Consider the following 946093-nt stretch of genomic DNA (forward strand, 5'->3'; position numbering starts at 1 on the left):
AAGTGTGAGACCAGGAGATGCTGCCGTGTGACAAGCTAAGGACCAAGGATCACTGACCCCAAGTGCAGGGATTAATTAATTAATCCAAAAAAGAATAGTGAACAGCCAAGACGGACACTTTGAAGGATGCACAGAAGCTGAGAGTAACTGCAGATGAGAGACAGTTTGAAGATGTCCATTGAAAGCAGACACTTGCTCTGGAGAAGCTAAAAGAGGACAAATGCCCCAAGAGCAACTGTGAGTAACATTCTGAAGAGGAGCTGTGGCCTAGAGAGGAACATCCTGGGAGAAAGCCATTTTGAAACCAGAACTCTGGAGCAGACCCCCGCCATGTGCCTTCCTAGCTAACAGAGGTTTTCTGGACGCCATTGGCCAAACTCCAGTGAAGTTACTCCTCCAGGAAAGTAGGTAAAAAGCCAGGAACTGCGTGGACTGGACACCACAGAGCAATCTGTCTTTGGGCATACTTCATACAACACTCATGAAAACGTGGAACTGCTGAGATCAGCGAAATCTGTAAGTTTTTGCGGCCAGGGGACCCGCGCCCCTCCCTGCCAGGCTAGGTCCCGGGGGAGGAGGGGCTGTCAGCTCCAGGAAGGAGAAGGGAGAATTGCAGTGGCTGCTCTTATCGGAAACTCATTCTACTGATTCAAACTCCAACCATAGATAGACTGAGACCAGACACCAGAGACTCTGAGAGCAGCCAGCCCAGCAGAGAGGAGACAGGCATAGAAAAAAAACAACACGAAAAACTCCAAAATAAAAGCAGAGGATTTTTGGAGTTCTGGTGAACACAGAAAGGGGAAGGGCGGAGATCAGGCCTTGAGGCGCATATGCAAATCCCGAAGCAAGGCTGATCTCTCTGCCCTGTGCACCCTTCCTTAATGGCCCTGGTTGCTTTGTCTATTAGCATTTCAATAACCCATTAGATCTCTGAGGAGGGCCGTTTTTTTGTTTTTTTTTTTTTTTTTTTTAAATCCTTTTTGCTTTTTCTAAAACAATTACTCTAAGAAGCTCAATACAGAAAGCTTCAAAGAATTGAAATTTGGACACGTCAAGTCAACAGCAGAACTAAGAGAGCTCTGAGACAAAAGGCAATAATCCAGTGGTTGAGAAAATTCACTAAACAACACAACTTCCCAAGAAAAGGGGGGTGTCCGCTCACAGCCACCATCCTGGTGGACAGGAAACACTCCTGCCCATCGCCAGCCCCATAGCCCAGAGCTGCCCCAGACAACCCAGTGTGACGGAAGTGCTTCAAATAACAGGCACACACCACAAAACTGGACGTGGACATTAGCCTTCCCTGCAACCTCAGCTGAATGTCCCAGAGCTGGGAAGGGGGAGCAGTGTGAATTAACAGAGCCCCATTCAGCCATCATTTGAGCAGACTGGGAGCCTCCCAACACAGCCCAGCAGCCCAGAACTGCCCTGGGGGGACGGCACTCACCTGTGACATAGCACAGTCATCCCTCAACAGAGGACCCGGGGTGCACAGCCTGGAAGAGGGGCCCACTTGCAAGTCTCAGGAGCCATACGCCAATACCAAAGACTTGTGGGTCAGTGGCAGAGACAAACTGTGGCAGGACTGAACTGAAGGATTAGACTATTGCAGTAGCTTTAAAACTCTAGGATCATCAGGGAGATTTGATTGTTAGGGCCACCCCCCCTCCCCGACTGCCCAGAAACACGCCCCACATACAGGGCAGGCAACACCAACTACACACGCAAGCTTGGTACACCAATTGGGCCCCACAAGACTCACTCCCCCACTCACCAAAAAGGCTGAGCAGGGGAGATCTGGCTTGTGGAGAACAGGTGGCTCGTGGACGCCACCTGCTGGTCAGTTAGAGAAAGTGTACTCCACGAAGCTGTAGATCTGATAAATTAGAGATAAGGACTTCAACTGGTCTACAAACCCTAAAAGAACCCTATCAAGTTCAGCAAATGCCACAAGGCCAAAAACAACAGAAAATTATAAAACATATGAAAAAACCAGACGATATGGATAACCCAAGCCCAAGCACCCAAATCAAAAGACCAGAAGAGACACACCTAGAGCAGCTACTCAAAGAACTAAAGATGAACAATGAGACCATAGTACGGGATATGAAGGAAATCAAGAAGACCCTAGAAGAGCATAAAGAAGACATTGCAAGACTAAATAAAAAAATGGATGATCTTATGGAAATTAAAGAAACTGTTGACCAAATTAAAAAGATTCTGGACACTCATAGTACAAGACTAGAGGAAGTTGAACAACGAATCAGTGACCTGGAAGATGACAGAATGGAAAATGAAAGCATAAAAGAAAGAATGGGGAAAAAAATTGAAAAACTCGAAATGGACCTCAGGGATATGATAGATAATATGAAACGTCTGAATATAAGACTCATTGGTGTCCCAGAAGGGGAAGAAAAGGGTAAAGGTCTAGGAAGAGTATTCAAAGAAATTGTTGGGGAAAACTTCCCAAATCTTCTAAACAACATAAATACACAAATCATAAATGCTCAGCGAACTCCAAATAGAATAAATCCAAAAAAACCCACTCCGAGACATATACTGATCACACTGTCAAACATAGAAGAGAAGGAGCAAGTTCTGAAAGCAGCAAGAGAAAAGCAATTCACCACATACAAAGGAAACAGCATAAGACTAAGTAGTGACTACTCAGCAGCCACCATGGAGGCGAGAAGGCAGTGGCACGATATATTTAAAATTCTGAGTGAGAGGAATTTCCAGCCAAGAATACTTTATCCAGCAAAGCTCTCCTTCAAATTTGAGGGAGAGCTTAAATTTTTCACAGACAAAGAAATGCTGAGAGAATTTGCTAACAAGAGACCTGCCCTACTGGAGATACTAAAGGGAGCCCTACAGACAGACAAACAAAGACAGGACAGAGAGACTTGGAGAAAGGTTCAGTACTAAAGAGATTCGGTATGGGTACAATAAAGGATATTAATAGAGAGAGGGAAAAATATGGCAAACATAATCCAAAGGATAAGATGGCCGATTCAAGAAATGCCTTCACGGTTTTAACGTTGAATGTAAATGGATTAAACTCCCCAATTAAAAGATATAGATTCGCAGAATGGATCAAAAAAAATGAACCATCAATATGTTGCATACAAGAGACTCATCTTAGACACAGGGACACAAAGAAACTGAAAGTGAAAGGATGGAAAAAAATATTTCATGCAAGCTACAGCCAAAAGAAAGCAGGTGTAGCAATATTAATCTCAGATAAAATAGACTTCAAATGCAGGGATGTTTTGAGAGACAAAGAAGGCCACTACATACTAATAAAAGGGGCAATTCAGCAAGAAGAAATAACAATCGTAAATGTCTATGCACCCAATCAAGGTGCCACAAAATACATGAGAGAAACACTGGCAAAACTAAAGGAAGCAATTGATGTTTCCACAATAATCGTGGGAGACTTCAACACATCACTCTCTCCTATAGATAGATCAACCAGACAGAATACCAATAAGGAAATTGAAAACCTAAACAATCTGATAAATGAATTAGATTTAACAGACATCTACAGGACATTACATCCCAAATCACCAGGATACACATACTTTTCTAGTGCTCACGGAACTTTCTCCAGAATAGATCATATGCTGGGACATAAAACAAGCCTCAATAAATTTAAAAAGATTGAAATTATTCAAAGCACATTCTCTGACCACAATGGAATACAATTAGAAGTCAATAACCATCAGAGACTTAGAAAATTCACAAATACCTGGAGGTTAAACAACACACTCCTAAACAATCAGTGGGTTAAAGAAGAAATAGCAAGAGAAATTGCTAAATATATAGAGACGAATGAAAATGAGAACACAACATACCAAAACCTATGGGATGCAGCAAAAGCAGTGCTAAGGGGGAAATTTATAGCACTAAACGCATATATTAAAAAGGAAGAAAGAGCCAAAATCAAAGAACTAATGGATCAACTGAAGAAGCTAGAAAATGAACAGCAAACCAATCCTAAACCAAGTACAAGAAAAGAAATAACAAGGATTAAAGCAGAAATAAATGACATAGAGAACAAAAAAACAATAGAAAGGATAAATATCACCAAAAGTTGGTTCTTTGAGAAGATCAACAAGATTGACAAGCCCCTAGCTAGACTGACAAAATCAAAAAGAGAGAAGACCCATATAAACAAAATAATGAATGAAAAAGGTGACATAACTGCAGATCCTGAAGAAATTAAAAAAATTATAAGAGGATATTATGAACAACTGTATGGCAACAAACTGGATAATGTAGAAGAAATGGACAATTTCCTGGAAACATATGAACAACCTAGACTGACCAGAGAAGAAATAGAAGACCTCAACCAACCCATCACAAGCAAAGAGATCCAATCAGTCATCAAAAATCTTCCCACAAATAAATGCCCAGGGCCAGATGGCTTCACAGGGGAATTCTACCAAACTTTCCAGAAAGAACTGACACCAATCTTACTCAAACTCTTTCAAAACATTGAAGAAAATGGAACACTACCTAACTCATTTTATGAAGCTAACATCAATCTAATACCAAAACCAGGCAAAGATGCTACAAAAAAAGAAAACTACCGGCCAATCTCCCTAATGAATATAGATGCAAAAATCCTCAACAAAATACTTGCAAATCAAATCCAAAGACACATTAAAAAAATCATACACCATGACCAAGTGGGGTTCATTCCAGGCATGCAAGGATGGTTCAACATAAGAAAAACAATCAATGTATTACAACACATTAAAAACTCGAAAGGGAAAAATCAATTGATCATCTCAATAGATGCTGAAAAAGCATTTGACAAAATCCAACATCCCTTTTTGATAAAAACACTTCAAAAGATAGGAATTGAAGGAAACTTCCTCAACATGATAAAGAGCATATATGAAAAACCCACAGCCAGCATAGTACTCAATGGTGAGAGACTGAAAGCCTTCCCTCTAAGATCAGGAACAAGACAAGGATGCCCGCTGTCACCACTGTTATTCAACATTGTGCTGGAAGTGCTAGCCAGGGAAATCCGGCAAGACAAAGAAATAAAAGGCATCCAAATTGGAAAAGAAGAAGTAAAACTGTCATTGTTTGCAGATGATATGATCTTATATCTAGAAAACCCTGAGAAATCAACGATACACCTACTAGAGCTAATAAACAAATTTAGCAAAGTAGCGGGATACAAGATTAATGCACATAAGTCAGTAATGTTTCTATATGCTAGAAATGAACAAACTGAAGAGACACTCAAGAAAAAGATACCATTTTCAATAGCAACTAAAAAAATCAAGTAAAAAAAAAAAAAAAAAAGAATAGTGAGCAAGGAAATTGCAAACCTACAGGTAAATATAAGCAATCATTTCTATATAATAATTCTAATATCTAATTGGGGAGGGTAAAGTAAAAGAAGACAGGAAGACAATTCCAAAGATACGTGTCACAACGTAAATGTTTTCTGTTGGCATTTACTAGTCCACATTTGTTAACAACAGACCCTATTCTAAGTGCTTAACATGCATTAGCTTGTAACCTCACACAGGGTAGATAATATAATATTCACCATTTTACAGATGAGGACATTGAGGCACAAAGAGGTTAAGTTTGTTGCTCAAGGTCACCCTACATGTGCGCAAACCCCTTGAATCTGGCTCTTGAGTCTTAATCCCGCAATGTTCCTCATGGCAATTGAAAGGCTGCCCTAACACCTGCAGACTCTTTCCAGACAGCTGTAGAGAAATCATAAAAGAGAAGACAGATACATTAGGCTACACAAACACACAACACCCTACCACATTTAGCAGAAAATAAAACTGAAGTGCAGAAAGTTTAGGTTACTTGTTCAAGGTCACAGAGCAATGGGAGGCTCAGCCAGGACAGGAACTCCAGTCCTCTGATCCCCTGTCCTGAGCTCTCGCCAGCATCAGGCAATTATGGCTAAACTCCTGCGTGTTCCCCGCTAGTGCATGTCACAGAGCAGCTCTAAAGCATTATAACTGGAGTTATTTCTCTATGTCTGTTTGTGCCTGCATGAGTGTTGATGGAAGAATATGACAAAGGAAACCATAAAAAGGCAGATGAAAAAGGCAATCACAAAAGGGTGATCTGGAATGGGGCAAGGGGATGAAAGATAGTGGTTGGAAGGCAACAATTACATTTCCAGGAATGCTCTGATTCCTGCAACCAGAACCCTTCGTGGTCTCTTGGCAACATGCAGCCTACACAGAGAAATGCCTGATATGCAGAATTAGTGATATAGCGGTTCTCTGGCAGTGTTCTGTGCAGGGCTGATAGTGCTTATGTCTGCAAACCCTCAAAAGCCATATGAATTGAGCTGGGTGAGCCAGAGTTCACTCCATCTGGTGAGACCTAGTTGTTCAACTTCAATTCAATCAACATTTAATGGACAGCTATATGCAATAATTTAGGATATCAATAAATACTCTGGTTCTCTCCTCCAGGACATAAAGTCAAATTTTATTTCCCTACTCCCTTAGCTTTGGCAAATGAAGGAAGAGGTCAAGTAATGTGTGTCCAACTGGGGAAAAGCATCCCCTTTCCTTTTCCAGCCTCAATGATTGCAGAAGTACACAACAAGATGAGGCCTCCATCGCCTGTGTCTAGGAGTGACTACAATGAGCAGAACCTCCCTGCCACCCTGCACTGGATGAGTGAAGTGAGTGATAAATAGACTTTTGTTGTGTTGAGCCACTGTGATTTTGGCATTGTTTGCTACTGTGGCATAATTTAGCCTAACCTGACTGATAAAATATGCAACCTGCCTTAGACTAAATGAATATGTGAACATAAAGAATAAATTCTAAAGCTTGGGTCAGCTACTTCCTCACAGTGTGAGCTTGGACAAATCAATTAACTTCTCTGTGCCTCATTTCCCATATTTAAAAAATGAGAATAGTAAAGGAACCCACCTCAGAGGGTTTTTATGAGGCTTAAACTAGAAGAACAACTTAGTCCAGTGCTGAGCACATAGTAAGCCCTCAAAAACATTTGATGATGTTGATGATGGTGATGATGATGATGATGAAGATGAAGATAATGATGCTGAGCTCATTTAATTTTCACAACAGCTGTATGTGAGATAGGTTGCTGTATTAAGCCTTTGAGATTTTGGCATTGTTACTACAACATAACCTGCCCCAAGCCATACAAATGATAAGAGAAAGTTTTGTGTTTAGAGTCCAGCACTGACCCATCAATCCACATTTGGGGCATGCTTAGATCTCCTTGAAAACTGCCAGCTCCAATATCCAGCCACTTCTTCTCTTTCTGTCCTTATCTGATCTCTAGATGGCTCCTTCTCTTGTTCAATTTCTCCAGTGACCCAGTAGATGTAAAAGATCCTCCTGGACAGAGACTCAGAGTTGTGGCCACCAGTTCTCGTCCTTCAGTCAGTGAAGGTTCTGCTTTCACACCTAAAAGGTAGACCAGGAATCCAGTGATTAGACTTGGACTCCATTTGATTCCCTTCTGCACCAGACTCCCTTTTTCGTTTGCCAAAACCAAATGATTTATTTAAATAAAAATATCCAGAAGGTGCAATGGGGTATGGAGCAATGTCTCCTCCCAGTATACCCTCTAGAATCCTATTCCCCCCCCCCCACCCGGAGGCAACCATGGTGACCAGTTTCCTCAAAGTGGGGTTTAAAATCAGTTCCTTTTTCTTTCTCTGACTGCACTGTCATAGCTGCTGGGACTGGTATCCTCGGCACCTACTGCTGCACCCACTGTTCTCTCCCACACCAATGCTCATCTAAAATGCCTCTTGCCCTCCTTGCAGCCTCCTAACTCTGCCCATCCTCCTGGGCTTAGAAGAATTTTTCAGCAGTTCCAGCTGTTACTCATCTCTCTTCTTCCTGACAACAGGACTTACTATTTATGTCACATATTCAGACACGTTATCTTATTCAATTTATCAGATGCTACTTTCTAGTTGCTTAGTGTGGGCCAACTTCACATCCCCAAATAGTCTGAAGATTGACTGTCCATTGCTGCGGCTTCCTCTGTCACCTACACCCTGATGGCTCCCAAATCTGCTCTCCTGAGCTTCAGACTTATAGTTCAACTTGAAACTGTTCATCTCCCCAGTTGTCCTACAGGAATGTCTAAAACGGAACTCATCTTTGCCTTCAACTTATTCTACTTCCTGAAACCCCTCTTTCAACTACATCTGTTTAGTCACCCAAACTTGAAGCTTCAGTCACCTAAACTCCAGCAACCCCTACCTGCAACCCCCCCAGGAGGGAATGTGTGTAGAAAGATGGGGTTAAGGGTATCACAAGCCCAGTCGATTTTGTATCAGAAATGTCTCTCAAAATCATCCCTTTCTCTCCACTCCCACTCTCTCTGCCCATGCTGGGGTTCTTACCATGTCTTGCCTCATTTACAGAAGTTGCTTTCAAGTTGGTTTCTCTCCATGTAGACTCTATTGTCTCCAATCCAGCTTCTCCTCTCCTGCCATTGTAATGTTTCTAAAATACGGTAGTGATTTAAACACTTCCCTGTTTAAAAACCTTTTAGGGTTCCCCATTTGCCTGCTGGCGTCTCCAGGTTCACCTCCTGTGCACACCCTCCAACTGCTGCTACCCTCATGCTCCTGCAGTTTGGATCAGGTGACCACGTGCCATTCTCTAGACCGTTGCTCCACTGCTGGGCTGGGACTCCTTTTATTCCCTCGACTTTCCTCCTTCCTCTCCCCTGTCCACCTCTAGTCAGACCCCAAGGCCTGGGCACAAATGCCATCTCCTCCATGAGGCTTTTCTCTGCCTTTCCAGCTCTGAATCCCATGTGGGTAGAATTAACTAGTTTTTCCTCTTTGCATTAGACATTGTGTTCTTGCTACTTATATATCACATCAATAACTGTACCTGCCCAAGTGTGAGTGAGCATCACTCATGCATTTTAGTGCGGTCGCGGTTACTGCTTCTAGGGGGAGGGGCGGCCGGTAGCTGAGCCCTCAGCTCTCGGGGCTGCTTAAAGGGTACCGGCGGCGGGGGCTCTTTCCCGGAGGCGAGGGCGAGGCGGAGGACTTGGCCGGGTCCTCGGCGGGAGGCGTGCAAGGTGAGGAGGGCGGCGATAAGGACAAGACACTCTTCATCCAGTAGGAGTATGCGCCAAAGAGATTTATTCAGGGGTGATTACAGGTTATATAGGCTGGTAAGAAGGGCAGGGCTGGAAAGGAGGTGAAGCAGCCTTAAATGGCAATATTGAAGGGAGAGGGGCTAGGATTGGTTCTGAGAGGATGCAGGAGCCGTTGCAGCGGGGCGGGGGTTGTTCTGGCCACGGTGCATGCGCGCTGGCGGTGGCAGGAGTGGCCTTGGCACCAGGGAGTGAGTGGGTAAGATAAGGAAGTGGGGAAAGGGCAGTTGGGAGAAAGGCGGTTTCCTCCGGCAAGCCTCCCCTGCCAGTGGCATTTTGGGTGAGGAAAAGGGAGCTGCCTTGACCTCGCTCCCCAGGCTCGGGGGGGCTGCAGAGGGCACTCACGCCCGTACCTACTACCCTCCCCAGGGGGTGATCAGGTCCCCTGGCCCAGGCCTGGCAAGCCGAGGTACAAGCTCAGTCACCCGCATTTTAGCATTCCCTGTACCCAATATGGTGCCTGGTTGCTGAAGAGACAGAAATCCAACTTACTTATTAATTAATTAATTAGATGTATACTTTTTTTTTAATTAAATTCAGTTTTATTGAAATACATTCACACACCATACAATCATCCATTGTATACAATCCACTGTCCACAGTATGATAACATAGTTATGCGTTCATCACAATCTATCTCTGAACATTTTCCTTACATCAGAAAGAACCAGAACAAGAATAAAAAATAAAAGTGAAAAAAGAACACCCAAATCATCCCCCCATCCCACCCCATTTGTCCTTTAGTTTTTATCCCCATTTTTCTACTCAACCATAGATGTATACTTTTTAAATGTGTAAGCAACAAGGTTGTAAATACATAATCTTTTATGGTTCTTGAGGTGCTAAAATTCTCATTTGAAGCTCCTCAGTGTCTCTAAAAGTCATCCTTATCCTCCCTCCCTCCCTCCTTTTGTCCTTTCCTTCCTTCTTCCCTCCCTTCACCCATCCATCCTTCCTTCCTTCTTTCCTTCCTTCCTTCCTCTCTTGCTCCCTCCTTCCCTCCTTTTCTCCCTTTCTGCCCCCTTCCTCCTTCAAACAGTTATTGAGGATCCCCTATGTACCAGGCCCTGGGCTGGGCACTAGGGATATGGGAGATAATAAGGAATCTTTTCTGCTATCTATAAGCTCATAGCTTAACAAGGCAGGGCAAGAATGTGCAATCCAGATATCAGGCACTCACTTCCTTTTCTGAGAGTGGTTTTCTGTAACTTACAGAGCAAACAGGTCTGGTCCTGCTGACTCTGCCCAGTTTGTTCATTACGGACAGTATCAGGCATATTTCCCAGCTGCCCCCAGTTCCTCCGTGGGCTGCCCTCCTAACTTCTGGTCGCTACCCTGACTCATGGTCAACTCCATAGAATGGTGCCCTCGCCACTGACTCCAGGGAGGAGATAGGGATGGGCAGGCTCCCTCTCCTGAATGCCCTGGTCTGTTAGTCTTCCCAAGGCAACCCTTCCAGCCATGCAGGTAAAATGACTCCCACTGAGGAAGGTGGACTTTCTGCTCAGGCTTGTACAGTCCCTGAGACTTGGATCTCTCCAAGGGAGGGGATTCTCTGGTGACCACTCCCTACTTCTGGCCAGGTTCCCTATGCCCCTAGGTTTGTCTGTTCTCCCCCAAGCACTATCCATCTGAATATCCACCCATCTGTCTCAGAAGACCTGTATTCCCACCTTCCGGGAGAGATATCACCCCCTGAATCCATGCATCCCCATCTCCCCCCAAGTAATGCCCAACTGTCAGTCATTCACCTCAGCGTAAGGCCACAGGGCTCCAACCAGGAACAGGCAAGACTCAAGAACCGTCCGAGGGAAGAGGGGGCTCCAGGGCTCATTGTCAAAGATGAGAAAGGGTCTTCCAGGTTATGTTTCCTTTTCCAAATTCTACCAGAGTGAGCATTAGATATTCTCAGCCATCTAATGAGTGGTCTGTCTAAATGAAGCACATGCCTGTTTCCCAATGACAAACAATATTTTCTGGAGACAGAATAGTCATTGTAAACCCTTATTGAAGAAAGGGTTACTTCTACAATTGCCAGAATGCCTTGCCCATCTCTGGCTTCCTGTTAGTGTCAGAGCAAGCCCTATTACTATGCAGGGTGGAATTTTGTTCCTTTTCTGCTCTTGGGGTCAATCAGTTTAATAGGGAAAAAATGGTACCTTCCAATGGCTGCTCCTGTTGTTACTCCAGGAAAAGCATGTTCCCATGTGTTCATTACTACAGCTCGAGCATCCTGTATAGCTCAGTTTCCTGGCTGCTGTGAAAAATACCACACAATGGGTTGGCTTCAACAATGGGGATTTATTGTCTCAGAAACAAAAAAAGGTGGCTTCCTCCTGGAGTTGGTAGCATTCTGGCTGATCGGCAATCCTTGGGTTCCTTGGCTTTGGTGTTGCATGGTGATGTTCTCATCTTCTCTTCTGGGTTCTGCTGACTTCCAGCTTCTTTCTCCTTCCCATGACTTTTTTCTATAAGACCTTGTTTTTGTTTGATAAAGTTGACGAAATGCAATATACCAGAAATGGGTTGGCTTTTACAATGGGGATTTATTAATTTACAAGTTTATAGTTCTAAGACCATGAAAAATGTCCATATCAAGGCATCAAAAGGCAATGTTTTCTCCCTGAAGACTGGCTACCAGCTATCCTCAGCTCCTCTGCCACATGGTGCCTGCTGGTCCTTCTCTCCTGGGTTTCATTGCCTTAAGCTTCTGGCTTTTATCTCTCAGCTTCTTTGTGGGGCTTTCTTCTGTATCTTCTCTCTATCTTTTATCTTCTTATAAAGGACTCCAGTAAGAGGATTAAGACTCACCCTGAACGAGGTGAGTCGTATCTCAACTTAAGATCCTGTTCACCAATGAAATGAAATAAATTTCAGTGGCTGAGAGATTCCAAAAGGAGCCGAGAGGTCACTCTGGTGGGCACTCTTACACACAATATAGACAACCTTTTTAGGTTCTAATGAATTGGAATAGCTAGCAGTAAATACCTGAAACTATCAAACTACAACCCAGAACCCTTGAATCTTGAAGAAGATTGTATAACAATGTAGCTTATGAGGGGTGACAATGTCATTGGGAAAGCCATGTGGATCACACTCCCCTTTGTCCAGTGTATGAATGGATGAGTAGAAAAATGGGGGAGGGGGGGAAGAAAAGGCACCAAGTGTTCTTTTTTACTTTAATTGTGTTCTTTTTCACTTTAATTTTTATTCTTCTTATTTTTGTCTGTGTGGTAATGAAAATGTTCAAAAATTAATTTTGGTGATGAATGCAAAACTATATAATGGTACTGTGAACAATTGTATGCTTTGTATGACTGCATGGTATATGAATATATCTCAATAAAATTGAATTGAAAAAATAAAAAGATCCTGTTCACCAAAAGATCCTACTTATAATGGGTCCACACTCACAGAAATGGGTTAGTTTTAAGAACACGCTTTTCTGGGGTACATACATCTTCAAACTACCACAGGCCTCCAGTAATAGGATTACTGATTCACTTGGCCATAACTTAACTAAAAATAACATTTTCAAATTTCCTATTTACAATGGGCTCATACCACAGGGATGGACTAAGATTAAGACCATGTTTTTTGGGGGGTACATAATTCAACCTACCACAGTCAGTGTCAATTGTTAGCTGTTTCCATCCCAGTAAATGGCACCACCAGTTACCCAGTAGCTTAGGACAAAAACTCTGACTCCTCTCTTTCTCCCATAGCCCACATTCAATTCATCAGCAAATCCTGTTGGTTTTATCTTCAAAATCCCCAAATTTGGTCGCTTCCATCCACTGTCACCATTACGCACCCCCATCCAAGCTTTATCATCTCTCACTGGAATCACTGCAAGAGCCTATCTGATCTGCCCCCATTCATATCGGCAGCCCAGAGTCTACTCTGTGTGCAGTGGGCAGAGTGATAATTTTATCACAGAGATCACATCATGTTCTCTCCCTTCCTTCTTCTATTAAAAAAAACCTCCAGTGGCTTCCCATATATTTATAATAAAATCCATCATTCTTCTAATGGCCTGCAAGGCCCTACACAGCCAGCTGTGTTCTCTGATGTCCCTCGCTGCACCCTAGCCACACTGGCACTCTTGCCGTTGCCCAGAGCCTTTGCACTGGCTGTTCCTTCTGCCTCCCCACATGGCCTGCTTCCTCATTTAATTCCTTAATTTAATTCCCTCTCTACTGAAATGTCACCTCCCCAGGGTGATTTCTCCAACCACTCTAAAATAGTGCTCTCCCTGGCAATCCAATACCTTGTGTTATTTTTCATTTCACTTATTACCCACCGTGGTATCATCAACTATTTATTTATTTTCTATATGACTCATGGCAAGAATGTAAACTCCATGGGTGCAGACACTGTTCCTGTGCTGGAATGACACCTGACACATAGTAGGCTCTCAATAAACACTTGTTGAGTGAATGGATGGATGAATGATGGAGTTAGGAGACACTTTATCTGAATCTTAGAAGACGGGAAAAATTGCATCCTTATCTTCATTAATCTCTGACTGCAATTTTAACATTTCCTTTAATCATGGATGTAGACAAATTACTATAGTAGTAACAGTATCTATGACTATGTTGCAATAGAAACCACCGATATTTTCAAATCATAATATAGTTGTAAGTAACAAAATATAATTTCTCATTCATCAATACTTAAGATTACAGTAAGTATTAGGCCCATAACCAAATCTTGTGTTATTTTTAAATAATTATGTATATTATTTAAATGTGTTCTTAAAGAAATACTTCTGCATCACAAATTTTTAAAAATTTATTTAAACATAATTGATTTCCTTCAAAATCCTGTGTTTTGTATTTTCTGCATTTGAAAACATTCTGAGAAGAGGCTCATAAGCCTCACATGACTATCAACAAGGTCCATGGCATGAAAGAAGTTAAGAACCCTAGTCTAGCTTCATGTCAAGGCCACACTCCAGTACCTTATCCAGGGCTGTGAAATTATGCACACAGCAGAACTCGGGGTGACATCCAAATCAGTCTGCGAGACTTGATGTTAAGCACCTCACAGAAGGCTTCCACCACCCCGAGCACACTCCCCTCCTGCAGGAAAATGCCCCAAGGCCACTCCCGTGTGCAACCCTTCAGCCAACTGGCAAAAAGAACACTTGGCAGAAAGCCTCAAATGAATTCCATGAAGTGTGTCAAATGCTGACCAAGTGTGGGTCTCTCTCGTAGGGCTGGAGGGCAGTGCTCTTCACAGTGTGGTCTGGAGATCAGTTCCATCTGAAAACTGTTACTGGTCAGTGATGAGCAAAGTATAAAAACTCAGGGTAAGGGCTTGGAAACCTATAGTGATTTGCAGAGACATTTTATACCTATAGACTATAATAGTAAAAAAATGAAGGCTTCTATGTTGTATGTCTTCTCTTTTTTTTCATTTTATTTTACAAAATCTGCAATAAATTGGAAATTTACAAAAACAGAAACTAAAGAACTGCAACAAAAATTGGCCCTTCCCCCAGAAAGGATGAGAATCACCATGTCTTTTCCTCTTTCTTCTCTTCTCCACTCCTGTCCCTTCTCTTATTTTCTCTCATTCTCCCTCCTACTCAGTGCTGTCTGATAGTATTCTCTGTGATAATGGAAATGTCCTGAATCTGCACATGTGGCTTTGGAGACCGTGAAGTATGGCTAGTGTGACTGATGAATTGAATTTTTAAATTTTATTTGATTTAAAAAAATTTAAATTTAAATAGCCAAATGTGGGGGAAAACCTGATTTGGATAATCAAGGTAACCATGCCTAGACAACAGAAAATTACAACCTACACTAAGAAAAATAAAGTTATGGCCCAGTCAAAGGAACAAACTTACACTTCAACTGAGATACAGGAATTTAAACAACTAATGCTAAATCAATTCAAAAAGTTTGGAGAAGATACTGCGGAAGAGATAGAGGCTGTAAAGAAAACACTGGGCATACATAAGGCAGAAATCGAAAGTTCAGAAAAACAACTAGTAGAATCTATGGAAATGAAAGGCACAACACAAAAGATGAAAGACACAATGGAAACATAAAACAGCAGATCTCAAGAGGCAGAAGAAAACACTCAGGAACTGGAGAACAAAACACCTGAAAGCCTACATGCAAAGGAGCAGATGGAGAAAAGAATGAAACAATATGAGCAACATCTCCGGGAACTTAAGGATGGAACAAAGTACAATAATGTACGTATCATTGGTGTCCCAGAAGGAGAAGAGAAGGGAAAAGGGGCAGAAGCAATAACAGAGGAAATAATCAATGAAAATTTCCCATCTCTTATGAAAGACATAAAATTACAGATCCAAGAAGCGCAGCGTACTCCAAACAGAAGAGATATGAATAGGCCTACGCCAAGACACTTAATAATCAGATTATCAAATGTCAAAGACAAAGAGAGAATCCTGAAAGCAGCAAGAGAAAAGCGATCCATTACATACAAAGGAAGCTTAATAAGACTATGGTGCGGATCTTTCAGCAGAAACCATGGAGACAAGAAGGAAGTGGTGTGATATATTTAAGATACTGAAAGAGAAAAACCGCCAACCAAGAATACTATATCCAGCAAAGCTGTCCTTCAAATATGAGGGAAAGCTCAAAATATTTTCTGACAAACAGACAATGAGAGACTTTGTGAACAAGACACCCGCCCTACAGGAATACTAAAGGGAGCACTACAGAGTGATAGAAGACAGGAGTGAGAGGTTTGGAACACAATTTTGGGAGATGGTAGCACAGCAAAGTAAGTACACTGAACAAAGATAACTATGAATACGGTTGAGAGAGGAAGGTGGGGAGCATGTGAGACACCACAAGAAAGGAGGAAAGATAGAGACTGGGACTGTGTAACTTGGTGAAATCTAGAGTGTTCAACAATTGTGATAAATGTACAAATATGTTCTTTTACAAGGGAGAACAAGCAAATGCCAATCTTGCAGGGTGTTAAAAATGGGGAGGCATTGGGGGAGGGATGCAATCAACATAAACTAGAGACTGTAACTAATAGAATCATTGTATTATGCTTCCTTTAATGTAACAAAGGTGATATACCAAGGTGAATGCAGATAAGAGGGGGGGATAGGGGAGGCATGTTAGACACTTGACATTGGTGGTATTGTCTGACTCTTTACTTTGATTTAAGGTTATTTTTCCTTTTGCTGCTTCCTAATTGTCATTTTTTTTCCTCTTTCTTTTGCCTCTCTACCTTCTTTGACTCCGCCTCCTGCCTTGTGGAAGAAATGTAGATGCCCTTATATAGATAGTGGTGAAGGTGGTGAACACATAAATATATGACCATGCAGAGAACCATCGATTATTTACTTAGGATGGAATGTATGGTGAGTGAACAAAACCATATTAAAAAAAAAATGGGTTGATGACAAAACCTCAAGGGCAATATACTGAGTGAAATAAGCCAGACACATAAGGACAATTATTGCAGGGTCTCACTGATAGGAGCTAATTATAATATGTAAACTCAAAGACATGAAATATAAGGTACTAAGATACAGGACGAGGCTTAAGAATAGGGAGCGGTTATTAGTATGAGAAGAATGTTCAACTAGGATGAACTTAAATGTTTGGAAATGAACAGACATGTCAGTAGAAAGATGTGAGAATAACTAACAGCGCCGAATGGTGTGTGAATGAGGTGGAAAGGGGAAGCTCAGAGTCATATATGTCACCAGAAGGAAAGTTGGAGGTCAAAAGATGGGAATGTATGAAACTGAATCCTATGGTGGGCAATGTCCATGATCAACTGTACAAATACTAGAAATCACTTCCATGAACCAGAACAAATGTATGACAATGCAATTAGAAGTTAATAATAGAGGGGCATATAGGGAAGAAATATATACCTATTGCAAACTATATACTACAGTTAGTAGTATTTCAACATTTTTTCATAAACAGTAACAAATGTACTATACCAACACTACGAGTCAACAATTGAGGGGGATTGGTTAGGGATAGGGGAGGATTCGAGTTTCGTTTTCTTTTTTTCTCTTTTCATCTTTCACTTTATTTCTTGTATGGAGTAATGAAAAGTTTCTAAAAATTGAACAAAAATTAAGTGTGGTGATGGATGCACAGCTGTAAGAGGGTACCCAGGGGCAAGTGATTGTACACTATGGATCTTTGGATAATTGTATGATATCTGAACAATCCCAATAAAAATTAAAAAGGAGAAAAAAAAATAGCCACATGTGACTATTTGCTACCATATTGGACGTGCAGCAACTTTTACCACAATGACAACAGAGAAGGAAAATATAGATGCTAAGAAACCTTCAGCTAGGCTGTCATAGCATAGTTTGTTCATGTGTATAGTTAGAATAATGAGCCCTTCTGTTTGTTTAACCCAACTGTGTATGTTTTAGCTTATTTGTGTCCACTGGGCCTCTTGGAAAGGGGCCTGGGAGCCAGGAGCACAGGGTCCTCGCCCTGATTTTGATGTGTTCATTACCTCAGACAGGTCACTGCCAAGGGAAGGATAAGAATTGATGGTCATTGAGTGTGAGCAAAGTACCAGGTGTGGAGTGTTAAGCATTTTTATAGATTAACACTATAAATTGAATTAGGAATTTTTATCCTTATGTCACACATATCTCTTGTCCGAGTCACTGATGTTGTGGGGTTAGAGTGGGAACGTGGAGTCAGCTCTAAGGTCTGAGCTTTTTCCATGGCCCCACGTCACTTCTCTAACCTCCTTTGTGCATCTGTTTTCTCACCGGACAGAGCAGCAGTCCCCGTGCTGCCCGCCCTGAGAAGGTAAAAGGTCTGAGTGAGGGAACAACCCTGAAACATTGACAAGTCAAAGTGTGGAGTGTGCACAAAACAGAGCACCGTGCTCTGGAGATGGTTCTGCACTCTGATAGTGAAAATGCTTAAAATTTTCCATTTAAGAAACGCCAGAGGCCTGGCCTGTTTCAATCATGTAGAATCCAATATCAGTTTGGAAAGGTTGTCACTGCCTTTCCAATTCCAGTCAACATTAAAAATGCAAATGTTTGCTATTTAAATATAGCCCTTGGCCACCAGTGCAGAGCCTTTGGGAGACAATGTAAACCACAGTGGGCAGTCGTCTCCGCCAAGGGCTCTGCCTCGGCCTGGGCAGGAAAGAGGCAGAGGACATGCAGCAAACTGTGCATCGAATCCTCTAAACGGGCTTCTCCTTAACATGAGATACAGAAACCAGTTCTGCCCCATAAAGTTCTGGGTCGTCAGAGGTTGCCCAATTCCAGTCACCTAATCAGATATCTGCTCACTGGGGGCCGGGACCCTGGTGATTTTCTTTGTCTATGATGTTCTCAGTACCTAGTCCAGTGCCTACTTTGTAACAAGGGCTCAAGGAATAGTTGTCAAATGGGTGAATTAATTCATTCACCATCTCCTTTTGGATATCCTACCATGTCCCAGACCCTGTGTTAGGCCTTTAAAATGGTACAGAAATAAGCCATTTGGGGAAATCAATCCCAAGTAATGATCATCTAAGAAAGATGCTAAGATGTGCCAAGAAATAATTATAACACAAAATAGTATCAAGTTCACCTTAATTCTGGAGGTCTGTTAAAAACCAGTGTTTGCAAGTATGCCCTCTGAGAACACTTGTGTGGCTGGACATCAGGATTTGGGGTGATCTGGTGAGGTTGGCAATGGGAGCTCCTTTAAGCATCCTCCATGAATGTTCCCGGAACGGGCCATGCACTTTGTGACTCCTCCACTCAGATGGGGGCTCCGTGAGGGGTGGACTGTGGCTCAGTGTAAAGAATTGGTAACTAGCTATATAGTTGATAACTAAGAATCTGTAAGAGTAAAATGAGAACTCTATGGTATCACAAAGATAGCAACTGCAGGCAGCAGCTACCACTCTCAGGCTGAGGGGCCAAAGGAAAAAAAAGGTAGAATTATTAAAACTTAGTAACTATACTACATGAACAGATACCCTAAGTTAAATCATGGACTATGATAGTACAATTATAAAAATATGCTATCATCAATTGTAATAAATGTTCCACACCAATGCAATGTGTTAATAACAGGGTGGTATACAGGAATCCTGTATTTTATGCATGATTGTTCTATACACCCACAACTTCTCTAATAAATAAATAAATAAATAAAAACAGGAAAATAAAGTTTAGAAGCTTGGTAGAGGGGGCCCAGGAAGCTGAAACAGAGATCACTGAGTAGGGGCACTGATGTCTCTGAGTTGGATGTGATGCAGTTGATTCTCCTAGTGTGGGAAAAACTGCAAACTGGATCCACTGCTGCTACATGAAGGAATTGATGATGCCAGAGTGAAAAAGCATTGCTGGGGTGATGCTCATGGAAAGAAAACAGACAGGAAGTCCACAGGAAGCAGACAGGAAGGAGCAAGTCTCCTCCTCCCTGTCCAGCTGTGCAGGCTCCCTCTAGCACCCTCAGCTGGCAGAACAGAAATGTGGTTTGCAGCGACCCAGTCCCAGCATCACAAAGCCGAGTACAGAAGGGTTTTGGAGCTGAGACACCAAGGCTTCCTACCTGGCACTTTAATAGTCCCATCAGTACTGTGAGGCAGTTGTAGCTATTACTCCCTTTACACAGATGAGGAAATCAGGGGTCAAGAGAGGTCAAGGTGACTTGCCTAAAAAATGAAGTAGCAGAGCCCTGATTTGAAGACAGGCATGTCTGGCCCTGATTTCAAATCAGGTCTTTCTGTTTTTGATGGCAATGTTATACTAACTCTCCTTCCCATTTTTAGGTTAAGAGGGTTATCAGGGAGCAGAAGAGATTTGAGGTCCCAGCATTCAATTGGTTTGGCAGCTGAAGGTGGGGTGAGTTGGGGTGGCCTGGGGGATTCAGGCAGGGAAGCAGGTATGGAGCAGACCTGACAAATGTCTCCCAATATGCTACAGAGTGCCCACAATTCCCTCCATAAAGCTGGTAGCTCTTGCTACTGACACTGCCAGCTCCACAAGAAAGATAATCTCTCACTTTGCTGTCCTGTAAGAATGTTGATCTTTATTCTTTGAAAAAAGTTAGCTACCCAACAAACTCCCTTTTCTGGTTTGCTAAAGCAAAGGCCAATGGCATCTGGGGTTCCTCTGTCACATGGGAAGGCAAATGGCAACATCTGCTGGGTCTCTCCCAGGGTTAGCTTCTTATTTCTGTTGCTTTCTCCAAAATGTCTCTGGGCTTCTGTCTCTCTTACCTTCTCTCAGCTCTCTGCTTGGTTGTCCTGGTGTGTTTCTGTCTAAGCATCTGGGAGTCCCCTCTTAGCTTCTCCAGGGCAAACTCTGGGCTTCATCTCTTAGCTTAGCATCTCCAAACATCCTTCTGTCTGCATCTCCCAGCATCTCCAATTGTCTGTGTCTGTGTAGGCTCTTAGCTTCTCTCCAAAATGTCTCTCTCAACTTCTCTGAGCTCCTTCTCTCTGTGAGCTCTCTTAAAGGACTCCAGTGAACTAATCAAGACCTACCCTGAATGGGACGGTTCACAGCTCCATGGAAATAATTTAATCAAAGGTCTCACCCACAGTTGGGTGGGTCACATCTCCATGGAAACATTCAATCAAAAGTTTCCACCCCACAAGATTAGATTAAAAGATCATGGCTTAACTCAATGGGAAAAAAATTTTGGAAACCTTGTATCTGACAAAAGACTGATATCTTGCATATATAAAGAAATCCTACAACTCAATGACAATAGTACAGACAGTCCAATTATAAAATGGGCAAAAGATATGAAAAGACAGTTCTCTGAAGAGGAAATACAAATGGCCAAGAAACACATGAAAAAATGTTCAGCTTCACTAGCTATTAGAGAGACGCAAATTAAGACCACAATGAGATACCATCTCACACCAATTAGAATGGCTGCCATTAAACAAACAGGAAACTACAAATGCTGGAGGGGATGTGGAGAAATTGGAACTCTTACTCATTGTTAGTGGGACAGTATAATGGTTCAGCCACTCTGGAAGTCAGTCTGGCAATTCCTTAGAAAACTAGATATAGAGATACCCTTCGATCCAGCGATTGCACTTCTCGGTATATACCCGGAAGATCGGAAAGCAGTGACACGAACAGATATCTGCACGCCAATGTTCATAGCAGCATTATTCACAATTGCCAAGAGATGGAAACAACCCAAATGTCCTTCAACAGATGAGTGGATAAATAAAATGTGGTATATACACACGATGGAATACTACACGGCAGTAAGAAGGAACGATCTCGTGAAACATATGACAACATGGATGAACCTTGAAGACATAATGCTGAGCGAAATAAGCCAGGCACAAAAAGAGAAATATTATATGCTACCACTAATGTGAACTTTGAAAAATGTAAAACAAATGGTTTATAATGTAGAATGTAGGGGAACTAGCAATAGAGAGCAATTAAGGAAGGGGGAACAATAATCCAAGAAGAACAGATTAGCTATTGTGGGTAAATTTAATGTTCTGGGGATGCCCAGGAATGACTATGGTCTGTTAATTTCTGATGGGTATAGTAGGAACAAGTTCACAGAAATGTTGCTATATTAGGTTACTTTCTTGGGGTAGAGTAGGAACATGTTGGGAGTAAAGTAGTTAGTTATCTTAGGTTAGTTGTCTTTTTCTTACTCCCTTTGTTATGGTCTCTTTGAAATGTTCTTTCATTGCATGTTTTTTTTAAATTTTTTTATTTTTCATGCAGTTGATTTAGGGAAAAAAAAAGTTAAAAAAAAAATAGAAAATAAACAAGGAAAAAAATATGCAGAGCCCCCTTGAGGAGCTGGTGGAGAATGCAGAGGTATTGGCCCACCCTACCTCGATGGTTGCTAACATGACCACAGACATAAGGGACTGGTGGTTTGATGGATTGAGCCCTTTACCACGGGATTTGCCCTTGGGAAGACAGTTGCTGCAAAGGAGAGGCTAGGCCTCCCTATAATTGTGCCTAAGAGCCTCCTCCCAAATGCCTCTTTGTTGCTCACATGTGGCCCTCTCTCTCTAGCGAAGCCAACTTGAAAGGTGAAATCACTGCCCTCCCCCCTACGTGGGATCAGACACCCAGGGGAGTGAACCTCCCTGAAAACGTGGAATATGACTCCTGGGGAGGAATATAGACCCGGCATCGTGGGATGGAGAACATCTTCTTGACCAAAAGGGGGATGTGAAAGGAAATGAAATAAGCTTCAGTGGCAGAGAGATTCCAAAAGGAGCTGAGAGGTCACTCTGGTGGGCACTCTTATGCACAATATAGACAACCCTTTTTAGGTTCTAATGAATTGGGGTAGCTGGTGGTAGATACCTGAAACTATCCAACTACAACCCAGAACCCATGAATCTTGAAGACAATTGTATAAAAATGTGGCTTATGAGGGGGGACAGTGGGATTGGGGGGCCATGGGGATCACACTCCCCTTTGTCTAGTTTGTGGATGGATGAGTGGAAAGGTGGGGGAAGGAAACAAACAAATGGACAGACACAGGCACCCAGCATTCTTTTTAACTTTGGTTGCTCTTTTTCACTTAATTATTATTCTGGTTATTTTTGTGTGTTTGGTAATGAGGGTGTTGGGGATTGATTTTGGTGATGAATGTACAACTATGTAATGGTACTGTGAACAATCGAATGTACGATTTGTTTTGTATGACTGTGTGGTATGTGAATATATCTCAATAAAGTGAATAGTAAAAAAAAAAATGGAAAGTTTAAAAAAAAAAAAATCATGGCTTTCTGGGTTCCATAACAGCTTCAAATTGGTATACTCTTCTTCAGCCTTCAAGAACCAGGTTAGTTGTTCCCTTCCCCGAGAAGCCGGCCACTCCCTTATGGTGCTCTCAGGACTTGGTATAGATACCTAGATGAGGTTTGCTTGTTTATATGCCACAGTAGACTGTGGGCTTCTTGAGGGCAGGCCTGGAGGCCACAACACAAGCTCTGGATCAGACAATAGACTCCAAAAGTACATAAAAAGTGCCGGCTATGTATTAAGAAGTGTGCTATGGTTAGGGTTCCAAAGATGAACAACTATGGATTTTGCCTTTGGAAATCTTAAAGTATAGCATGCAAGACATAAACATATCACTGCAGAATTGTGCTTGATACATAGAAAGCTTTCAGTAGTATGTACTGAAATCGAAGTGGCCAGGGTAAGTGCTGTGGTAGAGGTGTTCAGGGGCTAGTCTCAGGAGTCCAATCCTAGCACCCTGACTAAGGCTGCCAGTATTTGAACCCTGACTCCCACAGCTGGGGATCCTTGGGCTGTGACCTCAGGCACATCATTCACCCTTTCTGTGTTTTAGTTTCCTCATCAGTAAAATGGGATAATAATACCACCTACCTTTTAGATTTGTTAGGAAGATTAAAATAAGCTAATATGTGTAAAGCACCTAGAACAGTACCTGGTACATGGGAAGGGCTATCTATCTATCTGTCTGTCTATCTATCTATCTATCTAGCTATCCATCCATCCATCTATCTATCTATTATCTATCTAACTATCATCTATTTATCTCCTTCCTCTCTTCTTCCTTAACTCTCTTTCTCCTTTTTTTCTTTCCTTCCTCCCTTCCTTCCAGCCTTCCAACCATCTATTCATGCATCCCTTCATTATTTATAAAATGGGGATAGTCGATGTGAGGTTAAAGTGAAGCAAAACATGTTAAATGCCTGACATTCTGTTCAATGGATGTCTTTTGCCTTATTTTCAGGGGGATTTTTATTCCTTGGAATGTCCCGTTCCTGTGGCTGGATAATGTTCAAAGGGAGGAAATGACCTCTGTCCTTGGATTCATTGCTCTGGAGTCCTGGGGCAGAGGGGTCCCTTCTGTTACACAATGTGTCTCTCTGGCATCCACAGAGGAAAGTAAGAGAATCCCAAAGAGAAAACTGGGCAGGGGGCTCGTGAGTGATGTAAACACATGTTACGTGCAGCTCCCAGCTCTTGCCTTTAAAGAGTCAGGTTTGGGGGTGGAGGAAGTGTGGAGCAGGAAGTTTAGATCAGCTTCCCCATCTTTCCTCCAGAGGCTTTATCTCTTAAGAAAGGAAAGCCCTTGTTGAGCTATAAAAATCCCCAGTCGGGGCTTTGATGTGTGTTTTCTCTAAGGGGACTTGGCCTGGCCCCAGGGGAGAAGGAGATGGAAAGTGAAAGGCCTGGGTTTGGACTGCTGTGAATAAAGCTTGCAAGGCTGTGGCCTCGATTTACTCCTAGTGATGATGGTAATGAAAATGATTATGCCTGGTATTTATGCAACAGTTTACAGTTTGCACAGTTTTTTCACATACTATCCAGTCACAGCCCTGTGTGTAGGAAATAATGGGCATTTTTATCCCCATTTTAGAGATGAAGGAACTCACACTCATAGTGACAGGCTGGCTGTCCCCCAGATCGCCCAGGCTCCAACCTCGGTCTTCCAGCTCCACGTCCAGGGCCCTTTCCCCCTTTCCACATGTCCAGTCTCTCAGGGGACGTTTTTTCACATGGCCCTTAGACACTGGAAGAAAGAACTCCCCAGTCACTTTGCCAAGGCTTAAGCATCCTGTGACTTCCAAAATCACTGGCAGTGACCTCCCTTAATTTTTAATTAATTCACATCTGTTTTATGGAGCTTCTGTCACATGCCAGGGAGCTCCTGTCTAGTGGAGGACACTAGCCAAATCCAGATGTTACCACTCAGTGTCATAAGGAACTCCAAGAGCATCGAGTTACCCGGCTTGGTAACGTCCCAGAGGAGGTGACTCAGCAGCCGAGACCTCAAAGAGAAGCGGGAGTGAGTCAGGTGACAGGAGGAAGGGGAGAGAGCCCTGGGGAGAGGAATCCCTACCTGCAAAGACCATGATGCGAGAGAACTTGGTGGGTTCAGAAAACTGAATGAGGTTCCGTAGCTGGAGGTGGAGTTGAAGGAGACAAGAAGAAAGGACACGAGGACTGGTAAGACTCAAGGCTGCAGAGGGCAAGGGTCAGATCTTGGGGGACCTCAGAAACAACTTGGAGGAGTTCATCTCTACCCTAACAGCAACGGGAAGCCTTGGGAATTTTTAAGCAGGGGCTTCTGTAGTTTGCACTGGACTGCCATGTGAAGAATGGGTTGGAAGAGGCAAAGCTTAGTGGGTTCTTGCTTTTCTGGTCTTTTTTGTTTGTTTTTGTTTTTTGTTTTTACTAGTCTGTCTTCAGCACTACCCTGAAAATAAATAAAAAAGTATGCTCCAGAGGTAGCCAGCTGCTCCCACAGAAACATGCCTCTGCATGAGACCAGCCTTTATGGTCGTCCATTAAGCACTGCGTGCCCACCATGTGTGAGGCGCTGTCCTGGGAGTCAGAGTCACAGATAGTCCCCAGGAAAAGACAGACATGACGCAGGCATGAAAACAAACTTGCTGATGTTAAGCAAGAGGAAGTGTGCATGAGGCTGTGGGAATGGCCTTTCTGGGTCACTCCATGGCCCAACAGTGACTCTGTGCTGTGTGTGATGGTGACCCCAGGGGACGACTGCCCCAGGGTTTGGGCAACTCCTTCCCTCACCTCTTCCTTCTCCTCAGGAACTCCCAGGGATCCATCAAGACCTGCCCAGCCCCCTCCAAAGTTCTTTCTTTCTTTTGTTTTAAATTTCAAAGTATTTATTCATTTGTTTGTTTTTACATTAATTTATTTTTAATTGTGGTAAAATATATATATAAATCATTGTAGCCATTTTTAATGCATAATTCTTTAACATTAAGTACATTGACAATTACGTATAACTTTTACCACTATCTATTTCTGGACTATCTTCACATCCCAAACCAAAACTCTGATGCATTTAACAAAAATTCTCCATTCCCTCCTCCCCCACCCCGGGTAACCACTATTCTGTTTTCTGTCACTGTGAATTTACTCAAAGTATTTCATATAAGAGAAATCATACAATCTTTGTCCTTTTTTCACTCAACATGATGTCTTCAAGTTTAATCCATGTTTTGGCATGTCTCAGCTCTTCAGTTATTTTTACAGCTGAATAATATTCCATTGCATGGCTATACCATATTTTGTTTATCTCCTCATCTGTTGATGGAAACCTGGGTTGTTTTCACCTTTTGGCTATTGTGAATAATGCTGTGATGAACACTGGTGTACAAATATCTTTCTCTGTTCGTGCTATCAATTCATTTGGGTATGTACCTGAGAGTGGAATTGCCAGGCCATATGATAACTTTGTTTACTTTTCTGAGGAATCATATACAAAAATTAATTCAAGATGAATCTATAAAACTCTTACAAGAAAACATAGAGAAATAACTTCAGAACCTTGTAGTAGGCAAGGGATTTTTAGATTTTATACCAAAAGCACAGGCAGTGTTCCAGTTTGCTAATGCTGCCAGGATGCAAAACACCAGAAAAGGGGCTTTATTTGGTTACACAGTTACAATCTTGAGGCCATAAAGTGTCCAAGGTAACACATCAACAATCAGGTACCTTCACTGGAGGATGGCCAATGGTGTCCAGAAAACCTGTTTAGCTGGGAAGGCACATGGCTGTCGTCTGCTCCATAGTTCTGGTTTCTAAATGGCTTTCTCCCAGGACGTTCTTCAAAAATATCACTCCTAGTTGCTCTTGGGGCATTTGTCTTCTCTTAGCTTCTCTGGAGCAAAAGTCTGCTTTCAAAGGCTGTTGCCAAAATGTCTCTGTAAGCTGCAGCTTCTCACTCAGCTCCTGTGCGTTCTTCAAAGTGTCCCTCTTGGCTGTAGCAAGTTCTCCTTCTGTCTGAGCTTATATAGTGCTCAGTAAACTAATCAAGGCCCATGCTGAGTGGGCAGGGCTACAGCTCCATGGAAATTATCCAATGAAAGATCTCGCCCACATTTGCATGATCACATCTCCACAGAAACATCCAATCTGAAGTCTCCAATCCAATCAACACCAATACTTTCCTGCCCATACAAGACTGCATCAAAGATAATGGCATTTGGGGGGACAGAATACATCCAAACCAGCACAGGCAGCAAAAGAAAAAATTTAAAAAATGGACTTCATCAAAATTGAAAACTTTTGGGCATCAAGAAAGTGAAAAGACAACATAGAGAATGGGAGAAAATATTTAGAAAGCAAATATTTGATGAGGGTTAAATATCCATAATATGTAAAGAACTCCTGTAACTCAACAACAAAAAGGCAAACAACCCAATAAAAAATGGGCCAAGGAATACCTCCAAACAAGATAATCAACTGGCTAATGAATACATGAAAAGATGCTCAATATCATTAGTCATTACAGAAACGCAAATTGAAACTACAATGAGATACCACTTCATACCCACTAGGATGGAAATTATCTTAAAATACAAAAATAACAAGTGTTAGTGAGAATGCGCAGAAATAGGAACCCTTGCACATTGTTGGTGGGAATGTAAAATGGTGCAGCCACTGTGGAAAACAGTTTGGTGGTTCCAAAGTGCTTTTTTGCCAGAGCCCAGAGGAAGCGACTGCAGGGCAGAGCTGCCACGTCCCACGTGGTTTCATATTGAAGCCTCTCGCAGGAAAATGCTGAGCTGTCACTAGCTCAGTGCAAGCCTGGGCCATGCTCTGAGAAGGCTGTTCCCTGAAGCAGCAGAGTCACTCATTGTAGGGTTTAGGTTATAGGATAGATCATTCACTCTTTTTACTTGCAACTTTGGAGTCAAAAGAATTGGAGTCTTGGTTCCATCATTTACCCACCATGTGCCATGGACAAGTTACTGAACGCCTCTGCATTATTTCCTCATTTGTAAAATGGAGAATTACTCAAACATATAGTGTTGTGAGGCTTAAATGATATAGTCCAAACAGAAGATGTTAAATATTTCCTCTCTGTCCCCTAGGCAATGCTAGAGTCATTGCAAGATGAACTGAGTGGTTGGAATCGCCCCTAAAGTGAGAGAAGTCCAGACCTAGCGGAGGTGCTTCTGGGCAGCCTAGCTGTACTCCTCCAAGGTTGAGATAAGAACAGCTTCTCTCCAAGTAGCCAAAGAGGAAATGAGTTTTGTCCTGTGATGAGGAAAGCGAAGGTTATTGCTATTCTTGATGACCTCTGTGGCTTCATTTCAGTGGCGTCCAAGAAAATTGGGCCCAGATCTCTCCAGACTCTTTTTTCCTTCCATGGGGATAGAGGAAGATAGGTGGAGAGAAGAAGTGGGGGGAAGAAAGAGGTAAGAGGCTGCAGACCCAAAGCAACCAGCAGGGTAGCTTTTTGTTTTTGTTTTTATTTTGTCTGACACCCTAAGAAAGGATGCAGTAGAAAAAATATTCCTGAGATTGCTTCAACATGGGAGTTTGTGTGTGTGTGTGTGTGTGTGTGTGTGTGTGTAGTGGATGGGTGTGTGGAGAAGGGAGTATGTGGGAGGAGTGGGTGTGGGTGAGTGGATGCAGGAGAATGAGGGATGTTTGTTGGGGGAGTGCAGACGTATGGGAATGATGGGGGGCATGATGTGTGGGGAAGGGAGTGTGTGTGTCTGTGTGTATTTGGATATGTTTTGGCATATGGGTGTGTAGGTGTGGGTAGGAGTATAGGAATGTGGAGGGAGAGTGTGAGTCAGGAAATGTGGGGAGCTGTGGGTGTAGATCAGTAAAGGCACAGAATCACAAATGTCTAAGCACTGTCAATAAGTTCTTCTTCGCTGGACATTTGTAAATAAGTTTATTTTTCACTCATTCACTCATTCATTTTCCCCTCATCCACACTGGCCCCAGTGAGAAAAACAAACATAAAATCCTTTGAGGAATTTACAGTCCATTGGAGAAGGTAAGACAGATGAAGAATTAGATAACAATGGCGAATACTGTTGCCATGTGCCAGGCACTGAGCACGTCACGTGTGTCGTCTCACTGAGTTCTCACAAGAACCCTACATGACAGGTGTCACCATGATCTCCATGTCACAGATGAGGAAACCGGAGCTTGGAGTAATGTGCCTAAGGTCACAAAGCTGGTGGAGCCGGGATTCCAAGCCCTGCAGTCTGGCTCCTGAAATGTACTATTATCTATTATTTCAAGTCTGAATATCTGTCCCCAGATCAAAACAAGAGATAGGCTTATGTCCCTTATAAAGGAAGGGCTGTCAGGGACCAGCCACCCCAGGAAGACACTCATGTCCCAGGACCCTGTTTGCCAGGAACTCCCAACCCTTGCCCTCAGTCCACTGTTGTCTGGACACAATCTCTTCCCCCATTCCTCTCCCTGTATCTCCTACCCTGTTCCTACTTCTCATGTCAACCCAAGACTAGGCAGACAGAGGGAGAGAGAGGAGACCAATGTGTCCTTAGGGGTCTATCTCCCTCCCCGCCAGTCAGCTTCCCCACCAGAGCTGGGGCCGGGGCACTGTTCACATTGTGCTGTATTCTTCATCCCCCCAGACCTCCCTCCATCGACCCTGGGATGAAAAGCTCACCACAGCCCACCACACGGGGGTCACTGGGGCTCACACATGTGGATGGGTCTGATTTTAGTCTTTGGGGTCTGTATTAGTTAGGGTTGTCTAGGGAAAACAGAATCAACAAGAGCTATCTGTAAATATAAGATTTTATAAAAGTGTCTCACGCAACTGTGGGGATGCAAGGGTCCAAATTCCATAGGGCAGGCAAGAAACTGGCAACTCCGATGAAGATGTCTGATGAACTCCTCCGGCAGCGAACTAGCAGCTCATCAGAGGTGTTCAAGGAACTCCTCAGGAAATGCTTTGCTGGCTAGCTGAAGAAGTGAAGGTCCTCTGTCTCTCTCCTTAAAAAGTCTTCAACTGATTGGATTAAATCCAGCTGATTGAATTCTCTCATTGTGGAAGACATGCTCTCCATTGATGTAATCGGTCACAGGTGCAGTCAATTGATTGATGATTTCATAAACCAGGCTTCTGGTTTATTAACCAGTCACAAATGTCCTTGCAGTAATGGTTAGGCCAGTGCTTGCTTGACCAGACATCACCTGGCCAAATTGACACAAACCTAACCATCACAGGGTCATAACAACATCTGTATCTGTAGAGCTCTTGTCAGTGGCCAAGACAGGCTCAAGGGCTTTAGATACATTGTCATTCAGCTCACCCCATGAAGCAAGGATTATTATCCTCCATGTATAGACAAAAAAACCCAAGGCTCAGTGATGCCATCGGCCAGCTCCAGGGGTAGAGGTGAAATGAGAGCTCAGGCTTGTCTGATCCCCAAGCCCAGGCTCTCGGCCACACTGCCAGGTCACTTGGTCTGTCCCTCTTCACACTGGGTTCTAAGCAGAGAGAGATGTTGGTTCAGACCATTTTCACTGCCAGGTAGGGGAAATGGGTGGGTGGGTACTTGATTCTAAGCCACCTCCACCACTAAGGGTCAGTCCTGTCTGAACTCCTGGGAGCCCAAGGAGTGTCCTGGGAAATAACTCACCCCAAAGGAAGAAAGTCAGGCATGGTAAGAAAATGGGCGCCGATGCATCTTTAACACCTGCCCTCTTCCTTAGCTTTGCTCCCAGCCTTGTCAGTCCCCATCTCACATGCTCTTGCACCTGAGTTCTAGGGGAAGCAGCCTGGGAGTAGAAACTGAGAGAGCCAATCCATTCACACCTCCCTAGGTGCTGGGACCCCTTTAATATAGTAGGTAACATAGATGGGAGAGAGAAACTCCTGCCCTGTGATTGTTCCTTCAATCCCTGATGCACTTTGGCATGCCGAGGGTTTCAGCCAGGGCAACACCGCGGCCACTGGATACAAACACCTGCAAACAAGCACGTGCCAGCGGTGGTGGGGTTAGCAGTGTGCAGCGGGAGGCAGATGAGGACAGCATGCAGAGGTCCACAGGCAGCAAAACGGACTTGTTGCTAACACAGGAGTCACCATTTGGAAGCTCCCAGAGATAGATATTTATGTTGTGGGAGGGGTGGTGGGGAAGCAGTTTGAAAGAATATGGGGTTGTGCAATAGTAAGTTGAGTGAGAGCCAGCCTATTGCGAGTTATGATTTCTAGCAGTTAAAACCCTTATAAAGGTTCCAAAAGGCTGTATTGCTGCCTCGGGGCCAGGAGGGGGTTTTAGAAGACAGTACAAATGTTGACCATTGTCTCTCCTAAAAGGAACAATTCAGGAAATAGCTCCCCTGGGAGGTGGGGAGCATTCCTCAGCCGTGTTTTGTCCCATCTGACTCCCGTCTGTCCAGGACAACAGGGGAAGGCATCTGAGCCAAGGATGGCCAACTGCTGGGCTGGCCAGCTACCTCTGACCTATGGCCCAGCATCAAAAGGGAGCCGGGCCAATCAGATTCCCACCTCAGGAATTTGAACCAAGAAATGCCGAGACATGCAGGCGGTGAGCAGCAAGGCAGGAGGCCACAGGAATGCAATCCCAAGATTCTATACAGTGGAGAGAGAGCAAGCTCTGGGGCCATGTGGGGAGCAGAACCCGGGAGTGAGCAGAGAACTGGTTAATAGGGGGAGGAGACTGAGGCCTACATGCAGAGAGGTCAAACTTGGAGAAAGACATAGAGAGAGAGACCTTGTGGTCCCCGAGAGACAGAAGCACCCAGGGCACCTTCAGTTCCTGTTCCAGTCCCGAGACTACCACATCTCCTTTCTCTGGAGGTAACTTGAGCTGCCCTCTGTTCCTGGCAACCAGAGCGTCTGACTAGAACAGGAAGTAAGGGGAGTGGAGATGGTGACCTCCCTGCAGGATGGTGGGAGAGACTCTGAGTTGCAGGAGACCTGGTCTTCAGTCCATAACGACTTTGTAGCTTACAAGAAGGACACTGAAGAGCTGTGTGAGCAAGGTGGAGAGATTCCAGGTGTCAGGATCAGCTGCCTCCCAACCACATCTGAGACAATACGAGAAGTTGACTTTGACGGCCTTCACACGATCTAAATTATGCCTCAGGAAGGATGCAAAGCTGTGGAATGGTTATTTGGATGAGCTTGGGAACTAGACTGTCTTGAATCCCTACTTCTCGTCTTTCTAACTGTTGGAACTTGAAAAAAATATTGATTTTTCTAAGTCTTAGCTTCCACATCCCTAAAATAGGGTTGTGACTAGAACCTCCTTCCAATGTTGTTGCCAGTGTGACAGATATTGCCTGGCCTAGGATGAATCTTTTCCTCTAGCTGCTGTAATTATATGCATAAGCTCCTCCATAAAGGTAAAAAAGGTGGAATGCGAGGCTGAGAAAGCTCTTTCCCTGTATGATTTTCTACATGAAGGGACCAGGGTGGGCTTGTCCAGTGGCAGGAGTGCATCTCTTCCCTTTGTCCCCCTCAGGGACACTGTGAGAAAGAGGCTCTCAGTTACCCTGGCCGCAGACAGGTCTTATTGAGCCAGGCTTATTAATAGCAACATGTCCATTTCTGTCTTAAAATAGGCATAGAAAGTTATTGAAAATGAGCTTTCATTTGGGTGGTCAGATTGCTTTTTATTGTCTTCCCCTCGGGAGAGTTCAAGAATCCTCATGTTTTCCTGTTTCATTTACAGCAAAACAGTCATAACAGGAAGGCCCATTGCTCTGTGTAACTTCCTGAGTCCAGGCTGTGAGGCTGCCCGAGAGTCTCACAGCCGAGTGCCCCACCCCATCCCCAGCCACCACCCCCTCTACAGCATTTTTGGCTGATAGTCATCCAGACTGGGCCCCAAAAGGGGCCTTTGTTTTCCGATGAGAGGAGTCTACCCGAGGGACTTGGAGTCAAAAGAACCAGATTTGGGCAAGGACGTTGACCTAGAACCAGGTCCTCACATCCCTCCTAACTCAGATTTTTGCCTCTGTTCTGAATACTTTAAGAATTCCTAGAGCAGGGGCCCTGTAACAGAAAAAGCCCTTCTTCATCTGCAAGCCTCTTCCCCACCTTATTCCCTTCCTGCCTTATATTTATTTCTCACTACATCCTCAACCCTATTCAGCCATTATACCCTCTGGAAACCTCCATCTCTCTCCCTCTCTCCTCAGATCCTCACAGAAGGCTGTCTTCATCTTTCATCTCAAATGAAGTCTTCACTCCCCCTGCAGTCCTTCAGGAAACCATTGCCCATCCTCTCAGACCCACAGCCTACAACTCTGAAGCAAAAATAGTGGCTGGGTGTTCCTGGCTCACAGTCATATCTTTAAGCCTCATGCTATCCATCCACTGTCCTCCTAGCACCATCAAATGCTCATTCACTGAATCATTCAAGAGCTGGCTCATAGGTTTCCTCTCTACAAGTCCAGCCATCATCCTAGGATATCTCAACACCTGGCAGACACTGATTGGCCTGTTTCTTCTTGGATCTCCTTAACTCCAAGGGGCTTCACTTCCATTCTACTTTGGCCACCGCCCCCAAACTCCACCCTTGATCTTGTCATGACCCATTCTGGGTCATCTAGATTCTACGGTCTTCCTTTCTGGATGCATTCTCCCTTCCTTGAGTTCTCTCATGACCTCACACTCATGAGACCTTCATTTGACCTCCAAGAGACCACAGCTCCTTAGCCCCTCCTTTCTTCCAGTTAATCAGTCTTCCTGGCTGAAGGTCCCACACTGACAGGTGATCAACCATGTGAACTGCTCTCACACCAGTACTTCCCTTGCACAGCTCTCCCCCCATATAACTTCCTCCCTCAACATATCCTCAGTTATTTTCATTCAATCTTCAGAGACTGTTCATATCCAGTCCTCAGCCTGTGCCCTGCCCTCCCCTGCTGCCTCTCTGTTATACTCTCTCTTCTGCATGCTTCAACTCTCCCTCTCTGACATTTTCTTCTTGTCCTATAAATCTGTTTAGTCTTCCCCATCCAACAAAAACCTCCTCTGAAGCCCTCTTCTACTGCCTCCCAGTTGGCCTTCCTGCTAGAGCATCTATTCATGCTGTCACCACTTCCTCACATCCTACACACTCCCCAACCCACACACTCTGGTCTCTGTCCTGACTACTCCATGGAAACTGTTTTCTCTAAAGTCGCTGTTCCAGGTACTATTACTGTGTAACAAATTACTCCAAAACTTAATGGCTTAAAACAACTACTTTATTAAGTTCATGGATTCTGAGGTCAAAAATTCAGACTGGTCACACAGTATAGCTCCTCTCTGCTCCATGACATCTGGGGCCTCAGCTCGGAAGACTTGAAGCCTGAGTGTGACTCCACAGCTACGGGCTAGAATTATCTGAAGGCTAATTCACTCGCTTGTCTAGCACCTGGGATAGGATGATTCAAAGACTAATTTGCCAACCAGAGCCTGTCTGTGTGGCTTGGCTTTCTCACAGCATGACAGCCCCAAAGTAGTTTGACTTCTTACATGGTATGCTTGAGTATCCCAGAAAACAAGGTGAAAGCTGCATCACCTTTTATGACTAGCCTCAGAAGTCACAAAGCATCACTTCCACAGTATTGCTTTGGTCAAAGCAGTCACAATGCTACTCTGAATCAAGGGAAGGGAAATTGACATCAATTCTCAATGGGACAGTGGTGAGGTCACATGGCAGAAGTGCATGTGGAATGGGAAATACTGTTGCAGTTATCCTTTCAAGGATGACTGCCACAGTCATTAATGATCCTCCAATAACCAAATCCAAGGGATGTTTTTTAGTTAACATTTTGCACTCTGCCGTATCTGTTATTGTGGATCATTCACCTCTCCATGAAGCTGTCTACATCCTCCCACCTTAGCACACTCTTCCAGTTCTAGATAGACTCTGCCGTTTTCCCCCATCTCCTTCATGTGCACTCCTGTCCTCTTATTTGCTCTTGCAATTTCTTCTTTATGCTCTTCTAGGGTCTTCTTCATGTCCTTTATATCCTGTGCCATGCTCTTCTTCATGTCCTTTATATCCTGTGCCATGCTCTCCTTGTTTGTCTTTAGTTCTTTGATTAATTGCTCCAAGTACTGTGTCTCCTCTGATCTTTTGATTTGGGTTTTGGGGTTTGGGTTATCCATATCATCTGTTTTTTTCATATACTTTAAAATTTTCTGTTGTTTTTGGCCTCTTGGCATTTGCTTTACTTGATAGGGTTCTTTTAGGATATGAAGGATTATTGAAACACCAATCTCTAATTTGTCAAATCTACAGCTTGGTGGCGTACACTTTCTCTAACTATCCAGCAGATGGCATCTGCGAGTCACCTAGTCTCCTCAAGTCAGTTCTCCCCAACTTTGTCTTTGTGTTGTGTGGGGTTCAGATTCTTGTGGGGTTCAACTGGTGCACCAAGTTTGGGTGTATTGTTGGTGCTGTCCGCCCTGAATGTGGGGCATGTGTCTGAGCACTTAGGGAGTGAGGGCAGCTTTAATAATCAAACCTCCCAGGTGTTCCTGGAGATTTAAGGCTGTTCCAAGTGTCTAAACCTTCAGTTCGGTTTCACCACAGATTGTCTCTGCCGCTGACTCACAAGTCCTTGGTATTGGTGTATGGTCCCTGGGATTTCCAAGTGGGTCCCTCTTTCCAGCTGTGCCCTTCTTAGGGCCTCTGCTGAGGGAAGGCTGTGCTATGTCACAAGTGTGCACTGTCCCTCAAGGGAAGTTCTGGGCCACCGGGCCTTGCAGGGGCATTCCCAGTCTGCTGTAAGGATAGCTGAATGGGGTGTGTTAATTTCCCCCTTTTCGCACAGCTCCACCTTCCCAGCTCTGATACAATTAGCTGTGGGTGCACTAAAGGCTATTGTCCACGCCCGATATTGTGGTGTGTGCTCGTGTTGCTGGAAACACTTTCTGTCACACTGAGTCACATTGGGTCCCTTGGCGCATCTCTGGGCTGTGGCGCCTGCACTGGGCAGGAGCATTCCCAGCCCGCCATGAAGATGGCTGCAGGAGGCATGGTTTTTTCCCCTTTTGGCTAACCTCTACCTTCTCACTCCGAGACAGTTAGCAGCAGGTGTACGAAAGGCTATCCTCCACACCAGATACAGAGGTGTTTGCACAGCCCATTCCTGCCGCACTTCACTGAGTGGTTCTCGCTGCCATATCTGCAGCCGCTTTTGGGTTTTTTTAAAAAAGAACTAGTCCGCCTCCAAATGCCAACCCACGGTTTCCCCACACCGCAGCAAAGCCACTGGACATTCAGCAGGCTCACTCACTCTTTTCAGAACGCAGACTCCCAGTTTCACCAAGTACACGGTCCCTGTGGATTTAGCAGACTTTGTCCAGCTGTTACATCACTGGAACTGGTGTTCTGAGTCACTTTCTGGCTTTTATCTAGTATTTTTCATGGAGGTGTTTTTTTGTCCTGTCTCACCTAGCTGCTGTCTTAAGTTCTCCACTCCTGTCCTCTTATTGAAGGTATTCTCCAGGGTCTATCTTACTCTTTGGCTTCTATTCCATGGCTTCACTTGCCATCTATTTGCTGTTATCTCCAACATCTGTCCCACCAGACACCTCTCTCTGTCAGACTTGTATACCTAGCAGCCTGGTGGATATGTCCAAAGATATGTCAATTTCAGCATGTCCAAAGTTGAACTCACCATCTTCAACTCTAAATGGGCTCCTCCTCTGGTGTTCTTTTTCTCTCTCAGGGGTATCCCACTGCCCAAACTCTGACTCCTCCTTTTCCCTCACCTTTCACAACTTATTATTTACCAAGTTGTGTTCATTTTATCTCCCAATTATATCTACAATTTTTGTTTGTTATCATTTTAAACATTGTTTAAGAATCAGAGCTGTTTTTTTTCTTCCAAGGTTAAAAAGCTATCCTCTATTCATTCCTTCTTTCATGTATTAATCAAACACTTCTTGAGGAACTGGAACAAAAAAGCTTGTAAGACATGGTAACTGACCCAAAAAGTTAATAGTCTCATGAGAGAAATAGGCATGTAACAGTAGATTACAACAAGGTTTGATAAATGCTGATTGTGGAAAGGCTCATACCATGAGGGTAACTAACCCAACTTGGGGCAGGAGGGTTTCAGATGTGGACTGTGTTAGTTATCTATTGCTGTACAACAAATTACTCCAAATTTTAGCTGCTTAAAACAACAAACATTTATTATCTGACAGTTTCCGTGGGTCAGAAATCCAGGTGTAGCTTAGCTGGGGGGTTCTGGCTCAGGGTCTTCCACAAGGGAAGGGGCTGCTCTACTGGGGAAGGATCTGATTCCAAGCATATTCACATGGCTATTGGCAGGCCTCAGGTCCTGGCTAGATATTGGCTGAGACGTCAGTTTCTTGCCACGGGGGGCTCTCCATAAGGCTACTCACAACCGGGCAGGTGACTTCTCCTAAAGCAAGGCCTCTAAGAGAGAGAGCAAGAGTGAGAGAAGAAAGGGAGCCCAAGATAGAAGTCACAGTCTTTTTTAATCTTGTAAATAACATCCCATTATTTTGCCATATTCCGTTTGTTAGAAGTGAATGACTAGATCCAGTCAACACTCAGGTGAGGGAATTACCCATGGTCTGAATACTAGGAGGTGGGGATCACTGGGGACCATCTCAGAGAATGCCTACTACAAAGGTCAAAGAAGATTTCTTAGAACAGATTGTATGTGAACTAGGTTCAGAAGGAGTTAGCGAGGTGGAAAGCTATGGAAGACTGCCTCAAGCAGAAAACACTATCTGTGAAATAACCTGGAAGTGAGAGAGAACTTAAGGTTTGAGGAATTGTAAGAAGTTCAGTAAGTTTGGCATGTAGGCTGCCATCTGTTTGGAAATTAGAGTGGAAGTTGATGTTGTTGAGATCTGTCAGATGGCTAACTCTCTCATCCAGTGGATCAACTGCACCTCCCAACTTGATTTCATCTGCAAATTTCTTAAGTAAATCCCTTGCTTAGTGTGCTATTGCTCGCTCTATATTTTAACTGTTTTTAATAATTACTCATGTTGGCTATTTCACATATACAAAAAGGTTCATTATATAATAAGATAAAGAAGTTATACTTGCAAACACTTTTCTCTTAACAAAAAAAGTAAAAAATGCTCAGAACAACTTTTCAGCAGAACACATTTATAAATCACTGCAAATGTGAAAAACATGACTAGAATTTCTAGTTATCAGTGGGTGGAGATCCTCTGACACTTTGGAATGTATTTATTCATTTTTTAAAAACAATTTTACATTGAAGTGTAACACACAGAAAAGTGCACAAATAATAATGATACAATTCAAAGAATTTTCACAAAGTAACATAGTTTTTTAACTACTACTCAGATTTTAAAAAAATAATAATAAAAGAACATTACGGCCCCTGAAATCCCTCTTGTGACCTCTTCCAGTCCCTAAACCCTTCCTCTCCAAAGATATCCACTGTCCTGGCTTCTATCACCATAGAGTGGTTTTGCCTGTGCTGGAACTTTATATGAATGGAATTATACAGTCTATACTCTTTTTGCTTGGTACTCATCATTCATTTTTGTGAAATTCATCCATGTTGTTGCATGTAGCTATAGTTAATTCATTGCTTTATATATCCTATTGTATGATTAAACCACAATTTATGTATTCCACAGTAGATTGAGTTTAAGTTATTTCCAGATGAGGACAATTATGAATAGTACTGCTATAAACATTCATGATTATGTCCTATGGTGCATGTATGTACAAATTTCCACTGGGTCTATATCTATGACTGGAATTGCTGGGTCATGAGTATATTTCTATTCAACGTTAGTAGATTCTGACAGTTTCCCAAGGTGGTTGAACCAATCTGCATTCCCAGGAGCGATATTTAAGAGTGCCACTTGCTCTACTTTCTTGCCAATACTTTGTATTATCAATATTTTTTACTATAAGCTATTCTGAAGGATGTGCAATTATATCTTGTTGAGGTTTTAATTTGCGTTTCCCTGGTAACTAATGACGTTGAGCACTTTTTCATGTTTGATCTTTTAAATAACTTCTTTTGTGAAGTGCTTATTTAAGCCTTTGCTCGTTTTTCTATTGGGTGGTCTTTTTCTTACTGCTTTGTAGGCGTTCTTTATATATTCTGAATATAAATCTATTTTCACATATGTTTTGCAAACATCTCCCAGACTGTGGTTTTCTGTTATATTCACTTAATAGTGCTGTGGTAGATTAAAGATGGCTGTAAATTCATTCAACCTCCCCCTTGAGAGTTAGTGTTTATTCCCATCCCCTTGCATCTAGGCTTGCTCTGTGACTGCTTAACCAAAAGACCGTATGGAAGCGATGCTGCACCATTTTGGGGCCTAGCCTTTGAGAAAACTGGCAGCTTCTGCTTTTTCCCTCTTGGAATATTCACTCTTTTGACATTTGCTCTTGGAATACCAAGCTGTGAAAAGTCCAAGCTACGTGGAAATGCCACATATAGGTGCTCCTAAGTCAACAGCCCCTACTGAGGTCCCAGCCGATAACCAGGATCAGCCATCAGCCACCTGAAAAAGCCATCTTGGATGTTCCAGCCCAATCAAGCCCTAGATGACTCCAGTCCAAGCCAACATCACATGGAACAGATGCTCTGCCCAGCTGAACCCAGTCAACCCACAGAACATTGGGAAGGAATAAAATGTTTGTTGATTATGCCAATATTTTTTTTAACTTAAAAGAAATACTTTCAGACTTACAGAATGGTTACAAAAATAATACAAACCACATACAGAGAACTCCAACATACCCCAATCCCCCCTCCTCAAATACCCATATCCACCAATTTTAGTATTTTGCCACATTTGCAGTATTACTCTATCATCTATCCATCTTCCTATCTATCTATTTATCTAGCTATCTATCCATCAATCCATCCATCCATTTTCTAAACACTTGAGTATAGGTTGTATACATCATGCTTCTTGAACACTTAATACTGCCAAATGCATTTGCAAAGAAAAATTATATTCACTGAAGTGCAGTTATCAAGTTCAAGAAATTTAACATTGATATAAAACTTAGAGTCTATGTTCCAGTTTTCTCATAGGTCCCAATAATGTCCCTCTGAGTCTTTTCTCCTAACCTTATTAGATCCCATCCAGGATCATGTATGGCATTTAATTGTCATTGTCTCTTTAGTTGCTGTTTCTTTCCTTCTTTTTTTAATTGTGGGAACATATAGACAACTGTTCTAGTTTGCTAATGCTGCTGGAATGCAAAGCACCAGAAATGGACTGACTTTTGTAAAAGGGGGTTTATTTGGTTACACAGTTACAGTCTTAAGGTCATGAAGTGTCCAAGGTAATGCATCAACAATCGGTACTTTCACTGGAGGATGGCCAATTGCATCTGGAAAACCTCTGTTAGCTGGGAAGGCACGTGGCTGGCATCTGCTCCAAAGTTCTGGTTTCAAAATGGCTTTCTCCTAGGACGCTCCTGTCTAGGCTTCAGCTCCTCAAAAATGTCACTCTTAGTTGCTCTTGGGGCATTTGTCCTCTCTTAGCTTCTCCAGAGCAAAAGTCTGCTTTCAAAGGCCATCTCCAAAATGTCTCTGTAAGCTGAAGCTCCTCTCTCCATTCCAGTGCGTTCTTCAAGGTGTCCCTTTTGGCTGTAACTCATCTTCAAAATGTCACTCTCAGCTGCACTGAGTTCCTTCTCTGAGTCAGCTCATTTATTTGGTTCCACTGATCAAGGCCCACCCTGAATGGGTGGGGCCATGCCTCCATGGAAATTATCTCATCAGAGTTATCACCTACAGTTGGGTGGGGCGCATTTCCATGCAAACAACCTAATCCAAACGTTCCAACTTAATCCCCACTAATATGTCTGCCCCACAAGATTGCATCAAAAAATATGGCTTTTTCTGGGGGACATAATACATTCAAACCGGCACAACAACATAAACTTTCTCACTTCAACTTTTCCCAAGCATACTATTCAGTGGGGTTAATCGCATTCACAAGGTTGAGGTACCCTGACCACCTTCCATTACTAAGACTTTCCCAGCTCCCCAAACGGAAACCCTATATCCATTGTGATGGTTTGAAGCTGTATGTTCCCCAAAAAAGATCCTGTTCTTTTAATACATTCCTGTGGGTGCAGACCTATTGTAGGAACCCCAAAGATGGAGGCAAGCCAGCCCAGCACACTGTAGACTCTGAGAGAAAGCATGCGCTGGCTGCTGCCTTGGTTTTGGACTCCTAGCTTCCCAAATCATGAGCAAATAAATTCCTGTTGTTAAAGCCAACCCATTGTGTGGTATTTGTCAAAGCAGCCTGGCAAACTGAGACGGAGGAGAAGGATACTTCCAGGCAGAAGAAAATACAGCATGTATAGAAAACTTTAGTCAGAGAAGAACCCAGTGTGTCAGAGGAACTAATTTGTGTTTCTTGATGACTAAGTCTGCCTTGTAATACAAGGTAGAATATAAGCAGTATCTGACATAGGCTTCAAAATGCTATGGTGGTTCTAAGCAAAGCAAAAATCCTATTGTCTTGGGGTATCAAGAAGGTCTTCATGGAGGAGGTGCAGTTGGACAGCAGAATCATTTAGATGTGGGGAAAGGGAAGACAGGGTGTGTGTGTGTGTGTGCAGGTGTGCATGTGTTGGAAGGCAGAGAAGGAATAGTCCAAACAGAGGGATCAGGCTGCAGTTGGTGGTAAAGCTCGATGAGTATGGCACATGTTTGGGGAATGGTGTTCTCTCCAGTCTGGCTGGAGGATAATGAGGATAAGCCTGGAAGGATGGGTTCCTGATGTGAAGGACCTGGAAGGCAACAGTGAAGAGTTTATAAATAATGGCTTAATTGGATGGGTGTTTTAGCCTAGGTTCCCCAGAAAATAGTCTAAGGCAAAAGACTGTGTGCGAATACCTAATAGGCAAAGCAGTCTGAGAGAAGCCTGACGGAAGGCTGAGGGAAAAGTAAAGTGAGGACAGGAAGAGAGGAAAGCAAATATAAGGAGTGCGCTATGAAGCATGTCACAGAGTTGGAACGAGGTGAATGTTCTGTCTCATAGGAAGCTTTTAGACAGGCTGAAGTCCAGTGGGGTGGGAAATGGGGTTATCAATCAGGGAAGGAAAGGAGAAGAATATATCTGTGGGTTTTGACAATAACATTTCCACACTTCCAGCACGTGGCATTGTTGGGTTGTTCCTGAGAGTGACCATAGGACCAGGAGCAGTCACCACAGTGGACCAGAAAGTGCTGAGATCCTGGCTGCTCCCCAGGAGGATTTGCATTAACTAGACGAGGAGCGCCAAGGGCCTCAATGAGTGCGGCAGTGGGGACACAGCAGGACATGGCCAGCTCTGCAGGACAGAGAATTTCAGTGCTGGTTAGGTTCTCAGGGGTACATATACTGAGGCAGAGCTGGGTGTGAAAGGTTTATCAGAGAATAACCTCTGCGAAAGAAAAGGAGTGAACGCAGGTTTGGGCAGCGGGAGCTGTAGACTGAAATGCAGACGTGACATAGTCCCAACAAGGAGCTTTGGAGTGAAGTTCGCCCCTTTGAGGAGTCCTGTCTGGGATGGGAAGCTCCCTGTACCTCTCTCTGTCTTGCTCAGTCATTGGCTGGAGATTGCCCACAGAAGAGTGAGACATCAGCCAGGCAGGTGACATGGTGATGTGCTGGGGTCAGCTTGAATGGCTTGCAAGAGCAGGTGGTTAAATCTTCAGGAATTTTATGGGTTATTATTAAACACAGCCATTATCAAAAATTAAATTACAAAAACTTACAATTAATAAAGTATATTAAAACAAGTGTAATACGGATGATAGATAAGCATATAAAAAGATGTTCAACATCATTAGTGATTAGGGAAATGACTACAATGAAATACACACCTATTAGAATGGCTAACGTAAAAAATAATGCTGATAATAACAAGTGCTGATGGAGACAAAGAGCAACTGGATCCCTCATACATTGCTGGTGGCAACGTAAAATGGTGCAGTCACACTCTTATAAAATTAAATACACACATACTGTATGACCAGCAATCTCATGCCCTTGTCTCATTATCTGAGAGAAATGGTAACTGTGTTCCTGCAAAAACCTGAACAGTGTTCTAGACATAAATAAAGGATAAAGGGTTAGTAACACAACTTAAACCTGAAAATGTGCCATAATGCAGCCTTTACATTATAAATAGAACAAGCAATTAAAGAACTATTCTTCTAGTATTTGAGGGCTATCATCTGATTCACAAAGAAGACAGTCATGCCATTCAAGCATGAATGAAGGTCCAATGTACATCTTTGTTGTTTTACTTCTGTATTAATCCTTAATGTAAGCAAAAATATCAACAAACATTTATGTGGGAACCATACCTGTTTGTCAACTTCAACCATATATTGGAAACAAGAGGTGGGCAAAAACCAACAAAAGCTTTCTGTGAGAATCAACTGACTACAAGGAATGAACAACAAAGAGTATTATATATTTTATTATATTATTTGTTAAATGCATACTATCCATCCTTTATGTTAGTAAAACTGATAATAAACTGATGTACCTAGGCATACATGTATATGTATATGCATATCTGCACACATTTCCCCACCCCACCTCCACCCCAGAGAGCTGGCTCTTAACCATTTACCAACACACCACCGACAGGCAGGCAGGCTCTGCCGGAGCTAACCACACTGCCAGTAGCTGGGCAGACCTTTCTTGAAGCAGGATCTGAGCTATGCATCTCCACGTCTGTCACAATTTCCAGGTTTGAATCCCACTCTCCCAATTTGCTAGCTTTGTGTCTTCAGGCAAGTGGCACTGTGCCTCAGTATCCCCAATAGGAGAATAATAGCTATTTCACATGTATGTGAAATGTTTAGCTTAGTGCTTGTGATGGTGATTATGTGTTAATCCTCCTACACCCCACCCTGAACTTCCAGCAAGGGGTGGGGGCAGGAAGCACCCCATTCTCTGCCTGCTGCTCATCCTTTGGTTACAAAGGTTTGGGCTGCAGCAACATGGTGCCTGTCATTCTAAACTGACCTTCAGCATCACCACTCATTCTGTCTGAAAGATCCAGGCTGGCTCCCGCAGAGGAGTTGCTCAACTCTGAGATTTTAGAAGACTTGCTGCCTGAAAAGGGTTCCCTCTTCCCAGGACCACAGAAAGAGTCCACTTTCCAGGCTAACTCTAGTTGTTTTCCTGGCATGACAGGAAAAATAGACAATGCTCGAACTGGTGTCTCTGTGTTGGTGGCTTTTGGTTTTGCAGGGGACTAAGAAGTGAGCATATTTGCTTAGCCCATTTTTCTCCATATTTCCTAATTCCCTAATCTAATATCCAGCAGCCCCGGTTGCCCCAATTCAGACATGCTTCCTCTGACTCAGCTTTACCCTCAAGACACAGTTCCCTCTCTGAGTCATCAGGCTGAGCGCCTGCTTTCGAAGACAGCCTTCTGGCACTCTCACCCCATCTTCCCAGGAAAGGTGTTATGTCTCCATACCCCAGTGCCTGCCCCATGTCTAACTTGGCTCATAATGCCCAAAAATCAAGAAACAGATTTTTAATGAGATCAGGGAATACAGAGGAAAAAGCCTTCAAGACTAGAAGTTCAAATGCCAGTTTCAGTTCCAGCTCTACCACTTAGCTTGGGTGACCTTGGGCTAGTTATCCAACCCACCTGGGCCAGAGTTTCCTCTTCTCTAGAACCAGGATAGTAATCCACAGTGGGTCCATCTCGTAGGGGATTGGAGGTCCAAGTGAAATAGTGTGAAGTAGCCGAAACCTGAGGGCACAAAACTCTGGCACGTGGACTGGATCAGGTCCATAAACCCATTTCACTTGGCTTTAACAATGTTGACCTACATGTAAAGTGTTTGGCATTTTAAAAATGAGTTGGCGACAAATTGGGAGACTTCACTTAAATATCTGAATTGGCAGCTTCTCTTAAAAAGCGGGAATATCTGGCAATATTAACTCTTTGCCCTGGATGGCAAAAATCAACACACTAAGCCAACACTGCAGGTAAACTTGCCTGCACCTTCCCCCCACGTGGGACATGACTCCCAGGAGTGTAAATCTCCATGGCAACGTGGGACATGACTCCCAGGGATGAGCCTAGACCTGGCATTGTGGGATTGAGAACATCTTCTTGACCAAAAGGGCGAAGTGAATGAAACAAAATAAAGTTTCAGTGGCTGAGAGATTTCAAATGGAGTCAAGAGGTCACTCTGGAGGTTATTGTTATGCATTTTATAGATATCTCATTTCAGTTATTAGTGTATTAGAATAGCTAGAAGGAAATACTTGAAAATGTTTTGATTGCAATCCAGTAGCCTTGATTCTTGAAGGCAATTGTATTACAATATAGCTTAAACGGTGTGACTGTGTGATTGTGAAAACATTATGGCTCACACTCCCCTTATTCAGTGTCTGGACAGATGAGAAGAAAAACGGGAGACAAAAAAATAAATGAATAATAGGGGACGGGAAGGAGTATGAGATGTTTTGGGTGTTCTTGCATAGTTTTATTTTTATTCTTATTTTCATTTTTAGTTTTTGGAGTAATGAAAATGTTCAAAAAATTGTGGTGATAAATGCACAACTATATGATGATACTGTGAACAACTGACTGTACACTTTGGATGATTGTATGGCATGTGACTGTATCTCAATAAAATTGCATTAAAAAATCAACTAGAGCTGAGTAGCAGCTGTGCCCTTCACTTGGGTAGGAGCCTGGAGTTGCCTCCAAGTTCCCCACGGTCCCCACCACTCCCTATTATTTCCCCCAGAATGGGGCCAAGCCTCTGTTACCCTTTATTATTGCTCAGGGGCTATTGATTTCCTTCTAGTAGGGCCCTAGTAGAAACAAAATCATTCTAATAACCATGTGTCTGTCAAGAACTGGAAAATGAAAGCTCCAGAAATGTTGCTGGCCTCAAATGATCTCTCCCTTTACTGTCACAGCGTTAAAAGTGAACCAACCACCTTTGGTTAAGTATTGCCCTGCGCCAAGAGGCCTTTTGAGAGGTGTGCATCGTGGGGAGAGCTGAGATCTGGACTCCTGTGATCTCCATTGCACTCTTCCTCTCCCAGCCTTGTTTGGCCTCATCTGTAAAACGGGGGGAGTACCAGTTCCTGTTTCACAGGGTTATTGTGCACAACGGCTGGCAAGGTTAGTGACTAAAATGCAAATATTTTGGAGCGATTAAGTGTCAGAGGAAGATGGCAGTACGAATTGAAAGATTTAGGATTACAGTACTGAGTGGGACCACAAGAATAGCCAGGAAGGAAAAAGGAGAATGGAAAAAGAAAGGACCAAGGAAAGAGAAAAGTTCTGTTACTTTTTGCCCCCTTCCTCGAATTTAGAAAATTCCTCTGGCGAAGTGCACCACTTTACCAGACCTGAGTTCTAGTTCTGGCTTGGGGAAATTATTACCTTGTCTGATGCTGTGTCTTCCCCTCTGTGAAATGGGGTTAGAAATGCCTCACCTAACCAATTATTGTAGGTAAAGATGAACTGAGATAAGTGTATGTGAAAGCTCTTTGGGAATTTGAAAGGCGCAATACACAGATTAGGAGTTTTCTGGTCTCTTCACAAAGAGTTTTTCTTCGAACAGTCCAAGGGCTTTTTGAGTTTATCAAGGCTAAGATCCTCCTCTCGGTTTTGAAATTCTGCCCCTTCCTACACACCAAAGCCCGCGCGCCGCGTCAGGAATCTTTTTTTTTTTTTCCCCCTCCTAGTGAAGGCCGGGATTGGGGCGGTGTTGCAAGCCTCCGCCGACCACGCCGGGTCAGTCCCGCAAAGGCGCCGGTGCGGTCCGCGCCTGCCGCGGTAGGTGTGCCCCGCAGGCTGGAGGGCGCCTGGAGGGTGTGCGCGCCCCAGAAGACGAGTGTGCGCCAGCCCGGGGGTGCGCGCCCGGGACCGGGACTGTACATCGGAGGCTGCGTGCGCCCTGAAGCCGGGGTGTGAGCCGGCTCGCTCCTCGCGCCGGCCGCGCTGGACTCCCGCAGCTTGCCAAGGTAAGGGGCTCTGCGACCCCTGCCTGAGGCAGTGGGTTGGCCCGGGCGTCCCAGCACCCAACCCCGCGCGACCCGGGTTTTGATCCCGGCCCTCGGCTCCTCTCCTCTGGGCTCGTCCCCCTCCCAGTGCCTTAAAGCAGAGGCTGCGGTAACCAGGGGCGGACCTAGCGTCCCCGCTTCGGAGCCTGGGGTCCGGGACAGCGCAGTGAAGGGGGTTGACAGGGCTGCTCGGTGTGCCCAAGGCGGGGGCGCCTCTCCCCTGCTTGCCCGGACCTGGCTCCCGGTGCCCCAGTTCTGGGGCGGGAGAACCGACGGGGAGGGACAGGCCGCGATGTCTTTGCCGCTCAGGTGGTGCAGCCCCCCACCCAGTTTTCCGAGTGGGCACAGCGGTCAGTGCTGCAGCTTGAGGGCTGCGGATGCCCTCCGCCGATCCCAGGACTAGCGTCTTCTTAGTCTCTCCTCTAGCAAAAGCCGGCCCTCGTTGTCTACCGTGGAACCCCCCTCGGCCCCTGGATGAACTTTCCAGCGTTCGCGTTGGGTTGCGACGTTGGGTGGAGGTAGCGGGGCCTGGGGGACCGTGTCCACAGGACTTGAGGGTGCTTTGCTGAGCTTGCGTGCCACTTGGTTAGCTCCCCACCCTCTCGCTTCCCTCCTAAGGTCAAACGTTTGACCCCAGGTACTTTGTCGCTGCAGAGTGGCCAGTTACTTAATGTGAGAAGTTGGAAAACCCAGCCCATGACCCTACACCAGCCCTCACACCATGCCTGAAACTATGCTTCCCGCAGGCATCTGCCAGGGCTGCAGGAACAGAAGGTCTTAGTTCCGCAGCACCCTGGGATGCAGGCCTGGAGGGCAAGGAGAAGGCATTTTCCAGGAGAGAGAGGAGGAGATCTAGCCTCCACTCATGTGGTGACCCTCTGAGGCTGAGCACAGTCCTTTCCTCTTGACCACATGGGGCCAGGGAAGGGTCAGACACAGTGAGAGACCAGGTTAAGGCCTGGAGAAAAGGCATCTTGAATTAAATATGATTCCCAGGGGCCTGCCTGGATAAATTCAATTCACATTCCTTAGAGCCGGTCCAAGCATCAACACAGGAAAACCTAGACCTAAGCTTGGAATAGCAGAGTCCATTCCGATATGGCCCTCTCAACTCCACCCCTCCTGCCCACATCCAAAACTCTTTCCTACTGGACTATAATGTGCCTCCAGGGGCAGAGTTTTGGAGAATGGCTCAGGATCTGCATCAGCCTTTCATTCAGTCAACAAATATTTACTCTGCCAGGCAGAGGGCAAGGTAATGGGTCAGAAATGAACAAAACTGGCCGTCTCTGGCCTCATGGAGCTTGCAATCCATTGGCCATAACCGAGATGAATCAAATCACTGAAATAAATACAGAAGTATAAACGGTGCTAAATTCTTTAGAAGAAAAGGACGAGGTGTTCTGAAAGCATGTACTAAGTCTAGTAATTGCTCAGTCTGAAGGCTGGTAGGAGTTTTTAACTAGGTAAAGAGGGTGGGAAGAGCCTTTTAGGTAGAAAGAACAGAATATGAGAGGGCCTTGAGGCCAGTAGCAGAGTCCAGTGGAGGGACTGAAAGCCTTTGTATGGCCAAGTGTTGACTAGGGACCCAACTGGGCATGCCCCATAGTCCTGCATCCCATTGACTGGGCCAACCAGGGCCCTCCTTTCTCAGCCATGATAATGGACAGTTGGAGTCCCACTGGCTGCGTCACAGTGCAAGGAAAGAAAGAGGGAGAGACTGACAAGCAGCTTGTCTAGCACATGCTTACTGTCTGCACCCTGGTCAGACAGCCCATGCCCACTCATGGTGCCTAGAGGCAGTGAATCTTTCTTCCCCTGGTTCCCTGTTGCCCATTGAGCTTACAGCTGATCAAGGCTCTGCCCGCTGTTTAGGGAGACAACATGCTGGAAGTGGTAGCTCATTCTAGACTGTTAAAATTGGAAAGAATTCTGTGCCCAACAATGTGAAATTCCTTAGGGTGGTACACATGGCATTTCCTAATCTAGGCCTTGCCTAACTTTCCAGCCTCATTACTGGCCTCTGCTGCCTCCTCCCACCCACTGCCCACCCCCACCCCATAATGAACACCCTCTGTGTTCTACTCACACATCACACTCCAAGCAGTTCCTGGAACACACATAGCCTTTGCACGTGCTCTCCTTTGTCTAACTCTTCCTGCTTGTTCACCCAGGGAATGCATGCTTAGCCTTCAACATTAAACTTAAAGTGTTTTCCTCTGGAAGCCCTTTCCAGGCCAGGCAAAGTCAAATGCTTGTTCTTTGTTTCCGGAGCTCCTGGGACATGCTTCTGTTTAGCGAGCATCAACTGTGTTGGGCATTTAAAAGCAGGACTCTCTTGTCATATTAATGTCTCAAGTGCCTAATACAGAGCAGGACATGGAAAAGGTGCTCAACAGATCCTTGGTGGATGGAAACTGGAGAATTTCTCAACCTTTTTTATAGGAGGTGGAGTCATTTATCCTTTTGAGATTTTTTATCGTATTTACTCTAAATGCATAAAAACCTAAAATATTTTGCATGGAATATCATATGATTCACAGGCCCTCCAATCCCTTTACTGACTCCATTTCTGTAACTTTGGGCACTTATTTTACAGGAAACCAAGGCCCAGTGAGGAGAAGTGACTTCCCTGAGCACCCATAGCTAGTGGAGAGCATCGACTCCAGCCTCTGACTTCCAGTGCAGGGCTCCTCCCAGCTCTCTGCTTCCTTTAGGCCAACAGTCTCCTTTCATCCTGGCACTTTGTGAAGGCCTCTGCTTATGGCTGAAAGATGGATATCCTGGTTTTGCTTCAGTGCAATAGTAGCCTAAGGTGTGACAGGGAGAAAAATCTTATTATGGGTAGAGTTGACAATTCGGAAGACAGATGGGGCATCTTCCTGGCCTTTTCCCCGTCCTGGCCTGCTGTGCTGTTACATCTGTTTTAGCTGGTGGAGGGCCATGTGTGCTTCACAGTTCTTGCCTGGGGACCTGGAGAGGGCCATGTGGGCCAGACTGGGAGACCCTCTGGTTGGGACCTTTCAAATCAGGAGCTCAGCTATTTGTCCTTGTCAACAGCTCCTTCTCCACAGAGCAGGCTAAGGATTGAGAATGGGGTTCTTGCTTGCTGCCACTGGAACTCTTGCCTGCCTGCCTCCTGTTTTCTGCAATAAAACACCTACTCAGGCTACATCGTTCTTGTCTGCTGATCAGGATCTTCATTCATTCAGTAATTCATTCATTCACCAAAACTGCATTGAGTCTTTGCTCTGTATCAGGCATTGTGCTGATTCCACTTTATCAGGAATGGTCATGGAGAGTGTAGCTGAGCATCTGGGGTTCTGCTCTGCAGGGGAAAGGGAAGAGGTAACTTTTAGTTCTAATTCATTCCATACCTGGGGAGGTAGGGTGGGAAGGACATTTAGAACTTCCTAATGCTGAAAATTTGCTCACTTTTAAAACTCTATTCTAGGACAAATTATGTCACCTCTGGGAGGAGTCAATTTCCTTAACTGTAAAATGGGTTCGATAACAATACCTTCTTGCCTGTCTCTGGGCTGTTGTGTGGATATGATCACATTTCAGATGGCTGAGCCACTCAATTCTGTATGTGAAATAGGAGAAGTACAGTATAAGAATAGTGTGCATTTGTGACCAGCGCTGGCACATTTCATCCTTGCAATAATCTTATATGGAGTTGCTGTCATAATCCCCAATCTCTCGATGACGAAAGCAAGGCTCAGAGAGGTTAGGTGACTTGTCCATGGTCATGGAACTCATAAGTGATACAACTGGGGTTTGGTGAGCTTTCTGTCTCTGGAGACCAGACTGCTAAGCACTTTTTGCTGTTCTGTAGTAGAGTGTATAGGATAAGGCACAGGCTCAGAGGCCAGAGGATCCTGGGATTTAATCCTAAAATTGCTTCTAACTAGCTGTATGGTTTACAGCTGGATCCCTAACCTCTCTGGGCCTCAGATGCTAACCTGTAAGCTCCCAGATCCAGCGTTAGACTAATAGGCTTCTAATAGGTCTTTCTGTGAACAGTGTCCAGTCTACACAGATATTTCAAAGCAGGATTTAAAGGAAGGAAGAGAGGCCCTTCTGCTAAAAATAGGCCTGTGGCAGTTTCTGGAATAAAATAAATGCTGTCCCAAGATTTCAAGTAGGTGGTTGATGGGATATGCAGGCAGTTATGGATCGGTGGTATCTAAAGAAGCTGGCTGAACATTCTTTCTCCAAGGGAAAGAAGTCTAATTTTAAAAGGGATACCTCACTGTCTCGCCCATGTCCTGAGCCCTACCCCTCAAATAGATCTCCAGAGACACAAGTTTCGTGGGAGAAAATGCAGATCCCCATTCTCATCCTCCTCCCCATTTTTTGTTTCCAAAAGTAAATAAAACTTAATGGTTGGATTTTTTTTTTTTTTTAGTTGTGTTGTGGCTTTTTCCCCCTTTGGGGGAGAAGATCCTTTGTGTCTGCAGAGTTTCCTTTGGTATATATTTCTAGTTTGTTGCTCTGACGTCAAGTAACAAAGGGCAGAGAAATATGGGATTGGGGGAAATTTGCTCCATGCAAAGATAAAAGAGCAGCCTGTACCGCCTCCTCCTCTTGACAGCCTGGTTTCTGCAAGCGCAGACCCAATGGCCCGCAGAGCTTTGGCTCTCAGTGTAGGCAATTTTGATTTCCCTAAGCAGGGCACCAGGCAACAGAGCTGAGTGTTTCCAGGTGCCTCGTTCATGGACTGCTCTTCACCCCCCGACCCTCTTCCCCTTTGGAAAATGTAGCCATCCAGTTCTCAGAAAAAGGTTTAAAAGAGAAGGAATGTAGTAGTGGATGGTGGTGGCTGAATATAAATCCAGTATGGTGAGGGTCTGAATTTATTAGATACAAAATTCAGTATGTTGCTGGGGGTAGAAGGGCATTTTGTCAGTAATATTGGAATATTTTAAGAGATTATTTTGTGCTATTTCAAATAAAGAAGTAAATAGATAAATAAATAATGAAGGGCATCACCCCCCTGCCCCTCAAAAAAAAAAAAAAAAAAGTGTGGGGGGAGAAGAAAAAAGGAAAATGGCTCCACTGCTTGCATGTCATGTGAGCTTGAGCAAGTTAGTTTAAAAGTCACTGAATTTCGGTTTTCTCACCTGTAAAATGGTGATGGTGATACTGACTTTGGACTCTTTTCCTACAGAAAACAGAGGCTCCCTTAATCTGATTCTAATGAGTTATGGGGTGGGTGAGGATTCATAAAGGCGCTATTGATATCTAAGAGCAGGCTGGAACGAGGCTGGGCATCCCCGGGGCGGAGCGGACAGGGCTCTGAGTTCCAGGCAGCTCCCACAGTTCAGCAGGTCACTGGTCTCCGTTCTGTGGTGCCACCTTTCACTACCATTGGCTCAACTCAGGACCTGCCCCCTGCCCCCTGGCTCTACTCTACCATGTACCTCACCTCTTTGTCTCTTAGTTCCCATTCCAGAGAGGATCCCATTGTCTGAGCTCAGTTCTCTGGAGGCCAAGTCTTCCTCTCCTGGTCACATCTTGTCAGGTCTTCGGTCAGCTTGGGGCTGGGCCAGTTGGATGGGAGGGGCAGGCAGAGGAGGGTCAATGGCATAGAACTCGGCCTTTTGGGACAGGAAGGGCTGTGGGTCCTGGAAGGAGATGAGGGTGAGCTGGAACTTGAGAATATGCCCAGTACAAATACTTACTGAATTGTAAAGCACCTCGCAAAGGTCCTTAACTTGGAGTCAACGTGTATACAATTTAGAGGGGTGGGTGAATTTGGATGGGAGTAAAAATAACAACTTTGGCAGTCATTTCGTCTTCACTAACTACCCAATAAGGTTTGACTGTTGTTATTCCCATTTTATTGGTGAGCAAAGTGAGGTTCTAAGAAGTTAAATATTTGCTGTAGGTCACAGAGGTATTAAGTGGTGGAGCCAGGATCTAAGCCCAGATCAGACAGATTCCCAAACCTCTTGCTCTTCAAAAGCACCGCAGGCAACCACAAGAACAGTCTGTTTGGAGAACCCTGGGCTGCCATCTTTGTTTTGGGAAGACTGTACTTACTGTCCACCCTGTATTCCCAATCCAGCTTTCTAGCCTTTTGCCTCTTCCTGCTCCTCTTCCCTTCCCTTCCCACCCTTAATGCATTCCCATGCACACATTCCACAGGAGTCAGAATAGGATAAACATTGCGAGCAAGAGCTGTCGAGTCAGGTGGAACTGAGTTCAAATTCTGGCTCTGCCACCTCTGGTGTGCATGTGCTGAACCTCAGTTTTTGTATCTGTGAAACTAAAATAATGATACCTTCTTCCTAATTTTAAATATTCTTTCCACTAGTGCTTTAGCCATTTGGGATACTGTTCTTTCCCTGGGAGTGCACCCACTCTCATCTTACACTGGGAGAAATCTTCCCCATCTTCAAAAGCCAGCTTCTCTGGGAGGGCTTCCCTAATTCCCTCAGACCTGACCCATGGTCAGCAGGCATCACTCCCTCGCCTGTTTTAGGAATTCACTCGGGTTCCCCATGCGTGGCTGTCTCCTCTGGGTATAAGCTGCCTCTCCACATCCTCAGTGTTCAGGGTGGCATCTGGTGTGGCATCCTTTCCAATAGAACCTCGAAAACTGTCAGTGAACGAATGGCACCTGTCCATTCCCACTTCAGGTCCCCACTGCCCATTCTTCCCAAACACCGCTTCTGGGTCCTGTCACCTAAAGCTTGTCTCCCAGCTTTCTGTGGCTGCTGCCTCTTTTTCCCTCTCTCCCCAGTCCTCACCCTGAGCACCCCCCAACTCAGTCACTACTTTTTAATGCATTTTTTATTACAAACTTTAACATATATACACAACAGTGATAACTTTCAAAGTACAATTTAACAAGTGGTTAGAGAGCAAATTTCAAAGAATGTCATGGGTCACCATTTCACAACTTCAGCTATTTCCATTGTTGTAAAATATGACATATATACAGAAAGGTGTTAACTTTCGATGTACAGCTCAACAAGCAATTATATAGGTAGTTTCAAAAACTGTTATGGGTTACAGTTCCACAGTTTCAGTTCTTTCCTTATTATGAAATATAGGGTATATACAGAAAGGTGAAGACTTTCAAAGCACAATTCAATGAGTAGCTATAGAGCAAATTTCAAAGAATATTATAGGGTACAGTTCCACTGTGTCATTTACCTCCTTCCAGCTATTCCAACACCCCAGCATCTAAATATATATATATATATTTATATAAAATTTTAGTATTCATAGACATTTGTTTAATTTTATCTTGTTTGTTGCTATCCCTTCCTCTCACTTAATCTCTTAATCCATCTTCAGGGGTGTCTAGGCAGTGAGCACCCTAACTTGTTCATATTGAAAGGGGGTGTTGATAATATGGGGAAGGGGGCTGCATCTGATTGTTGTTCTTAAAGAGGCTGTTGCCTCTGAGTTTTAGGACTTGTCTGGCATGGGAACACTCTTGTGGATATACATTTCTGAGATGTAAAACTTAGTACGTGAATCTTTTATAGAATCTCAGATAGGGACCTAGGTATTTGGTAAGGGCATGGCATACTGTGGCCATTTGGGATGTCTAGCTGGAGCTTGCATAAGAGAAACCTCCAGGATAACCTCTCAACTCTATTTGAGATCTCTCAGCCACTGTGACCTCAACTTGTTACCTTTCTTTTTCCCCCTTTTAGTCAAGTAGGCATTTAATCCCTCACTGCCAGGACCAGGCTCATTCATGGGAGTCATGTCCCACGTTGCCAAGGGAGATTCATTCCCCTAGGAGTCATGTCCCTTGTGGGAGGGAGGTTAATGAATTTATTTGTCTGGTTGCCACCCAATCATTATTAATGTTGCCTCCAGTTATTGGGTTCATAGGGCTTCTGTGCAGTTATAATAATATTTGAGTTGCAGGATACAACCTCCCGGTAACCTAGCCCACCCTCCTCACCTTACAGGACACTGAGGGCCGGGGTGGGGGTGGGGGGCATGTGGCAGGCTCTGGGTTGCACAGAGAACAGGTGACTGAACAGAAATGAGAGCTCCAGGTTTCTTGCTCCACGCTCTGTGCTGCCCTGACACTAACAATGAGAGTTCTCTTCCATGCTGGTGAGCAGGCTGATGTGTCAGGGGCGAGGGGGCACACACAGGGCATGTGAGGAGCACCTGAAATCACATTCTTCGGCTGCTGCTTACTTGCCCCACCCCTGCATCTGCCCCTGAGCTGGCCCTCCTTGACCTTATCTTCTCCCTCATTCTTTGCTAGTCAGGCCGTGGGTGATTCCTGGTGGTGCCAAAGACTCCTGCCCTGAGACCTCTGCTGAGGCCTGAAATTCTGTGCATTCGAGTCTTTCCATTGTGGATTTGATCCTTCCTGAAACCTACTGTTAACATGCAAATGTTACCTGGAAGGGGAACCTGTTAACCCAGGACTGCTAGGCCAGCGGCCTGGAACATGGCATACACTGGGCTTTGCTTAAGTTATAGCACCTCCTTATCCCTCAATTTCCTCATCTGTAAAATGGGAATAATAAGAGATTGTCTTATCAGATATCCCAGAGAAGAAATGAGGTAATGCATGGGAAACATTGGACATAATAAAGTAGTCCATAAAATTAGCTTTTTTTTCCCCTTTTCTTTTCTTAAATCTGTAGAATATTCGGTCAGTTCCCTCGCTGAAGTCCTGGTTCTTGTTAGGTCATTTTTTAAAACTACTTTTTGTTTAAGTAATGTGGTCTCCTTTTGTTTTAAGATTTTGTTTGTTTTGTTTTGCTTTTGTTTTTTCTTTCTAATTATAAAACGGTTTTGAACCTCGTTTTGTTGCCTTTTATCATGGGTTGGAAGTCCTACCTTACTGGTTTACTGAGGGTTTAGTGAGCCAATGTGCCTGCAGGTGCCAGGCCTGCCCGAGGCTCTCAGCAGGAGCCGGGTGTTCTTAGATGTATCATGGAGGTAGGGATTGAAAGCCCCTGGGAGCCTGGGGGAGGTTCTGGATGAAGCACTTGGGGAGGAGGAAAAAGAGGCCCAGGGAAGGAAAGTGGGGGGTCCCTTCCCCTTCTTTCCTCTGCTTAGATGTGGAGCCTGGGTGGGAGGGAGGGGACCTGGGGATCCTGCCCAGAAGTGAAGTACTCCCGCTGCCAGCCGGGAGCTGGGCCGGGCCGGGGGTGGACCTGATGACCTCTCCCCGGGGTCATTTGCCTTCAAGGTGAGTTGTCTGAGGCTCAGAATCCCCCAGGAATGGTGTCCTTGGCCTTTCCTCCCATCTGGACTTATTTTGGGGTTGGGGTTGGGGTTGGGGGGTGGAGTTTTGTTTAACTCTCTGGTCTCATGGTAGGTGTTGCTGTTGTCCATTGTCATAAACCTCTTCTTTGAGGGGGCAGCTGAGCTTTTGAGAAGATCAACCGGGCTAGATTCTCTGCTGTTTCTCCTGAGACCCTGGCCGCTCCCTCCAGCCTGGGCCAGGGCAACGGTCGTGGAGGAGCAGCAACCCAGCCTCCTGGGCATGGGGGGTGGGGGGCAGGGTGGGAGATGGGGGGAGTGGGGTGAGATGGGGTGACTTAGGAGTTTTCTAATAAACAGCAGTGCCTCACTTCCAAGGTTTTCTGAAGGAGCATACACTTCTTCCTGTTGTCCTGACTCAAAAAGGCACATTTTCTGGCTGAGCAGCTGCCTTGGGCAATGGAAATAGTTGTCAGCCCTTCCCCATCCACAGGGCCTGCTGGGAGCTTCTCCAGTTTACTTTCCTGCCAGCCTCTGAGGAAGGCTCATACCCACCATCATCCATCATAACTGAAGTTATCCCTCCAAAGCTGAGCCTGACTGATGCGGAAAATCACTTTCCCCTAGGCTTAGGTGCCCAGAAGCAAAAAGCAGCAGTTAGTGCTGGTTCCTAGGGTCCGCAGGCCAAGCAGCAACCTGGGGAAGAGGGTGGGAGGAAAGAGGGATGACAGCTGGAGACCTTCCTAACTATCTGCTTTCAGTCTGGAGTACAAGGGATCCAGTATCAATCCCAGCCCAGAAGTGGGGCTCAGAGCCCTGCCATTTCTTTGTTGCCTGTGATCTGTTACTGTCCTTTCTTCCCTCCTTCCTTCTTCCCTCCTAGCTTCCTCCCTTCCTCCATCATTCCCTCACGCCTTCTCACCCTCCCTTCCTTCTTTCCTTCCTTCACTCCTTCCTCCCATCCATTCATTCATTCTTCCAATAAATATTGACTAATCACTGGGCCGGGTACTGTGCCAGGCAGGGAGCTTACAACTCAACAGGGGAGACAAATGATCAAATAGATAATTACAGTTTGATGAATGATAGGATAGATGTTCTTACAGGGAGCTATGGGGGCTCAGAATTGGGAAGGGACCCATTCCTGAGTGGTGGGAGTTAGGAGGGGGGAAAGGTGCTGGCCAATAAAGCTGTCTTAAGGGTCAAGTAGGAGTTACCAGCAGGAAGAGGGAAGAGGAGGGAGCAGAGAGAAGGTACTGTCTATTCAGAAAGCTCAAGATCATCACTTATTCACTGGACTTTGGTTTTCTATCCTGTAAAATAAGGAAAAAGTACCAAGATCCTAACTGGCCTTTCATGATCTACCAGAAAGATTCAAGTGTGCAGAAATAGCTGCACTGTGAGGCAGAATGTGAGAAATACTAGGCTCATTGCAAATACAATGGTGGGGTGGAGTAGCTTCCTGAAAAGGCCCTGGGAGGGTGGGCAATGTTCAATGAGTTTATTATTTGAGATTAGGAGGAATTGGGGAAGAGGTGCCGTTTAAGCAGCTCTTTGAAGGGTGGGAAAGACTCAGGTAGAGAATATAAGAAAGGGCATCCTGAGGGATTGGTACAGCGTGAGCAAAGGCACTGAGTTGTTAAGGGTGAAGTGTGGGTCGCATTTATGAGAGGCAGAGGAGCTGGGGAGGAGGCTAGAGAGGTGGGCTGAGACCACCGCCAATGCCTAACTGGGCACGTAGGCGGCATTCTCTCTGTCCACAGCTTTTGTTTGACCAATACAGGGTCAAAAAGAGAAAAGAATTCTTAGGTGTCAATATTTCAAAACAAGATTCTACATAAATTCCACATTCCTGGTTTCTCTTGAAAGTAATCAGATGTTTTCATCTGATGGTCTTGAATCTGGCAACAGGTCTAGACACACCTGGGCGGAAGTGGGAAGTGGTCTCTCAGGCGAGTTCTTCAACCTTGGGTTGTTTCTCCCACTGGCCGCTTAGCCTGTCTGAAATCCCCACCATTCCAGTCACTCTAGAGTTAAAACATTTGTACTATGAAAGCTCCTAAGGAGATGCTAATGCATTACAAGGAAAGAGAAAGAAAATCCTAATCTTTCAACCTTATAAATCCCTTTATCAGATTAGGGAATAAATTTTAATTTTAGAGAAGCAAGTAAGTGGGGAAAATGGGATGCTTAATGCCTGATGGCTTGGGAAGGACCCTCTAGGAAGTGAAGGATGGGAGCAGGACCCCTGGAAAGATGGGGGAGCCATGATGCTGGGGTGGGCCCTTTGCCCACTGCTCACAGGTATGGTGTTTGCTGGGAAAGGACACCAAAACACTCGTTCTTGGCAAATATTTATTGCCTCATAAGATGTTTACTACCTTATTTTATTAAACTTTTAAGTTTAAAAAGTTGGAATCCTGAACAGCAAGGTGAAATGTGTATGTGTTTTACTGATAAAAAAAAACTAATGGAGAAATGAAATTTTTTCTATTTTTTGAATAATTTTGGGTGTATGTGTATGTGTGTGTGCACATGTACAAATATATGTCCTTTACCATTCGAGAGGCTCAGTTAGAACAGTGGTGGTTTGAAGCTGTATGCACCCTAGAAAAACATGTTCTTAAATATAATACATTAGAGTGGGTGCAGAATCTTTTGGTGAGGCTACTTCAGTTAAGGTGTGATCCACCTCATTCAGGAAAGGTCTTAATCCTAATACTAGAGTCCTTTATAAGAGAAAGAAATTTGGACAAAAAGAGAGAAAGCCGTGGAAGGAAGAAGCTGAAATCAACAAACCAGAAAGAGAAGGGGGCAACCAGCAGGTGCTGCCATGTGCCTTGCTGTGTGACAGAGGAGCCCAGGGTAGCCTGTAGCCAATCTTCGGGAAGAAAGCATCGCCTTGATGGTTACTTGATTTGGACATTTTTCTTGGCCTCAAAACTGTAAGCTAATAAATTCCCATTGTTCAAGCCAAACCATTTCATGATATTTGCTTTCAACAGCCTAGGAAACTAAAACAGAGCACTATTGGGCAACTTTATTTAAAAATTATCTTAAAAATTGTTCCAGTTAGTTGCAAAAGTTTAGAATAATGTAGAAGCATGTAAAGGGGAAGGTTCAAAACTGTCAAGAATTGATGCTTAGAGCATATGGGGCAGTTTGGAGTTTATAGTTCTAGTCTTGGCTCCATACCTACATGATATATGACTACATATCCTTCTATAGATCTAGATATATTCCCATATATATCTGAATATACAGTCTTTAAAATAAAAAACATATGGTTCTGCAGTGTTTTCTTCCTGATGCTGTATTTTGAACATATTGCTGGGTCATTACATCACCTGGAGGCCTGTGTAAAGAGATGGGAAACACTACTGAAGTAGAAAGAGCTAGTTTTGAATACTGACTATGCCTCTGAGCCTTAGTTCCCTCTTCCATAAAATGGGAGTAATAATTCCTTCCTTCCAAGGTTACAATGAGGATTAAATAAAAGGCTAATGTACTCAGCGCAGCTTGTTGGATGCTGGATGATCAGAGTGTTCACTTTGCTTCCTTACAAACCCACAGCACCCTCTGCACCACTGAGAAAAAGCAAACCTTTCTGGCCCTGCTTACATTTTCCACAGTTTGGATTCCTCGTTCTCCACTCTTCATCTTGGGGTAGGGGAGTGGGAGGAGAGATGTCATGAATCTGGGATGAATTACAAGTTTTTACAATGGAGTTTTAAAATCCTCTTTCTAGTGTTGAGTTGAGTAACATTAAATTCTCAAACAGTTCATTAACAGATACTTTCACGTTTTAGTTGGGACCTCTTCCCTGAATCACTGTTATTTATTCAGCTGCAGGAAAATTCTTGAATCAAGGTATGTGGTTTTCTGTGGTAGGAAGCTTGTGTCCTGCATGGGTTCCTCTTGGGGATGGGGCCGTCCTCCTGCCAAGTAGAACAAGTCAGCTCCTCTTAGCACAAGGGGGAGAATCATACCTCTTCCTTGCAAGTGGTATCCACTTCCTGTTCCCTATTTTTCCTTCTTCTCTTCTCTCGCCCAACTTCCCTCCCCAGATTATAATATTCTTTTTCACTTGTGTAACACATCTTCCTTAACAAAGCATCCTTCCTCCCATTATCTCTTTAAATCCTACAGCAATTCTAAAGATTTAGCAGCTGAGGCCTAGGGAAGCAGTGATAGGCCTTACACTCACACAGCAAAAATTGGACAAATCTGAATTAGGATCTGGATTTCCTGGGTTGCAATCCAGTGCTGGTCACGCTGTATCATGTTGCTTTCTTTCTTAATCATTGGCAGGAAGTTCCTGAAAGGGAGAACTGCATGAGGGGGGATTGGCCCTGGTTCTGGCCGGTCAGGAAAGGCATTTTAGAACCTGTAAGGTTGTTGGCCCTAGTGTGCTGGGAGAAAGGGGTGGGAACAGATGAAGTGGATGGATTTGGAGGACACCCCAAGGTTGGTGGAGGGGGCAGGTGGGAGCTGGAGAGGTAGAGAATGGACTAAGCTAGGACACTCGTGCAGAGCTAGGACACTGAAGGGGAGGCTCTTGGATTGGAAGTGGCTGCAGAGCCAGCCCTTGCCTACACTGGAGGGTTGGTGAGCTTTTTAAGCCTTCAGTCGCTTTGGATGTGTTGTGTGTTGAATTGTGTCTCCCTAAAAAGAGTAGCTGAAGTTCTAACCCCAGCACCTGAGAATGTGACCTTATTTGGAAACAGGGTCTTTGCAGATGGAGTTAGTTAAAATGAAGTAGGGAGAGAGATCTAAGATGGCAGCATAGAGAGGAGTGGAAGCTAAGTAGTCCCCCTGGAACAACTAAAAAAAAAACCAGAAACAACTAGTATACAATCCAGAATAACTGCAGGAGGACAGACATGAACGTCCAGTCATCATACACCAACCTGATTTGGGAGGAATGCCCGAGATCACAGCACAAAATCTGTAAGTAAGAACTGTGGATCCAAATCGGGAGACCCCTCCCCCATAGCCCGAGCTACATAGCCTCGTGGTGCCAGAGAGAAGCTTTCTCCCACTGAGTGAATATAGCTCAGCTGAGCTCCAACTGGGGTTTTAATTAGCGAGTGTGAACTACTCACTACGAGGTGCAAATCCCCAAGAAGTAGACAGAGGCTTTGGGTGGCGACTAACCTTGGAAAGCCAGAGGGTCTCCTCGGACTAACTATGTTCCCTTTTCAACTCAGTGGAGAAAGCCTCAGCCATTTTGAGTTCCCAGTTCTGTGACCCAGACAAGGGTATAGCACAGGCAGAGAGAGACCATTGAAATGCTAATGTCCTCCCCCTAAGGCATCCATCTTCTTTAAAGAGGATAGGGGTGGGGCCCAGCTTTACTGGCTGCCTTTCATTCAGAATTTACACCAGTCAAGAATTATAGGCTAATCTTTGCATCAGGCAGACAGCCTCCCTGCATGGCCTGGCAGCCTGGGGCTTAGCTTGAGGGACGACGTGCACAGCCTTCCCTCAGCAGAGGTCCTGGAAGATCACAGCTGAGAAGGGGGGCCCACTTGGAAAACCCAGGGACGCTATGTCAGTGTCAGTGGTATGTGGGTCAGTGACAGAAAATCTGGGGCAAAACTGAAATGAAGGCTTAGACTCTTGCGGTGACCTTGAATCTCTGGGAACCTAGGGGATTTGAATATTAAAGCTGCCCTTCCTCTCTGGCCACCTGTACACATGCCCCACATTCAGGGTGGACGGCTCCAGCAACACACCCAAACTGAGTTCTCCAACTGAACCCCACAAGAATCATTTCCCCACACACCACAGAGACGGAGTTGGGGAGAACTGACTGGAGATGTATAGGTGACTTGCAGACGCCATCTGCTGGTTAGTTAGAGAAAGTGTACGCCAAGAAACTGTGTTTCTGAAAAATTAGATTGGTATCCTTTTTTTTTTACAACTTGAAAGAACACTGTCAAGCAAAGCAAATGCCAAAAGGCCAAAAACAACAGAAAATCTTAATGCGTATGATAAAACCAGACGATATGGAGAATCCAACTCCAAACTCCCAAATCAAAATATCGGAAGAAGCACAGTACTTAGCAAAATTAATCAAAGGACTACAATCAAGGAATGAAAACATGGCAAAGGATTTAAAGGACATCAAGAAGACCATGGCCCAGGAAATCAGCGACATAAAGAAGACCCTAGAAGAGCATAAAGAAGACATTGCAAGAGTAAATAAAAAAATAGAAGATCTCATGGAAATAAAAGAAACTGTTGGCCAATTTAAAAAGACTTTGGATATTCACAATACAAGATTAGAGGAAGCTGAACAACGTCTCAGTGTCCTAGAAGTCCACAGAACAGAAAATGAAAGAACAAAAGAAAGAATGGAGAAAAAAATAAAAAAAATTGAAATGGATCTCAGGGGTACGATAGATAAAATAAAACATCCAAACTTAAAACTCATTGGTGTCCCAGAAGGGGAAGAGTAGGGTAAAGGTCTAGAAAGAGTATTCAAAGAAACTGTTGGGGAAAACTTCCCCAACCTTCTACACAATATAAATACACAAAGCATAAATGCCCAGTGAACTCCAAGTAGAATAAATCCAAATAAACCCACTCCGAGACATATTCTGATCACACTGTCAAACACGGAAGAGAAGGAGCAAGTTCTGAAAGCAGCAAGAGAAAAGCAATTCACCACATACAAAGGAAACAACATAAGACTAAGTTGTGACTACTCAGCAGCCACCATGGAGGCGAGAAGGCAGTGACATGACATATTTAAAATTCTGAGCGAGAAAAACTTCCAACCAAGAATACTTTATCCAGCAAAACTCTCCTTCAAATTTGAGGGAGAGCTTAAATTTTTCACAGACAAACAAATGCTGAGAGACTTTGCCAATAAAAGACCTGCCCTACTTCACATTCTAAAGGGAGCCCTACCAACAGAGAAACAAAGAAAGGAGAAAGAGATATAGAGAATTTTAACAGACATGTATAGTACCTTACATCCCAAATCACCAGGACACTCATTTTTCTCTAATGATCACGGATCTTTCTCCAGAATAGACCATACGCTGGGACATAAAACAAGCCTCAATAAATTAAAAAAAAAAAAATGAATATATTCAAAGCACATTCTCTGACCACAATGGAATACAAATAGAAGTTAATAATTTTTGAACTGTAACTCCACTATTTACTTCCTGCATGATATAAATTACATGAACTCTAATGACAAATCAGTGGTTTTGAACTCAGTGTAAAATATGTAATTTTAGACAACTATATAAAGGTGGGGGAATGGAGGAGTATAGGAACATAGTTTATGTGTCCTATTGAAGTGAAGGTGGTATCAAAAAAAAAAAAAACAAGATTGATATGGATTTAAGAGGTTAATTTTAACCCCCACAGCAAACACAAAGAAATTATCAGAGAATATAACCATGGAGACGAAATGTAGAGTTTGGGTTAGAGAAATGGGAAAGGGGCAATGGGGAGTTAAGAAATGAGCGTGGAGTTGCTGTTTGAAGTGAAGAGAAATTTCTAGTAATGGATGGTGGGAAAGAGCAATACAACATTCTAAATGTGATTAATCCCACTAATGGAAGGCTAGGGAGGGGATGGAATGGGAAGATTTATGCAGCATATATGTTTCCACAACTAAAAAAAATAAAAGTCTAAATAGATGACAATTGAATGCCAAGGATGTACTTGGATGGGATTGGAGGATAGAGGACAGGTGGCTCAAAGGGACACAGTTGAGACATAAGGTAAAGGAAATATAGAATGTAAGCTTTGTATCATTGTTGAATCTCTTGTACTTCATAGCGGCGCTTAATGGGATTGCATAAAAGAATGTTGTTGTTCATGCGAAGTGTATATGTGAATTATAGTGTATGTTCAAGGATGTGTGCAGCTAGCTCTCATCTGTTCAGAAGACAGAGCAATAGATGATGGATGATAGATAGGGAGGGAGGGAGGGAAAGAAATAGCGATGTGACAGCATGTTAAAGTTGGTGGATTGAGCTATCGGGGGAGGGGTGTCAGGGTGTGCTGGTTTGAATGTATTATGTCCCCCAGAAAAAGCCATATTCTTTGATGCAATCTTGTGGGGCAGACAGAATAGTGGGGATTAAGTTGGAACGTTTGGATTAGGTTGTTTGCATGGAGATGCACCCCACCCAATTGTAGATGATAACTGATGGGATATTTCCATGGAGGCGTGGCCCCACCCATTCAGGGTGGGCCTTGATCAGTGGAGTCTTATAAACGTGCTGACTCAAAGAGAAGGAACTCAGTGCAGCTGTGAGTGACATTTTGAAGAGGAGCAAGCTTGCTAGAGAGGAACATCCTGGGAGAAAGCCATTTTGCAACCAGAACTTTGGAGCAGACGCCAGCCACATTCCTTCCCAGCTAACAGAGGTTTTCCAGATGCCATTGGCCATCCTCCAGTGAATGTACCCAATTACTGATGTGTTACCTTGGAAACTTTATGGCCTTAAGACTGTAACTGTGTAGCCAAATAAACCCCCTTTTTATAAAAGCCAATCCATCTCTGGTGTTTTGCATTCCGCAGCATTAGCAAACTAGAACAGATTTTCGTACCAGGAGTGGGGTGCTTTTGCTGCTGAGTCTGCAAATATCAAACATGTTGGAACGGCTTTTCAAATGGATAAGGGGAAGATTCTGGAAGAATTGTGAGGAGCTTGATAGAAAAGGCCAAAACTGCTTTAAAGAGACTGTTTATGGAAATATGGACTCTAAAGAGACTTCTGATGAGGACTTGAGCAGAAATGATGAAGCTGTTGTTGCAAACTGGAAGAGAGGCAATCCTTGTTTTAAAGTGGCAGAGAATTTGGCAAAATTGAGTCCTGGTGTCATATGGAAGGAAGAATTTGAAAGTGACAACCTGGAATACTTAGCTGAGGAGATCTCCAGACTATGTGTGGAGGATGTACCCTGGCTTCTTCTTGCAGCTTATAGTAAAATGAGAGTGGAGAGAGATAAACTTAGAACTGAACTCTTGGGTTCAAAGAAACCAGAAGCTGATGGCTTGGAAAATTACAAGCTTTCAGGGGGTGGAATCCAGAAGCTACAGCCCAACATGAGGATGTAACCAAACATGGAACCCAGCTGCCATTTTGGTACAAGCCAAGATTGGAGATGGAATTATCCAGAAAGGATTTGTGGAAACTCCTATTGTCTGATGGCTTTGACCCCTGCATGCTTCATGGAAGCCAACAGAATTTTTGCGAGATCTTTACAGACAGAGCCATTGCCAGTCTGGATTGGAGAAGACAGACAAGGAACAAACTGAAGGAAAAATTTCTTCAAAGACAGAGCCATGAAGGTTGAGGTCTGGAGTCAAGAGGCCTTGGGCTGGGAGAATGGAGCAGCCCACACACATGGAAAGGGTGAGTTTGCCCCGGAGGTCGAGGGTGGGCATTCCACCTCGATGCTCTGGAAGAGTTTTGCCACCTGAGGTCCCAAAGAGGGTGGAGGACATTCCCAGGGAATTGGGGAGAGCCTGGCTGCCACCACACTGTTCTGAAGGGGTGGAGCATGTGCCCCAGAGATGGAAGGGAATATGGGGGCTGCCCCAATGTTTGAGGAGGGTGGGGCCGAGAAGGTGGTCTCCCCAATGTGTGGATATGTTGGAGCACTCACCCAAGCATTTGGAGAGGAAAGGGCTGCCACAGAAGCCCTTAGGAAGGGTTAGACTCCCACTCTCTCAAGCCCCAAGGATGCAACATTGTTCTGTAAATGACTCTCAGACTTTGAAATCTAATGGAGTTTGTCCTGCAGGTTTTAGGAACTGTTTTGGTCCTGTTAACCCTGTTTTCCTTACTCTTTCTCCTTATGGCAATGGGAATGTTTATCCTATGAATGTCCCTCCTTTGTATATTGGAAGCATATAACTTGTTCTAAGTCCACAGATCCAAAGCTAAAGGAAAAGTATGCCTTAGGACTGACCACGCCTATATTTGATTTTGATGGGATCTTGTACTTAACTATTGTTACTGAAATGATTTAAGTTTCTGTGGTATTGTGGGATGAATGTATTTTGTATTTGGAAAGAATATGTTTTTCTGGGGTCCAAGGGGTGGAATGTGCTGGTTTGAATGTATTATGTCCCCCAGAAAAAGCCATATTCTTTGATGCAATCTTGTGGGGCAGACAGAATAGTGGGGATTAAGTTGGAACGTTTGGATTAGGTTGTTTGCATGGAGATGCACCCCACCCAACTGTAGATGATAACTGATGGGATATTTCCATGGAGGCGTGGCCCCACCCATTCAGGGTGGGCCTTGATCAGTGGAGTCTTATAAACGTGCTGACTCAAAGAGAAGGAACTCCCTGTGCAGCTGTGAGTGCCGTTTTGAAGAGGAGCAAGCTTGCTAGAGAGGAGCGTCTTGGGAGAAAGCCATTTTGCATCCAGAACTTTGGAGCAGATGCCAGCCACGTGCCTTCCCAGCTAACAGAGGTTTTCCGGATGCCATTGGCCATCCTCCAGTGAAGGTACCCAATTACTGATGTGTTACTTTGGACACTTTATGGCCTTAAGACTGTAACTGTGTAGCCAAATAAACCCCCTTTTTATAAAAGCCAATCCATCTCTGGTGTTTTGCATTCTGCAGCATTAGCAAACTAGAACACAGGGTATGATGAAATTCTGTGTATGGGGCTAGTATTGTTTTTTGCAACTGTTCCTATAACTTTGAATTTATTTCAAAATAAAAAAAGAAAGAAAGAAAAAAAAACAACAATGAAGTAGACCCTTAGTCCAGTATGTACCTAAAAGAAGAGACACTGAGACACAGGGGAGAAGGCCACCTGAAGACAGAGGCAGAACCTGGAGTTTCACAGTTTCAAGCCATGGAATACCAAGGATTGTGGGCCACCTCCAGAAAGGAGGAAGAGGCAAAGAAGGATATTTCCCCTAGAGCCTTCAGGGAGAATATGACCCTACTGACACCTTGATTTCAGACTTCTAGTCTCCAGAACTGTGAGAGAATAAATGAAACTAATACAGGATGTCTGGGAAACTGATACAGTCAATGGCACACCCTAAAATCCTGCCCCGGTACCCCCAGAGAGGTCTTCTCTAACTCATGTCACGTCTCCCTGGCCCTTTATTCCACTTTGAACAAATCAAAACTTTCTAGTTCTGTTTCCCAGTCTCAGAATAAAAGAGAGAGAGAGAGAGAGAGCTATTGAATAGCCTCATTTGCATAAATTTGCATTCTGGCCTAATACATTTATTTAGCCTATAGAAATATAATGCAAGTTACATTTTAAATTTTCTTGTAGCACATTAAAAAAATAAAAAAGAAATGGATAAAATTAATTTTAATAATATATTTTTATTTAACCCAATATACCTAAAATATTACCATTTCAACATGTAATCAATAAAAAATGTTAATGAGATATTTCACATTCTTTTTTTCATGTCAAGGTGTTCAAAATCCAGTGTGTATTTTACATTTACAGCACATTTTAATTCAGGCTAGCCACGTTATAAGTGCTTTGTAGTCATCTATAGTTAGTGGCTTCCATATTGGGCAGCGGAGTTATGAGCCTTCACTACCAAACCAAGAGGTGTTATTTGGGGATGGGTGGCAGGGTGCTTTGGGGCACCTTTGTAATTGGGTGTCTTTGGGTGGGGTGGCTGCTCAGCAGACCTGTCATATCATATCGTATCATAGCTACTTGTGCTGTCCTCTCTTTGAGCTTGTTGGTATGGATGACATGGCATCAAAAATAGGCCCCTTACCTGTTATGCCAACACCCACGCTGTTTGTGTCCTCCCCTGCACCCTACAATCTCCCCTCTTTACTCCTTTTACTTTTGTAAGCTTCAATCTTGGATTCAACTTTACCATCCCATTTCACTGATCCTGCCTTGGGGCAGCTGGATCCGTTTTAAATCCACTCCCTTCCACCGCCACTGCTGCTCAGCAACCTTCTTGTCTCAGTTGTCTCTTATGCTGATCCCCTCACTGCCTGTTGCAAACCCCCTCTGTTGTCCTCAACTACCCAAATCCATTCACAAGCGCCTCGCTCTCAGCATTTGGCCTTCTTCCTACTTTACTAAGAAGGTGGAATCCACGTGGCTTGAATTCCCTTGTCTTCATTCCCTTGTATTTCTCTCCATCTTTCTTCTACACTCCCTTGCCAGAGCGAAGCTTTTAAAACCTTCCTTCCCCACCTCCTTCAACTGGCCTTGGGGTAAAGAGCCATAGACTCTGGAGCCAGACATTTTTGCTTCAAATCTCAGAGCTTCCAACTGCTAACTTGGCCAAGTTATTTGACCTCTCTGTGCCTTGGTTTCCTCACTGCAAAGTATGACTAATAAAAGTACCCAGCTCCTGTGGTTGTGGTGAAGATCAAACTCAAAGAGGTGATCCATGTAATGTTTTAGCAGTGTTTGGAGTCAGCATTGACCTTTGGCTACCTTCTCTTTCTTGTGCCTTCAGCCCATCCCTCTCCCTTGGCTTCTCCTTGGCTCACCATCTGTATAGCTCACCTGTGATCCCTAGCTTCAGGAGCCACCTCCATAGTGACCATGCTGACGTGGATGACTCTAGAATTGGCATCACTAACCTTTGTGTTTCTCCCTGTCCCTGCTGGATGAACCCCTCTCTGTGATGAATCCCTGCTCAGGCAAACCCAACATGTCCCAGAGTGAACCTTCCATCGTTGTACTCCTAAATCTTTTTCTCTCCTGATTTTCCTCCCCACTCTCTAGTTATCCTGGTTTGAAGCTTTGTAGTTATCTACAGCTCCCACTCCTCCTTTTTCCAGTACCTGCACCAAAGTAAATGTTCAGTGATGGAAGGCTGTATGATCATCGGTTGCGAAGCCTGCCATTTTCTTCCTTGGTTTCCCTCTAGTTCATCACCTTCTTTCAATTCCCACTGCAGGTACTGCGATAAGCCTTTTATATTCCTCATCCCATTTAGTGTACACAGCATTGTAAGGAGGATAGGATATAACTGGTTTTCTTCCTGTTTTCCATTTGTGGACTCTGGTTGTGGGAGGTTAGAGAACTCACTGAACACATAACTGGCAAGTGGCAGATCAGGGATTCAAACCCAGAGCTTCCTAACTTTAAAGCCCATACTCTCAATCTCTATGCTTTCCTTCCTCCTGGCAGTTTTAACACTAGGCTCTGCCCTTTGCAGATTTTAATAAGTATTGGATGCTGAACATCGGGTCTGTACATAAATACATTCTTAAGTGCCTATGCTGTTTGACTGCTGGTGTTCTATTTACCCTGCTGTTATCCAGGCTCGTTGGTGGTTTATTTGAGTCAGCCCAGGTCCCTGCTGTGAAAGGCAAGAGCCTGTTGGCAGGAATGCACCCATCTTCAGATAGGGCATCCTTTCCCTTTCTCAGGGTCTTAGTCTCCCCATCTGAAAAATGAGGGAATTGAGCCAGTTAATCGCAAGCGCCTGTCTAGCTCCTATGTTCCGCAAATCTGTTTCACGGTTCTGCTCATCCGAGTCCTATTGTGTGCTCAGCCCCGTGATAGGTGCTGTTGGGCAATGCAGAGAAAACACAAGCAGCATTGCCCCAAACATCAAGAACCTGGAAATTATTCTAGAAGACAAAGCCAACATTCATGAAATTGCCAACAATGTGCAGCATTATGTAATTATCACTGCAATTTCATATTATATACATTTGTGATGGTTCAATGAAGGAGAAGAAAAACTTCTGTTCTCTTAAAAGGAAAAGGAGCAGTTTGTGAAAAGCATTAAATCTGACCAGTCATCTCACCAGACTTGCTACTTTCTCTTCCCTCTCAAAATCATTCGTTCAGTCTGTTAATATTTACTGAGTATCTGCTAATGGGCCAGGCTCTGGGGACACACCACCTCACTGCAGCCAGAGTGGTATCCAAAACCCACCTCTCATCTTGTTCCTCCTCTGCTTAAAAAACTTGGATGGTTTCCTAATTTCTACAGAATAAAATGAGCCAAACACTGACCACTGCCTTCCCTATTCTGTGCCTCCTGCCCTGCCCTCTGGCCTGGTTTGCTTGTGGTTCTGGAAGCCCGCCATCCCTCTCCCTGTCTCTGGCTAGAGGGCTGTTTACCCCCTGTCTGCCTGGTAAACTTCTACTCATCTCTCAAAGCCCAGCCCAAATACCCAGCTGAAATACCATGGGATGTTTGCTGATCCTCCACCGGCCTTCTGGGGCTTCTGTAATGCTTTAGCTTCTCCTCTGTTATACTGTATGTTCTGCTGTAGGTCTCTTTTTCCCGGTGTGGGCCGGGAGTTCCTTGAAGGGGAGAACTCTGTCTTATTCATTCATGAATCCACAGAAGCTAGCCCAATGCCTAGAAAATAATTTTTGATGCACAGATGATTGAACTTGATCTGTAGAGGCTGGTCTTTGAACAGAAAAGGCTCTTTTCTTCCCTCAAGCTGCTGGACTGTTTAACTTCATGCCTCGTGGCCTGCGGAGGTGACTCAATGATTGATGTCTCTAAACAGTGGTGGGGAGGGACCAGGAGAGCCTAATTTGCGCCCTGGAGGTGGACTTTCAAAAGCAGTGGCAGTTGAAACCACACACACCAGAGAGGCTGCGGTGAAGGAGGCATTTGTGTGGGGCCTGGCAACCGGGGGGCTTTGTGTTCCAGGGCACAAGTAGGTAAGTGTGTCGGGCAGGCCTTGGGCTGCACACGCATGCCAAGAGGCTGGGCCCCAAACACCTTCTGACCCGGGAAGAAAAGGAAGCATTGTGTGTTCTGGCTGTGGGCCAAGGGAAATATTCCAGTTGTTCTCCTATTTGGAACTATTTGAACTATTTTCCTATTCCTATTTTGTACACTCCCTCTCTTAAAGAAGAGAAGTCCAGAAATGAAAATCGCTTTCCCCGCTCCAGTCCACCATGCCCACCAATTTCAAGTCAATCATTGCCTTTAAAATAGCGATCAACCTATTCATTCATTCATTCATTCATTCATTCATTCAACCACAGTGCCTTTATTGAGCATTAACGTGGACCAGCCCCATACGAGGCACTGGGGAAACAGGAAAGAAGAAGACATGGTCCCTGTCACTTCTGTGCTCTTTCACCAATGACCAGGTGTCCAAATCCTTGTGGGACCTGACTCACTCCTTCCCTCAGGCCTGATTCCCTGTGCTCCTGAGCTTCCCGCCTCAAGGCCTCTGTCTTTCCCTGTCCCTTGACCACCCCTGTTCTCCTGGCCTTGCGTTCTGCCACCCTTCCCCAGCCCCGGGGCAGGGATGGGATCATGCCTCGGTGTAGGCCATTCAAGGCTTCGTCAAGAAGACCTGGATTCAGCCCTAGCTCCACCTTGTACTAACTTGTGTCTTTTCGCAAGTTGCAGGTTTCCTAATCTATAAAGTGGAGAAAATAATACCTAGCACATAGAGCCTTTGGGAGAATAAAGGGCAATAGTATTGCTTATCACAGTATCTGGTAACTGGCAGCTCTCAATAAATAAGAACAAAACAACTAACGTTTATCGAGCACTCACTATGTGCCTGACACAGTGCTAAGTTCCTTGCAATCATCCCAACAACCCTACAAAATAGGTACTAATATTACCTCTATTTTGCAAACAAGGCACAGGATGGTTAATAGTCTGCCCAAGGGCATACAACTAATAAGCAGAGGATTTGAACCCAGGCAGTCTGGTTCTAGAGCCTGAGCTCTGAGTCATGGCTGCCACTTTTACTCTGTGACTATTGTGGGCCACACGTGAGGTCACCTGTGTAGAAGAAAATCGGCACGGGCCTCGGGAGATAGAGGCGAGGTGGGATGTAACGTAAGAGCAAAGTGGGTAGGAGTAGGAGCCCTAGCATTCAGCTGCCTCTTTTTAAGTCCCTGCTCTTCCTTTCCTGACTAACCACCAGCTTCTTAAGCCTCAGTTTCCTCAGATGGAAAATGGGGAAATAATGGTACCTACCTCGCAGGTTACCAGGAAGTTTAAATCAGATAATGTATATACTATTCTCGGTGTTTGGCACATGTGAAGTGCTCAGTATAATATGTCAAGCATTAGAGCATGTCTTCCTTTACACACATGCTTTTCTGTTTTTGTGACTCCATCTAAGTTGTGAGCTATGCAAGGGTAGAGCCTCTGACTTTCTCAACTTCTCCAGCACCAATCTCAGCCTTAACATGGTACCTGGTACATGAGTTAGTGCTTGCTAACTCATTCAAGATGTGGTTATTAAATTGACATAGAAGAAGAGACATTCGGGCAGTGTTTGGCAATTTTAGAAGAAGAATTGTGTTTGCCCAGCAACAATACAAGCTGGATGTGTTACATTTCGCTTATTTCACTCATCTGATTTGGAGGTGGGGATGGGAGGAACGAACGAAGCAGAAATCTGGTTGATGGTTAATTTCTGTTTAATGGTTCGATACTCAGTTGCGATTAAACATTACTCAGATTGAAATACTCCAGCAGGCATGTTATGAATATGAAACAAAAGCATGCTCCATGTATTGACTAGGCATTGGCCCTGATTGGTCCTGCAAATTAGATTGAAGGGAAGTTGCCAAAGTATTTATAGTCTGGAAAAAACAAAGCTATGGAGGTCAGCAGCCATAGCCACTGTCACTGGACAGGGGAGAGTGTGAGTATGTATTGATCTGGTGAGGACTTAAGAGTCTGAATATCAAATAGGTAGCAGTGGTACTTTGGGTGGAAATGAAGAGAGAGCGGGCAGCTTTGAAGGCACTTGCACGAGATCACTGGGTCTGCAGATGTTGTAAGCTTGGTGCTTGATGTGCTTGACCCTGTGGACAGATAGAAAAGAGTGATCTTCTTAGTCCTGTGACACATACTCCTCTAAAGTTCCAGCCAGGGAAAGCGGAGGGGTCCAGCCACCCAGGTCTACTTTAGAACAATGAGGAGCCAGGCTACACGGTAAAGAACTCACCCTCACTCTCCCTAGCCCCAGGGATTAAATCTGAGGAAGAAGAAAATAGATAATGACTTAAAGCCCTAAGTAGATGGTAAGACACATATTTTGGTGTTAGACAGAACTGCCTTTGACTCCTGCCTCTTGCTGGCCACCAGAGTTTGGGAGAGTTACTTAACCTCTCTGAGCATTTGTAAATGTGACTAATAAAAATGTCAACCTCACTGGATGTCATAACGATTAAAAGAATTAATGAATGTAAAGCACTTAGTGTGGGTTCCTGAATGGAGTAAGCACTCAATAAATGGTAGCTATTATTATTCCTCATAATTCATTGGAGGTTTAAAATGCATGTGCATTTTAATAATCACAGCAGCATTTGTAGATATTTGGGGAAAGGAGTCTAATACGTGTGTATACATATATGTAATTATATATACATACATAAAATATACATGCACATACTATACATACTGGATTACTGGTGATGTTTGATGGCCATGGAGATTCAAGGGGCCTTTGCACAACTCATCGGCTCCCTGGGGATTTGAGCCTCAAAGCTTCAAGTTTAAGTGTCACTGATCCAACTAGTCCAGCCTTGTGAAGTACATGAGAGCCAGCTCAGGATGAAGGGTAACCCAGTGCAATTACCAAACTAGAAACACACACTTCTTAATCTCTAACTCAGGAAATTAGCCCATAAAGATTTTCTGGCTTCCCATTTGAAAACCAGAGTAACTGTTATCTGAACCCCACCCCATTGCTTTACAGTAAGATGAAATTCTTAGGTGCACACATGTCCCCAATTTCATTGTATTGAGTGTGTTCCCAAAACGCTGGCCAGGGAAGTAATCCTTCTGCTTCTTACCTCCAAAACCCCGTATCTTCCTTCCCTAAGAATCAGCTACTACAGCTCCAGGTTGAGTATTTTCTCCATGCCAGGTACTGTGTTAAGACAGGCCTCAATAGCCATAAGAGCAGCCTTATAAAGTAGACTGTACTATTTTATGCCTTTTTATAGCTGAAAAGACTGGCTCAGAGAGGTAGAGGGACTTGCCCAGGGTCTCACAGCTTGTAAGCCCAGGAGCTAGGAATTGTGCCTTCATCTGGTGGACACCTTCTCATCCCTGGTCAACCAGACAGATACACCCGGGCCCACAGACTTGCTCCTTACCCAGAGGCGGTGCTGGGACCAGCAGCAGCAGCCTTTCCTAAGAGCTTGTTAAAAATGCAGACTCTCAGGCCCACTCCAGATCTACTGAATCAGCACCTACATTTTAACAAGATAATTGGTCAATTTTTATGCATAATACAGTTTGAGAAGCACTGAACTATAGTTTACTGCACTTTTTAAAATATTTTTATTGTGGTAACTCAAAATTTCCCACTTTAACCATTTCAAGTATACAATTGAAGTGTACAAGTGGTATTGATTACAGTCACAGTTTTGTACTACCCTCACCACCATCCATTATCAAAACTTGTTCAAAACAAAGAAGTATGCCTACAAAAAAAAACAAAAAAAAAACAAAAAAAACAAACAAACTTGTTCATCACCCCAAACAGAAACTCTGTACCCATTAAGCAACATCTTCCCACACCCCTACCCCAGCCCAAGGTAACCTGTAATCTTTATGAATTTGCTTATTCTAGGTATCTGATGTAAGTGAGATCATAACAATATGTGTCCTTTTGTGTCTGGCTTATTTCACTCAACATGATGTCTTCACGATTCATCTATGTTGTGGCATGTATCAGAATGTCATTCCTTGTTATGGCTGAATAATATTCCATCATATGGCTGTAACACATTTTTTTTATCCATTCATGTGATGATGGACCATTGGATTGCTTCTGCCTTTTGGCTATTGTGAATAATGCTGCTGTGAGCATTGGTGTGCAAGTATCTGTTCAAGGCCCTTACAGTGTGTTTTTTAAAAATAGGCTAGAACAGTGCTTCTCAAACTATAGTGTGCGTAAGAATCACCCAGAGGGCTTGTTCAAACACAGATTCCTACCCCAGAGATTCTGATTTTGTATCCATTGCTTATTCCATTTGTATTCGTTGCTTTCATTACATGGGTTCTTTGGGGTAGGTAGAGCAGATGTGCGTTTGGCTTAAGTCTTGGCCCAAGATGGGTCATGGTTTATATCTGCCAGAGCCAGTAGGTGAAATCTAGGCTGGACTTGGTTCCCTGCTGAGTCACTGGCCCAGCATCCCTCTGCTTCTAAGATGTGCATCCCTTTGGTCAGGAGTGCACCTGTCTCCTGAGTTATGTGCCGCAGGAGCCACGGATCCCATCATCAGCTACCCAGCCTCCTTCTGCCCCACACTGGGGAACAACAGAGAGATGAAATTAATTTGTAACCTGAAACCTTTGTATCTGGCCTGAAACTATGTCCTTCTAGTGGAAATTCTGATGGATTGCTAGGTCTGCAAAGAAAATTTTCTGTAAAATTGATGTCTGTGTAATTCGACTGCTGCTATCTGATTAAAGAGCAATTAAACACTTCAAGACTCCTTGGAACTTTCAAAGATTATTTGAAAAGTAATTGTGTTTTATTGATTACATAATTTTTAAGTTAATTAGAAAGCCACTGCATTTTTTAGTCTATTGGTTGGCAAATAAATTTAACTTATTTATAGACCTATTTCACCCCCCCCCAATATTATTTACATTTAAACATCATCTGATATTTAATGAGCATGGATGATAATGGAACTTAATACTAGATTCATTCCTAAATCCTCGGGTCTGGTTCCTTCTCTTTCTATTTAGACTCCACTGGTAACTTACTTCATAGACAGTTACAGAAATAAAACCCCGAAGGTAGAGAACACTGTGGTTAAGAGCTGGGGCTCTGGAGTCAGACAAACCTCAATTTGAATTCCAATTTTTCACTTACTAGCTTTGTTAAGTTTCTGAACCTCTCAGCTGTGAAAAGGTTATGATTGCAACTATCTAATATGTCATTGTGAAATTAAATAAGTCAACATTTGTGCAATATGGAACAGTATCTGGCTAATAATAATTATATATATGAATTATTATAACAAAAGTATTGCTACCATCATCATCATTCTTAAGCCTCAGTTTTCTAATCTGTAAAATGGATGTGACAGGAAATAAAACGTTAACATTTGAATATTCAAAGCTTCTTTACTTGTGGAGCTTTCTAACGAATTTGCTGCTAAGGAAATTTCTGGCATAGCTTGCTTGACTGTTGCCACTCCATTATTATGCAGATTGGAATCTTCTGATGATCAGAAAATACTAGATTCACCTTAAGGAAGGTAGAGACTGACAGGGTAGGTAAATGGATGCCAGAGGTGAGGGAGTTAAGCAAGTAAAGAGCCTGATAAAGAGTTTGCATAATGGATGTTGGGGAACAGAGAGCATGCTGCTTCTGGGGCTGTTGCTTTGCTGGAAATAGATACTGAGAATAGCAGAGAGAGGAAAGAAAAATGCTACAATTTTTGCTTTGTATTAAGAATGCACTTCCCCTTTGGTATTTTCTCTAGAGAGTGCAGTTTGGATTGCTTCCAATTAATTTTTTTTCTACTTAACTGCAGTTTCTTGGAACACAGCACTGACTCGGACTGGGCCATGAGGCAGCTATCTTTACCTTGTTTATATCTGAATCCGGCCAGTATCTTCCTAGGCGCTGAGTGAGGATGGTAAAGAACTTAGAACAGAGTAAGTGTTTAATTGATGTTGGCAACTATTTTTATTGTTGTGCATTGTACTTACCCTGTAGCCAGGGGCTGCAAGCAAAGGTCATCAGTGGGAGTATGAGCTGTTCTCTGGCCCTCTGTGCCACAATAAAAATGCCATTATTCCGCATTTAAATGGGGACACCAGCCACATTATTTGCTTTTAAAGATGCCATCAAGTCTGTGCCCTCCAATATCACATTGCAGACCAGTGCCGCCAGCATGAGGTAAATAAAGGAAAGCGCTGGATCTAGAAAGCAGAATCTGACCTTGGCCCGTTGTGTGGTAAGGGCAAATCATTGAGTCTCAGTTTCTCCATTAGTAAATGAGGGTGCTGTCCAAGAGCCTTTCCTGTTTTCTGTTTCTCTGGTCCCAAGAGTAGATAATCAGCACTAATTATAGTGCAGATAAACAGGACTAATTGAGCCTGCACCACCTGCAAGGCTGTGGGTGGTGGCCTGAAGTTTACCCAGAAGTGTGAAAGAGGGGCCTTGATTTTAAAGAGCCCCATAATCTGGCTGGAAGAAAGGACATGTGCAGATTTGACTAATAAAAGTCTGCCTGTGCTATGTTCCAAATGCCCAACCATTTCATGACACTTTTGAGCTGCTGTGGGGTGATGCAAATATAGGATGTGAATTTTGGAAACAACTTTTCTTAATGATTTGACCACAATAAAACCAAACAAAGCCCAAACAATGGTGGTATGTAACCTTCCTCTATATTGCCAGGTGGTACACTGAATGAATCCCATTTCCTTCAAGGAAAAGCCTAAGCTGATAGAAGGTACCAGAGACTTTCCAATACCAGGCTCCCACCTCTCTCACTTCCTCTTTGGAATGATGCTCGCTCTTTCTTTGGCCACTGTCTTAGAGTGTTTGGCTTCAGCAGCAGGAATTTATTTGTCTCAGTTTTGGAGGCTGGAAGTCCAAGATCAAGGTATCATCAGGCCATGATTTCTCCAAAGTCTGCTGCGTCCTGGTGGTAGCTTGTTGGTGATCAGTCTCTGCCTTCATCACATGGCCGTCTGTCTCCTTTGTCTCCTTCTGGGGCATCTTCTCCTTCTGCTCAGCTGCCTGTGCTTCTGTCTAGATTTCCTCTCCTTCTAAGGACTGCAGTCATAGTGGATTAAAGCCCACCCTGATTCAACTTGGCCTCATCTTCATGAGATCTTCCAAGATCCTATTTACAAGTGAGTTCACACCCACAGAACCAAGGGTTAGGACTTGAACATGTCTTGATGAGGGACATGATTCAATCCCCAACAGTTTACCCTTGGACCCCAAAAAGGCATTTCCTCCCACTTGCAAAATTCATTCACCCCACCCCAATATCCCAAAAGCCTTAGGCCATTTCAGTAACAACTCTAAGTTCAAAATATCATCAGAATCATTTATGGCCTTGAAGACATCATGTTGAGTGAAATAAGCCAGACACAGAAGAACAAACACTGTATAATGTCACTGAAGTAAAATAATAAGAATAAGCAAATTCATAGAATCACAAACTAGAACACAGGTTACCAGGGGCCTAGGTAGAGATAGGGAATGGGAAGTTAATTCTTAATTGGTGCAGTGTTTCTGTTTGGGGTGATGGAAAAGTTTTGGAAATGTGTAGTGGTGATGGGTACACAACATTGTAATTTGTAATTAACACCACTGAAATATATACATGAATGTGGTTAAAGGGGGAAATTTTATGAGATATATACATTGCTAGACTAAAAGTTTAAAACAAAATGAAACAAAAAACAACCTTAGGACTATACAACATAAACAGTGAACCCTAATATAAACTATGGGCTATAGTTAATAGTATAATTATAATAATATCCTCTCATCAATTGTAACAAAGGTACTACACTAATGCAAAATGTTAAAAATGGGGGTGAGTATATGGGAACTCTGTATTTTCTGCATGACCTTTTTGTATACCAACAACTTCTCTAATAAAAAATTGTTTTAATCAGTTATGAGCGTGGTTTGTCCTGGGGCAAAATTCCTCTCCATGTGTGGACCTGTGAAAACCTAAAAAACAAGTAAACTGCTTCCAAAATACAATGGTGGGACAGGCATAGGGTAGACATTCCCTTTCCAGAGGGAGAAATTAGAAGGAAAACAGGGGTCACAGATCCCAAACAATTCAGAACCCAGCAGGGCAAGTTCCATTAGATTCCAAGTTCTGAGAGTCGTCTGTGGAACGATGATCTGTCCTCTGGGCCTGCTGGAGTGGCTGCCCAGCCCTTTCCAAGCACCGGAGTGTGTGGTCAGGTGGTACCCTGGGTCAATCCCATCTCCTTCAAGGAAAAGATGAAATTGGTAGAAGGTCACAGAGACCGTCCAATACCAAACATCCACTTCCCCCACTTCCTTGCTCTTGTTGAACTCTGGACTGATGCTCGCCCTTCCTTTGGCCGGCAGGCTCCTCGGTCTGCGTGTTCTTCATCCTTGTTTGACCACATCAGATATGCCTGCTCCTCTTCAGACTGAACTTGCTAGGGGCCAGGCAGGGCATTAGTGAAATAATAATAAAAGTTTCCCAACTTGACCTGAAAAATCTGGAAACATCACTGGCTCCACCCAGCTATCTGGCTTTCACTTATCAGGCTCAGTTTGGTTAAACTGACTTTCCTGAATGTGCAGGCCCTGCCTGTTTGAGCCAAGAGAAATATTCCTCCCAACTCAAAAGGCAGATGCCACAGCCCACTCAAGCCCTAAACTGTTCGCACCTGCAACCTGAGTGCTGCTCCCAGGCTGATGCTGGATTCTGACCAGGGACAATGATGCTGGGGTGGGAGCTGCCCAAACAGGGCAGAGGCAGACGCACCTGCTGGGGAGGGTCTGTCTGTGCTGACCCTCCAGATGCTTTCACTAAAGTAACCCAGGAGACAGGAGGAGGAGGAGCTGAGTGCCTGGGAAATATTTACTCCAAGTTGTAGTTCCCAAGCTCTTTTCACCATGGCCCAGTTTAGCCGAGCAAAAGACCTTGGGGCCTGAGCCCACTCATTCCCACTTTCCAGTGGAGAAAGAATTTGCTAATAACAAAAGATTGAAAGGAAAGAAGAAAAGAATCAAAATGCTAGTGCACCAAATACTCAAGAAAAAACAATTGACAGCAACTCCTAAAAGTAACTCTACAAGTGAATCAGGTAATAGAAGAATAGAAGCAGTTGAAAACTAAGACAGCACTGCATGACACAGTCAAGGTTTGTAGGTGCAAACAACGGAACCCACTCCAGGAAACCTACATAGAAAAGGAATTTATTAAGGCTGTCATTTGCCTGGCAGTCTCTCCCTTTCCATGGCACTTTCTTCCAGTTTGAAGTCTGGCCTGGGTACATTTGAAGGGCGTTCACAAGATGCTGAGTGACAAAAGAAAAAACACAATGAATATCCTCTATGCTAACAACAAAGTGCCTTTCCTGAGAATCACAGGAATTCCTGGTTGTACAGTGTTGTTTAGTGATGGATAGACGTCAAGTCACCCTTCTTTGTAAAATAGCAACTTAATGTTCTCAGTAAATTCTTGTAATTAACTTTTGTTTATTAATGCCAAGGTTTGTTAACCCTCAATAACTCACTTAATATGTTCCTGGTTCCTTATTTGAAAAAAAAAAAAAAAGAAATCCCATGTAATTACATTATTTGCTTGTAAGAACTGAAGAAAACACATTCACTTGGGGTCCATTTTTGGTTCTTTGGGGAATTCCTGGCATTTACACTGAGCCAGGGATTCTATTTTGAGAATTAAAGATTTAAAAAATTGAGATATATAATAGCAGGAGCATCTCTATGGCCCTGTTAAGAGACCCCCGGGCACTGTGAGGGACTTAGCTGAGGAGGACCTGATTCCTGCCACCCAGGCGCTTTCAGTCCAGCAAGAGGCACTGCACAGTCATACAGTGACCGGAGTAGATGGCAGGACATGATGGGGACCCGGTGACAGGTAGCTGAATTCTCCAGGGTCTCAATATGCACATGTTGTACCAAGGTTAAGAGGAGCTCGTTAGCATCCAATCTTCATGCTGATAGTCTAGGCTGCTGCTTTGTCCTGTGAGAGTAGAAATAACAATACTACTTTATACCTACTTTATAGGGTTTTGGGAATCAAATTGGATGGTGTTTGGAATGGACCAAAGCACCTATCACTTTGCAGAGTAAGTAAAGGGTACTGCATTTCAATGTTTATCTTCTATCTCTTTGATTATTAATTAGCGAGGTTAAACATTTAAAAGGTATTAACCATGTATAGTTCTCATATGAATTACCCTTCCTCATTTGTCTATTGACATCTTGATATTACAATATGTGTAAGGAGAGGACTGAAAGTGTCCCAGAAGGATCTAAATGAAGAGAGATGAGGAGTGGATGTCCTTTTTCCCTGTTGCCCTAATGTCTTTTTTTATTTTCTCCAAGGAGCACTTTCCACTGGTTAATGAAGCCTCCTTTCTCCCTGCAATTGGCCTTGCTTCTTCCCTCAGAAAATTTCATCAGCTTTAAACAATCAATCTTTAGAATAGCTGATTTCCCTCCTGGATCACTACACCCACAGGTCTCACATGCATGATTTCCTTCTCTGTTGATTTAAGTTGAATTCCATCAGAATGACTGGATGTAACCAGTATTCCCCGAGAGGTTCTCTTGGCCGTGCATGTGCCTAACAAGCATGCCCTGACCAGCCTTTGGAATCACACAGAGAGCCAAATAGCTGACCTTCCTGGGAAGAGTGCAAAAGCCTAAGGGACCACTCAGATAAAAAGCACATTCTTAAGATATTTCTATCTCTTCTTCCCTTTTGCCTAGCCTTGATCTTGCCTGACTTCAGCAGTTTACCTTGTTTTTTCCATCATGGGGCAGAAGAGGACTGGGCCATAGAAGTTGGGGGTTTCTAGATTGCAAAAGGAGTCAAACCTCCCCTCAGTCAAATAAATTTTGTTGGAGAAGTTCTTATGGATACACGTGTTTGGTACTAGGTGGCCCAGTGGTAACATGAAGTTGGCTATTAGCCTTGAGACATGTCTGAATGAGGCATAGGGGTGGGGATATGCTGATGCCCCAGACATGGAAAGTGCCAGGAGCCATGGAGGAACCCCCAGAAAGAAGCACAGATCCCCCTAGAGAAAGTGGTTGGAGTGTCCCACAAAGGTGAGGTCACCTTCTGCCTGGATGGCACCCCCACTGAAACACTTGTTCTGGTATTTGTGTGTCACCTACATCACCTTTAGGCCCAACTCAGGCTGTGGGATTTAGTGGAAAGAGCTTGGAACTGGAAGGCAGAAAATCTGGGTTTGAGCCAAGGCTTTCCCTTTTTTCACTTTGTGATCATGGAAACAAATTTTGTTCCTCATCTGGTAAATGGAGGATAATATTCCCTGTTCCACTTACCTCCCTGCTTGACCGTGGAGTTCAAATGAGATAATAGCAGGTGTGAGTGTACTGGAAGTTATACACAAAAGACAGAAGAATTGCTTCTCCTCTTAGAGATGTAGGCAGTTTGCACAGGGCCTGTCCCAGCATCTCATGCAGAGTCTGGATAACTGAAAATGCCACTTCTCCCCAGAAGGAGGTAGGGAAACTCTTGGTTGGGGTGTGTGTATGTGTCTTTTGTTTCCTGTTTATGTTCTGGCTGGGCATCGGAGCCCAGCTGATGAGTGGCATCACAGTGAGGGGGTGGGGGTTGTATTTCCCACCTTCATCCTGCTGTCTTTTTAATTTGATGAGAGAAGCCTGTTGGAAAAGCCACGCTGTTCCTTCTGTGTTTAAGGGAGTGTCTGGAGTGATCACCTGCATTTAGAGTCATAGGTGGTGTGGATGAGTTCAGTTTTGCACGTTAATTGAGCATCTAGCCTGTGATGCTGGCTGGAGAAATGGACACAAATGCAGTCATTAGAATATGGGGTGATGCATTCTGCAACAGAGGGCAGACAGGCACAGCAGATGCTTGAAGGACAGCCCTTTCACTGGGAGGGGACACCCTGGTGCTGGCTTGGAGGACACATGGGAAATGGCCGAGCAGAGAAGGGGGAACCCTGTTCCTGGTAGATTGTTGAGTCTTGCAGGAAAGGTGCAGCTCCAGAGGTAACAGCCTTTCACCCCTTTGTCTTGGATAAGGAAGAATTTATGCTGGGAGAGGGAACGAGAATGCTTATCTTAGTCCTGTAGACCGGAGTGTGTTCGTGGGAAGGCACGGGACCTTGATGAAAGGAAGGACTTTTTTCCATTCAGTTTCCTAGTGAAATGTTATATGCCTCTCTAAGCCATTCTCTAGCCAGTTTGCCAGAGATGGTCGATGGTCATTTTAAACGTGTCAGAGAGGCAGTTTGCTTTATAGTATATGTCTCATACAACTTCAGAGTTCAATGTGTATTTCTGGTTATTTTTTTTTTTTGATAGTTTGGTCTGTGTACTCCATTGACACAGAAAAATACTTTTAGCAGTTGCAAAAAGTGAATGTTGGTGTCCCATAGCCTCGTCCACCCTCACATTGTCCTGTGCCTTTCAGTCAAGTCCCTTAACCTCCCTGGGCTCCTATTAGGAGACCCATATCTTGGGCAAGAGGCTTTCAAATAAGGAAAATAAGGAATTTGGTCTGGCATAGTGAGAACAACATAGGACTCCACCCAGGAATTTTCATCTTAATTCACATTTGCTCCTGGATGACCAAGGGAAGACACTTAGGCGGTCTGTCATTTCCTTCACCTGTGCAATGGGGATACTCGGCCCTGGTCTGGCTGCCATAAGCACCGATGTGAAGATATATGTGACACGGGATAGAGAGTGCAAGCAGCATTTCAGGGTGACACTCAAAGCTGGCATTGTCACTGAGTGAGACAGGAAACTGCCAAGGACCCCAGCCTTTCAAACACACATCCTGAGTGTCTGTGTCTGTGAAGGTCAGAGCGGCTTCTGACCTTAGTGATTGGGGCTTCACTTGCTAGGACCGCGTTGCTTGGCTGGAGCCCTGGGAGGTCAGGGGACAGTGTCCCTATCGTTTTGCTGAGCCTGCATAAAAGAGCCCGGCGGCTTTCCTAGCCCCCCCTTATTTTTCGTTAGCCGCCACCCCTCTGTACCTCCTTCAGGTCTCCAGTAGCAGTGCTGGGGAGGGAGAGCTGGGAGAGCCTCTGTGCCCTGCCCCTCGCCACCTGCCTCTGCGGCAGCGGGTGGGCTGGACAGAGACTCCGCGCCTGCTGGGACACTGCCGAGACTGTCCTCTGCCCGCTGCTGCCCTCTCCCAGCTCCTCCACCCCGCCCTTCTGAGGTCACTGGGCCGTGCTGCAGTTAGAAACCTTGCCTGGAGCTGGATCCACTGAGCAGTATGTTTAGTCATTACGGCAGTTACTTTTTCTTGCTTTTCTCTTCATGCCAGAATTTGGTGTGTTTCGGTGCTGAGGGCAGCAGACTGGTGGAGCAGCAAAGGAGCAAGAGCTGCCAGTCTGGCCCTGGGAATCCACTGGGCATTGTTTCTGTCTCTGGGCTCTGTCCTGACAGGCTTCCATTCATTCAATGATCAGGGCAGTGGATTTCTCCACAGAGGGATTTGCGTGGTTACGGGACTCCAGCGAAGGAGCTGGGGAGGAAGTTCAAAAGCAGAGACAGTGAGAAAGGGATGCACCCCTGAAGGCTTTACAACTCCTAAGGGTGCTGCTTCCTCATTAGGAACAATTTCATTAGAGAGTCAGGTCAGCTGCAGAGAGGAAGGAGGAAAAGCGTAATTAATTATGACTGCCCCAGATGAGCTCCCAGGTTTGGAGGAGCTGTGGAAGGAAGGCGTGTGCGGCTGGGGTGTCTTCAGTGGAGGTGTGACAGCAGCTCTAACAACAAACTTTCCGTTTGGAGGATTTGCGCTTTCTTCCTCTTTCTGCACGATCCAGTATCAGCTTATTGAGCGGTGAATTCCTTTCTGACCCTACTCACCTATTCCCTGGAGCGAAAAGGAAATCAGTATTTGCTTTTCCAGCAAGGTCACAGATCACCTGACCGAGTCCTTTTAACAGCTGGGAAGCAGACACTGCTGTGCTGAACCTCACTAGCTCCAGTCCTGCGGTCCAAACCTTCCTTTCTGGGAGGGAGAAGTGTCCTCCTGGCTTCACATTAGGACCAGAGGAGGATGCGAAGGGAAGGTAACGAACGTGCTCACAGCTTTCCTTCCAACAGTTTTCTGTTCTTCATGAAGCTCCAGATTCAGCTGCTGCAATGCAGACAAAAATGACAGACACTTGCAGAAAATATGTGGGAATGGAGTTAATGAGCTTGTGTTAATGTGTCGTTTATTGAGCATGAGTTATCTCTTGTTTACCAGGTGGAGGGGTGGGGTGGGGGGCTGAGCCTGCTGGAGGGGTCGGTTGGGAGGATCTTTTTCAGGAGTGGCTCTCACCTCCCCTGGTGGCTGGGCTTCAGCCCTGTCACTGCTAAGCAGCGGCTGTCAGATGCCTCCTGCTTCTTCGCATGGGGCTCAGGGTCCTGGAATCGGAAACGGGGAGCTCTCTTCATCATGGCAGGACCTGTCCATGGTTTTGGTAATTTTGTTTTGTTTTCTCTTTTGGAAAGAGTGCTTTGTCTTTGCAAATATTAATGCAGGGATTGACACGATTTCTGTTGGGGGTCCTATCTTGACAAATATTTGACTTTGTAAGGTTGAATTCTCAAAGAATTCTCGTGGCAATGAGGTTATGCTTTGAGCCCAGCTTTCTTTTCAAGGAAATCCAAGGTGCTATTTATTTTGGCATGCAGCCTGTTCTGAGATGAAATACGGCATTTTTATTATTGCAGAATGAGGAGAGGTTTGAAGAGAACAAAAGTACAGAACCAGGTTTCAATTTCAGGACTAAGTAAGGGAAGGTCTCTATATTTGGATTTGAGGTTAGAAATGAGATTGAAATTGGTGTCATAAAGGGTATAAATGTGAAGAGGGGGTGGGTGTGGATATACTCTTCAGGAATTGGGCTGACCTGGGGAAATCTGTCCTCCTGGGCACCAAAGTACTTTTTCTAAAGTGCCAGCAGCAGACTTTGGTGGATTTTGAACAAGCAGTCTTGGCGCCCACCTCTTCCCTGCCCCATTCATTGGCTTTGCAAATCAGTGTGGGGCAATAGAGCCACACAAACTGTCTTGTCCCTGATTAACTGGGTAACTTTGGACATTCTACATAGTCTCTTGGTGCCTTAGTTCCCTCCTTTGTAACTTAGAGAAGAGACCTGTTTCCCAGAATTGTTGGTGAGAGGTTGAAATGAGAAATTATACACAGTACCTGACTCACAGACTAAGTGCTTAGTACCTGCCAGTTTCTTTCCATGGATTCTATTTGAAGACATCATTTTGTTCCTTCTTTTGTTCATGTAAGAACCGTGGACTGAGTGTCAGATGTTAAGAGATGAGGATGCAGGGGAGGAGAGAGGCATCAGTGGGTCCCACAGGATTTCTGACCTTTGCAAGCTTACAGTTTAGTAGGGGAAAAGAGCTGGGCAAACATAGAACTGTATGTTGTTATAAAACATCGAGAATAGGATGAGCTAGTAAAATAGGTTGAGAACTAATTGGAGGTCCTTGCTCCTGGAATAGGACATAAACATACGAAACGTCACATAACAATGTCAGGTATTAACAGGTTTTGAACTTTGGGCTACAACTTAACAGAATGCATAATAAGTTGTGTTATGTCGAAGCTTTAAATGCCCAAGAGAGTTGTGAAATTCCACTTTAAAAGGGAGGTCCGTCCAACAAAGCTATTTTCACATTCTGTTGTGTTGCAACCAAAGTAGCATGTGTTGATGCAATTATTCTTTGATTTCACTCACTTAACCACATCAAACATCCACTTACTCCAAGGAACCCCCTGCCCCAGACTCCAAGATGTATGTAGGACCATGGACAAAAGTGGAGAAGGGTGGGGGGAGACGTGGGGAGGGAGATGAATTCCATCTTTTTCTTTCTGTACTTAGAGCTCTTTTTTTTCTTCTCTTTGTAGAGTAACGCTTGCTAAACCTACTCTTCTTCAGTGGGGGGGGTGTCAGCGCCATTTAATTTCCAGGCTCTATGGTCTTGGGATGATTAATTTTAGTAAAATTCAAGTTTAAGAGAATGTTAGAGGTCTCTGTAGAGTTCTTTTTAATGAAATTTGACCTGATGTGCACTGAATAATTACTTGAAGTTGTATATTGTAATATATGCAGGGAAGAATTCCAAATGCTAACCAAAGGCAGAGGGTGTGATTGAATTCTCCAAAGCGGTGATGAGAATTCATGCACCCAAAAGGCCCGTGTGCATTCAGGTGGTCTTTTCCCCAGGAGGAGCCTTGCTGCTCCAAAGAAGTGGACCTCTCCTTTGGCTCACGCAGGTGTATGAGAGAGCGGTTCTCCTTCTCTGTGTCCAGAAGGCCCCTCATGCACACTGCGGGAAAAGCAGAAAAGCATCAGGGTCAGGAACATTTTCCTCACAAAGAGAAGCAGGGATCAGCCACAGCAGCATGAACTGGGCTCCCCCATAGGGTGGATAGATGGGTAGAAATAAATCACTTCCCACGGTTGCTGCAAAGGAGACGCTAGGCCTCTCTACGGTTGTGCCTAAGAGCCTCCTCCCGAATGCCTCTTTGTTGCTCAGATGTGGCCCTGTCTCTCTAGCTAAGCCAACTTGAAAGGTGAAATCACTGCCCTCCCCCCTACGTGGGATCAGACACCCAGGGGAGTGAATCTCCCTGGCAACGTGGAATACAACTCCCGGGGAGGAATGTAGACCTGGCATCGTGGGACGGAGAACATCTTCTTGACCAAAAGGGGGATGTGAAAGGAAATGAAATAAGCTTCAGTGGCAGAGAGATTCCAAAAGGAGCCGAGAGGTCACTCTGGTGGGCACTCTTATGCACACTTTAGACAACCCTTTTTAGGTTCTAAAGAATTGGGGTAGCTGGTGGTGGATACCTGAAACTATCAAACTACAACCCAGAACCCATGAATCTCGAAGACAGTTGTATAAAAATGTAGCTTATGAGGGGTGACAATGGGATTGGGAAAGCCATAAGGACCACACTCCACTTTGTCTAGTTTATGGATGGATGAGTAGAAAAATAGGGGAAGGAAACAAACAGACAAAGGTACCCAGTATTCTTTTTTACTCCAATTGCTCTTTTTCACTCTAATTATTATTCTTGTTATTTTTGTGTGTGTGCTAATGAAGGTGTCAGGGATTGATTTGGGTGATGAATGTACCACTATGTAATGGTACTGTAAACAATCGAAAGTACGATTTGTTTTGTATGACTGCGTGGTATGTGAATATATCTCAATAAAATGAAGATAAAAAAAAAAAAAAAAAAGAAATAAATCACTTCCCAACACTGAGGAAGAAACATCCCTTCTCCCTAATTTGAAGATGTGGGTCTTTCTCTCAAGGAGCCTACAGTGTAACAGGAGGGACAAAAAGCACATGCGTGAAGCATAATTAATAATTAAAGGCCCTGCCTGAAGCAATTAGAGAATAACTAATTAAATGCTGAGCTGAGTAGAACTGACTAATTTTTCAGAAAGAAATTCTCTTTAGTTTCAGGTAATACTCCTTAGGACAGGGGTAGATTTAAACTGGGTCTTGAAAGAAGAGAGAGGAGTGGGGGGTGGGGGTGATTAAGTAAATAGGCCAGGGAAGCCGGAGGCCAACAGGAGAAAGAAATGCTGAGAGGAGAAAGGCCAGAGAATAGGAGCAAGAGATGTACCTGTGAATAATAACATAATAGCTAACACTCAGAGAGCACTAGACACTGTTCCCGGTGCTTTACGAATGTTACATCCACTTATCTTCTCCAGGACCCTATAGAGTAAATAATGTTATCATTATTATCATTCTCTCCATCTTACAGGTCAGTAAACTGAGGCACAGTGAGGTTAAATACCTTCCTCAAATGCATACACCTAGTGAGTGGCAGTGATTTGAACCAGGCATTCCGGCTCCAGCATCCTTGCTCTGAACCATTGTCCTTCACGGCCTCTCAGTGAGAGCACGGGGATTGGAGTCAGCGAGACCTGAAGGCAAATTCTGCTCCAACACTTGCTCGTTAGGTGACCTTGGGCAGGCTTGTAAACTTTGTCAGCCTCAGTTTCCCTCTCTGAAAAACAGGAATAATAATAATCCTTTTTGGGCTGCTGTGGGGATTAAATGAGATAATTCATGTTATGTTAAGCGCCCGAGCTCCACCTTGTGGCTTGGTAATGTGGGGTGAAATGGGGGGGGACAGAAGGGAGAAGCGAGGCTGTGATGATGGAGAGATAGGCCAGGGGCGAAGGGGGATGTCAAACTTGGGGTCTGAGGACAGGCCACAGAGGGGGAGACTTGAGGCCACGGCGAAGGCCCCCCATGCCCGGGGAAGGCCAGTCTCTGCCAGGAACCTTGAGGCCTGATGCGGATCCCACCGCTAGCACCAATTTGTAGCGCAATGTAAAAGGCATTTTAAAAGCCACCTCCTTGAAGCTCAGAGTCACATATGTCACCAGAAGGAAAGTTGGAGGTTAAAAGATGAGAATGTATAAAACAGTGAACCTTGTGGTGGGCAATGTCCGTGATTAACTGTACAGATATTAGAAATCTCTTTCATGAACTAGAACATGAAGTTAATAATAGAGGGGCATATAGGGAATAAAATATGCCTATTGCAAACTATGTACTACAGTTAGTAGTATTTTAACATTCTTTCATCAATAGTAACAAATGTGCTATACCAATACTGTGAGTCAACAATGGAGGGGGGTGGTTAGGGGTAGGGGAGGAACTGAGTTTTCTTTTTTGTCTTTATTTCTTTTCTGGAGTAATGAAGATGTTCTAAAAGTTGAAAAAATATTAATTGTGGTGATGGATGCACAGCTGTATGATGGTACCGGGGGCAATTGATGGTGCACTTTGGATCTTTGGATAACTGTATGGTATGTGAACAATCTCAATTGAAAAAAAAAGTGCCTAAAAAAAAAAAACAAGAAGAGGCAGAACAATAGGGGGAAAAAACTTACCCCCTTTTGTATTAAACACAACTCAAAGGAGATTCCAAATTGACTTTTGACTTTTAAGTTGCCAACAGCCGACTTACCAAGGAGAAGGGAAGAGCTGTTCTAAAGCTGCGTCTTCACAACTGTTTCTTCCCCAGGCTTCACCTTGACACTGCCAAGCAGGACACCTGCCTCCCCGTAGGAATCGTCTCTTTACAACAGGACTTTGACCAAGGGCAACCCTCCCTGGCCCCAGGTTAGAACCCTCCTGCCTTTCCACTCTCTGCTTCCAAAACCATCCACACTCTCAGCTTCTTGTCCCTAACTTCTCCTCTGCTTCATCTCTGGGCTTCCACCCAACTCCCGTCCCTGCTGGTCAGGACGCTCTACACCTCCCCTAGGTCAAAGCTGGAGGGCGAGGAGGTCCCTATGTTGGTTCTCCTTCTGCCCATGGATGTCTCTGCTTTTAGAAACCTGCTTGCCCTCCAGGGCTTCATCAGGCCTGCATGTAGAAAGCCCCACCCCAGTAGCTCCATGGAAAACGGTTTGGAGGAGCTTGCTGCTGAGCTTCTCTGCCTTCCGGCACTCCCCTGCTAGGTAGGAAACAGGACAACGGCTCTGGAGGCAATTGCAGCACTCAAAGCGAAAGCCATACTCAAGTTTCTGTTTGGCAAACTTTAGAATTTCTCTCCTATTTGGCAGCCCTAATATTTTCCAGGCCTCTTCTCTAGTTCACTTATTGATTCCCTGTTTTTCGCTCCTGGGGCCACCCCTCCTCCTCTTTCACTCCCAATTTCCCCTGCCATTGGTCCACTGTGCTGGTCTGGAGTTTATTGTTAAGCACGTCGGAATTCCTAAAACAACCCTGCTTCCACCGCTGGGGTGTCACAGATAATTCATTATACTGATGTATGGAGTTGCAATCATAAAAAGCCAATTTCCTGGGTGATTTATTTTGCAATTGGTGCAGGAGCTGGGTTGTTTACCATTACAGGAAAGAGTCCTGGCAATGGATTAAAACTTTGGGGGAAATTTATGATCAGACCCCAAGGTACACTAATTCAGCATAAGAACAATATTCTGCTTGAATAGTTACTGATGTCTTTTGGCCACCCAGGTTGAACTTCCCTTGCTCTGCCCATAGTTCGAAATTACCTCCACGTTTTGGCTCATTGTCAGTACTTGCAGTTATCTCATCTTCATCTTGTATTTGATGGGGATGTCACACATCAATGATAGGTTCCAGGATTCAGCTTTTTCATAAAATGAATTATAATTCTCTTACCAGGATACGGCAAAGTAGATTTCAGCTCTTGATACTCTCAAAGTGCACTATGTTGGCTCACAAAAGTCCTGGGTTCTAGTTCTAGCTCTTTCAACTAATGTGCCGAGAGGCTTTGGACAAACCACTTAACTTCTGAGCCTCAGTTTCCTCATCTGCCAAACTGAAGGGTGTGGACCAAATGCATCCTTTGGTACCAACTATTGCTAACATTCCTTGAAGACTCCCAGAATTGGACTCTAGGAGTACATACAGGATCTTAATCTCCCTCCTTCGAGGGCTGTGAGCTCATGGACACCCCTGGAGGAAAGTCAAGAATGGGTGTTACTTTCCTGGGCACTGTGTTTCTTTGATACTATTTCTAACTCTGATGAGCCTTCCTCCACTATTCTTTCATTCGTTGTTCCAGAAAACTCCAGGCAATTCCACAGACTCATCAGATGAAGAGTGCCTGAGAGAGAGACGGTCAGCATTCCCTAAGATGGAGAAAACAGATGGTAAGCAGGCTGCTTTTTATTCCCTGGTTTAAAGTGAGCACTTGGGTTGGAAAGGGATTGTTACTGTAAATTCTAAAAATAGCTGGGGGAGGCCTAGAAGACATTACCTAAACAGGAAATATTGGGAGGCCCAAACCATGCATTTCAGGTGTAAACGATAGAAGGTGGTAGAGAATGAGAATGAAGCTTTATGTTTACATTGAATGGTATTATCTTCAGAATGCTTTCTCACCCCAGCCAAGCACCACGAAGGAGGCAAGATTCCTCTCAGTCATTTCTCTTTTTATAAAAGAGGAAGCTGAGGTCCAGGAAAGAGGCACAATATAGTGAAAGAGCCTCCGTTCATACCTGTGTGACTCAGCAAGTCATTTAACCTTTGAACCTCAGCCCCCACATGTATTAGCTAGCTTTGCTGCATAACAAACCAACCCATCCCACCCCCAAAATTTAGTGGCTTAAAATAACAGACATTTATTATTTCTCCTAAGATCCTGTGGGTTGTCTGGGACATTATTCTGGTCTGAGCTAGCTTGACGACCTTCACTGGGTTTGGTCACATGTCTGTGGTCTTCTGGGTGGCTTGTCTTGGGCTGGATGGTTTAGAACGGCCACACTCACGTGCCCAATGGTTGACTCAAGATTATCTGGGGCTAAGTAAAGGCTTAGCCACATGTGTCTCATCATCCAGCAGGCTAGCTGGGGCTTGTTCGCATGGTGACAGAAAGGTGCCAAGCAGACAAACTCCGACATGCAAGCAATCTTCAGGTCTCTGCATATGTCATGTCTCTCTTGACCCACAAGACCAAGCCCAGAGTCAGAGAGGGAGTGGGGTACCTGGGGGAGGAGTATTTTTGTGGCCATTTTTGCAAAACTGTTTACTATACTTCATCTGTAAAAAAAAAAAAACCCTCAAAGAGCTGATAAGAATTACATGAAATAATGCACATCGAGTTGTTAAGTAACAGTCATCTAGCACAATAGCTGTCTCAGTGAATGTTTCCCACTTCCCCTCCCCAGGAAAGTTGTTGAAGGCCATAGACTAGCCCCTGGTCTCCTGAGATGCTTTTTCCAGCTCACCAAATGTCAGGAAATTGTAGGGCCTATAATCCTCCTTGAATCACATGACCCTTCACCAGTGCAGGATTTAGGGACCAGATATTAGCTCCAGGCCCTGCTTCTTCCTTTTTTCCAAATGCGGTTACCGGCTATTTTAAGAGTCTGCTTTCTCCCCAGAGAGCTGCCTTTTCAGTGCATCCCCGGAAGTGGTCCCACAGAACACCAGCTCAGTTCCTCAATGCCCTGGGGGCCTGTCACCCCTGCCTGCCTCGTTTATTCCCACTCAGCATCCTCAGCATTGCTGAGCTCCTCAGGTGACTGCCCACAGCCAGCTCAAAAAAGGCAGCCCTCCCTTCAGTCGCACATTAATCCCAAAATAAAAACAGAAGAGGGAAAAGCCTCCAGTGCTGTCTTGGCCTTTCAAGGAGGCTCATTTAATTCCCCTTCTTTCCGGTGTTATTTTTGGCCACTTTCTCTCTGGTTTCTGTTTTTCCCATTTCTTTCGGAAACTGAGTACAGACTTCTGAACTTTCCTTCCTCTCCTCAAATGCCCCTAACTGGTTCGCTCACTTGCCCCACCAAGCTTTGCCCCTCAAGATAATTCCTGTGGCACCTCCCTCCTCACCTTGTCCTCTTCTATCCTGCCTCTTTGTATTTGGGTGTCACTCTTTAAAGTGGTGGCTGTGTTGGTTGGTCCTTTCCAAGGGTCTACCAATCTGTTGTGCTTTCAGGGTGAAGCCCTGTGTGAGTTCTGGGTAGTCTCTGAGTCCGTAAGTCTTACTTCTTTCTTCTCCCCTGACTCATTTTCCCACGTTCTCTCAAATTATATTTGTGGACTCTCATTCTGTCTTGAGACTGTAGTCCTAACCCAGAGTCACACATTTCAGGGACAGAGCATAGTCTCAGTGAATTGTCCCCTGCCCCATTCAGAAGCAACCCAGACATGCCTTTAGACACCTCTGTTGAACACCTACTTTATACCCGGTTTTTTATGTGCATTAGGTATTATTATCTTCACTTTACCAATGAAGTATTTGAGGCAATAGGAAATTAAAGTTTGCCCAGGGTCACACAGGTAGGAGTTGCCAGTCGCTTTGGCCGTGTGTTGGTTAATCTGATCTGAACTTAATTTTGAGCAAATGCAGTCCTCCTAGTGATTTCCTGCCCTGGCGCAATGCCTGGAATTCTGAGCTACCACATACCTGTCACCAGGTAGATTAACATGAGCAGAGCTTAATGCAAACATAGGTCTCCCTGCATACCAGGCCAAGGTCTCTCATTGAAGTTTCGGCATTCGTCTTGCACTGAGAGGGACAGAAGAGATGCAGAGTGGTGGTGGCAGGCAGGGCGACCTGATGGCTCACTGGGGTGTGTGTATGTGTGTGTGGTACCCCATAGCACTTGGTTACTAAAGCACTGATTAAACCTGTCATCCTGGATAGCTGCTTAGTTTCACAAACTCCTTTGATTCCCTCATCTCCCTTGTGGAAGATTTTGCCCTTGAAACTGCTGTTTTCACTTTGATGCTATTATTGTATTTGTGCTCTGGACCCACTCCCAGAGGCCGCTGCGTAAATCAGTGCATTTCTACGGAATTGAGGCAATAAGCAGATAAATAATGCAGCCTCTCCTTTAGGACAGTTCTTTGCCTTCTGGGTGATAAATCTGTTCTCTACTTGACTTTAAACAAATATCTTCTCTTTGATTCATCCTGTCCTTATAATCCAGGAGGCTTCTGGGTAGACCATTAGGCCCTGGAGCATATCAGAGTGCAACTTGGAAAACTGATACTTGGAGAGCAACAAAAGATATTGCTCTCATTTACTGAAACCACCAGTGTACTTCTTTGGGGGAAAACAGATTAGTAAAAAAAATATGTGGGTGAATGGGGATTATTTGGAGTTTTTTGGGTGCTGAGGAGTGTTTACTCCTTATCCGTCTGATGTCCAGGTGTCTGCTGCAGAAGCTCTGGAACCCAACAAGGAGCGTCAACACGATTACATCTGCTGTGGATATGGCATCAGAGCCTGTAGGCCTTGTGGCTTTACTTAGCATTGCTAGCTGGTAGGCTCCATTAGGTCAGTGCTGATGAGTTCAGCCTTCGTGTGTCTGTTTGGCTTCATTTAGTTCTTTGGACAAAACCGCACATCCTTAAGCACAGAGGAGCTCCTGACGAGTATGTGGCATCAACCACAAAAAGAGATCAGGCAGGCGAGTGAGAAGAACTCAGCTCCAGCCTGTCATCATTCTTACAGCAAAACCAGCCCAAAACGTACCTCAGGTTTGATAATACCGTCATTTGCACCTTTTCTTTAACCTGTCCCTGTCTTCCATTGCCTTTAACTTTTCTCACCCCAATCGTGGCAGCCGTCTCCCATCTGGTCTTTAGGCCCCTGGCTTTTCCTTCCTCTCATCCTCTTCAACAGGGCTCTTTTTGAAATCACAAATTTGACAAAGTCACTTTCTTGCTTGAAACCCTTCAGTGATTCCTATTACCTAGAAAGTGAAGTCTAAGCTTGTTAGCATGCATACAAGATGCTCCATGACCTGGCTCTTGCTTACCTTTCTAATTTTATCTTTTGCTACTCCCCACCGTTCTCTACCACACTTTAACTTTCAGCCATATTAACTGCATTTACAGAGTCCTGAGACACTGTGCAGTTTTATCCCTCCACACTTTTGCACCTTCTCTGACATATCTCTAGAATGCTTGTCCTGGTTACCTATTACTGCATGACAAACAACCTCAAAACTTGGTTGTCTAAAACAATAATTTATTATGAACACATTTCTGGAGGTTGGTGGGCTCAGCTGAGTGGTGCTCATTTGGGGTCTGTCCTGCAGTTGAAGTCAGATGTTGGCTGAGGTTGGAGTCATCTGAAGTTTCCTTTATTCCTGCTTGGCCCCTGGACTGTGATCACTGGAACAGCTGAGGGACTGGCTAGGCATCTCTCTCCCCCTCTCCATACAATTTCTTATATGGCTAGCTTGGGCTTCCTCATTGCATGACAGTCTCAGGGAAGTTGGACTTATATGGCAGCTGACTTCCCATGGAGTTGCATTCGTAGAGACCCATGTAGAAGCTTCAAGGCATCTTGTGTCCCCACCTTGGAAGTCCATAGACATCATTTCTATCATATGCTTTTGGTCAAAGCAATCACAGATCAGCCCAGATTCAAAGGGGTAGAGAAATAGAAAGTGCCTCTCAAAGTGGGATTAGCTTGCTTCTCTAGAGAGGGTTGGAGTTGATGGTGGACATCTTGGACATAAACTGCCACCCTGTCTTTTACCCTCTTATTCACCTGGCAAATTTCAATTTGTTCCTTTAAAGCCTAGATCATGTATTACTTTTGACACAGGCAGAATTAATCTCCTACCAGGCAGGATTAACCTCCAAGTCCAAGTGAATAATTCTGGAGAAACTGGGGGAAAAATCGGAGAAAACTGTCGTTTGTGCATGTATTGGGTACCATCCTTATTGCTTACCTGTGTTGTAATTGTAAATGTCTCTCCCACTTGATCATAAGTTCTTTGAGGGTAGAGTCTGTACACAATTCATCTCGCTGTCCTTGGGATCTAGCTTAGCAATTGACACATAAGTGCACAAAATCAGTAGTTAGTAAGTGAATCAAATTACTGTTATTTTATAATTTCACACCCAGGGTCCGCTGCCCTTAGAACCAAGCAATCAATCTGTCACAGAGAATTTGTTGAGCATCTTCTGCATACCCAGCATTGAGTCATAGGGAGTTGGTTTCCATTATGGGGCTTCAGTTCTTGTTATTTTGGGCTTCCACAAAAATGATACTTAAAATATTGAGGATGTATTGAAAGTGCTAGATGTTTTTCTAAGCACTTTATATGCATTAATTAATTCATCCTCACAATAATCTTATGTGGTAGGTTCCTATTATTATTTTCAGATGATGAAACACAGGGAGGCTGAGTAATTTCCTCAAGTCACAGAGCTAGAAAGTGACAGAGCTGGGAAATAAACCAGGGTCAGGAGTTTGTAGTCTTTGTCTCTATGCTCTCCACTAACTTCCTCCACCTGAGCACATTTTTGGAGCCTTTTTAGTGGAATGTCACAGAGGTGATGAGGGATATCACATGAGGAATGTCAAAGGAACAAGACTATTTAACCTGCAGAAGAGGTTACTTGGAGACAAGTCCCTGTGGATTAAAATATCCAGAGGACTGACTTGATCTCAGTGTCTTCTGTTGGAGTCAATAAGTGGACGCTGCCAGAAGATGAGTGTTGCCTTGGTGTAGTGGAGAACGTTCTCATCAGGATGTCCTCAGATAATATGGGTTGCCTTGAAAAGTCATGAGTCCCACATCTCTCGGAGGACATATGCCTATGTCCATCTCAACATTAATTGGCTGTTTTCCCTCAGCATCTTTCTTCCAGTCTGTGAAAAATGTGATAATTCCATATTCACATAGAGGTTTGAAAGTGAAATTCATACTTGTTAAGCTCTAAGGAGTAATCGGCTGTGCATGATTACTTGTTCCAGTTCTCTCTGATATTCATGTACCTGGAGGCTCGGGCATCTGAGGAAGCTTAAATTATGTAGAAGGCATAACTCATTGATATCTCCGGTTTTAGCAAGATTTACTAGTGCTTATTTGAATAATGCAAGATTCTCTTTTAATGCTGAGACAATTGTGCATCTCAACCTTCCAAACCTTCCATATCCGTAATTGCCAATTGGCCCCATGATTTGGCAAATTACTGGACACTTCAGTTCACCAGTTACATGACTTGAACCCAGAGAAACAGTCTGAGACAGTTTTGTTTTGCTGGTTTACACGCCGATTGCACAGCAGTAACTGAGATGGCATAGCTGCAAATTGGAAACTACCTCTTTCCATACAGACATCGGCGGAGTACACTTTGATTTAATACGATGGTTTCCCAGTATGGCCAAAAAGGCCATGAGCATCTCAGCATAATTTAGAGGCTGCACCATTTAGGAGAAGGCTCACATGATAACATTAAGTCAAAATCAATGACTTCAGGCTTCATCACCCTGTACTTCATATTAACTTTATGCTTCTTTTTCACGTGTCTTGTCTCACAGCCAGAGATCAGAACTCTCAAGGGGATGAAGAGAAAGATCCGCCAAAGAGCCACCCTTACTCCGTGGAGACCCCATATGGCTTTCATTTAGACCTGGACTTCTTGAAGTATGTGGATGACATTGAGAAAGGACACACCATCAAAAGGATTCCTATCCACAGAAGGGCTAAGCAGGCCAAGTTTAGTACTTTACCCCGAAACTTCAGCCTTCCCGATAGTGGGGCTCGACCCCTTCCTGCTCTTCCCCACCAAAACTGGTCTCCAGTGGTGCCCGGGAAAGCAGAGCTTGAGACAGAGGAGCGAGCCCAGACACTGCTGCTCGGTGATTCCTCTCAGGCCGCAGACAGTGGGAGTGAGGTGAGCTACCACAGGAAGGGCCTGTTGGCGGAAACCCCCAGACAGTTGGAGGCCGCTCTTCCCGAGGATGCCGAGCTCACCCCTGGGAGCGGACGGTCCCAGCTTTTGAGAGCATCCAGCATGCCAGCCACGCTGCTGCCAAACAGGGCCTCGGAGGAGCCCAGCCTAAACTCAGCTCCACCCCCACCTCCTGCCCTCCCTCCACTTCAGGGTGAAGGCAGTGTCTGTGATGGTGCCTTTGGCCCTGCAGAAGGATTTGCAGATTTTCACAGCTCCAGCCTGCGAGCATCAAGCCAACTGAAAGTCAGAGAGTTTGGAGAGCTGGTGCCGGGAATTCTGGAGCTGGTCCAGGAGTGGCCTGAGCCTCCAGAGGGCAAAGAGCAGGCTCCAAATCACCTCTCCCTTCCAGGTTCTCCCTCTTCTTCCCAGAATGCATTTGGAGTTCTTGAGGATGCCGAAGATGAACGTGAAACCAGAGAAGCAGAAGTGGTGGTCACCCCTGGCTCCCCAACCCCAAGCCCCCCACCCATGCCATCACCCATCCCTGAGAATGAGCTCCCCCTTGAGGAAATTGAGCTCAACATCTGTGAGATTCCACCCCCACCACCTATAGAGGTGGATGTGAGAAGCATTGGCATCAGGGTAACGGAAGAAAGCCTGGGCCTCGCCAGGGTGGATCCCAACAGTATCTCCAGCCTAAAGCAGCAGGTCACAGCCCTGGAGAGTAAGTTGTCTGGGAGAATAGAGGAGCTGGCCCAGGTCAGAGCTGCCCTCCAGCAGCAGGAAGAGGAAGTCAAGGCCAAGGAGCAGAGGATCCAAGAGCTAGAGTGCACTGTAGCCCAACTAGAAGAAAAGCTTAGCCAAGAGGATGCCAAGGATGTTCAAGGCCAGACTGATGCCATGGTGAACACTGACCCCCTCCATGGACCCTTGACCAGGGAGTCATGTGACAAGAACATCGGGGTCAACCTTCTGGGCATCACCGAATCTGAAAGTTGGGGGGCCAGGGGAGAGGAGAATGGCCTCCTGTTATGGCAAGATAGCCACAAACAGGGGGATCAGAGCCCAGCAGAACATGTGCTTCTTCCCCAGCTGTCACTGCCACAGGGACCCCAGACACTCCTCACCTCCTCTTTACAGAGCTGCCCCTCCACCGAACTCAGGATTGAAGAAGCAGGCTCTGAGCAGGAGGAAGGTCCTCAGGAAGGACCTGTGGATCCCACCAGGGTTGCAGGAAGCTCTCCAGGCAGCACCAGCAGAAAGATTCCCTCCACAGGGAGGGGGGAGGCCAGTTCAGAGCTCCCAGGGAAGGAGCACCCAGAAGGGCCACCAAGCTCACCCACAGATGCCACTATAGGGCAATATGTCAAGAAGATCCAGGAGCTCTTGCAAGAACAGTGGAACTGCCTGGAGCATGGGTACCCTGAGCTGGCCAACGCCATCAAGCAGCCTGCCTCCAAGCTCAGCAGCATCCAGAGCCAGCTGCTGAGCTCCCTCAACCTGCTGCTGTCTGCTTACTCGGCCCAGGCTCCACCTCCAAAGCAGTCCCCGGACCCCTATTCCTCTCCACCACTGGGTAAATACCAGTTCCTGAGACAAGGAACCATTTCTCCTTTACATGCCAAGTCAGAGGGAAAATGTTTTTAATTTGCATGAGTATGTTTTTAAAAATAGTTAAGCACCTCCAAGAATCTGGTGGAATAAAGACTGAATTATGTAACAGTGGAGGCTTGATGTCCCTGCTCTTGTCCTTGCTCTGAGGTTGGAACTAACCTCAGGGCCACCACATACAGCTGTACAGATTTGCAGAGCATATAGATGCCCAGGCAGGAGGGCAAAGGGCAGCTGAAGTCCAGTCCAACTTCACTCATCATCCCATGTGCCTATTGAACCCATCCATATGGGGAGGGGTGAGGGTGGGAGGTTGCCTGTTTCTCATTTGCGTGGCACAAAGGCAATGTCCAGGGCAGGAGGGACCCTGTGCTCCTCACTGGCCTCCCCTCAGTTTCCCGGGCTGTTGCATTCCTGTGTTCTCTGATTTTCACACAGCAGAGGTTTTCTCTAGCCTGGTTTTGGAGGGAGATTTTATTGAAATGTGCAATAATTCACTGAATACTTGCCTGTGGATGTGTGTGTGTGTGTGTGTGTGTGTGTGTGAAAGAGAGAGAGAGAGAGCTGCTCACATGCAAATCTGCCCTTTGGCTGAGCCGTACTTCTTCTCCTAACAGATCATATACACCTCTCTCTTGAGTGATGTGGATCCACATTTTGCTTTGCTCAGTGGGCAGTTGAGAGTCTGCTTCCTGCCACAGCTCACAAGTTGGCTGCGTTCTCATTACCTCGGTGCTGGTTCTAGTCTCTCCAGTTGGGAAATGCCTCCTGTAACTCTGAGCACAGCAAAAGAGCATTTGTTCTCTTGCTCACTTGGCTGCCACGCCTGCCTCCACTTCACAGTGTCGACTTGCATGTGAGCCAGGGAGGAACACTGAGGTGCCCTTGAGTAGAGGTGGGGTGCCGGGTCAGGAGTGGGAGCCCTACATTCTCCTGCTCTGCCCTTCAGTGACCACAGGCTCTTGCATGAGTCTGAGCCTCAGGTTTCCCAGCCATAAGATAGGGACGACAACGGCACCCACCGCACCGGCTACTTCTACAAGAGCTCCAGCCCCTCTAACTCTCCCCTCCACATGCAGAGTGGCATCGTTAACAGGGATGGTTCTGCCGGCATGGACCAGAAAGATGGGCTGCCACCAAAGGCCCCCAAACATTTGATTTCCGTCATCTGGCTTCTCTGTCCCCTTCTGCCTCTTCCCCCACCCTCATCCTCGAAGCCCGGTCCTGGTTTTGCTGCATTCCGGGGCATTCCCCAGGTCATTCTAACCTGTGATGTTGTGTTTGCCTAGAGATCTCCCCGTCGACCAGCCTTAAATCCATAATGAAAAAGAAAGACTATGGCTTCCGTGCAGGAGGTAATGGGACCAAAAAGAACCTTCAGTTTGTTGGGGTTAACGGTGGGTAAGCATCGCTCATGAAGCACAGTCTGCCTTCCTTGCTGCGTCTCCTGCTGCTGTCCTTGGCGCTCTCTTTTCCTAGGGGGAAGCATCTGGTTTTCGTTTTTCTTCAAGGGAGTTCATCTCAGTGGCCCTTTACAATCCCGTCTCGGGTTTGCATGTGTGTGGCTCCTTGCCAGCTGTTGTGGTCTGTCGGAACCTCTGCATTTAATATGTCTCGGCCTTGGGCTCCCCCAGGGCCAGGATTCCAGGTGGCTTCTGGGAGTGTGGGGACCACATGGGCCCTTTAAGGAAGGGATTTAACCAGAACCACAACAGCGAAACCGGTGCAAACTCTGTTAATTTGTTGAACTTCAAATTTAATCCATTTTATTCTTTCTTTCCTTAACTAACTGCAAACCAAGCCAAAGTGTTTTAAGAAAAAGAACAACCAATATCTATTGACTCAGAACAAAGCCTTATATATTCTAGAGACTAGGACATTTTCTAAATCATTCATTCAACAAACATTTATTAAATGCTGACCATGCTTCTAGGTATTGAGAATGAAAGAATCAAATAAATCAGGGTCCCTGCCTTTATGTCACGGATGGGCAGGGATAAGACAAGAAGTAAAGAGAAAATGGTAATGTACTGAGATACTGTTAGAAAAGGAAGCAGAGTGTGTGCTGGGGAAGCCCAAGGAGAGGACGTGGCCCAGCCAAATGGTAGTTTAGGGAAGAGGTCAGAGTGTCTGCTAATTTGGGTCACACCAGAAGGGAAGACACTAGATGCAGCCTGGATGATGTCACTTTGCAGGTTCTGTGAGGAAAATCATCAGAAATGATGAAAAGAGAGGTCCTAAGAAAGTTGCTGTTCCCTCCTCCACTAATGACTGGCACTGTGGCCTGAGAGAAGCTATTTTGTTTTGAGCTTTCACCAGTTCTTTTACAGAGAAGGGGAATCATCCTACTCTCAAAGCCTAGAGTAGATTGTGTCAATCTCCTGTTTAAACCTTCCAGTGATCACCAGTCTGAACCAGACCCTGGAAGGCCCAGCTCATGCCTCCAGCCTGCCTTGTCTCCTGCCTTTCTTCCCTCAAACACGCTGAGCTCAGGTCCATCTTGGGGCCTTTGCATTTGATGTTCCCCCGTGCTTGAAATGCGCTTCTCCCAGATATTTCTCATTGTTTGTGTCACTTTAGTGCAGTGGTTCTCAACCTTGCCTGCACATTGGAAACACCTTGGGAGCTCTAAAAACATACTGGAGCCTGTGTCCCCTCCCCAGAGATTCTGATTCAATTGATTTGGGGTGCAGTCCAGGAGCTGGGAATTTTAAACATCTTTATGTAATTTGAATGTACAACTAAAGATAAGAACTTCTGCTCTAATTAAAGTAGCCTCAACTCCCATCACTCTACCCCATTGCCCTTTTAAATTTTATTCATTGTTTTTTTTTTCAATCACTATCTGTTTGTTTCCTGCCTTCTCCTACTAGAATATAACCTCCAGGGACTTTGGTATATAGCATTTAGAACAGGGACTAGCACACAGTAGGTGCTAAATAAATTTCTGTTGAATGAATGAATGAACATCTGAGTCAAGTTTTATTGAGGCAATTCTAAGATGAAGACTTCTTGGTAAATGTCATAGGTCCCTCTACTTTCTTACTCACAAAAGCAAAAGGTTGTTCCAACCACAGTAGATTAGGAAATAACTGAGGTTTAAGCAAGACAGAAATACCAGGGAGAAGGCTGGGTTTGCAAATCCAGTGAACAGAGGATGTGCTAACAGTAGCCGCCATTCAGAGCAAAGGCGTTAGGGAGTTCTGGTCTCCCTGGCTGTGTCCAGTGGCACCAGAACTGGCAATGTTCATCTCCACACCATCATCCCCTATCAGGGGCTCCTGTTGACCACTGGCAGAGAGATCACTAAGTCGTCCAGGATTTCCTCCACGGTTTCTCCTGCACTGTCCCCTCAATAGGATCACTTATAATTGAATATAAGGATCACTGCCAGGAAAGAGGGGAGTGACACAAGCTAACAGGCCCATGCTCTCACTTTTGCTAATACAAGCAATAGTTTAAACAGGCTGCAGGTGGGAAAGGCAGATAATGGTGTTTGGAGTTCCCGACGGTTCACCATACCCCACAGAACTCCTGCTGGAAGGAGAGGAAGTGAGTTCATTCCTTGTCAGATACAAGCTGGGCTAGAACAGGAGTGACGGAGAAGATTTGTCAGGCAAAAAAATAATAATAATAAAATATTATTATTTTACTGTTTAGTTAAAATGAAACAGAACAAAACAGATTTGTCAGGCAATTCAGAGAACTCAGGATGGGGGTAGGAGGGATGTCTGCTTAGACTTGGGCCCCTTTCAGCAGCAAACAGGATTTCAGAAGCAAATGCTTTCACGAGAACCTTGGATTGTCTGTCTGGATCATCTGAATGCATTGGCTAATTAGGGGACTGGCTGTTTGTGTGTTCATTACAAAGAGCTTATTTAATGATCTTTTCTTCCCAAATGGCCTCCAGAGTCAGAGCCAGAGCTCTTTACAGCATGCTTCTCTGACACTAAGGTTCTTGGGGAGCCCCTTAGCCCACCTGTAGGTGTGGAGGATGGAGGATGGGATTGGCTAGCTCTCATTAGTGTTGACATGGGTATTGGGCAGCAAGGACAGAGCAAGTGACCTTTGTCTCCTCCCCAGCTATGAGACCACCTCAAGTGAGGAGACCAGTGGTGAGGACAGCTCCCCTGAAGACCTGTCTGACAGTGAGGCTGAGAGGAAATGTGACATCCCAGAACACAGGCAGGGCAAAGATGCCCACCCCAGTGATGAGGCTGGGCCGAGCATCCCTGAGGGCACCTGCAGTGCAGGTCAGCAAAGTGGGGCTGGGGAAGAAACCCCCCATCCCAAGGCTGAGAGGTGAGCCACATGGGTACAAATGAGCACCCTCGTTCCCCTGAGAAAGGGCAAGGGCATTTCACCACCATTTCACTCAGTCATTTGTTCGTTCATTTACCTGTTCATTCACTAAGATTTATTGATTTGCTGTTATATGCTGGGCATTGCGCTCTGGTTGAAGTAAACAGATGTGATTACTGCCTTCATGCAATATACTTTCGTAGGTAGAGCTCTACCTATAAAGCTAACATATACCTAGCACTTAAAATGTGAAAGTCTTTAAACCCTTTTAACAATGCTGTAAGGTAATCATTATTAGAATCCCCACTTTACAGATGTGGAAACAGAGGCTTAGAGAATGAAGTAACACAGCTAGCAGAGCACGGATTCTGGCCGGGTCTTTCTTAATCACAAGCTTTTCTGCCATGCTGATGTGAGCCATCACTTTTAAAGTGGTGAGATGCAAAATGCATTGCCTTTAGAGTTGAACATACCTGGATTCAAATCCTGCCTTTGCCACTGATAATAGCAACCATACAGGTTTGATCTGAGGATAAATGAGAGAAAGTATGTGAAATGCCTCGCAGTGTCTGGCATATAACAGGCTCTCAATAAATGTTAGAAATAACAATGATTATCATCATCATTGTGATCACCATCCTCAGCTCAGTTCTGGGGGAGTAATGAGCAGTAAGTGGTAGTTGATTATCAATCAGCTCCACATGGCTGCTCCAACATAGCAGCACTATAAAGATGATCTGAGTGAGTGAAGCTTCCCCAAGACGAATGGATGCCATTAGGTCCCAGTTTAGGCCTTTTGGTGCTGAGGCACTCTCCCTTTATACTAACACAAGAAGACTGCGTATCACTGTGGGCACCTCAGCTTAATTGATTCTCATTTTATTGACTCTATTAGCACTTGTAGTATTCTTCATGGACGAATAACCTGAAGAAATGTGCTGGTATGGATTGTGCTCTTGGGATTTTTCAAGTCACCCAGAAAGAAAAAAATTAGAAAGACAAACCTCCCTTTCCCAGCATGTCAGCAATTGCAGTTAGGACCATAGTCCCGACTGCTTTGGTTGTCTGCCCTTGCCCCTGAAAGCAGCAGGATGAAAAGAGCCTAAATAGTCTTCTCCAGAAGAGTCTAGAAGCCAAACCTCATCATCAGGACACTGTGTCCAGCCCATATTTCTGAGGCATGGCCCTTATCTTGGGAAGTTGCCAAGTTTGGGGGTTCAAGAGGCTGAGAAGTGAAAGAGGACAGGGGAAAAAAAACTTTTATCAACATGGAAACTGATATATGTAATTTTTTTCTTTAGATATAAACCCTCAGAAGAATTTCTTAATGCCTGCCAGGCACTGAGCGAACATCTGCCAGAAATTGGAACCACCACGGACCAACACTTGGTACTCTGATTTTTCATTGTCATGTGAAGATTTCCATACTGTTTCAGCAGTTAGCTCTAGCTGGGTAACTGGGCCCTTGCCTGGGACGGGCTGTGCAAGTGCCTGGGGCATACAGGAGTCCCTCTCCTCCAGGCACCCTCTCATTTGTCCCAACTCTGCTGCCTAAGGTGATTGATTATACTGAGGAAGCAGAACCAATCAATATGCCCAAGAAAGCAGGCCAGGTGCACAGAGGCCTTTTCCAAGTGTTATTAGACATTGGCCCCTGAATCTCTGTCACAACTCTGTGGCTTAGACTCACTGTTGCCTCATGGTTCCAGAGAACTGAGGGGAGAGTGGAAAGAGCATGTGCAATGGGAACTGTGGGTTTTATTTCCAGAACCATCATCTGTGAAATATTGTGCAAGTTGGTTCACCTCTCAGGGCCTCAGTTTCCTCAGTAACACAGTGAGGCCCTTGGTGGGCAGGACGTCTTCATACCTTCAATCCCTGATATTTAATTCTGTAGTCTTTACTGTTTTTTTGAAATGTAGCTATGGGTATAGGGCCAGAAGCAAGAAAATACATTTATTTGCTCCTTAACACCTTCATGACCCAAGGAAATTTAAACAATATAATTATCGTGTTCTACTTTTGATCACGAGATATTGACACAGACACATTTTCCCAAGTTGTAAGAGGACCTGTAAGACCCAAAGTGTAACAACGTTTGAAGAAGAGTCCTAGGAGCAAAAACTATCAACTCAGCAGTGCTTAATATTTTCACGACCCATTTTCACTGTTTTATCTTAGCTTATTTGGCAAATAATTGTTTCTAGATGTTAAAGAACCACTATGCAATGTGAATGTTGATGGAAACTCTTACTCCTACTTCTTAAATGACTTACAGAACTAAGATATTTCTTTGTTCTTCATTTAAAATCCACCAAATGTGTTCCTTAATATTAGGATCTTTCTCCAGATTACTTTGAAGATTTCATGGTTAAAGGAGGTATTCTGACGTATAAAAGTGTTTTGGCAACAAAAGATTCCCCTGCTACTGCCTTAGAAAAATAACAAGACAGTGTGCGTAATGCATGCCCGGTACAATACCCATGGAACGATTGAAGCAGAATACTGCCACCTGCCTAGAGACAGAGGGGGTTGTAGAAGGACCTTACTCTATAGATCTGGGGAAGTAAGGAAGCCTGGTATTACTTTACCCCCAATTTACAGATGACGCAAGGAAGGTTTGGAAAGGTTATATGACTTCCAAGGTCCCACAGCTGAGCCAGGGCTTAAACCTGATCACATTGATTTAGTGACTCCAAATCCAGTGCTCTTCCTAGTATAGACATGCATTTCCTTCTATCAAAGTGAGTGTGACATCATGTATAATAATGACATCAAAAGTTTCTCGTCTGCTTTAGATAGATAATCCAAATGTTTACCTTCTATGAAATTTTATTGAGATATGTTGACATACCGGATAATCATCCAAAGTACACAACTGAGGTTCATGGTAATATGTTTCCTTTTAAAAACATAGGTCATGTCATTCAGAATTGAGGTAATTGGCTCGGCAACTCTCATCGTTCATGGTTCCAGAAGAGCTGAGTACCACAGATAGCAGGGTCCTGCCATGGGTTGTTACACCATTTTCTCTGGAGGTCCTCTCAAAGCTTAACAGTCAAAAATAATTCAAGCATACCTGTTTGGGTTTTATTTCAAGCATAAATTAAATATGTTGTTTGTCTTAGCTTTCAGCATATGTTTTTCCCATTGGTAAAATGTTGTGACTTTCCAGCTATGTCTGTTAAAAACACACAAGAAGAAAAAAACAAGAAAAAAAACAAAACAAAACATAAGAGCCTGGCAGAGTCTGAGTCAAGGCTGGAACATAGGCTGACTGTGTGGGCATGAGGGAGAGGGTCTGGGTTATTCTGTGCATACAGGGGTTGTGATTTAAGCTTACAATAGACTCCAACTGTGGTCTAGAAAAGTGCTTTGTTACTGGTTATTGTATTACCTTCCCAGTCCTCTACCTTTCTACCTCACTTGGGGGCTGATCAGCAGGTACAAAATATGTTTTTACATCCCCAACCCCACCAGCTCCGAACCCTCCAGGTATAAATCACATGGAGAGTTGGGGTGGGGGGAGTTGAAGGGATAGAGATGGAATCCTCCAAAGTTGACTTCTTGGGTGAAAACTAGCCCTCCAGCTGCGGCACCCCAAGCCAGGCAACCTTCTGGAATTGGATCCTTTTGGTGTTTCAGAGGCAGAGCTTGCATATGATCAATCAGGAGTGGTTCCGCGTCTCCAGCCGGAAGTCGTCCAGCCCTGCTGTGGTGGCCGCCTACCTCCGTGGGGTCCAGCCCCAGTCCCCCCACTTGCTAAAGCTGCTTGTCAACCTGGCTGATGGCAATGGGAACACAGCACTTCACTATAGTGTGTCCCATTCCAACTTCTCCATCGTGAAGCTGCTGCTGGAGACAGGTCAGAACTGGTTGCATCTGTACAATCTGGGCCATTCGTGAAAGGTAATTCTTGTAGGATGCTTCTTTCAGCAAAGAAATTCTTCACTGTTCTGGGTTCCTCCCAACATCCAGGAAACTGAGCTAGACCATTTTGACTTTATTAGGTCATTTATTTTTCATAACACTCTTATAATGTATTATTATCCTCATTTTATAGTTGTGGAAACTGAGGCTCAGAGAGTTATAAAACCTGTTCAGGTCACAATGATGGTAAGTGGTAGAGTTAGGTTTTGAGCACCAATCAGTCTGATTCCAGAGCTATACCACATGCCTGTAGGAAAGGTCATGTTTTACCATCTTCATAAGGTACATTTTAACGAAGTCCATGGCTCTGTTTGACCACTTTGATTCATTCATCCCTCATCAGATATTTATTGATGTCTACGTATAAGGTCTACTTTGGCTGCTATAAGAGATGCAAGGGAGCCAGATGTGAGCCCTCTGCTTCCCAAGAGCTTACAGCCTAATAATCAGGGTGGAGTAGGATGACTGCTCATAAAAGATACAGAACGTGATTTAGGGACTCAGGAGCAAGATCATGTCTAGTTTTGGGAGCAGGAAAGGTACACTGAAGTGGCAAGGGAGTCACAGCATGGAGGACCTTGAATTTTAGCCTGAGTAGTTTGAACCCTATTTGAAGGTTCCAGGAAGTCAGTGTAGCTTTTTGAGTAGGGGAATGCCATAACCAAGGGAATTCTCTGAGATTAATTTGGTGGTAGGGTTTATGGAGGGAGCAGTAGCAAGAGGTGGGCAGGCCAAACAGGAGGCCATTGCAGAGGTTCACAGAAAGGAGTAGCAAAAGCTTGCATTAGATAAGGGTAGTGGGAATAGAAGAGTGAGAAAGCCGATGGGTACTTAGTGACCAACTGGCTGTGAGGGGCAAGGGTGAAGGGTGTCCTAGCTCACTGATGTGTCTAGCTTGGGTGGCCAAGAAGATGGTGATTCTGCGAAAGGAGGAGAAAGAGCAGGAGTGGGGAAGACATAAAGGATGTATTTAATTTGGGCCAGATTTTGAGTTTACAGTGGGTTATCCAGGTGTAAATGTCAAGAAACCTATTGAGAATCCCAAATCCAAAGTCAGCTGGCTATTGAGGCCATAAAGGAATCCAGCCAATGGATTCCTTTACGGAAAGAATTTAGTTGGAGATGGGAAAAGGTTGGAGAGAGAAGCCCTGTGGAATCCCTGCACTTAGAGGGCAGGAAGAGAAAGCCAGTGGGAGATCCAGAGGGAGAAATAGGAGAAGTAACTGGATAGTGCTCGACGGGAAAGCCAATGAAGAAAAGAAAATATCAAGAAGAAAGGGGGGTTGTCCATTGGGTCAAAGACTGCAGATGACATTCAGGCTTGGCAGATGGTGGGGGGAACAGTTGCTGGTGACTTCAGGGACAACTGTTTCAGAAGGATGTTGGGAGGAAACGAGTGAGTGTGCATGGGTTTGGGAAGGCAGTGATATAGTGTCACAGCTGAAAGAGGCAGGAGAGATTACAGAGAGTTGTTTTGTGTCTCTGAACATGCCTGATAGCCGAGAAGAAGAATCCAAGAGATGAAGGAGTGGGGAGACAGAGTGCTTGATTTGAGATACAAAAGAGAGAAAATAATTGATGGAGTAAGACTGGGAGGAACTGGGAAAACCCAGAATCCACAGCAGAGACAGATGAAGTCAGAGCAGAGACAGATGAAGTCAGCTTAGACAAGATGCTAGATGATACAGAGGCAAAAGGAAGGGGAGGTAGGTAGCGGATTAGAGAGGTGTTGAAGAGGACAGAAGGAAAATAGAGGACAGTTGTCTTAAATGGCCTTGATCTTCTCACTAGAGTGAGATTGGGATCAGGGTTGCAGAGACTGGAAAGGGGTGGTTAATAGTCGATCAAGGAACTCTATGAGGATTGCTGAGCAGGCCCCCTGGGTCTCCTGAGAGGAGACCAAGGAGCTGATAGTAGAACCTCTCAGCAGCCTGGGCCAGTATCGAGCAGCCTGGGAGTGATAATGTGATCAGGTGGGTGATGGGCTGGCTGAGAATGTATGGGTCCTGGTTGAAGATAATCCATGAGTTTAGGAAGGCCATATGAGGGTTATCTAGGAGGGTACCTACAAGAAGTATAAAACCCCCAAAGATCTCCATAAATTAGGTGCTCTTCTAAGCACTAGACATACATGATCTCATTTAATCCTTGTAACAACCCTCTTATCAGGTATTACTGCCCCTGTTTTATAGACGAGGAAAGTGGCATTCAGAACAGTCAACGAACTTGTCCTAGATTACCCAGCGACTAAGTGTGTTGCCGAGGTCTAAAGTTGATGCCATTGAATTGCTTATCTATTCCCAGCATCCATGAATCAGAGCACATGCTAGATCTAGAACCCTTATTTTAGGAGGCATGAATTGGAAGTTTAAATGGACATCAAGAAATCTGAATTCAGGACCCAACAGCTTCCCCCCAACTTGGATCCTCTTTATCTCAGCTCAAATCCCTCCCACGACTTCTCATTGCTCTTAGGATGAAAGGCAGCTTCTTCCTTCTGGGCTTCAGGGTCCCGAAGGCCCTGGCGCCTGCCTGCCTTTGTATGCCCGCTGCCACTACACTCTCCTCTTTCCCTCCTCTCTGGCCATGCTGGCCTCAAACTCACCAGGCTCTTTCCCTCCTTGGACACTTTGCATTTTCTTTCTCTATATCTGGACTGTTTTCCCCAAAACTCTTCTCATGGCTGGCTCCTTCTGACACTTAAATCACAGCTCAAATGTCACCACCTCAGAAGTCTTCCTGGTGACTTCATCTTAAGTAAGTGACTGCGCCAATCTTTCTCTCAATCTCTCTCTTTCTCTCTCTCTCTCTCTCTCTCTCTCTCTCTCTCTCTCTCTCAGGAGCACCCTGTTTATTTTTTTAGATGCTCTTCGCTGGTCATTTTTACCCAACAGAAAGTAAACTCAGCCAAAGAAGAGCTTTTGTCTCTCTTCTTCTGTCTGTATCCCCAAAACACTTCCTGGCTCATAATAGGTGTTGAGTGAATATATCTGTCCAATGAATGTTAAATTCCAGTAAATTTCCAATTCTCCAAAATTCTGCCAAGCAGACTGGCAGCTGCTCACCTGAACAAAATAGATGACACACATAATGACAGCCTAAAGTTCTGACTGCTTCCTGCATCATCAAAAGAAGATTAAATTACAGGTCTAACCTTGAGCAAATTTTATTCTATTTCAGTTTTTTCGTGGATAACATAAAAGTGATTGCTCCACTGAGAAAGGCACATAATTAAATGGAGCATGGCTCTGTGTTCTGTTTATTGTGTTCAGTGTTGGCGGTTTTCATTAAGATAACACGAACAATAGCAACTACTGCTTTTTGGGTACCTTCTCAGCCCCTGGGTACAATGTACACATACATTACCATTCACAATCCTTGCAGGGGTTGCGAGATAGGTATTAATTGCATTTTCCAAGTGAGAAAGCCGAGGCTCAGAGAGATCAGGTAATGTGGTCAAGATCACACAGTCAGTAAGGAGCTAAGTCAGAATTCAAACCCAGACCTGTCACCCTCTTTCCTAGGGCTGCAGTAACACAGTACCACAAACTGGATGGCTTAAAATAACACAATTTTAAGGGCTAGGCTTCCTCTGAAGTCTGTAGGGAAGAATCCATTCCATGCCTCTCTCCTGCTTTCTGACAGTGGCCAGCAATTCTTGGGATCCCTTAGCTTGTGGCGGCACAACTCAAATCTCCACTTCCATCACACAGGCCATCTTCCTTTCCTCTGTGTCCAAATTTCCTCTTACAAGGACACCAGTCATATTGGATTAGGACCCATTCTAATCCAGTTTGGCCTCATCTTAACTAACCAAATCTTCAAAGACGCTATTTCCAAATATGGTTATATTCACGGGATATAAATGGAAGTTAGGACTTGAACATAAGTTTTGGGGGAACATAACTCAACACCCATCCAGTCTAGAATTTTTCTACTACCCCATACTAGGTTTCAGGGTCACTGTGAGACTTTGGAAACACCTAACATGTGCATGAGGAATCCAACGACCAGTTAATACAATCCTTGTCTTTAAGTAACTCGCAGACCTGTCACGTGTTAGAAGGTAGGTCAAGCCAGGGCAGAGAACTGACAACCTAAGATTTGGTTGCTCTAAATTTCTGATTATGTTGGCTGAGAATCCAGTTAATATTTATCCAACTTAAAGTGGCTTGTAAGCTTTTCCCCTTATCATACTGAAATAGCTAAATAGCCACAAGCATAATGTATGTAGGGGGGCAGGGAGGATAGGCTAACGTGCCAGTACTTTCTCTCATTGTAGAAGGTGTTGAGGATGGCAGATCTTTCACTTTCCCAAACTCAGACTCCCTTCTGATGTGGTTGTTGTTGAACATTCAGAAAGCACATTACAAACTGTAAAGCGCTGTGCAGAAGTTACTCATTATTGAGTTTGTATGCTAAAAAAATGGAGCCACCAGGTTTGCCTCCGCCAACTTGCTCCTTAGTGATCCGTCCTTTATGTTGCCAGATGTCCCTGTAGAGGGGGAAGCTTGCTGAGTTGGAGCATGCTCAGTCACTTCCAGGGAGGTTGGCTCTGCTCCCTGGGTCTGCTCTGGAGCATCTGCTGCAGAAGCCTTTTCAGAGCCCCTGTGGAGGAGTCAGACCTCCTTCTACTGAGCTACAACTCAGGTTTCTAAAGAGATGGAAGAGAACTGGTAACCTGAGGCCCACTTACACATCTTAAAAGCAAATATAAAATAGTCATGAGGTAAAAATGTAAAAGTCACTAGCAAAGCAGCGTAACTATTCACTTATTTATCAAGACAATTTTGAAGTGATAATTAAGGTTATTATTTGTCAGAGGGGCTTGGGAGGGGCTTTGGTAGGAACGAGCTGATAAATGAGCCCCAGCTGATTCTGCTGTATCGCCTGGCATCCTGGTGTTACTATGGCATTTTTCTGAAAAATTGTTTGGGGTTGGGTGGAGGGAATAGCAAATAAATGTTGAGTGTTTTTTTCCCCCAAGCACTTTTAAATAGTCCTAATTCACATTTTTTTTCATAAAGCAGATTTGTTACAGTGAATAACCATCTTCGTGAGTGTGTAGCAACTTTAACAAAGATATAAAGATAAGAATAGCATTCTGGACAATATACTAACAATAGTTAACATTTATTAACTGTTTACTATGGTGCTAGGCACTGTTCGAAGGGCTTTAAATATGCTCTCATTAAATTCTCTCAGTAACCTCATGAGGGAGATTCTGTTATTATCTCCATTCTTTGCAGAGGAGATGTTAAATGACTTCCTCTACTGAATTAGTTTTATTATTGCCCAAAAGGAACACATAGATTTTTTGGATCAGCAAGAGTATAAGGAACAATCTGTTTTTCTAAGAAGTACCATCTTGAAGAGACGGGATCTTTTATACGGTAGATACTAATCTATACTTGATAATCCCCTACCTCACCTTTTTTAGAGGTGGTCGTGAATGCATATCCCCAGGGCTGCAGAGCAGAAATTTCTTTTGAAATCTCATTTAACACTGCATCTTAAGAATATGCTGATTTTTTCATTCTATTGTAATTTATATATTCTTACTTGTTTTAATATAAAAATTATGGTGTTACCCGCCCCCTCCATTTTTCAAACAAAATAGTTGTTCCAGAAAGATGTCCCGTGTCTATCCTGGTAGGGGCTGGGGTTCTCATGCCCCTGTTTGCTTTGTTCCCCCCCCCGCCCGAGGCTGCAGATAACCCAGCTGGAAAAATTGCTCTTGTCAATTTGACTTTGTGCCAGGTGCTATGGGAGGGTCAAAGAAACATAAGACCCAGTCCCTGCCTTCCAGAAGGTGAGGACCCTCTAGTGGGGAACATCGAGAAAATTAACAAATTATATAAAACAGAAAATGAAACATGTCAAAGGAAGAGGTGATATTGATAGTAAAGTACCTGGGAGGGAGAGGCTCCTGTAAGCTGGGATATCAGGAGGCCACCCAAGAGAAGGAGGTCATGGAAATGACCTTTAAAAAGAAAATATTAATAATCAATGATTACTGACTGCTTTCCAGGCACTGTTCTAAGGGTAACCTTATGAGTAGTGCTCTTACTATCCTCATTGTTAAAGATGAGGAAACTAAGGCACGGAGTAATTAAACAACTTACTCAGTGGCAGTCCAGTTCCAGGGTGGATCTACTTCACTTCTATGCCATACTGCCTCTCAGACATAGCAGCTGAGAAGGTGGAGGTGAGCATCCCAGCTAGGACGTGCAGTGTGCACAAAAGATAGGAGGGGCAGGAGATGAGGATGTTCCCCATTTTGCCCTGGTCCATACACTTCTGGGGGACAGTACTGGTCAGAAGGTTGGAGACACATGTTGGAGTCCCAGAAATTCCAGGCAGTAGGAGTGAAACCTAAAACACGGCTGTGGGCAATGTGTGGTAGGATGAATGATGGCCTTTGGTGGTGAACAGGTCTGAATCCTGGTCCCACCTCACCTTCATTCACGGAGTTTATGTCATTTCTTTGCACTTCAGTCTCCTCTTCTGTAAAATGGGCATTGCATCTTATACTCTGGTTTAGGAAACATAGTCACGATCATTGGGACCCCTTAGCCATTTCTGACTCTGCTGCAGACCTTCTGGCTGGGAATCCTCAGAGAACTTGTAGAAAAAAAGTAGCCAGTTTTGAAGGCTGCTAAAACATTGAGTCCACCACTGTGAAAAGGTTTCCTCAATACTCCAGGCCTTTTAACCAGCAGGCAGCCTCCTTGCCAACTGGCCAAGTGGAGTCTGGCTTCTGTCCCCTCTGGGGTTATTCTAGTGCCCGCACTCATTGCTCCTCTTGCAGGTGTCTGCAATGTGGACCATCAGAACAAGGCTGGCTACACCGCCGTGATGATCACCCCCTTGGCTTCTGCAGAAACCGATGAAGACATGGCTGTTGTCTGGAAGCTCCTAAGAGAAGGAAATGTGAACATCCAGGCTACTCAAGTAAGCAGTGTAAACATGATGTACTTTTTAATAAATGCAGGGACGCCTCCAAGTTTTATTCTGTCAGTAGGTGAGAAAGTCCATGCAGATTTGCATATATTTTTTTTAGTCCAAGAAGTCCAGGGCTTCCAGATGGCATCTGTCCAAGGCCTGAACATTTAGTTTTCCTCAAAGTCTCCTGAGACCCAAATAGGCTAGGATAGAAGTCAGCTAGCTTCCATTCTATGTCCCAGTGTGAAACTGGGCAAATTCCATCTCTGTTCATCTTCTTGAACCAAATTCTCACACATTTAGCATCTTGAGAAGGCATTTGCTGGTTGGCTGCTTTAAGGAAAGCCCCTGCAGATGACCCTGATCCATGACCCACGGACATCAGACTAGTCTTCTTTAATTCCCCACCAACCAGTGTTAGTGACGCAAATCATGCCTCGTTCCCTGAAGCAGTACTGTGGACCAAGCTGGGAAGACCAGTTGCTGCCAAGAGCCATGAGACCCTAAATAAATGTAGGAGCCAGGGAGTCAGGTCACGTGGGCTCCACCAATTCACTGGGGTACCTTGGGCCCAGGGTCAGAAGGGCCCGTAGGATTTCTTTTGTAAAATCCTAACAAATGGTCTACAGTCTCCTTACACACCTCCCATGTCAGGGAGCTCACTCTCTGCCAAAATAGCCTACCTTTTACTCTGTACGTCTCTGATAGTTCTTCAAACTGAACCAAAATCTGACCCCTTCATAGAGCAATTAAGTAGGAGAAATAGTTTGGGGTTCATTCTAAGAAAGATCTTGCGATGTCTCTGTTCAGCTTCTAGGCCCCTCTATTTGAGAACACAGAGTAGGGGTGTAGCCTTTACACTGTAGTGTAAAGTGAAGTGTAAGGCTTCACATGGAACAATAGAGGCTCCTCAAAAGAGCACTTGCTCATCTTTGACCAAAATAGAAACAAGTAGAGGGCATTTAACATTCCTTTTCCCCCGAGAGTATCACAGAGAAATAGCCTGTTAAAAACTGTTAAGAGTCTGAAATTTACTCTACCTTCAAGCTAATGAGTTAGCCTGCCACAGTATCAATGGATGCTGGCAGAAGACACAAGACTCCTGTGTCAGAGTCAAAGACAGTTTATTACTCACAGCAATAGCAATAGCTACAGTATCAGCATTTGCACCAGTTCCCTGAGCCCCAGTTCCCCTGAGCAATGTGAAGAAGGCCAGACGACACCTGTGCATGGAGTGGGTTGCATTACAGGAGAGGAACCCTGAGCTTAAGGAACCTGAATCTTTTATAATGGGCTGTCAGCATGCCTGCCCTTTGCTCTGGAGAGAGACATTATCACTATCTTCTAAGGATCTTTGCTATACAAACATCCTTGAAAAGATAGTCCAGAACAAAAAGGCCAACTCACAAGATGTGCAAAAAAGCAAGAGACTCATGGAACATTGTTTCCCCACAATATATTTAACTCCATTTTTCCTCCCCCCTACCAAAGTGATTGTAGAAGGTAGCCTAACCTGATGGCAAAGTCACTTTGCACATTTCCTCTAGTAACAGTCCTACTGATGGTGAGAAACAAATATTTATAGATCACCTTCTGGTTTTCAAAGTCTTTTCACTCAATAAAGGCTGTTTTCATTTTCAATAATATGTTGCCCATATACCTGTCAATTTTTCCTAATTTGCCTTCTTGCAAGAGAGGATGCTCTTTTTAGAAAGGAGGAAACTGAAACTCTAAAAGGGTAAAAAATTCATCCCAAGTCCATAGCGGAAAGACAGGAAGTCGTAGCTGCTACTGTTCCCTTCAGCTGCTCCGGGGCCTTGTACATTAAGGAAAAGGGAAGAGACCAGGTTAAATGGGAGTGAGATGGGAGCCTGGGAGTCTCCTAGGGTTTTGCTACTTATTTCTCTTTTTATCTCCAGGGGCTAATGCAGTACCTGGCATACAGTAGCACTCTGTAAAGGATCATTGAATTAAAGTGTACTGAACTGAATCAGGAGGGAAGTGAGGAAGGAAGGGGCCTGAGTCCAGCAGGAGCAGACAATCTGGAGCTGCCATCTGGCCCTAATATCACTTGGTGAGAGGGGCCTGGATAGAGACCTAGGGGTCTGATTAGTCCAGTAAACATCCATTACCTCAGAGCTGAGTAAATGCAAAACACAAAGCCTACAGACTTCTCTGGAAAGACCTATCTGGGTTCCAGAGAAACGGGGAGCCAGGGATACCTACTAATACATTCCCAGGTATTGAGTACCTCCTATGTGCCAAGCATTTGTCATGCATTATCTTTAATCCTTGTAATGATAATCATAGCTAACACTTACCTAGCACTTATTAAGCACTTAGATTTGTTCTAGGCCTTTCCCATGTACTAACTCATTTAATTCTCACAGCAGCCCCAAGAGGGAGGTAATATTATTAATCATTCCCCCTTTACCAGATCAGGAAAAGTTACAGAGGTTAACTTGCCTACATTCACAAAGCTCATGAGTAGTAGAGTCAGGATGTTTCCCCTTTCTTTAAGTCTCAGCATTCTAGGCAAAAAAACATAATCCATCAGTGACTGCAGATTGGAGCTTTAATCAATTAACACCTCAGCACTTTTTATGTGTAAGACATTGTGCTCAGAGTCAGGAGGGATCTGAAAGAAGAGAAGATGAAGTCTTTGCTTTGTTCTTACAACCTGACAAAGCCTGGTGTGTGGGCAGGGAGACAAACCTGGCTTTCTTGGATCTCAAGAGAACCATGAACCCAAAATATAAGAAATCATATGAGAGGAATGTATATATAAAGGAAAAATAGGTGAGAAATGAGAAATGATGGTCAGAAAAATTCTACCACACATTACTACATTTCCATCCTTTATCTCATGTGTTTCTCACAAAAGCCCTGTGAGGTACACAGGGCAGATCATTGTATTAATTTTTAAGAAAAGAAAAACCAAGATTCAGGGAAGACAAGTGATGTGGCCAGTGTCACACACTAGTAAAAAGCAGAACTAGAGCTGGACTCAACTTTCTTACTCTGATTGATTGCTCCATCCACTGATGATTGCAGGGATGTAAGAAATTATTGTCAATGGCTACAGATTAGAGATGACCACAGGGAAATGGAGACATCCTGTTGCTGCAAGAGGGTTCTGGGTGTCATTAAACTTGTAATAATTTTTTAAAAATAAGATTACAAAATGTGAAAATATGAGAGGCATTCAGAACAGACCGAAGCTTCATAAAGAGAGTCAGACTGTAAAACTCTATGGTGCTGAAGTATTCAATCCTTCATTTATTCCATCATTCAATATCAGCATATACTCGGTGGCAGGCACTGGAAGACAGAGATGAAAAAGACTTAGTCCCTCCCATCAAAACTTTCACAGTCCCTGAGAAAGAGAAAGGTTGACAGTTGGCAATGCCAAGCAGTCAGTGCTGGGCTGAGTTATGAATCCCGAGCCCAGGGAGCTAAGGAAAAGCTTCAGAGAGGAGGTAGTGTTTGACTGCTGTCTTGGAAGAGGAGTAAAAGCTTACTGGCAGAGACACATCCCAAAGTAATTTTGGCAGAGAATAAAAATATATATGCAGGGCTCCCCTGGGGAGCTGGGGGAAAATGCAGAAGTGTTGGGCTTCCCCACCTGGGTTGTTGCTGATGTTCTCACAGATATTGAGGACTGATGGTTTGGTATGCTGAGCCCTCTATCATGGGACTTGCCCTTATGAAGCTCGTCACTGAAAAGAAGAGGCTAAACCTGCTTATAATTGTGCCTTAGAGTCTCCCCCTGAGTACCTCTTTGTTGCTCAGATGTGGCCATCTCTCTCTAGCTAAGCCAGCTTGCTGGGTAAATTCATTGCTCTTCCCACTATGTGGGACCTGACTCCCATGGGTGTAAATCTCCCTGGCAACATGGAATATGACTCCCGGGGATGAATCTGGACCTGACACCGTGGGATTGAGAACATCTTCTTGACCAAAAGGGGGGTGCGAAATGAAACACAATAAATTTTCAGTAGCTGAGAGATTCCAAATGGAGTCGAGAGGTCACTCTGGTGGGCACTCTTATGCACTATATCGATAACCCTTTTTAGGTTTTAATGTATTGGAATAGCTAGAAGTAAATACCTGCAACTATCAAACTCCAACCCAGTAGACTTGACTCTTGAAGATGATTGGATAACAATGTAGCTTACAAGGGGTGACAGTGTGATTGTGAAAACCATGTGGCTCATAATGGACGGATAAGTAGAAAAATGGGGACAAAAACTAAATGAAAAATAGGGTGGGATGGGGGGATGATTTGGGTGTTCTTTACTTTTATTTTTTATTCTTATTTTTACTTTTTCTGGTATATGGAAAATGTTCAAAAAATAGATTGGGGTGATGAATGCACAACTATAAGATGGTACTGTGAACAGCTGATTGCACACCATGGATGATTGTATGGTATGTGACTATATCTCAATAAAACTGAATTAAAAAAAAACAACTGCGGGGGAGAAAAGTTTACTGGCAGAGAAGGATGCATCCCATCCCAGGGATGGAAAAAAATTCCTATCAATGGTCATTTTCTTGAGAAATATTCACTGAGCACCCCCAGGCTAGGGAAGGAGCCCTTCCCCGTTGGCGGCAACCCCAGCAGATCTCTGTGGTTCTGCGTGCAGGGAGGCCAGACTGCGCTGATGCTGGGAGTGAGCCACGACAGGGAGGACATGGTCCAAGCACTGCTGAGCTGCCGGGCAGATGTCAACCTGCAGGACCACGATGGCTCGTCCGCCCTCATGCTGGCCTGTCACCATGGTAACACTGACATGGTGCGGCTGCTCTTGGCACACCCGGCCTGCGACAGCAGCCTGATAGACAAGGTGAGACTTACCGGCAAGTAGCAAGCCCGGTGTTTAACTTCTGGTCCCGAGTGGTGCCTTGACAACCAGCAATATTCAAAGAACCATATGGCGGGAGCAACAGAATAGCCTCATAAGGTTGTGGTGAGGTTTAAATGAGATGAGCCATGGTAAATGCTTGGAACTGGGAAACCCAAAACCCTAGCCTTTCACAGCCCCATCCCAAGGAAGTGTGCCAAGGCCTGGCCTTGGCCCTGAGCCTCATCTGGTCACGGCAATAAGAGCTCCTGGGCTGTGAGACAGCAGCTCGGCCAGGGAGTCTGACCTGGCTTGTGTGGACTTCTGGAAAGCTAGATGAAGGGACCAGTGACAAATTATGTCCCCTCTCAACAGGGATCCACCTTATAGAGTGGTCCATTTTATCAAGCCACCCTGAAGTTGCATTGCCAGGCACAGGCCTTTTAAATAAACTTCCTTGTAAGGTGATGATGATGTCGATACCAGTGATGACAACGATGATAATGATAGCTAACAAGTATCAATTGCCGTGGAGCATCTCATTTACATTCTACAACTACCTTATGAGGTTGATTCTGTTACTACCGCCACTTTGCACTTGAGGAAATAGAGGCACCGAGTGGTTGGGACACATACCCAAGCTCACACAGCTAGTGGAACCCAGCTCTGTCAAGCCCCGTCATCATCAGTGATGCCACACTGAAGGGCCCATGTCTCTGGTCCCCCCTGAATCCCTAGCACCTAGCAGAGCACCTGCCATACACACAGTGATAGAATTAACAATTGATCAACAATTGATCCTCTTACTGATGATTATGGTAGCCAATATTTCTAGAGTACTAGAAGGACCAAACCTTTTTCCTCTATTACCTCACTTAATCCGCTCAATAATCCAGTGATGTAGATACTGTGATCCCTATTTTTACTGACATAGAAACAGAGCTGCCTATTTGCAGAGCAGGAATTCAAACCTAGGTCTGACTCCAGTAACCTAAATGTTGGCACTGTAATTTAATGCTTTGGCATACATTTAAAGCATTGAATAGAGTTCTCTCTACTTTCCTAACATCCACAGCTCAACGGAAACAAAGCCTGGGGAGGAATAGGGAGTTCCTTCCCTGCTCAGAGACAGCCTGATAGACCACTTCTGAACAAACCTGAGCTTGTCCCATCAGTGATTGTGGAGCTGCTGTCCCTCAAGCCATGCTCAGCAGCAGGCCTCACCACCCAATGTGTTCAGGTCCCTTCCACCTCAGCTTTGCCCCATAGCCATTTCTGAGGTCATTACAGAGCTCAGACCCTCTTGAAATTCATTTGGAAACAGGGGTGGGCTGCCGGAAAGAAGAGCCTCTTTTTCCAAACATTAGGATAGATCCAGAGATTCAAAGGATCTGTGTTACTAAGCTACCTGCTGGGTCACTTTGGGGAAGGAGGCGACCATGTAATCTGGAACAGTCCCGTGCTTGAAAGGCTCAGAGTCCTCTTAGGAGCACCCACTGCTGCTGCCACAGGGAGGCCTGAAAGGAGAGGCCTCTGGGCCAGACTGGGGATGAGCTTTGGCAAACCCTGGTCAGGTGGGATAATCAGGCAGTGAGTCTGAGAGCATCCCCTGGGCACTTCTGGGAGACTGTCAAAGGTAAAAGACATCTAAGTGGCTGCTTTCAGGACATGGAGGAAGACACATGGACAGTGGTGGCAAGCACTGATGCACTTTGGACAATTCAAGAATGATTGTCCAAAACATGGACTTTAAAATAAACACTTGAGTTTGAGTTGTGGGTTCCTTGTCTGTGTGCCTCTAGGGAGATCACCTAACCACTCTGAGCCTCAGTATCCTCATATGTAAAATGAGGATAGTAATAGACCATACCTAAATATTGTAATGTTTGTAAAGCCCGTATCCAACATCAGTTAATGGTAAATGTTGTTATTAAAAAAAAGATGAAGTGATAATTAAAACAAAACAGCTACCATAGCAATGAGCAGGGACGTACTTTGGCATTAGCTGGCAGCATCTGGAGAGAGGAGGGAGAATGAAAGTCTGTGTTTAGGGTGGCCTATCAGGGGAGGGAGACTGGCCTCCAAAGGGAGACATACTCAAATTAGTCCAGTGGTTCTTGACTAAGGGCAATTTTGCTACCCAGGGGACAGTTGGCAATGTTTGGAGGCATTTTTGGTTGTCACAACTCTGGGGTGGATACTCCTGGTACCAAGTGGGTAGAGGCCTGGGATGCTGATAAACATCCCACAGTGCACAGGTCAACTCCTCCACAACAAAGAATTAAGAATTATCTGTCCCAAACTGTCAAGAGGGCTGCAATTAAGAAACTCTGGTTTAGGAGCATCCTGAAATCCAAGAGGGTTTAGCCATCCAGTCCCAGTCAGATGCTGGATCAGAAAGAGCGAGGCTGGCTGCAGTTGCAGGGAGGGCTCTAAGTCCAGAGGGGAGGAGCTGGAGCTGAATGGGAGATGGAGGCAGAAGGGCTAGTGTGGTAGAAGAGGACAATCATCAGGGAAAGCCCGGCCAGCACAGGGGGTCCAGGCAGTTGGGCAGCAGGCCCACCAGCAAGGTGGGCTCCAGATCCCACCCGTTGCCCAATCAGGTGTTGCCTGCTGGGGTCAGGGCTGATTCTGGATTTACAATGACGTTTCCTATCTCCGGGGCTAGGGAGGGTGACTTGGATGAACACAGTCTCTACATCCACAGGGTGAGCAATTTCTGGGGTGCATGGGGGAAAAGGGGAGTGTTGACTGAGGCCCTCCCAAGCACCAAGCCCTGTCCCAGGCACTGTGCATTTAAGGGGAGAGCTAAGCCCTTACGATAATCACCACATCACTGCAATATTCATTTTTACTGTGAAGGCTTAGATGTTGACAGCAGGGATTACTTGGTAATATCCTTAAAATATGGAGAACTCATGTCCTGAAATTGGTTCCTCTCATCCTGCTAATGAAGTTCAGTATAATGCGGCACCCCCAGAAGAGCAGACAAGGCACTTTCCTTAGGATAAGAAGACAGTTCAAGGGAACAGGCTGTCCAGCCTCTCTGGGGCTGGCCCACTAGATTCGCATCAACTGCTTTCCTCCCAGCTGCCAAGACAGGGAGGTTGGGTAGGGACCCAGCACCGGGCCCCAGGGGCTCACACTTTGAAGGGCTTGTTTTGGCAGCTTCTGCAAAGCACCCATCAAATTGATAGCTTCTTGAAGGCAAAGACTGTGTCTTGCTCATCTTGGCCTGATATATAGAAGGCTCTCAGTGAGTTCCTGTCAGATCAAAAAACACCCTCCCCAACACACACACACACACACACACACACACACACACACACAGTCATACACACACACACACAGGTGCACCAGCTGCCTGAGACCCCTCTGTCTCTTCAGGTTGCAGGATCAGGGTCTCCTTAACGAGGCCCTCAGTGCTGCTGAGCAGGGCATGCCATATCTGGCTCTCACTGGAGTTGCACACTATCGACTTGTTCCAGGGTGTTTTAATCACCCCCTATTCACCACGCTGGTGAGGGATGGAATCCCACCCTAGAGTTGTGGGGACAGTCAAACACACGGCACCTGACACAGGGCAGAGGAGCTCAACAGCAGCTTATTGGTCACATATACTCACAAACAGAGGCCTCATGGGGCCACATGGTGGCTGCACTTGGGAACAGAGTGAACCACCAGGGCCTGTGGAAGGCAGGCTTTGTGTATCAAATCCCCCGGTTCCCACAGGAGGATGTGACTCGCTTGTTTGAACGATTCTGCAGGCTAGCGGAGAACTGAAACCCGCTACTTAGGGATGAGCAGGAACTGTGCCTGGTCCCCTGTATAAGAAAGATTGTTTGACTAGGGCACCTTATCTGCAGGAGCCGAGGGGGATGGGAACTTGCAGCCAGGCCAGTCAAGGCAGAACATAATATGGGGCCTTAGTTTTAGGCCTTCAGCCACTGAGGGCTTGGGCAGAGGCATTTGAGGGACACTTGCCCATCCTTGGTGGTCTCTCGGCCACACCTCCCGGGAGCAGGTCCCCACTCTGTGTCTGCAGACAAGGACGTCACAGATGCCGGCTGCCGCCTCCAGACGGGCCCCGTTAAAAGGCACACGTGTCCCCTGGGACTGGCCCTGCGGCTCTTTCCCATAATAGTGGTAATCACACACTCTTCGTGTTTACACGGTGCTGCAGGGTTGATGAAGCACAGCAGGACAGAGTGCAGAGTGAAAAACGGCAGGCCTACCTCAACCCAGGCCCTTCCTGCGTGGGGCTTCTACAGGGCGCTCCTGCTTAAGATCTTTGCTTTGTTCCAGAAGTGCCGGATCTAAGAAAATACTCACTGGGATTGAAGTTGCTCAACTTCATCAAATTGAAATTAATACCTTTATTTTCGCATCCCTGCAGTCCCTCTTTCAACAGTGCTTACTCAGGGCCCACCAAGTGCTGGGTACCAGGCCAGTGGCTGGGATGGGGTCAGATTGACCTTGTGGAGTCCAAGATTTATCAAATAACCTCACAAGTATAAAATTATAAATGGCAGTGGGAAAAATGTACAAGCTTCTTCAGGGAAAGAACTTTGTTTATTTTGCAAAGACCATGTGGCATCTTTCGGGGTCCCACGAAGTGCCACTTCCCTACTCCGCCTTCTTGCAGCAGGCAGTTTCCCTCTCTCCTTTGAGCTCCGTCTTTTCCTCTTCCAGCTTGTTTGGCTTTTTGCCGTGAATCATAGTTATTTACATGTGTGGAGCCCCAAAGACTGCTGGATTCTAGAATCCTGGAACAAAGGGTAAGATTGAAGAGTTTTAAGCCGAGTGTCAACACTTCCCACTGCTTATGTGAAAGAATTATTCCCATGTTAGGAAGGTAATTCTGTATTTGTTCTGTGGAAGAGAGAATAATCTGGTGGGGTCTTACATGCCCTTCTCCCCTTCCAGTTAAAGTGTTCGTGGGCTAAATAAGGATCACAGATAGCTTCAGGTCGGGTTCTGCCTCCAAATGTGTTACCAGAAAAGTGTTTAGATTTCAGAATCCTGGATATGGGATTGAGCACTCCTAGGAGGCTGTGGCTGCCGTCCGAGCTCAGCACCCACCCACAGTGCCCCTCCTGCCTGATGTCGGCTCTGCCCTCACCTCTTTAGAGAGTGACCAGACAGCCGCTGCATCTTTAGGCAGTGAGGCCTGGGGGGACCAGCGGCGTCCCACATTGCTGCAAATAGTGTAAAAAGCCTTATGGTATTGAGCTTCGGGGGTCAAAAATGGTGCCAAGCGTCACTTCTGAGAGTCGGTCCTTAGGAAATAATTAAAAGTGGGAACATGCTTTTTGCACCAAGTTTATGATGGTGAAGACTTGGAAATATCATGAGGATCCAGTAGAAGGTAAATGGTTCAGTAAATCATGGAATATTATATAGCCATTAAAAATTCATGTGCTGTGATGACAGCATAAGAACATGGAAAAATCTCAGCACGTCATAAAATAAAAGCAGGTTTGAAATTGATATATACTGTGATACTGCTATTTAAAAACAAAAACAAAAATTTGCACAGGAGAGAACACTGAAAGGAAATACACCAAAATTAACTTCAAGTCTCTGTAATGGAATAATAGACAACTTATTTTCTTTCCTCTGTAAATTTTAAAAAGAGAATATTAAAAACCAAGTGATATTTCTTTATTTCCATTGGTGCAGATTTCCCAGAGTGTGTACCATTTCCGTGGCAGCGGGACCCACTTCCCATGATGCCCTGGCCATGTGACTCTCCCCCCTTTCCTGGGTGTCTGGGTCCATCCCCTCACGGGGTACCCATGTTGGAGTTTTTAGAGACTGGGGCAGATGAGATTAAATCTATTTCTCATTTTCTCTCTCCCTTGTAGGCTGGCCGCACAGCTTTGTCCATCGTTCTGAAATCGCCCGCCCATGTGGAAATTGCAGGGCTTCTGCGGGCCCACGCGGAGCAGGGCAGGTCCCTGGGGCCCTAGGGGTTGCGGGAAGAACTGGCAGGAGAAACAAAAGGCTCCTTCTCTGGACGCCTCCATCGCCCTTGGAACAGGCAGGGGTCATAGTCAGAAGGCCGCCCTTGGAGAGAAGAAACTATGTCAAATATGCACATACATTCCTGTTGTATAATTCTGCTTATTAGGATGCTTTGTAGTTTTTGCCTTAGGCCAAGCCCCCAAACTACAAGGGGTTCAGAACAAGGAGCAAGGTGCAGGGTGCACTGGGGTCCTTTGAGAATCCAAAATGTCTACAGGCTTGAATTCTGTCTGTACCCTTTGTAGCACCGTGTAGCAAGTGGGCAGGCAAGAGCACATTAGACAAGCAATACTTTTTACATGGAATTTTAAAGTGCACTGTCTTTTTGTTTTTTTAATTGTTATATACAATATGTCCCATTGAAAATGCATGACTGGAAAGGATGGGGAGGGACCTACACAGCCATCCTGGCAGTCACTCTTAGACGACCCTTGGAAAATCACCATACACATGGGTGAAAACAAACAAGTCCCACTTGTGGACTTTGTTTAGATAGGGTGAATAGAGAAATCTTAAACCCAGACAAGGCAGGAAAAGCACATTGGCATCAATGCCAAAAATATGGTCTTGGCCATTTTTGAGTCATTGAGTGGCTTCCATTTGTTCCAGAGAAATTGGAATTAATCAGGAAATAGGAAATCCAATACACCAAATACCACAGTGTATTTAGGCAGAGTCTAGTTATATCAGCTATTCCAAACCTGGCAGAAGAAACAAATGAATCCGAATGAGCTTCCTTCTGGGGATAGGTTACTAATGTCTAGAAACCACTACATTTCCTCCACGGCCTTGTGGTGATCCCTGGTCCTCTCCCTCCATGGCCCCGTGAGCAAACACCTGCTCCCAGGTTTCCTGAGGCTCCTGACTGCAGAGCATTCCAGCCTGGGGCCCGCGTGTGTGTGTGTGTGTGTTTGTGCCTCAAACTCAGTAGCTTACATAAGGCTCTCTACCAATTTCTTCTTTCTTATCTTCTCTTCTGTGTAAGTCACCCTTACATAAAAAGGAAAGACATCAAAGTTCGGTGAGCCTTACATTTGAAACTCAAAAGCTTGAGTTCTCATCTTGCTGATTTGCTTTGTGTTTTGGGTGAGTCACGCAAGTCCCTGGGCCCCAGTTTCGTCATCTCTAAACACAGAAATCACCATATAACCTACCTCTTGGAGGTGTTGCACAAGGAACAGCTGATAGAAGCCTTGGAATACAATTTATAATCCATAAAGGATTACAGATCCAGGGCAGCCAACTTCTTTATGCTGTTGTGATTCATCAGAGAGGCTCAAAGTCCCAGCGCAGGAACCCCGGCAGGTGACAGTGCTGCTCAGAGGTGGAGAGAATGGAGCAAACAATGAGCTAGAAATGCCTTAACTGGATTTATGTTGACCTCAAATTACATTTTAAGAGCAAAAAAACCTACATTAATAAATGTTCTAGCCCAGTGCTTCTCAAGTGTTTATGTGCATACGAATCACCTGCAGATCTCGTTGGAATGTGGGAGATCTGGGGCGGGGCCTGAGATTCTGCATTTCTAGCCAGCCCCCAGGAGATGCTGCTGTTGCTGGGCTGTGTCCACACTTTGAGTAGCAAGACTCTGTCTGTCCTTACAGTTGGATATTAAATCGCTGCCTCTCCATGGCCTGTCTCAATATTTCTTTGCATTTCCCTGTACATGTTCTTGGAAATTTGCAGGGTGGGTCAGGTTTGCTATTGCGTCTCTACAGTAAAAGGTCCACAACCTATGTTGCAATGATGGGGTCTATTTCTGGGTAATGGAGAGAATTGCAGCATGACCGTGATGAAGGAGAGGAGATTTGAGAGGGAGGTTGGGAGTAGCCTTGTATGTTGAGATGAAGAATTTGGATGTGAGCCTCTAATTTAAGGGGGAATCACAGATTCCTTTGAGAATATGAAGCTGTCTTCCAAGGAATAAAAAATTTGCATGTAATTTCATGGATTCAAAAATCTGCAGCTAAAATCTCACTGCTGTGAGTAGCGGGGAGCCATTGAAGAATTTGTAGGGAGAGGAGCCATATGATCAGATTGCCACTTTAGAAGGAAAATAGAATCAACCTGTGGGAGACAGGAGAGGGAAAGGTTGGAGGCAAGAGCTCAATATATAGCAGAGTACAACCCCTGTTCCCTGACTGTTTCATCCTTTTCCCCAGCCCTGGCCCCATAAAGAGAGCAGCTGGCCTTCACTGAGTCGTTAGTACGACCCAGGCACGCATCTTAAGGGCTTTGAATGAACTCACTTCTCACAACAACACCATGAGGGAGCTACTAATAGCGCTGTTTTATGTAGGGGGAAACTGAAGCACAGAGAGGCTAAGTAACTCATCCAAAGTCACACAGCTAGTAAACAGCATATCTGGGATTTAGAGCCAGAAGATATAGCTCTTGACTACACTTCCTGGTCTTCCATACATCCGGAGCTCTTCTTGCTCCTTTGGCCATGACCCCTGCTGAAGTGAGGGGGTGCCTGGCAGCAGGGGGTAAATGCTGCTAAAGGAACAAAGCTGCTTTAGGAACTCAACATTAAGTCAGCAGTTGACCTGCATGACCTGCTGCAGAGCCCAGGATGGAGGAGACAAACAGGCCGAGTATTCCAGAATGGAACAGCTGAAGGGTTGGGGCATCAGAAAAGGAATTCTGCACAGATGCTCTGAACTCCACAGTGCCTCAGCTGCCCCCTAAGGAGGGAATTGCCTACAGTTCCAAATCAGATCCTTCCCCCTCTCTTCAATCCTGGGGACCGATGGGCCTGGAACAGAAGGAGTCCAGCTAGGGTACATGGGGTCCTGCCTGATGTCCACCCGCCCCGGTCTCCATGGCCCCCACCCCAGCCCACTTCCATGCTCTGTGAAGGCTCAGAAACAGTTCCTGGGCCTTTGCTCTGAAGCAAACGGAACTATTCTGTTGCTGGGTCGGGATTGGGGAGAACACATTCCCCAATCTCCATGTTGCCTTAGAAATAAGGGTATTTCTACTCTTCTCCCCAGGAGGAAAATTATGGGAGGAAACTGTCCTCAAATGTTATGGGTTGTATTGTGTCCCCACAAAAAGATAAGCTGAAGTCCTAACTCCTGTTGAATGTGACCTTATTTGGAAATAATGTCTCTACAGCTGTACTCAAGTTAAGGTGAAGTAATACTGGATTGGGGGGGGCGGGGTATCCTTATGAGAAGAGGAGGAGAGACATGGGGTGAAGATATTAGAAGCAGAGATGGAAGAGATGCATCTACCAGCCAAGACACCCCAAGCATAGCCTGCAAACATCAGAAGCTAGAAGAGGCAAGGAAGGATCCTCCCCTAGAGGTTTCCAAAACTGCAAGATAATAAATTCCTGTTGATTTAAACCACACAGGTTATGGCCCTTTGTTAGGGCCATCCTAGGAAACTAAGACAAACACCCTGGTCAGCAAGAGGAGGACTGACAAATCCCAACAGTTAGACCCGGCGCAGGAAAGGAGCAGGGCTCAGGCTCTGTCTGCTCTGCCTTCCCACAGAGGGGACAGGGCTGAGAGCTCCCTGTGCCTTCTTGGCCCAGCAGTACAGGCCCAGCCCTGTGAGGGCTGCTGTCATCTCTGCCTGTGACCAGAGCAACCATTTGATTCTGGGTTCAAGTGTTAAGATGTTCACTGGGTACATCTAAGCCATGTCTTCCTTTCAAGATTTAGTCAGTAATTATTAAATCACTGTTTACCTGCTTCTGATATCTTGTCTTTCAATTGGTTCCCAGCTTGAGAGATGAAAAAAAGAGATCTATTGCCCCACTCCAGTCCTCTGCCATCCCCACCCCAGTCAGCATGCTTGTCTCGTGGATGAGGCCTAGTCTGGTCCAGCCAGGAATAGCAGAATGGATAAAGAGGGGCCAGGAGAGCAACAGGTCAGATAAAAGGATAGTGTTTTAGTTTCCCAGCTGCTAAAACAAATACCATACAGTGGGTTGGCTTAAACAAGAGGAATTTGTTGGCTCACAGTTTTGAGGCTAGGAGAAGCCTGAAATCGGGCGTCAGCAAGGCTGTGCTTTCTCCTTGAAGACTGTGTCATTATGGGGCTGGCTGCCAGCGATCCTTGGACCTTGACTTTTCCTGCACATGGCACCGCACATGACAGCATCTTCTTTCTCTCCCAGGTTCCCTTGACTTCCAGGCTCCCTGCAGCCTCTCTCTCTGTGGCTTTCTCTACAAGGTTTCCAGTAATAGGATTAAGACCCATTCTGATTCAGTTGGACCACACCTTAATTGAAGTAAACTCTGCAAAAGTTCCTATTTACAGTGGGCTCACACCCACAGGAATGGATTAAGATCAGGAGCATGTCTTCTGGGGTACATAACTCCAAGCCACCACTGTCTACTCTCTGGACCCCAAGAAGACATGTTGTTTTTCCCACAAGCAAAATACATTCATTCCATCCCAATATTCCAAAAGCCTTAATCCATTTTAGAACAATATTAAGTCCAAAGTCTCCTCATAATCAGTTATGGATGTAGTCCATCCTGAGGTAAAATTCCTCTGCCCAATGGACCTGTGAAACCTAGAGAACAAGTTATCTGCTTCCAATACATAATGGTGGGACAGGTGTAGGAGAAACATTCCCATTCCAGGTGGGAAAAATTGGAAGGAAAACAGGGTCATGGGTCCCAAATAAGTCCAAAACCCAGCAGGGGGTAGACACTGCAGGGAAAAACTCCATTAGATTTCAAAGTCTGAGAGTCATCTCTGTTTGGATGTTTTGTCCTCTGGGCCTGATGGAGCAGCAGCCCCTTCCAAGCGCTGGTGCAGCGGTCAGGCTCTCCCTGAACATTCGGGTGAAGGCATCGGAATGGCAGCCAGCCTCTCCACAAATGCCAGGACACAGGCCCCACCCTTTCCCAGCATTGGGATGGTGGCCAAAACGCTGGAGCACAGGCCCCGTCATCTCTGACCATTGGGGTGGCAGCACTTTCCCCAAACACCAGGATGCAAGGCCCGTCCCCTCCAGGCACCAGGGCAGACTCACCCTTTTCACACACGTGGGTGGGCTCACTCTCTGGGACCGAGGACATCTTTTCAGTGCAGACCTTTGCTTCCAAGGTTTTACCCTTGAAGTCATTCTTCCTTCAATTTGTCCCTTCTCTGTCCCTTTCAGTCCAGGCTGGCAGTGGTTCACAGAGATGAAATGTCGCGCTTCAGTGCTATCTTCTGGAAGAATAGATGGGTCTTCAGAGCATGAGAGTTCAAACAGGGGCCCTTTAAATAGGTGGATCATTAATGACTAATGTATTCAATGGGAGACCTAAATGCAAAGATATTCAGTGATTAAGCAGCTTACATACACCTTACAGTTTTTCCTCGAAATATAAGAGAAAACCTATTTTTTAATCTCTTAGGGATTTAGGTGTTACCTACAGGAAGCTCTGTCTTAGTGGTACAGAGTTTGATATGTATGTGTACCATTAAATACAGATCACATTTTATATCAAAATTTGTGTTATGCAAAGCCAAGTTACTTGACCTTTGGTCTATCAAAGTGTTCCTTGGGTATGATTTGAGATGCTTTCATTCATTTTCATAAGGTTCATTCTCAACCTTCATCACAGGAAGAACATATAAGACCTTCAACAATGCCTGAAATTAGGAAAAAAATGGTGTCAGGCAGATGGAGGGCTTCATAAATGGGGGATGGAAGCTCTATATCTTTCCCTCTTGATTCTCCAACAATGAAGCTCAGTTGAGCATGTATCAGGATTGGGCAAGTCACTTCTGTACATGTCAGCATGGTCTTCCTCCGACGTATTGCATTTGAGCTGTCCCATGACAGAGGGTACCAGAGATAAGCATTTATGAGCTTTGAGGTGCTGTTCTGAGAATATCTTTAAGTTCCTGAATAATGCACTCTACTGTTGGAATACTTAGGGTTTCTTTATAGTAACTCTCAGAGGTTAGTTGAGATTCCAGGTTACCTAGCTGAGCCCTGCGGAATTTGTCAGGAAGTTTCATTTGAACATTGAGTTTGGTTGCCAAATTTGTGGTTTCTCAAACCAAAATTCATAATAAACTTCAATATTTTCCATCAGCTCTTTCAGTGAATGCAGCAGTACAGTCAAGCTACTGGCTGCAAAGAAGACACCAGAGGCTTGCCCCTGGAGATTTTTCCCAAAGGTGCTTGTAAAAGGTCATTCTTAACAACAATAATGGTAACAAGGAAATAAAAATCTGCACTACAAAGTACAAAAGCTCAACCAGCTATACGGTTGGTTATTCCATCTAATATTTGTGTCACTATTTATACCATCTAAACATAAAACAAGTGCTTTCAGGAGAGCCACTAAAATTTCAAAAGCATCATGCCTGCCTGTCCACTGAGAACTGCAAATTTCCTTCAGTTCATTACTCCTTGCTTCATTCTCTGAAAAAGGACAGAAACTACATTGTCAAGTTCTTAAAGTAGTTGTGGTGATCGATGGAAAAAAGAAGAAACGTCTTCAATCATTCCCAATTCAACAGATACTCCAATAGCAGGCACTGATTTTGCTAGCCATATATTTAAGGCACAGGAAGAGGAGAGTGTGTAGACAGCTTGGGGATATTTCTCCAGAAGTCTAGAACAACTTTCATTTTGGAAGAAAATGCACTGGACACGATGTAATCCTGGCCGCAACAGTAGTCCATGTACAGTCCCTGCTTCTCAGTTACTGTAGTGTGAAATCTCATAGCCAGAATTTCTGCATCAGCTTCACAAGGCAGGAAGCCCACAGATTCTGCTCTAGGTTATGTGATTTCATCAGCAAACCTCACCAACATGGGCAGGTGCTCTTCCCCTGCTACGTCCACCACGTTGTCACTGATGAAGGAAAAGTAGTGTGTCTCTCTTACTTCCCGGAGAGTTTCTTCTGAATGAAGCACTTGTGTATCTCTAGCTTCTTTCTCTGCTGTGTTTTAAGAACAAGAACGATGCATGTCAACTACTGTTGTCTCAAAGCTTTCTCAGAACCTCTTCACCAGAGGTCGTTCGGCATTCCAGCAGTGCTCAGAAGTTATCAGGAGTAGAGAACTTCAGGGAGTTTATCAGCCTCATGTCCATCCAGAGGTATGTTTTGTTTTCCCATAAGAATCAAAATTTCAAATAAAGATTTTAGGCACTCTTGTTTTCCTTCTCTGCAAGGGTTGAAGGTAAAATGTCTTCACCCCCTTCTTCTGCATTTGAGTTCTAAGCATTGCCGTTGTTTGTTTCTTTATGTTTTTGTTCCTGTTCAGAAGTTTCATCAATTTTTTTCTGTTTCAATGTCCTAATTTCATCTTCACCCAGTTCTTTTATTCTTTCTCTGTATCTACTGTGTGGATTGCTCAAATGACTTGTAATATCAAGTATTGTTGGGATAGCATTATCTCAAAGCACTGTCCTGTGAGGATTCTCCCACTGACTTCACAAGCATCTGCTTCAATTAATTTTGAGAAATAAAATAACCCGTCTGTGATAGTTAGGGTCATGTGTCAATTTGGCCAGGTGATGGTGCCCAGGTGTCTAGTCAAGCAAGCACTGGCCTAACTGTTACTGCAAGGACACTTGTGACTGGTTAATAAACCAGAAGGCTGGTTAATTAAATCATCAGTCAATTGATTGTATCTGTGGCTGATTACATCAACAGAGGGAGTGTCTTCTGCAATGAGGGAATTCAATCAGCTGGATTTCATCCAATCAGTTGAATTTTAAGGAAGAAGAGAGAGAACTTTCACTTCTTCAGCTAGTCAGCCTTTTCTGGGGAGTTCATCAAAGACCTTCATCAGAGTTGCCAGCTCACTGCCTGCCCTGTGGAATTCGGATTCATGCATCCTGCCCTATGGAAAATGGACTCATGCATCCTCACAGTTGCGTGAGACACTTTTATAAAAACTCATATTTACAGATATCTCCTGTTGGTTTTGTTTCTCTAGAGAACCCTGACTAATACACCGTCATTCTTTAGTTTTCTGATGCCTTTGCAAAATGTATAGTCCTGCAGGTCATAGAGGTCTTAAAGTGTTTGGTATATAACCAATCGTGTTTATTTAGCTGATCAGATGTTTCATCTTCTAAGTCGGCTCTGGCTGTCCTACAATTCTCCCCCTACTTCAGATTCAGACTGCGTGCTCTTCTGTGTGCTGTTGGGGGCAGCACAGAAATGCAGCATCATCGCTGTCACTGGCCTAACCCTCTCCTCCCTGCCAGCCGGTCAGGTCAGCCGGGCAGGGGAGCTAGGCCTACCAGCCGACTTGACAAAACCAATGCTCCAGGAGGGAGGGGCCAAGAGCTACTATTTATTAATTTGCTGTGTTAAGTGCTTTACGTAGATACTAAGCTTATCGAAGACTGAATTTAGCAGACTTCAAAGCCACAGCACGCCTGGGAGGCCTACATCTCCAGAATCCCACCATTCTCCTTGAAATTCTCTAGCCTTCCCTTAGGTAGGCTGGGGTTCTCGAGAAGACAAGGGAGTTGGTGGGGATGGACCTGCTGCTCTTGCCTCTTAAGAAGTCCTGGGTGTGTAGGGACACTCTCTTTAGAATGTGGGGCATCTTCATGCTGTTTCCTCAGATTCAGGGCCATAACCAAGATTCCAAGACCATGGGACAAGTTCCACTCAAGTACCTGTATATATTAATTCTCACAGCAATCTCATACATGTATGTTTATTCCTCATACATATACTTTACATATACATTAAACATATACATATATATTTATTCTCACAGCAACCATATAATATTTAAAGTGCCACAGCTAATAAATATTGGAGCTGGGCTTCCCAGAGCCGAGTTACATTTATACCTGGGTTAAAGGCCATACTCTCACCCACTGTACCATCACCATCCTTTACTATGTCAGACTCCCTTCATTTTGGACATCTCCAACTGGCTGACCCATAGGAAACTCAAACCCAGCATATCCCAAACCGAGTTCAACAGCTCAGCCCTGGGGAAACCCCCAAAACAACTCTTCTTCCAATACTTCCTCTCAGTCACCAAGTTAAAAATTCAATATCATTCTTGACTCTTCCTCAATCAACAGGTAAAATCAGTCATTAAGAACACTTCATTTAAGAGCTAAGTGCTTTCGAATCTTCCTCCCTCAACATCTTTTTTGTTCCCTGTGGTTGTTTGAAGCAGTTATGTACTCCAGCAAAGGCTATGTTCTTTTCCTGTGAGTACAGACCTATTGTAGGTGAGAACTTTGATTAGGTTACTTCAATTGAGATGTGACCCACCCCATTCAAGGTGGGTCTTAATCCATTGGCTGGAGTCCTTTATAAGAGGATAAAACACATACAGAAGCAAAGAGATGAAATTAAGAGAAGCTCACAGAGAACAGTACCAGAGAAGCCGAGAGAGGGAGCCACTGAAGCCAGAAGTTGAAAGCAACGAACCCAGGAGAGAAGGGCCAGCAGACTTTGCCATGTGCCTTCCCATGTGACAGAGGTGTCTCAGATAACAGCAGCCTGTCTTCAGAATCCAGGTATCACCCTGTTGAGGCCTTGAGTTGGAGATTTTTATGGCCTAAGAACTGTAAATTGTAAGTTATAAATCCCCATTGTAAAGGCCGACTCATTTCTGGTATATTGCATTCTGGCAGCTTTAGCAAATTGAAACAATACCCTTCACTGATCTAAGCTCCCACTGGACCTTGGACCATGTCAACAGTATCCTAACAGTCTTCTCTCTGGTATCCTCCCCGTCCATCCTTTCCCAATTTCCTTACCCATCCTCCACATAGCTGACACAGAGAGCTTTCTAACACACACACACATCTGCTCGTGTCCCACCCTGTCTAAAACTTTCCAGCCACTATTTCTGTCTAGCTGTACACAAGCCATGTGTGGTCCATGGGTCCCCAGATTCAGTCTCCCTTTGGAGGCTTGTTAAAAACACAGATTTCTGGACCCCAGTGCTGACTTCCTGAGTAGAAAGCTGCCCTTTTTATAAGTTCCACAGTTGTGCACATTAATGTATAAGATCTGTCTCACAGACTGCCTCCAGAGCAGAGTTTCTCACAGTTTAATGTACACCTGGGGTTTTGTTAAAGTGCCAAATCCTGATTCAGGAGGTGTTCTGGTTTTCTATTGCTGCAGTTTTGCAAAACACCAGAAATGGATATGTGTCCGGCGCTGCCCCGCTCGGTCCCCGGTTCCCGGCCGGCGAGGGGAAACAGGGAAGGAGAGAGAGAGATGCAGACTGCGCGAACTAACCTGGTCATGAATCACGACTCGAGCCACACGGCAGTTGTGAAAGCAAGCCCTTTACTACAGCTAGATGAACATTCTGTGTTACTGGTTCCCACACGGGGCACGGCGCCTCGTGGGAGAGCAGCCTCGATGTGGCCGTCAGGCACGGCTCCTTGTGGGCTGTCTCACCCTACCCCGTCCGGGTAAGACCTTTTATACACAATTAACAACCAATAAGCTTCTAGGCTAGTATCGCGTATACAGGATTTCGATTGGTAGGAGCGGGTGGCGGATACATGCGTCACTATGCGGAAACAGGATGCAGGCGCCATCTTGGCTCACTCGATGGGCGGGGGTAACTCTAGAGCAGGCTGCAGCGCATACGCTAGGCCCGATTCGGGAGGCGGCTTTCCACATCTCCCCCTTTCTTATTTATTTTTGACCCAGTGTCTCCAGTGATGAGCGTGCTCCCGTGAACCCAAATGGTTCACAACCTCTTTGGTGCTTTGGGGAGTCTGGACTAGGCCTCAGCCATCCAGCGGCGGAGCCTCTAGCACCAACCAGAATGCTCACGTCATATGGAGACCGGAGAGTCCGTAAGCTGGAAGCAACGTGACTCTCCCTGCAGTGCTTTGCCTGGCAACTGGGGAACAACGACGGGGGCAGGAACAGCAGTAACCAGAGTCGGGGGTGTCACTAGGTGTCTCTGTGCAATGGCTAGGGTCCAGTCTGGCCACAACTAGGACTCTGCCCTAGAGACCCACCTGAGACAAAATTATGACTACTGGTGTCGCCTTTTACACCCGAGAAACAGCCATGCGATTCGCTACAAATTTTGCTCCAAAGCGCCCCACCTGAGGCGACCAGGAAGGGGTATGGTTAATAAATCGGTCACTATCGGGGGTAACAGAGGTGGGAGTCATAGCCATCATAGTGGTAACACGCAATTGCTGCTGCGCTTGAAACAGGCGTTCTAGCAAACATTTAACAACGACTAATCCCACCAATAATCCCACTGCAATGAGGATCCAATTAGTTAAATTGGGCCAAGAGAACCAGGAAGAAACACTGTGCAATAGTTTCTGTAGAACCTCGCCTAACCCGGAGAGATCGACTTTAACGGGTTTTAACTTGATCCCCCCAATTGTGTCTAAACTAGATTCCACCTGTTGGGAGAGATTAACAAATTCAGGAAAATATGACCTTTTCAGCCAATCAGAGACTCTGGAAATGCTTCCGGTCACGTTGGCCCTGACAGGAGTGACACAGAGTTTAACTGTAAGCCACCGGGTGTCACATGTTTGCTGAAGCACTCTCCAGAGTCCATCTATTTCCAGTCCAAGTTCATCTATCTCCGCTTGGAGTTTCTGAATGGCCTGGAAATTTAAGTTCAGCATCTGATTGTGGCGGCGTAGCACGTCTCGGGTAAGGTTGACCAAGCCATTTACCGTTTCCATCGTTATGGCGAGCCGCCGATCTGTCCATGCTTGTAGCACAGCCTGCCCGATCGTTGGGACAAACAAAGAGGAAGCTACACTGGCAGCATTCGATAGCCATTCTTTTATGCCTCTTGGACGCCTAGACTTAGAGAAGGGGATATTGTTAAGTGAAACAACTTGAGAAACAGGGCCAACCCAGTCGGTTGCCTTGACGGGGAGCCAGACATAACTTGGGCGATACACTAGGATAGCGGGGCGGCGAGGCATCCGGGTCTTTGGAACGGTTGCAGACTGTAGGAGCAAACCCCGGAAGGAAAAGGCACCTTTGAGTCTCCTTTTTACTCAAGATCCCTTCACAAGACTGGCGGCTCTTCCCTGTAACGTTAAGAAATTCAAGCAAGACTCCCTTACTTAACTCGCCATTACCAGTTTCACAAGTAGCATTCGCCGCAACTGTGGTGTTGACAACCTTGACAGAGAGGTTAGCAAAAGAGAGGATCAGTGTGTCATTGGTGAGGGGGAAGGACTCGTTGAAGCTTGTGGAGGAAATATAGTTCCACTAAAAAGAAAAAGGCAGATTAGAAGGATTGCTATAGGAGAGCAAAGAACAGAGTTACCGATCCTCTTTTTGGGCAACCGCGGGGTGGTCAGTCCTACTATTATCGTCTTGTCGGTCGTCGCCATCATCAGCAGGGTCGGAGGCTTGGTCTAATGGTTCAGGTTGTATGTTCGTTGGCGTTTCTGACAGCTGTTCCTTGGCTTCTTCAGGTGATGTCACGGTTCTCACCAGTCTTTCCGGAACCCACACTGGTTGACGTCCTGGTTCCTGGGGAAAAACACAAACAGAGCCTCTGGCCCAGCTGAGCACCGGGTCAGGGCCTTTCCACTGCCCCGACAGGACATCCTTCCAACGGACTAGACCTCTATGCGGAGGACTCGGGGTGGTGTGTTGCAGGGCAGGTGTCATTCCTTGTGAATTTTCGTTTAAAAAATTATATGTGAGCAAGGCTACAGACAGTCGAGCTTTTGGGGACAGGCCGTGGCCTATACCCTCTTTCTGTTTTTTAAGCAAGTCTTTGAGAGATCTGTGCGCTCTTTCAATGATTCCTTGCCCCTGAGGGTTATAGGGGATGCCATGTTTTAATTGGACATCCATGTTGTCACAAAATTTTTGGAAGGATTTACTAGTGTAGGCAGGCCCGTTATCCGTCTTTAACGTCTTTGGCTTACCCCAAGCTGCCCATGCAGCAAGGCAGTGTGCAATGACGTGGGAGACTCTTTCTCCTGGTTCAGCAGAGGCAAATAAAACTTGGGAGCATGTGTCCACCGACACATGTAAGTACTTGATCTTACCATACTCTGAATGATGAGTGACATCCATCTGCCAAGTATCCCCTGGGGTGAGACCCCTAGGGTTGACCCCAACCGAGGGGACTGCTCTCTGCTCTGCACAATTGTTGCAGGCTCGGACAATATCTCGAGCAGCTGCACGTGGTATGCTGAACCGCTTAGCTAGGGTACCTGCGTTGATGTGAAACTTGGCATGGAATTCTCGGGCTTGTTGATACGGTACCAGCGTCGGAAAGATGTGCAGCTGTCGAGTGGCTACATCTGCGCTATGGTTCCCCTGGGCCATAGGGCCAGGCAAACCTGTGTGGGCTCTAATATGGGTTATGTAAAAAGGGTGTTGCCTGGTCCATATAACCTCCTGTAGTTTGGCAAAGAACGTCCTTACTGTAGAGGAATGTTTAACAATGCCCACCGTTTCTAAAATTTGTACAGAGTTCACAACATAAGCAGAATCCGAGACGACATTTAAGGGCTCGGAAAGGCTTTCCAGGACTGCAATGATAACCTGCAGTTCTACCCATTGAGGCTTTTGTGGTTGGAAGAGCACTGTTTTAGGAGTGTCCCCCTCCACACAATACGCCCCTGTTCCAGAGCTGGAGCCGTCCGTGTATACGGTGGGGGCGCCTGCTAGTGGCCTAGGAGAGGTTACTTTGGGAAAAATCACTGGGTGCCGGGTGACAAACTGCAAGAGAGGAGCCTTAGGGAACTGATTGTTAATGGGACCAAGAAATGTACACCGGAGAATGGCCCATTGATCTATGCATCCGGTGAGTATCTCAAGCTGCTGGGAAGAATAAGGCACCCTGAGATTTTTGGGCTGCTGACCGAAATGCTGCACAGCCCTTTTAATGCATTCTAGGGCCAAGTCTGCAACCGCTGTAGGATAGTGCTCTAGGACTTTTTTGGGGGAAACTCCAGGGTGGACCCAGAGCAGCGGCCCCCGCTGCCACAGTACCGCAGTGGGCTGTAATTCTGTCGGCAGCACGCAGGCTTCAAAAGGCTCATCAGGGTCTATTCTCTTCAATGCAGCGCCACTGAGCGCCTGTTCCACCTGGCATAGTGCTCGCCTTGCCTCTGGAGTGAAGCTTCGAGGTGAGTTTATATTAGAATCCCCCTTCAACAGGTCGAACAAAGGTGTTAGTTTGACATTGGGTATTTTTAGGTATGGACGGATCCAATTGATATCCCCCATGAGTTTTTGTAGATCATTGAGAGTGTGTATATTGTCTAGCCTGAGAGACACCTTTTGGGGGGAAACATGAGTGGGTGCGACTTTCGCCCCCAGGAAAGTGGTAATGTCAGTCATTTGGATTTTTTCAGGGGCAATCTCTAGGTTAGCTTCTCTAAGACTAAGGACTAAATGTGACAAAACTGTTTTAAGAAGATCTGTGTCTCTATGGGCTAAGAGAATGTCATCCATATAATGGATGATTTTCACTTGAGGGAACTGCTGCCGAGTGCTAGCTAGCTTCGCAGCGACATACAGCTGGCACATGGTAGGACTATTAGCCATGCCTTGGGGCAGGACTGTCCATTCAAAGCGTTGACAGGGCTCCTCTTGATTACTAGAGGGCACAGTAAAGGCAAACTTAGGGGCAAAAGTATCAACATCATCAAGAAAACGCTGAAGGGAGCTTTTCCTGACCGAGATACCCCGTTGTTTCAAAAGGTTCTTTAAGGGAGCTAAGAGAGGTGAACTTCCGGACTGCCCCATGATTGCAGTCGGCACTATACTTCAGTCACTCGGAGAGCTCTTCCGAGTCCCCCGGGGTCACCTGAAAACCCACGGGCCCTAACTATCATGTAATAAGACGCACTCACCTTCTCGCGTTGATCAGGCGCGGGAAGTCCGCCGTAAGCTCGACGCGCAGCGCTGCTCTCCTCACAGAGGGACCGTCGAGAGCGAGGCAGGAGGAGGAGCGTCCCCGTACGGGCCACCACTTGTCCGGCGCTGCCCCGCTCGGTCCCCGGTTCCCGGCCGGCGAGGGGAAACAGGGAAGGAGAGAGAGAGATGCAGACTGCGCGAACTAACCTGGTCATGAATCACGACTCGAGCCACACGGCAGTTGTGAAAGCAAGCCCTTTACTACAGCTAGATGAACATTCTGTGTTACTGGTTCCCACACGGGGCACGGCGCCTCGTGGGAGAGCAGCCTCGATGTGGCCGTCAGGCACGGCTCCTTGTGGGCTGTCTCACCCTACCCCGTCCGGGTAAGACCTTTTATACACAATTAACAACCAATAAGCTTCTAGGCTAGTATCGCGTATACAGGATTTCGATTGGTAGGAGCGGGTGGCGGATACATGCGTCACTATGCGGAAACAGGATGCAGGCGCCATCTTGGCTCACTCGATGGGCGGGGGTAACTCTAGAGCAGGCTGCAGCGCATACGCTAGGCCCGATTCGGGAGGCGGCTTTCCACAGATATGCTTGTATAAAGGGGGCTATTTGGTTACAAAGTTACAGTCTTAAGGCCATAAAGTGTCCTAAGTAAGGCATCAACAACAGGGTCCCTTCACTGGAGAATGGCCAGTGGCATCCAAAAACCTCTGTTAGCTGGGAAGGTACGTGGCTGGCATCTTCTCGCTCCCAGGTTGCATTTCAAAATGGCGTTCTCCAAAATGTCAGTGTCAGCTTCCAACAGGCCGTCTTCAAATGTGTCTCTCAGCTGCAGCTCCTCTGAGTTTCTTCTGTCTGTCAGCTATTTATATTGCTCCAGTGATTTAATTCAGACCCACCCTGAATGGGTGGGGTAACACCTCTGTGGAAATGATCTAATCAAATCCAATCTTGCCCACCGCTGATTGAGTCACATCTCCATGGAAACAATCACTAGGTTCCAACCTAATCAAGACTAAATACATCTGCCCCCACAAGATTGCATCAAAGAACATGGCATTTTGCGGGGCATCCAAACCGGACAGGAAGTCTGTGGTGAGGCCTGAGATTCTGCATTTCCAATGAGTCCATAGGTGATGCAGATGCTACTGGTCAGGGATCCCACTTTGAGTAGCAAAGCCAAAGACACATAAACTGGAAACAGGGCTTGTCTCAGAGGAGGTGGGGAATGGGAGCAGAAATGAGGAGACTTTTCACCATGTACTGTTTTGCACCTTGTCCTAGTTTGCTACTGCTGCAGAATGCAAAACACCAGAGATGGACTGGCTTTTATAAAAAGGGGGTTTATTTGGCTATACAGTTACAGTCTTAAGGCCATAAAGTGTCCAAGGTAACACATCAGTAATCAGGTACCTTCACTGGAGGATGGCAAATGGCGTCCGGAAAACCTCTGTTAGCTGGGAAGGCACGTGGCTGGCGTCTGCTCCAAAGTTCTGGTTTCAAAATGGCTTTCTCCCAGGACAATCTCTAGCAAGCTTGCTCTTCTTCAAAACGTCACTCACAGCTGCACTCCCTTTCCTCTCCTTGAGCCAGCTCATTTATATGGCTCCACTGATCAAGGCCCACCCCGAATGGGTGGGGCCACACCTCCACAGAAATATCCCATCAGTTATCGTCCACAGTTGGGTGGGGCGCATCTCCATGCAAACAACCTAATTCAAACGTTCCAACTTAATCCCCACTATTATGTCTGCCCCACAAGATTGCACCAAAGAATATGGCTTTTTTCTGGGGGACATAATACATTCAAACCGGCACACACCTCATGAATTTTTTTTTTACTCTGTGCATGTTATTCAAGAAAAATAAAATTTTACAGGCATCAAATTTAAGCTTCTAACTATATCACCAAGCACCTTCAGACCTTACCCTCTACTGGCTGCTGAGTTTTTCACATAATTGCGCCAAGCATTTAAAACTGCTCCAGCAACAGAACTGCTTGGCATGCCTCTGCACACACCAGACAGTTTCTCATTGACATGCATTTGCTCCTCCTGCTCTCACTCTGCCTCCTGGCTAATGCCTACTTTTTCTTGAAGTTTCTCTCCAAGAATCTTTCTGTGAGCTCTGCCCCCAGCACCACCACAGACAGACAGAGCCACAGCTAAAGGGATAATGTGCAGCCCTAGGAACTTCCACATCTGTGCTACCCAGAATGTGGCTAGAGACTTCTATAGCAATTTGACATTGCTGTGACATCTACGCTCATCAGTGAACTGGTATTTTGTCTGTTTTTAATTTCCTTTACATACTAGTTCATCTTCATGGTGTTTTACAAAAGTATTGGTCAGTGACAAACTTGGGGAAAACTGGTTCTTAATGAAAAATTGTTGAAGAAGCAGTGTCCTCCATAATGTCATTGCACACTATGTAGTATATTTTATCTGTTTAGATCTCTCTCTTCCCCTTAAGCTATGGACTGAGGGTAGGCAGAGAGACTCAGTTTTTAATTCCCATTGCCTTGTTTCTGACCCGACACATAGTAAATAGGATCACCAAAGGCCATGTATATTGAACAAAAAACTATCCTCCATCCTGCTGGAATAGAGGGTCTGTAACCTAAATATCCTCTGTCTCAAGTTAGAATGGCTTTCTGAACCTGGGGAGAAGCTGAGATGACAGATTGTGGAATGCTGGCTTCCCCAAAATGCCACCAGAATACCCTGTTTATAAGACAAGGCTGAGCTCATTCTAACCTCAGGAAGACTTAGTAGCATCTCAAGTGGGGAGGGAGGTGTTGGGATTTGTGTGAGGTCTTGGAGGCTGGTTTAAGGCAGTACTTTCAATGTGGGGTTTGGTTAGGATTGGGTAAGGATCATGATATAATTGTTTGGGATTGGTGTACACAGCAAGGAGACAATTTTGGAGGGTTCAGAGAGTCATGGGGAGTAAACTGCACTCTGATGCTTTTTGTTGAGTGGTCTAATAGTTTAATGTTCATTTAAATAGTTTTGGGGAAACTTCCTGGAATAAACAATAGTTATGTGTGACTTTCGTCTTCCAGGGCAAGAGTTTCCTGGTAAAATAAAGCTATGTTGATGGAAACAGTGGAATAAGAAAATCTGCTTAATGTAGCCACTAAGCTGGGGGGCTGTAGATGGTTTCAGTTCTCATGTGTTAGATGGTCCAACTGAGAGCAAGAGAGAGCCAGGGAATCTGGAAGCTGGTAGGCCTACACACCTAGTAATCACTTCTCAGGACGTTAAAAAATAACCTTGCACAAGGAAACTCTCATTTCTCAAGCCCAGATAGCACCATAATACACACAAATGCATGTTCATTGTTCTCTTGACATTGGCTTTGCCATTTAGTCCCTGGCCCCATAGGAAGCCATTGGCTCTTTCTCCTCCAGTTTCCCTTTCTGTGGTGGTTTCAAGCTGCATGTACCCCAGAAAAACATGTTCTTAAATCTAATCCATTCCTGTGGGTGTGAAACCATTGTAAATAGGACATTTTGATGAGGTTACTTCAGTCAAGGAGTGGCCCAGTCCAATCAGGATGGGTCTTAATCCTACTACTGGAGTCCTTTATAAGCAGAATGAAATTCCAACAAGGAGGAACAAAGCCAAGGGGAAGCAGCCAGAAGCTGAACATCAAAGGAACCTGGAAGCGAAGGGAGAATTTCCATCACTACTTCAGCCAGCCAGTTTCTCCCGGTAAATTCATCGAAAACCTTCATCGGGGTTCCCAGCTTGTGGCCTGTCCTGCAGAATTGGACTTGCTCATCCCCTTAGTCATGTGAGCCAATTCCTATGAAAAAAAAAACAAACTCTCATTTCCCTAGAGAACCCTGACTAATCCTTTCTCCCTCTGGCCCTGCTCCAGCCTTGGTTCTATCATGGGGCTTGGGTAGGTGCCCGAGACCTGGTTGGGCTTCCTCTTTTGTCTCCCAGAGCTCACTCTGGTTGGCATGAGTATTTGCCTGTAGGCAAGTTACATGATTACACCGGTGACCTTTTCCAAACCCCTCCTGGTCTGTGTGCAGTCCGGAAGCAGGCACCCTGCCTTGCAGCTTGCAAAGTGATTATGCTGCTGCAGACATAGGGCAAAATGAGCACATCTAGCGGGATGAATGCTGATGCACACTGGAAAGGTCAAGCAATGATGGCAAGTGCACAGCCTCTTGGTGGGTGAGACTCAAATGCATCTGGCCCCAGATGAGAAGAGCTAATCCGATTTCTAAGCAGGAAGAGCACATCTCCTGTGCTGGAACACCAGGCCTGATTTGCCTCGGAACTGGGAGTGGGGGAGGAGAGGAGGACGAGTAGCATTTATTGAACATCTGCAAGGCATTTTTTACATGTCATTTCATGGAAAAGCTCAGCATATCTATCTTTCAAAATTCAATAATATTTTCAATACCCTAGGAGAGGCATCTGTTTAAAGGAAGCTTGTAGCAAACCTTTTCTGAAATGACTGGAATATTCTCTGTTCTTGTTTTTGTTTTTTCTCATCTAATTGGCCTTTGACAAAACCTGTTATCCAAAAGAAGGCACCAGTCAATCTTTTGCACTGAATACGTGCTACCCAGCTAGGCAAAGTAGAATGTGACCTCCCAATCCCCAACAACAACCTGGCCTGGCAACAATTTTCTAATATTTCATTTGCTAATTGTGAATAAAATAAAAAGATCTTTAGGAGTGAAGTGTCCATTCTTTCCAGAACAGCACCTCCCATTGATGCTTCCACTCTGCTCTATAGTAATCATTGACTCATTTAGCATTAGGAATGAGGGATCCTTCTAGAAAGAGGGGTCACCACTAACATTCTCACTTCCTCGCCTTTGGTTCACTCCACCCACATGGAGCTTTGACGTGGTGATTCTCCATAGCTTAAGGCAGCTGTCCCTTGGCCTCTGTGGGCCTGCTCTCCCTGGGTTTCCTCTAGGCTTCCATCTCAGGCTCCCCCTTCTTTGAATCCTTCTAAAAATTTTCATTTTCAACTCTTTCTTTCTCTTCCTTCCTCTCCCTTAAAACCCTCAGGACTTCTATGATTACTTTCATCCAACTTCCACACCTGCATCTCTGCCTTGACCTCTCCGGTGAGCTCTGGTTTATTCCATCTGGCTTTGAGAACTGATCATTGATCATTAATCTTGTGGAGATCCTGAGGTCCTGCCCTGTCCCCTGCATCTGACACTCTGGTTGTGGAGTCAGCCTGAACCTCTTCGGAATTCATGGTAGCCTGCCCTAAACAAAACCTGTCATTGGCTCCCCATTGCCTACAGAATCTCCAAATCTTGCCTTGGATTCAAGATCCATGTGGTCTGGCTCCATTCTCCCTGCCCGAGCATCCACCACTAACCAACATATACCTGTTAGTTATTTTTTTTCCTACCTTTGACAATTTGCTTATGATGTTTCCTCTGCCTACTGTGCTCTTTTCATCCCAAATCTCTGCAAGTTCAGCTCTCACCCAGGGTTCTTGTCCTGTCCTTTGGTTTGAGATACCAAAATACCTCAGAAAGTCGGTCCCAAAAAGCAACCTCCAGTGAGTGTGATATCCTGGAAGGTCACCAGATGGCATAGTGGAGGTCATAGTCAGCCCCTGAGGGAAAACCCATAGTGCTATTAACTGCTGTTACAGAAAAAAATACATGTAGACTCCACTATCCCTAGAAATTAGAAAAACAATAAAATAAACCTAAATGAATTATAAGAAAGGGAGAGCTAGGAAAAACAATAAAAAATAAACAACAAAGAAAGTAGAAGGGAGCAGTAGAAAAACAAACAATAAAGTAAGCCTAAAGGGGAAGAAAGGAAGAAATAAAGTTAAAATCAGAAATTAAGGATTAAGAAAACAAAAACAAAAAATATAATTTAATGCATCTAAAAGTTGGGTTGCTGCTTTTGGGTGTCGGTAGCTAGCCTTAACAAGGAAAAAAGAAAAAAAAAAGGAGGAGGCACAAAAACACAAAATTAGAAATGGTAAAAGGAAACTTGCCCCCCAGATAGAGGAAATATAGATAGATATGAGACTATTATATTACTAATGTAGTCTTGAAAACCTGAATAAAATTGATCTTGAATAAAGATGATCTTGAAAATATAAATTACCAAAACTGGATTGGAAAGAGCTAGAAAACCTAAACGAATTAAGCAATTAAGAAATTAAGAAAATGCCCCTCAAAACCTCTAGTCCCAGGTCATTCATATGTGAATCTTCCAAATCTTGAAAACACAAATATCTTTGATCTATTTAAACTGTTTAAGAGCATAGAGAAATAAAGGAAATATCTAATTCATTTTTCAAAATCAATAAATCACTAAATCCCAGAACCTAATAAAAAGGGGGCAAAAGGAAAAAACTACAATGACACTTGTGAATAGACATGAAAAAGTTTAATATATATATATATACACACATATATATGTTATAGATATAAAATAGAACCAGCAGTGCTTTAAAAGAATGACACACCAGGACCAAGTGGGATTCATTTCAGGAATCAAGGATCGGTCCATATTATGTAATTTAGTAATGTAACTTATCAAACAAGTCAAAAGAGAGAAACCATATGATTACTCTTATTAATGTTGGAAATGCATATAATGAAATTCCTATACCTATTCCTGGCAAAATGTAGGAGTACTTTCTTATCTTAATGAAAACATATTTCTCAACACCAAAGCCAGGACACTAAAACACCAGGAGCATTTCTTATAAAGTGAGATACAAAAGAGTGCCTGATATTACCACTGTTACTGAATATAGTTAGGAAAGTTCTTGCCAAAGCAATTAAAAAATGGTTGAGTTAAAATGTTTATTAGAGAGGGGGTTGCAAAATTGTCATCATTTACAGATTATATAATTGCATATTGAAAAAAATAAATAAAAGCAGCTGTAACCTACTAGAATAACAAGATAGGTAAGTAAGGAGATTACTTACTGTTCTAGTTTGCTGTATTGGTTAGGGTTCTCTAGGGAAACAGAATCAATGAGAGGTGTCTATGACTATAAAATTTATAAAAGTGACTCATGCAACTGTGGGTATGCACGAGTACAAATTCTGTAGCGCAGTCAGCAAACTGTCAACTCCAAGGAAGATGTCTGATGAACTCCTCAGGAAATGAACTGGGATCTTCGACGAACATGTTCGATGAACTCCTCAGGAAACGCTTCACTGGGTAGCTGAAGAAGAAGTGAAGGTCCTCTATCTGTCTCACTTATAAGTCTTCAACTGATCAATTGGATTAAATCCAGCCAATTGCATTCTCTCATTGTGGAAGACATGCCCTTTGGTGAGTCATCAGTCACAGCTGCAGTCAATTGACTGATGATTTAATAAACCAGCCTGTTGGTTTATTACCCAGCCACAAACGTCCTCACAGCAATTGTTAGGCCAGTGTTTGCTTGACCAGACAGCTGGGTATGATCACCTGGCCAAGTTGACACATGAACCTAACCATGACATTTGCTAAGGCTGCCGGAATGCAAAACACCAGAGATGGATTGGCTTTTATAAAAGGGGGTTTATTTGGTTACACAATTAGAGTCTTAAGGCCATAAAGTGTCCAGGTAACACATCAGCAATCGGGTACCTTCACTGGAGGATGGCCAGTGGTGTCTGGAAAACCTCTGTTAGCTGGGAAGGCATGCGGCTGGAATCTTCTCCAAGTTCTGGTTTCAAAATGGCTTTCTCCCAGGATGTTCCTCTCTAGGCTTCAGCTCCTCAAAAATGTCACTCTTAGTTGCTCTTGGAGCATTTGTCCTCTCTTAGCTTCTCCAGAGCAAAAGTCTGCTTTCAAAGGCCATCTCCAAAATGTCTCTCTAAGTGAAGCTCCTCTCTCAGTTCCTGTGCATTCTTCAAAGTGTCCCTCTTGGCTGTAGCTCCTCCTCAAAATGTCACTCTCAGCTGCACTGAGTTCCTTCTGTTTGTCAGCTCATTTATATGGCTCCAGTAATTTAATTTGGACCCACCCTGAATGGGTGAGGTAACACCTCCATGGAAATTATCCAATCAGAGTCAGCACCCACAGTTGGGTGGGGCGCATCTCCATGGAAACACTCCAAGAATTACAATCTAATTAACACTGATAACATCTGCCCACACAAGATTACATCAAAGATAATGATACATAATACATTCAAACTGGCACACTTACAAAATTAATATTAAAAATCAATATCTTAATATCTTATTAAAAATAACTTCTAGTTAAAAATATAATAGGAATTTCTAGGTCAAGATGGTAGATTTTAAAACATGACCTTCTATGCCAAATACATAGAAAAGCCAGATAGAATATTTTTAAAATATTTGAGTATTAAAATATTTTAAGAATACACGTCTCAAAAGCAAGAACTGGGAATCCCTAGGCGTCAGCTATACTGAGCAGGAGCTGAAGTGGCACAGCCCACGAGAGGACCAGAACAGATACTGTCCATAGGGGCTAGGGTTACAACGCCCATGGCATGCCACGGGCCTGGCATTCAGTGAGGTGCTGGTATCGGCTCCCTGTGTGAGGCTGGAGCAAGAATGTACCACATATGTGACTATGCATGTCCTTCATGAGCCCAAGTTCTCAGCTGGAATACAGAGCCACTCTTTGCAGTTTGGAACCATGACACTGGATCCTGAGCCTGAGCATATAAGGGTATGGAGCCTGCCTTCTCAAGGTGGCAAAATCCAAGCCTCTCCACTAACATAAAAAAAGTATCTAGAATCAGTGAGTCCAGACTAGGACCTGGGCAGAGGCAACTGAGAGGCTGCTCCATTTGGAGACCTTCATAACCCAAGTGACATGACGAGAAAACTCTTGAGCAATATATGTGAGGAAGTCCAATGCCATTTAAGTGCCTTCCGCAGACTTAAATGAGAGAACTCAGGCCTGAAGAAGTAAAGATTCTAGAGCAATCTAAAAGAGAAATTTAAATAAGTATATTTAAGATAGTCAAATACATAAAGAATAGCATCATTAAGGGAAAATAGGAGGTAGTGATTGTAAGTGGCTGTTAAAAGAACCAAATGGAAATTCTTAAAATAAAAAATAATAGACATTGAAATAAAAACCTCAGTAGGTGAGTTAAACACAGACCACTATAGCTGAGGAAATCTCCTGGGATGCAACACAGGGAAAAAGAGTTGGAATGTGAAAAAGAAGTTTGAAAGCATAGCAGAGAGACTCAGACCCTTCACAGTACCTAGCACATAAATTTTGCCTATTATTGTTTTGTTTTTGTTGGTTGCTAATAAAAGCTTCTTGTTCTCACCATTGCCATTTAAATCCAAATACCTTGACATTGTTTGTAATATCCATGCTTTCCTCTCTTCTCTTCTCTCTCACCATTCCTGCCTTGTTTCAAGCTCCTGAACATTGCTCAATACCTAATGTGGGTGACGTGAGGACTCTTGCCTCTTGGTCTTTGTGTTGTGCTGTTCCCCATACCTGGAACACACTCCCCGTCCCCACCCCACCCCCTGAGTTTGCTGGGCTAACCTTTACTTACCTTTCAGATCACCTAAAATGAACTTCCCATGAAAAAGCTTCAATGTCTCCCAAGAATGGGTTAGGGTAGGTCCTCTTCCTCCATGCTCCCATGTTAACAAACACTTACATAAGTGCCCACAAAAATTTGTGCTTCCCTATCATAGGAGCCATCACACTCCTATGGAATTGCTGGTTTGCTTGCCTCTCTCTACCCCCCAGGTTGCTATCTCCATGAGGGAGGGACTATGCCTGCCTTGTTCACAGCTCTATCTCCACCCCAAGTGCAGTGTCTGGCACAAAGCGGGCGTTCAATGAGAAGTGGAACTGGGACTCTACCCAGGGAGCCTGTGCTCTGTCCACTCCTCCCCACTGCTTCCCCCCTTCTGTTCCCTCCTAAAGGATGTTGGATCTACTGTGATAATAACTGGATAAGCAGAAAATACTCAGTATAATTCTTTAGCTGGAAAATGCTTAGTATAGTCTTCAATGGCCAATAGAGAGGGAAAAAAAAAAAAACTGTTTATTAAGATCACTTCACTCAAGCAGCCATAAGTTATTCTAAGAATAAAAAGCCCTTGTTAAAATAACTTGCTGTTGCTCTAATCTCAACAATAAAAAAAACTTATTCTCTGTTCCCAGGAACTTTCCCAGCATTGCCTGCAGTAGGATATGAGGGTTGTAACCATATGGTTTAATAATAAGTAACTTCTTGAAAAACAAGCCTGAATGAGGGGAGAACTTCAAGATAACAGGAGATGCTAACCAAAAGCTTTCTTGCTTTCTCTCTTCTATTTTTTTCCCTTCTGCTTTCTTCTGGATTCTGGCCATTTCTTTGTCTGTTTTGGGTTATAAAAACCCAAGCAACTCTTCTCAGTCTGAACTAGTCTTGGAAAGCCTTTTTTGCTCCCTCCAGTTCCTTGCTGATGCATCTTCAGTAAACTCACCTCCTCACCAAAGCAAAGAGACTTGTTTCTCTGTCTGATGTGGGATCAGGCGGGCCTGACTATTTAGAACCGTGTTTTCTGATGGTACCAGTGACTGTCTCTGGAATTGGCCTTCTCTTCTCCATGTCCAATGACAATGCCCTCAGCCAGGCCCTCAGCCTCTCCCTCCTGGACTTCAACTTTCCTGCATTTCACTGCCCTTCACTCATATAAGTATACGACAACACCTGGTACAAGTCACTCTTTACTCAAAAACCTTAAAGAGAGCCACCTTGACATTCCAAATAGCAGCCAAACTCTATCCCAGCTCTAATGCTTGCTGTGATCCAGTCCCCATCTTCCTTGATGATCTGATTCACTATCCATGAATATTGGAAGGGCATGAGAAGATTTTCTAAGAAACTAACAATCATCCTCCAGATTTTAGCCAACTGATAATTAAGGCAACTACCTCATAGTTCGTTTTTAATAGGTCACAAAATGTTTGTAAAATACCTGATAAAATCCCAGGTGTTTATGCCAAAAGTTAGCAGCATGAGGGCAAGTATTACTCCCATTTTACAGATGAGATGAAAGAGGAAATTGACCAAAGTAAATAGGTAGCAGAGCCAGGATTCAAATCCAGATCTTCCAAGTACAAATTCAAAATCCTTTACCCACATCATGAAGAGTTCCCCGGAGGTGTTTCCTGCAGTTCCTGCCTGAGAGGGAAGTTGGTGCATCAGTGAGGCAAAGTATGGGCTGCACCAGGTGCCTGTGACTGAGATGTAGAACCTTTGTCTGCCCACCTGTGGCACTGAGGGCTGGTCTGGCCTCTTGAAGAAGGGCCCCTCTGCAGGGTTCCTCAACCCTGGCTGCACAGTGGCCTGGGGAGCTTCTAAAGATATATGATACCATATGTGATACCAACTGTGCCAGTTTGAATGTATTATGTCCCCCAAAATGCCATTATCTTTGATGCAATCTTGTGTGGGCAGACATATTACTGTTGATTAGATTATAATTCTTTGAGTGTTTCCATGGAGATGTGACCCACCCAACTGTAGGTGATAACTCTGATTAGATAATTTCCATGAAGGTGTGGCCCCGTCCATTCAGCTTGGGCCTTGATTTGTTTACTGGAGCACTGTATAAGCTCAGACAGAAGGAGTGAGCTTGCTACAGCAAAGACGGACACTTTGAAGAACTCACAGGAGCTGAGAGAGAAGCTTCAGCTTACAGAGCAACATTTTGGAGATGGTCTTTGAAAGCAGACCTTTGCTCCAGAGAAGCTAAGAGAGGACAAATGCCCCAAGAGCAGCTAAGAGTGACATTTTTGAGGAGCTGAAGCTTAGAGGGGAACATCCTGGGAGAAAGCCATTTTGAAACCAGAACTCTGGAGCAGACGCCAGCCACGTGCCTTCCCAGCTAACAGAGGTTTTCCAGACACCGTTGGCCATCCTCCAGTGAAGGTACCTGATGTTGATGACTTACCTTGGACACTTTCTGGCCTTAAGACTGTAACTTTGTAACCAAATAAACCCCCTTTTATAAAAGCCGATCCATTAATGGTGTTTTGAGAAAAGGCAGCATTAGCAAACTGGAACACTAACCAAATTAAATAAAGGAAAAAAAAATTTTGGGGGGGGTGGAGCCCAGCATCCTTATTTTTTTGTTTATAAAATTTTATCAAGATATAATTCACATTCCCTACAATAAATTCACCCATTTAAAGTAAACATTTCAGTGTTTTTTAGTATATTTACAGAGTTGTACAACCACCACTGCAACAAATTTTAGAATATTTTCATTCCCCAAAGAAACCCCATACCCTTTAGCTGTCACTCCAAATTTCTGTCAACCCCTCCCCCACCTTAAGCAACCACTAATCTACTTTCTGTCTTTCTATCTATGTATTTGCCTACTCTAGACATTTAATATGAATGGAATCACATAATATGTCATCTTTTGTGACTGTCTTCTTCTACTTAGGGTAAAGTTTTCAGGGCTCATCCATGTTGTAGCATGTTTCAGTACCTCATTTGGTTTTATGGCTGAATAATATTCCATTATATGAATATACCACATATTATATATCCATTCATCAGTTGATGGACATCTAGGTTGTTTCCACTTTTTGGCCATTATGAATAATGCTGCTCTGAACATTCACGTACAAGTGTTTGTGTAAACATATGTTTTCATTTCTCTTGGGCATATATCTAGGACTGGAATTGCTGGATCATAGGGTAACTCTGTATTTAACCTTTTGAGGATCTGTCAGACTGTTTTCCAAAGTGGCTGCACCATTTTGCATTCCCACCAGCAGCATATGCAAATCCTTAGATTTAAAGCTCCCCAGCTGATTCTAACATGTGGTCAAGATTGGGAAGCTCTGGTCCCAGTGAGAGTGGACACCCCATTGGAGTATTTGTGCATTTTACTACAAGATCACAGTGATATGTTCTAGAACTTATGTCTTTAACTGTTACCATTTATACTTTGGTTCATTTATGATTTTGGTATGAATGAACTATTTCACTGGCCTAGAGTTCAAATAAAGACAAATCAGTTTTATTTTTCCAAATAATTGCTCAAATCCTGTAAAGAGAAAAAAATAAATAAATACTAAAAGACCAAAGATTGAGCACTGGGTGGAAAAGATTTACTGCCAAGAAAGAAACCCAAAGCAGAGCAGAGTCCAGGCTCTGGGAAATGAAATTTGGGAAAGGAGAACTGGGATAGGTCTTTAAGGCAAAAAGACCCAGAATTGTTTCTGTCCCATTTTAGGAAAGCATAGTCTCAGAGTATACTGATTGGCTTCCAAGATCTGGGCTTATGGGCAGGTGTGTTTGGTGCTTGTCGCAGGACTATGCTGTCTGTGATTTGTGACCAATGGACGATGTTGCCCATTCAGGTGGGCACTACTACCTATAAGTGACCATCAGTCAACAAGGTATCACAGATGTGGCCCTTCAATTACTGAGTGCCTTCCTCCAGCCTAGCACTTAGAGAGTGAAAAGAGGCTTACTATCTCAAGCACCAACCTAGCCTTGTGGATCAGAGACAACTTTGCAGAAGAAGCTACTGCTAAGTAATAAGTAGGCATTCTCAGTGGGTGGCAAGAAGGGCTTTGCTGAAAGTGAGAACAGCATGTGGACTAGCCAGAGAAGAGAGAACTGAGAGTAGTCCAGAGCTATTGGATGGGGATGTGTAAAGAGGCAATGGAGAAACTGGTGTCTCTTTAAAATTGTTATTGCCTTGACTTAATTTTTAAACTTGTTTTGGCTGTTTCTTTAACATATACAACTTTTTAAATGAAAACTTCCTTAATTAAAATATAAATTCTTGAATGGCAGGGAGTGTGACATGCATTTTCTTCCCAACAGAGCTTTATTCCTAGTCTGGAGAGAGCTGTTGCAAGGCACCTCTTGCCCAAATCTGGAATTATGTGGAAGCGTGAATGGATAATGATTAGTTTCCCTAAAGATCCACAAACTTTTCCGACAATTTGCCAACAAGCTCAGAGTTTTTCAAACAATGGATTTTGAGGGAGTCCATGTGTTCTCATGGATAATTTAATTTTGTGCTTTAATTTGGTGATGACTAGAACAACCTTAACTTAAGCGTATTCTAGGTCATTTAGATGAAAAGCTTGTAAGAGTAGACTTCCCACTGATTTGAATAGAGGAAAGCTGTGAGAGATTTGTGTTCTGACAAGATACGCAAAATTCAAAAGAACCTGTTCTATATTGGTTAGAACCATAACCATGTTGTGAGCAGCTGTTAAATTCCAGCAAAACAGCATTTTCACTAAGGTTACAATAATGTTTTTAACATCATTGGGCTCTGCAGCTTTGTTTGTCGTTCAGATGTAGATGCGATTTGGTTTTATAGCTGCATAAGAGCGTTAAGCCTAAGGAGTCAAATACAGTGGTACTTCGGTACTCGACTGCTTTGAAACTCATCAAATTTAGTACTAGATGCATTTTGATGTGAAAATTTTGTCCTGGCTCTCATCGTTTGTTTGACACTCATGCGCAAGCATCAGTTGCCTCATGACTCGCTGCCCTTTCCAGCCTAAATAAAGGGTCACGCGTTAGTCATGCAGTAGCTTTTGCCCTGTGCACATCCTCTTGCAGTCTTATCTTAGCTTCTGTGCTCATTTTGTATATTTTTGCACTTTTTTTCCTCATCATGGGTCATAAGAAAATGAGCAGTGATAGTGCTGAGCAGAAAAGAAAATCACTTCGCACCACCATTGAGAAAAAAAAATCAAGAAATAATAGGCAAAAATGAGAGCAGTATTTGCATTAGTGATCTTGCTAGGGAATACGGTGTGCCTAGAGCAACGGTCTCCACCATCATTAAGATTAAAGAAGCAATTAAAAAGGCTGGTTGAGGAGTTAGTGGAGGAACATCGTGAAGAGCTCAGCACTGAGGAGCTGCAGGAACTATAGAAGGAGCAGCAACAAGAGGTGGCTGAAGAGATTTCTTCAGATGAGGAGGAGATAAGGAAGGATGCCCCCAGTTCCTTGATAAAAGAAATGTGTGCAAAATGGGCAGAAGTGCAAAACTTCATGGAGAAGCACCATCCAGACAAAGCTCTGACAAGCAGAAATGTGAATTTCTTGAATGACCAAAGAATTTCACATTTTTGAGGAATTCTGAAAAGAAGACGGAAGCAGTCCTCATTGGTTTTCAGTGAAGGTAACAAAGAGTGTGTTCAAGCATGTGGTGCAAGTTGAAAAACGGCAGAAAAGAGAAAGAACTCCTGAAGTTCAAGTGCCCGATGTTCTATTGGAGGGGACTCTCCTTCCAAGCAATGCTCCAGGTAACCTCACCTCACCACTCTTCTCCCACCATCCCATTAGGCCATGGACTCTTCTCAGTATATTTATTAATTTTAAGGTTTATTTCACATGTAAAGTAATGACATACAGCCAAATCTTTTACATATTGCCTTAAGAATGTCATTGTCTTTGGTTTGGGAATGCATTAAATTTATTTACATTATTCCTTTTGGGAAATATTTGTTTGGTACTGGTCGTTTGTGGTACTCATCGCACCTCCCAGAACCAATTAACGACGTGTACTGACGTACCATTTTATGCCCAAAGCTTGGCATAAGTATCTTGATATAAAAAAATATCTTCTAACAATTTTTATTTCCTTTGAAAGAAGTCAGGCAGATCCTCTAGGACTTGGGGATTTTTTTGTTGTTTTGGTAACAGGATCATTAATACTTTATAGAGTTGAGGCTATAAGTAGTGATCCATGAATTCCTTGGAACTTTCTGCTGGACACCTGCAAATGCATCCCTCTGTACCCCGCTGGCCCCAGGGCCTGACCATGGTGGCCTGGGGGCACACCCATGTCAGCCATGGCTGGCACCGGCCCTGCACCTGTGCGTGCACCTCCACTGGCACCAACAGACATCTGGGCCTGTGGCCCTGGAGCTCTGGTCCACTGGTTTGTGCCCCCCAGTGACCCCAGTGACCCCCGCGACTACTTCCACACGGCCTTCCCAAATACAGCCGAGTTGTTGGGCTGCCTGCCAATGGCCATCTATTTCCCTTAGAGACAACTGATTGTTTCATATTATTATAGCTCAAAAGTAAGCCTTCGCTGGAATCATACAAAAATATTTAGTAGACACTGGGATTTTGAGAAAAATTTATTTAGCAAAAGCTAGCCTTGTGGAGACAGGAGGATAAATAGTTCCTCAGATGTGTCTCCCTGAGCTGGTAAGGTGAGGGATATTTACTGCAGTAAAGGGAGGTGGAGCTGGGGACGTTAGGGCTACTGGCACATTGGGATTGGCTGGTAAACATTCAAATTTAGGATTGGCTATTATCATTGGCTGTGTCTACATTTAAATTAGGGATTGGCAAATTGGTTATTATTGTTGGCTGATGGGTTCTGTTATCTTGAGTGGGCCTGGGATGTTGCTGGAATTTGTAATGGTCAGGCCTTTTGCTTTCTTTCAGGTCTGGTATTCCTCTTTCCTGTTGTCTCTGCTCATTTTGATTTCCCTCACAGTGTTATGTCCTGGGGTCATTTTAAGTTCAGGTCTCAGTTAAAACTAATTAAGGCTGTCTGGCTAGAGCTGTTAAAACACAAATTTATCCATGGGGTGTATAGGTGGAAATTTTGGAGAAAAGAGAAATGGAAACTTTTGCAACCTAGTTAGGGAGGGAGCTACTTCAAAAGTGTGTGTGTGGGGGGAGGGGAGTATGAAAAACAGGTCAGGGTCTGCTGCAATAACAAAAGAAATTTGTTTGGCACTCCCACAGTTCTACGATATAAGAAAACTCAAATCTTTGTCTTCCTCTCTAATTTTCACAAAGTTTGCTTGGATCGTACATTAGAAGGGAGGGAAGGATGGCTGCCAATCCTATATTAATTGCTAATGGAACATTTCAGCTTTTACCAGGAGGTAAACTGTACCTGGAAGACTCAGATATTTTTGAAAGTGACTGAAGAAATCATGAAGGAAGGCAAGACCGTTCAGAGTAGTGCTGCACAATCACTGTCTTCGTAGTATTCACACGAATATTCTAAACCGCATGTCCTCTGTGGGAGCCATGTGTCTGTGGAGAAGTTGGCCTATTTGAAGTAGTCCTGATGAAAAACGAGGGTTGACTAGACTTGTTTGAGACTTTAAAAACTTTGTACCTGTAAAAGTTACAGCACAGCCTTCCTTATTTCAAGTGTATTTTTGAGCCTCTTGCTTATTATATTCTTTAAACCTTATAGTATGCCTCAACTCTATAAAGTATTAATGATCCTGTTACCAAAGCAACAACAAAAAAATCCAGCGTGAGTTCCCACTTCTGGATTATTTTATTATCTTAAAAGTTTAAATAAGACATTCTTCCACCATTGTTGTTCCAGCCGGCCAGTGTACTAGTATTTACCCTGATGTGCTGAAGAGCTTGATCCATGAATTCCTTGGAAGGTTCTGCTGGAATTAATTTAAGGATGTCAAGATTAGGGTGTGCACAGTAGACTGAGATACCCTTCATGTGATAATGTCATTATTTTCTTGCTATGCCTTTAGCTTTGATGATTAAATAAGGAGAGGATGAGGGGAGTGGAGGAAGAGGAAGGAGAGGAAGAAGAGGAAGTAGTAGTGGAAGTAATAGTCATGCGGTACCTTATTCAAGATTGAGAGACATTGGGAAACGATATCTATTTACCAGTTCAAGGTCCCAAGTTTTCACATTTCTTTTGAAGAACTTAAGGTGATACATTCTGTGACTTTGATATTGTGGAACAAAGTATTCCTTTATTCTTGTCTTAACCTTGGAATGGCAGGTGCAGCAAATCTATGTAGCTCCTGAAAAGGCTTTCCTGAATCTGGAAATCATCAGCTTGAGTTAAAACCTTGATTCTTTGCTGTCAAACTAGAGACCTTAGAATGACTGTATGAAAAATCTGCCCAGAGGGAGAGACGTCTCCAAAGGTCTTAAACTCACTGTGTGGATTTCTTTGGGTGGCAGCTCTTTCGGCAAGAAAGGGACTCACCTACAAGACTTTGGAAAAGACAACGGGTAACTGGTGGGTAGAATGAGTCCTTGAGAGTGACCCATTGAGGAAAGCTGTCCACCTGAGACACTTTGCCAAAATAGTATTGGGAGCCACCCAATACTACTGATTGGGTAAAAGTGGAGACAGGTCCTAATGGTGGTGTGGGAATCTTTAATGTGATCATTATTACAAATGTTCTGAAAGCGACCTCTGTTCAGTCTTTATCTCATACCCTGAAGAGATTACAAGAGACTGGGTTTTTGTTTTTAAATTTTGTTTTGGCCTTTGCATTCTCCCCAGGTCTGGGAGAGAATGTTTTCCAAAGCCCAAGAATGAAACATCTCTCTGGAGGCCACCATGGGATGTGTGTACCATGTTGGCCCCTCTAGGAGAGGCCACAGTGGGAAGGCCCTAGGGTGGATGGCCTGAGACCCTTGGTCTCCTTGAAGATAGAACCAGCCCCACAGAGGACTGCCCATAACTTTGCAGCTTCCAAACTCCATAACTGATGTCTTGGTTTTGAACATCCCAACCTTGAGCAATAAAGGAGTTACAGTGACTCCTGAGGTTCAGCTGTGGGGAGCTCAGAGGAAAGCTATTTGCCCCCTAGAAATGAACTGCCTCTTCTGCAGCTATCTACAGTTTGCTCAGTAGCTAAGTCTTCTTTTCCCCTCATCTGTCCCAGTAGCTAAGTGTTCTTTTCCCCTCATCTGTCCCTCAACAATGTTTTCATATAAGAAATCCTTAGGTCCCAACTTAGTCCCATTCAAACAGCAATAGATTTCTGATGAGTAGGAGTCTTGGGCAACTTGGCTGTCACTATGTGGCCCTCTGGGGATTGTTATGAGCAGCTAGCAAGAAAGCATGCTGGCTCTTTTAGGAGTAACATGCACCCAACTCACTGTAGGCCTATTTCAGGTAGCTGTCACATGTAACAAGCTGTTTGCCCTCCCAGGACACATCAATTATAATCTTGTTTTGTGCTGTGGCTGTTTCCAAAAGCAGATTATCCGTACCTTGTGTTTCTAATGGGACCAACTCAAAATCATATTAGCTACATTGGAACTAATTTTTTTGAATGCAATAGTTTTTTTTTTTAACTTTATAAAAATTTTTAAAAAAAAATTACGTTAGCATTTAAATCTTACTAGCATTATCTGCCTTCTCCAAGGTCATGCTGACATGAGAGGACTTCCGTTTTTCTCATCCTAAACCCTGTAAGGTAGGGGGCTCAGGGAATGGTTGGGTGGGTGGTAGATTGGGCTCCAGCAAATGAGGCTGTTCAGTCATTAGCTTCATGTAGTCTGCTGTTTCTATTTCAGCATCTTTAAACATCTACCTTTGTGCTCTTCCTCTTTAAACATCTACCTTTGTGTTCACTCTCTACCTCTAACGAAAGGTAAAAGGAATTTATCTATGTCTTCTTTATCAAGGTAAAAAGTTTGTGTCTTACTTATGGAGTCTTTTTCCCCCTTTAATTTTAATCTTGTCATCTTTACTTGTCTTCTCATTTAATTGAAAATTCACCAGTCTTTGGACATAGTGTCACCATGACATTCCCCCAAGCAAAAGCTTCCAAAGGCTCCATGGTTCCAGTAAATTGGATATACCCTCTACTAACTCTGGAGCAAGGGCACAGGGGCCCATATACCCTACCTAAATATTTAAATGTTACAAACCAAGGAAACTATTACAAATCTACCTTCGTGAGAATCTAGAGTGCCAGGATGCCAGGGTCAAATTTAGAATTCTCAGGCTTCCCGAAATTGCAGACTGGAAAATGGAAACAGCCATCCTGCCCCCCTTGTTCATTTTTGTGCTTGGAGAATTCTCACACTTACAGAGCACCCAGGATGTACATACCAGCTGCCTATCCTCTAGATGGTGGATTGGAAGTGCTAGCGAGTTCAACACATAGACTCTAGGCAGTTTGGCCAGGACATTTTGGGAGCTGGGCTAGAAGAGGGAGCACAGGCTGTATGGACTCCTCCTTGGTCTCCCTTCAAGGGTAGGGGAAGTGTGTGGGGAGGGTTGATCCAGCCCAAGAGGTGAGGGTTTTTACAAAGTCCGATTGGAAAGGGATTAGGATTAGGGGGAGTTTAAGAGCAGAAGGGATGACTGCAAGCCTGATTTTGAATAGACTTCTTCCCTTGGGAAATGGTTTTCTCCACCCTTGCTCTAGGCATGAACTAAATGGAACAAAATACATACTCAACACCCTCAAGTGAAAAGGAAAGGGAGTGTAAAAGCAAAGCAGTGACTTTAACTTGTTTACACTAACAATGAGAAAAAGTTAACTATCAGCAAAAAAGAAAGAAAATCTAAAAATAAGAATTAGAAATACCAAGGAGACAAGATAAAGATACTTAATGCAAATGAATCAAAAGATTAGAACCAATGAAGATTAAAAACATGAAAGTAGAGGGGATAAAAAGATGTGGTGGGTAGTTTAGTGAGCCCACAGGATCCATTCTTTGGCCCTTCAAGGAGAAAGGATAAAGCACACTTAAAGATTCAAAATTAAAAGCATATACATTGTATGGATAAATGGGCAGTAGAATAATATCCAGTGGAAATAAAGTGTAATCCCACTAGAAATCAACATCAAAAGTTACAAGGTACCTTTCTTCCCCCAATAAGATGTGCTTTTTAACACCATTGGCAGCAAAAGGCAAGAACCTACCTCTCAGTGGAAGCAGTATAAAATGGTAATATGGTTTTTGAAAGCAATGAGTAAAATTTAGCAACAGTCATGAAATGACCATGTCCTTTAATAATTAATTCCAGTCCTGCTAGCCTGTCCTATGTGTGGGTGGAATGTATACAAATTACACAACATACAAAGGCATTTAGTCAGTCTTTCTATTCTACAAACCTGGTACACAAAATTTATGGATATGAAAGGAAGATCCTGCTTTCATCAATTCATCAAAAATGAAACCATTTAAATTAAAAAAAAATTATAAAGAGGGCATTATTGTAATTAAACCAACAGCCTTCTAGGTCACAAATGTAAAAATAACTCTTAAAGTTCAACTTGCCCCACCCCACCCCCAAACAGGGAAGTTGGGAAACCTTCAGTTTACCTGAATCATTCATGGCCAGAGATGGGGCAGAACTTTTGTCATTTGTGGTAATTTGTTACAGCCAACACACAAATCTAATGCACGTGGTTAGTCGAATACATATTGTACCAATTTCAATTTCCTGATTTTGATATACTAGTGATGTATGATGTTACCATTGGGGGTATACAATGTTACCAGCTGGGTGAAGGGTACATGTAACTCTACTACTGCAATTTCCTGTTGAGTTTGTAGCTCATGATAAAAAGAAAAAAACTGAGTCAGAGCAAAGCACTTCAACAGAGTAAAAAGTGCAGCTATTGATTAGTATCTTCAGTTTTCCAACCCACTTACCCCCAATCTGAACAACAGTCTTCTGCAACAGTGAAAAGGGTAACAGCCTAGTTCTGGATCTATAGCCAGGAAGCAGAATTCCCATCTACCGGGGATTCTAATGTTGGGCACAAATGTCAGCTCACAGAACCATCACTCTAAGTCTGTGAAGAACAAATTAACTATTTACAGACTAAGGACTAAGACTAAGATTCAAGAGAAGTTATTTAGAGAACTTGCCTGGATTCAAACAGCATTAGAATTGGAGCTCAAAGCCAGGTATTCTAAAAAGCCAGGACATTAATTATACTTGTAGAAAAATAATAAATCTGATTTTATTCCTCCCCTCCTCTTAGGTGCATGGATGAGTTTATGCAATAAAATGCAAGAATTGTTGGACCAATAATAACAAAATACTTCAGAAGATGTAAGATAGAAAATTTTACTAATAAGCATAATAAGTATAGTCAAAGGAAAAAATACAAAAATCCAAGATTCACATCATGATAATTTATGAAATATCCTCAATACAATTTCAGCTTTTTGTATTTGTTTCTATTTAACTTATCTTGCCATCATTTTGTCACTGCTTTTCTATATCCTTCCCCCCACCTTTTTCTGTTCTATGGTTACATGGAGATTTCCCTTTCCCCTCTGTGGTTACAGAAAGTTTACTCCTATACAACCTAAGATGGTTACCACTACATTTCTTAATATCCCCCTTAATTTTACCAACATCTAGATAATATCTATAACATTCATCTCCCCTCAGTCCCAAGTATGTTGTTAGCTGTCCATCTACACTTTCTGGGTAGAGATGTGTTTTGTTTTCCAGTTTCACCTGTTGATTTTGGATATGTGTGTTGGGAGCAAAGGATATTGTATGTATCTGTAGTCAACTTAGATTGCCAGTAATTTTTTCAAAGAAGGTATGTAAGAAATAAATTCCCTGAATTCTTCAATATCCAAAAATATCTTTGTTTTACCCTCAAAATTGAATGCCAATTTGGCTGGGTATAGGATTCTAGGTTCAAAATCTTTTTCCTGCAGAACTTTCATGATATTGCTCCATTTACTTCTAGCCTCTAGTGTGTCCAATGATAAATCTGCCGTCAGTCTGATTCTTGCTCCTTTATAGGTTATCTCTTTTCTCTTTCTGGAAGCCTTTATGATTTTTTCTTTATCACTGACATTCCAAAATCTCACCAAGATGTGTCTAGGAGTGAGTCTCCTTTCATCAATCTTACTGGGTATTCGGTGGGCACTGATAATCTCAAGGCTCAAATCTTCCATTAGTTCTGGAAAGTTTTCTTCAATTATTTCTTTAATAATTTCCTCCCCTCCATTCTCTTTACTATATTTTTCAGGAATTCCTATTAAACGAATGTTGGAGCTTCTGGCTCTATCCTCCATGTCTCTTAACCTTTCTTTTTGTATTATCTGCTTGGCCATTTGCATTGTAGTCTCAGATTCTAGATTGTTGGCTTTTTCTTCAAGTATGTCCATTCTGCTACCGAATGTATCTATTAAGTTTTTAAGTTTTCTGAAGTCTTCTTCTGTTTTCTGTATTAAGCCTGCTCCTTTAGAGGCTTGCTCTTCTGTTTGCAGAATTTTGTGTCCCTTTTTCTCAGTTTTCCTTAAAAGTTCAGTAACTTCTAATGGAGTACTCAAATTTGCACATGAATGCTTGTTCTGTTTACCAGAGGAAGAAGTTAAATGTAAGGTTGGAGAGGATGTCCTCATTTCTTGATTTTGGAGCATAGCTGTTTTCTCTTCCTTCTGGGTTTTGTCTACCATCTGGTATTTTCCCAACTTTTTCTTATCAGAATCCCAAATGCAGTAATTAAAGGCAATTTCTTTAAGTCCATGTGAGGCCTCTTCTTTCTCAGGCTTGGAGGTAGACTTTACCTCTTCTCCTTCAGATGTCTTTCCTTCTTCCCATGCCAAGTCCTCTTCCATTTCCCACTCTGAGATGTCTTCCTCCTCTGGCTCAGTATCCTCTATCTTTTCGACATCCCTAGGTACTCCCTCAACGTCATGCTTTGTGTCTACTACAGTATGACCCTGAAAGGTTTCCTCATGTAAACCTGAGGCCTCTTCTACCTCCTCCTCATCCTCCTCTTCCTCCAGTCCTGAGGCCTCTTCCCCCTCCTCTTCCAGTTCTGAGACCACTCCTTCCTCTTCCTTTTCCTTCTCCTCCTCCTCTTCCTCCTCCTCCAGTCCTGAGGCTTCTTCCAGTTCTGAGACCACTCCTTCCTCTTCCTTTTCCTCCTCCTCCTCCTCTTCCTCCTCCTCCTCTAGTCCTGAGGCTTCTTCTTCCACCAAATCAGGGTCTTCTTTCTCCTTTCTCTCTGAAGACTGTTCTTCCTGAGCCTCTAATTTCTTCATCTCTTCTGGCTCAACAACCTTTACTTCTTTAATAAACAGAAAGCTCAGACCATCGCTGGTTGCTTTCCCACCTCCATGCTTTGAGTCAATTAGAGTTTTATCCTGAAAGTTAAAAAAAAAAAAAAAAGGGAAGTCATTTCTTTGAAACACATGTCTTTTAGTGAGCTCTTACAGCAGTCACATTTATTCCTGAATTGTAATGGCTGTCTCCAGATTCTGAGATGCTGATCCCTTTGTGTATAACCTGATCGATCCCTGTAACTTTCGGTATCTGTGTGACACCCGAAACTCAGAGATAGAACTCGGCAGATCTGAATGTCAGTATTAGCGCATACAGCAACTGCTAAAAAAAGCTGAAAAACAGTCCATACTTCAATTAGAGATACGAATGAAGCAGATCTGGTTAGGACTAGGGCAAATCGGGCCAAAGGGTAAAGGACAAAAATGACTGTGTTTTGAAACTTCAACTTCCATGTGAGACCAAGGGAAGAGATATTTAGTTGGTGAAAGATCTATATTTCCTAAAGAACTTAACTCATACAATTTGTTCAAATACCATCATTACATGGAACTCTGAATAGGAAGTAAGACCTGGTAGGTTTGTATAAGTTAGTGTGAAATAGTGACACATCCCAAAGTAATTTGGGCAGAGAATAAAAATATATATGCAGAGCCCCCCTGAGGAGCTGGGGGAAAATGCAGAGCTGTTGGGCTTCCTCACCTGAATTGTTGCTGATGTTCTCATCAGCATTGAGGACTCATGGTTTGATGTGCTGAGCCCTCTGTCTTGGAACTTGCCTTTATGAAGCTCATTACTGCAAAGGAGAGGCTAAAACTACTTATGATTGTGCCTAAGAGTCTCCTCCCGAGCACCTCTTTGTTGCTCAGATGTGGCCCTCTCTCTCTAGCTAACCCACCTTGGCAGGTGAACTCACTGCCCTCCCCCCTATGTGGGACCTGACTCTCAGGGGTGTAAATCTCCCTGGCAACACAGGATATGACTCCCAGGGATGAATCTGGACCTCACATTGTGGGACTGAGAACATCTTCTTGACCAAAAGGGGGATGTGAAATGAAACAAAATAAAACTTCAGTAGCTGCAAGATTCCAAATGGAGTCAAGAGGTCGCTCTGGTGGGCACTCTTATGCACTATATAGATAACCCTTTCTAGGTTTTAATGCACTGAATAGCTAGAAGTAAGTACCTGAAACTATCAAACTGCAACCCACTAGCCTTGACTCTTGAAGACAATTGTATAACAATGTAGCTCACAAGGGGTGGCAGTGTGACTGTGAAAGCCTTGTGGATCGCACTTCCTTTATCCAGTATATGGATGGATGAGTAGAAAAATGGGGATAAAAACTAAATGAAAAATAGGGTGGGAGAGGGGGGATGATTTGGGTGGTCATTTTTACTTTTATTTTTTTATTCTTATTTTTACTTTTTCTGGTATATGGAAAATGTTCAAAAAAATAGACTGGGATGATGAATGCACAACTATATGTTGGTACTGTGAACAGTTGATTATATACCACGGATGACTGTATGATGTGAATATATCTCAATAAAACTGAATTTTTAAAAAACCATGTCTTTTAAAGAAATTAAAGCTTCCATTTCATTCTAAATTTAAAAATAGCTGTCATTTTGACAATAATCAAATATTTTTTAACTTACTTAACTATCACTTATTTTTGAAGACCTAGTTCCCCAAGCAAGGCCAAGTTTCCCCCATGATCATTCCAACACACTTAAGTTCCTTTTGAAGTGCCTGCAACAAAATTCCATGAGGCCATGTCTAACTTGCTTCTTCTATGTCCCTAACACTTACTGCTTTGTACCTGACTGACTCTCAGAAAGTATTTGGTTTAATGGATCATCTGCTTATTGTACACAGGACCCTATGGTAAAGAGACCTTGTTATTTGACCCAGGTTTATAACCTCCTTTAGGGAAATAACCAAAAATAACCAAACCTCACACTAACTTTCTCCCAAAGAAAAGCAAATTAAAAACGTTTTTAAAAGATTTCACTTGCAGTTCAAACTCGAGCCACATTACTTGAAAGGCAACAAGTAGATCTTGATCAAGAGCACAGGCTCAAATCAAGACTGCCTGTGCTCAAATCTTGGCTCCCACAATGTTACCTGTATAAATAGGGTCTAACGGTAGCACTGCTTCATAGACTGTTGTGAGGGTTAAATAAGGCAATCTAGGTGCTGAGTGAAAGATAATGTTGCAATATAAACATTGACTCAATATTTTTTGACTCCTGTGCTTGTCCCTGAGGCTTTTCACTTGTCCCCTTGGTTAGGAAAGACTTTTCCCCATTTATGGCTGCCTGATTGCAATTTGTCCTTCAACCTACCCAGACCCTCCAGGTTAGATTAGGTGCCTCATCTCTAAATCTTTGGGGTACAGCTAATTTCTGAGACAACATGCTGACCCTCAAAGAACTTGTTGATCCAAGTATATATTCTAACTCTAGATTCTAATTCTGCAGAGATGATGCCTGGAAATGATGGGGGAGGGAGAGGAGGGGACTTGGGGAAGAGGGTGTTTATTTGAGAACTTGTCAAAAATGTTGGTTTAATAATATAGATCTCAATTTCTGGTTCAAGATAGAGTTTTACACATGCGTTTAACTTACACTTTCTGAAACCCTACTAAAGTGAGAGTAATGGAAAAAAGCCAGAGAGATTAAAAAAATGGAAACGGCAATAGCACAGAATTTTGGAAGGCTGGAAAGCATGACAAGTATTAAATGCTTTAAAAGACCCAAGGAACCTTCAACAGCAATGCAGTGAGAAATTAACCTTGGTTTTCACCACGGTATGTCTAAAAACCAAAGGAATTAGCTGCATGCAGTACCTCTAAAAGTGGAGCTGAAGAATTACACTATTTTTAATATATGAATATTACATATAATATATAAAAAATTAGCCCTTTTTAAGAAAGAGATGGAACCCCCCCACCCCCACCTCAATAACTTTTTACCCCACACAAGTGGACAACAGTCTTTCCCCTATAAGACTGGGGTGCAATATGCAGGGGAGAAGACCTATATTCTTAAAATGGTGAAGGATTGGGAAAAACTAGACACAGCTTAAATTGGGCCCAAACATTACACCATACACCATAGATTTCCAGGTGAATTAAAGACCGAAATATGGAAGGCAAAACCATAAAAGATTGATATTCTTACCACATTAAAATGGAGATCTTTTGTTCATCAAAAAACATAATATATGAAAAGAAAGCCACAAACTGGAAGATATGACAATACTCATGCAACTAAAGGACTAGCACCCTAAATATGAAGAGCTCTTGATAAATAATAAAAGACAAACTAAAAGAAAAATGGGAAGCATTAAAGTCTAATAAATATATGAAAATAGACTCAGCTATATTACTAGAGGAATGTAAATCAAACCCAAAATGAGCTATATTGCATAAACAACAGATTAGCTAAAGAAATTTTATGGCCAAGGATATGAAGCAATGGGATCTGATACGTATACATGACAATGCAAGGGTAATATGCTGCAACAACAAAGAGGATGTGAACAACATACTGCATGATAAAATAAATCAAAACATGCCACCAAGTGAAGAGACTTCCAGAAACATTGGAAAAAATATCCACAACCCATATAACCTAGGAAGGATTGGAATCCAATATATATATATAAAGAACTATAAATCAATTAACAAAAAATACCAAGCCAATAAAATAATGGATAAAAGACTTAACAGACACCTTACAGAAGAGGATACTTGAGTGGCCAATAAACAAAGGCATATTCAACCTCATTAATTACCAAGGAAATGAGAAACTGGAAGTTTGACAAGGGTGATGGTACAGATATGGGACAAAGGCTGCACATACGCAGTTGGACGTATCATTTTAGAAAACCATTATAGTGAAGATGTTTACAACCTATGATCCAACTCCTATGCATATAAGCTACAGACACTTGTGCTCAAAAAAAGCAAATAAGACTTTGCAAAAGTGACTTATCTTCTGAGACTTAGTTTCCTCATCTGTAAAATGAGGCTGATAACAGTACCCACCTAATATAATAGGTTTTTTATTTGACAAGTAAATAGATTCAAGTTATATATAAAGTCCAAAAACATGAACACTAAAAACAGTTTAGGGGAAAAAATGAGAGAATTACAAATATAAAATTCAGAAGTGCCGAGTAGCGGCCAATTATATGTCTAGGAAACATTTGCAAAAAACACTTCCACAATATAGGCATTATATTGACGGAATTTTGTAGATATGAGCAACTATATTGCAGTACAATGGAATGGTGTACTGCTTTTACATCATGAAATACCATGAAGTGGGTATTTATGTACTAGCATGGAAGATTTTAAACCTACTTGGAGGTCAGAATAAATACCATAGTGGACTATGGGGCCAGACTTTGACTTGACTGCAATCGAGTTCCTCACTTACTGTGTGATCTTGAACAAATTACACAACTTTTTTGCCTGTTTTCTTAGCTCTAAAGAAAAGTTAAGATACCAACTTAACTGAGTTGTTGAGAGGATTGAATGAATTAATTCATGAGGGTGGTTTAGAACAGGGGTCTGCAAATTAAATCTGACCTAGGGTCAGTTTTTTCAAAGACAGTGGACTAATAATGGTTTACATTTTAAAAGAATTGTTAAAAAAACCCAGGCCCAAATGCAAACCCAAACAAACAGAATATGCAACAGAGACAGTATGTCACGTCAAAACCTTCAATATGTACTGACAGTCTTTAAAGAATGTTTGACCAACTGGGTCAGAACCATGCCTTCCTTGCACACAGTAAATATTGTATAAGTGAAAAAATACAGGGTGTGTTTATAATCATACACACACACGCACGTGCACACACACACACACACACACACACACACACACACGAGTGCATGTATGGGAAAATCTGTAAATTACACCAGAAAAATTACTTTCTAAAATTGAGACTATCAAAAATATTTAGAAAATAAGCTGTAAACTTAAAGTAATTTTTTATGAGATCAAGGACATGGGAACATGAAGAGGACTTAGCAGGACTATTTTATACATTGCAAATTTTTACCTCATTATTTTAATTGATAATATTTTCTCGCCTAACCTAAGCTTCCAACACTGCCCATTTGGTTGTAGCTTTTAAATCATTGCTTTTAATATCACAATTTCTTAATAGTTGTTTTAACTTTAAAAATAATTACATCAACTATTACTTATACTGGACTATAAATTTTAGAGGTTTGTAAACTCACCACTTTTTCTTGTATCCCATGTCGTCTTCCTCCTTGGTTTCTTTTTTCATTTAGTGAGAGCACATCTTTCAGTAATTCTTTCATAGAAGACTTGTGGGCAATAAATTCTCTGAGGCTTTGCAGGTCTGAAAATGCCTTTATTTCACCATCACATTTAAATGCTAATTTAGCTTGGCATAGAAATTTTGGTTCAAAATCATTTTCTCTCAGAATGTTGAAGATATTGCTCCATAGCTTCCTAATATCCAGTGTTGCTGATGAAAAGTCTGCTGCCAATGTGAGTACTGCTCCTTCATGTTTTCCTTCCATGGAAGCTTTTAGGATTTTCTCTTTATTCTTGAATTTCTGAGGATTTTTCTTTTTTCTCATTTCTTTGACTTGCTCATCCTCCTCATTTTCTCTGTTTCCCTCTTCTGTAACATCTATTTGGATATTGCAATTTCTGTATCTGTCATCTACATTACTTAAGTTTTCTTCTACACTTTCTGAGACTTTGTGATTTTGTGATCCATTCTGGAATAATTTCTTAACTTGATTGCTAACATACTCTTCAGATTTGTCTAATTTGCTACTCAGATTATCGATTTCGTTTGTTTTGCAGGTCAAACCTTCAATATCCTCAACTATCTTAAAGTTTTTCTCTTCTATTTTCTCTACCAATGCTGTAATTTGTAAGGCTAAATCTCTTATTTGTTGCCACTCTTTCCTGTTACTGGAATTGTTTGAATTTTTCATTTCAGGTATTATATTTTTTACTCCTAAAATTTCCTTTAAGTCACTTTTAAGAGTTTCCCTTATTTCTTCAACCACTGAATCCAGATTTTCCATCAAGATTTTAAACTTCTTCATCATAACTGCTGACATGTATTTGTATTTTAAATCTAATATCTGGGCCATCTTCTGGTCAGTTTCTATTAACTGCTGTCTTTCAGTATGGGTAATATTTTCCTGTTTCTTTGGAAGTTTAACAACTTTTGATCTCACATTGGTCATTGTGGATGTCATGTTGTCAAGATTGAATTCCGTTATATTGTCCTGAAGAGAAACTTTTGTTCTTGTACAACTGCTAGAATCCAGCAATTCATAAAGTTTTAAAAATATGTCATCTGAAATATGAAACACAAAAATGGGTTTACTTAAGATTCATGTTGAGAAACTCAATAATTTAGAAATTGAACTTGGTTAAGTAAACTATGCTATGTGTACTCCACAAATATCTAATATAAAGGGATACTAACAAGATGGGCATATGTGCACTAAGAAAACAAAAATCAGAATTCAAAATGCACACAACATAATCATTAAAACCCCATTTGTGTAAGGACTTACATGAATAGCTTCAGCAGATAAGAGTGATGGAAATAGGCTGGTTTCTCATACTATTAACTCTGCTACCTGCATTCTCTATATGGAGTTATTAAGTTAATTAATTACAAGAAAATAAACATTATCTCCAAAATACATACATATATATATGTACCATACTAAAGTATAAAATTAGAGCTGACTTGAATGTGGTCTTACACAAAATAGAGAAACAGAAGTCCCTTTATTTGCAAAAATTGTTAACATTAAGAATTTTTCTCTATACCAGTTGTCAAGTCAATTCAGAATATTATTTTCCAGAGTGCACAGGTTAAGAGGGAAGCAGAAAATTAAATTCCATATCTTCTCCCACCTCCCACAACCTCTCTCTCTTTGCTTTAGGAGAATCACTTAGGTTATTTGCTTTTGTTTTTAACCCTTACACTGCAGCCTAATTGTCTGGCTTTGCATGGTCGAAGGCGAGAGGCCACCCATTCCTTCATTATTTAGTTAACAGGGATGAGAAGTGAAATATGCACAATACAAGCACTTTGGACAGTAGTTGAGATGCCAGTTTTTTAAGCTTTTCCTTTCTAAATTGCTTGAAAGAAAAATTCCACTCCCTTCAAGGGGATTCAGTGACTTAAGGGAGGGAGACCAGGGGGTAAATAATCAAAACTAGTAGCTACTACTGAAGCAGATCAACAGGAGAGAAAGGGGAAATGGAACTTGTGAGCATAACAGTTAGCTTCAAGAACAGAACCAGAAAACCTACCATGCAGCTAATGGAAGGAGGATAAACACAAAGTGGTACTAGAAAATCTCCCTGAACTAGAGTATTCTGATTGAAAAAATTACCAAATCTGGTGCAAGGTTAATGAAAGATGCATATATATACACACCTTTTATTCTGGTGAAATGCCTGAATGAAGACATAAACCTTACAAATTCCCCTTCTTTTATATTTATTGGGCACAGATTATATGCAAATTACTGTGCTAGGTGCTAAAAGAAAAATTGATGAACAAAAACAGACACAATCTGCCCTCAAGGGGATTAACACCTAGGGTAAAATATAAAATTTCAACTGTGACAGCCTATAGCCTACAAAGTAGAGGTCAAGAGTCTTCAGAAGCTATTCTAGGTATTATCTGATGTATTCAGAGATTCAGGAAGGCTTCCCTGGGGAAGAGGCTTGAGGTGGGTGAGAAAAGGGCATAAGTTATACAGCAAAGAATGGGAGGACATGCATTTCAGGAGAGGAAACACTATGTGAAGGCTGGAGCAATCATCTGGTTAAGGGGAGGATGTGGAGGAAGTGGGGGGGCTCATAGCTATCTGGCCTCCCCCCTGGGTGGATGCTGATGCTTGCTCTGCACCAAACCTGGAAAGACTAAGAGGGAACCAGATTTGAAGGAAGATCCAAGGAAAAAAAACAAAACAAGGTAACATTAGACATCTCACTTGCAGTGCTACAGCTAACAAACCAGAACTTCATAGACTATTATGAAGACTCTAATGCAAGAAAGTGAAAGCAGCTAATACATCAGTAACTTCAGGGCAAAAGAAAGATATATACTCCATCCATTGTACTCTGTCAAACCAAGAATTTCAAAAAATTTTTCATTACATAAAAATTGAGGCAGGAAAAATTAAGATAGCCCAAAACTAAAAGCTGAATTAAAATTTTAAATTCCCAAGCTTGACATTTAAATATTAGCAGCAACAGTTATTATAAATTCTAAAGTAACTCATGGGTCAAAAACTAATAGAAAATTTTTTAAAAGCTGGAATGGTGATGATAACTATCAAAATGTGTGGTGAGGCAACATCTAATCAAGTTGAAGACACACATGCCCATGAGCCCAACAAGTCTTACTCCTAGCTCTACTGTGTCTTAGAAAAATAGCACACATGCAGACATGCCTAGGGATGTTCATTGTAGCCTTTTTTAAATAGCAAAATATTATAAACAACTGAAATGTTAATCAAGATAATGAATAAATTGTGACCTATTCATGCAATGGAAATGACTGAACTAAAAATATATGTTTCAAAGTAGATAAATACAGAACAAAATGGTTAGCAAGCATATCTAATGGTGGAAGGAAGGTATGGTAAAACCTTTCCTGGCTACTTGGCCTACAAAAACATACTTGTGAGACATAGTGAAAGTAATACTTTTAAGGAAATTCACAGAATTCTAAATTCAAAATGTTAGAAATGTAGAAAGGAGGAAAAGTGAATTGTTAAATAAAGTACAAAATGAACCCAACAAACCAAAAGAGATGAGCACAAAGCAATGCAAAAGAAAACAAAAATGATAGAGGATTATTGAAACCAAAAGTAGAAAACATTCGACAAATCTCTACTTTGAAATTGACCAAGCTAGAGATAAAGCATAAACAACACTGAGAATGAAAAGGGGACATAGCTACAGATAAAGCATGGTTCAAAAAAGGGATCACTATTAAAGGGATCATAATTAAATTTGAAGATTAAGAAACAACTTTTATTCCTGTTGTATCCAAACTCTTTCAGAGACAGCAAAAAGGAAATATTCCAATATGCTCTAGAAGGCTAGATAACTTCAATAACATGCCAGAGGACAATGAGAAAAAATACATAGGTTAGTTTCCTCACCCTCATGAATATAGACACAAAAATCTTACAGGAATTGGAAAATCAAATCCAACAGTACATAAAAAGTATACACTAATTTGAGAATTCAAGGAAACTTGAAAAGCAGATTATCTATAAATGTTATTCGCTACATTAATCAATTTAAAAAGAAAACAACTGTAAACAATCGAAAGTACAATTTGTTTTGTATGACTGCGTGGTATGTGAATATATCTCAATAAAATGATGATTAAAAAAAAAAAAAGAAAACAATAGTTGCAAAAAATGATTTAATGAATTTGGCACTCATTTACGATAAAGTAACTCCCAAATTATGAGCAGATGCATACCAAAGAATTTGAAGTCAAAGGAAAGGTCAAAGGGGGAAATAGAAAAATGGCTATCAATAAAGAGTACAAGTGATCAATATTAGTAATACGCAACAATGAGACACTACCTAACTCTGGAGACTTTTAAGAGACCTCACTAAATGCAATGTATCCTTGTTTGGATCTGCATTGTGAAAACAATGGCACGTTTGAGATAATCAGGAAATTTTGAATATGGACTGAATATTAAATGATATTAAGGAATCTGAATCTTATTGTTGTGGTAATAACACTGTGACTATTTAAGAAAATGTCCTTATTTTGGTGATGAGTATGTGAGTTCATTCTGTTATGTGTGCTTGATAATGCCCCTAACATTTTTTAAGATTAGAAGTAATTTAGCAAAACTACTGCAATACCCTAATTAAAACAGACTGCTCTGCATGGCTTACAAAAGACACAATTGAGTCGCCAGGGATGTGAGTATGTGAATTTAAGGCTCTCTCCTGGAAGCAGAATTGTGTCTGTGGCTCTTGGGCCTTCCTGTGGCTCTCAGGCCTTTCTGAGCCGGGAGCTGCCTGGCGGCCCGGATCATGGAAGAAAGTGCCAGAGGTTTATGATTTGATTCCATTTATCTAGGACCCAGAGAAGCCGAATACTTTAGAAGAACTGGAAGTGGTAACGGGAATTGGTGTAGAAGTTCAAGAGATAAAGGAAGACTATTTGATTATTATCAGGTTCACACCAATAGTACCTCATTGTTCTTTGGGGACTCTTATTGGGCTGAGCTTAAGAGTACAACTCCAGCGGTGTTTCCCATTTAAACATGTCAACAAGCAGATAAATGACAAAGAACCAGTGGTGGCTGCAATACAGAACCTCAGCTTAGGGGAAATAGTATAATAGTTGATAGCTGTTTTAAGACATACTGAACTGTAATTGATATATTTACTCCTTGTACATTATAAAAGACCCATGTTTGATAACTAGGTGATTTGTACCTGAAAGCATTTTTTAAAGGATTATTTCTAAGCAAGTTTTAATTATAAAGTAGTACCTCAGTTTGATCAGTGTACAACATTCTCAGGATTTATAACACTTAAGGTGTTCAGACAGGAATATTTTCTAATTATGGATAAGATGAGTTGCTATTTTTCTGATGCCCATTCTGATGCAACTACTTTTCATGTCAAATATCTAATGTGCCCAAATGTATCCAATTTAAATAATTACTCTGTAAAAGATAAATAAAACATAATTCTTGGAAAAAAAGAAAAAAAACTATTAAAACAAAATGCAAAACAAAGCTGAAAATAAGGGCAAAGTTTACCAAGCAAATGCAAACAAAATGAAAGCAAGGATGGCAATACTCACTAGATAAAGCACAATTCAAGGTCAAAAGTATTCAATGAAGCAAAGATAATTTTTAAATTATGGAAATCCACAAATGTATCTTTATGCTCTAAACAAATAGTTGAATCAAAACACAAAAAAGGGAAGACAAAAGCTGAGATGAAAGTAAAATTTAAAAGCATAAAAAATAGAAAACCAAGATAATGTAAATTATGGATTATAGTGAATATAATTCTAATAATATTCTTTCATCAAGTATAACAAAGGTACCACAACATGCAAAGTGTTAATATGGAAAACTGAGTGAGAAGGGCATATGGGAACTCTATTTTCTCCCTGATTTTTCTGTAAACCCACAACTTATCTAATAAAAATATGTATATATTTAAAAAGCCAAGTAAGAACTTTCCTTAACGAGAAAAAACCCCAATGTTCAAATTAAGCATGAGAAGAGATCTAGTTCAAAGATTTTTAATATTGTTTGCAAACATATGGAAATAAAAAGTAGAGATTCTAGCAAAACTTAATCAAATATTGGTCCAAAGAGTATTTAGACCAACAATAACAAAATCGTCATCAGATCAGCGTGAGAAAGGAAAAGCAACAAAATGTGTAACATTTTAAAAGGTGTCAGGACCAGAAATTTCCATTCAACCATACAGAGCAAGTGTCATTAAATAGTTCCAAATGCAGAGAAATCCAAAACAGGTAAGTTATCCACAGAAGAGGGAAAAGAGGGAACACAAATAAATTCTACAACAATCACACACAAAAGATTAATGTCTCTGATGGTTTATATAAAATTTATATGATCAAATACAAAAATGTCCTACAAATCATCACTAAACACATGAAAAGTCGCCCAAACCCTGAAGTAGGGGATATAACTGAAAAAATGGGAACACTTCTACCAATCTGGAGTGGGAATAATTATAACCTTTCAGGAAATTGGAGAAAATTATTAAAATCAGAAATGCATATACCCTTCCCTTGGGACTCTACTTTCCCACCTGTACATAAGGATAAAAGAACAGAAGTGTTTAATACTGTATAGGGTTTTTGTGATAAAAAAACTAATGAGAAGAGTTGAACCAATTCAAGTCTATGTAATCTATGAAATTATATGCCGCTGTTAGAGTATGTTAAGAGCATTGGTTAGGGATGTCCTTGATATAGTAAAAGAAAAAAAAACAAGTTAGAGAAAATGTAATATACTACAATCCTACTTTTGTAAATATAAACAAAAACCTAGGAAATGACAATGGACAGTAAACATGAAAATGCTCAATTTCATTAGTCAGGGGAGTGCAATTCCATTGTGTTTGGAAAAAGTGATTGTCCATCACTAAGGGGATGCTTAAAGCAAAATATGTCCAAAACATGGAATGCCATACAGCAATTTAGAGTGGACCTGTACCTAGACTGGAGCACTACAAATGACCTATTAAGAAAATAAACTAATGTGAAAGAAAATAATGTAAAAAACTATAACCTTATATTTTTTTAAAGGCCTCTGAGTTGTGAAAGGTGACACACCAATCAGAGCAATTAGAAGTTCACAGTTTCCTGTATTCTCCTCCCACAACCAGAAAAAACACGGGCAATAGAACATGGTGAAAGGGGCCACAGCACTCTTGGTAACTTCAAAGGTATGACTGCAGAGAATGGGCTGGGAAGCATTGACTGCTCTTTCTCTAGCTAAAGGAAGTCAATAGTTCTAGTAAATTCAGAAAAAGAAACATCACCATGAGAATGGGCTGCCTAGTTTAATTCATAAGAAATGCAAATGTAGGATAAACATATCAAAAGATGGCAGTTGGGAGCTGGGAGCCAAAGAAATGCAAATCAAAACAAGTTCTCTCCCCACCCTCCTCCTGCCCCCAACCATAAACCTGCTAAGATTATGGGGAAATTGAATTCCCCTCACCCCTCACCATGCTTTAGAGTGTGTGAATTGTCAAACATTTCTTGCCCTTCCTAAGGAGTCCCACCCAGTCTCCTTCTTTTGCCCTTTTATTATCTACTGTTAAGAGTAACCTTCCTAAAACATAAAATCAGAATTTAACACTTCACTGATTGAAACCCTCTGCAGGAAAAAAAAAAAAAAAAAAAAAAGCCTAGGCAGAACTCTTCCATTTAGAACTCTAATCCCAATTCCTTTTTCTGGCAATTAAAACCTAACTTGAAACTTCCAAAATTTGCTCCAGCCTTTGGGTATAACCTTGCTTTTCCTTCAAACAAGGATTCTTAATCCGGAGTATCCTGTGCACAGAATTCAGAGTATCCAGGATCTTAGGAGGGAATCAGTTTATTTTCATTAATCTCTGACTGGAAGTCAGCATTTAATAAGTTACCAAAAAATAATAAATTTAGGATATGGAATATAAGAGTTTCTTAACCTATTTGTTATTTAACAAGATAGACTGGTAGGTCTAAACCACGTTTTTAAGTAGTGGCAGTGTAAGCTGTATTTCACGGTATCTGCAACCCTTAATGGGAAATGAAAATATCAATAATTTCTAGTGGTGACAAAGTCGTGGGTTCTACTAATAGCACCAGACTGCCAACGGGTCCTTGGCACCGGGTTAAAACGATTCATTTCCCGTCCTGAAAGAGTGTCTGTCCCCTGATCCACTCTAAAATACGCATCCCACATCTACCCTCCACCCCCCGCCATGCACCCTCCACTTCTCCAGCTACCTACAACCACTCAACTCAAGTTTCAGCTGCTTACCCATCTACAGCCCTTCCAGAAGGAAAACGAACTTCTTGAGTGGCAAGACTTCGCCTCTTCTGAAGGTCCGTTTCAGTGCCTAGAAATCAAGTTAAATCCATGAAATAGGCTTCAACGTTAAAGATACAGTGTGTAGAAAACTACTCCGTTAGGTACAAAGAATGGGATTTCTCTGTTTTTTTTTTTTTGTTTAAATTTGTATCATCATAGAAATAAGTATGAAAAGGCACACTCAAGGAACTAAGGGTCTGAGAGTGGAGGAGAGAGGGGCACTAAGCTAAGTCAGAAGGCTCCCGAGTGGCACAGCAGGAGGTGAGGGAAGGGGAAAGGGGCTGGGGTGATGAGTGGTTGGTTTCTTTGGTTTAGTAGGGGCCCATTTTATAAGACATTTTGGCAGCAAACGTGCGACAACTTTTAACTTTTCCAGAATATTCAAGCCCTTTGTTTCTGGAAAACAGCAAGTTTAAGAAGTCCCTCCCTTCACCCTCCCTGTTCAGCAAAATGGCTTAGGGCAAAGAACCACACTTCCTGATGACTTAGGCAGGCCGCTCGGATGCCCTCCTAGTTTATCTAGGACAAGGCAGAGACCTTCCGCATTCCCATTCTTGGTTTCTAAATGATTAGCTGAAATGCTTGCCCCCACAGCTGGAACAAAATGCTTACTGATCAAACTTTGGTTACATTTCTCTCCTCTCCCCAGACCCATGAACTTTGGCCTATCCTCAGCCTGAGCCCCACCATCAGGGGCCCTTCTCAAGGGCTGATCTTACTGTAGGATCTACTATTTCAGATTTACTATCTGATCACACCAACCTTTCACCCCCACTTCCCTACACCTGATTCTTTCTTCTCTAAAAAAGAAAAATCGTTTTTGCCTAACTCTTGAGGCACTTGCTGATCAGAGTGTTCTCCCTGTTCCAACAGTCCTTTTCCCCAACCCCGAACCCTTGCAATAATCCTCTTGAACCTCTCCTTACCCAGCCCAGACTTTTTTTTTTTGACATAGGGATACCTTTTGTAGTTTGAAAAATAATCCAGTCAGTTTTTCGAAAATGAAGGAAAAGCAGAAAAAGTTATTACTTCTAAACCTACTTCCCAGTCAGATAAAGAAATAGTCTGAGGAAATAAGCTGATGAAGTTCAAGGCCCTGCAAGGAGGAAATGAAGAGACAGAACACCCAAGTCTGCCACAGTGCAAAGCTCTCACTTATTCCACGCTTCCCAAAAGGCATTCCACTAGTTTTTTGTTGTTGTTGTTGACTTTACTTTTCTTTCTTTCTCTTTTTTTTCTTAAGCTCTTACCTCCCAGTTTTCTTGACTTCAGACCTCTCAGCACTGATATTTTAATATTCCCACCTCGGACTAAGGAGCAGAGGCTGGGGCAGGCTGCCTTTACCAGCCCTATGGCCGTGAGGAACGGGGGGCTGTAAAGCCAGGAGGCCCAGCTGAGGTCACCCTTCCCCACACCCCCACACCTTGGCCAGTTTACCTCGAGAAGAAGCCTCTCCAGCCTGGAGGATCCAAGAATGAACAAAGAGCGGAAGGAGGAGCAAGTATTTTATGGCGGGGAATGCCACAAAATCTCTTTTGCTGGCTCCTCCCTTCCCTTTGTGGATTTTGAAAGTTTTAATCTCCATTCCCTCGCCCCCTCCCCCAGGAAATCTCATCCAGTTGCTGACTTCCAATTGCTGGCTGCCTGCTGGGCTCCAGACTGCCAGCTTGGTAGCCCCTCTCAGCGATCGCTTCTCAACACTCCCCCCAGAACCCCCTCTCCCAGCCTGGGCCTCTCTTCTACAGGCTCACGTCTCAGTAGGATACCACCATCAATTGCATAGTCCTCAGGCCGGAACCCCAGGGGTCATCCTTGCTTCCTCTCTTTCATTCATTCCCAACATTGAATCCATCCCCGTCTTTGAATTTGCCCACTTCTCCCCTTTTCCACCGCTCCAGCCCAGGCAAAGCTCTATCTTTTCTCAACTCCATCTCTGAAATACCCACCAACTGTTCTCCTTGCCTCTCTAGTCTATCTGCAATCCTTTCTCCCCACCTAATACCTCTCAGTTCTGACTGCTCATCGCAACCTGACACCCCTTTGACATGGTTTCAGTACCGTTCTCTCCATTGCAGAAATATGTCTCCCTTCTGATCCTCAGAAATACTGAACTTCCCGCCTCAGGGCTTTCACAATAGCTGTTTCCCCTGTGAATCCTTGCCCCAGTTTTTCCATAACTGGCTTCTTTGCAACTTTCGGGTAGCAGGTCAAATGTCACCTCCTCCAAGAGGAGGCCACCCTTCCTATAGGAGCCCCCAACTCCCTGTCCCTTTACTCTCTGTCACATCACCCTGTTTATTTGGTTCACAGCACTAATTAGAATCTGAAATGTTTTTCCCTATTAATGTCTCTTCCCTACTTCTCTACTAGCATATAGACCATATCCCATAAGGTCCACAGTCCTCTCTTGCTCATCATTTTATCCATTGTACCTAGAACTATGACTTGTAAATCCTAGGCCCTCCCATTGAAGGAAGGAATGAGTGAGTGAGTGAATTTCTCTTGCCAAAACAAGTATATACTGTCAGGGTATAATTGTCACTGCTAAATGTCTATCCCATTTTCTCCAGAATTGAGAGGGGTGGGGCAGGCAGCTGCCAGGCAGCTCAGAGGAGCATCCTGAGATGGAGACCCTGGGTTCTGGTTCTTACCAGATACCTAACAAGTGCTCCATCAATATAACTGGGATAACTGAAGAGTATTTTCTTTTCTTTTTAATTCCTTACCTTTTCCTCTCTGGCATTATTAATAAAATCATGTAAATGAAAAACATTAAAATCAAAAGGCAGACCCAAATCAAACTTGAATGCAAGTTAAGTTTAGGGGAAACACGAGATCTGGACTAGCCAGTAAAATGACACCATAAGGGATGTAGCCAGTGAAATTCTGAGTGCAGGAAACCAGAGAGGACAAATGATTTAGTTTTTCAACACAAAAATATCAAAAAAAAAAAAGAAGGAATGAGAACCTATATATAGACTGTTCATCTTTTAATCATTACAAAAGACTTAAATGACATATCAGTAAATGACAATGCAGCATGTGGAGCTTGTTTGCCTCCTGACTCAGTCAAAGAAGAGTTCACAAAACATGGGACAACAGGAACATTTGAACACTAACTGGATTTTTGATCCCATCAGATTTTTCTTAATTTGTTCTAGGTGTGATAATAGTGCCGTGATGTGGTTATAAAGGAGGGAGGGTGGGCAGGGAGCCTGGAGCACCTGTGTAATTTTTCTTGAGGAGGGTAAGACCTCCCTGCCTGCCATAGCAGCTTTTGCGTGGAAAGAGTTGAGCCTTGGGCTTTGAGTTGAATGGACCTGTGAAGGCCTATTTACTGCAAGAAGTGGAGTAGGGGGAGGTTGTCTTTCCACAGTTGCCTTCAAACTGGAGCATGCTGCAATGGGGTTCACAGAGACCTTCCCAAGGGAAAGTGGGCCCAGATAGTTTTAAGGAACTCCATTTCCAGGGTCTCAACTTCCACATGTATCTATCCCCAAACCAACTGTCTGAGCTCTGCAGATTCTCCTTTCTTACCTCCCCAGCTTCTTTCTGAATCTTTCTTTTCCCACCTTGAAAAGAAACGGCAGGGCCCAGATTTCTGGGCTCTTATTAAGAGGGCATTGCCCTGGGGCACAAAAATTGGGTTGGGAATGCCTGCTTCTGAATAAGAATCCCCAGCGTGCCCAGTTTGGGAGCGTCCTTCAGAAATATTGATGGGGAAAGTCCTTCATCTTATCCAGGCTCTAAGCCTCTGCATCCACTCATCCTTCCCTCTCCCATTCCCTCCCTACCTCTCTTTCTCCTCCTAGTCTCTATTGTACTTAGAATCAGCGGTGAGATAGATGTTTCCCTAGGATGTATATTAACACAATTATTTGAACTGAAATACGAAGTCCAACTTTTCCTGACAGAAAATCTGATTTGTCTGATGGAACTGGCTTTGCCAGTTAGGTTATATGGAGTATGGTTTCTATAAACTGAATGAAGTAAATCTTTTTTTGACAAAAAATATATTAAAGTATGTACACAACATTAAAAAAATCAGAAAAAAATTTTAGGTGTCGTTTTAGTTTCCTTGGCTGCTCAACCAAAGACCATGCAATGGATTGGCTTAAACTGTGGGAATTTATTCATTCACAGTTTTGAGGTATGTAAAAGTACAAATCAAGGCAGCATTAGGTGACCCTTCTTCCCTTGAAGACTGTGGTGTTCTGGGGCTGATGGTGACAATCCTTGGTCCTTGGCTTTTCCCATGGCGAAGTCTTCTAGTCTTTCCGGGTTGCACTGATGTTCAGCTTCTGGGGCAATCTCTGTAGCTTTCATTCTGTCTGTCTGAATTTCACTCTCTTATAAAGGACTCTATGAGTAGGATTAAGACCCATCCCGATTGAGGTGGGCTACACCCTAACTGAAATGCCCTCACCAAAAAGTCCTACTTACAATGGGTTCAAACCCACAGTAATGGATTAAGTTTAAGAACATGTTTTTCTGGGGTACATACAGCTTCAAACAACCACAGGTGTCAACCTAAAAATGTGTAAAACAGTAACACTCTAGTTTTTCAAAATTATTTTATGAGGAATCTGAGCAAGAGTGTTTGAAAGGCATGATTTTTCTGTAAACTTACAATTTCTCTAATAAAAAAATTAAATAAAAAAAAAAAAAAAGAATGTTTGAAAACCACTGCCCCCCAGGCCCCTGCATGGCACAGCTGATCCTGGGGATTGAGTATCTTGGAAGCAGAGGACCAGCCACCTTGGAGGTTCACTGCAAAGGGGGGCCGAGCCTTGGGGTGGGCTCCCTGTTGACACCAGGTCATCTTTGAGTCTGCCCCGTTCCTCAGCCTTGTCTTGTCAGTCAAGATAAAAGATTTTGTCCTGGAAAGACAGATCTTGTAAATTTTAAGGCATCATGTTAATTGAAAAGAAAAAGGTAAGCGATGGGTGCTATGGAATGGCAGAGGAGGCTGAGTCAGTCAACTTTGCAGGAGAGGCTGAGGGGAAGGGTTTTTGGAAGCTGTAATAGAGGGCTGGGTCTTGAAGGGTGAGTGGGCATTAGCCTGGGGGATAAGAGAAAACGTCTAGAGAAAAGGAGAAGTGGGGAGTTATGGATGTGGGGGGACCACAAGAAGCTCAGTACGAGGCTGGAATGAGAGGCAGGCAGGGGCACAATCTACAAGGGCCTTGCATTTTGTACGTCTTGTGGGTGCTGTACCCCATCACTGCTTAACTTGTCTGCAGTGGATGTGCCAAGGCAGCAGACTCTGCCTCCAGCCCCCACTGACACCAGGACTCAAACTGGGAGCAAACGAAGAGAACTGGCTAGGTAGGATATTCAGACGAGGAAGCCTATAACATCCATCTCCATCTGCACTGGGACCAGAGACCCTCATCCTTCTACAGGGCAGAAGGCCGACTGCTGCTGTTCCTGAACTCCATAGAGTCCCCCTTCTTCTAAAGGCTGGCCCTGACTTTGCAGCCAAGATGGAACAAGGGATTGATCAGATTTTTCCTTTTTGGAGTCTAGTGCTGTTCTAGCCCAGAAGCTAATCCACTCATCTGTCTCTTGAGAAGGGCGGCTTCCACAGGACACATAATCCCATCTGTTACGGAAGCTTCTTTCTGGTTTCTGGTTTCCCATTGCAATCTCCGGAGGTCCTCTTCTGGACCTGTGCAGTGAGATGAAGCAATTTCTTTTGAACCGTATTTCCAACTTTCTAGGGAGATTTGAATCAGGTAAGTGGAAAACCTGCGCCATCTCCTGGCCATAAGCACAAATAGCTTTCTTGAGATTCATTGTGCTTTCCTCTGCTTTCCGAGTTGCTAAATCTGAGGTTCTGCAAACTTCATTGTGTGTTCAGTGAAGAGTCACCAACTGAAACTGGCTAACATGCAGATTCTGATTCCTAAGTGTGTACCTGCCCAACACCAGGATTCTGATAGAAACTGTTCATGGACCACACTCAGAAACAGCAAAAATTATGGAATGAAAGCCAAAATGTAAGACAAACTAAATACTGGGCTTTAAAAAAAATTCTTTTCTATGATTTAAAAAATAAAACGCATTTTCATTAAAGTGTAAGAGTTTGGGAAGTACACCAGTATTAAAGATGAAAATTAAAATCACGTATTACTCCAGAAATAAGCACCACCTTATGTCTTTTTAGTTTTGCGTCCTCCCTTTTTTCATTTAATATTGTATATGATGAGGATTTTATCCATTACAAACATTTCCTTGAGAATACATTTTGCAGTTGCTGCATCATTGGATGGCTCTGTACCACTGAAGTGGTATATAGCCATTCCCACTGGGATACTGGGGGGCCTTAGGCTGTTTTTACTATTATAAATAATGCTGGAATGACCTTCCATTTCATTAACCTTCATGGGCAACTTTGATTAATTTCCTTAGTATATATTTCTAGAGTGGGAATACTATGTTATAGGTTATAAATGTACTTTAGATTCTTGATAATATTGCCAGCTCATTGTTTCCTGTTTTAATATATTAGCCAGAACTTTCAAAACATGAAACTACACAGAAAGGAGTTAACTCCTTTACATACATAATAGTCTTTTATTAGAATAATAAAGACTTCCTGCCAAACATGTTGGTGGATTTTTGCAGCTCAAGGAATATGCCCTCTCCCAGTATACTTTCTTATTTCTGCTTTATGTTTTCCCCTTCTCCTTTCTATCAAGCTCAAAAAATAATCTTGGATTTTGATTGTTATTAATTAATAGCCTAATTTTAATGAAGAGGCTGGAATAATAGGAAGAGCTGGAGAGTGTGGTAAAGACATAATATACATTTTTCATATCTGAATGCTAGGTAATATACCAAGTTCAGTTAAACTTAATTGAGTGCTGCCTTAGGCATTGTGCTAGACCCATGGATATGATACAAATATGCTCTGACTCGTGGCCTAGAGAGTGACATGAGCGTGGAAATAATTGCAATGAAAAGTGACACATGCAATAATAGAACAATGTGCAAGCTACAGATGTACTAATAGGTAATCGTTACTATGTACCAGGCATTGATTTAACTGCTTTTACATATATTTTAGTTCATTTAATCATCCTGTTATGTTATCCTATGAGGTAGGTAATATTTGCATCATCATTATTCTCATTTTACAGATGAGGATACTAAGACACTAACCAAGTAACTTGCCCAAAGTCCTAACAGCCTGGGTTTGAACCCAGGCATTCCTGCTCCAGAGTGCATGCATACAACTGCTGAGCAGTAATTCTTCTCCATATTACCAAGGAGGGAAGGATTATACTTGTGGAAAATCAAGAAGGATTTAAAAAAATTTATTACTTTCAATTAATGTTAATTGAGTGTCTAGTCTAGGGCAAGCAATGCGCAAAGTGCTGGATGTACAGTGATGGAGAGAGTATTATACCTGCCCTCAGTAAGCTTACAATCTAGTGGGGAAGCCAGATAGCAAACAAATAAAACACAGATGAATACAGAATAACACAGTTAGAAGTGTTATGGAGGCCAGGAGTTGAGTAGTAATGTAGAAATCATCATAGCAGGATGAGGAGGGACCATTAAATTGTGGTGGCATCCTGAGTGCTCTCTCTGAGGAAGTGACATTCAAGCCAAGAGTTGGAGCAGGAGGAGGAGTTAACCAGGCAAAAAAAAAAAAAAAGGAAAAAGGAAAAAGGGAAGAGCCTGATGAAGGTCCTGCAGGGCAGGAGCTTTGGTACAAGAGGAACTGAAAGAGAGATTGCTATAGCCTAATAAGCCAGGGCAACGTTGGCAAGGATTACATCATTCTGGGCGACACTAAGGAGAATGGATTTATTCCAAGGTCAATCAAGGGTTTGAAAGCAGGGGTGTGTGTGTGTATGAACATTTCAAGATTTAATCCAAGATCACTGAAGGGTTTGAAGCAGGGGTGGGGGGTGGATAACATGATTCTATTAACATTTCAGGAAGATCTGAGGAGTGCTAATAGAGGGTTGAGAGAGTGACTGGGGGAGCAGTTAGGAATAGTTACAGGCAAGAAATGATGGTGGTTTGGCCCAGGCTGCTGGCTCTGGAGATGGAGAAAAGTAGATATCCTGCCAAACTGACAGTACCAGTGGGTGGGTGGATTAGATGTTGGGGGTGACTTCTAAGGCTTTCACTTGGCCAGCGAGGCAGATGTTGATGCTGTTTTTTGAGATGGAGAACGCTGGGAGTGATCAGATTTTGGAGGGATCACAGGGAATCTCTCAAAGTCCGCTTCCCAGAAATGAGCTTGCACCAGAGTTCATCTATTTCAAATCTTATTTTCTTTTTCAGACTAATTCACACCCCCCTCCCAACTCATCTCCTCTTTCATCTCTAAAAACAATCATAATAATCCCACAATAATGAGCAGTGGGAATTCTTGTCTTGGGAAGTGGGAGGGATAAGCTCTTGGACCAGGCTCCTTGGTTCTTTCCTTCCTCTTACTCTCCTCTTGTGCTGTGACTCCTGAATAGAAGTTCTAAGAAGTCAGGGATCTTATTCGGTGTATTCACCAGCATATCTCATTTCTGAGGGAGCAATTGTGTTCTCAATCTTGTCCCCTGGTGAGCTCCCCAGGAGTCCTCCCCACTCACAGCCAGTAGCTTTGCTCCCCTCCCCATTAACCTCCATTTTGTTTGTAAGCTGATTTCAAAGGGGAGTGCAAGAGCAATCTGAACATAGATGCAGATACCCGAGGTCCTCCAGCCCTTGCAGTCTGCCTCTTATTCAACTGTCAGAGTGATTTTTTTTTTAAAGGGCAAAGCTGATCACGAAATGCACCAGATTAAATTATCTCAGTGACTCCACAGTGCCGAAAGTTGGATTTCCATCTCCTTGAAGTGGCCGAGAGGGCCCTTCCTGACTTGGACCCTGCCTACCTGCCCAGCTATGTCTCTTCCCTGCCTACCTGCCCAGCTGTGTCTCCTCCTGCTTCTTGCATCTTATGTTCCAGCCGCACTGGCTCTTCGCAGTTTGCTGAACTTGCCATTCTGACCATTCTGGCTTCTTGCTTTGCAAATGCTGCTGTTCTCCCCAGACGCCATGCTGCATCCCCCACCGGGCCTCCTTGGCTGACTGCTCCTGCTGTTCCTTTGGCCTCTGCTGCAGCTACCCTGAGCCTGGACTCCAGGCAGAACACCCTTGCTTTCTCTTATCATAGCATCTTCTCTCTCTACTGTCATCCCTGTTCCTTATCTGTCTCCCATCTGACTGTGCAAGTCCAGGTCAGGGAATGTATCTTGTCCAGTTCTGTAGCTCCTGAGCCTAACATCTAGTTGGCGCCTAATAAATGTTACATGAATAGATGAAAAAGTCTTGTGCCTAATACATAAGTTCAAGAAAAAACAATTTTAATGACTGCTAAATCTAGCATTTTCTAAGTGGCATCCCACAATCGCAACTTTATTTAAAATGCAGAATAATATGATAAATTTCCCCAACAAGACTCCTCCAAGTGCAGGTCCCGGAAGGGGGCAGGATAAGGATATTGGGGTGTGTGTGTGTGTGTGTGCAGATGGGTGGGGAAAGGACACCAGGGGTGATGTTCCGTGCCCAAGTCCTGAGGCCTCTTGCACCTGTACCTTCTTGCTCAGTGTTAAGGGCCAGGCAAAATGATTTAATTTCATTGACGGAAAGGTAGGGATTGTCATAGTAAGGAACAAACCACCAAAGGGTATGACGATTCCCTCCACATTTCAAGACCTTTGTCTGCTAACAACCTGGCTGGCTGGGAGCGCTAACATGCCGAGGCTCTGCCCACATTGGAGGCCAGGAAAACTTCCACTCCGGGCCTCCCCTGCATCCCTCCCCTCCAGCTCGCGTTCCCACAGGAGTCAGCGAGATGAGCTTTTTTTTTTTCCTGCTCCGTTGGCTCAGCCGCGGATTCCAGGAACCTCAGCGGAGTCTCCCCCGTACGCCCCCGCGCGGCCGTCTGAGGTCTCGCAGGCTGCGGCTGGCTGCGGTGTCCCAGCGCAAAGTCGGAAGAGTTCGGGCGGCCGAGGGCCCAGGGCCTGCGTTTCATTTCTAGACTATGAAAGGGAAAGAGGATCAACAGACCAATGAAGCGGCAAACCAAATGCCTGGCAAATCTTCCTGGATAGAATCCTCACATTTAATTAGAAAAATAGTGGTGGAGGAAGGATTTGAAAGAGGGAGTAATTTATGTGAATCATGGGCCTACGCCTCAGAGACTGTGGGACACAAGTCACCGTGGTGCGTAAGGAGTCCTGGATCCGCCGCGCTGGGGCATTGCGCCTGTCCGTAAACCACGTTTAACTGGGGCATCTTTGTCCTGTGAAGTGATCGCGTATAACGGCTTCTCCTGGGCTGTGGCTGCAAGGAGATTTCAGAGAAAGAAATCCTCAACTGAGCAATCAGGAAGCATCTGGAGCCTTTGGGAGCATTCTTGTATGTTGCTCGTCCTGCAAAGGCAGAGGAGGCGGAGGCGGCCAATATTTCTTCTTTCTAATTACATTCTTTTTTTCAGACTCCTCAGGGAGAGCCCTGGGCTGAACGGATGATTGAAGGGGACATAGGGCGGTACAAACTAGCCCCCAGGTTATTAAGGTTGAGACCAATATTTTGCTTTCTAATTCATGTTTCTTTTTAAGGATGTAGCTGATTACTTTCCCAAATTCCAAATTTAAAGTGACTTGTTGAATAGCTGGGGGTTTTTGTTCCCGGTACAGGTGGGGGAGCAGGAGGAGGCTGTAGAAGCTTCTTAAATTGAGGTGGGGTTGCGGAGGGCGGTGGAGAGCATGGCTTAAGGGGGAGAGAATCCTCACCCTCTGGGTCTGCCAGATTATTATCATTATTCTCCCCCCCATCCTGCATTGGGAGGGGCTTTAAAACTGACTTAATTAAGGTCCAAGTGGACCAAATAGTGACTGGGAAAGGGACACCCTGTATATGCAATTTTTTTCAACTCTTTACCCACCTTATTCTAATCACTAGATTCCAGGGAGCCAAGAGAAGAAAACTAAGAGCAATACTTTTCTACAATTTGCAAGAGCTCTAGGATATGAGATTCATTAGCCTTAGCACTGCTAGCTTTTAAGAGCTGATGGAGGAGATAGACATAAGGTCAATACTTGGTTATGCTGTCTCTGTTCCCCATAATAACCCTGCTGATGCTCCGGAGTCTTCTTACCTAGAGAAGTAGTGAGGCCTCTGCTCTACCCAAGTTCCTGCACCGATATCACAAACCTTAGTCGATTAAACGAGCCTTCTTTGAGATTCGAGCCCCACATTGGGCGCCACTTGTTGCCGGGAGCTACGCAGAAATTAAGATTAGAGATAAAAATATCTTTGAGAGACTGGGAACAGGGGACATACCACCTGTTGGTTGAGTGTGTGAGACCCGTTCCCAAGACCCGTATTTATTATGCTTTAGGGTAGAGTAATGCTTTACTGTGCACATAGACATTTTCACTTGGTTGTTTACAACTGTCTGCAAAATGGGTCTCATCTTATTCTCAAGGACAATAACAGGAAAACAGTTCCCCAGTTGCATTCTCACGTCCACACATACTTTAACGAGATGTGTTTTAACAGTGTTCTGTCTCAGCAGGAGCCCAGTGTTCCAGGCCCCCACCTCAAGTATGCGGGAAGGAGAGGAGAAACTTCAGGCTCTGTTTTCCACACTTTTCTCCTCCTAGGGAGACATATACGGTACACACAGGTGTGTCCTATTAGAGACAATACTCCTACCCCCACCCCACCCCCAACACCACCACCACACCTTCTGGAATAGAAACAAGTGTTTTGTGGCCTTCCCAATCCAGGAAAATGATCATTTCTGTTTAATTCATAGGACAGAACTGAGCTCTCCGGCCTTGATGTCTTATTTTACTTGGCAGCCAGAAAGCAAAGTCTGGGATAGACCTGAAGGGGAGCCGGTTTGGCAGATGGGTGTGAATCCTGCCTTTTCCAGCTGTGTGATCTTGAGCAGGTGACTTCCTTTATCCGGTTCTTAGTTTCCCCCTCTGTAAAAAAATGGGGACAATACCCATCCTGAAGTACTGTTGTGAACATTCATTGAGCCCCACCCTCCCCTGCACCGCATAGCGTTTTATTATGCAACTTTTCAAACATACAGCAAAGTTGTATGTGAGCATACACCACCTAGATTCCAGCGTTACCCTTTTACTATACTTATCACACAATTCCTGTGTTCACATCTGTACCCAGCCATGAATCTACTTTTTAAAAAACTCAGTTCAAAGTAAATTGTAGAGTTTGTTTTTCGTTTGTTTTTTTTTTAATCTGGCACAGTGCCTGGCACACGTGTATTTCAATTCAGCAAATATTTGAACACTTACTACGCACCAAGCACTATGCTAGGTGCTGGGGAGCAATAGTGTGAAAGACACTGTTTCTGTCCTTGAGGTGTTCAGAATCTGGCATGAATAGCAGACAGGTGAACACACCACCTCTCCCACTGTGTGGTTCATGTGGTTGGGGAAGCTCAGGATGACCCCTGTGGCTCGAGGCAGTGACATTAAAGAAGAGCCTTTATTAATATACTTTAAAATACATATGGGCTGTATGCATGTAAATTAGCTTTAATCTCTACCCCAGGGGAAGTGAATGAACACTGGAGGTGCACCCTAGTCGGGAATCCATGTCCAAAGATGAATAACTAACTGAAAGACCCTTATCAGGACCCTAATTAGCAATGGAGAATCCTTATTTGGGAACCCTTAGACTCCAGAGATGGCTTCAAATGTCACCACCTAGCGCTGCATTAAAGGGTTCATTAATTATCTTAAAGGATATTAGAAATATTTTTTAAGTCAGTGAAATCAATATGTTCAGGTTATATGGTTGGTAGAAAGATAGAAAAAGGCACCCTATTCCCTTGCTTAAACAGGGCCTAATGATCTGGAGACATCTTTAGCCTTCGAGGCCTGGAACTCTCAGTTCTGCCCTCTTATCTCCTCACCCCAGCCCAACCCTACAACAAATCTAAAGGTCCCAGACATCGGAATATTGTTAAAATTGTCTGAAGGTGAAACTTTTCAAGCCAGGGGCTTATGGGAAGATCTAAAACAATTGTTCTCAACTGCACATTGGAATCCTCTGGGGAGCTTAAAAAATATCAGTTATTGGCTCTTGCCCCTTGCCCAGGTTCCCTTCTAATTGGTCTGGGGTGCAGCCTGGGCACTGAGCATTTGAAATATCCCCAGGTGATTTTAATGCACAGCCAGGTTAATAAGCACTGGCCTAAAAGAGCAGAGCGGGCAGTTCATGAGCTCCCTGGACAGGTGGTGCTAGGAGTTGTGCCTCCCTGCTAGTAAATGTTTATACATGTGGCCAACTCAGTCTGAGACTTGCTCTCCAGGGTAATATACCACAGAATAGCAAGGCTGTGAGGGAGGAGGCCTGTTTTCCTGTCTGCCTCTAACTGCTGGAGGTCAATGGTATTTACCAAAAAGAACTTGGAGACTGTGAGTGCCTACAGATTGGAAGGAGAAAAGGTGCATTAGGCGAGTGATTCTCATACTTAGTGTGCATCAGAATCACCTGGAGAGCTTGTCAAAACAGATTTCTGAGCCCCACCCTAGAGATTTTGATTTAGTTGGCCTGGGGTGAAGCATGCATTTGCATTTCTCCCAAGTGATGCTGATAATGCTGATCTGTGCCTACATTTTGTGTGTATGTGGTTACACATTGAATAGCAGTGCTCTCTGTGCTAATGAATAGTGTGTGCAAAGGTCGCAGGTGGAGAGAGCTTGGCTTATTCTGGAAAGTATTTCGTGAGACAAATGTTAGTACTACTGCAAGAGACTTCAATGGAAACTGAATCATAAAGTGCCTCAAAAACCATGCTAAGTTTGGACCTTACCCTGAATGCAATGAGAAGCCACCTAATTAAGTATGCAAGTATCTAAGTGGTGGATGGCAGAGGGAAGATCTTGGGCGCCTGGCCCTGGGGATTCTGGGAGGTAGTAGTGGTGATGGTGACTGTGCCCCAGCTGTGGACACTAGAAGGGGAAGGAGGCTGGAAAAGGGCTGAGAGCAAGGATGGAGAACACTTCTGTGCTCACCCTAAGGCAAGGCCATCCCTGGAGAAGTTGGTTCAAGATCCCATGACATCAGACAGGTAATCTCTGCTCCCAATCTTCTAAAAAAGGTAAATCCTATACCACAGGGCCTGGGGAGGTGGGGCATTGGAGCCTACTTTCAAACAGCTACCCTGAAGTTCTCAGGAAAGTAAAACGTAATTCTGAAGTTGAGGGGAGTTGAATGGTCAGAACCTTTTAACGCATCACCATTCTTTCTGCTCTCCTATGAGAAGAAAGCTGGGATGAACCCAATCAAGCCACCACATCTGTTGTCAACTATAGTTATCTTGAGAGAAGGAATGCTTAAATGAGAGTATCCAGTGTATCCTGCCTTGGGAATGTGGGGACACATGGGGAGATGATAGATCAGGTCTTCTTTGTCAATATCCAGTAAATACGTCTGTTTCTCTTTGTCTAGCTTTTTTTTTTTTTTTTTTTTTTTGTAAATGCCTTGTGTTGTTGGGCTCAACTGGGGAGAACTGAATAAACTTTTAAAAATTTTCACTTAAAAAATTTTTTTAAATAAAATTAATAAAAAATTCTGGCTAATTTAGGAGCCATGTGTGGGTGCTCTTCAATGGTTTGCTAAATTGATGAATTCCCACCAAGGTTTATCGAAGACTCTGCTGCCTGCGAATTAGCTGGGTGACTGGGTGTTCTAGTTTGCTGATGCTGCTAGAATGCAAAACACCAGAAATGGATTGGCTTTTATAAAAGGGGGTTTATTTGGTTACACAGTTACAGTCTTAAGGCCATAGTGTCCAAGGTAACACATCAGCAATCAGTTACCTTCACTAGAGGATGGCCAATGGTGTCCGGAAAACCTCTGTTAGCTGAGAAGTCACGTGGCTGGCGTCTGCTCCAAAGTTCTGGGTACAAAATGGCTTTCTCCCAGGATGTACCTCTCTAGGCTGTAGTTCCTCAAAAATGTCACTCTCAGTTACTCTTGGGGCGTTTGTCCTCTCTTAGCTTCTCCGGAGCAAGAGTCTGCTTTCAACGGCCATCTTCAAACTGTCTCTCATCTGCAGCTACTCTTTCAGCTTCCATGCATTCTTTAAAGTGTCCCTCTTGGCTATAGCTCCTCTTCAAAATGTCACTCTGAGCTGCACTTCAAAATGTCACTCACAGCTGCACTGAGTTCTTTCTGTTTGTCAGCTCATTTATATGGCTCCAGTGATTTAATTTAGACCCACCCTGAATGGGTGGGATAACACCTCCATGGAAATTATCCAATCAGAGTCATCATCCACAGTTGGGTGGGTTGCATCTCCACGGAAACACTCAAAGAATTACAATCTAATCAACACTGATACGTCTGCCACGCAAGATTACATCAAAGAAAATGGCGTTTGGGGGGACATAATACATTCAAACTGGCACAGTGGGCAAATCACTTACTTCCTCTGGACATGTTTCACCTGATGGTAAAATGGGAGTGGTGGTATGGCCGAAGGACAGGCTCCAATTCTGGGCTGCCACAATTTCTAAAAATCTGATTTCTGAAAGGGGATCAAAGGAACTTCTGGCTCCTGTATAATTTTACCCTGCATGGGTCCTGATACTCCACAGTAGTATCTCAGGGTTCCAAAGAGGCTCACTTGCTCCTTAAAGTGACTGCAGATGGAAGGACTGCTCACAATAGGTGGAGGCTAAAAGTCTTTTGAAACTGTAACATATGCACAGATTATTCTTCCAAATCTCAATTTATCTTTGTATTGTGCAGACAGTGAAATGTTTTTCTTTCTGTCTTTGCTTAAATATAGAAAATCAAGCTGTCAAAAACCTAACGGTTGTACTAGGTTGACATAAAATTGGAACTGTAACCTAAATTTCAAAATTTCATGTTCAAAAAAACTTTACTACTCTGAATGATTTTAATAGAAAATATAAATTTGAGCCAATCTTTTAAGGTTCCTTTTAAGGTTGGGGGAAAAAAGTTCCAGTTGCTTATGAAGTTTGAAACCAGTAAGGAAAAGCAATGTTGCTTGATTTCCCAGACAAGACAATGGTAGTTCTGGTCCTGATAATATGTATTCCTGAAAAGGAATGTGCTCCCCAGGTTGCTCGGGCAGATGAGGCTGTGGATAGGAGTCAGGAAAGGATCCCAAGGACTCTGTCAAATGGGCTGCCAATTCCAGGAGCTGGGAGATATCAAGGGGTTTATTGGCACAGTGCTTCCTTAAGTATAGGATGTTTCCAGGAAACTGAATAATCATATTGTGAGAAGACTATTCCCATTAGCATTTTTAACCCTTTTGATCAGATCAAGAATAAAGGACTTTTGCTCTGTCTATGAAGTATTAGTGCTATGGGAATTGCTCTTCATAAACAACTTGCTGTAAACTAGAAAACCAGACAAAATATATGAAAGACCATTTTTCAGACATTAGACAACAGGCAGCACAGGATTTTTTTATTCTGGAAGGAAGGGAAAGAAATGAGGTAAACTCTAAAATTGTCCCAGTTAATTCCCTGAAGGCAGCATCTTGATCACAATGCAGAAAGGGGGAAACTAAGCAGGCTCTCAATAGAGGACAGGGAGATCAAAGTTCAGGGAGGACAAGATGGGTAGAATGCATTAGGCAGAGTACTAGTCAGGAGGGAGCTGCACAGAGTTATGGAGCTCTGCAGAACAGTCCCCTTAAATCTTATTGAAGTTCTAATCTGCTTACGCATGGCAGTAATCTCCTCAAGGCCACCAGAGGAAAGAACCACCAGAAAGCAATTCCTGGATTTCAGACAGTATTGTGAATATTTCCACCAGCCAGAGTGAAAAGACCTCCTGATATATAAGGCATCAGGTAGAATTTTAAGAAGGAGAGTGCCTTAATAGAGGGGTTCAAGTAGTTGTAAACAAAAGGCTGCACTAGACCCACCGTAATTAAGCTGGGAAACAAGGCCTGAAAGGATCAAACAAGTATCGTTTTTTCTTTTTTTCCCAAACAAGTTATCTTGACTGCATGCAAGAACAAAGCCCAGTGACACTAAAGGAATACAGCAAAATCAGCACCCTCACAGTGTAAAATCTACAAAAAAAAAAAAAAATTACCAGGCATGCAAAGAAGCTGAGAAATAAGACTGGGAAAGAAGAATCAATTAATAGAAACAGCCCCAGGAATGTCAAAGCTGACAGAATTAGAAGACAAAGATCTTAAAACAGCTATTATAAAATCTTAAGAATATTCTCAGGGGGAGAGTATGGCCTGTGGACTAAACTTGGCCTGCTGCCCATTTTTTTGTACATAAAGTTTTATTGGAACATAGTCAAGCTCATTCATTTATACATTGCTATTGCTGCTTTCATGCTACAAAGGCAAAGTTGAGAAGCTGTGACGGAGACTGTATGGTCTGCAAAGCCTACAGTATTTACTATCTGGTTCTTCACACCAACAATTTGCTGACCCTTTCCTCATTATGTTCATGTTTCCATGATGAGGAAAGAAATGGAAAATATTACATAAGGAGACAAATACAGATAGAAAACACAGTATTTGAAATGAAAAACACACTGTATGGAATTAATAGTAGACTAGACACTGCAGAAGAAAAGAACACTGAATCTGAAGGAGTGTTAATAGAAATGATCTGAAGTGAAGCACAGAGAGAAAAAGACAAAAAAAAATTTGAACGGGGCATCAGTGACTTGTGAGACAATATCAAACTGTACAACAAATATATAATTACAGCCCCAGAAGGAGGTGTGTGAGGGCAAATATAATAAGTATTTGAAGAAATACAGCAGGGAAAATTTTGTAATTTTATTTTGAAATGACCCTATTATTCCCAGATCGAGGACATTCAAGAAACCCTGCCAGTACAAAACAAAGAGAACTACAGTAAGGCAATTTATAATCAAATAACTGAGAGCCCGTGATAAAGTAAGAGAAAATAATTATTATGTAGGGAGGATCAAAGATAAGAATGGCACCAGACGCTGTTACAAATGATGCCAACCAGAAGACAGTAGATAAATATATTTAATGTGCTAAAGAAAAGACTAGTATTTTATTCTTAAAGAAAATATATTTCAAAAATGAAGGTGATTTAGGACTTTTTCAGAGCAAAAAACATTGGATTTATTGCCAGCATGCCTGAATGACAAGAAATATAATAGAATTTTCTAGGCAGAAAGAAATGATACCAGATGGAAATTTGGATTAAAACAAAGGAATGAAGAGGGCTGATGAGAGCAAAAATGTAGGTAAATATAAAATATATTTTCCTTCATTTTTCAATATCTCTAAAATATAACTGATTCTATAAAGCAAAAATAATGTGTTTATTTTAAGATTTACAAGAACATGTAGAAATAAAAGGTATGAAAATAACACCAAAGGCACTATTCATGAACTGGTATATTATTTGAAGCTAGACTGTGATCATTAAGATGTAAATTACAAACACTAGCATAACCATTTATAAATATAAAAAGGAGGTATACCTAATAAGCCAAGAGTAGAAATGAAATAGAATCACAAAAAGCACCCAATTAATACAAAAGAGGCAGAAAAAAGGAAAAAAAGACCAAGTAGACGGAACAAACAGAAAACCAGAAAAATGGTAGATTTAAACTCAACCATTTCAGTAATTACATTAAATGTTAATGGTCTAAACACTATATTAAAAGCAAATTGTCAGATGAGATAAAAAGCAAGACTCAAGCTTATGCTACCCATAAGAAACTCACTTAAATATAGACATAGATATGTTAAGTGAAAAAGGATGGAAAAAGATATACCATGCAAACAGTAATCTAAAGAAAGCTGGAGTACTATATAAATACCAGACAAAGCCAACTTCAGAATAAGGAGTATCATAGCAGGTATAAAGAGGGACATTTTATAGTAATAAAGGAGTATATTCCTTAAAATGCCATAACAATCCTAAATGTCTATGCACCTAATAACAGAGTTTCAAAATATATAAAGCAAACACTGCTAGAACTAAAAGGATAGACAAATCCACAAATATATATGTGGAGATTTCAACACTTCTCTTGACAGTACAATCAACAAAAAATATCAGTGAGAATACAGAAAATACAACACTATCAAACACATTGACCAAATTGACATTTATAGAAAATCACACCTAACAACAGCAGAATACATATATTTTTCAAGTAACATGGAACCATACCATACCAAGATTGACCATATTTTGGCCCATAAAACAAGTCTCAATAAATTAAAAAGAATCCAGACTATGATCTCTGACCATATGGAATTTATATACAAAGCAATAATGGAAAGATGCCTGGAAAATCCCACCAAATCTGGAAACTAAATTGCACACTTCTAAAAAATTCATGGATCAAAGAAGAAACCACAAAGTGGTTAAAATGGAAAATTTTATGTTGTATATGTGTTGCCACATCAACAAATTAAAAATAAATAAAAGTAAATAAATAAGGAAGAAGCCACAAGGGAAATTAGAAAATATTCTGAGCAGAATGAAAATGAAAACACAATATATATCAAAACATGTGGTATGATAATGCAATGCTCAGAGGCAAATTTATAGCATAAAAAGCTTTTATTAGAAAAGATCCAGGATGAAGTCTTGCAGGTATGTTTTAACACATTATGTCTTTCAAAGTTTCTCTTTTTAATACTGAGGGAAGGCCTCAGGTAGGGACCCTTCAGCAGACAACAGTAAGTAGAAGTTTATTGTTTTAAATATATTTTATAGTTTCCTTATATTTAAGAGACGTACTATCAGTTTTCTATTTTCAATAATGATATGAAGTTTTCTTTAAAAGATTTAGAAATACTATTCTAGGTGACACAAAAATTGTGATGTTGCTGCAAATGACCAGTTTGGCAAATAATTAAACTGAAATAAGGCCAAGAGAAACAAGTTAGTTCCAGGCCATATTGGAAACTCTATAATCCTGTGCTCTGACACTTTGTTCACGCTGTCCTTTGTTCAAGAAGATGAATCTGACCCTTTTTTTTCAAAGAAATTAATAATCTGTTGGTGGGGAGGCTGACTTCTTTGACAATGGATAGGCATGAAGAAGGGAAGAAGTGCTGCTGAGGAATGTGGTTGGGTTAAAAAACACCAACTTCCAATTCCAAATTCCTGGGGATAAGATATGTACGAGGTTAAAATCCCTTGCTATAAGGACAGGCTTAACCTGCTTATAATTGTGCCTAAGAGTCTCCCCAAGTGCCTCTTTGTTGCCCAGATGTGGCCTCTCTCTCTAAGCCACCGTGGCAGATGATCTTGCTGCCCTCCCCGCTACGTGTAAATCTCCCTGGCAATGCAGGATATGACTCCCGGGGATCAATCTGGACCCGGCATCATGGGATTGAGAACATCTTCTTGACCAAAAGGGGGATACGAAATGAAACAAAGTAAAGCTTCAGTGGCTGAGAGATTTCACATGGAGTTGCGAGGTCACTCTGGTGGGCCTTCTTATGCATTATATAGATAACACTTTTTGGGTTTTAATATATTGGAATAGCCAGAAGTAAATACCTGAAACTACCAAACTCCAACCCAGTAGCCTTGACTCTTGAAGATGATTGTATAACAATGTAGCTTACAAGGAGTGACAGTGTGATTGTGAAAACCCTGTGGACTGCACTCCCTTTATCCAGTGTATGGATGGATGAGTAGAAAAATGAGGATAAAACCTAAATGAAAAATAGGGTGGGATGGGGGGGTGATTTGGGTGTTCTTTTTTATTTTTATTTTTTATTCTGATTCTGATTCTTTCTGGTGTAAGGAAAATGTTCAAAAAATAGATTGGGGGGATAAATGTACAACTATAGTATGGTACTGTGAACAATTGATTGTACACCATGGATGACTGTATGGTATGTGAATATATCTCAATAAAACTGAATTAAAAAAAAATCCCTTGCTATAAAGGATTGATAGTAATTGAAATGCCTTGCCTGGTTCTAGGGGGTGGAGGGCAGGCTTATAGAGTTGGTACATCCTATTCCAGGCACATCCCAGTGGGATGGCTAATGTTGGAAGGCCCTATTGTTGCTCAGTCAGCAGCTACTGTGTGATAGCACAGGCACTAGTTCCTCAAACCCACAACGTGATAAGGCACATACTTCATTAATTAATTTGGGGAACAGTTCAGAGCTAAGCCACCTGGAAAGATTTTTTTGAAAGGTCATTACTGATTGAAATTACTTATCACCGGCATAAGTGTCTAATTTCAAACCAATCTCTCTAAATGGAATAACAGGTTTATTGCTAATATTTATTCATTTGGTGCCTACTAGGATCCAGGCACTGTACTTGGGGTTCTTCTTGGATTTTACTTACTGCAGTACTTAAAATCTTTACTTTCTGACTGAAGAAACTAAAGCATAGGGTAGTTTAATAACTTGGACAAGGTCACCTAGCTATGAAATCGGGATCCAAACTCAGGCAGTGTGATGCCAAGACTCACCCCTCTGTACCACTATTCTGGCTCTTTTGTAAAACATCTACGTGAATGCCTGACAACATATTTGGTACTTAATATGTGAGACAGCTGTTAATGGATCCCAGCTTCTAACAGGATATTGGAAAACTTTGTGAAAAATTGTATGTTTTTCTATTAAGGAACAAAATGGCTGGGGAAAAGAAACTCCATAATCAAATGAAGGAAATTAAACATTTTCATATATACAGATATATGTAAGAACCCATTTGGTTCTTTATTTAGAATCTTTAGAAACATCCAATATATACATTTGGTTTTATGTTTCCTGGTTTACTTACCTCTTATGCTACCATTACTGTTTCATTACTATACTTAAATGTTGGTCCAAATGATGAAGCCAAAGCAATATACGTGACCATGAGAGCTACTCCTGCCACAAATTCCCACTTCACATCCTCTCAGCTTGTCAGTGAGTTCTGATGCAAAAAACATTTTTTTGAAAGGTAACAATTTATTAGTCATGCAAGCACAGACAGAACCAGTTTTGAGAAGCACTAGTCCTGTCAATTTACTGCAGGGAGTATAAAGCGTCACAATTCCTTTATGAATAGACTTTTAATGGCATGACCTAAAACAATAATGTGTAAAAAAAAACCACAACGCATTGTTCCACAAGGTATATTTAATGGCCATTCCATCAAAATCAAGCAGAATCACATTTTAAAAGTATTATATATGTTTTAAGGTACATTTTCAAGTTTTATTTGGACTTTGTTTCTTCTTGGCTGCCTGAGGTGTTTTTGCACATGCAATTAATAAAGGAACATTCAGAAGTTGGTAGCTTCTCATGCATTAAAAGGTCAAATCCTAACACCACTGCGTATTGTGAATACATCAGAAATTTCAAAAGCCATGTGAAATTTCAAAAGCCATGTGTAATTTCAGAAAATTTAATACCAGTCATGAAATACACTTTTAACACAAAATTGGGGCATTCTATACTTTGGAATAGCCACAAAATATCCAAGAAAAGTTAATGCACTTTGTGATTATATCTACTCAAAGATAATTCTCAATTAAAATCTATACTTATTAAATAACATTTTAAATTAGAGCCCATTAAAATTTCATAATTACTGTGAACGATTTGCAGCATTGTGTTTTAGTTAAATAATGCTAAACTACTTCTATAATTGACCCTGGTACTCATCCTTCATAGTAGATATTTTATAGAGAACCCCATAATGTTCACTAATAAGCATTTCACCTTTTCTCCTGCTAATATCTGAATAAAATGTCCACAATCAACTTTAAGGTATTCTTATATTTTCTGTCATATTTGCTTTCCTAGTATGCTAAAAACTCCAGCAAAGAGGAGTTTCCTTAAAGACCAGGAACATTAGCCAAGCATTTCCATCATTGATCCCAAGTTCCAGATCATTTGCTCAGCCACTTGTGGCAAAGCATGTTGCTCTATCTAGGTTCCTGCAGTCTGTGCTGCAAGGTTAACTGTTATGGAGCTAAGTGGAAGGATAATCAAATTTGTCACTGTACTTCATGCAAGGCCAAGTTCACCCAGACTTCATCTGACTTGAGGCAAAACATGCTGATCTCTGCAGCGTGACTAGGGTTCTGGCCTCATCTGAAGACTGAGTGGTGGTAATGCTTTGCTACCTGCCTCCTGAGTCAGCATTCACTCCAGATGAACCTCCAGACTTGAGCTTAATTTAACATTGTTAGCATTCAGAACATGGATGCTCATTGCTCCCGTGGGGAATGAGGTGCCTTTGCTCAGTGGTATGCATTTGTGTAGCTCAGAAAACAATTAGAAAGCCTTTTAAAATTTGTAGAAGATTATATGCATTTTCCTCTTACAATCTGCAAATTGACTCATCAAAATCACCAATGACTAACTGATAAAGCTCTATCCAAAGAAATGAATTTGAGACTTATTTGACTGTAAGTCATACAGAAGACAGCACAGTAATTTCCCATAGGAGAATTTGGTATTTCATCATGGGGATCACTGGTAAGTTAATTACACTGCTAATGTTTTCTGGCATACTTGAAGAGACAATTAGCATAAGTAAATCATGAGTAAGATGGCAAGTTGCTTAACAATTGTTTCTGTTCATCAGATGAGATCTGAGGTTGCTTTTAAGCCTCTCATGAGCAGGGGAAGGGGAGAGGAAGGCATGAGGTTGTTAACTCCAGTTTCCATAAATACAATCAGAACCATTTACTATTAGTTGGCAGGCTTTGATGGTAAATGCAAAACATATAAGACTCATTCAAGTTTTAGAAATTAACCTCACAAGAGGGACAGAAGCCACAGACATTAGGGAGATGATGGTTGATTTGGGAAATTCCCGTGAAGCCTCAGCCATCTCTTCTAAGCAGAGAGCATGAGGTGGTGAGAATGAAGGTTGAGCTTGCTTTCCATTCTACCCAGAACTTCATCTTCCTTTGGATATTCTAAAACATCTATCTGGCGGTCTGGAGCTGAGGCTCATGGCAACACAGTTAAGGTTACAGTCCCCCTCTGGTGTTTTAGAATGGCCACAGCTTGCTTGTGAGTAACACCTTCCAGGGTTTCACCATTAACAGCTAAAATCTGATCACCTCGCTTCAACTGGCCATCATCTGCAGCTGCTCCCTACAAACAAAAAACATTTCAGTTTAATCCAGGCGAAAGCAATTCGTATTCAGATGACATTAAAACCTCTAACTTGTATCTGGTGTGCATATATTAAAATAACTTTAAAAACCACCAATTAAAGTTATTTCTAGGTCATGTATTTAAATTAAGAAAAATGCAGGATATGTTGTTTTAGTAGTAATGGTTGAATAGTAACCACAGTTATGATTTAAATAACATGCTAGTAGATATGTATTAGTACATTTCTTTTACTATAAGTAGAACTTTATTTCAATATTCAGTATCAGGAGGAAATGGATGTTATATCATGTCATATTTATGGAAACGTAATATACAAAAAAGATGGATATAAAAGAATAGGAACTGGTGTTTGTCTTGTTGCCAATACCATCATTATAAAGGATCCCCATTGTGTTATTAAACTACCAGCACTTTAGTGGTCTGTCAAAAATAAGTGCAGCCATTAAATGGGTGAATTGTATGGTATGTGGATTCTATCTCAATAAATAGAAAAGGGTAGCATCTCTGAAACTTGGCCATATCATATTCAAAAGCTTCATCTTTATCTTTGATTGTCTAAACAGATTTCTAAATAACTACACTACTTTTAGAATATACTCAGTCATGCATGGCTCCTCAAAACGGCACAAAGCAAGTGAAATTTGGGATTTTTTAATTTTAAAGCTGAATATCTAAAAATGGCATGAAATTACTAGAAATATTTTGGACTGGTAAGGGAAGAAAAGAACTAGAAAATGATATGCAGGAGGTTTTCTCCATCCATCGGGGATAATTGTTAAAATCCCTTGGAAAGGTGTCAGCAGAACCCTCTAAATGAGGGGGAACAGCTGGGGAAATTTAGTTTCCCAGGTACTTAGCTGAGCTAAGAGGCACTGACGCACCAGAGACTCTTGTCTACCTGCATGGAGACACTGGGGTGGTGAGTGAATTATCTAGAATTTCGAAACTGTGAAGAGAGTGGTGTTCCTGAAGGCTTAATAAAATCAGGTCTGCACTGGGGGAAATGTACCGAAATCACATCACTTGCAACTGAGTGAATTTTGCTTTTTTTTTTTTTTCTTCTAAGAAAGTAACGTGTCAACTGCACTAAATCGAGAGAATTAAGCACGAAACTCCAATGGATAAATTCAGAATTATTGGGCTTACTTGATCATATTAAATCTTATATGCTAAGATTTAAGAGCTCCAGTAAACTTCAGATATCTGTATAATTAGTTTTAAAGAAGTATGTTAAATTCTTCAAGTTTTAACTTTCATCTTCAGTAATGCAAAAAAGGGGTGATTTTTCATCTTTCTAGGATTTGTACACTATTGCAGGTCTTGCTGTGCTTACTTGATAGTTACTCACTGACTTGTTTCTGATCTACTTTATCAATGTGGCATCTGTGGAGTAAGGATGGGAAGGAGAAAATAAATGGCTTGAAGACTTCCATCTAGCTTGGAATTCTGGCTCTACCCACTTGATGATTGCCCCAACTTGGTCAGTTAGCCTTTTTAAATCCTGTAAAATGAGCATACTATCTACATTGTGGGCTGTCCTAAGGATTAAATGTATGACACGATAGTTACTCAATGATGGCAGTAGTACAATAAAACAAAACTCTACTGATAACCAAACTCATGTTTTCAGATTTCATAGCCTCTGAAAAACTTTTCCCTAAATTGTCAGAGAATTGTTAAAAGTTTTTAGGCTAACCTCTTATCAGCTTATGGTAAAATTCAGTTACTAAAAGAACTAAGGCCTAAGAACAGCTTTGATTTTGAAACTTCCAATCAAACAAACACCTGAAAGAAAATGGGGGATCCTGACAGCCTGTTAATCAGATTGACTAAGTCTTGCAACTTTCCTACACCCACAAATGCTGTGATACTTCACATTGCCTGTTATGGGGTGGGGGGCTTTCATAGGGCCAAATTAAATAATTTCTTGATTGAACAAGAGAATTATTAAAAGAAGTGTAGGACACCAAAAGGTCATGTAAAAATAAACACTCTGTGGCTACCTGAGCTCCAGACACCTAAAAAGAGAAATATTTTTAAGAATATGTGTGTTTAAGAAATACACAAACATATAGTTACAGGTCGTAGATCTTGAAAATTCCTATAGGGGAAATGTTTAGATCAGTATTCAACTTCATTTTAGAAGTGTTTCACTATTTAAAAAAAATTTCTTTTGCTAGCTGTGGTTTATTGGTTCTCTATAGAAAACTTTTAAATGTGAATATATTGGTTTACTGTGACAGATAAAAAAAAGAAAAAGTAAACAGACAAATTAAATCTTGTAATAAACTCCAAGGGACTATCTAAATAATAATAATGATGATAATCATTGTTTGCATTAGAATATTTTATCGAGACTGACTGTATTAAGTAGGTCATTAAGCTAGGGCTTAGAATTTTTTTTTTTTTTTAATTCAGAGCTTTTCATTTTTAGATTGCCTCACTTTATTAAAAAAGGCCCACTCCAGAAAAAATAAAACATTCCAAGGATATTCAATATTTATTACTTATAATACTACTACTTACATAGGTCCTTTCTTAAAAAGCACCTTCAATGGGACCATTAAACGGGGCATTCTGTATGAGCTTCAGTGCATTCATCGCTCCTGCTATCGTATCCCACTATGATTTGATGGTGGCTTCTTTTAAAGTTTCACCAGCAATGCATGCCCATTTTACTCTCAGCTCTATGTTCTGGTGACTTGACAAACGTGCCTGGCTCCCATCCCAACAGTCTACGTGCAGAACTCTGGGACTCAGGTCAAAAGACCTTAGAAGGCAAACAGTCCTCTCTCAGGACTGCAGCTGATTTGCCCCCAGTTACCATGAAGCGAAGGGCTTTACAGAGGCAAACTTTCTGGAAGGGCCTTATGAGAGCAGAGGCAGGCTGGCAGGACTTGCTAAGATGTGGGGTTTTACTTTGCAGCCTTCTCACTCTTTATCTCTATTGCTGTCTTTTAAAAGCAAAGTACAACATTTCCACCAAAAGAATTATCACAAGCATCTATATTGTCAAGTAGTGTCTTAGGAGAAGGATGGTCTCTATGTGGTTTTTCCATTTTGGGGGTTACCATACTGGGGCATCGCTGTATGCTTCTGGACTGCCTTTCCTCTACCCTTTTGCCCACTATTGGTTCAACCACGTGTGTTTGGGAAAAATACGCCTTTGTAATAGGAACCCAGCAAAACGGAAACAGGTGGTCAAATCTGCGGCTGCCTGATACATTCCAAAGGCAAATACAGATGACTCATAAAAGTGAACTTGTTTAATGTACAGTACAGCTTTCTAGAAAGGGACAGAATCTATATTTTTTTCATTGGTGTGGTACATTTGTTACAACTGGTGAAAGCCACATTTTTAATAATCATACTATAAACTATAATTCATGGTTAACTTAGGGTTCACTAGTTTATCTTATTTTGAAGACTTTTATTCCTAAGGAAAATAAAAGAGCAGGAGGCAGTGGGGTCAATTAACAAATGATTGGGATAAAAACAATAAAGAAAAAGCCATCATATCAATATAAACACTTTCCAGAGATCTTCAAAATATATAATATAATTAAATTCCATTTTAAAAAACCACATGAAGTTAAAACTAATTTATCTAAGAGCCATCCAGAGGCAGCAGTAAGAATAGACCCCATGACCTGTGTACTGCTAGGAGGTGTTGGAACTAATATTTAATTCTGGAAAAACACTTTATTATCCAGATCATTCTAATCTATTGGGCTGATCCTGCAAGTACTTAGTAGAATAATGGAAAAGAGTTAAGTGTCCTGAGATTTTCAGAGATGGGCATCCATTAATGGTTGCATTGATCTGAGGCTGGTACAAAGCTTTATACGTCAACCCTCAGTATCTATTATCTTTTCTTAAAGGAGAAGGCCAAGTCTTTGTGCTAGCCTGGACCAATACACTCAAGGCAACTTCCAAAGAGCATGGCACTGCTCCTTATGCTATGTTGCTGAAAGAAGACACTCCTTAAAAGCTGTTAGCCTCTACTTCTGTAATACCATCCAGAGAAAATTATACCTTTTGTAACTCCATTATTATAAAAGAATTCTTCTTTCACTAGTCTGGTACTGGAGTTTCCTATAATATTCAAATGAAATAAGCACACATGCACAAAATCCAGGTTTAGTTCAAAGTAAAGCAAAACAAAGCACTTAAAAAAAATCTCACCTAGGTTTAATTTTTTAAAAAAAAAAGTATAATAAAAAGGAAAAAAAATACCTTTGCAAATATAGTCTTGACATAAATTGGCAGGTCTCCATGGGGACTTCCATAACCCCCTACAATACTAAACCCCAATCCTTCAGAGCCTTTCTCCAAAGTAATTATCTTAGGTGGAGGTGTTCTGAAAACACAATGCATGCTGTTTAATTGAAGAATAGATATTGAAAGGGAATTTCATTTTAATGGAAGAACATAGATTTGAGAGAGACTTTCACACTGCAAAACTATGAAGGAAGGTCAACTTATCAAATCAAACACTCAGGGAGCAATCTAGAAACTTAGTTTGTAATTCTCTGTGCTCCCTTGTACTTGTTCTACATTTCCATTCTGGCACTTACATTGTATCGTGATTACTTAACCATCTTTCTCACCTATCAGACCATGAATGGCTTAAGTCTTCGTTATCTGAGTATTCCCAGCACTCTGTATTGTGCTTGTCACAAACTCAGGATCACGACTGTATAAATGAGAACTGAACTTCAGGAGAGAAGAGAAACCAAAGTGAAGCAAAATGGTTGAAGACAATCTGTCTTATGTGTATAATTTGGTTTTTCAAAGCTTCGTCTAGTGTGGAAGTCTCTCCCAGAAAAAAAAGCAGCTAAAAATTAAATTACCTGGGTGGGCTCAAGTAGTTTAATCTAAGTTTAGCTAATGCCAGTTTCTTATTCCGAAATGCTACCGTCCAAAGGGCACCCAGCAAAGAACTCTGGTATCCCAGACACTATCATCTCATTTGTAGGAGATTCATATTTGTATACTGGCATCACTTGCTCTGTGGCAACATGCATGTCTGAGAGGCAGAGTCATCTGATATCAACCCATTCGGATACTTTAGAGAAATTTGCTATATTGTGATATAAGCAACATTTGACTATGCTGTTCTGACTATAATGTTCATACTCACTCTCCTCAATTTCATGTGGCTTTCTTTAGGGTTGATTTTCAGCAGGTACTTATGATACCAGTTTGTTAATGTACTTAGTGGTTGTTTACAGCAGGCATCCAAATTAATTGCTGAATGTCTATGCCATGTAAATTGCATAGCAATTTTTGAACACCACTTCTGCTTATTCTCATTCTTTCAAAACTCAGCTTCAGCCTTAGCTGCTTCTACTGTGCTCCTTGGGTGAGGCTCCTCCTCCATGTTTTCACAGGACCTTGTGCTTACTTATCTCTCTTAGAACATCTCTCTCGTATAATGAACTCTTTTTTAACCATGGATTTACGTGTCTGTTTTTCCAATGATTTGGTGGTTCCTTGAGGACTGGAGTGATACTTTAACTATGTTTCTAAGTTTGAATCCTTAAGACTTAGTACTTGCAAGGAGTCTGGCTTAGGAAGGTGCTCAATAAACATCTGAAATAATAATGAATTATCCCCTATGGCTGAACGGTTATTACCTTATGGATAAGGATTCTACTTTTCACCACTTGGTGGCCACTGAGACACTCTCAGTAATGGCCCATGGCTAGACAAGAATCTGATTCATTGTCTCCTCTTTCAGAAACAGCCCCCATTTCCAAAGATACTGAAATGGGAACTTAGATTCTCAAAACCATTGTTTCAGAGCTAGCTCTGGGGTCCACCAAATCATTAGAAACCTTCATAATTGTGCCTATTCACAATGAAAGACCTGTTTTATGGGGAGAGGGCGAGTGTGCCTATACTCCTCAATTGGCAACATCCGATATTTATCGCATAATGTCAGAACATTTTCAATTAGTTTTAATTTACTTTCATATAAAAGACTAGTAAAAAGTGTCTCCCAATGTTAACAGTGGTAGGATTATAAGTGATTTTAAAAATTCCTTTATGCTAGTAGTTCCCAATTTGGCAAGGGCCCTGCACAGTTATAGCAAAGGAACCAGGATTACATGGACATGGCTATGTTTCCCTAAGTACATCAAAGGATGCTGTAAAGGCCCTAGGTATTTTATTATTTTTTTTAATGGAAAGGGGTCATTGTAACTTGAAAATATTATGCTTTTATGTATTTGTCATTTTTAATGGTGTGCATTTGTTATTTTTATAATGAGAAAAAAAGTAAAATGTTCTTAATTAAAAATTGTCTTCAAGAAAAATAAACTAAAAAAATGTCAATTTAAGGCGATGAACTTATCAGGAAAAAACTTGGGAATGGCGGTGATGATGAGCTCTTTCAAATGAACCATTCAGATCAGTTCAAAAGACATTTATTGAGCATCTACTAATGACCAGGCCCTCATGGTACAGAAAGGAATAACTTTAGGCAGTATTTCTCAACGTATGGGTTCCTCTGCCTATCTGTAGCAGAATGACTCGGAGGAACTTGTTAAAATCAAATTTCTGGAACCCACTGTAGACCACCCAAAAAAGAACCTCTGAAAACAGGGCCTGAGGAATTAATATTTTTAAACCTGTTCCTTAAATTATTCTTATGCACATTCTAATTTAAGAAAAACTGTTTTAATGAGCAACTGTAACTGCAGTGACTGGTTTTAATGAAGAATGCCAGCAAGTATAACAATAAAAATTAATTTTGGAATAAGATTTTAGCTTAGAAAATTGAGGAAACATTACTCCTTGCCTACTAAAGCAGGGTGCAATTGGGCTATCAATTTGTGGTGCACCATGTCAAAGTGACACAGTGTGAGCGTAGGCCCTGCAACAATGGTCTTGTAAGAAGTCATACACTGGAATAAAGCCTTGTGGGAACTAAGAGAACCGGGTGACTTCTTGGAGATTATCTGGGAATCAGAAAAGGTAATGTGTACTTTCCCTCTCCTCTTCTTTAGAGAGTACACTCTAGATCTGGAAAAAGTCTCATTGAACTTTGCCCATGCACATGAAGGCACACTGCATCTAGAATACTCACTCAGTGTCTTCTGGATGGTGTTCAGCAGTGGGTGAACCAAGATGGTAGCCTGTAGACATGTTTTCAAGCTGAGTTGCTATGGCACTTATATTGGTATCTGCTATAACCTGGAGAAAAAGTTAGAACATGACAATCCGTTATAAGGCAGGGGAGAATGAGAAAAACCATGGTATATCCAATGGTCCGTTCTTTTTCTTCATCTTATTCGACCTATCAGCTGTATTTGACACAATGGCTTATTTTTATCTTGAATTGTTTCTTCATTTGGCTTCCACGATAACACAATCTACTAGTTTCCATTCCACCTTTCTGATCACTTCTTCATATCTCCCAAACCTATAACTGTTAGAGTATCACCTCTGACTACCAGAGTTCCACAGGACTCAGTCCTGGTCTAATCTTCTCCATCTACACTTACTCTCTTAGTTGTCTCATCTCGTGAATTTAAATACTATCTATGTGTTAATAACTCCCAAATCTGTATCTCCAGCACTACCTCTTATTTAACCTCAGATCCATAAATACAATCATCAACTTGAAGTCTCTAGTGGGATGTCTAATAAGTATCTCAAACTTAACATGTCCAAAAACTGAGCCCCTACCCTCCCCAACCTTTGCTCCCATAGTCTTTGTCATCTCAGATTACAGCAACTTGATTCTCCCAGTTTCAGTAAAAGTTTGGTATCATCCTTGGTTCCTGTCTTTCTCTCACAACCAACATGAAATCCTCATAAAATTTTATTGGTCTATGTAAGCTTTATATAAATGTTAAATTTCTTGAACTTGATATCTCCTTGTTTCTTAGGAAATGTACATGGCAGTAGTAAGTGTTCAAGGAACATGATGAATATAACCTGCACACAAGTGTTCAGAAAATAGATTGATAGATAAATTGGTGAACCTGCATATCTGGGGGTAGGTAGTGATAAGCTGGAATTCTCTGTATGGGGTTTGTATTATTTTTGTAACTATGCTATAAGTTTGAAAATATTTCAAAATAAAAAGTTTAAAAAATTTTTTATTGGTCTATCTACAAAATCATCTCTTGCCTGGAGTTTTATAATAGCCTCGTCACTGGTCTCCCTGCTTCAGCGCCTCCTACCCCAGTCTATAGCAGCTTGACTGGTCCTGTTAAAATATAGCAGATCATTTCATTCCGCTGCTTAAAACCATCCTGAGGAAACCCAGTTCCCTCAGAACACAAGCCAAAGTCCTTATTATGACCTACAAGGTCCTATGAGATCTGCCAGTTACATTTCTGCCCTCATCTCCTAACATTCTCTTCTGTGTTTACTCTGCTCCAGCCATGCTGGCCTCCTTTGCTGTTTTCCCAAGATGCCAGATACACCCTCACCTCAACACTTTGCAATTGTTGTGCTTTCTTTCGGGAATGCTCTGCATTCAGCATCTGCATGGCTAGCTCCTTCCCTTCACTCAGGTCTTTATTCTAGTCAGCTTCCTGTGTCACTCTAACTATACTTCCACACCAACTCCCCAACTCAATACTTTATACTCCCCTTCCCTGTTTCATGTCTTCCTCCTTAACCATTATCATTATCTAATGAATAGTATATATTTTACCTTATTTATTGTCTATCACCTCATACTGGAATGTGAGGGTAGGAAGTTTGACTGTTCCGTTCATTACTATATCCTCTCACAAAGAACAGTGCTTGGCAAATAATAGGTGCTCAACAAATATTTGTTGGATGAAAGAATGAGTAAATGAATATCTATGGCTCCCTGAGATTTGCCTTTTAGATAGTCCTAAACTAAAATAGAATAATGACATTTAAACATTCATTTTATATTTGTATTCTGCAAATAACTTTCCAAAGTATTCAGAAGAAATACGGCACAGCTCTGAGAGCCTATACTAGGAATCAGAATGAAGTTCTAGAGTTCAGCTTCTGCCACTCAAATGATGCTGTGTGTGTCTGAGTTGCAGCTTTCTCACCTGTTGAATGTATGTCATAAAAGCCTGTCTTGGTTGCTTAACCTGCAGTTGTTTTCCACTTCAGCTAGTCAACAGAGTTTCTTTTTCAAAAGCTCAAAGCCTTCCCCTGCTTCCAGGTTATAATAATCATGGCACAAGTACAGAGGGGACTTTGCTTGACAGTAGTGCAAAGGTGCTTGATTTGATTGCAGTTTCAGAAGGAGCCAACAGAGGGCATGGCTGCCTAAGTCGCTAAGTTTAGCTACATTTGTTTAGGGTATTTTAGAACAAAGGTGACCGGGCTGCTCCCGCTGAGTCAGAACCCATTTTGGGTGAAGCATCCTATTCTGGGAAAAACATTGCTAAGTGCAAGTTATAGATCTTCTGGAAGTATCATCATATGAAGAATGACTGAATTAACTGGGGGATATTTAAGATAAAAGACTTAAGGAGGAAAGGGCAGATTCTCCCTGACTCCGAAAGCCTCCACTTACCACCACCTCTTTCTGCTCGCCTTCACAGCGAGTGTACTGGAAGAAGCGTCTTTGCAGGAATTTCTGTCTCCTCACCTACTCTTTTTTTTCTTAAAGAGCTGAAAAATTCCTTTTTATTTTTAATAGATGTGCATAGTGCTGCTCAAAGACAAATGCCACATAAATATCATAATGATAATCACACTGAGGAACAAAATAGTAACGATTCAGATATTCATGTAAGGTTTCAATTCTGTGGCCTTCGAGACTTTTTTTTTTAATTTTAAATTCAGTTTTAATGAGATATATTCACATACCATACAGTCATCTAGAGCACAATCATATAGTTGTGCATTCATCACCCCAATCAATTTTGAACATTTTCCTTACTCCAAAAAGAAAAAAAAATAAGAATAAAAATAAAAGTAAAAAACAGCACCCAAAGCATTCCATCTCCACTTCCCACCCCTACTTTTCATTTAATTTTTGCCCCCATTTTTCTATTCATCTGTCCATACACTGGATAAGGGGAGTGTGAGCCACAAGGTTTTCACAATCACAGTCATACCATGTAAGCTACATAGTTATGCAATTGTCTTTAAGAATCAAGGCTACTGGGTTGCATTTCCACAGTTTCAGGTATTTCCTTCTAGCTATTCCAATTCACTAAAAACTAAAAAGGGATATCTATACAACTCATAAGAATGCCCTCCAGATGACTTCTCAACTCCGTTTGAAATCTCTCAGCCACTGAAACTTGATTTTGTTTCATTTCACTTCCCCCTTTTGGTCAAGAAGGCTTTCTCAATCCCACGATGGAGGTCCAGGCTCATCCCCAGGAGTCATGTCCCATGTTGCCAGGGAGACTTATACCCCTGGGAGTCATGTCCCATACAGGGGGAGTGCAGTGAGTTCACCTGCCCAGCACCTCACCTATGCTTAACCCACAGCATCTTTATAAACCACTCTATTCTAGCTTCTGTCCCTACTATCCAGTCCAAACTTCATGATTTACACTCCTCTGGCTTTTTTCCTGATGCTTGGGTCCACTTTTCCATCTCTTTGGCTACTCTTCTACTCACCTCTCAATGACTCAGTTCTGGGCCCTCTTCCCACTTGAAGAGGGAAGCAAGAAGCTCTAGGTGGCACCACACATTCCCATTGCTTTAAGTTCCTATAATATCCTGGCAATTCCCAGACTAATCTACTACATCCAACTGTCACCTTGACGTCTGCATTTTAATATCCTAAAGGCTTATCAAAATTAACACAACCAAATCCAAACTCTTGAGTCAACCATCTATTTCCCACAATTTTCACTTTTCGTCTAGTTTTCATCATCTTAGTAAATGATACCTCAAGCTGCTCCATTAGGAATCTACTAGGTTGAATACTGAAAATATTTAGTTGCTGTCTATGACTGTTCAATTGGAAAGGATGCTAGGATGCTAGCCATACAGGCGCTTACCCTCCGAATAGCAACCCAAACCTCCATAAGTAACCCATACCAAGTCCTTTGGATTCTACCTCCAAGGTACTTTTCTTTTTCTTTTCTTTTTTCTTTGTTTTATTTTATTTTATTTTGAAATAAATTCAAAGTTACATGAATAGTTGCAAAAACAATACTAGCCCCATACACAGAATTTCATCATACCCTGACCCCCTCCCCCGATAGCTCAATCCACCAACTTTAACATGCTGTCACATCGCTATTTCTTTTCCTCCCTCCCTATCATCCATTCTATATTTCTCTGTCTTCTGAACATATGAGAGTTAGCTGCATACATCCTTGAACATACACTATAATTCACAGATGTACTTCCCATGAACAAGAACATTGTTTTATGTAATTCCATTAAGCACAGCTAAGAAGTATAAGAGATTCAACAATGATACCATGCTTACATTCTATATTTTCTTTTCCTTATGTCTCAACTGTGTCCCTTTGAGCCACCTGTCCTCCACCCTCCAATCCCATCCAAGTTCATCCTTAGCATTCAATTGTCATCTAGTTAGACTTTTTTTTTTTTTATTTCCTTTTTTCAATTGTGGAAACATATATACAGCCTAAATCTTCCCATTCCACCCCCTCCCTAGCCTTCCATTAGTGGGATTAACCACATTTAGAATGATGTTATGCTCTTTCCCACCATCCATTGCTAGAAATTTCCCTTCACCTCAAACAGCAACCCTACACTCCTTTCTTAACTTCCCATTGCCCCTTCCCCCATTTCTCTTAACCCAAACTCTACTTTTCATCTCTATGGTTATATTCTCTGATAATTTCTTTGTGTTTACTGTGGGGCTTAAAAATTAACCTCTTAAATCCATATCAATCTTGTTTTTCTTTGATACCACCTTCACTTCAATAGGACACATAAACTATGTTCCTATACTCCTCCATTCCACCTTTATATAGTTGTCTAAAATTACATATTTTACATTGAGTTCAAAACCACTGATTCGTCCTTAGAGTTTGTGTATTTTTTTATCATGTAGGAAGTAAATAGTGGAGTTATAGTTCAAAAATCATTGATTTCTATTTGTATTCCATTGTGTTTGGAGAATGTTCTTTGAGTATATTCAATTTTTTTTTTTTTTTTTAAATTTCTTGAAGCTTGTTTTGTGTCCCAGCTTATGGTCCCTTCTGGAGAAAGATCTGTAATCACTAGAGGAAAATGAGTGTCCTGGTGATTTGGGATGTAAGGTACTATATATGTCTGTTAAAATTCTCTATTTCTCTTTCTCCTTTCTTTGTTTCTCTGTTGGTAGGGCTTCCTTTAGAATCTGAAGTAGGGCAGGTCTTTTATTGGCAAAGTCTCTCAGCATTTGTTTGTCTGTGAAAAATTTAAGCTCTCCCTCAAATTTGAAGGAGAGTTTTGCTGGATAAAGTATTCTTGGCTGGAAATTTTTCTCTCTCAGAATTTTAAATATGTCATGCCACTGCCTTCTCGCCTCCATAGTGGCCACTGAGTAGTCACTACTTAGTCTTATATTGTTTCCTTTGTAAGTGGTGAATTGCTTTTCTCTTGCTGCTTTCAGAACTTGCTCCTTCTCTTCAGTATTTGAGAGTCTGATCAGACTATGTCTTGGGGTGGGTTTATTTGGATTTATTCTATTTGGAGTTTGCTGGGCATTTATGCTTTGTGTGTTTATATTGTGTAGAAGGTTGGGGAAGTTTTCCCCAACAATTTCTTTGAATACTCTTTCTAGACCTTTACCCTTCTCTTCCCCTTCTGAGACACCAATGAGTCTTAAGTTTGGACGTTTTATTTTATCTATCGTATCCCTGAGATCCATTGCGATTTTTTCTATTTTTTTCTCCATTCTTTCTCTTGTTCTTTCATTTTCTGTTCTGTGGATTTCTAGGACACTGAGATGTTGTTCAGCTTCCTCTAGTCTTGTATTGTGAATATCCAGAGTCTTTTTAATTTGGCCAACAGTTTCTTTTATTTCCATAAGATCTTCTATTTTTTTATTTACTCTTGCAATGTCTTCTTTATGCTCTTCTAGTGTCTTTTTTATGGCGCTTATATCCTGTGCCATGGTCCTCTTGATGTCCTTTAAATCCTTTGCCATGTTTTCGTTCTTTGATTGTAGTTCTTTAATTAAATTTGCGAGGAATAACGTTTCTTCTGAAATCTTGATTTGTGTGTTTGGAGCTGGATTCTCCATATCATCTGGTTTTATCATATGCATTAAGATTTTCTGTTGTTTTTGGCCTCCTGGCATTTGTTTTGCTTGATAGGGTTCTTTCAAGTTGTATCAAAAAAAAAAGGGATATCGATCTAATTTTTCAGAGATACAGTTTGGTGACATACACTTTCTCTAAGTAACCAGCAGATGGCATCTGTGAGCCACCTATATCCCTCCAGTCAGTTCTTGCGTAGTGAGGGGAAATGATTCTTGTGTGTTCAGTTGGAGAGCTCAGCCTGGGCGCGCCGCTGGAGTCGCCCGCCCTGAAGATGGGGCACGCGCACGGGTGGCCAGAGAGGAAGGGCAGCTCTCTCTTGGTGTCCGATAAAACCACCGGACTTGGCGTAGTGCCCCTGGGTTCTCCGAGCGGATCCCCCCTCCCAGCCGCGATCTTCCCTCAGCTGAGGGGGATGCCGTGCTACGTCATCAGTGTGCACCGTCCCTCTAGGGAAGCCCTGGGCTGCTTGTCTGTGCCGCAGGGCTCTCAGCTCGTTTCAGAATACAGAATGTGTGAGGCTGTCTTTACTGCAACGCCTTGTGGGCTGAGAGAAGCTGAGGTTTTCTCCACAGACAGAGAGCGAGAGACAGAATATTTCCCCCGATTCTCCCAAGGTCAGTTGTCAGCAAAAGCCTCTGTCTGCTTGTTGAGGATTCACTGTCTGTATTGAGCAGTTATTATTAAAACCTCACTTGGAGCTGGGCTGAGAAAGTGCACGGTGCAGCTTCTGTGAGGGAAGCTCTAGGTTCTCAGCTCTCAGCGTGGGTCCGCAATTTTACTTACAGATTTTATGCTGTGATCTTGGGCATTCCTCCCAATTCATGTCAGTGGAAGTTGAGCGTACTGTCACGTTTGTCTCCCCGCTACCATTCCAGGTTGTTTACTGGTTTTTTGTTCATTTATGAATTGTTCTGGGGGAGACTAAGTCTTCCACTTCTTTCTGTGCCGCCATCTTCCCAGAATCCCCCGGTACTTTTCAAATTCATTTACTTTTCAACTCTACTGTGACCATCCTAGTTGGAAGCATCATCAACTGTCTTTTTTTTTTAATTCAATTTTATTGAGATACATTCACATACCATCCAGTCATACAAAGCATACATTCAGTTGTTCACAGTACCATTATATAGTTGTGCGTTCATCACCAAAATTAATTTTTGAACATTTTCATTACCACACACACAAAAATAATAAGAATAAAAATTAAAGTGAAAAAGAACAATTAAAGTAAAAAAGAACACTGGGTGCCTCCCCCCGCCCCTGGTTTTCTACTCATCCATCCACACACTAGACAAAGGGGAGTGTGGTCCTTATGGCTTTCCCAATCACATGATCACCCTCATAAGCTACATTTTTTTACAATTGTCTTCAAGATTCATGGGTTCTGGGTTGTAGTTTGATAGTTTCAGGTATTTACTGCTAGCTACTCCAATTCATTAGAACCTAAAAAGGGTTGTCTATATTGTACGTAAGAGTGCACACCAGAGGGGCCTCTCTGCCAGACTTCTGAGTCTCTATTCGAATGCTTGCCTTCATGGGGTGCTCATGTCCTAAAAAGAGATACCATTCCACTTTGTAATTACCTTAGTTGCTAGAATTTTTTTCCTTCTTAAAAGAATCTAAGTGAGGGTAGGGAATGGGGAAGTTAATGCTAAATGGGTGCAGAGTTTCTGTTTGGGGTGGAGTAAAAATTTGGGTCATGGATAGTGGTGATGGTAGCACAGCATCATGACCACTGAGTTGTATAATTAAAAGTGGTTAAAATGGGAAATGTTATGTTATATATATATATGTTACCAAAAATTTTTTAGTAAGTTTTTTTAAAAAAGGGTACTAAAACCATTTACATTCTACTCTGTGGAAATTCAGAAAATTGGGTTCTGTAATCCCTATTCCTTATGAAGGACCTTAGAGTTATTCATTCATTCCACAAGGATTTATTCCACAATTATTGTGTGCCAAACACACAATAACATTGAAATAAAGAAAATGGTCCTTATCTTCATGGATCCTTTTTGAAGAGAAAGACAGTTTACAGTCACACAAATATGTATCACCGAATCTGTGAGAAATAGTTTGAGAGATAAACAGGAGAGATTAATTTAAATGGGGTGGTCAGAGAAGGCTTGTATAAGGGAAGTGACATTTAAACTGAGACCAGGGTGAGTAGGGAAGGGAGAATTCCAGGCAGTGAAAACTGGGGTGGAGTAGAAGTAGATAGATGGGGGTCAGAGTGGTAGGACTGTTGCGTGCGTAACTAGGGATCTGACTTTCATTCCATCTGCAAAGAGAGCTCACAAAAAGGCTTTAAGCAGAGGAGTACCATTATCCATTTTATATTTAAAAGGATAACTGGCTGCTCTGTGGAGATGAGGATTAGAAGAGAATGAGTAGGTGTTCCAGTTAAAAAACAGTTGATGGTGGAATATGACTCCCAGGGAAGAATCTAGATCTGGCATCATGGGATGGAGAACATCTTCTTGACCCAGAGGGGTATGCGAAAGGAAATGAAATAAGCTTCAGTGGCAGAGGGATTCCAAAAGGAGCAAATACCTCTTTTCTTCCTTTACTTGCTCATTTACTCAAGATATAACATCACCACTACCACTACCAAATATAAGCTGAACACTTACTTTAGGTAGGCACTCTTCTAAGCACCTAAAACAGTAGTTACCATTATTATTCCCATATTACAGATGAGGAAACTGAAACAGAGAGGTTAAGCAACTTTTCCAAAGTCACAAAGGTGTTAAAGGGAGAAGCCAGAATTCAAATCTGTATGATTCTACTCTAGAATCTTTGGCTCTTAACTCTATGTGGTGCCCGGCAAATCACCTGGTGTCAGGGTACAAAGACCTGGTCTCGGCCCTTACACAATTGAGTGTCCAGCCATGGAACAGGGGAAGGGGGTGGGCAGAGAGACAGCAGAAGAAGCTGCAAATAGAGCAGGAGATCATGACTGTGAATGCTTGACAACAGGAGGGGAAAACTTCACCTCCAGGGTACTGAGAGAAGAAGATATATACCCTACCGATGTTCTAGAATGAGAGTTTTTTAACTTTTAGAAAGAGAATATGCTTTCAAGAGTCCACGAAATTAGCCATGCAAATAGTGAAACTAAAGTCATAGTTCTTTTTGGTAAAAATGCGATACTTTTTATCCAGCTAGAAAATATAAAAATATTTCTGCAGATCCATCTTATGGAAAAACTTATATCCCTCCAAAGCCGGAAATAAAAAGTGCCTCCAGACCATTGACAACATTAAATCCAGGAGACCCATCCAGGATTCTTGGAGTCGTTCAGGCTCTCTTCTATTTTATAGGAGTGGAACCCAAGGGGCTGAATGGGAAATGTGAAGGATTTTCATGTCAACCTGGTCTTTTGCAGGAAGACAAGGAGAACACAAGCCTGCCACGCCCAGAATGACTTTTCAGCCCCAGGACATTTGTGTCAACCCTCTTGATCTCAGGCTTCATTAGTAATTTGATAGACAGGACAGTTATACCTTCCCAGGTTAAACATGTATAAGGGATTAAACTGCTCTCTTCAGGGTGTGTGTGTGTGTACAGTGCCATATAAATTCAACGACATGGCTTGCTTCAGCCTGAAGTTCTGAAGTGTTCTTCCCCCAAAATCAACACCAGGGACTGAACAACACAGAGGTAAGACTGGGAGATGTTCCCTCTGTGTGTTTTGGGAAGGAGGGAAGCCAAATAGGATAATAGGAAGTTTACATGTTTTTCTTTATCTCTTTTTTTCCCTCTCTTTTTTAAAAAAGTAAATATTGAACTCCTGTGTATAAACTTCTATGGTAGGTTGTAAGAATAGGAATGGGGAGTAGAGGAAACCAGGGCAAAAGCAGATGTGTTCCCTGCCCACCAAAAGGCTAATGATTGATCTCATGCAGAGTGGGAGGCAAATAGGAACACATGCAGTACAAAATGAAGAAAGGCGAGGGGAGGGGATTCCTCATGGGTGAGGAGGGAGCTTTGAGGTCCTTACTTAGATTACGGGCATTAATGTCTGTGGAACTTGAATGCAGAGTTCAAGAAATGTGGTTTCTGGAGTCCTGAGCTGGGGGGCTAGCTCCAATCCTCAGATCTACAGCTTGTGGTTTGGCTTTTTTCATTACCCAGATCAAGACCCTTCCTCTCCTTCCCCATACCTGGAGACCCCGAGATGTGGTTGACGTCCTCCTTGCTCCTTCAAAACTTCACCAGCCCTTCAAAACCATTATCTTGGTTCAAACCCCATGGCTCCTTTAAGTTTATGCCCCTCGTTGTTACACACGGTGCTGCCCTAGATTTCCTGGAGTGTTCTTTAAGTAGATAACCAGAAATGGAACTGCTGGCTGACGGGTATACACGTATTAAATTTAATAGATCTTCCTAAACTGCCAATTGTTCGCACAAATTTAAACTCTCACCAGGGATTTAATGAAAGTACTTTGTTCCTCCACGTCCTCCTCTACCCTTGTCATTTTCAAACATTTAATATTTTCCTACTGAGGAGGGGGCTCTCACCTGGAGGAAGGGAGTGGGGGGAAGGGGGTAGTACCTGGGGAGAGGGAGGCTTGTGGGAAAGCTTTGTCCTCCGAGTCTAAGGAACAGGCAGAGACCTCAGAGTCAGTGGAAGAGGAAGAACCAACAAGCATGTTTCCTCTGCAGCTTGCATTTTCCTCTCAATCTGTGTTTCCCCCACCGGAGTCCATTTCTCTCTTCAAATGCTTTCCTCACACTCTGTTCCTCCCTCCAATTATGTTTCCCCTCAAACTGCACTTATTCCTCATTTTCTGTTTCCTCCTTCAAATGCATTTCCTACTCAAGTTGTGTTTTCCCCTCCAACAGGGTTTCCGTCCTTCTTAAAATGTTTTTCATCTGTGATTTAATGATTTAATAAATCATGGTCTGAAGTGTCAAATGTTTTAAGTTTGGAGTAAAATCTGAAGGGGACACGTTGCCATCGAGTGGCACACACCACAAATGCCACCCGGGGAACTACTCGGCCTCCATGATTTTAAAGGGAGTTGTAGCGTCCCCTGACTTGACGCCTATGCTATTATGAGCACTAACTTAGCGCTTACCATGTGCAATCTACTGCATTAAACACTTTTACATTATATCTCACTTAACCCTCACAGTAACCTCGTAAGAAAGGAAAAATGATTCCTATTTTTGAGAAAATTGAAGTGTAGAGATTCAAACTCACAATCTTAGATACTAAAGCTTACCTCTCCTTCAGAACTCTCATTTCAACTTTCAAACCCAGATATCATTCTTGACCTTTCCCTGCAGTGTATTATTTCCTACCTGGCTTCATTTGGCTTTCTATTCAGCACAGATCAGTTGTAATTCCTTCTGGCTACATATTAGGATCCCCCGAGGAGCTTTAAAATATCCTGATGTCCGTGCCACATCCCAGACCAATTAAATCAGAAACTGGGGTCAGACCCAGGAATCAGTATTGGAAGCAGTGATTTTATTATGAAACAAAGGTTAAGAGCTACTTACAAAATATTCAATAATGATACTTTCAGTTCCCACTTTTGGGTAAGCCATCTATCTTTTTCTCTTACTGAAAGTCTTCTGGACCAAACTGTTCTCTGTGAGCTGATGTCTCTCAACTTTGTTGTGTGGCTCAGTAATCCACTCAATGTGACAAACGACAGGCACCTGCCAGGCCCTGTGCTAGAGAACAAGATCCCAGATTTGGATAAATCCATGGTCTGGTGGAAAACCCCAGGCATTCCCTATTCTTGGTTAGACAGTTTCTAAACAAAGGAGTTTACAAGATTTTATAAAGAGGGGATGAGGGTCGAGGGAGAAGGGTATTCCAGGCATAAAGAATAGCATGTACAAATCTTTATTCATCTGTAAATAGTGCTCTACTCCGGTGGGTCTCAGGCATGGAGTCTGAACCAGTGGCAACATCAATACCTGGGAACTTGTTAGAAAGACAAACTTTTGGTTCCCACCCCAGGCCTACAGAAACAGGAACTATGGGGGTGGGACCCAGCGACTGTGTTTAAGAAGCCCTCCAAGTAATTCTAAAATGTGCGAAAGTTTGAGAAGCATTGCTACACTCAATTCCTTTAGCTATTGTTCAAAACCTTTTCTTTAATCCTTTTCTAAATGATTATCCCAGAGGAGAAGCCACCAGACTCAAACTTGACTGCAACGTTTTTCCTTTATTTTTCTCAGAGAGAACATCACCCTTATCCTATCTCCTTTGCCCTCAGCTACTCCTTTGTTCTCCACTGACGTGCTGCCATCTCCGAAATAAAGGAAATTCCTTCAAAGACTGCCAGAGATGTGTCTGCCAGTTGTAGTAGGGTCCCTTCCTTTTTTTTTTTCCTTCTTTCTTTTTTTTTTTTACAGATTTCATTTAATTCTGCCTCATTGGTAACTGTAATATCCTTGAAGTTCTTTTCAGGCACCTAGTGTCTAGGACATGTACTCAGCCCCTCTGGTTCTTTTCTATCTCTTCTTTTAATTCCAGGGTATTTAACTTTCTTTTTGTGTGCACATTATAAAAAATTAAATAGTATAATACATGATAAAAATGTTAACCCTTTCACTCCCCTCTCACTCCTTGGAGACACAATGAAGTTTTTCTTTTTAATTCTAGAGGTATAACCTAAATAATATGCTTATATGGCTATTTTGAAATTTATTATCTTGTCTACTGACTCCCTGTTCCAACAGAAGAGAATTTAGCTAGCAAACTCTTCCATCTAACTTTCATTTTTAAGTTCTATTTGTTTCTTATGTTTCTTTAAATATACTTAAATCTCTGTAGTTTTAACAATTTCCAACAACTTCTTTTTACTTCAACTTTAAAAAACCGAATTTATACATATGCATATTATTTTAAAAGTCCAAATGATTTTACAAGTATTTAATGATAGATTCCCCTGCTTCACCTCCCAATTGCTGATTCTTACTCCCTAAAAGCAATTACTTTCAACCCTTTTAGCTGTTTCTTCTGTATTTCTAAATAACGTGGTTTTCCTTCTACTTCTTGATTCTTCAGTTTCAGATACTATCTAATCACTTCCTATTATAGAAGATAAAGATTTACTCTCATGTCTTCTTCCCCACCAAACCCCCAGCCCCCTGCAATCCCCTATATGCTACTAATATTTGATATTTGGTTACACTGGTTTTATTATTATGTCTTTTAATGTTTATGTAAATGTTATTCATACTGAGCCAACTACTAAATAAGATATTTCCTTTTTTGTAAAAGTTATTTTCCCCAAAGTAGGAATTATATTTTGTTTATTCAATTTTCACATACTTATCACTGATTCAGCCTCAAACATTCCAGCTAATCTGAAGCTTCAAATTCAATTAAACATATCAGATCTATGCCTTTTTTTTCTTTATAATTCACAGGCATTTCTCCTGGAGTCCTCTCCCCTTTTGCTCTAATTTGGACAAGTTGTTCAACTAATCTGAAGCTTCAAATTCAATTAAACGTATCAGAACTATGCCTTTTTTTTTTTTTTCATTTTAATTCACAGGCATTTCTCCTCTCCCCTCTTGCTCTAGTTTGGACAAGTTGCTCTCTCTGCCTGCTACACAGCTGCTGTCCTTGGATTTCAGTGCTCTTGAGCATTGTCCTCCCTCTTGTTTTGCTCTGTTATTAGAATATATCCCAAAGTAATTTTCTCAGAAAAATAGTATATTGCTGATAAAAAGAAAGGTGCCACTTGAAGTTCTTGTTCTTTTGTAGGTAGCTTATTCTTTACTCTTTGAAAATTTTAGATGTATACAGGTATTGCTCTTGTGTTATTTATCCTGCTCACTGCTTAATGGGTCTTTAAACTAACTTTCATTTCTTTGTTATTTTCCTTATTCTGTTTTTTTTTTGTAACTCTTATTTGTCAGCTTTTGGATCTTCTGGATTAATTCCATGTCTTACCGTTTCTCTCCTATTTTCAATCTAGGGCCCACAAGGGCCCTATGTTGTCTTATGATGTAGGAGAAGTCTCTCTTAACTAGTGGTGGGCCCCTCTTGTATCAGTTTTGTCTGATCTGAAGGATGCCCTCAAAGCTACTTGGCAGACAGACTGTTAATTAATCTCCCTGAATTTAGAGACTCTTCTCCTGCCCTTCATACCTGCTGCTAACTCAAAGCCTTTGTCTTCTGCCTTTGTCTCCTCTATTTTCATTCATTTATTCAGCCAGTATCTACTAAGCATAATGTGCCAGGCAAGAGGGATGATAACATTGAAACAGCCTTAGATGGCTTCATTTTTCCCTCAGTTTCTTGCACTCTCTCTCTCCAAAGAGCAGACCATTTCCTCCTGCCTGCAGGGCATCACCACCTGCATGTCTCAAACTATATTTGTTACCTTCTCTCCCAAACATACTCCTCCTCTATCCCATATTTTAGTTAATGCTACCTCAATCCACTCATTCTACTTAGCTCTAAAATATTTGGAAAATCTCTTAATGAACCCAGAATGAGCACCACAGGTTCCTTTTGTGATAACAACCTCAATATGCTCTTTTTTATCTTCTGAGTCCTCAAAGAAGTCAAAACAACAAAAAGTTTTCTAGCAGAGATTTTGGGTTACCTAAGAGTTGTCCAATCAAAATTTTATAGTAATTCCATAGATAAAAGAGCCAAACCAGGGAAAACAATAATAAAAATGGTCTCTAGCAGCCAAATCAACTTTAATTGACCAATCTATAATTGGCAATAAGAAACCTTCAGACAGTTGTATAAAAATGTAGCTTATGAGGGGTGACAATGGGATTGGGAAAGCCATAAGGACCACACTCCCCTTTGTCTAGTTTATGGATGGATGTGTAGAAAAGTAGGGGAAGGAAACAAACAGACAAAGGTACCCAGTGTTCTTTTTTACTTCAATTGCTCTTTTTCACTCTAATTATTATTCTTGTTATTTTTGTGTGTGTGCTAATGAAGGTGTCAGGGATTGATTTAGGTGATGAATGTACAACTATGTAATGGTACTGTAAACAATCGAAAGTACAATTTGTTTTGTATGACTGCGTGGTATGTGAATATATCTCAATAAAATGATGATTAAAAAAAAAAAAAAAAAGAAACCTTCAGACTTAAAGACTAGACTTTAAGGGAAGAAAGATTTACCTCCTTATCACACCTGGAGAAAACAATTTAAACTGTGGGGAGAAGCTTCTAGAAGTGCTGGCTGTCTTGTACTTCCTGATCCTGCAGCCTGCTGACCCAGACCTTAATCTTCAACCAGCAGTTGCTGACTGCTCTGCATGATTCACTGCCAATAAGTCTTTTCCATATCATCAGACACAATTATCTGACCTTACTACTACTCTGCCAATGGTCTGGCTCACTTGATAATAAAAATAATTACCTAATGACAAGTCAGCCATGACAATTATATTGATGTTACTACTCCATGCACATTCTTTTAATCAAAACAAATAAAAACTATGCAACTGAAAAATGTTTGATGCAGGATATATGTTTCCTGGGTTTTGGGTCTAAAACCTTTGGCAGCATGTATTCTCCATACCCATAACTGTCAAAATCCCAAAGAGTTCCATTAATCTTTTAGTAGGATGTATTAGAAAATAACAATGCCAATGAGTGTGCTTGATGCAAGAGAACATTTTGAAACCAAATGTCATTTTCTTAAGATACAGAAGAAATAGGAAAAAAAAAGAACTTCAAAAGTATACTAATAGCAGCAATTTGGCTGAAATGAAGTGTTAATTCTTCAAGGGAAAGCATGAACTCATTTTCATTTAAGGTACTTTTTATATTTAGTTATTGTTATACTTTAAAATTGGGTCTTCTCATTTCTCTGTGAGGCCGGTGGAACTGAACAAATAATATGTGTGTGAAAATATCAATAATACTGGATTTTGCTAGTTGAAACAACACTTCTTTCTTGCCACAGTATCATGATTTGAAATAACTTCCTCTTAAAAGTCTGTGTAAATACCTTTCCCTTCTGAGTCCACGGTATCAAGTAGCTGTTCTAACATTATTTGGAAATTCTAAGGCAATGAATGCGGAGACTATCTTGATGAACTGTTAACTGACTCTATTAAGGGGAATCCCAATAATTTATAAGTGATGGTTATTAAGGCAGTCTAATAGGGAAGAAGTTTGGGAGTCAGAGCCCTTAAAACCATACTCTGCAGAAATAGAATTCTCAGAATTCATTTAGTTAATGCCTTGACTTAAGGGAAGACCACAAATTTTAGGGCAGAACATCTCGGCTCCAAAATCTACAGCTTTACTTTTTGGAATTTGTATTTCTCTCACTGTGTGCATAGGACAATAAAACACTAAGACTATTAGTAAAAAACAAACAAACAAAAACAAAACAAAACAAAACAAAAAAACTTTGTAAATAATGATCTGCAGCTCTGGAATTGAAGAGTTGCACTTTTAGTGCCTCTAGGGGTCACTATAACTTGAAGGAAGAGCAAGCACATCAAATAATAAAAAGCAAGGGATTTGTAGGCTCTGACAAAAGTTGAGGTAGGGGAGGAAGGAGGTGTGCAAGACAACTCTGTAAGTTTCCCCTGTGAGGATAACAAGGAGGAGATGGAGAAGCAGAATCTATGGCCCATCCACCTAATATTTAGGTTTGTGTTTAACAGAAACTTCTGTGCCCAAATCATTTAATAATATTTGGCCTATCACATAAACTCCATTGACAGACAGTATTTTCACGAGTCCCTTCATATATGCTGAAAACCATTTACTTTCTTAATGTCTGCTGTGGCACTTTGGATTTAATACCATAGAGATGCTAGAATTAAGCATTGCAAATTGGTTCTCCCAAATGGAATGGTTTTTGAATCAGAACTTCTCTAAGCTACTAAGTGGTGCGTTTTATTCTTTTCACCTATTAACTACATTATGCTACCTCTGCAGAAGCATGATGAGTATCATTTTGGGGAAGCTCGTTAATGAAATTCACTGCTAGTATGCGGCTTCTTATTCACTGCATGGTATCAATCTCAGAAACACCTGAAGGCTGAAATATACAGAGACGTAATTAATGGCACAGGTTGCTTTTACTTCCTAGTATATTTCCCTGTGCCTAGAGACAATACTTTTGGGGAACACAGCTGAAAAATAATTGTCTGCCTTAGTCGATGACTACCAAGCAGTGAGAATGTTAACAGTGTTGGCAATCACTTATGCTACAGGAAAAAGAGCATTGTATTTTTCCCTTCTTTTAAAAGGGAGAGGAAGACAGCACTGGAGCAGTTCAGCAACAGACTTCGGGTGTAAGAAAAGAAATCATTTCCTATTCCTTGCAAATTTTGATTTACAAAAGAATGCTGGAAGCTAAAAGCCTTGTTGATTTATCATGCGAAGCAAAGAGTAATTTTTCTCCCCTTGTTATGCTTTCATATATAATCATGCTCACTGCCCGTATGGGTGGTGTTAAAGAATTTCTGAATAAAAATAATAATTTCTTGCTTTCAACCTTCATAATTCACAGCAGCAAGCACCCTGCTGGGTGGTGATGCCTGCTGCCAGTGACGCTCAATCTTTTTTGCAAGCCACTTATCTGCCTCATGCAGCTGCATGTTTCATTGATCACAATACCTGCAGGATAATGCACCCGTAGGCGTTCTTCAGCAGATTAACCACATCTGCATGAGACAGCCCATCCAAAGGTTGCCCATTAATGCTGACAATCCGATCTCCAACCTGCAAGCACAAAAGTGGTAGAAAATCACTATCATTAAGAAAAATTAAATTTGAGAAGAATACTTAAAATTCTTTGTAAGTCATATTTCCCATTTGTAGCTATTGTGAGGATTCTGTGTTTCTATTTTGTATGCATGTTTGAGAAGCAGGAGGAATTTTTATGGCTTTCCCCAAATACAGACCAATCAGAGAAACAAGAAGGGGGTCAGATTTGCTTATTAAAAGGCACGGTAGGCCACTTTTATATTTTGGTAATGGTGGTGTTTCAGACATCCATTCGCCAGTAATAGCGGGGTGCACAAATTAACTGTTCAATAAAGCTCTAACGAGGAGGCCAAATAATTTCTGTTTTATTTTTCTACCTAAGTTAAGATTAAGGAGCAAAAGGAAAAAAAAAATCATAAAAATGTTGCTTCTTTTTGTTGAGGGAAGACTGTGAGGTCAAATTGCTCTCAGCCGAAAATCAATTTTAGGTGGAATGAAGTACTATAAAAAGGCATGGGAAGCTTTGCAAATGAACTGTAATTTCTTCTTTTACTGAAAAGCTTTGATACAAACAGTAATATTTTTATATGCCCAGGGACCTAATGAACTTCAGGTATAAACTTTCTCTAATGCATTTTTCCCTCAGCGTGGGTCTCCTATGGCTGTTGGAATTCCAACTTTAAACGAGTTGCCCAGGGCTGCAACTTCCTCCCCAACCCACCACATGCTGTTAGCACTTCAACTATTCCCCTCTTGTTTACTTTAAGCTTCTGTGTACGTGCTGCCACTCCACTGGCCTGAATCATGGCAATAAATATAGGGATATCTCCTAAGGGACTTCCTTTTCCTCCAGCAATACTGATTCCAAGGGCATCACCGAGCTCCTAAAAAAGAAGAAAAACAATCAATAGTTATATATTTAATAAGAGCCATAGCCTGACTATCCCCAGACAGTTATTGAACAAAATTCCTTCTGTGACACAGGAATCCAAGATAACTTAGGGGTTAAGTACAGGGCCTTTGGAATCAGAAAGACCTGTGTTTCAGCTCTGGTACTTAATTAGCTGTGGGGTCAGGGAAATTTCTTAACCTCTTGGAGCCTCCTTCTCTTTGTATAAAATAGGAAGAATATACCTACTTCTCTGTGTTGGTTTGAGGATTAAATGAGATGATATGGCATATAGAAAAGGCTCAATAAATGGCAACAGTAGGAGTAAAAATACCCTAAGCTACTGCTTAGTTTAGTGGCCAATTTTGACACTGACTTGGCAAGTACGTACTCACATGGTGTTTATGATTAAACTGCCACATATATCATGTTCTTCTGGGTGTGAACAAACACACTTGGACCTAAAGAGCTGCATGGCTGAGTTATAACAAAGGATCTTAGAGGACACACATTGAAGTGGAAACAGAATGGAGAGAGAAGCAAAATGTGCCTGAAAATGTTCCCTAAGATTATTATGTGAGGCAATTCAGTTCACTCAGACGCTGGCTTTAGTTCAGGTTTTTCCCACATTTATATCATAGGGTTAATATTTTAAAAATCATTAAAAAAACAGAGGACAGGTTCCAGTTCTAGCATGTTGGCATAACACACTGCGGCTCATCTCTCCTGCTGATTACAATGAATTCTTCTCAAGATACAAAAAACAACTACCTGAATTCTCAAAAAAGTAAAGAAATGTAAACAAATCACGGTAGAGATTCAAAACTTGGAGAAATGATGGCAGGGGATGAATTTCTCAGTTTTCTTTTTTCCTGGCAGCTTTGCCATGAGGGTGAGTCCCAGTCAAGAAGCTGCAAAAGTGCTAGTACAAATGGCTAAAACTCTGGTAGAAACCCCATCTTTCTGGTCAGAGAAACCAACTCTCCTGGTGGCAGGAGAGTTAAGGGGAGAAAAACAGTGGAGAGAGCCAGAGAAGGGATCCTCTAATTCTGTGTCCACAGAATTCTCAGGCTCCTTTCTAAGCTACACATGTGAGGGACAGACCCAAACCAGCACAGCAGAGGCTTAGAGAACTGAACTGAGATTTGAACCACTGCCAACAAAAGGTGAGACAGAACTTGCAGTTTGAACCTGAGTTGGTTGCCTGCAAAAACAAAGCTATCAACACTCTTCAGAATCTGTACAACATAACATTTATGAGATCCAGGATAAAATCCTAAATTACTTGACCTATTAAGAACTGGGAAAGCGTGAGCAATTTTCCTCTTAACAGTCTTTAAAATATGTAGGACTGTTGAAAACAAAAATTTAACAGTGATGGCAGGGTTCTCAATTTTTATGGAAGTAAACATTTAACAACTATGACTTAAATGTCAGTAGCATGCTTGTGGTAAAGGGATCTATATGGTTGCAAGGCTTCTACAGTTTAAATTGATTAAATGATACATTTTAAATATATGTGGCTTAATGTACTTCCATTATACCTCGGTAAAGTTGAGAAAAGGAAAAAAAAGGAACAAAATGGCAACAAAAACCCTTTATGAAAGGACTTTAAAAGCTTGTGTCACATAAGTGTGAGGAGTTATTCTTTCTTATTTATATTATTATTAGCGTGGCCAGGTCATGGCTATAAGACAGAATAATGGCAATGCTGCTCTCTCTGGTCACAGGTAGTTTATGTCCTTTTTTCCAAAGTCTTTGTGTCTAGCTTATACTTTCTGAATGCATTAACAGTGAAGTTCGGTGTGCAAAATGGCAAATGAAGTTTCTGCTTGGACTATGTATGGGAAAATAGGATTGGTATAAAGAGGCCTTATAATAAAAACCTGTAAAAACAAGGGGCTGAAAATGACAACGGAAACATAAAAAGATGTTATTTTCTAAATCTTAGAATGAATGAGGAGACATTTACGGAATAATGTGGCTGTGTTCAAATCCATTACGATAATGTTTCCTTAATTTATCCATAATTTATCTGCAATTAAGTACATTGTTGGTATATTTAACTTCTCCATCATGGGAACATCTGTGTTGCCACTCTGGTGGAAAGATACTGAGAACAAATAAGGCAGATTTAGTTAAAGCTGGAGCCAATAAGATAGATACTATTTCCTGGGCATTCATGATGCATTCGATACTATGCTAAGTACATCATATGTATCATCTCATTTAATCCACACGACAACACTTATCATGTGAGGAAAACAGGATTATCACCTCCATTCTACAAATGAGAAAACAGAGGTTAAGTAAATTGCCAAAGGTCATAGAGCTAATAAATGATGGAGCTGCCTTCAAATGCAGCTATGACTGACTCCAGAGACTGTAGGTGATCTATGGTTGTAACTTCATAATTTTTACTAGTTCTTGAATACCTTATTTAAGGCCAAAGTGATCAAAATAGAAGTTTTCTTTACTTTCCAATATTCTGGATATCATGCGGGAGTTTGAAAATAAGAATTTGACAAATTTATGAACTGAAATGCATCCTACACAATTTTCTCAGCAGGGCAATTTGGCAATATGTATAAAAAGCCTTTCACAACAAGCATGACTTTTGACTCAACAATGTCAAGTCTATGAATTAATCCTTATATGGGCAAAAATGAAAAATAAAGATGTTTTGTCTCTGAGAAAATTGCAAATATTAAGAAACTTTCTATTTGTTCAATAAGATGAAGAAAATCGTAGCACCTTCATATGACGGAATACTATGTAACCAATAAAAATCATGCTATATGCATCAAAAATATTTATTGACATGACAGAAGATCATACTGCAAAGTGAAAAAGACAAGTTATAAGAGTATGTCCAATATGATACCATTTTTTGCTTTATAAAATTTAAACATCCACATATGCAGAAAACATAGTGAATGGGCATGTGCCAGAAAGTTCAGTGGTCATCTTTGTGTTTTACTGTTATTTTTCTGTTTATATTACATAGACTATATATTTACTTTAGGAATTTGGAACCATACACAAACAATTCAATAAAGGTTATTAAGTGAAGAATGCACATTTTATGCAAAGCCAACACAAACCGGAAGAAAAATTAGCAAAATAACAGACTTACCCTGATTATCTCTACTGTCCTTGGTCCTGTATCTGTGTGTATAAATAAAAAAGCAACACAATTAACTTTTTCAAATTAAGAGATAATATATTTAGTATATAATATTGTCCCATGAAAGTAGTAACATTTTCTAGGCTTTTCAAGGGAGACTACTAAAGTAAGCGGGAATTATTCCCTTTCTCAACCTCCAAACTGGCAGCCATTGATCAGGGGTTATGTCTTCTATTACAAAGAAGTCCTCTCTGTTTGAGATGGATGTGGCCATAATCATTTGGCCTGACAAAAGCTGACGGACTGCAACAGCTGCTGCCTGGAAAATGGTGATTAAATGGTTTGGAGGGTGAGCCATCTGTGTTTCATTGTACATTTTTTTCTGCCTTATCAAAAATAAGCTTTCATCCAATGAGACTTAAAAAGACACCTCACCCTGTCCCACCCACAGTGGTATATGCACTTCTGATCTGACTCCAGTGACCTGTAATTTATTAATTTTTCTCTTTGTGAATGGTTTTATTCTATGAAGCACTTGGGACTTCTGCTTTTCTCTTTTTCATGTGCATTTGTATAAAGTTAAATGCAGATTCCAAAAATGAATCTCTGGCTAATCTTCCTTTAGAACAGGTTCTTTCAGAAAGATTGGGACTATGTGGCCAAGTCAAAAGGTTTAAAAATATTTTGATTGAAGGTGAAAAGGTTGCTTTTGAAAACACTTAATATTTTCAAAATTAGGTAACAGGATGGTTTCATCAGGGGTGTATCCAAGTAATACCTGGGTTTTTGGGGGAAGGATCTGAAGCTCTTTTTGTACCGACCAGGTTTTGTAGGCTGGTGATAACAGGAGCGAGAGAAGGATGAAAGCTGCTATGTGTGCTATGTTGACTCCCCTGAAAAGGAAATCCAGTGGTCAGTTATGCTGAAACACAGACTTGGTCTTAAAAAGTTCATATTTATTATTATTTTAATCATGGAAATAATCATAACCATTTAATAGAAAATCTGAAGCAGTCCAAAAGAACTCCCCCCCGCCCAATGTTCTCTCTCTTACCATCCTCACACAACCCCATTTAACATTTTCTCCATTGCGCTCTCCAATATATGTTTCCCCTCCCCCCATTATATACGCTTTTACACATGGTTTCAATTATTAAGGTAGAAAACACCCCCTTCCACCACCCTTTTCTTGCACTACCTGAAATCAAAAACATTCTCCTAGATTGCTACACAGTCTTTATATATGATCAGGTAATGGACACTATGTGTCATGCAGGGCTACAGTCAACATTCAGTCCCCTATTACTGAAATTACATTACATATTTTGCTAACTCAAGTACAGGAAAACCTTGATTAACTGCAACTCAACCAACTGGAACCCTCAATTATAGGAGAAAGCAGTAAATATCAAGGGAAAAAAGTTATGTTTTAGGAAAATACTAGATTTTTTTTCTCAAAGATTTTTTCTCAAATAATAATTCAGTCCAATCTGCTAACCTCCATTATTTGTCCTTTATTAACTTAAATAAATGCTGAGAGGTCTACAATGTGCAGTCATTTTACTGCTAGTGGTGAATGAACGAAAATTTTATACAGGGTAGAGGCCCTATTTAATACAGAAAACAATATCACCAATAATGAATACTTTTTTTCTACCAAATTATCAAGGCTATGCCTAATAGCCTCATAAAATTTTGAGCTAAGCCTAAGATCACAATTACCAATTGATACATTATAATTTGATCCATTTCCTTAATTTTACAAGTTGCTTAATATTTCAGCACTTCTTAAATATGAGAAATTTCAAACATACAAAAAAAGTTGAATTATACAGTTGACATCCATATACACAACTAGATTCCACAATTAATATTTTGCTATATTCCATCCATTTATCTACCCCTCAATTCATCCTTTTCTTTTTTTTTTCATTTCAAAGTAAGCTGCAGACATCAGTATACTTCACAATGAACATATATATTTAAATGATTTTTTAAATTCAGTTTTATTGAGATATATTCACTACCCTACAATCATCCACACTATATAATCAATTGTTCATAGTACTATCATACAGTTGTGCATTCATCACACAAATCAATTTTTGAACATTTTCATTACTCCAAAAAAAAAAAAAATAAAAATACAAGAACACCCAAAAAATCCCATCTCCCGTCCCCCCTATTATTCATTTAATTTTTGTTCTCACATTTAATGCTTTTTAAAAAACATTTTCCCTGAAAGGATATGACTAAATCAATGCTGGTGGGGCAACAGATGACTGAGGAAGTTCAGCATAATATCTAAAATGCTCAGAAAAATGTGTTTGCCACAGCCTTTAAAAATATGACCTTTGCCTGGCTATGTTCCCTCAGTTATCTGAGGAAAAGATTTCTCAAGTGTTTTTTTCCTAATACATACTTCCCCCCCTCTGCAGAGTAGCAATGTTCCTTTCTGGTTAATAGGAAAAGTCATTTTAAAAGAACAGGCTTTGTGTCCCCAAGGCTAGAATTAGCACTTAATAAACCTGTTTCCCAGAGGCCAAGCCAAGTGGTTATAATTCTCCTTAGTTCTCAAAAAAAAGACACCTATCTTTCTATTTTATAATTGCCCAGAAGGAAATCTGTGCCCCCAGAGGGCTTGACTGCTTTAAATAGTTCTGGATTTGAAAATGGGAATAGGCTCATCTTTTTCTCCATCTGGGTAAGTGGATTGTTTTCAACTCAGGATCATGGAAGATACTTCCTTCTCACAGCCAGCTACAAATCTTCCAAATGGCCAATGAATAGCGCAAATTCTCATATCTCAACCATAATTATAAGGGCAAGGTGAGGATAAAATATATTTACTTTTTCTTTTTAAATTGAATTCAACTTATACCCTGTGAAATAAAAACTCTGTGCAAGGTTAGGGAAGTATTTGACACTTTTGTCCCAGATTTCCAAAATGTGACAGTTCATATTTTTAAACAAGATAAATGTTAATATTGGTTTCTTGTTTCTTTGACAGTTAATGATGTAACTTCTACATGTGTTAGGTCTGTATTTAACCTGAGTGTGAAGCTTTATCAATTACTGAGACATTGATATACGTTCCTGAAGAAGAACAAAAATCCAGCTCTGACCACCACCTCACATTTAGCCCAAACTTTTCCTATAAAACACACATTCCTTTTTTGTGCCTTTGCATATGCTATTCGTCTGTCTGGGATGTGTTGTTCCTCTTTTCCATCTATCAAACTCCTTTTGGAGAAAGACCCAATGAAACCTCCTCTGTGTAGCCCTCTGGCAGGAATAATAACTATGGCTTCAGTATTGTACATTCTGTATTCTAATCTCCTTTGTACAGTGAGGCTCTAAGGAATAAGCCTGGGGCAACTGCGAAAACTGAGACCACTGCTTTGCACCTCAAGTTCCCATTGTTGATGGAGTCTGTTGAGAATCATCACCAACCACTCACTCCTGGGACCCCACTGCAGCACCAGGTCTTTGTTATGTATGATATTTGCTGCCCATTAGTAAGTTAGAAATGAAAAGGAAAAAAAAAAGTTCCAAAATGTTACGTGATGTTTATTGGGTTTGGCTGCTTTGAGAATTCTTTAAGAAAGCCAGGCAGTTAACTAGCACGGTGATCCTCTCTGAACTATGATATTTTTTTTTCATTCATTTTCTGATAGTAGTGAGGCCAAGGAGGCAGCCTATAGCATTCCAGAAGCACCTGTGAGCCAACCACAAAATCAGAGCTTCTCCTGAACAAGGCCTTGGAGCAACCAAGGAGAGAACCAAAAATCATGCTTTAACCTCAAAACAAAGGCCACAGAATGGATCAGGGGGTCGCAAGTGAGTTTCTATAGGTTCATTATGCACCCAGTGGGACTAAACATATAGTCTACTGTCTTGGTTTTTGTCCGTTTTTACAATGAAAAAAAAAAAAAAATACAGTGAAATATCGTTTATTAAAACAAAAAAGTGGCACTTAAATCAGCCTTGCAAATAAACGTAAGATGCTTGCTAACCCACAAAATATCACCCACCAAGGCCTCCCTCCCACAGGAGAAAACCCACATTCTTTGCTCTCCTAGGAATATACCACTAATTGCCCTCAGCATGTGTGAGTGGCTATTCACAAGTTAAGTTTATAGCAATATTTAATGGAAAGAATAGAACAATGTTGTGCTAATGAGGGTCAAATTGCCACCAGATGTTGCTTTCTTTCTTTTTTTTTTTTTAAATAAATACAGCTGAGTACATGCATGTATAGGCAATATAGAACTAACAGTGGGAGAGAAAAGTAGGTCTAAGAAAACATTTGCAGACCTAAAGGGGAGAAAAATCTGGGGATTAATGAATTTCCACCCCACCCTTCATTTTTATTCCAAACACATTAAACTACACCAAATTTGATGTTATGAAAATGCTACATATTAGACATTATTTCCAAACAATCATGTACGAAACGGAGAATTTTCTCCCAAATGGAAGCAGGAGAGAGTTAGTCTGGCTGGAAGCCACCACCAACCTGACTGTTCTGTGATGTCTTCCTCGAGGAGGGCCAGGACCCAGCTTGGAGTCTTCCAATCTCTAGCTGCACAAGCCCCTGAGCACACTTGGGATGGCAAGAAAAGAGCAGAAATGAAAAACAGTAGCATTATGTTCTAAAATATCATAGCACAATCTCCACTTATCTCTGTAGCCAAGAACTATAAAAGGGTGTGAAGGCAACAGGCAAAAAGTAAGTCAGTAATAATAATAATTAAAAAAAAAAACCCAAAATAACAAAATTTAAGAACTCAGCAGTATTCATCTCATGATTTCTTAAATACGATTAGATTTCAATTCACGTCTTTTCTCTTTCTTCTTCCTACTGGGAGAGTCTTCAAGATCAGTGAAATAATTAAGAAAAAGCAGTGAAAGGGAAAAGGACAGAAAAATCAAACATATCACTAATCTACAAACACAAATCCTTTCTTCAGTAACAACTGAAAGTAGACCATATTGGCAAAATGGGATTTAAAAATAAAATTCATTTGTCTTCAAAAAAGCTTCCACAGCTACTTGTGAAATACAGAATAAAATGCACCTAGTTATAGTTGAATGGAAATTTATAATTGTTTTTATTAACCAGTTTCTTCCATGGGAAGTAGGATCCATATGGCAGGGAAACTTGGAAGTGAATTTTGAACTTTAACATTTCTACAACTTTAGTGAGATACATTTTGGATAGTAGAAAAACCACTCAAGCAGAGAGTTATGTGATCTTGGGCAGGTCAATTCACTTTTCAACCCTCTTTTTTATTGGAGGAATTGGTCTAGGTTATCTTTAATGTTACTTTGAGCAATAAAAGCTGGATTTGATGAATTCACAACACTAAACTCCTCTAGGAGAGTCCATCCCATCAATTGCCTTTAGAGGATAATTGTGTATACTTGGAATTCTCACAAATACGAAAAACTAGTTTAGAAAACCTAAAGCAGGGTTCTCTTCAATGCTGTTAGTTGAAACATCAGAGCTTTCTTTTAGAACTATTCCAGGTTTTTTGTTTAAAATAATCAGAGAATCGGCATCGTGGGACTGAGAGTGTCTTCTTGACCAAAAGGGGGATGCAAAATGAGACGAAATAGTTTCAGTGGCTGAGAGATTCCAAATGGAGTCGAGAGGTCACTCTGGTGGACATTCTTATGCACTATATAGATAACACCTCATAGGCTTTAATGTATTGGAATAGCTAGAAGTAAATACCTGAAACTACCGAACTCCAACCCAGTAGTCTGGACTCCTGAAGACAATTATATAATAATGTAGATTACAAGGGGTGACAGTGTGATTGTGAAGACCTTGTGGATCACACCCCCTTTATCTAGTGTATGGATGAGTGGAGGAATGGGGATAAAAACTGAAGGACAAATGGGGTGGGATGGGGGGATAATTTGGGTGTTTTTTTTCACTTTTATTTTTTATTCTTGTTCTGGTTCTTTCTGATGTAAGGAAAATGTTCAGAGATGGATTGTGGTGATGGACGCGTAACTATGTTGTCATACTGTGGACAGTGGATTGTATATCACGGATGATTGTATGGTGTGTGAATGTATTTCAATAAAACTGAATTTAATAAACCCCCCCCCCCCCAAAAAAAAAAATCAGAGATTACACTTCTAGTAAAATTTAGAATTAGCATAAAATCCAATACATTTATAATCAGGTTAGAATAGAACAATTCCCACTGGACTTCAACTGTGTCAGCTGGGCAGAAAGCACCTAGGACTCACCTTGAGGACAGTGGCCACTGTCTCCTGTGAGGCGTTTCTCATGTCCTCTCCATTCACAGATAAGATCTGATCCCCCTGAATCAATCTCCCATCAAGGTCAGCTGCTCCACCTTTCACGACGTCAGAAATAAACACTCCACTTCCATTTCTGTTAATAACATAAAGCAATGAGGTACTGGCACCATCTGGTATTTCTTTATTATTAAATGTGAGGTTGCTGACATTCTATACAGATTCAGACAGTAAGGCACAAAACCATTGCCCTACATGGAGTCTCTCCAAGCATATGTACGTGTCACAAGAAGAAAGCAAACTTCAAGATCTGTTCTGTTAGCTGCTCTGCACCACATGTGGGTTGATTTTGTTTACAAACCTAAGAGTCTCAGCTTGTTTGTTTTGTAATGCATTTTCAGTGATGGGTTTATGATGCTGAAGTAAAAAATGAGATGATAACACAGTTTTTGGCACAAAATTGGTGCTCAAAAATGGTAGCTAATATTTTAATTTTAATTATGGCTTAGACTGCTGGAAAAAAGCAGTAGGCTAGACATCAGAGGTTGGTGAGGATACATGAAATAATATTTATGAAACTAATTTGAATTCTTCCTTAGAAAATGGTCAACACAATTTAAGGCAACATTGGAAATACTGCAGTCCCGTTGGAATCAATGTATAAAAGGTACCTAAAAGCTGGTAAGCCATGGAAGCTAGAATTACAGTTTCAGGATATTAACCTCTCCAATTCACTGTGAGAAAAAAAAAACCTACTAGTAGTATTCTGGGACAATTACTGAAATTCCCATGAGTAAGCAGCATATACTTCAAAACAGCAGGCTAGCCATTAGAATCTACCTACATTTACGGGGCAAGCTATTGCTTTTTGGCTATTTTTTTTTTTTTTTTCTTTTCTCAATTTCCTTTAAATCTATTTTTTTTTTTTAAATTCAGTTTTATTGAAATATATTCAAATACCATACAATCATCCATGGTATACAATCAACTGTTAACAGCACGATCATATAGTTATGCATTCATCACCACAATCTATTTCTGAACATTTTCCCTACATCAGAAAGAATCAGAATAAGAATAAAAAATAAAAGTAAAAAAAGAACACCCAAACCATCCCCCCCACCCCACCCTATTTGTCATTTAGTTTTTATCCCCATTTTTCTACTCATCCATCCATACACTAGATAAAGGGAGTGTGATCCACAAGGTTTTCACAATCACACTGTCACCTCTTGTAATCTGCATTATTATATAATCGTCTTCAGGAGTCCAGACTACTGGGTTGGAGTTTGGTAGTTTCAGGTATTTACTTCTAGCTATTCCAATACGTTAAAACCTAAGAGGTGTTATCTATATAGTGCATAAGAATGTCCACCAGAGTGACCTCTCGACTCCATTTGAAATCTCTCAGCCACTGAAACTATTTCGTCTCATTTTGCATCCCCCTTTTGGTCAAGAAGATACTCTCAGTCCCACAATGCTGGGTCCAGATTCATCCCCGGGAGTCATATCCTGCGTTGCCAGGGAGATCCACAACCCTGGGAGTCGGGTCCCACGTAGGGGGGAGGGCAGTGAGTTCACCTGCCAAGGTGGCTCAGTTAGAGAGAGAGAGAGGGCCACATCTGAGCAACAAAGAGGCACTCAGGGGGAGACTCTAAGGCACAATTATATGCAAGTTTTGGCTATTTTTCTTAATAGAAAAGTACTGTCATGAAGAATTTATGCCTATCTCTCAACTATGCCTACTCAACTAGTTCAAACATAGTATGAAATGGATATGGCGCTCTATCACAGAGCAATTTTCTTAACCCAGCATTGTATAAATATATCTCTTCTCATGATATTAACTTTTTCTTGTGTATGGCTGCCTTAATTAATCCCCGCAGGCCTCAGATCTAGGTGACTGCAAGTTGAAAGAACCTTTTTGACTCCATTCTCACTCTATAAGGGAATAAAAGTCTGAATACTCTGAGTGGATTGGGCTTGGACTTCTATCTTGATGCGAATTTTTTTTGGTAAGATTTGTTCAGAAATATGGCCTATGTTGTTTAGACATTCATAAATATTTTAATATTAGAAATCACATCATTAGTTTACATTAGGTTTTATCTGTTTTTAGGCATTAGTCTCTAAAACTGAAGGAAAAAAGCCAGGCCTGATTTGCATAGCTTTTTCCCCCCCTACCGTTTCCCAACAATGCTGAGCCCCAGTCCTCGGCCGGCCTTCTTCTGCAGATCCACAGGAAAAATCTCCAAGTTCTCCTCGTCCCTGTAGTGTGCCTCGTCTCTGTACACCACCAGCCGCACCTTCTGGGGGGTCTGCCTCAGGGCCGTGATGGCCTCTTCGTGGCTGGCGCTCCTCAGATCGATCCCATTTACCTGCAACAGTGGGCATCCCCTGAGGGGCAGCTGACGGCAGAGGCCTCTCCCTGCTCTCTCTGGTCCTCGATCCAACTGGTGCAAAACCTCCAGAAATTTTCAGCTATTCCCAAAGCACACAGGGAGTGACCACCAGCAGCATGAGCTGCTTCAAATACAGAGAAAGGAACCCTTATTCCCACCACCCCATCCACACACAAATAAGCATGGGGTGAATTAGTATATATGTTAATGCAACTTTACACAGCTGTGAATTTTACTGTGGGATCAACATGAGAGAGACAGAAGGGACTAACTGGCTCATTTAATTGAGATCAAAAGAGAAATAAATATTTGTTCAGCATTTTTAGATTCAGTTTGCTTATTGGAGTTGGCATCTTCACTCTTAATTGCTGTATCACAACCACCTCAGTACAGGCCCAGAAGGAAGTGAGGGGCTGGTATTTCCAACAGTGTCAAAGACTCCCTGCAGTTCACTCATTTGAATATGGATCCAAGCAAGCACAGATAGAACCACATATTAGACAGCATACTGTCTCATATACAGAAAACATACTGTACAGAAAACAGCATTCATTAAAGCCCCAACTCTGCTTCTTGCAAGCCATGTGAATTTGGATAAGCCACGTAACCTCTCAGAGTCCCTGTTTCCTTATCTGTTAAATGGAGATCGTAGTCAACTTATTTTTTTTTACTTAACAAATACTTACATAGTGCTTGTATGCTAGCCCCTTATGAATATTTACTCATTTAATCCTTATGTCAACTCTCTGAAATAAATATGGTTATTATTAGCATTTTACAGATGAGAAAACCAAGGCATGGAAAAGTGAAGTGACTTGACTGAGGTTACAAAGCTACTTTATGGAGGAGTCAAGATCTGAACCCCAACAATCCAATTCCAGCCTTAGTCCCTACACTATGCTGCCTTGCGAGTTAGTCTTAGGATGGATTATTTGGTCCCAAAGTTACATTCTGATGTCAGTTAGTGGATTAGGTACATGGAAGAAATCGAGGAGCACAGCAGCCCAAGACTCCAAGAAAGGAAGTTATGGGTCAATGAAGTCCTAAAGTCACAGCTGGGAAAAGAGCCAGAATGGGACTAGACAAGGGTAGGTAATGAGACAGAGCCAGAGTTCTCTCCAGACATGGGTTCTGGTCCACCCCTGTGTGCCACAGGCAGGTCAAGCCCATCTCTTTCTCCACTCCTTCATCTGTGCAAGGAGAGGCTGGCCTAAGGCCTTTTCTGATTCTAACATTCTAAAGACTAAAGAACTGTGGCAAAAGATGCTTATCAAGGAGGGAGAAAAGAGGAATGAAATCTTGAAGAAGGTGACATTTGAGGTACTTAAAAAATTCTATGAGCCAATAAAATGTTTAAACACTTACTTTTCCAGGTACTTTATCTTTTTCTGGTATATATCTTGTGGGCTTGTGAAACTCACTTAGATTAACTACACCCAGAATAAAAGAGGTTAAGAACATGGCTTTGGATATAAATACATTTCAGGTCTAGTGCTGATTCCAACTTACTGGCTATTTGAAACCTTGGGTAAATTACTTAAGCTAAGCTTCATATGGGTCATTTACAAATTGGAGATGATGATAGTGGTAATAATAAGAATATTCAGTGTTGTGATGATTAGATGAAATAAGCCCTGTAAAGCATTAAGCACAGGGCCTGGCACATAGTTATGCCCAATACAAATTAGAAACTGATACTTCACAAGGAATTGAAGTAACTGCAGTCAGGTCTGTTTCTCTGGGCATGATGAGCATTCACTGCTACTTTAGGCCAATGAATACATTCTCATTATTTGCAAGGTAAACCCACAGAACAAAGGGGAAAACAATGCCTGTAGAAAATGTGGTCTGAGCTGATTATTTTCCTGTATTCCAATAGATGGCACACAAGACCACTTCTGGTATTCAATTGAAAAAAATGTTACCTCCATGAATTGAAGGTGAACTTACTAAGCCTCTAAATACTTTTTTTAAGGCCCTAACAATTATACTTTTTAAAATGAAAAGCAATGGCATTAAACTCTAACCTTACAAAAGCATTTTCTGTTGCATTCTAGCATCAAGATGTCTGCTCAAATCAATACAATCTGTTCCAAGTTCAGTTTCCATTTGCTCCTCTGCTTATCAAAGACGCCACTAAATGTGCTGATAATCATGGGAGAAATATCACTGTGTGGCTAGAATATTGTGGAGTGATGTACTAACTTCAGTGCCTTACAGGAGCACTGTACGCGTTATTTAGAACATTCATTATAGAGGGGCAGGGGAGGTAATGGCAGAGCTCCCTACTGGAGAAGGGCCATAGGGAGCCCTAGTTGCCAATGGAGCATATCGTATTCCTCAGGTGGGAGGCATGGAGAGTGGGTGAACCATAGCTTTAGAAGGAAAGGATAACCAAGCTAGGGCAGCAGTTCCTCAGGGAAAACCAGGCATTAACTCTGTTAACTCTTTCTGCTCTTGCTTGCACAATGCAGAGATGGCTAGAACAAGAAAGACCACACTCTGTGCCAACCATAGACTCATCAACCTTGTCATACTAAAAAATTATTTGATTATATTTTTGGAAGCAAACTCCAGCTTATCCTAATTTTAACATGAAGATGGTATTTAATACAATGGAAAGGCAGCTTGCAAAATGCAGAGGACTCTCACGAGTCTTAAGTCCATTACTCGGAAAAGCATTGATATGGGAGTGCATTGATATGAAATTTTGCACCAAAGCTGGCCTGTTTTCCTCTAAAGGCAGCCTTCGGGTCACAGGCCGATTTATTCATTGGCGTGCATCGGCCACAACTGGAACAGTTACAAATGTGGGGTCTAAAGCTGCTGAGAAAGCAAATATGTTACTTGACCAAACCTTGAACTCTAATTCTTACCTAACACACCATAAGCTCTCATGGATCAGATCCTGTCTGAGGTGCGAAAGAAGCCTGTCAAGGCTATCTTTAATAAGAAGTGTAGACCATCCATCCAGATTGGGTAATATAATTCCGCCAGATACCAGGAAATGGTTTATCTGATCTTTCAAAGTCTCCTTCCACTTAAAACAAATTTGCTTTCTTCATGCTAATCTGTGCTGAGTGTCACTTGTACATCAGTATGGAGAGTAGCTATAGCTTAGGGTCTATCTAATACAAATAGATTTAGTTAAAATAATCTTTTTTGAAGTATAATTGGTAAAAAATAAACTGAACATATTTAAAGTGCAAAATTGGATAAGTTTTGACATGTGAATTTAACCTGTGAAACCAATATTGCAATATTAGATTTAGCTTCAAGTTATTATAGAAAAATTTGTGGACTTAAAATTCATAAGTATCAAAGCATATTTACAACTGCAGACTTTGGAACATTCAATCTTATTTCATCTTGGAAAGCCAATTATGATAACACCAGTTCATTAGAAAATCTAGAGAGAAGAACAAATAAACAAACTCCTAACCACTAAAAAATGGTGTTGTATGCTAAAGCAGTCAAGCCAGTTCCCAAAGAGGCCTCACTTATTTTCCTAACCTCATACACTTGTACCTTAATAAATGTACTGGGAATATGTTCAAATCCAATGATGAAGCACAGTAAAGACCTTCAGGAAAACCCTATAACTTGACCTGAATTTAATTTGCAATCAGCCTGGCCTCTCCTTTAACCCCTTCTTGCTTGTATTTTTTGCCCTTAATTATATCTCCAGTTTCATCTTGGGAGGCAGAAATGAACCCCCAAAGGGAAAAATAAAATTCTATGATGTCATTCCTAATGTGCTATATTAAAGCTGCAAAGCAAAATGCTCACCATAAAATTGAACCATTCAATTAAATTCATCCAATGAAAGAAATAAATTTTGCCTAAAGGTTTCACACCATAGAAAAAGCTCTTTAGTTTCACCTACCAGAATGCCTGATGTTGGCTTTCCATTCTTTTGTTCGCTGGTTCAGACACTGCATGCCTTGGCACTTTTTAAAAGGCTTAAATGCCTTTGCTAAGAGTCAGTTTTAAAGAGTCAAGTAAAGCATTTCAATTTTTAATAAGTACAATATACTGCCTAAAGGGAGATGATTTTACATTTATATCAGGTTGAAAACATAGAGAGCAGGGCATGGACCTCCATTTGAGATAAAGATTTATTAGGATTAAGAAAATAACTCTTAAAATTGCAATAAGGTCTTTAAAATATCAGGCATGTGTTAACGTGTATGTATGTGTGTGTGTGTCTGTATGTACAGATTTTTAAGAAGGAATTTAGTAAGGTATAATGGACAGGCAAAAAAAATCAAATTGCAATAATATACAGTCTCATTTGATACTTATATTATAAACCAGAAGTTGTAATTTTCCCTTTAATTTAAAAAAAATACAAACAGATTTAGACTGATAATTTGTCATGATTCTAAACCAGGGAGTTGTTCAATGTACATTAAGGGAAAAAAAGATGACTATGGTAAGTGTTTTGATAAATGGGAGAGAAATAAGTAAGGACAGAATTGAGTAGAAGACTGTGAATAGATAAATTGGCTTTGTGGATCAAGGCTAGTGAAGGAACTATATTTACTGGTATAAAATAAAATTCAAAATCATATACCTCTAATATCTGGTCACCAGCCCAAAGTCTCCCATCTCTGGCTGCTGCTCCTTCTTCATAGACTTCATGTATAACTATAGCATCCTATAAAAAACAAATTCTTATTAATTTTCAACAATCACAAATGCTTCTTTAAGCAAACAACAAAATCATAGGCAGCAACCAATTATTTGCTATGTACTAATAATGTTATATTCTATCTGACATAAAAATAAATAAGACACAGGATATACTCAGAGCTATAATTAATTTTCCCTAAGTTTATTATTTCATTCCTTCAGAACTGGCTTTGCCTAATATTTCATGTTAAACTTGCTCCATGCGTTTTACTGCTAACTGTACGTTGCTGCTGTGAATGAACTTGAGGTGAACTATGTGTCATTCTTATTTACATTTTATGGTGTATTTTGAAACACGGTTTCATGTATTTATTAATATTCAAGGATTTGGCATATGTGTGGCCTGGTGAAGGGGGTTTGTCAGGCCTCATTATATGAGGAATAAAAGAAAAGAACTTTATTGGAATGAACTGGCCCTGGGGGATAGAACATGGAGTAGTGGAAAGAGCATTCACAGACAAGTGTGAGACAGCTGTGGGTTCAAATCCTGGCTCTGCCACTGTGTTATCTTGGGCAAATTAACTCCTCTGAACTCAGCATTCTGAGCCATAAAATCAGGATAACAATATCTAAGCTAGGTAAACTTTGGTTGAGGAAAGTGTTTCATAGCTACTGAATTAACAAAAAACGAATGATTTGTATCTCTTCAAGTTAATAACAAATATTCTTATCTTTGCAAAAATAACATGTATTTATACAAAAGATTCAAGCAACATCACAGGGTGTGGTATACCACGAAATGACTGCCTCCTGTTCCAGACTCAGTCTCACTCCCCAAAGACAACTTGTGGACCACTCCAGAACTTTTACATTTATACACCCAAATATTTATATATTTTTGGTGAGTCTATTTAAAAAAATATTAAATTGGATTTGTTCACCCTATTTTCCTCTACTTGAGTAAGTAGTCAAGTTTCAAAATTCCTGTCTCAGGATTTCTGAGGAGCTGCACACTGAAGCAAGCAGAAGTCAGTGGCTCTCTCTTTCTTTCTCTTTCTTTCTTTGTTTTAAAATAAAACTGAAGGGTGCTGAAAAGATGATGTTGAACGGATTATGACAGGTGTTCTGGAAGGTTGCTGGGAGAGGGAAGGAGCTTTTGAATGGAGACCCAGAAACAGAGATCTGTGGGTCTCAGGAGAAGTGAGAATTTGAGCCCTATGTGCTTACCCCCTGCCTGCAACACACACACATGCACATGCACATGCACACACACACACACACACACACACACACGCTGCAAGACTCTGCAAGCAAGGCAATGGCCAAGGTTGCAGAAGAGATCATGTAGACTTAGGCAAGGATGGCCTTGACGATTATCAGGGCAGACTGATGGCAATGACCATCAGTCTTTTCAGTGTCTGGGTGCTTTTTTAAGAAACTGGGAACTTGGGAGTTAATGAGCCACCAGAACGCCTGAGGTTGAACTTCCTCATAGAGCTTCAGAATTAGAATTAAGTTGCCCTGAAGCAAATAAAGAAACACTTCTTGCAAAAATATAACAAAAAAGAGAGGCAAAACAACAACAAACTTCCTTCAAAGACAAAAAAAGATTTCCTATACAAATTCCAGATGAGGGAAGCAACAGAAGAAAATAAGAGGTCTATAACTAGATAATTCATCTGGAATCCAAATACCTTTATATTTCATCACCACAGTTTGGAAAATGTTCCTTATTATAGCAACTAGAGAGGCAGCTCTCAAGAGCCAGGAAAGGTTCCTTGATCCAGACAATTTACTTTTCAGACTCTGTACCAGCAACAGATTTTAGACCATTCTTTGTTTTAACTGTGACTTATGAAATTTCCAGATCCGGACAGCATTTATGCTGCCAAGAGTTTGTTTCTCTTAACTGTTTCAGGGGAAAAATTTTGTGGAAATTTGCTGGGTCAGTAGCTTGAAGTGATCCCCACATTACCAAGATTCTACTGAGGGTCATTTGCATTAAAGTAGCGCAGGGAAAAATTCATGCAGGCTCCTGGTAACTCCCTGTGTAATGCTGGGTTTCAAAACTTGGTGCTCAAATACCCCCTTTGCACTGGACTGGGAGAATCACAGACTAAGTTCATACCATGCATGGTTTTAACAGAGCTTAATTTTTAGTATAAACTCCTTTACAAAAGCCAAATGGGAAATTTCTGTCCATTCATTCTAAAAGAAAGAGAAAGACCCTATGGAGTTTTTATTTCACAAAAGTGGCCTGAATCCCAAACCCCTGTGATACTTTCTGGGTACTCAATGAACTATCATAAATAAAGGAAAAACACTGCTAATAGTCCCAAATTCTGAATTCACTGCCAATGGTCCATTTTGGGTTTGTGAGTCTTTCTATGAAAAACTCCCCATTTATTTCTTTCCTTTTGCTTGACTACTGCTGTAACTTCTTTTAAAGTTATCAGTGAAAACACAAGAAAACATGAGACATTCTGACCTGTCAACAGAAAAAGGCCTCATTTCTTACCATGTGTCCTTGGGAACTAAAAATGTTCTTTGAAGCGGTGCTTCTGGGCGAGAGATGTGAGGGGTGGGGGCTAACAACTAAATTAGGAATGTGGGCTGGTGAATCGAAAACAGAAATGGATTTGATTTATATTTAAAAACCTGTGTAGCTTATAGGGTAGGGGAGAAAAGTAAAAAAGTAAAATAGTAAAAAAAAAATTGTGATTAGATGATGTAACAGGTCATTAATGAAAAGACTGACCTGTATTATTTTAAATAAACATTTTGGAGTTGATTATGCACATGATTCTTATCTCCTCTTTGGATATCTTCCTCTACATTTAAATGCTCTTGAGCTATTCAAGCAAAGCTGCTCATTGGCCCAGCCCTCTTTAACTCTGCATGTTTAAATAACGTTCGTCCACTCAAGAACACCTCATTGATTCCCATCTACCAATCAATGCCAAAGACTACTAAAACTCATCCATTTCAGAAGCAGTCTATTAATCATTTCCCAGTGGGTGGGCTGCTGTCTTCTTCTGAGGAAAGGCCATGGAAGCAAGTGATTATGAGCTAGGTATCTAGAGTCAGATTTCCTCAGTCCAAATCCCAGCCCTGCTGTTTGTTGGTTGTGGACCTTGGGATGACTGTTAACTGATCCTGACCTCAGTTTCCTCATTTTTATATAGTTTTAATAGTACCATCTACATATAAGGCTTTATTACAGTGTCAGCACACAGCAAGAGAGCAATAAATGATATTTTTAATAACACACATTCATTCTCATTTAATATATATGTGTCAAAGACACTACACACTTACCATTATGCCATTTGATCCTCATAACAACTAAGAAAGATTAGTATTACTAGTCCCATTTACAGTTGAGGAAACGGAAGCTCAGAAAGGTTCGGACTTGACTGGGTCTTTGCAGCTTCTAAGGAGAGATGGAATTCCAACGCAGGACTGTTTGGTACCAAAGCCTGTGCTCTCACCACTTTAGCAAGCTTCTCATCTGTTTCGAATATTTCATTCTACACTTGTACAAAAGCTAACTTGGGATTTTCCATATGGCATCAATTCTGTTGAAATATTGTCTCCTCAGCTCCACAGCCAAACCCCTGAGGGCATAAGCTGATCATTTTATAGAGGGTGAACAAAAAGAAGACTTGTGGAAGTAGAAATCTAAGCCTTTGCCTTAATGGGGTGAGGTGACAATCTATGGATTTCCCTTGCTAGTGTTGGTCATGGTTAGGGGTTCGTACTACCCAGAGCATGAGGGGTAGGCCCTCTCCCATTCCAACACAGAATCTCTCTTTTAATTCCATTTGTTATTCTTGTCTCTCTCTTTCCTTTCTTTTATTTTTTCAGTTCTGTTTCTCTGTACCCATATTAGTCATTGAATGTTTTTTTTCTCCCTATAGAGAGGATATTAACAAAATAAACAAGTGATAAATTGATGTTCAAAATAAAAAGTGGTTCTTCCCAAGAAAACAGATTAATTTCTTCTGGCATTGAGCTGAGAACCATTTATAGATGACTAAGATTGACACATAATCAAAAGGTAATTTCCTCCTAATAGCTGTCTGATTTTCACTGGGACAACAGATACTTAAGTAAGGTGACCTGTTTACTTACTGCTTGAGACAAGACCAACAACCTCCCTGTGGGTACTCTAAGTTACTCATTTGGGATGCCAACTCCAGAGACAGAGAACAGTTTGATCAGTGAGTATGAGAATCTCAGATGGGTCAGGCAGAATTTCAGAGAAGAGTGGGAAAGGGCCTCTACTTAGAAACTTTTCCCTCACCAGCCCATGTCTGAAACACCTTTAACTGAGAACTACTTTTTTCCACAATTCAAGACAACCTTAAAAAAATAAAGACTCCCAGGAAGAATTAAATAATTTTATCATATTGTTTAAGGGATCACTGTTGTAATGTTTCCATTCCTAAAAGAGTAAGAATTTATTTATTGTAAAATACAAATAATATATGCATATGGTACTGAACTTAAAATGGTGTACACTGAAAAGTAAGTTTCTCTCAGGCAGCTGCCCCTCAGTCACCCAATTTCCCTCACGAGAAACAAACAGTATTGTCTCTTATGTATTTTCACAGAGATATTCTACATACACACACATGCACGCACACACACAGGTATAGACACACACACACACACACACAGTACTTGAAGATCATGTTCTGTTTCATCTGCTTTAAATGCTCATCCTCCCCTCATTTGTTTTAAGCCAGTCAAGTGCCACCTCTTCTATGAAATTTTCTCTGACCTTCACCTTGTGAAGTTGCTCAATTCTTACTTTGGGTTGCCATTATATCTTAAAGTCATTGAACTTATCAAAGTACCACAGTTGCTTGTTCATGAATCTTTGTTCTTTACTACTTCCCATCCTCAATGAAACCCTTCTAGACAGAGGCTGCTTCCAACTCATCTCTGTATTCTGATGCCCAGCCCAGAATAAGCACTCAATAAACAATGGTTCACTAAACAATTATCAAGAAATTGGTTGGAGACAGAACAGGGGATCAAAATGATCCAGAAAGGGGGGGTGGGTGGAAGGAGTCAGTAAGTCATAATCTTACCCAAATCCAACCAAGCTTCTGATGGTAAAGTATTGATGACATACAACCAAAATATCCATCACAAATGAATGTTAAATCCATCTGAATTTCCAGAGAGCAATTTAAAGGAGCCAAGTATGAGGGACATAATTATCACTAAACCCCACAAAAATCCCAAATTCCTCCAGGGGGATTTAAACTCTGAATTGCTGGAAAAGAATTTCACAACATGCAATAGTGTATCCTTAGACAGAGTCAAAGTCATAAGATACTCAGCCCATCAATCACCATTTTCTTTACTGTTCAAGCTGCCAACAAGTAGATAAAGTAACTCATAAACACACCAATCACTCAGTAAAAAGCAATTTTACTGTTGTCAGAATAGGCCCATAACATTTAAAGAAGCCATGTGTTAGAAAAATTAACTAAAGGTCTCCTGTGGACTGAAGGATATCAGTAATCACCCTTTTGTGGGTGAACTATATTAATAGAATGAGATTTTATATTTTACATTTCTAAACAGTGAATTGTTTTAATAAGTATTCTAGGACAAAACTTTGATAAACAATTACATAGTAGATATTATTGTAAGGAATTATGCTGTAGGTGGCTTAATTTTTCTGTGTGAATGTTTTACTTAGTTTGGATCACTCCAGACTAAAGCTTGATCTTTGCCATACTTGTAAAAACTCCAGCCCCTCAAAAAAAAATCCTAAGAGACATTTTAACTATAAAAAAGTTTAAATTTTATATTTACATGGAAAATATATTTACCAGTGATCCAAAAAGAGTTATATTTTATTCCCTTGTTTTAAGGGAAAAATCCCCCCTAACAAAATAGACCCAAGAGGACCAAAAGAAATATTAAAGATATTGTATATAAAATGAGAATTTTCTTTTCTCTGAAAGAAACCATGTGTCAGATCTGAAGCCTTAGAGGAATAATGCTATTTTAAAACACCATTTAATAGAGTTCTCATCTATGGCTGTCACTGTTCAGAAATCTTAAAGACAGACGTGTCTTCTAAACAGTAGACCATTTTCTCAGCAGGAGGGCCAAACCAATGAAGTGTGATAACATAGCAAGTATAGTAAAATTATCAGGCCACTGCTGTGCAAATGAAAACTATATTTGACTCTACCCTGAAAAACATATGCAGATGTATTAAGGTACTGATTTGTGATGTCTACTGCAGTTACAAAGTTTAAAAAGAAAGTGTTAGTTTAAAACTGTTATAGTGGATCTCACTCTTAACAAAACCAGTAAGTCCCAAACTGTAATTTACAACTAAGGGATGAGTGGTCTTAAAACATGATTCTTTTCCAAATCATTTGTGACCAAATTCTTTAAAAATCAAACCTCCCTATTGTATCTCAGTTTGGCTGAGCTTTTAAAAAAATGTACAGCAGAGTTTGCAAGAAAGGTCTCAGAACTGGGAGTCTGAGAAGTTAAACTTTGTGACAGTTCTGCTGCTATACAACTGCCTCACATTGTTCATGACACTCAGATTATCAGTAAAGCGCAGAGTCGAACTCTAAAGTCATTCCAACTCTAGAGTTCTAGGCCACTATATTCCTAAATATTGTTCAAAGTGAAGTCAAGAAAATCACTGTTCTACAGCAGATGTTTAGATCCTCCTAGGAAATAAGGGCACCTTCCAAACAGCAGGCCAGAGGAACGCTAACTTCCATAGGTGGAAATGCATCAGAAATATCTGTGGGCTGGCAGGGGCAGACAGACTCTGTCTCTTGTTATCTCTTGCTGTGAAACAAATCACTGCAAAGCTTAGTGGTTTAAAACAACAAAAAATCATTTATTTGTTCATAATTCTGTGGTTGGCATCTTGGGCTGGGTTCAGCTAGGCAGTTCTGTGCTATGTCACGTCTGTTGGGCTCTAGCGTAAGTTTGTGGTCAGATGGGGGTTAGGTCTGGGGGTTTCTATCGTGGACGATGTCTATCGTGGATGACCTTACTCTCGTGTCTGGAGTCTCAGCTGGGATGGCTGGGTCTCCCTCCTTCCATGTAGCCTCTTCACAAGGTGGCTCATCCTCAGGGAGGCCATTCCAGGCTTGTTCACAAGGTGGCAGTGTTCCAAAAAAGGTGAGAGCTGACGCTGCAAGGCGTCACACAATGCCACTTTCACCACTATAGGTCAAAGGGAGTCAATGGGTTGACTCAGGTTCAAGTAATCTGGGAAGAGCGGCATAAAATTTATGGTCAATTTTAAGCTTCTACACACTTCATCAAAGCTGTCAGAGGATTCTTCTGGAAGACAACAATGTATGGTGGGAAGAGTACTGGCTGTGGCCAGAGAAACCAGCATTCAGATTTTAGCTCTGCCACTTATCATAGCTGTGTGATACCTCCAGGAAGTCATTTAACTGCTCTGAGCCAATGTTTCTATAAAAAGTAAGCCCTACCTTTTAGGGTTTCAGGATGAAATACGATTATGTATATAATGCCAAGCAATATGTCAGCCAAATAGCAGTGTTCAATGATTGCTAATGAGGGCTCAGCACATATTTATCTGAGGTTTAAGGGACACATATGGTACATACAGGGAGAGGTCAGACTGGTCAAAATCCATAACTCTAAGAAAGAATGACACCAGTCTGGTTCATTTTTTAATTTTTGTTTTTCCTATTTTCAAGTGATCCTAGAATATACCTGTTTGCTTCTTTTCAAGAAAGATTATGCTACAAGGATACTTTAGGTCATTCTTTTTCAAGTCATGTACTACTCAGGGCTAAGCCCAAAGGACCATTTAAATGGCAATGAGCTCTAAGCAGACCACAGGAGTCCTGTGCCAAGGCTTTTTTTTTTTTTTTTTTTTTTACAAAACAAATTGTACTTTCAATTGTTTACAGTACCATTACATAGTTGTACATTCATCACCTAAATCAATCCCTGACACCTTCATTAGCACACACACAAAAATAACAAGAATAATAATTAGAGTGAAAAAGAGCAATTGAAGTAAAAAAGAACACTGGGTACCTTTGTCTGTTTGTTTCCTTCCCCTACTTTTCCACACATCCATCCATAAACTAGACAAAGTGGAGTTTGGTCCTTATGGCTTTCCCAATCCCATTGTCACCCCTCATAAGCTACATTTTTATACGACTGTCTTCGAGATTCATGGGTTCTGGGTTGTAGTTTAATAGTTTCAGGTATCCACCACCAGCTACCCCAATTCTTTAGAACCTAAAAAGGGTTGTCTAAAGTGTGCATAAGAGTGCCCACCAGAGTGATCTCTCGGCTTGTTTTGGAATCTCTCTGCCACTGAAGCTTATTTCATTTCCTTTCACATCCCCCTTTTGGTCAAGAAGATGTTCTCCATCCCACGATGCCGGGTCTACATTCCTCCCCGGGAGTCATATTCCACGTTGCCAGGGAGATTCACTTCCCTGGGTGTCTGATCCCACGTAGGGGGGAGGGCAGTGATTTCACGTTTCAAGTTGGCTTAGCCAGAGAGAGAGGGCCACATCTGAGCAACAAAGAGGCATTCAGGAGGAGACTCTTAGGCACAAATACAGGGAGGCCTAGCCTCTCCTTTGCAGCAACCGTCTTCCCAAGGGTAAAACTTATGGTAGAGGGCTCAACCCATCAAACCACCAGTCCCCTATGTCTGTGGTCATGTTAGCAACCATGGAGGTGGGGTAGGCGAATACCCCTGCATTCTCCACAGGCTCCTCAAGGGGGCACTACATCTTTTTTTTTTTTTCCTTGTTTGTCTTTTTTCTTTTCTTTTTTTTTTTTAACTTTCCCTTCTTTTTTAAATCAACTGTATGAAAAAAAAAGTTAAAAAGAAAACAAACATACAATAAAAGAACATTTCAAAGAGACCATAACAAGGGAGTAAGAAAAAGACAACTAACCTAAGATAACTGCTTAACTTCCAACATGTTCCTACTTTACCCCAAGAAAGTTACATAATATAGCAACATTTCAGTGAACTTGTTCCTACTACATCCATCAGAAATTAACAGACCATAGTCATTTCTGGGCATCCCCAGAACGTTAAATAGCTTATCTGTTCTTCTTGGATTATTGTTCCCCCTTCCTTAATTGCTCTCTACTGCTAGTTCCCCTACATTCTACATTATAAACCATTTGTTTTACATTTTTCAAAGTTCACATTAGTGGTAGCATATAATATTTCTCTTTTTGTGCCTGGCTTATTTCGCTCAGCATTATGTCTTCAAGGTTCATCCATGTTGTCATATGTTTCACCAGATCGTTCCTTCTTACTGCCGCGTAGTATTCCACCGTGTGTATATACCACATTTTATTTATCCACTCATCTGTTGAAGGACATTTGGGTTGTTTCCATCTCTTGGCAATTGTGAATAATGCTGCTATGAACATTGGCGTGCAGATATCTGTTCGTGTCACTGCTTTCCGATCTTCCGGGTATATACCGAGAAGTGCAATCGTTGGATCGAATGGTAGCTCTATATCTAGTTTTCTAAGGAACTGCCAGACTGACTTCCAGAGTGGCTGAACCATTATACAGTCCCACCAACAATGAATAAGAGTTCCAATTTCTCCACATCCCCTCCAGCATTTGTAGTTTCCTGTTTGTTTAATGGCAGCCATTCTAACCGGTGTTAGATGGTATCTCATTGTGGTCTTAATTTGCATCTCTCTAATAGCTAGTGAAGCTGAACATTTTTTCATGTGTTTCTTGGCCATTTGTATTTCCTCTTCAGAGAACTGTCTTTTCATATCTTTTGCCCATTTTATAATTGGACTGTCTGTACTACTGTCATTGAGTTGTAGGATTTCTTTGTATATGCAAGATATCAGTCTTTTGTCAGATACATGGTTTCCAAAAATTTTTTCCCATTGAGTTGGCTGCCTCTTTACCTTTTTGAGAAATTCCTTTGAGGTGCAGAAACTTCTAAGCTTGAGGAGTTCCCATTTATCTATTTTCTCTTTTGTTGCTTGTGCTTTGGGTGTAAAGTCTAGGAAGTGGCCTCCTAATACAAGGTCTTGAAGATGTTTTCCTACATTATCTTCTAGGAGTTTTATGGTACTTTCTTTTATATTGAGATCTTTGGTCCATTTTGAGTTAATTTTTGTGTAGGGGGTGAGGTAGGGGTCCTCTTTCATTCTTTTGGATATGGATATCCAACTCTCCCAGCCCCATTTGTTGAAAAGACCATTATGGCTCAGTTCGGTGACTTTGGGGGCCTTATCAAAGATCAGTCGGCCATAGATCTGAGGGTCTATCTCTGAATTCTCAATTCGATTCCATTGATCTATATGTCTATCTTTGTGCCAGTACCATGCTGTTTTGGCAACTGTGGCTTGATAATAAGCTTCAAAGTCAGGGAGTGTAAGTCCTCCCACTTCGTTTTTCTTTTTTAGAGTGTCTTTAGCAATTCGAGGCATCTTCCCTTTCCAAATAAATTTGATAACTAGCTTTTCCAAGTCTGCAAAGTAGGTTGTTGGAATTTTGATTGGGATTGCATTGAATCTGTAGATGAGTTTGGGTAGAATTGACATCTTAATGACATTTAGCCTTCCTATCCATGAACATGGAATATTTTTCCATCTTTTAAGGTCCCCTTCTATTTCTTTTAGTAGAGTTATGTAGTTTTCTTTGTATAGGTCTTTTACATCTTTGGTTAAGTTTATTCCTAGGTACTTGATTTTTTTAGTTGCTATTGAAAATGGTATCTTTTTCTTGAGTGTCTCTTCAGTTTGTTCATTTCTAGCATATAGAAACATTACTGACTTATGTGCATTAATCTTGTATCCCGCTACTTTGCTAAATTTGTTTATTAGCTCTAGTAGCTGTATCGTCGATTTCTCAGGGTTTTCTAGATATAAGATCATATCATCTGCAAACAATGACAGTTTTACTTCTTCTTTTCCAATTTGGATGCCTTTTATTTCTTTGTCTTGCCGGATTGCCCTGGCTAGCACTTCCAGCACAATGTTGAATAACAGTGGTGACAGCGGGCATCCTTGTCTTGTTCCTGATCTTAGAGGGAAGGCTTTCAGTCTCTCACCATTGAGTACTATGCTGGCTGTGGGTTTTTCATATATGCTCTTTATCATGTTGAGGAAGTTTCCTTCAATTCCTACCTTTTGAAGTGTTTTTATCAAAAAGGGATGTTGGATTTTGTCAAATGCTTTTTCAGCATCTATTGAGATGATCAATTGATTTTTCCCTTTCGAGTTTTTAATGTGTTGTAATACATTGATTGTTTTTCTTATGTTGAACCATCCTTGCATGCCTGGAATGAACCCCACTTGGTCATGGTGTATGATTTTTTTAATGTGTCTTTGGATTCGATTTGCAAGTATTTTGTTGAGGATTTTTGCATCTATATTCATTAGGGAGATTGGCCGGTAGTTTTCCTTTTTTGTAGCATCTTTGCCTGGTTTTGGTATTAGATTGATGTTAGCTTCATCAAATGAGTTAGGTAGTGTTCCATTTTCTTCAATGTTTTGAAAGAGTTTGAGTAAGATTGGTGTCAGTTCTTTCTGGAAAGTTTGGTAGAATTCCCCTGTGAAGCCATCTGGCCCTGGGCATTTATTTGTGGGAAGATTTTTGATGACTGATTGGATCTCTTTGCTTGTGATGGGTTGGCTGAGGTCTTCTATTTCTTCTCTGGTCAGTCTAGGTTGTTCATATGTTTCCAGGAAATTGTCCATTTCTTCTACATTATCCAGTTTGTTGCCATACAGTTGTTCATAATATCCTCTTATAATTTTTTTAATTTCTTCAGGATCTGCAGTTATGTCACCTTTTTCATTCATTATTTTGTTTATATGGGTCTTCTCTCTTTTTGATTTTGTCAGTCTAGCTAGGGGCTTGTCAATCTTGTTGATCTTCTCAAAGAACCAACTTTTGGTGATATTTATCCTCTCTATTGTTTTTTTGTTCTCTATGTCATTTATTTCTGCTTTAATCCTTGTTATTTCTTTTCTTGTACTTGGTTTAGGATTGGTTTGCTGTTCATTTTCTAGCTTCTTCAGTTGATCCATTAGTTCTTTGATTTTGGCTCTTTCTTCCTTTTTAATATATGCGTTTAGTGCTATAAATTTCCCCCTTAGCACTGCTTTTGCTGCATCCCATAGGTTTTGGTATGTTGTGTTCTCATTTTCATTCGTCTCTATATATTTAGCAATTTCTCTTGCTATTTCTTCTTTAACCCACTGATTGTTTAGGAGTGTGTTGTTTAACCTCCAGGTATTTGTGAATTTTCTAAGTCTCTGATGGTTATTGACTTCTAATTGTATTCCATTGTGGTCAGAGAATGTGCTTTGAATAATTTCAATCTTTTTAAATTTATTGAGGCTTGTTTTATGTCCCAGCATATGATCTATTCTGGAGAAAGTTCCGTGAGCACTAGAAAAGTATGTGTATCCTGGTGATTTGGGATGTAATGTCCTGTAGATGTCTGTTAAATCTAATTCATTTATCAGATTGTTTAGGTTTTCAATTTCCTTATTGGTCTTCTGTCTGGTTGATCTATCTATAGGAGAGAGTGATGTGTTGAAGTCTCCCACAATTATTGTGGAAACATCAATTGCTTCCTTTAGTTTTGCCAGTGTTTCTCTCATGTATTTTGTGGCACCTTGATTGGGTGCATAGACATTTACGAGTGTTATTTCTTCTTGCTGAATTGCCCCTTTTATTAGTATGTAGTGGCCTTCTTTGTCTCTCAAAACATCCCTGCATTTGAAGTCTATTTTATCTGAGATTAATATTGCTACACCTGCTTTCTTTTGGCTGTAGCTTGCATGAAATATTTTTTTCCATCCTTTCACTTTCAGTTTCTTTGTGTCCCTGTGTCTAAGATGAGTCTCTTGTATGCAACATATTGATGGTTCATTTTTTTTGATCCATTCTGCAAATCTATATCTTTTAATTGGGGAGTTTAATCCATTTACATTCAACGTTAAAACCGTGAAGGCATTTCTTGAATCGGCCATCTTATCCTTTGGATTATGTTTGCCATATTTTTCCCTCTCTCTATTAATATCCTTTATTGTACCCATACCGAATCTCTTTAGTACTGAACCTTTCTCCAAGTCTCTGTGTCCTGTCTTTGTTTCTCTGTCTGTAGGGCTCCCTTTAGTATGCTCCAGTAGGGCAGGTCTCTTGTTAGCAAATTCTCTCAGCATTTGTTTGTCTGTGAAAAATTGAAGCTCTCCCTCAAATTTGAAGGAGAGCTTTGCTGGATAAAGTATTCTTGGCTGGAAATTCCTCTCACTCAGAATTTTAAATATATCGTGCCACTGCCTTCTTGCCTCCATGGTGGCTGCTGAGTAGTCACTACTTAGTCTTATGCTGTTTCCTTTGTATGTGGTGAATTGCTTTTCTCTTGCTGCTTTCAGAACTTGCTCCTTCTCTTCTATGTTTGACAGTGTGATCAGTATATGTCTCGGAGTGGGTTTTTTTGGATTTATTCTATTTGGAGTTCGCTGAGCATTTATGATTTGTGTATTTATGTTGTTTAGAAGATTTGGGAAGTTTTCCCCAACAATTTCTTTGAATACTCTTCCTAGACCTTTACCCTTTTCTTCCCCTTCTGGGACACCAATGAGTCTTATATTCGGACGTTTCATATTATCTATCATATCCCTGAGGTCCATTTCGAGTTTTTCAATTTTTTTCCCCATTCTTTCTTTTATGCTTTCATTTTCCATTCTGTCATCTTCCAGGTCACTGATTCGTTGTTCAACTTCCTCTAGTCTTGTACTATGAGTGTCCAGAATCTTTTTAATTTGGTCAACAGTTTCTTTAATTTCCATAAGATCATCCATTTTTTTATTTAGTCTTGCAATGTCTTCTTTATGCTCTTCTAGGGTCTTCTTGATTTCCTTCATATCCCGTACTATGGTCTCATTGTTCATCTTTAGTTCTTTGAGTAGCTGCTCTAGGTGCTGTGTCTCTTCTGGTCTTTTGATTTGGGTGCTTGGGCTTGGGTTATCCATATCGTCTGGTTTTTTCATATGCTTTATAATTTTCTGTTGTTTTTGGCCTCGTGGCATTTGCTGAACTTGATAGGGTTCTTTTAGGGTTTGTAGACCTATTGAAGTCCTTATCTCTAATTTATCAGATCTACAGCTTCGTGGAGTACACTTTCTCTAACTAACCAGCAGGTGGCGTCCACGAGCCACCTGTTCTCCACAAGCCAGTTCTCCCCTGCTTAGCCTTTTTGGTGAGTGGGGGAGTGAGTCTTGTGGGGCCCAATTGGTGTACCAAGCTTGCGTGTGTAGTTGGTGTTGCCTGCCCTGTATGTGGGGCGTGTTTCTGGGCAGTCGGGGAGGGGGGGTGGCCCTAACAATCAAATCTCCCTGATGATCCTAGAGTTTTAAAGCTGCTGCAATAGTCTAATCCTTCAGTTCAGTCCTGCCACAGTTTGTCTCTGCCACTGACCCACAAGTCTTTGGTATTGGCGTATGGCTCCTGAGACTTGGAAGTGGGCCCCTCTTCTAGGCTGTGCACCCCGGGTCCTCTGTTGAGGGATGACTGTGCTATGTCACAGGTGAGTGCTGTCCCCCCAGGGCAGTTCTGGGCTGCTGGGCTGTGTAGGGAGGCTCCCAGTCTGCTCAAATGATGGCTGAATGGGGCTTTGTTAATTCACACTGCTCCACCTTCCCAGCTCTGGGACATTCAGCTGAGGTTGCAGGGAAGGCTAATGTCCATGCCCAGTTTTGTGGTGTGTGCCTGTTATTTGAAGCACTTCCGTCACACTGGGTTGTCTGGGGCAGCTCTGGGCTATGGGGCTGGCGATGGGCAGGAGTGTTTCCTGTCCACCAGGATGGTGGCTGTGAGCGGACACCCCCGTTTTCTTGGGAAGTTGTGGTGTTTAGTGAATTTTCTCAGCCACTGGATTATTGCCTTTTGTCTCAGAGCTCTCTTAGTTCTGCTCTTGACTTGACATGCCCAAATTGCAATTCTTTGAAGCTTTCTGTATTGGGCTTCTTAGAGTAATTGTTTTAGAAAAAGAAAAAAGGATTTAAAAAAAAACAAAAAAAAACGGCCTTCCTCAGAGATCTAATGCGTTATTGAAATGCTAATAGACAAAGCAACCAGGGCCATTAAGGAAAGGTCCACAGGGCAGAGAGATCAGCTTTGCTTCGGGATTTGCATATGCGCCTCAAGGCCTGAGCTCCGCCCTTCCCCTTTCTGTGTTCACCAGAACTCCAAAAATCCTCTGCTTTTATTTTGGAGTTTTTCGTGTTGTTTTTTTTCTATGCCTGTCTCCTCTCTGCTGGGCTGGCTGCTCTCAGAGTCTCTGGTGTCTGGTCTCAGTCTATCTATGGTTGGAGTTTGAATCAGTAGAATGAGTTTCCGATAAGAGCAGCCACTGCAGTTCTCCCTTCTCCTTCCCGGAGCTGACAGCCCCTCCTCCCCCGGGACTGAGCCTGGCAGGGAGGGGCGCAGGTCCCCTGGCCGCAAAAACTTACAGATTTCGCTGATCTCAGCAGTTCCACGTTTTCATGAGTGTTGTATGAAGTGTGCCCAAAGACAGATTGCTCTGTGGTGTCCAGTCCACGCAGTTCCTGGCTTTTTACCTACTTTCCTGGAGGAGTAACTAAAACTTATAGCTCACCAGTCTGCCATCTTGCCCCACCCCGCCAAGGCTTTTTGATTCTTCTGTTTTTGTTAAATATTTCTTAGTTGCTTTTCCCTGGAGATAGTTCACTACAACAGAATTGGGAAGCCTAATGTGGGAGGTGATAAGGGTAGAAATGCAGACAAATGCTACCTACAATTGAGATGGCAGGACTCATCCTGACAAAGGCAGCTCTGCATTGTCCTTGCCACAGTGGCACAGTGGGTTAACCCATGAATGGGAAACTTAAAAATGCATTTTCCCTATGCTGTGGCATGTGTTCTTATGCTGATACCTGAACGTGTTTTGTAGATCTGTATTTTTGAGAAAATTATGAAAGTAAAATGCAATGATGATTTAAGACAAGCTGCAATCTTTCCCACCTTCAGACCAAGAACTTTTCCCTTCTTTAATGCAAAGGATATTTGGCATCACCTCATTGATTCATGAGAAACACTAGATTAAGAAGCTACTTAATTTCAATATCTCATAAGAACATGGAGGACCCGAGGCAGAATGTAGTCAGTAAATACCATATTTCCTTTATTCTGAGAAGAAATTTTTTTCTTGTCTTAACAGTGTTATAATTTGGATGAATCTCATAGTCACTGTGCATATTTAATGTACTGCTTTCTCACCATGTAGCATAATAAAAGATTATTACTATAGAAGAAATAAAGCATTTGTCAAATTGAGATAGTTCTGCTTGCCAACTTCACTGGTTGAACAGATAGTTGTTTCTGTTCAGAAAACCTGAAGGGCTACAGCAGAACAAGAGAGGTGAGCAAGTATAAAAGGAACTTAACAATCAGTCTTGAAATCATAGTTTGTAAACACTGGATATTCTACTCTGCTCATTAATAAATTAGAGTTCACTACACAGATTTTGTGAGAATCTCAGAACACAGTCAGGCTTTAATTAATCCCCACAAAACTCTGCTGCTAAAGAAACAAAGAGATAGTCTACATAAACTCAATTTATTCATATATTCTAATATTCTTGGGGTAGGGTGTGAAGATGTGTACCCCAAAAAAACCTCTCAAAGAGGAAGAAAATGGATGATAATGCTTAGTATCTATTATTTTGGAACACTGAAATATTCTCAGGTACTAAACTGTAGACAACAGACATGAATATTAAATCAACAGATACAGTGGCTCTTTTCACATAAAAGTAGGATTAATTAGTTACACAGGAAGAAATAAACAGTGTGTTTGTGTGAGTGTGCAAGTGTATGTACTTTAATGCAATGGACTATAAAAGCTATTCTAAAATTCAAACTCAGGGATTGCAAACTCTTGCACACTATTCACAGGTACCTAAAATATGAAATGAAAATTACAGTAATAAAACAGCTAATATAAAAATTGCTATGACTATGTAAAAACATTTTGCATTTCAAGATACTTTTCTTCTCAAGCTCAAAAAAGAAACTGTTTTATAATTACACAAAATGGAGTTCCCTTACCAAGTGTGATTTAACAAAAAGTTAATACTCATCAATATGAATACTAATTTTCATACTGAAGTATAGATTTATTTGAAGGAAATGGGATAATATTTGTATTATATTTTATAAGTCCCTATAGTTCCATCTGGTCCTTATTTATTTAAATTTCACTCAGCTTGCAGAATATTTTTGCTTACAGTCATTTTCTTTAAGATCAGAAATGCCCAATTCTGGAAATTCAGAGGTACTATTCGTTAAAATTCTTTCAGTGTGATTCATAGACTTTTTGCAAACTCTGCTTTGATTCTAAAATAAAACTAAGGTAATAAGATGTTTTGTATAAAAATATATGACTTAAGCTGCAACGATAAAAGGAGTTTTGCTTTGGGGGACTGCACACCAAAGCAATCACTCTCATGAAATAGCTGCGCAGAGTTCATTTGAAGGGGAACAGTAAAATAAAACACTTAATCAAATGTAAAACAGCTTATATGCAGCTTATTTTAAAAAATATTGAGTGGTTAAAATTGCTGCAGTCCTACACTTATATTGTCAAAAGCAGTAATAGCTAAACAATAGCATGCAACATAGTGAGGGGTTAAATGAGGTCACTTCAGAACCTTATTTATATTGCTATAGCTAGAGGACAGATATTCTTCATTTCAATTTCTATATGGATTAATTTTACCACATATTCCAAATGGAAGAATCCTGCTACCTTGACACTTCTTGCCAATATATCTGTCTATGCTGCTTTGAATCTATTATGTCCCCACAAAAGCCATGTTCTTTTAAGCCAATCTTGTGACTGCAGACTTATGGGTGGGATCTTTTGATTAGGTTGTCTCCATGGAGATGTGACCCACCCAACTGTGGGTGAGACCTTTTGATTAGATTATTTCCAGGGAGGTGTGACCCTACCCATTCACGGTGGCTCTTGATTAGTTTATCGGAGTCCTTAAGAGAGCTCAGGGGCTGACACAGACCCGGACGCTTGGAGATGCAGACAGACAGACGTTTGGAGATGCTAAGCTAAGAGATAAAGCCCAGAGTTTTCTTGGGAGAAGCTAAGAGAGGACCCCCAGATGCTCCTTGGGAGAACAAGCAAGGATGTACAGGAGCTGAGAGAGAGAAGCTGAGAGAGACAGAAGCCCAGAGACATTCTGGAAAAAGCCATTTTGAAACCAGAACCTAGGATTTGGTCAGTTCTGTCTGGAGTGCTTTTCTGATTAAATTAAACTGTAGCTAGAGTATTCTATTCATATACTCTACCGGGAACAAAGTACCAGCAAATGCCAGCCATGTGTCTTTCCAGCTGACAGAGGTGTTCTGGATGCCATTGGCCTTTCTTCTTGTTGATGCCTTAGTCTGGACACTTTTGTGGCCTTAGAATTGTAACGTTGTAATCTAAACAATTCCCTTTATAACAGCTGATCCATTTCTGGTATTTTGCATAATGGCAGCTTTAGCAAACCTAAATTTTCCAGTCTATCCTGGGAATCCACCAATTTCATTTACAATGGGATGGTACCAAGAATATAAAACAAAACCAATACCCTAGCCTGATTGTTTTCCTGTTGAAAAGACACAAGTTCATCTCTAGGCCCAGAAAAACAATACAAGTATAGCAACTTGTGCTTATAGTTATTAAGTTTACTTTCCAAATTTGAGAACAATTTTTAGCCTCCATAAAAGGAAAAAATAATAATCAGGTCTTATTCCCCAGATAAAAAGAAGCAAACAAACTCAAGGCATGGAAGTTTTAAGAAATTTGTGAGATGGTAAGACATTCAAAGAAAGTGAGTGAATTTTTAAAAAACTATCAGCTTGAAAAAAGAGGGTTATAAATGTAAATTTTTCTCCTCTGATTTAAAAAAAAAAAAAAAGCCTAATAAAATAATATCCTTGCAGGATGGCTGTCTGGGCTTTGCCTAAATATCTCTGTAATGGGGCAACCGCTATCCCAAAGCAGTTCATTCACCTTTAACCAGCTGATGTTTAGAAAGCTCTTCCTTACATTGATATGAAATCTTTCTTTGAGCCCCTTGGGAGCACCTGAAAGATTCTTATCTTTTTGACACAAGAAGACAACCTTAGATGTTTGCAGAAATCATCATTCTCCCAGTTATCCCTTTTTCCATTCTGTTCAATTCTTCCTCAAATGAGGGGATTTCAATAATGTTCTTCTCAACCACATGTTCATAACCAGAAATGAACAGGAAACTCTAAGTACAGTTTAATCTGATCAGAGGAGTACTCCAGACAGAGCTAACAGCATGTACAAAAGCCTCCTCAGGTAGGAACAAGACTCATTAGAGAAACTGAGTAAGACTGTAACTGAGAGTTAAGAATTAACAAGTAATTATGCTTGCTGAGTCTTTATATAGATGATTTTCTTGTTTTCTCGTATATTGCAAAATGGGCAAAGGGAAATGCCTGAGGTTGCTGAAAGGTGGCTCAACTGCCTTGATCTTTGAAAGTGACTGTATAACTACATCGCCTTTGTCTTGTGACTGTAAAACCCTGGTGACTGGCCCTGCTTACAGCCCCTTATCCTGTTTTACAACTTTAGAGTCTTATGATCACAAAGACAGCCCTTAATATTTATTAATGGAGGAACTTGAATCAGCCCAGAACTAACCCTCCCCAATTCTAGACAATGTAATCAATCAGTGCATGCTCAACAATTAGATAATCTCTAACTTTCTCATCTCGAGCCATTATACTCATTATCTTAAAGCTTGCCCATCCTTTGATACTATAAAACTATCAGAGTTACTGCAGTTAGGGGAGACAGATTTTTAGGCCATCTGATCTCCTGCTTTGTGCTTAGCAATAAACCCTTTCTTTCTTTGAAACTCTGGTGTCTCAGGAATTGGTTGAGTGCACTGGGTAGAACGCCCCCCCCACCCCCAATTTTGATTGGTATCAGGGTCAGTATGGGTGGAACTCAGAGAAGTATAATGAGGCTGGAGAGGCAGGTATATTTTGAAGTGACTAAATACTATGTGCAAGGCACTAGATGGGCGTACTAAAAATACAAAAAAAAAAAATAAGTTTGTTTTCAAGGAGCTCAGGGTCTGGGGGGTGAGACAGATAACACCATTTTACAGAGGGCACATAGTGGTAGGACTACAAAAGGACCCAAATAGTGTGACTTTGAAGTCAGATTGGCTGTTTAAACCCGAAATGGACCAAAGGCTAGTATTATGTCCCAGGAGAAGTTATCTAACTTATCAGTGTCTCAGTTTTCTCACCTGTAAAATAAGGATACTACTACTTTCTATTCTATAGGGTTCTTGTGAGGATTAAATGAGATGATACATATGAATTACATATTAAGAACAATGCCTGAATCTTTTAATTTGATGCTGAAAACAAATATTTAATTATCTAGAAAAAAGTCTTATGGTTCTCACTAGGCAGGCAACGTACCAAAGACACAGATGAAGGTAGCTAAGAATCTACTTTAATAAAAATGTTTAATAATTAATAATAATTGAGCTTACTACATGTCAAGACACTGAGCAAATTGCTTTCTATTCATCATCTCAATCCACATAAACTTAAGAAGAATATATTGCTCTCACCACTATTTTATAAACAAAAGGGCAGATTAATTTAGAAAGGTAAAGTCACTTGTCCAAGGCCCCACATTAGTAAAGTGAAGAACTGGGATTCTGATGCCAAAGAATCAGCATTTGTACTCTGCTATGTTGTCTCTTACCTTTGATGGAACACAGCATCTACAGTGTGAGGCAATGGTACCCACAGAAAGGAAAACGCATAGGGTGAGGGCCCTGGAGAACAGTTCCTCATTCTTTCTCCACTTTATTTGTTCAACCCCAAGAACAGTTCAAGTCTGCCAATATTTTAAGATAAAAGATTTATTTTTTAAAGTTTTCCTTCCCTTCTCGAGAATTCCCAAGGCTGATAATAAAGTAACTCCAATCAATGGCTCTGGAGAGCTATATTTTACTTCTTCTGAGGATATTGATAAAACTTCTAATCAACAAGCAAATGCTTTTGAGAAGGGGTCACTGAGGGATTTGGGGAGAGGCTCAAGGACTGTTGTGCCAGCATCGGAAAAGGAGACAGTCCTTTGTCTTTCATTTAGCAGAATAGATCAAGTCCTCCTGCGGCAGGATAGAATAAGGCATCAAGGCTGTGGTCCCTGGTCTTCTATTTAGCTTTGAAGAGTTAACACAAAGTTGCAAACTCCAGCGGCAAACTTCATGGGACAAAAATTTCCCCTAAAGCCCAGAAACCTCCCCAATCCACCGAAGCCTCCCCAAACCATAAATAATGAGCCCAAAGCAAAATAACGGGGCCAAAGCAAAGTCTTAGTTAATGACAGAAAGCATGGGGTCATAAAGATTGTTAAACATCTGCCCAAAGACAAATTTTGGATATGTGACAGCAGGCCACAAGTTCTGATAGCTATCTCCTCCTAGAACAAAGAAGACACCTGGTTAATGCTAACCATGTAAGCACCTGGTTAATACAAGCCTTGTAAGCCCCTAGTGTTTAAAGTTTACTACAGAAACCTGCCACCAGCAAAACTTCGTGTAAAACAAGCTAACCACTCCCAATCAGTGCATGCTTCTTCCTTGTACACATCCGTGTTATCCCTTTAATATGTACTTTTTATCTCTTTCTTTAATAAACTGTACTACTTATTCATACTGACTCCTCTGGTTTCTGAATTCCTTCTGTGGCGAGAGTCACAAACCTGGAACAGGGCTTGGCTGGCACTATTGTCAGCAAGGCACCAATTACACTCCCAGTCTCATGATTTCATATAAATTAACACTCCCAGTAAGACAAAAAAAAGAGAGAGAAAGAAAAGACAGAATGAAAGGATGGATAGATAGATGGGTGGAAGGAAATTTTAAAAGTACATAGTAATATATTATCTATGATATATAATGTACCTTATTTAGTTTCCTGGCTTACATGAAACCTATTAAAAATCATATATTAATTAAATCTAGGAAGCACTTACTGCAGTTCTACCTTTTTTCTACTTTTCAAAAAAAGTCCCTATTTTAATAGTCCCTATTATAATTTTTCATTGGTTGATCCCCTGTATTAGACCATCAATATTAAAGGAAGTAAAACTGACTTGAACAAATGTGTGAGCTCTTTGAGGACAGTTCTCTCACTCAATTTTGTATTCTTAGCATAAAGGAAAGAGCAGCCTTTGAGCAAACATATGCATCCAATCACAAAAGAGCCACATTCACCAGACCTGGGAGCACATCATAAGATTAAAACAACAGATGCAGAAGTTTGTCATTTAGGATTGGGCCCAGGTGTGCTTGTAAACCTTCCCAAGAGGCTCACACTCATCATTATCTTGGTATTTTAAAAGGTTGGTTTAGATGACCTGCCACAAATACAATGGGATGCTAAGTGAGATCTCCCTCTGTGATCTTGGAAACCATCTGTCTTGGCTCCAGAGAAACTATTTATAGCAGAAAGGACTGATGTGGTGTCAAGACCAGGTCCCAAAGGCTTAATTCTCTGAAGATGGCAAAATATCTGTTGGACACAGAACAAAGAGGACACGAAACCCTAATTGGGAGAGTTGGAGCAGATGCTCAAGAAGGGTTACCAGAACTCACAATACAATCTTTTGGATGCATCACATAATCAAATCTGTAAAGGCAAGCACAAAGGTACTTTTAATAGTGGGGCTCGACCTTTTCCACAATTTTCTTTAATATGTTCTCAACTATGCTTGCTAACTTCCTGCTGGTTAGATGCAGAGTACTAAGCAAGACCTAATTGGATAATGTGACCTAGCATGTCAGTTAGTCTGCATGTTCCATGCCAAAATTTGGGGACTGAAAAAAAAAAAAAGGAAAAGAGGAAAGATCTTCACTGTGGTGAACAATGGCTTTATTTGTTAAAGCACATTCCACCCCACTGTTACTCAGTTTCACTATGACGACAGGCATGCCTTTATATTACTTGTGAGTCTAACTTACAGCTTTTGATGAGGTACTCGAGGTTAGGAAATAAAAGCTGTATCCCATCTCTCATTTTTAAGTGGTGCTTATCCTTCCAAGGACAATGGGATTTACAGTCTCAAAAGGCAGAACTATATATTATGAATCTCAAGATGCTCTTAAAGAATTTTTTTTTTTTTTTTTTTTTGGCTGCCTCATGGTAACAGAAGAAGCAGAGCATAGTATTTAGCAAATAGCCTCCCATCCAGGATACAGGGGCGATGTAGAACAGTGGGAGCCCTCAAGCTCAACAGTGGCAGCCAGAAGCACAAGCAAATGCAATATTAAAGACCCAAGGGCAGTGCAGGCACATCTTACTCAGGAATTCTAATCAACCTAAACCAAGCAAAATCATATTAATAACAACAAACAAAAAGCAAAAAACAAAAACAAAAACAAAAAAATAAAAACAAAACCCCAAACAGCTAATAAACTCATTCAGTCAGGCCAGCCATGCTGATTAAATGCCTCTGCTTTCCTAAGGGAAATCTAGTTCTACCTTATTTTAAACAATATAAAAATACTTATGTTTAAAAAATATAAATCAAAGGGTTACTTTTTCTTTATGAAAGAATGGGCTACAGAATTTCCTTAAAAAGTAATTTCCCTGGTCCATTTCAAATGTAGCCTTATTTATAAAAATTCAATTTATTTAATATTCAGGAACACCTCTTTGGGAAAACAAGAGAACAGACTCTCAGGGGAGATGACCAAATAAACGTTCAGGGTCAACTTGTAGGTTTTGAATATTAGCCTAATGGTCTTTGCATAACAATAATATGTATATAATTTTCTACTGTTTATGAAATCTTTGATTCTCACACCACAACACAGTCAGTCAGTATTATTAAGCCCCCTTTGCACGTGTGGAAACTGAGACTTGGAGAAGGCTCATGTCATGTGCAATGGTTTACTATGTGCAAGGCACAAGGCTCAGTACTGTACCTAGGCCACCCTTTTGATTCTCCTAGTAGCTCTACAAGTATTATTATCCCTTTTGGTAAATCAGGATATAGGCTCTGAGTGGTTAAGGACCCTGCCCCAACTAATAAATGGTAGAGGTGAAATATGACTGACAGCTGAAAGAGAGGAAGGGTCAACCATCAGCTCTGAGTATAGCTGAGAAGCGATCAAGGGGGAGAAGGGCTTGGAGGACGTGCAGAATCTTGTTGATGGGGCTGGGGGTGGAGGGTAGGAAGGAGGGCAGGAAGAGAGCAATTTGAAGGGAGGAGAGCAGAATTGGAGAGGCTGAAATGCATATGCGGTTTGGGGAACAGTGATCTGGTCTGGTCCTCTGTGGTATTTAGTTAGAGCTAGCTGGATGGCTGGCAGGCTGGTCAAAGTGCTTCTAAATAATAATGAAAAGTCAGATCATGTTAGATAATTACAATGCATTATTAAAAATACTATTAAAAATATAGCCTAGACCACATCACGGAGAAACCTCTAATGACTTTGCCTCTTGTCTCAGTGACAAAAGATGAATGGCTAGCGAGCCAGACAACAAGAAAAGTAAAAATGTTGTGGACCTTAGGCAGCCAAAGACCCAGGAAAGGGGCCGGGAGCTAAAACCAGCAGCTTAGCCTGGTTGACTCCAAGTGTTCCCAGCTCCATCCAAGCTGATAAAAACATCAAAGTGTGGGCAGGAACCACACACAGTAGTTCCTGTCTGCATAGGAAAAGAGAATAATTTAGGAAACAAATTACCCTGAATTCAAGAAAAAAAGTCTTAAAAATACTTTAATTAAGCAGAAGAAGATAAAATCCTTTAATCAATAAACACCATCCTCTGAGGATACTCAGGTGCAGGTAGTTCACTTACTAGGTTGGCTGAATCTCTAGATGAGGCTGAAGCCAGGAGAAAGAAGGGACCGCGACCAGCCGAAGTGTAAAAGGAAAGAAGACCCAGGTTTGTGGCGTATATGCTGCACTTGCCTTTCCTAGTGCTCCAGGGGACTGATATTTATTACAGAAAAACAGAATATGACCCACCCACTCCACAATAGTACTAAGAAACATTACATTCCTGCCAAAAATGGAAAAGAAAGCTTATTGGCCATATTATACTCTGTTTTATATGAAATCTGCACATGCAATTTATTCTTTACTAAATAAAACGGGCAAAAAGGGAAACACCGGAAGATTTCATTTAAAACATATTCATTAGTAGGAATGATTGTCTCTGGGGAGAGGTACTGGTTGGGGAGAGGGCAGGGCTCAGCACAAGAGTTAGGAGGGAGATTTATTTTTCATTTTATCCTTTTTGTATCAATTTAATTTTGTAAAATATACATGCATTGCCTATTAAATCTATATGAACTGATTACTTACTTTGATCATTTTGAGAAAATTAAACAAAAGTTTTACATTTTAATAGCACTACTGTCTAGTGATAAACAAAAGGTAATCGAATAATCAAACATCCAATCAAAAACTAACCACCTAGGCCAATTAAAAAAAATTATGAGTACACATGAACACGGTATGAATAAAATAAAAACCTACCTTGTTGGACTGGAATAATTGGTGGACCTTTTATTTAGCATTCTTTAAATAATAATGATGACAAGGACAATGGTACTAATAACAATAGTCAATACTCAGTGAACATTTACTATGTGCCAGACACTGTCTTAAATCCTGTTATAATATTTCTAAATGCTGCTATGACGTTGTTGCATTTATAAAAAAATATTTAATATCTTAGATGGAGAAAATCCTGATGCAAATTAAACATCTGAGAAAAACTTGAAACTGGCTGGAATATGGATGCATATATATTTATGTTTTCTCCATGCTATGAAAATGCCATCTCACAACTAACTCTAGGTACCCCAGAAAAGGCCGTGTTCTTTTAATCCATTTTGGTAGGTGCAGACCTCTTGCGGGTGGGATCTTTTGATTAGGTTATTTCAATTGAGATGTGACCCACCTATTCAAGATGGGTCTTAATCCCCTTTCTAGAGTCCTTTATAAGAGGATAAAGGACACAAAGAAAAAGCCCCAGAGCTTAGTGAAGCCCCAGAGAAGCTGAGAGACAAGGACACAATCACAGAAGCTGAGCGAGGAAGCCACTGAAGCCAGAAGCTGAAAGCAACAAAACCTGGGAGAGAAGGACCAGTAGCTGCTGGCCATGTGGACCAGTGGATGCCAGCCACGTGCTTTCCCATGTGGGAGAGGTGTCCCACATGCCAGCAGCCTTTCTTCAGAGAAGGTATCCTCCTGTTAATGCCTTAATTTGGACATTTTCATGGCCTTTGAACTGTAAATTTGTAACCTAATAAATCCCCATTGCAAAAGCCAACCCATTTCTGGTATATTTGCATCTCAACAGCTCTAGCAAACTGAAACAGAGGGATATATTTCTCGAAACTTACCAGGGGAGTGTCTTTTCCTCCCACAATGCTGAGACCAAGGCCTGAACGTCCCTTGGATATTTCTATAATCATTTCCTGGCCAGGGACAATGGGACATGTTGCAGGGTCCACAGACAGAGGAGCCTGGAAACCACCTGGAAAAGGATTGAACAAAGAATGACTGACAAGCATGCTGATGAGGTGATGCAGCTCAGCTTACACACTCGGTTACGCAGGAAATTCAGGGTTTGCAGGTGTTATCATTTCTCTCTTTTCCTACAAGTGCCACAAAAGGAAAAGATGGGCCATTACTGCCCAGCCCCCAGGGATGAAACATGACATTCCTACGACACTTTTGAGCTTAAAGCAATAACTACTCCACCCCCACCCCAAACCATCCATCTTGAACTTCCATAAATTTCTGTTAAACTTGGAATTTTTTAAATCTCAAAATGAAAACTGTATGGAAAAATTTAAGATAATTAAATGATTAGGTACATACAAGGTATACATCATAATGAGAATAAAGACTAATATGACAGAGAAGACTCCGAATTATAGAATACAAATTAAGAGATAATGTTTAAATACTTTCAAATAGAGCATATCCTATGAATTAAGATGGATAAAGATATACCTGAAATTCAGGTAAATTTAAGATATACCTGAAAAAAAAAATTCAACTATCATCCCCAAATGTATTATATTGAGAGTAAAAATTAATTTTATTTATGATTGTGTTTATAATTGCTGGGTCCATAAGTGAAAAGCTTGTTAAAAGAGTTATTACTATTTTATAAAGGCTTCTTTTTTTTTTTTCAGTCATTGTTTTAGACGGAGGGTTTCAAAAAAAATTAAAGAAGAAACTGTTTAGAGACAGAAAAGATATTTAATAATACCCATTTATCCAGAATAAATTCTACATATATGCATTTTCCAGACCATTGGAAAACCAGAACTTTAAAAATGTTAAATATTTCAAGGAAGTCTTATGCAAAGTATAGCCTCCAGAGAATGTCATCTTTTCTTGTTAACTTTGATTATCACTAAGATTGAATCTTACATTGTGATATAATTTAATAAAGGTTGATACTAGGAGGCCCCATCTGCTGGTCAGCTGTGGTTAATGCAGAGGGACCAAGATAAGGTCCGCCAGGCTCATCAACCACAGGAAAAGCAGGCATCTGCAGACTGCAGCCCACGGGCCAGGAAGGCTTTTACGTTTTTAAAGGTTGAAAAAAAATCAAAAGAAGAACACAATTCCAAGACACGTGAAAATTATCTGAAATCCAAATTTCAGCATCCTTAAATAAAGTCATATTGGAGCACAGCTTCTCATCTGTTTCTTGTCTCTGGCTGATCTCCCACAACATTGGCAGAGTTGAGTAGCTGTGACAGAGAGTGTATGGTCCATGAACCTAAAATATTTACTGTCTGGCTCTTCACAGAAAAAAAAATTGCCAACTCCTGGTATAAAATGAAAGGAAACAGGCTCTAAGTTACCCTGCAAGGGGTTCTGCTCTACGCACCCATCATCAGGGTCTTTGCGACACAGGGCACAAGTTTGATGTGGACGTGGATTTGAGTTCCCACTTGGGAAACTGATGGGTGGGTGAAACTGGAGCTGGCTCTTCATCAGAAAAATGCACGTAACCACCATCTGATAGGCTGCTGAGGAAGTAAAGGAACAGCGTGTGTGAGGCACCCAGCCCAGGGCTGCCGTGTTGAAGGCATTCAGGTTTTGCTGTTCCTGACCACATGGAATTCATTAAGCTAATGGCTTCCCTGCCAAGAGCAGAAAATTTAGTGACACAACCTCAGTAACAATGAAAAGTGCCCCATTAAAATATTAAATTGTAAATGTAATTTGTCTCTGGATCTTTTTGCAGTATATGTTATTTCGCACAAAAATTCCCATAATTTTATAATAAAAACAAGGTTCAGTAGTGGCACAATTTCATGGATGCTTTAAAAACTTTATACCACTTTTGTAAATAACTAGTATAGTCTCTTTACTGACGAGACAGAAAACATGGTAAGTGATAGGAGAGATGGCATTTCCTTCCCTCCTTTACTTTTCCCTCTCCCCAGCCATTCCTGGGTGAATCTCCATATTTATTTCTCTCATAGAATCCAGCCCAAAGCTCGGCTGATACCTGCCCTCAATAAAAGCTTGGTAAATGGATGGTAACAACTAAAGTTTCCATAGATTAAATTGTACAATGACTAATTTCTGTTGTTCAGGTGTAAATAAGTGATATACATTATCAAAACTCAATTGGTCTAAAACAGGGGTCATCAAACTTTTTTAGTACAAGGCCAGTCAGTAAGAATTTTAGGCTTTATGGAGCAGTCTCTGCTGCAACTACTTGACTCTGCTATTATATTGTGAAACAATCATGGACAATATGTAAATGAAGGAGTGTTCCAATAAGAGTATATTTGTGGACACTGAAATATGAATTTCATATAATTTTCATACAGAAACAGGTGGCATGCCAGATTTGGCCAATGGGTCATAGTTTGCTGGCCTCAGTCATCAAGTATTTTAATAAAAATCCAATGCTTTAAAATAATACCTGCTTGCTAAACTTTTTATGAGTTAATATTTATGAAGAAATTTATAAAAGATAGATACCGTAAAAGTTTCTGGCCTGTTAAATAAATGAGTGGTTATGCTTCATCATTGGTCAACATGGTATTTTAAACAGCCCATTTTTTACTTACTTAACATTGAATAAAAGCAAAGTGAAAATACCCATTATTCATTCTGAAGCTTTATTTTCAACCCTGAGTCAGCATAATTCAAGCCAGGAATTATAAGAGAGAAAATGAATACCAATTTCTTTAAGCATTGAAAATTAACACTCTTCAAATAGCTTACATCTACATAAGTAAAATTTTGGTTTGATCTGATTAAAGGATATTACTCATGAATTAAACACAATCTTGAGAGATTAGAGAAGAATAATTTGTAAGCCTTAGATTCAAATAACATTTACTGAGGACCTACTCTGTTCTAGCGCTTTTATATTCAATAACCAAATAGGCGAGGAGCATTATCCCAATGGTAGAGATGAGAAAAACGGCAGAGGAGGTAAAATGACCTGCCCAATTCCCAAAGCTAAAGAAGTGGAGCAGGATGTAAAGCTAGGCTTCTCGGTCCTTTCCTTCCTCCTCTAAGGTTTAACATGACAATTCTGCTTGGAGAAAGAACCATACCATAGCCTGTAAAGTCTGCTTCTTTTGAATAGTATGATGTAGTTGGTGCCAAAGGTGTCTCTTGTGAGCTGAAGGAGACTTTCATCGAATGTTTTTGCTGTTTCATCTGGCTGATAACCTATACAAGGAAGGAAAATTAGATGAATGTCAGGGAGGAGAGAGGTAAAGGTACACTTTAAAACTGGTGTATTGTTATCAGAACAACAGCATACTCCAATATTGCCTTTTAAGAATGCAGGGAGGGGGAGGTGGTAAGAGGAAGTTAAGATGATTTCTGCCCCATTTCCCATCCTTTCCGCTTAATCCTATACCTAAAAAATGCTTCAGTGATGGATAGGTCAAGGAAGGAAGGAAGGAAAAGGCTGAAGATGATCTAATATATATATATATATTTTTTTTTACAATTTCTACTTATTCTGATGAGATTCACATAAAGTCCACATATCTGTGCTGTGCCCACTGAAAAACAATCTATGCTGCAGATGTTCTGAGCACACAACACTGTCCATCTCTTTAGGACACATTCACAATAGTTGAATATGCGTTAGGTAGGTTACCTCAGCAACTTGTAAGGAAGGAAGGGAAAACAAAAAATATCTCCTAGAAGTCTACTAAATGCCAGGTACATCAATTACATTTAATTTACCTAAAAGAATGGTACCTTGTTCACCTTTGTTTCCCAGCGGCTGGGACATAGTAGGACCTCAAAAAATGTTTGATAAATAAACGAATGAGTGAGCAAATGAATCAATATAGAAAAGCAAAACTGAAGACATGGGAAACTCAGCATAGGAGACGAACTTTGCAATTCAGTGAAGGTATAGGGACCTTTGCTGTGTGAGCTTTGAAAATTAACTTGTAATTCTGGAATTACAATACATCCATGACTATTAGCATTAAAAAACTAAGAAAAACCAAAAGGACTCCATGCTTGCTTTCCAGGCAGTTAAGAAACAGAGGACACGACCCGACCTGCCTTTTGGATCTGTAGTTAGCCAGGGAACCCATCCCCAGCTGGAAGATTCTGGTGGAGGCAGTGAAGCACCAGGCTGTCCCTGGAGTCTAGAAATAGGACCAAGGTAATTGCTCCAGAACCATAACACCCCAAGATTCTGCCAGTGGAAGACTGTGCCTCAATACAAGGAATAGTGTAGTAAGTAACAATTAAAATAATACCACCCATATACATGTGTATTCTAGTTTTCCAGATACTTTACATCCATGAATTCATTCAACCATGAGAAGAATCCTGAGAGCTAAACAGTATTTCTCTCTTTTACACATAAAGAACACAAGACACAAATGTCAAGTGACCTATCTGAAATCACACAACTAATTAGAGGAAGAGAAAGGATTAAAAGAAGAACGCCTACAAGTTTTAACGTGTTTAGCAAACAGCTGCTAGGCGGTGATTCAATGGATGTTTATTTTTTCTCTAGTTATTTCTATCACCATTATTTAACACAGACTGTATACTTATGTAAAAAGACTTATTCAAATAGATATTTATCAGTGATTTTAAAATGAAGGAGGTAGAAAAAAGACAAATATGGGTTTACCACCAGAAAACTGAAACTGGAATAACCTAGATATCTGATTACTCTAAGGATCATGTTTCACAACCTCCCTGAAACCAAGTGTGCCCATAAGACTAAGTCCTGGTCAACCAGATGTAAACAGACATGAACTGTGCAGTTCTCACAGAAGGATGCTGCTTTCTCCTTCTCCTGGGCAGGAATGCAAATGTGATGATAAGTGGGGCAAATATCTTACGTCAGAAAATGAATGCTATGTTTTGAGGACCGTAGAGTAATCAGGTAAGTGGTGCTTGGGTCCTCATGAGAGGGGGGAAAAAAAAACAAAAATCATAACTCAAAAGGAGACATGAATTGCTGAGTTTTGCTACCACTAGTTAGCTGTGTGACTATAGGCCAGTCACTTAACCTCTTTGTAACTGTGTCAGTCTGAATATATTGTGTCCCCCAAATGCCATTATCTTTGATGTAATCTTGTGTGGGCAGAAGTTATCAGTGTTGATTAGACTGTAATTCTTTGACAGTTTCTGTGGAGATGCGCCCCACCCAGCTGTGGGTGATGACTCTGACTGGATAATTTCCATGGAGGTGCTGCTCCGCCCATTCGGGGTGAGTCTAAGTTGAGTCATTGGAGCCATACAAATGAGCTGACGGACAGAGGGACCTCAGTGCAGCTGACAGTGAACTTTTGAAGAGGAGCTACAGCCAAGAGGGACACTTTGAAGAAAGCACAGGAGCTGCAGATGAGAGACAGTTTGAAAACGGCCGTTGAAAGCAGACTCTTGGTCCGGAGAAGCTGAGAGAGGACAAATATCCCAAGTGCAACTAAGAGTGACATTTTTGAGGAACTGCAGCCTAGAGAGGAACATCCTGGGAGAAAGCCATTTTGAAACCAGAACTTTGGAGCAGATGCCAGCCATGTGCCTTCCCAGCTAACAGAGGTTTTCTGGACACCATTGGCCATCCTCCAGTGAAGGTACCCAATTGCTGATGGACAATTTATGGCCTTAAGACTGTAACTGTGTAACCAAATAACCCCCCTTTTGTAAAAGCCAATCCATCTCTGATGTTTTGCATTCCGGCAGCATTAGCAAACTAGAACAGTAACCAAATGGCTTTATCTATAAATCAGTGGTGATATGTCTCTACTTTGCAGGGTTGTTGCGAAGATTAAAAAAAAAAAAGCACATGAATAAGTCCATCACTGTGCCAAGAACAACTTAGGAGCTCAATTAATGATAGCTATTAATGTTTTTATTTCCTATTATAATATATTAATAAATGACAGCCAGCTTCTGACTGAAAACATTCAGGGATAGAAAATTCTGTTTCCAAGGGGAAGCTCATCCCATTTTGGAATAGCTCAAATGGTGGGGAAGTTCTTTATAATGAGCTGACACTGTCTCACTGAAGGTACTGTCCACTGATTTCTGGACTGTTTCTCTTCTGCAGCCACAGAAAAAGGTTATAATCACTATTCCCAAAGAAGAATGCTTTAGATATTTAACTGCTTATTCTTCAGTAGGAAAAAGAAAGGCCATTTGATTTTTAAGATTTATTCCAGCTTGAAATTCTATGGTTACAAAATTTTAGAGAGGTTTGATATGTGCATTGAGATAGGTGATAGCATATAAAGTATTAACACATTAATAGTATTTTGCAAATACATTTCTTAAAAAAATCTGGTTTCAAATTTTTAAAAAATTGCTTACAAGTTTTTAGTTGAACAGAATTTGTTCATTTTTAAAGTTCTTACTACATCGTTATTGTTTTCATTTAGATTTTTTAATATATAATTTTGGAGAATTTTGAAAGGTATTTTCTTTGCAATCTTTTAAATATTATATATTTCTTGTGAGCTTTGGTAATCTACAGTTTCTTAAATAAAAATAATGTACATTTTAGCAGTGCAAAGTATAAAATGAGCAACCAGAAATGAAAATTAGGATATAAAAAAGATTAACAAAACCCTCAATGGCTAAAAAGTATAAAAATTTGATAGCCAAAAGTTTATAGTTTTTTAGGAGAAGTGAAATTCAAAATGCAAGGAACAATAAAGTTAATTGTGCTTATATTATTATAAAATTACAAATTCTCCCATTTAAAATTTTTATTTATGACATTATATAATACATGGTGTACATGGTGTGCTCAGAATTTAAGTACAATGGTGTTTTCAGGGATGTCCCATTTTAAAACAGCTGTCCAGGGTATCAGCACAGGGAGATGAACAGAGGATACTTCCATATACTTTGAACATAACAAGTGATACAGTTGTGGGCTGACTTCAAGGTGCAAGACACACAATAACCTCCTGCAAAGTAATAAAAGATTTGATTTCATTGCAATCACCTCCCTTTCTTGGAATTTAAAGTGCAGTCACGTACACTGTCAGTTGGATACTCCAATGCCTTCTGCTGATCTGCCATCTCACCTTGGTTGACCACCTGGGAGATGTCTTCCTGAAATGCAAAAGATACAACCGATTAGCAAAAGATGCAACCAATTAGCAGCATGGTAGAGCTCATGTACACTCTCTAACTTCAGCAGTTAAGCACCATCTAATAGGGCTTTGGTCTACTACATAAATGACCAAAACACCAGGCTTAAAAGTTTTATTTGCCCACCTGGACTAACTCTTAGAAGGCTTGCCATTTCCAAATCCTGGTATGAGAATTTTTTTCCCCTTAATATACTCGATAAGAGGCAAAAAGCACATCTAATGAAGATTCTGTGAGATGCAAAGTTAAGTTAGTCCTGAACCTCATAGAGGAATGAAGAGTACAGACTTATGAGAGAGGCAAACAACCAAAAATATGGGAAACAGATGCATAGCTAAAGGGCTGTTCATTAATCAAAATAAGTCATCCCTAATGCTTATGTCTGCCTGCACCCAATCCTCATTCCTTTTATAGGCAAATTTACAGGGGAAATGGTCACCTGATGGTTTCCTCTAAGGCATGAACTCTGTATTTGGGCTTGGACAAGGCAGGGAACAGGGACAGAAGGATGGCTAGCTAGATAGGAGAAAGGATGGTTTACTCTGGCCCTTGGTAAATGTCTGAGACACACTCAGGTGGCGAGGTCTGTACAGATATGGTACATTGTGTCAGAAGGTGCAATGATCTGCAGTCAGAGAGGCATGACTTGTATAGGGAAGTGTTGGGAGTTTGTGACTCTAGCTCCTTGAAGTAACAGTTTTGAGCCTCTGCAGCTCTCTCTGATCCTTGGTTTCCTCATTTATAAAATGGAAAAAATAAAAGTATCTATACTATAGAAATCTTGAAAGAATTAAGTGAGGCAGTATATGAAAAGCACTTAGCAAGGTACCTGGCAAATAACAAATATTTAATAAAGACGCTAATCAAACTATGATAGCTCCATGTTCCTGACTCTTCTAAAGGGCTCTTTGTCAAAACAATTACCTGGACAGGACACTTTCTCCTTCGGGGAAGGCTGGAGTAGTTACACATTCTTTATCTGAAATGTATCCAGCTTTCTTTTACGGGACTATTGCTGTACTCTTTCTTTAATAGTCTCCCATCAGATTTGCTATAATATAACAGATAACGACCAGTGCTGGTTGCCATTCATCATTATTAGGTTAGGTTACAACCTCATCTTGTCTCATAAATTGGTTTGCAGCCTGAGACTTAACTCCAGTGCGTCATGTCCTGAGACCGCAGCCTCGGTCTCCAGATGGTTGTGACTATCCTTAACTACATACTTTTTAACTTATTTTTTAGGACCAGAATTATCTCATTCATCTAGAGTATCTCTAATTTTCCCCTTATGGGAGAAAGATTCTAGAAACTCCCCCTCTCCTTCCTTGTAAACTTTACTCATAAACAGATTATATGACATAAAATTAACTCAAAAGTCAACTCATCCCATAATTCTTCCTTGAGCCTCTTTCCACAGCATGACCAAGTTATCTTATGACTATTTTTGCAACATTATACTGTATCTTTTGCCTATCTGACTCTCATATATTAATAAGATGGCCTTTGTCTTATTTGTTTCTTTAGCACATTGCAGAATAGAATGTGAGCTTTATAAATGGTTAGTGTTGAAAGAATTCAAATTCAAGGACTTAAATCTGAGATGAACCTGGGTGGATTTCAGAGATAGTCATGAAAGGAAGGATGCACAGTTAAGGTGAACTTGTGGCCTCCACTTTAGGATCATGATTGAAAAGAGAGAAGACAGACATGAAAAGGTCAATAAAAGATGATGTACACGGGAGCTATTCAAAATTCTAAACTGCCCGATAAATGGAAAGCATTGGTATTATTCCTTCTAGTGTGGATCAAATGAGGGTTTTCAGGGGCAGAAAAGGAAATGCCTCTATCTGAAAATGATACGAAAGAATCTGCAATTCTGTTTTTATTTACACCCAAATTAACCAGCAATGCGAGTACACTATAATAAAAAACATGGCCAGTCTTTGTCTCCAATTCCTGGGGAAACAACCTCTGAATCTTCGGAATTGTCTGGGATACAAGTGCCTTTTGATCTTCATGGGGGGCCCAGGATCACACCTGATAGTTACAAGGTGGGACCACACCTGCAGCCATAGGGTACAGTCTGGCCACCCCAGAAAAACCAACCATGTGTTTAGGGGGTTAGTGCTTTGAGCCACCTCCCTGGCCTCTGGGAGTAGAGGGGGGGCCTGCAGATTGAGTTCAACCACGTAGATACTGATTCTATCCATCATGGCAATGTAATGAGACCCCATATAAACTCAGGACACTGGAAGTTCGGAGACCTCCCATGATTGAGAAAATACGTTTCTATGCCAGGAGGGCGACATGTTCTGACTCCATGTGGAAAAGACACAAGAGCTTGCATTTGAGCTCCCAGACCTCGGTCTATGCACCTCTCCTTGTGGCTTCTCATTTGTATCCTTTTAGTAAAATAAAACTATAATTGTAAGTATAGCACTTTCATTAAGTTCTGAGTCATTCTAGCAAATTATTGAACCCAAGGGAGGTGGTGGCAGATCCCAAATTTGTAGCCAGTTGGTCAGAAAAGAGGGAGGCCCTGGGGGCCCCTGAACTTGAGACTGATGCCTGCAGGGGAAACTTGTAGTTAGATTCAGAATTGAACTGACTGCCTTGATACAGTATTTGCAGTTGCTCATTAAGTTTTTTTTTTTTTTTTTAATCATCATTTTATTGAGATATAGTCACATACCACGCAGTCATACAAAACAAATTGTACTTTCGATTGTTTACAGTACCATTACATAGTTGTACATTCATCACCTAAATCAATCCCTGACACCTTCATTAGCACACACACAAAAATAACAAGAATAATAATTAGAGTGAAAAAGAGCAATTGAAGTAAAAAAGAACACTGGGTACCTTTGTCTGTTTGTTTCCTTCCCCTACTTTTCTACACATCCATCCATAAACTAGACAAAGTGGAGTTTGGTCCTTATGGCATTCCCAATCCCATTGTCACCCCTCATAAGCTACATTTTTATACAACTGTCTTCGAGATTCATGGGTTCTGGGTTGTAGTTTAATAGTTTCAGGTATCCACCACCAGCTACCCCAATTCTTTAGAACCTAAAAAGGGTTGTCTAAAGTGTGCGTAAGAGTGCCCACCAGAGTGATCTCTCGGCTCCTTTTGGAATCTCTCTGCCACTGAAGCTTATTTCATTTCCTTTCACATCCCCCTTTTGGTCAAGAAGATGTTCTCCATCCCACGATGCCGGGTCTACATTCCTCCCCGGGAGTCATATTCCACGTTGCCAGGGAGATTCACTGCCCTGGGTGTCTGATCCCACGTAGAGGGGAGGGCAGTGATTTCACCTTTCAAGTTGGCTTAGCCAGAGAGAGAGGGCCACATCTGAGCAACAAAGAGGCATTCAGGAGGAGACTCTTAGGCACAAATACAGGGAGGCCTAGCCTCACCTTTGCAGCAACCGTCTTCCCAGGGGCAAAACCTATGGTAGAGGGCTCAACCCATCAAACCACCAGTCCCCTATGTCTGTGGCCATGCCAGCAACCATGGAGGTGGGGCAGGCGAATACCCCCGCATTCTCCACAGGCTCCTCAAGGGGGCACCACATCTTTTTTTTTTTTTCCTTGTTTGTCTTTTTTCTTTCTTTTTTTTTTTTTAACTTTCCCTTCTTTTTTAAATCAACTGTATGAAAAAAAAAGTTAAAAAGAAAACAAACATACAATAAAAGAACATTTCAAAGAGACCATAACAAGGGAGTAAGAAAAAGACAACTAACCTAAGATAACTGCTTAACTTCCAACATGTTCCTACTATACCCCAAGAAAGTTACATAATATAGCAACATTTCAGTGAACTTGTTCCTACTACATCCATCAGAAATTAACAGACCATAGTCATTTCTGGGCATCCCCAGAACGTTAAATAGCTTATCTGTTCTTCTTGGATTATTGTTCCCCCTTCCTTAATTGCTCTCTACTGCTAGTTCCCCTACATTCTACATTATAAACCATTTGTTTTACATTTTTCAAAGTTCACATTAGTGGTAGCATATAATATTTCTCTTTTTGTGCCTGGCTTATTTCGCTCAGCATTATGTCTTCAAGGTTCATCCATGTTGTCATATGTTTCACCAGATCGTTCCTTCTTACTGACGCGTAGTATTCCATCGTGTGTATATACCACATTTTATTTATCCACTCATCTGTTGAAGGACATTTGGGTTGTTTCCATCTCTTGGCAATTGTGAATAATGCTGCTATGAACATTGGCGTGCAGATATCTGTTCGTGTCACTGCTTTCCGATCTTCCGGGTATATACCGAGAAGTGCAATCGCTGGATCGAATGGTAGCTCTATATCTACTTTTCTAAGGAACCGCCAGACTGACTTCCAGAGTGGCTGAACCATTATACAGTCCCACCAACAATGAATAAGAGTTCCAATTTCTCCGCATCCCCTCCAGCATTTGTAGTTTCCTGTTTATTTAATGGCAGCCATTCTAACCGGTGTTAGATGGTATCTCATTGTGGTCTTAATTTGCATCTCTCTAATAGCTAGTGAGGCTGAACATTTTTTCATGTGTTTCTTGGCCATTTGTATTTCCTCTTCAGAGAACTGTCTTTTCATATCTTTTGCCCATTTTATAATTGGGCTGTCTGTACTATTGTCATTGAGTTGTAGGATTTCTTTGTATATGCAAGATATCAGTCTTTTGTCAGATAACATGGTTTCCAAAAATTTTTTCCCATTGAGTTGGCTGCCTCTTTACCTTTTTGAGAAATTCCTTTGAGGTGCAGAAACTTCTAAGCTTGAGGAGTTCCCATTTATCTATTTTCTCTTTTGTTGCTTGTGCTTTGGGTGTAAAGTCTAGGAAGTGGCCTCCTAATACAAGGTCTTGAAGATGTTTTCCTACATTATCTTCTAGGAGTTTTATGGTACTTTCTTTTATATTGAGATCTTTGGTCCATTTTGAGTTAATTTTTGTGTAGGGGGTGAGGTAGGGGTCCTCTTTCATTCTTTTGGATATGGATATCCAACTCTCCCAGCCCCATTTGTTGAAAAGACCATTATGGCTCAGTTCGGTGACTTTGGGGGCCTTATCAAAGATCAGTCGGCCATAGATCTGAGGGTCTATCTCTGAATTCTCAATTCGATTCCATTGATCTATATGTCTATCTTTGTGCCAGTACCATGCTGTTTTGGCAACTGTGGCTTGATAATAAGCTTCAAAGTCAGGGAGTGTAAGTCCTCCCACTTCGTTTTTCTTTTTTAGAGTGTCTTTAGCAATTCGAGGCATCTTCCCTTTCCAAATAAATTTGATAACTAGCTTTTCCAAGTCTGCAAAGTAGGTTGTTGGAATTTTGATTGGGATTGCATTGAATCTGTAGATGAGTTTGGGTAGAATTGACATCTTAATGACATTTAGCCTTCCTATCCATGAACATGGAATATTTTTCCATCTTTTAAGGTCCCCTTCTATTTCTTTTAGTAGAGTTATGTAGTTTTCTTTGTATAGGTCTTTTACATCTTTGGTTAAGTTTATTCCTAGGTACTTGATTTTTTTAGTTGCTATTGAAAATGGTATCTTTTTCTTGAGTGTCTCTTCAGCTTGTTCATTTCTAGCATATAGAAACATTACTGACTTATGTGCATTAATCTTGTATCCCGCTACTTTGCTAAATTTGTTTATTAGCTCTAGTAGGTGTATCGTTGATTTCTCAGGGTTTTCTAGATATAAGATCATATCATCTGCAAACAATGACAGTTTTACTTCTTCTTTTCCAATTTGGATGCCTTTTATTTCTTTGTCTTGCCGGATTGCCCTGGCTAGCACTTCCAGCACAATGTTGAATAACAGTGGTGACAGCGGGCATCCTTGTCTTGTTCCTGATCTTAGAGGGAAGGCTTTCAGTCTCTCACCATTGAGTACTATGCTGGCTGTGGGTTTTTCATATATGCTCTTTATCATGTTGAGGAAGTTTCCTTCAATTCCTACCTTTTGAAGTGTTTTTATCAAAAAGGGATGTTGGATTTTGTCAAATGCTTTTTCAGCATCTATTGAGATGATCAATTGATTTTTCCCTTTCGAGTTTTTAATGTGTTGTAATACATTGATTGTTTTTCTTATGTTGAACCATCCTTGCATGCCTGGAATGAACCCCACTTGGTCATGGTGTATGATTTTTTTAATGTGTCTTTGGATTCGATTTGCAAGTATTTTGTTGAGGATTTTTGCATCTATATTCATTAGGGAGATTGGCCGGTAGTTTTCCTTTTTTGTAGCATCTTTGCCTGGTTTTGGTATTAGATTGATGTTAGCTTCATAAAATGAGTTAGGTAGTGTTCCATTTTCTTCAATGTTTTGAAAGAGTTTGAGTAAGATTGGTGTCAGTTCTTTCTGGAAAGTTTGGTAGAATTCCCCTGTGAAGCCATCTGGCCCTGGGCATTTATTTGTGGGAAGATTTTTGATGACAGATTGGATCTCTTTGCTTGTGATGGGTTGGTTGAGGTCTTCTATTTCTTCTCTGGTCAGTCTAGGTTGTTCATATGTTTCCAGGAAATTGTCCATTTCTTCTACATTATCCAGTTTGTTGCCATACAGTTGTTCATAATATCCTCTTATAATTTTTTTAATTTCTTCAGGATCTGCAGTTATGTCACCTTTTTCATTCATTATTTTGTTTATATGGGTCTTCTCTCTTTTTGATTTTGTCAGTCTAGCTAGGGGCTTGTCAATCTTGTTGATCTTCTCAAAGAACCAACTTTTGGTGATATTTATCCTCTCTATTGTTTTTTTGTTCTCTATGTCATTTATTTCTGCTTTAATCCTTGTTATTTCTTTTCTTGTACTTGGTTTAGGATTGGTTTGCTGTTCATTTTCTAGCTTCTTCAGTTGATCCGTTAGTTCTTTGATTTTGGCTCTTTCTTCCTTTTTAATATATGAGTTTAGTGCTATAAATTTCCCCCTTAGCACTGCTTTTGCTGCATCCCATAGGTTTTGGTATGTTGTGTTCTCATTTTCATTCGTCTCTATATATTTAGCAATTTCTCTTGCTATTTCTTCTTTAACCCACTGATTGTTTAGGAGTGTGTTGTTTAACCTCCAGGTATCTGTGAATTTTCTAAGTCTCTGATGGTTATTGACTTCTAATTGTATTCCATTGTGGTCAGAGAATGTGCTTTGAATAATTTCAATCTTTTTAAATTTATTGAGGCTTGTTTTATGTCCCAGCATATGATCTATTCTGGAGAAAGTTCCGTGAGCACTAGAAAAGTATGTGTATCCTGGTGATTTGGGATGTAATGTCCTGTAGATGTCTGTTAAATCTAATTCATTTATCAGATTGTTTAGGTTTTCAATTTCCTTATTGGTCTTCTGTCTGGTTGATCTATCTATAGGAGAGAGTGATGTGTTGAAGTCTCCCACAATTATTGTGGAAACATCAATTGCTTCCTTTAGTTTTGCCAGTGTTTCTCTCATGTATTTTGTGGCACCTTGATTGGGTGCATAGACATTTACGAGTGTTATTTCTTCTTGCTGAATTGCCCCTTTTATTAGTATGTAGTGGCCTTCTTTGTCTCTCAAAACATCCCTGCATTTGAAGTCTATTTTATCTGAGATTAATATTGCTACACCTGCTTTCTTTTGGCTGTAGCTTGCATGAAATATTTTTTTCCATCCTTTCACTTTCAGTTTCTTTGTGTCCCTGTGTCTAAGATGAGTCTCTTGTATGCAACATATTGATGGTTCATTTTTTTTGATCCATTCTGCAAATCTATATCTTTTAATTGGGGAGTTTAATCCATTTACATTCAACGTTAAAACCGTGAAGGCATTTCTTGAATCGGCCATCTTATCCTTTGGATTATGTTTGCCATATTTTTCCCTCTCTCTATTAATATCCTTTATTGTACCCATACCGAATCTCTTTAGTACTGAACCTTTCTCCAAGTCTCTGTGTCCTGTCTTTGTTTCTCTGTCTGTAGGGCTCCCTTTAGTATGTCCAGTAGGGCAGGTCTCTTGTTAGCAAATTCTCTCAGCATTTGTTTGTCTGTGAAAAATTGAAGCTCTCCCTCAAATTTGAAGGAGAGCTTTGCTGGATAAAGTATTCTTGGCTGGAAATTCCTCTCACTCAGAATTTTAAATATATCATGCCACTGCCTTCTTGCCTCCATGGTGGCTGCTGAGTAGTCACTACTTAGTCTTATGCTGTTTCCTTTGTATGTGGTGAATTGCTTTTCTCTTGCTGCTTTCAGAACTTGCTCCTTCTCTTCTATGTTTGACAGTGTGATCAGTATATGTCTCGGAGTGGGTTTTTTTGGATTTATTCTATTTGGAGTTCGCTGAGCATTTATGATTTGTGTATTTATGTTGTTTAGAAGATTTGGGAAGTTTTCCCCAACAATTTCTTTGAATACTCTTCCTAGACCTTTACCCTTTTCTTCCCCTTCTGGGACACCAATGAGTCTTATATTCGGACGTTTCATATTATCTATCATATCCCTGAGGTCCATTTCGAGTTTTTCAATTTTTTTCCCCATTCTTTCTTTTCTGCTTTCATTTTCCATTCTGTCATCTTCCAGGTCACTGATTCGTTGTTCAACTTCCTCTAGTCTTGTACTATGAGTGTCCAGAATCTTTTTAATTTGGTCAACAGTTTCTTTAATTTCCATAAGATCATCCATTTTTTTATTTAGTCTTGCAATGTCTTCTTTATGCTCTTCTAGGGTCTTCTTGATTTCCTTCATATCCCGTACTATGGTCTCATTGTTCATCTTTAGTTCTTTGAGTAGCTGCTCTAGGTGCTGTGTCTCTTCTGGTCTTTTGATTTGGGTGCTTGGGCTTGGGTTATCCATATCGTCTGGTTTTTTCATATGCTTTATAATTTTCTGTTGTTTTTGGCCTCGTGGCATTTGCTGAACTTGATAGGGTTCTTTTAGGGTTTGTAGACCTATTGAAGTCCTTATCTCTAATTTATCAGATCTACAGCTTCGTGGAGTACACTTTCTCTAACTAACCAGCAGGTGGCGTCCACGAGCCACCTGTTCTCCACAAGCCAGTTCTCCCCTGCTTAGCCTTTTTGGTGAGTGGGGGAGTGAGTCTTGTGGGGCCCAATTGGTGTACCAAGCTTGCGTGTGTAGTTGGTGTTGCCTGCCCTGTATGTGGGGCGTGATTCTGGGCAGTTGGGGAGAGGGGGTGGCCCTAACAATCAAATCTCCCTGATGATCCTAGAGTTTTAAAGCTGCTGCAGTAGTCTAATCCTTCAGTTCAGTCCTGCCACAGTTTGTCTCTGCCACTGACCCACAAGTCTTTGGTATTGGCGTATGGCTCCTGAGACTTGCAAGTGGGCCCCTCTTCCAGGCTGTGCACCCCGGGTCCTCTGTTGAGGGATGACTGTGCTATGTCACAGGTGAGTGCTGTCCCCCCAGAGCAGTTCTGGGCTGCTGGGCTGTGTAGGGAGGCTCCCAGTCTGCTCAAATGATGGCTGAATGGGGCTTTGTTAATTCACACTGCTCCACCTTCCCAGCTCTGGGACATTCAGCTGAGGTTGCAGGGAAGGCTAATGTCCACGCCCAGTTTTGTGGTGTGTGCCTGTTATTTGAAGCACTTCCGTCACACTGGGTTGTCTGGGGCAGCTCTGGGCTATGGGGCTGGCGATGGGCAGGAGTGTTTCCTGTCCACCAGGATGGTGGCTGTGAGCGGACACCCCCCTTTTCTTGGGACGTTGTGTTGTTTAGTGAATTTTCTCAGCCACTGGATTATTGCCTTTTGTCTCAGAGCTCTCTTAGTTCTGCTCTTGATTTGACGTGCCCAAATTGCAATTCTTTGAAGCTTTCTGTATTGGGCTTCTTAGGGTAATTGTTTTAGAAAAAGAAAAAAGGATTTAAAAAAAAAAAAAAAAAAAACAAAAAAAAACGGCCCTCCTCAGAGATCTAATGGGTTATTGAAATGCTAATAGACAAAGCAACCAGGGCCATTAAGGAAAGGTCCACAGGGCAGAGAGATCAGCTTTGCTTCGGGATTTGCATATGCGCCTCAAGGCCTGAGCTCCGCCCTTCCCCTTTCTGTGTTCACCAGAACTCCAAAAATCCTCTGCTTTTATTTTGGAGTTTTTCGTGTTGTGTTTTTTCTATGCCTGTCTCCTCTCTGCTGGGCTGGCTGCTCTCAGATTCTCTGGTGTCTGGTCTCAGTCTATAGATTTCGCTGATCTCAGCAGTTCCACGTTTTCATGAGTGTTGTATGAAGTATGCGCAAAGACAGATTGCTCTGTGGTGTCCAGTCCACGCAGTTCCTGGCTTTTTACCTACTTTCCTGGAGGAGTAACTAAAACTTACAGCTCACCAGTCTGCCATCTTGCCCCGCCTCTCTCATTAAGTTTTTAAAACTTTACAGTGACAAAGGAGGTGACTTCTCTAGTTAAAGACTTAAAAACCCAATTTGCACATTACACAGAGGAACTACTAATTTGGTTTAATTCTTCCTCATCATTTGCACTTGTAAATAAAAGACAAGGTACCCAAGTAGGAGCCAGAAAAATCTGGGTTAAGGCTTGTTCCACTACTCATTAGCAGTATAACCTTCCTTTTTCACAGTGGTAAGAGTGCAATAACTGCTACCTGAACAAAGAGTTGTGAGCAAACTTTAATTCAACACATATTGTATATGATGATGATAATACTGATAGTGAAAACGTACTGAGAACATACTACGTGCCAGTTACGGAGCGAGGCACGGTACACATTTTACATATTGATCTACATGTCAGACCTATTATTAGGTACTATTTTCACCCCCATTTTATAATTGAGGTAACTGAGGCAGAGAGAGGCTAAATTATTTGCTGAGTCACATCTTAACTGAGACACACCTTCCTCCAGAGTCCTTGCTCTTACCCGAGGAGTAAACCACATGGGAAAGAGCATCAGTGCTGACTGCCTCCTCCTCCGACAACAAGCACAATATTCTCAGGAGTAATCCTCAGACATAGCTCCTGACTAATCTGTCTCCCTTATTTCTTCTCACACCTCCATTTCCCCAGGGGCCATGACATCACTGCTTGAGATCAAATGGTTTTTCCGTTGGGTTTTTCTTTTTCTCATTGTGTTTTCTATCCGTGTATTTCTCTGCTCTGATCCAAGTTCAGTTTCCTCAAAAAGTATTCAACAGTCATCTCAAAGAGGCCTTCAGACATGTATCCTTTTTGAAAAGGGATCTGACATGTTAGGATACAGCTTTACACTAAGTCATTGCCAGCAGCAAAAAGAAATGGTTAGCAAAGCCTGAATTTTTTTTTTTTTTTTTTTTTTTTTTTAAAGAAACATAGTGATTCCATTTATAGATTCAATACCATGTCAAAACAAGTCATGCCTGTTTATCTGAGCCTGGAAGAGGAAAATATCATTGCACCAGTCACTGCAATGACCTTGGATCAATACTTTCCTTTTTGTTTTGTTTGAATATAAATTTATAATTCTATAATCTTCCAACTATTACACCAAAGGAGTTATTAGATCTTTAAAGCTGGGGTTTGAGGACATTCTAAAGTGACAGCTTTGTACAGGGACCCTTAAATAAGAAGACTGAGGAAGCAATGTGGCGAGATCATCTCATCCAATGAAACAGACTGATTTGACACTCCCTGTCTGCATTACGTTATACAAATCTTAAGCACAGTACTATGAGCTCCTGAAAGAGAATGCTTTGTGGGCTGAGCAAATTATTCTGATCAAAAGAAGGAGCTTCCAAGAGGTGGATGTAAAAGGCAACACTGGGAATATCTTATATAATGGATAACTGGGAGCGATGACGAGCTTATAATCACCAAAACAGATTGGCTTTGGTCCCAAAGCTGGGCAAGCAAAATGCCCCATCTCTCTGGCCACAGTGGTTTGGTCCAGGAGTGGGCATCTGAACCAAAAAAAGGACATCATAAGTGGACCCAGGGGAGAGAGTTAGCCCTCTCTGGCAGAAAGCCTTAGGAGCTTTGGGTAATCATGTTTCCCACCATGTTGAGAAAGCAAATCTGTAGAAGAGAATGAAACTGACAGGAAGAGACACCTCTAGCACCAGTAGGTCCCTGGTTCCAACTGTCCCCAAGGCCCAGTGTCAACTCTGCCCTTTCTGCAGTTACGTGAGAAAAACTTCTAACCTTATCATAAATCTCCCTTTTTGTCTAAGGAAGGTCAAGTTGAGGTTCTGTCACTTGCAACCAAAGGGCTTCTGATTAAAACAGTGTGGAGCCCATCTCTCCCAGAAGAGACCTATCTGGAAAACAAACTTAAATGCATCAGGGCTAGGCTATAGAGATGAAGGAAGTGAACTGAGCATAAGACAACAAACTAGAGAGTGTATGCTCAGTCTAAAAGTATTCTAATTCAATGAGTATCAAAACATGACTAGCAGACAGACAACAAATCAACAAATGTCTACTGCTGACTTTGGTCCTTGGACTTCTACTTTGCAATTCTGAACACACTAGAAAAGACACCCTTTCCTGCATCAGTCATGAGCTAATTCCTATTCATCTAATCACTTGGATTAGGCGAAACCAGACTGCCACAATTTCTCACAGCACCTTAATTTGCTCATCAGTAATACTATGGGGACTTGAGCTGATCAAGATGGTGGAATGAGACATTCAATCCTTAGAATGTCTTTGAAGAGGCAGCAAGAACTGGCAGAAACATCTTTTTCAAAGCTTTGGAAAATAGTTAAAGGGGTTCAGTAACAGGAAAAGTGCTGACTCAAGAAAAAGGCAGCTTTAAAAATGGCAGGAAAACCTTTCATGGCACACTTGCTAGTCCCTCCTCCAGTCTCCACACCTTCTCCGTGCAGAGCAGACCTGCACTCCCTGTGAGGGTCCCTGGTCCCGGTTCTGGTGGGAGCAGAGTTGGATGCAGGTGTGTGCATATGTTGGGTGCATGTGTGTCTGTGTCAGCCTCCTTGGTGGCAGCTTGATGGATGAATCAGGACATGAGTCATGGGCTTGTGGTCCCACAACTTGCCCTGCATGTAGAGGCAGCTCACAGAGGTCTTTACTGAACACTGTAGAGAACAATCAGATCTCAGCTGCCTGGGGCACAGGACTGCTGGTCGTGGGACATGCAGTGTGGCACCTAAAATGGTGAGGAAGAACAATTTCCAGGGGGAGAAGGGGATTTCATAAAGGAAGAGGGGACATTTGCATCCGTTAATAGGGAGGATTCCTAAGGCCATGTGTGTAAACCAAGGACAAGATGCATGAGCAGAAAAGTCTGGGGAATCCCTATGCCTCTGCCTCAGGCTATTCTTCTTAACTCTGTATGAATATGCTCTGAAGAAGAGCTCTGGCACAGGCCAATCTGGAAAGAATGGGGAAGGAGGTTCTTCTATGGTTACCCCCCTCCTTTTCTATTTTTTAAAAAATAAGCTTCTGGCATTCAAGGAAATCTCTGTCATAATACTAGCTAGATACAAGCTTAAGGAACATATACCTCAGTGTCTAAATTCCAGAGATAACACATTAAAATATCAAAATGTCCAGATGGCAGCAAAAGATTACAAAACATACAAAGAAATAGGAAATGATGGTCCATGCAATGGAACAGGATAAAGCATTAGAAAACATCAACAAGGAAGAAAAGACCTGGGACATACCAAAGATTTTTTTTTTTAATGGTCCTAAATATGCTCAAAGTGCTAAAGGAAAACAAGGACAAATAACTAAAGAATATTAGGAAAATGATAGAGACAAAGAGAGTATCAAGAAAGAGATAAAATCTTGAAAAGGAATCAATAATACTTATTAATACTTAGAATTTCTTAGAGTTGGATTCAAATCCTAGCTGTAACATTTATTAGTTGAGTGTCTCTGTGCCTCAGTTTCCCTAAATACTATGAAATGGAGATCATAATAGGATCTATTTCATATAAAAATATCGATTACTAAATGTAAAGCTCTAAATGTAATGCCTTTTGGAGTGCATAGTAAAAGCTATGATGAGGTTAGCCTCCATTATTCTCAGCAGTTCTGAAAGCTCCCTGAAGGTAGAGACTCTATGTCTTCTTCTCTGCTATATGTCCTGTGGCTGGAACAATGCTTGGCATATAACAAACATTCAGTACAAACTTGCTTAATTTCTGAAAGGCATGGAGGACTTACAGCTCCCCTTGAAAGATAAGATAATCAACACAGGCTTTAGATCATATGATCTTAAAATTACATGAACAAATAAGGCTTCTCAAAAAAACCAATACTTTTACAGACTCAAAGAACAGTGCTTAAGCAGCACTTCTTTTCCAAGAACATGGGATTCAGAAGATAAGGCACTAGATATAGTAAAGAAGTCTGAGCCGTGGGCTCTGATCTGATTTTACTTTTCTGGGCCCTTAGTGTTAATAATTACAATGTAAGATTACATTCTCAATTTAGAAAAATGTGATAAGCAATTGATTCATATTAGGCAAGCTGAATTTCAAGTTGAATAAGTATGCAAACCAGTTCAAAGTGTTTGGGAGTGAAAGTAGGCTAGCAGACATCAAAGATGTGCATTTTTGTTAAAAAAAGGTTTACCTATATTTCTGCTGTTTCTGAGTTCATGAGGTTACTTTATCTGCTACCCTCTTGTCTCTGCAAGATCTTCATTTACAAGAGAGAGGGGAAGAGAATGGAAGAAAAAGCCAAAAGCTTCAGTGACTTTCATGAAGGAAGTAGACTTCACTGTAAATCTACTGTCTTTTTATGACCAAGAAAGGGGAATTTATCATGTAGGCAAACCTCAAGTGGTTTTCAGAAATACAAAGATATAAAGAACAATGAGCTGTGAAAATGCCACATATTTAAATACACTTGAACTCTGCCATTGACAATTGGCATACGGTCACAAAAGAGAGGCCAGTGCTGATTCGGGCACAATCTCTCTTCCTCCTCAAAGGGAATTCCTAGACTCTTGGCTATAAATGCAGTTTTCACTCTTGCTATAAATGCAGTTTTCACTTTGAATCTGAAACAGAAAAATAAGATTTTCACAGTGACAGCTCCTCCCATAGTCAAACCAGAAATGCAGCAGCTATTGATGGACTGCAAATTGGGGGTAAAAATGGATTCTAAGCACACAGTTAAGGACATTTATAAAAAACAAACAAACAAACAACCCCTCCCCCCCAAAAAACTGAGCAGGATTTTTATACCTGGGGATTCAATCCAGGAAGTAAGACTTAAAAAGAAACCTATAATCATTAGAAACACATTAAACTATTTTTTCAAACTTGGGTGCCAGCACTTTAAAAACACTTAGGAATAATTTTTAATCAGCGTAGCAGTCAAAATTGATAAACGGAACCTGTAACAAAAATCACATGTCATACTATTGCTTTGAAAGTTAAAATTTTTAACTGAATTCATAATCTTCTTCTACAAACCTGTTTTTTCTCTGAGTGTGTTTTTTTAAAAAAATCAATGACAACATCAACCTCCCACTTATCCAGGTTTAAAATCACAGTCCACTTTCACTAATCTAATCTCTTTCCTTACCTGCTTTCATTTAATCATTTGCAAAGTTCTCTAGAGTCTGGGGACACAGCACCGAGGCACAGTAGCATTTTTCAGACTTTGGGGTTTCATAGACCAGAAAATCTTCAAAAGAACTTTGAGGATATACTGATTTTTTTTTTTTTTTTGGCCAAGTAATTAAAACCAAAGGAATTATTTGGTTGGAGCTTACCAATTTACCACCTTTATAGGTTTAAAACAAAAAAAAAAAAAGGTCAAGTATCAGTGATTTCATAGGGTTCAATTTATTAAGAAAACACACATCCTGCCCCCCAAACTAATTTATACTACTATGCATTATTATATATAATGTCATACAGTAAGAGCTATTTTAACACTAAAAATTTAGTTAGGACAATAGATTTAGTTTTATGAAGCTTTATTATTTTTCACATTTTCCCACAGATCGGTGAAAACTGCCATGGTTCCATATGGGTCTAATAACTTCTATTTCATATTATCTGGAGTAGAGGAGACAGCTTGGACTTCGGAGTCTGACAGTGGTTCATATACTGGTTTTTCTACTTATAGGTTGTGTGCCCCAAGACTGACTTCTCTAAACTTCATCTTCTTTATGGGTTAATAGAAATATTTTTTCAGAGTCCGTATGGTATGAGCTAGACAACTGAATCAAACACATGTGGTTTAGAATCCTTACTATGGTACTTACTGGCTATAACCCTTTGGGCAAATGAATTAACTTCTGGAATTCTCAGTTCCCTCATTTCCAAACTAGAGATAATAATAATGCTTTCATCACAGGGAAGATGCCGGTAATATGCTTTGCTTAGTTCCTAAAACACAGTAAGAGCTCAATAAATGGTGGATGGTACTATAATTATTAGACGGTATTATTATTATTATCATTACTAGTGTTTCTGACAGGATAAATAAGATAATATTTTAAAGTGCCTAAAATAGTGACATGAACATAATGAGCACCCAACAAGCATAATGAGCACCCAGTCTTACAGAGACTTCTAAAATTCAACAGGTAAGAATGGGCTTATCTTTCCCCAGAAATCTGCTCCTTCTTCATTTCTTTTCCCAGTAAAAAGCATCATCCAACCAGCCAGTCAGCTGCCCATGACATACCTTTTTTTTTCCAGATTTTTATCTGTTTTATTATGAACATTTTCAAACATACAGCAAAACTGAGAGAATTTTACAGTGAATACCTGCATACCCACCACCTAGATTCCACCATTAATGTTTTACTATATTTGCTTTCTCTCATTCTTGACCTACTCTTTCAACTTTGACATCCACAAAATCAGCAAGTCCTATCAAATCTATCTCCAGTAAATATTTCTCTGTTCTCATTGTCAGAACTCTAGTTAAGGTCACTATCAACTTGCATCTCAGTTACTCGAACAGGTTTTTAACTCTGTCTCTGCCTTTAGTTTTGACTTTTTCAGGGCAGTCAGAGGAATGATCTCAAAAGGCTAACTCGTCATTATAATCACCTGTTAGAAACCATTCCAAAGGTTTCCCAAAGCCCTCGGCATAAAGACCTTTCTCCGGGACCACAAAACCATCCATGATCTGGCCCCTGTCTACTTCTTGGCTTTCACCTCCTGCACCTTGCAGAGCTCTCTACTCTCCAATATTAGACCAGGGAGGCAGACTCAGCTCCTGCAGGTGATGGGGATGAGGGAGGGAGACTAGGGTTAGGCAATGGCGGAAAGGCAAGGATTGAAACAAACTGCAAGTGTGTAACTGAGTAAAGGGGCAGCTGGGAGTGCTGCTTCATTTTCAATAGAAGATGGAAACCAGGATTTTTATGTAAAATTCCTGATTTTTACACAATAACTAAAAAAATTTAAGAACATTGTGTAGAATAAATGCCACACATCTGTGTGGATTATGACAAGCAGTTTGTGTTTTCTGCATTAGACCTAATGTGGTATGCTCCTGCACATGAAAGATTTCTCTATGTTTCTAGAGGTTGGCACATTGCAGGTTCTCAGAAAACGTGTACTGAATAAGGAGGATTCTGGCACACCTAGGGAGAATATTTTCTGAAGACAGAATCTGGTGTTAAGCTACCATTTACTGAGCCCTTACTGCATACCATGTACTATGCTTAGAGTTTCACGTATAAAATCACACTTAATCTTCACAGTCAAGAAGTGGGTATCATCCTCCCCCACTCTTTTTTATTTTCCAGATTTAGACATGAGTTTAATAGGACTCACTTACAGGAGAGATGGTTCCACGGGGGCAGCCAGCTGGGCTAGTGCTCCACAAAAGCAGGGGGTGCCAGAGGATGGTTTATAAGGGTTAGGACAAGGAGGGTGTGAGAACAGAGTTTCAGCAGGGTCTTGTGACAGAAGGGTGTGGAGATCTGTTATTAACAGTTATCAGGGGAGGGGAGTTTCAATGCTTTGTTTATAGTATATTCTTTCCTCCCCTGAGGAGTTCTGTGACTTAACATATGTCCTGATCAAGTACATGGCTATGTGACATCATTATGGAGGGGAGGGGGCCCAGGCCCTGGGTCCCCACAATCCACCCCCATGCAGCAGACTATGTTGACCATAGCACAGACACTGCATCCACAGACAACAGAACACTAGTGGTCTGCTAGAACACTGAAAGTCCTCCCCACAGACATAACAACTCCACAAAGAGATGGAAGGGGAATTAAACTTTTTAAACAAGGGGTCTACTGATAATTACTGAATTCTACCAGGCCAGCAGGGCATTCCACACAGTCCAATTCACAGGGGTCACAGTCCAAGAAAGGCCAGTACCACCTAAAGGTGGCAAGTCCATGCAATCCCAACATTGGGTTCGACTGCAGCCATGTTACTGCTGAGGCCCACTGCAGGAAGCTGTTTGCTAGGTGTAAAGATGAATGTTTACTGGAACAATAAAGGGTAATTCCTGCTGATCTACCAATGCACATGCTAGAGTTCCATTCGTTGACAACAAGGTACCAGGGAGAGGAACATTGTGGGGAGGTCTTAAATACCAAATATTCTCCCTTTGCAAATCTTGAGAGTTTTCTACCATTACATTAATTGTTAATCTGGGCATAAGAAGGGTTCACATAGTCATGCACAAGGTTCCTATGGGAATAGAGGCCCTAGATTGGTGATAAAGATTTTAACAGGCATTCAGGTCTTATTACAATATTTTGGGTTACTCCTATTTCCCAGGTTCTTAGGATTCCTAATCAGTGTGGCTGCATAGGCCAAACCAAGGCCAATTGACCCTGTTTTCCCCATTCTGTGTGGTCTGAGGCACAGGCAACAACGAATCATTACTATTTCCCCATTTAGGCTGTAAAGCAGCAGGCCCTTTAGCTTGGATTCTCAATGCCTGCATTGGTACTGCCGTTAGCATTTCAACAGGAGCTGGGGCTGCAGCTCTCCGTGTGGAGTTCAGGCCGGTTAGAACCTGATAAAACCTTTTTGTTGAAGTTTTATAGTTTCTAGGCCATGCTTGGGTCATTTGTTCAGTGAAAGGGGTCCTCCGTCTATTTGTATAGGTATGCCATACAGGGCACACACCCTTTCCAAACAGCTGATGGTGGCCCACTGGTTAGCCTTCCCCACAGAGAAAGCTAGCAAATTCCTGTAGCCGAGTCCACAGCAGTAAAAGCATACCTGGAGAACAGAAGGCCTCCCCACCCTTGGGTGAAGAAATGTAGACAGAGACAAGATGGTCACAGCTAGTGAGTGGCAGAGCCCATCTGGAGATATCAGCATTATTAACAACACTTGATTTTTCAATAAGCATGTTTGAAAATTTTATACGGATCAAGGGTGTCAAGCTAGAGAGAAAAGAGTGCTTCTAAAACATTGGTGCTGTGGTGTGCATTTCCATATCACAGTTCATTTATGTTACTGATGAGTTGATTCAGAAACAACTCATACTTTCCTAGGTATCTGCAACCCAGTAAATTCTAAAATGTGCCACCTTGAGCTAACTGGAATACTCTTATTTTTTTATTCTTGCCCTAAGGGTCAGAAATTACATTTCACAGGGAAAAACAAAAGTAAAGACAAATACCACCAAAGGTTCGTAAAATCTAAAATTTTTTAAAATTTTGAAAAATCTAAAATGTTACTGAGGCTGCTGTGCACTAGCCAGGTCTGGAACAAGTATCACCTGACCACAGACTGCATTGCTGCTAAGCAGCTTTACAAAACGGAGAAAGAATCTGGTCACATCTGTTCAGGGCATTTCCTAGCAGGATTATTATGGGCTGCTGGCCAAGCCCTGGGATGATGCTTGTCCTGAAGATCTGGATGGTGTAACAATTTCCATTTAAATAGCTCTAAACCTTAATTCAGAGGAAAATTTTAAAAAACACATCCAGCAGGTTTGTATACTGGGGGCAAGAGAGGTAAATTCTTTTACTTGTGACTCTTTGTGGAATTTACCTGGCAAACACATAGATTACTTTGCTGAATACTCAAGCATACTTGATTTATATGATCTTTGAAAAGACAAAACATGAGAATATAGATATTGCTGCCATCATCTCTTGCTGCAATAAATTCCCAATTAGTCCATCAGCAACCACTCTTGCCACTATCCAATCTGATCACCACATAGCAGCTACAGTGTGTTCTGAGTCACCTCTAAAAGTCCTCCAGAGCTTCCCACAGCTCTCAGCATAGAGACCAAGAGACGGTCTCCCTAACATGACCTGGCTCCTGACGACCACTGCAGCCTCAGTTCCATCTCACCAGTTTTGGAAAACAAGGGCTTTCAGTACTTTCTGGTCACCAGACTCCCTGCTGCCCCAAGGCTGCCCAGAATCATCCTGTTTTTTCTTTGCCCAAGCCTAGTTAATACCAGCTTCTTCAGCTCTCAGTTCAATTATCCTCAGGAGAGCCCTTCCTGACCAGGTCAAATCCCCCTATTACATTCTCTCTTAGCACCAAAAACCTCTAATTCTTAGCTTTGATCAGAATAGAAATTTTAATCTACTTGTGACTCTATTTGAAGGTCTCCCTTGCAGGAAGACTATAAGTAACACAAGGAAGGGCTATGTCTGTTTATATTCAGTAGCATCTTCCCAGTAGTAAGCAAGTGGTAAGGACCAGAACATAATAATTTATAAGATAAATTGAGGCTTTAATTTTTAGGGACAAAGAAATTGGGGCTTTCCTACAAGGGTGCAGGTTTTAATATTAAACACTTAACGAAATATTGCAAATGGTGGAGAGACCACAGGCTAAAAATTACATAGATAAAATCATAATATAGCTATTTTAGAAAACCAGAGAATTTTTAATCTGGAAGATAGCTTAGTATTTCTGATTTGATTTGTTTCAGATTATCGATATTCTTTCTTTTCCCTCTTTACTTTTCCTCTTGGATTTTTTTAAAAAACATTTTTGTGGAGATATAATTAGCATACCATAAAATCTACCATTTTAAAGTGCACAAGTCAATGGTTTTAATATTTTCAAAGAGTTGCACAACCAACACCACAATCTAAATTTAGTATGTTTTTCATAACCTCAGAAAGAAACCCAGTTCCCATTCCCCTCCCCAATCCTCTAGGCCCAGGTAACAACTAATCTACTTTCTGTTCCCACAGATTTGTTTATTTTGGACATTTCATATAAATAGAATCATACAAACTTTGTTTTTATGTCTTCTTTCACTTAGCATAATGTTTTTAATGTTCATCCATATTGTAGCAATACGTATTGGTACTTCATTTTTTTTTTTATTGCCAAATATTCCATTGTATGGATATACCACGTTTTATTTATCCATTCATGAGCTGATGGACTTTTGGGTTGTTTCTACTTTTTGGCTATTATGAATAATGGTACTATGAACATTCATTTACAAGTTTTTGTGTGGACATATATTTTCATTTTTCTTGGGTGTATATCTAGGAGTAGAACTGTTGGGTCATATAATAAGTCCATTGTTTACTACTTTGAGGAACTGTCTGTGGAGACCCAGAGCCCAGGTTCCCCCTCCATATTGAGAGTAAATCACTATACGTAGCTGTCTACGTGACTGGTACAGAAGTTAAAGGTCGATGATTAAAAAAAAAAAAAAAAAAAAAAAAAAGATCAAATGAGAAGGAGGAGATGTGAGAAAACAGGATTTAAAAAATGACTTTGACTACTGATCCATTATATAGCTATTTCTTTTTGGAGTCTAGTACTTTAAAATAGCCAGAAAGAAATACCTGAATTTGTTAACTGTAATTCAGTAACCCTGATCTTTGATAACGATTGTATAACTATATAGCAAAAATAAAATAAAATAAAATAAAAATGTCAGTTTCCCACAAAAAAAAAAAAAAAAAAGAAGTTAAAGGTCAACAGACCTCCTCAAGGAGGAAAGAATGTACAGATGGAATCGCAAACCACTTATCTTGTAAAGCACTGAAACTCCCCTCCCTTGACCACTGTTGATAACAAATCTCCAGACTCCTGTGTCATTAAGACCCTGCTAAAACTCTGTTCTCATACCCCATGGAATGTCTTTCTCCTAAACCCTTATAAGCTGCACCTTGTAACCCGCTTTTGCGGAGCACTGACTTCCAGAATGGCCACCACCAGCAAAAGTTTTCTCCTGCTCATAAGTCCTAATAAAACTCATGTCTGACTCTGTGCCTAGCATGTTCTTTGGTCCTGGGGCTATGCTGACCTGAGTCCTTCAAGAGCTGGGTTGGAACACTGTCCTACTGTTTTTCTATGCATTCGTATCCCTTTACATTCCTACCAGCAATGCATGAAGGTTCTGATTTCTCAATATCAACACTTGTTATTATCTATCTTTTTGATCACAGCCATCTTAGCGAGTGTGAAGTGGCATCTCATTGTGGTTCTGATTTGTATTTATCTAATGGTTAATGATGTTGAGAATCTTTTCATGTGCTTATTGGTCATTTGTATATCTTCTTTGGAGAAATATCTATTCAAATCTTAGCCCATTTTAAAATTGGGTTATTTGCCTTTTTATTGTTTGTTGTAAGCTGGTTGCTTTTAAATTATTTTACTGAATATTAGTATCTATAACAGCATGGGAAAAGAAACAGACAAAAATAAAAGAAAAGGTAAACAGGTTTTACATCAAAGAAGAAAATTATGGAATTAGTCAGGGTTAGAGATTCAAAGGCAGTGGCAAGAGCAGATGCTAACATACTTACAAGAAGAAAACAATGCTGTGTTGTCTCTTCCTTTCCTTCTCTAGCCTCTTCCTTCCCACCTAACTACTGAGCTTGTAAAAACAGCAAGTAGATGAGAGCACTTTTCCTTGACTATCTCAAGCCCTTTGAGAGAGCCTGACATTTTTGCTCATCACTGAATCCCCATGTAGCACTGTGCCCAGCACACAGAGATAAACAATTAATGTCTTTTGTTTGAACAAACAGATAACACAATGATATGTCTAATAGTCCAAGAAAGCCCATTTATGTGATGGGCTTTATATGCAAAGAGAACTGGGTTCAAGTCCTCTGGAACAAACTTGCCTTAGTTCCTTATCAGTAAATTAAAGGTAGTAATATGTACATCACTGGATTAAATAAGATAACCACTATGAAAATGACAGTTAGTTGCTTGAAAAGTTTGTTTCCTTCATGTTATGAAACAACCGTCTGGAAGTCTATATAACTTTATTCACTAGTGTAAAAGGTGTAAATGGCATCTTCTTTTATGCCACAATCTTCTATGTTAGAGTACCATATTTAGACAAAAGGGAATGAAAATCACAAAGCTCAGATTTCAATGTAATTTTCTTGCTGTCTTTTGATTTCAGTTTTGTTGTATATCTTTATTTCTCTGAGAGGAAGCAGTGAATAGTAATTGAGAGCACAGCCTCAATGTGCACAGATCTGAATCCAGGCTTCACTGGGTAACTTCAGGCAACTTACTTAATGTTGAAATGCTTCGGCTTCCTCATCTCTTAAATAGGGAGAATAATAGTACTAGCCTCATAAGATAGTTAGGTGAATGAGTTAGTATGTATAAAGAGCTTAGAATAGTGCCTGGCACATAGGTATTCAATAAATGTCTCTTATTATTAGCAATTGCATTTTGGGGTTGAAAAACTCATTCCAATAGTTAAGTTATACCCTAATGCTTCATTCAGAACAGTTAATCCTTACATGGCTAATCCCTAATGCTTCACTGGGAATAACATCATCATCACCATCAACAATACACCCTCACACAGTGGTTACGGTGTGTTCTGGCATGGTTCAAAGTACTTTATATTTATTACCTCCTTTAATTCTACAATAACCATTTGTGGTGGCTGCTACTATTTTCTCCATTTTACAGATGTTGACCCTGAGGCACAAAGAGGTGGTCATTTGCCTAAGTTATATTGCTAGTAAATGGCAGAAGTAGAATTTCACTCCAAGTGGTCTGACTCCAATATCTGCACTCACATTAATTTAGTGACTGTTATTGACTGAATGGTGCTTCCCCCAAAGATATGTTGGCATTCTAATCTCCAGTATCCCATATTGTGACCTCATTTAGAAATAGGGTCATTACAGATGGAACTAAGCAAGTTAAAATGAGAACACACTGGTATAGGGTAGGCCCTTAATCTAATATGACTGGTGACCTTTTAAGAAGAGGAAATTTGGACAAAGAAAGATAGAGGGGAGAACACCAAGGATTGCTAGCAAGCCAGCATTAGAAGCTAGGAGAGGGGCATGGGACAGAGTCTTCCTTACTGACTGCAGAGGAGGCATGGCCCTGCTGACACCTTGAGTTCAGAATTCTAGCCTCCAAAACTGTGAGACAATAAATTTCTGTTGTTTTAAGCAACACAGTTAGTGGTACTTTGTTACAGCAGCCCTGGTAAACTACTATCAGGGAGTCAAGGATCCTTTGGAATAAGTTCCAGCTCTCTTAATTTCAAGTATTGTGATTTTTCAATGAGCTGTTTAGTCTCATACCTGGGATAAATAATTCCTGTCCTACTTTTTACATAGGGTTATTTTTAGGATCAAATAATGCAAATCAACTAAATTCCATTAAAAAATTAAGATATTAAAAATAATTAAGCTAAAGTGATAATAGATGGGAGTTTGCTTTGCAAATTTCAAAGCTCTGTGCAAATAGTTTTTGTTTTTGTTTTTTTTTTAAATACTTCTTTTCGAAGTCTTAAAAAAAAATAGTCTTAACAGGCTCTCACCTAGAATTCTGAAATAGATTCCAGACACTTCCCTGCCTCCAGTCTCTCACAATTAGAATCTATGCTTCACAAATCATCATCTGATTATTATCTAAAAAAAAGTTACTCTCCCTTCAAAAATATTTAAGAGAAATCTCATTCCTACTGAAGTTATTATAAACCCCTTGGCTGTTTCTCTGGGAATTACTGATATATGGACAAAGCCAACCATAACTGAATAGTGGAAATAGCACTGGAATCTGTGTAGACCCATGGTCTTAGTTCTGAAAGTGGCAAGGAATCTTGGACAAGTTATTTAATGGCTCTTTGGAGCATAGTTTCTCAGAGGGAGCACCTTGTGTACACATGCATCCATCAAGCTATCAACAGACATCTATAAATTAATCTATAATTCATACCATGAAGTCCCTTCAGTTTTGTGATTCTACTGTTTAAATCCTATTGCTCATTGTTGCTCTACAAAAACCCAATCTCTAATCATTACTTCACAATCCACACTGTATGAGCGCCTGGTAAACCATTTCCTACTACGCCAACCTCAGATGTCAGCTGCCTGCTCGTCTTCCAAGGTTCACCTGAAAGGGCATGATTCTAAGAAAGCTTCCTTAATCTCTGAAGGAGATGAATGGAATTCCCTCTTCCTTTGAACTCCTATAACATTTTGTTTTTCTTTCTCTCTAATATACTTCTGCTTAGAATAAAATTCCAGATAAAAGTCTATTATCCTCACTGATGCTAGAAGGTAAATTGCTTAAGAGCAAGGTCTGTATTTTCCTCTCAGTGACTCCCCTGAAGTATCTGCTCTCATAGGAAGAAGCAAGAAACTTCTAGAGGGTTAGTTAGTGCTTACTGGTTTCAACTGACTTGTCATAAATTAAAGGTAAAACTAGTCAAGGTCCCTAGGGATCATATGCTGTCCTGTGAGAAGGTACATCAGGCAACAATCCTAGGATGGTACAGCAATGCAGGGGAACACCACCAACCTTATAACATAATCAATCAAATAATGACTAGCAATGACACTCATTAATACTCTATAACAACACAATATTCATGTCTATATTAGGCTGGACCATATGAAATTTTTACCTATCATGTTGGCAGTTTAGTATGAGTCAATCTAATGTTTTGCTAATTTATGTATTATCAATCTCCTCTCACCCCCAGTTGAGTCCTCATGAGGGCAGAGGTTTTTGTACGCTTTGTTCACTGCTGTTATTTCCAGTGGTACTCAGTATTTGTTGAATTAATGAATGAACGCACACAGCACCAACTATTTGCCTTACACTCTGAACATGATTTATTCTTTATAGCCATTTTGTTTCCTCATAACATCCTTATTACTGACATTCTTCACATGAGGAAATGGAGGCTTGGAGAGGTCAAATAATTTGCCCAGTTAACACAAATAACTTACCCAAGATCTTAACCACTCCTTTATGTTAGGCCATCTATATGTAATAAAAGTTGTCCTAAATTTAGGCTATCTCTTTTCTCTTGTCTAGACCATGCATCGATTCTATTGGGAACAGTGAAAAGAAATTTTAGGATACCAAAAAGGAGGGGAGGTGAGGAGAAGGGGGAAGCAGACATAAGGGTGTGGTGGACTGAATTGTGTACCCCAGTTTGGACATGTTCTTGGACTCAGTCCACATTTGGGTGGGTGTGGACCCATTATAAATAAGATTTCTTCAAGAAGTTACTTCAGTTAAGGTGTGGCCCAACTGAATCAGGTTGGGTTTTGATCTTGATTACTGGAGTCCTTTATAAGCAGAGTAACAGTCAGATGGAGAGGGAAGCCACAGGGAACAGCCAGAAGCTGAAGTCAATGGAACCCAGAAGAGAAAGGACATGTCACCACGTGATAGAAAAGCCAAGGACCAAGTCTTCAGGGAGAAAGCATCATCTTCCTGACACATTGATTTTGGACTTCTAGCCTCAAAACCATGAGCTAATAATACCACTGGTTAAGCCAACCCATTTGATGGTATTTATTTTAGCAGATAGAACACTAATATAGAAGGGGTGAGAGACAGACTACTCAATGGGTTTGGGGAAGCCCTTTATTCTCAATGAAACAGAGTATAACACAATGTCTAGAAATTCCCCCGAGTCTTTCAAGTACTCTGCCTGAAAGTGGTATTCTTCACTTGTTTTGATGCTTGGGGCCCCATCATTGGTGGTGTTTACTTGGAAACAGAGAGTGGATGATGGTTGGTTTTGCATGGAGTCTACAAATGAGTCTCTCTGGGACTGCTGAATTCTTCCAGCAATCAAGGAAGTTGGTCTCACTCCTCCTTTCATTTCTTCTGTGGGTGAAATCGGGTCCCGCTCATATTACAAAATCCTGTTGCTTTATATGTGATACAAAGACTTTCCCCCACTCTATCTACTGAGATACAGGACCAAAAAGAGCAAGTAGGTAGCATTTTTAAATAAGGGAGCTTTGAGTTTGAAACTGATGTTACTCATTCGTCCTCAGTACAAATACGTGGGATTAGCCTTCAGGGAGGGAACAGTGTGACCTTTCACACCTTGTTCAAGGACAGTGGCCATAATCTATTAGTCCCACTAATCTTGATGCCATGGGTCTCAGGTCCCGGGCAGGGTTTCTCCATGGGTGGCCCATTTCAATTCCGGCTCTGGCTGTTTCTCTTCAGTCTGAAAAAAATCAGTCACTGTCTAGGACATGGAATCTAAGCCAGTTCTGACACATATTTTCTAAAATTTAAAATAAAAGGATGATTTATTAAAATCCTTCAAGTAAAATGAACAACTCTGTGGTGTCATAAAATCAGCATGACCTCCTTAAGTGATTAATCCGGAGATTTATAAGACATTTTGAAATGGAGAAAAAAGCCCTTATTTTTTTCCAGAACTAGTAGTTTAACTCTGGAAGTGATAGGCTGCAAAAAGAAAGGTAGATTATGAGCAAAGGCATGGAAGTCAGAACACATTAGCTGAGTGGTCTCTGGCAAGTTAAGTAAGTTCTCTAACCTTCAGTTTTCTCCTGCATAAAAAATATTGCCACCTACATTACAAAGATCAGGAAATGAATACAGAACACAGCATGGTGCCTGGTACACAGTAAAAGCTCAATAAATACTAATGACAAAATGTCAAACATTAGGATGCATAAAGGGGGAGGGTGAGTTTATGTATTTTTTTTTTTTTTTACTATGAATCAATGCAGTAAATCCAACATTTCCTCCTGTGCCTCTACACTAAATCAGTACAGACCTAGCTTTACAGGAAACCCATTTGAAACAAGTCTGAAAAGACACTGCTTTAGTTTCAGAGAGAGTAACTCAAGTGTGAATATGAAAGTGGCACTCAATTCTTCAGAGTAAACCAGTCATGCACTATATAGAGTACTTCCCGTGGTCTCAGGAATTAAGATTTCCAGAGAAGCAAATGCAACACATGATCTTTTCCAAGGGATAGCAAGGTAGTACAAAAATACATTCTTTACAAAGAACATAGGATGAAAAACACCCAGGATTCTCACCAGTTTGGAAATTTCACTTTCAGGCAATTGTTTACTACCAATTTCGACACTGCCGTCATCCTCACTACTAACAGGTTCGGTGCCGCTCTGATCCTATGGGACATTAAAAAGAAAATGGCAAAGCTGTTATTATTCATGTACACCTTACAGAACTGTACACATACTTAATTACAGTTGCTCATTGTTAATTTCACTCTTTTTGCCAAGGATATAGTTAGGATGGGCACATGACCCAATTCTAGCCAAGAGACATAAAGAGAAGTTTGCTGGCGACTTCTGGAAAAGGGAGCCACAAGAAGTTCCCATATCTCTCAAATTAACAAGAAAGCATAAAGCCCAAGTTGCCATGGAGAGCCCACAATCATGAGAGAACATGCCTTAGGGAGAAACTGACACTGTGGATGGCAGAGCAAAGATAAAGAGATGGAAAGAACTGGTTTCTTGGTGGCAAAACTGGGCCACTGGATCAATCAGCCCTGGAGCTCAGCCTTATCCTTAGCTGCCTTACATTGAGAGCTAACAAATTTCTTTACTGTTTTCAGCCATTTTGATTTAGATATTCTGTTACTTCCAGTCAAAATCTTCTGAGGCAGCTTGTTATCTTCTGCACAAGACTGTATACTGCTTGAGATAAGAGGCTGTGTTGATCTTGTTTATAAAACTAAAGTAACTAGTATGGTGCCTGGCACATGGAAAACATTTGGCAAATACTGGTTGAATCAATGAATGAAATGAGTACTTGTTTTCTTGATGATTCTACTTTTTAGCAGAATCCTAAAAATATGTATTGACTATAATTAAGACATTTGGTAACAATAAGCCTCATTTAAATTCTAAAACATATTAGGTATCTCCTCAATTGAAATATGCCACATGCCACCACCATCTTGGGATTACTACATATTTGGGAGAGAAAATTTATAGAGAAAATAGTTCACATTTGGGAGCATTCACCCTCATTCATACTATAAGGAATACAAATTAAAGCAAAGAGAATTCTTTCACCTATCAAATGGACAAGACAATAGAAAGAGAATATTCAGTATTGATAATGTAGGAAAACAGGAACTTTTACATATCATTGAGAGAACTGTAAATCAGAATTAGAGTAAAAACATATCAAAATTTACAATGTGCGTATTTCTATACTACGGAATTCTAGGAATATATGTGACAAATATAATTGCACAAGTGTGCAAGGAATATTTGTCACAGCACTGTTGATAATAACAGCAGACAAGAAACACAGATGCCCATCAGTAAAGGACTGGTTAGTAACTTATGCTAACACCATACAATGATACAGACATTTTTGACTTTGTGATAGGTTGCAGTCAAAAAGAAAACAAACAAACAAACAAACAAAAAAAACAGTATGACAGATGACCACAACATACTGTTAGATGTAAAAAAAAAAAAAAAAGCCAGATGCAGAACAGTACATATATAATATGAATCCAGTTATATAAAAAGAAAAAAACATACATAATACAGATAGGTAGATACATATGCAGGGAAAATATCTGTCAGCACATAGAACACATTTTAAAAATTGGTTCTAGGGGGTGGGATTAGGGAATAAAGAATGCTTTAGTTATTTCTATACTATTTGTTTAGAGAAGTATGAACATGTGTTACTCCATGTTTAAAAACAAATTAAAAAGGAGGGCTATGAGCAATATCTAAAAGAATCTTGGTTAGAATCTCAACTTTGCCACTGAGAATTATATGATTTGGGGCAAGCTACTTTCTAAATCTCAGAGAATTTGTTTTTAAAAATTAAAATATCAGATTGAAAATACTATCCCATCAGGTTACTTTGAAGATTAATGAGTTAACCTATAAAATGTCTGTTAGAGCAATACCAGGTGTGGTTACCTTGTTTCAAACTTTTTGTTGAAGCAGTTCTTTATCCATGAACGTCTCATGTGGCCCTCAAAAAACCCTGTATGGGTAAGTACCTGCCACTGTGATCCCAGTTCATTGGTGAGAAAAATGATGGGCTTTGAATCACTTGCCAAGAACTTGTTAGCAAGAGAAGGTCCCAGGATTCAAGGCCAGGTGAGATGGACACCAAAGGCAGCACTCTTGCTGACCATGATACAGTCCCTGAATACATCACCGTCTCGTCCCTCTCTAGCTATTTTCAATGTTGAGAGTTGATGACTACTCTTATGGAAGACGAGAGTTACAATCTTCAAAAAAATTACGGTCATTAGACCACTGATTAAAGAAAAAGTTTTAGCATTTATTATCCAGAAAATTTTATTAAGCAGAACATCCTCCTGTCAGTGAATTTTGGGAAATCAGTAAGTTATCATATAAAATAAACATGATCAAGCTAAGAAATGAAGCTTGGAAACATACCGTTTTTCAGTATTTTAGAGAGTGGGTAAATTCTAGAGACAAAAAGTTGTGAAGAAATGAATTACCCTTTCAAAAATTGGGACTTAATTCATAGAAAACCTTTAATGTTCAAATTACTTAGTGTATCTGGTTCTGTAAGCTGTAGGGAGTCCTGGAGAGGCTATGGCAGCCAACTGGAAGCTTCGAAACAATCAATGTTTATAACCTTAACACGCTGGACTCTAGAGCAAACCTGCAGGTGGTTCCTCTAGTAACCAGGCAAATGGCCCCCTCCTCGGCCCCAAGTGAGAGGAGCTTCATATAGGCCCGTGGTCAGCTGATGCCATTCATCTAATTATGCATCGTCTCTTTGGGGAAAGGAAAGTGTCTTGTAAATAGCATGAGAGGAATCTTTATTTTTACATTTCTTGGTAACGAGAATATAGAAGATGAGACTTTCTTCGTCTTTATTAAATGAAGACTAAAATGGGGGAGAAAAATGCTATTTAATTGATGCTTCAACTTGGAAAATTCAAGAAAACATGGGCAATACCAGATGAAATTCTAAATGTTCTAAGGATCCTTTAAGATTTGAATACAGAAACTACATTTACACTCACATTCCACATTTTGAAACCAGAGGTACAAATGAAACAGAATTTATAATTTGTCATGTCTCAAATCTCAAATGACCCTTACTCCATAGATCCTTTCTTTCTTAGCTGGGAGGCATCACCCCTTCCACTAAACTCACCTATCATTTTACTAGAAGCTCTTATGGCATTCAATACCATCTCTTTTATAACATAATTATGTATGCACAGAATTGATCTTGATGAGACCGAAAGAACCTTGAGTCTCACATCTGTGCTTCATTCTTTCCCTTTGTCTAAATCACTTTTATATTCATTCTAGGTCTGACTTACTCCAAAGTCCATGCTCTTTTTAATTGTATCATGCTTCCCTTGTAAAGCTTTTCTTTTGTTTTTAGTTATTGTTTTAGTTTAAGTAGGTCCCACACAGGAGAGTTTAAACCCAAAAGCTAGATGGAGAGGAATCAGGTAAAAAGAAAATCCAATTGAAAGAGGGTAACAATAAAGCATTTGCATTCCCAGCAGAACTAAAATTTATGAGTGTTCATGCTTAAATGAGGGATAGCCAAGAACAATGTGGATTCTGTTCTGGGAACAGAATGGCTCATGTGCTAAGGAGCCTTCAAAATATCCTCACTCCCCAGGAGCTTAGAAAACAGCAACCAATCAGAGGTGAGAAGGGAAAAATAGGTCAGCAAGCATGATTTCCAAGGCACAATTGTATCATGGTGGTTTGAAGACCATCTGGCTGACGGATGGTGGCTCATTGACACCCAGGATGATTTAGTTATTCCGGATGGCTGGGTGTCCCCTTCCTCTCCTGCTGATCTTCAAACCACCTGTCCAAGGATGCCTACTCAGCCAAGGCCGTGCAAGGAAAATGGCCTATTCCCATGAAGACCGCAGTCCGCAGATTCCACTGTGAGTTATGTTTTACAGATGAAGGGAAGGAAAAAGCAAGGCTTGTGATTTCATATTTAACACAGCCTTTACAAAAAGACTGGTAAGAAATGCTGTTCAATCCCCACTGAGAAGTCTTTTCTAAACCTTCAGGAATTAGTCACGCCTTCTCCTGGGCTTCTTCAAAATCTTCTACAAAGTGATGGCGGCTTTTATTTTATTATTTTATATTTAAACTTTTTTTTTAAAATTCATACTCACTACTGTCTTTAGTTCTCTTTGACCTTCCACTCCTATTAGACAGAGAGAACCTTGAGAGCAAAGACTATTTTTATTTGAGAGCAGGCTCTCAAAAAATGTTAAATTAATTAAGGACTTTTTGTGAATTGAAAAAACATTTCTGGTAAATGTTCAATAATGTTGCTCCTTACCCTCTTTCCTCATTTAAAATGACAAAAGAGTACATTAATATATGTGACCATTTTCCTTGAATTAAGATTTTAGTAAGCAAAGTAAATTAAAACAATTATACTTCACTGATATAATCTAGTTCTTTAAAAATAAGCTACATTTTTTTACATTTTATCATCTCATATTTCCTAAATCCAAAGCTTTCTTCAAAAAACCACAAAATGATTTATTAGTCTCGTTGTCAGCCTAAATTCACAAATATTTCTTTCTGCAAAGCCATGTTTACTAGATGAGACAAGCTGAATTTCTTTCTTCCCCCCAAATTATAAGCATATTTACTAGGCTATGCAGAATTCCAGAAAGGCTGTGAACAATTAAAGAAAAAATGGAAATTTTGCTAATGAAAATCCCTGGGTAATCAACCTTTCTATTCTTGATAAGACCTGTTCCATATTACTTAGTATTCACAAAAGTATGACTTCTGAGAAAAAGAAAGAAAAAATGAAGGTTCTTGCGTTTATAAAGACATTCTAAAAGATTCAGCCTGGCTTGTCAAGGAATGGAATAAATATCTTGCAATCCAAGTACACTTGAGCCCTCATTACCTCTTCTGAGACCACTGCAGTGGCTTCCTAATTAGGTTTCCCTCTTTAAGACATCTTTCAAGTTGCTGATGGATAGACTCATTTATCTGAAGTAGGGCCCTGATCAGACTAACTTCATTGTTCGGTAAGGCTTCAACAACACCATGTGCCTAAAGAATGAAATTCAAACCTTCTGAGATTTAAATTCAAGTCTTTCTCATTTGACTTCAATTTATTTTTCAAACTTCATCTTCTATTACTCCCTTTCTCATACCTTTGTACTCTTCTCTCCATTCCACACCCTGGGATGTCTTTTGCTTTGCTATTCCCACTTCCTTATTTTAACCAAATTTATATTTAAAAATCCTATCTATCTACTGTAATGATACTTCTGCTATGATTCTCCTACCAGAGAATAATATTCTTCTTTGAACTCCTCCTAAAGCATTACTTTATCTCTTAGGGTATCTGGTATTTTAGAATATATGTCTTATTTTCTCTATAAGACTACAAGTTCTTTGAGGGTTGGACTATGTGTGATTAATCTTTGCATGCTCTACAAAGTAGGTATTTGTTAAATAGCAAGTAGAATGAACTGAATCAATAAGAACTAAAGTATTCAACATTGAAATGAAGCCTCAATGATACAGCTGCGAGGCCAAAATATTGTTCCTGCCACTTACAAATTCAACAGACATTTATTAAGTAAGTACTATGTGCTAAGCACTGGGTATTCAGTGGTCAAGAAGACAATAAACTTGGCCCTCCAGAAGCATAAAATTTAGTGTGATACTTACAGTTCTACATTCTTAAAGCATCAAGATAAGGAAGGAAATATAATAGAACCCCAGTTGTGAAATGCATTTAAAAATGGGTCCCTCTTTTTCCATAAGATCCTTTTGTGACATTACACAAAGGACACAGAATAATTTTTACTTTAAAAAATGAATTGTGAGTATTTAACTGTGACAGGAATAAAAATTATTGAAGGTAGCAATGGGGGATGAAGTTGGTTATAATAGTATCTCACAGTTGAGCACTTATTATATTTCATGCACTGTATTCCTTATTCTATGTACACTATTTTGTTCATTTTGAGTCATAGAAAACTTCTTGGAGCTTCCTTCCAGAAAGCAACCCTTCAGAGACTTGGTGGCTGTGAATTAATAAAGAGGAAATGGGAAAGTAGCCCAGTTAGAAGAAACAATAGGAGCAAAGACATACAGGTGGGAGACCAAGATATGTGGGGAAAAGTCAACAGATAGCCGTGGAGTGTCCAACACTTTATTATGCATTAATGAGAAAAGGAGGTTGATAAGTACAGTTGTGGAGGTAAATACAAAGTCTTAATTCCAACCTGAGAAATGAAGATTCAGATTGAAGGGCAAAAGGGAGATACTGAAGATTTTTGAACAAGAGGATAAAGATAGTGGAAGTTGTAAGAAAAAGGAATCCTGAGTTGTAGGTAATTGCTGAAATATGGCAGATGCTGGAGGCTGGGAGTTTGGCTAGAGGGCTACAATAACATAAGTACAATCACAACTAAAATGAGTTCTTACTGTGTGTCAGAAAGAGTGCTATGCATTTTATAAACCTTATTTAATTCTTCCAACAAATTCATACAATTAATTACAATAGTCAAGCCTATTTTAAACATGAGGAAATGGAATCGTCTAGAGCTCAGCTGCCTGAAGTTCACTCTGCTAGTAAATGGCAGAACAAAGATTAGGTCTCAGATTGGTCCAACTTCCAAGTTTATGTTTTTAATCACTGTGCTGTACAACTGCCCCAATACTTATCACAATTACCAAGGGTGTGGTAGTAGAAATGCTAATAATCTCTTATAAATAATGTACTATGGCTGCAGGGATTATAAAGTGCTTTTACCTACATTTAGTACTTGATCTTCATAACTACCCACTGACACAAGCAGGGGAGACTACAAACCTGGCTTTATAGGAAAAGACAGACTTTGAGGGGTTATCTGCCTTCACCAAGGTCATATGTCCAACAGGTAATTAGTAGAACTAAAACAAGAACCCATGTCTCCAGACTTCTTGTTCAATGTTCTATTAACACTCTTGTTCACTCTCATGGCATATAACTGCATGAAACAATTTTATTCTCTGCTATGTCACTGGTATCTGTAACAGTGCCTGACACATAATAAGAGCTCAAAAAATATTTGCTGAATGAAAGAATGAATATGAGAGAGTATTATTGTATAATAAAAGTGCTATTCAATTATGCTGAATTATTATCAGGTTTAATTTAATAATGACATGGCCATATTTCATCTATTTGGTGATGATTTAAATGAGTTAGCTCTCTCGGCAATATGCTGGCCATGAGTTATACTTAAAGACTCACAAGGAAACAGCTGAGGGAGGGAAAGGGCTCAGTGGGAGGGAACACACAGGCACATGGAAAGGGATGAAGAAGTGGTCAGGAGAACCAGAGCATCCCTGTATACTTCATAAACCACCCACAGGAGGGTTATCACTCATCATCTGGGGTTAGTTACTAGAGGTCAACCGTCCAGAGAAGGAAATAAAAAGCCCTCTCTAGAATATAATTCAAATTGTGATGATGCAATAGAAACATCACATAGCGTATCCTTTTAGGGGAAAGGATTTATTGTTCTTTTATAAATTTAAAATGCAAATATAGCACATTAAAATTTGATTTAAAATATTGTGATAAGGTCCTTGAAACTTAAGACTGGCATTATTTACACTTTACGTATATTACTAGTCTGCTTTATTTAAAAATAAAATCAGTCTTCTAAATTTTCAGAATACAGTAAAGTTATTTTGAATGGCAGCAAGTTATTTTACTGACTTATTACTGATTCTGCTATGATTAAGGCTTAAATAAAGTTTAATCATTTTTTTTACAGGCGACTGATTAGAACCAATTTTGTAGTTAGCACAATATTAAAAATGAAAACAATAAATTTATTAATATTAAATAATACAGAGTATATAATATACATAAATATTTGCATAAATAAAATAAATAGTTCATATTTATTGGGTACTTCGTGCCACGTGCTACCCTAATTGCTTTATATATATTACTCACCTACACCAACTCTATGAAAGTTTAGTGGTAACACCCCCAGTTACACATGAGGAAGCTGATGCTAAACAACATAACTGCATAATGGGTGTGTTGTTTAACCTCTAGAGGCCCCAGTCTCCTCTTTTGTAAGAAGGAAATATAATATTGTCTCTCAGTCTGGATGCAAGTGTGACATGGTTCAACATATCAAAAGCATCCAAGATAGTGCATTCGCTTATCCTGATAAATGCTGTCCTTTCAGCACGAAGGCAATAGAAAACAGTTGGGTGGGAAAAGACTGGAGAAGATATGCAGCTACCAACAGAAGTCATTCCTGACACAAAGAAAACAAACCAAACCAAACCACCCCAGAAATGGCTCCCTGAAACTAAATAGTGTACCAAGAGTACATTTTTCCACTCTAAGACACAAAAGCTGTATCTCACAGAAGCATTATAATTTAAAGATAGGCTAGTTTTATTGGCCATTATAAAAGTACTTTTCTTTTGCACTGAGAACAAATACGTAAAATTAAAAAAATTTAATTCCTAAGGGAAATTTGATGGGCCCATTCATAGCCAACAGTACAAGCGAAAAATAATTATTCCAGAATACTGACCCCCCACCAAAATGACATTCTATAAATACAAGAGAAGAATTAGGAACTAAGTGCTAAGATGTATTGTGTAGTTACCACTTGCCAGACACTGTGTGAAGCCATATATTTTAATTTAATCTTAACAACCCTTTGAGGTGAGAACTACTGTTATCTCCCTACAGATAAGGAAAGTGGAAAGAGGTTACTGTAACTACCTAAGGTCACTCTTCTAGTCAAGGTTGTGCTAGGATTTGAACTGAAGTAGGTGGGGTCCAGAGCCCACCTTCTCCACTATGCTAACTGCCTAACTTAGGTCTTAATTAGAATGAAAATATCCAGTGCTGACAAAGCTGTGGCTAATGGCTATCGTTGGGAAGTCACAGTCTATCACTACAATCTTTTTAGGTAATAATTGGTCAAAATAGATTAAAATTTTGGATGTGTATAGCTTTTTACTCAACATTTGTACACTGGAAAATCTATGCTGTAGAACAAAAGCCCTAGTACCATGACTTACCCTCTAACCCCCATGTTTATTTTGTTATTGTTTTTTGCTAAAACATTGGGGATCGTCTGACTGTTAATTAGAAAAAGAAATGTTATGATAGAGCATATTAAAGCATGTCATTAGAACTATACTTACGGACCTAAAGGGTGGCCACTATATAATGTTAAGCAAATCTATTCCAGAAGAATGTACAAATGTCATCTCAAACAGCCAAAACACAACTCTTAATTTACCCCTCCCTGTTGAACAAACAGCTTTTCTTCAACAGGCTGTGCTAGCACCACCTGATTACCCAAGCCAAAAATCTAGATTTATTTGTGATTCTGTTTCCCCTCAGCACCCACACTTAATCAACCAAATCTTAACCTCCCAAACATCAAGAATCTGCCCGCTTTTCTTGACTTCCACCACCAAAACCGCATTCAAGTTGCAATACGGTCTTACCTGGGCTTCTGCCTTCCAACATACTGCTTCTGCCTTCCTGTAATTCATTCTCTACCTCACAGCCAAAGTGAGCCTTTCAAAGTGTACATCAGCCCCTCTCACACCGTTTACAACCTTCCAGTAGCTTCTACTGCATATATAATAAAATCCAAACTCTTTACTCTGATTTATAAAGCCTCTCTCTCCCTCTCACCTCATATCCCACTACTCTCTCCAGCTCCCACCATGCTCCCAGTCACATTCCTCAAACACCCCCACCTCTTTTTCTGTCCCTCTGCAGGCACTGTGTTTATAATTGCACGTCCGGCTCCCTCTTATCATTTAGATCTTTTTAAAATTTCACCTTGTCCAAGAGGCCTTCCCTATGACTAATCAATGTGCTCACCAAGTCACATTACCCTATTTTAATTCTTTGTAAGACGTTGGCCACTGTCTGAAAATCTTTCTCTTTTCCTTTCTTACTTTCTCATGGTCTCTTTCTCTTTTCTTTTCTCTCCTCCCTTCCTTATGTTAGTTAATTTGTTATCTTTCTCTCAGTCATGAGAATGTAAGCTAATCCACAGCAGGGAGCCTTACCTGTGTTAAGCACATCTCCAATTCCAAAAATAGTGCTTGACACACAATAATATGCACCCACTGAATATTTGTTGAATGAATAGAATGTGTATTGAATTTTTACTTAAAAAGACACTATTTATATATAACTGTTTATCTTTGTCATAGAAGCAAAGGAAAGAATATGGAATGATACACAACAGAAAACATTAACTTCCTCAGATATGTGGGGAAAGAAAAGTATTAACCTTTTCTTCTAATAACACTGCACTGTTTGATTAGTTTCAATAATTATTTCTTTTGGAATTAAAAAATAATTCAATAAATTAAAAATGTGAAGAGAATGTAATTTTCCCTCAGCTGGGGAGACTTATGGATTATATATTTGTAATTACCTATAGCTATTTCTATATATCTATGTCTGTATCTATGTATAGAAATATAATGATAGATATGGACAACTCTAGAAAAAGATCAATATGATAATAAAATTGTTATGCTAATAATTTTTCCACTAATAGACAAAAGTAATTATTTAAAGGTGACCTGTGTTCATAGGTATCAAAATGCTTTGAAACCAGAAAGGGGTACAATCTGGTAATAAAAAAGAGACTTTTATTTTTTCATTGGAGATACAACAGTGAACACAACAAACAACACTTGCTTCATGGTGATTACATTCTAGTATAGAGAGGCAATGAATAAAAGAAATAAGTAAAAAGTAAAATACATAGTATGTTAGAGCATAGTAAGTACTACATAGAAGGGGTGTAGGAATTTCTGGCATGTGTAAATGGGGAATTTAAAACAGGGTTGTCAAGAAGGCCTCATTGAATTGGTATTTTGAGTAAAGATGTGAAGGAAATGAGGGAGTATAGTATCCGGATATCTGAGTAGAGCCTGGCAGGTAGAGGAGATGGCAAGTACAAAGGCCCTGAGGTTAAAGCTTGTTTGATGAAAAATACAAAAAAGTAAAACAAAAGGAACTAGAACAGTAAGAACAAGGGGATGAGTAGTATGAAAAGAGGTTAGAGAAATAACAAGGGGCAGATTTTAGAAGGCCTTGGAGAGTTTTCTAAGGACTTCGATTATTCAGAATAAGACAGCCTAAAATAAATTTAGAGAGAGAGAGAGAGAGAGAGGGAGAGAGAGCAAGAGAGCGAGCATTCCAGAATGTATTTAACACCACTTAACTGTATACTTGAAAGTGGCTATAATGACTAATTTTAATCTGTATTAGTTATACATGTTACCAAAATAGAACTGTACAACACAAAGAGTGAACCCTAATGTAAATTATGAACAATAGTTAATAATGTAATGATAAAAATAAAACTTCATCAATGGTAACAAAGGTACCACACTAACACAATATGTTAATAATAGGGAGAACTGTGTTTGTGGGGAGGGGTATACGGAAACTCTGTAAATTTAAAATTACCCTAATAAAGAAATTTTAAGAAAAACAAATTTTCTAATAAATTAGGAAATATCCAATAAAAAATTATATATTTAGAGAAACCTTAAGGAACTTTGAGGAAGGTAATATTTATATGGTTCCAATATACTTGTTTAATATTGTTTTATATTACTTTATCATCATACACCTTCTATTCTAGTCAGGGAAATGCCCTGGTCAATAAATTCTATAAGGTTGTAAAACCAAATACTGAAAGTCAAAAATAATAGATTTGGGGAAAGTGCTCATGATAAATCCATCTAATTCGGTAAGAGCTAATTAGGAGCCACCTCACCTCGACAGAAGACGGGGAAATTGAAGGTAATGCGAAGGGAGGAACAGCCATCTGATGGACTGCATCTTCATTTCTGTGGAGTGTTAAAAACAGCAGAATTAGCACACATTACACACTACATTTCTGGTTCAAATTATAATCACTTCCTTAGCTCTCAGTCAAAAATGCACACGCAGCACTATAGAATAAAATATATACACATATTGGTTCCAAGCATCAAAGCTATTAGGAATAAAAAGGGATGTATTACTCAAGGGATACTAAGATACAATTATTACTGACAAAGAATGATGATACTAAGAGTTTGCCAAATCCTGCTTACTAAGACAGGTGTTGCAGAGGATAATTTTGGAAAGGCATCAGCTCTTTGAGCACTGTGGGGTATAAATTTTTCAAATGGGTGTGTGTAACCTCTAGGCCCCATTAATGTCTACAGTGTTTTGTTCTTTGAACTGGAAAGGCTCTCAGCCTCCTTACTTGGCTTCTAAATTTGTTTTGCCAAATGAAGGATGATGGGATGTCTACGGCAGACCCTGCATGGGTGACACTGTGAGGAGGAGTGATGGATGGAGAGAGCCGAGATCCAGACAGACAGCGCTTTGCGGGTTAGACTAATTCTACTATTCATCATCCTAATTGGAGCAGAGTAGGGAGGGGCTGAAACCTGATCACTGGTGACAGGCAAACAACAAGTCCTAAAATACCAGTTCTGATTAGTGGGGCCTATTTCTACCATGTTTCTGGCAACTAGTAGACAGCGATTCTGTGGGAGATAATCGCTATCTGTTGATAATCATTCATGATGCAAGAGCAGTATAACAATCTCAAGATTTATGTGAAGTGTTTGACTTCATATTTCACAGTATAAACCAAGAAAACTCAGATAATGCTTCTTGCTGAAATGCAAAGATTTAAGACTGTTTACAGATCTGTCTCCTTATGAACAGTGTATAAGAATAGCCACTACCTGACTTTGGAGGGCACTCAAAATCCAGCCCCATTTTATTTCTGGCTTCTCACAAACTGGATAGTGACTTCATTGGTCCATGTCATTCCTGCTTCTGTGCTTTAATCATGTCACTGCCTTTACCTGAAATGCCATTTTTTATTCAATTTTTATCCCACCCATCCTACTAAAACAAACCACTCACTAAGCCCTTCCCCAAAGTGGCCCTCTCCTTTACTGGCTTACTAAAGTTTTCATTTTCCTTTTCTTAGAACTCCCTCCTCCTTATATTTATTCAAAGGAATAACCTAACTGCAGGTTCCTGCTATTCTCTTCCCCCTCAGAACCAGAGCAAACAAATTCTAAGTGCAAGAACATGCACAGTTAAAAGCAGCTCTGACATAAAGTCATCTCTACCAAATCAGAATAAAGTCACACCCACTTGGAATCGAATTGAATGTTCAGAAATAGACTCTCATCTATGGACAATTGATGACAATTAATTATACAAAAATTAACTTGAAATGGATCAAAGACCCAAACATTATCACCAAGACCATAAGACTTTTCGAAGAAAATGTAGGGAAATATCCAAAAGATCTTGTGATAGGAGGTGGTTTCCTAGACCTTACACACAAAGCACAAGCAATCAAAGAAGAAATAGATAAATGGGATCTCCTCAAAATCAAACACTTTGGTATATCAAAGAACTTTGTCAGAAAAGTAAAAAGGCAGCCTACACAATGGGAGACAATACTTGGAAACCACATATCAGATAAGAGTTTAATATCCAGAATACATAAAATGATCCTACAACTCAACAACAGAAAGACAAACAAACTGATTAAAAAATGGGCAAAAGATATGGACAGACACTTTTCTGAAGAGGAAATACAAATGGCTCAAAAACACATGAAAAAATGCTCAACTTCATTGGGTATTAGGGAAATGCAAATCAAAATCACAATCAGATATCATCTCACACCTACTAGAATGGCCACTATACAAAAACTAGAAAACTACAGGTGCTGGAGAGGATGTAGAGAAAGAGGCACACTTATTCACTGTTGATGGGAATGCAGAATGGTGCAGCCACTCTGGAAGGCACTGTGGTGGTTCCTCAGGAAGCTAATATAGAATGGCCATATGATCCACCAATTCCATTACTAGGTATATACTCAGAGGAACCAAAAGCTAAGAGACATGAATGGACATTTGTAAACCAATGTTTATAGTGACATTATTCACAATTGCCAAGAGGCGGAAAAAGCCCAAATGTCCATCAACGGATGAGTGGATAAACAAACTGTGTTACATACACACAATGGAATATCATGCAGCTGTAAGACAGAACAAGTCACAGAACATACAATAACGTGGATGAACCTTGAGGACGTTATGTTGAGGGAAGTTAGCCAGAAACAAAAGGCAAATACTGTATGGTCTCACTAATATGAACTAAGATAAATGAGAAAATGTTGAGAATTAAAAGCTGAGAACACAGGTAATCAGGAGACAGAAGGAGGGTAGAGACTGGGCATTTGATGATGAAGCACTATAGAATGTTCAACAAGATAGATAGCACAGATTCAGAAATGGGTAGCATAATACTGTGTGATAGCAGCACAATATTGTAAGTACACTGAACAAAGAAGTCTGTGAGGAAAGCTGAAAGAGGAGGGCTAGGGGCATGTAGGACACCAGAAGGAAAGATAGACGATAAAGACTGGGACTGTATAACTTAGTGAAACCTAGTATGGTCAAGGATTGTGACTAAATGTACAAATATAAAAATGTTTTTACATGTGGGAGAACAAATGAATGTGAACCTTGCAAGGTGTTGAAAAAGGGATGGTATTGGAGAAAAAATATAATCAAAGAAAACTGGAGTCTATGGTTAACAGTAACACTGTAATATGCTTCCATTTAATGTAACAAAGGCAATATATCAAAGCTAAATGTCTATGAGAGGGGGATATAAGGGAGGGGTATGGGATTCTTGGTAGTGGTGGTGTTGTCTGATCTTATTAGAATAGTGTTTTGTACGATATTTTAATTTTTTTGTAAATCTTTTTCATTACTCATAAAAAATTTTTTTTTGGAGTAATGATTATGTTCAAGTGCTGACTATGGTGGTGAATACACAACTACATGATGATACTATGAACAACTGATTATACACTGTGGATAATTGCATGGTATGTGAATATATCTCTATAAAATTGCAGGGAAAATACAAACAGGGATACAAGTGCTGGAGAAAACATGGAGAGAGGGAAGTACTAATTTACTGTTGGTGGGAAAGTAGAATGGTATAGCCTATCTGGAGGACAGTGTGGTGGTTCCACAAGAAGCTAAGTACGTGAGTACTACAAGGTCTTGCAATCTCATTATGGGGTATAATACTTGGAAGATCTGAGAGCAGAGACATGAATGGACATTGGCACACTGGTGTTTACGGCAGCAGTATTTACGATTTGCAATGGATGGAGGTGGCCTAAGGGTACCTCACCTGATGAACAGAATGATGAACTGTGGTGTATGCATGCAATAGAATATTGAGCAGCTGCAAGAAGGAATGAAGCTGTGAGACATACAATTAGGTGAATGGATCTTGGGGAAAGCATTTTGAGAGCAGTATGTGAGAAACGGAAAAATAAACTTTATAATGCCTAATAGGAACTAAATACAATGTTTAAACTCTGAGAATTGAATCTTAGAGCACAGCTTATCAGGGGAATGCTTATTGTGATGGTCCCTAGACAGTAAGTTCTTAGAGCAGTCACATCTACTCCTGAGTTGTAATGGTTCTTTACAAATTCTGAGATGCTGAGCTCTTTGTGTATAACCTGGCTAGTCTCTAAAATTTTGGGTATCTGGATGACACCTGAACCTCAGAGCTAGAGTTTGGCAGTTGCTTCATACAACAACTGTTAAAAAAAAGCTGCAAAAGAGTTCAGACTTCAATTAGAGTTATGAATGAAGAGAATCTGGTTAGGACTAAGGCAAATCAGGCCAAAGGGTAAAGGATTGTGTTTTAAAACTTCAACCTCTGTGTGAGAACAAGGGAAGAGATGTTTATTTGGTGCAGGATCTATATTTTCTGCAGCACACTAAATAATTTAACTTGTATGGTCAGTTTATTCAAATACCATAATTACATGGAACTTTGAATAGGAAGTCAGATCTGGTAGGTTTGTACAGGTTAGTGGGAAATCCTGATACATCCCAAAGTAATTTTGGCAGAGAATAAAAATATATTTGCAGCTGCCCCTCTCCCGCCAAGGAACTGGGGAAAAATCTGGAAATGTCGGACTTTCCCATCTGGGTTATTACTGATACTCTCACAAACTTTGAAGGACTAACAATTTAGTAGGATAAACCCTCAATCTTGGGGCTTGCCCTTAAGAGGCTTGTTACTGCAAAGAAGAGTCTAAGTCTACTTACAATTGTGCCTAAGAGTCACCCCCACAGAACTTCTTTGTTGCTCAGATGTGGCCCCTCTCTCAGCCCACACGGCAGGTGAACTCACTGCCCTCCTCCCCTACGTGGGACATGATTCCCAGGGATGTAAACCTTCCTGGCAGTGTGGGACATGACTCCCGGGATGAGCCTGGACCTGGCACTGTGGGATTGAGAAAATCTTCTTGACAAAAAGGGGAAAGCGAAATGAAACAAAATAAAAATTGCAGTGGCTGAGAGATTTCAAATGGAGATGAGAGGTCACTCTGGAGGGCATTCTTATGTGCTGTATAGATATTCCTCTTTAGTTTTTAGTGTATTGGAATACCTGGAACTGTCGACCTGTAACCCAGTAGCCTTGATTCTTGAAGGCGATTGCCCAACTACGTAGCTTACATGGTGTGACTGTGTGATTGTGAAAACCTGGTTGCTCACACGCCCTTTGTCCAGAGTATACACAGATGAGTAGAAAAATGGGGACAAAAACTAAATGAAAAATAGGGTGGGATGGGGGTTGGAATGTTTGAGGTGTTCTTTTTCACTTATATTTTTATTTCTTTTGGAATAAGGAAAATGTTCAAACATTGATTCTGGTGATGAACGTCCAACTATATGATAGTACTGTGAATAATTGATGGCACACGGTGGATTACTGTAGGGTATATGAATATATCTCAATAAAACCATATTAAAAAACAAAAGTCACATCCACCACTCAAGCTGAGCCACCGTTTTCATACATGCAACATATGAACAAGTACGTTTTGAGGCAGCGCATGCTCGGCTAATGCCCACCTCCTAACTTATATAGTCTCACCCTATCTTTCTAATTTCCCTAGACCAGCCCCTGTGATCTCCTCATAAATATCCCCAAAGTTCTTCTGCTCAGGGAGATAGATCTGAGGTCTGCCTCCTGTCTCCTGGCAGGCTAGCCTAACTATAAATGCTTTCTTTTCTCAAAATCCTGGTGTCACTATATTGGCATTTGTGCTTATCAGGCAAGAGCTCACTTGAGTAGTAACACTACTACTCTTGTGTGAACCCAATGACCTTAAATTAGTGAATTATTGCCTTAAATTCAAAGACTATCTATATTGGTGTCTTCCAAATTTATATATTCAACTCAGATCTTTTCCTGAGCTTAGAATCTGCATATCCAACTCCTACTTCATATCTCCACGAGATGTCTTATAAGCATCTCAAATAAAATAGAGCTCTTTATCCTGCTCAGATCCCAGATGGTTCCACAGCTGATGCTCCCCTCCAGAGTAAGTGTCAACGACAACCATCCAGTTGTTAACCAGGAATTTGAGAGTCATTCTTGAAATCTCTTACCCCTCAACTATATATACCGTGTTGATTCTACCTCCAAAGCCTATCTTGGATTTTCCCACTTCTTTCCATCCTATCCTAGTGCAAGCCTTTATTTCTCACCTGAATTAATGGAGAGCACACCATTTGGTCTCCCCACTTCCACTCTACCTTCTCTCCCCAATTAATTCTTCACCCAGCAGACCTATGGTCTTAACACATAAATCTGAGTATATTTTGATCCTCTGCTTAAAATTCTCATATGACTGCTTATTGCACTTAGGATCAAGTCCAAAATTGCTACTGAGGCCACAACACCTTGAGCAATCCGGCCCCAGCCTCCCTCTCCAACCTCCTCTTTGTGCCCTCTTCTCCCGTCCTCTATGCTGTGGGGCCCAGAAACACTGGCTTTTTTTCCATTTCTCAGTGAGCCAACCTCCAACCACTTTAGGGCCTTCTCTCATCCTTTCCTTGTCTACTCTGCATACCTGCTGTCCAAATCCTTTGTCTGATTTAATCAAATTTCTTCTTCATAGCTTATCATACATGCCATTTCCTGAAACAAGCCTTCCAGGACATGCATGATATGCTTATAGCATCCTATACAATAATTGCTTTTGTAGATCTGTTTCCTTCATAACTGACCTGATCCTGTATGAACATTTACTTCAAGTCTATCTTTCTCCCCAGAGTATAAGCACTCCAAGGGCAGGAATTAATTTCCTTCCTATACTCTATTATGTATCTAGGGAAAACACAGTATTTGGTAAATAGTTTGCACTTAATGTAGTTATTGAAAAAATGAATGAATGAGGGGAATGTAACAATCATTTACTTCAAAGAAGAGATGGCAAGATAAGAATTTCAGGTCCAGTCCCACCCCTGCCCAAAGCTATGGGACTTTGGAGAAATCATTTCTCATAACCTCAGTTTCCTGATCTCTTAAGTAAGCAGACTGAACTCTATCAATTCCAAGTTATAAAAATGCTTTGTGGAATGAAGCAGAATATAAAGAGGTAGACAGACAAATATCTTTTCAGAAATAAATTTCAGGCATCATTTTTTTTTCTTTTTTTTTTTCTTTCCAACTTTCTCACATTCTAGCATTATCTAGTACATAGGCCAAATCAAAGCAATTGGGAGAAAACCTAAAACTATAAAGTGACATAGAGCATGAAGAATATATCTATTTTTTTCTGACAGGATTACAGAGTTTCTGAACATGCACTATTATGTTAAGAGATTGCTAGTATATTTCAGAGTACAATCCATTCCTCAGCAATTTGCTCAGATATAGAAAAAGTAATCAGTTACTCCTGTATAAGTAATAGCATTTTCCCAGTGGTAATTCCCTTTCCCATTCAGGAACCCCATCAAATAACACAACAGAGCTCAGCTCTAGCTTAGAGCTGAAAGGCAACAGGATATGTCTGCTCCAGATTCGTAACTCACAGGGAAGAGTATCTGGCAGTAATTAAGCAGATGGCTTTTCATATCTCTTTCAAGGTTACCAGCATTAAAAATATAGCTGCACATAAATTTGAGAGATCATGAATAAATGGACCAAGTTAGCTCAAAGTGGCCAAGCTATTCCTTTACAACGTCATGATTTCTCCCAAATCAGTATGACTTTAATGGCCTTTAAGATCATTTTTTAAACTCACATAATGGAAAACCTACAATTACTCTCAAAGGATAGAAGAAAGCTGAGAAGCTTAATAATCCTTTATAATCCACTTAATAGTAAGTGTTCACACACCTTGGCATCAAGCAGTGGAGAGTGACATGGTAGCAATTATTAAAAAGTAGGAAGAAGGAAACAAAAGGAGAGAAGGCATTTATACGTTAAACAAGCAGTTAGCCTGAACGATTTCTGGGGACCCTCTGAACCCACATATCCTATTATTCTTGTATCATCTATGAAGAAAAAGAGGCAAGAAGATGAATAAAATGTTTCCTTTATAATTAACCCAATGTAAGTTTCTTATGTCCTGGTACCCCATACAAGATACAATCAGGCATGCTAACTGTTTGTTGGTGTTTGTATAACTATTTTAAAGAGCAATTGGGAGAGAGTTGATGGAGCTCTACCATGGATAAAGAGAGAAAACAGTTTTCCAGGACACACCACCCTGTGTGTGCATGTCCTTAAGGCTGGATTTGCCATTAAAATTTTAAGGTCTGTTGTGTTCAAGGAGGTTGCTACGTGAAACCACTATGGAGGGGACGGGCCCAGGCCCTGGGTCCCCACAACAAAATATTAAATAACATTTAGTCTTGGTTTCTATATCTATAAATATGGGGTAATGTCTTCTAACAGAATTGTGAGTTAATGTAAATATCACAACTCCAAAGCAAAATAACAACAGTTAACATGCACCATTTTATGGTTTTATGATGGTTAAGTCTCAGATGTTTCAATTTCCAGGCACTAAGTCCTCAGCGTCTTTTAATTCATTTAGCCATCAACAGTTATGTTGATAAAATCTCCTAAATCTAAAGACTTCATCTTTTCTTCTCTTTTTCTAATTCTATGGTCCCAATCCAAATTCAGGTATTTTCATATAACCTGGACCATGACAACAGTGTTCCTATTAGTTTCCTTGTTTTTGCTATCTCTGTCTCAATAGAAATCACCCCCTTCCTGCAATCAAACCTGAAAATGGAATCTGAACAACCAAATATCAGAGTTCTCTCTGTTGGTGCTTGTTTTGTTTGAAGTACAGTTATTTATTTGCATATCTTAGAACTTCTCTGGGAGCTGAAATTATGTCTTTTCTTGCCTAATTCTATTGCATTATATAGCATCTGGCATATGGTAAGTGCTCACTGAGTGCTAGCATTAAATTTGTTCATGCAGTTTGGACCCAATCCTTTCTCAGGAATATCTACCCATCTAGTATTAACAAGCTCTTGCAGTATTTACTTCCCCAACAGTAATTTCTCTCTCCTCTGAATTTCTAAGCTATTAAGATGGCTGTCTCAGCAACTTCATTCTATTCATCTAAGAATACTTCACTGCATTCTTGAAAGCACATACATGCCATGTCCAAGGATTTGTTGATAACACAATATATTTATTACTTATCCATAAAAAGTGTAACCATAACCAAAACTGTAGCAAGAGATTTCATTAACATGTTATTTGAAGCATCAATCCAATAATCCTTTGCTAATTCCTCAGGTTAAATATGGATACTCGCTTCAATATGAACTCCAAAAGATCACTACAAATTGTGGTCAAAACAAAGATTGGAGGCTTCCAGTCATTAAAAGGGTGAAATGAGCTGCTCCAGTGCTCTGTGCCCCCACAGAAACCTTAAGCAACAAACAAAAGCTGGCAGAACCAACTTTATAAAAGCTCTGGAACACAATAAAAGGGTAGCAGTAACAGGGGAAGCACTGAATCAAGAAAAAGACAATTTAGATCAAAGATCTAAATACAAGAACCAATACCATAAAGCTCCTAAAAGAAAACACAGGGAAACATCTCCAAGAGCTAGTGATATGAGGTAGTTTCTTAGACTTTACATCCAAAGTAAAGCAACAAAAGAAAAAATAAATGGGAATTCCTCAAAACTGAATACTTTAGTACTCCAAAGGACATTATCAAAAGGGTGAAAAGGCAACCTATTCAATGGAAGAAAATATTTGGAAATCACATATCTGATAAGGGTTTGATATCCAGAATACATAAAGAAATCCTACAACTCAACAACAGAAAGACAAACAACCCAATTAAAAAATGGGCAAAAGATCATGAATAGACATTTTTCCAAAGAGAGAATATGGATGGTTAAAAAGCACATGGAAAAGATGCTCAGCCTCACTAGCTATTAGGGAAATGCAAATCAAAACCACAATGAGATATCATCTCAAACCTATTAGAAAGGTCACTATTAAATAAGCAACTACAAGTGTGGAGAAATTGGAAAATTTATTCACTGCTGTTGGGAATTTAAGTAGTACAGCTGCCGTGGAGGACAGTTTGGTGGTTCTCAGGAACCTAAGTACTGAGTTGCCTTACAACCCGTCTATCCCACTACTCAAGATACACCTAGAAGATCTGAAAGCAGGGATGCGAGTTGTCCTAGTTTGCTAATGCTGTGGAAGGCAAAACACCAGAGATGGATAGGCTTTTATAAAACGGGGGTTTATTTGGCTACACAGTTACAGTCTTAAGGCCACAAAACGTCCAAGGTAACACATCAGCAATCGGGTACCTTCACTGGAAGATGGCCAATGGCGTCCAGAAAACCTCTGTTAGCTGGGAAGGCACGTGGCTGGTGTCTGCTCCAAAGTTCTGGTTTCAAAATGGCTTTCTCCCAGGACGTTCCTCTCTAGCAAGCTTGCTCCTCTTCAAATTGTCACTCACAGCTGCACTGAGTTCCTTTTCTTTGAGTCAGTTCATTTATATGGCTCCACTGATCAAGGCCCACCCTGAATGGGCGGGGCCATGCCTCCATGGGAGTATCCCACCAGAGTCACCACCCACAGCTGGGTGGGGCACATCTCCATGCAAACAACCTAATCCAAACATTCCAACTTAATCCCCACTATTATGTCTGCCCCACAAGACTGCATCAAAGAATATGGCTTTTTCTGGGGGACATAATACATTCAAACCGGCACACGAGTAGACATTTGCACACTGATGTTCATATGTTCATAGTGGCATTATTCACAATTGCCAAAAGATTTAAACAACCCAGGTGTCTATCAACAGATTAATGAATAAACAAAATGTGGTATATACATACAATGGAATATTATTCAGAGGTGTGCTGGTTTGTATATATTATGTCCCCCAGAAAGGGCCATGTCTTTGATGCAATCTTGTGGGGGCAGAATGATTAATATTTTTGATTAGGGTGTGACCTCTTGATTGAATGTTTCTTGGAGATTTAGCCCTGCCTATTTAGCATGGGTCCTGATTGGTTTACTGGAGCCCTATAAGAGCTCAGACAGAAGGAGCTCGGTGCTGCAGCTGAGAGAGACATTTCGGAGATTGTCATTGAAAGTACTCTTTTGCTAGTCCTGAGATTGCCCAGAAGCTTAGAGAGAAACATCCTGGGAGAAAGCCATTTTGAAACCAGAACCCCAGAGCAGATGCCAGCCACATGCCTTCCCAGCTAACAGAGGTTTTCTGGATGCCATTGCCATTCTTCAATGAAGGTATCCTATTGTTTATGCCTTAGTTTGAACACTATTATGGCCTTAGGACTGTAACTCTGTAACAAAATGAACCCCCTTTATAAAAGCCAATCCATTTCTTGTATTTTGCATAATGGCAGCATTAGCAAACCAGAATAAGCGGTAAGAAGGAATGAAGTCCTGAAGCACGCGACAACATGGATGAACCTTGAGGACATTATGCTAAGTGAAATAATCAGATATACAAGGACAAATATAGTATGATCTCACTGACATGAACTAATTATAATATGTAAACTCATAGGCATAAAATATAGAACATAGGTTGCCAGGATATAGAACAAAGCCAAAAAATGGTGGCCATATGAATGTGGTAGAAAGGGGAAGTTTAGAGTCACATATGTCACCAGAAGGAAAGTTGGAGGTTAAAACACAGGAATGTATAAAACAGCGAATCCTGTGGTGAACAATGCCTATGATTAACTGTATAAATATGAAAAGGTTCTTTCATGAACTAGAACAAATATATGACACTACCAGCAGGAGTTAATAATAGAGGGGTGTGCTGGTTTTAAGCTCTTATGTATCCTAGAAAAGGCCATGTTCTTTTAGTCCATTCCTGTGGGTACAGACCTGTTGTGGGTGGGACCTTTTGGTTAAGTTATTTCAATTGAGATGTGACCCACTCCATTCAAGGTAGGTCTTAATCTTTTACTGGAGTCCTTTATGAGAAGATAAAGGACAGAAAAAGCCAAGAGAGCTTAGAGAGAAAAAGCCCCCTGGAAGAGCTGAGAAAGTGAGCCACTGAAGTCAGAAGCTGAAAGCAACAAAACCCAGGAAAGAAGGATGAGCAGACACTGGCCATGTGCCTTCCCATGTGACAGAGGTGTCCCAGATGTTGGTGACTTTTCTTCAGAGAAGGTGTCATCCTATTGATTCCTTAATTTGGACATTTTCAGGGCCTTAGAACTGTAAATTTGTTAAGCTAAGACATCTCCATTGTAAAAGCCAGTCCACTTCTGGTAGATTGCATTTCAGCAGCTTTAGCAAACAGAAAAAAAGGGGTTTATGGGGAAAAAATGTATGTATTGTAAACTATGGACTATAGTTAACAGTAATATTTTAATATTCTTTCATCAACAATAACAAATGTACTACATCAATACTGTCAATAATCCAATACTGCCAGTAATGGGGGGTGGGGTGGAGATAAGGGGTATGGGAGGACTTGAGTATTTTTTAAATTTTTATTTCTTATCTGTAGTAATAAAAATGTTCCAAAATTGATCATGGGGTTGTATGTACAACTATGTGATGATACTGTGAACCAGTGATTGTTTAATTTGGATGGTTTGCATGGTGTCTGAATATATCTCAATAAAAGTACATTTTAAAAGACATGAGGAAAAAAAACAATAAAACTTTAAAAACCCACCAAAAATGGTGCCCCACTGGCCCTTCACCCGTCCCCTCACTGGCTCACTGTGGAGCTTATGCATGAGTCCAGTATGGGTCCCTGGTTTGGATTCCAGAGGAAGCAAAGTACATATTGGGAACAGCCTCAAGGACTAAACCAGGATACTTGTCACAGGTTTGCTGTCTCAGAACTTGCTCTGCATGTTAAGGCAGCTCACAAAGCTCTCCTACCAAATATTACAGGAAAACAGTCAACTCACAACTGCCTGGGGCAAATGTCTGCTGGCTGTAGGACATACAGTGCAGTGTCTGGGGCCAGGGGAAATACCATTTCCTAGAGAAAAAGTGACACTAAGATTCATGGAGATGGGGGAATTCTGAGGGCCACACATGCATGCCAAGGACAAGATGCATGTGCCTTGGTCTATTCTCTAAACATATTGTAGGAAAACTAAGCTCTGAAGGATGACACTCACATAGGCCAATCTGGAACATATTCCTCAGTGTCTAAATTTCCGGGATAATACACTAAAATATCAAAATACCCAGGTTGCAACAAAAGATTACAAAACATCCAAAAGAAACATGAAACAATGGCCAAGGCAAAGGTGAAGACTAAAGCATTAGAAATCATCAACGAGGAAGTTCCCAGCTTAGAAATATCAAAGGCTTTTTAAAAATTGTCCTAAATATGTTCAGAGAGTTAAAGGAAAGCATTGACAAAGAAGTAAAGGAAGTCCGGAAAATGACAGCTGAACAAAATGAGAATGCCAATAAAGAAACAGAAATCACAAAAAGGAACAGAGATGGAGACCACAGTAACAGAAATTAAAAATTCCCTAGAGCAATTCAACAGCAGATTGGAGCTGGCGAAGAAAGAACCAATGAACTGGAAGAGAAGACAATTGACATTATTCAGTCTGAGGAGGAGAAAGAAGAAAGAAAGAAGGAAAGTGAATGGAGACCGAGAGGTTCGTGGGATACCATCAAGCATACCAATATATGCACTGTGGAATCCCAGAAGGAGAAGAAAGGGGAAGAAAGAGTATTTGAAGAAATAATGGTTGAACACAGAGTCCGTATGCTATTGAAGTAAAGTTGACATCAAACCAGATGAGATTTTTATAGATTTAGACTGTTAAATTTAAACCCTCTAAAAGGAAATATTGGAGAAGAAAATTAATGGGCTATGAGGAAAATCATTCATCTTTCAAGGAATGAATAGCACAATGAGCCCATGACAATTTCTAAATGAGACAAAAAACAGATATTGCTTTAATGTGTATGTATATGTGTGTGTGCATGCATGTATTTAGAATGATATAATTTCTCTTTTATCAGGGTGTGAGATATGTCCAAGGAGCATTTCTGTCTTTTCTAAGAGTAAAGCATGATGGGAATATATTATTTAGCATAGCACTTAAAATCATTATTGTCTTCAGGAGTTTTCTGTCTCTGCTAATTGAAAATTCACTTTCATCAAACCCACAGAATCCTATTTTATGCAAACAGAATAGCATTATATAAAAAGCAGAACTTACATGCCGAAATTGAGCCTGTATTGCTGAGTGGGTTGACTTAATTTTTTTGCAATCTGTTCTAAAATGATTATAACTTCAATCTAGTATCCACCACACAGTTAAGGTACACAAAACAGGAAAGGCTGAATAAATGAGGAACACATAAACACAATTAAACATTCTTTTTTATTAAAACAGGCCTGGGATATAATTCTTTGATTGAAATACAAAGAGTGATGCGAGACACTTGCGGAGAGGAAAAAATAAACTCTATACTTGTCATTTTAATTGGAACATGATACTGTATTAATATTCAGTCAGGAAAGCTCCATGTAAATGAGCCAGAAGAAACGACATACACAACAAAGTAAACCATTATATCTTAATGGAAGCAAAACTCCTCACTGTAGATATTTCTAACTGAATGCACAGATTGAATAGTTTCCAATTCAAAACTGGAAGAAACATCCAAAATAGCTGAATATGCTGAATCTGAAATAAAAAGTCCAATGATGGTAGAATTATTAAATTTATTTACTTGGCATTTCCAAATTATGTCAATCAATAATGAGGGTTGCTGGGAGTAATTCAGTATCCAGACCAACATTTTCAAAGGTAGTTCTAATATAACTGTTCCCAGTTGCGCAGAGGAAACGGTGGCTCATAAAATATTTGGTAGGAGGAGGTGGGAAGGGGTTGATGTGGGACCCTACAACTGGTTGAGATGGATGACTTAGCCTAACAAGTTTTTAATAGAGATTCTTTCTTAAAAAACAGCATAGTAGATACCGTTGGCTGCCTACCCTCAGCTATTCCCCTCTCATTCCTGGCTGGAAAAGCCCAAATATTGTTCAGATATCTAGTCCTAGCCATAAGGCCACGTACGGAGCAAAGTGACTATACTTCTAGAGATAAATAAGACACAAATCCTGCCTGACTCCTTGGAAATAATCATGGTATTCTCATTTCAAGTGCCAATGAATGGTTTGGCAATGGAAATGTGTCATACAGGAGAGCCACAGTCGAGACTTGTTCAGAGGCCTTGTGCTTTGCTAAAGAAGTTTGAAGGATAAAAATTTTTCAGAATCAAGGCTAAAAGCCTATATGTGACAAGAAAATACACAGAGGGAACCAAATACTGCACTCTGGTTGTTCATAGTTTGTCTGAATAGCTCTCTTTTTTTCACCCCTTCTATTCATTAGAATTCATTGGCAGCAAGCAATAGAAATGATTTAGAACCAGCTAAAGCAAACTGGAATTTATTGGAGGAACACTGGGATCTCACAAAACCAACAAAAAGGCTAATAGACAGGCTGGGAACAGATAGGAATTAAGAGACCTCCAGAAGACAAGGAAACAGGAGGCAGAATGATCTTATAGCAGGAAGGTCAGATCAAGCACTGTGGTTTGATAAATAAACAGCAGTCATATGAAATCACTTGAACAATTTGCTTCCTACTGTAAGTGTAAGATGTCATACTGACCATGTTTAGGTCTTACAACTACTCAGTGGCCACACCTTGGCAGTGAAAGAAAGTACTGGCTCTTTCAGCTTCCACAGAGGAAATGAGTCATTTGGATTTGCTGTTTTTAATGTTCTATCAAGACTACATATGTTATTTGTGTGTATGTGTGTGTGTGTATGTGTAGGGGAATGGGGTTCTCCCAAAGTAAACAGGCATGCTACAGGGAAGGAGTATAAATACTGACAAGTACAAAAAAAAAAAAAAAAAAAAAAAGACAAGATGCCCACATCATCACTGATGACACCCCAATTTATTGTTTCTGAGTGTCAAAATAGGTGACACAAATATAATCATAATTCCCACAAGGTATTACAGGCTGGTACTATGTTGAGGAATGGGAGTCGAAAACAAAAAAATTACCAATTCTGTCCATGAAATAATACAACCAATTCTAAAAGACACTTTACAAGTCATCAAGAAAGATGGGCTCAGAGTATCTTCTGGGGAAGATGGCAGAATAGGGAACTGTAGGGCTTACTCCTCCTCCAAGAACAGTTAGATGCTAAGCAGAAACTGTCTGAAACAACTGCTCTGGGTGCTGGAGGCTAGGGAAGCGCTGTGCAGCAGGTAAGAATGGGACAAAGAGACTGAGAAAATGCGGTGAACAATGTAACTGCCCATCCATGGCTGCTGGTGCCCATCCCCCACTCTCAAGGCAAGTAGCTTTGGGTCTGGTCCCTGGCTGGCTGGCTGCTGCCGACATAGGAGGACTTGGAAACCCTTCTCCCAAAGAATGGTGTGGGCACAGCCAAGTGCACATCATGGTCTGAGAATTTAGATTGCTGGGTCCTGCTGTTTTAGCCCACCTTGGACAGGGGCCACTGTGCTATTGTTTCAGTGCCACCTCTGAGAGGGTGGAGCTGGCAGATGTTTAAAAGCACACAGCCTTCTTAGGGCTAAGGGGAACAGCTTGATGAAAAACGCCATCTGCTGGGAAGGCCAGAAAAACACATTCTTGGGGAGCTGACAAAAAGACTTTTGGGGACTTTCCTGACCGTCTCCCCAGGACCATTTAGAGCTGGTCTGTGCCTCTTTTTTGTGTGTTCCTGGCACTTTTTTGGCTGGGAAATACTGATGAACCAAGTGTCAAAGAAGAATTAACCACAAAGCCAATTAACCACAAAATCCTAGACAAGAGACAGAAACTGACTTTCAGAGTCAGTTCATCAAGATAATCAGATGCTAATTATCAGCAAAAAATTACAAACCATACTAAGGAACAGGAAGTGATGGCCCAGTCAAAGGAACAAATTAAAAAGTTATAGAAGATACAGAATTTGGAACTAATCAAAGATGTTCAAACAAATCTCCTAAATCAATTCAAGGAGATAAAGGAAAATATGGCTAAAGAGTTAAAGGATATTAAGAACACACTGGATGAGCATAAACAAGAATTTGAAAGTATGAAACAAAGCATAATAGAACTTACAGGAATGTAAAGCACAATAGAGGGGATTAAAAATACTCTAGAAGCATACAACAGCAGATCTGAACAGGTAGGAGAAAGAATCAGCAAACTGGAAGATAGAGCATTTGAAATCTCACAGACAGAACAGAAAGAGAAGAGAATGGAAAAAACAAAGTCTCAGAAAATTGAATGACAGCATGAAGTGCACAAATATACCTGCCATGGGAGTCCCAGCAAGAGAAGAGAAGGGAAAAGGGGAAGAAAGACTATTTGAGGAAATAATGGCTGAAAATTTCCTAACTCTTATGAAAGATATAACCACACATGTTCAAGAAGAACAATGTACTCCAAACAGAATAAACCCAAATAGACCTACTCCAAGACACATACTAATCTGAATGTCAAATGCCAAAGATAAAGACAGAATTCTGGAGGCAGCAAGAGAAAAGCGATTTGTTACATAAAAGGAAATAGCAATAAGATTAAGCATCAATTTCTCAACAGAAATCAGAGGTGAGAAGACAGTGGTATGATGTATAAGGTACCAGACAAGAAAAACTGCCAGCCAAGATTCTTTACCTGGCAAATTTTCCTTCAAAAATGAGGAAGAGTTTTAAATATTCATAGATAAACAGAAACTAAGAGACTTCACTAATAACAGACCTGCTCTACAAGAAATACTTAAGGGAGTTCTACAGGCCGAAAGGAAAAAGATAAGAAAGAGAGAGACTTGGAGGAGACTGTAGAAATGAAGATTATCAGTAATGGTAACTAAAAGGGTAAAAAGAGAGACAATAAGATATGACATATAAAAGCCAAAGGATAAAAAATGGTTGAAGTAAATACTGCCTTCACAGTAATAACATTGAATAATAATGGATTAAATACTCCAATCAGAAGACACAGGTTGGCAGAATGGATTTAAAAAAACGATCCATCTATATGATGTGAGATTCACCTTAGACCCAAGGATACTAATATGTTGAAAGTGAAAGGTTGGAAACAGATATTCCATGCAAACAGTAACCAAAAAAGAGTTGGGGTAGCTATGCTAATATTGGACAAAATAGACTTTAAATGCAAAACTGTTAAATGAAACAAAGTATTAGAATAGCTAGAAGGAAAGAATTGAAATGGTGGAACCCATAGCATCCTTTGAAATTTGTCCTATAGCTACTTGTTAAATTGTAATTTGAAAGCTATCACCTTTTTGTATATATGTTACATTTCACAATAAGGAAATAACTGAAACTATGGTATTATAACTCACAACTTTGGAAATTTCCTATATAACTACTTGTTAAATCATACTTTAAAAGCTATTACCTTTTTGTATATATGTTATATTTCACAATAAGAAAATAACTGAAACTGTAGAACTGTGACCTATAATATTCTTTGAAATCTGCTAACTACTTGTTACATTGCACTTGGAAAGTTATTACTTCTGTGTATATATGTTATATTCTACAATAAAACATGATTTAAAAAAAAAAAGAGAGACAAGGAAGGACACTATGTATTACTAAAAGGTACAATCCACCAGAAGAAATAACAATCATAAAAATTTATGCACCTAACCAGGGTGCCCCAAAATACAAGAGGCAAATACTGGCAAAACTGAAGGGAGAAATAGCTGGAGACTTCAATACACCAAAAACAGAAAATTTAGACAGAGGATCAATAAAGAAACAGAAAACTTGAATAATATGATAAATGAACTAGACCTAACAGATATACACAAAACATTGTATCCCCAAACAACATGATATACTTTCTTCTCAAGTACTCACAGATCATTCTCCAGGATAGACCACATGTTAGGTCACAAAACAAGTATCAATAAATTTAAAAAGACCGAAATGATACAAACCACTTTCTCTGACCATAATGGAATGAAGATGGAAATCAGTAACGGTTAAGAACTAGAAAATTCATAAATAAATAGAGGTTAAACAAACACTCTTAAACTATCAGTGGGTCAAAGTAGAAACTGTAAGAGAAAGCAATAAATATCTTGAGACAAACGAAAACGAGTACACAATATATCAAAACTTATGGGATGCAGCAAAGGCAGTGCTAAGAGGGAACTTTATAGACCTAAATGCCTACATTAAAAAAGAAAAGATCTCAAATTAATGACCTAACTGCACACCTGGAGGAACTAGAAAACGAACAGCAAATGAATCCCAAAGCAAGCAGGAGGAAAGAAATAACAAAGATTAGAGCAGAAATAAATGAAATTGAGAATCATAATAAAAAAAGTAGAATTAACAAAATCAAAAGTTGGTTCTTTGAGAAGATCAATAAAATTTACAAACCCTGAGCTCTACTGACAACGAAAAAGAGAGAAAAGATACAACTGAATTAAACCAGAAATGGTGGTGGTGGGGGGTATTACTAGTGATCCCACAGAAAAAAAAAGGACCATAAGAGGATACCATGAACAAATGCAAACCGACAAACTGGACAACTTAGATGAAATGGACAAATTCGTAGAAATATCCGAAAAACCTACACTGACTTTAGAAGAAATAGAAGACCTCAACAGACCAACTACAAGTAAAGAGATTGAATCAGTCATCAAAAACCTTCCAACAAAGAAAAGCACAGGACCAGACGAAGTTCACAGGGGAATTCTACCAATCATTCAAAGAAGAATTAATACAAATCCTGCTCAAAATCTTCCAAAAAATTGAAGAGAAAGGAGCACTACCTAACTCATTCTATGAAACCAATATCATCCTAATACCAAAGCCAAATAAAGATACTGAAAGAAAATGACAGACCATTATCTCTAATTCACATAGATGCAAAAACCCTCAACAAAATACTTGAAAATCGAATCTAACAGCACATCAAAAGAATTATACACCATGATGAAGTGGGTTTTATCCCAGGTATGCAAGGGTGGTTCAACATAAGAATATCAATTAATGTACTTCACCACATTAAAAAACCAAAGGGGAAAAACTATGAGTGTTATCGATTGATGAAGAAAAGGCAGTAAACAATAATGTTGTAATATGCTTTCATCACCTATAACAAGGGTACCACACCAATGCTAAGTGTCAACAATAGAGGGGTATAAGGCATAGGTTATTTTCTTTTTGGAGTAATAAAAATGTTCTAAAATTGTGCCGATGAAGGTACATCTCTGTGATTACACTGAGAGCCACTGATCATACACTTTGGATGGACTGTACGGTGTGTGAATATATTTCAATAAAATTGCTTGAAAAAAAGAAAGAACCTGTGCCTGTTGTTTGGTAGCAACATTCACCCAATTTTCACCCAATTCACCTAATTCATCAATGAGCCTATAAAACTTTTCACCACTTCAGACTGACCAAAATCAACTTCAAAAGAGGAAAATTTACTACTACTGTGGATATTGAAAAGAATAAGTGACAGGTTTTTAAGATGATTCAAGAAATGGATGACAAGGGGAACCACAATTGGATTAAATATGCAACTTCCCAAGGTTACCATAGCATCTCAGAGGGAACAATGCTTTCTCTCTGGAAGTATAATGTCTAATGTCTTTGACAAAAGATCAAAACACAAAACACTCTATCCACATCTTGTTCTTGAACTAAAATGCTTATGAATTCTACTTACAAATACAAAATTAATAAATAATTAGAATGGTTATATAAAACGGATAGTGCAGGAAACATACTGGAAGAAATTAAGCAAAAGTCGGCACTTTAGAACACTGGAGAACTCACATGGGTCTACCGTACAGCCCAACCAAAAACAGAAGCAGAAGAGCCTTGAAATTGCCAGAGAATGATGCTCCTACTAGAGTTCAGTGCTGATGACAGGACTCTTTCTCAAAACTTCTTGTCATAGATACCATGGATGGGATGTTACCATGCACTTGAAAAAGGGGATTGCATTCTTTAAGGGTTCATGAAAGTCGAAAAGATGCTTACTTGCAGAATTCAAAATAGTCAATGTATATAGCTCTAATGATCCAATGGTAATTTCCTAAAGAAGATCTTTTTTTTTTTCAGTAGTAAATGATTAGGTATAGTGGATATAATATCCAATTCTAGAACCTTTGGGTTTCTGTGCATACTATGACTTTGCTTACCTACCCTATATGTTCCTACAGCATCATAGCAATTACATCATTGGATATAGTACTAGATTGTTTATTCTCTATCTTATCCTGTGCTCCTGTAGGGCAGAGGTTGTGTTCTTTGTGTTACTGACTTCACAGTGCCAGTACAAAGTAGGCACTCAGTAAATACCTGTTGAATAAATGAATGAATGTTCTTTATGAAAGTAAAAACCATGCTTGTGCCTACAATCTTCTTTTCCTCCCTACAGATCAAACCAGGATCTAAAGAAGTAAGAGCTCAATAGGGATTAACAACACAGGCACTCAAGTTGTTTTTTGAGATGGACTTCCGGAGAAGACCCCGAAATTCATGCTAATTTCAAGTCAATATGAACTTTCCATGACATGACTAGAGGATAATGGGCTACATTGTATTTTTAATTATAAAAACAAGACACATGCATTCAACTGTTACAGTAAGAAGGATCCCGGGGTGGGTTCACTTTTATTTAGTAGGCTGACAGCTGGCATTAAATCTTTTCAAGTACTTTAGTTTCATTTGGTGTCCTTTAGCCCCAGGAGTTTTTACACAGTACACATTTTCCACATGTAACTAAGTAATGGAAAGTGAGTTGTGATATATGACATTCAATTTTCGATAGTGGGGGAAGGTACAACAAGAGCTGCAGGCAAGATCATTAATCTCCTTGGATCCCTGCACTGACAAATAGAGCAGTTCATTCTTTATCGTATTAATATAGCTCTCCTCCCGTACTCAGATTGCTGTGCTTCTGCAGAGGGGATGATGCTGAATAAAAAAACCCAATAGAATTGAATATGTGGTACATAACAAGAACCCAGATTGTAACATACATCTGGATGATCCAGAGTTGAGTAATTTAGTATATCAAAGTCTATATGTTTAGGGCACAATTTGCAGAATTGTTCAAAATCTAATGATGTGAAAAGAAAAAGGAAAAAAGAGATTATGTATGTTGTGTATACATGACAGCAACTTGCTATCTTGTACCTACTAATAGACCCTTGTGAATTACAGATCAATTACTATATGAATAAATACAAGTCTTAAACAATGTGACAGGGACTTGCTCACAATGTACATCATTAAAGACTAAAGTCCTTAGCTAATTAAAATGTTGCCTGCAGCATATTTTAATAGCTTTCTGTGATTACTTTACTGCTAATTATGCTGCCAAAACCTGTGGCCAGTTCCCATTTTTATCTCAATTGTCAATAAATTTGAAAAAGAGTTCCAAGGTATAAAAACCCCAAATTTCTGTATAATGGAAAGGCACATAGCATCTAAACTTCCACTAAGGAAGGAAATACTGCCAAAAAGCAGCACTAACTATAAAGAAATGCAATTCAAAAAACTATTTTTTAAGTAATATTAAAACAGTACAAATTGTGCTGATTTTAAAAGAAAAGTATAATTGCAACTGTTGTGCTGAGATTATTGAAGTGTTAACTTCTTGAAACTTGATAACAAATTAATTTTTAATTGCTTCAGGATTTGGTTCCTTAATAGCCAGAATTAAGCTTCTTATAACAATAGTTTGGAAGAGGTAATATATATGACAGAAGTTGAAAGACATACCTGAACAAATAATGAATAGACAATCAGCCTGAATGTGAGAGAATAAATATTGGATAGCACCTAAAATGTACAAGTCATCATGCAGTAATAGGCAAAAATATTCCATTACCGCCCCCCATTGTTGATGTATGAAAAGGAAGAGCAAGAAAATACTTTTTTTTTTGCTTGCCTTATGTGACTCAAATTCTGACACTATTTGATATTACTTACCTCAGTGAAATCTATTACAATGTCTTATTGACATGGGGATTAATTCGTGTTAATTAGATTTCTCTTTATACTTTGCTTAATTAAACAGTGTTATACTCCTTGTTAGAATATCAAATCATCAGGAAAAAAAGTGACACTCCTGACAGGGAATTAAAAAAGATGTTTTAGGAAAGCTGTGTCCAACTCCCTTTTAACATTTTTTGAGAAATGGTTTTATATAATATCCCATAGCTATCTCTTCCAATGCTTAACCATTATGATGTTAATTAAAGCATTTTTAAACTGTGAGTATGCTTCATTTATAAAAATATTCAAAATTATGGAATTAGACAAGGTATATATCAAGGAGTGACTTTTCTTTTTCCTCCCTCCTCTCTCCCTTCACACCTTTTCTTCCTGATTTCTTTCCTTTTACCTCCTCCTTCTTTCCCTTCACACCTTTTCCTGTCATTATAATAATTATCATAATCATCATCAACATTGTTGAGCTGTATTGCCAGGCAATTTATATGTATAAATATATTGGACAACTTATGAGACAGCTACATCATCCCCAAGAGAGACCAGGAAACTGACTAAGTTCACACACTGAGTTGTCGTAGAGTTCAGTTCAAGTCCAGCCAGGGAGAATTCAGTTTCTTCTTCTAATCACAAGCATCATAGTCCAGCCATGCTTTAGAAAAGAATTCATCCCTTTAGATAAGTGTTCTTGGCAGATGAATAGTTCTTTTTCTTATAGCAACTGCAGCATTAATTAATTAATTAATTGTTAGCATACGAATTACCCAACACGTCTACTGAATCAAACAAAGGCTGTCAGTAGTATCGTCTAAAAGTGGATATGGCAATAGATTGGTCAGAATCATAGCTGCATATTTTTTTCTCCTTATAAAAGATACAGAAAATCTTCCTAACTCAGGGAGAGGGACTGAGATATGAGGAATTTTGTAAAATTATATATGTGTGTGTGCACTTAAATCCATAACCTAAGTTAAACTAACAATGATTGTTGCCTCTGGAGACTAAATGACCCATAATTACTTCGTGGAAGCTAAAAGGAAATTTATTCAACAGAGCTTTCTGAATGCCCACTATGTTGCAAGGCATTATAATTTAATGACCATGTAGGAAAGGTTTATAATTAGATTAACATTTTGAATGTGCACTGATACTTCAAAATTGCTTAAAATCATTTCTGGCAAATAAGCATTCAGCAACATCCTTGATCTTGCTTACACCATTAATTTACTGAACAAATCCTTAATTTTGCTCTCTTCTGAACAGTCAAAATTGAAATTATCAGAAACGAAAGTAATGGTACTTTACTGTCTTATTAAATTTCCACTCAGCTTTCTCTTCTGTAGTCTAAATAATTTCAAATCACTTAACCTTTATTGAAGGAGGAGGGATTCTATGTTCCAACTACTTAATTGTATTAAATGATTTCCTTTGGATCCTATTTAATTTTCCTTCTGCTTTCTTTAAACTGACCCAATGTAAGCAATAAATGCCCACAGATGACAGCACTTGCAGCAGTGGCAGTTGCCAGGCACCAAGCTCGTATGTGCCACATTACATCTCATGTGATCTTCACATAACCCTTTGTGGTAGGGAGCATCATTTTCTTTTACAGATGAAGAAACTGAGGCTCAAAGCTGAGACATAACTTTTCCAAGATCACTGAGCCAGTAATCTTTCTGAAGGTTTATTTCTGGTAATTCCCTAGGATCACATTACCTCCTAATTCCTTTGCAGCAGAAATACAATACTAACATGTATCTTTTCACTGCTGAGGTTGCCTGCTGTACTCTTACCTACTAACTTGTATAAAAAGCTTTCAACCTAAACATAATATCTGTGTTGAACTGCCTCAATGGACCACACCTTCATCCCTCCAGTAGCTGATCTTCCCCCAAATCTGCATATGTTTTAATTCCCTAACTCTAATTTCATAACCTCTGGCAATAGGAAGGGCAAGGACACCAAAAAAAAAGAGATCGATGTCTAAAACAGAGGACTTCAGGGTGAGTAAGCCAGAAGGCATTGTTTCATTACACAGAGATACAAGAAGGAGGAAAGTTTTTGTCTCTGGAAATAAAAAGTAAAACTGGAAAGCCAGAACAGACTTCTGGTAGAAGAGGGCACCAAATGCAGGATTTTCTTTAAGAGCAAAGCAACAACACCTGATAAGTATCAAGTGATGTCACAAGGAAGGAATGTTTAAATCACTTCCATTAGCATCCATATCTGGGAATAAGACTACCGCCTACCAGACCCCACCTCCTAGCAGCCCCCTGAAATGGAAAGAAGGTTTTACTGATTGGTAACTAGTAGCAAGAGGAATAATGATGATCATCACCATAATAAAAATACCAGCTAACATGCATTCAAGCCCTTACATTTTGCTAGGCACTGTGCTGAATATTTTTAATTTACTGAACTATCATGACTCATGAGATAGGTGCTTTATTACCCCCATTTTACAGCTCAGAAAACTGAGGCATAGAGGGAAAAGAAACAGAGTAACAGCAAACATAGAGGGTTAGTTATGTTGTTTAAAAATAATACAGATTTACCTTTTCTTTCAGTCAAATAATAGCAAATAATGGGAAAAAAAATCAATATCATCCCATTGTTGATATGACAATGAGGACTACCAATGGTGAAGATTCCTAATTTTGATTCACCTATTCCAGAGGCACAATCAGCTAGCAGACAAGATATGCGCAAATGTGGAGTCCCAAATTTAGAACACAATCCTGGACAACAAAGCTGATGTTGTCACCAGCAATCTTAATATGAAGCTCATATAAATTTCCTGGGGTCTGTTTTCTTGCCTGTTCTTTGGTGAAAACATTAATGAATCAGCAAGCAGTATCAAATGATGGTGACAGGAAGAGAAAGTTAAAGGGATCTATTATATTATATAAAGGATAATCAGATCCAGGAAGGGAAGACATTTTTTATAACTGAAATACAAATACTAGCCTCAAATACCGATTCTGTCATGTGAAACACACAAAACAAGTAACAGGAAAACTTCAATCAAAACAATATGCACTTTTATTAAAGTGACAGAAAAGGAAAATGTATTCTTAAATGGACAGTGATTTTGTTAGACAAACCAAAGACAAACACAAATAATAACAGAATAATTACACAAATAATAACATCTCCAGAAGAGATCCTTGTAATTTTGGAAAATCAGCTGTATCTGTCTTACCTGATGAAAACCAGCTTGACCTTTGATGGGGCAGTCTTAATAATGGCAGATGCATTTTGATGACTTCTTCCATACAGGATCTGATTGTTTATCTGTTTGGGGAAAAAAATAAAATAAAATGCATTCATAAAAACAAAATATATACTTAGAATTAATCAAATAATAAAGTCCATTAATTTTTAAGTAGGTACATTTATGACTAATGCTAAAAATCTTAATATATAGTATGGATTCAAACACTGTAATTTAAACATCTATTAAAATCTGTTAAATTTAGTTTTTGATTTAAGTTCATATAGAAAATACAGTCCTTGTCCCTTTTGCTAAACATCTTCAAGAGAGCAGGAGATGAGCTAGGTGCAAAAACTTTATAATGGATAGAGCATTTCTTACAGCTTTTCCAGATTCCTAAAAAATGGGAAACAGTCCAAACAGTGGAATTCACCAACGCTCTGGAGGGCCCATTAAACATGATTCTGTAAATGTGTTAAGGTTATTACATGGCATAAATTTTGTTACTCCAGATGAGGAAAACACTACATTTCCATTTTAAATAAAATTTTAGATCGATTGCACAGAAACATTTTATTCTACACAATCAATGAACCATCTGCTCATATCCAAGATGTGGTGAGATTTTTAACTTGATTGGATTCACCTAAATATGATATGAAAACATTTACATTCTAAATTTTTTCATTCTTTTTCCCACTGACAAACCATGATAATAGCTGTAATCAATCTTTCATTTTATTTTATCCAATTGATAACAGCTAGTACAATTTTGGCTTTTTTTTTCCTGCCCTGTCTCTTTAGTAAGTAGTTAATGATCTATACAATCTACTCCAAGGAAATTCTATATTCACATAAGGCCTCAATAATCCTTCTATTTAAGGGATATGCATTCTGTAATCAGCATCTAATTTGTCTGTTATCTTTTCTGCTGTAACTTTTTTTTTAAATTTATTTTATTTTAATAATCTTTTAATTGTCAAAGTAAATAAGAGATTTACTTTTAAAGGTAATTCTTTGCATCTTGGCCTTTTGTATCCATCCCTTTCTACTCCACAGTTAAAAATTAAAATAACATCATCTAGAATAATTTTTACTAAAACCACTAAGGGATATTTTAAAAATATCCCAGAATCTGGAACGAATGCGAGGGAATAAATAACAAACATAACAGTACGTAGGGTTCTAAAGTGTATTATGTTAAACAACTTTTCACTTGTCTCATTAAATCTTTCATCCAGTTTTGGCAAAGACTATAGCAAAATAACATCTGCCATATACATAGGTTCATAAAATGGGAGTGGTTGTACCTCTGAATCTTGTCCACATCATCTTCTATGCATATTATATAATATATAAATGCCCTGGTTTTGCTCCCTAAGAGGTTACCAGCTGCTGGTTCCAAGTTTACAAGAGAAACACACATGAAATCCTGTCCGTGTAGCTAGTCCTGTCGTTAATACAAACATGACACAGTCATATGCTAAACGGTTATAAAGAAATAGCATATTATGTGCAACTAAAATAGAGAAAAAATGAAGTCAGCTCTTTCCAGGCATAAATGTGTAAATATTTTAAAATTTCACATTAAACAAATATTAAAGGGAAGATTTTCCCATATTTCTAAATAATATAATGTTGATAATGTTGAACATAAAATGGACTTTTACATTTGACCTCCTTTTTTGTAAATACAGCTGCAGACTGAGTTGCAGACTCTTTTTTTTTTTCAAAAAGTCTCTCCTCTTAACACACATGTCTTTCTGGGATGGGTCAAGACAATCTGGCATACTAAGGCAGTGTCACCCAGGAAGATACCTGGGAGGGAAGGCATGACATCCCCTTCACTCCCCCACTTTTCTTTTTTTTTTAGTTTAAGGTTTTAATGTCAAAACATAGTCTTGTAAGTTCTTAAAATAATCCTTTTACAAAACAAGGCAGCTTTATGCTGTAAAAACATTAGTTCTTTGTCCAAGGTTATGTTTTCCTGTCCCCGTCTGCTGTTCCCAGCTGTCAGCATCTTCTTCAGAGATCAGTTTTTCCTTCCTAGCTACACCTGCATGCAGCTTTTAGGCTGTCCGGGTATGGTTTACAGCCTAAATGTATAACGCTGTCAAACAAGAGCTCCACTGTTGTTTCAGATGCCTGAACATGCTGAGCTAGCCCTAGTGTTTTCTGCACCTCTTGGCAGATCTTGGAGAAGCAATACTGGAACTCCTCATGGCAGTCATTCTTGCCTTTGCCACAGGTCTCGCAGCACCTATCGTGTTGGTTGCAGCACTTGCTTAGGGAGGGGATGCCAATGTTAAGGTGAACCCCAAACAGCGGAGAGCCACATCCATTCGGCGGTGAGGGTTTACAACCATAACGTGGGAGAGGCTCAGATCCGTCACTGCCCTTGCACTGGCAGAGCCCGTCCTCGTCTCCTAGGAGGTCCAAGCCGGCGATCAGGTACGTGTCTATCTTGTGAACGCCGTTCCCGATGGTCTAAGGGTGGCCCTCCAGTCGGTGGTCTGGGCCTCCTCCTGGCCCCTGAAAGCGGCCACCAGGAGGTGGAGCAGGAGCGAGCGCGGGCCGCGGAAGCACGGCCATCCACGCTGCGCCGGCCTCGCCAGGCCCCACGGGTCCCCGGAGCCGCGGCAGCAAGCGCGCCCCCATGGAGGCTCCGGGGCGCCCTAGGCAGCGGCGCGAGCTGGGGCTAGGAAACAGCCACCCGCTCCATGTCCGCTCCTCCTTCCGGGCGGCGTGGACCACGCTCACCGCAGCCGACGCCGCCTTTACCTGCTGTCACAGTTTTAATGAACACTTCCAAGGATAGAACAAAAATACACTATTTTTAACAGTCTAAAATGAAGCTCGTCCATCACTGAAGTGGGAAAGCTGGGATTCATATCCAAGGCTGCTGTAAAGACTAAACTCCAGCCCCCACCTCACTCTGCCTTTCTTTCTACTAGCTTTTGGTTTTTGCCAAGATAATCCATTTCACAGAAATCCATTTATCTCCACACTGTCGTTTGTTTATGCCTCAGTTTTCTCTTCTCTAAAAGTTCAAGCACCTAGTTCGTAAAGCTGCTGTGAGAATTAAATGAGACAGTATCTTTTAAATTTAATTTATACTACTCTTGATATCTAAAGGGTTTTAAAATTTTTATGTGTTTAAAACTATCTTTTCTGTTAAGGTTTCTGCCTTTAATATCATGTATTAAAAAATGTGCCTGCCCTCAAGATTATATAATTATCCATGTATAATATTAATATTTTCATGGTTTTATTTTCTTACTTTTACATCTTCTTACCTTAGTTAAAAGGGGAATGGTTAAATAAATCATGTAGTCATTAAAAGTAATGTGAAAAAGCATATTTAATGACATTGGAAATGTTCAAACTGTATCAAGTAGCAAAACCAGGTTATAAAACAGTATGTATAGCATGATCACATTTTTTTAACCATATTTTTCCAATCTCTTTAATTTACAAGAACTACAAACAAGATAGCATTTAAAAAAAAATAGGTTGATGCATGGAATATGCCAGGTTTGATGCCTGGCATTCAGGTAACTATTTGCCAGTGTCTTCCCTTCTGTGCCTGGCTTCTGATTTGGGGAAGTCTTTCCTAAACTAGGACCTGATCTAACCCTCTTGTCTTTGAATTCTCTGGCACTAGATTTAAAAAACTTGTCTTATGGCACTTACACCACAACATGACACAGCAAAATCAGTCCTTGTCAGGGATCAACACCAGTAGGGTCACATAACAGACATTTATTGATTTGAGCTAAACTCCTTGAGGGCAGGCACTGGCTTCCTCCCCTTGGTATTTCCCAGGTTCTCATGTATAGCTTTATACACAGTGGTGCTCAATGAGGATTTACTAAATCGCAGAGCCCTGAATGAAGCGGTCCTTAATCACCTCTAGTATGCTTCCTCAGAGGTGGTCTCCAGCCTCCAAAGTGATTGAGATTAAAAAAATTCTTTTCTGATCAGCCAAAGCGTGAGCATATAGAAAATCAAACTGTTTCATGTTTATGGATATGCCTGCTTTTGGTGGATTAGAATATATACTACTATTATTCCAAGAGGGAAAAATTATACCCCAAATGAAGAAAGGAGGTGTGCCGGTTTGAATGTATTGTGTCCCCCAAATGCCATTATCTTTGTGGTCTTTCTTCTTGGTGCTGGTTAGATTTGCTTGGAATGTGCCCCACTCAGCTGTGGGTGGTGACTTTGGTGGGTTACTCCCATGGAGGCGTGACCCCACCCATTCAGGGTGGGCCTTGATCAGTGGAGCCATATAAAACATGCTGACTCAAAGAGACTGGACACAGTGCAGCTGTGAGTGATGTTATTTGAAGAGGAGCAAGCTTGCTAGAGAGGAATGTCCCGGGAGAAGCCATTTTGAAACCAGAACTTTGGAGCAGACGCCAGCCATGTGCCTTCCCAGCTAACAGAGGTTTTCCGGACGCTATTTGCCATCCTCCAGTGAAGGTACCCGATTATTGATGTGTTACCTTGGACACTTTATGGCCTTAAGACTGTAACTGTATAGCCAAATAAACCCCCTTTTTATAAAAGCCAATCCATCTCTGGTGTTTTGCATTCTGCAGCATTAGCAAACTAAGACAGGAGGTCATTAATTTTAATTTACATAAGAGTAAAGCTAAAGTATGTCTTTCATGGTGCTGTTTCTAAATATTCAGAGGCTCTGATAGTAGAAAGGCAAAGCGGCTTGCTAGCTATTGATGTTTTTTCCAGTTCCAACAACTGTGGTGTTTACTGCTAAAGCAGCTGCTCTCTGCAAATGTTCCATGGCCTCTGGAGAAACTCTGCTATACAGTAGAAAACTGGGAACAGAGCAAGAAACTCAAGATAGAGTGAAACATGATTTAACTGGATTAAACCTAAAAGGAAAATGCAGATCTCTGCATAATAAAAAGAAAAAATTTCAAGACAAAGTCACTTTTCTGGTCTTGAAAATGACTCATTAACAGCCTTTGAGTTTCAGGAGACGTAGTTCTCTTATGTGTTTTCTCACAGTCCCATTAAATATGAAACAATTTTACTAAAATGAAAGGTACACAGCTTCCAGCTACGTAAGCAGATTTTATATTTCTTCATCACTAAAGGAAACACACTCCAGAGAAAATTCAGTAAGTAATTAGAAGGAATATGATGCATTTTATGCACAATTAACTTAACACCATCACTTAATTCTATTACTGAGAAGCTGCTGTTCTCTGAGGGCACTATTCCTTAAACAACAGATGTCGGAGGTCTTCCAAGTATAGCATAGGCAAAAAAGAAAGCATTCTGAATCTCTTGGAAGTCTTTCAGGTTAACTATAACTAATTATGGCTGCCATTTACTGATTTGCTTACTCTGTGCCGGACACTATGCTAAATTCTTTATGCACCATACACACAGTACACAGTATTATATATTATTATTCCATTCAACAGATGAGAAAACTGAAGCTCAGAGAGGTTGAGTATTTACCCAAGGTAATTTAGTTATTAGTTTAAAAGGCTGTGATCTTTGGACACACCTAGAGGTCCTATCATCTGTATGGCGCAGATAGTGTGCATTTAATCGGACAATTGTAAAGGTCATCACTATAAAGATGTTTCTTAAACTCTAAACAGGAAGAAGCTAGTCACCCATCATATTTTGAGATAAAGGGGTCAGAATTAAATCACCACAACACACTGACTGTACCTTTCTCTTTGAACAAATAAACTGTGCCTTGAATGATAACATACCTTTATTATGCTTACTTCATTGCACCCGTTTTACATAGATTTACCACCCTTTTAACTTTTTCCAATCCAAGCAAAAGGAAAATAAATGAAATATTTTATTTTGGGGCAAATACTGCTGCCATCCACTTAAAATAGTGATCATACAGAAGATCCAGAAATTGGAAAAATATTACCTCCCATTTATTTTCAATAATCTGAAAAGTAGAGAAATTAAGTGCCTTCCTCAAAGTTTCTCCCTGTGAAAGGCAATTCAATGACATAAGGAAGGATAATAAATCATTTGGACATGTCCTTATCTTTGATACTAACCCATAATGATTTTGTACGTCCCACTCCACCCAAATAATTTACTTATTATTATAAAACATGAGATCTACAACTCTTCAATCCAAGGATAACTATGTATCCTGATATTTTGGGGATAGCCCTAGTTTATACATGTTGCTCCAGCTTCATTAATATTAATAACTCCCCTTCTCAAAAGTGACCCAGTTGGGATAATAAATTATATCTTTATGCCATGTTCATCAAGCTATGGTTATAGGAAGTGTATTTTATGTCATTTAATCTCAACTTCCACATCACTAAGATGAGGAGGCCAGAGCAGATGCGGGACATGGTAGAGACTGTGGGGAATCTTTGCCAGCATACACTTTTCTTTACTAGGGACTGTCCTTCAAATCCTCTCATCCATCACAAACACAACTGATACTGGTGGGCAGCCAAGTTTGTGTTACTTGTCAGCCATTCCAGGTCAAACTTGAGGAGACATCTGACCCAAACTGAGAGAATCAAGATTCTCTTGGGGGTTCTAAATTGGAGCTGAGACACAGCTAACTATCCTCTACATGTTCTTTGAGCCTCTCACATGGCCACATGGATGAAGGGGCAGGGAAAGCCATTACTTCCTGAGGCCCACATGCATCTTCATCTTCAGGTTCCAGGAGAGACCCCTGTACCATTATAATAAATTCTTCTTCTTGGCTAAATACCACAAACTAATTTCTGATCTTTGCAATAAAAAAATTTCCACAGATACAATTTTTGAGTTCTGAGGTCCCTTCATTCTAAAAATTAATTTATATATGTATCTACGTGACATAACTCTTTCTACCTTCTAAAATTTATGCTCTCAGTACTCAGTAATTTGCCTAGGCATCCAAGAGGAGAAAAAGAAGAAAAAGAAATAGGAAAAAAGCTTCCTGTCCAAAGGAACCTTCTATGCTCTTGACCCACAATTCTGGATTTCTTGTTTTTGGTTTCCTCTTTGATTACTGACAAAAAAGGGCCTTCTGAGATCCTCCAGATGGTTAGTAACTTCTTTCAGCTCCATGATTACTTGTCCCAAAAAGACACTAATATTTTATCTTTTGGGTAAGTTAGCTCATTTTCCTCAGGTTCTGAATTACCAATTCAATGAAATGTCATTCAGGAGTAAATTACAGTAGCTGAAGACAACAGCCCCAAATGAGAAACACCTGTATTTGCAAAGCTTATGTCACATTATAATGGGTTTTCATTGTGCTTACTTTTTCCCCTCATGGGTTGATTTATGCTACTGTAGTTAAAATTAACTGATTTGAAGTAAATTCCCTATAGTTACATACCAGACATGGGATTAATTGCAATGTTTTATATTTAGTAGCAAAAATAGAATTAGGGTTAATCCAGCAAAGAATCAGCGAAAGTAAATGGATATAAATGCTTTTATCATACTACTTAAACTTTTACTTTAGAGGTCTTTAATGAGATTTGTTTCAATAAAATTAATTATTAAAAAATATCACGAGATGTTTTGAACTACTTTTAATTTTCCATATTTCAACTGAACATGAATATAAATTTATGCTGAAGAGCAGCTCAATTAAATGTATTTTAAAACTACAAAATTGGAAGTAAAAGCTAATTAACTTAAGCAGGGATTGGAAATATCAATTATACAAATATTAATTTAGTTCAAGCAACAGATTCACCTGAGGTTTGAATTTCATGTCGTAATACATTATACTCAACAATCCCTTTTTTGCCCATAGTTTTATTAAAGCAGAAGGATTTCTAAAGAAAATTATTTAAGAACTAAGTTAAAATTCAAGTAACTCCAATTGCTGATAATGAAATCTGAAAGCCCCTTTCCCTACTTCTAAACTTCATGACATTAGGATCTCATTGTACTGGTTTGGATATATTATGTACCCCCAAAAGCCATGTTTTACTCCAATCTTAAGGGATATTTGGATTAGGTTGTTTCCATGGAGATGTGACTCACCCAACTATAGGTGATACTTTTTATTAGATTATTTCCATGGAGGTGTGGCTCTACCCATTCACGGTGGGTATTGATTAGTTTAGGAGTCCTTTAAAAAGAGCTGACACAGACCCAGATGCTTGCTGACATTAGAGATACTTGGAGTTGCAGAGAGAAGGATGTTTGGAGATGCTAAACTAAGAGGTGAAACCCAGAGTTTGCCCTGGAAAAGCACAGATGTCAGCCACATGCCCTTCCAGCTGACAGAGGTGTTCTGGACACCACTGACCATTCTTCAGTGAAGGTATCCTCTTGTTGAAGCTTAGTTTGGACACTTTTAAGGCCTTAGGACTGTAAATTTGTAACTTAATAAATGCCCTTTATAAAAGTCAATGCATTTCTGGTATTTTGCATAACAGCAGCATTAGCAAACTGGAATACTCATGGTTAACTTTTTCTCTTTTATTGCATATAACACACATCCAGAAAAAGAACCATGTGTTCATAATGTTGATGAATATTTTTATAAGCTAACTTTTAATCTAACAATTCTAACTTTAAGAATTTACCCTTAAAAGATTTAAAATTAGGGTGCCCAAACGTCCAGCATGGTTATATTTTTAGTAGAGTACAACTGGAAAAACTTACGCATTCATCATCAAAATGTTAATTATATTTGTCATGGTATGTCAATACATGGAAAACTGCTGTTAAAAGGACGCAAGGGAGGATGATAACAGATCTAGATGCATTGCCACAGAAAGAAAATGTTGTTGGGTAAAAACAGTGAGTGACAAAGTATAGCGTAACCTACTTATTTATCACATTATTTTCATTTATGTAAAAATTTCTGTCTGGCTCCAAAGAAAGTTCTGTGACTATCTCTACTAAATATCAACACTGAAGCTAGCTTTGATTGGTGGGATTTAAGGTGATTTTCAGTTTTTTCACCCTTATTAGATATTTTATAACCAGTCTCTGCAATTATACCATTTAATAAGTATTTACAACATTATAAGGCACACTATATATATGCCTATAGTGTTTAGTATAATGTGTTTATATATGTATAATGTATTTATATATATATATATACATATATATGCCTTACATTACTTCATTTAAGTCCCTCACACGTCAGTAGAGAAATGCATTATCATCTCATTATACAGATGGGGAAATTGAGGCTTAGTGAGATTAAGAAATTTGACCAATATAACGTATTTAGAGCCAGAATTTATAGCCAATTCTGTTTGAGTCCAAAACATCTCCTGTTAATAATTAGAAAACATTCATTAAGGGTATTTATCTGGGGTAATAAAAAACAAAAAGAAAGCATAGGGCAAGAAAATAACTTATTTTTAATCCTATAAAATCTTAAATCAAATTTACAGGATCTCACAAAGTAGAAACCCCAAAGCAAGTAATATTCCAATAAAGGTATAGTAGATAGGTTGTATATTCATCCATTTATTCACTTATCAACAGTTGGGGTGCAAGTGACGAGGATCAGGAATTTTAATAAGCACCAATGACATAGCTACCATATATTGAAGCACTAAATATATTTCAGGTAGCAGATTCTATGAAAGCTATTTTATAAGAATTACTTTACTAAGTCAGATGTGGTTCTTGCCCCCCCAAAATTGGTACTGTAGTGAGAGAGACAGTAATGGAAACAAAGAATTTCATTGCCATGTGAAGGATGTAGGCATAAAGCAGAAAGTGTGAGTGGCAGGAAGAGTACTTAGGGCAGGGGGGAAGCAAATGAACAGATATGCAGGTGTGCAACTGCAAGCCTTTTCTTGGGAACCACGGGTACTTCTGTACAGCCTTCAGGACCAGAGGGGACTAAACAGGTAATAGAGGTAATCAGGTCATGTTCAAAGAAGACCTATTATACTTTTAGAATATTTTCCCCTTCCAAAAATACTGGCCACCAGCCCCAGTGAAAATGATCCTCACTCTCCAAACCACTTCTTTGGTTTTACAGATGAGGGAACTGGAGGGAGGAAAGGGATAAAAGACTAGGGTTGAAACGGGGAAGATGACACAACTTCACAATAATGAAAAAAAATTTCTGAATAAGTTATCACATTAAGTTTTTTCTCAAACATTCAAAATAATATACATCAAGTAGTGACATCTCAATACCTTGAGGAAAGGAGCAGATTTTATGGACTACATTTAATGGATGCAGTGCTGAAATGCAATTTTCTGCAACTTCGATTTAATCTATTCTTGTGAAGTACAGTGTTCCCAAAGAAACACATTCACTTAAAAGGATGTGCATGAGAGATTTATTTTCTCTCAAACAAAACTAATTAAATTGAAAAATTTTCTGAAGGCAAAGTGATAGTAACATACAGCTCACATATTGCTAATATAGGGAATATAGCAAGTTATTCTTTTGAATCCTAAATCCTGACATTTTGAAAAGTATTGACTTATTGATTTCACAGAAATGAGCAGACAAAAGTATTTCTATGCTGCTGTCATTTTTAGTGTTTCTGTGGAAGTTGCCCCAGTTGCTACTGGCTGGTTCACCAGACCAACTGAAGCAGGTACCTGTAGATAATTTCCTTGTACCTACATGGCATAGGAATGAATCAGTGAACGGAGGCAGAAATATTATCCACTTCTCAAAAGCTCATTAATATTTCAGAGGAATGATGTTTACCTACGAGGTTGAGGCACTAAAGCAAAACTTTATTAATGGTATTGTTAGCCACATAAGCAAAAAGGACTCAAGAGACCAATGACCTAGAATTCCTTCTACCAAGAACATGGTTATATGCTACAGAGTCAATACAAACAGCTGATCTGATTAAAACTCAACCCCAAATCCCTCTGTTACTGTTTTACTCTTGCCTTCAAAATATTTTGTCCCTTCCACAGACACAGCCACAAATCCAATCTCTCATCAAAGGTGTCTACCAAAGCCCCTAACTCCCCTCCTTCCAGCCTCAGTTTTCTTTTCGCCTACAGTACTCTTGTGAGTAAACCCACCCTGTAGAGGCAGGATTATATCATAAGCACTTGATAGCTTTTAGAGCATATCTCATACACAGTCCAGTAAGGTAGGTATACTATACTTCTGTAGGTTAGGATACTGAGATTCACAGACTCAGTGACTTGTACAAGGGTACTAGGTAAGGTAGTGTCAGAGACAAGATGCTGATACCAAAGTCTCCCAATCCCCAAGCATCTTCCAGTAAGTATGGGCCTCTGGAATGGTTGATAAGAATGCTCATTTTGATATCATGAGATTCCTGCTGCTTCTTGCCCTAATCACTTATATCCCAACCCCAGCCAACTATCCCCCCCAAAAAAATTCCCCAGCACCCAATTCTCATTCCAAATGTCACACACCGTAAAGGCAGAGAAAAATCCAATTCAAGTGTAAAGTTTAAAACTCTGCATCACCAGACACAGTACGATTTTCTCATTCACTTCTTTATATATCTATGTATGATATATGTGTCACCTGCTTTATTCAGTGAAAAAACTGCAATGTCAGATTGGCTAAGGTCTGATTGTATCCAGTGTTTGCTAGCTTTGGGGGAAACACGCTCTCTTACATATTGTTGGGGGTGGGGGTAGGCATGGTGGGGGGTGGAAAATTGGTATAGGAGGATGATTTGACAGAATTTATGCCTTAGATTTAAACAATTGCACAAAGACTTACATTCCATTATGTTATAGCATTATTTGTGCTTATATGAAAAATGATATATCATTCAGTAAAATTGGTATGTATATGATTCTGTTTGTGTATATTAACTATAAAATTATGCATTTCTATGCACGAGACCACCAGGAAGGACAGTAAGTTGACAGTGGTTACTTCCAGAGGAACAGTATTATAGAGGTAGAAACAGAAAGACTATTACTTTCATCTTTACAATTAGAATTTTTAACAATTATATGTTACTTTGAAAACATCTAAAAAAGTGTAATCTATAAGTTAAAAAAAGAGAAAAACAGTGATAAGAAGTGACACCTTTAAGATAACTCAGTATGCTAGGGAATCCATTAGAATTAAAACTCCATTTGCCAACCTAATACTTTTGAATCACAGTCAGAAACGTAAATAAAGATGGGCAATAAATTTAGAGACTCAAAATAATTTTAAATTAGGATATTTAGATAAAGCTAAAACCATTTTTAATCATCTAACACTAAACAGTTTCACACTAAAATTGGGAATAAGGCAAGAAGGGAGAGAGGAAGGATGGAAGGAAGAAAGTAAGTAAGTAAGTAAGTAAAGGTTAAATAGGAAGAAACAAAACTTTCCCTATATGCAGATTGTTTAACTAGAAAATGCTAAGGAATCAAAATTCTGCTAGACCTAATGAGCGAGTTTAGCATGATTTTAGGATACAAAGGTCAATATACAAATACACAAAATGAATTGTATTTCTGAATACTAGCAACAAACAAGTAAGAATGAAATTTTAAAATTCCACTTACCACAGTATCACAAATATAAAATACTTAGGAATAAACTCAACTAAAGAAATGCAAAAGTTCTACATTGAAAATTATAGAACACTGCTAACATATTTATGGTTTGGAAAACTCAATATTGTTAAGATATCCAGCCTCCCTAAATTAAACTATAGATTCAACATAATCACAATAAAAATCTCTGTAGGCTTTTGTAAAAAATAGAAATTAATAAGTTTGTTCTAAAATTCATATGGAAATTCTAAACACCTAGGATATTCAAAAAAAATTTAAAAAGTAAAAAAGTGAGGATTTAAAACCTGAATTGAAGGCTTGCTATAAAGCTACAGTAATCAAGACAGTGTGATAATATATAAAAGATAAACTGGTGAAAGAGAACTGAGAGTCTAAAAATAGATCCACAGTTATTGGTCATTTGATTTCTGACAAAGGTACAAGGGGAATTCAAAGGGAAGAGTCTTTTCAACAAATAGTGCTGGAACAAATAGATATTCACATGCAAAAACAAACCTCAACCCGTCTCACACCATTCACAAAAGTTAATTCAAAACAGACCATAGAACTAAACATAATAGCTAAAAATATAAAGTTGTTAAAAGAAAACATATAAAAATAATGTCGTAACCTGGAGGAAGGCAAAGATTCTTAGCCAGGACAAAAAGCAATAAATATAAAAGAAAAAATTAATACAAATGAGATTTAATCCAAACTAAAGATCTGTGGCATAAAAAGAAAACATATTAAGAAAATAAATAGGCAAGCCATAAAAAAAAGAAAAGATTCGCAAATCATATATTTGACAAAGGATTTGAATCCAGAATAAAGAAACTCCTGCAATTCAACTGTTTAAAGATAAACTCAACTAGAAGTGGGGAAAAAGACTTGAATAGACACCTGATAAAGGAATACATAAAATGGCCATTAAACAAATGAAAAGTGTTCAACATTCCCAATAATCCTGGAAATATAAAGTAAAGCCACAATGACTAGACCCACTACACACCCAACAGAATGGCTAAGGTGTGGAACAACGAGAATTCTCATACACTGCTGATGAGACTGTACAAAAGCATCATCCCAGCCATTCCACCTTTGATATCTACCCAAAAGAAAGGAAAATATATGCCCTTAACAAGACTCATTACACAATATTATTCATTACAGTCAAACTCTGGAAAAAATCCAAATGTTCATCCATAGGTAAATTGGTGAACAAATTGTGGTATAATCATACAAGGGAATACTACTCAACAATTAAACTAATGGAATATGAAACAACATGGATGAGTCTCACAGACATGCTGAAAACAGTAAGCCAGACACAAAAGAGTATATACTCCATGATACTATTTCTATGATGTATATATCACCGCTGTACCAGGAGAGTCATGGAGAGGATGTGGAAGCTTGCATTTGAGACCCTCCCAGACCTCACCATATGTGATTCTTCTTTTGGCCTCTTCTTAGTATTCTTTTACTATTAATAAAATTAGAATCATAAGTATAGCACTTTCAGTTAATCTTGTGAGTCATTCTAGGGAATTACTGAACCTGTGGGGTGGTGGGAACCCCTAAATTTGTAGCCACTTGGTCCTGGAGACCCCCGAACTTGCAACTGATGCCTGAAGGTCAATCTTGTAGAGAACTGTCCTTAACCTGGGGAATCTGGCCTAACTCTGTAGAGCCAGAATTGAACTGACTGAGTTAATGCAGTATTTGCAGTTGGTGTCAGAAGTTGTGGAAGCTGCAGAAGTTTGTGATAGCCTACAAAAACACATTTTGATTTTTAATCAAACTTCACAGGATCTACATACCTTTCAACACAATATTTTTCAGTCAAGTTTAGATAGGAAAATTTTATATTTACATCCCCAATATAAAGTAAATCATTTTAAACAAAATGATGTAAGGGACAAGTCTCATGTTGTATTCCAAATACATAATCACAGGGAGACACTTGGAACCATATCAACAAAGAGGATGTGCAGTTTGGATGTTAGTGGAGCTAAGAGAAGCTATGTTACTGCACATAAAACAGCTAACTACATGCTAATCATATTATGTGGAGATTCTGAAGCAGTACTAAAACACTTTACATCCTAACATAACCTATACTGGGTTACTTTTACTGCATTTTACTTATATTTTATGTTTTAGTTTCCTAGGCTGCTAAAGCAAATACCATGAAATAGTTCAGCTTCAACAATGGGAATGTATTAGCTTACAGTTTTGAGGCCAAAAAAAATATTAAAATCAAGGCATCATCAAGGTGATGCCTTCTTCCTGAAGACCAGCTGCCGGCAATCCTGGGCTCCTCTGCCACATGGCAAGGCACATGGTGACATCTGCTGGTCTCTCTCTTCTCTTCTAGGTTTCCTTGATTTCAGCTTCTTGCTTCCCTGGCTTTTTAGCCAACTCCCCTGCCGTGTTCATTCCATTTATAAAGGACTCCAATAAAAGGATTAAGTCCCATTCTGAATGAAGTGGGTCACACCCTAACTAAAGGAGCCTTATCAAAAGATTCTACTTACAAAGGATTTAAACCCACAGGAATAGATTAGATTTAAGAACATGTTTTTCTGGGGTACATATAGCTTCAAATCACTACATTTTAGGAAGTTAGTTGGGGGTTTGGGGTTGATGTGATATGTTTTTTTACCCACCTAAAATAATGGGAAATAAGCTCATGGTTAGTGTTTCCAGTGGAACATTGGATTTTCAGGTTTGGAGTACTGGTTTTAGGCCTATTTCTTGAAAACTATAATTAAAACAAGCACATTTTTGATGACTTTAAGCAGTATGATATTATTAGTAAGTCAAATTTAGAATAAGAATTTCATTAACACTTTTCTTTCAGGTTTCATGCCTTGAGATTACATAATGACTGTAAGAAATTTCTTTTGTGAAAATAACAAAATACAGAAATAAATTACGTGTTGAGGCTGATAGAAGAAAATCATTCTCAATAATCTAACAGCATACTTCTCTAGACTACCTATGTGTAAAGTCACAATGATAACAATAAGTGGGACTGGGCAGAAATGAGGAAGAAACTGGAGAAAAGCAAGAACAAGGCCAGGAGAACTATCAGAATAAGTCATGTAAGACATGACGAACAATTGTAGAAAGAAGAGAAGAAATGAGAGGGGCACTGCTGAAAAGCAATTATTCCTTCCAAATGGTAAGTTCCTCAACATACAGTCCTAACTCTGTTTTTTACATTCTTTCCACAGTAATTTAAGTTTTTTCAATCATCGTCATTTTTACTTTCTGCTTTCATGACACTGTCTCTTCATAATTTTAAAGTAACTTGGCTCACTGTAGAGATCCCACATAAAGCTTCTGAGAAAGCAACAATGAAGACTGCAAAAATAAAAGTTAAATGATTTTCATTCTTCCAAGAAAACAGTAAGAATATAGATTTTTTTGCCTAAATATTTCAGTGGCGTAAATAATTCAAAAGCTTTTTTTCCCCTAACAAATCAGAGTCAGAAACAAAAATGGCAGAAACAGAGCTCAAAGGCTTCACTGCAGGAAACAGAGAGAGAAAGAACTCAACATGAACTAGACTTTTACATAATATTTTCTGCAGCCTGAAAACAAAATCTAACTATATAATGGTACTGAGTGGGAAAAGCTCTCTCATTATGTAGGAACAACCTAAAAAGCAAGATTATTTTTCTTTTTTGGTCCTTGAGAAATGGCTACAATTTCACTAAATGCAATCATCTTTTTAAATGAATCTAAAGTGGCATGAAATTTAAAGAAGCAGAGTCACATGATCTTGCATTGTAATAAAATATTTCAGATCTCTTAAAAGAGTATTGGAGTAATTGAATTAATCTACTAAAGCTGCAAAACAATAGAGAAATTCACTAGTTACCTTCTAGAGTCATTATTACTCCAGAAACTAAATGACTTAAGAACATAGCCTTTAGAGTCAGGAGGGCCAGTGTTTTGAGTGTTGATGCTGCAGCTTTTTGACTCAGTTTCCTTATCTATGATAGGGATTAAAGTTGCACCTACTTCATAGGGTTGTTGTGGAAGAGAGAATGCATGCAAAGAATGCATGGCAAATAGTACTCAATGTAACTCAATTCCCAATGCAAGGCTTTGCAATCAATGAGCACATATTTGGTAACTCAAATTGGATTTAATACAATAGATTATGTAGGGGTCATGAATAGCAAGACAGACTGGTTACAGTGCTGTCATGACTGGTGGGACTGCACTTTGAAAGAAAGAAAAACACTGTTGTACACACAGCAGAGGCACCACTACCGCTCTGTATGTGAGGTTGACCAGTTCAGCCAGCAACCGGGTCTCTCTGTTGACTTTTAGAGTTGTGAACTACGCTGTAGATGATTTTAAGAGGTGTGACTTCAGCTTTGTTTATGGGATGGTGCGCCAGTTTGGAAGTATTATGTCCCTCCAAACGCCATGTTTTTTGATGCAGTCTTGTGGGGGCAGACATATTAGTTAGGTATTATTAGGTTGGAATCTTTGGATTAGGTTGTTTCCATGGAGATGTGAGCCACCCAACTGTGGGTAATACCTTTGATTGGATTATTTCCATGGAGTTGTGGTCCCGCCCATTCAGCGTGGGTCTTGATTAGTTAACTGGAATCCTATAAAAGCTCTGATAGAAGAAGCTCAGTGCTGCAGCTGAGAGACATTTTGAAGATGGCTGTTGAAACCTGACACTGACATTTTGGAGAAAGCCATTTTGAAATGCAACGCGGGAGCAAGCAGATGTCAGCCACGTGCCTTCCCAGCTAGCGGAAGTTTTCCAGATGCCATTGGCCTTCCTTTGGTGAAGGTATCCTACTGTTGATGCCTTATCTTGGATACTTGATGATCTTAAGACTGTAACGTTGTAACCAAATAAACCCCCTTTATAAAAGCCAATCCATTTCTGGTATTTTGCAAAACGGCAGCATTGGCAAACCAGAACAGATGGTTATACTTAGGATCTGCTCACAATATTTATTTTTATTTTATCATGTTTGATCAACTGATCGTTATTAAGGTATAATCAATATACAATATACCACATATTAAAAGTAGGAAATCTGATAAGTTTCAACACTCATAAAGCCATTGTCACAATAAAAAGTTTGATCAGCCACTTTACTTTTGTACTTTTAGCTATTAAAAACCTCTCTCTTAATAAAACATCTGTAGAAAAAATATTTACTAGAAACTTAAAATACTATACTCATTTTTCTATTCCTCAAATTAGTTTCCATAATGGGATATTTTATTACATGAGGTTTCTTAGGACATAACTACTACATTAAGAAATATACTGTATAAAATTATATTCATGTATGAGAATAATTAAAAGTCAATCCAGATGACTGAAATTTTTGACTTATATACTACTGTACTTCCAAAAGATTTAAAAAATAATTCTCTGAGAGTAAGCAGAGGGTAAAGACTCAGTGGTAAAGGACAAACCGTTATCACTTGTGGTGGTGGTAAGAGCCCTCAAGGTAAGAGTTTTGTTATGAAACAGATGCATATGCTTGGGTCATTTAACTTTTATGGTTTCAGTTTTTCCTCTTATAAAATACAAACTGTTGGACAGTAAGATCTGAGTTTACCTGTGGCTTACCTGAAAATAGTACTATATGATAAGATACGAGTCCCTGGAAAATATGGAGAGGTGCCATGCTTTTTATTTTTAATGTCTCTGAAATAACCATATTATATACATGCAAAGTGACATGGCTTAGTTATAGTTATCCAGCAGATAAATGTTACAAAGGGAATGCACCTCATACTTACTCTACCCAAAAGAGCACAGGAGCCAGACATGACAGCTCTCTTCGCTATTCCAATTCATTATGCACTTCTTGCGCTACTCTACTTGGTACCTTCTGGCTGCTTCTGTAGCCTGATGAATCACTCCAATTCCCTGCAGAGCACTATCAGCTCTCTCTTCCCACTCCTGCACTGCAGGGAAGATTATAAATAAATCCTATATTCATATGACAGCACCATGCCCAGGCCTGTGTAGTTTCTGGGACTAACTGCTTAGGGAAAGTCAATAACCTAGTGCAAGCCTCATTCCAGTCTACATGATAATTATATGCTAATGCATTTTGAAATTAATTCAGTTACCTCCCCACTCTGCCCCAATATCCACCCCCATCTAGCATTACAGTAAAGGATAGAGAAGCTGAGATTTAATCAAATTTTCTTCTGGGGGCTTAATGTAAAAATTCTTTTACACACAAACTGGGCCATCAATTGTCAGAACTCACTGAAACAATGGAGTCTCACAGAACAAAACTGCTGGCAAATTTGCTTGAAATCAGTCACAGACAGGGCTCTTATAGAGAAGCAGAGTTTCTGACTTCAAACAAGCCACAGTGTACTTTCAACCATTCTCTTTTCTACTCCCTATAAATTACTCTCATCTAAGAGTCTAAAAGAAAGATCAAGTCTAAATAAAAATGAGCAGAGTTTGGAATGATATAACAAAGTAATACTGAGAAATATCGTGAGCAAATAGTAGAATTATAAAAACTAATCAAGACGGATAGTTTTACCTCAAATAATGAGAGAGAGCACAAAAATAAACGCATCAAGGGTGGGTAGAGAAATGCACATCGTTTACTCTAACCCAGAAATTCAGCAAGTGTAATCTAAAAGCCATTGCAGATGCTTCCTACATAATGCAGTGTTCTTCGACAATCTAATATACTGCAGCATCCAAAGAACACTACGGTATCACTGACTTCTAGCTTTCTTGGTACAAGTTAAATCAATTTCCAATTCTCAGCTCAAAAACACACTGGATTTGATACTATGTTATATACAAAATCCTCACATATCATAGAGAGATGACTTAAATTTTTTCTCAGCTACAAAAAGAAATCAAGGAAATGTTTCCAGCATGAATATACTTTTCTGCCATCCCCTAATCTAAAGCGAAACAAGTCACATGAGAACATGGGTTATAACTGCTTAATGATTCAGAGTGTGAATTTTTCCATTCTCCTAACTCTTCAGGGCCTTGCATGGAGTGTTGATGAGTGGGAAGACGGTTTCCCTCTGGGACATACTTTTGAAGACAAATGCAATAATATAAACAAATTTAAAAGACCTGAAATATACAAATCCATGCAAAATATTATTTTATGAATAATATCAACTAAAATATATTATGGTATTACCATGTGACAGATACTAAAGCAAAACTTGACATACCTTTTCTCATTAAGTCCCACAACACCTTTTGAGGTTGACGCTGTACAATCATTAAACTGTAAGCTCCAAGCATTTTGCTCAACATCATAAAACAAACACCTTGTTTATATAGTTCCTGCTACATGAAGATTCACAGCAAGATATTTGCTGAATGAATAAATATCCTCCATCTGAAAAAGGAGGCAACTGAAGTGATCCGGCTTGCTAATGCTGTCTATGCAAAATACCAGAAATGGAGTGCCTTTTTACAAACGGGGTTTATTTGGCTACAAATTTGCATTATGAAAGGCGATAAAAATGTCCAAATTAAGGCATCAACACAAGTATACCGTCAGCTAAGAAAGGCCAATGGCGTCTGGAAAACCTCTGTTAGTTGGGAAGGCACGTGGCTGGTGTCTGCCGATCCTGGGTTGTGTTCTAGCTCCTCTCTCAGCTCCGGTGCATTCTTCAAAATGTTGCTCTTTCTTCAAAGCCATCTCCAAAATGTCTCCCTAGGCTGTAGCAGTGAGCTCCTATAGGGCTGTGGTAAACTAATCAAGACCCATGCTGAATGGGCCAGCCACACCTCCATAGAAATAATCTAATCAAAGGTATTAACCACAGTTGTGGGGGTCACAGCTCCATGGAAACAACCTAATCCAAAGATTCCAACCTAACAATACCTAACAATACCTAACTAATACATCTGCCCCCACAAGACTGCATTAAAGAACATGGTGTTTTGAGGGACACAATACATCCAAACCAGTACATGAAGCTTAGAGAAGATGAATAGTTAGACAAAGATCTGTGACCCTAGAGTCTGTGTTCCAATATTTTTTATTTGTTGTTGTTGGAATTTTTTTTTTTAACAAGAGAATCAGTGGTGATTATAGAGGGGAATTAAAATATTGCCGTGTGTATTCTTTTACTTTTTCCATGTTTGAATGAATATGAAGGTGATGAATATCAATTAAAGGGCCAAATTCTGAAAGTCAAAGGAAGTTATAGGAGGGTCCCTAAAAGGCAAGAGGTTAATATTCTTTTTCATCCAGGAGAGCTCTTCCAGTCCCCTAGCCTAGCAAACAAATACCTGAAGTTTTTTTTTCTTTGAGGGAGGAAATGCAATTTACTTAACAGAAAACTATATCCATGTGATACGCTAATCCTCTTCTGAAACACAATTAATATTGGAAAGAATTGGGATAAGTTAAAGTAGGTCTTCCAAGTCCAGTGCTGCCCTATGCACAGTGTTGAATTTTGTGTTTAGCATGTAGAACAGTCTTGTTAGTCTGCAACCACAGCTCATTTGTTACGAGTATCTACTAAAATATCAGACAGAGAAAGAAAGTGGTCTGGATCCTACAGGAAAATCCATCTTTTATTTTAATAAAGGAAAAAGAACTAGAACCTTCATGTTCCAAATTACAGCCTTTGGAACATTTTCATGTGAGAAAATATAGGGAATCTTTGTCTAAGTAAATATAACACAAAAGAGTGACTTAATATATATGATTCCCTAAAGACTAGGACTCTGATGGATCTAAACAAATGGTTTTGTTTAAAGAAATAACAGAGGGAACACAGCATACTCCAGTGCCTAGAGCATGGGTCTCAGTCTGGCAAGCCTGGGTTCTTAGCCAAACTAGTTGCTTAGCTCTGTGACATTAAGCAAGTCACTTATCCAGTTTTCTTATCCATAAAACGGGGACAATAATAGCATTTAGGACTCTTAAGAATATGAAATGCAAATGTGTAACATGTAAGAACAGTGTTAGTAATAACTCAATAAATTCTCTCTTACTTTCATCATTATTAACCCTATCATCTCTTTAGTCTCATCTCTGAGGAAGTCCTTAAACATCAGCTAAATGATACAAACATGAAGCAATGAATCACATTGGTTAACACACACTGTTTGTAATCTTTTGATTTTTATTTATGTAATAATTATAACCAGTGCTACAATCCAACATGGATATGCCTTCCTGACACTGTATTACGAAGGAACCAAAAAGGAAAAGTAATCCCAAAAGTGACTTCTTTGCAGAAACAGGTTCTAGGTGAAGAGGGAGGTGAAGTTGTGAAGGTCAGCTTTTAGATATTATTAGGCAAGTCAAACTGTGGATGACTTGAATTCTATTCTGAGTCAGAGTCTGAAAAGGAAATCATAAAATGCAAAATCATTAAGCTCTCATTTCAGAGAATCCATGACTCAGCTCTCCTAAATGTCCAAATGTTGGAGCCTTTTATCCAAGAGGCCATAGAACATAGTGGTTAAGAGAGCTAAGAAGTTGGGCTGCCTGACAGTGAACCCCAGAGCCACCCCTTACATTGTAACCTCACCGGTAAAAGACGCTGCTGTGCCTGGCATCTATATTAGTTGTCATTATTATCAATTATTATATTATTCATTTTGTAGTATAAATATCTTTTCAAGTCAGTCTGTTTTCTTCTTTTAGACTGTGAGCTACTGGACTGAAGTATTCATCTTTTATACATCTCTTTTTCTGTGCCTGGGCCATAAAAGACACAGAATGTTATCATTAGCTGAATGAATGGACAAATGAATGAGTAACAAACTAAGATGAATTCAAAGCAGAAATCCTGACTTAAAGTTTAGGAAAGTAAGGATACCTTTTTTTCAGATTATTGATGAATTCATCTAGAGAATAATTAAACATCAGAGGTTCAGGCCTTAGCTTCCCTTATCTCTTCTTTATTCCTAAATAAAGAATCTATGTGGAAAACATACACAGTCAGCTTTACAGTGCCTCATCCCAGTGCCCCATAAGGCCCAACTTATCTCACTGCCCTGGGGTTTGATTTCCTTAAAAGGAAATTCTCAGTGACATCTTCAACATGGCAATGTAAACAGTTACTGAAAACTTCTCTCCAGAGATTCAATGAAGAAAAGGACAATTCTGAATTGTCTGAAACTCTGGATGAGGATACAGAGAGAAGGACACTGCAGATGCTGAATTGAAGAAAGAGCAGAAATATCAGGTAGGAACCTTCTGTCTCAGACCAGCCAGTCCTCTTCCCTTCCCCTGAATAGGTCATATGTGGGAAAGGCATAGAATCAGCAGATGGGACCCCTCCCACCACAGATACAGACCACAAATTTCTCACAGCAGTGAGACATACCCCACTGTTTGAAGACTAAAGGGACAGGGGAGGACATTTCAAGGCCCAGGTCAGTGAGGGACAAAGAAACTGAGAAAATGTGGACAGAGACTGTGTTTCTAGCCCCAGGTCTGAAAGCTCTTCACTCACCCTTGGGGGAAGAAGCAGCTGGTGGCCATTTCCTTGACTGGGGGACAGCTGGAGTACTGGGTTGGCTGAGGGAGCACTCTGCCCCAGGTGGAGCTCCACATCAAGCCAGATTTTGGCCAGCAAAGTGAGGGCATAGGAATCCTGCAGTTCCAGCTCACCTGTGTAGATGCAGCCTGTGCACGGAGGCAAAGCTGCTTCTGAGGTCAATTAAGTTACCGAACAGCACCATCTGCTGGACAGTCCAGAGGTGCAATGAAATTGAAAAACTTTTAAAAAAAGATGCGTCAGACCCTTTCCTAGAAAGACAGGAGCTAGTCTGCATGCCCTCTATGGAAACCTGGCCCTGTTTTGGCTGAGAAATATGAAAGAACCAACTGTTAAAGCCAGGCTCTAAAACAAACCCAGGTATTGCTGGCCAGTGGAAAGCAGAGCACCCCTGGGAACCAGCAGATTTGTATCACAGAGTGAACTTGATGGGATGCCCAGGGACCACTTCCTATCCCTGTGGCCAGCCACAGTGGGTGCCTGATTTTGGGGGGCAGACTGGGGGGTGGGGGGGCAGAGCCAATCTGACAACTAGCCAGTGAGAAAAACAAAGCAAAGAGAGAGCTCAAAGACAGCCAATAAGAAAACCCTAGAAAAAGAGAGAAAACAGAATAAGCTAATCAAGAAAATCAGATGCCTAGACAGTAAAAATAACACCAGGAAACAAGAAGATATGGTCCAAAGGAACAAACTAACACCTCAATGGAGATTCAGAAGTTGAAACAACTAATTAAAGATGTTCAAACAAATCTTCTAAGTCAAATCAACAAGTTGAAAGAAAATGTGACAAAAGAGATGAAGGATATAAAGAAGACACTGGGTGACCATAAGGAAAAAACTGAAAAGTTGGAAAAACAAATGGCAGAAACTTATGGGAATGAAAGGCACAATAGAAAAGATGAAAAACACAATGAAGACATAAAACAGCAGACTTGGAGAGGGAGAAGAAAGGATCAGTGAACTAGAAGACAGAACACCTGAAATCCTACACAGTAAAGAACAGATAGGGAAAATAATGGAAAAATATGAGCAGAATCTCAGGGAACCAAATGACAACATGAAGCACAGAAGTATATGTGTTATAGGTGTCCCAGAAGGAGAAGAGAAGGGAAAAGGGGCAGAAAGAATAATAGAGGAAATAATTACTGAAAATTTCCCAAGTCTCATGAAAGACATAAGGTTACAGGTCCAGGAAGCACAGCATGCCACAAACAGAATTCATCCCTACAGACCTACTCCAAGACACTTACTAATCAGGTTTTGAAATGTCAAAGACAAAGAGACAATTCTGAAAGCAGCAAAAGAAAAGCAATCCATCACACACAAGGGAAGCTCAATAAGAGTAAGTGTGGATCTCTCAGCAGAAACCATGGAAGCGAGAAGGCAGCAGTATGATAGTCAAAATATTGAAAGAGAAAAACTGCCAACCAAGAATTCTATATCTAGCAAAACTGTCCTTCAAAAATGAGGGAGTTTAAAATATTTACAGATACAAAGACACTGAGAGAGTTTGTGAACAGGAGACTCCTCTACAAGGAATACTAAAGGGAGTGCTACAGACAGATAGAAAAGACAAGAGAGAGAGGTCTGGAGAAGAATGTAGACATGAAGATATCAGGAGATAGAAAGAGAGTAGAGATCGAGCATTTGATGCTGAAGGAGAATAGAATGTTCAAGAGGACTGATTTTATAGGTCCAAAAATGGATAGCACAATATGGTGTGATGGTAGCACAATGCTGTAAGTACACTGAACAAAGATGACTGTGAGTATGGTTGTAATAGGAAGGTTAGCGGTAGATATGACAACAGAAGGAAAGATAGAAGACAAACACTGGAACTGTATAACTTAGTAAAACCTAGAGTGGTCAGTGATTGTGATTAAATGTACAAATATATGAATGTTTTTATATGAGGGAGAACAAATGAATGTCAACTTTGCAAGATGTTGAAAATGGGATGGTATTGGGGAAAAATACAATTAATGCAAACTAGAGTCTATAGTTAACAGTAACATTAATATGTGTCCAGTAATTAATTGGAACAAAGGCAATATACCAAAGCTAAATGATTATAAGATGGGGGTATAAAGGAGAGGTAGGGAACTCTTGGTATTGGTGATGTTGTCTTAACTTTTTATTGTATTTTATTTTATTTTTACTTTTATTTTTTTAGTCATTTTTTTCTTTTTTTCTTTTTTTTCCTCTTCCTCTTTCTTTGTAGAAGAAATGGAAATGTCCTCATATAGATTGTGGTGGTAAATGCATAACTATGTGATTATACTGGGAACAGTGTTTTAAAACTTCAACTTCATTGTGAGACCAAAGGAAGAGATGTTTATTTGGTGCAAAATCTCTATCTTCTGTAGCACACTATAAAATTGAACTTGTATGGTCAGTTTATTCAAACACCATAATTACATGGAACTTTGAATAGGGAGTGAGACCTGGTTGGTTTGTACAGGTTGGAGCGAAGCCCAGATAAATCCGAGAGTAATTTGAGCAGAGAATAACAATGTATTTGCAAAGCCCCCTCAAGGGGCTAGGGAAAAATGTGGAAATATTAAACTTCCCCACTTGGGGAATTACTGATATTCTCACAAGCATTGGGGACTAACAATTTAGAAGGACAGCCCTCAATTTTGGGGCTTGCCCTTACAAAGCCTGTTACTGAAATGGAGAGGCTAAGCCTACATATAATTGTGCCTAAGAGTAACCCCCACAGAACCACTTTTGTTGCTCAGATGTGGCCTCTCTCAGCCAACCCTGCAGGTAAACTCACTGCCTTCCCCCCTATGTGGGACATGACTTTCAGGGATGTAAGTCTCCCTGGCAAAGTGCGACATGACTCCTGGAGATGAACCTGGACCCAGCATCATGGTACTGATAAAGCCTTTTTGACCAAAAGGGGGAAGAGAAATGAAACAAAATGAAGTTTCAGTGGCTGAGAGACTTCAAATGGAGCTGAGAGGACATTCTGGAGGTTATTCTTATGTGTTATATTGATATCCCTTTTTAGATTTTAGTGTATTGGAATAGCTAGAAGGAAATACCTGAAACTACTGAATTGCAACCCAGTAACTCTGATTCTTGAAGACAATTGTATAACCATATAGCTTACACTGTGTGACTATATGATTGTGAAAACCTTGGGGCTCACATTCCCTTTATCCTGTGTATAGACAGATGAGTAGAAAACTGGGGACAAAAAGTAAATGCATAATACGGAGGGATGGGGGAATGGGATTTTTGGGTCTTCTTTTTTACTGTAATAAAAATGTTAAAAAATTAATTGTGGTGATAAATGCACAAGTATATAATGGTACTGTGAGCAACTGATTGTACACTTTGGATTACTATACAGTATATGAACAGATCTCAATAAAGTTGAATTTAAAAAAAAAAAAAACCTATGTGGCCTTAAACCATATGACCAACTTGATGGATATTAACCAATCCTTGACAAGTTCAAGGCTGTGTTGGTTCTAACGCCTTCCCTCCAAACTGAAAATCAGTAACAGAAAAAAAAATCCAAATATTGTAATTAATTAATTCAAAATCCAGACAGGATAAATATAAAGAGTATTAGATTAATACACTATCAAATTAGTTTTTAAACTTTTTGATTGACATTCAGAAAAAGTCCTAGGCTTTTAACATGTTTTTATGAGATTTTATTTAAGGTGATTTAAGTGTGATTCAGTTTTTAACTCAGGCATCAAATATTTGTAGGTAACAATTTGATTTCTGTTCTTGCTTAGGAAAATGATTTAAAATACAAGAGCAAAATATACTTTTTAAACATTATTCAATTTCACTCCACTTTTCTGTATACCACCCCTGCACCTCCTTCTCCAATACCACCAACAGAAAAATTAAAACATATGCTTCTCACCTCTAACAATTCATCTCCAATACGCATCCGTCCATCCGTGGCAGCAGGCCCTTCTGGGTTAATTCCTACCACAAATATGCTCATGCGTGACCTGTCTTTATTACCAGCAAGGCTGAGTCCAAGTCCATTCTTATCCTTTTCAAGTTCAATAATGTGCAGCACTCCAGGTAAATCGGCATATCTTTGCCTGATTTTTTCTATTAAAAAAAAATCAAAAAAATATATAAATAGAGCAGTCAAATCTTTATTACCAAGATATCAACATTTCCTCATACTCACTGTGATTCCTTTACAATGGTACCCTTTGAGAATGAAGAACTTAAGATCATAAATTGCCTTATGTGTAGGTTACTGTTAAAAATTTATTTATTACCACCTAAGAAATTTAGTTCACCCATAAAACCTCTGGTTGTTTAATTCACACTGAACTTGATTTTCCATGGATTATTTTTCTACCTAATACAGTCAACACAATGTTGTGGAAACACATCCGAACTCAAAACCAAAAAAAAAAAAAAAAAAAAAAAAACCCACAACAAATATTTATTGAATGCTAGCTATTGGCCAAGCAAAGTGCTTGGTCCTGGAGATAAATTACTGAACAAAAAGACATGGTTTCTACTCTTATAGACTTACAGTCTAGTAGGAAAGAAAATCCATAAATCCTAAATAATTACATTTACTGAAAGTGTACAAAGGGAACAAACTAATATTGAGTGCTAAATAAGCAAAACTAAAGGATGCTGGTTTAGCTATGTAACCTAAATTCAAACCACAAATCTACCATTTACTCAGTGTTTGCTGGAGAAGTCATGGACACACTCAGTGGCCGTCTCCCAGTGCCTGCCTACCCACCTCCTTCTCCCTCATGCTTGTTTGTGTGCAGGTGCTCAGTATCTTTCCATGCTTGCTTGTTTGTGTGCTGCAGTTCTGCATTATCAGTAGTTACTTTAAAAGTAAATGCATTAAAAGGAGAGGCTAGGCCTCCCTATAACTGTGCCTGAGAGCCTCCTCCCGAATGCCTCTTTGTTGCTCAGATGTGGCCCTCTCTCTCTAGCTAAGCCAACTTGAAAGGTGAAATCACTGCCCTCCCCACTACGTGGGATCAGACACCCAGGGGAGTGAACCTCCCTGAAAACGTGGAATATGACTCCCGGGGAGGAATATAGACCCGGCATCGTGGGATGGAGAACATCTTCTTGACCAAAAGGGGGAAATGAAAGGAAATGAAATAAGCTTCAGTGGCAGAGAAATTCCAAAAGGAGCTGAGAGGTCACTCTGGTGGCACTCTTACACACAATATAGACAACCCTTTTTAGGTTCTAATGAATTGGGGTAGCTGGCGGTAGATACCTGAAACTATCAAACTACAACCCAGAACCCATGAATCTTGAAGACGATTGTATACAAATGCAGCTTATGAGGGTGATGATGGGATTGGGAAAGCCATAAGGACCACAATCCCCTTTGTCTAGTTTATGGATGGATGAGTAGAAAAAATGGGGGAAACAAACAAACAAACAAACAAAGGCATCCAGTGTTCTTTTTTACTTTAATTGTTCTTTTTCACTTTAATTATTATTCTTGTTATTTTTGTGTGTGTGGTAATGAAGGTGTCAGGGATTGATTTTGGTGATGAATGTATAACTATGTAATGGTACGATTTGTTTTGTATGACTGTGTGGTACGTGAATATATCTCAATAAAATGAATAAAAAAAAAGTAAATGCATTAAACTCTCCAGTCAAAAGGCAGAGACTGGCAGAATGGATTAAAAAAAGCATGACCCAACTAGATGCTGTTTACAAGAGACTCACTTTAAATTCAAAGGTATAGACAGGTTGAAAATGAAGGATGAAAAAAATACACCATGCACATAGAATCCAAAACGTAGCTAGGGTAGCTATATGATAAAATTGACTTTTAGTAAAAAACTTCTGGGGGACAAAGAAGGTCACTATATACTGATAAGGGGGTCAATTCAACAAGAAGACAACAACAATTATAAATATACATGCACCTAATGGCAGAGCTATAAAATATAAAATAAACAATATTTCAGTGTAAAAGTTTTTGATGTATTTGATTCCACTAAAAGTAAGGCTCTCTTTTTCACAAAGAACATCATAGATAAAATTGATAAATAGAAGTCAGAACAAGAGAAGATATTTGAGTATCTAAAACCAACAAGGAATTAATATACAGGGAATTTCTACAAATCAAACAGAAAAAAAAATTGTAATTCCTATAGAAATTTAACCAAAAGATGTAATATTCAAAAGGCTGACAGATATGTGAAAAAATGCTCAACTTTAATAGTAGTTATGGAAATGTAAATGAAATATCAATTTATATTATTACCTATTAGACTTGGAAACATCCAAAAGCTGGATCATTAAGCCTTTGCAGGGATGCAGCAATGTAAGAATAGAGAAATCAGCAGTACTTAATCAAATTAAGCCTACACATACTCTATAAACCATTCTTGGGTATGTATGTGCATGGTGTGTATGTATGTGCATGTGTGTGTGTATGTGTACATGTGCATGTGTGTGTGTGTGTGTGTGTGTGTGTGTGTGTGTGGTTCAAAGAAATTTTTACATAGGTCTCAAGGGGACAATGGGAGGACGTTCATTGCAATATTATTTGAGATGGTAGGTAACTGGAGGTTATCTAGGTGCCCACTACTGAAAAGGAAGAGATGAAAGGTAATAGATATCACAGTGTACTATCAGTAGTTAGAAGCAATTAATTAGAATAACATAAATGGACTTTTAAAATGCAGTTCTAAATGAAAAAAAAATGTAAAAACAGGACATGATTCATACCAATTATGTAAATTAAGATCATTGCTTAAAAAAGTATAACACATCTTTTGTAAGCATATATACAAAGAGATGAATATTTATCTTATTAGGAATGGTTGCTTATAGTGGGTAGTAAGAAATGAGGATAAAAGGGAACAAACAAAACCAGAGAGGGATAGCAAGCAGACAAATGATAGTTAATGGCACTATGAAATAAGGATTATCTTTACTGCAACCCTCTGTCCCTCGGGGCTGAAAAAAGAATAATGCTGAAAAGCATTTTAGTGTTCTATTAATGTAAAAAGACCTTCAGCTTCAGAACTTGTCTGGGCCTGTTGAACCTCCAGAGAAAAAAATAGACTTCATGACCATTAACTATATATTCAACTAGTTAAACAGGCAAATGATTAAAAATAAGAGGTATCTTTGAGAAAACATGGCGCCATCATGCACCTGAACAATGACTTGGTCTATCTTGGCGAATTGAGACCTGTAACAGGGAACAAAGCCCCATCTCTCGTGAAAGTGTGAAGGAGACAGCCATACAGCCCTCTAGTGGAAACCACTAGAGGAAGTCGAGCATTATTCTCCCCCAGATTCTCTTTCCCCGGGCTGCTCATATAGAGGAGGAGTCCCCGAAACATTTCTCAGGTTGCAGAGAATCACACTACTGGATCAGATATTTGTCCCCCGGTTAGAAGGCTTCTCAGGTGGCTTAAGTTTGTGTGCTCATCAAGTGTGGAATCAAACCTAAATTTTTACAGGACTGAGACACCCTCCAAAAATGGATTCCCTTATCAGTATGTCACTAAGGGTCTAATCTGTGGGTTTATTATCTTGGGTTTTTGAAACCAACAGCTCACTTTCTTTTAACCATGCAGGGACCCTATTTTTGTGGTCAGTATTTTGTTATGACACCACTATAACCCCATTTATTCAATTAACAAACATTGATTGAACCCAAATTCGCATCATGTTTGGGATCTAAAGAGAATACACCATGGAATTTGCTTTTGAGGACCGGAAAATCTATCACTATCATTGGAGACAAGTATTTATATGACCAGTTATAATTCAAAGCAATGAGATATAAGAAAAATACCAGCAGCTGAAGTCACACATCTATTTTACCAATTTGTCAGGAAAACCAACTAATGTCTGCAAACTACACTGAATATTAAAAAGATATTCTAGCCAACTCTGGATCTATTTTCCAGATATAATTCCTTCTACTGCACAATGCTAAAATCTTGTTTTAGTTAACATTTCTGATAACACTGCACCTGGCTTCTCCCAATTTTATTTGCCAAAACATTAACAAATGAGTTGTTCATCATTCCTTACTTCTTTTTATTGTTTTTTTTTTTCCATTTATTTGTGGAAGTAAAGGGTAAGTGCAACAGAAAAAAACTCAGCAAAAAAGCATACTCTGCAACAATAAGGAGTTTAGCATACTTGAGTTGCATAAAGTATTATTAAAAACGTATTGGGGTTCTGTGTATAGGAACTATGTAAAAATCTATTAATATATATATTTTTTTCTTTCATGCCCCAAACCATCCCATCAGTAAGACTCATCATCTCTGCATTCCAGATATGGGAAGTAAGACTTGGAGATGTTAAAAAATTTGCCCAAATTCACCCAGTTAGTAACTGACATAACAAGGATGCAAACTAGTTTTGTCTGTCTTCATAGCACTATCTGAAAGTTCTTTTTAGATTTCTTCTTTCCTTCTATTTTCTTCTACTAGAATATAAGCTCCATGAGGCCCGTCTATACAGTTCACTGCTCTATCTTCTCCATCTACAGTGTCTGGCATATATTAGATAGTCAATCTAAACCCATTGAAAGCATAAATGAATGATTTCTAAGGTCATCTTCAATCACTGTGCCATGCTGCTCTGCCCTGTCCTTAAATGATGCTACATAAAAGCAATTTCAGACCTAAAATTTACATTATATGTATACTATATATTTGTTTTCAAAAACAATGCATTTCTTCTGTTAAAAGAAGCAGCAGCAGCAAAATAGTTTCCTCTTTAGATTTATACTCAATAGGACAACTAGAAAAACAAATTACTATATGTACATTACCTTTTAAAAACCTACTTTATTAAACCTAAGAAACTTGAAAAGCAAAAAAGTTTATACTTAAACATTTTTTTCGGAGGATGATGACACTGGAAGAATAAGATAGTAAAATTCTCAAATGTTTTATAACATATATGCTCTTTAATCTTCAGTTGCACTTTTACTGTTAAGATTTGTAGGCCTCAGAATTTTGGTTATCCTAAATTTTTAATTTAGACTCATAGCTAGAAGGAGTTTAAAGATGACATAGCCAAATACTTCAGGTAAAAGGACTGCTATTTTCACAATATCATGGAATCAGCAACTTTTAATTCAGGCAAAAAAAAAGTAGCATAATGTTTTCAAGGTTCATCAATGTTGTAGCATGTGTCAGAACTTCATTCCTTTTTATGGCTGAATAATATTCCATTGTATGGACATGCCACCTTTTGCTCATCCATTCATATGTTAAGAGACACTTGGGTTTCTAATTCAATGGAAGAATCAGTCTGTAAATCAACAGAACAATTATAAAATTGGAACTTTGGGGACACAACCTCCATGATGGCAAGGATTTTGTCTGTCTTCTAAACCATTTTATTCTCCGTGCTTCAAACAATCCCTCCTACACAGTAGATGAAGGAAATGAATGGAACTTAGATGTTGAAATAGAGAGGTCAGGGAAGATATTTTGGGGGACATTCCACATAAGCCCAGACCTGAAGGCTGAGAAGAAGCCAGGTGAAGAGCTGTCATTCCAGGAAGTGATAATAGCATGCACAATGTCTTTTGGATGGAAAGAGTTTGGCTAGTTCCAGGAAAGGAAAGGAGGTCCCAGTGGAGGGGGGTAAAATGAAGGAGGCTGGCTTGGAATGGGTTGAAGAAAAAACCAGGATCCAGAAAAGGGAAGACCTTGAAGACTAAGGTAAAAACCGTTGGATTTTTCTCAAAGTGCAATGAGAAATTGTTGATGGGTTTTAAGTAGAAAGTTAGTGATGTGATTTATGATTTTAAAAGATCTTTCTTACTTCTATACGTATTACAGGGTACTTACAGCAGGATGAGATTAGGACGGCTTGTACTAGGATGGTGATAGTGAGAGATGGAGGAAAGTTTTGTTGTGGGAAGGGAGTAGAGTGGGGAAGAGGGAGATTTTACAAGAGCGGAATTGACCCAAAGGAGAAAGAAACTTCATGGAGCTGAGGGAAGAAGACAAATTCTAAAAGTTAATTTAAAGTTCAAAGTGATTCATAGTCCCTTTTTTCTTTTCTTTTTTTTCTTCAAACTAATCTCAAATACATATAACTCAGAATCAATGGAAAATTTAAACTAGGAGCCTTCTATATTTAGGCAACTACCTGGCTACCTTCTCAAGACTGATACCATATGCAGACTATCTTTGTCTCTACAATCAAGCGTTAGGGCTAAATAGATTTGTTTTGACTATACAACAGATTAATTTAGACTCTCAGTCTCCTCCAATTAATCTCCCCATCCCCCTCCTTCCCTCTCTGCCTTGTAAATCTCAGACTTTTCCCATAATTTGCACTGCCAATTCCTTCTACTTATTTGGTCCAGTAAAAGGTGGACTAGAATTTCAAAAAGGAGAGAACGAAAACAAAGTTAGTGAACAGTGTGTGGGAAAAAAAACAGACTTGAATTCTCATCTTTGAAAAATCAAAGCACTGCATGCCACTTTATTTTTTAATTAAAAATTTAAGAGAGAAATGGTAGACTGCTGCCTGTATACAGCTGAGTCAGCACAAATGTTCTGCAGCCTCAGAGGCTCCACCAGAAGAGAACCTGCCTAGCATTTGTTCAAAGCCTGCTAGGAGTCATTTCCATGGCAACTAATGAGGTAGAGAAGGGAATAATTACAAAGAAAATGTGTAAAGGGGCCAGTTTTCTTAAAATTTACTTATTTCAATTTCACTAAAAATACATTATTTTAAAGAGTTGGGGTAAAGAATATTGCTTTATTAGAAGTCAATGGTATTCTCCCTAAAATAAAAATTTTAAAAATCTAAAGAACCCATATACTGTTTCTTGCAAACACGTACACACAGATAGCCACAAATTATATGAGTACTAGCTTTTAGCAACAAAATACTAAAAGTGTCCTAATGATCCAGGATCTTACTAATTTCACTCGTTACTGGCATTTCTTGGAAAGATTTATAATAAATAGCCAATCTTTACAATGACTCTTATTCACTTTCACAATGTGTTAATCAAGTGACAATGGTACTTATCCCAAATAACCTAGATGTTCTTTCACTTCTAAATAAAAATCAAAAGATAAGGAGAGACATAATGTACTTCTTTTTGACATCATGCTTTACTCAAGTATCCCTGAATGAACATCAGATCTGAATAACTGAAGAAAGAGAACAATCTTTTGACTCTGCTGAACAGTTGTGCTTGTTTTAAACATGGTTTTTGTAGCCTCATGACTATGTTATTTGAAGCAAGGACTCCCAAGTTGCTCATAATTCTGAATCAAACAACACCTTTTGCTTGTCCAAGAAAGCCAATAAGTTTGTCATGCTCTCAGGGTGTTTTCCTATCCTCACAGGACATTAAGTGTTGGTAAGTAACAGAGCCTTTCTTCCAAGAAAGAAACTTAATTCAAGTCACTACCCAGTATTTTAATAGAAAATGTTCAACACACTGGAATAATGATTCAAAGCAATTTCAGAAGCATTTAGTTACCTGACCTCTTTCCAAATAACATAGAGTAACATAATACAGAGAAAACATTTTAAAATATTTTTCTGTACATTAAATAGATCAATCTCATTTTTAAAAAATCAAGATTTTGATAAGCATCTCAATCTAATTTTTCTTACATGGTAGCCAACTTTAATCCCCTGAGATTAGTTAGCATATGCAGCTTTGAGAAGTAAAAATACAAGAAAAGAAGTCATAACTAATCAGAAGAAACAGCACATGAACTCAATTGAGTGTTGAATGTGTGTCAGCATAAAGAAACTATATTTGATATTAGAAAATGTACCAACTTTCCCCTTAAATGCAGCAGATATTTTTGCCAGGACATAAACTTGATAATATCATATAGACCTACAGCTGGCAATAAACAATTGAAATACAATACAAAAGCATGGGAACTAAAGTTAAGTATAATGATAAGAGCTAACATATATACAGCAAGTTTGGGTTAAGCACTCTTCTAAGCGCTTAACTATATTTCAGTTCATTTCACCTTTATGACAGCTCTGTGAGGTAGGTGTTATTATCCCCAATTTTACAGATGAGGAAACTAAGGCACAGAGAGGACAGACAACTTGCACAAGGTAACACAGAAATGGTAATGCTGAGATTTGAACTCCGAGACTTTGGCTCTGGAGACCATGATCTTAGGTGAAAATCAGGGCCGGAATTAAACAAAGAACACTGTATACAGAATTCAGAAGAAAAACACAAAGAAGTTAAATCATTTTCTTGTTTTCTTCTGCAGAAATTCAATCATTTTAGACATGAGAACGGAAAGAAAATCAACCACAAACTTACTAAAGTGGCAAAAGTCAGACAGCTAACTAGAAAAAGAGTCATTAAGATTATTTCCTTAAGTAACCATACAGTGGGGAAGAAAGCCTCAAATAACAGTGAAAATCTAAAGTTTTCCCATTAGGAGAACCAAAATTAAAACCAATCAAGATTCAACATTAAATTTTAAGCACCAGGCACTGTTTTAATAATATTAACTGAACACTTACTGTTTTATCTGTTAGACACTACACTGACCAGTTTACATATTCTGTATTATAAAACATAATCCTCAAAATGTCTATTAAGAGTAGAATGAATAAATTGTGGCAAATTCATTCAACAAAACATTATACAACAATGAACACAAACAATTATTGCTACAAGCAACAATATGGTTGAATATTAGAAACATACAGTTGAGCAAAATAAATCAAGAAAAAAAAAGAATATACTTCATGATTCCATTTTTTCAAGTTCAAAAATAGGCAAAATTAACCTATGGTTTTAGAAGCCAAGATAGTGGTGACTTTTGGGGAAGAGAGAATAAGCAGTAAATCGGAAGGGGCATAAACTGACTACTGGGTGCCAGCAATGTTCTTTCTACTTCATGATGGGGATGGCAGTTACATGGAAATATGATCTTTATGGAAATTCATCAAACTATACATGTAAGATTTGTAGTTTTCTGTTTATATAAATTTATTTTACAATTAGAGATAAAATAATGCAAAGTGTGGACCTTATTTTGATCCTAATTTGAACGCACCAACTGTAAAAATACTTTGGTTATTAGATAAAACCAATGAATTATAGTGTTGGTATGTTAATGGTATTGTAGTTGCACTGTTAGAGATGCATATATATGGATGAAATGACATGATGTCTGTGAATGGTTTTAAAACATTTCAGTAAAGAAAGGTAAATGAAAAATAAGGGATAGGTAAAATAAATATAGCAAAATCTAAGTAATCATTGCATTTGGGAGAATAATATGTGGGACTGCACTGACTACTTTCCATATGTTTCCAAATGTTTGAAAACTGTCACAATTTTAAAAATGTGAAAGAAAAAAAAATCCTTCTAACAACCCTGCAGTACAACCACCTGACTTACGGAAGATGAAACTGAGGCTTTTAAGGAGGTTATGCAACTTGCCCAAACTTGCAATTAGTATCCAGCAGACCTGTGGTTCAGATTCGGATCTGCCTCACTCCAAACCCTATATGCACACCAACACAGAAGGAAGACGAAGCACATTGTATTCACAGCTGCCAGAGTGGCAGAAGGGAAGTTTAAGAACCGTCTCTGTCATTTTAGAATGTATAAGTTAGAGGGAGACATGGAACAATGTAGGCAATCCCCAGAGTTGAGCCTCAGGAAGTTTAATTTGGCAGCGGCATACAAGCATAGGATGATTTGAAAAGGGGAGAAAAAGCAGACAGGAAGGCAAGAGGAACACTATAAGAATTAAGAAATGCTGGAGAGAAAATGAGAGGCAAAACTAGGATAGAGTGGAGAAAATAGTTTAAAAGTCAAAATGAATACTGTTGTGAACTGTTTGGAGGTAAAGAAAGGGAAGGGTAACAAGGAAACTGAGGTTTGAACCTCAGACACAGGGAATGAGGCACAAGGAGGTGACAATTTAGTTTGAGTGGGCTGGATTTACAGAGAGAGAGCTGCTAAATTGACCCGGAGCTCAAGAATGAAGGAGATGATAAGCCTGCAATTGCTGCTAGGACCCTGTGGCACAGAAGCCCCAAATATTTAGATAAGGCAGAGATGGATGATATGTTCTGAACTGTGTTTGAGGATGATTTACCACTCAGCAGTGGGAAGGATGGATCAGACAGGAATGAACAGGTAACCTGACCAGTTAGGAAGCCATTACTATGTACCCCAAGAATGATAGGAGGTAAGTGAGAACTGGGTTAAGGGTGACAGTTGGAATAGATCAAAAGGACCTCAAGGAGTCCGAGGAAAGAGAAATAGCTGACTTCACTCTCTTTATTCACCCCTCTTCACCCTGAAAAAAAACAAACAAACCAACAAAAAAAAAACTGCACTGAATGTCTGCTCTGAGCCAGGCACTATGCAATTTGCTAGGGATAAATGGCTGAATTTAAAGAGAAAGGAATATGTGCCAGTTTGAATGTATTATATTCCCCAAATGCCATTATCTTTGATGTAACCTTGTGTGGGTGGACGTATCAGTGTTAATTAGATTGTAATTCTTTGAGTGTTTCCGTGGAGATGCGCCCCACCCAACTGTGGGTGATGACTCTGATTGGATAATTTCCATGGAGGTGTTGGCCCGCCCATTGGGTGGGTCTGAATTAAATTACTGGCGCACTATATAAGATCAGACAGAAGGAGCGAGCTTGCTACAGCCAAGAGGGACACTTGAAGAAAGCACAGGAGCTGCAGATGAGAGACATTTTGAAGACGGCCGCTGAAAGCAGTCTCTTGTTCTGGAGAAGCTGAGAGAGGACAGATACCGGAAGTGCAACTAAGAGTGACATTTTTGAGGAACTACAGCCTAGAGAAGAACGTCTTGGGAGAAAGCCATTTTGAAATCAGAACTTTGGAGCAGATGTCAGCCACATGCATTCCCAGCTAACAAAGGTTTTCTTGACACCACTGGCCATCCTCCAGTGAAGGTACCTGATTGCTGATGTGTTATCTTGGACACTTTATGGCTTTAAGACTGTAACTTTGTAACAAGTAAACCCCCTTTATAAAAGCCTATCCATCTCTGGTGTTTTGCATTCTGACAGCATTAGCAAACTAGAACAGAGTACATCTTGACTGAGGTACTATTACATAAAATGTTCCAAATATTTTTGGGAACTTTCAGCCAAATGATAGCAGACAAAGAAGGACTCAACTTTTGTAATCAGTACCCAATGTCTTAACAATCAGTGCTTACTTGGAGAGGTAAGTGAATCTGTCTAGAAGATTCACAATCAGGAACACCAAAGATCAAAATGATGAATGGCATTAATTAGTGATTAGTTAACTAATCATAAACTAATTAAAATCAAGACTAGAACCAAAGCTCCTTGTGAATTAGGCCAGTTTCACCTATTCTAAGCCTCAGATATTGGGGCAACTGGGCCAAGGGGCAAGTGTGAACTGAAGGTACAGGTGGGCTTTCTCCATCTCTCATTTCCAAAAATCTCATTCCACCTCCTTTACTATATAATGCTATGTCAAAATGACCACTTTGCACAATCCCTCTGATAACGAGGGCTCTGGGTATCTTTAAGAAAATCATTCACTGGGAGATGTCCTTGGCAAATGACCAATCTACAAAAACAAAGTACAAGCTCATTGACCACCTTTAAGCTTAAAACATAAAGCAAAATTAATTTAGTGTAGAGGAATGTTTATCCATCCTAATTAGAGAAGATGATCACAATTGTACCTGTTCCCAACACACAGGCTCACATTATCAGTGGGGCCCCTCTGTAAGAGAGCTATTATGGCCAAACCACTGTTTCCCAGAGAATGGACCATGGCATGCATCCCAATACCTGAGGGAGTTTTAGGTGAAATGAAGTTGTCTGAGCTCCACATCACATCTACAAAATCTAAACCTCAAAGGATGGAGTCAAGGAATTGCCTTCCACTTTGCCTTTTTCTTCTCTTATTAAACATATCTCTATAATTCTTACACACTTCAAGGAATGCTGCCTAAAAACCTATGATAAGTCCCATCCCTGCTCAAATGCTTTTACAGCACTTAGAAAGGCCTGAAAACAAGGTACAAAAAAGGGTTTGATTATAATTGACCTCAGATCTTTTACTAAGTTCTTGAGAGAAACCAGAAAAACATTTTAATTTGAAAAAACACTGAAAACAGTCAAATGCAATTTTAAAAAATACTTGTTACAATAATTTGTTACACATCTTAAGCATCAGGAGAACACAGGATATAGTTCTTTAATCACTATAAAAGTATTGAGTTGCAAACTCATTATGGTTATAGTATAGCAGAAATGTGTTGGAGTTAGGCTGATTTTGCTTCGTGGTTATTACCCAGTCAAGCAATAATGCTCAAGAAAAGCTCCATGCTGGCATTGGATTATGGTAATCAGCAGTGGCATGGAAGCACTCAGGTGTTTAATTATATTTTCTAGTGGGGAAAAAGATTCCAGTTTCCAATAATTAAAGGAAACTGTAGTAGAACGTAGAAAAAGGAATACAACATGATATTTGCCAAGTTCACTTGGTCCTCTCAGTGACTGAAACTTAAGTGTGAAAACAAACTTCTCTCTGCGATACCTGCTTAGGAAACTGTGGTGGCTTGGAGCTATGTACTCCAGAAAAACATGTTCTTAATCTTAATCCATTCCTGTGGGTATAAATAGGAATTTTTGATGAGGTTACTTTCAGTCAAGGTGTGGCCCAACTGAATCAGGATGGGTCTGAATCCTACTACTGGAGTCCTCTATAAGGAGAATGAAATCCAGACACATAGGGTGAAAATCATGGGAAGAAGCCAGAAGTCAGAGTCTAGAGAAGCCAGGAGAGGTGGCCATGTGCATTATCATGACAGAAAAACCAAGGAAGAAGAATTGCCACAGCCAGCCCCAGAATACCACAGTCTTCTGAAAGAAAGCATAGCCTTGATGATGCCTGATTTTGGACTTCTCCTAGCCTCAAAACCCTGAGCCAATAAACTCCCATTGTTTAATCAACCTATTTCATGGGATTTGTTAAGCAGCTGTGAAACAAAATTGGCTTTGTAACTGGGTAACAAGTAGAGGCTGGAAGAATTGTGGGGTGCTTGACAGAAAAAGCCTAGATTGCTTCAGTAAGACTGTTGGTAGAAATATGGATACTAAGGGTACTTCCAACAAGATTTTAAAAGGAAACGATGAATGTTTCTTGGGAAATTGGAGAAAAGGTGATCCTTGTTATAAAGTGGCAGAGAACTTGGTATGATTATACTCTGATATTGAATTGAAAGTAGAATTTGTAAGAAACAGGAAAAAAGGTAATCCTTGGATACTTAACTGAGGTTATTTCCAAGCTAAGTGAGGAAGGTGCAGTCTTCTTTTTTTTTCCTTTTCATACATTTTATTTCTACATATTCTTATAAATCTTACAAAAAATACATTATTTTTCCTTATTTTTGCTTTACAGAATCAGTTATATTTTAAAGATATTGAAAAATGAAGGAAAATATATTTTATATTTACCTACATATTTGCTATTATCAGCCTTCTTCATTCCTTTGGTTTTTTTAAATGCAATTTTATTGCGATATATTCACATAACATACAATCCTTCAAAGTGTACAATCAGTTGTTCAAAGTTGTGCATTGATCACCGCAATCTTTGAACATTTTCATTACTCCAAAAAATAAAATAAAAATTAGAATAAAAAAAGAACATCCAAAAAGTTCCATTCCTCTCCTCCCCTTAATGTCCATTTACTTTTTTTCACACTCATTGTTTTTTTAACTTTAGCAAAAAATTAAAAAATAAAAAAAATTTCAAACAAAACCAAAACAAAGGAATAAGAAAAAATAACCTAAAATAACTACATTCCTGTGAACTTGTTCCTACCATACCCCTCAGAAATTAACCATAGTCGTTCCTGAGCATTCCCATAACACTAAGTTTACCCTCCATAACTTATGTTATAACTTATATTATCATTCCCCCTTCACTATTTGCTGTCTATCGCTAGGTCCCCTACATTCTACAATATAAACCTTATATTTTACATTTTTCACAGTGTTCACATTAGTGGTAACATACAATATTTCTCTTTTTATGCCTGGCTTATTTTGCTCAGCATTATGTCTTCAAGATTCATCCATGTTGTCGTATGTTTCAGGACATCGTTCGTTCTTACTGCTGTGTAGGATTCCGTCATGAGTATATACCACATTTTGTTTATCCACTCAACTGTTGAGGATCATTTGGGTTGTTTCCATCTCCTGGCAATTGTGAATATTGCTGCTATGAACACTGGCATGCAGATATCTGTTCAGATCTTCTGGGTATATACTGAGAAGCACAATTACTGGATCTAAGGGTAACTCTATATCTAGTTTTCTAAGGAACTGCCAGACTGACTTTCAGAGTGGCTGAACTATTATACAGTCCCACCAATAATGAATAAGAGTTCCAATTTCTCCACATCCCTTCCAGCATTTGTAGTTTCCTGTTTGTTTTATGGCAGCCATTCTAATTGGTGAGAGATGAGATCTCATTGTAGCCTTAATTTGCATCTCCCTAATAGCTAGTGAAGCTGAACATTTTTTTATGTGTTTTTTGTCCATTAGTATTTCCTACTCAGAGAACTGTCTTTTCATATCTTTTGCCCATTTTATAATTGGCTGTCTGTACTATTATTGTTGTGTTCTAGGATTTCTTTATATATATGCAAGATATCAGTCTTTTGTCAGCTACATGGTTTCCAAATATTTTTTCCCATTGAGTTGGCAGCCTCTTCACCTTATTCCTTTGAGGTACAGAAACTTTTATGTTTGAGGAGTTCCCATTTATCTATTTTTTCTTTTGTTGCTTGTGCTTTGGGTGTGAGGTCTAGGAAGTGACCTCCTAATACAAGGTCTTGAAGATGTTTCCCTACATATCTTTTAGGAGTTTTGTGGTACTGTTTCTTATTTTGAGGTTTTTAATCCATTTTGAGTTAATTTTTGTGTAGGGTGTGAGGTGAGGGTCCTCTTTCATTTTTTTGGATATGGATATCCAGCTTTCCCAGCCCCATTTGCTGAATATACTTTTTTTTTTTTTTTTTTTTTTTTTTTTTTAAATCATCATTTTATTGAGATATATTCACATACCACGCAGTCATACAAAACAAATTGTACTTTCGATTGTTTACAGTACCATTACATAGTTGTACATTCATCACCTAAATCAATCCCTGACACCTTCATTAGCACACACACAAAAACAACAAGAATAATAATTAGAGTGAAAAAGAGCAATTGAAGCAAAAAAGAACACTGGGTACCTTTGTCTGTCTGTTTCCCTCCCCTACTTTTCTACACATCCATCCATAAACTAGACAAAGTGGTGTTTGGTCCTTATGGCTTTCCCAATCCCATTGTCACCCCTCATAAGCTACATTTTTATACAACTGTCTTCGAGATTCATGGGTTCTGGGTTGTAGTTTGATAGTTTCAGGTATCCACCACCAGCTACCCCAATTCTTTAGAACCTAAAAAGGGTTGTCTAAAGTGTGCATAAGAGTGCCCACCAGAGTGACCTCTCGGCTCCTTTTGGAATCTCTCTGCCACTGAAGCTTATTTCATTTCCTTTCACATCCCCCTTTTGGTCAAGAAGATGTTCTCCGTCCCACGGTGCCAGGTCTACATTCCTCCCTGGGAGTCATATTCCACGTTGCCAGGGAGATTCACTTCCCTGGGTGTCTGATCCCACGTAGGGGGGAGGGCAGTGATTTCACCTTTCAAGTTGGCTTAGCCAGAGAGAGAGGGCCACATCTGAGCAACAAAGAGGCATTCAGGAGGAGACTCTTAGGCACAAATACAGGGAGGCTTAGCCTCTCCTTTGCAGCAACCGTCTTCCCAAGGGTAAAACTTATGGTAGAGGGCTCAACCCATCAAACCACCAGTCCCCTATGTCTGTGGTCATGTTAGCAACCATGGAGGTGGGGTAGGCGAATACCCCTGCATTCTCCACAGGCTCCTCAAGGGGGCACTACATCTTTTTTTTTTTTTTTTTCCCTTGTTTGTCTTTTTTCTTTTTTTTTTTTTTTTTTTTTTTAACTTTCCCTTCTTTTTTCAAATCACCTGTATGAAAAAAAAAGTTAAAAAGAAAACAAACATACAATAAAAGAGCATTTCAAAGAGACCATAGCAAGGGAGTAAGAAAAAGACAACTAACCTAAGATAACTGCTTAACTTCCAACATGTTCCTACTTTACCCCAAGAAAGTTACATAATATAGCAACATTTCAGTGAACTTGTTCCTACTACAACCATCAGAAATTAACAGACCATAGTCATTTCTGGGCATCCCCAGAACGTTAAATAGCTTATCTGTTCTTCCTGGATTACTGTTCCCCCTTCCTTAATTGCTCTCTACTGCTAGTTCCCCTACATTCTACATTATAAACCATTTGTTTTACATTTTTCAAAGTTCACATTAGTGGTAGCATATAATATTTCTCTTTTTGTGCCTGGCTTATTTCGCTCAGCATTATGTCTTCAAGGTTCATCCATGTTGTCATATGTTTCACCAGATCGTTCCTTCTTACTGCCGCGTAGTATTCCATCGTGTGTATATACCACATTTTATTTATCCACTCATCTGTTGAAGGACATTTGGGTTGTTTCCATCTCTTGGCAATTGTGAATAATGCTGCTATGAACATTGGCGTGCAGATATCTGTTCGTGTCACTGCTTTCCGATCTTCCGGGTATATACCGAGGAGTGCAATCGCTGGATCGAATGGTAGCTCTATATCTAGTTTTCTAAGGAACTGCCAGACTGACTTCCAGAGTGGCTGAACCATTATACAGTCCCACCAACAATGAATAAGAGTTCCAATTTCTCCACATCCCCTCCAGCATTTGTAGTTTCCTGTTTGTTTAATGGCAGCCATTCTAACCGGTGTTAGATGGTATCTCATTGTGGTCTTAATTTGCATCTCTCTAATAGCTAGTGAAGCTGAACATTTTTTCATGTGTTTCTTGGTCATTTGTATTTCCTCTTCAGAGAACTGTCTTTTCATATCTTTTGCCCATTTTATAATTGGGCTGTCTGTACTATTGTCATTGAGTTGTAGGATTTCTTTGTATATGCAAGATATCAGTCTTTTGTCAGATACATGGTTTCCAAAAATTTTTTCCCATTGAGTTGGCTGCCTCTTTACCTTTTTGAGAAATTCCTTTGAGGTGCAGAAACTTCTAAGCTTGAGGAGTTCCCATTTATCTATTTTCTCTTTTGTTGCTTGTGCTTTGGGTGTAAAGTCTAGGAAGTGGCCTCCTAATACAAGGTCTTGAAGATGTTTTCCTACATTATCTTCTAGGAGTTTTATGGTACTTTCTTTTATATTGAGATCTTTGGTCCATTTTGAGTTAATTTTTGTGTAGGGGGTGAGGTAGGGGTCCTCTTTCATTCTTTTGGATATGGATATCCAACTCTCCCAGCCCCATTTGTTGAAAAGACCATTATGGCTCAGTTCGGTGACTTTGGGGGCCTTATCAAAGATCAGTCGGCCATAGATCTGAGGGTCTATCTCTGAATTCTCAATTCGATTCCATTGATCTATATGTCTATCTTTGTGCCAGTACCATGCTGTCTTGGCAACTGTGGCTTTATAATAAGCTTCAAAGTCAGGGAGTGTAAGTCCTCCCACTTCGTTTTTCTTTTTTAGAGTGTCTTTAGCAATTCGAGGCATCTTCCCTTTCCAAATAAATTTGATAACTAGCTTTTCCAAGTCTGCAAAGTAGGTTGTTGGAATTTTGATTGGGATTGCATTGAATCTGTAGATGAGTTTGGGTAGAATTGACATCTTAATGACATTTAGCCTTCCTATCCATGAACATGGAATATTTTTCCATCTTTTAAGGTGCCCTTCTATTTCTTTTAGTAGAGTTATGTAGTTTTCTTTGTATAGGTCTTTTACATCTTTGGTTAAGTTGATTCCTAGGTACTTGATTTTTTTAGTTGCTATTGAAAATGGTATCTTTTTCTTGAGTGTCTCTTCAGTTTGTTCATTTCTAGCATATAGAAACATTACTGACTTATGTGCATTAATCTTGTATCCCGCTACTTTGCTAAATTTGTTTATTAGCTCTAGTAGGTGTATCGTTGATTTCTCAGGGTTTTCTAGATATAAGATCATATCATCTGCAAACAATGACAGTTTTACTTCTTCTTTTCCAATTTGGATGCCTTTTATTTCTTTGTCTTGCCGGATTGCCCTGGCTAGCACTTCCAGCACAATGTTGAATAACAGTGGTGACAGCGGGCATCCTTGTCTTGTTCCTGATCTTAGAGGGAAGGCTTTCAGTCTCTCACCATTGAGTACTATGCTGGCTGTGGGTTTTTCATATATGCTCTTTATCATGTTGAGGAAGTTTCCTTCAATTCCTACCTTTTGAAGTGTTTTTATCAAAAAGGGATGTTGGATTTTGTCAAATGCTTTTTCAGCATCTATTGAGATGATCAATTGATTTTTCCCTTTCGAGTTTTTAATGTGTTGTAATACATTGATTGTTTTTCTGATGTTGAACCATCCTTGCATGCCTGGAATGAACCCCACTTGGTCATGGTGTATGATTTTTTTAATGTGTCTTTGGATTCGATTTGCAAGTATTTTGTTGAGGATTTTTGCATCTATATTCATTAGGGAGATTGGCCGGTAGTTTTCCTTTTTTGTAGCATCTTTGCCTGGTTTTGGTATTAGATTGATGTTAGCTTCATAAAATGAGTTAGGTAGTGTTCCATTTTTTTCAATGTTTTGAAAGAGTTTGAGTAAGATTGGTGTCAGTTCTTTCTGGAAAGTTTGGTAGAATTCCCCTGTGAAGCCATCTGGCCCTGGGCATTTATTTGTGGGAAGATTTTTGATGACTGATTGGATCTCTTTGCTTGTGATGGGTTGGTTGAGGTCTTCTATTTCTTCTCTGGTCAGTCTAGGTTGTTCATATGTTTCCAGGAAATTGTCCATTTCTTCTACATTATCCAGTTTGTTGCCATACAGTTGTTCATAATATCCTCTTATAATTTTTTTAATTTCTTCAGGATCTGCAGTTATGTCACCTTTTTCATTCATTATTTTGTTTATATGGGTCTTCTCTCTTTTTGATTTTGTCAGTCTAGCTAGGGGCTTGTCAATCTTGTTGATCTTCTCAAAGAACCAACTTTTGGTGATATTTATCCTTTCTATTGTTTTTTTGTTCTCTATGTCATTTATTTCTGCTTTAATCCTTGTTATTTCTTTTCTTCTACTTGGTTTAGGATTGGTTTGCTGTTCATTTTCTAGCTTCTTCAGTTGATCCATTAGTTCTTTGATTTTGGCTCTTTCTTCCTTTTTAATATATGCGTTTAGTGCTATAAATTTCCCCCTTAGCACTGCTTTTGCTGCATCCCATAGGTTTTGGTATGTTGTGTTCTCATTTTCATTCGTCTCTATATATTTAGCAATTTCTCTTGCTATTTCTTCTTTAACCCACTGATTGTTTAGGAGTGTGTTGTTTAACCTCCAGGTATTTGTGAATTTTCTAAGTCTCTGATGGTTATTGACTTCTAATTGTATTCCATTGTGGTCAGAGAATGTGCTTTGAATGATTTCAATCTTTTTAAATTTATTGAGGCTTGTTTTATGTCCCAGCATATGATCTATTCTGGAGAAAGTTCCGTGAGCACTAGAAAAGTATGTGTATCCTGGTGATTTGGGATGTAATGTCCTGTAGATGTCTGTTAAATCTAATTCATTTATCAGATTGTTTAGGTTTTCAATTTCCTTATTGGTCTTCTGTCTGGTTGATCTATCTATAGGAGAGAGTGATGTGTTGAAGTCTCCCACAATTATTGTGGAAACATCAATTGCTTCCTTTAGTTTTGCCAATGTTTCTCTCATGTATTTTGTGGCACCTTGATTGGGTGCATAGACATTTACGATTGTTATTTCTTCTTGCTGAATTGCCCCTTTTATTAGTATGTAGTGGCCTTCTTTGTCTCTCAAAACATCCCTGCATTTGAAGTCTATTTTATCTGAGATTAATATTGCTACACCTGCTTTCTTTTGGCTGTAGCTTGCATGAAATATTTTTTTCCATCCTTTCACTTTCAATTTCTTTGTGTCCCTGTGTCTAAGATGAGTCTCTTGTATGCAACATATTGATGGTTCATTTTTTTTGATCCATTCTGCGAATCTATATCTTTTAATTGGGGAGTTTAATCCATTTACATTCAACGTTAAAACCGTGAAGGCATTTCTTGAATCGGCCATCTTATCCTTTGGATTATGTTTGCCATATTTTTCCCTCTCTCTATTAATATCCTTTATTGTACCCATACCGAATCTCTTTAGTACTGAACCTTTCTCCAAGTCTCTCTGTCCTGTCTTTGTTTCTCTGTCTGTAGGGCTCCCTTTAGTATCTCCAGTAGGGCAGGTCTCTTGTTAGCAAATTCTCTCAGCATTTCTTTGTCTGTGAAAAATTTAAGCTCTCCCTCAAATTTGAAGGAGAGCTTTGCTGGATAAAGTATTCTTGGCTGGAAATTCCTCTCTCTCAGAATTTTAAATATATCGTGCCATTGCCTTCTCGCCTCCATGGTGGCTGCTGAGTAGTCACTACTTAGTCTTATGCTGTTTCCTTTGTATGTGGTGAATTGCTTTTCTCTTGCTGCTTTCAGAACTTGCTCCTTCTCTTCTATGTTTGACAGTGTGATCAGTATATGTCTCGGAGTGGGTTTTTTTGGATTTATTCTATTTGGAGTTCGCTGAGCATTTATGATTTGTGTATTTATGTTGTTTAGAAGATTTGGGAAGTTTTCCCCAACAATTTCTTTGAATACTCTTCCTAGACCTTTACCCTTTTCTTCCCCTTCTGGGACACCAATGAGTCTTATATTCGGACGCTTCATATTATCTATCATATCCCTGAGGTCCATTTCGAGTTTTTCAATTTTTTTCCCCATTCTTTCTTTTATGCTTTCATTTTCCATTCTGTCATCTTCCAGGTCACTGATTCGTTGTTCAACTTCCTCTAGTCTTGTACTATGAGTGTCCAGAATCTTTTTAATTTGGTCAACAGTTTCTTTAATTTCCATAAGATCATCCATTTTTTTATTTAGTCTTGCAATGTCTTCTTTATGCTCTTCTAGGGTCTTCTTGATTTCCTTCATATCCCGTACTAGGGTCTCATTGTTCATCTTTAGTTCTTTGAGTAGCTGCTCTAGGTGTGTCTCTTCTGGTCTTTTGATTTGGGTGCTTGGGCTTGGGTTATCCATATCGTCTGGTTTTTTCATATGCTTTATAATTTTCTGTTGTTTTTGGCCTCGTGGCATTTGCTGTCCTTGATAGGGTTCTTTTAGGGTTTGTAGACCAGTTGAAGTCCTTATCTCTAATTTATCAGATCTACAGCTTCGTGGAGTACACTTTCTCTAACTAACCAGCAGGTGGCGTCCACGAGCCACCTGTTCTCCACAAGCCAGATCTCCCCTGCTTAGCCTTTTTGGTGAGTGGGGGAGTGAGTCTTGTGGGGCCCAATTGGTGTCCCAAGCTTGCGTGTGTAGTTGGTGTTGCCTGCCCTGTATGTGGGGCGTGTTTCTGGGCAGTCGGGGAGGGGGGGTGGCCCTAACAATCAAATCTCCCTGATGATCCTAGAGTTTTAAAGCTACTGCAATAGTCTAATCCTTCAGTTCAGTCCTGCCACAGTTTGTCTCTGCCACTGACCCACAAGTCTTTGGTATTGGCGTATGGCTCCTGAGACTTGCAAGTGGGCCCCTCTTCCAGGCTGTGCACCCCGGGTCCTCTGTTGAGGGATGACTGTGCTATGTCACAGGTGAGTGCCGTCCCCCCAGGGCAGTTCTGGGCTGCTGGGCTGTGTTGGGAGGCTCCCAGTCTGCTCAAATGATGGCTGAATGGGGCTCTGTTAATTCACACTGCTCCCCCTTCCCAGCTCTGGGACATTCAGCTGAGGTTGCAGGGAAGGCTAATGTCCACGCCCAGTTTTGTGGTGTGTGCCTGTTATTTGAAGCACTTCCGTCACACTGGGTTGTCTGGGGCAGCTCTGGGCTATGGGGCTGGCGATGGGCAGGAGTGTTTCCTGTCCACCAGGATGGTGGCTGTGAGCGGACACCCCCCTTTTCTTGGGAAGTTGTGTTGTTTAGTGAATTTTCTCAGCCACTGGATTATTGCCTTTTGTCTCAGAGCTCTCTTATTTCTGCTCTTGACTTGATGTGCCCAAATTTCAATTCTTTGAAGCTTTCTGTATTGAGCTTCTTAGAGTAATTGTTTTAGAAAAAGCAAAAAAGGATTTAAAAAAAAAAAAAAAAAAAAAAAAAAAAAAAACGGCCCTCCTCAGAGATCTAATGGGTTATTGAAATGCTAATAGACAAAGCAACCAGGGCCATTAAGGAAAGGTGCCCTGGGCAGAGAGATCAGCCTTGCTTTGGGATTTGCATATGCGCCTCAAGGCCTGATCTCCGCCCTTCCCCTTTCTGTGTTCACCAGAACTCCAAAAATCCTCTGCTTTTACTTTGGAGCTTCTCGTGTTGTTTTCCTTCTATGCCCGTCTCCTCTCTGCTGGGCTGGCTGCTCTCAGAGTCTCTGGTGTCTGGCCTCAGTCTATCTATGGTTGGAGTTTGAATCAGTAGAATGAGTTTCCGATGAGAGCAGCCACTGCAATTCTCCCTTCTCCTTCCTGGAGCTGACAGCCCCTCCTCCCCCGGGACTGAGCCTGGCAGGGAGGGGCGCGGGTCCCCTGGCCGCAAAAACTTACAGATTTCGGTGATCTCAGCAGTTCCACGTTTTCATGAGTGTTGTATGAAGTATGCCCAAAGACAGATTGCTCTGTGGTGTCCAGTCCACGCAGTTCCTGGCTTTTTACCTACTTTCCTGGAGGAGTAACTAAAACATACAGCTCACCAGTCTGCCATCTTGCCCCGCCTCCTGAATAGACTGTTATGTCCCAGTTTGGTGGTTTGCGGGCCTTATCAAAGATCAGTCGACCATAGATCTGGGGGTCTATCTCCTAATTCTCAATTCGATTCCATTGATCAATATGTCTATCTTTGTGCACGTATCATGCTGTTTTGACTACTGTGGCTTTATAATAAGCTTCAAAGTAAGGGAGTGTAAGTCCTCCTGGTTCGTTTTTCTTTTTTAGAAGGCTTTTAGCAATTTGAGGCATCTTCCCCTTGCAAATAAATTTGTTAACTAGCTTTTCCAAGTCTGCAAAGTAGGTTGTTGGAATTTTGATAGGAATTGCATTGATGTGTTTGGGTAGAATTGACATCTTAATGACATTTAGCCTTCCTATCTATGAACAAGGAATATTTTTCCATATTTTTAGCTCCCCTTCTATTTCTTTTAGTGAATTTATGTAGATTTCTATGTATAGGTCTTTTACATGGAAGGTGCAATTTTGTCTTCCCTTTGCAGCCTGTAGTAAAAGGTGAGAAGAAAGAGAGAAACTGAGAACTGAATTCTTAAGCACAAACAAACAAATTGATGGTTTGGAAAACTCTGAGCCTATCTAGATAGATTTTTAAGCCAACCCATTTGCCCAGGACCCTGGACATATGTATTAATTCCAACAAGCATCAGAGGAAAGATTAGAGAAGTATCTTTCCAGCTGAGATTTGACAGGAATATGGTGTAGGAATGAGTTCAGAGCACAAAGACCTGCACTCCAGTGCCACTTCTGCCACTGGACTCTGCAATCTTTGGCAAAGTTTATTTTCTTTATTAGTAAAATGGACAAAAATCATAGGCTTGAAGAGTTCTTGTGGAGATTAAATGAGATAATGTACAAAGCATTCCAGTGTGTCTTAATAAAAGAGAAACCCAATAAATCACAATGCATTATTATTATTATTACTATTCATCACTAAAATGGCAAGTACTCTGAAGGAAGAATTGAGGGATGAAGAAAGAACTTGCCTTGCTTTTAGGGCACTGCAGCATGAATGATGGGGAGAGAGCAGGCAGTCTAACTAATTTCCAAAAGCTGCCGCCCCTTTTAGTCTCAGAGGAATTCTGCGTGATGGGATTTGACCTGAAAGAGGATCCAATTAATAAGGGTGATGGACAAGACCATGTAAGAGATGGAAAGGTTTGGAAAAGATTCTGGTGACCTCATTTCCCTGCAAATTGAGGTCACTGAAGTTAACCATGAAATCACAGGGTCAGAAAAAAGCCCCTAATATTTTCTAAAACAATTCCTGGCTTTTTACAGGATACATTTCAAAACTAACCAATCTGATAAAAAGACACACTGCTAACTACCAAAGGGAAAAGATTTTGCTGTCTCTCTGACTTCTACCTTCTTTTATCAGAGTTTCAAGTTTCACAGCCCAACAGAGAGGGAGCTATGAGGTACCACCCAGACTCAAAGGCTTGGACTTCACCCTCCTCTTTTTCCTTACTATTTAAACAATCATATATTAACTGTGTTTTCCTAACTTGACTTTATGCTTTGGAAAGGCACAAACCAGTCTTATGCTTCTTGATAAGCCTAGTGCTAAAAAACTGAAAACTAATAAATAACTGCTGCCTCTACATGATAAAACTCCAAAATTATTTTCAAAATTAAACCATTTTATAAAAATTTTAAATACCAGTATTTTCAAAATTCATTCATGACTTGAGTCATACAACAGTTATGCCTAGTATGTTCTAGGCACTGTGCATGCATGTTAGATTTTTAGTAGGAAAGATTAAAAACTCACAAGTTAGAGAATTGATTCTTCTTATAAACAGACTATAGAGTAATTACCTACTGGATTATACTTTTCACAAGTTTATTTTTTCCTAGACTTTAGACTGCCTGTAATAAATCTACTAATATCAATACTTATTGAATGAATATGTGAGACATTATGCCAGATGCAGAAATAAATAGTCCTAATAAATATTTACACTGGGTTGGAAATCACTTGGCAATGATGATAAAGTATTTAATTTAGGACCATGATACAAAAAAACAAATTTCCCAGATGATGAAGTTAATAGGCAAATATATTTCACTATGCAAGAAGATTTATTTCCTTTCAAAAGATTCATTTCAAGTCTTTTAAAATAGTTCATCTAATTCATTTGATATAATTTTCAAAGATACTTGCTTACTGGGGAAGAAGTAACCGATCAGAAAACATAAAACATAAGTACAGACATTTTTCTCATAGCAAAAGTTTCACAAATACAAATTAGATATACTGCAATTGATTGGAAGGAATATGATTTACATCATGTGGACAATATATGTTACTACATGACCATGGTCTGAAACTAGCACTTTGTGTGCAAGGAAAAAAAAGGTCTGAGCAAGCAGCATAGGGACACAAGTACTTTGTGGCAGGCGGGCCAGAGGCTCATTTGTTGAGCCTTCTTTTCTTTATCATTGAGGTAAGAACTACCCTGTAATTTATTTTGATGGTGGACACTTTCTGATTTGAGTACAAACATACATTTGATTCAGAATTTTCTAGATGGTGATTTTAGCTTTACTTTGTCATTTTAATCATGCAATTTATTGTTTTTACCATGAAATGACAAAATCCATTTAAAGTATAAGGCAATTTTCTTGGGGTATTGTAGGAACATATTGGAAGCAATGTAGTTATTTTAAGACATTTGCTTTTCTTATTCCATTGTTTTGGTTTGTTTGAAAATTTTTTTAAAATTTTTTGATAAAGTTTTAAAAAAAGCAATTTTCTGAAATATATGAAGTTTCTTGGGTATTTTATAAATTCTTAGGAATTCAACTATCAGATTTTGGCAGAAAAGATTCTTTGGGGAGTCACCACCAAACAAAAATCAATTTGGTTCCCTAAATGAGTACCTAGATTTTGTTCTGAACTACCTGACCAGTCGTAGTCAAAAGTGGGGTGCCTGGCCAAAAGAGAACAGAGCAGGAAAATTTAATCTAGGCAAGAGCTAAAGCAGGACTTAAAAATAGTGGGTCAGCAAAGAGGGTTCAGTTTTGATGAGACAGGGTCATAAAATAGGATTCATAAGGGCTCAGAAGGTAAAATGAGCAGAGGTGGCACAGCAGAGGGGGGTGGGGAGTTGGGGGGAATCTGAGGCCAGAGAGAATAAGGGAGAGACTCTGGCATGGACTTCCATGCTTTAAGCATGGACTTTATATGCGCAGTCCTGTCTGACCATGGTTGTTACTGCATTTGGGACTGTCCTAGACGTGGGGCCTTCATTTCTGATGGTGTTACATAGTCTTCCCTAAGCAGAGATGGGGCTAGGGCCTTTGGATCTTCAGGATATTGTTCATCAAAACCCTTTTTCTGTAGGGTCATACCCATGATCAGGATGCAGTACAAAGGCTATTTAGTGTTGGATCTTTCTCTACTTCTCTGATTATAGACATTTCTCATTCTTTCTGGCCACTTCTCTGTTTGGGGGAATTTACTCTATAAGGCAGAGCCTGTCTGCCACTACAGAAACTAAAAATAACTTAGAGTCATGCTCCCACCCTCGTTTGCAGCTAAGGCATAGGCAGATGACCCAAGCTTCAACAATCAGATACAATACCCCAGGGTTTCAGTGGCAATGAGGAATTTTCTATGGTGGCAAAAGTTGCAGAAAGATGAAGTTCCTGGGGGAGGTGGGTTAGTTTCTGATGGCAGCATCCAAGATCCATGCTAGCTAGCAGTGTGGATGATGCAAACTTCAGTAGACAGCAGCAGGGTACCCTCATTGGAACAGTTCTAGGGCAGGATTCCGGTACTCTTCTGGGCTACTTTGCCACAAAAGTGCCCCAACTGCTCCTCACCCCAGGTGATTCTCTGAGCTACCCAATATCCTTTTAATAACTAACTGATACACATAAAAATCTAAAGTAACAAGATTAGAAAGGTAGGAAGGTAAACAATAAATCTATAGAAAAAAATAGCCTTTGGGGAGTCGATAATCAAATCCTAGTGCAATACTGCTAGAATGTAGACCACAAAGCATATGTAAAATATACATATGATCCTCTTTATAAATATTATCATTAAAGATGACCTATTGACAAATTCCCATGTGGAACTGACAACCATCCATCTAAATTAAACTTTAAACTAGAAAATAATCCAATGGTTCCAAAAATATGCTCTAAAGAACCTGTTTTATCATCCTTCCTTCATCCTACCTCTAATGATACATAAATAGCATATTTCAAAATATTTTATCAAATCAACTGTATATATTAATAACATCAGTATTTTAAAAAGCAAGTGACATAAAATAGCAACCAAAGCTTTTGATTAACCCATTACCATAATATGTTAATGGAGTTATTTCTTTGGGGTAAATGTAGAGTTATTTAAGATTCTAAACTATTTATATCCCTGCTTTCCAACCTGTATCGCATCATGACACATACAGAAAAATAATAACATATATATAGCACATTAGGGCAAATCTGCAACAACAACGGGCCAAGAAGGTCTGGTCACCTCAGATCCTGCAGAACTGCCACAGGGCCATGAGAATCAATATCTCACCTTGGCTTTAAATCCATTTTGACCCTCACCAATGGGGCAAAGCCCACTTGATAGAGCTTCAGATGTAGGTCAATGGTTTTCCAGCTGACTACCTCTGAATCAATGGTCTAGATATGTTAAAAAAACAAACCCAACACAAACAAATGGAAGACACCCCTAAAAGATCTAGCCTGAGGTTTGGAATCTAATATATTTTTTAAGTTCCACAGTTAATTATGTTGAACAGTCAGATTTTGGTAATGTCTTACCTAAATCACCTAATCCAAACTCTGCCTGCTACTCTAAAATCTTACCTAGAACAATAAAGGGAAGATCATTCAACCTCTGATCAGGTATCCCAACGCTTGAAAACCTATATATATCAGGTTTCATTCACTTTAAGTCCTATCGAAGTTCAGGTTAAAAGGTACTCTCTAGGACGGTAAGCTCGGTTCAAGTCAGAAAGTGGCATTCCTTTTATTTTATCTTATAAGGGTTAACACTGATGGAATTTCAACTTTAGGGGAACATTATGCTACCATACTGTTTTGAAGCCAGGGATACAATTCTGGCTAATGCAAAGCCCTAGAAGTCAATTCAAAAGGCCCTTTACAGCTATAAAAATTTTCGTAATGTAATTATCTAGTTTAAATATACTCTAATCTTATGCCATATTCTTATTATTGATATTATACCAGTCATAAAATTTGCATGCCGATATCTTATAGGTTTCCAGCTTATTTCCTATAAAATTTTACTACTCCTTAGATTTTGGCTCTCAGTAAGAATTCCATAAGATCAGTTTCTATAATTATTAACAACCCTGAGTCAGATCTTTCCATTTCTTTTTGGCCAAGGAGCTTTCAATTTAATATGCACTTCAATTATCTGTCCAGAATTAAAAAGAGTGAGTGAATGACTACATTTACAAAGTAATCTAACACACACTATCAACTTTCATGGAATCATACTTTACCCAAGAAGGTTATGGTTATTATTTCATTATGTTTAGGATTTAAAATAAGTTGGAGAATTAATTCACACCTTCAATTAAATCTCTTTCCTAGATTTTCCTATTTTTTGCTTGATTCATTCCCACCAGCATAAAAATATTCTCTGATACCTCCCATTTTAACACCCATTCATTTTTCAAACCATTCCAATGAAAGCATTTATTACAACATGACAATTTATTCTCTACCTGTTTATTGCCTGTCTCTCCCGACTATACTGTCAACAGCATGAGTGCAGAAACTATCCCTGTCTTCTGCAGGCAGTTTCAGTACATTGTAGATGCTAACTAAATTTTTGAATAAATTGTGGAGACACAAATTTACAAATCCTTCGTTATCTGAATTGGTCAAGAAACAGGTTATTTAGGACAATCAAATACCTTAATTAATACAGTTTTATTTTCCCTAAGAGTTAAATGAACATAAAAGACTGATAAGAACATCTTTTCTGGATAATTCAGGTGATTTATCATGATTAGAAACACCATCCTTAGGGATGTTAAAGTGGAGTCAATCAGAAAAAATAGTATATATGCTTTGGAGTTAGAAAAATCTTTACTAAACAGCATATGGTAAAGCCAAAAAGAATTGTTCAAACTCCAATGATGCTGCATTGTACCTGTTGACTTCACAAAAGCTACTTAACTTCACATGCCCATTTTAAAAATAAGAGCAATAACTTTTCTTGCCCTAGGTACTTGTGAAGATTGAATTGAAGAATGTAAAGTCTTTAGCTAAGACCTAATACACAGTAGCTATATGTACCCAAAGTGGTCCTTCAACAGCAGAAACATCCCTTCCTTGTCACTTGTAGTTAGAGAGTTCCTTACATAGAGCGCTTCATGAACTGGTTTTAATTCACATACCACTGTTGTTGTTTTTTTATTTTTTTAATTCTATCATCTTTATTTTACAAATGAGGAAGCAGTCTACGACAGTCAAAATAGGCACAGGGCTGCACAGTACATAGTGCTTTTTTAATATTTAATTTTTAAACAATGACAAAATATCCTACGGGATCCTTTTATTTTTTTTGTGAATATAACATGTTTTATAGACAGGCAATAAACAGGTAGAGAATAAATTATCATGTTGTAATAAATGCTTTCATTGGAATGGTTTGAAGAATGAATGGGTGTTAAAATGGGAGGTATCAGAGAATATTTTTATGCTGGTGGGAATGAATCAAGCAAAAAATAGGAAAATCTGATAATTATTTTTTCAGATAATTTTAAATAACTATTTTTGCTCAACAGTTTCTCCCCACTAAGTCAGAATCCACAATGTTTTATTTAGAGCTTAAGCAAAGAAACTAGACACTAGAAAGATCTCATTTACTTCTGCAATAGGCTGGTTAGCATATACAAGTATATTTCTGAGTGGAAGAGAAGAGACGAAACAGTAAAACACCAGCCACAACGTAAGCACCTACACTCTACTTTATCTGCTTTACTTTTAGTCCCTTAGTTTAGCCTCAGTTTGGTCACAGGTTAAATAACAATAATTTTGCTTGCTTTAACCATCTCACAGGATTTTTAAGTGAACATATAAAGAATATTTGTGAAAGTGCCTTGAAAACTGTGATACTGTACAGGAACGGAAAGGACCATAATGCTAACAATTTCTTTTTAAAAAGCATGTGGGTTTCGAAGTTTTTCTTACCAGAGTTTTTTTGTGGAAAGGGAAATGTATACTGATTAAATTTCTACTTCAGAGACTAGAAAACAAAGTTACTGAAAATTCTCTGAGGCATTTTAAAGTTCTGCAAATTGGGCACTGTATATTTTGACCTCCTGAATAGTTCATAATTTTCTTAATTAAAAGTTAACCCTTGAAAATTTACTTATGGTTATACAGTGAGCAAGATCTTCATTTGCCAAAACAATGGCTAAGGATTGGGAAGGAGACCATATACATAGTCTGTAGAAAAGCTGCTGAACGAGAGGAAGCATGTATCCCATACACCTAAAGAAGCCAACAATGAAAGATTAAGTTCTGAAAAGCTGGTAGCTAAAATGAATTTAATAAAGATACAGAAATGGTACCAAAGGCTGTCAAAATAAACTGACAACACTTGCCATTCATATCCTTCCTACAGAGTAACAAATACTTGTTTTCTCTCTGGGGTTGGTATTTTTGCACTGTTTAATACTTTATCCCTTGGGCTCTAATATCATTTTGGCTTTTTTCAGGCACAGCCAAACTGGAAACATGAAAAAGGATTTATTTCAGGCATTGTAGCCAGTCTGTTCCGATTTGTGTCTCATCTTTAGACTGATTACATTCAGAAAGGAGCTGACAATCAGAACCTGGAAGGAATCTTACACATCAGTGAACAACTGCTTTCTCATAAGAAGAAAAAATAAATGAGCGAGGATGGAACTGAGAGGAAGAAGTAAGAAAAATAGAAAGGCAAAAGTAACACCAGTAAAAGGACTAGCAAGGAAGGAAACATCTGAAGACTATTTCACAATCTCTTGAAATAAAATTTATAACAATACCAGATGCTGCCTTTTGAGTGACAATTACTTTCAAATAAATCATCTCACTTACAACAGTCCTTTCCAGAAATCAGAAACACCCAAGCTGGGAGGGATTAAATGAAATGCCCAAGCCGAAGATCAACAGCTAGTAAAGGTCAGAATCAATATTTTAACATAAATCACTCTGTCCCTCTTACAAATTATAAATCAGAATCATTTCTTTAAAATCTAATATGAAAACGTGATTTAGCATTCTTCTTATCCCTTCTCTAATGTGTAGTCAAGTCAATGCTATGAAGGACACATACTCAAAATTCATTGAAGGTATCTCTCCTTGAATAGAAAATTCTACTTAGAGATAATTGAACGTAAAATTAATAGAACTATATTTTAAGCCATGGAACTGTAATCCATAACAATCTTTGAAAATCTGCTATATAACTACTTGTTAAATTGTACTTTGAAAGTTATCACCTTTCTGTATATATGTTGTATTTCACAATAAGGAAATAACTGAAATGGTGGAACTGTAACCAGTAACATTCTTTGAAATTTGCTAACTACTTGTTAAATCGTACTTTGAATGTTATCACTTTTCTGTATCTATATTTCACAATAAAAAATGTAAAAAAAAAAAAAAAACTATATTTTAACTATCAGAAGTAAGTTTAGAAAAATCAAGATTTTCAGAATAAAAGTGCATAAAAATAACATTACATTAGAATGGCTGAAAAAAAATAAAATACTTTATATTTTCTATAGCTCTATAAGCTCATAATGCTCCTAGCTCTAAACAAGATACATAATAGTGTTCAGGAAATATTTCTTTTGTAGCTCCATTTTCTGCCCTGCTCCCCTATTGATGCATGCCAGCCACACCATAATACCGTGGATCCTCTCTTTTTCTGTATCTAAGTGACTTTGTACAATGTACTGCCTGGAATACTCTCTTCCCATCTCAACAGCTCCAAGAAGCATTCTGTGATTCCTCAGACAGAGTTAAGATTCTTTCTCTTATTCCCAAGATATCCTGAGACTTCCTCTGTCAAAGCTCTTCCTCCACTGTGACAACTGACTCGTCAATCTCCCCCAAAGGACCAGGCTCCTTGAGAACCAGAACTGGGTCTTACCCATCTCTGTATTCCCATCACCTATCATGGTATCTGGCCCATAGTAAGCACTCAGTTAACTGACGAATACTTGATTTGCGGCCTCAAGAAGTTAAGGAAAAGAGACTGAACATTTTTTCAGGTTTGTCTTTCAGGTTTTCTTTGCAATTCACCTTTGCTTAAATTTTTGTTGAATTCTATGGCTCTAATAGATTACTCTTCAAAAATAAAGACACCAACAAGAGAAAGTCCAAGCTCTATGGTACAAAGGACACCTAAGTCCATCTTAAATCCTACACAACAGCTTCCGAAAGAATTCCCAGGTGGATGCTCCTGAGGAGCCTAGATCTTCCTCTCACTCTACCAAACTCTGGTATAAATCCCTCATGCTCTGACTATCCAAAGCACCTCCTTCTCAGTTAAATCAGTCAAACTGTAGGTTCAAATCCTGCCTCTGCCATTTGCAGTTGGGCAACCTTGGGTATGTACATTAACCTCCTTTCCTCAATTCCTTCATGTATAAAGTGAAAATGGCAATAGTAACCAGATGTTTGGGTTATTTGGGAGTTACAGGGTAATGCATCCAAAGCCCTTAATACAACACCGGGCCCCACCTCCTGCTACTACTTTACTTTGCAGAATCCCAGAGCTCCCACATATGCAATTTTTCCACATAATTCCACTCCACAGCCCACAGACCTCCTGGTCCTCTCTGTATTCCTCGCCTTCTGCCCTAGTGACTGGTTACTCTGACCCTCGTCAATTGAAAGACTTAATCCCCCATCCCCCACTCCCACCCCATGGAATACAAGAATAGAAATAAAAATGTTTCCATTGGCTAACAGGCTGCCAGGTAAGGGGGAAGGGAAGACGCAATTTGAAAACCCTTAGGTTCACTAAAGATTATGTAACTTTTAGTTTCAGATATCAAAAATGGTTACAAGAAGAAAGCAGAAGATATCAAAGACAATAATGACAATATTGAAGTGCAAATAACATCTATTGAGAATCAGCTTTAGATCAAGCACTGTACCAGGCTCTTTCATATAAATTTATCTCAGGATAATCCTCAAAATACCTTTAGTCATATACCTGGAAGCTGAACAAACAGGAATTTTAAGTGATTTGAGTGAGTTTGCACACTAGACAGTGGTTGAGCTGAAATTTCAATCCCAGGTCTTCTGACCCTATACAAGAGGTTCTTTGACTACATAATATGGCTTTTTTTAATTCCAAAGATAAGAGTAAGTTAAATTTATGTATTTTTCTTAGTGAGGAGTATTAATGTGACAGTGAACTTCAATTAATTCTCTAGTATGAATTAAAACAGTTAAAAATGATTCTTATTCACTTATTCAAAAAGTTTTTAGTGACACATGGCAGGTATATTGTGAAGTGCTTATGAGCAAAGGACACCTGGCTCCTGGAGCTTACAACCTAACAGAAGAGACAGAATTGAAACTTATAAGATGAACTCGATAAAAGGTTATTAAGGAAAAGTACCATGAGGAGTGTATACAACAAGGGTCCATATCTGGCCAGAGAATCAAGGATGGAACTTGAAAAAGTGAGGTTTGAGTTAAAAGAGATTTAGGCAGGGGGAGAGTATGTGCAAAGGCCCTGGGGCAAGGAGGACAATTGTATGTTGGAGCAACTGTCACTATAGTTGAATACAGAGGGCAAAGGAGAGAAAGGCATTGGAGGGATGCAGAAAGAGATCCTGGATCCAGACTAGGGAGACCCTTACAGACAGTTACAATAGGAAACCACTGAATTGGGGTATAAGGATTGTCAGCAAATTAGGATGAATGACATCTACAAAAATTAACAACCACATCCTAAGTGAAAGTCAAAGCTTTCTTAAAGATAAATATATAGAAATAAAAAACTACCATAATTCCAAAGAATGAGACAGACATACAGATTTTGTAGCAGACAAAAATCCACCAACACAGAACATTATTAATACCTCAGGCATAGATATAAAATCCTTACTCGTACAAGCAAACACAGATTAAAAGTCTTCTTTTTTTAACTTCAACTATAAAATTAAGACTTCAAATATCCTATTTCATTTTTATATTATTCCAAGCATATATAATCAAATGATCAGGTAGTCTGATATATAAGTATGGTATTTACAAATAATTTGTTTCTAGCTCTAATTTACAAATTCCATGAAAAGTAACATTTTGCCTTATTTTCTTTTCAAATTACAACTAAGGCAGAATTTAAATACCTTTTCTGTATGTCAAACAGATCTCCCTGGGAAACTTTAATCTGCCAATCTACTACATTTTTAGTTAACTGGCTATTTTAAGAATAGTCAAGAACACATGAAATTACATTACTTTTTTACAAAACAGTGTAAACCATAATAAACAGTAACAAAATACATTACTTTATGGAAATCATATATTAGAATAAACAACATTCAGCTAAAATCATAATCCTTAAAAAAAAATAGCTCCATAAGAATCAAAAGATTATACAGGCTGGTAATTTTTGCTCTCTTCTGGTTTGGACAGATACATACAGGCAGGCAAACAAACAAAGGAGGGATGATGTATACTGCTTTTTATTCCATACTTCTGAAACAAAGTCCTTGAAATTCTATATAAAAAGTACATTTTGCTCACATTTCACAAATGCAAAAATGTGTAACTCAGAATAGAGGAAATGTAATATTACACCACAGGCCCTTCCCTACTCTTATTTCCAAAGTCTTAAACATAAAATATAAAAATACAATATGATAAAGGCCTGAATAGAAGATAAAAGAATTTATTAAATTATAAGGCTGATGTAAACACTCTACCTCTCCCACCCGACTTGGCATCACCCTGAAAAGTTCCCTCTGATGCACGTGGGGTTTTGTGCTAGGCCCTCACACAGCCTCTCTGACAAACACATCTGCTTTCCCTGCTTATGCTACTGGCTCTATACTAATGACTTCGTTCTACACCTAGAACTATACTAGGCTCTCAGGACAACTCTTAATAAAGTTATTGAATGAATGAATGAATGAATATATGCCTTATTTTCTAAGAAAAGCTCTACTTATATTAGCGCATGGTCTTCTCTTCATATATCCTAGAATATTAAAAAAAAACAAATGCATCAGTGAAAAGTTTGATAACTTGTCCTCTGATATCCATTCTTCCTTTTTCTTGAGTAATGGAACCCTGTATTTTTAGCTGGGCATGCAGCTGCCTAGAAGAAAAGTAATCTTTCTCAGCTGCCTCTGTAGCTGGTTGTATAACTAAAGTTTGGACAATGGAATAAAAACTGAAGAGTTATGTACAACTTCCCAGAAATATCCATAAAAGGAAGAAAAGTTGCCCTTCCCCTTCTCTTTTCTCCTTCCTGGAAGCTGGAATGCAGTGCTGACAGCTGGAGCTAGTGGCCCTCCCAGAGAATAGAGGTCATGTATAGAAGAACAACAATACAAAAAGAGCCGGGGCTCTGGACACCACTCAGTGCGTACCTCCAGACTCACACGTGCAAGAAAAATTAAATTCTGTCTTGTAGAATCATTGTTATTTTGGGGTTTCTTCACTCATAGCTGAACTTAACCCTGATTAATATATCTTCTAAGTAGTTCTCTATGTCCTCCCCTTGCAATCTATAAACAAATTAGATCATTCCTCTGCCGCTTATTAGTCCTCTACTGACCATCAGAACAAGTGTCACCTCATTTAAAACCTACAACATCATATCACAAACTCTATCTAATCACTCTGCAAAACTAGGTTTATTTGCGAACTTCAAAACTGCTTTATGCAAATGACTCAAAAGTAAACTCCACTGTATTTGAAACAAACATTTCAATCAGAAAAAAAACATCAAGAGACAGAAGTACAGTTAATATTTAAACCTTTCCATACACACTTACCTTTTACATAGTTTTATATATCCTGATATTTATCCATTCACTCATTCATTTAATATTTATTGAGTGTATCATCTGTACAAGACATTGACAAGATATTGTGCTGAACTAAAAATAAATACTATTCTCATGAAGCTATAAGTATTATGAATAAGCACATATGAATAACTACAATATCAAGTAGGCTTGAATGTAAAAGTGAAACAAGAACAAGAGATGAAACAATAGAAAGTGCCATAGAAGACAACACTTCTAGTTAAGACAATCAAGAAACGTTTCTCAGCAAGAAGAAAAGATGGTTTGAGTTCTGATGTGTGTAGGGTTGCTTGCCTGTACAACAAAATGCAGGCACATTCATATTTGTCGTCTGCTTTATGTAGTTTTTCTGTCTCTTCTTTTGCTATCAATCAGCAGGCTTGCCTATAGTCTCTTTCTCAAATACAGTTTTTATCTAATCCTATCTGAATATAATATATGCTATATTATAAATGAAAATTTTTGTAAATTAATAGCTAATAAGAACTAGTTAGGGACTCTTCTTCAAGCAAAGTAAATGAGCTGGGAATACAAATATAATCATATGCATTTTGGTCCCTGGAAAACCTCTTCTGCCCATTTATTTCTTGGCTTTGTGCTTATGCCAGGGATGGTCAGGATGCCAGAGGGCTAAATTGCAGTTGATTCAATAACACAGACACTCATCTTTGGTTGTCCAGTTTCTGCCCTGCCCAAGGGTGCCCGGCTGAGATCTGAGATAGTGAGTGAGGGCTGATGAAGCTCTCAACTTTGTGAGAGACTTTGTCCAAGGGATCAGGGGGTTCCTTTTACCTTTGCTCAAAGGAGTTCACCTCACCAAGCTGCACGCCTCTAAGTCAGTGTCTTCCAAGAGAGGGTGGCTTTTTTCAGTTCACCCAAAGCACAATTCCAGATATTCCACAGAATTAACGGAAGTACAGAAAGAGAACTATAGACTCACTTTTTCTCACTCATTTTGAAAGTTTAGCTGTATCTTTGAGCCTGTGTCCATCTCCCCATCTTTAAAATGGGGCAGGTCCTTTCCTTGCTATCCGAATGTTTGATTATTGTTACAAGATGCCAATCCTTTCATATTTAAGTATGCTCCTTTCAGGGAAGATGCACCTTGCTAAAAGTCAAGAATCAAAAATTAGTGGTTTCCAATATCTGGAACCGAATAAAACAAACAACACAGAGAAAAATGCTCAGCGAAATGATCTTTTCTAGGGTACTATTTAGCATCAAGATTTTTGGAAATTTCTGAATACAGAGGGATTCAAAATGCCCTCCATAAAAAAAAAATATCCATCATTCAAAGGTGAAACTATTTCTATGAAGGGCTCAGATTTCTGTAGCAGAAAGGCACAAGGGAAAGGTTGTCCACATTATCAAAAACCATCATGCATTAAATATCAGGTCCACAGAAGGCTCTGAACTGTATAAACATCATGTCCCTTAGTCTTCTAAACAATCCAAACAGGTAGGTGCTTTCATCTCTACCTTATGGCTAAGGAATGAGTTTCAGAGAGATTAAATAAAGAGATGGCCTGGGACTAAAATTATATGACTCCAAATCCAATGCTCTTAACCATAAATTATGCATTACCCAAACTAGTTAGATAATTAGACGTTCATCAGAACAAGACCCAACTAATACTGATGTTGAATAAATTACTGCAAAACACCATTTATTCTTTCATACAATGTTCAGCAATTATTATTTACAAGAGACTGTGCTGGGACCTATCTGACAGAACCATTCTGAAAGTGGTGATGGAGTTATTCATAGAAGTGCAAATTGCCATTTCCTTAAGTTTTATTGATGCTTTGACCAGTTTTTGGAGATAAAATGTTATATATCTATAAATTATCTGCTATGTAATCACTAGTCTCATGCTTATTTCTTTCAAATATTATATTGTGCTGGGTAGTTCCAGCTAGCTGCCCTGAGTTGATGTGTTATCTATTCATCCTATCTTTCATGATTTTTATAGTGGTGTTTAACCTGCTCTGGTACACCGGTTGCATGGATAATAAAGGGAAGACCTTTACCCCTCCTTCCCCATCAAAAAAAAAAAAAAAAGCAAAAAACAAACCAAAAAAAACCCCACACCATTCATTCAAAACTTACATACAAAGTTCAAAGGACTCACAGGCATCCTTGAACTCCAAAGCCCAAATTTAGGCTTTTAACATTTATTAGTTGAATATAAGGCATCTTCTCTAACCAAACAGAATATCCCCTCTCTCCCAAAAATCACAGGACTAGCAGGAATATTGGGTTAACACTCATTTTAGAGATTAAGAAAAGGAGTCTCCAGAGAAAATCAGTGACTCTACTAAGGCCACAAACCAATGAGAGGCAGGCCTTGATTTCCAGGCCTGCATTCCCTCTGCTATATCAATTGACCTCTCTAGACCACAATCTCTTCCTTATGTTCCCAGGGGAAAGAAATAATTTTACTCATATATGAGGTCAGATCCACACTGTGTGTTTCATATATGGATGCAGTAATTTGTCAAGTGAGCTAGGAAATGCTGCTTAATTCTTGAAAAATTCTTATAGGTAAACCATTATGATCAAATCATAGGGTACTGTAAACATAGAGGGCTTTAAGTCTGTAGGTATTTTGCAAACATTAAACAAGTATACAAGGGATAAACTATTTTATATTAAAATACTCTGATCAGTAAAAAATGATTTTATTAATTGATTTACTATTTGATACTACCACTTACCAGAAAGAAGCAAGGTCATATTTTAACTGCAAGTTAATTTAAGATTTGAACAACTGACTTTTTTACAGCATAGAGAAAACCTAAATAACTAACCTGATTGACAAAATTTATAATATCAATGTACAGAAAAGGTAAGTATATCATCAATTGTATCTGTAAGATAAACCAATAACATGACAAATGTGTAAACAAATTATTTCACAGTAAGAATGCACTACAATAAAGTTAATGTCTTTCCATCTTGCGCAATGGTAAAATAAGTTTGCCAGCTAGCATGTTTTTATTTGTTTTTTGTAGGTAGCCAACCTTTACATAATGCATACCATTTAAAATGCAATGTATTATACTTCATAGATTTTATGCCATTAATTACCAGGAACACCTTAGGGAGTAGGTGGGTCTTATTTTTGGTTTATAGTAAAGGATATACAAGTTCAGAGAATTCTGTATAAGTAATTTGCTCAAGGCTAGTGAGCCGTAAGGTGGGATTTGAACACCTGCTCGATTCAAAGCCTTAACGTTTACGGTATAAATCAGGGGTCAGCGCACTTTTTCGGGAAAGAGCTAGAGAGTATGTAATTTAGGCACTGTGGGTCATACGATCTCTGTTGCAACTATTCAATTCAGTTGTTTTTTTGGAGCTCAGCAGCACTATAGGCAATAAGTAAATGAATGGGTGTGGCTGTGTTTCAATAAAACTTTATTTACAAAAACAGGCAGTAGACTACATTTGACCTATCAACTGTACTTTGCTATACCCTGGAATAAGTGATAATTTTAAATAAGCCCATCCTGTACCAAAGGTTCACTGGTTACAGAATGGAAAAGCTGCTACTCTTTCCAACCTGACCAAGAGACTATGCTGCTTGGAACTTTGAATAGGAAGTGAGATACGGTAGGTTAGTATAGGTTAGAGTGAAATAGTGACACATTCCAAAGTAATTTGGGCGGAGAACAAATAATATATTTACAGCTCCCCCCCGCCCCTGCCCAGAGGAGCTGGGGGAAAGTGCAGAAGTGTTGGACTTCCCCTCCTGGACTGGTGTTGATGTTGTCACAAACAATGGGACTGGCGGTTTGATGTGCTGAGCCCTCTATCATGGGACTTGCCCTTATGAAGCTCGTTACTGCAAAGGAGAGGCTAAACTTGCACATAATTGTGTCTGAGAGTCTCCCCTGAGTACTTCTTTGTTGCTCAGATGTGGCCCTCTCTCTCTCTCTAACTGAGCCACCTTGGCAGGTGAACTTGCTGCCCTCCCCTCTACATGGGACCTGACTCCCAGGGGTGTAAATCTCCCTGGCAATGCAGGATAAGACTCCCAGGGATGAATCTGGACTTGGCATCATGGGATTGAGAATATCTTCTTGACCAAAAGAGGGATGCAAAATGAGACAAAATAGTTTCAGTGGCTGAGAGATTTCAAATAGAGTCGAGAGGTCACTCTGGTGAACATTCTTATGCACTATATAGATAACACCTCTGAGGTTTTAATGTATTGGACTAGCTAGAAGTAAATACCTGAAACTACCAAACTCCAACCCAGTAGTCTGGACTCCTGAAGACGATTATATAATAATGTAGATTACAAGGGGTGACAGTGCGATTGTGAAAACCTTGTGGATCACACTCCCTTTATCTAGTGTACGGATGGATGAGTAGAAAAGTGGCGATAAAAACTAAATGACAAATAGGGTGGGATGGGGGGGATGGTTTGGGTGTTCTTTTTTTACTTTTATTTTTTATTCTTATTCTGATTCTTTCTGATGTAAGAAAAATGTTCAGAAATAGATTGTGGTGATGAATGCATAACTATATGATCGTACTGTGAACAGTTGATTGTATACCATGGATGATTGCATGGTATGTGAATATATTTCAATAAAACTGAATTTAAAAAAAAAAGAGACTATGCTGCTACTTGCCCTGAACATGTTGCAATGCAAAATCATATTACAGAATTTGTTCAGAAACCTCTGAAGAAGCAAACACAATGGAATGTTCAATTTTTTTAAAAAAAGACTTTTCTGCCCATTATTCTGCTGTCCCACCTCCCTGGAGATATAAATTCCTCATAAGAACTTCTTCATGGTAATTGAAAAAATTTTTTCCAAGAAACATCATTGTTCCACTGGGAGAAAATGTCTTTCCTTATATACTATCACTGCACTATGTGGCCAATAAAAAGAACCTTCATGAGTAATACATGTAGATGGTAGAATGATTTAATCTTCTGTAGGTCACTGTTCCAGGAGAATGCCCACTTTATAAATTGAATAGATTTGGTCATTCTCTCATGAATATTCATTTGGTTACATGGCAAACATGGCTTTTTCTGTATCAGTTAAAATTAGTTGAAATACTTAATACAAATTAACTAATATTCATTAAAATATTTATTGAACATCTACAAAGAGATAACTCTGGCTATAGAGGAGACCAACACCTAACTAATCTCCACACAGTACCATAAGCACAGTAACAGACATTCACAACAGGTAAGCAATTATTTAACCACAAAACCAAAGAAATAAGAGCATGGTCATATTTTGAAAGTAAAAACTCCACGGGATGAAGAATGGGTAGCTAGTTTTTGTAGGTTCTGTGACCTGTGAAAACACAGATTATCTACCTGCCAAAATAATTCTTTTAAAGTAATAATCAAAACAAGGGACTAAACAACTTGCAAATTATTATATAAATGTAACTTATTAATAAATTAAATCCCAAGTCTATGTGTCATTTGTAGAACCAAAGCATTTACCTTAATTCTGCATAGGAGCAAAGAACTGTTTTCAGAGATTTCACATGAATACAGATGAGCAACCATAACCAAAATAACTTTTTTCTTGTTAGGCAATTGCTATGCACATTTTTTATCCATTCAGGTATAATCAAAACATTTCCTAGAAGCATCAAATGTATTCAAGCAAAGGCTTAGATAGGAAGCTAGTAAGCTGTCCATTGGATACAAATTTCCTCACTTCTTTCCTTCCTCCCTCCCTCCCTCCCTTACCACCCCCTCTTTCTTTTTTTCCTCAACCTTTTATACCTCATGGCCTTGCCTTTACGAAACTGAAAAGTGTTACCTTCTCATTCCCAGCATGCTCTTATATCTGTATTGGCTATTGTAAGATTCATGAAAGTAGATATTGAAAACCTGAGTCAGGTACGGGCAACACTGAACCAAAACTCAAACACAATTAAAAACATTTATCAAAATACTAATACATTTCAATATTACCTAGGATAAGCATGAAAATATTGAGTGACTTTAGGTTTAATCAGACGTTTAGATGAAGTTTTTAAAATTTTAAATTTTGAGACACTTACCCATTCCCTTCCAGTTAGCATCAAGGGACTTCAATTTCTACAAATGCAGAATTTTTTCAGTAACAGAAGCAAAATTTGTTTATGCTGAGAAGCCTGATTCACACTGTGCTGCATGCAATGCCAGTGAGTATACCCTTAAGACTAATGGCATGACTCCATTCCCGTGTTTTGCCCCATTCCAGCTTCATTTGGTTTGTGACTTTTTCTTTTAAATTGGAACTTTCAATATTAAATGTGGTTTGCTGAAGAATACAGGGACTATTTTTCAGAATGTGGAACTTTAATATGCTTCTTTATGGAATTCTAATCACATGTTCAATGAACGGATTTCAAAAATAAATTACTGAAAAAGAGATGTAATAAATTTGGCTTTGTAAAATGAATGGATTATATGAGGAGATCTTTGAAAAAATATAAAGCTAAAAATTTCTAGAAGTACAGGCTTTGGAGTCATTCAGACATCATTTATAAAATAATAAGACCAAAAAACCTTATAAAATTATGTGTATGGAAGAAAATGCATGTAAAGCACTTAGCACAGTGCTTAGAACATAAACATGCAGAGAGAGTAAAGAAATGAAACTGAAAATTTCATTTCAATATTCTAAAATGTAGTGTCATTGGGTTAGCTACTATAATACTCATTTTAGAAAATAACAATTTCTTGAGCTTTAAGATGAAATCTAAACTCCTTATTTTAGAATTCTTGCTCCTCTAAAACCTGATCCCACTTTGTCCTTTCTGATTTCCTGCTGCTGTCCTGCATGTATCCCTTCTGGGTACAGATCATTTCTTTTTTTTTTTTTTTTTTTTTTTCAAGCTCTATAACTCTAAGTACATTTTATTACAATTTTCTCCTTTATTATATTTAAAGAGTGATGGTTAGATCTAAATTTTTTTTTTATCTTCATTTTATTGAGATATATTCACATACCATGCAGTCATACAAAACAAATCGTACTTTCGATTGTTTACAGTACCATTACATAGTGGTACATTCATCACCTAAATCAATCCCTGGCACCTTCATTAGCACACACGCAAAAATAACAAGAATAATAATTAGAGTAAAAAAGAGCAATTGAAGTAAAAAAGAACACTGGGTACCTTTGTCTGTTTGTTTCCTTCCCCTATTTTTCTACTCATCCATCCATAAACTAGACAAAGTGGAGTGTGGTCCTTATGGCTTTCCCAATCCCATTGTCACCCCTCATAAGCTACATTTTTATACAACTGTCTTCGAGATTCATGGGTTCTGGGTTGTAGTTTGATAGTTTCAGGTATCCACCACCAGCTACCCCAATTCTTTAGAACCTAAAAAGGGTTGTCTAAAGTGTGCGTAAGAGTGCCCACCAGAGTGACCTCTCGGCTCCTTTTGGAATCTCTCTGCCACTGAAGCTTATTTCATTTCCTTTTACATCCCCCTTTTGGTCAAGAAGATGTTCTCCGTCCCACGATGCCAGGTCTACGTTCCTCCCCAGGAGTCATATTCCACGTTGCCAGGGAGATTCACTCCCCTGGGTGTCTGATCCCACGTAGGGGGGAGGGCAGTGATTTCACCTTTCAAGTTGGCTTAGCTAGAGAGACAGGGCCACATCTGAGCAACAAAGAGGCATTCGGGAGGAGGCTCTTAGGCACAACCATAGGGAGGCCTAGCCTCTCCTTTGCACCAACCGTCTTCCCAAGGGTAAAACCTGTGGTAGAGGGCTCAACCCATCAAACCACCAGTCCCCTATGTCTGTGGTCATGTTAGCAACCATGGAGGTGGGGTAGGCGAATACCCCTGCATTCTCCACAGGCTCCTCAAGGGGGCACTACATCTTTTTTTTTCCTTTCTTTTTCTTTTTTTTTTTTTAACTTTCCCTTCTTTTTTTTTTTTTTTTTTTTTTTTTTGCCTGGAAAGTCTTAAATTTATTAAAATTAAATTAATTAAAATGAAATTAACAAGTAAATCCCCTTTATCTTAACTTTTGGTGTCAAAACAAGATTCATTACGTTGGACATCCAAGGGCTGCATTGTCTTTTTTTTTTTTTTTTTTTTTTTTTATCATCATTTTATTGAGATATATTCACATACCACGCAGTCATACAAAACAAATTGTACTTTCGATTGTTTACAGTACCATTACATAGTTGTACATTCATCACCTAAATCAATCCCTGACACCTTCATTAGCACACACACAAAAATAACAAGAATAATAATTAGAGTGAAAAAGAGCAATTGAAGTAAAAAAGAACACTGGGTACCTTTGTCTGTTTGTTTCCTTCCCCTACTTTTCTACACATCCATCCATAAACTAGACAAAGTGGTGTTTGGTCCTTATGGCTTTCCCAATCCCATTGTCACCCCTCATAAGCTACATTTTTATACAACTGTCTTCGAGATTCATGGGTTCTGGGTTGTAGTTTGATAGTTTCAGGTATCCACCACCAGCTACCCCAATTCTTTAGAACCTAAAAAGGGTTGTCTAAAGTGTGCATAAGAGTGCCCACCAGAGTGACCTCTCGGCTCCTTTTGGAATCTCTCTGCCACTGAAGCTTATTTCATTTCCTTTCACATCCCCCTTTTGGTCAAGAAGATGTTCTCCGTCCCACGGTGCCAGGTCTACATTCCTCCCTGGGAGTCATATTCCACGTTGCCAGGGAGATTCACTTCCCTGGGTGTCTGATCCCACGTAGGGGGGAGGGCAGTGATTTCATCTTTCAAGTTGGCTTAGCCAGAGAGAGAGGGCCACATCTGAGCAACAAAGAGGCATTCAGGAGGAGACTCTTAGGCACAAATATAGGGAGGCCTAGCCTCTCCTTTGCAGCAACCGTCTTCCCAAGGGTAAAACTTATGGTAGAGGGCTCAACCCATCAAACCACCAGTCCCCTATGTCTGTGGTCATGTTAGCAACCATGGAGGTGGGGTAGGCGAATACCCCTGCATTCTCCACAGGCTCCTCAAGGGGGCACTACATCTTTTTTTTTTTTTTTTTTTTTTTTTTTTTTTTTAACTTTCCCTTCTTTTTTCAAATCACCTGTATGAAAAAAAAAGTTAAAAAGAAAACAAACATACAATAAAAGAGCCTTTCAAAGAGACCATAGCAAGGGAGTAAGAAAAAGACAACTAACCTAAGATAACTGCTTAACTTCCAACATGTTCCTACTTTACCCCAAGAAAGTTACATAATATAGCAACATTTCGGTACAGATCATTTCTGTCCTTCCCCTGCTCATAATACTTCCTTGCCTTTTAGTGGACTTCCAAGTCTGGTGCTGGTATACTTCTGCCAATCCTACTAATTTCTCAATCTCATCCTCTTGCAGAGGGCTTTCCACTGCATTTGTTACCCGTCCCTATACACATTGTCTCTTTTTAGGTAAACCATAAACTTCTTGAGGGCAGAAATCACTTCAGGTTGTGTATTTCTTCTCTTAGGCTTAGGACTATATTAGGCACCAAAACTCCTTGATGACTTATCATCACAGTAACTGAGGTTATATCTTGCCACCAACCCACGGACAAACCACCTCAAGCTTTCTGTAAAGAGAGTTTTACAACCCATAAAACGGGAATAGTAAAACTAACTGAGTTAGATCAGATATGTATGAAAAACACAGTATAAATTCTTCACACTATGAAAGATTCTCAGAGTCTCAGTACATCACAAATATAAGGGAAAAGAGATAAATGTGAATTAAAAAAAAATCTAAATAAGAGAACATAATAGAAACCCAAGAGTGATATTTCTTATCATCTACCCCCACTGCCCTCACCAAAAAAAGAGACAGAACCTGCAAGAAAATAACTTTAATAGCTATTTAGTTTTTGATACATTTCTTTACTTCAAATTACAATACTCTCTTTGTCCTACATCAATCAATGAAATGATTAGTGTTTAATCTATCCTCAAATATGCAAACCTGAAATATTTTAAAGTGGGATAAAACTACTGAAACCAAAGCCGTATAATTATATTCATTTAAAATAACTTGTTTCCACGCAAGTGCAAAAGAAAAAGCACTAATTCTCTGCAGACTGAGGCCTTATCCTTTATATATCATCCTACAGAAACAAACAGATATGTATAACTATTTGTAAAATATGCCAAAAAGAAACATGAAATAGGAAGATGCTTTTAAATTAACTGAATGCAGAAGTAGTGAAATAATGTAAAGACTATTACAAAACATTAAAATGCTTTGGGATTAAATGTATATACACAAATAGTAACCTTTATAATGCTGAAGGTATTTATTAGGAAAATGATGAGCACAAACACTGGAAAAGTAGTCTACTACATTAGGTAAATATGTCTATTTACAAGACTCATTTATAGCTAATAGCATTTTAAAAAACAAGTTCATATCTTATTTGAATAACATGCAAAAAAAACCCCACAAAAACTCTTAATTAGTAGACAAATATACTTGATTCAATTTCTGGAAGACGCTTTGTGGAGATTCTTGGGGTTCTACTCTGGTTTATGAACCCCAGGCAGTGGCAACTTCAAATTGGTGAGGTAGAGACCAAGGAAATTATCAGGGATGGCAGATTACACTGAGGATACAAAAGCATACACTTATCTTTAATCTGGGGATACAGGTTGAAATTTTTTTAAACTTCCTAAAATAAAAGGAAAATGAGGAAACTGCTCTAGGAATTCTGAAGAAAAGCCGAGTTCACAAATATTCAGGATCATATTCCTATAGTTGGCTTGTCAATACAAATTCAAGAAGTAGTATCGAAAAGATGACAGACAAAGCAATTCCAACTATAGGAAGGAAAGAAACACAGTATGAACAGTTGTCACTTCAGGGAATCTGTGACGCATCCATTTAAGAGCTAAAAGATGCCCTATAAATAGAAATCACAGAATTGGATACTAGATAGCTCAGGACCCCAACACTAAAATCTTCAGAAATTATATTTTAGGCAAAAGAGAAGTTCTTTCTCAATTATTTTGACATCACAGTCAGGAAAAAAGGTTTGCTGGCTTAAATCAGGAATGCAGCATATATCCTGCTGTTGCAGTAGAAATAACCTAATTTGTGTCTGCACTGCTGAAAATAAAAAGACTATAATGTGATGTCTAACTCCTCAGGTTTACAATTTCCTCCCTTAGGCAACAATGCTTAAGTAAGAATTTCCCTATTATGTCTAAATATTCCATATTTCACTTGAATACAAAGCTCTGTATTTAATAAATTAATTTTTTAAAAGTTAGGCAAAAGCATACACTAAAGAGTATCCTATTGCATGTAATCATATTACTAATCTAGTAAGGATTTCATTAATTAACAACTAAGTCATTGATAATACATGCAAGCCCTAAGCTCCTACCTACCCCCTGATGAATTTGAATTTGTAGGTTTAGATCAATAGGACCTCAATCATAATTAACAACCACTATTTAGGTACTATTTTATAATTTAGAAAAAGCAGCCTTTTGTTTACTACCGTGATTCCTTAATGATATTCTGCTGTCAGATACAACAAAATGCTGAGTGGTCACTTTTAAAAATTAATCAGAATAATCTTGCTCTAATGTAAACCATCTTCTCTTTTTATTATGGTGAAGTCACAAATAACACCAATAATGATAATACATGCCCAGGAGATCCACTTCTCAATTACAATTCTGAAAGGACAGGATACTGCATGAACAGAGTGTTAAGAATTTTGGCACTGAAACTACTAGTATATTCTTGACAGTCTGATAGACTGCTCTACTTTTCAAAAAACATTATAAAGATGATCTAAGCTACAGTGCACACAGAAGGAAATTTTAGAGGTTTTAAACTACGTGCCTTACACATGCATATGTACCCTCACTGTTCCATTAAGACAAATGCCTGAGCTTACTATTGTTCAAACCTTTAAAACAATATTCTGCACTATCACTAAAACAGCATAAGATTGCATTCCAAAAGAACCACAGATCACATAGGCAACAGAAATCTTACCTGGGAAACCCCCTTGTACCATTGCTACACCAGTGTTCCCTTCAGGGTCTCTGCATTCCTGACAGTCAATGCTGGAAGCAGCTCAAATTCCTCACCACAGACTGTGTCCTCTCTTCTGTCGACCTTGGGCCTATTATTTTTCCCCTCAGATTTTATTCTCCTTAAGAGGATCCTGTTGGTCTATTCTATCATGAGAAGCAATCAATTAAACTAATTTCAAGCCACCTCTCAAGCTGACAGTCACATCTGTCAGTAGGTGAAAGCTGCCTATAAAAGTACGCCGGGAGAAGCAAAATCCCTGGTTTCCAACATCTGACCCTCAGATGCTTCACGCTGCCGACTGTGGCACTCAGTTACCCTGCTCAGAATCAGGAGGATAGCTCTATTCCAGAACAGGAGGAAATATAAACACAACCATTTATTTTGTGGCCAGCTTCAATTAATATCAGTTTAATGACCCACTTTTCCTGCTGTGAAACAGTTCATCACATTAGTTGCAGCCTTCTAATGCAAATTGAAAGGAAAAGGCAGTTGATTTCAGGATTTTAGCCTTTCAGAAGTGAGGGAACAGTGATCAACTTACTCTCTCATCGCTCACAACATTCAATCATTTTTATAACAAAGAAACAGGTGAGCCACATTGAAGATGTGGCATCCATTAGCGAGATTCATTTGTGTCTCCAAAGCAACATTCTAAACGTTCAGTAAAGGTTCTGTTGAAGCAGTCAAGTCTTTAAGTTAGTTGGCTTTTAGGAAAAATATTATGAAAATAATGTAGTTTCAGAGAAATCACTAGAAAAATAGTTGAAGTTTCTTAAATATCACTTAAAATCCTACATTATATCCCACATTCCCCACAGGCATAACCGAATATAATCACATAATCAACTGCAATTATTTCAGAATTGCATTTCTATAACTCACCACAGTATCTTTTAACCTTTCTTTGTAAAATGTAGAAGAAAAAGCCATTTATCTGAACATGTGGATGAGTAGTATAAAAAAGTCAAGAACATCTGACTACAATTAAAATGCTACCCCCAAAACCTAAACAATACACTTTTTAGTTACAAACAATAAATGCATCCAAACCATCTCCAGGGTTGAAGCTTCCTACAGAAGCTTTGAGAATTAAAAAACACGAATATAGAAAACAATATTCACCAGTCCCAAATCATAGAAATAGAATAAGAACTCTACTTCTTTTACTTAAATATGAGTCCAGAAAAGGATGATTGTGTAGGAAATTAGAAAAAGGATTTAATTAAAGCTAAAAGAATTATATCTTAGCCTTTATTTTTAATCCTTTTTATCCTGTATTTTTGAAATTCAAAAAAAAGAAGAAAGCAAATAAACTAGTTCATCTATTCAGTAAAATGAACATGTAAATACTGCTATAAGTCTTTAATACCATCTGTTTATTTGAAGTGAACATTCTTAACACTCTTTGAATCCTTGGCAATAATTGCTGTTGATCATAGTGACATCTATTGGCAAGGTAGTGATCAGGTACAGAGTTCATAATCATATAAAAGTAAACAAATTTTAAATTGAAAAGCTACTAGTTGCTCAATAAATCGCTGTTGATAATAATTCTATTGCATGCTAAAAATTGGCATGGCAAAACAAAAGGAGGTCCTCAAGGGAAAGCCCTAAATGACCCTGGATTCTAGTCTGGTCTCACCAATAACTAATTCTGTGGCTTTAAGCAAATTAATCACACTGGGTCTCAGGATCCTCGACAGCAAAATTAGTCAGATCACATGAGGTTTAAGATTCTCAAATCCCACCATTACCAAGGAAGACATTAACATCGATGTGCAAGTATCTGTTCAACTTCCTGCTTTCAATTCTCTGGGGAATGTTAGTAGTGGGACATCCAGGTCATATGGTAGTTCTATAACTAGCTTTCAGAGGAATCGCCAAACTGTCTTCCACAGCAGCTGCACCATTTGAAATTGCCACCAACGATGAATGAATGAGTGTTCTTTTTTCTCAGCGTCCTCTCCAACACTTGTTATTTTCGTTTTATTTTAATAGCAGTCATTGTAATGGGTATGAAATGGTATCTTACTGTAGGTTTGATTTGCATTTCCCTGGTGGCTAATAAAGTTGAGCATCTTTTCATGTGCTTTCTGGCCATTTGTATATCTTCTCTGGAGACATGTCTGTTCAAGGCTTTTACCCATTTTTAAATTGGGTTGTCTTTTTGTTAAGTTGGAGGATTTCTTTATGTATTCTAAATATTAATCCTTTATCGAACATGTGGTTCCCAGATATTTTCTCCCATTAAGTAGGTTGTCATTTTACTTTCATGATAAAGTCCCTTGAGGAATAAAAGTTTTAAATTTTTATGAGGTCCCACTTATCTATTTGCTGCTTGTGCTTTGGGTGTAAAGTCCAAGAGACCACTGCCTAACACAAGGTCCTGAACATGCTTCCCTAAGTTTTCTTCTAGAAGCTTGATAGTTCCAGTTCTTACAGTAAGGTCTTTGATCCATTTTGAGTGGATTTTTCTATAAGGTGTGAGGTAGAGTTACTTTTTTTTTTTCAAATAGAGATCCAGTTTCCAGGCACCATTTCTTGAAAGGACTATTCTTTCCAAATTGAGTGACCTTTGCACCCTTGTCAAAATCAGTTGGCCATAAAATGTGAAAGCTTTCAATTCAATTCCACTGGTCTATATGTCTGTCTTTGTGCCAGTTAACATGAGGTTTTAGATTACCGTGGCTGTGTAAAATGTTAAGATTGGGAAGTGTGAGTCTTCCAACTTCACTCTCTGTTTTCAAGATAGTGCCTCACCATTCCATATAAATTTTTTTAAACTTTACCAAAAAATTAAAAAAAAGAAACATTTCAAACAAAACAAAAAAAGGTATAAGAAAAACAAATAACCTAAAATAACTACATTGCTTCCAAAATGTTCCAGCCATACCCCAAGAAAATTAACAAACCATAACCAAACAAAGGAATAAGAAAAACAAATAACTTTAAAAACTACATTGCTTCCAACATGTTCCTACCACACCACCCAAAAATTAACAAACCATAGTCGTTCTGGAGCATTCCTATAACATTAAGATTACCCTCCATAACTTACCTGTTCTTATTATTGTTCCTCCTTCACTAGTTGCTATCGCTAGGTCCCCTATATTCTACAATATAAAACATTTATTTTACATATTTCATAGAGTTCACATTAGTGGTAACATACAACATCTCTCTTTTTGTGCCTGCTTATTTCATTCAGCAGTTTCATCCATGTCGTCATATGTTTCACATCTTCCTTCTTTCCACATAGTATTCCATCGTGTGTATATACCACATTTTGTTTATCCACTCATCTGTTGAAGGACATTTGGATTGTTTCCATCTCTTAGCAATCGTGAATAATGCCGCTATGAACATCTGTGTGCAAATATCTGTTTGTGTTACTGCTTTCAGATCTTTCAGGAATATACAGAGAGATGAAATTGCTGGATTGAAGGGTAATTCGATATCTAGTTTTCTAACGAACCGTCAGACCATCTTCCGAAGTGACCGTCCCACCAACAATGAATAAGAGTTCCCATTTCTCCACATCCTCTGCAGCATTTGTAGTTTCCTGTTTGTTTAATGGCAGCCATTCTAATTGGCATGAGATGATATCTCATTGCGGTCTTAATTTGCATCTCCCGTACAGCTAGTGAAGATGAACATTTTTTTCATGTGATTTTTAGCCATTTGTATTTCCTCTTCAGAGAAATGTCTTTTCATATCTTTTGACCATTTTATAATTGGGTTGTTTGTACTATTGTTGTGGAATTGTATGATTACTTTATATATGCAAGATAATCAGACTTTTATCAGATAAATGGTTTCCAAATATTTTTTCCCATTGAGTTGGCTGCCTCTTCACCTTTTTGACAAATTACTTTGAGGTACAGAAGCTTTTAAGTTTAAGGAGTTCCCATTTTTCTACTTTTTCTATCACTGCTTGTGCTTTATGTGTCAGGTCTAAGATGCAACCTCCTAATACAAGGTGTCGAAGATGTTTCCCTACATTAACTTCTAGGAGTTTTATGGTACTGTCTCTTACATTGAGGTCTTTGGTTCACTTTGAGTTAATTTTTGTGTAGGGTGTAAATCTGATGATTGGCTTTTCCATTTCTACAAAGAAGATTGTTGAAATTTTGATTGGGATTGCATTAAATCTATACATTGCGTTGGCTAGTACTGCCATCTTAATGATATTGTCTTCCAATCCATAAACAAGAAATATTCTTCCATTTATTGAGGTCTTTAATTTATTTTAGCAGTATTTTTTAGTTTTCTGCATGCAAATTCTTTACATCCTTGGTGAGATTTATTCCTAGCTATGAGATTCTTTTAGTTGCTATTGTGAATAGAATATTTTTCTGGATTTCTTCTTCCAATTATTCACTGCTTTTGTACAGAAACACTACTGATTTGGTTACGTTGATCAAGTACTCTGCTACTTTGCTGAATTCATTTATTAATGCTAGGGATTTTCTTGGGGATTTTTTTTTTTTTTTTTTAATTTTCTGTATATAGATTATATCATCTGCAATCAGGGAAAGTTTTACTTCTTCCTTTCCAGTGTGGATGACTTTTCTGGCAACAATGTATATGTGTTCCTTTTTCTCGGCATACTCCCTAACACTTGTATTTTACATTTTTTTAATAGCAGCTATGGGTGTGAAATGGTATCTCACTGTAGGACTGATCTGCATTTCCCTGTTGACTAGTGAAGTTAAGCATTTTTTCATGTGTTTTCTGGACATTTGTATATCTTATTTGGAGAGACTTCTCTTCAAGTCTTTTGTCCATTTTTAAATTGCTTTGTTTGTCTTTCTGTTGTTAAGCTGAAGGATTTCTTTGTATATTCTTGATATTAAATCTTTATTGGATATGTGGTTTTCAAATATTTTCTCCCATGATATAGGTTGTCATTTTACTTTCATGATGAAATCCTTTGAGGCCCACAATTTTTTTTTAATTCAGTTTTATTGAGATATATTCACATATCATACAAGTATCCATGGCGTACAATCAACTGTTCACAGTACCATACTATAGTTGTACATTCATCACCCAAATCTATTTTTGAACATTTTCCTTACAGCAGAAAGCAGCAGCATCAGAATAAAAAATCAAAATAAGAAAAGAACACCCAAATCATCCCCCCCACCTTATTTTTCATTTAGGTTTTGTCCCCATTTTTCTACTCATCTATCCATACATTAGATAAAGCGAGTACGATCCACAGGGTTTTCACAATCACATTGTCATCCCTTGTAAGCTACATTGTTACATAATCATCTTCACGACTCAAGGCCACTGGGCTGGAGTTTGGTAGTTTCAGGTATTTACCTCTAGCTATTCCAATATATTAAAACCTAAAAAGCGTTATCTATATAGTGCAGTGTTCACCAAAGTGACCTCTCGACTCCATTTGAAATCTCTCAGCCACTGAAGCTTTATTTCGTTTCATTTCACATCCCCTTTTTGGTCAAGAACATGTTCTCAATCCCATGATGCTGGGTCCAGATTCATCCCTGGGAGTCATATCCTGTGTTGCCAGGGAGATTTACATCCCTGGGAGTCAGGTCCCACGTAGGGGACAGGGCAGCAAGATAACCCACCAAAGTGGCTTAGTTAGAGAGAGAGGAGGCCCAAAAGTTTTTAATTTTGATGAGGTCCTATTTATTTTTTCTTTGGTTGCTTCTGCTTTGGGTGTGAAGTCTAAGAAACCATTGCCTAACACAAGATCCTGAAGATGCTTCCCTACGTTTTCTTCCAGGAATTTGATGTTTCTATCTCTTATATTAAGGTCTTTGATCCATTTTTCTTCAAAGCAATTTTATTGAGATGTGTTCACACATCATATAATCCATCGGAAGTATACAATCAATGGCTCACAATCTCATCATATAGTTGTGCATTCATCACCACAATCAACTTTAGAACATTTTCATTACTCCAAAAAATAATAAAAATGAAAAAAATAAAATAAAAAAAGGAACACCCAAAACATCCCATACTCCTATTCCCCTATTATTTATATATTTTTTGTGGTTAATTTATTACTCATCTGCCTATACACTGGATCCAGGGAGTGTGAGTCACAAGGTTTTCACAATCACATGGTAACACAATAAAAGCTATATAGTTATACAATCATCATCAAGAATCAAGGCCCCTGTATTAGAGTTCAACAGTTTCAGGTATTTCTTCTTAGCTATTATAATACACTAGAAACTTAAAGGAATATTTATATCTTTGATCCATTTGGAGTTGATTTTTACATAAGGTGTGAAGTAGGAGGCTGTGCTGGTTTGGATGTACTATGTCCCCAAAACACCATTATCTCTGATGTAATCTTGTGTGTGTAGACGTATTAGTGCTAATTAGACTGTAATTCCTTGAGTGTTTCCATGGAGATGTGACCCACCCAACTGTGGGTGATGATTCTGACTGGATAGTTTCCATGGAGGCATGGCCCCACCCATTCAGCATGGGCCTTGATTAGTTTACTGGAGCACTATATAAGCTCAGACTGAAGGAGTAAGCTTGCTACAGCCAAGAGGGACACTTTGAAGAATGCACAGGAACTAAGAAAGGAGCTTCAGCTTATAGAGACATTTTGAACACGGCCGTTGGAAGCAGACTTTTGCTCCAGAGAAGCTAAGAGAGGACAAATGCCCTACGAGCAACTAAGAGTGACATTTTTGAGAAACTGCAGCCTAGAGAGGAACATCCTGGGAGAAAGCCATTTTGAAACCAGAACTCTGGAGCAGACACCATCCACGTGCCTTCCCAGCTAACAGAGGGTTTTCGGACGCCATTGGCCACCTCCAGTGAAGGTACCTGATTGTTGACACTTTATGGCCTTAAGACTGTAACTCTGTAACCAAATAAACTCCCTTTATAAAGGCTGATCCATTTCTGGTGTTTTGTGAAAAGGCAGCATTAGCAAACTAGAACAGGGGCCTCTTTCCTTTTTTTCATTTTTTTTTTTTTTTGCAAATGTAGTTCGTTTTCCCAGCACCATTTGTTGAAGGAACTATACTTTCCCAATTGGGTGATCTTTGCCACATTGTCAAAAATCAGTTGACCATAAACATGAAGGTTGATTTCTCTATTCTCAGTTCGATTCCATTGGTGTATATGTCTAAACATGTGCCAGTACCATGCTGTTTTTTTGTTTGTTTTTTTATTTTATTTTATTTTTTATTGAGATTGTTCACATACAATACAGCTATCCAAAGATCCAAAGCATGTAATCAATTGCCTATGGTACTATCATAAAGCTGTGCATCCATCACCACAATTAATTTTTTTTTCAGTTTTTAGAACATTTTCATTACTCCAGAAAAGAAATAAAGACAAAAAAAGGAAACTCAAATCCTACCATATCCCTAACCACCCCCCCCATTACTCATTCATAGCTTTGGTATAGTACATTTGTTACTATTGAAGAAACAATGTTAAAATACTAACTGCAGTATATACTTTGCAATAGGTACATATTTGTTTCTTATATGCCTCTCTATTAACTTCTAGTTATAGCGTCATACATTTGTTCTAGCTCATGAGAGATTCCTATTATTTGTATCGTTAATCACTGACATTGTCCACCACAAAATTCACTGTTTCATACATTCTCATCTTTTAACTTCCAACTTTCCTTCTGGTGACATACGTGACTCTGAGCTTACCTTTTCCACCACCTTCACACACCTTTCAGCACTGTTAGTTATTCTCACAACATGCTACCATCACCCCTGTCCATTTCCAGTAAGTTCACCCTAGTTGAATATTCCGCTCATAATAAGCAATCGCTCCCCATTCTTCACCCTCATTCTATATCCTGGTAACTTATATTTCATGTCTATGAGTTTACATACTATAATTAGTTCATATCAGTGAGACCCTGAAATATTTGCCTTTATGTGTCTGTTTTATTTCACTCAATATAGTGCCCTAAAGGCTTCTTCATCAACTCATTTCTTTTAAGACGGTTTTGTTCACACACCATGCATTCCATCCTAATTAAACAATCGTTGGTTCCCTGTATAGTCACATATTTATGTATTCAGCACCATTGTCACTATCTATATAAGGACATCTCCTTTCCTTCCACAAAGGAGGAGGAAGAGTCAAAGAAGGCAGAGAGACGAGAGAGAGAGAGAGAGAGAGAGAGAGAGAGAGAGAGAGAGAGAGAGAGAGAGAGAGAGAGAGAGAGAGAGAGAGAGAGAACAAATATGACAGCTAGAAAGCAACAAAAGGAAAGATAGCATTAACCTAAAGTAAAATAGTCAGACAACATCACCAGTGCCAAGTCCCATACCTCCCCTTATTTCCCTCCCTATAGGCCTTTAGCTTTGGTATATTGCCTTTGTTATATAGGAAATGAAGCATAACACAATGTTTCTCATAATTATAGTCTCTAGTTTGCATTGATTGTGGTTTCCCCCAATCCCACCCTATTTTTAACACCTTGCAGTGTTGATATTCATTTGTTCTACCTCATGTAAAAACATATTTGTACCTTTTATTATAATTGTTGAGCCCCCTAGGTTTCCCTGAGTTACACAGTCCCAGTCTTTATCCTTCATCTTTTGATCTGGTTGTCCCACATGGTCCCAACCTTCCTCTTTCAACCATACTCACAGTCATCTTTGTTCAGTGTATTTACATTGCTGTGCTACTATCTCCCCAAATTTTGTTCCAAACCTCTCACTCCGGTCTTTTCCTTTCTGTCTGCAGTGCTTCCTTTAGTGTTTCCTGCAGAGCAGGCATCTTATTCACAAACTCTGTCATTTGTCAGAGAATATTTTAAGCTCTCCTTCATATTTGAAGGACAGTTTTGCTGGATATAGGATTCTTGGTTGGTGGTTTTTCTTTTTCAGTATCTTAAACATATCATCCCGCTTCCTTTTCGCCTACACGGTTTCCATTGAGAAAGACACACAGAGTCCAGCAAGCTTCCTTTGTATGTGATGGATTGCTTTTCTCTTGCTGCTTTCAGGATTCTCTTTTTATCTTTGATGTTTGATAATCTGATTATTAAGTGTCTTGGCATAGGCCTATTCAGATCTGTTCTGTTTGTTGTACTTTCTTGGATCTGTAATTTTATGTCTTTCATAAGAGATGGGAAATTTTCATTGATTATTCCCTCTATTATTGCTTCTGCTCCTTTTCCCTTCTCTTCTTCTTCTGGGACACCAATGACACATACATTCCTGCTTTTCATTTTGTACTTAAGTTCCCGGAGAAATTGCTCATATTTTTCCATTCTTTTCTCTATCTGTTCTTTTGTGTGTGAGCTTTCAGGTGCCTTGTTCTCCAATTCCTGAGTGTTTTCTTCTGCCTCTTGAGATCTGCGGTTGTATGTTTCCATTGTGTCTTTCATCTCTTGTGTTGTACCTTTCATTTCCATAGATTCTGCCAGTTGGTTTTTCGAACTTTCAATTTCTACCGTATGTACGCCCAGTGTCTTCATTACACAGTTCATCTCTTTTGCCATATCTTTCCAAAACTTTTGGAATTGACTTAGTATTAGTTGTTTAAATTCCCGTATCTCAGTTGAAGTATAAGTTTGTTCCTTTGACTGGGCCATAACTTTGTTTTTCTTAGTGTAGGCTGTAGTTTTCTACTGTCTAGGCATGGTTTCCTTGGTTACCCCAATCAGGTTTTCCCAGACCAAAATGGGCTCTGGTCCAAGAAGGAAGAACTATTCAGTATCCAGTTTCCCTGAGGGTATATCTTAGGAAATTGATACACCCTGGGAGGCCTCAGGTCACTGTGTTTTTCTGCTTAGCAGGTGGTGCCTGTCACCCTGTAACTCCAGACTGGTGTAAAGAGGTGTGGCCCATAGCTGTTTTCCCCCAGGCTCTGGGGTCTGGTTCTGAATGGAAGGCGGGTAGTAGAGCTAGGCTCTGCCTCTTTACTCTTAGGGAAGACAGACCCCCTAGGGAGAGGTCATTTGCATTTCAGTGGTCTCCCTCTACCTCTGCTATCTCCACCCTTGTCTGGGTCAGGGCGCTGGGAACTGAAAATGGCTGATGGTTTCTCCACTGAGCCAAAAAAGGGACAGAAAGACCCCTTCAGGGCCAGTCTGCGGCCACTCTCTGGCTCTCCAAGGTCAGCAATCACCCAAAACCTCCGTCTGTTTTGCTGGGGATTCACAGTTTGTATTGAGCAGTCCACATTTGTTAATTAAAACCCCAGTTGGAGCTCAGCTGTGCTATATTCGCCTGCTCAGAGAGAGCTGCTGTCTAGCACCAGGAGGCTTTGCAGCTCAGGCCATGGGGGGAGGAGGCTCCTGGCTTGCATCTGCAGTTTTTATTTACAGATTTTATGTTGCGATCTCAGGTATTCCTCCCCATTCAGGTTGGTGTATGATAAGTGGATGGTCACATTTGTCCCCCCGCAGTTATTCTGGATTATTTACTAGTTGTTCCTGGTGTTTATTAGTTGTTCCAGGGGGACTAACTAGCTTCCACTCCTCTCTGTGCTGCCATCTCAGATCCCCACCATGCTGTTTTGATTATTGTTGCTTTGTAACAAGTTTTAAGACCTAGAAGTAAGGCTTCCAACTTCATTCTTCTCTTTCAAAATGTCTTTAGCTATTTGGGGCTCCATACCCTTCCATATAAATTTGATGATTGGCTTTTCCATTTCTGCAAAGAAGGTTCTTTGCATTGTATTGGTATTGCGTTGAATCTATAAATTGCTTTGGAAAGGATTGATATCTTAATGACATTTAGCCTTCCAATCCATTGCCACATAATGTTTTTTCCATTTATTGAGGCTCCTTTATTTTAACAGTATTTTTTAGTTTTCTGTGTACAAGTCCTTTACATCCTTCATGAGATTTATTCTTAGATATCTGAATCTTTTAGTGGCTATTGTGAATGGATTTTTTTTCTGGCTTTCTTCTTCCAGTTGCTTCTGTTTATAAACACTACTGACTTCTGGCTGTTGATCTTGTATTCTCCCTCTTTGCTGAATTCATTTATTAGCTCTAGGAACTTTCTTTTGTATTTTTCAGAGTTTTCTGTATTTAGGAATATGCCAAGTGTAAATAGGGAAAGTTTTACTACTTCCTTTCCAATTATGATGGCTTTTCATTTTTTCTTATCTAACTGCTCTAGTAAGAACTTCCAGCACAATGCTGAATAACAAGGGTGACCATGGGCTTCTTTGTTTCATTGCTGATGTTAGAGGGAAAGCTTTTAGTCTTTACTGATAAGTTAGCTCTGAGTTTTTCATATATGCCTTCTATCATGTTGAGGAAGGTTCATTCTATTCCTAGTGTACTAAGTGTTTCTATCAAGAAGTGGTGGTGTATTTTGTCAAATGCCTTTTCTGTATCAATTGAGATGATTATTAGAGTTATCTTCTTCATTCTATTAATGTGTTCTGAGACATTAATTGATTTTCTTGTGTTGAACCATCCTTAAATACCAGGGATAAATCCTATTTGATCATGGTGTATAATTGTTTTAATATGCTGTTGGATTCAGTTTGCTAGTATTTTGCTAAGGACTTTTGTATTTAAATGCATAAGATGTATTGGTTTTTAGTTTTATTTTCTTGTAGTATCTTTATCTGGATTTGTTATGAGGGTGATATTTGCCTTGTAGAATGAGTTAGGTAATGTCCCCCCTTCCCCGCTGTATTATTCAGGGTTCTCTAGAGAAACAGAACCAGCAGGAGATATCTGTAAAAATATGGTATTTATGAAAGTGTCACACACAACTGTGGAGATGCATAAGTCCAAATTCTGTAGGGCAGGCCACGAGCTGGCAACTCCGATGAAGGTTTTCAATGAACTCCCCAGAAGAGGCTGGCTGGCTGAAGAAAAAATGAAAGTTCTCTCTTCTCTCTTAAAAGTCTTCAACTGATTGGATTAAATCCAACTGATTGTATTCTCTCATTGTGGACCATAGATGTAAGTAGCCACGGATGTAATCAACTGATGATTTAATAAACCAGCCTTCTGGTTTAGTAACCAGCCGCAAATGTTCTTGCAATAATGGTTAGGCCAGTGTTTGCTTGACCAGAAAACTGGGCACCATCACCTGAACAAGCTGACACATGAACCCAACCATCACAACCCATTCAATTTTTTGGAGAGTTTGATCTGAATTGGAGTTATGTTTTCTTGGAATGTTTGGTAGAATTCCTTTGTGAAGAAGTACACATTGAGCACTGGCCCCACTCAGGCTCTGATGAAATGTGCTACAACAACACAATAGCTTATTTTCTACTTTTTGGGGCTTCCAAACTCTTCAACCATCCCGGCCCAGGGAGTTAGAGAGAACAACGGAATGTCACCTTTCCTTGGAGGAGTCCTATTTCTTCATTTCATATAGTCCAATGTTTCCCCTGAAGCCCAGGATCACTCTGGAAGATTAACACTCAAGTGATTTTGTTTATCTCCAGTTTTAACAGACAGCCCCTTGAATAAGGGGAAGGCCAGTTCCCTTTGGGAAGGACCCTGTTAAACTACCATCAATGGACTTACAGAATACCTTACCCACCATCATGGTATTCCACACAGCATTGCTTCTGATCATGGAACCCACTTCTCAGCAAATGAAGTGCAGAAATGGGTGTTCTGGGAACACCAGAACATGGAATTCTCTGGCCCTACCATGTTCCCCAGCTGGATTGATAGAATGGTGGAATGGCCTTTTGAAAACTCACTTGTAGCTCTTTACTAGGTGGTAATACCTTGCAGGGCTGGGGCAATATTCTCTAGGAGGCTGTGTATGCCCTGAATCAGCATCCAATCTATGGTGCTGTTTCTCCCACAGTCAGGATTCACAGGTCCAGGAATCAAAGAGTGGAAATGGGAATGGCACCATTCATTATCACCCCTAATGATCCACTAGGAAAATTTCTGCTTCCTGTCCCTGCAACCTTAAGTTCTTCTGGTCTACAGGTCTTAGTTCCAAAAGAAGGAGTGCTTCCAACAGGAGACTCAACAATGATTCCATTGAACTGGAAGCTAAGACTGCCACCTGGCCACTTTGAACTTCTCATGCCTCTGAATCAACAGGCAAAGAAGGGGATTACTATACTGGCAGGGGTGATTGATCCTGACTATCAAAGGGAATAAGGACTACAACTACACAACGGAGGTAAAGAAGCGTTTTCCTGGAATACAGGAGATCCCCTAGGGTGTCTCTTTGTACTACTATGCCCTGTGATTCAAGTCTTTCCAAATAACCAACTTTTGGTTTTGCTGATTCACTCTATTGTTTTCTGTTTTGATTTCTTTTCTATTTCATTTATCTCTGTTCTAATTTTTGTTATTTCCTTCCTTCTGTTCACTTTGAGATTAGCTTGTTCTTCTTTTTTAATTCTTCCAGTTTTGAGGTTAAGTTTTTGACTTGAAGTCTTTCTTAATTTTTAATGTAAGCATTTAGAACTCTAAATTTCCCTCTCACAATGCCATCGCTGCATCCCATAAGTTTGGGTATGTTCTATTTTCATTTTCATGCACTTCAAGATATTTTCTAATTTCACTTTATTTCCTCTTTAACCCATTAGGTGTTTTAGAGCATGTTGTTTAAATTCCACATATTTGTGAATTTTCCATTTCTCCTTCTGTTATTGATTTCTAGCTTCATTCTATGGTGGTTAGAAAATACACATTCTATGATTTTCAGCATTTTTTAATTTATTGAGACTTGTTTGGTGACCTAACATATGGTCTGTTCTGGAGAATGATCCATATGCACTCAGGAAGAGTGTGTATTCTGTTTTTGTTGGGTGAAGTGTTCTATACATGTCTATTAGTCTAGGTGGTTTAGAATATCATTCAAGTCTTTTGCTATATTTGGGAAGTTTTGTGTCATCATTTCTTTATATATTCCTGCTGCCCTTTCTCTCTCTTCTCCTTCTGGGACCCATAATGCATATGTATAATGACACACTCGATGGTGTGTCTTAGGCTACTTTCACTTTTAGTATTTCTTCTTTCTTTTTCCTCCTCACCCTGACTCATTTCAAATGTCTTGTCTTCATGTTCACTGATTCTTTCTTCTGTCCACTCCAATATGTTCTTGAAATCCTCCAGGGCATTTTTCATTTCAGTTATTGTGGCCTTCAATTCAAATAGTTCTGTTTGGTTCCTTTCTAAAATTTGTTTTCCATTCATTGTTTTCCTGATATGCTTCAGTACTTTCTCTTTACATCCTTCATCTTCTTGGGCATATTTATATCATTTTTTTCAAGGCTTTGTTTGCATGTCCACATTCTCATCTTCTTCATTGGTGTTTTCTGTATTTTTATCCTCTTCCTCTGGATGGGCCATCATGTCTTGTTTCTTTGTTTGTCTAGTACTCTTGTTGCACACTGTACACTTCAACATTTTAAAATGCTGACTCTGCGATTTACTCCCTGGGATGTCTGTTTCTTGATTTTGTAACCAGTTGGTGATAAAACAGAGATTTTCTTGCACTTCAGCCTTTCTATCAGGAAGGTCTACCCAAGGCACAGACAGTGTGCTAGGCTTTTCTTGTCTTTTGGGGGCTCTTTCCTGTTAGTTGTTTTGGAGATCCCCTGTTTACAGGAGCTTGGTTATCCCTTCTGTTTCTCAGGAGACAGACCTACCTCTCCTGGGTATTTGACACTGGCAGTTCTTTGTCTCAGACTGTCTGCCTATGTAGTTTTTTATACTCCTTTCATTGCCATACATTTCTTTTGTCTGGAGGGCATCCTGGAGAGGAATTTCCCAAGTCACTCTTTCCTAGCAAGAACAGGACCAGGGACCCACGAAAGGGGCACAGACTGGCTCCAAAGTGCCCTGGGAAGGGGATCAGGAAGGGCACCAAAAGCTTCTCTGATGGATCCCCAAAGCAGAGTTTTCCTGGCCTGTTCAGCAAATGCAGCTTCAGCCAACTGTACCCTGCAGCCCTGAGGAAGTGCTGCATCTTTAAATCTCTACTGCCTTCGCCCCTGTCCAGAGAGGATTGAAAGAGGGCTGCCTCCTCCTTAGTTTGGATGGGATGAAGCAATAGCTGCCCACAGAGGTGGGATTCGGTGATCCAAATTTGCTAACTAAAAGTTGTGGTCAGTAATTGGCTGTGCCCATCCCCGTCCTTGGGGAAAAGGATTTTTACATACTTTTCTGTGAGCAGCATTAAGCTGGGACTGGACCCTGCAGCGGCCTGCTGAGAGAGTGGGGGATGGGTGCTGCGGCCACTGCGTGGAGACAGCAGTTCACAGATCTTTACCATAATTTACCAGTCTCTTCCTCTCGCTCTTCCGTGGATGCTGTACAATGTTCTTCTGGCCTCTGGAGTTTCGAAATAGTTGTTTCAGACACTTTGAGCCTGATTAACAGCTGTTGTAGCTGAAGGACTAAGTCCTCGAGCTCCCTACTCCACCATCTTCCCTGGAAGTTCCTGGGGAAGTTCCTGAGGAAAACAGGGCTAGCAGGCAACCTTCTCTTCTTACAAACTTGAATACAGATTTTTTTGTGTGGGAAGGGGAAAGGTTTGTGACAAGTTCCATATCCTCACCCTAGGGGAACATGAAAATTACCTACAAGGACATAAAAAAATTAAAATATATGTATGTGCATTTTATATGTGAATATAACAAATCTTTGAATAAATATGGTGGGTTGAAAACATGAATTTATCTTAACTTTTTCCTGCAACTTCACTGCTAAGTTCATAAAATACCTTTAAATACAAAGAGAATGGAAAAGATTGGGTAAGCTAGTTAGAAATGTCAATAAAATTTAGAAGCTGGGAGGAAGGCAAGGAAGTGGTAACTGATTAAACAGACTGAATGATACCTTCTCCAGCACAGAGGGTAGGGCCATAATAAGAAAAGTGATTTGTACCACAGAACCTCCAAAGTTCTTAGGACTTAGATGTACCAGTTACCCCTAAGTCAGGGAATGTGAGCATAAGCCTGGAAATAGGAGAACTGGTTAAAAGTTCCCATAAGGCATGGTAACCCTCAGATTTACTCTCCCACTCAGCCAAAACATGGGAAGTTTGCTTCCTAGAGAGATGGAAATGTGATGCTATACTGAAAATAGGATAATTAAGAGGAAAATGAATTGCGGATGATGGACTCCCTTTGCCAACTAACACTAGGCTCCCAGATCACTGATGGACAGAACAGACTGGGGGACCCATCTCTGGGGAAACACACAGGCCCAAGGAAAAAGAAGTACAGATGCCTAGATACCAGATATATGCACCCCTCACCCCGCCAACCCCCATGGAAAAACCACATCACCACTTTAATGCAGCCCACCACTGAACAACCTGGGCCAATACCCAGAGAATCTCCAATCAGTTTTTACAATCTCATTCTTAAAGATGGAGAGAAAGTCAGAAATCACTCAACATTTGAGAAAAATTAAAAACTAGAATACCCTCAAAGAGATGAGAGAATATTATTACATCCATAAAACATGATAAGGAAACTATAAGAAGGAAGAAAAGACAAGAGCCTTTAGAGAGTAATAGCTTAAAAAAAAGAACAACAATTAAAAAAACTAAATAGAAGGGCCAGAAATAAAATTAATGAAATCTTGCAGAAAGGAGAACAAAATGACAAGGAGATAGTAAATAGGAGATGAAAGAAAAAAAAAAATGAAGGATTTTACATATATTTGTTTTAGAACAAGAAGAGATAAAAACTTGTCCAAAAAATTATTTCAGAAAATTTTCCCAAATAGGATATGTGCCCAGCCCAAAGAATTTCTGTCCTGTAAACCCCTTCTCAGGAAGCTACTAAAGGGTGTGCTTTACCAAATCATGGCGTCAAGTAGGGATTTAGGAAATAGTATCCTGTTCGATAGGAGTAAAGGAAACTTCCAGCATAACAGTGAAGGTAAACTCCAGGATAACAGCTGAGCAGGAGGTCTAGACAACAACCAGTCTAGACTAGAACAGGAAGACAGGGCACCAGGAAGATGTCTCCAGAAAAGAAAACAGTAGTGAGAAATAACCTGATGTGTTGGGCTGTATGGAGAATATGATTTGGAGGCGTTTAACCATGGGGATAGTGACAAAGTCAAAAAAGCAAGCAAATACAAAAAAGGAGACAATTTTTATGCTTAGGAAGAAGAATATATTATATAAACAGGGAAACATAATTATGAGAAATTGCTTGGCTCAGTAGGAAACAATACTTACATGGTCATAGGCTGGCATGTTCTCAAACTGTTTTACTGAAAAAATTATGGTAACTATATCGGAAGGATAGATGGAGGGGAGGGGAGAAGTGACCATGCTAAATCCTCACCTTTTAATAAAATTCAGTATTTAATAATATTCAGTAAGTAACATAAAATTGATAGATCAGTAAATCGGTACATTATCTAGCTATATCGGAGATATATCGAAAGTCAGTCAGAAGTAAATAGCGTTAGAAGAGTTTTACTAGGGATATTAGGCAGAAGGGAGATGATGGATAGGTAAGGATGGGTAGGGGATTGCTATTTAAGTTATACTTCTTATCAAACTAAAACTTTTAAAATGTACATATATTATTTTGTAAATTATAAAATAAAGGAATATCCTCACACACTGCTGGTGGAAATGTATAATAGTCATGCCACTTTGGATAACAGTCTGGCTGTTCTTCAAAAGGTTAAACTTAAGAGTTACTGTATGACCCAGCAATTCTACTCCTATGTAAAAACAAAGATTAATGAAAACAACATATGTCCACATAACTTGTACATAAATATTCATGGCAGCATTATTTAGAATTGCCAAAAAGTGAAAACAATCCTAATGTCCATCAACTGATAAACAGATAGTGTGGTCTAGTCATATAGTAGAATATTATTTGGCAATAAAAAAGGAATGAAGTACTGCCACAAAATCAATAAATCTCAAAAACAGTATACTCTCTGAAGGAAGCAAGACAGAAAAGACTACATAATGTATGATTCCATTTATATGAAATGTCCAGATTAGGCAAATTATAGAGACAGGAAACAGACTAGTGGTTGCCTAGGGCCTGTGGGGAAAGGGGAGTGAAAGCTAATGAGTAATGCTTTTGAGGGTTGATGAAAATGCTCTTAAAACTGATAGTGATGATGGCTGCACAACTCCATGAAAATACACTTAGAGTAGGTGAGCTGTATGGTGGGTAAATTATGCATTAATAAAGTTGTTATTTAAAAAAGTCATCACTTCTAAATTTACAAATATTGTGACTCTGAGTAACTGATTTGGTAATCAACCACATTTCAGACGGTCATAACTAGCAGCCTATTCTTTTAAAAAGCTAAAATAAAACAATATGAATTAAAGTGAAACAGGTGGCTGCAAGTTATAGGTAATCTGGTTTTTATTTGGGTGGTGGTGGTCACAGGTATTAATTTTTTAATTACACTTCATAACCCAAGTATATATACTCTTTATATCAAATATTACATTATGGTATATAGTTTTGGGGGAAAAAAAAGTCTGAGGAAAAAGGCCATAAAGATGTATTACAGTCAGTAATGAAACCAAGTCCTTCAGGAAGAAAAAAAATTGAAGTGGAAAAAGAAAACAACATACAGAGAGAACACTATTCTGGATTAAAGTATAAAGAATGGATTTTAGGAGGCCTACAGGATTAGATTCCATTCACTTTTCTTCTATATCACTTAAAAGCTAAGTGACAATAAACAAGCCAGTTGCACTCTAAGTATTTAGGACCTCATTTGCCTCAGAGATATGTTTGTTGTGTGATTCACATTGCTTCTTTATGACCACTCTCTTACACGCTATAAAAAGGCACTCCCCAAACCTTCTGCTCAATGTTGTTTAAAGAATATAGTTGAAAAATGAATGCAAACAGGTTAGAAAGACCTAGTTGATGTAAAAGCATTTAACCTCTGGGATCAAAAAGTGAATGAAGCCAGATTTTCTACAGATAGTGGCTTTTCTTCCTGGGGATCAAAACTTTTAGATAAAGGTGAGGGGTAAGATATTGAAAAGAGAAGATCAAGCAGTTCTGGACAGAATGCTCTAGAACTAGACAGTACAGTCAGCAGAAAGGGTATCTCCAAAGCACCACAAGCAAACTTGATTTTCATCACATGCCCACTACTGCCTACACAAGTCACACACCCTCTGCCATTAATTTGCCCAAAATACTGGGTTTCTATGATATGCCAGGCCAAAACAGAAAAGGTCTCTAGCCTCATGGAACTTTGAGGGTTTAGTGGGTAAGATAGATATTACAAATGCAAAGAAAACTATAAATATGAGAAAGATTGGGAGAAAAGATTGATTGACACCTGTTGATTCGTTGACAGAAGGGGAGCTAATAGAAGAGGTTTCAGTTCGGGGGTGAGGAGGGGGAGGGATTGAAAACAACTGACCTAGATTGGTATTTTTCACACTGCAGGTTGCAATGTATCGGTTGGTCATGAAATAAACCAAGTTGCAACCAGGATTTTAAAAACAGAACAGAAGAGAATGGAAAAAATAGAAGTTTAGTGTTCACCACATGTTATAAAAGTAAGCAATGTTTCAGGAAACTTTTGTTTCAATTATATATGCATGTGTGTGTTTAGTCATACTTTAGTAAAATATACGTTACTGTGGGTCACAGTCTGGAAAAACTTTACGAAAACCTAATCTGCACAATGATTATATGAGCCCGATCTCTGCAGGATGGGTTTCTTATTGTCATTTAGGTCTTATTCCAAATATCTTGGTTTTTCTTAATGATCCTACTTAGTGTTGTCCCCTCCAAGGCATTTCTTCTCACACCATCCTGTTTTATTTTATTTATAGCATGTATCACTTTTTAAACTATTTTATCATTTGCTTGTTGATAATCTTTTCCCCCCCTAGAGCTAATAAGAGGAGCAACATTATTCCTGGCTACCCTGTGCCCAACACCTCGAATGGCAGTAAGTCGACCTGCGTCAGAGTTTAACTACACTTTAAGATCTTGTGCATCTCATGTCTGTGATCTCTCTAATAAAATCACCACTTTCTGGTGGCCGCAGACTTGATTCCAGTCATCTACTTCAGAGTCATGAACCTTGGCATGAAGGTAAATCATACTTTCACCACTGTAAAAGAAATGTGTAGTCTGAAAAAACCATGAAACAATCTACTTTTGTTTTATATGGAAGTGCAGACAATTCATTTAACAAGAATTAAGGAACACAGAAAAACTCAAGGGATCAATTTCAAATGGAAACACAGCCAAGGCCAGAGGCTTTAGGCTCACGTGCAGTTTTTGATGTAAGCAATTTAACAACTATCCTCGAACAGCTCACATTCCAGAAAACTGCTTAACAATAAATTCAATGGGAAGTTAAATGGGAAGGGAAATGTACAGTGGGAAGGAAAACATTGGGAAGTATAATGGATAGAGAGGAAACTCATATCCACAGCCCAAATAGGTTTGCTGGAAAATCAGTGAAACATAAAAAGCTACAGTTAGAAGATGACTTAGGTATTAGAGTCTTCTTTTGCATGCAGTGTAAACTGATGTCGTTCCTGAACCCCACCTATGATGTGTATGTGTGTCTATGCATGTCAGAGTTTCTAGGTTTGAACCCCATTTCCACTATTTATTAGTTGTATGACTTCGGACACATTCCTAAATTTCCCTGAGCCTGCTTCTTTATTTGTATAATTAGGGACCTCACAAAGTTATTGTGTTCATGAAGTTAATAATACAGGTAAAGGCTCTAGAACAGTTCTTGGCACATGGTAAAGCAGAGTACTTATTATGTACCACACTCCTTATACTGAGCACTTTAAATGCCTTTTCTTTCTAATTCTCACAACAATCCTATGAAGCCGGTTATTTCAAGACTCCACCCTCTTTTACAGAATGACAAGTGTGAGCCATGTTGTGCTTAAGTGCAAGAATTCACAAGTAGTAAGTAATAAAATTAGGTTTGAACGTAGTCTAAGTCACACGCCAGAGCCGGGTTTCCTAACAACTATGGAAATACTTTTTAGCATTGAGGAAATTATGAATAATCAACAACCTATCTTCACTCTGCTGCATTTTCCCTAATATCTAGGTCAGATCAAGGGATTATATTACACATGTGGACATACATATTAATCATATCCATCACATATAGCTCTCCAAAAAGAGGCTGAGAACCTAGGTACTACCAAATTACTTATCAAATTTTGTTCCCATGCCTTTGCATTTTCCCTTCCAGGTGGACGACACCATCAAGAAAAAAGAGGCTATGTTTTATTCAATTTATAGCAGACTCAACACTGCTACTAAAAAGCAGTTGGTATTTAACAAAGACTTGTTGAATATATGAAAAAATAATGTACAAGAAAGGGCTCTGTAAAATCGCAAAGTATAAACCAAAATTTTTTAAAAGTCAACTTAATTATTATTATTAACAATAAGGGCTAATATTTATTAAAGACCCAGCATGTGGTGGATAAAATGCCTTATCATCTTATTTCAATCCTCACAATAACTCTACGAAGTAGGTATTATTATTATATCCTTTCTATAGATGAGGGGCTTAAGGTCACACACACAACTAATAAGAAATCTTTCAATTTCTATATCAAACTCCTTTTCTGTATTGCAGAAGGGAAACATTACTTAAAAACAAACATGGTTTTAGTGAGATACAATTAAAATATATAATTAAGTGGTTTTTAGTATATTCATACAATTGTGCAACCATCACCATAATCTAATTTTAGAACATTTTTATCACCACAAAAAAGAAATTCTATACCCATTAGCAATCAGGTCTAACTACATATATTAAACATGCATAAAAAAAACGGAAACTCCTTTAAATAAACTCTCCATATATGAATGAATATTTGATACAGCTAATGTAAAAGAAAGCCATGAAAATGAATTCCAAAAAAGAAAATATAACTTGCTGGGCCTTCCATAATTTTGCATTATTAACCTCACCATTTCCTTGAGTAAGGCAAGTAAGTAATCAAGAGCTGATAACTATGTACAACTAAGATTTTTATAGGTCAAACTTCAATTTCTAGAATTTCTTAGCATTTCTTTATTCAAAACCAAATAGTAAGATTAGGAGGGAATATAGGTAAAACAGTGTATGACCCAGCTTCTTTTCATATTCACTGTAATATTCTATCAGTATCTAAGAGAAAACTTTGGAAAATAAAGTCACAAAAGCTTAGGACTAAGATATAAATTTTCTTTTTTAACATATGTTCACAAACATTTCCCAAGAATCCACAGCCTATATTTGATAATTTACAATTATTAAAGCATAATTTAATAAATTCTTCACCTGCCCTGAATAATGAAAAGGAACTCACTGTCAGTAAATGCATATTCTCCTTCATCTTCTTCACTGTCATCAGATGGAGCACTATAAGGAGGGGGCAGTTTCATTGGAGGTGGAGCAGTTCCTCGCCTCTGATGCTGCAAAATTTGAGAAAATAGTTAATTGCCTTTACACAGTCCTATTCCTCACTGACAAATAGGAAAAAAAAAAATCCGTAAATATTTTGAGTGTATCTACCTTACTCATATCACAAGAACTGTAAAACAAATACACTTTGACTGTGATGTATACATAGCAATGTAGAAAACAAGAATTCAAAAGTACAGCTTTAAATACTACTAACTTACCCAGTAGAGTAAGTTCTTTTCCCTGGCGAGAAAGACTATTGTATACATTTTCCTCATGCTTTTGAACCTTAATTTTTTTTCTATTATTAATCAATAATTCAAATGAAAGGCATTTCAAAAATAAACCTAGTAGTATAAACAATCATCTGATGTATTAACTCCACAACCATTTAAAATTTTTCTTCAATTGGTAGATGCTACAGATTTTCTCAAAAAAGCTGAAATGATACTAAGATCTTCCAACTAAAAATGTATTCATTTAAAATATGTTGTTGGTGAACACATATTTCTAATGTTTTTAAAAAAGAAATCTTTACAAGATTAATCTTTATGAGTAATCCTTAAATGTACATGCCAAACAACACAGCATATCAATATTTGGTTTAAATACTTAAAGTAGAGCAAAATCGTATGATCAGATTACCGTCACAGAATGTGGATCTTTTCTTGAATGATGGAAAAAATAAAACATGCCAAACTTTATGGCGTGGTCCAAGCTGCTAAAAAAGAATAGGAACTGATATATCCAAGCCCAAACACCAAAGTAACTGGATTAAGATTTGTTTTGCTTCAGGATTTCAATAGAGTACATTCAATTATGCATTACAGTACAAAACCACTAATGGCAGGAACATTTCCATAAATGAAAATGACTGGCTCCTTACAAAATGCAGGCATGTAATCTAATCCTCCAGAACAAAAAACACAATTTAGGGTCCATAAAAAAGAGCACACACCCAAGTTTATTTAAGAAAGTATCTAACCAAAGCAGTACTTTATAATTTGTAGAAACCCAAACAGAGATAAAATGCAAGAGGGATGAAGGAAGAGAATATACTAAATATGAAAAGCTTAATAAGCAACAGGATAATTCAGAAATGTGATCACTATCTCTCTAATTCCTATTTGAAGAAACTTAAAAGTAAGTGAAATAAAGAGTAAAAAGGCAAAACAAAATCTTTTCAGTAAACCTTTTTCCTCAGAAACAGATGATTCTATGTCAAAGAGAATAATCAGAACAAGGACAGCCAGCTTTAAAAATAATATAAGATTTAGATGATTGTATGGTATGTGAATATATTTCAATAAAATTGAATTAAAAAATAATATTAAGAGATGTGGATTCTCTTTAATAGCATTATTTTTTTTTTTAAATAAAATTGTGCTACCGATTTATTTAATTAACTTCTACCCATACTCTGGGAAAGATTACACAAGCATCTCCCTGGTCTCACTACAGCCTGAGGTGGGTGCAGTCTTTCTGCTGCAATGAGAAGGGTGTGGGCAGCACCAGGTTCTCACTGTGGCAAAGAGGGCAGGAGCAAGGTAGATACAGTAGGTCAGGTGAATATAACCTCCATAAAGGCAGCAAACAAACAAGACTCTGTTATCCTCAGCTTTGAGAACTGTGCACAAAGTTTGCCTCCATTAAGTATCTGCTGAGTAAGTCCTTCATGCTGTTTAGGTTCCTTAACTCTAAGAAAGAACTAAGAAGTAGTAGCAGACCCACCCACCAGCGGGAACAGGGCAGTTTCTCTCACCCCATCACCTCACATATAAGGCTTTACAGATAGGCTAAAAGACCAGAATCAGCAATTTTTTTCTATAAGGAGGCAGACAGTAAATATTTAGGGTTTGTGGGCCATACAGACTCTGTCAAAACTACTCAGCTCTGCCAATTGAAACAAAAAAGCAGCCATAGAAAATGTGTAAAAGAATGTGCATGGTTGTGTTCTAATAAAGTTTTATTTATAAAAACAGACATCGGGTTGGATTTGACTTTTGGACTGGAGGACCTCTGGATTAGGTGATTGACAGTTAAGTGATTTGAGTGATAAGAGAGAGCAGGTAAATATCACAGGTGGGACTAGAACCTACCTTATAACACACGATAAACCCAAGCAAGTCACATAGAACCTGAAAATACATTTTAAGAGAGCCAAAATATTTGCTGAACAAATAAAAGAGATGGCACAAAAAAGGACAAACTTCAGCCATTCAAGTAAATTTTTATTTTTACTTTCAGAAATAATAAACTATAGGAAATATTATTCAAAATTAGGCATGATCTTTCAAGTGATTTTCTGGGCATCACCCAGCAGGCCCATTTGATACGCTAGGGATATACACTTTTCTTGACTTGCTATTTACTGTTTTTTGTTTGTGTGTAATTTGATTAGGTTTTTTTAATGCAACTTTATCGCAATATATTCACATACCATACAATCATCGGAAGTGTACAATCAATTGTTCACAGTATCATCACATAGTTGTGACTATTTACTGTTGATAAGGATATTTAACAATTCCCTAAGGGTAGATGTTAACTTTTGGAAAACTGACCATGATACAAATGATTCTTGTCCAATAGAATTGCAAATTAAATTTGTTTGGAAGAGATGCAAATTATTTTAGTTCCCTTGAAAAGATAACCCAAAGCCTACAATTTCACTGCCCTTCTTGGGTCCAATGAAACGAATAATAACTCTTTGACACATAGACCAGTGAGTTTATGCATTTCTGGAACTACATGTGACATAAAGTTCTAGAACAGAAGCTGAAATATTTCTGTGTATTTGTAACCAAGAAAAGCCCTTACCCCTCATTGTGTAAGTTTGAAATATTTTTCTATCTTCAGAGGATATTAATAAATTAGATATAAACTCTGATAAGATAAAAGATCCTTGTTCTGCTTGGTTTATAGAGACTAACAAGCATTATTTAAAATAGTGAAACTAAACTTTCACTACTTTAAATGTGTCAGAAAATCCCTTCTCACAGAAACTACTACTCAGAAGAATTTTTAAATGAGAATCCAGATTTACATAAAGTGACTTGATGATTTTAATTTTAATTTTAATATAGAAACAGCTATGCTTTCTTCCAGGTCTTACGGATATGAAATATAAAACAAAAATATAGATTATAAAAACATTTACACCAATAGTGCATGAAACCCACATATCTATGTGATATACATATATACAAAGATATATATATAAGAATATCACAAATATTTACTCACTAACCTAAATATTATCAGTCAACTCCAGGTGAAGCACAATGTGGAGTACCATTAATAGAACATGTTTGTATTGTTTGTAGCTCCTAAGAATAATCAGAGAGGATTGTGGGAAGATGGTGGAGGGGGGAGCTCCAGATCTTAGTCTTTCCACCAGAACAACTATTAAACAGGCAAGATCTCTCTGAACAATTATTTTGAAACTCCAGAGGCAAGAAGAACACCATATAAGGAAGAATGGGAGGAAGGGGCTGATAAATTATGGTAAAGAACAGTAAATCACTCTCTCTGCACAGTGGGCTAGTGCACATCCCCTACTCTCGTGACAGGCCACCATGGGGTCCAGTCCCTGGCAACCTCTCTGGTAAGAGACAGAGATGTAAAATTCCTCTTCCCAAAGGACAGGGGAGGGCACAGCCAATCAATGATCACAGTTGCTGATTAGAGACTGGATCTTTGGAGGTCCAGCTCTGAGGGCGGCCATTGTTACAACCCAGCAACAGATAGGGCTGCAGTGGAGGAGACTTAAAGATGCTGCACCTCCTTAGGGCTGCAGGGGACAGTTAGCTGAAGAGCTGTATTTGCTGCCTAGGCCAGCAAAGTTCAGCCTTGGAGAGTCATGGAAGAGGTCCTTGGCATCCCTTCTGATCCCCTCCCAGGACATGATGAAGCCATCTGCATGTACTTTGTGGGTCCCTGGTTCTGTTTTAGCTGGGTAAGATAGGACTGAAAAAGTTGTCTTAAGTGTGCACCTCTTCCCAGAATTTGCCCTCCAGGCAAAAGCAATTTGAGAAAACCAAAGAAATATAACAAACTTTAGAGGTAGAAAATCTAGGGCAATGGCTTGCAGGCTTCAAACAACTAGGAGAGGGAGTTCTATCTCCTGGAAAACAGAGGGGACAACCAAACTCCTGTAAACAGAGGAACTCCAAAACAACTAACAAGCCAAAGCCTAGGACAAGACATAGGCATAGAAAGACAGGAAAAACCCTACATAATGCATTTGCCTTGGGCAGATCTTCTTGATAGAAGGACTGAAGCTCAAGAAAATCTCTCTTATCATCAGCTGGTTACAAAATCAAGAAACAGGTATTAAGAAACCAGGGAATCAAGAAACAGGCATCAAGAATCAAGAAACAGGCATCAAGAAACCAGGGAATAAATCCCAGAATTAACATTTAAAATATTATAATGTACAGTGTGCAAGAAAAGAGTACAAGACAAAGATACAAGAAATGATGGTCCATATAAAGGAAGAGGAAAAAATCCAGAAAACACCAATGAAGAAGACTAGCATGTGAACATAGGTAACAAAAAAACTTTTAAAAAAATGATCTGAAAAATGCTCAAGGAGATGAAGGAAAATACAGAGTATGGTAGCTGAAGTTGAATGGACCCCAGAAGATTTTTTCTGAAAGCAAATCCATTCCTGTGGGTATAAAACTTTGTGGTGGGACCATTCAATTAAGCTGTTTCAGGTGAGGAATGCCCCAGTTGGGTCTTAATCCTCTTACTGGAATCCTTTATAAGAGGATGAAATTCAGAGAAACAGAACAGAAGCTGAGAGAGAAGGACACAGAAGCTGAAAGCAACAAAACCCAGGAGAAAAGGACCATCATGTGCCTTGCCATGTGACAAAGGAATCCAGAATCACCAGTCCACCTGTTTGATGCCTTGATTTGGACATTTTCACAGCCTCAAAACTGTAAACTAATAAATTCCCACTGTTAAAAGGTCATTTTTGGTATATTACATTTCACCAGGTTTAGCAAACTAAAACACAGGATAAACAAAGGATATCAGGAAAACAATGAATGAGGAATATGAGAATCTTAATACAGAAATAGAAATTTTAAAAAGGAACCAAAGAGAACTACTAGAGTTGAAGATCACAATAGCTGAAATAAAAAAACTCCCAGGAGGCTTTCAAGAGCAGACTGGAGCTGGCAGAAGAAAGAATCAGTGAATCTGAAGATAATACTTTAAATGAGCTGGGCTGAGGAGCAGAAAGAAAAAAGAATTATAAAAAGCAAAAATAGCCCAAGACACCTCTGGGACACCATAAAGCGTTCTAAGATATGCATTATGGGAATTCCAAAAGGATAAGACAGAGAAAGGGGTAAATGGAATAGTCAAAGAAATAATAACAGAGAACTCCCTAAACGTAGCAAAGATGTAATTGTGCCTATCTAAGAAATCCAGAGGACACCAAACAGGAAAATCATGAAGAAAAATACAATCTGCCATATACTGAACACATTGTTGAATGCAAAGAACAAGGAGAGTGTTCTGAAAGCTGCAAGAGAAAAACAACATGTCATGTACAAGGGAGTCCCTATTAGATTGAGTTCCAATTCTCATTAGAAACCATGGCGGAAAGAAGGCAGTGGGTTGAAATATTTAAAGTACTGAAAGAAAACAACTGTCAACCAGGAATTTTAAATCCAGTGAGACTTTCTTTCAAAAATGAGGGAGAGATTAAGAAATTCTCAGATAAACAAAAGCTGAGGGAGTTCATCATCACTAGACCTGCCGTACAAGTAATGCTAAAAGGAGTTCTTCAGACTGAAAGGAAAGTACACCAGACAGTGGTTAAAAGTGACATATATACAGACCTGTGGTAAAGGCAACCATTTGGGTAATTATAAATGCCAGTACTATTGTACTGTTCATACATCACTCCACTTCTCACTTCCTACAGATGCTAAAATGCATACGCACAAAAATTAACAAAAAAATCTATGGTTTTGGGCAGACAATGTACAAAGATATAAGTAGTAATAAGTACAAGAGAAAAGGGGGATGGAATGGGAGGGTAAAGCAAAAGTATTCATTAAGTTGGTATCAAATCAAATATGACTCACATATTTAGAATGCTAAATTTTAACCCTACAGTAACCACAAAGAAACAGATGAAAAATATATCCTGATAGCAAAGAGAAGACACTCAATATGGCTCAACATGAAAACAGAATAAATATAAAAGTTAGGCATTAATGGAAGAGTTGAGGGACAAAATAGGTATAAAACATACAAAGGCTAAGTAGCAAAATGGCAGAAGAAAGTTCTGTATTATCAGTAGTGAATCTTAAGTGTAAATGGATTATCCTCTACATTCAAATGCCAGAGATTGGGAGAATGGATAAAAAAACCATCCATTACACAACTATATGCTGTCTGCAAGAGACTCACTTTAAATTCAAAGATACAAGTAGTTTGAAAGTCAAAGGATGGAAAAAATATGCCATGCAAATATCAGATGAAATAGTTAAAAACAGTTAAGAGGGACAAAGATAGTCATTACATCCTGATACAAGGGGATACTTCAACAGGAAGATGTGACAATTATAAATATATATGCCCCTAACAGGAGAGCCCAAAAATATATGAAGAAAACACTGACAGATTTGAAGGTAGAAATTGATACAGTAATAGTAGGAGACTTTAACACACCACTGTTAATAAGGAGAGAACATCTAGTCAGAACATCAATAAGGAAATACAAGACTTGAATAATACTCTAAATCAACTAGACTAACAAATATATACAGAACACTTCACCCACCAAAAATAGAACACACACTCTTCCTGAGTGCATATGGATCATTCTCTAGGACAGACCATATGTTAGGTCGCAAACAAACCTCAATAAATTAAAAAATTCTGAAATCATAAAATGTGTATTTTCTAACTACAATACAATGAAGCTAGAAATCAATAATGGAGAAATGGAAAATCCCCAAATATGTGGAAATTAAACAACATACTCCAAAACACCTAATGGTTAAAGAGGAAATAAAGTGAAATTAGAAAATATCTTGAGGCGCAATGCAAATGAAAATACAACATACCCAAACTTATGGGATGCAGTGACGGCATTGTGAGAGGGAAATTTAGAGTTCTAAATGCTTACATTGAAAATTAAGAAAGACTTCAAGTCAGCAACTTGCCTCAAAACTGGAAGAACTAAAAAAAAAAGAGCAAGCTAATCTCAAAGTGAGCATAAGGAAGGAAATAAAGATTAGAGCAGAGATGAATGAAACAGAAAACAAAACAAAACAAAACAATAGAATGAATTAACAAAACCAAAAGTTGATTATTTGAAAAGATAAATAAAATTGACAAACTTTAGATAGAATGACAAAAAAAAAAAGAAAAATAGAGAGCATACAAATAAGGAAAATCAGAAATGATAAGGGGGACATTACTATTTACCTTGTTGAAATAAAAAAGAAGATAAGAGGATACTATGAACAACTGTATCCAATAAATTAGGTAATCTAGATGCAATGGATAAATTCTTAGAAAACATGAACTACCTACATTGAATGAAGAAGAAATACATCTCAACAAACTAATAATAACTAACAAATCACTAGTAAAGAGATTGAATCAATAACCAAAAACCTACCAACAAAGAAAAGCCCAAGACCAGATGGCTTCTGTATTACTCAGGATTCTCTAGGGAAACAGAAACAACAGGACATATCTATAAATAATAAATTTTATAGAAGTGTATCATGCAACCGTGGGGATGCATGAGTCTAACTTCCACAAGGCAGGCTGCAAGCTGGCAACTCTACTGAAGGTTTCTGAATTCCCTAGGAGAGGCTGGCTGGCTGAAGTAGAGATGAAAATTCTCTCTTTTAACTGCTGAAGTCATCACTTTTTCTTTTAAAGCCTTCAACTGATTGGATTAAACGTCTCTCATGGTGGAAGACACTCCCCTTAGTTGATTTTAGATGTAATCAGCCATATACACACTCAACTTACTGATGATTTAAGTCCAAGAAATGTCCTTGCAGTAGCAGTTAGGCCAGTGCTTGTTTGACAAGACACCTGGACACGATTACCTGGCCAAGATGACACATAAATCTAACCATCACAGTCCATCCCATGTAAACTTGGCAGCTATACACATCACCTTAAACCATACTTTATCTCTAAATAAAAAAACAGTAACAGACATGTTTTTTGCCTAACAATACAAAACTGTCCCACATACAACCGGAAATGCACTAAATCTCTCTAGATAAGACTGCAAGTCTGTGAGTTAGTCACTCGTTTTTTTAAAAATTCAGTTTTATTGAGATATATTCACATACCATATAATCATCCATGGTGTACAATCAACAGTTCACAGTACCATCATATAGTCATGCATTCATCATGCCAATCTATTTTTGAACATTTTCCTTACACCAGAAAGAATAAAAATAAGAATAAAAAATAAAAGTATGATGAATGCACAACTGTATGATGGTGCTGTGAATAACTGATTGTACATTGTGGATTACTGCAGAGTGTATGAATATATCTCAAATAAATTGTATTAAAAAAAGTAAATGAACAATGGGGGGAGGAGGGGAATGGGATGTTTTGGATGTGTTTTTTATCTTAATTTTTATTTTATTTTTTGGAGTAATGAAAATATTTCAAGTTTGATTGTTGTGATGAAAGCATAGCTATATGATGATACTGTGTACACACTGAATGATTGTATGTAATGTGATTATATCTCAATAAAATTACATTAAAAAGAAAAAATAAAATAAAAGTATAAAAGAACAGCCAAATCATCCCCCCCATCACACCCTATTTTTCATTTCGTTTTTGTCCCCATTTTTCTACTCATCCATCCATACACTGGATGAAGGGAGTATGATCCACAAAGTTTTCACAATCACACTGTCATCCCTTGTAATCTACATAGTTATACAATCATCTTCAAGAATCAAGGCTACTGAGTTGAGTTTGATAGCTTCAGATATTTATGTGTAGCTATTTCAGTACACTAAAACCTAAAAAGGTATATCTAGATAGTGCATTAGAATGCCCACCAGAGTAACTTCTCGACTCCATTTGAAATCTCTCAGCTACTGAAACATTATTTTGTTTCATTTTGATTCCCCCTTTTGGTCAAGAAGATGTTCTTAATCCCACAATGCTGGGTCCAGGCTCATCCCCTGGTGTCATAACTTTCAGTTCCTCTGAGTATATACCTAGTAATGGAATAGCTGGGTCATATGGAAAATCTATACTTAGCTTCCTAAGGAACTGCCACACTTCCTTCCCAAGTGGCTGCACCATTCTACATTCCCACCAACAGTGGGAATTTATTGTTTTTTGGATAATGGGCATTCTGGTAGATGTGAGATGATATCTCATTGTGGTTTTGATTTGCATTTCCCTAATAGCCAATGAAGTTGAGCATTTTTCAAACGTTTTTGAGCCATTTGTATTTCCTCTTCAGAAAAGTGTCTGTCCATGTGATTTGCCCACATTTTAATTGGGTTGTTTGTCTTTCTGTTGTTGAGTTCTAGGATCCCTTTATATATTCAGGATATTAAACCCTTATCTGATATGTGGTTTCCAAATATTGTCTCCCATTGCGTAGGCTGCCATTTTACTTTTCTAACAAAGTCCTTTGATGTACAAAAGTGTTTAATTTTGAGAAGATCCCATTTATCTGTTTCTTCTTTGGTTACTTGCACTTTGGGTGTAAGGTCTAGGAAACCACCTCCTATCACAAGATCTTTAAGATACTGCCCTACATTTTCTTCTGAGTCTTAAGGTCTTCACGCTATTGCTTAGGTCTTTGATCCATTTCAAGTTAATTTTTGTATAATGTGTGAGATAGGAGTCTTCTTTCATTCTTTTGGAAATGGATATCCAGTTCTCCAAACACCATTTATTGAAGAGGCTGCTCTGTCTCAGTTACTTTGGCTTGACTGCCTTATCAGAGATCAATTCTCTGTAGATGCAAGGGTCTATTTCTGAACCCTCAATTCAATTCCATTGGTTGGTTTATTTATCCTTATGCCAGTACCATGCTGTTTTGACCACTGTAGCTTTGTAATATGTTTCAAAGTCAGGTAGTGTGAGACTTCCCACTTTGATCCTCTTTCTAAAGATATTTCTGCCTATGTAGGGCACCTTGGCCTTCCAAATATATTTGGTTATTGCTTTTTTGATTTCTGCAGAGTAAGTTGTTAGAATTTTTATTGGTATTGCATTGAATCTATAAATCAGTTTGGGTAAAATTGCCTTCTTAATTATATTTACTCTTCCAATCCATGAACATGGTATGTTCTTCCATTTTTTTAGGTCCTGTTTGATTTCTTTTAGTAGTTTCTTATAGTTTTCTCAGCATAGGTCTTCAGTGGGTTGGTTACGTTTATTCCCAAATACTTGATTCTTTTGGTTAATATTTTAAATGGAATTTTATTCTTGATTTCCTCCTCTTATTGCACATTACTTGTGTATAGGAACACTACAGATTTTTATATGTTGATCTTGTAGCCTACCACTTTGCTGTATTCACTGATTAGTTCCAATAGCTCTGCTGTCGATTTTTCAGGCTTTTCTACATATAGAATCATGTCAACTGCAAACAGTGAAAGTTTTACTTCTTCCTCTCCAATTTGGATGCCTTTTATTTCTTTTTCTTGCCTAATTGCTCCAGTTAGAACTGCCAGCACAATGTTGAATAAAAATTTTGACAGTGGGCATCCCTGTTTTGTTCCTGATCTTAGAGGGAAAGCTTTCAGTCTTTCCCCATTTAGTATGATGTTACTTGTGGGTTTTTCATACATTGCCTTTGTCATATTGAGAAAGTTCCCTTCTATTCCTATCCTTTGAAGTGTTTCATTATGAAAGATGTTGAGTTTTGTCAAATGCCTTTTGTGCATCTATTGAGATGATCATGTGGTTCTTCCTCTTTCATTTACTGATGTAGCACATTACATTAATAGATTTTCTTGTGTTGAACCAGTCTTGCATACCCGGAATAAATCACACCTGGTCATGGTGTATAGTTCTATTAATGTGCTGCTGGATTCAATTTGCAAATATTTTGTTGAGGATTTTGCATCTATATTCATTAAAGAGACTGATCTATACTTTTCTTTTTTTGTAGTATCTTTGTCTGACTTTGATATTAGAGTGATGTTGGCTTCACAGAATGAGTTAGGTAGCTTTCCCTCCTCTTCAATCTTTTGAAGAGTTTGAGCAGGATTGGTACTAATTCTTCCTTGAATGCTTGGTAGAATTCACATGTGAAGCCATCTGGTCCTGGGCTTTTCTTTTTTGGGAACTTTTTGATGACTCACTCAATCTCTTTACTTGTGATTGGTTTGTTGAGGTCATCTATTTCTCCTCGAGTCAATGTTGGTTGTTTATGCTTTTCTAGGAAGTTGTCCATTTTGTCTAAGTTGTCAAGTTTATTAGCTTATAGTTGCTCATAGTATCTTCTCATTATCTCCTTTATTTCTGCAGGGTCAGTATTTATGTATCCTTTCCCATTTCTGACTGAATTTATTTGCATTCTCCCACCCCCCACTTTTTTTGTTTTTGTTTTTGTTAGCCTAGCTAAGGGTCCATCAATTTGATTGATTTTCTCAAAGAACAAACTTCTGGTTTTGTTGGTTCCCTCTATTGTTTTCCTGTTCTCAATTTCATTTATTTCTGCTCTAATCTTTGTTGTTTCTTTCCTTTTGTCTGCTTTAGGGTTATTTTGCTGTTCTTTCTCTAGTTCCTTGAGGTAAACAGTGAATTCCTCGATTTTTTACTCTCTCTTCTCTTTTAATATAGGTGTTTAGGACAATCAATTCCCCTTTCAGCACCACCTTTACTACATCCCATAAGTTCTGACAAGTTGTGTTTTCATTGTCATTTGCCTCAAGGTATTTAATAATTTCTCTTGTAATTTCTTTCTTTACACACTGGTTTTCTAAAAGTGTATTGTGTAGCTTCATTATATTTGTGAATTTTACTAATTCCTGCCATGATTTCCAACTTCATTCCATTATGACCTGAGAAAGTGTTTTGTATAATATTAATATTTTTAAATTTGTTGACACTTGCTTTGTGACACAATATGTGGTTTATCCTAGAGAATGATCCATCAGCACTTGAGAAAAATGTATATCCTGCTATTGTGGGGTATAGTGTTCTATAAATGTCTATGGAGTCCAGTTCATTTATCACATAATTCAACATCTCTGTTTCCGTATTGATACTCTGTCTAGATGTTCTGTCCATTGAAGAGTGCAGTGTACTGAAGTCTCCCACTATTACTGTAGAGGTATCTACTTTTCCTATACTGTCCAGCAGGTGGTGCTTGCCTCATGTATTTTGGGGCACTCTGACTTGGTGCATAAATATTTAAGCTTGTTATGTTTTCTTGATGAATTGACCCTTTTATTAATCTATAGTGTCCTTCTTTGTCCCTTTTAATTGCTTTTCTTTTGAAGTCTAATTTGTCTGATATTAATATAGCTACTCCCACTTTTTTCTGTTTTTTTGTGTGTGAAATATCTTTTTCCAACCTTTGTCTTTCAGCCTATTTTTGTCTTTGTATCTAAAGTGAGTTTCTTGTAGATAGCATATAGATGGGGCCTGTTTCTTAACCCATTCTGTTTATTGGGGAGTTTAATCCATTAACATTTAGTGTTGTTACTGTAAGGGCAAAACTTTCTTCTACCATTTTGTCTTTTGGATTCTATATGTCATATCCTATTTTTTCTCTCTCTCTCCTCTTACCCTTACTGATCGTCTTCATTTCTACACTCTTCTCCAAACCTCTCTCTCCTGCTTTTTCCTACCAGCCTGTAGCGCTCCTTTTAGTATTTCTTGTAGTGTTGGTCTCTTATTCACAAACTCTCTCAGTGTCTGTTTGTTTGAAAATATTTGAAAATATTTTAATATATTCTCTCCCTCATTTTTGAAGGACAGCTTTTCCAGACATAGAATTCTTGGTTGGCAATTTTTGTCTTTCAGTATCTTAAATATATCATACCACTGACTTCTTGCCTCTATGGTTACTGCAGAGAAATCTGTATATAGTCTTATCAAGATTCCCTTTTATGTGATGGATCACTTTTCTCTTGCTGCTTTCAGAATTCTCTCATTTTCCTTGACATTGGAAATCTGATCAGTAAGTGTTTGGTGTAGGTCTATTGGGATCTATTCTGTTTGGAGTACACTGTACTCCATGAATCTGTAATTTTATATCTTTCAAAACAAGTTGGGAAATTTTCAGTGAATATTTCTTCTGTTATTCTTTCTGCCCCTTTTCCCTTCTCTTCTCCTTCTGGGACACTCATTACACATATATTCATGCAATTCATGTTGTCATTTGGCTCCCTAAGACCCTACTTTTATTTTTCCATTCTTTTCCCTACCTGTTTTTGGTGTGTATGAAATTCAAATGTCTTACCTTCCAGTTCATGGATCCTTTCTTTTGCCTGTTCAAATCTACTATTGTATCCCTAAATTGTGTTTTTCATCTCTTCTATTGTGCCTTTCATTCCCATTAGTTCTGCTATTTGTTTTTCAAGCTTACAAATTCTTCTTTGTGATCATCCAGTGTCTTCTTTATTATCCTTTATCTCTTTTGCCATATCTTCCCTTAGTTCACTGAATTTTGAATTGATTTAGATTTGTTTGAACATTTTTAATTAGTTGTCTCAACTCTTGTATCTCAGTTGAACTATCAGTTTGTTCCTTTGGCTGGTCCATATTTTCAGGTTTCCTAGTGTGGCTTGTTATCTTAAGCTGTTTAAGCATCTGATTTTCTTGATTAGTTTATTCTGAAGCTTGTTTTCACTCTTTTACCTGGGGTTTTCTTTTTGGTTGGCTTTGTTCTCCATCCTTTGGTATTCAGTTCAACTTATTATAGACCCTCTAACTTAGTCTCTATTTAGTTAATCAGAATTTTTCACCACTTGTTTTTCTGTTTCTTGTCCTACCTCTGTATAACTTTTTTATGAGAGGGTCTCCTCATATGGCTGACCCCAATGAGGCTTTCCCAGTCCAGAAAGGCCCAGGTCTCAGGAGGAGGATATGGAGTTTCCTTGAGAATGAGACCCTCCAATGAGACCTTTAGACACTATGCTTTTCCTATCCTGTCCAGCAGGTGGCGTCTGTCAGCCTGCAGCTCCCCATCAGTGTAAAGAGGTGCAATGCCTTTAGTTCTCTGCAGATTCTGTCCCTGTCCGGGGCATGGCTGACTGAAGTTGATTTCTGTTTTCCAGCCCCTGGGGTCTGAGTTCTTTGAAGGAGGGCTGCCACTTGAGCTGGACCACACCCCCCTTTTCTTGGGGAACTTATGCCCTTTAGGGAATTGTCTCCCCCATTAGGTTCATTGCTTTGTCTGTCAGACCTATCTCAGGTCTCTGTTGCCTGATTCCAGAGGCCAACTGTGAATATCTGAGGCTTTCTGTAAAGAGGTACTTACAATAGTCATTTAAAAAAGAAAAAAGAAAAAATGAAATCCCTTTTTAAGGCCTTTCCGCAGCCCTCAAGTTTTGTCAGTCTCAGTACAGAGTATTTAATGATATGTGCTTTAGGCTATTATCTCTTTCACCGGAATAGCTACTCTCCAACAGCTTTAATTTCACCCTTGCTAGGAGGCTACTGAAGTATAAAAAAATAAGGAGTCAGAGAGGAAGAAAAGGGAAAAAAATGTAAAAAAAAAAAAAAAAAAAAAAAGCCTTTATGGAGCCACCAAATGAGAGCCCGATTGGGTGCCTACTTCTATATGCCCCCACCTTTCCTGGAGTGCAGCCCTTCTCCAGCACCCCGAATACCCCCAACTCCAAAAGTTAATTAATTTGTTAATTAATTCTGCAGTTGAGGCTGGGTTGAGCCCCCCTTCTTGCTCCCAGTATGGACTGTTTCTTTTTCCCTTGGGAAGACAGCTCCAAAAAAGTCCACCATTCTGGTGGGGAGGGGCACCAGTCCACCGGCCAGGGAAACTTTCAGGTTTCCCTGTGATCTCAACCATTCCACCCATTCCAGACTAGTGTACGATGCCTGACTGGTCACTGAAGACCCCCAAAACCCTGTTTCATATAGTTCCTGGCTATATACCAGCTGCCCTAGAGGAGTAACTAAATTCCACACCTCACCACTCCACCATTTTGCCCCACCCCCAATATTCACTCTTAAACTTGATATCCTGAAACTTAAATACCCCATTCCCAGGCAACCAGTGATCTGCTTTCTGTCACTGTAGATTGCATTTTCTAGAACTTTATACAAATGTAATTTGTATAGTATATATTCAGTTTATCTACTGAGAGCTAGGGATTTAATTACCCCCAAGCTCCTGATTGAGGTCAAGCAAGGAGGAAGGTTAGACTAAAGATCCCACCCTCCCAACTCCCATCGCCACAAATAAAGCCTGTACCTCCAAAAGTTTCAGAAATACATCTGCAAGTTGTTACCTGCAATCTGTACATGACTAACACTTCTGTACACAATAACTATGGTCTTCCATAATCTATATCTGTGCTTATTAAGACTTTCCAAAAAGATAGCACAGAATCCTGGGCAGGCAGCAAGTGCCACTAATAATCTAAATATAAGGTAATCTGCACTTAAAGATAGTGGCCATCCAGGATAAAACATACAAACTTATAATTTGGTAAATAACCTAATACTATTCTTCCTTACCCTGTTCATTAACCCTTCTCTCAAAATCCTGAAGGAGTCAGTGTCTTGATTGGCACCTGGGTAATGTCTGTAATAGTTTTCCTAAGTGTTCAGTTCAGTCATGGATTTTTGTTTCCTTTAAGAGGGTAAAACCTGCAACAGATAAGGTTAAAAAAACAAACGAAAAACAAACCAAATCCTGACCACAGGAGACACTATGGATATTTCCTGACTTTGGCCTTAGTTTGGGGTAGAGGAAAAAAAATATCCTGAGAATACCCTACAGCCCAGACTCACCCAGACTGGGACCCTGAATTCATTCTATGAGTGTAATTAAAAAATTCCAAGGGAAACTATCAGGCAAATAGAAAAAGAAATAAAAATACAAATATAAAAAACAAACTAATTCATTAAATACATGAATGAAATGAAAAATTAAGATTGATCATGAAAAGAAAGATAATTGAATGAAAGAGAACGATTATGAATGGAGTAGAGCTGACAAAAGTTAAAAGAATAGAAGAACAACTTATTCCAACTAATTTATTCAAACCTAGGTGAAATCAACACATTCCTCGAAGAGAGTCAATAACGGAAACTGACTCCAAAAGAAATTGAAAATCTGAATGGCTCAACAATTATTAAAGAACAGAAACAGTATTTTTATTTTTTCCCACATTGAAAACACAGGCCCCAAATGGTTGCATAGGCTAGTTTGACCAAACATTTAAGGAATCAATAATTATCATTTTACACAAACTCTCAGAGAACTGAAAAAAAGAAATATTCTCCTACTCATTTTAGTAGTCTAGTATAAACAAAGTTCGATAAGGACAATACATAACCAATTTTTTTCATCGTTATGATATAAAAATCCCAATACGAGCAAAGAGTCAAAAAGACAATACATCATGACCAAAATGTAGTTGAATCTAAAAATTCAAGATCGATTCAACATTATGAAATATATTAATGTAACTTATCACATTAAGGGATTCCAGGAGAGAAATATATATATATATTTATATATATCATTGGATGTAGATAACACATTTGATAAAATTCAATATCATTTAGCATAAAAACTCTTAGAAAAATAGGAATAGAAGGGAGTATTTTCTTAACCTGAAGGATTATCTATAAAAACCCACCACATACATCATATGCAATGAAGAAATATTAAAAGCACTTCCTTAAATATCAGGAAAAGACAAGGATGTTATCAATCGTTACTTCTATTAAATGTAGTATTGGCGGTCTTAACAGATTAATAAAATTAGGAAAAGAAAAATTGGAAAGGGAAAAATAGAACTGTTTCTTTAAAGTGCTTATTGTTACCTACACAGAAACTCTCAAATACAAAAAATCTACAGAGATACTATTAGAATTTGAGATTCATATTCCTAGTCACAATACTTCATACATATTTATGGAGCACATACATAAAGACACTAAAATCTACATGAAGGAAAATGGAGGCATAGAGAAGAGTGGAAGCCAGTTAGTCCCACTGGAACAATTCATAAACATCAGAAAAATTAGTAAATAACCTGAAACAACTGCAAGGAGACAAATGTGACTGTCCACTCATCATACACCAACCTGAATTGGGAGAAATGCCTGAGATCATAGCATAAAATATGTAAGTAAAAACTGTAGACCTGCGCCAAGAGCTGAGAGTCCCTCCCTCACGGAAGCCTTGTGGTGCTAGAGAGCAGCACTCTCTGAACAAGTGAGTGTACCTCAGCCCAGATCCAACAGGGTTTTTAATGTTAACTGCTCAATACAGACAGTGAATCCCCAACAAGCAGACAAAGGCTTTTGGTGATGACTGACCTTGGGAGAGTCAGGGGACTTTTATGTTCCAGGACGGGGAGCCCAAAGGATCGGGTGCTATCTCTGGCAGACGGGTGAATCTTGGGGCATTCTGTCCCTTTCTCTCTCTCTCAACCTGGGAGGCTCAGTGGAGAAAGCCTCAGCCATTCTCAGCTCTCAGTGCTTTGCAGTAGAGAAAGCCTCTGCCATTTTAAAATTGCAGCATTCTGACCCAGACAAGGGTGGAGATAGCAGAGTCAGAGAAACAAAGAATCTATTTATATGCAAATGACCTCTCTCTAGGGGGCACAGCTTCCCAAGAGGAAAGAGGAGGGGCCCATCTCTACTACCTGCCTTACATTCAGAACCAGGCCCCAGAGTTGGGGGAGGAGAGCTGCAGGCCACATTCCCTTACACCAGCCCATTACAGGCTGTCAGGTGCCACCTGCTGGGCAGAAAAGCACATGTGTGTCAATCCTCTAAGACACAACATCAGGGAAACCGGATACTGAATATTTCCTCCTTCTGTGACCTGAGGTTGTTCTCATCTGGGAAAACCTGATTGGGGTGGCCTAGGAGGTCAGATGCCTAGACAACAGAAAACTACAACCTACACTAAGAAAAACGAAATTATGGCCCAGTTAATGGAACAAACTTACACTTCAACTGAGATACAGGAATTTAAACAATTAATGCTAAATCAATTCAAAAAGTTCAGAGAAGATATGGCAAAAGAAATAAAGGCTATAAAGAAAACACTGGGCATACATAAGGCAGAAATAGAAAGTTCAAAAAAACAACTGGCAGAATCTATGGAAATGAAAGGCACAACACAAGAGATGAAAGACACAGTGGAAACATACAACAGCAGATCTCAACAGGCAGAAGAAAACACTCAGGAATTGGAGAACAAAACACCTGAAATCCTACACACGAAAGAACAGATAGGGAAAAGAATGGAAAAATATGAGCAACGTCTCTGGGAACTTGACAAAACGAAATACAAGAATGTACGTACCATTGGTGTCCCAGAAGGAGAAGAGAAGGAAAAAGGGACAGAAGCAATAATAGAGGAAATAATCAATGAAAATTTCCCATCTCTTCTGAAAGACATAAAATTACAGATCCAAGAAGTGCAGCATACTCTAAACAGAAGAGATCTGAATAGGCCTACGCCAAGACACTTAATAATCAGATTATCAAATGTCAAAGACAAAGAGAGAATCCTGAAAGCAGCAAGAGAAAAGCAATCCATCACATACAAAGGAAGCTTAATAAGACTATGTGCAGATCTCTCAGCAGAAACCATGGAGGCAAGAAGGAAGTGGTGTGATATATTTAAGATACGGAAAGAGAAAAACCACCAACTAAGAATCCTATATCCAGCAAAACTGTCCTTCAAATATGAAGGAGAGCTTAAAATATTCTCTGACAAACAGACAATGAGAGACTTTGTGAACAAGACACCCGCCCTATAGGATATTCTAAAGGGAGCACTACAGACTGATAGGAGAAGACAGGAGTGAGAGGTTTGGAACACAGTTTTGGGAGATGGTAACACAGCAATGTAAGTACACTGAACAGAGATAACTATGAACATAGTTGAAAGAGGAAGGTTAGGAGCATGTGAGATACCAGAAGAAAAGAGGAAAGATAAAGACTGGGATTGTGTAACTCAGTGAAACCTAGAGTGTTCAACAATTGTGATAAAATGTACAAATATGTTTTTTCATGAGGGAGAACAAACGAATGTCAACCTTGCAAGGTGTTAAAAATGAGGAGGCATTGGGGGAGGGATGCAATCAACGTACACTAGAGACTAAAATTAACAGAATCATTGTATTATGCCTTCTTTAATGTAACAAAGGTGACTCACCAAGGTAAATGTAGATAAGAGGGGGGATAGGGGAGGGGTATGAGACATTTGGCATTGGTGGTTTTGTCTCTTTATTCTACTTTGATTTAAGGTTATCTTTGCTTTTGCGGCTTCCTAGCTGTCACGTGTTTTTTTTTTCTCTTTCTTTTTTCTTTTGCTTTTGCCTCTCTACCTTCTTGACTCTTCATTAGAAGGAAAGTTGGAGGTCAAAAGATGGGAATGTATAAAACTGAATCCTATGGTGGGCAATGTCTGTGACTAACTATACAAATATTAGAAATCTCTTCCATGAACCAGAACAAATATATGACAATACAACTAGAAGTTAATAATAGGGGGGCATGTAGGGAAAAAATATATACCTATTGCAAACTACATACTACAGTTAGTAGTATTTCAACATTCTTTCATAAACAGTAACAAATGTACTATACCAATACTACGAGTCAACAACGGAGTGGGGGGTGGCTAGGGATATTGGAGGATTTGAGTTTCCTCCCCCCCACCTCTTTTGTCTTTATTTCTTGTCTGGAGTAATGAAAATGTTCTAAAAATTGAACAAAAATTAATTGTGGTGATAGATGCACAGCCGTATGAGGGTACTGGGGGCAAGTGATTGTATACTTGGGATCTTTGGATAATTGTATGGTATGTGAACAATCTCAATAAAAATTAAAAAAAAAAAAAGGAAAAAAAATCTACATGAAAAATTTGGGTGGTGGGTTTATGAAAGCATTTTATTTTTTTAATTTCAGCATTTTGGCTTCCCCAGTGGTCTGCACTGGATTATAAAAATAGTAATCTCAGTAGAGATGACCTTTAACCTGGTCCTTGAGGGATGAGGTTTTTTCGTTAGGGCAATATAGAAAATTGATTTCCAGGATGAGAGGAAAACAAAGTCAAAGTCTCAGAGACTACCAAGTGTGAGAGGCACATTCTGGGAACGGAGAGGCAACCAGCCTGGCTGAACAGGAAAGAAAAGAGAAAGATGATGATGGCTGAGTGGTCTTTTGTAACATTTCTGCACCCACACTTCACTAGGTTTCTGGCCTTCAACCTGACCAGAACCAGTTTTGTTCAAAGGAAGGAAATACTGTAAATACAGTACTTCTAATGACGCTCAATAAAACAAACAAAAACCCACTCACACTACAGTGTAGATAGGTAAATGGAACAAAACATATTTTTAAAAAGCTTGAGAGGTTCAAGTCACCTTTTCTTGCTTTTCTTGGTCCTGGTTACTGGCGATTTTGCTGGCCTTATTGTGTGCAACAGGAATGACCTATCACCACAAAAAAAGAAAGAGTGATGGAAGAGAAAGAAAAGAAAACATTTAAATACCACAATCCTTACATTTCTTAATGTATTTTTTAAAAGTTAAAATTTTACTTAATTGATTTTGTAACTTCATCTAAAAAGTAAAGATAAAAGAATTACAATTTAGGGCAAAAATACAACTTGGGAAATCTGACATAGCCCTAAAATATTGTTAACTTGTATATGCCTCAAGTGGAGGTGAGGCAAAGTGATCTAGGAGGGGAAGACAAAGAAGATTTAAAAGAAAGTCACAATACTGATTGTTAGCCAAACATCCATTTTGTAAACTAAAGTTTTAAGGCTGACCTAAGTCAATTCCCTGAGCATAGGTTACAGTCATTCATTTGACAGATTTACCTTATTCACCATTCTAACAGTTCAAGCATGTTATCTGGAACAGTATGGGCACCCAATAAATACTTTATTATCATTGTTAGCAGAAAGATGAATTACCAATCTGTTTCAACTATCAAAATATTAACTCAATGAGAATAGGAACTTAGTGTTGTTTAGTACCATATAACTTAGAAAGAGCCCAAAACATAGTTGTGCTCAACAAATATTAACTAATGAATGCAACAGTTCAATTTCATAAAAATAATTTTAATTCTTAATGGTGCCAGGAACATAGATTTTTTTTTTTCACTTATTTCTTTTGTGAAAATATTTATGAAACATCTTAGGAAAATATAAAATTTTTAGAGATTTTTAGGTGCCCCAAATGGCTAACATGAATGATCTTTGAGCAAAATCTAATGACAGACCTAAAAATTGGAGAAAAAATTAGAAAATTGAAGGAAGTACCTAGGGATGAATTTTTTTTTTTAAAAGCTTCCCTCTAAATGAAAATTTAAGATTAAATGTTCTTCACTTTTTAATATAAAGAGTTAAATTAATTTTGGAAGATATGAGAGTCTCAGGAACATTTCATTTTACTAAAAACGGTAGTAATAATATATTAACTTATGTTCAGTGCTTCCTATGTGACCAGGCACAGTGCCAGTGCTTAACATTTGTTTTTCTCCCTATTTAATACACATGACAACCTAAGGCAAAGACTGGTGGGTCTATAGGCAAGTATTTCTTGGCCTGAAGAATATTAAAATGAAAGAAAACACTTGTTTCTCTGACAAGTCAGGATATCTGCCCACACTGAGCCCACTTTCTCACATGGAAAGAACCAGTTGAAGCCGAATAGCAAAAGCTTTGGTAGGGTTGGAACAGAATATCAGTTGCCATTCCTAATATTTGTATTGTTCAATTTTCAAATAGCAGAGAAATATATTTCTGCACACATATTGTTGGCAAAAGTTAGAAGACAAAATACTTTTTTGTTTAAGAAACACAGAAGAGAACATGTTTCTAGTGAAAGTAAAAACCATATTTGCACGAGTAATATGTAAAATGTGTGTCAAAAAATTTTTGAAACAATGGTATTAAGGAAGTACAACTGGAACACAAGAAAAAAGAAAACACATGATGATAAACTTAACGAGCTGACGAAATGACTCCAATTTCAAAAGGGCTTGTTTCTGAATATGAAAATAGTACCTGATGCTACTGTTATCTGCAGTTATGTTAGTAAATGAAAAAAATTACCTTGGCATAAAAACTTTCTCTAGACAAGAGCAGTATAAATCATGGGTCCTGTACTCAAATAAGCATTTGCCAAGTAAATCTAAGTGCATACACATGTTTCTCCAGCATGCTAAAAGTACAGGTGAGAAATTCAGAAGTTTAAAAAGTTAATTTATTTGTGATGCTCCTAAAGTAGCTGATAAAAGCACGTATATAAACACATCATTTAATTTGTGGTGTTTATGAGACTTTTCATGTGACCAAGGCACTTTAGACATAGGGCTTTGACAGGCACAATATTAGGAAATGACTTCTTTTGGAGATTTGAGGAAAGTCTCAAAATTTAATGAACATTAGTCAAAAAATGACTTAGCATCACTATATTTGCTGTTACTGCAATTACCAACTAAGAGATATGAAATTTGATTTCTTTCATTGCCTCATTCAACAGGAATCATTTTGTCCTAAAAACAAAGGTTAAGAGTGGAACAATTCATGGACAAAGTAATTAACACCATCAAGTGAATATGCTCCATTCATTAGAACCATAGATAATTCAATGCTTGATGAACTGAATACACAATGTAGCAGTCTGTTATAAAACATGAGGATAAGTGACTTGAGCATGTCACTTATGAAACTGTCATGTCATGTAAGTGAAAATTTCCTTCTCACTTCCACCAGGCAAGGCTGAATTAAAAGCTTGGTCTTTCTGATTGACTTTATACTACCTAAACGATTTGAATATTTTTCAGCAAGGATTCACAGGTGGCCATAGAAATGTATAATTTGGTTCTAACTCAAAAGTTTTTCTTGGGAAGTATCATTTGGCAAGGAATAATCTGACCAATTTTCCTACAGAACTCAGTTTCCAGAAATAAAAGGGATGGCCTGAGTTAAACATTCACAATATTATAAGAGTCAAATAATGAATGCCAAAAAAATGTTCTTGAATTTCAAACTGTATGAAAATGAGAGGAACTTTATTCAGTTCACCTGTCTCAATTAGTCTTGATGGTATAGAGTGCTAAGACGAAGGCACTGCAATGTAGTGCAACACAGCAGAGCTTCTCAAATGCTGTGGCTGTAGCTGTGTGAAGACAGCTTAAAGTATACCAAAATATCAATGCCAACAACCATCTGTTTGCCTGCTTTGCCATAATATTATTTTTAGTATGCCATGATGTACAAACAGTTGGAAAGCATGGCATTACTCTATTGAAAAGCAAAATTTTAAAAAAATGTGCAGTTTTTCCACTCTCGATCAGAAGTACCTATGTTTTGAGCAGTTATTTTCAATTATAAAATGAAGAAAAATAAATACTGCTTCCAATTACAGGATTTAAGGGTGACATTTCTGCTGTGTATTGCAATATAAAATAGACATTCTGCCACTGACATCGTGCTATCAGAGTTCCAATTTCACACCAAAGGAGTGATTAAGTACAGATGATAATTTTTATGATTAAATACTATTATTTTTAAATCTCCAACAGTACATATGTTCATATTGTTATACGCTTTAATAAATATACAGAGCATTGGATAGTACCTCCAGAATGTTTTTACAAATGACACTCTTTATGTTCAAAGTATTTTATAAAAGTAACTGGCTTGGAAAAGTTAAGTAACTTTCCTCCAAGTTAGTCAAGTTGGTAAATAGGGAATCAAGGATTTGAAAGCAGGTCTGTTTCTCTCCACATCCTGTGACTTAAACCAACATACACTATACTAACTCAAATTCAACCAGGAGATCAATGTTGGGCAAAAAAAGGGAATTTGATGTTAATTGTTCCGAAGCTAATAATTTTTCTAAGTAATATATAGTTAAGTAATAAGGAAAATAAGTGGAAAAATACTTGGAGATACAGAGACATAAAGGATATTTTTAAACTTTTTGAGGATGAGCTACAACTTACTCTTGGAGTGGATGACAAGCTCTGAACAACGAACACCACAGGGTTTCCAGAATTCTTAATGGCCTCAACTGCTTCTCTGTGTGAAGCATTCTGCAAATCTACTCCAGACACCTAAAAACACGGATGATATTGTGGATAGGTTAATTCAAAGTTCATGAGTATTATCCCAGTTATGAGATGAGCCAGAGTCTAATGAGTTAGACCACAGCTAGAAAAAAACAAGATTGGCCCATAAAGAGGTTTGCTGTTTTAGGAGAACATGTTTAAAGGAAACATTTCACCTTCAGGAAAAGCAAGTAAGAAAAATGTGCTTAATAACAAGAGCTCTGGTAAAATATAATTATCCAAAGTAGCTAGCTCAGTCAATAACAGAATCTTAAGAGGCTTCTCAGCTTGTAACGTCACCCCTGCCACCAGCACAGTAATAATTCTGAGTGGAGTGGGGGAAGGAAGAATCTCTCGGCTCTTACCTTATTTCAGTTAAGTTGAGAAGAATGGTGTCTTTAGGAAACTGACCGTTACCACAATTGAAAAGTTGAAGATTTCTCAAATTTTGCTCAAAAAAGAAATACCAAAACAGTAATAGGTACTTTTACTAAAAGTGTTCTGTGTTCGAATAAATTTGGGTAAGTATAAACTGACTCCTTATCATAGAAATCTCTGAGAACCTACCTTGCTTTGCTATGCCCATGAATCTCCAAGAGCATTTTGTGTTTACTAAAAAATATTTAACAGAACCAAATTTTCAAACTGACAATGTAACAAAGTTTTAGTAAAAGATGGAGTGGATAGTGACAATCAGTGAATATTGCTAAGGGAACCAAAAAAAAAAAAAAAAAAAAGGAATGCAGAAAGGTGGGGGATTAAGGGAGCCTTTTTTTTTTTTTTAATTAAATTCAGTTTTTTTGAGATATATATCATACCATCATCCATGGTATACAATTAACTGTTCACAGTACAATCATATAGTTGTGCGTTCATCACCCCAACCTATTTTTTTAAACATTTTCCTTATACCAGAAAGAGTAAAAACAAGAATAAAAAATAAAAGTAAAAGAGATTACCCACCCCCACCCACCCCCATTTTTCATTCAGCTTTTGTCCCCATTTTTCTACTCATCCATCCATACACTGGATAAAGGGAGTGTGATCCACAAGGCTTTCACAATCACACTGTCACCCCTTGTAAACCACATTGTTATACAATTGTCTTGCCTTTTGTTTTTAAGACGGAAAACATTATAGGATATAACGATGCAGTAGGGAGGAAAAATGGAAACAAAGGAGAGAGAAGGTACAAAAGCAGGAGCAGTATCCTTGGGCAGTCAAGAGGGAATGATTTCTATTGCAGTAAAGAGATTGGCTTTAAACAGAAAAACAAATAGTTCAGTTGTTACTGTAGGAAAGTCAGATTACTTGGTATCAGATGCAGTTAGAAAGATTTGGTAGGGAAAGGGAAGCTCCTGTTGACTGCTTCTATTTTCCCAATGAAACAAGCAATTGAGGATCAAATCTCAGATGAAGACTGAGGAAGGAGAAATAGGAGATTTCAAATGGGTACATACGAAAGAAAGAAAAAGAAACAATTAGGGACATATTACAGGATTGCAGGGTATAACTAAAGCCCCACTTGAGGGGGTGCTCATGAACTTAAAATGGCACCAGAACAAGAGTTTAGAATTAACAAATAATTATGATTACTGAATCATTAGATAGATGCTTTTCTTACATTCTCCTATATTACAGAACAGTCAAAAGGAAATACCTGAAATTACTGAAATGTAACCCAAGTTGCCTTGGTCCTTGACAGTGATTGTATAACTATATAACCTTCATCTTGTGATTGTAAAAACCTCATGACTGGCCCTGCCTACACCCCTCTATCCTATTTTACAACTTTAGGGTCTTACAATCACAAAGACAGCCCCTAATGTTTATTAATGAAGGAACTTGAATCAACCCAGAACTAACCTTCCCCAATTCCTAAACCATCTTTTACTAGAGGAAGCTAGCATGTAATCAATCCACGCATGCTCAATAATTAAACCATCTTTCACTTTGTCACCTTGAACTATTCTATTCATTACCCTTAAAACCTGCCCATTCTAATAGTTGTATAGTGGTATCTATATTTTGATTAGCAATTCCCTAATGATATATGATGTTGAGCATCTTTTCATATGCTTATTTGCCATCTGTGTATAATCTTTGGTGATGTGTCTGGTTAGGTCTTTTGCAAATTTTTAAATTGGGTTGTTCTGTTAGTATTGAATTTTAAGAGGTTATTTATTTATTTATTTATTTTGCATATTTTAGCTATGTCGTTTGTCAGATATGTGCTTTGCAAATATTTTCTCCCAGTCCATGGCTTGTCTTTTCACTCTCTTAACATGCTATCAGTTTTTCTTGGAAATGAGAATAAGGTAAGTTTAATAATTTTTCCAAGAACAAATAGAATATAAAAAGGACAGAGGCTAGACTCCAACCCATCACCTCCAGGGCTCTTTTCTAATAGAGCTGAAACACCACAACCATCATAAAGCATAGATGAAGAACAAGCATATTCCAGGATTGAAGATACTCAAAATGATGTCACCCAATAAACCGAATGCAAAGAAATGTATGAGATTCAGACCTCAGGGCATCCTCAGCGCTTTGATGTGCCTTTAGAACTCAGGTCCTGCAAAGTCTAACACATGTGAATCACGGATCCATAACTCCCCGAGTAGTGTCAAAGACACTATGACTTCCCAGGTCAATGCCTTTACTCTATGTGCACAGATACGCCATGGACACATATTTATAAAATTTAGAGCCTGTTTGAAACTATGGGGAAAGTGTTATTCTCATCACCTGCCTCACTCTGTTTAGAGCCCTTTGTTAAACTGTTTTTGTGGGTCAGCTAATTTTTTTTATCTTATTGTTTTATTTGCTGTCTCCTCCAACTTGAGCAACTCATAAAACCATGCATCTAATGTACAAACTAAGGCATCCAAATAAAGTATACCAGTTGTGCTCACACACACCCAAACACAATGAAGAAAGGACTTCAGGCTAAATGATCATTTTACTGTCTTACAGTGTGCTTCAAATAGAACCAGTATTTTAACATCATTTACCTCAAGTATTTTATCTCCAGTTTTAAGAGCTTTTGTTTTTCCTGCTGGACTGTCTTCTAAAACTTGTTTGATAAATATACCTTTAAGCTCCTCTCCATTCTTCAGGCGCTTTATAACAGTCTGTCCACCAACAATACTGATACCGAGAGACACACTGGGTTCTCTAAAAATCTCAACACTGCAAAAGGAAAAGGTCAAAATTCATTCAAGAACAAGTTAATCTAATTGTTGGACGGTCACTGTTAGCATTCAATTTGTATTCTATCCTTGTGACTCGTTTTATAGTTGTAATTTTATAAATATATTTGTACAAATGCTATATAAATTGTACCTCTTTACAAAATTATAAGATGCTATCAATAATTCATGACATGTTAAAGCTTAAATACTGAAAACAGATAATTAAAATAACAAATATAACTCTTAATACTTAGAGGCAATTTAGCTAATCCTTAATGATTCCATCTCCTTCCACAATATATTTTCTGTGCTTACCCTATTTCAATGTTCCATTGCAACATTAACAAAGAATAGATTGAGGAAATAATAAATAGATGAATAAAGTCAAGAAAGCCACATTTATCACTTTGGCAAACAGCACACATTTTAAAAAGACAATTAATTTGCCGCTGAGAGGCTCATTGCCCAAGCTGCTTTCCCAGTCGGCAGGTTTGACCCAGTGATTCTTTAAGCAGAGGAAAGATTTTATCTGCACCTAAAGCTGGAAGGTTTTATTTTCTTCCCACCTCCATGGCATTTTTTAAGAAAAAGTACTACGTGAAAATTGCCCCTCAAAATATTATACAGTCTGCTTAAACTGTACAAATACAGCCAAAAAATAATTTACTCAAAAAAGTAACTCAGAAAACAACTCCAAAGAATTTTTGAGACAAAACTTAAAGAACTTGATTACAAGAAAAAAAAAAAACAGGCAGGTGGTTAGGCAGGGGTGGTGGAATTAATAATACATAAAGAGTAGAGAGAGCAGAGGAAAGGAAGACTTCTATAATTTTAATAATGCACTGCCTTTATTAAATACTTAAGTAGTACTCAAGAGGGAGTACTTGAAACTGCAAAAGTCTGTAAGAGAAGACGGGCCCCAGTCTGTTAGCTCAAACAAGACACAACTTGGACCAAGAAGGGGAGGAAGACAGAGATACACTGATATATGACAGGAGACTTAACTACTGTTGACTTCTGTTTTAATAAACAAAATAGAAGCTTTACTGCTTTCAAGTCAGTCTTATCTAACTTGCATATTGATGTAGTAATCAACCATACATTAGTTACTCTCCTAGACAATCTACAGAAATGGCTTATTAAATGGATTATTCTCTGAAATAGTAGGATAAATATTTTCCTAATATTGGCTACAGTTTCTCCCTGGCTAAAAATCTCTAAATAAGACAAAATTAGTCTAAAATATAGGCTAGCCTACATGGGAATGATCACAGTTTTCCAATCATTGGAATACTACTATTAAGTTAAAGACCAATTGATTATGTTGTCTTATTGAGAAACCGATAATGTCACCCAACATACATTCTTGGTGGACCCCAGTGGCTGAAGTTTGGAGTTTCTTCTCCTTCGCCTTCTTCTCTCTCAGGTAACTCACTGGGGAAAGACAGAAAAAAAAAACCACACATGTACAACCCATAAGCCACTCTCTTATTATTAAAGATTTTTAGAGAGTTTTAAAAATATACAGTAGATATATAGTTAAAGAGTTTTTAATTTTTAAGCTTTTAAAATACTTATATCAGGACTTCTAGAAAAATGGTAAAATAAGGAAAGGCAGAACTCACTCCTACACCAAAACCTAAAGTATAGGCAGAAATTGTCCAAAGTAGCAGAAATTGTCCAAAGTAGCAGATCTGGGGCTTGGGAGACAAGGGAAGAACCACTGCAGCATACAAGCAAGAGCTGGATGAAGAAATGTGGTTTCTCCACAACTCAGAAAGTGCAATAAGTGAACTCTACTGTGGCTCCCAGAGCCCAGTCCCCACCCCAGAGGCCAGCAGCTTTGGGTCCACCTGGTTCTCACTCGGCTGCTGTGGCCTGGGAGAGACAGGGAGGCCCTTCCCTGGGAAAAAGAGGAATGTGGCACAGTCCTGATCCAACTGATGTCGAGTGACGGTGACCCTCTGGGTCCTGCAGCCTTGAACTTTCCACAAAGAAGCCCAGAGTGCTTGAGGCTCCATTATTTCCACACACAGAGATACTGCAGCAAGTGACTGAGCTCCACAATGGCTCCCAACACCCGCTCCCACTCTCGAGGCCAGCAGGTTTTTTGTTAGCCCAGACCCTGCCTGGTTGGCTGCTGCAGATTAGAAGAGTCAGGTAAGCCCTCCCACCCAGGAATAGAAGAGGACACAACACAGTTATGATCTAACTGTTGGCTGGGAAAATTGAACCGTGGGGTCCCAGAGCCTTGGTTCTTTCTGGACAGGTGCCCCTAGTACCACAGGTCCGTTATTTCCAACCACCTCAGAAACAAAGGTATCATGGGGCTAAAAAAATGACTTCTCTTTATAGGGCAGTGGAGAATAGTGCCATCTGGTGAGAAAGCTGGCAAAGGCAGTCTTGGGAAGCTGCTTTTTTGACCATTTCCCCAGGCCTTTTGGAACAGGACTGACCCTCTGCGTGGGACCCTGGCCCTGTTATGGCTGGAAATACTGAGAAACCAAATGCCAAGGAAGACCTTTCATGTGAATGCAATCAATCACAAAATCTTAGACAAGAGAGGGAAACCAATTTTCAACATAATCTTATGAAAATAATCAGATGCCCATATACTAGCACAAAATTACAAGGCACACTAAGAAACAAGAAGATATGGCCAAGATAAATGATACAATTTAAAAGTTGGAGGGAAAAAAAGAATTTGAAACAACTAATCAAAGAAGTTCAAACAAATCTCCTAAATCACTTCAGTGAGATGGCTAAAGAGATAAAGGATATTAAGAAGACACAAGAGCATAAAAAAGAATTTGAAAAAAATACATAGGAAAAAAACAGATATCATGGAAATGAAACACACTGTAGATGAAATTAAAAATATACTAGAGACAACAGCAGATTTCAAGAGGCAGAAGAAAGGATCAGTGAACTAGAAGACAAGGCAACCAAATTCAAACACACAAAAGAACAAATGGAGAAAAAAATGGAAAAATTTGAGCTGGGTCTCAGGGAAATGATTGACAACATGAAGCATGAAAATAAACACATCATAGGTATCCCAGGAGAAGGGAAAAGGGCTAGGAAGAAGATTTGAAGAAATAATGAACAAAAATTTCCCAACCCTTAAAAAAGATATAAATATGCAAATCAAAGAAGCTCAACATGCTCCAAATAGAATAAATCTGAATAGACCCACCCCAAAACACATACTATTCAGACTGTCAAATGTAAAAGAGAAAGAGAAAACTAATTCACCTCATAAGGCTCAGGGCTAACTTCTCATCACAATCACAGAGGAAGAAGGCAGTGGTAAGATATATTAAAGATACTGAAAGAGAAAATTGCCAACCAAGAATACTTTATTCAGCAAAGCGGTCCTTCAAAAAAGAGGGAGAGTTTAAAATATTCACAGGTAAACTAAGGCTGAGAGAGTCTGTTAACAAGAGACTGTCCTACAAAAAATAGTAAGGAGAGTTTGCCAACTGAAAAAAATAAGAAGGCAGGAGAGAGAGGCTTAGAGGAGAATATAGAAATGAAGATTATCAGTAAGGGTAACTAAAGGGATAAAAAGAAAGGAAAAAAATAGCTCTGACAAATAAAGCCAAAGGAAAAATGGATAAAGTAAGGACTGCTTTTACAGCAATAACAAGAATGTTAGTGGATTAAACTCCCCAATCAAAAGACACAGACTAGCAGTATGGATAAAAAAAAATATGATTCATCTATATGCTGTTTACAAGAGATTCATTACAGACCCGAAGATACAAATAGGTGGAAAGTGAAAGGATGGAAAAAGATATTCCACACATATAGTAACCAAAAAAAGCAGGGGTAGCTATACTAATATCAGATAAAATAGACTTTAAATGGAAAAAATGTTATAAGAGACAAAGAAGGACAGTATAATTATTAAAAGGGGAAAATCACCAAGAATAAGTAACAATCATAATATTTACGCACCTAATCAAGGTGCTCCAAGGCACATGAGGCAAACACAGGCAAAACTGGAGTAAAAGATGCCTCTACAATAATAGGGGGACACTTCAATAGACCACTCTTTTCAATAGATAGAATGTCTAAAAAGGGGATCAGTAAGGAAGCAGAGAACCTAAATAATATGATAAATGAACTAGAAGTGATAGATTTATATAGAACAGTGCACCCCAAAAGAGCAGGATATACATTCTTCTCAAGTGCTCATGATAAATTCTCCATTATAAGCCACATGTTGGGGAATAAAACAAGTCTTAAGAAATTTAAAATGACTGAAATTATAAAAAGCACTTTCTCTGATCGTAATGGAATGATGCTGGAAATCAATAACAGCCAGAGAGCTGGAAAAGTCACAAACATATGGAGGTTAAATAATGTACTTTTAAACCATCAGTTGGTCAAAGAAGAAATTGCAAGAGAAATCAGTAAACATCTTAAGATGAATGAAAATGAGAACACAACATATCAAAACTTATGGAATGCAGTGAATGCAGTGCTGAGAAGGAAATTTATAGCACTAAATGCCTACATTAAAAAGGAGGAAAGAGCTAAAATCAAAGACCTAACCGAACACCTGGAAAAACTAGAGAAAGAACAGCAAACTAATCTCAAAGCAAGCAGAAAGAAACAAATAACAAAGATTAGAATCAGACCCCCAGATCTACCGTCAACTGATTTTTCATAAGGCTCCCAAATCCACACAACTAAGACAGAACACTCTCTTCAATAAATGCTGTTGGGAGAACTGGATATCCACAACCAAAAGAATGTAAGAGGACCCCTATGTCACAGCCTATTAAAAAAATGGATCAAAGACCTAAATATAAGAAACAGTACCATAAAACTCCCAGAAGAAAATGTAGAGAAATGTCTTCAAGATCTAGTGATAGGCAGTAGTTTCTTAGACTTTACACTCAAAACACAAGCAATGAAAGAAAAAATAGATAAATGAGAACTCCTCAAAATAGAACACTTCAGTGCTTCAAAGGACTTTGTCAGTGGAAGAAAATATTTGGAAACCACATAACTGAAAAGGGTTTGATAACCAGTATATATAAAGAAATCCTACAAGTCAACAATAAAAAGACCAACCAGACATGAGTAGACATTTCTCCAAAGAAGAAATGCAGATTGCTAAAAGGCACATGAAAATATGCTCAGCTTCATTAGCTATTAGGGAAATGCAAATCAAAACCACAATTAGATATCATCTCACATCTACAAGAATGGCTGCTGTTAAACAAATAAGCAACTACAAGTGTTGGAAAGGATGTGGAGAAATTGGAACACTTACTCACTGCTGGTGGAATGTAAAGCGGTACAGCCGCTGAGAAGGATGGTTTGGTGGTTCCTCAGGAAGCTACATATGGAGCTGCCTTACAACCTGGCAATCCCACTACTCAGGATATACCCAGATCTGAAGGCAGGGATGTAAACAGACATTTGCACACCGATGTTCATGGCAGCATTATTCACAATTGCCAAAAAATGGAAATAAGCCAAGTGTCCATCAACAGATGAATGGATAAATAAATTGTAGCATACACATACAATGGGATATTATTCAGCAGTAAGAATGAATGAAGTCCTAAAGCATGTGACAACATGGATGAACCTTGAGGACATTATGTTAAACAAACTAAGTCAGGCACAAAGGGACAAATATTGTATGATATCACTAACATGAACTAATTCTAATATGTAAACTCACAGATGTAAAATACAGAATATAGGTTATCAGGATACAGAATAAGGCTAAAGAATGGGGAGCAGTTGCTTAATATGTGCAGAATGTTTAGGTTGAACTTAAACATTTGGAAATGGACAGAGGTGAAGGTAGCACATTATTGTGAGAATAATTAACAGTGCTGAATGGTGTTGTGACTGTGGTGGAAAGGGGAAGTTTAGAGTCATGTATGTCACCAGAAGGAAAACTGAAGGTTAAAACATGGGAAGGTATAACAGCGAAACCTGTTGTGGACAATGTCTGTGATTAACTGAACAAATATAAAAAAGTTTTCTCATGACCTAGAGCAGATGCACAACACTATTATAAGGAGTTAATAATAGAGGAGTACGTGGGAAAGAAATGCACCTATTACAAACTATGGAGTATAATTAACAGTAATATTTCAATAATCTGTCATCAGTTGTAACAAATGTACCACACCAGTACTATAGGTCAATAATATGGGGGAATAAGGAGTATGGGAGGATTAGGGTGCTCTTTTTTACTTTTATTTCTTTTCTGGAGTAATGGAACTTTCCTAAATTTGATCATGGGGCTATATGCAAAACTATGAGATAATACTGTAAGCCAGTCATTGTATACTTCGGATGGTTTCTATGCTGTCTGAATATAGCTCAGGAAAATTGCATTTGAAAAAAATCAGTAGTGTTTATATATATAAGCAACGAACAACTAGAAGGAGGAATCAAGAAAAATAGTCCATTCACAATAGCAACTAAAAGAATCAAGTACCTAGGAATAAATCTAAACTAGGATATAAAGAACTTGTAGAGAGAAAACTGCATCAAAGGACTTTGTCAAAAAGATGAAAAGGGAGCCTACCCATGGAAAAAAAAATCTTTGGAAACCACGTATCTGACAAGGGTTTAATATCCAGAATATATAAAGAAATCCTGCAAGTCAAAAACGAAAAGACAAACAACACAATTTAAAAATTGGGAAAAGAGGAATATACATCTTTCCAAAGAGGAAATACAAATGGCTAAAAAGCATATGAAAAGATGCTCAACATCACTGTTAGGGAAAAACAAATTAAACCACAATGAGATGTCATTTTACAACTACTAAAATGGTCACTATTAAACAAATGGGAAACTAAGTTTTAGAGAGGATGTGGAAAAATAGGGACACTCATTTTCTGTTGCTGGGAATGTAAAATGGTACAACCACTGTGGAAGACAGTTTGACAGTTCCTCAGGAAGCTCAGTATAGAATTGCCATATGACCCAGCAATCCTGCCAGTAAGATATATATTCAGAAGAAGTGAAAGCAGTGATATGAACAGATATGTGCTCACCAATGTTCACAGCAGCATTATTCACAATTGCCAAAAGATGGAAACAATCCAAGTATCCATCAACTGATGAATGGATAAACATAATGTGATATATACATATGATGGAATATTGTTCAGAAGCAAAAAGGAATGAAGTCCTGAAGTATGCAACAACATAGATGAACCTTAAAGAAATTATGTTGAGTGAAATGAGTCAGACAGAAAAGAACAAATATTCTATGATCTCACTAATATGCAGTCATTATAATAAGTAAACTCATAGAGTTAAAACTTAGAATATTGGTTACCAAGAAATAGATGACGGTAGAGAATGGGGAGTGGAAGCTTACTTTGTGCAGAATTTTTAATTAGGTTGAATGTAAATGTTTCGAAATGAATAGAGGAGATGGTAGCACGTTATGGTAAGTGTAATTAACAGCACTTACGTATGTGTGTGAGTTTGGTTGAAAGGGTATGTTTGGGGTCATAAATATCACTAGAAGGAAAGCTAGAGGATAAAACATGGGACTCTACAACCCAGTGAATCCTGTTGTGGACAAAGTCAGTGTTTAATAGCACAAATACAAAAATCTTCTTTCATGAACTAGAACAACTGTATGTCACAATTACAAGGAGTTAATAATAGAGGGGTATATGAGAGAAAATGCACCTAATACAAAGTCTGGACTATAGTTAACAGGACTTATTATTTTTCTTACATCAACTGTAACAAATGTATCACACTAATGCTAAGGGTCAATAATGGTGGAATAAGAAGTATCGGATTTTTCTTTTTGTAGTAATGAAAATGTTCTGACATTGCTGTTGTTGATGAAGGTACAACTCTGTGATTACACTGTGAGCCCTTGATTGTATACTTTGGATAGATGGTATGATGTGTAAATATATCTCAATAAAACTGCTTTCAAAAAAATTTTATATGGAAGGGTTTTGGACTCCAGATATCTAAAACAATCTGAAAAAGAAGAATGAATTTGGAGGACTCATACTTTCCAATCTTAAACTTATTACAAAGCCAGAATCATCAAAACAGGATGGTAGTGGCATAAGGACATATAGACCAATGGAATCAAATTGAGAGCTCAGAAATCAACACTCAGATTTATGGCCAACTGATATTTGATGAGGTGGCAAAGACCACTTAATTGGAAAACAACAGTCCTTGCAACAAAAGGTGATAGGACAACTGGACCTGTTTGCAAAAAACAAAAATAAAAAAGGAGGAGGACCTCTACCTCACACCATATGCAAAAACCATTGCTACTTTTCTGAGACCATACCTGATCATCAGCCTCAAGAAAATGAAGAAGTAGAGATCCTGCTCTTGAGGATAAGTGCCTTCTTGTAAGACATCTTCAGTGGAGGTGAAGAATTTCTCTGCAACAAAATTAGCTCTGACTCTTAGAGGGCTTAAAAAGTCACTGGTGGCTTCTAGGAAGATGGTGGATTAGAAGAGACAAAGTAAAACTCTCCTCCATGAAAAACACTAAATAAAGAACAGAAAGCATTCCAGAAAAGCAGTTTCAGGGTTCCACCAGATAGACAGGGACTTCTACACCCACAGTGAATATGTACTTGGAGAAACCAAGAGACTGCGTTTAGGAGACAGAGGCCTGGAGAAGAGCACAGAACTGAAGAGTTATTAGTAAAGGTAACTTAAAGGAAACAAAGAGAGAGAGGGAAAAATAGATCTGACAATAAAAACCAAAGGATAAGATGGCTGATTCAAGAACTGTCTTCACAGTAAAAACATTGACTGTGAATGGATTAAACTTCCCAATTAAAAGATACAGATTGGCAGAATGGATTAAAAAATATGTAACATCAATATGCTGTTTACAAGAGATTCATCTTTGACCCAGCAACACATAAAGACTGAAAGTAAGAGGATGGAAAAAATATACCATGCAAGCTACAGCCAAAAGAAAGTAGGGGTAGCAACACTAATCTCAGATAAAATAGACTTTAAATGCAAGGATGTCATAAGAGACAAAGAAGGACACTATATACTAATAAAAGGGACAATTTAACAAGAAGAAATAACAATCATAAATATTTATGCACCCACTCAAGGTGCCCCAAAGAACATGAGACAAACACTGGCAAAACTGAAGGAGGCCATAGATGTTTCCACAATAATCATGGGAGACTTCAATACAAAACTGTCTCCTATAGATAGATAACCAGACCAATAAGGAGGATCAATAAGGAAACTAAGAACCTAAACAACATGAAAAATGAATTAGACTTAACAGACATATATAGAGCATTATATCCCAAATCACCAGCAATACATTCTTCTGTAGTGCACACGGAACCTTCTCCAGGATATGTGGGGACATAAAACAAGCCTCAAAAATTTAAAAAGACTGAAATTATTCAAAGCACATCCTCTGACCACAATGGAATGCAACTAGAAGTCAATAAACATCAAAAATCTAGAACATTCACAAATACCTGGAGTTTAAGCGATGCATTCCTACACAATCAGTAGGTCAAAGAAGAAATTGCAAGAGAAATTGCTAAATACCAAGAGACAAATGAAAATGAGAACACAACATATAAAAACTTATGGGATGCAAGGAAGGTGGTATTGAGTGGGAAATTTATACCTCTAAATGCATACATTAAAAAAGAAGAAAGAGCTAAAATTGAAGAACTAATGGAACAACTAAAGAAGCCACAAAATGATCAGTAAACTAATCCTAAAGCAAGCAGAAGAAAAGAAATAACATGGATTAAGCAGAAATAAATGTTATGGAGAACAAAAAAAAAATAGGGAGAATAAATAAAACCAGAAGTAGGTTCTTTGAGAAGATCAACAAGATTGAGAAACCCTTAACTAGACTGACAAAGTCAAAATGAGAGAAGACCCAAATAAACAAAACAATAAATGAGAGGCAGGGCATTACTGCAGATCCTGAAGAAATCAAAAAAATCCTAAGAGTATACTATGAACCACTGTATGCCAACAAACCAGACAATTAAGAGGAAATGGAAAATTTTCTGGAAACACATGAACCACCTAGACTGACCAGAGAAAAAAGAGAAGACCTCAACAAACCAATCACAAGTACAGTGATCCAATCAGTCATCAAAAAGCTTCCTACAAATAAAAGCCCAGGGCCAGATGGCTTCACAGGGGAATTTTACCAAACTTTCCATAAAGAATTGATACCATTCCTACTCAAACTCTTTCAAAAAACTGAAGAAAATGGAACACTACCTAATTCATTTTATGAAGCTAACATCACTTTAATACCAAAATCAGGTAAAGATGCTACAAGAAAGGAAAACTACAGGTCAATCTCCCTCATGAATACAAATGCAAAAATTCTCAACAAAATACTTGCAAATCTAATCCAAAGACATATTAAAAGAATCATATATCATGACAAAGTGGAGTTCATTCCAGGCATGCAAGGATGGTTCAACATAAGAAAATCAATCAATGTAATACAACATATTAACAAATCAAAAGGGAAAAAATCAAATGGTCATCTCAATAGATGCTGAAAAGGCATTCAACAAAATCCAGCATACTTTTTTTGATAAAAACACTTCAAAAGGTAGGAATTGAAGGAAACTTCCTCAATATGATAAAGGGAATATATGAAAAACCCATAGCCAGCATAGTGCTCAATGGTGAGAGACTGAAAGCCTTCCCTCTAAGATCAGGAACAAGACAAGGATGCCCGCTGTCACCACTGTTATTCAACATTGTGCTAGAAATGCTAGCCAGAGAAATCTGGCAAACAAAGAAATAAAAGGCATCCAAACTGGAAAGGAAGAAGTAAAACTGTCATTATTTGCAGCTGATATGGAAAACCCTGAGAAACTGACGACACAGCTACTTCAGCTAATAAACAAATTCAGCAAATAGGTGGGACACAAGATTAATGCACATAAATCATAATGTTCCTATACACTAGAAATGACTTAACTGAAGAGACACTCAAGAAAAAGATTCCATTCTCAATAGCAACTAAAAAAATCAAGTATCTAGGAATAAACTTAACCAAGGATGTAAAAGACCTATATATAGAAAACTATATAACTTTACTAAAAGAAATAGAAGGGGACCTAAAAAGATGGAAAAATATTCCATGTTCATGGATAGGAAGGCTAAATGTCATTAAGATGTCAATGCTATCCAAACTGACCTACAGATTCAATGCAATACCAATCAACATTCCAACAACCTACTTTGCAGACTTGGAAAAGCTAGTTATCAAATTTACTTGGAAAGGAATGATGCTTCAAATTGCTAAAAACATTCTAAAAAAGAAAAACGAAGTGGGAGGACTTCCTGACTTTGAAGTTTACTATAAAGCCACATTAGTCAAAACAGCATGGCACTGGCACAAAGATGGATATAATGATCAATGGAATTGACTGAAAAATCTGAAATAGGCCTTCAGATCTACAATTGACTGATTTTTGATAAGACCCCCAAATCCAATGAACGGAAACAGAACAGTCTCTTCAACAAATGGGGTTGGGAGAAATGGATATCAATATCCAAAAGAATGAAAGAGGACCCCAACCTCACACCTTATACAAAAATTAACTCAGATTGGATCACAGACCTTAATATAAGAGACAGTACCATAAAACTCCTAGAAGATAATATAGGGAAACATCTTCAAGACCTTGTATTAGGAGGTTGCTTCTTAGACCTTACACCCAAAGCACAACCAACAAAAGAAAAAATAGATAAATGGGAACTCCTCAAACTCAAAAGCTTCTATACTTCAAAGGAATTTGTCAAAAAGGTGAAGAGGCAGCCAATGCAGTAGGAGAAAATATTTGGAAACCATGTATCTGATAAGAGACTGATATCTTGCATATGTAAAGAAATCCTAGAACACAACAACAATAGTACAAACAGCCAAATTATAAAATGGGCGAAAGATAGGAAAAGACATTTCTCTGAGGAGGAAACACAAATGGCTAAAAAACTCATGAAAAAAATGTTCATCTTCACTAGCTATTAAGGAGATGCAAATCAAGACCACAATGAGGTATCATCTCACACCAATAAGAGTGGTTGGTGTTAAACAAACAAGAAACTACAAAAGCTGGAGAGGATATGGAGAAACTGGAAAACTTATTCATTGTTGGTGGGACTGTATAATGGTACAGCCGCTCTGAAAGACAGTTTGGCAGTTCCTCAGAAAACCAGTTATCAAGTTACCCTACGATCCATCAATTTCACTTTTTTTTTAAATACCCAGAAGATCTGAAAGCAGTGACACAAACAGATACATGCACACTGATGTTCATAGCAGCATTGTTCACAATTGTCAAGAGATGGAAACAATCCAAACGTCCTTCTACAGATGAGTGAATAAACAAAAGGTGGTACATACATATGATGGAATACTACGCAGCAGTAAGAAGGAACGAGGTTGTGAAACATATGACAACATGGATGAACCCTGAAGACATAATACTGAGTGAAATAAGCCAAACACAAATGCAGAGATATTGTATGTTACCGCTAACATGAATTCAATGAAAAATATAAAATAAGTGTCTTATAATATAGAATATAGGGGACCTAGAGATAGAAGTTAGTGAAGGGAGAATGATAATCTAATATGTACAGATATGATAATGAGGATGAACTTAATGGTATGGGAATGGTCAGGTGTGATTACGGTTCGTTAATGGGATTAAAGTATCAGGGATGCACTGAAGGTGAAAATGTTCAAAAGTGGTTGTTTAAAGGCATGTAACCCATACAGTAAGTGTTACATGATATACTATGTAAGTGTTAGCATGATACACTTATGAGGCATGACACTAGTGCAGAGGGTTAACAACAGAGTGGTATATGGAAAAACTACCCATTACATATTAAAGACTATATTTAATAGGAATATCTTACCAACACTACACAAACACTAGGGATGAATAATTAGCAGCTGATAAGAGCTCTGGGATTTATTATGTTATGATAATCATTTAAAGCTGAGAGTGATGATGAGTAAACCTAAGTGAAAATAATGAAAGAAACTGACTGTTTATCTTGGGATAGAATATATATTACGTGAAATTAGGAACCCACTACTTAATAAATCAAGCCTTTGACTTGAGGCTTGCTCTTATGAAACTTAGGGTTGTAAATGGAAAGCTGAGCCCTTCTATAATTATGCCAGGGAACCTCTTTTGTTGCTAAGATGTGGTCTTTCTCTCTCTTAAGCCCAACTTGGCAAAAATTCATTAACCTTCCCCTGACAAAGGACAAGATTCCCAGGGTAATGAATCTCCCTGACTATGTGGGACATGACTCCCAGGAATGAGCCTGGCCCTGGCAGCGAGGGGCTGAAAATGCCTACTTGACCAAAAGGGGGAAAAAGAAAGCTGAGGTCACAGTGGCTGAGAGATCCCAAATAGAGTTGAGAGGCTATCCTGGAGGTTTCTCTTATGCAAGCTCCAGCTAGACATCCCAAATGGCCACAGTATGCCATGCCCTTACCAAAAGTTGTCCGCAAATATCTAGGTCCCAATCTGAGATTCTATAAAAGATTCACTCACTAAGTTTTATCTCTCAGAAACTTAAATCCACCAGAGTGTTCCTATGCCAGACAAGTCCTAAAATCCAGAGGCAACAGCCTCTTTAAGAACAACAATCAGATGTAGCCCCCTTCCCCATACTGCTGACACCCCCTTTCAATATGAACAAGTTAGGGTGTTCACTGCCTAGACACCCCTGAAGATGGAGAAAGAGATTAAGTGAGAGGAAGGGGTAGTAACAAACAAGATGTGATTTAACAAACGTCAATGAATATTGAAACTTTATATATATATATACACACACACACATATATATATATACACACATACATATATATATATATACACATACATACATGCATGTTAGGGTGTTGGAATAGCTGGAAAGAGGTAAATGACATGGTGGAACTGTACCCTATAATATCCTTTGAAATCTGCTCTATAGCTACTCATTGAATTCTGCTTTGAAATTCTTCACCTTTCTGTATATACCCTGTATTTCATAACAAGGAAAGAACTGAAACTGTGGAACTGTAACCCATAACAAATTTTGAAATTATTTATATAAATATCTGATTGTTGAGCTGTACATCGAAAGTTAACACCTTTCTGTATATAAATTTTACAATAATGGAAATAGCAGAAATTTGTTGAAATTTGTTCTCTAACTACTTGTTAAATTGTACATTGAAAGTTACCCCCATTATGTATATATGTTAAAGGTCACAATTAAAAAAATGCATTAAAAAAAGAAAAAAGAACATGGCCTTTTCCGGGGTACATAACAGCTTCAAACTACCACATTCTCTAAGCCATGTGAGGGTCAAGTAAACTTAGCACCTTAAAATGACAGAAGCAGAAAGAGCTCCAGTTGCGACTAAATTACCTCAAAGATTTCTTTGCCTCTTTAAATTTAGATTCTGTATGGCAATTGTCTGTGACATACCATAGGGAGTATGAGCATTCTGGAACCAGAGAGAATAGGAACTAATGTTTTCCACTAGTTGGGTTGCCTGTATAGGCACATACTAAGATATTGAAGTTGCAAAGCAAATTATTACCTGATAACAGAACACAGAGAGAACAGACATTCCCTTAATTAAAGTTTAGATTGATCTGGATGTTGCGCTGAGTGAAAGAAGCTATACAGAAAAGAATACATACTGAATGAAATTCCATTTATATGAGTTCTAGAACAGGAAAAATAATTTACAGCATTAAAAATCAGTTTTTTTATTGCCTGGGGTAAGGCCTGCAAAGGGGTAATAAGGGAATTTTCTGAGGTGATGGAAATGTTCAATATCTTGATTTGGATGTTGTATCACAGATATGCATTTATCAAAACTCAGAAAACTGTACTTTAAAATTTGTACTTTTTTAATACATAAATTATACCTCAGTAAATCTGAGGTCTAACACTTATGTTAAAGAATTTCATTAAAAAGCAAAAATTCAGGCAATAAAGGTAAATTGCTTCCTCAGGTCAAATTGGAAAAAGAAGAGGATGTGATTAAGTCACCTTTCAAATAGAATTTCTTAACAGAACACTTTATGGGTCATGTGTCAGAAAGGCAAGACCCAGAAAATAAAGAAGTTAAGAAAAAAGGGGAGAAAGGGCCTCAACCACAGTAGGTAATTATATATACAGATTTTTTTCTAATCCCATCACCTATTTTGTTGGTGCTGGTTTGACATGCTTTCATATTTATGGTCATATCATTTGCACATAAATATTCAAATTTTGGCCTTTACTAAGACGTTTTGTCTTTAACAAGAGGTAAAAAAAAATTATTACTTCCCTTTTGACCTTCTGTAGAGTCCATATTAGTAATCAAATGTCTAATTATATTTTCAAAAGCATTAGTGTAATGATCCTTGTATTTCTTCTTGCCTAATTTTTCAAGTATGCACTATAGATGTGAAAAGTGGAAAGTGCCACATACTTGGGACCAATCTTCCTGGAAACTGCACCTTCTTCCCAACTTGAACATTCCAGAGTAGTCCTCCTATGAATGTCTTCAATTTACACATAACTTTTGGCAGTTTAACTCAAAGGTAAACCACCCTTTACTATAAGCCACTAAATGCCAGGCACTACAGTGGGGGCTTAAAATATAACAGTAACTCATTTAATACTTGCAACAAACATGGGAGGTTATTATTAATCCCATTTCAAGTATGAAGAAAGTGGGGCTCAAAGAAACTAAGCAATTTTTGCAGTCACATGGTTAGTAAATAAAGAAGACAAGATTTAAACCAGGAACTGTTGACCTCAATGATGATGGGTTTTACATTAAGCCACAATGCTTTCCCCAACTATGTCCCTTTGCTTCCTATTTCACCTCCCACTCTTAATAATAAAATGTCCTATACCCGAAAGCATTAGTTTTCATTTATATTCTATTATACCTATTACATTAGTTTTCTTTCCATTTAAAATACAAGTCTTTCATCTCAAGTTCATCATTAGTCTCTGACACCTTGTTTCACTTAAAGTGATTTGATCCTATTTTACTACTTTTTTAAAAAGGTCTTTGTAAAAAAAATCTGCAATCTCCTGGAGTGATTTCATCAGCTCAGCAACAATCTATCCTGGGTATACCTCAGGGCCCATAAGCCTGTCACTCTCATTGACAATCTTTTATTAAACATTTACTGTGTGTAGAGCAGTATACTAAGCATTTTATATATATTCTTATTTAACCTGCAGAAATTTAGGCACAAGGTGGGGAAATTTAGGCAAAAGGTGAGTACATTTAGGCAAAAGGGAAAGCCTCATAGGGTCATATAGCTATAAATAGCAGATCAAGATTTTAATAGCACCCACACTATGTCTATACTGCAGGCCTCTTATTAGTTTAAGAAACACTCGCATGCCCAACCAAGACACCCATATCTCTTTAGGAAACAGGTGATGACAGATATGAGGGAAGAAAAAGAAAGAAAACAGGAGAATTTTAGAGAAATTATCTCAAGTGACCTTACAAAGGAAAGGATAACAGAAGGATGCTCAGATAAGATTACCTGGATTCCTTTAACAGTAATCATACCCTGCCTGCCCACACTCCCCTTTCTAGAGACCCCACTTTCAAAGTGCATCTGATGTCTTAACATCAGTCCTACATCTAAAGACAATTAATGTGCACATTAAACATCATGGCCATTAAACATTTATCTTTGATGCATACATATAGGCATACCATATTTTTTGTACTTTGCTTTACTGTGCAATATTCGCAGACAATGCATTTATTATAAATTGAAGGTTTGTGGCAACCGTGCATCATCTACTGGTGTCACATTTCCAACAGCATGTGCTCACTTCATGTCTCTGTGTCATGTTTTGGTAATTCTCTCAGTATTTCAAACTTTTTTATTATTATTGTGTCTGTTATGGTGATCTGTGATCTTTTTTTTTTTTGCTTTTTTTTTATTAAATTCAGTTTTATTGAAATACATTCACACACCATACAATCATCCATGGTATACAATCCACTGTCCACAGTATGATAACATAGTTATGCGTTCATCACAACAATCTATCTCTGAACATTTTCCTTACATCAGAAAGAACCAGAACAAGAATAAAAAATAAAAGTGAAAAAAGAACACCCAAATCATCCCCCCCATCCCACCCCATTTGTCCTTTAGTTTTTATCCCCATTTTTCTACTCATCCATACACTAGATAAAAGGGGTGTGATTCACAAGGTCTTCACAATCACACTGTCACCCCTTCTAATCTACATTATTATATAATTGTCTTCAGGAGTCCAGACTGCTGGGTTGGAGTTTGGTAGTTTCAGGTATTTACTTCTAGCTATTCCAATACATTAAAACCTAAGAGGTGTTATCTATATAGTATATAAGAATGTCCACCAGAGTGACCTCTGGACTCCATTTGGAATCTCTCAGCCACTGAAACTATTTCGTCTCATTTTGCATCCCCCTTTTGGTCAAGAAGATACTCTCAGTCCCACGATGCCGGGTCCACATTCATCCCCGGGAGTCATATTCTGCATTGTCAGGGAGATTTACACCCCTGGGAGTTGGGTCCCACGTAGGGGGGAGGGCAGCGAGTTCACCTGTCAAGATGGCTCAGTTAGAGAGAGAGAGGGCCACATCTGAACAACAAAGAGGTACTCAGGGGGAGACTCTTAGGCACCACTGCATGCAAGTTTAGACTCTCCTTTGTGGTAATGAGCTTCATAAGGGCAAGTCCCATGCTCGAGGGCTCAGCACATCAAACCGCCAGTCCCAATGTTTGTGACAACATCAACACCAGTCCAGGTGAGGGTGTCCAACACATCCGCACCTTCCCCCAGATCCTCGGGGCTGGGGAGGGGGAGGCTGTAAATATATTTTTTATTATCTGCCCAAATTACTCTGGGATGTGTCACTATTTCACTCCAGCCTATACTAACCTACCGTATCTCATTTCCTATTCAAAGATCCATGCAGTTGTGGTGTTTGAACAAATCAACTGTAGAGCTGTACCATTTAGAAAATTTAGATCCTGTACCAAATAGATATCTATTCCCTTGGTCTCATATGGAAGTTGAAGTTTTAAAACACAATCAGGGCGGGGCAAGATGGCAGACTGGTGAGCTGTATGTTTTAGTTACTCCTCCAGGAAAGTAGGTAGAAAGCCAGGAACTGTGTGGACTGGACACCACAGAGCAATCTGACTTTGGGCATACTTCATACAACACTCATGAAAACGTGGAACTGCTGAGATCAGCGAAATCTGTAAGTTTTTGCGGCCAGGGGACCCGCGCCCCTCCCTGCCAGGCTCAGTCCCGTGGGAGGAGGGGCTGTCGGCTCCGGGAAGGAGAAGGGAGAACTGCAGTGGCAGCCCTTATCGGAAACTCATTCTACTGATCCAAATTCCAACCACAGACAGACTGAGACCAGACACCAGAGAATCTGAGAGCAGCCAGCCCAGCAGAGAGGAGACAGGCACAGAAAAAAAATAACACGAAAAACTCCAAAATAAAAGCGGAGGATTTTTGGCGTTCTGGTGACCATAGAAAGGGGAAGAGCCCTGAGGCGCATATGCAAATCCCGAAGAAAAGCTGATCTCTCTGCCCTGTGGACCTTTCCTTAATGGCCCTGGTTGCTTTGTCTCTTAGCATTTCAACACCCCATTAAATCTCTGAGGAGGGCCCTTTTTTTTTTTTTTAATCCTTTTTTCTTTTTCTAAAACAATTACTCTAAAAAGCCCAATACAGAAAGCTTCAAAGACCTGCAATTTGGGCAGGTCAAGTCAAGAGCAGAACTAGGAGAGCTCTGAGACAAAACGCAATAATCCAGTGGCTGAGAAAATTCACTAAACACCACAACTTCCCAAGAAAAGGGGGGTGTCCGCTCACAGCCATCATCCTGGTGGACAGGAAACACTCCTGCCCATCGCCAGACCCATAGCCCAGAGCTGCCCCAGACAACCCAGTGTGACAGAAGTGCTTCAAATAACAGGCACACTCCACAAAACTGGGCGTGGACATTAGCCTTCCCTGCAACCTCAGCTGATTGTCCCAGAGTTGGGAAGGCAGAGCAGTGTGAATTAACAAAGCCCCATTCAGCCATCATTTCAGCAGACTGGGAGCCTCCCTACACAGCCCAGCAGCCCAGAACTGCCCTGGGGGGACGGCACTCACCTGTGACATAGCACAGAAATCCCTCAACAAAGGACCAGGGGGTGCACGGCCTGGAAGAGGGGCCCACATGCAAGTCTCAGGAGCCATACGCCAATACCAAGGACTTGTGGGTCAGTGGCAGAGACAAACTGTGGCAGGACTGAACTGAAGGATTAGACTATTGCAGCAGCCTTAAAACTCTAGGATCACCAGGGAGATTTGATTGTTAGAGCCACCCCCCCTCCCGGATTGCCCAGAAACACGCCCCATATACAGGGTAGGCAACACCAACTACACACGCAAGCTTGGTACACCAATTGTACCCCACAAGACTCACTCCCCCACTCACCAAAAAGGCTAAGCAGGGGAGAACTGGCTTGTGGAGAACAGGTGGCTCGTGGACGCCACCTGCTGGTTAGTTAGAGAAAGTGTACTCCACGAAGCTGTAGATCTGATAAATTAGAGATAAGGACTTCAATTGGTCTACAAATCGTAAAAGAACCCTATCAAGTTCAGCAAATGCCACGAGACCAAAAACAACAGAAAATTATAAAGCATATGAAAAAACCAGACGATATGGATAACCCAAGCCCAAGCACCCAAACCAAAAGATCAGAAGACACACAGCACCTAGAGCAGCTACTCAAAGAACTAAAGATGAACAATGAGACAGGAGACAAAGGAAATCAAGAAGACCCTAGAAGAGCATAAAGAAGACATTGCAAGACTAAATAAAAAAATGGATGATCTTATGGAAATTAAAGAAACTGTTGACCAAATTAAAAAGATTCTGGACACTCATAGTACAAGACTAGAGGAAGTTGAACAACGAATCAGTGACCTGGAAGATGACAGAATGGAAAATGAAAGCATAAAAGAAAGAATGGGGGAAAAAATTGAAAAACTCGAAATGGACCTCAGGGATATGATAGATAATATGAAACGTCCGAATATAAGACTCATTGGTGTCCCAGAAGGGGAAGAAAAGGGTAAAGGTCTAGGAAGAGTATTCAAAGAAATTGTTGGGGAAAACTTCCCAAATCTTCTAAACAACATAAATACACAAATCATAAATGCTCAGCGAACTCCAAATAGAATAAATCCAAATAAACCCACTCCGAGACATATACTGATCACACTGTCAAACACAGAAGAAAAGGAGCAAGTTCTGAAAGCAGCAAGAGAAAAGCAATTCACCACATACAAAGGAACAAGCATAAGACTAAGTAGTGACTACTCAGCAGCCACCATGGAGGCAAGAAAGCAGTGGCACGATATATTTAAAATTCTGAGTGAGAAAAATTTCCAGCCAAGAATACTTTATCCAGTGAAAGGAAATGAAATAAGCTTCAGTGGCAGAGAGATTCCAAAACGAGCCGAGAGATCACTCTGGTGGGCACTCTTACGCACACTTTAGACAACCTTTTTTAGGTTCTAAAGAATTGGGGTAGCTGGTGGTGGATACCTGAAACTATTAAACTACAACCCAGAACCCATGAATCTCGAAGACAGTTGTATAAAAATGTAGCTTATGAGGGGTGACAGTGGGATTGGGAATGCCATAAGGACCAAACTCCACTTTGTCTAGTTTATGGATCGATGTGTAGAAAAGTAGGGGAAGCAAACAAACAGACAAAGGTACCTAGTGTTCTTTTTTACTTCAATTGCTCTTTTTCACTCTAATTATTATTCTTGTTATTTTTGTGTGTGTGCTAATGAAGGTGTCAGGGATTGATTTAGGTGATGAATGTACAACTATGTAATGGTACTGTAAACAATCGAAAGTACAATTTGTTTTGTATGACTGCGTGGTATGTGAATATATCTCAATAAAATGATGATTAAAAATAAAAAAAATAAAAAAAAAAAAAAAAAAAAAAGAATACTTTATCCAGCAAAGCTCTCCTTCAAATTTGAGGGAGAGCTTAAATTTTTCACAGACAAACAAATGCTGAGAGAATTTGCTAACAAGAGACCTGCCCTACTGGAGATACTCAAGGGAGCCCTACAGACAGAGAAACAAAGACAGGACAGAGAGACTTGGAGAAAGGTTCAGTACTAAAGAGATTCGGTATGGGTACAATAAAGGATATTAATAGACAGAGGGGAAAAATATGACAAACATAAACTAAAGGATAAGATGGCTGATTCAAGAAATGCCTTCACAGTTATAACGTTGAATGTAAATGGATTAAACTCCCCAATTAAAAGATATAGATTCGCAGAATGGATCAAAAAAATGAACCATCAATATGTTGCATACAAGAGACTCATCTTAGACACAGGGACACAAAGAAACTGAAAGTGAAAGGATGGAAAAAAATATTTCATGCAAGCTACAGCCACAAGAAAGCAGGTGTAGCAATATTAATCTCAGATAAAATAGACTTCAAATGCAGGGATGTTTTGAGAGACAAAGAAGGCCACTACATACTAATAAAAGGGGCAATTCAGCAAGAAGAAATAACAATCGTAAATGTCTATGCACCCAATCAAGGTGCCACAAAATACATGAGAGAAACACTGGCAAAACTAAAGGAAGCAATTGATGTTTCCACAATAATTGTGGGAGACTTCAACACATCACTCTCTCCTATAGATAGATCAACCAGACAGAAGACCAATAAGGAAATTGAAAACCTAAACAATCTGATAATGAATTAGATTTAACAGACATATACAGGACATTACATCCCAAATCACCAGGATACACATACTTTTCTAGTGCTCACGGAACTTTCTCCAGAATAGATCGTATGCTGGGACATAAAACAAGCCTCAATAAATTTAAAAAGATTGAAATTATTCAAAGCACATTCTCTGACCACAATGGAATACAATTAGAAGTCAATAACCATCAGAGACTTAGAAAATTCACAAATACCTGGAGGTTAAACAACACACTCCTAAACAATCAGTGGGTTAAAGAAGAAATAGCAAGAGAAATTGCTAAATATATAGAGACGAATGAAAATGAGAACACAACATACCAAAACCTATGGGATGCAGCAAAAGCAGTGCTAAGGGGGAAATTTATAGCACTAAACGCATATATTAAAAAGGAAGAAAGAGCCAAAATCAAAGAACTAATGGATCAACTGAAGAAGCTAGAAAATGAACAGCAAACCAATCCTAAACCAAGTAGAAGAAAAGAAATAACAAGGATTAAAGCAGAAATAAATGACATAGAGAACAAAAAAACAATAGAGAGGATAAATATCACCAAAAGTTGGTTCTTTGAGAAGATCAACAAGATTGACAAGCCCCTACCTAGACTGACAAAATCAAAAAGAGAGAAGACCCATATAAACAAAATAATGAATGAAAAAGGTGACATAACTGCAGATCCTGAAGAAATTAAAAAAATTATAAGAGGATATTATGAACAACTGTATGGCAAAAAACTGGATAATGTAGAGGAAATGGACAATTTCCTGGAAACATATGAACAACCTAGACTGACCAGAGAAGAAATAGAAGACCTCAACCAACCCATCACAAGCAAAGAGATCCAATCAGTCATCAAAAATCTTCCCACAAATAAACGCCCAGGGCCAGATGGCTTCACAGGGGAATTCTACCAAACTTTCCAGAAAGAACTGACACCAATCTTACTCAAACTCTTTCAAAACATTGAAGAAAATGGAACACTACCTAACTCATTTTATGAAGCTAACATCAATCTAATACCAAAACCAGGCAAAGATGCTACAAAAAAGGAAAACTACCGGCCAATCTCCCTAATGAATATAGATGCAAAAATCCTCAACAAAATACTTGCAAATCAAATCCAAAGACACATTAAAAAAATCATACACCATGACCAAGTGGGGTTCATTCCAGGCATGCAAGGATCGTTCAACACAAGAAAATCAATCAATGTATTACAACACATTCACAAGTCAAAAGGGAAAAATCAATTGATCATCTCAATAGATGCTGAAAAAGCATTTGACAAAATCCAACATCCCTTTTTGATAAAAACACTTCAAAAGGTAGGAATTGAAGGAAACTTCCTCAACATGATAAAGAGCATATATGAAAAACCCACAGTCAGCATAGTACTCAATGGTGAGAGACTGAAAGCATTCCCTCTAAGATCAGGAACAAGACAAGGATGCCCGCTGTCACCACTGTTATTCAACATTGTGCTGGAAGTGCTAGCCAGGGCAATCTGGCAAGACAAAGAAATAAAAGGCATCCAAATTGGAAAAGAAGAAGTAAAACTGTCATTGTTTGCAGATGATATGATCTTATATCTAGAAAACCCTGAGAAATCAACGATACACCTACTAGAGCTAATAAACAAATTTAGCAAAGTAGCGGGATACAAGATTAATGCACATAAGTCAGTAATGTTTCTATATGCTAGAAATGAACAAACTGAAGAGACACTCAAGAAAAAGATACCATTTTCAATAGCAACTAAAAAAATCAAGTACCTAGGAATCAACTTAACCAAAGATGTAAAAGACCTATACAAAGAAAACTACATAACTCTACTAAAAGAAATAGAAGGGGACCTTAAAAGATGGAAAAATATTCCATGTTCATGGATAGGAAGGCTAAATGTCATTAAGATGTCAATTCTACCCAAACTCATCTACAGATTCAATGCAATCCCAATCAAAATTCCAACAACCTACTTTGCAGACTTGGAAAAGCTAGTTATCAAATTTATTTGGAAAGGGAAGATGCCTCGAATTGCTAAAGACACTCTAAAAAAGAAAAACGAAGTGGGAGGACTTACACTCCCTGACTTTGAAGCTTATTATCAAGCCACAGTTGCCAAAACAGCATGGTACTGGCACAAAGATAGACATGTAGATCAATGGAATCGAATTGAGAATTCAGAGATAGACCCTCAGATCTATGGCCGACTGATCTTTGATAAGGCCCCCAAAGTCACCGAACTGAGCCATAATGGTCTTTTCAACAAATGGGGATGGGAGAGTTGGATATCCATATCCAAAAGAATGAAAGAGGGAGGCGGGGCAAGATGGCAGACTGGTGAGCTGTATGTTTTAGTTACTCCTCCAGGAAAGTAGGTAAAAAGCCAGGAACTGCGTGGACTGGACACCACAGAGCAATCTGTCTTTGGGCATACTTCATACAACACTCATGAAAACGTGGAACTGCTGAGATCAGCGAAATCTGTAAGTTTTTGCGGCCAGGGGACCCGCGCCCCTCCCTGCCAGGCTCAGTCCCGGGGGAGGAGGGGCTGTCAGCTCCAGGAAGGAGAAGGGAGAATTGCAGTGGCTGCTCTTACCGGAAACTCATTCTACTGATTCAAACTCCAACCATAGATAGACTGAGGCCAGACACCAGAGACTCTGAGAGCAGCCAGCCCAGCAGAGAGGAGACAGGCATAGAAAAAAAACAACACGAAAAACTCCAAAATAAAAGCAGAGGATTTTTGGAGTTCTGGTGAACACAGAAAGGGGAAGGGCGGAGATCAGGCCTTGAGGCGCATATGCAAATCCCGAAGCAAGGCTGATCTCTCTGCCCTGGGCACTTTTCCTTAATGGTCCTGGTTGCTTTGTCTATTAGCATTTCAATAACCCATTAGATCTCTGAGGAGGGCCGTTTTTTTTTTTTTTTTTTTTTTAAATCCTTTTTGCTTTTTCTAAAACAATTACTCTAAGAAGCTCAATACAGAAAGCTTCAAAGAATTGAAATTTGGGCACGTCAAGTCAAGAGCAGAACTAAGAGAGCTCTGAGACAAAAGGCAATAATCCAGTGGCTGAGAAAATTCACTAAACAACACAACTTCCCAAGAAAAGGGGGGTGTCCGCTCACAGCCACCATCCTGGTGGACAGGAAACACTCCTGCCCATCGCCAGCCCCATAGCCCAGAGCTGCCCCAGACAACCCAGTGTGACGGAAGTGCTTCAAATAACAGGCACACACCACAAAACTGGGCGTGGACATTAGCCTTCCCTGCAACCTCAGCTGAATGTCCCAGAGCTGGGAAGGGGGAGCAGTGTGAATTAACAGAGCCCCATTCAGCCATCATTTGAGCAGACTGGGAGCCTCCCAACACAGCCCAGCAGCCCAGAACTGCCCTGGGGGGACGGCACTCACCTGCGACATAGCACAGTCATCCCTCAACAGAGGACCCGGGGTGCACAGCCTGGAAGAGGGGCCCACTTGCAAGTCTCAGGAGCCATACGCCAATACCAAAGACTTGTGGGTCAGTGGCAGAGACAAACTGTGGCAGGACTGAACTGAAGGATTAGACTATTGCAGTAGCTTTAAAACTCTAGGATCATCAGGGAGATTTGATTGTTAGGGCCACCCCCCCTCCCCGACTGCCCAGAAACACGCCCCACATACAGGGCAGGCAACACCAACTACACACGCAAGCTTGGGACACCAATTGGGCCCCACAAGACTCACTCCCCCACTCACCAAAAAGGCTAAGCAGGGGAGAACTGGCTTGTGGAGAACAGGTGGCTCGTGGACGCCACCTGCTGGTTAGTTAGAGAAAGTGTACTCCACGAAGCTGTAGATCTGATAAATTAGAGATAAGGACTTCAACTGGTCTACAAACCCTAAAAGAACCCTATCAAGTTCAGCAAATGCCACGAGGCCAAAAACAACAGAAAATTATAAAGCATATGAAAAAACCAGACGATATGGATAACCCAAGCCCAAGCACCCAAATCAAAAGACCAGAAGAGACACACCTAGAGCAGCTACTCAAAGAACTAAAGATGAACAATGAGACCCTAGTACGGGATATGAAGGAAATCAAGAAGACCCTAGAAGAGCATAAAGAAGACATTGCAAGACTAAATAAAAAAATGGATGATCTTATGGAAATTAAAGAAACTGTTGACCAAATTAAAAAGATTCTGGACACTCATAGTACAAGACTAGAGGAAGTTGAACAACGAATCAGTGACCTGGAAGATGACAGAATGGAAAATGAAAACATAAAAGAAAGAATGGGGAAAAAAATTGAAAAACTCGAAATGGACCTCAGGGATATGATAGATAATATGAAACGTCCGAATATAAGACTCATTGGTGTCCCAGAAGGGGAAGAAAAGGGTAAAGGTCTAGGAAGAGTATTCAAAGAAATTGTTGGGGAAAACTTCCCAAATCTTCTAAACAACATAAATACACAAATCATAAATGCTCAGCGAACTCCAAATAGAATAAATCCAAAAAAACCCACTCCGAGACATATACTGATCACACTATCAAACATAGAAGAGAAGGAGCAAGTTCTGAAAGCAGCAAGAGAAAAGCAATTCACCACATACAAAGGAAACAGCATAAGACTAAGTAGTGACTACTCAGCAGCCACCATGGAGGCGAGAAGGCAGTGGCACGATATATTTAAAATTCTGAGTGAGAGGAATTTCCAGCCAAGAATACTTTATCCAGCAAAGCTCTCCTTCAAATTTGAGGGAGAGCTTAAATTTTTCACAGACAAACAAATGCTGAGAGAATTTGCTAACAAGAGACCTGCCCTACTGGACATACTAAAGGGAGCCCTACAGACAGAGAAACAAAGACAGGACAGAGAGACTTGGAGAAAGGTTCAGTACTAAAGAGATTCGGTATGGGTACAATAAAGGATATTAATAGAGAGAGGGAAAAATATGGCAAACATAATCCAAAGGATAAGATGGCCGATTCAAGAAATGCCTTCACGGTTTTAACGTTGAATGTAAATGGATTAAACTCCCCAATTAAAAGATATAGATTCGCAGAATGGATCAAAAAAAATGAACCATCAATATGTTGCATACAAGAGACTCATCTTAGACACAGGGACACAAAGAAACTGAAAGTGAAAGGATGGAAAAAAATATTTCATGCAAGCTACAGCCAAAAGAAAGCAGGTGTAGCAATATTAATCTCAGATAAAATAGACTTCAAATGCAGGGATGTTTTGAGAGACAAAGAAGGCCACTACATACTAATAAAAGGGGCAATTCAGCAAGAAGAAATAACAATCGTAAATGTCTATGCACCCAATCAAGGTGCCACAAAATACATGAGAGAAACATTGGCAAAACTAAAGGAAGCAATTGATGTTTCCACAATAATTGTGGGAGACTTCAACACATCACTCTCTCCTATAGATAGATCAACCAGACAGAAGACCAATAAGGAAATTGAAAACCTAAACAATCTGATAAATGAATTAGATTTAACAGACATCTACAGGACATTACATCCCAAATCAACAGGATACACATACTTTTCTAGTGCTCACGGAACTTTCTCCAGAATAGATCATATGCTGGGACATAAAACAAGCCTCAATAAATTTAAAAAGATTGAAATTATTCAAAGCACATTCTCTGACCACAGTGGAATACAATTAGAAGTCAATAACCATCAGAGACTTAGAAAATTCACAAATACCTGGAGGTTAAACAACACACTCCTAAACAATCAGTGGGTTAAAGAAGAAATAGCAAGAGAAATTGCTAAATATATAGAGACGAATGAAAATGAGAACACAACATACCAAAACCTATGGGATGCAGCAAAAGCAGTGCTAAGGGGGAAATTTATAGCACTAAACGCATATATTAAAAAGGAAGAAAGAGCCAAAATCAAAGAACTAATGGATCAACTGAAGAAGCTAGAAAATGAACAGCAAACCAATCCTAAACCAAGTACAAGAAAAGAAATAACAAGGATTAAAGCAGAAATAAATGACATAGAGAACAAAAAAACAATAGAAAGGATAAATATCACCAAAAGTTGGTTCTTTGAGAAGATCAACAAGATTGACAAGCCCCTAGCTAGACTGACAAAATCAAAAAGAGAGAAGACCCATATAAACAAAATAATGAATGAAAAAGGTGACATAACTGCAGATCCTGAAGAAATTAAAAAAATTATAAGAGGATATTATGAACAACTGTATGGCAACAAACTGGATAATGTAGAAGAAATGGACAATTTCCTGGAAACATATGAACAACCTAGACTGACCAGAGAAGAAATAGAAGACCTCAACCAACCCATCACAAGCAAAGAGATCCAATCAGTCATCAAAAATCTTCCCACAAATAAATGCCCAGGGCCAGATGGCTTCACAGGGGAATTCTACCAAACTTTCCAGAAAGAACTGACACCAATCTTACTCAAACTCTTTCAAAACATTGAAAAAAATGGAACACTACCTAATTCATTTTATGAAGCTAACATCAATCTAATACCAAAACCAGGCAAAGATGCTACAAAAAAGGAAAACTACCGGCCAATCTCCCTAATGAATATAGATGCAAAAATCCTCAACAAAATACTTGCAAATCGAATCCAAAGACACATTAAAAAAATCATACACCATGACCAAGTGGGGTTCATTCCAGGCATGCAAGGATGGTTCAACATAAGAAAAACAATCAATGTATTACAACACATTAAAAACTCGAAAGGGAAAAATCAATTGATCATCTCAATAGATGCTGAAAAAGCATTTGACAAAATCCAACATCCGTTTTTGATAAAAACACTTCAAAAGGTAGGAATTGAAGGAAACTTCCTCAACATGATAAAGAGCATATATGAAAAACCCACAGCCAGCATAGTACTCAATGGTGAGAGACTGAAAGCCTTCCCTCTAAGATCAGGAACAAGACAAGGATGCCCGCTGTCACCACTGTTATTCAACATTGTGCTGGAAGTGCTAGCCAGGGCAATCCGGCAAGACAAAGAAATAAAAGGCATCCAAATTGGAAAAGAAGAAGTAAAACTGTCATTGTTTGCAGATGATATGATCTTATATCTAGAAAACCCTGAGAAATCAACGATACACCTACTAGAGCTAATAAACAAATTTAGCAAAGTAGCGGGATACAAGATTAATGCACATAAGTCAGTAATGTTTCTATATGCTAGAAATGAACAAACTGAAGAGACACTCAAGAAAAAGATACCATTTTCAATAGCAACTAAAAAATCAAGTACCTAGGAATAAACTTAACCAAAGATGTAAAAGACCTATACAAAGAAAACTACATAACTCTACTAAAAGAAATAGAAGGGGACCTTAAAAGATGGAAAAATATTCCATGTTCATGGATAGGAAGGCTAAATGTCATTAAGATGTCAATTCTACCCAAACTCATCTACAGATTCAATGCAATCCCAATCAAAATTCCAACAACCTACTTTGCAGACTTGGAAAAGCTAGTTATCAAATTTATTTGGAAAGGGAAGATGCCTCGAATTGCTAAAGACACTTTAAAAAAGAAAAACGAAGTGGGAGGACTTACACTCCCTGACTTTGAAGCTTATTATAAAGCCACAGTTGCCAAAACAGCATGGTACTGGCACAAAGATAGACATATAGATCAATGGAATCGAATTGAGAATTCAGAGATAGACCCTCAGATCTATGGCCGACTGATCTTTGATAAGGCCCCCAAAGTCACCGAACTGTGCCATAATGGTCTTTTCAACAAATGGGGCTGGGAGAGTTGGATATCCATATCCAAAAGAATGAAAGAGGACCCCTACCTCACCCCCTACACAAAAATTAACTCAAAATGGACCAAAGATCTCAATATAAAAGAAAGTACCATTAAACTCCTAGAAGATAATGTAGGAAAACATCTTCAAGACCTTGTATTAGGAGGCCACTTCCTAGACTTTACACCCAAAGCACAAGCAACAAAAGAGAAAATAGATAAATGGGAACTCCTCAAGCTTAGAAGTTTCTGCACCTCAAAGGAATTTCTCAAAAAGGTAAAGAGGCAGCCAACTCAATGGGAAAAAATTTTTGGAAACCATGTATCTGACAAAAGACTGATATCTTGCATATACAAAGAAATCCTACAACTCAATGACAATAGTACAGACAGCCCAATTATAAAATGGGCAAAAGATATGAAAAGACAGTTCTCTGAAGAGGAAATACAAATGGCCAAGAAACACATGAAAAAATGTTCAGCTTCACTAGCTATTAGAGAGATGCAAATTAAGACCACAATGAGATACCATCTAACACCGGTTAGAATGGCTGCCATTAAACAAACAGGAAACTACAAATGCTGGAGGGGATGTGGAGAAATTGGAACTCTTATTCATTGTTGGTGGGACTGCGTAATGGTTCAGCCACTCTGGAAGTCAGTCTGGCAGTTCCTTAGAAAACTAGATATAGAGCTACCATTCGATCCAGCGATTGCACTTCTCGGGATATACCCGGAAGATCGGAAAGCAGTGACACGAACAGATATCTGCACGCCAATGTTCATAGCAGCATTATTCACAATTGCCAAGAGATGGAAACAACCCAAATGTCCATCAACAGATGAGTGGATAAATAAAATGTGGTATATACACACGATGGAATACTACGCGGCAGTAAGAAGGAACGATCTGGTGAAACATATGACAACATGGATGAACCTTGAAGACATAATGCTGAGCGAAATAAGCCAGGCACAAAAAGAGAAATATTATATGCTACCACTAATGTGAACTTTGAAAAATGTAAAACAAATGGTTTATAATGTAGAATGTAGGGGAACTAGCAGTAGAGAGCAATTAAGGAAGGGGGAACAATAATCCAAGAAGAACAGATAAGCTATTTAACGTTCTGGGGATGCCCAGAAATGACTATGGTCTGTTAATTTCTGATGGATGTAGTAGGAACAAGTTCACTGAAATGTTGCTATAGTATGTAACTTTCTTGGGGTAAAGTAGGAACATGTTGGAAGTTAAGCAGTTATCTTAGGTTAGTTGTCTTTTTCTTACTCCCTTGCTATGGTCTCTTTGAAATGTTCTTTTATTGTATGTTTGTTTTCTTTTTAACTTTTTTTTTCATACAGTTGATTTGAAAAAAGAAGGGAAAGTTAAAAAAAAAAGAAAAAAGAAAAAAGACAAACAAGGGAAAAAAAAAAAAAAAAAAACAAAAAACGATGTAGTGCCCCCTTGAGGAGCCTGTGGAGAATGCAGGGGTATTCGCCTACCCCACCTCCATGGTTGCTAACATGACCACAGACATAGGGGACTGGTGGTTTGATGGGTTGAGCCCTCTACCATAAGTTTTACCCTTGGGAAGACGGTTGCTGCAAAGGAGAGGCTAGGCCTCCCTGTATTTGTGCCTAAGAGTCTCCTCCTGAATGCCTCTTTGTTGCTCAGATGTGGCCCTCTCTCTCTGGCTAAGCCAACTTGAAAGGTGAAATCACTGCCCTCCCCCCTACGTGGGATCAGACACCCAGGGAAGTGAATCTCCCTGGCAACGTGGAATATGACTCCCGGCGAGGAATGTAGACCCGGCATCGTGGGATGGAGAACATCTTCTTGACCAAAAGGGGGATGTGAAAGGAAATGAAATAAGCTTCAGTGGCAGAGAGATTCCAAAACGAGCCGAGAGATCACTCTGGTGGGCACTCTTACGCACACTTTAGACAACCTTTTTTAGGTTCTAAAGAATTGGGGTAGCTGGTGGTGGATACCTGAAACTATTAAACTACAACCCAGAACCCATGAATCTCGAAGACAGTTGTTTAAAAATGTAGCTTATGAGGGGTGACAGTGGGATTGGGAATGCCATAAGGACCAAACTCCACTTTGTCTAGTTTATGGATCGATGTGTAGAAAAGTAGGGGAAGCAAACAAACAGACAAAGGTACCTAGTGTTCTTTTTTACTTCAATTGCTCTTTTTCACTCTAATTATTATTCTTGTTATTTTTGTGTGTGTGCTAATGAAGGTGTCAGGGATTGATTTAGGTGATGAATGTACAACTATGTAATGGTACTGTAAACAATCGAAAGTACAATTTGTTTTGTATGAAAAAAAAAAAAAAAAAGAATGAAAGAGGACCCCTACCTCACCCCCTACACAAAAATTAACTCAAAATGGACCAAAGATCTCAATATAAAAGAAAGTACCATAAAACTCCTAGAAGATAATGTAGGAAAACATCTTCAAGACCTTGTATTAGGAGGCCACTTCCTAGACTTTACACCCAAAGCACAAGCAACAAAAGAGAAAATAGATAAATGGGAACTCCTCAAGCTTACAAGTTTCTGCACCTCAAAGGAATTTCTCAAAAAGGTAAAGAGGCAGCCAACTCAATGGGAAAAAATTTTTGGAAACCATGTATCTGACAAAAGACTGATATCTTGCATATACAAAGAAATCCTACAACTCAATGACAATAGTACAGACAGCCCAATTATAAAATGGGCAAAAGATATGAAAAGACAGTTCTCTGAAGAGGAAATACAAATGGCCAAGAAACACATGAAAAAATGTTCAGCTTCACTAGCTATTAGAGAGATGCAAATTAAGACCACAATGAGATACCATCTAACACCGGTTAGAATGGCTGCCATTAAACAAACAGGAAACTACAAATGCTGGAGGGGATGTGGAGAAATTGGGACTCTTATTCATTGTTGGTGGGACTGTATAATGGTTCAGCCACTCTGGAAGTCAGTCTGGCGGTTCCTTAGAAAACTAGATGTAGAGCTACCATTCGATCCAGCGATTGCACTTCTCGGTATATACCCGGAAGATCGGAAAGCAGTGACACGAACAGATATCTGCACGCCAATGTTCATAGTAGCATTATTCACAATTGCCAAGAGATGGAAACAACCCAAATGTCCTTCAACAGATGAGTGGATAAATAAAATGTCGTATATACACACGATGGAATACTACGCGGCAGTAAGAAGGAACGATCTCGTGAAACATATGACAACATGGATGAACCTTGAAGACATAATGCTGAGCGAAATAAGCCAGGCACAAAAAGAGAAATATTATATGCTACCACTAATGTGAACTTTGAAAAATGTAAAACAAATGGTTTATAATGTAGAATGTAGGGGAACTAGCAGTAGAGAGCAATTAAGGAAGGGGGAACAATAATCCAAGAAGAACAGATAAGCTATTTAACGTTCTGGGGATGCCCAGAAATGACTATGGTCTGTTAATTTCTGATGGATGTAGTAGGAACAAGTTCACTGAAATGTTGCTATATTAGGTAACTTTCTTGGGGTAAAGTAGGAACATGTTGGAAGATAAGCAGTTATCTTAGGTTAGTTGTCTTTTTCTTACTCCCTTGTTATGGTCTCTTTGAAATGTTCTTTTATTGTATGTTTGTTTTCTTTTTAACTTTTTTTCATACAGTTGATTTAAAAAAGAAGGGAAAGTTAAAAAAAAAAAAAAAGAAAAAAGACAAACAAGGAAAAAAAAAAAAAAAAGATGTATTGCCCCCTTGAGGAGCCTGTGGAGAATGCAGGGGTATTCGCCTACCCCACCTCCATGGTTGCTAACATGACCACAGACATAGGGGACTGGTGGTTTGATGGGTTGAGCCCTCTACCATAAGTTTTACCCTTGGGAAGACGGTTGCTGCAAAGGAGAGGCTAGGCCTCCCTGTATTTGTGCCTAAGAGTCTCCTCCTGAATGCCTCTTTGTTGCTCAGATGTGGCCCTCTCTCTCTGGCTAAGCCAACTTGAAAGGTGAAATCACTGCCCTCCCCCCTACGTGGGATCAGACACCCAGGGAAGTGAATCTCCCTGGCAACGTGGAATATGACTCCCGGGGAGGAATGTAGACCCGGCATCGTGGGATGGAGAACATCTTCTTGACCAAAAGGGGGATGTGAAAGGAAATGAAATAAGCTTCAGTGGCAGAGAGATTCCAAAACGAGCCGAGAGATCACTCTGGTGGGCACTCTTACGCACACTTTAGACAACCTTTTTTAGGTTCTAAAGAATTGGGGTAGCTGGTGGTGGATACCTGAAACTATTAAACTACAACCCAGAACCCATGAATCTCGAAGACAGTTGTATAAAAATGTAGCTTATGAGGGGTGACAATGGGATTGGGAAAGCCATAAGGACCAAACTCCACTTTGTCTAGTTTATGGATGGATGTGTAGAAAAGTAGGGGAAGGAAACAAACAGACAAAGGTACCCAGTGTTCTTTTTTACTTCAATTGCTCTTTTTCACTCTAATTATTATTCTTGTTATTTTTGTGTGTGTGCTAATGAAGGTGTCAGGGATTGATTTAGGTGATGAATGTACAACTATGTAATGGTACTGTAAACAATCGAAAGTACAATTTGTTTTGTATGACTGCGTGGTATGTGAATATATCTCAATAAAATGATGATTAAAAAAAAAAAAAAAAAAAAAATCTTCCCACAAATAAATGCCCAGGGCCAGATGGCTTCACAGGGGAATTCTACCAAACTTTCCAGAAAGAACTGACACCAATCTTACTCAAACTCTTTCAAAACATTGAAGAAAATGGAACACTACCTAACTCATTTTATGAAGCTAACATCAATCTAATACCAAAACCAGGCAAAGATGCTACAAAAAAGGAAAACTACCGGCCAATCTCCCTAATGAATATAGATGCAAAAATCCTCAACAAAATACTTGCAAATCGAATCCAAAGACACATTAAAAAAATCATACACCATGACCAAGTGGGGTTCATTCCAGGCATGCAAGGATCGTTCAACATAAGAAAATCAATCAATGTATTACAACACATTCACAAGTCAAAAGGGAAAAATCAATTGATCATCTCAATAGATGCTGAAAAAGCATTTGACAAAATCCAACATCCCTTTTTGATAAAAACACTTCAAAAGGTAGGAATTGAAGGAAACTTCCTCAACATGATAAAGAGCATATATGAAAAACCCACAGCCAGCCTAGTACTCTATGGTGAGAGACTGAAAGCCTTCCCTCTAAGATCAGGAACAAGACAAGGATGCCCGCTGTCACCACTGTTATTCAACATTGTGCTGGAAGTGCTAGCCAGGGCAATCCAGCAAGACAAAGCAATAAAAGGCATCCAAATTGGAAAAGAAGAAGTAAAACTGTCATTGTTTGCAGATGATATGATCTTATATCTAGAAAACCCTGAGAAATCGACGATACAGCTACTAGAGCTAATAAACAAATTTAGCAAAGTAGCGGAATACAAGGTTAATGCACATAAGTCAGTAATGTTTCTATATGCTAGAAATGAACAAACTGAAGAGACACTCAAGAAAAAGATACCATTTTCAATAGCAACTAAAAAAATCAAGTACCTAGGAATCAACTTAACCAAAGATGTAAAAGACCTATACAAAGAAAACTACATAACTCTAGTAAAAGAAATAGAAGGGGACCTTAAAAGATGGAAAAATATTCCATGTTCATGGATAGGAAGACTAAATGTCATTAAGATGTCAATTCTACCCAAACTCATCTACAGATTCAATGCAATCCCAATCAAAATTCCAACAACCTACTTTGCAGACTTGGAAAAGCTAGTTATCAAATTTATTTGGAAAGGGAAGATGCCTCGAATTGCTAAAGACACTCTAAAAAAGAAAAACGAAGTGGGAGGACTTACACTCCCTGACTTTGAAGCTTATTATCAAGCCACAGTTGCCAAAACAGCATGGTACTGGCACAAAGATAGACATGTAGAGCAATGGAATCGAACTGAGAATTCGGAGATAGACCCTCAGATCTATGGCCGACTGATCTTTGATAAGGCCCCCAAAGTCACTGAACTGAGCCATAATGGTCTTTTCAACAAATGGGGCTGGGAGAGTTGGATATCCATATCCAAAAGAATGAAAGAGGACCCCTACCTCACCCCCTACACAAAAATTAACTCAAAATGGACCAAAGATCTCAATATAAAAGAAAGTACCATAAAACTCCTAGAAGATAATGTAGGAAAACATCTTCAAGACCTTGTATTAGGCGGCCACTTCCTAGACTTTACACCCAAAGCACAAGCAACAAAAGAAAAAATAGATAAATGGGAACTCCTCAAGCTTAGAAGTTTCTGCACCTCAAAGGAATTTCTCAAAAAGGTAAAGAGGCAGCCAACTCAATGGGAAAACATTTTTGGAAACCATGTATCTGACAAAAGACTGATATCTTGCATATATAAAGAAATCCTACAACTCAATGACAATAGTACAGTCGGCCCAATTATAAAATGGGCAAAAGATATGAAAAGACAGTTCTCTGAAGAGGAAATACAAATGGCCAAGAAACACATGAAAAAATGTTCAGCTTCACTAGCTATTAGAGAGATGCAAATTAAGACCACAGTGAGATACCATCTAACACCGGTTAGAATGGCTGCCATTAAACAAACAGGAAACTACAAATGCTGGAGGGGATGTGGAGAAATTGGAACTCTTATTCATTGTTGGTGGGACTGTATAATGGTTCAGCCACTCTGGAAGTCAGTCTGGCAGTTCCTTAGAAAACTAGATATAGAGCTACCATTCGATCCGGCGATTGCACTTCTCGGTATATACCCGGAGGATCGGAAAGCAGTGACACGAACAGATATCTGCACGCCAATGTTCACAGCAGCATTATTCACAATTGCCAAGAGATGGAAACAACCCAAATGTCCTTCAACAGATGAGTGGATAAATAAAATGTGGTATATACACACGATGGAATACTACGCGGCAGTAAGAAGGAACGATCTGGTGAAACATATGACAACATGGATGAACCTTGAAGACATAATACTGAGCGAAATAAGCCAGGCACAAAAAGAGAAATATTATATGCTACCACTAATGTGAACTTTGAAAAATGTAAAACAAATGGTTTATAATGTAGAATGTAGGGGAACTAGCAATAGAGAGCAATTAAGGAAGGGGGAACAATAATCCAAGAACAGATAAGCTTTTTAACGTTCTGGGGATGCCCCGGAATGACTATGGTCTGTTAATTTCTGATGGATATAGTAGGAGCAAGTTCACAGAAATGTTGCTATATTAGGTAACTTTCTTGGGGTAAAGTAGGAACATGTTGGAAGTTAAGCAGTTATCTTAGGTTAGTTGTCTTTTTCTTACTCCCTTGTTATGATCTCTTTGAAATGTTCTTTTATTGTATGTTTGTTTTCTTTTTAACTTTTTTTTCATACAGTTGATTTAAAAAAGAAGGGAAAGTTAAAAAAAAAAAAAGAAAAAAAAGAAAAACAAGGAAAAAAAAAAAAGATGTAGTGCCCCCTTGAGGAGCCTGTGGAGAATGCAGGGGTATTCGCCTACCCCACCTCCATGGTTGCTAACATGACCACAGGCATAGGGGACTGGTGGTTTGATGGGTTGAGTCCTCTACCACAGGTTTTACCCTTGGGAAGACGGTTGCTGCAAAGGAGAGGCTAGGCCTCCCTATGGTTGTGCCTAAGAGCCTCCTCCCGAATGCCTCTTTGTTGCTCAGATGTGGCCCTGTCTCTCTAGCTAAGCCAAGTTGAAAGGTGAAATCACTGCCCTCCCCCTTACGTGGGATCAGACACCCAGGGGAGTGAATCTCCCTGGCAACGTGGAATACGACTTCCGGGGAGGAATGTAGACCTGGCATCGTGGGACGGAGAACATCTTCTTGACCAAAAGGGGGATGTGAAAGGAAATGAAATAAGCTTCAGTGGCAGAGAGATTCCAAAAGGAGCCGAGAGGTCACTCTGGTGGGCACTCTTACGCACACTTTAGACAACCCTTTTTAGGTTCTAAAGAATTGGGGTAGCTGGTGGTGGATACCTGAAACTATCAAACTACAACCCAGAACCCATGAATCTCGAAGACAGTTGTATAAAAATGTAGCTTATGAGGGGTGACAAAGGGATTGGGAAAGCCATAAGGACCACACTCTACTTTGTCTAGTTTATGGATGGATGAGTAGAAAAATAGGGGAAGGAAACAAACAGACAAAGGTACCCAGTGTTCTTTTTCACTTTAATTGCTCTTTTTCACTCTAATTATTATTCTTGTTATTTTTGTGTGTGTGCTAATGAAGGTGTCAGGGATTGATTTGGGTGATGAATGTACCACTATGTTATGGTACTGTAAACAATCGAAAGTACGATTTGTTTTGTATGACTGCGTGGTATGTGAATATATCTCAATAAAATGAAGATTAAAAAAAAAAAAAAAACTAAAGGACAAATGGGGTGGGATGGGGGGATGATTTGGGTGTTTTTTTTTCACTTTTATTTTTTATTCTTGTTCTGGTTCTTTCTGATGTAAGGAAAATGTTCAGAGATAGATTGTGGTGATGAACGCATAACTATGTTATCATACTGTGGACAGTGGATTGTATATCATGGATGATTGTATGGTATGTGAATGTATTTCAATAAAACTGAATTTAAGAAAATAATAAAAAAAAAACAAAAACACAATCAGTTTCAACCTTTACCCTTTGGCCTGGCTTGCCCTGGTCTTAACCAGACCTGCTTCATTCATATCACTAATTGAAGTCTGGGCTCTTTTTCAGCCTTTTTTTTTGGACAGTGGCTGTATGCACTAATACTGACATTCATATCTGCCGAGCTCTAGCTCTTAGTTTCAGGTGTCTCACAGATATGCATTTTTCCAGAGACCAATCAGGTTATACGCTAGGGGATCAGCATCTCAAAGTTTAGAGATAGGCATTACAATTCAGGGATCGAGTTAACTGCTGTAAGAGCTTACAATCTAGGGACTATTACAATTATTATGTCCACGTTAGGCTATGTTCTAAGATTCAATTCTGAGTTTACACATTGTAGTTAGTCCATATTGGTGAGGCATCATCCCTCTCACAATGTTTTCTCCAACACTTTTACTCCTATATATATATTTTCCTACAATTTTATAGAGTTATATTCACATACCATACATTTATCCACAGTGTACAATCAGTTGTTCATGGTATCATCACAAAGTTGTACATTTATCACCACAATCAGCACTTGAACATACTGATTACTACAAGAAAAAAATTTTTTTTAGCAATAAGAAAAAAATGATAAAAAGAAAAATAACATATCATACAATATACTAGTAAGGAGAGCAAATAACACCACTACCAAGAATCCCATATTACTCCCCTATAACCCCCTCTCATATACATTTAGCATTGGCATATTGCCTTTGTTACATTTAATGGAGGTATATTACAATGTTACTGTTGACCATAGACTCCAGTTTGCTTTGATTATGTTTTTTCCTGAATACCATCCCCTTTTCAAATTTCTACATGGTTGACATTCATTTGCTTTCCCACACGCAAAAACATTTTTATATTTGTATATTTAGTAACAGTCATTGGCCACTCCAGTTTTTGCCACGTTATACAGTCCCAGTCTTTATCATCTATCTTTACCTCTGGTGTCATACATTCTCCTATCCCACCTCTTTCAGCTTTACTCACAGACATCTTTGTTCAGTGTACTTACAATACCGTGCTACCATCACACAGTATTATGCTATCTATTTCTGGATCTATGCAATCAATCCGAAACATTCTGTAGTCCTTCAGCATCAAATGGCTGAAGTGATCAGTGATCTTTGACATCACAATTGTAATTGTCTTGGGGCACCAAGAACTGCAACCATGTAAGATGGCAAACTCAACTGATAAAAGTTGTGTGTGTTCTGATTGCTCCACCATCAGCCATTCCCCCATCTCTCTCTCCCTCTCCTCAAGGTTTCTATTCCCTCAGATACAATAATATTGAAATTAGGCCAATTAATAACCCTAAAATTGCCTTTAAGTGTTCAAGTAAAAGAAAGAGCCACATGTCTCTAACTTTAAATCAAAAGCTAGAAACGATTAAGCTTAGTGAGGAAGGCATGTCAAAAGCCAAGACAGGCCTAAAGCTAGGCCTCTTGTACCAAACAATTAGCCAAGTTATGAATTCAGAGGAAAAGTTCTTGAGGGAAACTAAAAGTGCTATTCCAGAACACATGAATGAAAAGAAAGTGAAACAGCCTTATTGCTGATATGGAGGAAATTTCAGTGGTCTGGATAGCAGCTCAAACTAGTCACAACATTCCCTTAAACTAAAGCTTAATCCAGAGCAAGGCCCTAACTCTCTTCAGTTTTATGAAGGCTGAGAGATGTGAGGAAGCTACAGAAGAAAAGTCTGAAGCTAGCCCAGGTTGGTTCATGAGGTTTAAGGAAAGAAGCCATCTCCATATCATAAAAGTAGAAGGTAAAGCAGCAAGTGCTATGTAGAAGCTACAGCAAGTTATCCAGATCTAGCTAAGGTGGCTTCACTAAACAACAGATTTTCAATGTAGAGTAAACAGCCTTATATTGGAAGAAGATGCTATCCAGGACTTTCATAGCTAGAAAGGAGAAGTCAATGCCTAGTTTCAAAGCTTTTTAAGGGCAGATTGCCTCTCTTGTTAGGGACTAATGCAGGTGGTGACACTAAAGTTGAAGCCAGTGCTCATTTACCATTCTAAAAATCCTAACTTTAAGAATTATGCTAAATCTACCCTGCCTGTGCTCTATAAATGGAACAACAAAGCCTGGATGATAGCATGTCTGTTTACAACATGGTTCAATGAATATTGTCAGCCCACTGTTGAGACCTACTGCTCAGAAAAAAGAAATTCCTTTCAAACTATCACTACCACTGATACGAGATCTGGGCACCTAAGAGCACTGATGTAGATGTACAATGAGGTGAATGTCCTTTTCATGCCTGCTAACACATCCATTCTGCAGCCCATGGAACAAGGAGCAATTCTGACTTTCAAGTCTTATTTAAGAAATACATTTTGTAAGGCTATAGCTGCCATAGACAGTGATTCCTCTGATGGATCTAAGCAAAGTAAATGGAAAACCTTCTAGAAAGGATTCACCATTCTAGATTCCATTAAGAACATTTGTGATTCATGGGAGGCAGTCAAAATATGAACATTAACAGGGGTTTGGAAGAAGTTGACTCCAACCTTCATGGATGACTTTGAGGGGTTCAAGACTTTAGTGGAGGAGGTAACTACAGATTTGGTGGAAAAAGAAAAGAACTAGAACTAGAAATGGAGCCTGAAGATGTTACTGAATTGCTGCAATCTCATGATAAAACTTGAACCGACGAGGAACTGCTTCTTATGGATGATCAGAGAAAGTGGTTTCTTGAGACGGAATCTACTTCTGGTGAAGATGCTGCAAGCATTGTTGAAACAACAACACAGGATTTAGATTATTATATCAACTTAGTTGACAAAGCAGTGGCATGGTTTGAGAGGACTGAATCCAATTTTGAAAGAAGTTCTGTGGGTAAAATGTTATCAAACAGTATCACATGCTACAGAGAAATCTTCTATGAAAGGAAAAGTCCATCAATGCAGCAATGTTCATTGCTGTCTTATTTTAAGAAATTGCCAGAGCCACCCCAACCTTCAGCAACCGCTACCCTGATCAGTCAGCAGTCATCAACAGTGAGGTTAAGATCCTCCACCAGCAAAAAGATTACGACTCGCTAAGGCTCAGGTGATGGTTAGCATTTTTTAGCAATAAAGTACTTTTTAGTTAAGGTATGTAGATTGTTTTTTAAGACAGAATGCTACTGCACACTGAATAGATTACAGTGTAGTGTAAACATAACCTTTATATGCACTGGCAAACCAAGAATTCGGGTAACTTGCATTATTGTGATATTCACTTTATGGCAGTGCTCTGGAACTGGATCCACAATATCTCTGAGGTATGCATGTATATATAGCTCTGCTGGGTACTACACAAAAATTAATGCAAAGAAGAAACTCTACAACACCATTAAGCACTATATGGGTGACCTGCTGATCTGAAAGACTATCTTCCAAAACAATCATTGCATACTCAGGGAGTCGCCTGAGTGGCAATAAATGTTCACCTATGAACCTAACCGCATAGGGCATACCCTGAATTGATTAAAAGGGGGAGTGTGATTTACAGGAACTCTTCTGGAACTGACTGAGACTTAAATATATACTAAATCTCAGAAAGCAAGTCAAAAAAACAACTTTCAAATTCAAGACTGATCTATCAAGAGAAAGGAGTCCTTAAATGCCTGTGCTGCCTAAGAAATAAGCTTGTTAAAGTACTTAATTTAGGAGAAAAAGCAATTGGAAAATAATAGGGGTGAAGTATAAGGGTGTGGTTTGAAGCTGGTATGTACCCCAGAAAAGGTCATGAACTTTTAATGCATTCCTGTGGATGCAGACCTATTTTGGGTGGGAACTTCTGATTAGGTCATTATCAATTGAGATGTGATCCACCCAATTCAAGATGGGTCTTAATCCTTTACTGGAGTCCTTTAACAGAGGATAAAGGACAGCAAAAAGCCAGAGAATTCAGAGAGAGAGAAACTCCCAGAGAAGCTTAGACGAAAGCCCGCAGGGGAGCTGAGAGAACCACTGAAGCCAAGAGCTGAAAGCAACAAAACCCAGAAAAGAAGGACCAGCAGATACCAGCCATGTGCCTTGCTATCTGACAGAGGAACCCCGGATGCTAGCAGCCTTTCTTCAGAGAAGGTATTGTCCCGTTGATGACTTCACTGGGACATTTTCATGGCCTTAGAACCATAAATGTGTAAACTAATAAATACTCATTGTAAAAGCCAATCCATTTCTGGTATATTGTATCCCAGCAGCTTTAGCAAACAGAAACAAAAGGGTATGGAATTTTCTTTTTGGAACAATGAAAATGCTCTAAAATTGATTGTGGTGGTGAATACATAATCCTGTGATTATACTGAGAGCCAATAATTGTACACTTTGGATGGTGTGTGAATAAAATTGTGTTGGGGAAAAAAAAGCAATGGGATAAGAGTAAACATTGTTTCTCACTGAAGCTGGGAGAACTGCATGGGAACAACTGATGCTCTATTTTCTCCTCTGCACAAGGAAATATGTCTTGACCCTTTCGAATTCTATAATTACAATTCTATAACTTTAGAGAAGCAGTCCATTTCTGAACTCATCTGCCAGATTCAACTGTTATCACTAAGCACAAGAGAAATGTAAAAACTGAAGGTGTCTCATTTAGAAAGTATTTGACAACATAAAAAGTCATAAAATATGTTTCTTGCTCTTTCATTATTTCCACTTCCAGGCATCTCTTCTAAGGAAACAAACCCATTGCTTATTTAGCACCGAATGTCACTCTTGGGGCTGCATTTGGCATACTAGGGATTATCTGTGAGCACGGATGTCTCACATTCAGACTCCAGGACTACTGGCACCTCCCTTCTGCTGAGTGAAAAAGCCAACGGATTCATCCAAGGAGTCAGGCCTATCTGTGTCTTTCCTCTCCATTTACAAATGAACTATGCAGAAGCACAAAGAACAACTTCTTGTAAGTTTCTATCCAAAACTCTGGGCAAAGGTCACAGCTTGCTGAACAAAAGTGTACATCATCTAAGACTAAGGCACCTCATCTGTCAACACAAAATAATTCTTGGACCAAGGCTTCCACCAAAACATTAAGGCCAATTAATCCCATCCTATCTCTCATTCCTGCTGTGTTCTGCTCATACTGCCAACCCCTTTGTTCACCTCTTGTTTCCCTACTCACAACAAATGCTATAGTACTCTGTTTTTTCCTTCAGATGTGCCTCCCTTCCACACCCCACCCAAAGGCCTGCCCTGCCAAACTTTCCGTCACACTTCATGGAATCTCCTCGAATTGTAAACAAACCACTCCACACCCTAACCTCTTCACAGAATGTTCTCTCAATCTCCTCTTTAATAACTTCTGGTTCTGTGCCAAGGACTTCCTACTTAAGTGGGTGATGCTCATTCTCTCACTCCCTGGAGAACTGAAACAAGGGTAGTCTGTACTTTTCTAAACTCCTTCCTACTACTTGGTCACTTTTCTTCCACCCTTGTTTGAAAAGCTAACCTCTACTCTGACACTTCTCTTAACTCCTAAATTACTAGCACCCCATCATTCTTAGCAAATATCTTTCCCCTAAATAGCAGAAAAAAATAAAACTGAGATCACTGGACAATAAGTCCCTTGAATTCCTGCCCCCAAACTACAAAATGTATCTGTATTCTTCCTTTCCTTCCTGGCATGTCTCAGTGGCAGAGGTGAGCATCCCACTATCAAACTATCAAAGGTTAATATCCCCAGGTGTATTGTGCACTCTCCCTCTACCATCCCCAGGGACTATGTTTCATCACCCACTTTCTAGCATCCACATATTCCTTTACTGTATCCTTCTGTTAGGTAAATAAAATTCTCTCAAGTTTCCTCCTCATGTGAGTGTTTGTGTGTGTGTGTGAGAGAGAAAATGTGCTTGTATAGATTATGTGTATGAGAATTATCTCTGCCTCGTTTCATAACTAGGATTCTCAAAGCATTAGTTTGAGCTTACTCTGACCAATTTATGACATTATTTCCAATTCTCAACCCACTACTCTCTGATTTCCACTCTACTGAAAGTGCTCTATGCTTACCAAGTGCATCCTTATAGCCAAATCAAATGAAAACAATTCTGTTCCTATCTATCTTGACCTTTCCATAGCATGCGACACGGTCCATTACAATTCTCTTGCTGAAATGCTCTATTCCCCTGGTTTCTATGTCAACCTCTAATTCATCAATTTCTTCTACCTTTTATTCATTCTACCCCAGTCTTTTCTTCTTACTTACATGTCTTAAATATTACTCCTCTGCAGGATTCCAATTATGGCCCTATGTTCTTCTTACTTTTTGTACTTTACCTGGATGACTGCATTCAAATCCAGGTTTTCCATCCATACTTGCTTTTGCTCCCAATTATCTATAGACCTCAATACTTACTAATATCCAGATCTGTGTATCGAATTGATTACATTTCACTTGGTAATCCTATGGATACTACAACCTTCAACATGTCTCAAACTGAACTCATCATTTTCCCTCCCAGCCTGCTTCTTAACTGTTATGCTTCCATAATCTTATGTTGAAGAATTAATGGTTCCCCCTATCCACTGAGTGTCTCAAATCAGAAACATGTGTTATCCTCAACTCTTGTCACTCACTTCCAACATCCAAACAATTCCTAGAGATTCTAACTCTCAAAGCCACCTCCTCTTTAATTTGTCCTCAAATGCTTCTTGAGTTTGTTAATTCTTAACTAGTCTCCAATTATCTAAGCAAATACTACATACAATCCATTTTGCACATACCTGTGAAAACACAAAATTGTGTATACAGTACAATTGTGTATGCAGTAGGTAAAATTCTCATAGTAAATATCTAATATATATTTTAATCATAATATTTTTCTATATTTTCCAAATGTTCCACCACAATCATGTATTTTTTTCTCCCCAGAAAGGAAAAGAAAACTATTTTATAACGTGAAACCAAAGAGAAAGTATATCATACCATGCATCAGTGGCGTATTTAGAGGATAACATTCCTGTGTATGCTGAGGCCTTTGAAAAAACTCGGGTTCTGGGGAGTTGGTATAAAGGCAGTTCTTCTTGATCCCTTCTTTGAGCCACAGCAGGAAGGTCAACAAGCAAGCTAGAACCTTGGACATCATCTGGAATCATAATGCCTGAAGAGCAAACCCAGGTGATAATCAATGCAAGATTGTGATACTGTTTTTTTTTTCCATTCTTTTTAAATTGAGATATATTCATATACCATACAATCATCTAAAGTGTACAATCAATTGTTCAGAGTACCATCATATAGTTGTGCATTCATGTGAGACCCATTTTTGACTTCTATACTTTTTATAGATTTTTAAAATACCTGGCAGAACCTATGCCAAAAAATGTAAAAATGAAAAAAAAAAAAAAAGGTCCAATGTAGCTTCTACACTTTTTTTTTTTGGTTTGTTTTCCATCAAACAAATGTGAGAAGGCACAATACCTGAAGTGCTACTTTTATGGCCAATGTAGGAGGAAGCCAAACGTACAGAACTAATTTCAAGTTTATCCAACATTAATATGGATGTTGTTCATTCATACCTTCACAAATTCACTCACCAGATGTCTACGGAGCACCCTCTACCTGCTAGGAAGTAGGCATTAGGGATACCCTAGTACATAAAACTGAGGAAGTTCCTACCCCTAGGGAGCTGACATGCTAGTGAGAAGAGACACAGATTGAACACACAGGATGATTTTGGGATGTGGTAAGTTCTAGGAAGGAAAAGAAAGCAACATGTGGGGAGAGAAAGTAATGGCTATTTTAGACAGGGCAAGTCAGAGAAGGCCTTGATGGCAAGATGACACCCGAGCAGAGACCTGGATGGCGTTAGGAAACCAGACCCATAAAGTTCTGCCAGGAGAGTGTTATGGGTAGAGGGAAGAGCATGAGGAGAAGGCTTGACTTGAAAACAAGTGTTATGACCTGCCACCACAAAAGGCAATGCTGCTTAGTAATACACCAAGCAAAACTGGCCCAGAATATGACGAATAGTACATCAAATGCTTTGCTTAATTCTATGCATTTATAGTATATTTGGGGGACTTGGCTTATCAGAAAATCAGAAATGATCTCCAAGATGCTCTTCTATAACTCTACTTATAAGCATCGCCACTCTTTCAATATCTTCTTCATCTTGAACACATTTTCTAACAAACTTACTACTGCTTCTTTTTATCCTGTCTGGAAACTTTGGGATCAGGATTTAATCAGCTAGCAATGCAACACAGCAATGCAAAAATGAGGTGAAAATAACTCTGTGTCATGAAAGGGAGTTTTAGCTGCTTTTCCCCCACCCCCATGCAATCCTCTCCATTCCCCATTGGGGCCGCCATTCATGCAAGGCAGTCAAATCCATAGTACCGCCCCACTGCTATGGATTTGCCTATGTCTGCCTCCTCCTCTCTGAGAATAGACCAGAGTTGGACCAGAATTGTGGCAGGAATAACCTAAAACCAGAGCTGCTCAATTATAGGAATAGGAAATTGACTCCATTTGCAGAGTTCTTTCCCATCCAGACAGGTTGGTAAAAGCAGCCTGTTAAATTACAACATTGGGTTTCAGAGGTTGCAAAAGTTTGTTGAAAACTTCTTATTACTGCTCCACACAAAGTCTACTCTGTGCCCTTTACCCCACTGCCTCGTCTATGGGCCCTGTCAGTACAGTGCTCAGGCACATATACTCTCATCCCTCACAGTGCTTGACCATGGTCACACCTTACAGAACTGTTCATCAAGCATACCACAGTACCCAGAAGCCCATAAAACAAACCAAGTCCTGGAGGACCTCTGCAGTTGTTAGGCAATGGCTCTAGCAGGGGTACAGAGGTTAGAAAAACAGGGAAAGTTAAAAAAAAAAAAAATGTTCCTGGATAATTGGAAGTTAATGCTTACAGGAAAGGAATGAGGGAAATTCTCCAAAAGTTTATGCTTGGTGAGGTGCAAGAACATACTGGCAAACAAAACAAAAGCAAAATGAACCCAAGTATAGAGGAAATAATGGTGGTGTACAATTTAGCAATTGAAAAACAAAAAAGTAGTAAATTAAAGTGCTGTTGAATAACCCACACATAGGGAGTGTGTAACTTCCTCATTCATCAACTATTTCTTGAGCACCTACTGCAACAACAGAACCAGGTACAATCTTTGCTCCTCAGAGGCTTAGTTTATTATAAGTTTTCAGTTTATAAAGGCAGGTGTGCAAATGAATATAGGTATTTGACTCTTGGGTACAATGTCAGAAACTGGTCCAGGGTTCACTGGGAGCACAATTCAGGGAAGGGGAGTCAAAGACTGGGAAACACAACTACTCTCTGCCTGTTCTACTTCTAATACTAAATGTATGACTAATTTGGCATTTATCTCGTATGCCTTACATTATTGATTATGCTAATTTATACATTTGGCTTAGCAGCCCATGTAGAATATAAACTCTTACAGAATGACACATAATTTTGGATTAACTACAGGGTCAAGAATAGCCCTTTAGAAGGTTAACAAAAAATTTTTGAAATTAATTGTTCTATAATAAATCTGATTAAGATTGTCTGTTACTAACAGTGTTAACAGTTGAGAAAATAGAGAGAATAGAGGCATGGAGAAATCTGGTTTGTCTGGTGACACAGCAGATTAACCGCTTAGTACCGAAGGACCTGGGACTGAAATAGAGCCTGCTCTTTGCTGGACAGGGATCTCAAGAGCACAGTGAAATTCTGAGCAGAACTAACTCCATATGTATGCTGCCAAAATCTCTATCAACTCCTCATCAATAATTTCTCAGCTCACTCTTAATTAGCACAAATCTAAATAATCATGCCTGCAACATTGCATTCTGGGAGTCCCAAGAAATTTCCCTAAAAGCAAGTGGTTATGAATGCTTTTCTACTGAGGACAGGTCTATGATACATAAATTTAGCTTCATTCCCAAAGCTATGATCTCAAAGAATAAATCCCCTGGACCTTGCAAACTAATAGATTAAGGCAGTGTGGTGGCTTGAATGGTGGTCCCTCAAAAGATATGTCCTAGTACAATTATAAAAATATGCTTTCATCAATTCAATTGGTATGCTTATCATACCAATGCAAGGTGTTAATAGTAGGGTGGTATATGGGAATCTTGTATTTTATAGATGATTGCTACATAAACACATACTTCTCTAATAATAATAAAAAAGATACGTCCATGTCCCAGAACCTGTGAACGAGATCTTATTTGGAAAATGGGTCTTTGCAGATGTAACCAAGTTAAGGATCTTAGATAAGATCATCCTGGATTACTGGATGGGCCCTAAATCCAATGACAAGCAGATTATAGGAGACAGAAGTAGAAAAGATATGAACAGGGAAAAGTTAAAAGGCCATGGGAAGACAGAGGCAGAGAATGGGTTGAGCAGCTGCAAGCCAAGGAATGCTGAAGCCATGTGAAGCTGGAAGAGGCTTCTGGACGGAAGGATTCTCCCCTAGAGCATTGGAGAGAGTATCACAGCCCTGCCAACACTTTGATTTTGGATTTCTAATCTCCAGAACAGGAAGAAAGTAAGTTTCTATAGGTTCAAGCTATGAAGTTTGTCATAATTTGTTATAGCAGATCTAGGAAACAAACGCAGGCAGCAATAAGGCAGGGGAAGTGACTTTGGGGTCATTTATAAGATACACTGATCTGGGAGGGGTGGATCATCCCATGAGCAGGACATCCCTTTTCCCGTCTTCTTCCCAACTTGACTGCCCCTCCCCCCGAAACCTGTCCTATATATTTTACCTGTTCCTTTCAGCCCTGACAGTAAAAAGGAGTGGTTCTCAGCCAGGGGTGTTTTGCCCCACAGAGGACATTTGGCAATGTCTACAGACATTTTTGATGATTGTGACTGGGGGACTGTCATTGGCATCTAGGGTTAGAGGCAGAAGTGCTACTAAACATCCTACAATGCACAAGTCAGCCCCCAACAACAAAGAATTATCTGATCCAAAATAGTACAAGAGATTGAGAAACCCTGCTATAATGCATCAAGAATAACTGATTCATTAACAGGTATGGTCTACTCATTCATTCATTCATTTGTGCAGTAAACTTTCTCAAAGAAATGTGGTGAATTAAAAAAACAGTATACCTGAAAACTGGGGGAAAAGTCCCATCTTTCTCCAAGTCACAATCTGTTATATATCATGAAAAACTATACAGATTCATCTAATCTTAGATATTCAAAATTATCCATCCATAGTTTTGACCCCCAGATAACAGACAAGTATTCAATCTTTACCATTAAGGATTCCACTCTTCAGATTTTACTTAACTGAATCCTGAAGACACATAAAATTGTTATATTACTTTCTATATCTCTCTGTCCCCTTACAATACACTACCACACAATACAAGAAATGCCCAGAGAAAGGCTTTTCCCATCAGAAGAGTCATAACAGGTGAAAGACAGCATAAATCCTGAACAATGGCTCTATAAATCCCAGTACTATGAGAGAATTTAACACTCTCACCAGAGATGTTAATGTTATAATGACATTTCAGTACTGGGTGAAGAAAAATTATTTTTCAAAGTGAAGTTTCCAGGGGTATACAAGAATCGATATTGGAAGAGTGCAGGAAGAGGCACTATACTTTTGGAATTCTTTAATGGAAACTAAGTTATTAATGTATCAAAAGTGACAGTAATTCATGGCTGTAAAAATGTTTCATAAATGTTTAAAATATGCCTCTCTTTATTAATATTTAACAGTCTCATTCAAGTGAGCTAACAACATCACTTAGCATCAAAGATTTTAATATATATTAGTAGAGTATTTCAGATTCAATTTAAGGCATTAGTTCTAGTTTCAATGCATATTGTTAACAAAAAGCAAAATGAGACCAAGAAAATGTGGACCAGTCAGAAAATAGAATCTGAAAGTTTTAAGTTGAAATATGAGCCAAGTTTATCCTACCGGGTATTCTAAACAAAGCAGATTTAAATTCAAAATACCATAACAAATGAAAATGTGACAGTGAAATTCATTGTATGCAAAACTAAAACTGAAAGATTGCAAAATAATGCAATTTGTGTTTATGGGAAATAAGCGCCACAAACCTAAATCCAGACTGCTTTTTGTTAATGAATTAAAATTTTCCAGATCATCAAATCTGCCTTGTTGACTGTTGCCTTCATTTGAGGTTATAGAGGGTAAGGAATCGATGCCAAAATTTTCTTTCATCTTGAGAGGAAGAAAAATAGAAAATGCATTAGTACTGAAAATGCAGTGTTGTTCAAACCAGATAATAATGACAGTGGGAAACTGAACCTGCAAGCAGGCATTCTCAAGTAATGGTTTATACTGTGGTAAGCAGTAACAAATGCTGGTAACTTAATATCTGCAAGAGTAGAGCCTAGTAAAATCTGTTTTTTCCAAACATGGATTTGAAACACACGCAAAACTTGTTTTATTAATAAGTGAATTTAATGAAGCATTTATCAAAGTACAGGAATAAAAGTTCTATCCAGTCCAGCAAGAGCAATTGCTGAAACACACAACCACCTAGATCACGTTGCTCTGAGGTCTATAATTTGAATAGCTGAATTGCTGATTCCAAACACACAGAGAATTTTACTATCTCTAAGCCTTCGCTTGCCCTCCTTAGCACTCTCATCTGCCCAGTGAATACCTGAATCACCCAAACCTAAAACCTACAGATAAGCACTGCCAATAGCTTATTCTGCTTTCCACTCATCCTCCTTTTGTTCAGACATCTTTTACGGTTTTCCAGAGTTACAATCTTAAAGAATATACAATTTTCACTTAAATACTTTATAATAAAATTTTAAAAATCTTTATAAGCATAAATTTAAATGACTACATTATAGCCACAATGTGAATATACTATAATTCAGTTAAGATAAATAATAATACATTATAATCTATTGTTGGAAATTTAGGCTGTTCAAAACAAAAACATGAACTACATCTTCTACAATGTTCCACTTTTTAAACAAAGTTATACTGGTCAGACTTCAATGGTAAGGGAAAGACCTCTCATGAATTGGTATACCAAATACTGCTAGCTTTTTCCAAACAAATTATGAACATAGCTAAACATATAACTAAATCAAGATAGTTAGAGCCTAGGGAATGTAAAATTGAATTTAAATATTAAATATGGGTAAGAAAGGAGATACAACTACTTACCAGAATAAAATAAGCAAGAGAAACCTTTTCTTAGAGAAGGAAGTAAGGAAAAAATGGTAAACACTAAGTTCTTAAAAAGAGGAAACTGGACAGTAACTTTTTGGGTCATTTGGAAATTTAAAAAAAAGGTAATGGCAGTTACAAAGGACAAGAGAACCGGACATATAAATCTGGGATTTCAATATAGTGAATAGTTCTTTAGAAAAATGAGTTCAGTTTTTTTCTAAACAGAGGAGAAAATAAGAACATACAATTTTCCCCAGGGAAAATAATCCTCAGGCAAAAAGAACCAGATTTATAAACTTTCAGGTTACATCCTTCAACTAAAACATCGGTATGAGTGGTAGAGAAAGATAAACTTTGAAATAGTTGGGTATTATTTGTACTCTGCATATACAGCCATATCTGTAACCCAAAATGAAGCTTACGACCAAGAGAGATAGGATATTACTTCTTACCTTTCTAGAGGGCACCCTCTAAATAGAAAGCATTGGGTGTTACACCTTTCCAAGGCATTTGAATGTTTCTTAAAACTATCCAGAGCTTGTAATATTAGACAGTTAATTATCCTTACAGGGGTCCATCAGTAATTAGAGGTGGGGAAATAAAGATCAAAGCCTGATCATGTACAACAACCAAGCAGATATGACTGTTATCACTGCAGGGTGGAGGAAAGGGACGAAAGGGTTAATGTTCAAAGCAAGAACACACAATTATTTAAAGAAACTAAAATCCTTTTTAAGAAAGATAAATTAGAGCTGAAACAAACTTAATCAATGCCTGTTTGGGAGCCTTCAGAGGTTAACCAACAGAATCAGTAAAGGCAAATAAAAAGAGAGAAGCTAGGAAATTTACCACTGATTAGTAATTAGGATGCATGTCCTTCAAATTGCAAGTGTTGAATACTGTTTACAAACAAGCTATTTAAAGAGCACTTTAACAAACAATAGAGTAGGTGGTTACATCACGAAGATCACCAATATGAAGAATCAAAAAAAATAATGTTATGCAAATGAACAATTAAGATCAGGAGAAAATTCTGAGTGACAGTATGGGTTAAAAAATTGCTGTATCTCCAACAATCTACATGGAAATGAAGATGCAGTATTTGGAAAGCTGTGTTCAACAATTAAAAGGTGATTCCAGCAATAATGTAGACACTGACATTAAATATGCACTGAAAGAATTTGAATAAAATTATACCATGAAATGTGAGCATAAGCAAAAAATATTAATAACTTAAAAGTTATTTAACTTACAAGTTTTTAAATATGAATGTTTAATTAAATTTAATGTTTAATTAAATTTATAAAGAAAATATTATGAGTACACATCTAACCATTTCATCCATATAGCTAAAAGTTTATACACTAAAATGAGCCTATATGTCAAGTTGCATTGTATTTGGATAAATAGAAAAATATTATTTTCCTAGAAGAATAGGAGTCACAACAACTGTGTATTTGTGAATATTCAGTATTACATATTCCAATTTGCTCCTACAATGAAAATTCTGTTTGGGGTGGAATATTTACAGATATTGGAGTGGGACTGGTAAAGATCTAAAGCATAAATAATGTCAATGGCAGCACACCAGGCAATTCTGCATCACCTCTTCCCACATCCAGGCATCATCCACATATTCCAAAACATCTGTTCTCTGGTTGACTGCCTAGAGTCCTCCAACACAGGGAATCCTCTGGGGCCCTTAAATGCATCTAGCGTAGCGCCTTGCACAGCAGAAGAACCCACATGTATTTTCAGAAGGGAGAAAGGGAGGCAAGGAAAGCAACCACCTCTATTTGCCCTGTAAGAGAGCAAACGAAGGCACATTTTGCACAGCACTACAGGGAAGTTGCAAACCTCAGCATGGAGAACCATAACATACCACCAAGCTGTCGTTAAAAAAAATCCCTATACAATAAGTTTCTTTTAATTTGCATAAAAATTAAATGAGGGAAGGAAACAAAAACAAAAATATTTTTAAAAGTCCGTAACAAAGTTTATTGGTGATTTAATAGCAAGAGCAAACCTATTAAAATATAATGCTAATGCTTTCCTGTCAAGTTGTAAAAAGACACTATCTCAAACTCAAATGTCAAGATGATTTTCTAGAGTCCTGTCCCTTTTTCATTTAGTATCATATAAACACCGAGAACAGTGTGGAAGACCAAGATATAAACAATATATTTTTAATTAAATCAACTTTGCCTTGATTTCCCTGACAAATACACTAGGTGAGAAATGTATACAGCTAGGTCTCCCTGAGGGAAATTTTTCAAAAAATCACAAAAGCCAAAAGAATTCTTCCTTTAAGTGAGTAATCGGGAAAAAAACATCACAAAAAAAGGCAAAGCAAATGATGCAGGTCATTGACTCCAATGAGAAGTTACATAATATTCATATGAAAACTATTGATTTGTACTTACTAAGGGTCCATGCATATGCTATACACCTATGGAACATCTAGGAAAACGATTAATTATGAAAAGACCAATCAACTTTGTTAGTTTGTTTTTTGAAAGTTATATGACTTACCACATGCAGACCTCGTGGGGAGGGAGAGAGAAAGGAGAGGGTGTGGAGGATCTGTCATAACCCCTTACCATGTTTTCAGAGCTGTAGCCATACTGCTGCGTCTCCTGGGCATATGTACTCAGCATGGATCTTGCTTCTTGAGGCTCAGGTGGTTCACTGTGATGTAACCACTGTGTACCAAAGTGATGTTCCTTTGGGGAGGGAAGAGGAATGGCCTCTTGCACATGCGAAGAGGAATACAACTCCATGGAGTGAAAGCAATCTTTATATAGCTCATATTCTTCATCAACAAGCATTTCTCTTTCTTCACCCATTTCTTGCAATCTAGGTGTCAGAAATTCATGCATCTCCCAGGCCTCCTTGCTGTTGTCTATTTCTTTCTGTTGGGACTGGAAAGACTTCCCCAAATCTACAAATGGTTCATCCACAGGTTCTTCTTTAAAATATGATTCATCTCTAAATCTCTGTAAATAAAAGTTGCCAAAAAATTTAAACTATGCCTGTCTCGTAGCTGCAATATATATACTTTAACTGAAAAATTAAGTTAATTAATTGAAGAATTAAGACACTGACATAACCGCAATGTCCTACATCACATGCAACACATGGTTAAAATGAGGAGAAATGTAAGCTCACTCCCACACAAGCCTCAACCCAAGAAAGGGACAAATAATAAAAATAAGAGGTAGAAATGTGCCCTTGGCAAGGTGAATGACTATTCTAAAAGGTTCATTATACATTAACAACCTGAAAATTCACCATGAGAATACTGCTACACTAAATATATTTAACTCCAATAAAAAAAAAAGTACACAAATACAAAACACTTCATAGTATTACTTAAAACAATAAAGACTTAAAAGGTCAGCATTTACAAGCTTAAGTAACTCAATAGAAATGATAACTAAGAATATCCTGTATAAACAAAAGAAATGGAGAATACATTTCAACTACTTTGCATATAAAGGGCCTCTTTTATAATATATTCCATATAATAGAAAAAATATTTTTCCATCTGTGATTGAAAATACATGACAGACAATGAATGAATACAGTATGCTTTTAAATGAATTTATATTTCACTAACCAGAACTACAAGTATATATGACTGAAACTAAATAGTCAGGTGTGCAGAATGAGTCCCTGAGTAATGTCTGATGAATCTGCCAAGCCCTTGACCTAACTCTGGAGAGTCCTTGGCACAATGAGGCTCAATGAGGCCCAATTCCTTGGTACAATAAGGCCCAATTCCTTCTAAGAGATCAATGGCATTTCCAATCTTAAGTCCTATTCATTAAGTATTACCAAGTGTAAATTCTTGTAATGAATCTATTCCTTCCCATTGCTTCCTTACTGGCTAAACATAATTGTGGTATAATTTTTAAATTAGTATCAAATACTGCAACCTGGTTATTTCAAACAAATTGTGGCTGGAGGGTATATTTGTCATATAGCCATGAAATTTCAACAAAAATGTCTACAGTAAAAAAAATATAACAGATATAATATAGGAATACATGTCAGCTTGAGACACTGTCAAAATATTATACAAAGAACATCACCAGGACATTTGTTATCAAGCAAAGCAAAACCATACCCAAGTACAAAGAGTAACATAAACACAATTATTTTAAGAATAAAACAGGAAAAGCGTTAAAATATACTTTCTAAAATCAAAGCATAACGTAGGCTTTTACTCCATAATTATTTTCTAAGGAAATATTCAAAATAATGTATACCTCCATTTTCAAGAACATTTTAAAAAATCTGTTCTTCCCCCCAATTTTTAGGAATATATTAGTGAATATTAGTGATATAAAGTAAGGTATGTTTATTATTTGAAAATGCCTTCTATGTGGTCTGTTTATTTATGGAGGCACTATGTTAAAGGAGGGAAAAAGTTTCAGTTTAAGAACCTTTAAACTAAAGATTTAAAGGGAGGGATTATCTAATTTATATCTTTTAGCCAGGGAGTGATAAGACAAGTTTTTGTCTTCTTTATAGAAACTTTGGCTCAAAGCAAAACATTTAAATGGCAAATAATTGTACTAAATACCTTGGGTGCTTCAAGGATTAAAGACGAATTTATTTCATGAATTGTTTCTGAAAGTTCAGTCTTGTCTTCGTTATTGCTTGAATGTAAAATATAATGACATTCTTCCTCTTTATCATCTCCCTGAAAAAAATAAAGTACTTATATAATCAGGAAAATATTTCAGTTTCAAACTCTCTTCAGATTAATTCTTATTTCTCCATTAAGTACAAGTACACAATAAAATTTAGTCAAACAGTTTCATGGGAACAAACTTTCTAAAATAATTAAAAGGAAAGCCATATTCAGGTCAAAGCTCATATTTTTTAAAAATCACTTTAACAGGAACTGACCTTAATATTAAGAAATGTAGAAGCATATACAGTAGTGCTATTCAAAATATTTAACAATGGTTCAGTGCAGTAACTCTCATTCAGAACAAGTATTTCCATCCTGGTGCATATCAGCTCACTATCAGTCCCAGATTATAACATAGCTACTACTTATTAAGTCCTTCCTAAACATCATAATCTATGTTAAAAATTTTATATGCCTTGTCTCAGATTAATCTTCACAACAATCCTATAAGGTCAGGATTTTATATTTATATGAAAACAAGAGCAAACATATATACAGTGCTATTTATATACCCAGTACAGGTTTAAGCACATTAAATATATTAATTCATTTAATCCTCAGAACAACTCTACGAGGTAGATGAGCTATTTAACCTTATTTTATAGATGAGGAAATGGGGACACAGTAATTCTCCTGATGCCACATAACTAGTCAGTTCCACATCTAGAATGTGAATCCTGCCTGTTTGGCTCTGGAGCCTGTGTTCTCAACCACCATGCCAATGCATTCCCCATCTTATAGACGAGGAAGGTAGGAGCTGGTTAGGCTCCCCCTTAAATGGGACATGACTCCTAGGGGTGTAAGTCTCCCTGGCATTGCAGGACATGATGCCCAGGGATGAGCCTGGCACTAGCATCATGGGATTGAGAATACTTCCTTGACCAAAAGGGGGAAGAGGAATGAAACAAAATAAAGTTTCAGTGGCTAAGAGATTTCAAATAGAAGTTATTCTGGAAGTTACTCTAAAGCAAGCTTCAGCCAGATATTGCAAATTGTCACAGTATGCCAAGCCCCAACCAACAGTAACCCTGAAAACCCTAACGAATACCCAGGACTCTACCTAAGACTCCGTAGAAGTTTTACCTATTAGGTTTATTTTTTCAGAAACTTAAAGCTCTGTATGGGTCCTATGCCAGATAAGATCTGAAACCCAGAGGTACCAATCTCTCCAAGAACATCAATCAGTTTCATTCCTCTACCCCATAATGTTGACACCCCTTTTCAGCATGAAGAAGTTAGAATGGTCATTGCCCAGATATCCCTGAAGATTGACAGAATGATCAAATGAGAGGGAGGAGTTGTAACTGAGAAGTTAGGATTTGACAAATGATTATGACTACTGACTCATATAGCTATTTCTTTTTAGTTTCTAGTGTATTAGAATAGCCAGCAGGAAATATCTGAAATTGTTGAACTGTAATCCAGTAGCCTTGATCTTTGATAATGATTGTATAATTATATAGCTTTCATCTTGTCTCCCTGTGATTGTAAAAATCTTGTGACTGACACTCCCTTTATCCAGTGTATGGGTAGATGAGTAATAAAATAAAGACATGCATGAAAAAAAATAATAAAACTTTTGAAATATGGGGTAAAAATACCCCTACATAAACCATGGACAATAGTCAACAGTACTTTAATAATCTTTCATCAATTGTTAACAATAGTAGTAACAAATGTAACTACTGTTAAAAAAAAAAAGCGCTATCATCAATTGTAACAAATTTTCCTCAAAGCAAGTTTTGGTGGTGGAGAGGTGTATGGCAATCTTGTATTTTATGCATGATTGTTGTGTAAGCCCTCAACTCTCCAATAAAAAAAAAAAATGATTAAAAAATAAATAAATAAATAGCCCAAGGACATGCAGTCAATGAACAGGAGACTCAAGCAAAAGCCCATAGCTGTCTCAAGTGCTCCATTGCCAGCTCTGCTCTGCTGGTTTTCAACATATAATGCAGTTTTTAAAGTTAGTTCATTCACTTTTTTGGATCTGGTGGCGTGTTTGTAAAAAAGAGAAGATAAAACATATTCTTGGCTAGCAGTAAAATGTTACCATCTATGTAATACAAGACTTCATAAAAAATTTTGTTCTCCTAACTTACATATTTATAGTCTTTAGTCAAACCTGACTTTGGAATTTCTTATTCACACTCTCTGCTCCTACTTCTGCTACAGACTGAGTAAATACTCAGTAAATATTAATTGCATGGAAAGAGAGAGGGAGGAAGGCAGGGAGGCAGGGAGGCAGTTGTGTGTCTGATTCCTTGCATCACTATTTACAGCACATAAACAGTCTTGCTGAAAGAACCCAGATGTTGAAAGAGGAATTACTTAGTGGTAGAAAGTCTTAAAAGTGACCTTTCTCTTGATCCCTTTACTGGTCCTCCTACTCCCAAGCATTCTGGCAGCCTTGGACTCACTGAGGGAACCCTGGGCAAAGTTCCACCCCACAATTATTACACTCCAAAACACTCTCAGCGTCATGCTACAGAGTCCTGAGGTTTCTATAGCTCTACCTCTGCCAGAGAAAGCACGGGACGCCACAACCAGTTGGTACAGAGTCTCACTATTCACACTGCCTGAGACTTCCTAAAACTGCTGCCATCATGAAGCCCAAATAATCAGGAAAATAATCATCAGGGAAATTTGAGACAATGGTTCCTGCCACAACCAAAATACCAAGAAGATAAGTTCCCCATAAAATATATCAAGAGGTTTCTCCTCTTTAACTTGTCCAAAAATCAAACAGAGCATCTCATGGTATCTTTTCAGCTATAGCAACACCTAAGCACCAAATACATAATAACAATTCAAGAACTTGCATTAGCTCTGTGTTATATTCCATTTTGAAACATTTAAAGTGTTGGACAGGGTATGCTTTTGTGTGTGTATGTAATACTGGTTTTTTTTTTCCTTTTTGTAATATTGTTTTAATGTGTAATACATCAAGGCCATGTTATGGTTATTGTGCCGGCGAGGTTCTCCAATGCAAAAATAAATACTATATGTAAATAGGCATTTACTTATGCACACACACCTATGTAAATATCTTTAGTACATTAACATATTTCATAGAATAAAAGAATTTTAGTATTAAGAAAAATCTTAGTCTTGTCCAGTTTTTTCAGGAAAAAAAAGGCTCAGAGATGGAAAATGCTACACCTACTAATCAAACTCCTAGCACAAAGCTTCTCAAAGTGTGAAATTCTGCATAAGAATTACATAGGTGACCCACTGAAATGACAGATTCCTGAATACCACAACAGAATCACTAAATCAGAATCTCTGAGGGTGGAATTTGGGGAAACTGCATTTTAACCATCTCCCAGGTGATTCCGATATAGATTACATATCTGTAAGTTTGAAATGTACTGGGTTAAATCTTAGCAAAGCTAGGAACAGAAACCAGGTTCCCTGAAATCTAGCATTCTACTACACAAGGCTTCTGTTTCAGAGATGTTACATGCAAACAAGCAACAACATACTAAAACAGGAATATGTAGCATCGTAGCTAAGAGCACAGAATCTGAAGCTGCCCTGCTGGGTTCACATTCCAACTCTGCCCCTTACTAGCTATATAAACTTGGATAAGTTATTCAACTCTCTGCCTTGACTGACTCATATATAATGAGGGTAACAAGAGAACTACCTCTTAAAGTTTCTGTGAGGATTAAATTAATTAATACCTGTAGAGGGCTTAAAACATTGCCTGACATATAAAAAGCACTCAATAATATTTTAAAAATCGTCTGAAAATAGGCATCATCAACTATTTTTTTTTTTCGCAATGGGGAACCTCCACTGCATCATAACTATAAGTGGCCTTGAGCCATTAAATAGTAATCTGATCCAGTACAAAAGATATCAGACAATGAGACAACTCCATGACTGCTTGACTACACAGAAGTTCTAGATGTTAAAATTTACAAGATTTTTTTTTTAAATTTTATTTTGAAATAAATTCAAACTTACACGAACAGCTGCAAAAACAATACAAAACCCATACACAGAACTCCAGCACACCCCAATTCCCCCACTTTTCGTAACCCATACTGTACTATTCATCTCTACAATCATATTCTCTGACACCTTCTTTGTGTTTACTGTGGGGCTTAAATTTAACATCTTAAATCTATAATAATCTTGTTTTTCTTTGATACCAACTTAACTTCAATAGGACACATAAACTATGTTCCTTTATTCCTCCAATTTCCCACCTTTATGTAGTTCTTGTCAAAAATTACATATTTTACATTGAGTCCAAACCACTGATTTATCATTACAGTTTTATGTATTTTAGGTCCTGTAGGAAGTAAATAGTGGAGCTACAAGTCAAAAATACAGTAGTACTGGTATTTATATTTACCATGTGATCTTTACTGGAAATCTTTATTTCTTCATGTGGTTTCAGTTAATTGTTTAGCGTCCCTTCCTTTCAGCCTACACAATTCCCTTTAGCATTTCTTATAGGACTGATCTACTGGTGATGAAGTCCCTCAGCTTTTCATTATCCAGGAATGTTTTCATCTCCCCCTCATTTTTTCCCTCCAGGTGTTTGTAAATTTTCTAACTCTCTGATGGTTATTGACTTCTATTTGTATTCCATTGTGGTCAGAGAACATGCTTTGAATAATTTCAATTTTTAAAAAAAATTTATTGAGGCTTGTTTTATGTCCCAGCTTATGGTCTATTCTGGAGAAAGATCCATGATCACTAGAGAAGAATGTGTGTCCTGGTGATTTGGGATGTAATGTTTTATATATGTCTGTTAAATTTCTCTATCTCTCTCTCTCTCTTTGCTTTGTTTCTCTGTCAGTAGGGCTCCCTTTAGTATAAGAAGTAAGGCAGGTCTTCTTTAGTAAAGTCTCTCAGCATTTGTTTGTCTGTGAAATATTTAAGTTCTCCCTCAAATTTGAAGGAGAGTTTTGCTGGATAAAGTATGCTTGGTTGGAAATTTCTCTCTCTCAGAATTTTAAATATGTCATGCCACTGCCTTCTCGCCTCCATGGTGGCCGCTGAGTAGTCACTACTTAGTCTTATGTTGTTTCCTTTGTATGTGGTGAATTGCTTTTCTCTTGCTGCTTTCAGAACTTGCTCCTTCTCTTCAGTATTTGACAGTCTGATCAGAATATGTCTTGGAGTGGGCTTATTTGGATTTATTCTATTTGGAGATGGCTGGGCATTTATGCTTTGTGTATTTATATTGTGTAGAAGGTTTGGGAAGTTTTCCCCAACAATTTCTTTGAATACCCTTTCTAGACCTTTATCCTTCTCTTTCCCTTCTGGGACACCAAAGAGTCTTAAATTTGGATGTTTTATTTTATCTATCATATCCCTGAGATCCATTTCGATTTTTTCAATTTTTTTCCCCATTCTTTCTTTTGTTCTTTCATTTTCCATTCTGTGGTCCTTGAGGACGCTGAGTCATTGTATTATGAGTATCCAGTGTCTTTTCAATTTGGCCAACAGTTTCTTTTATTTCCATAAGATCTTCTATTTTTTTATTTACTCTTGCAATTTCTTCTTTATGCTCTTCTAGGGTCTTCTTTATGTCCTTTATATCCTGTGCCATGCTCTTCTTCATGTCCTTTATATCCTGTGCCATGCTCTCATTGTTTGACTTTAGTTCTCTGATTAATTGCACCAAGTACTGTGTCTTTTCGGATCTTTTGATTTGGGTGTTTGGGTTTGGGTTCTCCATATCATCTAGTTTTACATGCTTTAAGATTTTCTGTTGTTTTTGGCCTCTTGGCATTTGCTTTACTTGATAGGGTTCTTTCAGGGTCTAAAAGATACCAATCTCTAATTTCTCAGATTTACAGCTTGGTGGCATACACTTTCTCTAACTAACCAGCAGATGGCATCTGTGAGTCACCTATTCCCCTCAAGTCCATTCTCCCCAACTTTGTCTTTGTGGTGTGTGGGGGTCTGATTCTGTGGGGTTGAACTGGTGCACCAAGTTTGGGTGTGTTGTTGGTGCTGTCTCCCTGAATGTGGGGCGTGTGTCTAAGCAGTTAGTGGGGCAGGGCAGCTTTAATAATCAAACCTTCTAGGTGTTCCCAGAGATTTAAGGCTGTTGCAAGAGTCCAAGCCTTCACCTCAGTACCACCACAGATCGTCTCTGCTGCTGACCCCCAAGTCCCTGGCACTGGCGTAGGGTCAAGGGATTTTTGAGTGGGTCCTCCTTCTCAGCCGTGCTCCTCCAGGACCCCTGCCGAGGGAAGGCTGCGCCACGTCACAAGTGAGCGTCGGCCCTCCAGGGAAGACCTGGGCTGCCAGGCCGTTCAGGGGCATTCCCCTAGCCTGCTGTAAAGATGGTTGAATGGGGCATATTAATTTCCCACTCTTTGAGCAGCTCCCCTTCCCAGCTCCGGGACAATTAGCTGTGAGTGCACTAAAGGCCACTGTCCACAGCCAATATTGTGGCGTGTGCACGGTGCTGTGGGAGACACTCCCCATCACAGTGGGAACCGTGGTGCGGCTCTGGGCTGTGGCTCCAGCCCCGGGCAGGAGCGTCCCCAGCTCACCAGGGAGATGGTTGCAAGGGGCACGGTTTCTTTCTCCTTTTGGCTTTCCTCTGCCCCCTGGCCCCGAGACAATCAGCAGCGGGTGTGGGAAGGGCTATCCTCCACACCAGACACAGAGGTGCTGGAACAGCCCACTCCCGCTGTGCCTCACTGCGCAGTTCTCACCATCATATCTGCAGTTGGTCCCAGTTTTGGTTTTTTTTTAAAAGAATTAGTCTGTCTCCAAATGCCAACCCTCAGTTTCCCCACACCACAGTGCGGCCACCGGACTTTCAGCCAGCTCACTCACTCGTTTCAGAATGCGGACTCCGGGTTTCACCAAATGCATGGTCCCTGTGGATTTAGCAGACCTTGTCCAGCTGGTGCATTGCTGGAACTGGGGTTCTGGGTCACTTTCTGGCTTTCACCTGGTATTTTTCACGGAGGTGTTTTTCTGCCCTGTCTTACCTAGCCGCCATCTTGGGTTCTCCCTACAAGATGTTCTGATAGTCAATAAAGTATATTAAAATCTCATTTCCATGTGGCTAAAATGATATGGCTCACTGGATTTCAACCTGTCATGCCACAGCATCATTCCCAAATGAAAGCTAAAATGCATAAATAAACATTTTGATTTCTGTCATAAGAGACGTGAAAAAAACTTAGAAGTCTATATTCAAAGCATAAAGATCAAAATAATAGTGAAGGTGACAGTGGTAGTAGTAATGTTAGCAGCTAGCATTTATATAATACTGCGCTAAGCACTTAATGAATATAATCTTCTTTAATCTTCAAAATCCATGAACAGGATATTATTTTTTCTGATTTTGTAAGCCATGGAGATTAAGAAACTTGCCTATGTTCAAACAGATAATAAGACGTGAAACAGGGACTCAAGCTCAGGTGTACCTGTCTCCAAAATCTGTACTCTTAACTCTTGTACTATGATCACATCTTATATTAACAAAATTTAACACTTACCACCAAAGGCTTACAGATGCCGAGGTGCACAGTGCCTGGTGGCACAGCTTTCAACACTTCCACAGCTTCAGCAAGAGTGGTGTTATCCAAACAGTGTTCATTGACTGAGACCAAGCGATCTCCAGGTAAAAGTTCACCACTTCTTTCCGCTACACCACCTGCTACCAGGGAGCGGATCACAATCACTGATCTCGTGGGATCTAAGGGATCCTAAAAATCAAACAAAGAAGAAAGATGATTCAATTCCCTGAAAACACATATGCAGCTTTAAGACAGTTTATTGATTACTCATGAATCTCCTTTGACTATTGACTTCAGGTGTCCAGCACTGTGATGATATTGTTCAAAAAAAGTAAAAAATAAATTAAAATATCACTGTATACAGCCACACAAATACCATCTTGGACCAAGGTGAAGCTATAACCCTACTGCATGCCTGAGTGCTCAATACATACACATTTCTTTCTTAAACTTTTGGTGACTGATAGGTTGTTGGACCACAAGAGGTCTAGATACAGTTGGGGCAATTCTCTAATGTGTTCAAGCCTAGTCCTACCATGGATTAAATACAAAGCCCATCTATTACTCCTCTTGGGTGATAAGTAGGCTCTAAGAAGAGCATTTTATGGGAAATCACGCTTCATTTATATGCATTCCACCAGTACTATGCCCCTGCTAAACCACTTAAGTTCAGAAAAGACATGGAAACCATGGAAAATTCCACTGCATTAATAAAATATGTTTAAAAATAACATAAGATTATGAGATGGTATAGGGGCCCATAGGTGAGAACTACTGAACCGAATGCCAGCCACTTCATGAACAAAACCAACGTGCAAATCACTCTCATCCGCTGGGAGGGCCCTATACTCCTTTTTATTAAACACTGATGATAACATGTTGACATTCAATAAATGTATTTGGTTAATAAAAACCAATTTATATGGCCTTTTTCTTACTTAGAAAATATAAGCCCACTAACGATTTTTATTTTATTCAACAAACAGTGATATACAGCACTTACTATGTGACAGGCTCTGCTCTAAATACTGGACAACCATTAATTCATTTAATCCTTACAACAACTCTATGAAGTAGGAAGATTTACTGCCTATACTTTACAGATGAGGAAACTAAGGCTCAGAAAGGTTAAGCAACTTGCCAGGGTCACTCAGCTGATAAGTGGCAGAGCCAGGATTCAAACCCAGACAATCTGGCCACCATGCTCTGCAGCTTGCTCCTCACCATAATAACAGAAGAAACTGGAAACAAAGAGTAGTGAATGGAAAAGAAAGACAGATTCATATTCACATTGAAATCTTATGTTTGCATGGACTCTCTTATTTTGTCCTAATGGTGAAGCTATTATGGTACTATTATCAAAGCTCAAACTTAATAAGGGAGAGAAAAAAAAAATTAAATCCCATCAGAGCAACATTTACTTTTGTCTATTTTGCAATTGCTTCGTTACACATACTGTTCTAAAAAGGCAAGATTTACATAACTTGAGATTCTACTGCTGTTAGCTTCTACTAAACTCTTCCTGAGAAAGTAGAGGGAAATAGTCACATTTTGTGTTAAAATTACAAGACTTTGGACTTAGCAAAATGAGAATTTGTCAAGTGCCAGTTTATGTCTATTTAAGTGGCAGACGGTCCTTTTGAAGTTGTCTGATCCAGTTGTAATATCCCTGTGTTTCAGCTATCAGCTCATTTTCAAAGTACCACATGGAATTTTAACTAAATAGGCCAGATTTAAAATCAACAAGAGCTGCACAGTTAATTTCTTGAAAAATACCTTCAACATAGCTTAGCTTGCTTTCCTTAACTAATCTTACCTTTCTACCCCCAAGTCAAGAGACTCTTGGTAATTTTCTTACAAGCCCTGATGTATAATAACACATATTTATGCAAAGGATTAAAAATTAAAGAGTCATGGCAAGTCATTAATAATGTTCATAATGTTACACTATAATTACACCAATGCTTTCAAGTAGAGGGAGCTATTGCACAGGAAGAGAGGAAAACTAAAAAAAATTTAGTGGTGTATCAGCAGGCAATCAGTACAGTAATATAAAAGAGCTGTCTATTTTGTCACCAGCAACCATGAATCACAACACACGTTTCCTTCTGAAATATGAAACCATTACATTTTAAGTTTGACACACTAATAAATAAGCTGTACAATTATGTCCTTCATTTAGGATTTCAGTTTTCGATGAAAGGCTTTTTTAGTGGGGGGGAAGGGAAACTACATAATACCTCATTCCTGCACAGAAAGCAGCTAACATTACTTCATATTAATAATACTAAACTTTCTTAGAGAAAATTGCAACAGTAAAATATACCAAAAGCAAATAAATGACTTCATGAGGTTGGCATCTGAGCAATCTCTGCAGTTTCCATTCAAAAAGTACTATTCGAAACCCAAATAGGTGATTAAGCTTTCAAAATTAAACCTGTTGAAATGATAATTAGAAACATTTCAAAGGAAGATTAACCAGGAAATAACGAAAATAGAATTCTACTCTTGAAAGATTAATGGATCTCCCTAATTGCAGAAAAATCACGGTGTATATTTATTTATACAAAGTGGAGTTTTCTTTAACTTAAAACTAGTAACAGGTGTGCTTGCATACTAAAATTTATTCAGATTTAGACCTCTATTACTCTAAACACTGAACCTAATCGACCACTCCTTTTCCTCCAGGAGAAAACCCAAAGGCAGTTTCTTTGTTACTTAAAAATAAGGAAAAACCACCACCTCTGAAGATGCTCCATTATGTATAATTGCTACTTCATTTTCTATGATGACTTTCCTGGCTGTGTGATTTCCCACAAAGCTGAATGAAGTTGCTTTAATGAGTAACAGTCATTTCCTTTCATAGCCATCACGTGGAGCAGCCACCCTATGGAAAAACGGCAACTGTTACTGCCTACTGGGGCAGCAGCTATTCTTGAGGTTTTGCTGCATTAAAAAAATTCATAAGAGCCAACCTGATTCAGTCTGTTTCTGATCAGAAAGGTCTATTTCCAAAAATGCAGTCCACAGTATCATTCCCATGTTACAAAGATATTTCCCAAGCCCTCTCCCCAATCCTTAGACCCCAAGTGGATTTTTAAAGTATCCATCAGTGTTCATCACCTTTTATCATAATTTTAAAATCTTTAATTTTTTTCTTTTGGTAAATAACACCATAAGGAACTTTGGGGTCAAGATCAGGATGTTGTTTTAGAATAAATAGCCAACAGAGGGCACTAAAGACCAATCACATAACGTGAAGAACCATCCCTTTGGATTGTGTAGGCCATTCTCCCCTTCTGAAGGAATTTCTTTTTCCTTTTTATTCAAAAGTTTCGATTATTATATACACTCTAACAGTGTTCCATACGTTTGCTTCAACTCAACCATTTATGAAAGTTTGTTCCATACAGCTCAAATAAATATTACCGAACTCCTATAATCAATTAAGTACAGCATTATTTTGGATCAAATACTTTTAAATTTTCTTCGGAATACTACACCAGAAAACAGGGACCTGAGTTCTACAACTCACTACTTAGCTATGAAATCATGCATGAATCACCTAACTGCTCTGTCTTGTAGATGAACATAATCACCTTCTTTGTGTGAGAAAAAGGTGGATGAGAGGATTTTTGAGGTCCCCCTGAGTGATGCTAATGTTTGATATTAGCAACATCCGGTTGGTTCAATATTGGAGGAAGTCTGAGTTGACAGACACCTCTCCCCCAATAATCCACACTGCATAACCATACACCTACGAATTCACTTACTTTCCCTCAGAGTTGCTCTCAAAGGCACGTCAATCGGATCTTCTCTTTCTGTGCAATCCTTCCTCACCAGTGCCTTGGTTCAGCTGCTCATCATTTCTCAGCTATGCAATGGCAATGGTCTCCCAACAGTTCTCCCTGTCTCCAACTTTGCCCCCACCCTTCAGTCCATTCTCCAGAGATAACAGAAAGCTCTTTAAAAATAACAATGTGATCTCAGTTTCTCCTCTGCTTAAAACACTTCACTGACACATCACAGCCTTCAGGTAAAGTCCTAACTCTTTGGCAGAGAAATTTCTTCAGATCTGCTGTTCAGTTTCATCCCCTCTCATTCTCTCCACACATACCACCACCTGCCCAGATTTACCAGGTACCATGTTTCAACAATACAGAACTATTGAAATTCAGGGACTGTGAAATTCTCTGGCATGCTTCATGACATTGTACATGCCATCCCATTTGCCAAGAATGCCTTCTCTGCCTGATTACCACTTGCCTACATCTTTGCCCCCAGAGTCAGCTAAAGTGTTTCCTCCAATGTGACGTCTTCCCTGATCACCCAAAGAAGACTCACAAACTTCCTACTCTGTGATATCCCTAAACCTAAAACAGACTTTCCATTGTAGCAGTTACCATCATATATTTTACTTAACGTCTCTGCCTTCCTAGAACAAGCTAGGTCCTCCTGCTAGATGTTTCTACAGCACCTTGCATTTCTCCTGTTATAAGCATCTTCCTTACTGACAATAAGCTTCATGAGAGTAAGGATGTGTTTGCTTCTTTGCTGCTTTATTTCCAGTGCCTATACAGCACCTGGCACATAAAAGGCACTGAAGAGTAGTTGAAATACTGAATGGCTTAATCTATATAGCATCTTGCTCAGTTTACCAAGGGCAAAGGCCACATCTGATCATACATGAAGAAAAACAGTAACAGCAACACTGTTAACACTTATTAGTTCTTGCCATGTTAGGCACTCTTCTCAGAATAATACTTATCTTAACCCACTTATCCCCATACTACCACTATGAGGTAGGCACCATTATTATTCCCATTTTTCAGATAAGGTAACTAAGAAAAAGAAAGATTAATAAGTTAACCAAGCAAACAGTTGATAAATGGCACAATCACAATTTAAAATAGCTAGTTCAGCTCCAGAGTCTATGTACTTAGTCACTAACTGACGTTGTGTCTCCATCTTAAGATATTTGCTAATGTCTAGAGAAGGCAAATATGGTGGAAAATATATACGTATACACATATACATAAAAATACATATATATATATATTATATCACCTTACCGAAGTGTATAAAACTGAATCCCTCAAATAACACATTGGCCACTAGGGGATATTATTAAACATTTCAGTGCCTCACTGATGAAGAAGTTAGAGAACATGAATATATATAGCATGTCTGCATTTACAAGTAAAACACACATTTGTTTGACAAACTTTAATTTACATTTTCTTTCTCAAGAATCCATTCATTTGGTGAGCATAAGAACACCTTTACGTGAAAAGAGACAAACATGTGACAATCATTATGCCCAAATGGATGGGATTCAAAGTTTTCAAAGTGCCTATAAAATGTATTATATGAATATCTGTGTACATTCCCAGAGATCAAAGAGAAGAGACTTCACATAAACTAAAGCAGAAGGCAGGGGCATCACTTGGGATGGGGATGTGGTTCAGTTAGGAAATGTGGGCTCTGTCAGAGATGGGCATGTCAACTAGAAGATGCAGATAGCTCTAGCCATGAAGTTGCTACAAAACTAGATATACAAATACAAGAAAGCACATATGGCAAATTCAGCAGAAAGGCATGAATGAAGCAGAGATTGCTATATAAAGAGGAGACAGAAGAAATTAACAAGAAAAGTGGTCATGTTTAATAAATTGGCAAATGCATCAGAAAGCAGCATTTTTGAAAATAGGAAGAACATGAGACACACACCAAGAACTACTCTTACATTTGACATCTACATGCTTTGCAGTCTTACCCCAATGGAAAAAAAAAAAAAAAATTAAGATGTAAACTGACTTAATTACATGGACTCAAAATAAATAACCTTTGTGTTGTTTCTTCTTCTTTTTGTCAGTCTGTATCCAATGCCCCACATTTTAAAAATATTAAGTGTGGGGTTAGGAATTAAGAGACTGCACGGCAAGATAGCAAAGAGACTGACCATTGTTTATTTCAGATAAAAACTTGGCTGCAAGTTACTTCACTTTTGATAATTTTGACAAGTATTGTCAACTGAGTGTATTAAAATACAAAGATGGCTCACTAAAAGGACTTAACTCACGAGAGGAAATATGGTTACTTCTTAACAGTCTTAACTTTATGTCATTAAAGTTCTGGGTTGTCTTGCACAGCTCACCAAAACACCTCCTCTTAAGCTGTATTACAGGAGGCCTTCCCTAAGATGATGAGATGACTCTAAGGAATACCTAACAAAACAACTCTAAGCAACTCTGAAATATAAAGGGCTTTGCAAATGAATAGAAACAATCTACTGATCAATGAATTCAATACTGTTCTGCACATTATTACATAATTAGGCTATTAAATTTTATAATTTTACAAATATTCATTTATTTAACTGCCAGGAAGTATGTTTCAAAGATAATTTTAAAGGATCTACATACACTAATTTATGAAAAATGTAAGTAGTTATCTATATAATATTTGATAAGTAAGAGTCAACTGAGAAAGCTAAGGAAGCAGCAAGCAGCCAAATGTTAGTTTCTTGAAGAATATACTTTAAAATGTGGTCACTATTATCTGAACTAAAAACTATTAAGTTAAAATCTAAATAAATTAACAGCTAAATAAATTTTCAGGATAAGATCTCAAGGAAGTTGTGAAAATGGAGATATAGGAAAAAACTTCTAAGTTTAAAGTGGGTGACAGGTAAATATTTCATACTGGAGGTAGACAGAACAAGGAACTGGGTACAAAAAAAGGCAAAGGAAAGGTTCTTACACACACATACACACACTCTGATCTGTACAGCTTAAGGAAAACAGTGATCTGCAGATGTGCTTTTGCACAGCTGGCATGAATTAAAATTTCCACTGTGAGCAATGTCACTCAGGAAACAGGAATTCAAAGATTAAAAAAAGGAGGAAACATATACTGGAGAGACAGACAAGGCAGAAATATTCAATCCACTAGTGGTGGGATGGGTGTGGATCAGAAGTCAAGAGACAAGCTTCAAACCCCAGCTTGGTCATGCTTTGGCTGTGTACAGTTTCACAAGTGCCTTCATTTCTCTGAGTCAGTTTCTTCAATTATAAAATGAGAGTATTGGATACAGGACATTTAGGATTCCCTTCCCCAACTCTAAAATCCTACAACTAAATTTGACAGAGTATCTTGAATCAAATTTGTCCTTAATTTTTACTAAACCATTCACAAACCACTATAAAAAGCAGGGAAAGATGGAAGTTAATTCAAAACACAGCACCAGCAATGAAAACCATAGATGTATACTACAGTCATAAACACAAATATAATTTTAGCTAGAGATGCCTTTTAAGAACTCATAAAAAGGCCATTGACTGCACAAGGCTTTACTTCCTGGGCATTTCACCCTTAAAACAAAAAAAAAGCAAACGACAAAATATGTTGATACATGTTCTCTTTTATAAGATGAATTTTAAAACTACTTTTTTTTTCCTTTGCCATATTGAGATAACAACAAAAGACATGTCAAGAACCACTGGTTGAAGTAAAATTACTAGAATGGGTCTGGATTAAGATAGTGGTAGTTGTAACTATTCTAAAAGAGTTTTTTCTGATTTGACCAACATGCTATGCATTTACTTTTAGGAAAGAGGAATAAATATATTTATAGTCAATGTAAGGCAATAACTAAATAATTCTAATGAATAATGAGCAAGCTCCTACCTAGAATTTAACCCCATTTTTAACCATTTTGTCAAATGGCAAAGTATTACACTAATCATATGAATTCCCACAACACCAGCACATTCAAAGTAAGTGCCCACAAAATACATTCAGTACACTTAAGATAGATTAAACTGATATGGTTCCTGGCTTCTTGTGTCTTAGTACTTCCTAAATACTATTAGGCATTAAGAGTAGGTATTTCCATGCAACATACATACATATGAATGTAGCTGAATCCAAGCATAGAACATAAAACAATTAAAAGTACAATTGAAGAGAAGAAATAGACAAAGGAAAAAAAATATGAGCTTACACATTCTACATAGCTTTATAATTTTAAAATTCACTTTAAACACCATAATAATTTAAATGGTTCAAGCTGGAATCCTATGGAAATCACTTCCTAAAGACTACTACTTTCTCTTGCCTATCCCCTTCTAGACTCCTAATGGAAATTTTACTTGGATATTAGATATTTTACCTGGATTTATCATCTGTGAAACATTATGTCACACTGCAATTGTTTACAAGTTTATCATTCACTCCTGGTCCAGGACTTTTGCTGGTTTTAAAGGGGAAAAAGCAAACAAACCACACAATTGTCCTTTATCTGAAAGCACCATCACCTGGATAAATTTTTATGGCTGGGGTTCCACAAGCTGACTGTAGTACTCAAGTACAAAGTTATATCCTCTATTAAGGGTATAACTTCATTGGAAGTTATCAAGATGCAGGAAATTTTAGAAGCATAAAACTTTTAAAAAGCTTTTCAAATATTAGTTTTGGAATTTATTTTAATTTTCCAAACAAATCACTCTCAACCTAAACACATACAAATACTATCTGAGTGAAATTGGTCAAGTTGCTTAACACCTGACATGCAGGTTTCTCATATGTAAATGGAAACAGCAACAGTACAGATTTTTCATAGGGTTGTAAAAAGCATGAAATGAGATAAGGCATGTAAAATGCTTAATATGCCCAAAGTAATAACTTCATAATTGCTTTTACTATTATTATTATTATTATTATTATTATTATTACTCTGAAGCTGATGACGGAAGTTAGTAGGAAATATGGGTTTGGAGGGTTAGTTACCATTCCATTTACTGCTGTATAAATTCAGCTGGGCATGTGCAACTGGGACCAACAATACTGTCATTGGCAAACCTTTTATGATGGTGTACCTAAATGTTAACACATGAAAATAAAAGGTTGAACCTATACTCTCCAGATTGCTGACCCCTGTCCACCTGAATGCACATAAGGAGAGGCTCAAAGAGCACGGCCTTCCTCAGTCTTCCTCCTCCCTCAAGCAGACACTGAAAGACAGGAACCATCTCTAGACTGGGAGGCTCTCTGAACACTACTGCTGCATCAGGGACACAGGATGCCCTTCATTCTTTGGAAAAAAAATCTGCATTTGTTTGTTTTAATCCCTGAAAGGTCAACCAGTACTCTGTGAAATATAGCACACAATGAGCAGAATAAAAATTTTGCTAACTATATACTCTCTGGAAGGAAGGAAGGAAGGAAGAAAGGAAGGAAGGGAGGGAGGGAGGGAGGGAGGGAGGAAGGAAAAACTGTATGGTCCCTAAAGAGCTTTGGTGAGGAATGAGGAGTAGAGGCAAGAAGGGCTTCAAAAATAAGTAAATACCTGAAACTACCAAACTCCAACCCAGTAGCCTTGACTCTTGAAGAGGCCTGTATAACAATGTAGACTACAAGGGGTGACACTGTGATTGTGAAAACCTTGTGGATCACATTTCCTTCATCCAGTGTAGGGATGGATGAGTAGAAAAATGGGGACAATACCTAAATGAAAAATAGGGTGGTATGGGGGGGGATGATTTGAGTGTTCTTTTTTATTTCTATTTTTTATTCTGATTCTGATTCTTTCCAGTATAAGGAAAATGTTCAAAAACGGATTGGAGTGATGAATGCACAACTATATGATGGTTCTGTTTTAACAGCTGATTGTACACCATGGATGATTGTGTGGTATGTGAACATATCTCAATAAAACTGAATTTAAAAAAAAAAAAAACTATAAGACAACTGAAAGAAGGCAGTTTATTGAAAATAAATTATCAAAGAAAAAATAATTTGGGCAGCAAACTTAAAAGACAAAATTATCAGAATTTTTTTTCATCTTTTAATTGATTTTTCCCCCTTAGTCTTATGGTATCAGTTTCCTCATCCATGAAATTGATGACTATAGGACCTAGCTCATACAGCTGTTGAAAAGATTAGATCAGTTAATATAAAGTGCTTTGAACAATGCCTGACACAGAATAAGCAGTACATAATTGTAAATTCTTATTACCATGTGATATGGTGACCATGTTTTCCAAATAAAAAATTAGAACATAAAGTTTCTCAAGAGACTTTTCATTAAAAGGAATAAAATTTGATAGTTTAAAAAATATTAATAATTCACAGTTGTTAAAGAAAATAAAATGATATGAAATCAGGATTAATTTATCAGTTTGGGGACATTCCTGTTTCTGGAATGTCTACTACCTGCTTGTCCACTAGGCATGCCTCAGTTCCCTGTAAGGCCTACCCTGGATCCTAAGAAATAACCATCACAGAGCCTCTTAGGCCTTACTCATTGCTAAAATCGTAACATATTATTAAGAACTACTCTCAAGTCTGCTGCATTTAATAATAGACTTCAACATGTTTAATTTGCCCATTGTCTGTGTATATCCAATTGGATATACACTCCCTGCGGACAGAGACTTGGTCTATTTTGTTCACTGCCTTATCCCTAGTTTCTAGAACAGTGACTGGCACAGGAGATAATTAATGTTTTGTTAAATATAAGATCTTTAAAGGGAGCATATCTTTTCATCTTTATATCTTCTCTGCTAGCTTATATTAAGTGAACAATTTCTTTTGAATGAGAGAAAAAATGACAGACATAGCAAGTCTGTACTCAGAATCTATCTTTAAAAATGTTCATCATTGTTTCAGCAAATAGTAGCATTGATTATTTTGTGCCTAAAAAGTATGAGCATTTTATATAAATTGTTTTATTTTGTCTTCACAATTTTAAAAAGCAAGTATTATTTTCATTTTCGAGATTATTTATTTTAGAAAACTGGGAATAAGAAATACTAATGACTTGTCCAAAGTCCTAGTAGGGTGTCACATCCCAAATGCAAAAACGGGTCCTTTGTTTGGCTCCAACTAATACCCACAAACAGCTCAGGGCCATACAAATCACCTTGGGAACAACAGATTCTCAATACATGGTGTTGACTTGAGTCAATCATTTTGCTGTTTTCTAGGAAGGGCTATGACTTTCACCCCACTATGATTCTCAATGTGGCCTACACATCAGAATCAAGGGTGAATTTCTGAAACACAGTCACTCAAATGTGGAAGCGGGGGAGATTAAAGATGAAATAATCTCTGGGGAATGAGTTTCTACTTTAAATCAACTCTTTTGTTTGTTTGTTTGTTTCCAGATATGGTTATTCTGTTTTTAACTACACGGAGAACACAGATGCACGGCCAGACTAATATCCACTAACTTCCTGGAATATCTTGAGCACTTCCCGGGAGAGGTGGAATTACCAAGTATTTCAGTAAATCTGGGCATCTGAGTGCCTAGTTTTTAGCTCTTGGTCAAAATACCATGGCCATTTCTTAATTGCTAATATTTACAGTTTGGTCATTTTTTAACTACTCACTAAAAGATAATACAACAGCCATTTCGTTTTCAGGATCCTCTCCTCCTCAACAAAGTCTTCTAGGATGAAGCAGAAACAGTCCTGGGAAAACGTTTGCTAAAAGGAGAGCTACCCTATGAGAAACCAACCTCCAGCTGAAGAGCATTTGCTGCCTACCCACTATTCTCTCTCTCCACCATTAGATACAATAGGATTTTTTTTTTTTTGCCAAATCCGTATTCCAGAGGAGCCATGAAATTCCCGCAAAGTTCAACATCAGGCTTGACTTAAGATCTTTGAGGCCTCCTGCTAACTTCATCCCCCTGCAGCTGCCTCGCAAAGGCAAGCTTTTGATCTGTACTATCTGGATTTCAAGCTGATATACACACAGCCTCTTTGATCTCTTATTAAGTGGCTTCTGGTCTCCTGATGCCTTTAGTTTTGCTGCACTGAGGTTTTTGGAAGTCAGTCATCATCCTGAGCACAGGACAAACTCCACACACCAGGAGTGGGCTGCCTTCATTCACCTACTTTGCAGGCTTGAAAAGCAATATTTAAGCCATGAGAGAATTTCCCCAGTAGCTGCAATCAATCCATTCCATGATCACGCTACTAAGAATTATTTTTCAAATGAAGCAGCTTAAAATGACTTAAAGGATACAGAACTTTCCCATAGAGGGAAAAGAAGCAAATCCTCTGTAAAAAGAAATCATTCAGCCCAGTTGGCATTGGAGCTTACAGTACTTTGATGTTAATAAAAATAAATGTGGACAGGAATCAGGGAAGGGCAAAGAGTAGCCTTTATCAGTTCCCCTAAATTTTGTTACACAGAAGTGACCTTTAAATGCAGATGTGTGGTTTGTTCAACAGTAAGCTATATGATATTTGCAAGAATAAGGATATAGCCATTAACAGCAGATTGACTGCTTTTGCTTAGTATCCATATCTTAATCCTGCAAGGGTGAATTGGACTCAAAGGGGTCTTGAAAACACAGACACAGACACACACACACACACAAACACACAAGCACACACAAATAGAAACCTATAGAAATGTTATGAGGTCCTTGAGCATTAAAATCAAACTACATAGTAATTTGCAGTGCATATCTGTCCTCTATATTTTAGATTCTGGAAACAGTATAATTTTGCACCTGGCTTTTTATTGTAGTTACTACATACTAAAATTATGTCAATATGTATCAGATTCTATAAACTAACCAACAAATACCTATGTAAAGATATCAGGCTTCCATAAGTTACTGAACACAATGTACTGATGACAGTATCATTTACCCAAAATCTCAACTCTTTTGAGAAAAACTAAAGCACTTAATTTCTCACTTTAAAGTTCAATTTTCTGATAAGATTAAAATTGGTGGAAAAAACAGGAACAGACTTTTGGGTACTAATATCATAGATTGAATATAAGTAGTTTATGCCCTCAGCTACAAAAGTCAATAAATTACTGCCAATATAAATTGAAAGATAATTGATAGTTATATACTGCTATCACATAATCTGTCCATATCATGGAAAACCATCAGCATTTGCAAATTCATGAATTACTCACAGCTTACACTTTATTTTCCAGGAAAATTATCTGAATAAAGAATTGCCTCTATATAAGAATGCATCAAATTTAAGTGGTCTAAATATATGAGAGTTTCACAAAGAGTTATGTTCAGGCAATTTGGCAAAAGACGTATCAAAATTTAAAATATGCTTACTCTTTTGACCAGCAATTCCACTTCTAGGAATTTATCACAGAGATTTATTCCCATACTTTTACAAAAGAGTATGACAAGAATATCCACTAGGGCCTCATTTGAAATAACTTGAATACCTACCGATTAGGTACAAGAGGCTGGTTAAATTATTACACATCAATGATAAAATATTATGCGGTCATTAAAAATAATTAGGTAGCTCTATAAAAACCAACATGACAAAACGTGCAATTGAGAAAAAAGCAATGTGCTTTAAGTGAGTATGATATCTCCCACATATGTGTTTAAAAAAAAAAAAACTTAAAAAACAACAATAAAATTCATCATATGAGTATCTCTTTATCTCGGGGGGGGGGGGGGGACAGAAAAGAAAAAGAGTAGCTTTTACCTGGGAAGGAAAGTGAGCAACTACAGTCAAAGGTAGATTTACTTGTCATGGGATACCTATATGTTCCTTTCAAGTTTTAATGCCATTTTTATGTATAACCTATTTTTAATACATTTTTAGTGTGCTCAAAGAGTCATTCTGTTGCACAGGTAAGAAAAAAGCCAACTTCAAGTCACAACTACTACATTAAATTTATTCAATGACATTCTGTAATTTTAAGAGAATCTTTTTTGAAGAGATTCTAATATAGAGTTAACAGTCAACTAAAACTGCATACTAAGCGTTTTCTCACAAATACTAAGGCATGTCATATCCAAGATCTGGCAATACTGCAATATTTTATATTCATATTATTTGTATTTTATAATCCATTTCTTCTGTTAAAAATAATCAATCACTGTCAATTTTTTATAGGGGGAATATTTTCATGATTCTTTTTAATGAGTCATCATTTGTCTTTGGTCTTTCAAGTTTTTAAGGCATTATTAATAGATTTACATACAAATCACCTCTCAATGGTTGCGCTATTATGCTTTCTATTTTTATCTCTCTCAGTATATAAGACAAATGCAAAGTCTCTCAAAAATACCTGCTGTGGTAGAAATTGAGTCAGTCCATAACAGGAGGGAAGAGGAATGGGATAAGGGAGGAGAATGACTGGTTAATAAATCTTAATTTCTAAATTATTGAAATTCAAATGTACCAAGGATAGAAATATCATGGCTGACGTTCGGAAATGGGCTAATGTCAAACATTTCTAGTGAATTATAATCATAAAGGGTTATACAAAGTTCAACATAAATCAAAACACCAGAAAATGTCCACTTGCCATGTGAAGAGTTTAATTTATAAGGTCAACCAAAGGTAAAATCCACAGTCCTAAAATTTTTTAAAGCTTTTCAGTAGAAATTAAAAATTACAGACTTTCAGACTACCTAATAATAACTTCATTATTGAACATTAACCCACAACAAATGACTTGCAATAACTTAGGGCTCGTATTTGCAATTATTTTCTTCTGAAGCAATAAACACTAGCTCTTACATAATGCATATGAGCACACTGTATTAATTTTTAATATTTACTAACTTTCATATATGCAATAAAAATGGGAATACTAATTAGTAGCTTAATCTTTAAGATATAAAATTTTTGTAAGCTAGAAAAATGGGGATCTGTTCAGTGGGTAATAAAACACACTTGGAAATGTCACTTATAAAGAAATAAATAATATAGTATATAGTGGTTAAAAGCACAGATTATGGAACACACTGCTGGAGTTCAAATTCCAGTTCTTCCATATAGTAGTTGGGTAAAGTTGGACAAGTTCCTTAACCTCTCCGTGCCTCAGTCTCCTGGTTTCTAAAATGGTAATAATAGTATCTACGTCATAGGGTTCTAGTGTGGAATACAAGAGCTAATGTACGTAAAGCATGTAAACAGTGCTTAGCACATAACTAAACACTCAATAAATGTTATAAATGTTAGCTATTATTATCATCATATTGGTATTAATATTAGTATGATTATTAGTAATATTCCAAGGAATAAATACTGGGGAAACATGGCAAAGATAACAAAGGCCCAATATGGAAACCATACCTAGAAACTGGCAAGAAACTACACTATAAAAATTTATAACCAAATTTCTGAAGGGTGCTTAGAAACAGAGTATGTAGTCAAACCACAATACTCATGATCTTGACAAGTCATGCACATCTTTATTTTCCATGACACACTTACTTAAGGCATGATGTTACACAGAGACCACTGACTGCTAATATGCTATACAAACAGGGAAGTATTTTAACTAGCTGCTACATGGAGTAGTGGCTAGGGAGTTTTGAGAATAATAAATGCTCTACATTGGTTCAAATCATAGCCAACAAAATACCTACTATCACTTTACCCTAAAATCTAATGAGGAAATTCATAACCAGAATTACATCTACTATGTCTTGCATGTTGCTTTCTCTTTTTCATTTGCCCCAATCTATTTAAAATGCCTTTAATGAAAATGAATTTCCACACTTTGCTCTCTGGCCTTATGACCAAAGCATACAACTGTATGTCAGATTCAGCACTTTCATTTCTGGCATAAAAGCATGCTTCTTTTCTCTGCTCATCTTCTATTATACCATCTATCTCATGTTCTGAATCACTTACCAGTCCAGACAGCCACCCTATCATTCCATGGGCCAATTCAAGATCCTTTATCTGCTGATTCATCTTTTCCTAAGATTGGCTCAATTTATGTAAAAAGCAAATTTTTAGCCAATAATCTACAATTGGGTAATTCATATATGGCTCATCAAGAGTTGGCTGCATTTTAGAATGCAATTTTACAATTAAATTTAGACTTCGCTAAACAAAGGCATCTACTTATTCATTTTTCTAATCTAACTACATAGTTTAAAATGGATCGAGCACAAGCATATTGCAGTATGGCGCCATCTTTGAGGGCAATAGCACAAATTTTGTGGTGCTTATTTTGTAAAAGGGATGACTGTTTATAATACTCACAATTACTATGGCATTTCCCACTTCCTTACACATTATTTCACAATGATCCTTTGAACTAGACATTATTAGCCCTATTTCAAAGCTGAAGGAATTGATTTCTTTGTTGTATCTATTGCACATAATTTTCTCAGGCTCTTTAAGAAGTTCTTATTATTCTAGAAATAAACCCATTAGTGAGAAAAGTGATTAACTGAAATTAATATACCAAAGTACAACTTTTAATGTCCTCAAAACTTCTAATATAGGTCCTTTCCAACCTGGAAGCTCTGTGAATTTACTAACACTTTCTCACTGTGGCTAAGATGTTTCTAGAATACTTCTAATTCCAAATATGGTAAGCTGGGGGTGGCAGTGGGGGTGGAGATCTGCATTGTCCCTATGTAAACTACCTAATAAATTCAAACAGGAGGTATTGAACACAGTAATAGCGGGGAAAGTAACCTTCCATGACTTTTGCTAAACTTTCACCTGGCCTTGAAAAAATATTTTTTGAACTTTAGAATTTATTATCTAATTACAACAAGTGATGGCATAATCAATTAATTACCTGCCAAAAACAAATTTTAAATAGTATTTACCTGTTATCTAAATGTCACAGTGGATAAGAGTTCTATCTACTACTAACAGATGGTGAAAACATGTGGTACACAACTGTAGGTGTCTTAAGATTGAATGTTTTTTCTTTCAAGGTTTAAGCACAGAAGCAAATAAACTGAGTCCTTTGGTATGACTCAAGGTAGCATTTAGGAAATTAAGTTTTTTCTACCAGTTTTCTGAAAAGCACAAAGGCAAAAGAAATATCTAACACTTTTTGCAGCAAAATTACTTTATATAATTTGTGCAGAAATAAATGTCAGTATGTATGCTGATGATCATGAGGAATATGAGAGGGGAAAAAAACCTAGAATTTTATAAATAAAGATAGAAATCAAATCACAAAAAGCAATAAATATTGTAATGCATACCTATAAAAATGCAGAAAGAAAAAAGATTCTATAGTTGGAAATGACTGTATTTTTTTTTAAAAAAAACATAAAACTCAGAACTGATAAAGAGAATTTCCTGTTAACTAGGGATTAAACTGTTAAAGATGACTTATGAAGTTTTTCTTTCCATCTTTTATTGAAGTTCATTTTTTAAGTTCTGAAACACTCCTCTGCCTTAACATGTACAATATTCAAAATATGAAACATACAGAAAATTTCACTGAATAGGGTAAAGAACAACCATTATGATATAAATATTTATTATATAAGAATGAAAAAATCTAGACTCCTATTCTAATGGAAATTTAGCTGAACATCTAAAAACCACATCTGAAAGGTGTTTTCTGAACCAAACCCCAATTATCAAAATGGTAAATTGAATCTGTTCATTAGATTCCAGTTAATTTTGACTAAACATTCTGCAAAATTTATAAACCATCTACTATATGCTGGGTAATAGGGCTACAATGGGGAAAAGAAAATGACACAGCCCTTGCCATTTGTTTTATATGCCCAAATATTAATCAATATATAAACATCAAGGAATTAATCACCCTGGCGATGTGGGACATGACTCCCAGGAATGAGCCAGGCCTTAGCAGCAAGGGATTGAAAATGCCTACTTGACCAAAAGGGAGGGAAAAAGCAAGGTAATAAGCTGAGGTCCGAGTGGCTGAGAGATCCCAAATAGAGTCGAGAGGTTATCCTGAAGGTTTCTCTTATGCAAGCTCCAGCTAGACATCCCAAATGGCCACAGCATGCCATGCCCTTACCAAAAGTAGTCCCCTAATACCTAGGTCACAACCTGAGATTCTATAAAAGATTCACTCACTACGTTTTATCTCTCAGAAACTTAAATGCACTAGAGTGTTCCTATGCCAGACAAGTCCTAAAACCCAGAGGCAACAGCCTCTTTAAGAACAACAATCAGATGCAGCCCCCTTTCCCATACTGTCGACACCCCCTTTCAATATGAACAAGTTAGGGTGCTCCCTGCCTAGACATCCCTGAAGATGGAGAAAGAGATTAAGTGAGAGGAAGGGGTAGCAACAGTCTTCACTTTTCTATGTATACCCTATATTGCATAATAAAGAAAGAACTGAAACTGTGGAATTGTAACCCATAACAAATTTTGAAATTACTTATATCAAAGGTTGAAAACTACTGTACATCAAAGGTTGACACCTTTCTGTATTTATATTTTACAAAAAAAAAGAAAAAGAAACATACAGTATTGATATTTCCTGATTAAAAATATTTCCTAAAATATGCATTATTTTGAATCAACAAACTCATAATTCAATAATATTCCAAAGAGAAGTTCTAATAACTGAGAGGGCTATCTGGCCCAGAAATTTGCCAGCATAAACAAAATAGTTACAAGCTATTTTAGTAATCTTAAATCATACCGCCAAAACATGGAATTTAATGTTCTTACATAATGCTCAAAGTATTTTTTTAAATCAGTTCCTGACTTCCTTCTTATATTAAAAAAGAAGAATTGATTTTGATTTCACTTGGCATTTTATGTGCTTTGATAGAGTACATTTTGCTTTATTAAACCACAGTGGGTTTAGGCAGCACTAAAGTATTAAAATATGCATCTTAAAAGTGAAGATATTTCTTGCCAACAGTTTTAATTTCCCATGATACTCAGAAGTCTAAAATTCCTACAGTCAATGGCAAACCAGTATAATAGAGATGTCCTATTGTGACCTCTTACATTCTACCCCAAATGCATCAGTAACTTCACCCCACTACTGAACTTGTCATAATTTCATCAAGAACATTTCCACTTAGTTAAGCTTATTGTGATTAATGCTATATATGTAGGCAAAGAGAGATAACCTCCATATGGGAAGGGGCAGAGAGAATTGAGAATGCCTGCTAATACGTATGGGGTCCCTTTCTGGGGTGTTGAAAATGCTCTAAAACTAGATTGTGGTGATGCTTGCACAACTCTGAAATACTAAAAACCACTGAACTGTATGCTTTAAATGGGTGAATTTTATGGTATGTGAAATGTGTTTCAATAAAGCTGAAAAAAAATCCTCCATAAAAAAGTTCACCAAGTTCCAGTCTCTAAAAGCATCTATAGGTATATAACTATTGCTTCCCTTATTGTCTGGTTAGTATATATTCACCATTTTACTTACCATGATTGCTAAAAACTGTACAGGTAACAATGAAAATACTACTACCCCGTTTTTGGATAGTAGTCTTATACATCAAATCATTGTGTTCTGCTTAAGTCAATGGTTACCTTAAACAATTACCACTTCACATAACTTTAATAAAAACCAATCACATCAGAAAAACTCTGTGAGTTCTTATACCTGGTAATCCAAAATGCTGAATCCCAAGCCTTTGTGATCCTTTACGAGCTCAACAATCTTGACTTCAGGGGACCACAGTGCTAATTCCCCATCATCTTCTTCAGTATTGACATCTATATTGTGGTCATCCTGAAATACCAAAGATAAATGCTTCAAAACATTGTGCTTTCAAATATGAAAAGAATTAACACATCAGGAATCTCACAGCTGCTTCTCAAACCAGGAATTCCCTTTGGCATGCGTAGTTTTTCTTCTTTAATCTTTTTAAAAGGGGCATGCACACTCATGTATAAGATGTTCATAAAAATTCAAGCACTTAAAAATGCAGACTGTACAGAGTTTTTTTTTAACGTAAAAGTACCTGTTTCAAAGTTTTAACACTGACCTCTTATACTTCAATGAGTTCTGTCATCCCATTAGAAGCATAAAAGGAAAAATAGGCAATTTAAGTAAAAATGAAAACATCACAAAAGGTAGACGTTTATAAGATATTTAAGTAGCAATACCTGGAATAATAAGAGTGAGAGACAGAGGGAAAGATGCCAGGACAGGACACAAAGACAGGCCAAGGCAGGATACAGAGAAACCCCTTCTATTGCCTCTAGGAATTTTTTAAGAACTTTACCAGAAAAATAAGCTGGGGGGTGGGGGGGGCGGAATGTAAGACCAAAAGGGAGGCGTATCAGTCTAAAATCAGGTAAAAATTACTGAGTTGAAATAATGAAAGTCTGATTTGGAGGGAGGTAGCCACCACAATTGCCCAGCACACAGGTCTTGGTTACTTTCCTAACTTCACCCCAAAGCCTACCTTTTCCAGCCTCCTTCTCTTCTCGTGGAAAAGTCACAGTTATGTGAAATGCTAGGAAGCTAACTGATAGAGGGACAATGAGTGGACTACCCAAAAGGAGAATGGTGCTTCAACTTTGTTATTATACTACTCATAGCACTGTATTGTTGTTTTCATCTCTCCCCCACCCCCTCACCCCCAATAATCTGAGCTTCTGTCAGAAGCTCAAGAATTGTCTTCTTTTTCTTGGGAGCCCTAGCAACTAACAAAATGCTTGGCTCCTGGGCTAGAACGGAAACTGCATAAGGGCTACCACAGAGTTTTACTGTGGTTATCCACTCAACTCAAAATAGCGCCTGGCTCATAGTAAGTGCTCAATAAATATTCGCTTAATATATTAATGAATCATCCATCTTTGAATGAGTTTTCCTTGAAATTCTTTCTTAATAAAGCTACTAACTAAATAATTTTTAAAAGGAGATGTAATGCTCTGTGTCACTCACCCGCTGGCTTGATAGTCAGGCGCACCTGCAGCTACTTTGTGGCAGGTTCAGGGCCGGGCCCTGCCGGCAGCAACGAGAGAGGGTCGCTATCGGACTTTGGGCCCGGGGAGTTTCCCCAAGTGTCTGCAAAGATGCAGCAGCCTTAGTGCGGAGTGCAGGTAGAAACCTACAAACCATGTAATCCTGGATGATCTGCCTATTTCCAACTTCCCAAGGACATTGTAGTCTACGGTGTAATGGAGTCAGTTTGTCTGGTGTGAGTTGTAGCAGCTGTGGTAGACTGTAGGGACAGGGTAGAGGTGTCCTGTCTTACACACTTCACTGGGTGCTGGGTCCCCTAGCATGGACCTGACATGGATCTTCCTATTAATATCTTTGAATTCTGGCCCATGTAAATGTTTTATATTTTCCAAAAAAATAGTTTAATTGAAAAGGGAAAAAGCAAACTCTAAAGTTGAATATAAATCAGTTAACATGGCAAGTTGATAACTAATATACACAGAGAAAATAATTATTTAAAAAAGCTACTCTGAGTACATCCTTAGGAAAAAACTGTTCCAGTGGTACAGGTCTAATGGAAAGGTTCCTGAACAGAACAGGCCAGGCACACAAGAGGGGTGTGAAAACAGAGTTTAGGCAAGGTCTTGTGACACAAGGGTGTGGGGATTTGTCATCAACAGTGGTCAGGGGAGGGGAGTTTCAATGCTTTGTTCACAATACACTTTTTTCCTACCCTGGGGAGGTCCGGTGACTTAACATCTCTCCTGGTCAAACTGGCAGCTTCCTGAAATCACTATGGAGGAGAGGGGGCCTGGGCCTGGGGTTCCCACACTAGCTATGTTAGGAACTAGAAAAGTTTGAGAGAAGCAATTAAAAGGTGAGCATCCAGCTTTCAGTATTGGGTGTTTGTGTATGTGGGTCATAATTAGACATAAAGAGATACATGAGAGACACACAATTCTATGTTACTTAAGTGGTGGAAATGCTATGAGCAACTGGAAAAGGAAACTTTATTTTTTAGATTCCTGACAGGATCTCAATTTTCAAATGTAAAATGGGGAGAAGCAATAAGGAGTGGGTAGACTCAATACTGCCCCTTCAAGGGCCTTTATGGCTATTACTGATTATTTGTATGTCTATTCTGTTCCTTATTAGAATGTAAGCTTCCAACAGCAGGCATATTGAATGACAGTGAAGAGTGTTGTGGTAAGGATTAAGTAACATGTAAAGGCCTCACAGTTGGCCAGGGGCACTGCTCAACTGATACTCACACAGCCCATTAGAGTATCTAGCAGGTTATGAACTTTGGCATCAACTCTTGTCAGATGTAAATTTTAAAAAATAAAGTTAATTGTGCCAAAAAAAAAAAAAAAAAAAAGTAGTTGTAAGGGTTAGGGTAATCTTAATAAATAGAATGAAACACATCATTTCTACAAGCATACTTTTAAGTGACCCGTATAAGAAAATCCATTTAATGAAATAAAGAGGGGGAAAAAAACTTCTACTTTGGAAGCATAAGACTCCTGACTTAATACAAACACATTTCTAAAGTTAGGATTCTTCCAGCTCTCAAACTGTCACCATGAGACATTGACCAATCCATGGTGAATAAAATCTTGGGTTTTTGAATTACAGAACTCGAAACCACTGGGAAAGTTTTGGATCAATAACCTCCGTATCTTTCAGCCTAATCCAAGGACATGACATACTTAAAAAGAGGATACATATCTTCCAATAAAAAGTAAACTTCCAATGTCTATGCAATATGATGGATGTTTTACTGGAGCATTTAATATCCTCACTGATTAATGAGTGTTAGAATTTTGGCTGAGCTGCCTAACCAGATAGGGCTTAAGAGTAACATAAGATGGTATTAAGATAAATGAGAAAAGAAAGAAATGGAAAAGAGAGCCAGGATTTTAAGAAACCACATATGATTACAAAGCCCAAGTATATAGAATGTTCAAGGCATCCAAGGTGTTATAAGATATCATCCTCCAACTTGAAATATATCGCTTTTGATACAATCAGTTCTGCATAATCCCTGTAATTTACAGAATGGAAAGCAATCAACTAATGGGCCACAAAGTTGACATTTAGCATAATTCAAAGCTGTTGTTCACCTATTGTTGTAAAGAGTGACAGATGGGAGCACAGAGTCAGCAAGCTAGGCTGGTGATTTACACACCCCGTACGATTAGATTAAAAGCCTTTTTATCAACCTTCAGAGGCAAGCCACTACCCACATTGCATTCTAGTAAGGATAGCAAAAAAATCATTAAAGTGTGGCATCTGAGTCTATTCCTTGAGATAATTTTTTACAAACGATAAACATTTTAAAATTAAAAATTCTCAATCAATAATTTAATGTTATATGCAACTTTTCCATGCCCAGTACAGAATAAAATACTATGATATACAAAATAGTTTTAAGATATGGTCTCCATTCACAAGTAGCTGACAGTCTTCTTGGAAAAACAAGATTAATATTCACTTAAGTACCAGTGACTATAAGCTAGAGTGAGACTCTTATTTACTTTAGGGAATCAAAAAAGGAAGACTGGTGGACTGGAGGGAGAATAATTATAGCTGACTTTTACTGACTACTTACCATGTACAAGACATTGTGCTAAGAACTTTGCATACATTACTTCCTTTTCTGTCCACACAAACTCTTGTGATGGGTAAAAATTATAAGTGACCCCATTTTTCAGATGAGGAAAATGAAGAACATAAAGTCAAGTTACTTGCCCAAAGATTCACAATTAAGTGATGCAGTCAGGATTAGAGTCCAGGTATCTTGAAATCTAGACCTTAGGTAAACGGGAAGGTCCTACATGTCTAAATGGTGTTAATGGAAATATAATGTAAGAGTCCAGAAAGGGGAAAAATGGTTTAAAGGATGAGGTTACAGTGATATAAAATGGCAGTGCTATGGTCAAAATTTTTTTTCATAATTGCAGTGCTCTTAAAAGGAGTATAAAAAGCAAAGAAAGTGTTACTTTATTCTCTGACCTCCTGAAGCTTTTACAGCAATTTCTAGATTCACTTCAAAATTAGTCATAGATCTTCATACTTTTAGGGCTCTGAAATAGGGAGATCAGTTAGATATTCAACACTCACCAACATCTTAAACTTAAGATGAACTGAGCTGAACTGGGAGCCCAAAGTAATGAGCCCAGGCAATCACTAAAAATGGTTCTTTAAAATCATAATGCATATACATTAATGTCACCGACATTTACAGGGAAACAAACGAGTTTTATGACATTAAGTGAAAAATAACAAATTAATTTGAAGAGTTATGCATTGTCGCCTTTGAGAGCTTCTATCGTCCAGTTTCTAAAAAAAGGGGAGGGGGCTTCTCGCCCCTCCCTTCATATTATTGTACAATAGCAAGGTCATTCTTGGTGAATGGCATTTCTGTTTTAAGCTTCAGGAGTACAATTTAGTACCTCCAGCTCAAGAGGACAGGCTTCAGTGGTCCTTGGTTCATCGACAGAGGCCTCCTCATCAAACAACCGTCGACAGCAAACAAAGGTAAAAGGGGGTGGCACTTCTTTAAGAAAGGAGACTGCTTCTCGGCGAGATTTTCCAAAGAGCTGCACACCATTGACCTAGGAAGACAAGCAATAAGTCAAATGAAAAAAACAAAAATCCCATTTATACCAGTCTATCAAAATGAAAACAGGACATTGTTCTGTTTTCCCTGTAAACAAAGGGGATCTAAATGCAATATATTATTTTAGTAGTAACAACACATTAGCAACCCTTAAAATTATAAAAATTAAGGTTAACATCCTTTACTCAACTTGAGTAATTAAAATATAAAATGTGTGCAGAGTACAACTCTTACTGGGTGAGTGATCTGCCTGATTTTTCATATATTCGTGGCTTCTCTGTTCTACACTCCATGTTAAATATAAACTTTGGTCTCCTTCTACCTCTCTCTCTTTAAAATACACTAAATATCATTTACAGCCATTGTAAGACTGTTTCCTTTCACATTTTCATTTCATAAGAATATGACTATAGATATTAACATTAATTTTAAGGCTAATAAAAACTGCTCAACTTAAAATGCACAGATAACAAAATTCAGGATCAATTCTCAGCTGTCAAAATTTAGCATCAGTTTATAGTTTGCTTCTACATCCCATATGCTCTTACTAACAGAAAAATCACTTTTATAGAAAAACACAAAACTGCAACAGGTACATTTTTATATGCTCTGTTGATACAACATCTAATGCAGAAAGTGTGTTCTTTTCAAATTGTTTTATGGAAGTGTCCCCATATATTAAAAAAAAAAAAGATAACCAACTATTCCCTATAAATAATCAACCCCATCAACAAAAACATGACCTAGATTATACATATTTTTCACCAAAGATGATCTAGAAAGATAAGTCTATTATAATTTTTTATACCTATGATTCCAGTTCAGAGAGTTCACCAGAAAGCTGAGCATGAACACAGTCCAGGTAACAAATACTCTTTTCACTCCTAAAAACCCCTGCCTACCTGGGAGGATTTATAGGCATTATTATTTTTAAAAATATTTCCAATCTGGTGTTAATTTCAGACAGGCACTAGTGCTAATATCTGGATAACTGGCAGGGCTGACAAACTATACTGGGAATAACCTCTCCACAGAATCTGTCATTGCACCAGGAAATAGGACAGTGGGTTGTTGCAAGTGTCCCATCTGCGGAAGGCTGAGCCTCGAGTCAGTCCTAGGAACCACCTGAGGCATCCAACATACCAAGCACTTAGCCATCCGGCTAGACATAATCTCCCTGTTCTTAATTATTTACAAAGAAATCACACATGCTAAAGAGACCCACATATCTTTAGGGATCTAGTCCTAGTGGAAAAGTTAAGTATCATCTCTCAGGGCTTGATGACTGACAAAAAAGGTCCAGGGGACACCAAGTTCAGCAGCAGGTTTTCCAAGGAAGAACTGCAAATCAATATTCATACAAGGAGAGGTGAAGAGGTACCCATCACTGGTCACGCCATGCCTACAGGGCCAACTGATGCCAAAAGCACACAAAGTTCTAAAATAAACCGAATGGCTAATAACCTACCCAAAAACAAAGCAAGTAGAGCCAATCAAAGCAGGAATTCTACCCATATGCAAGTATTAGTTTGTGTTTCACATTATTTCAACAACTTGGAAAATCACTTTTCAGGGTTTTTATCACGGAGTACATTTAAATATTTATTTAGCTCATTATTTATTCATTTGAATTGTCTCCAATTATAGCAGTGCCTGGTAGTCCTCCTCACTATTCTCTATATCTAAAGAGATTGGTCACATTTCCCATTACCAACTCCTACCTAAGGGGATTTATGGCAGCTGTAAATAGCTGTTCTGGGCTGAGACTTGGCACAGTATTTCACCCCTAAAGCATATTTGTGTTTCTGGTTTTAAGCTCCAAGGAGTACATTAAACACACACACACACACATACACTTTAAGTGCAGGAGTATATTTGGCTAACTTTAGCCAAATATTTTTATTTCTGTATTTAGTTACTCAAAGAAAGCAATTTTTATTTTCAAATTCTCAGTATTTCTCTAGGCCCTACAACATGAGACCCTCATAAGTGCTACTAAGCCTCAATTATTCAGACTTTGTTATTAGAAAACACACACATACACCCACTTCCAGAGTTATAATAGTGTACAAACACTGTCCCACTACATTACCTTATTCAATCCTCATACTGTCCCATATTGTTATGCCTTTTTCACAGTGATTGTATCACCAACACCTTAGAGTAAGATAAGACATAGTTTATGTGGATGATATTCCACAAAACCTAGTAAGGTAGGCATATACTGATGAAGAAACTGATTATCAATACAGTTAAGTGATATACTAAAGAACACACGACTAACCTGTGGCAAACACAGAACCGAAAGTAGCTCTTCTGACTTTCAAACCCATGCTTCTTTCCCTATACTCAGTTCTTTCACCAGAAATCTATACTTGAGAATTCAAAAAAAAAAAAAAAGAAAAAGAAAATTTCATGCTCCCTTACTATACCACATTATATTATAAGGTGGTAGGTCCATGAGATTCTAATCTTGGCTAACACATGGAGGACTCAGTGGATAACCTACACTTGCTCTACTCAGATCCAGCCAACATTTCTTTAGCATCTACCACATAGTAGTAGTTAATTAAAAGTGAACTAATCTTTTCTTCACTGATACCTACATATCTCCCTAATACATCTCATTTCTCTATACCTAATAACTACATATTATAGCAATTGTCTCCAATCTACAGGTTTTCACGTATGATACCCACAAAACTCTGCCAATCAGAAGAAAAAGGCATGACCTCAGCATCAAAAAGAAAATACAGGTCATCAATAAAATCTAGGGTATTAATCTCCAAGTGCCACCCCAATACCATTCCTTTGAACACCTCTAAAAATAAGCAACTTTCTATATCTTAAAACAGGACTCCAACACTCTGCCCTCCCATGCTTATGACAGAATTTGATCTTAGTCACATGATTTCTTCCTTCTGAGCTTGAAATTCAATCCAGAATTCTTCTCAACATACTTCACTTGGTGGCTAGCCACTACTAATAAACTATAATTGCACCCAACATGAACCTACTTGCTATCCTTGCCATTTCACTTTGAGCAAATATAATTTTTAGGAAGAAATCTCTATAATCCTAAGGCTACTAGGTTGATTCTATTAAATCCAACCTGGGGCTTCTTGTGGATCTTAACTCTTGGAAGAACCCTTTTCTATGCAGCCTTCTCTAAATTTGATCATTTCCCACATTTCTTTTAGGGTCTTAGGAGCTTGTGGATACATTTGAAAAAACAATGAAATGGAAACTATAAAACCAGAAATAAAGTCATTATTCTACCACTAGTTCAGGGTATAAAGTTGGGGAAGCCAGTGTCTTATTTTCTTATCTGTAAAATTAGGGTTTTCAAATGCTGTTTTGTTTGTTTATTTATTGTATTATCTACAGAACTTCTAATCTAACAAAAAATCTCTTGAGCAAGTCATGTCAAGGCAGTGGTGCTCTAGAACTGCTCTGGTTGAAGAGAGGCTGGGGAGCTCAAGCAAGCCCTCTATAGGTAGCCATGTTGGGGAAGGAGGCTGGTTCCAAGGAGAAAGTTTGAAAACCAGTCAACTATAGATAAATCTGAGGTCATCCCACTCTAATCCTTATTAAAAATAATGAACAAAACCTGCAAATAAATATGAATACATGTTCCAAACGAAGGGCAGTGATTAGACCCTTAAAAATAATTTTGCTAAAAAAAATAATGATTATGCTATCAACCTAAAACAAGGTATTGGCTTCTTTCTTTGTCCATCAATTAAATAAGGACTCGCAAGGACATCTGAGGAACCCCAAAAGATGGATAAAAGGAACTGAAAGATTACTCTATCATCATCAGATAAGCTGTTGTTATTTTTTAATCTAAGCAGCCCACATTACATTGGCATTGGTGATACTGTGATTCTGTGGACTTTTGGTGGGAACAGATTTCTCTAGAACTTCAAAATTCCTATCCTGAATGGCATCTTTCTTCTCTCATAAATTTTACCTCAAGAAGCTCATCCTCTGGCTGTAGGAGGTTCAATGTAGCAACAGGACCACCTGGAACAATTGAAGAGATATAATGGTGCCCATCAAAGGAATCCACTTCCACTCCAAGCCTCAGAGTATGAATAGGCAGCAGCTGTGACAGAACACAGAGCAATAACATGAAATATGACAAGGACACATCTGGCAGTTAACCATCCATCAAGTATTATCTTGACATGAAAGCCCATCTCTTGACACAGATCACCAAAATCCCCAAAGAGGATGATAATGGGAAAACTAGCCTCAAGTAAAATTATGAGGTCATTTGTCTTTTTGTTGTCCATCTTCTTTTCCTTTCAGATTCCCTGGGGATGGAGAGCCAGACACACAAGATCCTCTCTCCAGACACTCCAAACTTCCTATAGTTCCCAAAATAAATTTTATGCTTCACTTTTCTGCAGGATTCTCATTCCCCAGAATATCCTAACTCCCCTTTAGGATCTAATTAACTTCCATTCACTCTTCAATACCAAATCAGTGTCACTTCTAGGAAGTCCTTCCTGATGCCTGAATTAAGTGCACCTCTGTCTAGGCTCCAAGAGCAACCTGTGTACATCTCAATCGCAGCCCACAGCACACTGTGGTTAATGGTATTATTTTCTTGATTGCCCCACCTTCCTGCTGGAACACAGAGTCTGTGTCTTATCTCTATAACATCAGGGCCCAGCACAGTACTAAGTACTAAACATGGGCTCATTGAATATTAATTTATTTAATCCATGTAAAATAGTACCTCACCTAAGATGTCCCTTTCCATCCAGCCATTGAGAACAATTTCCTACTTAAGGGGTGGAATGATTATGTAATAAGGGAGGCAATCTTTATTCCATTCTAGGATTGATTCTGTTGGCTTATAAGGGTTCACATGAGCTATGATATGAGTCAAGGGTTGAGAAATGCTAGCTGGTGTCAAAGTAAAGAGATGAGTCTTTTAATACTGCTGGCTGTAAAAGTCAAAGGCATTCACCAAACTCCATTCCACTGACTTTCAAAGACAGAGCTAATAATTTCTCACTGTAGCTAAATAAACTCAAATATGTTAAGTGATATTAATTATGATTTATATTTTCTATATAATAGTCTATCTAAAAACATTAAAAAAAATTTAAGTCCACCTCTGTCTATACTTTATAAGGAGAAAACTACACAGGGTGGCAATGCACCCACAATGCAGCTTTCTCCTTCATCCCATTCTCTGTGTTCCTCATATTTGAGCTTGTTGTCTCCTCTCAGTCATCTGCTTCAAGTCCCCAGGGCTCCACAAGCTGGAGCACATTCCTATCCTACTACAGACACACAGACAAACATGAAGTGGCAAGCAGTCCAGCTAACACCTCAGTGACTTAAAATAGGCATGAGGGACTTCTAGCCCTGGGCTAACTTTCTGAAAACTAAGTGCTGTTGACCACCAAGCACTTGAGATCTAAAACCATCTCTGCCAATAAAATGTTCTAGCACTCTAAATGGAAGATGGACTGTTTCTACTCCAGTTTCCTCTTCGTGGCTTCTTTATTTCTCATGGATACCATCTCATCCTCTTATCTAGTCATTGTACCAGTTCACATAGATCAAGATGGAAAAAGACTGTCATTTCTTTAGTGGTATATTTAAGGTGAAAAAAAAACAACACAACTGAAATGTTTCTATAGTAACAGTTTTCCCACCCATCTCTGCCAACTGTCTTCCTTCCTTTGTATATGAGCCAAACACTACAGGGCAGAGAGCTATCAGTAGATCAATCCATAGAGCATCTCCACTGGTGTGCGGGAGCTGGTTTGTACTGGTTTGCGAAAGTAGAGTGTTCAATTTTCAGACATTTTGTATGCCAGTTGGTAATATGGCCATTATTAAAAATTAAGTTACATAAAGTTACAATTAAATAATAATATTTAAAACAAAGGTAACTAATATTCAAAATCTAGTACTACCTAATTATTTTCACTATATTTTAGTAATAACTATGATCAAGAAGTGATTTCTATCTGTTTTATCTGAATAGTGGAAATACTCCCTGTGTAAGAACACAGAACACCAAAGAGATGGACAACTGAAAGACACAGATGAAATGACTGATTTGTCTGGTTGCAAAATACAGTTAGGAAAGGTAGTTAAACAGTCTTGCTCATCCAGAGAAGCCTACGCAATGTAACATGAAGTGCTACTGTGCTTAGTTTCCCAACTCCCTGTTCAGTTGATGTCATGTCTGTAGGTTGAAATCTGCCACGGTGGGAGTACTTACACCACAGATATCGGCAAATGCTATACATCTGGACTGAGTTTGTTTTGTTTTGTTTGGGGAGCTAGACATTTACTAGCACACTATTAAAACTATCTCTATGATCTAGTTTAGACATGATATCCAGCATATATTTATAGAGTATAAACTACACAAGTCATTGAGCTAAGCACTGGAAATACAGAACTAACACTAGTGTGAAAGACAGAATAAACAAGCAAGAAAGCAAGCAGATACAAGTAAACAAATAAGTAAATAAATACTTAACCAACGAACAAGTGAAAAACAACAAGCAAATAAATAAGATAATCACTAGTTGTGATTAGTGCTATGAAGGAACTAATCAGGGTTATGACATAAGAGCCATTTGGGAAACTTGGTCAGAGTAGACTTCACAGAAAAGGGGGCATTTACGCTGAGGCTTGAAGGACAAGAATGAGCCAGTGCTACAAAGAGTCCATTGACGAGGTGAGTAAAAAGGTTTGAGCAACTGAGTAGATTGGTGGTGGCAATTTCTGCATAGAAATAAGTGCCCAAAATTAAAACAAAGACATTGCTGAACACAGAACGAGAGATCTTTGCTACTTGTGAAAAAATAATATATCCCATATAAGATAAGACAGCAAAGGAAGGAACTGGCTCCAATCCTCCCTCCCAGCACTCTCCTTACTAACACTGATCTATTCACGTGGCTGAACCCCATTCCCACGTCAATGGGACAGTTCAGTCAGGAACAGGCTGGAGCAGTGAGGAGTAGTGAAGGCTCACCCGTGGAATCCCTTGCCCTCCAGGTTCTGCCCTTCTCTAGTCTCTTCCCCCAGATTATCTGTAAACACTGCACGCTCCCTAGAAACCTAAACTGCGAACAAAATACACATGCTTCATCTTCAATCATGCTGAACAAATAAACCAGAAATGATGTTTACGAAATCTGTCAATCTAAAACAGGCCTACCTAATATTAGTTCTGAATCTAAATCTGAGTACAGCTGTGTTTCAGGGACTTGATGTTACATTGCTGCAGGCTTCTCCACGGGAGCAAGACTGTTTAATTACCTGTTCCAGCTGCATTTAGCAACTAAACAAATCAACCATTTCATCTGTCTCTTTCAGTTGTTCACCCCTTTGGTATTCTGAGTTCTTAGATAAAGAGCAGAAAGTGCTAAAATGACAGGAGTGGGCGCAACAGGCAGATGATTGATGCCTTCAAATACATTGCATGCTATGCTTTTTGATGCTTATTCAATGCATTTTGTGAGGGGTCCTATTTAAATTGACAAAGTTAATGAGCAGCAGGATTTTCATGATCCTGATACAGCAAGTAAAGGATACAAGGAAATGTATCCAAGGAAAGTGTGAACATTATGTGCTTTACTGTCAGTACTAAAATGATGACGCTCAAATGAGATCAAGAAACCTAGAGGCCTTCAACCTGTGAGTGGAGAGCCCTGTCATGAAACAAACCTCACCCACTCATTTCCCTAAAAACTCTCCTTTTAGAATCCTAAAACAAGATACCAAAATGCTCATGTGGAATACAAATGATGTTGCTTCATGGGGAGAAAAACTTCTGGAAAGGGATGCTCCAAAATTTATCAGTAGAAGGGGAGAGGATGCTTCCAAAAGAGTTGAACTCAAAATAAAATAGAACAGGAAGAACCCCATGACTGGTTCTTGTGCTCTCCCCCCCACACACAGACACATACACACAACACACACAGACAGACACACACAGGGATGGCATTAAATAGTCATTTAGGTTTAAAGACTAGGGGAAAGAGTTACTAAATTTATCATAAATAGAGAAGAAGGCCACAACTTTTGAACTAATGCTGAAACAAAGCAGAATAGCCTCCAAAGTTAGGTCTGTTCACTCAGAGGTTATGGAAAACAATCAATCAATACATTAGAGCTTTATTTATATACGTATTCCTCACCCAATATTTTAATTCTGAGTGTTCAAAAAACTATGTAATGTGTACTCCAATGTACAGTATGATATGGAAGGTTCTCTCCAGTTACCTAACACCAAGGTCAAGAGGCAGTTGTCATTTATCATTGTAGATATCATTTACACAACCTGCCTGGCTCACGTGATGTTTCAGTTTTTGACACCTGATCTAACACTTCGCATGCGTGATATCCTCCCTGCCTTTGCTCATGGTATGTCCCCCACCCAGAATATCCATTGTTCTCATTTCTCCAAACCCATCCTTCAGACTGTAGTTCAAAAAAGGTTCCCAGGAAGCCTCCTTCATCTGTTCTGAGGAAGTAACATCTCCTTCCTTGAACACGTAACAAGGCACTTTAGCAGTATCCTGAACAGGAATTCTCAATGGAGTAGGTCAAGGAGGGGGTCAAAATTTCCTTTAAGGGTCTCACCCCAAAGCTACAGAATCAAAATATTGCTGAAGAGGAATAAAATCAGGCACATGTATTCTCTGATGTTTCTGATATGTCACCTCCTCTAGTAGATAATCACTGTTATTACAGTTATTTGATTCTGTGTCTTATATTCTCCACTGAAAAAGAGAACAGCAAAGCATGAAATTACTGGTTTAAGACTGGTAACAGTAGTCACCTCTAGGAAAACGCAGGAGATGGGAGTATGAGACCTTTTTTGCAGTAAATAGTTCTGTATCTTTTGAATTTTATACCTTGTCTGTATATTATTTACACAAATAAAAAAAAAAAAAAGAAAAAAGAATGGCACAGGCTTAGAAGCGAGACAGCTCTTGATTTCTTCCCCAACTCTGCCACTTAATAGCTACATGGAATCTTGGGCAAGATACTTTACCTTCCTGACTCCCAGTTTCCACATATTAAAAATGGGAAGGGGGCGAGGAGGTATATATGGGAAGTCTGCTCTTTCTGCATGATTTTTCTGTAAATCTACAACTTCTCTAATAAAAAAAAAGAAAAAAGGAAAAAACGGGAAGAGGGAAAAATCTGCTGACCAATAGGGTTATCGTGAGAAATGAAGGAAAAAAAGGTATTTAAAGCAAAGAATCAATAAGCAAAATTCACTGCAACTCCTAGAAACCCACTACATCCTAATGCCTTAAAATTATATTTGCTCATTACAGAGGAGGGAAAAAAAAACACATTTGAATGTCCCCTAGCTCACCAAATATAATTCAAGAGGGAAATAAAGTGACATCTGTCAACCTGTCTTGTCAAAACTAGAGAACAGGACCTGGCATTTTGTTTCCCATGCCAGAAATATTACTGATGCTCACTTCATATCAAAATTAATGTCAGCAGAAAGGTGGCCAGAATGAGCTTAATGTTTCTGCTGCATCATGCTGTGATTACCTTAATAGTAAACACTTGCCAAGAAAGCCATCCTTAAAGTGCAAGTTTTCCCACTTCCTGTGTCACGATTAACAGCTTTGCTAAGCAATGCAGCTAATGCTCAAGCCACTGTAAATAGCTTTCACCCAGCTCAAAAGAAAACTTTATCCTTAACACTGGCCCACACAATATATAAAGATGCTTCTTGAATTATCCCTTCAAGAGCAGTGGCTATGGAATGGTAAACAAGAGCAATCATCTAAAGTCAGCTAGACACTTAGGGACACTAGCTATAGCCATGAAAGATGATTTTCCTAATCAGAAAGCTGATGGGACCAAAGGAAAAACCTATAGCTTTGTACTGAGATCACGGCACTGTCCTACTTAAAACCACCCAGCGGTGTCTCCCGGCATAGAGAATAAAGCCCAAGCACATCACCATGGATCTCAAAACCAGGCAGCACCCAGTCTACCTCATCAGCCTCATTTAACAACATTCTACCCTTCATTCAGTTTGACCTAGACACTCTGAAGCAACTTCCATTCCATTCCTCCTACAAGCCAGCCCTTTCTCAGCACAGGGCCATAGTGCCTGACACTCACCTGTTCCCCAGCACTCCATGTCCTTATCCCTCAAGCCTGAGCTTTTCCTGACTCCCTCTCTAAAGCGGCAATGCCCAGTTACACTCTCAATATCCTGTTTATTCCTTTGCAGCACTTCATACCCTTTACAACTATCCCATCAATTTATTTTTTCTTGTCTATTATCATGGCCCTACCCCAGCCCAGAATCTAAGCTCTATGAGGGCAAGGACCTTATCCAGTTTGCCTGCAACAGATGGGAGCACAGCATCTGACATACCTTAGGAGCTCAATACATATTTCATGAATGGACAAAGGAGCTCTATGCTGCCACAGCCTGCCTCTGCTACTATCTACCTGTGTGATTTTGGGTGAGTCTTTCAACCAATGCAGCCCAGACTACTATCCTAATCTGTGAAATGGGTTTTGACTGGTTAATTAAAGTCCACTTTCACATATTGTAAGGAGAAGTGAGAGGCTCCTGGGTAAAGACCTAACCTGCAATTATAAAGGGAGTTTAAAAACCATAGCTCATCAAAATTAAAGAATACTCTTCAGGTATTTATATTAAGAATTCAAAGTAAATTTATAAAGAAAATGTAGTATATACATACAATGCAATATTATTCAGTTATAAAAAGGAATGAAGTTCTGATACATGCTACAATGTGGATGAACCCTGAAAACATTATGGTGAGTCAAATAAGCCAAACACAAAAAGGACACATATTTGAGATATACAAAATATCGAAGATCAGCAAATTCATAGAGAAAGAAAATAAATTAGAGGTTACCAGGGGCTGGGGGCAGAAAGAAAGATGGGGTACTGTTCTTAATAGGCACAGCATTTCTATTTGGGGTGATGAAAAGTGTTGGTAATATATGGTGGTAAAAGCAGTACAACATGTGAATTAATACACATTGACTGAATTGTACAGTCAAAAATGGTTAAAATGGGAAATTTTATGTGTATATATACTACCACAATAAAATTTAAAATAAATAAGTAAATGCAGAAGGTTCTATGAAGTGAAAAGAAAAAAAAAGAAGAAGAAAAGGAATCAATGGAGGAAAATACAAAAATGTGTGATAATATTAATATTATGTGGAAAAAATGCACACTCCTCTCTCACACAAGTACAAAACAAATGAATGGATATATCAACTACAAGTATGTAAATACATGCAGGTAACCAAACATAAACAGAGAACAGTACATTATGGGTGACTTTTCTTCTTCCAGTATAAAAAAAAAATAAGCTTTAAGCCATAACAAACTTTCAATTAAATAATTAAGATTTTAAAAATAATTTACTTAAAAAGGGAGCCTTTAAAAGGTCAGGGCCTAAAGGTACCAGAGTTATAAAACTGGGAAACAAAACCATCATTATTCACTATTTCTTATATTTGGCATTGAGTTATATTAATTTAGGCCCATAGTAAATATTTTAAATGTAATTCCCTATAATACAGGTATTGCTGTTTATATTAAGCTGAAGAAAAAGTAGGCTGGTTAGTTCACCTCCTTCACGTATTTCCTCAATTGTTGCCGCCTTAATGAGACCGTCCCTGATCAATCTACCTAAAATTATAAATCCTCCCCCTCCCCTGTATTTCCTAACCATCTTCTCTGCCTTAATGTTCTCCCTAGTACTTATCACCTTCTAACATACTATATAATCTACCTATTTTCTGTCTCACTCAACTGAAATAAAAGTCTTATAGGAAAGGGATTTTTTCTGCTTTGTTCACTGCTGAAACCCCAGCAGCCAGTAGATTACCTGGTACAGAGCAGACACTCAGTAAATATTTGATGATTGAACAAATGAATGAATGAACAAATTAACTAACAAATAACTGTTTGGAGAGTTTCTATGAGGTGGCTCTGAAAGCCTATTCAACTCAAAGCCTTTTCACACCATTTTATCAGAATTACTGAGTACAAATACATATATTTATGAGAGGTTAATCAGGAAAGAGGATAAAGTTAGAAAGACTGGTGGCAAGAACTAGGGAGTAAGGGTAAAAGAAAACATCTTCTGCCTAGAGAGACAATCACAGACTTCAAAATGTACATGGTGTTGTCATTATCCTTTTTCATTTGCTCTCTTTTACTCATAATAAAATATGATGATGCACAATCTTACAGCTTTGAACTTGGGAAGACAGACAACTAAAGTGAGCCTGATACAGGGGTAGGTGCCTCCAGGGCAGCCTCCAGGAAGCAAAGCAAAGATTTCACAGCCCTATAGTACTGAGGAGACCAGGACTAGAGTTCAGCTTCCATCAGGGGGAGGGGATTGGTAAACACCCCAGACTCTTAGGAGGGATACCTGGAAGACTATGTCTTAGGAGCAAAGGTAAACCAGAGACAAACTGAAGCTTACCAGAACTGCACTTCTGCCTCATCTCTGAGACAATCACCTCACCACCACCACCACCACCACACATGCATGTTCTATCAGCTTGTTAGAAGAAAGGGTGAAACCTCACTGGAGGGAGATAGCATCATCTGAAGTCTTACGTGGTTGTGATAAACAATGTCGGGCATTCTCAAATTACCAGGCATGCCAAAAGACATAATCAAGTAACCAATAAAAGAGAAAACACAGGACAATAGAAACAGCTAATGTTGGTCCAGATGTTGGAGTTAGTTGTTTAAAATCCTTGTATGCGATGATTAATATGTTCAAGAAATAGAGAACAAGATGGCAATTAACAATCTTTAAAAAAATGAGAATTTCGCCAGAGAATTATAATCTAAAAAGGAAACAATGGAAGTTCTAGAATAGAAAAATATAATAATTAGAATTAAGGACTCAATGGATGGGATTTAGCAGCAGATGAGACCCAGAAAATTTAGTAAACAGTAAGACTTGTAAATAGAAAATACCCAATTTCTAAGAGTTTAGAGTAAATTAAAGAAGACTTTTAAGAAAAGACATCATGGACTTCTGATAATATAATAAAAATAATAACCATATCCTACTGTGTGCCTGTTAACTATTCTAGGCACATTATATTTAATTCCTTTACAACCCACAAGATAGGCACTAATTTATTACTCTCCCCCTTGTACAGAAGAAGTGAGACAGAGAAGTGAGATAATTTTCCCAATTTCACAGTTAGCAAGTGAATAAGCCAGAAACTGAACTCAGGCAGTTTGGCTCCATATTCCACACAATCAGCAAACCATACTACAGTAATTAGTAACAACTGAAATTTGGCAAGGTATTTATATTTCTTACTCTCATCTTGAAGTAAATCTCTCTGAACATATTTAGATGGGATTTGGTAATTAGCGATTAATCTGTTATAAAGTTGACTTGGTAAGTTATTTTTAATTAACTATAAGGTAAGCCATGTTGCTTTCATATTGCACACCTGAGCAAAGCTTGGTCAGTTGGCCACAGAGTCACAGCAAAGAAGTTAACCCAAAATGCAGAGAAACTTAAGAGGAAAGAAATACTTTCCAATATTTCAGCCATGAAAACTCAAAACTATAAAATAATGGCACACATGGTGTAAAAGTACAGAAGAGAAATATTCACCACAAATAAAGAAGAAAATGTAACCACCTAAAGAGATATGTAATTTCTCATTAAACCCTCACAGGACACAAAAAATCTCAGTGGAGTGTCAGCTGGGCTCTGCTCTTACATTCCACGGGGGATTATAGCATGCCTTTTGAAACTACTACAGAGAGAAAACCTGTCTTTGTTCATCATTTGTTGAGAAAGCCAGCCACTGGCCACCTAGAAGACTTCTCCAGGTTTCAATTGCCCTGGCCTTTCCAGAACAGGAAATGGAGAATAAATTTGTAGTGAGAGAACACAAAAAATGTTGGGAAAAAACTGTAAAGAGTACCTTATGGCAAGTTGCCATTAGAAATAAAACTCACCAAAAATTTTTAAGTTAAGGACAACCACTGTATAGGAAAAAAACCACTTCTATCTTTGAACATCTGTATTCAAAGGACTCTAGTTTCTATTTATGATCTTGATACTTAGGGACCAGTTTTTAAAGGACTTTTTATAATATCTAAAAAGCTAACACTCTGTACAACATTACTCTGCCTACTGTCTCTAAGGTGGACAAAGCAGTGGGATCCCACGTTCTTCCTAGGCATACTGAACCACTGCCTCTCGTAAAAGTGGGAACCCATCACATTTCCAAAAAACATCCAAGCCTAAATTCTAGAAACATTAGGGCATAGCAGTAATTAAATTTCTTCAACAAGAATTTAGAGAAAGTTCTTCAAACAACAAAAAACTGGTAAAAATTTTTTAAATAATGCTTACCTTTGAATACTTCTGTAACTCAGCATCATCTGCAATCTCTGTGTCCAAAGTAGCAACCTAAATTTTTAAAAAATAAGATATCTAATATTTGTAAAAGCATAACTTTATTTCTTACTAAGTTTTCTGAAAATATATGTAAAACATATATATTGATAACTCCATTTGACCTACATTTTAGTCTCTTTCTGGAAAAAGCAAAGCATCTGGCTTCCCACAGTAATCTAAAATCACTTCCCCAGGAGAAACAGTTGGCAAGGATACAAACAAAAAGACCTAGTGTCTGGTGGGAGACTCATGGAATATCTAAAAAGTCTTTAATTCTGGCCTGAAACTATTGTTGAATGCTTTAATAGTAGACATCCACAGAAGTTTATTCCTTGAAAGCAAAAGTTCTTTATTGATGATTTGCATCTGTAAGTTGCTAACAAAATATGGTGGATCTGGAGGGAGGGAATAAGTTAAACAATGATCCAACTAAAGCTTCTAAAGGTACTGCACTTCAGGTAAGTAGATCCTGGAAGAAACTGGGATAAGAAACATTGGCGTCTCTTCACTCAGCCTGGCTTCTCTTTTCTGTTCCTTTCCCCTTCAGAATACCAAGTTACACCTCTTAACGAATAAGTTGTAACTTTAGACTTCCAACTTCAAATTCTGTTTCCTCTTTCTAGCCCCTCTGTTACAACCTTACTCTCTAATAGATGAAACTTGGAAGGGTTGTTATAAGGAGGGTAACATTTTAACAAGAAAGAGCCCATTACAAAACTTGCCATCTGTGAACACTGATACAACAAATTACTGTGAATATCAAACTACTAAGGAGAGTAGAAAAGGGCATAGCCTAATAACAGTGTTTGAAATCTATGAGAGCAGCTATTCATGAGAACCAATAGGTAAGCAGAGAATTACCAAGAAGAGAAAGTATAAACTATTTTGATCCATCTTGATGTCATTGGAAATTTTCTGACAATAGAGTGGCTTGATATTCTGAACTAAGAAGAGAAACATTTCCAACCAGCTAACAAATACTAATGATAAACATATGTAAGAAAAGTAATGACAACAGAAATTTAATAGAATATTTTATTACTAATGCATTTGGTGAAAACTGTAGAGGCTTTTCTAAAAACAGCTTTCTGCTTTCATGTGGATTCACTTGGGGAAATGTAATCAATCCCTTACTCAATGAATCCAATAACAGGTGAAAGGAAGTCTAATGGACCACGGGCACCATAAACTTATACCTAACCTAAAATTACTTTCTATTCTCCCAAATACATTTGATAATCATTCTTTCATTTTTCTCATAAAACCGTAAGATTCTTTGTGAAACATAGGACTAATATCCACAGCCTTTTCAGTGTACAATAAAACACACAGATCATAAAAGCAATCATAAAAATGCCAGCAATTTTAAGCAGCTGATACAGGTTATAAATTTAAAGGCAAGTCCTCCCTTTCCTAACATTTTTCTGCCTATTGTCAACAAAAATTAATTCATCATAAACTGAGTATGTGCTAATTGTAATTGTAACAGTTGTGGGCAGTCCTTAATTGTTCTTACAGCTTAAAATGCTGAAATGAAGGAAGGAAGGAATGGAGAGAAGGAGGGAGAGAAGGAAGATTCAACTGACCCATCCAACAGAGAAGAAAAGTAGGAGGAAATACTAAAGGCAGGTGAAATATTCTTTGATTCTCCCATTTATTTAAATTGTACTGTTAGAAACTTGACTGAAAATGAAACAAGAGTGTTTTTACTAGAGGATTTTAACATACCATTACTTCATAATCAGGACCCAATAGTTTTTCCCATCTGGATTTCAGCTCCTTTTCTGGAGAGTCTGGGACTCGTTCTGGATATAAAGAAAAGAATATTTAAGTTACTGTGAGCCACTTTTAACCACTAAATTCTTCAATAACAGCGAAGTTTGAGTAAGAAAAAGGGAAATGAAGAAAAAGGAAAATGCATTAACTTAGGTCTGCTAGGTAAAGTAAATCAGAGGTGACATAAAACTAATGTAAAATGTAAAGACCAGCTGTGATCAAATTATGAAGAGGCTGTGTGGTTCACGAATATTTTAAAGGGAAGAGGAAATGAATTATAAGTGAAATTTGAATTATCAGTTTCTATGTTAACGTACTATAGTTTACAAGTAAAATGTATCTGGTTTTGCTTTTTAACATGTTAAGTCATACAAGAATTTAATTTAAATGTTAATCATTTAAATTGCCAGTCATCTCATCCATTGGAAAAGTAAAAACTTATCAAGATATTGTTACTATCATCAATGCATATCAACCCAATCCAATCAGACTTTTCAATGGGGCAGATCTAATGGCTTGTCTGGTTTAAATCAACCAGGAGTTGCATGAGCTTTAATATAACAGAAAGTTTGGTTTTACACCAATCTTTTGTGGCTACATGGATATCAGGATGTTGATAGCCTTATGATTTTCTTACCCAAGTATAATACTACCTTTGTTGCATAGGTAAGACAATTTTAAAAAGCTATGACAGATTGTTAAGTGACTGGTCTGTCCTCCATACAATTTTAGCCAGAAGCTTGGTACTCATATAAAAGTTCATAATCTGAATAAATATTTAGCAGTAAAAGTCAAAGTATCAGAACTATAGTTTCTATTGTATTCATAATAGTATCAGAAAATGATCAAACTTCTACTTTTTTTTCAAGTTAAAGAAAAACTGTCTCCATTTTGTCATAATATTGGACAAGTCACAGAACACTTGAAACAACTGACATAACCATCTGCCTAAAATCAAAAGTAAGTTGCAAAGTAGTCCTTTTAGTTGTCAGTGGCACCATCTCATCTCATAGGTATATAATACTTAATTACATAATAGAAACTGACAAGTAAAACAGGCTAATCTCAGAAATCAGAGACTAAAACTAAAGAACTTAAATTACTAGATTCACAACAGAACATCCATGAAATAACTATATTAACTGATGTGCTAATTTACTTTTGGGGGTTAACTATCCCAAGAGCCTATTACAAACAAAATATTAAATTCGGTTGGGCTATGTACCTTTTGTGTCTATTCCTGCTAACATTGTGATAAGACATTATATTAAGAGTTCTAACATCTTGCCTGCTAAACTCCTTCCAGGGAGCAGTTTCTTATCTGGTAAGTTAATCTAAACAAAATTTGCAATTCGTTGGTTGAATTGTAAGCTTAAAAACATGGTACTCAAATGATAGTTCATATGCATGTATAAAATAATGTTCACATTTCACCTACAATTCTTTTGAGGACATTTTTATCTTTCAGTTGTACAAAAGCAAGTATTGATAGCCGTAAGTTTTAAAGCACAACACAAAAGCCTAAGTGTCAGAGGAAAGAGATTAATTTACTCTCAGCAGCCCAATAAATGTCATGCTACAGTAAATGATCAACAACATGAACAGTATGATGATCTGAGACAATTATTCCAATGGTAAAACACAGACCTAACTTCATGGACGTTAAAAGATTTTAGTCTTATTCTCAAGCTGAAATTATACATACTCATGAAGAAAAAATGTAGTGAGGCTGTTCCAAAAAGAGCTGATAAAAATATTTCTAAAAATATTTCTAACATCAAAACGTATTTGATTTTTCCCTGATAGCTAACTGAAAAATCTATCTGGGAATTCAAGTAAATTAAAACAACAATGATTAACAACAATCCACCTGGGTCAAAAAGAACAAGATAAATTTCCAAATCTTAAGAAATTTTTTAACCTTAAGGAGGAGTTACCACCTTTCTTCAGGTCATTCTTTCCTGAGACAAAATAATTGTAGTAGATTGAAAAACAAATTCTTCATTTTAATCCCATTCCTGTGGGTGTGAACCCATTATAAATAGGATCTACTGAAGATATTATTTTTACTTAATGTGCAGCCAACTGAATCAGGAGCAGTCTTAATCCTATTACTGGAGACCATTTAGGAAAAAAAAAACAACATGGGGAAAAGCCAGAAACTGAAAGTCCACGGAACAGGGAAGAAAGAGGAGAGGACATCACCATATGACGGGAAAGCTGAGGAACCCAATGATGGCCAGACAGCCACCAATGTTACTGAACCCAGGGGGAAGAAAGCCTTCCCAGCCTCCAAAACCCTGAGACAATAAACTCCTGCTTTTTAAGCCAAAACCAGTTTATGGTATTTGTCATAGCAGCTGGGAAACTAAGACAACAATCAAAGCCAAAAACTTTCCTCCCACAAAATTCCTCTGGAACATGGCTGCTGTTAACTATTTCAAGGAGTTTCATTCAAATGACAAGGCTTTCCTGAGCACATTTGTGCAGGAAATTGAGTAAGACAACATGCTTGCTGAATTCAGTCAACTAGGACAGCTGAGGCTTCAAAGTACAAAGCAAAAGGACAAAGTTAAATCAACTACAAATAAAATTAAAGGACAAATATATAGCATCCTAACATATATATATATATATATCTATATCTATATACCACTAACTTTCAGGGTAAAAAGGAAGCTACTTTTTGTTTACATCTAAAGATGTATCAATAATAATATACAAGCTAAGTATGCAGCAACTAAAAATGCTAAGAACAAGATTAAAAAGTCATCACATACTAATATGCAGCCAAAATTAATAGAATTAAACAAAGATTAAACAAGAATAATTTGGTCCCTCCTGCCATCAATGTTAAAGTATTAATATTAAGAATAGCTCATTTTATATCTCCAAAATGCCTCTAAAATTTCTCACATTATATGATGAAGTGGTTAACAAATGAAGAATTCTAATTACTACAAAGAGAATGCATTGTGCCTACCCAATTTTTCTAAGGCTTGTATGTTGTCATTTTTTAGATTATCCATTCTTTCTTCAATTTCCTCATTTTCATTATCCAAATTAGTTTCTGTTTCCACTGCTCCAGTGAGAAAGAGGGCTGGTGTTTTTGGTGGTTCCACAACAGTCCCTAAAATAAGAAATACAAATTTGAATCACTGGTAGCTTAACCCCATATTTAAATGATATTATTCCACTCCATTTCACTACCTCATTACAAGCATCTCAAATACCCTACATATATGATTCCTTTATCTAAAATGCCACATATGATAACCAATCAACTCCTTAAAAAATAAACTAGTTGTTAGTACTGAAAAAAAATGATGATGGGAAGAAAAAAAGTGAAGCAAAGTCAATAGTAAAGCAGTAGCAGACGCTTTTCAATCTTCTTCAGGAAAAGAAAAAGAATGTTACAGTCTTGCATTCCTGCTGCTATTAAGGGCCAGAAGCCAGGACATGCAGAATCAGCCAGTCCCACTGTTCTCATCTCTCCTAGGTTCTGGCATGACAGCATCATCAGTATAGCAAACAAGTCTATGGAGGTAACCAGACACCCCCCTGGGTGCAAAGAGATTCCTCCCTTCAGTAAATTGAAATAAGTAAAGTAATAGGAGTTATTCAAAGTTTTCAGTCTCAAGTATGCAAGTCACTATGTATCTCTTAAATACAAGAAAGGTTGAACAAGTGTCATTTTTAAATAATCACACATCACTTATAAAGTATTCATACCAAAAATTCTTATCAAAAATATTTAACGTGAATCTAAGACTTTAAATAAAGCTTCTGGCTCACAAGAAATAAAGGAGATAGAGGAACAAGTTAAATGACACCACAAGGAAACAATCAAATTTAGAATGCAGCATTCTAGTGAAAAATGATCTGATCCTTTCAAAAAGTCTATGTCATGGGCCAGGTGGGGGGTAGGGAGTGTCTAGATTAAGAAACCAAATAGATTATAACAAATGCATGAAGTGCAATACGTGATTGGATCTTGGGTTTTTGGGAAAGAAGGGGAAGGATGCTACAAAAGATATTTTGGTTGGAGCAACTGGGGAGCTTTAAATGTGGGGTATTTGATATTAGGGAATTACTATTAATTTTCTTCAGTATAATAATGGTATTATGATTATATAAAAAATATATATATATCCTTATTTGTAGAAGATACCAGATGAAGTATGTAGGGGTAGTGTCATGATGTTTACCACTCACTCTGAAACTGTTCAGGAAAAAAGACAATAGCTGAAACAAAGACGGCAAAATATTTAACTGTTGAATCAAAATGGTGGGACTATGGGTATTCATTATATTCTTTTTGGGTTCTTCTGTGTGATTGAAAATTTTTATAATAAAAAGTTGAAAAATATAACTACTTAAAAGTTCCTGAAAAGTAATCATAAAATGTGATCTTAACACAGAAGAGTTTTTAATCTATTGATAACCACTAAATGCACACCTTGGTGTTAGCATAAGAAATGCCCACCAGAAGCTGCTAGCAAGGCTGGGGAAAACAGCTACACACTCAACAGAATTTATAGTACAAAGCAGTGCATTATGTGATTGTGTGTCAGAAAAAGGTATACAAAGAGTAGGGATAAGATTTCAAACGGCAGAGGGAGTACTATGCAAGATCTGCAAAAAGTCAGCAAAACAGACTTTTGAATGCTGGCTGCTGGAGACTGAATTACATCTCCCACAAAAGCCATGTTCACGTCCTAACCCCTGGCCCTGTGGGTGTGAAGCCATCTATAAATATGGCCTTTGAAGATGCCATTTTGAGTTAGGGTGTGAACTCATTTGTGAGTAGGATTTTTGAAGATCCTATTTAGATGAAGCCAAACTGAACCAGGGTGAACCTTAATTCACCGGATAGAAGTCCTTAAAAGCAAAGGAAATTGGGACGCAGTCAGAAGCCTAAAGTCAGCAGAAGCCAGAAGTCAGCAGAAACCAAAGGAGTAGACACAGGAGAGAATACCAGGTGATGAGGGATTGCAGGAATGCTAGACTCTGGGAGAAAGCAAGCCCTGACAATACATCGATGTTTGTCTTCTAGCCTCTGAAACTTTGAGACAATAAATTTCTGTTCTTCAAGTCAAACCATTGTGTGGTATTTGTCATAGCAGCCCTGACAAGGCACACAAAGATGCGTTACATGGGGCAGCAGGCAAGGGGCATAGCTGCTCTCCTACACTATAGGAGAAAAGTCCACACATAAAACAGATAATTACAATGTAATGTACTAAATGCTACAGTAGAGTTTTCAAAAAGCACTAGGGAAGCACACAGAAAGGATGATCAAACCATGGAGGAAAGGGCACAGATTTAGTTTCAGGTCTTGAGAACTTATCCCAATACAACTTCATAATATTAAAGAATTGCTAATTCACAGATGACAGACTTCATTTGGTATAGTTGACTGAAGCCAAAGGCTCTATCAGAGCTATTAAATACCATTATATTTACATAAATATTTATGTAAACCTTTTAAGGTCAATACGGCATTTGCACAATTTGTACCATTTAGGCAATTTTAAATTGCATACACTGAGTACAGTTGACAGGGCATCTGTCTTTCAGCAGCAAAAATTCTGTTATGTAAAACTTCAAAAGTTTCTATTTAAATATAAATCAATATCAGCTGAAAGCAAAGGCTTCCAAGCTTATTATACATTCAGAGAATATCCCCAGAGAAAACAAAAAACTTTATCTTCTTACAAATTCTAATAGATTACTTTTTACCCACTAATTATGAAATCAGTCATTTATTTTCAATTGAGTGTTTATTCCCATGACTTTCAATTTTTGTTTTTCTATATATTTATAAGTTGATAATTAAAAATTTGATGTTTATACAATTATACATTTGTTCAATAATGAAAATTTACTATGCTTACAATCAAAATAAGAACAAATTATTTTAGAAACAAAAATGCTTTTCATAGAATTCATAGAATTTTCATAGAATTCACATCCATGTTTTGTTTTCTCTCACCGTATTTCAAAATGTATATCAAGAGACAGATTGGAATACAACTTATCATTAGAAGTAATATAAAACTTGAAGTTCTCAAAATGCCAAAGCATTAGTCAAATTAGAACCCCCGGAACAAAAATGTCAACATTTTATCATTCAAATATGAGTAATAAATGAAATTTGGTATTTGGGGGGAAAATTATTTCCATTTCACTTTAGAGAAGCTCTCAGAGTTTAGTGCATATCAGGGTTTATGTCCTAACATTTGGACTGGTACATTATAATAAGCCAAAGGAAACTCTTCTTCAATGCACAAAACTCTGTAACTGAGCTGTTCTTCCAAACCCAGACTACATGACAGTGAAAGAGATGGTGGAAAGAATTACCTCTGTCTGAAGGCCATTCAAGTTCAGCAGATAAGGATGCCTTCCTTCGAACGAGGGTTAGGTGTACCACCTGGCCTGCATTTCGTAATACTTCAACAACATCGTGGTTGGCAAAACCCTGAATATTCACACCATTGACCTTTAAGAGACATATTAAGGAACAGAGGTTTCAAGTAAGCTACTATTTTTAATTCTGGCAAGGGAGAATAAAATCAGGCAATTCATTTTATTCCAAAGATAATTTATATTAGACCTCAGAAAGTATTTTTGAATAAGGAGGCAAAACTAGTAGTAAAACTGCTCTTAAAAAAAAAAAAGTTAGTAGCAAAACATTCTGACAAACTTCCTGGCAAATTAGAAAGCAATGTCAAGCTTGTAATTCTAAATCACACATTTTAACTAACAACCTGAAAGAGAGAGGTAAAGTGTCTTATTCTCTGATGTTATTCAAGATTCAAAGTGTCATGATAAATGGTCAAATGTTATACATAGTTCTCAAGATGTATTAATAGAAACTATTATTACCAAAATTAGGTCATCAAATAATTCTTTCCTTTAATACACCACTACGAGGGATATTTTCCAGAAGAAACACACTGATTTCCCTGCATTAGGTCTTCCAGTGTTCTGAAAAAGTATGTACAAGAAAGCTATTCTACTAATCTAAGTCAAGCCCAATTCCACATTTCTTAAGTCCATCAGGACCATTAGGCTCCTATTTCAATGTTAAAGCTAGCCAAACCATTACTGTAGCTTTCCCCATAAGTATTTTCTCCAAAGAGTCTACTGCTATTGCTGGTCTCTAGAGCTTGCTAATCCCCAAAAGACATTTCCTAAGACTTTTGCTACAGAAGCCAGAGAGTCATGGAAGGCGCTTCCTTAGACAGACCTGAAGAAAAAAGATTCAAATCAAACCAGCAAAGATCTGTTTCAATGTAAATCACTATATGTGCCTCAAAAATATTGCTCAAACCGAAATTTAACTAATTTGATGAACTAGGGGAAAGACCATTCTGAATTGATAAAAGGTAATTATTATATTCTCAGGAATATAAAATATTTTCATTCTCAGTGTTCTCAAAATCACTGTTAGTCAAAAAATTATCATGAAGAAATGAAAAACTGGTAATGGCATATCAATTATATACAAATCGGGGGAGTTTAAAGAACACAAAGAGATGCTTGAAAAGTATTTTCTAGGAGAATGGTAAAATACCTTGGTAATACATACAAATATATTTTACAATGGTAAAATATACAACTATATATGTATATATAATTATTTTTCCTACCAATACAGTTAATAACCCTTTTTTCCCTGATAGGAAAGGAAGGTGAAGGGAAAGGGGAAGGGGAAGGGGAAGCAGAAGGGGAAGGGGAAATGAAGAAGGAAGAAAGAAAGAAAGGAAGAAAGAAAGAAAGAGTAAAATTTAGGATCATTAGAGTCCTAAAGGGAGATTTTATTGTACTAACAAATTTGTTAAGCCTTATGAAAATATAGTAAGTCATTCCCTTCTCATACATATTAAAATAAAAATCAAACTTTTTTTCAACTTGATTCAATTCTAAAACAAAGCAGTTACTCACAGCAACTATTTTGTCATTCACTTGAATTTGGCCATTGTGGCATGCAGCACTGCCAGGTATTATACTTTTCACATAAATTCCTGAAGCTTCTCCTGCAGGTACACAAACACATGGAAAAAAGGAAGAAACCTCTAATTAGATCTTGATTGCAAAATTAATATCAAGAGGTTAATTAGCTAAATGGGCTGACTAGAGGCTTTATAAATACTATTTTGTACACAAGCAGATAAACTGATGGGTTATTTCAAACTGTCAACATTACAAGTGACCAGAATTCAAAATGTTTTGACTGATGACAAGTCTTCTAAGAAAATAATCCGTAATGGAACCTTGATGAAATGCACTCCAATAGAAGCTGGAATTCAGGAGAGCCCAGGTCAGACCTGAGCTTTTCCTCTTGGTCTATCTCCATTCTCACTGCTGACTTGGCACAAGCCTTCCTCATTTCTCACCAGCACTATGACAAGAGGCTCCCAACAGGTCTTCCTGCTCATATTTAATTCACTGCTCTGGTTGCACTGATAGATTCCCCAAGTACACACAAAAGAACAGTACCCAGGGTCCTAAAAAAACTAGAATGAGGTCAGCAACATGAAATGATCCTTATATTATAAAATGAAACATGCAAACAGAAATGAATGAGTATCTAAAAATTATAATTATATAAAAAGTATGCATGCCTATGGGCAAGAACTGGAAGGGAAATTGAAAGATGAAAAACCATAGATCTGGATGATTTTATATTTGCATTTTTAAATTTCAAATGAACTTAAAAGACTTGTCTTTAAAATTAAAATAAACATCAACGGATTCATACTGCCTACATAATAACATGTAAATGTCATAGAATCTCATTCAAGGTCCTCCATAATCTATTCCAAACTTATTTTTTCACTTCATCTTCTACTACATCTCTCTACCAACACAGAAGTTCAGCTACACACTCTTGCCATTCCACCAAAACACCAAGTATTTCCATGATTTTATCCTTTTTCTCATTTCATTCTTTCTGCCTGTTAACCTTATGACTTCTATCAAAGTCCTTCTTCTTTTCCATGCCTAGCTCAAAAACCTTCTTTTTTTGTGAACTTTCCATTTCCCTCTGTCAAACTGAATCTTTCTTCTGCTATACCCTGATAGTTTGCTTGTATCTCTGCTAAAACATGTATTTTATTTATCCTCAAACAATTGAGAGTTTGAGTCCCTGAAGTTCTACCCCCTCTAGAACTAAGCAAAGGAGCCCCTTGAAAGTCTAATGAATAGAGCAAAGAAATAATTATTTCGAAAGACTACATCTTAAAAAGCATGTTGAATTTTTCAGTGATCTAGTTTTTGGATTCACCATCACTCTACCTTTCCCCTCTACCAACCCAAAAACTTCTTTAAAAAGAGTAAAATGGTTCTTTTCTTTATTCAGTAACAGAATATCAAAATTTCTCAATTTTCTATCAGTATTTATACTTTTGTTTTGCTTCTTTATCTACATTGCTAGGTTGATTAGAACACCTTGAAAGCTTATAATAAAGGTTCAAAAGCCATGAGTTTAGGAACGAAGACATCTCAGTAAGTTAAGTCTCCTTAGAGAAGCTATTTGATATGGTCTTTGCAACATTATTATAAATCTATAATTAGTTCTTTTGGAACTCATTTAAATACTGAACCTAAAAAAGGTGGCACTTGGAAAAATCTAAAGGTTTGAAAACAGATATTTCATTAAGCTAAAATAGCACACGGTGGTCTGACATGAATTTCATTCAGGACTTTGAATATATTAGCATTCTTAATTCTTCCACCTGCTGTAAGTAGGCAAGATAACTTTTTAAAGAGAAATTCAATCTCTGATCTTGCTATTTACTTAAGAAAAAAAAAACAGAACATTTCATAACTGAATTTTCATATTACTGGCAAATATTTGATAGAAAAGATTCATTTTTCCTTACCCTAACAATTCTATTATAATACTAGAGTTATTTTTACATTGAAAGTTACCAAAGCTTTGCATATAGGAGTTAAGGGAGTATTTATGTTTCAGAGATATTTGGGACATGTTTTTTTTCTCACAATGTGTTCTTTTTATATGAAAGGAAAAGAATTCTAATTAAAATATTTCATTTTAATGGCTAAAATTTTCAATGATAAACATTTACAGTGGCATAATAGTAACACTTTTTTGACAGTAAATGAAATATATACAGTAATCATTTTACTTCATCATATATGAAATATCATATGTAACAGTCACAATATTAAAATATATTTATTTTAGAAACAGGAAGCACTTCAATTCAAATGTTATACACTGAGTAAGACAATTAAATTATTTAGCTAACGACTATCAAGCCAGCTATAAAAGTACTGAGATATAATTCTGATTCTCTAATCATTGAGAAGCAACTGGTTGTTGAAGTAAAGTCACAGTTTTAATATTCCTTGTATAAATTAAAATCTGCAGGTATTTAACCTTACTGTCTAGAAACCTTACCATCCTTTACTATTATTTCCAAGTTTAAAATAGAAATTATTCATTTACCTGTATGAGATGTTCCAACATAGCCAACAATTCTAATACCAAGACTCTGTCCATCCTTTTTAATGAGTTCAACATTGTAGGTTTCAAAAAGAGAATTGTCCTAAAAGCAAATGATAAATTTATTTATAAATAATGTTTAGCTACATAACTGTGTGTACATAGGCAATTTAGGCATGGTTTCTCAAGTATTTTCTCTGCAACTACTGGAGGTAGAATTTTAAGATGGATCTCACAGCCTCCCTGGTGCTACTCCTGTGATTATGTTATATTATCTGACAAAAGAGAAATTATCCAGGTAGATCTAATGTAGACACAGAATTCCTTTAAAAACTGAAGTCTTCTCTGGCTAGTGGCAGAAGTGAATAAAAATATATAAAATATCTCAATTTTGGATATACTCAAAATTGCTCATAGTAGAAAAACTGCTTTCAGGAAGAGATGAAAAAAGGTCACAATGGCATAACAACCAGTGCCAATGGCTGGTTTGAAGATGGAGGGAACCATGGAACCATGCAAGAAGGCATATGGACAGCTAAAAGGAGCTGAAAGAGGGCCTCAGCTGACAGCCAGCAAGCAAACGGGCTTCCTACCGATGCAAGTAACTGAATTCTGCCAACAATCTGAGTAAGTTTGGAAACAAATTCATTCCCAGAGCATTCAGATAAAAGTCCAGCCTTGCAGACCTTGATTTTGACATTATTAGACTCTGAGCACAGAGCTCAACAAAGCCTGCCCAGACTTTTGACCTAAAGAACTGTGAACTGATAAATAGATGCTGCTTTACGAATCTAAGGTTGTGATAATTAGTTACACAACAGAAAACTAGCAGAGCAACTGATATAAAAAAACTCAGGATAAAATGGAATCTGAAAGAACTGCAAACATAAAGAAAAATTTAGGAAAAAAAGGTAAGACTAATTATTACAATATAAAAAATTTGACCTAAAACTATTTTCATTACTTGTCTTCTAATTTAAAGAATTACATTATTCTGTAAAAAAATTAAATTATTCTGTAAAAGAACAGATGTGTCTGAGAACATATACCTTGCTTTCAATTCAAAACATTAACATCAAAGAGCAAATAAACGATTGAAAGAAGAGAAAGAAAGACACAGGTGACTAACATTCTTTTACATCACCAGTGTTGTCCTAACTCTTAAGAAAGGAACATTTGTTCCATTTCTTGCTAAAGAATAGTAGGAAAAGTACACATTTTAGCCTCAGTTTCCTCAATAAATCATTAAGATGATAGTAAAGGAAATTTATACAGAGTGTGGGGAGAGTGGTTAAATCCACAAGTACAAAGAAATGATGTACACATTTAACCTTCATTCTTAATATAAAATATTTCCATTCTACTTTAAATCTAGGTCCTGTAAAGATCAAGTGAAAGGTTAAAATATTAGCATTTTATTTGGAGAGGACAGGGAAAATAGACAAGCTTTATTAGAGATATAAAACCAATAGAAATTATTCTAAAACAAAATATGATAAAAAGAATACTCAAGAATTATGAGAACATTAAATCATAACTCTTAATCAAACAACAGGAGTCACAGAAGGAAGTATTTTACTAACTCTGATTCTGATTTTTTAAAATACACATATGTCAAAATTGACAGCTACATGACAATACATATTTGAGACTTGCTATATTCTGACATTATGCCAGTGATGTAAAAGAGAAAGAAATCTCAAATCTCCTAGAAAGCCTGATCAGTTTTCAAACCAACTCTCCATGAATGTGCTGTGAGATTCAGCAGATTACATTAAGAGAAGTCATTAATCTGTGCTGATGAAATGCGCTGGACTCTAAAACTCTGAGGTGTACATAGGAGAGACCTCTTCATAATATTCACCATCCAAAAATTACATAAAGCTTCCATTTATCACATAGCTACCTGGGTCCCTCCCTATTGGAGGGACCTTTTACTTCAAGGCTCCAGAAGTAATGGAGGGAGGAGAGCAATGGAGGGAAAAGAAAATGACCGTAAACATGATTTGGAGAGAGAAAAAAAAAAGTTTCTAATATCTTACAAAATTTCCACTCACATGGTCTAAGTATGGAAAAGCAAATGACTCTCTAGAAGACACCAAGTGGCCCCTCAGATGATCATGGATGGTACCCCTATCCACCAAAACCACTTCTCTTTTCTTTTCTCCTACTTCTGGCCTCTCCTTTTTTTTTTTTTAAATTCAGTTTTATTAAGATATATTCACATACCATACAGTCATCCATGGTATACAATCAACTGTTCAAAGTACCATCTTACAGTTGTGCATTCATCACCCCAATCTATTTTTGAACATTTTCCTTACACAAGAAAGAATCAGAATAAGAATAAAAAATAAAAATAAAAAAAGAACACCCAAATCACTCCCCCCCCTCCATCTCACCCTGTTTTTCATTTAGGTTTTGTCCTCATTTTTCTACTCATCCATCCATACACTGGATAAAGGGAGTACAATCCACAGGGTTTTCACAATCACACTGTCATCCCTTTTAAGATACATAGTTATACAATCATCTTCAAGAGTCAAGGCTACTGGGTTGGAATTCGGTAATTTCATGTATTTACTTTTAGCTATTCCAATTTATTAAATGGCCCCTCCTTTTTAAAATGTTTTTTTCTTTTGCCTTATTATCTCTTGATTCAGAGCCTGTGAAATAGCTTGGAATAGGCCAAAAAGATCTGAATTCAAAATCCCAGACTTCCAGCTTTGCAACCTTGTTTTTTATTTTTTCAAATAACTTTGAAGTTATTTGGACTTCAGTATCCTCGTCTATACAATGGCTGATAAGACCCATCTTGCAGGATTACCAGGAGGATTTAAGATGACCCAGACAATTCCAAGTGCTTGATAATAGCTAATAATAATTATTGTTATATAGAAAAAACATTATATATATTGTTATATAGAAAAAATACAAAATATATTTTTTAAAATTTATAATTATATATTATTATATATTGTGTTATCATTATTAACATCTATTCTCTTTTGCCAATCTGTTCCCAGCAGTGATAAATCTCATATATTGAATAGTATTTACAGTTTCCCCTCAACCATCCCGATTTCTCCTCACCAATATAATGAAATAGTCATGGCAAATATTATTCTTCCCCAATTTAGAAATGAGTAACTGAGGTTCAGTAGGCTACATGACTTATCCCTGAGAAAAAGCAAAAAGGAAAACCAAACATTTCTAGTGTCTCCAAATGGGTCCTTCTCCTGCCATGATTCGCTGGCAGATATTTAGAGGCTATTCACATCAGTGTTGTGCTCTGAGCTGAAGAGATTTCTAGCCTCACAGTGTATCCTACCCAGTATTTGATTTAAAATGAAAGAATGACTTGCATACTCACAGAACCAAGGCTCTTGTTGGCCACACTGGGCAGGGCAACAGGCAGGGCTGCAGGGGTAGGAGGGGTCACTGAAATTTCACCAGTTGGGTTTCTAGCAACAAGCATCCTGACTGAATTCCCACAGTTCCTCAGCACTTGCGCCACTTGCTCGCTGGTCATTCCCTGCACATTTGTGCCACCAATCTTCAAGATGTGGTCCCCCGTCTGGAGTCTTCCATCCTTTAATCCAAGGAAAAAAATAAACATTCTGAGAAATCAATGACCTAACTGCACAAGTTAATAACAGTTCACAAGACTTTCAGCTTTGGCAATATGGCTGACAAAAAAAAAACTCTCTAAAAATGCTGAATAAAATATCATCTTTCAACAATTGGCTAAATTGGCAGCAGAGTAAAGAGATTCTGTATAGAAGAAAGACAACAGAAAGACAGAAGGGCTCAAAATGAGTAATCAGTATTCTAAAGCTGGCATTTGCTTAAGAGCATGTATTCATGCCTGTGGCCCAGAGAGCCAGGGTATTAATGGCCATGAATACAAGGAAGGTTCTAGAAAGCCCTGGACCTCAAAGGGAAGTTCAGATCACAAGCCTCCAGTATAAAGCTAGGAATGCCAAAGGCCAAAAAGCTCAGTGCATGCTTGATAATCAGCAAGATGCCAGAGTGGCTAGAAGAGAATGAACCAAGAGGAGAGTAGTCAAAGAGATGAGATAGTCAACAGGGGGCCAGAGAGGGTAAGGCATTTGCTCTGAGTTAGTGGGAAGGGAAGTCAACAGACGGTTCTAAACAGAGGAGTGATGTCTGACTTACTTTTAATAAGACCACTCTAGTTTCTGTTTTGAAAATAGACTATAGAGGAGGAAACAACAGAAGCAGAAATATCAGTTGGGAGAATACAGCAATAATCTAGAAAGAAATAACAATAGCTAAGTCTAGGTTAGCAACTGGGGGTACTGAGAAATGAGATTCTGGGTGCATTTTTAATGAACTGTCAACAGGATCTGCTGATAGCTTCTTCATGGGGTATGGGGCAGGGGGAAGGAATCAAAACTTCTATATTTTTAGCTTGAGTAACTGCAAAGACAGATGCCAGTAACTGAGATAAAGAAGACTACAAAGGAACAGATGTGCGGAGAGTGGAAATCAGGAGTTTAGACTTAGAGATCTTTAGTCTCTGAGATGCTATTAGACATCAGGTATACAGCTAGATCAACAAATCTGGGAATTCAGGGGAGAAGCCCAGACTACACATTTAAATTTGGGAATCATTAGCATATAGGAGGTATTTAAAGTCATGGCTCTTGATACATATAGAAAAAAGACGTATGTTCCATTTATTAAATTGGGTGATATGTACATTGGCATTTATTATTATTTTAAATGTACACATAAATTACATGTACTTTTTTTATTTATATACTTCATATGCAAAAATGTTAAATTATACAATTTATCAAAATGTGTATCAGTTTGAAATGTTTATCATTCTATTTCCTTCTTCATTTGTTAATTTTTGAAACAGCTGATTCACTTGCATTTTTATTAAATTTATTTCATCAGAAATTTTGAATTCTCTCATTTATCTTTAACACAGGATACCACAGTATCAATATAGCCAGTAAAAATAAAATAAAAATTTAAAAGTTGTCCTTCAGAACACATTACAGGTTAAAAATCAGTTTTCATACATAGTCTAATTGAGAGACGGTAAGCTTTCAAATGAGAAAACTGAGATTCAAAAAGGTTGACTGGCTTCAAGGAAGATGGCAGATTAGGAGAGGCAGAGCAAAACATTCCCCAGTGAAAAACACTACTTAAAGGGCAGAAGGTGCTCCAGAACAGCAGTTCCAGGGTGCCACTGGCCAGGCAGGGACTTCTACACCACAGGACATAGCTGGAGAGGCAGAGAGACTGCACATAGGATGGGTGAGTGTTCAGCCTGGAACACTGCTGGGGATGGGCAGTTGGAGCCAGCTGATGAGTGCAGAAGGAAGCCCCTTCAATGTTCCATGCACTGTTCTCAGCAATTGACTGAGATGAAAACCCTTAGCAGCCCCATGGCTGAGAGCTCGCATGCCGGGGACTAGTGGTTGGAGGTGGCAGACAAGCGTGGAAAGAGCAGCTTTCCACACCCAGTGCACCCACTGCAGCAGCTGGCTGGGGAGATCACCCTCACAGGTCCATGGTCAAGAGCTCCAATGCCAGGGACTGGTGGCTAGAGCCGGCTCCTGAGCACAGAGCAAGAAGCTTTCTAAGCCCCATACACCCATCTCAGCAGCTGGCTGGTGAGATAACCCTTCACAGCCCCGTGGCCAAGAGCTCCCATGAGAGAACTTGGGATTTGGTGGACTTATGACTGCAACCACTCTTTGTCCATGGAAGCCCCATGAGCACAGCCTAGAGGCAAGGGCACCACATGGAAGTGCCAGGAACCCTTTCCCAACACTAAGGACTCGTGGGCACATGGTGGACAGGGACTGCAGTGCATTTGAGCTGAAATGGAAGGTGACATGCACAGCTCCACAGCCCCAGAGTGGTCCACTCGAAGTTCTGGGCATTGCCGGGATCAATGTGACCTGAAGCGGTCTCCCTGCTGAACTGCGCAGGACCCACTCCCCTCATACAGGGCTGGCAGTCCCCAGTGCACACAGAAAACTGGTGCGCTGACTGGACTTCCACCCAGTTTGGACCCACCCATGGCAAAGACAAAATTGGGGGGAGAGCTAGCTTGAGGGTAAGAGGTGGCTCAAGAGTGCAATCTGCTAGTAGGACAGGAAAAATGCACTCCACCAAGCTGTAGCTCTGCCAAATTATAGATAACTGTTCAAATAATCCTGCATATACTAAAATAACCTTATCAAGATAACCAAATCACACGAGGCCAACAACAACAGAAAAGCATATGAAGAAAGACAAGATATAGACAACCCAAATGACAAAATTAAAAAGCCAGAGGAAACACAGAACTTGGAGCAATTAATCAAAGAAGTACACACAAATCTCCAAAACAAATTCTATGATATGGCTAAGGGCATAAAGAACATCAAGAAGACCCTGCAAGAGCATAAAGAAGAATCTTAAAGATTAAATTTAAAAAAATAGCATGTCTTACGAGAAAAAAGATACTGTTGATCAAACTAAAACTATACATGAGATACACAACAGCAGCTTTGAAGAGGAAGAGGAAAGGATTAGCAAACTAGAAGACAGGATGATGGAATGTGAAAGCACAAAAGAACAAATGGTAAAAAAAAACCTGAAAAATTTGAAATGGCTCTCAGGGAAGTGATGGACAACATGAAGTACACAAATATAAGAATCATTGGTGTTCCAGAAGTGAAGAGAAGAGCAAAGGTCTAAGAATAGAATTTAAAAATATTGTTAGGGAAAAATTCCCAACCCTTCTAATTGACATAAATATGCAAATCAAAGATGCCAATATATTCCAAATAGAATAAATCCAATAAACACACTCTGAGGTGTATTCTGATCATATTGTCAAATGTTGAAGAGAAGCAGAAAGTTCTGAAAGCACCAAAAGAGACACAATTCATCACATACAAGGCAAATAACATACAACTAATAACTGACTACTCAGTGGGTGCCATGGAGGTGAGAAGGCAATGGCATAACATATTAAAAATTCTGATAGAGAATACAAGTCAAGAATTCTTTATCCAGCAAAGCTCTCCTTCAAAACTGACAGAGTCTAAAATTTTCACAGACAAAAAGTGCTGAGAGAATTTGTTAAGAAGAGACCTGCCCTGCAAGAAATACTTAGGGAGCTCTACTAGCTGAGATAAAAAGGAGAGAAAGGCCTGGAGAAGAGTACAGAACTGAAGAGTATTAGTAAGGGTAACTTAAAGGAAATAAAGAGAAAGACGGAAAAAAATAGCTCTCACCACTAAAAACCAAAATAGCCATCTGATTCAAGAACTGCCTTCACAGTAATAACAATGAGTGTAAATGGATTAAACTCCCCAATTAAAAAATATAGATTGGCAGAACAGAAAAAAAGTATGAACCATCAATATGCTGTTTACCAGAGACTTCATCTTAGACCCAGTGCAGTGACACAGAGATGAAAGTGGAAAGATGGAAAAAAATATTCCACACAAGCAACAGCCAAAAGAAAGCAGAGGTAATAATACTTATTTCAGATAAAATAGACTTTAAATGCAAAGATGTCATAAGAGACAAAGAAGGACACTATATACTAATAAAAGGGACAATTCTCCAAGAAAAAATAACAATCATAAGTGTTAATGTGTCCAATCAGGGTGCTCCAAAGTACATGAGAAAAACACTGGCAAAACAGAAGGAAGCAACAGATGTTTCTACAATAATCATTGGGGAGTTCTTCAATACACCACTCTCTTCTACAGATAGAACAACCAAACAGAGGAGCAATAAGAAAACTGAGAACCTAAACAATGTAATAAATGAATTAGGCTTAACAAATATATATATATCGTTATTCCCAAAGTACCAGGATATATATTCTTCCCTAGTACTCATGGAATATTCTCCAAGATAGATAGATGCTGGGTCATAAAACAAGCATCAATAAATTGAAAACACTGAAATTATTCAAAGGACATTCTCTGATCACAATGGAATGCAACTCTGGTTGGTCAATAACCGTCAAAGAACCAGAACAGTCACAAATATATGGAGGTTAAACAACACACTCCTAAACTATCAGTGGGTCAAAGAAGAAATTGCTAAATATCTAGAGACAAAAGAAAATGAGAATACAACATTTCTAAACCTATGGAGTGCAGAGAAGGTAGTGCTGAGGGGGGAATTTATAGCTCTGAATGCATACATTAAAAGGGAAGAAAGAGGTAAAATCAAAGAACTAACACAACAACTGAAGAAGCTAGAGAATGATCAGCAAACTAACCTTAAAGCAAGTAGAAGAAAAGAAATAGCAAGCATTAAATCAGAAATAAATGATATGTAGAACAACAACAAAAAAAAAATAAAGAGAATAAATAAAACCGAAAGTTGGTTTTTTGAGAAGGTCAACAAGATTGACAAATTCTTTAGCTAGACTGACAAAGTAAAAAATAGAGAAGACCCAAATAAACAAAATCATGAGGGGGGGATATTACTGTGCAACACAAAGGAATTTTAAAAATCATAACAGGATTCTATGAACAACTGTATGCCAACAAACTAGACAATTTAGAAGAAATGGGTAATTTCCCGGAAACACATGAACAGTCTAGATGGACCCAAAAAGAAATGGAAGACCTTAACAAACCAATCACAAGTAAAGAAATCCAATCTGTCATCAAAAAGCTTCGTATACATAAACATCCAGGACTAGCTGACTTCAAAGGGGAATTTTACCAAATTTTCCAAAAAGAACTGACACCACTCCTGCTCAAACTCTTTCAAAAAATTGAAGAAAACGGAAAACCACCTAAGGCATTTTATGAAGCTAACCATCACCCTAATACCAAAACAGATAAAGATGCTACAAGAAAGGAAAACTATAGGACAATCTCCCTAGTGAATACAGATGCAAAAATTCTCATCAAAACACTTGCAAATCGAATCCAAAGACACATTAAAAGAATCATACACCACGACCAAGTGGGTTTCAATCCAGGCATGCAAGGGTGGTTCAACAGAAGAAAATCAATCAGTGTAATACAACACATTAAGAAATCAAAAGAGAAAAATCAAATGATAATCTCAATAGATGCTGAAAAAGCATTTCACAAAATCCAACATCTGTTTTTGATAAAAACACTTCAAAAGGTAGGAATTGAAGGAAACTTCCTCAATATGATAAAGGGCATATATGCAAAACCCACAACCAGCACAGTACTCAACGGCAAGAGACTGAAAGACTTCCCTCTAAGATCAGAAACGAGACAAGGATGACCTCTGCCACCACTATTATCTAACCTTTTGCTAGATGTTCTGGCCAGAGAAATAAAAGGCATCCACAGTGGAAAGGAAGAAGCAAAACTGACATAATTTGCAGATAATATGATCTTATATTTGGAAAATCCTGAGAAACTGAAGACAGCAACTTGAGCTAATAAACAAATACAGCAAAGTAGTGGGATACAACATTAATGCACGAAAGTCAGTAATGTTCGTATACACTAGAAGTGACCTAACTGAAGAGACACTCAAAAAAAAAAAAAAAAGAAAAGAAAATTCCATTCACAACAGTAACTAAAAAAATCAAGTACCTAGGAATAAACTTAACCAAGGTTGTAAAAGACCTCTACACAGAGAACTGCATAACTAGAAGAAATTAAAGTGGACCTAAAGAGATGGAAAGATATTCTATGTTCATGGATAGGAAGGATAAACATCATTAAGATGTTAATCCTACCCAAAGTGGCCTTTCTTTCTCTAAGCTCAACTCGGCAAATAAATCCATTAACCCCCCAACCCATCCCCACCTTCCCCAGCCGAGGGACATTACTCCCAGGTGAATGAATCTCCCTGGTGACATGGGACATGACTCCCAGAAATAAGCCTGGACTTGGCAGTGAGGGATTGAAAATGTCTACTTGACCAAATGGGGAAAAAGCAAGGTAACAAAATAAGGTTTCAGTGGCTAAGAGATCTCAAATAGAGTTGAGAGGCTAACCTGAAGGTTTCTCTATGAAAGCTCCAGCTAGATATCCTAAATGGCCACAGTATGCCATGCCCTTACCAACAGTAGTCCCAAAATACCTAGGTCCCTATCTGAGATTCTATAAAAGGTTCACTTACTAAGTTTTATCTCTCAGAAACTTAAATCCAACAGAATGTTCCCATGCCAAACAAGTCCTAAAATCCAGAGGCAACAGCCTCTTTAAGAACAACAATCAGATGCAGCCCCCTTCCCCATAATGCCGACATCCCCTTTCAATATGAACAAGTTAGGGTGGTCACCGTCTAGACAGCCCTGAAGATTGAGAAAGTGATTAACATGAGGAAGGGGTAGCAACAGACAAGATAGGATTTAACAAAGGGTTATGAATACTGAAACTTTATATAAATACATATACATTTTTTAGATGCTAGGGTATTAGAATCGCTAGAAGGAAATAACTGAAATGGTGAAACTGTAACCTATAACATTCTTTGACATTTGCTCTATAGCTATTCATTGAATTATGGTTTGAAAATTGTCACCTTTCTGTATATATCCTATATTTCACAATAAGGAAAGAACTGAAAATGTGGAACTATAAACCATAACATTTTTTGAAATTACCTATATAACTGCTTGTTCAGCTGTACTTCGAAAGTTAACACCTTTCTGTATATATGTTATATTTTACAATAATGGAAATAACTGAAATTTTGGAACTGTAACCCATAACATTCTTTGAAATTTGCTCTCTTAACTACTTGTTAAATCATACTTTGAAAGGTATCTCTGTTACGTATATATGTTAAAGTTCCAATAAAAAATGCATAAAGAGGAGTTATAAAAACAATTCTGTTTACAATAGCATCTGAAATAATATAAAATCAAGAAACATATTCAACCTCCTCACCCCACCTCTCAAATGATGCCTCATCTCAGACTTTGTGGAGAAAAATGAGTAAATTAGACAAAAATGACCACATTTTCCTACCTCCATATCTATGGACGTACATACATCTATGAACACATGCCCTTCCTTCCATCCTATTTATTGCAAAGGAAAAAGAATCCCTACTCTTATCACGAGCCAGCCCTTCCACTTGTGCCCTGAATCCCATTACCTTTTGTTTTCTCAAAGACTTAACTCCTCCAATAAAACCTTTTTTTCCTGCATCATCAATTTCTCCCTCTCTACTGTATCTCTCTGTATATTTCCATTGACATACAGATATTCTTTTCTATCACATTGGTCCCCTACCAGCTACCACTCCACCTGTTAATTCCTCTTCACAACACAACTTCTCAGGAAGTTATCATATGAACAATTTAGGTTGGTCAGTGTCCAGATATCCCTGAAGACTGAGACAGTGATCAAACAAGAGAGAGGGGTAGCAACTGACAAGACAGGATTGAACAGATTATGAATACTGAATCTTTATGTAAATAATTTGTTTTTATTTTCTAGGGTACTAGAATAGCTAGAAGGAAATAACTGACATGGTGGAATTGTAACATATGCTTTGAAATTTGCTCTATAGCTTCTTGTTAAATTATACAGATATATTTCTGTATGTATATTACATTTCACAATAAGGAAATAACTGAAATTGAGAAACTCTAACCCACAACAATCTTTGAAATTTGCTATATAAGCACTTGTTAAATCGTATTTTTAAAGTTATCGCCTTTCTGTATATGTGTTATATTTCACAATTTAAAAAAGTAAAAACAAAAAAGAAAGAAAGAAAAGGAAAAACGTTGATTGACTTGACCAATGTCAAAAAGCTAGTTAAGTGACAGAACTGAAGCTTAACATAAGTTGCCCCTGTTCTTCTCATTAAGCTGTTTGCCTTACACTCCACGCATAGCTCCAGAATAGCATTTCTGTAGCAAGTTAATCTCTTATAAACAAAAGCTGCTAGTAGAAACTAAACTTAGTGTCTTTCTATTCATCAAGAAATTGCCTATGACTGTCAAAAAAAGCTTAAATAAAATGAAGATGAAAAATACATATTTTGCAATGAAGGGAGGAAGACAACCAGCCTGAGAATGTGAGAAATGATCCATAGGGTTAGGACGGTTCTAAGCTTCATATTCCTGGTTCCAGGTGGTAACATCTATGTTTATTTCTTGTAAGTCATACATGAAATTCTGAAGGGGAAAATTTTTTAAAAGACTTAAGATAAAAATGCCTGTTTCTCATCCTTCCTTTCCTCCAATTTCCCAGGAATCTGAATGGATGAAGGGATTGGATCAAAGCAATGAGTACAAAGCTATGTGCTTTGTGTAAACTCTGCAGAAGGTGCAAAGCAGACTGGAAGTGGGAAAATAAAATGAAAATGAAATCAGGGTAACATAAATGCAATTCAGTTCAAGAAATATTTGGAAAAAAGTAGAGAAAGGAAGCATATACAAGGAGGAAATTAGCATTATGGCAACAAGAAGAAAAATTTGCTGGATTTTTACTTCAGTGGTCCTGACGAAAAATAAGGGTAAAGATGACTCTTCCCTGAACAGAATTATGTCCTGACCAAAGAATAAAGACTATATCTAATAATTTTTTTTCATACCTGGCTTGGCCAAAGAAGGGAATTTAACCATAAAGTATATTTTCAGTCACTTCCAATTTTACCTCAACTCTTGATTTAAAATGATGGAGATAATTTGCATCTGTCACTAAAAGTCAAACATTTTCTCCCTTACAGAAAAACAGGTGTTCCCAGGAATTTATAAGTGTAAAAATAGTCATTAGTCAGATTGATAGGAAAGTCATTAAAATGACAGCTACCTTGTCTAAGGCCAGTAGCCCAAAACATTGTATTTTGTTACTATTTTCTGATCAACATTCTTCTTCCATAACCAGTCTACTGTGCAAGGAAACTAACAGAAATAAAGTCCTATTTGTTCTTTAACAGAAAAAGTAAATCAAAGAAAGCCAATAAATAGTCATGCCAAGATTCAAACACATATAGTGTGCTAATCAAATATTCAAACATAAAAATTTATTAACCCATAGATTCTTTCAAAAGACAAAACAAAATCATGCATATGGGTAAAGATAATGGGGAAGACAGAAAAATAAAACAGCTGATGTAACAGGGTATACCAAACTATTATAGTTAAAATACTGAGTATCAATTATACAGCTAAAAAATTCTAATCCAAGGTAACTGCTTTGGGGTGGGGAAAAAAATATTACTTTCCATTTTAAGCTCTCATGGGCTATACAGATGATCATTTCATTCCAAAAAATATTTGAAAACTTATAGGAATTCAGGCCCAAGCTACAAAAGAACCAAAGAAATCAAATTTCTTTGTTTCTACAAAAGCTAAAATATTTCACAAAATGCTTTCACTACTCAGAAAATGAAATCATTACTAAAGTATAAACATATTCCAGGCCTGGCCCATCATTGGTCTTTAATCAAAAGGCAACATGTCATTGACAGAAAATAGCAACTTTATAAAAAATATATATAATAAACACTGTTTTCCTCAAGGAACTGAAGGAAGGCACTATAAATGCAAGTATATCTAGCCTACTCAAATTCCCATAGTGCCCTCATCAACTGATTTTTAAGGATAAGGAAAAATCTGTTTATAGGATCACTCAAAGCAAAATTGCTTGGAATAACCACCTGTCCAGAGGCCTCATGCTGGGCTGTGCTTAATCAAGACTGAGTCCCTCACAGTCCATATCCACCCTTCAATCCTTGCTTCATTCCATTCCTTCTTAGTTTTAAAGGTTACTAGAGAACAAATATGATCAATAGCCCTGTCCAACTCATCAATAATTCATGACAACTTTTATATAAGCTGAATTACAATGTTCACCTTCTTTAAAAAACAGAATAACCCAATGGACCTGATTTCCCTAGAATTCCTCCAGACCACATCAAAGGGATTCTACAAAATAAAGAGGGTTTACACTACCAGTTATTAATTTCAAAAAAAAATCCAGCTGCTGAAAATTTTTTAAACTACTGCCATAACCAAACAGAAAGCTCTAAAGATGGGTATTTCAGATATAAGATAGGTGAATTTTGGAGAGTATCTGAGGATTACCAGTAATAGACCTTTTAGCTCCCCTTAAATCATACCATGTTTTTTCTCTATCCATGGAATAGGCCCTGATTACATTAACTGACTGGTCATATAAGTAGATCTCAATAAATGTGTCTCAAGAGCTTCATATAAATCAATTTTTTTCTTTTAAATGAATGCTATTTTCTATTTATTTACTTTATAACATTAGAGGCAGCAGACAGCAGAAGGTCAAGTAAGGGCTTTGGAGTCAAGAGGCTCTACTTTGGACAACCTGTATGGTCAAAGATCAGTTGTTTAACCTACCAAAATCTAACATCCTCTTAAGCAAAATGAAAATAAATTCCTTCTTACTGAGTTGTGAGCACTAAACACAACATTATATGTAAAATGTTTAGCCTTGTGCCTTGCTCACAGCACGTGCTCAAGGGTATCCATTTTTTATGGCTCTTTAGGCTGCAATGACTTCAGTTAAGCATTCTTTGTCATATTAGCTCTAACCCATATTTTAATCATATATATTGACTGCTCTGTAAAAACAAACAGAAATATAAGGAGCTATTTTATGAAACCCCTTTAAGTAAGAAATACTGAATTCTTTTTCTAACTTCATAACTTTTTATTTTGGGGGGGAAAATATTAACCCATTTAACAGAATATCGATATGGCTTTATGACCATAATTGATCTTAATCGCATCTGAACTAATCACCTAAGATATTCATATTTCCTTACCATGAAGACTGCCACAGTCAACAGTGACACTGAATATTCAAAACACGCATTCATTTTAATTAAAAGCATTATTTCCTTCAATTTTTTTAAAGCTATGATCAGGCTACATAAGCAACAACTTGTAAAGATTTACATCAATGCATAGAGTTAGCTAACTCAGGGAAAACACAACTTCTCCAAATTCATCCCAGCTAAAAGAACTGGGTCAAAATGTGGAAAGGGAACTAATAGGCATTATGCTAAGCACTTTACATTGGTTAACATTTAATGCTCACACTACCTTTGTTCATGGCAAGCATGATTATCCCCTGTACAGAAAGGAGTTAACAGAGTGGACTATGACTACCATCCTTGGAAGGGCCTGCTTGCAAAGTTGGCCTTTGGCTGGCATCTGGGAACTTAATATTTTGGAAGGGTTCTCATCATTCCGTGGTAAGAACAGCTCACTGTGCCTGAACTGTTTATGCAAACAGGGTGGTTTATGCTGAACACTTTCCTTCTAGGAGTCTGAATTTTAGTACATGCTAGACAGTCTGTGACTCTGTGACCAGTCCCCAATAAAACTCCTAGGCAGTGAGTCTCTAATGAGCTTCCATGGTAGACAATATTTCACACATGCTTTGTCACATTTGTTGCTGGAGGATTTAAGCATGTCCTATGTGACTTCCAAGAGAGGACTCTTGGAATCTTGTGCCTGGTTTCCTCCACACTTTGCCTCATGCATCTTTCCCCTCTGCTGATTTTGCTTTTTATCTGTCCACTGTAATTAACCATAGCTGTGAAACCTCCTAGAAAATCATCAAACCTGGGGGAATCTTTAGGACCCCCGACAGATCCCCATTTTAGAAACATGGAATTAAGACAGAAGTAATTTGCCCAGGGTTAGTGGTGGATCCAAGATTCAAGCTTTCATCTGTCTGACTCTAAAGCTCACACTCCACAATCCTATGCTTCTTCCTTTCATAGACGCCTATTTAAGATATAAGTGGATTGAGAAGAATTTCTCTAAAAGTAGGTAACAGGGAGGGTGCATGCCACATCCCGTGCCCCAGAAGGGAGTAATAGATAGGATGCTGCCGCTGAAGTTACTACATGAGTTACAGCATAACACTGAATAGAACCAAGGAACAAAGAGCAGGCATGAGGAAGGAGATAAATGGATCACAACAAGAAAGTTTTTCTGTTTTTTGTTTTTTTCCTGCCATTAGCTGAGGTGAGAGGAAGAGAGAAATGGATAGGGCGGAATACTCCCCTGCCCCATTTCTAGGCCTCACCAGATTCCCCAAAGAGAAAAGTCAATAGCTTTATTATTCCTGGAGCTGGCTATTCCCAGAGGATAGGTTTGACCACCCTGGACAAGGAAAACACTATGATCAACTTTGGATAAACAGAATTACACAGCAAACACAGGCTTTAGAGTTAAATAAATGTGCACTCATTCCTGACTGTCACTTACTAACTATATAACTTTTGGCAATTTTTAAATGGTTTCTATATTTGAAAATCGGCAATAAAACTTAATAACGCTGTTTTCTGGCGTATATGAGATAATGTATATTAAACAGATAGCAATGTCCAGCAAAAGCACTTGCTTCTCCATTATCCATTATGACTCTTTGATGGACAACAACTCTACCCCACCCCTCACCACCCAGTGCCCTCCTTGATGATCTGAAACAGGCATGAGCCCTTCCAGTAAAGATCTAGACCCAGGCTTTTCCCAAAAGTGCCTCAAAAGAATTTATCTATGAAACTCTGCACACCATATTAAACTGGTGAAAATTCACAATGCACATTAGAATATTAAAATGTCAGAAAATTCTTACAGCAAAGAAACCTATTTGATTTTAACCTGGTGTTTTCTAAATTTATTTGATCCTTTATTTTTCACAATAACTACTTGATATTCACATTTTGAAAACTGCTACTCCAGCAAACAGGCATATTAAAGTTGGTAAGGGGTGAGGGAGACATAGGGAAGAGATGTCAAAATACAATATTATATAATTTCTCATCCCTTTCCAGGTTAAAAAACATATATATATATATTTTGAAAAAAAATTAAAAAATATTTTTTGTGCCACAGATGTGTTTTGAAGACCCATAAAATGACCATATTTATATATCTGCTTCAGATCTCTAAATCAGTAGTACTCAAACTTTTTGGTCTTAGAACTCCTTTAAACTCCTAAAAGTTTTTGAGCACAATGGAATGGGGATTACAAAGGGGCACAAGGAAATTTTAAGGGGTGATGGATATGGTCATAATCTTAATTGCAGGGATGGATAGATTCACAACTATATGCATGTCAAATTTAATCAAATAGCATACTTTCAATATATGCAATTTATTATATTTCAATAAATAAAGCTATAAAACATTACTAAAACTGCAAAGAGCTTTTGTTTATGTGGGTTATATCTATCAACATCTACTGAATTAGAAATTAGAACTGAGAAATTTAAAGAATATTTATGTATTAATTCATTTAACATACCAATAACCCTCCATATTAACATAACTTATTTTTAATTTAAAAAAAGTATATTTTCAACAAAAGAAATTAGCAAGTAGACTGCATTTTTTATAATCCTGCAAATCTCCTTAATATCTGTCTTCAAAGTAAACAGGCAGTTTTCCACATTTGCTTCAGCATTCCTTGTGTCCTGATAAGTTGTTTGGGTTAAAGCATATGAAGAAAATTTGGCCTCAATCTGACATAGAGTTGGAAAAGGGAGCAGTCTTTTTAGATAATTGTGGATATTCTTCTTTAAAAAAAAAAACTTTCCTTTACAAGACAGATACAAAAATATTACACATCCCATACAGAGAATGCTAACACATCCCTGCTCCAGATACACCAATTTTAACATTTTGCCACTTTTACAGTATCATTCTATAAATCCATCTGTCAATCCATCCATCCACCAATACATACATACATGCATCTATCTATCTTCAAAACATTTGAGAGTCAACTGCATACATCACATTCCTTGAACATATTAAATGCTTCCATGCACATTGCCTGAGAACATGGTGTACATAATTAATGCCACTAAATTGTATTCTTAAAAATAGCTAAAAGGAAAAATATTTTGAAATATATATTTTACCAAAATAAAAAATATATAAAAATAAACAAATGAAGGGGAAACAATCTTTGCAAAAAAAAAGAAAAGAAAAGAAAAGAAAAAAAAAAAAACCAGCAATGCAAAAGCATTATATATAACATGGGATCATTAAGTGGATTTATTACCAGATTTCTAAACATATGGTACTTACTTTTTTTTTTTTCAGTGTAAAATTAAGGCAAAGACAGTAAGTTTTTAAAAGGTCCATTTAAACTGTTGAACACTGTTAAATAATGAAGGATAGTATGTACTTGGCTACTATGTACAATATTGGGACAAATATTTACCATCACTGTGCTTTCTGATTTTAACATTAGGCCCTTAAAAGATATGCCAGAGGAGAAAAATACAAATTTCAAAATGCAAAACCCGTTAACAACACTTTTCAATTAAAAAAAACATTGTTCTCTGATGGAACGTAGAATTCTGTCAATTACAGGGAAAAATGAAAAACTAAAGGTTAATTTAGGAACTATTCCAAATAAAGCAGTATATATTCACTCTTATAGAATAAACCATTTTCAAGCTATACTTAAATTCTAGTTATTGAGTCATACATCCCAGTAGTCCATTTTATAAAATTATGTTTCGGTCCATACAATTTAAATTTTATAACATTAAAATGATAATAAAAAAACTGCATTTAAAAAAATGATAATAGAGAAGGTCAACTTACTCTATCTGCTAATCCTCCAGGAACTATAGTCCTCACAACCACGCCACTTGATTTGCCTCCAACTATTCCAAAACCTAGTCCAGAGCCATCATTAATGAGCTCAACTTCTTCAATATGACCCCAACAAACCTATAAATTAATGACAAGAGCCACAAGTGTCAGTAAAACATAGATTCTTTCCAATACAGTACACTTAGATGCTGAAAGTAGTGTGTGGCTTTCCAACACAATAATTACTAAAGTAACAGATATATAACAAATTGCACATTCATTCATTTGTTCAATAAAATGAACAAATTTATTTATTCATGTTTAGCAATTTTCTAGAGGCTAAAAGATATAAAATCATTTGGTCCCTGCCCTTAAGGACAGGAGAAGAACTAAAACACAAATAATTGAAATACATAGCAGACTATTGTATCAAAAGACACTGTAGCTCCAAGAAGACAAGAAGAGGGTGGCATTTAAAAATATACTACAGGTAACGAAGACATTTGGGCAAGCGGAAAATGTAAGAGCAAAGCTGGGCCAGAAAACAAAGTGGGCCAAAACATGGTCAAAATATTGGATTTAATTGGGTAAGCAAGTGGAGAATAATTGACGATTTTAGAAGAGGGAATAACAAGAAGAAAGCAGTTACTGAGGAAGACTCATCGGTAGCAACATGAAGAATGAAATGGTAAGGACATAAGGTGAAAAAGATGAATTTAAGAGACACTTACAAAGCAGAGGCCAAATAGGCCCAACCAAGGATATTAGCAATAGGAATATAGAAATCAGACTGAGAGACATAAGCATTTTAGCAGGCTTCCATAAGAAATGCACATTAAATTCACATAATCCAACGGTAAAATAAAACTCACCCTTTCAAAATCATTAAGGCATAACTCATTTCTTTCCTTTCTAAACAATTTCTGAACACAAAATTACTATGCAATTTTAAATATTAAAATAACTGTTAATAAATTCATGTTTGGAACAATACCTCGGAAGTAATAGTGTTTGCTAAAAAAAAAAGTATGCCTGAATTAATAACAGCAGCTGATAGTCACAGTGCTTTATGCTGCACCAAACACTGTACTTAGCTCTTCATTAACTTTCTCATTTATTCCCCACAATATCTCTGTGATGTAGACACTGTTATCAGTACCAAATAACAGTTGTGGAGAAGTTAAGAAACTTACCTAGTGTGACACAGCTAGGAAATGCAAGAAATGTACTTAACCCCACCTACATCTGACTCAAATGCCCTTGCTCTTAACCACTAAGCCAAGCAATTTCTCTGTTTGTTCATTCTATTTATTACATATATGTGCTTTATAAATATTACTGATTACAAAAGTAAAAATAGGTATACATTAATTCATGTTGTGGCTTTTTACTGCTCCCAGTGTATTGTTTTTTCTTTTGTCCCAAAGAATAAAAGTTAAATAAATCAGGTAGCACTCAGTGTTATAAGAAACTAAGATTTATTAGCTTGCATTTGGAAGATGCAAGCCAACATTTGTGAAATGTTACAAAATAAGTTTAAGGATTCCCCAAAGAGACATACACTTTTATTTTATTTTAAAAAATCTGTTCAATAGAGATCATTACATTAAAAAACTGCTACAGTTTGATAATATCAATAACCTAGTCATAAATCCCAAGATATTTTACAAAAATAATGTTTTTGAAATAATAAAATCTCACTTAAGACCCTCAACAGTAAATCTTTAATAAAAACTCTCAGCTTAATTAATAAACTGGCTACATCAGCAAGGAACACACACTCTTTTCATCACCAAATAAATTACACCTAATATTTCAATATTCCCTCTATATTAAATAATAATCTTAAATAAGGAGACCCAAAAGACCCTAAAAAGACAAAGAAAACAAAAAACAAAAACAAATTTTAAAGACTTTCATGATAAATCTTGTTTAAATATGCTAATGCATTTGGAGATATGATCATCTTTCTTGAACTGTGACAAGTAAAATGGTACCCTCTAAATGTCTTTAAACTTTTTACAATTAATGGCATAATTCAAAATGAAGCATTTTTCCAAACTTGCAACTCACTGTTTCAGGCAGAGTTGTATCACTTAGGCTGGCAGAAGTACTGCTTCTTGTGTGGACTGGTTCCCTGGCCACAGCCAGACACAAAGACCCGGTGGTTTGTTGTAATAATGCAATTGCTTGCTGATGGGAAATGTTCTGATCTAGTGGTGTGTGATTAATGGCCAATATCTGATCATTTTCCTTTAACCTTTGATCCCTGGATAAAATAAGAAAAAATTTTGTTTTAAGTGATACAGTCTCATAAAAAAGTCTATTATTCAAGTTAAACAGTTTATTGCTTATTGTACTACTTCACTTGGTACATCTATTCAAATAATTATTTAAGTATATAATGCAACAGAGCTCTTCAGAGTGCTTTTTATCGAAACACTTATTAACAAATTAACCAATTAGTTATTGTATCCATAAACACATGCACTCATTTTAAAAGCCAATGGCAAGATAGATAAACAAAAACAATCTATAGGGTCTCACTGCCAACATTTTGCAAGTGTGGACACTGCCTCCATTACTGCACAAACCTGTACTCCTGAACTACTATCCATACCACATTGGGAAAACTACATTCTTAAATTCACCAATAACCTCTCCAGCATATTCACTAAGACACTACTGTCCTTCATTTTTCCAACGTTTGCCAATGCAAAATTTGAGATTACTTTCAAACCTATATCCGAGTCCTCATCTCTTTCCCACACAACAATCTCCAAGGTAAAAAGAAATATTTTAAAGAAATTAGCATAATCTCTTAAGAAAAACAGATCATCGTTAATATTTATTGAGCACTCACGAGCCAAGTACTGTGCTAAGTGATTTACATGCATTATATCACTTATTCCTCACAATCACCTTGTAAATTATTTATTCATTAAATTTTACGTACAAGTAGTTGACACCTATACAAGCTTAGCTAAGTATTCTGACTCCTAGAACAGCCTAGGATTTGTCCCGGTTTACTGTACTTGACTTTACAATTTTAATTTTCAAAATATAGGACAGAACAGAAAGTCATTAAGTCTTTTAATGACTTAAATTTAGAATTCTGAAAGGTCCATTTTATTGGCTCTTACCATGTCTCAGTTCAAAGAAGATCAGCAAAATTTTGACAGGGACCAGAATTTGGTAGCTACTAACCTTAAGACGCAGTATACATTTGGTTGGCATTCAAAAGACTTCAACATTTGGCCCCAAAGTACTCTTCCAACTTGCCTCCTCCTTACAAAAACCTCTTCTCCAACTACTTTGATCTCTTTCCCTCTCAAACTTTGATCTCTTTCTCCCTTTCTGGCATTTCCTGCTTTTGTGAAAATTGTTTCCTCCATTTCTAATGCCCTTTCACTGCACTCATCCAAATTCAATACATCCTTCACAATCCAGCTGAGTCTCCCTCTCCATTACTTACCTCATTACACCATTTATTTATCACGCACTGAATATTCATTTATGCTACATACACTATCCACAGAGCCTTTCCTATTCAATTTGAAGTATTCTGACGACAGGGACTTATACATTTTTTTGTTGTTGTTGTTGAATTTTATTTTGAAATAAATTCAAACTTACAGGAACAGTTGCAAAAACAATACAAACCCCATACACAGAACTCCAGCACACGCCAACCCCCTTCTACCGATACCCCAGATCCACCATCTTTAACATCCTGTCATTCTACCATTTCTTTCTTTCCCTCCCTCCCTCCCTATTTATCGTCCATCATCTATTGTTCTGTCTTCTGAACATAAGAGAGCTAGCTGCACACATCCTTGAACAAACAATATAATTCACGTGTACATTTCCCATGAACAAGAACATTCATTTACGCAATTACATTAAGCACCGCTAAGAGGTTCAAGAAATTCAACATTAATAAAAAGCTTACATTCTGTATTTCATTTTTTTCTTATGTCCCAACTGTGTCCCTTTGAGCCTCCTCTCCTCCATCCTCAGATCCCATCCAGGATCATCCCTGGCATTTAATTGTCATTATCTGTGGAGACACGGAAGGTCCCCTGGCTCCGTAGACTATACAGTGGGCCCACTTCCCAAGCTCCAGATGCCTGAAGGTGGGCCCCAAGCTGGAAAAAGGCCAAAGTTTTGCATGTCTGAAGGCAGACAGCAATTTAGATAAGGGCTCCTTGCTGGGCTCCTTCCATGCTCCTGTCTCCCACTCCTGCTGTTTCCTATCTAGCCCCAAAGAAATTGTCCCTTGAGATTAAAGATATGTAAACACACCTTATGGCTTTAGAAAAAATGTACCCTCCCTGAAATACCTGAAAACAGTCGCATAGGAAACTACCTTGTATGCTATAAAAACCTGTAGAAATGAGTAGAATAAAACTTTCTTTTGCATGAACACAGAAGACGGAGTGGGCTCCCTTCTTTCACAATTATCTATTTAGACTTTCTTTTTTTTTAACTATGGAAACATATATAGAGCATAAATCTTCCCATTCCAATACCTCCCAAGCATTCCATTAGTGGGATTAATCACATTCAGACTGTCGCAATGCCATCACCTACCCACCATGCATTATTAGAAATTTCCCCTCACCCCAAACAGAAACCCTACACTCATTTCTTATTAACTCCCCAATGTCCATTCCCCCACTTCTCGTAACCCATACTGTACTTTTCATCTCTACAATCATATTCTCTGATACTTTCTTTGTGTTTACCATGGGGCTTAAATTTAACATCTTAAATCTATAACAATCTTGTTTTCTTTGATACCAACTTAACTTCAATAGGACACCTAAACTATATTCCTTTGCTCCTCCATTCCTCCACCATTACGTAGTTCTTGTCAAAAACTACATATTTTATATTTAGTCCAAAACTACTGATTTATCATTACACTTTATGTCTTTTAGATCCTGTAGGAAGTCAATAGCGGAGTTACATATCAAAAATACAGTAGTATTGGTATTTATATTTACCATGTGATCTTTACTGGAAATCCTTATTTTTTCATGTGGTTTCAGTCAGTTGTTTAGTGTCCCTTCCTTTCAGCCCACTCAATTCCCTTTAGCATTTCTTATAGGACTGATCTACTGGTGATGAAGTCCCTCAGTTTTTGATTATCCGGTAATGTTTTCATCTCCCCCTCATTTTTACCTCCAGGTGTTTGTGAATTTTCTAAGTCTCTGATGCTTATTGACTTCTATTGGTATTCCATTGTGGTCAGAGAATGTGCTTTGAATAAATTCAATTTTTTTTAATTTATTGAGGCTTGTTTTATGTCCCAACATACGGTCTACTCTGCAGAAAATTCCGTGATCACTAGAGAATAATGTGTATCCTGGTGATTTGTCATGTAATGTTCTATACATGTCTGTGAAATTTCTCTATCTCTCTCTCTCTTTGCTTTGTTTCTCCGTCGGTAGGGCTCCTTTAGTATCTGAAGTAGGGCAGGTCTTTTATTAGCAAAATCTCTCATTATTTGTTTGTCTGTGAAAAATTTAAGCTCCCCTTCAAATCTGAAGGAGAGCTGTACTGGATAAAGGTATTCTTGGATGGAAATTTTTCTCTCAGAATTTTAAATATGTCATGCCACTGCCTTCTCACCTCCATGGTGGCCGCTGAGTAGTCACTACTTAGTCTTATGTTGTTTCCTTTGTATGTGGTGAATTGCTTTTCTCTTGCTGCTTTCAGAACTTGCTCCTTCTCTTCAGTATTTGACAGTCTGATCAGAACATGTCTCGGAGTGGGTTTATTTGGATTTATTCTATTTGGAGTTTGCTGGGCATTTATGCTTTGTGTATTTATATTGTGTAGAAGGTTTGGGCAATTTTCCCCAACAATTTCTTTGAATACTCTTTCTAGACCTTTACCCTTTTTTTCCCCTTCTGGGACACCAATGAGTCTTAAATTTGGACGTTTTGTTTTATCTATCATATCCCTGAGATCCATTTCGATTTTTTCAATTTTTTTCTCCAATCTTTCTTTTGTTCTTTCATTTTCTGTTCTGTGTTTCTCGAGGTTGCTAAGTTGTTGTTTAGGTTCCTCTAGTCTTGTACTATGAGTATCCAGACTCTTTTTAATTTGGTCAACAGTTTCTTTTATTTCCGTAAGATCATCTATTTTTTTATTTACTCTTGCAATTTCTTCTGTATGCTCTTCTAGGGTCTTCTTCGTGTCCTTTATATCCTGTGCCATGCTCTCATTGTTTGTCCTCAGTTGTTTGACTAATTGCTCCAAGTACTGTGTCTCCTCTGATCTTCTGATTTGGGTGTTTGGGTTTGGGTTATCCATATCGTTTTGTTTTATCATATGCTTTACAATTTTCTGTTGTTTTTGGCCTCTTGGCATTTGCTTTACTTGATAGGGTTCTTTTAGGATATGAATTATTATTGAAACACCAGTCTGATTTGTCAGAGCTACAGCTTGGTGGCATACACTTTCTCTAACTAACCAGCAGGTGGCATTTGCGAGTCACCTATTCCCCTCAAGTCAGTTCTCCCCCACTTTGTCTTTGTGGTGTGTAGGGGTCTGATTCTTATGAGGTTCAATTGGTGCACCAAGTTTGGGTGTGTTGTTGGTGCTGTCCACCCTGAATGTGGGGCATGTGTCTGAGCAGTTATTTAATTTAATAATTAAACCTCCTGGGTGTTCCTGGAGATTTAAGGCTGTTCCAAGAGTCTAAACCTTCACTTCAGTCTTGCCACAGATTGTTTCTGCCGCTGACACACAAGGCCTTGGTATTGGCGTATGGTCCCCGGGATTTCTGAGTGGGTCCGTCTTCCAAGCCGTGCCCTTCTTAAGGCTTCTGCTGAGGGATGGCTGTGCTACATCACAAGTGCGCACTGTCCCTCAAGGGAAGTTTTGGGCCTCCGGGCCGTGCAGGGGCATTCCCAGCCTGCTATAAGGATGGCTGAATGTGGTGTGTTAATTTCCCCCTTTTCACACAGCTCCACCTTCCCAGCTCTGGTACAATTAGTTGTGGGTGCACTAAAGGCTACTGACCATGCCCGATATTGTGCCGTGTGCTTATGTTGCTGGAAACACTTTCTGTCACACCAGGTCCCTTGGCGTGTCTCTGGGCTGTGGTGCCTGCACCAGGCAGGAGCATTCCTAGCCCACCAGGAAGATGGCTGCAAGGGGCGTGGTTTTTTCCCCTTTTGGCTAACCTCTATCTTCCTCATTCCGAGACAATTAGCCGTGGGGGTACGAAAAGCTATCTTCCACGCCACATATTGAGGTGTTTGCATAGCCCGTTCTTGCCGCACTTTGCTGTGTGGTTCTTGCTGCTGTGTCTGCAGCACTTCAGGGTTTTTTTTTTAAAAAAAGAACTAGTCCAACTGCAAACACCAACCCATGGTTTCCCCACACCATAGCATGGCCGCTGGACATTTAGCCAGCTCACTCACTCATTTCACCAAGTGCACGGTCCCTGTGGATTTAGCAGACCTTGCCCAGTTGGTGCATCACTGGAACTGGTGTTCTGGGTCACTTTCTGGCTTTTATCTAGTATTTTTCATGGAGGTGTTTTTTTGCCCTGTCTTACCTAGCCTCCATCTTAGGTTCTCTATACATTTTTAATTCTCCCTTGGAACTATACAAGTTGAATATTTCTATTTTTTTAAATTGGGGTTACTGATGATTTTTCATTTTTGCACACAAAATCACTGGGGATCTTCCTGTGGATACTTTGGAGATTACACTGTTAAATATACATGGCCCAGACATCTGGTATGGCCCCAAAACAATGATTTAAATTGTAAATAGTAGGGTTTTTAACAGAGTTCCAAATGGCCAGGCTTGGCTTCTGCAGCAGTTCTAATGAAGCAAAAGAATATTACAGGGGTGGAAATGGGGGAGTTAACTACCAAAGGCCCCTGCAAGTATGGGTCTGGGTCCTCAAGCTGTCCATGTTCATATCAGGGGCAAAGGTCTAATTAGCTGACTACTGAATGAAAGGCTCAGGGGCTGACCTGTCCAGAACGTACATGGATAGGGGGATTCTGATCTGCTTGCTGGAAAACCTAGCCTTGTTGCCTACCTCCTCCTCTTCAATTCTCAGGAGCTGGTTGTATATGACCAAGCGCTCAGATCAGCAAGGTTAACCAGTCTTGATCTTCCCAGCACAGAGACCCACCACCAGCAATGAAGGTATCTGCAGTTTCACCAGGGCAATGAGACACAACGACACACTATCCATTAGAGTGGGCCAGTTTGCATGCCTGAAGATACTCGGTCACAGAGAGGATCTATTTTTCTTTGAGCAGGAGGCAGCTGCATGATTTTCACTCATGGTCTTGGTAATTCACTTTGAATTGGTCATAATGAGATCATCCCCCATCACCTGATTCCTGCCCTAGCAATTAATTTCTTCCAAGCTTCCCAGTCATCCTGGCTAAAGGATCTTTCATAGAAACAACAGGGTAGTCCTTGATGAAGGACTTGTACACGTCCACCAGCTTGTCAGGTATGATGTACCTGATGAGGTCATCAGGAGTCTTGAAGAAGTCCAAGTCATACTTCCCACACCTATAGAACTCAGAGGAGTTATGTCCATGCCAATTACACCTTATCAGCGTAGTCAGCTTTCCCAGTTGCATTCATAAGCAGCTCTTGGGCTTCTTTAGTCTCTATGATATTAGGAGCAAGCCTAATATCCCACATTGGGTACATCTTTCCAATATTTCTTCTTGATGATATTCTTCACGTTGTGGTCATGTTGAGTGAAATAAGCCAGCACAAAAGGACAAATATTGTATGATCTCACTGATATGAAATGATTAGAATAAGCAAATAGCAAATTCATAGAGTCAGAATCTAGAATACAGATTATAAGGGGATGAGGCAGGGATAGGGAACAGGGAGTTAAGGCTTTAAATGTACAGAGTTCCTATTTTGGACAATGAAAGGGTTTTGGTAATGGATGGCGGTGATGTTAGCACAACATTGTGAACGCAATTAACACCACTGAATTACTAAATATTAGAATGTAGTTAAAAAGGAAAATTTTAGGTTGTATATGTTACTAGAATAAAAAAAAAAAAAAAAAAAAACAAGAACATAGGACTGTACAACAGAAAGAGTGAACCCTAATGTAAACCATGGACTGTGGTTAATAGCATAATATTCCTTCAATTATAACAAAGGTTCCACACTAATGCAAAGTGTCAATAATAATAGGGAAAACTGTGTCCCAATATTTCTGCTTGATGAAATTCTTCAGGTTGTGCTAAGTCTCTGTTCCAGTGCACATGCTTCCCTGAAGTTTGCTATACCAACAGGGAGGATCGTGAACTCCAGCCTGGGCAGCTTCTTGCCACCATGAGAACCACCACTGAGCAAACTGAAAGAGGGAATGGCAGCATGACTTTGGAATTGCCAGCTAAGTCAACAATGTGACAGTTCAGGGGAAAACCCCTTCTGAATTGCTCCACCTTGTATAAAGCAAGGGAGGAATACTCCCACAGTGGTGTTTGCACCAAATTTAGACTTATTTTCAGCTCCATCCATCTCTGTCATCAGCTTGTCATTCTGTGCTTGTTCCATAATGTTCAGTTTCTTGCTAACTAGGAAACTGCAATAGTTTTATTGATGTGCTCAATACCTCTGAGATACCTTTTCCCATATATCACATCTGGTCATTGTCCCAGAACTCTAGGCCTCACAGAGCTAGGCCTTCACAGCTGGGCATGGTAACTATGAAGAGAACTTTTGGGGTGAAGAAACCAACCTCAATGGTGGGATTTCCACAAATGTCAAAGACCTATGTGTCAATGATCTTGAGAATAGATATGGTGAGTTTCTGGATACCAGTTCTCATTGTCCAGGAAAGAAACAGAGGGTACTGTAGATGCCAAGAGGAGGTTAAGTTGGTGAGGTCTGGGTGCCCCAAGTCCCTGATTTCCTCTTGAACATTTCGATTTTTGATGCCAAAATTGTGGGTGGTTCTCACAATAGATCATGAAGCATTAAAAATACTGTTTAATAAATCTTTTTATTAATATTAGGAAAGGATTATGTTTTGATATTAAGTTACAAGAATTAAGATATAAAAATGTATATATTCTATGACCCTGTCTTTATAAAAATAAAAGTTCTGATTTATTTCTAGTTGTCTCAAGGTAGTGAAAATCCAAATGGTTTTTTTTTCTTTTGCTTCTTACTAAATTTCTGTATTTTATAATTTTTCTATTATATATGTAACTTTCAAAATGTTTTTCATAATTCATATATATACATATATTTAAATTAAGAATGATTTATATGAACGTTTCTCCTTAAATGTGAACACTAGAGGATAATATCCAGGAATCACTGCCATTATTACATTTGCAATGCCCTCTTCTCTCTAATTTCTTCACCTAAAACCTGATCACAGCTTGTTCATTCAGGGAAATTTCTTGAATAATCCCAAATGAAAGAGTTATCCTGAATCTTTTCAGCTCTGATGTAAATTATTTTGCATAAGGGTCAGCCTTCGATTTACTCATACGTAAATTTCCTACTTTCTGCAAATCAGTCGATTTCAATCACCCTTTCCTCCCTACCCAATAGGATTCCAAGATACCTCCTTTCTTTCCAGTCAGTATCTCTTCAGGGACTAAAAACTCAACTCAAGATAAATAAACTGCAGAGGAGGAGTCTTCTGAAAAATAGAATTTTTTGATGCATTCCAAAGTTGAACAGATTTGGTTTTACTGCTATTATTATTTACCATTTAACTTCCCCATACTATTATAAAGAATTCTCAATTAATAATATATCATTGAATTCATACTTTCTAGCCTCCCCATCCCAGACATAACGGATTTCCATGACTTTGGGAGCCAGCAGGTCTTAAGCAAGATGTTCAAATAACAGTTCTACATGCAAAGTCCTCAGAAGAAAGGAAAAACTGATCAAAACCATATAGACCCTTCAACAACCTTCAACAACTTCCTAATGAAGAAGGGACATGAAAAATCCTCGAGGTAAGCCAAAGGTGTTCAAGAAGTCACGAGAATCCAGACCTGGAATTCACCACACCAAAGTCAAGCTGCAACTGTTCCTCCTGTTAGCTGAAAAGCTGCAGTGACAGTAAATCCTCCTGATAATCCAGAACATAAGTATACTTGTGAGAACCTCTGAATGACCTAAAATATTTGTTTAGAAAAAAATCTTCCTAGTCAAATCAGTTATGATGTTCCTTGTTATCTATTTTTCCATAATCTTAATGTGCCCTTCAGTAGCAACCTACCAAAGTAACCTCTCCTTGCAAGGGGCCTATTCATATGCTGCTCCTACGAATCATTCTAACTGCTGGATTTGTATCCAGCTGTTTATCTCTAGTGTCTCTTACTTGCCATGGTGGATACCCCTGTTACAGTGGACAGACTAAATAGCTCTCAAGTCATTAATAATTAAAATGCAAGAAAAATACAGTGTGTTAAGCACCAATAACATCACCAGAGACAGTCTTGTCACTGGCTAATAAATTTAACCCAGCCAGAACATCGTCTTGTTTTCTCTGTCAGCATTACTAGTGAAATAGTGGTATGCTATTCCTATCAGTTAAATGAAAAAAGGAAAAAACTTTACTGACAGAATAAAAGTGAACATGTTCAATTCTAGAATACAATAGTTTAGCTTACCCAGGATAAAAGAAACTGAGCCAGAAGGCTCCATTTTGTTAGGAACAAAAATTCCTTCCCTGCTTCACATCCCTTCCTTGATTATGCAAAATGGGACAGGTGCCTTCTGAAAATTACAAACAAACCATTGCTTTATTACCTGGTAACTGGTATGGAACTAACTGGAATATGAGACCTGAAATATGTCACCCCTAACAGAACCCAATTAATCTAATAATCATGTAGCTGCATTATTTGTCCCATTTATAAGAATTAAAAATGTAACTGCCAAAATAAATGCATTAAATGACAGCTATCACAGTATAACTCTAGTAAATGCAGAAATGGCTTTAATGTGTAATATTACAAAATAAAAGGGCCTTAAATAGCCTCACCACATCCCCAGGGGGAACATGTGCTCTAGTCAAAATAAAATATTGTACCTATATTCATAATAAACCTGGATACATCTCTTCTTTCCTAGCTCACCTAAATAATCAAGTTCAAGCTAAGCCTATTCCAGTTAATAATTCAATTTCTATTCACTTGGCTACCTTCAGGAATAAGGTCATGGTTACAGATTCTTCTTCAAACATAAACCTGATCATTATATCTATTCTCATCTAGTTAAATGCCTTTTGTCTCTATGTACTAGAATTATAACTCAAACATGTATGGCACCCTTTTCATCTTCCAGAACTCCTGCCAAGAGCGGTCCATTCTCCCCTGAAAGAAATAACAATATCTACAAGTTATGAATCAGGAATTCCACCAGAAGGCCCCTAACCTATGTTGCCCCATTTTTCAGCAAAAAGTAGCCAGAATGAACAATGGCCCAATTCCTAAAATTGGAACTAGATATTGTTTTAAGGGGGAAATTGTAACAGTGACTTCTTTTATTATTTACTTTTAATTTATTTTGTTTAATTTTTAATGGTGACTTTTTAAAATATAATCTAAAAACGGTAAGCAAGCTGGAAATTGTAAAGTAGCCTTAAAATGTAACCTTCAAAGCTGGAAGCAGCCTAAAATGAGAGCTTTAAGTCTCACAAAGGAGCAATATGTAAATATAAAGTCTGCACCCAGATCTGAATAAGCTTTAAGCTATTGCTCCAAAACTATCTTTCTTTGTCTTTGATGGGTATAAAAGCCAATTGAAAAATCACTTCGGGGAGGCTGATTTGGGAAATCTCCCCTGTTCTCCTGCCAGCATTAATTTAAAAAAAAAAAAAAAAAAAACATTTAAAATGACCTGTAAAGTCCTGAATGGGTGGCTCCAGCCTTGCTTCAGCCCCGTTACTGCACCATCCTGCACTAAGCTCCCTTACCAGATAAGTTTTAGCCACACTGAGCACAGGAGCTGTGCTCCATCTCTCCATAGAGCTACTAGTCAGGACCGTCTCTCTACTTGTCCTCACCACCACCACCACTGCCACCTTTTTTCTATAGATCCCACTGCCTTCCCTCAAAATTTCCTTCAAATCTCTCTCAAGTATCACTGCCTTGGTCTTGGTCAAGGCTCTTTACTATAAACATTCGAATAATCAAATTCCTTTATTTTGGGAGCACTCATCTCAATTTGTGATTACATATTTGTAAATATAGAGAAACTGAGACATAAGGATTCAGGAGAAGGTTAGGATCATGTTGCTTTTGTTTACCATTTTATACCCAACTGAAAAGGTATCAAAATACCTCAGTCAGCAACAGCAAAGACCGCCAAGTCACTCAATACAATACAATCCAATTCTAACTCGACTCAGAGTGAGGCTAGACTCCACAGGTCAAGGGCCATCCTCTACAACACTGCCCTTCAGGCACCAGTCACAAGTGCAGGAGCCTAGACCGTCCACTCTTCTGACCTCTGGTTTCAAATTCTGGGGGTACTTCTACCTCCTCAGGTTTGATAACTTGCTAGAATGACGCACAGAACTCCCTGAAGGTGCTATACTTAAAATTATACTATAAGAAGGCAAAGAAGAGACACTTGAGGCATAGTCTGGGTAGATCTCAAACACAAGGTTCTGTGTCCTCTCCATGTAGAGTCAATCATCCTCATGGCACAGCAGCAATGTATTTTCTCAATCATGGAAACTCTTTGGAGCTTCAAGTGTCCCGAATTTATATGGGGTCTCATTATGTATGCATGACTGATAAAATCAAGGTCCATGTGGTTGCATTCAATCTGCAGCCCCCAGAGGTTGATGAGGTGGGCTGATATGAGATGGCAGAAGGCCCCAACACCTTAATCACCTGGTTGGCCACATGCCTTCCCAGCTAACAGAGGTGTTCTGGATGCCATTGGCCTTTATTCAGTGATGGTATCCTCTTTCTGATGCCTTAGTTTGGACAGTCTTATGGCCTTAAAACTGTAAATTTTTAATCTAATAAATCCCCTTATAAAAGCCAATCCATTTCTGGTATTTCGCATAATGGCAGCTTCAGCAAACCAGAACAGTTACCAAAGTAATATTAAATATATATATTTATATTTATATTTTTATATATATTTATATATGGTATATATCATGCTAATTTGTATGTTGCTACTAGAGTAAGCATAACAGCAAAAATATATATTGAACATTTACTATGGATTAGGCACTACACTATGGAATCATTCATAGTATTTTATCGCCATCTCACCGTAACAATGACATTTTATAGATCAAGACACTAAGACTTAGCAGAATTGAGTAACTTCATCAAGTCACAAAACTAGAAAGCAAATCGATATTCAAACCCAGTCTACAGGACTTCTTCGCATAGTGAAACTGTTAAGTATTCCCTTTCTAATAAAAGATTCCCATCCCAAATAACTCTGTCTCAAAGATGTTGGTTCTGTTCTATATTCTTGAGAATCAGAGGTTGCATGTATTCAATTTCATACATGATAGATCTGGGAAATACTGTAGACATTTTGTATAACAACATGTCAACAGGGGATTTCATCAAGTCACAAAACTAGAAAGCAAATCGATATTCAAACCCAGTCTACAGGACTTCTTCGCATAGTGAAACTGTTAAGTATTCCCTTTCTAATAAAAGATTCCCATCCCAAATAACTCTGTCTCAAAGATGTTGGTTCTGTTCTATATTCTTGAGAATCAGAGGTTGCATGTATTCAATTTCATACATGGTAGATCTGGGAAATACTGTAGACATTTTGTATAACAACATGTCAACAGGGGATCTAACTAGGTTCTTCATGATAGCCTAATAAAAATAAATGCTAAATGCAGGACAACTGTATGGATCAGAGACAGAAGTGCCTAAAGGATACAGTATTGGGAAGTCAATCTGGAGTGAGGAATCAACCCACATACCATAGAATGCTGCTCGACTTCTTATCAACAGTATTAATGTATCTAAACATTAGAGTTATAGATAATTACAAAGCTGGGAAGGATAATAAATAAATCAGCTCAGTATTTCTCAAGTGCTCCAAGGAACTTAATAGGTGTCATTTAAAATAAAGGTTTCATATTACGGCCCAAGAGGCTGTCTGCCTCTATGGCCCAAGACAGAAAGTAGATTAGCAGCTGCCAGGGAATGGGCAGTGGGGAGAGCTGGGACTGCTAACAGGTATGAGGTTTCTTTTTGGGTGACAGAAATGTTCTGGAATTAGAGAGTAGAGAATGTTACACATTGTTAACACACTAAAAGGCACTGAATTGTACAGTTCCTAATGGTGAAATTCATGTTATATGAATTATATCTCAATAATCACTTTTAAAAGATTTTTGTTTTGTTTTGTTTTGTTTTAAAAAAAAGGTGGGCCAAAGTTAAACAGGCTTTTTGTCAAGGGAGTTGATAGCCTTAAGTAGGCTAAACTTAAGGCAGTTGTTAAGTCCAGGTTTATCCAGGATTGCCTATACTTGCCAGAAAGTTCTAGCGTCTCAGCGTCATTACTAATACCACCACCTTTCACCCACAAAACTGTCCCAATTTGGATAATACATTATACGGTCACCACAGCTATATATACCCATTAGATGCCATGGAAATCCATTATTTCTGAATTTTGAGTTGAGGAGACTACTGATTGCCCATGAATGCAGAATGTGGATTCAGAAATATAATTCAACAGAGAATTTTTATAATACAATACTGCTACTGTTGCTATAATTCTGACAGGTAGTAGTAATGTACTGAATAGAGTGCTTGTTACGTGAATAAAAAACCAAAGATCTGAAGCAAATGGACACAAAATAAGACTTACACACTTGCCTTAAAAATAAAACAGTCTTCCCACCTCGGTGGTTGCTAATGTGCTCACAGACATAGGGGACTGGTGGTTTGATGGGCTGAGCCCTCTACCAGGGGCCTTACCCTAGGCAAGACTGTTGCTGCAAAGAGAGGCTAGGTCTGCCTATAATTGTGCCTAAGAGCATCCTCCCGAATGCCTCTTTGTTGCTCAGATGTGGCCCTCTCTCTCTAGCTAAGCCAACTTGAAAGGTGAAATCACCGCCCTCCCCACTATGTGGGATCTGACACCCAGGGGAGTGAATCTCCCTGGCAACGTGGAATATGACTCCCGGGGAGGAATGTAGACCCGGCATCGTGGGATGAAGAACATCTTCTTGACCAAAAGGGGGATGTGAAAGGAAATGAAATAAGTTACAGTGGCTGAGAGATTCCAAAAGGAGCCGAGAGGTCACTCTGGTGGGCACTCTTACACACAATATAGGCAACCCTTTTTAGGTTCTAATGAATTGGAATAGCTAGCAGTAAATACCTGAAACTATCAAACTACAGCCCAGAACCCATGAATCTTGAAGACAATTGTATAAAAGTGTAGCTTATGAGAGGTGACAATGTGATTGGGAAAGCCATATGGACCACACTCCCCTTTGTCCAGTGTATGGATGAATGAGTAGAAAAATGGGGGCAAAAAAAAAAAGGGGCCACCTGGTATTCTTTTTTACTTTAATTGTTCTTTTTCACTTTAATTTTTATTCTTATTATTTTTGTGTGTGTGGTAATGCAAATGTTCAAAAATTAATTTTGGTGATGAATGCACAACTATATAACGGTACTGTGAACAACTGAATGTACGCTTTGTATGACTGCATGTGTGTGAATATATCTCAATAAAAATGAATTAAAAAAATAAAACAAAGGCAAAAGTGCAATACAAGGGATGACATAGTCTTGAGAGGTCTTTTAATTGATTAAAAAAAAGCTTAATAAATCAAGTGTGATATGATCATCAAAAAAAGTTGTTATAATCCTAAGCTTAATAAGCAATATAGTATACAAATGAGAATTTCAATGTTTCTATCCTACTGATCAGACCACAGCTAAAATATCATGTTCCAGTGTGAGTGAGTATGGTGGAGGTCAAAGAGCACTAGCTTTGCAGACAGTCTTGGAATTGCATCATCGTTCCAGCATTAATAGCAGGATGACTATATGTAAACCACAGAACCTTTCTGAGCCTCTGTTTTCTAATCTATAAAATGGAGAAATGATACTCAGCTGGACTGCTGCCACACGTGTTTGCAAGACCATCTGCAAAAGGTCTGGTTAATGCATAGGAACAGCTTAAGTATTAGCTTCTACTGTTATTGTTTTTTATTACTAGTTTATTATTCTCTTTATAATATAATAATGTATTCAGTATTGTCAGAAAAAAAAAAAATGACCAAAAAGAAAAATGAACATCTTCCTCACCTGTCTGCTACACTCCCTGGCTGTACTTCCTTCACGAAGATATCAACTTCTCCAAGATTTTGACTTTTAAGAGCCACCACGCTGAATCCAAGGCCACCAGTTGATGGCCGTTCTATATTTATATATTCAATTTGCCTGCCCTAATGAAGGGGGATAAAAAAAGAAAAAAAGTAAACATACCCAATATACCCTTTCCACAGAAGTGAAACAGCCTAGCACAAAAACAGCTTCTCCTAAGTCATCTCTATAAAATCAAACAAACTCAATGTTTCTGTAGTAAATTATTTCTAGAAACTCTTTTACTTGATTATTTTCAGTAGAACATAGGTAGGAATATGCAGTGTTCTGCAACCTCAATGTGATGGTTAAGTTCATGTGTCAACTTGGCCAGGTGATGATGCCCTGTTTTGGTCAAGCAAGCACTGGTCTGATTGTTACTGTGAGGACTTAAATCATCAGGAAGTTGATTGCATCTATGCCTGATTACATCTATAATCAACTAAGAAGACTGCCTTCAACATTAAGAGAAGTCTCATCCAATCAACTGAAGGCTCTAAAAGGAGAAGTGATTATTTCGGCAGTCAGAAGAAAGAATTTCCATTGCTACTACAGCTAGCCAGCTTCTCCTGGGGAACTCATCAAAAACTTTTATTGTAGTTCCCAGCTTGTAGCCTGCCCTAAGGAATTTGGACTTGTCCATCCCCACAATAGTGTGAGGCAATTCTTACAAGACTCTCATAATATGTATAGATATCTCCTGTCACTTCTGTTTCCCTAGAGAACCCTAACTAATTCCAAGAGATATTTTCACACTTCATTCACATTATGAGGTGAATCTCAAGCTGGATGAAACCTCCTGAAAAAAATGCCCTTTCCCACAGTACATTCTAAGTTATTTTTTACACTGAATTTTCCTAAATTCTTTGATGCAAAATATATATCTTTAAATGAGGAAAGCAAATTAGGTATGTAAAATATACGCTGAGCCTAAGTCAGAAGTAGCTGCATATCTTAGCATTCTGTTTTTAATTCTATTCTGATGAATTAATATTCCTTTGTTTTTTAGCTCAATACAAAAGACCATGGAAAAGGCCACCAGTCACATCAATTCTACCTGTGACTATCAGGTATTTTATTTCTTTAGTTAATAATTGCATTTCTATTATGAGAACTTCTTAAAGGTAATCAACTGACAAGCATGAGATAAAAATAATTATGAGAATCAAATGAGAGTTAAAGGTAATCAACTAACAAGCATCAGATAAAAATAATTCCTATGAGAGTCAAATGAAAGGGATTGCACTATAAAGTCTAAAAAGGAATTAGGTAAAGACCATTAGATAACTATTGCACCTTTACCAGATTCTTTTTAACTTTCACACTCAAATTTCATTTTTAAAGGCACTTATTAGGAGAGGTGAACAAACACAAAACCAACATATCCCCAAATTAAAGTGTCTATTATTTAATTTTTAATAGGCATGGACCACCCTTTCAAAAGGTGAGAGCTAAACACCTCTCTAGATATTCAAAATTATAAATTAGTTATAACTCTCATTAATTCTACACTGATATAAAATTAAAAACAGCTTTGATAGCATTTCATCACTTCTGGTAGAGATAGGACATATAATTTTCCTTCTATGATCAAACACAGTAAGTATCTCTTTCCTTATAAGTGTAGAAATGTGTCAAACTAGAGAGACTGTCTAAAAGCTCTCCTCTCTTCACAAATGGATACTTTCCTCATAAAATTTTAAGTCAATAAATTTCCAACACAAATGTTAGAAATGGCATCAATTCCTCCTAGCAATATCAAAACATGAGCAAACAAAATACACAGTAACACATTTTTAAGGCAAAAGAGCATGGGATTTTTTTTTAACCTATAACAGGAAAAATAAAGCTAAATATTCCCGTAACAAAATATAACTTCACCTGAGCCATCTGTTGAATAATTGAGTTAAAGTCTTCATTTCCTGACTTAGGAGTCCAAGGAAATAACCCAGATACAGTTGAGTTATTAGAGGGCCTGTGGGCATTCCCCTTAGTAATGGAACCATCCGTAAACACTAATAAACCTTTCCTAGAAAAATCAAAGTTGGCTGAACAATCCAAAGGCATATGGCTAAGCTGTTGGAGAGAAAAACAAGAGAATCATATAAGAAAAGCAAACTATTTCTATTTATTAAATATTATATTTTGACCATTACATGTGTTTGCCAGTTTGAATATACTATGTCCACCAAACACCATTATCTTTGACGTAATCTTGTGTGGGCAGACCTATCAGTGTTAATTAGATTGTAATTCTTTGAGTGCTTCCGTGGAGATGCGCCCCACCCAACTGTGGGTGATGACTCTGACTGGATAATTTCCATGGAGGTGTTGGCCCACCCATTGGGTGGGTCTGAATTAAATTACTGGCGCACTATATAAGATCAGACAGAAGGAGCGAGCTTGCTACAGCCAAGAGGGACAGTTTGAAGAAAGCACAGGAGCTGCTGACGAGAGAGTTTGAAGACAGCTGTTGAAAGCAGACTCTGGCTCCAGAGAAGCTGAGAGAGGACAAATATCCCAAGTGCAACTAAGAGTGACATTTTTGAGGAACTGCAGCCTAGAGAGGAACGTCCTGGGAGAAAGCCATTTTGAAACCAGAACTTTGGAGCAGACGCCAGCCACGTGCCTTCCCAGCTAACAGAGGTTTTCTGGACACCATTGACCATCCTCCAGTGAAGGTACCCAATTGCTGATGTGTTACCTTGGACACTTTATGGCTTAAAACTGTAACTGTGTAACCAAATAAACCCCCTTTTATAAAAGCCAATCCATCTCTGGTGTTTTGCATTCCAGCAGCATTAGCAAACTAGAACAGTGTGTAATTTGCTTATTAAACATATACAGGTGGAAGAAATAAGGTATAAATACATGAATCTGTGTTTATAATGCTAGAAAATTTATTTTTAATTTAATATTACACAAAATATAATACTTAAAATTTGTTCTTGCTTCCTGACTTCTACTTCTACCCAAAGTCAGTAGCATGTACACTATTCTCATTACACTTCATATACACAGATACATCCAGACATATAAACATGCACATAAGACACTCAGCCCCTCTGCATTTACCTGTACATTTCCATGTGGGAATCCACAAAACTTCTGCCAGTATATATAACAATATTAACAATAACAATATTTATTAAATGCTTGTTATGAGCCAGGCACTGCGCCAAGGCTCTTACATGTAAAATCTCACTGAATCCTTAAATCTGCCATGTGAGATACTATTTTTATCTCATGTTGTAAATGTGAAAACTGAGGCACACAGAGGGTAAGTAACTTGCCCAGGTTACATAGCAAGTGATGCACAGAGTCACTTAAACATTGGTAGAAAGAAGAGAGTCATATAATAATGGGGAGCAGGAAAACAGCGGTTAACATTATAAATATCATTTGGCTGATACAACTGCCAATACACAGTGGAATAAAGGTAACGTTGACAATAAATGTGAACAGGACCTCATGGAAAAGTCAACACACCCTGACTACAGGGATTTTACAGTTGTATGGATAACATATGATTATGTATATAAAAACAGCAAATATATAATTATAAAGGATTGTCATTATAGTGAGATGGTTAGTCCAATAATAGCAACAGATTTGTATTGATCTTTCCTAATTTTAATTGCTACCAACAGCATTTGCTGTTGCAATATGGGACTCATTCTACGACCAGGGAATACAGAGAGCTAATCTTCAGTATGAGAATTGCTAAAATCATGGTATTAAATTCTGTTCTAAAGAAAGAAATTCACAGAACGATCTTTGTGCAGAGTTCAATCCTTACTTAGCTATGAACAAATTACTCATTAAACATTTGGGGGGCTGGCCTTTTCCTTTCTCAGCAAAAAAAAAAAACATTTTTCCTCAAATTTTGTTAATGTTTACCTATTAACAACTCTGCTACTTTATTCCCAATTACATTTAAAATTCTACCCAAATTAAATCTATAGGATAGCTACTATTCAAGCTCAGTTATTTAAAACCAATTTACTGTTTCTGACCCCATAATTCAGGACCCTAGAAGACAGTTAAAGCTATTGATCTGCATCATTCTAAGTAGAGGTGCTGTGTATTTGTATTATTTAATCCAACAACTACGTATTTAGGGCAAGGAAGAGGTAATGTGCTATGCTATATAGAGTTGAGGAAACACAAATATTAAAACATCAGATATAATTCTTCCAAGGAGTTTATAATCAGAATATCCATGACATAGAATAACAAATACTTGAAAAGTATTGAGAGCTATAAATAATGTGCTACAAGGGCATGATCACTTTTGTTAGGAAAAAAAAAAGACTTCAAGAAGAAAATATATTTAAACTAAGCACTATTTTATAATTTTGAAGGAAATGTTGAGAATTCTCAAAGCATATGAGCTTTACATATTTAAGTAAGTACAAATACATTCTAAAGTCAAGCACAAAATTTATTATTGTTAGCATTTTTAAACCATCTGTGCCACAGGAAAGAAATCCCAATCTAATCTCTTGCTGAACTAAGAGTATTTAGAGACACTTCATTTGTCTCCATATCTCCTTCTATTCTTCTTTGTTGGGTTAAATAAATCAACACAGAAAAACCCAATGGGTAACTTACTTGCCCCTTTAGTTGCTTGATGGACTGCTGAAGTGTGAGTATCTGGTTGAAGAGGGGACTCTTTAATGTCTCATAAAACATAGATAGCCTTTCATTCTGTGATGTGTCACCCTTTTCCTGCAATTTCATTTTCAGGCGATCAAGAACTTGCAGGACCTGCAGTTTATCTTGATTGAAGAGGGGTAATCAGAGTATAAGGTAAATCTCATCAAATAATTCATACATTCTTGAATCATTCATTACTATAATGATAGAACTATATATCTATTATACCTGCAGCAGGATTTTCAGGCATTTTGAGTTATTCTCTTCAATCACATTTAAAGAAACCTAAAGTAAAGTTTTAAAATACAAAAGATTAATTTCCATTAGTGTATGCACATCTATAGTCTTACAGAAAAATTAAAGAAAACCTCAAGCACACTCTTTATCAAAAGACTCTACTCAGGGAAACTCAAAACCACAATGAGGTGTCACTACATACCCACTAAAATGGCTAAAATTTTAAAAATAAAATAAGAAATAAATAATATCAAGTGTTTGGTGAGGATGTAAAGCACTCTCATACATTGCTAGTGGGAACATAAAATGACACACTTTTGAAAACTGTTTGGCAGTTTCTTTTAAATCTAATAACATACTTACCATATGACCCAGTAATTCCACTACTAAATAACTCAAGAGAAATAAAAACATATGCCCACAAAAGGACCCATACATGAATGTTAATAGCAACTTTATTTATAAAAGCCTCAAACTAAGTCAAAATGTCCAATAATAGATGAACAAATGATGGTTCGTAAACATAATGGAATACTCAGAAATGAAAAGGAACATGTGCAACCGAGAAGTTAGGACTAACCAAATGATTATGATTACTAAATCTTATATAGATATTTCCTTTTACTTTTTAGTGTATTAGAATCGCCAGAATACCTGAAATTCCTGAACTGTAATCCAGCTGCCTTGATCTTTGATAATAATTGTATAACTATATAGCCTTTATCTTGTGATTATACACACCTTGTGACTGACCCTCACTTATACCCCCTTATCCTGTTTTTCAACTTTAGAGTCTTATGATCACTAAAGGCAGCAAAGAACTTAATCACACTCTGTGACTAAGCATGTAATCAATCTGCACGTGCTCAATAATTACATCATCACTAAGTTTGTCATCTCAAGCCACTGTGCTCATTATCCTAAAACCTGCCCATCTTTTGGTACTATAAAACCATAAGAGTTACTAGAGTTCAGGAAGACAGATTTTTAGGCCATTAGGCCATCTAATCACCTGCTTTGCGCAGAGCAATAAATTCTTCCTTTGTGAAACTCTGGTGTCTCAGAAATTGGACATTTGCGTGCATCAGAGAACCTACCACTTTTGATCGGTATTAATTAGGCAACCCAGATGGGAAAAGATTCCTAAAAAGCAAGGAGTTCAATTGTGCAAAGTTCTAGAGCCCTGAAGGGACAGGTAAACGTGGTAATCAAGCTTTTGCAGCCACCAGACTCTTCTAGGCTCGGCAACCGTGTTTTTCTTAACTGTGCCAGCACTCCAGACCACTGGCACCTTAAAAAGCTTCAAAGAAAGAAAGTTTCCAGTTCCAAGTCTGGACATGACTAGGTGAGTGACTCATCAAGGTAAAAGTGGATCGGGACAGTTTGTTTGAACACCATAGTTGCATGGAGCTTTGAATGGAAAGTGGGATTTGGTGAGTTTATACAGGCTGGGATGAAATCCCACCACATCCTAGAGTGATATGGGCAGATTTTAAGTGTATTTACCGGGCCCCCTAAGGAACTGGGGAGAAATGCAGGAATGTTGGACTTTCCCACCTGGGTTATTGCTGATTTTCTCACAAACATTGAGGACTGCCAATTTGGTGGGCCAAGCCCTCGATCTGGGGGCTTTCCCTTGTGAGGCCTGTTGCAGCAGTGGGGCTAAGCCTACTTATAATTGTGCCTAAGAGTCTACCCCAGAGAGTCTCTTTGTTGCTCAGATGTTCCCCCTCCCAAGCCACTGGGCAGGTGAACTCACTGCCCTCCCCCTTTCGTGGGACCTGACTCCCAGGGGTGTGAATCCCCCTGGCAACACAGGAAATGGCTCCTGAATATGAGCCTGGATCCAGCACTGTGGGATTGAGAGGATCTTCTTGACCAAAAGAGGGAAGAGAGATGTAACAAAAGAAGGTTTCAGTGACTGAGAGATTTCAAATGGAATCGAGAGACCACTCTGGAGGTTATTCTTATGTGCTATATAGATATTTTTTAGTTTTTAATGTGTTGGAGTGGCTAGAGGGAAATACCTGAAGCTGTCAAACTGCAACCCAGTAACCTTGGTTCTTGAGGACGATTGTATAACTATATAGCTTGCACAGTGTGGCTGTGTGATTGAGAAAACCTTGTGGCTTGCACTCCCTTTGTCCAGTGTATGGACAGGTAAGTGGAAAAATGGGGACAAAAATTAGATGAATAGGGTGGGATGGAAGGGATGGAAAGTTTTGGGTATTCTTTTTTGCTTTTATTTTTATTTTGGAGTAAGGAAAAGGTTCAAAAATTGATTCTGGTGATAAGCACAAAACTGTTTGATGGTGCTGTGAATAACTGATTTTACACTGTGGATGACTGTAAGGTGTGTGAATATATCTCAATAAAACTGTATTAAAAAAGGTAAATGAACAATGGGGGAGGAGGGGAATGGGATGTTTTGGATGTTCTTTTTTATTTTAATTTTTATTTTATTTTTTGGAGTAATGAAAATGTTCAAAGATTGATTGTGGTGATGAATGCACAGCTATATGACACTGTAAACAACTGACAGTACACTCTGGATGATTGTATGTTATGTGACTATATCTCAAAAAAATTGCATTAACAAATAAAGTGGATCAGGAACTTAGTAGGGTGGTTCCAGTTACCTGGACCTAGGCTCAAGGCCCTGGGTCCCATTCCCAACATATCTCCCTTGCTCTGACCCCTATACCTTTCTGTTTTCTGGGTACTGTGCTGTACAGTGTTCAATGCCCCGCCCAGAGTTTGTCTGTTGAGTATACTCCTGGAAAATAAGTAATCCAACAATTAATTGGTATTTAATGAAATTAAGTATACCTGTTTAACTGTTAACTGGTGTGTCACTTAGGTATAGTAAGTGTTTAATGCCTGTTTAATTGTTCATCAGTGTGTATGGTCTAGTTATTAACTGGTGTGTTACTTAAATACCTGGAAGTGTTAAGTGTGTTTAAATCTGTTACTAGTTGTGTTACTGCATTTATATTGTTCAAGTGTTCATAACTGGTTACTGATTTCAGAAATTCTTTAAAATGGGAAATTCTAATTCTAATACCATTCTTCGATATAGCCCTTTGTGCTATATTTTGAAAAACTGGAAAAGATTTTAGTTATGAGCCTATGGAAAAAAACAACAAAAAATCATTTATTTCTGTAACAGTCTGGCCTCAATGATTTAGAATCAGGAAACAAATGGCCTGAAAAATAGTTCTTTAGAAAAGGACACTGTATTACAGTTAGAGTTGTTCTGCAAGAGAGAGCAGAAATGTGATGAAATGATGTATATTCAATCCTGTATCTGTCCGTCTCAAAAATATATTTCTGTGTTTTTTTGTGTGTGTGACTAACTTTCTATTTGTCTTTCTGCTTTTTCAATGCCTATTTTTATACTTCCAGATGGTAACAGTAAATTAACAAAAAAATTCTTAAAGCGTTCTATTTGAATTGCTTAAAGATAAATATGTGCTTATACATACATATGTATATATATAAGTAAATTTGTACTCCTAGAGTCCCAGAGAAAAAGAGAAAAAAAAAAAAAAAAAAAAAAAACAACCCTCTAGGCACCAGGATTCAAAGCCTTAGTTTTTGTAATTACTGTAAACAAACCTGGACATCAGAAAGAAACCCCACTCTGAAATTTCTTAAGGTAGCAGAGGACTGCCTCTAGAAAACAGCAAAGACTTTTTCCAATTGTCCAGGTCACAGCTTTAGGGGAAAAAGTTCTAATAATTGGAAATAATTAAAAGAAGGGCATAGGCCCTCACTTAAAACTTTTGAAACAAGTTCAACAGACCAGGCATCATTCCTTCTGTTTCACCTAACCCTGCCCTCAGGGTCCAAACAGCTAAGACAGCTATGGGGGAAGGGTTGGGTGCAAAAAGATAGGGGAGGTGTCGGCTTGATTTAGAATTATATGGACCTGGCCTGGAGATTAGAAATGGTAGGCACAGAAGAAATGCTGCAGAATAGACCATGTTTGTTTTGAAAGGTTTCCCCAATTAACATTTTTTCCCCAATAATACCTTTGCAAAAAAAGAAAAATTAAGTTTGCATTTAATGAAATTAAGTTGTTATTTTGATAATTTTATTTTAAAAATAATTATGCTTTGTAAGATGTTTAAAGACAGAATCAAAGATCTTTCTGGTAACTCAAAGTATGTAGGTACATAAAATATACAAGATGTGCTTTGTTAAAGAAAAGTGTGTAGTTTATACTTAAGAATGTGTAAGACAAAGCCTGAGTGAATATGGAAAGTTGTAGGTTTGTGAAAGTAAATTCTGTCAGTCATAGTCAATGCTAACCAAAAATTTGGTAAGTCTGTTCATAAAAATTTTTTAAAGTGCTTTTGTGTCAAACCATGTATTCATACAAAACTGGAGTTCAGTTTTCTCTCTTTAAAATAATATGGATTATTGGTCTGCTCTTATTGAGAAGCTATAAAAATTTTTTCTTAACTGAGTACTTGTCTAGAAGATGATTTTATATCATATCCAAATAATATCCTCATCGATGTTTACGTTGACCTTACCATCCTTTATTTCAAAAGAACGTGTTCTCATTTTAAAGGAAAATTGTTGCAAAGGATTTGTTCTTTCACCTTGTAAAAGTGAAGTGTTAAAATAGTTTAATATAGTACATAGGAAGTGTTTGGGAAGTAGTACAATAACTAAAAGGGAATTTCTATCCTTTTAGCTAAATTTGTAAACAAAATACTATTCATATATTTAGAGATTTATAAAATTCCTGAAGATTTGACAAAGTTCTCACTATCCTTGTTATATCCTGATGCTGATCTGCATGATGTTAGACAATAGTACAATGTTGTTAGACCTGGTTTTAGTTATTCTTAGAAAATGGTCTAAAAGATCTGAAAGAACATGGAAACAACCAAATTTACTTGTTGTACTACTTTGCTCTAATGCTTCTTTAAAAGTACATGTGGTCAGTACATGCGGTTCTATAACTCAGAACTTCATCTTCAACAAAAAAGGACTTTAAAAGAGAAGTAAGACAAATTTATAAATTATGTTCTACCTTTTAATTAACATAACCCTGGTAAATGTGTCAAGGTGAGACAAGACAAAATGTCTGCTATGGTTTGTTATTGATGACCCCTATATAAGTTAACTGCCCAATGTTTTTATTTCTGAAAATAGCTTCATTTAAAAAATGCTTATAAGAAAAGTATAACCTAGATTGTAAGCTTACAACAGTCAGAGAATTCTCCAGTTCTGAAAGTCAGCATTACTCCATACAGCAGCTGTTAAAGAAGCTGAAAAAAAGATCAGACTTTGATTAGAGATGTGAATGAAGTTGATCTGGTTAAGACTAAGGTAAATCAGTATCCAGGGTAAAAGATGATATTGTCTGATTTTTAAGACTTTAACTTGTACGTGAGACCAAAAAAAGAGATGTTTATTTTGTCCAAAATTTAAATTTTCTGTAGTACACTATCTAATTTAACCTGTCTGGTCAGTTTATTTAAACAACCTAATTCAGCTTTATTTGACATGGAATCTAGAATAGGGACTAAAATCTTGATATTTCGGTACAGGTTGATGTAATATCCTAATGCATTTCAGAGTATTTTGGGCAGAAAATTAAAAAGTATTTGCAGAGTCCCTTGAGGGAATGGAGAAAAATGTAAAACTATTAAACTTCCCTACTTGGGGAATTCCTGCTATTCTCTTAAGCAATAGGGGCTCCCAATTTAATAAGCAAAGCCCTCAATCTTGATAAGCAAAGCCCTCAATCTTGTCCTTATAAAACTTATTTCTGTAATGGCAAAGCCAAGCCTACTTATAACTAATACCTAAGAGTTACCCCCAGAGAACCTCTTTTGTTGCTCAGATGTGGTATCTTTCTCTAAGCCAAACTCTGCAAATAAACTCACTATCTTCCCCACTATGTGGGACATGACTACCAGGGATGTAAGTCTTCCTGCCAACATGGAACATGATTCCCAGTGATAAGCCTGGCCCTGGCATCATGGGATTGGTTGACCAAAGTGGGAAAAGAAATAAAACAAACTAAAGCTTCAGTGGTTAAGAGATTTCAAATAAGAGTCGAGAGGTCATTCTGTACGTTACTCTTTTGCAAGTTTCAGCCAGATGTTACAAACTGCCACAGTATGCCAAGCCCCAAGCAACAGTGTTCCTGAAATCCCTAAAGATACCCTGGGCTCTATCTAAGTTTTATAAAAGTTTTACTTAAACTATTAAGTTTATTTTTCAGTGACTTAAAGCCTCTGGATTGTTCCTATGCCAGATAATCCCTGAAATCCAGAGGTACTGGTCTCTCCAAGAACAACAACTAGTTTCATTCCTCTACTCCATAACGTTTATGCCCCTTTTCAGCATGAAGATGCTAGAATGTTTGTTGCCCAGATATCCCTCAAAATTAAGAGAATGATCAAATAAGAGGAAAGACTTATAACTGAGAAGTTAGGATTTACCAAATGGTTATGGTTATAAAATCATAGACACAGATATTTCTTTTTACTTTCTAATGTATTAGAATAGCCAGAAGGAAATACCTGAAATTGCTGAACTGCAATCCAGCTGCCTTGATCTTTGATAATGATTGTATAACTATATAGCCTTTGTCTTGTGATTATACACACCTTATACCCACCTTACCATGTTTTTCAACTTTAGAGTCAGCCCCTAATGTTTATTAATGAAGGGCCCTGAGTCATAATGAAGGGCCCTGAACTAACCCACCCCAATTCCAAAGCTATCCCGATAGACAGAGCTGGATCTAACTAAAATTGGTACGCCTAACATGTGCAGTGGCTTAAACTGTACCTATACCTCATTATAATACTAAACATCATGCCCATAAGCATATTAAGGCAGCCATTCTCTTACATACATTCTGTGACTAAGGATGTAATCAATATGCACATGCTCAATAATTAGATCATCTTAACCTCATCATCTTGAGCCACTGTGCCCATTATCCTAAAACCTGTCTATCTTTTGGTAATATAAAACCATCAGAGTTACTGGAGTTTGGGAAGACAGATTTTTAGGCCATCTAATCTCCTGCTTCATGCCTAGCAATTAACTCTCACTCTTTGAAACCCAGGGACTGGTCATTTGAGCACATCAGAGAACCCACTTTTGATCAGTATCACATGGATGAATCTCAAAACATTATGCTGAGGGAAAGAAATCACAAAAAAAGGGTACAAATTATATGATTCCATTCATATGAAATCCAAGAACTAGCAAAACTAATGTATATTTACAGGTTAGTTTACCTGGGGCAAAGTGGGAAAAGATTGACTGCGAAGGGGTTCAAGAAAGCTTTTTGTGATGATAGAAATGTTCTGTATTTTGACTGAGATGCTGTTTACATACATTTATATATTTGTCAAAATTCACTGAACTACATTTTTAAATGGGCCCATTGTGTTATATGTAAATTATATTTCAATAAAATTGATTTAAAAAAAAAGATCCTGAGATGAAGAATATCCAAATTAAAGAATCAAGAATATTTTAAACATTAAAAAAAAAAAAATCCCTAAGCTACATATATGATCCCCGATCCTTACTAGACATCTGAGTTTCCAGAAGAAAACCACCCTAACAGTATCTCTGTGGATAATGTTTTTTAATTCCAGCGACCTGCTCAAAGTAGCCTAAAATGCAATGTAATCTGAACTAAAAAAGCTACAGGAACCCTTTGTTATGACCAAAATAGCACCTTCACCACAGTCATTTTATAGTGGTAAACTGTTATAATGATTATTATAATCATTATTTTCTTACACTAGTTACTTTCTTACACTAATTGTGTAATGAGATGTTTACCTTCTAACTCAAGGTCATTAAGCAACAAAGTCTATTAAAAATCAATAAGGGATACCATTGACACTGATAAAAATTCCCATCTTCCCATCCAAATGTTCTCTATATTCAATGGAAACTACCAAGAAACCTACTGAATAGAGCAACGTTTCCAGTGTGCTCAGTACCTCAGTTGTGCAACCCTTAAAAGTTCCCACTGACAGGTAAATATGAATATCAGAAGGGCAATTACAAAAATGGCACTGTCGGTTGACTTAAGAACACAGAGCCCAAAAAGACCCACACGAATATTAAGAAGTATTAATGTGGTCATTAATACATTTCCTTCTCTAAATGAAAGAACGCAAATTAAAACAACATCAGTTTTTACTGTCAGATAGGTATTGTCTTTAAATTACTAAATAGCCTGTACTCCTAATGTTATTGAAAAACAGGGGAAGTACAAATTTGCACATTTTAGGAGAACAATTTAGCAGAATCTATTCAATATATTATTCTACCCAGAATAGCATACAAGGATATTTGCTGCAGCATTGTTTTTAATAAAAGTCCTAGAAAAATTAACTATCCATAGCCATCAGCCATTAAAATAATATAGTCCTGAATGGGAAGGAAAAGGTTAACAAAAAGCCAGTGGCTTACTCCGATTTGGGATTCCCAGCATGATACCAGACCTCCTTGCAAATATGCTAATAGTCTTTACTAGATAACAGTGTGGTGGCTTGGAGATAGGTACCCCAGAAAAACATGTTCTTAATCTTAATCCACTCCCATGGGAATGAACCCACTGTAAATAGGAACTCCTGAAGAAGTTACTACATTTAAAAGGTGGCCCAACTGAATCATGATGGGTCTTAATCCAGTATGGCTGAAGCCCTTACAAACAAAGGAAACTGGACACACAAAAAAGAGAAGGTACAAAAAGCTAGAAGTCAGAAGGAGGGGATATTACCATGTGTTCTAGTTTGCTAATGCTGCTGAATGCAAAACACCAGAGATGGACTGGCTTTTATAAAAAGGGGGTTTATTTGGCTACACAGTTACAGTCTTAAGGCCATAAAGTGTCCAAGGTAACACATCAGTAATCGGGTACCTTCACTGGAGGATGGCCAATGGCGTCCGGAAAACCTCTGTTAGCTGGGAAGGCATGTGGCTGGCGTCTGCTCCAAAGTTCTGGTTTCAAAATGGCTTTCTCCCAGGACGTTCCTCTCTAGCAAGCTTGCTCCTCTTCAAAACGTCACTCACAGCTGCACCAAGTTTCCTCTCCTTGAGCCAGCTCATTTATATGGCTCCACTGATCAAGGCCTACCCCGAATGGGTGGGGCCATGCCTCCATGGAAATATCCCATCAGTTATCATCCACAGTTGGGTGGGGCACATCTCCATGCAAACAACCTAATCCAAACTTTCCAACTTAATCCCCACTACTATGTCTGCCCCACAAGATTGCATCAAAGAATATGGCTTTTTCTGGGGTGGGGACATAATACATTCAAACCGGCACACCATGTATTGGAAAAGCCAAGGGACCCCAAAGATTGCTAGACAGCCAGAAAATACAGACCTTGGGAGTAAGCAAGCCTTCTAGCCTCTGAAACCATGAGCCAATAAATTTCTATCAGTAAGGCAACCCATTTGTGCCAATTTGGATGTATTATGTCCCCCAAAACACCATGTTCTTTAATGCAATCTTGTGGGAGCAGACCTTATTGTTGATTAGGTTGGAATCCTTTGATTGTTTCCATGGAAATATGACTCAATTAACTGTGAACAAATATTTGATTGGATTATTTCCATGGAAATATGGACCCCACCCATTCAGGATGGGTCTTGTTTTAATCACTGGAGTTCACAAACAGAAGGACCTCAGAGCAGCTGAAAGTGACATTTTGGAGAGCAGCTGAGAGCCATTTTGGAGACGGCCGTTGATAGCAGACTTTTGCTAACACTTCGGAGATGCTAGCCCAGAGTTTGTTCCAGAGAAGCTGAGAGAGGACAAAATGCCCCAAGAGCAACATTTTGAAGAACGCACAGGAGCTGAGAGGAGCTGGAACACAACCCAGGATCAGCAGACACCAGCCATGTGCCTTCCCAGCTAACGGAGGTTTTCCAGACACCACTGGCCTTCCTTCAGTGAAGGTATACTTGTGTTGATGCCTTAATCTGGACATTTTCATGGCCTTCAGACTGTAAATTTGTAACCAAATAAACCCCCTTTATAAAAGCCAATCCATTTCTGTTACTTTGCATAACAGCAGCATTAGCAAACCAGAACACCATCGCCTGGTATTTGTTTTAACAGCTAGGAAAATAAAAGAATTCCTTGGTTTAAAATGTCAGAATATACCTGGTCTGTCTTGATTGCTTTTTGTAAATAATCTGAGAATTTATGGATTTATGGATGGCATGGTTGGCTGGAAAATAGGAGATAATCACAGGCGTTTGTGTAATTAATGGAGTATAAAACTGGGGATTCTCAAAACAGAAAAGGTTTACTTTGAGAAAAATGTTTCTGCATACATTGTTCAGAATTTGTCTGTCTATTCAAAACAAAAAATGCATCCTAAATTCAAATTTTACTTTTGTATGAGAATTAAAAACTGCAGTAAAAGCTCAGAAATACATTTAAAAATCATTTAATGCTGATCAGTATATACCTTGGTATTGTAAGCATGTAATAATAAGTCATTTTATTTAATTTTTTTGAATTGTATTTTAATGTGGAATAAAGGGACACTTTTTGGAATCTGCTTCTGGTAGCTAGGGGCTACTCCAGGAAAGAATGCTGCTCTGTGCTTGGCTCCTGCCTGTAGCTCCTGAATCTTAAGAATTGGTGTTGGTAAGATCTCTCATCCAGGTGAGAATTCTTTGACAATCCAACTCGGTGTTAACACAAGGAAGTTATCCAATATACACAATTAAATGGGGGTTAAAAACAAGTTTCAGAATATGTACATTTCTCACTTTTGTAAGAAAAACTACAGATGTTTGTAGGTTTCTAGGAAAATATTCATAAAGATAGTTATTTACTAACAGTGATTACTTCTGCAAAGTAGACGTGGGGAGAAATAAAATTAGACTTTTCACATTGAATTTTATTTAAAAAGCATTTATTAATAATTTTAAAATAATAAAAGGTGAAGAAAAGATGATGGCTAAAATGACCTAATGAGAGAGTAAGACAAATACATAGCAAGATAATGATAACACAATGGGATAATTATATTGTAAGGCATATATACACAATAGCAGAGGTATACACCATGTGCTATGAGAAATAAAGTGAGAGTAACTATCCCTGCTTAGGAAAGTTTGGGAAAGCTGGTCTGAGAACACATTAAGAACCCCTAGTTGTAAAAGAAAAAGAAAGGTGGGGATTGGGGGAACGTAGAAGGGTCATACCAGTAAAAGTAGCGTGACTATTTGTCCTGATTTGCCCAAGAGGGTTTACCTAATTATGATCTACTTCAGTATCAACTGTCCCGAGATTTTGATGAAGCACAGGGCTACCCTAGGTCAGCAGTTCTCAAGCTTTAGCTTGCTATCAGAATAACGTGGAAAGTTTGATAAAACCGACAAGCTAGACTCTACCGCAGTATTTCTCACATAATAGGTCTGTATTAGTCCCTGAGAATTTGCATTTCTAGCAACTTCACAGGTGACTCTAATGCTACAGGCCTGAAGACCACAATTTGAGAATCATTATACACAACTGTAAAAGTGCAATACTTGCTGTAAGAACAGTAACAAGCTCTAGGTGACCTAATGTAAGGTCTCTAGAAGTAGAAAAATGGCCCAAAAAAGTAGTTTAGACCAGTGTTCCTGCAAGTTTAGATTGTGAACGGATGCCTGGTCCACAAAGTGATAAGTACAGAAACAGGGAATAAGCATTTAGAAACCTCATGGCAGAGTAATGTATGTCTGTTAATTTAGTAATAAAAAAATTTAACCTTATATTTTGTATTTCTTTTAAATTTCATTTTCTGATAATTTATTTTACAGACTAGGGAGAAGCACTGGTGTAGACAGATTACTTTGAAAGGCGCCTTACAAACAATGTTGGTAGATTGTTACCCTGTTGGCTATAGGAAGTAATTAAAGGCTTTTAAATAGGGAAGTATTGAGTCCAGATTTCTATTTTTCAAAAGGAAATTCTGGTAATATATATTAGTGGAGTTCAAACTTTTTAAAATACATATTCCCATCAGTAAAAATATGTTAACCACGCACCTCAATTTAATTTATAATTCTAAGCATGTACTCACATGTCACAGATATATTATGAAACATATAAAAAATAGTACCTTCTTGAGAATGAGGAAAAAACCTAAAAAATAAAGTTTTATTGTCATCTTTCTTCTCTTCCAATGGATAATCCTGCAAATTGTGGAAATCATGGTGGTAGAATAGCCCTTGGAAAGGGAGGTGAGGGTAATGAAAGAAACTGGTTGGTCATTCAACCCTGTGACATAGTTAACAGCATACGGCACTCAGGCTAAATGGAACCTATATCTCCCCCAGGGTATAGCCATAGAAAATCTTCAGCGAATTATGTTCTACCTATTTAGCTAGGCTAAGAATCTAACAGGGCTTACACAGTAAGGAATTTCATGTTTGTTTAAACATGGTAAAATCAAACTCACAGATAAACTACCTATAATTGTTCACAGCCTAGACATCAAAGTGCTACAGGGCATGAGCAGGTTATTATGCTCAGCTGGTTCCACTCCATCATTTATCAAGAGAGATTTATGCCATGAATTTTTCATGTCTGGTTCACTGTAGGATTACACTGGAAGAAATGATAATAACGTTATGGCTTTTTTTTAATACCTATGTCCTTAGCCATCACCAACTGATAGAATATTTTTTTAAAAACAGATGGAGAGGTAGAAATCTAATTTTATTTAAATTTCTAGGTGGAGGAAACTTGAAAAGATTTATCAACATCTCCAGATCAAGAATATATGGGAATTAAGGACTCTGAGAAACATGCATTTCCTCCCCACTAATTTAACTTCTAACACTTCTATCTGGAAAATGTGAGAGAAAAAGATCACTGGTAATTTGTTCAACAAAGTATAGATATTTGGCCTCTAACTGTGCATGTGAATTGGACAGATCACAGTTAGACTCCCCAATATGAATGCCCCAGCATGCAATGGAATCAGGGAGTGTGAAGCATCAAGGTGCTGTAAGTGTAACCAAAGTCATGCTTTCAGAAATTATTCAAAAGTTGAAGTCCATAAACAGCTCTAAGTTTCTATTGCTTCCTTAGAGTGTGGAGCTCAGTTTGTGCCTAATTATCATGTCTTTACACACCAAAGCTCAGTATTTATGAGGTACTGATTACGAGGACAACAAACTATGAGCCTACAGAGAAATGGTGGCTCCCTACGCAGATTTGAAATAAATATATTTGTTGCCATGCAAATGCAATTTCAAAACAGGTGTCATAATGGCCTTGCCTTCCTACCAAATCACTGAGGCCTTTTCTAGGCCCCTTAGATATAAAAAATATTGTAGCAGCCACTGCCAAAACACTATATCCCTGGGATATGGGAAACAGATATATAAATTCCAATACTATCCTGACATTTTGGGGCTATATTCCTAGGCTGTAGACAGTGTTTGAGTACACTTGATACTGAAAGTTGAGGATGCTGCTGAAATCAAAGCTGAAGACACCAGGTTAAATTCAGAATCAGAAATGAAAACTGAGTCAGTTCTTGAGAATAACTTGGTTACCTAAATACTTATTATCTCATTAAACTATCTGAAATTAATCAATGCTTGTCAATACTTTGCCTGTTAGCCACTTCCGTATGAACAAAGTTAAACTACTTTGTGGTGTGCTTTTGTATGTCTGTTGATGACAGTTTTCTCCAGTAAGTAATAAAAAGACAAATCTGGGCCGCCTGCAAACTTATAGATCATATATGGTCATTCATGACTCTTCACTAATGATTAGTTTCCACCTCAAATATTCTGTTCAATTTTTCCCACATTGCAGACTGTGTACTTTTAACTTTCCTCCAGAAATTATAGTCATACCGTTGTGGGCATGCTTGTCTATTTAAAACAATTCTGAGGACCTTAGCAAATTGTAAAATAGACCAAATAGGTCTTGGACACTCTGCCCACTAACAGTCATCCTTCTTCTTCCTCGCAGCCTATTTCCAAAAACCACTCGTCGGCATCTGAAACAACTAGCTAGTTTTTGGTGCCTACTGTGTACTATTAAAGCCATTCTGTATAACATCATCTCATCTGATCTTCTTAACAATGCATTAGCATCCCTATTTTACAAACTCAGAAAATAAAATTCCTTACAACTAAAAGAAGGTTATACAAAAGAGGTAAGAACAGAGGAAGGCAGCATGAATGCCATTTCACTGGGGGGTGGAGGGAAAGTCACTGCTAACGAATTTTTTAACAGATAAACACCTTACAAATGAGAGGAGGATATTTCAAAGGGCAGGGCTTTTTTTCTTTTTTTTTCCCACTTTTACGAGTAAGACCAACAATAAAGAATGCTCATCTCAAAAGATTTTCCTTCTTTTCGACCATAACGAAGCTTTCCAAAGGCATGCAATCAATATAGACAGAATTCAAACTTGGAATTCTTACAACACACTCTCTCTCTGTTTACAATATTGTTTGGCAGAATTTTAAACTTTATATAAACGGTATCGTACCATATCTTTACCCTTCAGCAATTTGGGTTTTTTTAACCTCAATTCTTCATTTGTAAGATTTATTCCTGATGACATTCGCAGCTTTTGTTCATTCATTATAACTACTAATTGTATTCCACTGTAGGAACAAGTGCTTTATCTGAACATCTCTTGCTGAAGAGCATTTAGATTGTTTCCAATTGGTCACTAACATACACACACACACACACACACACACACAAAACAGGATTAGATCTGAATATCTACTTCAACAGTCAACTTTTCCTGTTCCTTTATTTGACGAGTTTAAGCCCAGAGTACATTTAATAACCGATTCTTGAAAAATGAGCGATTCTATAGCCTGTGAGCTTTGGAATATGGAAACCTGGGTTCCACCTCTGGGACCAGCTCTGTATTCTTGTGGCCAATTATTTAAACCTCCCTACGCCTCAGGTTCCTCATTTGTAAAAAAGAGCTAATAAAAATTACTTGATGGTTACAATTGAAAGGACTAAATAAGATTCTGTAAAGCATTTGGCCTGGCATACAGTCCACATTCAACAAATAATAGCTACTATTGTTACTAACAACATCTCTTCAATCAAAATTAAGATAGTTTGGGCTTCAAAAAAGCTAATAACTACTTTAGCCGAGCTTTTGCTGTGTAGTCAATAATGGTTATTTCTCAGAAGGCTGACCAACAAAATTATTCACCAATAAAAGAATACTAGAGAGGGCCATGGAAAGGGTCTATAACTTGGAGATAAAAACAACAGCTTGTAAACAAGAGTGTAAGTGCTTCAGTCAACTAAACCCTCTTAGGTGTAAACATACTCATTCTGCCTCCTTACCCAGTGACATCCAACTGACATCCAATAGAAATATAATGCGAGCCACATATATAATTATAAATTTTCTAGTAGCCACATGAGAAAGGTAAAAAGAAACAGGTACAATTAATTTTAAAAATATATTTTATTTAACCTACTATATCCAAAATATTATCATTTCAATACATAAACAAAATTTAAAAATTAATGAGATATTTTAGGTTTTCTTCACACTAAATCTTCTAAATATGGTTGTATTTTACATTTACAGTGCATCTCAATTCCAATTAGCCTCATTTCAAGTACCCAATAACTCATACCTTGTGCATTTTAACAGACTTATCAACTAATATGATTTTTATGCCTTTTATCAAAGTATCAGTGAAAACACTCACAAACTTGAGTTCTTTCCAATAAAAATAGCACAACTCTATAATTTGACTACTATTAAACATCACAACAAAGGAGCCAAGAATGGGTGAAAAATGGCTTACAATTACAAGATATTCTTGAACTTGATTTCATTTCAACCTCCCAAAAACTCCATGAGGTATTCAGTGAGGTTTACAAATGAGGATACAGTCAAAGACTTGCCAAGAGTTTTATATGGTAAGTGGACTCAATTCCATGTCTCCAAATGCCACAGACTGCACAGTTGTGTAAACAATATACAGTACATTTTTAGCATCAATCTGAAATGTCTAAAGGAATGGTATTGACAGGCACTAAATTTTTCTCCATTTTCACCATGACCTAAAGTGGGGTCTTAAAAAATGCATCCAAATCTATGCAAAAACCCTTGCATAAGAAAAACATGGCAATGGTCAAGCAATCTCAAACCTTAAGGTGGAATAGTCCTCGGTTTCTCAAAAAAAACTTACTCTACTATGAAGGTGAGAAAAATCTTAACAAATTAGCCCCATTTTGATTTCTCCAGCCTAATGTATTTTTGTTAAACTTTAACAAAACCTTTGGAAGTAGTAACAAATAGACTTGGACTGCTTGACTAAATGCTTCCAAGTAAAAATGCAATTGCAAGGATCACTAACTGTGAGCCAATGTCTGAGAATCATGTAAAAGTGAATTTGCTATGGGAATACGTATTTTTCTACTTAATTTTAAGAAAATATAATGTTATTAGTAGTTATCTTTCAATAGTGAGTGAAAGAGTTTGTACTTTCAGTTCCTTTTTTGAAAATTTTCTCCAGTTTTTCTACAATGAATATACATTAGTTTTATAGTTAGGAATAAATATACACATTATAAAAAATTAATAAATATGTGACTTGAACTTATTAAGGCATACTTAAATGCAGATTAGGGGTTAATACAACTTTAACTTTGAACAAGACTATTCTGATGCCAACCCCATCTTATGTGACTGTTAATAGGATGTAAAGTAGCCAGAGCAAATCACTTCAGCTCTTAGTATATAAATGCTACCCACAAAGTATTCCAGCTCTGATATTTATTAACTTTCTGATTATTCTTAAATTTTAATAATTTTTATAAAGGCCATTTGGGGCCTAGAAACATTGGCACATTTTAGTTAAAACAACCTCACCTAACATTTTCTGATGCTGCAAAATGAACCAATTTAAATTTTCACCTCCATGTCTCCCTAGCTTTCCTTTAAAAAGGTTATGTGTAAATGATTTGGTCAAAAAAAAAGCAGAGACAGCCTACATTTGGTATGGTCACTCTCGAAGTGACTGAGTTTTCCTCTAGTTTTCCAGGCTTCTTCATTCATTTCAGAAAGACATATAGTGCACCTATCATTGGCCTGACCCTAGTGTTACAGATAAACAACCTAGACAAGTAAGAGCCCTAAAAGGAACGCCCACCAATCGTGGCAATAAACTAGTAAACAACTAAATCGAATACAAAGTGACAAGAGCCACCTGGCGATGGGAAAAGGTGCTAAGTGAGCACTCCACAGGGAAATTAACTCAGCCTGCTAGGTGGCCCAGGTAGGTGCACCAGGAAGGGTGGAATGGGTCTGGAAATGCTTTCTAGAACTTGAGTTAAAATAGGAATTCTGGAATTTCCCCAAGCGGTGGAGGCCAGAACATTTTTCCTCTTGGTCCTCCCCCTCCACGAAGCGAGGCTAGCAGAGTACAAGCATGACCGCTGGGCTGCCAGCATCTGCTACGTGACTACCAAGCACCGTGACTACCAAGGACTGGGCACCCTCTCCTTCCCCACCCCCCCGAGTCAGGGCACCGCTTGCCCACTCCTACCACCGTGACGGCCTGCGGTAAAGACTCCGCCCAGCTCTTGGGGCAAAGCATAGGCACCTATCCAGATATAAAATCTGATCCATACCACTCCCAGAACACACACGGACAGAGATTTGAGGTCCGGCAGGGCCTGCCGAGGCTGGGCAGGTCAGCGGCCGGTAGCCTCCGGCGAGCCCTGCACGGAAGGTCGGAGGCCGGGTAAGGTCATACCGAGCCCGCAGGACAGGCGCCCCAGCCCCGCCTTCTCGCCGCGAGTACCCCGCACCCTCCGCGGCCCCGGCGAAGCGCCCCGGCGCCCTCCGCCTGGCGTCCCCACCCCCTCCGGCCGAACGGAGGGGGCGCCGGGGGCAGGGCAGGCTGGCGAGGGACGCGAGAAAGGGAGCTGTTCCTGGCGGGCCCCGAGGCGCGGGGACCCGCGTAGCCGCGCGCACCCTCACAGCCGGGACGCCACGCTTTACCTGGTCCGCGGAGGCCCGGGTGGGAGGCCGGGCTGGACGGGCTTGGCGTCAGCCGTCCCTCACCTGGGCGGAAGTGAGCGGCCCAGGGTGACCGCGCCTCACCTGGCAGGCCCGCCCCTCGCACCGACCCTCCCCGCCCGGGGCGGGGCGCTGGGGCGCCGTGGGTGGGGCGGGAGAGGGAGCCTGGGCCCGCGGGAGGCCGGCTCCGAGGAGGAGGGTGCGGGGGTGCGGCTGGCTACACTACTTTCTCCAGGTGAAGTTCGGCTGGGAATGGGAGGGCTAGAGACTTCAACCGAGAGCCTTGAAAAGGTGGGGTATGGGGGCAGAGTGGGCAGATGAGACGCCGAGCGGCGGGGGACAAGCCAGCTCGAAAGGTGTGGGGGGATCCGGCCGGACAGAGGTGTATGGGGGCTGGGCGGAGAGCGGAACCCGATTTGAAATTAAAAGAGGACATTGGTGAAATGGCTTGGTCAAATCTGCGTAGCCCTTTGTTTTCCCTTTGACCCCTTTCTATACTGTTATCTCAGCCTATTCTTAAGTTTTCTACACTCCCCTGACTCAACATAAAATAGTCCAAGATGTATAGTTGTGGGAGAACAAAGGTGTGGTTTGATACTATTTCTTATCATTTAGTTGAAGGAGGGAAATTACTGAATCAATTGTAGCTCGTACTATATGCCCGGTACTGGCTTCTACAATATCTCACTTGCTCTGAAGAAACCACACATCGGATAGGTTAACTGATTTACCCAACTCTGGGGACCCAAACAGGGTCTCCTAAGTCCAGTGCTGATTTCACTATACATTTCTTTCTTAATATAACTTCACTTTGAAAAGATCTGTATAAAACCCACAATGGCATTACTCCCCTCTAATGTAATTAACTTTAGTATTTTTTATGATAGGCATTTTACTTTGTCTAATTACAGTTCACAATTAAAGAAAAAGAATCCATCTTCAAGTATCTCATTCATTGAAGAAATGCAGTATTTATTAAGCACTGTGATGGATGGACTCTGTGGGGAGATGTATAAAATGTGATCCTTGTCCTCAAAGGAACAGAAAGCATATTTAAGAAATAGCTGCAACAAAAGGACATTTGTTGTAAGATCATGCACTTGACACTTTATAGTTTGCTTGTTTTAAAGGAAATACTTGATAGGCCTGGTAAGAAGATACACAATATCAGCATGGTCCCTGCTTTTAAGGAACTAGTAATATATGAGGAGAATAATCTTATGCAATAAATTACCAAATAGAATGAAGCCAGAATCTTCATAAAAGAGAGATGCCTGTTATCCTTGGTGAAAGAATCAGTTAGGACTTAAGTCAGTCTTAGAAGGTGGTTGGGATTCACTTAGGTAAAGTGAAAAAGGAAATGCTTCCCAAATCAGGAGTAGCAGCATAAAGGTGGAGACCAGTTATCTCAGACAATTTGCAAACACTGGTTCTCTTCCTACTCTTAAAATCTGATGATCATCATTATGAACATATTACCCCTTAATCAAAAAACCATAGGTGACTATGGATATACTATGAAACAATGTTCAAACTCCTTATCTTAGTATTCAAGCCCTACAAACTCTCCCTTTCTTGCTGACTCTTTCTTCACCTAATCTCCCACTTCACTTCTCCAGGATCTGGCCAAACTGGTCTGCTTGGAATGCATGGAATGTACTATACCAGGACTTTTGTATTGGTTACTCATCCTCTTTTCCTTGCTTGAAACTTCCTGTAAGCCCTACACATGTTCCAGCGCTAGACTCTGTCTTACCTACTGTGAAAAGCTGCCTTTCTCAGCAAACATTCATCTCTACCACATTTCATTGAATTTTCATGTTGCTCAATGTGAGCGTCCCCTACAAAACATTGCTAAAAGAAATTTTAAAAGACCTAAATAAATGGTAGGACATTCTGTGTTCATGGACTGGAAGACTTAATATTGTTAAGATGTTAATTCTACTTGAAGCAATTTACAAATTCCAACAACTTGCTTTGCAGAAATGTTAAAAGCCAATCATAAAATTTATATGGAAGGGTAAGGGGCCCCAAATAGTCAAAACCATCTTAAATAGAAGAATGGAGTTGGAGGACTCATACTACCCTATTTAAAAACTTATTGCAAAGCTACAGTAATCAAAACAGCATGTTATTGGCACAAGGACAGACATACAGACCAATGGAATCAAATTGAGAGTTCAGAAATAATTCCTCACATACATGATCAGCTGATTTTTGACAAGGGGGCCATGTCCACTCAATGGGTAAAGAACAGTCTCTTCGAATGGTGCTGGGAATACTGGATATCCATATGGAAAAGAATAAAGATAGAACCATGCTGCATGCCATATCAAAAATTAATTCAAAATGGATCAAAAACCTAAGAACCAATACTATTAAACCCCTAGAAGAAAATTTAGGGGAGAATCTTCAGGACCTTGTGTTAAGCAATAGTTTCTTAGACTTCACACAAAAAGTATAAGCAACAACAAAAAAATATATAAATGGTCTTCAAAATTAAAAACTTCTGTGCATCACAAGTCTTCACCATGAAAGTAAAAAGAGAACCTACAGAATGGGAGAAAATATTTGGAAAGTACATATCTGATATAGACTTGATATCTAGAATATATAAAGAAATCTTACAACTCAACAACAAAAAGAAAAACAACCCAATTCAAAAATGGACAGAAGTGCTTGCTTCAGCAGCACATATCCTAAAACTGGAACAATACAGAGGAGATTAGCATGGTCCCTGAGCAAGGATGACAAGCAAATTCACGAAGTGTTCCATATTTTTTTTTCTTTTTCTCAGTTGCGACGGTATTAAAATAGTTAGAAGGAAAAAATTGAAATGGTGAAACTGTAACCCATAACATCCTTTGAAATTTTTCTATAGCTACTTGTTAAATTGTAATTTGAAAGCTATACCTTTTTGTATATATGTTATATTTCACAATAAGGAAATAACTGAAACTATGGTTCTATAACTCATAACAACTTTGGAAATTTTCTTTATATCTACTTGTTAAATCATACTTTGAAAGATATTATCTTTTTGTATATATATTTCATAATAAGGAAATAACTGGAACTGGAATTGTAACCTATAATATTTGAAATTTGCTCTCTGTTTGTTAAATTGCACTTGGAAAGCCATCACTTTTCTGTATATATGTTATATTTTACAATTTAAAAATATGATTTAAAAAATGGACAAAAGACCTTAATAGACATTTTTCCAAAGAAGATATGCAAACAGCCAATAAGCCCATGAAAAGATGTTCAACATCATTAGCCATTAGGGAAATGCAAATCAGAACCACAGTGAGGTACCATTTCACATCCACTAGAATGGCTACTATTAAACAAACAAACAAAGAAACAAACAAATAAGTGTTGGAGAGGATGTAGAGAAACAGAAACTCTTGTTCATTGTTGGCAGGACTGTAAAATGGTACAGCCACTGTAGAAAACAGTTTGGTGGTTCCTCAGTAAATTTAGAATTACCATAGGACCCAGCAATCCCACTTCTAGGAATATACCCAAAAGAATTGAAAGCAGGTACTCAAACAGATATTTGCACACTGATGTTTACAGAGGCACTATTCACAAAAAAAAAATGGAACCCACCCAAATGTCCATAAACAGATGAATGGATAAAGAAAATGTAGTACATACATACAATGGAATGTTATTCAGTCATAAGAAAGAATGAATTTCCGACATATGTGACAATATGGATGAAATTAGAAGTCATCACATTGAGTAAAATAAACCAGATGCAAAAATATATGATTTCACTGATATGAAATAATTCAAATAAACAAATTCAGAGTTAAAAATTAGAATACAGGTTACTAGCAGCCGGGGTGGGTGTAGGAAATGGGGAGTTAATGCTTAATTGCTACCGAGTTTCTGTTCAGGTAATGGAATAGTTTTGGTAATGGATGACGGCGATGGTAGCAAAACATTGTGAATGTAACTAACACCCCTGAATTATATATTTGAATGTGGTTAAAAGGGGAAATTTTAGGTTGTATATATCTGACAAGAACAAAAATTTTAAAAACCTGTACAATACAAATGTGAATCCTAATGTAAACTGTGGACTATAGTTCATAGCATAATTATAATAATATTGTTTCATCAATTGTAACAAAGATACCAAACTAATGCAAAATATTAATAATAGGGAAAACTGTGTGTATGGGGGATGGGTATTTGGGAACTCTATCTTCTGCATTATTTTTCTGTAACCTACAACTTCTCTAATAAAGGAAATTCAAAAAATCAGTTGCTTACTGATTAAAGAGATTAAACAAGAATAAGGAGAAAACTGAAGGACAAAAATGGTTCCAAGTTTTGAACCTGATAAAAGAGATATTGGTGGTGAAATTGAGAAAAGCCAATTAATTTTTTTGTTTGTTTGTTTTTGAGAAGAACCCTAATAAAATCGATTTTAGATTCTTCATTTGACATTCAAGATCAAGTATACTTGGCATAGAGAAGACCTCATTAAGTGGTCAAAGTTAACTTAATTGAATAGTAGGCAATTAGATCAGTGCATCCAAGAGGAGACACAATTAGAAATATTTGGGAATTAGCAGCATGGATGTAGAATTCCAAATGTTGTAATACAGATAGATGTATTTGAACCCTGATATTTTCACCTTATCACCAGAGGAAAAAAATTGCCCAGTACAGTCAAATAAAAAGGAAGGTTTAGAAAGTAACAGTCTTTTATCTATTAATATTTCTGTTCTAACCATGGAAACATCAGTCAGGTTGGTGTTGGCTACTGACAGAACTGTTAATGCAATTATGTGCATGTTCAAAATTTGAGAATGAAAAATTCAATGTTCAGAGCCCTCTGAATTCCAAAGGAAGCTTTGCTTCAGGCTATACTGGTGTGCCAGTTTGAATGCATTATGTCCCCCAAACGCCATTATCTTTGATGTAATCTTGTGGGGCAGACATATTAGTGGGGATTAAGTTGGAACGTTTGGATTAGGTTGTTTGCATGGAAATGCGCCCCACCCAACTGTAGGTGATAACTCTGATGAGATATTTCCATGGAAGCATGGCCCCACCCATTCAGAGTGGACCTTGATCAGTGGAGCCATATAAATGAGATGACAAACAGAAGGAACTCAGTGCAGCTGAGAGTGACATTTTGAAGAGGAGCTACAGCCAAGAGGGATACTCTGAAGAACGCCCAGGAGCTAAGAGAGGAGCTGCAGATGAGAGTCAGTTTGAAGACAGCCATTGAAAGCAAACTCTTGCTCCAGAAAAGCTAAGAGAGGACAAATACCCCAAGTGCAACTAAGAGTGACATTTTTGAGGAACTGCAGCCTAGAGAGGAATGTCCTGGGAGAAAGCCATTTTGAAACCAGAGGTTTGGAGCAGACGCCAGCCAAGTGCCTTCCCAACTAACAGAGGTTTTCCGGACACCACTGGCCATCCTCCAGTGAAGGTACAGGATTGCTGGACCTGTACCGGATTTACTTGGACACTTTTTAGCCTTAAGATTGTAACTGTGTAACCAAATAAACCCCCTTTTATAAAAGCCAATCCATCTCTGGTGTTTGGCTTTCCGGGAGCATTAGCAAACTAGAAAAATTGGCAATTCTCTTTCCTAATATTTTTGCACAAAAACGTCCATCTTGGACTTAGTTTTCATGGACTTACTATTCATGTTTGTTTGTTTGTTTGTTTTGTCTTTCTTATCTTAAAATTGATTGGACATTATTGGTACGTGAATGTTTTGAGGAAGAAAGGCAGTCTTGGGGACAGGTTACTGTTCTAAGCTACTCAGCATTGCAGAGGGAAAATATGTCCCTTACAGGACTTTTCCATTCTTTACCTAAAAATGAAATGCCATATCTAAATAAAGACAGACCAAAGATGCCTGGGAAATTCTGCCAGATTGAATCTTGGAATGTGCTTTTATATTTTACTTGAGAATAATACACAGATAAGTATTATGTAATCTAATAATTAAAGCATAGTGATGATCCTGAAGTCAGTGTAGTCATCTATATATTTGTGTAGAAATTTTCTATAAAATTCTTTTATGTGATATAAAGAAATGAGAAATTTACTTACTAAAATTAGAGCATGTAATAATCATATGATCAGAGCCTTCTGCTAGCCTGGAGACTATGTGTGCAAGGAAATATATTTTACTGTGCATGAGAAAACAGATTAAGGGGCAGTAAGACAGAAAGTGATTTTTTTAAATATGTCATAAATTCAAGAGCCAAAAATTTTATATTTCTTTACTTACATGGGGAAATCTTTTGTTCTTTTTAGTGCATACCTTGTAGAAGAGAATGAAGATAATTACTACAATCATAAAAATAGATTTTTTTATAGATTAATCAGCAAAGCATAAACATTTTCAGAGTTCATTGAAAATCTCTATGAAAAATGACAAATACAAGAATTAGCAAATTTCCTGCAGTTAGTAGAAAAATATCTGATTTTATTATAATTTCAATAAACGCAAACTAGTGAGTAGCTTTCTTTAATTTTCTGATTTTTGCTGAGGGATGGTTTTTGAGGTATATATTATAAGCATTATTGGTAATTTTTAAAATCTTGGTTAGTTAAACCATGATTAGTTTTCTAGGCTGCACATTTTCTGGGAAGTCATTAAGCCTATGAAGATAGGTCTCTCTTGTTCCAATTTCACTTGGATTTTGAATTATTCTGATGCTTGTAACAAAAATATAATGTACCAAGTACTGTTTTGGACAATATCTTAAAACACTTTTTCACTACAGTAATTAGTATATGCCTCTATTGCAACGACTATCAAATACTATTTTAACTATTTGTCTTCTCCCTTACTAAATATGAAGGGCTTAATTGCTGGGTTCTTATCTCTATGGTTTTTTGGTTTTTTGTTGTTGTTGTTTTGCTTTGATTTGTTTGTTTTTAAGTCTCTAGAGTTGAGCCTAAAGATGGGTACATAGTAAATGATTAATAGTTTTTGAGGGTGTGAGGAAGGAAAGCAGAGAAGAGAGTTCCCCAAATGTTTCTGATGCAACCCTAAAGTTTGAGAACCACTGCATTAGTGCCAATATGGATGAAGGGGCAACACTCAAATTCAAATATTTTTACAATTTTAAAGAAAAAGAATTAAACTTTCACTAAAAAAAAGTTACACATTCTCATTTAAAGAGATAGCTACTACAGAACTTTTTAAAGTTTAGAGAGCAGATGGAGGGGAAAACGCTAAACTTTCCACTTTCGTTCTCCTTTTGAAGGCTCTTTCTCACACCTAAATTTCCACTGTTAAAAATAACGTTGTAACATCTAACTTTGTGATACAGAGTCCTTAAATTCTATTTGTAGTAGGCTTCCACAAATTTTTCTCTAAGTTAACACGGAGCGCATTATATCATAACTAGGAAGAGCACAGATTCTGCAATCTAGCAAACGAAGTTTATTCCAACTCTGTCACTAAGAGCAATGTGCTTTTAGAGTCTTTGAGCCTGATTCCTTGTATCTGTAAACCCAAACCCTACCAAAACTAACGGAGATGTGTGTAAACCTGGGAGAAATTCTGGTATTAAAAAAAAAAAAAAAAAAAAATCCGAGTTAAATGTATCTACCATGGTGTGTGTGTGTGTGTGTGTGTGTGTGTGTGTGTGTGTGTGTGTGTGTAAAATGTTGTTATAATCTTTACTTTTCAAAACCTAAGTCTCTGACTTTTAATCCTACACCCAGTTTTTTGTTAGGGCCAAATGGAGATAAAATGTTTTTCGTAAAATGCATTTATCCTGACGCCGCTAGCACTTCTTGGAGGAAAGGAAAGCCGCAGACGGTTAACTTCAGTGAGAAGTGGGTGGAGGGCAGTTGATCCCCTAAGAGAGTCTTTTACCTTCTTCCTCAAAGACCATCTTCGCCCGTCAGCACCTCCCAAGCGTTCCAAGAGAAATTTCGCCAGGCGTGAAAGATTAGTCGCTGGCGGAGAGGGAGGAAAACCAGCGCAGTACGACGCTGGAACCTGCCTTACACTGAAGTTCTGTCCCTTTAAGACCCTCCCTTTCTTCGCCCTACTCCTGTAGGCGCCCAGGCCGAAGGCGGAACCGGAAGTTGCGGGGAACGCGCCGATTTCCAACATGGAGGCCGCCGGGCCCTCCGGGCCGGTGTCTCCAGAAACTGTAGCCGCCCAGTTGTTGGGTGTCCTGTGGTTCGCGTCAGTCACCACCGGACCTTGGGGGGCTGCTGCCACCTCCCGGGGCGAGGAGACGCTTAAATGTGAGGACCTAAAAGTAGGACAATATCCTCTGTGGGGAGCATCCCATGGGCGGCGGGCTCTGGATTACGTAGATTTGGGATTCGAGTAAGTCTTAGCCCTCAGTACCAGCTAGGGCTGTACTGAAGGGAATGGTGACTTGTAGCCTCTTATGACTGAGGAACCCGGGAAATAGAAAGGTGGGGGTGGAAACGGCGGAGGCCACTCTGATCGTTGCCCTGGTAATACAAAGATCGGTAAGACAGTCTCTCCGTTAGGAAAGTTTGCCTATTTAAGGAGAGACACACAAGTAATTAATGACAGTACAGCAAGTGTGTGTTGCCCGTTTATCGTGCAAGTTACGTATGTTACTTCATGTAATCCTCCGTGAGATGCCATACAGCCACGAGGCGAATTCTGCTCCACGTTGTTATCTGGAGAAATTATTTGGTTTCTGTTTTCTCAAGAGTTAAAAATGGGGATGATAATACCAACTTAATGGGCCATTATTATGTTTTAAAGTATTTAGAACCGTGCTTGGCACACAGGGGATATATGTGTTAGCTATTTACGGAGCAGGAAACTGAAGCTGAAGGGTTAAATGAATCTGCCAGATGTGTCACAGCATTGTGAAAAAGGGAAGAATAAGATGCAATGGGATTTATATTCAAATTAAAATAGCTACTTTCCTACAAAATTAGATACCGTTTTAAACAAATTGTGGAACAAAAACTAATGACAGAAGCCAGAAAGAATTTATGAAAGGAAATCTTAAAATTAAAAAAATTCTATCCCACAGTATTTTTAGGTGAACTGGGGAGGGACAGCCACTATTTGATTTTCACAATAGAATAGCTCTAACTTGAACACCATTATACTTGGAGTTTGAGAATCACTGACCTCATAATTTGAGTCCTATTCTTGGCAAAAATGTAGTGGTGATTCTAAGAAAGAAATTGGGCAGTATGAAGAGTTTAACATTTTGGAACCTGAAGAGAAGTGGCTGAGCATATCGGGCCATGCAGTGATGACAAATAGAAAATTTCTGTTATTTCTGGCATAAAGATGGTTTCCAATAGCTGTTCAAAAACCTCAAACAGGGGTAATGTTCTCTTCTCCAGAAACATCTTGTGAATACCTACCTATTTCAGTTCCAACAATAAAATATTTATGGAACAAATATTCTCTGAGTGTTTTGAACATCTAGAAAATAATTATTTTACCTGTTTTCGAAAGCTTAAAATCCTATTGGGGAGACCACACAGACCCACCTGAAACAACCATCTTGGATGTGTTGAAAGTTATAGTTCATATTTCCTTTAGTCTTTGCTCTTGGAATCAGGAAATCTGATATTACTACCTGTTACTTATTTGACTTTGGATAAGTCACTCAACTTTGAACCTCAAGTTGTTCCTCTGTGATGTGGGGATATAGTATCTACCCCACAGGGTTACTTGTATTACATGAATTTATGTGCGTGGCAATAGGTACCCTGTAAATTAGTACAATACAGATCTCTAGACAGATTTTTTTAACCTTATGATTATGATTATCATAATTCTTATGATAATGTGGTTAAGATTTTGATTTCCATTTTTCTTTGTTCTTTGTGCTTCTACCCTGACCATGATCTTTAAGGAATGCATCCTCTGCTAGAGCTTTTAACATAAATTAATGCTCAAGTATTATTTAGCAACACTGAAAGTATAATTTTGTCTGTACTTGTTGACTTGGGCAAACTAGCAACCTCTCTTTACATGTGAATATAAATATGAGTATAAAATGAGAGATTTAAGATGAAAATATTTTGTGTTGAAATATAGTTCATATTTCCTTAACTTGTCTTACATATATTTGTAAAGATCCAAAAATAAGTGATGCTACGCAAGAACCAGTTAACTGTACAAACTACACAGCTTATGGTAAGACTAGAAACGTGTCTAAAAATAATTTTTAAAACAAACTATTTCATAGTTCAATTTACAGTAATTAAAATAAATGTTTTTTTCTTAAGTTATAGCATTGTTATCCAGTTTCTAAAACAACTTGAATTTAGAGAACTGGCCAGGGGTTTTCAATATTTAGTTTAAAAAATACTCTTACTCTCTTAATTATATAAAATGGGAAGTTTTACATTTTCATTCATTTTTCTAACCCTTGGAATCAGTTTTTATAATTTTCTTGATGTCCTTTATTTACTAAGTTGTGTGATGCAAAGATAAATAAATTGATACTGATCTCTTCTTTATAGTGAAAGCTAGTCTTTAACAGAGTCATAATGTTAATGAGGTTAAAGGAAATAATTATGTTACAGAAAAAAACATTTTCAGTTTTTCATAAGTATCTCATTCAAATAATCTCTTGATTATGAATTTATATATAATAAAAAGCAGGTGTCCGTTTATCTTATATCTTTATATTTTGGCATACTTTTGTCCCAGTTCTAATTAGCAGCAATATTTGTAAGTAAGTTGCATTACAATTTTGTAATTTTGACTTTTTGTTACTGTTCTAACAGTGATTTTTACCATTAAACAGTAATAGGTTATATAATATGATTTGTTTAGGAGATATTCTTAATATTAAAATATTTATTTTACATGTATTAAGCTTAATTATTTTGCAAGAAATTCCCCCTTTAGTTAATAAGTATGCTCTGATTTGCCTGTTTTATACTTCTAAGTCTTTTATAGTGTGCTTTTAGAACAGGGAATAGAATGGACGCATGAAGGATCACCTCCAAATATAGTTATTTCAACCATATATGTAAAACTAAAGCTGTCAAAATATGGAATTTTGAACAACTAATAGTATTTATTTAAAAATAGGTGGATCCTTAGTTTTGAATATTTTTACAAGGCATTTTACAGCTCATCTATAAATGTTTGGTTTTTTAAAATTTTGTACAGGAACCTGTCATCTCAAAAAAACAGTGAATTTTTGTTAGGCAAGGTGGATTGAATAGTAACTCCAACTGGAATTATATTTATAGTATTTTATATTGCAACTATCTTTTTAAGACCGGATTTTAGATAGTCTGCAGGAAGATGTAACAAGGCTGTATGACAAGAAAGTGACAGCTTCACACTGAGCAAATGCAAGGTAATAATACTTCTAGAGAAAAATTATCCAAAAATTCTGTATCTTATGGCATAGATCTCTAATTCAGAACTTATTGGTTTGAGGATTTGACTTTTAACATTGCTTTTTTGGAAGAAAAACCTGTGATTATCTATAGTTATTCTTGCAGGTCAATTCTTGGTGGAGGTGGGATGGTAGTCATCAAGGCAAAAATTTTAGCTTTCTTAACCAGACATCTCTGACTGACTTACATGCCTGATACCTAAATCATTGGTCTTCAAAGTGAAGTACATCTATCCCTGGGGCTGAACAAAGCTTTCCAGGAGGTAAACAGGTACAGGTGTCTTTAGGGAATGGATTTCTAGATCCTCTGGTTTGATATGTTCACTATTTCCTAAAATTGATCTTCCTGAGAACAATGTAAAATTTCTGAATTTTACAGAACAGCCACTGAATTTTCAAGTGGATTATGATGACTATGAAGTTGATGTAGATTCTATTATATATATTTAAAAGAGAGCGATAACAATTGTAATGGTAGCATTTAGAATATAGTGGTAATTACATTGTTTGCAAATCTTTAAATCCATGATGAAAAATTTTAGATGTCAACTTAAATGTGAGGGAGTAAATAGTTTTATAATATCCTTTTAGGGGGTGTATGAGCAGAAATGTTTGAAGACCACTGATCTAGACCAGGTTTCCTCAACCTCAGCACTGCTGTTTTTTGGACTGAATAATCTTTGCTATGGGGAGGCTGCCCTGTGCATCGTAGAATGTTTAGCATCATCCTTCACTTCTACTCTAGATGCCAGGAATAGTCCTCCAGTGGTGACAACTAAAAATATCTCCAGACATTGCCAAATGTCTCCTGGGGAACAAAATTGCCTCTAGTTGAGAACTAATGGTCTAGATCATATTGATCTACTTTCAGTCAGTAACATAAAATATAAGTATTTCAGGTGTTTGCTATTATCTCAGTTTTGAGTTGTCTAATATGTATGTCTCTCATCAGAGCATGACCTAAAATGGGAGACTTTTAAGAGATACAATCTAAGGAAAGTGATAATTCAGTCACATAATCAATAAATTATTTCCCTGTATCAAGACAGGTGGCCAAATAGTTACATATAAATTATCTGTTAACTTTTGTCCCATCTCTGTGTAGACCTTAATGTTATACCCTTGCTTTCCTTAGAAGTCATTGTATGAAGTGGCTATATGGAAAACTTCTCTATTGTTTTGTAAAAATTTCTTATTGAGGACATTCTCCTTTATGTTTTGTGTCCCTTGTATCGTGGAACACCAAATTCCTGCAATAGTTTAAAAGTGAATTAGTATGCTTGCTTTCTATTATAGCACAATAGCTATATAAAACTTTTTGCTTTAACTACGTGGAAGCTGAGACCTAAATCCATTGCTCAATTATAGTGTCTTCCCTTAGCCTAGTTTCCTAGTATAATTATTTCTTCACTCACTCTCCCTCTCTGCTTCATTTTATTTTTTTTCTTGTTTAAACAGTTCTCAGTTGTATTGAATCTGTGCCTTTTATTGTAAGCACCTCATTGTTTGGAAAATTTAAATGCATGCAGTAAATGAATAAAATTTGGGGGGCGATGTAATTTGGACTATCAATAACCCCCAAAAAGGGTACAGAAGCATTACAGGATTTTTTCCCTTGGCATCGTTTTCCCAGTGTATACTTTGGCCTACAAAAGAACAATGATTTTTTTGGAAATCTTAAGATTATTATAAACTAGATGGAAAATACCACCTTTCCCTCATAAAACTCTGCATTGTCTCTGTTTTTACTTAGATTAGTATAGGAAGTTCTGTTTGCATTTTCTCAAAACAAATAAACAAATTGTTGATGGTTAACAAAAATAAGTATTTGCTGAAACTAGCCTAAAACCATCAGTGCCTTTCAGTCTAAAATGGCAAGGAAAAGGCACTAACATTTACTGAATGCCTACCATATGCTGTGCCATCTGTTAGATACTTTATGCCTTATTTAATCCACACAGTGGTCCTGTGAGATAGGTGATCTTAGTGCCATTTTTACCTACATGGAATCTAAGGTTTTGAAAGGGGCAATGCCCAGAAAAGAAGCAGGCTGTTCTCATTCTATAGTTGTTGCATTTTCCACTTCAGGACAGTGCCTGTATGACACATAGTAAGCTCTATAAGTGTTACTTCTTCTTTTGTCATCTGGGGTATAAGTAAGATAGAAATTGCTAAATGCATGAAATAATATATAGCATCAAATCCCAAATGTATCCTAGAAATACAAATACAGTTAGAATAAATAAAATCTTAATTTATGGCAGCCATTGCTTACTAGAGTTGCTATAAGCTGAAAATATTACTCTAGATTAATGTTAAAATAGTTTAATAGCTAAATTACCCAATGAGCTTCTAATAAAAACTCAGGAGGTATTCTTCATCCTTAAGATGAAGTAGTGGGCAGTAATACTTTTCAGTGCTTCCCTTTCTATCTTTGTCAGAGATGACAAGGGAACTAGATGGGCCATGCATCTAACCCAGAGTGCCAATTCTAATATTTTATTTTTAAGATACCATTATATCATATTTTAATCACATATATGAGTATATATATATGATGTAGATTTTCCTATTAAATTAAAGCATCATGTTCGACATTATATAGGAAGTTGGTTTGTTATAACATTTTATTTCCTTATGTATTTTGCTAGTTTTAGAAAAAAAAATCATTATTTACCTTTCCTCCAGGAAAAAAATAATGGTCTTGACTTTTTCTGTCTTCAGTTCCATGTTTTCCAGCACCCAACATAACTTGTAAGGATTTCAGTGGCAATGAAACACATTTTACTGGAAATGAAGTTGGTTTTCTCAAGCCTATATCTTGCCGAAATGTGTAAGTACATTATTGAAGTTTAAATTTTTGGATTACCTGCCTAAGTTGTACCTTGATTGCATGGAGTGAAGAGAAAAAGAGTTAACTTATGGGGAAAATCCTGTACTAATGTAACTTTCATATTTTTGCTTGTGTCAGAAAAACCTCTGTTTTATGCATGCATATTTTTTAATCATATTTTTTCTTGTAGAATGTAACATATACATAGAAGTGATAACTTTCCAAGTACAATTTAACAAGTAGTTACCAGATTTCAAAAAATATTATAGGTTACAGTTCCACAGTTTCAGTTTATTTCCTTATTATGAAATATAACATATATACAAAAAAGTAATATCTTTCCAAGTATGATTTAACAAGTTGATATATAGGAAATTTCCAAAGTTGTTATGAGTTATAGTACCATAGTTTCAGTTATTTCCTTATTAAGAAATATAACAAATATACAAAAAGGTATAGCTTTTAAATTACAATTTAACAAGTAGCTATATAACAAATTTCAAAGGATGCTATGTGTTACAGTTCTACATTTCAGTTCTTTCCTTGTAGCTATTCTACAGGTTGTTGAGGTCTTCTATTTTTTCTTGGGTCAGTCTAGGTTGTTCATGTGTTTCCAGGAAATTATCCATTTCCTCTAAATTATCCAGTTTCTTGGCATACAGTTGTCCATAGTATCCTCTTATGATTTTTTAAATTTCTTTGAGACCCACAGTAATGCCCTGCCTCTCGTTTATTATTTTGTTATTTGGATCTTCTCTCTTTTTGACTTTTCAGTCTAGCTAAGGGTCTGTCAATCTTACCAATCACAAAGAACGAAATTTTGGTTTTATCTATTCTCTCTATTGTTTTTTGTTCTCTGGCTCATGTATTTCTACTTTAATCTTCATTATTTCTTTTCATCTACTTGTTTTAGGGTTAGTTGCTGATCATTCACTAGCCTCTTCAGTTATTCAGTTAGGTCTTTAGTTTTAGCTCTTTCTTGCTTTTTGATGTATACATTTGGAGCTATAAATTTCCCTCTCAGCATTGCCTTTGCTGCAACTCACAGGTTTTGATATGTTGTGTTCTCATTTTCATTCCTTTCTAGATATTTACCAATTTCTCTTGCAATTTCTTCTTTGACCCACTGGTTGTTTAGGAATGTGTTGTTTAACCTCCAGATATTTGTGAAAGATCTGGTTCTTCGGTGGCTGTTGATTTCTGTTTGTATTCCATTGTGGTCAGAGAATGTGCTTTGAATAATTTCATTCTTTTTTAATTTATTAAGACTTGTTTTGTGCCCCAGCATATGCTCTATCCTGGAAAATGTTCCATGGGCACTGGAGAAGAATGTATATCCTGGTACTTTGGGATGTAATGATCTATATATGTCTGTTAAGTCTAATTCATTTATCATATTGTTTCTCAATTTCCTTATTGGTCCTCAGTCTGGATGTTCTATCTATAGGAGAGAGTGGTGTATTGAAGTCTCCCAGTATTGTAGCCATGTCTATTGTTCCCTTCAGTTTAGCTGATGCTTGTCTCATGTATTTTGCAGCTCCTTGATTGGGTGCATAAACATTTATAATTGTTATTTCTTCTTGGTGAATTATCCCTTTTATTAATATATAGTGTTCTTCTTTGTCTCTTATGACATCTTTGCATTTAAAGTCTGTTTTGTCCGATAGTGGTATAGCTACCCCAGCTTTCTTTTGATTGCGGTTTGCATAGAATGTTTTTTTCCCATGCTTTCACTTTCAATCTCTTTGTGTCACAGGGTCTAAGATGAGTCTCTTGTATAGTGCATATCGCTGGATCATATTTTTTAATCCATTCTATCAGTCTGTAGCTTTTAATTGGTTGAGTTTAATCCATTCACATTCAAAGTTATTACTGTGAAGGGAGTTCTGAACCAGCCATCTTATCCTTTGGTTTTTAGTTGTTAGATCTACTTTTTTTTCCTTTAAGTTACCCTTACTAATAATTCTTCAGTTCTGTGCTCTTCTCCAGACCTCTCTCTCCTTTCTTTCTTTCGCAGCTGGTAGAACTCCCTTTAGTATTTATTGCAGGGCGGTTCTCTTGTTAACAAATTCTCTCAGCATTTGTTTGTCTGTGAAAATGTTAAACTCTCCCTCAATTTTGAAGGAGAGCTTTACTGGATAAAGAATTCTTGGCTAGCAATTTTTCTCTTTCAGAATCTTAAATATGTCATGCCACTGCCTTCTCACCTCCATGGTGCCTGCTGAATAGTCAGTACTTAGTCTTATGTTGTTTTCCTTGTATGTGGTGAATCACTTCTCTCTTTCTGATTTCAGTAGTTCTCCTTCTCTTCAGCATTTGACAATCTAATCAGTATATATTTCAGAGTAGGTTTATTTGTAATTATTTTATTTGGAGTTCGTTGGCATTTTTAATTTGCATATTTTTGTCATTTAGAAGGTTTGGGAAGTTTTTCTTAAATATGTCTTGAAACACTCTTCCTATTCCTTTACCTTCTCTTCTCCTTCTGGGACATCAGTGATTCTTACATTTGTTCACTTCATGTTGTCCATCATTTCTCTGAGATCCTTTTCAAATTTTTTGATTTTTCCCCATTTGTTCTTTTGTGTGCTTGCATTTATGCACTCTCAAGTTTACTTACCTTTTCTTCTGCCTCTTCAATCTGCGCTTGTGTGTTTCTAGTATATTTTTAATTTGAGCCACAGTGTCTTTTATTTCCATAAAGTCTGCTATTTTTTTATTTACTCCTTCAAATTCTTCTTTATGCTCTTGTAGAGTCTTCTTGATTTCCTTTATGTCTCTAGCTATCTCGTTGAAGTTGTTTTGGAGATTTGTTGTATTTCTTTAATTAATTGTTCCAAATTTTGTGTCTCTTGCCGCTTTTTAATTTATTCTTTTGGCTTGTCCATATCTTCTAGACCCTTCAAGTGCTTTGTAGTTTTCTGTTGACTTTGGGTGTTTGCTTATATTGATAGGGTTATTTTGGGAAGTGCAGCATTATTTGAGGATTTATGTCTAAATTGGTTTGCTGGAGTGCGGTTTCCGAATCTTACCCACAGGTGGTGCTCCTGAGACACAGCTTGGAGTGCAGTTTTCCTAACCTACCAGCGGGTGGTGCTCTCAAGTATTGCTTCCCCGAACTTCTGTGCAGTGGGCAAAGTCCAAACCAGTTGGGGAACCAATCAGTGCACCTGTTCTCCTTGTGCCCTGGGGACTGCCTGTCCTGGGTCTGCCATGCAGGCCCTGAGCAGGTAGGCAGGGAGTCCGATCAAGTGCACCTGGCAGATGGAACTTGGGCCCTGCCTGCTGGTTGACTGCCTGCCTTGTGCCCGTTTGTCTCTGGGGTATGGGACGGACACGTGATCGCTGGTATGATGATCCTCCTGTGGAGGATCACCCCCCCTCAAACTGTCGAAGTAGGTGCACAGGAGTGGACAGCTGTTGCTCACTCCCTTGCCCGGTGGCAGTTTTACTGCTACCAGCCAGGAGGCGTCCAAAGGGAATACACTGCCTGCATCCCTAGAGCTGTCGTCTCTCTTCCGTTTTTGTGATGTCCCCTCAACATACTGTGGGGGATCCTCTATGGCCAGTCACAACCCAAAACCGCAGTCTCTGGTGTCCTGCAGCCCCTTTCTATTACTTTCACAGAGGAGAAGCCCATTCTACCTCACCACTCCACCATCTTCCTGGAAGTCTCTTGTCACAATGTTTCAAAAGATGAGGACATGGTGTTCTCTGTGCATATTTTTTTATGAATGTGATTCATCAACCAAATAGAGCTGAGTTCATTATGTGGAATAAGTATAGGATATAAATGGCCTATCTCTTGTCAATTCAGGTTAATTTATGCCACCAAAGAAGTTTTGAGAAAATTATGTTTTCAGGATATTGGGGATTTCTATAGTACAAATAAAAGGATTGTATACCTATATTATTAGAAACACACTAATTATTATTAATCATTTGCATTTGAAAACTTGATTTCGTTCTTTGTAATGGATGGAGATGATGAATCATCATGTTAAACAGAATTCAAAAGTTATTAGTTTGATATATTAAGACAAATGGGCTTATTTGGTAAAAATGATCTCTGTTTAAAGGTCTTCTGAGTTTGTTTTTTGTTTTTGTCACAGTAGAGTTAACATCTTAGATTTCTGGTTAGTTTTACCCATTCTTATTTATTGTTTCTACTATAAATGCAGTTTATATTATATATTGTAGTATAAACTGCATTTGCTTATAGACTGTAAATTATTGTATTTAATATGACAGTATTTCTTTTGGGCCCCATTTGAAATTGTATCAAGAAATAATCACTTTTTTGCTATTTCTACAAGTTTTCTTAGAATTCTTACAGAGAAATATTACAGTCCTTTTTTTTCCCCTTTTGACCCTAATGTGTTAATGAGGACCTTGATAGTCTATCTTGCTGTGTACTCCTAAGCCAATCACTTAAGCTTTTCAGGCCCAGGATTTCTCAATAAAGTAAAAACTGTTAAATGGAATTATTTCCAAAGTATAGTACCTAGGTATGGTTTAGTCAATTTTAAATGTATAGATTGTTATTTCTACCTTAAACATTCCAAAATGCAAATAATGAATTAAGTGCTGGTCCAGGGTATCATAGGTTATAATACAAAAACTATAAAAATCGTATGCTGAGAACAGCTAACCACTCAGGTTGGACCTTACAGGTTTGTATTACCTTTATTGGTTTACCACAATGGTCTGTTACTTAATTCCTAAATTAACTCCGATTTTTCTTTAAGTTTCTCAAGGTAGATTAGGGCCCAGTGTAACTGAATTGCATTTATCATGCTCATAAGACATTGATGCCAATTATGATAGGAAATATAACTGTTAAGGAAACTAGATACTCCAAGTGTAGTAGCCAACTTATTCGTCTCCTATAGTAAGATCTAGAATTCCAAAATAGAATTTGCTTGGTGAGCATCGAATCAGAACATGGGGAGTCAGATTTATGGATAATTTTAACAGTCATAAAACAAAGATGAACTGATATATCTTCTTCCTTTATCAGGATATTCAGTACATGCCTAGTAAAGGGCCAGCTGTCTGGTCAGTAGTATCTCCCACTGACACTACTAAATAAAGACCCACTGACAAATTCTTATTCCTTTGGTGTCCCCTTTAGGGTTTCCATATTAGCTTTCAACTTCTCATAGCATATTCTTTTTCAAACTGTGTATAATATATTAAATCCATCTTTGATATTGCAAATGTAGCCATTCTATAATGTATTCTCCAGAAACTAAAGTCTCTGTATCTGAGTACCACACCACTTCCTATTTGTGCTGGGCATATATTTCAGTCACAGTAGGCTAATTGCTGTAACAAATGTTTCCAGAATTTCAATGGCTTAATACAGAGTTATTTCTCAACCACATCGTAGTCCAATTTGGGTTGGATTAGATGTCAGGATGAGGTGAAGTCTGGAGTGATGGTTGCTCAACACACTTGTGCAGGAACCCTGCTCCATTTCATTTTGTAGCTTTGCTTCCTCTATTCCTTGGAGTCCTTTCCACTCATTCAGCAGATGAGAAAGAGGAATGGGAACCCCTTGGAGGAGCTTTTTATAAGCCAGGACTGGAAATCACTTGTATCTTCATTTCATTGGCCTAAACTCGGTTATAGGCTAGGAAACGTAGCTTAGTTGTATGTCCAGAAGAAAAAGAGAAATTTCTTGGTGAACAATTAGGCAATCTCTGCTGCAGTACCAATTTTCTGATTATTCTTTAGGTTGGTTTATTTATATAGATAATTGCTTTTCTAGTTTCATTCCTGTTCCCAGCAAACAACTTGAAAGAGTTGTTTCTATAATATTTATCTATCATAACTCTTGTCTGCTGCCAAAAGTCATACTGAAATTCATCAGTGATCTTTGTTGCTATATCAATAGGTATTTACAGTCCATATTGTAGTTTTTCAACAACATTTGGCTATTCCCTTCTTAAAATATTTCCTTTGCTAGGCTTCTAGCATAAAACACTCTTTTGTTTTGTTTGATTACTATTTCTTTGTTTATTCCTTAAGTCTTAATATTCCCTAGATTATATCCTTGGTTCTTATCTCTTTCTTATTTATCTGTACCTTTGGCTTCTCTCATAGTCTTTATATATTTTAAGGTCCAAAACTGAATCTGTCACTTTTTCCTTCAAATCATTTCCCCCTTTCTCTTAGTGAATGGCATCCTGTTCTACCCAGTTTCTTTTCTTTCTTTCTTTTCTTTTCTTTTTTTTTTTTAATAGCAAACTTTTGTTTTTTTCCACTAAGTTCCTCCTTCCCTTTTAGAGACAATTCCTGGAGTTCAATTTAAGAAACAAAAAAAATTCATGCAGAGAGCTATTTTTAAACATGGCTATAAAAAAACTTGACTCATGGAAGTACTCTGAGATTAGGCAAAACTGAAGTAAATACACACTCACTACAGTACTATAATTCAGTCCCAAAGGAGTGAACGATCCTCTACCCAAAGTCTAACATTAAATTTGGGGGTTGGGGGTGGGGAGTTGATAACTGTACATTTTATCTTGCTTTTAATGTAGGACAAATAATCCATTCTGTACAAAAAAAGTATCTACATTAAATGTGCTTTAGAAATAAAATTTTACTTAATATTTTGACAAACCCACCCCACATTCCTTAGGTTAATTTCTGTATAAGTGTTAGTTTTTACATTACTAATCATTGCACTGCAACAGCTGAATTAACTGAATATTAGTCTATGTAATATTGCTCAAAAGATCTAAAAACAAAGGCATAGACCTATGTTTACCCCAAAAAAGGTGATACATCCTGAAAAGAACTTGCCCCAATTACCTGCTGCTCCTTCAGCCTGGGCCCTAGAAAAACTTAAGTGGAGCTGACTTGAACTGAATCTGCAGCCTAGATCCAAGTTCAGCCAAACTTCAGCCTGAAGCAGAGGCTATCTGCACCTAGCCTGGATCAGCTGAACCACAGCCAATCTGCAGTCTACAAGTATGAAAATAAATGCTTATTGTTGTAAGTCACTGAGTTTTGGGGTGATTTGTTATACAACACTATTGTGGTAATAACTTTCTAATATCCCTAGTGTCTGTTTTCAGCACAGCAGCCAGAGTGATTCTTTTAAAATCTAAATTAGATTGTATCACACCCCTACTTTAAATTTTGCAATAGCTTCCCATTTCTCTCAGCTTTTTTTCTGTCTTTAGAGTGATATACGAGGCCCTGCATGATCTGCTCCACCCCCACCTTTACCTTGACTGCTAATATTCTTTCCTTTTCTCACTCCACTCCTGCTACACCAGCCTCCTTAATAGTCCTTAAACATGCCAGGCATGCTGCCTTTCCACCAGCTGTTTCTTTTTGCCTGGGACACTCTTCTCTTGGAGGCGAGGCATGGCATGGCTAACTTACCTCCTTCAGGTCTTTGCTCAGATACCACCTTCTCACTGAGACAACTCTTATCACCCCATTTAAAATTACAACATTCCCTGTCTGCTCCAGGCATTCTGGGTTCCCTATATAACCTGTTCCACTTCTTTTTTTCATAGTATTTATACCTTTTTAACATAGTATATGCTTTTTTATAAAACATGTTTTGTTTATTCTTTGGTGCCTTTAGATTGTAAGCTCCACAGGGGCAAGGTTACTTGTCTCTTGTTCATGAATATATCCCAGTAGCACAGTGCCTGGCACCTAGCAGGCACCCAAAAAACCTTAACTGAGTGAAGGAAGAATGAATGAACAAATAAATAATGATTAACAATTTTGTTTTCTAAAATGTTCATATGTTGGAAATATATAGCTTTTGACACTCAGGTTTTAATTTTTTGTAGAAATGGCTATTCATACAAAGTAGCAGTTGCACTGTCTCTTTTTCTTGGATGGTTGGGAGCAGATCGATTTTACCTTGGATATCCTGCCTTGGGTGAGTATGTTTAGTGAAACTTGAATTATAGTTAATTGTATATATTCTCATAGCTTAAATCTCTGTATGTTATTAATTTTACAAGATCCATGTAACTAGTTAAAATGATTGACATTCTTTCATGAGCATAAAACTAGCAGTTAGCTCTGCAATTCAGCTTTCTTAAGAAATAATGACTTTTCCCTGTGTTTTCACCTTTTTGAAAACATACTCCATATAATGTAGGCATTTACTTAAAACAATAGGCTTGAACTGTCACTGCTAGGACTGTGTGCACAGTGGACATCAATAAATGTTTTACAAATAAATGCAATTCCTTCCCTTCCAAAATTTTTTTCTCTTCTACCTGAACTTCTATGGCTGTTACTTTGGAAATAGAAACCACTTCTTTCAGGACCAAGCTGGGGTTGGAACTATGGCTTACCAGCATGAAGCTGGTGTGGGAGCCTTTTATCACCGTTAGTGTCACTCCTGTACCTTCTTCCTAGCTGTAATCTTCACTTACACAGTTACTAAAGGTTGTAAAAACTATTAACATTTGGCTATAGATTTTGTTTAAAGAAAACTTTCACATATCTATGCTCATTTAAGCCTTACAGCTCTCTGAGTTTATCATTCTCTTCTACAGGTAAGGAAATTGTCACCAGTGAGGTTAGGGGCTTTACTAACTTTAGAGACCTTGTTTTATTCTATGACATACATATATGTTATCATCCTTGTTTTATGGATAGGGAAATAAGACACCAGGTTGAGAGATTTATCCGAGGACACAGCTAGAGATCTGAATTTGAACCCACATAAATAAAAGTCAAAGTTTTAGGTACAATATACACTAATGTATTCAGCCCACAGGTATTTATTCAGAGTTTACCATGTGCTAAGTAAGTGCAGATAAGTTCTGTTGTGCATATTGGTTAGGAAGAAAATAAATATGAAATAAAATAATTATGTTGGTAGGCTAACTTATAACACTATATAACAGAACTATAACAAAGTGCTGGGAAACCACAGAAAAGGAACTGATTCTGTCTGCCTCAGGGTGTGAGAGAGGACTTCTCAGATGAGATAACATTTGAGCTAGGTTTGGAAGGATGAGATTATAGAGATTTAGATCTTTACAGGAGAGAACATGTACAAAGGCGCGGTATGATGGAGCATGTGTAGTAGTTGAGATAACAAGGGACAATTTAGCCTGTGGGGTAAGAAGGAGACTAGCAGGAGAGGAAGCTGGCTGAAGAGGTGGACTGTGGTTCAACTGTAAAAGGTTTTGAATGTCTTTTTACTTTTTACCCTCTAGATATGAGAACTTTTTACTCTAGATATCAGAACATAGAACTTTTTACCCTCTAGATATCAGAAGCTATAAAACTTTAGGTAGAGGAGTGCTGTGGTCATATTTATATTCCAGGAAGATAATATTGGAGGAATTGTAGAAAATGGTTTAGAATGGAGAAAGACTGGTGACAGAATAAGCTGAAAGGAGTTTGATGCGGCAGTCCTGGCCTGAATGATAGGGTATCTACACTTTCATGTTATTCATTATAGCAATCATACCTTTCCATAACACAGCTGAATACCATAGTATGCACAAAAGGCCTCTGAGCTGTCGAATAAAAATCATTTAGTCTAACTCTTTTTAGTTGATAGATCGATGGATGGATGAATAGATTAGGCTCATAATGAGAAAATAACACTGCATGGTGGTGATTAGAGTACATCCCAAGCCTTCTGACTTAGTCCTTATATTTTCATGTATTTTCTCTTTAAGAGTATATATAATATAAATAAGAAAGATTTCTAATTTTTAAAAAGTTTTAAAAAGGTTGAGAGGAAAAGGGATAAGCACTGTTCTTTAGAACATTGTATTATGTGATGATTTTGAATAGTAAATTTTTTTTAAGTATTGATTTAATGTGTGACTTTATTTTCTTTACTTGTGATGTACGTTAGATGGGTTGCCATGTTATACAGTGTAAGTTAATGTTTTTGAGTTACTGAAGCACATAATAACATGTTGTTATTTATTTTGTATTTTTTTCCCATCAAAATAAAACTAGGTAATAAAGCTGTGTATATGCTTAGTGGCTCTGGTTAGTGAATGTTTGTTTTCTGCCAGGAGCTGCCTTTCTCTGGCCACTGCTACTCATAATCAATTATCACCATAAGTCAGAACCTTTCAGTATGAGGCTGAAGTTCTGCACATTTGCAAATGTAATTTTTAATATTTGATTTTATACTTCAATGTGAAGGTATGTTTTTTGGTTTTTTTTAACTTTAAATAACTTTCTTCTCACAACAGCTTTGAGATATTTGTTAACACAACAAATATTTTCACTGTTGGCTTAGGTTTTATGTTCTCAAGGTTGTTTATTCTGTCACTTCTTATCCATTTGCTTTGCAACTTCCTAATTTTTGTGGCTATTTTCTTATTCTATTGGGTTTGTGACTTTTTAAAAGCCCCTTTACCCTCTTTTACTGTGAGATCTTTGAGTCAGGGAGCTAAGTGGGCATATCAAACTCATTATCTTTAACTGAAAATTCTTTTGTCTTTTAGCATTCAAATACTTTTTATATGCACATTATGTGCATTTAACTATCTTAGTATTAAGGATTTTGGTATGTTTTATCAATTAATATAATACATAAAAATTACCGTGTTAAGGAATTTTGGTATTTTCAATTAAAATAAAATTCTTCATGACAACTGCTATGAAAGTAATTATAGAAAAATTCCTTTTATAACCTTATTTAGTCTTTTTTCATGGTTATGAAGAGTAGTGATAATATTTATAGGTAGTGTTTTTATTTACTTCCTTAATACTGTTTACAGTCATTGGAATTTTATAAAAACAGAGTAGATAATATAAATCATGCAAGTGTGAGACTTACTGTGTTTAAGGAATTAATGTTGGGTGTGATACTTTGTTATACAAATTTTCCTTCAAGATTAAACAAAGGAAATTTGGAGGAGAGGTGAATAAAATTTGATAAGGTCTAAAAATTTCTTTCAGGAAAACTTCTTTTTAGAAGTATTTCAAATTCCTTTTTAGGTCATAACTACCGGGCTCTCTATATAGCTTTATTTCTTTTAATTGATTTATTCCTTAATATACCAGTGTTGCCTTAGCTGGAAGCCTTTTCTACTATAAAGCTTTATTTTTCTAATAATATTTTGTCTTTTTGCTTTAATTCTATTAGCATCCATGATTTTTTTTATATGCAATAACTACCATATTTTGTTTTGCCCATCTGTAGCATTAAACGATTATGGAGTTTTAAAGATAATAGCTCTTTTGGAAGCAGTTAACAGGATGGGCATAGAGGTATTTTCATAGAGGTATTAGTTTTAGAATGTAAATTTTTTTCACTATGAAATAACAACATTGTTTTAATTTCCTAGGCTGTTCAAAGCAGATACCATGAAATGGGTTGGCTTTGAACAACAGAGATTTATTAGCTTACAGTTTGAGGCTGTGAGAATGTCCACATCAAGGCATGTCAAAGCAGTGCTTTCATCCCAAAAACTGGCTGTTGGTGATCCCTGGAGCCTCTGCCACATGGCAGCGTCTGCTGGCCTCTCCCTTCTCTTCTGGGTTTCGTTGATTTCAGCTTCTTGCTTCTGTGACTTTCTTTCTCTGTGTATTCATTCCATTTATAGTGGACTACAGTAATAGGATTACGTTCCATCCTGAATGAGATGGGTCACACCTTAACTGGAGTAGCCTCATGAAAAGATTCTACTTATACCCGCAGGATTGAATTCAATTTAAAAATATGGTTTTTTGGGGAATACATACAGCTTCACACCACCATACTCCACTCTCAGGATTCCAAAGATACATGTTCTTTCCACATGCAAAACATCCCATCACAGTATCCCAGAAGCCTAAATTTATTTCAGTAACAATGCAAAGTACAAAGTCTCATCAAAATTGTTTATAGGTGTGGTCTCTCTTGAGGTACAGTTCCCCTCCATATGTGGACGTGTGAAATCTAGGGAACTCGTTATCTGTTTCCAGTATACAAAGGAGGGACAAGCATAGGATAAACATTCCCATTCCCATAGGGAGAAATTGGAAGAGAAATAGAGGTCACGAGTTCCAAACAGTTCTGAAACCTTGCAGGGTTTCAATGTCTGGGAGTCATCTATGCAACAATGTTTTATCCTCCAGGCCTGATGGAGCAGCAGCCCCACCCTTTTCCCATGATCTCCCAAACACTGGGTGAAGACTCCACACTCTTCAAGCATTGGGGTGATGGCTAGCTCTCCACAATCCCTGAGGCACAGGATCAACCCTCTTAGAATCCTGTAGTGATGGCCAGACTCTTCATTTCCAGGACACAGGTTCAACCCTCTCAGAACAGTGGGGTGGCTGCCTGGGAAATATGCTCCATCCTTCCTGAAGACTGGGGTGGCAGCGTTCTCCTGAACAATGGGGCAGAAGGCCCACCCTATCTGAGTGCCAGGGCATAGACCCCATTTCCACATACATGGGTGGGGTCCACTCTCTTGGCCTGAGGAAATGTCTTCAGTTCAGACCTCAGTTTCCATGGTCCTGTCCTTGAAGTGACTTTCTCTTCAACCTGTTCCTTTAAATCCAGGCTGACAGTGGTTCCATTCATACAGATCTCACAAAAAAAAAAAAAACCTGTCGGTTTTGCATTTAGTACACAGGGGTCCAAACCATCAGACAGTAGGACTTTCAACAGATCCTTCCTGGATAACTATACCTCCAAGCCTGACTTGCACCAAAATGGCTGATTGGATCCATGTTCAGTTAAACCCTCACACAGAACACTATTCTCTGGGGACTTGCTTTCCGGAAGCTCAGAATTTTCCAAACCATCCATTTCTGGTTTCTTTGTGCTGAGTTATTGAATTCATCCCGGGGCATTAGAGAAGGCTTTCTGGAAGAGGGAACATCTGAGCTAAGTTTTAAAAGATTATTAGGTGTTAGCTAGATGATAAGGAAAAGTGTGGGACAGGTGATTTAGGGCCAAGGATAGTGTAGCATGTATAAATGCAGAGATAGATGTGGGAAATATGAGTGTATGGCACACTGGGCAAGAATTTCAGGTAGTTTGGCTGTAACACAGGGAAAAGGAAGTAACAAGAGATGAGGCTAGGTTATATGATGCTTTATTAAGGAATTTGGATTTGTGCTGTCTAAAATTCACAATTATATTAATGATTGTAGTAGTAATAGAGCTAGTAGTAGTTGTAAAAGTAGCACCAGGATGTGGAGAAATTAGAAGTCTCCTGCATTGCTAGTGGGAATGTAAAATGGTGCAGCTGCTGTGGAAAAGTTTGACAGTTCCTTAAAAAGTTAAACCAAATTACCATGTGTCCAGCATTTATACTACTGGGTATGTACCTATGCTGGTTTGGATCTGTTATATACCCCAGAAAAGCCTATGTTCTTTTAATCCAACCTTGTGGAGGCAGACCTATTATGGGTGGGACTTTTTGATTGTGTTGTTTCCATGGAGATGTGACCCCTCTCATTCAAGGTGTCTTAATCCCCTTGCTGGAGTCCTCTATGAGAGGACAAAAGGCAGAGACATTTTGGAGAGAGCACAGAAACCAGAAGCTAAATCTGGGGGAGAATCAGCAGACTATGGCTATGTACCTTCCCATGTGACACAGTAACCCCTAATGCCATCGGCCTTTCTTCAGAGAAGGTATGATCCTGTTTGATGACTTAATAGGTATATTTTTTGTGGCCTTAGAACTGTAAATTTGTGAACTAATAAACCCCCATTGTAAAAGCCAATCCATTTCTGGTATATTACATTCCAGCAGCTTTAGCAAACTAAAACAGTATCCAAAAGAATTGAAAGTAAGGATTCAAACATATTTCTACACAATGTTCATAGCAGCATTATTCAAAATAGCCAAAAGATAGAAACAACCCAGGTGTCTATCAACAGATGAATGAATAAACAGAATGTATCTACAGACATTTTGGAAGAGTGCACAACAAAGGCAAAAACCATGACATGGGTACTTTTTCTAAATAGGCTACCGGTCAAACGCAACTTTTCTCAACCATTCTTCATACTCTTTTTATAAACAAATTGAAAGAAGGGATACTCTGTGATACTTCCAAATTTATACTAAATGCTTTGTGAAGAGGGATGAAGAGAGCTGCATTTGAGACAGATACATACTGAGTGAATAAAATCTCAGCAGACACATTTCCTTGGGCAACTATGTCAAAATCAACTAATGAAAAAATAATTAAAGGAGTTGTTACATAAGATAATGAATAAAATGAATAGGACCTTTAGGAAACAGAAAAGCTGAGAAAATTCATCCATTCATTCAACAAATATTGAGCATCTACTGTGTGCCAGGCACCATTCTAGGCAGTAAGAACTCAGCAATAAACAAAGTCCCTGCCCTCTTGGGACTTCCATGAGACAGATGAATAAGAAATATAAAATGTTAGGAATGTGATAAGTGTTTTGAAGAAAACTAAGAGCAAAATTTTGTAACATCTCTACATTTTAACATTGTTATTGTAATTATTTCCAACATGTGTTATCCCAGTAGTTAAAACATTATTCTGCTATATGTCTAATACTAAGAGGAAAAAAGTCATCTAATACATGTATATATTTCAATCGTATTTATGTGTTTCCAAATTAAATGTAGGAGATGATCTCATCCACTCTTGTGATTTCAGCTGACATCTGTTAATAGTTAATACTTTGGAGCTACCCTTTCACGAAGAGTCTTGTTTCATACCATTTCAGTATCTCAAATAGATGTCTTGAAGGCAACTCACATTTAAATATAGAAGAGAAATTACTCATCTTCCTTACTGTCCCTCCCAATCTGCCTATTCCAATTTCATCATCATGTTTTTGGGTTATATCTTTGTATATATCCTAGATTCTGTGTTCTGCTATCATCTTTTTATCTTAACTCTTAGGTTGGGAACAACGAAGAGGTGTATATAGTGCCCAGCACAGAAACGTTGATTTTGATTAAAGAGCTAATAAACATGACATGCTTTAGGGGAAAAAAAAGTATTGGATAAATTGGGTTACTAATAAAGTTTTGCAATATTACTACAAGATCGGTGTTTTTCTCTGATTATTTTCCTTTGGGCATGACAGCATTTACATGAACTCTACTGTAAGTGTACATTAAAATTTGAATCACTTAATGTATTAATGTATTAACTGATCCAAATTATATGTTACTTAAGTAATAAGTAAATAAAGATTTGGGGCTAAAAGATGTTCTAACTCTGGGGTACTGAGATTTTATTAAAGATTTATTTTCTTAGGCTTCGTCTCTTAAGACATTTTGTAAGATTACAATTTTTTTTCTCTGTTCCTAATATTTATTTATTAAGTGACTAAGGGATTATTTTCTGGCTTGTGTGTATAGAAGTTCCTTTAAACTTTTCTCATTTTCAGATGAAATTGATTTTTTAAAGTGTTAAAGCTTATGTTCTTGATATAAAGAATTTCTGGTGTATATAATGGTTTCTTGGGAAATGGAAATGTTATTTTTAAGACTTTTCAGGTTGTATATGACTTTATTTTCTTTTCTAGGTTTGTTAAAGTTTTGCACTGTAGGGTTTTGTGGAATTGGGAGCCTAATTGATTTCATTCTTATCTCAGTGCAGGTGAGTTCGTTTCATTGTAGAAGATGAACTAATTTTACATTCAAATTTGAATTCTGTAACCTTCTCCTGGTATATTTTAAATTTAAAATGTATTAGGAAGTAGGTAGGAATGTTTGTTTAAAAATTTTCTTCAAATACTAGATCTAACTGATCACAACCATGTTTCCAAGTAGCATTTCTCAAATCGTGCTCTATCAATTAGTAATTCCAAAAAATGTAAGAAATCCATAAAAAAAGGATTCCATACTCAAATATGATTTGCAAATGTGAGTTCAACTGAGTTAAAGAGGTTTATTTATTGGATAACTTTTCAGAATCATAATCTTTATTATATGTATTATGAATCTCTAAGAGAGGTTGTAGTTATGGTATTTCTCAAACATACTGTTTCTTTTCTTGATAATCACAGGTGTCTTGTCATTAACTACAATAGGACATTGATAGTGGAGGCAGAAACAAGGTTTTATTTTGCACTAGACAGGCACTCTATGTAGCATTCTCTTGGTTGTAAATTACAGAAACTGAAATCCAACTGATAAGCCAAAAAGCAAAAAGGAATATAGGTTGTCTGTGGAAAACCTAGTGATGGGGCTGGCCTCAGACAAGACCAGATCCGTGTCATCAAATGATGTATTTAGGACTCTCTTTATAGTCAGCTCTACTTCTCTGTGCTAGCCTCATTCTCTCCTGCTGCAGTGAGTGTGGGGGCAGGCGTAGCTTGTGAAATGCTGTCCTAAGCATTTAAAAGTGCCCGCAGATGTTTTCTATTAGATTATACTGAACTGGCTGCAATTAACTCTTGAGAATTCTTAAATTAGAGAAAGATGAATTTATCACTTTTAATTGCAAAACAGCATTTCAGCAAGCATTTACGGAGCACCTAATGTCTTCAGCAAATTTGTCACTGTGCATTTAGATCATCATCAGTTTTGCTCTGCTTTCTCATCCAGTATTTCCACTCTTCGGTTCTGTCTATTTGATGTTATAGGTATACCTTAAAAGAAACTCAGTATCTAGAAGAAAAACTGTTCAGGAGGAGGAGCATATGGAGGAGGCAGCATATGGGCCAGGATGCCAGAATTAAAAAAGGAAAATATTTGGTTTTAAAGTTGTGATTCTCTGTCTTCATCCATAAACATGTGCCTAACCAAATATCCTCCTTTTCTTACTGTGGGACAGATAAGTAGGCATGAAGAGGCTAAGTTCCTTGTGTACATATGTTTGGAATTGTATGAGGATACAAGGAATTTAATGTATTATTGGAATTTTTCAAGTTAAGAGATTCAGAATTAATTATCTTTGAAGTCGAACCATTTAGTTAATATCTTGACACTACGTTCTTCCTTTTGTGAAATTTTCATTGCTTTGTAACTTTATTATATCAAATCATGGAGCCAGTTTGATTCAGCCACCACTTTATGGTACATGTATGCCCAAACATCTCAGAACATAAAGTTATTTTGTTAAATATCTCCTGGATTAAGACACTACCATGTAGTAAAATTATTGAGGTAGAATTAGTGTTTAAATTTTTGCAGTAAATTTCCTTAACTAGGACATTTTAACAGGTATGGCCAGTTTTAGACTGCTTTGAAATTGGGAGGAAAATAATTTATTTTCAAAATGTAGCCAAATAAGATGCATGGCCTTAGTTTACATGCCATTTAATATTTGTAATAACTGATACTGATTGCATCTATTATCTATATTATTTAATTTTTTATTAGAAAAGTTGTGGACTTATAAAAAAAATCATATATAAAATGCAGAGTTCCAATATACCATCCTGTTATTAGCGCCTTGTATTGGTGTGGTACATTTGTTCCAATTGATGAAAACACATATTTATAATTGTACTATTAACATAGTTCATGGTTCAACTTAGGGTTCACTGTTAGTGTTGTACAATCCCATGGTTTTTTTAATTAATTTTTATTCTAGTACCATATGTACAATCTAAAATTTCCCCCTTTTAACTACATTCAAATATATATAATTCAGTGCTGTTAATTACATTCACAATGTTCTGCTACCATCACCGCCATCCATTACCAAACTTTTCCATCATCCGAAATAGAAACTCTATATATTTAAAGCCTTAATTCCCTATTCCCTTTCCGTACCCCATTCCCTGGTAATCTGTATTCTAGATTCTGACTCTGTGAGATGGCTCTAATAATTTCCTGTCAGTGTCTGGCTTATTTCACTCAACATGGTGTCTTCGAGGTTGATCCATGTTGCCACATGTATCAGAACTTCATTCCTTTTTACAGATGAATAATATTCCATGGTGTGTATATACCACATTTTTTTGATGCAGTCATCAGTTGATGGACACTTGGGTTGCTTCTATCCTTTGTAATTGTGAATAATGTTGCTCTGAACTTATATGCAAATATCTGTTTGAGTCACTGCTTTCAGTTCTTTTGATTATGTACCTAGGAGTTTGATCGCCAAATCGTTCAATATTTAACTTTCTGAGGAACTGCCAAACTAAGTTCCTCATGGCTGTACCGTTTTACATTTCAACCAGCCATGAATGAATGTTCCTATTTCTCCATATACTTCCCAACAATTGTGATTTTCTTTTTTTTTTTTTAAATACTAGTCATTCTAATTGGTGTGAAATATTATCTCATTGTGGTTTAGACTTGCATTTCCCTGATCGCTAATGATGCTGAGCATCTTTTCATGTGCTTTTTGGCCATTTCTGTATCTTTTGCCTATTTTTTAAGTGGGTTTTTTTTTGTGTGTGGTTGAATTGAAGGAATTCTTTATATATTCTGGATATTAAACCGTTATTGAAAACATGATTGCCAAGTATTTTCAGCCATTGTATAGGTTGTCATTTTACTTTCATGATAAAGTTCTGTGATATGTGATGCACAAAAGTTTTTAATTTTCATGAGATCCCATTTATCTATTTTTTCTTTTGTTTCTTGTGCTTTGGTTATAAAGCTTAAGAAATCATTGCGCAACGCAAGGATTTTAAAATGCTTCCCTACGTTTTCTTCTAGGAGTTTTATACTTGGCTCTTATATTAGGTCTTTTTTTTTCTTTTAATTCAATTTTATTGAGATATATTCACATACCATACAGTCATCCATGGCATGCAATCAGTTGTTCACAGCACCATTATATACCTGTGCATTCATCACCACATTCAATTTTTGAACATTTTCATTATGATACATGAAAAATAATAAGAATAAAAGTGAAAGTGAAAAAGAACACCCAAAACATCCTACACCCCTCCATCCCTCCCTATTATTCATTTACTTTTTGTCCTCATTTTTCTACTCATCTGTCCATACACTATATAAAGGGAGTGGAAACCACAAAGTTTTCACAAATCACATGGTCACACTTTGTAAGCTATATAGTTATACAACTGTCTTCAAGAATCAAGGCTACTGGGTTGCAGTTCAGCAGTTTCAGGTATTTCCTTCCTTCCAATACACTAAAAACTACAAAGGGGTATCTATGTAATGTGTAAAAATAACCTCCAGAATGACCTCTTGACTCTATTTGAGATCTCTCAGCCACTGAAACTTTATTTTGTTTCGTTTGTCTTTCCCTTTTGGTCCAAAAATACTTTCTCAATCCCATAATGCCAGGGCCAGGCTCATCCTTGCAAGTCATGTCCCACATTGCCAGGGAGATCCATACCCCTGGGAGTCACATCCCATGTAGAGAGGAGGGAGGGCAGTGAGTTTACCTTCAGAGCTGGCTTAGAGAAAGAGGCCACATCTGAGCAACAAAAGAGGTTCTCTGGGGGTGACTCTTAGGCACAATTTTAAGTAGTCTTAGCCTCTCCCTTTTAGTAACAAACTTCATAAGAGCAAGCCCCAAGATTGAGGGCTCAGCCTTCTAATTTGGTAGTCCCCAATGCTTGTGAGAATATCATTAATTCTCCAGGTGGGGAAATTTAATATTTCCACATTTTCCCCCAGTCCCTCAAGGGGGCTTTGCAAATATATTTTTATTCTCTGCCCAAATTACTCTGGATTGTATTGGGGCTTCACTAACCTGTACAAACCAACCAAATATCACTCCCTATTCAGCGTTCCATGTAATTGTGATATTTGAATAAATTGACCATACAAGTTAAATTATATAGTGTATTACAAAAAATATAGATTTTGCACCTAATAAACGTCTTTTCCTTTGTCCTCACACAAGTTGAAGTTTTAATCTCGAAGACAATTGTATAAAAATGTAGCTTATGAGGGGTGACAATGGGATTGGGAAAGCCATAAGGACCACACTCCACTTTGTGTAGTTTATGGATGGATGAGTAGGAAAATAGGGGAAGGAAACAAACAAACAGACAAAGGTACCCAATGTTCTTTTTTACTTCAATTGCTCTTTTTCACTTTAATTATTATTCTTGTTGTTTTTGTGTGTGTGCTGATGAGGGTGTCGGGGATTGATTTGGGTGATGAATGTACGGCTGTGTGGTGGTGCTGTGAACAATCGAATGTGCGATTTGTTTTGTATGACTGCGTGGTATGTGAATATATCTCAATGAAATGAAGATAAAAAAAAAAAAAAAACAGTCAGTATTGTCCTTTACCCTTCAGTCTAATTTACCTTAGTCCTAACCAAGTCCATTTTGTTCCTGTATCTAATTGAAGTCTGATCTCTTTCTTCAGATTCCTTAACATTTGCTATATGGGGTAATGCTGACATTCATATGCTGGACTCTGGCTCTGAGTCTCAGGTGTCACACAGATACCCAGAGTTCCAGGAACTGACCAACCAGGTTATACACAAAGAGCTCAGCATCTCAGAATTTAGAAATAATCATTACAACTCAGGAATATTTGTAACTGCTGTAAGAGCTTACAATCTAGGAACCTTTCCAATAAGCCTTCCTCTGATAACCTGTGCTCTCAGACTCAATTTTCAGAGTTTGCACATTAGAGTTAGCCCACATTAGTGAGGCATTATAATGTTTTTCTCTTCATTATTGGTTTATTTCATTCAACATACTGTCCTCAATGTCCATTCACTCACAACTTCACTCCTTGTTGTAGCAGATAAATATTCCATTATATGTATATACTACATTCCCCCATTCCATTTATCAGTCGATGTACCCTTAGACTACTTCCATCCACTGCTAATCATGAACACTGACACCATAAACCCAACTGTACAAATGTCCATTCATGTCCCTCTTTTCAGTTCTTCCAAGTACATACCCAATAATCGAGTTGTAGGACCATATGGCAACCCCATGCTTAGCTTCCTGTGGAAATACCACACTGCTTTCCAGATGGTCTGCACCATTCTACTTCCCCACTGACGGTGGTTAGGTATATCCCTTTCTCCACATGTTCTCCAACACTTATATATCTCTCTTTATTTTTTTAGATGGTTTTATTCATCCTAAGTAAACAATGAATGGTTCCCTGTATAATCACAGAGTTATGCATTCACCCCCACTATCTGTATAAGAACATTTCCGTTTCTTCCACAAGGAGAGGAAGAGGTGAAAAAAGTAAAAAGAAAAAGAAAGAAAAGAAAAGTGACAACTAAAAAGCAACAAAAGACAAAATAAAATTAAAATTAAATACAATAAAAAAAGTCAGAAAAGGACACCAACACCAAGAATCCCATACCCCTCTCTTATATCCCCATCTTATAAACATTTTTTTTGTATATTGCCTTTGTTATAATTAATGGATGTGTATTGCAATGTTACTATTAACACTAGACTCTAGTTTGCATTGATTGTATTTTTCCCCAATACTACCCCATTTTTAAACCTTGCAAACTTGACATTTATTTGTTCTTCCTCATGTAAAAACATATTTGTACATTCAGTCACAATCATTGACCAACTTTAGGTTTCACTAAGTTATACAGTCCCATTCTTTATCTTCTATCTTTCCTTCTGGTGTCCTATGTGCCTCTAACCTTCCCCTTTCAACCATACTCAGTCATCTTTGTTCAGTGTACTTACATTATTGTGCTACCGTCACCCAATATCGTGGTCCAGACTGCTCTCTCCTGTCTTTTCCTATCCGTCTGTTGCTCTCTTTAGTATTTCCTGTAGAGCAGATATCTTGTTCACAAACTCTTTCAGTGTGTGTTTGAGAATATTTTAAATTCTCCCTCATATTTGAAGGATGGTTTTGCCATATATAGAATTCTTGTTTGGCAGTTTATCTCTTTCAGTATCTTACATATATCATACCACTGCCTTTTCACCTCCATGGTTTCCACTGAGAAATCCACGTATAGTCTTATCAAGTTCCCTTGTATGCGATGGATCACTTTTCTCTTGCTGCTTTCAGAATTCTCTTTGTCTTTGACATTTGATAATCTGATTATTAAAGTGTCTTGGCATGGAATTATTTGGATCTGTTCTGTATGGGATATGCTTCGCCTCTTGGAGCTGTAATTTTGTCTTCCATAAGAGATAAGAAATTTTCAGTGATTATGTCCTCCATGGTTGTTTCTGCACCTTTTCTGTTCTCTTCTCCTTCAGGGACACCCATGACATGTACATTCATGCAATTCGTGTTGTCATTCAATTCCCTGTGACGCTGCTCGTATTTTTCCATTCTTTTCCCCGTCTGTTCTTTTGTGTGTAGGATTTCAGATGTCCTATCCTCTAGTTCATTAATCTTTTCTTCTGCCTCTTCAGATCTGCTGTTGTATGCCTCCATTGTGTTTTTCACCCCTTGTGCTGTGCCTTCATTCCCATTAATTCTGCCAATTGTTTTTTCACACTTTCAATTTCTTCCTTATGTTCACCTTATGTCTTCTTTATATCCTTCATCTCTTTTGCCATGTCTTCCCTCAACTCGTTGATTTGATTTTGAATTGATTTAGGAGATTTGTTTGATTAATAATTAGTTGTTTCAATTCCTGTATCTGAGTTGAAGTGTAAGTTTGTTTATTTGACTGGGCCATATCTTCATTTTTCCTAGTGTGATTTTTGTTGTCTATGCGTCTGGCTTCCTTGAATACCCCAGTCAGACTTTTCCGGATCAAATGGGCCCAGGTCTCAGGAGGAGGATGTATTCAGTATCAATTTTCCCTGAGAGTGAGACCCAGAAGATTGTCAGACTAGTATCAGACTGGTGTCAGGTCAGTATCAAATTTCCCTGAGGAGCAGGTTGTCTGACTTACCTGTGAGGCCTCTAGACTCTCTGCTTTTCCTGTCCTGCCCAGCAGGTGGTGCTTGTCAGCCTGCAGCTCCCACTTGTGTAAAGAGCTGTTGTCTCTTTGATTCTCAGTGGACTCTTGTCTTGGCCAGAGGCCAAGGGTGTCAGAAGCTAAGCTTAAGTTGTTTCTGGTGCTCCCCCACCCCCACCCCAGCCCCTGTGGTCTGAATTCTCTGAGGGAGAGCAGCCACTTGAGCTGGACCCTGCCTCCCTTTCCTTAAGGAAGATACACCCCCAGGGAGTTATCTTTTAGTTGAATTCCTCCTTTGTCTCTCTGACTCTCTTAACTCCACTCTTGCTTGGGTCGGGCTGACAATTGAAAATGCCTGAGGCTTTCTCCAATGAGCTACTTAGAATGATATAATTTTAAAAAAAGGAAAAAGGGAGGAAGCCCCTTTTCAGAGCCAGTCCTCTGCCCCCACCCCACCCCCAATTTTGCCAGTCGACTGGTGTTGGTACCTGGTTCTCTGTGTCCCTTTTCTTGATACTCAGCTGTTTTCCTGTATTCTGAACTCAGCTATCTCCAAAAGCCTCTGCTTTTATTTATTTATGTTTTTTTTTTTTGTCTGTCAGCCCTGCCTCCTCTCTGCTGGCAGAAACCTCAGGTTCCTTTCCTGCTTACTCCAGGTTTATCTGTGCTTGTAAGTTGTATTCGGTGGTCCAAATTTGTTAATTAAAACTGTAGTCGGAGCTTGGTTGAGTTACTTTCTCTTACTGTAGGTAACCTGCTTCTTTTTTCCACAGGGAAGTGTTTCAGATCAGCTTGCTGTGTCAGTGGGGAAGGGGCACTAGCGCCACAGTTTGGGGAGCTTTACTTACATTTCTATGCTGCGACCTCAGCCATTTCACCCATTCCAGGCCAGTATATGATGTGTGTCCAGTAACAGATGTTCCCCGACAGTTGTTTCAGACTATTTACTAGTTGTTCCTGGCTATTTACTAGTTGCTCTACCAGACTAACTAAATTCCACACTTCCCTATGCTGCCATCTTGCCCCACCTCTCCAAAGAAGCAATTTGTGATTTCGTTGATTCTCTCTGTTTCTTTTATCTATTTCTTTTATCTCCACTCCAATCTTTTTTATTTCTTTCCTTTTGCTTACTTTAGGTTTAGTGTGCTCTTCTTTTTCTTATTCTTCTGTTTTGAGGTTAGGTCTCTGATTTGAAATCCTTTTTTTTCCTTAATGTAATTATTTATTGCTATAAATTTTCCTCTCAGCATTGTCTTTGCTGTATCCCTTATGTTTTGTAATATTGTATTTTCATTTTCATTTGCCTCAAGATATTACTTAATGTCCTTTGTGATTTCCTCTTTAACACAATGTTTTTTTAAGAGTGCATGGTTTAATTTCCACCAATTGGTGAATTTTCCATTTCTCTCTCTCTTACTGATTTCTAGCTTCATTCCATTGTGGTTGGAGAAGATGCACTGTATGATTTCAAAATTTTTAAATTTATTGAGACTTGTTTTGTTACCTAACATGGTCTATCCTGGAGAATGAACCATGTGCACTTGAGAATATGCATTTTGTTGTTATTGGATGCAGTGTTCTATACATGTCTGTTAGGTCTATTTGTTTTATAATATCATTCAAGTCTTGTTTCTCTTTATTGGCCTTTTGTGTAAATGTTCTATCCAATACTGAAAGTTACGTATTAAAGTCTCCTACTATTAATGTTGAACTGTCAATTTCTCCCTTCAATTTGTCAGTATTTGCTTCATATATTTCGGGTCTCAGATCTTAGGCACATATACCTTCATAATTGTCACACCTTATTGTTGAAGTGATCCTTTTATCACTATATAATGACCATCTTTGTCCCTTGTAGCAGTTTTTCACTTCAAGTTTCTTTTATCTAGTACTAGTATAGGTACCTGAGCTCTCGTTCATTTCTATTTGCCTTGTATATTTTTGCCATCCTTACAGTTTGAGCCTGTTTGTCTTTGAAGCAAAGGTTGGTCTCTTGTAAACAGCATAAGGTTGACTCATGCCTTTTATCCATTTTGCTAGTCTCTGTCTTTTGACTGGAGAGTTTAATCCATTTACATTTACAGTCCCTACCAATAATGCAGGAATTTCTTCTGCCATTTTGCTCTTTAGTCTTTTTAATTCTTACACATCTTTTGTCCCTCAAAATCTACTTGATTATATCAATTTTAGGGGTGATTTTGGTTGCAATTAAACCTCTTTTTTCAGTCACACAATCTGGAATTTTTTATTATACCAAAACCACTGATATGTATTCTGCCAAAGAAAAGAAAAAAATGTTTCTTCTGTCAAGTGAAGACAAGACAATCACAAATCAGAAAGATGAGGATGCATAGGGGAGAAATGGAAATGTAAGTTGGAATGTAAAAAGTCATTGGAAGAAAGTATGTGTGTGGGGGGGTGTTCTTTGTTAAATAAAAATAAAAAACTTCGCATAATAGAAGAAATCACTTTCATTCTCATTTCTATAAAAGTTACAGAGTGGCTTTCCTTAAGAGTATAATAATAATATAATCAGCAAAAGTTCACAAAAGCAACATAATTTCCAAAACATGTATGAAATTTGTTAATATATTTATCTAAATTTTAAATGTCTTATTAGTGTGACACTTACTATATGCTACTCCTTTTAGCGCTCAGTATATTACTGTTTTTTTTTTAACTTTTGCATACCAGATTTGCTTTTTAGACATGAATTTCTTAGAAGATTAAAAAAAAGGGGGTTTATTAATGCCTTATAGGTCCAGTACTAAACATAGTGTATGCCCTAAAAAATTTTAACTGATTTGAATATAAGGCAGTTTACCTTATGAAAGTGTGGCTTTGTGCCAGTTACAGGGAAAATGAAATATAAAGATAGTTTTTAAAAGGTCATTGCTGGATTTGGCAATAGTTTTTCTTAAATGTGTCTCCAAAAACAGGCCAAAAAAAAAAGGAAAAAAAAAAGAAATTGGACTTTATTAAAATTAAAAATTTGCTGCAAATAACACTATCAAGTAAATGAAAAGACAACCTACAGAGTGGGAAAAAAATAATTACAAATCATATATGTGATAAGGGTTTGTTTATATTCAGAATGTATAAAGAAATCTTACAATTCAATAACAAAAATGAAACAACCAAATTAAATGATAGCCAAGAGCTTAAATAGACGGTTCTCCAGAAAAGATATACAAATGGCCAAGAAGCACATGTAAAGATTCTTGACAACTTTAGTCACTAGAGAAATGCAAATTTAATTCACAAAGCAATGCAGCTTCATTCCAAATAGGATGGGTTTAATAAAAAAAAAAATCAAAGTACCAAGTGTTGGCGAGAATGTGGAGAAATTAGAACCCTTGCACATTTCTGGTGGGAGTATGGTCCAGCCACTGTGGAAAATGGTTTGGCAATTGCTCAAAAAATTAAAGATAGAGCTACCAAATCACCCAGCAATTCTGTTCTTAGGGATATACCACCAAAAATTGAAAACAGGCACTCAGACAAACACTCGTGTGCCACTTTCATAGTAAAAGCAACGCAAGTGTGTATTAACAGACGAACCAATAAGCAAAATGTGATATATACATACAATGGAATATTGTTCAACCATAAAAAGGAATGAAGTTCTGATACATGCTACAACATGGATGATCCTTGAAAACATTATCCTCAGTAAAATTAGACAGACACTGAAGGACCAATATTGCATGCTTGCACTTACATGAACTATCTAGAATGTACAAATTCCTAGAGACAGGAAGTAGATTAGAGGTTTCCAGGGTTTTTGGCGGTGGAGGTTGTAAATGGGAAGTTAGTGATGAACGGATTCAGAGTTTGGGTTAATGAAATTTTGGAAATAGATAGTCATGATAGTTGCATAACATTTTGAATGTAATTATTGCCACTGAATTGTAAGCTTAAAATGATTCAAATGGCAAATTTTGTATTATATATATTTTACTATAATAAACACACACGCACACACAAGAAAAAAAGCCATTGTTTCCTTTAAGACCTTAAATAAAGTTCTAAATTTCACAGGGTCACTTACGATGTAACAGATAAAAATGAAAGTTGGTATGATAAACTATATATAATAGGTTTTATGCCATCATTTAAGATTGGTTTAGTGAGTATGAACTTTAGGCATAATAAATTGAGGATCTTTGCCCTAAAGGAATTTATTGTATAACTGTCCCAAGAGTGGTTTGAAACTAGATTCCACTTATTATCAAAAATAAAACATTTCCTTGGAAATTGCAGGGTCAACAACAACAAAACATTATCTTGATTTTTATCCAGTTTAAATTCTTTGAATTTTTCTAAAAATTAAAACAAACAAACAAAACCCAAGCCTTTTGATATACAGCATTTTATAATGGTATATATATATTATATATATATTATATATATATATAATGGCTTTTATAAAAGAGAGTTTATTTGGTTACACAGTTACAGTCTTAAGGCCAAAAAGTGTCCATCAACAAAGGGTACCTTCACTGGAGGATGGCCAATGGTGTCCGGAAAATCTCTGTTAGCTGGGAAAGCACGTGGCTGGCGTCTGCTCCAAAGTTCTGGTTTCAAAATGGCTTTCTCCCAGGACATTCCTCTCTAGGCTGCAGTTCCTCAAAAATGTCACTCTTAGTTGCTCTTGGGGTGTTTGTCCTCTCTTAGCTTCTCCGGAGCAAGAGTCTGCTTTCAACAGCCATCTTCAAACTGTCTCTCATCTGCAGCTACTCTCTCAGCTTCTGTGCATTCTTCAAAGTGTCCCTCTGGGCTGTAGCTCCTCTTCAAAATGTCACTCACAGCTAGACTGAGTTCCCTCTGTTAGGTCAGCTTATTTATATGGCTCCACTGATCAAGGCCCACCCTGAATGGATAGGGCCACGCCTCCATGGAAATATCTAATCAGTTATCACCTACAGCTGGGTGGGGGCATTCCCACAGAAACACTCAAAGAAATCTAATCAAAACTGATAACGTCTACCCACACAAGATTACATCAAAGATAATGGCGTTTGGGGGACACAATATATTCAAACTGGCACAGTTGCATAGGCCATTTTTTCCTGTAAAAGACACAGCCTACACTGTTGCCCTGTGAAATACATGCTGTTGATCAAAAGTGGAGCTAAACATGTAATCACTCTGAGTTTGCTATCAGTACTGGAAAAGTTGGTCAAAGTCTTTGATAGTTCACCAGCTATATGACAGCAATAGATAAAAAATTGTGAATGTTTTATAGTTACCAACCCTTTCAAATGGCTCCCTGCCCTGTTTTATTTAACCAGTAACTGGAAGTTTATAGGTTAACCAAACAAACTGGAAAATTGAGGTGACATAATTTGGGTAGCCTCTGCTATGTCATGTGACCTTAAGTAGATAGATTTCACTTAGTTCACTTGTTGGCAGACTTGTACTTTGTAATTTAATGGAATTTTCAAAACAAAGGGTAATAATCTTAAATTGGTTCTGAGACTAATCTCAAAGCTGTGATTTCCTCTGGAGATTTGAAGGTGAATCTTACTCATTTCTTAAGGTGAATCTTGCTCATTTCTTGTTCATTTTGGGTGAATACTAAGCTTTCTTCAAATCAAATTAAGTCAGGGGTTCTGAATGCATAACTTCTCGCACTGTGTTGGAATTTTGATCCTTAATTAAAATGTGACTAATATAGTTTTAATGGCCTTTTCTTAAAATTAACCCCACACAGAAGTCAACAATGGACACAAAAATGCAGTTTACCTTTTAAGAGAATATAAGCACTAAATTTACTGCTTTTGGGGAATTGGAATTGGCACAGGTTGCATCATTATCCTCTAACTGCATTCAGCAGAATCAATTTACTTTTTCTTTTTTAAATAAAGTTTTATTTTTCAAAATGTACAGTTGGCTGGACCTGTTCATGAATCTTCACCAGCAGCCAGGGCATTTCCACCCTTGGTGTTTCTGGTGTAAATTACTTGAGCTCTGTGTTTTGAAACCAGGTTGACAAGTTCTGATCGGCTGCCCTCGCCAGGGAAGTTTGAATCTTCAGTCTCTCAGAGACAAAAGCCAGAGTAATAAGCTTGTAGTTGGGAACTTCCTTACAGAGTTTGTCATAAGTGGCTTTGCCAAACAAGACTAGGTTATTGAGCTTGTCCCGAACTTTGCCTTTGGACCACTTCTTTTTGGCTTTGCTGCCAGACTTATTCACTGGCTTTGTCTTTCTTGACCGACTTTCTGTCATCTTTCTTCTAGTCATCCTTGGGCAGCATCGCAAAGCTCAGAACGCAGTTGCTGCCATTGCTGCCTTGCTAAGATGTCAGACAGAAAGGAAGTCTCAGTTTACTTTTGTTACCAAGTTAGGTAGTTCTTCATGAGATGATTTGATCTTGCCAGTTTTAATATTTGCGAAACAGAGAAACTCACAAGTGGATTAGATAGAAAAATGGTGCATTAATAAAGTTGTTTAAAGCATTCTTATTTTTTTTCCTTTCTCTCCTTCACTCATTCATTGCATTCTAACTTTAAATTTAAATTCATTGCATTTAAAATATTTATTGAGTTACCTATGTAGTATGAGTACAAAGACATTTCAGAGCCTTTAAAAGAGGAGTCATAGCACCTCCTAAATTTTAGGTGATAAATTACTTAACTGTTAACCATATATTTTTTTTAATTTATTTTTATTAGAATCCTACTTAACTATGTACAAATAAAAATCATTTTATGCCAACAAAATGAAAAGGCATTTATGAAATACAAACAAAACTACACCATTAATAAAGTTCTAATAAGGACAACTTTTATGTAAAATTAATAGAAGAGAATATCTTCATGACCTTGGATGGGTTAAACCTTCTTCAGCAAGATCTCCAAGCATAAACCATAAAGAAACAAAAATCAATAGATTTGACTACATTAAAATTAAATTCTGGTTTAAAAAGGATACCTCAGACCAAACTAACAGTTAATGAACTGAATAATTAAGGATACTAGCACCCATCCCATCCAAAATGGTGGAGTGAGATGCTTCTGGAACTTGTCTCCCACAGAAGCTTTGAACAACCAACAAGAACTGACAGACACATCTTTTTCAGGGCTCCAGAAAACAGTTAAAGGATTGCAGTAAATGATGAGTGTGCCAAATCAAGCGTAAGACTACTTAAAAGCAATAGGATCTGCTAGCACCTGGCTAGTCTCTCCCCTACCTTCACTGGCTTGACATGGAGCTGGCCATGCTCCCCGTGTGGACCCCTGTTCCCATTCCAGAGAAAGCGTTGTAACCTTCATGCACATGCTGAGAGCATGTATTTCCGGCCCGATCTGTCTGGTAGTGGCCTGAGGGACTTGCTGTCCCAGAACATGCCCTGCATGTAGAAGGCAGTTCACAGAATTTTCCTACAGAAGGCTATGGTAGAGCAGTCAAGTCCTGCTGCCTGGCAGTCGGACATACAATGCAGTGCCTGGGAACTGGGAGGAAACTTGTTTCCTAGGGGAGGGGACATTCGTAACCATGTTAATGGGGGAGTTCAAGAGAGCCACATCTTATGTTCATTATAAGACACTGGTACAGAAAGAATCAGGGAAACTGCTATTCTTTGGACTGGAGCTATTGACTAAATTGATTGTATGGATAAGCCCTGAAGGAGAGCATTTGCACAGGTCAGTCTACAAAAATTGGGAAAAGTAGTTTGTTTTTATCCTTCATCTTATTTTGTTTTTGTTAGCTCTTGGCATTCAAGGAAAGCTCTGTCGTAACACTAGCTGGATACAAGTTAAGGAAAAGGCATCCCTCAGTAAATTCCTGGGATAACACATTAAGATATGAAAATGTCTAGGTTTCAACAAAGGGTTACAAAACATACAAAGAAACAGGAAGTGGTGGCCCAGACAAAGAAAACTAAAACATTAGAGACTATCAATGAGGAGGACCATACCTGGAATATACCAGACACAGACTTTAAAAAAGAAAAAAGGCCCTGAATATGCTCAAAGAGTAAAAGAAAAACATGGAAAAAGAACTGAAAGAAATCAGGAAATTGATAGATTAACACAAAGAGAATACCAGGAGAGAGATGGAAATAATGAAAGGGAACCGAAGACCACAGTGACAGAAACTAAAAATTCCCTAGAGGGATTCAACAGAAGGCTGGAGCTTGCAGAAGAAAGAATAAATGAACTCAAAGATAATTCAATTGAAATCATCCAGACTGAGGAGCAGAATAAAGACTGAAGATGAGTAAGTGTAGCCTGAGGAATTTGTCAGATAGTACTCATATATGCATTATGGGAGTCCCAGAAGGACAAGAGAGAAAGGGGCAGAGAGAATATTCAAAGAAACAATGACTGAAAACTTCTCAATATTAATGAAAGATATGAATATGCACATCTGAAATGCAGAGTGAACCAAAGGATGAACCCAAGTAGACCCACACTTCAGCATGCAGTATCCAGAACTGTCGAATGCCATAAAGAGAGAATTCTGAATGCCGCAGGAGAGAAGCAATGTGTCACATGCAAGGGAGTCTCAGTAAGATTAACTGCAGATTTTTTTTTTGGAAACTATAGAGGCAAGAAGTCAGTAGGATGGCATTTAAAGTGCTGAAAGGGAAAAAATTCCATCCCCAAATTCTGTATCTGACAAAACTGTCTTTCAAAAATGAGAGAGAGAGTAGCTCGCTGCGATCTGGCCTGATCTTTCTTCGCTGTTTCAGGAATCATGTTGTGGTGCGGCAGCTGACAGGGTTTCTCGTTCATGGTGTCTGAAGAACTGATCCCTGACTCGCGAAGCCAAAGTTTTAAAACATGGTTAAGGAGGAGGGGCTAAGATGGCAGCATAGAAAGGTGTGGAATTTAGTTAGTCCCCTGGAGCAACTAATAAACAACCAGGAACAACTAGTAAGTAATATGGAATAACTGCTAAGAGACAACAGTGACTGTCCACACATCATACACCAACCTGGATTGGGTGGAATGGCTGGGATCGCAGCATAAAATTTGTAAGTATAAACTGCAGACCTGCGTCAGGAGGCCCAGGCTGAGCTGCAGGACCTCGCTGTGGGAGAAAGCAGCATTCTCAGGGCAAGCAAATACAGCTCATCCTAGCTCCAACTGGGGTTTTAACTAACAAATGTGGACTGCTGAATAGAAGCTACAAACATAGACAAACCCCTAAACAAGCAGCAAAATACCATGAGGTCGCTCCCAGTGGAGAGGAGGTGGGGCTGACAAGCAAAAAAATTAATTAAAAAAATAAAGGGAGAGTACAGAAACGTTTAGACACTGACATTAGAGAGCCAGAAAACACCTGTGCCCCTTAAAAGGGAGGCCAAAAGACTGGGTACTCTTTCTGACCGACAAGTGAAACTGGGGGGCCATGGACTGGCGCTGAAAGGGGCTTTCTTTCCCTTTTTCTCTCTCTCAACCTGAGTTGCTCAGTGGAGAGAGCCTCAGCCATTTTCAGTTCACAGTGCTCTGACCCAGATGGGGTGGAGTTAACAGAGTCAGAGAGACAAGTAATTCAAATGTGGAGGATAACTCCCTAGGGGGTGTATCTTCCCTAAGAGGAAGGAGGTAAAGTCCAGCTCCAGGGCCTGCCCACCCTCAGAACTCAGACCCCAGGGCCTGGGGGAAAACAGTCAAAACAGAAACAACCTAAGCTAAGAATTAAAGGGGCCGCACCTCTTTACATCAGTCAGGAGCTACAGGCTGATAGGCACCACCTGCTGGACAGGTTAGGAAAAGCACAGCAGCCAGAGGCCTCCCGGGAAAGTCTGTCAATCTTCCAAGACACACCCTCAGGGAAACTTGACTCTGAATACAGCCCCACTCTGAGACCTGAACCCAGTCTGGTCTGGGAAAATCTGATTGGGATAACCAAGGAAACCAGATGTCTAGACAGCAGAGAACTACAAATTACATTAGGAAAAATGAAGATATGGCCCAGTTAAAGGAACTAAACTTAAACCTCAATTAAGATACAGTTGAGATACTGTGTCACTTTAATTGAACAATCTATTAAAGATTTTCAAAGAAATATGCTAAATCAAATCAAAAACCAAATCAACAAGTTCAGAGAAGATATGGCAAAAGAGTTGAAGGAGATAAAGAAAACACTGGGTGAACATAAGGTAGAAATTGAAAGTTTGAAAAAACTACTGGCAGAATCCATGGAAATGAAAGGCACAACACAAGAGATGAAAAACAATGGAGACATACAACAGCGGAGTTCAAGAGGCAGAAGGAAACACTCAGGAACTGGAGAACAAGACACCTGAAATCCTACACACAAAAGAACAGATAGGAAAAAGAATGGAAAAATATGAGCAACGTCTCAGGGAATTGAATGACAACATGAAACAAATGAATGTACGTGTCATGGGTGTACCAGAAGGAGAAGAGAAAGGAAAAGGGGGAGAAGCAATAATAAAAGAAATAATCAACGAAAATTTCCCATCTCTTATGAAAGACATAAAATTACAGATCCAAGAAGCGCAGCATACACCAAACAGAATAAATCAGAATAGACCTATGCCAAGACACTTAATAATCAGATTATCAAATGTCAAAGACAAAGAGAAAATCCTGAAAGCAGCAAAAGAAAAGCGATCCATCACATGCAAAGGAAGCTTGATAAAACTGTGTGCGGATTTCTCAGTAGAAACCATGCAGGCAAGAAGGAAGTGGTGTGATATATTTAAAATACTGAAAGAGAAAAACTGCCAGCCAAGAATCCTATATCCAGCAAAAGTGTCCTTCAAATATGAGGGAGAGTTTGAAATATTCTCTGACAAACAGGCAATGAGAGAGTTTGTGAACAAGTTACCTGTTTTACAGGAAATATAAAGGGAGCTCTACAGACAGATAGGAAAAGATAGGAGTGAGAAGTTTGGAACACAATTTTGGGTGATGGTAGCACAACAGTGTAAGTTAGAACACTGAACAAAGATGACTGTGAGTATGGTCGAAAGAGGTAGGTTAGGAGCATATGGGACACCAGAAGGAAAGAGGAAAGATAAAGACTGGGTCAGTATAACTCAGTGAAACCTAGTGTGCTCAATGACTGTGATAAAATATACAAATATGTTTTTACATGAGGTAGAACAAATGAATGTCAACCTTGCAAGGTGTTAAAAATCAGGTGGTATTGGGGGAAAAATGCAATCAATGCAAACTAGAGACTATAGTTAACAGAAACATTGTATTATGCTTCCTTTACTATAACAAAGGCAATATACCAAAGCTAAATGCCTATAAGTGGGAGGATGTAAGGGAGGGGTATGGTACTTTCGGCATTGGTGATGTTGTTTGACTCTTTTATTGTACTTAGTTTAATTCTATCTTTTCTTTTGTTGCTTTTTAGCTGTCATTTTTTTCTTTCTTTTTCTTTTGTCTCTCTACCTTCCTTGACTCTTCCTCCTCCTTCGTAGAAGAAATAGAGATGTCCTTATGTAGATAGTGGTCAGTGCATAAATATGTGATTATACAGGGACCCATCGATTGTTTACTTAGGACGAAATGTATGGTTGGTGAACAAAATCATCTTGAAAAAAAAAACCGGGTTGATGAAGAAACCTTGAGGGCACTATATTGAGTAAAATAAGTCAGACACAAAAGGACAAACATTGTATGGTCTCACTGATATGTACTAATTATATTATGTAAACTCATAGACATGAAATATAGGTTACCAGGATATAGAATGAGGCTAAGGAATGGGGAGTGGTTGCTGATTAAGAACAGAATGTTTAACTAGGTTGAGCTTAAGTGTTTGGAAATGGACAGAGGTGATGGTAGCATGTTATTGTGAGAATAACTAACAGTGCTGAATTGTGTTTGGATGTGGTGGAAAGGGGAAGCTTAGAATCACGTATGTCACCAGAAGGAAAGTTGGAGGTTAAAATATATGAATGTATAAAACAGTGAATCTTGTGGTGGACAATGTCTGTGATTAACTGTACGAATATTAGAAATCTCTTTCATGAACTAGAACAAACGTATGACACTATAACTAGAAGTTAATAGTAGAGGGACATATAGGGGAAAAATATACCTGTTGCAAACTATGTGCTACAGTTAGTAGTATTTTAACATTCTTTCATCAACAGTAACAAATGTACTATACCAATATTATGAGTCAGTAGTGGAGGGGGGTTGGTTAGGGGTATGGGAGGATTTGAGTTTTCTTTTTTGTTTTTATTTCTTTTCTGGAATAATGGATGCACAACTGTATGATGGTACTGTGAGCAAATGATTGTTCACTTTGGATGATTGAATTAGGTATGTAAACAGTCTCAATAAAATTGAAATTTAAAAAAAAATGAGGGAGAGATTAAGACATCCCTAGATAGAAAAAGGCTGGGGGAGTTCATTACCACTAGACCAGCCCTACAAGAAATGCTAAAGAGTTCTGCAGGTTGAAAAGAAAGGACACTAGATGAGCGCTAAGCCTTAGCTGGCTTCCCCATAGCCATGGGGGTGACATCCATGGTCACTACAACAGTGCATGCATATTGAGTTTACCTTTACCTTGTCTATAAGTTATATCAACATCCCCTAAGTTCTTTGATTTGTACCATTCTTTCAAATAAAGTAATTTGGTACCCAAGAAAAAGAAAGAAAAACAATGGAAATTCATATCTAGATTATACAAGTAATTTCTGAAAGTCAGCTGGAAAATGATAGGAAGCCTAATGGTTTAAACAGGCACAGTAAACTAATAGATGATTCACAGAACAGGTTATTAAAATAAGTAATAAGTAAATAAATAAATACTCTTGGGCATTTGCCACAGGAAACTCATTGTCCTGTCCACACGGGGACATGTACAAAGATGTCTACTGTAACACTGTCTGTGGTAGCAGGAAGTTGGAAGCAACCTAGATGTATACAGCAATAGAGGAATGGATGCATTCTCTGTAACACTGAGCAGCATTTAGAAACTCCTACCTTGATGCACATACAACTACATGGAAATGTCATAGTGTACTGTGAAAACAGTTTACATGTGAACAAGCTCTAAAACACAATGCTATTCATATGCATTAAAAAATACATGTTTACTGAAACATTACATGTTTTTCAAAAATAAATATGAATCCAGGTCACATATCAAATTGAGTGTTTGCATTAGCGTCTTTGCGATAGGGAGAAGTGTTTGCATTAGCATCTTTGTGATAGGGAGGGACTAGGGAAAACTGGAAATATTAAACTTCCCCACCTGGGGAATTCCTGATATTCTGGCAAGCACTGGGGATTACCATTGTAGTAGACCAATACCTATGCCCTCAGATTCATTTCTCAGAGTTTGCACATTATAGTTAGTCCGTTAGTTAGGTGTTACAATGTTTGTCTTTTCATTTCTGGTTTATTTCACTCTACATACTGTCCTCAAAGTCCTTTCACCTCGTTGCATGTCTCATATCTAGATATCTCTTTAACAGGGAAAGAACTTAAAATTTTAAGCTGTATAGTCTTGTTTTCAGTGAACAAATGGACATGGGAGTATTTAACTGAGTATAAAATTTCCAATATGGGATATTTTTGAAGATTTGTAATTTTATAAATAACAATACAGTAATGTACTCATGATGAGAAGTTTAAATTTGACACATTGTACATAGTATGTATAAGATGCTTGAAAACATTAACATTTTTTTATTTTGGTGAAGGACTGTGGATTTTAACAGTTGAAGTCTTTACAGCTGATACTTTAGAAAAATTAAGCAGAGGGAAATTCCTTAGAGGTTTTTGTAGGACTATGTAAGCTTCTATTACATACTTAAAACGTGAGGCATGGAATACATTGTGAAATACAATTGTCAAAAGGGAAATTTGGCCAGCCTGGAGTGGATATTCAGGTGTGAAAGAGATTCCATGGGAACAAGGGGGCAGTTATTCAGGAAAAGCTTCATATAGGAGGTAACATATAGGATAGAATTTGATGAATTAGTGAGATTGGAGAAAAAGAATAGCATGATCAGAGTGCAAGGTGTGTATGGGGAGCATCATGTAGAATGGTTAGAGAATATAGTAGGCAATAATAATAATAGATAACATTTATTGATGCTCAGCTGTATTGGGTTGAATAGTATTCCCTAAAAAGATATGTCCATTCCTAACCCCTGGTACCTGTGAATGTGATTATTTGGAAATAAGGTGACCCCTATATCCAAGGACTGGTGTACTTCTAAGAAAAGAATAGGGAGATTAGACACACAGATACACAGAGGGGGAGGCAGAGATTGGGGTTATCATCTACAAAACAAGGAAGGCCAAGGATTGTCGGCAGCAACCAGATGCTAGGAGAAAGGGATGGAATAGATTCTTCCTCAGAACCTCCAGAAGGAACCAACCCTGCCAATCATCTTGAATTCGCTTGTTTTAAGCTACTAACTTTGTGATAATTTGTTATGGTAGCCTTAGAAAACTAATGCACCAATTATGTCCATTTATGTTTTACATAAATTCACATCTTCACAGCAATTGCACACAAAGGTTTTAATGCTCCCAGTTTATAGATGGGGAAGCTCATGGATATAAAGTGTTCAGCTTAACTCAGCTAGTTGTTATGTGAGCCAGGATTCAAATTGAGGTCTGTATGACACAAAGTAGAAGCTCTTAACTTTGCCTCTGTAAAACAGGAGACTGGAAAAGTATGTTGATGATACCCTGTAGAGGCCTAAGCTGAGATTATTGCACTTAAATGTCATAGTTATAGAATTTTAGAGTTTAAAAAGTACCATACAGATAAGCCTGTTCTATTTCTCATTATACTAATAAGAAAAACTGAGGTCTAGAGAGGATTAAATTATTTGATTTTACAACTAGTTAGTGACAAAGCTGTCTCTTCATCCAAGTTTTCCTTTCAGTCTAGTGCTTTACCATACTGACTAATTTGGGGCAGCTCTTGAAACTGATTTAGCAGAAAAATAGCAACTAGTGATGTGCTTTGGTTATCTGGCAGTGATATGTAGGAAACATTGAAGACAGGTGCATTATCAGGATTTGGGGGCTACAAGAAAAAGAAACCCAGGTAAAATTGGCTCTAATAATACGGTGATTTTGTTATATCATATAACAAGAATCTGGAGATAGGGTAGTTCTAAGATTTGTTAGGGCTAATGGACATAATTAACGGCCCAGATTGATTAATTTTCTTCCTGCATTCCTGTCTTTCTGCTCCTTTCCTCCTTCCTCCATACTCCCCTCCTTCCCCCACCCCTCGTATCAGTTCCTTTAATAGTCACTTTCAGAGGCAGTAAAGGAACCTGTTCCCTCTCACACATACCTTCTTAATAGCAAATAAGTTCTTCAGTAAATTTGGCTCATAGCTGATTGGCCAAATTCTGTTACTTGTCCAGTCCTAAATCTTCCCCTGGAAAGAGGAATGGAATTACCATGACAGAGCTGATTGTTAAGGAACCAGAATTATATAGTTATAGGAGAAAGTACAGCTATATAATAAGATTGCTAAGTCTGAAATAAAACTGAATCATGTATTACCAGACAATAAAACCATAATCTTTGGGGTTATCTCTATAGGACAGGGAAAAACCAACACCTTGTCATTTTTCTGGAAGTTAACTCCTAACTTGACACAATAGTAAAATATTTCAGTGCTGATCAATTTTTAGTTAAACATTTCTTGAGAGTCAGATGACCTTCAGGTGGGCTATTTAGAAATGCTCTAGCATGCTATTAAAAGGTCACTCAATCTTAATTCCTTATATCCAAGTTTTGGATAATTTTTCTCAACAGGATTAAATGAGATTGTCTGGGGAGATGGTGTAGGAAGGAAAAAAAAATAGGACAAATGGCCCAGTCCAATCTATATATATTCTAAATTAGGGAATATTTTAACTTATTATTTTGCCTATTTCAGCTAGCTGGACTTTAACTTTATTTTGTTTCCCTTATACAGTTTCAAAAACATGTAATTTCTAGTCACCCAATCTTCTGTTTTTTTGTATTTATGTTCAGAGTAGTCTCCTCTGTGAACTTGGCGACTAAAAAGATTTTAATTTTCACTGAAGTTCTTAAATAACATTTATAAATGACAAGCCAAATCAAGTTTGTCTTTAGAAAGTAAGTCAAAATGCATAGGAACACCTGGTATGGTGTCTGGCCCATAAGTGCTTTGTAAGTATTATTTGAATATTAACATTTGTAGTTCACTAAAATAAATCCCTGTTGACAGGGATTGTATCTTACTCTCTAATATGTGTTTTATGCCTAGCACAGTGCCTAGAATTAAATATTTGTTGAATAACCTTTAAAACCTAATTCATTTTTAAAATGAGGAAAGCTCTACAGCAGTGTTCTTCAAACTGTTGATTGTATAACCCCTAAAAGAATTTCACAAGAAGTCCATAACCTGTGTGCATTTTTAAGTTGACATTTACATTTTCTGTCATAAGTTTAAATAGTTGCAAAGAATGTAATTTCCAGTTTCAAATATTGACATATTTACATGAATTTTTAAATGTATCCTGCAGAATATAAATACTGTAACATTTAAAACATCTTCCACTTTAAAAAGACATGAATAAACCCTTCTTTAACCATTATAAATTTTACATTATTTCTTTTTTCTCCTTGAAGTTTTATTTCTATTCCCCTTCTCCCACAGAATTTTATCCTAATATAATATATTTTTATGCTTGAAATCTTCTACTGATAACCTTATTCAGTAAAATGAAAATATTTAAAAAGTTTCTGATTTCTGGATCGAAGCATCAAAATTATCAGTGGTACATGTCACAATATCATAATTATCAGTGGCACATGTTAAAAATTTCAGCAAATTTGTTCTTAAGCAAGACAAAAAAGAAGTAAATGTTACCGGGTATTCATCTTTTAAACAAGATTATAAGAGAACTTATCTTGGGGGCTGTTCTAGTTTGCTCATGCTGCCGGAATGCAAAACACCAGAGATGGACTGGCTTTTATAAAAGGGGGTTTATTTGGTTACACAGTTACAGTCTTAAGGCCATAAAGTGTCCAAGGTAACACATCAGCAATCGGGTATCTTCACTGGAGGATGGCCAGTGGTGTCCGGAAAACCTCTATTAGCTGGGAAGGCACGTGGCTAGCTCCAAAGTTCTGGTTTCAAAATGGCTTTCTCCCAGGATGTTCCTCTCTAGGCTGCAGTTCCTCAAAAATGTCATTCTTAGTTGCACTTGGGATATTTGTCCTCTCTCAGCTTCTCCGGAGCAAGAGTCCGCTTTCAACGGCCATTTTTAAACTCTCATCTGCAGTTCCTGTGCTTTCTTCAAAGTGTCCCTCTTGGCTGTAGCTCCTCTTCAAAATGTCACTCACAGCTGCACTGAGTTCCCTCTGTTATGTCAGCTTATTTATATGGCTCCACCGATCAACTTAGACCCACCCTGAATGGGAGGAGCAACACCTCCATGGAAATTATCCAATCAGAGTCATCACCCACAGCTGGGTGGGGCACATTCCAAAGAAACACTCAAAGAACTACAATCTAATCAACACTGATAACATCTGCCCACACAAAATTACATCAAAAATAATGGTGTTTGGGGGACACAATATATTCAAACTGGCACAGGGGCCTTGATTAAAGGAGATTTCACTGAGATTTATCCCTTTGGCACTTCAAAGATTTTTACACCTCAGGGCAACTTGAAATTCTAAGACTCAGGGTATGCTTTGATGGCAGGCATGCTTTACTGCTGTCAAGTTGGAGAAAGGAGCACAGTGAAAGGGGAAGCCGGAAAGGAAACTAGCATGATGCCTCCACTATAGCATGATGTCAGGCAGTTCAGTTTTAGAGTACTTGGGAGAATTAAGGATCTCAAAATTGATTCCCTTCAGACTCTCAGGGCCCACATACACATAGGTGAGTCTTTGTGTACCCTCATGGCTGCAGTTTGAAGAAAGCTACCATAAAAGATGGTTTGTAAAGATCATGTTAACTGAATTGTCACAAATGTGATTAAGTGAACAAGATGATTGCCGTGACCACATGCTATGTTTCTATCTATGTCTTCCTTTTCCATTTCATGTGGTTCTGGTAGGACTGTCTTATCATACAACCTTATGTTCCACAGTCATGGATGGATACATTAACCAGGTCTGGCCTGTCATTTTAATCCTAATCCTCTGGATATAGTCATTTATCCAGGAATAGGCATAAAAAACCAAGCAGATCAATTACAGTCCTTCCTTGAAATTGTTATGTAAATACTAGGAAAGAAAATTTTGCTTTCTTTCTATTGGGGCCTCAGAGCTGGGAAGATGTGACTCTGGAGCTGTTGCCAGCCAGGTAAAAGAGTGCCTACCTGCAGAATGAAGACAAGTAGAGTTAAGCAGAGAGACCATACCAAGCTAAAAGAATTTCAATCTTTGAAGCCTTTTTTCCTGCAGTTCTTTTGACACTGTGATCTATCCCAATATCCTTTTCAGCTACATGAGCCACTCAGTTACCTTTTTTGCTTAACTTAGTTTGAGTCTGATTTTTGTTGCTACTGAAATAATGTTAACAATTGAGAAATGTAAATTCAAAGTATTATAAAAATATCTTTTGTAAAATGACTAATTTTGAAAATTTTCTCTTCTAGATTGTTGGACCTTCAGATGGAAGTAGTTATATTATAGATTATTATGGAACCAGACTTATACGACTGAGTATTACTAATGAAACATTTAGAAAAACACAGTTATATCCATAACTATTTTAAAAAAACAGTAAGTGATATGTATATCTAATCTTAATCATAGTATATTATTCTGTATAAAATTATGGGAATTTTAGAACCATAGGAAATTTTAAGAGATCATCTAGAGTAAGCTGCTCATTTTGCTTATCAGGAAACTGAGGTCTACATATGCCTGAAACATCTCTTACTCTTTGAAAAATGCTTTTATGTGTGCTCGTTACTCCTGCAGTTCCCAGTTCTGACTCTTTCTTTGTAGTGAATATAGTTAAAGAACAAAGTTCACAAGAAAAAAATAACATCAAAGCAGCAGAATATTCCATACCGTAATATTATATGATGGTCATGATTAAAGTATGTGTTGCAGACAGTTCAACACACCAGATGTTTTTTGCTGTCCATCTCTCCTAGGGTCAGTGTAATCATTAAACCATATTCTTTCTCCTCTTCTCATTCCCTAAACCTGAAAGTTGAAAGAGACCAAACCCTAAACTACCCATAAAAACTTGTTGTAGCCTAAAGTTTGTTGCTGTTCAAGAGAATTATTGAGGGGCTCAGCTTTAGGTAGGTAATATATCTAAAGAAGTTAGAGATACCATTAGTCTTCCTGGTTTAACTTCCTGGTTCCCTAGAACTCTATTACTACAAGCTTTTTATTTCCTTTACTATACATTAGTCTATTCTGATACATGATCTTCTAATAATGCTATATTTTTCTCAGAAAGAATTTTGGTAGGCTGTCAGGAAAATCATTTCTTCGTATCATTCTTTGTAATGGAAGTCCAACAAAACATGTTTGGATATTGGGGTGCCAAGTACTTCTAAGATAATAGTTCACTTTGAACTATCCAGCAGCTTTCAGAGAGAGACAGGCATAGAGAAAGACTTGTCTAGATGTCTTGGCCACCATTATTGAGTCATCATTCAATTGACTGTATCACAGATAGTACTTCTAGAGTCCAAAAAGGGAATAGACATTTGTTTCTATACTGTAGTGGATAAATAGGATATAAAGTTTAATTTTGCCTCCAAGGAAGATACTCTTTCACTCCCAGGAAAATTATGGGATGTGCCTTATAGTTTATTATCATTGGTGTTGAACAGTGATAGACCCTGTCAAAATCCAAGGAATTTATTCAGCTGATGTCCAAAAAGTTTTTCAAATCCTTTCTTGTAAATTGTAGAGTTTTAAAAGTAAAATGAAGCTTATAGATCCATATGCCTTTTCCTACCAGGGAGCACATTTAGACCTGAGGAAGTTGTGACTTCACACAACTAATTGGTGAGGTACTGAAACTAGAATTTAGGTCTTGTTTGCAATCCATTGGTTGTTCTCCACCTCCCACCCCACCTCACCCACCACCAACTGGATCATTTTGTATAGGCATTGTCCTTTTTGAAATTGTTACCCCTACTTTGTGAGAAGGGTTGTATAGTTTCACATAGCTTTATTATTCATACTTTAAATTGTGTCTCTTTCAAAAGTATATAGATTGTCTAAAATATTATGCAAATCCTATTTAAAAAGTGATGACAGTGTCTGTAGCCTATCATATAATCATTTAAATGGTATTCTAGACTCACTTGGATTTGAATTTTAAAGCTACAAGAACTCATTGGGAAGGCACACCTCTGCATTGTCATTCATATGATCTCCCTACAGTGTAGAAAAATGTTCCAAGAGAAAGAAGAAATGCCTTGAGTAAATGAAGTGTTAAAAGATGCATCTGCAGTTATTTCATTGGATTCTTTTAAAATGTTGCCTTTTAATATATTTTTATATTTCTTTTTTTCTGTTTCAGGATTTGAGCCTCCTTGATTTTGATAAAGAACTTCCAGTATGTGAATTTTCAGGTTTTCCTTTTTCTTTGTTCACATACCGCTTTATGTAGGGGTTCGATATGCTTTTGTTGTTGATATTTTTGTTTTGTTGTTTCAGTTGAATGTATATTATTCTGAGATTTATTTAATAGGACTTTCTTTGAGATCTGTATGATAATGGAGTCTTTCTGAGGTTACTGTCTTTTTGAGATAGATAGCTTATTACCCAGGTATTCTTTAATGTCTTTTCCAAAGACAAGTTGCCACTTGTCATTTTTACTTATGAAAAATAAAAGTATGTCTTATTCACACTTTTTAGTGCTTTATTATTAAGAAAACCTTCTTAAATGTTGAATGTAGCGGTCTTCTGCATTTTGATCCTTTAAAGCAGTTAATCCATGGTGTAAACAAATACCATTTATGTTGCCTAGAGCTGCAGTCTTGGTTATGACGAAGTACTCGTTTTTCTGCAGTTTTCGATCTGTCTTTGCCTTGGTATCCAGGGAGCTAAAGATCATAAGGGAGTCTGGGAAGCCTTGAGGCAACATGGATACTTCTGGCATTGATTCAGGCTTCTGAAGTGTGAACTTTTTTCTTTTTTCTTTTTTCTTTTTTCTTTTTTCTTTGGGAGTAATGCATTAGCTTTTGGAAGACCAGATGCTGACTCATCTAGCTCAGTGCAGTTATATTTGAAGCTGGATGGACAAGGTGGGAACACAAACAGATGATTAATGTCTTCCATCTGTTAACACTGCTAGGCATATGCTGGCACAAGTGCCTTAAGTGATGAACCAGTGTCTGAAGGAAGCAGCACTGGATATTTGTACCCTGTTTTTCTTACCTTATTATCAGGTTTAAGATGAAAATATATGAAATGATATGTCATGCTGTTTCCTTAGTAATAGCCATACCATTTTCAAAATTATCAGGGTTCAGGCTCCTCAAGAATAAAAACCATAATTTTTTATCACTCATTTTGCTCAAATAAATACAGTATAGTACAATTAGCTTCATAATATGTTAATCATACAGTAACAGATTCTCAAGTTGTTGGGAGTTAAGTTTTGATAGATGAAGTGAATTTGAGCTAACTCCTATTATACACCGGAATGGTCTCTTCGATTCATTCCTTAATTAAAATATTGAGTGTCTACCATGTTCAAGGCACTGTTCTAAGTGCTTGGGATGCAGCAGTGAACAAAACACAAAATTACCTGCCTTTAAGGAGCTTATATTTTCATGAGTTCAGCTGCTTCACAGTGATAATATTTTTAGCTGCAGTTAACTGATAAATGCCCTAGTTCCTTTTGGTTGTAGACAGTGCTTTGAAGTTTTACTTTAGGATCACCTAAGCCCAGATTTTAAAAGTTGTTTCCACAGTCATGTAAGCTCAATTATGTAAGAAATACCTGCAGTCAAATCTTAAAAAGTAATTTTAATCCTTGCATAATTGTTCCACTTATTAACTTGGCCAGGTGGGAAATCTTTTTCAAAGCGGGTGCTTCTCAAAATATTTATTCAAATAAGCTATATTCCAAAAAGGTTGTTGATATAATCTAGAAATAAAGTCCCTTCACAATGCACTCTTAAACCTTTAACTTTATTTTCACTATAGTTTCCTAAATTTAATGAAATGAGCACTTTGATTTTTGTATTAGCCTAGTAATCTGTTGCCTGATATATATAATACTTTAATAAATGGGTTTTGTGTGTGTGTCTGTGGTTTTTTTGTTTTTTTTTTTAAATAAACTCAGGGAATACGTTTAAATTCTGTGTGTCATTTTTTCTTTCTTTCATTGTTCAGTGTTTCATTATGGCTATTTGTTAGTAGTGTGTGTGAGTATTAATTATTTGTTAAAGCCTCTGTATGAGATGTTTTATATGATAGCCCTGCTTTTAGAGCAGTGCCTAAAATTGTAAAATAGATTAGTTCAGTCATTCCTTAGGTTAATCCTAAACCTTCTAGGGCTTTTAAAGGAATTCTTTTATCCTCAGAATTTTTTAATCCTACAGAAACATTTAGTGCCCTGGAGTAGACATTTACAAATGATACTGCTTTCACTGAAAGGATTAATGCAATTTCCAGAAGTACTTCCTTAGACCCAAGAAGATCACTTACATACACTATCTTAAACTAAAGGAACTTCTTTGAGACTTCAAAGATCCTGTTAAGTCTATGGCCAGCATTGTTCATGGTACTGCTAGGACCATAAGAAATATTAGTTTTGGGGTATGTTTTGTTCTGTCTTATAAAAAAATTTCACTTGTGTCTTTTCCCCTTGTTTTAATCTAGATGATTAATTCTAAGTGAGTATTATAATGTTGATAGAAAGCCAAGAAGCTAAAACAGACCTAGAATAAGAAAGTGGCCAGAAGGAATATTAGTTCTGAAAAAGTACAAGTCTGAGTTGTTAGTTCCTGTTCCTCTTTCAGATACCTTTAAATGTAGGTGTTCCATGGGGTTCTGACTTCTTTTCCTTTCTCTCTCTAAATCAGCATCCATCGTATTTTTTTCTATTTACAAAATGAATACGTCTTAATGCAGAAATTTTGGGAAAACAAAAATTGCAATGAAAAGATTATTCCACAGCCCAAAGATAAGATTGTTAGTGTTTTTATACAAATCCTTTCACTGTTTTTTCCATGCCTGTATACACATTTTTCCACACTATTTTGTGGCCTGCTTCTTCATATTGTAAAGAGTTTTCTATTTTAATAAATATTTTTACAGAATTATTTTTAATGGCTACAGAATATTCCATGTTAGTATCATAACTTTATGCAATTCCTTATTGTTTGGTATTTAAGTTATTCCAATAAATGAATAATGTATATTTCTGATATTTTTTCCCTCTGGAATTGCCATTCTTAGTCAAAGAGTAATCGTATTAAAGTTTTTTGTTACATACATAGTCTCAATGAACCAGGATAATGGAGAAGGTATAAAATATAACCCAAACCCAACTTCAAACAAAACCACAGTCAACTCCCAATAATCCTGAGATAGTCTGGTACAGATTAACTGTGGATAAGACCACAGCAGAGACCTGAAACTACTCCTTATTCAATAATTAGGCACTGCCGATCAATGCTAATTGCTCCCTGTGATGGATAAGTTGATGTGTCACCTTGGCTAGGTTTTGTTATCTAGTTGTTTGGTCAAGCAAGTGCTGGCCTGATTGTTACAATGAGGATATTTTGTGGATTTAAACCATTAGTAAGTTGATTGCATCTATGGCTGTTTAAACCTACAGTCAACTAAAGAGATTGCCTTCAACAATGAGAGAAGAATCATCCTATCAGTTGAAGCTTCTAAAAGTAGAATTGATGATTTCAGCAGACAGAAGGAAGGATTTCCATCTCTACTTCAGCCAGCCAGCTTTTCCTGGAGAATTCATCAAAAACCTACGTTGGCATGCCCAGCTTGTAGCCTGCCCTACAAACTTCATCCCCAGTTGCATGATCTAATTCTTATAATAAATCTCATAATATTTACATTAGCTAGATATAGACAGGTATGTGTGTTTGTGTGTGTGTATACATACACAACTTCTGTTTTATTTCCGTGGAGACCCCTAATACAAACTAATACAGATTTTGTACTGGAAGTGGTTCTTGAGAAACAGAATTTTAAGGATGAGATTTCTAAGTTGGTTCTGGGGTTTTGAGAATTGGTTTTCTAATCTGATTAGATTCAAAGACATTAATGACTCTTTTACCAATTATCAAGATGGAACTGATAGTCCAGGGCATGAATTGGCAATCGAGATATGCAAAATATCATCATTGAATACTGTTACTCAAATGTAAGAGGCAAGGCTCTAGGTGAGAGTATATTTGACACCTTAACAGAGTTCTGTGGACTTAAAAAGTAATGATGTTGGCTGTTTGTTCCTAAATTTGCTGGATACAGTTGTTAAAGAAAGGGATGAGCTCAAGGCTTCAAATTGCCAGCTTTAAGTGCCACAAGAAGGACATGAAAGTTTCTATGTGTGCCCTGAAAGATACTCTTATTTCATGTAGCTGTAGACTTGAGACTTCTGAAAATGAAATCCAGAGTCTCATTGTGTGAGTGGCTTAATTACAATGTAAATTTAATTTCCAACCTTGCAGGCTGTCTGCTGTAAAGTTAGGGTATTGATTGTAAAGGAATGGGATCCTGAAAACTGAAATGAAGATATATGGGTTGATAAAGAAGACTGATGACAGCGGGGACATTGAAACCCTAGATACTGCTGCTGTTCTTTGCCAGATAAAACTGTAATGGTCAGCCCTGAAGAAGCAGCCACTGAACCTCCAGCCTGCCCTGAGGAATCAGCCACTGACCACCAGTCATCCTCCAGCTGAAGAGATTAATCCTACTGTGCCTAATAAGCCTGTTTCCTCTCTTGAGGAAACAGCCCACATACCTCTAAATGAAGAGATTAATCCTGTTTCACCAGATGAAACTGCAATGGAATGCCCTAAGGTAGTTGGCTTGCAAGACACTGCTAATTCCTCTCAGGACCCTCTTGCACTACCCTTCTTTTCTTCCAGACCTATATAACTAAATGGTAGTCTCAACAGGCTGCCAAAGGTGAGGTACAAAGTGTGCCCCACGAGGAATTGCACTACACTAAAAAAGAATTGCATGATTTTTCAGCTTACATAGAAATCAAGGGTGTATGTATAGGAATGGATATTAAGGGGGTGTGATAATGGTGGAATGAATACAAACTTGGATCAAGCTGAATTTATTGATAATGGGTCCATTAAACAGAGATTCTGGAATCAGTGTTGTAGCTCTAGGGGTTCTAGCAGTTTGAGTGGTTGGCTGAAGCGTGGGCCAAAGGGTGGCCAACATTGCCTGACCTAAAATGCCAGAACTGCCCTGGTATAATGTAGATGGTGGGATCCAAAGGCTTAGAGAGATTGGAATGTTCGACTGGATTTATCACGTAAGACCTGCTCACCCACCAGAGGAATATCCAGAGGACACATCTTTCACCAGGACAGTGAGAAATAAATCTGTGAGATTAACTCCATCATCCCTGCAGGGCTCTGTGGTCGCTGTTCTCTGTAGGTAAGATATCACTGAACTTGAATGCTTGAACACAAAGGGGATGATCCAATCCCAGGTTGGCAGAAACCAAGTGGCAGCACTTAATAGCCAAAGACAAGGTGGGTGTGACTGCCATAATAGATAGCAGAGTCAAAGCAGTAATCACAAGAGTCTGACTAGTAAAGACCCATGACTTTGACTGGTAAATCCTGGGGCATCTAGAAGTAAAATAATGGGCAGTCCACTGAATTCTTAATTGATCTGTATAAGCAGAAGAGTTCTAGGTCAAGTGTACAAAAGTCTAACATGAATCACAAAAACAGTCACAACCCCTCAATTCCTGCACTGGAGACAGTTTGCAGATCCAGAACTCCTTGAATTAAGGAAAGTTCAGGTCCCTTGGGGAAGGATACTGCTACACTGCTAAAAATTTATACTGTTACTCCTCCTCCCAGCCTTCCCCAAAAGGACTTAGGGCCATTTACCAAGGTAATTGTGTATTGGGAAATAGGAAATGATCAGACATTCCAAGGATTATTAGACACTCAGAAGTGACATCAATTCCAGGAAACCCAAGATGCCACTGGTCCACGAAAGTACGAGCTTATGGAGGTCAGGTGATTAATGGAGTTTTAGCTCCAGTCTGTCTCACAGTGGGTCCAGTAGGTCCCCGGGCCCATTCGGTGGTTATCTCCCCAGTTACAGAATGCGTAATTGGAATACTCAGCAACTGGCAGAATCCCCACATTGACTTGGGGACTGAGGGCTATTATGGCAGGAAAGGCCAGGTAGAAGCCACTAGAACTGCCTCTACCTAGCAAAATAGTAAATCAAAAGCAAAACTAGATTCTTGGAGGGATTGCAGAGATTAGTTCCACCATCAAGGACTTGAAGGATGCAAGGTTGGTGATTTCCACCATACCTCCGCTCAATGCACCTGTTTGGCCCGTGCAGAAAACAGGTGGTCCTTGGAGGATGACAGTGGATTCTCATAAACTTAACCAGGTGGTAACTCAAATTGCAGCTACTGTTCCAGATGCGGTATCACGACTTGGTCAAATCAACACATCCCATGGTACCTGGGATGCAACTAGTGATCTGGCAAGTGCTTTTTCCTTCAATTCTAGAAACAGTTTGTTTTCAGTTGGCAAGGCCAGCAATACTCTTTCACTGTCCTACCTCAGGGCTATATCAACTTTCCATCCGTATGTCATAATTTAATCTGCAGGGAACTTAAATCGCCTCTCCCCTCCACACGACATCACATTGGTCCATTATATTGATGATATGTTGACTGGACCTATTGAGAAAGAGGTAGCAACTACTCTAGACTTAGGCATTTGTGTTTTAGAGGATGGGGGATAAATCCCACGAAAATTCAGGGGCCTACCACCTTAGTGGAATTTCTGAGTGTTCATTGGTGTGGGGCATGTCAAGATATCCCTTCTAAGGTGAAGGATAAACTGTTGCACCTGGTCCTCCCTACATCCAAAAAAGAGGCACAATACCTAGGATGCCTCTGGATTTTGGAGACAACATATTCCTCATTTGGGTGTGCTACTCTGGCCCGTTTACCAAGTGGAGACTGGAACAAGAGGAGGCTCTATGACAGTTCCAGGCTGCTGCACAAGCTTCTCTGCCACTTGGGCCATATAATCCAGCAGATCTAATGGTGCTAGAAGTGTCAATGGCAAACAGAGACACTTTCTGGAGTCTTTGGCAGGCTCCTAGAAGAATTGCAGCTCAGGTCCTTAGGATTTTGGAGCAAAGTCCTGCCAGTCTCTGCAGATAACAACTCTGCGCTTGAGAAACAGCTTTTGGCCTTCTAACAGGCCTTGGTAGAGACCAAATGCTTAACCACGGGCCCTCAAGTTACCATGGGACCTATGTTGCTACCATGAACTGTATGTTGTCTGACCTACCAAGCCATAAAGTTGAGTAAGCACACTATATACTCACATATACTCATATATACCATACAAGTGGTATATATGACATTGGGTTAGAGCAGACCCTGAAGGTAAAATTAAGTTACATGAGGAAGTTGCCCAAATACCCATGGCCCTTACTCCTGCCATATTACCTTCTCTTTTCCAGCTCACAGCTATGATGACTTGGGGAGTTCCCTATGATCAAGTGGTGAAGGGAAATCCTCCCAGTTGGCAGAACTTCAAGCACTGCACCTGGTTGTTCATTTTGCTTAGAAAGAGAAACAGCTGGAGGTGCATTTGCATACTCTTTCTTGGGCTCTGGCCAATGGTTGGCTGGATGGTCAGGGACTTGGAAGGAAGGAAGGAAGATTGGGAGATTAGTGGCAAAGAGGTCTGGGAAGAGATATGGTGTTCTAGTTTGCTAATGCTGCAGAATGCAAAACACCAGAGATGGATAGGCTTTTATAAAACGGGGGTTTATTTCACTACACAGTTACAGTCTTAAGGTCACAAAGCATCCAAGGTAACACCTCAGCAATCGGGTACCTTCACCGGAGGATGGCCAATGGCGTCCAGAAAACCTCTGCTAGCTAGGAAGGCAGCTGGCGTCTGCTCCAAAGCTCTGGCCTCAAAACGGCTTTCTCCAGGACGTTCCTCTCTAGCAAGCTTGCTCCTCCTCAAAACATCACTCACAGCTGCACACACTGAGTTCCCTCTCTCTGAGTCAGCTCATTTATATGGCTCCACTGATCAAGGCCCACCCTGGATGGGCAGGGCCACGCCTCCATGGGAACATCTCATCAGAATCATCTCCCACAGCTGGGTGGGGCACATTCCAAGCAAATCTAACCAGCACCAAACCGTCTGTCCCACAAGACCACAAAGATAATGGCATTTGGGGGACACAATACGTTTAAACCGGCACATATGGGAATAGTCCTCTCTGAATGGGCAAAAAGCATGAAGATATTTGTGTCCCATGTGAATGCTCACTAGAGGATGACTTCAGCAAAGGAGGATTTTAATACTCAAGTGGATAGGATGAACTATTCTGTTCGGTCATCCTCTTTCCCCAGCAACTCCTGTCATTGCCCAATGGGCTCATGAACAAAGTGGCCACAGTGATAGGGATGGAGATTGGGCTCAGCAACATGAATTTCCACTCACCAAGGCTGATATGGCTATAGTCATTGCTGAGGGCCTGATCTGCCAGCAGCAGAGACCAAAACTCAGTCCCTGATATGGCACCATTCCCCAAGGAGATCAGTCTGCTACCTGGTGGCAGGTTGATTACATTGGACCATTTTCATCATGGAAGGGGCAGCATTTTGCTCTAACTGGAATAGACACATACTCCAGATGTGGGTTTGCATTCCTTACACACAATGCTTCTGCCAAAATTACCATCCATGGACCTACAGAATGTCTTATCCACTCCCATGGTATTCCACACAGCATTGCTTCTGATCAAGGAACCCACTCATGACATATGAAGTACGGGAATGGGCATGTGTTCATAAAATTCACTGGTCTTCTATGATCCCCATCATCCTGAAACAGCTGGATTGATAGGATGGTGGAATGACCTTTTGAAGACTCAGTTACAGTGTCAACTGGGTGGCAAGACCTTGCAGGGCTGGGGCAATGTTCTTCAGGAGGCTGTATATGCTCTAAATCAGTGTCCACTTTTTGATCCTTTTCTCCCATAGCCAGAATTCTTAAGTCCAGGAATCAAGGGGCAAAAATGAGAGTGGCATACTCACTATTACCCTTAGTGATCCACTAGACAAATTTTTGCTTCCTGTCTTTACAACCTTAAGCTCTGCTGGCCTACAGGTCTTCATTCCAAAAGGAGGAGTGCTCCCACCAGGAGACACAGCAATGATTCCATTGAACTACGGAGTTAAGACTGTCATTTGGCCACTTTGGTCTCCTTATGTCTCTGAATCAACAGGCAAAGAAGAGAATCACTGGGGTGATTGACTGTGATTATCAAGGAGAAATAGGACTGTTACTACACAATGAAGGTATAGAAGAGCTTACTTGGGATACAGGAGATTCCTAAGGACATCTCTTAATACTTACCATGCCCTGTGAGTAAAGTCAATGAAAAACTGCAACAACCCAATCCATGCAGGACTTCTAATGGCCCAGACCCTTCAGGAAGTATATCAAATCTATTAGTCTGGCATAGGATGTCAAATAGTTGACTGTATTATCAAATTGCCCTCCAGAAAACTTCCAGACATGGGAGAAGGACAGTTTTAAGGAGTAAGTAGGAAGCTCATTCATAATAGTCTTTATTCTCTGCTGAAAGGAAAAAGGAGGAGGTAAATTTGGAAAATGAGAAAGGTTACTAATTAGGACTGAATAAGAGAAGTCTGAACAGCGCTGAGTACCCAACTGAGGCCTGGAATAATGCTTTTGTAGTTGAACTAATCAGAATGCTAAGAGCTATTCATTCCTCAGTATCTTTTTAGATGGGGCCTAATTTCTTAATTCTTAGTCAATGTAGCAACAACTCCTAAAGCTAAATCATTGTTTGATGGAAGAAGAGTGTCATTTACTTTACTAGATAATAGATATTTTTAAGAAAAAGTATTAAAAAATGTTAATGCCTTAAAATCTTAAAATTTCAGGATGGTTTAATTGTTAGAAGTTCCTAGGCCTACATGCAAGGCATTGTTCTAAGCTTTTCTATACTTTCAATGATTTAATCCTCACAATATTTCTGAAGAGCCAATATCATCATCTCCATTTCACTGATAAGTAAATTGAATCCCAGAAAGGTTGGATGACTTGGCCAAGATCACTAAGTGATATATAAAATTTGAGACATCTTTAGGTGGTGGGATTGCAGGTGATTTTTATTTGGTTTTTTTGTTTTTGTTTTTGTTTTTGGCTTATCTACATTTTCTAATTTTTCCATAGTGGACATGCCTTATTTGCATGCATTTATTTGACACAATATGTAATCATGTGGATAAACTAGAACAAGTAGCCCAAGAAAATCTTGTTCTCTCCTTCCTTTATCCTGCCTTTCTCAAGATACACTTACCCTGATGTCTGTGTGATCCTGACTTTAAACGGTAGATACATTTAAAAAGAAATGGCAGGTTTAACATATGATATCAAAGGTATGACATCTAAGCAGCTCAGTGTGATGGCAAAAGCACAGACTGTGGAATCAGACAGACCTGAGTTTGCATCCTGTCTTTTTCACGTACTAGTTTTGTGACTGATCACATAACCATATTGGGTCCCTCCCTCTTCACATAAATAGGGTTAATGACACAATTCAGGTAATGTTGAGGGATTAATGTGATATAAATAATAGTCTCCATTTATTGAACACTCTTTTAAGGAATGTTGTGATGACCTCAGGCACTGGCGACGTCCATATGGAATTTGCAAGGGGTTCCTCACATTTGGTCTGCAGTGTGGTCATACCTTGAGTAAAATACCAGTGGACTCAAAAGTTCCTTTTACAGAAGGAAGGTAAGATGCATTCTTTGGACATGGTCTACCTACATTTTCCTTACCTACATTATCCTTATTTGCAGCTATTGGGTGTTAATACGGGCCCAAAATGTCTCTTTTCTCAAGAAAATAGTCTTATTGGTATCTTTACTCCTTTAAGACTCTCCTTATTTAAAGGGAAGCTGAAATGTTGCAGATTTTGTTTTTGTTGATTTTTAACCTGAAATTCTCTGGAGATATTTATCTAATAAATTTAGAAATGTTGCTGTGATGGCAGCTGATCAGTCTACTTTCAGCCTAAATTAAGGTTAATTGCAAGCAATCACTGCGCATACAACAGAATGTTGCTTTTAACCTGTCAATGTTATCAGAATACGCCAAGCATGTGGAGATTAAAACTGGAAAAATGATTAAAGTTAGAGTTATTTGGACTGCATATGCCAAAAAAATTCTTTTACCAGAACACTTTAGAAAGTGTGCAGTGCTTGTTAACTTTTAATCATGTGAGTTGATTTTATATTTGAGAGGGTATGATTATGAAAGCTCAAGATCCCATTTTTAATTTTCAGAAAAACCTCAAAATTTGACTAATTGTATGAATAGATTATGAAATTCATTTTTTTACTGTAACATAAGAAACAGAAAAATGGTATGTCTTTTCTGTATGAATTGTAATTGAGGCAAACTGGTGGAGTGAAGTGGTCTGAGATAGGATACAAATAGCTTTTAATAAGTAGAGCAAACTTTTAAAAAGGTATTTGAAGGAAATTAAGTTATTGTTTATTAATTCTCAACAATTTAAACTTTGTACTGTTTCTGCTCTTGCCCTCTTACAATCTAATCACAAAGCAGCCAGAGTCATCTTTTTAAACATAAAATCAGAACATGTTACTTTTCTTCCAGAAATTCTCCAGTGGCTTCCTGTCATATTGTAAACATGCCAAATTGGTTCCTACAAGATTTTTATACTTGCTCTTCCCTTTGCTTGGAATGCTCTGTACCAGGTCTTTGCATGCCTTGCTTCCTCACTCATTTAGGTCTCTGCTCAAATATCCTTGGCCATCCTTTCTAAACTGTCCCAGTTCTTCCGTTGATCACTGTCTGAATCCTTATCCTTCCCCATTTCTCTTCACAACACTTATTGCTACCTGGATTATATATGTTTATTTTCCATTTATCTCCCCTACTAGAATGTAGGCTTTGTGAGTGCAGTGACTTTGTATTGGGTATTGTTGTATCCTCAGTGCTTAGAACATCACACGTGCTCAAATATATTTATTGAATGAATGGGACACTAGGATGGGTTAACAGGAATATGTATTAATCTGAGATTAAATAAGCTTCTGCTATGGTTAATTTAGATTAGGAGTTGGCATCCTTTCAAACATAGTTCCACTGCTAATTCTTGTCCATAGGAAGTGGGTGAGGGAATGAGCCTATGCTGATCCATTCAAGCCCCTGATGGCCCGCAGGGTTTAGAATAGACCCTGGTACAGCAAGAACTTTTTTTTTAACTTTGTCAAAAAATTAAAAAACAATAAAAAAAACATTTCAAACAAAACAAAAACAAAGGAATAAGAAAAAACAAATAACCTAAAATAACTACATTGCTTCCAACATATTCCTGCCCTACCCCAGGAAAATAAACAAACTATAACCAAACAAAGGAATAAGAAAAACAATTAACCTAAAATAACTACATTGCTGCCAACTTGTTCCTAGGATACCCCCCCAAAATTAACAAACTATAGTCGTTTCTGAGCATTCCCATAACATTAAGTTTACCCTCCTTAACTTACCTGTTCTTAATAGATTATCATTCCCCCTTCACTATTTGCTGTCTATTGCTAGGTCCCCTACATTCCACAATATAAACCATTTATTTCACATTTTTCACAGAGTTTGCATTAGTGGTAGCATACAACATCTCTCTTTTTGTGCCTGGCTTATTTCACTCAGCATTATGTCTTCAAGGTTCATCATGTTGCCATTTTTCATGACCTTGTTCCTTCTTACTGCCAAGTAATATTCCATCATGTGTGTATACCACATGTTGTTTATCCTCTCAACTGTTGAAGGACATTTGGGTTGTTTCCATCTCTTGACAATTATGAATACTGCTGCTATGAATATTTGCGTGCAGATATCTGTTCGTGTCACTGCTTTCAGACCCTCTGGGTGTATATCAAGAAGTGAAATTGCTCAATCGAAAGGTAACTCTGTATCTAGTTTTCTAAGGAATTGCCAGACTGTCTTCCAGAGTGACTATACCAGTATACAGTCCCACCAACAATGAATAAGGTTTCCAATTTCTCCACATCCTCTCCAGCATTTGTAGCTTCCTGTTTGTTTAATGGCAGCCAATCTAATTGGTGTGAGAATGTATCTCATTTTTGTCTTAATTTGCATTTCCCTAATAGCTAATGAAATGAATTTTTTTTCATGTGTTTTTTGTCCCTTTGAAGAGAACTGTCTTTTCATATTTTTTGCCCATTTTATAATTGGGCTGTCTGTACTATTGTCATTGAGTTGTAGGATTTCTTTATAAATGCAGGATATCAGTCTTTTGTCAGATACGTGGTTTCCAAATATTTTTTTTCCATTGAGTTGGCCGCCTCTTCACTTTATTGACAAATTCCTTTGAAATACAGAAGGTTTTAAGTTTGAGGAGCTCTCATTTTTCTATTTTTTCTTTGTTGCTTATGCTTTGGGAGTGAGGTCTAAGAAGTGACCTCCTAATACAAGTCTTGAAGATGTTTCCCTACATTATCTTATAGGAGTTTTATGGTACTGTCTTTTATAGTGAGGTCTTTAATCCATTTTGAGTTAATTTTTGTGTAGGGTGTGAGGTAGGGGTCCTCTTTCATTCTTTTGGATATGGATATCCAACTCTCCCAGCCTCATTTGTTGAGTGGACTGTTATGTCCCAGTTCAGTGGTTTGGGGTACCTTATCAAAGATCAATAGACCATAGATCTGGGGTTCTATCTCTGAATTCTCAATTCAATTCCATTGAGCAATATGTCTATCTTTGTGCCAGTACCATGTTGTTTCAACTATTGTGGCTTTATAATAAGTTTCAAAGTCAGGGAGTGTAAGTCCTCCCTCTTTGTTTTTCCTTTTTAGAATGTTTTTAGCAATTCAAGGCATTTTTCCCTTCCAAATAAATTTGATAACTAGCTTTTCCAAGTCTGTAAAGTAGGTTGTTGGAATTTTGATTGGGATTGCATTGAATCTGTAGATGAGTTTGTGTGGAATTGACATCTTAATGATATTTAGTCTTCCTATCCATGAACATGGGATATTTTTCCATCTTTTTAGGTCCTTCCATTTCTTTTAGTAAAGTTATGTAGTTTTCTAGGTATAGGTATTTTACATTCTTAGTTAAGTTTATTCCTAGGTACTTGATTTTTTTTAGTTGCTATTGAGAATGGAATCTTCTTCTTGAGTGTCTCTTCAGTTAGGTGATTTCTGGTGAAAAGGAACATTATTGACTTATGTGCATTAATGTTGTATCCCACTACTTTGCTAAATTTGCTTATTAGCTCAAGTAGCTGTGTTGTCAGTTTTTCAGGGTTTTCCAGATATAAGATAATATCATCCACAAATAATGACAGTTTTACTTCTTCCTTTCCAATTTGGATTCCTTTTATTTCTTTGTCTTGTCATATTGCTCCGGCTAGCAATTCTAGCACAATGTTGAATAACAGTGGTGACAGTGGGCATCCTTGTCTCGTCCCTGATCTTAGAGGGAAGGCTTTCAGTCTCTCACTATTAAGTACTATGTTGGCTGTGGGTTTTTCACATATGCCCTTTATCATATTGAGGAAGTTTCCTTCAATTCCTACCTTTTGAAGTGTTTTTATCAAAAAAGGATGCTAGATTTTGTCAAGTGCTTTTTCAGCATCTATTGAGATGATAATTTAATTTTTCCCTTTTGATTTGTTAATATGTTGTATTACATTGATTGATTTTCTTATGTTGAATCATCCTTGCATGCCTGGAATGAACCCCACTTGATCATGGTGTATGATTCTTTTAATATGTCTTTGGGTTTGATTTGCAAGAATTTGGTTGAGAATTTTTGCATCTATATTCATGAGGGAGATTGGCCTGTAGTTTTCCTTTCTTGTAGCATCTTTACGTGGTTTTGGTATTAGAGTGATGTTAGTTTCATAAAATGAGCTAGGTAGTGTTCCATTTTCTTCAATGTTTTGAAGGAGTTTAAGTAAGATTGGTGTCATTTCTTTTTGAAAAGTTCGGTAGAAATCCCCCATGAAGCCATCTGGCCCTGGGCATCTATTTGTGGGAAGTTTTTGATGACTGATTGGATCTCTTTGCTTGTGATTGGTTTGTTGAGGTCTTCTATTTTTAATCTGGTCAGTATAAGTTGTTCATGTGTTTCCAGGAAATTATTAATTTCCTCTACCTTATCTAGTTTGTTGGTGTACAGTTTTTCATAGTAACCTCTTACAATTTTTTTAATTTCATCAGCATCTGCCGTAATGTCACCTCTCTCATTTATTATTTTGTTTATTTCAGTCTTCTCTCTTTTTGATTTTGTCAGTCTTTCTAGGGGTTTGTTGATCTTCTCAAAGAACCAACTTTTGGTTTTATTTATTCTCTCTATTGTTTTTTGTTGTTGTTGTTGTTGTTGTCTTCTATATCATTTATTTCTGCTTTAATCCTTATTATTTCTTCTACTTGGTTTAGGATTAGTCTGCTGTTCATTTTCTAGTTTCTTCAGTGGTTCCATTAGTTATTTGATTTTAGCTCTTTCTTCCTTTTTAATGTATGCATTTAGAGCTATAAATTTCCCCCTCAGTACTGCCTTCGCTGCATCCATTAAGTTTTGATATGTTGTGTTCTCATTTTCATTTGTCTCTAGATATTTACCAATTTCTCTTGCTATTTCTTCTTTAACCCACTGATTGTTTAGTATTGTGTTGTTTAACATCCAGATATTTGTGAATGTTCAAAATCTTTGATGGTTATTTACTTCTAATTGTATTCCATTGTGATCAGAGAATGTGCTTTGAATAATTTCAATTTTTGAATTTATTGAGGCTTGTTTTATGGCCCAGCATATGACCTATTCTGGATACAATTCCATGAGCACTAGAGAAGAATGTGTATCCTGGTGATTTGGGATGTAGTGTTCTATATATGTCTTTAATTCAAATTCACTTATCAGATTGTTTAGGTTTTCAATTTTCTTATTAGTTCTCTGTCTGGTTAATGTATCTATAGGAGACAGTGATGTATTGATGTCCCCCACAATTATTGTGGAAACATCTTCAGTTTTGTCAATGTTTGTCTCATGTACTTTGATGCACCTTGATTAGGTGCATAGACATTTATGATTGTTACTTCTTCTTGTTGAATTGTCCCTTTTATTAGTATACAGTGACCTCTTTGTCTCTTATAACATTCTTGCATTTAAAGTCTATTTTATCTAAGATTAATATTGCTACTCCTGCTTTTTTTCTGGCTGTAGCTTGCATGGAATACTTTTTTCCATCCTTCCACTTTCAATTTCTTTGTGTCTCTGGGTCTAAGATGCATCTCTTGTAAGCAACATTGAAGGTTCATATTTTTTATCCATTCTGCCGATCTATATCTTTTAATTGGGGAGTTTAATTCATTGACATTCAATGTTATTACTGTGAAGGCATTTCTTGAATCAGCCATCATATCCTTTGGTTTGTATTTGTCAGATATATTTTCCCTCTATTTTTATTTCCTTTAATGTACCCTTACTAAAACTCTTTAGTTCTTTTCCATACCTCTCTCTCCTTTCTTTATTCTCTGCCAGTAGGGCTCCATTTTGTATCTCAAGTAGGGCAGGTCTCTTGTTAGCAATTCTCTCAGCATTTGTTTGTGAAGATTTTAAGCTCTCCCTCAAAATTGAAGGAAAGCTTTGCTGGATAAAGAATTCTTGGTTGGCAATTTTTCTCTTTCAGAATTTTAAATATGTCATCCCACTGCCTTCTTGCCTCCATTTTGGCCACTGTGTAGTCACTACTTATTCTTATGTTGTTTCCCTTGTATATGGTGAATTGCTTTTCTCTTGCTGCTTTCAGAACTTGTTCCTTCTCTTCAGCATTTGACAATTTGATCAGAATATGTCTTGGAGTGGGTTTATTTGGATTTATTCTCTCTGGAGTTCATTGGGCATCTATGATTTGCATATTTATGTCATTTAAATGGGTTGGGACCTTCTCCCCAACAATGTGTTTGAATGCTCTTCCTAGTCCTTTACCCTTCTCTTCCCCTTCTGGAACACCAACTATTCTGTGCACTTCATGTTGTCTATCATATCCCTGAGATCCATTTCAAATTTTTCAATTTTTTTTTCCATTCATTCTTTTTTACTTTCACTCTCCAAAATGCTTTCTTCCAGTTCACTTACTCATTCTTCAAAGTTCATCTAATCTGCTGCTCTGAGTTTCCAGGATCTTTTTAATTTGATAAAATTTATTTTATTTCCATAAGCTCATCTGTATTTTTATTTACTCTTCTAAATTCTTCTTTATGCTCTCCTAGGGTCTTCTTGACCTCCTTTATATCCTGAGCCATGATGTTGTTGTTTTTGATTACTTCTTTGATTAATTGCTCCAGGTTCTGTGTCTCCTCTGTTTTTTGATTTGGGCATTTGCATTATCCATATCTTCTGATTTGGATAATGCAAATGCCATTTAAAATTTTCTGTTGTTTTTGGCCCCTTGGCATTTGCTTATCTTGATAGGGTTCTTTTAGGATATGCAGTCTTATTTGAACAATTATCTATAATTCGACATATCTACGGCTTGGTGGAGTGCACTTTTCCTGACCTACCAGCAGATGGCACCCCCTGGCCACCTATTACCCTCAAGCCAGTTCTCCCAAACTTCATCTATGCAGTAAGTGGGGTTCCAAACTTTGTGGAGGTTCAATCAGTGCACCAATTTTCTGTTTGCAGTTGGAACCGCCGGCCCTAAGGGAAGGCAGGGAAGATGGCTTTAAGACCCAAAACTCCCAGCCATTCCTGGGGCTGTGACTGTAATATCCTGGGGCTGTACAGCAAGAACTTTTTAAACATTGAATCTCACCCTGGAGTGGGTAATTGCTAGAGGTGGTTCTTGAAAGAACCTCAGCAACTAGATTATTGGGAACAACAGGAAGACACCTGCCACTTATTTTGGGCAAGCTCTTTGAACCTTAGTTTCCTCATTTTTAAGATGGAAATATTAATACCTTTCTTATAGAATGACGTAGGGTTAAATAAAATAACGTATTAATGTACTTAGCATAGTGTGTGACACATGGTATGTATTTAATAAATGGCAGATGAATTTTTATCGGTTTTTACATTTCTCATCTCATGTAACACTTACAACCCTCCATGAGGTCAGTACTGTCATTTGTCCCCAGTTTATACATAATGAGACTAGAGAGATCAAGTAACTTGACTAAGCTTATACAGCTAGTTAGAGGTGAAGTCAGAACTTGAAACAGATCTGTGACTCCTCAGCCTGTTTTTTAAATCACTACATTATACCATCTCCCTGGTAAGCCCAGTCTGGGTAGACACTTGACCATATATCTACCTCACTTTTTTTAAGCCACTAACATTTGTGGTAATTTGTTTTAGCAGCAACAGGAATCTAATATAGGCCTTAAAATCTCATTTTTGCTCAGGTCTACCCAAATAAGGTTAGGAGAAACTCCCTGGGATCAAATTCTACTCTGTGCCACTTAAAATGCTGTGTGAACTTGGGCAAGATAGGTTACCTCTATGAACTTCAGGTTCCTTGACTATAAATTGGGAATGAAGTACTAATACAAACTACTCATTAAAACTTTTCTATTTCTATTTCTATTTCCTCAGGACCTCATATGCAACCTTTTCAAAATTGTTCTTAACTTCCTTTTTAAATGTTTTCCTCCTGTTTTCCTTATAGGAGGAAATAGCAGGACAAGCATCAAGAAAGAAACCCAGAAGAATCAACAAAATTTTAAATTCTACCTCATAAATGCTCTGAAATCATTACTTCCTCCTCACTGCAACTCTTTATTTCAGGGCCCCAATGTGTCTCGTTTAGGATTCTGTGATAAGCTCCCTCCTGGTCTCTCTCCACAGTCTACTCCTTCTTGTTCACCCTTTCTATTCCCTCTATAGTGATCTTTCTAAAAAGCAAATCTGATCATCTCTATCTGCTGTTTAAAACCTCCAGAAGCTCCCTATTTCATTTAAGATAAAATCCAAATAGCTTTTCCTGGCTTAAATGTGTTGTTGCTTTTTTTTCTGATTGAGTCCTTGATCACCTCTCCCCTCCCCCCACCGTCAGTACCTGGTGAACTGACCCCTTGAGATTACTGGAATTTGTCCTGATCTCCCTTACTCTGAGACTTTTGTTTACTGCTGCTCCTTTTACTGAAATGCTCTGCCCACCCACCCCTAAATGTCTCCTACAGGTTCTTGAAGACTTGGCTGAGGCATCATCTTTTTAGGTTCGGTTAAATGACCCTCCTCTGTCCTGTAGTACCCTATGTTTCCCTCTAGCATGGCACTGATCATATTTCATTGTGATTATCTCTTTTAAAAATAATAATACCCCTTTAATTCATTGATTTAATTCATTAACTCATTTAATTATTATGATATGTTAAAAACAAAAATGTACAAAAACAATGAAACAGACACCCATGTACTCAGCACCAAGATTAAACATATGCTAGTAATTTGCCATATTTGTTTCAGATTTCTCTTTTTTTACTCTTCAGAAATAAAAGGTTAAAGCTATAACTTAAGCTGCACCCCTCCCAAAGCTTTCTCCACCTTCCTTCCCTAAAGGCAAGCACTTAACATGAAGTTGGTGCAGAAAAGTCTTTTTACTCATCCATTTCCCTCACTCATCAGTGCACTCCTTAAGGCCAGACAGAGACTATGCATGTTGTTTTGTTTGGATCTCTCTCTCTCTAGTCCCTGTGCTTAGCACAGGACTGGTCAAAAATGTTTGTTGAGCAATTTGTTGATTAAATATAACCTCCGCTTGATTGCTTTTAACTTGCCACCTTCTAAAGCAACCCTTTCCTTTTTTTTCTTTTCTTTGTTTCTTTTTTTTTTTTTTTTTTAGACAGCTCTACCTGCCATTCTTACTGTAATGGAAACTTGTTTCTTCTCACAGAAGGGCTGAGATTATTGTAGGGCAAAAAGAAACAAATTACAGAACATGAATTTTGGAATAAAAATTACTACCTATGTGCCTTTCAGCAATTACTTAATCTACCTGGATGTTAATTTCTTCTTTTGTAAAAATGAGGCTAATAATACTCATTTAGCAAGGTTTTTGCGAAGATTAAACAAAATAACAGATGCAAATGTGCTCTGCGTGGTGGAATAGGTGCTCAATAAATGTTACCATTCCCCAAAAAAGTAATTAAGTATTTTATCTTTTTGTTCTTCTTTTTTAGACTTTCTTCTTTGCTGGATTTGTTAATTATTTTATTTTCCCATTTCCATGCTTGTTTCTACCACCATTCCTTTGCTCATTCCATTTCCCCAGCCAGAGGAACTATGCACAGCACTATGCACTGCCTGTCTATATCCTACGTACACTTCAAGGTCCAGCTCCCTCCAACCATGAGTATCCCAGCTTTCTTACACTCTTGCCTTCGCTAAATGTAGGTCATTTGACTTTAAGATATGTGATGAACTCTCTCAAATGTGACATTTACATAAGACTTGTCTTTCCCATTGTATTATAAGTTCCTTGAAGGCCAGGACTATGTCTTACTATTCTCTTATTTTCCATACTTCTCAGCACTGGCTTGGGAGGCAGTATGACATGGAGTCAGATCTTCTGATTTCAAATCTTTGTTCTGCCATTTGCTAACTGTGTGACTTCGATTAAGTAATTTAACTTTTCTAAGCTCAGTTTCCTTAGCTGTAAATTGAAAGTAATACTAGTACCTATCTTATGGCTTAGTTCTGAGAATTAAAATATGTCTGTAAAACATCTTGTACTGTGCTTCTTTCCAAGTGCTCCATAAATGCTAGCTATCATCACGATTATCCATTAAAAACTTATTACATGGTTTAATGTTAATGCCAGTTGTATTAGTTTCCTATTTCTGCTAAAACAAATTACCACAAATTTAATGGCTTAAAATAATGCAAATTTGTCTTACAGTTCTGGAGGACTGAAGCCCAAATTGGGACTCACCAGGATGAACATGGAAGTGAGGACAGGGCTGTATCCCTCTAGAGGCTCTAGGGAGTAATTCGTTCTCTCGCCTTTTCCAGCTTCTAAAGCCTTCTCTGCATTCCTTGGCTCATGGCCCCCTACCATCTTCAAAGCCAGCAATCACGTAACTCTGGCCTCTGCTTCTGTAGTCTCATCTCCTTCTCTGATTGACTCTCTGTATTAATCAGGGTTTGATGAGGGTCCTTTCACTTACAAGGACCCTCCTGATTTTATTAGGTCCACCCCGATAATCCAGGATAATCTCTCCATATCAAGATCTGTAATCACATCCACAATGTCCTTTTTGCCATGTAAGGTAACATAGTCACATGTTCTGGGGATTAGGACATGAACATCTTTGGGAGGCCATTATTCTGCTTATCATGTGAATGTAGGAAAATTCTTCATTCATTCAACAGACATACTGATTAACTATTCTGTGCCAGGCCTTATTTTTGTCCCTGGGGTTGCAAACATAAATAAAAATAATATCTTGCTCTCACATTGCTTCAGTCTAGTGGAGAAATTTTATTTACAGTGGATATATCTTATGATAGCACTTTTAAAAATTTGGAGGAAATGAGAGTGTCTCACATTTAACAGTTATCCAAACCTGAGTGCCATTTTGATTGATGGAAAAACAGAAAATGGTTACAACATAGTGCTTGTTAGGTTATATAGGCCCTAGACTTGGGTTTGTGAATACAGGTCCAGTAAAGTTGAGCTATTCTTGCAATTGCTCTCCCAATGAGGAACCAACAGAAATCAGACATACAATATCCAAGTGAAAACAGGAATGTGGAAGGAAAATATTGCCCTTTAGTTTCTGTTTAGCGTGAAGATTCTATGTGTGTCTTACAAGGACTAGGGAGAAGGGTTTTTTTTGGGCATCATCTAGTCCACCTTCTCACCCATTAAAATAAACATATGGATTTTTTGTTTTTGTTTTTCTCACATCCATGCTTTTGATTATTGATTGCCAAGATGATAAGGCATCTCTCATCCTATTCACAGCAATAGGAAATCAGCGAATGAGCAGGAATTGGAGGTACCTGCCAAAATTCTTAGAGATATGGTCCTTGGTTGACAAGGCAAAATTCAGGAGAAGAGACCAAACCAAAAATCATATTTCCAGTTGCCAGATCAGTCAAGTCTGTGTTGCCGTTCTCTTCACTGAAATGAACAAAAGATATCCCTCTCCAGACGCTATATTGCCTATCTAATAATTCTGCATGTCTCCTTTGAATCCGAACTTTCCCTCCAAACTTCTTTAGTTCTCCCCAGTCTTCCTTCTATAAGACTGACAAGAAGTGGGATAATACCGTGGAAGGAGAAACGCCAGAAAGGTGTTCCTTCTTTCCAAGTACTTGGCAACATGTGACATTTTTTGTTTGTTGGGGCCTAGGCTTGTTTGTACTTTGTCTTCTTTAGCTCGGAAAGGACCATTAATGGCTGGAATAGCCTTCTTAAAATGCAGCAAATTCACTCTAGCTGCCCTTTTGTTTATTCATTATTTTTAAAGTGAGACCTTTGAGTCATTTTGGTTTATAGAGATAAAACAGCTCATTTTGTGAAGGTTACACTGACATTCTCTAATACAACAGATATTTATTGGGCTCCTACTGTGTGAAAGATAGGTACAATAAGGAAGGAAGTGGGGAAGAGAATTAACATCTATGGAACTTCAGTATGTGCCTGCACTGTGACCCCTTACATGTATTTATTTTGCTTAAGAAGTATGTCATTATACTCAGAGGTTTCCAATATGGCAAATAGGTTTCCTCTTCCATGTCAGCTCCAATTGCCTGTCTTTAACACTGTGTTGAGAAGGGTTGTGAAGCTGAGCTCAAGCATGATGGGAGTGATGAAATCAATGAATAATGTCTTCTATAAATGTAGAGAGGAGAATGGTGACATATATGCCATATTCTTACTAACCTTGGTAGTGTGATAACCATAAACCTTCATCTGCTTATTAAACGCTTGCTTCATGCCACCCATGTACTGAACACCATGAAGACATATGTAGATGTAAATTCAATACAAGACATTAGGTAATTAATGCCAGTGGAGGACCACAAACACATTGTACCAAACGAAGTGTACAGAAATTGCTCTGGAATAGTCAGAGATGGCTTTAAGAACAGCTGTTTCCTGAAGTGAGCCTTATCTATTACTCAGGGTTTGATTAGGGAAGCAAACCACTATGAGTGTTATGGAATAAGGGATTTACTATAGCAATTAGATACTATATAATTGTGGGAGGATCCTAGGAAGTAAGGTCCAGAAAGGTGAGTTGGAGGATGAGAAAAAAAATCATAACTAGGCCACTTGAAACAGTGGCTCAGGTGGATAAGTAGGAGCTTTAGCAGGGAAATCTGGGAAGCCAGGTGTATCCAGCTGCTGGGATGGAACCAAAAAGGGGGAACTAGTGGAGTTGGTGGTTATGGTGGCCCAGGACCCCGGGCCCCCTCCTAAATGGGACTGAAACCCTGAGCCTGTATCAAAGACTGCTTTAAGCAGGACAAAGGTCAAGAAAGTAAACAGTCTCCCTGAAGGGAGAAGAATGTAATCATGCATGTAAAATAGCACTGATTGTATCTTAGCCTTGAACACTAATCTTAGTAAAACACCAGGTTTTATGCGCCCCCCCCCCTTTTTTTTTACTTAAACAAAAGAATTTATTGTTTCCCAGCTTTGAAAGCTAGAAGTCTAAAACCAAGTTGTTGACAAGGCCCTGCTGTCCCGTAGGTTGGTAGCCTTTGGGGGATGGCAGTTCTCCATCCCATGGTGATCTCTCTCTCCTCTCTGGCTTCTTCTGACTTCTGGTGGCTTCCATTTCTTTTGGCTTCTTCTTACTGCATCTAAATTTCCTTTTTTAAAAAATAAGGCCTCCAGTCACACAGATTAAGGACTACCCTGATTCAATTTGACCTCATCTAAACAGGATCTTCGAAGATCCTATTCACAAAACAGTCCACACCATAACGAATGACATCTTCCAAAGGTCCTATCTGGAAATGGATTCACACCCACAGGAATGTGGATTAAGATTTGAACATATCTTTTGTGGGGGACATGAGTCAATTCCCAGTGGTGGAGAATGAGAATTCTGATTCCAGAATGGGAGCCATAATTTGAATGGGTCCTTGTCAAGTGTGCTATGAGGGAGAGGGACTAAAATGAAATGAAATGAAATGAAATAAAATAAAATAAAATAAAATAAAATAAAATAAAATAGAGAAGGCTAACATAACAGGGAAGCAGCAGTCCTCTTTTCTTAACTTGCAGCTTTGTACACCAAAGGTAAAGAGGCAGCCCCAGTTGTGCCGAGGGGTACAGGGTTTTGGGCAGCATCAGGGCAGCATCACCATGTGTATGCCCCTTTGATGATTATACTAGAGGTCCTATGTCCTTATACTATATGGAATGTCTTTGTTCTAAAATCATGTACACATTACCCCTTGAATCCCCTGCCCCTTTACGGAGCACTATCCCTCTGGACTGCCACCACTGGAGACTCTCTCCTGTTCGTAAGTCCTAATAAATCTATGTGTACTTCTGTGCCTAGCACGTTTTTCAGTCTCACAGCAGCACTGGCCAGTGCCTTGAGCAAATTTGGTCTGGGCCTGAACATTGGTCCTCAGGGCCAGCAGTTGGGGAAAGGAGCAGGGTAGAGGAATGAGAAGTGCAAATCTGCCAACACCTCTGCTTTTGTCTCTTACTGCATCTAATCAAGATGACCTTCAGAGAGCAGCGGCTGCTGCTTCACTTTACCCTTCCAGGACTCTGGCAAATTTCTCTTTTAGTCAACTCTAACCTGGAATCGTATAGAAAAAGAGGTCCTGGGAAATCTAGTTCCAGCTTACCCAAGTTGGCAAAGTTCAAATTCAACACAGTTTGAATAGCAGGTGTTCTGGGTTGCTAATGCTGCCTTTATAACAAAATACCAGAAATGGACTGGCTTTTATAAAGAGGGTGTATTTGGTTACAAAGTTACAGTCTCAAGGCCATAAAGTGTCCAAGGTAAGGCATAAACAATTGGGTACCTTCACTGGAGAAAGGCCATTGGCATCTGGAAAACCTCTGTTAGCTGGGAAGGCACATGGCTGGCATCTGCTTGCCCCCAGGTTGCATTTCAAAATGGTGTTCTTCAAAATGTCAGCATCAGCTTTCAACGGGTGTTTTCAAAATGTCTCTGTAAGCTGCAGAAGCACTGAGCTCCTTCTGTCTGAGCTTTTATAGGGCTGAATGGGCTCCACTGAATGGGTGGGGCCACACCTCCATGGAAATAATCTAATCAAAGGTATTACCCACAGTTGGGTAGGTCACATCTCCATGGAAACAACCTAATCCAAAGATTGCAACCTAATCAATACTAATATATCTGCCTCCACAAGATTGCATTAAAGAACATGGCATTTGGGGGCATAATACTTCCAAACTGGCACAGCAGGACCAATTTGGATGAGAAGGAATGAAAATAGCATGTGGGGAAAGCTTGTGAGCAAAGGTCTGGAGATAGGAATGAGTAAGTTATTATTTAGGAACCACTAGTAGATCAACCTGGGTGCAGTAAATGGCTCATGTTGGAAGATCATGGAAGACAAGGCTGGAAGCAAGATTGAAGTAATTAATTCATTAACTTATTCAGGCAGTATTTATTGAGTGCATACTACCCATACTATCTTTTGGGCACTCTGCTAGGTGCTAGAGGTATAATAATGAAAAAAGAGAGCCGTATTATGGAAAACTGTGAATGTTAGAGTAAAATATTTGTTCAGTTTTTGATCCATCTGTTGAGAAATAATAGACTCTTCTGTTTGGAACTGCCCTCAATTCAACTAAATCAACACAATTCAACTCAAGCAACACTTCTTTGGCTCCTTCTCTGCACAAGCCTTTTGCAGGCACACTCTCATTGTCCTCTAAAACATGGCCTCACCTGATGATATTGGTCAGATAAAATACTGAGATAACTGTTTTCCTGATAATTTTCTAGAATGATTTGTGCTCACATTTTCTTTTATACTATGATATTCTTATCCCAAAGCAAAGCTACTTTATTAGGCACTCAAGTGAGCCAAACAACATGCATATCAGATTGCCTACAACTCCTAAATTTTTGTTGAAACAATGTTATTTCAGTATTCTATAAAAATATTGATGCATAATTCACATTAGTTTATTCTGGATAATAAATGAGCTTTGTGCTAATAAATTGTGGCATAACTTAGCAATGTGCTTCATGTTTGATCTCATTCAATCTTCACCAACCCCTATAAGCTAGGGTCTATTGGCCCCATTTTGCAGCTGAGGCAAGTAAGATGTAGTGAGATTAAGTGACTTGCCCAAGATCCTATAACTAGTAAGTGGCTGAGCTAAGAAACAGACTCTTCTTAACCACTCCACAAGCAATGAATAAGCAGATAACTACTCTTTAGTTGGTGTTGCGGTTTGCTAATACTGCCATTATGCAAATACCAGAAACAGATTGGCTTTTATAAAGGGGGTTAGTTTGGTTACAAATTTACAGTTCTAAGGCCATAAAAGTGTCCAAATTAATGCATCAACGAGAAGATAATGTCATTGAAGAACAGTTGATGGCATCCGGAAAACCTCTGTTAGCTGGGAAGGCACATGGCTGGCACCTGCTCCAGGGTTCTGGTTTCAAAACAGCTTTTTCCAAAACGTCTCTGAGTTTTTCTCTCTTAGCTTCTCCAGAGCAAACTCTGAGGCTAGCACCTGGATTTCATCTCTTAGCTTAGCATCTCCAAACATCCTTTAGTCTTCTGTCCTCAACTCCAAGTATCTCTAAGCATCTCTAAGCGTCAGCTACTCTTGGGGTATTTCATCCTCTCAGCTTCTCTGGAGAAAACTCTGGGCCAGCATGGGCTCTTTTTAAAGGACTCCAGTAAACTAATCAAGACCCATGCTGAATGGGTGGGGCTACATCTCCATGGAAACATTCAATCAAGAGGTCACACCCTAATCAAAAAGATTAATCAATCTGCCCCCACAAGACTGCATTAAAGAATACGGCTTTTTCTGGGGGACATAATATATCCAAACTGGCACAGTTGGCATCTAGACTTAAAGACTCCTGTTGATTTAGGAGGAATATTTTATAGGCGGGAAAGGTGTATGAAAAATATCACTCATGTTAAGAGATACAAGTTGAGGATAAAACATCTGTAGCAGGAAATCTGCAAAGAGCAAAGTGAGACCTTTGAAATCTTCAGGCTATACTCCAACAGTGCAAATTGGCATATGAGCATTTCCTCTAGAATCCAAGATCCAGGCACCTGCATGTCAAACGCCTCCCTGTGATATTTGGCTAACTTTGAGAATTGTGTTGTGCATATTTTTTTCTTCAAAACTAATCCCTAAATTTATTGCTGGATAGCTTCATATCCTGCCATTTTTGCTAAGTAAGCAGAGAGTGTGTGCACGTGTGTCTGAGAAAGAGCACTGAATCTTTATAGAGCAAGAACTAAACCAAAACAAAGGACAAAATTTGACCCTTAAAGGGTTTGGTATGGGGTCAGTGGCATTTCCTTCTTTTCATTTCTATTTTACCATTTTTCTGCAGCTCCAGATCCTTCCTGAACTATTTTCTTTCAGCAGAACAGATTCTTCATATTTCATGATGCAATACCCATTATCCTCACCTTGATGCATCTAGTTAAAGATATCTACATTATTTTGTTGGTTACCAAGTAGTGTCACATGTAACCCTCATAACAGGTTAGTGAGGTAGACAAGGTCAGAACTACTATCACCATTTTACAGAAGAGGAAACTGAGGCCTAGAGAAATGAAGAGACTTCCAGCTAGTTAATGGTAGAGCCAAGACTGGTCTATGCTTGTTTTGCTTTACTACAGACACGAAAGTAATGTCAGCCCTAGGAAGGACAGCACCATAGTCAATGAGTCAGATTTTTTGTTTTTTTGTTTTTTTTAATCAGATTTTCATATGCTGATATCCTGTTTTCTTTTGAATTCATTTTAATTAATTTTTGGGTGGGAGTATACGAGATTGTGTTGGTGGTGGGGAGAGATGTACAAGAATCCAAATCATACACGCCTATGACCAATGGGCTGCCTTCTTTACAGCACAGACTATCTAAACCGAACGTGACAAATGGGCAGAATCTCATAAGTATTCTGGCTCTTCACTTCCCTAGTTTGATTACATTGTACCGGATGGCATTTGGAACTCGGTTCAGGGTACATATAGCTAAATTAAGCAATTTGCCCATATGCAATTAACTGGAGTAGCAACACATTCAATCTAATGGGGGCCAGACCGAGACTGCATAATTCGTGGGAGCACAAGCTTATTATGCAGTTAAGTGATATGCACTTAAGAGAAGTGCATCACATCTATCTGATCCCATTTCTTCCAATAGATTTCTCATGGCACTTTACCCCAGCCTTTCTGCTTTTATGGCCAGACATATTCTAACCTGTATCCACTTGAAATGAGGACCCTGCAGTTCATATGTAGATTTTGGATTCATTTCTTTTTGAAAATCAACAATTTAAAATCTTAACTCTTGGATGCACAAATGGATAAGCAAATGAGAAAGGAAAGAGGCAAATCTGGGGCTCAGCATGTCTGGATTTGAGGCATAGGGAACACCTGAATTGTACAATTTAGGATGCTACATCTTTAGTGTCTTTCTTTTGCTTGGTTAGGAACTTGTATTCAAACGCAAACGTGAGGTGCATGAAAAGATTTCTTTTTAAAAGCAAAGGACTTTGCGGTCAGTAGTTGTTTTGTTTTGTTTTGTTTTGTTTTTAAGTTGAAAATGGATATTGTAGAAAGGGGGTCCTTTTATGAGAAACTCCAGTTAAATGACAGTTCATTGAGTATGACCAGTTTTAAGTTACTCTGATGATGATGGATCGTTAATTTAATTTGGCAGGTTTTACTGTATGCTTGCTGTGTGCCCTGGATTGACCTAAATCCTTTGAGGGGACCCCAAGAAGTATAAAATACGGCTGCCTGTCCTCAGCCTCTTTGGGAGGTCATAACTCATGCATATAAAGTAATTGAGGAACAATAAAGATAGCATATGATTAAGTGTCAAAATGGCTGTTAAAGAGAGTAAGAGAAAAGAAATCAGAGAAGGGTGATAATGAAGTGAGCCGGAGATTTTTATCACTAGAGGGAGACAGAGGGAGAAGCCTGCATGGGTCAGGTGCTTCACATTTATTAGATCACTCAAAACAACTCTGTAAAGTAGGTATTATATATTACGACCCCCAATTTATAGGTGAAGAAACCAAGGCTTGGGGAGGTTAAGAATCTTCCCCATGATGCACAGGTAACAGGAAACTGAGCCAGAATTTAGAAGCAGGTCTGTTGGTCTCCGTGCTTCCTCCTTGGAAGTGTTCAAGCAGGAGGCCATGGCAGACAGTCCATGGAGGATTCTGGCATCTGCTGGAATTAAACAGCATGGCCATCACAATCTCACCCAACCCTGAGGTCCTCTGTTCTGGGAAGGTTTAAAGGAGCAGGTGGAAATTGTGATTTCAGTTTTTGGGAGCCTCTTATATTTTGAGGAACTCCTTATCCCTGTAGCACAAGAGACACCAGCCTTATAGATGCAGCTTTTCTTGAGTTGAATACATTTCTCCAAGTTCAGCAAAACAAAATGCAGATATGGAGCAAAGAACAGAGTAACCCAGCATTTGGGACTGTTGTGGTGGGCCAGAAAGAGAGACAAATATTAATGGGTCATACTATCATCAAATCCCCTTTCCCTACAGGAGAATCTGCTCATGGCCCAGGTATGGGGAGTCAGATGTGACTGGGACCAGCTGGGACTGAATTGGTCTCTGTCTTCTAGGTTTTTATCAAAACCAGTTCAGGTCTTTCTGTTACTGAATATTTTACTCCCCAGTTTTCTACTGCTGTGTAACAAATCATCATAAACCTAGCAGCTTAAAACAACACTCGTTTATTATCTTACAGTTTCCGTGGGTTGGGAATCCATGCATGGCTTAGCTAGGTTCTCTGCTCAAGGCTTCACAAGGCTGCAATCAAGTTGTCAGCTCCAGCTGCATTCTCATCTGGGGCTCAACTAGGGACGAATCCATTTCCAAGCTCATGAAGGTTCTTGGCAGCATTCAGTACTTGTGGCTTTAGGATTCACAGTGGTTTTTTCCTTCCATATCAGAGTGATTTGTAGGGCACCTTGTAGTTTGCAAATGCATTTCCATCCTAAAATTAACCAGAAACCTGTTCCTTCGATTCCCAGCTAAGGATTCCACCATCCAAACAGTTGCTCAAACCAAAATCCTTAAAGTCACCCTTGATTACTCTCTATTCCTCACTTACCAGCAAGTCCAATGGGCTATACCTACAAAAAAGACCTGAATTCAGTAAGTAGTCTCCATTTCACAGCCTTCACCATTGTCTAAGCCACCATCATGTCTCATCCAGCTTACTGGAAGAACCTCCTTACTGCTCTCTCTTCTTTCCAAGTCCTCCCCAAATTTGTTCTCCATGGGCAGCCAGGGTGGTCTGTAAAAGGTGAAAATAAGATCATGTCACTTCTTTACTCCCACGGCTTCTCATTGTTATTACAATAAAATCCAAATTCCACATCCCTCCATGATGTGACCTCTGCTTATCTCTGTTTTCATCTCCTACACTCTCCCCATCAGTCATCATTGTTCAGCCATACTGGCTCCTTGCTGTTCCTCAAATACGCCATGACCTTGTCTGCCTCACAGTCTTTGCCCTTGTTCTCCTCTCTGCCTGGAACTCTCTGTCCCTAGACCTTCACATGGCTGGTAACTTTTTATTATTCAGGTCTCAGTTCAAATGTCATCACTCTACAGAGAACATCAATGGCTGCCTTTTCTAAAATAAAACCATCTCACAGCTTAAAATCACACTTCATCCCGTTATCTCATTTTCCTTTTCTCATAACACTTACTACTTTCCAAAATATTAACTCCCTTCTTTCCTTCCTGTCTTTCTCTCTTTATATATCTATTTTCTACATCACTATTGCCTTCTCTTCCTTCTAAAATGTAAGTTCCATGAGAGACTTTCAGCACTGAGTCTGGCACATAATAGGTGTTCAGTAAGAATTTGTGGAATGAATAAATGAATCTTGTAGGAAGGAAAAGAAAGGTCATCCAAAGTGAAAGTATTGTCCAGTGTTTACCCATGAAATCTCCAAAGGATGGGACCATGTTTGACATATTTTATTATCCCAGCACAGTTCCTGGTATACAGAGCCTAAGAACAGATAGATTCATGAGTTGGTTGTTCCAGTTTGCTAATGTTGCCGTTATGCAAAAATACCAGAAATGGATTTGATTTTTTTTTATCATTTTATTGAGATGTATTCACATACCACACAGTCATACAAAAGAAATCATACATTCGATTGTTCACAGTACCATTACATAGTTGTACATTCATCACCTAAATCAATCCCTGACACCTTCATTAACACACACACAAAAATAACAAGAATAATAATTAAAGTGAAAAAGAGCAATTGAAGTAAAAAAGAACACTGGGTACCTTTGTCTGTTTGTTTCCTTCCCCTATTTTTCTACTCATCCATTGGATTTGCTTTTATAAAGGGGATTTATTAGGTTACAAAGTCACAGTTCTAAGGCCATTGAAGAGTCCAGACTAAAGCATCAACAAGAAGATACCTTCAGTGAAGAATGACTAATGGCATCCGGAACACCTCTGTCGGCTGGGAAGTCACGTGGCTGGCATCTGCTGTTCCTTTGCTCCCAGGTTGCATTTCAAAATGGCTTTCTCCCAAATGTCTCTGGGCTTGTCTCTCTTAGCTTCTCCAGAGCAAACTCTGGGCTATTATTTCCAAATGTGTCCAAGCATCTGCTTTCAACGGCCGTCTCCAAAATGTCTCTCTCAGCTGCTCTTGCAGTGCTTTGTCCTCTTAGTTCCCGTGCGTCCTTAGCTTAGCATCTCCAAATGTCCTTCTGTTCACAACTCCAAGCAACTGTAAGCATCATTAAGCATTAGCAAGTATCTGGGCCTGTGTGGCTCTTTTAAAGGACTCCAGTAAACTAATCAAGATCCATGCTGAATGGGTGGGGCCACACCTCCACGGAAATAATTCAATCAAAGTTATCACCGATAGTTGAATGAGTCACATCTCCATGGAAACAACCTAATCCAAATATCCTACAAGATTGGATTAAAAGATCATGGCTTTGTGGGGTACATAATATACTCAAACCAGCACAGTGGTTAATAAGTTGGAATCCTGATTATGCCTTTAACTGTGTGTGACCCTGGGCAGGTTATTTAACCTCTCTGAGGTACAATTTCCTCATATTGTAAAATGAGGTAAAAATAGTAGTTACATAGAATTATGAAGGTCAACTTAATACAGATAAATCTCTTACCTCAGTGCTTGACACATACTGAGGAGAACAGATTTCCTTCCTTTTCTTCTTCACTTTTGCCTCCTTTTCCTCTTTCTAGGCATCTGTGCCAGTTTGGATGTATTATGGACCCCAAAATGACATTATCTTTGATGCAGTCTTGTAGAGGCAGACATATTAGTGTTGATTCGATTGGAATCTTTGGATTAGGTTGTTTCCATGGAGATGTGACCCACCCAACTGTAGGTGATAACTCTGATTAGATAATTTCCATGGAGGCGTGGCCCTGCCCATTCAGTGTGGGCCTTGATTAGCACTGGAGCCCCATAAAAGTTCAGACGGAAGGAGCTCACTACTTGCTGCAGCTGAGAGACACATTTTGAAGACAGCCATTGGAAGCTGACACTGACATTTTGGAGAAAGCCATTTTAAAACACAACCTGGGAGCAAGCAGATGCCAGCCACATGCCTTCCTAGCTAACAGAGGTTTTCGGACGCCATCAGCCATCCTCCAGTGGAGGTACCCTATTGTTGATGCCTTACTTTGGACACTTTATGGCCTTAAGACTGTAACTTTGTAACCAAATAAACCCCCTTTATAAAAGCCAGTCCATTCCTGGTGTTTTGCAAAATGACAGCATTAGAAAACTGGAACAGCATCCAATTAATTTTTGAGTTGAGTTGTTGAATTTTCTATAATTTTCACTGTTTCAATGACCCATCTTTTCTCTTTGCAGAAGCAGGGCTTCTTTCTTGACTTGAAACACAAATGTGAGTAGCATTCACTCCACATAGTAGAGCAATGTTGCTCATCTGCAACGGTGCTCCACTTGCTCTCCCTTCTAGCATCCTATGAACTTCATGGCAGTGAGCTAGGGCCATGATGAAGGGGAAGAAGCTGCAAAGGCTGGGTAGGGTTTGTTTTCAATTGTGGGAAGAAGTATTTTAGGCCTTAGGCTATTTCCAGAGATACCAACTCCTTGCTTGATTTTTAGAATCTTTCTTATTGTGCTTTCTTTTGAGATAAAGAGTGTGCTCTCCTCTTTTCTCCTCTTTTACCCTCTTTCATATTTCCTTCCTCTCATCTGTCTTTTTCCATTAGTCATCTTCCCTCTTCGGTGTCTTCCTTCTTTATCGACACAATATCCATAATCAAAATGCTCTTGCCTTTGAATCTTTTTCTTTACCAAACTTTCTACCAGAAATGCAGCAATTAGAAGCAGTATTGCAGAGTGTCAAATAGGAGTCAGACTGACTTGTGTTCAGATTCCCAGTTTTGCTACCTCTGGTTTCTCATGGGTAAAATGAGAGTAATAATATCCATTTCATGGTTAATATTCTTGTACAGATTTAATGAGATACTCTTTGTATATTGATAAGCACTTAGTAGATGCTTTAAAAAAAATGTTAGTTTTCTCTCATCTCCATGCTGCCCCCAAACGGACAGATTTGAATTTCACTTCAAAAATGAGTTAAACTAATGGTCAGAGCAGCTTTATTCATGATAGTCAAAGATCAGCAGCAACCCAAATACCCACCAATAGGTGAATAGATAAACTATGGCTTATCTGTTGGATAAATATGGTTTATCCAAATGGATAAACTGTGACCATATGATGGAATAGTACACAGCAATGAAAAGGAATGAACTATGAATGCACAGCAAACATGGATAAACCTTAAAACCATTATACTGAGCGAAGGAAGCCAGATACAAAAGAGTATACACTGTACTATGCTATTTAAATGAAGTGTTATAAAAAAATAAGTCTAATCCATAGTAACAGAAAGCAGATCTGTTGGGGGTGGGTATTGACTGACACAGAGGAACTCTTTTGGGTGACAGGAATGTTCTATATCTTGACCGTGGCGGTGGTTATGGGTGTATTACTTTTCAAAACTCATTGATATGTTAATTACAATGAGTGCATTTTATCATATATTAACTTTACCTCAATGAAGTTGATTTAGAAAAATAAGAATCAAGAGAAAATTGACAATTTGGATAATCCAAACTTGACAGTACTGGTAATAGTGATTTTTCTTTTAATATCCATCCTCTAAGGAAACAGAAAAAAAAAATTCCTTTGTTGTCACCGATACTCCAGTAAAAGGTATTAGCCACTCCTTGGAGTTGTGGGTGTAGAGTGTTATGCTTTCATGGTTTGGGAAGGAGAACATCTGTTGTCTCCCATCAACTTTGTTCCTTTGTTCCCAGAGGGCATGGGGTGTGTTATATTACTTCATAAAGCCTTCTCAAATTCTGCCCATCTTCTTTCACTCCCCCCTCTTTTCCCTGCTTATTTTCTTCTTTTCTTTCTATTTCTTTGCCTGCCAAGTTCTGTGAGGTTCTGAAACACAGAAAAACAGATCACCTCACATTAATCTGAAAAGCCAGGTTCAAATAGGAAAAGTAAACAGGAAATTTTCAGGCAATTGTCTCAAGATAATCCAAGCCAAAGTTCTTCTTTTTCCCTTGTTTTCATAATAATCTGGTTTTCTTTACATGAATAATTAAGACTAATTGTTCATTACTCTCCTTGTTAGTGTCACTGGAGAAACGCGGTGAATTCCTGCAAATTTGGAGTTTATAGATCAGAAAAAATGTTTACAAAATACTTTAGAAGCAGTGCAGTAAACAAATTTTAAAGAAAAATTGTGCAATTTTTCTCATTGCAAAAGACTCAAACAATATAGAACTACATAGAGTAAAATATGAAAACTCCCTTGCCAAGAAATAACCATGTTAATTCGTTGGTGAGTAACTTTCTTGTCTATTTTCTGTTTTTGTTTTTTATCTTTTTAAACATAAATATGTCCTACTGTGTGTATTGTTCTGCAACTTACTTTTTCAATTACTAATATGACTTAGAAATTCTTTCATGTCTTTACATATTTTAAATTGAATCATTTGAAATTGTTATTTTTCTATGTCAAAAAAATTAAAGAATTGGCAGTTTCACAAGGTTCAACCTAATATATCTACTCTAATATTTCCGTGGCTACCTAGTATTACAATGTGTGGTTATACCATTATTTTTATAATCAGTCCCCCACTGATGGACATTTAGGTTGTTTCCATTTTATTTTGCTAATACAAACAGAACTGCAATTAATACACACATATATCTTTGTGAATGTATCATGAAGTATGATGTGAATGTATGTGAATATATATACAAATGCATGTGAATACACACACACACACACGTATATACACATCTTTGTATATATGTATCAGTATTCCTGTAGAGTGGATTGAATAAATTCCTAGAGGTGTAACTGTGGGTCAAGGAATCACACATTTTGATAATTATTGCCTAAGTGTCCTCTAAAATGATTCTAACAATTCATACCCCCCAGAGTGTCCTTTCTTCCCACATTCTCAATAATCTGATGGGTGATTTGTCTTTGAAGCAATTTGGAGTTATTTTATTCAGCAAAAGATGTAAGAAAGACTTACTATAATGCCCAGCTTTGTGCTGGGTCTGGTAAGTAACTATGTGCATAATTAATATGGTCATTCCTTCAGACAATGTGTGTGTTCTGGTTAATGACCGTAAGACTAAAGCATACACATATAAAAACAGTGGCAGTGATTCCAATGTCCTAATAACCAATCATCTCTAGAAAGATTAACTGAAAATGTACAAAATATCTACACTCTTTGGAGTCACAGCTGAACTTTATTCCCAGTTTTTCTTTCTATCTGCATGGCACTGCATTTCTTTATTTGTAAAATAGGGATAATAGTAGTAGTGCCCTCACAGGGTGGTTGTGAAGGTTTAATGTAAAGTGCTTAACAGTGTCAGGCAATTCATAAGGATTTCATAAATATCAGCTATTTGCCTTCATTTCAAGACTGCTTACCAGCTTCACTTACAATGTCATTATTGCTTTTATAATGTGACGTCAAGTACTGAATAAAAAATATTTCCTATGTCATGTGTCAAACCCTAAGGAGACAGGGACAATCATCCCCTCATTCTGAACGTTACACTTCTATTAGTACAAACTGGTTGCTAAGGCTTCTGCTCTAAAATTATTTTAGTCTAAGAACTTTGAACATGGACTGTGCCCTCAAATAGGAGAACTGGTCACTGCTATTTCACAAAACCCTGATTCTTGATTGGAGAAGGGTCATTTCAATTACCACCAATGCATTTTGGAAGGAATATGGTAAGGGACAACACTGTAGACATTTTTAACCAAAATAGGATGGTACAGAGTTCAGCCATGGTGATGTTTATTCAAAACAGACAAAATTCTTGCATTTATTACTAATGTTTCAGAAAACAATGTTTTCTTCCAAGTATGTAAATTTTGTGCTCACTGTGGTAGCATAGGCAGGTGGGTGGAATAGTGCCTGGCCCATTATGCATGACCATGAAAATACTGTAGTCCATAAACATACAGCTTCCTTCTTCAGTACATTTATTAAATCTGTTCCAATTAATTGCCCATTCAATGCTCTGGTGGCTGCAGCAACCGCTCCTCAGCAGAAACTGTGAGAAGAGATCAGAGAAATGTAAACAATTGACATTCTAATAAGGGAGCATCGTCCCCACTGGAAGCTCTTTAGGAGGAAAGACTTTGTGCATGTAAATAGCCTTTTGGAAGGAGGCATCTCGATTGGCTCTAAGAATGCCCTGACCACATGGACAGGTCTGGATTGAAAGGTGGAAGCGAGGAAATGGTAAAATGCCACTTAAAGGCAGGACTGAAATCATTCCAGCTCTCTCAAACCCAAAGTTTCTGTGTTGGCACTCCATTGACATAATTATTTGTTGTCATTAAGTGATTCATATGTTATCTAGAATAGCTACCTGTTCTCCCCCCGAATGTCTTAACCTAATAGAGTCACTGGACCCCTTTGAGAATCTAATGTAAGCTCTAGTACCTTTCGCCAGAAAAATGGCCCTACACATGTATGCAGGGAGTTTTGCATATAGTTTCAGGGGCTTCATAGATGCCCTGGAAGATCATGGACCCTGGTTAAGAATCCCTGCTTTGTGCTCTTTTCCTGTTTTCTCCACCCTTCACTCCCATCAGTGACACTGCCAGTGTTTTCTTCTCAGGATGGACGTCCACCAATCTCCCCTGTATCCCACACATTCTACCCTTTCTTCAAGCCTAGTTCATGTCACACCCTTATTCAGCATTTTGTCCTCTGAAGTGCTAGATAGAGCACATGGAGTTGGTACCACTCAGTTGTTGTTTGTTTGTTTGTTTTTAATAGACTTTATTTTTCAGAATAGTTTTAGGTTTACTGAAAAATTGTGCAGAAAGGACAGTTTCCATATCCTCCCACTTCCCAACCTTCAGTTTTACAAATTATTAACATCAATTAGTGTGGTACATTTGTTATAATTGGTTAACCAATATTGGTACATTATTATTAACTAAAGTCCATAGTTCACATTAAGTTTCATTCTCTGTCGTACAGCCCTACAGGTTTTGACAAATGTATAACGTCATATATCCACTACCACAGTATCATACAGAATAGTTTCACCTCCCTAAAAATCTCCTTTGCTCTACCTATTCCTCCTTCCCTCCCATCCCCCTAAATCCCTAGCTGATATTTTTACTGTCTCTGTGGTTTTGCTGGTACCACTCAATTTAGCATTCAAGTATATTTATGACATCCTGTGCCTGCCACTAGCATAACATTCATATATTCATTCATTCAACACATATTTAATGAGTGCCTACTATGTGCCAGACACTCTTCCTAGGCACTTATTGTACTGTAATATAGTCAACATAATTCAGTACAACTAGCCAACTCCCTCTCTAAACTATGTCTCCTCAAAAGCAAGGATCAAATCTCTCACCCCGCTACAGTTGTTTCTCTTGCCTAATTCCCACTAAAAGCTCAGCTCAAGATGTTGTCTCTCCCGGGCTGCACTAGGGAATCCTCTTCCCTTCTTTTCCAGCACCCTGTGTTTGCCTCTATTAGAACTCTTACCCCATTATTTTGAAGTCATGTGTTCACGTTTGTCACCCCATGTACTCTCCTCAAGGGCACAGTCCATAGCTTATTCATTATCTTGTACCCAACACAGAACCTAACATTGGTACAACTCAGTAAATATTTGTTCACTTCCAGACCTTCAAAAATATTATTTCCTCTACCTGGAACGCTCTTCATCCCTTTATTGTTTGTAAATTCTTATTAGCTTAAACAGCATTTCTTCAGGAAAGCTTTTTTTGGTCCTTTGTTGAGGTTATGACCCCTCACAATATGCTTCCAGAATAACTTTGAACTGAAATGTACCTTATTGTAATTCCTTGTTTGGTATTTGTTTTCATTGTTAGGATATAAGCTTCTGTTTTGCAGGGGCCATGCCTATCTTATTTGCTTCTGTAAAACCAGGGACTAGGACACTGTACAGACCCTGCTACTCAAAGTGTGGTGCATGGACCAGCAGCATCAGTGTTACCTGGAACTTGTTAGAAACGCAGACTCTCAGGCCCCCACACTAGACCTACTAAATCAGAATCTGTATTTTAACAAGATCCTCAGGTGATTTACATGCACATTAAGGTTTGAGAAGCAGTGATCCAGTACAAATGCATTCTCTGTGTATATGCTGAGTGAATAATAAAAGTCAAACTGAACAAAATGGAACCAATTCAGTTTCGTACTCCCATTGTCTAGAATGGCTCAGAGTAGGCAATTGGTGTTTGAGAAATGAATATTGTCTTCCATCATTCTGTATTCACCAAACTTTGGTGAACAGTCATATTTTAGTCTTTTTTCTTACCTCCATATTCTTAAACCAGTTTTTCTCAATCTCAGCACTATTGCCATTTGGTGCCAAATAATACTTTGTCTTAGGGGCTTTCCTGTGCTTTGTGGGATGATGAGCAGTATCCCTGGCCTTTACCCACTGCATGCCAGAAGCACCTCCTCACCCCCGCGGTGATGACCAAGATTGTCTCCAGCCATTGTCAGTGTCCCCTGGGGAGAGAGGTGGCAAAATCGTCCCCAGTTGATAACCACTGCCCTAGACCAATCTTGGAGGTCTGAACATGGATGGTTCTCAGTAAATGCTTGTGGAAGGAAGGAACGCATTTGCCTTAGGCCATTTTAAGTTTGAGATAATAGTTGAATATATAATTAATGATATTCTTTCAGCGATTGGAAATAGAAGTATACAGTTCCAGTGAGAGCTCAGAACTGGAGAGAGAGAGATTTGGATGCCACCAGCATAGAATCAGTGAACAGGCATTTATTCTGTAGCATAATGTTTAGGGGCTTTGCAGTCAGATAAGATTTGGGCTCCAATACTGACTTCACTACTGTAACTCCCCTTGGGTGATTATCTTAACTTCTCACAGCTTCAGTTCTCTTATTCTGTAAAATGGGAATAATAATTGTTACCCACATTGTGGGATTGTTATGAAGCTAAATTAGATAATGTACCTAAAATGCTTAGCAGAGAGCCTTGAATATCATGAACACTTAATAATAGTTCAAAGCAATTATTCATATTGTGATTAATAATAAATATTCATTTCTATTCATTTCAAAGGTCATGACAGTATTTTTCCATTTTATAGACGGGTTGTGATTAGAATCTAGATCAACTTTTCACTGAATAATATTCATCTGACATAATGCAAATGCAGTCTCATTTACAAGAAAGATTGTCACTTTTTTAGGTTGGAAACTGAGTATTAACTGCCTTTAGCAAAAATTCCTTTTCAATTGGTAAATGCCATCTTCACCTGTAACTATTATTAGGCAACTCCATAACTGCTTATTAAGCACTTGGTATAAGTAGGTATGCTAGATATTAGATTAAAGACACCTGTGTTGCTAAAACAACGCTCCTGCCTGTGTGTAGCTTACCAACCCACAAGCTCAAAGATTCTGTCCTTTAGCCTTTAAGAAATGAATTCATAAGTTTAGCGCCAGTTGGCATCAGCTCCAAGCATTATTTGACTTTTGGAGTAAAGCAACATGAGCAAAGTGTCTTGGCCCAGAGCACAAACTGGGACAGAAACTCAGGGATAGGACGACAGGTAGGTGGGGAAGCAACCTCCTCTTGAGCGAGCCAATCAGATCAGTGTATTCATGGGGTCCAATCCACACTAAGACAAAATGATTCTCTTACCTTGGAAAATAAACACCAGAGAGAAGGTCAGGAAAATGCAGCCCCAGACCAATTTTATCGCCAACAAACTGGTTGATCCCGGAAAAGGCATTTAACCTCTCCAAGCCTCTGTTTCCCCCTCTGCGAAATGAGGGTATGGAATGAACTTAGTGGTTCTCAATTAGTGCTACACACACTGGACTAATCTAGATGGTGTAGGATTTTTGTAGCAATTCCTAGCCATTAACAAATACTTGACAATTCATAAATGTACTTGGGGGAATAAAAAGTAGGGTTTGTGGTTCTGCTTTTATCACAACAGGTCTCAGTTGTTTGATAGACTGGATGATTCAGTGGACTAGGTTCATTTGCTCTCCCATTCATTCATTCATTCATTCATTCTTTCAATCACTCACTCATCAGTAATTTGTTGGGCACATCTTATGTGCTGGGACCAGGTACTGACTTTGCCCTCAAATGGGGCTTACATTTAACCAATTAAACAAATTCAGGGGTCACAGGAGGAGACATAGTGTCTTTCCTCTCCCAAATATGAATCATAGTACCGAATCTGATCTACCTCTCTGGATCTGGTGACAGGGATCCCTACTTCTGCAGATTCGGCAGTATCTAATTTGCCGTCTGATTCCTGTAGGTGGAGCCAAACCCCCTGGCTGGAAGGACGTGGGCCTGCTCTCCGCAGCTACTGGGAACAGCTTTCTCTCCCCACCTCGTTCTTCCTCCCTTCCTCCTTCTCTCTCGTGCGGTCTCCCTCAACATCCAAACCAACCAAGTGCGTATGAGGTGAAATCGTGCCAGACTTGGAGCCTGCTGCCAGGTTTCTCTCAAATCTTGGCTTAACAAAGGAAAGCAAATTACAAAAATGGAAATTTTCAAACTAGCGTTCAGTGGTATTCAAATCAACGTTTGGGTACACTCAGGCACAGACCGCATTCGTGCTATTTTGTGATTAAAATGATACCGAAAATACCTCCTTGCTTTGGTTTTCATCTTCTAAAACGACTTCTTTCCCTCCTCTAATTTCCCTTTACTTTTGGGAATGGCAAACCCTTGACCGCTCTAGAATTGCTAACATTTGGATCAGTCTGTTGAAATCTTGCCTCTTCTGACTTTTTAAGAGTTGAACTTTCAAAATGTGTGCACTTTTCCGCTTGGAGAAATACAGATAAAGACATTTCTAGGCACACCAGGAAGTTCTGTGTGTTGTGTAAGGAACTACAAGTTCTATGACAGTGCATAAATCAGCTTCACATTTCATCTTGGTGCAAGAAAAAAAGAGTGTGTACCTTGCCAGAAATGCATGTTGCTTACCTTGTTCTCCCCTGAGCTTGAATTGTGTGCTCTGTTTAAAAAGTGGTTTTCAAGTGGCTGTTGAGTTGGGCCTTGGATGATTTTACTTAATATGAAGTTTTCTAAAAAGTCTGACCATGTCCTCCTTGCTTATTTTAACTGTTGCTAGACAGGCCTGATCCCAAGTGGATTTGTGAGAAAGGCACTCCCATCTTTTTTTCCCCTAAGACTGCACCATTTCTTTCCTTGGATGGATTTGAATGTTTTCTTACACAGCTGGTTTGCAGTGGCTGGAGACAGGTGGGGGGGCACCTTGGAGGTCAAAGCTGCCAATTCCCTCTCTAAGGACTGTCTGAATAGCTAATAAAATTTAAATATCTCACACACCACAAACACACTCACGTGCCTTTTTTTTGTTTTTGGTGGTGGTCATTCACTATTCCTGACTGCTTGTGTCATTCACTATGCCTGACTTTCTTGTACGAGGGCAGCTATACCAATCTGCCAAATCCCAATGAAATGTCACCGTCATTCCATTGTCTGTATTCTCCAGCCCACATAAGCTTTACCTTGGGCCACTGCCACAATCCTTCTTTCTAGGGACCTTGGAAAGTTGGGTCTTGGGTGAGAGGAACTTCCATCTCAATAGTTAAACCCAAAGCTCAAATGAACATGGGTAATATTCAGGCAGTAGGTACATCAACAGATCCTTGATGGTTTGGCCTGACACAAATTAGAATTCTCTACCTGGATTAAGCGATGGCAGATAAATCAAGCAGGTCGTATTTTTCAGATTGCAGAATAGAGGATGACTTTTCCAATCTGGAATCAGACATCCTACTATTTCACTCTGAGGACTTTGGCCATGAACACCCAGTGCTGTTAAGGACTATCATGCCTTGGCCAATCCTGTTTCCTCCTCTTGGAATTCCTCCCCTCACTTTCCCTTCTCTGCTTAGCAAACAAGCACTTTGAAGTCTTTCATGGCCATGCCCATGAGCTGATCCCTCCTGCAGAATTAGTAGTTCTGTCATATGTTAAATGTTACTCTATTGCTTGATCTGTGACATTACATTGAGTTTTGCATATTTTTATACCTCTTTCTTTCCTGATAGAATATACTCTTTGCCAAATCAGAGAACATATCTTATTTACCTCATACACCTCACACTAAAGACACTCAGTTATGTCTATTGAATGAATGAAGAAACACATTTGGCTTTCAAACATTTTCAAAGGGACAATTTGTTTGTTTGTTTTTTCACATTCTTCTAGATCAATTGCCAGACGTCTCTGACTGTCTGTGGAGCTGAGAGTAAAATTTTAAAGTTTATTTTAGACTCTGATTTTCAAAGTTCAGAGATATTCTTCTGGTTTATGGTAAGGAAAGTTTGATGAGTACGTCAGGTGGAAAATTTCTGTATCCCCAGACCTGATTAATGCATCAGTTCTTACACAATCCAGTGAGTGCAGAACATCATGGCAGGCATAGAGCTTGTGAGAATGCTACAGCTCTCCTTCTGCTTTGGTGTAGGCTGAAGAGTTACATTAAGAAGTTGTTATTTATTAAACTTTATTCTTTAAGTTGCTCAAGCTAGAAACATGGAAATATCCTTAGAACTTCCCACTCCCTCACTTCCTATGTCCAGTTATCACTAAGTCATATCAATTCCACTCCAAAATATCTCTCTGAGTTGTCCATTGCTCTCCATCCCTGCCATTGCCCCATTCCAAATCACTATCATTTCCCATCTGGGCAATTTCCAAGCCCTTCTAGTTACTCTTTCTGCTGCTTGTCTTATTCCCCTTCATCATGTCACTCCTTGGCCTAACATCCTTCAATGGTTGCATTTAGGAGAATCCTTTACCTGGCTTCATTTGGTATGGCCCACACTTATATTTTTAGATTCAGGTTCTTGAACTTGCCAAACTCTTAACTTATTTTAGGGCTCATCCACATGCCCACTTCTCTAGGGAACACTCTTTCTCCCGGCGTTCACCCTCTTGGATCACTTCTCATCTTTCAGAAACCAATTTAAATGGCACTTCCTTGGAGAAACGTTCGCTGCTTTTCTTCTCCACCCCCCACTCCTGAATATGGCATATCCTCAGTATTGTCTCTCCTGATATCCTGTTTTTCCTTCTTATCACAGGGTCCAGTTATAAAATTATTGATAATTTTACTTATTTTATGTCTGTCTCCCCTTCCACAGTAAACTCCATGAAGGCAGTTATCATTTCTCTTTTGTTCAAAAGCATTTATCAGTATTTCCAGTGCCTAACACATAGTAGGTTCTCAAGAAATACCTTTTGAATCTATCATTGTTGTAATGAATAATGCTAGCAGGACATGAATAAAAGGCTCATGACGTTAAAATACTTTCATGCAAAAAAATAAATAGTAACCTGAAATGAGACTTAAAGATGTTTATGCACATGGACCAAGCAAGGGGAAGACTTGAGTTATGATATGATATCCCCTGGCCTTTCTCCACCACTGTTTGAAAAATACAAAAAGAACAAGAACAAAAATATTTGTTTTACAGCTCTACCAAGATTCAGCCCTTCCCTTTCTCTCCCCTTTGCATCAAGTACATCCTGTACTTTTGGCAACATGTTGACTGGATATTTAAAAGCTGTGAACTGTTCTGAAAATTTCGCATACTGGGTTATGGGCCATGTGTGTTTGATCAAAATTCAATTACTACACTGTACCATACTTGGAAACCTATCATCCCAAGTTATGAAGTATGACGAAATAGGCAAACCTAATTGGTTCAGTATGGGAACAGTATCAACCAAGCTTGTTATGATAAATAGCTTCCTGTGTTAAAGGTTCTCTAGAGCTTATAAGTATCTTGGCTCACCTCCTTCAGTGGAATAGGAATATTGCTCCCAGGGACCCCCTAGATCACTGTCCCTCTAATGCAACTGCAGTTCAGAGTTTTCTTCAACTTACTACCCCTGAAAAAGAAAAACAGTGCAAAATTTCCTCTTCTTATTTCTTTTAGAATTTGAGCACCTGGTAACTTATTTAGTCTTTTTTTTCTCCTTAGAAAAACAACTTTAAAAATTATGAAGCATTCCAAATATGAAAAAAGAGGGGAAATAACAGGCATCCTTGTACCCACCATTCAGAATTGATAAGTAGCATTTTTCCTTATTTCCATCACATCTTTTGCCTTTATCTTTTATGTGGCCTTTCTCTTCCTGCTTGGAACCAAAGTTGGACCACCCTTTATTAAACCACAGTACTTATGAAGTTTCAGAATTAAGTCCTGAGATACTTTAATACACTTGCACCAATAGGACATACATCTCATTACAGAGAAGTACCTGTAGGTTGTAAGTCTTTTCAGGTGTTGAAATAGACTCAATGAGAATTCCTGGTCTATGTTGTAGATGAGATTACAAGGATTGTGCATTCATAGGGGAGGAGGGTTGTTGGGGATGTGGGGAGAGAGATAAAGGAATTGTCTTCACAATTCAGAAAGGATTAAAAAATAATAAACCAGAAAATATTTCCCTATTTGTGGTCATCATGGGCACACATACATACATCATGGGCACATATTCTTTAGAAATGATATTTGTGTTGGGTTATAAGTACTTCCTACTAGTGATCCCAATAAAAGGCAAAACAATAGGGTGGTTGCTATCTTAACTTCTGAGAAATAATCGGTAGCATTGGCATTTTCCTCAGAAGACAGCTTTAAGGCCAGAACAATTTGCATATATATTAACCCTTAATTCAAATCTACCACTAGCCATTCCTTTCCCAAGTTTGAGCTCATTTTATTTGCCATTTGTATTCAACCATTTCGCTTAACCTGTTAACAAAGATGAAAAATGCTGAAATCTACATTTCTCCCCTGGAAAATTTTTGTATTCTATAGAAGTTGTTTTGGTAAAAAAGCAAGAGTCTTAGTTTGTCCTTGACAATAATTCATCAATCATGGGTACTGCAAAACACAGCCAAGGAATAGAGAAAAGCCCCTTGGTGAAGGTAAATATGCAAGCTAACACAAAAGAAAAGTGACTACACTGTGTGGTTTAGCAGTTTGAAATCACAATGCTGCCAGGATTAGATTAGAGACGTTCTTCTTGTTCTCTGCAGTAACATTAGGTTTACTTTGGAAATTGCAATTAGCTTAAAAGTTGTGACTTCTAAAATGGCTCACTTGCCTTTCTTGTTTTCCTCTATCAGGTGGATGCTAGTATCATAATCCTTCCATAATTTTTAAACAGAACTTCCAACAAGAAATGCTCTCTGAGAGCTGTAAACTTCAAAAAAATAGAATGTGACTGTAGGCACTTATGCTAATCTCCTTTTGTTAAATCAGCTTCTTCTTCTTCTTCTTTTTTTTTTTTTTGTATTGAATCTTGCCTGATTGAATAGCATGGGAACTGCCAGAATAAATGTTATTATCTATGTACAGTAATTAAGGAAATAGTCCTTGTCACTCTAATAAGAGCCAGACCTTGCCTATTTGTAATAAAGTTAAACGAGAAAGAATTTCTGGAGTGTAGGGAAAAATAAAGGAAAGTCAGTTATTAGCATGTGGTTACACCAGATGAATAGCAGACAAAATAGAGTGATGAAGAAGTTAAATGATAAGAATGTATCAAAATTTCCAATTTAATGAAATAATTATTTCAGGAAAAGAAAATATTCTGTTTCTTTTTTAAATTTTTTTAAATTTTTTATTAGAGAATTTGTGGGTTTACAAATCACCCATGTATAAAATACAGAATTCCCATATACTATCCTATTATTAACACCTTGCATTGGTGTGGTATGTTTGTTACAATTTATGAATGCACATTTTTATAATTATACTATTATTAACTATCGCATATGGTTTAATTTAGGATTCACAGTTTGTGAGTGTAGTTTCATGGATTTTAAAAAAAAATCATTTTTATTACCATATATACAACCTAATATTTCTCCTTTTAACCATATTCAGATACATATTTCTGTGCTGTTAATTCTGTTCACAATGTTGGGCTACTATCACCGCCATCCATTACCAAAACATTTCCTTCATTACAAATAGAAACTCTGTACATTTGAAGCCTTAACTCCCTATTGCCTATCCTCATCCCATTCCCTGGTAACCTGTATTCTAGATTCTGACTCTATGAGTTTGCTTATTCTAATTATTTCGTATCAGTGAGATGATGCAATATTTGTCCTTTTGCATCTGGCTTATTTCACTTCACATGATGTCTTCAAGGTCCATCCATGTTGTTGCATGTATCAGAACTTCTTCCTTTTTAAGGATGGATATAAATATTCCACTGTATGTACATACCACATTTTGTTTATCCATTCATCATTTGATACACACTTGGATTGCTTCCATCGTTTGGCAATTGTGAATAATGCCTCTATGAACATCGGTAGATAATGCCTCTTTGAACATCGGTAGGCAAATATCTGTTTCAGCCCTTGCTTTCTATTTTTGGGGGTATGTTCTGAGAAGTGGGATTGCCAGGTCATACCTGACTTGCTGAGGAACTGCCTTTCGGTTTCTGTTTTTGGAGAGAATTGATGGTTCCTTCATAAGTGTCAATGTATTATTTTAAAATATAGCTTGACCAAATACAGGTCAAACTTGACTATACTAAATATCAGTTTTAAGACAGCAATTCTCCTACATTCACAGTAAGCATTTTGCTGTAATAAAAAGAGTACCAACCTTTGAAAAAGGCCACATTACATAGTTTTGAATTGGTGCTGACAGGAGGGAAATTTCCCTTATGAATTCAGAGTGCCAAAGTGTGGTGTCCAGTACTTTCCCTTTGATTTTCTGTATGGCTCTCTTCCCATCTCTCTTCCTCTGTGTATTTATCTTTCTTTCCTGTCTACTGTAAATCTCATTGTTTCAAACATGCCAAGGAGGAGCATAAGGGCACTGACAAGTCTTGGAATAAACTTGATCCTGAAGCCATGAAATATCAGAGACATACTTTGTTTTCTTTAGAAGAAATTGAAATGGAATGGCTTCTGCAGAAGAAGGAAGCAGTACAACCTTAGCCATCCTCTTAAAAATTGTTGTGTTCTGTACTTTGGAAGATCTAGTCATGGGCTGGCAGACTTTTATCTGTAAAGGGGCAGATGTTAAATATTTTTGACATTGCAAGCTATAAGGTCTCTGTCACAACTACTCCACTGCTGCAATGCAAAATCACCGTAGACAACATACAAATGAATGAGTGTGGCTGTGTTCCAATAAAATTTTATTTATGGACATTGAAATTTGAATTTCATGTAATTTTTACATGTCATAAAATATTATTCTTCTTTTGATTTTTTTTAACCACTTAAAAATGTAAAAAACCATTCTTGGCTCATGGGCCATACAAAAACAAGTAGCAGGCTGGTTTTGGCCCACATAGTTTGTGACCCCTGATCTAGTTAATCATATTTTTTTCCACTTAAATGTCTGTTAAGCACCTACATTGAGAAAATACCTTTAAAGCATTGTAATAAATATTAAGATGGATAAAACATTCAACAAACATTTAACACATATTTATTGTGCTCTACTATGTTCCAGAGACAGCGCTTGGTGCTAGGGATGCAGTGGAGAGCAATGAAGACACAGTCCCTTCTCTCACGGAGTTTGTCTTTGTTTTTCTTTTGTTTTTAATTTTTTTATGTTTTTTAAATGCAATTTTATTGCGATATCACATAACATACAATCATTCAAAGCGTACAATCAGTTGTTCACAGTATCATCACATAGTTGTGCTTTCATCACCACCAACTCTGAACATTTTCATGACTCCAAAAAATAAAATTAAAATAAAAAGAACATCCAAAACATCCCATTCCCTCCTCCTCCATTGTTCATTTACTTTTTTTAAAATACAGTTTGAGATATAGTCACATACCCCACAGTCATCCACAGTGTACAATCAATTATTCACAGCATCATCCTACAGTTGTGTGTTCATCACCAGAATCAATTTTTGAAACTTTTCTTTACTCCAAAATAAAAATAAAAGCAAAAAAAAGGAACACCTAAATATTTCCATACCCTCCATCCCACCCTATTCATTTTCTAATTTTTGTCCCCATTTTTCCACTCATCTGTCCATACACTGGATAAAGGGAGTGCGACCCACAAGGTTTTCACAGTCACACAGTCACACTGTGTAAGCTACATAGTTATACAATCATCTTCAAGAATCAAGGTCACAGGGTTGCAGTTTGACAGCTTCAAATATTTCCCTCTAGCCATTCCAACACACTAAAAACTAAAAAGTGATATCCTATAGTGCATAACAATACCCTCCAGAGTGACATCTTGACTCCATTTGAAATCTCTCAGCCACTGGAACTTTTTTTGCTTCATCTCTCTTCCCCTTTTCAGTCAGGAAGATCCTCTCAATCCCACAGTGCTGGGTCCAGGCTCATCTCCAGGAGTCATTTCCCACGTTGCCAGGGGGATTCACACCCCCAGGTGTCATGTCCCATGCAGGGGGGAGGGCAGTGAGCACACCTGCCCAGTGGGCTTAGAGAGAGGGGGGGCCACCTCTGAGCAACAAAGAGGTTCTCTGGGGGGAAAGGGGCCCCCTGGGCACAATTATAAGTGGGCTTAGCCTCTCTCTTGCAGCAACTAGCCTCACAGGGGAAAGCCCCCAGATCAAGGGCTCAGCCCACTGAAGTGGCAGTCCTCAATGTTTGCGGGAGAATCAGCAATAGCCCAGGTGGGGAAGTCCAACATACTCGCATTTCTCCCCAGATCCTCGGGGGAGCCCTGAAAGTACACTTATACTCTCCACTCATATCACTCTGGGATATATCGGGGTTTCACCCCAGCCTGTACCAACTCACCAAATCCCACTTCTCATTCACCTCTCCCTGAACTTATGGTAACCAAACTGATCAAACAAGTTAAACTATCTAGTGTGCTACAGAAAATATAGATCTTGCACCAGATAAACATCTCCTCCCTTGGTCTTGCACAAAAGTTGTACTTTTAAAACCCAGTCAGTATCGTCCTTTACCCTTGGGCCTGATTTGCCTTAGTCCTAACCAGATCCTCTTCGTTCATATCTCTAATTAAAGTATGAATTCTTTTTCAGCTCTTTCAATAGTTGCCTTATGGGGTAATACTGACATTTATAGCTGCCAAGTTCTAGCTCCAAGTCTCATGTGTCACACTGATACCCAAAGTTTCAGCAACCAACCAGGTTATACACAAGGAGCTCAGCATCTCAGAATTTGGAGATAACCATTACAACTCAGGAATAGATGTGACTGCTGTAAGAGCTTACAATCTAGGGACCATTACAATAAGCGTTCCCCTGATAAACTGTGACCTAATATTCAGTTCTCTGAGTTTACACATTATAGTTAGTCCATATTAGTGAGGCATTATAATGTTTGTCCTCTCATTTCTGTCATACTTCACTCAAAATGCTGTACTCAAGATCCTTTCACCTTGTTGCGTGTCTCACAGCTTCATTTCTTCTTGTAGCCACTCAATATTCTATTGTATGCATGCACCACAGTTCACCATTCTGTTCATCAGTCAATGTCCTCTTAAGCCACCTCCAACCATTGCAAATAATGAATACTGCCACCATATATACTGGTGCATAAATGTCCATTCATGTCCTTGCTCTCTGATCTTCCAAGTGTATATCCCATGCTGAGGTTGCAGGACCTTGAAACCCCGACATACCTAGCTTCCTGTGGAGCCACCACACTGTCCTCCAGATAGGCTACGCCATTCTACTTCCCCACCAACAGTGAATACATACATCCCTCTCTCCAAGTTCTCTCCAGCACTTGTGTCCCTCTGTTATTTTTTTCCCCTGCAATTTTAAAGGGAGATATTCAAATACCACACAATCATCCACAGTGTACAGTTGATTGTTTACAGTATCATCATTCTGCATTCATCATCACAAATAGCACTTACACATGTTCATTACTTAAAAAAAGAATTGAAACAAAAGAATAATTAAAAGGATAGTAAAAGTAAAAATAAAATAAAATACAGCAATAAGGTCAGTCAACAACACCACTACCAAGAATCCCGTACCTTTCCCCTGTACCCCTCCCTCCCCGACATTCAGCTTTGGTATACTGCCCCTGTCACATTTAATGGGAGCACACTAAAATGTTACTGTTAACCCCAGACTCCACTGGCATTGGTTATATTCTTTCCCCAATAACATCCCCTTTTCAACATCCCACAAGGTTACCATTCATCTGTTCTCCCACATGTAAAAACATTTTTACAGTTGTGTGTTTAGTCACCATCACTGACCACTGTAGATTTCACCAAGCTACACAGTCTCAGTCTCTATTGTCCATCCTTCCCTCTGGTGTCACACATATCCTGGAGTTTTAATTGTCATGATCTTAAGGAGTGCTACAGCAAGGAAGTCTCAGAAGTTGTGATAGCACATGATGGATATAGCCCGCCTTTAAGTAGCTTGCATTTGTTTGTTTGTTTTTTATGATACTTGGTACTTGATCTCCTATTTCTAATCCCTCTTCTATATACCACTATCTGATTATTATTCTTAAAGTCATGACACTTCCCTGCAGGAAAGGGAAGTAAATCCATATCTAGACTGAATTTCCATTCCAGTTAGAACAAATTACTGCCCCTTCATTATGGAAAGGGTCCACTTAATCTGCCACCAAGTGGCTGTCTGGTCTCCTCAGGGGATGGTATCATATAGGAGGCTAAACTTGGGTCTCCACTGTTGGAACACTTAGCAGTGTGGTAGGCAAGTCCAACACAGTGAGAGGAGATCTATATTGTTGAACTAAAAAATAACAGCCATCTCTGCCACTATGGCCAATTTATTCGTGACCACATTAAGCAAGCTCTGGCATTCCTAGGAAAGATGCTGACTGACATCTACAGATCATCTTTTCCAGATGATTAGTAAAAACTTCCTCAACATTGGGTGCCCTCTGATGAACATTTACACAGACAGGCTCACATGCTGGGGCCATCTGTGCGGCCCATCCTTACAACTCTCTCCCATTCATCCTTGTTACCAATTATCCAATCTGTTCCTTTCAAGTCTTTGACCATTTGGCTAAATCATTCAGCACTACACTCAAATTGCTGTAGATCTGTACTTCTGTTTTCTTTCAGGTAAGGGTGACAATCATAGTACTACTTGAGATTTGCCCACTGAAAGAATTACTCTTCCCTATGTCCCTCAAGGTCACCTTTCGGTAAGGCAATAATGCTCCAGCAGTCCACTCTGAACTGGTGCATATTCTTGTAGACTTTTTTTGTTTGTTTCCTCAGACCACATTTCATAGACAACTCTATTGGAGTGATTTGAATGAGAGGTGGCAGTATGCTTAGTAGGCACATTGGGGATGTGAGTAACCTGTCCATGCAGCTCACTGCTACCCTCTCCACCTGCTTTAGTACAATCTCATTTTAATACTTCCACTTGATTTTGAAGTGTTGCTGCATATGTCCTGATGACTCCAGACCACTTCCCAAGTCTCTTTTGCAAGGAAGTGAGTGTGTGCTACGTAAATGGGATCTGAGTTACAGCATGACGCACATGCTGTACATCCCCATCAAGTATGCCCTGTGATCAGCTCAGGTCAGAAGGTCCCCGGTAGCCCATTATCAAACATCCAGTGTCTACCAGCCAGGAAATGTTTCTACAAAAGAGAATATTTGTGGAAGAGTGGTCCAAACCCGGGGCTTATGTTCTGATTCTTCCATTGGGATGTCTTTCCAGCATCCTTCTCAGTCATACTCACTTTGAGGACCATGAATCTCCTATACTATAAGTCTAAGCAGCTTGCTCTACATCATGGACCCGTGGGAGAATTGTCATTTGCTCCCGGACCTAATCAAAGTTTACAGCCTTAGGTGTTATTTGGTAAAATGGATGTAGCAGCTTTTCCAAATGTGGTATGTGTTGCTTCTAAAATTCTACAAGGCCATCTAAGTACCTCTGTACTGAGAAGGCAGAGCCCTGGATTTTTATGAGGTTTTCCTCACACCCTTTCATGAATATGCATTTTGTTAAGGTGTCTAGAATAAATGCTGCTTCTTATCTACTGTTTCAGTTTCCTAGGCTGCTCAAGTAAATACCATGAAATGGGCAGGATAAACAATGGGAATTTATTTGCTTATGGTTTGAGGCTAAAGGAAAGTCCAAATCGTGGCATCATCAAGATGATGCCTTCTCTCTGAAGACTATTGTATTATGGGGCTGGCTGCTAGCTGTCCTTGGTCCTTAACTTGTCATATGGCAATGCACATGGCGGCCTCTCCTGGCCTCTCCATTCTTTTCCAGGTTTTGTTGATTTCAGCTTCTTACTTCCTGTGACTTTCTCTCTGTCTGAATTTCACTCCACTTATAAAGGACTCCAGTAATAGGATTTTGACCCATCCTGACTGAGGTGGGTCACATCTTAACTGAAGTAGTCACATCAAAAGGTCCTACTTAACAATGGGTTCACACCCATAGGAATGGACTAAATTTAAGAACCTGATTTTCTGGGGTACATACAGCTTCAAACCACCACAACTGCTATATTTTAAGAATATGACATGATCAATATAGTGAATTGTTACCATGTCTGGTGGTATGGTGAGAAAATCAATGTCCTGTTGACTAAATTTTGACAGAAAGCCAGAGTTGCTGTAGCCCTGATGTAAAACAGTAAAAGTGAATTGCTTTCCTGCCAGAAGTAAGTAAACTCTTCCGGTATTCTCTACTTACTAGGGTAGCAAACAAAATATTTATCATTTCAACAGCTGCATACCAAGTGCCAGGATCTGTGTTGATTAGCTCTAGTAAAGAGACTATTTTGCAAAACAATTTTAACTGAAGTGCTGAATTTAAGAGAATTCATTGTCACACTACAAGTCCCTTGTATCTTCTCCAGTGGCTATAAAGGTGAATTAAATGGGGCTCGGATAAAAATCACCATTTCAGCATCTTTCCAATCTTATTTTTAATAGCTTACTGAATTAGTTTAAGGTGTCCATCTTGGTAACCAACACACAAGTCAAGAAGAATTTTGCCAGTCACCCCTGAAGCCCCTACCTGTGCCCCACCTCACTCACAGCCCTCTTCTTCCATTCAAAAGTAACAACTATACTGACTTTTATGTAGTGACCACTTCCTTACATTTTTAAATGGTTTTATCACTTAAGTGTACATCTTTAAACATTGTACTTTAATCATGGCCAATTTTTACATGTCTTTTAAGTTGTTTTTAACTTATGGATCTCCCTCCATCCCCCATCCCAGCCTTTTTTCTCTTACAATTTCTCTCATCCCAGTTGACCTGAACAGTTTCCCAAGGTCTGGATTTTTTAACTGAATATTCATGGTGCTGTCCAACATTTTCTTCTAAACTTTGTAATTCCTGGATTACAGCTGGATATTGACAGCTGGATTCAGAGGCTTTATTGGACTCAGGTTCAATCCCTTTGGCAATACTATAGGTAATGTTGTGTTCTTTCATTAGAAGGCACATAATGTCTGTCCGATCGTCACTCTTTATGATGTTAGCACCTATTCAAAGCCCAGACCTATTTATTCATTAGGAGTTTCAAAATTATGATATACTATCATTTTTTTTTCATATATTAGCTGGAATAATTTTATAAAGAGATACCTTATCTACTATTTGGTTAATCGGTTCATACAGGATAAGCAAGATAAGTGCTCGATTCATTCCTTTCATTTACCTGCTCTTCAAGAAAGTGAATTGGTTCCCTTTCATCCTCGAAAGGTGACCAAGAAGTTGTTTTTTTCTTTTAATATAAACATACTTGAAAATTTCAGTCTATTGTAATTTTATTGAAGCTGAAATTATCTTATTTTGGCCAACCTCTTCAAGTTGGCTCCTGAATCTTTTTGACATGGCCATAACTTCTTTGCTATCTGGTATGTCAAGATGTTCTAGGCACATCCTGAACATATCTTGCCCCAGATTTGGAATCAACCATTTCTCCAAAAATATCTAGTTTCTCTAATCGGAAATGGTATTTCAAAACTAAAATCTGGGCCCTAAGGATGCTAACCCCTACAGGTTTGGTCACAGTTTCTAGTTAATATTGATATTTCCAATTCAAATTCAGGCTACAGGGTTTTTAGTTAACCTCTTCTATATTGGCATCTGTTTCTCCTTTCTTTCACACTGAAATCCTAGTTCTCAAGGGCATAGGTGATGACAGAATTAGAATATCCCATTCATTTGCTTTGTCTCACATTACACATATAATAATCTCAGAATAGCAATACAAATACTACCACTATCAACTATGATTACTAAGAATATAATTTAAAAATATTTTTATTCATATATGCCATTCCTTTCCTCTTCATTTTTAATGGCTCTGTTATTCCTAGACTGTCAGATTGTATAGCTATCATATACTACAATCTCTCCCTTTAACCATCTTTTAATTTAGTTAATCAATTAAGTGTATATTTAATACCCACCATTGGTCCTTGTGTCAGTGATTCTCCAGTCATTTTGGTTGTCTGAAGCTCATTGACTAATACACTGCTCTCGCATAGGCCTTTCTGCAATGATGGGAATATTCTATATCTGCACTGTCCAATATGGTAGCCACTAGCCATGTTGCTATTGGGCATTAAAATTTGGCTAGTTTCACTAATTCAATTTCATTAAAATTTAAATATAAATAGCCACATGCAGCTAGTGGTTATCATATTGGTCAGCTCAGCTGTAGTAGATTTTTGAGGAAGGGCTGATTCTTTGAGTTCTTGCATATTGATAACAGTTTGTCTGCACCTTTGATATTTTTAAAACTGTTCTACTGTATATAAAATCCTTGGTTCACATTTTCTTTGAAGATCTTAAGTTATGTTACTCCATTTTCTTTTGGCATAAAGTGTTGCTGTCAAAAAGTCTGATGATTATCTAAATTTTCCCTCTTATAAGTCATGTGCCTTTTTTGCCTAGAGGCTTGAAAGACTTTTTCATTTTTCTTAAAGCTCACTAATTTTACTAGAATATGTCTTAGTGCTTCAGTAGACACTTCATAATGATCAACCACAGGTAATAATTTTATCAATTGTGATGCACCTGCATGCCATGGGTAACCTAACATCCCATTTTACATTGCAAAGAGCTCAGCGCTGTGTTCCAGCTCAAGGGCATGACATAACCAACTCCCAAATATGATCTTTGAGATCTTTGAGGGTCTGTTTTTGGGCCCATTCCAGGTACTAATTTCTGCATCAGTGTCCAGTCAGGAGACTGAAAGAACACCAATAACTGGAACACAGAATTTAATATAAAAGATAGGTAAACAGTTATAAAGTAACCTGAGTAGCTGGAAGGATAAAAGGAGAACTCTAAGGAATCATGGATGTGCAACTACAGGAAGTAGCTACCACTTTTGGGTCTGAGGAACAAAGGGGAGAGATTCAAATTATTAAAACTTAGAGCTTGGAGTTTGAAACTGGGACCTTTGAGGAGAGGACACTGCTTGTCTTGTGCTGGTGTCTCTGGGCTTGGAATGGGGCAGAGGCCTTTTGGGGCTGGGGTCCAGACCTCTAAGGACAGGTGCTGGTGTCCCTGAATAAGCATGATGAGGCTTATTCTAAGGTATTGGAAAAAAACTGAAAATTGGATTCAGCTGTTCCTACAGGAAGAAACTCCTTATGTTGGGATAAAAAAGTGTTGCTAAAGAGATCTTACAGGAACAACAAGGAGATAGGAAGCCCACAGGAAGCAGAGAGGAAGAGTAAGTCTCTTGTTTCTCCTCCAACCATGTGAGTCTCTTCCTAGGTCTCCTATTGTCAGAGTGTGTCATGGAGCCAGCAAGGAAAAAGAAATGTGGTTTGCAGAGTTACAGCTCTAAGCATCACAAAGTCAAGTATAGAAGAGTAGGTTTGGAGCTAACAAATAATAACTTAATAAATAGCATAGTCATTTTAGGTATCTTTTCTCAGGTACTCTTTCAATATGTGATTTCAAATACTGTAATTTTTTATTTCAGGAAAAATTTTCATATTTGGTCTGGTTTCTCACTTTGTTTTTCTTCAGAGACTCCTATTATCCATATGTTGGATTTTCTTTCCCTCTCTTCAATATTTGTCACTTTTCTCTTGACTTCATTTCCCCCTCATTTCTTTTTTTTTTAACAGCTTTATTGAGATACAATTCACATGCCATAAAATTCACTCTTTTAAAGTGTACAATAGTTTTTAGTATATTAACAGTTATGTCAAACTATTCCCACAATTTTAAAACATTTTCATCCCTTCAAAAAACAAAAACAAAAACAAAAAATAAACAAAACCCCCAAACCATACTGTTTTGGTTTGCTAAAGCTGACAAAATGCAATATACCAGAAATGGACAGGTTTTGACAATGGGGATTATTAGCTTGCAAATTTACAGTTCTAAGGCTAGAAAAATGTCCCATTTAAGACATCAACAGGATGATGACTTCTCTGAAGACTGGTTACTGGTGAGAGCTTGGGCTCCTCTGTCAGATAGCCAGACACATGGGACATCTGCTTGTCCTTCTCTCCTGGGTTTCATTGCTTCAGCTTCTGGCTTCTCTATCTGTGGCTTTTTCTCTAAACATCTCTGGGTGTTTTTTTCTATTTTATCTCTCTCTACTTCTCTATGTGTTTTATCCTCTTTAAAGAACTCCAGCAAGAGGATCAAGACCCACCCTGAATGAGGCAGGTCACATCTTGTTCTAGTTTGCTAATGCTGCCGGAATGCAAAACACCAGAGATGGATTGGCTTTTATAAAAAGGGGGTTTATTTGGCTATACAGTTACAGTCTTAAGGCCATCAAGTGTCCAAGGTAACACATCAGTAATCGGGTACCTTCACTGGAGGATGGCCAATGGCGTCCGGAAAACTTCTGTTAGCTGGGAAGGCACATGGCTGGCATCTGCTCCTAAGTTCTGGTTTCAAAATGGCTTTCTCCCAGGACGTTCCTCTCTAGCAAGCTTGCACCTCTTCAAAACGTCACTCACAGCTGCACTCCCTCAGTCTCTTTGAGTCAGCATGTTTTATATGTCTCCACTGATCAAGGCCCACCCTGAATGGGTGGGGTCACAACTCCATGGGAGTATCCCACCAAAGTCACCACCCACAGCTGGGTGGGGCACATTCCAAGCAAATCTAACCAGCACCAAAACGTCTGTCCCACAAGACCACAAAGATAATGGCATTTGGGGGACACAATACATTCAAACCGGCACACATCTCAATTGAAATAACCTAACCAAAAGGTCCCACCCACAATAGGTCTGAATCCACAGGAATGGATTAAAAGCACATGGCCTTTTCTGGGGTATATAACAGCTCCAAACTACCACACATACGCTTTAGCTGTCACTCCTATCCACCCCTTTATACTCCTCACCCCAGCCCTAAGCAACCACTAATCCACTTTCAGTCTGTATAAATTTCCCTATTCTGCTCATTTCATATGAATGGAATCATATAATATGTGGTCTTTTGTATCTGGCTTCTTTTACTTAGCAGAATGTTTTCAAGACTCATCCATGTTGTAGCGTATATCGGGACTTCATTCCTTTTATGGCTGATTAATATTCCATTGTATGGATATATGCATTTTGTTTATCCATTTGTCAGTTAATAGGCATTTGGGTTGTTTCTACTTTTTCACCTTTTTGAATAATAGTACTTCAATAAACATTCATGTACAAGTTTTGGTGTGGACATATGTTTTTGTTTCTCATAGGCATATACCTAGGAGTGGAATTGCTAGACTGTTTTCCAAAGTGGGTGCACCATTTTACATTACCACATTGTAGGAGAGTTCTGTTTTCTCCATATCTTCAAACTCTTGTACCTCATTTATTTTTTACTTAATTTTTTTCATTTACCCTCCATTTTTCTGAAGGTATTATTTGTGTTTATTTGATCTTATTTTTCTCTCTCTTTAATATGTTTTTTTTTTAAATAAATAATTTATTGGACACCCACAACTTGAGGGAGTATCAAGGTATGGTGCGTCTCCCAGATGTCAATCCTTGGTTAATATCCCATTCATCAAGACATATATATTGAGCACCTACTATGTGCCTCAGTTACTAATGCTGCCTGTCAGTGGGGGTAGGAGAGCTTCCCTGGGCAGAGATTCATGAAGCTGTCTGAACACAGATAGGTACAGGCAGAGGGAGCATCTCTTACTTGAAACCATGGGAGCTGCTGAAATCAGAAGAGGGTCCCAGTGGAAGAGGATGAGGAAGCCTGTAAGCCAGAGAGAAAAGGCTAGGCAGTTCTCTACATTAAAGAGGAGATTGGGAGTGAGGGAGCCAAGAGCAGACACGTAGAGTTACTATAGTTTGTCACGGACCAGCGGCAATGCCTGGCCACCTCATCTTTATTGACGTGTGGAGTGTTGTGTCTGTAAGGGCCACTGTGTTTGAAGTTCATTATCCAGTACATGAGGAAATGCAGAAACAAGTGTAGGGATACTGTTGAAAGCCACCTAACATGGGGTAGAGAAGGTGGCATCTGGCTGAGACTTGAAGTTGCCTTGGAGTTGGTTAGGGGAAAGTGATTGGGAAGGACAGAGGTAAATGCCTGGCAGAAATGCTTGGCAGAAATTGCTTTACTAATAGTGCATCCTAAGCCTGGCATCTTTGAATGCTGGCATCTCTGAATTTAGCTGGATGATTTTGGAAGGTGATTTTATTTTTGGTCTGTACCACCTCTTGGGATAATGAATCTCCGTAAGTTTTCCATGCTCTATGAAAGACATACATCTTTTAATCTGCTTTAAATTTCTCTCAGTGCTTCCTGGTCTAATATCCCCTTCTTGTTACTACATAGTTTTCCTTCTTTAAATGAAGTCTCAAGCTTCCTAGAGAAGAATCTGGAAATTTATTGTACATTTTTAGATGTACTTAAATTGAAGATTTATTGGGATACAGTTACAGAAGCAGAAAAAGAAATAGTTTACTTAAGGAGAAAATAGAAAAGAGTTTTACTTGAAATATATTTAGGTAATGAAATTTTATGGAAAATTTTATAAAGATAAACTAAAGGACAATCAATTATATTTCCTTTTTGGAAAATCATCAATTGTAAAAAGTTTAAGGCTTAAGAGAAGTGGTCTGTTTCATAATTAGATATTATAAAAGACTTGTTTTTAAAACTGTGTCATTCAAGAAATAATGATGAAAATAAAGATTACTGTGAAACTTACATGGGATTTTATTTTATTTTTTTTAGGAAAAATAATCTTGTTTTATTTATTTTTCTTGCCTAATTACCCAGAATAGAACCTCCAGTACAATGTTGAATTGAAATGGTGAAAGTACACATCTTTGATCTTAAGGGGAAAGTTTTCACTCTTCCACCATTAAGTATGATATTAGTTGTGGGGTTTTCAAAGACTCCCTTTATCAGTTTGAAGGCGTTTCCTTCTAGTCCTAGTTTTTTGTGTTTTTTCCTCATTAAAAATGTTTTTTATTAGAGAAATTGTGGGTTTACAGAACAATCATGCATAAAATACAGGATTCCCATATACTACCACATAACCACCTTGCATTGGTGTGGAACATGTGGTACAATTGATGATATCACATTTTTATAATTGTGCTATTAATTGAAGTCCATGGTTTAACTTAGGGTTCAATGTGAGGCATTGTGCTATGGCTTTTTTTAAAAGAAATTTATTCTGTCATTACATATACAATCTAACATTTTCCTTTTTAATAATATCCAGATATATATTTCAGTGCTGTTAATTGCATTCACAATGTTGTGCTATCATCACAACATCCATTACCAAAACTTTTCCATCATTCAAAATAAGAACCATTACATTTTTTAAATTGAATTTTATTGAGATATATTCACATACAATCATCCAAAGTGTACAACCAATTGTTTACTATACCATTATATAGTCATACATTCGTCAACACAATTAAATTTTGACCATTTTCATTACTGCAAAAAAAAAGAAAATAAGAATAAAAATTAAAGTAAAAAAGAACACCCAAAACATCCCATGACCCTATCCCTCCCAACTGTTCATTTACTTTTTGTTCCCATTTTTCTACTCATCTGTCTAAACACTGGATAAAGGGAGTACAAGCCACAGGTTTTCACAATCACATGGTCACACAGTGTAGGTATATAGTTACACAATTGTCTTCAAGAATCAAGACTACTGGGTTGCAGTTCAAAAGCTCAGGTATTTCCTTCTAGCTATTCCAATACATTAAGAACTAAAAAGGGATATCTATATAATGCATAAGAATAACCTCCAGAATGTCCTCTTGACTCCATTTGAAATCTCTCAGCCACTGAAACTTTATTTTGTTTCATTTCTCTTCCTCCTTTTTGTCAGGAAGAGAACTCTTATATTTTAAGCCTTAACTTCCCATTCCTTTACCCTTCTGCATTCCCCGGTAACCTATATTCTAGATTCTGACTCTATGGGTTTGCTTATTCTAATTGTTTCAAAACAGTGAGATCATACAACATTTGTCCTTTTGTGTCTGGCTTATTTCTCTCAACATGATGTCTTCAAGGTTGATCCATGTTGTTGCATGTATCAGTACTTCATTCCTTTTTATGGCTGAATAAAAGTCCATTTCATGTGTATACCACTTTTTTTAAATCCATTCATTGGTTGATGGATACTTGGGTTGCTTCCATCTTTTTACAATTTTGAATAATGCCACAGTGACATTATACATAACACCAATGTGCAAATATCTGTTTGAGTCCCTGCTTTCAATTCTTTGGGGTATATGCCTAGTAGTGGGATTGCCAGGCCATATGGTAGTTCTATATTTAGTTTTCTGAGACACTATCAAACTGTCTTCGACAGTGGCTGCACCATTTTATATCACCACCAGCAATGAATGAGTGTTCCTATTTCTCCATATTTTGTCCAACACTCATTATTTTCCAATTTTTTAATAGTAGCCATTCTAATATTTGTGAAATTGTATCTCATAGTTTTGATTAGCATTTCCCTCATGGCTAATAATATTGAGCATCTTTTCATGTGTTTTCTGGCCATTTGTTTATCTTCTTTGGAGAAATGTCTGTTCAATCCTGTTGTCCATTTTTAAAGTGGGTTATTTGACTTTTTGTTGTTAAGTTGAAGGATTTCTTTATATATTCTGGTTATTAATCCTTTATTGGATTCACAGCTTCCAAATATTTCTCTCCTTAATAGGCTGCCATTTTACTTTCATGATAAAGTACTTTGAGAACAAAAGTTTTAAAAATTTTGATGAGGTCCCATTTATCTATTTTTTTTTCTTTTGTTGCTTGTGCTTTTGGTGTAAAGTCTAAGAAACCATGGTCTAACACAAGGTCCTGAAGATGCTTTCCTACGTTTTCTCCTAGGAAATTTGTTGGTTCTATCCCTTATATTAAGGTCTTTGGTTCACTTTGAGTTGATTTTTGTATATAGTGTGAGGTAGGGGGTCCTCTTTCTTTCTTTTTTCTTTCTTTTTTTTTTTTTCTTTTTTGCAAATGGAGATCCAGTTTCCCCAGCACTGTTTGTGCAGAGATTATTCTTTTCGAATTGAGTGTCATCTTGTCAAAAATCAGCTGGCCATTAATATGAGAGTTGATTTCTGAGCTCCCAATTCAATTCCACTGGTCTATATGTCTGTCCTTGTGCCAGTACCATGCTGTTTTGATTTTGGCTTTGTAAGTTTTAAGATTGGGAAGTGTGAGTCCTCCAACTTCATTCTTCTTTTTCAAGGTGGCTGTAGCTATTCAGAGCCCCTTACCCTTCCATATAAATTTGACAATTGGCCTTTCCATTTCAGTAAATATGGTTGTTGGAATTTTGATTGGAATTGCATTGAATCTATACAATTCTTTGGGTAGTACTGACATCTTAACAATATTTAGTCTTCTAATCCATGAAAACATATCCTTTCATTAATTTAGGTCTTCTTCAATTTCTTTTAGCAATGTTTTGTAGTTTTCTATGTACAAGTCCTTTACATCCTTGATTAGATTTATTTCTAGATACTTGATTCTTTTAGTTGCTATTGTGAATGAATTTTTCTTGATTTCTTCTTCCAATTATTCATTCCTTATGTATAGAAGCACTACTTGAATTTTGGGTGTTGCTCTTGTACCCCACCACTTTGCTAAATTCATTGATTACCTCTAGTAGTGTTGTTGTGGATTTTTCAGGCTTCTTTGCATATAGGATCAGGTCATCTGCAGATAGGGAAAGTTTTACTTCTTCCTTTCAATAATGATGCCCATTATTTCTTTTTTCTTGCCTAATTGCTCTGGCAAGAACTTCCAGTACAATGTTGAAAAACAGAGCTGACAGTGGGTATCCTTGGCTTATTCCTGATCTCAGAGGGGATGTTTTCAGTCTTTCACAATTAAGTAGGATGTCATCTGTATACTTTTCATAACCTCCTTAATCATGTTTAGGAGGTTTCCATCTAAGTTTTCTAAGTGTTTTTTTTTTATCAAGAAAGGGTCCTATATTTTGTCAAATGCTTTTTCCGCATCAATTGAGATGATTATGTGTGTTTTTTTCCTTCATTCTTTTAATGTGGTGTGTCATATTACATGATTTTCTTATGTTGAACCAACCTTGCACACCAGGGATAAATTCCACTTGATCATGATGTATAATTCTTTTAATGTGCTTTTGAATTTAGTTTGCTAGTATTTTGTTGAGGATTTTTGCAACTATATTCATAAGAGAAATTGGTTTGTAGTTTTCTTTTCTTGTGGAATCTTTATCCTGCTTTGGTATGAGGGTAATATTGGCCTCATAGAATAAGTTAGGGAGTATTCCCTCCTCTTCAATCTTTCGTAAGAGTTTGAGCAGGATTGGAGTTAAGTCTTCTTGGAATGTTTGGTAGAATTCCTCTATGAAGCCATTTGGTGCTGGGCTTTTCTTTGTTGGGAGGCTTTTGATGACTGATTCAATTTCTTTACTAGTAATTGGCTTGTTGATCTCTTCTATTTCTTTTTTAGTCAATGTAGGTACTTTGCGTGCTTCTAAGAATTTGTCCATTTCATCTAGGTTCTCTAATTTGTTGGCATACCGTTGTTGATAGTATCCTGTTACATTGCTTTTTATTTTCAGTGGGATTGGTAGTAATATTCCTCTCTTCACTTCTGATTTTCATCATTTGTGTCCTCTCTGTTTTTTTCTTTGTCAGTCTAGCTAAAAATTTGTCGATTTTATTGATCTTTTCAGTTTTATTGATTTTCTCTATTCTTTTTGTTTTTCTATTTAATTTTTCTCCATTCTAATCTTTGCTGTTTCCTTCCTCCTGCTTGCTTTGGGTTTAGTTTGCTCTTCTTTTTCTAGTTCTTCCAGTTTTGAGGTTAGGTCTCTGATTTGAAGTCTTTCTTTTTTTTTTTAATGTAAGCATTTAGAGTTATAAATTTTCCTCAGTGGTCATCATAGGATTCTGGATTGGTAGAGGCCAAATGGCAGCACTTAACTGGTTACCATGCAAGCAGCAGGAGTGTAGTGGTAAACAGAATGGTTGACTCTCAAGAATTTTTGGCTGAGGTTATTTATCATGAGATTCCTAGGACTGAAATAGACAGACAGTCAAAAATTCTAAATCTGGGAAGTGGGAGACAGATTTTGAGTTGCCTCAATGGAAAGTCATATTCCTTCACCCAATTCCCAGAAACTGATTCAGTTGATAGTTTAAGCCTATTGAATGAAGACGCCAACAATTCATGATAAAGGACCCTGTGATGACCACCGAACTAGGGACCCTATTTCAAGGGCAGCATGTCCCACTTTACCCTTCATCTTCTAGGACAACCTCTGTAGTATTTTAAAGAATATTGGTGCTTCAGTCATAGATGTATTTCTCTGCGTTATAGTGAAAGGAACATCTGCTGGGACTGCTTGCGTACATAGATGGTGAGTGAGCAAGTCATCATGATAATTCCATTTCAGTATTCTTAACTCCATAAGTCGTTAGATATTTTCCTCTACATTATATCAAGGAATTCTTGACATTTCAACCTCAGTTGGAGTAGGCCTCTGTTGAAACCTGATTTCAATAGATCAACTGAGTAACCAAATACATTCTTTTGAACTAGATTACTGAATTTGAAATCTCCTGTAAATGAATCCATGTTGATAAGTTCTTCTCTTTCATTTAGTCCTTCCCCCACCTTAATCTATACATATTCCCTAGGCTTCTACATATATAAATAAGCAGGCAATTTCAAATATTTAAATACATAAATTCTCTTTACTTGTTTTCCTAACGCTTTATATAACTTTATCACTATCAAGAGATAATGGTACATGCAGATAATTGGCACCTAAATGAAAGTAAATACCTCAGGTGAGGTCATTGCAGGGTTTCCACATGAGACAAAGATGCTTCCTCAGACAGGGGAGAAAGAGAGGCTCAGTGGATTTTGGACCTCCTTCTGAATTTATCCAAGTGCTCTCATCTGAGTTATTAGGGTTCCTTTGGTTCCAAATAAATGTTTATTTTGAACATAAGATTCCTATTGAGGCATTGAATTCAACTGAATTTTTAATTCAACAACTCTTAAGGTCAACTGTGGCTTCTGACTTTTGGGCATGGCATCCTATTGACTTTAAGAGATTAATTGTTTGACGGCAGTTACAGTAATTCTCCAATCCTCTAATTTTGCTGAGAGTTTAGAAGTTGAAGAAAATTGAAAATCTGAGATTATGGGCCCTTTCTTTAAGCTCTCCAGGGCTTCAGAATTGTTCAGTCCACCTCATAGTACTTGTTTGCCCTATTCCTACCGTATCGATCCACTAAAAACCTCCTTAAATACACACTTAATTCCAGTCTACCAAAAATGTGATAATTTAAGTAATTCTATTTTTAACTATGCATGTTTCCCATTTTTCAGTGGGAACTGAATCATTCCTGCCTTCAAACAGAACCATATTAGATAACCACTCCCAAATCTCCATTGATGAGAGTCCAGTTTAACAAAGTCTATCAGTCAAGGCTCAATATAGGAGATAGAAAACATTTTAGGAACTTTAAGCTCTAAAGGGTTTAAAATAGCAAATTAGGTGCTCAAAAATAGTTGGAATAGCTAGAGTGGCATGAACTGGGAGGCCTCCACTGGAAATATTAAGTTCAGTGTACATTATTGTAAATGTTCAGGTAGTTGGGACTAGAAAGCCAATTCTGTCACCATTGAAATGTTTTCTTGACACTCATAAAGGTATACCCACAAAGATACTGATCAGGCACTGATCCTGGTCATCATTGCCTCACAGTTGCCCTTTACTCTGTTTCCTTGAGCTTGCTCGTTAGCAGAATTGCAACAGGATGGTAGTCTCTGTTCCATGTTGGCAGAACTTAATTTGCATATAGAACCCTAGCTGCAAGCAAGTCTAGGAAATGAACTTTCTAGGCTCCCCAAAGAGGTGAGAATGGATGCTTTACAGCACTAGTATACGTTAAAAAATGAAATGCATTGTTTTGTTTTTGGCTTATATTCATTAATTTCTGTTGCTAGATGCAAAATGAGAGATAAGCTGTGTTGAGGTGAAGAGAGAATGGGAAGTGAGCCTATATCAACAGCAAATATAAAATACTGTTTTAAAGAAATTTGAGTAAGAAAAGGAGAGAAAGAAATGGCAATTAGTGGGAGAATACAGAGCATAGGAACAGTTTCTATTTTGATGTAAGAAATTTAGGCATTTTTATGGGCTGAAGTCCAGGGAAGAATAGAGAAGATAGTTTGAGGATTTAGGATAGGACACTACAGGTAATTGATGGAACAAGGTCTGGAGAAGGTGGGAAGGCAAGTGTCAAGGTTATAGGTATCAGATATGGCCCTGAACAGACAAACAAGTGGAACAGATTTTTTTTCCTAAGGGAGGCAGTCATCTGCAAGGACCTCAAACTTGCAAGCATTTCACACATGCAAGGACCTGCCAGATGTTAGAAATTAGGGAGTGCATGATAATGAGCAAATGCATGCCTGCTTCAGTCATACAAGAGCAATTTGTGTAAAGTAGATGACTAGACATGCATGCAGTTTCAATGTTTTCAAATGAGGAACTTAATTTGGAAGAACTCTTCTTTCAAATACTTTGAACTGGTTGTTGTCAGATATTTACTTTGAACAGAAATAAACCATCCTCAACTGTGTAAAATATGGACTTTATTATATAATCACTCCAACAGCAGTGTGCTGGTTTGAATGTATTATGTCCCCCAGAAAAAGCCATATTCTTTGATGCAATCTTGTGGGGCAGACATATTAGTGGGGATTAAGTTGGGACATTTGGATTGTTGTTTGCATGGAACTGTGCCTCACCCAACTGCAGGTGATAACTATGATGAGATATTTCCATGGAGGCATGGCCCCACTCATTCAGGGTGAGCCTTGATCAGTGGAGCCATATAAATGAGCTGACAAACAGAAGGAACTCAGTGCAGCTGAGACTGACATTTTGAAGAAGCAAGCTGCTACAGCCAAGAGGGACACTTTGAAGAAAGCACAGGAGCTGCAGGTGAGAGACATTTTGAAGACGGCAATTGAAAGCAGACACTTGCTCTGGAGAAGCTAAGAGAGGACAAATACCCCAAGTGCAACTAAGAGTTACATTTTTGAGGAACTGCAGCCTAGAGAGGAACATCCTGGGAGAAAGCCATTTTGAAACCAGAACTTTGGAGCAGACGCCAGCCATGTGCCTTCCCAGCTAACAGAGGTTTTCTGGACACCATTGGCCATCCTCCCGATTGCTGATGTATTACCTTGGACGCTTTATCGCCTTAAAACTGTAACTGTGTAACCAAATAAACCCCCTTTTATAAAAGCCAATCACCTCTGGTGTTTTGCACTCCAGCAGCATTAGCAAACTAGAACAAGCAGTGTTCTGCACTCTTGTAAATGTATGAAACTGACCAATATTGGGTCAATGGACCACTCAGGACTCAACACTATTCTACTCAAGACTTTTACACAGAATCCTTCATTTCTGCCAGCCATTAGATATTCATAACTTAATTTTAACCATAAGTTAATTTTGATGTGGCCCTTTGTAAGTCCCTGAAAATAAATTATCTTCATTGGGAAAAATAATACAACAGTGAGGTTATATCGTAAAAATGTCTACTCTTAGGAATAAATATGTTAAGGAGAGAAATTTTGAACTAGTTTATACAAAAAGACCAAAAGTGGGTGATCAGGACAAAATGTAACCTGCCTTCACATCTGTGGTTCAGTAGGGCTGCTAGGGTTAAAGCTTTTGGACAGGAGGCTTTTAAGTGTTGGGGAAAATAGAAGCAGAGTAAGACGGATGTGACTGGGTCATCCCAGGCAGGGAGGAGCAGAGGGAGAAGGTTGAGCAGATTTGGAGGGAGCTCTCCAAGAAGTAAGAGAGTTCTCAAATTTTCCTCTCCCTCTTTTTTTATCAGGCTTGGTGTCAAGGAGTGGTCTTAAACTGACCCACACAATCTCCATTCTTACACTCCCTCCACACACATACACATGTATGTCATCCTAAACAAACCTACAATCCAAGTAAAAGGAGTTTGTGCAAATGAAATGCAAATATATCCTCAAGAAAGCCCCTGAGAGTTAATGCTTAAATTACACAGAATTCCTATTTGGGATAATGGAAAAGTTTTGATAATGGATGGTGGTAATGTAGCACCATATTGTGAATGTAATTAACAGCACTGAGTGATATATTTGAATGGGGTTAAAAGGGAAAATTTTAGGTTGTATATGTTACTGGAATAAAATTTTTTTTAAAGGTAACCATGAGACTTCACATTCAGTGAACCCTAATATAAACTATGAACTATAATTAACAGTACAATTATAATAATATTCTTTCATCAATTGTAACAAATGTTCCACACTAATGCAAGGTGTTAATAATAGGGGAGATATATGGGAGCTCTGTAACTTCCGCATGATTTTTCTGAAAACTTCAACTTCTCTAATAAAAAAAAAAAATTACATTTAAACAAAAAATAAGGCCCCCTGAGCAGCCCTTTTCAACGGGACTACTGCCCCAAGCCCCTCCTATATAGAAAATCTGGAGTCACTACAGTCTTTGAGCACATATACGTGTTCAAATACTTTATTCTGAAAGCAAGAATGAAAAACACTTTCCTAATGTGTTAAAAAAAAAATTGGTCTATGATTCTTTCTCCCCAGTATGTCCTCCAGAGGATTAATGCCTTTTCACTGCCTCAATTTCCCAAGATTCCCTATTCATCAACCCACCCCAAATCTAATCCCTTCCTCCCTATCTTTTGGGGTGAATCCTACCTTTGTCCCTTTTTCTCTGAGTTCTGCAAAGTGACTGGCTAGCTAATTTAATTAACTAATGCACAATAAAGTCCCATTGGTTTCATGCATCACTCTTTGAAGGTAACATTTGCATTTTAAATGAAGCTTCCTAGACTGTCAAGCTCAGCAAGTAGCTTATAGATCATCGGGAGAAATGTGCTAATTTAACAGAGGAGGGCACTGAGGCTCTGAGGCCTCACGGGACTTGCTAGAGGTCTAAGGGGCAGTCAGTGGCAGAGCCAGGACTGGTATTGGTTTGGGATCTAGTGAACCAGGTATGATTACACAGTCTCTCACAACATGATTAGTTAATAGAAGAATTTGCAGGTACTGAAGGGAGAACAGAAATATTTTGCATGATGTTTATTTAATATTCTTTTATTCATTTTAATAATCAACCTATGTTTACTTGCAAAGTTATCACTCCCTACTTAGAATTCCTATTCTTGGCAATATTTATTTCAGTGTTGCACTTAACAGAGAATATTGCAATAGCTTCTTACTGTCTCTCTCCTCAACTGGATCCTGAGCCTCCAAGGTACAGCAGAGAGAGCATTCAATATACATTGCTGCAAGAATGAATGAACAAATGAATGATCACTAGGCATAGAAGCTAGAAAGTTGGGTACCACCCTCACTTTCACCGTCCTGAAGAAAGAATTCCTGTTGGTGACTCATCTTACCTAATATTCTTCAAATCACATTGGATATTTGCCTTCCTCCTCTATTTCCTCTCAAGTCTGGTTGCTGGCTTAAAATGATTTCTTACTTTTGTGTGATTGACTGGCACACACTGATTATTCCTCTAGTTTCTCCTACTCCATAGATTTTTTTTCTCATATGGTTATCATCTTCCTTTTGCAAGAGTGGAAAATGATATTCTTAAAGGATACCAAACTAATTTTTTCTGATTTTTTTCTCAGTTAGGGATTAAAAAAAAAAAGTCTTTTGACTTCAAATCAACAGTAAATTCAAATATTCATAACATAAAGAGGTACAATGCATAGTGACTTTGACACTGAAAAATGCCATAATCCTCCCAGTAGACACATGAACATGCTTCCACTTCATGAATGCTTGTTTCAAAAGTATTCCATAAATATCAATGTCAGGATTGTTAAGTAATTAATATTAACCTATTGAGAAAAGAATTTCTTTTCTACGTGGTTGATTTCCAGTGGGGAGACTAATTAAATATTAAAGACCATGTGAGATGCTTTTTATAATTACAGTTTCTAGCTGTATTCGCAAATGATGTGCCTACATGCAGAATGAAATAATAATATGGTATGAATCCATTTTTATTCCTACAAAGAATACATAAAATTTTTCAATCTGAACCTTCTTCGAACAAGCCAATTCTTATTACTTACTCCCCTTCACAATTGCCCTAATAGATATTTTCCTTTCTATTTGCACCATGATTTGAAAGGCTACCATTTCACATATGTAACCCTTTCTGTCTTTTGGGTCAGTTATATCTAATTATTTCTGTCAATTCCCATTACTTATGTTATTTATGGAATAAACTTACTTTGTGACATCATTATGATCCATACCCAGTTAACTGAGATTTAGATCTTGGGTTTTAGGGGAAATCATACCACATAAGTGCTTATATGACACATGAGTGTAAACTGGGGCATCCTTATCTCTTAAGATCTTCCCAACATTAACCTGAACCACCTTCCACACCCTGTGGGAAAATCTAATGCCCTCCCCAGTATTTCTGCAAATTCCCAGGGACCTTAATTTCTTACAGTCATCTCTGAATCTGGCCTCCTATTTCTATTCAATTCTTATTTTCCATCCTATCTTTTTGTGGCTGTTCATTTCTTTTTACTTTGACACTGCCCCCCAAAGAATTCAAGCTCTTATCTTTTCCAAACACATGCATAAATATATATATTTATATAATCATGCAAGGCCTCTGTGTCTGTGGCAGACTAAGGTTTGGTAAGACAAATGGGAGATATAACAATGCAGATAGCTTAAAATAAAATTTAGATAGACCTGTTTTCAAAAGTTTTTCATCTAGCTCCCCATCTGCTGCCCTCTACTGATTCTCTCTCTTCTGCTTCTTCCTTCTCAGTAACAAAAAGGCTTTCTCAATGTCTATGTAGAACAATCTAGCCCTCTCCACCCCCTATTTCAAATCCCCACAATCCCTGCTTTTTATTTGTAAATGCAAGAACTCTGTCAAAGCTTCAAAATCACTGCCTTTAAGGCTCCAGACCACTACATTCTTTTACCCTCCTCCTGGTCCTTCTCTGCTGGGGGATGGGCATGTCTATTTCTTATTCTTTCACTAGGCTTAATTTTCAAACAAAACCATCGTATACTTTTAGATTTACCTAACCACTCAAGAGTGCATGAACAAGCCTGTTAAAGGTTTTTTTTTTTTTTTTTTTAATTTACACATTTTTTTTTTTTGATCTACACATTTTTTTTTTTTTTGCTGTAAAATATGTCACACTTTTGGTGATTTTAGAATATTGACCTTCAGAAATAATTGAGGTTAAAATGGGAAGCTTAAAGTTGTATATCTGTTACTACAATAAAAAGTTAAAAAAAAAGAAATAAATTATTGAGAGGAAAAATTTCAGAAGCATCCTTGCTGACCTTGCTAAATATTTATATAAGCTAAGTGGATTCAAGCAGGATTATTTATGATGCAAAGAATCTTGAGTTGTTTTTAGTATATAAAATGCTGTGACTTTCATATGAATGTAGAAAAGGGATTAGATTTGCTGTGTTTAAAAAGGGGGAAATAACATTGTATAGGATATTTCCTTAATGAGCAGAAAAATGTATTGAAATCAAATAAAATTTGCTCAAAAAAACCCTTTTACCTTCCAAAAACCAAGGAAGGAGATTAATCTACTAATGGTTTAGAAACCCTATCTTTTTCCATTAGAGGCAAAGTCCTTACTGAAACTTACCCAATTGAAACATGCATGAAGGAAAATCTCTCCTCAAACTCTTTCACCCATAGTCACAACACTCAAGCACACTTAAGTCAAGGCACCTTTTCCAAAGTCCAATGTGAGAATGAGATTCCTAAACTTTCTTGTTCAATGAATTGGACCAGGCACGATGGCTTTTCTGATAAGAGTTTTTTTTTTTTAAACTTTAGTTTCATTTAATACTTTAAACTAGGAAAATAAGGATACAAAATAGAGTCTTCCCAAGTGTACAGATCAACAGAAAGTTCAGTCACTTGGTAACTAGGCAAATACTGTTTAAGGAAAAATCAATGGTGGTCTCTCTACATCAAGATGCAAGAAGTGGGTGAAATGTTGATGAACAGCAGACCTAAGCAACTTGGGGGACAGAAGGCGTTCACTTTACACAGAGATAACTTCTAAACCTTTTTGCTGTTGTTAGAGGGGGCAACTGGTACTCAAACTTCTAAATGGATTTTGGGGTATTCTTTAGCTTGTGGGAAGCTAGCATAAAGAACCAAGAGATGTTTTTTGGTAGAAGGTCATGTATTTTGGTTTGGACAATCATTTCTATGATGCAAACCTGAAGCTTCCTCAGAAACTGAATGGCTTCATCTAAGATATTGCAGAGGACATTCATGTCTATAATAGAGGTAGGGACAAGATGACTTCTTATGATCCTTTATTAACCCCCACTCCCATAAACAGTTCATCTCTACGTTTAATCACATTTACCTTTCTGCTGTCAGAAACTCGTATGACGTTTGTTATGTCTGACACAGCTTTGATATAGCTTGCTGCTTATCACTGTGGACCTAGTACAGAAAGGAGGCAATTTCAATGCTTATGCTTTATTGATTTAGTCTTCAAAATTTAGGGATAGCAGCCCAGCAATACAAAAAGTGGAGTGGTGCTTAATCATTTCTCCTACAAAGATGGTAGAGATAAGGATGGAATCACCTTTAAGCTATTTTTTAAAATAGGCAATTGATACATTAATAGTTTTCCTTCATAATGATCACTATAGACACTTCAAAGCTTACAAAGAGTCCAGACTCCCTTGTCTGGTCTTCAAGGCCGTAAACAGTCTGGTCTAATCCACCATTTCCTACTTCTCCCTGATGTAGACACTCAACTCTGGTCAATGGCAGACTGTGACAAATTGTGAAATAGAGGTATTGAATTTTTGAAACAAAAATTAGAGGAAATCAAGTGTCTCTCCTTCCTTCTTTTTGAAATGATTATTTTTTCTGGTTAAATAATCCTTATATTGGAAAAATGAAAAAAAAAAAAACAAAAACAAAAAACACACACATACAAAGTGTAAAGAATAAAATAAAAATTCCTTTAATTTCATTACGACCTCTCCTCCCTTACCCCCTCCTCCCCTCCTCTCCTCCTCTCCTCTCCTCTCTTCTACTCCCCTAGTTAACACCTATTTATTCCAGATCTCAGCTCAAGCCACACTTTCTCATATTTGTCAAGTTCAAGCACATGTCTGCTGAGGGTAGGTAAGTTGGTCCCTCTCACATGAAAACAACCCAGAAACTAGTCAATGAGGGACATTTGGGGCTTTGTAAGTATGTGAATGTGGGGCTGGGTATGGGCCTGTGGGGTCTAAGAGTGTCCACATGTTGTTACACTTCTCTTCTATTATTACCAAACCTTAAGAAATACATAATCACTGACCTCATTTCCCTTCCTTTTGTTCATTCCATACAATCTGGTTTTATCCACCATCCCACTAGATTATACATTTCCATGACTGAAGGGATCATACCTATTTCACGCACTGTTGAATCAGCAGTAGGTGACACATGGAGTGAATATTTATTGAATGAATGAGTGAATGCTTTGGCTAGAATTGGCATTTCTAAGGCCATTAGTGGTAACCTATTTACCAAATTAAATGGACTTCTTCAGACATTATTATATTTCTCTGCTGACATTAATGCTTCAATCCACTGCCTTTTATGGGATTGCTCTTTGCTCATTCTCTTCTCACCTCTCCTACTATTAATTCTCAGTGGACATCCACTTGGCCTTCCCTACTATGGGTAGATTTTAACCTACAAGCCAAAGACCCAATGTGTTTTTGCAACAACTCCCAAGGATATCAGTCCAAATTATACATTCAGGGATGGGAAATGAGCACAAGGTGGGTTACATAGAGGACCCAGTGCACATATACTAAATTGGACCTTGGGTATATACCTAGTAACAGGATTGCCAGATCATATAGCAATTCAATACTTAGCTTCCTGAGGAACTGATAAACTGTCTTCCACAGCAGCTGCACCATTTTACATTCTCACCAGTAGAGAGTGAGTGTTCTTCTTTCTCCACATCCTCTCCAACACTTGCAGCTTTGTTTTTTTAATAGTGGCCATTCTAGTAGGTATGAAATAATATCTCATTATAGTTTTAATTTGCATTTACCTAATAGCTAGCGGTGCTGAGCATCTTTTCATGTGATTTTGGCCATTTGTATTTCTTCTTTGGAAAAATATCTATTCAAGTCTTTCACCCATTTTTAATTTGGGTTGTTTGTCTTTTTATTATTGAGTTTTAGGATTTCTTTATATATTCTGGATATTAAACTCTTACCAGATATGTGGTTTCCAAATATTTTCTCCCATTGCATAGGCTGCCTTTTCACTTTCTTGACAAAGTCCTTTGAAGTACAGAAGTTTTTAATTTTGAGGAGGTCTCATTTATCTATTTTTTCTTTCATTGCTTGTGCTTTGGGTGTCAAGTCTAAGAAACCATCGCCTACCGCAAGATCTTGTAGATGCTTCTTTTCATTTTCTTCTAAGAGTTGTATGGAAGAGTTTTTAAGCATGGGTAATAAGGTCAGTTTTGAATTTTAGAAAGCTTATTCTGGCAGCTTTATGCCCTTCTTATCAGCACATTCCTTCAGCTCTTGGTAGATGGTGTATGCTCTTGGATTTCTTATGCAACACAATTGTTAGGTGAGTCTTCTGGCCTTGCATAGTATATATCCACTCTAGCATACTTCTGTGAACCTTTTAATCACCTTCTCAACTATCTGACACAGCAAATATGACATTTTGAGTTCAGTTAATATGGTCCATTGTTCTTTCTGTACTTCTAGGAGCTATCCTAGAAGTGATTTCACATCATCTCTTAGGATCCTTGCCCATGTACTAAATCCTAATGGGGAGAGTGCTCCCAGTTCAATAAACTCCATGTGATTTAATGTTCCATCTCCCTTAATGAAGAACCCTCAGAATCCAGTCTTACTTGTACTTCCTGGCTTCTGTGGGTACATATTGGTATATACCTTTGGGGGAAAGTCCTTTTCTCCTAGTACATCTTCAGCTGGATTATGTCAAGACCCAACCCTAGTTATAAGCTTACCGGCAAGTAGGGGAATTGAGCAAACATCCTGAGAGGGCACATATTTTCTTGCGGGACAGAGGCCAAGTGCATTGTCTTCAAGCAAAGGAGAGTTCTAGCTCCTGGTGGGGTAGGGTGGGCTTCTTCCCCAGGTTGAAAGAATTCAGAGAAATCCAGGAATTCAAAATTTTAAGGGGCATCCAGCGAGATATACTAATCCCAAGTGTCAGGTCCCCTTTTTTTCCCCAAATAGGACCTTGAACTTGCATAACAGACATGCTTTGGTTGCTCATTTAACTTTATCTGGAGTTTAACCATTTTAACTATTAAGTTCTGGGCCTGAGCCTCAGCTTTCTCTTTCTTCTAGTTATTGCAGATGAGGGCCTCATCATAAGCTACCAGGGAAGCCCTTTTCTACTTGAAAAGTTGAAGGTTTATTCTAGTAACACATATACAACCTAAAATTTACCCTTTTAACCAATTCAAATATATAATTCAGTGCTGCTCATTACATTCATAGTATTAGGCTACCATCACCAATATCCAACACCAAAACTTTTCCATCACTCCAAACTGATACGCTATACCAATTAAGCTTTAAACTCCCATTTCCTATGCCAAACCCAGCCCCCTGGTAACCTGTATTCTAGTTTCTGACTATCAGTGTTCCTAGATTATTTCATATCAGTGAAATCATACAATATTTGTACTCTTGTGTATGGATTATTTCATTCAACATGATGATTTCAAGGTTCATCCATGTTGTCACATATATCAGAATTTCATTCCTTTTTACAGCTAAATAATGTTCCATTGTATGTTGTTTTAGATTCCTGGGCTGCTCAAGCAAATACCATGAAATGGGTCAGTTTAAACAGGGGGAATTTATTTGCTCATGGTGTGAGGCTGGAAAAATGTCAAGGCAATGCTTTCTTCCTGAATACTGTGACATTTGGGGGCTGGCTGCTGGCGAGTCTTGGTACTTAGCTTGTCACATGGCAAGGCACAATCTCCTGGCCATTGATATCCCTCTTCTTGCTTCCAGTGGCTTTCTCTGTCTTCTGAATTTCATTTCACTTATAAAGGATTCCAGTGATAGGATTAAGATCCATCCTGAAAGGGCTGGGACACACCTTAATTGAAGTAACCTCATCAAAAAGTTGTACTTACAATGAGTTCATGCCCATAGGAATGGATTAGTTTTACGAACATGTTTTTCTGGAGTACATACAGCTTCAAACTATACACCGCATTTTGTTTATCCAATCATCTGTTGATGGACATTTGGTTTGCTTCTGTCTGTTGACAATTGTGAAAAATGTCACTATAAACTTCAGTGTGGAAATATCTGTTCGAGTCCCTGCTTTCAATTATACACAGAAGTAGGATTGACTGTTCCTATGGTAATTCTACACTAAAATTTCTGAGGAACCACCAAATTGTTTTCCACAGCGGCTGCACAATTCTACATTCTTACCAACCATGGATGAGTATTCCTATTTCTCCACATCCTCTCCAACACTTGTAATTTTCCATTTTTTTAAATAGTAGCCATCTTAGTGGGTGTGAAATGGTATCTCATTGTGGTTTTGTGGTTTCGATTTTCATTTCCCTAACATCCAATGATGTTGAGCACCTTTTCATGAGCTTTTTGTTCATAGATAGAAATATCTATTCAAGTCTTTTGTCACCTTTTAAACTGGATTGTTATTCTCTTCATTGTTGAGTTGTAGGATTTCTTTATATATTCCAAATATTAAACCCTTATTGGATATGTGCTTTCCAAATATTTTTCTCCCATTCTGTAGATTGTCTTTTCAGTTTCATGTTGAAGTCCTTTGATGAACAAAAGTCTTTAATTTTCATGAAGTCCCATTTATCTATTTTTTCTTCTGTTGCTAATGCTTTTGGTATGAAGTGTAAGAAATGACCGTATAACACAAGGTCCTAAGGATGCTTTTTTACATTTTCTTTTAAGATTTTTAGTTTTGGTTCTTATCTTTAGGTCTTTAATCCATTTTAAGTTAATTTTCATATATGGTGTGAAGTGGGGGTCCCCTTCATTCTTTTGCATATAGATATCCAATTTTCCCAGTACTATTTGCTGAAGAGTCTATTCCTTTCCAATTGAGTGGACTACTTGGCATCCTAGTCAAAAATCAATTGGCCATAGATGTGAGGGTTGATTTCCAAGCTCTCAATTCAATTCAATTTGTCTATATATCTGTCCTTGTATAGTTCCATGATGTTTTGATTACTGTAGTTTTGTAATAAGTTTTAAAATCAGGAAGTGTGAGTCCTCAAACTGATTCTTCTTTTTTCAAGATGGTTTTGGCTATTTGGGGCCCTTTACCCTGACATACAAATTTCATTATTAACTTCTACAGTTCTGCAAGGAAGGCTGTTGGAATTTTGATTGGGATTGATTGAATCTGTAAATTGCTTTGGGTAGAATTAGCATCTTAACATTTAGTCCTCCAATGCATCAACATGGGATGTCATTCTATTTATTTAGGTCTTCTTTGATTTCTTTTAGCCATGTTTTATAGTTTTCTGTGTACAGGTCCTTTCCATCCTTGGTTAGATTTATTTCTAGATATTTGATTCTTTTAGTTGCTATTGTAAATTAAATATTTTCCTTGATTTATTCTTTGATTGTTCTTTACTAGTGTATAGAAACACTACACATTTGCATGTTGATCCTGTACCCCACCACTTTGCTGAATTCACTTCTTAGCTCTACTAGCTTTGTTGTGGAGTTTTCAGGATTTTCTATAGATAGGATCATGTTCTTGTTCTTGATTTTAGTGGGAAAGCTTTTTGTTTTTCACCATTAAGTATGATGTTAGTTGTGGGTTTTTCATATATGTCCTTTATTATGTTGAGGAAGTTTCCACTACTCCTAGTTTCCTAAGTGTTTTTATCGAGAAGGGGTGCTGGATTTTGTCAAATGCATTTTCTCCATCAATTGAGATGATCATGTGATTTTCTTCCTTCATCCTTTTAATATGGTGTATTACATTAATTGATTTTCTATGTTGAACCACCCTTGCAACCTGGGATAAATCACACTTGATCATGGCTTATAATTCTTTAAATATGCTGTTGGATTCAGTATGCTAGTATTTTGTTGAGGAGTTTTGCATCTATATTCACAAGTGATATTGCTCTGTAATTTTCTTTTCTTGTGGTATCTTTATCTGGCTTTGGTATGAGGCCTCATAGAATGAATCAGGGAGTGTTTCCTCCTATTCACTTTTTTGGAAGAGTTTTAGAAGGATTGGTGTTAATTCTTCTTGGAATATTTAGTAGAGTTCCCCTGTGAAGCCATCTGTTTCTGGGATTTTTCTATGTTGAGAGGTTTTTTACCACTGATTTGATTTCTTTACTAGTTATTGGTTTGTTGAGAGCTTCTATTTCTTCTTGAGTCAGTGTAGGTAGTTTGTGTTTTCCAAGAATTTGTCCATGTCATCTAGTTGTCTAATTTGTTGATGTACAGTTGTTCATAGTATTCTGTTATAGTCCTTTTTATTTCTCTGGGGTCAGCATTAATGTTCCCCTTTCCATTTCTGATTTTAGTTGTGTTTTCTCTCTTTTTCTCTGTCAGTTTTGCTAAAGGTTTGTCAATTTTATTGATCTTTTCAAAGAACCAACTTTTGGTTCCATTGATTCTCTGTAATATATTTTTATTCTCTATTTCATTTATCCCCACCTTAGTTGTTATTTCCTCCCTTTTGCTCTCTTTGGGTTTAATTTACTCTTCTTTGTCTAGGTCCTCCAGTTTTGAGATTAGGTCTTTTTCTTCTTTTATATTGTAAGCATTTATGGTTATAAATTTCCCTGTCAGCACTGCCTTTCCTGCATCCCATAAATTTTGGTAAGTTGTGTTTTTGTTTTCATTTGCCTCAAGATATTTTCTAATTTCCCTTGTGAATTTTCCAGTTCTCCATCTGTTATTGACTTCTAGCTTCATTCCACTGTGGTTGGAGAAGATACATTGTATGATTTCAATATTTTTGGATTTACTGAGAATTGTTTTGTTACCTAAAATATGGTTTATCCTGTTGAACGGTCCATGTGCACTAGAGAAGAATATGTATTCTGCTCCTGTTGGGTGAAATGTTCTATATATGTCTGTTAGGTCTAGTTAGCTTATAGTATCATTCAAGATTTTGATTTCTTTATTGAACTTCTGTATAGATGATTTATTCATTATTGAGAGTGATGTATTTAAATCTCCTACTACTAATGTAGAACTATCTACTTCTCCCTTCAAATCTGTCATGTATTTTGGGACTCTACTATTAGGTACGTATATATTTATAATTGTTATGTCTTCTTGTTGAGTTGACCTGTTTATCATTATATAGTGACCTTCTTTGGACCTCAGCAGTTTTTTACTTAAAGTTTATTTTATATGATATTAGTATAGTTTTCTTCTAGTTAATGTTTATATATATATGGTTTATATATATTTGCCCATACTTTTACTTTCAACTTACTTTTGTCCTTGAATTTAAGATGAATCTCTTGTAAAGAATATATAGCCGGTGTGATGGTTAGGTTCATGTGTCAACTTGGCCAGGTGATAGTACCCAGCTGTCTGGTCAAGCAAACACTGGCCTAACAATTGCTGTGAGGACGTTTGTGGCTGGTTAACAACCAACAGGCAGGTTTATTAAATCATCAGTCAATTGACTGCAGCTGTGACTGATGACTCACCAAAGGGCATGTCTTCTACAATGAGAGACTGCAATTGGCTGGATTTAATCCAATTAATCAGTTGAAGACTTATAAGCGAGACAGATAGAGGACCTTCACTTCTTCTTCAGCTGCCCAGCAAGGCATTTCCTGAGGAGTTCATTGGACATCTTCCTTGGAGTTGACAGTTTGCTGACTGCTCTACAGAATTTGTATTCATGGATACCCACAGTTGTGTGAGTCACTTTTATAAATTTTATAGTCATAGACACCTCTCATTGATTCTGTTTCCCTACAGAACCCTAACTAATACAGTTGGGTAATGCTTTTTTATTCATTTTGCCAATCTCTGCTTTTTGACTGAAGAGCCTGATCTATTTACATTTAAATTAAGTAGTGATAATGCAGGATTTTCTTCTGCCATTTTGCTACATGGTCTTTGTAAGTCTTTTACTTTTTCTGTCCCTCAGTTCTTCCATTAGTGCCTACTTTCATATTTATTTAATTTTTTGTATTGTAACACTTTTACATTTTTGTTCAATTTTTGCATTGTACCATTTTGTAATTATTTCTTTCTGTGTATACTTTTCATATATTTCCTTGTGGTTACCATGGGGCTAAAATTTAACATCCAAAATCTATAATAATCACATTTGATTTGATACCATCTTAACTTCATGACATATACATATACTTTTCCTATACCCCATCATTCCCTCACCTGTTTGCTGTATTTGTTACAAATTATATCTTTATACATTGTATGTCCCAAACCATATATTTATCATTAGTTTTCATGTATTTGCCTTTTAGAACCTGTAAGAAGTCAAAAGTGGAGTTATATACTAAATCCATAATAGAATAGGACCTGATCAACATCTTGACTACAACCTCATGAGGGAACCTCAGCCAGAACTGCCCAGCTAAGCCATTCCCAAATTCCTGACTTATAGAAACAGTATGAGATAAAAATATTTGTTGTTAGATTATGTAAATTTGCATTACGGTGTATAAATATACCTTCATCTCCTTTTGAAGATGTATAGCATGCTTTTTATTTATTAATCCATCTCCTCCTATATTGAAAAAAATCTGCTTTCTGATCTTGGGGCAAGATAATTAGCCCCTTTCACACACATTCCATTTGATTGTAAAATGGGAATGGGATTAGAGAAATTTGAAGTTTGAGATGAGGAGGAGATATGAGTTTAAAGAGCCTCAAATAATGCCTAAGGCAAGGGTTGGTATAGTGAATTGCAATAGCTGGCATTATTATTATTTTTCCTTCCATTAATTCAGGATTTGGAATATAATAACACAGTCATTTGGAACATGGACATTTCCTGGATAGGTGCATTTGCATCAGGGGGGAAAAGGAATTTAGCATAGATATAACACTTTAATATAAATATTATATTCTTGGTTGGCAATTGTTTTCTTTCAGCACTTTAAATATTTCATCCCAATACCTCCTCTTGTCCTTGGCATTCGACAGTTGACTACTTGCCTTGCATGGTTCTCTACAATTTTGTCCTGTTTGGGGTTCATTGGGATTCTCGAACGTGCATATTCATGTCTTTCATTAAATTTGAGAAGATTTCTGCCAATTTTCTTTGAATATTCCTTCTGCCCCTCTCTCTTTCTTCTCTTTTTGGGACTCCCATAGTGTACATATTGGTAAACTTGGTGTCCCACAGGTTTCTTAGATTCTGTTTGCTTTTTAAAAAAATTTTTTCTTTCTGTTCTTCAGCCTAAGTCATTTCAGTTGTCTTCGAGTTCACTCATTCCTTCTTCTGCCAGCTCCATTATGCTGTTGAAACACTCCAGGGAATTTTTCAGTTTACTTATTGTGGTCTTTAATGCCAGTATTTCTGTTGTATTCATTTTAAAAATTTCTTTCTCTTTATTGAGGTTCTTCATTGCTTTCTTGATACCCTTTAGGTCTTTCTCTGTGTTTTCCTTTATCTGTTTGAGCATACTGAGGTTCATTTTTCTAGAGTCTTTGTCCAGTGTGTACAAAGCCTGGTCTTCTTTGTCAAAGGTTTCTAGATTTGTATCTTCTTCCTTTGGATGTACCATCATTTACTGTTTCTTTGTTTGTCCTGTAATACTTTGTTGCAGGTTGTGCTTTTCATATTCTAAAGTGTTGACTCTGAGATTTAGTCCCTGGACTGTCTGTTCCTTAAGTTTGTAGCTACCTAGTTATATGACAAGTTTTTTGTTGTTGCTGTTGTTGTTTGTTTTGTTTTGTTTTTAACACAATAGTACTGGTATTTATATTTACCCATGTTATCGCCCTCATCAGAGATCTTTATTCTTCATGTGGCTTCAATCTATTGTCTATTGTCCTTTCCTTGAGGATACCCCTTGAGTGCCAGGAGCCAACAAAAACAAACAAAGGCAAAACAGCAACAACAACAAAACACCTTTCAACTTTGCAACTTGGCTCTGCATTCTCTGGTTTTCTCCTTCAGAGTTTAGCCCTCCTGTCAAGAAGATCAGCCTGAGGCAAATGCAAAGTGCAGGATCCTCTAGGTCTTTTTCTGAGCCTAAATCTTGTCCTGGGCTTGTACTTGCTTGTGGCTTTAGGAATTCCTCCATTTATAAGAATTTGAATGCCCCTCTGTATATTCTATGAAATAGACTCCCTGCCTTTAATGGGCACTCTATTGTATAACATAAACAGATAATCCTTTGCCCCAGGCTATTTCAACTTAAATGTTTCTTACACCACTTTAGCTGTCTGCAAGCTTCTTCTGCCTGCAGGGCAAGTTCTGGGAGGGTGAGCAGAGAGGAGTTTCCTGGTTCATTCTTTCAGTGAACTTATCAACAGGCTTCCAATCCCATTTTCTATTCTTCTCAAATGCCTGTTACATTACACTAACATTACACCAACTGGTTTATTCCCCTCCTCCAATACATTATTTCAATTCCCATCCACAAAAGTGTTAACAATTTGATTGTTTCCAGTGCCAGGGGCCCACTTCTCCTCACCAAGGATAGCATCCTCTTTACCAGCCAGGTGGTAAATGATACAGCTCCCAAACACCAACTTGTTACCTACATTTTGCACCACTTCTGGTGCCAGCAGTCACAGTTTGGGTTGTCCGGAAATAGGCACATAGGTAGAGATTGAAAAGCAGGATATTTATTAGGGATCAACAAATGTGAAAGGCAGGGGAGAAAGCAAGATTGGGCAGAAAGAAAAGTCCAACCATGACACAGGTCTGAAAAAGCCTCAGCCATCCTCACAGAGAGCTCTAGAGTGTATATGATATATCAGAGTTGACCCACAGTGGGCCAAATTGTCTGGATTTTTATATCCCAATGCGATAATATGTTGGATGTGACCCAACCCAGGAGGGCATGACTTAGATGAGGCAGCTCTCTGCAGCTGAGGCAAACACTGAAGTAACTGACATCTGATGACAGTACTCCCAGCACCTGGGGTCGAAAGTCCTGCCTTGAAGCAGGATTTGGATACTGCATTGAAGCAGGATTTGGATCCTGCATCTCCATATCCATCCCAGTGTTCAACAATGAACTCAACATCTGTCCTCCCTTTCTTCCCACATATCTTTTCTTCCATATTCTTCATTATTACACTAGAACTACCACTCATTCAGGCATTTGGAAGCCATTCTGTTTCTCATTCCTCACAATTATCAGATCACCACTTCTTAATAAATTTTATATCCTGAATATTTCTCCAATTTGTCCCTTCTTCTTCATACATTCTATCACAGCTTAGAGCCACAAAATCTTTCTCCTGGACTGTTACAATAGTCTTCCAGCTTGTCTCCTGGTCCTCAATCCCCCACCCCCAGCTTCGCTAAGCTGCCAGAGTAAGCTTTCGGGAACACAAATCTGGACTTTATTACCCACTGCTAAAAACTCTAATGACTCTCCACTCATTCATTCACTAAGTAATGAATTCATTCACTCAGCAACTTTGTAGTTTGGTCAGAAACTTCATAGTCAAAGAAGACTTCACTTTTCCTCACATGCATCAATCTTATGGGTGCTACCTTCAAAATATATCCTGAATTTTACTTTTCTCAGCATTTCCACTTCTGTCCCCTGGTCCAGGGCATCATAATGATTCACAGGGACCAAAGAAATGGTCCCCCATCTGGTCTTCTTGCTGTCTTTGTTGCCCCTCTATGGTCATTTCTCTAGACAAGAGAGAGTAATTTTTTTTTAAATGTAAATCAGATCTTGTTACTACAGAAAATGAAATGTGTCAGCCATTTGAAGATCTGGGAGAAGAATTTTCCAGACAGAGGGAGGAGCAAGCACAAAGGCCATGAGGTGGGAGCAACAAGGGAGGGTCAGAATAGCTGTTGTAGTGAGCAGGGGGTAATATTCTGGGGGTATAATCTGTGAGGCCTTGGACTTTCTTCTGCCTCCCAGCCCTCAGCTTGCTATCAAGTTTCTGACTTCCCTGGTCTGTGAGCAAGGGAGGGAAGGAGTGATAAGGGCCAGGAAAACCTTAGGAGAATTGATTTTGTAATAGACTGGCCTCACATTTTCTGAGCCTGGCAGATGTTTGCAGCTGTTGCTTTCTCCAGGGGAGTGCTTTCCAGGGCTCTTCCATAGGTTCGCAGCTGGGCCCTCCAACTGCGATTCTAGTGCACATTTTCTTTTGATTTGGCAATTCTCTTTTCTATAGCCCCTTGTTCATCATGGGCCACTCCCCATGGGCTCATACAGTTGGAGTTCCCTCATCCAAGAGGTTCATTTGGACAGAACTTAAATGTTTATAGCTCAGCTCTGTCTTCAGGATTGCCCATATTTGGCCCGCAAGAAATGCTCATCTCTTGTTCCATCAACCTATCAGTGTACAGGACTTTTCCCAAATTAGCAGCACTCTCTTGATATACCATCAAACGGGCCAGTCATCCTAGTGCTCAGCTTCTAGATGTCCCAGTTGGCAAGTGAAAACACAGGGCACAGTGGCATCTGCCACCAAGCCACTCTCTCCCTGTAGCCCAAGGGAAGCCCCTTCACTTGGCTTGAAGTAAAGGAGGGAGAGCCCTCCATCCCCAACCTCCCATCCTTCGTCAGTCCCCCCACACACACCCATTATAGGAAGGAGAAGCAATTCAAACCACCATTCAAAAGGTTCTAGATTATACTTACCTGTTAGAAAAGGAGAAGGCTACCAATTTTATAGACACTGAGTATACTTTTTACTTAGTTGTTTCAAGGTCAGAATTAATCACTTATCCAATTAGTGGGGATATGAGATGATGACAGCTCTTTCCTAATATAGATGAAAAGGATAGTGCTGGATACCAGAGAAGATGGCGGCATAGAGAGGAGTGGAAGCTAAGTAGTCCCCCTGGAACAACTACAAAAACCAGAAACAACTAGTAAAAAATCCAGAATAACTGTGGGGGAACAAACGAGACCATCCACTCATCATACACCAACCTGAATTGGGAGGAATGCCCGAGAACACAGCATAAAATCTGTAAGTAAAACCTGCGGATCCAAGTCGTGAGACCCCCTCCCCCATAGCCCGAGCTGCAAAGCCTCGTGGTGCCAGAGAGAAGCTCTCTCCCAGCAAGCGAATATAGCTCAGCTGAGCTCCAACTGGGGTTTTAAGTAGCAAGTGTGAACTGCTCACTACAGGTACGCATCCCCAAAAAACAGAGAGGCTTTGGGTGACGACTGACCTTGGAGAGCCGGAGGGTCGCCTTGGACTGGGTCTGAAGGGGACTATCTGTTTCTTTTTCGGCTCAGTGGAGAAAGCCCCAGTCATTTTCAGTTTCCAGGGCTGTGACTCAGAGAAGGGTGGAGACAGCACAAGCAGAGAGCGAGACCATTGAAATGCTAATGACCTCCACCTGAGGGGTCTGTCTTCTCTAGGAGGAAAGGGGTGGGGCCCTTTCCATTCAGAACCAGACCCCAGAGCCTGGGGGAACACAGCCATACCTCCTCACACCAGTCAAGAATTATAGGCTAACAGGCATCACCTGCTGGGCAGAAAAGCACAGTGACCTGAGGCATCAAAGGGTGGAGCAATTTTCTAAGACACACCCGCAGGGAAACCAGATACTGAATATTTCTTCCCTCTGGGACCTGAGCCTGTTCTGGTCTGGGAAAACCTGATTTGGATAACCAAGGAAACCATGCCTAGACAACAGAAAATTACAACCTACACTAAGAAAAACAAAGTTATGGCCCAGTCAAAGGAACAAACATACACTTCAACCGAGATACAGGAATTTAAACAACTAATGCTAAATCAAATCAAAAAGTTTAGAGAAGATATTGCAAAAGAGATAGAGGCTGTAAAGGAAGCACTGGGCATGTATACGGCAGAAATCAAAAGTTCAAAAAAACAACTAGTAGAATCTATGGAAATGAAAGGCACAACACAAGAGATGAAAGACACAATGGAAACATACAACAGCAGATCTCAAGAGGCAGAAAAAAAACACTCAGGAACTGGAGAACAAAACACCTGAAAGCCTACACGCAAAGGAGCAGATGGAGAAAAGAATGAAAAAATATGAGCAACGTCTCCGGGAACTCAAGGATGAAACAAAGTACAATAATGTATGTATCATTGGTGTCCCAGAAGGAGAAGAGAAGGGAAAGGGGGCAGAAGCAATAAGAGAGGAAATAATTAATGAAAATTTCCCATCTCTTATGAAAGACATAAAATTACAGATCCAAGAAGCGCAGTGTATCCCAAACAGAAGAGATATGAATAGGCCTATGCCAAGACACTTAATAATCAGATTATCAAATGTCAAAGACAAAGAAAGAATCCTGAAAGCAGCAAGAGAAAAGCAATCCATTACATACAAAGGAAGCTTAATAAGACTATGTGCAGATCTCTCAGCAGAAACCATGGAGGCAAGAAGGAAGTGGTGTGATATATTTAAGACACTGAAAGAGAAAAACCGCCAACCAAGAATCCTATATCCAGCAAAGCTGTCCTTCAAATATGAGGGAGAGCTCAAAATATTTTCTGACAAACAGACAATGGGAGACTTTGTGAACAAGACACCTGCCCTACAGGAAATACTAAAGGGAACACTACAGGGTGATAGAAGACAGGAGTGTGTGGTTTGGCACACAATTTTGGGAGATGGTAGCACAACAATGTAAGTACACTGAACAAAGGTAACTATGAATACGGTTGAGAGAGGAAGGTGGGGAGCATGTGACACACCACAAGAAAGGAGGAAAGATAAAGACTGGGACTGTGTAACTTGGCGAAATCTAGAGTATTCAACAATTGTGATAAAATGTACAAATATGTTCTTTTACGAGGGAGAACAAGCAAATGTCAACCTTGCAAGGTGTTAAAAATGGGGAGGCATTGGGGGAGGGATGCAATCAGCATAAACTAGAGACTGTAACTAATAGAATCATTGTATTATGCTTCCTTTAATGTAACAAAGGTGATATACCAAGGTAAATGCAGGTAAGAGGAGGGGATAGGGGAGGCATGTTAGACACTTGACATTGGTGGTATTGTCTGATTCTTTATTCTACTTTGATTTAAGGTTATTTTTCCTTTTGCTGCTTCGTAGCTGTCATTTTTTTTCCCTCTTTCTTTTGCCTCTCTACCTTCTTTGCTCTCCCTCCTGCCTTGTGGAAGAAATGTAGATGCCCTTATATAGATAGTGGTGAAGGTGGTGAACACATAAATGTATGACCATGCAGAGAACCATTGATTATTTACTTGGGATGGAATGTATGGTGAGTGAACAAAACCATATTAAAAAAAAAATGGGTTTATGACAAAACCTCGAGGGCAATATACTGAGTGAAATAAGCCAGACACATTAGGACAATTATTGCAGGGTCTCACTGATAGGAATTAATTATAATATGTAAACTCATAGACATGAAATATAAGGTACCAAGATATAGGACGAGGCTTAAGAATGGGGAGTGGTTGCTTAGTATGAGCAGAATGTTCAATTAGGATGAACTTACATGTTTGGAAATGAACAAGGGTGTTGGTAGCAAGACGTGAGAATAACTAACAGCGCCAAATGGTGTGTGAATGAGGTGGAAAGGGGAAGCTCAGAGTCATATATGTCACTAGAAGGAAAGTTGGAGGTCAAAAGATGGGAATGTATAAAACTGAATCCTATGGTGGGCAATGTCCATGATCAACTGTACAAATACTAGAAATCACTTCCATGAACCAGAACAAATGTATGACAATACAATTAAAAGTTAATAATAGAGGGGCATATAGGGAAGAACTATATACCTATTACAAACTATATACTACAGTTAGTAGTATTTCAACATTTTTTCATAAACAGTAACAAATGTACTATATCAATACTATGAGTCAACAATTGAGAGGGGTTGGTTAGGGACAGGGGAGGATTAGAGTTTCCTTTTCTTTTTTTCTTTTTTCATCTTTCACTTTATTTCTTGTCTGGAGTAATGAAAAGTTTCTAAAAATTGAACAAAAATTAAGTGTGATGGATGCACAGCTGTATGAGGGTACCCAGGGGCAAGTGATTGTACACTTTGGATCTTTGGATAATTGTATGGTATCTGAACAATCTCAATAAAAATGAAAAAAAAAAAAAAAAAGAATTGTGCTGGGAAAATAATTCTGACCCTAATTTAAGAAAGTTTTTATTAAAATAATGAGTCAGTATTTCAAATGGCACATCTAAGATGATGTTCCAACCAGTCTTATAAGCTTTGTTCCTAAGAGTGACCACTCTAAGCAGGAACCAGCACAAAAAGTGAAATGCAAAAAGGGAGAGGGTCCCTTAGCCACAGTCACCTCTATCCCAAAACTTTTATACTTATCAGGGAAATTATTTTGTTAAAAAAGTGTTAGAGGGAAGAATAACAGAGGTTACCTAGGCAGTACTTGGGTTATTTTTTCTTATATGTAGAAAGCACATTTATTTATTCAACAAATATTTATTAAGCAGCCCCTTGTGATAAGAGCTGAAGAAAGAATATTCAGGAAGATGCTAAAAGGGGACTTATAGTCTAGTAGTAGGTAGAAAAGAATGCTGATTTTAGTGTTATCTTGTTATTTGAATTAGCCAAAGAAAATGCTTAAAAAATCGTTAGCATCATCTACAGTATTTTTCAGAGAAATTTGCCTTCAGGAATGGTGGGTTTTGTATTTTTCCTCTTAATATACTGCCTACTAGACATTCTAAATTCAAAAGGCAGTGAAGAATTGAAGAAGAAATAATAGGAAAAAATGTATAGGAACAATTAGGGACAAGTGTTGGATTACGATAATGTCATAAATTATAATTCTTATAATAATAATTTTATAAGTAATATTTCCAGAGCACTCACTATATGCTAGGTCCTATGCTAAATACTTTCATAGATTATTCATTTAATTTTCATAACAACACTTTTAGATAACTATATTATCATCCACATTTTGTAGTTGTGGAGTTTGAAGGACAGCTAATAATGTGGCAGGGCCAGATTTAAGTCTGGCAGTCTGATTCTTAACCATTTCTTCATATAATCTGAAACTGAAAATTCACTACACAAATTCTCTCAGCCATAAATTATTCCACTGGAACATGTAAATATGATCCGTCTTCAGGGGATGATTGTGAGGACCCCATGTTTTCTTGGTCTTGAGGGAAAAGATCCTTGCAATAAACTCTATTTTGTGACATGTTAATGGGTGTAAATAATAAGAATCTACTAGATTTTCTCCTAGAACATAGTCGTTTTATTAATTTCACCCTCACCTGATTTGTGTTTGAAAATCAGTAATGTCTGGTTGTAAGCTTTCATCTCACTTACCTTAAATGAAACCGTACCAAAAGAAGTAAGGCATTTGGAAGCAATGAGCTTCAGGGAATTGTCCAGGTATCTGGGAATATCAAAACTTCATGAAATAATCTCATTGTCTGTGGGATGGTTTAATTGTGTGAACCCAAATTGCATCTCACCCTGCACAAGGGGCATCTCTCCCTCCCCCATCAGAACCAAGATTCTCTCAGACAGCACTTCCTTGACTCTGGGCATTTTCCACTGGTGATTCTGGAATCTTCATTTCAAAACCAGAAAGATGCCCATAGCCTCAAGGTGAGGTGTTGGGGTCTTGCTGCTATGCACTCAGCTACATGGAATCGAATTTTAAGAGCACCTGCTAGAAAAGAAGAGTAGGACTTCTTGCTGAGAGAAACAGTTCCCCAAGTTGAGTTGGCTCTTGGGAAACAACTGGATATGGTATTGGTCTTTATTACAGTTTCCACAGACTAAAAGAAATTGTTTATAAAACAAAAGCCGCATACAATTTGGTATGGTAACATTTTTTAGAATTTTGTTTTTGCACAGCGGAAACAGGGCTGATGGGGTCATGGTGGAAATGGAGCCAGTTTTATTACCCCAAAGCACCTCTCCTCAAACACTAATCCGAGTAAGCCAGACTTGACCTCTGCCAGGAACAGCCAGCATTGTTTGGCTTTTTGGAGAGACTTCCGGGACAAAATGCTCCCAAGTACCCTAGTAAAGTCCAGTAAAGCACACCCAGGCAGTGATCTCTCACGTTTTCACCAGTGGAAGAAAGTCTACCAGGTTCCCCACTTTCTTCCAATCCAGCGAGAGTTGTTATTGTTTCCTGGACAATAACTTGTTGTATGTGGTTCTCGTCTCTCCTCTATGCCCCTAAGACATTGTAGGCAAATGGAAACATCTCTCTTGTTTGCAGTTCTTCAGTTCTCAGTGAAAGATGCCAAATGAAACATCCAAGTTTCCTGATCTATGCTTTGAGCCAGATCATGTGAACACTAAAGAAAATCCACATTTGCTGGCTTTGAGAAGAGAAGTAACAAACTATGTTTTAACACAAAGGAAGTGGGTTACAAAAAGGCCAGACTCAGGTTTAGAAGGCAAAACCATGTAGGAATTCTATTAAAATTGGGGAATTGGGAGAACTCTTGTTGGCTCTATCTCCATTTTCCATGTGATGAGAATAATTTATTTTCCTTCTCTCTGCCATTTTTTGGTGAAAAATTAAATTCAGTGCTGCAAGTGAAAATTTTTTGGGAAAGATCTGTTCTATTTTAGACACTATTTTACCATAAAAACTATTCTGATAGTTTTTACACTTATATTTTCCTGGGAAAAAATTTTTAAAGGATACTTTGTTTTATTTATTCAGTGGTATGGTGACAGAGTTGAACACAAATGGAAAAGGTTCCTGCCCTTGTTGTAAGTGGAGGAGATGGACAATAAGATTGTAAACTCAGAAATGTATAATGTAATTTCAGACAGTGAAAATGCTTTGAGGAAAAATAAAGCAAGGCAAAGAGATAGAAGATAAATAGGCAAGGTCATCAGAGAAGGCCCTGTGAGGAGAAGACATTGAGCAGAGACCTAAAGGTGGAAAGGAGTGAGGCACGCATAGTTCTGGGGGAAGGGCGTTCCAAGCAAGGCCAGGGGCTCAGGCTGAGTATGGGAGGGGAGTCGTGGTGCTTGAGATTGGCATGTAGGCTCCTGTTTACCACGATAAGGAATTTAGATTTTATTCCAAGTGTCGTGGGCTGAAGCCTTTGGAGGACATTGTCTACATCTGCTTATTTTCTGTCTGGTTCAAAAAAGAGGTAGACAGCATTTCATTCATTCAATAGTTATTTATGGAGTGCTAACTATATATCAGACTTGGTGGAGTGCTAATAAAGTTGTGACTTCTGTCATCAAATGAGGGGACAAGAAAATGATATGAACAACCAAAGCAAAGGTAGAATAAAGAAAGTTCCAGAAGAGAAGAGGAAAATACTACTATTACTAATGTAAAAAGAACACTAATTACAAATATTAATGGAGTGTTTTGCTCGGTGCTGGGCACTATTCATGTATTAACTCACAACTCTATAAATTAGCTTCTATTATTATTATTATCTGTAAATAAGGAAACTGAGATCAAAAAAGTGAAGTAATACCAAAGGTTAGAAAGTGAATGAGCCAGGAAGCCAGGATTTGAATCCAGGCTTGTGAAATTCCAAAGCACAAGGTTTACCAACTCAGAGGAAGGTGAGTACATGGCAAGCCATCATGTTCTTCAGTCTTTCCTGGAAATAATAGTGACCCTAAGTTTGAGTAACTGAATATGAATAACTGCTTCTAAGAATGAGATATTTTATCTACTGGGCTTGGGTCAGACTGGTTTCTGATACACATTCCAGAATCCAAACAAGCATGACAATATAAAGATAGGAATTATGATCTTTACAAAAACAATTCCAAAAGTCTGCAAGGAAAACAGCCTACACACTGTTTCCTTCGTGAAATTTGTTACAGTCTGTAATAATTGCATTCTATTTGTTTGTTCCTCATTTTTTTTGCCTGCCTGCTCCACTGCATTAAGGGTAAAAACTATGTCTATCTGTCACCTGTGCAGCTCCAGACTAGCACAGCTCCTTGAACAGAGTAGGGGCTCAATTCATATTTGTGGAATGAATGAATTAATTAAACTTGATTTCATTTCTTTCCGGGGCTTGCGTTTACTGCCATGCACCACTCCAGACGGCATGCAGAGATGGTGGAGGAGATAATAAACATCTGAGATATTTTGCAATTCATGGCTGACCCATGCTGACCCTTTATTTAATTAAAACTTTCACTTGTGAATGAATCATTTCTTCCATTAATTAAAACAGGACACACATATGTCTTTGCAAAGTATGTGTCAAAAGAAAGCGTTCTACCTAAAATATACAGGAGGCGCTGACCACCATGACAAGTCATCCATCAAAATCTGCTAAAAAGACCAGTTCTTGAGTTAAAACTAGCACAATCATCTCTTATGACCTAAAAAATAGTCGTTGCAGCTTTTCAGCCTGTCAGCTCCTGTGTTAATATAGAGCGTAACACTGAGTGTAAAGCCAACAGATCCATTTATTTTGGAGGGCAGGGCGTGTGGCCCCAGAACGCCAGGAGTGCCATCATCTCCAATAACCGCTGGGAGCTGGTGTTCTCTGGAGATATGTATATTGACTGTTAGAGCTGGAGGGCAGCAGGGATCTCACTATTGAGAAGCTCAACACTTGCTCCTTCAATTCCTATGGAAGCCAAAAAGAGAGCTGCAAGAAGACTGAGGGTGCTGTTGAAGTAACCAAAGCAAGTGTGTGTTTGCATTCACCCTGCCGTCTTTCCCGGGGAAGAAATGGCATGTGAAAATGTATTTGCAATTGTTATCTCCAGGAAACAGTGAGCATAGCCAGCCACCACTGAAAATATTTTTCCAGAGGTGTAAACTCTGCCCTGCCTTAATTTCGAAGGCCTCGATTAAGTACAGTGACATGTTTAAAAATTGCCGTTGGGGATTCTCTAGGAAAGACAAAAGGAAGGAGGGATGAGGCCTTGAGTGACTCAGATTAACGGCACCTCAGGTCCTCGAAAACGAGTTTTCAAAGTCTGGCACGATTTTAAATGCAGCACTTTTTGAAAAAATAAGAAACTGCAAAGCCTCTTCTCTCAGTGAAGCGTCAGGTTCCAGAGGAGAAGGGATGATAACCTCCACCCCTCTGTGCATGTTTAGGACATGGTTTCAGAAGCGGTCAAGTGATTGCCACACCAGTCATGGCAACTTAAGGCATCTTATTGCTATATGTTTATGTCGGCTACTAATCGCTCTTTTCACTTTTTCATGAAATGAATCCTGAAAGCAGGAATAAAAACATTTGAGGAACAATAAGGACCTTTGAGATCACTGAAGCTATTTCCAGTGATGGAATCAAAGACCTGAAAAGTCAAGTGCCTTGTCCCAGACCACGTGGAAGGTGAATGGTAGAGCCGGGACGCTGGACAGGGTCTATTTCCCATTTTGCAGTCTGGGCTCTTTCTCCTGCATCTGTAATGAGGGCTGAGTGACGGGTGATGTATTCCCCCAGCACAGTGCTAGGTACACTGTCAGAGGATTGATTAATATATTGATTCCAGTAGAGTAAGGGATTCGGGGTTTTCTGACTAATGCTTTCAAGTACTCAGGAAAAATCCATAGCTTTCCCTAGACTTCAACTCCGAGTCATTTGGGTATTTCAAGTGTTGAGCTCAGTGCCTATTATTATCTTCATATTTCCTGGTCCTTTTCTCCTGCCTTCAATACTTTTCTAATACTCATTGGCTTATTTTAGGGGTCAAGATATACAAACTAAAAAGAAGAGGTATGCAGGAAGTAGAGATGGGCAATAATGTTGGAGAATTTATTAATTATTTTTGTAGAATATTAATTAAGAGCATATCTGGGGTCAAATTGTCCTGGTTCAAATGCCATGTTGGACACGTGGAAGAAGTATGGTCTAAGATCTCTAATCTTGGTTTTTTTTTAACTCTCTGAGCCTTAGTTTTCTTCTCTGTAAAATGGGAATAATGATACCTACTCTATAGGATTGTCATGAGGATAATTTTAAAAATCCCATAGTAATTTTTGAATGTCCCATTTATAGATGTAATTTAATGACATATTTACATATGTAAACAGTAGTATTAGGACATAAGCAATGAAAAAAATAGATTATTTTTCTATATGAGTTGATAAATCAATTGCTTTATATCAATTGAGGCTCTAATGATAGGGAATTTTTGAGAGAAGAACATCTTTGTGCTATTTCCTACTCTCTATGCCCCCTATCCCATGCCACCCTAGTTTAGATTCCCATTGTCCCTTGTCTACGTGGTTGCTATAATGTCCTCTCCAGGGTCCTGCTTTCTTTTCTTTCATTATCTCCAATCTAATTCTTCTTGAGTAACCTTTTAAAAGCACATATTTGCCCATATCATTCTCTTGCTTTTAAAAACTTCAATGAGTCCTACTGCTTATAGGATAGAATAAAGCCCTCTGCAATCTGGCTCCAAACTAAAAGTTCCTACCACCATCATCCCCACACCTTATGTTTTAACTGAATGGAACTACTCACTTTGCCCTCAACATTCCCCACACATATACACCTCCGTACCTTTGCTCATGATTTCATGAAATCTTTCCCCACTTGGTCACCTATGAAACGCCTAGTCATCCATCAAAGTCCAGCAACAATTTTACCTCTTCATTGAAGCCTTTCTCCACTCTCTTCCTGGCAAAATTTGTTATTTGCTACTTTGTGCTTTGCTCCTACTTTCTTCTTATCTTCCAAATAGTACTTACCACATCAAATCACATTTTGTCATGTATGTGCCTGTCCCCAGCTAAACATGGGCTGAGCAAACATTTGAAGTCATCCCTTTTCTCCTGTGACTCTTTCCCCACTGAGTTCAAATGCTGCCTAGAATTATTTTCAACCAGCACTCTGAGCACCCTCCAGATCCATCAGGGTGACACCAGTGTGGAAACTTATTTGCCAATCCATGGCTAAACTGTGAGCCCCAGGCGTGCAGGGAACGTGTTTTATTTACGTCTCTATCTGCAGCATCTAACGCAATACCCAGTACTTAATAAATGTTCATTAAATACCTTAATGGCAAAGTTTGACAGCACTTAAATATTAGATGTGAACTCTGTGGAGCACTTCTGGGCACTGAGAGTATAGAGTCAGACCTATACCACTGATATCTGTCTCCATACTTCGTATCTTGGACTCTAGGATATGGAAATGTAAACACTTGTAGTAAAAAGAGCTCAGATTTGGGAAATTGCAGCAAAGAACTTGAAAGTGTTTTACACACACACACACTTACAAACATATAAGCTTGCTTGGTAAAAAATATTACTTCCATACATAAGAAAATCCTAATATCATTTGGAATTTATCAACCATGTGATAGAATATTTATTCTCTTCATCCGTTTTTGCCAAATATTTCCAAGTAAGTCTTTATGTAGGAAAAATATATCCAGTTTTATAATATAAGTCAACAGGAAAGTAAGATTCATTTTATAGAAATTATAATTATTATTGTTAATAATAGCAAACATTTATCTGAACTTTGTTATGTATTAGGCACTGTCTTAGCTGTTTGGTATGCATTATGTCATTTGATCCAACCAATGGTGCAAAGAGATTGGTACTACAATTATCTCCTTTTTGTAGATGAGGAAATTGACTCCCAAAGAAGTTAAGTAAATTGCATAACATTTCACATCTAATAAATAACAGAAGTGGTTTCAAAACAAGATATGTAAAACTTCAGAAACTATACTCTTAACCAAAGTATTATAATGTCTAACGAACACCCACATTGCATTCTGTATTGGTCAGCTTTTGCCACAGTAATACTATGTAACAAACCATCCCAAAACTCAGTGGCTTCAAACAACATGAATTAGTTCTCAGGCTTAAAACTTTGCAGATCAACTGATTTGGCTGATTTAGGCTGAGCTTAGCTGAAAGGCTCTGTGGGTTCACTTTATAACTGTTCCATGTTTGTTTATTTTGGAGTCCAGGCTAAAGGTGTGTGCTTCTGGTGGAGGATCACCAGAGTGCGAGATTCAAGCATATTTGAGGCATGTCATGTCTACAAACATTCCATTGGCCAAAGCAAGCTGCATGGCCAAGCCCAAAATCAGTGAGAGGTGGAGGAGGTTAAATATTTACTGAATAAGAATCCAAACTATCACACTATCCTTTTTATTTCTGTTTTTAAAAGTCTAGGATACTTAATTCTCTGCATATAGGTAGGTACTATTTCATTTCTGCCCCTGTGCAAAGACATAAATTCCAAAGCTGTGACAGATATTTTCAGTCCTTACATAGTTCTATGCTGAGTACTAAAATGCTGGCTATTGAACTCTTTTTGTTTTTAATTTTATTTCTTTAAAATTAAAACCTAAGAGGCGTTATCTATGTAGTGCATAAGAATGTCCACCAGAGCGACCTCTCAACTCCATTTGAAATCTCTCAGCCACTGAAATTATTTCGTCTCATTTTGCATCCCCCTTTTGGTCAAGAAGATGTTCTCAATCCCATGATGCCAGGTCCAGATTCATCCCCAGGAGTCATATCCTGTGTTGCCAGGGAGATTTACACCCCTGGGAGTTGGGTCCCACATAGAGGGGAGGGCAGTGAGTTCACCTGTCGAGGTGGCTCAGTTAGAGAGAGAGAGGGCCACATCTGAGCAACAAAGAGGTACTCAAGAGCAGATTCTTAGGCACAATTATATGCAAGTTTAGCCTCTCCTTTGCAGTAACGAGCTTCATAAGGGCAAGTCCCATGATCGAAGGCTCAGCACATCAAACCGCCAGTCCCAATGTTTGTAACAACATCAACACCAGTCCAGGTGAGGAAGTCCAACACTTCCGTACCTTACCCCAGCTCCTCGGGGTGGGGGGGGAGGGGGGCGGAGTCTGTAAATATATTTTTTATTATCTGCCCAAATTACTTTGGGAAGTGTCACTATTTCACTCTAACCTATACTATACTCTAACCTATACTCTTTAGAATGCTATCATTGTTGGCAGATCCCAAATCTACACTATTCTTCACTCAATTCTTTGCCAAGTTCACAAATGCGTTTATATTTTTTTTAAAACCCTGCAATAAAACTTTGATTTCCTCAAGGACAATGTACTTTCAGAAACCAAGAAGTTCTTGTGACCAACTCTTATGAAGAATTGTAGAAGAAGTTCATGCATGGAGTTTTAGAGAAGGCTTAGAGGGCATTTAGCTCAACCTTCTCATTTTAAAGATGAGGAAACAAATAGTTTCAGTTTCAAACTTTCAATACAGGGGGCTACATTATTTTTCTCATGCAAAGAAAGCAACTAGAAAAAGCTGGGCAATCTCTACATGTTTTATTGTAACGAATTCTATAGCAAAGACCCCTGTTCCATTTATTTTATGAGCATCCTCTTATAAACTGCTAAATTTATCCCTACAAGTGTTCTAGTTTGCTAATGCTGCCTTTTTGCAAAATACCAGAAATGGATTGGCTTTTATAAAGGGGGTTTATTTGGTTACACAGTTACAGTCTTAAGGTCATAAAGTGTCCAAGGTAATGCATCAATAATCGGGTACCTTCACTGGAGGATGACCAATGGGGTCCAGAAAACCTGTTAGCTGGGAAGGCATATGGCTGGCGTCTGCTCCAAAGTTCTGGTTTCAAAATAGCTTTCTCCCAGGACATTCCTCTCTAGGCTGCATTTCCTCAAAAATGTCACTCTCAGTTGCTCTTGGGGTGTTTTGTCCTCTCTTAGCTTCTCCAGAGCAAGAGTCTGCTTTCAACGGGCATCTTCAAACTGTCTCTCATCTGCAGCTCCTCTCTCAGCTTCTGTGCATTCTTCAAAGTGTCCCTTTTGGCTGTAGCAAGCTTGCTCCTTCTGTCTGAGCTTATATAGTGCTCCAGTAAACTAATCAAGGCCCACGCTGAATGGGTGGGGCCACATCTCCATGGAAATTATCCAATGAAAGATCTCACCCACAGTTGAGTGATCACATTTCCACAGAAACATCCAATCAAAAGTCTCCAACCCAATCAACACCAGTACTTTCTTGCCCACACAAGACTGCTTCAAAGATAATGGTATTTTGGGGGACATAATTCATCCAAACCAGCACAACAAACAACCCTCCCAATTGCCTGTGAAAAATGTAAATTAAATCCTTCTATTTGTCTTTATAATCTTGGAGATCTTCTGCTTTTGTAGCCAACAGAATAAGCCGAGAGACTCTTGCTAGTGTCCTGAAGACACATAGGGCTGTTTTCCACAGGGGAAAGAAAGAGAAAGGCAGCAAATCCAATTTCTCAAAAGGGGAATTATGAGTATCTTTCCAGACCAAAAACTTAGAATATTTAGCTAATACTTTCTCCTAATAAAACTGTAGAGTTAGAATGGAGACATATGCTTGGGTTGAGGGTCGGGGCAAAGATTGGAAAAATCTAAGGTAAAAAAGGACAATTTGTTAAACAAACATCAATTCTTATGGACTAAGACTACAGCTCAACTGTGATTTGGCTGGTTTGGGCTGAGCTCAGCCAGGAGACTCTGTGAGTTCAGTTTATGTTTGTTCCATGTTGTGTGCTCACATCAAGTCAGATAAAGACCCTGGGCTCATGAGGCTTCCAGTCTACCTGGGACATGTAACTAAAAGTGTTATCAAAGCTAAAGTATGCAGGTGTCATAGGAATGTGTAATGTGGGATTTAACCTAGTCTGTGTAGGCAATGGAGCGGTCAGAGGCTCTGTTTTCAATAGAGTCTATGGGGATGGAGGGTAAAGAGCTTTCTAGGCAGAGGAAAGCACCATGGCCCCAAGAAACAGAGAAATGGCCAAAGAAGCAAAAGCTTAGTAAGGAAGGAAGAGACTAATATGAGGCTGGACAGACAGGCAGCACCCAGACTGTGGGAGCACCTACGGGACAAGGGAAGAATGTTGGATTTCATTCCAAGGGCAAAGAGAAGACACTGAAGGCTTTGAAGCAGGGGAATGATATACAATAATTGGATTTGCAATTATAAAGAACATTTTGGCTGTACTCAAGAATAAATTGTAGAGGTGAAAAGAGAGAATTGGGGAATGGAAGAAAGTTACATTGAGAACAAAGTAAGAATCTGGAACTGGAAAATCCAAGTGCAGATTGGACCATTAGGGTGCATTTGTGTACCTGTGTGTGCATTTGTGTGTGAATGTATACATACATGTACATATAGCACATAAAGTATACTGAAGGTCTTTTCTCCCTAAAGTCACCAACAACTTCCAGATATCCCAGGAATAGGATGACTCATTTGGGGTTAGGAACTGTCTTTAGAACATGCTGGTTTAAAAAAAAATACAAGAATGGTTTTAGAATTAAAATTTTCAAATCGGGCAAATATGTTTATCTCCTTTCCTCCACTAATCCACAAAGACAAAGAGAATGTGAAAGGAGAAAATAGCAAAATTTGGAAGTTGCAATGTTGTGAAAGACTAGGATTGACTCCAGCAGGCCCAATAAAACTGAGCACTAAGTCTGCAGTGGGAAAACTCCAAAAGCAACTTGATTTACAATTAGAGCACAGAAAAGTCTCCTGGACTGGTGGCATCTGGTACCTCTGGAAGTAAGAGTGAAGGTGGGGCTAAAGCAGGAGTATTGCTTGAAAGGGTTTTAGAAGCAGTTGGACTGCCCCTCCCCCCATGCCATGCAGCCATGTGACTCCTTCTCCACTCCAGCAAATGACAGGGGAAATTTTTTTTCTGGGGACAATAAACACAGGGTTTCTGAACTGAAGGACACCAGGGGAGAGTTCAGGTTCAGGGGTAAGCTGTACTGAAGCCAGAGGCATTAAAGGAATATTAATGGGCTGATGGAATATTTAGACTCGAGCCTTCTTCTCACACTCAGCTCCTAGCACGTAGCAAATCAGAAGAATACTCTACAAGTAGGGGATTAAGGAGTCTTCTCTGGGGCATCTGACTAGCCCAAGAGGAAAGGCCTAAATTGAGGGTTCCCTGGGAAATGATCCAGTCATGTCCTCTCTCAAAGTGAAGTGGGTCAGAGGGCTCTAGATGAGAAGGCAAGAAGATGAAAGTAATAGGCTACAAATGTGCTTGAATGTATTGAGAGCCTTGCTCAACTGAGGCAGCATTTGGGTTTGATTATTGATAAGTCCATTAAAAACCAAGCAAGTGAAAAAATAAGCCAATTATTAACTATAAGCAGGAAAAATGTTGTGCAAGAAAGAAAAAGTACTCAGTATTCCACATGACTTAGTTATCTATAGCATTTACATAGTCATAGTAATGGATACATTAGATATGGTGATCTAACCAAATTACACCACCACTATATGGGGGAGATGAAATTTTAGAAGTGGGTATATGTGTGGTGGAGGGGAGAGGGACCTTGAGAAAGAATCCGTGTATGCTACCTGGGGAAGCCAGTAGATAGTGTTTATAACTGAAAGATCATGAAGCAACATAAAACTGTTATTTGACAATTTAGAGTTAAATAGTAACAGAATCAAAGGAGTCAAAAGAGGTTGCCTAGGGAAGTGCTGGGGGTGGGGGCAGGAGCTGCTGTATGACTGGTTGAGTCCTATGTTTCATAATACGCCTTGTAAAACCACTTGACTCCATCATATATGTGTATGTATAAGTTTAAAGAAATTAAAACTAGATTTAAAAAGGAAAAGAAATAAGTAGGCATGTTATCAGGGCCATATAATATATCCCATCATCGCCTTTTTGTACTCCCTCTTGGATGCCACCATGGTACCAAGTGCACATGACTCTTGCTTCACTTGGTCTGTGGTTGCCATTTACAGGTGTTGCACAAGGGAAAGGACTAGGTCTTGGAATCGTCCTCTGAAAAAGGAAAGGAAGGGGAGAGGGAAATCAGGGAGGAAGAGAGGAAAAGATTGAGGGCCCAAATGTGGCTGGCCCTACCTTGACCCCAGCTAGAACATCTGCCTTTGAAAGAGAGGGGTTATACGTCTAGATGTGGTTCTTTTACAATGGGAACATATTAATGTATTACATTAATAGTTGAAATATAAATAAGTACAAGCATATGTACATACCAAAGGAGAGCAGAAAAGAAAAGTCTTCCTCCTCAATCCTAAGGTCTCCAAGTGGGAGAGTAACTAACTGGTAATACTGAAGTGAATAGACAACCAATAAAGGGAACTGTGGCTAATAAAGGATTAAAAATGCATTTCAGTACATTTGCTCAGACTTCTTCCCTGACAGTAAAGTAACTGCACCGGGGCTGGCCAGGCTCTATCTTACCTCTCCCTTGGAACTCACAGAGTCAGGGAGAAGGACCCAAGGATGGGTCTTCTTGGTTTTGCTTGGGAACGTTTCGAAAACGTCCCAAAGTTTGGCTCCAGATGGATGTAGGCAATAAGGTAATAGCTACCCCTTCCATCCAGTTGTCTAGGCTCCGGTACATGATGCATAAACCACACGCAGCCTCAGTGCTGTTCAGAAGGTTAAGTTATTAACTGAAATCAATTGAAATAAAAAGAATCACATCTGCCGCGATACACAGTTCACTTCTCCAGACAGCTTTGGCCTGTTCTGCAGGACACACACAGTGTACACACACACACACACACACACACAGGACACACACAGTGTACACACACACACACACACACACACACACACAAACACGGTAACCCTGGGGGAGAGCAGAGGCAGCTGCAGAAGCCAAAAACCTCCCCAGTCCTAATTAAACCCTCAAAGTTTCCAGGCAACACAGCCAGGGAAAAAATCATTTCCAAGTTGAAGACCCCCAGCCCCCACCCCCAGCCAAGGAAACGGTCGCTTGGTTTAATCAGCCCACGTGCACATTCTCTCTCCCCAGGTTGCCAAGACGGGGCCTGTACCTAGTAGAGGTATTTGTGTAATCAAAGCTTCTGGAACTTTCCCTGCCAAGGCTACCAAAGTGAATAGGCTCCCGAGGTAAAAATGTTCCCCTGCTGGGGACGGCGCCCTTGAAGTCTACATCAAAATCAAGCCAGGGTCACAGCTGTTGCGGCACCCCACAGCGGAAAACTTGCAAGAAAGCCCAGCCTGTGCTACTGCTTTGCCTCAGGTCTACAGGAAACAGGTCCCAGTTCCCTGAGACAGAAAGAGAAAGGCTGGGAGGAGTGGGGAGGGGGAGAGTGAGAACATGCTTCCCCAAAAGCTAACCCTTCTAACTAGGACTCTGGGGGCAGGCAGACAAAGCCACTCCAGAACTTGCCCCCTTCAAGAAAGCACCCCCTAACCCCATCACATCACCCCTTTTATGAGCCGGGGCCCTGCAGGTCAGCCAAGAGCCACTAGGTGGCAGCAGATTAACTCTTTCAGTGCCAAAATGGGTTGGGAGCACGGAGGAGGTAGGTCTGAAAACTGCATCTGGGCACTTCCCTCATAGGAAAGGGAAAAAAATAAGCGGCTTTTTACGTACCCAAAGATCCTTGGTTTGGAGTGTAGATGTTGGAGGAAATCCCATGGGGAAAAGATTGCTTCTTGGTTGCTCATTCATATGGTGGCTTGAGTCAGGGTGAAATGCAATTTTATATGTCCCAGGTTTCATGATTTTGATGACATTGAGATACGATCCTTTACAGTTGGTTCAAAGGACTAAAAGATACTTTCAGCAATTCATGTCCGCACTCACTTCACCAAATACTAAATATATAATACATGAGTGCATTCTGTTTGCTATAACTGTCAACGATGTGGTCACAGTCCCTGCCCTGAGGGAGCTGGTGGGGGGGGACAGGCATTAAACAAACAGCACTCTTATAGTTAACCACCTTAGATGAATAAGGAATTTAGACTTAAGTTTGGTATGAAATAAAAAGAGACACTGAAGTTTCTTGATGGCAAGGAACTCTCCTAAGGGACAATAAACTTTGCATTAAAGGACAATGATTTTACATTAAGCTTCTCTGATATGGGGAGCCTTATGTTTTCAGGACGAGCAAAAGCTAAATATGACTAAAATATGGGAGCCAACAGAAAGAAGCTTTGCCAGTAGGGGCTAAAAATGCTTGCTGTTCGGATGACAGGGGAAACAAATCTTCCTCCTGGGTATTCCAGCTTCTGCAAAAACATCTCCCCATTCTGCCTATCAAAATTCTGCTACAGATAAAAAAAATAGCATGGTGTTGATTGGAGTAGTGGGTGAAGCCAGAACAGTGAAACTGATTTACTTCAGGGAGGGGAAAGATAGCTACTAGCCACAGGAGGAATAAATCCAGAAAGGGGGAGGATTGCTGGGGGTGAAAAGACAAGAACTCATGTAGCAAGGTTTAAGAGTGTTGGGGAGGAATATAGAGAGAGGGAGGAAAGAAACTGGGGGGCAGGAGACATAAATGTGTGATATACGTTACTTGAGAAAGATGTGGAAAGGCAATTTTAAGATGTTTTACTGTGCATTGGGGATTCCCTGTGACATGCTTCAAGAGAATTCAGTAAAGATTAAAATTGCCTTATAGTTACTTTTGTTTCTTGGACTGGGGTTTCTTTGAATTTGACATTGTGCAGAGGAAGTTGGCTTAAGAGTCAAGCAAACACTATTGGTAGAAGGCCTTTCTTCCCCTTCCAAGAAACTCTTCAAAACTTGAGTATTCATGCAATCTCATTTCATTTGTATGCACATGTCTTGGTGGTAAGGCAGCACCTGGACAAACTCTCCAGGATCTCCAGTAGATTATATTAAACAGTTATTTACTATGCTAATCTTGATGTACAATATCTCATTCTTGGATGGGCAGTCTCAGAGTTCAAATTTTATTCTACAGTTTCACCAGAAGAACAGGAAACATCACAGGAAATCAACTTTCCAAGCATCAGGTGATTTTGGACGGTGATATTGTGTTGTTTTCTTGCATCACCCACCATACCTATGCTGAGAACATGGTGGGTCTAATAGGTATTCGATGGAGTTGGGGCTCCTAGTGGCCCACTGGCCTGGCTCCTTCTTGGGACGAGAACTGCGAAGTCTTCTTTAAGAACATTATATGAGTTAGGTCTTGGGGTCCTGGCCAGACTCACAGGCCTGCTGGTTCATGCTTCAATGCCTTTACACATACTTTTCCTTCTGTTGAACTTCCCTCATCTCTACTCACTTCTTTACCACCTGAACGCTTCTTGTCTGGATAACAAATTCCTACTCTAAAGTGAAGATCTGGACTCTGTGAAGCCATCCACCCATGCCCTCTTGCATATAACGCATCCCCTGGTATTTAATATTGTTTTTTTAATTGCAATAACATAAATATAGCATGCAGTTATAATTGTGCCTAAGAGTCTCCCCCTGAGTACCTCTTTGTTGCTCAGATGTGGCCCTCTCTCTCTAACTGAGCCACCTCAACAGGTGAACTTGCTGCCTCCCCTCTACGTGGACCTGACTCCCAGGGTTGTAAATCTCCCTGGCAATGCAGAATATGACTCCCAGGGATGAATCTGGACCTGGCATCATGTGACTAAGAGCATCTTTTTGACCAAAAGGGGGATGCAAAATGAGACAAAATAGTTTCAGTGGCTGACAGATTGCAAATGGAGTCGAGAGGTCACTCTGGTGGACATTCTTATGCACTATATAGATAACACGTCTTAGGTTTTAATGTATTGGAATAGCTATAAGTAAATACCTGAAACTACCAAACTCCAACCCAGCCGTCTGGACTCCTGAAGACAATTATATAATAATGTAGACTACAAGGGGTGATAGTATGATTATGAAGACCTTGTGGATCACACCCCCTTTATCTAGTGTATGGATGAGCAGAAAAATGGGGATAAAAACTAAAGGACAAATGGGGTGGGATGGGGGGATGATTTGGGTGTTCTTTCACTTTGATTTTTTATTCTTGTTCTGGTTCTTTCTGATGTAAGGAAAATGTTCAGAGATAGATTGTGGTGATGAACACATAACTATGTTTTCATACTGTGGACAGTTGATTGTATACCATGGATGATTGTCTGGTGTGTGAATGTATTTCAATAAAACTGAATTAAAAAAAATAGCATGCAGTTTACCATTTTAACCATACTTAATTGTACATTTCAGTGGCATTAATTACATTAGCAATGTTGTGCCATCATTACCACCATCCATTACCAAAACTTTTTCTCTACACATTAAGAAGTAACTCCTCCTTCCCCCCACCTCCCACCCACTGGTAACCTATAATCTACTTTCTGTCTCTTTGAATTTGTTTATTCTATTTCATTTAAGAGGAATCATACAATACTTGTGCCTGGTTTATTTCACTTGGCATAATGAGTTCGAGGTTCAGCCATGTTGTCACATGTATCAGAACTTCATTCTTTTTTATGGCCGAATAATATTCCATGTATATACCACATTTTGTGTATCTGCTTATCTGTGATGAACACTTGGGTTGTTTCCACCTTTTGGCTACTATGAATAATGCTGTTAAATATCTGTTTGAACCCCTGCTTTCAATTTGTAATATTTTATATCTACCTTCCTAGCTAGAGTGAAAACAGAAATGAATGATCTTTGTGTTTTCAGTGCCCAGCACAGTGCTCAGCACTCAGTCAATGCTCAGTAAATTACAGGAGAGAGTCACATAACTTATTGTCTCTTTTGAAAAGCCATCACTTTCTGAGCACTTAACCTAGAACTCAAACTGCAGTAAGTTCTAGGGGATTCAATCAATTACTAAACTCTTAATTATAATATGCATTTTTCTTTCTTTGACTCACAGCCTCAGAACAAAACTCACACAAATTCACAGAATGAGGAGGACAACGTCCCAATAAGATGCCTCTGATCATTCCAGCTGCAGGAATATAGTTCTCAAAGCCACTCGTTACAGAAATTTCTGCTCTACTCTTCTGTTTCTGACATGAATTATTCTTTTCAAAAAAAGTTTAATTTTTTTAATATAAAAGTACTCCATGCTCATTAAAGAAAATTTGCAAAATTGAGAAAAGCAGAAAAGAACAAAACTATTTACAGGGTCTCACTCTGTAAATAGTGGGTCTGTAACGTTTTGGAGTATGAGTTACTCTTTTACTTATGGAATTTAATAAAAACCAGACCGCAGTTCATGCTGTCTCCTAAAATCAGAGCCAGATTCCATAGAAAATGCATAGGTGGATTTCATAGTTTCTTCCTGTACCACACATGTGGGACACGCCTTAGGCATCCCCTGGTAAGCAGCAGTGGGGCGGGAGGGAGATGAGTTCCCGGAAAGAGTGAATTAGCACGGTGGGGTGCCTTGGCACGGTCCTTATGGAGCTTTGTACGTTGCCAATCACTTTTCTGTTCTCTTCGAATTCCCTGAAGTCATGACAAGCCTCAGACACAGTTTCTTCCAATTCCTATTCATAAGATTCTCGGTCATACTTCCCAGGCTGGAGCGAAGGATACAAGGCCCTTCATAAAAATCAGAAGATTTGCCAACAGCCCCATGACCTTCACTGCGTGTTTCCTTGACTGAACTTGCCTGGAGCTGCCATGACATTTGAACTCTAGATTCCAGCATCCACTCTGCCTTGGACGCTTGGTGGCAACCCCAGCTCTGTCACTTGACGGGGTTATGGGACAAAACAGCTCACCAGAATGCAAACTCATGGCAGGAAGACAGAACCTCGGTGAGGTAAACAAACAGATCGATCAGAGGCAGCTTTTAGACCGAGGAGAGAGACCGTGTTCCCTCGGGATGCCTTGACAGACAGCCAGCACGCCCTCACCCACACAGGCTGACTAGCCCCAATAAAAGCCTACACCAACTGCTTGCCATTATAATGGATTTTTCCATGTGTATATATGTTCATTTTTTCAAACATAAAAAGTATTTCTGGGCCCAGTAGAGCTATAATGAATCAGTACTGTTAATAAACAAGCTGTACCCTGTGCCAGGCACCATGCTAAGTTCTGGGGACACAGAGCTGCATATGACAGTCTAGCTATGCATCCATGTGCAGGGAAAGGAATTTTATATTTACTAAATGCTTACTCTGTGCTGGGTCTTGTGCTAGGCATTTTATAAGATGAACACATTTAATTTTCTGAACAAAGTTGAATTAGATGATATTTCTTTCCATTTTACAGAAGAAGAAACCGAGGTTCAGAGAGCTATTTATTTGTCTTAGCACACAGTTGCTTAAATTTCTGACAAAAACACAAAAGCCAGCTCAAGTCAGTTTGATAAAATAGCAGTGACAAGTGTTTTAGTGCTGATGGACAGGGTTTGGGGTACTACCTCCTTGCTGTTTGTCTTGCCTTGCTTTCTGAATTGTCTATGGCTTTCTGAATCAAAAGCGCTACCATCAGCAAAGAGGCAGTCCATGTCAACTATCAACCGTGCAGTCAGGTGGAGCTGTTCCTCTGCATTGTAGACCTCTAGTTTTGAAGGAGGCATTTCAATTCTCTCCATCTTTTCAGCTAAGCTCAAGTCTCATCTTCCTCTTCCCTGATGATGCAAAGGATGGGATGGTGGAACAGCCTTGATAAGTAGATTCAAATGGATTTGTGCTACCTACCAGTTGTGTGACCTCAGGTACATGTCTTGGTATTTTTGAGTTTTGGTTTCTCATCTGTACAAGGGGCACATTCGCTACCTCACAGGGTTGTTACTATGTTTTCTTAATATATGAGATGTGGTGGCTCATACTTTCCCTGGAACATTTCAATGCTCAGTAAATTTTAGCTCTCCCCCATCTCTCCTTTCTGAACTCTACTGGCACAGACCCATAGGGCCCACAGTATTCCAAGTCTAAAATTCTTTCTATTTTTTGGATGTGTGTTACTGTTTGCCCCCTCAGCTTGCCATAAATTCTTTGAGGGGAAAGGCCACATCACATCTTAACATATTCCAGAGTAAGGATCCATAGCAAATATATACATTTTCTTTATTATTATTAATTCATTGCCTCTGTCTTGTTGCCACCACATTCTGCCTGTTAAGTGATGTGCCATCAGTGGTGTGCTGGAGCCAGTTCATAATGACTAGTGAGAACCAAGTGTTAAATTTTTAGGAAATTTGCAAGCCATTTGTTACACTGTGGGTAGCTTAAAATTAGTCATGGTGGAAATAGTTACATCACAGAAATTAGCAAACACTACAAATCAAGACTTCCTTCTTTCCATCTCCCCCTACCCAGAGGTTCCAGTTGTTAAAACGATGTGCGCTAGGTTTCTTGATAGTCTAATTTCTGATATATCATCATTTGCAAGCAAGCTTCCAGATGATATGCAGCTTGATTTCACCAAAGCAGAAGCCTGTGGGATATCTTTAGATTCCCTATACTCATAACAGGATTTCTAGCCTTACAGTTGAAAATGAAAAGATCTTACTAACCTCCCTTCCAATGTAAAAGTCTCTCCTTTGCATTCCTGACAAACGCCCACCTGGCCTCTCTGTGAACACACTTAAGGATAGGGATGTTCAGTTATTACCTTCCAAGGCAGACCTTCCCATGGAGAGCTCCAAGATTATTCAAAAATTCTTCTTCATAATGATGTAGTCCTGCCTTTCTTGTAACTTCTGTCCACTGTTCTTGGATCTTCCCATGCAGCAAAGCAGAACATCTACCCCTTTTGAATAGCTATCATGCCACTCGCAGAGAGCCTCTCTATAGGTCTATATAGTCTTTGTTTTCCATCTCTCAAGACCTCTTCACCACTGTGGTTATCTAAGAACTGAACATAATGTTGTAGATTTGCCTGGTTCAGTACAATAACATAAGACTAGTACTTCCTAAGATACTTTTCCAGAAGTATATTATTCAGTTAGTTTGGCTGTACTTAAAAAGTATCTTAATCTTTTTCATGAGCATTATTTTCAAGCTGGGCCATCTTCATCCTATACTTAATACAATTCATTTTATGACCTCACCACTATATATTTATGGTGGTTAAATATATTCTCATAATTGATGTTTTTTTTTTTTTTGAGGGCTGATTTTAGTATCCATCATATTAATTTAATTAATTTTTTAGTTTTGTGACTTCTCCTATAGGCCTTCCTATAGATAGATTTTCAAGACTGAATACAGCTATTCAACCAGTTGTGATTTCACCTAGTTACTGTTATCCAATACAAATTTCTGAAACGTGATCACAAGGATATTGTGAGAAGTTTTATCCAGTAGTTTGCTGAAATCAGGCATGCTATGTAATTTCCTAGATTTGTCAAAATCTTAATCAAAAATGACAAAGAACATAATGTGGTAGGCCAGGTTTTTAGTGAACTCATACTAGTTCCTGGTAACCATCTACTTGCTTCCTAATTTGCTCAGAAATGTTGTATTTAATAATTAAGTCTAGAATTTTGACTTAAAAAAAACTTACCAATCAGTAGTTTCTGATTGCTGTCTTTTCCCCTTTGTTGAGATTTAAGGTGACGTTTTCTCAATACCTCTCCTTCTCACTCTGACATAGATTCTCAGTCACGGCAATCTGCAAGTTCTGGTCATATCCTGTTAAATAATTTGCCTGGTTCTCTCACTCAGTGCTGTCCAATAGAAACATGATGTTAACCACAAGTGTGAGCCACTTAAGTAACTTTAATTTTCTAGTAGCCACATTAAAAGAGTAAAAAAAAAGGTAAAAATAATTTTAATAATATATTTTATTTACCTAGTCTCTCTAAAGTGTTATCATTTCAACATATAATCAGTATAAAAATATGAGTTTTTTTTTAATACTAAGTACTCAAAATCTAGCATGTGTTTCACACTACAGTAAATCTTAATTTGGACTAGCCACATTTCAAATGCTCAACGGCCACAATATATTTAGTGGTTATTGTATCAAATAGTGCAAGCATAGACATGTATTTCAAGTATCTGGACATTTTCTTATTATGTTTTCTTTTATCTTGTATTTCAATCCCATTTCATGATATTTGTTCTTCTTTTTTCAGCATGAAGATCTTGCTCATAGTCAAGAAGGAAGGAGCTAAATAGGGTTGAGTGCCCTTGCTTTCCCTTTGTCTATTAATATTAATGAGGCACCTTTTATAGTTAAACACCATGAAGCAAGATCGTTAAGAACAACAACACCCCCCAGCACACAACTCTCCCTAGAACCACAAAATGGGTATGTTACAGAGGGCTAGGAGCTAATTCTCTCCAGATGTTTGTAAAACAAGCAAGACCAAAAGGTGGAAACTGAAATTACTGAACACTTAATAAGGAGCTGATGGAACCAAGGCCTCAGGGTTGGCTCAGCAATAAGTGAAACACAGAGACCCTGTTTGTTCAGAGAAACTTCAAAGCCCCCTATAAACTCCCAGGAAAGGTGAGAGGCAAAAACACTACAGAAAATTTAGCATTCCTGCAAAGTCAAACTGGAGACTAACTTGGGATGCTTCTATTAGAACTTAAGAAGAAGAGTTAAGGGAAGGTCTGGTGAGCAGATGTTTGATTTTTGTTAATGTCCATTACTGTATACAGTATGTGCATGTCGGATGCAGCCATTTCTCTCGATAGGCCAAAGGGGAAGCATCAATTAGACATTCAATTTTTAAAAAATGAAAGAGAAAATGCTTTTCTGTACTTAAGTATCACTCTACACCAAAAGGATAAAATTGCTAAGGAGACATAGCAGATACAAATAAAATAAAATTTGTTAATTTTCCCCCTCCTTTCCTCCCCTTAAGAATGGGACAAACAGCATCGGGTTTTGGCTAAGGCCCTAACTGAAATGGAGGAAGAAAGACCAATTAATTGAATGTGATAACAGTCAAAAGTCTGGTAAGTTATCTCTTTGGTTACCAGTTACCTGGCAAGAGAAAGGCTTTCAGGATCCAATCCTATAGCCGGTTTTGTTGTTGTTGTTGTTGTTGTTTTTCCATTGTTAATTACCGTGACCTGCCAGGTATGTCCTGTTTGCCTTTTATATCCTTCACTGGTGTTTAAAGAAAGAATGAAACAATGGCAGCCACAAAAGGAAGACAAGAGAACAGTCACAAGTAAAACCAAACTGCTAGATAAAAGTTTCCATAGCGTAGGGTGGGAAATGTCTCTCATTAAATAGTTACTAACAGAAAGGAAAATGGGCTTGGACCTTGTGTTGTTAGTAACTGAGACAAAAGCCCACCTCTTCCTTGGAAAATCCAAACAGAATAGAACTCGCACCTTTCCTTCCTTCCTTCCTTCCTTCCTTCCTTCTTTTCTTCCTTCCTCCCTTCCTCTTGCTTCCTTCTTCCTTCCCTTCCTTCCCTTCTTTCTTTTAAAGAAGAGAACTATGTAGCACTGCACTGAGAATATAATGGTTTAATGCAAAGTCTCTTTGGATTCAGACAGACCTGAGTTAGATTCCCAGCTCACCCACTGACTAGGTCTGTGAACTTCCAGGTTGTTAACCTCTCTTGGGCCTCAGTTTCTTCAACTATACACGGGATGAAAACAGTACGTCCATCCTAGGACTGGTGAAAGGATTAAGTGGGGTGATTTATCCAAAATGCTTAACTCTTATAGCCCAGTACCTGGCACAAGTTAAGGGATGACTAATGAAACCCAAGGTGATTTTCACCACTACAGGTTTTTGTACAGACATTTTCCTGCAAGATTTTCTTTTTGTACTTAACAACCTTGGTAGATGCCATGATTTTCAGGCACATCCTTTTCTTTCTTAAACTCCCAAAAGGGAAGTCCATCAAGATTGTTCTTGTGCTGGTTCTCTTCATACAGGAAAGGGACAGTCATAGTAGAGTCGTACACTTGGTGCATTTCATAACCATGGGCATTTGTTGGAATTGTGCTTTTCTGGAATGGATTATTGGCTAAGGAGCCATGTCATCCTGTACCCATGCTCCTCTCAATTCTTCTTCTTTGCACTTATGTCCAATGATTAATCACCATAATACAGCATTTCACAAAGTTTTGATTTGACAAGAAAAAGATAAATGTAAAGCTACCCAGACAGATACTGTGAGGAGAAACATCTGGATGTCCACTGCTTATTTCCTGTTGAGAGAGTTTGGGAGCTTGGGAATTTTAACAATTGTCCACAGAGCTAATTTTGGAAACTGCATATTTGTACAAAAAAAAAAAAAAAAAACCCCACACATTTATTACACTTCACTCATCAGATGAGGAAAGTTTGCAGTCAACTTCCCAGGCCTTTCTGAGAATGAAAGAGAGGGAACTGGGAATGGAGCAGAGGGTTTTCCTTTCTTCTCAACACTCTCACCTGGGGTACCCATTCTCCCTCAACACAGCTTTGATTTCCTTTGATTTTTTTTCCTTGCTTCTTGCTTTCTGTTCCCTCTCAGTTTCCAGAAATACCAACTTTGAATTCTGGCTTTTCTACTGACTGGCTAGTTGGTTTTATGCAAATCTCTTACTCTCACCAGGCCCCAGATTCTTTTTTGAAAACAAAAATTATCATCATCATTACCATAGCTCACCCTCAAATTTCACAGAGTTGTACAGATCAAGTCTTTTCCCCACCCAGTTCCCAGAATATTTAACGTTCTTTCTTGTTACTATATCTTTGAATATGAGGTTTTCCTTTTTCTCTCCCTGGAAAATGGACTCATGCTTTTAGACACAGCCCAAATATTATGGTTGCTGTGAAAGATTTGTTGTTTCCCCAGGGTTATTTCTCCCTCTCAACCTGATTGGGAGGAGGAGGAGCTCAGACAGGGAGGGGCTTCAGATTTGTCAATTAATGGTAATGCAGTTTCTTCAGATTTAAAACTGTCTCAGTGAAGTCAAGTTTAATAGGACTATAAGGCTGTTTCTTCCTTCTTCCTTCTCAAGGTGTTTCCCCTTTTCCTCTCCCTTCTCAAGGTGGTGCCTTCTCAAGGCAGAAACTTCCATATCCTGTTCACAGTGGGAGAGGAGACTTCTAATTTAAGGATTGTCATCCTCATTTTACAGATGAGGAAACAGAGGTTAAGAAGACTGTAAAGGTCACCTAGCTAGTAAATAGCAGAACTACCTTTCTATGGGTGAGCAGAGGTTGACTTACATGATTGAAATACTACAAGGTGAGTGGACTAGGCAACTGAGGTAACATATTAGAAAGATGAGGACCATGCTGGTTGGGTTTGTTGTCAAGGAGCCAGATCATGGCACATTGGTCAGGGCACTCTCAGACTCACAACTGGGTCTCTACCTAATTTCTGGATGGTGGACATGATCCAGTGTTCAGTTTGCTAATGCTGCTGGAATGCAAAACACCAAGAATGGATTGGCTTTTATAAAAGGGGTTTATTTGGTTACACAGTTACAGTCCTAAGGCCATAAAGTGTCCAAGGTAATGCATCAACAATCGGGTACCTTCACTGGAGGATGGCCAATGGCGTCTGAAAAACCTCTGTTAGCTGGGAAGGCATGTGGCTGGCGTCTGCTCTGGACTTCTGCTTTCAAAATGGCTTTCTCCCAGGACATTCCTCTCTAGGCTTCAGCTCCTTAAACATGTCACTCTTAGTTGCTCCTGGGGTGTTTATCCTCTCTTAGCTTCTCTGCAGCAAAAGTTTGCTTTCAAAGGTCATCTCCAAAATGTCTCTGTAAGCTGAAGGTCCTCTCTCAGTTCCAGTGCATTCTTCAAAGTGTCCCTCTTGGCTGTAGCAAGCCTGCTCCTTCTGTCTGAGCTTATATAGTGCTCCAGTAATTTAATTCAGACCCACCCTGAATGAGTGGGGCAACACCTCTATGGAAATTATCCAACCAAAAGTCTTGCCCACAGTTGATTGAATCACATCTCCATGGAAACACCCAAAGGATTACAATCTAATCAATACTGATACGTCTGCCCACATGAGATTGCATCAAAGATTATGGCATTTTGGGGGACATAATTCATTGAACTGGCACATCCGGTAAAGGACATAGGACTTCACATGATTTAAAGTAGGATTGGTGCCTTGTCTTCCATTCATTTATTTCTCATTCATTTGTTGCATATTTATTTTACAGTTTTTACATACAAAATAATGTTCTAGACATGAGGGATAAAAACATAAACAAGACAGATAGCTTTTGCCCTTATGGAGCTTTCACTCTAAAAGGGGTGGGGGTGTTGAAAATTAATTACACAACTCATTCTTTAGTTTACAGTTTTTGATAAGTGCTATGATGTTGAAGTTTTGGGTCCCATGAGACAATAAAACAGAGCCATGACCTAGTTTGGTGGGACAAAGAAGCTTTTCTTGAAGAAATGGCACTTGAGCTGAGCTGCAAAAGATGACAGTTTATTTAATAGAAAACCCCACCTAACAGTAGCTTAAAACCAGGGTTGGCCAAATTTTCTATAAAGGACCAGATACTAAATATTTTAGGCTTTGCAGACCATACTGCCTTTGTCAAAACTACTCTACTCTGCTGGATAGCATGAAAGTAGCCATAGACAAAATGGAAACAAATGGCTGTGTGCCAATAAAACTTTATTTTAAAAACAAGTAAAAGGTCAGATTCGGCCTGTGGGTTGTAGTTTATCAATCTCTGTCTGAAAATGCTGAAAATATAGCTGTTTAAGGATTACTAGCAAGAAATCTAGCAGAAGGTAGTTTGAGGGTTGGCTCAGCAACATCATGAGGTCAGAGAGATGAAAATCATCTCTGTGACTACTTTATGGGCAGGTTAGGAAAAAAAACTAACAATCAACAGGGCTTTTTAAAATAGAAGTTTATTAAATTATCAGTTGTGATGATTTGAAGCTATATCTACCCAAGAAAAACATGTTCTTAAACTTAATTCATTCCTGTAGTTGTGAACCCATTGTAAGTAAGACCTTTTGGTGAGGTTACTTCAGTTAAGGTGTGGCCCAGGATGGGTCTCTATCCTATTTCTGGAGTCCTTTATAAGAGAATGAAATTCAGACAGAGAGAGAAAGCCATAGGAAACAAGATGCTGAACATCAATGGTATCAGGAAGAGAAGGGAGAGACCAGGAGACTGTGCCTTGCCAAGTGATAACTAAGGACCAAAAATCACCCACAGCCAGCCCCAGAACACCGCAGTCTTCAGGAAGAAAGCATCACCCTTACATTCACTGGTTTAGACTTTTTCCTAGCTTCAAACCATGAGCAAATAAATTCTTGTTTAACTTGATCCATTTCACAGTCTTTGCTTGAGCAACCTCAGAAACTAAAACATTGGTCAAGAGGGCACCCTTAAATGAATAAACTCATGAGATAAGTTTCTTAAGGGGGAAAAGTGGTGGTGAGGTGGAGTGGGGGGAGTGTGTGTGGTTTAAATGCCTAGATGAGAAGTGGTCCATGGTGACTAGGCTAAGGATTGCAAACTAGTGCACTAGATAGAGTGGAGGAAGTCCACAAGCCTTGCATTGGTTAATTCGGCTATGCTATTATGCCCAGTTGTTTGATCAAACACTAGTCTAGATGTTGCTGTGAGAGTGTTTTGTAGATGTGATTGATATCTACAATCAGTTGACTTTAAGTAAAGGTGATAACCCTTGATAATGTTGTTGGACCTCATCTAATAAGTTGAAGGCCTTAAGAGCAAGAACAGGTTTTCTGGAGAAGAAGAAATTCTGCCTCAAGACTGCAGTGTAAAAATCTTGTCTGAATTTCCAGCTTGCCCTACAAATTTTGGACTCAGGATGGCCACATCAACTCTTGTCTTGGTTTCTAGCCGGCCAGACTGCCCTGGATTTTAAACCTGCCAGCCCTGACAATTACATAAGCCAATTCCTTAAAATACACAAATATCCTATTGGCCCTGTTTCTCTGGAGAACCCTGACTGATATAAGCCTGCCCACAATTGGTCAAAAGCAGTCTCATTGTTCATTGGTCAGGAAAGAGCCTTCAGTTAGGTCCAGTAGGGATCTGGTTACTGGGAACTCTCAAAGTTCATGGCCCTTCATTAAGTTCCACTACTTAGAACCAGTTGTGATGAAACACAATAGGAAGTTTTTTTATATTTCCTAAGTAAATGCTGATGTAAGTGGAAATTGCATCTTTTACAGTAGCAAAAGATGGCTACTAAAACAAACCATCACTTATTCAAAGGACAGATTCCCAGCAGGAGGGAGGGCAGAGTCAGAAGAGCTTTTCTCGCAACACTCCCTCTTACATCAGGGAGGGAATCTTTCCCAGAAGCCTCCCATCCACAACCACAGTCTTCTCCGTATGTCTCACTGCCTTAAACTAGGTCACATGTCCATCTCCACACCTCTCACTGGCAAAGAAGAATGGGATAATCACAGCCCTTCCCTGGGCTGCCTGACCGATACCTGAAAAAACCAGTAAACTGTTAGCAAGGAGGAAGCGTTTTAATGGTGATTGGGAAGGTCACAGCTGTGTCCCTCAACAACCATTACTAGTCTTCCTCCTTGTTAACAGAGACCATAGGAGACACCACTAAAGATGCTGTAGATAGAGCAATTTAAAACAGTTCTGTAACGATTAGGGTGGGTCTTTAGAGTGCATTCACCAATATTAGGTGCTCTGCATGGAGTTTCAATACTGCTGGCTGCTAATGAGAATAAACATATCTTACCTGTTTGGGGATTTGGATTTTGTTTTTCATTAGAATTGCTTAAAGGGGAATACCTCTCCATGCAATCCCTCTTCCTAGGCGAACACAGATCCAACCTAAGGAAAAAGCTTGAGTACAGGAAACTTCAGTTTATCTATAAAACAAACACACTTACAGTTTAAATAATCAGCCATAGGTTATTGGATTTCTTCTGTCTATTTATACTCTACTTTTATGAGAAACTGGCAAAGTATATATACACATGCCAACATTAGGGATTTAGTAAGAAAAGTCATTTCCAGGGGATGTTATAATTAAAGTCATACTAATTCAGCCAAATCCTCAGACACCTACTCTGTTTCAGTCTGCACTGCGAGGTAATGAGGTAATTATAACCCCAAGACATTGCTGGACAGGAGAGAAAGAATAAACTCCTTCTTTCAAGTTTTTATGTTAATTGTATTTTACTGTTGTCTAATTATTTGTCAGAGAAAGGCAATGGAGAATGATAAGAAAAGCAAAGGTTTCTGGAGTCAGAAAATTTAGTAACCTCTTAGTAACTATGTGCCTCAGTTGTCTTCATCTATGTTGATAGGGGTTTTTGGTTTCCTCAAGGGCAGTTTCTGTGCACAGAAAGATTAATCATAGAGTCTTAATTTGGTTTATGAAATTAATGTTCTTTTTATTAAAGATACAGATGCAAAACTTTAGTTCTTCCTTAAGCTTTTAAATTCAGCTTCAAATCTGATTGATACATCTGCAAGCCTAGCAAATTTTAACAATCACTTTTGAGGAGCCTATGATTGATGTTTGAATTCATTTACAAACTTCATCAATTAATCATCTTCAATTTAAAGGGCCCTTATTTTCTTAATGTATTTGATTCCTTTCTTAAGAATTTCAATTGCCTCACTTAAATAAAACTTTCCTGAGTATTAACATGTTCCCTTATGAATCTGATAAATTAAACATAAATATGGGAAACTGTAGTTCTCCTAAATGTTCTAATATACTGAATAGTTTAGCAAGACTTCAAATTAAAATCACAAATCTAAATCAGGTATTCAATGATATATGCTATGTTTGCGTTACAAGACTGCCATTCTATTGGCTAAATTCACATAAACATATAAATATATAGCATTTGCACCAATTCCTGAGTGTAAAATATTAATATTAAATAATTCTATCCTTCTACACTTCCTTCTGGGTTGAAAAAATGCTGTATTAGTTAGGGTTCTCTAGGGAAACAGAACCAACAAGAGATATCTGTAAATACAAGATTTTATGAAAGTGTCTCACACAACTGTGGGGATGCACAAGGCCAAATTCCATAGGGCCAGCAGCGAACTGGCAACTCCGATGAAGGTGTTTGATGAACTCCCCAGGAAATGCTTCACTGGCTAGCCAAAGAAGAAGTGAAGGTCCCCTCTCTCTCTTAAAAGTCTTCAACTGATTGGATTAAATCCAGCTGCTTGAATTCTCTCATTGTGGAAGACACGCCCCTCATTGAGGTAATCAGTCACAGGTGCAGTCAACTGACTGATGATTTAATAAGCCAGCCTTCTGGTTTATTAACCAGTCACAAATGTCCTCACAGTAATGGTTAGGCCAGTGCTTGCTTGACCAGACACCTGGACACCATCACCTGGCCAAGCTGACATATGAACCTAACCATCACTGATGCTTTCCTATTTAGGAAGACAAATCTCATTGAAAGTCACCAAGGTTACTTTCATCCAAGAGATCTGGAGCTGCAGACACCTGGAGTGACTCTTCTTGCAACTCTCTTAAGAAACTATTCTATCTTGTCACATAATACATGGGTTTGCTTTCTGAATTTGCTTGTATGTTACTAAGGATCAGAGACTTCAGCCAGGATGCTGATTGAATTCTTCTTGTTGACTCTGATGGGATGTGCAGAACTTTATTTGTACTTGCAGATCAGTTTCAAAACAGGTCTGTTTGTGTAGCCCATGTCCCTGAAGTCAATTTATATAACACTTTTATGTGTATACTGTAGAAAGGCTGTAACTCCTGCCCGAGTTGATCTCTTGGCTGGGTTTTGCATTTCCTTGGTGCTTAAGATCTGTAAGTGCTCTCCTAGCCTCTTTCATTTTCCTGGAGCCAGACAATACTTGTGGATGTTAAAATATCTGATTGAATTTCAAATATCTCTCATGGCTTTGCCTTTGATAATAATTTAGCAATCTATAAATTTGGAATTGTAATATCTATCTTGCAATCTATTGTTAGAATTAGTATTAATTTATGTGAAGCACCTAGCCTGGTGATGGTGCATTGTTGGCAATCAGCTATAGCTACTATGGCTATTTCTATATAATCCATTGATCCTAACATGTTTTCTAAATAACTTATCCTGCTCATTTCCTCATTTTTCCTCTTAGGCAGGGGAAATTCCGTGATTAATTGCTATGTCACACTCTTGCATAAATGCTCATTCGTGTTGCCCTTTCTTTCTTCATCGTATTACTGTGACAAAACATCTAGCTGAATAAACCCAACTCTCCACCAATTCAACAGTTGAATGTGGCTGGAGAAAACCACAATACCATGCTCATTGGTCATTCTTTAAATTCTTGTTTGCTCACCTTAGTGCTAGTGGGCAATCATAGTGTATTTTCCTAATCCATTCACTTTCCCAGTCTTCTAAACAACTATCTTGTACCTTCTCCTCTCTCCTCAAACACCCATTATCTCCTCCACCCACACTCTGATCTGATGACTTTGCTTCTAATGTCACAGAGAAAACAAAAGCATTCAGATGACTTCCACATGCTCCTATTTTCATATACAACCATGTCCCCGCATCTGTGCCCACATTCTGGGATGAACCCCTTGCAAAGGCCAACTCCTCTATTTGTGTACTAGGTCTCATCTCCTCTTGTCTATTTGAAGACAGTATTCCAGGAATCTCCCCTCTCTTCAACAGTATCAGAATTTTCTTCTCTAATATATTTTTCCCATTAGCTTACAAAAATGCTCTTATTTCTCCTGTTTTAAAAAAATCCTCTTTTGACTCCATTTATCCTTAACAAAACTCCTTGAATGATTTGTCTCCAATTCTTTTCCTCCATGATCTCTTGAATGTATTTCAATTAAGCTGTTGTCACACCATTGCAGAGAAACTGCACTTATCAAAGTTACCAATGACCTCCATTTTCTAAATCCAATGGTCAGTTCTCAGGCCCACCTTACTTGACCTATGTGTACCCTTTCCACTTTGAAACTCATTCTTCAACACACCTTTGGGCTTTCCCACTATTCCATGGGCAGCTACTTCTCCAACTACTAGGCCATTTCTTCTCCCTAGTCTCTTAGCATTAAGTAAGAGGTCCAATACTCAGACCTCTACTCTTTTCTCTCTATACATTTTCCCTTGGTATTCTCATGCTTTCAGATGCTATCTATACACTGATGGCGCCCAAATTTATGTCTCCATCATGGAGCTTGACATCTCCACCTGGTAACTTAATAGGTGTCCCAAACATAACATTGTCCAAAACTGAACTTCTGAGTTTTCTCCAACAAACATGCTACCCCCACAGTCTTCCCCATTTCAGTAAATAGCAACTCTACTCTTCCATTTACTCAAGGAAATAAATTTTGGTGTCATCCTTGAGTCCATTATTTTTCTTCCAAACCATAGTTGATTCATCAGCCATTCCTATCAGTTCTCACTATCTCCACTGCTACTACCTAAGCAATATGGCAATAATCTCCTGACTGGTCTCCCTGCTCCTACTTTGACCCCATCTCAGTTTATTCTCAACCCAGCAACAAAATTGGGTGTTTTAAAATTTTGTCACACGCACAAAAAAATTGAGTTACAGAATGCTACTACTCTTCTAATGATATTTTATCTTACTTAGAGAAAAAGTCAAACTCCTAACAATGGCAATATTCAGCAGCCCATCATTTCTCTTTTTGCGTCTTCTGCTACTCTTTTCCTCATTCATTTGACTCTAAAAAAAGCCCACTTTGGGGCTTTTGCATTTACTGTTACCCCTGCTTTTCCCTAGATATCCACACTTCTCACTCCCCACTTCCATTAGGTATTCAATCAGTTGTCACTGTGTCATATAGGATGGGCGAGGTTATGCTGCAGTAACAAGCAACCCCCAAACCTCAGTAGCTTAAAACAAGGCATAATACATGTTCATTTTGTAGTGGCTAGGCTCTGTTCCATGTTGTCCTCATGCCAGGTTCCTAATGGAACAGCCACTATTTGAACTTGCTGTGGCAAAGGGAAAGAACATGATGAATCATATACCAGCTCTTACAGCTTCCCCCCAAAGGTGAGATACATTACTTTCACTCACATTTCTTCAGCCAAAGCAAATCACTGGGCATCTCTAATTCCAATGTGACAAAGGGAATGCAATCCTATCATGTGCTCAAAAGAAGAATCAGAAATATTAATGAGCAGTACAGCACATATAATATTAATTGTTGCAGCAGTCACCTTCTAAATGAAGCCTTTCCTGGCAATGTTATCAAAAATTGCAGTCATCCACATCACTTTCCAATTTCTCTATTCCTCTTCCCTGCTACTATTTATTTCTTTAGTATCTTTTACTATTTACCCATATCATATATTTTACTTATTTATCTTGTTTATTTTATATCATCCCCCATTAGAATGTAAATTGCTAAGAAATTATTGTCTGTTTTGTTCAATACTATGTTCCCAGTGCCTAGAATGGTAACTGATATCTGAAAGTTCTAGATAAAAATTTGATGAATAAATTAATTAATGACAAGAAGCTGACAATTAGTGATCCATGTTAATATATAATGATTTCAAGATGACCGGCCTTGGGATTTGGCTTAAACCAGGGGTGGTATCATTCATTAATTTAAAAAATTTGACCACGTTCCTAAATTATGCAAGGCACTTTGCATCAAGCAGTATATCCCTACCCTAATACATACCAGATATGTTTAGGACTTATAACTTTTCTTATTTTACACTGCTTCACCAATGGAGGAGCAAGGGTAGCATGACTTTCATGCAAACAAAGTCATAGTCTTCCTTTTTTCAGCTAAGTGCTGGCTAAAATCAAGGTCTCTTGTTCAGAATTGTGAAGAAAGTCTCGTGTGTGACAGGCACACATTCCAGTTTCTACTTCCTGATCCATTTGCATTTCATCACATGTGCAGGGCTCCCAGTAAGTAAAATTGATGCCAATAATGAAGCTTCTAGTTCTTAATTTGAAAAGTTTTTATCAGCTTTGGGTCAGCCTCTTTGCATCATGGTCCTATTTAATGAATCAAATAGTTCATTTCTCGTGTGTAATTAAATAATACCTTAAAAGGCTCTCTGCCTTCCTCAATCATTTTCAAATAGGAATAATTACTCTCAGCACTAAGGGGAGACACTGCTGTGGAGATGGCTGTGGATAGCCCCCAGCTCCTTGAAGGCAAATCATAAAGGAATTGCATACAGAAGTTAATAAAGTGCTTATCCAGTATAAGAACAAAGAAGTTAAGATGTAAATATCTAATCTAAGGATAGCTTGCTTCCACATTTTAAGATATTATTGCTGAGTTGATTATTTCTACTAAGATTGTTTTTTAAGACCACATTTAATTGTGCAAAATGTTTGTGGGAGCAAGAATTACATTTACATAAGATGTGCATACAGTTTGCATAGGATTACACTCCATCTTCGGGAAAATTCCAAGTTTAAATTAGTGGTATTTTTCCTCCCATCCTCATTATGTTTCCCTCAGCTTCTGTACCTCAGTCTGCATGGCTCCCCACTGCCCACTGGAAAAATGTCCACGTCTTTTGCTTGGTGCTTCACACTAGTCCCCATCCACCAGCTCAACCACCACTATCTCAATCTCTCATCCTTTCATCGTTTTATGCACCAGTCACACAGAACTACTCACTGTTTCCTAACATGCCACGAGGAGTCATTATTGGTTGACTACCCATTAGCAACTTCCCCATCTTCTTTTTTCCTAACAGAACCCTGATTATTGTTTTTTCCTCCAGGTACTTGTCTACATATGCTTCAGGGGTCCCCACCCAGCCCCAGGATATAGTTTTGATTAGTTCATAGTCAACCTAGTAGATCTGTTCCCTGTACTAGTGATTGGTTTAGGCATGTGTTATCCATTGAATTGTGTCCCCAAAAGAGGTATATTGAAGTCCTAATCCCCAATACCCCAGAATGTGGCCCTACTTGGAAAAATAGGGTCATTACAGATGGAGCTAAAAAAATCTGATGACCCCAATTAAAATGAGGTCATACTGGAGTATGATGGGCCTTTAATCCAATATGACTGGTGTCATTTTATTTTAAAATTCAGTTTTATTGAGAGATATTCACATACCATACAGTCATCCATGGTGTACAATCAACTGTTCACAGTACCATCATGTAGTTGTACATTCATCACCCCAATCAATTTTTGAACATCTTCCTTACACCAGAAAGAATAAAAAACAAAAGTAAAAACACCCAAGTCATACCCTCCTATCCCACCCTATCCCTCATTTAATTTTTGTCCCCATTTTTCTACTTATCCATCCATACACTGGATAAAGGGAGTGTGAGCCACAGGGTTTTCACAATCACACTGTCACCCCATGTAAGCTACATAGTTATACAATTGTCTTCAAGAATCATGGCTACTGGGCTGAAGTTTGCCAGTTTCAGGTATTTACTTCTAGCTATTCCAATACACTAAAACCTAAAAAGGGATATCTTATATAATGCGTAAGAATGCCCTCCAGAGTGATCTCTTGACTCCATTTGAAATCTCTCAGCCACTGAAACTTTATTTTGTTTCATTTTGCTTCCCCCTTTTGGTCAAGAAGGCTTTCTCAATCCCACGATGCCAGGTCCAGATTCATCCCCGGGAGTCATATCCTGCATTGCCAGGGAGATTTACATCCCTGGGAGTCAGGTCCCATGTAGGGAGGAGGGCAGTGAATTCACCTGCCAAGTTGGCTTAGCTAGAGAGAGAGAGGCCACATCTGAGCAACTGTGGGGGAGACTCTTAGGCACAACCACAAGTAGGCTTAGCCTCTCCCTTGCAGCAACAAGCTTCATAAGGGCAAGCCCCAAGATCAAGGGCTCAGCACACCAAATTGTCAGTCCTCAATGTTTGTGAGAATATCAGTGATAACCCAGGTGGGGACATCTAACATTTCTGCATTTCCCCCCAGCTCCTCAGGGGGGCCCTGCATATATATTTTTATTCTCTGCCCAAATTACTTTGGTTTGTGTTGCTATTTCACTCTAACCTATACAAACCTACCATGTCTTGCTTCCTATTCAAAGTTCCATGTAACGCCAGCTTTATGTAATTATGGTGTTTGAATAAACTGACCATACAAGTTAAATTATTTAGTGGGCTGTAGAAGATATATATCCTGCACCAAATAAACATCTCTTCCCTTGGTCTCACATAGAAGTTGAAGTTTTAAAACACAGTCCATATCATCCTTTACCCTTTGGCCTGATTTGCCTTAGTTCTAATTAGTTCTGGTTAGAACTAATTAATTAATTAATTAACTAATTAATTAATTAATGCTTCATTAATATCTCTAATTGAAGTCTGGACTCTTTTTCAACTTTTTAAACAGTTGCTGTATGTGCTAATACTGATGTTCATATCTGCCGAGCTCTAGCTCTGAGTTTCAGGTGTCACACAGATACCCAAAATTCCAGAGACTGACCAGGTTATACACAAAGGGATCAGCATCTCAGAATTTGGAGATAGCCATTACAATTCAGGAGTAGATGTGACTGCTGTAAGAGCTTACAATCTAGGGACCATTACAATAAGCATTCCCCTGATAAACTGTGCTCTAAGATTCAATTCTGAGTTTACACATTGTAATTAGTCCATATTGGTGAGGCATTCTTATGTTTGTCTTTTCATTTCTGGCGTACTTCATTCAAAATGCTGTCTACAGGATTCCTTCACTTCCTTGTGTGTCTCACAGCTTCACTCCTTCTCACAGTTGCTCAATATTCCATTGTATGCACACACCACAGTTCACCATTCTGTTCATCAGTCGATGCGTACTTAGGCCACCTCTACCCACCGCAAATCATGAATACTGCCTCCATAAACACCAGTGTGCAAATGTTTATGCATGTCCCTGCTAGCAGATCTTCTAAGTATATACCCCATAATGAGGTTGCAGGACCTTACGGCACCCACATACTTAGTTTCTTGTGGAACCACCACACTGTTCTCCAGATAGGCTACACCATTCTACCTCCCTGACTGGTGTCATTTTTTTTTTTTTTTTTTTTTTTTTTAATCATCATTTTATTGAGATACATTCACATACCACGCAGTCATACAAAACAAATTGTACTTTCGATTGTTTACAGTACCATTACATAGTTGTACATTCATCACCTAAATCAATCCCTGACACCTTCATTAGCACACACACAAAAATAACAAGAATAATAATTAGAGTGAAAAAGAGCAATTGAAGTAAAAAAGAACACTAGGTACCTTTGTCTGTTTGTTTGCTTCCCCTACTTTTCTACACATCGATCCATAAACTAGACAAAGTGGAGTTTGGTCCTTATGGCATTCCCAATCCCACTGTCACCCCTCATAAGCTACATTTTTATACAACTGTCTTCGAGATTCATGGGTTCTGGGTTGTAGTTTAATAGTTTCAGGTATCCACCACCAGCTACCCCAATTCTTTAGAACCTAAAAAAGGTTGTCTAAAGTGTGCGTAAGAGTGCCCACCAGAGTGATCTCTCGGCTCATTTTGGAATCTCTCTGCCACTGAAGCTTATTTCATTTCCTTTCACATCCCCCTTTTGGTCAAGAAGATGTTCTCCATCCCACGATGCCGGGTCTACATTCCTCCCCGGGAGTCATATTCCACGTTGCCAGGGAGATTCACTTCCCTGGGTGTCTGATCCCACGTAGGGGGGAGGGCAGTGATTTCACCTTTCAAGTTGGCTTAGCCAGAGAGAGAGGGCCACATCTGAGCAACAAAGAGGCATTCAGGAGGAGACTCTTAGGCACAAATACAGGGAGGCCTAGCCTCTCCTTTGCAGCAACCGTCTTCCCAAGGGTAAAACTTATGGTAGAGGGCTCAACCCATCAAACCACCAGTCCCCTATGTCTGTGGTCATGTTAGCAACCATGGAGGTGGGGTAGGCGAATACCCCTGCATTCTCCACAGGCTCCTCAAGGGGGCACTACATCGTTTTTTTTTTTTTTTTTTTTTTTCCTTGTTTGTCTTTTTTCTTTTTTTTTTTTTTAACTTTCCCTTCTTTTTTCAAATCAACTGTATGAAAAAAAAAGTTAAAAAGAAAACAAACATACAATAAAAGAACATTTCAAAGAGACCATAGCAAGGGAGTAAGAAAAAGACAACTAACCTAAGATAACTGCTTAACTTCCAACATGTTCCTACTTTACCCCAAGAAAGTTACATACTACAGCAACATTTCAGTGAACTTGTTCCTACTACATCCATCAGAAATTAACAGACCATAGTCATTTCTGGGCATCCCCAGAACGTTAAATAGCTTATCTGTTCTTCTTGGATTATTGTTCCCCCTTCCTTAATTGCTCTCTACTGCTAGTTCCCCTACATTCTACATTATAAACCATTTGTTTTACATTTTTCAAAGTTCACATTAGTGGTAGCATATAATATTTCTCTTTTTGTGCCTGGCTTATTTCGCTCAGCATTATGTCTTCAAGGTTCATCCATGTTGTCATATGTTTCACCAGATCGTTCCTTCTTACTGCCGCGTAGTATTCCATCGTGTGTATATACCACATTTTATTTGTCCACTCATCTGTTGATGGACATTTGGGTTGTTTCCATCTCTTGGCAATTGTGAATAATGCTGCTATGAACATTGGCGTGCAGATATCTGTTCGTGTCACTGCTTTCCGATCTTCCGGGTATATCCCGAGAAGTGCAATCGCTGGATCGAATGGTAGCTCTATCTCTAGTTTTCTAAGGAACTGCCAGACTGACTTCCAGAGTGGCTGAACCATTATACAGTCCCACCAACAATGAATAAGAGTTCCAATTTCTCCACATCCCCTCCAGCATTTGTAGTTTCCTGTTTGTTTAATGGCAGCCATTCTAACCGGTGTTAGATGGTATCTCATTGTGGTCTTAATTTGCATCTCTCTAATAGCTAGTGAAGCTGAACATTTTTTCATGTGTTTCTTGGCCATTTGTATTTCCTCTTCAGAGAACTGTCTTTTCATATCTTTTGCCCATTTTATAATTGGGCTGTCTGTACTATTGTCATTGAGTTGTAGGATTTCTTTGTATATGCAAGATATCAGTCTTTTGTCAGATACATGGTTTCCAAAAATTTTTTCCCATTGAGTTGGCTGCCTCTTTACCTTTTTGAGAAATTCCTTTGAGGTGCAGAAACTTCTAAGCTTGAGGAGTTCCCATTTATCTATTTTCTCTTTTGTTGCTTGTGCTTTGGGTGTAAAGTCTAGGAAGTGGCCTCCTAATACAAGGTCTTGAAGATGTTTTCCTACATTATCTTCTAGGAGTTTAATGGTACTTTCTTTTATATTGAGATCTTTGGTCCATTTTGAGTTAATTTTTGTGTAGGGGGTGAGGTAGGGGTCCTCTTTCATTCTTTTGGATATGGATATCCAACTCTCCCAGCCCCATTTGTTGAAAAGACCATTATGGCTCAGTTCGGTGACTTTGGGGGCCTTATCAAAGATCAGTCGGCCATAGATCTGAGGGTCTATCTCTGAATTCTCAATTCGATTCCATTGATCTATATGTCTATCTTTGTGCCAGTACCATGCTGTTTTGGCAACTGTGGCTTTATAATAAGCTTCAAAGTCAGGGAGTGTAAGTCCTCCCACTTCGTTTTTCTTTTTTAAAGTGTCTTTAGCAATTCGAGGCATCTTCCCTTTCCAAATAAATTTGATAACTAGCTTTTCCAAGTCTGCAAAGTAGGTTGTTGGAATTTTGATTGGGATTGCATTGAATCTGTAGATGAGTTTGGGTAGAATTGACATCTTAATGACATTTAGCCTTCCTATCCATGAACATGGAATATTTTTCCATCTTTTAAGGTCCCCTTCTATTTCTTTTAGTAGAGTTATGTAGTTTTCTTTGTATAGGTCTTTTACATCTTTGGTTAAGTTTATTCCTAGGTACTTGATTTTTTTAGTTGCTATTGAAAATGGTATCTTTTTCTTGAGTGTCTCTTCAGTTTGTTCATTTCTAGCATATAGAAACATTACTGACTTATGTGTATTAATCTTGTATCCCGCTACTTTGCTAAATTTGTTTATTAGCTCTAGTAGGTGTATCGTTGATTTCTCAGGGTTTTCTAGATATAAGATCATATCATCTGCAAACAATGACAGTTTTACTTCTTCTTTTCCAATTTGGATGCCTTTTATTTCTTTGTCTTGCCGGATTGCCCTGGCTAGCACTTCCAGCACAATGTTGAATAACAGTGGTGACAGCGGGCATCCTTGTCTTGTTCCTGATCTTAGAGGGAAGGCTTTCAGTCTCTCACCATTGAGTACTATGCTGGCTGTGGGTTTTTCATATATGCTCTTTATCATGTTGAGGAAGTTTCCTTCAATTCCTACCTTTTGAAGTGTTTTTATCAAAAACGGATGTTGGATTTTGTCAAATGCTTTTTCAGCATCTATTGAGATGATCAATTGATTTTTCCCTTTCGAGTTTTTAATGTGTTGTAATACATTGATTGTTTTTCTTATGTTGAACCATCCTTGCATGCCTGGAATGAACCCCACTTGGTCATGGTGTATGATTTTTTTAATGTGTCTTTGGATTCGATTTGCAAGTATTTTGTTGAGGATTTTTGCATCTATATTCATTAGGGAGATTGGCCGGTAGTTTTCCTTTTTTGTAGCATCTTTGCCTGGTTTGGGTATTAGATTGATGTTAGCTTCATAAAATGAGTTAGGTAGTGTTCCATTTTCTTCAATGTTTTGAAAGAGTTTGAGTAAGATTGGTGTCAGTTCTTTCTGGAAAGTTTGGTAGAATTCCCCTGTGAAGCCATCTGGCCCTGGGCATTTATTTGTGGGAAGATTTTTGATGACTGATTGGATCTCTTTGCTTGTGATGGGTTGGTTGAGGTCTTCTATTTCTTCTCTGGTCAGTCTAGGTTGTTCATATGTTTCCAGGAAATTGTCCATTTCTTCTACATTATCCAGTTTGTTGCCATACAGTTGTTCATAATATCCTCTTATAATTTTTTTAATTTCTTCAGGATCTGCAGTTATGTCACCTTTTTCATTCATTATTTTGTTTATATGGGTCTTCTCTCTTTTTGATTTTGTCAGTCTAGCTAGGGGCTTGTCAATCTTGTTGATCTTCTCAAAGAACCAACTTTTGGTGATATTTATCCTTTCTATTGTTTTTTTGTTCTCTATGTCATTTATTTCTGCTTTAATCCTTGTTATTTCTTTTCTTGTACTTGGTTTAGGATTGGTTTGCTGTTCATTTTCTAGCTTCTTCAGTTGATCCATTAGTTCTTTGATTTTGGCTCTTTCTTCCTTTTTAATATATGCGTTTTGTGCTATAAATTTCCCCCTTAGCACTGCTTTTGCTGCATCCCATAGGTTTTGGTATGTTGTGTTCTCATTTTCATTCGTCTCTATATATTTAGCAATTTCTCTTGCTATTTCTTCTTTAACCCACTGATTGTTTAGGAGTGTGTTGTTTAACCTCCAGGTATTTGTGAATTTTCTAAGTCTCTGATGGTTATTGACTTCTAATTGTATTCCATTGTGGTCAGAGAATGTGCTTTGAATAATTTCAATCTTTTTAAATTTATTGAGGCTTGTTTTATGTCCCAGCATATGATCTATTCTGGAGAAAGTTCCGTGAGCACTAGAAAAGTATGTGTATCCTGTTGATTTGGGATGTAATGTCCTGTAGATGTCTGTTAAATCTAATTCATTTATCAGATTGTTTAGGCTTTCAATTTCCTTATTGGTCTTCTGTCTGGTTGATCTATCTATAGGAGAGAGTGATGTGTTGAAGTCTCCCACAATTATTGTGGAAACATCAATTGCTTCCTTTAGTTTTGCCAATGTTTCTCTCATGTATTTTGTGGCACCTTGATTGGGTGCATAGACATTTACGATTGTTATTTCTTCTTGCTGAATTGCCCCTTTTATTAGTATGTAGTGGCCTTCTTTGTCTCTCAAAACATCCCTGCATTTGAAGTCTATTTTATCTGAGATTAATATTGCTACACCTGCTTTCTTTTGGCTGTAGCTTGCATGAAATATTTTTTTCCATCCTTTCACTTTCAGTTTCTTTGTGTCCCTGTGTCTAAGATGAGTCTCTTGTATGCAACATATTGATGGTTCATTTTTTTTGATCCATTCTGCGAATCTATATCTTTTAATTGGGGAGTTTAATCCATTTACATTCAACGTTAAAACCGTGAAGGCATTTCTTGAATCGGCCATCTTATCCTTTGGATTATGTTTGCCATATTTTTCCCTCTCTCTATTAATATCCTTTATTGTACCCATACCGAATCTCTTTAGTACTGAACCTTTCTCCAAGTCTCTCTGTCCTGTCTTTGTTTCTCTATCTGTAGGGCTCCCTTTAGTATCTCCAGTAGGGCAGGTCTCTTGTTAGCAAATTCTCTCAGCATTTCTTTGTCTGTGAAAAATTTAAGCTCTCCCTCAAATTTGAAGGAGAGCTTTGCTGGATAAAGTATTCTTGGCTGGAAATTCCTCTCACTCAGAATTTTAAATATATCGTGCCACTGCCTTCTCGCCTCCATGGTGGCTGCTGAGTAGTCACTACTTAGTCTTATGCTGTTTCCTTTGTATGTGGTGAATTGCTTTTCTCTTGCTGCTTTCAGAACTTGCTCCTTCTCTTCTATGTTTGACAGTGTGATCAGTATATGTCTCGGAGTGGGTTTTTTTGGATTTATTCTATTTGGAGTTCGCTGAGCATTTATGATTTGTGTATTTATGTTGTTTAGAAGATTTGGGAAGTTTTCCCCAACAATTTCTTTGAATACTCTTCCTAGACCTTTACCCTTTTCTTCCCCTTCTGGGACACCAATGAGTCTTATATTCGGACGCTTCATATTATCTATCATATCCCTGAGGTCCATTTCGAGTTTTTCAATTTTTTTCCCCATTCTTTCTTTTATGTTTTCATTTTCCATTCTGTCATCTTCCAGGTCACTGATTCGTTGTTCAACTTCCTCTAGTCTTGTACTATGAGTGTCCAGAATCTTTTTAATTTGGTCAACAGTTTCTTTAATTTCCATAAGATCATCCATTTTTTTATTTAGTCTTGCAATGTCTTCTTTATGCTCTTCTAGGGTCTTCTTGATTTCCTTCATATCCCGTACTAGGGTCTCATTGTTCATCTTTAGTTCTTTGAGTAGCTGCTCTAGGTGTGTCTCTTCTGGTCTTTTGATTTGGGTGCTTGGGCTTGGGTTATCCATATCGTCTGGTTTTTTCATATGCTTTATAATTTTCTGTTGTTTTTGGCCTCGTGGCATTTGCTGAACTTGATAGGGTTCTTTAGGGTTTGTAGACCAGTTGAAGTCCTTATCTCTAATTTATCAGATCTACAGCTTCGTGGAGTACACTTTCTCTAACTAACCAGCAGGTGGCGTCCACGAGCCACCTGTTCTCCACAAGCCAGATCTCCCCTGCTTAGCCTTTTTGGTGAGTGGGGGAGTGAGTCTTGTGGGGCCCAATTGGTGTCCCAAGCTTGCGTGTGTAGTTGGTGTTGCCTGCCCTGTATGTGGGGCGTGTTTCTGGGCAGTCGGGGAGGGGGGGTGGCCCTAACAATCAAATCTCCCTGATGATCCTAGAGTTTTAAAGCTACTGCAATAGTCTAATCCTTCAGTTCAGTCCTGCCACAGTTTGTCTCTGCCACTGACCCACAAGTCTTTGGTATTGGCGTATGGCTCCTGAGACTTGCAAGTGGGCCCCTCTTCCAGGCTGTGCACCCCGGGTCCTCTGTTGAGGGATGACTGTGCTATGTCGCAGGTGAGTGCCGTCCCCCCAGGGCAGTTCTGGGCTGCTGGGCTGTGTTGGGAGGCTCCCAGTCTGCTCAAATGATGGCTGAATGGGGCTCTGTTAATTCACACTGCTCCCCCTTCCCAGCTCTGGGACATTCAGCTGAGGTTGCAGGGAAGGCTAATGTCCACGCCCAGTTTTGTGGTGTGTGCCTGTTATTTGAAGCACTTCCGTCACACTGGGTTGTCTGGGGCAGCTCTGGGCTATGGGGCTGGCGATGGGCAGGAGTGTTTCCTGTCCACCAGGATGGTGGCTGTGAGCGGACACCCCCCTTTTCTTGGGAAGTTGTGTTGTTTAGTGAATTTTCTCAGCCACTGGATTATTGCCTTTTGTCTCAGAGCTCTCTTAGTTCTGCTCTTGACTTGACGTGCCCAAATTTCAATTCTTTGAAGCTTTCTGTATTGAGCTTCTTAGAGTAATTGTTTTAGAAAAAGCAAAAAGGATTTTAAAAAAAAAAAAAAAAAAACAAAAAAACGGCCCTCCTCAGAGATATAATGGGTTATTGAAATGCTAATAGACAAAGCAACCAGGGCCATTAAGGAAAAGTGCCCAGGGCAGAGAGATCAGCCTTGCTTCGGGATTTGCATATGCGCCTCAAGGCCTGATCTCCGCCCTTCCCCTTTCTGTGTTCACCAGAACTCCAAAAATCCTCTGCTTTTATTTTGGAGTTTTTCGTGTTGTTTTTTTTCTATGCCTGTCTCCTCTCTGCTGGGCTGGCTGCTCTCAGAGTCTCTGGTGTCTGGCCTCAGTCTATCTATGGTTGGAGTTTGAATCAGTAGAATGAGTTTCCGGTAAGAGCAGCCACTGCAATTCTCCCTTCTCCTTCCTGGAGCTGACAGCCCCTCCTCCCCCGGGACTGAGCCTGGCAGGGAGGGGCGCGGGTCCCCTGGCCGCAAAAACTTACAGATTTCGCTGATCTCAGCAGTTCCACGTTTTCATGAGTGTTGTATGAAGTATGCCCAAAGACAGATTGCTCTGTGGTGTCCAGTCCACGCAGTTCCTGGCTTTTTACCTACTTTCCTGGAGGAGTAACTAAAACATACAGCTCACCAGTCTGCCATCTTGCCCCGCCTCTTGGTGTCATTTTAAGAAGAGGAAATTTGAACATAAAGAGATAGACGAGGGGAAAATGACATGCCAAAGTCACTCTCCTTATTTATTTGTTTGTTTTGTAAACTTTTTATTATAGAAAATTTAAAATATATGCAAAATTAGAAAGATTAGTGTAATGAATTCCCCTATACCCACCAATCATCCAGTTTAAATAGTTATCAATCCACAGCCAGTCTTGGCTACTTCTCCTCTGCACCAGATTACTTTGAAGCAAACCCCAGGCCTCTGATCACATCATTTTGGAATACTCCATGTGTGGCAAAAACTAAAAGCTACTTTTATGTGTGTCTTTTGTTACTCACAACCAAAACTAGTTTCTATACATTGATAACTTTTTCCTCATAAAAATTTTGAAAATGTAGAAAAGCTGACAGCAAAATATGGAAATCACCTATATATGATCACCCAGCAATAACCACTAATAATAATTGCATATTTCCTTTCAGTACCTTGTGTTTTGGTTTGCTAAAGCTGCCAGATTGCAATATAACAGAAATGGACTGGCTTTTACAATGGGGATTTATTAGCTTACAAGTTTACAGTTCTAAGGTCATGAAAATGTCCAAATTAAGGCATCAAGAGGAAGTTACCTTCTCTGAAGAAAGGTTGCTGGCATCCCAGATTCCTCTCTCAGATAGCAAGGCACATGGCTGGCACCTGTTGGTCCTTCATTCCCAGGTTTCACTGCTTTCAACTCCTGGTTCCAGTGAACTCCTTTCTGAGCTTCTGTATGTCCTCTCTTAGTATCTCTGGGGCTCGTTTCTCTCAGCTCTTTTGTCTTTTTCTGTCTTTTATCCTCATAAAGGACTCCAGTAAAAGGATTAAGACCCACCTTGAATGGGGTGGGTCACATCTCAAATTTCCCACTCACAGCAGGTCTACACCCACAAGAATGGATTAAAAGAAGATGGCCTTCTCTGGGGTACATAGCAACTTCAAACCAGCACAGCTTGCATAAGTTTATTTAGAATATGCTATTGCATTTTTCCATTTATGATGATTCAAGCATTTTACATACTTATTCCAGTCTCCAGGACCTTTCTGTGTTGGGCTTTCAGTTCTTTCTGCTTCTAGGTGCTTGGACATATTCTTGAAGTCCTGCCTCCAGTGTTATCTAATCTGCCTCATCCGTGCTCCTTTTGTACTTTGTACAGCATGTCCATCATGGAAATTTAATAGCATTTGGCAATTGTCTGCTTATTTGTATCCCTGACTAGATCAGAGCACACCAAGGGCAGAGACTGTACTTTAGTTGTTTTTGTATCTCTGGTGGTTGTATTATAAGAAACAACTGGTGAAGCTTGTTATTGTAGGGATGATGTTGAACATAAGATTGCCTACACCATGCAAGAATCCAGTGGAGAAATTTTCCTTCAATCCCAGTTACAGGCAAAACCATCTCTGCTCCAGGACAACAGGTATGCTTTCCCTAGGGGCCATCATGAACATTTGTAATAATAGATTGTGTGTCCATTTTTGGTTTGGTAGCCATATGGCTAAGAGTTGAAGATGTGATCCTAACTTTGGAAACTGTTTATTGTTTTCAAAGCATTAACTTTCCCACTAACTTTATTTTATTTCATTTTTCTTTCACCATGATTTCTTTATACTCAAAAAATCTTATGGTATAGTGAAAGGATAATTTTTAATATATATATATTAATTAGTGATTTTTCTTTTCTTCCTTCTCCCATGAGATTGCAGGTTCCGTTCCTTCTTGCTTCAGGAATTGTGAACTTTGGTTGACTTCTCTTTATGGATTTGTTTAGAAAAGCCTAGAGACCTTAAGGAGGTTGAGCTAAGAGTCCTGGATGGAGATTATGTCCCCTGAGGGAAGCTATGAAAGAGGAGGGATTTCCAGGTTGATGAAGAGATTCCAAGAGTCTTTTTGGGTCTGTAGTTTGGAGACATCAGAGGGGGGTGGAGCTTCAGAAAAGTGGCAAGACCCATAGCTTTGCCAAGGACTCAAAGCACCAAGCATGGCTTGGGAGGAGCAGAGCCATGGGAGCTATGTGAACCAGCACTGTGGCCAGCCATGGACCAAGGGGACCTCCTCAATATCTTGAGGTTATACGAGACTTTTGTACTAGCATGGAGGTGGAGATCCCCTGAAATGACTGAGTTTGAATTTCCCACCTACCCAGAAGGAGTTGACCTGGAATTGAATTAAGTTCAATTTATAGCTGAATTTGCAGACAGGATGATTAATTGAATGAATGAAAGAACAAAATGACATTTGCATGCAGTTTAATTTTGTCACCTTGAGTAATTACCTTCATGGAGTGTTCTAGGTTAAATGCAGTTAGGAATATTTACTTCATAAAGTTTTTGTAAGTACTAAATAAGATCATTTACATATAATGTCCAATATAGGGCTTAGCATTAAATAGTTACTCATAAATGGTGATGATGTTAATGATGACAATGATGACATTTAGTGGTGGTCCCATCAGGGCCAAGATGCTGAAGCTTCAGTGTACACACCCTCCCATATTTGCTACCAAGGGCCTAATCACATACCTTCAACTTCATGCATCTCAGTAAGAAAGAACATGGACACTTCTTTACATTTGGGGTTCTGATGTCTAAAGACGTGCTTAATGGATGGTGTGCTGGTCTGGATGTATTATGTCCCCCAAAACACCGTGTTCTTTAATGCAGTCTTGTAGGGCCAGACATATTAGTGCTGATTAGGTTGGAATCCTATGATTGAGTGTTTCCATGGAGATGTGACTCAATCAACTGCAAGTGAAATGTTTGATTGGATTATTTCTGTGGCAATATGGACCCCACCCATTCAAGGTGGGTCTTGATTTAATCACTGAAGTCCTATAAAAGAGCTCACAAACAGAAGTACATCAGAGCAACTGAGAGGGACATTTGGGAGAGAAGAGGTCTACTGGCAAAGCTAAGAGAGGAACCCAGATGCTTAAATGCACAGGAGCAGGAGAAACCAACAGAGGAAAAATACCCCAAAAGCAACATTTTGAAAAATGCACAGTAGCTGAGAGAGGAGCTGGAACACAACCTGGGATTAGCAGACACCAGCCACATGCCTTCCCAGCTAACAGAGGTTTTCTGGACGCCGTTGGCTTTCCTTCAGTGAAGTTATACTTGTTTTGATGCCTTAGTCTTGACATTTTCATGGCCTTCAGACTGTAAATTTGTACCCAAATAACCCCCCTTTATAAAAGCCAATCCATTTTTGGTATTTTGCATAACGGCAGCATTAGCAAACCAGAACAGATGGTTAAAAGGGACTAGGAAGACATTGCAGAGAAAATCATTGAGAATCGTGAGGAAGTGAGGAAGAAGTCCGGCATTGTGATCTTTGCTTGGCAATAGGGTCTGGGGGCAACGTGGATGGAAGACTGTGTGAGGATCGACTCATATATGCCTGAGGCAGAGATTGCTAAATTCTGTTCCCAAATCCATTCAATTTGTTTTACGTTTAGTAATAAAAACCCCTCCCAAGGTTTAGCTGGTCACAGGACCACCCAGGCAAGATTACACTTTCTGGGCTCCTTTATAGCAAGGTATGGTCATGTGACTAAGTTCAGTCCAATGGGATGTAAGCAGAAGTGATGTACAACAACTTCTAAGACATCACTTTAAAGACAAAGCTGCTTGCTCTGCACTTCTTCCACCTCCTTGCAGGCTAGAGTTCAGAAATAGATGAGAAAACCTGGATTCCCGAATGATCTCATGGAGCAGAGCTGCCCACCCATACTAGAGAGCTCATTCAGCTCAATTCTGATATGTGAGAATGAAACAAACTTCTGTTCTGTTTGGTTAAGGCAACCATCTAAGTCTTAAGCAGTTTTTCAGACATCCACCCAGAGAGATGTGGGATTTATCATTTGTGAATGGGAACTCAGGGTGGGGTGGGGGGGAATGTGAAATCACGCACATCTCCTTGTAGGCACTGTGCAGTGTGAGGTCCTCACAAAGTCTCAATAAGGACTCATTCTGGAGCCCGTGAGAGACCCAGCATGTGTCTAGATTTCTTCCCTACATGGACATCAGCTGCCAAGCTAGACAGGGCTAAACACCACCACTTACATAGAAGAATTTTGTTTCTCCCTCCCTCTACCTTTCGTAAGGCCCCAAAACACTGGAAGAGAAAGAGGAATCCAGACGAGGGGAAGAAGAAAATTGAAAGAAGGGAGTACACCTCCTTCCATGGTGGACTGAGTTAGGAGCAAGAGAATTAAATTGGATATGAGTTTGAGGCTTTGAACTGCATTGATCTGTATTATTGACTTTTTAAAAATATATGATAAGGACCATAAAGTTTTACCTAAATGTCACATAAGGAAGGGAAAGTGAGATTCAACAGGGCAATTTTAGGGCAGTTGCTAGAACAAATAATATTTTTCATGTTTGAACTCTACTGAGTTTAGATTGACTATTCAATGAACTAGTTACAGACTGAATAAAACAGAAACAAAATATCACAGAATTATAACTCAAGCCCTCCTCCCACCCTAATTTGCCTGTGATCCTCTGCCTTACCAGGGAAGAGCAGGATATGGAAAAGGTGAAGGAGAGAGGGATGAATTGGTCAGTGAGAAGGTGAATACCAGAGATCTAGCCTCAAGAATTCCAGAAATTATAAAGGGCAAAGGCAGATCAGCAGTTCTTGTAGGAGGCACTCAGCAAACACTGCAGGGTATTAGAGGACAAATGCTTCTCCACTATGCTTCGTGTTTCCTTCTTAGAATGAGCTCATTTAGAGTAGCACTCTTGGCCTCTCTGCCCCCTTCTTCACTCCATTCCAGGAGAGTTGGAGAATGTTATCTGGATGGTAGATTTGGGAAGAATAAATTGGGCACCTGACTCAGCTCCCCCCACATTCATTCTGAGAGTAAGTCATACACTCTATTCAGCCTCTCCATGCTACAGTGGCATGGGAAGCTGATGCCATGTGGGAAAACCTGTAGTGGTTCAGTGTTCCCTGAAACTGGGTGGCTAAGTCAGCCTGATTCTAACAGCCTGATTCTAACAGCCTTATTTGCCCACAGATAAGAGCCATGTCCTTCAACTTAGCTTTTATCAGTAGTGAAGGTGATAGTTTGGTCTTCTTCCATCTTAGTTCTTAGTTCTATTTTTCAGTTGGCTCAGAACCCATGTGAAGGAGAGGATTAATATTATTGGGCCCTCTCAATCCCAGCCCAGAGGACATCACTATGGTTGAACAAACTCTAGGAAACAGAAGCAACATCCAGAGCACAGGAAAGGGAAAGATGATAAGGAAACAGCTCAAATCATATGTGGGGTACCCCAACCCTACCTTGGAACTCCAAGAGAGGTGAAAAATAAAGAAGAAGGTCTGAATCTGTCATGTGGGCTATTAATATAGCAGATTTAGGGACAAACTCTTAAAGTGATTTAACCTTAACTCCATCAGCTATGGCAATGAAGGGAAGATTCAGGTTGCAATAATCAACTAATCAGTAAAGACTTCCTGATAGGTGAACAATTCTATTCCAAGTGTTTTGTAGAGTTTAATAGGGAAACACTCTAACACCCAATAAGTCTATAATCTAACGCAATTTACTGAAATGTCAACTTTTCTTTCTGCCATGGAAACCACTCTTTCTCTGAGGTTTCCTCTCAAACCCTTTCCAGTTTTAGCCTTCCTTGCTTTACTGATTCTGCAACTCGGTGGAGAAGATATGAGATTAGATTAGTTTGAAAGAACCAACCAATGAGATCTCACTGAACCACTCAAATCCTGTTGAAGAACTGAAGTTTCTCAATGGTGCAGGGTTTTGAAGAAGTTCATTTCAATTCAGTTTTAAAAAAATAGAAGTGTAGACATGCTCACCATTCCTAATTGATTTTTTTCCTAAAGATTTAGAGAAGCCTAAATTCAGTTCAATTCTTGTCCTAAATAAGTGTTTCATAATGATAATCATGTAAGTTCTCATTACAGCACAGCTAACAAAGGCTATATTGGTTGTGGTCAAGTTATATTGGCCATTTTGTGGACTACATCTTTGTAAATTAGCTAGATCGTGGCTTTAATTGGGCTCATTTGGGGGTTTGGGTAAGTGTAACAAGGTCAGTCTGCTTCTCTCCTGTGGTTTTTGTGTGCCAAAGTGAACCAATCATAAGAGGCCAGTTCACATATTTACTCTGGGAAAAACAGCAGGTTTCCAAAAACTGCAATGCTATAGATGATTCAAGTTGTTAGAAATGATTTTCCTCATTCTTGCTCTTGTTCTCTTCTCAGAAGTAGGGACTCAGGGTAGCATGCATAAAGAGAACTGGATTTGGAGTCAGGCAATTCTAGGCTCAGAGCCCAGCTCTGCCACTTACTTTCTGTAACTTTAGGTACATTTCGTAACCTTCCTATGCCTCATGCTTCTCACCTGCAAAATGGGAAAGGAATACTTCAACCGTGGAGTTAATGAATGTACTAATGAGACTGCATAGTAAAGGCTTAATAAATATTCCGCACTCAAAAGTGGTAGCAAAATACCTTTGGTATTGGAGACAAATAATAGAAAATCCAGAATGATTTGATAAATAAAGACAAGAGGGAATGAACTTTTCAGAAATTACAAAGTTTTAAAAATTTGATGTTAGTCAAATAGGGTGATTAGGAAGGAATTAATTGAACTCAAGCATAAACTATACATCCAAATTATCACAGAATTTGTGGGGAGTTACAAAGACCAAATAGACTTGTCCACTAAGGAACACTAGATCCTGCTGGAGTTATGAGTGCCAGATACACATGAATCTGAAACAGTAAATTAACAATACAGGTCAACCAGCAACAAAATCACTGCCTGCAACATAGTTGGCACTTTATAAATACTCATCAAGTGAATGAATAGAGTCTATCTGTACTCAAATAATAGATTGTGTGGAGGCGAGACTATCAAATGGTGGAGTACAAAGCTGGGTAGACCCGCTGCTCAGAAAAACAATATAATTGATGAAAATTATAAATAACAATGATTTAAAGTCTCTGGAAATTGTTCTAAGGGCATACAGTAAATGAAAAAGATTCATTCAAGAAAATCTATTAAATCTTGATAAGAACAGAAAGAATCTGTAGCAGTTGAACCACAATCTACTCCCTTGCACTCACCCAGCTTCACATCACAGAAGCTCTATCCCAGGCATGTGCATTCAATTTTACTATGGGAGGGGTAGGCTGATGTTTATCATCTACCCTAGCCCCATGTTGTAGAAGCTCCATTCCAGGATAGCATGACCAAACAGACCAGGTCTCCCTCCCCACATTCCAGCTGCAGAGGTTGGGAAGGCTGGGGACATGATTATCCCCACAGAAGCTTGTTTACAGGGTGGGGGTTCCACACCCGGAGGGTCAAGCCAAGTAGACCAGGGACTACTACCCCCCAACACATGCATGCACACACACACACACACACACACACACATACACAGCTTACTCGTAGAACAGGGCTTACACTGGTAAAAGCAGTTCCCTGTCCCTAGCTCTAGTGCAGTGGTACAGGGCTTCTGCCCAGGGGGAAAGGCAAGTCATTTAAGGAAGGAAGAGCTCTTCAGCTCTCTTTGAGGGGACTGACTATTTGGAACAGTGTAGAGAACTCCATGCTGAAAGCCAATGTTGAAAATAATGGTGACCTCAGTGGAGAGCAATTAAGAGGAGGCTGGTGGCCCCGTGATAAAAGCAAAAGGTCAGAGCATGCATTTAGTAGAGAGGACCAGGTAAAGAGGCAACTAAGAAGAGCTCTCCTGGAATTACAGTCAACTCTGGAGGTTGGGAATGCTGTGTGCATATGCTAGGCTGCACCTATTTAGGAAGAATCAGCGCAGGTTGTGGAGCCAGCTTGAAAGCATCTCCTAAGCCACACACACAGATCCATTAACATATAGCAGAGTCTTCACTAGCACAACGGGCTTGAACACAACCTCTTGACCAAATACTGATTAAACAATAAGCTACTTTGACTCAGGGCAACACCTATGAAACCAGGCTTAAAAGTAAAATCACGTTTATCCTTGGCCATTCAGAAGACTGTGAATGCCCAAGACTGTACTATCTCAGGAATGGTCAGAGAGGGAACATCTGAGTCACTAATCCCTTATTGAATGTGGGGCAAAAAAGGTAAACTCCCTGAACTATAATAAAAGCCTCCAAGATACACACACACACCCATCAGCAAAGGGTAAGAATCTAACTAAGAGGGTAAAGCAAAATGTTTCACCAATAATTGGCTCATGTCAATCCAGGGGTGACTCCCAGGTAGCCAGGCTAAAAGATAAAAACAAAGAGAAACATATGAGCAGGAACATCTGTGGCCTCACACTGCAGGGAAAATAAACTTTGCAGCCAAGACACTAAAATAATAAGACAAACAATACCAACAACAAATCCTGGGAAGGGGGTTAGCATTCAGAGATGTTAAAAAATATTAAATAAAATGTTTAGCTTCCAAAAAAAGTTGTAGGATGGGCAAAGAAATGGGGTACAAAGTAGGCAATAGAAACTGCCTTTGAATGGCCCATATGATGGACTTAGCAGACAAAAACTTAAAGGCAGCCATTATAAATATGAAAGATATTTATTATATATCATAGTCTATTAAGAGCTAAAGGAAACCATGCTTCAAGAATTAAAGGAAAGTATGATGAAAATACCAAATAGAGAATATCAGTAAAGAGATAAGTATTAAAAAGAACCAAATGAAAATTTTGGAGTTGAAATACTGGAATTGAGCTGGCAGAAGAAAGAATTAGCAAACTTGAAGATATGTCAATTGAGATAATGCATTCTGAAGAACAGAGAGAAAAAAGAATTTAAAAAGTGAACAAAGCCTCAGAGAGATGTGGGACCCCATTAAGTGCACCAATATATGTTTAATGGGAATACTAAGAGGAGAGCAAAGGGACAGAAAAGAAAGGGACAGAAAAATTTTTGAATAAATAATAGTTGAAAACATCTCAAGTTTAAAGAAAAACATTAATCTACACATCCCAGAAGCTCAATAAAATCCAAGTAGGATGAATGTAGGGATTCACATCCAGACACATCACAGTTAAAATGTTGAAAGCCAATGACAAAGTGAAACTCTAGAAAGCAATAAGAGAAAAATGACTCAACACATATCTGGTAGGTTGCATTATATACCCCAGTGAAAGTCACATTCTTAATCTTAATCGGTGTTCCTGTGGGTATGAACTTGTGTATAAAGAGAACCATGTGGAGATGTTATTTTAATTAATGTATGGTCCAACTGAATTAGCGTGGGCTTTAAGCCATATGATTGGAGTCCTTTATAAGCAGAAGAAATTCAGACAGTTATTCAGAGAAAGTTACAGGGAGGAGCCAGAAGCCAGAAGTCAATGGGAACCAGAAGAGCAGAGAAAAGATGATCAAGGACTTGCCATGTTACAAGAGGCCAACATGCAAGACAAGGAAACCCAAGGACTGAAGCAATCCAGCACCAGAATGCTACAGACCTTGGGGAGAAAGCATTACTTTGCCAAAGCCTTGATTTGGGACTTCTAGCCTCCAAACCATGAGTCAATAAATGCTTTTTATTTAAGCCAACCCATTGTGTGGCATTTATCATAGCAGTTTGGTAAATGAAGAAAATATACAAAGAAGCTTCCAAAAGTTTAATAGGTGACTTGCCATCCGAAACAGTAGAATCCATAAGGCAGTGGGGCAACATATTCAAAGTGCTAAAACTAGAAACTGTCAATTAAGAATCTTATATCCAGAAACACTCTCTTTCAAAAATGAAGGTGGGAAAAGACATTACTAGATAAACAAAAACTGAGTGAATAAATTTCTAGTAGACCTGCATTATAATAAATACTAAAGAAAGTTCTTCAGGCTAAAAGCAAGTGTCACCAGATGGTATTTAAAATCCACGTGAAAAATACAGAGTGATGGTAAAGGTAATTGTGTAGGTAATTACAAAAGATAGTATAATTGTGTATTTTTTCTCCTTTTTTTCTCTCAACTGATTTAAAAAGTAATTGTATAAAACAATATGTGTATATATGTATGGTTGTGCCCATAATGTATAAAATAGCAGCACAAAGGAGGTGGGTAGGAAGAAAGGTGTATTAGCCAAAGGAAATGACACTAGATAGTGATTGAAATCCACAGGAATAAATTATGAGAACGAGAAAGGGTAAATAAGAAGGTTAATATAACAAATTCTCTCAATATATACTTGCTCTCTGTTCTTCTCTCAGTTTCTTTAAAAGAAAAAAAGATTATTTAAAGTAATAATTATAATAATATATTTTTGGGTTTGTAACATCTATAGATATACTATGTATAAAAATAATAGCACAGAAAGCAGGAGAGGGAAAATGGAGCTATATAGTACCAAATTCTGTATTTCACTGGAACTATGTCAGTATATATCTGAAGTGGATTCTGGTGAGTTAAGATGCACAGTGTAAACTCTAGAGCAACTACTAAAAAGGTAACTCATAAAATATAATTAGACAATTATTAAAGGAATTAAAGTGTTACAGCAGAAAAATTCACTTAATACAAAGGAGCGAAATAAAGGAGGAATGAAGAAACAATAAATCATGAAACATATTCTAACAAAAACAAAATGGCAGGTGAAAATACACTCATATCAATAATACCATTAAATGTGAATAAACCAACAATTTAGTCAAAAGGCAGAGATTTTCAGATTGGTTAAGAAAAATCCACCATATTTTGTCTAGAGAAGACACACTTTAGATTCCAAGATATAAACTGGTTGAAAGTAAAGGTTGGAAGAACATATACTTTGCAAAAAATAATCAAAAGAGATGGAGTGGTATACTAATATCAGATAAAATAGATTTTAAAAAAATATTAGAGGGAAATTCCACAATGATAAAAGACTTAATAAATCAGGAAGATACAACAATTATAAACACTCTGTATGTACCTGAGTCCCAAAATACATGAAACAAAAACTGAGATAATTGAAGGCAGAAATAGACAATTCAACAAAAATAGTTGGAGACTTCAGTGCCCCAGTTTCAATAATGAATAGAAGAATTAGGCAGAAGAACAAAAAGGAAATAGAAATTTGAGAAACACAATATACCAATTAGACCTAAAAGACATCTATAGAACACTCCACTTAAAAGCAGCAGAATATAAATTCTTCTTAAGGGCACATGGAACATTCTCCAGGATAGACCATATAGTAGGCAATAAACCATCAACAAATTGAACAAAGAAATCATACAAAATATATTCTCATACCACAATGGAATTAAATTATAAATCAATAACAGATGGAAATTTGGCAAATTCACAAATAAGTGGAAATTAAACAACACACTCTTAAACAAACAAAAGGTAAAAGATGAAACCACAAAGAAATTAGAAAATACTTTGAAATGAATGACAATGAAAATACAGCATACCAAAACTTATGGATATAACTAAAGCTGTTCTGAGAGAGAAATTTATAGCTCTATATGCCTATTTTAAAAAGGAAGAAAGATTTCTTATCACTTACCTAGACTTCTCCCTAAGAAACTAAAAAATCAAGAGAAAACTATACCCAAAGCTAGAAGAAAGAAGGAAATACTAAAACTAGGGCAGAAATGAATGAACTATAGAATAGCTTAAAGTTGTTCCAGAAGGGTAGTGGTTCTAGGCTCTTGGTGGAAGCAAATGCAAATTCCCTTTCAGGAATGTAACTTTAACCTAGGTCTCAAAGAGTCCCCACAAATAGTTTTCCAAGGAAATGATCATGCAAAATAAAAAATCAATAAGCACACAAGGAAGGCACCAAAACAAGAAGTAGCAGAAATCACTAACAGCAGACTCAGAGCAATAAAGACCTCAGGTACTACATTATCAGAGTTGGAAGAACTATGCTTATTTTGTTTAAAGGAATAAAAGATAAGCTTGTAAATGTCTGCAAGAAAAAAAAGCAACTATAAAAATAGCCTATTAGATGTGGGAAATAAACAAACAGAACTTCTAGAAATGAAAAATACAAAAATTGAAAAAAAAACTCTAATGGTGTTAACAAAAAATGAAATATAGCTGAAGAGAAAATTAGTACTCTGGCAGACAGACATAATTTATCCAAAATGAAGCACAGAGAGTCATAGAGAAGGAGTGTTCAACTTGATTAATTATGTAAGACCTGAAAACCTACCATCTGTTTATGTTCTCCAAGAGGTCCCAGAGCACAGAGCACACTCTCTTCCCTAAGGTTGTAACAAATGCACTAGTGAAGGGGGTTTGGCATCTTTGAGAAACTCTGCAGTCCAAAGTTCTTGTTGGTGGCAGTGGTGGGATGGAATGAAGTTCTACCATGGAACTGGGCTCCAGGGTATCCATGGAGATGATGGAGTCCAAGAATGGAGGAGGCCATGTGACATCACACAGTAATCAGAGGCCAGGTGTACTTAACTACTCCAACAGGAATCAAAGCCAAACAAGCAATCAGGGTTCCTTGGCTCATAGGGATCTGTGGTGATGGTGACTAGATTATGCTATTCCTAGGAGCAAGACAGATGGACAGATGACTAAAGTATTTCTTGTTTTATAAAATTTAATTAAGTGAATAAATAGACCTGATGTTAGTCATCACAGAGGAAAATCATGTTTCTTCACCCAGTGTTCAATCTAACGTGTGGCATCTGAGCTGACACTGACACCAGGGTACCCCAAATGGAATCAGTGGTTATCAATTTAGAGTGGGGTTTATGAAGTCCAGGAGATAAATGGCATCCTGCCCAAGGCTGTTTCATTATGGGTCCAATGCATCTGAGTGCCCATTTGATGGCTATTTATCAAGTCCCTGAGTGTAAAATGGGAGATAGAAGCACTTAATAGCTGCTAGATCCTCTCATTTGTTCCCTGACCTACGGAGCAAAGGCCATTGTGGCAGGAAGGACCAAGCAGAAACCCTTATAACTTGCCTCTCCACCTTCTAGTATTGCAGAGGCTAGTTCTATCCTCAGAGGACTTAAAGATGCAAGGTTGATGGTCTTATCTCCATCTTATCTCTGTTTAATTTACCTGTCTGGTCTCTGGAAAAAAAAAAAACAGTTGGATCTCAACAAATGATAATGGGTTACTAAGAATAAACAGATGTTAACCCCAATTGTGGCTTCTTTGCTGAATTTGGTATCTTTATTAGAGTAGATCATCACCATCTCTGGCACTGGGTATGTGGTTATTGATCTGGCAAATGTGTTTTTTTCAATCTGCATTAGTAGAAAGTTTCAAAGTAATTTGCCTTCACATGGCTGCACAGCCATTTATATTCACATTGCCCCAGGGCTTTGCTAACTCTACTTCTCTCTCATCATAATATTTTCTGCTAGGGTGTTGATTGTGATGGTCCACTACATGGATGAATTCATTCTAATTGTCCTGGTGAGTAGGTGTCCTAGATGCCCTAGTGAGACACATGCATGCAGAGGATAGACACATGGCCTCTAATCACTCCTTGTCTCTACAGGTTTGCTTCATTCTTCTCCATCTCTGCAGGCTGGCCTCTTCTACTTCCATATGCACACATAGCCAACTATGGCTGCTGCACAGCATCCAAGTTACGTGTCCTCAATTAAGTGACCAGCATAGCTAAATTAAACCTTTAAGGCTGAATTACAGATTCCTGGGAGAGAGAATTTGATTGGCTGAGATGTTACCGCATGCTGCTGGCCACAGCTGATGGGATCAAGATTTAACAATCGAGTCTCACTGGACCAAAAAGAGTCTTTCTTCTGGAACTTAGTTAATCAATATCTGCTGATCTCCGTTGGTCATTTGGAACAAGGATGTGTAAACTCGGGATGGTGGGAGGGTGAGGTCATGCAATAGAAACAGGGCTTCCAGAACCCCTCCAGAGAACAGAGAAGGAATTGATGTTACAGCCAGAGCAGGCAATGACTATTTCAAATATCAGATTTTTTGTGTGTGAGGACTAAGTGAAGTCACGTATGTAATGTAAATGCTAGAACACTCTAACACTTAAATTATTCCTTTCCTTTAGTTCCCTCTATTTTAAACTCAGTTTTATTGAGAGATACCACATACCATAAAGTCATCCACAGTGTACAATCAGTTGTTTACAGTGCCATTATATAGGTGTGCATTCATCACCACAGTTTTTGAACATTTTCATGACTCCAAAAAACAAAAAATGAAAGTAATAAAGAACAGCAAAACCATTTCATCCCTCTATTCCCTTTATTATTAATTTAATTGTTGTCCTCATTTTTCTACTCATTTGTCCATACCCTGGGTAAAGGGAGTGTGAGCCACAAGGTTTTCACAATCACACAGTCACACCACGTAAGCTATACAGTTATGCAGTTGTCTTCAAGAATCAAGGCTACTGGGTTGTAGTTCAACAGTTTCAGGTATTTCCTTCTAGCTCTTCCAATACACTAAAAACTAGAAAAGGATCTATATAACACATAAGAATAACCTCCAGAATGTCTTCTCAATTCTTCCCCCTTCTGGTCAAGAAGTCTTTCTCAATCCCAGGATGTCGGGTCCAGGCTCATTCCCAAGAGTCATGTCCCACATTTCCAGGGAGATTTACACCCCTGGGAGTCTTGTCTCATGTAGAATTCCCTCTATTTTAATAAAATGCCCACAGACTTTGGAGTCAGACGAACTTTGATTCAAATTCTGACTCTGCCATGGAAGAGTTGTTTTGAGGTTTAAATAATAAAATATGTTTGAAAATCTACTACATGGTCTAATTCACAGTACATACTCAAATGTGTAGCAAACACTGGTGAGCTGTAAGTTTTAGTTACTCCTCCAGGAAAGTAGGTAAAAAGCCAGGAACTGCATGGACTGGACACCACAGAGCAATCTGTCTTTGGGCATACTTCATACAACACTCATGAAAATGTCGAACTGCTGAGATCAGCGAAATCTGTAAGTTTTTGCGGCCAGGGGACCCGCGCCCCTCCCTGCCAGGCTCAGTCCCGTGGGAGGAGGGGCTGTCAGCTCCCGGAAGGAGAAGGGAGAACTGCAGTGGCTGCTCTTATCGGAAACTCATTCTACTGATCCAGACTCCAACCATAGATAGACTGAGACCAGACACCAGAGAATCTGAGAGCTGCCAGCCCAGCAGAGAGGAGACAGGCATAGAAAAAAAAAAAAATAACACAAAAAACTCCAACATAAAAGCAGAGGATTTTTGGAGTTCTGGTGAACACAGAAAGGGGAAGGGCGGGGCTCAGGCCTTGAGGCGCATATGCAAATCCCGAAGAAAAGCTGATCTCTCTGCCCTGTGGACCTTTCCTTAATGGCCCTGGTTGCTTTGTCTATTAGCATTTCAATAACCCATTAGATCTCTGAGGAGGGCCCTTTAATTTTTATTTATTTATTTTTTAATCCTTTTTTCTTTCTCTAAAACAATTACTCTAAGAAGCCCAATACAGAAAGCTTCAAAGAATTGCAATTTGGGCACATCAAGTCAAGAGCAGAACTAAGAGAGCTCTGAGACAAAAGGCAATAATCCACTGGCTGAGAAAATTCACTAAACACCACAACTTCCCAAGCAAAGGGGGGTGTCCGCTCACAGCCACCATCCTGGTGGACAGGAAACACTCCTGCCCATCGCCAGCCCCATAGCCCAGAGCTGCCCCAGACAACCCAGTGTGACGGAAGTGCTTCAAATAACAGGCACACACCACAAAACTGGGCATGGACATTAGCCTTCCCTGCAACCTCAGCTGATTGTCCCAGAGCTGGGAAGGTGGAGCAGTGTGAATTAACAAAGCCCCATTCAGCCATCATTTGAGCAGACTGGGAGCCTCCCTACACAGCCCAGCAGCCCAGAACTGCCCTGGGGGGACGGCACTCACCTGTGACATAGCACAGTCATCCCTCAACAGAGGACCCGGGGTGCACAGCCTGGAAGAGGGGCCCACTTGCAAGTCTCAGGAGCCATACGCCAATACCAAAGACTTGTGGGTCAGTGGCAGAGACAAACTGTGGCAGGACTGAACTGAAGGATTAGACTATTGCAGCAGCTTTAAAACTCTAGGATCACCAGGGAGATTTGATTGTTAGAGCCACCCCCCCTCCCCGACTGCCCAGAAACACGCCCCACATACAGGGCAGGCAACACCAACTACACACACAAGCTTGGTACATCAATTGGGCCCCACAAGACTCACTCTCCCACTCACCAAAAAGGCTAAGCAGGGGAGAACTGGCTCGTGGAGAACAGGTGGCTCGTGGACGCCACCTGCTGGTTAGTTAGAGAAAATGTACTCCACGAAGCTGTAGATCTGATAAATTAGAGATAAGGACTTCAATAGGTCTACAAACCCTAAAAGAACCCTATCAAGTTCAGCAAATGCCACGAGGCCAAAAACAACAGAAAATTATAAAGCATATGAAAAAACCAGACGATATGGATAACCCAAGCCCAAGCACCCAAATCAAAAGACCAGAAGAGACACAGCACCTAGAGCAGCTACTCAAAGAACTAAAGATGAACAATGAGACCATAGTACGGGACATGAAGGAAATCAAGAAGACTCTAGAAGAGCATAAAGAAGACATTGCAAGACTAAATAAAAAAATGGATGATCTTATGGAAATTAAAGAAACTGTTGACCAAATTAAAAAGATTCTGGACACTCATAGTACAAGACTAGAGGAAGTTGAACAATGAATCAGTGACCTGGAAGATGACAGAATGGAAAATGAAAGCATAAAAGAAAGAATGGGGAAAAAAATTGAAAAAATCGAAATGGACCTCAGGGATATGATAGATAATATGAAACGTCCAAATATAAGACTCATTGGTGTGCCAGAAGGGGAAGAAAAGGGTAAAGGTCTAGGAAGAGTATTCAAAGAAATTGTTGGGGAAAACTTCCCAAATCTTCAAAACAACATAAATACACAAATCATAAATGCTCAGCGAACTCCAAATAGAATAAATCCAAATAAACCCACTCCGAGACATATACTGATCACACTGTCAAACACAGAAGAGAAGGAGCAAGTTCTGAAAGCAGCAAGAGAAAAGCAATTCACCACATACAAAGGAAACAGCATAAGACTAAGTAGTGACTACTCAGCAGCCACCATGGAGACAAGAAGGCAGTGGCATGATATATTTAAACTTCTGAGTGAGAAAAATTTCCAGCCAAGAATACTTTATCCAGCAAAGCTCTCCTTCAAATTTGAGGGAGAGCTTAAATTTTTCACAGACAAAGAAATGCTGAGAGAATTTGCTAACAAGAGACCTGCCCTACTGGAGATACTAAAGGGAGCCCTACAGACAGAGAAACAAAGACAGGACAGAGAGACTTGGAGAAAGGTTCAGTACTAAAGAGATTCGGTATGGGTACAATAAAGGATATTAATAGAGAGAGGGAAAAATATGGCAAACATAAACCAAAGGATAAGATGGCCGATTCAAGAAATGCCTTCACGGTTTTAACATTGAATGTAAATGGATTAAACTCCCCAATTAAAAGATATAGATTCGCAGAATGGATCAAAAAAAATGAACCATCAATATGTTGCATACAAGAGACTCATCTTAGACACAGGGACACAAAGAAACTGAAAGTGAAAGGATGGAAAAAAATATTTCATGCAAGCTACAGCCAAAAGAAAGCAGGTGTAGCAATATTAATCTCAGATAAAATAGACTTCAAATGCAGGGATGTTTTGAGAGACAAAGAAGGCCACTACATACTAATAAAAGGGGCAATTCAGCAAGAAGAAATAACAATCATAAATGTCTATGCACCTAATCAAGGTGCCGCAAAATACATGAGAGAAACACTGGCAAAACTAAAGGAAGCAATTGATGTTTCCACAAGAATTGTGGGAGACTTCAACACATCACTCTCTCCTATAGATAGATCAACCAGACAGAAGACCAATAAGGAAATTGAAAACCTAAACAATCTGATAAATGAATTAGATTTAACAGACATCTACAGGACATTACATCCCAAATCACCAGGATACACATACTTTTCTAGTGCTCACGGAACTTTCTCCAGAATAGATCATATGCTGGGACATAAAACAAGCCTCAATAAATTTAAAAAGATTGAAATTATTCAAAGCACATTCTCTGACCACAATGGAATACAATTAGAAGTCAATAACCATCAGAGACTTAGAAAATTCACAAATACCTGGAGGTTAAACAACACACTCCTAAACAATCAGTGGGTTAAAGAAGAAATAGCAAGAGAAATTGCTAAATATATAGAGACGAATGAAAATGAGAACACAACATACCAAACCTATGGGATGCAGCAAAAGCAGTGCTAAGGGGGAAATTTATAGCACTAAACGCATATATTAAAAAGGAAGAAAGAGCCAAAATCAAAGAACTAATGGATCAACTGAAGAAGCTAGAAAATGAACAGCAAACCAATCCTAAACCAAGTACAAGAAAAGAAATAACAAGGATTAAAGCAGAAATAAATGACATAGAGAACAAAAAAACAATAGAGAGGATAAATATCACCAAAAGTTGGTTCTTTGAGAAGATCAACAAGATTGACAAGCCCCTAGCTAGACTGACAAAATCAAAAAGAGAGAAGACCCATATAAACAAAATAATGAATGAAAAAGGTGACATAACTGCAGATCCTGAAGAAATTAAAAAAATTATAAGAGGATACTATGAACAACTGTATGGCAACAAACTGGATAATGTAGAGTAAATGGACAATTTCCTGGAAACATATGAACAACCTAGACTGACCAGAGAAGAAATAGAAGACCTCAACCAACCCATCACAAGCAAAAAGATCCAATCAGTCATCAAAAATCTTCCCACAAATAAATGCCCAGGGCCAGATGGCTTCACGGGGAATTCTACCAAACTTTCCAGAAAGAACTGACACCAATCATACTCAAACTCTTTCAAAACATTGAAGAAAATGGAACACTACCTAACTCATTTTATGAAGCTAACATCAATCTAATACCAAAACCAGGCAAAGATGCTACAAAAAAGGAAAACTACCGGCCAATCTCCCTAATGAATATAGATGCAAAAATCCTCAACAAAATACTTGCAAATCGAATCCAAAGACACATTAAAAAAATCATACACCATGACCAAGTGGGGTTCATTCCAGGCATGCAAGGATGGTTCAACATAAGAAAATCAATCAATGTATTACAACACATTCACAAGTCAAAAGGGAAAAATCAATTGATCATCTCAATTGATGCTGAAAAAGCATTTGACAAAATCCAACATCCCTTTTTGATAAAAACACTTCAAAAGGTAGGAATTGAAGGAAACTTCCTCAACATGATAAAGAGCATATATGAAAAACCCACTGCCAGCATAGTACTCAATGGTGAGAGACTGAAAGCCTTCCCTCTAAGATCAGGAACAAGACAAGGATGCCCGCTGTCACCACTGTTATTCAACATTGTGCTGGAAGTGCTAGCCAGTGCAATCCAGCAAGACAAAGAAATAAAAGGCATCCAAATTGGAAAAGAAGAAGTAAAACTGTCATTGTTTGCAGATGATATGATCTTATATCTAGAAAACCCTGAGAAATCGACGATACACCTACTAGAGCTAATAAACAAATTTAGCAAAGTAGCGGGATACAAGATTAATGCACATAAGTCAGTAATGTTTCTTTATGCTAGAAATGAACAAACTGAAGAGACACTCAAGAAAAAGATACCATTTTCAATAGCAACTAAAAAAATCAAGTACCTAGGAATCAACTTAACCAAAGATGTAAAAGACCTATACAAAGAAAACTACATAACTCTACTAAAAGAAATAGAAGGGGACCTTAAAAGATGGAAAAATATTCCATGTTCATGGATAGGAAGGCTAAATGTCATTAAGATGTCAATTCTACCCAAACTCATCTACAGATTCAATGCAATTCCAATCAAAATTCCAACAACCTACTTTGCAGACTTGGAAAAGCTAGTTATCAAATTTATTTGGAAAGGGAAGATGCCTCGAATTGCTAAAGACACTCTAAAAAAGAAAAATGAAGTGGGAGGACTTACACTCCCTGACTTTGAAGCTTATTATAAAGCCACAGTTGCCAAAACAGCATGGTACTGGCACAAAGATAGACATATAGATCAATGGAATCGAATTGAGAATTCAGAGATAGACCCTCAGATCTATGGCCGACTGATCTTTGATAAGGCCCCCAAAGTCACTGAACTGAGCCATAATGGTCTTTTCAACAAATGGGGCTGGGAGAGTTGGATATCCATATCCAAAAGAATGAAAGAGGACCCCTACCTCACCCCCTACACAAAAATTAACTCAAAATGGACCAAAGATCTCAATATAAAAGAAAGTACCATAAAACTCCTAGAAGATAATGTAGGAAAACATCTTCAAGACCTTGTATTAGGAGGCCACTTCCTAGACTTTACACCCAAAGCACAAGCAACAAAAAAGAAAATAGATAAATGGGAACTCCTCAAGCTTAGAAGTTTCTGCACCTCAAAGGAATTTCTCAAAAAGGTAAAGAGGCAGCCAACTCAATGGGAAAACATTTTTGGAAACCATGTATCTGGCAAAAGACTGATATCTTGCATATACAAAGAAATCCTACAACTCAATGACAATAGTACAGACAGCCCAATTATAAAATGGGCAAAAGATATGAAAAGACAGTTCTCTGAAGAGGTAATACAAATGGCCAAGAAACACATGAAAAAATGTTCAGCTTCACTAGCTATTAGAGAGATGCAAATTAAGACCACAAGGAGATACCATCTAACACCGGTTAGAATGGCTGCCATTAAACAAACAGGAAACTACAAATGCTGGAGGGGATGTGGAGAAATTGGAACTCTTATTCATTGTTGGTGGGACTGTATAATGGTTCAGCCACTCTGGAAGTCAGTCTGGCAGTTCCTTAGAAAACTAGATATAGAGCTACCATTTGATCCAGCGATTGCACTTCTCGGTATATACCCGGAAGATCGGAAAGCAGTGACACGAACAGATATCTGCATGCCGATGTTCAAAGCAGCATTATTCACAATTGCCAAGAGATGGAAACAACCCAAATGTCCTTCAACAGATTGAGTGGATAAATAAAATGTGGTATATACACACGATGGAATACTACGCGGCGGTAAGAAGGAACGATCTCGTGAAACATATGACAAAATGGATGAACCTTGAAGACATAATGCTGAGTGAAATAAGCCAGGCACAAAAAGAGAAAGATTATATGCTACCACTAATGTGAACTTTGAAAAATGTAAAACAAATGGTTTATAATGTAGAATGTAGGGGAACTAGCAATAGAGAGCAATTAAGGAAGGGGGAACAATAATCCAAGAAGAACAGATAAGCTATTTAACGTTCTGGGGATGCCCAGAAATGACTATGGTCTGTTAATTTCTGATGGATATAGTAGGAACAAGTTCACAGAAATGTTGCTATATTATGTAACTTTCTTGGGGTAAAGTAGGAACATGTTGGAAGTTAAGCAGTTATCTTAGGTTAGTTGTCTTTTTCTTACTCCCTTGTTATGGTCTCTTTGAAATGTTCTTTTATTGTATGTTTGTTTTCTTTTTAACTTTTTTTTTTCATACAGTTGATTTAAAAAAGGAGGGAAAGTTAAAAAAAAAAAAAAAAAGAAAAACAAGGAAAAAAAAAAAAGATGTAGTGCCCCCTTGAGGAGCCTGTGGAGAATGCAGGGGTATTCGCCTACCCCACCTTGATGGTTGCTAACATGACCACAGACATAGGGGACTGGTGGTTGGATGGGTTGAGCCCTCTACCATAAGTTTTACCCTTGGGAAGACGGTTGCTGCAAAGGAGAGGCTAGGCCTCCCTATATTTGTGCCTAAGAGTCTCCTCCTGAATGCCTCTTTGTTGCTCAGATGTGGCCCTCTCTCTCTGGCTAAGCCAACTTGAAAGGTGAAATCACTGCCCTCCCCTCTACGTGGGATCAGACACCCAGGGCAGTGAATCTCCCTGGCAACGTGGAATATGACTCCCGGGGAGGAATGTAGACCCGGCATCGTGGGACGGAGAACATCTTCTTGACCAAAAGGGGGATGTGAAAGGAAATGAAATAAGCTTCAGTGGCAGAGAGATTCCAAAACGAGCCGAGAGATCACTCTGGTGGGCACTCTTACGCACACTTTAGACAACCCTTTTTAGGTTCTAAAGAATTGGGGTAGCTGGTGGTGGATACCTGAAACTATCAAACTACAACCCAGAACCCATGAATCTCGAAGACAGTTGTATAAAAATGTAGCTTATGAGGGGTGTCAATGGGATTGGGAAAGCCATAAGGACCAAACTCCACTTTGTCTAGTTTATGGATGGATGTGTAGAAAAGTAGGGGAAGGAAACAAACAGACAAAGGTACCCAGTGTTCTTTTTTACTTCAATTGCTCTTTTTCACTCTAATTATTATTCTTGTTATTTTTGTGTGTGTGCTAATGAAGGTGTCAGGGATTGATTTAGGTGATGAATGTACAACTATGTAATGGTACTGTAAACAATCGAAAGTACAATTTGTTTTGTATGACTGCGTGGTATGTGAATATATCTCAATAAAATGATGATTAAAAAAAAAAAGTCATGCAGAGACAAATCTCATTTATGCAAGGTTGTGTATATTTTTGAACAGAAAGCTAATTTGAAATATATTCAAATCAAGGCCAACAAAAGTCCCCCTGTGGTGGGGGGTAGGAATCTCAATGGGCCTCAGTTTTCTTTTCCATACTTTTCTATGTTGTTTGAATATATTCTTCTAAGTGAAGGTATTACTGATATAATCACAAAAACAGTAATGTTCTTTACCTTTAGAAATAAATGATATATGAGTTTCTAAGAACATGGAAAAATACTTTTAAATGAAAAAAGGGAGAAGAAACTTTATGTCAACAGATGTGTATATAAACTGTGCTAATAACCATTAAAAGGAGAAAAATTCCTGATACCTACAACGACATGAATTAATCTCAAAACTATTATGCTGAGGAGAAAAGTCAGACACAAAAGAAGACATACTGTGTAATTGCATCACTGTGAAATTCTATCACAAGCAAAAGGAATCCACAGCCAAAGAGCAGATAAGTGGTTGCCTGAAATCAAAAGTGGAACAGTTCAACTGCAAAGAGGGACAAGGGAACATTTTAGAAGATACAAAAGTGTTCCATATCTTGATTATGGTGGTGGTTCTCATTCACATAATCAGAATATCAGTAACTTATTTACATTTTTAAAAAATGATTTCTCAGAGTAAGAATGTAGAAAAGTACAATTACAACTTTTTAAAAAGATGAATTCTGCACAAAAATAACACTTCAAGGAATCAAATTTTAGATTTTGGACATTATATAATCTATATTTTTTTTAAAAAAAGATATTCCATTTGAAAAACTGTGCATGATCAAATTTTAAAAATTTTTGGAAATAGGAATGTATTAGGAAAAAGAAATAAAATTATCTCATCCCCTAAAAAAAAAAAAAAAAAATGTGTAGCAAGTATGAATCTTGGTTTCCAGGCTAAGGAAGCAAGAAATATCACATCTCTTTATTTTCTTAAATCAACTTAAATTCAGCTCTGAACTCCCATCTCTTCCAGACTAGGAAACAGTTCAGTTTCAGTCATTAGTGGAAACTTTCCCATACTTTCAGGCTGTAGACAAGTTCCTAGATGGTTTTGCAGGGCCATTGACTCATGTGGCTCTCTCTGAGATGCCCACTTACCCCTTCAGGATCTCATCACGTCCAGGTGCTGTTCTGCTTGGGTCTGAGGAAACCCTGGTACAGTGGGAATCACAACCCTTGACACCCAGGTTCTCAAGGAGCCCTGCACAACAGCCGGACTCCTTGGAGCCCTTACCCTAACCTGGGCCATTATCAGGCAGCCTGAGACTTGCAGACCTTTAAGCTTTTTCCAGTCTCGGCACACCGTCTTCTCTGTAACATCAAAGGCCTTGTGGATGTCTGACACAATTTCTTCAATGAGTTTATGCCAATAATTATGCCAATAATAATAATTATTATTATTATTGTTATTATTATACCATTGAGGAACTAAATGCTAAAAAATCTAAATGCAACTTCTGCTTTCTGCCTTACAAAACTCCAAATATCCACAGCACCACCAAAATTAACATCTCAAAATAAGTATCCTATCAGCAATGTTACTGTCCTTCTTGCCTCCCGTAACTAGGAAAAAGACATTGGAGAACTAATTGATTAGTCTTTTTGACTAACCAATGCTCCGTGGTGCTGTTATATGCCAGATAGCACAGCCTTTACAATACAATGGAATTTGTTACACACAGCATGACAGGGGGCTTGGTGACATAAAATCGGTGGCACTCAGGAAAGTGGCAAACTCCCTGATGCCTGCTTATAGGAACACTGCCCTGAGGTATGGGGTGCTAAAACTGGAAGGGTGCTGCACAGTGTGGCTGAGGGAAGGGGGCTGGAGTAAAGGGCCAAGGCCATCCACAGGTCAGAGCTAAATGTCAAGCCTGAGTGAAGAGATAGGAGAGGCTGAAAACAATTAGGATAGATACAAAGAAGACAAGGTGATTTGTCATTTGTGAAGAAGGTTGGGTGAGGTGAGTGCATGCCTGGCTATATGCTGTGGATAGTTCAGTAGAGTGGTTCTGAGTGCAGGACCTGGAGTCCGTTGGCCTGGGTTCAAAACCCATCTCCACTATTTACTAGCTTTGTGACCAAGAGAAGTAAACTTCTCTGTGCCTCACTTTTCTTATCTGTAAAAATGCAGGCAAAAATAGTCTCTATTTCACAGAGTTGAGATGCTTAAACAAGAAAATGCATGCAAAGTATTTGGCATATATGCTCAATATAATAGTAGCAGCTAACATGTATGGGCAGGCACAATATGCCAGGCACAATTCTAAGTGTGTCACATGCAACAGATTCATAAAACAGGTACTCTTATTACAGCCCTCATTCTACAGAAGAGGAAAATGAGGTACAGAGAAGTTAAGTAACTTGCCAAAGGTCACACAACTAGCAAATGAGCCAGGATTCCAACCCAGCTTGTTTGATGGCAGAGCCCCCACTTTTAACCACTACATTTTTGGTTATTGTCATTGTTATTATTTGGTACTGACTTCTTGGCATGTGGACAGGCCTGAGGGCTGCTATGCCTGTATAGGGCCATATAGATACAAATGGGCACCAAATTTATCCTCCATCCAAGCTGTGGTATTAAAAGAGAGTCAGCTGTGATCAAGCCTGGAATTCATTGGGAGGTACTATGTGCCAGGAGGCTACTGACTACTTTTTAAAAAATAAGTTTCATTTATTTTAAATTGTGGGTAAAATATGCATAACATAAAAATCATTTTTACCATTTTTAAGTGGACAATTCTGTGGCATTAAGTACACTGATAATATTGTGTAACTTTCACCACTATCTATTTCCAGACTATTTTCATCATCCCAAACCGAAACTCATACCTATTAAGCAATAACTCCCCATTCTACCCTCTTACCACTGCTGGTAACCACTATTCTCCTTTCTGTCCCTAAGAATTTGCTTCTTCTAAGTATTTCATGTAAAAGAAACAATATAAATTTGTTCTTTTTGTCTGGCTTAGTTCATTCAACTTGAAGTCTTCAAGGTTCACGCATGTTGTAGCATGTTTCAGAATTTAATTTCATTTTATGGCTGAATAATATTCCATTGTATGGATATACCACATTTTGTTTATCCATTCATCTGTTGATAGGTACTTAGGTGGCTTCTACCTTTTGGCTATTTTGAATAACACTGAAATAAATATTGGTGTACAAATACCTATTCTAGTCCCTGCTTTCAATTCTTTGGGGTATATACCTATAAGTGGAATCATCAGGGCATACGGCAATTCTATGTTTAACTTTCTGAGGAACAGCCAAACTGTTCTTCATGGCAGCTGAATGTTGGCTGATTTCTGAGTGATTTATCATTGGATTATTTATTGCTGAACTTCCAGTGGTTCCCAATAGGCCTTACCCTACTATAGGTGAAGTTGCAGACGTTTTACCAAGATGGCCCCACTTCATCTCTTCAGGACCTGGAAGCCCAGGAGTGGAGTGGTCAAGCCATGTAGGCATTGGCTTCAGACAGACCTGGATTTGAGCCTGGTTTTGCCATGGAATGTTGTAAGGATTAAATGAGACCGTGTAGGTAAAACACTTAGAAGTTACTAAAAATGAGAGCTGTTAATACTATTAATGATTCCTGCTTCACATTATGCCCAACAACCAAACCTGGTTATTCTAGTGTCTTGGTTTTCTATTCAAGTGCTTTATACCTGGTTGCCACTTTTCTGGCCAACCCCTTTGGATTGAGTTTTTTAAATGCAACTTTATTGAGATATATTCATATAATCCATCCAAACTATACAATGGCTCACAGTATCATCATATAGCTGTGCATTCATTGCCACAATCAATTTTCAAACATTTTCATTACTCCAAAATAAAGGAAAAAAATAAACATAAAAAGAACACCCAAAACATCCCATACTCCTTATTGCTCCTATCATTTATGCATTTTTTGTCTTTATTTTATTACTCATCTTCCCATATGCTGGATAAAGGGAGTATCAATCATGAGGTTTTCACCATCACACAGTCACATGATACAAGCTATATAGTTATACAATCAAAATCAAGAACCCAGTCTACTGGATTATAGTTCAACAGACTTAGGTATTTCCTCAGAGCTCTTCTAATGCAATAGAAAATAAAAAAGGATATCTATCTAATGCATAAGAATAACCTCCAGAAACTTTATTTTGTTTCAATTCTTTCCCCCCTTTTTGTCAATAAGGCATTCTCAATCCCACGGTTCCAGGACCAAGAGTCATGTCCCATGTTGTCAGGGAGACTTACACCCCCTGGGAGTCATGTTCCATGCAGAGGGGGAAGATAGTGAGTTTATTTGTAGAGTTGGCTGAGAATGGACTGAGTTTTTATTGGGGTTTTTCCCTTGGACACTGTCCTTGGGTTCTCTGAGCCTCACTCTGTAACCAGTGGCTGCACCATTCTCCCCTGATTTCAGGCAAAGAGGATAAGCTCAAGATGTTGCCCAGCAATTATGCCAGGTCTGGAAAAGGGTTTGCATGGTCGAAAGTACCTTCTCCCCTCCAGGTACTGCTTCCTTATGACAAGAGAGAGGAAGCAATGTTTGAAGTTTGCAATCAAACAGAAATGGGTGAAGGGAATTAAAACAAGTTAGGAGAGAGGAAAAAGAAAAACTGGCCTACTGAGGACCACTGAAAGGTCTTTGTTAGGTCTCCAAAGGGTAATGTCTGTCCAGGTCAAGCCACCAGGAATAAAACAGAGAAATCTAGGGTGGCTGTGGATATCTCTGAAGTTAGAAGTTTCTCTCAATTCAAACATGGTTGTTAGGTCAGGGAGAAACACCTGGGTTCCCTATGAGAGTGGATGTGCCCCAGGGTTGAAATGGGTGAGAGAGAAGAAAGCAATATTTACCAAGAATCAACTTCATTCCAGGCACTGGATTTGTGCTTTACATAATTTAGTACTCCCTTACAGTTCAGTGAAGATATGCGTTTCTCATTTCAAAGACAAAGAAAGAGAAGCTTAGAAATATGCGCCCAAGGCTTTATAGCTGGTAAGAGTTTGAATTTAGAGCTGATAGAGTCCATGCTCTTTCCAGTATAACATCTTAAGTGATAGAGACAGGATAGTGGAAAGAAAATAGAGAACCCTATAGCCCAATAGGTAATGGCTTATGTGTATGAATGAAAAGCTGTCTTCCACATGTCACCCTGCACAGTATTGTCATTCATTCAGCAGACATTGCTGTGTGAGATGAAAAGAGGATGAAAGACACAGCCTCTGCACTCAAAGATCTCCCAGTTTATTGGGGTAGGAAGTAGTCAGACCATAGGCTCTTCACAGCTTGGTCAATATCCAGTTAGCTTAGAATGGTCCAGGCGGTTGGAGATAAGGAATGATGGAGAGCTGTTCATCTCATCAGTCAATCACAGTTAATGTTTTTTTCTTAGGAAGGAATACTCGTAGCGGAAAGGAGAGGTAAATGAGTGGCAGTCTAGGATTTATCACTGAGTTTTCTTGGGCGCTGACACTAGCAATGAAGTTGAACACAACGCAGATACTTCAAATAGTGGTGGAACTTCCTCTCCAGAGTCATCAGAATCTTGGCAGGAGGGAATGCATGCTATGTAGAGTTCCTCAGCAGTTTTCCCACCCACATCTTAGTCCGTGGTTCCCTGGGAAATGCGCTCACCAGCAGGGGGTGCTTATTTGTAGTTTCCATTATGAGAAATGTGCTATGTAACTGCTTTACCAGTGCCTGAACTAGGAAATTTGTGGAAGAGCCTCAATACAGTAGAGCACGGACAAGATTATCCAACCAAATTTCTAGGGTTAGCCAAAAATCATGAGAGGAAAGTGGTGGGTAAGTAACAGATGCTTGTGAAATCTCTTGGCTAGAATTCTCCTGCTGGGCAATTCTTTCTGCTAGGACTTAGGGATATCTGATGGGCAGACTTATAAGGCAGCTGTCCATGAAATGACCAGTCCAGCTGCATTAAGGCACAACTAAGCCTTCCCCTTTGTCTGAGGACAGGTGCTGGGTTCTCCCTCACCCCCAACTGCATTGCTTCATCCTCAGCTGGCAAAACTGTTGGGTTGAAATTGTCTCAAAGGAAGACTGTGAGGACTGGCCTTGAATATTAGGGCCCTGAGCACTGAATTCTAAGCCTGATGTGAGTCTCCCCACCTATCAGTTTTTTCTTATGTTTTGGGTGATGTCGTGCAACAGGTTATTGCTCAAAGTTGCACAAACAACTTGGCCTCTCCTAAATATTCACCAAAGCACAGTTTTATCTAGCCTAGTATATTCATTTCCTTGCTGAATGGTCATATTGCCACAAACTTAGCATCTTAAAGCAATATACATTTATTATCTCTCAATTTCTGTGTGTTAGGAATCTGGGAATGGCTTGACTGGGTCCTCTACAATCAAAGTGTCAGGGCTAGATTCTCTTCTGGAGGCTCAACTGGAGAAGATCTGCTTCCAAGCTTGCATAGTTGTTGGAAGCTTTCATTTCCTTGTGATTGTAGTACCATGAACTTCAGTTTCTTGCTGGCTGTCAGCCAGAGGCCACCCTTAGCTCCTAGAGGCTGCTCTCAGTTCCTTGCCATGTGGGCTCCTTGATATGACCACTCGCTTTATCAAGCCGGAAAGAGAGAGAGACTCCAACAAGATGGGATTAGGTAACATAATCCTATATATACCGTCAACTTCGGCCTTATTCTGTGGGTTGAAAGCAGGTCCCACATTCAAGGGGAGGAGATTACACAAGGCATAAAAGTCAGCAGGTATGGATCATGGAGGCCACCATAAGAGTCCATCTGCTGCACCCAGACTCAGACCTAGTGAGAGAAGGTGATGCTATGTTGTTGATAGGGTCACACCTTAGGTTCTACCAGAAAATGAGGGGTTGGTGGTCCCTTCTACCAGTGTATTAAAACATCTGACTGAGTACTCATGGGCTTTGGGTCTCTGCCTGCTCCAGAAAGCATTGGAAGTGATAATAGAAAATGATTTGGGTGATGTTAAAAGACATTATGCAGCTGGATTTGGGACCATCTGACTTGTGCCTCAGACCATCTCTTCTCCCCATAAGTTTCTTTAGAGAAGTAGAGACACAGAGGAGACTAAAGGACATATTACCTATTCCTAACTATAGGCATGAGGATGCCTCACCCCTCGAGTGGCTGTAGTCAAAGCATTCCAAAAGAGCTGCCCCCCAAGCCCCAGATGGAAACTCAAACCTTTTCACTCCACTCCGACCAAAGACATTTCTGTCAGCAAGAAGAGAAGCAAGAGCATTTTCCCCATGTTAAGGGTGGAGCTGGAAAAGCCACATGCTCCTGCCTTTCTCTGATGGCAGCTGTCACTGGACCACCTTCACCTGGCCTTGTGGGAGTCTAGAACAAGCACCATTCAACAGAAATATAATGCAACCCACGTACGCATTTGAAAATTTTCTAGAGGTCACCTTAAAAAGGTAAATGAAAACAGGTAAAATTAATTTTAATATATTTTATTTAACTCAATACATCCTAAATATTATTAATTTCACACATAATTAATATAGAATTGTTTACGAGGTATTACCTTTTTTTTGCCTAAGTCTTCAAAATCCAGGGTGTATTTTTCACTTCTAGCACCTCTCAATTTGAACTAACCACATTTCAAATGTTCAATAGCCACATGTGGCTTGTGGCTAGCTTTTTGGACAGCACAGGGCTAGAACATTCTAAATAGGTCCACTTGGCCACTTGTCTGTCTCCCTGGGCATGAGGGATGAGCCAAGAAGAGCCTTCAATAATTACAACATGGCTACAAAAGAACTAAAGAAAGCAATCCCATTCTTGTGTGAGGGATATTAGAAACCTCTGACCCTCTTATAAATGGTCAGCTTTACCAGGAGTGCTAGATATCTCATAGAACTAGGACAAATCTCTCAAGGAAATTGTAATGGACAAGATGGAGAGTCCCTTGGCTATAAGAAATGAGTTGTCTTTGGAGGACAAGACAATTCTTTATTGAACTATTCAATAAATATTTACAGAGCACCTGCTATGCTTGTGGGAGGTAAACAAGGCACAACTGGGCTCTTAGGAAACTTAGAATTTAGTGAATCCAGCTCCTACAAGTCACAGCTCTTTTGCAAGAGCAAGGCCAGGGGTGCTGTGAGCAACTTGCGTAAATTCCTGGAAGACAAATGTGATCTGGTCAAAGATTGTGGGGCTGGCTGAACACAGGACTTGACAGAGTGGAAGGGTCAGAGGTGTTGCACTGAGTACAGAAGGCAGAGGGTAGGGGAGACCTGAGCCAAGTATCCATTGCTCAGTGGGAGAGGTCACAAAGCAAAATGGAGAAGGTGCCAGAGGTGGCCAAGTTTAGATCTCATGATTGGTAACCAGCAGATGAGAGAATGAGAGCAAGATTTAGGATGCAATTGCTAGGGTAATATGATTAACTTTGCGAGATAGCATCTCTTTGTCTCAGAGCTTGTTTAAATAGCATGAGTTGGGTCCCTGTGTTGCATTTTAATGATACCGGACATTTATAGGTGTATACATTTATAGATCCAAGTTAAAATATGTAATCAAAGACATCTCAAATTCATTCATTCATTCATTCATTCACTAACAAAATATGTATTAAGTATGGGCTTCAGATCTGGTTGCTGGTTGAAAAATAGGGATAAGCCATGATAGAGTTGGCTGCACAAAGGAGGTGGATAGCAATGGACAGTGATGCATATACAGGGAAGAAGAGAACTGAAGGAGAGTAATATATGTTTTGTGCTCTTTTGGACTTGATTATGCATCTTTGTAATATTTATATGCATTAGGTTGACTGGTTTGGGGGTGTTGGTAGCAGGGGGAGGTGATATCACAGCAAGTAGGAGCTTGATAACATCTATTTGCCTACTTCGCATAAAGGCTTAAGAGAATTTTCTTGGTATTTAGACAGGGTAAGCTCTTAGTCAAATGATAACTTTGATGATATCTGTCAGTGGTGCCCTTCCACCTATCTGTCTGAGGATCTACTCTCCTTCTATATCCAGTACCCTTAAACATTTTGTCATGCATTCAATGTGTGCCACTGTAGCATCTCCCCCAAGTATGCCTTAACCTGGTCAATATCAGAAGTCCCCGGTATTAGAAGGAAAACCAGCTGATCACAATGATTCAAACTAAAGCATGAAGTTTGAATCACTGGTAACCCCATAAGCCTTTCAGGTGTCTCTGTATTTCCAAGCTTTTAGTTAACCCAAAGGAATCATTCTGTTTTAATCTCTTCCACTCACATAATTTGGAAATAGAAGTCCTGAGACATAAACCTACAATTCCAGGAGGTACCAGGAGGTGACCAGTACTATTTGGTACTAGTTCACTGTAAATGTCCTGGATATCTTTTCAGGGGAATTTGCCCATGGTTGAGTCAATTCTGCTTTTTCTAAAAAAAAAATTCAGTAAAAGAACAGCACAATGTATTTACTCACTGATAAGTGATAATGGCATAATAAATTTCAAATCTGGATAAAATATCAACCAATTGATATTTTACATCCCTGATATAAGTCATGCACTCTTTCCCATGGACTGTCAAATGGTGACAATTTTTAGAAGTGAATTTAATAGTCAATTTAGTAGTCAAAAATTGCTACTTAACCCAATTTGATTTATCTTTTTACTCTTAGGAAAACAGCTTTCATTACCCATTCATCTCAGGGCTTCCAAAAGTCTCATATTCTTGTGCTATTGTGAATTGTCCAAAGTGCAGGCAGCAGGTTTTCCAGCTGCAAGTATAAGTAGCAGGAATGGACAGATCCAGCCCACATATATTATGGGCTAGAACTCGGATCTCGCTGACTGGAGAAGACTTCAACTTGACTTCCTTAGCTCCCTGCTATTTCCTCACCTTTTCCACTGAGCTTAAAAACGGATAGGATTTTATGGAGGACATGCTATGTGACTTTTCTCTCACTCTGCCAAGTTTGCTGGCTGTTTTTTTGATGATAAGTTTTCCCATGATGGTTTCCATGATGGCAAGTTACTTCTTTCCTTTGAATTTGACTGATCTATTTGGCTTTGCTTAAAAATTATTTTGAATAAAATAGCCAAAGGTATCATTTATGTAGCTTTAAATTTCTCATCTGCCTTTAAAAATCTCTTTCATGACTAAGAATTCTTAAAAGTTCCCTGACTTCTAAACAACACTGGGGAAAAGATAGATCACTCAAAAAAAAAAAAGTCTGTGGTTATTAGTTAAATAATACTAGTTAATATTCACCAAGCATCAGAGTCTGTTCTTAATGTGAATTAAGTTATTTAATCTTTCCATCATGTATGTTTGAGATAGGTCTTGTTATTTTCATTTTACCATAGAAACTGAGGCACAGATTATGTAACTCACCCAAAGTCACACAGCTGGTGAGAGGGGTTTGAACCAGAACAATCTGACCCCAGAGCTTATACACTTAACCACCATGCTACCTTGGAGGTAGTTTCAGGCAGAGTGGGATATTGCAAGTGAGAAAAAAAGTAAATGATAGAGAGTACTTTGAGCACATACATAGCAGGTCTTTAATAAATGCCCATTTCTCCTTTTACTACATGTGAGCCTCTCAGAACATACTTATTTAGGCTCACAGACAATTCTAACACGTATGGCTATTTTATTTTTCAGCTCACACCAGACTAGAAGTAAAAAAAAAAAAAAAAGAACAACAAAACAAAACACAACAAGGAGAGGGCTATTAAAAAAAGTAAAAAGTTCATTTACTCAACAAATCTTTCTGAGCACCTAATATGTGCTGACCTCCATTCTAGGTTCCTGGGATATATCAGTGAACAAATCAGACAAAGATCTCTGCCCTCATGAAGCTTACACTCTACCAAGTTTCCAGTTGCTACAGAAAATCAATGAGTACATTTAGAATTATGGGTCTATATAGGCCTTACAGACTTTGGTAGTTACTTTAGGCATCTTTCCATCATAGTTCAGTCACAACAGTAATAATGATGATAATGATGACTAGTTATTGTGTGCATACCACTTGGCAGGCACTGTTCAGCAGCTTTCTGTGAATTAACATATGTAACCCTCACCTGTTGCTATTCCCCAAACCCCAGACACATAGCATGGCTTGCTATGATTGGTCAATCCTGTTGTCTGACTGCCCCCGACTTTGTCCCCGTCCTCCCACTTTGGACTGAGACTAGTGTATAGGCCAAACAAAGCCATGTGGGTTAAGCAGGATAACTGTGGAATGAGATGAGGGTTGGCTCCCCAGAGGAAGGGATGCTTGGCAGACAAGCATACATCTACCAAGTTGCATAGCAGGTCATCTAGAACAGCTATGGCTTGAGCACACAAATTCAAATTTGCAGGAAGAGTGCAGCTGGACCAAGCAGAAATAAGACCATTATTAACCCCATTTTATAATTGAGAAAACCAAGGCAGAGAGGGGATGGAGCTCACTCAGGTTCACATACCTAGTAAATGCTGGTGATGGAATTTGAGTCCGACTCCAGAGCCCAGGCCTTAACCACTGCACTATTCTGACAAAGTCATAGTGACAATTTTGGTAACTATATTTCATGAATTCTAAGAAGTCTGTCTTTCACAATTTAACATCTCTGAAATCGGGATGTGGCCTATAATAGACGTGATAAGAATACATAGTATCAGTTTCACTGGCAACATTTTTTTCTTTGCTAGTAGTACATAAAATAATAGGGCAACTTGCAAAAAAAGTCATCTTTGTGTTGATGAAGCACTTTATCCTTTCAGCAAACACTTACAATGCCCCTACTGTACATCAGGCAGCATTGCTAGGCTCACTGTGTAGTGGGGTAAGAGATAATTAGTAATTACCCACAATGCAATACGATGTGTGCAGTGAAAGAACCATGCACAGGAGGATATGGGAATATACTTAGAGGGGCACTAGACAGAAGGAAGGGGTCAGGGAAGCCTTCCAGAGGGATGGAATACAAGGTGGTTAGGAGAAGGAGGTGACTGAGGGCATTTTAGGCACAGGTGACAGCTTGAGCAACGACAGCATGGGAATGAGAAATGGCATCATGCATCTTGTATGCCAGGGGAAAAGTAGCTGCACCTTGAAGGAGAATGAAATATGAGGCAGTAAGTGGCTCAAGATGAGGCTTGGGGTGTGGGAAGGGATTGGATCATGCTGGGTTGTGAACACTATCCAGCATATTGCAAGCACCAGGGATCCATTTAAGTAACTGTAGTGAGCAGACCATGGCCAGATGCCATTTTGGAAAAGTCACTCTGGGAGGTGGGTGCAAGGTGGGCTAAATTGGAGGCTGGTTCAGAGGCTATTGCAGTAATACACAAGGGCAATATCAAGGGTGTTGTTGGTTTGTTTTATCCAATTCATTTTTTTTGAGATATATTCTCATACCCTCCAATCATCCACGGTTGTTCATAGTACCATCTATAGTTGTGTATTCGTCACCAAAATCAACTTTGAAATTTTCACTACCACAAAAAATAAATAAAAATAAGAATAAAAATACAAATAAAGAACACCCAAAACATTCCATTGCCCCCATCTTCCCCGTCCTCTATTTATTCATTTAATTTTTGTTCCCATTTTTCTATCATTTGTCCATATACTAAATAGATGGAGTTTGAGCCACAAGGTTTTTACAATCACACAGTCACACCATGGAAGCTATATAGTTATACAGTTGTTTTCAAGAATCAAGATTACTGGGTTGTGGTTCACAGTTTCAGGTATTTCCTTCTAGCTATTCCAATACACTAAAAACTAAAAAGGGATATCTATGTAGGGCATAAGAATAACCTCCAGAATGCCCTCTGGACTCCATTTGAAATCTCTCAGCCACTGAAACTTAATTTTATTTCATTTCTCTTTCCCCTTTTGGTCCAGAAGTCTTTCGCAATCCCACAATTCCAAGTCCCGGGAGTCATGTCCCATGTTGCCAGGGAGATTTACAACCTTGGGAGTCATGTCCCACGTAGGAGGGAAGGCGGTGAGTTTACCTAGTGTTGGCTTAGAGAGAGAAGCCACAGCTGAGCAACAAAAGAGGGTCTCTGGGGGTAACTCTTAGGCACAATTATAAGTAGGCCTATCCTCTCCTTTGCGGTAACAAGCTTCATATGGGCAAGCCCCAAGATTGAGAGCATGGCCTTTTAAATTGGTAGTCCCCAATGCTTGTGAGAATATCAGTAATCCCCAGGTGGGGAAGTTTAATATTTCTGAATTTTTCCACAGTCCCTCAAGGGGGCTTTGCAAATACATTGTTATTCTCTGCTCAAATTACTCTGGGATGTATCAGGGCTTCACGCTAACCTGTACAAACCAACCAGATCTCACTCCCTATTCAAAGTTCCACGTAATTATAGTGTTTGAATAAACTGGATGTCAAGGGTTTTGAACTGGGTGAGTCAGTTTTGATGGAGAAGAGGAGGTAGGTTTGAAAAAAACCTTTAGAGATAAAATTGGAATGACAGGGTGATTAGATTTGAAGGTTGAAAGAAAGAGAGAGAGAGAAGCGTCAGGGATGATTTCCAGGTTCTGGGCTTGGACAACTGGCTGGGTGGTGATACCACTCATTAGGATAGAGAATAAAGGGAAACAAAACAAGTTTAAGGAGTAAGATGATGTGCATGACCTAGTATGTGTTGAATGTGAGGGTTCTAGAAGATAAGGAGTTGACATTTGCAACTAAGCAGTGTTCAGGTTTGAAGTCAGAGTTCAAAGTCAAGAACATTGGGAGCTAGTTAAAACCGTGAGCTCTGTGAGGGCAGGAGCATTGTTTTTTTTTTTGTTTGTTTGTTTCTTTGTTTAACATCTATTCTCAGTGCTTAGCATGGTAATTGGCACAATAATCAGTGCTCAATAAACATCTGCTGTCAGACAAGTGTAATACTTATTTTATGTGTGTTTGTGTGTGACAGTGCATGCATGACTGTATTTATACTAACGTGTGGGTGGGTGTTTACAGGGCTTTTAAGTGCTAGGCACCGTTCTAAGAACTTTACAGGTACTGACTCTAATTTCTCCTTACAATAATGCATGAGGTATATTGCTACGCCCTATTTGAAGATTAGGAAATCAAGGCACAGAGAGGTTAAGTAACTCTCCTATGTTTCCAGAGTTGAGAAGTGTTAGAACTAGTATTTAAAGTTCGGAGGTCTAGCTTCAGAGTTTATTCTCTAGGCTACACGCACATACACACATGCATTTTTTTTTTTTAATTTTTAGTTTGAAATAATTTCAAACATATAGGGCAGTTGCAAATACAATACAAACCCCATACAGAGAATGCCAACCCCCCCCCCCACTTCCCAGCTATCTGTATCTACCAATTTTACATTTTGCTACCTTTGCAGTATCTTTCTTTCTCCTTCCTTCCTTCCTTCCTTCCTTCCTTCCTCTCTCCCTCCCTCCATCCCCCCTTTCTTTCAACTATATCTATTACCTATCAATTATCTATCTACCCATTTATCATCTTCTGAAAATGTGAGAGCAGGTTGCATATATCATACTCCTTGAACTCATAACACTTCCATGTACATTTCCTACGAACAAGGATATTCATTTATGTCATTAGCTTAACTGCAGTTAATTCAAGAAAATTAATGTGGATATAAAGCTTAAATTCTGTATTCCAATTTTTCCTTATGCCCCCTTTGGGCTTTCCTCCTCCAATCTTAAATCCACTCCAGTATCATATATAACTCTTAACTTTTTTTTAAATTAACTATATCAAAAATTTTTTTTAAAAGATATACAATAAAAAAACATTTCAAACAAACCGTAATAAGGGAGTAAGAAAAAGACAACTAACCTAAAATAACTACTTCACTTTCAACATGTTCCTACTCTACCCCAAGAAAATAACCTAATACAGCAACATTTCTGTGAACTTGTTCCTACCATACCCTTCAGAAATTAACAAACCATAGTCATTCCTGGGCATTCCCAGAATGTTAAATTTACTCATGATAGCTTATTTGTTCTTATTGAGTTATCATTCCCCCTTCATTAATTGCTCTCTATCTCCAGTTCCCCTACATTCTACATTATAAACCATTTATTTTAGGAGTGTGTTGTTTAACCTCCAGGTGTTTGCGAATTTTCTAAGTCTCTGATGGTTATTGACTTCTAATTGTATTCCATTGTGGTCAGAGAATGTGCTTTGAACAATTTCAATTTTTTTTTTTAATTTATTGAGGCTTGTTTTATGTCCCAGCATATGGTCTATTCCGGAGAAAGTGCTGTGATCACTAGAGAAGAATGTGTAACCTGGTGATTTGGGATGTGATGTTCTATATATGTCTGTTAAATCAAATTCATTTATCAGATTGTTTAAGGTTTTCAGTTTCCTTATTGGTCTTCTGTCTGGTTGATCTATCTATAGGAGAGACTGATGTGTTGAAGTCTCCCCCAATTATTGTGGAAACTTCCATTGCATCCTTTAGTTTTGCCAGTGTTCGTCTCATGTATTTTGTGGCACCATGATTGGGTACATAAACATTTATGATTGTTATTTCTTCTTGTTGAATTGCCCCTTTTATTAGTATGTAGTGGCCTTCTTCATCTATCCTAACAGCCTTGCATTTGAAGTCTATTTTTTCTGAGATTAATATTGCTACTCCTGCTTTCTTTTGGCTGTAGCTTGCTTGAAATATTTTTTCCATCCTTTCACTTTCAATTTCTTTGTGTCCCTGCGTCTAAGATGAGTCCTTTGTATGCAACATATTGATGGTTCATATTTTTTGATCCATTCTGCCAATCTATATCTTTTAATTGGGGAGTTTAATCCATTTACATTCAATGTTATTACTGTGAAGACATTTCTTGAATCAGCCATCCTATCCTTTGGTTTATGTTTGTCAGATATATTTTTTCCCTCTCTCTCTTAATGTCCTTTAATGAACCAATATTGAATCTCTTTAGTACCAAACCTTTCTCCATCTCTCTCTCTCCTTTCTTTGTTTCTCTGTCAGTAGGGCTCTCTTTAGTATCTCAAGTAGGGCAGGACTTTTATTAGCAAAATCTCTCAGCATTTGCTTGTCTGTGAAAAGTTTAAGCTCTCCCTCAAATTTGAAGGAGGGCTTTGCTGGATAAAGTATTCTTGGTTGGAAATTTTTCTCTCTCAGAGTTTTAAGTATGTCATACCACTGCCTTCTCACCTCTATGGTGGCCACTGAGTAGTCACTACTTAGTCTTGTGTTGTTTCCTTTGTATGTGGTGAATTGCTCTTCTCTTGCTGCTTTCAGAACTTGCTCCTTCTCTTCAGTATTTGAGAGTCTGATCAGAATATGTATTGGAGTGGGTTTATTTGGATTTATTCTATTTGGAGTTCACTGGGCATTTATGCTTTGTGTATTTATATTGTGTAGAAGGCTTGGGACATTTTCCCCAACAATTTCTTTGAATACACTTTCTAGACCTTTACTCTTCTCTTCCCCTTTTGGGACACCAACGAGTCTTATATTTGGATGTTTTATTTTATCTCTCATATCACAGAAGTCCATTTTGATTTTTTCAAATTTTTCCCCATTCTTTCTTTTGTTCTTTCATTTTCCATTCTGTGGTCCTCAAGTTCACTGATTTGTTGTTCAGCTTCCACTAGTCTTGTACTATGAGTATCCAGAATCTTTTTAATTTGGTCAACAGTTTCTTTTATTTCCATAAGATCATCTATTTTTTAATTTACATCTGCAATTTCTTCTTTATGCTCTTCTAGGGTTTTCCTCATGTCCTTTATATCGTGTGCCATGCTCTCATTGTTTATCTTTAGTTCTTTGATTAATTGCTCCAAGTACTGTGTCTCCTCTGATCTTTTGATTTGGATGTTTGGGCTTGTGTTATCCGTATTGTCTGGTTTTATATGCTTTAAAATTTTCTGTTGTTTTTGGCCTCTTGGCATTTGCTTTACTTGATAGGCTTCTTTTAGGATATGTAGGATTTTTCAAAGATGAATCTTTAATTTGTCAGATCTGCAGCTTGGTGGTGTACACTTTCTCTAACCAGCAGATGGCGTCCATGAGTCACCTATCCCCTCAAATCAGTTCTCCCCAACTTTGTCTTTGTGGTGTGTGAAGGTCTGATTTTTGTGGGGTCCAATTGGTGCACCAAGTTTGGGTGTGTTGTTGGTGCTGTCTGCCCTGAATGTGGGGCATGTGTCTGAGTGGTTAGGGAGGGAGGGTAGCTTTAATAATCAAACCTCCCAGGTGTTCCTGGAGATTTAAGGCTGTTGCAAGAGTCTAAACCTTCATTTCAGTCTCGCCACAGATTGTTTCTGCCGCTGACCCACAAGTCTTTGGTATTGGCGTATGTTCCCTGGGATTTCCGAGTGGGTCCCTCTTCCAAGCCGTTCCCTTCTAGGGACTCTGCTGAGGGAAGGTTGTGTTATGTCACAAGTGTGTGCCGTCCCTCAAGGGAAGTTCTGGGCTTCCGGGTCATGTAGGTGCATTCCCAGCCTCCTGTAAGGATGGCTGTATGGGGCATGTTGATTTCCCCCTTTTCACACAGCTCCACCTTCCCAGCTCTGGGACAATTAGCTGTGGTTGTGTGAAAGGCTACTGTCCATGCCTGATATTGTGGTGTGTGCGTGTGTTGCTGGAAACACTTCCTGTCACACTGGGCTTTTTGGCATGGCTCTGGGCTGTGGCTCCAGCTCCGGGCAGGAGCGTTCGCAGCCCCCTGGGAAGAAGGCTGCAAGGGGCATGGTTTTTTTCACCTTTTGGCTAACCTCTGCCTGCCTCGCTCCAAGACAATTAGCAGCAGGTGCACGAAAGGCTATCTTCCACACCAGATATCGAGGCATTCGCACAGCCCGTTCCTGCTGCATTTCACTGTGTGGTTCTTGCTGCTGTATCTGCAGCCGCTTTTGGGTTTTTTTAAAAAAGAACTAGTTCGCCTCCAAACACCAACCCTCGGTTTCCCCACACCGCAGCATGGCTGCTGGATATTCAGCAGCTTACTCACTCGTTCCAGAACGCAGACTCCCAGTTTCACCAAGTGCACGGTCCCTGTGGATTTAGCAGACCTTGTCCAGCTGGTGCATCGCTGGAGCTGGAGTTCTGGGTCACTTTCTGGCTTCTATCTAGTATTTTTCACGGAGGTGTTTTTTTGCCCTGTCTCTCCTAGCTGCCATCGTAGGTTCTCACATGCATTTTAAAATAAGGTTTTCTTCCTTTTAGCAATTGGTGAAGAGAAAAGACTTGACACAAAAAAGATGTGATAGTTTGAAGCTGTATGTACCCCAGAAAAAGATCATGTTCTTTTAATCCATTCCTGTGAGTGTAGACCTATTGTATATGGAAGCTTTGATTAGGTTATGTCAATTGAAATGTGACCCACCTCATTCAAGGTGGGCCTTAATCCTCTAACTGAAGTCCTTTATATGAAGATAAAAGCCAGAAAAGAGTCCCAGAGAAGCTAAGAGAGACAGAAGCTAACAGAGAAAAAACACGCAGAAGCTCCGAGAGGAAGCCACTGAAGCCAGAAGCTGGAAGCAATGAATCTGGGAGAGAAGGGCAAGACTAGCAGACATCGCCATGTGCATTCCCATGTGACAGAGGAGTTCAGGATCACCAGCAGCCTTTCTTTAGGGAAAAGGTATCTTCTGTTGATGGCTGTTATGGTTTGCCAATGCTGCTGGGATGCAAAATACCAGAAATGGATTGGCTTTTATAAAGGGGGTTTATTTGGTTGCAAAGTTACAGTCTTAAGGCCATAAAGTACCCAAAATAAGTATCAACAATCAGGTACCTTCACTGGAGGATGGCCAATGGTGTCTGGAAAACCTCTGTTAGCTGGGAAGACACGTGGCTGGCATCTACTTCAGAGTTTGGGTTTCAAAATGGCTTTCTCCCAGGTTGTTCCTCTCTAGGTTGCAGTTCCTCAAAAATGTCACTCTTAGTTGTTCTTGGGGTGTTTGTCCTCTCTTAGCTTCTCTGGAGCAAAAGTCTGCTTTCAACAGCTGTCCTCAAACTGTCTCTCATCTGCAGCTCCTCTCCTCTCAGCTCCTGTGCATTCTTCAAATGCAAGCTTGCTCCTTCTGTCTGAGTTATATAGTGCTCTAGTAAATTAATCAAGGCCTATGCTGAATGGGCAGGGCCACACCTCCATGGGAATTATCCAATCAGAGTTATCACCTACTGTTGGGTGGGGTGCATCTCCATGGAAATACTCAAAGGATTCCAATCTAATCAACACCAATACCTCTGCCCACACAAGATTACAAGATTATAAAAGGTAATGGCATTTGGGGGGACATAATACATTCAAACCAGCACAATGCCTTAATCGGACTTTTTCCTGGTTCCATTGTAAAAGCCAACCCATTTCTGGTATATTGCATTTCACTAGCTTTAGCAAACCAAAACAAAAGGTTACCTTACAACTGTTTGGAAATTTTATTTTATTTTTTTCACTTGGCATGTGTTCATTCATACAATAAGAATCAGCCATCTTTGTGAAACTTTCCTTGGTTGCCATCTCGTTTCTTCCAAAGTTAAGCTTACCTTCCCCTGAGCTTTTCTAGTAACCTTAGGAAGCTGCTATTAAAAATATTTACGTCATTGTACTGAACCATTTACAAAACAACTTGTGAATACTCCTTGCGGGCAGAGACTTTGTATCATGCCTGTTTGTATCCTCAGATAGCTAACATCATGCCTGGCCTATAGTAAGTACATAATGAATGTTTGCTAATTGAATGAAAAAATGAATGAATAAAGGGATGAAACACTTTCTTCCTTATTTTTACAAATTTTTGACAAATAAGGCAATACTGTAGAAAACATATTTCCTGCTCTCTGGGGTCAGATCCAGCTGGGACACAATCACATGAGGTCCATCATGCCATTATGTGCAGGACCTCGCATTATGATGTGCTGGGCACAGGTCATTGAATCGTAGCCTCCTCCATAGCAAGAGCAGAACCCAGTGCCCCAGCACCTTTGGGTTGCACCAGTTTCTGGGGAGAGATCCAGTGGGGAGAGCTCCTGTGATGCTTGTAAAGGAGCAGTCTGTGTGTTTCCTCAGAGCTGGAGTGCAACATGGAGGCTGTTGTTCTGGTTTCCTGCATCCATGCCAATATTATAAATCCCCTGAGCTTTCCTTTAATATGAAATATCTCAATTTCTTCTTTTTGACGAAATAGGATTTAGTCCTGCTCGTAACATCCCCTTAAACACGTGTTTTCAAAAATGTATTTATATTACCCCTTGCTATGTACTTATTTCAGAATAAAATCAACATTTTGAATCACTACAGCATATGGTTAGTGTTTGCTGTAAGGGGTGGGGTATCCATTTCTCCATCATGTGGCGAAAGTGCAGCAGCTGTAATATCTCATTACAGGGCTTCACTTTATTTAATAAAAAAAAATAGTATTGCTCTACTTAACAAAATTATCCTCATCCTCCCTACCCCCCCCAAAACACCCGATCTGTGGTTTCAGTGCCTCTTGCCATAATAGCTTTGGATGGTTTGCATGTGATATTAGTTAGCTCCAGAATCTGCTTTCAATTCAGTTGCTTCAGATTGTATTTTCACTGTGAGCCATTAGTCACCAAATGTTGACAAGCATTTGTAAGAGTGCCATCTTCCCCTTTGTTTATATGCAAGTGCAGCAACTAAATTGATTTATTTGTGCTTTAATTAAAATTTGTGGATAGACCAGTGATTTTTAGCAGTGACTTTTCTAATTTGTGGGCTCCAGAAAGAAAAAAAATCAATAACCTGATACCATTTATGTTTTTATAGTTACCCCAGGCATTTATAATGCAGACCTGCCACTCACCTGCAGTCTCCCTCTGGAGAGAGTGATCCTTGCCACATAAATCTTCCCTAGAGGCCTAGAGGGTCTATATTTCAGAGTCTCTTCCCTTCTGTGAGATGTTACATGCTTTCCATTCTCATGGTTTTCATGGCAGGGCACAAGGCTAAAATTAATATTGAAAGTAAATTGATGGACTCTAAGTTTTATAATACCTGACCCAGTCTGTAACGACTGCTTAGAATTTTAATAATTTAAGCCCATTGATTTTGATTCCTGCATATCACGCACTACATTGAAAATGTACCCCATAGGGTCTTTGGAGAGAATATATCCAAAATGCCAAGGTTTTATGGGAACTTAATATATTCAACACTGCAGGTGCATAAATCTCCATGAAATTGCACCAAGTTAATGTATTTACTGGTGCACACAATTTAGTAACTACTTTGTAAAAGTCCAAATAAAGATAGATAAGATGGGTGGATATGGAGAAATAATGAGTAAATGCTCCAATTTATATTAACAGGATGAGTTCATTGCCTTCACAAGGCTATCAACCTAACTGGAAAAGAAACAATTAATTTTCAAGGTGTTTGAGATGGTTTTAATTGCTGTTTTTCAGAGTCTTGGAAAAATGAACTGTTTTTGCATTTTCTGCCAAACTCAAATTATTCTTCCCCCAATAGTCAGTATTGGAGAGTGTGGAAGGGAGTGATGACAAAGAGGGTGAGAAGAGAAATGCTTGGTATCGTTCACCATTTTGGCCTCTTGAGACAGAGGCACAAATGATGAGGAGAGGCTTGTTTTACTTCAGAAAGTTCTCTTAAAAAGTATCCCATTTGAGTTTCCCAGTTTCCCTTCTTTCTGAATACATATTTTCAAAGGTCACTGTAAACACTCTCCCTCTTTCTCTCTTTCCTCCCCTTTACTTTCTTTAGTTTCACAATTCAGTTCTGGGAATATTCAAGTCAAATGTACATTACAGAATGTTGGTAACATCTGGCCACATTCTACCAAGAAGACCCCAACTCTTGCTTACTGTTGAAGGACTGACTTTGTCAGATTTTTGAGTTCATGGGATAGTAGTTCATTTCTTGGGGACTGCCTAACTCAATGGTAAATACACACACACACACATACATATATAAAGTCTATCCTTATGCACAGATTCTGTATTTGAAAATTTTCCTATTTGCTAACATTTATTTATAACACCAAAGCCGATACTCATGGCACTTTTGTGGTTGTTCATGGACATGTGCAGAGTGGCAAAAAATTTTAGTCATCTGACATGCATGAAACCAGCTGAGGTCAAACAAGGCAATGTTCTGCCGTCTTATTTCAGCTCTCCAACTGTAAACAAGTGTCCTTTTACAGCATATTTAGTGCCATATTTTTCACATTTTTTGTGCTTTTTGTTGGTATTTTGCCATTTCAAATAGCTGCTAGACTTGGTACTGAAGTGCTGTCTACTATTCCTAAGCAGAAGGAGGCTGTGATGTGCCCTTTGAGGAAAATATACTTTAGATAAGCTTTGTTCAGGCATGAGCTGTAGTCCCGCTGGCTGTGAGTTCAATGTTAATGAATCAACAGTGTATATTAAATAAGGAGTCTTTAAACAGAAACACACACAAAACAAGTCTACGTATTGATCGACTGTCGAAAATGTGTGACCAGAAGCTGACAGGAACCTAAGACTGTATTTCCCCTAGGAGAAATGGTTCAATATTTGCTCATTTAGTGTTCGTGGTGACTTTATAGAACACAACTACCATGAATAACGAGAATCGACTGTATATATATCATTCTTATCAATATTTGTTCATGAAGGTGAGCAAGAAATGTTAAAGCCAACTGAGCATATCTTAATGTGGCGTCTCCCCATCATAAGCAGGTCTCCTTTTAACCTCTGGGCCACTTTTCCTGCCACTTCCTGCCTTGTATTTCAGTTATACTGAATATTCCTTTCAATTCCTAGAGCACAACTAATTCTCTCCCACCACTAGGCCTTTGAACGTGTTCTGCACTGTGCTTGGAATACACAATTATCGCAGCTCCCTCTCACCATCAACTGCCTGACTCCTACCTACTTTTTAAGTCTCAACTTCGAGCTCCCTTCCTGTGTTAAGCCTTTCCTGACTCATTAGATTGTATATCCTTAGGATATGTTCTCCTGTAATACCAAGTCCTTTCACAGTTATTAGCATGTGATACTATGAATTTAAAATCTTGAGAATTTAAAATTTCTCAAAATTCTCAAATGAAATATTAGTAAGGGGAATCTAGAAATATATTTTAAAAGATAACAGAGAAAGACCAAGTTGTTTTTATTCTGGCAGCAATTTTGACAAAGTTCTATATTAATTTATGATAACAAACAAAAATCTTAGGAAATTAGAATAGGAACATCCTTAATCAGCTAAAGGATTTCTTAAACAAAACAAACAAAAAAACCCTAAACTAACCTAAAAGAAATATCATACATAATGGCAAGCTATTAAAGTTTCCTCTGAAAATGGGAATGAAATGTCTGCTGTAGTCAATTTTATTCAACATCATATTGGAGGTCCCAGTCAGTGAGATAAAATAAGAAAATAAAGGATAAATATTGGAAAGAATAAACTATCGTTATTCACAGACAGCATGGTTGTGTACAAAGAAAGTCCAAATAAATCTAATGTAAACAGAATTAAAAGACTACTTTAGCATTTCTCTGGAAACAAAGTCAATATACAAAATTCAGTAGCCTTTCTAAAAACCAGCAACAGCAAATTGGAAAATCATGTTTTAAAAGATCCCATTTATAATGTTGAGTAATAAATCTGAAGAAAGATGTGAAGACCACTACACCATAAAGCATCACTTAGAGAAATCAAAGAAGACCTAAATAAATGTAGGGATATACTACATTTCTGGAATGAAGGAATCAGTAGAGTTTATATAGAGAGATGTTAAATCTCTCAAACCTGATCCAAGATTTAATGCAACCCAATTTAAAATCAAAGCAAGGTTTATGGAAATGAGTAGACAGCTCTAAAGTGTGTACAAAAATATAAGGGACCAAGAATATCTAAAACAATATTAAAAAACAAAGTTTGAGGACTTACTCTACTGTGTATCAAAACATATTTAAAATGGTCAACATGAACTTGAAAACAATGTATATTCTGTAATTGTTGATTGCAGTGTTTAATATATATCCATTGGATTCGTGTTTTCAATTATGTAATTCATATTTGTGTGTCTTTATTAATTTTTTGTCTGTTTATTAGTCACATTGGAGAGAAATTGCTCAACTCTGCCAGAATGTAATAAATTTAACAAAAAAAAATGCAATACTTATGCATTGTAAACCAAAAACCACCATTGAAAGAAGTTAAAGAAGACCTAAATAAATGGAAAAATATCCTATGTTCATGGATTGAAAGACTTAATATTGTTATTATGGCAATATTCCCCAAACTAATCTACAGATTCAACTCAATTTCTATCAAAAACCCAGAAGCCCTTTTGGCAGGATCTGACAAGCTGGACCTAAAATTCATATGGAAATGCAAGAGACCCAGAATAGTGAAAATAATCTTGAAAAAGTATAACAGAGTTGCAGGACTCTCACTTCCTAATTTCAAAACTTTTTACAAAGTTACAATAAAGACAGTGTGGTACTGCTAAAAGGATAGGCACATAGATAAATAGAATAGAATTGAGAATCTAGAAATTAACTCTTACATTTATGGTCAATTGATTTAAAAAAGAGTGCCAACAAACTCTGCAACTAAACTTACTACCTTCCTCCCATGTGGGACATGATTCCCAGGGATGAACCTGGCCCTGGCATCATGGGATTGAAAATGCCTTCTTGACCAAAAGGCGGAAGAGAAATGAAACAAAATAAAGTTTCAGTAGCTGAGAGATTTCAAATAGAGTTGAGAGATCATTCTGGAGGTTATCTTATGGAAGCTTCAGCCAGATATTGAGAATTGCCACAGTATGCCAAACCACAACCAGCAGTATTCCTGAAAACCCTAAAAAATACCCTGGGCTCTATCTAAGATGCTATAAAAGTTTTACCTATTAAGCTTATTTTTTCAGAAACTTTGAGCCTCCAGATGGCTCCAATGCCAGATAGTACCTGAAACCCAAAGTAGCAGTCTCTCCAACAACATCGACCAGTTTCATTCCTTTACCCCATGATGTCAACACCCCATTTCAGCATGAAGAAGTTAGAATGGTCATTGCCCAGATATCCCTGAAGATTGAGAGAATGTTCAAACAAGAAGGAGGAGTTGTAACTGAGAAGTTAGGATTTAACAAATGATTATGACTACTGACTTATTGCTTAGATATTTCTTTTTATTTTCTAGTGTATCTGAATAGCCAGAAGGAAATACCTCAAATTGTTGAACTGTTATACTGTAGCCTTTATCTTTGATAATGATTACATACCTGTATAACCTTCATCTTGTGATTGTGTGATTGTAAAACCTTGTGACTGACACCCCCTTTATCCAATGTATGGGTAGATGAGTAAAATAATGACATGCATGAAAATAGCAATAATAATAATAATTATAGTCTGGGAATATGGGGGAAAATACCCCTACATAAACTATGGACAATAGTTAATAGTACTACTTTAATAATCTTTCATAACTTGTGACAAATATAACTACTGTTAGAAAAATAGCAGTATTACAAAAAAAGAAAAAGCTGTCATCAGTTGTAATAAATTTTCCTCATCAGTGCATGTGATGGTGGTGGGCAAGTGTATGGGCATCCTGTATTTTATGCATGATTGTTCTGTAAACCCACAACTTCTCTAATAATTTTTTTTAAAGGTGCCAAGACAATTCAATGGGCAAAATTGTCTTTTCAACAGATATCCACATGCAAAAGAATGTAAGTAGACACCTATCTCATCATATATAAAAATTAACTCAAAATAGATTATATACTAAAAGTGAGAGGTAAAATTGTAAAACTCTTAGAAGAAATATAGAAGTAAATCTTCATGACCTTGGGTTAGGCAATGGTTTCATGGACATTACACCAAAAGCACAAACCACAAAAGAAAGAATAAATAATTGGACTATGAGTAGGAACATGGTGGAAGTTAAGCAGTTATCTTAGGTTAGTCGTCTTTTTCTTACTCCCTTGTTATGGTCTCTTTGAAATGTTCTTTTATTGTATGTTTGTTTTCTTTTTAACTTTTTTTTTTCATACAGTTGATTTAAAAAAGAAGGGAAAGTTAAAAAAAAAAAAGAAAGAAAGAAAAACAAGGAAAAAAAAATGATGTAGTGCCCCCTTGAGGAGCCTGTGGAGAATGCAGGGGTATTCGCCTACCCCACCTCCATGGTTGCTAACATGACCACAGACATAGGGGACTGTTGGTTTGATGGGTTGAGCCCTCTACCATAGGTTTTACCCTTGGGAAGACGGTTGCTGCAAAGGAGAGGCTAGGCCTCCCTAGATTTGTGCCTAAGAGTCTCCTCCTGAATGCCTCTTTGTTGCTCAGATGTGGCCCTGTCTCTCTCTGGCTAAGCCAACTTGAAAGGTGAAATCACTGCCCTCCCCCCTACGTGGGATCAGACACCCAGGGCAGTGAATCTCCCTGGCAACGTGGAATATGACTCCTGGGGAGGAATGTAGACCTGGCATCGTGGGACGGAGAACATCTTCTTGACCAAAAGGGGGATGTGAAAGGAAATGAAATAAGCTTCAGTGGCAGAGAGATTCCAAAACGAGCCGAGAGATCACTCTGGTGGGCACTCTTACGCACACTTTAGACAACCCTTTTTAGGTTCTAAAGAATTGGGGTAGCTGGTGGTGGATACCTGAAACTATTAAACTACAACCCAGAACCCATGAATCTCGAAGACAGTTGTATAAAAATGTAGCTTATGAGGGGTGTCAATGGGATTGGGAAAGCCATAAGGACCACACTCCACTTTGTCTAGTTTATGGATGGATGAGTAGAAAAATAGGGGAAGGAAACAAACAGACAAAGGTACCCAGTGTTCTTTTTTACTTCAATTGCTCTTTTTCACTCTAATTATTATTCTTGTTATTTTTGTGTGTGTGCTAATGAAGGTGTCAGGGATTGATTTAGGTGATGAATGTACAACTATGTAATGGTACTGTAAACAATCGAAAGTACGATTTGTTTTGTATGACTGCGTGGTATGTGAATATATCTCAATAAAATGATGATTAAAAAAAATAATTGGACTATGGCAAAATTAAAAACTGTTGTGTATCAATAAATTGTACTACAACAAAATTAAAAACTAAACATCAAAGGACATTATAAATAACTGAAAAAAACCTACAGAATAAGAGAAAATATTTGAAAATCATATCTCTGATATGGGACTTTTATCCAGGATCTATAAAGAACACTTACAACTCAATAATAAAAAGAAAAATAACCAATTTTTAAAGTTTGCAAAGGATTTGAATAAACGTTTCTTCAAAGAAGATATACAAACAACCAATAAGCACAACAAAAGATTTCCAAAATCATTAGTCACTAGGGAAATGCAAATCAAAGCCACAAGGAGATGCCACTTCACACATGCTTGTATGACTACAATAAAAAAGACAGACACTAACAAGTGTTAGTGAAGATCTGGAGAAATTGGAACTCTCCTACATTGCTAGTGGAAATGTAAAACGGTGCAGCTACTTTTGGAAAACATTTTGACGGTTCTTTGAAATGTTCAGTGTAAAGTTACCATATGATGCAACAATTACACTTCTAGATGTGTGCGTGCGTGTATGTGTGTGTATTCTAGATATATACATACCCAAGAGAAATGAAAACATATGTCCACACAAAAAGTTGTAGATGAATATTCATAGCAGTGTTATTCATAGTAGACAAAAAGTGGAAACAACCCAAATGTCCATCAACTAATGAATGAATAAATAAAATATGAAATATCCATACTGTGAAATATTATCTGACCACAAAAAGGAATGAAGTACTCAGTACAAATTGAGAACATTACACTAAGTGAAAGAAGCCAGTTACAAAAGGCCACATATAGTATGATTTCATTTACACGAAATGTCCAGAATTGGCAAATCCATAGAAACAGAAGGTAGGTCAGTGGTTGCCAGGGGTTAACAAACAAGGTATAGAGGGAAAATTAATAATAATAATAATTATAGAGAGAGGAATGGGGAGTGAATGCTAATGGTTGTAGGGCTTCTTTTAGGGATGATGAAAATGTTTAAAATTAGAACATGGTGATGGTTGCACAATTCCATAAATATACAAAAAATCACTAATTGTATTCTTGAAAATAACGAACTTTTAGGTATGCAAATTATATCTTAATAAAGCTGTTATTAAAAGAATCTCCCACTATGATTGTGGATTTTTCTATTTCTCCTTTTTATTTCAAGTTTTGCTTTACATAACTTGCTGTTATTAGGAACAAAAATTTTAAAATTGTTATATCTTTCTGGCTGAATGATCCCTTTATTGTTATGAAATATCATTCTTTTTCTCCAGTAATACCACTTGCCTTGAAAGCTATTTTGTATGATAATGGTATAGCTACAACATCTTTGTTCTTATTAGGTTTGCATTATATTTCTTTTTCCATCATTTTATTTTGAACATTTCAGTATGCTTATATTTTTGTTGTATTTCCCATAAGCAGCACACAGTTTTTTTGTTTGTGTGGTTTATCCAGTCTTTGTCTTTTAATTAGAATTCTGTTTAATTTATCCAGTTTTTTATTTGTAGTTGAAATATTTATTCCATTTATATTTAATGCAATTATTGACTTATCTTAGTTGAAATCTACTATTGTACTTTTGTCTTTTATTTGTTCTTCTTTGTGTGTGTGTGTGTTGTTTCTTTCTCTTTCTTTCCTTGTTTAGGATTAATTAAGATTTTTTATTATTATTAATTTTCCCTCTATACCTTGTTTGTTCAAAATTATCATACTATTCCTTTAATGTTTATCCTACAGATAACAACACGCATACTTGACTTTTAAAATCTAATTTAATAACTGTAACAATATGATATAGTGATATATTATTTAGTTGATATTATAATCATTAGATATAATGGAATACAATGTAATACTATAATCTAATATGAGAAATGCAATAACCTTAGAAGACTTTAATTCCATTTATTACCCTCCCATTTTTGTGTTTTGTTGTCATGGATTTCAATTCTCTATGTATGTCATACTCCACAAAACAATACTATTGGTATTGTATACAGATAATATTGTTTCTCTAAAATTTCTCTTTTCTGTTGCTCTTCTTTTTTTTCTTGCATCTCCATGCTTTGGTGTTAGATCATATTCCTGCTACCCAAAGAACACTTTTAGCATTTGCTTTAGTCTATATCTACTATCTAAAAATGTTTTTGCTTTGCCTTCCTTTTGAAAGATATTTTCAATTCTATGTTGCCAGTTATATTTTCTATTTTAAGATATTTTATTATTTTAAAAAAGTGTTTCATTACAGTGATTTCATAAACCACTAATGGTTACAACCTGTAGATTGAAAATCACTGCTGTAGAAGGTGTCCCTGATTATCCAGCCCTTCAAGTCACCCTCAGAGATCAGACGGTTCCCATAGTGAAGAATCACCACCACACTTGACAAAACACTAACCACTTTCACAGAGAAGGCTTTTGGAAGAGTCATTCGGTCCTCAGCTTCCCAGACTCCACGGGCTGGGGTTTGAGTCCACTCTGAGAGTTAAAAGAAAGGCTCTGCCTAATAAAGGAACCAGTAATCAGACTGCTCATGCTGCCACTCCAAGCACAGGATTGAAATTATACATATTAGATCTCTCCTGACTTAGAAAACAACTTGCAAAATCACTGACCAGCCTTAGTTCTCAGAACTTGAGTAGAACCAGCTGGAGGTAGGCTGAGGCAAAAAAAATTCTAGGACTCACTCATTCTTTAAACCTCCTCTGCCAGGTATTTGAGTTACATAGATAAGGTGTTCTTCTCTATATCGTGGCATGCCAGCCAAAGGACCTGGCACCTGTGTGAACCTAACAGGCCTTGATCCCCTGGCAAGGACTGCTGTATGAGCACCACCAACCTTTGTTTCCAGGTCTTTCCTGTGTTTCCATTGCCGGCTAATAACCCAAGTCACCTTCCACATGCCTTTGTGTGCTCTAGTTACTCTAATATTCCGTCAGGTTGTAGTCAAGGCTTGGGGCATTAGCGCCATTCTTCCATTCATTCAACAGATACTAATTGCATGTCTCTTCTGTGCCAGGTACTGTTCTAGGTTCTGGAAGTGTGACTCCTACCATTTTAGTAGTAAGGAAAATAGGTAAATAGCAAATCAATACCTTATCTTATGTCATGTAGTGATAAGGCTATGGAAAAGGGTAACAGAAAAGAGAATGACGGAAGGTGGTGGTGGTATCTTAGAGAGTGTTGTCATTGGCTGAGCAAAGATCTGAATGAAATGACAAAGTGAGCCATGCAAAAATTTGATGGAAAAGCATTTCCAGACCAAGGAACAGCTAATACAAAAACCCTGCAATTGGAGCACACTTGCCCACTCAGAGAAGAGACAAGAGGCCAGTGTGGCTGAGGCACAGTGAGCAGGAGAGGGACTATTAGGAAATTATAACAGCCAGGCAGGTGGCCAGGAGTCAGAGCTGGGTGCCGAGGCCTGGCCTCTCCCAGATTCTACGTCTTTAAGATGACTTTAGTGAGTTACTAATTTAATGATTATGAATAAATATTTATCTTTCTTTTATATAACTAACATACAATTTTTTACTTAGCTGGGGTTTCTTAATCATTACTTTGAAAGTCTAAACATAAACAAATTTAATCCAAACTACACACTGAGAAATAGCATGGGTTTTTGAGTCAAATTGATTTCATTTTTGGACCCATCTATAAAACGAGGTTAAGTAGCTCTGTCCCATCTGGTTGATGTGAGGATTAAATGAGATAATACAGAAAGTGAAAGCATTCAGCACAGTGCTTGGCACCCAGGGACACTCACATTTTAGTTTTGTGTCACCAGAGCACAGTTGGGGGAGGGGCGGGGCATGAGGCTCCCCAGGAGACCAGTTAGCTCATAGGGGGCTCCAGCTCTCATGCTAAAGGGATTTGATTTTATCTTGAGGAGGAGCCCCTTTGAAGAGTCTTGAGAAGGACAGTGAGAATGAGATTACCTGGGGGGGATGGATTGGGGGTGAGTGAAGCAGTCCGTGGAGAAGGTGGTGGGAGGAGCAGACGATTGCAGCACCGTTGCTGTGTTCAAGTTGAAAAATGATGTGAGCCTGGCTCTGCTCACTGGTAGGAGAGTGAGGGTGGGGTGGGGGAGACTAAATTAAGAGATGCTTGTAATTCCCAAAGCGGGTTCATGCATCGGTGCCACCAAGAGAACTTCGTCCTCTCCTCACTGTGTGTTCCCCACCTCACGGAAGCTTTCCCTGGCCCTCAAGTCTGCTTTAGGTGACATTTTCTATGCTTCTGCCATAGCTCCAGGCTCTCCTGGAAAGATGCTTTCCTTGTCTGTCTCCCCCACTCCCTCCCTGGGAGGACAGCTAGGACTGTGGCCCCTTCTCTTTGTATCCTCGGCACCCTTAGGAGTGCTCAGCCAACGTTGGCTGCTCACATTTGTCCTGGTGTTGTGATTTCCAAATAGAAGTTGGTTAAGCCCTGAATGCTTCTGTTTTCACTAAGAACCATTCATCCCTTGTAATTACAAGGTCCCAGGTTTTAAGACCAATGCACATTCTTTTAATGTCAGAACAGCGTGTGCCCCATAACAAGACTACCTCCCACTGCCCAGACTTATTGTCTCAGGATTAAGGTTTCTAAGAGGAAAGTGGCTTTGGTGCCCAGTAACCAGGTTGCTGTTGTTTGGCCTTCACCCTTGAAAACTTGTAGTTTATTGATTTTGATATTCACGTTGCATCGCATCACAAGATGCACAGATAACAGAGCCAGGCCCGAGATTAAGAATGACCCAGAGAACAATCTTAATAATTAAACCAGCTCTTTGGGTAACACAGCAAGCCCATTCACCCTGGGAGTCTATTGTGTATAAAGTATACTTTAACAAATTACATCCCCGCCAGGCCAGAGCGCCCCAAACAAGAGTGCCTTTCCGGTTGCTCCAAGAAGACAATTACTTACAGCAAAACCAGTGAGTGGGGCGAGACCGTATATCAACCCTGCAGCAAAGAAAAATGTGAAGGCCAGCAAAGAGGGGCCCTGTCAGCAGAGTCGGAGCGGCTGTTTCCTTTCATTAGAGATACATAGCTGTCTGCTTGAGTTCCGGCATTCTGGGAGCAAAATGGACTAGGGGAGCAGTGGGAAGAAGATCCTCATGTAGGGAATATAGCAGATGCAGCACACACAGGCTTTGGAATCAGAAAGCCCAATATAATAATACCAGCCTCAACAATAGCAATTACCATAGCAAATGCTTACGTAGGTCTTAGTATTTTCTAGGCACTGTTCAAACACTTTACATAAATGAACTCACTTAGCACTCATTGCAACCCAGTGAGATTTGTACTATTGTTATCCCCATTTTACAGAGGAGGAAACTGAGGCAGAGAGAGATGACAGAGGAAGTAAATGGTAGAGGAAGGATACAAACCCAGGCAGCCTGGCTCCGAAGTCAATTTTCTTAACTGCTCTGCTTATCACCTAGTGACCTTAGGCAATTTGTTTGAGGTCCTTGAGTCAGAGTTATCTCAACTGTAAAGTGACAGAGCAACATGGCAGGGTTATTTTTAGGGGTCAAAATAAGGCGTTCAATAAATAGTAGACAAGTATCAGATAATGGTGTAGAGCAAAGAATCCTGGCCTGAAATATCTCTCAGCAATTTTTGGTTGTAAGCAGCAGAAATTGACGACTCTGACTTACCTAGGCAAAAATGGAATTTATTGAAGGGATATGGACTGTCTTCAGTCACGTTCCCAGGGAACATTCTCTCAAACGGAGATTTTCAACAGGTCGTTTATTGGAGTGTTTTATTCAACACAACCCATAAGGCAGTGAGGGAAGTAGGACTGGGCAGAAGGGGAAGAAATGTGATACAGGTACAGCAAAAGCCTCAGACTATCTCACAGGGATGGCCCTTCAGGGATGTTGTAGGTTAAGGCAAGGCAGACAGTTTTTTGTACTTCTGCATCAAGCAGTCATTGGATGAAGGCTGCCCCCCAGTGAGAGGACATAACCTTGGGCAAGGTAGCTCTCTTGAGCAAAGGGCAGTTCTTAAGATGGGACTCACATTGGCCAATACTTGCAGCAGCTGGGAGAATGGATGGCTCAGTCCTGAAGGGAAAACCTGGGCAGCACACCACAGCATCCACTACAGGAGGTAATGCCCAGAATTGAAGTAGAGTTAAACAGCCAGGCTTAAGAAGGGAAGGTGCCAGACTGCACAGGGGAAGTCAGGTAACAGGGGAAGTGGAGAGTCTTTCTGGAATCCCAATGTCACTCTGCTGGGTCCTTTCACTCAAGGTTCAAATTCCAGGCAGAGTACCTGGATGGGTCTAGCCCGGCTTGCCTGCCCACCTGTTGGCCAGGATGAGTGGAGCTTCTTGATCACAAGTTCCATGAAGACTGGTTTCAAAGTAAAATCTTGGTGTAATTAACAGAAGTAGAGGAAATAGATGCTAAGTGGGTAAAACAACAGATGTCCATTTACCTCAGAATCAGGAGAACTGAGGAAAATTCCTGGATACGCTTTGGGGCAGATAGTATGCAAAAATGCCCCAATGATTTCCCTTCCTGTATTTGCCCATTTCCAATATGACTTTACATTTCCTCCCATCAATAGTTGGAGTCTGTTTCCCCACCCCTTGAATGTGTGCTGCTCTTGTCACTTGCTTTGGCCAAAAGGATGAAGAGGAAGGGATAAGGTTGCACCAGTTTTGAACCTAGGCCTAAGAGGCCTTAAGCACTTCCACAATCTCTCATTGAATCCTACCCAGCTGTGCCAGTTTGGATATATTATGTCCCCCAGAAAAAGCCATGATCTTTTAATCCAAAATTGTGGGATATTGGGATTAGGTTGTTTACATGGAGATGTGACCCACCCAACTGTGAGTGACACCTTTGGTTAGGGTGTGACCTCTGATTGAATGTTTCTATGGAGGTGTTACCCCACCCATTCAGGGTGGGTATTAATTGAATCACTGGAGTCCTATAAAGGTGTTAACAAACAGAAGAACCTCAGAGCTGCAGCTGAGACAGACATTTGGAGACGGCCATTGGAAGCTGACACAGACATTTTGGAGAACACCATATTCAAACACAACCTGGGAGCAATCAGATACCAACCAGGTGCCTTCTGAGCTAACAGAGGTTTTCCAGATGCCAATAGCCTTTCTCCAGTGAAGGTACCCTATTGTTGATGCCTTACCTTGGACACTTCATGGCCTTAAGACTGTAACTTTGTAACCGAATAACCCCCCTTTATAAAAGCCAGTACATTTCCAGTATTTTGCAAACCGCAGCATTTGCAAACCGGAACACCAGCTGTCCTGTGAATAAGCCTTGACTAGCCTGCTGGAGGATGAGAGGCCACATAGAGCAGAGATGGGTTGTCCAACTGAGGCCATCATATGACAACCAGCCTCCAGCTGACCCAGCAGGTGACTGCACATGCACAAGTGAGCCCAGCCCCAATCCTGGTCCACTAAATGACAATTTAAATAGACGGTCATTCCTTCAAGCCATTAAGTTTTTGGGTGGTTTGTTACTTAGCAAAAGCTAACTGATATATGCTACTAATATACTATGCAACATTAAATAAGGACTATCCCTCTCTTAAGTTTTCCTACTTGAGAAATGTAGGAAATTGCACAAATGAGGTTCCTTCCTGATAGATCCTGAACCTGAGAAGAACCAGAAGACCAGCAAGACTTCCAGACAGCAGAGCTTGAAGCTATCATATTTCTAGGTTGCCACCAGGATTTCTGATAAGGTAAGAAATAGCATCAGACAAGAACAGAAAATTGACAGTGATCCTGATGTGGCTATTTTTGATTGTCAATGAGTCACTGACGATAACCACAAAGGCAGTCCACAAAAGTTAAAGGCATACAGCTCCTTTCGTTCCCAGGGCCGTGATAACTGTCTGCACCACTTCATTGTGGTGATTCTTGGAGAGAGGGTTTACCCATGCTTTCTTTCAGCTCAAGTTTGGCCATTCAAATCGGTATGTCCATCCATTAGAACTGCGTTTCCTTAACTAAAGTCAAGCGCGCAGCACTGGGGAGGCAGTTAATCAGATTACCCTCCAGATCCACATCCAAACCAGCAGTCTACTTTTAAAATGAGGTCTGTGGCCCAGAATGAGCTTTTGTGTGTCTGTGTGTGCGTGCACACACGTGGTTTTTAATTAGTGACTTCCTCAGTTTTACAGGCTTCTGTAATAATTTATTAGCTCTTGCAACATTTACTGACAGCATGTTATGTACCAGGCATTATACCTGGTGCCGTCATGCATATTTTCTCATGATCATCCCCATTTTTCAAATGAGGAAATGGAGGCACAGAGACGTGTATAAGTTTCCCAAGGTTATGCAGCTAGTAAGTGGCAGAACCAAAACCAGCACCAAAGTCTTTGAGGTCTAATTTAAGTTAAGTATTCTTTGTTCTATTATGGCTACCAACCAAACGAGAGGCCTCTGCCTGCCTGGGTTGTGTGGTCACTCTTACAGAAATATGTGGCTCTCGAACCCACCAAGTTCCTAAAATAGGTGTGAGCTTATCTTAAACCCAAAATTGAAGTATCTGTGTTGTTACAGAACAAGAGAAACTTGTGTTTAATAATGTGCACAGTTTATTTTATGTAGAAAAAAATGTTTTGTATTTTATCATGTTCCCAAAAGTTATATGTATTTGGATAATACAGTCTTATGATGGGACATAGATCTCCTGGCGTCTCCTCCTGAATTCAGAGCTGATGTTTAGCTGACACGTACCAGAATAACTGTACCAATTGTTAACTATTAAATAATTCTATACGTGGCAGATCTCTTCCCCTGCGTCCTCAGAAAACCCACACATTTTTCTTGACTCAATTATCCTGTCACCTCATGTGGGCCCCTTCACCTGACCTCCCCATGACCTAGCAACTGAAAGGTTAACAGGTCCAGCAGGGGCCCCAGAACCTTACTGGGCACTGTCAGTGTGGGCACTCACTGCTGGGTCTCACCCCCAAGTACTAGTGTTTCCCCAGCATTACTCTTCTCTGCTTGACACTAATTAACTTGACACTTTAGAAAGGTCTTTGAGATATCTAGAGAGGATGGGCTAGAGGTGGCAAAGAGCGCTGGAACTGGAATTTTGTGTTCTGCCCTTTCTCCATCCTTTTACCATGACTCTCAAAACCCACCTGTCCAGGGTCCTATCCCCGAGGACTTGTGCTGGGCTTTCCATGGGCAAAGGAGCCACTCCCTGCAAAACACTAGTCTTCTGCAACGTCCCCTGAATAAAAAGCTTCTGCAGTCCTCTGAGTTGGTGAATGCTGAATGCTATACTCCTCTTTTGGAGCATCATGTATGCATATATTAAAAGCTCTCAAAAGACCTGCTGTAAAGAAACTTATTTAACATTGTTTATTCCAGCATTTCTCAACATGGCACCCCATTCCCCACTCTACCCCCATTGTGCCTATTAAATCTCGATTTTCCAACACGAAAGAACAGGATGTATAAAGCCGTAAGCGGGAAGGAAAGGGAAGATGAAAAATGCTGATTACCATGTACTCGTTGAAAGAGATAGGAAGAGCAAGTGAGGTTGGGAAGGGTGGGGTAAGAAAGGAAGGTGTGCAGTGGAAGCACAACCCTGGCTCTTTGTGCCACCACTACTATCCCACTCTGATTTCTGGGAAAGCAGAAAGATGAGGCCTGACAGCAGCCAGCAACCAGGGACCTACTCAGGAAATATGGAAGACATCTGGGCAGGTTCAAATCTGCCGGTTGAGAGCTGGGTTTGTGTTCCAGTCTGGAATTTTCCAGCTGGGTAATCTTGGGCTTGTTACTTAAATTCCCTGGGCCTCTCCGTTCTTAGCTCTAAAGATTAAATTAGATAATATATGTAGGTGGTTTCAAACTTTAACATGCATCAGATTTACATGGAGGACTTGTTAAAACAGAGTGCTGGGCCCCACCCCTGGGGTTTCTGATTCAGTGGGTCTGGAATGGGCTGGAGAATTTGCATTTCTAACTGGTTCCCAGGTAATGCCAATGCTGCTAACCTGGGAACCACACTTTGAATAGCACTGATATAATTTAAAGTGCTTTGTTGTTTGTAAAGTACATGTCTTTATTAAATTAAATGAATCAATCCATTCTGTATTAAAATAATGATGTGTTAACATGATGAGGCTTATCTTTTATCACCTCTGTATCTTCAGGGGGAAATGGGTTTGTTTCTGTGCCTGGGGAGTGATTGTCATGGTAGAAATTTCAAGGTGTCTAGGGGCCAGCAGCCTCCCAGGGTCCCTCTATCACACTGCCCGGACATGAACCTGTTAGGGCAGAGGTTGTCTGTCATCTCCAGAGGAACAGATTCTGTTTGACATACCCCCTTGGCCACTGTATTCTATGGAACTCTTGTCTCTTAAAATGTTCTGTAGAAAAAGCTTTTCTGTGATTATGTGCCTTTGGGCACACTCCACTTCACTCTTTGAGCATCATAGTATCTATTAATGCATAAAGGCTCTGAGAAGTGCTGCAGGAAAGAAGTCTACCTAACTTTCCTATGGCATGCTGGTTATAAGCATAGTCCAGACCTGTACTGTCCAGTATGGTTGCCACAGGCCGCATGTGGGTGTTTAAATTTAAATTCATTAAACTGACATAAAATTAAAAATTCAGTATCTCAGACCCACTAGCCACATTTTCAACTACTCAGTGGCTATGTGTGGCTAGTGTCACGCGTATCATTTTGGACAGCACAGATAGAGCATGTTTCCTTCCTTTAAAAAAATTCTAGTGGGCAGTGTTGCTTTAGACCCAGTGCAGGACTTCAAATCCCAGCTCTACCATTTATCTATGTGAACTTGGACAAGTTCCTTAAACTCTTGGTGCCTTAGTTTTTTCATCTATAAAATGGAACTAGTAAACATTGTATACAAAAAAGAGTTGTTATGAGAATTAAATAAGTTAATATAAAGCACTTACAACAGAGTCTGGCACATAGCAGGCCCTCAGTAAATGGTGCTTGTTATTATAATTTGTTTAGCTTATGATTCTTAAACTGATATTTACCTGGAACCCTTTTTCTATATAACACTGCTCACTTCCCAAAGAATTAGTGTTCTGTGGAACTCAATTTGGAAAACACTGTCCTATATTTCAAAGTGGTTTCAAGAAGTCAGAGAGGCACTTTAAATTGAACTTCTGAATACAGTTATCAGAAATCCCAAGGAAGGAGAACAGAGGTAGTCAATACTCTACAGACTGCACGAAAGGAAGCCCACTTGAAAATGGCTTCAAATTTTAAAAAGGAATTTTTTGGAAGGATTTGTTGGTATCTCATGGAATCTAAAGAAAAGTTGAACAACTAGGGCTCAGGCAAGGGGAGAAGCTTGGCAACTCCAGGATTCCAACCTCAGGAGTTGGAAGCCCCTTGACCTAGAGTTCTTCCAATGACAGTTGTCATCCCACCTCCAGGCTCTGTTTTTCAGGTATGTTTTCAAGTATGTGGTCCAATCAGCTATGACTGAGGAGGCTCAGTCACTTGAGAGAAATGTGACTTCTTCCATATGAAGGCAGGAAGGAGGGAAGTTCTCAGAGAAAAGGGGTCATCAATCAACTCAGAGAAGTGACTTGCCCAAGATCTCCCAGCTCTGTCTGATCATAAAAGCCCTCACTCTTAATCACTAGGCAACACTCCCTACACTGGAAGACTCACATCTGGACTTCATCTTGGCCTGCAGGCAGCATAGTCTACAACCAGCAGGCCTTTTGTTGTTTGACAAAGTGCTGGTGACCTTTTGCACAATAAGCAAAGCCACAGAGCTTGGGAAGAGCACAAGCAGACCAGAGGGATAATAATAGTGACCCTACACAATGCTCCGTGATTTACAGACCTTGAGCGTGGAACATTATCTCATCAGAACCTCACAATAATTCTGAAGGTAAGCAGGATGGAAATTATGCCTCCTTTTCCATGGATGAAAAATTTGAGGCTCAAAGAGGATAAGTTCATTGGTAAAAAGACCCAGTTTTTCTAATGTTGGTCCTGAACTTCTCTGCGGGCAGTGCCACAACTCTTAACTCCCCTCTGCCTTTCAAGGCATGCTCATGTTTAGCTTTTCATGAAAATCTCATGCCTCTGTGTAATTATCTCTCTTTTCTTATTGTGATGGCATTTTATAGTAGGAACAGGAAGGTTAGTACAACCTTCTTGTTTTACAGAGGTCAGAAAGAAGAGGCTTGCCCAAGGTTACACAGTTAACCTATATCTGTCCATTCACTGGGAGAAAAAGTTTGCTTGAAGATGTATGTCTAAAGTTATAATAGGTCATGGAGGGTTAGTGCACTTAGCAAATATCCATTGAACAATAACTATGTGCCAGGCACAGGGGATAAAATACCTCCCCACAACTACCCTCTTCTATTCTCCCCACACTCCCTCTGTCAACCTTTATTGTCTCAAACCACCCATGCATGTTAGCACAGGAGGGAATTTGTTCCATCCCCTTCTCTCTACCTGGAAGGCTTTTCCCCAGATATTTGCTTGACTCACTCCCTCACTTTATTTCCTTTTTTTTAATTCAGTTTTATTGAGATATATTCTCATACCATACAATCATCCGCAGTGTACAATCAATTGTTCACAGTACCATCGTATAGTTGCACTTCATCACCCCAATCAGTTTTTGAACATTTTCATTACTCCAAAAAAAATTAAAATAAGAATAAAAATTAAAAAGAACAGCTAAAACACCCTCCCCCCCGGATTTCACCCTATTTTTCAATTAATTTTTGTCCCCATTTTTCTACTCATCTGTCCATACACTGGATAAAGGGAGTGTAAGCCACAAGGTCTTCACAATCACACAGTCATACCATGTAAGCTACATAGTTATACAGTCGTCTTCAAGAATCAAAGCTACTGGTTGCAGCTCAACAGTTTCAGGGATTTCCTTCTAGCTATTCCAATACCTTAAAAATTAAAAAGGGATATCTATATAATGCACAGGAACAACCTCCAGAATAACCTGTTAACTCCATTTGAAATCTCTCAGCCACTAAACTTTACTTTGTTTCCTTTCTCTCTCCCCTTTTGGTCCAGAAGTCTTTCTCAATCCCATGGCGCCAGGTCCAGGCTCATCCCCAGGAGTCATATCCTGAGTTGCCAGGAAGATTTACACTCCTGACTCCCTCACTTTTCATGACTTTTTGCTCAGATGGCACTTTCTCAGTGAGACCTACCCTGACCACCCATCACCCACCCCCCATTTATTATTGAAACCAGGACCACATCCCCTCAGCCTTTCTCATCTCTCTTATCCTATCCTATGAGCCCCTCTTAACATATTTTCTGTACTTTATTATATTCGAATAATCTGTCTTCTTACTCTTTCCTTGAGTTACCAGTGGGCTATCTTCAGTCATCTTAACTTAGATATGAACAGGACCTGAAGAAAGGGTGGCCGTGTGCAAGGCCCCAAGAAAAGGGGCAGGGGTGGAAGAAGAAAATACCCCATCTTGCTTCTTTAAGCTGGAGGAAGTCTGGCATATTGGAAGAGTTCATGTGGTGAGGGCATGGAGTGTAAAGGAAAAAGGGAAAGAATGAGCTTGGAAAGGGAAAACCATCAAGGATCTTAAAAACCATGCTAGGGAACTTAGACTCATCCTGAGGAGCCTGGGATGTCATTGAAGGGTTTCAGCTGAAGAAGGGTATGATTAGATTTACATTATAGAAGAAACACATTTTGACTATGGTATGGAGAATAGACTTAGGAGTACAAGAAAATGTGAAATTAGGGGGACCCATTCAGAGGCTGTTATAATCTTCTGATGAGAAATGATGGTGGGTGGCAGTGGGATCAGGATGAAATGGACAAATTTTGAGAGGGACTAAATAGAAAGAATGACAAGACTTGGGGGCTGATGGCTTATTGAGGCCGGAGGGATGAGAAGAACAAGCATGACTCTCGAATTTCTTTCTTAGGCAACTGGTAAATGGCAGAGGACACTGGGGGGCAAGTATATGAGTCAGGAGGAAATGAGTTCAGTTGGGAACCAAGGGTCAGTGGGACGATCAAATGGAAATGTCCAAGAGGCAATTGGATATATGAGTCTTAATGTCCCAGCAGGTTGGCTTCTCCATCCTTTGTCATGGAGGTATGGAGAAGAGTCAGAGAGATTCCAGTGGTTGTCAACAATGGACTATTTTACCTCCAAGGGGGCATTTGGCAACATATGGAAGCTTGTTTAGTTGTAAGAACTTTGCAGGGGCAGGTGATACTATAGACATCTAGTGGTTAGAAGCCAGGGATGCTTCTAAATACCATATAATGCACAAGACTGCCCCATAACAAGAAATTATCTGGTCCAAAATGTCAACACTGCCAAGGTTGAGAAACCCTGGATTAGGAGTATCTGGGGCATGAGGAGATAGACTTGTTGGGGGCAGCATAGTTTGTTGCAAAGAGCATGAGTTGGAGCATAGCAGGCCAAGATTTGAACTCTACTCACTAGCCACATGATGGTTGGAATGCTTCTTCAACTTCCAGTGCCACAGTCTCCTCATTTATAAAATGGGCTGGTAATGCCTCACAGGTTATTTGTATAAGTACAGTGTCTGGCTCATAGAGAGCACTTCATTCAGAGTAGCTATACTGTTTGAGGGCAGGCCCCGAGTCCATTTATTCAATGAAAAAATGTTGAGTGCCTACTAAGTGTTGGACATTGTGCTAGACATAATGTTGAATAAATTGCAGTCCTTGTCTTCATTGTTTCCATGCCAGACATACCTCTACACACACACACACACACACACTCACACACACACACACATTGTTTTAGCATGAATCAGATGGGTTCAGTTGGCAAACAGGATTATCTAAAAGCAGCTCATCTCTCCCTGCCAGCTGAGTGTTTTGTTGTTTTGCTTTGTTTTTCAGGAAAGAGAGGAACATGTTGATATTTCAGCCCAATACAGCCTAGAACAGCGAGGAAGGCCTTCCTGGGCATTTCAATGCCTTTTCCTTCCTAATCTCTTCACCTTTGTTCCATCCTCTGAGCTTTCATATGAGCAGCACACATCTGCTCTCTCACAGCCTCTGCTGGCTGGGGACACCTCGCTCAAGTCTGAGCCCTTGTCTGTGAATCTCAAAGGGGAAATGAGCCTCATACTTCCCTCTGTTGTGGGGGATAACTGAAGTGACTGGGGGACCCCTTGAGACTGGTCTTGTTTTTCTACGTATGGACACATAGCCACGGGGCCAACAAACTATAGAAGGGACAAGTCTCAGCACTTACTGCCCCTTTTAGTGGAATCAGGAGGATAGGGGAAAGAAACTAACATTCAGCTGAGCACCTACTGGCTGGGGGACATTGGGAAAATCACTTCACCTCTCGGAACCTCAGTAGCCTTATCTAAAAAAATTGGTAATAACTGCCTTATAGGGTTGTCATCAGATTAACTGGCATAAGACCCAGGGTCCAGCACATGGTACATGCTCATTTATTAATTTGACAAATATTTATTGAGTTTCTTTTCTGTATCAGGCACTGTTCTTGGAAATGTGGATATAATGGTGAATAAACATGAAAATCTCTCACCTCATGGAGTTTAAGAATTATGACTATTATTATTATTTGCTAGGCACTAAACTACACTCTATCATAATCATCATCCCTCTACCTATCATCTATGTATCTATTTTTTATCTTTGTATCTATTTACCTACCTATCCAATCTATCTCTTCTACCATCTATCTAATGTGTCTATCTATCTATACACACAGACACACCAATATATGAATACATTTGTGTACACATATAGTCATGTATATACATATGTCCAGTTATTTATTACTATTCCAGTTTTTTAGATAAAGAAACTGAGATTCAGAGGGATGAAGTAAATACTCAGGTTCACAGATTCAGAAGGCAAGGGGGCTGAACTAAAATCCAGATCTGTCTGCCTCTAAAAATCTTGCTTTTTCAAATATGCTGTAGTCAGAGACACAATCAGAACCACCAGAACTTCACATAGTGGCAGCAGTAATTCCAAGATGGCATGTTACTTTTCCTTTTCATTTCATGGGCTCTTGTTGCACAAAACCTCTTTAAAGAAATAATAGAGATGCTGATTCTGAGTGCCTGCAATAAACGCTGCAGAACCGACCGTGTGAGCAATAATTAATAGAGATGCCAACTGCCAACTAACCAGAAAAACTCCAGCATCGTAAATCTGTCCCCTGGTTTCTCACAAGAACTGATGGATGAGGAATTCAGCTTAAATATTTAACAATCAATAATTCAAATATCTATCCAACCATTTGCAAGTTGGCATGTTTATAAATATAAGGGCTGCACTTTATTGCGTTTCACATGAAACTTACTTAGAGTTGAATGGGAGGGGGACGTAAAAATGCTCCATATTTTATGGGAGAGATTCTGGGGGAGTAGATGAAAATACCCTCCCAGTTTTGGCTCAACTGGAATCTATAAAACTCCCTGCTTTGCTCATGTACCCTTTGTTGGAAGGCGCAGTTGTATAGCTGCTGTAAGCTGCCAGAGCCTGATCTTTGCATCAGCAACTCCGGGGATAAAGCCTAACACACAAGCCCAACAAGACAATGAATTATTCACTTTGAGCTTCCACAATCTCTCTGCCACTAGAATGGATCCTCTCTCAGGCTGTAATTCAACCTCCTTCCTCCTTCCTCACTTCCAACAGATGACCAGGAATGAATTCCAGCTCTGGGAAGACTTCCGAGCTTGGTGGCTGGGGCAGTGAGCCGTGTGGTATCTGGATGCTGGATAGGAGTTGCTGCTTGATTTCAACTATTTTGAATGAATAAAGCCTAAGTCATCATTGACAGCAGTGATTTATCTGCACTTCACAATTATTGAATTTCGATGCTCCATCCACTTGCTGATTTATTAAACTGCTCTCCGCTCTGAGGGAGAATCCAAAGTGCCTCCTTTGGCCCTAATGGATAGGCACTTTGGAGGCACATAGAGAAGCCGTAGCTGATAAGACTTACCATCTAAAAGAGAACTTTGTCTCACGTTGTCTTTGCACGGAAATAGCTTCCATTATTTGTGTTTCCTTCGCAGTCAATAACTCATCCTTTCCAGAGAAGGGTGGTGGTGTTGGCAAACACCTCTGAAGCCGGGGGTGGGGGTGGGGGTGTGGAGGCGTCAGGCCTGAAGAATGAGCTGTCTGCCACATGTGCCTCTGTCGCTAACACCTCCCGGCTGCGTCTCCTTCCAGCTGCACAGCCCGAGGGTCCCCAGTTTGAAGGGAGACTCTGGGCACCAGCTGGCTACACTCTTCATTCACAGGTGCTACCACGCCTGGGCTGCCTGTAGGAACAAACCCAGCCAGATCTCCACCGACCATTATCCCCATTGACAAAACAATACAGACCCTAAAACCCATCCAGTGGGGATTGAGGGAAGGGGCCATGCCACCGAAATGAACTCCAGGCCTGGTGTGACCACCACCCTCATGGTTGGAGACAGACGGGCTGTGAGTTCTCTGTGCCAACAGTAATTGATGATTCCAAGTAGTGGATGGCCTGTTAATGAAAAGATTACTAGGCAGCAGCATTTCTGGTGTGGAATTTTGGCTCTACTCTGAGAAAACAAAAGTAGCTGGTGGGGAAGAAAAGGACAGAGCAATGAAAGCCAAGTTCTCCTTGCTGAGGCACCAGCTACAAGTCCATCTTAGATGTAAATTTCAAGGGCCATAGAAGATTGGATGAGGTGTAGACTAGCTATGTTTGAAAAAGGACAAAAGAAAAATAAAGCAGGTCTAAGCTGATGATAAATGATGTCAGAGGGTGTGATATGTAGGATTTCTGGGAACTTCTATTAGAGGCATAATAATAGCAAGTAGTATGCACAGTTCTTGATAATTTCAAAGCATATTTGCAATCATTTCCATTGAGTGGGGCCGTGCCAATCAATGGGAGAACTTGGAGGGGAACTCAACTGTAGGAGGAGGGAAAGACATAAAATTTAGTTATTAGAAATAAAGTGAATTATTAATACACATAGAAGAAAGTGGACTAGTTGGTAAGACTTTATGGAGAACATCTGGTGTACTGAGGTCCTGTGGTTTTTCTCACTGACAGGAAGAAGTCAGTAACGATAATAAATCTTGCAGCTGCAGATCCAAGTTTGCTGCTTAGAAGGAGCCTCATTCAGAAACTCTTTCTCACCTGTGTCCCTTGGCTTGGGTTGAGAGCAATGGAAATGACTGCCCTTAATCTTCCCCAGGAAACTTGGGCCTGCTTGGAGCACAGTGACCAAAGTAAAACAAGGAGCCAAAATTTGTATTTGAGACTTATAATCACTCCAGGAAGTAGACATGATCACGTCTATCTTTAAAATAAGCAAACAGAGGCACAAAGCACTTGAGTACCCTGCCCAAAGTCACACATTCACAGTGTATCTTGCAGAGCTGAGATTTTAGTCCACTTGTTTTTGTCTTTCCCCTCAGCTCTTTCCCTGTGTTCTACAAAGAAGAGAATCAGGAAGGGAATGAGGAAGGGAAGGCCAAGACAGTGGGGCCTGGGACTCCTGCCCCTACCTTAACGACTTTCACTCTCCTGTATTACGCATGTTGGTTCCAAGTATGATCTTAGAGAAAAGATCCTGTGTTACTAAAAACCATTTGAAGACAGCTGTAATAGACAAGCTGATTTTCCTTTGGAGACTGCTGGATATGGAAATGAAATGAAAATCGGAATGTTATCTGAAGACCTGGTTTTCTTATATTAAGCCATTTTCCATGTAAATAATGCCTTTCACCAACCCAGTAATAACATAAACAGGAGCACCAATGGGATACAGATTCAAACAGACTACTGATCTTGCATATGTTAAGTCATCAGAAATTTTGATTAAATTGAATTGAAATTTTCAAATTCACTGGTATCTGTGGTTCATGGGTGAAGCCCCCATTGCCTCTCTGGAGGTCAGCAAAAGCCAGATGCTTATCTGGAATTCAGGATGAGGCCAGAAGAGGCCAGATTTACTCTGCTGTTTCTTGAAGGACAGAAACCTTCCAGCATTTTGGCAATTATTATTGAAAAACCACTCAGGGAGAAGGTAGTTTAAAACACAATTAGGATTCTATTTTAAGCAGAAATCATAAACTGCCCATTTAACGCTAATGTTTGATCTACTGTGAAACAAAGAAGGGAGAAACTATTACAAATTTGCTAATACCATCAAAACTGATAAAGTTATAAAATGAGGCTACATGAAGAAAAGGCAGTCATCCCAAGCATTAGCCCTCTAATAGCTGTGAATATATATGAGAGTGGATAACTATTCTGAGGATCAGTGAAATAGATCGGGATGTTTTATCTGCACTCTGCGTGGTGACCCACGGATGTTCCTGGGGCTCGGTGCCAGGAATCTCCAAAGTGATCTCCAAAGTGGGATACACATGCCCCAGAGAATGAGCATGATGATTAGAACTTCTATTTAAATTCATTTTTATTTCATGTATTAAAAATGACTATGTTGTGTGATTTTATAATGCCATAATACATTAGTACAGAAGTACACAAATATAATTAAAAATAAACATAGAGCTCTCCTCACAACCCAAAATCTTGCTATTTGAACTCAAGCACTGAATCAATTCAGGTGAATGTTGTGATGAATCCTTTGCTATCCAAATTCTTACTACCTGCTATCAGAAACTCAGGAACCAAATAGATTCCGACAACCTGGTAGTCCTCACCATCCGAGGTACTATCCTAACTCAGGGACTGCATATATGTGATAGTGAAGGATACCTGTGGGTAATTATGGCGATGCCAGTTTTGTTTTTTTAACTGATAACATGAACTATCAAAAGATCTTAGGAGACCACCACTGCAGATGCCTACACTTACTTATCTGACTGTGGGTCACAAGTAGACAGGGCCCGCAGAAGCTGAAGTCCTCTCTAACAGTCTTGGACAGAGTTAAGTGCTCCCTCTGTGCTCACATATAGCATGGAAGACGTGTATCTTTTTGGGGGATTATATTCCAAAACCAATGTATAAGGTGAACATTTAAATAGTCAAAATTTCCCCTGAAAATCCCTTAGGAAATGACTATTTGGAAACTGAAAAGCCATCTCTTAGAGGTCCAATGTGGTCAGTTTTCTATAATTTAGGAAAAGACCACTGTTTCTTAATTGAACCCTAACAAAGGCAGTGGGTTGTACTTTGGGGCCATGTGGTACAGAAATTTGTATCTTTAAATATTAAAATCAAACTCAGGGAGGTGGCACACATCAAGAGAGGCCCTGGAGAAGAGGGGTCTCCTAAGGAACAGCCAATTCCAACCTCCCATCTCATGCTTCCCTAGGCTATGCTCATGGAATGGAATGAGAATGGAATCCCTTCTATTTGTTGATTACTAAGGACAAGGGGGTACATTTTGCATTTGATGTGGCATAGACAGAACTTGGACATGCAGGTTGGGTATCCAAGCATGTGCATAAGACCCCCCGCAGTGCAGGACTGAGTTGGGGGTGGGGTTTGGAAAAGGAGTTAGCCATGGCCAGGGGCCTCTATCCATACTCTCATTCCAGATCCCTCAAATATTGGGGCATAAAAGCCATGATGACGGTACAAGGCCTAAAATCAGAATATGCATCAAATTATCCTGGTACTTCCCCAATATGATTACATTTCTTTTCTCTGAGAAATCCATAACGTAGTAATAATGACATACATCATTTCATTTACTTCTTCCAATGGGGTGTTATCACCCCAACTTTCCTAAGGAGAACACTGTAGCTTGGAGAAGTTAAGTAAATAGTTGGGCTAGGATTTGTTGCAAGACAATTTGACAAAATCCCACCGATCCATACTGCCTCCCTAAGAGTGCCTGACTCAGATAAGATTGTGTTAGCAAGAAACAGACCTCTTTTTAGCTTCCAACAATTCTGAGAGTGATACAAAAAGAAAAAGGAGAAAATGTATACCCTCCAGCAGAATAGTTGAGTAAGTTCCTTTCATTCAAACATGACTGGATCGCACAGAACATGCTTAAGTTTTGCAATATGAATCACATTTGTAGAGGACATTTTCATTTTCTCTGCAGCCTGAGGCAAGGGGTTGTCAGTTATTCATTCTAAGATTAATCTTTCTGCATCAGAGATATGGAGATTAAGGGTCCAGAGCATGATGACTTATGCACATATGAATTTGATTTTCTATATGTTCCTAAAAATTTGGTTCACAAAGCATTCCTTCCATCTGAAATCTCAATGCCATGGTTTCTTGGAACTTATTGATGTGCCTAGGGGTGGTTTGCTCAAGGTTGCAAACAAGACCTCCAAATTTACAAGCCCAAAATGGTTTTTAACAGCTGACTCAATTCTAGCATGAATTCAGTGAAAACATTTTAGAATAAATTAATTTTTATCAGCACAGTTCATTATTGGGCAGTATCCCCATTTTGTAGATATTGAAACCAAGGGTCAGGGAAATTGTGCAAGTTGTCCAAATTGGTAGGGCCAGAGATTAAATCAGTTCCCTGATTCCACTACGTGTGTAGGTTTCTGGCATTTTATAGATATGAAACACTGTTCTTTTCATAATCTCTTGTGATTTTTTTCATTAACCCAGTGAGTTATGCGGGAATAAGGGCTTTTGGTGGAGATTTCCCCAGCCTCCATTTCTTCACCTCCTTCTCCCAGAACAGCTTCTAGATCTTTGCTTGGAGGACTGTCCCTTCCTAGGTCCCAGCTCTCCTCTCTGTACTGGATGGCACCTCCCTTTTCTCCAGAGGGTCCCTGGTTTTTTTCCTTGTTTTTTTGTTTTGTTTTGTTTTGTTTTTTTAACCTGTTCTTCCTTTTTAAATCAACTGTATGGAAAAAAAAATTAAACAAACAAACAAACAAAAAAAACAAAAAAGAAAAACATACAATAAAAGAACATTTCAAAGAGCCCATAACAAGGGCGTAAGAAAAAGACAACTAACCTAAGATAACTGCTTTACTTCCAACCTGTTCCTACTTTACCCCAAGGAAGTTACATAATATGGCAACATTTCTGTGAACTTGCTCCTACTATATCCATCAGAAATTAACAGACCATAGTCATTCCTGGGCATCCCCAGAATGTTAAATAGCCTATCTGTTCTTCTTGGATTACTGTTCCCCCTTCCTTAATTGCTCTCTATTGCTAGTTCCCCTACATTCTACATTATAAACCATTCGTTTTACATTTTTCAAAGTTCACATTACTGGTAGCATGTAATATTTCTCTTTCTGTGCCTGGCTTATTTCGCTCAGCATTATGTCTTCAAGGTTCATCCATGTTGTCATATGTTTCACGAGGTCGTTCCTTCTTACTGCCGTGCAGTATTCCGTCGTGTGTATATACCACATTTTATTTATCCACTCATCTGTTGAAGGACATTTGGGTTGTTTCCATCTCTTGGCAATTGTGAATAATGCTGCTATGAACATTGGCGTGCAGATATCTGTTCGTGTCACTGCTTTCCGATCTTCCGGGTATATACCGAGAAGTGCAATCGCTGGATCGAAAGGTAACTCTATATCTAGTTTTCTAAGGAACTGCCAGACCGACTTCCAGAGTGGCTGAACCATTATACAGTCCCACCAACAATGAATAAGAGTTCCAATTTCTCCACATCCCCTCCAGCATTTGTAGTTTCCTGTTTGTTTAATGGCAGCCACTCTAATCGGTGTTAGATGGTATCTCATTGTGGTCTTAATTTGCATCTCTCTAATAGCTAGTGAAGCTGAACATTTTTTCAGTGTTTCTTGGCCATTTGTATTTCCTCTTCAGAGAACTGTCTTTTCATATCTTTTGCCCATTTTATAATTGGGCTGTCTGTACTATTGTCATTGAGTTGTAGGATTTCTTTATATATCCAAGATATCAGTCTTTTGTCAGATACATGGTTTCCAAAATTTTTTTCCCATTGAGTTGGCTGCCTCTTTACCTTTTTGAGAAATTCCTTTGAGGTTAAGAAACTTCTAAGCTTGAGGAGTTCCCATTTATCTATTTTTTTCTTTTGTTGCTTGTGCTTTGGGTGTAAAGTCTAGGAAGTGGCCGCCTAATACAAGGTCTTGAAGATGTTTTCCTACATTATCTTCTAGGAGTTTTATGGTACTTTCTTTTATATTGAGATCTTTTGTCCATTTTGAGTTAATTTTTGTGTAGGGTGTGAGGTAGGGGTCCTCTTTCATTCTTTTGGATATGGATAGCCAACTCTCCCAGCCCCATTTGTTGAATAGACCATTATGACTCAGTTCAGTGACTTTGGGGGCCTTATCAAAGATCAGTCAGCCATAGATCTGAGGGTCTATCTCTGAATTCTCAATTCGATTTCATTGATCTATATGTCTATCTTTGTGCCAGTACCATGCTGTTTTGACAACTGTGGCTTTATAATAAGCTTCAAAGTTAGGGAGTGTAAGTCCTCCCACTTCGTTTTTCTTTTTTAGAGTGTCTTTAGCAATTCGAGGCATCTTTCCTTTCCAAATAAATTTGATAACTAGCTTTTCCAAGTCTGCAAAGTAGGTTGTTGGAATTTTGATTGGGATTGCATTGAATCTGTAGATGAGTTTGGGTAGAATTGACATCTTAATGACATTTAGCCTTCCTAACCATGAACATGGAATATTTTTCCATCTTTTAAGGTCCCCTTCTATTTCTTTTAGTAGAGTTACATAGTTTTCTTTGTATAGGTCTTTTACATCTTTGGTTAAGTTTATTCCTAGGTACTTGATTTTTTTAGTTGCTATTGAAAATGGTATCTTTTTCTTGAGTATCTCTTCAGTTTGTTCATTTCTAGCATATAGAAACATTACTGACTTATGTGCATTAATCTTGTATCCCGCTACTTTGCTAAATTTGTTTATTAGCTCTAGTAGCTGTATCGTCGATTTCTCAGGGTTTTCCAGATATAAGATCATATCATCCGCAAACAATGACAGTTTTACTTCTTCTTTTCCAATTTGGATGCCTTTTATTTCTTTGTCTTGCCGGATTGCCCTGGCTAGCACTTCCAGCACAATGTTGAATAACAGTGGTGACAGCGGGCATCCTTGTCTTGTTCCTGATCTTAGAGGGAAGGCTTTCAGTCTCTTACCATTGAGTACTATGCTGGCTGTGGGTTTTTCATATATGCTCTTTATCATATTGAGGAAGTTTCCTTCAATTCCTACCTTTTGAAGTGTTTTTATCAAAAACTGATGTTGGATTTTGTCAAATGCTTTTTCAGCATCTATTGAGATGATCATTTGATTTTTCCCTTTTGAATTTTTAATGTGTTGTAATACATTAATTGACCAATTGAAGTCCTTATCTCTAATTTATCAGATCTACAGCTTCGTGGAGTACACTTTCTCTAACTAACCAGCAGGTGGCGTCCACGAGCCACCTGTTCTCTACAAGCCAGTTCTCCCCTGCTTTGCCTTTGTGGTGAGTGGGGGAGTGAGTCTTGTGGGGTCCAATTGGTGTACCAAGCTTGCGTGTGTAAGTTGGTGTTGCCCGCCCTGTATATGGGGCGTGTTTCTGGGCAGTCAGGGAGGGGGGTTGGCTCTAACAATCAAACCTCCCTGGTGATCCTGGAGTTTTAAAGCTGCTGCAATAGTCTAATCCTTCAGTTCAGTCCTGCCACAGTTTGTCTCTGCCACTGACCCACAAGTCCTTGGTATTGGCGTATGGCTCCTGAGACTTGTAAGTGGGTCCCTCTTCCAGGCCATGCAACCCCTGGTCCTCTGTTGAGGGATGACTGTGCTGTGTCACAGGTGAGTGCCAGCCCCCCAGGGCGGTTCTGGGCTGCTGGGCTGTGTAGGGAGGCTTCCAGTCTGCTGAAATGATGGCTGAACGGGGCTTTGTTAATTTACACTGCTCCACCTTCCCAACTCTGGGACAATCAGTTGAGGTTGCAGGGAAGGCTAATGTCCACGCCCAGTTTTGTGGAGTGTACCTGTTATTTGAAGCACTTCCGTCACACTGGGTTGTGTGGGGCAGCTCTGGGCTATGGGGCTGGCGATGGGCAGGAGTGTTTCCTGTCCACCAGGATGGTGGCTGTGAGCAGACACCCCCCTTTTCTTGGGAAGTTGTGGTGTTTAGTGAAATTTCTCAGCCACTGGATTATTGTCTTTTGTCTCAGAGCTCTTTTAGTTCTGCTCTTGTCTTGACCTGCCCAAATTGCAAGTCTTTGAAGCTTTCTGTATTGGGCTTCTTAGAGTAATTGTTTTACAAAAAGAAAAAAGGATTAAAAAAAAAAAAAAAAAGGCCCTCCTCACAGATCTAATGGGTTATTGAAATGCTAAGAGACAAAGCAATTAGGGCCATTAAGGAAAGTTTCACAGGGCAGAGAGATCAGCTTTTCTTCAGGATTTGCATATGAGCCTGAGGGCCTGAGCTCTGCCCTTCCCCTTTCTATTTTCACCAGAACTCCAAAAATCCTCCGCTTTTATTTTGGAGTTTTTCGTGCTGTTTTTTTCTATGTCTGTCTCCTCTCTGCTGGGCTGGCTGCTCTCAGATTCTCTGGTGTCTGGTCTCAGTCTATCTATGGTTGGAGTTTGGATCAGTAGAATGAGTTTCCGATAAGCGCTGCCACTCCAGTTCTCCCTTCTCCTTCCCGGAGCTGACAGCCCCTCCTCCCACGGGACTGAGCCTGGCAGGGAGGGGCGCAGGTTCCTTGGCTGCAAAAACTTACAGATTTCGCTGATCTCAGCAGTTCGACGTTTTCATGAGTGTCGTATGAAGTATGCCCAAAGTCAGATTGCTCTGTGGTGTCCAGTCCACGCAGTTCCTGGCTTTCTACCTACTTTCCTGGAGGAGTAACTAAAACATACAGCTCACCAGTCCGCCATCTTGCCCTGCCTCCCCTGGTTTTTTTAAATTGTTCTGCTTGCCTAATCTCTGGCAGTGATTTGTCAGGATGGGCGTGTGAACCAGTTTGGCCATGTGAGACCCAAGGGGCCAGCTGCTGGTGCTTCCAGGAAAGAAGTTTCTTCTTTCATCCCTGGTAAATACTGGAAGAAACCAGTCTACTTCCTTTGGAAGACACAGTGTGTGGAAGACAGACCTGAAAATACCGTTTGCTACCTTGAGGGGAAGCAGCCTAGGGGCAAAGTTGACCCACAGAAGAGGACAGAGTGGCGAGAATGGCAGGGAAATGGAGACAGAACAACAACTTTGTGACTTCTGGATCAAGTCACACCTGGAGTCATCATTGGTGCTTAATTCTGATTGAGTTGATACAGTGGGGTCTCTTTTCACTTTGCTTATAAGAAACTAAAGCTCAGAGAGATTAAATAACTTTTCCATAGCTAGAAAAAGACATGGCTAGGACTGAAAACCTGAACCTTTATTTCCCATCCAGGGCTTCTTCAGTGTTTTTTTTAAAGATGCTTTCTCCAAACTTGTGTAAAAGCAATGCTTTTTCTTCTTCACCCAGAACAAAATCAGCAAACACCCACTCCCTAGAAGGTTAATGGGGGAAAGGCCAGAAGAATTGAAAAGAACAATCTTGGGCATTCAGAATGAGTTCTACTTAAAATGTTGACTGATTTACTAGGAACTAGGGAGGTCATTTTAATATTTTATAATTAGTAGGGTCCTCAAAATATTCCCATTTAGATGCCAAATCCTGTGGAGCAAACAAAAACTGTAATAAAAATAAATTAAAGCATAAAATATTAACTTTAGAATGTACCTTAAACATCATCTCATCCTATGTCTTATCTATGGTGAAATGCCTTTTACTACATCCCTTAAAGACAACCATTCTGCCTCTGTTTGAAAACCTACATTGATGGAGATCTCATTATTTGACAAAATAGCAAATTTCATTTCTAAATGACACTGTAATCTGACTGAATTAATGCAAAAGTTTAAAAATTCAGATAAGCAAAAACAGCAATGTCATAGAATAATATTTCGATATATTAGCTGGTGGTTTGTTTTTTGCTTCTCAGTATTTCCTTTTATCCTATAAACCATCCTCTGATTTGGTGGGAAGCTTATAGATTCTGTTTTCTGCCTCAGAAGAGAGATGGCCAAGCAGAATGCAAAGAACAAAGGATCAATTTCTTGGCTTTCAGTTTCAAAAGCCTGAGTTAGGGCCTAAATAATAGATTTAGAGATATAGATGTAAAGCCAGATTATCCAGACCTCAAAAACAAACAAACAAACAAAAAAAGAGTCTCTATATTGTGAAAGGGAAAAAAATCACCAGAGAAACAAAGAGAGATTTAACATAGTGGGTTCCACAGAAATACACGATGAATCCTAGCCCACTTTAGGTCAAACTCTGGGTAAGAGAGGACAGCAGAAATTCCAGATAGGTTTGAGGAAGTCAAGAGCTCTCTCCTGTTTTCTCAGGAAAATCTGTGAAAAGGGGAAATACACTAGAATTGAAATAACTACATGCGTTGACTGGGCAACAGGTCTTCAATGGCCCTGCTCGGTTTCTTACAGCACAGAATGATGGGGGCAGAAGGGTGTTCGTTCCTCAAGCAGCAAGAGGGGAAGGCTGGGGTACAGATCTCTTAAAGTTGGGAGGAGGAGGGCTCCATGGTAACCTGCATGGGCTCATGACATAAAACGTCTCCAGTGAATAGGACTCCCAGGGAGGAATCCAGACCTGGCATCGTGGGATAGAGAACATCTTCTTGACCAAAAGGGGGATGTGAAAGGAAATAAAATAAGCTTCAGTGGAAGAGAGATTCCAAAAGGAGTCGAGAGGTCACTCTGGTGGGCACTCTTACACACTATATAGACAACCCTTTTTAAGTTCTAGTGACTTGGAATAGCTAGCAGTAAATACCTGAAACTATCAAACTACAACCCAGAACCCTTGAATCTTGAAGATGATTGTATAACAATGTAGCTTATGAGGGGTGACAATGTCATTGGGAAAGCCATATGGACCACACTCCCCTCCCCTTTGTCTAGTGTATGGATGGATGAGTAGAAAGATGGGGGAAGAACTAAAAAAAAAGGCACCCAGTGTTCTTTTTTACTTTAATTGTTCTTTTTCACTTTAATTTTTATTATTATTTTTGTGTGTGTGGTAATGAAATGTCAAAAATTAATTTTGGTGATGAACACACGACTATATAATGGTACTGAAAACAACTGAATGTATGCTTTGTTTTGTATGACTGCATGGTATGTGAATATATCTCAGTAAAAATGAATTAAAACAAAAAATCTCCAGTGAGACCATGGAGATGAATAATGACCCAAGTTACCCTAAGCCCTTTGCCAACATCATGGTAGTATGTAACACCCCTGAAACTAAATACGACCCCAGAACATAGGTGATTTTTTGCTTTTTGGCTTTCCTAAACCAAACCCCATTTTGGGATTTGGTGGGAGTCTTAGGAGGAAGCTTTTCCTCTCACCGCTGTCTCACACCCTCGGCAGTCAGAGTAAGGGCATGGGACTAAGATCACCAACCAAACACTTCTACCCAGAACTTTGACTCTTGAGTGAGCAAAGCAAAGACAAAAGGATGATGAGATCAGCCTGGCAGCTACGGTTACAGTGGTCCAGCCAAGGTGGCCACAGAAATTGAATCATGTACCTCACAAAAGACAGGTTCAAGTCTTAATCCACCTTCCTGTGGGTGTGAACCCATTTATAAATAGGACCTTTGAAGATGTTATGTTATGTCATAAATGAAGATTCGTTTATGAATGGGATCTTCAAGATCCTGTTTAGGTGTGACCCAACTGAATTAGGGTGGGTCTTAATTTGTATGCCTGGAGACTTTATAAAGAGATGAAATTAGAGCAGTCAATCAGAGAAAGCCATAGAGAGAAGCCAGAAATCAGTAGAAGCCAAAAACCAAAGAGGAGAAAGAGATCACCATGTGATGGAGGACAGCCATCAGCCAAATGCTACCACCTCTGGAAAAAAGCCATGGCATGCCAATATCTTGATCTTGGACTTCTAGCTTTCAAAACCATGAGACAATAAATGCTTTAAACCAACCCACTGTGTGATATTTTTCAAAGAAGATGTGGCAAACTAAGACACTGGCTGAGCCTACATCTTGGTCAACTATCCCTGCTGCCTAGTTTTGCTTGACAATTACCTCAACGTATGAGCTATCTAATACCTTCCAATGAATTCCCCTTTCGTGTAAATCAGTCAGAATTTGTTTCCGTTTCTTGCACCTTACCAATACAGAAAATTGTACTAGGGAGTATGCTGCAAGCAGATCCTTAAGTCGGAATGGCTTTGTGGTGGGAATTTGGGGTTGATTATCTGACTTTTTTAGGGGGGTTGAGGACAGTCATCACCCTTTCATTATTTAGAGATAATCTAGAAGCCCATGGCTCACACTAGCAGAGCATCTAAATTATCACCTGTGGTCATTTGGATGAGGTGCTCACATAAAGCCAGGCTTCAGGGGACTCATGACCATTGCCCTGTGACAGTATAAAGGGTAGGATGGAATGGCTGCTTCGAATGGCTCTGGGTAGATTATTAAAAGAGAACGGCAAGTTCAAATCCTTAAATTCTCCTAACACCCACCCAGGAATTTTCTATGGTGCTATGAAATGATTTCCCATCCTCTAAAAGCCACATACCTGAGAGAATTGAAAAAAAATTCAAATTTGACCCTGTGCTTCGTAGAAATACAGTATCAGTTAGTTCACAGAACTGTCATGCCTCTTAGGAGAAAGCTAAGGCATTGATAGGGCAAAACTTGAAAAGGGGATGTGTGGGAAGACTCAGAACTCACTGAACCTCCCGTGCCAACCAAAGCACATGTTGTCCTTTGTCTGTTACCCAAAAGAGTTACACTGAAAGGAGTCCATTCTTTTTATGTTCTAGGATCAGACAGAGAACACCTGTGGGGAAGATGAGTAGAAAAACTTCAAACCTGGGAGGAGCAGGCCTATGTAATACATGATTTGCAAGACTTTGCTAATTTACATTTTCAAAGACCTGGGGAATATGTATGGGAATGAATTCTATAGACTCTTGACTGAGGACTGAGGAATATACTTTCAGACCAAGTGGAAGCCGTCAATATGGAAGCACTTAGCAGAGACTCTGGATTTTGTTGTGAGCTTGAGCAGCTGGGAGCAGACATGGTTGTTTGTTCAGTTAGTTGACAGATATCTGGACTCAACGGTGGCCAACACTAAACAGAGTTGAGATGTCATAAATTCCTTGATATCAAGTAAAGGAAACAATCCAAAGACTCTGAGAGATAGGAATGCTGGAGTGAATTTATCATGTGCAACTTACCCTCTCACTCCCTAACTATGTCTCCCAGGAGAGCTCAGAGGACATTCTCTTTGCCAAAGTCTTGAGAAATACCATGATAGGGGAGCACCAGCATCTTTGAAGAGCACGGATGTGACTGCTATCTGGAAGCTGGGGATACTGATAGGAGATGCAGTTGATACAGGTTCCCTGGCTTTAGTGGGAATGGGAAGACCTCAGGGCAGCAGAAGCCATGCAGCAGCTCTTCAATGGCAAAAGTAGAAGCTAAAGGGCAAAGCAAGGGCATGTGGCTTTAATCCAGCCAGTTTTCCAACCCAGAATTCTGAATTTGGAGCAAGAAAAACAAAAATGAAGAATGGTGAGATTGCTTTGGAGGACCTTAGGATAAAGAATCAACTACTCAAGGCTGTATAGTTCAACTTTTAATATTTTACAAAGCAGCACACAATCAAACCTTTACTATCCCTCTAATCTCATCTTGCTTTACTCTCCCACTCATTCACTGGGCTCCAACCACATTGGCCTTGTTTCAGTTCCTTAAATGTACCCAGATTTTCCCCTCCTCATAGCTTTCACACATACTGTTTCGTCTGCTTGAAATATTCTTATCCCAGCTCTTGGCCTGGAGAACTCCGTTCATCCTTCAAATTCTAGGTAAAAATAGCCCTGTCTTATTAGACCTTTCCTCTTATGAGCATCTACTTATTTTCCTCTATAGCTATCAAAATGCTAATTATATTTTAATTTATGGTGTTAATGTCTCTCTGCTTATAGTCCTCTAGGTTTTATGAGGGGAGGGATCATTTCTGCTTTGTTTCTTACGGTGTCTGCTGTGCTGTTGACTTCTAACAGTGGACCCAACAGAGAGATGATGCTCAAAAATTATTTGCTAAATGGATACTGTATATATGCTGTTTTGATTGTTTTTCCTTACTTGTATAATGAGAACAGCTTTTCATGTCAATAAATACGTAGACAGACATTTTTTTTTTTAAATTCAGTTTTATTGTGATACATTCACATACCATGTAATCTTCCATGGTGTTCACTGTACCATCATATAGTTGTGTATTCATCACCCCAATCTATTTTTGAACATTTTCCTTACACCAGAAAAAATCGGAATAAGAAGAAAAAGTAAAAATAAAAAAGAACACCCAAATCATCCTCCCCATCCCACCCTATTTTTCATTTAGTTCCTATCCCCATTTTTCTACTCATCCATCCATACACTGGATAAACGGAGTGTGATCCACAAGGTTTTCACAATCACACTGTCACCCCTTGTAAGCTACATTGCTATACAATCGTCTTCAAGAGTCAAGGCTACTGGGTTGGAGTTTGGACAGACATTTTTAATGGCACCATAGTATTCTACAATAGGGATAATGATGATAATAATAACTGTCTTTATTTGAGCATAGCTATATGCAAGACCCTACTATAATGGCTGCACAGGTATCAACTCATTGAATCTTCCTCAAATCCTGTAGGCTAAACACTTGTACTACTTCCGTTTTACAATTGTAGAAAATGACACATCAAAAAGTTAAGTAACCTTCCTCAGAGTCTCACAGCCAGTGTCCTGTGCATCCAGAATTTGCATCCAGGCGTTCTGACCCCAGATCCTATGCTCTTAACCCTAATGTTACATTGCATATATAATCCTTTTCATTTAACCAGTCCCTTACTGATGTACATTTGTTTCTGGCTTTGGGCCATCGTGAACACTAGAATTAAACCCCTTATAATATAGCTTTGTACAATTGTCCAATTCTATTTGAAAATATGTTGATGAATTTCCCACCATAAAGTTTCCCAACAGCAGCATGAGAGTGCGTTTAATATTTGAAAATGCAACAGGAGGAATAGAATTACCATGTTTAGTAAATAAAAATACAGGATACTCAGTTAGATTTGAGTTTCAGATAAACAATGAATAATTTTTTAGGTTTATAAATATTTAGGGCATACTTATACTAAAAAATCACTTGCCATTTATCTGAAATTCAAATTTTAATTCAAATTCCAATTCACCTGGGCATCTTGTGTTTTATCTGGCAACCCAAAGGAGAAAATCAGTACCTCATTTAAGTTCTTTGCCCAATTCTCAATAACTCTAATCATTACAAAATTTTGTTTATCAAGCAGTAACTAGGTGCTGGTCACTGTGAATATAAAAAAGAAGACACAGTCCATGCCATCAGCTAGTATCTGCCTAGTGAGGCAAACAGACATTTAAACAGAAAAATATAACACAAGGCGGCAAGTACAGTGATAGAGATATGCAAGGGAGCGTCAGTGAGAGGCATTGAATGCAGGGTGAGGGAGGTAGAGAAGGATTCCTGAAAGACTCTTATAGGATGAATAGAATTTAGCTACCCTAAGGAATGGTGGGTTATTTCAGGCAGGTGGGAGTGTATAATCAAAAGCAAAAAGCTAAAAAGCAGCATGGCTATGTAGTTAAGTAGATGTTGTAGCCCAAAGTGCGAGGCAAGTAGTGATGAGAGCTGAGCCTGGGGTTTTAACAGGGGCTGAATCACAAGGGTCTTACATGCAATGTTACTGAATAGACCAAAATTTTAAGCAGGACAATGATATGATTAGATTGACATCGAAAGCAATTGCTCTGATGACTGACCAGAGGACAGATTTGGGGGAAACATGGCAGGAGCCAGAGAAATCACATCATTGTAATGTGGTAGAGATGAATTTGATACATCATAGGCAGTAAAGTTGGCACGATAAGGGGATTTATTGGATTTGGGGAGTGCATTAGATAGGATTCTCCAGAGAAACAGAACCAACAGGATTATTATTCCTTGGGACTTCAGAGGGAGGGTGACTCTGCTGCTACCTTGATTTCAGACTTTTAACTTCCAGAACTGTGAAAGAATAAATGTCTGTTGTTTTAAGCTACTCAGTCTGTGGTACCCTGTTGCCAGAGTCCTAGGAAACTAAGCACAGTCATCATCATCATCATCATCATCACCATGAATCTCATAGCGTTGTTAAATGGCTCTTAACAAATTATGACAAACAGAAAATGCTCTACAAATTTTGGAACTGACAGCTTTTGTTATTAAGACCCTATCTCCCTGTCTAACCTCACGCTTGCTTCTCCATGCCTCTTCTGTGTTTCATTTTAGAAGGCAGCTCTATAGTGGACTTTTTCTGACCACCTCTTGACAGCTTAGGCACCCCTGCTCAGGGCAGCCCTGGGACCCTGTGCTCACCCTATCAAAACACTGACCACTGTGTTATCAATGCCTCTTCACCGCCTTCCCACTGGACTGCCTAAGGGCAGAAATCTTTTGTACCTCTGTATTCTCAGCTTCCATTTCCTCTTTGGTTTCCCTGAATCCCAAATATTCACACCAGTGGCTGCTGAATCAGTGATATTCAGCCAGACCCTTCTCTGAACTACTAAATCATCTTCTATCTCTACAGAACCCCAGATGGCCGCCAGTCCCCAAACCCTACTGTCGGGAACATCCCTAAAGCTGAGGGCTCTCAGCCTCAAGGCCTAAAAATGAATTTCCTTTCCCGGAGTCTTGTCGTCTTCCCCCAGCAGTCTCCTCAGAATAAGTCTCAGACAGCAAGTGTGTCCTTCTCCCCAGCCCAGGGGAACTCTATTTGGGGCATCCCATGTCCATCAGCCTTGACTCTCTACTGTCTCTTCATCTTTCTTGCAGAGGCTCCTGCTCTCCCAGACCATTAAATTTCTGGTATACATGCGTTAGACCTCTTGGAATTGTTTGGATTTTTGCTGGGGCCATTGCTGTATATAGTTTATGGCCTCTGAGAGGCCATTCTTTCTTCCCTCATTCACAATTTCTTGGGGGATTATTTACTATCATCCCCATCTGGCAGGTATGTCATTAGTTAGTCTTCAAGTCACTACTGACCTTGCTTTGACCTTTTCCCAGCACAGATAACTGCTCTAGCTCTGCTCCTGTTCAAAACCAAGCCTTCACCTTGCTCCCTGCTGCATCCCAGTCTTGGCTCCCTGCTTGGGAACTCAGTTCCTCTGGATTTGGCATCCTGTTTTTGCCTCAGTGTCTCTCCGGAGCCATGAGTTTATATGGCTTATTCAAAAGAACTTTGGAGTCTGAAAAACCTGGCTTGGGATCCCAGCCCATTGGACTTTAATTTTCTTATTTAAGTTAACTCACCCAAATATCCTGTGATGACTGGGTTATCCATCTTTTTTTGACATATGAAAAAATTGTGGGCATAGAAAGGTTAAGTCATTTTCTCAACATTACCCAGCTAATTAGTGGTTACTTGGGATTTAAAACTCTGGCTTCTGTGATGCTAAAACCCACATTCTCTCGGCCACGATGCCTCATGTAAGCACAGTGCATGGACCCAGGACAAGCCACTTATGAGTTTCAATGTCCTCATCCTAAAATGGGGTTAATAATAAATTACTAAGAGCGATCTCTCCAGATTGTTGTGGAGATTGAATGAAACCATATAAATCAGGCACTTAGCCTGAGCCTGACAACAACTGCAGGAAATATTTCCTCCCCTCTTTATGAGTCCATTTGCGTTGAATTTTCCAAAGTCTTAGCAAGCAGGGAGCATTGAGGAAATATCAGTTGTGTCAGCCACGGAGGGCTGGAAGGAGCTGCTTTTCAGAAACACAAGTGAGTGAGGGCTCTTTTCTCTAACCATCAGGCTGAAATGGGCACAGTCCTCACAGGCCCCCTGAAAACTCCTTCACACAAACCAGGAACAGAGGCTTAGTCTACCCTGCAGGATGGTTTGGGACCTGCCCTAAGTACCCGGGAGGCCAAGTCTCCACCAAGCTGTGCAGGGGATGGGGTCCCAGCTGGGATGCTGGAGGGGGGTGGCCACCCATGGGCTCAGCGACAATTTGGGAGATATGTTTTCTTGGATAAAGCTCCTTTTTGGGATTTCATATCTCCCCACCCCATCTGAGCATGCCCACGGCCCTGCTCTGAATTACGAGAACATAAATCTCCACCACAAATTTATTGCCATAATTTATCAGTCTTTGTTGCTCAATGGCCACGTAGTTAATATTAAAACGAAGTGGGGCTGTTTTTATTAATACCCTTGTGCTAACTACCTATCAAAACACTCAAATACAATTAATACCATGTTGCTGGAGTGATGAACCAATAAATATCTCCAGTCATGGCTTGTCTCTGGCAGATAAAAGACATTAGACTCCCCCACACCGCCCCCTACCCTGTTTTAATAATATTCTCCCGGTCTCTTCCTCTCCATAGCATCAGAGACATTTACGTTTAAGGATGAGATTAAATAGCCGGACCAGCCCATAACATGAATTTAAAAGGCTGTTGTTCCATGACATTTAAGTAATGCCTTCAGGATATTGTGGTAATGACAATATGCCTGAAAAGAAGACGGAACATTTCTGAGGGTGATACATCATCGATACCAAAGGCTTCTGGCCTCAAAGGCCTTCTGGAAAGCAAATGCCTGGCATCTGAAGGGGGCTGGAGTCTGGGTTGATCAGCAGTCTGAAAAGCGGGTGGGATTTGGAGAGCACATTTTCCACTGGCTCAAAATCTCTCTATAAAGAACATTCTGGAATCTGACAATTCTGGAGCCACATCGAGGATTCATAGCATGTAGTCATTTGCTCTTTTACTGAGGCATGACTTTATACCTCATGTGGAGGCTGGTGTAAAAGAGTGATTTCCTCATTTTTGGAGGAAGCCTAGCAGACCTCCCCACCCCCAGGATCATCTGTGTCTCCTTCAATCATTTCCTCACAGCCATTCATTGTGGGCCTACTGTGTGATAACTGCTGCTTTAATATTTTCTAGTGCCAACATTATTTACATAACTCTTACTAGGTAATAAAAATTTAGTTTCTTGATGGAAAATAGCCCTGAAAAGAAATTCAGGTGGTACTTAAAAAAAAAATTATTGCCTTTCCCCCCCCTTGCTTAATGTGTTCACTGTGGCAAAAATTAGAAACTATAGGTAAGCAGAAACAAAATAATTAGCTCCCTTAATCCTGCCACCCAGAGATCACCAGTTAACCTTTGCCTCCCACACACATGGGCCTTCTTTTCTCTGTTATATACCCACCTCCTTGTTATATTTAAAAAGAAAAAAAAAAAAAGGAAAAAAGCATGATTATTCTTTGTGTAATTGTCTGCCCTCTCATTCCCCATAGAATGCTCACCGTTCCATGGAAATAAATATGCTTCCATAACAGCTTAATCACTGCATACACCCGCAGGACCCTACTGACACATGTATGTTGCATTTTAAGAACATACCATAGTTTGTTTAAACCAGCCCTCCGATTTTGAATATTGTGATTGTTTTTTACCCTTTTACATTATACACAATGCCGTGGCTCTGTTTGTCTGGTACTTCTTATTACTAGATCCCAGGGTGCACCCTTAAATATTTCCTTGGGGTGAATTAAGTGAAGTGCTATTTCTAGATCAAATCACATGGACATTTTTATGGTTATTTACACACATGGGCAAACTGCCCTCAAAATGTATCCAGTTTATACTCCCAGATACTCATTTCTTGTCATACAAACACTCGCCCAGCTTCCCACGGTTAAATTACAGAGAACCAGGGCTGTGCCTGCGCCATACTGTTGCCTTCCGTCTTGTCAACTGAGGCAGAAGCCTCCATCCTCCTGCCAAGACTTCCTATCCCGCTGGGCTCTGCATCCCTCCTCACCCACTGTCCCAGGGCCTTTTCGCTATAAATTATCCTTTCCTCTAGGAGCTCTTTCCACAACGTTTGAAAATGCTTGTCTCTTGCATATTAAAGGAAAAAGAATTTCCTTTAAAGGATGACTTTTTATAGAAAATTCTCTACCACTGCCCTCCATATCTCTACCACAGCCAAACTTCTTCCACAAGTTTGCTCTCACGCTTTTCATTTTCTTGCCCCATCTCACTCTGCAACCCACTGGCTTCCAAAGTCCTGCTTTGGGAGACAGCTCCCACTAAGATTATGAATGACCTCCATATTACAAGCTGTATTCATCAGGGTTCTCTAAGGAAACGGAACCAACAAAAAATATCTGTAAATATTATGAGATTTTATAAAATTGTCTCACACAACTGTGGGGACGCAGAAGTCCAAATTCCGTAGGGCAGGCTGCAAGCTGGCAACTGATAAAAGTTTTTGCTAAATTCCCCAGGAGAAGCTAGCTGGCTGAAGTAGAGACAGAAATTCTCCTTCCAACTGCTGAAACCATCACTTCTCCTTTTAAAGCCTTCAACTGTTTGAATGAGACTGCTCTCATTGTTGAAGGCAATCTCCTCAGTAGATTGTAGATGCAATCAGCTATAGATATAATCAACTCCCTGATGATTTAAGTCCATGAAATGTCCTCACAGTAACAATCAGGCCAGTGCTTGCTTGACCAAACAACCAGGCACCATCATCTGGCCAAGAAGATACGTGAACCTAACCATCCCAGGGAGCATATTGGCACTGAACAGATGTCACAGGAATAGTGGCTATTGCTATTATGATGATTTGAATAAGAGGGGATGGCTCAGTTTGCCAAAGTAAGGTACAGGATAATAAATTACCTATATTATTTCTTTTTAAAAAGAGTATTGATTTTTTCAAGATATTCATAAATATGCATGCCTATTATAGACTTTTTGGAAAACTACAGTGTGATATCTTGTTCAATTTCCTTCATGCCTTTTTTTTTATTTCTATGCAGAGATTGTTTGCTTTCTATGGTCGCCAGCATATTCTCTGTACAATTATTTTGTATACACTTTCCTTTTCTTTTTAGGTAACATTATAACCCAGGCCTCTACAAGCTACAGGCAAGTTATTTAAAAGGGGCATGTAGTTCACTAATCTTGATTCTCTTTTTGGCTTCCAGGACTCATGTTTAGGACCCAGTTTCTGGTGGTGCCTTAGCCTCCATGAGAATCAAAAGCAAGTAGGTCAATAAATAGAGTTAAGATGGCAATTTTACCTAAACTGATTTACAGATTCAATGCAATACCAATTCAAATCCCAACAACTTACTTTACAGAAATAGAAAAACCAATAACTAAATTTATTTGGAAGGGTAAGGTGCCCCAAATAGCCAAAAATGTCTTGAGAAAGAGGAGTGAAGTGGGAGGTCTCACACTACCTGACTTTGAAGCATATTACAAAGCTACAGTGCTCGAAACAGCATGGTACTGGCAAAAGGACAGATATACTGATCAATGGAATCTAATTGAATGTTCAGAAGTAGACCCTTACATCTATGGACAACTGATCTTTGATAAGGCAGTGAAGCCGAAGCAACTGGGAAAGAGCAGCCTGTTCAATAAATGGTGTTTGGAGAACTGGATATCCATTTCCAAAAGAATGAAAGAGGATGTCCATCTCACACCTTATACCAAAATTAACTCAAAGTGGATCAAAGACCTAAACATTAGCACCAAGACCATAAAACTCCTAGAAGAAAATGTAGGGCAATATCTTAAAGATCTTGTGAAAGGAGGTGGTTTCTTAGACCTCACACCCAAGGTGTAAGCAACCAAAGAACAAATAGACAAATGGGATCTCCTCAAAATTAAACACTTTTGTACATCAAAGGACTTTGTCGGAAAAGTAAAAAGGCAACCTACACAATGGGAGATGATATTTGGAAACCACATATCAGATAAGGGTTTAATATCCTGAATATATAAAGGAATCCTGCATCTCAATAACAGAAAGACAAACAATCCAATTAAAAAATGGGCAAAAGACATGAACAGACATTTTTCTGAAGAGGAAATACAAATGGCTCAAAAGCATATGAAAAAATGCTCAACTTCACTGGCTATTAAGGAAATGCAAATCAAAACCACAATGAGATATCATCTCACACCTACCAGAATGGCCATTATCCAAAAAACAGAAAATGACAAGTGCTGGAGAGGATGTGGAGAAAGAGGCACACTTATTCATTGTTGGTGGGAACGTAGAATGGTGCAACCACTCTGGAAGACAGTATGGAGGTTCCTCAGGAAGCTAAATATAGATTTGACATATGACCCAGCTATTCCATTGCTGGGTATATACTCAGAGGAACTGAAACTTAAGACACAAACAGACATTTGTAAACCAATGTTTATTGCAGCATTATTCACAATTGCCAAGAGATGGAAACAGCCCAAATGTCCATCAAAGGACGAGTGGATAAACAAACTGTGGTATATACACATGATGGAATATTATGCAGCTGTAAGACAGAACAAAGACATGGATCATGTAATAATGTGGATGAACCTTGAGGACATTATGTTGAGTGAAGTTAGCCAGAAACAAAAGGACAGATTCTGTATGGTCTCACTAATATGAACAGACATTAATGAACAAACTTTGGGAGTTAAAAGCTGACAACACATGTGACCAGGAGATAGAAAGAGGGCAGAGATCAGCCATTTGATGCTGAAGGACTACAGAATGTTTAGGATTGATTGCATAGATCCAGAAATAGATAGCATAATACTGTGTGATGGTAGCATGGTATTGTAAGTACACTGAACAAAGATGTCTGTGAGTAAAGCTGAAAGAGGTGGGATAGGAGAATGTATGACACCAGAGGTAAAGATAGATGATATAGACTGGGACTGTATAATGTGGCAAAAACTGGAGTGGCCAATGACTGTTACTAAATATACAAATATAAAAATGTTTTTGCATGTGGGAAAGTAAATGAATGTCAACCATGTAGAAATTTGAAAAAGGGATGGTATTCAGGAAAAAACATAATCAAAGCAAACTGGAGTCTAGTTCAACAGTACATTGTACTATACCTCCATTTAAATGTAACAAAGGCAATATGCCAATGCTAAATGTATATGAGAGGGGGATATAGGGAGTAATATGGGATTCTCGGTAGTGGTGTTATTTGCTGTCCTTAGTAGTATATTGTATTGTATGACATGTTATTTTTCTTTTTATCATTTTTTCTTATTGCTAAAAAAAAACAAAACAAATTTTCTTGTAGTAATCAGTATGTTCAAGTGCTGATTGTGGTGATAAATGTACAACTTTATGATGATACCATGAACAGCTGATTGTACACTGTGGATAAATGTATGGTATGTGAACATAACTCTATAAAATTGTAGGAAAATATATACATAGAAGTAAAAGTGTTGGAGAAAACATGGTGAGAGGGATGATGCCTCACCAATATGGACTAACTACAATGTGTAAACTCAGAATTGAATCTTAGAACATAGCCTAAAGTGGACACAATAATTGTAATAGTCCCTAGATTGTAAGCTCTTACAGCAGTTAACTCTGTCCCTGAATTGTAAGGCCTATCTCTAAACTTTGAGATGCTGATCCCCTAGCGTATAACCTGATTGGTCTCTGGAACAATGCATATCTCTGAGACACCTGAAACTCAGAGCTAGAGCTCGGCAGATATGAATGTCAGTATTAGTGCATACAGCCACTGTCAAAAAAAAAAAAAAAAAAAAGCTGAAAAAGAGCCCAGACTTCAATTAGTGATATGAATGAAGCAGGTCTGGTTAAGACCAGGGCAAGCCAGGCCAAAGGGAAAAGGTTAAAACTGATTGTGTTTTAAAACTTCAACTTTCATATGAGACCAAGGGAATAGATATCTATTTGGTACAGGATCTAAATTTTCTAAATGGTACAACTCTACAGTCGATTTGTTCAAACACCACAATTGCATGGAACTTTGAATAGGAGTGAGATACGGTAGGTTAGTATAGGCTGGAGTGAAATAGTGACACATCCTAGAGTAATTTAGGCAGATAATAAAAAATATATTTACAGCCTCCCCCTCCCCAGCCCCAAGGATCTGGGGGAAGGTGCAGATGTGTTGGACACCCTCACCTGGACTGGTGTTGATGTTGTCACAAACATTGGGACTGGCGGTTTGATGTGCTGAGCCCTCGAGCATGGGACTTGCCCTTATGAAGCTCATTACCACAAAGGAGAGCCTAAACTTGCATGTAATGGTGCCTAAGAGTCTCCCCCTGAGTACCTCTTTGTTGCTCAGATGTGGCCCTCTCTCTCTCTAACTGAGCCATCTTGACAGGTGAACTCGCTGCCCTCCCCCCTACGTGGGACCTGACTCCCAGGGGTGTAAATCTCCCTGGCAATGCAGAGTATGACTCCCGGGGATGAATGTGGACCCGGCATCGTGGGACTGAGAGTATCTTCTTGACCAAAGGGGGATGCAAAATGAGACGAAATAGTTTCAGTGGCTGAGAGATTCCAAATGGAGTCGAGAGGTCACTCTGGTGGACATTCTTATGCACTATATAGATAACACCTCTTAGGCTTTAATGTATTGGAATAGTTAGAAGTAAATACCTGAAACTACCAAACTCCAAACCAGCAGTCTGGACTCCTGAAGACAATTATATAATAATGTAGATTACAAGGGGTGACAGTGTGATTGTGAAGACCTTGTGGATCACACCCCCTTTATCTAGTGTATGGATGAGTGCAGGTATGGGGATAAAAACTAAAGGACAAATGGGGTAGGATGGGGGGATGATTTGGGTGTTCTTTTTTCACTTTTATTTTTTATTCTTGTTCTGGTTCTTTCTGACGTAAGGAAAATGTTCAGAGATAGATTGTGGTGATGAACGCCTAACTATGTTATCATACTGTGGACAGCAGATTGTATATCATGGATGATTGTATGTTGTGTGAATGTATTTCAATAAAACTGAATTTAATAAAAAAAAAAAAGAAAAGAAAAAAAAGCAAGTAGGTCAAGAAGGGTTCCTGACTGTGAGCCTCAGGCCCTCACTGCAGTGTCCCGGCTGTGATGACTGTGGGCTCCTCAGCAGTTGGCAAGGATGTGACAATGCCATTCAGAAACAAGGGTGCATCAGGCAACAACCCTTGCAGCATGCACCTGGCATAGTTGAGGGCTTTGCTTGCAGTAGAGAGGTTCCTTTCATCTGCTGGGTGTTTTTAACACTCTGGAAGGAGGAAATTTAATTGAGCTCATTCAAAAACCCAGGGAGAGGCAGCTTAGGACATTTGAAAACAGATTTATGGACTCAGAGATTCCCTAACCTGCTTGAGCACAGTAAGTGCATCTCTCATGACAAAAGAGGCAAGCATTTGGATCCTGCTTTAGGGAGTGGGCTGTTTGTATCATATCCTCCTGGGAACATGGAGCCAGGGTGCAGCAGAACGGAGGGGGTGGGAAACAGAGGGACTTTCCCAACCAATCCTAATCAAACTGCACCTCATGGGAATCAGGTGTCAGATCCGCAAGGGAAAGGGCAATCTTGGAACAAGGTGGCATTCACCTCCTCTTCTCTGGAGGCTCCCTTATGCTCTCAGGGTCACTCCTTCCTCTGCAACTTGCCAGGTGGCTCCTTGCCAGCATATTCTCTGTACAATTATTTTGTATACAGTTTCCTTTTCTTTTTAGGTAACATTATAACCCAGGCCTCTACAAGCTACAGTCAAGTTATTTAAAAGGTGCATGTAGTTCACTAATCTTCTTGATTCTCTTTTCGGCTTCCAGGACTCATGTTTGGGACCCAGTTTCTGGTGGTGCCTTAGCCTCCCTTTTCCAACACATCCTGCCCAATTTTCCAAGCTCGCCCACTTTTCCATCGTGTCTATTGCCTGACCAAATCCCTCCCATGGCTTCCTGCTTCCTGACACAATTACCAGAAGTTTGATAAAGTTTTTGCAGTGTCTTTTCTGCACCCAGAATTGAGGATACAGAACTGTTCCCTGCCCTCAGTCTAGAGGAAAAGATGGATACATAAGTGGAAAATGCCAATATTAAAGGGGAGAGTGCTATGGTATATGAAAGCACAGCATGCCAAGGGAGCTCAGGCCCCTGAAGACAGTTTTGAAACCCAACCTTCATTTAGATTCCCAAATTTAAATTTCCAGCTTAGACTGTTTTTCTGAGTTCCCTACATTTAACAACTAACTGCCTACTTAACTTCCATGTCTCACATGCATCTATGGCTTAGAATGTCCAAAACTGAGGTCTTAATTTCCTCCACACCCTTAAGCTGGCATGGACAGTAACATCCAAGCCGGTTCATGGCACTGCCTGCCTCAGCCCCCATGGCAGGGCAGCCTCAGCATCACTTTCTGCTCTCCTTCTAGCACCTGAGGATTTGTCTTTCTTTCTTGCAAGCTCAGCCATACAATTACTTTTCTAAAGTTGTATTTTGTCTAGTATCTCTAGTTGTAAAAGGTTTGTGAATTTCCAGGTAGTCTAGCCTGTCTTAGTTGTCTTCATTATGTTTTAAAATATTTTTATTGTGAAATATAACACATACATAGATAATTATACAAAATAAAACCGTATAACTCAATGATATATCAGAAAGCAAATATTCATGTAAGAAATGAAGAAATACTCATTACCCACTCTTTCCCTTCCCAATGTAACTACTATCCTGACTTTTTAAATAAATGTCATGTAAGTGGAATTCTTATGCTATATATTTATCAAGTCTGTGCCTCTTAATTGGCAGATGTTCTAACTTTTAATGTAGTCAAATGATCCATTTTTCCTTTTTGGGTGGTGTTTTTTATATCTTGCTTAAGAAATCCTTGTCTATCCTAAGGTGAAGAGGATATTAGAATTGCAATATGTCTAGAATTTCTTTTCTAGAATGAAATAAGGGTTCAGCTTAATTTCTTTTTCCTTGTGGAAATCCAATTGTTAGGTACTATTGATTAAGAAGACTAGACTTTTCCTAATGTTCCTAGCGTTCTGCAGTCTCCTATAGGTCATATCATAAATTGAATGGCCACACATGACAATCAATTTTGAGGCTTCTTATTCTGTTTAATTGGTCTTTCTATTCTTGTACTAGTACAATAGCTTTGATATGTGGCAGAGTAGGTTTTCCTACCTCGTTCCTCTTCTTTAATATTGTCTCAGCTATTCTTGACCTTTTATATTTCCATATAAATCAGCTTGTCAATTTCTAAATAGTACCAGACTGCATCTAACTGATCAGTTTGAAAAGAATCAAAAGTCTTTCCAATATTGAGCCTTCTAATCCATGAACATGGTATATGTCTCTGTTTATTTAGACCTTTTTACTTTCTCTCAATAATGTTTTATAGTTTTCTGCACAGAAATCTTTCTCTAGATTTTGATTTTCTCACTACTTTTTTTTTAAAGAAATTTTATTTTGAGATAAATTCAAACTTACAGGAACAGTTGCAAAAATAGTACAAACCCCGTACAAAGAACTCCAGCATACCCCGACCCCCCTCCCCCAATACCCCAATCCACCACCTTAAACATCCTGTCACACCACCATTTCTTTCTTACTTTCCCTCGCTCCCTCCCTCTCTCCCTCCCTATCATCCATCATCTATTGCTCTGTCTTCTGAAAATATGAGAACAAACTGCACACATCCTTGAAAAAACAATATAATTCACATATACTTTTCCCATAAGCAAGAACATTCTTTTATGCAATCCCATTAAATACAGCTAAGAAGTTCAAGAAATTCAACCTTGATACAAAACTCACATTCTATATTTCCTTTTTTTTTTTTTTTCCTTATGTCCCACCATGTCCTTTTGAGCCTCCTCTCCTCCATCCTCAGATCCCATCCAGGATCATCCTTGGCATTTAATTGTCATCTGTTTAGACTGTCTTTTTTTTCATTTTTTTTTTTTTTCAATTGTTTCTTACTACTTTTGAATGTAGATTTTTAAAACATTTTCTGGTTTTCTGTTGCTAGCATGTAAGAAGGCAATAGATTTTTAAACTAGTGATTTTATCTAGCAAGTTAGCCAATATTGCTTATTAACTTTAATAGTTTATTTGAAGAACCTTTGGATTTTTTTATACTTACAATGATAGTATCAATGCAGAGTAGAGTTTTATTTCTTCTTTTCCAACCTCAGGTTTTTTATTTCTTTTCTTGCCTTATTTTTCTAATTAGACCCTAACTACATTGTTCTATAAAAGTGGTGGTCACAGGCAACCTTTTGTTTTCCTTGATCTCAAATAGGTAGTTTTATTTTCAACATCTTACCATTAAGTATGATGTTTGCTGTAATTTTTTTTTAAACATCACTTGCCAGACAAATTTACTAAGAATTTTATTTTAATCGTGTATGGAGGTTTCAGACACTTTCTGCATCTATTGAGATAATCATTAGATTCTTCTCCTTTATCATATTGATATGGGAAATTTACTTTTATTTCTGAATGCTAAATCAGTCTTGATTACTGGAATAAAACTGAGTTCTTCCAATAAATCTGGATTCAGTGTTTACATTTTATTTAGGATTTTTGAATCCCTGTTCATGAAAGCTGTTGGTCTGTTTTGGGGATTGAATCATGTTCCCCATGAGAGACTGTTCAAGTCTTAAATCTGCTTTCCTTCAGGTGTGAACCTGTTTATAAATAGGACCTTTGAAGATGTTGTTATTAGTTAAGCAATCTACTCATTTGTGAATAGGATCTTCGAGGATCCATTTTAGATGGAGCCAAATTGAATTAGGTTGGGCCTTAATCCACATGACAAAAGTCCTTAAAAGGCGTGGAAATCTGGGCAGAGCACAGGCAACGGAGTAGAAGGAAACACTGGGAGAAGCCATGGTACTGAGGCAGAAATGCAAGCTAAGGAACCCCAAGGACTGTAGCAAGCCACACCAGGAGGCTACAGACTGCAGGATAAAGTATGGCCTGCTAGAACTTGATCTTGGACTTCTAGCCTCCAAAACTGTGGAACAATTAATTCCCATTGTTTAAGCCAACACATTGAGTGTATTTTTCATGGCAGCCCTGGAAAACTAAGCCAGGCTATAGTTTTTCTTTCCTGTGTCATCCTTCTCAAGTTTGGTATCAAGGTAAAAAAGTTAGAGAGCTCTCTCTTTTTATATTCTCTAAAGTGTTGTGAACTGTTAACATCATTTCTGAAGTACTTAGTAGAAGTCATTGATGAAGACATTAGGGTCTAGAGTTTCTTGGTGGAAAGGCTTTTAATTTTTTCATTGTGAAAGCTCTATTCAGATTTTCTAGTTCATCTAGCTTTGGATTTTTAAGGAATTTGTCCATTTGTTCAAAAATTTCAAGTTTATTTAGATATTGTTTCATAAAATTCTCTTACTATATTATTTTTAATGACTACCACATCAATAGTTATGTTCCCTGACATTGATTATTTGTGCCTTTTAATTCCTTTTTATGGATCATTTCCCTCAGGAAGTGTTCAATTTTATTATTTTCTTTAAGTACCAGTTTATGGCTTTGTTGATATCTATTGTATGCTTGTTTTGTCTGTCATTTTTTTCTTTATCTTTTCCTTCTTTCTACTTTATCTGGGCATAACTTAGGTTTTTTGTTTATTTTAGCAAGTTTTTGAGTTGGGTGCTTAAGAGCAATGATTTCAAACTTTATTATTTGCTAACATTTGCAATCAAAGCTATCAAAGTTTATTTAAGTATGGTTTAGCTAAATCCTTTAAGTTTTAAAAAATATTCTTAATTTATATATAGTAAAATTTACTCTTCTTTGAAGATGTGTCTGTTCAAATCTTTTGCCTATTTTTAATTGCTTTTTTTTTTTTTTTTTTTTTTTGGTCTTGTTGTTGAGTTTTGAGAGGTCTTTGGATATTCCGGATACAAGTTCTCTGTCAGATATATGCTTTGAAAATATTTTTCACAGTCTGTGGATTATCTTTTCATTCTCTTAACAATGTGCTTTGGGAAGCAAAAGTTTTAATTTTAATAAAGGCCAATGTATCCATTTTTTTATGGATCATGCTTTTGCTGCTATATCTAAGAACTTTTGTATAACCCAAGGTGTAATGGTTAGGTTCATGTGTCAACTTGGCCAGGTGATGGTACCCAGGTGTCTGGTCAAGCAAGCACTGGCCTAACCATTACCGCAAGGACATTTGTGGCTCATTAATAAACCAGAAGGCTGGTTTATTAAATCATCAGTCAATTGGCTGCAGCTGTGACTGATTACATCAACAAAGGGTGTTCCTTCCGCAATGAGAGAATGCAATCAGCTGGATTTAATCCAATCAGTTGAAGACTTTTAAGTGAGACAGATAGAGGACCTTCACTTCTTCTTTGGCTAACCAGCAAAGCATTTCCTGAGGAGTTCATTGAACATCTTCATTGGAGTTGCCAGTTTGCTACCTGCCCTACAGAATTTGGACTCATGTATACCTAGAGTTGTGTGAGACACTTTTATAAATCTTATATTTATAGATATATCTTGTTGATTCTGTTTCCATAAAGAACCCTAACTAATACAACTTGGTACTGGGAGTGGTTCTTGAGAAACAGAATCTTAAAATGGGCTTTTACAATTGGTTTCCTACTCTAATTGGATTCAAAGGCACTAATGACTCCATTTCCAATAATCAAGATGGCACTGACAGTCCATGGTGTGAGTTGGCAATGGAGATATGCAAAATATTACCGTTTGATTCTCCTAATAATACTCTTGTACAGAGCAAGGCTCTGGGTGACATTGTTTTTGATACCTTAACAGAGTTTTGCAAAGTTAAGAGGTATAATGATATTGTTAGGTTGCTCTTAGATATGCTGAATAAAGGTATAAGAGAAAGGGATGAGCTAAAGGCTTCAAATTTAAAACTTAAGCACCATATGACAGAAGTAAAGGTTTCTATGTGTGCCCTGAAAGAAAATCTTATTTCCTGTGGCCACAGACTTGAGACTTCTGAAAACCAGACCCAGAGTCTCATTGTGCGACTAGCAGATTTACAATGTCAAAAAAAAAATCTCAACCTCGCAGGGTGCCTGCTGTTAAAGTAAAGGCATTGACTGGAAAAGAATGGGATCCTGAAACTTGGGATGGGGACATATGGATCGATAATAATGGCAGTGAGGACACTGGAACCCTGGATTCTGCTGAGACTTTGTTAGATATACCTGTAGTGGTCTGTCCTGAGCAAACAGCTCCCCCAACTCCAGCTACCCAACCTCCAGCTTGCTTTGAGGAAACAGTTTCCCAACCTCCAATCTGCCCTGAGGAGCCTGCCATCCAACATCCACATAAAGAAATTAACCCTTCAGTGCCTGCTAAACCTGTAATCATCTCCCCTGAGGAAGCAGCTCTCACTCCTCTGTCTGGAGAGATTAATGCTGTTTCACCAGATGAAACTGCAGCAGAATGTCCTGAGGTAAATGGCTTGAGGAATGCTTCTACTTCTTTTCATGACCCATCCACACCACCAGTCTTTGCTTCAAGACCTATAAATAGACTAAAGTCCCAACAGGCCCCAAAGGGTGAGGTACAATGTGTGACTCATGAGGAAGTACGCTATACTCCAAAAGAATTGTATGAGTTTTCCAACTTATACAGATAGAAATCAGGGGAAATATGTGTGGTAATGGATATTAAGGGTGTGGGATAATGGTGGAAGGAATATAAAGTTGAATCAGGTGGAATTTACTGATATGGGCCCACTAAGCAGAGATTATGCATTCAATGTTGTAGTTCAAGGGGTTAGAAAGGGCATTAACTGTTTGGGTGGTTGGCTGAAACATGGATCAAAAGGTGGCTGACATTACCTGAGGTCAAAATGCCAGAATTGCCCTGGTATAATGTAGAGGAGGGGATTCAAAGGCTTAGAGAGATTGGAATGTCAGAGTGGATTTATCATGGAAGACCTGCTCTCACACCCCTGGAATGTCCAGCAGACACACCTTTACCAGGACTGTGAGGAATAAATTGTGAGACTAGCTCTGTCATCCCTGAATAGCTCTGTAGTCACCCTTCTTTGCAAGTCAGATATTACTGTAGGAACTGCTGTCACTGAGCTGGAATCCTTAAACAAAATGGGGATAATCAGATCTCAAGTTGGCAGAAGCCATGTGGCAACAGTTAATCGTCAAAGACAAGGTGGGCATGGCAACCATAATGGAAAACAGGCTCAAGGCAGCAGTCAAAATAATCTGACTCTTAGAGACTTATGGTGTTGGCTAGTAGATCATGAAGTACCTATCAGTAAAATAGATGGGCAGTCTACCAAATTCTTGTTTGAGCTGTATAAGCAGAAGAATTCTAGGTCAAGTGAACAAAAGTATACCATGAATTACAAAAACAGAGAGTCACGGCCCCTTAATCAATTCTCAGACTTGAGGCAGTTTATGGATCCAGAGCCCCTTGAATGAGGGGAAGGCTGGGTACCCTTAGGGAAGGACCCTGTTACACTGCCAAAAATTTAAACTGTTAATCTTCCTCCCAGCCTTCCCCAGGGGTACCTATAGCCTTTTACCAGGGTAACTGTGCACTGGGGAAAAGGAAATGATCAGATACTTGGAGGATTATTAGACACTGGTTCAGAAGTGACATTAATTCCAGGAGACCCAAAACATCACTCTGGTCCACCAGTCAGAGTTGGGGCTTATGGAAGTCAGGTGATCAATGGAGTTTTAGCTCAGGTCCATCTCGCAGTGAGTCCAGTGGGTCCCCAGACCCATTCTGTGGTTAGTTCCCCAGTTCCAGAATGGATAATTGGAATAGACATACTCAGAAACTGGCAGAATCCTCACACTGGTTCCCTGACTCATGGAGTGAGGGCTATGATGGTGGGAAAGGCCAAGTGGAAGCTGTTAGAACTGCCCCTGCCTAGCAAAATAGTAAACCAGAAGCAATACCAGATGCCTAGAGGGATTGCAGAGATTAATGCCATTCTTAAGGACTTGAAGGATGCAGGGGTGGTGATTCCTACCACATCCCCATTCAACTCTCCTATTTGGCCTGTGCAGAAAACAGATGGGTCTTGGAGGATGACAGTAGGTTATTGTAAGATTAATCAGGTGGTGACTCCAATTGCAGCTGCTGTTCCAGGTGTGGTATCTTTGAGCAAATCAACACATCCCCTGGTACCTGGTATGCAGCTATTGATCTGGAAAATGCTTTTTTCCCAATAGCTGTTATTAAGGACCACCAGAAACAGTTTGCATTCAGCTGGCAAGGCCAGTTTACATTCACATGCTACCTCAGGGGTTTATCTACTCTCCAGCCCTATGACATAACATTGTCCATAGGGATCTTGATTGTTTCTCCCTCCCCCAGGACATCACACTGGTCCATTATATTGATGAGATCATGTTGATTGGACCTAATGAGCAAGAAGTAGCAGCTACTCTAGATTTGTTGGTAAGATATTTGTGTAGCAGAGGATGGGAGATAAATCCAACAAAAATACAGGGGACTTCCACCTCAGTAAAATTTCTAGATGTCCAGTGGTGTTGAAATATCCCTTCTAAGGTGAAGGATAAGCTGTTGCATTTGGCCCCTTCTATGACCAAAAAAGAGGCACAATGCTTCGTTGGCCCCTTTGGCTGATGTGAGCAGATAATCTTCTAGTTTTGAGTGGGGACTGGAACAAGATGAGGCTCTGTGACAGGTTCAGGCTTCTGTGCAAGCTGCTCTGCCACTTGGACCATATGAACCAGCTGACCCAATGGTGCTGGAAGTGTCAGTGGCAAATAGAGATGATGTTTGGAGGACTTTAGCAGTCTCCTATAGGAGAATCACAATGCAGGCCCTTAGGATTTTGGAGTAAAGCTTTACCATTCTCTGCAGATAACTAATCTGCATTTGAGAAACAGCTGTTGACCTGCTACTGGGCCTTAGTAGAGATGGAATGCTTAACTATGGGCCACCAAGTTACCCTGAGACCTGAGTAACCTATCATGAGCTGGGTGTTATCTGACCCACGAAGCCATAAAGTTGGGCATGCACAGCAGCACTCCATCATAAATGGAAATGGTATATAGGAGATAGAGCTTGAGCAGTTCCTGAAGGTACAAGTAAGTTACATGAGGAAGTGGCCCAAATACCCATGGCCCCCACTCCTTCCACCTTACCTTCTCTTCCCCAGCCCATAGCTATGGCATCTTGGGGAGTTCCTTACAGTCAGTTGACTGAGGAAGAGAAAACTCGGGACTGGTTCTGCATGATATGCAGGCACCAACCGAAAGTGGACAGCTGCAGCACTGCTGCCCCTTTCTGGGATGTCCCTGAAGGACAGTGGTGAGGGGAAATCCTTCCAGTGGGCAGAACTTCAAGCAGTGAACCTGGTTGTTCACTTTGCTTGGAAGGAGAACTGGCCAGAGGTGTACTTGTATACCGATTCATGGGCTGTTGCTAATGGTTTGGCTGGATGGTCAGGGACTTGGAAGGAACATGACTGGAAAATTGATGACAAAGAAGTCTGGGGAAGAGGTATGTGGATAGACCTTTCTGAGTGGGCAAAAAACATGAAGATATTTGTGTCCCAGGTGAATGTTCACCAGAGGGTGACTTCAGCAGAAGATTTTAATAACCAAGTGGATAAAATTACCTGTTTGGTGGATACCAGTCAGCCTCTTTCCCCAGCCACTCCTGTCATTGCCCAATGGGATCATGAACAAAGTGGTCATGGTGGTAGGGATGGAGGTTATGCATGGGCTCAGCAACATGGACTTCCACTCACCACACCTGACCTGGCCATAGCCACTGCTGATTGCCCAATGTGCTAGCAGCAGAGACCCACACTCAGTCCCCGATATGGCACCATTCCCCAGGGTGATCAGCCTGCTACCTGGTGGCAGGTCAATTACATTGGACCAATTCCATTATGGAAGGAGCAGCAATTTGTTCTTACTGGAATAGACACATACTCCAGATATGGGTTTGCCTTCCCTGAACAAAATGCTTCTGCCAAAACTACCATCCATGGACTTACAGAATGCCTTATCCACCATCACGGTATTCCACACAGCATTGCTCTGACCAAGGAACCCACGTCACAGCAAATGAAGTAGAGAATGGGCACATGCTCATGGAATTCTCTGGTCTTACCGTGTTCCTCATTATCCAGAGGCCACTGGGTTGATAGAGAATGGTGGAATGGCCTGTTGAAGACTCAACTACAGTGCCAACTAGGTGGCAATACCTTGCTGGAGCAGTGTTCTCCAGGATGCTGAATATGCTCTGAATCAGTGTCCACTCTATGGTGCTGTTTCTCCCATAGCCAGGGTTCATGGGTCCAGGAATCAAGGGATAGAAACAGGAGTGACACCACTCACTATCACTCCTAGTGATCCACTAGGAAAATTTTTGCTTCTTGTCTCTGCAAGCTTAAGCTCTGCTGGTCTACAAGTCTTTGCTTCAAAAGGAGGAGTGATTTCACCAGGAAACACAACAATAATCCCATTGAACTGGAAGTTAAGACTGCCACCTGGCCACTTTGGGCTTCTTATGCCTCTGAATCAACAGGCAAGGAAGGGGATTACTGCACTGGCTGGGGTGATTGATCCTGACTATCAAGGGGAAATAGCACTGCAACTACACAATGGAGGTAAAGAAGAGTTTTCCTGGAATACAGGAGATCCCTAGAGCGTCTCTTAGTACTACCATGTCCTGTGATTAGTCAATGGAAAACTGCAACAACCCAATCCAGGCAGAACTACCAATGGCCAAGAAACTTCAGGAATGAAGGTTTGGGTCACCCCACCAGGCGAAGAACCACAGCCAGCTGAAGTGCTTGCTGAGGGTAAAGAGAACATAGAATGGGTAGTGGAAGAAGGTAGTGATAAATATGAACTATGGCCATGTGACCAGTTACAGAAACAAGGACTATGATGGCATGAATATTTCCTCCTTGTTTTGTTATGTTATGTTTATATTTGTCTGTAAAGCAAATGTCTTTGCTTTCTTCTGTCTTATTCCCTTATCATATGACATAAGCTATATTATTCATTTTGCAGTATTTAAGTTAAAGGAAATCACTTTTAAGAGTTAATGTCACCCAAGGACTTGCACCCTATTCTGGAGAGATTTAGTGCATTTCTAGTTGTACACAGGACAGCGGAATATTGTTAGGCAAAAAATATGCCTGTTATTCTTCTCTACTTGGAGATAAAGTATGGTTTAAGGTGATGTGTAAGACTGCCAAGTTGACAAGAGGTGGACTGTGATGGTTAGGTTCATGTGTCAACTTGGCCAGGTGATGGTACCCAGGTGTCTGGTCAAGAAAGCACTGGCCTAACCATTGCTGCAATGATATTTGTGACTGGTTTATTAAATCATCAGTCAGTTGGCTGCAGCTGTGACTGATTACATTAATGAAGGGCGTGTCTTCCACAATGAGAGAATGCAATCAGCTGGATTTAATCCAGTCAGTTGAAGACTTTTAAGTGAGACAGTTAGAGGACCTTCACTTCTTTGGCTAACTCGTGAAGCATTTCCTGAGGAAGTCGTTGAACATTTTCATTGGAGTTACCAGTTTGCTGCCTGCCCTACAGAATTTGGACTCATGTCTACCCACAGTTGTGTGAGACATGTTTATAAATCTTACACTTATAGATGTCTCTTGTTTATTCTGTTTCCCTAGAGAATCCTAACTAATACCCAAGGTCACAGTATTGTGTTTTACATTTAGTTTTATGATTTTGAGTTAAATTTTGTATAAAGTATGAATTATACATGGAAGTTCTTTTCTTTCCTTCCTATCCTTCACTTTTCTTTTCTCTCTTCCTCCCTTCCTCCCTTCCTTTCTTCTTCTTTCTTTCTTTCTTTCTTCCTATATATGGATGTCCAATTTTTTCACCACCATTTATTGAAAAGACTATACTTTTTCCATTGAATTGCCTTTACACCTTTGTCTATTTCAGGACTCTATTCTGTTCCATTGCTCCACATACCTATTCTTTTGCTAATAACATATTGTCTTGATTACTGTAATTTTACAGTAAGTCTTTGAGACCTCCAATTTAGTTCTTTCAAAATTGTTTTGGCTATTCTAGTTCCTTTCCCATTCCATATAAATTTTGGAATCAGAGTGTTAATACCTACCAAGAGTTGTGCAGAGACTTTTATTGAGATTGCACTGAATGTATTTGGGAAGAACTGACATTTTAACATTAGTCTTCCAATCAAAAAGCACTCTGTATTTCTTCATTTATTTAGGTCTTATTTGATTTCTTTCATTAATGTTTTTTAGATTTTAGCATACAGATCCTGAGTATATTTTATTAGATTTAAAACTGAATATTTTGAGGGAGTACCATTATAGGTGTTACTTAAAAATCAAATTTCAATTATTCATTACTATTATGTCCATTGACCATGTACCCTGTGACCTTGCTAATATGATTTATTAGTTCTAGAAACTTTTTTGTATGTATATTCTTTGGATTTATTCACAGATAGTCATGTAGTCTGTGAATAAAGGCAGTTTTATTTCTTCTTTTCAGGATCAGTAACAGTGCTCTGCTGAGCCATATTGGATGCTGAAGCAAAAGGAAAAAAATCAGTAATTCTTATTTTTGCATTAATTTTGATTTTTTTAAATATTTTATTAAAATATTATTTGTTTTGATTACTGAGTGGTGACCTCTAAAATTTTGCAACTTAAGCAAGTACCTCACTTGTCACATCCTAACCCTGGTCCTTGGTTCACTTTACCTCAGTTGGGAGCCAGAGTCCTGGTGTCCTGTTGGTCAGGAGATGCACAGGAGATGCGCAGGGCCTCCATGGTGAATATCATAGCTTCATGCGCCTGTTCTCCAGCCATGAATTTTCTCTTCACCTTAGCTGAAAGGGGCTCTGAGTTACAAGGGTTACAATAAAGAGCATGTAGACGACACAGTCCTGCCTCCAATCTAAATCACGTCGATGACATCTCCATGAGATGCAGTGAACATTTTCATTGGTTTAAAGGAAATAGCCTTTGTAAATGATGTACATTGCAAAATGTCTGGCACACAAGTTTCACTTTTGGTAGTATTTATTACTGTTATTATCTTTATTATTTTTACAGGACAGTTTATTCAGATATTATTCTGTGGTTCATCCTTGCTGCTCCAGGAGCATCAAAACAATGCAGGGAGTCAGACTTTATGTTCTAGGTCAGGGCTTCCTTGACTCGTGGTTACTAATAGCTGTGGAGGTGCTGCAAATTCAGTCATCATTTGAGTATGTAAAAAAAAGTAACTTTATTTATTTCTAGAACTCACTTTAATTTCTGATTTTCAGCTTCCATGTTGTGTTTTGGCAGGCAACTCAAGCTAGATACTTTGAGGGTAAATCCAAGCCAATCAGTGACTTCTGCCAAATTTAGAATTATTGGGTCCAAGTCTAGTTGAAAGCCATCTCCAGTTTCTTCCCTCCTTCCTCGTTGGAGTCCATTCCAATGCCAGGGAAACTTAGACAACCACAGCTGGGCAGCAGTGGGTTGCATATCCAAGTCTCCCCTGTCAGCAGATGCTGAGGTCCTTGTGGTCTCATCTTCTGGCACATTCAATGCTTGGGGGTCACTGTCTAGGGCCACCTTCTGCTCTTGGACAGCCCCTGGCATGAGTGAGTCACATGGAGGGTTCCTCTTCCTTGCGTGCTCCCAGGGGCCTGTTCATGGGCATCCCTTGGTTGTGCACACATTCACCCCACCAGGTGGCCTCCTGTGGGTGGCACCCAGGCATCTTCTCCCAACCAACATCCATGTCTCTATTGGAGCAGTATGGGGTTGCTACTCTCAAACTGTGCTCTACTCTTTGCTTAGATCTTTCTCCTCCTCTCATGACCCCTCTCCCCCACCTTTCCAGGACAAAGGGGATAAAAGATGGGCACATTCTCAACACCACCTCTCAATTTTCTGTAACTCTTTCTCCCTCTTCCTTCCTAAAGACCATTTATAATTGCTCCTCTAGACAAGGGGAGAAAAATAATTTGGACTCTTCACAAATCTGTACAAATTGGTTGAGTTGGACAATGGGAGCAGGGCTCTTTGGGCTTAATGAGTAAGAGACCAGGTCTTGGCTTTGGCAATGGGCTCTGTTTATGACAATCAATTCACTCAGTTTAACCCATGGGTCTTTCTTTCTGGGGAGAGATGATGAAAAGCAATGTGTAGCCCCAAGACAGCAGATGGGAGCACACGTCATTAATATTTCTGTGGCATCTCTGTTAGGATTCACAGAATATCATCTTTAATCTAAATGAGATGATAGATGCAAAGGAAACAGCATGGTGCATGGCACTGAGTTCTCATAGATGCTGTGGTTGCTAATTTGTTACTAATTTATAGAGATACTGGTTTGAGGTTTGCCTTCATTATCATATTAGATCCAGGGAAGAAATATTTTTGGCTCTCCCATCCCAAAAAGCTATTGGAGCCTTCATGTTACGAGCTTCCTTGACTGAGGGAGTCATTAACATTTTTTAAGTTTCAAGGCCAAGATACATAGTTGCCAATCACCCAGGGAAAAATCCTCCAGCTAACTAATTTATTGGGAATCCAGCTTCGTTAAGATGGGTTGAGACTGGGAGTTGAGAAGGTAGAAGATGCCAAAGTGGCCTTTTGAGACAACCTAAGAAAATAGAAGTTGGAGGTGTTCTATTAGAATTGGGCCCACTTGTACAACCCATTAAGATGAAGCATGCTGCCTGTGGGCAGAGCGGCCTGAGCGGGGCATCAGGGCTGGAAGCTTTGGTGAAAGAGCCCCAAGTCCAGTTTGGCCTGGAGGGAATGGAGCTGCTCATTTTCAAAAGGGACAATCTGAGCTTGGCCAATTAACATCTCAGTAGATGTGACCCAGATGTGCCAAGGATCGGTGGACTCTTTCTGGTGTTTTTTGGACTAAGCAAGCTGGAACATTTGACTGTCAGGAGAGGGAATGCATGCCCAAGAGTGGGTGACATTGGTGCCTTGCTATTCTGGCATAAAGGAGCTCAGAGCCAGATGTAACTCTATATAGACAAATAAATATGACATTATTATGCTTGAGTGTTATGAAGCAAATTCACACCTGCCACACTATTATGAAGAGCACACTTAGTGCCCTGTGTCCTGGTGGAGAAAAAAGAAAATGTTTAGCTCCCACATCATAGCCTAGAAACCCTGGAAGGAACTCTTCCCCTGGACAGGGCAGGGATGGATGCAGGCACTTCACATCGTTGCTCCATTTCTCACAGTCCTTAAAGTCCAATCAGCAAAATTTATATGACCTTCTTTTTTTTTTTTTTTAAACAAGCACTTTGTCATCCTGTGAGAAACCCCATTTTACAAATGAGGAGTTAGTTCTGAGGTTCAGAGATGAATTGGTCAAGATAAATCAGTATGTGAAAGTGTCAGAGAAGGAACTCAAACCTAGGTCTGCTAAGCCAGTTACTGGACCCAGATGGCACAACTGCTAACGCCCAGATCCTGTGTATTGTCCACCCCAGGAGACCCCATGTCAAGGGGACAGTAGGCCAGAGAGTGCGAATCTCTGACTTCCTCTTTGTATGACTGAGGATCTGCCCTGACTTAATATGTAGGAAGTTTCCAAAAGATGAGGACCCGACCCACACTGTGTAACAGCGAGGGCTGTGCATCCTCAGGCGTCCTGCTCCCCGCTCAGCCCATTGCACACCCCATGCGCCAGCCAAAGGCGCTCAGGCGAGCCAACGGATCAGTCAAAGATTCACTACTGACACCCACTCTCAAAGGACAAGGATTCGTTTAAAAATTTCACACACTCAAGGGGTGCTAAAATTATTCAGACCTTTCCTTGATTATTCTGAAAGCTCTTAAGGATTGTGAGGTGCCTACAAGTCTTAATTATAAACATATTTTGGGAGTAAGTGTTCATTAGTCCTTGTTAGTAATGCTTTTCTCGGTCTAAGTAAATTTTACTCATCTTTCAGGGTTCAGAGGTGAATGCCTGCAGCTCCCTGTCAGCCAGGTGACTTTAATCTTTCTGTCTTACTCACTGTTTCTGGCACTTTCTGTGTCTTTCCCCACTTATTATTAAATGGGCTGAATAGTATCTACCTTGCTGCATTACTGGGAGGATTAAATGATTAAATAAGGTGACACAGTGACGCAGACAAACACCTATGCTAGTGCTAGTGCTAGAGGGTTTCAGAGATGGGCATCTAAGTGGTGTAGGAAGATGAGGGGCTTATACATCAGTCATTTGTGCTCTTAGGGACTAAGGGAAAGTCCCTGCAAATATGTGTGCTTATATAGGAATGCAAACAGAACAAAGTGTATCAGGCTAGAGAACACTTTAAAAATCTAGGTAAATGGCTTAAATATGTAATTGAGATTTGGGTGAGGGGCTGCATCAGAATTTGGGGGAGAAACTTTTGAATTTCAGTAAAATTTATTTTAGAACAATGATCTGTGGGCTCTGAGGCTTATCAGATCCAGTGTTCATTGGTGTTTCTGGTTTACGGTTGGCTCAGCTCAAACCCAGTGAAAGCCTGGTGGGTTGGAAATGGTTGAAGAGAAGCAGAGGCCTGAAGGCGCTGCTGAGGCAAATTGTAGAGGTTTTCTGTTTACAGAGCAGTAGCCTTTGTCAGGGCAGGTAACTACCAACAAACCAGCACCCTCCAGAATTCAGTGCCAGGAGAACAGGCAGAGGATAAACGGCCAAGAAGATAAGTAAATCAAAGGAGAAGAAGAATTCACCATCACTCTTGTCAGGAACCTGTCAGGAACCCAGTCAGCCATTTTCTCAGTGGCGATTCAGAGTCCATCCTTTCTCTGCTCCTCTGACAAATCTTTTAGAATCAACTGTCGTAAATGTTAGTTACAGGGTAGGATTTTCCTGGAACGTCCAGGCTGACTACTCAAGGCTACCATGTACAGATTATCTGCTCTCATTGATCTGTATTTTGGAGCCAGAGAAGGGTAAGGATGATTTAATGTCTGATTTCTGAGAATGAAGGATCTTTTGTTCAGTTCCTGCCAGGGAGCAGACAAAGGAAATGGGCTTCACCTGTAACAGGAGGGGTTTGCGTTAGACAGGAGGGAGATTTATCAAGCAGGGAGTCTGAAGACACTGGAATGAGTTATGGTACCTCCTTACCTGGAGATCTTCAAAGTAAGATATACTTTCCTCCGACAGGAGCAGCCTGGGGTGGGAGTGGGGATGGGGTTCTTAGCTGGGGCAGGAAAATGGACTTCGATGACCTTTGAAGGTTGAGTCTAACCTTCTGTGTCTAGGATAAACTAAGGGGAAAATTTATGGTTTTGACAAATATTGTGTGAATAAATCTGAGCCTCTGCTGGAGTTTGAGGAGAAATAAGTTTCCAGAAGCCTGCTCTGCCTTGACCACTCTATCAGTTAGGGTTTCAGCAGGAGACAGATGACACATTTGCCTCAAGATAACTTGACTATTTACAATAAAGAGACTATTTACAAAGGTATGGGCAGGTAGAAAAACTACAAAGCATAGAGAACATTTCCCTAAGGCTTACCACCCCATGCCTAAAGGGATGAGGGGAGGGAGCTGTAATCAGAACCAAGAAGGAGAAATTAGGGTATAAGGAATCACCTTGCAAGGAGCCATAATTTTTTGTTGAATAATTCGGCCAGCAAGTGTAGACTAGGGAGAGAGCCAGGAAAATAAATACCTTGGCATCACTCTCCTCCCTCCTGCCAATCTACTGTCAGGGCTCCTGATTGGCTGAGTCCAACAGAAAGCAAGGCAAGGAAGCCCACTATGTGGTCCACACAAGTCAGCCTCCCAAGCAGAGAGCAGTTTGGAGAAGGCAAAAGTAGATCTGGATGAGTGCCTCTCTGTTGCTCAGATGTGGCCCTCTGTCTCTAGCTTAGCCAACTTGGCAGGTGAACTCATTGCCCTTCCACTACGTGGGACTTGACTCTCAGGGGTGTAAATCTCCCCGGCAATGCAGGATATGACTCCCTGGGATGAACCCGGACCTGGCATCGTGGGATTGAAAACATCTTCTTGACCAAAAGGGGGATGCAAAATGAGATGAAATAAAGCTTCAGTGGCTGAGAGATTTCAAATGGAGTTGAGAGGTCTCTCTGGTGGACATGCTTACACACTATATAGACAACACTTTTTAGGTTTCAATGTGTTGGAATAGCTAGAAGTAAATACCTGAAACTATCAAACTCCAACCCAGTAGCCTTGACTCTTGAAAACGATTGTATAACAATGTAGACTACAAGGGGTGACAGTGTGATTGTGAAAACCCTGTGGCTCACACTCCCTTTATCCAGTGTATGGATGGATGAGTAGAAAAATGGGGAAAAAACTAAATGAAAAATGGGGTGGGATTTGGGGGGGAGTGATCTGGGTGTTCTTTTTTACTTTTATTTTTTTATTCTGATTCTGATTCTTTCTGGTGTAAGGAAAATGTTCAAAAATAGATTGGGGTAATAAATGCACAACTATATGATGGTACTGTGAACAGTTGATTGTACACCATGGATGATTGTATGCTATGTGAATATATCTCAATAAAACTGAATTTAAAAAAAAAAGTAGATCTGGAGGGAAAACAGAAGCTGGTTGGCACAACCATTCCTAGTCCCCTGGTAGCACTGGGTGACTTGGGTCTGTCAAATACTGTTTGAGACACTAGGAGGAGGGCAGTGAACAAAACTACATTTACATGTGGAATGAATTGCAGTTTTACAAATGTGCTCCACCCCTTTATTCCTCTGAGCCTTTGCACTTTGTCACACACAGGTAGTTATTAAGATACGTAAGGAATGTTACTGAAACTCTTGGTTCCTCAGTATCCTCATCTGTATAATGGGGATACAATCCCCTGTAGGGATTGGTTAAAGATTAAATGTGTGAGTGCATGTAAAGTGCTAAGGATAATGTGTGGTGTGAAGTAGAGTTCAGTAAATGGTAGGTGTTATTACTTTATTGTTGTTATTAATATCAGTATCTTCTAGCCAGAACCTTGAACCTCTCCTCATCCTTGAAGGCATAGATGGCTCATCTCCTCCCCTGTGGCCCTCCCTCCTGGAGCCCTTTTCCTCAGGCACTGTTGGTCCCCCAGAATACCTGGCCTATGATGCTTTCCTTGTTCTTACAAATCCATAATGCGATTATTTGGTTTGTGCATCTGTTTCCTTAGATGATGAACACTGCTGGGATCATCTTCAATATCTACATCTCCAGCAGTCCCAAGTTCTGCCACGTGGTAGGTACTCAGTAATGTTTGTTGAGTTTGTTTTGAATTGCTTTATATAATGAGCTTTTTGTAGTTTTATGGAAAAGTGTGGCCTAGGCCAGTGTTCAGAACCTAAGAAGTTTAAAGTGCAAGTAGCAAATGAGCTAGATGAAGTGATTGTATTATCCTCCAGGATCCAGCCCACGGCTGCCACAAGGCCTGATCAGGGGATTCCTTCCCTCAGGTTCTGGGACTGATTTCTGGTCCACAAGGGCCAGGAAAGATGATGCCTATTGAACAATGAGGCAGAACTTTTTTTCTGAGTTTACAGCCAGAATTACTCATCTTGTTCCCCTTTAATGTGAAAGTTGTTGTTATTTAGTTCAGTTTCATCAATTGTCAGCAGTTGAGTGCCAAGGTCTTTGGCATTCAGGCAGGATCTTGGGAAGCCACTACTCTATCAGAGCTAAAAAAAATTCTAGCTATGGCTGGAGGTGGTGGAGTTGGCCAAGAACAGCTTCTGAAACACCTTTCACATTGGGAATCCTGTATTTTATGCCTGACTATTCTGTCAACCCATAACTTCTCTAATAAGGAAAGAGAAAGAAATGTATAAACCAATTGCAATGTGTGGACCTTATTTGGATCCTTCTTCAGACAAACTATTAAAAAAAAAACTATAAGACAATTGGGAGTATTTGAACACTGATTGGTTATTAAGGGATTATTGTTAATATTTTAAGGTGTCAAAATAGTATTTTGAAAATGTTTTATAGTCATTTTTTAAGAGATACATTCTGAAATCTTTATGGATGAAATGATATACCTGAGATTTGCTCCAAAATAATCTGGGGATGGTTGGAAAGTAGATGAGGTTGGGTGTGGATAGTAAGTGATGGATGATGGGTACATGGGAGTTCATTAATCAATTCTCTCCATTTCGTACATGTACAACATTTTCTAAACTAAAAGGTTTTAAAAATGTGATAGTAGAAATAAATATGCTTTTTTGTTTGTTTTACCAGGGCTTCCTGTAATAGAACTTAAAGTCCATACTGAATGTGCCAGATGGAAAGCAAATGTGGAATAGGCTAAGGTGTTTTAGAGATGAACTAGAAGCTATTTCATTCTCTAGGCCAAGGGAAGTCCTGGTTCTCTCTCAAGGCTGATGGGACCTCTACAACTTAGCCATGTTCATTTACCAAAGACTCAGAACGTGAAGGGTTAACATGATAACCTGTTCCATTTCTCTTGGCCAATTTTCCTTGCCCGATGAGAACGGATTTCCCTGGCAGTTAACATTGTTGAGGGAAATAGGAACCAGAACCAGATGAGGCCTTCCAGATTCATTCTGTTCAATCTAGTACTAGTGCTGCATGCTTGGAGTAATGCTTTCCAGCACACTCTCATTTGTGTTTATTGAGCATTTGGACCTCTCCCTTGAGGGAGGGATTACTATATTCATTTTCCAGAGAATCAAAGGAGTGTAATAACTTGCTTAATAAATGATGTTAGTGCGACTCATATCCAGGTCATCTGGTTTCAAGTTGAGGCTTCTTTGCACTATACATTATTGTCCTCCAAGGTGTCAGGGCTCCTCTCCTTGGGAATGCACCTATCCAGGGTTGCATATAATAGCTATGTGGTTGATACTGTGCTTGGTGTTCTATCTTGTTAACTCATTTAATCCCCTTAAAGACCGTATAATGTATAATGTATCCTTATCCCCATTTTACAGATGGGGAAACCAAAGCCCCCAAAGTTGCAAAACTAATAAAATTTGAAACCAAGATTTAAATGCAGGTGCATAGCCTCAGACTCTGGACTCTGATTTTTATGCTGCTTCTTTCTACTTAGTTGACACAGAGGTTGGTGGAAGGTCTTTGAGAACTCACCCAAATAAAGTTCTGGCACTTACTGGGAAGAAGGCACATAGTGTCTGAGCACTAAAAGTATGCATTACCTTTCTATTTCAGAAACATTTATTCAGTTTTTTTTTTGGTTACAGCATTTATGTGGCATTTACAATGTGCCAGGCCATTGCCAACCACTTGTAAATATTAATTCATTAAATATTCACAACAGCCTTACGAAGCAGTTAGGGAAACTGAGGCCCTTGCCAATACCACAGAGCTAGTAAAATGGAGAGCCAGAATCAACCCAGGCAGTCTGGCACCACCTGAGTCCATGTTTTGAGCTCTATACTGCCTTCCCTGAGCTGGGTACTTGCATACCACCTGTCCTAGAGTATGCCAATAAAGGGGTGGTGTTGGCTAAGTTTAATTCCAATTTCCTAACTTCAAACAATAAAGACCAAAGTAAGATAGTAATTGAGTCTAACTTGAACTCTATGTGTAAAATCATTCTATTCATTTGAGTCAGAAATGTGTTTTGAGGATTGTCTATATCTTTTTGAGAGCTGTAAGAGGAGAGAAAAATATTAAATTTAATGGGATAAATCACCTACAGCACTTGGCACATAAAAAGAGCTCAATACATAGTGGTTATTAATATCCTTATTAATCTCTCTAATCTGTCCACTTCTCCACTCCCTCAACGTACCAGGCATCCTCCATTTCTCCAATTGCTGCAGTAACTTTCTGAGAAAGCTGGCCTTCTCAGCTCAGCCTATTCTCCATGCTGCATACCTTGCCCTCCCCTGCTAAAACTAGTCTGTGACAATTTCTCTAGTCTTTCCTAGGGGCACGTTATCCTTCCTGGTCCTGTTGAACCCAGGCCTGCCCATGCAACTTGCTCCGGTCAATGAAATGTGAGCAGCAGTGGCGTGTGTCAATTCCAGGTGGAATTATTAAAAGCCAGTGTAGGTTCCCCCTGATGCTAACACAACCAGCTGTGCTGCAGATGGTAACTGCTTCTCACCCATGGTCTTAGAATGAGAAGACCTTGTGCAAAGGCCCCAGGCAACGCTTGAACAGATAAGATGTAATGAGATGTAAACTTTTATTATTGTGAGCCACAGAGATTTTGGACTTGTTTGTATCACAGCATATATCTCACCTAATATGATTGATACAAGTTTTCTAAAGCTCTTAGAGGGCAGGAAAAAAGACCCTCCTATGTCATAAGAACGTACAATGTCTTGACCGAAATGTCGAGC

General features: G+C 39.0%; 4 protein-coding genes, 1 non-coding gene and 1 pseudogene across 13 annotated transcripts; 3 read left to right on the forward strand and 3 right to left on the reverse strand.

Annotated features, from left to right (window-relative positions):
* The first annotated feature begins 46627 nt into the window (after nucleotides 1-46627).
* KANK4 (KN motif and ankyrin repeat domains 4) lies at nucleotides 46628-127264 on the forward strand. Of its 3 annotated transcripts, none has more exons than XM_037827053.1 (11): nucleotides 46628-46892; nucleotides 89856-89953; nucleotides 91389-91476; nucleotides 97617-99548; nucleotides 100873-100984; nucleotides 103667-103885; nucleotides 105187-105274; nucleotides 107531-107750; nucleotides 114699-114769; nucleotides 119410-119610; nucleotides 125475-127264. In XM_037827053.1, the coding sequence occupies exons 3-11, from the start codon at nucleotides 91461-91463 to the stop codon at nucleotides 125577-125579; spliced, it is 2964 nt and encodes a 987-aa protein (XP_037682981.1). In that variant the 5' UTR covers nucleotides 46628-46892; nucleotides 89856-89953; nucleotides 91389-91460; the 3' UTR covers nucleotides 125580-127264. The 3 variants fall into 3 exon arrangements, with proteins under 3 accessions (XP_037682981.1, XP_037682982.1, XP_037682979.1); XM_037827051.1 differs by having other exon boundaries at nucleotides 46632-46892; nucleotides 114627-114769; XM_037827054.1 differs by lacking the exon at nucleotides 119410-119610 and having other exon boundaries at nucleotides 46629-46892; nucleotides 114627-114769.
* Nucleotides 127265-162686: 35422 nt separating this feature from the next.
* On the reverse strand, nucleotides 162687-170462 carry L1TD1 (LINE1 type transposase domain containing 1). Its single transcript, XM_037809455.1, has 2 exons — nucleotides 169458-170462; nucleotides 162687-164276 (listed from the first exon to the last, which is right to left on the reverse strand). Exons 1-2 carry the CDS (start codon nucleotides 170460-170462, stop codon nucleotides 162687-162689), a joined length of 2595 nt encoding a protein of 864 aa, XP_037665383.1.
* Nucleotides 170463-199824: 29362 nt separating this feature from the next.
* On the reverse strand, nucleotides 199825-650152 carry PATJ (PATJ crumbs cell polarity complex component). Of its 6 annotated transcripts, XM_037827057.1 has the most exons (47): nucleotides 650056-650152; nucleotides 648454-648486; nucleotides 629351-629414; nucleotides 624121-624177; nucleotides 623848-624014; nucleotides 621115-621309; nucleotides 619177-619316; nucleotides 603935-604130; nucleotides 601871-601999; nucleotides 586676-586894; nucleotides 583306-583405; nucleotides 580776-580867; nucleotides 579189-579327; nucleotides 575809-575955; nucleotides 572778-572854; nucleotides 571005-571061; nucleotides 560552-560686; nucleotides 556412-556573; nucleotides 551667-551795; nucleotides 532311-532520; nucleotides 524710-524829; nucleotides 522722-523117; nucleotides 519023-519146; nucleotides 513895-514069; nucleotides 469943-470014; nucleotides 468401-468578; nucleotides 465282-465392; nucleotides 461681-461749; nucleotides 441001-441106; nucleotides 370617-370813; nucleotides 343724-343815; nucleotides 317860-317932; nucleotides 306104-306196; nucleotides 277838-277912; nucleotides 273916-274033; nucleotides 270715-270848; nucleotides 244149-244232; nucleotides 239355-239548; nucleotides 237159-237306; nucleotides 235411-235497; nucleotides 231670-231784; nucleotides 230901-230932; nucleotides 227637-227759; nucleotides 226786-226890; nucleotides 209096-209202; nucleotides 206239-206362; nucleotides 199825-201978 (listed from the first exon to the last, which is right to left on the reverse strand). In XM_037827057.1, exons 4-47 carry the CDS (start codon nucleotides 624140-624142, stop codon nucleotides 201832-201834), a joined length of 5715 nt encoding a protein of 1904 aa, XP_037682985.1. In that variant the 5' UTR covers nucleotides 624143-624177; nucleotides 629351-629414; nucleotides 648454-648486; nucleotides 650056-650152; the 3' UTR covers nucleotides 199825-201831. The 6 variants fall into 6 exon arrangements, with proteins under 6 accessions (XP_037682985.1, XP_037682983.1, XP_037682986.1 ...); XM_037827055.1 differs by lacking the exons at nucleotides 648454-648486; nucleotides 650056-650152 and adding an exon at nucleotides 642165-642213; XM_037827059.1 differs by lacking the exons at nucleotides 199825-201978; nucleotides 648454-648486; nucleotides 650056-650152 and adding exons at nucleotides 206037-206097; nucleotides 642165-642213.
* On the reverse strand, nucleotides 345761-346327 carry LOC119527234 (annotated as a pseudogene).
* On the forward strand, nucleotides 644858-644964 carry LOC119528247. The gene has a single exon (XR_005215567.1). It is a non-coding gene; the product is annotated as a U6 spliceosomal RNA (small nuclear RNA).
* A 102-nt stretch (nucleotides 650153-650254) lies between the features above and the next one.
* Nucleotides 650255-699900, forward strand: TM2D1 (TM2 domain containing 1). 2 transcript variants are annotated; one of them, XM_037827061.1, is made up of 7 exons: nucleotides 650256-650457; nucleotides 652262-652335; nucleotides 656282-656390; nucleotides 664211-664302; nucleotides 671872-671945; nucleotides 697673-697799; nucleotides 699571-699900. In XM_037827061.1, exons 1-6 carry the CDS (start codon nucleotides 650297-650299, stop codon nucleotides 697781-697783), a joined length of 621 nt encoding a protein of 206 aa, XP_037682989.1. In that variant the 5' UTR covers nucleotides 650256-650296; the 3' UTR covers nucleotides 697784-697799; nucleotides 699571-699900. The 2 variants fall into 2 exon arrangements, with proteins under 2 accessions (XP_037682991.1, XP_037682989.1); XM_037827063.1 differs by lacking the exon at nucleotides 652262-652335 and having other exon boundaries at nucleotides 650255-650435.
* The last annotated feature ends 246193 nt before the right edge of the window (nucleotides 699901-946093 follow it).

Source organism: Choloepus didactylus, chromosome 2 (genome assembly GCF_015220235.1).
Source record: "Choloepus didactylus isolate mChoDid1 chromosome 2, mChoDid1.pri, whole genome shotgun sequence".
Taxonomy (NCBI): domain Eukaryota; kingdom Metazoa; phylum Chordata; class Mammalia; order Pilosa; family Megalonychidae; genus Choloepus; species Choloepus didactylus.

Excerpts from the sequence above, each read along its gene's own strand:
- TM2D1 (XM_037827061.1), top strand. The coding sequence starts at position 650,297 with ATGGAGGCCGCCGGGCCCTCCGGGCCGGTGTCTCCAGAAACTGTAGCC. Across the intron at positions 656,391-664,210 it reads CCTATATCTTGCCGAAATGT|AAATGGCTATTCATACAAAG; the intron begins GTAAGTACATTA and ends AATTTTTTGTAG. Across the intron at positions 664,303-671,871 it reads CCTTGGATATCCTGCCTTGG|GTTTGTTAAAGTTTTGCACT; the intron begins GTGAGTATGTTT and ends TTTCTTTTCTAG.
- KANK4 (XM_037827051.1), top strand. Across the intron at positions 107,751-114,626 it reads GAAGCTGCTGCTGGAGACAG|GTGTCTGCAATGTGGACCAT; the intron begins GTCAGAACTGGT and ends CTCCTCTTGCAG. Across the intron at positions 114,770-119,409 it reads TGAACATCCAGGCTACTCAA|GGAGGCCAGACTGCGCTGAT; the intron begins GTAAGCAGTGTA and ends TTCTGCGTGCAG.
- L1TD1 (XM_037809455.1), bottom strand. The coding sequence starts at position 170,462 with ATGACATCCACAATGACCAATGTGAGATCAAAAGTTGTTAAACTTCCA. Across the intron at positions 164,277-169,457 it reads ATGGGATACAAGAAAAAGTG|GATAAAACTCTAATTGACTC; the intron begins GTGAGTTTACAA and ends TTTAACTTTCAG.
- PATJ (XM_037827057.1), bottom strand. The coding sequence starts at position 624,142 with ATGCCTGAAAATCCTGCTGCAG. Across the intron at positions 619,317-621,114 it reads TTATTCAACAGATGGCTCAG|GGCAGGCAAATTGAATATAT; the intron begins GTGAAGTTATAT and ends CCCCTTCATTAG. Across the intron at positions 317,933-343,723 it reads GTCAAGCTGGTTTTCATCAG|AAATGAAGATGCAGTCCATC; the intron begins GTAAGACAGATA and ends AACACTCCACAG.